We start from the raw sequence: 1153433 nt of genomic DNA on the forward strand, positions 1-1153433 counted from the left end.
TAAACTATTAATCATACTCATTTGTAATTAAAATACCATGTTTAGTATTAACTAGCTGTGCTGACATTGTACTGTGTCGGCTTACCCCAACTGAAACTACATTTCCCAGAATTCCCTTCAGTGCAGGCATTGGCCAGGACACGTTTTGTGCAAGATCTGGAAGGCAGATCTTAAGCTCTGAAGATTGGAGCAGGTCACCAGACACTGTAGAATTCTGTCACTTCATTACTGATCTACTAGCTAGCTTACTTTGACAGAGTGGGGCAACACAGCACCCTCTGTTGTTTCAGCTCCCTTCACATCTCCTGCAGTTCTTCAGGTTTTGGACCAAGTGCAGTGCAGCAACGTGGCAAAGGGTGCCTCGTTCTCCTGCAGCCATTCCTGCATCATGGTTGTAGGTGGTGACAGACAGACACGAATTCTACTTTGTCCTTGTGGGTTCCAGTAGCCCCCCATTCCCCCTTGGGTTCTGATTTGCCCCTGCAGGTCTCAGCATTTCCATTGTATTTCCCAGTTGCTGGTCTGGCTGACCTAGAGCCAGAGCTCATCAGATTATTGGGGGACACTTAGACAAGGTTTCTTGTGAGATTGTCCATCCTGAGTCATCTTCTCCACACCCCTTCCTGGTTCTGTTTTTTTTTTTTTCTCAAGATTCCTAAGCTCCCTGATAATCCATGTTCCATGTTACAGCAGGACAATCAGTAACAAGTTGTCACTTTTTTTGTCAGAACTGGATAAAAATCAGAAGGATTCTATCCTAATTTCTCTGTTTGTAGTTGGTTCATTAAAGGGTTTATTTAAACTCTATTAACTTCTGCCTCCAACTGTCTTCTGATCTCCAACATTAATTTATCTTGGAGTTTTGTAAAGAAAACAAAAGTATGATTTGAGTGTCGATGAAAATAATCCATAACTAATCTATAAATGAAAACTTGGGTGAGTTTATTCTGAGCTGAAATCTGAGGACCATGGCTGGGGGCCTTTCTTCCCGAAGGAAGAAAGGGCACCAAAGAAGTGAGGTATACAGAGTGGTTCTCTACCCCCATACAGGACCGTTTCACATATGATTGAAATGTCCCACCCACAATAGTCACAAGATTGCCTTGTCAGCACAGCTCTTGATGGACACAGCAGGTAGTGGGTCTGCTATCTTGGTGGGCGTAGCAGGAGGCAAGTCTATTGTCTCAAGCTGGGGGTCACAGGTGAGCTCAGCAATCAGTTTCTAGCCTAAGGAAAGATACTTAATCCTTAAGGAGACACCAACGTTGGGAGGGGGAGGGAAGTTGCACCTTTATCTCAAGGGCCTTTGCTCTTGCCATAGGGAATTTCTAAAGCAGATATACAATGCTTGCTAAACGGCCTCGGTCAGGCCCTTTTGGAAAGACAAGGTCAGGCCAAATTAGGTTTACACCAAATGGCTTCCTCATATTCTCCAACATATCCTATTACTTGCCATTTTTATTTGTCAGAACTATTAACATTTTTTCAGAATTTATCACCACACATACACGCTTCTACCCAGGCCAAGCTCTTTTGTGGCCATTGCTCTTGGAAAATTATGTTACAGCAACAGAAAGCAATGAAAAGGGAAATCTTTTATCAGCTTTGAGTCTCAAAAGATGAGACAAGAAACTAGATGTTCTCGTGGACGTCAGCAAGGACAAATGAAACCAAGACTCAGATGTTCCCATGCTCCCATCACACCCTAGAAATATACAAATCTCTTGGATTTGGACCCTACTTAAAGGAGGGAGGAGATAAAAAGTAAATATGGAATGTATGGGACAATTTCTGACATAGTGGTTGGGAAACCCCACCCATTTTTGAGTAACCACACTGCCAATAAGAAGCTGTCATCAGGGAATTGACTTCTGGCACAGAAAATTAGGGAGGATACGAAAGGTATGAAGGAATAGCACAGGGAGCTAAGAACTGACTTTACCTATTATGAAAATTTGCTTGTCATCTATTAATCTTGAATGGTAAAAATATCCTATATTTGTAGAAAGTTAAAAAGTCAAAATAATAAGCAATAAATATAATTGTTCCTATTTAAGGAATGTATACCATGCGCCCGACGTGTGTTGAATGCTTTACACACGTTGCCATTAGTGCTTACACAATACTATGGGTTGTGCATCCCCATTTTTGTAAATGAGAGAAGTCAGTTCACAGAAGTGATGTAACTTGCCTAAGGTCACATAGGTAACAACCAGAAGACCTAAAATCCTACTAAGGTTTATGTTTGTCTAAGTTCAAAACACATTCTCTGTCTAACGTGTTACTGTTTAAAAACCAATTCTCTTGATGTCAACACTTATTTAATCAAAAAGATCTGTGATTAGTGTTCTTGAATTTGTTCAATAAGCATTTTTTGAGCATCATCTTCATGTCAGACATTGGGCCATAATCCGGGCTTATAAAATAGTAAAACAGACATAATAATTGTCCTAAAATTACTCAAAGTTGTCAGAAAGTCAAGATGCTTTTTATTAAAAATATAATCTATAAATTTAAGTATTGCTACACTTTATGGATTATCTTCTCCTGTTCTCAAAAAGAAATTAAATTGTTTACGGAAAAATATATAGTAAAAAGTATCCTGTATGTAACGATATCCTACACGGCATTTAAAAACACGTGTAAATCACAGAAGGAATAAGAGATTTAAGCAGATCAAAATACCGCACTCAGATAATTAAGCTGGCAGTACATATTTTAACAACCAGTAGATAAAGGGAAATAAGCTATCACACTATATATTTTGTGAAATTCCCTCACCATCACCTGAATGTTTTTTAGAAAACATAGGAAATAAATTTCTAATGGGTTATTCGGGTACAATTTGCTCTAAAATATAGATGTTGGCTCAAATTAACAACAAATTCTTGCATCATTTTTTCTAATAGCAAGTCTAGACTCCAGAGGTCATTTGTACACTTATCTTTTTAGATATTTTTGATGCAATCGTATTTTTGCAGCACTAAACTTACATATTTAACCCAATGCCTCTCAGAATTAATCATCTCTATCCCGTTTTCTCAGTCAATTAAAGTAAATAATTTGATCATTTTTTGCTGGAATTTAGTTAAATATCAGTGTTTACAATTTATTTTTCCTCTAAATGATTCTTGGTGAAAATAAATATGAACCAGCAGTACTTCTGATAGAGTTTTCATAATTTGAATTTAAACCTAATATTCAAATTAGTGAAATCCATTTAAAGTAGTTAAGGATTGCAAATGCCATCAAATGAAAGAAATATCAAAATATTAGAAAAGAACTAAAAACAGAAATAACCTAACCTCATAGGGGATAATGTAAGGATAGAATTGTTTAACCTATGTTTTTATTCAATATTGACTAATCCTCTTTCGGAATTTTTTTTTTTTTTTAATGAAAGCACGGAAAGTATTAAGAAAGCACAATGTGGAAAGTATGTTAAGATTCCTCTCTACAATTAGCAGAATTCTTTGTCGTTTCATCAGAGCTGAAATAATCCCTCACATAACAGCTTAAAGCCATGTCAAAATGTCAGCAGAAGCGGAAGGGTTTTTCCAGTAATCAGAATCCTATATAAATGTTAAACAGAGGCATTAAGCTCACTCTGACTATGCCACTGGCTGATTCCTGGGCGTGTTCAGCCTAGAGAAAAACTGTAAATTATACAAGTTATTTCAGCACTTCTTTGATTTTAGCCCAAACTACTCTGTATTAAAAGAAGACATGGTGTCTGCTGGGTGGCTCTGCTTCCGAGGGGGACGAGAGCAAGAAAGAGAAGCGGAACAGTTCTGTTCTGAGTTCTCACCTGGAATGGGAATTACTCCACAGATTTGCCGGGCCACATTAGACAAACCATTTGATCTCTCTTTATCTTGGCTTCTTAGTAGTTAAAATTATGACAACATTGACCTTATCATCCACAACAGTTGGGAGGAATAGCTAATAAATTCACAGTAAAGTTTGCTAAAAACACTGAGTGCTTAAACCATACACAGAGATGGTTTTTTAATCTCTTTAAATACAGTGCTTTACCCACAATGTTTTAAAGTCATAAGAAAAATATTGGGAAAATGACTTCTTTAGGATGCTTTCCCCTTCAAGAAAATGAAAAGCCCAAGTGGCTTAAGGAATGAAGCTTTATTATCCCACATCACTGCTGTCTGAAGAAACAGTGTTTGGAGAGTTGGTTAATTTGGTGACGCTGTGACGTCATCAAAGACGTGGTTCCATCCATCCTTTCTCTGCCATCCTCAGCATATTCTTCCACTTACAAAGCACTGGCTGTGGGTAGGTATCACCTGCAGGTACAGCAAAACAGAGCAGAAAGAAAAGCATCACTTTTCTCTTGTTTATCTCTTCTTAAGAATTAAGAAACTTTCCCAGAGGCTCTGCATCCCTCAGTCCCTTCACATCTCTTTGACCAACTCTAAGGCAATCTCTGACAAAAGGAATGGGGCAATATGATTGGATTAGTCTATTTAGGATTTCTTTGAGTCAAGTAGAGGTGGGATATCGCAATACTGAATTAAATACTTCCTTTTCCCCTCCTACACTGACATACTGCTGAATATAACCACACACATTGTTAGGGTCTCCCAAACTTTGTGGTCTTGAATAATCATTAGGTCTTCAATACTGCTCAGAAATTTTTCTCTTTGCTTATTTGAAATATCAAATTCTTTCAAAAGTACTGATGTCCCTGCTCTTTTGGTGCCCTTAGACTTTCCTAATCTGCCTTTTCTGTAATCCAGCACAGTCTCCACTCTTATGCGAGATCTCATTCTCTTGAGTCTCCTCATGTGTAAGAGTGGTGGTGTCTCACCATTGCCATAGCCCTTTGGAAAATTCCCAACTGCTTTTGGAGAGCTTCCCCTTGGCCAGGGGCATAGTTTTTGCTTAACTGTGTATTCCCCCATAAAATGTCCCCCTTTAGTCAGGGTGTTACAAGGGTCCAGGAATGTTCGGTGGAGGGTGGTACACAGTGGGTAGATTAGCATGTTTCAGGATTGCTCTCAGCTCAGAGACATTGAGCTCTTCATACTCCTTTCCCAGGACTTTGAAAAGAACAAAAAGATTTTTCTCCTTCATTCTCACTTCAATGGCTCCAAGTCTCAATATGACATTCTCTCGAGAGTCCAGGTTACCTTTTCTTTCCTCCAGCCTCAATCCTATCTAACAGCTCTGAGCAAAACAAAAACAAAAACAAAACCAAGCAAAACAAAACAAAAAAACAGAGTACTGTAAGCACACATCCAAAGCTTTCTGGCCTGTGGCTTTTTGAGTGTTTCTTTTTGCTTCAGGCTGGAGGAGGGAAAAGTGGCCACTGAGAGCCTAGTGAGAGAAGAGAGGAAGAGGGAATAACAGATTAGTAATTTGTGTTATAATTCTACCACATGGGTGGAATATAAAATATCCAGTCCTCTCAAAAATATGTTTAGTTCCTCCTCAGAAACCCACTCCATTAATTACACTTCCTCCTCTGAACATGCAATATGTCTATCATCACTGGCTCTTTCACACCAACAGGTACCAGAAGAACTCAAGGCTCCCTTTTTATAGTGGAAAGTAATAACAACAGCAAACTGCCCATGGCTCAGGCTCATACGTCTTCAGCTATTATCTATCTTCTCTGCTTAAATACCCAAATATTTTGGCAGGGTTGTATACGCTTATTGCTTCTACTTTTACTTCTAAAACAAACCCAAAGTCTTATTTATGTCCTCACTATTTCACTGAATATGCTCCAATCAAGATAACCAATCACATTTAATTGCTATATCTAATCATATACTAATGATCAGATTTTTTTTAATTAGGCAAAGCTTATTAAAATTCTTCCTTCTCTGCCTCTCAAAATATCATGTCCTCCTTGTTTTCCTCCAACATATCTGGATATCATGGGTTCATCTCCTCTGCCTGTTTCTTACCAGTATATCTTCTTTAGAGTTTCATCTTGACCCTCTTTCTCTTCTGCTTCTTCCTTTGGTGACTGTCTTAGCTTGTTTGAGCTGCTGTAACAAAAATGTTGGAAACTGGGTAGCTTATAAACAACAAACATTTATTTCTCACAGTTCTGGAAGCTAGGAAGCCCAAGATCGTGGTGCCAGAAGATTTGGTGGCTGGTGAGAACCTGCTTGCTAGACGGCCATCTTTTCACTGTGTTCTCACGTGGCAGAAGTGATGAGGGATCTCTCTGCTCCTCCTATATAAGGATACTAATCCTGTTCATGGAGGCTCTACTCTCAGAACCTAATCACTTCCTCAAATCCCCACCTCCTCATATCATCACCATGGAGGTTAGAATTCCAACATATCAATTTGGGAGGAACACAAACATTCAGTCTGTAGCAGTACCCTCTTACAAAACCAGGATTTCATATTTCATGAAACCACATTTATAGCTAAATATTCAACCTTTCTTTTGAGCAATAGATCCATGTACTCACCTGCCTATGGAACTTTCTTCATGAAAGACCCGGAAATAATTGAGACATAGCATAGTGTAAGTACCAGAAGGCCATATATATTAACTTTTGCTATTTTCCACTATTTCTCACTCTAGTTTCTAAATTATCTAAAGTCTTAGAAATAACAGAATTCACTAGTGTCTCTACTCAGCAGAAAGAGAAGAGACACTGATGCTTGACCCAGCTACTCACAAGAATCACAGTGGCAGCCATCCTGAACATTAGTGTCAAATTAAGTATACTTACAGCTTACAACAAAAATTGTATTAAGGTACCAAATTTGTAGTACAGGTGTGGATGCAACCTAACAAGTAGAATATTGATAACGTTTTTACGAATACTTTCCAAAAAAGAGACAAAACTTGGCCTGATCTGATTATGTTTTGAATTCCAATATGGACCATCCAAAGAGAAACAGAACTACACCTCAAACTAGAAAAAAATCTGCCTTGATTTCCACCAGATATATTGAATTATTATTCATAATTTTCTTGAATCCCATTCATTAATCTGCTATTATTTAATAAAAAAAAAGACTGAGTTGACTGTTTTCCACGCTCTTTAGGAAAGGACTGTCTGGTAAAACTGAGTCAGAGTGTAATTTCTCAGTGGCTGCGAGTGAGGGCAGTAATCTTGTGTTACCTTGGTAATTTCCAGGCCTAGACCAAGTTGACTTTCATTAAGAGGCCTTCTGAGAGGTTGATCACTCTGAATTACCATTTAATAAAAAAAAGGCTGAGAAACCTGGTGAGCTTCCCAGTTTCCAAGACAGATTTACTGAACATAAAAACCTGTAATTAAAAAAAGGGCCCTTTGGGATTTCTGATGATGCTTATCCTTTAACATTTCTTTGGCAACCATTTTATTTAACATATTTTCACAATTCTGTGCCTGGAACATATATTTTCTCTTGAAACCACGCAAACACCATGAAGCTGGATGGCAGGGACCAATATATGCCATTTCATATAGCCCAGTGGTCTCTATCTTAGCACTATCCCATTCATTTCTTTGTGTTTTCTAAGTGAACAATAGTTAGCATTATTCATTTAATTGACTAAGACAGAAAATTGACGTTGTCTATGACACTTCATTTATCTTATATATCAAATGAGCAACCAAATCTTATCCTAACTTTCACGTCACTAACATGTATTTAATTCAATCTCTCTCCTCTACCACTTCTCAGGTTGACTTCACCATTATCTCTCATTCTGAATTACATAAATGTCTTATTAACTCATCCCCATTCTTGTGCATTTGCACATTCCATTTCATTCTCCACATGTGGGGTGATATTGTCAATCCTTTGATTAATGGGCCCGCACATCCCCCTTGTCTCAAGATATAATCCAAAATTTTCAAATGGTCTTTCAAATAAGACCTTTAATAGTTTAGCCATTTCAATAGTAAAATGAAGTTCCTTTGTGAGTACTTCAAAGATTTTCAAGAGGTATGTGGCCATTAATAGTTTTAAAGGAATCAATTTCCTGACCCTCAAATTCCAAATGTATTCTTTCCTAAAGTCCTGTAATTTTCCTTTTTCACCTTACATGTCGTAATTTCTCTTTCCTTAAGAAAAGTGCATATAATTTACTCATCCAGAATTTTATTATGGTACATTTCTTAGTTGTGTAAAATGCTTTAGGGCACCTAAAAATGGAAGATTTATCCCGGTAGAGGTTTTACTGCTGCTTATCTTAAACATATTGCTATTACACGTGAAGCATGAGTTTAGAAATGAGTTGCCTTGACAATTGTTTGGATGCCCCCAATCCACGTGTACTTGGTAGAGTGGGTAGGCAGGGAAAGTAATGGTAATTTTCTTTTAAGGATCATACGTCTTTCATTCACTGACTTTCAAAAAAGGCAGTGATCTTATGGAAGAGTTTGATGAGGCAAATCCAAAGGAATATTTGCTTCAAAAAATTAAGTGAAAAAAATGACCTTTTCTCCCACTTATTATATGTATGCAATTTATTTCGGATATTTTCATGCCAAGATGTGCATTAGGTGGAAAGGAGAGTACCTTCAAATAGATCAAGAAGTACATGCTGTTGACATTGATATATTTCAAAATAACTGGAACGATTTTAGGGACTACCAGAATTTTCAAGTTACCTTGGAGAAGATCCACAGATTAAAATGGTACACAGTTTCTTCTAAACTCAGAGTGTGTTTTAGAATTGGTCAATGTGCTGAACTGTGTGATGCCTACTTGGGTAAGGCCAGGAATTAGATTTCCAAGAAATCCCTTCCTGGTGTGTTTCAAGGTAAGAGAGGCCAAAAGAGGAAGCCATGCAGGATTTTGAAGGCAGGAGTGAAGCAGACATGATTGCTCTTGAAAGGCTGTCAGTCAGACAGGATTTTAGCTATATATGGCTTTATTGCAGATAAGCAATAAGAAATAACATATAGAATAAATATTTATTATGGCTTTTTATGAAAACAAATGAATTAATGATAGTATCGCTATATTTATATTGTTTTAGTCTTGACTTGATTGATTTTTGCAACAGATTCTTAAAAGGGTGTTCCACAATTTATTTCTCACTGGCTTTTATAATACTCCTAAGAACATGTTAACACATATTTGAATTGAGAACTGAAGTTAGGCTTTTTCTGACAGAAATCTGATTTGACTAATTCATACAGAAGGGACTACTTTAAGTTAAGTTATATGTCAGATGTTCTACATACGTTGAAAGAGCTGAATATGCAGCTCCAAAGTTGTTGACAAAGCATGTTTAAAGCACATGGTGACATTAAAGCATTTTATCAACAATTGTTGTGTTGGTTAAGATGCATTAAAGTTTAACAAAATCTTAATTCTGTCATTTTTTTTGAATAAACTGGGATATGCAAAATGCCCCTGTGTGAAATGGTATTAATTGGTTAATAGAATAGATGCTAAGTTATATCTCACTCTAGCATTCAATAAAAGTCATTTGTAGAAAATGAATTAATTGGAAAAATTTTAACTTCATCACATGAAAATAATTTTTAATAAAATTTCACTTGTTTTCAAAAATTCAATAAAATGCTTACTACTGTATAAATTGTGTAACAGTTATAACACATACATCCAAAAGTTATATTTATATGATGGTCTTATAATCACAGAAACAATTTTAAAATAATTTTCCATTGATTTCATATTTTATTTCAGAAAAAAGTGATGATTAATAGAAGTCTTCAAAGTATAAAAGCTGTGACATTAAACAGAAAATCTGTGAACAAAATAAATTTAAAAAGGAACTTTAAGGGGAAAAATAGAATGATGTACAACCTCCCATAAGAAGAACTTGTCCACGTATTTTCTAAATAGATGATAATGGATAATTCACCCTGGTATTTAGATTCCATTAGGTCATAATGTGATGTAACAATTTTGTTTCAAAATATCATTCTTTATATACCCTGGAAAATTTTTCTTTGTATCTTTTTCAGTTTGATTAGAAGTTTTAGATGTCCATCTAAAAATGTATGAGTTGTGCGTAGCTTTTTAAAATTATTTTAGATGTACCTGAACATAAAGGTTTGATAACAACTGATCTATCCTTCATTTAGTTTTTTCAGACATGGATCTCATTACCCCTCCTTAAGGCCCTCTCTACTCTAGCCACGCTGAACTTCTTACGCTCCATAATTGCCATGTATTTTTTTGCCTACAATGTGCCAAGCTTCCCAACTTCTCCCTGACTATCCCATCCCCCGATACAAAGATGCTCCTTACGTATCCCATACAGTTTTCGTTTTCCATATCCCCTGGGCACTGTTCATAGTCCACCGGGTGTCCCTCCTAACTGCTCCCAACAATCCTGTGCTTGTTGTAGCAATTATCCTTACCTGTTTATTTATTTGACACTTCCAATAGGTTATCAATTAAATTCCAAACACAGTTTCTGGAAAATATAGAAGATATTCAATAATTGTTACTTGAGAAAACAATGATTGATTGACAATAAATGAATCAATGAATGAATGAACAAATAAATTCTACAGGAATATTTAATAAAGATATAATGGGGGGCTGACCCGGTGGCAGAACGGTTAAGTGTGTACCTTCTACTTTGGCAGCCTGGTGTTCACCGGTTTGGATCCCGGGTGTGGACATGGCACTGCTTGGCATGCCATGTTGTGGCAGACGTCTCACATATAAAGTAGAGGAAGATGGGCATGGATGTTAGCTCAGGGCCAGTCTTCCTCAGCAAAAAGAGGAGGATTGGCAGCAGATGTTAGCTCAGGGCGAATCTTCCTCAAATAAATAAATAAAGAAATAATAAAGAAATAATGGGCTAGGAATTGAAAACCATAGAATCTAGCCCTATCTCTTAACTAAATCACTTGGTATATATACTTAAATTATGTCTAAAATGTTACCTTCATTCACATCTAGAAAAATATTTTATTCTTGGAAATTTTATCAACTAATTTTCATTTTCTTCTCTTTTGTTGTGAAGTGATTAATATTAAGACCAGAAGGTAATGTGTAAATAAATAAAGACTATTACTGGTTATAGGTAAGGTGATTTTTAAATGGCCTTCTATATATAATGGACATATAGCTATAATGCTGTGTGTTATGAAATATATGGCTCGATTTTATAAACTCAAGTAGTTTTGTAGTTCAGAAAATATTAGAATTGGCTTCTTGTGGGAGTAATTTTATATATCTAATGGTATTTATGATTTGTAATAATAAAGATTGATGATATTTAATAGGCTGCTTTCATTGGTCCTGCTGTGATTAGATGTATTACTAGAAAAGAGTATCAATTTATGTTTTATAACTAACAAAATAGAAAAATAAGAGAGCAATAGAAATGAGCTCTATAGGGCAATTATATATAGATTTTGAAATCAATTAAAATCAACACTCAGCCAACGATATTTGCAAAACTAGCAGGGTAAACTTATAGATTAATAAAATTTTTATAAATATGATGAAATAATCAAAATCTTTTTTCTAAGTAGAAGTAACACAATTTTGTCCTGGAAAAATTATTTCTTAGGACTCCATGGTCATAATTATAAATGATTAAATGGTTTCAGTGCTCATAAGATTACAACTTTGCCATATTAAGTAAATCATTGCCATATTAGGTAAATCAATTTATAGAGTCATATCGTTATCACTAGTCTCCTACAAATACATAATAGTGGATCTACAAGATCATGTTGGGTGTATATGTTAGGTTTGAAAGGGATTCGTTCTCCCTTAGTCCTCAAGTTAAGTGGCTTATGTTGGAAGGCGCTTGCATCCTGAAGGCTCAGACCATTCACAGAGATTCCTCCCCCTACTTCTTCCCCCATTCCCACTGGAGATAACGTCTTTATTCCAAATTGTATGATTTCTAGGTCTTTGCAAGTCACAGGCTTGGTGCCAGTCAACATGAAGTTCCTCCATTTGCTTTGAAATACCTCCTTTAAGGAAATCCTGCTGTGAAGTGCCCACAAAGTTTCCAAGGAAAAAGCAAGAGTCCCTCACATTTATAATCAGTTAAAGCAAGAGTCATAAGCTTCCAAGAGCATCTAGTGTAAATGAAGCCTCAGTTCTTACTGCTCAGGGACCACACCTTCAGAGTCAACACTGCCTTCTATCTTTATGCTAACCATCTTTCAGTGTTCCTATTGAACGTGGATGGAGGAGCACGTGTTCCACTTTGGCCCCAATATACATTTGCTGTTAGTACATTCCTCTTTGGTATAAAGACATTGACAAGCATCTTAGGGAAAAGGCTCCTGATTGGCATTAAGAGGTCTAGCGTAAGAATTCTTGTCCATTACACTCACTTCAGTATTCTTTGTTGGAGTAGTTTTTCAATGATGTGCTACCTAGTGTTGGAATTTGGAAATAATTGTCTTTCTTTAAAAACATGATTTCAGATATATTGCAAAGCCATTGTGAATCATGCCTCTGTTCAAGATTTCCTGTTTAGCTGGCATTTGGAAATCAGAGTCCAATTTGGAGATTCCCCCAATAGCAAGTTCAAAGGAATTTGTAATATACATATTTATATCTGTCCTCTATTTGACTATGGTTGATATTCCTCCCTTTTTTTCTTTCTCATTTACTTCTAATTTATACTATTTTGTTATAGATTATTTTGTGTTTTTAAATTGTCCTAATTTATTTTGAGAACAAGGTGTGATTGAAGATAATGGATTAGCAATTTTATAAAATTATTTTGATGCTTTATATTTCTCACTTACTAATAACCCTGGTGTGGGACTTTGCACCAAGCTAAAATTATTTCTCCTATAAATCCTAAAACTACTACTGTAATACATGCATTGTACATTAGTGCATATAGTATAGAGAACAATTAAGATCAGAGGCACGTATGCTCCAACTACCTACCACAAAACCACAGGGACCTTACCATGGTCTTTCCATTGAAGTTGGAGCAAAATAAATATTTTTGGAGAGGAATGACAGTAGACAGCTAAGGTAAAGTTCTCACAAAGTGTTATGTTTTGTTGTGAACGTTATCGAGGATCTGATTCCTAAATATTTTAGTGCACAAAAGTCGCTCATAGTATCCAGAAGCAACTGAGTCAAGAGGACAGATTCATCTTAAAATCTATAAAAAGAAAAATGCATAAGCCAAAATGTAAATGCATTAAATGCGTATATGTCATACTGATGAAAAATGTACCAACTTTAAAACTTCCACAAAAGAATTTTGGTAATCTTCTCGTACTAAAAACTAATTGAGTGTCTAGGAAAACTTTTCCTTGCATTGGTTTCATCACTCTGCATGTATGAATTTGACCTTCATCTTGAGCCTGCTGATTTTCATTCATCAGGCAATAACACAACCTTCCTGGATGTTTCCTGCCTATCGTCTTTGAGTAGCCTGGTTACTACCATTGGCCTTACTGGGAGTGATTAAGACTGTTTGATTACAAGTGACAGAAAGCCACTGGGGATATCTGAACCAAAAAGGAGGAGAGGGGTAGATATGCTACTAGGTCTCAGAAAGAAAATGGAACCAGGAAACACAATGCTGGCTAGAGCAGCTAGACTAAGATTAGGATCTTATTTCCAAATTTTGATAAAGAAAGAGCTGATTGTCAGAGTTCAGGACACCTTAAGTATGAGTAGGGACGAGTTATGTTGTCCAAACAATAATTATATGGAGGATACAAAAGGACAGCCATTCTTAATTAGACTGTTTCATTAAAATGGTGGGACTAAAGTTAAAAAGAGGTTGTGTCTTATATAAATATTTGGAAATCATACTCATATTGGGGAAAACTCAATTTGTAAGAACACATGAGTTTGTCGTTAAAGATATATAAATATAAATATAGATAAATTAATATGTGATTAACAATGTAAAATACAGATTGATCTATACTGCTGGGGAATTTTAAAATGAATTATAGTGAGGTATCATTTATAAACAATAAACATACCTATATAAAATATAAAAATGACAAGTTTTCATAAGTGTGACACCTGTTTATACTGTGAACACATGTCCGTCACCCCAAAAATTTCTTTCTTACATACAGCAAGCCTCCTTCAGAACCTGGCCCAAGGCAAATTATGACCTGTCTTCTTTCATTAAAAATTAGTTTGTATTTTTCTAGAACTTTATATACATGCATTCATACACATGCATTCTTTTGAGACTGGCATATTTACTCAGTACAAAGTTTTTGAGATTCATCCATGTCGAAGTATAGATCAGTAGTTTGTTCCTTTACTTCTAAGTAGTATCCTTTGTATGGATCATACCAGAATTGCTTATCCATTCTCCTGTAGAAAGATAATTTGGTTGTTTCTCAAACAGTTTTCAGTTACTATGAATAAAGCTTCTCTTCACATTTTTGTAAAGTATTTGCATGGGCATATATTTTTATTTCCCTTATGTAAATACTTAAGGGTCCTATGGTAAGAATATGCTTGTTTAAACATAGAAAAAACTGATACGCTCTTTCACAAAGTGGTGATACTATTTTGCATCCCACCAGGAAAGTATGACTATTCTAGTTACATTCTCACCAACAATTCATATGGTCAGTCTTTTTTTATTTTGGATATTAGGATAAGTGTTTAGTGATATTGAATTATGATTTTAATTCACATTTCTTTAATGGCTAATATTATTGAGCGTATTTTAATATGTTTATTGACATATGTTTTGTTTTTTGAAATATCTGTTCAAATCTTTTGTCCATTGATTTGTAAAAGTTATTTATACATTAAAGATATGTGTCCTTGGACAGATATATTAGAATAAATGTTTCTCTCAATCTTGTTTTGGTCTGTAATTTCATTTTCTTAACAGTGTCTTTAAAGACCAGAAGTTTTTGATTTTGATGAAGTCCAATTCATAATTTTTTATATAATGGTTCATGTTCTGTGTGTCATATCTAAGAAATTATTTCCTACTCCTAAGATGACAATATTTTCTCCTATTATTTTTCTTTCCAGGACAGGGTTTCTCAACCTCAGCGTCATTGACATTTGGGCCAGATATTCTAAGTTGGGATTTTTCTCTGGATATTGTCAAATATTCACTGGGGGGTAAAATTGACCCCTATTTAGAACTACTTTTCTAGAAGTTTTAGAGTTTTAGCTTTTACATTTAGGTCTATGCTCCATTTGGGGATAATATCTGAATATAGTTGGAGATAAAGATTGAGATTTATTTTTTCCATGTGTATATGAAATCATTCCAGTAACATTTAAAACATGGAAAAGACCCTCCTTTACCATGGAATTGCCTTGGCACCTCTGTCAAAAAACAGCTGACTGTATGCATGTGGGTCTACTTCTGGTAGATGCTCTATTTTGTTCCACTGATACATATGTCTGTCTTTATGCCAATTCCACCCTGTGTTCATTATTGTAATTTTCTCTTTCTCTCCAAAGCCTCAGAGCACAGTTGTATATTCTAGTGTAGGTCATTCTAGTTCTTCTGTGTTGGGTGCCATCACAGCATGGCGTGATGTGCAGTGTGTAGGTCTGCACCCAGGATCCAAATGAGTGAACCCCAGGCTGCCGAAGTGGAGTGCAAGAACTTAACCACTCAGCCATGGGGATGGCCTCCTGTACTTCTATAATGAGTTGAAATCAGGTGGTAAAAGTTTTCCAAATGTGTTCTTCTTCTTCTTCTTCTTTTTTTTTTTTTGGTGAGGAAGATTGGCCCTCCTCCTCTTTTTGCTTGAGGAAGATCGGCCCTGAGCTAACATCTGGGCCAATCTTCTTCAATTGTGTATGTGGGACATTGCCACAGCATGGCCTGATGAGTGGTGTGTAGGTTCTTGCCTGGGATCCAAACCCGCAAACCCTGGGCCACCAAAGCAAAGTGCGTGAACTTAACCACTACATCCCTGGGCTGGCTCTTTAATTTGTTATTCTTTTAAGAATTGTTTTGGCTATTCTTGTTCTTTGCATTTGCATATATATTTTAGAATCAGATTGTGGTTTATATTTCCCTCCCCTCAAAATACCCCTGAAGGGATTATGCTTCACGTTGCGTTGACTCTGTGTGTCAACCTTGGAGGCTTGACACCTTAACGATATTTAGTTTTCCAATTCATGAATGTCTCCATTTATCTGGGCTTTAAAATTTCTTTCTCCTAGCACTATTTTGTAGTTTCTCTTTTATAGGTCTAGCACATAGTTGGTTAAATCTATTTGTAATTAGTCCATGTTTTTGACATTTTAAATGTTAATTTTCAATATTTTATGACTAATACATAGAAATATGATTATTTTTGTATACTATATGATTTTGAGCTCTTTAAATTCACATATTAGTTTTAGTCACTTTTTATGCATTCCTTAGGACGCTTATCAGCACAGTTTGGCATATGCAAAATTTTTCAAACATGCCTTTTTCCTTTTCAGTCTGTATATCTTTTGTTTCTTTTTCTTGCCTTGTTGCAATGGCTAGAAACTATGACATTCAGTTGTTTTTAACTTCAGACGGAAAGTTCCTGAATCCCAGTCTAATTGATTGTTTTAGACTAGAGAAAGGGGTCTGGTGTGGATTTCCTAATAATATTCCCTTATGGCCTGTAATAAATAATAGCACTTTGATAAATGAAGAGGAAAGAGCAAGTTTCCTTTGCCATGCCCTTCATGTCTACCCACCTGAATGACCCAACAAAATATCTTAAGAAATATATGGCCAGTCTTTTAGGTAAGAGGACAAACCATTGAAGTTAATTACTTAACTTTGGTAAAATTGCATAGTGGTGTGCTAGAATGTAAGATAATCCGAGGCAAGAAACTTATTTCCCCTGTGTACCATTGTATCTCTGTTGCTTAGAACAGTGCTTGGCACTAACAGAAATTCAAGAAATATTTGTTAACTAAAGTGAAGAATTCTTAGGGATACCTTGGGGTCTAACATCATTCAGAAAGAATGGGGAGGGATGTCTGACTGAAATATACAGTCCTTATTTCAACATAATCGTTGTAAACAAACAAAAGCCACTGTGGTTGGTGAGTTAATTCTTGAAACGTTTCCACAACCACACAGGTAGAAAGAGAATATAGTTTATATATACTTTTTGTGCATTATATTTTCAAGCTGAGAGAATTCTTCAAAAGATGGGTCGGCACGAGTGTGGAAAATTGATAGAGTCTTTACACCAATTACAAAAGGGTTTCAGTGAAGCACAAACTTCGTTGATAAGATAAACTAAAAAAGCTGGGTACAAAAGGTCAAACTATTTAGGCAGAAATAGTCCCAAAGACGCAGACGCTGGGAGGCCTTTGAACAGGATGCCGCAGAGATATGAGAAATTCAAAGGACGAAGATAAAAGTAGCGCCCTGAAGGAAGTAGAATAAATAAGTGTGTAAAATGAAGATCAGCAAGTCAGGAGAAATATTTTGAACTCTACGTTGAATCTGCTATTTTATTTGTCGTTGACATGGGAAGATGTAAAAATACTTTAATATACTCACATATCGGGATTTTGTAATGATTCAAGTTACTTTGTTTACATACATTTGTTATATTAACTCAAATGGGCCTTTTTGCTACATGACATGTATTTTTTTTGTCTGTTCAACAGACCATTTGCTCACCTTCAAATAAGCTGATAAAATGAACTGCCATTAAAATGATAGATGTGCTGTATTTAATGACTCTCTTCAAAATGTCGACAATTCTTCAAGCCTGGTCATGGGGAAATGGGGATTTGGTGTACTTTTAACTTTTGTGTGTTTATAGGAGTTTTCAAAATATTTAGAAATGGTTCCCTGCAAGTCTTTCAATCACTCATTCTAGAACTAGATAGGAAACACCTGCTATATGACAGCACTATTCTACGAAGTGGAGAAACAGCAGGGAATAAACCAAAGTCTCTTCTTCCACGAATCTTAGCTACTTCCTAGCGAAATAGACAATAAGTACACAAATTAATGTGAAATAGAATATTTTCCATAGAAGCATTACAAAGAAACCTGAAGCAGATAGGAAGATGGAATGATAGTGGATGCTGTTTTAAATCAAAGAAATTCTCTCTGAGGAGATTATTTTGGGTATAGGCATGAAACGAAAGTCATGCAAATAAAAAGACAAGAGAATTCCAGATAGAAAGGGTAGCAGAGGCAAAGGGCCTGAAAAGGAATATGCTGGATTTGCTTAGTAAAGGCAAAAAGACCAGAGTCTCTCAAGGGGCACCAAAGCAAGAAGAGATAGAAAATGATATCAGAGACAGCTGGAAGACGGATCATGCAGACCCTTCTGAATTCCGGCATTGACCTTGAGAGTTATTTTAAATTGGAGAACATACTGGATATATTTAATCAGGTGGGCATACGACTTCAATATCTTTTTAAAAAAATAAATAGACTTTATCTTTCAGAGCACTTTAGCTTTACAGAAAAATAGAGTGGAGTGTACACAGTTGCCATATGCCCTCCCACCCTACCCCCTACTTATCTTGCCTTGGTGTGGTACATTTGTTCCAACTGATGAGTCAATATTGATACATTGTTATTATGAAGTCCATAGTTTACTTTGTGCTGTACATTCTGTAGGCTATGACAAATGTGTAAGGACATATATCCACCATTATGGTTTCACGCAGAATGGTTTCAATGCCTTAAAAATCTCCTTCGCTTCACCTATTCATTCCTGCCCCCAGGCTCCTGGCAACCACTGATGATGACCCATCTCCATAGTTTTGCCTTTTCCAGAATGACATATAGTTGGAATTGTACAGTTTATAGTCTTTTCAGATTGGTTTCTGTCACTTAGCAATTTGCATTTAAGGTTCCTCCATGTCTTTTTGTTGTTTGATAGCTCATTTCTTTTCATCACTGAATAATTTTCCATTGTCTGCATGGACTATAGTTTTCTTATCCATTCACCTACTGAAGAGCATCCTGGTTGCTTCCAAGCTTTGGCAACAATAAATAAAAGTGCTATAAATATCTCTGTGAGTTTTTTGTGTGGACATAGTTTTCAACTCATTTTGAGTACACATCAAGGAGTGCAATTGTTAGATCATAGGATAAGAGTTATGTTACTTTTATAACAAACTGCCACACAGCTTTCCAAAGTGGCTGTACCATTTTGCATTCCCACCAGCAACGAATGAGAGTTCCTGTTGCTTCATTTCCTCACCAGCATATAGTGTTGTCAGTGTTTTGGATTTTAGCCTTTCTAATAATTGTATAGTGGTATCTCATTGTTTATATTTGCAATTCCTTAATGATATATGATGTGATCACCTTTTTATATGCTTATTTGCATCTGTATCTCTTCTTTGTTAAGGTGTCTGTTCAGATCTTTTGCCTGTTTTTTAACTGGTTGTTTGTTTACTTATTGTTAGATTTTAAGAGTATTTTTGTGTATCTTGGATACAAGTTTTTTTTTTTATCAGATGTGTATTTTGAAAATCTCCCTGACTCCCACTCTGTAGATTGTCTTTTCAGTTTCTTAAGAGTGTCTTTTGCAGAGCAAAGTTTTTAATTTTAATGAAGTCAAACTATCAATTTTTCTTTCATAAATTGTACTTTTGATACTGTGTCTAAAAGGTCATTGCCAAGATTGAGATCACCTAGATTTTCTCCTTTTGTCTTCTAAGAATTTTGTGGTGTTGCATTTTACATTTAGGTGTATGTTGGATTTTGATTTAATTTTTGTGAAAGATGTAGGGTCTATGTCTAGATTCATTTTTCCAATAACTTTTAGCAGCTCTGTAGTTAATATGTGGAGAAAGTATATAGAATGAGAAGAAGAGAAGCAAGGAAATCATTCTGGAGTGTTCTGAAGGCATCAATGAGCAAGAAGATGAAGACTTGAGTAGAGGGCAATGGTGGACTTTTAAGAGGTTTTCGTATTTCAGATATTTTGAATTTTAGCCAATAAGTTTTTATGGGGGAATATATATGGGATCTGGGCAATGAGAACAGTCGAGAACAGTCAAGAAATTAAAGGTTCTAGGTCTGAGAAACTCTGTGAATAGTGGGGCTATTGGTCAAAATGGAGAACACGAGACAAATAGTATTATTTTTTGTGGAGTGGAGATGTTATATCAAGATCAGTTTTGGCACGTCATATTTGAGGTTTCTATTTGTTTCCAATTAAAAATATCAAGTATCAAATTGGCTATATGAATCTGGAGCTTAGGAAATAGGTCAGGAGAAAATATAAATTTGGGAAATGTCAGCATATGGGTGGAGTTTAAGGCCTCAACACTAGGATTAAAGTACCAAGAGAGGGACTCAAGATATAAAGAAAAAGAGATCCTAGAAGTCTGGCGTATATAAACATTTAGAGTTTAGCTGGAAGTGGTGAATCCAGAATGAGAGACTGAAGGGGAGCTGCTGGAGCACTAAGAAAAAATAGAAAGGAGAGTGGGGAGTATGCTTTCAAGAAGAAGAGAGTGAGCAACTGTGTCAAATTCTGTTGAAGAATTGAGAAAAATGAAAACTGAGTATTGACCATCAGATTTGGCTGCATGGATGTTGCCGATGACTTTCATGGGAGAAGCATTTGAGAGATGGGATGAACATCTGGTTGAAATAGGTTCAAAGGGTAATAGGATGGGTAGCAGTGAAAATGGCTGCTTTCCCACAGCTCTTTCAGGGAGTTCTGGAGAGGAGAGGGGTCAGGTATGGGAGATATTAGAGTCATTCATAGTTTTGGAAACAAGTAGATTAGCTCTTTCTATAGACAATATGCTAAAAGACAAACTAACTCACATGCTAGCATACCATAAAGTTATACACACACACACACATACACAAGCTAATTCTACTGCCTTCCTACTTTGGTTTTTTTCTTGCCCTCACATTACCCCACAAAGTCATATTTCACTTGGAAACACGTGAATTTTGTGGGTTGTTGGCAACATTCAATGCTTCTGATGGATTGTCAGATCATCAACTCTTTTGTGCTCCTTTTTACTTTATAAACTTCCGTTAGCATATTATCCCTTATTCTGAATGGCAGTTGTGATTTATACACACTTGTCTTTTGCTGTAAAGTGTGTGGAAAGATTGAGTGAGATACTCTGGGACGTAAGACCCTAAATATTTGAATCTTCTCCTTAAATGATTGTCTGCCTGTGACCTGGGACATTCTTCAAAGGGATGTACACCCAAAGAACAAGGCTGTACAAAGGGATGTGTTATGACTAGTGACCGATGTGGCTCCACAGAGCCTAAACCAGTTTTCAGTTGAGCTCAGGGTTAGAAGTGAGCTTAAGGCTTAAAACTAAAATAGATCAAAGCAAGACTTTTTATACTTTCTCTCTAAATTCTGACACGTCTTGGCCTCTATATCTTTCAATTCTGACTAGAAGGAAAAGAGACTATGAGAAGATCCTATCAAGGGGTAAACAAACAGAAGAAGGCCAAGAACCAACAGCTCTGTGAAGACTTTTTAAAACTCCAAGGACCTTAAAAATAAGGTCCGGTTGGAGTCCTTAAACTTTACCAGTCCCAAAGCAAACTCCTTTCCTTCTTGGAGATGGTGGGTGGGGACAGTGAAGGAATGGCACGCTTCCTCTAGTCAGAACCACCACAAAACTATGAAGCACTCAAGAACAGAGGCCAAACCCTCACTCTCCCCAGTGCCTGTTATAGAACTTTCTATTCTATTGTCTATAATTTTAGCACCATTACTGATCATATACATACTTTTTCATTGATTAAAATTTCAAATGTATTTATTTACCAGTTAATTATGATTATTTCCTTTATTTGAAGATGTCTTACCATTTTTTTCTTGAAATACAAGGGTTTTATTTCATAAATACATATTATCACCAAGATTTTCAGTAAGTACTTTCAACTGGTTTTACATGTCAACATTTTATTGGTATTGGAAAATTGATATTCCGTTATTCTTATCAAAAGCTGTTCTCAGTAGAAAAATAAGACAAAATCTGGAGATGGGGTAAAATATATCGTGGATATCTTCAATCATTGATAGATTCCATTGTTGTAATATCTACTTTTATAAAGTAGTTAATAGATTATTATTTTGACACTATATTCCAAATTTAGGTCTTAATATATCTATATTAAGCACATTTAGATGTGTTTATAAATAATAAATTCAACCTTACTTATACCATCAATAATAACTGCACAATTTAAATCTCAATATTACTCTATTTCTAGTAGTTTCAACCACTTTGATAAATATCAAGAAACACACGTGTGTGTATGACTTGACCACTAACGTTTAGTCTGCAAATGGCCAAATGTGAATATTTATAAATAGATATTTTCAGTTTGTCTTTTGATGTAAAATTCTGTTTCTCAGTTGGGATGTTGGAAATATATATATAAGCCGAATATTGGAAATACATGTATAAACCAAATATACATACACACTGACACACATTATTTAGTTTACTAGTTTACAAATTATTAAAAGATGTTTGTATCTATATTGATAAATGAAATGGCCTTTAATTTTGATTCTTATTGTGTCTTTGAGGAATTTTGATCCTGAATTAAGCACAGAATGAGTTGGGAAATATTCCATTTTTTTTCCCTATTGATTGGAAGAGTTTATATAATGTTGCAACAAGCTTTTCTGTGAAAGTCTTGCAGACATAGCCTGAAAGCAATCTGTGGCTGATATTTTCTTTGTGGGAACGTTTTCAACCAGTGCTTTATTTGCATACGATCCTAATAATAGATTTTACTTCTTGTGTATCTGTAGTTATGACTCATCTTTCGCTCTTGGTATTAGTTACATTCACCTTCTTTCTTTTCTCTTGGTAAATGGCAACAGAGAAGAGGTATTATTCAGTAAATGACAATGACATTCAGGTTACATCAAAGATATGTTGCCTCAAATGAGGAGCAAACTGGGTTGGGTTGGGTGTGTGCAAAGCGTTGCTTGCCTTGGGCCCAGACTCCCCTTCCAATAATTTAAATCTGATTTTTCACAACATGGCCAGTTATTATTAGTGTGTGTTTCCAAGCACATACCAACATAGTTCTGTCATTTACACATGGAAAGTTTGACATCCAAGTCTGGTGTGTTGATATCATGCAAGCCTTCAATGTTCTTAATGTGTTCTAATTATTATTGTTATTTTTACTCTGACCCCAGGATTATTTGGAATTGTGTGGTTTATTTTCCAAAGTTTGATGACTTCTAGCTATCTTTCTGTTACAGATTTCTGCTGTATTTCCACTTACCTTAGAACATATTCTTTATGATTTCAATTATTTGGAATTTATTGAATCTTGAATGTCACATGTATTGGTAAGATAATGCTTTGTAACAAATTACCCCAAAACTTAGCTAAAATAACATTTATTATCTCACTATTTCTGTGGGGCAGGAAATCTGGATATGGCTTCACTGGGTCCAGTGGCTTGGGGTCTCTTTCCAGTCTGCAGTTATTTTAAAGCTCAACTGTGAAATCTTGGGAAAATATTCTGAAAGTTCTGAATCTTAATTTCATGATTTTTAACTTTATTAATCAAATATTATCTAATATAGAAAGTTGATTAATCAAATTGGACACTTGCTACTTGATTGTCACTGTGTTAAATTGGGACCATGCAGTTCAATGAAACACCCCAGTTAGCCCCCATTGATTGCAAATTACAACATGGCTAATAACATAAGCTTACTGTGAAATGAAAACGAATAACATGATAGAGGTCATTACATATTAGTTTTCATCTTCTGATTTATTTACAGATGTATCTGTAATGCTGAGGAATTTTTAGTTTCCTGCATTCAGAAAATCTGACTGCTTTCATTTTCAATATTGACTTGGTTTTTGTTCTTCTGAATTTCCACCCTCTCTGCCAAGCACAACTGTCTACAAATCTTGACAATGACTACGTGGAAAAACGATTACTCTTTATATAGTCAGTATGTTCATTTATATTTCACCAATGTTTTTAGATTAAATTTTAGTACATTGTTAAGATGCATGCCAATATATAAAGCATAAAATTTGTTATATGAAGACTGGGGCTAGAGTTCTGTCTCTACAATTTATTAAATATGTGAACTTAAAAAACGTGTTCTACTTTTCTGAGAAAGTGTCAATTCAATGGCAAAATAGTGATGATGAGGTTGACGATTAGAGTAAAAAACAACCATAGCAACTTCAGAGGGTTACTGTGAGCATCACTTGAGTTAATATACTTGAAAAGTGCTTTGCAATCTGTTGAGAACAATACCTATGTTATTGGTAGTGAATAAAGGGTAATTTACGGCGCCAGTATATCTATAGCATTATAATGTTCTAGACATACTTATGTAAACAGAAATACCATACTTAGATGTCACTTACATTTTGTTTAGGTCTTCCGTCATAAGAGATTTATGAAATTATGAAGCATCTCTGTATAGACATATTGTCTGGTGACCACCAAACTCACTACTCCGCCCAGGTAATCTAATATTTGGACCAAGACACCTTTATTTCTTTTCTTTACTCTGTAGCCATCCATTTCATTTTCATTACCTACCTTCTTACTAAAATTAATTATGTCATATTTTATTATTTTTACTCCTATTTATTAGAATGATGTTAGCTTTGATATCACTGGATATAAGCAAAACTACATTTAAATAATGAACTTTTTAATCGTCTGCAGAATATGCCCTACTTCTCAGAGCTTAGTACTTGTGATGAGGTTATTCTTTCTTCTAGGAATTCCATTTTTTTTTCTTCTCTAATCCAATGCAGTATAGCTTTTATAGATCAACTTATGTATTACCTTCTCTTAAAAGTTTCATTTTAATTAATTTAATGATTTTAATCATTAGAATGTAATATTTCCTGTATTGCTCTATTGCTATGTAAATTTTGAATCCATTGTTCATATCGCATCTCAGAGTAAATGAAAACTTTGAAAAGTATTCACCGATCTTTCCATATGTGTGTGTATGTATGTGTGTATCCAATTATATGAAAACACACGTGAATTACATTAATTACATGAAATTACACGAAAATACACAGTACTTACTTGAATAGAACTTATTGAAAGATAGACGACTGAAGAATTTTTCTTCTCTCCCTAGTTATTTGTACATCATCGGAGCTTTAGCCATATGAAGATTTTATTCCCTTGTGTGAAAAAATAGCTTCAGAAAAGACAAAGTAGAAAAGATGTGCATTAGTTAGTCACATAACGGTGGCCTTTCAATTGAAATAATCCATTTACGTTCAGACAGTAAAAATAAGCAGAGAATACTGTCATTTGCCAGTAATGCACACTGCTCAGTATTACTTATGACTCTGAAAGGAAGAGAAAGTTGTGAATATTTGTCAGCAAGTATATCACCGTAGGTTTTGAATTGTGTTGAGTAATTTCTCTTCTGTCATTTGATGCTTTACTTCTATGAAGCTTTAAAAAACTGTAAAAGAGGCCAGTTTTGGAATGCATTTCTCACGACAAAATGCTGGATATTTCACTGTTGACTAGGGGAAAATATGAAACAAGCTGTAGATATTTCAGGAACAACAATTCACTAAGAGGAGCCATTCAGTTTGGAACATAGATTTAACATCATATATTAATACTTAATATTGGGACATGAAAAGTTATTTGTTAATTGACATCACAACTCGATAATCATATTTTACTACTTTTCCATCTGTAGCATCATTTCCTCTACTACTGTCTTAGTGCAAGCTCCACGCATCTTTCACATGCTCTCCTGAAATGGTCTCATAACTGGCCTCCCACGTCTAGTCTACCGCTCCTACGATCCACCCCCAACATTGCTCCAGAATAATCTTTTAAAAACTAAAATCTCATCATTTTACTCCCTTGATAACTACTGTCAATAGTGTCCTTAACCCAGAGAATAAATTTGAAACTCATTTTAATGACACTCAAAATATCCTTTACAATATAACTCCTCCCTCTTCTCCAGGCATCTGTCCCCATCCTTCTGCCCCATCCTAAGCCCAAACCACGCTCAACTACAGGCATCTCCTAAATGTGTGAGACTGTTTTATATTTTTGCACCTTTTCAAGGCTTCTTTTTCAGTCTGCAGAGCCTCTCCACCCTGAGGACAGAACGTATTTATAGTTCAATATTTAGTTCAAGAACTTCATCTGTCAAGCCTTTTTAATCCATCAGCATTCCTAGATGAAAGTGACTGCTTACCACTTTGTGGTCCCATTGTACTGAGTACACATTTTTATCCACATAGTGAAATATATTATATTTATCTATGGACTTGTCTGTTAAACTACTCGCATGAGTGGTCCTTTCAGAACAGAAACTATTTATTATCTATATTGAGTGCTTAGCTTTTAACATTCATTGCTCATTTGATATACATCATGTTACACACTAGAAAGGAACACAAATTCAGCCAAAAATAATTCAAATCGTAGATCTGTAGCTCTCAGTGGCAGGAATGAAACTCAGATCTAGATATAATTTGATCCAAAACTCATGGTCTTTGGAAATACTGACATTTAAAAGTTTAGAACCTAAGAATACTAAGAACCTTGTTAAGAGAAAAAAAATTATGTGCTGAGGAAATAAAGCAAGACTTTTTATTTACCTTTCTCCATTTTCCTCCCTCAGTATCAGAATGCTCCCTGTACACAGTCCAGTCACATGAAATTGTGCTGCAAGGACCCAGCCCACTTAAGAATGTTAATGCAAAATTCCAGGGAAAATGAAGCTCCTGCAGTCAGTCCATATCTTATAGTGGAAAGATATGGAAGAGAACATGGCTGAAGAGATAACATATGCACTCTACAAATTGACTTTCACCTCCTTTTTTGCTGTCAAGAACTCACAAAGATTGTAAAGCAACATTCATCTGCCTACTGGTTCTGCACAATTCATGCTGGAGACTCATAGAAAGCCATTTCTATCTCTTACATCCTACTTAGGCTTTATTACTTTGATCAGTTGTTTCCAAGACAGCTTCACCGATTACTCCATTGGTTTTTTGCAACATGACTTCGTCCCTCCTTCCAATAAGAGTTCGAGTCTATTCCTCTCTCCTTAAACCTAGACTGCCCTTGTGACTGAAATTGATCAATACAATGCAGCAGAAGTGACAGTATTCTGATCTGAGGGCTAAGTCTTAAGAGATCTTGTATCTTCCGATTTGAGTCCACTGTGTAAGGAAGCTGATCCAGTCTACTGGAGGAGAAGAGGCCACATGGAAGAGAATTAAGATACCCTGACAGCCCGGACCAACTGCTAGACATGTGACTGAGGCCATTGGGAGAATCTAGCCCGGAAGAACCTTTAGATGAATGCTGTGCATAACTGAGTCCAGATGAAACAAACAGAAAAAAAAAATCCCAGCAAATCTAAAATCATGATCAATAATATATTGGTATTTTAAGCTACAGAGTTTGGGATGCCTTGTTATCCAGCAAAAGATAGCTGAAGCAGTTACTTAGTTTTGCTGCCTAAGGTAAATCAACGATTCTACACATAATAGATCAATGGGAGAAGATTGTGAGAAAGAGTGTTTAATGATGCATTTAAAACCTTAACTCATTCCCTCTCCCTGCTTTCCCATTTTGCCTTCCAGCAACCAAGCCCTTGCACTTTCCTTTCTCTATCAATAGAGCAAGAAAAACCATATTATGTTTCAGTACAAAGACATCTCCTAGCGTTGGGATGAAAAGGGTGTTACAAAGGACTGTGGATGGAGAGTACAGATGGGTATGGCTTCTCTGAGCTTGACTGCCAGGATATAGAACTTTTCTTGCCTGTGCATAGACTTTCCAACTTACTTCTTCCTTAGTTTTTTCCTCAAGACCCTTTGATACTAGAAATTCAAGATCTGACAACCAAATTATTTATAAACGAGATGCCATCTCCCTTCACCCAATCGTTGCTTTCCTCTCTATTCATTCCCTTACCAGAAATATGGAGGTTGTGTTTTGCTGGCGATGTACAGTCTGAGCCTCACAGAGTAAGTCATTAAGTCCTCATACCAACAAATGCTCAGTGGGCAACAGGAATCAGGCCTAGTCAAGGCAGAAAGGTGGAGGAAGAGGGAAGAGAATGATGCTTAACTTTTCACGTATATTGTTACAACCATATTTACTAAAGCTTTACAATTGAAAACACTGAGGCTGAAAAGTAACTTTCTTAGATGTTACCAGCTAGAAATTCTTAAGTCTGAGAATTGAAATAAGTGTGTTGTTCTAAAATGTTGTTGGAATTTGGGGCAGCATAGCAATAACTCAGCCTGAGTTAATGTGTTGCAAAGGAATTCTAGCTCTTGAACAGTTATATCAGGACTTTCATCTACGTCCCATGAGTATTTACGCCAGAGTATAATTACAGTGGATGCTATTGCAGGTCCCCGATTCCCCCTTCAGAACCAAAACTGTCATTTCTACAGCTATCAACAGTGTTAGCTATAAATGGCTTGTAGCTGAATCTCTCTCTGGTGTTGCCTTTGGCCACAAGAAGCTGCCTCACCCAAGATCACTTCCCTTTCCCAAGGGCAGCCCAGAAGTAATGAATGATCAATGCTGAAGGACAAAGGCCAGGAGCTCTTTGTTCTGTTCAGCACAACCCTCAAGGGTCATCCTGACCTTAGAGCCCCACCACAATGTGTTTCAACGTTGCCATCTGCCCAGATTATTGCCTTTCATCTATTTTGGAAAATCTTCAGCCATTTCTCCTTGGAATATTTTTCCCTCCTATTCTGCCAATTTTTTTTTCTCTCTGGAAATGTGTTATATTAACCTGTACTCTAGTCTTCAAGTACACGAATATTTTTTCTTTTATTTTCTTAGAGGGTCCCCTGCTTATGGCCGTTCAACTTATGATTTTTTGACTTTACATTGGTGCAAAAATGATACACATTCAGTAGAAACTATACTTCAAAATTTGAATTTTGATCTTTTCCTGGGCTAGAGGTATGTGGTACAATACTCTCTTGTGATGCTGGGTGGTGGCAGCAGCTACAGCTCCTGGTCAGTCTCCCATTCATTGATATTTTAATTAAGATAATTATATTCTTATTTTAAAATTTCCTATTTTTTAAAAATATTTGGTCAATTCTGATAATAACCTGTCCCATCAGTTTCAATAACATCCTTTATTTTTAAACATATTTAACATGCCTTCATATGTGTTGTATCTGATGATCACATTATTTTCAGAACAGTCTGTAGATATGTCTCAACTTTTTTTTCCCTAATGCTACTTTGTGCTTTGTGGTTCTTTTATTGATTGTAATTTTTAATTGTAAACCTTTGTTCTTCGAAATATTATCACTAAGAAGTCTTTGAGACCTGGCTTCAAAGAATCTTCTTTGATTATGCCAGAAGCCTAACAGAAAATATAACTTGGGATCATTTTAAAATGAGGTTTTGGCTTTGAGCCTTGATACACCACATGCACAGGCTGATTTCTGGCTCCCATTCTAAACTAGGGCAAGTTTGCAGTAAGGAGTTCTCAGAGGAGACATATTTTCTTATTTTTTCCCTCCTAGAGCCAGAGATGGGCAGTGAATTTCTTTCATCGTATTTCTGTGGGGGTAGAGAATGATTCTAATTCCCCCGTTAAAAGATCTGAGGTCCAGATGAATGATTAGGGGTCCTGGCCTTGCGTCCTGGTCACCAACCCCAGCTCAGCCCCAAGTTTTGTCTCTTGTCACTCACAGGAAGCCTCTGATGCAAGTCTTATAAATACAGTTAAACGTCTGTTTATCGTGTCTTTCCTCTCCCCTATTTATAAGATTATGAGCTTCTTGGGAAGAAGGGACAAGTCTTATTCATTTTATGTTTTAAGGGCCCAGTATTGTGGCATGCATTTAATATTATGCTTATTTAGGGGGCTGGCCCAGTGGCATAGTGGTTAAGTTCATGCGCTCCCCTTTGGCAGCCTGGGGTTCACTAATTCAGATCCTGGGCACGGACCTATGCACTGCTTTGATAGCCATGCCGTGGTAGGCATCCCACACATAAAGTAGAGGAAGATGGGCACGTATAGTTCAGGGCCAATCTTCCTCAAAAAAAATGTGTATATACATATATATGTGTGTATATATATATATGTGTGTGTGTATATATATATGTATATATATACACATTTAATTAAAGTCGCTTGCATCCTCAAGGAAGACGATTCTAACTTTGACCAGAGTAGATTTTGTTGTTCCCTTTTTGCTCTTAAAATATTATAGGAATTCTTCTCCTATAGCGTCTTAGATATTTCAATATAATTGTTTTATAAAATGTGTGCTTCCTCCATGGGATTATGATATTTCTGAGGGAAGGAGATGTGCCAATTTTACCATTTTATCTCCCTTAGCACACTGTTTGAAACATCATGAGAAGTTACAGAATTATCTATTGAATGTATGCATTTAAAAAAGAGGGCAGAAAGAAAAGGCAGCTAAGAAACAGTGGTTAAGAGAGAGGTCGCCTAATAGTTTACCATCTGTCTCACGCGTGTTTCATCATGAAATGTCTGTATGTTACTCTGACTTACAGAAAGGCTGACCTGAAGACATTTGGATGTTTGCACGCTCCGATTCCGTGCCTTAGCTTGGCCAATAAAATAAATATTTGACTCATTATCACTCATAATTCTACCAGATAAGAACCAAAGGCCTTATTTGTAAGCCAGCCAAAGGGCAAACACCCCAATTATTTAATAGTTAAAATTTTCTAGATATAATTCCTCCATTTTGAAATGAAAATCGATGAAAGGTACATACTTAAATGACCAGGTCATGAGACTGAAGGGGCTTGGGGTTCCTGCTACATTCGTTGGAGGAAAGAAGTCTATTCACCAGGAACACATGCTCAATGACTAGAAAAGCCTACTTCTATTTTTCGTGAGCAGTTTTATAACTGGGGTTTGTTTGTTACAGTGGCTTGGTTGTTACGGTACCTTATCTAATATAACTAGTGATTATTTTTTAAAAACGATGTTTTTATTTTTATTTTTTAAAGATTGACACCTGAGCTAACATCTGTTGCCAATCTTTATTTTTTTCCCCTGCTTCTTCTCCCCCATTCCCCTCCATACCTAGTTGTATATTGTAGTTGTGAGTGCCTCTGGTTGTACTGTGTGGGATGCCACCTCAGCATGGCCTGATGAGTGATGCCATGTCTGTGCCCAGGATCTGAACGGGTGAAACCCTGGACCGCTGAAGTGGAGTGCGCAAACTTAACCAATCTGCCATGGGGCCGGACCCCAAAAGAACCATGTTTTTATGTTACGTTTCCCCTACAGATTCTCTTATTTAGAGAAATTCTTTGTGCCTACTCAAATGGGAATAATGAAAATAAAATATATTTTAATGGATAAAATAAAAATGATGAAAATAACAATAAATACATATTCAGATAGACTTTATACCCTTTCTAACAATTAAATTTTACTTTTTGAAATGTTAATTTTTATTAAGGTAATTTTGTCTGGGAGAACAATTTGTCTAAAAGCCTATAAAATATGACAACATTAGTATTTAATCAACATAAATCCATGTCCCCTGGCTCTTAAATAGGACTTAAGAAAAACGTTAGTCTTGAAGCTAAGACTCTCCTTTATGATTGATGCTCTTTTTGAGAAAAATAAAATAAAATATCTCTTGCTAGGCTCGTGTACTTTCCTGTTCCTTTAAGATTAATTTATATACAATGCATGTCAGTTTGAAAGACTGATTCTTTGTAAAGGTAATTAGCAGAGGAAATTGTTAAACAAGAGCTATATTTTAATTGCTTTTGTGTTGTTGCTTATTTTTGCTCTGGAGATGAAAAACTCAAACGTTAGATAATGAATGTGTGTTCCTAGCATCTAATTTTCAGGTGAGTTCAGCTAAAGAGATTGATGTTAATAACTTCCTCTGAAGATTAATTGTTTCAGGATAGATGGAGGAGAATTTTCAAAATCTTTCGCTCACTCTCCCATTGCCATTTATGATTGTACTAAGTTCACATTAAGTTTTGTTACACGCTTGAAGATGCCATTTGTTAATCAAAGCCTCAACAAAAATAGGCGGAGATGAGTTTAGTGCTTAAAACCAACGTGGTTATTTTTTTCCCTATTGTAGACAGGTCCACAACTGCATTTAAAGTAGTATCCCACATTTTGGCAAGTGTTTTATTATTGACACCTAAACTGCAAGCCACAATTATGTTACTCTTATTTTTGAAGTCAGCGATCAAGTTCAGTGTCATTGAAGGAGATACCAGAAACACAGAGGTGACTTTAACCAGAGAAATTGCATTTCTCAAATTGTTTCTCGAGCCAGCATTCACTTTTACTTGGCTGTATTAAAATGATTATTTATGTTTTTCTTTTAATATTAAATAATTACAATAGCTATAGATAACGGTACTTTGTGAATATTAACACATTGTGTTCGATAATAAAATTGTTTTCTATTAAGCAGAACTGTGTGACAAATTGGCATCATCACTTGCACCTGACCACATATTAAATCAATGTCGAGATGAAAAATCAGTTACTAACCATTTCTTGTACTAAAGTTATTCCTTTTATTTATTAATACGCAATGATCAATAATGAATATTTACTGATTGGGTTGGTACAAAAGAGAATCATATATATTTAAATTTAGTATATAATTATATTTTAATTATATATACATATAATATATTGGTAAGCAATCAAGATGGCCAAAGTGGTTCAATTGTCCTTAGAACTTTATCCATGACTTGAATTTTAAAATAGATTCTGGAAAAACTTACTATTTAACATGATGTCTAATAGAAAATGATACAATATAAGGCAACCTGTTAACTAAATAGATTATTTTAAACTTTAGTAACATTAAGAATTTCTTCTGGAAGTTAAATTTATAAAGACTTTCTTAAAAAGTCTTAACTGTAAGTGAAACTAAATAATAATGAAGGGAACTGACATTGATATGATACCTATTTAAGATTACATGACATAAAACCATTTCTGAAATTATACCATTATTTTATGGACAGTTCAGGGGTGACTGATAAGGATAAGTGCCATCCCAAAGGATTCTTGGATCCGTATAGGAATTTAGAAAATTGGTTTTGCCATCAGCATTCTTGATATTAGCTCTTCAAAAATATTAGCATATTGATCAACTAATTCATAATTTATTAAAAAACACGTTCTTAGTGACAAGTATATTCCAGGCATCTAGCTAGATATCCCACAACTGTATAATGCTTTAATAAACATTCTATATATTAATTAATTACTTCATATAGTCCAAAAAAGTGACTGAGTACCTATGATGTTAATTAAATATGGAACAAGAGTATTATCCTCCAATGATACTCATTCACCTTTCCTTTGAGCTAATTAAACACCTACAATATAGCAGGACCTTGTTTATTTTTGCTCATATGACCAATATAATGATTATAGTAGTAGTTACAATGATTATGAAAAAATAACAGTTACTAATTGTAGTTTCTTACTGAAAGTAACACTTAACTCATTTTAATAGCGGAACAATCCAAAGGCGTGTTTACTTTCATTATTCTCATTTCACATATGAGAAAACTGAGATTTGGAGAATTTAAGTATTTTCCTGACATCACCTAGATACGAACTGGTTGAATGTGCTTCAACTCACGCCAGCATCTTAAACACTGAAAAAAAGGAATCCAGGATGCCACGGTCTAGCGGTGAGACTAGCCATATACACATAAATTACAGTACTTGTGATCACATTGGAGAAAGAGTGGTGGAGCCAGAGAACTGGGACGGTGGGGAAAGTTTCATAAAGGAGAGAGAATATTTCCAAAAAGCCGAGAATAGCAGAACCTAAAAATCCAATGACCCAGAGTGAAAAGCGCCTTAGAGAAACATTTCTAGTAGGTTAGGATAGACAAGTCTTCTCTCCAAGTGTGGCGATGGGGGCACTGTTAATAATAGTGCAGAAATCAGTTTTTGTAGAGGATGGGGAAAGAAAACAAGTGTGTATGAAATTAATGAATGAGTCGAAGATGAGGGAGCGATGCTGGTAAGCACGTAGTAGAATTATTTCAAAAAGATTATGTCGGAAAGAGAAAAGTATGGCATGCGCTTCAGAAGGATGTGAGTTGATGTTCTAGAAGGAGGTGATTTTAATCTGTTTCTTAAGCCCCAAATCTGGGAATAGCCCTTGTTACTCCTTCTTCTTTACTCCATGGATATTATAGATTCTGTCTCAGCCTCTATTTCAAATCTATCACCTTTCACATAACACAACAATGACCCTCTCATCTCCCACTTCCTCTTTGTCCACGTTTATTTCTATACAGGAGCTAGAGAGACTTGACCAAAAGAAATTTTTAAAATGTGAGTAGATCATGCTTCTCCACTGCTGAAAGTCATTATAAATCGTCTCACCATGCTTCAAATCCATGCCAAGCTCCTGACCAGGTCCACCCTGCATTGCCAGGTCCTGACTGCCTCTCCCATTTAATTTTATACCATACATCACTTGGCTCACTATCAGTCTTTTTAAGATTCCAAAATGTTCCAAGCTATCCATTAACTTCAGGTCTTTGCCCGTGATCTTTCCTATACCTGCCATCTGGTGCCTCATGCCCTTCTCATGGCTGGTTTCTCATCCATCAAGTCAGCATAAATATCGCTTTCTCAGTGACACCTTCCCTGACATCTCAGGTTAGGGCTCTCCCGTCATTCTCTACCTTAGCAGTCCTCTTCGCTTCTTTCATAGCGTCTCACATTTTATGACGTTTACTTGTGCCTTGTCTTTCTGTGTGACTTAATTTCATGCGTTGTGATGGTAGACATCCAGCTTCAATTGACTACACAGTCAGCACCAAGCAGTTTTTCTGGCATATAGTTGGTGCTCAATTTATACTCCTTAAACCACTGAAAAAATGAGCAAAAACATAAACAGGCCTATAACTTGAAACTATTAAATAAAGTAAAAGAAATATTGCTGTAAATTCACTTCAGGAATCTCAGGGTTTGTCTATAGGAAGGGCTCTAAGTTATCTGCCTGGAAGTTACCTTGCTGGCACAATCATAATTATGTTTTCTATTCTGCCTTCTCAGGAGTGGCATCAGGGCTTTCTTTGTCACCAATAATTTACAATTAGGACTGATAGCCCAGCTTCAGAGGATAACAAGATATAGTAATAGAAGAAGCTTTTAAAAACTACTGAAAATCTGTTCATTTTGTCATCAATAAAACCAAAATTGTCCTTTTAAAAATATTTTTCTTTGAACATTTCTAGCCACATAAATAGTTGAATTGGGGATATTAGAAATGTGGGCTCATCTAGCCCAAAGAATACAGCAATTGTGTGCTCTCCTATACAAAAGATTTTTTTTTTTCAAAGTTTCCCTAGATCAAGTTAAGATTTTGATTTCTTAACACATTATTTTTATAAATTAGGAAGCTTTTCTTTTTCTTTCTTTCTTTTTTTGCTGAGGAAGATTAGTCCTGAGCTAACATTTGCTGCGAATCTTCCTCTTTTTGTATGTGAGCTGCTGCCCTAGCATGGCCACTGACAGACAAGTGTTGTTGGTTCACGCCCAGGAACCGAATCTGGGCTGCCAAAGCAGAGTACACCAAACTTAATCACTAGGTCACTGGGGCCAGCCCAGGAAGTTTTTCTTATGAATTTGAATAATTTCTTTTGCTGTAATATAAACTACTTGTTTTTCTGATTACAAAGAAAGCTGAGAAAAAAAATCTCATTTAAAAAAAAGTGTTAAGTTGTGGGGTCTAAAATATTGTCATGTAGTCCCTTTATTTGATATATACATAAAGGATATTTAAAATTTATTTCCTGTTGACGTGAAAATAGAAACAGAACAAATTCTGTTCATGTTGATCGGCACACTCACCAATATTTATTCATCACCAACTCTTAGACAAATAACTTCTCTCATACAGATGTTTCAGAGGATAAGGAGGAAGGAAACAAATAAAAAACGGCAATTTTATTAGTGAGAAGTGCTATAAACCTATTATACTCACACGTGTGTAATTTTTTGGGGACAATAAACAAGAATTCAATGGGAAAAATATAAACACATATTCACACATACGCAAGTTGAGTTTTATAATTAAGTGAATGATTATTTTTAGATGACAAATTAATAAGCATCTACCATTATGTTTTGTGGGATTGTCGCTAGTGTTAAGGGGTGACAGTAAAAGCTGAGATAATGAGAATTGTAAACGTCGGAGCAGCAGACATGCAATTAGTGCCTGCTTGAAAAGTCAGAGGTTGAAATTAAGGAGTTTGGGATAATGTATTTATTTTTCCTCATAAAGCCTACACGCACAGTCAAGTTTAAAGCCTTTAAAAAATGGTTGCATTTCGTCTAGTTAAGGAAGAATCAATTTATTCAGGGGTGTGTTACACTCTTCCTAGTCATCATTATATTTATTTTATTACAATTTTGCAATTGTTTTATCACACAAATATCTTATCAAAGTAGAATCAAAGATGTATATGATGCTGACAAAATTAGTCTAAAAGCCAAATATATACATCGAGTACCTCTCTAGATTAATTTATTTTCTCTTTCTTAAAATACTAATAATAAGGAGTGTGATTAAAAAAAATGCTCGAATATATTCAAGTAAAAAAGGCTTTTTATGAAAGACATAAGCAATTATAAATACTTTATATTTCTGAAAATATCAAAGATTCCTATGTGTGAGCCATTGATATGTTTCTATAGACTACATCAGGATTTTCCAACTTTTTTGGCATTTCAGTATCTCCCATAGCAATATCTAACCCACCAATCCTCTAAAGATATTAATTTAAATATTAAGTGATTTAATCATTCATATATATTATAATATATTATTTTGAATTCAAAATATTTTTCTTTTAGGTTACTATTTCATTATGTTATAAATAATTTATAGAATTGTATGAAAGGCATTAATTATTAGTCACACAAAACCAAACAACTTTTTCTGTTTAATGACAATAATATGTGATAATTAAATGTTTAAACAAGAAAATCATAATTTGCCGACTAACCAATTTTTAATTGACATTTTGTGTCATGCTTGACTTTGGGACTAATGGTATATTGAAAGGTAGAGTGAAATTTTATTACGTTTGTTGGAGGAGGTCATCCAGAGGACATGACCTCTGGTTGACCAGGGAGCTGGACCTGGGCAATAAAAGGCTCCTCACCTGCTCCTGTGCCCTTGGAGTTTATATTCTGTCCCCCATTCACGTGTTAGGAGCTGCTTTAAGAATGTAGCCTTGAGAGAGTAAGGTGTTGTTGAGACCATGTGGATGATGCACATGACTGAGCCCAGTTGAGGCTCTCTGTAAATTTTTAAGATTCTGGTGCGCTGATGATCTACTCGCCTTGTGGCCACCCAAGGCAAGCCTCTAAGTTCCCTGCTTATCAAACCTGCCACCTACCAATCAGGAGTGGGCTGCCTCTTCCTTCGGTCTCTCCTTGCCCTCCGTGTTCGGGGGCCACTTTCTGATCTCACCCAGGGAACCCCCACGATTGTGAACCAACAATGTTTTATAACATCAAAGATTGATTTCATTCTCTCATATTCGTAGTCACATTTTCATTTTCAAAAAGCTCAAATCACTTATGATAATGTTTTGTATTCTAACTGGGAAGATGAGAAGTTCCAGTTTGTCATGATATTTAAAAGGCCAAATTATCACTATATTTACTCTTTTAAACATTTGGTTATTGCAGTACTAGAAAATCTTGACTTGTTTTAAGTTGAATTTCAATGGATGATAGTATCTCAAGGTTATCTGGAGAAAAAGATGCAGAATTATTATCATTGTATTTTCCTTGATGTATTTCAATAATAGAGTCTCTTGTTTCCTCTTTTTTGTCAATCAACTATGACAAGGAACAAGATTTTGAGAATAAATAAAATTTTTAAAGATTCTTCTCAAAACCTTTATTGAAGTTTATCTTACAAACAGAAAAGTAAAACAATCTTAGCAGGCATTTTAATACATTTTGAAAAATCAAGCGTACCCATGTAGCCAACATCTGGAGCAAAACCCAAAATATATTAGCAATACACAAACCCCTCTCATGCTCCCTCATAAGCGTAGTTTTTCTGATGTTAAACCAACTTTGCTCTCCTAGGATAAATGCAACTTAGTTATTTGTTTTGTTTTGTTTTGTTTGTTTTGTGTGTGTGTGTGTATGTGAGGAAGATTGGCCCTGAGCTACCATCTCTGCAAATCTTCCCCTTTTTTTGCTTGAGGAAGATTGTTGCTGAGCTAACATCTGTTCCGATCTTCCTCTATTTTATGTGGGATGCTGCCACAGCATGGCTTGACGAGCAGTGCTAAGTCTGTGCCCAGGATCCGAACCAGTGAACCCTGGGCCACTGAAGAGGAGCACATGAACTTAACCACTACGCAACCAGGCTGGCCCCTGGTTTTTTTTTTTTAATGTATGCTACTGGATTCAATTTCCTTAACCCCTGCTTAAAATTATTGCATCTTGTGTTCATGAATGAGACTGGCTTTGATATTTCCTTTCCTTAAACTTTCTCTTTTTTTTTTTTCCTCCGGGGCAATAAGAGGCTCCTCACCCGCTCCTGTGCCCTTGGAATTTATACTCTGCCCCCCATTCACACATTAGGAGCCATTATAAGGACGTAGCCTTGAGATAGCAAGGTGTTGTTGAGACCATCTGAAGTGGAACATGTGAACTTCACCATGGTGCCACTGGGCTGACCCCAAGAGTTTTATTTCTTCCTTTGCAATCTGTATGCTTTTTATGTCTTTTTATTGCCTTTTGCTATAGCTAGAACTTCCAGGACTGCGGTGAATGAGAGTGAAAGTACATCCTTGCCTTGTCTCCAATTTTAGAGAGAAAACATTCCATCTCTTACTCTTGAGTCCCAGGTTAGTTTTGGGATTTTCCTGTAAATATTCTTTATCACATTGAGGTGATTCCTCTCTATTCCTAACTTTCTGAGAGTTTTTATCATGAATGAGTGTCAGATTTCCTCAAATGCTTTTCTTCTTTAGCATGTTGGAATGTGGACTACTTCGATTGATTTTCAAATGTTATATCAACCTTGCATAGTGCTTTTTCTTTTTTTTGAACTGTCTTTGCTTTTGGTAAATAAATGAAGTGACTTGGGAAAGTCTCTGAAAAGTAACTTTCACATTTTGCAATGGCATGTTCATTAATGACCCGAGTGCAATGTAAACATTATTAGAACAAACGTTTCACTGAGTTTTGGAATTAGTATCAGGTTGAATATTAGCCACGTCGGTATTATGAAAACCAAGTTCATTAAAATGAGCCTGGGCTGGCAATGAGCGAAAGATTTTAGTAATTATAAGCGTGTTTACCTTGAAGGGAAGGAGTTAATGAAGACGGAGACAGGGAAGTGGCAGGAATTAAGACAAGTCTCTGGGAGAGAAGTGGGAAGGAACCGAATCTACACATAGAAAGATGCTTGTGGTCTTCTGTCGGTGTGCTGGAGTTGGGTCACAACTGGCTCAGGAGAGACCATTGTTAAAATTGTGGGAAATTTGTAAGATGGTTGATTTCACCTTGGTAGCTTAAAATTGGTCAGAGTAGGAGTATTTACACCATGGAAATGGGAAAATTGTACAAATCAGGATGAGTGCTCCACCTCACTGCCAGAGGGCCCAGCGCACCACTGAGTAGAAGACTCAGCTCCTGGAAACATTATATAATTAGACAAAGACATTTAACATGAATTTAGTAGTTGTTTCTGGTCTTGAATAAGTACTTTACTTTGCAATGGCAATTGTCTCCATTTTATTATAAACAAACCTCTAAAATTTCACCTTTAAAAGCAACATAGTGATTTGTATGTATCAAATATTTACCAATGTAAGTACTGTGGAGGGAGAGAACCTATCTTAATATTACTCAGATGGTTTGGGATTACACTTTTTATGAAATCATCATAAGGAAACATATACATTCTTTAAATGCAGATGAAAGTAAAGAGAATGTCCTCTGAAACACTATGTTAGGTGATGTAATCATTGGCTCTATGATGATTGATGCCAATACTGTAAGCCAAGAGCCTAAATAATACTGCCAGTACAAGGTAAGAAAGGAAAACAATGGCACATTTCTAAACAAAAATATTTTATGTAATGTTATTTTAGAGAGTAATATATAATTATACTAGCACGTTATTATCAGTAGATATTTTGTTATTTCATCTCTGTTCCTAAGTGTTCATATATTCAAACCGACCAGACTACTTTTTTTAATCATTAGATTTGGAAAATAAGTTATCACATTATTTGCAAGTTTCCTTTATAATTAGGAATGCATGCTGCTTCTGCAAACAGGATTGAGAATAAATTGTATTTTCACACCTGATAATTTTTTTCCAAATGGAAATATAGATCTTTGCCAGTTAAAGCATAAAGTTAGATTCTTGAACTTCTGTAAATATTAACGTGATGGATTGATAGTAAACACAAATGTCGTTGCAAAATGATTCATTTTGTTTGTAACAGTTTGGAACCTTGGTCATTTGCTGGAGTATTTGGGAGAAGTAAAATGCGGAAGATCGAGAACTGCTGGTCTAGTTGACATTTCTGTTTGTTCCTTCTAATCCCAGAAGAAGAGAAATAGATAAATGTATTATTTCTACTAAACATATCACTATACACTATATACAGTTGTAGAGATTGTCTGCATGTAGCATTCACTGGATATTAGCTTAACAAGGCACATATTTTCTGCAAATTGTTTCAATCACAAAGTATTTAAAATAAAATTCCATTTTGGGCTACCTTGACTCACTCTGTATTGATAATATTAAATCTATGGGGCAATATAATGAGTTCATCTACCCAGTAGTTATAGTGTTTTCTAAATGAATGCCATCAATTTCTTTTCGTCAATGCAATGACCTGGGTTGAGTTTGACATCATTCTGTACATTTTCTTCCAAATATTATAAATTGCCATTTAAAACAGACTGAGATGTAATCAATCATTTAAAAGGCTGTTTCTTCAGCCTCCAGCTCTCTTACCCTCCAGGCAATGTGCAACTGTTCAGCTGGCAAAAGGTGGGTGTTTTATCACTAACAATACTTTTTAGTATTTACACCTCTCTAGAGATAATTTAAAAAGCTACAATTCAACTAAAATATATTTTTTCAGCTAAAATTTTAAAAATGGTATGCCACAGGAGGAGCAAATTTATTTTAATGGAAAGTAGAAATAAGAGTAGTTTATTTTCAAATTTTCTTATAGTTACCAATTTATATGGATCAATAGACTTCCTCATCTACCCGCAATGAATTTTGTTAGGCTCAGGCTCCCTAGTAGGATGGCTCAAAGGCTGCTATAGCCCAAAAAAATTTTTTTCCGTACCTGTTAATTAACTACCCTAATGAAACCTGCAAAAACTTTTGCTGTCTCTCTTTAAACCTATAAATAAATCCTAAGTATCATTTGTTCTTTTCGCTCTATACGGTATCATTTATCAAACAAAATTTCTTATTTTTAATATAATCAAGGTTTTAAATCTTCATGTTTAATCCTGGAGTCAACTTTTATATATGGTGTGATGAATGGGCGCAGTTTGATTTTCTTTTTCCATAAGAAAAACCATGAAGCTAATTTTTCTGCATCATTTATTGAGTATTCAACTTTTACCCAGTTATCTCTAAGGACACCTAAGATTCCAAATATATTCTGAACACTTTCTTAGCTGTCTATTCTGCTCCATTGATCTCTATGTTTACCTTTGCGCCGGCTTCTTCACTGTCTTAGATAGTCGGGTTTATGTAGCCTTGGTCTCTGGGAGACAAGTTCCCTACTTTCGGAATTATGTTGGTTCTTATTTTTGGCCTATTCACCCATAAGTAACATTAAAAATAGATGATTAATTTATATTCACACATGCACATTCGCATACTGGAGTTACAGTGATTATATGCAATATTTTGGGAGATCTGGAAATTTTGGCTTTGAGTTCTGTCCACGAGCCTGGCATATCTCTTGATTTTTGTTAACTCTTCTTCAATTAAACAGAAAATTTGTCATGTTATGTTTTTGCCTATGATTAATTTAAGTATGTTATTTATTTTAGCTACAAATGTATCTTTCAAAAAATGTATTTCCTAAATTACTGCCACAGGTGGACAGAAATACAATCGGCTTGTTTATTAATTATATATCTAACAACCTTGATAAGCTTATTACTAATTCTATTAGTTTTCTGCTTATATCCTTTCATCTTTTATTTGTAACACTACATTTAAACTACTTACATGAATACTAACAATTTTGTTTCTACTTTTACATTGGCATATGCTCTACTCCATTTTGGGAGGAGAAGTTCTTATTTCTATGGCAAGTCTTTCCATAATTAATCTCCATAGACATTCTAGGCTTCATCTTGATTGCAAAAGAAATGCTTTCAACATTTCTCCATCTGGAATAATTTTTTGAATAAATTTTTGTAGACATACTTTTCCATGTAAACAATCTTCTCACTTCTCCCAGTTGGTACAGTATTTTTTAATACAAAAATGATGAATTTAATCATTTTTTCCTGCAACTGAGATAATCAGTTTTTTCCTTTAAGCTGTTATGTGGTGAATTTAGATTTTCTAAAGTTGAATTGTTCTTGAATTCTTCAAAGAAACTAAATATTTTTAAATATATATAGAAGGACTCAGTTTATTGATATTTTGTCAAGAAATTTTGTATCTACTTTGAAATGTGAGATCCGCCTCTAAATTTTTTTGTCTTAGATGATTATAATCGGGGTGTAGAGTCAATGATAAATTAGCTTCATAAAATGAGTTGCTATACATATTCCCTTTTCCCTCTTTCTCTATAATAATTTTTGATATATTGGAATTACTTATTCATCAAATATGTTAGATGACTAAAATAAGCTAGGTTTTTTATTTTCTTTGTGAAAAATGTTACAATATTGGAACAAATAATGAGTAATCTTTTTAGGGAGTTAGCTATTTTTTAAAAAGTTTTTTAGTGTGCTGAAATATACATTACATAAAATTTACTATCATAACCATTTTTAAGTGTATAGTTCAGTGGTATTAGCTATATTCATATTGTTGTACAACCATCGCTACCATCCATCAAGGATGTGTAATCTTTAGTTGTAGCGTGCAGTGTTCTCTAAATTCATCAGATCAAGTTTATTTTGTTTTATTTTGGGGGTTTTTTTGTGGGGCGGGGTTTGAAGAAGATTAGCCCTGAGCTAACTACGTCAATCCTCCTCTTTTTGCTGGGGAAGACTGGCCTGAGCTAACATCCATGCCCATCTTCTTTTACTTTATATGTGGGACGCCCACCACAGCATGGCTTTTGCCAAGCGGTGCCATGTCTGCACCCGGGATGCGAACCAGCGAACCCCGGGCCGCCAAGAAGTGGAACGTGTGCACTTAACTGCTGCGCCACCGGGCTGGGCCCTCAAGTTGTTTTGTTTTAAAGTTCTATTATTTTGGGGCTTTTTTTTGGTTTGTTTTGTGCCGTATTTTTTTTTTTGCATACTGCATTTATTATTTAAAAAAGAATATATCAAATTTTTCTACATGGCATGTTTTCTAATGGTTCTATTTATTATTTACTTCATATAAACATATATATATTTATGAAGTATATTATTAGGTGAATGCACATTTAGAATACTTATATTTTCCTGGAAAATTACTTTTTCAAAGTATATTCTCTTAATTTTTAGGGAAGCTTCTTTTTAATAGCCCTAAAGCTTATTTAGGAGTAAATGTTTGCATTCTTATTTTCGTTTTAAATAACAAAAGTCTGAATTCATTTTATCATTCCTTTTTATCCCCTTCCTTCTTTGTTTTTTTCCTTTCCTTTCCTTTCTAGTATTATTTTCTGTTTTTTAAGTGGAGAGTTTTTTCCATTTATATTTATTATGATTGATATTTTAGAAATATTTCTCACAATTTGTGATTTTTATGCATCTTTTTAAAATCTGTTTCATTTATTTCTTCCTTCTGTCTGTCTTTTGTTTTAATCGAATATTTTATTGCTATGTTTCCTTGTGTAAAATTGCACATAGTTTACTTGGGCGAAGGTTTTAACTTTTACGTTTAGGTCTATCTCTACCTTCTTGTTGAACAATGTAAGAAGTTTACAAATCTTTAACACTGATCACCCATCAGAAATTATGTGGCAGTTTTGTCCAGTATTTTAGTCCAAACTTGTTTCTTACTTTGTAAATTATGTTTATTACAATTTACTTTTATAATCAATATTTTAGTCCAACCTACATGTTTAATATTATTTTTTTCTCACCATTCTATCTCCCATTTCAGACATTTCTGTGGACATGTTTTTTTATGAATTTCTTATTTTAGAATTGTCTTTTTTTCTCCCAATTTCATTGAGACATAATTGACATATAACATTTTATTAATGTGTACAACACCATTATTTGATATATGTATATATTGCAAAATGATCACCACGATGTTTAGTTAACATCTATCACCTTATGTAGTTACATTTTTCTCATAATGAGAACATTTAAGATCTATTCTCTTTGCATCTTTCAAATATACAACATAGTGTTATTAACTATAATTATATAATTGTCTTTAATAAGGGTCCATAGCAGTGCTGTCCAATTGCTAGCCCCCACGCACATATGATAGTTGGAGCATTAGTAGGCTAATGTGACTGAGGAAATAAATTATTAATTTCATTTAATTTTAAGTAATTTAAATTTAAATAGCTGTATGTTATTAGTGGCTGCCATATCGGACAGCGCCAGTCTATAGATTCTAGTCACTCCCTATTTAATATTTTAGTCTTTTTATTGCCCTCTTTTTCTTTCCTCAACATTTTAATGAAAATATTGTAATATACAGCAAAATATACAGATCTTTACAGTGAAAAATTATATATCCTCTCCTAGACTCAGTTAACATTTCTCCATACTTGCCTATCCAGCTATCCACGTACTAATCTCCTTAACATTAATGCATTTCAAAAGAAATTGCAGATTTCAGTACATTTAGCCATACTCTATTTAAAATTGGCATTTGCAAGGCTATTCTGTCACATTCTCTAATGCACCAGATATTCTTACATACGACCATTTAGAAATCAATTACACAAAGATTTTCCTGAATCTAATCAAGCATTGATATTATAGGTGTACTTTGCTTGAGTTTGAAGGTTTTCATCATCACTATGTTTATTTCTAAACATTTCCTAACCTGCTTCGAAGAAGCACCATCATCTCAAGAGAGGTGGGATCGTTGTCTCAATAGAGAGGACCTGACGTGCTCCTTGAGGAATGCATAAAAGTCAGATAAATCCCAGCACCACATTTGACTCATTAAATACTTTCGGAAGTCCATACCTTTCAAATGAGGTTGGTTTCTCATATGTCGGAGTTAAGAGTCTTAGGTAATAGCTCTTTTGTAAACTCTTGCCATTTTTATTATTTGATTCAGATGATTCTAAATCTTACTCATGTTGGAACTAACTTCCTTCTGTATTCCCTTTACCATCCGAATGAGACATTATTATTTTTTTTTCTTGCTTGTATTTAAATGAAATCAAATTGTAGGTTGTATTTCTATAGAGTTTTTGTTCTGTACTTACAACATTAAAGTCATGCCTATCAACTATAATCTAATATTAAATTTTAAATTTTACACATTAACTTTTTCAGATTTTATTTTGGTGTATGGAAGTATTTCTAAGTAATTAACTACTCTAATTCAATCCTTTATGCACTAATAAGAATATTTTTAAATGTTTTAACATAGTATTAACATAGTTTTAAGAACTTTCATCTTTTTTATGTTATTTATGTTTAACAAATTGTTTAAAAATGTTTGTCACAAAAAAGTGCAGTTCTATTTTTATGAAATTCTGTTATATCATCTCTTTTGCCTATTTCTGTATGTTTCCTGCAGTACTGTAATTATTGTGAGTTTAAAATACGTTTTAAAATTTTTATTTAGTAATAATTATACACCAAAGAGATTTACAAAAATAATTCATAAATTCCTGTGCACCTTTCATCCTGCTTGCCCCAGTGGTGGCATTTTACATAACTATAGGAGAATATCAAACTTTTCAGCCTTTGTTCTTTCAAATATTTTTTTAATTTTAGCATTCTTTCTCCTCTCCTTCTGACACTCTGATAATACATATGTTGGATTTTTTCTTATTGTCCCACCCATCACTGAATTCATGGATTTTGTTACTCAATTTTCTCTTTTGTTCAGATAGGGTAATTTCTATTAATCTGTCTTTGAGTTCACTAATTCCTCTGTCATCTCCAATCTACTTTTGAGCCTATCCACTGAAGGTTCTTTTTTCTTAATTTCAGTTATTTTATTTTTTAATTTTAAAAGTGTCCTTGGATTCTTTTTCATGTATTCGTTTTGTTTTAAAATCGTTATCAGATCATTCCATCTGGGGTATCTCAGTATTACATTAGCATCTTTTGATTGTGTTTTCTCATTCAAGCTTTTGTCCACATAAGTGATTTTTTTTTACTTTATCTTGGACTTTTGGGATATTAAGTTATGAGATTCAGGATACTATTAATTCTTCTTTTTTAGCTGACTGACACTATGTTTAGGTATTACACAAAGATCTGGCATATTCTGTCACCTTCTGTTTGGGGACTGGCATTAAGCTTGCTTCTGGGCCCCACTCACACCCCCCCAATGGCAATGACGCATTGACTGGCACTTCTTTCTCTCTGAGAAGGAGTGGGAGGTTGGTTCTCCAAATATTTTCCTATATGGCCTAAATATACATCCAATTATTCGTCTCAGTTAAAGCTCCAAGACCTCGGTTTTGCTTTATTTCATCAATGACTTCCGTGAATAAATCTGGTCACAATAATATATCTCAGGGAAATTAAAATAACTATCTTTAAATATTTGAAAAGAGAATTAGTTTGTCAATTTGATGGTCATGTAGAAACTTCATACAGTTCCTTTTCTACCTTAACTCACTCTTTTCTGAAACAAAATGATATTCTCACTTATAATTTGGACAACTATAATCTCTCGTTGTAATAAAAACACAGCTAGTTAAGTTTAAAAAATGAATAGAATCACATACACTCTTCTGAACTTCAATTTGCTTGTAAAATTCATTTAATTTTTCATATAGTATATTACACTTAAGACAAACAAAGATGAAAATGATTATGCGTATCTACTATATCTCATGCATTTGATGTTCATTATATTTAACCCGATAAAAACAAAGTTAACAAGTAGAATGTACACTATTTTAACAATGAAGACATTGATGCTCAGAAAATTTAAGTGATTTGTCTTAAACTGTACAACCAACAATTGTTGGGCTTTGAGTATGTTTTAACTCAAGATGATACAACAATACTTTTATAATTTTTAAGGAAGTGTTTCATACGTTAAAGGAAGTGTTTCTAATTTTTAAGGAAGTGAATATTCATTGGCAAAACCATTTTTGTAATGGAACAAACTTGAATTTTCAAAGAAAAAGCCCTAGATTAAATGTTCCCAATGATCGTAACACTTTGTATTTTATTTATGTTTAAAAATAACAATGAGCAAAATATAATATCTCTATGGAAAAGATAGATACTTACCTAGAAAAATGAATTTCTATTTTAGTTTCTCTTCATATAAACACCTCATACAAAATCAGATTTATCTGCCATTCAGCCTTATATGTATTCAGCATTAAAAAATTAGCATCACTCATGTTCTGGAAGTAGCCTTATTATGTTCTATTACTAAATTATTGTAAACAGATTCCCAGTTTATAATTAGTTAATCACCAATGCAGCTGATATTTGAGGAGCTACATTCCTAAATTTACTCTGTAATTTTAATTAACTTTTTTTGCTTTCCTAATTAAATTTGCTCTTGTTATTTTTGATGGTTTAGCACTGGTAGAGAGCTATCTGTGTTGGCAAGACACAGTAATATTTTCCTCGGAAATGGTCAGGTTCAACATGAGAGAGAGGAAGACTGAGAAAACCTAGAATATTCTAAATATGAACAGACTAACAATATTTCAGACATTTTATAAAGTTATGTTCATGTTATGGTAAATTTTGAAAAGGAGCCATTTGCCGCCTAAGAATGTCTTTTGTTTGTGTGTGTGCTTGAGGAAGATTAGCCCTGGGCTTACATCTGTGCCAGTCTTCCTCTACTTTGTATGTGGGCTGCCTCCACAGCATGGCTGATGAGTAGAGCAGGTCTGCACCAGGGATCTGAACCTGCAAACACCGGGCTGCTGAAGCAGAGCATGCAGAACTTTAACCACTCGGCCATGGAGCCAGCCCTGAGAATGCCATTTTTATAGCATCTTTTTTTATAAGATTATGTGCCGTGAAATTTAAGGAGTTCAATGTGGTATTGGTACGAAGGGGATTATGTAAATTACATATACACAGGCACTTGCTCATTGTCAAAAGGTAAATTAATAATAGAGCTCACAGTTTTAAACAATTAAGAGTTTACTTACTAATTACTGAAGACATAAATTTATGTAATTTCCCATTTCCTTTTCCGTAACCTAGTTTTCTTCTTCAGCCATTTCTTTACTTGTCTCCTTTTTCCATGTGAAAATTTTCAATAGTTCTCAGGATTAAGTTCATTATTTACTTACAACATTTCCTACCTTCCAGCCTGATAACCGCTGTTCGATAGGATGTAGGTCTTTTAATATTTGTTTCCTAGCTCAATTACTCTACATATCTCCTTGATCCAGGGTTATTTGAATTTTTCTATGAGTGTTACTGAAGGCACTTAATCGAGGAATTTTTCTAAAGTCAAATTTACTACCTTTTCAGTCAAGCATGTTTCCATACGCTTCTTAACAATTTGGGCCTTAAACCCAAATTATTTTCTCATCTTGGAGATCATCGTTTATATAAGCCTGGTTTTCATTTAATTCTATCAATGAACCTATAAATCATTTGTTACACCAAATAGTTATGGTGGAAAGATTAGTGTTTGATATAACACACTGTAAATTACAATCTTTCTCCCTTTGTTTCTGATAGAAATGATGTTTTCCCATGTACCACATATTCCCAGTGATTGAAGTGGTGACTAGAGACCATTTTTCAGTACAGCCTGAATTTTATCTGTTTTGTGGATATAAACATAACCCAGATATTATAGAATAAGTTTTTAGAAACATTGCCTTCCAGGTGCCATCATGTAACATTATCCACCCATCCTTCCCCATAAGGATGTCATTGTGTCATTTCTTTCTCTATCCACTTCTAACCTTTTATACTACAGGGAAGATAATTCATTATTTTCAAACCTACGGTACTAGAGGACAGTAATAAAGCCCATACTGTCCAATAACGTCCTGCAGTTATATAAGATTACCATTGTTTTCCTGCAAACTCGTTTCCTAGTGAATGTCCAATAATCCTTCCTGGGCGAGGCTCCTAGCCTGCCTGCACCATTGCTGGTGGATATGGTTCCCTATTTTGGCGTTATTCAGTGCCTCCATTCATTCAGAGTTGCATTGCCTCTCCAGGCTGGGTTCCAGTTGCAGCTTGTCTCCTGGAGGACAGCTCCCTCTAGTGTCCCTTTTTGGGTTAATAAGCATTTTGCCTCATAACCACAAGCCTGTAGCACTATTTTACCCAGATACCTCCAGACAAATTCTTACCATACCTGCAACATATTTACCAAAGTGGAGCCGGTGCTTATCACACCACCACATACATTATTGCCATTGCACATTGATAAGATATGTACAATGTTGGAAAATGATTCAGTGATTCAGACCCTGAAGTATTGAGTGTTTCATGAGACTGCCAATTGGTGCAATAAACCTCCAAATATAGTACCATCTGGGAGTACCAGAATACTTCCCATAGACTAACTTTATGTAGCTCTGGAGAGGAACAATCTGTAACAGCAGGAATCAACCATCAACCAGCTGACTGCTTTGCCTCAGCTGGGAAAGAATCATAATTCTTGGAACACACCATGGTCCATGTAGATAGGACACTACCGTTGTCCCCATGGGGAATAGAGCAACCTGCTTCTGTGTATAGTGGACTTCTTGTGGACTTCGCCCCTTAGTGTATTCTTAATATGCTATTTACCCTTTATTAGTAAACTTTGCTGTACCTTCCCCTCTCCAGTTGAATGTCTTTCTGGCATCACTCGAGGGTTAATGGGTAACTTAGGCATCAGATGGATGATTTCTCACGGTTTTGGGGACAGTTCAACCCAAACCCAGGAACATGCCACTGACTGATTTTCAGTTGGGCTGTAATAAGTATAAGACAGTTTCCTGCTTCAGATACGAACTGAAAATAGCAGCGGTTATATTAAAATTAAGATCTGCATAACTGAATAAATCAATATTTTCCAAATGACCAGTGTGTGATATTACAAAATCATTCATGATTAAGGATCCATTAAAAGTGCCAGATAGGCAAAATGAGTTTTAAAGAGAGTAAGTTCATTGATGTGGTTTCAGAGTCTGCATTTCAGCTAATTTTTAAGAAGCTACTACTTGTTTGTGCAGAAAATCAAAGAATATCCACAATTATCTGAAAACACTGTTAAAATAGCCTTCTCTCTTTCGATAACATATCTGATTGAAACAATTTTATTCTTATATCTCAACTGAAATAATACACCATAATAGACTGAAGGCATTATCAGATGTGAGTATATAACTTGCTTTCCATTAAGCCTCAAATTAAATATATTTACAAATATGTAAAGTAATGCTACCTTTCTCAACCATTTTATTGTTTTTGAAAATAGTTATTTTTCATTAAATATGTTGTTTGCTTATTTTTTCTGTGTTTAGTCTGTTCCTGTATTTTAACTTCAAGCACACAAGTTCAAAGCGTGCCTTCATTGTTCTTGCTGAAGTAAGTTACACACGATGTCACTAATAACGTCAAGGCTTTCTTACTAGTTTGGGACTATCCATTCTTTCGTTCCTTATTTTATTGTAGTAAGAACACTTAATATGAGATGTACTCTCTTAACAAATTTTTAAGTGTACAATGTATTATCGTTGACTATATGGAGAGTGTTGTGCAGCTGATCTCTGGAGTTTATTTTTCTTGCTTATCTGAAACTTTATGCCTGTTGCTTAGTAACTCCTATTTTCTCCTTCTCCCTAGGCCCTGGTAAGCACCATTCCACTCTTTGATTCTATGAATTTCATTATTTTAGATACCTCATATAAACGGAATTATGCAATATTCGTCTTTCTGTAATTGGCTATCTCACTTAGCATAAAGTCTTCAAGTTTCATGCATGTTGTCGCATATTGCAGAAATTCCTTTTTTAAGGCTGAATAGTGGGGCCTGCCCGGTGGCGCAGCAGTTCAGTTCACACATTCTACTTCAGTGGCCCAGGGTTCGCCGGTTTGGATCCCGGCTAGGGGCAAGGCACTGCTCAGCAAGCCATGCTGTGGTAGGCATCCCACATATAAAGTAGAAGAAGATGGGCACGGATGTTAGCTCAGGGCCAGTTTTCCTCAGCAAAAAAAGGAGGATGGGTGGCAGATGTTAGCTCAGGGCTAATCTTCCTCAAAAAAAAATAATCTTTCTGGGCCAGCCCGGTGGTGCAGTGGTTAAGTTCACATGTTCTGTTTCTCGGTGGCCTGCGGTTCACCGGTTTGGATCCCAGGTGCAGACATGGCACCGCTTGGCAGGCCATGCTGTGGTAGGCATCCCATGTATAGGGTAGAGGAAGAGGGGCACGGGTGTTAGCTCAGGGCCAGTCTTCCTCAGCAAAAAGAGGAGTATTGGTAGTAGTTAGCTCAGGGCTAATCTTCCTCAAAAAAAAAAAAAGCTGAATAATATTCCATTGTTTGTATATCACATTTCTTTATTCATTCATCTGTTGATGGTCATTTAGGTTATTGCCACATCTTGGCTATTGCCACTGGTGCTGCAATGAACGTGGGAATATTAATAACTTTTTGACATTTTGATTTCATTTCCTTTGGATATACATCCATGAGTAGCATTGCTGGATTAAATGGTAGTTCTACTTTCAATTCTTTGAGTAACCTCTGTCTTGTTTTCCATAGTCGCTATGCCCGGTTACCATTGCCACCAAGAGTGTACAAGGGTTCCTTTTTTTCCTACACTGTCACTGATGCATCTCTTGTTTTTGATTTTTGTTTTTTGAATATAGCCATCCTGACATACGTGAGCTGTATCTCATTGCGGTTTTGATTTATATTTCCCTAATGATTAGTGGTGATGATCATCTTTTCCTATACCTGTTGGCCATTTGTATGTTGTCTCTGGAGAAATGTCTATTCAAGTCATTAGCCCACTTTTTAATTAGGTTATTAGTATCTTTTACTATTGAGTTGTAGGAGTTCCTTCTAAATTTTGGAGGTTAACCCCTTATTATATATATGGTTTATAAATATTTTCTCCCATTTCCTAAGGTGTCTTTTTACTCAGTTGATGGTATTCTGTGCAAGAGCTTAGTTTGATGTAGTCCCACGTGTTTTATTTTCGTTTTCTGTGCTTTTGGTGTCATATCCATAAAATCATTGCCAAGATCAATGTCAAGAAGTTTTGCCCTACATTTTCTTCTGGGAGTTTTATGGTTTCAGGTCTTACATTTAAGTCTTTAATCCATTTTGAGTTGATTTTTGTCTATGATGTCAGATAAGGATCCAATTTTATTCTTTTGAACGTGGAAATTCAGTTTTTCTAACATCATTTGTTGAAAAGTATTATTTCCTCGCTGTGTATCTCGGCACCCTTGTTGGAGATCAGTTGAACATATAAGCATGGATTTATTTTTACACACTCTATCCTGTTCCATGAGTTGCTCTGCCTTTATGCCAGTACCATGCTGTTTTGATGACTGTGGCTTTGTAATATAGTTTGAAATCAGGAAGTTTAATGAGTCCAGCTTTGTTCTTCTTTATTAAGATTGATTCGGTTATTTGTGGTTCCATATGAATTGTGAAATTTTCTATTTCTGTAAGAAAATATCTTTGGGATTTTGATAGAGATTGCATTGAATCTGTAGATTGCTTTGGGTAATATGCACATTTCCGATGTTGAGTGCATATATATTTATAAACATTTTATTTTCCTGGTAGATTGAGTCTTTTGTCATAATATAATGTACTTATTTATCTCTTTTGACAGTTTTTTACTTAGTCTATTTAGTCTGATATAAGTATAGTCACGCCTGCTCTCTTTTGGTTACCATTTGCGTGGAATGTATTTTTCCATCCCTTCACCTTCAGCCTGAGTGTGTCCTGAAATCTAAAGTGAGTTTCTTGTAGACCACACGTAGTTCAGTCTTGTTTTTAATCCTTTCAGCCACTCTGTCTTTCCATTGGAGAGTTTAATCTATTTACATTTAAATAATTATTCATAGAGAAGCATTTACTATTGCCCTCTTGTTAGTTTCTTTTTGGTTAATCTTAGAGTTCTTATGTCTTTTTTCTTGCTATCTTCCTTGTGTTTTGACTTTTTTTACTGATATACTTTGATTCCTTTGTCTGTGTAACTTCTATAGATTTCTTTTTGATATGGTTACCTGGGGGCTTACATAAATTATGTTATAGCTATAATGCTCTAAGCTGATGGCAACTTAAAGTGTAGAGTTTTTGTATATAATTGAACTTAACTTCTCCTCCCTCCTTATGGTCTTGTTGTTACAATTTACATTGAGTCATATTATATATCTTAACATATTTTTAGTTATTTTTAATACTTTGTCTTATAATGTTTATATTAGAATAAAAAGGAATTTACACACCATGATTACAGATTTGTCCATGATCTGTCGCTGAATCAGTGTGTTTGTGAAGGAAATAAAGGTCCAGGGTTTGTACTCTGCCATCTTGTTGATGCCCCTCCTGAAAAATGCTGTTTATGTAATCACATATTGGAGTAGTTTTATATATATTTTTTTTTTTTAAGATTTTATTTTTTCCTTTTTCTCCCCAAAGCCCCCCGGTACATAGTTGTGTATTCTTCGTTGTGGGTCCTTCTAGTTGTGGCATGTGGGACGCTGCCTCAGCGTGGTCTGATGAGCAGTGCCATGTCTGCGCCCAGGATTCGAACTAACGAAACGCTGGGCCGCCTGCAGCGGAGCGCGCAAACTTAACCACTCGGCCACGGGGCCAGCCCCAGTTTTATATATTTTTTTAAAGATTTTATTTTTTTTTCCTTTTTCTCCCCAAAGCCCCCCTGTACATAGTTGTGTTTTTTTTATATGTGAGTCCTTCTAGTTGTGGCATGTGGGATGCCACCTCAGCATGCATGGCTTAATGAAAGGTGCCATGTGCACCCAGGATTCGAACTGGTGAAACCCTGGGCCACAGTAGTGGAGTGTGTGAATCCAACCACTTGGCCATGGAGCTGGCCCCTGAGGTAGTTATATTTTCAAATGAACTAACAAATATTTTTAAATTTATCAGTTTTAATTTCTAATATGGTACTTGTCGATAAATAAACAAAAGTTCTCTGGGGTCCTCAATAACTTTAAGAGAGCAAAGAAAACTGAAGCCAAAATGTTTGAGAACCTGCTAGCCCCTAGAACATTTTTCTTTATTTAATGAGTACATTAGACTATTGAAAAGGAAGTTAATGGAGATCAAAATTCACACCTCAACCAATTCCTTAGTCAGTGTAGTGATCTCTGGTTACCTTCCAGACTTCAGTTTTCTTAATGCTTAATACAAAGAGGGCTGGAACAATTCTAAAAGTTTCCATTTATTATGGCCAATTAAGACAGGATGAACTCAATATGTACTTGAAAAGTGCAAAGGCTACATAGGCTAGTTGCTCATAATATCTGTGATAATATCCGTGCCAATTATGAAATCAAGTAAAAGCTGCTTGACCACCAAGTAATATCTCCAGTCACACTTCCAATATTTAATATCACCCCTTCCTGTTTCCCCCTCCACCATAGCATCTCTATATCCCAACAAGTTCATCTTAGAGCATTTTCAAAAACCGATCTTTGTCTCTTCTCATAGAAATTACTATACATTAGGCTTCTTCTTTTTTTTTTTTCTTGGCAAGGAAGATTGGCCCTGATCTAACATCTGTTGCTAATCTTCTTCTTTTTGCTTGAGGAAGATTGTCACTGAGTTAACATCTGTGCCAGTCTTCCTTTATTTTGTATGTGGGATGCCACCACAACAGGGTTTGATGAGTGGTGTGTAGGTCCGTGCTGGGATCCGAAGCTGTGAACCCCAGGCCACCAAAGTGGAGCACACAAACTTAACCACTATGCTACTGGGCAGGCCCCCAGGTTTCTGTTTTTAATAGCCACTTAACAGAGACACAGATTAGCTATTGTCTCCTGCCTATTTTCTTGGCTTCCTAAGACTAAGGTTAGTCAAGGCGTTCAAGACTTGGGACCACTCGCATCATGGCACGTACTGTTTCTGTGTCAACGAAGTTTCATTCAGAATTTCTTGCTGATATTCATGAAGCCAGATGAAAGTCATCTGTGCTCACACATTCTCACTACAGAATGCACTATTCCATTTGTCAGTGGGGAAGAGATGGAGCAATTACCCTCTCAGTATAAGTCTTATAAACCCTTGACTTTAGCCACTATGGCAAATTCACTATTGTCCTATCTGAAGCATCTGCTCACAGAAATTTGAAGCCAGATGGGGAATGGTTGCCCACACAAATAATCCCCACATTTTTTGGTATCTAAAATGCTGTTTTAGCCCCCGATCCTCAAGTCTAAGAATCCGTCCCAATAATAATTTACCAGGCCTCTGCTGAAATTTCTCTTTAAAATGTCTAAATTTTTGCCCTCATGTGACTATTGAATATTCAGTAGTCACTTGAGTTGGTCAACAGCTGTCTCTATAGTCTTTCAGTATTCAGGATTCTTAATTATATTACTTTATGGGTGAATATCATATCTTTTCAGGTAGTATGGATAAGAAAGATTTCAAGTGGCTGGAAAAATGTGTCTTTTCCATTTTCCTCCTGCTACCATATTCTCCTCTTTTAAGGTCTCTCTTTCACCAGTACTACTAGCAACAGATAAGGAAGGGATTTTCACCCTCTTCCCCTCTGACTTTGATGACCTATTAATACACTAAGCCAATCCTCTCAGATCCTAAATCTCTTTCCTCCATATTCCATTCGTAAGACTCATCCATCATAATTTGCTTTTGTTAGTGCTGTGGGGTTGATTGCGACTCCTAGTGACTCTGTGGACAGCAGAGTGGAACCCTGCCTGGTCTTTCTGAGCCATCCTCTCCCGTTCCGGTGCTGTATCAGGCAGTGCTCTACTGCTGTTCATAGGGTTTTCATGGCCAGTTTTCGGAAGTGGGCGGCCAGGTCCTTCTTCCTAGTCTGTCTTGGTCTGGAAGCTCTGCTGAAACCTGTCCACCAGGGGTGACCCTGCTGGTATTTGAAATCCCAGTGGCACGGCTTTCAGCATCACAGCAACATGCACCCACCACAGTATGACAACCACAGACGGGTGGTGTGGTTCCTAACGAGGACATGAGCCTGGGCCGTGGCTGTGAGAGTGCTGAATCTTAACCACTAGCCCACCATCCATCATAATTAGCCTCCAAGTTTTGCCACTTCACAGAGAGTATAAACAGGCAGCCATCCTGGCATCAACTCAGTTTGCTTTTCCCTCTCCTACTTTAACTCGATAAAAAGTGCCTTAGTCATTGACATTTGTGCACATGAAAGATAAGACGTATGGCCGCCCCGATCGAAGTTAACGTGAAGCCTGTGTTGTTACGTCACACTCACTTAAAGCAATTGGACCTTCCCAACTGCGCTTGCCAAAAACTTTAATTTCATTCTTAAGTTTGCTCTTTTTCTCACACCCTGCCAGCTGTCTATTCAAAACATGTCTGAAACAGAATCTGAACAGAGTCTCATACCTCTTACCATGTCTACTATTAACACGCCAGTCAAAGCCACTGTAACTTTAACTGCCGTCACAGCCTAGTTTACCTTTCTGCTATTCCTTGCCCACGCCTACTCCACCTATTTTGAGCGCAGCAGCCAAGGCTGTATATTATAAGTCAGCTTATGTTAATTTTCTGCTCAAGCTTTCCAACTCCCTTGGAATAAAAGCCAGAGTTCTTACTATGACCCTCCTTGCCCTCTGTTCTTTGGTCTCCCACTATTTCTTTCCTTCACCCCATCTCCTCTGATAACTTGCTTCCATTCTGCCCCAGCCTCGCTGACCTCCTTGCAATGATTAAGAAGCCCCCATCCAACGTGTGCACACACACGCACACGTGCATGCTGAGCTTAGAGCCTTCGGACTTGTTCTTTCATCTTCTGGAATGATCTTCCCTCAGATACACAGATGGCTCTTTTCCTCTCTGCCTTCGTGTCTCTATTCATTTGTCTCTCTATTAGGAAAATCTTATCTAAAAGAATAGCCCCTCCCTCACCTCCAATCCTTCTGCTTTCTCGTTCTCCATAGCACTCATCACCGTCCGACCGTCGTGTAGTTATGGATTCATGTGTTTATTGCCTATTTCACCTCACCAAAATGCAAATTCTCTGAGGCTGGAGATTTCACTTCACCTCTAATATTCTTTTGCAGATATTAGGCCCTAGAATAAATATTAACAATCAAATATTTGTTGAACAAATGAATGAATGCTTGCATGAATGCATGGATGAATGAATGAATAAGTAAATGGTTTTAGAAGTAGATCCAGATAATAACGTTCTCAAACATTTTCCCATGTAATTAACTGAAAGACAAATAACGTAAGCCTGACTATATTGCTTAAGTGTGTTTTCTCAAACACACCGAAAATGAATAATTTCAAACTTCTCTTTATATAGCGTTTAATGCTAATGCTAGTATTTATTTTAGAAATTTGTTGGGCCTGTCAATCTAGATGTGTGTATACACACATACACACGCATGCACACACACGGATCTTTTAGTAAGTTAACTTAGATTCTTCTCTATTTTTAAATATAAGCTGTTCTCAAAAAATCCATTGTACTTTTTTAATCTATAAAAAATATCTATAATGCATGAACATAAAAATAATTTCTTAAAAAAATAGCAGAACAAACCACTACAAAGCAGGTCTACAGGGGCTGGCCTGGTGGCACAGTGGTTCAGTTCACATGGTCCACTTTGGTGGCCAGGGGTTCGCTGGTTCGGATCCTGGGTGTGGACCTACACACCACTTGTCAAGCCATGCTGTGGCAGGGGTCCCACGTAAAATAGAGGGAGATGGGCACAGATGTTAGCTCAGGGCTAGTCTTCCTCAGCAAAAAGAGAGGATTGCTGGCAGATGTTAGTGTAGGGATACTCTTCCTCAAAAGAAAAAAAGTAGGTCTAGAAATGTGCCAATATTAAAATTGAAGCTTCGTGTATGTCAAACGTCAATTAATAAGGGGAAAAATGCAAGCCACACCCTGGGAAAAGATATTTTTAAACTTTATATAATATTGCAACAATGTTTACAAGAGTGGGAAAAATCAAAGCAACCTGTTTTCTCAGTAGGGGAGCAGATTAACAGGCTTATACAACACTACTGTTAAAGAGGAAATTTAGCAAGATGTAAAAAAGGGTATACATCTCAAAATAACGTCAGCTAAAAAAAAACAAGTTGCAAAATGTATGCATATATGATACCACTTACGTAGTTTAAAATACAGAACAACAGCATATATTATGTAAGCTTGTGTGGGAATGGTACATAAGAGTTCTCTCTAAAGAGTGAAAAACTAAGGAATACAGAATGGAGCTTTAAAAGTATCTAATTTTTTTTTGAAGAAAGAACCAACTAGCAGAAATTTTAACCAGTTTTATCTTTCTTGATGAGTATATGGATGTCTCTTTCTGTATCTCTGTCTCCCCCACCCCCACCAACTTGGAAACAATCTCAAACTTAGACTCAAGTACAGTTCAAATAACTTTTCCTGTCCTAAACTATTTGCATCTACTATAAATACTTTGGCATTTCATCCAAACACACTCTTTACCATAACCATCAGATAAAGAAAATTAACGTCAATACATTGTTAATACTCTCTAATACTTAGACTCCATTGAAGTTTTAAAAACTTCCAATATTTGTCTCCATTGGAAAGAATTCAGTCTAGAATCTCATATTGCACTTATCGGTGTCTTTTTAGTTTTTCTGAATTTAGATAATTTCTTCAGCTTTCCTTTATTTCCATGACCTTGACGCTTTCAATGATTACAGGACCACTATTTTGCAGAGTGAGTTGGGGAAATATAATTTAAAAAAATCACCTCCCAACTCAGAAAACCTCTCTACCAAACTAGAAGAGAAAGAAAAGAGTTTGTGTTTTATTATTGAAATAGCATTGAACTGGAATGTAGGGGCCGGCCCCGTGGCCGAGTGGTTAAGTTTGTGCACTCTGCTGTGGCGGCCCAGGGTTTCGCTGGTTCGGATCCTGGGCGCGGACATGGCACTGCTCATCAGGCCATGCTGAGGTGGCGTCCTACATGCCACAACTAGAAGAACCTGCAGCTAGAATATGCAACTATGTGCCGGGGGGCTTTGGGGAGAAGCAGAAGAAGAAAAAACAAGAAGATTGGAACAGATGTTAGCTCAGGTGCCAATCTTTAAAACAAAACCAAAAAAAACCCGGAATGTAATGCACATCACAGGCAATGCACTAAGAGAGTGCAAAGACAGAAAGAAATCTTACCCTTTGACATAGTCAGGCAGACAGAACCCATTACACACATGTTCTCAGGATAAACAATAAGTGGTCCTCAAGTAAGAGGACTTGACAGCACCATTTGTCACATAGAGTTCATCTCAAGTTCACTTGGGAGTTGGGATGACCATCTGCGTTTGTTAACAGGTTTTAGTCAAAGGGAAATAGACTTCTCATTTTCAGGACAGGTGATGGTTTTGCAACTTGAAGCAAGGCTGGCCCAGAAGTTAAGCTGCAACCCTCCCATAGAGACTGGGACAAAGGGAGCCATCTTCTCAATGATGACCTTTCAAGGAGATTCTCCCCAACTTTTTGAGACAGACATTACCGGGTCTGTAAATCTGACATGAGGTTTATTTAGCTTTTTTTAAAGATTTACATCTCAAAAAGACCAAGAAAGAACTTAGAATTACAAGCTTTCCAGTAAATGCTTTAAGAAAAGGGAGGTGGGGGAAATCTCTTCACTTATTTTCAAGGAGAATTTTTTTCCTTTCAGATTTGTATTTACACTGCCCATCTTCTCTTTTTTTCTATAAAATAGTAGCACCACAAATTCCCAATTAACTCCACTGCTGCTGCTGCCTTTCTCCAGGCAAGCTGCCGCCCTCAAACCATCCAGCAAGTCCACAGTAAAATGCAAAGCAAAGCGGTTGTCAGAATTAGGACAAAATAAGAGAATTGCTAAAATTTTTAGAAGACAGTGTGTAATTTGCTTGGAGGAATAACCTTTGAATAAATCATACCAATGGCAAATAGTTAAATCAGATTCTTGATTAGCAATGCACAAAAATTTTGCTCAGCGATCCAATAATTTGACATATCTGTGTGCTGTCCTTATTGCTTGCATTTTTCAAATGATACACTATCTAAGCATTATTGTTAGTTTCTTACAAAGTTTTATCCAATCCAAGCCTAAAGAACAGCTTAACTCTGGAGTCTGGCACTCTAAATTTTTAATTAAGAGCTTTCCTTGCGAGGCCCAATAAATTTCTCCTGAATTTCAGTCAATGACACAAGTACCATCACATTTGTATGACAATTTAGGCTCTTTAGGAGTTGTTCTATCTTCGCAAGTTTTTTTTCCCCAAGTGTGAAATGCAAAGATACCCATGGCCATCATCTAGTGACCTAGATGTCTTGTGAGACACTAGTTTTCTCATCATCTAGAGACGCTCATTGAAATGTACAGATTGAAATTCCAGTGTTTAATGTGCGTGGATCCAATTGTTTCCTGTCTTGAGGACAAACCCATCCAATGGATTTTACATATTTTTTTTTGCTTCCGGTCTAAAACAATAATTATATTACTATAATAGTCAGACAAATCTCTGTATGTTTATCTATCTATATTGGCGTTGGCCAAGAACTTGCATGCCAAACTTAATCGAGTGCCATTAGATCTGTCTTCTGCAGTCTGTGCCTATAAATATTAGATTTCTGTATCTGTTAAATGTTTTTCTTATCTACCTCACCCTTCTAATCAAGCTAGTTAATGAAACATTTTGTGTTAAATTTAGGACTTGAGTACCTGAATGCATAGTAGTTACTTTTACTTTGTTATTATAAAAAAGTACTAATGACAATGGTTCTATTTTTACTCTGTTCATAATCAGGTTCTTGGAGTTATAAATCCAGAATTTGTTTATGCTGTGAGTACAGTTTCGAGGTGATTGGAAATCAGATTACGGGAACCATTACTTGGAGGACAGAAAGAGTAATACAACTAGTGACATGTTTGTTTTCTGGTAAAATGTGGTTGTTAAAGTAGTTAAAATAACCCTAATGAGAATAGGACAGCAAGACAGTCTATGAGAATTGTAATAAGCTTTCCAGAATACCTTCTTTTAGTTGACTTTAGCGCTAGTGTCACTAATTCTAGAAAACTTAACGTTTCAACCTTTTGTGGGAACCATGGTCCCGCCCTCCCGAGGAACTGGTTTCCCATGGGAAGGATGAATCCACATGTTTGTTGGGCTATTACTTTGATAGCCATATGGGTCACCAGCAGCTCTTGAAAGGGTCTCTCTCAGCCTAGTGACAGCCCGCCTACCCTGCAGAACATTTTTATGTAGACAAAGTCTCCTGGTCAAGAGGGATGGAAGACTTCTTCCAATGGGCCTTTCCAGGTCTTTATGATTTTATGTCTCTGGGTTTCTAGGGAAGATAGAAACCTTTTAAGTGTTAAGCATGATTATGAGAGGACTCAGCTAAATTAGTCACAGGATGTCATCTCAGACCCAAATCCATAGGCCTGCCAAACATAAGTTCAAAGCGAGAGGTTCAATGCTTGCTTGTAGGAGTGGTTCTAACTTTTTTTCTAAACAAAACTAGTGGTAAAGCTCTAAGCCATTTTAGCCTGGTAGATTGCTGAATCATAGTCAATGTTTTCTTTCAAGGCATGATTAATTTGCTCTACCTGTCCAGAGGACTGAGGATGAAACGGTATATGGAAGTTTCTAGGAATCTGCGAACAATTGCATACTCCCTGTACAACAGCAGAATTCAAAGGCCTTCCCAAAGTGGGAATTACGTTTATAAGAGAGTTTGTTTATTTGTGTGTGTGTGAAGCATATTTTTGAAACTGAGGAAAACATTTCTTCTTGTATTAAAAGTGGAGCTTCTAACTTTGGAGTCATGTTTTAACAGATTTTGCTACTCTATCAGCAAAATGAATTACTCTTTTTTAAGCAGGCAGTTGTGAAGCCTCTGATAACTCAGCTATTATTTTCCATGAGATATTTTGGTTACTATTGAAATGAAAAAAATCCCCTATTTAAAAAAAAATTGCTCTGTTGCATGAGAGATACCAAACATAATACGTATATATCCATTTTAAGGCAATAACCAAGAATTTCTGCTCTGGTAACCGGTAACTTGTCTCCTTGTGCAGACTTAATTCCAGTCAAAACACAAGCTTCCTTGCTTTTATGATAAACCAGCAAAGCTTAGGAAGCCCTAAGGTGGCTATTTTTATACCAAGTACATCACCCATTAGAAAACATTATTAAATATGTGATATGAATAGGCATATTAGATAAATCAGTTCAAGCTTTTCAAAATTTAGAACCCCAAAGCTGGGGAAGAGTTTAAAGCCAATTTCAGTTGTTCAGAACCTCTTCACATTCTAGGGACCAAACCAGAGGGTCTGGAGAAGGGGGGGGGGGGGTAGGGAGAGAAGAGGAGAGGGGCATGGAGGGGAAGGGGGGAGGGGGGAAGAGGGGTCAGTTACAGAGAAAAAATTTGGCAGACGAAAGTACTGAAGTCAGGACAGTGGCAGAGTTAGGCTCTACAGGGATTAATGGAATAATAAACACATTTCTCTAAGATATTATACAAATCTATATTTTGGCTTACCATCTTTATCAAATACAGTCTCTTTCTTTACTGGAAGGATTGGAGTATTACAGGGTGAGTGTTCTTTTTAAATTGTCTCATTTCTTTGATTCACTTATAACCAGTTTTATTCCTTTTAATTGAGCTCTCCACAAGGGATATTGTTTACATATGGCCATAGCTTGCCGTTGGTAAGCTATTTTTATACGTTCTACATCTCACGTTAAATTGGTAGCATTTTTCCCTAGGGCCCAGGGCAATGCATTATTCTGTTTTAGCTAGGGCTGCTTTTCTAGGGTGGTATGAGAAAGCCACACTCTGCCACACTCCTTTTCTTATAGAAAGCGAATAGTAACCAAAGTAGGTTCCCTTTTTTTCCCAAGAAGCTCCACAGACATTCCTTCTAGAGTGCCAAATATGGTAGCTTTTAAGTGGCTCAGCAGGTCTTTCCCCAATGGGTTTACAAACGAATCAGGAGAAAACCTGTTCGTCAGTCAGAGGACCTGTGTGTACGGAAGCCTGGAGGAAAAGGAAGAACTAGAAAGATGACCGAAAATATCACCAGTCTGTGTGGATCTGTTACCAAATGGAAAGGGAGAATTTCTGGAGAAAATTGCAGCCTAAGCAGCACCAGCATCAGTTCCAACCTCCCAGATTCCCTAAATCTGCCTATTTTGAGCCATTTGGCAATCACTCCTTAGCCTTCCAGGCTTTCCTGATTCCCTCATTCCTGTGATTCTTGCATCCTCTGCAGTCTCTTTCTCCAGTCCCTTCTGTAATGTCCTGGCTTCCTACAATAATGACATGCACTTTTTCTTTTTCCTTTCCTCCATTCATAGGGTGTCCAGAGTAGGAGTTAGTCTCTTTAGAAAAGAGTTCTGAGTACTTGACACCAAAGTTTGAAGTTTCCTTTTTGTCTTTCTCTAGATTGTCCCCAAACTGAGTAGCTGTCGCTAAGATTTGAGTAATAGTCTGCCCATGGCCCTTTATTACCCTTTCCTCAACTTGGGTTTGGATAATCGGCAAGAGAGCAGGGGTGAAGTTTGATAAGACTAGAGCGTGATTTTGATCTACATGTGGGTCCACACCAGTGATTTTGAGAAAGCCTCAAAGATCTGCTGATGGAAATCAGTGGGGGACTCACCCCTTGGTAAATCCATAGCTGAAACTTTTCCAAGATCATCATTATAGGAAAGGCTTCAAGTATGGCTGATGGCAAATCTCTTGATGGGTATCTTTGCTTTTAGATCTTCCAAAGTTGTGGGTAGGGGGTGAGAGGAGGTGGATAGTCGGCTCCCTTGGCCACTATATTCCTTGCTGTGGTGAAGTTTTGGATCTCCTGATGTGCTTGCTCCATCAGAATAACAAAGTCTGCCGGTTGCAGAATTCCATCCAGCAGCCAGTGCCATGCTGGGGCTGCAAACTGAAAACAAGCTGCAGAGCACTTCAGAAAACTTCTGGGGAACAGAGTAAAGAAGCTTTTAAAAGAGTCATCAGCTGGTGAGAAAGGCATGTGAACTACTGGGAGTCTCAAGGGCATCAGCTTTGCTGGTCATCCAAATAGGAGGGCTGGTTTTCTTTGCATTAAACAAGAACCCTGGAGTCAGCCATTTCTCCAAGAAGGACTGGTTCCTTTCAACAGGGAATTGCTCACAGAAGCCAACATGTAGGTACTAAACATGTTCAATGCCATTGGTCTGTCACTGTTCTCTGGCTATTCAGTAGACACACTTGAAAAGGAGTGTGTGTGTGTGTACAGCCATATTTATTTCCATTTCCGTAATGAATTCACACCACCATCTCCAATTCCAATCCAATAGCAGAGGGTACATTCTGGTTCTCACCCTTTCTGTATCTGTAACTTTCTTTCACACTCCTTCCTTAATTTTTAAGATTGAGATGTAGTAATTGACACATAACGTTGTATTAGTTTTGGTTGTACAGCATAATGATTTGATACATGTATATATTGCAAAATGATTACCTCAATAAATTTAGTTAACACCCATCACCTTTAGTAAATCATAGCCATGAATGCCAAAATACGCTGAAGCCTTCTAGTGAATTACCCAGTGTGAGACTGGTTGGAGACTCCTGGCATGGGGATGACAGGAAACAAGCTTTTGTTGTTTTTTAAAAATATAATTCAATTTTAATAGTTCTCTTTCCTTTCCTATTTGAATTTCACTTCCTTTCCCTTGGAAAGTCAGAACCCGAGTGGGTGAGAGGATGCCCCAGAGGGAGGCCATTCCAGGAAGAGATCCGGCAGCCTGAGTGTTTGCTGGGAGCTGGTCACATCAGCAGCCTCTGTCTGGCATGTAATTCCAAACTCCTCGAGGAAAGCAGGTGTTCAGCATAAACCATATTGCTAGCAAAAACAGTTTTAACACAGGAAGCCGCTTATCGGTTCTGGGAATGAGGAGAGGTCTCCCGAAATCCAAGTCCCAAGATGCCAGCCAAGGGCCAACCTGGCACACGGGCCTTTGAAAGATAGCACTTAGGCTTGCCTGCTATGTAAACTCTTTTTATTTTTATTTTTTGAGGAAGGTTAGCCCTGAGCTAACATCCGCCACCAATCCTCCTGTTTTTGCTGAGGAAGACTGGCCCTGAGCTAACATCCGTGCCCATCTTCCTCTACTTTATATGTGGGACGCCTACCACAGCATGGCATGCCAAGCGGTGCCCTGTCCGCACCCAGGATCCGAACCAGCGAACCCCGGGCTGCTGCACTTAACCGCTGAGCCACCGGGCTGCCCCTGTAAACTCTTTTTCGCACAATCATTGACCTTTATTTTTACATTGGCATAATTTACAGTTAAGTGTGTAAACTTAATTGACCTTCATAAATTTTACATCTTTTCACTCATGTCTCACCACTAAAGACATGGGACATTTCCAGAACTCCCAAGTATACCCACTCTTCAGACTTCTATCTGTGTAGAAGAGTTATGGCTGTTTTTTGCCTCCATGCAAATGGAATTGTATAATATGTCCTCTTTTGCGTCTTATCTTTCTCCCTCTACATTGTGTCTGAGATTCCTCCATACTGTCACATACATCAGTAGGTTGTTCTCTCTTGTTGATACGTATTATTCCCATAGATAGATATGCTGCTATTTATGTACACATACTACTGTATTTGAGTTGTTTAAAAAAATACTTCAGAATTTTTAAGAAAGCTGGGCATTTTTGTACAAGTCTCTGTTTGGACACAAGATTCTTTTGTTATTTCATTTTTTGTTATATACCCAACAGTGAAATTGTAGGGTTATAAGGTTATAAGGAATATGCATCTAAACAGCATAGTGTGCCTCTAAACAGCATTCTTTGTTTCTGTTTTTTAAATTTTATTTATTTATTTTTGATGGGGAAGATTGGCCCTGAGCTAACATCTGTTGCCAATCTTCCTCTTTCTGTTTGAGGAAGATTGTCGCTGAGCTACGTCTGTGCCCGTCTTCCTCTATTTCATGTGGGATGTCACCACAGTGTGGCTTGATGAGTGGTGCTAGGTCTGTGCCTGGGATCCGAACCTGCTAACTGTGGGCCACCAAAGCAGAATGCACCAACTTAACCACTACACCACTGGGCTGACCCCTCTGATGTTTAATTTTTAAAGTATTCTGATAAACTCCCTCTTTTGCTTGCAGCATTTAATTGATTTACACTTACTGCAATAACTGAAAGAATTGGACTACTATCTTGCTATTTGTTATCTATTTGTCCCTTCTGCTTGTTGTTTCTTTATTGCTCCTTTCTTATTTTCTTTTGGGTTAACGAATTACTTCTACTATTCCATTTTTCACTCCTCCTGTATGAGCTTTCTAGTTGTATCTCCACGTAGCGTTCGTTGAGAGTGTTAAGTTTTGTGCTGCCAGGCAGTTCAGTTGATGCTCATCACCTTGTTCTGTCAATATTTGCTCCCCGCTTTGTGGAAGGTGATCTATTTCAGGTTTTTCTTTCCTCTTAGAGCATCACTTTCACTCCTATGACAGCGTTTCTGTCCCTGGGACTTAGCCCTTCTGGCATCTTGAACTGTGTTGTCATCATAGTGGCTTCACTCTGGCTGGGCTTGAACTTCAACTTCTCTCCCCACTGGGTGGCCTCTGAAACCTCTGCTCAGATATTTGGGTCTCCATTCTGTGGCTTCGTTTTCTTGTAACCTGCTGTCAAGTTCCCATCTCTTTTGCTTGTCCCTGCTTCTTTAACCATGTGAGCCTGATGCTCTCTGTTGTTTGCTAAATCCCTGGGAAGCACTTTGAAAGTTGCCTTCGGGAATAAATCTGAGTGAGATGGGGCTCACCTCTTGCTCTTTCCCACTGCAAGGATCAGAGGCCTGTGTTGGTTTCTTTCCAATGCTGTGAACAGATGTCTTATATATTTTTGTCTCACCTTTAGAGTTGTTATTGGTGTGGAAGCAGTTCCTATATGAACTTCGTATCAGAGCCAGGACTGGAAAAATAATTCCTATTATTGTAATAGACTTTTGTAGTTTTTTTTGTTGTCATATTCAAGACCTAGATATATGTCAACAAATTTGTCTTGTTGTTGTTTTTACTTTCTACCCCATCTCACCCTGCACAATTTCCTAACTGTGACACAGGATGAGAAATTAAATGGCAGAAATAGTGTCCAAGAAATAGTAGGTTTGAGTAACTTTTAATAACAGCCAACAGACTAGTGTTCATCAGATATACTCAATTCGGTTATAAAAGTGGCAAAGGGACTAACATTTTTAAGCAACCTTTACAGACCTTGCATTTCCAACACTTTTTAAATAGAAAAAATTGATGGCCAAAATGTTAAATTAAATTTCTGATATCCAAACGTCTCCCCTAAACCTTAAGTGATCACTGGATTATTTCTCTGAAAAGCATTCACTTAAACTTTGAAAGTATTGACACTGGAGATATACTTACGCTTTTAAAAATTCCATTAGTATTCTCTCGTGTTAGAAAAATGAATATAAAGTCATATAAATATTGTAACTTCTAGTGTCATGTAAAGTGAATATGCCCTTGTTGTAGGTGACAGTTCTTAAGTAATTCAGAAAATATCTTTCATCGTCACGAACCTTCCTTCCTGTCTGATAAGCAGGACCTGTGTATTTCAATCAGTCTCCATTTACTGGGTTTATATTTTATTATTGTCCTGGTCTGTCTCCTTTGAACGTGCCCCCAGTTTTTCATATTCTTTTCAAATGTTACACCCAATTATGGTCTGGATGGCACAGAGAACTTCAGGACTTTGATTAGCCATATTTGAAGACACTTCCACTAACGGAATCCATTGCAATGTACTGTAGAGTAGTTATATGGCATCATTTTCTCTTATTGTGCTTTTATTTAACTAGACAATTCAATAATTTTACATTTACCACTGCTACGTTATGAGGACCAAATGCTTTTTGCAAATTTCTGTGTTTCCTCTAGTTATTTTTGGTTCATTATTCCAGCTTCTGACTGCATTTTAAATCCTCATTCTGTTATTAACATATTCGTCATCCCCTCCCAACTTCTGCCAACTTCCTGTTAACTACCAAGATGTCGCTAGCAACGTTCTTCTAAAAGTCTTCAGTAAACTGTTGCATAACGTATGTTAAAAAGAAAAACCAGTGCAAACTCACCAGACTTTTATTAATTAATATTATTGTTATTATTGAAAGAATAGCATGATAAGAACTACTATTTATTCAGCCCCACTCTGCATCAAGCAGTGTGTTTGTCCACATTTCATTCACTCATCTGCAACAGAAAGTGTTGTCAAGTGACTTCTATGTGTATTATCATAGCAACTCTACAAAATGTGTTATTAGTGAATTTTATACGACTTACATAAAAGGTACAGCTTCTCAGCTAATAAACGCAGAAGCCCAAATTTGAACCCAGTCTGCATTCTCTAAAACTCGTGTATATGTGATTATCTTCGACTGCCTTCCACTAATCAAGACTTTAGATTTTGATTCCTATCACCTATTTTAGTAAGTTTCCACTCTTCTCTTGAGAACCAGAATTCCATGAAAGCTTTTGGAAGCTGCTGATCCACTGATTTCGGCAGTATTCCTCCACAGACTACTAAATCATTCTTTCTTAATGTGCTCTCCATGGAACACTAACCTCCAAGATGGTTCATTAAAAATGAATTCTATGTTTTATAAAAAATGAAATGATAACGAGTGGGCCTTCAGCTGATCATATGCCTTCCCGTATAGGTTCTGAAACAATTGAGAATTAGACACAGATGTGAAGTAGAGACCAAGATATCTGCCTTTTTATTGGTAAAACTGGATTGGAGAACACAGCTTGGACAAAAACCCGGAATTGTGCCTCTTACGCTTTTAACTCTTAGCAGCTGCACATTGCAGGCTGCTTCCCTTACTAGAACAGAATACGGATGAAAAGCTTACTGAGCGTATGAGACTGGAGTGGACATAACAATTCATTTGGTCCATCCCTTCAGTGAGAGAGTAAACACAAATAAAGAACTTGGCTATGCTCACTCAGTATGTCTTCTGTCTCACCAATTAAATAAATTACCGTTTTGTCAATGGGCAGGAACAAGGAAGAGAGTAGGAGGGGCCTGCAAGTATCACTCTTCTCTCTTGGAGACTAAGAAGTCTTATTTATCTTCTCTACAAAAAATGTGGGAATTGATGTAAAAACCACACTTTTGGGGCCAGCCCATGGCCGAGTGGTTGAGTTCGCAAGCTCTGCTTCTGCAGCCCAGGGTTTTGCTGGTTTGGATCCTGGGCACCGGCATAGCACCACTCATCAGGTCATGCTGAGGCGGCGTCCCACATAGCAGAACTAGAAGGACCTACAACTACTGGGGCCTTTGGGGAGGAGAAGAAGAAGGAAAAAAAAAAAGATTGGCAACAGATGTTAGCTCAGGGCCAATCTTTAACAAAAAAACAAACCACATTTTCCTAAAAAGTCATCAATGTTTCTTTCCTAAAAGAGTTTGAAAAAGAATTTAGTTTATCTGTCTTTAAATTATAACATATAGCCCCATTTAATGAAAAGATTGAAATAATATGCTGGTAGACTGCTTCTGGAACCCGTAGGTTATTTTATGTAGGCCATCTCCCTATGAAATGCGTAAGAGAAGCTGAAGGATGGAAATTTTTCACTGTGGGTGTTGCAAGTAGCTGGTGCCCACAGCTGTTCCTGCCCACACCTTGCACGTGGCCTAAGTCTGTTTCCCAATTCCTTCTAATAAAATGCTGAACCTGCAGGTGCTGAAACTTGAGGATAATTTCTCCATTTTCCTAGAACCATTTCTGACCAATTATCCCCAAACTTAATTTAATTTCATCTGAACTCTTTGCTAAACCTCCATGAAACTCTTGCCCCTTTCTTACTCAAGTTAGAATGCCAGTGCCACCAGGGTAATCATATTCCAATATAAACGTATCAAATCATCACATTGTACACCTTAAACTTACACAATGTTATATGTCAATTACATCTCAATTAAAAAATGTAAAATAAATAAATACGAAATGCCATTATGTTTTGTTTATTTAAAAAAAATCTAAAAATAAAAAAGTCATTGAGAATGACACTCACCAACCTCAGAGAATGATAGGGCTGAGAAGGGAGAAGGAGAGAAAGAAGAACAGATGAGTTTTTAACTGTACTGGTAATACTTTTTTTAAAAAGCAAACAAACTACATAAATCAGTATGCAAACAATATTGCTTCTTGTAAAACCCACAGGGTGAATAGATAAGAAAACCCTGTATCATTCTCCAAATTCTTGAAATATTTCAATGAAAACAATTTAGGTATTAAAAAATCTAAAATAAAATACAATTTTCAAAAAAAATTGTTATTTCAGGGAATGGATGCGATGGCCGTTCTGTACTGTATTTTGAGAAGCATTTAAAACGTGTAGTCAAATTTGTAAGAGCGCTACGTGCTCGATGTGTTGAGAGTTGTGCTATTTCAGTCCATGCACATAATGGCCACGCTGTGATGCATATAGAGAAGTGTCTGAAAAAACACGTAGAAAGAAGTTTCAAAAGAGGAAACATTCCAAGTGACACCACGGAAAAACATTGGCATAAAAATAGACACATAGACCAATGGAACAGAATGGAGAGCCTGGGAATAAACCCACACATATATGGTCAATTAGTATTTGACAAGGGAGCCAAGAATACTCAATGGGGAAAAGACAATCTCATCAAATGGTGTTGAGAAAACTGGATATTCACGTGTAAAAGAAGGAAGTTGAGCCCCTATCTTACAACACAAAAATTAACTCAAAATGAATTAAAGACTTAAATGTAAGACCTGAAACTGTACAAGTCCTAGAACAAAAGCTCCTTAAATATCTTGGCAACAATTTTTTGGATATGATACCAAAAGCACAATCAACAAAAGCAAAAATCAACAAGTGGGACTATATCAAACTAAAAAGGTTCTGCAAAGCAAAGGAAATAGTCAGCAAAATGAAGAGTCGGTCAACGGAATGGGAAAAAATATTTGCAAACCATATATCTGATAATGGGTTAATACTCAAAATATGTAAGGAGCTTATACAACTCAATAGCAAAAAACAAACAATCTGATAAGAAAAAATGGACAGAGGAACTCAAGAGGCATTTTTGCATAGAAGACATCCAAATGGCCAGTGGGTACATGACAAGGTGCTCAACATCATCAATCATCAGGCAAATGCAAATCAAAACCATAATGAGATATCACCTCACATCTGTTAGAATGGCTGTTATCAAAAAGATGAGACATAAAAGTGTTAGTAAGATGTAGAGAAAAAGGAACCCTTGTGCACTGTTGGTGGGAATGTAAATTGGTGCAGCCACTATGGAAACATTCATGGAGATTCCTCAAAATATTAAAAAGAGTCCTACTATGTGATCCAGCAACCCCACTTGTGGGTAGATATCTGAAAGAAGTGAAAAAACTGTATCAAAGAGATGTCTGCACTTCCATGTTCATTGCAGCACTCTTCACGACAGCCAGGACATGGAAACAATCTCCACGTCCATCAACTAATGGATGGATGAAGAAGATAAAATACAATGGAATATTTTTCAGCAATGAAAATGAAGGAAATTTTTTCATTTGCAACAACATGGGTAGATCTTGAGGACATTATACTAAGTGAAACAAGTCACATAGAGAAAGAGAAATGCTGGAAGATGTCACTTATATGTGGAATCTTAAAAAAGCTGAATTCACAGAAACAGAGAGTAGAATGGTGGTTGCCAGAGACTAGAGGGTGGGGAAATTGGGGACGTGTTGTACAAAGGGTATTAAATTCCACTTATGAGTAATGCAGTAGATGGGCAGCTAATGTACAACGTGGTGATGATGGTTACCGATGATGATGGTTATACTGTATTCCGTACTTGGAAGTTGCTAATAGAGTAGATCTTAACTGTTTTCACTGCACACACAAAAAATCATAATTATGTGAAGTGGTTGAAGTATTAATTAAACTTCTTGTGGTAATCATTTTGGAATAGCACATGTATCAGGTCATCGTGTTGTACCCCTTAAAGTTGCATAATAGTATATGTCAATTATGTCTCAATAAAGCTAGAAAAAAAAACTGAAAAAATAAAAGTTAGGATGCTCCTTCAGTGGCTTTTGATTCTGGTTGACCTTCTTCCACAGATGCAGGAATCCATCCTTCAATAAGGTGGCCGCACCACATTGTGACTGTGACACTCTGTACACATCAATGAAAAGGAACATGCACGTACAGATGCGTGTCAAGTGTTGCCCATGCTGTCCCCTCTGCACCCTATTGCCTGGCCAGCTTACTCTTTATGTCTCAGTGTCAATATCACTTCTTTAGGAAAACTTGCCAATATCCACCTCACACCTTTTGTAGAGGAATGGTACCTAATTCCATCAAAATACGAATTGTGTTTTCCCTCATATGAATTAACCAACAATCAAAATGTAACTTTGCCAGGCACAGTATTAGGCTTTGGGGGCACAATGTTGTTTAGTGCAGGTACCTGCAAGTGTTTTTTAGTATATAGCAAATTCCATATTTCTGGAGGCTGATATTTAGATTCATTTAACAAACACTATATAGCAATGGCCACATGCCAGGCACTATTTTTATTTTAAAATACTAGCTCATAATAACCCTGTGAGGTATGTATTATTGGATAAACCTATGGGTAGGTGTGTGCCTATTTCACAGATGAGGAATCTGAAGTAAAGTACATGGAAAGCAAATATCTTCTCTGATGTAGTAAGTGGTGGAGTCAAGATCTGAGGGGCTGACCTGGTAGCTCAGTGGTTAAGTTCACATGCTCCGCTTTGGTCGCCTGGGGTTAGCTGGTTTGGACCCCGGGCACAGACCTACCCACTGCTTACCAAGCCATGCTGTGGCAGGTGCCTCATATATAAAGTAGAGAAAGATGGGCACAGATGTTAGCTCAGGGTCAATCTTCCTGAGCAAAAAGAGGAGGATTAGTGTGAATGTTACCTCAGGGATAATCTTCCTCAAAAAAAAAAAAAAAAAAGATCTGAGCAGACAGTAGACAGTATCTGGCTCCAGAGTCTGAGCTTTCTACTGCCATACTTGGCTGCTTGGTACCATCTAGAAACAAAAGGTCCTTTATTTTTATTTATATAGGATCTAGCATTATAAGAAAATTGCAAATAATAGGGTTCCTTCTACAAATATTTTAATGAATTTGGGATCTTAATGATCACTAAAGAGAAGTAACCTTGCAAATAAAACAATCTCGTTGTAGTGTATCTTTATATCTTTTTTTGAGGAGGATTAGCCCTGAGCTAACATCTGCCACCCATCCTCCTTTTTTTGCTGAGGAAGACTGGCCCTGAGCTAACATCCGTGCCCATCTTCCTCTACTTTATATGTGAGATGCCTACCATAGCACGGCTTGACAAGTGGTGCCATGTCCACACCCGGGATCCGAACCAGTGAACCCCAGGCCGCCAAAGCGGACTTAACTGCTCCACCCGTGGGCCAGCCCACTGTAGTATATCTTATGCCTGTTAACACTACGCCTGTGCAACGCTGTTATTGAAACTAGGGGAAGTTTATATTTAAAACATGAAAGCGAAAGGTCGTTCCCATTTGTATTTAGTAGTGAGCATTTAAAAATTCCATTTAAGCAGAAAATATTTATAGGATAATAAGACAGCTTTAAATTCTAAAGGAAAAAATAATATCCAAGGACTTACAATGAGCAAACCAAATTAAAATAATAAAACTATATCTGAAGGAAGGGTAAAAGGCAGTCTGCAAATGAAAATGTTCTAATATGCTAATTATGCCTCAAAGTATGCAGAGTATGCTAACCAGGATTCTTGCAAACCAGAATTCTTAAGATGGGTACCAAACAGAACTGTGATTGAGTTTGAGCATGATAGTCACAACATGGTCTAATTTTCCTCTATAAATGCAACTCAAGGCACACGATGTATGTGACATAAATGAATTTTAATAACACCACTTGACAGTGTACAATGCAGTTTCAGAAAAGTGAAATATTTATCACTTAAAATTGTCAGTTATTATATATTTTTAGAGTAAACCTACAGTCCGTAGAATACATCCTGCCTTAATGGAAAAGCTATATTCCTGAACTGCGGAAAAATAATTTTCATAAAATGTTTATTTCTTGTGTTTCACTCTTCTTTCTCTTGGGACATATCTGAATGAGTTTGGTCAGCAGTTTTGGCAAAGAGAGATGTTCTAAATTATTTCTTCCTAATTTGTTTGGAGCTTATTTAGGTAAAAATACAAATTAGATAAAGCTTAAGGTCAACAACCTTTTCTCTCCCCTTTTCTTCTCTTTTTTTTGAGGAAGATTATCCCTGAGCTAACATCAGCTGCCAATCTTCCTCTGTTTGCTGAGGAAGACTGGCCCTGAGCTGACACTTGTACCCTTCTTCCTCTATTTTGTATGTAGGATCCCATCACAGCACAGCTTGATGAACAGTACATAGGTCCACGCCTGGGATCCAAACTGGTGAATCCTGGGCCACCGAAGCACAGCACACAAACCTAACCATTATGCCACTGGGCCCGCCCCAGCTTTTCTCCCCTTTTGTAACTGTGTTCTCAAATAATTAAGACATTCATATCTTCAGGAGACTAGTGAGAAAATTAGCTAAAGTAATTCATGCAGGTTTGAGGTGAAATTATGGCTTAATGCCTATTTCTTCTAAAAGAGTATTGGGTTTTCTCACGGAAATTGAATACTTTAATGCAAAACAAAAGGGTAGGGGTAATCAGACTTGAATGCTCACAAAAATCATCTGAGAAATGTTTGTAGAGTCTGGAATACCTTCACCAGACAGTTTGACTCAAGAGGTCCAAGATGTGGCTTCTGGAAATCCTTGCCTCCTGGGGATGCTAATAAACATGGGCCAATAGCTAAGCTCTGAGGAAGACTGTAGTAAATAAGGTGGACATTTCTGACGCTATGGGGTGGGGTTACAGATATTTTGGGCAGTTTTGGTTCAAGTATCTTCGTTATCAAACTGATATATGAGAATCCCTTTTAATGTTGCCCTGAGAGATGAATGTAACCTTCATATCATATTTTTATATGATACTGGAAGAGCAGCTGCGACACTGGGTTACATCTCTATATGATATGGCATCAGATTTCAACTGTTGCAAAAAAAATGGTTGCTACAAGGAGACACTCTGTTATTTTGCACTCGTTTACTTTAAACTGCAATAATTTATCTCTTCTCTTGCTAAAAGTCAAATTCTATAAATTATTTGTACAATGGAACCGTTGGAGTTTATTTTCCTGTGACAATTTTCTGCAATTAAACATAAAAGCAAATGTTATCAAATACACACATGCAGCTTTTAGGATGTTTAGTAACAAGATTTGTCCATGTTAGTTCATTTTCTCAGTTGATATTTTCTCCACATGAGTTGAGATGCACCTTCTCCAGGTGTTTCCGTGATAGGAACACTGCCCTTTCGATCTCCCAATCTTCTGCATGTTGCATCACTTTTAAGGTGAATTTTCCATGCCTCTACTTCCCATATAAATGAAAATGCAACGTTCAGAGCTCTGCTTGGAGGTGAGTAAAAGTAATAGACTTCATCCACCCTACATTTCAAATGGAGCATTGTCTTTGACATACTGTGAAAAATTAATGTCTCATATTTTACTTTAAAAATAGACTTTGTGTTTGTATTTTTAGAAAACACACACCAAATATTTTACATATATCATTATAACAAACTATAATACACATACACAAATGAATTTATTTATTTATTCATTTATTTTTTGGTGAGGAAGATTGGCCCTGAGCTAACATCTGTGCCCATCTTCCTCTATTTTGTATGTGAGATGCCGCCACAGCATGGCTTGATGAGCAGTGTATAGTCCGAACCTGGGTACCCTGGGCCACTGGAGTGGAGTGTGCAAACTTAACTATTACGCCACTGGGCCAGTCCCACAAATGAATTTTAAAAGTTTTCTACAGAATATAGATTTAGCCTAGCTTTTATCACCCATTTAAGGATTTAGTTCTCTTAACTATAAATATCCCAGAAGGTAAGCTATGGCTCTGCCTATTTGGATGCTTTGCACATCACACGTTCCCCTTAAATGACATTTGTGAGATGATGCTTCGAGAGTATTCCAAAAGAAGTTTTTGCATACATTAATCTGTTATATAATTGGAGCAAGTTCAGTTTCCTTAAGAGTGACATCTTTGAACACAATATCTGAGGGCAAAGTCTCTATTTCTCTAAAACCCAATACATATTTTAGGTGAAATTAATGCTTTTTGAAAAGTTTGCATTGAATTGCCCTTATGAGATAAGCTTATTAAATCTGTCATAAAGTTGAGATCAGAGCTCTTCTCAGGAAGTACTCTGGTACCATGTATTTCAATAAGTTCTGATATTGTAGTATCGTTCCATAAAAATATTTAATTTAAATTATGCTTTTTATTATTTTAATGATTTTGAACTTAGGTGGGTTATTAGCATAGTGGATTTTGGGAAATGGAAATTGAAGCATAATTTTCAACAGTTTATATGAGGTCTTATTCCCATTTTGTGTTTAAATTTACCCCAAAATTCAATATTCATATTTTTTTTTCCTTTTTTTTGTTGTTGTTTCTTCTTCCCAAAGTCCCCCAGTACATAGTTGTATATTCCAGTTGTAGGTCCTTCTGGTCCTGCTATGTGGGACGCCACTTCAGTATGGCTTGATGAGCAGTGCTAGGTCTGGGCCCAGGATCCAAACCAGCAAAACCCTGGGCCACTGAAGTGGAGCACACAAACTTAACCACTCAGCCACTGGGCCAGCCCCAATATTCATACTCTTAAGATATAGTTTAAATGGAATCTACCAATATTTTAAGACTTCCAAATAAGTATGGACTAAAGAAAACTCTTTTGTAATGCTTATCAATTTAAAATTTTAAAAAATATTTTAATATTTAGGAAATATTTAATATTTAGGAAATAAATGAATATTTAAATATAAAGTAAAATAATAGTTTACACAATACAATACAAATACTTTATATTTAAAGTAAAATAGTAAATAGATGTGAGTTGAAAATGGCTGTGATACTTGAAATTCAGCTGAACTCCCTGTCAGTCATCGACTTCCACAAGATTCCCCGTGACCTTCTCTCCACGTTGAGTACAAACAGCAGATTTTCCTTGACAGAGGAGGACAATTCTTTGACAAAGTATATACGACTTAAAATAATTACTATTAAATATGAAAATGCTGATTTTAATTCTTGAATTTTGAGAGTACTACCTAACATGGACTCTTGATGTGCAATATGGAACTCACCAAAGAGAAAAGTTTGCATTCGCTGTTTCTTGAAGTAAACTTTCATACAGATGAAATAGAATAAAAAATTTCAAGTGCTATTTACAACGTAAGTGACACTACATAGTAAATTTAGGGGCTGAATAAAATAGCCTTATGCCCAGAGCAGATGCAATATCTGCCGTGGAGGGAGGTTGGAAGTACTTATAGAAATGTTAAAAACACATACAAGTAAGTTTACTCGATACATATTCATCCTGCCAGGTTGACCTAGAATATTATGTAAAGTTTCTTGTCAAATTATTCACGAAATATGGATATTCCTGCATTTTGGATGGAAATTCAATCTTAGAAGATGCCAACAAATTGGCTGATTTTATTAAAGAGACAGAAAGACTAGGATGAGGAGAAATAAAACATTACAACTACAACTATTTAATATTTCATAATTATAAAACATCTTAGCAGAGTGCTGTGATTTTGACTGATTTCTTTTAGCTATCCTAGATTTTAATTTGAGAAGGAATTAAAAAGAAAAATTCAAATAGTCACCCTGGACCATGCTGCTAATTTAATCACCTGCTGGCCCCAATTCACGTTGAAGTCAAAGAGATGAAAATTAAACTTTTCCTTCCTCCAGGTTAAAGTTTTCAACATGAAAGGAAATACCAAATTGGAAAATATATCTAAAAATTATCACTATAACTTCAAATCCATTTAATAAGGTATGTAGAAACTGGACGTGTTACTAAGAAACACATGAAAACAAATGACTCGAACTGAATTTTTAAGACTAATTAGTCATCTTATGAAAAATAAACATTTAAGAAGTTCAAAGCATCATGATAAAACTACTTTGTAAAGAATTTATAAACAAATTCTGTGATATAGGAAGAAAGCAGACATAGTCCAACTGGAGATGGATCATAATAACTCGTTTATGTGTTATTTAGTGTTCTAAGTGTGTTATATTTAAAAGCTGAAACTTAAATATGAGGAGTCATATTTATTGTCATTCTCATTATATACATAATACAATGGAGGCACAGAGAGGCTAGGTTCTTTGACCAGGTCTCACAGCTGCTAAGTGGCGGAGCCATGACATAAACCCAGGGCATCTGGCTCCAGAGTCCACGCTTTTACCACCATGATAGACTGCCTCTCATGACCAGAAAGAAATTGACCAATGTCGTTAGTGGTAGCAACACTTCTAATTGGGAACTGAAGGATAAGTAAACTAAGGTACATTAGTCTAGTTCTATATGACAAGTAGCTCATAGACTGAGCCTCAGACTGCTGTCCATTGCTTCTCTTGAACTAGGTCAAACAAGAGTCGACTTTCTAGCTTAAGATAAAGTTACATCTGTGCATGTTGCATAACTTTTATTTTTAATTATAATTTCGATTCAGTCTGCTTCAGACGGAAGTCAAACAGAAGCAGAAGCTGTGGGAGGGAGAGGAGAAAGAAGAAGAAAAAATGCCATTCCAAATGTACATGATACCCCAGATCAATTTTTGAAGACATGGACTTTTAGTATGTTTGATGTTAAAATTTGACAAGGATTATGGAGCTTCTGCTAAAAAATTAACTAGGAGAGCAGTCTTCTCAGGGCTGGCCCCATGACTTAGCGGTTAAGTTCAGAATGCTGGCTTTGGTAGATTGGGTTCAGTTCCTAGGCGCAGACCTGCATCACTTGTCAGCCATGCTGTGGCGGCGACCCATGTATAAAGTAGAGGAAGACTGGCACAGACATTACCTCAGGACGCATCTTCCTCAGCAAAAGAAAACCACAAAAAACCAACAACCCAGTCTCCTTTATAGATAAAAAGTAAAACAGTCAATAGAAATGGAAGGTGAAATGGTAGGTGGAGGTGGGGGGGCAAGAAAAAAAGAATTGATGGCCACCATGTTATGAATTCATTCAGTAGACATTTATTGAGGACCCCCACATGCCAGGTATCTGACTTCACGGCACTCATAGTATAATGGTGAAGTTATAAGCAACATTATTGAAAACTTGAATTTAAAAACAGAAAAGACCCATGCAGGGTACAGTTGGTCCTGGTGGTCTAGTGCTTAAGATCCACTGTTCTCACTACCACTGCCCAGGTTCATTTCTAGTTAGGAAGCCACACAAACCATCAGTTGAGTGTCATCCTGTGGCAGCTGCTTGTGGCTGTGATGCTAAAAGCTATGACACTGGTATTTCAAATAACAGCAAAGTCACCCATGGTGGGCAGGTTTCAGCAAAGCTTCCAGACTAAGACAGACTAAAAAGAAGGACCTGTCCACTCACTTGCAAAAGAATTAGCCATGAAAATCCTATGCATAACAGCAGAACACTGTTTGATACAACACTGGAAGAGGAGAGATTGGTGCAAAAAGAGCAGACAGAGTTCAGCATTGCTGGACAAAAAGTCTCTAGGAGTCAGAATCCCCTCAAGGGCACTAAGAGTTGAGCAAGTATACAGCGTGTGAAGGAAGTGTGTCCATGGAGAGGTGAGAGTATGCTGAGTGCCCTGGAGTCAGGTGGAAGTGGTGAAGGCTCGAAGATTGTCCCTCTGAGCAGATGACAGAAAACGAGGCACATCGTAGATGATGTATAAGATGAGCAAGGTAAGGTCCAGACCCTGCAGAGCTTATAGACTTCCTTACAAGTTTTATATGTTTTCTGGAAGCAATAGGAAGACACTGAAATCATTCAAAGAAAGTATGGAGGAGCCTGTTTTGATTTTGGATTTTGAATACACAGCTCTGGCTCTCCTGTGGTAAACAAGGGAATGGATAAAAGAAGGCATGCAGGTAGAAGTTAGAGGGCTAATTCAGCAGTTTATGTGGAGGTAACGTGGGGAGAGGAAGAGGAGCAATTGGTATGACATTGAAATATAAAGTTGGCTATCCCAGAGTCTGGCTTCTGTGACAGGATGGTACTGGGGCCATGCACTGAGATAGGGAACAGTGGAATAAGACAAGATATTTTTTTTCTTTTTCTAATTAACTTTTTACAGAAGAATGTGGGTTTATTTTGAACATGTTGAATCTTGAGTAAATATGCTGAATCTTTTCTGAGGCTCTAAGTCAGCAGTTGCATATACAAATCTGAAAATCTAAATGTGCATGTGGCTAAGAAATTGAAGCCACATGCACAGATGGAATTACTGGGAAGTGGTCATAAGGGCAGAGAAGAGCTATCATCTCTCCCTTGAGGAAACCTGATATTTAATATTTGGTTAAAATAAACCAGCAAATAAGACTGAAAAGTTATGAGCAGGGATGTAGGAAGAAAATCACGTGAAAATTGTTTCACAGATGCTAAGAAGAGAGTGTTTGGAACAGGAGGTGAAACTAAACATTTTATCATCCATATAACAATATACAATCCGGAAGGTTAAGAAACGTGAGGACTGTAGCATGACTACGGAATGCAACATCAAGGAAAATGGAGAAGCATCATCATAATTATTTGGGATGATTGGTGGTGAATGAGATCTAATTTTAGAATCTCAAATGCTTGGCGGTGAAAACATAGAGATTCCTTTTATGAGTTTTCTTATGGTAAAGAGGAAAACAATAGGCAAGGGCTGAAAGGTGATATAAGATTGACAGAGGGTTTCCTTGAAATCTGGGGAAAACTATATCATGCTAAAAATCCATTGGATCTACTTTTGACATTCTGGTGGACCAGATAAACTATAAAACATTCTCACCTAAAAAACAAAAACACCTAAATGCATATTTGCTATATAAAATGCATGATATATGCATATAAATGCACTGTTAGCTTGTAAAGAAAGAAACCCTCTTGAGAGGAAAGAACAGAACTTCCCAGACCAGCATCAGTGGAAACAAAGTTAAGGCATTACAATGAAATACAATGGGAAATATGATACCCTGCTGGCGGCAGTGCAAATTGCTACAATTATTTTGCATAAAAGTTGCTTACTTGGTAAAGTTGATGATGCATAGACCCTACAATCTAGGATTTCCACTCCTAGAATTACACGCTAGGAGACACCTATAAAAATGTTTCTTGCAGCATTGTTTATAACAGCAAATGAAACAAATAGAAAATCCCGAATCAAATTGTTTGGATAAATTATGGTTTATACCTACATATATTTTTATAGATGCATATATAATAACGCATATGCAATGCAATATTAATGGTATACACCAATAAAGACGGATGCACTACAGCTACTTAAATTAACAGTGTTGAATCTAATAAATGTAAAGTTAAGCAAAAAGAAGCAGATTACAGAGGGATATAGTATAGAATGATAGATTAAGTAAATGATACAAAATGTAAAACAATTTATATTTATATAACATATTTACTAAGATATAAACATTTGTATACACAAATATATATAAAACTACAAAGAAATGCAAATAATTCAGAAATAGAGTAGTTGTTATCTTTGGTGGGGGGAGTCAGAGATTAATTTGATCAAGAAGAGGCCCCCAGGGCTTCAAAGACATTAATAATATTCTATTTCTTATAGTATAGTATTTCATCTGTTCTTTTCTGGGGAAAAATGGAGCTTCTCTTTATGAAATTCTTTAAATCCTGCCTATTGATTAAATACCACAGAGATTGTATTGGAGAAATTTCTACACTGAAAGAAAAATGTGTTTTATGAACTTAATGTGACTTTGATTTCTATGGGATTAGCTACATGTAGGATTGATAATTGAGTTTTCCCTACTTTGCAACTTCGATGACTTGAGATTTTATTTTGGGGGAAGCCATTCAAATGACTTCACCTTTTTGTTTTGTATATTTCACCTGCCAAAAATGGAAAACGTATATTTTTGACTAGAGATTATACACAAACACATCAGTCATGTACAAATATACAGCCAAGTACCAGAAGATGTTAGATTTAAATATGTTTTATTTTGAAGAAGCCATCTTCCATTTCTTTCCTATTTGAAACATGGCGACGTCTTCAGCATCAAAGATCCTTGTACTTTTCCTTCGGATGAAAACCAAGCTTATGGTTTTGTTTATAAGCAGAGAACAGTAAATAATTTTTAAAATGAAATACTTTAAAAGAAATGAAGTCATTATCAACCTGCTGAATAAGGAAGCAATTCATATTATCCTGGACCACAAAGGTCTTTAGAAACAATGAATAACCAGCCTAATTGCCAGTGAAGTCATTAGAAAACACATTAAAATGTTTACTCAGGCTTACTTAACAACAAAACACAATAACGGGTAGATTTATGTATAACCAGGGATTCCAGTTTGTACACAATATGACTCTCAGTCCAAAATCCTTATGGCCTCTACATCCTTCACAGGTGAGCCTGATAGTTGCTATTTCTAAATTCTACAACTAAGCCAGTTTTTCACCACCGTTGTATGTTTGCAAAGGAAATACACAGAGAGGACACTGTAGACAAATGCTTGCTTTCTATTAATGGCTGAGAAAACCCACAAATGTTTTCCTGCCCTGATGAGCTGGGTGAAATAATAGGAATATAATCAACATTATTTTATTATTGACAATATTCATTGAATATTTTTCTGATGATTGAAATTATGCTAAATGATTTACATGGATTAATTTACTTAACCTGTTCTCAATAAATGAGCATTTTTATCATCACCCCTCTTTTGCAATGGAGGAAACTGAGGCTAAGAAGGTTGAAATAACTTGGAAAGTCCACATAGTTACCATGTTACAAGGCTAAGACACGAATCCAGGTCTCTAACTTAAGCATCTACATTCTTAATCATCACGTTGTCCCTTCTTATCTTTCAGATCTTTCCTCCAATGCTTCCTTCACAGAGATTGCTCCCATGACCACTCAATCTGAGGGTAGCTTCTCTGAGTCACTCTCAACAACAAAACCTTGTATATTCTTTACAACACTAACCATTGCCTATAATTACCTTGCTCACTTGTTTGTTCTCCATCTCCACTTTTCTGTGGCAGACAAGACCCTATCTACCAGTTCAGCAGTTTCCTAGCACACATCAAGTGCTCTGTAAGTATTTGTTACTTGTTGAACAAACGAATGAACCATTTGGTGCCTATTCACACCAGATAACATTTACTAGCTTCAGATTCCATATGACCAGCTGCCTATATATTTTTACACCTAATTATTTCACAGATATCTTCAATGTAACATGTCTAAGGGTGAACTCGTTTCTATCATCCCAGGAAATAAAATTATTAACCTTTTACTTCTCAAGTTTTAAACCTGAGAATCATTTTTGTCTCTCCCTTTATTTTTCTCTATTGCAACACATTTCCAAAGTAATAATTTGTGTAGATTAGCATTTTAAATATCTCGTGGTTCCTCCCATGTCTCTCCATTCATTGTAATATCTATAGCTAAGGCTGCCATTGTCTTTTGCTTAAACTTCATCAATAGCTTTTTATGTCCTTGCCTTCTGGGTGAACTTCTCGTAATCTCTTCTCCACACTGCAAGTTGAAAGGTATTTATTTAACCTAATAAGCATGGAATTCCTGTGTTTACAACAGTTTTTTGGATCTGCGTTGTTCTCAGAATAAAATCCAAATTATTTAACATAGCTCATGAACTTTTCAATATCTAAATTCTATTTCTTCATTCTCTCCAGCCCTCTCTTAGCATTCCCCATCTTACAGTAAATAAGCCATATAGAGTAGGGGCTGAGAGCACAGATTTCTGATTCCACTTTCCTGGGTTCTGAATGAAGACTCAGCCACTTCTTAGTTGTGTGATCTGAACACGCTACCCACTCTCTTTGTGTCCCAGATCCTTGAGAGTAAAATGCAGGGAGGTGATTGACGGTGATAATGATTACACCTACCTCGTAGGGAGATGTATTAAATGAGTAAATAATGTAAAGCACAGAAACAAGGTAATTAGTTTGTAAATGTCAGCTCTTTCTATATCATTCTAGAGCCCTATTTTTATTTCTATGAACTATCCTGTTCTTTTATATCCATGTAGTTTTACAATGTTAACTTTGCAGGCCTGGGATTCTGCCTACAAGTTCCTCCTGGTCAGATTATCTCCTATTTACCATTCAGATCTTAGTATAGACATTACCACTTCAGCTGAGCCTTTATCTACCTCTCATTAGAGGATTGGATGTTTCTTCCATGGAGTCTCTTACAACACCCCTGTAAACTACTCTGTCTGTAAGCACCTGTCGCAATGTTTTATCATTGCTTGTTTCTTGATTTTATGTCTCCCAGAATGTAGGTTTCTTGAACTTGGAGACTACGCATTGCCAATGAATACATATAGTTCTAACGTAATTCCTTATACTAAGAAAACACTCAGTCAAATGTCTGTTAAAACTAGTCCAAAAGAATCCACGTAACAGGCCAATTGCTAGAAGAGACAATTCCATATAGAAGCAAAATCGTTTTATAAATTCAGTGAAATTCATTCTCACTGAATATTACAAGGATTTACTAGGGGTGGGAGCAGGGCGTCACAGATGATATCAATCGTTATTCCCCCCACCTTCACTCCAGGATTCAATTCCAAGAAAATAATGGATATCAGTTCTCTCCAAGCAGATGAAAACACTGACAATGCATGATTTGGCTTTTTCCCTAGGAGAACATGTGCTGTTCTGACACTAATTTTGGTTCAGGAACTAAGAGGTCCCAATGATTGTAATATTGACTTAAGTGGAAATATCGTTTGTAAACAGGTATTCCTGAATCTCAATAAGACCAAAGGAAACTGTGATTTGATGCTATGTGCATGTACTTCTGCAACCTATGACCAACTTACTTCTGCTCACTTTTTGTAAAAATGAATTGAGTCTTTGATATAATCTTACTCTGTAATATTATGTCTGTTTTTGTGTGAGTGAGAGACAGAAAGAGAATCATCTCTTTGCACAATTTGTAGTGTATTTAGAATAATGCAAGAATTAAATTAACCATCACTGTATGTCATGAAACTCCTCAAAAAGACCATGTGCTGTGCCATGTGAAATGATTTATCAACTAGAATGGCAATTCTTTGCTAAAACAGGTAATATTGTTAGTTTTGTTGAGTTAGTTTGAGTCCAGTGGCCTCACTGCATTATATAATCAATCAATATCTTAGTATTTTCTATGTAAAAACCTTTATTTTTACTTAGTAAGTACTAGGCTCATACTGCATGCCTTTATTAATAGTTGAATTTAGACTTCATAAAATTCTGTTGATATAGATGTTATTAAATCTATTTTATAGATTAACAAATGAATGTGATCCTTTTATAAGTTTGTCCTCCTGTGTCTCCTCCCTCTCTCCCTCTCTTTTTTTAAGGAGAAATAATACGAGTCATTGATAACCAGCTAAGACCTCCATTCTAATATATTTAATATTAATCTTGACCCTTTTTCTTTCTAATTTTTCTTACAATTTTCTATTAATTGAAACATCATATCTACACAGCCAACCAAAAAATTCATTGACTACAGATAAATATAATACTAAAGACAATATTGGAGCTGTGGAAAAACATAATGTATTTTAGAGCCTCATGTAGTATATAGCCTGGATAGGAAGATGAACATTCGATACTTTTTTAAACACAAGAACACACAATGACAAACTGAATATAACATATAAGGAGAATGAAGCTAGTTACTAGAGACAATGGGGCTGGGATTAACATTAATTAAGTTCACAAAGAGCTATTCTAGGTTGCATTTGCAGTAACGACTCCTGCCTGAATCTTCTCCATCTCATACCCCTTAGATTTCAATGTCACGGCATATTCTTATTTTTTCAAGCCCCTTCTAATTATTAAAGATTAAGATGGACAATTTTTGCACTGTTTATATCCAAAGTCGCTTCATTTAACAGCTTTTGTTTTCAACCTCCTTCGATGATTTTGTCTTTCACAGATAAAATACACCATTCATTGCATTATTTTTAAATTCTTCTCTCTAGCCAAAGCGTAAGTGTTATTTATTGCAATTAGGGAACCCTAAGGCAAACTTGGGGACAAGAACAATAAAAGGAACACTCTTGCTGGGTTTTTTTCATTTTATTTCTCCTTTAATTTTTGTGATAATATGACTGCTCATTTCAGGTGTAAGAAAATAACACCAATGATGTTTGGATAGAATGACATTAAAAGGCAGAAGCAAATATCAACTATGACTTTGTCAGCTACCTTCTTCATTCAATGCCTCTGTTAATTCAATAGTTTACTTCCCAGAGTGTTGTGAATATTTTGCAAATCTAGTCTAGCTTTTAACAAGAGAATTAATTTAAATATAGAATGCCTCTTGAACCCGTAAACCATTTTCATTAATGACTTCTAAATAACAGTTAGATTAACAAGCAAACACTTAATTACTGTCTCCTTTTTTAATCAGGCAGGCAATTCTAATACAAACTGACAAGGCATTTATTTAGGAAGCTACTTACTTTAAATAGTCACTGACAGTTTCAAGGATTTTCTTTTAAGCCTATGAAACTTACAGTAGAGATGAAAAGCAAACAATAAATTTAAATGATAATGGAGGAAAAAAAAAACCCTGGTTTCTTTACTCTCCATTTTCAAATTTTAAAAGTTCTACTGTAGATTGTAGAAGTCTGAGGAAATGAGATGCCATGAGTTAATGAAAAATGCCATGAGTTATGGCAGAAAGATCTGCCTAAGGAAAACCAACTTCCCAATAGGTCTCAAAAAGTGAGTTCTTTTAGCAATTGACCACAAACTTGAGATCAAACTGTCACCCTTTTCTTCTATGAAAGCTGGACTGTTGGTATGTCGATTGTGGGCTCAATCTCTAAAGGCAGGATTCACAATATCCATTCCCACAAGATTGTTGCAAAATCTTATGATGCCAATAATGGATTTTAATGTTATTAAGCTTCATTTGAACATGATAGTAGTCTCCTTGGGCCAGTGATTTTTATCCTTATTAGTAGGCCTCATGGGGTGCACAATTATAATTGGAATAAGATACACAGTTGTACAATTTGAATTTTTATTAGCATCAGGCTAAGTATCTGCCTACAATCATTTGATCGACACAGGTAGCAGGACTTGACTGACTATACATAATAAATGTTCAAAGCCTCTATGGATGTTACAGTGTTTCAGAGCAATGGTAATGTCCACATTTTGGACATTGTGGATAATGTCCACATTTCTAGATGTTATCATATTTTATATGATATTTTATAAATCATATTTTATAAATCAGCATTACTAATGAAACCAATGTACATAAAAGGAGGTAACTAAACAAACGTAGTAGACATTGGCCATATTTATGGTTCCTATCATCTCTTGAACGTTCTTCCAGGTTTTGAATAAATCCTCTTTTTATGAGATTTGCCTCCCAAGGTAGAAGTCAGAATTCATTAGTCCATCCTTTCTGTCACCAGGGATGGACTATGCCCTATGCTTCTCTAAGCAGATACATCATCATGAGACTCCATTTAGAGGGGCCTATGTGGGGAAGATGATGAGAATGAAATTTATCTTTGGGAACACGTGTGCTGGAGATTCCCAAAGAGGAGTGGTAGCAGAGCTCCTGGAGGCTGGTCTCATGCCACATTAATGCCGGTCATGTTTTCTGTTGGTGACACAGATCTCAGAGTGTTGTTGCATATTGTTCCTAGGTAAATAGCTTCCAGCTATTCTCATTTCCCTGAAGACTTTGTAAGTTGCCTAATATTCTTTAATAAATTATTTTCTGCTTATACTGCTCAGAGTGGATTCTTTTGTTTGCAACTAAGAATCCTGACTGTCACATCAAAGTTGCACCAATTTTGCAGCTATTATTCATTTTTTCTTCAAAATTTCGATGTAGGATTGCTTGACTGTAAAATCAGCATGTGTCTGTGTGTGTATTGCCTTAACAATTATTCCATAGAAATAAACCAGGTTCAGATCCCAGGCATGGACATACACCACCCATCAAGCCATGCTATGGTGGCATCCTACCCACAAAATTAGGGGAAGTTTGGCATGGATGTTAGCTCAGGGACAATCTTTCTCAAGTAAAAAGAAGGAGTTTAGCTACAGATGTTAGCCCAGGGACAACCCTTCTCACCAAAAAAGAAAAAAATATTCATTTCTTTTACCCTGTTTTCATTCTAGCATTTCCTTTTAATTCCTTCCATCTCTCTGCTTACATTACCCTTCTGTTCTTGCCTATTTTCAACTATTATTAGAGCCTTTAAAAATATTAATCATAGCTATTTAAAATTTCATATCTGAAAATTCCAAAATCTATATCATTTGCGAGTCTGCTTCTGATGCTTGCTTTGTTTATTTAGAACACATTTTTTCTTGCCTTGCAATTTTTTGATGAAAGTCAAGCATGTTGTATTGCATAATAGGGGCTGAGGTAAATATGCTTTTAGTGTGAGGTTTTATGTTAATTTAACTGGGAATTGGGCTGTGGTGAATGTTTGCTATAACTGGGTTTTAGAGGCTTTAAATTCCTCTAGTTTCCTAGTTTTTCTCTCCTCTCTGGCCTTTATGCTTTATTTTTATCTAAGTTCTTATCCTCAGAGGCAGTCTGAATATTGCAACTGTTTCTGCTGTAAACTACTGTCACTATTTTGCAGTCCTGTTCCTAAGATGCTAAGGTGTGGGGGATGGAGGGAAAGCATTCAGCAATCATAGGATTAGATCTCAGCCTTTCAGTGGACCTATGACTCTGGAAATTCACCTTCACAAGAGTTTCTCCAGTAATGGAGTTTTTCCGTCTTAGATGAGACAGGAATGCTAGAGGGGCCTGGAGCAGGAAAAATGCCCTCTTGCTCATTGGGATAATACACTAGTAAAGGCTTTTTCCCAAGAGAGTAAGTCTCTATCATGGAGAATGCTGGATGTATTTCACAATGATTGCGCTTCCCCTTCACCTGCCAGAAACATGCGGGGATCTGTCTCTGATCTGCATGATGAAAAATTTGTGGGGTTCCTGCAAGTAAAACTCATGAGAGAGTGGCGATCTTTCTCTGACTGTGGCCCCAGGGCTCTTGTACCCTCATGTTAGTCACACTCAGCCTTCAGCGATGTGTCAAAACTATCATTTAAGTGTTCCTGCTAGTTTACTGCTCCAGTTGCTATGCCCCAGGTAAGCTTATCTCAGCTGAGATGGTCTGGATTCACCTGTCTGCACATCTCAGGGTGGCAGTTGGTCCTGGACCTCGGTTCTCTGATGGGTCCAAGAGAAGCCATTAATTTTCAGTTTGTTCAGCACTTTCTTATCGTGTGGATGGGAATGATGATATCCAAGCTTGTTGCTTGTTAAAGCTAAACGAGGAAGTCTGCACATACTAAATTTTAAAATACTAAAATGGCAAAAGATGCCATTTCTTTGGCCATCCTGCTTCCGTATAACTGATAGCAGATTAAAAAAAATTACCATGAACTTTTACTATTTATACATTTTGTTGGTCAGAATAAATATTGTTACTAGTTTAAATTTTAAAAGAAACTTTCCCCAGGATGAACAACTAAGGCACTACTCTAATATCTACCTAATACAGATAGTTTTATAATTGCCAATAGAGCCTTATAACTATTCTTATGATATTCACAGCCTATGTTTTTTTTTTAAACAAAACTTTGTTCACTCATTCACTCACTGAGTTATTCACTCAAACTTCCCATGTCTCTTTATTGTATCCATGTGACAAGATGGGTGTTAGCTGACCCTATTGAGGTAATCAATTCACAATCTATGTAAATCAAACTATCATGCTGTATGCCTTAAACTTATACAGTGATGTATGTCAACTACTTCTCAATAAAACTGGAAACAAAATTTATCATGCCCCTCTCTTGCCTGAAACTCTTGTAGGCAATTGTAATACAGAAGTGAACAAACATCTCTATGGCAGAGGATCTGTAGCTTTCTCTATGTATACACAGAGATAAAGACACGTCTTTCAATTCTCGCTTCTCATCTCACACAGACCTTTCTACAACATTTGATGTAGTTTTAGGGCTGGCTACATGGTTTGTAGATGCCTGTGAAAAGCGTGGGGCTCCTTGTTCAAAAAGCAGGAATAAAATGCCTTTAAGAGTACTAAAACAGAAAGTTTTATCCTTCCTTCTATAGTCTCTTGGCTTGCCATAGTGTTTGTTTTCTATTTAATGCCTTTTCCAATAAAGAAAAATTAAAAATTTAAATTACTTGGATGGATTTTACCACTTGTCTTCATATTGTTCAATGACAGTTTTAAATGCAAATGTAAGAGGTTTTAATTCGTATGTAGAATCATCAAATTTATACAATTTATATTTTTTTGCTTATACATGTGTATGTATTTTGTTATTATTAGAACAGTGGAAACATTACAAAATTGAACAAAACTGTTTTTATTTCAATTCTTGTTCCACATTCTACCAAAGCTCCCTACCTTTGATTTAATAAGGAAGGACCAAAAGCAAAAAGAATTATGGGTTGTCCTATCTTTCCATTTCCTCATATGTCATCATTTTCTTTTTTTCATCTTTATTGAAATATTATTGACAAGTAAAAGTTTTGTATATTTAGGTTGTACAACATGACTTTTTAAAAGTGTACAATGTGGTGATTTACTATCCATATACATCGTGAAATGATCACCATAATCAAGTTAATTAACACATCCATTACCTCACATAGTTACTTTTTTATGTGTGTGATGAGAAAAGTTAAGATCTGCTCTCTTAGAAGATTTCAAGTATACAGTACGGTATTATTAACTAATAATAGTTACTATAATGCACATTTGATCTCCAGAACTTAATCGCCTAGTAAATGAAATTTTTTACCATTTACCTAACACCTATGTCATCATTTTCAGCATTAGTAGTTGAGTAATGCAGGGAAATAACACAAAAAAGAAAGGATATTATAGGTTTCCTTGATCTTTCATGCTTTTTCTAAGAATGCTATCCCCTTCACTCTGTTTTGAATCAAGTTCTCATTTGAACAGAAAGCGTGGCCTTCTGGGCTGTCAGCACCTCTGTTTATTCAATCATATGTGTGTCGATGAAAATAATCCATAACCAATCTATAAATGAAAATTTGGGTGAGTTTATTCTGAGCTAAAATGTGAGGACCATGGCCCAGGGCCTTTCTTCCCAAAGGAAGAAAGGGCACCAAAGAAGTGGGGTGGACAGAGTGGTTATATACCCCCAAAGAGGATGTTTTACATATGATTGAAATGTCCCTTTTACAACAGTTTGCGAGACTGTTCTGTCAGCACAGTGATTGATGGACACAGCAGGTAGGTCTGCTGTCTCTGTGGACACAGCAAGGTGGCAGTTCTGTTGTCTGGTGCTGGGTGGTCACAGGTGAGCTGGGTGGTCAAAGGTGAGCACAGCAATCTGTTCCTAGCCTAAGGAAAGATGCTTATCCTTAAGGAAATGCCAATGTGGGGGGAAGTTGTGCCTTTATCTTAAGGGCATCTGTTCTTGCCATAGTAAATGTTTAAAGCAGATATACAATGCATGCCCAAAGGCCATGTCAGGCCCTTTTGGAAACACAAAGTCAGGCCGAATTAGGTTTACACCAAATGGCTTCCTCATATACTCCAATATATCCTATTGTTTGCCATTTGTTTATCAGTCTCCATGTCTCCACTCTGCCCCAATTTCACTGGCCTCTAGTGTTGGATTCACTGCACAGCTAATGAAATCTAAGTTTGAGAGCCTCTCATTTACACAAACCCTTTCTAAGGGCTTAGGCAGGGCCCTGATACTGTACCCACATGATTAAAAGATACTTTAACCAGAGTTGGTTAGGGCTATTGCTTTTTTTCATACAAACTTACCATTCTACATATCTTCTCCTGCCAGGTGACAATGGTGAGGCCCCAGGGACTATTCATACAAAACTCTTTTTCTTCACCACCGCTAAAGATGCCAGCTACATGAATGCAATCTCCAATAGGAAGGTTCCTGGAGACCAATTCCTGCACCAGAACAGCAAACGGTAGCTTGACTATACATGGAAGCAACTGGGAAAAAAATGTATGTACCACTAAACACCTGCTCAGTCTCTCCATAGCCAAAATGTGACAATCATGCCAATCAAGCTTTGCAACATGGGAACAATAATATTTTACAATCTCAAATGCAAATAAAATGAAAAAAGAATTTTAAAGTTTATAATGTAAACGAAAGATGTTTTAGAACATTTCACCAAAACAAGTGAGAAATTGTAGGTTCTCAACTCGACTCGATGTATATATACAGTGCTCTTTTGTATTTTAAAAAAACTGAGAGAAAAGTTAAAATAAAAATGTTAAGTCTCTAAAAGGAACGTAATAGGAATGAGTAATGAAATCAACTGAAATTATTTTGATATCAAGAAGCAAAATGAAAAAAAAATCATATCCCACCAAAGCAGTAATTCATTGCAAGAGATACATTATGAAAAGAAGCAATGAATTGAATCTTAAAAAATTGTTTGATAATCCAATTAACGAAGAGGAGAAAATAGTTTGAATGGAATGTGGAAAAAATTTAATTTCCTGCTGATTTAACATGAAATACTTATATAAACAAAAATGATATAAACCTGATAATGTGGCATGATAGTGAGTGCACATCTGTGACAAACTAATTATCAGTTCAAAGAGTTTTTGCAATTATTCTAGAAAAAAAATAAGATGCCATGAGATTTTATAGCTTATAGATAAAAAGAACTTTTTAGAAGTTCCCAAAAGTTTGATAGTAATCCTAAAAATTCACATGGTATTTACAATACCTGTTTTAAAAGTGAAAGATACTTTTCTAATCCTCCAATAGAAGAAAAACAAATTTTGATCAATTATGTTAGAGAAAAGAAGGAATTATCCTTCTATTCTCTCTTTAGAAAATTATTGCCATGTGGGAGATGTTCAAGAGTATGCAACCAAAAAATTGTAGAAAAATAATACAAAAGGGTGTCAGATAGTTAACTAAGAGAAGCTATTATGATTTTCTTGGATTTTGTAGTGTTTGTGCTATTTACCAGAAATTTTAAAATTTCTGATTTATAGTGATTTATTTTTTCATTTCAAAGAAATTCTCATTTTTGTAAGCTAATTTTATTTTGACATCCTTCGCTTTCTTAGAAAAAATGGGTCAAAATTTCAGGTCTAAGCAAACCTCAATTCATCGCAGGTGGCTCTCTACTTTGCTCTATAAACTGCACTTGCGGGTCCCTCAGATGGAGGCCTCTGTCTTTCGTCAAAGAAGTCCTCCATGATGACAACTCAAAATGGCAGCTCTTACTCTTCCCACCTTCCAGCCACCTCCCATCTTTCTTTTTTTCTGTTTGGTGAAGAAGATTTGCTCTGAGCTAACATCTTTTGCCAATCATCCTCTATTTTGTATGTGGGACACTGCCACAGCATGGCTTGAAGAGTAACGTAGGTCAGCACCTCAGAACCAAACCCACGAGCCCAGGTCCCTGAAGCAGAGCACACTGGACTTAATCACTACGCCCCGGGGCTGGCCCCCTAGTTACCTTCTATCTTTTTGCCTTATTTGTGCTTTATCATTCTCCACAGATGATGGAGATCTCTGGCACTTATCAATCTCCATACAATGTAAGGTCAAGGAGGAAGGCCCATTATCTTATTTAATACAGCTGTAACTCTTCATCCTAGAATAGCACCTGGCTTATGAGCCATTAGAAATAGTGAATCTGGAACATTATATATTATACCCTTTTAAATACATTCTATATGTATGTATGCAAACATTAATATATATCCTTTTTTATTCATACTACCACATGTAAAATGGAGTTCACAGTAGAATTATAGCAAATTAGTGTTTGGCAAAAGGTTTAGAATATCATTAAGCAACTGTAGATTAAACATCTATTATTCAGGAAGCCATGTACTAGGTCTTTATTTAAAAAATGAATAAAATGTAGGATATTAAATCGTCTGTACTCTAAACGTTTATAGTACGTTATGGAAGACAAAGGCTTACACACCCACCATACACACAAATTTATTAACTGTGTCTTGAAGTATAATTAATAAAGTGCAATCAATTCTTTTAATAAACTTTGGGAAAGAAAAGAAGAACTGAGTTTCAGCCTCTGAATCACTTTATTGCACTGATGTGATTTGGAACATGTTTTATTCCACACGGATTTTATTTTTTTAATAAAATTAAATTGTATCGAAATATAGCTCATTTGTCATTGTCCATTCCTGGCTGAAAAAGAGTAGGGAGGAGGGGCGGTTTCATCAGGGCCAGTACTTCCGAAGTCCCAAGTGTTCTGGAAGAACACTATAAGAGGGCCACAATGTTTCAAATATGGAATGGGTAAATGGGTATTTTTTCTCTTCAATATGTTAAGTGATATATCTTGGAGTTATACAGTGTTTATCAAGAAAAAGATTTCTTTAATATTTTGATAATATGTGAGTTCCAAATAAGAACCTTGTTTAGGTCTTTATTGATCTTTCGTTACTGTTTGTGTTGGCATATTAAAGTAGTGTTTTGGAGTAACTGCTCTCCACACACTTTCTCCAAGGGCTTTCTTTTGTGGAATGAAGCAATTTGCAGATACTCAAAATGTTGCTGTTGAAGAATTCCATATCTAATGTTGAGTAGCAATGAAAGCTAGAGTGTAACTTTATTTTTATTTTGCTTATGAAGGAAAAGTAACACAAGTTTGAACACTCGCTCTGTCAGTCAGCCCTATGAACTTGGGCAGTTTACTTGACACGTGCAAGGTTTATTTTCCTTGTCTGCAAATTGAGCTTCATAATTATACTTTCCTCAAAGGATTGTTGCAAGGAATAAAGCAGGTCATCACTTTGAAGCACTGAGCATAGGATCTTGAATATGGTAAACTGTCAAAATATGGAGACATCATATTGCTATTGCAAGGGGAGGGTCTTATTTGTCAGCTGTCCTTGTATATCTATACGTTTATATGACAATAAGGAAGTATAAAACTGTGTCTGCCTGAGGAAGTGATCAAAGTGAGAATGCCAGCAATGCTTTCTCTGGATTTTGGATGTTATATTTTGCATACAAGAGAGGCGCTGGTGCAGTGTGATTCTTGAGAAAAAAACCCAAGATTTGAGCTGTATTTTGTTTCTTGAATAAAATGGGGATAGGTAGATATCACTTGATGGAGAATAGAAAGTACCAGTACATTATGGATCCAATATAAATCACTTACGTACACACAAACATAAACACTCACATCGTATTTGGGGTGGGGATGTTTAAAAATTGCATGTGGGGTAAGATAAAGGTGACAATGTTAAGTCAGAGACTCACCTTCTATTTTATGCTATCCTCTGCCTTTTCTGGAAAACCTAGATAAATCGACACAGGTGAGCACCATCCTTCACATCCGGAAGGCCAGATGCTGGCTCTATTGCGATGCTGCTGCTTTTTCTGCAACCCTCTTCAGGGCAATGACTTTCTCTCCTATATCACTCACTAGTCCACAATCCACCGGCCTTGGAGTGGAACAGGAGTCTATCTTGCTTTTCATGGCCATCCTCAGACATGGCAACTCTTTCTCCTTCAAAGCACACAGCATAGAAGCTCATGCCATGGCATTGTACCACTTACTTATTCTTGTCAGAGTATCCCTGTGGACACTTGAGTAACTCCTCTTCTATCCTGGATTTTAAACTCTTGTTTCACTGTTATTTCTTCCAACAGTAGTCCTCTTTCTGAATGACTTCAATATTCAGGATAATACTTCTAAATTCCTGGTCAGGTTGAATAGAGTATTCTACCTTAGGCACAGGTAATAGATGTGAATTGTCTGTGGAGGAATTTAAAATGACAATAAAACTGATAAATTTGGTCTGCTTGTTATCTTTTCCATGTGGCAGCATTTTTAAACAGGAGCATTTCTGCAAAATGTCAGTGGTAATACACGACTCCCTCAAAAAATCTTTTAATGGGCTACACGCTAATCAATTGTAGTTACTATTAGTTTTAAAATATAATCTATATTTGGCTTCAAAGTAGCATAGCTTTATTAATTTCCTTTAATAAACATTTAATCCATATGAGAGTTAATTAAGAGAACTTCTAGTTCTATATAGTTGACCTCACACATTTAAACTTGGCTATGTGTGCTCATTGTAAGAGAAAGCTCATAATGGTTAGTAATTGTTGGGAATTGTTTGTGCTCTCCGTGGTATTGCATATACCATGCTAAAACAGTGATCGTTAAGCGAAAATTCAATGAAAGAAAATTTAAGCGACTGTGTGGTTTTTGGGTTTCTTTTTGCCTGTTCGTTATTTTTATGGTTTTCATGGTTATTACTTAAAATAATTTTGTTAGGTAGAGAAAGAGGTGTTAGAAATCCTGACTGGGGCTTAAATACACTAGATGAACCACCATTTGACCCTTTCTTCTCAACTTCCTCCTCTCAAAATATTTTTTCATCCTTTCTAACACAACAGTCCATGCAAGCCATAGCCAGGACACTTTTATTTCCAGTAGTAACTGTTCTTCATAAGTGCACTTTCAAGTATACTTCCTAACAACACCTTGTATCTTTCAGGATCGTTCCTGCTGGTACAAGGACTCCACAGTTTTCTATCCACTTCAACATATACAATCCATTAAACACATCACTTTTAAGTGGCTCTTCCTCTGTCTTTTAAAATGTCCTTCTTTATCTATGTTTGACTCAAAGGTTCATCATAGAGTCACTCCCTTTTACTCACATTCAACTCTTTGTCTCTCTCTTTCTCTTTTTTATTTCCTAGTTAAAATTAAATGCTGGCTAAATACAACTATTCACCTACTCTATGCGTTGCCTTGGGCACCCAAACTTGCTAGAGAAATACGCTAAGATGCCCACAATTCTTACTTTAATTAATGACTACTAGTCTCAGCTTTACTACACATCCCTAGGTCATTCAACTTCTCCTCTCCTAGGTGACTCCTACCTGCTCCTCTCTCCATCAATCTTCAAAATCCCCTCTCCAATCCTCTGAGCTAACCACTTTCTTCCTTAATTCACTGAGAAAATTGTTGCAATCATATTCCATAAATTGTCACCTTAACATCTCTCTCCCTACCTTCATCTGCCACCACACACCTTGCATCCCCTTCTTTTACCATAGATGAGCTGTCTACGTTCCTAGCGAGGCCGGTTCCTCTAGGTGTGCACTAGATCCTATATCCTCCCACCTATCTCAGGAAGTTGATCCAACAATTCTCCCTTCTCTCTCCTACGTCATAAGTTGCCCTCTCTGCTGATTCATGCCTTCACCCTTGTTAATATACTGTTTTAGCTTCTATATGGAAAGAACAATTCTGCCTTGAACCTATGTTTTCCTCCAACTAGCATCCCATTTACTCTGTCCATGTAACAACAAATCACCTTAAATTTTTGTCTATATTTGTATTCTCCAATTTACATATTCTCATATTTTCTTGAACTCATTTAATTAGGCTTTACATTTACCACTTACCAATGAAATAACTTCTGTGATGGTCACTAGTGACTTCCATGTTGCTTTATCCAATGGTCACTTCTCAGTCATCACCTTCCCACACATCACGCAGTTGTATTCATTTTCTCCTCTTTGACATACTTTCTTCACTTGCTCCTGAAACACTTTTCTATCTTGTTTCCTCCCTTGCTTCTTCTCAATTCTCTTTGCTGAATCCTGGTATTCTCACAGATAAGCAAAAGTTAGACCTGGACCAAGTGTTCAGATCTAGAAATCTTCTCTAGCTCATCTTTAATATCATCAGCCATTCTCTCTATAACATCATTCAGTCTTGTGATTTTATTTGTATTTATCTCGCTGAAGACTCTCAAATGTATATCCCTAGTCTGGAACTCCGTCTTGACTCTACCCACAGCAGCCTATTTGATATTTTCATTTTTATATCTAGTAGACATAGAACTAAACATAACCCAAACCAAAATCCTGACACTTTTTATATTAAAATCAACTGCTCTGGCAGTATTCCCCATCTCAGTAAATGGCAATCTTATCTTTTGAGTTGTTAAAGCTAAAACTCCTTAATGAAACTCTTATCTTTTTTCTTCACAGTCCATTCAATCTATTAGCAAATCCTATCAATTGTACCTTACATGTTTTCCCAAAAACTCCATGGCCACTAACCTCTTAAGTGCTTGCACTGCTCTCATGCTTATTGCCATCCACATGACAGTCTATTCTCAGTATGGAAGCCAAAGTTATTTTTTAAGATGTAAATCAAAGCATATCACTTCCATGCTCAAAGCTCTGGATGATTCTCCGTCACACTCTGAGTCACAGTTGCAGCTCACTCTGAGACCAGCATGGCAGTACAGTTTCAGCCCACTGCCACCTCCCTGATGACCTCTCCTTCATTTCCTACCTGATTATACTGACAAGGGCACACCTTGCCTTTATGTTTTTTCCTTGAACACCAAAATGTACCCAACACAGTGTCTTTGCTGACACTGAATTTGCTGTTCCCTCTACCCTGATAGCTCTTCCCACAGATATCTACGTGGCTCCTGCAGACAGTTTCATTGCAGAAATAACATGCCTGATCAGAAGGTTCTGGGAGAGACTCACTTAAAATATTCCTTCAAAATGTATATGCACTTATTAGCTTTCCAAAATACTATCCTGAATTCTGAAACAGAGTTTGCTCTAAAAGGGTATAGATGAGTAAGGTATCCCTATATAAGGACTGTATACTCAACACCATATATATTCTCCTTTATGGGAAATTTAAAAGTTCTTATCCCCCAAAGGTGGGTTTTATTAAAGACTTTTTTTCTTCTTCTTAAGGACTGACAATATACTCAGTTCTCCTAGGATTTTACCTAGATCCTTATCACAACTCTTCAGATAGTTATCATTGCCTTCACTTTTACAAGACAAAATTGAGACCCAAAATTGTATGACTAATTCAATATGACAGAGCTTAAGAAAAAAAGCTAGAATTAAAAACAGGGTAAAACTTGCTTGAAAGCTGATGATCTTTTCATTGCTCAAAACTATTTTTGAAGCAATTATGGAAGATCTGCTATATGTATAAATTTCTTCCCTCTCAGTAGGTAGAATTTAGTCTAAAATCTGTTAATAAAGCATTTTCAATGAAATTAAGGCCATCATCATTAACACTAAACATTTAAAAAAACTATTGTGAATGTGAGGACTTTTTTGGGAGGTATTGGTTCCATTTTTGTCTATACACCCAGCACTGAGGAATTCAGTAAAAGGTTTGCCAGGATGAATGAAGGGCATTTGCAATGCAGAAATATATAAGATATTGGCTTTATTCTCAAGGAACATAAAAGTTTATTGTTAAAGATAGAAAAATCAATCTTTTGTCTCAGTTTAAGCAATGAGTTTGCCTACCATGTCATTTCTGGCCTTGTCTTAATTTGCATGACCCATTATTATGATCAGCCAAACAACTGACACTAGTAATGTGTTTCATTTCGCTATTTTCTTGAATAAGTTTCATGATGATTGATTTATGGGCATGTTCCATTTATTAAAGTAAATTCTATTCTGAAAGTGCTAGTGATTAATTAGTCATTTAAAGCAGATATTTTAAAATTTTAGTTTATCTTTATATGGGCATCGTATATTACTTTAATTTCCTAGATGTGCTTATGAAAGATATTTAGCATAATACTATTCATATCAATTTGATGGTGATAAATTGAGCCAAGATTAAGTTCTGAATTATATTCTTTTCCTGCTTTTCAGATGAAAATAAATATGTGAAATTAGTTTTCTCTGCTGGAGTTTTACCTTCGTATCTATCTTATAAATTCATTTTCCCACTTTACCTCACTGTTTCCGTTTCTCCTTATGAAACTCTCCACGGCATTGAGAACACTTTATTATAGATGTATAACGAGGCAATGTACACCAACCACTCTTGAAATTTCTAGTTTTACCTTCAGAGAGTGTAATATTGTAACAAGCAAATTAAAAACCATGAAAAAGTACGGAAAACAAGTTTATGTCAAAGGAATAAATGGTAGCAATTGAAAATGAGCCACCTGTTTCTCATTAAGCAAACAAGTGGTGTGGCATATAATTCAGTGGCTGAAAAATGTATTTTGCATCTCAGGATCTCTTTGAATCCTAGAATTTTAGGCTGTTGAAAATGACAGCAAGGGAACGATGTACCATAACAGGCTCTTACAGGATCCTCAGTGTAGTGCAGAGGGATCCTCGAAACTGGGAGTCGTTTATCAGCTGAATGTAGACAATGCTGCTTCTATTTTAGTCCTAGAGTTACCAGAAAAGTAACTCACTAGGAGGTGCAATTAACAGAGGTCATGACTTTTAGACCCCTGCTCAAACAGTGGTTCTCAAACTTTACCCTGTGTCAGAATCACAAGAAAGCCTAGCTGCTGCAAAGATTATTGGCCCCATCCCCAGATTTCTGGCTCAATAGATTTGGGGTAGGGCCCTGGAATTTGCACTTGTCGCAAATGCAATGTCCTCTGTGGATACTGATGCTGTTGGTCCAGGGATCACAGTCTGGGTACCACTATGCCAGGGAATCATTAAGGAATAGGGAACACACAAAAGCAGTTAAAGAGTTTTTTAAAACTATTATTAAAAAATAGTTGCATGAGGGGCTGGCCCAGTGGAGTAGTGGTTAAGTTCGTGCACTCCACTTTGGCGGTCTGGGGTTCACAGTTTCAGTTCCCGGGCCCAGATGTAGCAGCACTTGTCAAGCTGCACTGTGGCAGCATCCTACATAAAATAGAGGAAGATGGGCACAGATGTTAGTTCAGCAATAATCTTCCACAAGCAAAAAGAGGAAGATTGGCAACAAATGTTAGCTCAGGCCAATCTTCCTCACACACACACACAAGATGCATGAACACATATAACCATGCACCTTAAATAATTTCATGTCATTGGAAAACTTGATTTGCATCAAATTTTAAGTGGGAGGTATAGTACCTATGTAAATGGATACCCAATCTGAACATCAGTTTAATTCATAGCTCCAGTTTATAGTGATTTTCACTGTAAGTACACACACACACACGTGCACACACACACACGGAGCTGTTTCTGGTGCTTATTTAAAACAATGCTTTGCCAACAATTACTCTCCTTTCTGATAAAGTCTATCTGAAATCATAAGGATGTTGTGACAGCAAATAAGATAAAATAAAGCACATGGATATAGAACAGACAGGCCCATGTAAGTCACACAGAAATTGATGACAACAACAACAACAACAAAAGTCTCTAGTGGGAACCAGAGATAGAGCAGGAGGAAAAAGCAGGTGAGTCTCCCTCATTAGACTTTGATCTCCTCAAAATCAAAAGCAGCACTTGCTAATTCATGCAGCACGATGTCTTCTATTCACTATGTAATGAAGGAATAATATTCAGTTTCTTCACAAGCAAAAAGTGCCATGGTATCCATTCTTCTGTGCCATAGTGAAATTTTATATAATATATCCAGTCTAGAATCTACTCTTCAAAAAATAACTAATTCTAGGCTGGCTCAGTGGCGTAGTGGTTATGTTCCCACGCTCTGCTTCAGTTGCCTGGGGTTTGTCAGCTCAGATCCTGGGCTAGGACCTACACTCCTCCTATCAAATCATGTTGTGGTGGCATCCCACATAGAAAGCAGAGGAAGATGGGCACAGCTGTTAGCTCAGGGTCAATCTTCCTTAGCAAAAAGAGGAGGATTGGTGGCAGATGTTAGCTCATGGCTAACCTTGCTCAAAATAAATTGAATAAATAAATAAAATAACTAATTGTAAAATGGTCATCCAGTTGCTGGTGGATTGACGGGAGATAGTGTCAGGACATGCACGTCCAGTACGGATGAGTTGGCACAGCAGTGCCTTGAACAGCAAAGCTACTCTTGTTTCAAAAATTAATTCAAATGAAAAATGATTCTACTGGCAACACACTATTTTATGGATATTAGTGTAAATAGTTATTAAAAGTAGCAAACTGGGGCTGGCCCATTGGCGCAGCTGTTAAGTTCACCTGTTCTGCTTCTTGGCAGCCTGGGGTTCGCTAGTCTGGATCCCAGGTGTGGACATGGCACCTCTTGGCAAAAACCATGCTGTGGCAGGCATCCCCCACGTAAAGTGGAGGAAGATGGGCATGGATGTTAGCTCAGGGCCAGTCTTCTTCAGCAAGGAGAGGAGGATTGGCAGTAGTTAGCTCAGGGCTAATCTTCCTCAAAAAAAAAATAAAGTAGCAAACTGATAAAATGATCTGTGGAGAGATTCTTAAACAAAAAAGAACTATTTTCTGAAATAATAATGCTCTCATTTCAAAGACATGGCCAGATGTCCACACATAGTTTTAGAACAATGACAGTAATGCATTGTCCAGTAAGATGAACAGAACTGAAGAAATAAAACCCAAAACCGATGAGTCAATTTTGCCACATTAGACGATCTTTCTCTAGATATTCATACGATAATTGGATATCTGGAATAAGTATTATGTATAAATCTCTATTCCTTAATGCCAGCAAGCTCCGTTTTCAATAATTGCTATTTCCAAAAACCTTAAAATTTAGCATTTTTGGCCATTCCATTTGTTAATAGCTTGGTTGACTATCGCCAGTTTAGTTTGAACAAAATATAATCAAAATTTAAAGGTCTTTCAAACAGCATAAAACTAAATTGATGAGAGAAACAAAGAAAGATATAGCTCCACTGAATTCTTTTTCTTTCTATTCATTACTAGTTCACCACAAAAAAATTGTATTTTGATCACTCTCTCTATGTGTATATGAATGTTTTTCACTCTCTCTATGTGTATATGAATGTTTTTAATTAAGAATAATATAGCCTTGAAAAAAATTGCTGTTTTTTAGTTGTTGAAATGTTTAAAAAGTCAACACTGAATTGAAAAATAATGCATTCTTTGGAAAAACTGGTTAAATTACACAACTATATATGAAAATATTTATTCCATTTGCATAAGTTTTCAGTATTTAGATAACAGAGACATTACTGTTTTAATGGACAAGGGTGTACATTATTTTACATTTTTATAAAAATTACTTTTTGAAAATATTTTCAAATAGAAATATTTTATGTCTAAAATTTGTTTAGCAAATAAATATTTCAAAGCATTTAAAGATCAAATTGCATAGTTGTTTGTGGGAGAGGAAAATTAAGAAAAAATTGCTTCACTAACAAATGTGCATCAAACACGTGACAGAGACAAACCCTCAGAAGTTACAATTTGACTCTAATTTTGTTAAATGAGTTATCAAGAGAGACATCCATACATGCACATGCACAAACCTAAACCCACACATCAGATTGGTGGGATATTAAAATGAAAATAGAGTTTATGCACGAGTGCTAGAAGTACATTTGCTTTTATTTTCTCCTTCAAACTTTCATATATTTGCAATCATTTTATAGTCAACATCTCTTAGTTTGCCAATCGGACCAAAAAAATTAATAAATAAATGTGTGTTTCTTGATAAGTTGAGTGGCATTGTATCCGTTTGAAGATTCCAGTTGTTTCTCTTACCACCTGAGTGACCTAGGCTAGTTACCTCAACCTCTCTAGATCCCAGTATTCTGATCAGTAAAATGGAGATAATAGTAGTAGTTACTTCAAAGGGTTGTTTTATAAGGATAAAAGTTGGTGTTTATTGTATGTTTAGAATTGTGTCTCACAGAGATTGGGTTGGTGGTTACCAGAGGGGAAGGGGGCAGGGAGGAGGGAGAAAGGGGTGATTAGACACATGAGTGTGTGGTGATGGATTGTAATTAGTCTTTGGGTGGAACATGATGTAATCTACACAGGAATCGAAATATAATGATGCATACGTGAAATTTATATAATGTTATGAACCAATGTTACTGCAATAAAAATTTTTTTTAATAAAAAAATTAAAAATTGAGTCACACACAAAAAAAGAATTATGTCTCATATAAAGGAAGGAAAACGTATTAGGTATATTGTTATTACTATTATCGTCAGCTAGAAATGAATTCATTGTTTCACAACTCTTAATCTTATTAAAATTTAAATTTTTCATGAAAGTTTTTATTTTATTCTATGTCGTTTATAAACTTTATGCCAGTGAATGTTATGTTTATATTATATCAAGCTCATTTTAAAAATAATTCATATTTTCTAACAGAATTTGGGGGATTATGTGCAGCTTTGATTTGTCCTAAACTTGCATCATCAATTCCAGTATTTTCTTTTCATCCACTTCTTTCTGTATTTAAGATTTAGTGCTTAAATTACAGATCTGTAACCGTATTTCTTTCCAGACTTCTTTTCTAACTCATTGTCTTAGACTTCCCTTATGTGTGTCTCATGGTCCCACTATATTTTTTGTGGGAGTAGCAATTAAGATTAAACTAAGTATTTAGATCTGGATGAATGTTTCTCTTCTTTGCTCATTAATAAAAATATTATTAAAATCAGTCTCCATAAATCAACTTCAATATCATCTTGGTTGTTCTGTCACTGTATCATAATAAGCCTAAATTCAGATAGCAATTTATCTTGATATCTACACCTAAGTTTAGATATTGGTGCTTTAGACAGTACAGCGCACGTATGTTATTTACAGTTAACTGATATCTTTTGAATGATCCTGTAACATTTTGATAATTTCTCAAGTTATGCCTCTTGCCTTCCCAAGATAGAATTGAGTTAAAATAGCATTAAGTCAAACCAACCAACAAACAAAATGAATTCTAATTTCTTGGAACCCTTGCTGCCACATGCAAGGACATGGGTTGTCAAACTATGGTCTTCGGTCTGCTTTTGTATGGCCAGTTTGGGTTACTGTAACATGTCACAAACTGAGTGGCTTAAAGTAATAAAAGTCTTCTGTTTCTGGAGGCTAGAAGCCTGAGATCAGCTGTTGGCAACGCCATGCTCCCCTAAAACTCGTGGGGCAACCCTTCCTTGCCTCTTCCTAGCTTCTAGTGGTTGGGCAGCAAGCTTTGGCTTTTCTTGGCTTGCACCTGCGTAACTTCAATTTCTTTGTCTTCACATGGCCTTCTTTCCAGGCGTCTCTGTCTTTACATGGCTGTCTTATCAGGACATCAGTCATACTGGATTGGGTCAACACTACTCCAGGATGTCCTCATTTTAACTTAACTGATTGCATCTACAATGACCCCATTTCCAAATAATGTCACAGTCTGAGGTACTCAGGGTTAGGACTTCAACATAATTTTATTTTTTAGTGGGGAGGGAGTGACATAACTCCAGCCATAACAGCCAGCAAAGTAAGCATAGGTTTTACCTTGTTAAGAGTTGTAAAACATCACTTTCTCTGTTTCATAGCAAATACACTTTGCACTGAGTTCCATTTGCTTACCAAATGTCCTCTATATACAAGAATTAATCATCAATAGTTTGTGTTCTTATTTCTAACGATGTTATTGGTGCTGCTGGCACTATATACAAACAGATCTAGCAATCCCTTCTGATCACTCTCTCTCTAGTGTGCCTTCATTCTTACTGTTCAATTTACCTGGAATGTCATCTTCCGATGACCACTTTTCAGAATCATACTCACTGTTAATACCTAGCTTATTTGGTATGCACTTTCCTAGTTGCGTCTAGCATGAGATAATCATCCCTTAAAAATTACTAGCATGTGTTATATGCATTGCTAATTTTATGTATTTAATATCATATACTATTGCCACTTAAAAGGTGTTATTATACGTACCCTTTCGAATTCTAAGAGTGACTGGCTCAATACCTTTTGTATAAGAATTGTTCGCTACACGTTCTATTGATGAATCATTGAATGAAGGAGGCGAAATACTGCACTGGAATATCCAGGTAATTGTTTCATTTCACTATATCACTTGCACAGGTCCATACTCGATGCATAAATATAAAACTAATAATTAGAGCAAAGACTCAGAAATTAGGATGCACTGGGACCTGTCGGGTGGCATACTGGTTAAGTTCGCACACACCACTTCAGCGGCCTGGGGTTCACTGGTTCGAATCCCAGGTGTGGACCTAGCACCGCTTATCAAGCCATGCTGGGGCAGACGTCCCATATATACAATAGAGGAAGATGGGCACAGATGTTGGCTCAGGGCAAATCTTCCTAAAAAGAAAAAAAGAAAAAGAAATTAGGATGCATTGTGTATTTATAGACCAACAAAAGTCTGTTAGAAAAACATGATATTCTTTTTAATCTTATTGTGTCTTTGTCATGCATATATTTATTTATGCATATTTATATATTTATTTATTTATAGTATTGTGATTTGCCAATGTTAGGACCTCCTCTGTGATGCTGGAATTTTTTTTATTTAAGGGGCTAAATGCACAATGCTTTGAAAAAAATCATTGTACTTGAGAATTATAAAATTCTATGTAAATACAAAACTGTGATGGTAAAAGAGATAGCTGTTTACAAAATTATACCCAAATTCTAATACGTCAAAATCGCAGATTCAAATAATGATTAATTTCACAACTGGAAAAATTTTTGATAATCTCCCTTTGAAAATAAAAACAATTAGTAGCTGATTCTTTATCTATTGCAGTTATGACACTGTGCAGCTAAAGAGAATTTAAAATAAAATTTATTATAGTGCTATTGAAAACTACCAATTTTCCTTGAGCACTGTTTGTGTTCTCTTCCTCACTATGCTTGCAACTGTACCCAATCTCAACCATTTCCTATTAATTCTAAAGTAGCTAACTCCTTAGCATGCCACCAAAGGAAGTCATTTACATTTCACAAGCAAAGAAATCAGTTTTTAGGATGTTTCTATATCATGATAGCAAGATTAGTTCAAAAATGAAAAATTCAGACAATCAACCAGCTGTTTCATATACAAAATGCCAAACATCTGGTTCTCTCGACTTCTTTTTCTCACTGACTTGATTGAAACAGCAGGGTTGATTGTGTTGTGCAAATATATCCTCAGAGTAGGAAAATTAGGGAGTGAAAAATCTTGACTTTATTGTAGGCTTTTTAAAAATCCCAGATTCAGAGATTCTGAGGCTATAGTGTCAGCTATTTGAACAGACTGCCTTCTATTGTTTTCATGGTTGACTCAGTAAGATGTTTACGGAAGAATTTTGGAAACTGTAAGATAATTTCAATTACCCCAATTATTAGCATTTCTGTTCCCCGGTTGCCTTCAAAACAGGCTTTTCCGTAGTCTAGACAAATGAACTAAAAGCTGCTTGGATCTTTATTACAATCCCAGTCTTATATATAAGCCAGTATTATGCCTCAAGAGATGGCCATTTACTAGGTAAATATTTGCACGGTAGAGTGGACGGTATAAGACCCTATCTCATTTCCCCATGTGAATGTGAAATTTAATCTGAGGCCATCAAGTCAACTGAGTTGTGGTTATTCACATTGCGATAATACGCTGTTGCCACCACCTGCTATGCGTTGCTTACACAGCTTACCATACCACTGGAGAGAAGTTGGAAACCATTAAAACGGTAATTGGTATATTCATAACAAAAGTCAACAGACTGTCAGCTATCAACAGGAAGGCTGTAGTGGGATGATAAAGTGAAAAAACAGCAGACAGAAAGGAGAATAGGAAAACATCAGAGAGAAACGAGAAGTAATAGAATGATCTCATACCAAAATCAAAACTGTGCTTCAGTGGAAATTACAGAAAGATGTCCTATGTAAAAATCAGAGTCCACTCAAGTGTTTTGCCTAAATAGCGAAGATTCTAAACAATGTTGCTTTCTTCACAAGTCTTATACGTGTGTGTGTATGTGTATGTATAATATTTATCCACTGAACTTGCATTAAAAGAGAAAAGCAAGATTACAGTCATAGCACTTAAAAACATGACTTCAGCAAGGTAGTATTTGCAATTACCAAATTATAGGTAAACTTTGCTAATCAGGATGGAGAGGAAAAGCAAAAAAAAAAGAAATTAAACTAAAAATACAAAAGAAAGAGAGAGAAAAAAGAAAGAAAAGAAAAGAAAGAAATTTAATTACAGGTGCCTTTTCAATGCTTCCCATACTTTAGAATAAATTTCTTCTAGCTTTCCAGCTGTGAAGGCAGCCATTGTTCTCAGGGGAGCTAATTATACTAAGAAGTTCGCCTTCCTGGTGGGCTCTAATAAGCACAGTTCACTGCAGAACTTTGCTAGTGTGTTTCAAAGACCCACAACTGTGTGGGGCTGATGCTAGGGGCACGCAATACCAGGCTCTGCAATGGAGCCGCGGTAAACAAGCACACCATTACTAGGGAACTGTTGCAATAGCACAGAGGCCTCAGGAACGGGAAGTTATGGTTTCATTAATGCTGAACTGTAGGGGTCAAAGAGCTAATGAAGGGGCTAAAGGGCTAATGATCCCACCTATGACAAACTCCATTTACCATGTAGTCTTGAGCAGACTTCTATGTTAGCAGGAGCACATGGAGGGGACTGTGTTAGCCATCTGCTCACTGAGCTAGCTGCCATTTTTTTCTACTTGCTTAGTTACTATAAACAGTGACCTAAAAGACAATGGGAAGGCAAACAGTGATGTGCTGGGAGGAATTTACAAAAAAAAAGCATCTACTTTATAGGAGATGCAACATATAAACAACTTTGCCTGTAATTTTGCAGTTAGAGCTTTAGAAAAAGAGTGCACATTTAATTATAGCCATTAATTTCTTCAATGTTCATCTGTTGAGTTTTCTCAAAAATATGACCCTTGGACCATGGATTAGGTCTTCACGGTGTCTAACTTTGAATATAGCTGAAACAATTACTAATAAAAGGCATTTAAATGAATGTTATGCTTAGAGACTTGCAAGTGTTGCCAAGTAAGCACAACAGATATGAGTTGACACTCCCATGTTAGCAGCATATGATTTTACTGTAATCCCTAAACTCTTTCTTTATATTGTGAGCTTACATTTTGATTAGTCTTTGAGACAAAATAAATATCAGTGAGTATGGAGAAAATATTTATTTTTCTCGCACCACAATAATGAAAGCTTTCCAAGAAGAATTTCTGAATACCCAATTCTTTTTTTGTAGTGACTTATAGTCCCTTCTTTCTTTCCTTACAACCTCCCAATGATTGTCAAAAAAAAAAAAAAAAAACAAACACTTGCAGACACATTTCTCTCTTTGTAATGTAATGTTTTTAAAAATAAAGTTCTTTCTAGATTACTCTGACAATAAGCAATAGAATTAGAAGAAAACTATCTAGAATTTATACCCAACATAAATTATGTTGAAGTCCTGAAAATTCCTTTTAGATAACAAATTTTGCTGTGCCTGGCTGTGGATGCGCAGAAGATGGCTTCCTTAGTTGCACTGAAACCTCCATGCTCCATGGGAAGAGTCTTTGAAATTTTCCACTGGCAATTCCACGAGCGAGCTTCATAACGACCTTATGGAAACAGCCTGGTTTTCAACACATCCCTGTTGCTTCAATTGAACAAAGTTGGCCATCTGTAACAAATAGCACAGCAGTTTTCTTTTCCGGTGTCCAATTCAAATCCATTTCATCTTGCTTGGGAAGAAAGTGCGATTTAGTCTTAGGATTTATGGCACGAAAGCAGATGCGCTACTCAAAGTCCATGGAATTGACAACAACAAAAACATCCCCACTATGTTTACAGAATAAAACTGACTCTTTTTAAAATGAAAGTAATTCTTTTATGGAATCTGGTAGAAAGAGACAGCCTGGCATAAAGGCAATAACAAAAAGAACAAGAACAAACAAGCACATAAAAGTTACTCTTTTAGGGAAATAAAAACAAACCCTTAATGGAATAAGAACAAAAAAGAAACCGACTTATCTAAAACCAACCAACCAGTAGACAAATTCTGGTCCCCTGATATTGAAATTCTATCAAAATCATGATTCTTTATGCCCACTTACACTGTAGAGAGCAAAATATATAAATATCATGAAGAATTATACTACGACACTTCATGAGTATTTTTAGAAATGTCCAAGTACATATATAGCCTTGAAATTAATTGACATCTGTTAGAAAAGTAATTATAGTCACGTAGTTTGGCCAGAATTGACATTCGTCTTTTAGAAGTTTTGTAAAACGTACAAGCAAAAATCTAACTTTAGATGATAAATAGCTATATAGATTGTCTTACTTTTTAACCAACTCGAAAGATTTAATGACTATATTGGAAAGTGAACTGAACTGGGCATCAGATAAACTTAAGTTCTAAATAGTGACCTCCATTTTCCAACACTATGACTGTGACTTTGATGGTTTCTTTATTTACACAAATTGGATTAACAATCTTTGGTAACATACACAGAATGTGTAAAAATCTAACAAGACAAATTAATATTTTGGTTGATATATATATATCTCCTAAATATATATATATATAATTAGAATTATTTTAAAAACAAAAGTAAACAACATATTTGAAGACCAGAAAGTCAGATGTAAGAGAATGAAGGACACGAGCTCCCTGTTCTTATAACGTTTTTCAGATCTCATTTACCTTTGCTGGAAAATCCCACCTAATCCCAAATTCAAAGCTACTTTACAGAGAAATAACTACACAAATCTTTTCCTAAGGGATTGCTAAGGGCATTTCTGTTATGGCTGATGCCGATGAGTATTCTGTTTTCCTAAAATCTGTGTGCCAAAATGGCTGAAATTTTGTGGTTTCCATTCCTGGATTCTTTGCCTCCTCTCCTCAGAATAGCTCTGTGCCCTAAAACCCTAGAAAGCCATCTCCCTGGTTAATGGTTACTCAGGCTGTCTTCTCTGCTGTGCATCAACTAATAATGAGAAATTCTTTGTTTCCGCCAAAATTCTGATGTAGTTCAACAGAGGAGAATAGGAGGAGGCGGTGGGGCAGGAGAGAAAGAGAAAGAAGTGGTATACAAATAGACTTCTTAAAAATGTAAAATGTCTCACTGAAATTCTTAAATATTGTGTTTTTTGAAGCTTAGGATACTGGTAGATCTAAATACAAATTGGTATATATTTATCACTTTGTGTGTGTGTGTGTGTGTGTGTGTGTGTGTGTGTATGAGGAAGATTGTCCCTGAGCTAATGTCTGTGCCAGTCTTCCTCTATTTTATATGTGGGATGCTGCTGCAGCAGGACTAGATGAATGGTGTGTAGGTCTGCTCCCGGGATCCAAACCTGTGAACCCTGGGCCACCAACGCAGAGCATACAAATTTAACCACTACACTATCAGGCCAGCCCCTATTTATCACATTTATAGGCAGATTTGGAATGACACCAACCTTCAGTTAGTTAATTGGTATCATTTTGCCACCTAAGATACAGTTTAAGTATCTTATACTATGTAAGGTTAAAAATACTGTTTGTAATACGTTATTTGACTTTGATTTTCTAATCTGTAAAATGGAGGCAAATATGAGCTACTCCACAGCATGAGAATTAGAGATGAAAATATAACGTACCTAGCAGTGAGACTGGTCCATGACAAGATATGTTCCTTTCCCCCATTTTTGTCTTATTTTAAGAAATATGTGAATTTTTGAATTTTCTAATTTTCATGGTCAGAGCTGTGAGAGATTATATTATTGTTTACAAAAATGCACTCCTTCTGTGCAAGAGATATGAAGACACCATGGAGCAGAGCTGTACGGGTTGACGTGTAATATGAGTAGGACATCACACTTTGTGATGGTTAGCCACTGAGATTCCAGGCTTATTTGTTATGCAGTTTAATCTCATGCATGCTGACTGATACAATCACTGCCCTATGCTTGGTTTCCCAGGGACTTTTAGATCTTTGAAAAATAAAATTTTCACTCTTAATATGGGACTTAATCTGATCTAATAATGATTGAATATCTATCATATGCCAGACACTGTTCTAACCCTTTCACATATAATCTATTATTTACATCTGCTGAGTAAAGCTGCCACTTTTGCCTGGCATCTAATTGGGAACAATTTTGCTATGAGAGAATTGAATAAGAACTTGCAGGAGCAATAATTTCTTCAGATTTTTAAACATTAATTCCATTAGGGGCTATAACAATGAGAAAGGGCTTGTGTTTAAATTTGGTTCATTCTTTCTGTTTTAGTTTGAAATCATTATACATGTTTTGGTGAGCATTATTAGATAATCTAGCAGAGGATAGAAGATATTTTCTTTTTTGGTTTAGGTTGCAGAATGGCCGTAAAGTTTATTAATATCCTGTTCTATTTCAGAGACTTGTGAAAACTAAAGCAGAATAGCCCTTTTCTTCTGTTCCCAGAAGAAAAAATGAAGGAACAATGGCAGTTATTATAAAGTTCGTCTTATGAGTGGGCAGACCATGACTACTTGGATAACCTACCAGCCTCTTCCTCAGACGGGGATCTATGTACTGGTTGACATTAGGTTTGACTATTAAGACCAATGGTTGGAAGATAATTAAAACCTAGGGAATACTGTATTTATTTGTGTGTGGGTAGTCACTTTCTCTCCTCACACTTCTATCTTGACCTATTTAGTAAAGGGATCATGAAGAGCATCTTTCAGCCACATGTCACCAGAGGATGGTGTTGCTTCATTGAGCGACAATGCCTATCCATGATATACTTCCTGTTTCGCCTGGAGCTGACAGAAAGATAGACTGGCCATCTGCGATGGCCATGCTCAGAAAAATGGACACAAATTTAAAGAGAAAAAGAAAAAGTCAAGAGGCTCATCTTACTTTCCTTCTCTATGCCACACTCCATCTCATTTTCTATCAGGATTTTTAATGGCAGGGTAGCAAACTTGCCCAGTACCTTCTATCAAATATTTATCTATACTTTGTTTTACACTTGACTAGAGATATTTAAGTGTATATTTCACCAGGAAGTAATTCTAGATGGGATGTGGGCTGATCAGAAACAGCTAATGTGGGCATTCTCCATGGTTGCCATCTGGGTGCTTTGGAGAATAACGTTGCCATTTAAGAGAAGTAGGGATGGCAAGAGGAGAGGTTCACTCGGCAATGAGGAGAAAAGCGAATGTAGGTAAGTTTTGAACCTGCATACATTTGAGATCCTCTTGGCACACTGATGGATGCATTCTACAAGTATTGGGTGTTAGATACTGGACAAGCATGCAACATCACGTTTCAAAATTCTGAGGGAAAGTGAAATAGAGAGTCTGGTATAAAAGAGAATTAAGGGGGTCCAGCCCTATGGCCTAGTGGTTAAGTTTGGCATGCTCCACTTCTGCAACCTGGGTTCAGTTCCCTGGCATGGACCTACACCACTCGTTCATGGCCATGCTGTGGCAGTGACCCACATGCAAAATAGAGGAACATTGGCACAGAGGTTAGTTCAAGGCAAATCTTGCTCACCAAAAAAAAAAAAAGAGAGAGAATTAAGCAAGGCCTTTCCTTTTACATTCCTTTTCTTTAATATTTAAGAATATGCTTTCACAAATATGGTTAGCAAAGCTAAGAATATAAGATCTCCCCCAAAATGAATTCTTATTTACATGTAACTTATACTCTAGTGAGGAGAGAGAGACAGTAAGAAAATAAAAAATAATTAATGATGGTGATTATTATGAGGAAAATACAGTCAGTTAAGAAGGATAGAGAGAGGTGATGGATGGTATTTTATGTAGAGATCCAAAGAAGGCCTCTGTGATAATGAGAATTTTGAGCAGAGTTTGGAAGGAAGTGAGGGAGTTTTGTGGGTATCTTGGGAAAAAAAACCTTCTGTACAGTAAGTGATGGTAAGAATGCAGGACTTGAGGGGAAAATTACAGATAAATTATTCCTTTAAGGGAATTGAAAATATGAATTTGGAACTTGAAAGGGTAAACAAAGAGAAGCATGTAATTTAGCATCAGGACACCCCAAAAAAGGATATTGTTAATTCACATTAATTCTTAATTCAACAAAAACTGTTCACTGGCTCTATAAGAGTCATCAATTTGTATATGAGAGTACAAAATAAATAAGACTCATTCCATAGTCTGATAATGGAAGAGACACTCCCAAATGGGTAAAGGTTATTATCTATAATACAGAGTATGAATCACAGTGATAGGTATGTACAGAGAAGTTTTCAGCCAATTGAGCGACAATTGACTGGGACAGGTCATGGTCAGGGCAGGCTTCCTAGTCAAGGTCTTAAATGGATGTGTAGGGATGGAGCTGGTGGAATCTAGGACATAAGAGGGGAATGGCAGGGTATTTCCACAAGCCTAATACCAATTTAGTGTTTCCAGAGGGTTAACTCTAAAACAAACAGTGGCATCAAGTGAAGCTTCATGGAATAGGTACTATCCAGATGATGGGCATCCTTGTAGCATGAGAGCATCTATTTCACCCAGCAGCTAAATAGAGAGCCTCTAAGAAGTTTTAAACAAGTTTAACATCATCGGATCTGCAGTTTTAAAAGAACACTGGCAGCTAAATGGGACATGGTTCTCAAAAAACTAGACTGGAATCAAAGGGATTGCTGACAAAGTTGTTGTGGGAGTGTGGGCTAGAAATTATGAGGAGGTTCATTTGTGCAAAGTAGAACCAGAAAGAGGGAACCCATTTCTGAAATAGAGAATATCAGATTTATTTATTCATTGAAATCATGGAGTATTAATTCCAGTGACTCACTCACAGTGGTCCAGGCAATGTATAAGCTTCTGAGCAAATATTGGGAAATAAAAGACGAGGTTCCTGCTTGTACAGAGATTATAAACAAATGGGAGAGATAAGAACATATGCTGTTCTGTGGGAAATGTGTTCCTTTAATGCTTTTAGATCATGTGTGATTGTTATACAGTTGAATGATATCAAAAAAGGTAAAGTTTTGTTGGTTTATACATGTTTTCCCACACACAATGTGTTGATGTTTGAAGAGATCAAAGGCAAGCTTTCTCACAATTTCAGGAGAAACCTGAAGAAAACAGCATAAAATCTTATAGAAATTCCTTACCTTAATGCAAAGAGTGGCTTGTATAGTTGTTGAGTTAAGAGTCCTGATGAAGAAGCTATAAGACTATTTTCCTCTGTACGAAAAAAAAAAAGTGACGGTGATTTCTGCATCCTGGATTGGACTTTTGATATTGATAAAAGTGATGTGCACTGAAAACAAAAGCCATCAAGTACCTATTTCACAGGAGAAAAATTCAAGCCACAAAGGTCAAGGCTGCAAAGAATCAATTACGATGCTGGGTCCACATGCCAGTAGAAACGTCAATGTGCTATGACTTGTATTATTTTTGTTTGCTTATTTGTTTTGTTTTTAGTGCTCGGTTTCAAATTTGCACATTTTCCTCATAAGATGACTTGCAATGTTTGGTTTTGTTTCAAAGAAAAGGTTTTTCACCCACACAGATATGGTGTTGGCACAGAACTGTATCACAAGAAATTATGATCAAGGTTTTGAAGTAAGTGTGGAAGTCAGTAGCAGAAGGTAAGATGGGGACATAAGGAAAAGTTTCTTTCAGGAGATAAAATTTAAACTGAGGACTGAAATATGAGAAAGATTTGAGATTATGCAATTGAATAAAAAATACATAGATGAGAAGAGAGCTTTGTATTATGTATTAATATGGGAATCGTTTCAATAAATGATTCAACATTAGTGAAATTATGGGAATGAACAAAGCCATCCAAGAATACAAGTATATAATAAGCAAAGTAAGAAGGGCGGAGGGGAAAGGAACATTATTGAGGAACTGCAACACTGAAGAAGGATGTGGAGAAAAAGGGAATTTCGAAGAAATATTCATAGAGTGGGAAAAGAAAAAAGGAACCAGTGAAAGCACTCAAGTCAGAGGAAGCATTCTCAAACAGATGATTTTCAGTCAATTCTAACAAATACTGCTGAGACGTTAAGTGTTTTGAAGACTGAGAAGTGTTCATTATATTTATAAATTCTGTGATCACTGGCGATACTAACAGAAACAACTAGCAGGTTAGTAGGGTAGAACCACATGGTACTACATTGAGGAATGAGGAATATGTGAAATTTGGAAGTAGATTCAGTGATAACAGGCTATTTAGCTTATCATAATAGCTTCACAGTCCATGCATGCTGTCACAAATGGTAAGATTTCGTCTTTTTATGGCTAAGTAGTGTTCCATCGTGTATACATATCACATTTTCTTTATCCATTCATCCACTGATGGGCACTTAGGTTGTTTCCAAGTCTTGGCTATTGTGAATAATGCTGCAAATGAACATAATGTTATAAACCAATGTTACCTCAATTAAAAAAGTAAAACAAATTTCAAAATAAATGTTTAAGGTAAGAAAAAGGCTAGGTAGTAAGCTTTGGTCCACCCCTTCCGATTTTGAAGGAAGTCCTCCATTACTTGCTATATTAGGAGACTCAGTTTGGTGAGCCAGCTCTAACTCCAGTAGCCTAACGGGAGAGAATGTTTTGCTCAGTGCCTCAGGGCAGCCAAGGCACAGGCACACAGTCCAGGTTCAGGTAACAGATGCAAATGACACCAAAGAAAAGCATGTTTAAAAATGCATTTCACCAAGAAGAATGAAGCATCAACCATGGCCAAGAGAGGAGTCTAGTCAGGGAATTCACAAGGAGCAGAGCTGATGTCCAGAACAAATTATTCCTGTTACTTATTTTACAGGATGTCTGCCTTTTTTCAATTCTGAAAGCTCCCTCCTTCTTTCTAGGAGTTCTCAATGTTGCATAAAATAGCCGGAATTTATCTCTGTTGCTTGTAATCAAGAATTCCAACATTTAGAAGGGAATCTTACAGGGAATTTAAGGGAAGGAAAGAGGAATGATGATAATATACTGAGAAAGTAGAGTGGTGGGACATCTTACTGTTGCTGTCTTTAATTATGAAAGGAAATTTTGTTTGTATGGAGCAGAGGATACTGAAGAATTATCTTCCCTATGGCAATACAGCAGAGTTGTGGAAAGCACAGGTAGAAGATTTGAGCCTTAAGTGGAGAAGGGTTTGTAGCATTGACATATTAGACTGGAGAACAAAAGACAACTATAGGCTATGATGGCTAATACTTAGGTTTTTTGGGTTGGGAAGCCTCAGTGCATGTTCTCATTTTCTGTGTGATGATGTGGCTTGAGGAATGGTGGAAAGTTTTGAAGAGACTATGTGGAGAATCAACAAGGAAGATACTAAAGACAAGTACCCAGATTGCCAAAGAACTATGAGATCCTGCAAAAGTTACACATAAAGACTTGGTTTTGGCCCTGGTGCACAAAATTATATGTCTTTCTTTAACTTTATAGGCATTTATCAGAGCATGGGAAATAATAAGTTTTAAGTACTGGCATCTGATTTTCTTTTATGTAATGTTACTGATTTTCAATTCACTTTAAGATATTACTTGCTTAAATAAAAAGTAGATTAAATTTTTTTCACAATGTTTATGATCAAGTTATAGGCATGTTAATTACATCTTTACCTCCAATTCTAAATATTGAATTAATTTTATCTACCACAAAATTCAAATAGTAATTCTTAAAGTAGGTTATATTAACTGCCTATCAAAGATTCTCTTGGGATTTCTGTCTGGACATTGTTGTTTTCTAGTGCTTTCTGTCTTTTAATTTGGAGTAGCCCAGTTTCCTTTCTTTTTCAAACAATAAGGGAGAAACTCTAAAGTTTCTCAAACTCTGTAACAATCTATCTCTTGATAAACTATTTCAATACAGTGATTTATTCCTTCATTTTTAAAATAGAAATTAGTGTTTACTCTGAAAAATGAATATTTCCTTAAACTAATATATACCTAGCAGGACACATTATAGAAATTTATTCCATGCAAAATGTAAGCAAATAGAGGTTTTGTTGCATAATGCAATAAGCAATGCCTGAAGGGTTGAGTTTAGCAACTTATTCTACTACTGAATCAATATCCAACTTAGAGCAAGGCATTTCCTGCTTTGGGTAAATTTCCTAATCCATAAAATGGAGTAATAAGTCTGACTTGCCTCGCGGTTTTTCTGAATAACTGCTAACAGAACTGTTTATACAACAATTTTAAATTATAATGTAGACTATCAAGTGGAAGGTGTTTTGAAGCTAAATTAACTAAAACATCCCATAATGCATAGCATAAACACTTTGATATTTAGGAGAAAAATATAACTGATACTTTTTTCTTTTTAGTGTTTTTATAATGTCACCAATTTATTGAGCTGTTCGGAATTAATCACTTAAGAGACCAAATATTTAATATTTTGAAGTGAGAAATAATAAATTCTCCCTATTCCCATTGCAAGAACCATTTCAGTTTTATGAATATGCTTAAAAATAAGAATATTGGTCTTTTAAGGCTTGACTCAAGCTAAAACTAAAGAATCAGAAAAAAAATCAAACCTTGTGAAGCATTAAGACATACAGCATTCTAATTTAATGATTTTAAGGAGAAAAACATGGTATGACATTACTATTTGATTGTAAATATTTCTAAACACGCTTACAATGGGTTTAAAAACCAATTTTACAAATAAGTTTAAAACATATTTAAGATCTATCTGGTTTTTAAGGGTTAAAATATCCAGGTTTCTGAAAAAAAAATTTAACTCCCTAAGGATTGATTTTGGGGTAGTACAAGCCTTAGCCACGAATAAATTTTAACCAGAAATATGGGTACATTTGGACACCAGTTAAGATCTCCTTATTTTTATCTTGAAATTACTTGTTCTGCTACCTAATATTTAGATATTAGTTATTTCAAAATATTAGGAAACTCACAAGTTTAGTATGAGAGTCAAAAAATCATGTTAAAATTAAGTTAACTGGGATAATATTTACAGAGATGAAATGTTCAACCTTTTTTACTACACATTACGCACATTGTGATAAACGCATGCAGTCGTGTAACCACCACAGCAATCAACCCATAGAAATTTCCTTCTCCCCTAAAAGTTCCCTGGGCACCTTTATAGACAATCCTCTTCTTACCTCCTTGACACTCAGCTACATGAAACACTGATTTCTTCCCCGTGCCTAAAATTTTGTCCTTTCCCAGAATTTCCTACAAATGATCTGAGTTTCTGAACTGTATCATTTTCCTACTCTTTGTAGAACTTCTGTTAACATTTCTTACAAGGTAAGGCCACTGGTGACAAATTTCCAGAGTTTTTGTTTGTCTGGGAAATTCTTTATTTCTCTTTCATTTTTGAAGATTAAGTTTTCTGGATACAGAATTCCATATGGGTGAGATTTTTTTCATTCAATACATTAAATATTTCTCTCCAATCTAGTCCTGCAGGCATGGTTTCTGATGAGAAGTTCAATGTAATTCTTATCTTATAATCAAGGTGTTTCCTCCTGACACACTCCCATCCCCCTGGCTTCCTTTAAGATTTTCTCTTCGTCTTCAGTGTTCTGCAGTTTAAATATAATACGCCTACATGTAGTACTTTGGGCATTTATCCTACTAGGTGTTCCCTGAGCTTTCTAGCTCTGTGCTTTGTTGTCATTATTATTATTTATAATTCTTATCCATTATTACTTCAAATATTTCTTCTGCTCCTTTCTCTCTTTCTTCTCCTTCTGACATTTGCACTGTGCATTTGTTACACCTTTTGTAGTTGTCTCACAGTTCTAGATATTGTTCCATTTTTTTCATTCCTTTTCCCTAAGCATTTCAATTTTGGAAGTTTCTATTGACCTATCTCCAAGCTCTGATTCTTTTCTTGGCCATGTCCAGTCTACTGATGAGTTCAAGTCAGTAACAAGCCTTCTCAGAAAAGATCCATCACTACTTTCATCCTGGCAGAATGAGAGAATAGGAGTGAACACTCTAGATGGAGTTAAGGAGAGAGTAATAATAATTTTAAGAAGTTTTTTATGGATGCATGTGGCATTATATGACTCACTAGAATGCCAAAGACCTCCAACCTCAGAGTCAGGCTGCAGTGCTCATCAACTCTTCCCATAAGCTTTCACTGGGGGAGAAGTAGAGTAAACCCAAAGCTGGAGTTGTTGGATCAGGAGAGATGAAAGAACTCCCTTCATGGTACTCTGGGCCTTCAGCAAGTGTACTGCAATGTCCCTCTATAACCTGGGAGTAAGATTGTCATACAGGGAGATAGAGAGAACAAGCAGAACACCCCAACAACCAAAAAAATGAAAACTGCAGGCAAGCTATGATGAAGAGAAAATACAGGGGCCAGCTAATGGCCGAGCAGTTAAGTGTGCATGCTCCGCATCAGCAGCCCAGGGATTCACCTGTTCGGATCCTGGGCACAGACCTAGCACCACACATCAAGCCATGCTGAGGCAGTGTCCCACATAGCAGAACTAGAAAGAGCTATGACTAGAATATACGTCTATGTACTGGGGGACTTTGGGGAGGAGAAGAAGAAGAAAAGGAGAAGAAGAAGAAAAGAAGAAGGAGAAGGGGAAGTGGAAGGGGTAGAGAAAGAACAAGGAAAAGAAGATTGGTGACAGATGTTAGCTTGGGCGCCAACCTTTATAAAGAAAAAATGAGAAAATATCACATAGATTGGAAAGCTACAGTTAGGTGGAAAAACAAGACATTTCTGACATCTTCCTGATAGTAAAATTCCAGATTCCTTAAGGAAAAATCCTGATCCCATCTTCAAAATATTCGAAACCTTTAGGATAATTATAAACTTACAAAATTTGCAGCAAAGCCACGATCCAGTTCAAATATGTATTGATTTGATTCAGCTCCCACATGAGCAGCCTGAGAGAAGAAAGAGAGTGCCTTCTTGTATGGGGAAATATTAATTCACTAATCTATACCAGGGATCATCAAATTATGGCTTGTGGGCAAAGTTTTGGTATTACATATTGGCTAAGAATTGTATTTACAAAATTACATACTTAAAAATGAAAAGAAGGTTTTGTGAGACAGAAAGTTATGTTAAATTCCAATTTCTGTGTCTATAAATAAAGTTTTATTGGAATGCAGCCTCTCATATTCATTTGCATGTTATCTGTGGCTGCTTTCATGCTAAAATAGCAGAGATGAGTAGTATTGATGGAGACTACAGGGCCTGTAAAACCTAAAATATTTGCTATTTGGTCCTTTACAGAAAAAGTTTCCCCACCGCTGGTCTACAATGTTTTTTAATATATTATGGCTGGTATAAATTTTTTATAAATTACAGGGTATGCTAAGAAGCAAGAAAATGTGATTCTTGGTAAAGGTGGAAAAAGATAGATAAAATTATATAAAGAGGTCAAGGAAATGTCCAGAAAGTCCAGATGCTGTTTCTTTCCTCATCCCCACCAGAGAGGGACCTGAAAATAACTCTGATCTAGTTAAAAAGCTAGAAAGCTATTACTACATAGGAAGTTTCATTAGAGAGAGATGGAAATTATAAAAAAAGAAACAAAGGAACTACTGAAAATGAAAAGTACAAATCAGAAATGAGGAATTTATTAGATACACTCAAAGGAGGCTGAAAAGAACTAATGAATTTGATAAAAGATGAACAGACATGATCCAAACTGAATCACAAATAGGAAAAAACAAAGAAATGAAAGAACATTTGGCATCTGTAGGAAAATATCAACTAGTCTAATAGGCATGTAATTAGTGTCCCAGAAGGAGAGGAGACAGGGAGTGGGGCAGAAATAAATATCTGAAGTGATACTGGCTAAGAATTTTTGAAAATTGATGAAAACTTTAACTGACTTATCCAAGAAACTCAGTGAACCTGAGGCAAGATAAATACAAAGAAAACTACAGCTGGACAGGTCATGTTTAAACTGCTGAGAACAAAGATAAAGAGAAGTATTAACAGTAGCCAAGAAAGTAGGCATATTACTTATGGTAGAACAGTGATAAGAACAATGAATGGTTTCTCAGCAGAAATGAAGAGGCCAGAAGACAAGGGAAAATAACTTTAATATGTTAAATGGGGAGAAAAAAACACTGCCAGTCTTAAAGTCGACATTCAGTTAGATGAGCAGCCAATAGGAACAGCAAGAGCCAGCTCCCTCTGCTCTCACTTCCCACCCCTGCCTCCCGTTCGCAAACAATCAGAAGGCAGCTGGTAAGAGAGCTTTGGAAATATAGTTTTGGGCTACCAGCCTCCCTAAAACAAAACAGATCACAGAGGAGGAGAAATGAATCCTGAGAGAACTTAGGCAAATAGCTGGAGTTGCTAACAGTCTGGGCCAGCTGAATGAGGACTGCTCCATTTACTTGCTCCCTTAATGGGTTTTGCTCAATGGCTAGTGGATGGCAGCCAAATGACACAGTTTTATTGTTCTGTTGCCCTAGCTGTTTCTGTTTAAAATTTTCCATTTTTGGAGGAGGCGCCTTGCTCCAGTTTCTAACAGTTATATGGATATCTGTCTAGTGTGTCTTACCTCGCCTCCAGACCGGGATAGCCAGCTTTGCAGGCAGTAGTAGAGGTCACAGACATCAAACTCCACTTAATTCCAAGTTAGCTGTTTGCCAGCTGAGTGAGATCCTCAAGAAATATGTCATGAATGCAGGAAAAGTTATTCTGTTTTAGCTAATACTGTGCTAAATACAAATTTATAAACATTGTAGGTAATTATCAGATTTTAATCATAGATAGGACATTAGGACATCAATTTTGTTCAAAGCAAATGAAATAAATTGCTCTATTTTTTTTTAAAAACGGAGCAGACCAAAAGCTTTTGATATTAACCCTATTTATCAGAGGCTCTCAATCTATTCATTTCTTTCATTTTCCTAATTAAATAAACTATTTCCTATTGCAGAAGTTGACATCGAAGGTCTGAAAGTGGAAATCACTAGCCTGTGCTAGTAATAGGAATGGCAGAAGGCTAAGAGTGAAAAAGTTGACAAGTGAAATCAAATCAAAGAAAGTTGGATGAAATAGCCCTCGCTTATTTACAGGCTGCCTCACACTGAATGAACCTATGTAATTTTTTTCCTGAAGTAAAGTGGCCATCAAAGTTAGGGATTTAGAGGGTGAAGATTTGACCTGGCAATTTCAAATCCTGAATCTGAAGTGGTATCTATGTAACAGCAATTCGAGCAGGTGTTACGTCTGACAAATGTGACAGGAACATGCCAGATGTAAGAATTTTTTAAGCCTGTAATTGACAGATCCTTGGAGATACATAATTATTGTTTTGAAAACCATTCTTACTGAGACCATCTTTTTTCTGCTGTAGATTAATTTATATTAGGTCCTATTCAAAAAAACTTTGGTAGGTTTAATAAGGTAAACCTAAACAATTTGGTAACCATTTAGAGACATTTCAGATAATAATAATAATCTCTATTTTATAAATCAATAAAGTGAGACTTACAAAAATTATTTAGCTTTACTTGAACCCATGATCTATATGTAGCTGATTTAGATTCAATTATACATTATGTAAAATACCAGGAAAAATGCCATTATTAAATATTAAGAATTGAACTTCATTTAAAAATCAAGCTGATTTTAGTTTTACCATTTAGATAGGGCATTTGAAAATTTTTTATTTATACACAGGGAGAGAAGACAGAATACATTGATTCAGTTCTTTAACTGCCATTTTGCAAGTTTGATCTTAGGAAATGCTTTTGATTTGAAAATTTGTAATAATAAAATTGCTCTACTTGCCTCTGAGGGTTGTTTTGAAGATCAAACTTTATATTAGATGGGAAAGTACAAATAGAACTGTAAACTATTTTAAAGAGAATTTATTGCTTTTTTTGTTATTATTTAAGTGTTAGCACAGATGTCATTTTTTAATTTCTCTAAGTAACTTAGACAAATTCCGACTTTAAGAAATGTGAATCTTTTTGTTGCCCCCCCCCCCCCCCCGCCAATAATTAGGAATAATCTGATTGAAAGGAAACATTTCTCTATCTTAGGTCTTTTGTCAAGGCAAAGACTACGTGTACCTGGTTACAAAATTGACACATTAGATACATTTTATGATCATTAATTTAATGAAGTTATACTCTTCATGATTTAAACATATCACACAAAACAGTAAGTTGAAGTTGTATATTTATTGTTGGTTGACTCACATAATCTTTGAAATAAACTAGATTATTGTGCTTTATATATCTGAATTTATTTTTCTGCTGAGCATTATTTTTTAAATTAAATCATTTGTTCTCTTATCTACTGAAGTTCACTGGTTTGCTCACTAGGGATTATAGTCCATTTTTTTTTTATAAAAGAAGTTATTAACGTTTAGATGTGGAAAAAATAAAAGAATTTTAGTAGCACCCTTCACTTTCATAACTGCTAGCTTAACACTTTCAACGGGTTACTTAAGGAACATTATCCATAGTCCTCCCATTTCTGGGTTTACTGTGCATCTCTACTTTTTTTCTGTCAAAATAAGCCTTAGTTCACTTTAATACGGAATGCAAAAAATAAAAACTTTATTAGACAAAATGTTGAAAAATCTTTTTGATTATATGTAAAATTTAAAATTATGCAACAATATGTGATAAAAAGTTTTGATTAAATACAAATATTAAAATTGTAGGAGCTGGCCCTGTGGCGTAGTGGTTGAGTTCAGTGTGCTCTGCTTTGATGGTCTGGGTTCGGCGGTTGAGATCCCAGGTGCAGACCTATGCCACTCGTCAGCCTTGCTGTGGCTGCAACCCACACACAAAATAGAGGAAGACTGGCACAGAGGTTAGCTAGGGTTAATCTTCCTCAAGCAAAAAAAAAAAGAGGAAGATTGGCAATGGATGTTATCTCCAGGCGAATCTTTCTAATCTTCCTCAGCAAAAAACAAAAAAGAAACGGTAAACATCAAAAAAGTGATAGGGGCTGGCCCTGTGGATGAGTGGTTAAAGGACCACGCACTCCGCTTCAGTGGCCTGGGTTCACAAGTTCGGATCCCAGGTGCAGATCTACATGACTTGTCAAGCCATGATGTGGTGGCAGCCGACGTACAAAATAGAGGAAAATTGGCACACATGTTGGCTTAGGGCTAATCTTCCTCAAAATAAAAAAAAAAAGATAAAAAATTTACAACACACTAAAGACTAGCAAAATATTTGCATCATGTATGACTAAAAGAGCATGCTTCGAACATAAAAGAATGCATAAAAGTAAAGAATATTAAAAATGAAAAATTGCATAAAGATTTTAAGCATTTATATTAAAAAATAAGTATATATATGATAAATTCATGGAAAATTATTCAACTTCACTGGTAATCAAAAGCATGCCCAACAAAATTAATATACAGTTTGTATATTTTAGAACGGTAAGTAATACAAATAGTTAAGAGATTAAAAAAGCAAACTTTTGAAATGAGAGTGCAGAAATATTCTACTCACTGTTGCTGGGAGTGAAAGTTAGTTCAAGTTTTGAAGCGGTCATTGTAAGTGAATGTGGGCCATAACATCGAGTAGTTATTTTTTACCAAGTCAAACAATTGGTAGGGACTTATCATAATGCTATATGCAATATACTATATACATGGAGTTCAATCATCACCATTATAATTTGTTCATATTATAGAAATTTTCGAGAAAATCTAAATATTCGTACGTAAAGGGCTGGCTAAATTAATCATAAATATTAATAGGGAATTATTAAGCAGCTGTTAAAATGATTATGGCACTTTACACTGAGAGATTTGGAAAGATGCCCATAAAAATGTTGAATAGAAATATTTTATGCATAGGATGTTCTCATTTTGTAAATACGTACACACACCCCGTGGGAATCATGTTACTATATTGTAATGTGATTTGGGGTGATGTTGACTTTCTTTGTTACTTTTCTCTGTGTTCCCTGAATTTCTTTTTTATATTATAATAGCTTACCTGTACAATCAAGAAAAAAGATTACTTTCAATAACAAAAAAATATTGAGGAAATAAATTCCTGGATTTACAAGACAGATGATATGATAGTTTCTATCATATTTCAGCAAGTATTTCCAAATAAAGTGTCATGAAAGATTATGAATTATATGGTACTTCCTAGGAAAAAGTAATAAAGATAGAGCTTGTTAGAAAGATTCAATATTTGAAGTGGTAGAACTCAATTAGAAGTGTAAAGAGAAACTATAATCAAAAGAAAATAAGTTGAAAGAATATTGTCACTATCTTGGAATAAGCTGTATATAATCTCAGGAGAGTAATAGAAGTTCATACAGGGATTTGAAAAGCAGGCAAAGAGCTTGGTAAATTGCATAAAGTGAAGGGAATCAGATACTTTATTAGTTTTCTCAACGGAAACAATTATAGGATGGATTTGAATAGAAAGACAAGTCCCATTTGGATAGGAAATTATCTATATGTATGCATATATGCATAAGTATATCTTGATAAATATCTTCCCCTTTGACTTTGTCTCACTCATATAGTAACAACGGCAACTCATGGGCTCATGACCATTGTCATTCTTCTCTGGTTTCATCTTCTGTGGTCAGGCTAGCCTTCTTTCTGGTACTTGAGCATGTAGATTATTCTCCAATCCCAATACTTCAGCTGTGGCTGCCCCCTCCCTAGAAGCACAGCTGATAAAACCCTGTGTCTAGAAACTTCTCATCTTTTGGCTATCAACTAAAATCTAATCTGCTCAGAAAAGTTTTCTCTGCCCCATCTATCTGTTACAATTCCCAACCACTTCTCTCATTCACCTCACCTTGATTTTTTTCTTCATAGTATTTATCACCCTCTTAAAATATCTTACTATTTCATTTATTTAATTTTTATTTTCTTCTGGAAGCAGGATTTAAACTTCAAAAAACATTGAAATGTATTGGTTTTGTTTATTGTTGTATTTCCAGCACCTAAAAGAGGGCCTGGTTACATGAAAGGTGTCAATATATATTATTTTAATGAATGGAAATCTAGACACTTGTGAGATTCACTTGAAATTTGATAGATCAAGACTGAGCTATTTAGACAAAGGTCAAGGTCTGGGTAAGTAAGTGACCTTACATCTCCCCTTATCTTTGGAGCGTTTTGTGGTTGGATGGGGGAGACATTAAATAAATCTCTATAGTTGCTCTGGAGTTGTTTGATACCTGGACATCTGAGATAGACTTAAGAAATTATGTCTTTATAAAGAAAATATTGTATCTGTTAGGTGTGTTGTATGTAAGTTCAAGAAAGTTGGTTAAGGAAGTAAAATGAAGAAAGAGAGAGGCAGGGAGTTAGGATACGCAGAAGAGAACAATTGATCACAGAGAATTAAAAACAAGAGGAAGGGGGCCAGCCCCGTGGCGCAGCAGTTAATTTCACACGTTCCGCTTCGGGGGCTGGTGCTTGCCGGTTCATATCCCGGGTGTGGACATGGCACCGCTTGGCACGCCATGCTGTGGTAGGCGTCCCACATATAAAGTAGAGGAAGATGAGCACGGATGTTAGCTCAGGGCAGTCTTCCTTAGCAAAAAGAGGAGGATTGGCGGCAGATGTTAGCTCAGGGCTAATCTTCCTCAAAAAAAAAAAAAAAAGGAAGATGGGGCATAGTTAAGTTAAATTAGTTGGAGCTTATGTCAAGGTGGAAGGGTTGATGGAGATGGAGCACTAAAGTGAGGGAGCATGAGGGATGGGAGACGGGACTCAGCATGAGATGCTCACAGTTGGGTTAAAGGACGGTTCCCATTTAAGATACTGATAAGACTTAAGGATGGAGGCAAAGAGAAAAACAAGTTTAATGGAGGAATGGACTTCAAAAGCTTGAGTGTCTAGAGTTTTAGAAAGATCATATACAGAATCCTTCAATGACCAAAATTAAGGTATGAGTGATCTTAGAGAGAGTGCCAATGACCCAGGAGACTAAACTTTCAAGCTATAGGACGGGGATGATCCGTGGATCTGTAAGTGACTAATGTAGTGGGACAATAGCTCCTCATCTCCTAATACACTACTATGAGATAGGTGGACAAAACAAACAGAAAAGATTCAAGGGAGATCCTTCAGAGCAAGACCACACCATTAAGGGAAAGTTTAGAGTAGAGTGGAGATTATAAGGACATTTTGCTTATAGATAACCATGAGTGATTTTTCTGAACTTGGAAACTAATGAGATAAAGAGACACAGTTAGGGACATGCAGAACTCCCTGGGCATGAATTGCTGGAGATGAAGGATGGTCATAGAGTTGACAGCCTTTTGCAGTGATCACCATGAACACAGTTATAGGCAACTCTCAGATTTCTTCTGGGAATCTTGAAGCACATAATGGCAAGGTGGTAAGTTTTTAGGGGATAGGAAGCGGTTAGATATCAAGGGCCTCCTTTTCACAATAATCTATAGAGAAGTGGAAACTTTGCTCTGAGCAAAACTGTGATAGTTCTATATATATCCTAGATAGAAATCCCATAGCAAATATGATTTTCAGAAATTTTCTCCCATTCTATGAATTTTTTCACTATCTTCATGGTGTCTTTTGACACACAATAGTTTTAATTTTGATGATGTCCTGTTTATCTATTTTTTTTTCTTTTTTTGCTTATGCTTTTGGTATAAGGTCTAAGGAACTCTTGTCTAATCCAAGGACACGATGATTTACACCTTTATTTTCTTCTTCGCGTTTTCTACTTTTAGCACTTAGCATTAGATGGTTGATCTATTTGGAGTTAATTTTCATATATGGTGTGAAGTACAAGTTCACCTTTATTCTTTTGCATGTGGATGTTCTATCTTCCCAGCCCCATTTACTGAAAAGACTATTCTTCCCACATTTAATTGTTTTGGCATAAAAAAACAGCCAGAAAAATGTTTTAAAATATTTATAACTCAAAACATGTGCAAGATCTTTGTAGAAATATTATTAAACTTTACTTAAAACGTTACAGACTTCATTATATGGCAATATACCATAGAAAAGGAGAAGTCAATGTCATGAAGATATCACCTCTACCTAAATTATTATATACGTTCAATACTATTCTGATCAAAATGTAAAGAAACATTTTTTCAATAAAATTGCCCAGCTGTCTTGAAAATCTTTTAAAATAAATTTGTCTAACTTTAACGTGGAAGAGCAAGGAACAAGAAGACACAAGTCACTTGTAAGAAACTAGAAGTTATACTACCAGATATTAACTTTTATTATAAAATATAGGAATTGGTGATATTGGTATATGACTAGATAGATTGGTAAATGGAACAGAGTAGAAATCCTATATGAAGAACTGCATCTCCAAAGACTCTAAAAATATCAACATAGTGACACTGAAGATCATGGGAGAACGAAATAACTACTTTTTAAAAAGTCTATGTAAATAGATATTCAAAAAGTGACATGTTATACATATAAAAATACAGTAAGGTAACATTCTCATACTGTATACAAAAATCAATTCTCTATTAAATATTCAAATGGAAAAGACAATTATTTAAAATTATTAGGAGAATATCTAAATGAATTAGAGTTGCATTGGATTTACTAAATAAGACGGAAAAAAGTACCAATCATAAAAGAAGAGAAAGTTAAATTCAACAATATTAAAATTTTGAACATCTTTTCATCAAAAGACCCTGAAATAAAAGAAAAATAGGAACCAAACTTTCAGGGAATATTTTTGTCATCTACATAGCTAATAAATGACTAGTACTGAAACTATAAAAAAGATATTATGCATCAATAAGGAAAAGAGAATCAAACATCAAATGGGAGAGGTGACAAAATTTCTAACAATCACAAATACATTAAGTAAGATACATGTGAAAATAAGACCCAAACAAAACACAATGTGAAAACATTTTTGCAATCACAATTCACAAACATTAAGAATTTTTATATTACCAATGGTTGGAAGGATATAGATCGAGGAAACTCTTATTGATTGCCTGTTGGAGTGTACGTTTGTGTAACCAATGACGAAAATAATTTGGGTTAATCTTAGAGAACTGTTGCTATTTCCTATGACCAAGCAATGTAAGCTCATTACAGTAGAGAAAGCTTTGACTACTGTAAATGTCCCAATCATATTACCAACAGCATTTCTTTGAAATAGTGCATAAACTGGAAACAAATAGATATTCATCAACAGGAGACTATGTTTTTGTAGATTCACAGAGGGAATATCATTTAGCAGCAAAAATGGATTAATTAAAGTTGCATGTTGCATGAACGAACTCAGATGCAGAACATTGAATGTAAAAGGCAATTTTCTCAAAATTACATACATTATGAAACAATTTTAATAATATGCCATTTCAAACAAAACAAAAGATACAAATAATAAATTTTCCAAAGGTGAGAGAATGATAATCAAGAAAGTCAGGATAGTGGCAACCTCAGAGGAAGGAAATTAGAAGTACATAGATTGCATGTTGGCAGTTGTAAACATATTATGAGTGTTCTACTTGTTAAATTATGTGTTGGATGAATGCATGTTCGTGATACGATTGTAAGATATTATTTGAAATGTACATATATATTATTTATCAAAATATAATTAGTATTCCCTTTCTTTATCCTTTGAATGAGTGACTTAATAATTAATAGCCCATGTCCCCCGCATGAGTCATATCTGAGAAACCTATGTGGCTAATGAAAACTGAACAGCACAATACGCTTGGTGTTGAAAATTATCTATATCGTCCTGTGTACTGTCCTTATGGTCTCGTATAAAACAATGACAAGGAAAATCACACAGGGCACACATTAAAATCTGATAACCAAATTTAAGATACATACATTTCTAAAATTATTATTTATTTTGTGATAACATTTAATTTACACGAAATAATATTTTAAAAGGTATAAAGTTTTATTTTAACCAAAGCTGGCATAAACATTTAAAACAATTTTCAGATCTCTTAAATTTATTGACACAATCACAAAGTTAGCAAATCTGAACCAACGTGACCAAACGAACTAATTACTTGTTTTATGAATCACGCTACAAGTGACTATTTTACTCTTAAAATGCCAATGAGAAAGGTTATTGGGAAATACAGAAACCCTGATAAGACAGCAATTCAGAGCTTGTTCATCACCAATTTGGGGAACAATTAAGCAACACTCCAGGCTAGTCACTTGGCACTCTCCCAAATGCCCATGGGGCACATTCTACTTCTGGTATTATGGGAATAGCCTTGCAATTGCTCGGCGAAAGTAATTACAGAGGTATGAATTGTACATATTGAATATCAGAGAATAGGAGAAATGTTTTGGGTATAATATTAGAGGATTCACAAACGAATTTTCCTTTATGACATAAGATTTAAGCCATCCTTTTCCTCAAAGTTTGGGTGTTGAACTGAAATTGAACTCAATTGTAATTCAGTTTCAAATAAATGTATTTGATTATAAAATTATTTTTCTGTCAATTTGCAAATATAGGAATTTATTTTTCCCTAGTGATATTTCTATTTTGGAACTGAATCAGGAAGTAGATTTAATCTAAAATCACATTATAGGAAGAAAGAAAGAAAATTACTGACTCCCCCATTTCAGTTCTGATCCCTGATAACTAAACTATATTTTACATTTACAAAATATTTTAAATTTAGTAACACATTTTTAAAAATGATCAGTATTGATCTGTTTAGTTATGGTAAGTGTGGAACACAGCATAATAAATTTTCATGCTATTTTTTTCTTCTCTAAATTAGAAAGATGAAAATAATATTTTATAAATCTATAAGGATAAATATATTTATTAGGATTAGTCATAACATACATTGAAACTGTTTTGAATGGCATGGGCAAAATTATTTGTTCTCACTCCCTTTTAGCTTATTGAATGAACATAAAATACTTTAATTCATCCAACTCTTTCCAACATTTACTTTCTGATGTATTTGGTTCAGTAAAGGTGTTATGCAAAGAGTAATTAGTGTGTATTTTCTGAGTGGGTTTTTTTGTTTTTGGTGAGGAAGATTGGCCCTGAGCTAACATCTGTTGCCAATCTTCTGCTTTTTGCTTGAGAAAGATTGTTGCTGAGCTAACATCTGTGCCAGTCTTCCTCTAGTTTGTATGTGGCACGCCCCATGGCATGGCTTGATGAGCAGTGTGTAGGGCAAAGTCTGAGATCTAAACCCGCAAACCCCAGGCTGCTAGAGAGGAATGTGAGAACCTAACCATTATGCCACTGTGCTGGCCCCTTGAGATTTTTTTTATCATATGAAAATACAAGATGTTAGGATGATAGCTATTTTTACTTATAAGCTTTTGTAAACTTTAATGCACATTGCATTATTATATTTATACATTTATTAACTCTAAACTCAAAGATTCTAAGTGTCAGAAGATTACTTGTAATTATATTACAGGGTTATCAATAAACTTAAAAAATAATCTTACACTTTTGAAAAAATATATTTCTTTTATTATATAAGGGTTTTTTAACCCAAATTAAATATTGTGTGTATATATGTATATACACAAATATATAGTTATTTTCATAACTAAAAATCTAAATTCTTAAGGAACAAAAAGAAAAATAAGTGAATTAAGTTTTAATGAGTAAGCAAGTTTGTAGAAATTGCTCTTGAAAACATAGTGATGTGCATAGCTAGGTAAGAAAAACATGTTATCCGTTTTGATAGGTGGTGGTTGGTTTTGAACTCACTGACTAGTCTTTAACCTTTCTTATAAATCAAGTAATTAAACACACCCAAGTTATATGGCAGTAAGGCAAGGGGGTAAGCAATTATAAGGTGATAAATAATTTCCTTATTGTGGAGTTAAGTACTTCCATACAAAAGCACAGATGTTTTCAAAGAACATCTTTCTCAATTTATGTATGTCTCATGTTTGAAATGGCAGTATCATGTAGCCCGAAAGTTGTCATAGAAGGTCATCTGCACATTTGTTTTATATGTAAACGGTATTGGGCTATGGCTTATTGTGTGTGTGTGTGTGTAGGGGGGTTGTTTGTTTGCTTTTGTTCTTATTCAGAGCCAAAAGTCAAGGACGCTTAGCAACATGTTAGCCTGGAAATAAAAGTGAAATTAAATATTTATTAACTAATAGAAGTGAAATAAGTGAGGCATAAATCAAGCTCACATACAGGAAAGATGAGTGGTAAAGAAGTCAGTAAAATATGAAAGAAGATTTCATATCTAATCCCAGGTTTTCAAAAGTCATTTTTATAAGAAGTTACTAATGTAAATTGAAGATACTATCCACAGCATTTCGCTATCTTCTCCCTATCTATTGTCATAAATTAATGCAATTTTAATTTTGGAAACCAGAAAGACTTCCAGGGGTCTTAGAGCCAAATAAATTGAGCATTGTTTTTGTTAATATTTAAATTTGGAAACCATGAAAAATGCAATAACTGTATAAATCATCTTGTTGATATTAAGAATATGCCATCAATTTTTAATATCACCAGAAATACATGATCAAATAAATTCTTAGTCTAAGGCTCACTACTTGTGATAACAGATTGAAGGTCATTACAACTTTCTTTGTATAGATGTTTTCAAACATTAATAATATGCTGATTATAATAGCAAAGAATACTAGGAAGAGAAAACATATGCTAATTTTAATATGCTCTTTTTTAAAATTTTATCAAAGCATTATTTTTGATATTTTGGTTTCTGATCGATGTCCAACATCTCATTGATTAACCAGTTGGAACAGTAGACAATTATTACTATTATTATTTCTTTCTTTTTGAGGAAGATTAGCCCTGAGCTAACATCCACTGCCAATCCTCCTCATTTTGCTGAGGAAGCCTAGCCCTGCACCACCGGGCCAGCCCTGACAATTATTTAATAGAAATAATAGAAAGTAGAAAATTGTAATAGAAAACAGGTAAAACAGGGGCTGGCCCAGTGGCGCAGCAGTTAAGTGTGCACGTTCTGCTTTGGCGGCCCGGGGTTCTCGGTTCGGATCCCGGGTGTGGAAATGGCACCGCTTGGCATGCACGCCATGCTGTGGCAGGCATCCCACATATAAAGTAGAGGAAGATGGGCATGGATGTTAACTCAGGGCCAGCCTTCCTCAGCAAAAAGAGGAGGATTGGCAGTAGTTAGCTCAGGGCTAATCTTCCTAAAAAAAACAACAACATAAAAACAGGTAAAACAGTTAAAATGTACAATTGTTTAAAATATTAGCTTGATAGAGCTTTTATGACGATAAAGATGAGGATGACATATTTATAAAAAATTTAACTATCCACTTAAGGCGAGATAATACTAGGAAGTGGAGCTAGAATGCCATTATTTAGCGCTTGAGGTGACATAAGCTAAATCATGTAAAATCACTAGCTATCAGGACTGTCAAGTGTTTCACACATTTTCTTTGTCAAAGTTCTTTACGTGACAGGTACATAATTTCATGAATAAATGCTACAAACATTTGTATTTGGCATGTTATGAAAACAAGCATAAATTTACCTCTCACTATTTTTAGTATACGACATCACAAGTAACAGGGACTTAAATATAAGTATTAATTCTACACGTCACTAAAGCAGTGAAGTTTTCAATAAATTTAAGATGCAAAATATAAGCTGAAACCCATTCTCTCTGTTATTGGCATTCTTTCCTTTTCTAGAGCACTTTCAGGTATCATAATAATAAATCTAGAATCGCAGAGTACTGTTAGGCAGAGCAGAGTTTATTTACCAAAGTAATTCGGAGGGAGCATTCTGTTATGAAACTTTATTCAGAAAATCGGTGTTCTTGTAAATTGCTTTGCTGGTAGTCTTTAAGTTCATTTGTCAATTTCCAAAAGATATGTCTATCTGGGAAAGTCGTTTATTTCTTTATAATTAACCTATTATAGTTACTTAGGATTAATTGGATTTCCTCTGTAAATCACCATTCGTTATTCACCATATACTTACTGAGAACAAGGCACTATGTTTGACTCGTGGAAAAATGGTCACAGACTTCAAGTGGCATGTGTTTCCATATAGAAACGAAACACGAAATTCACAGGCATGCACACTAAAAGGAATGGTGTAACTGTCATAAGTAAATGGAATGTGTAATAGTATTTAAGAGGGAAAGGAGGAAGTTAATGCACTCATGATATGATCAAACCAACAGGGAGGCAACAGCCTTGCCTCTCTAGGAATTCTCTAGAAATGAGCATGTAACTAACTGTGATTAGATTCTTAAAGCAGATCAGCATTTTTCAATCTTTTGATGGGAGTGGGCAGAAGGCAAAAGGGAAAGGGGGAATCTACAGAGAAGCTACATTTATTACACATTGTGAAAAGTATTTTTCCTGCCAATGAAGACATGTCATTGTCACATAATACATGTAGACGATATATAGTATTTTAAAAGCTGTTAGAACAATTTTGTGACGTTAACTTTAAAGGGCACAATTTGAAAAGGGCATGGAATTAAATGATGAGTTAATGCAGTTTCATGATGACAGATGGCACGTGCCATTGGGACAGGCTTTAATGGCATCTGCTAGCAGACCACCAGGACTGGAGTTTAAGTGGTCAGAACCTCGCAGGAAAACCAGATTCTTTGTTGGTTTCATAATCCCAACCTATTATACACTTGGAACAGTGATAGCTAATGGCTTTTTATTCACGCTCTTTGACACCCAAATAGGGCCTTTTTTGCTGATACAGCAAAGCACACAGATGGAATGAAGCGAAACCGCATGAGTTGATCAGCTTGATCTTGTAACCGAAAAATATTTTGCTCTTAGATTCATTACAACTGCAAATTCTAAAGTAGTAAATATTGGCAATATGCCCAATTAAGTACAGGTTGTTTACGTAAAGGTGGAAAAAATTTTACATCTTTTATACCATATATAATTTGCTCACATAAATCACTCTTTGAAGGAATTTTTGACAGTTTTTCACATTTTACTATAGAAAAATTTAGTAATTTCTATGTATCTCAACCATACTACATGCTATAGGATGTATAAAACTGTATATGTATTTTTAATATTATAATTTAGGTTGGAGTATCAATGTAATAATGTGAATAGATATTAGAAAATTTCCTAAGTACTGTATAAACATAAGTCTTGACAGTATCTATATGAATCAATAGAGACCAAAGATAATAGAGGGGGCATTAAAATGCCACAATTGTGTGTGCAGGCAGTAATTGTGGAGATCAGAACAGGAGGAAGTCAAAATGAGAGGGACGAGTACATTTCAGAATGAAGATTTCAAGAAAGAGGGAAGATTTAGACAGGTTGAGAGCAAAGGGAAAGGTATTTAATAGAACGGAGAATGTTTTTCATTCAACAGCTATCATTAATTGGAAGCAACATGCATGAAGAATACAAGAACAAGCTCTGGAACCATGTGGCCTTCGTTCAAGTACCTGCTCAACGACATATCTGCGGTATAATATTGAGAAAAATACTTGGTCCCTCTAAGTCGCCAAGTATTCATGTGAAAAATAATTATTGATGTTGTTATTAAGCCACTATGTGAACTAGCTCATAATGTATAAGTATTGAGATAAATCAAACATTGTTCTTGCCTGCAGGGGGCTTATAATCAGAACAGAAGTTGAGTGTGGGGAGGGTGTTGTTGGAGGGCAGAGACAACTTGTAAATGAATGTAACTGGAAATTCAAAACCACTTTCCCTCTTCCCTCCAGGGAGGCGAGGTAATCTTCTAAAAGAACTGCAACACACACAAAACTATTTTAAACTTTCCTCGGAATCCTATCGTTTAGTCTAAGAATGACGGGCTGAGTAGTTCAGTTCACCATTGAGAGGGGGTTGGGGAGACGGAAGAGAGGGCGAGAGCTGTGTGTGTGCGCACACATCCACACACATGTTCTATCTTCTGCTTCTCTGAACCCACATTCTTGAGTATAACTGGCAGTTGCATTTTTGTCTGTGTGAATTTGAACTCACTCTACAGCCCTTTTACCAGCTTCCTCCTGATTCCAATGGCTTCAGGCAATAATGGGTTTAACCTTATGAACTTTGAGAGTCATGAGGAGAAACCGCATTGCCAGGTGAATCACCATCTGCTATTTCTAGGCTTCCACGTTCACCTCCCCTACGTCTGGGTTAGACACATTAATTAATTTAATAAAATTATATTGATACTTTAAAATATTCTTGGATTGCCACAGTGCCACAAAGGAGGAAGTCGTATATTCTAATTGGTTTTTGGAGACCTTAAAGAAAGGCTTCATAATAAAAGCTGAGGGGGAAAACGAGCATCTTCTAGAAAATTTACAAAGACGTGGACACTGTTTTACTCCTTAGGTGGAAAGTAGACATTGCTGTGTAAATGTTTACAGAAAGCACAGTAAAATAAATTCCTCAAATTTAGAATAAAAAAGTAAGGCATGAAAAGGTGCATTTTCTATATCTGTGAGTGTTATCAAAGCATAATTTTCAAAAAGCTAAAAACAAGACTTTCATCTGAATATAGAATTAGCAAAAGTCAGTTTAGTCAATTTATTAAGGAGAGTAAAGCTTATTCAAAGATTTATTGGTTTGTTTAACGCTCTTTAAAGATGTTTTTGTGTAACAGGATATTTATAGTTCGCTAAGAAAGAAATTTTAAATAAATTTGCTGAATAAGAGACAAAAACTGATTAGTATCCAAAGGGACCTTAAATCATAACCTGGGAGATAGATATGATAACGTAACTTTATAGATTCCAGACTCTTGATTAACAATAAATAGCACAAACACAGGTATATTCTGCTATGCAATTTAATAATCCTCGCGTGAGCTTGCTAAACAACGACTCGGTGTGACAAGGAGAGAACATACTACCAAACTTTGCCTTATTTCTAATTAAGTAATTTTTTTTTTCTGCTTTATTTCCCAACACCCGGTACATAATTGTATATCTTAGTTGCAGGTCCTTCTAGTTGATGGACATGGGACGCCGCCTCAACGGGGCCTGACAAGCGGTGCCATGTCCGCACCCAGGATCCGAACCCCTGGCTGCCACAGCAGAGTGCGTGAACTTAACGACTCGGCCACGGAGCCGCCCCCCTAATTAAACAATTTTTAACAGTGTCAATGGCAAATGCGAGACAAGAACCTAACTTACAACTCTTGTATATTATGTTAATTACTCATGGAGTTCTTATTTGCATTTACTAATATTACTCTTTTTTTTGGCCCACTTCTATAATCTCGTAAATACAAAAATATAATTTCAGCATAAAAGAAAAAATAGTAATAAAATTGAAGTCATAACTACTTGGGCCCAAGGCACAGGACTTAATTCAAACTAAAAATTCCCGTGAGTCAAATTTTAAAATTTTGCACGCTCAGTTATTTAGGAATACATAGGGGAAAATATGTTCAGATTTGGGTTTTCAAATAATTCTAATTAGATGAAATAGACAGTATCAGAGTTCTGGCCATAGCAATCATCTAATTATTATTTTTATTTATTATTGAGTGCTTAAATATTTCCAAAAACTGTGATGGATACCAAGATGTAACTCTCAAGATGTCAAGGCAGTTGGACAGCTGTCTAAATCCAAGCCAGAACAGAGTATGTGTGTATGCACCATGTGTGTATATAATATATATGTATACACTTATTTAGCAACACTTTTTCAGAGAAGATACTTTTTTACATTTTCTTAAGAGCCGTGAAATAACTGGAGTAAAATTACATCATTGTGGATGTGGAAAAACATATTCTCTATTCAAGATTGCTGTTACTCACACGTAACATGGCTGAATCAAACGTAATCAATCTAGACAGAAATTACTTTTCAAACTGAGGTAAAATTTCATTCAGTGAAATATTCAGATCTCGAGGCACAATTCAGAGTATTGACAACTGTAAACGTCCATGTAATCAACACCCCAAGCAAGATATAGCATTTTTTTTGCCTCAAATACTGTCCAAAACCACCTTCCAGATTTATCTATCATAGGCAGCCACTTTCTGATTTCTATACTGTAGATTAGTTTTTCCTATTCTTGAACTTCATCAAATGGAATCCTGCAGTATGTACTTTTTACATCTGGCTTCTTTCATTCAAAATAGTGTTTTTGAGATTCATTCGTATTGTTGCATACACCGTAGTTCATTATTTGGTTTTGTTGGCTGAGTTGTATCCACTGTATGAATATACCATGGTTTGGTTACACATTCACAGACGTTTGAGTTGTTTCTGGCTTGATACTATTAGGAATAATGTTGCTATAAATATTCTTGTACAGTTACTTTTGTGAATAAATGTTTCATTTTTCTTGAGTAAATCCCTAGGAGTGGAATTGATGGGTCCTAGGTATTTTGCATATTAACTAGATAAGAAACTACTAAAAGTCTCTAAATAGTTATACTGTTTTACATTCCTAAATGCTTGCCAGTATTTCATGTTGACAGTCGTTTGGTCTTTAACTATTATGGCAGTGTGAATTGTGACATGGCATTGATTTTGATTTGCATTTCCCTGATTCCTTATGATGTTAACACCTTTTCGTGAGCTTACTGGAAATTTGTATATCTTTATTGTTGATGTTAAGAATATTTCAATTGTTTAACTTATTGATATGTAGGAATTACTTATGTTCAGATAGTATATAAAAGATGAGAGAAAAAATGTTTTCTCCAATTCTCTGATTTTTTTTCATTTTCTTTATGCTGTTTTGACATGCTCTGCTTCAGCGGCCCAGCATTTTGCTAGTTCGGATCCTGGGTGTGGACATGGCACCGCTCATCAGGCCATGTTGAAGTGGCATCCCACATGCCACAACTAGAAGGACCCACAACTAAAATATACAACTATGTACTGGGGGGATTTGGGGAGAAAAAGCAGAAAAAAAAAGAAGGTTGGCAACAGTTGTTAGCTCAGGTGCCAGTCTTTAAAAAAAAAAAGCAAGAAAACTGGTTTATTTATTGATTATTCCATTTGTCATTGATGAGTGAGCAGGATTCCTTTTTTTTTTTCTGAAGAAGATTTGCCTGAGCTAACATCTGTTGTCAATCTTCCTCTTTTTCTATGTGAGCCACCACCACAGCACAGCCACTGACAGACGAGTGGTATAGGTTCACAGCCAGGAATCGAACCTGGGCTGCAAAAGCAGAACATGCCGAACTTAACCCCTAGGTCATCGGGGCTGGCCCTCAGAAGGATTCTTTAGCTAGAGAAAGTCTTACATGGAGATTTGAAGCAAGAAACTACTAGTGTGGATAGAAGTGTTGATTTCTGGTTGGATATGACACCAGCTGATAAGTTACACGTTCTGTTTCACTTCCTTTTGAAGTTACTGGAAAACTTACAGGTAGGTAATTAATTTATGGGAGTCCAAAGTTAATTAATGCTTACACCCTCTCAAGATTATGCAGTAACCTTTGAAAACTTTAGCTCCACATACTGTGTTCCAGATTATATTATTGTTGTCATGTATTTTAATGATATCTCATTTTAACACCAATAGACATTATTGCTTTTTATAGTCAACATTAATGTATGTTTGTCTTATATTTACCACCTTATAAATTCTTTCAAATTTCTTTTATCTTAGTTTACCATACAAGATCAATTTCTTCCAACTTAAAGTACACTCTTTAAAATTTTCTTTTAGTATAATCTACTGGTGATGAAATTGTTCACTTTGGGTTTTTTCTTTTGTATAGGGGTCTTAAAAGATATTTTCATTAGTAAAAAAATTCTAGGTTCACAGTTGTTTTCTTTTAGCATATGGAAGGTATTCTTCTACCTTCTTGTGGTTTCAATTGTTGAAATAGAGAATCCATTGTTGGACCATTGACCCTCCTTTGAAAATAATCTATGTTTTTACTCAAGTTGATTTTAAGAATTTCTGTTTTCTTTTGGTGTAGGTAAGTTTCACCATGATTTATCTAGAAATTTTTATCATACTTTTTGTTGTTGTTGTCGTTTTTCTGCCCTGCTAGGGATCATTTGAGCATCATGGGTCCATGAATTGTATTTCAGCAGTTCTCAAAACATTTTTCAGCTGTTGTCTTTTCAAATATTGCCTCTGTCCAATTCCCTTACTCTAACAGGGCATTCAAGCCAGAAGGGCTCTAAATACTTGCAAAGTTATACGTCCTGTTATGTATTGATCTCTGTAGCATGGATAACAGGAGTAATCGTGGTTCGTTCAACCTGCGTTCTTGGGACCTCGCATTATTGACAGTGCTAGCTGTTTTCTTTATGTAGTTTGTTCTCTCTACTTGCAATAACTGAATTATTATCTTTTCTTTATGATAAATAAAAGACCAACATGGGTATAAAGTTTGTTCATTCCTCCCCTCTGTGCACCTATTTCATCCTGTCTTTATGCCTATTATAGCATTTATAATTTCTGTTCTTATGATAAAGAGGATACCTCTGTCAAAATCCTCCTCTAGATGTATGCAAAATGATATTCGAGGAAATGTCTGTTTTTGCCTTTTCCTCAGTTACTTCAAAATACCCTTCTAATAGGAGACACACAGTCAATAACTATTGTGCTAAACTTAATTGATATACTTTTGCAGCAAAAAAGCAGTGAAATTAAATATTCTCAGCTCCAACTTAAATTTGTACAGAGGGGTTGGCCCCGTTGCCCAGTGGTTAAGTTCACAAGCTGCACTTCAGTGGCCCAGGGTTTTGCCTGTTTGGATCCTGGGCACGGACCTAGCGCTGCCCATCAAGCCATGTTGAGGTGACATCCACTATAGCAGAGCCAGAAGGACCTATGACTAGAACATACAACTATGTACTGGGGGGCTTTGGGGAGAAGAAGAAGGCAAAAAAAGAAGACTGGCAACAGATGTTAGCTCAGGGCTAATCTTTGAAAAAAAATTGACAGAAAATGGGCATTTTTGATGCCTTTTTATCTCTCTGTTTTCCTTTACTCCTCCATGTTCAATCCAATTTTCACATTCAAGTACAAAAATGCCAAAACAAGGGATAGGTGGAGTCACATCCTGTGTGAATTTCTCAGCCACCATTTGAGTGGATACTACTGTCCCTTTAAGGGCAGCCTCCCTTCGTCTGCAGCTTCACGTCAAAAACCTGAAGGTATAGACGGACGTTGGCTTTGTATATAGTTATAATCTATGGAGAATGTCAGTTCGTCATGGGCCCAAAATGTGTGCTAGGAAAATATATGGTAATATCCACTTTAAATGTAATAATCCATCTGGTTTCCTGCCTTCCTAGACCTCTTCTTCTGAAAGCTGAGGTCACGTGATTCATCTGCACATTCTGACCAAGCTCAGTCTGATTACGGGATTTGAGAACAGTCTTGCCTTTATTAGGGATGATTTTTTAAGGGAGTTTTCCTAGTCTGCCACCCGTGATTGTTCTGCTGTTAATTTGTTCTGCCCTTCAGTCTTACTTCGGGATATAGGCTTTTGCTTTATTCCAAGGACCGTATTTTCCTTCCAGTCTTATTCCCTGGTGCCTGAGTGCCCTTTTTGATTTTCATCTTAGTTCTTGTAGGTCTGAAGCCTTGTTGCTTTTGTTACTCCCAATGATCCAATTCTTCCTTGAGCACAACTGACTAGTATGAAACAGTCACTTAAGCAGCGTGCGTTTAATTTTTGAGGACTGATACATGTATTGCTTACCTCTTTGTAAATCACCTGAGAGAGTAAATTGCATTTTTCAAATTTTCCTGTGCTCAGTCCTTGACTTTTCAGGATATACATTTCTGATGCCTAGTGTGGGTCTGTTTCCCTATATTTCCTATACCTGGGTTTCTTATTTCTTGGCTCTGATATTTTGCCTACTGTGAATCCTGGTTGATTATTCCTAGACCTTCCTGACAGCAACTCCTTACTATCACTACTCACTGTAACCTCCAGGTTCAGAACCCAGGAACGGTTCCCCCATCTGTTGGACTCTCACTTGCTGTTGGACTTGCTTGCCCCCCTTGAAAACCCTGCCACACAGTGCTCACAACACGAAATAGGCTTGTACGGTCAACTTCTAGCATTTCCTGGTCAGCCTCATCATTTTGCAGGTTATTCTTTAATGAATGTCTGTGTCCCGAGATAGCATATAAGTTTGATAGGAAATATTATTCCAATAAAGAATCCTGCTTTCCTATTTTGTGCCTGAGAATATCTCCCTTTTTTCACCTAATGACAGGTATGAGACTTCCGTAAAATCTAGTCCTAGCTTTAATTAATTATAGGTGAAACACTCAAACTGGGCACTATTTTAAAGCACAGGTTTAATTCCTTTTATCCCACTGGCCCAGCCCAAAAGGTAAACACTCGCCAGTTCTGGAAACTTATATAGACCTTTCAATCCAGAAAAACTGGGCTGGGCAGTTATTCATGTGAAATGTTTATAATTCTTAAAACTATTTCAGTATTATTTTGTAGAACATTATTTTAACATTTTGTTAATCCAAATATAACTTTTTTGTTTTGTGATAAAAGATACATTTTACACCTAATTCTGAATATGTAATTGAATCTGTAATAACCTATATCTAGGTTTGAAAAATATTTTATGTGTTTATACACAGACACACAATTTAAATTGCTACCAATGACTTACTGACTTCACCAAAAAAAAAAAAAAGAAGGAAGAAAAGTTTAACACAAACTGTAAGATCTTTAAAACTGATATTTGGAATTCCTCTTAACTGAGTTATTCCTAACCGTTTACTCCATTCCTCCTCTAAAATTTGCTGGTTGCATTCCGACTCAACATCCATTATATAACCCCACAAGTTCAGATTGGTGAATTGGAAGCAGAGATTTCAAAAACTTTTAATTTGTTGATTGATGGTACCTTTGTATCTTCTTAAACTTTGTAGGATTGGGAATCAGATTTCAATGATCTATTTAGATATGTCACTAACCCTTTAATAAATTATTCTTAATAGCCAATATTTTGGGTAATAAATCTTTTCAAAGGAAAGTTTCATATTGAAGACAATGAGTCACATTTTCTTAGTCCACAGGTCACTCCCAAGGACAAATACGCTGGAAACCGAAATTTACTTCCTCTCCTGTTCCTAAATTCAGATTTATGAGCAAAAGCTTCACAAACTAGCATTGATTTGAAGAGGTTAATTTTTCCCCAAAGCTGCTTATTTACTGCCAAGCATCTCTTATTCCTGGAAAAAAAAAATTGTCTTGCACTTCATAGTTTTCTAAGATGGAAAAACATTCTAAGAAAATTATATTTAGTAACTAATTGTCTTAATAAAATAACTGCAAAGAACCTGTTCTAGTGTGATAAATTACATGCGTAAGTTTAATATTTTTTCAGAAACAGAGGACATCATTTGTCTTCTAAGGTCATAAAGAGTGAACAATGATTAAGATGCTCAGATCAAGTTCTATAAATGGACTTAATTTAGTAGGAAACCAGATCTTTAATATTAATGCATCCTAACTCAAGCATCATGGAGAAATAAGGATATTATAACCCTCAAACCCTCACCATAAATCTTTTTCATCTTATCAACAATATCCAGAAAAAAACCCCTGGTTTATAAGTGTATAATTAAATGCGTTTGAATAAAATGAATGGGGAAAAAAACGTGTAGGAATGATTTAGCTTCCAGGGCTCCTGGGTTTCTTCTTGCATCTCCCCAGGAGTCTCTCTTAAATTTTACTTTCTTGATAAGTTTCAGGAGTGCAGCCCTAAAAAGACTATTGGCTCTAATGTAAATCTAGGAGATTTTCCCCACCCACAGATCCTTGGGCATTCCAGGTGGGTTTGGAGACCTAAGATGCATTGGCATCTTATATAGGGAATACCCCTGGCAATATTTTCCATCAAGCTAGCTTAGAATAATCCCCACATGATCTCAGTCCCTGATCTGGATTATTCAGTGATGAGCTCCTAAAGTCAAGGTGCCTGTTCCTCAGGGACCAGAGAGCCAGGCATGTGTAAGTTTATTTTCTTCTTGCTGCATTTTGTCCTATTATGCTGTCAGTAGCTCACTCCCAAAAGAAATGTAGGGATTGGCTCCAGTTCCCCAAAGAGGAGGAAGCTTATCCATTCATTCACTGAACGTTTCTTTTGATACTGTAGAACTTTCTGAATAAATTTATTATACTAGTAAGTCAGGGCGTTATGTAGAGACAAGTGATCTGCATTTTGGGCAGGTATTTGACAGTCTCTCCTGATCTCTTTGGGATAAAGACAGGATGATAGTGGAGTTAGGTGCTTGTGTAACTGAATTGCTATTCCCAAGGTGTGTGATTTAGTATATGTGTATCATTCTGGTAAGAGATCGCTACCATTTAGTTGCCAACTTGCTTAGTAATTAACTATTCATTTCTTAAAGCAATGGCTTAAGAAATAAAAGAAAAAGATTGAAATGCTGGTCAAATTATTTGGAGGGGTGACAAACACTTCAGAGGGCCAAGCTAAGATCTGAGATGACCTCAGTGGCTGGAAAATACAGTACTGCTCGATCTGTGTCAAAATGCAAATTGATAAATGAAATCACAGCACTTGGGCTTTAGAAAAGAATAAAGATAAAAATCATCAACTGGGAAAAAACGAGTTAGGGAATTAAAACTTTCAGGATTATGTGCAGTGTTTTAAATAGAGCACGAGAAAGAAGTTTTGAAGTTGAAGGATCTGATGTTGATAATGACCCGATTGGTTTGTGTGACCCCCAATTTGGAGAAATTTTCTGTTCCTCGGCTTTCTCTGAGATCTCGTTTCAAGGGTTACTAACCCAGGCCTTCACCCAAGGCCCACTTTGATAAGTTCTTCTTGAATGAGACCCGAGTTTCTAAAAGTTTAATTTTCCATATTTTTAAGCCCTTAAGGCTCCAATGATATTTCTCTGTGGCTGAGACTTTGTGTTTTTATTGAAGATTTTTATTTATTTTGGTGTTTTTATTGAAGATTTTTATTTTATTTGTGTGTTTTTATTGAAGATTTTTATTTTATTTTATTTATATTTTTGTGAGGAAGATTGTCACTGAGCTAGCATCTGTGCCCATCTTCCTCCGTTTTATGTGGGATGCCACTACAGTGTGGCTTGACAAGCAGTGCTGTGTCCCACCTGGGCTCTGAACCAGTGAACCCCAGGCAGCTGAAGCACAGCATGCTAACTTAACTAATACACCACCAGGCCAGCGCCTGAAGATTTTTTTTTTTAAGGAAGAGAAGCCCTGAGCTACCTGCCACCAATTCTCCTCTTTTTGCTGAGAAGACTGGCCCTGAGCTAACATCCATGTCCATCTTCCTCTACTTTATATGTGGGATGACTACCACAGCATGGCGTGCCAAGTGATGCCAGGTGCCATGTCCACACCTGGGATCTGAACCTGCGAACCCCTGGCCACCAAAGCGGAACATGTGCACTTAACCACTGCGCCACCAGGCTGGCCCCTGAAGACTTTTATTGGAAATATTTTATGTACTCCTTTTATCTAGTACACAGAAGATTACTTTTGTTTTATTTATTTCTCTACATTTTAGCTTTCATTTTTTTTTGAGGATGATTCCGCTTTGCTGAGGAAGATTGGCTCTGAGCTAACATCTGTGCCCATCTTCCTCTATTTTACATGTGGAATGCTTGCCACAGCACGACTTGATAAGAGGTGTGTAGGTCTGCACACGGGATCGGAACCAGAGAACTGTGGGCTGCTGAAGTGGAGCACACGAACATAACCGCTATACCACCGCGCTGGCTCCTTAACTTTCATTTTTAAATGAAGTTTTAGGGTATAGTAGATGAAAAAGAGAGGTTATGAGAAAGTTCAAAGTCAAAACAGGCTAGATACCTTCTTTTCATGGGTTACATCTCTAAAGATTCATTTAGTCCTAAGATTTTTGAAAAAAATCATTCTTTGATAAATTTCTTCACTCTAAGCTCATTCATTCCATAAAAGTATGGAGTTTCTGCTATATATGAGGCACTATGTAAAGGGAAATATTCACTCTATGTTAAGTGAAGTCAAATGGAGAGATGCAGGGCGAAGCATTACAAGACATCAGGAAGGTTTTGAGATTTTAGCTGACTAAATGTTCAATGCAATTTAATGGCGGTGTGAAGAGTCTATCAAAATGTCTAGTACGATCGTTTTCTGCATAAGTGTATAGAGTTCATCAAAAAGCAAGTGATATAGCTATGTTTCCATATGTGCTACTCAGACATCACCTGGAGCATTGGGTAGAGAACTGGAACCTGTACTTGGAAACACAGGTCAACATATAGCTATTTATCTCATTGTGCACAGGCACTATTCAAGTTAAATATACAGTGTTCTCCTCTTCTAGGAATTTATAGACTAGTGTCATACACTGAAGAGTGAATTTAGCATTCAGCATCTAGGAAGTAGAGTTTGACTCAATATAAGGAAAACAGAAAACCTTTAAATTGTCTTCAATGAATGAGATGGCTCATGAATCACGTGAGTCATAGCTCCCATCATGGTTATCCGTGCCGAATGTTTAGTATTGATGTTATAGAGGACAACGAGTATATATATATCCTTAACTCTCTTCTTATTCCAGGATACTTTTTTGGAAAAATATCTGAAGAAAATAACGTGCTGTAGGATTGAGGATGGGAAAGTCAATAAGAAATAGGAAAGCATTAGAGAGACAAGTGAACTCCTGCCCTCCCTAAGGATAGAAAGGATTGAAATAGGAAGGGAAGAGAAGAAGGCAATCTTTGAGGGCAAGGGCCCTGTGCCTCAGGGGGTAGGGGTGGAGGGGTTAGAGGAGGAGGTTAGAGAGAGAAGCAATAAACACTAAACGTCATTCTGAAACTTGTTCAATGTTTACTGGAAGCACAAACTGATACTTGCATTTGGATATAACAAAACAAAAATGCAACGATGAAATAATTTCTTGTGCAATCTGATATGTTTTTCGTTTGATTTAGCTTTCTAATATATCCAGCCACGTGATTTTTTGCCCTAATTATATAGTTTTCCTTTTTTTTTTAACATTCCAGGAACATATTATCTTTCTTGTTTCTCATTGTAAGTTAGAATGTGAGTTTGTACAACATAATAAGCAATATCGGATCTGCCTATTTGGTCAAAATCAGGTAAAAGTGGGTAATTTAATACAATGAGGTTGTCTCTGCCACTTAACTAGCCTATTAAAATTTCTTAAAAAGTCAACGTCTAGAGTAATTTTTAAATATTCCAATGCAACAGTATATTTTAAACAACACTATGGCAAAGAAAACACACTCATAACAGTTGTGTGCATATATTCATAACATCATCCTTATTTCTTCAACTTCCTTTGATTTTCGTCCCACCTCTTTGACGTTCTAATCATGGGACGATATGATAATGCTTGTGGCAGTTAGAGGAGCCCTTCTCAAACACATGTGCGCCTCTAAAAGCAGACGGCCCGCTGCAGCAAAAGCTATGACAGAGTAGCTTTATGGGGAAGTTATTCGTTTATTCGACAATTTTGAGTAAGTGCCTCATCTGAAGAGGGGGCAGGAAGTCATTTTATACATTTAGGAATATTTAATGAAGTCCATTAAGATTTAATAATATGTGAAGAAGAAGAAAGATGTGCATATTGGCTTTATTTGAAATCTCTCTAGTGCTCTGAATACTAAGATAGATGAGGTTGGAAGATGTGTGTTATTCTTGTCTCCAGGGAAACTGCTTCACTTTATTTATAAGATGTATTGGTGTTTCCCACTTTTTTTCTTTTACTTTATTCCAACTCTCACAATAAAATATAATTGGATTTTAGACCCTACAGCAGAATAGAAGTTTTCTGTTGTGTGGTTGTCATTTATACTAAGCTTTTATCATATTTAAAAGAGTCAAACCTCTAGTAAAAACACCAAAAAAACCTCTAAGAGAAAAATATAAATATTTGTCCCAAAAGAAAAATCTTAAAAGAAGTATTTGATTTTTAAAGATTTAGAATATGCATTAATTAACGTAGTTTTAGAGCTTGCAAATAGTCTGCTTTCAAAAAAGTGTAGTTTGGGCGTCTATTAGCATAATTTTGCGGTGTGTTTAGAAAAGTACAGTTTGCAGGTATTTCAGAAAAAAATTTGATGAGAACTAATGATTTAATTTTAGTCACTTTATTATCAACAATAAATAAAAAAATTAGAAACATGAGAAATCTATAAATATATTGTGTCAGGAATTATAAACAAAGATAAGATTTTCCACACACAAGTTTGGAGGATTGAGGAGCAGTCTTTGATTCCACACATGTTTATTGATCTTCAGCTGTGTGCAAGGTACTGATCTGGTGAGTGGGGATAAGTAACAATAAGATTGCCAGCAAGTACAGTTCTGCATTCATCTTAGTTCCAGATGCCTATAATTACCCACTTACATTTCTACTAGGATTTTTAATAGATATTTCAAACATAACATATGCTAAACATAGTTCTTGATTTTCCCCAAAGAGGATACTAAAAGTCAGAGTTGCTCCAGCCTAAACATTGAACATTTATTATTTATTTGCCTCCTTTCTTTATTCCCATACAATCCATCAACAAGTACTGTGGACTCTGCTATCAAACTGTATCTCAAATTTATACATTTTTCTTAGTTTCTACTACCACCACCTTAATCCTCAAAACTGGTATCTATAGTCTTGAAGAAGATGGTTGCCTCTTAGTCACCTTCCCTTCTTCCATTTTTGTTCCCCTGTAATTCATTCTCCATGGAACACACCAAATGAATTTTTAAAAAATATTAATCCAATTTTGTCCCTTTCCTGCCTAGACCCATTTATTGCTTTCCTTTGCTCCTCGCGGTCCTTCCACATTGAACTGCTCTGGTTTCTAGACGTACTTTGCGGCCTTGTCCTGCCCTGTTCTTGCTCTGTCCTCTGTACAAAACGACATTCTCACATATCTTTACTTGGTTGTTCTATTTACATCCTTAAAGTCCCAGTTTAAATATCACTTCTTCAAATAGCAACTAGGCTGTCCCTTACCTTGCTGTCTAACACAGCCTCCTGTAGCCCAGTCACACTCTGACACAGAATTCTGTTTAATGGCCACCCCCCATCCCAGCAACTACTACCATTTGTATACATTTGAAAAATTATTTGCTTGTTAATTTTTTGGTCCTTTTGCCTGACTGAATTGTAAGCCCATGGAGAGCATGGACTTTGTCAGCTCCTACACTCTTTCATCTTCTGCCCGACAAACTATATTTAATCACAGTGTAGGTGTTCAATAAATACCTGTTGAATGAATAAATATACAAGAATATCCTAAAGGCTAGGAAAGAGATTTTTTTACTTCTTTGTTTCTGTTGTTATCTTTTGGTTTCTTTCAACAAATACACGTTGATTAAGTATTACACTCTAATTAATATTTGAGTTGCTGTGATTGAACAATAAAAAAGGAGATGAGCATGCTTGTGCCAATGGAGAAAACTTTCTGGTAGGTAGAGACAGAATAAACAAGATAAATAAACAAAACGTAGACTACATTAGATATTGATATGTGTGATGGAGAAACATCAAAGGGAGATAAAAGAGAGTATTAATGTGGATAGAAATTTGTAAAAAGTGGCCTAGGGAGGCTTTATAAGGAAGGGATATTTGAGCACGGACTTGAAAAAAAAGTGGGAGCAAGATGAGAGAAGAGAATTTCGGGCAAAGGGAAAAACAGGTGACAAAGTCCTGAGACAGAAGTGTGCCTGGCATGTTGGAGGAAGAGGAAGGGGGCCAGTGTGGCTCCAACCTAGAGAGAACGGGCTTCAGTCAAAGGCGATGAGGCCAGAGCTGCTACGTCGGGAAAAAGGACATAAAGTACAGGATTGTTAAGATAATAGGACTATTTTTTAGAATTTTTCTTTTACTTATTCATGAAATGAGAAGCCAGTGAAAAGTTTGGAATGCCACATTCCAAATAGAGGAATGCCCCAATCTGCCTTGTGTCTTAACAACTCTAGCAACTGAATAGAAAAGAATAAAGGGTTTTAAGAGCAAATGCAGGAAGACCACAAGGTGGCTCTTGTAATAACCCACGTGACATATGATGGCGACTAGGAGCACATTGGTAGAATGGAGAAATGAGGACTGTTCTGATTTTGGATGTATTTTGAAGATGCAGCCAACAGGATTACCTGACAGATAGGATGTGAGATATGAGAGAAAGATGGAAGGGAAAAATGACCCCAAGTTTCTTCCCCTGAGCAACTGGTAAAATTTCCACTAATGGAGGTAGGGATCATTGTGAGAGGAGCAGGCTTTTTTTCTTTTTTTCTATTTTTGTCTACCCCCTGCTGTTCCCTGGTGACAGTCTTATATTTGAGATGCCAACTATACATCGGAGTGGTAATATAGGCATTGGAATCTAAGAGTCTGGGTTTCAGAGGCGTCCAGATTAGATATACGAATTTGATTCATCAGCATATTTGTGGCATTTAATGTAATGAGACTGAATGAATTGATTTCGAAAGTGAGTATAAATAGAACAGAGGAACGGCACAAGGGCTGAGCCTTGCAGCAGTCGACATTTTATGAAGGGGAACTAGCAAATGAGATGTTAAAGGAGCGGCCAAAGAGGTAGGGGGTACCCAATGAAGTCCTAAGTCCAGACAGAATGAAGCATCCTCAAAGACAAGGGGGGAAAATAATCCCAAGGGAAGAAAGTGATCAACTATGTTAAGGCAGCTCATAAATCAGGTTTAGTGAACACTGATGATTGAGCATTATGTTCAGGAGAAGCTAGCCCACTTGTCCTTTAAAGATCTGCCTATTGACTGCTTCAAAGACCTGCCCGTTTACTTCTTTGTGACTGAGGAGAATGCAAATAGAAACAGGTGGGGATAATGCAGTCCAGTATCCTTGACTGAAGGATATTCCGTTCCTAACTGGAAGGTAGTACTTCTCAAAAAAGCACATTAGTTGGGTGGCTCCTCCGTGGAGTATAGAAGAAAGGAAAACTTGCACAGCTAGTCAAATCAGGCGAATCAGCCTTAGCGATCAATGTGCAGAAATATCCCCAGCCAGCCCTTTCAAGTCATGTCTTGCAGTCTAGACGTCTAGTCACAGTCATGGTATATCCTAGACGATAAGCGGAAAGAACCTTCTAAGATTTAAAGAAAATTTGTGATTAAAACGATATAAAGCATTTAAAAACTTCCCAAAATGTGATTAAATTAGACATAAAAATAAGTTTTGAATGATTAAATTAAATTCTCATAGAAACTGCCTCTACAACAGGTTAATTTGGGATTTTAGATTTTTTTGGCATTCCAACATTATACAATACCAATAACACAAAAAATTTGGTAGAAGTATCACATGGTGGTTTATAGTTCAGGCTTTAGAATGGAAGAGAAATAGATTGAAATCTCACAATTACCACTTATCACCTCTAGGATTGAAGTACTTGGCCTCCTATAGTTATTTCTAAATCTAAAGAATACTGACCTCCTAGGATAGATTTGAGGTAGAAATGAAATATCATATGTAATTCACCACGGTGCCAGTTACTCTTGAAGTGCTATACAAATATTAGCTGAACTATTTTACAAGGAATCCATATCCTCTTTCAATTTATTTCTTTTTCTTTCTTTTTTTTTTAAAGATTGGCACCTAGGCTAACAACTGTTGCCAATCTTCCTTTTTTTTTTTTTAAGGATTGGCACCTGAGCTAACAACTGTTGCCAATCTTTTTTTTGTTTTTTTTTTTTTCTGCTTTCTAACCCCCTCCCCCCAAGTATATAGTTGTATATCTTAGTTGCAGGACCTTCTAGGTCTGGGATGTGGGACACCGCCTCAACATGGCCTGACGAGCGGTGCCATGTCCGCGCCCAGGATCCGAACCATGGGCCGCTGAGCGGAGCCCGCGAACTTAACCACTCGGCCACGGAGCCGGCCCCTCAATTTATTTCTTGTTGCTCTTAGAAACAGGATTCTAGTCTGGATGTCTTGAAGTGTTAGTATTTTCTTATGTTGAAATTTCATGTATCTTATCTTTCATAGCAGGAACTGTCTGTCTATTTATGTGGTGGCTAAAATCTAGATACAAAACATCTTTAAAATCAGTTACTCCTCATAACAGAAACAAAGTTAATATAAACTATTTTGCTATTTTTCATACTTTGATGATTATATATTTTGTCTTTAAAAATGCACATTTGGTGAAATCTATTTAGATTTACAAATAGTAAAAGAATATTTAGTTGATATACAAACTCAAGGACTGCCAAACAACAACAAATTATGTGAGATTTTCACCATGCTATGGTTTTAGCTGGGTCAAAAATACAATGGTATGAATTCTGCAGGGCCTTATGACGTTATGTTTTGTCTGTTTATGCTATTAAAATCGTCTTAGACTGCAATTCTTAAGGGCAATATTAAACTCGATTGTAAATTAATGCTAAGCCTGTGCAAGCCAGTTACCTACTTTAATTTCCATCAATGAAGCGGGTTTCCTCTGCTTATAAAACTACGCATACTTGCTACGCTAACGAAATAGGGAGTGTATATAGGCCTTCATGCCTGGATGTAAAAGCCATACAGCCTTGAAAATCTTCTGAAATGGTTCGAAGAATTTGTTTTTCTGCAGGTCAATATATGAACCGATATTTCAGTACAAACATCTAGCAGAATACCAATACCGAAAAAGAATAATAATTTGTTATATAAACCTTATAAATAAGAGTACGCATTTACAGTGTAATTTATTTTTATAATGGTATATTTATATATAGACATCTATTAAAAGTCAAGAATTTATAATGAATCAATAACTTTTCTGTTGAAATTTATCATATATTATATATTATATGCTATAACTGATTATATAATGTTATTTTATATTAATATATTTATTATTTATTTTTTATTCTTAAACAGTCTAAATTTATACTGATAATGAGCTAAATTAACTTAGAAGTTTTCCTTACATCCCTCTTCAATAGTCTTCATAGTTTGGGAGCCCATCCTGCGTTTACTTTGAAAACCTATCTGTGTGTCTGTGTGTGTATGTGAGAGAGAGAGAAAAGAGAGCAGGCAGCACTTTTTTTTCATACTCATAGTAGTAGTAGAGGTTGATGCAAGAGTTCATACTGATTCTCTTATCCATATGTTCTTGGTTAAATTAAGAACACTGTCTTCAGGCTCATTCTGGATTTTTTCTCAGAATTGAAGTCATATGACAGCACAAAAGGACATTCTCAATAGCCACTAAACTTTTTGTGAAGGGAAAGATTTAGTGTGGTACACAAAATTTTAAAAGTCCCCTGGGATTTCTCCTCCATAGCATACAGGCCCAGTATAATCCCTTTTCCTTCAGTGTAGGTGGGACTTATATGAATATGATGGGCTTCACTCCCATGGGTGGGTCACACTAGATGTCAAAGGGCAAGGAGTTTTCCAGATGTAATTAAGGTCACTAATCCATTGACTTGGAGTTAATCAAAAGAGAGATCACCCTGGGTGTCCCCCAGCTCATCAGGTAGGCTCTTTAAAAGGGATCCTGGAGGTAAGAGGCAATAGGCAGAAGATGATATTCTGCAGACTTTAAAGCCACAAAATGCCATGTTCTGGAGAGGCCCATGTAGAAGGGAAGAGAGGGCAGCAACTAGGAGCTGAGGTCCTCAGACCTACAACTGCAAGAAACTCGGTTCTGCCAGCGACTACTTGGTTTGGAACAGCACCTCAAGCTCCAGGAAGGGATGCAGCATGGCCAACACGTTGATTTTCACCCTTGTGAGATTCTGAGCAGAAGTACCAGTTACTCCTGCTGGACTCCTGCCCTGTGGAAACTAGGAGGATATTTGTGTGGTGCTTTAAGCAGCTAAGTTTTTGATGATTTGTTATTGGGTGGTAGACCAATAAGTTCAGTACTGCAACATTTTAGTCAATTGACAAACCAAGCTAATTTTACCCGCTAAAAATTCCTTCAGATTCATGGAAAGGGGAAAATAAAGATCAAGCTCATAGATTGAAGCCATTTTAAGAACCCATGGTTCTTGTATGTGTGACTCTTATAGTTTCTCTGTGGGTTGGTGACAAACAATTACGTATTCTTACAATATTTAATCTAAAGGTTTTATATATTTTATGATTTTATTATATTTTTTACATAAAATTATTAATGTAAAATAAATTATGACAAGCATAATCCCATGAAATATTTGCCAGCTATGACATTGTTTTGATGTTTCATATTTTAGAAAATTGGAGAGACTAATTTTTTTGAAAATATGATCATATCTTTTTTCCTTCTTGGGAACAAATAACACATGTATTAGCTTAGAGGTCTAAGATTTTTTTGACCACTCAATGAATGTTAACTTCTTTGCTTCATCAGGTGAAAAAAGGTATTTTTTCCAGACTGACTTAATAAAAAGTAGAAAGTTTCTTAAGGAGAGAGTTTAGTTTCCACTATGATAATTTTGGGTCCCACAGTGTTCAGCATACCAAGTGTTGCATTTATCTGTGGTACTGCAAAATAAAAGATCGTGTGCCAAGTCACATGCCAAGCAGGATAAATTAGAAATTTCTTTCCAATGAGCTGTGATAAGAAGGATGCTGAGGCTTTGTGTAAGCCTAGACAGATGAAGGGATGTGATGCTTTAGAGCATCTGCCTGGAAATATGAGTAAAATATTTGCCATCAATAACCTAATTATTCTTCCCATCTATACTCTGCGTCATAGTTTTCTATTGCTGCATAACAAATAACCACACATTATCACACTTAATGACTAAAAAGGAGAGATTATTGCAATAAGAATCTATATGCCCCAGGAATTCAGAGCTACCTAAGCATTATAAAAGATAAAAGGAATTTTGTTTGCTTCTGTTTCTGATTTGTCTCTGTTTTAGTTTTCCTTAGATTTGCATATCTGTTTAAAGTCATGGTTCTTACGTATTAATGTATACTTATAATGTGTAATAATAATGTATATACATAAATGTATGTTTAAGTATATATAACTTCATGTGTATGCTAAAATGCAGCTGCTGGAGCAACAACTCTAGAGGTCGTGAGTTCAGAAGTCGTGTAGTGGAGCCCAGGAAAGTTCAAGTTTAGTGTAATCCAGGAGATTGTGATTCATAACAGACTACCTGTTAACAAGCCAAGGAAAATTTTGGAATACATTTACAGAGTTTACATATTTTTACTTTGGTAATTATTTTTTTGCATTTTATTGCCTTGTTATTTTATTAGTATATTTATTTGTTACACATCTCTTCCTCTAATCTCCTTGCTTTGTGCTTTTAGTCATCTTTAATCTACTTTACTTGGTGTTTACACAATTTTCAGTCATTAATTCTTATTCTCAATCTACAATTCCATTTATTTTTACAGCGGAAATGTTCATGAATTTTAGGACTATTTCCATATATTTAGTTCCATCCAATCCTTTTGTTTTCTTATTTTAACATCTTTTCTCATTGGCTTATACTATTTTATCATCTTATTCTTCAATATAATTTCCCTTATGTCTTTAATAAATTGTTTTTAAATATTAAGCTATATATATATTTGATCTTTTTAATTTTTTTATTTTAATTTTAAAATTGTAATTTATTCCATATTGTTATTTTTTTGTTTTTAATATCTAAGTTTCCATTTCTTTCTTATTTTTTTTTTTTTTAAGATTTTATTTTTTCCTTTTTCTCCCCGAAGCCCCCCGGTACATAGTTGTGTATTCTCCGTTGTGGGTTCCTCTAGTTGTGGCATGTGGGACGCTGCCTCAGCGTGGTCTGACGAGCAGTGCCATGTCCGCGCCCAGGATTCGAACTGACGAAACACTGGGCCGCCTGCAGCGGAGCGCGCGAACTTAACCACTCGGCCACGGGGCCAGCCCCCATTTCTTTCTTATTTTATATCTTCTCTGTATTCCTTTTTTTTCTTTTGTGTCTTTCAATCTTTCCCCCCTTTCATAGTAGCTATCAGTAAGTTTAGCTGTAAAGCTACAGTACATGTGGGAGAAATTTGGAGTCTTGCTACTGCAAATGTTCCTGTTGCTGCTACTCCCTTTTCCCCCAATGGATTAATCATATAGATATGAGATACTAGTTTTATTCTCTTGAAGAGTCCAGGTGACTCAGGGGATCGGATCACCAAGTTAACTTATACTTAGCTAGCTACAACATATACTTTCCCGGTTGATTGCTGGAATGGGGTTGCTCCCTGACATGCTACACCATTATTACTTAGACAAGGACCTTCCTTTCTTGGAATATGGTATTTATCACATGAGCTTTGAAGTTTCAGAAAATTATGCCTAAAGGTCGAGAAAAGTGTTGGTAGACACCTGAAGGGAGGGGCCTATCAGGCCACACCCCTGGGAGGAACTTTGAGAAGCCAAATGGTGTGAAATCCAATAGCCATTTATGGAAGGAGGTACGATAGAATCTACGGTCAGGTTCTTGAACTGCTTGCAAAGCAACCTGCTTCTCCTGTAATGCGTTTATTTCTGATTTACCTTGTTTCCTTTCTTTGCAGAGTCACGGGAGAATCTTGCCATCATATTTCTCATGATGGTAGTGACATAGTGTATTTCTCCACACATTTGGATAGTTCCTCTAGGTAGACAAATAGACAAACTTTTTTTTCTTTTTTAAAGATTGGCACCTGGGCTAACAACTGTTGCCAATCTTTTTTTTTTTTTCTGCTTTATCTCCCCAACCCCCCCCCCCCCACACACACACACACAGTTGTATATCTTAGTTGCAGGTCCTTCTAGTTGTGGGATGTGGGACGCCACCTCAACGTGGCCTGACGAGCAGTGCCATGTCCGCACCCAGGATCCGAACCCTGGGCCGCTGCAGCAGAGCCCGCAAACTTAACCACTAGGCCACGGAGCCGGCCCCGACAAACATATTTTATTTCTCCTGTTGTAAAAGGAAAAAAGTGTCCCCATGTAACCTCACTTATCCCTGGAGCTACTGCTCTGGCCTTCCTCCCTCCCTTTATAACAAAATCCCTTGAAATTTTGTGTAATCTTACTAGCTGCTACATTTCTAATTTCCTCCAGCTCTTGTGTATTGAACCAACTCAAATCCAGTGTTTGATCCCGCCTCTCTGCAGGCACTATTTTATCAATGTCAACAATGACCTCTAGGTTGCAAAACCCAATGGGCATTTCTCAGTTTTCTTACTCGATCTCTCAACAGTATTTGATGCAAGTGATTACCTGTTCCTTTTGGAAACCCCTCCCCTTCCTTTTTAAATTGACTTCCTGGACACTGCAGTCTCTTAGATTTCTTCCCGTCTCTCTTCTTCACTCTTGTTGGCTGGCACTTCCTCATCTCGCTGATTTGCTAGCTTAGGGTAGGATAACATCAGTCCTTGGATCAAGGCTTTTTTTTCTGTCCAAATTTTCCTCTTTGCTGAATTCATTAAATGGCATGCTGATGATGAGTCTATATGCTGAGAATAGCCAGGCTTCTCCCTTGAAATCTATTTGTGTATATACACTGCTCATTCAACATCACCTTTTGGATGTCAGATGGGCATCTGAAACTTAACATACCCAAAGCTGATAGTCTGATTTTTATTTGTCTTGTTCCTTTACAATATTTCCCTGAGTGTTAAATGACTACTCCTTTTCCCGTTGCTTAGTCCAAAATTTGGGGGGCCATTCTTGATTTCTCTTGTTTTCTCACAGCCTACATATCATCCACCAAAAGATGTTTACATTTTTACCTTAAAAATCTGTCGATTTTGATACTTACTCACTTTCTCCACTGCTTCCACTTTGGTCCAAACCAGTGTAATCCTGAATGATTGCAACAGCTTTTATCTACTCTTCCTTCTTCCCTACTTTCCCCATTCAGTATATTTTCAATATAGTCATCAACGTGGTCTTATTAAAATTAGTCACATCTTCTTACTTATTTGCTACATGGCTTCCCATCTCACTCATAATAAAAATGACCATCTTTACAATGGTCTAACAGCTGAATATATTCCGAGCTTCTTGTTACTTCTCCTCTCATTTTCTGCTACTCTTCCCTCATCCTTTATAGCTGCCCAGCATGCTCCTGCCTCAGGATCTTTGCTCTTACACTTCCTTCCTCTTTGACTTATTCTTTCCCACATAATCCCCTGGATCATTCTGCTGCACAATTCAGATATTCCCTTAAATGGTATCTTTTCAGTGAAGATTCCCCAACTCCCTCTATGGGCAGATTGTGTCCCCTCAAAGTTCATTTGTTGAAGCTCCGACACCTCAGGAGGTGATATAGTTAAATGAGATCATAAGGGTAGAGCCTCAATCTGATAGAACTGATGCCCTTGTAAGAAGAGGTAGAGACACCAGAGGTCTCTCTCTCTCTACCACGTGAGGAACAGCACAAAGGCAGCCGTCTGCAAGCCAGGAAGAGAGCCCTCCCCAAATGTGACTATGCTGGTACCCTGATCTCAGACTTCCAGCTCCAAAGCTGTGAGAAAATGAACTTCTGTTGTTTAAGCTGCCCAATCTATGGTACTTTGTTATGGTAGCCTGAGCTAACTAATATACTCTACTACTCTACTTAAAAAGAGAATTTCTTCCATTACCTCCTAACTTCTCTCCTTTATTTTATACTGTAGCATTCTCATAGTCTAATGTACTACATATTTTACTTATTTATTTTATTGTTTGTCTCTAAGTACAATATAATGTAAATGAGAACATAATTTGTTGTGTGTGGGGTTCTATTCTATCTCCAACATATAGATCCGTACCAGAAAAAGTAGGTACTCAGTAAATATTTGTCAAATAATGAAAGAATAAATGAAAGTAAAAAGTTAATTTTGTTGGGCATATGATCCAATAGAATTAATTTCATTAAACATTTCGCATGTATTAACTCATTTAATTTCCCAATACTCCTCTGAGATGAGTACTACTGTTATTCATTACTTTAAGATAGAACGTTGTGCAAAGAGATGTTGAATAACTTGGTCAAAATTACTCACTTGGAGGTACCAGAGCTTATAAAGCCAGCTGCCTTATAAAAATAGTTGTTTACAAGGGTCCATGCTCATACTCACTGTGGGACTAATTCAATTCTCATAAGAATTTTCTCCCAATTTAAAGTATTTCTTGGCTGTTATATTTCTGCTTTTCTGGGCTCAACCAAATGGGCGAGGGCTACCTCTAATTAGACCCATGTAAGATGAACTATATGCCTGAACTCCTATATTCACTCCCAACCAGGCTCACTAGTAATTTATATTTTTGCTTCGCTTGACTGAGTTCTTGGATCCTCAGATGCTGTTCATCACTTGACTGAATCTATTTCCCAGTTATTTTCCATAAGACTATTTATTTAATGAATGATTCACTTGGAAATGACACTTCACTGCTGGTGTCCTGACTCATATAGCAGAGACTGGCCTATTTTAAGGAAGCGAGCAGAACTCTTCTAGTGTTAGTCGACCTTGTCCCTGTTTTCCCAAGACCGAGAATGAAACTCTCCATCAGGGCTGGATCCTCTGATAGACGACCCTATTATGTATTAATTCTATTATTATTTGATTCTGTCTGTTCATTATCATTCTTATGATGAATATTCTTGTTATAAGTTAGTAATGATGCTCTATTTTAACTCAGAGTATAGTTGAGACACTCTCTCTTCATGATTGGACTGGCAAACTATGTTTAGTGAAGAGTAAGGCATTTTAAGACAAATTTTCTTTGGAAGATTCTTTCTTTTTAAATCTATCTATCTTAAGTGTGTCAGGGGAGAGTTTCTCCTCTCTTGGACTGTTTGTGCTTGAAAAGCCTCTTTTATTCATGTTCTGCCTCTGAAAATGTGATGGATGGAAAGGTCTTGTGGTCAGAAAAACAAACAAACAAGTACTGAAAATGTTAATTTAGAAACACGAGACAAAAATCAGAAGAGGCAATTAGTACGCTATTCTTTAATCTTACCCTAAAATGTTTTGTTGTTTCAAATCTTGAATAAAATAAAATGAAACCTCTTTTTTTTTTTGTGAGGACCTGTGTTTGCCTCATAAAGCCATAAGAAAGAAAGATTCTGGGACCAACATTCTAGAGCATGAATTTAGTGGATGCCATCGCAGAAATTCAGATTTTCAATGATGCTTATCTTTCTCAGCTTTACAAGCCAAGGTTAACTGTACTTCAAATGTTTTTAGCAGTTCCAGGAAATTCGCTCTCATGTAATGCAATTGACTTGAAAGATAAAAAATTAAATATTTTTTTGGCCTGCACAGCATCTCAAGGACTTTGAATGGTAGGTTTCAAATATCACAATAGTTTATAAATTTTATAAACTTTCCTGGTATAATTCTGCCTGATTTAACACTAAAATTGTCAGGATGAATAATGTTAAGTGCTATACCAAAGAAAAATTTCCATGACCTAACAAAATAAAAGTTTATTTCTCACCCATATCATGGTCCTGTGAAGATTGCTGGAGAACTCCGCTGCATGAAATCAATCAGGGACATTTACTCTTCAACTTTGTGGCTCTTTCTTCTTCAATAAGTGACTCCCAAGGCCATCTTGGGGATGACATTAAGTTAACAGATAGAGGTCAAGAGAATTCATAGAAGATCGCATTAGTCGTTTTTGAAGTTAGGCCTGGAATTTGCAAATATCACTTCTGCCAACATACCATTGGCCAGAACCCAGTATTATGGCCCCATTTAATAGAAGTAGAGACTGAGAAATATATTTTAGCTCTGTGTCAACGAAAGAAAAGGGAGATAAGCAGAGGGTGGTGAGCACTATTCTTTGCCATAGATAACCCTTCTTTCACCAATTCTTCATTTGTTCTCTTCTCCTCAAATAGAGTACGTTCTCTCCTTCATCAAAGGAGGCAAACTGTAGACCCATCCAGCTCTTGCATTCCACTCAAACGCCAAAAACTCCAGCTGTTGCATTATCATCTACATTAGGGAAAAATCCAGCATTTGTGAACTAATAACAAGTTACCTCTACTGGACCCCAAACCTTTACACACATACACACTGTAGACAAGAGTGTGATATTCCAAAACTGGAAGAATGGAAGACAGAGAAGAGTTATTTATCCAAAACTATTGTGAAATCTCACTGGGCAGACAGTGTGAAGGCTCCTATGGAGGTGGAGCCAAAATTCCTTGATTAGTCCCTGATTCTGGTGTCTAGAATTACTTTGTTTTTCTTCTAGGTCTCTGATTCTGTTCTCTGGGAGGTTCTCTTGTTTCACCATGACCCTTGGACTCATTTGAAGAGGTTTGGAAGTTTTCCTTGCTTCCAGGACACTAAATTTCAGCATGCTTCCAGTTTGAGTAAATCTGAGGGCCTGAAGATAGTTTAATATCCAGAATAAGCAAATGCTTTTCTAAAAATGTAAAGAATAAATATTAAAAGATGCAATAAAATGTACCTATTTTATGGCCGCACCATACTCAAAATATAGAATAGTCTCTTTACTCCCCCAAACTTGCTTGTAATTATTTTACAGCCAAAATGCCCCACTACATTCTTAGTTAATCCCCGACAGACTTTTGTTACTATATATTCATATTACTTCCTCTAGAATTTACTATAAATTGAATGATGCATCATGTACTCTTTTATGTCTGGCATCATTCTGACAGAATAGTATTTTTCACATTCATCCATGCAGTTGCTGGTATCTGTTAGTTTGTTTCTTTTTATTGCTGGGTAATATGGATGTACCAAAATTGGTTTATGGAGAAATGGATTCTTTCCAATTTTGACTATGGTGAATAAAACTCCTATGAGTGTTTGTGTACAAACCTTTGTATGAATACATATTTTCATACTTAATTTTTAATGAATTTTAATAATGAATTTTAATAATTAGTAATGAATACAATTTTTCATACTTAAGGGAGGGATACTTAAGAATTGAAGTAGTTTGTCATATAAGTACACATTCCACTGTATTAAAAAAAACTATCAAATTGTTTTCTAAAATGGTTATACCAGTCTACACTCCCACCAGCACTGTATGATAAGCTCCAAGTCACTCCTCATCTTCAGCAATAATTGATTTTGTCAGTCTTTTTAGTTTGAGACAGTCTAATAAAGTGGCAGCTATTGTGGTTTAACCTTGCATTGGAAACTAATTACATCAAGCATCTCTACTATATTTGTTATCTATTTGACTATCATTTTTTGTGAAGTCTTTGTCTCATGTCCATTAGGGTGCAAGATTGTCTTTTATGAATTGTGACAGATCTTTTTGTATTCTGGCTACCATTCCTTCATCAAATATATGAATCACAAATATTTTCTCCCAGTTGTAGCTCGTCTTTTCATTTCTTAACAGTATATGAAGTTTTTAATTTTGATGAAGTCCAAATTACCAGCACGTTGTTTTATTTATTGATTTCTTCGGAAATGTAATTCTCTTGAAATATTAGTAGGCTTCTTCTCTACTGGATTTTGGTCAGTTGCATGTGCTGTGTTAACACACTTAATGTTTTTTCCTACAAATTTGTTTTATTTATTTACTTTTGTATACCATGCCTCTTTCTCTTTCTGTTTCTTTTTTTCTTTCTCTTCCCTTCCCTTCCCTCCATCCCCTTTCTTCCTCTCTTTTATTGATATTTATCTTAAGACATTTAAAAGTGTTAGCTGAAAATAAAACATAATTTAAACTTTGCCAGAAATTTTTGTTCAGTTAAAACTCTTGCTGGATTTTTGTCACTCGATATCTTTTTCAAGACCCTCAGTTGCTCTTTGGAATCTAAAAGTAGCTGATTTTTCTAACTGCCAGACTCCCAGATTTCTAGAAGCTTTCCGTTCTCTTCCATTTCTGCTTGCTAATGGTGCTTTTGTTTTTATAAGTGTCTTGTCAACACAGGCAGTAACAAAGAACATATACCAGTAATGTTCTGCTTCTCACCTCTTCACTTAGATCTAAATTCCCAGGTGGGATTTGGTTTGCCCTCCAAGTTATCTCAGGCAGCAGTTTTAACAAACAACGTGCCACTTCAGCCATGTCACCTGTCACGTCTCTTTCTTGCTTCCTTCCTGGCAAAATTATAGAACAACTATCTTAGGTGTTAGGTTTAGTCAAAACCCAAATCCAAATGTGAATTTCCCTGATTCCTAGCGTTCTTTTCCACAAACCAAAAGTACTTTTGGCCTTGTTTTTAAAAGCGAGTAACTTTTTTCTCCAATCTTAAACATATTTACACACTAGCTTTTATGTAAAATACTTTATACCTTTAATCACTTGATAGATTACAGATGTTATCAAGCAAAATTCTAAAAGCTGTAAGGCTTAGAAGCAGCAATTCTGTAGAGAACTCTATTATGAGAAACTTCATTGTTTTCAGCTTTCATTAAACTTTGACTTCTTGTCGGAAATCGGTTGTGAACTGAATTGTGTGAGCTCGTTATAGATTGTGCTTCTCCATTAAGATGGTATTTCATTCAGAGTTGGTATCATTAGGATGAATCTCTTAATATATGATACAGCAGCTAAAGGTATGAAATAGGAACAGATTCTTGTCCTATTCTGTTGAATTTATTCCTTAATAATCTGATATCATCTGGGTTAGCTGAAACATACAAATAACATGGTTTAGCTGTCTTCAAGTATGAGTTGCCAATATTCAGGTAAACAATTGCAAACAAATATCCATTTTTGCCTGAGATGCACTAATGAGCATGTACATTTTTTGTTATTGTTGTTCCGCAGACTTCCTTTACACACAGCTAGTTAGTTTGAGGAATTTTTCGTCGTGTGAATATCCATGTATCCCTGAAGTAGAAGCCAGACACTCTCCCAGCCTCAGTGCATCTAAGCCCAGGCAGGTAACCTAGGTTCCACCAACCGGGTAAACTCATCTAAAGCTACAGTGTAGAAGCTGGAGATAAAGGAGAAAGAAGGCACTGCACAGGGGCAGGCCTGGTGGCATAGCGGTTAAGGTCACAGGTTCCACTTCAGTGCCTGGGTTTCGCCAGTTTGGGTCCCAGGTGCGAACCTACACACGCTCATCACGCCATGCTGTGGCAGGTGTCCCACATATAAACTAGAGGAAGATGGGTACCGATGTTAGCTCAGGGCCAATCTTCCTCAGCAATAAAGGAGGCTTGGTGGCAGATGTTAGCTCAGGGCTAATCTTCTTCTTGAAAAAATACACTACACAGAATCCCTCCTTGAAGGATCCAGCTTTCAGGGGCATAGGGTTTTCAGGACTGAAGTGTCACAGTGAGAGACAGCCTTGTGGAGGTGTAAGAACCATTCCTGAAATATACTTGATTCTGATGGAGTTCCCGGGACCTCCATTCCCACTAGTACTTCTGGATGCCTCCTAACAACATGGAATGCATTTTGTCCATTAAAAGAGAGGGTTTCTGTTGTTTGCAATTAAATCCTGGTTCATTGATAACCCTAAGCATTGTCTGCATTTTTGGTGCATACTATTAACATTTTCCAACAATTCAATTCATTCAGTTATATAAAAATGAATTTGGGAAGCAATTTTCCTTTCATGTTATTCTTTGCCTGTTTGGTCTGGCATGATGCATGCAACTTATAGAAATAGACATAAGTGTAATACTAGAAATGTACTGGAACCAGTGTAGCTGTAACCATTTAAAGGTAAAGAAAAGCATGCCTATGAGATAAATATATTAAATACTCATTTAAATATGAATATTTGCTGTTTTCGTTAACCCTCAGGTGCTCAGAATTGTTAATAATTGTTCATGGTTTGCTATCGTTATTGATCATGTTTAACCCCTTTTATTGATTAAATATGAATAATATATGTGTATTTATTAAATGATATATACCCACAAACCTACAGCACAATTCAAGTACCAGAAAACTGAAAATCACTTACATTCAAGTATTTCCCTTCCTCTTACACTGTCAGCTAACATGCTTCCATCTGAGACAAGTGCTATGCAAAATTTTGGGAATATTATTCTCCTAATATAACCCCTCCACCATAGGCACAGTTTCCCTTATTGTTAATGTCTTACATTAGTAGAGTATATTGGTTATTAATGTGACCAATATTGATACATTATTATTAACTAAAGCCCATACTTTATTCAGAATCCCTTGGTTTTACCTGTTGTCCTCTTTCTGTTCCAAGATCCCTCTGAGATGCCAGGTAACATTTAGTTGCCATGTCTTGGGTTCCTCTTTGCTGTCACAGTTCTCAGACTTTCCTCTTGTGTTTGATGACCTTGACAGTTTCGAGCAGTACTCATCAGATATTTTGTAGAATGTCTCTCAATCGGGGTTTGTCTGATTTTATTTTCTTAGTTATACAGGGTTTATGAGTTTTGGGGAGGAAGCCCACAGAGATAAATTGCCATTTTCATCATCTCACGTCAAGGGTAGCTGGTATCAACATGACCCACCACCATTGATGTTAACCTGGATAAACTGAATGAGATTTCTCAGGTTTGTCCGCTGTTTAAAACTCTTTACCTCCTCTTTCCATACTGTCCTTTTTGGAAGGAAGTAACCATGCGCTGCCCACTCTTAAAGAGTGAGAATTTACCCTCTACCTCCTTGAAGTCAGAGTTCTACACATATTATTTGGAAATCTTTGCCCAGGATTTTTGTCTCTTCTCCTACATTATTTATTTATTCAATCATTTATTTACATCTATTTGGACTTATGAATATTTATCTTATACTCTAGTTTTTAATCCAATACTACTTGATTTATTTGTTCCTTCAATTGTTTCAGCTTTGGCCATTCCGAGTACTGTCAGTTGGCTTCTGTGTCCCTTTGAGGTACCCCCATCATCGTGCGTGCGTGTGTGTTTTTTCCTTTAACTTCTTTTTTTTTTTCGAGTCCTTCCATACTTCCTGATACTACTATAATGACCCAGTTTAGTTTACTACTATTACTTTAAACAATCAATTATATTAGATCAATTAAGAAAAACATAAAGAAAATATTTTATTTTACTTCCATTTATTTCTTCTCCAATGCTTTTAGTTTCTTTATGTAGATCTGAATTCTTGATCTATATAATTTTCCTTCTTCCTGAAGAACTTCTTTTAACCTTTCTTTTAGGGAAAATCAGTTGGTGATGAATTTACTCAGTATTTTTGTCCAAGAAAGTTTTGTTTTTCTTTAACTTTTTAATTTTTTTGCTGAGGAAGATTGACCCTGAGCTAAAATCTGTGCCCATCTTTGTCTATTTAATATGTGGGGCACTGCCACAGCATGGCTTGATAAGCAGTGTGTAGGTCTGTGCCCAAGATCTGAACCCACAAACCCCAGGTTGCCAAAGCAGAGCACAGGTACTTAACCACTGTGCCACTGGGCTGGGAAGTTTTTCTTTAACTTTTAAAGATAATTTCACTAGCTGTAGAATTCTGGGTTGGTGTTTATTTTTTCTTTTAACATTTTAATATGAAACTACTGCTTCTTTACATGGTTTCTGACAAGAAGGTCACCATAATTCTAATCCAAGGTCCACTGCAATTATTTTCTCCCTATTCTGTCCAAGTTTCTTTCAAGATTTTCTCCGTCTTTGCTTTTCTGTAGTTTTTTAGGGCCATCTTATAACGAGGGGTTGGATTTGCAAATAAAATTTGGTCCAGCTATCTAGACTGGTAATGCCAGACACAGACCAAGAAAGTATGAAAAGAGGTGTTATTAACATGATGAGGCTTCTAAGGAAAACAGAATGGGTTTCCCAGCTAGTCCAGCAATGACTGGAGATATCCTAGAAAGGAGATTACCTCGGAGTTTTTATAGGAATTTCGGAGTGGGGCTCGGTTGAGCGCTCTGACTCATGGGAAGGGGCTTGCATGGCTCGAATCACCCCTGGCACCAAAGGAGGGAGAACCCAGACTTTCTCAACTTGCCCAGACATGGGGCAAAAGGTAAAGAGGGAGGGCGAAGCTTAAAAATTGTCAGTAGTCAAATGTCAGAAAAACATGGAATCAGAAACTTTGTGACAAGTTTGAATATGCTTACATCATGTTTACCACCCAAAAACTAATTATAGTCTATCCCCTCACATGTGAGCATAATCACCCCTTTTGCCCTGCCCCCACCCTTATGGTAACCACCAATCCACTCTCCAATGCTATGTGATTGTTTGTCATTGCTTTTATCTTCTACTTACGAGTGAGATCATACGGTATTTGACTTTCTCCCTCTGACTTATTTCACTCATCCTAATACCCTCAGGGTCCATCCACCTTGTCACAAATGGCCGGATTTCATCATTATATTTATCATACTTAGTGTTCTCTGAGCTTCATGGAGCTGTGGTTTGGCATCTGTCATTAATTTGGAAAGTTCTCAGCCATTATTATTTTCAGTATTCCTTCTCTCAATTTCTTCTCCTTCTGGAATTCCAGTTGTGTGTATGTTACAGCTTCTGAAATTGCGCACAGTTCTTACATGCTCTTTTCTGTTAATTTTTTTGTTCTTTTCTCTCTTTGCATTTCAGTTTGGGATTTTTCTATTGAGGTGTCTTCAAAAACTGTAAGTTTAGATTTTTTCTATAAAGATAATTTTTTTCTAATTTCATGTTCTGACTAGTCTGACCTGTCTTCATTGATCTTCCAAGACTCGTCTGTCATAAGTCAAATGTGGATATTACTCTGTTTCTGGGCCCCCTATTCTGTACAACTGGCCACGTTGTCTCTATCTGTACCAGTGCTATAACTTCAGAAGTCCCCATAGTTGGTATGGAATTCCCTCCCTATTATTCCACTTCTTCAGAAATCTCTTGTGTGGTCTTGGCTCTTTACTCTTCTAAAAATATCTTAGAATCTGTTGGGCATTAAATGTTGAGATGCCTTTTAGACAATGAAGTGGAGATATTTAGTAGGCAGTGGCTATGTGAATTTTAATTTGGAGGGAGGTTCCAGAGGGATCCAAGAATTGTTAGAGAAAGGACACTATAATTTAGTGGACCACTGAGAACTCACAGCCAGAAAATGAGATTCTAGAACTCAGTGTTTTGCAAAACATTCAGCTAATTAAAATATAAATGAAGCATTATCATGGGAGAAAGTGACGGAGGCTGGAGGAGACATCATCATCAGTGTGAGATAGTCAAGAACACAGAGGTCAGAACTTTTATTTCAGAAAACATCATTTAGGTCTCATCTCAAATATCACATCTTCGAGGAATCTTTCCTTGCCACCTGCCACCATGTCCACTCCTCCACATTTTCCATCAGAGGTTAAGTCTGCCTATTATGATTTTTCACTGCACTTTTTAAAGTGCTTATCAAATTTTTTTTGCAATAATTTAACATTTGTATCACTCACTACACTAAAAATCCCAATAGGGCATGAATATATTTCCCTTCTCCATATATATCTTTATCGCCTGACTTGGGTCTGGTACCAAGTAGAGTTTCAACAAGTATCTTTTAATGAAGTAACTATCATAGCATATAATCTGTTCATGTGAGATGATAGAAAGTGACTTTCCTGGGTTCATTTCATATCTCTGCCATAAACTGCTTCCATGATCTTACATGAGTTATTTGACCACTCAAGGACTCAGTCACATTATCTATATATAAAAGATTGGACTGAATGATTCTTAAGCTCATGGATCTTTAAAACATTTTATGATGCTTACAGTTTGCCTTTCTCGTACCCTCTCTGGTAGGAGACTTTATAAATGCACATGTGCATTATTAAGCACGTTCATCAGGGGAGAGGGGCATGAGGCACTTAAAGTTTACCTGTCATACAAGTGTATCCAGCAAGTGCAAGGGGAAGTTCAAATAAACTGGTGATAAACTACAGCCATGTATGGAAAATTTATCATTTTCTAACAGTCTCCTTGCCTAAGCTGATAAATTGCATTGTTTTTGCATTGCAGGCCCTTTTCAACATGATAAACTTTTTGAAAGGAACCCAATTCCATGATAAAGAGATTTGGGCAGAAATGAGGAGCAGTTGCCTGGTTAGAGTGCCGTGCTGCCGTGTTTGATGAATGAAAGGCAACTCTGTTGTGGCAGGGTGCCAGAAAGTGGAGGCATAAATGCACTTAGCTGAAGGAAAGTGTGGCTGATCTGACATCCTGAGAACACTGGCTGTTCTAATGTGGCAAGCAGACCTTAGGAAACCTTAACAGCGCCATAGATTTGTTTGCTTTATACTTGTAAGGTCCTTTACGGTAAGGTCATTATACCGATGTCATTCAGAAAAGCTTCCTTAGAAAAGCAATCAGCAGAAGCTGAGTAAATAGGAAGAGAGTAAGATTAAGATTAACACCTTCCCTTCTTTCCTTCCTCAAAGCTGCAGGTTTTCCTAAAGGTCTCGGAATTAAGCTGATAAATTGGAAAGTGATCTGGAGGGGATTGCACTGCTGAAGCAAATAATGGTGCCTAGGAAGAGAGTCACAAGAGAGAGGCAAGCAGTCAGAGAAAGAGTCCCGGTTAGTTTTACACATGCACACGCACACCTCTGGAAAATGTTCAAACTGTCTTAGATTTAACTACCAGCATACAAACCTATAATCAACGCCCTGATCTCCATTCCCCATTTCTTGGCACCTGAGCTAACATCCCTTGCCAATCTTCTTTTTTCTTTTTTTCTTCTCCCTGAAGTCCTCCAGTGCATAGCTGTATACTTTAGTTGTAGGTCCTTCTGGTTGTCTACCATCCCCCATTTTTTTAGTGCTTTATCTGTAGTCTCATAATCATGAGTTACTTTTCTCCGCTAAGACAGCTCTGGGAATTTATCTTTATTTGTTTGGGGATGTGAGTAGTGCGCCACTCCAGCCGTCCCTAAGGACGACCATGAGTCCCATAACTCACTGGGCATGACCTTGCTTGAAGTTAGATGTAAAAAGAAAGTGCTGTTTCTGAAGTTGTTGTAGTTTTTTTCTTTCTATTCATTTGCTATCATTTTATTTCTGTCTGGTGGTTCCGCCTAAGCTTACAAGGCATAGATCTGGGAAATGTAGGGTTTTTGCTTTTTTTTTTTTTTCTGAACAGAAAGCTAATGCTCAACTCTGTGCTTTGCCACACATTGTACCCTGAGATTATTGTCACTGCCTTTCAGGCAGGAGCCCATCTAAAAGGTAACGACTTTTGAAAGCAACATATTATGGCTCATTTTTTCAAATAGGAAACTCAGCCAATTTTGTTAACATATAATTTGCCTGGGATATTGAAATTGTGTGCTGCAGAATAAAGTATATGCTAATGAAAGCTATTACTTCTAGGGAAGAAATGATATTTTTAAAATAAACAATTTAGCAACAAAGCAATATTTTACACATAACTACGGTTTTCCCAAATTGAATGAATAGAAATATGTTTCTTATTAAAAAAAGAAAAACAAAAATACTTTCCTATTTCATTTAACAATAAGAGTTAGTAATGACCTGGAATAAATGAGATGATAAATCACTACTGGTAATAGAAAGTAAAAGAAAAATAACAGTAGTAAACAAGTACATGAGGAACAGGTGTGGCATAGAAAGAAAGTAGGTCTCTAATAATTATTTGTATAACGAATGTTCAAAACTCCTGTGCCTTCGGTAATATTGACATCCACACCAAAAGCTTCATTTCTCAAAATCATCTTGTAAACCACATATGTTCTCTAAAGCTACATTTCACGGCTATCAAAACAAATGCAAATTATAGCAACAGTTTGAATGTATCTTCTACATTACTGCTTTATCTAATTTATTGAAGAGACGAGTCAGATCATATGTGGATTATTCTCCCACTTTATATTTATTTACTTATTTATGTGAATTTAATTATGTGGCAGTTTTCATAGTGCCATTAAATTGCCTAAAAACAAGAAAGCCAAGTAATACTCTAGCATTCCTATGGTTTCACCGTATATAAAAGTATTGCTGCCTTTGCCCATGCTGTGCCCCTATCAGGGTCCTTCCTAGTATTTTGAAGGGTAAATGCCTATCAAATTTTGTTCAAAGGTTATCTTAAAATACCCTTCTTTATGAAACTATTTTAAATCCGTTAACTAAATATGATCTCTTTCTTTCTCTTAATATACAACCATTTAGTTTTGTGTGTCATTTGTCTATTGCATTCTTCAACCATCCAGAAAATAGCATATATTATAGATACATAAGTTGATACACATATATATGTATCTATCATATCTATTCATCTGTCATATCTAATTTTTTTTAATTTTCTTTTTCTTTCTTTTTTTGAGGAAGATTAGCCCTGAGCTAACATCTGCTGCCAATCCCTTTCTTTTTACTGAGGAAGATTAGCCCTGAGCTAACATCCATGCCCAGCTGCCTCTATTTTATATGTGGGATGCCTGCCACAGCATGGCTCGACAAGTGGTGTGTAGGTCTGCACCCAGGATCCGAACCAGAGAACCCCAGGCCACCAAAGTGGAACGTGTGAACTTAACCACTGTGCCACCTGGTAGGTCCCTGTTATATCTATCTTTTGATTGATCATGTATGCTTGGCCCTGTTTTAAGTACTTTACATTACTCATTCATCTTTACACAGTCCTATTAATTAGCTATTATTACTCTCATTTTACAGATGAATATGAAAAGATGGATAAAACATAATTAACTTCTTCCCCCCAAAACATATAATACACATATATGTATATATATGATGCATATATAGCTTTAGAAGATATAGCATTTAATCCATACAACTGCCTTTAAAACTCAGTTAAGTTTCTTTGCCTCTTGGATGGAAAACTACTACATTTGTAATTACAATGGAGTAGCCTATGTCCATTTATGGTTTTCATCCTTGCTTAAATAATCCATTTCATTGTTCTGGACCACTCACACATACCCATGTACCTTAGGTGTTTGAATTAATGAAACTCTAGCTTATGATCATCATTTATAGTTACCTGATAAGAGCTTATAATATTTTTGTAATTAAATTGTTGTCATTGAGGACCACTACTTGGAGCTGGCCTGAATAGTTAAAATATTCAGCAGGTGCAGATTACTGCAGAATGGCCTACACGATCCTACTGTGTCCACTCAACTCAAACGGGCCATTCACTTGATGACCTCCAGCTCTCCCTTGGAATTACATTCACTTAGTCTTTTGTGTCTGGGAGGATGTTGTAAGAAATAAGCCCCTACACATATTTAAAGTCATTAGCATTGACATTAACTAATCGGGATTTTCTAATGACCATGGAGTTACTTTGCCAGCAATTTCATAGTCATGAAACAAGATGGCACTTCCCACTCCTCATTCTTCTGTTCCAAAGTATTGGAATACTAATGTACTCTTGAACTCTGTTCTTATCCTCATTTTTACTATATGTATGCGGAATGAATAGATTTTAAATTGCAAGCCCCCCTGAAACAAGTGTATTGACAGGCTAAGGAACTGTTGGGGAGGGTTTTGAGACCTTAGCTAAAACCCACTTGAAGGAGTATAGTGATTAATTATAAATATATGCTATGTATCAGGAACTGAGCTGACCTGGAGAGAGCAGAGCTGCTAAGTGTTGGAGTCGTCAATTAAGACAAGAACCCAAAATAAAAGTGACACGAAAACCTTTGACCATATGAGCAAAAGGAAAAAGCACCAGCTTCCTCAGTGATCCATTTTTTCCCCATGGAATGCACCTAGTGAGGTCCAGATGCATCAGTACAAAGGGGGAGATTGTCTTACTGCTGAGGGAGCACCAGACCAAAGGCTCCTGTTATTTTGTAGACCTGGGGCCTGGAGGAGGGAAAAGGGGTAAGGCTAGGAGAGGGAAAGGAATGAGCAGTGTGTCAGAATGGGGAAGAGCATCCCTGAGGTCCCTCCCTCCTATCTCTGATACAGGGGTCTTAGCAGAGGTATTTAGGGAAGGCCCAAGCCAAGGCCCCTTGATGAGGAGGCTTCAGAATGGAGGTGTGTGGACTTGAATGCGGATACGCATCGGAGCATGACTGGCCCCAGCGAGGCCTGAGTCCTTGACTGCAACCTCCTTCTGAGTTTAGTTGCATCAAGTCTAGCGTGGGGAGGGTAGCTTTCCGCCATAAAGCTTGCTAGATAAAGCCTTTGTAATCATCTATAGTTGAGTCTAAAAGATTATGTATGGGTGTTTCACCAAGAGTTGGATTCCCCATTATGGACAGATAGATTTGGGCAATGGCTGCATATTTCACCTCCACCTAACACAATTTGCCATTCATTTCCATATCTTCAACTGTGGGGTCCATTCTGAACTGTAACTTCAGCTCTAAATTTTCTTGCCAACCCAAGAACTTCCTTTGCAACTACTTACTTTACTGACCATATATAATCGGCCCTGCAGAGTTAACAGCCTTGTATTTTTCCGTTTGTCTCCCATGCTAAAATGTGAAGTCTATAAATTCAGGGATCATTTCCTCCACATTTAGCAACAGTCTTGGCCATTCAGGAATTTAATAGATCTTTAATGAAAGAAAACAGAAGGGGAACCATCAGATTATCGAGGGGAGAATTTCTCAAGTTCAGTTGTGTAACATAATGCTGAACTTAGCAAATTCAGTTTCACATTAAATTCACCTAAAATGTGTGGTCTTTGTAAAAGTTACAAAATGTTATTTTATTAATCTCCACTTAAATAATTTTTTGTTTGTTTGGCTTTTTTGAGGAAGATTAGCCCTGAGCTAACATCTGCCACCCATCCTCCTCTTTTTGCTGAGGAAGACTGGCCCTGAGCTAACATCCATGCCCATCTTCCTCTAATTTGTATATGGGATACCTACCACAGCATGGCTTGACAAGTGGTGCCATGTCCACCTGGGATCCGAACTGGCAAACCCTGGGCCACCGAAGCGGAACACACAACCTTAACCGCTGCGCCACCGGGCCAGCATCCACTTAAAGAATTTTTTAAAGTAGTAAAGTTTGAATAATATCATCAGTGATGACTATTTCATAATTCTTTTTGCCAGATTGAGACAGAATTTGCTTTACCGCTTTCTTTCTCTAGCTACTGCTTGTCTATCCTTTAGATTTTGATTTATGCGCCACTCCCTCAAAGAGATCTTTCCTTTACCCCAATTTAAATCAGAGATTATTATTATATTTTATCATAGCAGCCTGTATTTCTTGTACATAACACTTTTCCACTTACACAAATATAAGTGTATTTGTGTGTGCAATACATTCTTGTCTTGCCAAGTAGATTTCAAAAATCAGAGACTGGGCCATTTTGCTCACACCCTACACTGTGTGCATAGAAAGAAATACTTGTTGAAGGAGTGAGAAAATTTGTGTTTATTTTAAAATTATCATAGTCATTGATATTCCTTGATTTTCCCTGGCATGAATGCATTCTCTTCAATGGCCTCCTCTGTATTTGTATTTACACGTGAATTTGAGTATTTCAAGTTATCTTGTCTCTTTCTCTAACATCTTTTGAAAGTCTCCAGTCCAAGACAAAATTGAGTTGAGGAATACTTGACCCTTAAGCTGTTATGCAGAAAAAGCAGTCATAAATACTGAATTCTGCCTACAGTACACAGAACTCCCTATGATTGGGCTCCTGGCCACAAGTGAATTCTCAGCTCTCCCTTCTGTTTCCGGTAGTTACGCTGTAGTACTGCTGAGGTAGTGAAGGAGCCATGCTTTGAGGACTCCTCTCTACCTTGTACTCTCATCCAAGCTGTTAAGACATTAGGTGGTTATACAAGCAATGAAGCTGTCTGTACTCTCCTCTTCCAGTTAATCAGTTAGTGACAACTGTCTTCATAATACCCTACTATATGTAATATATATATATATATAAAATATATACACACATTATAATATTCATTACATGTTTTTGCACTTATTTATGTTTATATTGGCCATCATGACTAGAGAGCAAAGGATAGGACATCTTATCAACAATGCCTGCTGCAATCCTGGGTATATATGATAGGCTCCCGATAAATGTTTTGTTGAATGAATGAATGCATGAATAGAACATTGCTAAATTTAAATACTACGTCTGATTTTTTGCCCAAACTTTAGTACATATGTGAGTAACTGTGAGCCCAATTCGAGAAATTATAAAACTATTTTCAGTCTAATATTTTTAAAGGACAATATAAACTTTATACGGCAATATATTGTCTGCAGTTCACTTGATTTTGTTTTATTTTGAAAAATAATTTATGAACTGAAGATATTCTATACTAATATTATCAGAAGGTAATAAAAACCATGCCCTGAAAAAGTTTAACGTATTTAAATTTGGCATCTTTACTGTATGTTGTTGCTGGAGCTGCAGATCCGTAGAAGGATGCTATTAAAAGCACAGGCATCTGATTTCACGACATCCAAGCTGTTAAGACATTAGGTGGTTATACAAGCAATGAATCACTTCAGACTCACTTGGAGTGGCTAGGAGCAGAGGGACGCACAAGTCAAATAATAATCAGAATAGTTTTAGCTTGATCTTGATAATGATTTTATTCCATAACCAAGATTACCGTCAGCTGTTTCAGAGTTTCATGCTGATGCACATACCACGTTTGGAATTTTAATGGACTTTTCATTCATCTTCCTGGCATACATATAGCTATATGCCTTCAGCAGGAACCAACATGAGTGAGACATCTCCCTTGATTTAACATCCATGAAGACTACTAGGACCAGTTTGGTGTCCTTTCTTTCAAAGGCTGACCACTGGTCTGGGATACAGATTAATCAAGAGTTGCACCCTGCCACCAATCGATTATACACCCGGCCCCATACGACTGGCAAAGAGAAAATGCTCTAGACAGATAATTAAAATGCTTTGATATGTTTTTTCAAAGGATATATGAAAGTGGAAGGTAAATTCTTGTTCTTGAAGACAACATACATCATTCTTTTTCTTAAAGTTATCATGTGGTTTTACATTATCTACTCCAGAAAGTTGCTTAGCAAGCCTTGTCAGTTAACGGTACTTCTGTTTTGTGTCCTTGCTCTTTACAGCAGTCCTTGGGGAGAAGCACAGCTCTGTATTGACACAGGGCTCTCAGGTGGAAATTGGCAACTCATTGGCAGGGATAGTTTGCTACCCAGTTTGTCAAGAAAGAGCAGTGAAAGTAAAATTACACCAATCACTTCTATTCTTTGGATTGTATTTACCTGATTTACTTTCAAGGAATCCTTTTGAAGAAGCAGTTGATTTCCAAACAAATGTATACTTTTTAATTTTATTAAAATTTAATTGGCTTAAATATTACACATCATAATTACATAACTGATAAAACTACCAAGGTAACATACATACTTTGCTTTTAAAAATTCTCACTCTGTGTATAATTTGTGATCATTTTCAAGCTTCATTTTATAGTCTACTAATATTGTTTATGTTTGAAATGTCTTATCATAGTGAGAGACATCACACACATTCATACTCACTTTAAGATAAGAGCAAGTCACTGATATTTCGGCAAAGAAATTAGAAACTGAGTGGAATCAAGATGGCTACACTTAGCAAGAAGACATGATATGTCATGGGTTCCCCACATTCCCAGAGCGACAAATGGGGCCACTCTGCTGCTGTGACACTGACTGAGGAAGTGCTGGATGTGAGAGGCTCTCTTTTCACTGTGCTGTCATCGTCATTCAGGAATTTACTCAAAATCTACATGCTTCCATTAAAGAAATGCTTATGGTCACCTGGCTCTCCTGTTTCCTAAAACAACCTCAACATTAGCAAAGACATCTTCACTTTAAATTAGAAACTCAAGTCAAATCAGTGGCCAAGAATCCTTCAGAAATATCTTTGACCCTCAGCTTTCTAGTGTTCCAAAAAGCCCATTTTCTTACAAAATTTTTTCATTAACATGTTTTCAAGTTATTTCCTAAACTTCAGAATTTGTCTTTTTTTTTTTTTTTTTTGAGGAAGATTAGCCCTGAGCTAACATCTGCTGCCAATCCTCCTCTTTTTGCTGAGGAAGACAGGCCCTGAGCTCACATCCGTGCCCATCATCCTCTACTTTATATGTGGGACGCCTACCACAGCATGGCTTGTCAAGAGGAGCCATGTCCGCACATGGGATCCGAACCGGCAAACCCCAGGCCGCTGAAGCAGAACATGTGAACTTAACCACTGTGCCACTAGGCCAACCCCCAGAATGTGTCTTTTTAATATTAGTAATGAAGTGAGAGTTGGACTGAATAATTAAGAACTTACTATGTTTTAAGAAAACTGTGAGCTTTATTTCAGCACCATTTTGTCATCTCAACTATCCAAAAGGCAGATTTTAGTCATGCCAAACAAAAAAAGATATGAAAACTTAGAAAAATTAAGAAAGTTTCTGGTTTTAGGCCTCCAAAATTTACTTTCTATCCTTGCAACGTGGCCTCAAAGTGAATTCCATCATCCCTGTAACACTGGACATTCATATTTGGTCTTTTTTTAATATCTCACAATCAAGCTTTAAAATTTTCCAAATACAAGAATTGCATATGTTTTGTAAGATTTATTCCTAGGTATTTGCCTTTTTATGCTATTGCCAATTGTATTTTCTTCTTAATTACGTTTTCTAATGCTTTGTTGTTTTATTAAAACGTAATTGATGTTTGTAGATTAATATTGCAGGTTTTCATTTTCTGCATTCCAACTAGAAATCCTTTAATTCCTTATTCTTGTCGTCTTAGGCTGTCTCCAACAGTTGTAAATGCTTACAGAAGTATCCCTGCCTTGTTTCCAATTTTAAGAAGTGCTTTTTTAACAGCTAGGATGGTGTGGACAGTGTTTTTTAATAGGTATAATTTGCCAAGATAAAATAGCGATCTTTTATTCCAAATTTACTTAATTTTCATCATAAATTCATGAGTTGTATAAATTTTCTCTACATCTATTGAAAGTCTCAAATTAATTTTGCATTGTAACATTTTCTTGTCATAAATAGGCATTAGGTATTTTCTTCTATTGTATTCTAAGTATATAGTCTAATTTATCTTATCTTTCCTTAAGTTGCACTGTAGTTGCCAATATTTTGTCTAGGATTTTTAAATGTTTGCTAGTAAATGAAGTGGACTTATAAAGCTTTTCCATTGTATTGCCCTTATCAAACCTATGCTGACGTCATAGAATGTACTAGAAAGTAGACTATTTTTTCTATTGTCTAGAACAGTTTAATAAGATTGAGATAATTTATTGTTTGAAGTTAGTAGTACTTTCTTTCTGGAAATATTTTTAGTTCTTTGTAGGTATTTTTCTGTTTCTTTTTTAGTAAATTATAGGAATATTTAGGCATTTCTAGTTTCCCCAAGCCAGAAGGGCTGTGGTTTTTCCACTGTTGTCGCTGCCGCCATCTTGCATGTGCCGGCAAACTGCATGTGGCCCCAGGCTGAAAGTTGCAAAGAAAATAAAAACAAAAATACAAAAGGAGAACTAGTTATTTTCTCCTCTGGGCACACATTCTCCACGAGTCTCCCTGCTTCTGCTGGCTCTCCAGTGCATTCATCTGCTTCCTTTTTTTGGTATTATGTCTAGATTTTATACCTGTTTTCCAATGAGGATTAATCCAGAAGGGCTTTATTGTTAGACTGTATCGTTGCTTGAAACGCTAGCTCCTAATGCTGTTTTCTGTTTCATTGATTTGAACCTTAGGTTTATTGTAGCCTTGTTTCTCCCTTCGTTTGCTGTTCCTCTTTATCTAACGCTCAATAATTCATTTTTAACCTTTCATATTTTCCGGTGTGAGTATGTAGCTGTAAAGCTTTATGGGCAGCATCGAAGTACCTTCACTGTATCAGGCTGCCTACATCGTTTTCATTGGTCTTTTTAGAATGTCATTCCACACTAAGTATTTAAAAACCCCCTCTGTAATTTTTCTTTGGCCAATATATTATTTAGAAATGTATTTTTAAATTTATAATATTATGAATATGTTTTATATTTATAATTTTATTAACTTCTATCTCAGTATGCTCTTACGGTATTTAATTTTTAAAATTCTCTTCTTTAAATTTAAATGTTTCATTTCTTCATAACTTCTAACTCTGTATCCTCTTTATGATATCTGTCCCATAAAATTTGGACTGATCTGCTTTATAGCCATGATGGGACAGTTTTTGTAAATCTTCCATTTTTAAGCTCATTTTTAAAGGTTGAACTATACCACGTGTTGTACACATATATATAGCAAAATGGTGACCACTGTAATATTTCATTTTTGATTGAAAAGAATTGATATTCTCCAAGTGTTAGATACACACAGAATGTTTTATATGTCCATTCATTAGGTTAAACTTTTTAATCATTTTTGGTATTCAAATCTTGTGTACTTTTGTTGCATTTTTGTCTGATAATGTTCTTGATGTTTGAAAGATCTGTGTTTAAATATCAAACAGCTAGTGATTTGCCATTTTTCTCACAGTAGGCCACTCAATTTTTCTCCACATACTCTTGATGCAACATGTTCACAATTACTAATTCTTTTTGGTAAAATAAATCTATCACTTTTTAATGATTCTGTTTATTCATAAAGATATTTACTGTAATAAAATCCATTTATCTGCTATTAATTTAGCCATACGAGCTTTCTTTTGCTAAGAATTGGTAAGATACAGATTTTTTTCTATTCTTTTACTTTTTAGACTTCTTATTTTTGTTTTATGTGTACATCTTAAAACAGAATATTACTGGATTATTTTAAGCAAATTTGACAATATCTGTCTTTTAATTGGAATATGCAATTTTTTCATGTGTTAGATTATTAAAATTTTTAGAGCAAAATACTTTGTATTTTAATCTCAACTACTTTTTTTAATATTTCCTTTTCTTTTTTACTTTTCTTTTTTTTTGAGGAAGATTAGCCCTTAGCTAATATCTGCCACCAATCCTCCTTTTTTTGCTGAGGAAGATTGGCCCTCAGCTAACATCTGTGCCCATCTTCCTCTATTTTATATGTGGGACACCTGCCATAGCATAGCTTGATAAGTGGTGCATAGATCTGCACCTGGGATCCAAACTGGCGAACCCCGGGCCACCAAAATGGAGCGTGCAAACTTAACCGCTACACCACTGGGTCTGCCTCTCTTTTTTGCTTTTAATAAGCTTTTTTTTTCAGAATAGTTTTCTATTACAGAAAATTTACAAAAACAGTACAGTTCTTCCATAAATTCCACATCCAGTTTCCCCTGATATTACTATCTTACATGAGTATAGTACATTAATGAACTAATATTAATACATTATTATTGTGTAACATTTTCATATTATTCAGCTCTCTTAATTTTTACCTAATTTACTTTTTTCTGTCCCAGAATTCCACCCAGGGTAGCACATTACATTTAGTCCCCTTAGGCTCCTCTTCACTGTGACAGTGTCTCAGACTTTCTCTGTATCTGGTGAAGTTCACGGTCTTGAGGAATACTTGTCAGACGTTTTCGAGAATGTCCTTCCGCTGAGATTTGTCTGATGATTTTTTTGTTATTAGCATAGGGTTATGAGTTTTGGGGGGGAAGATGCAGAGGTAAAGTGCCATTTCATCATCAGTTAGTATACAGGGTGGATGCCGTCAATCTGACTTATCGCTGTTGATATTGACCGTGATCTCCTGGCTGTCAGATTTGTCCACTGCAAAGTCACACTTTTCTACCTCTTTCCACACAGTACTCTTCGAAGGAAGTCCCCTTGTGTAGCCCACTCTGAAGGAGTAGGGAGTTATATTCCATCTATTTTTCTTTTTAATATGATTTTACCTTAACAACAATAGCAACGAAATAGGATGTCAGTATTTTCCTCCTATTGGGATAAGAAATTTAGGATATTCTGATGTTCCCTGGTCTCACTCCTGTTACTACACATAATGTATATATTTTCTGGGATTTCCTTTGGTCCCAGCTGTTTGTTTGGTTTTCTGTTTAAATATATTCAATACTTTTCCAAGAGAAAATAGTAGGTGGAATATTTATTTAAAATTTTTAAAGTAAATGACATTATCTAACCTTGAAGTACTAGTTAGCATATTATCCTTTTTCATGATAAATTAAACAGGTGAAAACATTGGCCTTGTAGGATGGCCAGAACTAAGAGTTGGTATCTGCCACTTCTAAGCTATATTTTAGAGCCAAGAGGCTGACAATCTCAGTAATTATGCTGCCATAGCCTGTTGGGTTATTTTATGTTTTCTCATTCTGAAGATATAACTGTAGTCTGCTTCCAGAAATAATGGACGTATTATTACTCTTTTAGCACATGTGGGATGCATACTTTATACAGATAAATATATCTAGTTTTTACCTGTTATCATTTGTTTTCTTTTGCTTTTATTGTTGTTAAAATGCAAGCAATGGCTAGAATGGTTTTTGTTTTCTTTGCTTTCTTGTTATAGTTTTTTGTTTGTGTTTCAAATTTAGTATTTCAAACATTAATTGCCGTTGGATAGCTTATCAATTTGCTTAGTTGTCTAAAATATAAATGTCTTAGATATTAAGATTTATGAAAAAGTATAGATTATCTATATTTGAAGAATATAGATTTTTCTGTTCTATTCTAAATCTACACTTCAGCTTGATTTAAATAGTTTCTCTAAGGCCTTGTTTTTAAACAGAAAAAACTGTCGCATTTCCACATTAGGACAATGCTGTAGGTATTAAACTGCCAGTTCAACATGTCTATAGACCTGTGACCTTTCTGCCCTAAAGATATATTATTTTAAAATACATTAAACATAGAAATCTATACTGAAATACTTTAAAATAATTAGTGTTTTTGCCATGGGGAACCCACCATAGAAAATACATAATACACAGGTTTAGATACTACAGTGAGAATAAAACATTTTCAATAATTATATAAAATCAGATCCTCTTTTACTTTCCATACTGAATACTGGGGACTCGAATCATCACTTTGTTTAAGACAGTTTTCTAGAGAGTTGGTAAACAGGATTATCTGACCGCTTAAAACGTTTATTTTGGGGACCGGCCCGGTGGTGTAGCAGTTTAGTTGTTGTTGTAGTTGTTTAGTCTAGTTGTTGGCTGTGAGTTCACCAGTTTGGATCCCCAGCGTGTATCTACACACTGCTTGTCAGGCCATGCTGTGGCAGGCATGCCACATATAAAATAGTGGAAGATGGGCATAGATGTTAGCTCAGGGCCAGTCTTCCTCAGCATAAAGAGGAGGACTGACGGTGGATGTTAGCTCAGGGCTAATCTTCTTCTTCTTCAACAAAGTTCATTCATAATTTCTAGGAAATGATCTTACAAACTAGCATCATTTCCTTCCCCTTTTTTTGAGTCTGTAGCTCACAAGCTGTTTGCCAGTTTGATGAAGAGCAGCATTAGTAGATACAGGTAAGGAACGAAAACAAGTGCACAAGAGAACTCAAGACCCAGCGGGAGAATGCTAACGCCGTATTAAGATGAACTGAACATCTCTGAGAAACTCTCTAGCAGAAACTGGAATCACAAAAACCAAAAATAAGTAAAACAAAATGGTTGCACATGAGTTTCTAAGGTTTATGCTCCAAGGCACATTTTTCCTCTTATTTTTGCTCCAATTCTCTCTCCTGTCTCTCTTTCTGCTAATCATTGAAATCCATATTTCATATGCATTTATTATTTAATACTTACTGCAATTGTCTAACTAAAGCAGGTAGTACTTTTGTCCCCATTATAGAGATTATAATTTGAGGCATCAAAAGGATGAGTAACTTGCCCAAGTTCACACAGCTAGTAACGGATAGAGTTGGAATGAAGCCCAGGTACCCAGGATCTTGGCTCTGTGCTCAGAACCACCAGTACTCATATGGCCTCCACAATGCACACAAACATTTGGGGCAATCCATTCAACAAATGTTGTTTATTGAGTGTCACCTGTGTGACAAGTACTGTGCTTAAATTGAATGGGATTAAATAAAAGAATAAATCAAATTCTGATGCATGATATGAAAATACAGTCTACTTGTAATAATACAAAGTAACGAATGAGGATATATCACTGATTACCTGTAGTGTTGGTAATGCTTTCATTATAGTTTCTGATCAGAACAGGCTTTATATTGCCTGTTTCCATGTGGCCATAGGCAGAATAATTATTATAGTGTAGTGGGGAAATGATAAATTTTGGAGCCAAGCCATCTGGGTTCAAAGCTCAGGCATGCCACTTACTAGCCAGATAATTTTCGCTAAGTTTCTTAACTTCTCTGTGGCTCAGGATCTTCATTAATAAAATGGGAAAAAACAATCTCCCATAGAGTTTGTTATGAGATTGAGTGAGCTAAAGCATAGAAACTGTCTAGAGCAGTGTTTGATGCAAAGCCAGCATTATGTTATCATGTGTTGTGTTGTGACGGCATTTTTTTATTGGGTAAATTTGACATGTAACACTGTGGTGTAAAGCATGGTACTTTGATACATTCATGTATCGTAATCTGATTGCTGTTGTAGCAATATTTATCATATTACAGCACATAATTATCATACAATATCATTGTTCATAATCATTACACTGTGCATTAGATCCCTATGGTGTATTTACTACTTGTTTCAAGTTTGTATCCTGAAATACCATCGATCTTATCCCCTAACCCCAAGCCTCTGGTATTCACCATTTTACTCTCTGTTTAAGCACAGGTTTGACTTTTTTAGATTCCACATAAAAATGATTCATACAGTACTTGTCTTTGTCTGACTTTTTTAAGGGCAATGTAAACATGTAAGATGGTAGAAAAATACATAACTGAGACAAAGTAGCTAAGTAAATGGTATATTAACTAAAATTAAAATGTATTGGGGCTGGCCCGGTGGTGCAGTGGTTAAGTGCGCCCATTCTGCTTTGGCAGCCTGGGGTTCGCTGGTTCGGATCCCGGGTGCGGACATGGCACAGCTTGGCATGCCATGCTGTGGTAGGCGTCCCACATATAAAGTGGAGGAAGATGGACACAGATGTTAGTTAGCTCAGGACCAGCCTTCCTCAGCAAAAAGAAGAGGATTGGCGGCAGATGTTAACTCAGGGCTGGTCTTCCTCAAGAAGAATCAGCAATTCTAAGTATTGACTAGGATGTGGAGCAAATTTGACAGTATTTTCCTTTCGATTTTTGTTAGCTAATTTTAAATAATAGCTATCATTTTTTCCACACCTTAGTAACCATCTTTATAATAGGAAGTAATCTCTATAGATTTTGGATATATTTTTGCAGTTATGTTTTATTGTATTGTGTGTGTGTGTAAAATGCCAATTCAAGTGTAAATTGTACTCATTGTTCAGATAGGTATGGTTTTGCAATGTCATATATTAAGTAAAAATTGCCCCACATTTTCATTGAATATGAAAAAGAAAAGGGAATCAGACAGAATTCCATACAATTCTTGGACTTGGAAGAATATTCTAAGCAAAGGAAAGTAACTATTGTTCATGTTAATAAAGACTGCTGATTACACTGGGTGATGAGGAGAGTTCTTTGACCTTCCACTTTTAGATAGTACTGTTGAAAATATTCAAGGGTTATTCTATGCAGATCATAAGCTTCAGGGATTTCTGAATATTAAATATCTTTATAATGTGAGTTGAATATTACTCAAAGTATTAAAAGTCAGACGTGCTGGTGTGAGCTGTTCTCAGTGGTGATTGCAACATTCTCTTCTCTTAACAAAATCTGTTACTACCTCCTGCACACTTCTTCTTTCCTTTGTTTCTAGATTGCTTAATTTTTACTTGAAAAAATCTATGTGTGTTATTTACATATGAGTACATTATTTCTAAATATAGAATAAATTGCTACAGGGTTATAATTTCACTTTCTTTATATTCAGCTTTTAGAAAATATTTATGTGAAATCATCAATTATTTTACTTCAACTGATTATTTCACTCTAACAAATAGATGAGCTGATTTCTAGAATCTGAAATGTTTTGCAGTCAGTCAGGAGTTTGATTATATGTGCTGTATATGACATAATTCTCTATATATTTTCTGGAAAATTCATGCTGTGTTGGAATTTTTAAGTGTAATCAAGCTATTACAAACCAATTTCAAGTATCATGGAAACTCTTCAGAAGCAGTAAATAGTTTTGTCCTTATTTAATAAGCAATTAAAACATCACTCTCAGAGTTGAATCCTTTTCTGATGCCTATTTACCTGATATTTCAAGAGCTGTGCAATCTCATTAAGTGAAATCCAATTATCTGTGTGGAGCAAAAACAAATATTTCTTATCTCTCTGCCCAAAATGTTATTGATCAGAAGATTATCTGTGGCAAATAACATGCCCAAGGTCAGAGAGATAGTTACTGATACTCAGAAAGATTACCCAAGATTCCCTGTATCATAGACATCTAATTTCATATCTGGCCGATGCTACTTCCTTTGTTTGAACTCTGATATTAAATTTAACTAATTCAATACCTAAATTACTTCCTCCTACTTTGGAAGCTATCTCCTTTCTATAAACAAAAGATAATTAAGTAGAAAGTGTGTCTTTGTTGCTTTACAGATTTTCAGTTCTAATACTAAGTGATTTATTTTTCCCACTGCTAAACATTAAACAAAAAATTTTACCTTTCTCAAAAATGTGCGTTCTTTTCTCTTCCGTGGTAACAATGGTATAAAACATTTTGGTTTAAATACATTGAATGAAAATGTTGCCTGTAATTAATCTATGACATCTTTTTATTATGTGTCTTCTAAAGGTCAAGCCCACTATAGCAAGAGTTAGATACATGAAAGGAAAAAAGAGTACCTTGTTTTAGCCCATCTTATGGAAAAACAACTACTTTGCAATTTAATGAATTAAAAAATTTGGTTATTTAAAAAAGATACTCACTGTGGATGCCGACTGTGTCTGGCACCTGTGCTAGTTGTGGGAACAAAGAATTAGGTAGACAAGGCTTTGGCTGATGAATGTCATGACTGGAATAGACCCTTTGCTGTAGTCAAGGCAGTCAAGCTGGACCATGTAGACAGATACTATGTCATCATCTTGTCATGAAAGATGGTAAATCGGAACCTGAAGCCTCTTAGTAAGAGTTAACAACACTAAAGCACCGAACAAATGATGTGACTGTATGAGTTCATGCTACCACATTTATAAGATTTGTGCAGATGCTTCCCAAATCCAAATATTACATAAATTATTGATTACTGTAAAATAATAGAGTGCAAGACATTAAAGGATTTAAATCATTGACTTATGTCATGAGTGACTTATGCCACTTATGTTAACATCTATTTAACTTTTATATCATTGCTTTAAACTTAAGAAAGGAGAGACAATGAATCTGTATCCTTATGACTGCTTTATTTTAACACAAAAGAAAAAAGTGTAAGGTATATTTCTCATATAGAAAAAAGGTGCAGAAATATATAATATTTAGAATCTCTTGTTAAATTTTAAATAAACACAATTGCAAATTAAGGATTATAAAACACTTTAATGGCTACTTTTTTATAACTATACATATTTTGATAAATATAATTTATAAAGAGGAATATTCATTTCTTCATTTATTCAACAAATATTTATTTAGTGCCAATATGTATCTGGAACATTTTTAGGCCAGTGGTTCTGCGAATGTTATCCAAAGACCTTTTCAGGTCCTCAAACTATTTAGATGGTTTGCAAGGCCGAATTTATGTTCATCATAATACTAAGACATTGTTTGCCTTTTGCAATTTCTTTCTATCCTAAGTATCCAGAGGGCTTTCCCAGAGGCTGCATGGTCTGTGATGGTTACACTGCTGTAATGGATAATGGAAAGTGTATTTGTGTATTCTTGTCTTCTGTTATTTTTGAAGGTAGTGACTTTAGAGTATAAATAGGTGCATGTTCCAGAATTAACTCAGGGGGCCAGCTGGTGGCTTAGCGGTTAAGTTCACGCCCTCCACTTGAGTGGCCTGAGGTTTGCCATCTTGGATCCAGGGCGTGGACCTAGCACCACTTATCAAGTCATGCTGTGGCAGGCGTCCCACACATAAAATAGAAGAAGATGGGTACAGATGTCAGCTCAGGGACAATCTTCCTGAGCAAAACAGGTGTGGCTGATGTTAGCTCAGGGCTAATCTTCCTCAAAGAAAAGAACTAACTCAGTTTTCCTTTGGCACTTTTACTGTGTTTTTTTTTCTAATTATCTTTGATAGTAACTTCTATAATCTTTATAACATCATTATATTCCAATAAAGTATTTTGTAATTTTTAAGTTGTCCTTGTGCCTACATAGAAAAACAAGACATAAGTAAATTTTATTGCTTTATTTTGCAAAATTATTATAAAAAAATGAAAACTTTTCCAAATGTAAAAATTTTATCTCAATATGCTATTATTTTGAAATTTGATGTCTTATTATTTAAAAAGAAATTTTATTTATAATTGTTTTGTGTGTTTAAGAATTGATTTGCACATGCTAATGCAGTTTAGAAGACTTGACTTCCTCAATCCACAGCTGCACTAGGTACCACAAAGATGCTGAGAAAAGACGGAACTGACCTATTAGAGTATTCTCTGACTTATGGAAGGTTATTTATTCTTTGGAATCAATTTTAAGACATTAGGCAAAATTTTAAATGAGAAAATAAACTGTAACGAAAGCTATCTTTTACTCAGCTTTAGAGACTTAATCACCTAGTCTATTGTGTATTATGCAAAAGAACATTTTTGAATAACATAATATTGCCAAGTTATATTCTGGATCATTTTGAGATGAATCTATCCAGTGCTTAAATACAAAAAGAATTGAATATTTTAAATGTTGATGTGACGGGCTATTTAAAAACAAAAGTTGTTTGTCATAGCTTTTCAAACAAAATTGAAAAAGCCACTGGAGCATCTTACAGGATAAGTTATCTTGCGTTGGCTGGAGAAGCACATAGAATAACTGAGAAAAATCCTTGTGCAGATGATGTGGCTGAATGCCTGCTGGAGGAAGTCAGTAAACAAAATCAGGGCGCTCCTCTTTTCTAATGATGCTGTAACTCATAGAAGTAAAGATCCACTGCAAACGTGAAGACTGAGTTCACATCCACACTGCAGGTTTGTAGTTGGTTTTATGGATGAATAAATCTACAGACATAGCAGGACTTGCTGTTTGACCTTCTTTCATCTAGTACGAACACCAATTAATAAATGAAAAAAAAGTATTTTATGTGAATGCTTGAAGATAAACACAAGTGAAAATTTTGAATACATTTTCTGAATCTCACGGGTTATCCTAGAAGAGCTGTGTTGCTCTTTGCCCTGTTGGTGCACCAGTAATGGTGAGTGCAACTACTGGAAGTTTGGCATGAACCCAGGCCATGGCACCAAACTATACAAAAGTCGATGCATTCCTTACCATAGGAACATACAGGGGAAGAAAGGAAAAGTAGAAAAAGCCCTAGTTTTTACAAAGAATCTGTTTGATGGATCATAAATAAATATTACTAAATCTTGACCCATGAATATGTATCTTTCTATGTTCTGGGCGATGAAATGGATGTAAGCATAATGAACTTCTGCATACCAAAGTCGGATGGTCATCTCAAGAAAGAATTTTTCTGTGATCGTTTTTATTAGGAGATGGAACTGGCCACTTGTTCCATGGAACATCAATCTTTTCTCAATGAACAAGTGACAAAAAACTATGGTTTTCAAAACTTGAGTATTTGGCAGACGTCTTCTCAAAAATGAACAATACGATCCTGTTACTTCAAGAAAAAACAATGTACAGTATTTGTTGCCGATAATAAAATTTGCATTATTAAGACAAAATTAAAATTTTGGAAAACTTTTATCTGCCCAAGTGAGCTTGATAGCTTCCGAATACTTAAAAAGACTTTTCTGACAAAATTGAAGTTGGTATTAGCAAATGTGGTTTTGTACATCTTACATTATGATAACCCGTGTCAGCATTTAGACACTCTTCATAATTCAGTGCATAAATAATTTCTAAAAGACCAAGTGCATGGTGTTACAAAATCATGCGTGGATAAAAGTTTGAGATACACCAATAGCGTCAAAGGTAATATAGTAAGATAAGTTACTCAAAATGATTTCAGCTCCCACATTGCAACTAACTTTTAAGAACTACTCCTTGTTGAGTTTTGTTGTGCATTTAAAAAATATTGACAATTATCTGTGAAGGGTATTAACATAGTATTGTTTTGTTATCTTTTTAATGTTTATGGGGCAAGACATAACTGTTCTTTCATTTATGACATCAATAATGCGTATCTTGTCTTGATTCATCTGGCTAGAGTTCTATCATTTTATTAATCCTTTTTAAAGAACTAGCTTTCAGAGTCTTTGATTTTTTCTATTGTTTTACTATTTCCAATTCAATAATTTCTGCTGTAATTTTTAGTATTTTTCTCCATTTGCTTTGGCCTTAAATTGCTCATCTTTTTCTAGTTTCCTGAAGTGTTAGTTTAGATTAGTAATTTTAGACAGCTCTTCTCTATTATCTGCATTCAGTGCTATAACTTTCACTGCATCTCATAAATTTTCGGAAGTTGAAATTTTCATTTTCCTTGGTTCAATATATTTTTAATGCATTTTGAGAATTCTTTTTAACGCATATGTTATTTAGGAATATGGTATTAAACTCCAAATATTTGGAGATTTTTCAACTATCTTTCTGTTACTCACTCCTAGTTTAATTCTACTGTGGATTGAGTACATACTTTTTATAATTTCTATGCTTTTGATTTTGTCAAGGTGTATTTGATGGCCTAGTGTGGTCTATCTTGGTAAATGCTCCATCTGACCTTGAGAAGAACGTGTTGGAATGTGCTGTTGTGGGACGAAGTATTCTGTAAATGTCAATTATATGGGCTGATTAATAGTGCTGTTAGGTCAACTATACCTTTACTGATTTTCTGACTGCTTGATCTATCAACCACTGCAAGACGAGGATTGAAATATCCACCTGTAACAGTGGATTCATCTGTTTCTCCTTGCAGTTCTGTCAGTTTTTGCCTCACGTGTTTTCCTTGATCTGAAGAACCCTCTGTCTGAAATTCGTATAGCTACTGCAGTTTCTTTTGATGAGTCTCAGCGTGGTATATCTTTGTCTATTTCTTTGCCTTTAACCTATCTGAGTCTTTACATTTAAAGTAGATTTCTTGTACACAACATATAACTGGGTCTTGTTTGTTTTTAATCCACCCTGACAATCTGTGTCTTTTAACGGGTATTATTTAGACCATTCTCATTTAACGTGATTATTGGTATAGTTGGATTAACATCTACTATGTTTAAAAAAAATTTTAATTGTGGGAAAAATACATATTTCATAAAATTTAACATCTTCAACATTTTTAATTATTCCTTTCAGTAGTGTTACATATATTCACATTGTTGTGCAAAGAATCTCCAGAACTTTTTCATGTTGCCAAGCTGAAACTCTATATCCATTAAACAACGACTCTCCATTTCCCCTTCTTCCCACATCCTGGTAACTGTCATGCTACTTTTTGTTTCTATGAATTTGACTACTCTAGTATGTAGAATCTACTCATATATGTAGAATCATAAGTGTTTGTCTTTTTGTGACTGATTTATTTCTCTTAGCATAATGTCCTCAAGATTCATCATGTTGCATTGTGTGTCAGAATTTCCTTCCTTTTGAAGTCTAATTAATATTCCATTGTGTGTATACACCACATTTTTTGTTTATCCATTCATCCATGGAAGAATGCTTGGGTTCTTTCCACCTCTTGACTATAGTGAATAATGCTTCTATGAATATGGGTGCACAAATATCTTTTTGAGACCCAGCTTTCAATTATTTTGGATATATTCTTGTAGTTTTGATTATAGTATTGATTTCTATTTCAGCAAATAATTAGTGATGTTGAGCATCTGTTCATACATTTGTTGGCCATTTCTGTATCTTCTTAGAAGAATGTCTATTCAAGTATTTTGCCCATTTTTGGACTGGGTTGTTTGTGTTTTGTTGTTGAGTTTCAGGAGTTGTCTATATAGTCTGGATATTAATTCTTCAGCAGATATGTGATTTGAAAATACTTTCTGCATTCTGTGGGTTCCCCTCTACTTTGTTTATAGTGCCCTTTGATGTACAAAAGTCTCTAATTTTCATGAAGTCCAATTTGTCTATTTTATTATTATTATTATCTATTTATTTTTGGTGAGGAAGACTGGCTCTGAGCTAACATCTGTTGCCAATCATTCTTTTTTTTTTTTTTTTTTTTGCTTGAAGACGATTGTCACTGAGCTAACATCTGTGCCAATCTTCCTCTATTTTGTATGTGGGATGCTGCCACAGCATGGCTTGATGAGCAGTGTGTAGGTCTGCACCTGAGATCCAAACCAGTAAACCCCGGGCTGCCAAAGCAGAATGTGCGAACTTAACCACTACACCACCAGGCAGGCACCCTCAATTTCCCTATTTTTTCTTGTGTTGTCTATGTGTTTGGTGTCATATCCAAGAAATCACTGCCAAATCTAATGTCATGAAGCTTTCCCCCTGTTTTCTTTTAAGAGTTTTACAGTTTCAAGTCTTACTTTCAGGTCTTTGATCTGTTTTGAGTTAATTTTTGTACACAGTGTAAGGTACGGAGGTACGGATCCAACTTGATTTTTTGCATGTGGATATCTAGTTTTCCCAACATCATTTGTTGAAGAATTTCTACTATGTTCTTAATTGTTTTCATTTCATTTGTTGTTTGTTCCTTTCTCCTCCCTCTTTTTTCTCTTCTTTGGTTTAATTGAGTGTTTCATAAAATAGCCATTTTATGTCCTCCCTTCGGATATCATTTATACTTCTCTTTAACAAGTTGTTGGAGGTTGCCCTAGAATTTGAAATGTATATATTTTGACTAATAATAGTTCACCTTCAAACAACCTAATTTCTTCACGGGTCATGAAAGAATCTTCTAACAGTTTCCCCAGTACCTCTCTTCTGTCTTTTTTGACATTGTGGTCATTCATTTTACTTGTCCATATGCTATAATCACCCAATATATTGTCACTACAAACGGTTACCTTTTTGATTAATAACAATTCGGAAAAAGAGTTTTTACATGGCAGATCTGCTGACCATGAATTCCCTCAATGTCTAACTTTTTCATTAAGATTAAAGATAGGAAATTGAAATGAGTGTGTCCCTCTGACAGAGATCTCCTGCCAGTCCCCACTCTTCTTTCATAAAATATCATTTGTATTATTTAGTTAATTGTATAATTGCATAAGGTAGTAACGATGGATTTTGGATTACAAAAAAAAAAATTCATTCATTATAGAAAAAAAAAATCCCAGAATTTCAAGCTGAAAATCCCTGGAGAATACCCATGGAGAAATATTATCCTATTAATTTATTATATTATTTCAAATAGAGATTTTGTTTCTGTGGGCATAGGTCACCAAAAGTCCTATACAAAGTCAAATAAAAGGAGAAAAAAATCTTCCTTTTAGCCTAGGGAATGAGCCATTAGTATACCTATTCTCAGATGCCTATATTTTGTTCCATTTATTTTAGAATAAGCAAAAATTAAAATAAAATTTTAAAAAACTGCCTTTAGGAGTGAATCAATGTTTAGTTAAAACAGTAAGATAAAGAAATGAAGTTGGTTCGGAAAAAAAAGAAGTTGAATAAATTAATATAATTATAGCAATATAAAATAGAATTAAAATAATATAAGCTATGGCCTTAAAAAGGGGAAGGAATGATAAATACACTCAAAGAAGAGCAAAGTAAATTATATTCAAATGATCATATGAAAGATATAAAAATAGTTAAGTAAGACACCAGTTATTTTATTCCTATCTAATCCTAACCAAGACAAACAAAAAAAGAAATACAAAAGTGAGGGTAAAATGGTGGAAAATAATTAAAATTTTAAACAGTTCAGTGATGATAAGACAGAAACAGAAAATTTAAGACACTTTTAAGAAACAAAGCAGATGAAAGTGTGTGTTTTAAGAAAAATAGTACTGTAGAAAAATTAAAATGTTTATTATCAGCTCTGATTTTTATTGGAAAGATGAGGAGTGGAAATGTTAACTGCTCAGACAGCAGTTCGAAATCTAAAAGTTGCTAAACTGAGGTAGAGACAAAAAGCAGAAGTTGATAATCCACAGGTCCTCATGCTCTTTGCATTCGATGGGCTGGAATTCACTCCAACAAGGTCCTTAGGACTGAATTCTTCAGTGGCGAGCCAAGAAAAGCATCAAGGCCTGGCATTGGACTGCCTGCTGTATCTGTTTAGCCAGAAGACCTCCATACGTTAAGGCTTCCAACAAATGTGGGATTGTGTGAGTAGATGGAGTATTTGATTATCACATATTCCGGACAATGGGTCATTAATCAATGCAAAGTCCGTATGTTTGGTGGTTTTTGATTTTCCTTAAAACGTTCAAATTTGGGGCCAGCCTGGTGGTGCAGCAGTTAAGCTCCACTTTGGCAGCCTGGGGTTCACCGGTTTGGATCCGGGGTGCAGACCTACATACCGCTTACCAAGCTAAGCTGTGGCAGATGTCCTACATATAAAATAGAGGAAGATGGGCACAGATGGTATCTCAGGGCCTATCTTCCTCAGCAAAAAAAAAAAAAAGAGAGAGAGAGAGAAGAGAGATTAGCAGCAGATGTTGGCTCAGAGCTAATCTTCCTCAAAAAAAAAAAGTTCAAATTTAATGTAATTTTTATTTCAATGAAGCAAATAGAAAATAAAAATAAAAAATTGTAAAAATGTTGTGCTTAAAATGATTTCTAAGAACCAAGAAAATATGTTCATAAAATGGTAACAATTAATATGCTACTTTTAATTGAAATTTATTTTCTTCAGGGAAACTTTTATTTCAATAATTGACAAATACATTTTTGAAAAGCGAAGGAAGTTATTTATAACTAGCTGTTTTTTTTCCAGTGCATTCTACTTTGGTTCTTTTGGAATACAAGGGTCCTACTGGGTGAACTTTTTAGTGAATGCACTAAATGACCATGATGGGCAAAGAGTTAATGCCCCTCCAGAAGGCTGAGTTATTTCCCAGGATCAGGGGTTGCTCAGAAGGAATTTAGCTGAATGTGGTTGCAATTATAAACTAAATGGTTCTTACAGGAATAACTCTTCCATGACAAATACGTGACAAATAGCTATCCCCACACCTCTCCCCAGCACATTAGGAACCTCCAGACTTCAGCTTGCTTTCTGCACTAGTTCATCCATGGGAGAATAAAGAACCAGACAGCACCATTTAATAGCCTTGCCTTGCTGGCCTTATTGCTAATGAGGGGATGTGGGATGGTACCTTCCAGAAACAATTGAAGGCTTTTGATCCTTTCATTGCTATTTTATGACCTCTTACTTGAACGATTGGTGAGGATTTACCCCCTGCTGAAACATGAAGTCATTGTTCAAGAGATCACAGTTTACATTCTTTCAGAAGCTGGGCGAGTCCAGTAAGGGACAAGGATGAGCCCTTTGGAATCAAAGCATCTCTATCTCCAAGAGCTTTTGCCCCGTCAGTGCACCTGCCATTAGATTATTCTTTCACTGAGCAATTGTCTGTTTCTTCCTTGCTCACTTTAACCATAATTCTATGCCATAGGGAAGCACTCAGTTCCATTGTAAGAGACAGAGATGCTTTTAATTTTCTTGACAAATGTTGTCCTCCAAATGCTGGGATTTATGAGAAGTATCTGTAAGAAATCATAGCAAAGAGTGTATGAAGGTCAGTTTCTGGTTCCCTCTTTTCGTCCTCTTACACCACATGCCTACAGCAACCCGACCAATGGCAGGTGAAGCAGAAGACACTATTTCATCAGCATTAACAAGTGCAATAATGGATAAAAATTCATCTCTCTCAACAAGAAACATTTAATTTTTTAATATTCTCTAGCAAATATTTATCTGCATTATTTAAACCTTTTTATTTCTCTCACACTGAAAATGACATATATGCATAAACTATACCAATTGTTTCTTTTTCTTCTATAAATGTAACTATAATTTAAAACGATAGTTTGATTGGGTGATTTTTTGTTTTGTAAACAATTAAAGAAAAGTAAATAATTTTAAAAATAAGATACCTCTACAATCATAATATCCCCACGTGCTATTATTGTATAGACATAAAGGGTCAAATGTAAGCTTCTTTCTCCTTGTCTTTCCAGTCTAGATCAATATGTCTTCATTCCCAAGAAAGATAATTATGTCATTGCCACCTTTGATCTTACCCCAAATTTTCCTCTTCTGTAGCCACTTCTGATGCTCTTCTTCTTTATTTATTGCATGTAACTCCTCAAGTTTCTTCTCACAGAATATCATTTTCAACAGAGTACTCTTACTATTTCATTACCTTTCTATTGTCTGTCTCTGGCCTGGAAATCTTATTCTCTTTTTTCTGTAACAGTGGAGATAATGAACAATCAGAGTCATGATGAACTTTATTATGTACCTTAAAACATTTTTTTTTGCCCTAGTATATAGCATATGCAAAAAAAGGACGCAAAATAGAAATTTACAGCTCAGTGGATAATCAAATCACGAACACGTCTATGTAACTACCATTCAGGTCAATGCACCAGAAGATACTTTTATACCCTCTCTCAATTACTATCCTTCCTTTTCCCAAGCTAAACTTCTCATATCACAGTGTTTGACTTTAAAAAACTTGTTATGAACAGGATCATATAAAATGTATTATTTTATGTCTTGCTTCTTTGACTCAATATTTTGTCTGAGATTTTATACAAACATAGCTTTGTATCATAGTAGGTCATTCATTTTTATTACTATAAAATATTCCATTGTGTGAATATCCCATAATTTATTTATGCATCCCACTCTTTTTAATTTTTTTGGGGGAGGAAGATTGTCGCTGAGCTTACATCTGTGTCCATCTTCCTCTCTTTTGTACTTGGGATGCTGCCACAGCGTGGCTTGATGAGTGGTGCTAGGCCCGTGCCCAGGATTTGAACTTGTAAACCCCAGGCTGTGAAGTGAAGTGTGTGAACTTAACCGCTACACCACCAGGCTGACCCTTCTGCATCCCACTCTTGATAAATAACTGGTTTGTTCTCGGTTTTGAGCTGTTTGAATAACGCTGCCATAAACCTCCAGTGCCTGTCTTTTGAAGCACAAGTGTGTGCAGTCCTGTAACACTTAGACCTGGGAGCAAAGTCGCTTTGTTAATAGGGTGTACGCTTATTCAACATTAGTAGATAGTGACAAAAAGCTTTCCAAAATGGTGGTGAACATTTATTTTACCCCCAGCAGCGTGTAAGAGTGCCTGTGCTGTCTATTCTCACCCACACTTAGTATTGTCTCTCCTTTTTGGTTTGTTTTTATTGAAATGTACCACACATTAGGAAAACTGTGAAAATCTCTAGCATCAGCATGGATAATGTTAAGAGGTAAGTAACAACAGTGTGAGCAATTTGGATCCTGGTTAAAATCCTATATGTGGTTTTTCAGGCCTGACCATCAGCAATTACAAAGGCTTTACCTCCCAGGAAAGCTGTCCTGGGCACCCTAGACTGGGTGCTCAACCAGGGCATGGTGGTCTCTGAAGGGGGTGGCAGTCCCAGGTCTCAGTGCCACCCCCAAGCCAGTCATGCATTTGCATGCTTGTATTCCCAGCCCAGCCCAGGTGCCTTCGTTTCTAGGTCTTTTTATCTAGGACCTTGGGCGGAGGTCTTCTTCAGAGACCTCCTCATTGGAGAGAAAGAACGTGAAATCTGAAGATGCTTTCCCTACTCATGACTCAGTACCAGTACTTTTCCACCCCAGCCCTTCCGCATCACACTCCCCCTAACCTCAGAGTCCATAAAATTGACAAAGCCTTGTTTGGGGACCCGTCAACAGTGGGACGGATCATCCACCTGACCTTTGATGGGTGTGCCATTCCACAGGGGAAGACGAGAAAGAGGGAAGTGGTGCTTTCTCCAGTTGAAACTCTTGCTTATACCATCTCAGGAGTTAATCGATTAAGGCTTCACTCTTTCATTTTTACCTTGTTGCTTTAATCAGCTACTATAACACCTGACAGCCCAGCTCTCTCTCCCAGCTCAGCTGAGCTCCCGACACAGAATTTTGTCAAGAGAATAAAAAGGTGTCTACATTTAAAAAGTTGCATATGATTTAAATTAATCGAATAAGCCAATTACACATTGAGCTCAATGAAAGAGTCTAAGGATATAAATATGGATGAGAATCTATCTGTGATCTTAAGAAGAAGCATAATAAACCAACCATCCTACAGGAAACTTCGCTCTAGGCTAGCAGAATTAACAGAACACAACACACACAGAAAGGAGTAGTGAAGAATTTTATAACGAAGGTTTAGAACTCGCTACATTGAAGACAGGGCATCTGAGCTAGGCTTTGTAAAGGCTCATTAGGATTTTACAGATTTGCGTAGAAGATAGGCAAGATGTTGTAATCACATAAAAGTGCACATTCAGGGGCAAGCCCTGTTGCCTAGTGGTTAAGTTCAGCCCACTCTGCTTCAGCAGCCTGGGTTTGGTTCGTGGGCATGGACCTATACCACTCATTGGTGGCCATGCTGTGGTGGCATCCTACATAAAGGATAGAGGAAGATTGGCACAGATATTAGCTCATGGACAATCTTCTTCAGTAAAAAAAAAACAAAGGTTGGCGACACATGTTAGCTCAAGGCAAATCTTCCTCAAAAAAAATGCACGCACAAAAAGGCACATAAGTGGATGAATGTGGCATGTTGGAGATCAGCAATTAATCTCAACGATGAGACTTTTATTGCATAGGTAATGGGTGTGGAAAATGAGGCTAAATGTGGAATATTAGGGATGGGGTGAGGGCAGAATCTTAAACATTCTTGTAAAGGAATTAATTTATTTTCCTATCAACAACATCAAGGATAGAAATTGATGACACCATCAATATGTATTTAATTAACTTTGAGATAAGTAAATATCTAATACTTGTGATTAAACTCAGATTTTTAAAATTTAGCATTCATAATAAATGATGAAAAGTGCATTCTTTTGCTATTTGTTCAAATATTATTAAAACAGACTTCCTATTTTTTCTATTATTAATAAAAAGCCATTTCAGCTACTTATTTTGTAATCAATTTTTTAATTTCTATTTTTTGATTACTTAATTTGTAAATCAAGAAATTAAATACTATTAACAGGATTCTTTTATAGGAAAACATTTCTTTTTGTATAAATATGAATTCCAAAGGTATTTCGGGAACACACTATGTTAAAGCTTAAAACAGGAGCCTTATTTGATTTGGAACATGGTCGAGATGGATAATATTTCTACACTTCTTTTGAGCACTGAATTCTTTCTGCAGGTGCAATTTTTGTTCTGCCTTGTGTTTCACTTGTGTACATATTTTATGTCTCACACTACGCTAGATTGTTGAGCCAGTGAACGTAAGACTACAGCGTTTCCTTCTCCCTCTTTCTGTACTGAAGCTTTTGGTTCAAAGTCACAGGCTTCAGAGATGCTCAGGATGCTCAGTGCCGGTTAGATGATGGGATAATGGAGAAATGTACAGAAGGACTGAACTATCCAGTTAAATCACTGTGATATTGTGATTTATAAGAAATATATTTCGTCATTCAGATGACCAAAACGTGTTTCTCCGATATATTTGGTCTTCCTCCGCAGTTCCCGGCTCACAGCTCCCAAAACTTTGGAATATTCTAGCAATAAAAGCAGTGGGACATCTTTTGTTATAAAATTTGGTCTCTTGTCCTCAGTACCTGAAAATGCTTCAGAGCCATAAAGGTGAAATGGGTGTCTCGTTTATGTTAATTAAGGTGACTTTTGGGCCCCACCTGGGGGTGGAGGCTCTTTCCCAGGATAACCAGCCGTGTGATCAGAAGATTGCAACTTGTAGTCCAACCTCCTGACTTCTGAGGACGGGTACAGCCTTGAGGTTGAATCAGTTGCCAATGGCCAATGACTTAGTCAATCGTGACTACATAAATGAAGCCTCCTAATGAATCATGACTATGTAAATAAAACCCCAAAAGAGCAGGTCATCAGCCTTTGATGTTTTGGAGAGCTTCCATCTTGGCGGGCCAGAATGTTTTCCCATGTCACCGTGCTGGACCCCACACTCCAGGAAGACTGAAGCTCCTTTCTTCGGGACCTTGCCCATGTATTTCTTCACCTGCGATTGATTCCTATTCTTTAATATCCTTTGTAATAAATCGGTAATCTAATGAGTAAATGGTTTTCTTGAGTTCTGTGAGCCACTCTAGCACAATAATCGAACCCAAGGAGGGGGTCAGAGGATCCTCTGATTATAGCCAGCCAGTCAGAACTATAGGTAACAAAGGTGATTGGCGTCTGAAGTAGAGGGAGCCCTTACTTGTAGAATCTGAGTCCATCTCCTGGTAGGTAGTGTCAGAATTCAGCTCAATTCTGACAATTTGTTGGCATCTGAGAACTGCTGCTCATCAGTGTGGAGAAGCCTCCACACACACACCGTGGAACTGGGTCCAGAAACCCTTCGTAGTCACTGTCTCTCTCGTACTACCAGCTCGCCACCCCATGAGTTTTATGCAACACTAGATGGTTTCATCTACAAAATAATTCTACCATTCTTAAGTATTCAATGAGATAGTTTTAATCCTTACTTGTGTTCAAGCTGCTTTCTAGAAACATCTACTTAGACATATCTTCTGAACCAAATCATAACCAAAGGCTCGTTTCTGAATATGAAGCAATATCAAATGTCATCCCATCCTCTTATTTCTTGTTGATGCTACTTGACTCTCTGCAGGTTCCAGGAATTGAGATTATGATTTCAATGTTGAAACACCCATTCCTCATCAATCATTCAATAAATATTTATCGAACACCAACTATGTCTGTCAATGCTCTAGGTGCTGAGGAAGAGAAGGAAAAGAGGGAAAAAGAGAAATTTCCTCATGGAGTTTCCAGGCTTGTGGGAGCTTAACATTCTCTTGTCTTGGTTTCTTTCAAAGAAATCTTACCAAGAACAATCACTTAGCTTTGAAATGGATTATTTCACTTCATTAAGAGACACATACTTTGCATCATCAATTATAAAAGAGCTATTATCCTTAATTCATACATATAAACATATGGTACCAAGTTAAGTTTTGTTGCTGGTACTATTAGTCACATAGGGCTAATTTGAATGGAGGAGTAATTCTAAAGTTGCAAATAAACATTAATTAACCTTTACTTAAGCCAATAATTACTTTTTAAAAAGTTATGAATAAGAAGTTTTCTGAATATTTTTCCTACACAATAAAAGCATCTTCAAAATCACTTATATGCATCACTCTTTAGATGTAAATTCCCAATATATTTTATAAGGCACCAAATAAGGGTGCTGACAGGTATGAAACTCAAAAGCTATTCAGAATTTGATGCTCAGGAAGTAATTGCGTGCTGGATGAGTCAAAGTCTAAATTGGGTTGGGCACATCTGTATAGATTCACAGAAAAGAACTGAAGTCTTGAAGGTAAACTCATGGTCTTCTATCAATAACCAGAAGTACGCTTTTTTGGAATCTGATATTCTCTGACATTCACTTGCGTGAATGTGTTGAAGTCAGATAAATCTTCAGGTTAGTTATTTTGAACTATTGGGTTCTAGGGTATTGCTTCAGATTTCTTTTTTTGAACTTTAATTTCTTTTTCATCACAATGTTATTTTCCTAGAAAAATATATGCATGCATTGGCCTATAGAATTTTTCCCAGCAGTTGAATGTTAACTGCACATTTTTGAACTAATAAAGCTGCTACTAAGGAAAGCATGGCACAGGATGTTTTTCCATTAGAAAAGGATGAAATCGACTTGAAGAAAAGTCAAGGTTTGAGGAAACTCTGATAGAATTTGAATGGTTGGTTTTAATTTGAAAAAAGAAAAAACAACAAAAAAGTACTTTATAGCTATAAATGTGGTAGAGTGGGGCATGCCCAAAGACTCGCCAGTTTTAGTACAGCAAGATCGATAAAGATTTTTTATTTGGCAGAGGGAAATTATCAAAGGGTATAATTCCATTTTTTTTTCTATTTCTTTTCTTTTTTGAGGAAGATTAGCCCTGAGCTAACATCTGCTGCCAATCCTCCTCTTTTTGCTGAGGAAGACTGGCCGTGAGCTAACATCCATGCCCATCTTCCTCTAGTTTACATATGGGATGCCTGTCACAGAGTGGCTTGATGAGCTGTGCCGTGTCCACACCTGGGATCCGAACCGGCAGACCCGGGCCGCCCAAGTGGAATGTGCGAACTTAACCGCCATGCCACCGGGCCAGCCCCTGTACGATTCCATTTTTGATGTTTGACTGGTGATGACTTTTAAGCCCCAATATTCCCTTTTTCCCTCCTGCCCAACATCTGGGAGAGCTGAGAAGACTTGGGCACAACCACCTTTGATGCTGGGCAGAAGATCAAACCAATTACTTGACGCTAATGTTTCTTAATGTATTTGTTGTGTTATTTCATCATGGAATGTCTACTTACTTTTTTTTTTTTCTTTTGAGGAAGATTAGCCCTGAGCTAACATCTGCTGACAATCCTCCTCTTTGCTGAGGAAGACTAGCCCTGAGCTAACATCCATGCCCATCTTCCTCTACTTTATATGTGGGACGCCTACCACAGCGTGGCTTGCCAGCAGTGCATAAGTCTGCACCTGGGATCTGAACCAGCAAACCCCAGGCTGCTGAAGCAGAGTGGATGGACTTAACTACTACACCACCGGGTGGTTACTTACTTTTCGATTGCAATACTTTCTGATGAATTTTAGGTAAATGAATTTCTCAGGTGAACTTTAGGATATTGTAGCTCTACAAAAATAGTATGAATTCAAGAAATTTGGAGAGAGACAAAAACATTTTTAAAATGATGTGTTGTGGATGTGATGTGATGTGTTTCCAAAAAGCAACATGCTTTCTAAAATATGCTGTCTCTGGTGGATCATGTATTAGAAAGTGTGACCACTATCAGAGCTACAATATATCACATTTCAATTAAATGTTACTATTCTCAAAAGTGTTTTGTAAGCAGCCTAATCATAGGGAGCATGTAATAGGTAAACAGCAACAACCTAGACACAAATCATTAACAGGACCTTTACTAGTACTGAGGAGGTAACAGAGGTAACATCAACTTGATGTTTGTAACAAGTAGCATAAAAACTTTTAAGGACTTTCTATGTCTTTTTTTTTTTTTTGGTATGCTTTTTGGTGAGGAAGATTGGCCCTGAGCTGACGTCTCTTGCCAGTCTTCTTCTTTTTGTTTCCCTTCCCCTCAGCCCCAGTACATAGTTGTATATCCTAGTTGTAAATCATTCTAATTTCTCTATGTGGAATGCTGCCTCAGCATGGCTTGACGAGCCAGGTATAGGTCTGTGCCCAGGATCCAAACCAGTGGACACCGTGCTGCTGAAGAGCAGTGTGTGAACTTAATCACTACACCACGGGGCTGGCCCTGGTGTTTTCTTTTTTAATTCAGAGAATATCTGGGAGAAAGCATCATCGTGTAACAATTTTTAGTTCTTCAGTTGCTATTTTGGGTATTTATGTTAACCAGTTTTAGAATTTTGTATAATTTGCAAAAGCTTGACAACAGTCCTAAATCGATTTCCTGTGAAGCAGACCCTGAGACGGGGCGTAGCAGGCAGGCATTTTATTGTGGAGGGTTTCAGGATACGTACTTGTATCCTGAGCAGTGGAAGAACCAAGACTAGGCTAGGGGAGATGTTAGGTTGCAGTGCAGTCCCAACAATGGCCAAAATCCGGTGGGAAAATTTGGAACTGGATGGGCCAAGAGTGTTTTCCCAGATTTGACAAAGCAGGCTGGATCTTAACATTCCTTGTCATTAGTCACTGCATATGCGCTGCTCCTGAGAGTGGGGCATGACATTATGTGAAGTCGTTTTCTTCAGTGGAGGGCAATCTCCAGAGGGGTACTCAGCTATGAGATGTCAGTCATCAACATTCTCAACAGCTGGGAGAATGAAAGCTTTAGTCTTGAAGAAGGGGGAAGGGATGGCTTTCACTAAGCACCATAGCATCTACTAGAGTCCACCCTCTTGGGCTACTTGGTTCCATTTGACTCATATAATTTCCTTTACTTTTATTTTTTGCTTTTTGGTGAGGAAGATTGGCACTGAGCTAACATCTGTTGCCAATCTTCCTCTGTTTTTTTCACCCCAAAGCCCCAGTACTTAGGTTTATATCCTAGTTATAAGTCCTTCTAGTTCTTCTATGTGCGATGCTGCCACAGCGTGGCTGGATGAAATGGTGCACCCAAGATCCAAACCAAAAATCCAACAAACTCTGGGCTGCCAAAGTGGAGCACGTGAACTTAACCACTGTGCACTCAGCCTGCCCTTGACTCGTGTAATTTCTGAGAACAGTTCTTTCAGGATTCTGGGGACTTTTTTTCCTGGGGGAAAGGTCTTACAAGAGTATAGCTAATGGGACAAAATATAGTCAACTCCTAACACTGTACTTGGTCTCGTGATCCCAAATTTTATTCACCGTTTTCATCCTCCACAACATATTCTAAATTCCCCTCACTTTTGGCTAGTATGTCTGCTTAATCTGGTGACATACCTTGTGGGATGGCTCAGGCTCTCATCCCTAAAGAGTCTAAAACCCAGTGTGACAATTTTCAATTTATTGCCTCTCAGCTCCAATACACTCTTCAATATATACTTGATGATATGCAAAGGAATTTGTTGATATACAAATCTTCTGCTTCTCCACCTGCATGGTGGACAGTGTCCTCTTGCTTACACGGTAACTCCAGACCAGCTCTAATCTAGCCAAATCAGAGCAGAATTCTACTACCTGATGGACTAAACCATACCTACTCCAATGAGGTGAGAAATACTTTCAAATTTTTTCTTCCTTGAGTACACTCTCTCAGTCTTAGGATACTACATACAGTTTCCTTATATCTTATAGTTACTTTTTCATCATAGTTAATAATTCTATATATTAAACAACCTATTTAGCTTAATCTGTAGTTTCTTTCTCTTGATCGGACCCACACAGCCATACCCTGGTCTCCATACCTTCTTCAGGTCTTCCCTACCCTAGTTGTAAAACAGCATCTCTACGTCCTATTGATGGTAGAGGCAAGCATTTTACCCTCTGCAGGGCAAGAAGTGTGCATTTCCAGAGCTCAAAGTTGCAGGCATGGAAAGCACCAATCCTTTAAGTTATTCACTGGGATTGATAGTAAGTTGGGCCACTATTACTTCTACAGCTGGGTTCTAAGTTCCTGTAGTCTGTCTTTTGCACACATCGCACCATATCACAGTCATTGATATAGAATGTACACTGCATCCTGGATGATGGTGACCATTCATGAAAGGTGTCATCTCTAAGCTGGCAGTTTGGCTGTTTTTCTATAGGCCATCTCACTGTTCTGTGAAGCCGGCAGCTTTTATGTGATATTTTGTGAGATGAGACTAAAGGAGTCCATGGTCATGCATTTACTACTTTGCCGCCTTTGCTGTAATGTGGTTTGCTTAAGCCAGTGCAATATTATGCAGAATTCTATGTCACTGGGTCGTGTACTTTAGCCCTAGGATAGTGGTGCTGATTATGGATCTATGGGCACAAAAAGCCAAAAATACAGGTCAATGAAATAAGTTGAATTGCTGCCACTTTTGTGGTGCAAGGAGTCCAATGACATCAACCTGTCATCAAGTGGCTGGTTGGTGTCCTTCAAGGATAGTACTATATTGGGGACTCAGCATTGGCGTCTGTTGCTAGCAAGTTTGACATTTCTCAGTGGAAGTAGCTGGATTATTCTTGAAGAATGAGGGCCTATGCATAAGTTACAGATTGTGCCAGAATGTGATAGCCACTGGAAGAGGCTGGCTGATGATAGCCAAGTCATTCTCTTCTGTGATGGATGACATGGACATCTGGTCCACCTAATTATGCAGTTTATTTGCACCCTCTGATCCTAGTCATGCCTGATCCTAAATATATCCTATTTATCTTTTGATGGTTTTTATATAGACTTGCATACTTGTAAGACTTGGTGATTCTGGCAGAACCCATCTCAAGATGAACAATTTTGACCACGTGGTCCTTTGAGGTTTCATCTTCAGGTGTTCATCTCTTTCAGATTCCAGTGGCACACCAGGAAATGTTCTTGGAAAAAAACTGAAGATGGCATGGCTAAAGATCCTGAGGATTCACACCGTGACTCTCGCATTTGGTATTGCCATAACTCCACATGGCATCTTCTCTTACACAGATACCCCTAACACTGTAGGACATCTTGTGTCTGATGGCCCAAGTACCATAGCCTCCACCTGCTGAGGAACTCTGCACTACTTTAGGTCCCACTTAGCACTGTCAGCCTTTTGTATCAACCAGGACATGAGCTGTCGCAGTATTTCCAGGTGTGAGACGGTCTGCCTTCAGAAGCTGTTCTTAGCGCTATAGCGCATGCCTCTATGCTTACATTATCTCCTCAATATCAAATTCCTAATACTGTATGCTTTAGTTTTCCAAATATTTTCTTCCATGCTCTGCTCATATATTACATATCTCAGCTAATATCAACTCATTAAAATGTATGCTGTGGGGGCCAGCCCCATGGCGCAGCGGTTAAGTTCGCACGTTCTACTTCTTGGCAGCCCGGGGTTCGCCGGTTCGGATCCCGGGTGTGGACATGGCACCGTTTGGCAAGCCATGCTGTGGTAGGCGTCCCACGTATAAAGTAGAGGAAGATGGGCACAGATGTGAGCTCAGGGCCAGTCTTCCTCAGCGAAAAGAGGAGGATTGGCAGCAGAGGTTAGCTCAGGGCCAATCTTCCTCAAAAAAATAAATAAATAAAAATTTTGGGGCTGGCCCCGTGGCCGAGTGGTTAAGTTCGCGCGCTCCGCTGCAGGCGGCCCAGTGTTTCGTTAGTTCGAATCCTGGGCGCGGACATGGCACTGCTCATCAGACCACGCTGAGGCAGCGTCCCACATGCCACAACTAGAAGAACCCACAACGAAGAATACACAACTATGTACCGGGGGGCTTTGGGGAGAAAAAGGAAAAAATAAAATCTTTAGAAAAAAAAAAAAAAAGTATGCTGTGAACTATATAGCATACCTATAGAAGAGTATGTATAAAGTATATGAAGTTTAAATACAAATGACCAGCCTCAGCGTAACCACTTAATCACATCCCTCGTTCTCTTTAATGTAGGTAACAACCAGCCTAATATTTGTGTTCATCATGCCTTTGACTTCTTCATAAATTATCTCCTATGTATTTATTGCAAAAATGGTATATTGCTTAGATTTGCTCGCTTTTGAGCTTCATATGAAAGAAATTTTGGAGCACATTTTAAGATGATGCTAGCTGCCATAACAATCAAATTTTAAAATATGTAATGGATCAGAACCATAGACATTACTTTCTTAATCATGAATTCCAAGGGTTTCTGGTTGGTGAAGACTCTCCTCCAAGTAATTATACATGGACCCTAGGTTCTTTCCATTTTAGGCTCTACTATTCCAAAAAATTTACTTTCAGTGTTAACATGCTTATTTGCATCAAGGCAAGGAAAGGAAAGATCGTGGAGGATCCAGTGTTTCAAGGGCCAGCAGTGGAAGTGGTGCACGTGAATTCAATCCATTTCCCTTGGCTACATCTCAGTTACACATTCACTTTTTCAAGGAAATCTGAGAAACAAAGAGGAAGAAGAAGAGAGTGAAGCTTAGAAGATGTCAGCAGTCAAATATCAAGAAATGGAGTCAGACTTTTTATTAAAATTCTCTCCTGATGTTTGACTAGTTGCTGAAATTTTCCAGTATTATTTAATTGAATTTGCAAGTTTTTAAATAAGCCAATATGTTGCTCTTTGAGGCCTGCAACCTGAGGCCGGTAAGGAAGATGAAGGCTACATCAAATGCCTTGTTCAAGAGCCCAGCATTGCAGAGTCTGAGAAGTAGATTGAGAGACATGATCACTATCAATAGTGTTGAGTAAAATGAAGTATATAGGGAGTGTTCTAATGAGACCTTGCTTTATGTCCTAAGTAGATGTAGAGACATCTTAGGTTGATTTATCTTTTGTGTACCTGTGAGGCAGGAGATTCCCAGAGTTCTCTACCTCAAAGGGGGAAGTGGCCCAAGAGTCCATAAAAATATGAAATTGGGGCCGATTCTTGCCCACGGCATCCAGTACTAAGATTCTGTCTGAAGTTTGGCCAATTGTGCTTAGCTTTGGGTGCTATCCTTTGTCAAAGAGACCCTTGTTTTAAGGGGTGAAAGTCAGCAGCTATCCAGGGAGCTCCATAATATGTATGGTGGCAATCCCATTCACAAAATGTACGAACTCCCAATGTTGTATACACAGTTGATCCCAAGTGGTTCCCAGTTAGCTAAAAGGTCTAGGAGAGAGATGACCTCCTCCAGAGCCACTGTATTTGACAAGGGACTGAGGGCAGGGGAGGCTACCTCCTCCTGCATATGGGATATTCCACAGGGCCCAGGATTGGCTGTATCCTCTTGCCAGGAGGCATCAGTGGCCATACTAAGCTTGTACTGCTTCCTTGACCCAAAGCATCATGGGCAACTGGGTATGGAGGTCTCAGGGCCTATGAGATCCTCTAATGCCAGGAGGGCTCAGTATGTAGCTGGCAATTGCCTCCCTAATGGTATATAATGAAGAGCCAAAGAGGGCAGTATAAGAAATTCATGGGCAATTTATGGTCGTAATCTCATGTCTAGAATCTCCAAGCAATGTGAGAACAGGTTGCTATGCCTCTAAAATGAAAGAGTCTCTGAAGGGCTCTAGTGGGATAGTCTGTTACATTACAATTTGGATAAATTCTAGATGCTTTTGTTAGAGGGCAGCCCATTCAAGGTGGGCCAGTTTGCAAGTAACAGTGTACATGAGAAATACGTTGCTTCCCGAACCCCAAAAGCCCTAAACCTGGGGGGGCTTGTTTTAACATCTTGGGTGCTGAATGGATCGATAGCTATTTCTTGACAGTGTTAGCATGGAGCAGCCCTCAGTTTACCAAATAAGTTTCAGAAATTTAACCAAGGTGAAAAGCCTTGTACTATGTGTGCAGCATGGCACATCACCCCATTTTTTTTAAATTAAGGGAATGTGGGTTTATAACATTATCTCAATTTCAGGTGTCCATCATTATACTGTGGGTTCCGTATAGACTACATCATATTCTCAACCACAAGTCTAGTTGCTATCCTTCACCATGTGCCCCTTTACCCTTTTTGCCCTCCTTCCACCCGCCTCCCCTCTGGTAACCACTAGTTTATTCTCTGTATCTATGTGTTTGCTTGTTGTTGCGGTTGTTTTGTCTTCCACATACGAGTGAAGTCGTACAGTATATGGCTTCCTCTGTCTGACTTATTTCGCTTAGCATAATACCCTCAAGAGCCATCCATGTTGTTACAAGTGGTAAGATCTCATCTTTTTTTATGGCTGAGTAGAATTCCATTGTATATTTATGCCACATCTTCTTTATTCATCCTCTTTTTAGAGCTCCTTTGTGAGTGTGTGTATGTCCTGAATGGGTGTGCCAAATAAGCATTGTTGGAGGAAGATGCAATCAATGTGATGCCACCAATGTAATGTCATACCTGTGCTCCCAGAGAAAAGTGAATGTAGTTAAGATCTTGCTTGCAAAGGCTGTGTGCAATGACAAGGCTGTTGAGGTGCCCCATGGGTAAAGAGATGTTATGACCCTTTGGAGGTGAATGCAGTCTACGACTCAGAGACTATTGAAACAGACACTTAATAGAACATACTACCCAAACTTATAATAGAAAAATATTTACCAGTTGCTGATTAGATAATTCAGTAATTTCAATAATATTGTATCTGAGGCCTTAATAGATGGAAGCACAGCATTAAGATTTCAGTAATCCACCAGGAGGTGCCACTGATTATTTCCACGTTGAAGAAGAGGCCAAATTGTATTGTTAAATGGAGAAGTAGTAGAGAAATAATCACTCCTTCTCTCTCTGGGTCCTGTACACTGAGAGTCAATGACTGAAAATCCTGTTTGAATTTACATTGGGCCAAATTAACCTTTTCTATATCTTTTAAAGATTGGTACCTGAGCTAACGTCTGTTGCCAATCTTTTTTATTTCTGCTTCTTCTCCCCAAAGCCCTCAAGTACATAGTTACAGTTGTTACTAGTTGTTACTAGTAACTACATAGTTACTAGTATATATTCTAGTTGTAGGTCCTTCTGGCTCTGCTATGTAGGATGCCACCTCAGCATGGCTTGATGAGTGGTGCTAGGTCTGTGCCCAGAATCTGAACTAGCAAAACCCAGGCCACTGAAGCGGAGTGTGTGAATTTAACCACTCAGCCACCGGGCCCCAAATTAACCTTTTTAATTTGAGGAATGGTCCTTGGGTTTCATTTTGTATGCCAATTTGGAGAGACAAAAACAATGTAATTTCCCTTTACTGCTTATTGAGTCAGAGTGTTCATATCCGCTATGGGATATGAAAGAGCAATGGGTGGTAGGACGTTGGGGAATTTAGGCAAGGCACTAATTCAGGTGAGGCATACCTATTTGTCTTCTATTTCACGTGCAGTAAGTCCCCTAAGATGATGGGCACCACTGTGTTAAAATTTAGTGGGGTCCCCACATGTAACTATAATTCCATCCACATTGATGATTAAGTCCATGAAGGTCTGCCAGTTGATGCACTTCAGCGGATGTTGATGTTAAATCAGAACCTATGTTGTAGAGACACGCAGCCAATCAGTCAGCACTTTTTAATATTTTTGTTATGTAAATTCTTATAATAATCTAAATTTCTACTTGGGATCATATTGTGGACCTCTGTTTCAGCTTTCGTGTTTTTTTTCTGTTTCCTCCTTCTGTATCCAAGATTCAGTGATCCTTTTTTCTTTGTTTTTTCCTTCGTTCCTTCTTCCCTTCCTTCCTTCCTTCCTTCCTTCCTTCCTTCCTTCCTTCCTTCCTCTCTTTCTCTTCCCTTCCCTTCCCTTCATTCTTTTTAATTTTAACTAATTTATTTATTTTAGGTCACTGGATATATTTCAGGGTGGAGGAAACTCTAGCATACTCATGTTTAGAAATTTCTTCCTCCAGAAAGCATCAAATTAGTACCATCAAGGTTAGCAAACTCTTCCATGGAAATGGTTACTTTATAGAGTTTAATGTACCCAAGCTGTAGTCGAGTTTAGATCAACCCATTCAACCCCTTTGCTGTGCCAGTGGTGTGCTGTGGATGGTTTTCCCAATAACTGAGAGGATCAGGATCTTTCTTGCAATATAGGCATGGCTGCAGTAGCAGCAACAGAGATATTTATGGATCCTGGTGAACCATCTGCTCTTAGGAGTGTGGACACTGGACAGTACACAATGACTGCCATATTTTCCTCTACTCTCTCTCTCAACTCCCTAATGACTTCTCTTTCATAAGGAATCACTCGATGGATCCCTATCTTTCACAGGGAGTCTTTCCTCTCAATGTGACATAGATCAGGGTCAATGCTTGTTTGAGGCACACAAGCCTTTGATCTAAGGGTATAGTCTTTTCCGGGAGCCCAGTGTCAGTCACAGATTCATTGAAGATACACAGATCGTTCTGGGCTGAGGCAATGACCCAGGGCCACTTTAAGGAGAGCTCTGATTCCATACTCCTGTCCCTAAATGCCAAATGAGAAACTAATAAGGAATGTTCAGGCACGCAAATTTTAGCCTTTTATGTGAAGTCATGGCCACCCCTAAGTATGAAAGAGTCTGGTATTTACTGGAATAAATGAGAAGAGGCTGTCCAACGAGAGCTGTGGCCATTGAGAGACAGCCATTACTGAGGCATAAGGCTGCAGAGGAGAAAGTAATTTGGTCTTTCTCTCCTATTGCCTTTTGCTTGCAGTTGGTTAAAACTAACCAGAATCCAGAGGAAAAGGAAGCCCATGTAATGTCAGCTTCCCCAGGATCAAAAATGGTAGAGAAGGAGAGAGAACTGTTCTGTAGGTATAAATGGAAAAGTAAGCAAAGGGATCAATATTTTTTAAATACGGAAAGCAGATGCCATACACATTTCCACAGTAACCTATAAGAGTTCTCATTTACCTAGTGTTGATGTGTTCATGGCTGCATGGGGGCTCTCCATTCAGTTTCCTTGTTCTATTTATCTTATGGCAATATCATACATGTTGAATTCTCTAATTTTGATCATATCTTTTTATATGATATGGCAATTCTCCCCCCTTGGGTCTTCAAGTGTGTCAGCTCTATTCTTGAACTTTTATACTTTTATGCACAATTTATGCTAAGTGTGTCAAGTTTCTAAGCACAAAAACAAACAAGTAAAAAAAGGGAGAATAGGAGTTGGCACAGTGGCATAGTGGTTAAGTTCACACACTCTGCTTCGGTGGCCTGGGGTTTGCAGGTTTGATTCCTGAGCATGGACCTACACATCACTCATTAAGCTATGCTGTGGTGGCGTCCCACATACAAAATAGAGAAAGACTGGCAAAGATGTTAGCTCAGGGCTAATCTTCCTCACCAAAAAAAAAAAAAAAAAAAGGGAGAATAAATAGCTGATGGGAATGTGATGTAGTCACACAGAATTTTTAATCAGTTTTGAGAATTTATACATTTATAATTTTTAGTCATCCAAACCACGAACATTGCACATCTCTTCTTTAATGTTTTCTTCATTAATATCCTTAAAAAGCATTTAATTTTTTTCCCTTTTCAGGATTTAAGCATTTTTCTTGGATTTATTCATAGGTGCTTTATATCTTTTGATGTACTTTAAATTTTATCTTTCCAAAATGCCAATTTTAAAATCTTGGTGGTTCGCATATAGAAATACAATTGATTTCTATATATTGATTTTACATTCAGCAGCTTTGCCAAGCTTATCTATTTTAATTATTTATTTATATATATATTATTTATTTATAATTTATTTATTTATTTATTTGTGGACTGTAGAAAACTACCATGTATGAGTAACTGTATTTCTTTCTTCTCAATAGTTATTTTTTATACCTTACCTTATTATGCTGGCTAACATCTCCAGTAAAATGTTCAAGAGAAGTAGAAACTTGTCTTTCATTCCTGTTCTTATATAGAATACTTACCAATAAGACTCTTGTTTGTTATACATTATCAGGTGGTAAATATGCTTTATTAATAAAAATAAGTCCTACTGTAGAGTTCATTCTAAAATAAATGTTCTATGTGTGTTTGAAAAATATTTGTATCTTGACACTTTTGATACAGTCTTCTGCATATGACCCATATACAAAGTGTGTTGCTTAAATCTATATGTTTTCTTATTTTGGTTTTATTTTTTTGATCTGTCATTTATTGAAAGAAATGTGTTAAAATTTCTCACCATGATTGTGATTTTGTCTTTTTCACTTTATTTTCTGTCAGTAGTTGTGTTACATATATTTTGAGGTTGTACTTGTAAGTGAGCACACATTTCTAAGGTTTCTATCTTAATGATAATTTGACTATTTTATCATTATGGAGTAACTCTATCTTTTATTAACCATTTTCTTTGTTCTAATCATGAGAGTCTTCATTCTTTGCTTGGAAATTCTATTGCCTGGCTCAATTAATTGTACTTTCATCATTAGTTTACCGTGTAGGCAGATTAACTCTTTGCAGAATATTTATTTATGATAATGTGTTTGTGGCTTTAGAGAATTCATCCACTGTTGGATTTATCATTTAAACTATTACAGAAATTTCTACATGTCATTAAAAATATCATAATTTTGTTGTGTGTGTTTACTCCTTTAGGGCTTTTAAAAGCTATGCATCAATTTGTATTGCTGTTGTAAAAACTTTGTAAGATATAGTTATGAATAGAGAAAAACTCTACCATATTCGTGATTGAAATGGTAAATAGATTTATTTAACGCTAAATAGAAAATCATATTCTGCCAGGACTACAATTGTCATACGTTCAATCTACATTTTTGTCTATTATGGTGACGCAGTCTTGTACAATATCTGTGCACCATCCACACTTAGGTTGATACTTTCAGTCTTAGGCTGTTTTCGAGAACCAAGGCATTAAATAAAAGAGACAGGACCAAGAGATTTTCAAATCAAGTGAAAAGTATAAGGAACATGTCTGTTGGTATAAGCCTTTTACAAGAATAGAACAAACAATATAGAGAAAGTTGTTGACTTTTCAACAATGAACAACTCTAGTAAACATAACAGTGAAATTAACTCCCCACAACCTCTGTTCTTTCTGTTTCACTGTCAGCACAAATGATTTAACAAGTGAAAGATTATGGCACGCTATCGCAGGAAACCATCACTCTGTCGTAAGGTTATTCATGATATGAACAAATGTACCTGCTTTTACAAAATGAAGACACTTTTTTTTCCTAAAATATCTTATAGGCTAAAAATTCTTTTCTCATTATTTTTAACCAGTTTAATATTAGTATATGTAGTTGGAGGCAATGGTTAAGTTCTGTTTACTTTCTCACACATAAAGTTAATTGTAGTATGTCCATAACTCAGAAAAGAAGATATTGCCCTGAATTTGATATTCCCTTATATTCATAAAATCTCCATCCTTAGGAAAAAACTTGGTGTCTCATCTATTGACATCTCAATACATTTTTCTAAATTTCTATCTCTTATAATGATATTTCCGGTTATTGTGAATCCATCTAGTTAGACCAGAATAGCTCAAATTCTAAGGTAGCAAGTTAACTAACTTCATTTCTCATATTTTTAAATGAGCTCTCAATCATCACAAAGTATTCAAAAATAAAAGGAAATTGAATACAATTCTTTGCATATGCACACCTATATTCTTTGACGATTTAAATATTTCAAAATATGTAAATATATTTATAGATAATAGTTATGTCCATTTTGTCTTCTGTATGTGGAAATTGAGGCGATTTCATAACAAATCCATTTATAGGTTTGAGTGTTTTTACACATCATCTTTAGCATAAGATATATACAATTACCTACTTTAGATTATGACATTACCAAGTGGAAACATGAACAAAATAATATTTTACTAATTAGTTCTGTAAGAGGGAATCCAGTGAGGGAGAAACTTTTTAAAAAACATTAAATGAACTGTATATATTCCACTGTATAAGACGGCAAATGTTTCATCTCTGTCTCCTATGCTGCATTCTGGAATATGGCATTTGTTATAACTTTTAGTTTGTATTGTGAACAAGCAAAATCAGGCATGTTAATGGAACAAGTTGTTAAAGGGAACTTTTCTTCCCTAAACCTTTAGCTGAAGTCTCAAAGCTGAGCATAATAGTTGCCAACCACTACATCCTACAAAGCTGAGATTCCAAAGGATCTATTCAGGACTAGGAAACTGGGTTTCCCAAATCTATTTCTGCTAAAACCAGCCTGTCACTCAAACCATCCTGTATGGGAGATAAGCAGGGGAGCAACAGAATAAATCTTTGAATGAGAATTCCTTCGAAGGAGTCATTCTCTGTGTTTCCCCAGGGATGGGGCTCTTCTGCCCAACTGGGCTGAGTGATGATCAGTAGACTTTCAAAGACTCGCTTGGAGAAATTGATATGTGCCCCTAGAGGTGGGGGTGCACATTGTTCTGTGGCACCTCTCACCAAAAAAAAAGAATGGTCAGACCAGTTGCAGCTACTTTTGTTAGCAGAGGAGAGAGAGATTTAACATGTGGACAATTTTATTGCCAAACTCCAGAAGGAAAACCTGATTTTTCCTATATTCCACAGCAAGTATCAGATAGCTGGGCTTGAATCAACTTGAAAGGACATTCCTTATGAGGCAGCGTGCCCTGGGAATGCGGACCCCACAGAGATGATCTGCCTGGGGTATGCCGTCTGAAGACGGCAGCTAGGGACTGAATCTCTGGAACCGAGGAGATTCAAGTCTGGGATTCCTAGTTCCAGAATTTTCTCCAAGATCTTCCCATTCTGTGGAAACCCAGCATCTGCAGCACAGAATATCCAAAACCAAAGTCCAAGAATATGTGACCTGTAAGAATATGTCCTAAAATCTCTATTACCTCTCTCCAACGGCTCTCATCCGGGAGCCATAGCTACTAAATGAGAGAGGAAACAGAGTAGATAGTGACTGTGGCATCCTGCCCACTGCAGGTTTCTGCTCCTGAGTCAGGCCTGAGCTGCAAGACACAAATCTCTACGTTGGACAAAGGCTTGATTTTTTTTTTAAATGTGTATAGCAGCTTTATTCTTTTATTTTTTTTGCAAGGAAGGATTTGCCCTGAGCTAACATCTGTGGCCAATCTTCCTTTTTTTTTTTTGGAGAAAGATTAACCCTGAGCTAACATCTGGTGCCAATCCTCCTCTTTTTGCTTAGGAAGACTGGCCTTGAGCTAACATCCGTGCCCATCTTCCTCTACTTTATATGTGGGATGCCACCATCGCATGGCTTGACAAAAAGTGGTCCGCAGCCTGGATCTGAACTGCTGAAGTAGAACATGTGAACTTAACCACTGCGCCATCTTCATGCTGAAGTAGAACATGTGAACTTAACCATTGCGCCAATCTTCATTTGTTTTCTTTCTTCTCCCCGAAGCCCCAGGCATGGTTGTGTATCCCAGTTTTAAGGTTGTAAGTCCATCTACCTCTTCTATGTGAGCCACTGCCACAGCATGGGAACTGATAGATAGAAGGTGTGGTTCCGCAACCAGGAAGCAAGTCCAGGCCGCCAAAGTGGTGAGAGCACTGAACCTTAACTACTGGACCATCAGGGCTTGCTCCAGCAGCTTTACTCTTAATAGCCCCAAACTAGAGACAACCCAGATGTCCTTCAGCAGGTGAATAACTAATCAAATAATGGTATATTTATACCACAGGATTCTGCTGAGCAATAAGAAGAAACAGATGCTTTCTTCTGTTGATACACACACAACTTGGATAGATCTCAAGGGCTGAGTGAAAAAGCAAATCATCTCAAAAGACTGCATACTTATGATTCCATCTATATGACATTCTTGAAATGAAAAAAATATAGAAATAAAGAACAGATTAGTAGTAGTTGCTAGGGGCTACAGAGGTGATGCAAGTGAGAGTAAACCTAAAGGGGCAGGTGGCATCCAGGGTAGATCTGGGAAGAGCTTCCATCTAGTCTACCCTGAGAGCATAGATCCTAACATTTAACCCTCTGTGAGGGGTCCTCATGGTGATGGAAATGTTCTGTGCATTTATTCTAGCAACATCAGTGTCTTAGTTTTGATCTTGAACTGTAGTTTTGCAAGATGTTACCCTTGGGGGGAACTGAGTAGAGGGTACGTGTAATCTTTCCGTATTATTTCTTACAACTGCATGTGAATTTACAATTATCTCAGAAGCTTAGTCAAAAATGGTTTTCAGGGACTGCCCAGGTGGTGTACTGGTTAAGTTCGTGGGCATCACTTTGGCGGCTTGAGGTTCACAGGTTTGGATCCGAAGTGTGGACCTACACACTGCTCATCAAGCCATGCTGTGGCGGTGTCCCACATACAAAAGAGAGGAAGATTGGCATGGATGTTACCTCAGGGACAATCTTCCTCAGCAAAAAGAAGAAGATTGGCAATAGATGTTAGCTGAGGGACAACCTTCCTCACACACACACAAAAATGTTTTTCATGTAACCAGGATATAGTACCTTTAAATTGCAAGCTTTTCTGGTGTATGTACGTATGTACATATTTCAACAGACTATTTTTAGAGCAGTTTTAGGTTCATAGCAAAATTGAGTGAAAAGCACAAAAAGTTCTTATATAGCCTTGTCCCTACACATATGGCTTCCATCACTATCAACATCTCCCACCAGATTGGTACATTTGTTATAATTAGGGAACCTATATTGACACATCCTAATTGCCTGGAGTCCAAAGTTTACATTAACGTTCACTATTGGTGTTACACATTCTATGGGTTTTGACAAATGTGTAATGGCATGTATTTACCATTCTAGTATCATGCAGAATAGTTTCACTGCTCTAATAATCTTCTGTGCCCTGTCAGTTCATCCCCCTGTCCCCTCCATAAGCATTGATCCTTTTACTGTCTCTGTAGTTTTGTCCTTTACTGAATGTCATGCAATTGGAATCATACAGTATGCAGTCTTTTTAGACTGGCTTTTTTCACTTAGTAATATGCATGTAAGTTTCCTCCATGTTTTTTCATGGCTTGATAGCTCATTTCCTTTTAGTGCTGAATACTATTCCGTTGTCTGGATGAACCACAGTTTATTCATCTATTTACTTACCAAAGGCATCCTGGCTGCCTCCAAGCCTTGGCAACTATCAATAAAGCTGCTATAAACATCCAAGTGCAGGGTTTTGTGTGAACATAAGATTTCAGTTTATATGGGTAAATACTAAGGATCATGATCGCTGTATCATATGGTGAGAGGATGTTTTATTTTGTTAGAAACTGCCAAAACGTCTTTCAAAATGGCTGTATCATTTTGTAGTCTTACCAGTGATTGATGCGAATTTCTGTCTCTCCACATCTTTTCCACCATTTGGTGTTGTCAATAAGGCTTGAATTTTTATTATGCTTGACTTGAATATTTAATACTCGAAAAGTAAGAATGCTTATATTTATTTGAAGTCGATTGAAAAAGTCATGGCATCTTCACAGAATGTCAACAACAATGAAAAAGATAGGAAAACAAGATCCAATGACCAAAAAAAAAGATCGGTTCCATCTATTGTACTGCTTTTTTTTTCTTCCTGCTTGTTCACTTTAAGATTCACTCCTTTGAATGTCGTGAGGCAGTACCTGTTAGCCATCAGGGGGATGATTCATGTTTCTTGTGGAGGAGGATGAGGCAGAAAGAAGTTTAGTTGTGAAAGATAAACACAGTGGAACACAAAAGGGGCTGGTGAGTGAAAGATGGAGCAGGGGTCTGAAGCAGCGTCTGCATTGACGATCAAGCATCCAGGTACATTTTTTTATCACATTTCTGGATTGCAGTAGGAGAAAATTCCAAATTTTTTAAAAAGGAGTATTGGACTATGTAGCAAGCATTCTGATCCTGTTTTAACTGAGAAACTCTGCACACTCAAAGAGAAACGTTTTTATTTATTTATTTATTTAGCTGGGTAAGATTCGCCCTGAGCTAACATCTGTTGCCAAGCTTCCTCTCTCTCTTTTTTCTCCTCCCCAAAGTCCCAGGACATAGTTGTATATTCTAGTTGTAAATCCTTCTGGTTCTTTTATGTGAACCACAGCCACAGCATGGCAACCGACAGACGAGTGGTGTGGTTCCACACCCGGGAACCAAACTCGGGCTGCTGAAGTGGGGCACACCAAACTTAACTACTAGGCCATCGGGGCTGGCTTTCAAAGAGGAACTTTTAATGAAGTAACAAATGTACTCTGGACTCTAGAAACCAGGAAAAATGAGGACAACAAACACACAACCAAAAAGAAAAAAAAAAAGGAAAAGATTGTGACTGCCAGGTCAGTTGTCTTTCCTTAAAAATTCCTGAAGAAATTCTTTTAATGTGATTCATTTTAAAAAAGGCAGCAAAGGGATAAATACTGATGCCCTCTCTGAACACACACTCCAGATTAATTACATATATTTTCTGAGTACCATATAAATAATGCAAACTACCTTGCAAAGAATATAGTTTATTACAAATTCTCCCCAAGGTTTTGATGAAACGGTTAGGCAGGGGTAGCTAGAGTGGCCATCTATCTTGACCATGTTAGATAATCATTTTCTTTCCACATGCTAGTTCTAGGTCATTGTGCTGCTGTGAAATTGTCAGAATTTGCTTCTGAGCCCAAATAGTCTTCGTCCGTGCTATTCCAATTAAAGTTGTTGCTGTTTTTAATCAAAGCTGGCTCCAAGAATTGAATTAATGGGCTATCTAATGGCTAGAGTTATCTTTCCAAAATATTACTTACCTTGGGCAAGCCCCTGTGGCCTTGTGGTTAAGTTTGGCATGCTCTGCTCAGGAATCCTGGGTTCAGTTCCCAGGCGTGGACCTACACCACTTGTCTGTCAGTGGCCACACTGTCATGGTGGCTCACATACTAAAAGAGGAAGATTGGCAATAGATGTAAGCTAAGGGTGAATCTTCCTCAGCAAAAAAAAAAAAAAAAAAAAAGCCTACCTTTACATGGCTCTGAATAATTTCTGAAGGATAAGTTTTGCTTCTGTATTTATTAATTCTCCCACTCTCTTTTATGTCATAACTTGTCCCCTTTGGACTTGGAACACTCTCGTTCATACAGAAACTTACTCTAGTATCTCATTTCTTAAATGATCCCCGATTTTTCTTATATTATCCTTCAGCTGTTGTCCCTTTTTTCTGCTGTCCTTCCAAGCAAATGATTCAAGTGGGTTTTGTATACCCACAGTCTGCATTTTCTCACTCATCATTCTCTCTTCATATCATTCTGGTTTGGCTTCGGTACCTGTAGCTCTGAAGTCTCTTCCTGTCCAGTCACCACCGCTTCGTGTTGCCAAATCCAGTGTTGTATTATTTTGTCCCTACTGTAGAGTCTAAACACCATTTAACCCTTCAGTCTTAAAACCTTTTCATGTTTTGTTTCGTGATGTTACTCTTTGCCGGTTGGTTCTGTTTCCTTTGCTGGCTCTTCCTCCACTTGCTAAGAATTGATGGAATAGCCCTGAGCTAGTCCCTTGGTTGCCATCTTCTCATTCCTGTCCATTCTCTTAATCTACATCCTAGGAGATCTTGTCCAGTCTCAAAGCTCTCAATTCCAGGTACCTATTTACAAGTCCTAAATACGTCTTCAATCCCGGTCACTCCCCAGGGCTCTATACTTTATACATTGGCCTAGAGGACCTCTTCAATTTCATGTTTAACGGGCAATCAGATGTAACATGGCTAAAACAAAACATTCATTCCCCACAAGACTGCTCCTAATTTTGTTTCTCCTTCAGGTATTCTGTTCTCAGCAAACAGTGCTATTTATTTACTTAAGTCAAAACAACAGATACGTTAGTACTTAAAAGATTTTTCCCAGTTAATCCAGAAATATATATCTATCTGTCTAATCTGCAATGTCTGTTTTCCTATAAAAGTCCAATAGTTATAGTACAGAGTAAATATGTTTTCACTTACTACATTGGTGGACTTTGCTCAAGTTATGCTCATTTACACATGGATTACAAAATCATATTTTTAGATAATTTAACCTCTGTGTGGACCAATTTTAGGAATTTTTATAAAAAGAGTCTAGAAATATTAAAATAGAACTGCTTTGCATTACCGTTTTTGAGACTTTTAAAACTTGTTTTTTCAATCTCCTCCATGCATTTAAAACTTGTTTTTATCTTACCCGTGTATATCAGGTATATCACCCTTGTTGAGTTGCTATATTATATATCAATACATTTCTCATTTTTCCTATTGATGCTATTACAAGCCAGGCATTAATTGTTTTTTTTTCTTAGTTTCCTCAAAGCATCTTGATCTTCTTTTTAAAGGCAAACATAATAGCATTTTTCTGAAATTGTCAAATTGCTACTTTATTCATTTGTCTTTTTTCCTGTGTGAAGAAGATTCGCCCTGAGCTAACATCTGTTGCCAATCTTCCTCTTTTTGCTTGAGAAAGGTGGTTGCTGAATTAATATCTGTGCCAATCCTCCTCTATTTTATGTGGGATGCCGCCACAGTGTGGCCTGACGAGCGGTGCTAGGTCCACGCCCAGGATCCGAACCTGTGAACCCTGGGCTGCTGAAGCAGAGCACACAAACTTAACCACTATACCACTGGGCCTGCCCCTATTTTGTCTTTTAATTGCCACATTTTCATGGAATTCTGTTATTAAGGCCTTTCCTGTTATGTCCTTTATTCAATCACATTCTAGTGCATTTTCCTAGTATCTCAGACTCAAGTTCATGACTCACTGTTACCTCATACAATTCTAATTAAGACAAAGGATGGATTTAATGTCATCTTCCTTCTTTGTTGGTTAGACAACTAATTCCTATAGCTGGATTATTTTTTTTCCTTCCTAATCAGACATAATTTTACAAAACTGAGTAACACTCTAATACACATTTTAGTTTATAAAAACAGAAATTTATTAGAACCAAGACATTCTGTTACAAACAAAGTGATGAATTGGAGTTCGTTTCCACCATTGTACTAAATAGATTCTAATTGGTATTCAGGCCGAACAAACCAATTGAAATTCTAAGAGTGCTTTGCTTTTAATAATGAACAGTAAAGCCACGGGCAGTGCTTAAAAACACACATAAATGATAGGAAAATTTAACAGCTTGATGTGATGAACACAGTCGCTTCGACTGATGTTCTGAGGTCGCTGCTGTGAATGGAATCTTTCCTCATTAAAAGCTGCGGGTAGAGCACGTGTGTTTACAAAGTGTTATGAGGATGTTGGCACAAATAAAAACTCAAAGAAAATCAATTGCTTCCAAATGGAAAAAAAAAACCTATTAAAATAAACACATGCATTGTGTTGATACAGGTCCCATTAAAAATATCATTTCAAAATGAATGGTAATTAATCACAATAATTCCTTCAGAATGAATATGTACATACCCAAAGTATGTTCTAGGCCATTTTATTTTAGTTCATTGAAAAAGTTCGCTTACCCCAATGTTCTAACACTTAGGCAATTACACACCCAGTATAGAATGACACATTCTTGCATAAACCGTTGATTGATATCAGAGCTAATTAATTGCATGAAAATCCAACATCAGACAAATCAACCCACACAAAAAAATCAAAACCGAACCCAAAAAAGCATGTTATATGGAGAAGGCTCTACGAAAATGGGAAGAAAGGAGTAAAAAGTCACACTTAAAAATGAGTAACAAATATCGGAGTGTTTCTGCTATGTACAAAACCATATGTGAGAAGCTGAACTTTGTACAATTTATGTGTGATGAATAGAATCTAACCACGTTTCTCAGAATTCTCATCTGTTGTAGTGAAGTTACATAACCATTTTGAAAATTCATGTAACTTTCTAGAAAGTAGTAACCATCTTAGTCGTGTAATTATGTTAGGAAAGGTTTTCTTTGAACAAGAATATTCCAGGGATGCAAATGTGTTTTTCTCTTTTGAAGGTACTTTCTATTTCTCCTCACTTTCAGGCTCCACCCACTCTCCCCCACCTCCCACTCAACATTGTCAAATTTGTCCTCTCTCCCTCTTGACTTCTGGTTTGTGCTTGCTTCCAACCAATATCTAAAACTATCCAGGTTCTTCTAAAATACTGCTTTACATTCCCAGAGGACGTATTTATATAACTATCTCTAAATCTTTTTTTGGTGTATAAATTTTACTGGAAATAATTTTTTCTTAGTTCTAACCTTTATTTATTGAACCATTGTTCAGTTACTCAATTCCAATTGATTCACATTTTGTGTATATTCTGTCTAAAAATATCCTGGATATTATTACTAGCTAATGACTGTCTACTCTTACTGAAAACTTAAAAAGCAAAGTAGAAGTTAATAATAGAGGCTGGACTTAAAACTCATAATGTATATATTTGTTTGTGTCATTTGAGATGACTCTGAACTTTTGAAATTTTGAGATATCTCAGCATAAATTGAAAAAGCGTTCCCCGAAATTATGCTTTTATTCCTTAATAGCACAGAGAAAGATTGATACAATATAATGTTTTTTTCTTCTTTAGCAGGGGAGCCAAGAAGAAAACTCTATTTTATACTATCCATTCGCACATTCATTATTCATTCAACAGTTATCTATTTGAACCTCCCCTGGGAAACTGACGTAGTGTTAGAAGTTATATAGAAAGAAGGCCAGGCAAAAGAAAAAAATCATGTTATTTTTTCTCTTTCTCTTTAAAAAAAATATTTAACCCTACAGCACAGTTGAAAGAATAATATAATGAACATGCATTTAGCCTTTCCTATATGGTTAATTTCATCATGGTGGTGCTGCTTCTTGTTTCTCTGTCTCTCTCTCTCTCTGCCTCTGTCTGTCTGTCTGTCTGTCTGTCTCTCTCATCTTTCCATCAGGATCTAACCATCAAGCTTCATTTATTGCGTTCATTTGTTTAATCTGTTCATCTAGAATGGTGCTCCACCATTTTTTCTTTGTTTCTTTCCATGACTTGGACATCTTGGAAGAGTCCAAATTTGCTTTCTTGTAGAATAAATACTTCAGGTTCTAGATTTTTCTGGTAGATTCCTCAATATTAAATCAGATTGGTAAGGGTACTACATAAGTAATGGTGTTTCTGTGTGTGTGTGTGTGTGTGTTTTACTTCTTTTTCTGTTTGCATTTTAGTTGCGTCACCTTTCTGTAGACTGATCTTCAAGTTCTCTGATTCTTTTCCTTCTGTAAGGCCTTTTATGTGGGGCTTTGTGCTCATCTAGTCAGAAGTTGTTCTGGGTTTGAAGTTTGTTAAAGCTATGGCTATCGTCAGTGCCTTCAAGTCCCTCTGGTTATGCCTGGGGTTTACACTTGGGCTAATTTTTTCAGAGTTTGTCCCAGAGTCTAAACCCTGCTGGCTTTGAGTCTCCCCACTTGGCTGTTGGTCTTCCGGTTACCCTGCTTCCTAGGAGAATGTCTTTCACAGCCCCGCTGCGGTATCTACTGTCATCCTCCTTGATGCTTATATGTGAGGTGGTTGAAGGCCGGGGTGGGGCTTTCTCTGACAATCTGAGGAAGCCTTAGTGTTTGGCTGGCACTATGACCCTGGATCTCAGAGGCATGGCCTGCACGGTGTTCTGCCTTTCCTCCAGACATAATGCTGACCCTGGTTCTTCCCTTCGTGGCAGAGATTCTGCTCCTCTCCCAGAGAACAGCTATTTATTGATTTGTTTATCTATTATTTACTTTTATTCTTTTTTCTTTTGAAGTTCTTTTCTCTACCAGATGCGGTAAGTTTCTACCAGAGTTCTCCAGGTACGGTTTTATTGTCGTTCCCCCTTTAGATTACGGCTTTTGTTCTGTGGGGGAAATCATAGAGATAGGCCGGGGAGGATTTGGGCCGTGGTGCTGTTCCTCTCCTCCAGCCAGCACGCTGAGGATGCATCCTCAGAAATCTTACCCAGTTTTCACATGGAGTTCCTGCAGGAAAATGCTGCCGTCCACTGCGACAACCCCAGCCCAGTCTTCAGGCTCGATGCTTCACTCTCTTACACGAGCCCATAATGGCCCTTTGGCAATCCTCCTGGCTTTTATGGCAAACCTTGATGTGTTTTCCAGGTAAGTAAATGTCCTGAACCTGTTTCTACCTGCAGGTGAACCCTGGCTCCATATTTTGGGTTAGTTGTTTGCTCTGCAACTTCGATTTTCTGATGAGTTTAAGAAAAGTTGTCTTCAGTTTTTCCAGGTTATTCTTGCTATGAATATGGGAGCAGCGCCCTTTCCTGCTTGCTCTATCTCCAAGCCAGAATTATTATTATTATTATTTTGTGTGGGGATAAGTGGCCCTGAGCTAACATCTGTGCCAATCTTCATCTATTTCATGTGGGATGCTGCCACAGCTTGGCTTGATGAGTGATCCTAGGTCTGTGCCTGGGATCCAAACCCATGAACCCCAGGCCACTGAAGGAGAGTGCACGAACTTAACCACTATGCCACCGGGCTGGCCCCCAGAATTAGTTATTTTAAAGCACCGTTCTCTTAGCTCTGAAAGCATAAAACATGCTCACCACAGTGTCTGGAACATAGCAGGGTGCTATAATTATAAACGGCTTTTCCATTTACTGAATTTGGAAGGATTCTGCCCATTTCAAGCTATTATTTATGGGAGTGATAATACTTTAAACTAGATTTTCCCACAATGATATCCTCACAAATATCCTTTAGCAAGATGTTGATTGGCAGTTTGTGGCAGGGAGGAGGGGATGGGAGGTGTAGTGTTTCATGATTAAATAATTTGAGAAAAAAATTAGTTAAATAAATTAAGTGGATTTCTTTAATAAATTTCCTCTCAAAGCTGTTCTGCATTATATATCTCATAGATGAAGGTGTAATATACACACCCATTGGGTTGTTTAGCATAGAACATCCAATAGTACTTCTTAAAAATCCCATTCGGGGGCTCCACGTGGTGGCATAGCAGTTAAGTTCATACTCTGTACTTTGGCGGCCCAGGGTTTGCTAGCTCAAATCCCCACTGTGGACCTACACACTGCTTATCAAGCCATGCTGTGGCAAGCATTCCACAAATAAAGTAGAAGAAGATGGGCATGTATGTTAGCTCAGGGCCTATCTTCCTCAGCAAAAAGAGGAGGATTGGTGGCAGATGTTAGCTCAGGGCTAATCTTCCCCAAAAAAGAAAATAAAGTCCCATTTGCCTGTAATCTATTTTCAGTTATTTGTATGCATCAGTAAGATTGAAGGAATGATTCTCTGAGACAAAATTGTGCTAAACGGCAGCAAGAGAAGTATATGAAAGTACCAGGCATTACAAATATAATAAAACAATTAGGAAATACTGATGATTTTGAGAAGCATCACCCTGTATGGGAATTTCCATATAAAAGTTAGTTCTTCCTAAAATTTCTAAGACTCCAGCTTTTTTTTAAGAAATAAAAAAAAATGTGTACATTGTATAGTAACTATGTAAGTTGTTTATGCGGAAGAATCAAATGATTAGAATTGGAGAAGACTTCATAATATATACACTTGAATTTCTCTTTGCATATTTTTCTTGTTTAATCATTTAATATTTGCGTTTGTTATGTGATATTCTATGCTTTACCTTTGGCCCAAGATATTTCCACTGAAAATCAATTTCATTCTATTTCCACATCAGGACGAGACTCTCAAGTTCTATACCCGTTTTCCCCTACACAGTTGCATTTGAGAATGAATGATACATCGCGTTGCCTAACATACTGCCTCTTTTTGCCTTTAGCAAACCAGAGACTCATTATGAAGATAAACAACCAATGCACTTGCACATTAGAGGTGCGTGGTGGATACCCTTTGTTACTCTATGAATCAGGTTCGTGACATGTCTTATGTCTCTGGAGGATGTGTTGAACAAACTAATTCTAGCAATTCAATCAATCTGAACCCTTTCCTGAATCAGAGTTGTCTTTCTCTCTCCTGAGCTCCTCTGAGTCAAATGCAAATTGAGGGAGAACATCAGTATCCTCTCTTTTCTAATCAGAAGTGTCACCTCACGTCTAATCAGGGTGATGGTCTCATGCAGTGTTGTAGTTCTCTCAGCTGAAGACAATGAGAGCTGAAATATCAAGTGAAGAAAGGGAAAACCACGCATTTCTAATATGAATAATTTTGAAAAATTAATATTAATTAGTAGACTGAGGTTTTGTTAGTTGAAACACTAATCAATCAAAGGAATACAGTTTCAGACTGAGCTGGAATTAGTGTTAATAACCTTTTTGTCATTGAACATGAATATCGTTACTATTAAGAACACACGTAAACCTCAATCTGCTTTGCCTTAGTATTATTCAACTCTGATCCTTGTTCAAAGTATGGGGATGCACTTAAAAAATATTTTGTGCTACTAAAACGTGTTTAGTGAAGGAACATTGGTTAGTGAACTCAATTTTGGAGCTGTTCAGTTTTGGTAAACATTTTATAAGACTAAGCATCCGTATTCTGGCTCTTGGATAGAAATGCATGTAGAGTTCCAAACTTGCCAATGAATTTTGAGTGAAACAACTTTATGAGATATAATCCTAATTTTTGCTTAGCTGTGTAAAGTTTGGAAAGATAAGTGACATAGTTGATTCTCAGTTTCCTCATCTGGTAAAGAGAATTATGAGCATACCTGATTCAGAATATTTTCACAAGTATTTGTTAACTGATATATCCTGGGATTTATTTATTCTGTTCTGGACCATTATTTTGGTTTTCAATTATTGTTCACCATACTAATACTCCTAGTCCTCTACTTCCTTCCTTCCTTCCTTTAAGCTAAATTCTCCCTTTCGAGCCCATTCTCCTTGAATAGCTTCTCTTTTCGTCTTGCATTTGAAGGTTACATTTTCATTGTCCAGCCAAATAAAACCATATTTGTCACCTCCATCCCAGCTTCTGCCACTCATCAATAGGGGCAATTCTAAAGTCACTGCAAATAGCTTGGAGAGCACCCAGTATTGCCAGGAAATCCTACACAAATCTCCCCTGATTGAAGTTTGTTCTCCAAAGAATGTTCCAGGACCCCTGGTTCTTTCCTATATCCATTTCCCCAACCTCCATTTTCTTCCCAAACTGTCACAGTCTGACTTCTCTTTATGTTACCATAATAAAATAATACAAAAATGATAAAAATTACAATTTAAATGGCCAAATTTTCTTTCTCATCTTACTCAAGCTCAATGAAACACATGATGATATTATTTACCAAACCATTGAGCAACAATTATTGATTATTTGTCCCAAATTTCCATGTCAGTTGGGTGGTCCTTCTTGTCTACTGTCAATTCAAACACACATTCACATGCCTGCATGGTCAGCTGCAGTTCCAGCCCAGGATCTCTCAATTTTGGAGGTTTTTATTGGCTTGACTTGTTCACACTGTGAAGGCAGAAGAGAGGTAATGAAGGAGGTAAGGCCTCTTGAGGGCTGGATACAGAATTACATGGGGTTGTTTTCTCTTCATTCTATTAGTCAAAGCAAGTCACAGACCTACCCACCTAGATTCAAGGAGTCGGGAAAAAGAATCCACCCCAGATGGAAGGAGCTGAAAAAATTATATTGGAAAAGCTTGTGGATATAGGAAGAGGAATAATTGCAGACATTTTTACAAGCAATCTATCGCAACAACACAGTTGGCTATACTTCTTTTTGGAACTCTTCTTCCTTCAATTTAAAGGGACCATTAACTAACTTCCTCTTTTAAGCTCTAGAGCTTTTCTCCTTCGTGGGGCTTCCCTTAATTTGATCACTTCTTCAGTTGTAGTGTTTTTTTGGGTAGTTCCACTTTTCTCCTCTGTCCTCACACTACAATCTTCTTATTGGTTTTCTCATCCACATCCATGCTTTTGAAAACCACTCATAAGTAGATATAAGTAGAACCATCCTGCAGGCTGTAGAATTATCACACTTCATACTTGATATTTTCGCTTGCCTATTACTCAGACGTGTAAAAATTGAAATTTGAAAAACTCAACTCTTTGATAGTGTTAGTATATTCTCATTGTATGTTAATGATTAATCAAGCCTTCTGAGATGAAAATCTTAAAATTTTATTCTATTTTCTCTCTCTTTATTCCTAGCATCTAATTTACCCTAAATATTTCTATTTTAAAATCATGAGAATATCTTGCAATTGTAACTACAGAAAAAAAACAAAAACTTTTCTCAATTCTTGGATAATATATTTATGATCAGGCTAATCTCTCATGCATATTGGTTGGCAAGAATCTGTAACACCTTTGTTGTGAATAAAAGTAAGTAGAAAATGAGATTTCATCCCTTCGTGATCTTCCCCCACCTTATTAATTAATTATCCCCAATTACTCTTGTTAGAAACCTATGAGTTATCTTTAAAACCTCCATTGATCTCATCCTTTATATCCAAATAATACCAATCATTGATTCTACCAATTTTACCTGCTGTGGTTTTGACACTCCACTACTGCCACATTCTTTCAAGATATCATCATCAATTCTGTATATTACTAAAAGTGCATCTGGCTGATCTTTCACTGTCCACTTTTATCCCAGTTCTAAACCATGGTGAGAAAGCAATTAAGTGTAAATCTTGGCATCATGTTCTGCTAAAATACTCTTCAGTGACTTGTCATTACCTGTAGAATAAAAAACCAGCCAACCAATCAACTGAAAGACCCCACCAAACTTTAGCAAGTACCTCCTGATCTGACCACTATGTAATTCTGAAACTTTTTATACTACTTTTCTCTCTCTTATATACTTCAGTCGTATTTACTACATTTCAATGCCTGGAAAGAATGTTTTTTTTTCTTAATAGGATCCTTGCATTTATTCCCTTTTCCTTCATGCCTCACTCACAGACTAGTTTAAGTCCTTCCATTATATATATATTCTTCACAAGATTTCCTTTCATTGCATTTATAATTAGTTTAAATCTCTCTTTCCTATTTTTTAAAAATTCTTTGAGTGACTTGTTCATCTCTGTCTCCCCAGTGTTTGGCACAATCCCTGGCATGTATTAGATACTAAATTAACTTCATTGTTATTGAATAGAGGTATTAGGCAATAATCTCTTAAAAATAATTTTACTTATAGTTTGCTAGATGCCCTGGGAGGGAAAGCAATTTCTTTGGTCAATGTCTAGTTTCTCTGTAGTTCTTAGGCATAATTGCTACAGCCTTTTAATGGCGGCAGTCATGCTTAAATTTTAGCCTTGAGGCCCTAGAGGAATAGAATACCCTACTTTCTGGTATGATGTTCAAAGGAATTGTCTTTTTAATGTAGTATTTATGTCCACTTTTATTTCAGAAGGCCTTTGGGCATGACATATTTTGTTTCTTTATAGTTTTAGAGTGATCTTAATACTGTAAAATTTAATTTAATTTTACTTTCCATAAAATTCCAAGTTGATGTTCTCCAGTAGAAATCTCTTTTGAGCCATTAGGAATATTTTTCCTGTTGCTTGTGATATTACTATAGAAAAAGTAAGAAATAGATCTATATCTAAATTTTACCTCCTTCAAGAAAATTTAGGAGGCTTGATATCTTCAACTACTCCAGCAACAAGTGTTTTAAATTGGATTCTGTATAACTTTAACGGAGGATATCTATAATCTGGAAATGTTATAAATATTTCAATCTTTCTTCAGTTATTCTCATCTCTCTCTCTCTCTTTTTTAAAATACTGACCAAAGAACCCTCTTTAAGTCACCACTGCTTTAATTGAAATCATCTGTTTTTTGTGTATACAGTAAAATAACAAACTCGAAATCAGAGCATGTTAGTACAAAGGGACAAAGTCAGCTGTGCCACAGCAGAGTCTTAAAAATACCTTGTTTAATGTCTGATGTTAGGCTAAACGTTCCATAGCGAATTGAGCTCAACTAGCCATGATTCAGATTGAGGAAGAAAGATGGAAAGAAGTTCAGTTTACCTAAGATAATAATTAAAATGAGTTTATACAGTGTAACCAAAGTGGATGTTATTTTTTAAATGCCCAGGGAAATCAAATTAGTATTAGGAATGAGTAAATATATGACGTGTGCTGAAATAAATAGGTTGTTTTTTACTTGGTAGATTAAAGAATCATATATATATAAATATACATGTATGTATATGGATTTGTATCTACCAAATAAAAAACAACCTACTTATTTACATATACATATATATTATCACCATGAAAAGTGATTACTGTGAAAGCACAATCATGTGATGCTACATTTCCTTAAATTTTTTGGTAATGTTTCTTTTGATATTGCTTTTAGTTTAGAGTTTGATATCTGCCCAAATCAGATTTAATTCTTTATAATCATGGTATTTTTTATTGTTGTTCATGGTCTGTAAGTGAGTGTGTGTATTTTTCTGTCCATATATTTGTGTGATTGAGACAGAATTGAGGAAGAGGTTTTAAAATTATATTACTATGTTATTCATCGTCATTTTAAGTTCACATGACTTTTTTAAATTGAATCATTTCCAAAGCTAGATACTTGCCATCGCTTAAAATGTCAAAAATGAAAAAAAGTGTCAAGAGATCTAAAATATTCCCAAAGGTAGTTTCTAAAATCTATCTTATACACACCAATATATGTAAAATATGTGGACTGCATCTCAGGTGACTTTGGGAGAGCTGGCACTCAATTATTTGTCTAGGTTTCAATAGGCTCTTCTAAAATAATTCATATGGGCTTTTAGCCCCTCTTTGAAAAGATTGTTCTATAAAATGAATGAAGTAAGAAAAATAATGTGCAAACAGAAAAGGGAAAACCAACAGAAACAAACAGAAATGAAAATTAGTAGTAAATTAAATAATTAAAATTAAACTGATTAGCAAAATGGAGGGGGGGTGAACAGCAACAAGAATCAATAGATTCCTACAATGTAATCTTCATCAAACAGACCAAAGATGACCACAAATCTGTATGTAGAGCAGTGGTCAGTACACTCAAATCAGAACTAAAATTGTCTCCATCAACTCTTCAAACGCTCAGCGTCAGGTTTTCAACATTAGCTCTACTTTGGTATAATTGTAAATAACTAATTATTTCACAGACTATATATACACACACATATATGTACACACACGTATCTATATATTTTTATTTAAGTAGATTTGTGGTCCTTTTAGCCTATCTTTTAAAAACTGATTCACTTTTTGCCAAACGTTTGACCTTTTGGTGACCCCCTGAGGAAATGGCTCACGCAAATTCTCATTATCTTAAGTGAGTATAGTGGCACTTACTTACTATTCTTTAATAGGTGAATTTTTCTTACCTTATAAAATGTGAGTAATCTAGAGGCTCTTTGTGTGCCAAAGTTAACGAACCTTTTAACAGTATCCAGATTATACTCATTTTTTAAAAAAATTTACTTTTATAAGCCTTATAAGAAATCTTAGCCCTTAAACTGGCTAAAAGCATTAGATAGAAGTCGTTGGTCGCACTCACATTTTGCTTCTGTTATTTCAGTCTCAGACTTTCTAGTCTATTCACTTGGATCATTCATGTGTCTATTCATTCGGCATGAAATTAGGTATTGTTGAGCCACCATGAATGTACCACTCAAGACTCCAGCCTCTCTAGGGCTCAAGGTCTAGTGTCCAGGCCACAGTGGTAGGACACACAACAGAAAGCGGGCTGTTACAACATAAAGCAGTAACTGCTATGCACAGGGAGTGCAAAGCACTCTGTGAACACAGAGGAGATTTGAGGCAATGGAAAAAGGCTTTCTGGAAGCAATGATGACCAACCTGAAACCTTAAGGAGAAATTGGAGTTTTCTAAGTGAAAACTGACATATTTTAGGAGTATTAGAATGGTGAGACATGAGGAAAATGCGCCCAGTAGAGGAAATAGCATGTTTAAAGAGCACGAGGTAAGAAAGCATTTCTTCTTGGAGGAGCTGAGAGAAGTTTGGTAAGCCTGAAGCCCCCAACATGGCCTCATTCCATGATTACTGTCTTGGTAAACTATGTCTCGGTGTGTGTAGGGGGAGGGGGTGCAGCTTCCTTGAATTTTATGCAGATGTGGGTTCCTCTGGAATGAGGATCATGTTTTTATTGCATTATCAATTCTTTTTGGATGTAACTTAACACCTAATAAATCAATTAATTTGGTGCTTCCTGTGGTCATATGGAACTTCCTGAAAATTAAACTGTTCATGTTTGCGTTTCAAAAGAAATATGAACCAATGGTATTTTCCATTTTCCAATGGAGCCAAATTACTGAATTATTTGTGATGCTGAACATTTAGCCATGGATCCCCACTGATCCAATTTACTTTGCAACATGCATGGTTGGAGGATATTTTAAAAGTGGAAGCACATTTGACGCTACAAAACATATCCAGCCCAGCCAGACAAAGAAAAGAGAGAGGAAAGCTATCTTCAGTGCCTGTTTTGCTATCGAATTGAGTTTTGAGAACACCTTGAAAGGAATGAGAATGGATTTCAAAAGTTCCACGGTCAGCAGAAATCAGTAGCTATTTTCAGTATTTATCTTTGAATGTGCCAATACAGTGGGTTTTTTTTCTTTTTTTTAGGAAAATTAGCCCTGAGCTAACATCTGCCACCAATCCTCCTCTTTGTGCTGAGAAAATTGGCCCTGAGCTAACATCTGTATCCATCTTCCTCTATCTTATGTCTCGGATGCCTGCCACAGCATGGCTTGGTAAGTGGTGCACAGGCCCAAGCGCACGATCTGAACCGGTGAACACTGGGCCGTTGAAGCAGAACACACGAACTTAACTGCTACACCACTGGACAGGCCCCATTACTTTTTAAATTCCGAAATTTGGGATTTATTTGAATGATTTGATATTCTTCCTCCAGAATAAGATAGCATCGGATCTAATCAAATCAGCTAGAAGTCAGTCACCTTCAATCTCATTCCTGTGTCCTTTGTACTGCATTGTATTGACGACAACACTCATCAGATTCTAATTTTTTTAACAGTCATTAAGAACTTCAAATGCGTTTAACTAATTCTTAACCATCGCTATCATTGTATATTCAAATATGATTTGGGGAATCCATCGGCGTTTATTTAACATCAGCAAAATCTTATTAAAGCTAAATTAAATGCATCATTGGAAACATTAATTTCAATCTTATTATTATCCTATATTTAAATTCAGAAAGTGCTGCTATACAGTATCACTGCTTCTGTAGCCACCAGAGTGTTTAATATTTTGATCTGAATCACTCAATCAAACATTAATTTCAAGAGAGAGATTCTTGTTGGGGAAAAAATCACTAATGACTTCTAAAGAGTAAAAAAAATGTTTTGGTTAATTGGTCTCTTTCTAGTGAAATTCATTTTGTCGAGTAGAAATATTTCAAAAGATTTTTTCATGAAAATGTGACTCTCTAATTCTGTATGATGGCCTTGAAGCTTACTATCCTGAAAACAAACCAGTTAGGAGTATCCAAGAGTTTGGTCTATGGAATCCTAAAAATTTCCCGACTGGTAGCTTTCATTGAAAAATGTATAACTTATAAAGTATTTCCTTTATTCAAGTAAGTTTATAGGTCAAGATATAGAAGCAATGATTAGATATAATGGAGCAAACAAGATTTTAATATATTTTAGCTATAGGTGGGTTTTCTTCTAAATGTGCATAATAGATATATGGAATCATTGTTTTTTGTTAACTATGTGAGTTTTCACATTATAGAGCAATAATAAATTATGTTGAAAGAATGAATTTTGTAAAGCTAGATAAACAGAGAAAGATTTATCCAGGATTTTATGTGAAGGAGATAAACCCTCCTATTTTGTCTAAACATAATATTTTCATTGACAGGAATTCACACAGAATTTAATGGGCAGATTATGTTGTGTTTATGCAGAAGGCTTATGTTATGTGCTTTTTCCTGATCCTAATTGACCATGGAGCCCTTTATTTGCACACCATTTCATGATGCTAATGTGGAACTCTCTTTAAGAAATATTGACTGGTTATTAAATAAAAGTAAAATTAAAGTGATTCTAAAATTAGTTATGTGATGAATAAAGTGTCAATTTTCTTTCTGGTTCAAGTTCATGACGTACTGCTTTTCTTGCTTAGAAGGAAATATAAATTTTTTTAAAAGGGTAAATTTGTTTAAGGTATATTTTGGGTGGCCTCCATTCAAATCTTCCATCCAGGATTAGTACCCAAATATCTATCTGGACACCTACTGCAACTGTTCTTTTTTTCTCAAAAGGTACATGCTTAGCTCAGTTTTGTTCATTTTAGCTTCAAAACAAGCATTTTGTTTGTTACCTGGAGAATAGAGGAGCTTAAAAAAAAGTAGAAAGAAGAAAAGCCTCAGTTAACTTATTCTTGTATGACCTAAAGCAAAAATGCCATAATGAACTATTCGAACCCCCACTCACCACCAGAGCACTAACCCTATCTGGTCCCCACCTGACCTTGCTTGGCCTGTGAAGGTCAGGAGCGTATCTCAGGAAAATATTCCTTCAAATGGTTCTATTACGTGATTACATGAAAAGAAAGTGTTTTCTTTTTTGCCCCAAGATCCAGTCTTAAGCAAAATCCTCCATCATGCCCCTTTCTTTTTCCCCCTAGCTTTATTACTGTATAATGGACGATCAAAAATTGTGTATATTTAAGGTTTATAACCAGATGACCTGACATCTGTATACCTTGTGAAATATTCACCACAAGCAAGCCAGTCAACATATCCATCACTTCACATCTTTGCCATTTTCCTCTCCTCTACTTCCTCCTCCTTCTTCTTTATGATGAGACCATCCAAGATCTATCCTGTAAGTACATAATACAATATTGTCTATTATAGCCACATTGCCGTGCACCCACTTCTCCTGAGTTTACTTGTCTTGCATAAATGAAACTTTGGACCTCTTGACCAACACCTCCCCCTTTCTGCGTCCCCCCAGCTCCTGATAACCACCTTTTTACTGTTTCTATGAGTTTAATTATTTTAGATTACTCATATAAGAGGTCATACAGAATTGGTCCTTCTGCATCTGGATTATTTCACTTAGCATAATAGCCTCCAGATTCATTCCTGAGGTTACAAATGGCAGGATTTCCTCTGTTTTTAAGTCTGAGTATATGTATATACCATATTTTCTTTACCCAGTCATCCATCGACAGACATTTAGTTTGTTTCCATATCTTAGCACTTGTGAATAAGGCTGAAATGAACATTCGAGTACAGATATCTCTTTAAGATACTGATTTCATTTCCTTTGATATGTACCCAGAAGTAAGATTTTTCAATCATATGGTAATTCTATTTTTAATTTTTGAGGAACAGGCATGCTGTTTTCCATAATGGCTGTAGCAATTTACACTCCCATCAACAGTGTACAATGGTTGCCTTTTCTCCACAGCTTTGCCGATATCTGTTTTCTCTCTATTTTTTTTTTAAGATTTTGTTTTTTCTTTTTGTCCCAAAGCCCCCCAGTGCATAGTTGTGTATTTTTGGTTGTGAGTCCTTCTAGCTGTGGATTGTGAGATGCCGCCTCAGCATGGCTTGACGAGAGGTGCCATATCCATGCCCAGGATTCGAACTGGAGAAAACCTGGGGTGCTGAAGCAGAGTGCGTGAACTTAACCACTTGGCCAGGGGGCCGGTCCCTGTTTGCTCTTTTTGATGACAGCCATACTAACAGGTGTGAGGTGATATCCCATTGCAGTTTTAATTTGCATTTCGCTGATAATTAGTGAAGTTGAGAACTTTTTCATATACCTATTGTCCATTTGTATGTATTCTTTTAAGAAATATCTATTCAGGTCCTTTGCCCATTTAAAAATGAAGTTATTTGATTTTTACTATTGAGTTGTATGACCTCCTTATATATTTTGAGTATTAACTTCTTATCAGATGTATAATTTGCAAGTATTGTCTCCCTTTCCATAGGTTGCCTTTTCATTCTGTTGATGGTTTCCTTTGTTGTGCAGAAGCTTTTTAGTTTGATGCAATTGGATTTGTCTAATTTTGCTTTTGTTGCTTGTGCTTTTGGTGTCATATGTAAAAAGTCGTTGTCTAGACCAGTGTCAAGAAGATTTTCCCCTATGTTTTCTTCTACATGTTTTGTGGTTTCAGGTCTTACGTTTAGGTCTTTACTCCATTTTTGAGTTGATTTTTGTATATGGTGTGAGATAAGGATACATTTTCATTCTTCTGCTTGTGGTTATTCAGTTTCCCCAACACCATTTACTAAAGAGACTGTCCTTTCCCCATGTGTGTTCTTGGCATCCTTGTTGAAGGTCAATTAGCTGTAGATGCATGGATTTATTTCAGTCTCTTTATTTTGTTTCATTGGTCTATATGTTTGTTTTTATGCCAGTATCACACTGTTTAGATTACAGTAGCTGTGTAGTAAGTTTTGAAATCAGGGAATGTGATGTCTCCAGCTTTGTTCTTCTTGTTCAAGATTACTTTGGCTATCTGGAGTCTTTTGTAGTTCCATACGAACCTTAGTTTTTTTTTTTTTTTTCTATTTCTGTAAAGAATGTCATTAAGGTTTCGATAGGGATTGCATTGACTCTGTAGATCACTTTGAGTAGTATGGACATTTTAACAATATGAATTCTTCCAATCCATGAACATGGGATATCTTTCCATTTATCTGTGTCTTCTTCAACTTCTTTTGCCTCCTTTCCCATGGACCTCATAATGTTACTACTCAGACCTAATGCAAAAAAATAAAAAATTCTCATGACGTGAGAAGAGACAAGTGCCAGTTTTTGACAACCCAGTTTTGTCTGTGAGGATATTGTTTCATCATTAGCCTTGTTAGTTCTTCTTCTTCCTGGGGGTAAAATGAAAATATAAGAATTCAAGTCTGCTGTAATTTTGGAGTACAATAAGTTAGAATGTGGACAAAATTTCATCTCCCTACTTTGAGGCAATTCATTGATAGATGCTTGTACAACATTAGGGATCTTGTCTATAATTTTAATTGTCTATCTTAGATAAGTTTACTGATTCCCTTAAACCCATAAAATATGCCTTTGTCTATTAAATGACCCTGGGAAGAATTTTATATTAAAACTTGGCATTTTGGAATTACTGTGACAAATTTCTATTGACTTTACTATGCTATATAATATCCTTCATGTTTAAATATGCTGATAATAGCTCCCAACTGTTCTGTTCCTATGCTATATAGATATTGTCACAATTTAGGTTGATAATGTCACTGCTTTTTTTCTTATCTTTTGCTCTAAAACCAGAATTAGCAACATCTGATATTGTTTAACATATACACTAAATGCAATTTTATTTTGAGGATGATTCATTCATTCATTCAACTAGCAGATAGTGCATTGTATGTTTACTTCTTGCTAAGTATTAAGAATTATACTTTTATTTATTTATTTATTTTTGGCCAGAATTTTTCTTACCATTCATCCACTGGTCACAAAAAAAAAAAAAAAAAGGAAGGAAAGAAGGAAAACAATATGATGTTCCACAGGGCATAAATCTTCCTCAATATCAACCTTTATGTTTGAGTGGAGATGTACATACTCATCTGGTTCTGGTCCTACATCTCTTAACACCCTCTGAACATCTTGATATTTCTCACAATGTTCATTCTGCTTTCCCAATTTAGAAATGAATGGCTATTTTTATCATGACTCCTCTATGCTAATGCAGAGACATGTGACTTAGTTGCTATTAGTCAAATGTACCTGCTTGAGATTGCTACTCAGAAATTGGCTAAGTGAGGAGATGACAGTGTGCACGAGACCCATTCTACCGGTGCGGGTAGCAGCAGAGGATGCACAGTTCTGGGGTGGGGGTGAAGAGGTAGCACTCTAGACTCAGGCAGAGGGAGCTTAGTTTCAGTATTGCTAACAGTATGAGTACTCCTGCTAGGGTAATTTTGAATTGTAGTTCTTAAAGTCATTTATAGAAACTCAGCCTAGAGCTTGCTCAAAATTTTTGAAGCTTCTTACCAATACAAAAAGAAAAGCAAAAAACTCTTCTTGCTTAATCCAACAAGAGCGTGCCATTTTTCCTACAAGTAAGATGTCTAACAGATCTAAAGTGACTCAACAAGATGTTGCAAGAGAGCCACTGGACCCACGCTAAAACTAATCAATGTATTAATGTCCTTGGTGACAGTGACTGTTCATTATAAGCATTTAACCTCATTAGAGACAATGTGTTGCAATTCTCAGAATTTTGTTTGAATAACCGAGACAGAAGGTTTTCATTGCTTCTGGGTTAGCCTGCACAAGTCATAGTTAAACCTGGAGTATTAGCCTGAGGGTCGTGTCTGCTTGAGAATGAAACAAAGTGAGAGAGCAGAAATAAATTAAGATAATACATTAATAAAATCGTTTGACCCACTTGATCCAATTTGCTCTCAAATCAGACTTATCCCTGGAATTTTCACTTATGAAAATCAAGACATTTCCTATTTTGTTTGAATAATTTTGCCCTGATGTTCTGCCATTTTCAAAAAATTTCTCAGTTTCACATATAAGAACCCATGCTATAAAGATAAATATAAAGAGTTCTTGCTTTTTAGCAGTGGGAAAGGCAGATTTTTAAACAAAGAAAAATGTAATGCCCACTAGAATAGAGGTATTTGCAAAAGTCTGTGGGGGAAAATACAGCTTTTGTGGGAAACCTACGGCAACTGGAAAGATTAATTATCAAGGAGGATAATTAATTGCTCTGGCATGAATAGTCAAAAATTAATAGAATAACTAAGTTGACAAGACCAGAAAAAATGTTCTGAAAAGCCTCAAAGTAGACTACGAAATTTGTAGAAATAGAAATGATGCAAGAGAAAAAAAAAGTTCAATAATGTAACCCAAATCTTCCTCTTTAAGAAGCCCCTCTTGCTGCCCGTACTTATTACTTTAATGTAGCAATGTACTTTGCAATGCCCACTCATAATTTCCCTGAACTCCATTCAGCACTTCTTCTGGATGCTCATGTTTTGCAATTAGGCACAAAAGCTCAGAATCATAATGCATAACTGCTTCATCATTTTATCGAGTAAATCTTGTGCGTACATCTTTCCTTGAAATCTAAACAATCATAGCTTCTTTATCAAGATGAAAAAAAATGTCAAATGTACTTTCAAGACCCAGCTTTCTTCTTAAAAGGTGCAATCATATAATTAATCACCTTCATCATCACAAAAGATTTAACTGTAGTGTGACCAAGCACTGAAACATCTTGACACCGCAGATGAAGTTTTTCCTTTATTAAAAGATTGAAGTGGCCTCTTGAAAAATTTTTATCAGAATAGAAAATCCATTAAGAAGTATGTGGCTTCACAAACTCTCTTGGTAATAAGCAATATTCAAGGTATTCTTTTAAGAAAGAATCCTCTTAGAATGAATAGAGAATTATTTTTTAAAGAATGGTGACAATGATAGCTGCTATCAGAGTACATTTCACCTCGGATTGAACGATAATGAAAGGAGACAGTAGTGGGTAGGCTGATATTCATCTGTGCCCTTAAAAGAGGATGTGTGAATTTTGTTTTATTAAAGAACCAAGGATGTAGTTGAAAACTCTCAAATTTCACTTTTATAATATGAAATGAAGTTCAATATAAAAGTTTAAGTGAAAATGCTGAAATATGAATAAGCTATATTCTTGATAACATTGAAGTAACAGAGAACAAAAGCCAGAAAGCTAGAGGGAGAATAGAGAGATGAATTTATTTTCTAAGAACTTTACTCAAGATGTAACTCAACTGAAATACCAAAATGTCTAATGTGGATAAATAGGACACTAACATTAGGGATGATGGGATGATTCAGAGGACTAACATTTAGTAATATTTTTCATTAAAGATATGAATTTTACTGAGGAAACGTAAGTTCAGAGATGAGCAGATTACTTTTCAAAAAGTTTCAAATCAACCCAGAACGATAAAAACTTGGATTTATAGGGGCTCTTTCTTCTGAGGGACTCAAAGTGCTTTATATATTGCTACCCTTCTCTTTTCAAAGAATAGATGATAAAGTGTTTACTTTTATAGGTATATTATTGTTTCCCAGGTATTTGAGATGATGTCACTCATTAGTGCCTCACACACTGAGCAGCCTTGAGATTGTCCAAAGAGAGTAATTTACTCACTATTCATGGAGATAAATTAAGTTGCACATCCAAACATTAGATTTACTGAGAGCATCTCTGTATAATAAAATAGACAATTCTTCTTACTTACTACATTCTAAGATATTTACATATCTTAACTCATTAAATCCTCATGATAATATTATGAGATAGCTATTATTGTCACTATTATTTTACAGAAGAAGAAAATGAGGCACAGATAGGTTAAGTCACTTTCCTGAGTCATAGTACGTGACAAAGCTAGGATCTGAACTAGATTGCCAAATCCTATGTCGTTAACCAGGATGCCATTCTGTCACTTCATAAACTCTAGATTTGGTCAAATATAGGCATTCAAGACAAGAACGGAAAGTGTGGACTCTCCTTGCTGGTATGGATTTTTAAATTGGAGAGGAAAATACTTTCCAGGACACTGTGAACAGAATCCAGCAAAACAGAGTCTTACCCACCCCTAAACCAATTAGTAGCAAATGTAAAGGGAACTATTATGAGTGACTTGTACCAAGCTTGATTTATCCATGAATCATTTACTGGGCTTGGCACGGAGTCGCAGCGTTAGACAAAAACCTTGTGCACCTTCTCGGACTACCTCATCTCTTCTTTCTTTCTTTCTCTTAGTTGGCGTTCTGTTCACTTCTTGTCACTCCTTCACTTTCAGATTATGATGAAATCTGGGGTCTGGCTTCCAGAGCAGCTGCTGAGGGGCCCCATGATAAAAGACAGAAAGGTGGAGGATTTAACTGTCCAATAGGCAATCTTTAATCAGTGGGAAATGAGAGAGGGGAGTTAGAAGAGAATCAGACAGACACATGCTCCTTCTTCTGCCTTCATTGAACTGCTCTAAGACGACTTCCTCCCGCTGAAGTCCTCGAATGGCATCAGTGCACTTGCTGAATAACTTGGTACATCCCTTCACAGCTTCTGTGAAGCCGCCATCACCACGGGCACGATATTGAATAGCTTTTGATCTTTTGATCTTTCGCCTGCCTCACTTCCTTTCTTGTCCTCATACTTATCTGCCTAATTAGCACCTCTCCAATAATCACATTTTAATCTTTGTCTCAGGCTCTGCCTCTAGAGGACTGGGGCTAATCCAGCAACCAATTACATCAACAGAATTCAGGTTCCTCACTAAGGAACAAGAGGGGGTGTTTGTTCCATAAGCGAACAGAAGACGCACTCCATCACTTAAAGTTAGTAAGTGGCATAGCTGCTTCAAACTCTGGTTTATCAAACTCTAAATTCTGTATTCCTAAATACTAAGCTAAATAGTGTTAACATAAGTGCACATGTAATCGCTGAACTTTCTGTTACAGAAATTCCAGATAAAACAGCAGGACCAGATATTAGGTTTCCTCTAGCGCCTCTCTATGTTCAAAGGAAAGAAAAGAAAGGATAGATTCTAGGCACCTTTTCCCAAGAGATCTTACCTGCCAATCCTGGTAATTATTCCCAGTCTGGGAGTTTGATGGGCACGTGTCGTTCCCTCCTCAGCAGCTGTAATTAATGTTCTGCTGCACAACAATCTCCTAAGATGACAATCATCTTGGTGGTGATGCTTCATTGCTCCGGTTCACCAGGTGTGCCCTCACGGAGAGTAGGAAATTGAATTATATGGAAATCATGCACCTTAATTTATAGTCTGAAACAGTATTATCAATCAGCCTACTCGTATGCAATACCAATGCCACAGAGATACTAACAGTGACAGAATATTACCTCGAACTTCTATTTGATTTTGAACCTGTGATTGTATGTCATTATCTATTTCTGCCCAGCCTCAGTTAATATTCTCAGACCTATACAACATCATAAATTTCACTAGTTATTACCATCCTTTAACTACCAAGTTTTCAAGGTGTGGGAGAGTGATGGGAAAATGGGTGGGATTCTCAGTATCAGAGGTGATATTAGTGTAACTCAAACTGCCATTTTATCAGAACTAGTGGCTTTCTGTACCTAAAGTGGAGAAGAATAGATGGGTTGATTTGTTGGCTATGAGAGGCCTAGGTCTGTGGAGAACAGAAGAGGTGAATGAGGATCCATGGAGACCTGTGATGATTGACAAACTGGCCTGATGTGTAACTGATTTGCATTTGTAATGGGAGTGAATTTCACCACTGTCCAATATTACCCAAGTGCCTGGGCTGCTGGGGACCTTTATACTCCATACAACCACAATTTCTTTGAGTATCCTGGAATCTATATACTTTTTCAAGACTGGGAGACCACTGAGAAGGAAATATCCACTTGGTGAAGTTGAGTTTATCTCACCTAAGTCTGTACTCGTGAACAGATTTCACTTCTGCAGGACAATCCACTGGTAATACCAAGGAAGCATCAAATAGTCTCATCAAATAGTAATGAGAATTGTTAATGTCAACACAGGTGCTAGGTGGTGATCACTTGTATGGTGACAGCGAGTCTGCCAGGATTGGCTTGTCTCCCATGTGGGTGCCTGGTCCTGGTATCATATGGTTGCGGGCTGTGTCTAATGTTGCTACGGAGACATGGGTGCTGCATATAATTGTACAGGCTTTGCTGTCTTCGGTGTCCCACATTACTTTCCTCCAGTCTTGTCCACTAGGATCTGTCGCCCCGTTCCAATTTCCCTGTGTTAGGTCCCTCCTACTTTTGGCATGTTCACGTCTTGCTCTGTTCTCTCTTCCTCCTGCTCATACGAAATCTGTTTGGTGTCCAAAGGGGGTGGATCAGCTTACATTTTTTTTCTTGTCTCAGCAATATTTTATTAAACATCTATGTACTACCCTTCTTTAAGGAAACTTAGTCTCTTCACCATAGCTTGCTTTTGCACAGCAAAACAAAACAAAAATGCCTTTAGTACTTTTTCTTTCTGATAGAGGATCCAAGAGCCTGTCTTGTAAGCCCAAAGTAGAGTATTTCCCTTTCTCTTCATAATAAGTGAATACTAGGAAGACAAATGTTAATATTTGAAGATTTTTCTTCAAAATGTGTGGGAGTGGAGACTTTCCAATATACATTTGTGTGGAAAGAAAATTTACAAGTGGTGCTCCCATCAAATTTTGCAAGTGGTAGCAGAGCTACCATAATTAGAGCATGAAGGTTAATTTCTGTGGGCATTTTATTACTCCTTTCCTCCTTTATTTCCTGTAGAATGTACTAGTATATTCTTCTACTTCTTCCAAGAATATCCCCTCACTCTAGCCTGGTCATCCAAATAACACTTGGTAGTTTTTTTCTAACATGCATCATAAAATTGTCCCTTTATTAAGTATACAGATTATTATGGTCAAAGTATCATGCTTATAGACAAAGAAATGAAATGATCATTATGTGGCACCAGAGATGCTAAGGAGATGCTGAGTACCTTATCTGATGTTGAGTAGCACCTGCACTTTATCCACATTTTTCACTTAAATATGTTTAAACAATTTATGTTAAATTACAAATTGAGGAATTTGTGATAAGTGAGGTTTTTCTTATGGCTTTGGTGGTTATTACTAACCATATCTGCAATAATCAGTTACCCAGTGAGCACTGATTCTTCTTTTGAATCCTCCAAATTCATCCTTTGGCAAACACTGAGTGTCTTTTAGAGTCAGGATTTGAAGGGGATTTTTTTCTTTTTTTTTTGAGGAAGATTAGCCCTGAGCTAACATCTGCTGCCAGGCCTCCTCTTTTTGCTGAGGAAGACTGGCCCTGAGCTAACATCCATGCCCATCATCCTCTACTGTATATGTGGGATGCCTACCACAGCATGGCTTGCCAAGCGGTGCCATGTCCGCACCCGGGATCCAAACTGGTGAGCCCTGGCTGCCGAAGCGGAACGTGCCCGCTTAACCGCTGTACCCCCCGGCCGGCCCCTGAAGGGGATTTTTAAAAGGTCGTTACATTGTTATAAATGTTTTTGATCTGAATCTAATCAGGTCTTTAGATCTGTGAGTCATAGCAGTTTTGGGGGAAATTTCCTAGATAGAAGAACTTGTTCAACAAACACTAGGAGGATGCAACCAGCCAAATCCAGAATGTGGGAAATTCTGTACAGCCATTTTTTCAAAAAAGGAACATCTTTAAAAGGGGAAGCTGTTAGAGATTAAGAATTTTGAAGAAATATCAACAAATGCCTTAAGTGGACTTTATTTTTTGGAAAAAAAATCCTGAAATGATATTTAACTAAAAATTAGGAAAAATGTTTTATGATTATATTAAGGAATTATTGTTAATTTTTGCTAGATGTGAAAATGGTACTGTGGTTTTTATTTTTAAATAATATTTGTTAGAAATGCACACTGAAGTGCTTATAGATGAAACGAGATGACAGGTAGGATACGCTTTTAAATACTCCAGAAAAATGATTCTGTAGGTAAAATGATCAGATAAATAGATACATATATATACACATACATAGATTCATAGACAGATACATAAATAAAAAAGAATGAATTAAAGTAAGGTCTTGTTGCTGGGTGTTTCCAAATGTCGTATAAAAGAAAAGTGTGTTTTCTAATAGCAAGTGATCCCAAGATGGCATTCTTGTGGAAATGGAAGGATCGTCACGTTCCTGAAGACTGTTAGTATTTATAACTACTGTTTCTAACTTAGGGCCGTAAGGAAAAGGCATTTGGCACAGAGCATTGTCTTAGAAAGATAAATAGAATATAACTTTCAGCTTGGAATACTACTGAAACAGTGCAACTCAGTCAGTACAATAGATGCAAAATGCTTAAAAAATTGACACTGTGAGAACACCACTCTTAAAAAGCTTTTATTTCTTTGTTACATTTTAGCGTAGATGCAGTCCACGGGATAATCAACGGTGTTATGCCTCCAGCCAGAACATAGCATCTGGAAATACCTGTTATGTTTGTTCTTTTAATCAACTTTTGTTTGGTATATAATTTTAAAATTAAAAATACTTTTGAATAGGATATATTAATATGTATTCAAATTGATATTCTATTGGTACAGGATTTATTCATTCTGCTTTATAAGAAGTTCCTAATTGTTAATTTTAATAATAAATTCAGATAGTCTATAGTCTAGCAAAGGCACTTGGATAAATGTCAGCACGATACTGGCTGAACACAAGGTTGACATAAAGGAAGCCATATTGTAGAAAAGATACTATATTGTAACTTTGAATGACCCCTGACTAACTAACCCAGCTGGATTTGCAGCCTCCAGGAGATCCACCTGCTCTGTAGATTTTATAACCCCTGCTTGTGCATGTATCTCCCAGCTATGATAAGACATAACTTCATTCTTTTGAGTTCCTCAGGAATGTGATGACCTCCCAATAAAGAGTCTATGCTGATAGCCATCATCAATGACAAACTGAAAGATCTGGTGTGACAACTCCCAGGTCAACATTCCCAACCCCCGCCCCTGTAACCAGCTGGTCTATGGAACTGCTTCAAGATTCTGTGCCCCCTTAAGATGGCTCTTTTGCACATTAGTCGACCATCTTCCCACTTGCTAGCAAGCTGTAATAAAATGCCGTTTGTCTGCTACCATCTTGCCTCTTGACAGTTGGCTTTTGTCTCATGGTGAGCAGATCATGCCCTTTGTGCAGTAAAAACCAATCTTATCCTTTAAATTCATCTTTGCCATGGACTTACCATTATTTTTAGAAAATCAATCTAAAATCTATCTGCAGTTTACAAAAGTCGACGTAAAAGAAACTTTGTGTATCTTAACTTGAAGGCATCTTATTTAATGAGAATTTCCCCTTTTATCATTTTTAATTCTCTTTATCGTTTATTAACTTCATTATTTACTTTAATGCTATTATTAGCTTTGATTTTGTTTTGCCTGTCATTAATATCCTAATTTTTTTCATTATGATTGGTTTATTTGGTGTGTTCCGTGCCCATGTTTTTGCTTTCAAGCTGTGTAACTTTGATTTACATCTTTCTGTTATGTAATGTAAAGCCAAATTATTGTTGCTGTTTTTGTTAATATGAGATTTTCGAAAGTATGTATGACTTGATTCTGTCATCTTATTTTATTTTGCCCTTTAGCTGGTATGCTATTTCCTTATTTTTCTTCTTCCTCCATTACTTTGAAAATATATAGTTCGTTTTTAGTTCTTATCGGGGTTATGTTCATTACTTTAAATGATATATTTAACACCTTTTTAAACAACTATTGATGTTAGAACAGGAAGAGTGTCTTATTGTTTCCCTGATGTGAAACATGAGAGAAATTAATGAGCTTAGTGATTGATCCATCACCTTTGTCCTGTTGTGCTCCTCCTGTAACCACTTCACAAGTTTTCTTTTTTTTTAATTAATTAATTTATTTTTGGATGTACACCATATTTTGAATTCTGTGTAGATTACATCATGTTCACCACCCGAAAACTAATTATAGTCCATCCCCTCACATGTGAGCCTAATCACCCCTTTTGCCCTCCCCCCTCCCACCATGGAAACCACCAATCCAATCTCCAATGTTATGTGGTTTTTTTTTTTTTGTCCTTGTTGTTATCTTCTACTTATGATTGAGCTCATATGGTATTTGACTTTCTCCTTCTGTCTTATTTCACTCAGCATAATACCCTCAAGGTCCATCCATGTTGCCACAAATGGCCACATTTCATCATTTCTTATGGCTGAGTAGTAGTCCATCGTGTATAAATACCACATCTTCTTTATCCATTCGTCCCTTGATGGGCACCTAGGTTGCTTCCATGTCTTGGTTATTGTGTATAATGCTGCAATGAACATAGAGGTGCAAGTATGTTTATGTCTTTGTGTTTTCAAGTTCTTTGCATAAACACCCAGTAGTGGGATAGCTGGATCATATGGTAGATCTATCCTTAATTTTCTGAGGATACTCCATACTGCTTTCCATAGTGGTTTTCTTATTAATCCATTCTATTGTCCATTAAAATTATATATAATAGCATTATAATTATATATACTTGTATTGTTTGGATGTCTATCTATATTTTCTCTTTCTGTGATGTATATCCATATGGGATATGGGAGTTATCTATCTATTGTTAAACAGAAAAACCACAGCCCGAAGTGACATGGCTTGTGCTAAAGCCCACGATGCCAAATGTAGATTTAATACCTGATCTGATGCAGTTTCAACCTTCCCCAGGAATGTAATCTTAATTGACTAGTCTGGAATTTTCTGGTCAGTACCAATGAGGTAATCTGTCACATGGGCCCTCTCCATTCCCCAAAGAAGATGCAATTTGCTTGATAAAACCTTTGTCCTTCCCTTCTCAGCATAGACACGATGTCCTGGGCCAAAATAATCCTTTTGTTTTGCTAATAACTTCTTGCTCCACCCTCTTTCCTATAAGGAGGATGAGATGCTGCTGATTCATGAATCTTTTGATGAAGCCAACTAGATCTTCAAATTTACTCAGTTGAATTTTGTTTTTTCACACTATCTATCTACCTAGCTACCATCTATCTATCTATCTAAATGAGAGAAATATAGTCATGCATCGCATAACAACGTTTTGGTCAAGAAGAAACCTCATGTATGATGATGGTCCCATGAGATTGGTACCGTATAGCCTGGGTGTATAGTAGGCTGTACTATCTTGATTTGTGTAAGGACACTCCTTGCTGTTCACACAAGGACAGAGTCACCTATCGACATATTTCTCAGAACATGTCCCTGTCATTAAGTGATGCATGACTGTAGATATTTACTGAAGGGCAAATAAAAGGCTAGAAACCCCAACCTGGGGATAAAGAAGTAGGAAACTTTGGGAAATATTCAAAACAACAAAATGAAAGATGTTTGTGTATTGTTAAGAGCCTAATTTAAATCAATTACACAAAATTTACAAAGCCACATCTTTGGTCTTTATGATACTATTGGAACTTGAATTTGCATAGTTTTTCCTTTGTGGTGTGTCTTAGATCTTTTTCTTTATTTCTGCATGAGTAGGGCACACACATACACACATACACCATACTACAACTTAACAGAACTGAAAATTTCTCTTCTAGAATTTAAGAAAGTAGGAATCAAGCTGTGAGACATTATTCAATACTTCAGTTAATCAACTTGGAAAAAGAAAATAACTGTGTAATAAATAAGGTGACAAGACCAAGAAGGCAGGTCATTCTCTGACATGAATTGTGGGAGGGGGGAATAGTTTGCTAAGGGTTCAAGCCTCAGAGAAGTCATCCTTTTTCAGAATCAGCATTTGAGGGGTTCCTTCTTCATGGATTTCTTTGAGATCCTGATGGTGCCCCTAACTATACCTAGTTCCACCATGTTATCTTTCCAATAGAGCTCTTGGTGACTATACCAATGTTTTGGATGAGATCAAGACCTTTTTCTAATAACATAGCATGTGATTAGTTGTGTGGAGAAAAGAGTTGTAGCCATGGAAGGATACACAATGAGAGGAACTGAGGCCTGCTGCAAATACCCACAGATGAGAGGCGGGAAGCAGATCCTCCAGGCCCAGACAAGCCTCGGATGACCTCAGTCCTGGTCAGCAGATTCATTGCAACTTCATGAGAGACCCTAAGCCTAACCATCCAGCTAAACCACCCTAACTTTCCTGACCCTCAGAAACTATGAGATAATAAATATGTGTTGTCATTAGGTACTAAATTTTAGAGTAGTCAGTTACACAGAAATTGAAGGGAGACCGTGGGAAATCAGTCGGTGATAAGATGAGGAACAGGTTTTGGAAAAAGAAAATCTCTCTTGGTGATCTCAAGGATAAAGGTAGATTTCTTTTAGCCTCCAAGGCTATCTGTCCTGTTCAGATCAACAAACATTTTGTTAGTGACTATCAGTTCTCGGCAAAGTGCTAGTGAGTTAAAGACTAAAATATAAAAACTGTACAACTAATGTCTTTGCAAGTTTAACTCTAGAAACGTGTCCCCATTAATTCCCTTTTGGTCTTCCTTCCCACCCTCCTTCTTTCTTTCCTTCCCCTTGTCTTTTCATACCCTTTTACTCCTATGTCTTTTCTCTATCTCGATCAAGCATTAAATAGAATGCAGTCTCTCAGTAGCATCCCTACTCGTAAATTCTGGAAGTCAGCCCTTTGTTGAACGCTGACTACGAGGCATGCTTACTATCAGACAATGAGGCATTAATTCAGATGGCAAACCAAACCAAACCAAATATCAAAACATCATTAAGAGCAATTGACTTAAGCTAAGAAAAGAATAAATGCTATGACAAGTTTTCACAAATATAATTGACTGTATCTTAATGTTCATTAAAATTGAAGCAATGAAATTAAAATAAATATTTAAAAGAGATGTGAATGTCCTTTTAATTGAGCAGCCATTTAGTCATATTTCCTTTTGGCTTAGTTATTTCAAATACAGTTGGTGATGTGACATGAAGTCTGTGATATGTTTATAAACATAAACTGATTAACTGATGAGGAATTCCAGAATGCTGGTAGGTATTGCAATTGACGAGTAATTCGATATCGGCAATATAAAATACATTTAAGTAAGGGTTATCCTTTTTCTATTGAAATTATGTTTTGAATTGTTTGAGGTGGGAAAAAACGTGGATCTTCTCTTCAATTTAGGTACAAAATCAATTATTTTTTCTTGAAAATTTTCAGTAACATCTGTTCTTAACTTTTTTAGATATTCTGTAGTTCAAAAGTATCATTGTATGCTTTTAGATACATAGCATTTAGATTCAGAAACTATTCCTGTACAAATGAAAGTGGCAGAATTCTACTGCTGCTTGACAAGATAGTCATATATTTTTGAAGTATAAATATAGGAGTGTGATAATGTTATAATAATACCAGTTAACTTAAAAAAAATAAAGTGACATTTTTTATTCAGCTTTTGCCTCGTTTCCAGTCTTTGTAATTCCCTATTTTTTTCTGTTCAGCTTCAGGATATAGTCTTCTAACAAATATGTAGGGATCAGGGAATAGAAAACGTATATGTATAGATAGATACATAGATAGATAGATGTAGACATATAATCTATGACTATGTAAATATAATATATAAAATTATGTGTTATAATTCACATGTAATATTTAATTTTTATTTTATAAAATAAATATAAATTAAGTTATGTGTTGCTTAACAATGGGAACGCATTCTGAGAAATGCATCGATAGGCAATTTTGTCATTGTGTGAGCATCATAGAGTGTGCTTACACAAACCTGGATGGTATAGCCCACTACACACCTAGGCTATATGGTACTATTGTTATGGAACCACCGATGTATATGAGGCCCCTCATTGACCAAAACCTTATGCAGCACATGACTGTATATGTGATATGTAAATGTGGTTATAATTTACATATATGAAATTTGAAAATCTATGTAATTTTCCTTATGTAATTTATGGTCTAATGGTGGGATAGCCATTAATTACGTGATTCTATAAAAATGTGTATGTTCAAACCTTTCTATGTCTATTAGCTAAGTGATCAGTGGTCTGAATTTATGTGCAAGATCAGAGATGGCTTCAGTGAGGCAGTCAAGGTACAGCTGAGACCTGAAGACTGAGTAAGGGTTGATTAGGGAAAGAGAGAATCAAATTTTGTTTCCAATGAAGGGGGCGACATCATTAAGGCCTTAAGGAAACAGAATATTTTGGAAACTAAAGGAATTTCGGAGTGGCTGGAATGCTGAGTTAACAAGAAGAAGAGAGGGATAAGGTGCCATTCATAGGAGGGGATCAAACTACATAGAGTGTGAAAGTCACAGGCCTATGTTTTTGTCTTTATCCTAAACATAGTGAGGAATAATTTGAGACATTTTATGATATGGATAGGCTGAGGCCTGGCTGAAGTTATTAATTTATTTCTGTTTTGTCTGTGATTGAAAAGGGGCTAGAGAAAAATCCAATTAAGTTGCTATTAAAATAATTTAAGCAAGAGTTGATGCTGGGTTAGACTACGACTGTGGTGATAGAAGGCAGATAGAGAGAAGAGGATGAGTTTGAGTTTTATTTGGGATTTAGTGATGCGACTTCCTTGTGTATTAGATGTGAGGTTTGATCAACAAATGGATACAGGCACAATTTATCTGCTAAAATTACTCAAATTATTTTCTCTCTATAATGCTCTCCAGTTCAAAAGCCAACTTTGGTTGAATTCAGTGATCAAACTTATCAGTGCCTGCACAGGGGCAACCAAGTATTAGAGGAGAAAAATCATTTGGCAATGCTGACTCTTTGATCACACACCAAAATGAGAGTTACCGAACCAGGTTCATTTTTGCCAACCATTCAGAAAGACAGTCACCAAAACAATGAGGCTGCAGCAAAGAAAAGATTTAATCACAGGGTGGCCAAGTGAGGAAGTGGGAGAACGAGTCTCAAATTCACCTCCCCGAAAATGGGGACTCAGGGATATTTATGGGGTAGGGAGCAAGGTAGCCTGAAGTGTGGGGATAGATGATTGGAGGTGAGGAGAGGCGAGGTAATTGATGATCAGTGTAGTCAAACTTCATGGCTCTTCATAGGATGCATGTTCACAAAATGGTGGTATTTACATGATCTGAAGGTGGAGTTTTTAGCCTCTTGATGCCAAAAAGGCTACTTATTGGGTATCCGCACAGGCCCGGTTGATGGGTTGGTGGTCTCGGCTGGCCTGAAATGGACAAGGGGGTCCTAATTCCTGAAAAACAGCTCAAACATCTGTTTTCATGGTGACCCAGGAGCCAGGGAGGCGTTAGCTATGGGAACCTAGTGGGAGACTGGTAGTATATCGCCTAAGCAGCCACGAGGAGAATTACTGAAAAGAGAAAATATTGAGATAAAAATTATTGTGGAGCCCACTGGGGAACAGTGGGACCAGCGGATGGAAGCTTGTAGAAGCTCAGTGAACCAAGCCACTCTCTTGTCCTAATATTGCTACTCAAAATTACACGATCCTCTTGTTTGTGTAGCTGGAAATTCAGAGTTCAAAATACGCTTACTCATAACTAGATGATTCATTTGTTTCATAAATGAGAAAACTAGATATGGAGAGGTTAGGAAACATTCCTCAAGTCATGCACCTAACAGTGAAGATGTATAATGTTGTAATTTTATACGTATATGTATAATTTTATGTGTATAATTGTATAGCTTATTAGAGTATAAAAGAATCTTTTATATCATTTTTTGTGAGTGTGAATAAGACTGACCCTGCGCTAACATCTGTGCCAATCCTCCTCTACTTTATGTGGGATGCCACCATAGTGTGGCTTGATGAGGGGTGCTAGGTCTGTGCCCAGGATCCGAACCTGTGAACCCTGGGCTGCTGAAGCGGAGTGCATGAACTTAATCACTATGCCACTGGGCTGGTCCTCTTTTGTATCTTATAAAAGATTTTTCAACATGCTGAGATAACAGCAAAGCAGTTATTATTTCCCCTGTTACCAGAAGAGGTAAGTAAAGTCAAATGTCTTGGCTAACTGACATCAAGCAAATAGCAGAAGCAAAACTAGAATTTAGGTTTTCAGATTATTCTTCTTCCTCATTTTCTCCTATATTGCATGACAGGTTCAAGGGGTGTATTATGTCAGCAGACCCTGAATACTGAATGTGATTTCTTCTCAATCAATCTCCTTATCAGCCTGAGAAAGAGCCCCAAACCTCTCAAGATAGATCCCCTAAGAATAGGAAAGAGAGAGCTAGGCTCATTAACTTGCGTTTTACTGATGTGGAAGCATATTTTGCATTACAATTAAACTCAAATGTCACTACTTCATTTAACATTTTTTCTTCAAGCAGGAAATTTAAATGTCTATTAATGATATAATAAAAAAGAACAATTGCTTTTACGTTTAATAAAGTGCTATCTATAATATTTTATTTATATAGTATTATGCTTTCCATTTTAAGCTGTAAGATATAAAATAATTCTCATTTATATTAGTATTCCTTGGATAGTCTTTCAGAGAGGAATCCTAGGGAGATGGGAATCAGTCCTCAAATCATGAATACCAAGTAGATTCAGTGCAGCAATGCTCACATCAGCTTCTTAAAACTGGGTTGGCAGTAAAATACCTGATTAGCATTGCGGGTTTTTAGGAAAGCTTGTTGCTACCTTCTAAGGAAAAAATGCTCCTTGTTCATTTACTTGTTCATTACGGGAGCCATTAATCACAGTGAGTAGGAGCATAGATCCTCTGGAAACCTACTTCTGCAACTTTCTAGATGTGTAACCTTGGACAAGTTAATTAACCTCTCCATGACTCAGTCTTCTCATCTGTAACCCTCCTCAAGGGGTAGTTGTAGGAAATGAACAGATTTTATGACACACGTAGCATGAAAGTATGGTTTTGTAAAGCACTTAGAAAGTATGTTAACTATATTATCTTTTATAAAAGGATTAACACAGACATGATAGAGGAGCCCTCCCTCTTCTTTTTCCCACAACCCAAGCCCTCTTTTTTTCTTTTTGTCACCTGTCCCTCTCCTGAACCTTGACAAAAAGACAAACTGCGAGGCTTATGAAACAGCTCTCGAAGGATCTGTTTTGGGATTGCACCACTAATCTGAAGCAAGGAGTGCAAAGCTGGAGCAATCTGAACATTTCCAGTGCTTACAGACAAGGGAGCCTGCAACTTGATCCAAATAACATGAAATGCACTCTCTTTCCTGCCCCATAAAACTTGGAACTTGCTTTTGCTCAGGAAATTACTCCATCTTCAGCTGCTCCTTGATGCATATCAGGTCAATTACACCTTCAATCTCGATTTGCGTCACATAAACTATATTTTTTCTTGACATTCTCCACAAGAATGTAAGTTCACTGAATGTAAGTTCACTGGAAGTAGGGATATTGATTATTTTCTTTAGTCTTATATCCCCGGTGCCTACAACACTGGCTAGCACATAGAAGGTACTCAATTTATATTTGCTGAATGAAAGAATGAGTATCTAGATTGTGCCAGGAACTGTGGTAGTCAGTGCTGGTATACTGATGAACAGGGCTCGTAAAACTTTTACCCTCAAGGGTCTTACCATTTAGTGTTGCTTAAGGACACTATCCACTCCCCAAGTCATGTGCCTGCAAGAGTGTGAATACATAAGGGACATCTTTTTTCTATCTCGTGTAAGTATCATATGAGCTTGTAAGGAGCTCTAGAGGACATCAAACCCTAGAAGGGACACAAATAAAAAAATACATGAGGAAGGTGTGCAAGAAGATGTCAGAAATCCTCTGAATATGAAGCATGAGTAGTAATCAAAGGAGGAAGAGATGATGAAGAAAGAGAAAGAAGGTTCCAGGCAGATGCAATAATAGCTTGGCAAATAAAGCTTATCAGCTGTTTCCTACCACAGCAGGATTGTCTGGAAAAAGCAGTGAGGTTGAAAAAGTAGGTTTGGTCAGCTGAAGATAGTTCAATGTGATCAGACCGTATGTAATGAGTAAGAGAGATGGTTGGAGAGGTAAGAAGTTTTTAGAACTGAAAGGTCATTGTATGCCATGTTAAGCAGTCATACTTACTCTTAAAGTCAGTTCGAAAAAAAGAAAAAACACTGAGTAGGCTTAAACAGAGGTGCAACATTGTTGGATGTTTTGCTTTTGAGAACTCATCAGGGCTGCAGGGCAGAAAATGGATTGTGATTGGAAAGACCTGAGGCAGAAAGAACAAGGAGGAAGTCTGAAAAATTCAGGAGATGCTGAAGTACGAGAGTAGAAATTTAAATGAAAGGAACAGAATGGGTGGACTCAAGAGTAATTTAGGAGATATCATTGATGAAAGTCTTTTAAAATATTTTTGACTACAGGCAAAGTAGAAAATACATTTAATGTGTCTTCTCACCATAATACACACACACAGTTATACACTATATTTTATATATATATATAAACACATATATATCTAAAGAAAGTATTAGTTTCCATCAATACTTTGTTTTATTTATTCTGATATTTTCTGTTCTATTTTTTAATAACTTTCTTTTTAGTCACAACATTCGTTTGTTTTAAAATATTAAATAGTATTAAATTAGGGCATGTTTTGTGCTGGCCAGGAGAAAATAGACTTCAAAAGACTGAATCAGTGGCTTAGAGGGTTTTAGCAATACTGAAGTAGGAACTCCAAAGAGGGAATTTTAAATGGTAAAACAAGGGAGTCTCCTCAAATCACTCACTGATTATTCCACATTCACAAGGGCTGGCACCTTCAAACACAGAATTTGCTGACCTAACTGTCCATTGGCGCCTCTCCGACTCAGTGGTTACTGAGTGGTTACTTCTGACTACTACTACTTTAAGTCCTTTAAAGCCAGGACCACTAGATGTTCCACAAAGTTCTATCCAGCTTACTTTCTTCTTAGAAACTAATTCTAAGGGCAAGGCAGTCTAGACACCTAACCCTTCATGTTCATCCTCCAGAGCATGTAGGACAGAGCGGGTCACTCGGCAGAGCCTCAAAATTGTTGATTGACTCATTTCTTTGTCTTATTTGTCAACTGCCTATAGGCCTATACACATATCACATAATATTCACATATAATAATTAATTATGTATGTGTATACACAAAAATGTACACATAGACATGCATTATAAACATATGTGTGTATCTGTAGCACTATTGTATATTCAATAACTGCTTATTTATTGGTCAGCATAAAATTTTTAAAATTAAGACGGTAGCTTTTTAGAGTAGTTCTAGGTGCACAGCAAAACTGAGAGGAAGGTACAGAGGTTTCCCATAGGCCCCATGTCCCTACACAGGCATAGCCTTCCCCGTTATCAACACCCCCCACTAGGGTGGTACATTTTTTACAGTGGATGAAGCCACATTGACACATAACCACCCAAAGTCCATAGTTTATTTTAGGGTGTGTAGTGGCAGCTCATTGTTTTAATTTGTGTTTGCCTGATGACATATGATGTGGAGCATCTTTTCGTATGTTTATTTGCCATCTGGATATCTTCTTTTGAGGTGTGTCTTAAGGTCTTTGGTCCATTTTTTAATCGGGTTGTTTGTCTTCTTATTGTTAACTTTTAAGAGTCTATGTGTGTTTTGGATAACAGTCCTTTTTCAGATGTGTCTTTTGCAAATAGTTCTCCAGGTCTGGGGCTTGTCTTCCCATTTTCTTGATGTTGTCTTTAGCAGAGCAGAAGTTTCTAATTTCAGTCAAGTCCAATTTATCAATTACTTCGTTCATGGATCGTGCCTCTTATGTTGAAATGTCATAGCCATATCCATGATCATCTAGGTTCTCTCCTATGTTTTCTTCTAGGACTTTCATTGTTTTATGTTTTGCATTTAAGTCTATAATTCATTTTGAGTTAATTTTGTGAAGAGTGTAAGTTTTCTGTCTAGATTCACTTGTTTTCAATTATTTTATTGAGGTTATAATGATTTATAACACAAAGAAATGGAAAGAAATTCCATACACATAGATTGGAAGAATAAACATAGTTAAAATGTCTGTGTTACCTAAAGCAATCTACAGATTCAATGCAATCCCAATCGGAATCCCAATGACATTCTTCACAGGAATAGAACAAAGAAGCCTAAAATTTATATGGGGCAAACAAAAACCCTGAATAGCTAAAGTGATCCTGAGAAAAAAGAACAAAGCTGGAGGCATCATAATCCCTGACTTCAAAATACATTACAAGGCTATAGTAACCAAAATAGCACGGTACTGGCACAAAAACAGCCACATAGATCAACAGAATAGAATTGAAAGCCCAGAAATAAAACCACACATCTAAGGACAGCTAATCTTTGGCAAAGGAGCCAAGAATGTAAAATAAATGGTGTTAGGAAAACGGGACAGTCACATGCAACAGAATGAAAGTAGACCGTTATCTTACACCATACACAAAAATTAGCTCAAAATGGATTAACGACTTGAATGCAAGACCTGAAACCATAAAACTCCTAGAAGAAAATATTAGCAGTAGATTCTTTAACATCAGTCTTAGCAGCATCTTTTCAAATACCATGTCTACTCAGGCAAGAGAAACAAAAGAAAAAATAAACAAATGGGACTACATCAGACTAAAGAGCTTCTTCAAGGCAAAGGAAACCATGAACAAAACGAAAAGACAGCTCACCAACTGGGAGAAAACACTTGCAAATCATATATCTGACAAGGGGTTAATTTCCAAATGTGTATAGAGATTCTTTTTTTTTTTTTGCATGTGGATGTCTAGTTGTTCCAGCACCATTTGTCAAAAAGACTATCTTTGTTTGTTCCATTCTCTTGCTTTTGTTCCTTTGTCAAAGATGAGCCAACTATCTCTGTGGAGGTCTATTTCTGGGCTCTCTATTCTGTTCCATTGATCAATTTGTCTCTTCTTTTGCCAGTAGCACTGTCTTGATTACTGTAGTTCTCTCTCTATATAGTACGTCTTCAAGTTGGGTAGTGTTAGTCTTCCAACTGTCTTCTCCTTCAATTTTGTATTGGCTGTTCTGGCTCTTTCAGTTCTCCGTATAAACTTCAGAATCAGTTTGTTGATGTCCACATAACTTGCTGGAATTTTGATTGAGATCGCATTGAGTGTATGGATTAAGTTGGAAAGAACTGACATTTTGAAAATATTGAGTCTTCCTATGCATGAGCATGGAATATCTCTCCATTTGTTTAGTTCTCCGATTTCATTTGTCAGAGTTTTGTAGTTTTCCTCATATAGATCTCTTACACAATTTGTCAGATTTATACTAAGTAATTCATTTTGGGGGGGTGTTCATATAAATGGTATTGTGTTTGTAATTTCAAATTCCACTTGTTCATTGGTGGCATGTAGGTAAGCAGTTGACTTTTGTATATTAACCTTGTGTTCTGCAACCTTGCTATAATTGCTTGTTAGTTACAGGAGGTTTTTTTGTATGTTCTTTCAGATTTTCTGCATAGACAATCATGTCATCTGTGATTCTTATATCTTCCTTCTTCTATCCTTTCTTTGCCTTTTTGCATTAGCTAAAACTCCTAGTACAATGTTGAAAAGGAGTGATGAGAAAGGACATCCTTGCTCTATAGCTGATCTTAGTGGGAAAGCTTCGAGTTTCTCACCTGAAGTATGATGTTACATACAGGTATTTTGGTAGATATCCTTAATCAAGTTGAGGAAATTCCCCCTCTTCCTTGGTTACTGAGAGGTTTTTTTTTTTTTTTTTATCATAAATAGGTATTGGATTCTGTCAAGTGCTTTTTCTATATTTATTGATATGATATGATTTGAATTTTTTAGCCTGTTGCTGTGATGACGTTCTACTTTATTTTTAAAATATTGATTATGACCTACTCAACTAACTTTATGACCCATTGTAGGGTCATATTTTTTGAAAAATCATTAATACAAGTGACTTCATGATTGGTTGGATATGACGAGTCAATAAGCAGGAATACAGGGTGAGAGAAAAATTTCTTGTTTAGACATGTATATATGATAGAACCCTTTTGTGAATAATAGGAGGCTCAGATTTGGGGTTATGTATACATCTTTTGTCATTTATGAGACTTTCAGGGGGCGTGTCTAGTAATGGCTATATATTGTTCTGGTATTTAGAAGTTTGGACTAGATAAGGATACAGAATTTCTTAGTAGCCTGTGAGTCAAGACTATCTGAGTTCAAATTCTGACCATAGCATTCAACAACTGTCAAACAATGTGCAAATTAATTCTATTCTTTCTAAGCCTTTGTTTCTTCATATCTACTATGGAGAAAATAACAAAATGGGTGACTGTCAGGATTAGATTGAAATAAGTCCTGTGGGGTGTCTAGCATATAACTGGTACATATAAGCACTCAGTAAATATTGGCTATTAATATTACTACTTCTACTAATTCTAGACTAGCAGTTCAGAGGCTACTTCATTTCCTACTAAGGTAATCGAGTGCCTTGCATATTTTCAACATGTCCGTCCTACGAGCACACAAGCTACGAGTAACCTGATCACAACTGATTGTAGGGTTCCTGACTGCAGCATTGTTAAGGAATGAATCCCAATGAATAGGGATTCCTCCACTTTACCCCAACCTATCTGACAAGGAATCCTGGGATAGTGACCAAATAATGATACTTCAAGGCTATTAATAATGTAACTCCTAATTAATGGTGGCTTAAAGAAAAGAATTGGTATTTTTTTAACAACCACAAGGTTATAAATAGCTTGTTCATTTGTTTAACAATGCGATCATGGATAGAGCTTCTCCCTTCTTTCTGCTCTGCCATCCTTAACATGTTGGCTTTAGTCCTTCTACTTGTTTCCTGATGCTTTCAAGATGACTGCTCCCTTTTTAAGCATTCTGTCTGCATTCAAAAGAGTCAGAAGGATGAAAGGGAAGGATCATACAATGACTTGCATTCCATTTTTATCAGGAAAGCAACAGTTTTCCTGGTATACCACCCAGCTAGCTTGTGTCTGGACTTTGTCCAAATTGGTCACACTTCGCTATGCAGAAATCTAGGAAACTGGGGAACAGTACTGCAAAGCTTAGCTTTGACAATGGTTCTCAACTTTATCAAGGCACTAGAATCAAGTGGAGAGCTTTAAAAATGCTGATTTCTGGGTTTACTTGTTTAGGTCTTGAGCTAGATTTATTATTGCCTTAAACAAATAAGGCTCTTGTTCCAGGGTTGCCTTTTAGCAGATGATGCTTCTTGGAATTGTGTGGTACAGAAATTGCATAATAACTTGAAAATCCCTGTTGTTAGTAAGGAGAAAAGGGAAAAGAATACTGTATAAGAAATTAAATGTGTCCACCACCAGTGAGTAATACAAAACCTGACACATAAAACCTGACTTCAGATGGCTGGATGAGATCCCAGAAATGGATGGGGACCAGTTCCCATGGTAGTAAGTTAATGGATTTGGCTGGAGAATGTCTGATCTTAAGACAGATTTTTTTTTTTAACATAAAGGCATACCCCTTTACTACATGTTTTTAAACAGATTTTTAATAAATATTACTATTACTTGAGAAATTTTAGATTAATTACATTGCTCTTTAATCAATCCGGAGATTATGTTCACCCACATGTAAGTGGCACAGCGACAACTTACCCATGGCCAGTGAAGAATAGCCAGGCAACTATTCGAGGCAAAAAGTGAGCTTAGGCAAAGCACTGTGCCAAACCAACATTTAAAAAGGATGGACAGAGGAAAAGAAGTCTGAGAAATGTCCAGAAAGATCACAAAAGAAAACATTCTCAAAGGAATGCAGGATCAACAGTTCACCTGGTGTTGACAGATTAAAATGATAAGAATGTTGGGTTTATCTAGCAACCAGCACATCAGTGAGTGATTTATGTTAAAGAAGTTACAGTGAAGTGTTTGAAGAGAGTTAGAGAGTGGTTAGATGAATGAGAATTAAGTGAGAAAACGAGAGATGTAGGGTGGAGAATTTGGTTGTCACACTATGGTGGCTGCATGTTGCTGTTGCATGAGAGCTCTGCCACTGAGATTTCAAGTACCAGGAGGGTCACCCATGGCGGATAGGTTTCAGTGGAGCTTCCAGACTAAGACAGCCTAGGAAGAAGGACCTGGCCACTCACTTCCAAAAGATTGGCCATGAAAACCCTATGAATGGCAGGAGAGCATTGTCTGATATAGCGCTGGAAGGGGAGAGGATGGTGCAAGAAGACCGGGCAGGGCTCGGCTCTGCTGCACACAGGGTCACTCAGAGTCAGAATTGACTAGATGGCGCTAACAATAAAAGAAAGTATGACCAAATTGTAGTGATGTGAAAATCATTAAAAATGAGGAAATCAGAGACATGAGACAGAGAGAGACTCCCAAAATGAAGACAGGATCTAGAGAAGAGAGAAATGCAAGTAGGGATGTTAGGAAATATATCGAAAGCAATATATAACACAATATATGCCATTGATTTATAAATTATAAAATATTATGCAAGTTAAAATATCGGAAACTTTTACAAATGTATTGAGAGTATAATTACTTTAATTAAAAATTGCTATTGTTTTATTTCAAATATCTTCTTTCACTTCATTAACTAATGACAAATGTATAAATGCATTCAGTTTTACTTTTAGACGCCTAAAAATGAACGAAATTGGTATAATTGTTTCTAAAGGAAGAAAACCCGCTTTTACACGTAGTGGTACCATGCTCCCGCCCTCAGTCGTGTATGCTAGAATATTTCAATTCCTATATTGCAGTCCTAGGGGTTGGAGAAAATATTTATAATGTGCCTGGCATCATATCTTACATCCTCATATCAACCCTGTTTGGGCTGATATATCAACTTCTGCTCGTGTCCAAAGACATCGTTGACCTCTAAAGCTTCATAGCTAGTCAGTTCTGGGCAGTGAGAAATTTAAAAAGATTGTACTTCCCAATCACCAGATTTTCTTGAAGCAAGAGACGAGGGTGCAAGTCAGTTACGCTTCTTCCCATAAAAATGACGGTTGTGCCTGGGTTTTGTGGAAAATGTCAAACGAGTAATTTAAATTATGAGGGGCTGCATTTTTAAACCTAATAAATGCTTGGTGAGGTCATTTTGCTTAATTGTTGTGACATCTTTGAAATACCATATCATTTTAGCACTTTCCTAATCTATAAAATGATGTGATACGTTTGAACAATTCTGTTTTATCTTTGGCCTTTCAAAAGCATAATGCTTTATGGTCCGTCAGCTACATAGCGGCAATAACCACAGGTGTTTTGTGCATGGAATAAGCTGTACTCAGAGCCTTTCATTTCACTTGTAGAGGCTCTCTGTAGAAAAAGTAGATATACTAAGTCTGCAAAAATATATTAGTGGTGCAATAGAAATAAATGCAGCAGGATATGTATCCTTTTTAATTGACTGACTTTTTTCTTTTTTTTTTTGAAGATTGGCACCTGAGCTGACATCTGTTGCTGATCTGTTTTTTTTCCTTCTTCTCCTCAAAGCCCCCCAGGACATAGTTGTATATTCTAGTTGTGAGTGCCTCTGGCTGTGCTATGTGGGATGCCACCTCAGCATGGCCTGATGAGTGGTGCCATGTCCGCGCCCAGGATCGGAACCAGCGAAGCCCTGGGCCTCTGAAGCAGAGCGTGCGAACTTCACTACTCAGCCACGGAGGCAGCCTTGACGTTTTTCTTTATTGTAGTCCAGAAACCAATTTACTCTCATAAGTCATTGTAGCCAACTTCCTCTAATTTCCTTGCAAGTATCCAACTATTAAAATATAAATATCTACATTAAAAACTACATAAAATACCCTAAAACAGTGATAGCTTTATATTATTACAATTGATGTCTATCTATGCCTTGAAAGATAGTCACCACGTGTACAAGCATACTGATTTTCAAAAACTAAACTTGAGCTATATTGATCGTAATGCAATCAATTAAAAATTATTTGGAAGACATAGTAGTATCTAGAATGATATCATGGCAATGATAGATAATATCAATAATAATACTCTAAAAGTACAAGTTACAAACCTACATACAGACCTGTATAATAGGTGACTGTTATAGGGAGATGGCTGAATATTACTTTCACTATATTATTATTCATTTATTTTTGCCTTTCTTATTTGAACACATTTCATCTACTATATGGAAGGATAACCTAGTTTTACTGTTGTAATTAGTTATTCATATCACTTAGGTTGTCACAGGTAAATCAACTATATAATAATCTGTTATTTTCTTCCCGCCTGTCTTCCTTCCTTCTGTCCTGATTTTGTGCTAAACACGGTATGTGATATTTCTAAATATCTGATGCTTCTAAACCAATGCTACCATCCACAGCCCCAGCTGATGAAAGCAGAATTAGTATCTTCCATGAGACTGGGTAGCATATTCTGGATGATGTAGCCAATTGGATCAAGCTGAATGGACCAAGGATGCACAACTGACCTCAAATCAACCAATCCATAATTTTTCCAGCAATTTATAAAATAGCCTCTTCTGACATTTTCTGGTAAAATCAAGATAAGTTTAATTCAATAATGATATACTTTGTCTTAGGTGTATCCAAAAAGAAACAATCCTCAGATGTATAAGTAAGGAGAAGACACACAAAGAAAGGAGCGAGTAGCTAAGACACACTGAGTAGACATTTGGATTGTCTGTAGTTTTGTGTCATTTACAGGTTGGAGCTTTTATACATAAAACTGCTTTAAAATTTTGTGTGAAAGACTTTGTGTAGAAATAGATTTTCATTTCTCTTGGGTAAATACCAGGAGTGAAATTGCTGGGTCCTATGGTAAGTGGATATTTAATTTAATGAGAAACTACCAAAATGATTTTCCAAGTGATTGTGCCATTTTACATCCTCACTTGCAGTGCATGAGAGTTTCAGTTGCTCCATTAAGATTTGGAATTGTCAATCTTTTTAACGTTTGCCATTCTAGTGTGTCTGTCAGATATCTAGTTTTATTTGTTTGTTTGTGTGTTTGCATTTTCCTGATGACTAATGATGTTAAGTATTTTTTCAGGTATGTAGTGGCCATTGATTCATCGTTTCCAAATTGTTTGTTCAAATGTCCTGCCCATGTTGTAAATTATTTTTGTCTGCTTATTATTGAGGTGCAATAGTTCTTTATATGTTATATATTATTTATCTATTTAATATATTCTATAGTAAAATCCTTTATCAGGGATGTATATATTAGATAGATAGATAGACAGACAGATGGATAGAATGGAAGAAGAAAGAAAGGAAGAAAAAGAGAAGAAAAATAATTTTCTGTGGCTTTCCTTTTCAATTTTTAACGCTAAATTTTTGAGAAGTTTTAATTTTGATAAAATCCCTTTTATCAATTTTTCGCTTTGAAAGTTTTCTGTTTACTGTGTAATATCTAAGAAATCTTTACCTACCCCAATTTTGCAGAAATTTTCTCCTGCATTTTATTTTTTGACTTCTATATTTTCATACTTTAATGCTTACGGTTAGATCCATGCCCGGTCTCAAATTACTTTTTGTATGTATGGCTTAAGGTAAAGCTTGAAGTTTCTTTCCTTCCATCAGGATACCCAGCTCTTCCAACCACATCTATTGAGTTGCATGTGCTTCACTTTTGATTCTAAGTCTGGTTCATCCACTTTGTTTGTGTGGGTCTAGAGTAGTTTTTACCTTGGCAGCTGTGTAACCTCACCACTAAAGGTCTTTCCTTTTGACTTTTCTACCAAATGCCTTAAATAATCAAGGAAAGAAACATTATGGCTGGTAGGATCTTAAATGCCTCCCCATCCTATGTGAGCTCTGTGAACTATAAAGCTTACAGCTCCCTTTTCCTCTGTGCTTGACTGGAATGTCAACCCACACACTTATGTTTTGGTATTCAGCAAAGATACCAACAGTCCATAAGGCTGATTTCTGGGCCTCTTTTACTGTTCATATCCTGACTTTTTGCCGGCCTGGAAATTTCCGCCACCTCAGACTTCCTGATCTTTGATTCTGTCTCAACTCAGAAAAACTGCAATGAGTTGCTTGGATATCTTTACCCGGGCCTTTTTCTGGAATGTGTCTGGAAGCAGAAAGGATCAGTTATGGTTTCCCTTCCAATCAGGATCACAACACACAATTGCCCACTGGCCAATGTCTGAAAACAGTTATTACACAGGTGTTGTCCATATATCTTCTATATAGTTATATTTTTTTAGGTGGAGGGATAAATCCTCTCGCTTTTGCTTCATTGTGACTTCAACCCTAGGCTAACAATTTGAACTTAGTTTTTCAACCAATATCATGAGTAAGACATTATTTGTTGACATTTTACTAATTAGAAAATTGATATTCAGAAAGATTAACTAATTTCCCAAGCTTAAACTGCCAAAAGTCCTCAACTCAAGATTCCAAACTGCATCTGCTTTGTTTTACATCCATAAGAATTTCCATTATCCTGTCTTGCTTATATGTTGATGAAAAAAATATGGGCAACCCAGCCATTGACAAGTGTAGATATAGATGTGTGACTGACAGCTTCACATTCGGAAAGTCTCTCTTTATGATTGATTTCTAAGTGGGCATGGGAGACAAATGGGACAAGATGCTGCCAAATATGTTGTTTATGGAAAGACAAGTTGCAACTGTCTTAGGATAGCTTTGAAAGTTGTGCTAATAAAATTAAGTGATCAGCTAACTTTAAACAAGAAAGTGGAAGAGAGAGATCTGTATTTAGGGATATCTGTTTTTTCAACTGACTGTAGATACCCATTAAAAAAAAATGCCTTCAGTCCTCTAAATTATAAGTAATGAGAGCAAGGCTGTTGCTTAGAGAAGAGATGTTTTAGATAGTTTAGATATACAAAGGTAAATAGAACCTAACAGCTAACTTCTAGAACTATATAGGATGAACTAAAACAGAGTAAATGATTCTAATCTGCCCATCTAAGAGAGCTAATTTGCCTCGTAAATGTTGGAATCATTTCAGGAGCTGAAGCAGTGAAGTTTGTCTATGCCCATGGTCCTGTAGGGTTCTCTGTAATTCAGTAAGCATCCAACAGCTTTTCTTTCCTTTGTACTGGCCTAATTTGTTAAAAAGAGAAGGCGCTAATGAGATATATTACATATGTATGGAAATCAAACCTAATTATACTCATAGAGGAATATATTTCTTAGGGTACGTCACTTTTGAGTCAGAACAAGTGTATGATGAAGCAAATTTAATGCATTTGCTGTATGTCTCTAATTCACTATATTCGAAAAATTGGATTTAATTCAGAATTCTCAAATTGTGATACAGTTAGACCCTGGTGACTTTTTAGTCTTATTAATTATTAGCATTCTAGTTTAATTCACAGAAAAAAGCATTTATAAGTACAGAGCTTTGTCATCAGTCCATTTAGTATGATTTTTAAAAATTATTTCAAAAAAATATTCACATCACAGCACAAAGGCAAACACATTTATGTTCTCATCTTATTTTTAATGCACTAATCTTTTAAGATGAATTGTCATGTTCACCTTAATCTAGTGATTATTTTCCAATTTCGTACATTTTTTGAAATTAATTTTGTTATTGGATATTAGAAAAGTTTTAACTTGATCATGTATTTTGTGTATATGTAATTTATTTGGATATTGACTAAACTTCTTTTTCTGATTTATTAGCACTCTCAAATAATTTTCTTCAAATTAATTGAATAGTATTCATCATGATAAAGTCATAGTCATATAAATAGTGTCTTTAGTGTCTTATTTGAGTACTGTTACTTCCTGTAGCTTTACAAATATTATATTTAATTCTCACCACAAGCTGCAAATTAGATATTATTGGCTCTATTTTTGAGGTGAGGAAACTAAAACTTACAGAAGCTAAATGATTTAACCACTACATAATTTACACAGCAAATGTCTGGCTCCAAAGGGCGTTGCATCTTCTGTTCAGTTTCTTCAGAAAACATTCACTTTCTTTGTGGATATATTTGAGAATGAAGTTACATTGGAGTTTTATTTGTGCAGCTTCTAGTTTCCATTGTGAAAGTGACACTCTGAGGCAATGTTTTGTGTTCATTTAATTATTAAGCCATTTAGAGTTTTATCTCAAAAATTAAAGATTCTTTTATTGAGGTCATAATGGTTTATAATATTGTGAAATTTCGGACATACATTATTATTTATCAGTTTCTACATAGACTGCATCATGATCACCACCAATAGTTTAATTTTTATCTGTCACCATATATATGTGCCCCTTTACCCCTTTTTCCCACCTCCTGAGCCTCTTGCCCTCTGGTAACCACTAATCTGTTCTTTTGTCCATGTGTTTGTTTATCTTCCACATATGAGTGAAATCATATGGTGTTCGTCTTTCATTGTCTGGCTTATTTCACTTAACATCGTACCCTCAGGGTCCACCTATGTTGCTGCAAATGGGACGATTTTGTCTTTTATTATGTCCGAGTAGTATTCCACTGTGTGTGTGTGTGTGTATATATATGTATATAAACATACCACTTCTTCTTTATCCATTCATCAGTTGATGGGCACTTGGGTTGCTTCTACATCTTGGCTGTTGTGAATAATGCTGCAGTGAACATAAGGGTGCATAACTCTCTTTGGATCTTTGATTTAAAGAATTTGAATAAATACCCAGTGTTGGGACAGCTGGATCATATGGTATTCTATTTTTAATTTTTTTAGGAATCTCCATATTGTTTTCCATAGTGCTTGCAGCTGTTTGCATTCCCACCAGCAGTGTATGAGGGTTCCCTTTTCTCCAAATCCTCTCCAGCATTTGTGATTTTTTTGTCTTGGTAATTAATATTTTATTTCTTGGTAATTTAATATTTTAATATAATAGCCATTCTGACTCATGTAAGGTAATATCTCATTGTAGTTTTGATTTGTATTTCCCTAATAATTAGTGATATTGAACATTGTTTCATATGTCTGTTGTCCATCTGTATATCTTCTTTGGAAAAATATGTGTTCATATCTTCTGCCCATTTTTTGCTCAGGTTGTTTGTTTTGTTGTTGTTGAGTTGTATGAGTTCTTTATATATTTTGGATATTAACCCCTTGTCAGAGATGATTTGAAAATGTTTTCTCCCAGTTGGTGGGCTGTCTCTTTGTTTTGTTGATGGTTCCCTTTGCCTTGCAGAAGCTTTTTAGTTTGATGTAGTACCATTTGTTAATTTTTTCTTTTGTTTCCCTTGCTTTAGTAGACATGGTATTCGAAAAGATGCTGCTAAGACCAATGTCAAAGAGTGTGCTGCCTATATTTTCTTCTGAGAGTTTCATGGTTTCAGGTCTTACATTCAAGTCGTTAATCCATTTTGAGTTGGTTTTTGTGTACGGTGCAAGATAATGTTCTACTTTCATTCTTTTGCATGTGGCTGTCCAGTTTTCCCAAGACCATTTATTGAAGAGACTTTCCTTTCTCCATTCTATGTTCTTGGCTCCTTTGCCAAAGATTATCTATCCACAGATGTATGGCTTTATTTCTGGGCTTTCAATTTTGTTCTATTGATCTGTGTCTCTGTTTTTGTGCCAGTACCATGCTGTTTTGATTTCTATTGCTTTGTAGTATATTTTGAAGTCAGGTATTGTAATGCCTCCAGCTTTGCTCTTTTTTCTTGGGATTGCTTTGGCTATTAAAAGTCTTTTGTTGTTCCATGTAAGTTTTAGGATTCTTTGTTCTGTTTCTGTGAAGAATGTCACTGGGATTCTGATTGGGATTGCGTTGAATCTATAGATTGCTTTAGGTAATATGGACATTTTAACTATGTTCATTCTTCCAATTCATGAACATGGACTATCTTTCCATTTCTTTGTCTTTTTCAATTTCTTTTAATAATATCTTACAGTTTTCTGTGTATAGATCTTCACCTCTTTGCTTAAATTTATTCCTAGATATTTTTATTCTTTCTGTTGCAATTGTAAATGGGATTGTATCCTTGACTTTTCTTTCTTTCATCATTAGTGTATAGAAATGCAACTGATTTTTGCAAGTTGATTTAGTATCCTGCAACTTTGCTGTAGCTGTTGATTATTTCTAATAGTTTTGTGATGGATTATTTAGGGTTTTCTATATATAGAATCATGTGAACATGCAAACAGTGAGAGTTTCATTTCTTCCTTTCCAATTTGGATTCCTTTTATTTCTTTTTCTTGCCTAATTCCTCTGGCCAAAACCTCCAGTACTAGGCTGAGTAGGAGTGGCAAGAGTGGATACTCTTCTCTTGTTCCTGTTCTCAGAGGGATGGCTTTTAATTTTTCACCATTAAGTATGATGTCAGCTGTGGGTTTGTCATATATGATTTTTATTATGTTGAGGTATTTTCCTTCTATATCCATTTTATTGAGAGTTTTTATCATAAATGGATGTTGGATCTTGTCAAACGCTTTCTCTTCATCTATTGAGATGATCATGTGATTTTTATTCTTCATTTTGTTAATGTTGTCTATCACATTGATTGATTTGCGGATGTTGAACCATCCCTGTGTCCCTGGTATAAACCCCACTTGATCATGGTGTATGATCCTTTTAATGTATTGTTGTGTTCAGTGTGCCAGGATTTCATTGGAGGATTTTTGCATTTATGTTCATCAGCGATATTGGCCTGTAATTTTCCTTCTTTGTGCTGTCCTTGTTTGGTTGTTGTATCACGGTAATGTCGACCTCATACAATGAATTAGGAAGGGTTCTGTCTTCCTCAATTTTTTAGAATAGTTTGTGAAGGATAGGGATGAAACCTTCTTTGAATATTTGGTAGAATTCTCCAAAGAAGACATGTGGTCCTGGACTTTTATTTTTTGGGAGATTTTTGATTACTGTTTCAATCTCTTTACTTGTGATTGGTCTATTTAGATTCTCTATTTCTTCTTGATTCGGTTTTGGGAGGCTGTATGAGTCTAAGAATTTAGCCATTTCTTCTGGGTTACCCAACTTGTGGACATATAGTTTTTCATAGTATTCTCTTATAATCCTTTTATTTCTGTGGTATCTATCTTTCATTTCTAATTTTACTTATTTGAGCCTTCTCTCTTTTTTTCTTGGTGAATCCAGCTAAGGGTTTGCCAATTTTGTTTATCTTCTCAGACAAGCAGCTCATAGTTTCCTTGCTCCTTTCTACTGTTTTCTTCATTTCTATTTCATTTATTTCTGCTCTAATTTTTATTATTTCCCTCCTCCTTCTGACTTTAGGCTTTATTTGTTCTTCTTTTTCTAGTTTGTTAGGAGTAGTTTAAGACTAATTCTTTGAGATTTTTCTCTTTTTTTCTTTTGAGCAAGATTAGCCCTGAGCTAACATCTGCCACGAATCCTCCTCTTTTTGCTGAGGAAGATTGGCCCTGAGCTAACATCTGTGCCCATCTTCTTCTATTTTGTATGTGAGATGCCTACCACAGCATGGTTTGACAAGTGGTGCACATGTCTGCTCCGAGGATCTGAACCAGTGAACCCCGGGCCACCAAAGAGGAACATGTGAACTTAACTGCTACACCACAAGGCTGGCCCTGAAATGTTTTTGTTTGTTGAGGTCGGCTTGTATTGCTATGAATTTCCCTTTTTGAACTGTTTTGCTGCATCCCATAAGAGTTGGTATGTTGTATTTTCATTTTCATTTATCTCCAGGTATTTTTGATTTCTCCTTTGATTTCTTCATCGATCCAATGGTTGTTCAATAGCATGATGTTTAGTCTCCACATATTTATGACTTTCCCAGCTTCTTTCTTATAGTTTATTTCTAGTTTCATAGCATTGTGGTCAGAAAAGATGCTTGATATGATTTCAATCTTAAATTTATTGAGGCTTGCTTTGTTTCCCAACATGTGGTCTACCTTTGAGAATGTTCCATGTGCACTTGAGAGGAATGTGTGTTCTGCTGGTTTTGGATGGAATGCTCTCCAAATATCTATCAAGTCCATCTGATCAAGCATATCATTTAAATCCATTCTTTACTTGTTGACTTCCTGTGTGGATGATCTATCCATTGATGTAAGTGGGATGTTGAGTTCCCCTACTATTACTGGGTTGCTGTTAATTTCTCCCTTTTAGTCTGTTAATAGTTGCTTTACGTACTTTGGTGATCCTGTATTAGGTGCATATATATTCATAAGTGTTGTGTCCTCTTGGTGGAAAGTCCCTTTTGTCATTATATATCGCCCTTCTTTGTCTCTCATTGTCTTTTTTATCTTGAAGTCTGCTTTGTCTGATATGAGTATGGCAACATCCGCTTTCTTTTGTTCAACATTTGCTTGCAGTATTTTCTTCCATCCCTTCACTCTGAGCCTATGTTTGTCTTTAGAGCTGAGCTGTGTTTCCTGGAGGAAGCATATTGTTGGGTCTAGTTTTTTTGGTCCATCCAACTATTCTGTGTCTTTTGATTGGAGAATTCAATCCCTTTACATTTAGAGTGATTATTGATATATGAGGGCATAATACTGCCATTTTATCCCTTGTTTTCCCATTGTTCTTTGTTTCTGTTTTTTCTTTTTCTTTCTATTTCTGACTGCCATTTCATCTTGGAGGTTTTCTGTGGGAGTTTTATCTCTATTTATGAATCATGGTTCTGCTCTGATTTTTTGTTGAGTGGTTACTGTGAGGTTTGTATAAAAGATATCAGAGATGAGATAGTCCATTTTCTGATTGCCTCTCATCTCCATTAGCCTGAGTGGGTTTCATCCCTTTCTTCTTCCTCTTCTGAGTTGTTGTTATTACAAATTATTCTGTTTTCTGTTTTGAGTTTGTGACTAAGTTGAAGTGTTTATCATTCCTTTTGATGCTTTCTTTCCCTTTATGCTTTTAGTAATAATTAAATATTGCTTCCTCGTTCTGAAAGAGAGCTGCAGTTTTCTGATTTTGTCTGTCTTTTTATGCTCTGAATTGTTGCTGGAGTTTCTCATGGTGTTTGATGAACTAGTCTTTTGCCAGGGCATTTGTACCAGGTCACACAGTCCACCTCCTACCACTGGGGGGAAGCAGGAGCTGTGTTTCTGATCCCAACCTGTCTGCTGGAAGTTGGGGGGTATTCCAGATGCTTGCACCAGCTTGGAGGGTGTTCACCTGGCTGCATAGATCTGCTGCTGCCCCTTCTTGGTGTCACACCAGCCACTGTGGTTGGTAGGTGGGGCTTCCTCATTGGATCCAAGCCTGCGTCACTCTTTGGGACTACAGCGGCACTGCGGGCTCTTCCTCCAGATGAGAAAGTGATCACATGGGGGCTCAAGGCTGCTGCTGCCTGCTCCCACAGTCATTTTGAGACATGCCCCATTTTGGGGGCTACAATGATACTATGGCCATTCATGTCTGCTGGGAAATCATTCAGCCAGGTGTGCAGTTCCACTGCCACCTCTTCTTACAGTGGCACCAACACTGTGCTTGGGGGGTGGGTCTTCTCCACAGGGTCCAACTCTGGGTCACTCCTTGAGATTTCAGTGGCACTGTGAGTTCTCACACTGGATGAGAAAGCAATCACAGTGGGGCTCAGGGCTGCTGCTGCCTGCTCCCACAGTCACACCAAGGCATGCGCCCTCCTTTGGGTCTGCAGTGGCACTATGGGCATTTGTGCCAGCTAAGAAATCATTCACCTGGGTGCACAGATCTGACACTGTTTCTTCATATGGTCACTTCAGCCTCTGTGCTTGGTAAGCAGGGCCTCCTCATGCAGTCTGAGCCTGGGTCACTACCTGGGACTGCAGTGGCAATGTGAGCTCTCCCACCAGATGGGAACATGATCATTCAGGGGCTCAGCACTGCTGTCACCTTTTCTCACAGTTGTCCTGAGGTGTACTCCCACCCTCAGGGCCACAGCGGTACTATGGTGGAGAGAGTGGTCACATTCATGCACAGGGCTGCCAGGGGCCAGAGAGTGCTGGCTTATCTCCACCAGCTCCCTGAGGTAGTCCATCTACCTTCAGATGTATAGCTGCTGGTGCTCTCAGGAGTCCTGTTGTGCTCTGTGGGTATCCTCCATTAATCAATGAATGTCCATTTAGTTTTAGTTTGAAAGGGGAAAGATAAAGGGAACAGCTCCCTTTGCCATCTTGCTGACATCACACCTAATAATTTTTGCATAATTAAACAATTGTTTTCTGCCCTTATGTTTAGGTTATTAAAAATGAATAAATTTATTAAAGTTAGTTTATCATATGAGATGATGATAACTACATTAATATTGTGTATGTTATGTTCGTATTGTATATGTTTGAGAACACATACAATCATTCCCACTTTTAGGGTGTAATTTTATTGAAGGTGGAGTTAGTAATGAACGTGAAGATTTACATTAGGTGTGGAAGAGATGAGAGTTGAAATCGTTGTGTCTGCTCAAATTTATTTTGCTTAAACCTTGTTAGTTCACACAGGTTGCAGTGAGCTCATTTGGAGCTTCTGCTACCTGATTTGATGATGGAGCCCAAGCTAGCATTTGTGTTCATTTTTCTTTTCTCTAGAGAGCTTCATAAAACAGTTTATGTGTGCTATGCTTTCATGGTATTTAAACCTTCACTACATGATAAAAGTTGGCATCATTAACGCTGTTACACGCTTATGAATTTTTTCTATCACGTGTAAATAGAAGCAGTAATTATAACATTGAAATACAGTTGGTGACCTAGGATATTTTTTCAAATTTATATTCTCTAAACTGCTGCTTGGGAAGGTTTTTGAATTTAAAGGGAACACTGTAAACGATACAACTTTCATTTCTAGGTTTCACAATAGGGAAAGTGTGCCCTGGATGATAAGAAGATATACTGTCTCTTGCAGAAAGGGAAGAAATGACGCTTTCAGACAGAGCTATTTTTAAACGTTTAATGCCGGGAAATGGAGATGATTTTTACACAATCAAAAATGTATCACACTTGGAACAGTTTAATTAGAAATTTATAATAAATAATCCGAATATCCCCAAACCAGGTAAGTTAAGATTACTTTCAAGGCAAAGACATGTGACAAGTTGGCATTTTCATTCTCCTGCTTAAAGCAAGAAAAATTTCAGCCAGGATTTCTGACCTTAACATAAACCTCAATATAGAATACAATTCAAATACTGTCATTTCTTGAAGATTTTCAATTATTTTCAGGTGAGGAGAGGTTAAAGGTTTTCTTCTTCGTGCTCTGTCCCCAGATAGCTCATACTCTTCCTCACCTGAAAATAGAAAAGAAAATATACCATTTTAAAAGTAGTTGAGAGGGGGAAAAAAGGGAATAGTGAAGGAGGAAGAGGATAAGAGTGAGAGAGGAAGGGAAGGAGGTGGAAGTGGAGAAGTGCGCGTCTCCATAGAAAGATGCAGAGAAATTTCAGATTGTAGGAAGAGAGGCAGGAAAAGGAAAGAGAAAAGAAGGAAATAGGGGAAAAAGCTTTAAAGGAGAAGAAAAAGGAACAAGAATGCAGAGGAAAAGTTTTTAAAAACAAGTTTTTGGGATTTGGGATTAGAAATAATTTTATAATATTTAAATGAATTAAAATAAATCAATAACATTTGTATAATTCTGTTGTATAGATAATAGTTGGTACTAAATCAAGTAAAATTATGTATGTTTTTATTGTTAAAAACCTACAGGCCACAAGATATAGTAAAATATAAACTCATGTTAAAGGGCCTTCTCCTTTTTAAAATTATTTTTCAGAGTCCCATTATCACTGCTCTGCCTTCCATCCCTTTGCCCTTCTTATTCCTTCATGCACTTGTTTAATTAACTTGGAGACATTGAAAAGTGTATAGCATCCAGGTTATAGCTGAGAGGAATGGTAGTAAATATGGTAATAATGGTAACCTAATAAGTAGTTAGGACAGCAAAAAGTAAAAAAAAACTAGCTTTGACCTCTTGCCTTGAAATGGATCTAATCTGGTTCAGATAGAAAGTAAGGTTAACGTTGCATTCTTTTAAATTTTTGCTTAATTGTTTCGTCATTTTCCAGGGCTGCTTATACATTTGGTCTACTCCAGTCACGTTTATTATCTTCTTATTTTACATCAATGTTAGTAAATGTATGTAGTATGCTTTCACGTTGAGTTGTAGGTGTAATAATAAACCATACTTGTCATGTGTCACTGAAATATGTATGACTGTGGTAGTTAGGGCTGAGCATCCCTGAATCTATGCAGATTGCCTGTAGTCACTGAAAATTCCCAAAGGAAGGGCCATGTCAAGAAATGCATGTGGTTTATTTTCACCTGGAGTCTTTGAACTCTGCCTGGTCCTCTAATGTGATGGGCTAGTTTGGTTCATAAGTAAGTACAATGTTCCTGTTTGCTTAAACTAGAAACAGACCTAAAATACCCATACCAGTTACCTCTCTTTAACGGTGTGTGACCACCTGATATATAAATGGTCTTCAAAGGCAGTGGGAGAGATGCCTTTTCCCAAAAGGATGGAGTCCAGGGCCCTTTCTTATCTGTTGGGCTATATGAGAGATTCCAGAGAAAGCAAAAAGTAACCAAGAGATGTTCTCACACCCAAAGACCTACAAAGACCAGTTGGGAGAATCTCAGTACAAAAGGCGTTCATTGCTCTTCTTTCCCCTAACGCACACTCTAGGGCTACATTTGATCTGACTGTGGCTGCTCTTCATCCTGATGAAATAGGAGGAGAAGGGAAAGACTTGAGCTTCCTCTGGAGCTGAGGCATTTTGTAATCACTCCTCTTAAATAGCTTTTTACTTCTGTACTCGCTATCGACTTGACTTTAATAGGCAAGTAAGGTCTGTACTCAAATTAATGCAAAGGAGAGCTCTAACTGTGGACTTCGTAGCCACAATAATGATTTTTATTGAGAATAAATGAACTATCACTTTGAGATGAGAACCACATATATCTCACCAGTAATGTAGGTTGAGAAGAAATAAATGTGTTTGTTTTTCCATTTATTAAGTCATTTATTTATTCAACAAATTTTTATTGCATGCTTTCTCTTTAGAAATCATTGTGATATGTTCTGGGGATATTACGGTGAAAAAAAGGACAGTCTTCAGCCTCATAAAACTTATAGTCTGGTGGACTACACAGCTATTGATTAAAATAAAAACACGTAAAATTGCACCAGTGAGAAGTATGAGAAAGGAGAGGTACATCATGCTCGGTCTTTAAATAAGGAGATAAAACTTTGTCAACAAGACAAAGGAAATACAATCCTTGGATCAAGTTTTGAAAAATTAGTTGATATTAACTAGGAGAAGTGAGAAGATAATAGCATTATAAAAAAAGGAGGAATAGCAAGTGCAAAAACTGAAATAAGAACATAATGAAATAGGGAAATGGAGGCTGAGATGGAGGGAGAAACTGTCAGGTGGAATTGGGCTAGAAGAACGTGGCATTTCAGTGAGGACACTGGATTTGAGAAACGGAAACCAGCCTAGCTAAGAAGTGGAAGATGAATCCATAGCAAGGAAATTGGGTAGTTCTTGTCAAAATAAGACAGAAGGAGGAGAGAAGAGCCAAGATGGCGCCGTGAGTAGTCCTCTTTGTCTCTCGCCCTTCGAGTCTACAATTATTTGGACACTTATCGCTTGACAAAGGATATCCAGACAGCATCTCAGGACGTCTGAGACACCCACGCGACTATACATCGGAAGGCGGATGGACTTTCCTCCGGGAGGATGTGGAAATAGGTGAAAACTCTCCGACCCCGACGGGAAGCCTAGTACCCGCAAGCGGCTTTCTTCCAACGGACGCCCCCAGAGGATCCACACACATCTAGGGCAGGAGCGAGAACACAACAGAGGAGCGACGGTGGAAACAGGTGACCAGAACCCTACCTAAACCCCCTGCAATTACTCCTAAACGCAGAGGGAAACTGGAGTTGCACACCTGAGCCCGCGGGGAGAGTCTCTCCCCGCCATTGGCGGGGAGACCCAGCCTGGTGCTCGGGGCGCCCGGAGGGTCCCAGAGAGAGACACAGAGGGCACGGAGATCTCCCAGCTGCCGTTGCCTGCCCCGTGGGACTAGGGATTGCCGGAGATCTCGGAGAGGACCGGGGCCGGGGGAACTTTCAAAGGCCGGTTCTGCGACCCGGAGGGGAAGCGCCGGAGCTCTGCCAGGCAGCAGACAAGGCTCTCTGTCTGCCGTTAGCAGAGGGGCCACGCTGAGCATTCACGGCTCCGGGAGAGGCCCGGAGAGAATCCCAGAGGGCGGGGCGACCCCCAGCTGCCGTTGCCCGCCCCGTGGGGCTAGGGATTGCCAGAGATCTCGGAGAGGACCGGGGCGGGGGGAACTTTCAAAGGTCGGTCCTGCAACCCGGAGGGGAAGCGCCGGAGCTCCGCCAGGCAGCAGACAAAACTCTCTGTCTGCCATTAGCAGAGGGGCCACCCCCAGCATTCAGGGCTCCCGGCAGAGGCCCGGAGAGAAGCCCTGAGGGCGGGGCGACCCCCAGCTGCCGTTGCCCGCCCCGTGGGTCTAGGGATTGCCGGAGATCTCGGAGAGGACCGGGGCCGGGGGAACTTTCAAAGGCTGGTTCTGCGACCCGGAGGGGAAGCGCCGGAGCTCCGCCAGGCAGCAGACAAAACTCTCTGTCTGCCGTTAGCAGAGGGGCCACGCTGAACATTCACGGCTCCGGGAGAGGCCCGGAGAGAATCCCAGAGGGCGGGGCGACCCCCAGCTGCCGTTGCCCACCCCGTGAGGCTAGGGATTGCCGGAGATCTCAGAGAGGACTGGGGCTGGAGAGAGTTCCAGAGACCCAGCTTAGTAGCCTAGGGGGAAACCCTACAGGCTCACAGCAGCCTTAGGGAAAGCCTCTGCACAGCACCAGTAGAAGGCACCCAGCCGCCAGCCACAAGGCTGGAAGACCCCAGGGCAAAAGCAGCATAGCTAGGTGTACTAACCACAGACTGTAGAAGATGCCAATAGCTCTCCTGCGACCCATAGAGGACAAGTGAGATTTGGTGGGTGCCGACAGCAACGGAGCGACAAATATAAGTGATCCCACCCCTGGCCGCTGGAAAAGCCCATAACACCGTTGCAGACCCCAAGGAGAGAGCACATCTAGGTGGGCTGCAACAGTAGGCACCTGCAGCCTGAAGCCCCCCTGTGACGGCCCCCACGGCAGAGGAGGGAATCCAAAGGGCCACTGTGGCTACGAAGAGGGGCCCAGGCCCAGTTAGCAACTACGGACAGGGTTCCTGGTTGGTGAAGTATAAACAGCTGCTCCCCCCACCGCAGCAGCTGAAACAAGTGAAAGGAGCAACTAAACTCTATCTCCATGCGGAGGCACAAATCAACAACATCAAGCAATATGAAAAAATACATTAAATCTCCAGAACAGAAAGAAAGCAACAAATACACAGAAAACAATCCCAAAGAAAATGAGATATATAACCTAAATGACGATGACTTCAAAACAGCCATCATTAAGATTCTCAATGAGTTAAGAGAGAATTCTGACCGACAACTCAACGAGTTCAGGAGCTATGTCACAAAAGAGTTTGATACGATAAAGAAGAACCAAACAGAAATATTGGAAATGAAGAACACAATAGAGGAGATTAAGAAAAATCTAGATGCTCTGAACAGTAGGGCCGATAATATGGAGGAAAGAATTAGCAATTTGGAAGATGGCAATATAGAATTGTTGCAGGCAGAGGAGGAGAGAGAAGCAAGACTTAAAAGATATGAAGAAACTCTCCGAGAATTATCAGACACAATTAGGAGATGCAACGTAAGGATTATAGGTATACCAGAGGGAGAAGAGAAGGAGAAAGGGGCAGAAAACCTATTCAAAGAAATAATGGCTGAGAACTTCCCAAATCTGGTGAGGGAGATGGATCTTCAGGTGACAGAAGCCAATAGATCTCCAAACTTTATCAATGCAAGAAGACCAACTCCACGGCATATAGTAGTGAAGCTAGCAAAAGTCAACGACAAGGAGAAAATATTAAGGACAGCCAGGCAAAAGAAACTAACCTACAAAGGAACCCCCATCAGGCTATCAGCAGATTTCTCAGCAGAAACTTTACAGGCTAGAAGAGAGTGGAATGATATATTCAAAAATCTGAAGGACAAAAATCCACAGCCGAGAATTCTCTACCCAGCGAAAATATCCTTCAAATACGATGGAGAAATAAAAACTTTCCCAGATAAACAAAAATTAAGGGAGTTCATTGCCACAAAACCTCCTCTTCAGGAAATCCTCAGGAAAACCCTCATTCCTGAAAAATCCAAAAAAGGAAAGGGGCTACAAAACCAAGAGCAGAGGAGATAAGTAGAAGGACAACAACAGAGAGTAGCAGCTCTACATCAGAACAGATTAAACCATGGGACGAGAAACAAAGGAAACTGAAGAAAACCGGAAAACAAGACACAAAATGGGAGTGGTAGGCCCCCACGTCTCAATAATCACTCTAAATGTAAATGGACTGAACTCCCCAATCAAAAGACACAGAGTGGCAGGATGGATCAAAGAACAAGATCCAACAATATGCTGCCTCCAGGAAACACACCTCAGCCCCAAAGACAAACACAGACTCAGAGTGAAGGGATGGAGAACAATACTCCAAGCTAATAATGAACAAAAGAAAGCAGGTGTCACTATACTAATATCAGACAAGGTAGATTTCAAAGCAAAACAGATAAAGAAAGATAAAGAGGGACAGTATATAATGATAAAAGGGACTCTCCACCAAGAAGACATAACACTTATAAATATATACGCACCCAACACAGGAGCACCAAAATTTGTAAAGCAACTCTTAATAGAACTAAAAGAAGACATCAACAACAATACAATAATAGTAGGGGACCTCAACACACCATTAACACCAATGGACAGAACATCCAGACAGAAAATCAACAAGGAAATAATAGAATTAAATGAAAAATTAGACCAGATGGACTTAATAGATATATATAGAACACCATCCAAAAACAGCAGGTTACACATTCTTCTCAAGTGCACATGGAACATTCTCAAGGATTGACCATATTTTGGGAACCAAAGCAAACATCAATAAATACAAGAGAGTTGAAATAATATCAAGCATCTTTTCTGATCATAACACTATTAAACTAGAAATCAACTACAAGAAAAAAGCAGAGAAAGGTGCAAAAATGTGGAGACTAAACAACACGCTTCTCAACAAACAATGGATCATTGAAGAAATTAAAGAAGAAATCAAATATTATCTGGAGACAAATGAAAATGAGAACACGACATACCAAATCATTTGGGATGCAGCAAAAGCAGTCCTAAGAGGGAAATTCATCGCAATACAGGCTCACCTCACTAAACAAGAAAAAGCTCACGTAAGCAACCTCAAACGACACCTAACGGAACTAGAAAAAGAAGAACAAACAAAGCCCAGAGTCAGTAGAAGGAGGGAAATAATAAAAATAAGAGCAGAAATAAACGATATTGAAACAAAAAAGACAATAGAAAGGATCAATGAAACAAAGAGTTGGTTCTTCGAAAGAATTAACAAAATTGACAAACCCCTAGCCAGACTCACCAAGAAAAGAAGAGAGAAAGTGCAAATTAATAAAATCAGGAATGACAGAGGAGAAATCACAACAGATACCAATGAAATACAAGAGATCATAAGAGAATACTATGAAAAACTATATGCCAACAAATTGAACAACTTGGAAGAAATGGACAAATTCCTAGACTCCTACAATCTCCCCAAACTGAATCAGGAAGAAATGGAGAATCTGAATAGACCAATCACAAGTAAGGAAATAGAAACGGTAATCAAAAACCTCCCCAAAAACAAGAGTCCAGGACCAGACGGCTTCTCTGGAGAATTCTACCAAACATTCAAAGAAGACTTAATACCTATTCTCCTCAAACTGTTCCAGAAAATTGAGAAAGATGGAGAACTCCCTAACACATTCTATGAAGCCAACATCACTCTGATCCCCAAACCTGACAAGGACAACACAAAGAAGGAGAACTACAGGCCGATATCACTGATGAACATAGATGCAAAAATCCTCAACAAAATTTTGGCAAACCGATTACAGCAATACATCAAAAAGATTATACACCAGGATCAAGTGGGATTTATACCAGGGACACAGGGATGGTTCAACATCCGCAAGTCAATCAACGTGATACACTACATCAACAAAATGAAAAACAAAAACCACATGATCATCTCATTAGACGCAGAGAAAGCATTCGACAAGATCCAACACCCATTTATGATAAAAACCCTCAGTAAAATGGGTATAGAAGGAAAGTACCTCAACATAATAAAGGCCATATATGATAGACCCACAGCCAACATCATACTCAATGGACAAAAGCTGAAAGCCATCCCTCTGAGGACAGGAACAAGACAAGGGTGCCCACTTTCACCACTCCTATTCAACATAGTACTGGAGGTGCTGGCCAGAGCAATTCGGCAGGAAAAAAAAATAAAAGGAATCCAAATAGGTAACGAAGAAGTAAAACTCGCGTTGTTTGCAGACGAAATGATCTTATACATAGAAAACCCCAAAGAATCCACAGAAAAACTATTAGAAATAATCAACAACTACAGCAAAGTAGCAGGGTATAAAATTGACGTGCATAAATCAGTAGCATTTCTATACACTAACAATAAACTAACAGAAAAAGAACTCAAGAACTCTATCCCATTCACAATCGCAACGAAAAGAATAAAATACCTTGGGATAAACTTAACCAAGGAAGTGAAGGATCTATACAATGAAAACTACAAGACTTTCTTGAAAGAAATAGGCGATGACATAAAGAGATGGAAAAACATTCCTTGCACATGGATTGGAAGAATAAACATAGTTAAAATGTCCATACTACCTAAAGCAATATACAGATTCAATGCTATCCCAATCAGAATCCCAAGAACATTCTTCACAGAAATTGAACAAACAATCCTAAAATTCATATGGGGGAACAAAAGACCACGAATTGCTAAAGCAATCCTGAGCAAGAAAAACAAAGCCGGCGGAATCACAATCCCCGATTTCAAAACATACTACAAAGCTACAGTGATCAAAACAGCATGGTACTGGTACAAAAACAGGTCCACAGATCAATGGAACAGAATTGAAAGCCCAGAGATAAAACCACACATCTATGGACAGCTAATCTTCGACAAAGGAGCAGAGGGCCTACAATGGAGAAAAGAAAGTCTCTTCAACAAATGGTGCTGGGAAAACTGGACAGCCACATGCAAAAGATTGAAAATTGACCATTCTTTTTCACCACACACCAAAATAAACTCAAAATGGATCAAAGACCTAAAGATTAGGCCTGAGACAATAAGTCTTTTGGAAGAGAATATAGGCAGTACACTCTTTGACATCAGTTTCAAAAGAATCTTTTCGGACACTGTAACTCCTCAGTTGAGGGAAACAATAGAAAGAATAAACAAATGGGACTTCATCAGACTAAAGAGCTTCTTCAAGGCAAGGGAAAACAGAATTGAAACAAAAAAACAGCTCACTAATTGGGAAAAAATATTTACAAGCCACTTATCCGACAAAGGGTTAATCTCCATAATATACAAAGAACTCACACTGCTTAACAACAAAAAAACAAACAACCCGATCAAAAAATGGGCAGAGGACATGAACAGACATTTCTCAAAAGAAGATATGAATATGGCCAATAGACACATGAAAAGATGTTCATCATCGCTAATCATCAGGGAAATGCAAATCAAAACTACACTAAGATATCACCTTACCCCCGTTAGATTGGCAAAAACATCCAAAACCAAGAACGACAAATGTTGGAGAGGTTGTGGAGAAAGAGGAACCCTCATACACTGTTGGTGGGAATGCAAACTGGTACAGCCACTATGGAAAACAGTATGGAGATTTCTCAAAAAGTTAAAAATAGAAATACCCTATGACCCAGCCATCCCATTACTGGGTATCTATCCTAAGAACCTGATATCAGATATCTCAAGAGTCCGTTGCACCCCTATGTTCATCGCAGCATTATTTACAATAGCCAAGACGTGGAACCAGCCTACATGCCCAGAAACTGATGATTGGATAAAGAAGATGTGGTATATATACACAATGGAATACTACTCAGCCATAAAAAAAGACGAAATTGGCCCATTCACAACAATGTGGATGGACCTCGAGGGCATTATGTTAAGCGAAATAAGTCAGTCAGAGAAAGACGAACTCTATATGACTCCACTCATAGGTGGAAATTAGTATATTGAGAAGGAGATCTGATCGGTGGTTACCAGGGAAAAGGGGGGGTGGGGGGAGGGTACGGAGGGGGAAGTGGTGTACCCACAACATGACTAACAAAAATGTACAACTGAAATTTCACAAGCTTGTAATCCATCATAACATTAATAAAAAAAAATAAAAATAAGACAGAAGGAAAAAGCTTAGAAAACTAGCCTTTGGGTAAAACATAAACAAAGTCATGTGCTCAGGACTAGCTGATTAGGGTGCACTCTTGGTGCCACCCCTCCTGTCACCCTGTCCCCATTGCCACTGAACTTTCAGTACCACTACTACCATGAGACCCTCTGTGCCACCACCACGAGCAATGTCATCTTAGTGCATCTTTGGGACATGGATTAAATATCTAATTTGCTGAGCCCAGGCCATATGCATGTTCTTGAAGCCAAGAGGAAGGAAAAGGCAATACTTGCACTTTTGTGTCCTATGTTTTGAGGCAAGACTCGTTTCTAACAATCTCATACACTGTGGAGACATGATAGCAGTGATTATTAAAATAGCAGTGATTGAAACAAATAAGAAAATAATTACTGTCCTCCACATTCTGTTTTTTTGCTCCCCAGCATAGAAATACAGCACTCTTTTTCTTCATAGATAAATATTTATGTTCTCACCTAATATATCACATCCATACCTCAACACATCCTATCCAACCACAACATCCAACCCTAATTCTTAACAGATATGGATTCAACTCCAAGTCCAGGAGTTTTAGGTGTAGGCCAGTCTTTTGCTGGTTCTGTCACAATTATCTCTTAGTAGTCTATGACTGAAGGATTTTGTTGTAATATTAACCATTGAAAACATACAAAAATCTTTCTAATGATGGAACTGCAAAATCAATAATTAATGTTTGTGCTATGAATATTTTTTTGCTCCTCCAGCTATAGTCTTCATTCATCTATACCATGTTCTGTGCCCAGGAGGCTGACCTGTATAGACCACCTCAGTAAACCCCCTCTTCTTTCTAGCTTCCATTGTATTTCGGCTTATAGACAGCTCAAGCAATAGACAGGAGGAAAGTGAGATTTAGATATTTATTCCTAGCTTGCTTCCTTGTGCATTTAGCTCATCTTGACTATGCCCCACGTTTGAAAGTTTCCGCATCTCTCAAAGTGATACTCTCTAAAAAAGTCTCACTTTCTGGATTCTGGCCATCTTTCTCTCCCTCCTGCCTGGAGATGAGAACAGCTCCACTGTCACTAACTTCATGCAACTTCACCATCCTTTGTATTTTTCCTACTCCTGCCTATCTCATTGCTAATAGTCATTTATTTAACTCTTCTTGAATAGTCCTAGTATGATCAATAGTATCCTAATATGATATACTAATATCCCTTTCTCCCTGGGACCCAGACTTACATAAAACCACAATAAGGAAGAGAGTAAAAGTACATGATAAGGGCTGTAGCTTGTATGACTTTTCTTCCCTACAATCTACTCCAAGATCCCTTCAGCCGGAAAGTAGAAACTCAGGGCATATCATCTGATGGGTAAACCAATCCTTAGTCATTGAGGGATATGAACTGTTATTTATACCTTTTATAGACGGTTGGAGTAGTCTCCTAAGAACGTTTACCAAAGGACATCTTAGTACACTATAGGACATTATCTTGTTCCAATCTCTGCGTTCTCCTTGAAAGTCAGAAAAAGCTACCTCAGCCATTGTAATTGTTCCCTTTCTCCTTGTTTGACTAGTGGCAAGTAAAAATTGCAAAGGCCAAATGACAGTCTAAATTATCAATTAAATGAAACCATGGTTGAGTTTCCTAATAGAAACTTATCTCCCTTGGATAATAAAACTTCTACACCAACAGAGCCCAGAATCCCATCCCCATGCTGAACAGTATTAGATACTGTTGTAAGATGCATGCACACCATCAGTATGTGTGCATCAACACATTCAGTGCTTCTGCCTAGCATCATGTATTCTGGATAGATGAGAAATTTCACAATATTGGTTACTCATTCAAACATATTCCATACTCCTAAAGGATGCCTTGGACACATAAAACATTACTTCTAGCTAGCACTGTAACTAAGTCATCAAAAAGCCAGTCAATATTCTATGAGGTCACCTTCATTTTCAGAAAGACTCATATACATAGAGCAATGTATCTTTTGAGCATCAGCTGTTTTTCCTTTCTTCTCTTTTGATCAGAAACAATGCTAGTATTATTGGTAGGAGTCATGATGCTAGAAGGCACTCAATAAATACAGAATTAAAAGTACTGGCAGAAATATGACAGGCAGGGAAGTAAGATATAAATAAAAAATGATGTTTTTCTATAAGAAAAAATAACTTCCTTCTCTATCCGCGAAGAACAGGATCTAATGTAATCAAACTGCCACTGAGAGGCTGAACACTATTAAAGAGCATGATAAGATGCTGGGGGTCCAAAATTGGTCATTGCTACTGGAAAACTAGACCAAAATGGTAACTGGGTCATTCTTGGTGAAGCAAAGTCCTTTTTTGAGCCCAAACATAACTTGCTTTCTTGTGTCATTGTCCTTTTTTTCATGAGCCCATTTGGCAAGTGGACTAATAGGCGAAGGCAGCTGTATGACATCCAGAAAACAGATAATTTTGTCTAATTTTGCTTCTGCAAAGTGGGCTCAGATTTCACGTTACAGGAATAGTCCCATATCTTGGTTACATGCTGTAGTCTACCCAGTTGTATTACATCTTACCAAACTTTCTTGTTATTAATTTTCCAAATTTATCCCTTCCAAGTCTCTGAATATCTGGCCAAACCACTGATTCAGTGTGAGTTAATTGGTGCTTTTTCTTGCCTACGCTATCTTTACTTCCTTGAAAAGTGGACAATAACTTACATTGCTTAAATTATAACCGAAGACAGGACTTCCCTATGTCTCTTCTGCACAGTCCTTCAGAATCTCCCTCGATCTGATAGTTCAGCAGGCCCTCACCAGCTGGTTCAACATATCATGATGAATCTGGGCCATTATGAAAAACACATTGCAAGTTATGCTCTGCCTAATTAAAAAGGGTGCCATTTCTTAGGACTGCAATAAGAACGGCATATTCTGAATTTATAGGGGCACAGTGTGTGTAACCTTGGTTGGTATACCTGTAAACATCATTTGTAAACCAGGTACAATATCCCCTCTTCAGTCAACTCAACATAGGAGACTTACCTTAAGGCCACAGATATAGATTGAGGGAGGGGTGTCAAGTAAAATACAAGTAGGCATGCAGAGAATGAGAGCCACCTGCTTCTGTGACTTCTTTGTGCCTTCAGAACCTCCTCCAGCCAAAAAACTGATTATAACACTCAACCTAATAGTGGATAGTGGATAGGTGTGCTCAATTTATTTGACTAGATCAATTAGATGATATTTCACTCACGAAGGGGAGCTCAGCTTTCCTGGTTTCCTGATATCTCATTATCAGGTTTATGCCTCTATAGGAGTCAAGGGCTACTTCTCAGCGGGAGAACAGTAACTTGCTCAAGAAGGCATAGCTGTGCTTCAAAACTCTATGAATTATAGTGGCTATCTACAGAATCTGTGTAGAATGTATAACCACCATACACACTTTAAGGCAAACATCACCATGCTCATAGGAGCCAAATGGCTGTTTTGTGAAAACTTCAGCCTGAACCAACAAGGGACTTCTCTTACTTTGGGCTCCACTCAAAGCAGGGAACTTGTGCGATCACCTAGTCAGTGAGTTGAAGCACAAACCCAATTATGAGATATATTTTCGCCAATATATATGTATACAGACATATAGATATAGACCCATCAATTATAATTGATTTTATTGGTAGACATATAAGAGGCAATAATTTGGTCTTTTTCTTAGAGGAAATATCCCAGCATTCTTTAGATCGCTGAAAGTGACAAATTAATGGAATGACCCTTTTATTTTCTGAAAATTTAATTTACATTCTACATACATATGTATGTTATCAAGCAATCTAGAATACCTGTACTTCTTAAACTTTAGGATACACCAGCATGAAATCATCAATTTAACAGATCAAAAATATTTTCATAGACGCTTCAGTCTGAATATACCCCAATGCTGCAGAATTGATATATTTGGGAGTTACATCCTGAAGTTACACTGCTCTTCTTGCCACGCAAAAGTAAACACCTATTTACAGGAATAGGGAAATCATTCTCCAGATCACTATGCTGCATAAGAGATCACAAATCCCTATATTAAATTCCTCCAGTAGGAAGACCATATATGAAACAACACTTGTAATTGGAGACACTAATTCATCAAACTTACAATTCATTCCTCTCCCTTCCCCCTGAGAACTGTCTTCCATGAATCCAATCAAGAAAGTTAAACTCAGTAAAGGTGACTACTCTTGCATCTCTAATTTGCGTGATAGTGGCACCAGTCAATGCAGTCTTCCAGGAACCTGATAATTTGCTATTTGATTTGCTATTTGGGTAGGGAGAAGGTCACAAGTGTCAACTGGTCTTCCCTTCAGTTCCAAGACTGACCTCACAAGTTAGGAAGCCATTGAGAAGACCATAAACGAGGCCAACAAATTTGTTTCTACTACATAATCCGGAACTCAACTCAGGGAGTAACAACTGGGTAAATTTAGACTCCTCCTGAGTTTAACTAGATCTTCATCAAAATGCTGTTGTCATGGGACATCTGTAAGTCCTAACTCTGACCAGTAAACTCCCAGTGATATTGTAGAGATCTAAGAATTAGTAGTAGTCAGAACCAGTGTTCACTAGTCTACAATTATTCGATATTTTGCTTTGATAATTTGTTATCTTAAATGAATTGAGATCTCCTTACAGAAGGCTGGAGGAAGATTCTCAGAGGTTGCTTGTGAAATAACTGTCAATTTCTTCTAAAGGAGTGCTGGCTCTCTATTTCATTAAAGGGACTCAGGGTATGTGAACTGACCTGGGAACTGGATTTGGACGAGGAATTCTGACACTTATATTTGCTCAACTCACGACCCTCATGCCTGGATGTGCTCCCTCTTATACAAATCTAGTGGGCGCTTACTAGCCTGCCTCTTAATTTTTGTCCTAGGAATCCTATGGTCAGTTATGCACAACCAGGAGAGGCAAAGTGCCTGCTTTAATTATTTTTTTTGCTCAAAATGTTTTTATCTTTAATTTCATATTTAAACCTTTCTCCTCTGCTCTGATATGTTTATATTCTGCCAGGATCATATTTCTACTGATCGCCACATCTATGGCATTTATCTTTGACTCCTTCTGGAAGAAAGAGTCACTTTCTCATTAAGAAGCTCCAGATAACCAAGAATTCCTCATGGGGTAGAAACAGTGAACATTCTACTGTGGTCATAGGTGCTCAGGGTGCATTCCCTTTTAACCATTTCAAGTGTGAAATAACAAAAGTTTCACATTATCTTAGTAAAAATCTCACAAAATCCCTATCCTTCAAAAAACTCACAGCTAGTGGAAAGCTGAGATACAGACAAGCTTTACAGAGGTGAAATCACTCTTTTGTTCTCTGCTGAACTAGCATGAGCTCCCTAGGGGCAGAATTTATGATTAAGCAGGTGGGAATTATTGGCTTAATTTCTCTGCAAACCCTAGATCCATCTGCAATAATCTTCATTCTGTTTTCTTCAGGCCTCTGATATTTTGTGTACACTCTTTTCTCTGGTCCTTCCTTGCATCACCATGAAAGAAGCCAGCATCGTATTTGTATTAGGGTTGCCCAAAATTTGTCTAGTCATCTTGTATGTGAGAGAATAATAAATCCTCTTCAAACTTCTAAATTGGAGGCATAAAGGGATGTGATGGCAGAGGAAGGAGCCCTAGATAGAGAATTAACAGTCTAAATTCAAGTTCCAACTCTGCTTTCTATTATGGTTCTCTCACATACGTAATTTAATCTCTCTGATTCTCACTTTTCCCATCCATAAATATGAATAATAATACCTCTTTTACTGAGCTGTTATAGGAAATAAATGAGACACTATTTGTGAATGTGCTTTGTAAATTATAAATCACTGTAAAATATGATAATATTTTGTGTAGCAACGATTGATTTTTTTGGTGCTTTGGAGTTTATTGGAAAAGTTTATTTCTGCAAAATAACTCTTTTATAATAATCTACCTTTGCTACTATCATAACAAACAAGTTTACCTGGCAGAGACAAATTACAAAATATCTCAAATGAAAACACTTCCAATTCAATGCATTTTATTGATCTCATCCTTATCTTATACTGCTTGATTTTTGAATCCTTAATAATATTTCATCTTCAGATTAAATATGCGAAGGAACCTTATCATTGCTTGAGAGAGAAAAAATTCTGAAGCAAAAGAAAAATATTAACATATGCTTTATTTGTCTTCCTTTTTAAGCAATACATAATCAAAATTTTGAAGAATAAGATTCATCCCAAAGCGAGCACTTGTCTGTGCTTTGTAGCTACTTTCTTCTCAAAATTGGTTCATTACTGTGTTAATCATTTATATCAAACTGGAAAATATATATATTTGTTCAAATTCGATGTTTTATATTTTAAAAAGTATGTTTTATATGATACTAAAATGAATTTAAAATAACAATCAGCTATGTGATAAAAAAAAACATGTAAAGTTCAATTGTTTCCATGCTTAATAAACATTTTTTATTTGAGAGTAACCTCAAAAAGAAATAACACGCATCCATTGTGTTTAAAAACAGCATTGTTCTTAACAACCCAGGCACACATTAGTCTTTGATGAATTTTAAGTATGTGGTAAAAAACCCAAATACACATGCACATAGATATTTAAGTGTTCAGTCATATGTGCAGTAGACATTATCTCGTCAGTAAGACCCCAGCCTCTCTTGTTGGCTTAGAATGAGGGCATCGAGTTACAGCCACCAATGACCAGGGCCCAGGTCCAAACTTGGCCCCTCATGATTCTAAACCAATCTCCCCCTTAAGCACATAGCTCAGAAACCATGCCTAAGACAAGGTTGCATTGTATGCCCCTGGCAACAGGAAGTGACATGTGACCCACTTAATATCAACAAGACTCCATAAAATGGGTAATATTTGCCATCTTAAATAACTAGATCCAGCAACAGTGGGGCATGTTCCTTGTCAGAATTCTAATTTTGTTATCAGTGACTCTCCTCATCGTGGAAAGCTGGTTAGTGTGGGTGTTCTCTAACTTCAACCGAAGGTTTCCAAAATGATGTAATTTACAAGAAGTCACTTAAAATGTTACAAGAAAGAAGAAATACTTTTAAGGATGGAAACAAATACAGTCTCAAAAATAAATGAACAAGACAGAACAATGATTTCAACTGAGACACCAGCTTGACACATAAATGTAATGAATGAATGAAAGTTGAATTTTTTTTTTTAAGATTTTATTTTTTCTCCCCAAAGCCCCCGGTACATAGTTGTATATTCTTAGTTGTGGGTCCTTCTATTGTAGTACGTGGGACGCTGCCTCAGCATGGTTTGATGAGCAGTGCCATGTCCACGCCCAGGATTCAAACTCACGAAACACTGGGCCACCTGTAGCAGAGTGCGCGAACTTAACCACTCAGCCACGGGGCCAGCCCCGACAGTTGAATATTTTTAAAAATCAAAATTACAGAAAACAGTTTAAAGAAATAAGAGATTATTCTAGTGACTTTTTGTTACTGGTTTAACATTTATTGAGAGTGTATTCTCAGCTGTGCCCAAAAGAACGTGGCCCACCTGGACGGAGATAATAGTCTCTGTGGGTAATTTAACATTGAAAAGTGTGATAAACATTGCTATATGAAAGGGCCTCAAGGCCTTATAGGAGAATAGAGAAACATTTTCTGCCTGCAAGAAGGAGAAAGCAAAAACAGGAAATATTTTAAAAGGAGGTAATTTGTGTTTAATCATGAATTTTGAAGAGGTGAGATTGATTATCATATGGACTAGTTGAAGAAAAATATTATAAGAAGACCTTACAGCATGTGTAGCAACTAGAGCAGTGACATACATGATTTCTGATATTGGTAAACGGTTTGCTATGACTGGATAGGATGCTATGGTGAAATTAAGGAAACTGAACCTGGCAGGGTAGGGTGGGAGCCACCTCATGAGCAAGTCATTATTTTAACCTGAATTTAATAATCTTCCATTGGATGTTTTAAGCAGAAGTGAAACCTTGCCAGGTTTGGTTTTAGAAAGTGCATAATGAGGGGCATTTGGTAGAGGAAGTAAGAACATGAGAGGTTAGTTAGGAAGTGAACACCATTTTCTACACCATAGATAATAAGTGTATGACCAAGGGTATTAACTCAGAGCTCTGGAAAATATTCACAATTCACCCAAGCTCTTTCTGGGTGTGAAACATAAAAAGAAAAAAGGAATTAGGGGAGATAAGAAAGTGTTCTATAAGTGTACATAAAAGTGGCAAGTTTGTTTCAATAGAATGTGAAAAGGCAACCTCTAGTTGCTAAAAGGTCCCGTTTCTCTCTCCTCCACTTTGTGACCCATTACAACACTAGCTCATGAACTCTCTTCTCCAGTATTCAGTTCCATTTTCTTTTTTCTGGTACTTTTTTTTCTTGTTGAAATAGCAATATATGATTTTTAAAAGTAGCAATTATGTATTATTCCTAGATATTTGTGTTGTAACATATTCAGATTATAGTAGTCTGGATTGACATATTGCTACAACTCACGCCTCAATTATTCTCCAAATCATTGCAATCTCTGGAGATTCCACAATTCCGGTGAAACTGCTTTTGTCAAGGTCATTGATTGTCTTTACTTTAATCAAATCCAATGTATGTTTTTAAAATTTTTGTACTATTTGACTAGTTGGTAGTATTTAACAGAATTGACCCTACCCTCACTGGTGGAAATCTACTCCCGGCCTTTGTGGCAGTTTCCTCTTTAGGGATCCCTCTTGCCTCACTGACCGTCATTCTTAGACTTCCCTGGTGTCTCTTTTCCATGTAGGATGCAGATTCTCAGATCATAGGTATTCTCTTCTCTGTTTTTTCTCTCTGACATCACTTGAGAGTGATCTCATTCACTTAAATACCATCTATACACTTTCACATGTATAGCTACAGCCAAGATATTTTCACTGAGATTTTGATATTTCCACTTGGATAGCTCATAGACTTCTAAACTTAGCCCATCCAAAATCGAAATCTTTATTTTTTTTTTTTGTCTTTTAAAGTCTCATCTTTCTTTAAGTCTGAGGAACTGTAATAACCATTTCCCTTAGTTATTAAAGTCAGAAACTTTAGAGATATCTTAAATGTTGTCTTTTTTCTTATCCTCAATATCCAATCAATGGTTCTTGGCCAAAAAAAAAATCTCAAAACTAGCTATTCTTTCTTTCTTCTTCTTCTTTTTTTTTTTTTTAAGGAAGATTGGCCCTGAGCTAACATCTGTTGCCAAACTGCATCTTTTTGCTGAGGAAGATGGTCTCTGAACTAACATCCATGCCAGTCTTCCTCTACTTTGTAGATGGGATACCACCACAGCATGGCTTGATGAGTGGTATGTAAGTCCGTGCCCAGGATCTGAACCTGTGAACCTCTGGCCGCCAAAGTGGAGCAGGTGAATTTAAACCATTATGCCACCAGGCCAGCCTCCAAATTATTCTTCACTACCACCCTTCTACTTACCTACACAGCCGCATTAACCTAACAGCTCTTGTAACTTATGTATTTTCTCTCCTCCCATCTATTTTATATACAGAGCCTACTGTGATAATTTGAAAATAGTGATTTATTGTCTAATCACTTTTTCTTACAATGATCTCCAAATCCTTTGTAATAAAATACAAACCCTTTCAGTGATAAGAAGATACTGCATAATCTGCTTTGCACTTGACCTGTCCAGCTTTATTCTGTCTCTTTGCTGCCTGTACTCAAGGGACACAGTCATCTGTCATTCTTACTATACCCAATCCTCTTTCTTAACCCTTGTATTTTTCACTTTATGTCTCTATCCACAGAAAAATATTCTTCCATCTCTTCGTATGATTTTTCTCATTCTCAATGTTCCAACTCATGCATCACCTCTTCAGCCAAACCGACACAAGAAAGTATTGCTTTTACTCTCCACCATAGCACCTTGTGATTTTCGTGATTAATATTACCGACCACTTGTAGTCATTGCATTATGTGTCTATTTAGTTAATGTCTGTTTACCTCCCTGGAATGTATCAAAGAGAAACAGAGCCAGACACTATTTAAGATGACAAGCCAGATTTTATTCTGACTAGTGCAGTAGGAGGGAGAGACTCCAGTTAAACTAAGACTGAGCTCAACTCCACTGAAACAAAAGGTGAGAGACTTTTTAAATGCTGGAGTGTGCTAAAGGAAAAGGAGTGAAAGACTTTAGGTGAAGGGAGGAGTTGGGGGGAAGGGAGAGTTTGGTCAATGTGATTAGGCCATCTGTGTTTGCTAATTGACACTTATTGAAGTTAGGCTTCTACTCTTCCGCAGAGACAGCACCATAGGGGCTCTATCTTTCTTGATGATGATGCTTCAGAGGGATGGCTCCCAGGTCCTTGAGAAAGGCATTTCTGGGTTGTAGAAGATTTACATCTCAATGGGGCAGAGAAAGGATTGTAAGTTTTCTAAAGTAAATGCTCTATGAAAAAGGGGGTCAGAGATCTATCCTCAGGTTTTGGCTGGCAAAAACAGTAAATTCTTTCTGAAGGGTTTCACTTTCTCAGACAGGCATTTCAAGGGAGCTGAGGTGCCCCTCAGGACAAGGCCTTGAGCTGATAATAGCCATGCTAAGCTTTGGCCAGGTCTCAGTGTTTGTGTGGCAGGGGGGCGGGTTGCTGGATGGAGTCGTTGGTGTCAAGACTTTGCAGTTCTCAGTCCCTCTTTTTGTTCAAGAGAAAGAGTGGATCTCATGTTAATAGAACAATTATTAATTGTCGTATCGAGGTCCTTTGAGAAGGGTCCAGCCATTGTTTCCCACCACTGTGCAGTTCAGGAGGGGTCAAAATGTCAGATGAAGCAACCGAGGATGTCTAGTAATATCATTGGTGGCACAAGCATTCTATAGGGGGGGTGACGCACTTAAGAGAAAAAACATGATCATTAGGACTTATGTAAAGAAGCCAAGTCCCTTAAGGAGTCCAATAAGTCAAAGAAACCATTTACAAAGGCAGTCAAACTGGTCAGTTTCCTGAGGGGTGTAAGTTATGTTGGTGCTTCTCAGGCGTGCACCTCTGCTGCAACTATTTCTTGACAAATTTCTTTATGACTGTCCTTTACAAATAGGCAGCAATGGGAACCCATGAATGCGTAAACACCTCCTTGAGATGCCAGTAAGTAGACCAAGGCAAGCTCATTTTATAGAGTCATTTTGCGAAGCTCAAGTATTTCATGGGTTAATGAAAAAACACTTTGTCCTAAACTAGAGATAGACTCTTCCAGTCCTGGAGCTCACTTTTCTAACACCATTTGTAATCTTATAGGATATCTCCCAGCACAGGAGAGGGTTGAAACAATGGCAGAGGGTAAGATACGGAGAACAGAGTGCCCTGTAAGTTTGGCTTGAGTCAGTGGCTTTCTCCAGGACCCGTTTAAGGCTGCTCTAATCTAGCAATGGAGGGAGTTTAAGGAGCGGAGGTTCTGCGATCTCACTTTTCTAATTTCCCTTTAGGAAGCTCGTTTTAGAGCTATTGGAGGGACAGCATAAGCCACATAATGGGGGCCAGTCTGGTTGGCTGAAGGTACTCTGTGTGCTTTGTGACTGCATATAAAATAATATCCCTTAAGAGCATAATAGCTCCCACCTCTAGTGAGTGTAACAAAATCTTGAAGGGCTAATTGGGAGTAGGCTCCAAAGGAAGGGTCATATGATCACACCAACATTTCCTGACTGGTTGGGTATTTTGGTCCCATTTAAGTACCAGTTTCTTTTGCCTGTATCTTGTATTGAATAAATGAGATTGACATCACAGGGGTATTAAAGGAGAGTGGTGGCCCTAAAGGGAGTTTGGCCCTTAAAACAAGTTCCACTTTCATGAAAATAGAATGCACCTTGTCATAGGAACATGGAGCATTTATTTTGTCCCACAGGGTGACTATATTCACTAGGCTGATTTCTAGTAAAACATCACATTCTTTGGATTAAAGAGGCCACATTACTGTCCCAGTCTTGAGGGTCTTTAAGGCATAGTTTAGTATCATTCCAAAAGGGAGACTTACCTAGTTGGATGTACATAGTGTTTCCTGCCAGAGTCACATCTAAAAGCATAAATGGGTCAATTATTAAGGGGATATCAGTTCTAGGGCTGAGGGGGAGGTGAGAGCAAACCTAGCAATTACTTTGGTTTGTCTCATTGGCCGCTTGGTGGACTAAGAGAACGAGGACATTATGGTCTCAACAGGAAAACACAGGGCAGAGTGAAACAAGCAGGAAACAGATGGGCATCTTTGTGGAGAACTGGGATATATTTATGGCAAAGAGGAGGAGTCATTAAAAATGGAGACAAGGTGTTGTGATGGATGCAAGAATAGTAGGAAAATGCTTAGTTAGATGGCAAGGATGAAAAGACAAGGGATGAAGAAGGCAACTCCAGGGTATTTTGTTCTGCAATCTTGGGTAGAAGCTGCTTACTTTGTGACGTCATCTACTTATTCTGTAGTTCTTTGGATGGCTTTCTGCCTTGGCTGTAGCTGACTTCTGGAGGCTCATGATAGAGCCTCACTTTGAGGGTTCCAATTGGAGTGCTTTTCTAATCTGAGTAGTTCTTGTATTTCTTTAGCTGTGAAAAGTGGATCCAAAGTTGAACACCCTTTAATTTGATAGCCGTGTTAGCAATGAGTAAAACAGTAGAAGATCCTTTCCATGTGGGCTGAAGGTTATTTTTCCAATGGTAGCAGTTCCAAAATACCAGATTTCCTGCTTGTGACTCGTGTAAGGGCTCATCAGGGAGTTTGAGGGGAAGGGCAGCTTTGACTACTTGTTGATCATGGGATTGTGTGCATTTAATTAATTCCTGATAGTATCAGTAAGAGTTAGTTAAATTGGAATCTTCTGCTAGCCAGAATGAGTAGAACATTCTCATGGGTCTTCCTGCAGTGATTTCAAAGGAGGGATAGCCTACAAGATGGTAGAAGTGAGTATCTGAGACAGGGTGATGAGTAACACTTGTGACTATGGTAAATTCAATTCTTCAAATAGTTCAGCCAGTTTGGTCTTCAGGATGTCATTGGTTCTTTCTATGGTGTCTGATGATGGACAATGGTAAGAGCAGTGAAGTTTTTGACTAATGCATGTTGCCTTTTCAATTTCCTATATAATTTTGCCAGTGAAATGTCACCATCTCTCAGTAGAGATGGTAGAGGGGATACTCAAAGTGGGGAAAATTTGTTGTGGGAAAATTTTGGCAACTGATGTTGCTGAGGAGTTTCAGCAAGAGAAAGCCTCTCACCATTTAGGAAACATGCGGGTTAGAGTGGGTACAGATCAGAGATATGTATGTACATATTGGAGACTTTTTTGGCCACAAAGTACAAAGAATTTTACCTAACTTGATTTAAGTCCTTAGTTAAAGAGTGCTAGGCTGAATGGGGCAGAGGAACTTGGGGTAGTAAGACAAAGCCATTAAGGGACACAGGGATGAAAAGGAGGAGTTGGGGACCTGTATAAGGAGTCCTTTGGGGGAACACAATAAATTTTGATACCCCGATTCATGATAAGATCCCTTTTTAACAGTTTTGCTGTAATAGCATCACTGAGAAGGAAGTTGTGCTGAGCTTTAATAGATCCCATAGGAATGTTAAGAGGCTGAGAAAGAGGCAGATAATGAGGTAAATTATCAAAATCTCTCAGTGATAAAGTTTTTTGACTCCAAGGAATGGAGGCAGAAAATGAGATGGTGGTAAAAGTAGAACATGATGCCCCAGTGTTGATGAGAAAGGTGGCAGAGTGCCCGTTTAGACTTCTTTCCCCTTGTGAGTTTCATGGCAATTGAGAGCATTGGACATTTCTATCCTCAGAGGGGAATCAATAATTTTCTTGTGAAGTGATGGAGAGTTCAGCTTTTTTCCCTCCTTTTGAGGACCCTTTTTCCTTATTATTTTAGCAAGTGTTACAACCAATGGGAGCCCACAGTTCTAGGGCTTGCTGTAGAATAAAGTTTTCAGGTTTTTCTAACCTTTGGTTTTGCTTGGGAGCAGGTGTCAGCTGCACCCTGGGCTTATCTGCAGGAGATGGGGGTCCTGGTGACCCTTATGCTCGCAGGGAGCTGCGGGGCTGGAGATGTAGCTGGTGGAAGACGTTCTGGGAGAGAAGGATGCAGGGGAAAACTAGGAGCACAATATGAGGTGACTGCAGGGGCTATAGGGCACTTACCGGGCCAGACATTTTTTCTGAAGACATTGTTTAAGAACCTTGACAGTTTGAATTATTTAGTTATTTATTGGCTTCTTCATCACAGGCGAAATAAGCAGATCATTGTACATCCAAGGTTTTTGTTCCCTTTTTGGTATAGGGCTTCTCTTAATTGACTAATATGGAGATATCCCAGAAACCCCAGAAAGGCTATTGAAGCTCAAGAAGATCTTTATTAAAGTTTTGCCAGCAAGAAAGAAAGTAGATAGAGTTAGGACCGTGGTGGTGAAGCTCATAGTATGCAGGAACTTAAGAAGGGAGAGTTTTAATTGACTAAGAAGTTATGTTCTTAACTAATAATATTTTGCAGACAGGGAAGCCTGGGTGTCTAACCCAGCTCCTAGAGTGTGCTCAGAAACTTAAGAATCAAAATCTATCCTCATGTTGCTTCAACAGGCTTCCATCTGGGACAGTAGATCAGGAGTTGAACTCACCAGTTGATAAACAAATGAGCAAGCAGACAGAGGTCTTGGCTAGTGCTGAGAACAGTTGTTGTGTCCCAGAGTCTGATGGTGCTTGCTACCAAGATCTGAGTCACAGCACCAAGAAACTGTCGAAGAGAAACAGAGCTGGGCATTTGCCAAAGGTGGCTAGACAGATTTTATTTGCACTACTGCAGTAGGGGAGAGAGACTCCAGGATAAACTGAGTTCAATTCTGCTAAAAAAAAAAAAAAAAAAAAAGGGAAAGTGGGAAGCTTTTAAAGTGCTGGGAAGTGCTAAAGGACAAGTACTGAGGGACATTCTTGGGGACTACATTTCAAAGGGATGGCTCCCAGGTCCTTGTGCAAGACATTTCTATGTTGAAAAAGATTTTGATTTCAAATGGGCAGAAAAAGGATTTGCAATTGCAAGTTTTCTAAAGTAAATGCTCTAAGCAAAGGGAAATCAGAGACCTACAGGTTTGGGCAGGAACAAATAGCAAACACTGTTGGCAGCCTTGAGCTTTCTCATCATTAAGGATGCTGGGGTGATCTGCGAGACACAACCTTGAGCTGTAAAAGCCACGCTAGAGTTTGGTCTCTTAGATTCTGTGTGTGGGGGTGTTGGATGGAGTCATTTGTGCCAAGAGTTTGTAGTTCTCAGATGCAAGCTTCATGATAAGGGACTCATTGAGTCTCTTTTCCTTTATAGTCACTAGAACTAGTTATTCTTTTATTGAGTGAAGGAAAGGTTAAACACATTAAGTCAGAAGGCCTCAAACTGTTAAAATGTGCTAGAGCAAATTGCCAAGAGTAGGTACAAGATATAATTGTTTAACTTGAAATTAGTTCATTCTTATAAAATAATGGTACTGAAATACTTAACAAATTATGTAATACATCCCTATTTTAAATTTTCTTTAAAATTAAGTATATCAATTAAAAATAGTTTTTTCATAAAACTGAATACCCTTTTACTCTACTTGCTCTCTTTGTAGTAAGAGATGAACTTTAACAGAGTACCTGAATTCAAGAATAAAACAGTAGCTGTCTATAATCAGTTGAATCTATCTTAAACAACTAAGGACTAAGCTTACCGCTCAGCAGTTTTACTTTTTGACATTTTTTTCAGATTTTAATAAAATATCTGGAGGTATATTTACCCAATTTATATTGTTTTTGTATTTTTCGCTATGTACATTTTGATTGATTTAATGGATGTTCTTCAAAAAATAGTTAGCTGTATCTCTTAAATGTGTAGTACAATATTCCACACTGTAGAAACTGAAAGAAATATTCAAAAAGCCAAGAAGGGACAATTTTACTTGTTCCTAAATATGTTGCTATTTGAATGACTTCAAAAGTAAAAGTTCTATTCTGTTCTAAATTCTCTTCTCTTGTTCTATTTGACAGATATTTACTGAACAGCTCTTAGGAGATAATGGTTTCTGTGCCAATGTTTTTCTTCCTTTGGGAAGAAGATTGAGATTCAAAGTCAACGTATTTACTGTTATTTTTTACCTTGGGCCCCAAAACCCAAGAGATTTGTTTTGTGCCAGGAGCCTTAAAAGAACATACAAAGGCTCTTTTCTTGTAAAATCCCTGATGAATTACAAATACTGACAGGAATTTCTCAGCAGTGTTAAGTTGCCTGTTGAAGTCTACAAGCTTAAAATCAGTGCTCTTCTTCTCTATCAATCTTCATCTCTGCTTCAGTTCCTAACATATGGTACATCTCCAAAGGTAGGTGGTTGCAGAAGATACCTTGAGAGGTCTTTAGTCCTCATTTCATCCAGAGAAACTTACAAATCTTTCAAGCCATTTAAACTTATCATGGGTTTTAATTACTCAAGAGAAGGAAATTCTAACATCTCAGTTCAGTATTTAATATATTTACTGAGAGTAAAGTTTTCAGGCTGCCACTGAAACCCATTTTTTTTTTTTATTGTTCTAGCATGTGGAAAGTGTGCTCCTTATATTCACATACAAAGATACCCAATAAGCATTAGTTGAGAATGTCAAATTGAAGATGATAATAAACATTTTTTTCCTTATGCTAGTATATTTGACTGGATTCACTTAAAACAAAAAAAACAAATGCAGAATATATTTTCAATTTCTCTTTTGGTCCCAAATATTTAGCTTTTATGAGCTTGTTTGTTCCCTGAAAACATTTTCTGTAATCTCTCATATTCCAGGCTAAGTGTTTCCACTGTATCAATCATTACACTTTATTTTTACTTTTCCAAGTGTCTTTTTTCTTTTTTGGTGCAGTAGGCCAAAGAATGCATTTTCTATTTAAGAATCAAATCTGCTTAGAATGGAACAATAGATCAGCTCTTGAGATGTGACTGTCCATGCCACAAAGACTAATGTACGTGAATTACATACAGAGAGAGAGAGATTGAGAGAGAGAAGGAGGCAAGGAGAAGTTAGAAAAATAAGAGGAGGAAAACATCAGATGGAGAAACAGCTCCTGTCCTTTAGAAGCAACTGATTAAAAATTATGGAGTAATAATATGATTGATGAAAAAACAAAAATGTGATGGTTATACACAGCTTCTTAAATCCAAATTTAATTTTTTCTTCTCAAATAGATATATTTATCTTTAGAAAGCTGGTACCTAAATCACTGAATGGCCATTAAAAGAGTTAATTCTGGGTGTGTTTCTTGCAGATAAAGATATTCAAAAGTGAAGTGTTGGGTTATTTACCATTGGTACAATAGCCTGAGGCTGAAAGCCCTTAGATGGGTGTTTCTTTTTTATGTTTTGGTAAGGAAGATTGTCCCTGAGCTAACATTTGTGTCAGTCTTCCTCTATTTTGTATGTGGGATGCCACCTCAGCATGGCTTGATGATCGGTGCCCAGGATCTGAACCCATGAGTGCTGGGCCACCAAAGTGGAGCAAGCAAACTTAACTGATATGCCACTGGGCTGGCCCCATAGACCAGTGTTTCTTGATGGATGATCACCTGATGACAGATGTCGGAATTGCATGAAGTTCTCTCTCTTTTTTTTTTAAGGGTCTTTTTCTCCATTAAGAAAGAATATATGTTAATTATAAGCATTAAAATATTGCAGAAAGTTAAGCTTTCCCTAATCCACATCCCAGAGAATTTATTTATTTATGTGACAGTTTGTGTAGTAAACAATTCAACCTTGACCAAAGAGAGGTCTAGCCTTTGCCCTGTATTCTGGGCAGTAATCTCCAAACCCTTGGAGTGTCGTGCTTGATGGGAGTAGTTTTGTTTGCCTGTGGGCCTTGGGCAAGCCAGATGGTAACAAATGTGATTTAAGGTGGGATCATTTGTTTATGTGCGTCAGTTAGATCTCCGGAGGAGATGAAACAGATCTGTCAGATGGATAGTCAGTTTTGCCTGGTGTGATGGAACCCTAATAAGGTCTCTGGACACCCAGGCTCAGGTGAGCATCCCTGGTTGGCAAGACTCCAGCATATTGTCATACACTGATGCCCTGAAAGTAACACTGTCTGTGACTTCATGGGTGAGGACAACAGAAGCTCCACATTTAGTACTTTTCCTAGAGTCTGCCTTATGCACTTCTTCTCTTAGCCAATCTGAATATAATAGCTTTCAGTGAGTTACATGAATCCTGCTAGTAAAGTATTGAATGTGAGGGTGGCTTTGGGAACCCCTGAACTTGAAATTAATGTCAGAAGTTAGAGTGGCATTGTGCATTCCTAACTGTACAGCTGGCAAACTTTTGCAGATGCCTGTAAAAAACAACAAAAAACTTACTGTGAAAAATTTTTAAATCTGAAAAAGATGTTATGTACAACATAATAAAAACGGATATACCATCAAATTATGTTGATGCCTCCAACTACTTCTCCCCAAGCTCATCCCACACCTTCTATCCTCATCTGTTTTTATAATTCCAGTTCACTAGAATTGTTTGCATAGTTAAATATATACGGTTTCTTGCATGACTTTAAGCTTCATATAAAAGATATCATCCTGTATTTATTCCTGTGCAACCTGCTTTTTGTCTTCAAAATTCTACTTTGAGAATTATCCAGTTTATTGTAATTAAACAGTAAACTACTGCTTAACTAAAGTACTGAGAATTATCTAGTTTACTCTTTGTTGCCCCAAAACCAAGATGTCATCTTCCTTCCTCTTCCCTTGTTCTTTTTTTCTTTGATGTTTTTCCGTAAGGAAGATTGTCCCTGAGCTAACAGCTGTGCCAATCTTCCTCTATTTTGTATATGGGCTGACACCACAGCATGGCTTGATGATCGGTGCAGAGGTCCACGGCTAGGATTCGAAACTGTGAACCCTGGAATACTGAAGCAGAGTGCACAAACTTAACCACTATGCCACTACGCCAGCCCCTTTCTTCTCTTGTTCTTAACCAGGTCATAACCAGGAAACAAGTACTAAATGTCACATATTCATTCTTTGAATTTAATAATATAAAAACCATTCTGAATTCACCAAAAGTTGCTGCTTTTTCTTGTTAGCATAATTCTAATATTTAAATAGTAAATAAACTCAGATATTACTAGATATATCAAAAATAAAAAACATCTTCATGGTAAAAATATAAAAATCATCATTACTCCTCATGAGGAAATCTCTATGGAAATCCTATTGTCCACAGAGTACGTCTTTGTACTGTTGTGACAGATGGAATTCAGTAGATATGGTTTCCACTATGAAAGAAACTGATTTTATTGTAGAATATTAGGTTTCACTAGACTAAAATGTACATTTAAAGTGACATCCTCATGAGCTGAAAGTGTGCAATAAAGAAAACTTCTTACTTTCAAAATCATGTCAATACATTTTAATTAACAGAAGTAAAGTCCCGTGTCACTAAGAAACGCTAACCATATCTTGTAAAATTCCACAACATTGACTGCTGTGATGGCTCCTTGTGCACTAGTTAGCCTTAATTATGACTGGAGCTTGAGGTGAAAAAACGAAGCAAAAATGAAGTTTGACTATTTTGTCAATTTATAAAAGAGTAGAATAATTCATTCTAATGGTTTAAGGTTTTCTTCTCCAACACCCAAACCACTGGCCCACAGGTCATCCTGAAGCAATTAATTCTCAAATTTTCAAGTAGCAAGTTAGTGGTTTGATCTCTACTTTTAAAACTTTTGCTTTATCCTTTTGCCCTGTCCCCTCCCATATGTTGATTAAATCTCCAGGGAGATGAATTGAAAGCTTCTGTCCACTCTATCAGTGGTCAATTTCAGCACAGTCTAACATGCAGGGTGATTTCATTTTCAATAAAAGTAGGTTTTAATCTCTCTAGGGAAAAATGAAACAGAACCTCTGCTGGTCCTTTCTACTTTAAACTTTGACTATTTCTTGCAATGATAATTTTTTTAAAATTAGGATATGTTTTCTAATGGCAAGTTTAGTCTTGAAAATAAAACACAATAACAGATAATATTGTTTGTTATTAGTGAAGCTACTGCAAGAAAAAGAATCAAATAACAATGTTATTACTAGGAGAGCAGGATATGAGTCAGTTTATTTGCTCAAGCCTCAAGCTAACCATTCTATTAATATACTCAGTTGTAATTATTGCAGTAAAAAAGCATGGATTGGGCTGAATATTCTTAAGAATGTGTCTGCTTAATGCTTTCCAACAATCTGTTGAATAAGATTGAATTGGATTCTATTAGAAATTAGAAGGAAAGGAAGAAGAGATTTTTTTTTAATTGCTTAGTCTTGAGAATAGTTTATTTCCAATATAAAACACTAATAGTGTTCCATATGTGATATATACCTTAGGCATTATGATAATAAAAGAATAATATTGGAGATAAAAAACACACTGAATTGAAAAATAAAGCATAACTGTTGGCTCAATTTATCTGATTTAAATTAAATTTTAATATACCCATTATTACAATTTTATACATCCAATAAAATGCTTAGTTGGTATTCTTAAAGAACTTTGTCAAACATGCATGAATTTGATGGTAATAGAACCATTTTAATAATAACTTTAAAAAATCTGAAATGTAAGGGATTCAAATAATACTCTGAATATATTAGACATTCTTTAGAGTTTTCTCCCTTTCATCTTACTCTGGAAAAAAAAAAAACCAGAAAACAAGAAAAGAAACGTGAAGTAATCGTGGTGACACATGGAAATAATTGAACTTTAACTGTCCTATTTACATTGTATGAGTCAACTGTCACTTTCAATTTTTGGGAAATGGAATTTATTCTTTTCTAAGACTCTAAGTTATGTCTTATTACTACTTTTTGTTTGTTTTTTGTTTTAAGACTTTATTTTTTTAGAGCAGTTTTAGATTTACAACAAAATTGAGAGGAAGGTACAGAGATTTCCCATATATGCCCCTCTCCCACACTTGCATAGCCTCCCTATTTGTCAACATCACTCACCACAGTGGTACGTTTTTTACCAAGGATGAACCTACATCGACACATCATAATCCCCCAAAGTCCATAGTGTATTATAGGGTTCACTCTTTGTGTTTTGCATTCTATACTTTTGGACAAATATATATTGACATACATCTATCATTTTATTACTACTTTTTAACTTTTTTGTTGTGCCTTAAGCTTTTGCTAGTGTGCTGGCCTTGTAATGGGTCAGTTTGACTTGATTGAACTGTATTTCACTGAATTCCCTTCTTTGTATGTTTTTCAGTAGGGTGAGTTACAAAAATGATTTTTGTATGAGATTCTAGGGGGAAAAATGAAGCAACTGCCATTTTGTGACTCTCACAACTTGTTACTTATCTGCTGGGTCTCCTCATTTTGGTGTGGGGCAGAGGCCAAGCCTGCAACTGCTCCATATTCTCCTGAATTTCCTTCAGTTTCTTTGACTCCTGCACCCAGTGTGTCTTTTACATCTTGAAGAAATGTGCCAGTGTTTTTAGTTTGTTTTGTTTGTGTATTACAAACTCAAATATATCAAGGTCAGAGACAGCTAGGACTGACACAGGTTTCAATCTATCCTAATTTTAGGTTCTAACTCATACTTGGAGGTTCCATATTGTCCTGTTCTCACATACATTATTACATCTATTTATACTCTTATGAATGGCCTGCTGTTTGGACTTCAAGCTCCAGCACGAGACTCGAAGACAGCAGCACTACAGAGAATGCTTTCCAGTTCCCTCAGTTGCATGGGGACAAATCTCTGTAAGAAACTGTGTGTGTGTGTGTTTACATCCAGACTAGTGGTTTGGTTATGTGATTAAATGCTGATAAAGCTAGCTTGTATTTTGTCACGTATTTTCTCTGAAGCTTTTAAAAAATCTCACATAAGAGGGGCTGGCCCCGTGGCCGAGTGGTTGTGTTCGCGAACTCTGCTGTAGGCAGCCCAGTGTTTCGTTGGTTCGAATCCTGGGCGTGGACATGGCACTGCTCATCAAGCCATGCTGAGGCAGCGTCCCACATGCCACAGCTGGAAGGATCCACAATGAAGAATATACAACTATGTACTGGGGGGTTTTGGGGAGAAAAAGGAAAAAAAAAATAAAACCTTTAAAAAAAATCTCACATAAGAATAAAAGACACGGACCAAAAATATTTGACAAGACAGGCATAGTTGGAATTTATAAGAACCACCATCACCAATAATAATAATCAAACCAAAACCTATATTAATTATACTCTTGCAATGTGCCACACACTGTACTGGGACCATCTCTTTGAATCAGTGTAACTAAGGATTTGTAGTATTACCATTTTTCCATTTTGCAGATATGATCACACGTCTATTGAGCTTCAGACCGCAGAATAGAATTTCAGAGGCTGAAATTTTATATTCTAGAATATAGTGTCCCTCACTCTAACATTAACCCTAGTGGGTGGTGTCAGGGGAGCATTACAGATATTAACCATTTTTCACCTTGAAATAACGAAAAAATTGTGTAAAATTTAGGAATTAGTTTTACAGTTCAATGACTGAGTAATAATTAAGCATATATTATATATACTATCACACATAATATCAATGAGTTTATTTCAAAATATAGCAATAACATATCACAATTATATACAGTAGTCTCCCTTTATCTGCAGTTTGGTTTTCCAAAGTTTCGGTTACTCATAGTCAACCGAGGTCCAAAAATGTTAAATGGAGAATTCCAAAAGTCAATAATGCATAAGTTTTAAATTACCTGCCATTCTGAGGAGCATGGGTAAATCTCACACCATCCTACTGTCTCGGCCAGGATGACTCACCCCTTTGTCCAGCAGATCCATACTGTATACACCACTCACCGCTTAGTCACTTAGTAGCCGTCTCCGTTATCAGATTGACTGTCATGGTGTTGGAGTTCTTGTGTTCAAGTAACACTTATTTTATTTAATAATGGCTCCACCATGCAAGAGGAATGATACTGGCATTTGGAAGAGAAGCGGTAAAGGGCTTCCCTTAAGCAAAGAGGTGAAAGTTCTCAACTTAATAAGGAAAGAAAAGGACCTGTATGCTAAGGTTGCTGCAATCTACTGCAAGAAGGAATCTTCTATCTGTGAAATTGTGAAGAAGAAGAAAAAAATTCATGCTAGTTTTGCGGTAGTGCCTCAAACTGCAAAAGTTGTAGCCACTGTGCATGATGAATGCTTAGTATAGGAAAAAACATGGTATATATAGGATTCGGTACCTCTGCGGTTTCAGGCCTCCACTGGGGGTCTTGGAGCTTAGACCCTGAGGATAGGGGGGTACTGCTGTATACCACATAAAATATTAGCACATGGCAATTAAATAATAAAATCACATCGATTAGCTCCTTTGTCAATGCACCAGATTGTAGGATATGAGACTTAGCAAATTATTCGTAAGTAGCCAAAAATATTAAAGACACCACCAAAAAGCTGTTTTGCTTTGTTTTTAACAATACTTGTATAGAGGAAGACAATGCTTGATATTTCAATTGTTGGCGGACTGGCAGGTGGAGGAGTGTGTCTAGACCACCTTGCCAAAACTTGGTAGCTTTCAAAGTGTGAGAAACTTCAAAGTAGAGGTTAGATTTTGTGCTGTAATCTCATTTCTCCAATATGCTGGTGTTTGACTCATAAAAATCATTTATATAATTTTTTAGTGTTTTCAGTTTCAGTTTTCTCCCGCAAAAAGGAAATACTGACAACCTATTACATAAGATTATTTCAATAATAAATGAAATATTTGTAAAAATGCTTTGATAATTCTTTTTTGAGGAAGATTAGCCCTGAGCTAACATCTGCCCCGCTGCCAATCCTCCTCTTTTTGCTGAGGAAGATTGACTCTGAGGTAACATCTGTGCCCATCTTCTTCTACTTTATATGTGGGACGCATCCCACAGCATGGCTTGATAAGCAGTGTGTAGGTCCGCGCCCAGGATCCAGACTGGAGAACCCTGGGTGGCCAAAGTGGAGCACATGAACTCAACCCCTGTGCCACTGGCAGCCCCAAGCTTTGCTAATTTAATTAGATCCCTTCTAATTCCAAAATGAATTTGGGCTGAAGTTCTTTAGAACTTGTAAAATGGAATACAAATATAAATAAGTATTCCTGCTATTTTTCTTAGAGTGCTAGTTTTCTGACATTACCCATGACTTGATTGAAAACATTGAGAGGTCAGTCAAGTGTCAGACTAGTGGGAATAAAATAGAAGACGTTATTCTGTGATGATGCTAACCGGATACAACTAATAAAAGCCTGTAAAAGTTATACTTCTGTCAATTATAGTATAGAAAGAAATAATCTTGGAAGAAGGTAGGAAAGAGTAAATTTAATAAATAATGCCTAGGTCTTAAAAGTGTTTTTTAGGCATTATAATATAGCATATTTATATTTAATATAATAGATTTCTAGATATTATATATACCATCATTATTTATTTAATACTAATAAGATTTCCTAGACCTCTGGAGAAGCCTCCTACTTATGTGATTCAAATTTGGAGCTGAATTATTTTCAAAAATTCCATGTTTATATGTGTATATACATGTGTATACACCCCATTTTTTCAATGGCCGTCAGCTGGGAATCATCTGCTAGTGTCTGATCCCTGATCATTGCATGTGGACCCCTTGAAATTCAAGCCAATGAGGGCCTGTAAAATTCTTCCAAAGCTTCACATTTCTTTAGCTTCTCTTTTTGCCCACAGCCAGAGCAAATTTCTGCTTTTTATGTGTTCATGTGAGTAGATCGAACCCACTCAGATTATCTCCTTTTTGCTATATAATGTAACATAATTATGAGAGTAATATTTTTTCATTCACAGATTCCACCCACACTCAAAGGAGAAGGCAAAGGTCATTGGCAGCCATTCTTAGAATTCTGTTTACCCTAGAAATAATTTAGTATTACCAGCTATTCTCATGAAAAGAAGTCTTCATGAGAGCTTTATGAAACCCTGCCTTGAATGGAAGTGAATAGCTTACCAGACTTTAGATTTATTCTGAAGTTCATTAATTTAATTTTGATTTGAAACACAGGCTTTTTATTTTTCTTCAAACAAGATATGATCATATTTCCAGAAACTTCCACAGTATTTTATTTCCACAAATCTTATCACTCTAATAAAAATATGACCTGTAATTCTCATAAATTATCAGTATAAGGGTCTCCGAGCTCTTGAAAATACTTTGTGACAGACTATAGTTATTGTAATAAATGGTAGGACTTAATGGGTTTTAAGTATAAATAATAATAATAATAAATAATCCTAGTACAGCATAACTTGAAAGACTCTTCTCCATTATTAAAATATACTACGTCTATGCTTTGTTTCTTCATCTCGTCCTTCTTGTCTTTTCCTCTTCCATATAAGTGGAGTGTAAAGCTCCCTACTTATCACAAAATACTGCCTCTCAAGGACCGTTTAAACTTACTGCTGGGCCTCTCTGCTTAGCTGTAACATTCCCTCTGCAGACAGGTTAAACATGTAGTAATTCTAAGATCATGTTAATGATATAGATTTCTCTCACATGGAGTGAAGAAAACACCAAAATCTCCTTGAGAACATCAACATATATAGGCACTTGCTACTGGGGTACCAGAAATTTGCATAACCATTTTGCTTAAACCTTTTTCTACTTTCCCCTCAAATTGGCAAACAATCTTCCATCTTATGTTTTTCCTTGTCTTACACTCTAATTTATTCTTTCACTCAATTGTAGGACTTGAAATGCCTACAGTTCACCAAGCACTCTTTGAAGCATTGGGGTAATGATAGGGGACAAGAATTGCACAGTGCTTATTTTCGTGAAACTTAAATGTCTTTGGCCCAGGAAAGTTGTTTTCCTTTTACCAGAATTCCTAAATATATCAAAATATGTCCAGAAACTAGCATTGATTCTCTTTTTCAAGTAGAATCATAATATATTAGCAACCTGTAGTTTTTTAAAAAACAGGGGTTACAGGTGTGGTGGCAGGAGTAGGAAGAGATGGATAGAATGGCTGGATGATTTCCGTTGGTCCACGCTTGGCTTGAGGACACACCACTGGGAGATGGTGTCAGAGATTCTAGGTGTTATATAGTATATGAGAGACTAAAATTGTATATTTAAATTTGAGCTCTGGACCAACACTTTCTTGGATTTCTTCAAAGAAATAAGGAAGTAAGGTTGAACTTTATTCTTTTCACTTATTATGTCCTTCTTTCTTTTTTTGCAGTATTTTGCAAACTTGAAATTGTTTAGCTACCTATAAATATTTCTTTATTGCACTTGTTTCCAACTAGACCCTAAACTCTGTGATATTGGACGCTGACTCTATTTTGTTTATCAATGATCATCCCAGTTCTGGCACATCACCTGATGAAAAATGAGTGTTCCATAAATATATTTTGGCTGATGAACTGACTAAATTGTGAAAAAGCTTACTCCAGAACAGTGTGGTAAAAATCAAGCAATACGATGCTTGTGAGAGTGCATGATAAAACATGCATGATTTAATTTTGTGTCTCATATCAGATAAGACATTACAAGTAATAAGTGTTTAGGGTAGCATTCAATCCCATAAGAAGTAGAATGTGTGAAGACAAGGGCTCTTAACCAATTATTTTTTTGTTTACTCAGACCATATTTTTAATATCTAAGAAGATGCAAAACTCAGTTGATAATTTATCCATGAAGAGCCTATGAATGAAGCAGCTGGAGAGGCTTAAACTTTGAGAAGTTCTGTCATGTTTTCTCTGCACATTCCCCTCTGAGTTAGTCAGTTCCAAACTGGAAGAGGTTTTCACCCTGATATTTACTGCAGAATGTTGATTTCCCAAGGACTTTAGAAAAATATGTATAGAAGGCTGGCATTAGTTCAAATTTTAGCATCTTGACAATTTACTTTGCCTAGACTATTTCAGAATTATTCAGCAGATTTTGATGAGAGGTCAAAGTTGTTAACCTCAACTTACTTCAAACAAGGGCACCTTATCCTTTAACTTGCTTTTTACAGATTTTTCGGCAATCTTAGATTCAAATTTCTATTGTATCATCTGTAGGACCTCTTGATAAAAATTACTACTCAGCTTCAAATTAAAGGCCATTTTTGGTCAAAGTAATTATAATTTGGAGAGGATCCCCATGATAAAACAGTTCAAAAGATAATTTCTTACCAAGTTTGTGGTAGAGGTTTGCAAAGTTGATTAAGAAATTGTCAGAAGCTGTTTTCCAGCCATGAATAAAACTATTGCAATTATAATTGTTGATACTATGTGCCTTAACAAAAATACCTGATATACTTTATAAATTGTGTATCCAAACACTGAAAAATGAGATAAACAAAATAGAATTTTTATGGTAAGAGAATATAACAGTTTTGCAAATCTAGATATTTACAAAAAGCACAGATATATAATGTGTGCCATAATGTTGTTTATATTAGAAGGCTTGCATCTATAAAATAATCCTATGTTTTCTCTGAGATTCTATATCAACTTGGTTTTGTGCTCTTAATATATTTTTATCACATTACAATGCCTCTAAAGTATTCATCAAGGTGAGCTTTTCCATTGTAGAAAGTACTATGATCAAAAATCCATTGTATTCCTGCTATCTAACATCTTTGTTTCTTTTCCTTTCCTTTCTTTTCTTTTCTTTTCTTTTCCTTTCTTTTGTTGAGGAAGATTAGCCCTGAGCTAACATCTGCCGCCAATCCTCCTCCTCTTTGCCAAGGAAGACAGGCCCTGAGCTAACATCCGTGCCCATCTTCCTCCACTTTATATGTGGGACACTTGCCACAGCATGGCTCTACAAGCAGTGCATAGGTCTGCACCAGGGATCCAAACCCACGAACCCCAGGCCACCAAAGCAGAACACATGAACTCAACCACTGTGCCACCAGACTGGCCCCTGTCATCTTTGTTTCTTAATCCAGTGCTCCACTCTTTCACAGACCAAAATAATTTCGTATGATTAGCTTTCTGTTCTGCTGAACCGGGAGATGCTTCTTTGTGTCTCAGGCGGCAGTTCTGTCGGGTTGATACTCAAACGCATGGCAGTGAATGGAGAATTTGTTGGTTTGTGGTCATGCTTTTAATTGTGGCTCACCATTGTGTCATAAATCCCTAATTCTAATTCTGTTCTGCCCAAGGGAGTCAGTTAACAAATAAACTTCAAATGAGTACTGACTAATCAGAAAAAATGGAGTGTTACTTTAATGACATGAAATGATGAAGGATTAGGCGTCTCTACCTAATTAAGTTGATTATTCCTTAGCATATGTTATCATATGTTTATATTTGCTAACACTTTATTCTTTCTTTGAGGTATTCAACTTCATTTCTATGATCCTAATTTACAAGAAAATCCAATTATTTGGGGGGTCAAAGTCTTTAATGCTCTCCCACCACTGTATATTTAAGAAGAAGAACACAGTATTAGCATGGAGTATTAATATAAAGTCAAGCATTCATTTAAAGTATTTCCTAGTGATACTACTGCTAATAGTGATAGTAATTTATTACTTCTTATCATAAACATTATGAATTAGAACTTTGCACATTTTGCTCCTAGGTGATGACCATATCGAATGGAAGGAAATTATGTAATGAATATATACAACGGCTGCTCAACAGGGAAACACATACTGATAAAGAAACCTATTAAATTGCAGGAAATTATCTCTCTAGGGAAGTTGCACCAGCCTTACTGCTTAAGTCATGTAAAACTGGACCAGAAAAAAAGAGCAGTGGAAACTACACCAGGGGGAACAATCCTGCTTTGGCAAGAAAAGTAAGTGGTGATGTAATCATTGCCCTTCTTCCCTTCTACTATAAACATCTTTAAATTCATGTCAGAATCCCTCCGTATACATTGGTAGTTTCAGTACAGCAAACATATGGTCTCTTATCTCTCCTCTGGAAATCTTGACAACTTAGACCTATGGAAATTTATGTAGCTACGATAATTGTAAAATGTATGAATATATGATTTATTCTTTTCCACAGTATATAATCTTTCAACGAAATAAAAAGGAATTTAAATTTATTATTAAAGATAGCACATGTAGGAAAATAGATGGCACGTCATGTTATTCTGTTCATTTAACTGAACACATCAGTGATAAGAAAAGTCATTTAATATATCATTTACTACAAAAAGAAGACTTTTGATTTCCTAATAGGGGAGACATATTTGGACTCTTGTAGCTAGAATTTGGAGAGAGAATTATTAGGGAAAATGAAAACAAAACGAAATAAAGCTGTACGTTTTTGAAATATGCAGAAATTGTGAAAATTAAGGCATAGCTACTAACACTTGCACTCTCACGTCCTTCAGATCTTAATATATTGAGAATTTTGGGGAATAAATTAGTCATCTCTTTGGTGCATTGACCTGTATAGAGAAAGTTAAAAAACCAGCAGTGAGTTGTGGACACAACTTTAAAGTACAAAAAGAGCCAGCTAACTTGTCCTCATTTTGTATACTTGGATTATTTGCTCCTTCAATAAATACTTTGCTTTGTACCTGGCATTAACCGTTTTAAGCACATCAGGCACTAAGGAAACCAAAATTTAACATAGTTCTTTTTTCCACTCTATTGAGAAAGGTCGTGAACTAAAAAACTCACTATAAGTGTATCGGCATAGCCTCATATACATACTCCAAGGGTGACACACTCCCATAACAGCACTAGCCAAGTTGCCTGAGGTAAACTTGGAGGAAGCAAGGTGGATGGTGATCAGGATGTGAACAGATGAACATGAGTTAATGAGGTGAAAAGAACAGAGGAGCCTAGCAGGACATCTTGTTCTAAACAGAGGCAGCAGCATCTGCAAAGATCCTGAGGAAGGTGAGAGAATAGAAACTGTAGAAACTGAAAGAAGGCACAGTGGCTCACGTATAGAGAACAAGAATAACAGGTTGGCAAAGTGGGCTCTCCAGGGTACTGTGTTGGGGATGGGATTTGAGTGCTTAAAAGATCAATTTAGCATTTTGGAACCATCTCTCTGAACGCCATGGGGAGAAAATTTGAGGTAAGGCCAGTTAGTAGGCTAGTAGCTAGTAGACTAGTGCCCTAAATCTGGAAAAAAAGAATTTCGCCTGCTCTAGGACATTGGTAATAGACATTTTGAGGGGTGGAAGTGTTTATGACATGTACGAGAGGTAAAATAGATGCCAGTTTAGCTGAGTTGGACCTGCATGTTGAGACAGAGGTCATGGGAGAATACTTAATTTCTCGTGCACACAACTGGATGGATAATGGTGCTGTTCACTCAGAAGGGAAACACTGAAAGATAAACGGTTTTAAGAAGAAAAATTGTGGATCTGGTCACGAGCATGAGTTTTATATATTTTGAAATATCCAAAGTAACAAACACGCAATGATTAGATTTACCAGATAATATTGCTATCTTGTAGGTCAAAAAAATAGTAAAATATCAGTGATTCTATATGGGTCAGTCTAATAGCCATAAAGGTCCAGAGCTACAAGAAGAGATTTAGGCTGAGGATTAGAGGGTGAAAATTACTAACATGTGGACAGAATCGAAGCTGGAGTATGTTTAACGTTGGCTGTGGAATAAATATAGAGCAAGAAGAGTCCAAGGCAAAGAAATAGAGCATTGGACAGTTGAGGGGAAAATAGAACGATTAATGATTGAAACAAACTAAGAAATAATGACCAGGCATAGATCAGTTGTTAATAGATATCCAAGGTAGCTATTTTTCATGTTTTCCACTGGCAACCATGATCATTAGCTGAACTCATTTCTAATGGCGGTAAATCCTTTGCTAAGGACTCAGAATGAACACGAGGGTCACCCATTTGTTGCCACTGGTAACGCACAGACTGAAAAAACAGTGAGGAGGGGAATGATGAGTTGCTGTCTGTCTTTGTCCCTTCAGGTAGCAATAACAGAAATGCCTTGGGGACGGGAATTCCAACATCAAGGTGCCAGCAGATTTGGTGTCTGGTGAGAGCCCGCCTTCTGGCTCACTGGTGGCTATCTCCTTGCTGAGTCCTCATGTGGCAGAAAGAGTGAAGGAGCTCTCTGAGGTCTCTTTTATGAGGGCGCTAATACTATTCAGGCAAAGCCCTCATGACATACTCACCTCCCAAAGGCCCCATCTCCTAATGTGATCGCAATGAGGTTAGGATTTCACATAGGAGTTTTGGGAGGACACAACACTGTTCAAAGGACATAAAATTTCACTTATGCAAGATAGATAAATTCTAGAGACCCACTGTGCAACATTGTGCCTATAGTTAACCATACTGTATTGTACACTTGAAAATTTCTTGAGAGTAGATCTCATCTTAAATATCCTTACAACACTAAAAGAAAGAAAAGGAAGAAAACAAAAGACAGTGGGTGCACAGGTCCAGATGTCTTGGTACTCTGACAAGAGGCATCCCAGAGCTGAGCTGGGTGCACTGTTCCTGCAGAGGGACATTAACTGCTCTCCCTTCGCCCATCTCCTCCTTTTATTTGGAGCAGGATGAGAAGAGCCATGTACACATAGATTGGTTGGGTGTTGAGTCTGAGCCTAAGTGGCCACTGTTTACAGCCTTTATGGGGAAATTCAGCTGTAAGACCTAGAGACCTTGGGGTCTATTGGAAGTTGCAACTACCTCTGGATGAAAGAAGCTGCCTGCCCCCTGGTGTTTGGGCGTAGCCCTTCCCTTTGGGATGTAGTGAAATTAGCATGGCCTCTGGAGAGAGGTTACCTGGGTTTAAGGCCCAGGGTCACCAGTAATAGCCTGTGTAATTTGGACCATGTTACTTGATCTAACTGTGCCTTTATTTTGCCATCTGTAAAATGGGAACTAAAGACAATATCTATGTACAGTCGGTGAGAATTAAACGAATTAATGAAGGGGAACTTTAAAACAGTGCACAGCATGTAGAATTGTTATTTAAGTGCTAGCTGTTATTGTCATCTTTGTCATATCACCTTTTTACGTAGGCACTTTACAAATGAGAGAGGATAAGCTTGTCAGGCGATGGCAGAGCAGGAAAGAGATTTTTATATCCTTACAAAATTATTCTTTCTCTCACTGGTGGCTGGAGGTTATATGCTAGTGTTCTTGCCTTTGTGCCCAGTTCTTAATAAAATAATTATTTGATCGTTGTAACACCTTTTACTAGTCACAGAATCTAAGATAAGAAAAAATATACCTGTAATTTATTTTTGAAAGTTGTAAATATTTACTTCAGTTGAAAGATGTCAAACATTAGAACAAATCTTAATGTAAAAATAACATGTAACAGTATAAACGAGGCATTTCAAATTTTAGCGTAAAGATTTAGCTATTGTCCTATATTAATTTCAGCTCATGGTTTACTGTTTCCAAGAAAAAGTAATCAATTGTATGATACAATATGACATTTTGAATTGATAATATGCAAAATGTGATTCTATTTTTATAATCAAAGACTGAAATCATTAAGATTAACCACTTTCCATTCCATTTGTTACTATAACATCTATCATTATAAGAATATTTAAGACTGCATATGGCATATAATATTGCTTTGTGACTACCCATAATTTTGAAAAATACATTACAAATGATAATATCCATATAATGTTTAAATAATAAATGAAAGAATGTTCTGTTTCAATAGGCGAGTTCAGAATACACATTAGTTTTACATTACATTTAGAATTTCCAGTAGAGCCCGCTGTTAGCACTGACTCAAAGACCTAGCTAGAATTTAGGTTTAAGGAAGAAACTTTGTTCTATTTTGGGAGCAGTTTAGGGGTTAAAATTATTCCAAGCTCAAAATACGTCAAGAACTTTTCAAATGCTTACTTAAAGCTTTGGTTTAAGCACGGCAAACTCTAAAATTCACTCTGAAGTAAGAAGTTAAGGATAACTAACAGAATACACACTAGGTTTACAGCTAAAAAACGTGTTGCTGACTTTCAAAACATCTAGACGACTCAGAACCCACCAGAGGCTGAGAGATACTATATTATAAGAGAATTTTTACCTACCAATTCCCACCAAATACATAAATTGAACTTCATGGTTTTAGACTCAAATGCCAGAAGGCAAGAGAAAAGCAAGGATCATTATACCCCTGTTGTTAGCCCATGTTGGATGAAGAACATAGGCAGCCACTTCTGTCATTACTAAGTCTTTGGATATTAGCACTTTTTAAAACATTTTTATTTTTATTTATTTTTGCTGAGGAAGATTAACCCTGAGCTAACATCTATGCCGATTCTCCTCTATTTTTTTGTATGTGGGACACCTCCACATTGTGACTGGTGAGTGGAGTAGGTCTGTGCCTGGGATCCGAACCAACAAACCCAGGCCACTGAAGTGTAGCACGTGGAAATTTAACCACTGAGCCAGGGGGCCAGGCCCTATCATTTTATTTTTATTGTATTCTATTGCTTTCCAGTAACCCAATCAGAACCCAAGCTCAGTTCTTGAAATTCCCAGTGTTCCCTAGGTTGCCTGTAGTGCTGGATGGTAACCTGAAGGCAATCTCTAACCTGCAATGATGTTACTTACATTGCATTGGGGCCTGGCTTGCTGGTATCGTGCCTCAGTTAGTGGTAAGTGAGTGACAATTACAGTAGGTAGTAGAATGAACTCTGGAATAGTTGTAAAAGACAGGAAATAATGGTTATTGTTCTATGGAACTATGAATAATGAATGATCTCCTCTATAGTTACAGCACTTGAGTGTAAGAGCTCATGGAAGATATTGGACACATCTTGGATCTAGGCCATTAGAAGTTAATGTAGTAAGATTTACAGAGTGAAAGAAACATTTGTCTATGCTGCATCTATCTTTCAACAATATTTATTAAACATCAACAAGGGAGAAGATATTACATGCTTTGAGTCACACGCAGATAAATCAGATGGAAATTCTCTCCTTTAGGAGCTCACGCAGGATATAGACAAGTGAAGTGTAATACACAATCAAATACTAAATTAAAGTGTAAGATAGAAAAGTGATATAGATCATGTAGGTAGAATACATGAAAAGGCCAAAGCGGTTCAGCAGAAGGAGACACCACTCTCAGAAGCAAAAAGGAAATAGCTTATGGAGCACATGGAATTTGTGGTGGATTCTCAAGAATATGTAGGGTTTGAATAGGAGGAGAAGGAATCATAGGAATTCTAGAACAAAGATGGACAAAGTCCTAAAGATGGAGAAGGGCAGGAAAAGGATGTGAACATGAAATGGTTCAATTTGGCATCATTGGAAGCACTGTGGTGTTGTACTGTGGGAAATAAGTTTGGGAAGATAAAGAGAAGGCAAATATTTCCATATTGAACTTTTAATATGTAACATAATGGTTAAGCACAAGGTCTTGAAAGTAAGCCAGACCTTGTTTAATTCCTGCCTCTTGCATTTACTGCTGCCACAAAGTTTGTAGTCAAGCTGCTTCTAGGACTCAGTTTAAACATCTGGAAAATAAGGGTAATGAAAACATTTACTTCATGATCTTGACATTATGAATAAATTAAAAATATGCATGACAAGTGCCAAGCATATGGTAAAGATTTACTACATATTAGTAGTATTTTACTAGTAATAAGGAGTTGCTGAGCAGGTAATGGTAAGATCAAAGCTGTGCTTCTGAATGAACAAGGCAACTTTGGGATAAATCATTTAGATGATGAAAAATGGAATACTGAGAGAAGAAACTGGAGGTAGAGAGATCAGTAGTAAGGTCTTTGCTTATTTCCAGACAAGGGCCTGAGCTGGAATAGTAGTATGGGAAATTAGTGATAAGGGGCAGGTGCAAAATATTCAATAGCTACATCATGGCTAGGATTGAGCAGTTGATGTTGACCTTATGATCACTGGGAGCCAGGGATGGCTGCATTTTATGTGCAGAAATCCTGAATCATTTTTCATGAAAAAAATTACTAAAAGGGTAGCTTCTCTATTTAGAAATACTATATTTTGTCATGTTACTGTTAATACTGTTTACATATAGCCATTAAATATTTACTTTCCCTTGGAACTACTTAAAAGGCAAGTTGAAAGATCATCAATACATAAAGAAATATGACATTGAGTCATCGAAGTACAATGAGAATAGGGACTTAGAAATTTTCCCCTAATTTAGCCCACAGGAAACTCTGAGTCAGAGCTCCCTCTAGGCCAAGTGACTCATACTCATTAGTTAGTTTATCCAAATCACTGAGTTTTTTTGAAAAACAGTATTTGGAAGGCAACATGGTATAGTCAGAAATGGAATAATCATAGAGAATGAAGCTTATGTTTAAGGGCCTCTCATACTGGCCTCTTCCAAGATCTTGTTACTAATTGGGTGTTTGTAATTTTGAATTATTTTTCTTAAGATTAGCTCCTAATGTCGCATAATGTTCAGGGACCCACAAGACCCGGACTCATCCTCGGGAATAACCCTTGAGTTCTTAACTTTTATTCATTATACAGGTCTCAGATGGCTCGAAAGTCCTTTGAAGATGTAGGCACACCTTTTTGCCCATGAGCACGTGTCTGCTGAGGAGGTTTATAGATTTTATCAGGTTTACTAAGAGGTCTGAAAACAAGTACAAAATTAAGAACTTCAAGAAGAATATCTGGAAGTGGGCATCAGGAGAGAGGTGGGCATCAGGAAGAACAAGACAAGGACATTAGAGCCAGGCATGTTTGAAAGGTCCCCAGGTAATTCTAACATGCATCCAGATTTGAATGTCACTGATCTAGCTACCACTTGTCATTCTTGAACTACGTTGGGATGGTTAAAAGGAAAGAGTCACAATTTTGGAGTTGGAAAATCTCATTTTGAAACCTATGACTACTTGGGCAAGATATTTCATCCCTCTGAGCTTTAATTCCTACATAGGAAAATCAATATATTAACAAATAAGAGCCATGTTATGTAGAGTGGGTAAAAATGGTAAGTGAAGAGGGATAATTGAGAATGAAAAATGGTAGAGTCAATAGGTACGAATTCACGGTGGCATGAATTATTGTTGGAGTCAGTGCATTAGATGAAGGAATGAGGAAGTGAATTTGGGGAAGAGAAAGGAATGATTAGAGATGACAATTAGAGAGAAGGATGTCTGAAGCAAAGGTTATTGATGCCATTGGTGATGCCAAGGTCTAGGGAATGACCATAGGAGTGGATGACTGAGGACACACAAGAGAAGATTTTTGGAGATTGGGGGGAATGGAACTACGTGGTCAAGGAATTGGAAAGATTTTCCAGGTGGTTATTGAAATTGTCAAGAAATTGTCAAAGAATGAAGAGGGGTGATCCCACATTCTGTACAAGGAAAGGTGATCCCATTTATTATTTCCAAGCCCAGAATATTCTTTAGCATTCTCATTTATAAGTTTTTAGCAACCTCTAAATAAAGTGTTACCTTAAAATGTTATAGTAAGAAACATCAAAAATTTAACATGCATCGTCATGAAAATAAAAATAAATCAATGACTTATCATTGGTTCCTTATTTCACTCTCTCCTTCTCCCCAAACATGAGGTAAATGATTCAGATGCCATCTCAACCTTACCAGTAATCAGTCAGGCTAATTTTTTAGTGATATTATTGAGTAAAGGGGAAATGACTTGGGGATTTATTGTCAGTTGGTGCAACTTTCAGATTCCATGTAACACTTTCTGAAATACTGTTGGGACTAAAATTGAACATAATACTGAAATTGCCTCTAACTTCTTAGCTGATAAAAAAAGAAGAAAACACCGTGTTCAGTCAGGATTTTTCAGATTGCAGGAAGAAGATCCTTATTTGTCTCTCCATCTCTTAGGTTTCTTAAAGTTTGCTGCGTGGAATTTCATAAAAGAAACTGAAACAATTCAAGTCGAATTTTCCCAGCTTTCCAAAACTTCTTGCTGACACAGCTGGTTGTTGAGGTCTTTCTGGTAGAGACCATTACAGGAATGTTTGTGCCTCTCCTGACCGCTGACACTTTGTCCCTCATTCAGCCAACTTGCCACTTCAGCAGCTAATACACGGCCCACAGCCTCCAGAGCTGTCCATTTCTGAAGCTATCTTTGACTTCAAGAGAGAATTTGCCAATTAGTTTCCTCTTCGAACAGTATTCTTCACACCCCCACTATCGCTCCCACTCTGCCACATAAATCTTTTTAAAAAGAATAATACCTGTTGGTTTTTATACTGTTTAAATTCTCCAGGAGCCACATCTCAAATTTTTGCTGCTGTGCTATTTAGGACATTTTAATTCTTTCACTGTCCAGCTCTGCCTGACATACTTATTCACCTCAGCCAAGAAACTGCTCCAGTGGGAAAACAATTGCGTATTGAACTCGGTGCCATTTGACAAGTAATAAATGAGATCTTTAAAGAGGAATGACCAATGTTTTCCTGCTGAACATTGTGCGAACAAATAAAGCTTTAAATGCTCTAAGTCAAGTTTCCAATTTTTTAGGTGACTGTGAAAAGCAGGATTTTTCTTTTATAAAAATTGCACACTTTCTGAAAACATGGTTAAGTGCTTAGGTCATTTTTGGTCAACAACGTGTTTCCAATTACGTATTTTCTTTCATTTTTTTGACAAGTGTGACAAAGTCTCATTTTCATAAAAGGATTTCCAGAATTTGGCATAAAATGAATTTTCACTTAAACATAGTGCTTTAGCATTTTTTGAATACACCACATACATTACCTTTGCTTATTTGATCTCAAAAATGCCAAGTAGACCGAGTATTATTGCTCAGACTTTGTACAGATATGTGAAATTCAGAGAGATGAAATGACTTGACTAAGTCACACAGCACCTCTAGGGTTGAAACCAAGTTATTCTCGAAATCCAGTCCTTTGCTGTTTGACTTCTTATTACATCATTCTGAAAGCTCTATAGTCATCCTTAGAGAGATTCTTCATATGTATAATGTTAATATATCCTGAGATTTGTATACGAATCAGTTAAGGAAATTAGACTTTAAATGTGTAGATCTTGCTCTTTATTTAAATAAACTCTCAGATGAAGTTTGGCAAATTTAAAAATCTTTTTTAAGTGTGACTCACTTATTCAGAATAACTATGTTTCAAATTAGAAAAAGCCTCATACATTGCTTATGAAAGTTAATTTTACCCAGTGTCGTGAATATGTTTTTCCTTATCCATCTCATTTTGTAAACAAAACTGAAATCATTGTATACATATTACACTGCAATTTGCATTTTCTGTAGTGTGAAAGAATTACATTCACTTTATCTACTCCTTGTTTCTAAGAGAAGGAATTATTTCTAAGCCACTCTTTTAACATCTCTCCATTCCTTTATTCATTCTGCGTCTAGATACTTAAATAAATTCTCGAACTGTTCCTATGTATTCTGTCTTGTTTCTAACATTTATTAATTCTTTTGAAACTATTTACTTTTGAAATATCAGATTTAGTTCTAGAAATTGAGAATGGAAAGTTAAAAAAACAAAATAGGGAAGAGCTACTTTATATAGTGTCAAGGATGAGCCCTCTGTAGCTAATATTTAATAGATATTTAAATGAAAGAATAGAGCATCGTGTAATAATCCGAGAGAAGAGTGTTTTATGCAGAAGGAAGAGTAAGTAGAAAGACCCTTGGTGGGGCAATGTGTGCTTATTGAAGGTGTATCCAGGAGGTCGTGATGGCTTTAGCAGCTTGATCAAGGGTGAATATCATTGGAAAAGGAAATTTCTGAAGGGTATACAGGAATCAGAAGATATAAGGCACGTTCAAGTTTAATAAAGACTTTGAGTTTTATTCTAAGTATGATTAGAAGCCCTTGGGAGGGACAGGGGAGTAAAATAAACTAAAATACAGTTTTAGAGTGTGTGAGTGCCATTTGGAGAGCACCCTGTATATAGAGGGATCAGGAGTGAAAATGAGTCCACTTCAGTGGATGTAGCAATATTCTAAGAGAGAGAGAAGTGGCCTTGATTAGGATGGTAGCCCTGGGGGTAGTGAGAAGTGATTAGATATATTTTAATTATAAGTGGTAACAACAGAATGGCAAATGGACTGGATATGGGATGTGAAAAATGAGAGAAATCAAAAATGTCCTTTAGGTTTTAGACCTGAGCAATTAATGAATAGTATTACCCTTCATTGAGATGAATAGATTGAGTAAGGGGCTAGTTTGTGTGGGGTATGGTGGTGGAAATCAAGAGTTGGATTTTGAACACGTTACATTTTAATACATATTAGATATCCAAGTTGACATGCTAATGTGACAGTTGGACTTTTGAATATGAGACTTCTGTGGCAGATCTGAGCATTGGCTAATAGGTGGTGTTTAAAGTCTTGAGAAAGGGAGTGGGTTTAGTTAGAGAGGTGAAGACATCCATAGATTGAGCTCTGGAGCCCTACAACATTTAGAGGTCAAAAGAGGGTCAAAAGAGAACATAATGATAGAAAAGGAGCAAACAGAGAAGCAGGCAGAAAAGCATGTGGTTTCCTGGAAGCAAAGTAAAGAAAATTGTTCAAGAAATAAAAGGAAATCAATTATTTTGAATGCAGCTGAGATTTCAGGAAACAATAAGTGAGAATTAATCTTTGGATCTGGCAATATCAGGGGAATGATGATTTAAAGAGTAGTTTGAGGAGCCAGCTCTGTGGACTATTGGTTAAGTTTGGCATGTTCTGCTTTGGTGGACCAGGTTCAGTTCCTGGGCGCAGACCAACACCACTCCTTAGCAGCCATGCTGTGGTGGTAACCCACATACAAAGTAGAGGAAGATTGGCATAGAGGTTAGCTCACAGCAATTCTTCCTCAGGCAAAAAGAGGAAGAATGGCAACAGATGTTGGCTGAGGGCCAATCTTCCTCAGCAAAAAATAAATAAATAAAGAGTAGTGTATTGTGACTAATGGTGAAAAAAAGTTGGAATGAGATGGGTTTAGGAGAGACTGGGGCATCAGGAATTGCAGACAGTAAATACAAGCAACATTTGGAGGAGTTTTGCTACAAAGAAAAGAAGAGAAATGAGGTAGTATTGGAGGAAAATGGAATCACAACTCTTGTTGCTTTGTTGTTATCATTGCTAATGCTGTTATTGTTGGAGATGAGAGACATTTTAATATATTAGTGGCCTGATGGGTATTTTCAACTAGAAAGTAAAACAAAAGAAAAAAGAAAAACATATTGATGCAAGAGATGAAGAGGTTAATTGTAATAGCAAATTCCTTGAAGAGACAGGTAAACATTAAAAAAAAAAAAAAGATTCTCTCCAGTGCCCTAGTTTCCTTAGAGAGTAGAAGAGACTTTTCACTAATTTTAGATGAAGGAAGGTAGAGTACAGATGTAGAGAGGTTTTAGAGTTAGAATGGGATCATTAAGCAATTCTCTTCTGATTGCTTCTTATTTCTCAGTCAAATAAGCAAGTTCATCAGCTGAGAAAGAGGAGAGAGGATGATGTATCAAGAAGAGAGAAGGTATAAAATGGTGTGCACTTAAAATAGAATCTAAATTTCTCCTGAAGAGATTTTAAATTACTCAAATCAAGCTCCTATTTGATCTACTCTCAGCCTCTCTCTCAAACTTCATCTAACCCAGTCTCTACGCCCTTCTCCCCTCTCTGTTACAGAATCAAATCTAGGAGCCCTGAAAAGAAGGGCCTGGCACACACAAACACATTCCGGTCCAGAGAAAGTTGTTTCCAACTTCAGAAATGTATTCATACGGTTCACCATGTTACTAGGTCAAAGATTAAAAACATGATGCTCTCTTTAGATATAAACATAGTCTTTGAGCAAATGTAGCTTTTATTTCAACTTACAACCTTATTAAATGTAAATAGTTGGATAGTCCTGTAACATAATACAGTATAATATACTAAATATAACATAAACATACTATAATTAATGTTATATAATAATTACACCATGATGAAAAAATAAAAATTTATCATTAAAGTTAAGAACAATACACAGATACACTGCTGTGACTATCATTAATCATTAGCATTATAATTGGTCTAGAAGTGATAGTCTATGTAATTCCATTACACTTCGAGCAACAAGCAAGCAGTGATATTAACAGATATATAGCAAGAGAATGAACACGATCATTATGGCGTAGTTGGATAAACTTGTAGAATAACTACTTTCTCACATAAACCTAAGAACTAAGAGATAGGCCGTAGTTTTTTCAGAATCCAGTAGCTGAGATAAATGAAATTTAGGACAGTGAACCTGCTAAACATGACACAAGAATTGATTAGGCAAATATGATTTGATTTGAACATAGATAGTTTGAATCCAATTTGGGGGTACTCCAGATGTGAACATGTGAGGGAGGTGAACCTTAATAGCACTAAAATTGAGCGTCTCTTATCTTGTTTAGAAGTATATGTGAGTGTAAGTCAAGTTTTCCCCAAACCCACCAGCTTTATGGGCACAACTCAAATCAAACTTGAAGTAATGGTGTAAATTATCCTAGCCATTCACCCCGCTGTATTAAATAGTGACTGTTCCTGAAAGGGCAACCCTGTTCCAAGTATTTTTCAGTTTTCTTGGTCTCACCTATAATTCATCCTCCACACTTTTCATTGAAATCATACATACAGTTTTTGTCCCATACAGGAAAAAAAATAGGAGTGAAAAAAGCAAAGTAAATTTTTGAGACAGGTGAAAATTGATTGTCACATTGAAATAAAAGTTTACAAAAAGTGAATGTAAAAGAAGAGTAATATGTATATAGAACGTTGTGATACAAAGGAAAAAACTGCACTCAAACAGCAATGCATTTCACAAAGGCAAATACAAGCTAGAGGGAAAAATTAAGAAACAGATGTCAAAATTCTATTTTTATTGCTGAAATAATAGTTTATGAATATCAGAGAAGTCTCTGAGTTTTAAACAAATCAGGAAATATCTCGACTTTAATTCTCTACTTATTTAATTCAATTTGTTTAATTTATTCTTTCTTTCTTTTCTGTTTTTTTTTTTGAGGAAGATTAGCCCTGAGCTAACATCTGCTGCCAATCCTCCTCTTTTGGCTGAGGAAGACTGGCCCTGAGCTAACATCCATGCCCATCTTCCTCTACTTTATATGTGGGACGCCTGCCACAGCATGGCTTGACAAGCAGTGCCATGTCCGCACCCAAGATCTGAACTGGGGAACCCTGGGCCTCCAAAGCAGAATGTGCAAACTTAACTGTTGTGCCACTGGGTTGGCCCCCCTAATTTATTCTTTTGACCTGACTCTTAGAAATGCTATTTTTAAGATTAAATTTATAATGTTCCCTCTTCTCCCTAACTGGTAAATACCTGCATAAATTTATAAGACATGCTTTGTGAGCCAGCCCAGTGGCCGAGTGGTTAAGTTCACACTCTCCACTTGGCGACCCATGGTTCACTGGTTTGGATCCTGGGCGCAGACTTACACACTGCTCCTCAAGCCATGCTGTGGCAGCACCCCACGTAGAAGAACTATAATCACCGACAACTAGGATATACAGCTATTTACTGGGACTTTGGGGAGAAAAAAAAAAAGAGGAAGCTTGAGAACAGATGTTAGCTCAGGGTCAATCTTCCTCACCAAAAAAAAAAAAAAAAAAGGTATACTTTAATTAAAAAAAAAAGGCATGCTTGGGAAGCATTATAAAATAGTGGTTAAGAGCCCGGATTTGGAGATGGACTATTGGCATTTAAGTTGCTCTGCCATTTAATAGCTGTATGACCAAACTTGTGAAAGCTACTTAACTGCCCTCTGCCTCATTTTCCTCACCTTAAATTGGGATAATAAAATTTTCTACCTCATCAGACGACCTGAAGTTTAAGAATGATAATACGTATAAAGCAATTAAATCAATCCCTATTCTACAGTAAGGTAAAGATGCGATAGTATTTGTATGTGTGTGTCTAATGCCATCCCACATGGCACAGACTTCTTTCATCAATGTTCTTGGATAAAACAGACTCATCAGTTTTATTACTGCGGCAGAAAGAGAGAGTTAATGCCTACTGAAGCATAATTCATTTTTGATTCTTCTTACTTTCTCATATCCTCTATCTAGTCCATTAGCCAGTCCTGTTGGTACCACTTATACTTAAAACATACCTAAAACTAACCATTTCTCCTTACTCTTGCTCCCTCCCCATACAAGGTGCTCTCCACTTGGTGCTCACATAAAATAAATGTATGGAGAACACCCTGGGTATCTTCGTTGTTCTTTTAGAAAGGAAATTTACTGCATAAAAACCAATATTCTTTAAGAAGAAAATAACGTCACCTGCAGTGTCGCTATTCTATTAAAATTAACTGATCAATTCCAAATTCATATTATAGAGACTCAAAAATGAAGGCTATCAGTCACAAACAAAGAAGCATTAAGTGCATCAGGCGTCTGCTGGTCCTCCATCTCATCGCCTTAGCAACAAGCTGTGTGGTGGCAGAACTGATGAAGCTGAGCAGGACGCGTGGTTGATTCAAGGACACCCCTCCTGATTAAAAGTTAGGGCTTTTCTTCAAAGCACTTTTCTATAAGAGATTCTCAAATTGATGCAGAGGAAATGCCTTGTGTTAATTCCAGGGTCAGAAGAAAAATATTGTTCCTGGATCTTGAAAGAAGATTCAATTCTGACTTGCTGTTTAAAGAGACATTTAAATTAAAAATTTTAATCGATTCAAGTGAAAATTTATTCTAAAAACAATTTAGATCCTTTTATAAAAGGAGATCTTACGTAGTCTGTATTTAAATGAAAATGTTTGCATTCTTTTTAGTTGTCTTATTAAATATGAACTTTGGCACCATTTTGATTCAGTTTTTCTAAATACCCATAAAATGGATAATTTACTCTACATTATTTTAGATTATTGCATAAATGTATATACAGGACATTAGTTAAGAAACAAAATAAAACAAATATGGAAAAATAACAGGCTCTAATTTTTCTCACTCTACTCCAGTCTAACCCTGTCTTAAATCATTTCAATGTCCATTTCAAATGCCCTCAAATGCACAAGATGGTTAACAATAACCGTTTCAACCCCTTCTCTAATGTTTTTAACCCATCATATTGTACCTGGTTTAGACAACTTTTTTTTCTAATCAGAAAAGTTGTATTTATGAGATTGCTTCTATCATAGTACTGTGTGTAGAAAAACCCAGTGGCTCTACAAATCTGTGGATATGCAGCCCAGAAAATTACAACTGTATTTCTCCTTCCTTTGGGATTCCGTGGCAGCCACTACAGATGTAGCTGAACCATCACTGCTATATGGCTTTTAAAAAGTTACCCAGTCAATTTCAAGTGAGTTGAGTCATGGTACCTTTAAATAGCAATACCGCTTTCCAATTGCTACTGATAAACCTGAGGATGGCACTAACCTAAAGACCTCAATTACCGTGGCAGGAAATCAACTTCTTCCCATCCTATAGGCGCCTCTTATCGTGTGCAATATGGCAGAAACAAATGTATTCATGTTAAATCCAGAAGGTTGTAATCTCAGCTATGTGACTTTATGTCTCAGGGTGAGTTCCCATCTCTGATTTTCAGTTTCCATTTTTACAGTATTGGAGATGATCAGATGTGACAGGGACATTATTTTGTGGCTTAGGGATAATACCATGAAGGCACTTTACATCTTTCCTGAAAATAGTGTATTCTCAACAACAACAACAACAAAATTGTTTTATTATTGTAGATCTTCTAATATGGCATAATAGATATAACCACTCATACCTTCTTTTTTTTTTACTTAGACACAAAAATGACTCATTTTATTTCTTAAGCAAAATATAATTCTAGTTTCCAATTATATGGATGTAATGTCTAAGATACCATATCCTTAGGGCAGAGATCCCTATTTTATTACCTTTTTATTGCTATCATCGATTACCGTTGAAATAAAATGAAATGAAGCGAGGTCATGTGGAGTAGCAATTGCTCACGCTTACAGGAGCCCACCATAGAGAATGCCTTGAGAGATTAGCTGATGAATTTCTTCAATGGTACCACAGAATAAGTGGAAAAGCTTGGGTTTTGAGAATAAATAATAATTCCTAATAAGTTAGGTATACTTGATTTAAATTCTCATTTCTTTACCTAATATCTCTGTGGCTTAGAAAATTTATTTATCCTAAGTTATCTGTTTTATTAAAAAGGATGCTAGTAGTATTTATCTCATAAGCTGATTAATAGTATGTGGAAATTTGTACAGAATTAAGCCCAATACATGATCAACAATGCATATATATGTGCTTGTTAAATGAACCACCTTACCAAAAATGTGGCTAGCAATTAGTGCTAGTTTTCTCCATTCTTTCCCTGCGGTTGGCATGCTCTGAGAGTAAGACCGTTTATGACAGTAATTCATATTGCTTCAAACATGTTCTTTACCAGTCCTTTTTATTTTTAGTAGTGTTATCAGGTGACAATGAAAGAAAAGTTTCCAGTAAATGTCACACTATGCATTCACATCAGAGTTTTTAGAAATATAACCTTTGTTTTAATTGAAATCTTGAAAACTGAATATTGGTCTCAGAGAATATTGGTCAAGTTAACTGTGAGAAAATATTGAAATTATTGTTTTTCCAGAAAAAAGTCCGCTTCTTTCTTTAACTCATGACCATAGCGAAGATTAAAGAATCTTCACCATCTTAAGCAGATATTTATTAACATTTACTATGTTAGAGGCAGTGGGCACGGCTCAGCAGATATATGTGTTAACATGACCAGCATACTTCCTACCTTCATGGACTATAAAATTTCTGGACTTGAGATCAAGGGGTTGGAAGATGACTTAGTCATGTTGGGTTTTGCTTATGGCTGCGTTACTTATGTGTTAGGTTAGCATGGCTAAACTACTAATCTAATTGGTAAGTTATTTCAATCATGGAACCTCAATATGCTTATTAAGTGATAATAATATCCAGTTACTGTTTAGGTGAATTATTTTCTAGATGAAATCTTGGTTTTTAAATGTCCTGGCCTATAAAGCCAATAAAATTTGTTAATTAAAAGATGTTTTTTTAATCACAAAGCATAAGTTGTGTCTAACCGTATTTATAATAATAAACCAGCAACTCTCCAAATAGTAAATGGATAATTATTCTTCCTTAAAGGTTATATATCTATCATGCAGAATTGATCAGGTTACAGTAATAAGCAACATCAAAATCTCCCTCTTCACACATCCTTGCTCAAGTAGCATGTCCACTGAGTGTTGATGGGGAAAGATTTCTGCCCTGTGATGTCCTTGAAACAAGATCCAAGGTGATGGAGATCTCACTGTTCATTACGAAAGCACTGTTTTTGCACGAGGTAGAAGGAGACGGAAACTAAACCACAAACAGACTGTTAAATTCTTTCTCCAAGAAATGGTGTGCATTGCTCTGGTTCCCATTTTGTTGGCAAATCAAGTCACACGACCTCACCTAATTGCCAGGGGAGCAGAGAATGCAGTCTGACTGTGTATTCTAAAGAAGAACCAGAAATATTTGTTGGTAGTCTTCATGAATATTGCTGATTATTTAATATATACAATCCACAGACTAAAAATCCTCTTCTGGAAAGAGACAAATAGGAAAGGCCAAATAGAAGTTGCTAACTTTACAATTGTAACCTTAATAATAGTCTTCAATATTACTGCTTCACAAGAGATGTGACTTTTGAGTGCATCATTTTCCAATGTTCGAAGTTTTGGAAGCATCTCTAATTTATATTTTTGAAAAAATAATTTTTATATACCCCATAATAATCTGGTCTTTGCTAAGAGTGTAGATCTTCAGTGTGCTCACAACCCCCATAAAATATGGTAACCTTGTGGAGTGATGGCTATGTCAATTATCTTAATTGTGGTAATCATTTCACAACGAATGTATGTATATCAAATCAGCATGTTGAACACCTTCTATATATACAATTTTTATTTGTCAATTATACTTCTGTAAAGCTGGGAGAAATAAAGTACAACCATAAAGAAAAATAACAATAGGCATCAAATTTAGTGTTGCTTGACTCAGGCCTTCTCATTCTGGTTCATTTTTTTTTTTGTAAACAGCATTTGTACGCTCAGGATTTCTTTTTAGGTATGCTTTTCTTTTTCTTTTTTGGTGAGGAAAATTGGCCATGAGCTAACATCTGTTGCCAATCTTCCTATTTTTTCTTCCTTCTCCCCAAAGCCCCAGTACATAGTTGTATATCCTAGTTATAGGTCATTCTAATTCTTCTATGTGAGATACCGCCACAGCACGGCTTCATGAACAGTGTGTAAGTCCGCACTCAGGCTCTGAACTGGAAAACCCCAGGCCACCAAAGCAGATGGCGCAAACTTAACTACTGGCCACAGGGCCCACCCCTCTGGTTCATTTTAAAATGAAATCCCCTTCTATATCTTTCTGGGGGAATTATTTTGAACTCTATTGGCATAATGTAAAATCCATATTTTTATACCAAGATTTAAATCACCCACCCATAAATTATGCTGAACAACATTAGGTGCCCAGCTAGGAGTTATGGAAGTACTGTAACAGTTGAAAAAAAACTGGCCTCAGGCTTAAGCGCTATTAATTTCTCTGTGACTATGAGCTGGACCCTCTGGATTAGAATAACTTTGTTTCTTCTAAATTAAAAAAAAAGTGCCACTCTGTAACCTGCACTCTGATATCTAAAGATTTAGTTGCCTGATTCATCAGCAACTGACTGCCAACAATACAAGTGCTTTAAACAGAGCTCAACCATAAATTTTTGTTCCCTAACCTCTCCTAAACTTACTATTTGGCAGTGATAGGGCCATGATAATTATTTCTTTCTCTAAATATAAAGATGTATGATGCTTAGTAACGACTCTTGGTAATTAACCTAGGAAACAGTGCAAGAAATAGTTGGAATTATATATACAAGAATAAGGAGTGTGGCGCTGTATTTCATGGTGCACCTTGACTATAGTACAAAGGTTTATTAAAGGGGAAATGTACATCCACTCAATGGAGTATTGTGCACTTCTCAAAAAAAGAATGTCATAATCTTTTATATACAGAAATGGGTTACCAAGTTTATGGTAAAGTTAAAAAATATCGTTTGCTGCAGTTGGCCCAGTGGCATAGTGGTGAATTTCGTGCACCCTTGCTTTGGGGGATGGGTGTTTGCTGGTTCAGATCCCGGGTGTGGACCTACACATCACTCATCAAGCCACACTGTGGTGGTATCTCACATAAGATAAAAGGAGATTGGCACAGATGTTCGTTCAGGGTCAATCATCCTCTCTCTTTCACACACACACACAAGATAGGTATATATAATTTGCCAATATAATATGAATTTGGGAAAAATATCCTGTGAACAAGCAAAAATTATTATCACTATTATACTGTAGGTTAGTGTATATATACACAAAGAAGAAAATGGGAAAACTTGAAATCAAAGCTTTTGCCATTGTCTTTGGGGCTAAAAATGCAAACATACTTTCTATTTTGCCTACTTCTAATTTGTTTGACTTATTTTAATAAAAAATATTCTTTATTGTAATCAGAATATAAAATGAATAAAAATGTGAAATAGAAATAAGTATTGTATACAGATTATATATTTTTTACAGAAGTCCTAAGTAACTTATGGTTTAATGACTATTTTATTTAAATTATACAAAAAACTTCCATTTGAAGTGTCTTGGATGAGTTTTGGTAGATTTACAAAATTGTACTTGATGGTACAACTCTTGTTCTTTGGATAAAGTTATAAGTTTTGTTAGGTTTTCCTTGAATTCAAAGTTAGATAGAATTTTTCATTTGCTTTTAATAAACTTGCATTTCTATATTGCTGAACAGCAAGAATAATGTAATTAGCACAAAATATAAAAATAAATGTAATGCTTAGGTGAGTATAGAACTCATTCTTGATGGCAGTAATCATACTTTTCATTTGTATAGATTTTATAATTATCAAGTTGCTTACATAAGCAACCATTTGTCCAAATCTTACAACAGACTTGATTAAAGCAGGGAAAAATTACATAAATGCCCAAGGACTAAGATGCTGGTAAATCATTTGAAAGGACCAGAACACAGGTTTACAGATTTATTCTCTAGTGACTTTTTTTTGTATCAAATAATATACTATATCTGAAACCATTTCTATAATTGATTTCAGGTGTGTGCTTTTATGCTTTTGCATTTTAATTATCCGTATCCATGTGCTTTGAAAGTATAAATTGCTTCAAAAATAACTGCTATTAGAAATTCTCGTGTGGATATTTTCAATCTTCCTGTTAGGTGTCCTACATGTTTCAAATAACATCAGATGAACATGAGAAGTATTGTTAGGTATTAAACAGCATTCATTCTTTCATCAAATACTCTGTTGGAAACATTTCTGAAACACCAGACTTTGACCTAATTGCAAGTTATATGAAATTATAGAAAGGATATACTCCATAACCAGAAAGTGTTGCATTTTTTGTAAATTCGATCCTGCCTCTTGAGGAGTCTGTACTCATCCTCCATAACTTTAGAAGCATAGTATGATCTGAGAAGTTGTAAATAAACTGACTGGTTGATTATCCAGAATAAGGAATTCCTTATTCTGCTGAAATGCAAGCATTCTTACTGAATATCATGGACAATATTCTATTTGAAGTTACCTTTCATTTCTGAAATGTTTTGATTCAGTCTTGCATGTGAGGTCCTTTCTCCCTTTACAATAATCATCACAAAGAGTGCCATCAAGATTTAGACTACACTCTGAATAAAGCAAATCTGTAAAGCGATGTGTGATAAAACTCTCAAATTTAAGTCAGATAGAAAATCTGAACCGATATTGGTTTCTTTTGTGCAATACTGATATTATAGTTGTGACATGTGCCTTCAGTAATTTACAATGTCCATCAAATGCCATAGTACAGAGTAAAGCAGTACTGCTGATGTTATGATGTAAATATTTGGGTATTACGTACTGTCAAAAGATTATCTCTCAGTGTATGAAATCCCCAAAGCATTGATCTATTCAACGTACTGGAAAGACTTCATGTTAGATATGAAGTAGATTCAGATATGAGTGTAGGTTATGTTAGTTCACTGCTAATCTGTAGTATGTGAAAAATGGATTTGTATTGTGTTCTGTGTTCTGTCCTTTCTTCCTTCCTTCTTTCCTTCCTTCCTTCTCCTTTCTCTCTCTTTCTGTCTGTTGAAATAAAAATTATCACTTCTTAACAAAGCTTTATGGTAGGAAAAATTTTCTATGTGAAATTATGATAATACTTAAATACAGTAAGGTACAATTTTCAGGACACAACACTAAACAACATTGATTGATGGAATTCATATCAAAGTAAAAAACTCTCTTGAAAAAAGAGAATTATGAACTTTCATAAGCTACAAAGAAAACTCTTCTTGTGTTTTTTTTTTCCTTGTTATTTTTTGAGAACTGCTCTGAATGCGTAAGTTCAAGGGTGTATGAGAATGAAAGGAAAGGTAATGAAAGGAAAATTAATTGAACATTTATAGACCTATTGAGGGATTTATTTTCAGAAAGGTCAATTGGCTAAGTTAATTTACTCAGCCCTCGTAATAATGTGTTAGTGATTTAAGATTCAGTGTCTTTTACTTACTGGAAAATATGTGTCAAGCCTAAATAAAGTGCATTCTATTTAAATATTCTACTTTCTTTCAATTCCTACCAAATAACGCTTCTTATGATCCATGAAGGTACATTTTGAAAGCTTAAAAAAGCATTGTTGTAGAAAGTATAATGCTTAAATATGTATCTTAAGATTTTATAAAATACAAAATTAATGTAAATCATATTAGAATCTTAAGAGAAAATGGTTCTCTTTAGCATTTAAATATTCTGCTAGCACTTCAGGCACATTTGCTGAGAACTAAAAAGTGAAATTGACTAGAAGAAATCCACATGAAGCTGCCTACTCTGTATTCATTGTCTACACTCTACTGTACATATTTTGTAGCTTTCCAATCAGTTCTCTTCTGAAGACAGAGTAGTTTTGGTTTCAGAACAATTGGGAGTTCTTTCTAGAAAGCAAACTTCTTAGAAACTGATTAAATTAGTATGTCATTAAGAATCACTGTAATAAAATTTCTTTTAATATCTTCTTAGACTTCAGGTGCCGATTTCGTGATATGAAAGTTCTTTTGCAAAGTCAAGCGAAAGGCAGCGTCAAGTAATAATCACTGATTTGTTAATCATTAATGTTGGAAATAAAATTTGAAAATGAATTTAGTGTTGGTGAATGATACCTTTTGAAATACACATTAGCTTACTCAGAGTAAATGTACTAAGTTAATATCACATGGAGTATCCATAAGATACACTCTGTGTATCTTATAGCGTATTTTGGTACTTGGGGAATTTTTTTCTTTTAAATCATATATGAATGTATTTATAAATATATTATCATTATTTGTCATACTGGGGCATACAGGAACAGCGAAATTATGTTTTGCCCTAGACTATTAAGCAACTTTTTGGTGATCAAGGCATTTGAATCATAACATTGATATCCAATATTTTTTCTATTTGATGAATTGCTGCTGATACAATTTTGCTCTTCACTGTCTTTTGTGGCAAACCATTTATCATTTGAGTATCAAAAAAATTCTTATTTGATTGCTTTTTAAACAGATAAAGAAAGTTTCGGGGGAGGTGTATCAGTAAGGCCATTTTTGGCTTCAAGTTAAAAAGGACACAAGTTAAAGTAACTTCAATAGTATGGAACTTTTATATCCACCCAAAAAGTCATCCGCAGGTAGAGTGGCCCCGGGTAGGTTTATTTGTTGAATCAGTGGCATCAGACAGGACGAGGCTTTTCCATCTTTCTCCTTTTTCTTTCTTGATATTAGGTTGTCTTCAGGCTTGAATTACAATGATCACAAAAACATGTCCCCGTTCAAATAAACATGACAATAATTTTTTTTTTAAAAAGATGAAACCGTGTATTCATTAAGAACAAAAGAATGTTTTCCCAGGAAACTGTCAACTGGCTTAGCATCTCATCTTATCTGCCAGAATCACATAACCCACCTTCGCAAAAAGTAATCACTGGAAAAGAAGAAAGAACGTTGTGATTGGCTTAAAACCAAGTCCCCTGTTCATTCAGATGGCACTGCAGTGCCCCGCCCAAAGGAAAAGGCCTGCAAAGAAGGTAAACTGAAGGTTGCTTTAGAAGATGGGAAGAAAAAGTATTGGAGAAAGAACTAAAAGGAAAGAACTAAAAGAAAGAACTACTAGTTCTAATGCCAAGAAAATTCAGACAATACCCATTTTTTTTTAATGAAGCAAAATTTATTTATAAAGAAAGTCATGGATCCTAATTATACAATTTTATTAATTTGGACAGAAATTTCCTTCATGTATCAGACACCTTAACCAAGGCATGCAACATATCCATAATCCAGAAATTTCCTTCATATCTTTTTCCAGTTCATTCCCACACCACATAGGAAACAACTGTTCTGATTTCTATCATAGATTATTCTGCATATTCTTGAGCTTTCTATTTATTTTTTATTTTTTTATCTTTTGCTGAGGAAGGTTAGCACTGAACTAACATCTGTGTCAACCTTCCTTTATTTTGCGTGTAGGTCACTGCCACAGCATGGCTGATGAGTGGTGTAGGTCTGAACCTGGGATCAGCACCTGTGAAGCCAGGACACCAAAACGGAGCATGCCAAACTCAACTACTATGCTGTGGGATGGGTCCCATGAACTTCTTAAACTTGGATCATACATTTTGTTTTCTTTTGTGCCTGCCCTTTACTCCATATCATATTTTTGTTGATTGCATAAATATTTCAAAAGTTCTTTTCACTTACTCATTTTCTGTTTTTATGAGTATCTATTATTCATATATTGTCTTGTTGGTGAACTTTTGGGTTGTTTCAAGTTTTGGGTATTATGACTAAAACAGCTAGGAACATGCTTGTACAGGTATTGTTGTGGACATATATTATTGCTCTTGGGTGAATATCTACAAGTAGGATTGTTGGGTCAGAGAATAGATTTACATCTACCTTTACAAGAAACTGTTAGTCTTCCAAATTGATTTCATCACTTTACGCATTAACCAGAAATGTATGAGAGTTTCAGTGGTTCCACATCTTCAACATTTGCTGATTTGCTGTGGTCAGTCTTTTCTAATTTCTTTAATAAAGTTGTATTTTTTTGAGTTTTTTTATTGAGGTATAATTGACATATAACATTATATTAGTCGCAGGTATACAACATAGTGATGTGATATTTGTATATGTTGCAAATAACCACAATAAATCTAGTTAACATCCATTGTTATATATAGTTACAAATTTCTTTTTTTCTTGTGATGAGAACTTTTAAGATCTACTCTCTTACTTCTCTCTTGTCTTTTTGATAATAGCCATTGTAACAGGTATGATATCTTATTGTGGTTTTGATTTGCATTTCCCTGATGCTTAGTGTTGTTGAGCACCTTTTCATACACCTGTTGGCCATCTGTATGTTTTCTTTGGAAAAATGTATATTCAGGTTCTCTGCTCATTTCTTAATTGGATTTTTTTTTTGGCTAATGAGTTATATAAGTTATTTTTATGTTTTTGATATTAACTCCTTCTCAGATATATGGCTTGCAAATATTTTCTGCCATTTGGTAAGCTGCCTTTTCTTTTTGTTGATGATTTCCTTTGCTGTGCAGAACATTTAGGTTTGATATAGTCTCCCTTGGGTTTTTTTTGCTTTTGTTGCCTTTGCTTTTAGTGTCATAGTTTTTAATTTTTATCAACATATTTAGTAGTTAAAATAATCTTAGAATATATTAAGATATTTCAACTTTTGTTATTGTATCAGGGGTCCCTAAGATCACCCTCAGACTATGTAATTTACTAGAAAGAATCTCGGAACTCAGAAAACCTGTTATACTCATGGTTACAGTTTATTTTAGTGAAAGGATACAGATTAAAACCAGCAAAGGGAAAAGATGAATTAGACAAGGTCCTGGAGAAAACATGAATAAGCTTCCAGGTGTCCCCTCCCTGGAATCACACAGAGGTGAGCTTAATTCTCTCAGAAATGCTCAGTGTCAACAGGTACAGACTGGCAGCTAGGAAAGCTCACCTGATTGGCAGCCCGGAAAGCTCACGCTAGCCTTGGTGTCAAGAGTTTTTTATTGGGCGTCCGTCTTGTTAGTCTTTAGCTCATGACTACCTTACCTCTTTAATTTCTAGCTCCCTAGAGATCAAACTAATACAGCCTGGCCCAGGACCTCAAGCACACAAAAATGGTTTCTTACCATAGTCCACTCTTAGCATAGACTACCTGATCAAACTGCTAGAATGAGGCCCAAGGTCTCAGGAATATAAAAATATGCTTCTCAGGTATTACATTTTAATGGCTCTGAGGTTTTTCTCCCATGAGGTAGTCAAGAGCCACTCCTTTCTTTGGAATGTGCAGAATTGGAGCAGCCCAATCCTAGCTGAGTTAACCCTTTACTGCACAGCCACAAAGTGTCCATACGAAAATATTAATTATTATTGATAATACTTCACAATTAACTACTATTATGAATTGCTAAGCTTTCTGTTTATTAATGTTGACCAATATGTTGGCCTATTTTTAATGGTAATAATGAAAAAAAAATAACTGATCTGCCAATAATCTTAGGCAGGGAATGCTAATTAAGAACTGAATACTATGGAGTATAACAAAATAATTGTAACGGTAATTCAGGTGAATTAAATAAAAATCTGTCTTCATATTAGTACAAATAAAGTTTAGTTCATTTATCGTTTGCTCAGCTGCTTTGCTGTCTGGATAAATTTGGTTTACTGTTGAAAATGGATGATGTTTTGTGTGATTGAGTGTACATGATAGCAAATATATTACATTTCAATTCAGTAAAAACATTTTCAAGATATTTTTTCCTTTTGATATACTCAGCTTGAGTATGCCATGCTGCAGTGACAAACAACCCTGAAAGTATAGTAGTATAAAATATAAATGTTTAAGTTTTCACTTATGCTAGATGCCCATTGCAGATTTTCAAGGGATAGATATTCATCAGAGTCACTTAAGAATCCTGGCTGATGGAGGATTGACAGCTTGACATAATTGTCATGATAGAGGAATCCGATAAGAAAGAATATGAAATGAACCATATGCCATTTCTTAAAGATTCTTCCCGGAATCAACAATCACTTTCCTCGAATGTCCTCGTCTAAATCAAGTCACATAAACTTACCTACATGATAAGAATGTAAAATCTTCCCAAGTTTAAAAAGTTTCTTCAGCTTTATTGAGATATGATTGGCATATAACATTGTAGAAGTCTAATGTGTACATTGTGATGATTTGATGCATGTACATATTCAAAAGGAGCATATCACGGTAGGGGGAGTTAGCAGGCCCAGTACTTCACCTCACATAATCACCATTTCTTGTTTATGGTGAGAACATTTGAGATCCACTCTCTTAGAAACTTTCAAGTGCACAATACAGTATTGTTAACTGTAGTCACCATGTTGTATAATAGCTCTCCAGAATTTATTCATTTTATAACTGGAAGTTTGTACCCTTTGACCAACATCTCCCCATTTCCTCCACTCTCTAGCCTCTGGCAATCACCATTCTACTTTCTGTTTCTATGAGTTCATCTTTTTTCAACTCCACATATAAGTGACACCATGCGGTATTTGTCTTTCTCTGCCTGACTTATTTCACTCAACATACTCCCCTCAAGGTTCATCCATGTTTTTGCAAGGACACAGGTTGTTACTATATCTTGTTATTGTGAATAGCACTGAAATAAACATGGGAGGACAGATATTTCTCTGAGATCCTGATTTCATTCTCTTTGGAGATATACCCAAACGTGTAATTACTGGATCATATGATAGTTCTATTTTTAATTTTTTGAGGAACCTCCATATTGTTTTCCATAGTGGCTGCATCAATTTACATTCCTACCAACAGGGCACCAGAGTTCTCTTTTTTTCCACGTTCTTGCCGACTCTTGTAACCTCTTGTCTTTTTGACAATAGCTGTTCTAACCAGATGTCAGGTGACATCTCATTGTGATTTGGATTTGCATTTCCCTGACGATTAGTGATGCTGAACACCTTTTCATGTACCTGCCAGCCATTTATATGTCTTCTTTAGAAAAACGTCTATCCAGTTCTTCTGTCCATTTTTAAATCAGATTGTTTTCTTTTTAATTGATGCAAATCAAAATCACAATGATGCTTTGCCCATTTTTTAATCAGGTTGTGTTTTCTTTTGTTATTGAGTTGTATGAATTCTTTATATAGTTTAGATATTAATCATTTATCAGATAGATGGTTTGCCAATATTTTCTCGTATTCTATAGGTTGCTTTTCATTTTGCTGATCGTTTGCTGTGCAGAAGCTTTTTAGTTTGATGTAGTCCTGCTTATTAATTTTTGCTTTTGTTTCTTGTGCTTTTGGTGTCATATCCAAAATATCATTTCCAAGACCAATGTCTAGGAGCTTTTTTCTCACGTTTTCTTCTAGGTGTTTTGCAGTTTCAGGTTGTATGTTTAAGTCTTTAATCCATTTTAAATTGACTTTGTGAGTGGTATAAGATTGGGGTCCAAATTCTTTCTTAAGCATGAGATTATGCATTTTTCCTAACACCATTTATGGAAGAAACTGTGCTTTCCCCACTGAGTATTCCTGGATCCCTGTCCAATATTATTTGACTGTATATGCAAGGGTTTATTTCTAGGGTCTTGATTCTGTTCCATATGTCTATGTGTCTATTTTTATGCCAGTACCATACTATTGTGATGATCATACCTTTGTTACATAGTTTGAAATAGGGAAACGTGCAGCTTTCAGCTTTGTTCTTCTTTCCAAGCATTGCTTTGACTACTCGGAGTTTTTTTATGCTTCCGTATGAATTTCAGGATTGTTTTTTCTATTTCTGTGAAAAATACTCTTGGAATTTTGATTGGGATTGCGTTGAATCTATAGATGGTTGAGGGTAGCATGCACATTTTTTGATTATGGTACAAGAGATATGGATGTCCATACCACGTGAATCTGTACCGATTAGAAGGTAATGAAAAACTTTAAAATTCATCTTGAATTAGGGTATTAGGTTTTAATTAGACTAATGAAACAAGGAGCAACTCAGTGTTCATCAGCTCAAATAATAGTCTTACATTACAGATTGATGATTAATACCTATGATAAATTATAACTGTGTTACTTGACTTTTCAATGTGTTGCTTATTTTGGTCAATGTAATTTATTTAGATAGTTATTGACTTCCAAATGTATCTTAAAACTGTAATTCTGAGCTATGGTACACAAATACATCTAGTTTCTTGAAGAGTCTCAATTTAATAAGATAAACATAAAACAGATCTTTTTTCCTACAATGTATTTCCCCAAACTTCCTATGATGAATCACCATTTCCTAAAAAAAGTAGCAAGTTCCTTAACAATATCTAGGGTGGAATACTTAAATTTTACGTCACTATCAGTTGCTAAAAATCTGTCTAATTCGTACCACCAAGCTCACATTCGGTTCCGTGTTTTTCTCTCCCTCTTCACCAGGTAGGCTAGCGGCACAAGGGAACTTTACTTTTTCTCCCCGTGGAATGAAGAGAGAAAACGCACGTCTTCTTTTGTGTTACTACCTCTTTCCCTCTCTTTTCTAATTATAACTTTTTTGTGGTATTATGGTGGAGAGGAAGAACCAAGAAAGAGAATGTGTCTTTTCATTACCTTGCCATTGTTCTAGTTCGCTCTTTGTGGGTTGTCACTGCCTCTGTGGCTATTGGTCCAAAATGGCTATGCTGCATTGCTGTCTCAGGAAGGAGGGGGTGAAATCAAATTATCTCTTTACCTTTCAGGGAGATGTCTTAAAGTTCCCTCATGGAATTTCTCTTAATATTTTATTTTCATTTACTCAGCCATAGACACCTAGCTACAGGGCATATTGAACAATATAAAGTTTTAGTTTCATGACAATGTGCCCAGTTTGAAATTAGGTTCAACAACTCAAGAGAATGAGGAGATTCAACGTTGGGAAGTGACTAGGAATCTCTCACAAACAATAGGACAAATAGTGGCAAAACATATATAAAATTTATGGGGAAGTGAGTACTAAAAAACAGTAAATAAAAAAAGACGAGGTTTTCTTGTTTTTTTTTTTAATTTTGTACAAAAGGCTACCACATTGTTTTCATAATCTGAATAGAAATGAAGTGTATCTAGTATAGGGAGTTGATGGTCCCAATCTACTCTACATTTATGAGGCTAGGCCTTGAAAACTGTACTCAACCTTTGACAACACATTCAAAAGGAAAAATTAAAAGCTAGACTTCATTTATAGAAGAAATGGAAGTTTAAACCATGTCTAAGAAATGCATAACTGGGATGGGGTAGTTTTAGACCAGAAAAGAAATGTACGTGGGACATGATTGATACTATAAAATGATTGAAAAACTATTTTATAGATTTAAGTTGATTTCTGAGACTCTGGAATAAAAAAAAAGGAAAGGAATATCCATAATAAGACTTTTGATGGAGGCGTATTTTGGTCATGAATAAGAATATTTATAGCATATCATATTATCTGTACACAAGGAAGATGCCATGAGGGTAATGAGTTGTTCAGTCAATGGAATTTTCAAGCAGAGGATGGATGGTGATCATGTGTCTAGAATGTGGGTACACAGCAGTAGGTTAGAGAATGGTACAGAATATTTGGTGCTAAAATTACATGATTCATAGTTTAAAAAGACACTTAAGCACTGGGTCAGAGTTTCTGAAATAGTAATATCTAGTGATTACTACCTTGGATTGCATTTGAAGGAGCTAGCTGCTGTTCCTCTGATAAAGGGTTATATAGTCAAATTACTTTAGAAGACCCTGGGAGTTAACTGGGAGAATTCTTAAACCTTGAAGATACTAATGAGCATTGTGACCCTCAAAAGCGGTTGGAATATGTAGACTTTCCTAACCATATTTGACTATAGAAGAAAATTCACATGCATCTTTTAACATCTCCCGGAACTGGTGCTTCACAGAAGGCAGTGTTAAAAACAGTCCTCGAAAAAAGGCATTTTAATCTCTAATTCCAGTAGACATCACTATCTCATTTCCAACCAACTCTTGTGTATTCTCTATTGTGCTTTTGAAGGATGGTGAAGATTGCAAACACAGAAATGAATACATTTTAATACTCTTCTTTATATAAATATTCTCCAAATTGTCTTTTTTGGATTCACATGAAATTTATTTAAAAAATATTCCTTTTTAGAGGGGGAACTAAAACATACATAAAAAAATTCACTTTAATTGAGATTATATATATGTGTGCGATCAACGTATATAATATATACGTATATAGTATATTATTATATTGTATAACATTAGAGCTAATTTCCTAACGCTCTCCCGTTTTGATAGATTCTGATTTTATCATTGGTCAGATACCAAGTATTGACTCACCAAGGAACTACCAATATGACCTATTGAACAAGAAAAGTCAAATTTACAGCCACTGCAGTAAGGAAGGCCTCTGTACTTAGTGCCTATGAAGGGAGGGGTCACAAGCATAGTATTTATATATTTTTTGGGACCCAAGGGTGGTCCTTTCAACAGGACGTGCTGATTAGGCTTGTGCAAAGTTGATTCGGATTGGCAGACACAGCCAGGCAGGGTGTGTTAAGCAGTTGATTGAAAAGTAGACAGCTGTGTGACAGGTCTAGTTGAGCGATATTGCTCTGCAAGGAACTTCCCTCTGATGAGAGCAAGCCAAAGAGTCTATTTCTGAGTAAATAGATTTTCAGAAAATTCCTAAAATAAATAAAGTGACCTGCAGCCTTACTTCCTAAGCAACGGTTCCTGTAATTTAGTGAAGTCATGTTAATTTAGAGAGTAAATCTCTGATGCTAGACGGTTTCCGTTCTCATAGGTCAAATTTAGAATTCTACCAATCCCCAGCCTTAGAAAAATCACATGTTGAGAGTAAGGCATAAACTAGTTTAGCATCCCTCTCACTTTTTAAAATTATATCACAAACTTTTTATTTAACATTGCAAATTATTTAACATTACGAGGACTACTACATTATTTTTGATACTTTATTGAAGCTGAATGATAGGAAACACATGATGTTCCATAAATAGTGCTTGAGCAGAAGAATTTAAGAAAGGGCTAGAATTTAGCTTGCTTATCTAAATTTTGCAAATAATGAGTTGAATAAGAAGCTCCAAAAAAAGCATTTTAAGAACCTGATTTTTAATAATAGTGTTAAATGATAAAAGCATTGTGCTTTTTCTCCTTGTCATTTATCATGTTCTATAAGGCAGAATAGTTCTGGCTGTTAAACATTAATTAAAATCACAAATTTAGTTCGTGCTAGTATCGATGATGCTTTGGTTGGTGAATTATTCATGATAACTAATAATAGTTTAGTTGCTTGCTTTCTCTCTATTTATTATGCATGTAATACATCGTTTAGAATTTGATCTTTCCCACATTAAAATCCACATTTACCTTTAAGCTCTTTCTAATACTGTATCATCCTTCTTGTTTAAGCGGCCTCCTGGATGACTTTATATATAATCACAGCAATTCATTCAACACCTTGTACTATACAATTCTGAGTTTAAGGTAATCTGTGTTAACGCAAATATGTCCCCTCTTGTTATGAATGGTGACATAACAAACGATTGCCGGGAACCAGAGCTAGCAATGTAGCCAAGAAGAAACAGTTGAAAGGCATCAAGTTCAAGAAAGGTGTTGAATTTACCAAACCATCACGAGACAACTTATTTAGAAAATTCAAAGATAGGGACAGGTCTGGTGGTGTTGTGCTCTCTGCTTCAGAGGCCTGGGTTCCCAGGTTCGGATCCTGATTGGAGACCTAGCACCTCTCATCAAGCCATGTGGTGGCAGCATCCCACATAAAATAAAGGAAGATTGGCCCAGATGTTAGTGCAGGGCCAATCTTCCTCACACACACACACACACAAATGCAAAGATAAACTAATTCCAACTCTCTGCAGGATGAGTGAGTCTTAGGATTGATTCAAAAGTGGGGGTAAGTTCAGAGTAGGCTGTTAGAGTCTAGGCTAACCTCACGTCTTTTAAGGTGGATCTTCCAAGGTGGACCAATGGTGGGATTGAGCAAAATTCCTGATATAGTAGTTTAGCATTGATCAACACAGTGAGGGGATGGTGTTAAAGTCAGTAAACTATTATTCTGAGGAGTGATGGTTGCTCAGCTGAGAAGATTCTTGTCTTCAATAAATTGATCTTAAGGAATTTCCAAAAGCCAACAGTGAAGTAATTTGTTGTTTTACAGTCTTACCCTTCCCAGGCAAATCTTTAAGTCACATTGACACAGATGGTCTCGGTTACCAAAGACAACCAAAGCAAGAAATAACATGTATTTACTATCAGTTTGGGTCTTACAGTTTGCTGAGTCTGTGAAAAATTTAATGCCATCTTCTTTGCTTAGTTCAAGAACTAGAGCAGAATCAACCCCATCACCTGGTGGAATTTGGAATAATGTCAACCATCCTAGCCTCAAAGATCAGGACCATTGTTTATTCATTGTTTCATTCTTTGATTTAGACATTGAAAAAATTCTCTGAATGGCTTATGTTACACGCATTCTGCTTATTTCTGGAAACACAAAGTGTACTAATATAGATATAGTTCTCCTGTTTTCATGATTCAGCTTGGATATTATTTCTATGCTCTTAGATTGCAGAGGTCACCCCTTGCCACGCAGCTGTGAGACCCTTTAATTTCATACAGGTCTCGTATTTGTGCATCGAGAACAAATTTAGCAAATCTTTAAGGCCCTTCATTTGCAACCCTCTCTAATTCCATCCCATGTTTCTCTTCTCTTGGTTTTTATCTCAGAGTCCCCAGTCTCAGTCTTTTACACTGGAGCTCTGATACCTTGACCTGCCCTTGCTCGTTCCAGTACTCAGTTCTACTCACCAGGTATTCAGTCAATGGCTGGAGTTCTGCCATGAATCAGAGCTCTACCAGAACCACAGCGTGGAGTCACCTGGTGCCCAAATTCTTCTTTTTGGTACCAGGTCTAAGTTCTCCATTTTCTGTGCATCTTGGACCATTGTTAACAAAGCCAGCCCCTGCAGCTGAATAAATTGCCCCCAGCCTATACCCTTTACTTAGTGACAAGCCTATACACTTGACTTAGTTGATCTCTCTTAGTTTCTACTGTTTCCCTCTTACATGCTTTGTAGTAGCCCAGAAGCATCATAATTTCTACCTAAGCCTATTCTGACTATGGCCAACTATATTCAGGGTTGAAAACAGGGCAAAAAAGTGGCCAGAGGGCTTAGAAAGTTAAAAAAAAAATTAAATAGTAGGAACAATACATTTTTTCCTAATCAGACCAACTGAAACAATTTACTCGTCTAGAAAAATATTAATTAAGCAGTACCTATATTTTGATTAGCAAAGTGCTTTCAACAATTTCATCATATCTTTTCTCAAATTATTTGTCTCTAAATCTCCATAGCTATTTGTGGACATGACAATTAAGGAAAACTAAATGAACATTTGAAGGGAATAATATATTAGAAGCTCTCAATATAAAATCTTCATCCTCTAAAATCATTCTGGTTTGATATGTTATTAAATGATGTGTGCAAGTGGAACCTTATTCTTCTGAATTGATTTACCACAGACCTTCCATTTTGTTCTAACCAAGATCATTACCATATTTGGCCTGAATAGGCTGAGCTCATTTACATTTTTGTTCCTTCTAGGGTTCTTCTGCCTGCGGAGATCACTAAGTCACTTCTCTTTTCTCCGGCTACCTGAGGCACTCAGTCATGCAATTATTTTCCAGCAGAACTTAAATACTATTAGGTCAAGTTGGGGACTGCAGAAATTAAGATATTTACCATCTGTCTTCTAAAATGGATTTTCCATATCCAAGAAGAAAATCTGAAAACTCAACTGCATTCTTTCCGTAATATCTTCCTTAAGTATCCTAAATCACAGCGATCTTTCCCTTTGCTGGAATCCTATAGCTTGTAAGCATATGACAGAGAATTTAGAACTTAAATATACAGTGCTTTGTTCTCTATTTTTGCAGGCCTTAGTCATGTTTCTCTGTTAAGTGCAGAGAATGGGTAATAAAAAATTTTCTTTCATATCCCCTACAACATGTAACTCAATGTAAACAGCATATAATTCATAAGAAAGTTCTTCACTGAATCAGTGATTGATCAAGGGCTTATTATTATTATTATTAAGGCAGCAGTTTAAGCTGCTTTCTTTATTTTACAGGAGCACTGGGCGTGGTGATGAGTGTTATACTGGAAACAAAGGATCCAGATCGCTCTTGTGATTGCCTCTTGGTTGATAAAGCAGTTAGCTCTGAGTTAGCAATGCTCAGCTCTACTTGGGTATTCCTTTTACACATCCTATCCACAGGGCATTCAATAGTGTATCTTGAGTAGAAAAGTCAATATTTCAGGAATAAAAATTCACCATGTAATTCAAAAATATGTTCTCACCATCTTCAGGGACATGTCCTGCATTTTTTTACATGCATAAGACACGTTGAAATCATTTGGAAGTTACACATAAAAGTGACAAATTGCATCATTGGGCCAAGTAACTTTAGGCTTAAAGCCAAATGCAATTATAAAGCACTGGAAACATTGAGATGTCATAAAGAGAACAGAAAAATGTGACACATTTTTCTTTTAGCAAGGAATACTGGTGTGCAATTAATAAAATAATAAAACTGATTTATTTAATAAAAAATAATACATTCTTATGGAATTAAAGTCCCATTCACACATACCTACACTACAATGCAAACTGCAGCTGTGGATTATAATGAACTACTGATGCAAAGTCAGAACGATGATTATTGCTGTTTCCTTTCACCATAAAGACTGTGGGGCTAGGAAAGGGGAAACTGTGATGTGAAAAGAATCAAAACACTCAGGAATTGCTAAAATTGGTCATATTTTGCTATTTGGGTCCAAAGGGATTAGTATACGTTAAGTAGGAAATATTGGTCAAAAGGTCAGTGATGGGCATTCATCTTCCTCGACAGGCTGGATCTTATCCCCCAGAGACACTTTCTTCACCTGGCGTGCAGGACATACATTCTGGATTTCCTTCTACTTCACTGACTGTTCCATCTTCTTTTCTTCATGTGGCGTCTCTTTATGTACTAATATCTTAATGTGAAAATGCTAAGACTCAGTCTTTGAATCTATTCTGTATCATATTCTCTCTTTGTGATCTTATTCAGTTACACAGCTTTAAATATCATGGTATATATTGATGACCCCAACTTTTATCTGTAGTCCAATTGTCTCCCTTGTATTCCACTTAAATGTTCTAGTTAGCATTTTAAACTTAATATGTCCCAAATTTAACTAATACGTTCAAAACTCCAAACCACTTTGGTTTAACTCCAAACCACTTCTCATCTTATTTAATAGCAAATATAGTGTTCTAGTTGGTCAGGCCAAAAGTCTTGATATTCTCTTTGACTCTTCCCTCTCTGATGCTTCTCATCCAATTGACTAAATGTATCTTATAATACACCCAATATATCCAAAATCTGCACATTTCTCAACACACCACTGCAGCTATCCTCATCCAAGCCACCATTTTTTTCTTGGCTGAGTTATCACAAGAACTTTATATTTTTCTCTCTTTTCATTCTTATAACATCCTTAGGAAGTTAATAACATGACCCCCCCACCCCCATTTTTAAAGAAGAAAAAATTAAAGAAGGCTAAGTTACTTGTCTAGTATCTCATAATCAGTAAGAAGCAGAGCTGAGATTTGACCTTGGACAGTGTTAAAGAAAGGTTTAAAGAAAGTTAAAGAAAAGTGTTAATTTTGATGTTAAAGATCAATTATTGAATAGATAAAACACACCATATTTATAGTATAATTATTAATAGGTGTTTCCACAAAAATGAGGTAACGTAACAGCAGAGTTTAATATATGTTAATTTTCCTAATTGTGGTATTTAACATAGGTGTGTTTTATTTCATAAGTTTTAAAAATAATCAAATTGCATTTTATAATGTTTGTAATTTGATAATGAATTTTAACAATTAAATCAGAATAAAATATTTGTGAAATACTGGTAACATGCTTGAATTATTCTGATCAAAATTCTCGTTACTGAGGCCGGCCCTGTGGTCGAGTGGTTAAGTTTGCGCGCTCCGCTGCAGGCGGCCCAGTGTTTCATTGGTTTGAATCCTGAGTGTGGACATGGCACTGCTCATCAAAGCACGCTGAGGCAGCGTCCCACATGCCACAACTAGAAGAACCCACAACGAAGAATAAACAACTATGTACCAGGGGCTTTGGGAAGAAAAAGGAAAAAAATTTAAAAAATCTAAAAAAAAAAAAAATTCTTGTTACAACTTCTAATCTGTGTAGAATATGTCACAAAGATTAAATATGTTATTCCAGTTGATGTATTTTGGTGTGTTGTCAGAGAAAAACAAATTCAAATCTAGCCTGCATGAACCATGGATTTGGCTCTGGATAGAGCATGATTCCTACCTGAACTTTTATTTAATATTAATTGAAACAAATATAAGTGATAAATGTGAAAGCTTAATCAGAAAAAAAGTGAGGCTATTAAAATGCTTGAATGAATATAAACTAAGGAGTTCTGTCTTTTTCCTCACTCTTTGCCTAGTTGGAGATCCCTACTGAATATCCCAGAAAAGATGTCAAGCAAACATTGGCTTCATAAGTTTGAACTTGACTGAAAAGGTCAGAGCTGGAACTGGAACTCACTTGAATATAGATGTTATTGAAAGCCAATAGGCTGGGGGATGCTGATATACAGGATGACAGAGACCCTTGAACTATGCCTTGAAACTCTCAGCTTCCCAAAACGAGACAACCAGAAAAAAAGAAAATGTGGAGGAGGATGTGGGTTTATTTGAGAAAGTTTTTTCCTTATTTAACAGATGTGAAATTTTGAAGTATTTTGAGTGACAAAGTACAATATAGAAGAGTTGGTACAAAATCATGTATGATACATCTCTATTCTGGAGGAGGTTACAATCTAATACGGGAGAGAGAACACATACACATAATCGTAAGTAATAATTAGCAGAGAGGAATAAAGACTTTGAAGAAACAAGGTGAAAAACACTGTTTTCTTACAATCATACTTAATAATGCATTTTGTTATGTTCTCACAATAAGCCTTGAGTTCATATTGTATTCATTTCTGACAGCCAGCGTGTTTTGAAAACAACCAATGTTAATACTCAGATTGCTTTTTCAGAAACCGTTGCTGTTTGTAGTGTTACAACAAGACTTTTTTTAACTTTCATCTTCTAATATCGACAATATGACAAGATTTTGATAAAAGTTTCACCATACCAAAAGAGGAGAAGAGTTCACTGCCCTCGAGTACTTCAACAGCACATATATAGTTATTATTCCTTTAGGCATAATGCATTTATTTGGGTCTTGAGATGCTAGATACACTCGTATTGCACACAAAAAACACACTAGTGGGTGGGTAAAGAAGCATAAACTTCTTTGAAAGCAGCCAAACACAACAAGCAGCAAATATTTCTCACTCTGGATATTCAAACCACATACAATAGTGTGATTTTTAAAAAGAAAGTGCAACATTGTTGTTAGATGGATGTGCTATTTTATATTTATATATATATATATATATATATATATCCATCCATATATATCCCTCATATATTGAAGCAGGTTAAGATTTCTTTGCAGCAAATTTGTAATTTTAATTTTAACTTTGAAAATGTACCAGTATCATTTGCAAGGCCATGTCTATATTAGTAAGCGCGTATATTAGTAAGGATAGTAGTGTACAGAAAATATGTCAACATATTGAAGCTGTCCCAGCACTAAAAGCACTAAATATACTTTCAAGAATGGTAATTCTGTAGTTAATAATATGCATCAACTGTCAGTCTTGAAGTTAAAGAGACCAGACCATGGCATTTTTTATTGAATAAGCTCAGGTTATTCACAAGGTTGTAGGATTTTGCAATGTTTCTTTTCACTAGAATTGATTGTAAACTGATCCAATTGATAATGACTTGAATATTTTTCTCCTCCACTACTTATAGTGTAATCTTTCTCCAACAAAATGACTTATAGGGTACACACTTGACTTATTCTTATACAAATCACATATCCAAAGCACCTTTTGCTCTCACTCATCTTCAGATGTCATTGAGTGATGTCATGGATGAGGAGAAGTGGTAGCAGTGTTGACCTGCATTCCTTTTGCATCATTTCCTCTCTAATCCTATGTAAGGCAATAACATTCTTTTTGCTTCTCATAAGAGTAAATCATTTTGCACTACTTCAAGTTTCAAATTTTTTGACCTGGCCAGGAATCTTACATCTGAACCTCACCCTCTGCAGCCTTTTCTTAGTTAGTAAGCTTTGGTGAGCATCTCTATCTGTGTAGAGCTAGAAAAGAGACCTGGGAGCTGATGGTATGTCTGGCTATGATGTTGTTGTGTTGCCTTTAGAGAAGGAACATAACCAGAAGCTCATCATTGAGGCAGACATTGTTTTGACACTAACTGGTGTATGCAATACAATTTTAACAGTAACCACCAGGAATGAGTGCAGACCCCACAAGTTAAAAGGCATAGTCTCCAACAAGACTGACCTTACTTCAGATGTCACAGCTGCAATTTGTGGGTCCCTATGCCATCTGTGCTTCTCAACAACTGGCTACAAATTCTAGCATTTCCATAGCTTCCTCTGGTTTGATAATTAACTAGAAAGACTCACAGAACTCAAGGGAGCACTACACTTATGATTGCAGTTCTATTATAAAAGATACAAAGTAAAACCAATAAAATAAAGGGATATGCAAAGTGAGGTCGGAGAGGGTTTCAAATGCAGAGCTTCCATACTTTTTCTTTCACACCTCAGGGCACATCACTCTCATGGTTCATCGACATGTTCATCAGCCAGAAGACTCCAGCAAGCTTTAGTGTCCAGAGTTTTTATTGGAGTTTTGTTAACATTGGCATGCATCATTGAACCATTGGCCACATAGTCAAACTCAATCTCCAGCCCCATCTTGTCCCTCCTGGGTTTAAAACCCCAACCCTCTAATCACATGGTTGGTCTTTCTGAGGACCAGCCTCCGTCCTGAGGTATCTGACTAGTATGAACTCACTGTGATCCAAGGATCTAATGAATAACAAAGACATTCCTATTACTTGGAAAATTCCAAGGATTTAGAATTTCCCTCTCAAGAAGCAGAGACAAAACCCAGTTAAATTCTTTATTATACAACACAAATTAAACCTAACTGGGTAGGATAAGAAAGTTTCTGGGGCCACCCTGGTGGCATAGTGTTTAAGTGCACACGTTCCGCTTCAACAGCAGACAAAACCAACATGTTATATCTGGCTTATGTTGTTGAGCATGTATTATTTTTTTATTGCCAATTATTTAACAAAGCAGTCTGTAGTGTGCATCTTTAATGTTGGATAAAATGTGAAAGGAAGGTTTCAGATACATTATTGAGAAATGAAACAAAATACAACGGCCTTATTTGTTGTTACATTTGTTTTGGGATTTCTTTTTTTGCATTAACATAAAGTTATACTCAATTATTTTCCATAAAATATAAATAATTGATAGGTATTAATAAATGAAGACTAATAAACAGGAAATGGTTTCCTGTTTTCTATATTAAAAAAATACCAGCTTTCTTAAGGAGATTTTAATCCCTCTTCAGCAGAAAGAGATATTTTAGAAATTATTTTTAAAGTTAGGCTGGCACAGTAATTTCCAAGGGAGAAGCCAGAGTGACAGATGACCATTGTAGGTGCTTAAAGTTACACTCGTCTCCACAGTGGAAGATACACATTTTTGGGGAGACATATATTTTTCAAAAAGTAAAAGGTGATGAGATGAAAAATTGCCTAGAATATTAGTCATAGAGTGTGTCTATGCAACACTGGAATGAGTTTTTTAAAATGTCAAACCTATGGGCTTAGAATTTTGGAATATAAAAAGGTTACTTGAACTTCTCGTTCAAACCACAGGTAGTGGTGCCCCAATCCAAAACACATGGATTAAACAGATGTGGAGTGAGCCCTAAATCTGCATTTTTTGCCACTGGCCAGAATGACTTTGATACAGTTAGTCTAAGACATGCTTTAATAAATTGTAAGAGGTTTCTAAATTTCCTAAAGAAGAAATGTGGTATAGATCTTTTATTGATGTGAAAAGTAAGGACTCTATGGGAATAGATTTTAAAAAGTTAAAAAGAGATATAAAAAAGAAAATAAAAAAGGGAGAGATCTTTACGTTTATGAGTATACTACCTGTAGCTGTAGCTTACTGTTGCCAGGAAACAAATACCTAAGCTTGGTTATTTATGGGAAGAATATATGGCTTTCAAGGAATGAAAGGTAGAATAAAAATATTGGTAAATGACCTAATATGCATGTTTGACTGTCTAATTGTGCTAAGCATTAAATATAGTTCATTACCAGTAATACGGATGTGCATTGATGGGTCAGTACAATCTATCATTTCCAACATTTTCAACAATTTGGCGTGATAATAATTTACCTGGTTTGTTGGAATTGGTGTTGTTTTGTTTGGTTATAGCATCAATACCTACAGAGAGAGCATCCCAGCATGTATACTCTCGGTAGGACACACTTGAAAGCTAGTCTCTTATTTAAAAAAAAAGAATCAGAAGCTATCTTCCTGAAAGATAAATAATGACAGCGCTTCTCAGAATCACCCTGCGGTAGACGGAAATAAGAAAGTCTGTAAAGCGAATATATTTAGGAGTCAAACCTAGGAGAAACATACATTGTGAAATACTCCCTTTGGGGAACAGTGAGATAAAATGACAGATGAGTGTATAGCAATAGATAAAATCATATCGACAGTGAAATTCTCTAGCGAGATTAAGAAATAAAATAGTTCCGGTTTATCAAATGATATTAGATTCATAGAGACATGTTGTTTAAGTGACAAGAGATTTACATACCAGTCTTTGAACCAGAAATTATGCTAAATGAAAGCAAAATGATTCAGAATAACTTTTGTGATATTTTGTGATAATTTATATTCTTTATATCCTTTTTGTCTTCTGGGTTATATCATGCACCCATCTATCAGTATTTCATAATGAAACTAGAGGTAAATCGTGTTGTATACACAGATTCAGTGGTAAATGAAATGACTCAAAACCAATATCCTCAGGAAAATAAGTAACTACTGCTATTTTTAATGCCAAAAGAAGCAGCAGGAAAGAAAAATTTGCTGCTATTTCTTGCTTAGAATTCTGCGAATCAAGTAATCAATAATAAACCTCTCCTTTTCTACTTTGAATGTGGACGTGTCTTCACGTTTAAGTTTGATGAATGTTATCGGCTCTTGTGGAAAAAAATGGAAATGAACTTACGTTTTAGTATGAGTAATTTTTTTAAAATTTAGGTCTTCATTTGAAGGTTTGTTTTTTTTTTCAGAGAAAAATAAATGAGTGTTCTTCCCAATACAGAGAATTTGTCCACAATATTTCTGATGGTCAGCAATATCTTTCTGAATCTTTCCAAGGATAAGGAGTCCACTGCTTTGCAAGGAAACCCATTTCATTGTTGGATAGATCTACAATCTCTCCACTACCAGGGAAAAATATATATTTCATGTCTTTTGCAAATTTACTCTCCTTGTTATTTTGTTTTCATTTTTGTTGTGATTTATGAAGTAAGAAAGATGATCTTTTCTCCAGCTCTTCTAATTAGCCTTTCAAGGATATATAAGTGGCTTTTCTCAGTTTGGTCTTTCTGTCACCAGAACAGCCTTCCAGTTAGCAGCACAGATTCCGGCATCAGACCTCTTGGGTTTTAAACCAGCTCGTTTGTTTGATAGCTAATTGACCCTTAGTAGGTTATTTTACAGCTCTAATCCTCAGTTTTCTACCTTTAAAATGAGAATAAATGACAACACTTACATCCTAGGGATGTTGTTTGGATGAAATAATATTAAAAGAGTAAAAGAATCTTTGGCACATAATATAAGGTTGATAAATGTTAGCTTCTATGATTATAGTTGTAATTGAGTTCACATTTCTCTCAATAATATTTATAGGAAATATTTTTAATAACTTGCTAAATAAATATACAATATTTCTAACATCTAATTCTTTATTCTACCATCTCTCTTTATTCAACTATCAAGTTCATCTGATTACTCTAATCCAAAAATAAAATGTTATGTGTTCATCATTTGTCTTTAGTCAATAGTTCTTAACACCACCTTTTGACTGTGGCTTTTTTCCCCAAGTGCCTTCAAATAAACAGTCTAAGAATGAATTCTCAAACGATGCTGGAATTTAGCATCAAGTATATAGTATTCAGAACTTGTCTCATTTATTGCTTTATAAAATTGGAACAAACATACATAATCTCAAGCTGCCAGTCTTACAGCTCAGAAGCACATAATAATTAATGTTACTCCTAAATTCAGATGAATCACAGAATATTTTACAATATCAAAGAACAAATAAATTGACATACTATCACATTGGCCTATTATTATAATATTATGTAAGAAGTATTTTATAACTAAGTAAAATTTCATCAGGCAAATTCAGTGAAATTCTACTTTTAAAAAGTGGAAATTTCAAAATCAAATGTTGGTTAAGACCTATAATTTTTGAATAATCTCAAAATTTATCAACATGCATTTATTCTTCTGACTAATTACCTCAAAATTTGGTTTCTCTATTTTTTTCTTGATTGTGTTATTTTCTTTAGAATTGTCCAGAGATGAAGATTACCCCCTCCAGTGCATTAGCATTTGCTACTCAACGGCTGATTGCAATATTATGCAAAATAGAACTCACCAAAAATAGTTGAAAGACAGTGAGGGCATTAAATAATTTATCCCAAATCACCCCAGATGTGGGAAGCTTTTGAAATACCAAATGCATAGTCTTGAATGCCCTATTAATATATATTTAGTGGGTTGATGAGCTATATTATAATATAAATTGTGAATTGTTTGATGGGTTCTTCAACTTCAGTTCTAATTACAATGTAGTCAACTCTTGATTATCCATTGTAATGGGGACATGAATAGTAGAGATAAACAAAATCCACAGATTTTTTCCACATTTTTAAAAACAGTCGTTTTGATTTTTTTCCCCAAGCAAACTTTATCTACCCTCCACAGTCTCTTACCTTCTATCTATCCTTAACAAATAAATAATGTGATAAACTAAACTCTATGACAGGCATAAGTTAGCCTACAGCTTATGTTTCATAAACAGTACCTGAATTTTTAAGGTCTTATCTGAAATTTCTATGTCCTTGCAAAGACATGGAGATTTAAAGTATTAAATGTATACATTCCAATTATGATTCTGTGATATGTAGTAATACGGACTTGTTAAGTATTCAGAGGAATTATCATGGTTATTCAGGATATTTGCATCGGGTCTGTGTCGATTTGCCCTTTTTAAATGCAGTAATAGATTTGGATATGTCTGGGTCTGTGCCCTTAAATATTTCTTCTTTTCTGTTGTTTGGGTCAGCTGTCCACCTGCAGAGCAAACTCCAACTCCAGCTCTAGGATAAAACCTGAAGTGAGGCTGGCAGGTTAAAAGGAAATAAGATAAATGTAAAGATGTCCACATCCTTCTTCCCTCTCTAACTAGACAGCTACTGAGAGTAAGAAATATCCACAAACTAAGATTTTACGATTTTGAGGGTTAATTGCTCTCTTTTTATAGCTAAGAGATTGGGCAGGCATTAAGAGGCCAGTATTCAGTAATATGCTGGAACCTGCTTGTATAGTTTTCTGAGAACTGACTCCTATTATTTCAGGACTCTTGCCGGAAGCACTGGGAGCTTAAAATAAATCAGAGGATTTACAACAAAATTTGCAAAGCCTGCAAATCTGTTTTTTTTCGGTTTATTTGTTTTTTTTTTTTTGAAAGTCTGTTATTAATACACCTGTCAGATTTAGACCAGTTTCTTATTCCTATATCAGGGTGAGAAGAAGGAAAATAATTAATATTATTCTCCATAATGATAGGAAGATTCAAGTCCTTTGTAAAAGAAGTAGCCTTGTAAATTCCAAATGATGCGTAAGTGATTTTGCCTAAGTTATACTTCCTGACACTGTGTCACAGTTTAAATAATTAAATCTGTTCTTTGTTTCTTAGGATCTTTGTCTTATTCTCCTTTCCTCAAGATGCTATCTTATAAGTTCTATTCTGTCAAGATCTGTGTCTGTTATATACAAAAACTCACGATGATGTCCTCAGCAACTAGCCCAGCTCCTGGTCTGTAATAGCCATTCAAAAATATTTGGTGAATAAGTGAATGAATGAATGAATGAATGAATAATTTGCTCAGCACTAGATGCTCTGGGTTCTAGTCTAAGTCTTACAATTCCTGGCAACTATCTCCTAATAAATGCATTCCTAACTCAAACACTAAGAGCTCTAAGATTTGTTAAGGAATTTAATCTGATTAAAATCATCTGTATAGGGGCTGGGCCCATGTCATAGTGGTTAAGTCTGGTGTGCTCTGCTTTGGTGGCCCAGGTTTGCAGGTTTGGATACTGGGCGCAGACCTACACCACTAGTCAAGCCATGCTGTGGCAGTGACCCACATACAAAATAGAGGAAGACCGGCACAGATGTTAGCTCAGGGCTGATCTTCCTCAAACAAACAAAGAGGAAGATTGGCGACAGATGTTAGCTCAGAGCGAATCTTCCTCGCCAAAAAACAAACAAACAAAAATCATGTATATAATACTTGAAATTGTTCCTCTGTGACACTGTGTGAATGGGATTCCGGCATTCTCCATGTTCAGGATATCATTACATACTTACCTACTGGTCCCCTCTACCTCCTCATAGTCTTCTCTATTTTCCTAGGAGTCTGTTCTGTTGCTATTGTCAGACACATCTTAGATTGCTTGATTGTTGGCCAGTCATCCCCAAAGAAGAAAAACTCAAAAGAAAACTCAAAAAAATTATTTCAAGTTTGTTTCATTATTAACACAGTGCTAATAATATTAACATAATAACAATAACATCACAATGTTACAATGAACCTATTAAAAGGAGATTGCAGGCTTTCTTCCAATGATTTGATATATCTTTATTTTTCACTGAAAAAGTACTAGTTTCCAAACACACTTTCACCACCCCGCTGAGACTTCACCAGTTTCTTGGCTTTTCTGCAGAACAGTGGAGCAGGCTCTACAAGAAGGAGGCCAAGCTAGTACCTTCATTCTTACTCCAGGGCTACTCCGCTTGTTCTCACCCTCAGCCATTTCCAGTTAAATGATCAAGCAATTCCTGACACTGCTCATCTGACTCATGCTGGAGCAGTAACGAGTTTCTCATGGGTTAGGTCAAATTGAAGTCAGCGTGTGGGAGGCGGTGTGAGAGGACTTCAGTTTTTCTATAAGGGATACAGCGAAGAAGTAATTGGTAGCTTTTTAGTTTGATGTAGGCCCATTTGTGTATTTTTCCCTTTGTTGCTTGTGCTTTTGGTGTGATATGCAAGAAATCATTGCCAAGACCAATGTCAAGAAACTTTTCCTCTATCTTTTCTTCTGGGAGTTTTATAGTTTCAAAGTCTTACATTTAAGAGTTTAATCTATTTTGAGTTTATTTTTGTGTATGGTGTACAATAGGGTCCAATTTCATTCTTTTGCATGCAGATATCCAGTTTTCCCAATACCACTTGTTGAAGAGACTATCCTTTTCCCATTGTGTATTCTTGGCTCACTCATTGAAGATCAGTTGACTGCATACGTTTGGGTTTAGTTCTGGCCTCTCTATTCTGTTCCATTGGTCTGTTTGTCTGTCTTTATGTCAGTATCATACTCTTAATTACAGTAGTTTTGTGATATATTCCTAATGAAAAGGTAGCCTATGGAATGGGAGAAAATATTTGCAAACCATATACCTGATTAGGGGCTAATCCAAAGTATATAAGGAACTCTTATAACTCAATGGCAAACAAATAAACAAGCAAAAAAAAAAAAACCAACTAAAAAGTGGGCAAAAAAGTCGAGTAGACAGTTCTCCAAAAGAAGACATACAAAGGCCAACAGGCACATGAAAAGATGCCCAACATCACTTATCATCAGGGAAATGCAAATCAAAACCACAAGATATCATTTCCCACCAGTTAAGATGGCTATTATCAAAAGACAAAACAGACAAAAACAAATGTTGGTGAAGATGTGGATAAATTGGATCACTTACACACTGTTAGTGGGAATGTAAAATGGTGCAACTACTGTGGAAAACAGTATGAGGGTTCCTCAAAAGGTTAAAAAGAGAGCTACTATATAATCCGTCAATTCTGCTTCTGCATATATTCCCAAGGAATTGAAACTCAGATCTCAAAGACAAATCTACTCTCTCACCTTCATTGCAGCATTATTTACTAAAGCCAAGTAATGGAAACAACCCGTGTTCGTCAACAGATAAATAGATAAGGAAAATGTGGTATGTACATAAAATGGAATATTATCAGGCCTTAAAAAAGGAAGGAAATCCTGACATTTGCAACAACTTAGATGAACCTGCAAAACATTATGCCAGGTGAAATAAGCCAGTCACAGAAGGACAAACACTGCATGATTCTACTTGCAATTCCTGACACTGTAGGTAAGCTTGCAGAAGCAGAGAATAGAATGATGGTTGCTAGGGGCCATGGGAAGGGAAAATGAGAACTTGTTTAGTTGGTGTAAAGTTTCAGTTATGCAAGATTACAATTCTAGAGATCTGCTATATGGCATACTGCCTGTAGTTAACAGCATTATAATATGAACTTAAAAATTTGATAAAAATGTAGAAGTCATATTAAGTGTTCTTGCCACACACACAAAAAGGGACAGAAGGAAATTTTTGGAGGTAATATATATATCTATTACCTTGATTGTGGTGATGGTTTCATAGCTATTTACATTTGTTCAAACACATCAAATTGTATACATTAAATATATATGTTTTTGTGCATCAAATCTAAATAAATAAAAGTCTCAGTTGAAATAAAATAAAAAAGCCATGGTAAGTAGTTAAGAAGTCAGCAAGAAAGAAGAACGTGTCTACAAGAGAGATAACATGATGCTATTAAATTTGATCCCAAAATATAAAAAAAAGAATTAAAAAGAGTATTTACCATGCCTGTTTTTAAAAGGCCATTGAAACCTGCCACAGCCTTGAAAAAAGAACAATTATTTGAAAGAACCTCATAAATAAATAAATAAATAGGTGCTGCCAGTCTTGCCAAGAAGGATTTGAGAGCATATGCTGACTCGATACCATGTCCGAACGTGAAGCACAGAGGATCTCTGCTGCCACATTGAAAAATATCTCTGAGCAGAGAACGAAAAGTCTGCAGAGATTTGTACAAACCCGTCACAGCTGTGGCAACATATGGCAAACTGATTAATGTGTGCGTCACTAGTAAAATGAACCATGCAGAAATGTTTTCCATATAAACTGTTTATCTTAAAAAATACATGTGTTTCTTTCCAATTTTATTTTTCAATTGCTTGATCAAAAAATAAGTAAATAAGTTGAAAAACTTGAAGTTTTAAAGATTTCCAAAGCTTGTTACTTAAAAGATTAGCATGCTAAACGAAGCGTGTTCTGAACCACGACATCAGTAGGTCCTCTTCCTTTTATGAGTCTTTGCATCCTTTAGGAATGACTTTTGATGGAGGCCTTAGGTCTTTGGCATACGGAAAATTTGTTCCAGATGTTTAAAGTATAATGTTGCTGTTTTTTATGACAATAGGGTGAGATATGAGATGATTCCCTTTTTGCTGCAGTAGAAATCTGAACTATTTGAAACTGAGGCAGATCCACTTAATAGTACAGCGTAGGACTGTCTTTAGGGATTAATACACCCCTTCTCATTGGGGGAAGCTTTGCCTCAGAGGAGCCATAACTGGTTTTTGGGGGACAAAAATATCTTAGATATTACAATTGTTTGTAGTCTTCTAAAGGGCCATAGTAGATAAACAGAACAACTGCAATGTTAAAAGTGCAAATTGGGATAATGGTTAGTAAGAAACAAAATCCTTAAACAGTCTCCATAATAGGTCATAATACAAAAAGAAATAAGGTTGATTAACTCTGGATCAATGAATTCCTAGTTCCGAGTGAGGGTTGTCAATCCGTGGATATAGAAGCAGCTATCAGAACTAGAATGGAGAACGAGAATGCATTTGTGCAGCAAACAGAACAGGTAAACATGAGCAGATATTTGCTTGGAGTTAACGGTGTGGTAGACAAGCATTTAGAATGTGAAATTCACAGATCAAGAATTACGTGAAACAAGAGCCTACAGTTGCCAGCTAAAATATAGGGCACTCAAATTTGAATTTCAGATCAACAATGAACAATTTGGAGCATACACAATAATTCGAGGCATACATATACTAAACATTATTTGTGATCTTAAATTCAAATTCAACTTTCTACCCTGTATTTTTATTTGATAATTCTGGCAATCCTTTTCTGCCAAAGTGCTACTTATCTATTGGAAAAAGATGAAAATAAATCAATGATTCGAAATCCTTCAGTTATCTGTTTAAAAATTGACGGTCCCTAAAAAGGCTTTCTTTGTTTCCAAAGGTTAATTTTTAAGTTGAAGAACTTGTCTAAACTCAAAAAGGCTAAGATATTAATCTATTTCATTTTTTTCCACGGTCAATCTTTGTACCATCACTGTCGCCCTAGATGAATCTATCACTGCCACTGTGGAAAGCACTGAAATATAAAATTGCACATGCACACATATGAATATATACATACACACATACTTAAATATTTATAATCACATCACAGGGAACTCACTGATTCTCTGTACTAAGCAGTAGAATGGAGAGACATCCCATTTACTTCTCAAATACTTGAGCACGGCTATTATTTGCATTTGGCAGATAGGTAGATAGAAAGATAAGAGAAAGAAAAATTAGCTGAGTCTTGTCTCTTATCTATGGATAAATACATAATATGCTGTCAATCAGCTGACAGTTCTTGGTTTCAATACCTCCATGAGTTATAAATTTTTTATCAAGGGACGATCATTCAATTTCATAGGCTTGGGCTGATCTCAGATTTCGAGAATTTATATTTGTCCATTTCCCCTTCTTTCTTGATGTATTCCTACACATCATTAATTACTCCTAATATTCAGTTAAAATTAGCTCTTACCCCCTGTAATCTAGGGACCTAGATTGCTGTTAGATATGATATCTCACTTCTTTTGCAAAAACACTAAGAGTATATCTGAAAATAGATAATCTATTGGACAGTTGACCCTGTCACAACTGCTATTTTCACCCTACAAATAGTCTTAGGTTGAATTAACAGAAAGCTGATAAATTAACATTAATGTGTAGATTAAGTATTCATATCCACGGTCTGAAAATAACAGTGTCTTGAGGGTCCTTAACGTGTCTCCTTGTTTCATTCATAGTGACTTGGTGAACATATTATTTTCCATGATTAACTGCAGCCATGGTGTCTATTATAGACATACAACCACAGTTTGGTAAGGATGTAATTTATGTCTTTTTTCCTTATGCAAGCAGCCAATGTGTGGCATTCTGTTGTTATAGGTAACTCTCATCAGTAAGCTGGTATTTGATGCTTCTTTTAAACTTTACTCATGACCTGGCCTAAAATTCTTTAACCAGTTCCATGACTTTATCAATACTATCATCACTGAATAAAGAAAACTCATTTTAACACAAATAGACTCTTTCTGAGTGAGTACAGACTGAGTTGTAAACTACCTGAAAAGCCAGGGAGACATCAATTAATACCTCACTGTTTACTGAGAAATTTTTTTTCTGTGACACATTATGATAGTGACACATTTTTAAAATCCAGAATTAAAGATTTTTTAAAAATTCGATTGTATTTCCATTAGTCTTCTATGACTCTTTTACTCATTACAAATAATACATAATTTGACAGGTTTCACTAAAATGCTTTCCCAAAACATGCAACTTAACATGAAAATGAGATCTCTGAGTGGGAGTCCAGTCTGAATCAGACCTATATTTCTAAATAGATATACTCATGAATCAGGAGAAAATTAGTGCTGTCAATACTGCGAGCAATGTGGAGAGAGTAGTCAGAAAATTTAATTAAACAAATTTCTACATTTATAAATTATATACACAAGTTGACTGTCAGTAGGTCCCATTGAGCCTCCACGTATATATTAAATAAATGGAAGAGAACTCTCCTATGTTATGATGTCTTTTAAAAATCTTGTATAAAGTATAAGGGGGCTAGGATCAGCAAATAAGGACAAATAATGTATCAATTTACGTCTGAAGCTCCTCTTGTAACTCTAGGTTATTACACCATATTAATATTCAGTTGCCAATGAGAGTGCATTTCAGAGCTGTAGTAAAGTTCTAAGGACACAACTGTATTTCACACATCTCGGAGATTTGAAAATAAATCAATTAGAAAATTGCAAAAAAATTAATAATACTAATTACATGGACTATCAAGAGCGTGTGTTTAGAGTTGTGGTTACATTTATAACACACTTTAAATATTCTGATAAATAGATAATAGTATTTATACATTTGCTAAGTTTTCAATGAAAATTAAGATACACAGCCTTAAAAAATATCTTTGCAATTTTAAAGATAATTAAATATAGACCAGTTCTTATCTGAAAGAGTCTCTAAATCAGCCTACATAGATTCTAGGAAAGCACTAATACAAAATTTTGGATCCAATCTTGGGAAACTGCATAATATATTGAAAAAGCTAATTTTTCTTTTCTTTTTCTTTTTCTAATGTGAGTGGGCTATATAAGAGGCATTTATATTTCAATAGTGATAACTGACCTGAAGCAAATGCTGGTAATGTTTCACAAGGCCTATTAAAAAGTCAGACATCACTTCTCTCATCTAGTGATCAGTTTGATTTCCTAATGCTTTGCATTGCCTCTCCTTATCCTTAATTGAGCACATATAATTAGTACTAACAATATATATTAAATCTTCTTGGAATATATATTAAATGTTTTCTTCTCGAAAACTCATGAGATCATTCACTTTAATAACACAAGTATTTCCTTTAGGAAGATGGCTCCGATATATTTATCTCCTGCATCAGAATTTTCTAAACTTCTGGTAATGCATATTAAACAGCAAAGGGACATTACCATTTTAATACCTGCTTAGCACATGGAAAATGGCATTTCCAAATGTAGGAATTCAGCCAAACCGCAAGAGGATTTCCGGTATCCATAGTCACACATCTTAGTCAATTCAAGACTTTAGGCACGAGGCATCATAAAGCTAAGAGAGAGACTAAAAAATGAAGGATTAGAAGCCCAACAAAAGATGTTTGTATTTCAATGTCAGCATCAAGGTAAGAAATACAAGAAGCAAGAGTATGGGGACATAATCAAGCTTGATAATGAAGCCAACCACCTTTTTCCCCATTGCTTAAAATAACCTGAAAATGTGAACTGCTCTGAATCTATAGATGAAATTGTCAGAAAGCTATTTGAAGGGAGAAAGTTATAAAGTGAAAAGAAAGGCTGACATGGTCTATGGAGCATAAAACATATCCTAGTTTCACCCACTCCCCCAAACCATGAGATTTCATATTTCAGTATCATATTTACGCTCTTCTTTCTGGTTGGGTATTTTTAAGACTCCACTTTCCTCACTAACTCTATTTCTTCATAACTGAGTTCAATTGTTATCCATTCCAGGAAGCCTTCAAGAACCACTGCAGACCATGTCACATTCTTCCATGTTCTACTTTCTTCTACCTCCAGTGTTTTGTTTTGACTACCCTTTCTTCATGATGGTTGGCCTAAACAAGTAAACCCCAAGTCCATGAAGGGCAGTGGACGAGCTGCTTCTCTTTTGCAAGAACAACAATCCTGATTCATAGCTAGGAGGTAATGAATGTCGCTTTAACTTCTTCAAAGCATTTATTCACCCATTCATGCTATTTCAAATATTTATACAATGAGCTAGATGCTATGTATAAGAACAGAAAAGGTTCTTCTAGACTAAGACCCAAAGCACTCCAACTTCTAGTGGTAAGAGTAGTTTATTGAATGACCTTCATTGTTCTAAGGGACAAGAAGATACAGGAGTAAACAAACCAAATCTCCTCCCATTGAGGGATGGGGGGAACAATAATAATGTTGGATGATATATATAGGATAAGAGCATAGGTGGTCGCCATTTTATGTAAGGTTGTCATGAAAGTCTTCTTTGCTATAATGCCATTGAGCGGGACTTGAGATATCTTAGGAAATGGTGCCATAGGAAGAGAGATCAGCAAGTGCGAGTAAAAAATCCCTGACTTGAGAGCACTCTTGGATTATTTTGGGCCAAAAAAAAAAAAAAAAGCCAGTGTAACTGAAGTGGAGTCATGGATGGTTGAAGGGGGACACAAGGTCAAATGGTGGCTGTGATTGGAAATGGAACATTTGATTTGGGACCTTCTGAGCTCTTGTAGTTGCTGTGATTTTCATGCTGAATCAGATGAAAAAATGGACTTTGAGCAGAGTAGTGTCACTGTTGACTTTTGTTTTGAAAGATAATCTAGATGCCATGTAGGTGTGAAAGTACAGGGTTCTCTGAGGATCAGTTGCAATGCTGTGTTAATCTCCATGAACACCTAGAGTTAAAACTGAATGAAATGTACTAACTTCTGATAACTATAGTCCTGTGCTGGAGCCCAAGACAGACCAAAGACAACTTGTATTAGCCTCTCCTCATTCTTTATAGAATGATGTTTGTACCTGGTTTCTGTTGTGTTTTTAATATTAACCTTTTCCTGTTCAAGTTACTGTGTGATTTCTCTCTCCTGACTGCACGCAGAATAACACAATGGTTCTCGGCATTTTAGGCTATATGTGAGGGCTGCCTTGAGATCTCAGTGTCTGAAAGAGATTTTGGTAAAACTGCTTTATTTTTTGCTATTTTCTTTTCCCCCTCTTCCCAGGAGGCAATAAGGAAGCTTAGAGAACAATCAGAGGAGTCATATCATGCATTCCTTCCCTGATTATGAATAGTTTTCACTCATCAATAGTTTTCAGCTTTGTCTACAATAAATTCTTTCCCCAAAGGCTCATTTATTCTTTCTGAATGATTCTTGGTGGTCCAAACGTGACTTATTCCCAGGGTGTACTCAACTGAGTTTCTGTAACTTACATGCTGAATCTACGCCATTTGGAAAATTGTCAAGAAATTTGCACACACAAAAAAGTGCTTTGAATTGGCTCAGTATTAAATGTCCATCCCAGATATGCATTGTTTGGTTTCTTTTATTTGTCAACATAGAGTCAGAAAGCATCTCAGAAACCACGTTAAAGGTAAATCTTGTTGCCCTGGGGAACTAAATATAATTAGCCTAGCTACTTGAAGAAAATTTCGCAAACCATACAAAAGGTTAAGAACAGCCTTGCGGCATTCTCTTAATAGCCCCTGGGTGCTTTTTTCAAAATGCTTCCACTTCATCCTGATTTGTAAAAAACTGGGGGGAATTTGAACTCTACAATCTTTTCAATGTATTTGATTTGTTTGCGTAGAAGGCCAGCTCAGTCTCAGTCACCAGTTAGAATTTCTTTTCTCACGGAAATTACTTGATAGATGAAGAAACATTAACATCAAGGACATTTACCATAGAATACAATGCAATTAGTATAATTTTTCAGATTTCATCAAGTATTAATAGATTATATAAATAAACAGGGAGAGCGTTTCCTTTCATTTTGATTAACCTTGGCCTTTATAATGGAAGAAGCACAGGCAAGATCATTACCGAATAATTTTAGCAAATAAAATTTTAAAGGAATAAAAACAATTAAACATACATACGCATATATGTATGTATTTGTATGTGTGTGCGCGCATGTGTTTGCGTGTAGCTAAAGGAAAGGTAAGGTTAATTTGAAAGTTCTTTTTGAAATTTGTCACTTTTGAGTTAAATTCACATGAAATATTTGTAGTATAGTAAACTCTTCAATTTGTTAATCTCTTGAGCCCACATTTGGGCTCTTTTAAATGGATGCATATAAATTTGGAAATTAAAATCTCAGGGAAATTCTACATTTACTTTTGTTTTCATTAATCTTATAGGAAGCTAGTTGACAGTGACTTCCTAAAATCACAGAGAAATTTGCCAAATATTACTAGATAGTAATTGATACTGCTATAACTGATGTAGTTTTTCAAAGTCTTTCTCCATAGACAAGACCTGAACGCTTAAATCTGTAGAGAAGAGAATGAATGGCAAGTTACCATTGTAAGTTTAGTACTCTGTTCTTAAATGCTTCTTATTCACTAATACAGCTTTGGAGTGAGGAGCAAATAAGTTCAGAGGCACGTCATGGTTTCCATTCCAGAAGTCTCTATTCCCTTAAAACTTTCAGATTCTCTGAAGCTGTGTCTTTGACTAGCTCATCTAACGTCCTTGAGAAGACATGTAGGTTATATATTCATTGTAGAATCCTCATTCCACTCAAAATAACTTAGACAAAAAATGAGGAAGAATATAAACTTCATCTGGTAGGAAATCCTTTCAAAGACACACAGTCAAAAGGAAGAAACTTGTCAAATAAGTGCTTGCTGTAACTCCATAACGCATTGTTCATTTACTCCATTCTGGCAGATTCAAAAGCATTCTCGAAAACCTGTCAAAGACATAAAAACGATTTCTGAGACAGGGGAGTCAAGGCTCCTGTGCTTTCTTCTAAATAAGAAAAAAGAAAGAGAGAGAAGAAAATACAGGGAAAAGGAAAGAAGATGAAAGAAAAAGTTGTTTCTATTTGTAGTAGTTTCTTTGGTTATTCTTTTAATCACCTCTGCAGCATTCCTATTATTTTCTATTCTTTTCATGAGTGAGTATGAGTTTATAAGTCTATATGACATGTTAAAGGACGGACACCTTCATATTACTAGGATATTAGTGGTACTTGTTGTGTTGACTCAAGGAAGAGAGTAACTGTGGTACCACTGGCTGCATATTCTTGGATCCTCAGCTGTCAACATCCGTTTAGGGATGGCTAGATTGTAAGTGGGTTGGGACATTTGGATGAATGGCCTTCAAGAAAATATATGAAAGTAGTAAATCCGAGTCCTGGAAGGAATAGATGGCATATTGAAATTTGGGCAAGATAGAGGCATTTACTAAGAAAAGCATTTACTAAATGTGAGCAAACACTTGTGAAACCCAAGGGATTGTGCTACATGCTGGGGCTGTGAATAATAAGGTGCCATTAGTACCTTTGGTTTAAAGGAGCAAAGCGTTGGAACATTTACCAATACGTGGAGAGGGCCACCTGAGAACTGTGACTTGTTCAAGGGAAGTTTATAGAAATCTCAAAGGAGGAAATTGGGCACGTGGGGATAAACGGCTAGCCTCATTGCAGCCCTTAACTCCGAGTTCCTGTTGTATTCTCCTTCCTGAAAGAGAGAAGAGAGGATTATTGACCCAGTCTGTGTTGACTGGCTTCCCAGGGCACAGAATAGGGTAAATAACGTGGAAATTTGGGTCTAGACCGAGGGGCAAGCGAAGATATCCAGCACAGTTAGAAATAGTGACAAGGAATAGAGAAGAAGAGATGCAGTCAAGAAACAGAGAGCAGACAGAATGTGAGAAACAATTATGTTTTGCTGGAGAAAATACAAGAACATATAGTGATATCCCAAAATATATGGCTTCCTTGGTTTTATTGTTGCTGTTGTTGCTGATGACATTTATTTGATTTACATCTTTCTTTTAAGTGAAAGACACTTTCTAGAAGATCTTTGGGTTGGTCTATCTGGAATCATCTCAAAATGCATGTTCTATTCAGTGTGATGGGAAAGTCCCCAAGTTGTGGAAATACTCATTCTAACTAAATTTCAAAAGAAAAGACAGAGCCAAAAAATGTATAAGAAATTATACATTCATAACACAGGATTTTCGAGGATTTTTTCAGTGTTACTTGCTGTGTAGCAAATTAGCAGAAAGAGAGTGGCTTAAAATAACAATAACTTATGATTTGTCATGATTCTGTGAGTTGACTGGTCAGCTGGGCAGTTCTTCTGCTCTGTGTGGTGTAGCTGAGTTTGCTCCTGCAGTTTTATCACCTGTGAGCTCAGCTGGAGATGGAAGGTACGCGATGGCCTTTCATCCTTTATGGTCTCCCACCACATGCTCTCTCATCCTTCAGTACTCTGCTTGAGTTTTATTACATAATGTGGACTGGATTCTAAAAAGGGAACATTCCAAGAAGACAAGCCCCAATGTGCAAATGTCTATCAAGCCTCTGCTAACATCATTTCTGATAATGTCCTTGGTCAAAGGAAGTTTTCTTTTTTTTTCTGAGGGAGATTAGCCCTGAGCTAACATCTGCTGCCAATCCTCCTCTTTTTTTTTTTTGCTGAGGAAGACTGGCTGTGAGCTAACATCCGTGCCCATCTTCCTCCACTTTATATGTGGGATGCGTCCACAGCATGGTTTGACAGGCAGTGCATAGGTCCCCTTCTGGGATCCAAACCAGTGAACCAGGCCACCGAAGCAGAACATGGGAAGTTAACTGCTGCCCCACCAGGCTGGCCCCACAAAGAAAGTTTTACGACCAATCCTAGAATTGATGCAGGAAGGATTCTGCAAGGGAGGCATTGTTTAATGTGGGCCATCCACGTAAGAGTCTACTAAAAGCATGTATTTAAATGACATTCATTATTTCTACTGCAACTTTTTATGAATGCCAATCACACTGATTTACACTGGATATGCAAACGTAAAAAAAAAAGATTAAATTCATGTGTTCTAGTATTTCCAATGCCATGAACGAGACAGGGACATTCAGTGAAGTGCTGTAACAGAATTATGAAATATTTGGAGAAATCTGAAGACGGGCTACAGACTCAGGCTGGGGATTGGGATGAGTGAAACAGTTTTCTTTTTTTCCTGGCTTGAGGAAAAAGTAGGCCTTTGTGAGTATGGAAGGAATAAAATTAGGATGTTCCAGGAAAGGAATGAGAGAGAGCATGGCGACATAAGTGTTTATGATGTGTTTGAGGAATTGTGAGAAGCTCTGTCTGACTAGAAACGAGATCATGTGGAGAAGTGGAGCTGAGGAGGAGGATTCAGTCTAGTTTTGAAAATATTGACAATGCCCCACTTCTGTGTCATGTAAGAGAAGACACGCCGAATGTGTGATGACTGACAGTGTGGGAGGCATGGTATTTCCACAGCTTGAGAGAGAATATCCAGATTCATCATCCAAGATGGGCTATTCTAGTGGGAGCCAGGCCTGTACGTGTTGTGTTCATGAAGAAGAGAGGTCAAACCACAGTGAAGAGGAACCAGTGTCGTGACAGGAGACATATACCTGTCCCAGACCAAAGGCATGGGGCAAAGGAGCAATGCTAATCATGAAAACAGATAATGGATCACTGTTATTACAAACTCACATAAATCATGCATATAGAATTTACGAGGGACTTGTCAACTTCTTCTAAATGTCTCTTAAACTTAGACTCCTCATCATTATTTTGGGGGTCAATGATACCTATTTCAGACTATTGCTTAGATAATTAAATAATGTATAATATATATAAAGTGCTAACCAGAGTGCTTGCAAATAGTAGATGATTAGTAATGGTTTGTTGTTATTGTTAGTGCCATGGAGTTGATACCTACTCTTAGGGATCCTGTGTCCAGCAGAGGGGGAGCCTGCAGGTGACCCTGCTGGTATTTCAAATCTTCGTGACAGAACTTTTGGCATCACAGCAACATGCACCCAGCACGGGATGACAACCCGCAGAAGTGTGGAGTGGTTCCTTGACAGAGAAACAAACCCAGGCCACAGTTCTTAACTGCTAGAGCATGAGAGCTGGCTTGTAAATGGTAGTGGTTGCTATTTTTACCTGGTTGATTTAATAAGTAATAGGAATCTCATTAGACTTTTCCCAATTGTTAATTCTAATCCCCAGTGATGCTTTGCAAAGTAAATGTTTTTATTCCTATCATATATATGAACAAAATGAGTCTCAGAGACATTAATTCCTTGGCCAAATTCATAAGGCGAGTCAGTGAAAAACCCACGTTGAAACTCAGGTCCTCCTAATATAAAAGACTAGTAACTATTAGATTATGCCACAATATTGATAGTATTGAGAAAATGACACTTTATTAGCTATGAATTATTGCATAAACGTGAAGGATTTTGTCTTTAGCCCACCAGTTCTCAGTAAGTGCTGGGGCTGTGTCTACCAAAGGACATGTCTTAACAAAGCTGGTACACAAAGTGCCAGGGAAAAGAGAAGAGACAGAGCTTTGTGGGATAAAGAAACGATTGCTTTTGAATATATTAAGTTTAGAGTATCCAATAATTCATTTGGAGATTAATAATGTGCCTTCATAAAAATAAATCTGAGTCATCAGGAATCACTGTAAAGGAGACCATGCAGAGTTCAGGAGAGGAAGACATTTCCTCTACCCGCTGTGGGTTCTTCTGGCCGGAGAACGAATTAAATTCACGTGAGACAGAATAGCAGGAGAAAATTAAACAAAGCTTTATAACATGTATACATGGGAGAGGCTCAGACAAGCTGAGCTACTCACCAAAATGGCCAAAGCCACCACCTTAAATATCATCTTCAGCTAAAGACAAAGGAGGATGTTGAGGGTGGAGGGGGAGTCGATCATGGGAGATTTCCACACAAGTACAGTAAACGAGATGCAGTTTTAAGTCCTTGCCTTTGGCATTGATTAAGAGTTTCTAGAGATAAGATCATCCCCTCTTCTTCCTGGTACAGAGATGGAGACACCTTTACAGATGGAGAGTTCCTTTGCAATGTAAATGTCTCTTAACAAAAGGTAAGTAAATTCTACTTTTCAGAGTTGCTTTCCTGTCTGCAGTTTTTTAAAAGTAACCAGCCCCAAATAATCCTCATGCCAAGGAGACATAACTTGGGTGGCCAATTCCAGTCCCCCACAAGAGCAAGTGCAAAAGATCTTCATCACACTGGCGGAAACACTTTAAAGAATAAAGGCCTTCATACCGAACACTGGGTTCTGCGGTGTGGAGGCTGAAGGTCAATACTGGCCTCTAGATTCTCTGTGAGAAGAGTAGAGATTGTGGGAGGGCGTAGAGAAAGAAAGAACATTAAATGTGATCTCCTTTGGAGGGTCCATTTGTGCCTCTGCTGAACCTCACTTCATCTCTACCCCAAGACAGCATCCCTTGCCTCAGTTTAAAGAGCCAAAGAAAGAGATGTATAATTGTATTATCATTTCCCAAAGCTTAGAAAGGGAGATATCAGGACATTGAATGTTTTTCCCTTGATGTCATACTGTTGCTTCATATTGTATGTTAGAATTTATTTTCATTTAACACTTGAATAACCTAGTGAGGAAATGCCTGTTATATTTTGCCTATTCTCTTCAAATACCACCTCCATCTTCTCCTTTTTTATACTTCAGCAATGCTACTTTTCTCTGAAAAAAAAAAACCCAAGCTTGTTGCTACATGTGGGCCTTTGGTTTTTGTTGTTGTTGTTGTTATTTATTTATTTATTTATTTATTTATTTATTTTTGAGGAAGATTAGCCCTGAGCTAACATCTGGCACCAATCCTCCTTTTTTGCTGAGGAAGACTGGCCCTGAGCTAACCTCCACACCCATCTTCCTCTAGTTTATATGTGGGACGACTAACACAGCATGGCTTGACAAGTGGTGCCATGTCCACACCCAGGATCTGAACTGGCGAACCCTGGGCTGCTGAAGCAGAATGTGCACACTTAACTGCTGTGCCACCGGGCCAGCCCTACATCTGGGCCTTTGATGGTGCTACTTTCTCTACCTGGAAGCCCTTTCCCCAATGTTTGCATGGGTGACACTCTCCATTCAGGTCACAGCTCAGATAGCATCTCTTCCCCAAAGTTTCCCTTGATGATTCAATCTAATGGCACCCCACTATTCTTACCCACAGACATTCTGTCATTGGGTCCTTTTGAAAAACTCTTCGTTCTGCAAATCACTGCCTGAAATTAATCTTGTTTACATTATGTCTTCTTGTTTATTATTGTTTTCTTCCTCAGATTAGAAGATAGGGTCCATGGGATCAGAACCATGCTTGTCTTCCTCTTCTCTGCATCCCAGGTGCTCAGAAGAGTGAGCACTTGGCATAATGGCAGTAACAAATATACCTGTTGCACAAATGGATGACTTCAAAATTTAGCTTCTAAAAACAGAAACGGGGCCATAGTAAAGTGAGACGTGTTGTACAATAAGAAAAGAGCTGGTATGCTGCAGAGCAGAGTTTGGGATCCTGTGCAGAACCAGGTAATAAATAATTAGGGTCTTGAGGCTTTCATCGTTTCTGTTACAACTGCTCACTTCTACTGTTGTAGAATGACAGTATTCCAATAAAACTTTACTTAAAAACAGACAGACAGTGGGGGTCCAGCCTGGTGGTGTAGTGGTTAAGTTCGTGTACTCTGTTTCGGTGGCCTCTGGTTCACTGGTTCAGATCCTTGGAGCAGACCTACATACCGCTCATCAAGCCATGATGTGATAGCATCCCACGCACAAGATAGAAGAAGATTTGTGTGGAGGTTAGCTCAGGGCCAATCTTCCTCAAGCCATGATGTGATAGCATCCCACGCACAAGATAGAAGAAGATTTGTGTGGAGGTTAGCTCAGGGCCAATCTTCCTCAAGCAAAAAGAGGAAGATTGGCAACAGATGTTAGCTCAGGGCCAATCTTCCTCACCAAAACAACCAACCAAACAAAAACAGACAGTGGGCCGTGGTTTGTCAAATTCTGTTGTAGAGTGTGGAAATAATGCCCTGACATTTGGGTATAAGCAATAAGTATTGAATCATCTTGAGATATGTCAGTAACTGATAAATCTGTATGAGATGAATCACTTTTTTTTTTCCGAGGAAGATTAGCCCTAAGCTAACATAGGCTGCCAATCCTCCTCTTTTTGCTGAGGAAGATTGGCCCTGAGCTAACATCCGTGCCCATCTTCCTCTACTTTATATGTGGGACACCTGCCACAACATGGCTTGTCAAGCAGTACCGTGTTCACAACCTGGATCCCAACTGCAGATCCCAGGCCATCAAAGCAGACTGCATGAACTTAACTGCTGTTCCACCAGGCCAGTCCCAGTACATGATGAATCAATTTTTGACCTCATTCTCTTTTGCCCTAATCTAAGTAACTATGTATATATATATATATATATAAAGTTTAGATGACTGTTTCTGCGAACTAGATTTTGTATCTCATAAAGGAATACGGTACTTGTTTTCATAAGTATAACTCTGCTTTTATTTTCCTTTCTACTTTTTCTCCCCAAATCCCCCCCAGTACATAGTTGTATATTTTATTTGTGGGTCCTTCTAGTTGTGGCACATGAGACGCCACCCCAGCATGGTCTGATGAGCACTGCCATGTCCGTGACCAGGATCTGAACCAGCTAAACCCTGGGCCGCTGCACTAGAGTGCACAAACTTAACCACTCGGTCACGGGGCCGGCCCCAAGTATAATACTCTTAATAAGCGAGTTAATCAACTACAAATGACATTTAAGCAACCTACCTTTGTCTCCCCTTTCCTTCTGTTGCATCTGATCCTACTTTAGCTACTAGGACAGCTTTTCCATATATTTTTGTCCCAGATATTACATTTAGAAGAATTGTTTAAAGTAATATATAGATTATGGCTTTAAAATCCCAGCTGCAATAGAAGCATTCATGGGACATCAATAGCCTACACAATTGTTCCTTCACATAAATAATTATTGTGTATCCATTTCTTTGCCTCTTTCTATTTACCTTCATGTTAAAAAAACATCCAACTGGGGGCCAGCCCAGTGGTACAGCAGTTAAGTTCACACAGTTGGCTTTGGCGGCCCAGGGTTCGCCAGTTTGGATCCCAGGTGCAGACCTATGCGCAACTTGTCGAGCCATGCTGTGGCAGCCTCCCACATATAGAAGAAGATGGGCATGGATGTTAGCTCAGGGCCAGTCTTCCTCAGCAAAAAAGGAGGATTGGCAGCAGATGTTAGCTCAGGGCTAATCTTCCCTAAAAAAAAAAAAAAATCAAACTTAATAGTGTTTCAGAACACTATGAAATAACTGAAAAATCATTTCACCTCATTAAAGACCAATGCCACACCACTGACCCAAGAAATGCAAAACTTCCGTCACATAATTGCCATCATCTGCTTGACTATGTGAAAATAATTCAGCAAACGTAATAATTGAAAATCCCAGAAAAAAACAGTTTTGAGTCTGTTTCTGATCAACTATGAATTATAATATATTCCAACATTAACATCTGACTGAAATATTTGTCAAATATTATGTTACTGTTAAGTCAGATTATTGATCTATTAAAACATAGCAGGTTAATCTACATACGTGGAAAATTGATGCTTCAAAATGTTACTGCTACTTTCAAAATCTGATGCAGGTGTAATTTCACTTTTCTTCATAGAGACTTTATTAGTCTTGGTGATTGATAACTATGGATTCAGATGTCACTCTGTCAACTGCTAAATGTTATCTGACACTGGCATGTATATCTTTTATTTACACCTTATAAATATGGCTTTTATTTTCTGAAATGCAAAGAATATGTCATTTGGTCCTGTATATTATTCACATTTGGATAAGGAAATATTCTCTAGGTTTGGTCCTCAGGAAGATTGATTCCTTTTACTGAAAATCTGTTGTTTTGCCAAATAATATTTTCACAGGTCCGTTAAATAGTCCATTAAATGGCAATAATTCATATGCATTTCAGTTAGGACTTAAATATGCCAGCTAGTTTACAGCACAGTTGACTTCAGCCATTTAGAATGTTATGCGTAAACATTTGTTATCTTAAATCTTGCCATGAATGTCTTTCACACGAGTATGTTTCTTTGCAGGGAATCTGTTAGTTGCATGGTCCTAATTCTTTATGAGCTACTGTTTCCTTCTACAAGCTCATTAGCTTTCCCTAAATAGATTTGCACAGTAAAGCTAAGGTTCATGTAAAAACATTGCCATGTAACCGTTAAGCTAGGTTTATCCCACTTGTAACACGGTAATTAACTATTACCTATATTAACAAGAAGGCAGAAAAAAAAGAGATAGAAATTAGATTTTTGAAAAAGAGTAAAATCCCATTTTTAATAAAACGACTCTGTATAACTAATGTTAAATCTTTTGTAAAATGTGTCATTTAGTGAATGATACATCTTCCCATTGGAGCAGCCAATGATAATATACCTGACATCAGTCAATTATACTATTAGAATATAAAGTTACTCTTAGGTAAGGTAAATGCTCAGAATTTTCTTACCTGGAAATTCAGTTTCTGTGTTAGCACATGTGTTTAGTATGTAAGTCAGAACCATCAGTGAAATGAAATGAATTTTACAGAAAAATGTAGATTTGCTGATTATAAATAAATAGTAGGTACGTTTATTATGTTGAAGTATGACTTTATTAGAGTTCCGAGAAACTGAGTCCCAAACGTTAACGTACATAATTCCATATCATGTTAAATATGACAGTGTATATGAATATGTAATTTGTCCATTCATAGTCTAAATAGTATTTCCCAAATCAGTATGCTTCAAGACAGATCATCTACACGTCTATTTAGGACAATTTGATGAATGAGTAGAATGTATAAAAAGTTTAGAGACATATGCTGGAAGAGATAAGGAATAGAAACCTTCGCCTGTCCTCTGAGTACCAGGCAGCTTTTGTGGAGGAAAATTGCACCACTAATCCTGCAGATTCCCTAGGCATGCTCTAGAATACGCATACCAACTGATAAAACAATCATACATTTTAATATTTTGGATGCACACAAAAAAATAAATATGGAATATTTTCATTACTTTCTGCAAACATTTTTATCTTCAACATTTAGGAGATTTTCTAATTACAAGTTTAAAAATACTCAGTATAGATTTTTTAAACTTCCAGAACTATAAAAGTTTTTCTCCAAACTGTGGCCTCTTGAACTTGTTTATTTGTTTACTATTATGTGTTCTCCAAGTTTGATTTCATCTGGTTGGAGCCATTATTTTAAGCATAACTTTACAGATTAGAGTTCTCCTAACAAGCATTCCAATATTCTCCTTCCTAGCTGAGCAGCCTGGACATTTTCATCACTATTGAAAGAGCAAGAAAGGCTTTAGTCATAGCTCTTTCGATATCTTCCAAAGTTGTACTCTCCTTTCTCTCTCTATCTATATACACACACTCTCTCTCTCTCTCAATATATAGATAGATAGATAGATAGAGATAGATATAGATCGATAGATAGATTGATCTATATCTATATCTATCTATCTATATATACAAAGAGAGAGAAGAGAGACTTATACTCTTGTTTTATATATATAAAAGAGAATCCTCAGGAGATAACCATGAATGGTTGCTAATACCATAACATGAAAGTGTAGCAGGTCCTGTGTATCGTGGATCCTATGCTGAAGGCTGAATTTTCCCTTCATTCAGGGGATCAGAGGAGCATGTGGATCTGTGTAAGATTGGCCAGACAAAGGCTAGGATGTTTAATGGCTGAAACCCCAGTGAAACAGCAATCAGAAGTCCAGCCCCCTGACCAAAGGAAATGTCAAAAACGTTAATTTTTTGATGGCTTTTGCAGGAAGAAGTATATATTTGAGATGTGAAAGCAGTAGGCTTTTGAAGTCCAAATTTGCACTACTCTTATGGTGTGAAAAACCAAAAAATGAGATTTCTATGGTTTCCATCTTAATTATTTATTTATTTAATGTATTTATTTTTGTGAGGAAGATTGTCACTGAGTTAACATCTGTGCCTATCTTCCTCTATTTTAGGGATGCTGTTTTAGGGCTTGACGAGGAGATGCTATATCCACCTGGGGATGCCAGTCTGTGAATCCCGGGCCGCTGAAGCAGAGTCGGTGAACTTAACCACTATGCCACTGGGCCAGCCCTCCATCTTGATTTTCATCAAAATTTTTATCAAAATGAAAATTCAAATCTTCTCTTACTGCTGCTTCACTGGATCACTATAAATAAGTAGAGGCTAATGTATTATATAAAATTTTCAGATTTTTTGAAAAAAACTTTATTCTTTCTTATAAATGTTTTTGGCTGAAGATTCGTTTGTTTCTTGATTTTTTTCTTTATGGCAATTTCCTAATAAGTGATAGGAAAGAAAAGTTTCCTAGGGAATGACATGGACTTTTTATCAGATAAATAGTATTGTTCAGCTTGGATTCTAAGTAAGTATTTATTTTAAAGTTGGAGTAATCAGCTATATTAAAATGTGTAAAAAGTATTATATTTAGTGGTAAGCTAAGACAAATTGTAATTATTTTCTTAAAATAGCTTTTGAAGTTCAGTATCATTGTTATAAATTGTTAAGTTTTTTTTGTGCATAAATGTGGCCCAGCACAAAATTTAATTTTCTTAATTTTTAATTCGTTTCTAGCTTTATTGAGATATTATTGACATAACACATATGTAAGCTTAAGGGATCCAGTGTGATGATTTAATATATGTATAAATGGAAAATGATTATCACAATAAGGTAAGTTAACACTTCCATCTCAGGATCACCTTTTTCTTTTAGTGAGGAAGATTGGCCCTGAGCTAACATCTGTTGCCAATATTTCTCTTTTTACTTGAGGAAGGTTGTCCCTGAGCTAACATCTATGCCAATATTCCTCTATGTTGTATGTAACACGTCACCACAGCAGGGCTTAATGAGCGATGTTTAGGTCTGCACCTGGAATCCAAACCCACGATCCCTGGGCTGCCAAAGCGGAGTGCACAAACTTAGCCACTATGCCACCAGGCCAGCCTTGAAGATTACTTTTAAAGTAAGTTAATTCAAGTGTAGTTCAATAGATTCCATTTAGTTCAACGTTGAACTCTGATGACTAAATGAATCATCGAACCCCAGATAGCAATGGTTCACTAAGTGATAAAGCAAATAAAAAATAATTGACGTTTTCTACATGATAGATATCACAGTGTATTCATTATGTCTAAAACATGTGTGTGTGTACAAATCAAAAAATAAACTGATCATATGATGTATTGTTCACTCTTATGTCTAGACCCCTTATCATGTTTCATGTTCAAAATACATTCCTCTGGATAGATTCTAGAACCATGTCAACAGTTTCAAGGCTTGTATGATGTTTTCTGTAATATTGGGTTTAGGAAGTCGTATAAGGTTTAAAAATCGAGGTGTATTATATTCAGCTCAGATTCTTTTGTGTGAAACAAATTTTCAGAACTCATAATACAGATAATAAAGTAAAGGGATGTCATACTCTGCAACTTATTCTCTAATCTTAAATCAGATACAGGAACTGTTGTAAAAAGTCTATACCATGATTAAATATTTATGTGAAATCTATATCTCACTGCAAGTAGCGTTATTAAATTCTTTGAATAATTCACATCTTCAGATATAAGAATGTGAAAATAACGTTGGGATATAAACAAATAGACACGTTTTATGCAACTTGCAAATCACGGATGTCTTTTTATTTACTCTTTATCCCATCATCACGGAAGAATAAGATACTTGTTGTTCTTTCCATTTATCTAATGAGTTTAATTTCAGTGCTTTCCTCTTCTTATTGTGGTGTGTCACTTGAGAGTTACTTTATTTTGTACAAAGACAGAGTTCATTTGAATTTACAATCTTCTATCCCCAAGAATTACTGTTTGCATACTAGGAATATACGACATGGAGAAACCCTCTCACTATTCTTTATTTTACAGAAAGAGAGAGGCACAGATGCTTGGATCTGCAGCCTCTGCCTAGATGTACAGCGCTCCATCATACTCCCACCAATTGTATAATACACAATTAATTGAAAGGAGAATATGATTAGTGAAGTCATTCTCATTCTCTTAATTCCCAATTTCCTTAGTGGGCAAATTGTATTATGCTTTATCCCTTTAGAGACTCATTATTATGTTCAGGAGAAAAAAGTGGATTGAAACACTTTCAGAAGGCTTTCCGAAAAAGAGAAAGAAAGAGAAATGCATTATTCACTGGATAAAGCTGTAGAAAATATTTTTTTTATGAAGCTTCTCTTTTAATGGAAGAAAAAGATTTTCTAAAAGCAACTCTCCCCCCAACACACCAAGGCCAACTTCATCTAATAGCCCTTTGGAATGGAATCTCGTGGGCACCAGCTGGGCCTTGAAATAGCTTACGTGTTCATCGAGGCGCTCACTGGATAACAGACGGAGAGAGGGTGCTTAGTTGGCACAGCAACACAATACTTCATATCGATTGACCTACCAGTCCATCGATCAAGACAGTGTCTAAACACTTTCCTTCTGGGCGTTTCTCCTGACCCTGAGGTCCGGTTAGATCCTTTATTCTACTCTTCCATATTATGTTGAACTTATCCTATCATAACATTTCTAACGGTAGATTATAACCCATTTGTCAACATTTCATTAGACGTTAAACATTATGAAAACGTTGTTATTAAATTCTAAAGAACTAGAGTTAAGCACAAATTGGACATAAAATAATCATTGGGTACATGTTTCCCAGAAAAGAATGAGGGAATGAAAAATAAATGAACAGCTATTTAAAATACTTGCAACACTTTAGGTACTTACTAATTTAAGTTTCTTTCCTTTTTGATTTCTTTTCCAAATTGATGAAACTTTGCAAAATAATAAAAGAAGATATTTGAAGAACCTAACATTTTTTCAGTGATGTCCGAAGAAGCACACTTTGAAATAATTTGGGTTCCTAATTCAGACATTCTGGGTTTGAATTCTGGTTTCAAATTTTACTTAAGGAAATAGTAGAGGTACCTGGCTCGTAGGGTTATTATAGAGAATAAAGGAGATCATCCAGGTTAAATATTGATCACTATCCTTAATAGTAGATAAGCAATGAATAAATATGAGGTCTTTTTTATTTTGTAACTTTTAAGACAGATCTCTATCAAAGTAAACTCAACAGTGTAAATGGAAAGCTTACCATTTAGTCATAATTACATTAACATTATTTATCTAAGAAAACTAACTTTTCTCTTTTCAACCTCTGAAGGTGAACAAATGAACTGAAGGTGAGCTCAGGAAAGTTATCAATAATTTATCCTTAGAGGGTCAAGTTGCAGAAGAAAAATTCCAGAGGATTAATCTATTTTTGGAGTTCTGTACTTATTAATAACTTGAACAAGGCAATTGAAAATTTGCTCATCCATTTCACAGATGATACTAAATTAGACAAGCTTGTTAATGACTCTGAAAGTGAGAAGTGCAATTTTAAATGAATTTGAAAAATTGTAAATGAGTATTTTTTTTCTAAAGTTTAAACAAATAATCCCTTTATGATGGAACTTTTTAGGAATAGAAAGCAGAACAAACATATAATATGGAAATATTAGCCAGACAAAAGAACAGAAGAAAGAAATTAAGGACAAAGTTGGGTAGAAGCAGGAAAAAGATGAGTTAGCAATTTATTCTTTTATGGGAAAACAAAACATTTTTAAAATGGAGTTTAAATTTGTGTTGAATACACATTTTTCCAGGAATGTTTACATCATTATTTTAAATTTTCTTCATTCCATTAGCATGGGCTCATAGAATAGATCTGAAAATGTTAAATACTTTCTCCTTCCTTAGCATCTAAGCTATACGCATGAGTTGTGTACAAACTTACTGGCTTAAATTACTCAGCCTTTTAAAAAATGACTTCACCTGCTCAAATCTTACTTTTTCTCCCTACATTCTATTAAATATATTATTGCTAATATCATTGAAGTTCTCAATAAAGAAACCCTTTCCTCTTTTACTGTATTTGTTTATCTCTTGAATGAATATGATGCTCATTGGGCTGTATCACGGCATAGCTGCTCTATAGAGGCTATGAATTAAGACCAGTTTCTGGTCATGATAGACTTACTGTGTTTTCTGACAAATTGAAGCTCTAAGACATAGGTTTTCCATGGCATCCCACAATTCTCTAAAGAGCATTTGGGGAATGTAGAAGATATTATTGTCTTTACAATAATTGAAGAGTACTCTCTGCAGTTGGTGGAAGGGTACCCGGGGTATTGTGGGGCACAGGATCACCCTTCCCATGAGTCACTTGTTACAAATTCATTTTAAATACCCTGCTCAGCATTCACGAATGTGAAATTATGAACCTAGGACTTAACTACTCTGAGTGTCCAAAGAATATAATAATTACGTACATTAAGGTAGATGACATTTGATTTTCTTCAGAACTCCCAAGAGCTGTTCAACATTTCATAAAATTATGTCACCAACTTATGCAACACTACTTATGATACTTATGTAAGTTATACCTATAACACATTTGAACCAGTCTGTACTTGTAGTTGTCACATTCATGGTGACTTTCTGTTGACGTGCAAGCAACTGGCTATTCATTATGTTTTCTAATTAATCTATTCTGGATATCTTTTTAGTGAAATACATATTATTTCATTATAAAATGTTTTATTTTATAAAAAATAGTTATTTAATTATGCTAATTTTTAAAGATATTTGTGTCATTGTCATGCCAACTTGATTTTATAAATGCACGGAGAGTCTTATAGAAAATTTGTTATTATGATAGATTCTGTTGAGACCGCACGCTGCGACCATAGGTTAAGACAATGCTGTTTTTAGTAGAGTTATTCTTGGAGTTACCCTGAGGTAACAATTGCCCCTGTCAATCATTAGCGGATCCTCATATAGCAAATCTGGTCCCGGAAGATGGGCCTTAGGCAGGAGTAGAAGACCTCAGAGGCTTTGAGGATATGGATATATTTGAGATTGTTTCTACTATTGGGGATAAAACTGTTTTCTGCTACACAGAAGAAGAGTTTTGGGTGGGGAAGTCGTTTGTTGTGGACCACAAACTAGAATTCAAATTAAGTAATTGCTTATTGTTGGGTGTACCATTTTACCTTTTCCTAATTCACAAACTTTAGCAAAACTTTAGTACAATCTCAGTTGTGCCTGAATACATTAAGAAAAGCATCTTCTTTGCAGGCTTGGGCAGATTGGTTAGGGAAGGAAGTGCTCTCTTAAATCCAGTTTGACTCCTAAATGCAAGTACTTAAATAGTGACAGAAAAGGTGAATCTTAGAAACAAGGAAGGAACACTAAGGTTCATTTCTTACACTACTTGCTGATATTTACCCTCTCCATTTACAACTTTAAGGAGCCTAGTTTGAAAATTGTAAGGGAGCTAGCTAAAATACCTTACACTTTCCAAATTAATAAATTCAATATAAATAGCCAGTTGCCCCTTCTTCTAAATCTCTCCTGCTCTGAATGTTATGACACCTCTCTTCTATTTTTTTTTTTAAAGATTTGATTTTTCCTTCTTCTCCGCAACACCCCCTGGTACATAGTTGTATATTTTAGTTGTGGGTCCTTCTAGTTGTGGCATGTGGGACGCCGCCTCAGCATGGCTTGACGAGCGGTGCCATGTCTGCACCCAGGATTCGAACCTGCAAAACCCTGGGCCGCCGAAGCAGAGCGCACAGACTTAACCACTCGGCCATGGGGCCGGCCCCCAGCTCTCTCCTGTTTTGCTTCATCTCTTCTCAGTCTCCATCCGTGGGTTCTTTTCTTCTTGTCATACTTTTAAATAGTAGTTCTTCTCAGTTTCCTAATGTCACTCTTATTTTCTCCCCATGTTATATCCTCCTCAAGAGAAATCTTTTTCACTTACGTGAGTTTATCCATCGTCTAAACACTGATGACTCCTAAATGCAAGTACTTAATTAGATTTATCAAAGCTGCTCCAAACTAAAAATATTCATTACTGACTCCTTATCCAGCCTTCTCATTCCTCTAAATGCTGTCCCATCCTGCATAGTATATCTGGATTAATAAAAGACGCTTCATTCATCCCAGTTTACCCTGATTTTGATCTGTCAAATATTCCCCCTCTATTTTATAACAAATCACCAAATTCTGTGAATTCATCACCTAACTATCCATGGAATTGCTACTTACTCGCCACCCCATTGTCACTACATGACACTATCAGTGCATGAGCTATAACAATTAATTCGTAACTGGTTTCCTGCTTTCTAAGTGAATCTCCTTCTATCTATTCTCTTTTGATAATTTCTGAAACAGGATATGGAAGATGATCCAATAAAAAAAAATATTACGTGTTAACCCTGATGGCCTAGAGTTTGGTGTTCAGTGCACTCTCCTTCAGCTGCCCAGGTTTGGTTCCCGGGCACAGAACCACACCACCCATCTGTCAGTTGCCATTCTGTGGCAGTGACTCACATAGAAGAACTGGAAGGACTTACAACTAAAATATACAACTATGTACTGGGCTTTGGGGAGGAAAGAAAAAAGAGAGAGAGAGAGGAAGATGGGCAACAGATGTTAGCTCAGGGCCAATCTTTCTCAGCAAAAAGACCGTATGGAAATATTATTATTTCTGTGGTAGTATTAATATGCCCACATATTCTCTGTTACCCTTGTCATTGAGAGGCGTGATCTATGTCTGTCCCCCTAAGCATGGATCTGTAACTGCTTGACCTCTAGAAAATGTGGAAATAATACTCTGCCAGTTTCCAGGTCCAAGTGGGCAGAATGATTTGCATTTAAAGCCACTGTCCCTTTGGAAAAACTCATGGCTTGACAATTTCTAAAACCCTAGTCACTCACTTTTTTTAAAAGAAGATTTCATTTTTTAGAGCAGTTTTATGTTCACAGAAATATTTAGAGAAAGGTACAGAGATTTCCCACATACCCACTACCCCATGGTGTGCAGCATCTCCTCTATTATCAACATCCCCCACCAGAGTGGTACATTTGTTACAATTGATGGACCTACACTGACACATCATAATCACCCAAAGTCCGTGGTTTACATTAGGGTTCAGTCTTGGCGTTGTACATTTCATGGGTTTGGACAAAAGCATAATGACATGTATCCACCACTGCAGCATCCTGCAGAGTATTTTCACTGCCCTAAAAGTCCTCTGTCATCCACTTTTGAGATATTTCCCAGTCTTCATCCAGCATCATCTGCTTGTCTTAGGTTTCCCAAGGCCTCAAACCATTGAATGACCTCATACTTTTTTAACTTTGCATCTTGAGCATTCCCACATTTTTTCCTGGGTCACTCTAATCTTTGTCCATTTCCCAAATCTTGGGGTACACAGCTAGTGTCTTTTTCTTCTGTTTACGGATTCAAACACTCATTTGTATTTCTAACATATTACTCTAAATTTAGCCCAGTAGGGTGACCCTCAATGAGATATTGTAGGTGCCAGGAACATATATCACTCAAACAGATCCTCTGCTGAGTAGGCTGCTTCTACTTGGGAATTCAAACCACATCAAAACCAGGCCTGGAATCTACCTATCACAGTTCTACCTGTTTCCCTTCTGGTTTACATCATCCCAGCTGATCCATCCTTAGTGTTGTAATTCCTTAAATGTACCCTGAAAATAACTTGCCTCTCCTCCAAGGGATGGGCCGCAATCAAGGCCCATAGAAGTCCTTATCTGAAGTTACAGCATCAGTTCGCGTGAATTAACATATTCTTCCTGAGATGAAACTTCAGAATTATAATGATTCAGAAGCCACAGGAGATACACAAAAATATGCAATTTATACAGATTAACGTAAATGTAATTGCTGAAGTAGACGCTAGTGGGGTTTACCGAGGCATTTTTAATCTCATTTCTCTTGTCTTTTCTTCTCTGTTCTTTCTCATTTCCTCTGTCTATGTGTGTTTCCCCATTCATCCCCTTTAAACGATTGGATGGTACCCATACAATTCTAGCTTGTGATCCTCACTGAGAGACCCCCTCATCTCAGAATCAAGTGTGCAAGTTGCTGTTATTGAGAGGCTAGACTCCTGGCTTTTTGTCTCCTATGACTCATGGATAACCAGCCCTGGGGGTCTAGTAGTCAAGACCCAGTGCTTTTATCACCAAGGCTGGGGTTTGTGTTCTGCTAGGTAACCACACCACCCATCTCTCAGTTGTCAGACTGTGGTGGCTGTGATGCTGAATGCTATGCCACCAGGATTTCAAATGCCAGCATTGTCACCCATGCTGGACAGGTTTCAGTGGAGCTTCCAGACTAAGAAGCAGGAGCTGGCAACCCACTTCTAAAAAAACTGACCATGAAAACCCTATGAATAGCAGCAAGCATTGTCTGATACTTCCACAGGAAGCTGTGAGGACGGCCCAAAAAGACAGGGCAGGATTCTGCACTGCTGTACTCCTTGCTAGGAGTCAAGTCCATGGCACTAACAACAGCAAATTACTCATAGATAGAGTGACAATGATATGTTGAGAAAAATCTCTTACAAAAATAGAGAGCGGTTAGCTGAATGATTGAAGAGATAATTTAATGGAGGATTTTTAGGATAAAACTCTCACATAAACTGATAGGAAGTTTCCTGTGGAGTTTCTGTATATTTTGCTGTGGTGGAATGACAGTGAGAGACTGGATGGCAAAACTGGCAAATTTTGCCTCTTTTAGCAGAACAGGTAATCTGGTAAGAGTCTTGATTTGTAGAAACAATGGTGGTTGCTCATCAAAGATACAGTATAAGGACACGTCTAACAGAATATGGATTTTCTTGCTCGTGATGTTGTAGTAGGGGCCACATCCCACTGCTATGGAAAAGCTAAATGAACCCTCCCAGTAGGACATTCTAAATAATTGTTATAAACACCACCCAAAAGTTCTGTAGTAGTATTGCTTATTTCTAGCCCTGTAAAAATAATCTGGAAAAGGCTGACACCAGAACTGCCGTTATGCTGGAAGGTACTTATGGACTGTTAGAAACTTTGGCGTAGATCTGTCAGAAGTTCCTAAATGAAGGGATCTTAACAGTACATTCTTGTTAGAAGAGCCTGACTGAGGTCATTGTAAACCTGATTACTCAGATGAATAGTTCCTTTCAATTTAAACGCATGTCTTTTGCCATATGATACCCTGTTGGGAGATAGTTCTCCATGGGTCTCTTGAATTTCTATGTGACTCCTCAACAGATGCCCCAGTGGCCTTTGTCCTATGATATATTTTCAAAGAATTTTTATAGCAAAGTGAAAGTTTGTGTACAATAAAGATAATATCTCCACCTAAGGCAAAGTTAGACAGATTAGCTTACAGTCCAATATAAAAGATGGAGGTTTCCTAAGCTTGCGTATGCTCAGCTGTGACACAGATGTATAGACCAATGTGAGGCATCCATGCTGGCTCCACAGTGTTACTGCCTCGTAAGACTCAGGGCACAAGGAGAACCAGTGTGAACGTGAAGCTCATGCTGCCTTTTATACTGTGAGTAATAAATCCCTTTGTCTCTGACCCAGGAGTCTTGTGTCTTCTGCCTCCAACAATTAAACTTTTGCTGTGACATCCCCGTTCTATATAGGACATGACTTATAATGTAAAATAAGCTAAAGTGCAGAAGCTCCAGGCAGAGACACTTTTGAGTATGACATAAAATATAAAAAATATTAGGGCCACACTCACTTTATTTCCTCGCAGTGGCACATTTAGGACTAAGAAGTGGCAACAGAGATTCTTGAAAAATAAAGATGGAGATTTCACTATTGATCACTTCAGGATTGCCCCTCAAATGATGTGAACAGGGTCACAGATCAAAACAATAATTCATAGGCACATAGATTTTAGTAGTGCCCTGGGGCTTTGGGAACCAGTGTAAGGACAATAAAGGATGATTCTAAGTGATGTGACGTGAGAATATGATCTCAAGATATGTGGACACTCATTGTAAGTAGGGTCTTCCTGGGTAGTCATCTTGTATTGAAAGTTAGATTCTGTAATATACAAAATAAGGTCGAGGGATTTAAAACAGTGTTGATACCCACCAGTTATCTGAGTTAGCTGTGTTTGGTGATTCTGTGAAAAGCATGTGATATAATTATTTTTCAAGGAAGCTGTAGCTAAATCTTCAAAATAATGATAGATCTCTGATATGAAATTTATACAAGTGGCACAATGAAAGGGTGAAGTGTATGTGGACATACTTTGTGGCTTCATGAGGAAATGATCACAACCTCTGTCCTGAGAAAGATACAATCATCCACATGGTAAAATCACTCCCAATGTTAAACTAAAGTAATAAAGTTGTGCTTTAGTACACTTTATATGTGTTAATTGTACTCTTTCCTCTGTGTGTGTGTGTGTATAACTTTCTTTTTTTGAAGATTGTCACCTGAGCTAACAACTGTTGCCAATCTTTTTTTGTTCTATTTTTTTCTCCCCAAAGCTCCCCAGTACATAGTTGTATATTCTAGTTGTGAGTGCCTCTGGTTGTGCTCTGTGGGATGCTGCCTCATCATGACTTGATGAGCGGTGCCATGGCCATGCCCAGGATCCAAACCAATGAAATCCTGGGCTGCCGAAGGGGAGCGCTCGAACTTAACAACTCGGCCATATCACTTTATAATAATACTACTACATTAGTTCAAACCAACAGTTATATTTTATGTCATTAATAACAGTGAAAATAAAATATTTTATTTCACATTTATTTATTTATTATCCAACACTTACTCTTTCTTTTTGTGAATTCAAGTTTTTAACCTATGTTATTTTCATTCTGTGCAAAAACTTGTTTTGCAGGCAAGGTCTGCTAGCAATGAAAATTAATTTCATCACTTTTTATTTGTCAAAAAAAGTCTTTATTTCTTCTTCACTTTTGAATGATAATTTTGCTGCATGTAGAATTGTAATTTGTTTTCCCCCACCCCAACAGCTCAAATGTTTCACTCCATTCTCTTTTTTCTTGCATGGTTTCTGATGAGAAATCTGCTGTAATTCTTATCTTTGTACACCTACGGGTAGGGCATATTTTTTTTCTTTTCAAGATTTTCTCTTTGTCTTTGATTTTCTGGAGTTTTAATATAATATGCCCAGGCGAGTTAATTACTTTTAGTTAATTTGTCTGTTTTTCAGTGCTGCTTATTGCTGTCTGAGTTTCCTGGCTGTGCAGTTTACCGTCATTAATTTTAGAATGTTCTTTGTCATTACTACTGCAAATTTTTATTTGGTTTTATTCTCACTTTCTTTTCCTTTTATAGTCCAATTATGCTTATGTAACACCTTTTGAAAATTTCCCACAATTATTTGATGTTCTACTCTGTGTGCATGTGTTTTCATTAATTTTCCTTTTATAACATCAACTGTGGAAGTTCCCCTGACCTATATTCAAGCTCATCATTCTTGGGCCATGTCAAGTCTACTGATGATCTCACTGAAGATATAAGAGGATTTTCTCATCTTGTCTTTTAGCATGCCTTGCAACCTTTTGTTGGAAGCTGGACATGTTGTATTGGGTACTGGGAAATGAGTAAAATAAGCCTTTAGAGTGAGAGTGTAAGTTAATCTGGCTAGGAGCTAGGCTGTGTTTAACGTTTTCTGTAACCGTAGGTACCAGAGGCTTCAAATCCCTCTAGTTCTCTTGTCTGTCACTTTGTTTGTGCTTTCCTAAGTCCTCCTCCTTTGAAAGAGTCTGGTCTTACATCTTTTCGGCTGTAATCCATTGTCATAGCACTAGAACCCTGTTAGTGTGTTGATAGGGTATGGAAGACAAAGGGAAGCATTCTGCCATCTTACAATTACATGGTCATGTTTTAGTCAACCAATGTCTCTGGGTTGGATCCTTCACAAGTGTTCCCCCAGTGACATGCCCACCCTCTTCCCTCACTTCTACTCCCTTCCGTGGCTGCATCATTCCCAGTCTATTGCCTTGATGCCTATTGATTTTTGTGTGTTTGTTTTAATTGAGACAGGAGGGCAATAGGGAGCTGGAATGGGAGGAGTGCTCTTCCCTCAGTTGAGCTAAGGCTCTGCTTCAGAAAAGGAAGTCTTTTCACCTGGAGAGTAGCCCTCGGTTTTGGAAGTGACTCTGGGAAAATTTCAAAAAGCCTATTCTTACCCTCCGCTTGCCATAGACAAGAGGATTCTTTTCTCAGATTACACTGGAAACCTGATTGGGTTCCTGAAAGTAAAGTACACAAAGGTGGGGGTCCCCGAATACTACAGCTTTTAGGAATTTCTCTCCTTGACACTAGTCCACACTCAACCTCCAGCAATTCGTCAAAATCACCATTTACATGTTTCTATTAGTTTACAGATCCAGCAGAGTTTGTTCTGCATAAGCAGACCTTGGCTGGGGCTCTCTGGATGCACTTCACTCCCAGGTTGGGGTGCAGTTTTGAGTAACAGTTTGCTCTGTTACCTTAGTTCTTTGATGATTCAAGAAAATTTTGATATTCACTGTGTTCAGCTTTTCCCTGTTTTAAGGTTGGGAGTGATGGCTTCCAACCATCTTCCATGTTGAAAGTGAAACCAGAAATTCAAAAATCATGTTTCACTTTTAAGAATAATTTTTCTGTATTGCCAAGAAATTCAATAATTAATACATACTCTTCAGGTAAACAAGAGTTAAGGAGAAAATTACAGCTCCTCACCTCGCAAAAAAGATGAATTTTCCTTTGTTAAAAAAAGCTATCCTTTCTACCAACCCTTCTCATACATTTTAGGATAATTTGTCTTTCCTTTCACTCCTCTGAATCAGCCATTCCCCATCCCATTGTTTTCCACTTCTAGAAACCACAATAAAGCACAAAATCTTTTTACCATTAAAAACAACATGAACAATCTTCTTCAGACATGGATATGGGAGAGTACAGGCTCTAGAACTTTCCCACAGGCACTTCAGGTTGAAACTCAGCACACTGGGTCCTTCTTTGCCACCGTGTGCCAAAAACAAAGTGGAAAAAATTCTAGATTTTGAAGAGAATTGACTCAAATGATTAGATAGAAGGGCAGTATAGCCTGTGGGGAAAGATCAAAAGACTTCAACTCTTCCATCTGCAGATGAACATTTATAACTTGGACCTGAGGTTACAAAGCCATGAAAAGGATACAAACGAAAGAGTGATATTTTGATTCCTATAAATCTTCAAGGAGTCTAGAGATTATAAACTTTTAGAGTATTTATATACATCATATAAATCTCCAAAGTGGAAAATTGGACCTAATCTATTAATACCCTTTGAAGAATTATGGTTTTGTGAAATTTGCTCAAGTCTCTTCCATCATGTTCTTTTCTGGCACCCTGTTCTTCAAAACAATTTCATGGCTTTAACTTGGCTTCCTAATAGGTTTCTTCTAAGAGGAAAGGAATACGTTGATGAGAAACGAGGAAGGTTATCTAGTTAGTTACAATTCCCATGGTAAATGAATATATTGACCTTTTTTAGACAAATTAGTGTTCTATGAATTTGGTTAGCCTATGTCAGTCTTTAGAGCCTAATAAACCTTCAATCATGGGGAAAAAAGGACTTGAAATTGTGATAATTAACTCTAAGACACTTAGAGACAATAATATATGCCACCAAAGGAAATCCAAGTGTGTAGATGACCTGGGATTTGCAAATCGAAGCTACATTATTCACTATCACCTTCCATTGGTTATAGGATACTGATGAGGTGACGTACTGACCTTGGCATATTAGCAGTGCCTCAAACGCAACACAACTATCTTAGCAAAATGCAATTAGTTAAATGGATTATTAATATAATCATTGCTGTGGGCACTAATTAAGATGAAAATTAATTTCATGACCTGGCATAAGAAAACATCTAATCACCTAAACTACTACCGTTATAGAAAACTCTTTGCCTTAGAATGTCACATCTTTAAAAGGATGGGGATAAACCACCTTATAAAAATTGTTTTACATAGCCATCTAGTAATTGTCCATAAATGCAAATCAAATGCTTTATAGGACTTCATATGACAAATGTCAGGGTTAACAATGATATAAAGTTAATATTTAGAATATTTTTCAAACTCTTTATTTAAAACAAGTGGGAAGCTTGCTAAATTATATGCTACATTAAAACATTAAACTTTTATCATTTACAGCTATCTTTAAAAAATATTTGTGTGTAAGAATTCTACACTAATTCTTCAAAGTTGTCAGTTTCTAAGTGTATTTAAAGCAAACCAACATAGAAGAAAAGCTTTAAATGATCTGACTCAGAAAAAAAGCTTTGGAGCCCTCCCCGTGTCCTAGTGGTTAAGTTTGCACGCTCGTCTTTCATGGCCCGGGGTTCACTTGTTCGGATCCTGGATGCAGACCTATGTACCGCTCATCAAGCCACGTTGTGGCAGCATGCCACACAGAAGAACCAGAACGACTTACAACTAGGAGATACAACTATGTACTGGGGCTTCCGGTAGAAAAAAAAAAGAAGATTGGTGAATATGTTAGCTCAGGGCCAATTTTCCTCACCAAAAAAAAAAAAAAAAAGGATAAAAAGCTTCATTTATAGAAGAGTCAGTCACTGGTTAAATGTTTGTTGAATGTTCCTTCTGAGCTGTATAACAGAGTAAAAGCAGCGCACATCATAACATGTGCCTCTTCTGTGCTGATAGTACAGAGATGGATGCAACCAGGCTCCTGTCCTCCAGACTATAATCCAGTGACATGGACCAATTCTTTCAATATAAATTGATACACAGAGTCATAAACATGATAATAGATCATACAAAGTAAAGACTACATAAGAGTTGTATTGGTTATTTGTCAGATGTTAGGCAAGTTACGTGAATTATCAAATGTAATCTCCAAACGTCATAGAGCAGATACTGCTGGTCTCCCTATTTTAAAGATATGAAAACTCGTGCTTAGAGAAGTTAAGTAACTTGCCCTATTTCTTGATATTAATCGCTAGAGTCAAGATTTGAACCCAGACAATCTGATGCCAAGAGTATCAGTGCCTTACATATATCCGTGACAATAAAAGGTTACAGAGGGGCATATGTATTGTCACTTTTAGTTGTTTCACAGTAGCACCTAAACGTAGGGGAAATGCGAGAGACTATCAAGATAGTTAAAAATTACTTTAGATACTAAATATTAAAAATATAGACATTTAATTGCCTTCCTTCCCTACAAAATACAATAATATTGCTAAGTCTCTATTATAGATGGCATTAATTAGAAATTTTAGATAAGAGGGGGAACAAGGCTGGTTTAACTTCTGCTGTAGCTCTGTAGAAGAAGTCGCTCAGTTATTTTAGAAACTATAAAACCAAAGTTATTTTAGAGAATATGTGCTTAGGATGATATTAAGCGTGGTACTAAAATGTTACTGGCGGATGAGTAAAATTAAATAGGATTAATACTATTTTAGAAATTTTTAGAAATAAGCAAAGAGTAGTTGAAAAAAATATGCTCTGTCAAAACTAAGAACTAAAAGTCAAAGGACTGGGAATAAAAAAATGAGAGAGAGATCAACTTAACAGCAATAGGCATTAAGCTGTAAAAAATGAGAACATGTAGCTCTTTTGATTATATAAAACCAGCATGACATTCATCCCGTTAGAAGAAAGAAAGACTCCACAGTATTCAGATGAAGTTGTCTTGGACTCTGTCGTATTATAGAAACATGACAATAGAAAGAACAGTAAATAAACACAGCTCTTGGCTGGTCCAGGGCAGCAACATCACTCTAAGAGCCTCATCAGGAAGCTGATGAGAGGGGCTCCTGGATGGATTAAATAGAACAGAGGCAGGATTTCTGATTTTGTATACATATGTCACACACAGCTTGAAAGCGTGAAGAATTCTTGATCCTGCATATACTTGTCTCTACTAATGCCATAGTCACAAGTCAATGTGAATCATTCAGACAATGAGAAACACCATTTCATTTCAGCATCTCTGTATGGATAACTTCCTGGATGGAGACAGCAGAGCTCATCCTTTTGCTGGTAGTTTAGAGAGAGAACTGGGATTGTAGCAGAGTTTGCTGACTTGACTGTTCTTCCATTTAATTACTGCCAAGGAGGATGGTTTCCTCCGCCCCAAATAGGGAGACGAGAGGAATTTTTCAGCATTTACACTCGTCTTCTCCTTGAGGAAGATATAGATGATGGTAGTTACTTCCAGGAGCAGCAGGCTCCAGTTCAGTTATATCTTGAATTACACTTGAAAAGATGAGGGAGTCGGGGAGAAACAGCTTCCGAACAAGTTGAATTTACTTCTCCAAGTGGGTTACAAAAGAAAATGCCAAATGAGAGAGAGAAGCTTCAATCCTCTATTCATTTTAGTTACTCTCTTTGAAGAAGTTGGTGTTATTTCTCTAATTCTGTCTTGGTACTCACTCACTATCTTCTCATTCTCAAACTCCTCTTTTCACATCCTTTCTTCCACTAACTCTTTGTTTGTTAGTCTTCTCAAGGTTCTAATTTCAGTTTTCTCTGATAACAAGCTCTTAGTGGAGGCAAGCATCCATGACTTTATCTATTGCCAAAATTCTCCTAGCTTGTCAAATCCATAATTTTAGACCTAATTCCTCTCTGAGTTTCAAACCCAAATTTCACACTGCATGTTAAATTGACCAGAGATGACTCAAATACACATAATCTAAGCCAAAATGGTTATCTCCCTACATGCCTTCAATCTGTTGCTAAGCCCAACCATGCCATGGAAAATGGTCTTCCCAGTAAGAAATTTTGGTTACATTCAGCTACGTCTCCTTGAGCAGCCATGCTTCATCTGTCATTAATTTGTCACTTATCAATCAAAATTCCTCCTACATCTCTCATCTTGTCTTGATTCAAGCCTTTGTTTTCTCCTGCCTAGATGATCCCAATATTCTCTTTACTGATTTCCCTTCTCCTACTTTCTCTCCACTTTAAGGTGTGTGAAAACTGGTCTTTTTGTCATTCTCCATTATGAAAAAGTGTCTTCCACTAACTCTCCTCCATTGCATTCTTGCATCCAAAGGGAATATGTGTATTCTGATATTATATCTGGGAGAAGATTATATATATATAATATAGAAAAATTTACATACATATATAAAATCATATTTGTGTTTTGGGATGTGAATGGGGAAGGAATGAGCAAGTCCTACACAAGAATGGACTCAGAAAGACCAAGTAGAAAGTTCTTGCATTGGTTCAGACGAAAGGTGATGATGGCTGGGGCAGGGTAGTGGCAGTAGTAAATGGAGAGGAGGAAACGGAATTGTGAAATATTCAGTTGGTGAAATCAACAAAACTTAGGTTCTTGTTGGTTGCAGAAGGTAAAGGAGTTAATTTCCAGACAATAAATTTGACATACCTATAAGACATGAAGGCAAAAGCATACGTGGGCCACCAACTTTTGAGGGAGGAGTGGGAAATGATTTTAGAGTGAGCAAGACCCAAAGGGAAATCGGGAGTCATCATAGTGGATTAAATCAACAGAGGGAATCCAGAGAGTGATACAGAAAGATCTGGAATACAGCCATCCGTATTGCCAGCATTTAAAGGGAGAATTTGGATGAGCAAAAAAGACCGAGAATGAATTGTCACAGAAATCAGAGAAAATCAGAGGAGTGTTATGTTTTGGTTGGCAAAAGTCTGAGAATGGGAATCCTCTCATCATTCCTAGACAGGAATTTCATTTTTTTTCTCATGATAACATGCTTATTTTCTCCTTTTTTTCTACAAAGATATTATTTGGCCAGAAAATGACTTCTTACTCGAGTTGGGTGTATTTTTCCTTTAGCTAATATTTGAAAGGCCTTTTAGTCAAGTCAGTCTTCCAGGCCTCTGTCCTCGCTATCATATATCCCCGGTGCATTCTAGTCTTGTTACAAGTAAAAGTAACTACACGATGTAAGAAATCATAATAGTTTCTCAAGTAACCAGGAAATTAGAAATGTTTGCACCAAAGCAACCATCAGCGGAAATACACTCAATTCAATCACAACCATCATTGGTTTAATGGAAATCCAAACAAAGAAGAAAATCAGAGAGAGGTCAATATACAGCCCTATAGAAGAGATCTTTCACTATTCATGAAATATTTTTCCTTGGTGAAAGAACCAGGACACTGAAGGATACCAATAACACAAAGAAACCATAAACCTTTTGTAATTCTTGGAGTTGAATTCTCCCAGCAGAGGAAGCATATTTTATTATGCATCAGTAATAGCCATGCAGAGAAATCACTCACAAACAACAGCAGTGCATGAGGAAGAATGATCAGGTCTTGCAATGCTAAGTGGATCAGAAGTGCTTCTATCTGTTTCTTCCCACATCTGCTGTAACATTTCTGTATGAAATTCTCATTCAGACTCCTTATACAGCAAGTAATTAAATTTCAAATGATGTTGTATTTTAATATGCAAATTGAGTTCAACATATTACTATTATTTAAACTGTATTTTATTTATTTTCCATCTAATTAATATATGCACATGATTAAAAATCTCAGAGTGCAGACGTATAATAAAAGGCCCACTTTGCAACCCCAGTTCCCATTTGCAAAAGGTAAACGTTTAAATCCTAGCTAATTTTTAAATCTAAATCAGCAATACTTATATTACTAGGATTGTTTAACTGTTTTAGACAATATCTGTTAATTTACTTAAATGACGCATTTCTTAGTCTTTCCATGCCCTTCCAATACAGCTATTACTAATTTTAGCTTTTATCTGTTAATTTTGCAACTTTAAGTAATTTTTTCTACCTGTTTTCTATCAAACTTAAAAAGAACACATTATTCCTTATTTTGTTGGGGGAAGATATTAATACCCAAAGGTTAGTATTAAAAATATTTAACAACTTGCATAGCCCAGGCAGTATTTAGAGTGAACGCTGGCCTCAAGACTAGTCAGGAGAGACCCAGGGAGTGAACGGCCTAATGTTGGGTATGCCCTTCTTCCACACTTTTCTTTGGATCTGCTCACTTTTGAACTCCCAGCCTCTGTCATCTCCATTTTTTTCTTTATACTTTTAAAAATTAATTTTACATTCTCTTCTGAAATCCTAAAATTGATATCATATTTTGTCTATATTTTGTGTTGTGCTTTGAGTGTTTCTCAAACTTAACTACATAATAGAAAAATCTGGAGCACCTTTACCACAGGCTCATGCCTGGGTCCTGATACCAGGCATTCTAAAGAAATTGCTTTGAAGACAAGGTTAAGAACTACTGGTTGGTCTGTAGCTCAGATATAAATTGTGGAATTGAATAAAGTGTTTCCAATCCTTTTATGTAAATGGTGCTCACAGGCAAAGATTACGTTTCCTCACGTGGAGAATAATGTGTGTATGTGTGTGTGTGTGTGTGTGTGTGTTTATTTTGTACATAGTTAACACGTCTCAAATTTTCCATATAATCAGCTACTCTGTTGAACTGTTACATTTTGCTTGTTTTCTCCTGGAGTTTCCTATAAGCTATTTGCTCCCGTCTTCTACTTCCTCCCGTATTAAAACGTCTTTAATATATTAATTGATTTGGTACAGAATATTAGATAGAAGTCACTTTCCTTTAGAAATGCAAGGACGTCATTCAACTGTCCAGCTTGGCAGATGAGAAGTCTAATGTAGTCTTCTTCCTGTGTGGGTAACATATTTTATTCTCTGAAATTTTTAGAGGCATCGGAAGTTTTTAAGGCATTGAACATCATTGGTGTTATTGAATTTCATAATATTATTCAGTATGCAATTTTTTTCCTTAAGTTTTTGTCCTGTGTACTTGCTGGGTCACTTTGTAATCCAATCACTATTGCAGCGTGAAAAATACCATAAATTATCCTTTTCTTAGTCCTCACTTCAATTTTCTCTCTTCTCTCTTTTTAATTCTTTTGTTGGTAAACTGTGGCAGATGTGGATGGTTCTAAGGGATTGATCCAGAGATCCATTTCTGTACTTTCAGTGAAACTTCCTTTTGCAGACCCATGTCTCCCTCCACCACCCTCTCCTGGTGCTTGTGAGCCCCAAGTTTCCAGAACTTCCCTCTGTCCCTCTCTCTCTCTCTCTCCCTCTCTGTTGCTCTTTCTTTTCTTCTCTCTCTTTCCCTCCCTTCCTTCCTCTCTTTCATTCTTTTTCTTTCTTCTCTCTTTCTTCTCTCCTCCTCTGCCCTTTTACCCCATCCCTTCCTCTTCCTCCTCCTCCTCCTTCTTTTGTTTGTTCTCCAAAATGACCCATTGGCAGGTTATTGGCAGTGAAAAGAAATAAATCCAGAGGACTAGCATTTTATCTTTCAACATAAGCCACTTTATTCTAAAAAGCTTCACCATAGAATTTACTATTTCCGTCCTTTTGATAGTGTCATACAAAGATAGTAATTATGAGGGCCAGCCTTGGTGGCCTACTGGTTAACTTCAGGGCGCTCCACTTTGGCATCCCGGGTTTGGTTCCCAGGCATGGACCTGCACCCCTCGTCAGTGGTAGTGGCTCACATACAAAATAGAGAAAGACTGGCAACAGATGTTAGCTCAGGTTGAATCTTCCTCACGGAAAAAAAAAGTAATTATGGACTTGCATGATTAGAGAGATTGTATAGAGTAGAAAGTGTTAGATGTCTTAGATATTGGGCAAAGTAATAAACTACTATAATAAGTGACTATAAACTACTAGATTCCCATAGATTTCTTTCTTGTGTTCTGCTTTTCTTTTTCTTCATTTCCTGAAGTTTCCACGTTACTATTTCTTCCTTGATATTGTTTTTACTCAGCCACACTTACTAGACATCGCTCTCCTAGTTACTTTGCAAATACTACACATATGATTTTGAATTCCTTTTTGGGGGAAGCATAAGTATATCATTTTCGTGTTCAAGTGCATTTTCCGTGTTCAAATGACCAGCATATATTCTATTTTATGTGGCAGAGGTATAGTGTGACAGAAGTAGTTAATGTGGTATGACAAAAAGATCATTGAATATGGAAGGAGAAACCCTGAGCATCGGTGTTTAATCTAGCATGTATACGGTCCTATGAATTTGGACAAGTTACTAAAACGCTCAGAAACTCATATTAATGATTTGTAAAATGGGGCTTAGAATACATCCTCATTGGCTGTTATATGAAAGAGGTCTAGAAACCATAAAAGGACATCAACTATACAACATTAATTAAAACTTGAAATAATTGCGTGTGAACATTGCTTTTACTAAAAAACTGAACTTTCTGCCTTGGGCTATAGTTCATAAGAAGTAGTTATTAGATGTTTAAAAATGCATTTGACAAACCTTCCTTTTGATAGGAATCTATTATTTTAATGTGAAAGTGCATCTATAAGAGTACTTGACTAGTTTCAATGAACTTCCTTTCATAGCCTGTGACAGGTCTGTAAATTGTTGTATTGATCTACAGGAGTTCTCTGTGCTCTCTAAGCTATTAGGTCAGACAATGCATAAATATAAATCTTGAGAGTATTTTAAAGAGAAACACCAAAAACCCTCTTTCATATGTTTATTACTATAGCTACGATTGTTTCATTGATTAATTAGGTCTTCAGTATATGGACTTGCTTCATTTATATGCTCCGCATTTGAAATAATATCCACGGTGCGTTTTCTTCTCTCTTATGCAGATCAAATCATGTGTCTGAAACAGTGGTGCAGAGAGGAAGAGCGACAATATCTCAGCTCAACGGTTTGCAATTAATCAGCCCAGGAGGTGGTGATATGAATTGGAAATTCATAAGTTCAAAGAAGATCTGATGAGTTTTGACAGAAGGGCTATTATCTATTAAATATTTTTAGCACACAACTCAGATACCATGAAAGCAATTACTTATCATCTAAATCAAATATCATGGACTTTATGAACAATAAGTAGAGTCAATTTTTATAATACTTTCACATTTCATAATATTTTTGCTATATATTTTATTATACAGGTGACAGCGCAACTTCAAGCCAGTGAGATATTATCGATATTAAACTCGGACGTCCAGCAGCATCACTGGTCCTCCAATGATTTTACTCGACCCAAGTTTCACTAAATCTGATTTCGTCTCGTTTACATTTTAATTGCAGTCTTATCAGCTGGGCAAGAGAGCTCAAACATCTCCTAGAACCCACCACGCCAAACCAAACTAGAGAATAACTCTTTAAAGGCCACTCGTTGTAAAATGTCTCCCAAACACTTTATACTAAAATTTTCAAAAGTATGGAGGCCTTAAAGTGGAAATAGGAGCTTTAAATGTTTTTTACTCTCCCAATGAATAACAAATCTTAATGAATACCTAAAAGTGGCAAGAACTTGGTGGCAATGCATTTGTGTTCCTTAAGAACTATTTCTCTGGTAATGGACCGTTAAGCGATCTATTTATGATTAATTGTTTCCTTCCTTTTAAAGAAACACATATATGCATACACTTGCAGGTAATTTTGTTGCTCCTAAAAGGATTGGTATACAGTGTCAGTCCAAGATAATGTGGGGTGGAGTGAAATCTTCCTAGCTGGGGAAGGCCTGAGCCCCACTGTCTCATGGAGAGGAGAGTAGAAGCTCGGCTCAGCATCTGTGTGTTCCAGAAAATACTGGTCACCAACTTCATTCTGAGGGTCTCAGATCTACAGAAAAAACAGCAACCCTATTTTGACTTTTTATGAGAAAACTATACATAGCTACGATTCTATCACTCATCACCAGTTTTTTCACTTTTAATTCCACCAACTGATCAAATTTATTCTAAGTCCAACCCAACACATGTCGTAATAACCAAATGCTATGAACTTAGGCTTTAGCTAGTTTGATCAATAGTCTGGTAGCTATCTTAAGGAGTCTCATTCTGCTGCATATTGAGCAAGGGAAAAAAAATGGTCTTACATTATCTGGGTATTTTGATTGCTAAGGTAAGAATTTCAGTATATCACATGGAAAAAATGCTGTAAAATTATAAGTGGAAATGTCCATAAACTCAGAATTTATACTGATTCCTTAAGAAAGGATGACGGAAAGAGCCTTCGGAGTCAAGATTCTGAAGTTGATTCCAGCTTGGTTGTTTCTTAATAACATGTCCCTAGATACGAGACAATTTTAAGCTTCATTTTCCTCATCTAAAAAGAGGGGAGTGGGGCCATCCCCACTGCCTAGTGGTTAGGTTTGCATGCTCTGCTTCAGTGGCCTTAGGTTCACCAGTTCGGATCCTGGTGCAGACCTACACAGGGGTCATCAGGCCATGCTGTGGTGGCATCCCAGAGAAGAACTAGAATGACTTACAACGAGGATAACAACTATGTGCTGGGGCTTTGGAAGATTGGAAAAGGATGTTAGCTCAGGGCCAATCTTCCTCACCAAAAAAAAAAAAAAAATGAGTGGAGCATAATAATATAATTACAAAGGATTGTTATGATAATCAATGTAACACATTTTGCATAGTGTCCAGCACACAGCAAATGTCCAATAAACATTTCTTTCCACTTCATAATTTTCTGTCTTAAACTCCTGCAAAAACCTCTACTTTATCTGATAGAAAATGTTATATACGAAAACGATCACACAATATTGTGATATAGTCCTAAAACCTCAGTAACTAGGGAAAAGGTTGTTTATAGGAAATAATTGCATCATATATGCAAGGTTTCGATATAAAGATGAAATATTCATCAGAGTTGTGAAACAAGGACCGCATTCCGCAGAAAAAATGAACACTAACCATAGACTTAGTGGTCCACATTTCTAGCACGCTAATGACTTATTCAAATGACTTCAATCTACCTAACCTCCTTTGAGATTTGAATGTTTGGGAGATTGTTAAAGAAATGGAAAAAAGAGAATACAAAATATCTTCTTGGACATTGAGATAAGACATACATACTTAGTTATTTACTTTCTGGTAGAAACACTGGGCGTTGGAGACATTCTCGGTTAAGCAAAACAGCTTCTAAACTGGTAAAAAAAACTTTTAGCACAGAAAAGTACTTCTTACTTCTTTATACATACCTTCCATGACCACATGCTCACATTAATTTGGAATATCATGAAGTCAGGATTACAGCCTTGAGAACTGGCATTAGTGTGTCCTTTAAAATTGTGTAATTAGAACTTAATCTCTATCAGATACGAGATATGCAATGCCATATATAACTCCACTAACCACAATGCACTGGAAATACCTATGACAAGGCAACTTTGGCTTTGTTTAGAGTATTGAGAAGTGAATCTTCTGGAGACATCCCAGCCCGTAGGACTATTAGGGTGACAACACATGGTGGCAGACAGTTTGCTGTGTCCACGGATCTCACAAGTTTGATTGCGAGCAATGTCGCTTTTCTCTCTTTGCTACCCCAAATGGTTTATTTTTCTGTTATACTCTGGGGTTTAAAGCTTATCTTGCTATTCTGGGTTATTTTTGATGGCATCTCTGAACCTAACATAGCTGGCAGCAGAAACGTTCCACTTTATGACAATTAGAGGTGTTTAAAGAAGATTCTCTGGCTTTCCAAGGAGAAAGGAAACATTCGGCTTATTTTTAGACCCATTTTGACTTCACTTTAAAGAATTGGGAAATATTTGATAATTCCTCATTGTTCACAAATAGATGAACTAGGGTCCAGTTTAGATAATTAGGCTAATTTGTCCTTTAAAGAATTTCTCTGGAGGGGCTGGCCCAGTGGCGTGGGGGTTAATTTTGCACCCTCTGCTTCTGCGGGCTGGGGTTTGTGGGTTTGTATCCCAGGCGTGGACTTAAACACTGCTCATCATACTCTGCTGTGGTGGCATCCCATGTAAAAAGTAGAGGAAGATTGTCACAGATGCTTGCTCAGAGAATCTTCCTCAAGCAAAAAGGAAGATTGTCAACAAATGTTAGCTCAGGGCCAATCTTCCTCAACAAAAAAAAAAAAGAAAAGAAAAGAAAAGAAAATTTCACTGGAGATATAAATATCTTATATTGTTCCAAAATCTGGGAATTATGCATTTGTCTAGGTGATACAGGTGCAGATTTAACTACAGTATGAATGAGTTTCTGATTATATGACAAGAGAATTTTTTTTTTTTTAAAGATTGGCACCTGAGCTAACAACCGTTGCTGATCTTCTTCCTTTTTTTTTTCCCTGCTTTTTTCTCCTCAAATCCCCCCTGTGTATAGTTGTATATTTTAGTTGTAGGTCCTTCTAGTTGTGGCATGTGGGATGCCGCCTCAACATGTCCTAATGAGCAGTGCCATGTCTGTGCCCAGGATCCAAACCCTGAGCCACTGACGTGGAGCGCATGAACTTAACCACTCAGCCACGGGGCCAGCCCCATCAAGAGAATATTTTTAAGGAGTACAAGAAGAACATCACAGATGGCTTTGTTAGTTTGGCATGTTAAAAATAACAGAAACCTTGCAGAAGTGCAAAAAGGATCTTTGAAAGAAAGTAAATAAAGCGAGATAAAATTAAAGTTTTATTAACGTCCCAAGTCGTGAGAATCCCCCAGCTCTCAGATCTATGCTCATTTTTCCAGATTTCTATTGCCCCCTCCAGATAGAAATCTGCTATTAGTGTTATCTTTTATTTTAATTTTTCTTTATTTTTATATTTAATTTTATCTCATATTTTAATTTTTATATATATATAAAATCTTCATAGAAATACAAATGTATGAGGCTGTCACATAGAAGGCAACAGTACTAATTTTAGTATAAGATATGGGAATTAGCCTTGTGTTTTTATTGGATGAGGATGGTGTTCCTTTTACCATTTTATTTTCTAAAACGCGCGCGAGAGAGAAGATGCTAAAGTCTTGAAGTCTGAAACGGTACAGGTTATGAGATATTACCCTGCTTGCAATCTGGCAAGTTAGCCTGATACTCACACTCACTCACACACACACACACACACACAAAACTCTAGATCAGGAAAAAGACCTTTTACTCACAGAAGCTTGAGTCAGTTCCCCAAACCCCAAATCCCAATTCCCACAGCATGGCACGATGACAGCAGGTGACCCTGCACACACAGAGGGGTTTACACCAGAGGAGGGGGCATCTGGAATTAGGAAACTCAGAGGTCATATAGAAGCTGCTGGCACACGTCCATCCTCCCCTCTGAAGATAAAGAGAGAGAGAGAAATCTTATTTTTTACTCCGGAAAGTAAATAAACCCTCTCTTGTGGAAGAGGGGCATTTCTCTACCTTGGAGGGTAAGCAGCTGGCAGTGGGAGAGATAAGAGAGGTGTCTCTAAACTTTATTACATTTGAATCGGAGCAAATGGCTCTGGAGAAATTCACTGTCTCTAACTTCCAAGGCGTGCTACAATTTAATCATTGTTTATGTGCCAATGCTCTTTGCTCAGAAAGCCCTTAATGTGCAGAAACAGAATTACTCGTGGAACATCATCTCCTGAGAAAAGTTTTTATCAGGAGCACATATTAGTGCAATGAATTAATAATTTGATTGGCACTGCATTTTCAATGATTATTTTCAAGTTGATAAATTTAAATTATTAATACTTCAGAAATAAGGAATCAATAATTAAAATGAAGCAAATGACAACAATACGCTTATTTGTACCCCTTATGACTGGAAATGGATAAATATTCCCAATTTACAACTTTTGCATGCATAAAATTGAGAAAAAATACAAACAAAAAATTTGGAAGATTAAGCGGGCTGGCCCCATTACGTAGTCGTTGAATTCGGCATGCTCTGCTTCAGTGGCCTAGGTTCAGGGCCAGGTACAGAACTATGCCACTTGTTGGTGGTCATGCTGTGGCAGGGAGCCACATACAAAAAAATAGAGGAAGATTGGCACAGATGATAGCTCAGGGCGAATCTTCCTCAGCAAAAAAAAAAAAAAAAAGAAAGAAAGGAAAATTAAGCAAAACGTATGAAGATGAATTTCAGAATAAGAATTGCAAATGTCCTTCCAAAATGAGAGATTCACAACTTACTAGTAGACTCAAAATGCAAATTAATACAAGCGTATAACACCTTTTACCCATATAATATTCTTGACAAAAATTTAAATTATTGACAAGCTCCAGAGCTAATTGAAAAGACAGGAAAAAGGCATTTTATACATTGCTGGAGGGAATGCAACATATTTCAAACTTCTTTTTGGAATATATCAACTACTCTCCATTAAATTTTGAATAAAATGGCCCACAAAAATTTGACTTTTGTTTTGTAGTTGAGAGTTGTTCAGAGTTGCTGGCAAAGACTCATGTCTCTGTCCCCTTGCTACAGGTGTTTATATGACCGAGGTCTAGTGTGGCAGGGAATGTCCCACTTCAGGCCTAAATTTCGAATATCCCCAACAGGTGATCATTCATGCCCTTTGCCTTCTGGCTAGTTTGTAATGCAGGCTATTCTCAGGGAAATTTGGAAGACACATGTAGAAGATGGCAGAAATTTAGTTAAATTGGCTCCCTGAGTGACTGTCTGGACGAGGCTGTCCTCTGTTTTGTTCACCCTCCCAGGATCATTAGATGAGTGAGAAATTAACCAAAACTGGGTGAAGCCACTAATGGGCTGTAGCTTACTCATTACAGCAGCTAGCTTTACGCTAACTAATACAGTCTTAAAAAAACAAAGAAACAAACAAACGAAACAAAGTATATGAGCGTGTGTCAAAAAGGATAGGATAATTAGCATTGTGGGCAGTGACAAGACCCTGCACACAAGACCATATCCTCCAATAAATTATATAATATTAAATTCATGTCCTAGGTTATTTAAATGTCATGAGATAAATGATCTGGAAAATAGACATGCTGTATTTTTAATGAAAAAGAGAACATGTGTGTATAGATGTTGGTATATATTTATTTGAGAAGAGTGAATTATTAACAATGACTACCTCAGGGTATAGGAGGGGATAATTGACTTCAGTTGATACACTGAACATTTTTTTAAAAATCTATCACGGAAAAAGCAAGTTTCCAATGGTTCATCAATATTTGCATTCTTTCATTCTCCTGTTAATTTGCCTGGGACTTTAATTTTCTGCAACAGATTCTCTTACATATATAGTGTTGGAAGAGACAGATTGAACAAAACAATTAATGGGCAAATGTTTTGTTTTGCATCTTTTCATGTGTATACCAGCTTTAGGTAATTTTGCTGGAATTTCTTTTTGGCAGATTCACAAATTTTCTGATTAAATACTGTTTAAACTCTAACAAAATTTTAATAGGGCATCATTGCAAGAGCAGAGGCCAGACAGAGTATATAGTTTCAGTTTCTGTAAGTAAAGAAAAGAATTCATCTAGACACAGGTGGCTATCTTTGATTAAAGAAAGATAATTAAATGGTAATAATAATGCCTTTTATTCATTGCATGAATTGCTTGTGCCAGTAAAGTTGCAATTTTATAGTTAACTAAACATAATATAATAGATAACAAGCCTTGTTACAAATTAATGCTTTTATTTATGCCTTATAGCACTGAAAGGTGCATTTATTTCCATTAAAAAAGTCAGCCATTAAAAAATAAGGCTGTATTTAACTAGTTTTACAATACCTATTTGTACATTTTAACAGACAGCACCAAAATTATATTTTGAATTAAAATATGCAAACGGTATCTTCCCTCTTCAAATGCAAATCTTGCCTTTTCCTCTTATTTACCTCCATGTAGTTTCATTTCCCAGTTAGCATATCTACACAAAATAGCTATTTGGGATGGGGTCACTTTGTTGTTGTTGCTGGTAGACTCTTTTGAAGGTCTTTAGGTTGAATCTGGAATTGTATAACAAAATTTCCCAAGAAAGCACTTCAGGAATGAAATTGCAATTATAATTTGAATAGTTTGTATTCATAGTCTCCTTTCTGATTTTTCTTTTGTTTCCTCTTACCAGTCCTTAGAAATACTTGTTTTCTACAGAGACTGGATTTGCCTTTTATGATGGATTAGGTTATACCCCTTATAATTTGAGATGTGCAAAAGGCTAATTTGCTTGAAAATACCTATCACATTAGTTTGCCTAAATTCCTGATATCTCTTATGATAAAACCACCCTTTATGCACGTCACCACTTATAGCAAATAAGCATTAAAGGCATGTTTTGCTTGGAAGGTGTGAAAATGAACAAAGAAAACCTAAATAAAGAGAGAGCCAGATTGGGCTGGCCTGGAGGGGTAGTAGTTAAATTCACACGCTCCACTTTGGCAGCCTGGGGTTTGCAGGTTCAGATCCCTCACAAGGACCTAGCACGGCTTGTCAGGCCATGCTGTGGCAGCATCCCACATGAAATAGAGGAAGATTGCCACAGGTGTTAGCTCAGTGACAATCTTCCTCAAGTAAAAAGAGGAAGATTGGGAACAGATGTTAGCTCAGGTCCAGCCGTCCTCACGTACACACAAAAAAATAGAGCCAGGAAACCATGAGGGAGGGCTGTCCCCCAAGTATCACTGAGTATCACTCGCCGCAGCCTGCAGACCCAGCAGGAAGATGGAAGGTTTCCTTCTGACCCAACAACAAGCAAGCTGCCCACCGCTTGCAGCCATGAAAGTCGCCACAGTGTTCCCCAGTTTCCTCCTAAACCCACTTAGTCCCCTCGGATTTGCCTGTGCTTCACCACAGTTTGCTTGTCCCAAGTTGCAATTCCTCTGCCATTCTCGAATAAGCTCATTTTGGCTAGCTAAAGACCTTGTTATTTTAGTTTTAAGGTCGACAAATGTTAATTCTCAAACAGGAATAAACTTTACAAACATTCTGGTCATAAAATGAGACAGTAAGCTATACACCTGGAAAAGTGTAAGAAAGTTGTGCTTCCCTCCCCAGGAGAGGGGCCAACACAGTGTGAAAAAATCAATAACCAAGGTACTGAAATTAAACACATGGGAATTTGAAGAAAGGCAAACTTTGCCCTTGACACAATTTTTTTTCCTAACAGACAATTTAGATATTTTAAAAACGTATATTTAAAAGTTTAATATTCAATTTTATTAGCTGGCATTTTGAATATTTATCATGTGCTGGGTTCTTAACATAGATTTTCTCAGTGTAATATTCACTAATGTAATCAGTAAATTCTCTTTTTGTTTTGAAGGAAAGAAAATCAAGATTAAATAACTTGCTAGAATATACATAATAGAAAGCCTTACGTCTGGGCTTTAACCAAGATTTGCTTGATTTCAGAGCTTGAGTCTTCAGACTTTACACTGTCTGCAAGCAATGTGATGGATAAACTTTAGTAGGAGTGAGTAACATTTTTAGGCTTATGTTTCTTTGAAAAATAACTTCTGAAACATAAAGATTATTAATGTAGTATCCCAACTTATTATCAGTAAGATGATATTTGGTTAGTGTTTCTAAATATTTTTCTTTGGGGAATCAATATAGATAGATATACCCCAAATCATTTGAAAAAAATCATAGGATTTCAAAGTATGTCCTTTCATTCTTGTGCTTTCAGATAAATAAAATAAAAAATTATACTTTTAGTTACAGGAAAGTCTTTACTTAATAAAGTTAGCATTGGTTTCATTGTATATATTTTCAGTAAATTACCTGTCAAGTTAGAGTGTAATTAGAATTCTGTTACCTTACTGTAATGTAACTATAATAAAAACTCCTATAAATTGTATTTTAATTGATTAAAGTTTTGGTTTTCATCAAATATGTGTTATCTGAGACAAAGTTTAAAGAAATCAAGACTGACAATGTGTTTAAGAATAAATAGAACCAATAATTTTTAAGGAAAACCACTTAGTATTGGATGGTTTTTTATTTGAAATTCATTAATAAAGTCTAAAGATTTCAAAGGAGGACAAAGTTATGAATACTAATCCTGGACTGTGGATCTCTATTTTTTACAGCTTTATTGAGGTAAAATTGACATTAAATAAACTGCACATCATTAAAGTGTACTATTTGATAAGTTCTGACATATATGTACACTGCTCAAACTATAACGTTAATCAAGAAAATAAGCATAGTCATCGCCTCTAAAGATTTGCTCCTGACCATTTGTAATTTCTCCCTCCTGACTCTCCCTGTCTTAGGACAGACACAAGTCCTTAGTGGGAGACAATATATATAAACATAAATATAAATAAAGGTATTTAATATATTTAAATGTTTATAAAATTTTATATATTTTATACATGTAAGTATTCATAAGCGATATATATTTTTATGCAATCTGTGGCTCACCTTTTCATGTGTTTAATGGTGCTTTTTGAAGACCAGAGATCTTTAATTTTGAAGAAGTCCAATTTATTGATTTCTTCCACTTTTTAAAATTTTGTTTTACATTAAGAAATCTTTGCCAAACCAAAGGCCACTAAGATTTTCTCCTATATTTCCTCCAGATAGTTTATAATTTTAGCTATTTAGATCTATGACCATTTTGTGTGAATTTTTCTAAGTTGTGTGTACTAAGTGATGAGGTTTATGTATCTTGTTATCCACTTTTCCCAGCACTGTTTGTTGAAAAGATTGCCATGTATGAGAATCAATTGACCGTATTTGCGTGAATCTGCTAATGCACTCTCTATTCTCTTCCACTGATCTATTTATTTGCCTTGATGATAATACCAACCTGCCTTGATTACCCTGAAATCATTTACTGTAAGTTCTCCAACACTGTAATTTTTTCAAGATTGATATTGTGATAAATCTATATTGTGATTGATTTGTGGAGAATGGACAGCTTAAAGATATTTCGTCTTCCAATCCACAAGCAAAATATACCTGCCTGTTTGTTTAGGTATTCTTTTGTTTCTGTCAGCCATGTTTTTTAGTTTAGTGTGTACATTTTGTGCAATTGTCAAATTTTCCCTAATCTTTCATATTTTTAATACCATTGTAAATGGTATTTTTTCAATAGCCATGAAGCTCTATGCACTTATATATTCTAGAAATGCAAAGAAATATTTATAAATAAGCAGTGATAGCATAAGTCTACTGCATTTCATTAGCAGAGGACAGATATATAAATATATCTTTATATATTTTATATTTTTATATATATAAAATTTATATATATATAAAAATAAAGGATATATAAGGACAAAAAGAAGTCAAATATTAAGCAACACATTTGATTTAATATCTATATGAACTACATTACATATGAGAAAAATATGCATTTAAATATCTCCTCATAAATATACAAAATTTGTCAAAATTTTGTCCAGAAAGAAAAATTTTTAATATGTCAAAATTGGAAGTTTACAAGTCACTGTTATCATCCAGCATCACATACAATTTCATTGTACTAAATGTTAAAATATAGTTTAACAAAAATGAGGAAATTGGGTTCTATTTCCAGCAGTAGGCTTTCCTACATGTGCCCACTTTACATTATACGTTTTTGCTAACCTCTTGGATTAACCCCATGGGGATGGTACTTTGTGACGCTTGGTCTTCACCTTGACCACTTAGAGAAAGGAAGCTCCTATTCAGACATTTTCAGTGAGTTCGAAAGCTGTGTGTCCATAGCAAGAGAGTCAATGAAAAAACCACCATAGCAAGAGTAGTAGGAAAGGAAAGAGCAGTAGTTGCTCGCAGACAGACATTCAACTTGCTGGATGCCCAAACTGGAGGATAAGAAAGAGAAAGAACAACATTTGTCTATGAGAGACTTTTGGAATTGTACAGAGAAGTCTCCTGAAAGTCAGGTCTCAGCTCCATGATATCTTTTCAAGCAAACTCCATTTTAGTTCTCAAGGGAACAGAAAAGTAAACTGGAGACAAGTTTACAAATTTAAACTCGATGGGCAAGTCACTACTGCCCAGAAATTTTAGTTCTGAATATAGTGTTCTAAAATTAGAGTTTGTTGATAGGTTTCAGGTCATTGAAGAAGTGTATACATATATAGACATATAGTTGTTATTTACCAAGATAACATCAACAAATAGAATAAAAGCTTTGTGGAGAAAACAAAAAATAAATAAAATAATAAGAAAACCATGTTTCAGATTGTCTGCCTCATTAAGTTCAGGCAATTGGAAATATCTGCATAAATTATTATATTAACAACCAGAAATGATCAGTAGTTTAAATATATTTAAAAATGGCTTACAGAGTATCAAATGAAAAAAAGTTATTTCTTGGTTGTTTAAAATGACAGTTCAGGAACTCAATGGGGTTCCAGCCATGGACTTGAGTATGAAAATACACAATAATAAATATTAAATAAAGTTAAATAAATATAAAATAAAACAAATATTTCCTACTCTTAATAGAAAACTGAAAACAATTTATAAAAGTAGGATGGATTAGAGAAATAAAATAAATAGTGTTGCATGAGACAATGGCAAATTTATGTAAAGCATCCCGCCTAAAAATACGAGACAAGTAGTCTAAGACTTTAATTTAATCCTCAGCCTTTTTCCCTATCAAATTATTTTCCCCTCAAAGTAGCAAAATATTTCTACCTGCATAACAAGGAGAAATTAGGATTCAAATTTCAATTTGTACTTCTGAAGTTTATTAAGATTATCGCAGTAGGGGCCGGCCCGGTGGCGCAGCAGTTAAGTTCGCAAGTTCCGCATCTCTGCGGCCTGGGGTTTGCCGGTTTGGATCCCGGGTGTGGACATGGCTCCGCTTGGTAAGCCATGCTGTGGCAGGCATCCCACATAGAAAGTAGAGGAAGATGGGCACGGATGTTACCTCAAGGCCAGTCTTCCTCAGCAAAAAGAGGAGGATTGGCAGTAGTTGGCTCAGGGCTAATCTTCCTCAAAAAAAAAAAAAAAAGAAAAGATTATCACAGTATATACAATTAGATTGGCCACCTGAAAACAAATTATTTAGGGATGTGTGTGTGTGTGTGCGTGCGCACGTGTGTGTGAAACCTTGAAAAAGACATGTTTCAAATGGAAAAATCTCCATATTGGAACAATAATGAAGCTTTTCGTGTAACTGTGTAGCGGAAAAGAACACCTACTTGGTCAACAATCCATTAAATAGATCCTGTTGGTCAATGTTGTAACAAGTTTATAGCCAGACCACATTTAATATCTAATTTTGTGGATGCTTAATGCATTAACCCAAAATAAAGTCCAAATTCAATCTCCCTAATTGCATTACTTCATCTCTCGTTAACCCATATGATTATTATAATGTAGACGAAGCAGGCACAAACCAGGCCACCTACAGCTCCACCTGCCTTTGCGTTTGCTAGGTAAAGGTTCCAGAACTGGTGTAGTGATATCGCCCAGAGGATCACAAGAAGAAATTTTGTCTCATATCACCAGCACAACATTCAGACTTAAGAAGTGCAGTATCTATTAGGTAGAAAGCATCATGGCGGTGCATGTGTCTGAGTGTGTGTGTTTGGACGTATGTGTGTGTAAATAATCATAGGGGCATTCAGCAGATGCAAGGCAGGTATTTCTATCCATGTTCTTTTTTTTCTTACAAACTAATCTGAAAAACCAGAATAGAAATATAGAGCAAATGCAAACAAATAAAGCAGTGTTTCAATGTTATTTCAAACATACGTACACCTTATCTACTGAAAAATCACTGAGGCCAATAATCTCATGAGAGAGAGAGAGAAAGAAACACAAACTTTCCAAACATGTTTTGTCTGCAACTTAAAATGATTTCAGAGAAATCTAAAATTCAGGAGAACCTGAAAGGCTCTGTTGGAAAGGAAAAAAATTGCTATAGAGAATGTAGTTCCCACATACAAGGAAGACTCGCCAACTGGGTTTATGCACAGGAAGGAAGCAATGACTTGCAAAATAACATTAACCCGTACTTGAACTCAGCCTTCTGTAAGCATCCATATAAGTGAAGAAGGTTTCTCTCATAAAATCCAGAGAGCGACCAGGTAGCAATTAGTTTTGGAACTGCACTGGGACCCACTGCAAAAAAACAAAAATACAGGAGAAATGTTTTCTTAAGACCAAGAAGGAGCTAAGCCCTGAGGATCTGAAGGCGCGTAAGTTAGGTCCACACAATTCATGAGTAGGGCAGTGATCCAAGAACATGTGGGCGAAGTATAAACCTCCTATGAGAATTAAGACCCCAGTGGTGTGTGATCTTGTGTAGACAACCGAGGCAGAGTGTTCACTAGGTGCAGTGGAGATCATGTGCAACTGGACAGCCAAGGGCAACGCTGAGAATGGCAACCGGAAGAAAGAGAAGCAAGCTTAAGGCAAGGGCAAGATAATTTTCTGTGACTGTTCTTACCAATTCTCATTGATCCTCCAGGACTTTCAGAAAAAGAAGGTCGAGAGAGGGCAGACATCATGCATAGACTTAGGCTGACCAAATAATTTACTCTCTGGTCTGGCACACGTTCCATGGTAAAAGAGGATGCTGGTATAATCCATGTGGAAACTGCATCTCTCCTGATCAAACTGTGGGGTGTGCGTTAGAGTGATGGAGAGGAGGAATCTACACCATAGACTCAGTCTCAAGTCGTTTGAGTGATGGGCTGGTAAATGTAGTATTCCCAACATAACGAAGCTATGGGATATTTGAACACAAACATAGTGAGGGAATTGAAGTCATTGCTTATACTAATGACAGCAAGGAACATAATAAATGACTATAATAAATATTTTAAAATCTGTGAACACGCAAAGTAAAACTTTCCAGAAATTATTTGTTCTGTGAAGATTTGTACAATTTTCTAATTCTTTTTTTTGAGGAAGATTAGCCCTGAGCTAACATCGGTGCCAATCTTCCTCTATTTTATATATGGGACACCACCAGAGCGTAGCTTGATTTTGGTGAGTAAGTCCACGCCCTGGATCCAAACCCATGAACCCCGGGTCGCCAAAGCAGAGCATGCAAACTTAACTGCTATGCCACTGAGCCAGCCCCCAGTTTTCTAATTTTTATTTTACAGTTCTTTAAAGTGCTGAGTCTTACCCGGCAGAAGTTAGGGGGGTCAGTGTCATGCCCAGGTTGTGAGAAGTGGGTATTCAGTAGGCATGCGATACACATGGCCTCAAATATTTTGATTTGTTTCTTTCAAGTGGGCTCTTATAGCCAAACTAGTTTTTCTTTTTTTTGAGGAAGATTAGCCCTGAGCTAACTACTGCCAGTTCTCCTCTTTTTTGCTGAGGAAGACTGGCCCTGAGCTAACATCCGTGCCCATCTTCCTCTACCTTATATGTGAGACACCTACCACAGCATGGCTTTTTGCCAAGCAGTGCGATGTCTGCACCGGGGATCCGAACAAGTGAACTCCAGGCCAACGAGAAGCAGAACGTGTGCACTTCACTGCTGTGCCACCGGGCCGGCCCCCCCAAACTACTTTTTCATCCCCTGAGTGTGTAGGGTGATAGACTCACTCAGCTGTGTTATGCGGGGAAAAAAATGGAAACTGCTGCTTCAAGATGAAATAAATTGAGATTCTAGTGTGTTGAAAAACTGCAATCATGCCAAGGAGTTTAATTATTAAATGTTTTTATTAATTAAAATTAATTATGTTTTATTAAGTTTAGGTGGAAATATAAAAAAAGCATGTTAAATAATAGCAAGCAAAATTTATGTCAATATTAAGGGTCTTATCGTGATCATAATATGCAAAACAGACATGGCTGTATGACAAAACACTAGGTTTTCTCAGCCAAAAAACTAACACATTGCCAATGAAACCACAAAATTATCTGTAGTGAAAAGTAAAAATCTGTGAAATCATCAGTTCAGATTATCTGGAGAATGCATCAGCTAATAAGTGGCGTTTTGAGAGAGGATAAATTATGCTTTCTAGTGCACCCGATTAGCTTCCAAAAGTAAGCAATGTATTTCATTTTTAAGAGAAACGTCTCTAAATGTCAAACCAAGTATTACGAATGTATTTTCTTTTCTAAACTTCTGAATGCCTTTTGTTTCAAAACCAGATTTTCTCTTAAGTTGAACAGTAATTTATGGCTTACGTCTACTTAATTAGCTTAGAACTTGATTGTCTCTATTGAAATGAAAGGAAACAAGCTATTAATTACAGGCTTAGACCCAAAGTGATGGGAACATCAATACTTTCACTGCAGTTTTCTCAATAAATCCCAGATCATAAAGCCTTACGCATGGATTCTAGAGGTGGGACAAGTTTTTTATCCATGAACATGGAGACAGCACATTGATCGCCTGCTGTGACATTATTAAAATGAACTGATGAGATAGTTCCAGAGAAAAAAACGCTCAAGTAAAGTTGGCATTCCACTGCATCAATTCATCTTTTCCTCAATTAGGATATATAATTTTTGAGCCATTGTTATTCATATTAAAGTAATATATTTTGACTTTAAAACCTCCATATTACAGGTTTCTATAAAGGCAGTGAATTATTGCAATAACACGCATTGAAACTTAGCAATAAATGTTAATATCTCTCTGATCCATTCTATTAAGAGCGGATTACTGCCAATAAAGTTGCATCCCTTTCTTTTGAAATACATTTATTGTGAAACTAATCAGTACCCGTAACTATTCTTTGATGGAAGAAAGAAAGGGAAAATTGTGGAGCCTATAAGTGATTGAGTGAGAGAAGATACAATCTGTGCGCCAGTGGCAGCTTTGGAATATCAGATAAGAAATGCACTATTTTAACCTAGTATTGGGAGAGAAGGCAAAGTCCACAGGTACGTAAAAAGATAGGCAGGTAAATTTAGTGGTGATAGCTTTGGAATGTTCTCATCTGAGGGCTTCTATTTTCTTGATTAATTATGAAAAACAAATGTCATTTGATAGTGTACTGGTAAAGTCATGCTTGAAGTTAGTGGTTTCGAATTTAACACGGATCCAGTCAATACAGTTATTTGTTTTTGCCCCACCAAAGACATCTGTCTGGATGCAGGCACAGAGTAGGGAGGTTTTTTTTTAAAGATTGGCTCTGAGCTAACATCTGTAGCCGATCTTTTTTTTTTTCCTTCTTCTCCCCAAAGCCCTCCAGTACATAGTTATCTATTCTAGTTGTAGGTCCTTCTGGCTCTGCTATGTGGGAGGCTGCCTCAGCATGGCTTGATGAGCATGGTCCACGCCCAGGATCTGAACCTTGGGTCACCAAAGCAGAGCGCACAAATTTAACCACTGGGCCACGGGGCCGGTCCTGAGTAGGAAGTTTTATCTAGCAAGATTTGGGCTTCTTCCAGGCAAATGTGAAAAAGAGAGAGGGGCAAGGGGGTTGATTGTACATGCAAGGTATGATTAGAATGATAGACCATGGGATCCAATTTGGGCATGGAGGGATATGAAGACGTGAAAGTGGTAAGCAATAGTGTATAGGTGATAGAATCCATGGGACAATGTTGGGAAATTGGAGAAAGAATTGTTGGAGTGGTGGATGTAAAGGGAGTGAACTGGAGAGAGGAGTGAGTTGTTGTAAATGGAACACTTGCAACTCAGATTATAGAAGAATTGCAAATAAGGGTCACAACATGTTAATGTGTTTTAAGATCAGTTTCAGGGGTCATGGCTAGCATTTTAGGATGAGATGGAATAGGATAGGACAGAAAATTTAGTATACTGGAAGTAGTAAGAGTGTTTCTAATGAAACTTTTTTCACATACATGTGTTTGTGTGTGTATGTGCATCTTGGCCATGATGTCGTCTTTCATGCGATGTACGAACAAAATTGGAAGCCACTTCTGGGTATAACAATGAAGTAGCAGAGACAGGTTGGAGGAGAGAAAATAAAGGAAGAGAGAAACCAGATTACTAGAAAAAGGATCACCTTATTATTATTTGAGACTTCTTTCTTTTATTCATGGTCAATAAGACTAAACAATATTTGTTTTATTATTCATTTTGAAGAACAAGCATTTGACCTCATGCTTTTTTCCTATTGCGTCAGCACTATGTTTTGACATCTGTCCTTATTATCTCTACTTTCCTATTTTTTTGAGGGGGCGTATATGATTTATTTGTTTTCTAATATCATAATTTAGATGCTTACCTATTAATTACCTGCTTGTCTTCTCTTACGGTATAAACATTTAAGACAATAATATTCTGAAATACTACCTTTATCAAATACAAATCAATCACACCATGTTATGAATTATTTTTTAACTCCTACAATGATTCCTTCTTTAATACATAAATTATTTAGAACTCTATGGTGATGTTTCACTAATTAATTGCTTTTTATTATTTGTCATTGCAGAGTGGTTTAAGAATATATTCTTTGGGGTACAAGTGTCCACTATTTGGAGAGAAGCTTTATGAGTCTGTACATTCTTTATGTGCATAAAGATATGGATTCTCCAAGTTTTGAATTCAAGAATCAATATATGTCTATCAATATGTTTCCAAATGACTCATTGATAAATTATGTTGAAACCTCCTGCTCTCTAATTATGTTACTCATTTTTCCTTTAGTTCTATCAGTTTTGCTTAATGTATTTGGAAGCTACCTTATTAGATACCAGGTAATAATTATAAATTTTTCCTGATGAATTGGGTCATAATTTAGTAATATTTATTCATTTATTTATTTATTTTTGGTGAGGGAGATTGGCCCTGAGCTAACATATGTTGCCAATCTTTCCTCTACTTTGTCTGTGGGTTGCTGCCACAGCACGGCTGGCGAGTGGCTGCTGAAGCAGAGCTGGCCAAACTTACCCACTACGTCACCAGGCCAGCCCCCATACTTTTGTCATCTTATTCCTACCACTAGTCGTCTACCTTATAGCTTATACATTCTGATTACTGCAGCTCCACTAGCTTTATTTGGATACACTTTGCCTAATACATCTTTTTCACACCTTTAAATTTTTCTTTTCTTCTATGATTTATGAACTCACTTATAAGTATTATATTTCTGAAAGTATAAGTAAAAAAAACGTTCTTATGATCTTTGACTGGTATTGGCCTTTGTATTCAAGGAGATGCTGCTTTTAGTGTTTCTCTCTTTCACTTTGCTACTGGCTCCAGTTTCTCCTAAATTTGTTAGATTGTTACGGGTAAAGGTGGTCTTTGTTGGGGTTTTAAATGGTTACTTAAATTATTTTTAATTAATTCTTTTTTATTGTACTGTGATCTAAAATATATTAGCATAATATCTATATAAGTGCATAAATCTTTAAAACATACTTTATCCAGTATCTACTTATTTTTGAGTATGAGGGCAATCTGAATACTTCCCTCATCATATTGCTGAATATAGAGATATCTTCTTTTCTACTTCTCATTATGTGGCCCAAGAAAAGCTACTTATGCCACAATTTTCTCATCTCTAAATTGGATACAATTATAAAAATAATACCTACCTCTTAGATATATTGTAATTATTAAATGAGTTGCTGCATGCAAATTTCTTACTTTGAGAGTAATAACTGTGCCCCACCCTGTGCCCACTGAATCTGGACTCCAAGAAAAAGAGGAGGTGGTCTTGTCTACGGTATTCGCAAAAGTTCTCTATTGCTGTGGTTCTTTCTGCGTCTACCACCACTGCACAAATTCACATAAACGTTGACATTTAAGAAGCTATCGCTCTTCTCCAAGCCATGCCTTGTAAAATATCTATTGCTGCTCTATAAGGATCCACAGCCTTTCCTCTGCCTCCTCTCCTATTCCTTAAGAGATTGAACTGGTGGTGGGAATCGTTTTGTAGACTACTTCGGCTTTGGCTGGTCAAGGGTGACTTACAGTTGAGTGACTGACATGGGTTACCCTGCTGTTCTAAAGAACTTTTCTATGTTGCTAATGGTTTTTTTACTGTGAAATGCTTCCTAACATCCCAAGTACCTGAGGGGTTTTCATTTCAGTTCTTCATGTTTATTTATGCACTGCCTCTAGTAAGCATAAGCTCCTTGTCTTTATCTTTTTAATGATTTACTTGATATTTAACCTCAGGGATGGAAGCCCTGTGATTTTATGGGACTGATAGAATTAAACTGCCTCCCACAATGTCCCCACAGGTATAAGAGATAAAAGATACACTTGGAGAATATATCTCAGGAGGATACATTGTTATATCCTAAGGAAAATAACAGACAGAACCAGACTAATTGGGATTAAAATGCCCACTGCTATTGTGATAGATAAGTACCAAAAGCACATTTCCAGAAAAAATACAGAGAAGATGGAAGAAGTATATTGAAATAATAAAAAGAAAGTTGATGAAATTCTAAGCACATTGGCAAAATTAAATAAAATATCACTTTTTACCACAAACTTCAATCTTCTACAATTAAAATTTAAAAACCCTGCTAACGTTAAAGATTGAAGTGTTTTTCATAAATTATTTCTCTTTCACTTTCATTATCTGTTTTCAATAGGAATTTAGATATTGTGATTAATCAAATATTTGTTTATACTAAATATAAACACTTAAAAAGTATGTGTTAAATAATGAGAATACTTTAATGAGAATACTCCAACCCTGACAATATATTGTATATTAATGGACCATTTATAATGATTTAGAAGACATTTCTGGATTTTTAAGGTTATTAAATAAACATTAAATATTATTTTATTATAGTTGCAAATATACCTTATGTAGCTTGCTTGAAACTATGGGAGTAAAATATTCAAATAAAACGTTAAACGAAAAGATAAAAATTTAAAACATTATTCTATTGAGTATTAAGAATCTTAAATTCTTAAGCTTAACAAAATGCATTTTGTCAAAAGTCCTCTCTAATTTTAAAGAAACCTAGAACACGTTTTGTGCCTCCATTGACTTGCGTTGTTGTAAAGTCCTAATTCTAAACAGATTAGCAATCAAGAGTGTGACCCAGTGCATGGGAACTCTCTTTCCAGCTGCTTTTTTTAATGTGGAAAATGTTCACACACACTGCACATACTGACACACTTCAGCAATAATTAAAGTGAATTTCACTACATTCATATTAGTCCTTAAGTTCTAGAAAAGTAGAACATCTTTCCGGAATATAATAATCTTGATTAATATAAGTTTTAAATGTCAACTCAATGCATACTTTTGGTATTTGGTAATCATGGAAATGTATAATATTATATTTACGTTATTTATGTGGATTTTTCTTGTAAATATCTTAGACTATTTGAAATTTTGTATTCTTATGTATCTTTGGACCTCAGTTTCTCGTATGAACAATGGGCCTAAATCAAGTGGTCTTATTTTTCTTTCTAGATCATAAAGTGTCTGAACTTGCTGTGAATTACTCCATACTGTCCAAGAGATCTAGCTTCATAAATGTAATTGAGCATTTCAAATATTTTATAGCATACTTTTTGAGTGGAGACAATACTCTGAATATTTCACATTTCTGCACAATTAGGGTTTACTGCACAAAGTAAATGATGAGATGATTAAAGAGCAAACATGTCTTGGAATTAAGAGATAGTGAATTGCTCCAGAGAGATTTAAAGTGTTATCTCCCCTATCTTACCTACCTTAAGGATGACGAACCTAGCAACCTTCCTTCTCCAGAGGATTTGTTTATATTTCAGAGGTAAAGTCCCGCTGTCTCTGGAAAGAAGGAGGAACAGATGAAGCACCTTCTCTAAATAAGCTTTGACTACCATAATTTTGGAATTCCTCTCTTGTGGTGCAAACTCAATGCACATGGGGGGAACATCAGGCTTTTATCACATCGCCTCATGGCGACTGGAGCTCAGGGAACTGGCGATAAGATGCTCCACGAGTGATGAACAATCTATTCTCTGATCCAGAGACCTCGTGTACTCTGTCAGGGCAAAGAAGTAAATACAAATACAAAAACTTAGCAATACTAAATAGAAATTACTTTATAATTTCTTCAGTGTCCTTTCTTGGCTTAAGAATCATGAATTTGGTGTCCAGTTTCTCCAGAAGATTCTTGAGCACTGTATGTGCCAGGCACTGTCCTAAGTTCCTTCACATACATTATCTTAATTAACTTGATGTGATAATTTTACCGAACCTGCTCTAAGATACATGTTCATAATTTAAATAATGTGGTAAAATTTACATTGATTTATACCATTTAAGAATAAATTTTGGAAATCATAAGCATGCTTATCACAAAACAACTTATGTTTAAAATGTATTATTTATATCTGTCTGTACCACTTTTAATTCCTCTGCCTTCAACTAAGTAACACACCAAAGATTTCTTTCTCTGCTTTTATCCTTACCAAAACCAAAACTCTATAAGCATGCCAGAACCATTTTAGCTAAGAAATGCCATGGGCTCATAGACTGAACAACCAAAATAGGGACGAGTCAGCAAGTACGTGAAACAAATTTGTTAATTTTCAAACCAGCGGGCTTCACTGAAAATGAATTTAAATGCATTATTAGGAGCCCTAACAACAGTCCCACAATGAAACATATTTTTTGATAAACTCAACCTTACTTGTGTTATTTGAAAAATCAATGGTGCTTGTTTTCCATAAGTTAAGAACGCTTTCATTGCTAGAAATAAATCAAACACTTTAGGAAAGAATAATTTAAGACATACTCTCCCCAGTTCTCTGTATTCAGATAGGTTGGCTGAGCTAACATAGCAGTGTCTTGATGTTTACAGTGCATGCATTTTATTATTTTGGCCCTCCCCATTTTAAGAAGAAACATGTGAGTTAGAAGCAGTGAAAACATCTTTCAGTGGTTCCATGGCAGTCAGTAGAATGAACACAGTTTAGATATAAAATTCGTAGGTATTATTTTTTTCTTGAGAATTTATCATATTGAAAATAGAAACTGAAGAATTTAAGGACATGCACAAATAAACAAGCACACATACCATTAGCCATCAAGGCAATGATATAATCAAGTCATGTAGCTTTTAAAAAATTCTACTGTATACTCTTTAGAAGATGAGAGTAGAAAAAGCTAATAATGTTCCTGGTATTATTAAGAAATTAGTACTCTTGGGCCCGGCCTGGTAGCATAGTAGTTAAGTTCACATGCTTTGCTTAGGTGGCTGGGGTTCGCCAGTTCAGATCCCTAGTGCAGACCTACACACTGCTCATCAAGCTATGCTGTAGCAAGCATCCCACGTATAAAGTAGAGGCAGATGGACATGATGGATGTTAGCTCAGGGTCAATCTTCCTTAGCAAAAAGAAGAGGATTGGTGGCAGATGTTAGCTCAGGGCTAATCTTCCTCAAACCAAAAAAAAAAAAGAAAAGAAAATAGTACTTTTATTTCTTGTGGACACATTGAAATGGTCTTAAGTGTTTCTAGAGGTCCCCAGTCCACAAATTGAGAAGTGTCATTTTAGTGTTGCCTATTTTATTTCTCTATAGTATAGTATCAGATGTGTAAATCACAAATTATTTGTTAATTACACCATGGATACACATTTGGGTTGTTTTCAATATTTGTCTTAATATGAATATCTTCTTTGATGGCATTGTAATTCCAGATGCATATTTCAAGAGGTTTTCTCCAGTATGTAGCTAGGCATGAAATTGCTGGGTCGTACAATTATAGTAATGAAATTAGCCTTCAACTTTTCAAGGTAAAGAAATTTTGTTCTCTGATATGGTCATGTCAGTTTACATTCCCACCAGCAGGATAAGAGTTTTCCCGTTTCTTCACATCCTCACGGACATTTTAAGAATTTTGCTGCTAGATTGGTGTGAAATTGTTTCTAACAGTGGTTGCAATTTACCTATTCCTGATTACCAATGAGCTGGAATGTGTGTGTGTGTGTGTGTGTGTGTTTCATATTATCCATTTGGAATGCCTATTTTGTGAAGTAAAGCTTTTCATATCTAGCATTTTTGGTTTTGTTTTATTTTGGACAAAAGTTGATTTTGTTTGCTCTTAGAGATACACCAGTTTTCTTTCAGTTAGTATTGTCATATTAAACCATATTTCACTTTTACCCTCAATTTTTAGGGATGCTTTGTAAAGTATAGAGAACTCAGATGGATTAATTTTTGTGAACTTCACTATCTTTGTTTTTTAACTGGAGTTTTAATCCACCAATATTTAGTGTAAGTTGATATTTAGAGGTCATATCTACCAACCTATTTATTTTTTTTCTTATTGTTTTCTTCTTCTCCCCAAAGCCCCCCAGTACATAGTTGTATATTCTAGTTGTAGGTCCTTCTGGTTGTGCTACGTGGGATGCCACCTCAGCATGACCTGATGAATGGTGCTATGTTGCCATGTCGGCGTCCAGAATCTGAACCAGGGAAACCCTGGGCTGCAGAAGCAGAATGGGTGAACTTAACCACTTGGCCACAGGGCCAGCCCCTCTACCAACCTATTTTTGGATTTTTATTTGTCTCATATGTTCTATTTTTCTATACCTGCTTTCCTGCCTCTTTGTGAGATCAAATGAGCTTTCTCTATTTCTACTTTCCCCAATTACCAGTTTAGAATTTTTTATCCTTGGTTTCTCTCCTAGAGGTTGCAAGAGAAATTATAACATGCTTACTTAACGTATCATGGTCTAAATTAATCAATATATTTTCATGTCCTCTCTCAAATACTAGTCTCTTAGAACACTTTAATTTTATGTTTTTAATCTTATGTAATTTTATTGAGTAATATAAGTTTATCTTTTTAAAGCTAAAAATACATTATTATTACTTGTTATAAGATTAGTAGCTGTAGGATTTACTCACATGTTTATCACAAACTTTATTTCTCATTTCATCTTTTATCTCATTTATGAGTAATGCATTGTTAGGAAATTTCATCATTTTATGAACATCATAGAATATATTTACATAAACCTAGATGGTATAGCCTACTACACTCCTAGGCTGTATGGTATTAATCTTATGAGACCACTATTGTATACGTGGTTTATCATTGACCAGAACACCATTATACAGTACATGACTGTAACTATCTTTACTATGTTAAAAACTTTAATTTTAAAGGTAGGCAACATGCAAGATCAAATTGATAATTTTAGCAAAGAGATGAAAACTATAAGAAAGAATAAATGGAAGTGCTAGATATAAAAACACAGTACAAAAAATGAGCAATATTTTCAACAGGCTCATCAGTAAATTTGACAAAGCTCAAGAATCAAAAAATCTGAAGACAGGCCAATAGAAATTACCCAAACTGAAATGCAAACAGATACAAAGAATAAAATTAATAAAAGAGCAAATAATCCAAGAGCCATGGGACAATATAAATGGTGTAACATATGTACAATTGGAATCCCAGAAAGAAAATAAAAATAAAATGAAGCACAAGAAATACTCAGAAAATAATAATGAGTGAATATTGACCAAAATTAGTCACAGACACCAAAACATAGATCCAGGAATATCAGAGAACACCAAGCAGAATATATAGCACAAAACAACACCAACAACAAAAATCACACTTAGTCATATTACATTAAAACTGCAGAAAATAAAGACAAAGAGAAATTTTTCAAAATAGCTGGGATGGAGGTAACGACACCTTATCTACAAATGAACACCAATAAAAATTAAGGCAGATTTATTGTCAGAAACCATGCAAGCAAGGAAAGAATGGCTTTCTGAAGGAAAAGAACCCTCAACTTAGAAATTTATATCCAGAGAAAATATCCTTCAAAAATGGAGAACTAGGGGCTGGCTTGGTGGCCTGTTTGTGCACTCCACTTTGCCGACCTGGGGTTTGCAGGTTTGGATCCTGGGCACTGACCCAGCACCGCTCATCAAGCCACACTGTGGTTGCATCCTACATGTAGTAGAGGAAGATTGGCACAGATGTTAGTTCAGTGACAATCTTCCTCAAGCAAAAAGAGGAAGATTGGCAAAAGATGTTAGCTCAGGGCCAATCTTCCTCACACACGCACCCACAAACTGAAGAAGTAAAGACTTTCTCAAACAAAACTTGAGGGACTCCATTGCCAGCAGAGCCTACCCTACAAGATACGTTAAAGGTCTTCAGGCAAAAGGATTTTTGTAATGTCAGAAATTTGGATCTATGCAGAGAAATGAAGAATGTTTGGAACAGAAGAAACGAAGTTTTGAAGGTTGTATATGTGTAAGTGTGTGTGTGTGTATACACATAAATGTATATATACACACACACCTCTCTACATATTTATATATCTAGAATACAAATATATATGTATATATTTAAAGTACTCAAAGATAATTGACTATAACTAAGGCAATAACAGTAATCATGCATTGGCTGTTCACATATACATAAATATCACACATATGATGGAAAATAAAAATTTTTTGGTCAATAAACCTATTTGTTAAATAGAGAAGAGCAATTTCCCTTTCCATGTACCATTTCTTCATAACCTCCAAATGAGCAGTAGGATTGGTTTGGAAGAATTAAGCAGAGGAGTCCACTAACATTCAAGTACTTGCCCACACAGTGTTTCCTTTTATTTAATGTGGCTTGTAAAAATCTGTCATGTTCTATAAACCTGGAAACTATTCCAGCATCAAAACATTTTAACATCCTTCTGGGATCCTCTCTCTTTTTTTTTTTTTTTAGGAAGATTAGCCCTGAGCTAACCACTGCCAGTCCTCCTCTTTTTTGCTGAGGAAGCCTGGCCCTGAGCTAACATCCGAGCCCATCTTCCTCTACTTTACATGTGGGACGCCTACCACAGCATGGCGTGCCAAGCGGTGCCATGTCTGCACCCAGGATCCGAACCAGCGAACCCTGGGATGCAGAGAAGCTGAACGTGCAAACTTAACTGCTGCGCCACCGCGTCGGCCCCTAGGACTCTCTCTTGATTCTCTGCTTGATCATATAATTATTCACAAAAGTAGATGCTCAGATGTAATATTAAGGAAAATTTGATTTTCCATGCCTTGGGATCAATGTCAGAAAGAAGAGAATTATACAAAAACACTATAAAAAGTAATGTTAAATAAAGGAAAAAAAACAATCTTTTAGGTAAGACCATTCTATAAATCTGCCTTTAATCAAAGTTATTATAAAGGCTTTTTTATAAGATCATGAAAGATATCTTGAATGCAATGTGTACTGTGTACACACAAGTCTATCACTGAAATGTAGCCTGCTATCCACTTGTAAAAGCAGCCATAAATCATAAACTATATTTTCATATAAAATTAGAAAGAAAATTTACAGTCAATAATGAAACAAAACTCCATTTCTCTGGGTAATTATATTCAGGACCTTTATAAAATAAAACTTCAGAAAAATTATCCTTGTCAAAGTTTCTTTTTTTTCCTCCACTCTGGTGACTTGCTAACAACTAACATTGTTATTTTCCTTCATCTAATTTAATAAGGAACATTAATCATCCATTAGTTGGTTCTTTAGCTTAATGTTATTTGCTCTAGTCCACAAATAAGACAGCTATGGCTTGAAGCTGTTAGCATTGGAATTCTATTAGGATACAGCATTTATCTTGTCCCTTCATATTAGTTCAGTTAATTGCATTTGATTTTTTATTATTCTATTTAATGAAAAATATACACTCTTACATGTAGGGCCAGCCCTAGGCAAAATAGTTAAGCAAATTAATGCAAGTCTTCAGTTTTTTCCTGTTCATTGCTCTTCCTTCACATTTAGGAAGAATACTACATAAAAGCTATTAAATGAAATGATTGAGTAGAATGCTGACTTTTCAAGCATCATTGCAAGTCAACGCCCAAGAGTTTGGGACAGCTGTTCCTTCCATGAGACTGGTATTTGATGTGTTTGCACATTGATTGACCACAAATATGTAATAACCTAAGTGAACTAAAGGTGCTAATAATCTGATTCAAGACAAAACCTGATGCACATATCAATCTGAGAGAAGGCAAAGGTAGGCAAAGAAATCGATGATTTCTATCACATATTAGATATCCACAGGATTATGTTTAAAGAAATAGAGGAAAAGCATGTTATATGGCCAATGAGGAAGACACTAGTGGTGAGACTTGGCTGCCAAATAAGCTATTCTAAAATGCAGTGGATTACATGAGAAATCACTTATTTAACTTATAGGTCAGCAAGTTTGTTTGGCCTCAGTTGGTCAGTCTTCTGGACTTGGATGGGTTTCCTCATGTAGCTGCAGTCAGATTCCACTTCATCTGGAGACTGCTTTAATCTGCAGGGGTCCAAGCCTGGAGGGAGATCTCTGAGCAGTGTGTTCTCTTACTTCCAGAAGAGTAACTTGGAGCTCTTCACAAGATGGCGGAAATTTAACTAGACCTGAAAGAGGGACTTTTGACGTCTCTTCTTATATCATATTTGCCTCTGTGTCATTTGCCAAAGCAAATCAGAAGGTCAGCCCCATTTTGAAACTGGAAAAATAGATTATAACATTTAGTAAAAGGTTCTTCAAAGTCCTATAGAAAAGGGCACGAATACCTGGATGGGCGAGCTAACTCTTTCTAGGTGACACTTTCAATTAGAAGGCCAGTAAAACACAGGAAAATTTTATTTTAATATTTTTTTAAGAATTCTGTCTCTAACAAATATATTTTATTTTTTTTCTTTTCCAGAATCCCTACTATTCAGAAGTACGCCTTATTTTTACTATTGTAGTGTCATTTGCTTTGTGTTTTTGCCCTGTGTTTGGAGCAATCCACTTCCTCTTTCAGAACACTGATCTTACTCTCAGCAGAGACTACTAAATTTTGTGTTCCTTCATTGAACTTATTCTTATTTATTTTCATTCAAGAAAAATGGTATGCTTCATTTTCTTGAGAATCCTTATTTTAATTTCTTTTCTCTCTTCCATTTGCTTTATTTCAATAGGAACAACCTGCCCTACTATTTCAGCTGTGTATCCTACTTACTTGATTCTATCCATGTGATGTGTTTAATTCCTCTTAGAGCACTGATGTAATATACCCCCTTATTTGCTGCTTTCCTCTGTCCCCATATAGGTCATTCTTTTAGGATGGCTCTAGAATTGTTAACTGGAGAGAAGTAGACAATATAGTAAAATCCTGTGTTTCTATGGCCAGATAGTGAACGAAGTACAAATTCGGACCTATTTGATGCGTCTTGCCAAGTACTGTTGTTGTCCTTAAATTTTAAGAATTGGCAAACAGAGATGGAGCAAGGCATCTCCTACCAGCCAGAATGGCCTCAACCTATTCTGTAGGGGAGTTTGCTATGTTTGCCACATTATAAGGAGGTATTTGTGGCCACAGAAAGGTGCCATGCAATTAGTGGGCAGGGAAACCTTTCTCCTTAGGCTGAGGGGTACACTAAAGAGAGCAACTTAGAGTCAGCCCTGATGGTGTAGTGGTTAAAGTTTGGCACCCTCCACTTTGGCATCCTGCGCCTGGTTCTGGGGCACAAAATCACACCACTCCTCTGTCAGTAGCCATGCTGTGGCAGCAGCTCACATGAAAAAGAACTAGAAGGACTTAGAGCTGAATATACAACTATGTACTAGGGCTTTGGGGAGGAAAATCAAAAAGAGAGAGAGAGGAAGATTGGCAACAGATGTTGTCTCAGGGTGAATCTTCCCCAGCAAAAAGAAAAAAAGAGAGAGAGAGAGAGAACAACTTACTCATTTCAGACAGCAGCGGAATGAGTGGTCTTTTTCTAGCTTCCTCCAATCCTTTTCTCTCCAACTGGATTCTCCCTTACATCATTAAAACAAATAAATTTCTCTCTGAGGTCTCTTCTCTATAAAACTCCCGCCTTCAAATGCCTTTGGATTCTTCCACATTTCCACTGTAGCCCATCTTATTTTAATTGGCGGTACAGTCATGCAGGTGTTGAGTTAAGAAAAACATAAAAGAAAATCTAAGGAAATTATGCCCAGGCCACCTTCATAACCAAAGTGTTCTATTTGAAAATAAATAAGTCCACTGGAGTGTCAATCACATATGTGAAATTATATTTTGTGAATACTGCCTACACTGTAGTACTTAATATTTATTGACGACCACATTGGTTTAAGGAGTATTAACAATTATTGCAAAGACATGACCACAGACTGTATGCTTAATCTGATTGTTAAAGTTCTTCCAAAGAATACCAAAGGACGAGGAAAGTATTATGTTTGTGATAGTACAGCAGGGAAAAATATAGAACATGTTCACGTTATTCACTTATTAATATTTACCACTTGAGCATCACTTGCTTTTTTTCTAATTCACGTTACTTTTTGTAAGGTGTTGGATTTATGACCTGTCACAAATTTCCTATGCTCAGGTATAGGTGCTGTGACGTTATCAACAATTTTGAGTTGCTTGCCTTGTTTTGTTTTTTAAAATTTTGCTTTATTATAACTTGCTTCCATTAAATGATACCATAGATGGTATTTTCCTGTTTTAAAGAAAAGACACCTAACTGGTATGTCTGCAGGACTCAAGATAATAGTCACTGGCTTTTAGTTACTAGATGTATGCAGTCTTATTCATGGCTGTGATCTTCTTTTAGAGAATGTTTTCGATATACCAGATGCTAAGTCCATCTAAAAGAATTTCCTAGTCTCACAGGGAAATCACAAAATTGTCAAGCCTATGTTGGTTTCCTTTTTGACAGTGCTACCTTCAAACACTCAAGTAAATAGACCACTTCACTTTTCCCTCTGGAAACATAGTTGTGGGTGATGTGCTCAGGCAATAGGTCCCTTTGCTCAGATTAAAAAGCCAGTGGGAATTCTGTTCTCTCACTCTGTGTTTGTTTCTTTATACTGACTATTGTTTTATTTGTTGTTTTTCACTGAGGAAAGTTTATGATTTCCAAAATGCTGGGGATGGAAATAAATCCACTGCCATCTTGATTCATCATAAGAGCAATTTTCACTCTTCAGACTACAATAAGATTTAGTCGCTTAGTGTTATGTAATTTTATGCAGTAGTTTTGCAGATTCATCTAATTGACCATTAGTAATCTAATTTTACATGCATACATACACCTATACGAGTGTGTAAACTATTAAATATTACTATTATATATATTACACCATTCATCGCAAACTTCTAATGACTTTTTTGATTTTTTAAATTTAGGATAAGATTTTAGTACTCTTAAAATTTATTTAATTTTAGTGGTGTAAATTGTGGTGCTCAAAGTAGAATAAGTAAATATTTTTAAGGTAGGGAGAGGGTAAATTTTAATTTGAGTTTTATTTAACATTTTTCAGAGATGCCTACCATTTTCCAGTGCAATTTTTCTCAACCTTTTTTTTTTTTCATTGTTTCTCCAAGAAGCAGCCTTTTGAGACAGTTTCTCTTATTTGGACCCCAAACCCTGCCCATAAATGCTAATTATGCATTTTGTGTACTATGGCCCTCTTGCAGATCACAAACCACTGTAATATCTAAGATTTTCCCACCATCCCCAAACCAATTTTTACTTGCTTGTGATTGATATCACTCCCTTTGCAAAAACATGAGTAAGCCAAAGGAGCCTGATATTTATCCTAGAATGTCCCTACAAGGGCTCTTTTAGGATTTTCACAGAAGATGACCTCCATGCTCCAGATATTTCCAATAACCTTCTTCCTCACAATAATTGTCTTGTCCTAACAACTCTCAGAAGGTTTTTCACCACAGTTAGCCAAACATTTATAGTAACAACGAATTACTCTATTTTACTATACTCCAAGACATCAAATCTTGTAAAATAGTCAACTGAAGATACAATATAACTGAAAGCCTAAATTAACCAATATGCTTAATTCAGGCATCTGGGAGAAAAGTACAGACAGAAACTTGCACACAGTTATATTGCTTTTTTAGTTTTAGAAAATTTTGACTATATTATTTATACAGTTTTTGATCCTATTCATGTATGTCCCTTACCAATCTTTCTGTTAATGGCAAGCTTTTCATGTATTAATTTGTAATCGTAATTCATAAGGATAGTAATTCTTACTCTGTAATACATGTTTCGAGTCATATTTTCCGAATTCATCTATAAAGTTTGACAGTGTGGAGAGGCATGGGTTTCCTTTCACTTAAATATAATTAAGGTAATCAATCTATTTCTGGGGAACTAGTTGTTATTCATTATTATAGTTTTTGCTCTTCCAGTTCTAAATCAGATAATTATTTATGTATCTTGTATTCTGCATGGTCTAATTTTGCACCTTTTAATATTTAATCTAGCTGAAAATTCTTTTGGTTTCTAATGTCACAGTGGGAGTGTCCAATTCTGTGGTCTGTGGTTTTAGGATGATGATGGCAGGAGAAGCAGGACAAAATTGCTTGTAATAGCACGCAAGATTGCACTTTTTTCAAAGTTGTGTAGGACCAGTTAACTTGACAGAAGTGTTGTTATCAAGAATCATTCTACTGTACCTGTATTTGTGCTTTTTCATTCATAAAGCCATACATTTCTTTGGTGTTTATTCACCAGTTATCTATTGTGGGTATAACGTGTTGCAGGTCATAGATATAGACGGAATTAAATGCAACACTGACTGTCACCATGTCCACGACTTAGTCAGGGGTTAGGTATGTGTACAGATAATAACAATACAACCTGAAACTGATCTCTTAATTATTCTACACAGTACACAGGCCAAGGAGGATCAAACTACAAAATTTATAGCATACATTTCACATGAAAATTTTGTTGTGCCTTTTTGAGATAATAAAATATTGCCTAAATATTAATGTGAGTAATATTACCATATATTCAGAAATCTTAAAGAACCTCTTAACTGTGATTATCAAAATATCATGGTAAGCTCTATGATGGATGTTCCCTCCCAGACCTCCCTTATTTTAAATTATGTTATTTAACCTTAAAAAAACACACATTAAGCATATTCGAGATTATTTTAGATTTTTTTCCTAAATTCAGAAATGCCCTTCAAGTATAATCTGATCTCAACACTATATGCCCACATCCTTAAATCTGCCTGTGTAAGGACTGGCATGAATTCAATTAAGTTTTCATAAATGCAATCTATTTTAATTTTAGTCGTATTTCTTCCTATCTTCAGGTACTCTTAATTTTATTTTATTTTGCTAAGAATTGATAATAATAAATATGTTTGGTTGTAAGAATTATTTAATCTTGAAAAGCAAAACTTTTTTTTGAAAGGAATCGACTTTGGTGTATAAATTTTTTGAAACAAAATAAAAGAAAAATAAGGAAAACCTCATGACAATAGGTTTATAATGTCAATATATCAAACCGAGGGAAATATCGGGGATAATTTTGATTGGCTAGATTCAAAGATGCATCTTCTAATAGCTTTTATATAATAGATGGTTTTGATCTTCTTCCAAACACAGGAGATGGGTTATTCCAATTTTGAATTTCTATATTTAGAAAAGATATGCTTCTCAAATCTAAGTTGATTTTAGATTGAAAAGAAAGTGGTGGTGAGGATCACTAATGCCTATGATGGATGGATACGCTTTCATAATTTGGCAGATTTTACAAATTCATATACTAGTATTCAGAAACACCAGACTATTTTTTTATTATTCATGCTACCAGCTCATGTTTTGGGGATGTGATCTCCTTGAATCTTAGTTGCCTCGTTATTAAGTAGCACTTTCTATTTACCCCTGTCGTGAGAATTAATGGGACTAAATCACCTCCTAAAATTTTATAAAGAAGAGACATTTCATAACCCACTGCTACGCTACTTAGAAAAATAAAAGTATCGACAGATAGACCATGAAAGAAAACAGACTATTAGCTTTAGACAAGGTCATAGTCAAAGCCAAATAATGTACCCCCGTCAGGAACCCAGCATCCAAACCAAAAAACCAAACAAAATCAATATTCCAACATTCACCAGTCTCTCTCTTCTTCAGCATTCGTGGCACTCAAGATTATACTGTCCTGTCATTTAACGACATAGATTAGTATGACCTGCTTTAGTACTTATATAAATGGAATCTTCCATTATGTTCTGCTTTAGTCATACACGTTGATCATTCATTCTCATCACTGTGTAATATTCCCTGATGTGAATAACTGCAATTCCTTTATCTGCTATACTACTGGTGGGCATTTGTTTATTTGCCTTTGACAAAATGTATGTATTATATGCAGTGCTACTACACACATTTTACTATGTAACTTTTGGAAATATGTGGATATATTTCTATTTGGAATACATCCAAGAAGGGAATTATTGGGTCATAGAATCTGCACATGCTCAACTTTATTGAAGAATGCCAAACAGTGTTCCAACTGGCTTTACCAATTATTGCCCCACAAGCAGTGAATGAAGATCCTGGTTACTTCTCACCCTCGGCAACAGTTGATGTTTTCCCACCATGAATTTTTGTTATCTTACTGCTTCACCTTCCTTCTCAGAAGTTGTGTTCACCTGAAATTTAATATATTTGATTGTTTAGTTCCTCTATCTAAAATGTAAGCTCCATGAGGACAAATGCTTTTTCTGTTGAGTTAAATCCTATATATGGTCCTTGAACAGTGACTCACACATGGTACATGCTCAAAGAATAGCTGTTAAATGACTGAATAAATGTACATCACTTTACTTGTCTTTATATATGCTGGGAGATTGAGGGGGTCAAAAAGAATGTCTACCTGAATCGATCTTCTCAATTGACCTTCCTTTGAATACTCCCTAAAATATGAAAAAAAAAAAAATGAACATATGTGCCATTGTGTGGACCATTAGCACCTTTCTTAGTGTGTCACACTCATTAAATTGTCTCATAATAATTTCTTAAGAAAACTGGAAAGAAGACTAATCTATTTAGATGATTGATAGAAGAATGTGCAGATTAAGAATTTTAACTATACTTTAAAACTAAGAAAAATTTCAGAATATGGTGAAAGAATTGTCTTGTTTAAAAAGTACATTCATATTCTTAGAAAGATATTCCTACGTAAAATTTATTATTTGCCCATCTTTTTGAGAAAAGGACTAGTCTTTTTTAGCCTCTTCTGTCTCCTTTAGAGTTACAGCATAACATTATAGAGTCATAGATATAGAATTGTATCAGTCCGGTCCTTGAGTTTAACCGTGATTATCCTGTTTCTTACCTCTAGAAGGTATAATTTTACAATGTGACAGCTGGAGTGAGCCACAATCTTGCTCACCTTTTTCAGTCTAGCTCTTGTTGTCAGTTCTTAGAATTATGCACACTGGCAGATAAAGCAGTTAGTTCTATGTATGACTCAAATGTTGGCGTCAGAAGGACTAAGGCACCATATTTTCATTATAGGACATATTATTGGCATAATTTATCAACTGAAGTTCAAGAATTCAGAGATCTAAGAACTTTCATTGGAGTTTATTTCCCTGTGCACATGTGAAATTAACTTGTTGGATCTCAGGTAAAAAACAAAAATGCTAACGTTGCAAAATAGCCCACGGTGAGATTTGCTACTTACAAAAACTTATCTTTTGGTAATTTACTATAAGTAAATAGTAAAATCAAACCTTAGGTTAACTCAAGGATAAATACAACTCATTTACTTTCCATTTCCAGGGCTTCTTTTCTCTGCCCCGTTGTAGAGCTGAAATGCAATATTAAGACCAAAGCTGGAACCATGTTCAACACGTGGATTCTAGGGGAAGCTTTATTAACTATAAGAGTGGAAAGTCCTTCAGGTTTAATAAAGCATTATGTATGACAAAATAGGAATTAGCTTTATTTTTCTTATTACTTCAACTCTCATTTACAGGAAGGAAAAAAGAAAAATATATGCAGATACTCAGATGCAGGAGGACTCCTCAACATACCTAAAGAGACTGATTATTTGTTCTTGTTTTTTCTTTGTAGGAGTCACCCTAATTTCCTGACTCATGGCCTCTCTGTGCCTTTACACTTCTGATTATGAAAGTCCTCCAAGAATTTATGCAGAGGGTTAGTTGGTAGGAGGAAAAATAAAGAAATACTTTCCTTTATTCCATGGAAATAAAATCTCTCTCAGACAATCATACTGGGCATGGTAGGGAATACTCATTGTTGCATATACTCAGGCAATCTGTGGAAAGGTACAGAAGCCACTAACAGGAGGGAAATGGGGAGACTGAGAGTTTAAGGGAGAGAGGCTCTTACATTTTATTTTACTTAACAACGGGGGCTGAAAGGAGTATGGGCATAAAGGGAGAAAAACAGAGTAGGAGAGAGAAAAGAAGAAAGAGAACAAAAGGAAAACAAGAAAGAGGAGTAAAGAGAAGAAAAAGGAAGGGGATAGAGAGAGGGGAGAGAATAAATAGGAATTTAGAATGCTTCGGGAAGTACTTCCAAGCCTGTGACTGATAGCTGTTCTCTTACCCAGCCAAAGCTTCCATATACACTGCCACCCCCTAATAAGAACAGGGAAGAATCTTAAGCAAACAAACAGATGAAGACTTTTAGGACCAGTTCTTGGTTGCATTTCTGTAGATATTTTAATAACATTAATAACTTTTATGAGATACAGTAAAAGACACTGCAGCTAGAATTGCTCCGTTAAATGCTTAGCAGGTTTGAAACCCAGCCCTGTTAATGCTATCCATTAACACAACAGCAACAACTGATGCTATCCACTGAACTGAAACATTTATTTTAGTTAATATCATGAAAATAAAAATTAAATAATATGTCAAGAGCATCAGTGATTTTTATGTTGTCAAATCAAATGGTTACTTTTGTATTTTATCTTCTTTGGCCTGTCAGCCACATTTGATGAAACTGACCATCTTTATCTTGAAAGACTCTTCTTTTGGCTTTTATAACAACTCACTCTCCTACCTTCCCTCCCACTTCATTGATGCCCTTTCTAGTTTCCTTTCCTGCACCTTCTTCCTCTTTACACCACTGGATGTTAGAGTCCCCAGAACACTTTCTTAGTCCTAGGCTCTTTCTCTATCTGAACAGGACTATGAAGTGATTTCACCTAATCCCTTGGATTTAAATATTGCATATGCTGACAACACTCAAACTTTTATCTCTAAAAATAAAGAAAGTCAATGCTTTGGCCAAAACTTGAGACTTGCATAGCTAACTACCAATTCTCTAGTGTTATGTTATACACTTTGGATGAGGTGTTGGTTAGTTGACTAGTTTTGATAACTCAAAGTAATTACCATGGAGAAAATCTGGCTCTAGAAATGGATAGTGATTTTCGTGTGTTATCTGCATTCTTAAGGCTTTAGCCGAAAAAGCTAAGAAAACAGAGACTTACTCTGCATATTTTATAGATTTTTTTCCCTAATACGATGACATGAGTAAATGACTGGGAGAGCTTAGCACAAGAGAAATACAGTCTTTTTTGGAATAATTAGGCTCTGTCTTTTCTATGTTGATAGATTGTCTAACCATGGGATTTACTCTATCACCAATTAGCCACTTTCCATATTCCTTTAACATAAAAGGGAAATTAGTAGATTGTAGAATTAATTTTGTAAAGTAATAAAAAAATCCACAACAAACTAGGAAAATGGGCAAAAAGAAGAGTAAAGTAAATTAATACAAAATAATTCCAAGCAGTCAATAGTAATCACCTTTGAAGAATATTTTATGGCATTAAAAATTTCTTGACATAATGTTACATTATAAAGAATACAAAAACTCCTCAAATATTTTTCTTCAGTAGCACATATCCTAAAAATTGTTATAGTAGAGACGGACTTATCATGGCCCTTATGTTTATATGATAAAATATTTGTGAATCATTCCATATAATTTATTTGATGTGTGTGAAATATATGTTTGAAGTTTTACCCATACAAAGGTAAAGAAATAGATAATGTATGTAGAACCCTGACTACAGAGGATGTGCCAAAATAATAAATGCATTACATGCATCTTTCCATCCTCTATAGGGAAATTCATTGCATCTTTACTCTTCTCTCTTTCCATGACTGTACACTAGCTGTCATAAATACAGTATCTGATGGAGAAGATCATCCTTATTCATGTCTTACTCAAGAAGAAAATTGACTTGTAAAGGATAGATTGAGCAAATTGTTCAAAAGAAAAAACCATGTCATCTAAAGCAGTCATGTGTGGTTTCACTGTTTACTGTCATTTGTCACTTTAAATATAATTTTAATTCTCTCTGTAACTTTATTACAAACTGGACCCAAAAAAATTAAGACAGTCAGTATATTCTTTTACATACCTTACACCCTATAACTAGTCTTTTCGTTTAAATACTAATATTAAAAATTTTAAATTTAGATTAACCACTTCAATGTACTCTCTTATGAATGCAAAAAACAAAGCCTAGCTTTCTCATAGCCGTTAAAATCTCTGGCATGTAGCACATTTCGTTTTGATAGCTTTTACATCCTAATAACCTGAGTAAGGAAAGCCAGGTGAACCGACAGCGCAGTTCAGTAAGCTTCAAAACAGGTATGCAAATGTCAGCAATGGGATGCAGAGTTTTCTGCAAGTGCATCCCATGGTGTTTGATTTATACTCAACTGTCAAAATTTTCAGATTTGTTCATGGCTATGATTTATGGAGTGTATATTGAGATGGGCACTATTCTAAGAGATTTCACATTCATCTTGTTATTTCCCACAACAAACCATGAGGCAGACCTAATTATCTTATTTGTTTTGTAAATAAATACTGAAGCACAAAGAAGTTAATCAAGTTACTCGTGGTCATATAGATAGTAAGGCGTGGAACTCAGATTCAAACACAGACAATCTTACTCCAAACCCAATACAAGATGAATAATGACCATAGAAACCAAAGGCATGATTAAAATGTGTGGTACTATAGCCTCCTCTCTCTATATAATATGTGTGAATATCTGTATTACATATTGCTGAGATATATATTTTCAGAAATATATTATTAAAAAAATAGCACTCAGCTCTTTTGTAGCTTATCAAATAGTTCACAAAACAAAGACTGCATACATATATACACACATATGCATTTGTGGCTTATAAAAGCTTATACATATATGTACATACACATATGTACCTATACAGGCACACACATATATGTATATATAACCTTTCATTTTAAAACATTGTTAACGTCTATTTAATACTCAATTATGGCACTTCTATTCTTTCCATGGACAGTGGCGTAAGCAATGTATCTTTTAAACACTCCTACCCCCCCCCAAACAGAATTATAGACAAAACAGCTAGCTATTTGGAGTCACAGAAATAAGTAACGTATTTCTCAGGTAATCTCTTCTTTTTCACACTTTCCACTATTATTACAAATTTCTTGTTCAAACATTTTGCAAAACTGCTCCTGATCTGGTATTTTGTTGCACGGAAGACTAATTTCAAAGTCATACCAATGGAGCTCTGAAATTATGTTCCCTATTATTAACGCTTATTTTTTTTTTTTTTTTGATGAGGAAGATTGTCCCTGAGCTAACATCTGTTGCCAATCTTCCTCTTTTGGTTGAGAAAGATTGTCCCAGAGCTAAGATCTATGCCAATCTACCTCTATTTTGCATATGGGATGCCGCCACTACGTGGCTTGATGAGCAGTGTATGTATGGGTCTGCACCAGAGATTCGACCCCAGGAACCCCGGGCTGCCATAGCAGAATGTGTGAGCAAACTGAACCACTATGCCACTGGGCCAACCCCAATATTTTCATTTTTTACATCATATATTCTTTCTTTAGTCTTTTATAAAGTATTATAGCAGAATATTATAATACAGAGAATTAGTGCTACAGATTACATTTAGTACAAATTTTTGGACAAAAACGTGACATAGAATGTATCCATTTTAAATACTAAAGTTTGTTATTTTAAAGTGCATTTGTTGTAATGGTAAAAAAAATAGTTACAAATAAAATAAGAGCTATGTAATCACTGAAAAATATGCTCTGTAATAGTTTTCATCCCAGACTCCTATGACTAAATATTTCAGTAAAATTATAAAGAAAATAAAATATTACCAATACTTTAATGTCATACCTGTTTTTACTTTAAACATTCTAAATTATCCAGAACATAAACCATTTTGCTAATGTTTTCAAAATACTTTGCAATCTAATACTAGCACTTCTTCCAGCCTCATAGGCCCAAACACACACACTTACACACACACACACACACACACACACACACATTTGTTCCAGAGGCAGAAACATCTCCCAAAGTGTAATTTACCACTTTTTTTAATATTAAGGCAGATAATGATATGTTTGATGATGAGATTGTAAGGAAGGTGGACTTCTATGTGTAAAAACTGATTTTTATCCACTTCATGTCTACAGTTTTTTCTCTTATAATAATACATGCTTCACAAACTGCAATCAAAATTATTGCAGACAAAATTATTTTTGTTCAGAATAGAAACATGAATAATCATTGCACAATCTGATTAAAAATAATTTAGTCACTCATCCAAAATAAAGTTTGAAATATTAAGTACGGCATATAAACCAACACTCGTGATTATAGAAGAAAGTAGGTAAATAAATGATGATTTGCAGAGCAGCTGGAGGAAACTGAAGCTCGAACTCAGAAAGAGAGTCACCAATAAGAAGCGTGCTGGCTGAAATGTACCAGAAAGGCTTAAGAATTTAAGGTACAATCTATCTCTGAATTCAATTATGTGATAGGAAGATCTTTTTTTAAAAAAAAATGTTTTATCTTTTTCAAGTAATTTGATTGAGATCATAATGGTTTATAATATTGTGTCACTTAGGGTACACATTATTATTTATCAATTCCTGAGTGCACTTCATTGTGCTCAGCCCCAGTAGTCTAATTTTTATCCACCACCACTAATGGTAACCACTAATCTGTTCTCTTTATCCATGTGTTTGTTTATCTTCCATGTATCAGTGAAATCGTGCAATATTTGTCTCCTCTGTCTGACTTACCTCACGTAACATCATATCCTCAAGTTCCATCCATGTTGTTGCAAATGGGAGAATTTTGTCTTTTTTTATGGCTGAATAGTATTCCAGTGTGTGTGTGTATATATATATATATATATATATATACACACCACATCTTCTTTATCCATTCATCTGCAGAAGGGCACTGGGTTGCTTCTATATCTTGGCTATTGTGAATAATGCTGCAATGAACATAGGGGTGCAAAAAGCTCTTAGGATCATTGATTTCAAGTTCTTTGGATAAACACCCAGTAGTGGGATAACTGGATCATATGGTATTTCTATTTTTAATTCTTTGAGAAATCTCCATACTGTTTTCAGGAAGATCTTGAAAACAAAGTAATTTATTGAATAAGAAATCATGATACTCCAGCAGATCCATTCCTTCACACCACACTCTCGTATAAGATGGTCAGAGGTTTATTAATTGGAAGGGTAGACAATGTGCTATTGGACTTAGGGCTACTGAGCACAACTAAAGGAAAGAATGAGGGATTTTGGTGAAAATAGGAATATTAAGCAATAAACAACATTACAAATAGTGAAAGCTAGCTGACGTTCATGTTGCTGGTTCAGCTGCCAGAATACTAGCAAATAGCTTTAATCCTCTAAGTGGGGGGGAAAATGGATTCTCTGGATGATTTTGATCAGACAAAGGGAAAAGACAGAAAGCCAGGTCACCAGCTCAATCTCCTTACAGGAGAGCCTTCTCGTCATGAGTTTTAGCAATTTACACAGAGATTCCAGTCAATATAAGTATGCATTTACAGACAAGGTAAAGGTTTCCAACTTTAGGAAGGTCTTAAGGTAAGGTCTCCAACTTCTAATGTGAGATTCCAAAACAAATAAAATTTAAAAAATTAACTCAGAGGAAACAGAGACAATATAACATCCATTACAAGAACAGACCACCATTGAAAGAACAGATAGAGAAGATTCAGAATTCCAAAAAACAGTAAATAAACATAGGTAAAATTTCAAGCATAAATAGAAAACTTGGAGTAAAAACTGAGAAGTTCTTTGGAGTGAAGACAAAGGTATGGAAAGGTATGAAAAATTAAAGAAAATTATTTTTTAAAAACTAGATAAATCTAAAGGTTGCTACATCTAAATGCCAAAATACATCTGATCTAAGACTCCATTGGTTTGAAAATGCACTGCTATATTAAGAATCCGTTAAAAAGGAGTGTTGCCAAGTGAATTATCAGAGAACATTGATAAGACGCACCTTCATATCACATGTTAAAATGTGTAAAAAAGTATAGGTCCAGTAAAATCCTTTAAAATCAATTACATAAATAAAAAGGAAAGGAAAATTGGAGGAAAGTATTCAACAAAGAAATATGGAAGAAAGCACTTTGAATGAAAAGAAATGACATTTCCAATTCAAAGGGGCCAGCAAGTTCCTAGCACTACAAATTTTAAAAGATCTACAATAATTCAAATGCGTGATATTCTAAAATACTGGGTCTATTGGTATCCCAGGGCTGCTGTAGCATATGACCACAAACTGGGTTGTTTAAAGCAAAAGGAATTCTCACAGTTCCAGAGGCAGGAAGTCTGAAATAGAGGTGTTGGCAGGGCCACCTTCCCTCTGAAGTCCCCAGGGGAGAATCCTTTCTTGCCTCTTCCAGCTTCTGGTGGCTCCTGGCATTTCTTGGCTTGTGTCGACATAGCTGCAATCTCTGCCTCCATCTTCACATTGCCTTCTTCCCTGTGAGGGTCTGTGTCTTTGTCTTCTTTTGCCTCCTAGAAGGACATCGGTCATTTGATTTGGGGCTTGCCTTACTCCAGCATGATTTAACTTTGAGATCCTTATTTTAATTACATGTGCAAAGATCTCTACTTCAAATGAGGTCACATTCTGAGATCCAAGGAATTGGACCTGGACATATCTTTTGCAAGACATGATTCAATCCACCAAAGTATTAATGCCAATTATTAAAGATTGGCAATAAAATGAGTTAATTTTCCTTGTATGCTTATATTTTGAAATTCTCTATAATGAAAATATATTGCTTATGTCAAAAGAAAAAGAGGATTAGAGATATTTTAAATATATGATTGATAGTGATAACGAACATAAATATACAATTAAGATTAAACATCTAAATAACTTCATAAACATTAAATATATACCATAAACATAATAAGAATAACTAAAATTTAGTACCAACTACTTTTATGACACCATGTCAAAAATATTATGACCTCTTTGTACATTTACCCTGTAAATTTTCTTGGTTGTTTAAGCATTTCTGATGGAAATTTCTAAAAATGATTATAAAAATGATTGGAAAAATATTCATATGATAAAAGATACAGCCACTATTTTTGAAAAATGGCCTTAAATTATAGTGCTTTAACATAATTATAACACAGTGCTGTAAGAAAATCAGTGATTTGAAAACATCCTGGAAAGATAGTGGCATATTGTTATTATTATTAACATAAAGATTTTTGACTTTTACATTAGTTGCTACTATAATTATAGATCTATAACAATATATTTGAAATATACACCACACTTTTAATAGACCATTTAACAAGCGCTCTCACTTGCTAAATTCTTCACGAGAATCAAGTAAATATTAATAAAACGTATAAACAGTAATATCTGCCAACGTTATTATCACTCAGCTTAAAAAATTGTTGTTTTCATTATATCACATTCCTTAAGCTCCCAGTTTAAAAATTACAGAACTTGATAGTGTTAAAATATATTTGACCTGATAATCAGTGAATTTGTAAATGTATGTTTGTCCTTATAATCAATAAATATGTAAATCCATACCTTCCAAATTAAATAAATATGAAAATATCTTAAATTCTCATCTGTTTGAGCAGCAGAATGTCAGAAATATATTCTTGTATTTTGGTAATAGTAATGACAATGCAAAATTAGAAAAATCAGAATCATATAAGAATAATTGAAAATTATATTATTTTTAAAATGGTCTTAGAGTTTTTCAGTGATGAAGTACCTTATTTCTCCAGCTGTTTGATGTCAGTGAAATAAATAAATAAGCCTGTGTCTGTTCAGTGATACCTCGGAAGTCATTCATGGAGAATCAAATAAAGGCATTTATGGCATTTTTTTTAATGTGCCATAAACCAAAAAATAATAAAATAAAATAAAATATGATAAGATAAATAAAATAAAATAAAAAATAAATAAGTATACACATAATGGCATTTTAGTTTTGTAGCACTGGATGCGTCTTTTCCTTTTGTAGGACTTTTAAACTAAGTTGATATTAACAATCAGCAGACTCATTATATACACTGCCTTCGTGTTTCACATACTTAGTTGAATACATTTTGTTTCCTTCCCTCATTTGTTCATGACTTAAAGGAAAGCAATCATCAAAAAACATAACAGCAAAGGAAACCATCAACAAAACGAAAAGACAACCTAACAATTGGGAGGAGATATTTGCAAACCACGTATCAGATAAGGGGTTAATATCCAAAATATACAAAGAACTCATACAGCTCAACAACAAAAAAACTAACAATCCAATTAGAAAATGGGCAAAAGATCTGAACAGAGATTTCTCCAAAGAAGATATACAGATGGCCAACAGGCATATGAAAAGATGCTCAACATCATTAGCTATCAGGGAAATGCAAATCAAAACTACAATGAGGTATCACCTCACTCAGGTCAGAATGGCTATAATTAACAAGACAGGAAACAACAAATGTTGGAGAGGGTGTGGAGAGAAGGGAACCCTTGTTCACTGCTGGTGGCCGTGCAAACTGGTGCAGCCACTATGGAAAGCAGTATGGAGTATCCTCAGAAAATTAAGGATAGATCTACCATATGATCCAGCTATTCCACTGCTGGGTATTTATCCAAAGAACTTGAAGAAACAAAGACATAAAGACACTTGCACCCCTATGTTCATTGCAGCATTATACACAGTAGCCAAGACATGGAAGCAACCTAGGTGCCCATCAAGGGTCGAATGGATAAAGAAGACGTGGTATTTATACACGATGGACTACTACTCAGCCATAAGAAATGACGAAATCCGGCCATTTGTGACAACATGGATGGAACTTGAGGGTATTATCCTGAGTGAAATAAGACAGAGGGAGAAAGTCAAATACCATATGATCTCACTCATAAGTAGAAGATAAAAACGACAAAAAAAAAACCCAACGCATAGCATTGGAGATTGGACTGGTGGTTACCATTGGGGAAGGGGGGAGGGCAAAAGGGGTGATTAGGGTCACATATGAGGGGATGCACTATAATTAGTGTTCGGGTGGTGAACATGACGTAATGTATACAGAATTTGAAATATGATGTACATCCGAAAAAAATTTAAAAAAAACATAACATTTATGTGTTAAATATCACAGAGGATAATCCAGGTTTTATATGGATGATGTAGGTCAAAGAATGATCATTGCCCTGGAGAAAGGCTCACCTACCAAGTTACTTCCAATGGAGGCCGGGAGGGAGAAGTGCCTTCTCTGGGTGGAAGGACCACATAGCTCATTTCAGGAAGTGTTGGAAGGAAGTCATCACAGTGTAACTTACACGCAGTGGATAGGGAGTGTAGGTTAAAAGAAAGCTCCGACTTCTCTTCTAATTTTATCTTAATACATCCAGAGAACGTTTCCAGTGATATTTAAGTATACTAGGGACAATATTATTTTTAATTTAGGAAGTCAGAAATTACCATTGATTAAAGGATTTGTTTTTACATTTGGTTCCACATTCCATTTGTTTGTTGGGAAAATCGTCTGTCTCCTGAAAGCCGTGGATTCTGAGGCCCACTTTCCAAGTATTAGGAGAAGGAGTCCAGGACGAACCAAACACCAGGGTGCACCTTCCAGTGCAGATCCTAAAAATAGCATGAAGGGAACTAGTGCAGCTCTAGAAAGTAAGGGCACAGCAGGCGTCCACTGAAGGAGCAGAAGTAGTCCTTGGGGGTTAGACAGCAGCACAGGAAGAAAACACAGTATAGAGGGAATTCAGTGAGAGGCCTTGGAGGAGATAACAAGACAGCAGGAGAAACCAAACTGCGGAGCAGAAAAGAGACTGTGCCCCAACCCATCAAACAGAATGGTGCACATGAGATAGAAGGCAGGGAAACGACAGAAAGAGTCTAAGACTTTTTAGAAGGGGTTATTAAAGGTCAAAAGATATTGTGATTGCTGAACACTGAGAAACCGCAGATGATAATAGACGAGATAGAAGGACACAGAACAAAATAGACACGAGATCAAGAAAACTGACCTGAGTTGAATTTCGTGCTATCTCTTAAATATGGAATATGCTCTAGGAAGACAATGCACCAGAATTTCAAAGAAGTCAAATATATCCAATGTCTGCCCATATTAAATTATTTCCATCTAATTTACATGCTTACAAAATGATGTAGGCATACTTAAGTAAACCTTTTCTTGAAAAAAAAATTTAGTTAATTACCAAATGTTGACAAATGTCTAGATCAGTGTTATTTAGCGATTTTGGCTTCTTGAACACTTTTGAGAATATATTGAAAGGCCCAAACCCTCTCTCCAAAAGAAAGAATATTTTTAACATGTACAAATATTTTGATTTATTTTATTGTCTTGGAATATATCTATTTCACAGAAAACTACTATAAAAATAAGAAATAGAAATTGTGCCTCTTTCATTATATTTTTATGCAAAAATCAATGGATACGTTTCTGAAAATGATGATGAAATAAATCTAAATGTTGCAAACAGAGTTTTTCAAAAAAGTGCTTTCATTTTACTAGACAGTAAATTTCAACATCAAAATTGTGATTGATTTTAATAATAATTTGAAATTTGAAGTTATTTCTAGCTTAATGAATTGCATGTAATGTGGGCCTGAAGTCAATTTCTACAATTTATTTTGATAACACAACATACTCAAGTCTCAAAGTGGATATACAGTAGTACCCAGAATTAGATATTGCATGGTACATTTTACCAAGCAAACAGAGATTTGTGTCTAGCACGACTGGAATTCATCAAGATGTTTTATAATTTCCTCAACCCAATGAAGCCACTTGTATCAAGTGGAGCATCACTGAGCCTATATTTGTTAGCATTAGAATGACTGCGAGTGAACATTCAAATTGGAAGATTATCTGAGCATATCATTTACCTACATTTCATCTTTTTTCTATTATTTAATATTAATCTGTCCTTGTTCTCAAAATACTTTAAAAGTGCGCTGCACTATTTCCAGGGGTCTACAGATGTTTGCTTCGTATGAAAATGGCCAAGCTTTCTAATACTTTTCTCAAATATGTGCAAGATCTATCTCTGACAAGAAAAACTTCCTTTGATTTCTTCAGTATTAGAAATTGCTCACTGTAATCTAATTTCTCTTGTTCGTCTTGGATAGAACTAGCAATTTCCAGTTTTGGGTGTAATTTAATATAGCCATGAGTGTTTATACTCCAACCAATGGGGTACCAACTGAGAAATAATGTGAGTTCTTTCCAGTCCTAGCTTCTAACTACTCCTACTCATGCTCCATTATGTTATTTCTCCCTCTGGGTGGCTGGAATTCGCATTATTCTAGAGACAACTTGGAAGCCCTGTGTTGCAGGTAGTGGCAGAGCCTTGGTCAGCCTGTGTCCCTGAATGGTTAAGCATGGGAAGGTGGCCCCACCAGCCTCTTTACCTGTCCAGTATCGTTGCAAGAGAAAGAAATATGTTCTCACCAGGTTCAAGCCTGTAAACATCTTGATACCTTTTTGTTTAGCAATTAGACAATCTCAATGTGTAAAAATGTATACCTTGAAATGGACTGTTGACTTAAGAGAATTTAAAATACTGTAGTCCCCCCTTATTCACAGTTTTGCTTTCTACAGTTTCCTTTACCCATGGTCAGCTGTGGTCTGAAAATATTATATGGAAAACGCCAGAAATAAACAATTCACAAGTTTTCGCTTGCACACCATTCTGAGTAGCGTGATGATCCTGCCCAATTCCATACTTGTGTATCTTAACGTGTGTGTGTGAGCATGTGTGAGAGGCAGGAAGGCAGATAATTTTTCTATTTAGTTCTTAAGTTTTTAACCACAAAGAATCATATCCACACTGATGGAGAGGGATGTATACCCTTTGGCTTTTATGGCTTCAAAGTCCTATTTCAACATAAGGAAATATGATCCATTACATTAAAAAAACCCAAAAAATAGAATACAGATAAGTTTCCACAAAGTAGAATAATTAATAACAATTTTATCTGGTCTGGCATATCTAACATTAAGTCCATAATAATAATTCATATCAAATTTTATTTAATTGCAATCAATATTAACGACCTTGATAATAAAACAGAAGAATTTTGACAAATGTCCAGTTACCATTGTGTGATAATATTACCTAATAATTTTCAAACAAACAAAGTTATGTGAAAAAACTGAAAGACATCTATTACGTATTACTAAAGAAATAGGAGTACATGTATGGTGTACCAATATATAACGATGTAAAATTTGCTGTGTCTCAAAATAAGTAGAAGGAAATAAAAACATATTTGTGCATGTGCACATACTATATATATTCAAATACTATATATAGTTCCTTTAACATATATCAGAATATAATTAGAAAATTAAATGCATCATATATTCTACAAATACGTATCATTCATTATACACATCTGTGTGTCTACATAACAATATATGCATGCCCTTAGATTTGTGTCTTCTTCCCAAATATTTTAAAATTTTTATAAATCATGCTAATGCATTGTTTTATGTTACATGAATTTTTCTTCTGATTTACAAAATTTTTAATGTTATCTATGGACTTCTTCATTCAGCCATATACAACTGAAAATTTACTTTAATTATAAATAACCTAGAAAACATGGTCATTCATTGTAAAGTGAAGAATAAAACAAGAATGCCCCCTCTTTTCATTTCCCACAACAATGGAATAGAATTCTATTTGCGCTACACAATCAATAATCGAAAGTGTTCAGGTTGTCAGTTGTGTTGTAGTTGCTTCCATTCTAACAGTAATAGAGGTACAGTGGTATCTCATTGTGGTTTAACTAGGCTTTCCTCAGTGACCAATAATCTTGAACATCGTTTGATAGGTTTGTTTGCCATCCATACATATATTTATGGAGATACATTTCATGTATATATACACATATATAATGTGAATATGTATGTGTAATATATATATATTTGGTTAACTATATTTTTGAAAAATAAAAAAGTGAGCTTTCTGAGCATTATATTAAAGTACAAAAAGTAAGAACAACTTAGAGCTATTTCACTGTTTGAAAAGTGATATAGGCATACTCATAAAATGAGACAAGTATGTTTGTGAAGAAATTGCTTCATATTACTTCCAGTGTTCATATATCTGAAAATTACATGTGTTTTTCTTTAATCACTACATAAAAGATAGGGGGAAACATGAGCGAGTTTATTGTCTATTAAATATATCTTTTTTGCAAGGGATTAAAAACAAAACAACTTTTCAGTCAAAGAAAAACGTCAGTTTATGTTGCTTAAAGTGACTTTATTAACAAGTCTATACAATATTTTTTTAAATCTATATTTAATTCAAACATAGGCTAATTCATTGCCAAATTATGAATTACAAACTAAGCTTGTAATGCACTGATTAATGTCATTTAGTTCTTGAAGTACATATTTGCATCTAGTAATTAAGAAGGTACTAACAAAGATACTTATAAATATATTCACTTTATGCAATACTTATGTATAGCATTAATTTTCTATTGCTGTGTAACAACTTACTGCAAATTTGATAGCTTAAAACAACACAAATTTGTTATGTCATAGTTTGCACAGGTCAGAAGTCTGGGTACTGTCAGCTGGATCCCTGCTCAAGGTCTCCTCAGGCTGAGCTCAAGGTGTTCACTGGGGCTCAGTGAACAATATCGTCTGAGGTTCAGAGTCCTCATCCAAGTTCAGTGTTTGTTGGAAGGATTCACTTTCTCACAGTTGCAGATTGAGGTCCCCACTTTCTTGCTTGCTGTTAGCCAGGCACTATCCTTAGCTCCTAGAGGCCACCTGCCATCACCTGCTGTGTGGCCATCTCTACAACATGGCTGTGTGCTTCTTTAAGGCTAGCAGGAGATCCCTTCTTCAGGTTCCAAACTCTCTAACTTCCTCTTTCTGTGGCCTCTAGACACGCTTTTAAATGGCATTACCTGACTAGACTAGACTCACCCAGGAAATCTCTCTAATTGAAAGTCAACTTATTCAGGACTTTTATACCTTCAAAATCCATTCACCGCAACACCTTGATTAGTATTCGATTGACTACCTGGGAGAACGTGCGTACAGCAGGGGCAAGAATCTTAGGGGCCATCTTAGAATTCTGCCTGCCGTGCATAGATTGAGAAACAGAATATGATGGTTTTATGGAGTCTTCTGAATTAATTAGATTTGGATGCAGGGTCACATCCTGGCTCTCAATAAGTACCACAATATCTTATAAATAACTAGACTCTAAGTTTGTAAAAAACATATATATCTTGAAAATAAGTTGGGGTATGCAGTAAAATACAAATATACATCCTACACTCTAAAATTATGTTCACATAATTCTACATTTTGAGAAGAAATGAAGATTGATTTTGACATCATTAATATTTATAATATTAAAAGATATTTAACCATATATTTAACTGTATAAAATAGTTTTACCCCTTAGGCTGCACATCTCAAGGATTCAGTCATATATTTTGATAACACAATTGTCCAAAATGTTCATTTTTTCCCCAATAATTAGTGAATTTTACTAAGTGTACTTTGGGATCAATGTATATTCCTGAATTATCTTTTCAGAGTTAATAAATCACTTATGCCATAGATCCGGCTAGATATATTAAGATCCTAGGGGATAATTGAGGCTTATTTCAGACATCTGTAAATCCGGACGTGTTCTTTACAGAGGAGGCCCTGGTATGCACGAATTGAGCTGCAGACACAGCGGCTCAAGAGTTCTATGTTGTATTAATCAGTATACACTTGGGGCACTTTCAGAAATCTATTTTCAAGCTTCCTCATTACCCCTCTAATTTCAAATCAAATCCAAAACGAATTTCAGTATTCATAAGATTATAGCATTGAAAATTTTTATTCATATGTAATTGTATTTTTACCACAAACTACATAAAGTTACCCATTTATTTTTACTCACTTTTACTAATGCAGAGAAAATAATCGTCATGTTTCTGGAAAAAGATAAGGTCAAAGATAGAATCCAGATGGTCATGTTATACACTTGGAAGTATAGGAATATCCTAGCGCACATGCCACTTACCAAACAAAATGTCCACCCATTAGCTGCATGATGCTGGGCAAAAAGCTTCATTTCTTCTGCTTTTCAGTTTTATCATTTGCAAAATAAGGTGTCTCGTTACAGTCTGCATATGCTATAAAATCTATGAAATGAAGGAGTGACTGGAAATTTTCTCCAAAATCACTGCTCTGAACCGTTGCTCTCTATAAGTGTTCACTATGGAGAACAGCAGAAGATTATCTGCTTGTCTGTCTGTCTATGTCTATTATCTATCTATCCATTCTATCGTCTGTCTCTCTATGTATCTATCAATCATTTATCTAATAATCTACTTGCATATTTATTTATCTGAATTATTATATATGCATCACTATTGCTAATATTCCCAGATAATGAATTATTAAACTGGTTATAGAAGATATATTTTGTGTGTATATCCAAGAAAATTAAAAGAAGAAAATAATTTTTAAAAAAAGCAACATCAACAACAAAAATAGCTTTTTTTAGTCTCTTAGATCCAAACAGAATAGTTTCTTACAAATAACATGAAACAAAATAAAAACAAAACAGAAAACACTACTACTGAGGTAGTCTTTTTTGGTATATCATTGAATAAATTTTATTTATAGATAAGGCTGGTATAAAGAGTCTAAGAAAGTCATGAAACAAAGGAATCTTCAGATTAAATACTCAGAACTTGAAATTTTTAATATGTTTATTGTTTAGATTCAGTATTTTGCCAGAAAAGTACTCACTTAAATTTCTTCAAATCCAGGATATTTATTTACTTATTTTTATTATCAATATATTTTACTTTTTAGACCAGTTTTAGATTTACAGAAAAATGGAGTAGATAGTATAGAGTTCCCATATACTCCATCTCAGTTTCTCCTGTTATTAACATCTTTTATTAGTATCCACTAGATGTTAAAATTAATGAATTGATACACTATTATTAACTACAATCCATACTTTATTCAGATTTGCTCAGTTTTCACCTAATGTCCTTTTCCTGTTTCAGGACTCCATCCGGGACCCCACATTGCATTTAGTTCTCGTGTCTCTTTGGGTTTCTCTTGATTGTGACAATTTCTTTGATGCTCCTTGCTTTGATGACCTTAACAATTGGAGGAGTGCTGGTAGGGTATTTTGTAAAATACCCCTCCACTGGAATTCATTTGACCTTTTTTTTTTTTTTCATGAATGTACTGGGGTTTTATGTTTGAGGCAGAAGGATCACAGAGCTATGTCAAGGGCTCAGCTGAACTGGATCTACCTGGGTTGCTAGGCGTCAGAGCAGCTCATGAAAACACCTAGCCAAAGTGGAAGGAACAGTCAAGCCTTTAACCACTTACTCTGATAGTATAGACAAGAGGCTATTTTGGAGAAAGTGCCAACTCTCCTGTTCCATTTTCCCCCAGGGGGCTGGGCATAATGGACAGTCGAGTGGATTCATACAGATGTGGGGGTCATCTCACCCCAAACAAATCACTCTGTAATTTTATGTTTAGGGGCTAAAAGAGGAAGAAGGGCTAGGAGTAGAAAAATACTGAGTACCGAGTCAGAGGGTGGCTGGGGAGGTCCTGGGCACATAAAGAAGCCTCTGGGGCTGGCCCAGTGGCGCAGTGGTTAAATTCTCACATTCCACTTCTCAGCGGCCTGGGGTTCGCTGGTTCAGATCCCGGGTGCAGACATGGCACTGCTTGGCAAGCCAAGCTGTGGTAGGCATCCCACATATAAAGTGGAGGAAGATGGGCACGGATGTTAGCTCAGGGCCAGTCTTCCTCAGCAAAAAAAAAGAGGAGAATTGGCAGCAGTTAGCTCAGGGCTAATCTTCCTCAAAAAGAAAGTTAATTAAAAAAAAAAAGAAGAAGCCTCAGACTGAGGGCTCTTGGGCCAGGAATGCAGAGATGCATGAGAGCATGCCCGATCAGGGCACTGAAACTTCGACTGCAGTCCCCTTTAGAGGCAGTGATGCACTGGCTGTGCACAGAGTCTGAGGTGGAGAGGGCAATGTCCCCGTGAGATCTGCCGGGTAAAGCCTGGTAATTAATTGCCTATGGTCAGGCCTGAAAAAGCACACGTAGGGTTTTGGCCAGGACCCAGACTCTTCAAGGTGATGTGTCATTTCCATTGCATCACATCAAGTGTACACACTGTCAACATGACTTATGACTTCTGGCTGTTGACATGGATTGTGGCCAGCTGCCTGAAGTAGTGTTTGTCAAGTTTCTGCATTACTAACGTACTCTTCTTCCCCCTTTCCATGCTGTCCTCTTTGGAAGGAAGTCCCTATGCCCTGCGCATGCTTAAGGAGTTGGGAGTTATTCTCTCCTTCCTGGAGGGCAGAGCATCTACTTCATTTATCTGGGATCCTTCCGCACAGGAGATTTGCCCCTTCTCCCTCACTTACTAATTTATTCAAATCATCTATTTATATCAGTATAGACTCATGTTTATTTATTTCATATTCTGTGTTGTGTCCTAATACTACTTTGTTTAATTTGTTGTCCAAATTGTTCCAGCTATAGCCGTTGATCTGGGGACTTATTTTAAGTGCAGTTTTAGAAATGAGAAGTGTACCATCGAGCCAATTCTGGGAACTGCTTGATAGCCAGTCACCAGAGATTGGAGTAGTGGTACAGTGCACAATCTGGTCAAAACTGTAGACCTTGTAATGTGTCTGAATGCGACCCTAGGGAGTTCGTAGGACAAAGCTTGTGGAGCCAAACGCAGCATCTCAGTACACAGTTATGCATCATGGAGACCGGGCAATAATCCAGATGTCTCAGAACTCAAGGCGCCTTTTTAACTTGGATATCTCATCATCCCTGCCAGTATATGTCCTCCTTCAAACTGATTGTAGTGTGCCGTGTTAGGATTATTTTGTTTCTTTTTATGTCTTCTCTTACTGCTCCTGCCCTTTTGAACTAACTGCGCTCAAGGCCACGCGTAATATCATGGCAAGTCAGAGTCGGGTACAAAAAGCAAAATATAATGTATTAAATAAACTTCTGAGGATATAAAAACAATTTTATTTTTTAAGTTTTGAATTATTTTTATTACTTTTCTTTTGGTCAGGAAGATTGGCTCTGAGCTAACATCTCTTGCCAATCTTCCTTTATTTGCTTGAGGAAGATTGTCACTGAGCTCACATCTGTGCCCATGTTCCTCTGTTTTGTATGTGGGATACCTCCATAGCATGGCTTGATGAGTGGTTTGTAGGTCTGCACACAAGATCCAAACCTGTGAACCCCAGGCCGCTGAAGCAAAGTGTGCACACTTAACCACTACACCACTGGGCCATCCCCCTTTAGTAAATTTTTCTTGTTACACAAGCTTAATTCTCAGATTTCAAGAATTTCTATTGTAATTCAAGAGCAATAATTTTTAGCTTTATTGTTCAATGGCTCCTATAATTCCTACACATTACGATGAAAAACTAAGTAGACGCATACTTTCAACTGATGTAACTAAAGGAAAGAAAGTTTTAGCTAGCTCTTCCAATACAGGATCATGCTCAGGAAAATGTTGATAGCAAGTTATTAATCTTTCCTTTCTCCATAATAATAGCAAGAGTCATCTCATCTCCTGAACCTAAATTTTGGTCAACAGAGGTGATGGAGTATATACAAGCTCTTAAAAAAAGATTACGTGCCCTGTTTCGTAAAGTAAACTTAGTATTTTTATCCGTATCGTATTGCTGTTTCTACCTTTAAAAAACGTTTTACTTGTTTCTTAAAAAAAAATCACTCGGCAAATGTTTCTTCTTAAAACTCAGATCTAGAAATCTGGCCGTCGGCAATGTAATTGGCTTTCACGCGAGGAAAATCTTTCCTGAATTTCCATTTGCTTCATGACTTTCACTGCATGTTAACCCATTGTAGCATCTTCTCTGCAGTAGAATGATGGTCAAGCTTTTCACTTGGTATTATGGAAGAAATCCTTGCACTCTCCAGGTGCATCAGTTGGGTTACTTCTTCATCAGTTTCCAGCAAAGGAACTATTTTCTCTGGAAGCAACCATTAGTAAGTGCTCCTATGTTAATATTTTTTATCTGAAAAATACAGTGAAAAGGAGTGCTTTTGCAGCCTTTAAAGTATCTCACTGTTGCCTATTCCATCATGTAACTGTAAGTGACATCTTGAAAGCTTACCAGTATTTCAAAGTGAATATTTAGATATTTAAAATAAATCCAAATAAAATATCTTGTTTGTATTACTGTTATATCGTGATTATATATGACAATAAATGACTTGACTATACAAATATTTGAGTTACCAAAAATGACATCTAAGTAGATATTTTTTAGCTATTTATTCTTCCAACATCCAAGGCTGAAGTTGAAGAAGAAACTGAAGACTCAGCTTTGGTTGAATACTGAGGCCAGAGTTGATTAGAATTCCTGCTTTTTTATGTAGTATCTCAATTTCTTTTTATTTTCAATCTCACAATACTTCTTCTTTCCCTTAAAACATTTTTCTCTTTTAAGATTGTCACCTGAGTTAACATCTGTTGCCAATCATTTTGTTTTGCCTTCGTCTTTCTCCAAAGCCCCCAGTACATAGTTGCATATTCCAGTTGTAGGTCCTTCCAGCTCTGCCATGTGGGAGACCGGCTCAGCGTGGCCTGATGAGTGATGCTAGGTCCATGCCCAGGATCTGAACTGGAGAAACCCTGGGCTGCCAAAGCAGAGCTCAGGAACTTCATCATGCGGCCACTGGGACGGCCCCTTCCTTAAAACCTCTTTTTTTTTTTGAGGAAGATTAGCCCTGAGCTAACTACTGCCAATCCTCCTCTTTTTTTGCTGAGGAAGACTGGCCCTGAGCTAACATCCATGCCCATCTTCCTCTATTTTATATGTGAGACGCCCACCACAGCATGGCTTGCCAAGCGGTGCCATGTCCACACCAGGGATCTGGACCAGTGAACCCCAGGCCACCGAAGCAGGACGTGTGCACTTAACCTCTGCGCCACTCGGCCTGCCCCTTCCATTACAACATTTTTAACTAGCTTTTCCTTCCTCTTTTTTCCTTACTACTTTTTTGAGAAATGTCTTTTGGGTTTTGCATATTTCAGCATGTAATAGGTCAGTTGTAAATCACATTTTTTGCGTAGGCCCCTCCATATACCACCAGTCGGCATGATATAATATGGCATGTGTGCATGGATTTTCGTTGTAAAGCTGGCTGGCAGGGCAAGTATTTTTGTACTTTCCAATGAAAAACCATTGTAAACAAAACCATAACTGTAAATCAATTCACAATAAAGATATTTATTAGAAAGTTTAAAATTTCTTGTAAGCTTTGTGTTGTTTTGTATTCTAGTTTGTTTACGCTCTTAATTATCTTGTTTGCAGTTGCACGGTATGGATAAAGTGGTGAATTTGTTGAGTGAGGTCACCATTTGTCCCTGTTGTGAGTGCAGTTTAGAGTATTAATAATTATTAATTTTAAGTGGCATGCTGATAGAAATTCACCTCAGTGAAAAGAAGTGTGAATAAATTCTACTAAATAGAGACTGTGTAATCATAAAGGAAATTAAGAATAGCGTAATGTATGAAGTTAGAAACGGCAACAGACTACTTATCAGGTGGGATCTAAATGGTCAAATCTGTGGTGTGGAACAGGGGAGTTGGGAGGGGCCTAGAGGAGGAAGGCAGTTACCCTTTACTGTGAACTCACTCTCTGTCTGGCATTAGGCTTTTTGTGTGTGTGTGTGAGGAAGATTGTCACTGAGCTAACATCTATGCCAATCTTCCTCTATTTTATGTGGGATGCCACCACAGCATGGCTTGATGAGCATTGCTAGGTCTGTGCCAGGATCCAAACCCACAAACCCAGGCTGCTGAAGTGGAGCATGTGAACTTAATCACTATGCCACCAGCCAGTCCCCGACGTGAAGGTTTTCACATATATTATTTCACCAGCTGCTAAGTTTTTAACTAACCTGCATAGTTCTTTGCACACATTTGCCCATTAATAGCTCATTAAAGGTGGCTGTTCACATTGAAAGAGATATTAAAGGAATAGCGATTTTCTTCATGAGACTTTCAGAATTGAATATAAATTAAATAAAAATTAAGGAAATATTATATTGTAAAAAAATGTACATTCATTTACCCAAGCAAAAAAGTAAAGGTTCCTTTCTCTTGTGTATCAACGTTATGAGTTAACTTCCCTTCCCTGTGTGCCCTTCCCAAATTTCCTGCTTCTCTGTTCTATTTTATTCATCTATTTTATAACTTTGAATTCAGCAGGTCATTTATTTTCTTATCGGCCTATTTCTTGAGTAATATTTCTTAGGATATTAAGTTATTTTTGTTTGAATATTTTGGCATTGCTCATTATTTGTTATCCATGCCTCATACAGAACTAAACGTGACAGAATTTCAATGAAAATATATTGAATAAATCAGTGTAATGCCATCATGTATTTACAACTAAACACGATACAGCAGTATTACTAAAAGGGTACCCCAAAGCAGAGCTGTCTATAAATCAGGAGACCTATTTTCTCTATTGTTTTTAAATATTTCAAAAATAGTTCATGAGTTAGCTAAAATAATTTTATTATTCGAATGGAAATTTGTTGTGTAACACTGAAGAATTCATACCAAGGTGGTAATTTACTCTATAGATACTAAGTTTCTGCCATATAATATTTTTTAAAGAAATTAAAACTAGAATCATATTTAATGACAGTAGAAAGTTAGCCATGCAGAAGCAGTGCCTGAAATGAATCAATAGCCTAGAGGGGGAAGAAAAAGAGGAAACATTATTTTTTATCCTAAAGTGTGTACACTCCTTTTTCTGATTAAAAGTAATCCCTCAGGAATAGGAATACTTTGAAAGGAAATATTAAACAGAAAGAAAATATCTATATAGTTCCTTAATGATTCAAGCCAGAAGACTCTACCGGAATTAAAGGAAGATGGTCAAGCAATGAGGATATTGAAATCTACGCAGCTGGGAAGACCCAGGAGAAAGTTCTAATCTTTATATCCACTCTTCCGCTAAATTGCAGTGTGAAACAGATTTATTTGGAATGTCTTAAACTATAAAGTTGGGCAACCTTTGTTAAACTCTGGAGAGGACAATATTTTATTCCGAGCCTAACAAATTAAAGATCAACCTGGGCCATCTGGGTCTGTAATAAGAACAAATAGCAAAAGCATGGTTTGCAAATATCATAGCATGGTTAAAGGGACGTTGCAAACATAGCTGTCTATAGATGCTGTAATTTACAGACATTTTCTATTTCCTCTGATAATACTTTTAATTTATTCCTTTGGCCCTCTGTTTTGGATAAATTTTCTTTCACTTTATCAATACATTCCCAAGGAGTACAGAATAGTTAAAATATAAAATTCAGGGAACTGATGCATTGTAACAGTCAAATCCTCATAAATTTGCTACATATAAATTTCTCTCCTAGATTTATTATTTAACAAATAAAAGTTATCCAAGTGAATTATAAATTTGATATTTCCAGTTTGTTCATTAGCCTGTTAGATTAGCTTAGAAGAATTTTTTAAAAAAATGATTACAGGTATTTTCCACAAATAGCACTAAACTTACGAAATATTTCCAGGATGGCTACAATTTTAAATTGCATGGTAGACTCATATTTTTTGTAGTCTCTTTTCACACTAGCGATACTTTATTTTTCTCTCTTAGTTTAAATATTTCATTCTTATTGGCAATTCCAAGTAACGTGTGAGTGTAAAGATGACAATGAGATGCAAAGAAAATGCATTTTGACAACAGCAAATTGATCAGGAGTAGCTTATGCTTCATGGGAAACAATCTCTGCCTTCTTGGTTTTGCATTTGGTTCCCACTCACTTCCATCATTCCATCTTGCTTTAGAAAATAAAATTATTTTATATTTTTTATTTTTCTCTAAGAATAGCTGCTACTAATTTACCGTGTTGAGACAAAAATATTTTAAAGTGATAATAAACTGATTTTAAAATTGTTACCCTAATGGTTAGTTGCAACAGATGAACTCTGAAACGAAACGTTTATGATTTAATCACAAGGGGAGGGTTTTTTAAAAGTTGGACAAACACGTCTTTATGAAAGAATTTATGAACATTATTTAAAGAAATAGAGTAAGTTCGTATTCATTTAAATTGCTCCATATTTAAGATCTATCATTTTAGAAATAGCTCATTGGCCACGCACTTCTCTCCATCTGCGTTTTTTATATATTTCCTCCAATTAAACTTATCCTTCTTCTTGATCAGTAGCTGACAGATATTTTCTTTTCACCTAAAAATATTCCTATATTAAACTTCCTCTTTTTCCTTTACAGCCCCAATTCTTTCCCTGTTCTTAAAATTCAGTTCAGCCCCTCCTTTATAAAGATATTACCATCAGCTCTAATGAATTATTTCCTGTGTTCTTCTTATTCACCCTACCAATGATTATTTTTATCTCTGCTTCTCTATTCTCAAGTGGAAATGATTTGTTCTCTGTCGTCTACTAGCTTAACCATCTATATCATTGATCACAAGTTCTCCTACCCATTTGTGACGTAATTTCACATAAATGTTAATAAAAAATATTCTCTCTCTATATATATGTTACCTAACAGTATATTTGATGGGATCACACTGTTGTGATTGAAAGAAAACTCTACTAAAATGACTTTAAACTGAATGATGCTTATACAGCAAACACGGGAGGAGTAATCAATGAGAGTTGTTTCCGATGTTCGATGTAACATCAGGGGACTGGATTTCTTCTGTCTTTATATCCCTTCGTGTTCAGCAGTTTACGTCCATGATTATGATCCCGTGGCCACTTCACCTTGGCCTTTGTGTCATCATGCCAGGAAGCTGAAAGCATCCTTCCCCTTGTGAGGTTTCATCTTTTATTTTCTTGAAGGGAAGAAAGCCCCAGGGATATCTACATATATTTTATTGGCAGAATTGGGTCACATAGTCACCCTTAACTGAAAGCAAAGTTCAATGTGTTTGGCTCTCCATTCTTTATAATCAAGAAGATAAAGGATACAGAAGACTAGTAATAGGCACTGGATATACAATCCACAATATCAGCCAGAACATTTAGCTACGTACAACCTCATCATCCATCTTCCAACCTATGCTGTCATCCTCTGTCTTGGTGATTTTCAGCTAGGCTGGTTCTACCTCCCTTAATTGTATTTGGAAATTGGTGGGGGCATTTCTGAGTCTTGTGGACTGAGTGTTGCTACCGGCATGTAGAGTATGAATTTGAAGGGTGTTAAAATCCTACATGTGTGGGGAAGTGCCAAATGTCAAAGAATGGTTTCCATCAAAATTGTTGGTGGTATCCACTTTGTTAAAAACAAATTTGTTTAATCCTTCCAGACAAATCAACATAGTATTCCTTTTGTTGTCAAATTCTAATGATCATATATCATATTTGTGTCAGATTTCCCAAACGTTCAATTTATTTGAATGAAACAACTTGTTTTTGAGTGTCAGCTATTTGCCAGCACCTGGAAAGGGCACAGGATGTAGATACACTTCTGGGCCATAGAGATAGATCACTTACCTTCATGGGACCCTCCATCTGAGAGAAGACACTTAGAACACAACCGTATTCAAAGATGTGGGCATTAGGGAAAGAGTAATTGATATCATGGGACTAATAACAAAGGCATTGCATATGACAAGCTGCACCATTGTTTTTACTTCTTTTTTTTTTCTTTTGAGGAAGATTTGCCCTGTAGCTAACTACTGCCAATCCTCCTCTTTTTGCTGAGGAAGACTGGCCCTGAGCTAAGATCCATGCCCATCTTACTCTACGGTATATGTGGGACGCCTACCACAACATGGCTTTTGTCAAGCGGTGCCATGTCTGCACCCGGGATCCCAACTGGCGAACCCCAGGCCACCGAGAAGCAGAACATGTGAACTTAACCACTGCACCACCGGGCCGGGCCCCTGTTTTTACTTCTTATTGTCTCATTTTCTCCTTAAATCTCTATTTTGCTTAATCACCTACTAATCACATTTTCTTGAGGAAATTAACATCCAATCAACTTTATTTTCTAATCTGTGAAATTGAAATGATATTAGTTTTCTAAACTTTTTAAAGTTTTTTGGGGACAAGAGTGTAAATTGGGATAATACATTTGAGAAGCATACCTTCAGTGCCTGGCATATAATAAATCATTATTAAATGTTGTATCTTCCTAGGATTATACCTCCAAAGGTTTCCTTGATGTTATATAATCCTTTGGTTGAAAGAGTGAGACAGAATCAAGGAATCACATACCTGTTGCTTCCATGATGTGGGAACTTGAATATTATTCTCTTTGCACCAAAATTTCCTGATTTTTAACATAGTGACATCCTTATATGTCCGTTATAAGGAAAAATAATGTAATATATGTAAAGTACTTAGCACAGCACTCCGCTTAGGGTAGCATTCAATAAATGTTAACTGTATTTTCAATGTGTTACATACCACACATGTTATTGGTTTAGGTTTAAGAATATGAAAGAACTTAGATATCCCTTAGGAGTATTATTATAGGTTAATAATTAATTTAAAAATATTGTTTTACTAAGGACCTAAAACCCTCCATGTGCTTTCCGTATTCAAAAAACTTTGGTGACCAATGCTTCTGGATGCTATATTAGTTTCCAAGGCTTTCCATAACAAAGTAACACAAACATGATGGCTTAAAAAGACAGAAATGTATTGTCTCACAGTTTTGGAGGCCAGGCGTCTGCAATAAAGGGGCTGATAGTTCCATGCTCTCTCTGAAGGTTTAAGGTGGAGGGGGGTACCTCCTTGGCTCTTCCTAGCTCTTAGTGGTTGCCAACAGTCCTTGAAAATCCTTGGATTATGGATGTCTCATTTTGCCTCCATGGTCACGAGGCCCTCTCCTTTGTGTCCTCAAATAGCATTCTTTTCTCTGTGTATCTCTGCTTCCTTGTGTCTCAATTTCTTCTTCTAATAAGGACTTCAGGCCTTGGATTAGGACCCAACCTAACCCAGTATGACAGCATCTTAACTTGATTACAACAGCAAAGACCCTATTTCCAAATAAGGTCGCAGTCCCAGCTATCAGAGATTAGGACTTCAACACATCTTTTGAAGGACACAATTCAGCCCACACAGTTGCTTACTATATGAAGGTAATGTTTTGAGCCCTTCACATGCGCTTTCTTAGTTAATTTTATGAGTTCTGTCACTATGTATTAGGAACTTTTTTATAATTATACTTCTACATATAGGTAAAATGAGGCACAGGCTAATCAAGTGAATGACCAAAATTCCCACAAATGGTAGGCAGTGGATCCATTCTACACACATAGGTAGTCTGACTCAAGGTGTATGTAGGAGTAGATGTTAAAGGTCTAATTCTGGAAGCATATGAAGTATGAGGCTGGAGAAAATAGTTGATTAACATGGGTGAACTCACTCATAACTGGGGGTTCCCAGGTCTGGCAAGGGTATCAGGAACAGTCCTAAAAGTTGGCTAAAGTGTGGACAGAGTCATAGCCTTCAGGACATGAGGTGGTAATGATGGGGCATTTTGTTATAATATTGAGGAAAGGTTAAAAATCTTGAAGAAGTAAGGATGTTAGAATGAATTTAATTGGCGAGATGTAAATATCCACCACTTGACTATGCTCCCCAGCAAGTCCTGGGCACATTTCTTTTACTTAGTCAATTACTGATGCCCTGATGGCCACTCTGACATCCTACTGGCTCCGTGGTGACTGTCTTCTATAAATTACATTTAATGGTGGAAAATGCTTCCATGGAACCAGGCCCTTTAATACGAATGAGGATAATGGAATTCTGGGATAGCAGAAGGCAGGTGACAGCACTTAAATGTCAGAGACACAATGCACAAAACCACCATAATGTGCAGCAATGGGAGACCGAAATTCTGGAGGTCCAGATCTATAGGAATTTATGGCAATGTCTCATGTATCTTGTTTTAGGAGTCACATGGTGGGACAGACACTAGAATCTTGCTGAATTTGATATAATCACAAAAACAACAGTAAGAGGCGGTGAGCAGAAAGATGGTGGCAGTTACCACCACCTTTCTGAATGTAAGGCACTTCAGAATCCCATAGGCTTACTGACTGAAGCGGAGGCTGCTTTCCGTAGAGGAAGGACCTTGAAATGCCGCTGTAAAAATATACAGTAAGTATCATTTTAATTCTTTTCCAAAGGGCCCTGTGACCATTTTTTAGGGTTACAGTACACTGGAGAAAGAGGAACATGCTAACATTCTGAAAAGTTTTAGACATAGTGCTACGTTGACTCTAGCACCAAGAAACTCATGATGTCCTCCAATTGTAGTGGTGCTTAGAGACGCCAGGTTGTAATTGGAGCACTGGTCAAAGTACAATTCACAGTGGGTCCTATGGTTACTTTTCTAGTCGTCATACATATGATTAGGGAAACACAAATAGCAGCTGGCACAACTCTTTGTTCTCTGATCTGCGAAATAGGACCCCTAAAACTACCTCCCTTTATTCTTTATCCTTAAAGAGTAACTTAAAGCAACAGCTATTTCATTATATCCCATACTTTTACGGTTGAGGAATTTAGGCAAGGCTTGGCTGGGAGATTCCTCTGCCTACTGTGTCATCACAGTGGTCACTTGGTGACATTCACCAGACAGCTGGGCTAGGGTAGTCTCATTTGAAAAAGAAAAGAACGTTTCATTGCCCTGCATGATGCTGAGGTGGAGGTGGCTGGGAAGTTGCGCTCACCTACGCCTCTTTCCCTCTCCCTGTAATCTCAGAGTCTTTTCATATAGTCCCTCAAGTAAGATAGTCGGATCTGAATCTTTTGCGATGTGGCCCAGCCCTCCAAGAGACTAAGATGGAATCTGCTAGTCTTTTTAAAGACTAGGTCTCGAACACACATAGTGACACTTCTGCTGCACTTTATTAGTCAAAACAGTCACAGACTGGCCAGGATTCAAGGAGAGTGAACATAGACCCCATCTATTGATTGAAAGATGCCAAAAATTTGCAGCCCAAAACTGTGATCTCTTGATTTATCATGAGAAAAATCTGCTACAGCTACTCCGCTGATCAGAGGAGGATGAAAGGCACATAGACCCAATCTGCAATTTGAACTCAGAACTAAACCTCACGGAGATCATCTGACCTTTAACTACTCACAGATGCATGAGTAAAAATAAATGATTACTCTTTTAGATCACTAAATTTAGGCATAGTTTGTTATTAAGTAATAACTGATTAATACAATTATAAAAGAGGTAGATCCAGGATGGTTTAAGCACGTCCAGAAGATCCAAGTAAATTACATGACCTGATGACCCAGGCTCCCATTTCATCTACTTTCTTTATAGAGCACTGCTTCTCCTCCCAATCATTCTGATGGCCTCATAGAGGCTTTCCCATGAACAACTAAAAGAAAAGGATAGATTTGGATTAATTTCCCAGATAGCTGGAAATAGACTGCTGATACATTATATCTGATATATCCCTACTTTCAGATGGCCCTGAAGGACAATTGTGAAAAAAAGTCTTTCTAGTAACAAAGTTGAAAGCAATATACTTAAATAGCCAACTTGTATATATGGGAAAGTAGTAGGTGGTATAGATATATGGTGACTCTTGAGTGATGGAAAATGTCTTGGGTAATTGTCAGGAAATTGGAATGAACAAGTCTGAAAGAAATGGAACACAGAATTTTGAGGGAGATGTGTATGGATGGACCTATGGGACTGGGGGCATATGGATATCTGTGTCTCACAGTAACGCCTGGAAATTAGTATCTGTCACAAGTCACTCTAAATAATCAGGCAGGCAGAATGACTGAGTTTATGGTTGTGAGCCAGACTCTGTCCTTAGCTAGACAACACTTTTTGCACAAGTGCCCACGAAAACAATGGTCATCATGACAGGAAAAGACCATATTGATGGGAATACTAACATATTGTAATTTGTATAAATTGGTACCTTCATCAATGTGGAAAACATGTTCTCCCTTGATGAAATTAAGTTTCAAGATTCAAATATGACAAACAAACCCAGAATTCATCACAGTGACACTATCCTCTAAAGCTTCTTGATAATAGCTGGTTTCTCATATAAGAAGCATAATTATATAATTCTAAAATTTCATAAATAACCGTTAGATATATTTTCCTGATTAACTAATGTTTATCCTTCCCTATATGTAAAACAGAGAAAGAAAGTATATAATCTACGGTTTTTAAAACATTAAGTAATTTGTGAAGATGACCTTGTTATCTTTGTTATTTCTATCCTTTAATATTTTTCTTGAGCAAAATGTTTAGCTGAAGAAGTATAATATTAATGATGAAACTAGAATGTGAAGAATGTTCGTTCGCTGCCAAAGTAAAAATTTTGCCTGCATCTCCTCATTCTACTGGATCAGCAAATAATTTACTTTTCATTTTATTATAAAAATAATTTTTCTCATGAGTACCTGCCTTGAATGCATGTGCAGAAACGTGGGAATAGAATAGACTATCACACGAGAGTGACCTAGAGATGCAGAAAGATCATTTTGTTTGTACTTTTTATATCTAGTTCTATCAAATACCAGATGGTCTGGAAAGGTAAGATAATGCTAATGAGTCTCAAGATATTGCCTGGCAATTAGTGTAAAAACCAAGGTCAAACTGTCATTGTTAGACTCAACAGAACAGTTTAATTTATAAATAAGTTTATTTCTCAGAAAAGGAGAAGGAAAGGAAACATCACTAAGAAAATATTTCAGTTCTTTTTTTGCTATTAGACGCTATGAAACTCCCTGAATACTAGTTCACACTATTTAGGGTTCTCCGGTGTGCAGCAAAGAATTAACTCAGTAGGTTTGGGTTGTTCCAACCCTTCACATTCCAAAGAAAGGTTAAGTCTTTTCCTAGCTCCTTGGACAGAGCCTATAAGCCCTTGACTCCTGCCAGTTACCAGTATCTTTGTTTAGCTGAGGCCATGGACCGCACCAGAAGCTTTATGCTAACAGTGTGATTTATGGAGCGATTCATGAGCCATCCCAGACGGTTTATTCTAGTAGTGTGATCTGTGGTTGGGGCCTTGGGTCATGTGGTATCAGTTTAACCTTGAGAGAGTCTATAGACTGAAAGTCAACCACGTGGGTGGACAGTCATGCCTATTTGACCAACCCCTGGTGTATCCCTGGACATCAAGGCTCCGGGTGAGCCTCCCTTGGTTGACAGTGCTCCATCACTGCAAGGAGAATCAAGCACCATCTGTATAACCCTGCTGGGGTTCCACTGGGAGAGGACGACTGGACGCTCTGCCTGGTCTCTCTTGGATTCTAACCTATGTACCTTTTTCCATTCTTGACTTTGGTTCTTTCACTGTAGTAGACCATAACCATGAGTATAACAGCTTTTCTGAGTTCTATCAGTCCTCCTAGGAAATTACTGAATCTGAGAGTGGCCTTGGGGACTCTCAACCACAGTTGTCTTTTCATTTTTGTTCTCCTCCTTGCTAATGGCAAAGATAGGGTTGTTGTGTTTTTTTTTTTATCATAAGAACGTGTTAAAATTACATTTTTAGGGGCCAGCCCCGTGGCCAAGTGGTTAAGCTCATGCGCTCCGCTGTGGCAGCCCAGGGTTTCACCGGTTCAGATCCTGGGCGCGGACATGGCACCGCTCATCAGGCCACGTAGAGGTGGCGTCCCACATACTACAACTAGAAGGACCTGCAACTAGGATATACAACTATGTACTGAGGGGGTTTTGGGGAGATAAAGCAGGAAAAAAAAAAAACAAAAGATTGGCAACAGTTGTTAGCTCAGGTGCCAATCTTTAGGAAAAAAAATATATTTTTAAGATGTAACCAATATTTTCAAGAATAATATTTTTTATGTAAATGCCATACAGTGAAGAATATGAGAATTAGTGACAAAAAAGAAGTACTAAAGAAATTCCAGTGGCATTCTATCTTTCACCATTGAAAGCAAGATTCTAGCTTTAGGGTTTTTTGTGTCTGTGTGTGAGGAAGATTTGCCCTGAGCTAACATCTGTTGCCAATCCTCTTCTGTTTTTTTGCTTGAGGAAGATCAGCCCTGAGCTAACATCTGTGCCAATCTTCCTCTACTTCATATATGGGATTTCTCTACAGCATGGCTGATGAGTGGAGTAGGTCCGAACACATGAACCCAGGCCACTGAAGCCGAGCATGTAGAATTTTAACCACTTGGCCAGGGGGCCAGCCTCATAGCTTTAGGTTTTTTCTGTACATGCTCTTCATCTTCTTGAGGAAGATCCCTTGTACTCCTAGAATGAAGATTATGTAAGCATTTTATTATAAGTATTTTATAGGCAATGACTTTGAACCATTAATCTTTCCTGTTTAAACTGCCCTAGATGAACTTTTTGAAGCTTAATTGTTCAATGAGCCTTGAGTGTATGAAATTGTCCAACGAATCTTGCAATGCTTTCCTACTCCATTTCAGCCTGGTATGTCTGTTACAACCTAAAGACTCTTAAAAAATTCTCACAGCTGTTATCATCCTCTTCCCAGAATGTAGCCCTGAATTTCAGGTAATTCTATATGAATTATCAAGGGTCACACACCTGATAAGTGATGAAGTTGAGGCTCAGAAAGAAGATTTCTTATTTGAATGCACATATGCTATTTGAGCTTCTAGGCCAAGTTCGACAGGGAATGTCAAGACGCATATCTTACGATTTGTGCTGTAAGGGAGTCACACCCAACAAGGTAAGGTTAAAGATGTGGAAAAATAATTATATGTGGGACATGTCAAGTTTCACCCATGGGGTGTGAAGAAAATATAAGTGGCTGAGTTTTCGGCTGGGCCGTGGTTCTCAGATATTGGGTCAGACATTATTCTGGATGTTTCAGTGATGATGTTTGTGGACGAGATTTGTATGTAAATAAGTAGACTTTTCAGTAAAGCACTTTGCTCTCCATAATGTGGCTGGGCCTCATCTAATAAGTTGAAGGCCTGAATAGAACAAAAGACTCATCTACCCAGAGCAAAAAGGACTTCTGTAGCAGAAGCCCTTTGCACATGAACCGCAATGTGAGCTCTTTTCTGGGTGTCCCGAATGCTAGCCCACCTTGCAGATTTGGGACTTGCCAGCCTCCATAATTGTGTGAGCCAATTCCTTAAAATAAGCCACTTTCTATCTATACACACATCCTATTGGTCCCGTTTCTCTGAAGACCTTTGACTAATAACACGTTTTAAATCTTTGTTTATCTATTTCAGTCTTCCTGGGGTTAGATTCCATTTGTCTGAATCTGATTATCTTGCCTATCTTCTAGAGCCTAACTCAAAACTTAATTTCCCCTGAATCAAGACGTCACCTGTATTAGTTTACTATTGCTGCTATAAAAAATTACTAGGAAGATTGTGGCTTAGAACAACAGAATTTTTTTTCTCTTGTAGCTCTAGAGGCCAGAAGTCTGAAATAATTCTTATAGGACTACCGTTAGGGGCCAGAGGGCTGTCCCCTTGGAGGCTCCCAGGGAAGAATTCGTTTCATGCCTCTCCCAGCTTCTGGGGAGCCCATCATTCCTATCTCTGCCATGGGCCTCACAATTCTTTCTCTTCTTCTCTCTGTCGCCCTTTTATAAAGACACTTGTGATTACTTTTAGGATCCATCCAGATATCTAGGCAATTTCCCCATTTTAAGCTTCTTAACTTAATTACATCCATAAAGTCCCTTTTGCGGGGCTGGCCCAGTGGCACAGTGGTTAAGTTCACAAGTTCTGCTTCCATTGCCCGGGGTTCACCGGTTCGGATCCCAAGTGTGGACCTACACACTGCTTGGCAAGCTATGCTGTGGCAGGCGTCCCACATATAAAGTAGAGGAAGATGGGCACAGATGTTAGCTCAGGGCCAGGCTTCCTCAGCAAGAAGATGATGATTGGTGCAGATGTTAGCTCAGGTCTAATCTTCCTCAAAAAAAAAAAAAAAAAAAATTAAAATAAAAAGTCTCCTTTGCCATGTAAGGTAACATTCACAGGTTCCAGGAATGAGAACCTGGATATCTGTGGAGGCCATTACTCAACCTATCACCTCTCTTCACCCCCAAAACTATGATCTCTGTTGATATAGCCAGAAATTTAAAGGAAATTATATCCATAATAATAGAGCCAAATACTCACAAAGATAAAAACAAAAATCAGTACTAAATCTATAGTTTTGTACTATGGACAAATATTTTGAACATTACTTGTTTTCAAAGTACAAACTGATTACCATTATTATGATTACTGCTACTCTCGTAATCCTTACTGTAACTAATATTTTATTATGCACAATCTTAATGAGTCATTTTAACAACAAACTATGAAAAGATAGTGAAAATATCAACTTTATTTCTTTTTCTTTCTTTATTTTTTTTTGAGGAAGATTAGCCCTGAGCTAACTACTGCCAGTCCTCCTCTTTTTGCTGAGGAAGCCTGGCACTGAGCTAACATCGTGCCCATCTTCCTCTTCTTTATATGTGGGACGCCTGCCACAGCATGGTGTGCCAAGTGGTGCCATGTCCGCACCCGGGATCCGAACCGGCAAACCCGGGCCGCCGAGAAGCGGAACGTGCGAATTTAACCACTGCGCCACCAGGCCGGCCCCAACTTTATTTCTTTTTAAACTGCAAAATGGTTAAGATGATTTTCATAAATTGCACAGTCACTATTGAATGAGGCTGACACTGAAACGAAACAGTTTAAAATGCATCTTGCCAGAATACTGTGCTGCTTATCTCAAATGAGAAGTAATTTTTTTATGTTATGAAGTAGTAAGAACTTGAAGTAATAGGAAGACTCTGCGTATGATTATATATCACTTATATCCTAAGGTGATCCTAGATTCCCTAAAAATGTCTTATCGATTTACAGGAATTATTTGACCAGGATCCATTTTACTGCAGTAACAAACGTGAAACGCTGGATCCTAAGCAAAGGTTTTTTCAAAATACGTAATTCTCGTCTACTTCGAGAGAGATATGATTACAATTTACCTATTTAGTGTGTCATCCTTAGAAAAGTAGTCAAGCATAGGCAAAGGATAAGAACAATTTTGCTGTATCAAGAATCCCATAGAGTTTCTTTTCAGTTTTCCCTTGTTTACTTCAAATCTCAAGACTTGTGTCAAATTTCTACGCATTTTCCCCTCTGCAGTAATATTTCCTGTGAATTCAGAGCAGCTATACTTTCACAATGATAGGTTAGTGCTTTTCAATAATTCTCTTCTAGAGGATGACTAAAAAATCTAAGTATTAAAATAATGTATTTCTGAATGAAGGTGACAATTGCCAAGTCAGTGAGAAAATGTGCAAATAGAATCAGGAAGAGAGAGAAACTGAAAGAAGTGAACCTAGTTTTTCAGGCTTTTTTTCCTCCTGAGGAATATGATGATTCTAGGGGACACAGCTGAGAGACAGAGCAAACCTTTCAACTGATTCATGGGATAGGGGAATTAAAATTAAGACTCAAGGCCATTCAGGAAGATAGCTACATGACAGGCAGCCCTTCAAGGCTTTGAGTTGGGACACCGAAGTGAAAGGCCCTTGGTGAGCAGAAGGAAGCTCAGCTTTCATGAAGGCTGAAGCCCAGATCAAATCACCTTAAGCCTTGATTAGGTGATTCCAACCTGGGAATGTTTGTGCATTCAGTCCAGCTGCCTTCAGAAGCAAATTAAAATCTTTCTGGAGAAATGAAAAATACACAGCCTCAGAATCATTAGATTTTTCTATACAATGCTCATCATTATATATAAAATAACTAAGTATATAAATGGCTATTTTTTTTAAGGATTGACACCTGAACTAACATCTGTTGCCAATCTTTTTTTTTTCTTATTTTCTTCTTCTCCCCAAAGCCCCCCCAGTACATAGTGGTATATTCTTGTTGTAGGTCCTTCTGGTTGTAGAAATGGCTAATTTTAACACATTGATACAACAAATTATTTTGACAATAATGAAATTTAGATTATAGACTCACCTGTTTTAAAACTACATTTTACTACATTACTTTATTCAAATACAAAAGCAAATAACCTTAACAATAACTCTAGCTGTTTGTTTTTAATCACTGCAACAATAAGAATTGATTTGACTGGATATAATAGAATACCTGTCTAATAGGTAATTAAACAATAATTTTCCTATGTAAACAGGTATTTGGGTGTGTGGTTCTAGGGTTTGTCCAAGCCGTCACTACATGAAGGCATTAGTTGACCTCAAAGAAGTTTTCTTGGCTTTCTTCTCATGGTTTAAATTTAGCTTTTGAAGCTCCAATATATTTCAAATAAGAGCACCAAGAGCAGGAAAGTATAATGGAGCTTCTCTATCAGCAAGGAAAGATTTTGCAGGAGCACTCTAGCTGACTCCCCTTCAAGTCCCATTGGGCACAGTTGTTCATTGCAGAGGAGGCTGGGAATTGAGTATGAAGAGGATGGATCTTTAGGTCAAGCGTGAGTCATTCCCCAGGGAAGGGCTCATTGAGTCCTGAACAGAATTGTGAATCTTTGGTAAGAAAGTGGGACAATAGGGGATTTCTTTGGCTAAGACCACCTCTAGAATGTACTGTAGGATAATTTTTGTTATGTTTCTAATCTTATTCATTACTCTTTATCTGGCACCTAAAAATGTACCTGGTACATATTTAGCATTAATAAAAATTGTTTGAGTGAATGAATAAATAACAGGATCTGCAACAATCTTTTTAGTAAGTTTTGATTCCTATTTCTTTTATTCTATCTCTGTTAGGAAAACATTAACAAAAGATAGCTATTTAATAATAAAATAATAAATGTATAGATGAATACTTAGTCATTATAAGAGCAATCCAAAGAATACAATTTTCTTAAACCATAGCAACAGATGAATAGACATATATTTAGATAAAATTTTAAAAAGCACGTTGTAAATTTTACCTTTTTCAAATTTAATGACACTGTCTCAGTATATTAGCTTGCATTTATTTAAAATTTTTTAAAAATTGAAAATATCTCAAGCATAATTTCTCAAAGTTTGTTTTGACAAATACTTTCGTGTTGAAAATAATTTGAGGCAACTTCTATTTCATTTTTGCCTTTCAAGAAAATTCTCCTTTTCCTATGAACTCATTTACTATAACATTCATGTTAAAATAAAGGTAGGTAGTACTTTGCCTCAATAGAATCAGGAGCCGCTTAACGACAGGGATCCGTTCTGAAAAACACGTGCTTAAGTGGTTTTGTCGTTGTGTGAACATCATAGCATGTACTTACACACACCTAGATGGTAGAGCCTACTGCACACCTAGGCTACGTGGTACTGATCTTATGGGATCATCGTTGTGTATGCAAACGATCATATTATGCAGTCCATCATTCACCACAAGGTCATTATGCAGCGAATGATTGTATTTCTTTTCATAGTTGAGGTTTTATGAAATAGTGCATGGATGTACATGATAAAATTTGACATTAATTACAATTAAAATATCTTCTGAAAATGGAAATGCCTAGTTATTTTCAGCCATATTGTTTTATCTATATTTATTTCTACCTAAAAAAAAAAATCCAGCATCATGCTTAAGTCAAAAATCTAGGAGAAATTTCATTAAAGATAGAAACAAGAAAATGGTATTTTCTAACCTTACTGTTGTGTAAATTATGATTTTAGGAAAGAAAAATAAATGACAATTATACAAAAATGTGTAGAAGTAGAAACATTATTTTCTGGTAAAGATGACTGTATGTATAATTTTATATGCTATAAACACATTAAAATTTTATGTAATATGTTATTGTATAATATATATTCTTAAGTAATTTGAATTTTTTTTTCTTTTTCTCCCCAAAGCCCCCGGTACATATTTGTATAGTCTTCGTGTTGTGGGTCCTTCTAGTTGTGGCATGTGGGACGCTGCCTCAGCGTGGTTTGATGAGCGGTGCCATGTCCGTGCCCAGGATTCGAACCAACGAAACACTGGGCCGCCTGCAGTGGAGCGCGCGAACTCGACCTTTCGGCCTCAGGGCCAGCCCCAGTAATTTGAATTTTTGATAATTGTATACCTAAGTAAACATAACCAACTACAAAACAAGATCTTAAGATAAGTTAAGGTACCCATTTCTTGAAAGATGCAATCTATCAAAACTCAGGCAAGAAAAATTAGATAATCTGAATAGGCTTATGAGTATTAAAGAAATTGAATAAGAGTTACTAACCTTCCCAAAAAGAAAGCAAGGAGTTTGACAATGCAAGATGTTAAGGATATGTGTTAACTAGTATGTGATACATAAACATATGTAATAACTTGTATGCACAACTAGTGTGTACTAACAATGAGATACAAATTATTTTACAGTACATTATACCAAATCCAAAGTGCGCATATCCTTCTATCTAAAACTTCAACATTTATGAATTTTTCTATAACTACATCTCAATGTGTAAATAAAGTTTTAAGCAGTGATAAAATCATTTTTTGTTTTGTTTCCAATTTTATGACACTGTGTGTTTACAAACTTATATACAAACTGTTAAATATTTCTATCTATCTATCTATCTATCTATCTATGATCATCTATTTATAGACCTAGCACAGAATAATATGCAGTCATTAAAATTTATGTGACAGACCTCTGTATGAAAATATGGGGTTATCTCCAAGACTTATTTTGGGGATGAAAATAGCAAAAACCTAAAGTTATGAAGAAATATTATTGTTGTTTGTGCTGTGTTTAGATGTATTGCATCTAAACTTCTCACCTTTGGTAATTCCCCACAGATATAAGAAGGTTCTAGTGAAAAAGGCTATTTCTGTTGTCCTTGTATTGCCTTGTCAAATGCCCTGCATATAACTTTTAGTAATTATTTGTTGGTTTTGTTGCTTATTTTGTTTACTTATTTTTGTTATTTAAAATATAAAAATGAGGACGTATAATGCAGCTTCCAAAATTATGGACAATTGTAAAATTAATGTACATAAATCAATCTCAATTTGATTTTATAAGTGGCACAACATTGTTGCTCTAAGCATTCATTTATTAAAATACATGTTTTAATATTAACATCACAAGCCACTAATGTATGACAATTTTGAAATCATTCAGATATTAACTAATAAGTGATAAAAAGGCAAATAGAATATAGTGTCACTTTAGCAATCTCTATACCAGTTTCAAACAATGAAATTTTAAGAAAAAGGTAACCAAAACTTTTTTTTCAGTTTCTTTTGATGACATTAAATGTTCCATTTTTATCTTTATGCCATTTCTTTGATTTGCTAGCAAAATGCCGCTATGCAATGTTTTTCAAATCCCAGTCTATGGAGATGCAAAATAAAATCATTTGGTAATTCATTCGATAGTAATAATAATCCTAATGGGTTTGATCGAACACTGTTTTAATTTTACATAACAAATATATCGTGGCCTCCAATGGCTTAGCTGAAATTTACAGTTTTCATCAGAATATGAGTTTATAACTTATTTGTGGTCACATGAGATTTCAATTCATGTAGTTTCTTTTATTTTTGATCTGGTAATAATGTTTCCATGTTGCTCAATTGCATTCTTGACTCATAATATCCTTCTGACACTCAATAAATGGGACTGTTACATGAAATAGTTGATAATGTCCAGAGTACCATTTCATTAAACATTTGTTTTGTAATGTCAACATTTTCACTTTTGTTAAAAACAATTTACAATGAATATAAAGAGATTTCTAACAATATTTTCAGTTAGCCTTTTATTATCAATTAAATTCACTAAGTGCTTTCATAAATATTTTTAGAAATGAAGTTGTTTGTCTACATTTAAGGCAAAAGTCAGGAAATATAGATTAAATTGAATATGCAAATATTACCTGCAATTTGTGTCTTAATAGTAAGTAAGATTACCATCTTTCATCTCCTTGTTTGTGTGTATATAGCTTTGTTTCTTCTCCTTTTTTACTTTAATATTACCCCGAAGGAAGCGGATGAGGAAAAGGAGAGCCAACATTTATGGAACTAGGTACAGGGCTTCTGCCAGTCACGAGGCAGGTGAATGCGCCCCAGTTCACAGAGCTGGTAATTAGTAAAATTAACCAGATTCACAAGGGTATGAACGAAGCTCTGTTTCACTGTAATAATTCTGTTCCTTTTTATGACGGCAGGTCATGAACAACTTTATTAAATCCAAACTCTGGTATTTGAAGGCCCTTGTAAAAAATAATCACAGCCTAATCCAAATTCAGTTTTTATAACTTATGTACAGCTCAGTAATTTTGCCAGACTGTTCTAGTCAATGTCTCATAAAGATTCAAAAATGCTAATTTGTCACTTACTCTTTCACCTTTGTTTTTCACTTTTTCACAGCTTAAGCTATTTCTTATTACTCCCCAGCCAAATATCACCCCTTTTTCGAGTTCCAGCTCAGCATCAACTATTTATATTAATTTTTCCTTCACTATTCTATTCATTGTTGATTTCATATTTATGAACTTTAGTATTTTAAATGGCATTTTGTTTTAATATTTACTATTTAATATGGGTAATATTAAGTTGATAGGTTTTATGTATTTTCTGTGATGGTTCATGTTCTAGTATTTATTAGTTACCAATAATATTACATAAAAAAGAACAAATATATGCTGACGTGCATAAATCATGATAAAGTAGCTTGTGTTTAGCTGAAGCATTCATAGATTAGTTTCTATCTTAGCGCATTTTAAATGATTGTTAAAAATTAAAAATTACACCTAGTTGAAGCACAATACAGTCTTATTCCAGACTTACTAGTGTATAACTGAGATACTACAAAGAAAAATAAAAATAGTAAGTCCTCTATTCTGGTTAGAAGTATTGTATATGAAAATATATCATGAGGGGCCAGCCCGGTGGTGCAGCGGTTAAGTATGCACATTCCACCTCTTGGCGGCCCAGGGTTTGCTGGTTCGGATCCCGGGTGCAGACATGGAACCACTTGACACACCATGCTGTGGTAGGCATCCCATGTGTAAAGTAGAACAAGATGGGCATGGATGTTAGCTCAGGGCCAGTCTTCCTCAACAAAAAGAGGAGGACTGGCAGTAGTTAGCTCAGGGCTAATCTTCCTCAAAAAAAAAAAAAAAGAAAAGAAAATATATCATGAATAATATATTATATTCATCTATTAAATATTAAACTGTTGGCATATAAGGATTAAATATCACTTACACAAATTACTTATGCATTTTACTAAAGAGAAATGACTCTCTTATACAAAACGAGATAGTAGTGCAATAATAATTTTAAAAGTCATGACTGGTAAACTGTACAGAGAAATTAGAGTAAGAAAAGTGCATGAGAGAAATGAGTATACATTTTCAATATACCCTAATCAACATGTCAAACAGCAAATAGTGCCTCATTTTCCAGGACACAGACAGGGCGTGGAACTTTTGCCAATAATGCAAGATAGATCAAGTCAGTCTTCTTCATGATTCGTTTTTATTTTTGAAGATTTAATTTTTTTTTCCTTTTTCTCCCCAAAGCCCCCAGGTACATAGTTGTGTATTTTTAGTTGTGGGTCCTTCTAGTTGTGGCACGTGGGACGCCGCCTCAGCCTGGTTTGATGAGCAGTGCCATGTCCGTGCCCAGGATTCGAACCGCTGAAACCCTGGGCTGCCTGCAGCGGAGCGCGCGAACTTAACCACTCAGCCACGGGGCCGGCCCCCATGATTCGTTTTTTGATGAACCCTTCATAAATAGGTTATGTCTTGCACGTGCAGGTAAAATTTTAGTGAGTTCATAATTTGAGCTATGAATAGAAGACTTTTCTCTGAGAACATCATTTTTTTCTGCAGGTTTCACTGAAATAAAGCAAATTGGTAATTAAAGATAGATTTAGGTGTCTCATTTTATTATGTATGCATGTATACACATATGTATATCCATAGGTAAACATCAATTAATTGTACAAAATCGTTGTCATGTCCTTCAGATGCTCAAGTTTAGCAGACCAGTCTTGTTTTATATTTTAGGAATTCCTGTGGTTTTTCTAACATGTAAAATCATCTACATTCGTGTCCTTCCTTTCCATGTTCTTTCTAAACAGAACAGTCAATATTAAACTACTCTGTCTACTGGGGTTTTTTTTGGGAATATATTTGCTGTAGTAAATGAAGCCTAGAGCAATAATCGTCTTCAGTAAATTTAGGAAATGTGGGCAATGCTAGAATAATTTCACTGGGGTTAGAATTAGTCAAGCTGGGCCACCTAATTTATATTTACTAAGAAAATTATTGCAATCTTTTAATTTATTCGATTCTACTTTTAAATAAATTCTTCCTGACTGAGAGCCTGAAATGGTCTTAAATTACCCAGAATCTCACACAGAGAAAATGCTTAATAATTTTTTGATTGATTGAATAAATTAATGATAGACTTTTTCCAATGTCAAATTATGACAGAGGACTCACCTGGACTTCTAGGCATAAGGCTGGCTGTCAATTGCTTTAGGTCCTGGTATCCCAGAGAGCATGTGATCAAGATGTGGCCTATTACACTACTTTCAACCCAGGTGACGTCGATCAGCTCAGATCGGGGCAGTACAGAGACACAGGGAATAACCTTGCAGAAAATATATATACCCTGAAATCGTGACAACAATAATTCAGTCTTTTGTATTATCCAATTATCTTTTAAAAGGAAACTCATCCTGTAATTGACAGTAAGTCATTTATAACAATTATCATCATTCTGAATGCAGGTTTATCTTCAAAATGAGTAAGTAATATGAGGTTACGTGTTAGTAGTGGAATAAGACCAGAAGAGTTATGTATAAAAGTTGCAAAAGTAATGGCATTTAACTGTGATAGTCTGATATATCTACATAAATTGTAGAAATGAAGCAATCCAAAAAATAAAATAAACCTCAACCCTATTCAATAAGGCGGAAGTATTCACAATTATGTTTGGGATATCATCTTATTTTGTAAACGTATTGCATACACATGATCTACTGCACCAGTGAGTGCTCAACCAGAGAAACTGAACCAGTGAGAGAATACATCAAAGGATGTATCATAGAGAGTTGGCTTACACAGTGGTGGAGAATAGCTAAGCAAATCCAAATCCTGAAAAGTAGACCACAAGGAAGAAAAGAGCGCAATAAAACTGGAACCTCACAGGAGGACCGAAGGTATTGTCCACAGCGGTCAAGAAAGGGAGATCTGGGGCAGGCTGCAATCCAGCAAAGGGGCCAAAGCTACAGCCCACAGGTGCGGATCTTTGGCTTTAGTTTTTTTTTTTTTTTTAAGTGTGACAACTAAACACAACGTATTCAATTTTTTTTTTTTTTAAGATTTTATTTTTTTTCCTTTTTCTCCCCAAAGCCCCCCGGTACATAGTTGTATATTCTCTGCTGTGGGTCCTTCTAGTTGTGGCATGTGGGACGCCGCCCCAGTGTGGCTCGATGAGCAGTGCCATGTCCGCGCCCAGGATTCGAACTGATGAAACACTGGGCCGCCTGCAGCGGAGCGCGCGAACCCAACCACTCGGCCACGGGGCCAGCCCCCGTATTCAATTTTTTTTTAAGATTTTATTTTTTTTCCTTTTTCTCCCTCAAGCCCCCTAGTACATAGTTGTATATTCTTCGTTGTGGGTCCTTCTAGTTGTGGCATGTGGGACGCTGCCTCAGCATGCTTTGATGAGCAGTGCCATGTCCGTGCCCAGGATTCGAACCAATGAAACACTGGGCCGCCTGCAGCGGAGCGCGCAAACTTAACTACTTGGCCACAGGGACAGCCCCACGCAATGTATTCAATTTATTGAATTGAATCCAGTATTGAATCACAGAAAGTAAACAGGGCATATTGTGGAAAATGGTGAAGATTGAATAAGGTGTATAAATTACTTAACAGTTTTTTATCAGTGTTAATGTCCTAGCTTTTTTAAAAATTGGGATTATAATGGTTTATAACATTGTGTAATTTTGGGTGTACATTAGTGTTTATCAATTCCTGAATACGCTTCATCGTGCTCACCCTCAGTAGTCTAATTTTTCTCCATCACCATGTATATGTGCCCCTTTGTCCCTTTTGCCCACCTGCCAACCCACTTCCCCTCTAGTAACCACTAATCTGTTCTCTTTATCCATGTACTTATCATCTTCCACATATGAGTCAAATCATGCAGTATTTGTCTTTCTCTGTCTGGCTTATTTCACTTAACATCACACCCTCCCAGTCCATCCATGTTGTTGCAAATGGGACCATTTTGTCATTTTTATAGCTGAGTAGTATTCCATTATATATATATATATATATATATATACCATGTCTTATTTATGCATTCATCTGTAGAAGGGCACTTGGGTTGCTTCCATGTCTTCGCTATTGTGAATTGTGCTGCAGTGAACATAGGGGTGCATAGATCTCTTTGGATCATTGACTTCAAGTTCTTTGGATAAATACCCAGTAGTGCGATAGCTGGATTGTATGGTAATTCTATTTGTAATTTTTTGAGAAATATCCATACTTTTCTCCATAGTGGCTGCACCAGTTTGCATTCCCACCAGCAGTGAATCAGGTTTCCCTTTTCTCCACATCCTCTCCAACATTTGTTGTTTTTTGTCTTGGTAATTATAGCCACTCAGATCAGTTTAAGGTGATATCTCATTGCAGTTTTGATTAAAACCTTCCAACTGATTAAGTTACTCATATCCTTAATAATATCGGTTAAAGCCCACTAATATGGGAATCTAGTTACATCTATAAAATTCCTCCACAGGAGTACCTAAGTTAGTGTAAACAACTGAGGACAGTAATCTAACCAAAGTGACATATCAAAAGGCCATCACATCTATCCATTACTTTCTTTATATTATTGCAATCCTAAAATATAAAATCCTGTTTTTATTTGGCTTATTAATGCAAGTATTTTTCAATGTAAAATCATTTATCATAGAACAATAATACGTATGGCTATACCATCCTTTTACTAACCACTTTCTTGATATTGGACAGAAGCAGTTTCAATTTCTTACTACTATAAATAATACCATTCTGAATATATTTGCATGTAAAACATTATCAACATTCTTGTTCTTCCATATTTAGGGATGTTTACTTAAGTGACTAAACTCTAAAGTAAAAATGCAAAACAATCAATATAAATTAAAATAGTGGTTAACTTTAGTAAGGAGGGAATTTTGCTGAGAATAAGCATTCGGAGGGTCCTTGAGTACTGCCAATGTTTTATTTCTTTCTTAGGGAGAAGGTTTTATGGGTGTTCACGTTACAAAAATTAAAAGTGTACAATTATTTTCATACACTTTCCTATATGTGTGTTTTATTTCACAACAAAACTACTTGTATAAGGGTAAAAATTCCATACGTATTTTTAAATTAATCCGTATTAAGTATATTTTCCAATTCATTTAATTCCCATTTACTTTCCACATAATTATTTGCTGTGGAGTGTTGCCATAGGATATAAAACTCATTCAACATCCCTTCTTTTAATGAATACTTTTGAGGCTTTACTGTATCTATATCTACCAGGTACTGTTGTCGGTAATCAAGATTCACAGATGAAAGACATAGACTCTCTGTCCTCGGAGCGTTTATAAACATTCTTTGTAAATGTTGTGGTCTTTAAACTGTGTACTGATGAAATAACATTTTTCTCAGGAGGCCACTGCTAATTTGACTGTATTGAAATTATGCTGATAAACGTAATACAATGATTCTTCATCAATGGATTGTGATTTAGCTAGATTTCACACCACGTGACCCAAAAAGGTATGACTATTGTCTATGCATTAATTTATCAATCTCATATCAGGTGATTTTAAGACGTTCCATCCTCCACCCAAGGATGTGAAGAATTCTATACCTATTTTCTATATGAAATGTTTATTTTCTCTGTAATCAAATAGATCTGTATATAGGAAAATTATCATCTTTTGTATATGTTACATTTTTCTGAAGTGTGATCATTTTCAGAGTCTCTGAATGTTATGTAAATTAGGACAATGTGAAGGACACTAGGAAGTAAATTTGTCTATAAAATATATTTCCAGTGACTTAATGTTAGTATCGTTTTGACCTTCTTTCCTTCATCCTTGCAAAGTAATGTGAATCTGTGAGAACAAGCATTTGCTTTTAGTCGTGAATGGTGTATATTTTCTGACAACATAGAGAGTTTGCTATTTTCTTTAAAAGAAATATTCCAAAACTTTGAATCTTCTTTGAGCTCCAATGCAGAGAATGAAATCTGGGTGACTAAGCCATAGTAATATTATGATTTTGAAATAAAAATATTTTGTTCATATAAATCCATTGAAAAGGATCATTTGTTTGGACAAGTTTAATAAACTGCTGACAATCTTACACTTTTCTGTTTAAAAGTAGAGATCAGAGGAATATCAGCTTGATTCCTAACTGAATTTACAATACGTTTATTAAAATTTTCTTGCTGCTCATTTTTGATTAGCAATAAAACTTGTAAAAACAAATCAAACATCGAATGTTTTCTAAGTCAGAGGGCTTGAAAATTAATTTTTCAATATTTTCTTCCAGTATTTCTTGTGTGAAATATGCCCTGGGATGTTGGGAGGGATTCTATTGTTACCAAAAATTGTAGATGTCCACACACCTAAAACCTCAAGATATTTCCATTTAATGTATGACGTTTTCAGGATTAAATGTGCAGCCAACCTCATTCTCATCTCCCATAAACTCCCCCTGAATTGAAGGTCGCGCCATGGAGTCAAGTGCTAACATTCAGCTTCTCAGCGGACCGAGGTCTGGAGTAGCGAAAGCAGCAGCCCATCCTCCACCTTGGCCTGGGGCCTGTGCTACCTTCTCTATGAGCACGTGGTCCAATCACACCCAGACAGACTTGGGAGAGGTCTCCTGTGAACATCTTATCCCTAAGAAAGAAACATAAGCCGTCCATGGGTCCTTTCTCTGCCTCTGGATTTCGTTGTGTATGGATATGTTCGTGCAACTATCCTGAAACCTAAGAGGGAATGGTCTTTGAATGAAAACCTGTCAGTGACAAGGGAGCATCATAGAGCGTGGTTTCATATTCACCAAGTTTGTTCAGTTATCTCACCCTTTAAACCTATATATTCCATATTATAATCACTACTTCTATCCTCCTTATTCTGTCTTTTACTTTGCCAACTTGCTAATCTGAAATACTAAGTGATTTTTAAGTTCTATTGCAAGAGAAACAGAGGCACATCCATTTATTTTTTAATTTACTCTTTTTTTAAACATGTCTTTGAGTGCCAACTATGCACCAGGAACTCTTCTAAAAAGAAAGAAAACAGAACAAAATATACATGAATGCCAGTTAGTGATTCATTCAAGACAAAAAATATAATACATTTGTGTTCAAATTATGAAATATCAATTTATTAAATGACATAATCCTGTCATTTAAAATATTATATTTCATATTAGAGCACCGTGGCAATAAGGGGCTATTTGTACTTTCAATATATATTAATTTCTCTCTTTTGGATCAAGTCAAAATTATTGAACGCAACATATTATATGAGGAATCCAGCTGGAATTCAGTCTAGGAAGTAGCATAAGATTTGGAAATTTAAGTTCAAATATTTAATAATCTGAAATATTTTAATGAGAAACCAAGTGCAGCATTTTAAAGTTCACTGAAGCAAAAATGAGAACATCTGAATTTTGTTCCTGACTTACTAGATATGAGATTTTATATCAGCAAGATGCTTACTATCACGATTCAATTTCACAATATCGAAGATTTATTCCAGTGTGTTAGGAAAAGCAGAATTAGGATTTTTTTTGATAAATGTATAGAATTGTGTAAATATAAGGTATCATCAAGAAAAGTATCAGAAAGACAAGAGGAGCGGTCTGATTTAGAGTTAGCTATACGTGAATAAATAAGAAAAATTGTAAATACGATCATCTATAAAGGTGACAATCTTCAAGCCTCATTAAAATCACTTGTATCCTGTGAGGGAAACAGTCCCATCTGTGCTGTTGTTTTCCGTTGTGTAAGATTTGTGTCCTCCAGCAATGGCATCAAAGAGAAGCTTCTGTGTGGCTGCAGAGAGCTGGCTGTGTCATTCCATCTATTGAGGTGTACGTGTGAAAATATAGTCAGAATTATGTAATTTCTCTTCATTTACACATTTCCACATTTCCCACCTACTTCTCCTTTCATTTGTTTCTGATATCATTTTTCTCACAGATAGTGGTGCAAAGTGTAATAAAATAATCAAACAAAAAACTTCTAAATGAGATCGGTAATGGAATTAGAGGGAGGAACATGACGTATAGTAGCTGTGACACAGGGCAGGATAGAGGGAACAAACCAAGGTCAGTGATCAGGAATCCTGGTGAAATTAGCAAGAGATGAGGAAGAAACACAGCTCAAAGCACAGGCAGAGGGAGCAACAGGAGAGAGGTGGGGGGGGAGGGGGGAGAAAACGTTGACCTAGCCTTATTAATTTCAGGAAAGCAAATTTGTTAAAGAGTGAGACCAACTTTAACAGTTCTGGAGTGTGTTTGCATTCTTGACGGTTCCTATTGTTTATGCTTTTCTAAATGTATATATCCCATGAAGACACACATCTGTGTATATAGAAACTCCTGACACTAGAGTTCTCCTAGTACACTGATATAGTTGTAAAATTGCATTTTCCATATTAATTCATTCAATGTTGAGTATTTATAAAACAAAAACAATGCTAAGCATTGTGGACACATTAGAAGCATATATTAGAATAAGCATAAGAATAAGCTAAGGATGGGGCCTGCCCAGTGGCGCAGCCGTTAAGTGCACGTTCCTCTTTGGAGGCCCCGGGTTCGGTGGTTCAGATTCCAGGTGCGGACACAGCACCACTTGGCATGCCATGCTGTGGTAGGCGTCCCACATATAAAGTAGAGGAAGATGGGCATGGATGTTAGCTCAGGGCCGGTCTTCCTCAGCAAAAAGAGGAGGATTGGCAGCAGTTAGCTCAGGGCTAATCTTCCTCAAAAGAAAAAAAGAATAAGCTAAGCATTTACTAGAATAAGATTTTGAATCATATAAAATCTATTAGTATCTCATTCAGAATCCAGTTTGCGTATCCTTAAATCGAACATATTTTGAGCACCCTTAATACTTCAAAATGTACTTGGAGCTTATTCAAAATAAAACCCAAACATAATATCTAGAGCTAAGGTAAAGGAAAAAAGTAGACAGGAGGATGATAGGTAGATTATATATTTTGAAAAAAATGTATAAATAATTGATTATAAGAAAGGAAGAAAATGAGATACCAGTCATTTATTTAAAATTAAGGCTATTTCACTGAAGATTTTTGTCATTAGCACAATCAAAAAATGTATGATGATATATGGTGACATGGAGATAATGAGTCTGGATTTAGGGATAGTGACTATCTGATGAATGCATAAAATGCCCAGAAGTACTGACAAAAATATAAGGTTTCCAGCCAAATATTTTTTTGGAGATTGTTTTGTCCATAAATGTTGATTTCATGGATCTTTCTTTCTCACTTTGCTTTTGTATATAGTGTTAGATGATAGAAGAGAGAGAACAAGGGGAACAGGGGTAAGAAAATTGAAGATGGTAAAATCTAAAATGGTATGTCAGGACTTTCTGTGAATTTATTTTAGTGTATTCTCTCCAGCTTTAATTTCCACAGATTAAAAACGTTGACTGGACTATCCATATACAGGTTTTCATTTCCTCTTGTTTTCTCTAACGAGTCACAAGGGCATTCTGGGTTATTAGTTTTCCAAGCTATTAGAGACTTGATTACTTCCTTTCCCATTTATTTTATTTCCCTCCTTAGTCCTACTGGAACACGGCTTTCTAAATAATCTTCCATTTACACGATGCCTCTTCCCTCTGGATTTGATTACTTTTAGACTGGTCAGAACCATGTTTGGCAAACAATGTGTTACCTGAATTTTTTTAAATTTATGTTTTGATTTTAATTTTTACTTTTGGCCATAAGTGTGTGTCAACTACAGAATCTCAGAGGTTTGGCCTCATGGTAATTTATTGAATTACCTTTGGGTGTATAGTTAATACTTCTCTTCAGAATGTTACAATACTATCTTTAATGTCTCCATCACTTACACTATTTGAATTTGCCTATTTCTATCTCCAAAATCTACAAGCTGACTTTAAGGAGTTTCGCTAGTTTTCAACTATTCTTTAGTTGATAAAGATATCTGTGTATGCATGCATATGTCATATCCATACCAATTTCAAATATTCACAACAAAGACATGGATTTTAATAATGAACATAAAAAGTCCATAAAGACAGAAGCCTAGAACGAGAAACAGAAGACCTAGGAGCTCTTTCTGATTATTCTGAGCTGACTTCTTTGGGTTGTTTGGAGGATAATTGAATTACAGTATTTTAAAATCCTTTCCAGTCACGTGCTGTGTGTATGCTATGTACAATTTAAAAGAAAATTTAGCGCATCACTCCCAATAAAATCTGTGCTTTCTTGCACTAAAATTAACACAGTCTTTATTTCAGGTTCTGACTCAATCTTGGATACATATGAGCTCTTTAGGCAAGCACTTATGAATTATATCCATAAGCATGCTGGGAGACACAAACAAACAAACAAACAAATGAGAAACGGAACAAAACTATTGGAAAAATCACATCTTTTTTTCCTCTTAAATGAAAATGTCCACATAGAACTTAAACACTTTTTAAAAAATTTAGTTAATAATCTACAGTTTTCTCTGGGTATTTTGTGATTTTGGTTTGGTTTGTTTATTTCTTAGAAGCCAGGGTACTTCTTTCATTCTAAAGCTATATATAAATCAAAAATTCTTGGCTTTTTAGAATTATTTTTACACCTAAATGGTGTAATAATAATTACAAGACATCATAATCTCAAGTACTCTTTACAAAATAACAACACAAACATATACAGGAACTCATCAACAAAATACTCAGGCATTATTTGCTATTTATTTTACACTCATAGATTGCTTAGAGAAATAGTTTGTTCTTTGGTATAATTTCAGATGTTCAATAAAATAACGTATGTATACTCTCAAATAAATAATGGTCATACCATAACTCTAGATGGTGATGCTTGACTGAACCGTCTGTAAATGATTCTGTGAACAAGGATAAGTATGGTATAGTATTTGTAAAGAGATGGGGACCAAGATTATTCTGCTGAACTCTAGAACACTGCTCATATTTCCTGAAGTATAACCAAGACTTTATGGAAGACAGGATGTGTTGTAATTATTGTTATCTATGGTCTATATAGACCCCATCTATATACCTATTACAGGATTCTTCAGACTCGGTGCACCTCAAGGACAGGCCCATGGTCTATTATCTTTGTGCTAGCAGCAAGCAGAGTGCCTTGCACACCACAAACATTTATTTTATAAATGTCCACTGAATGGAAACTTCCAGTTATTTATTTTTAAAAAATGATAAGACAGAAGAGAGCTATTTCATTTGTTTTTACAGAATCTAGAGGAAACTTCAGGATAAGGAAGTCAACCATCAGCTGTGTTAGTAACTTAGGAACTTAGCAATCAATCATCTTGTCTCTGTTTCGTTTTCACAGTTTAATCAGAGCGGTGCTGGGAAATGCTTCAGACATGACTTCATATGTAATCTGTGAACTTCCAAAAGGAGGTGAAAAGGAAAGAAACGAAGTAACCAATGGGAACATGTGTGGGAAAACAGATAGGAATAAGACATACCAGCAGTAATGAAATTAACAACCAATGATATCAGCTGAGGGCTCCTCCTCATGCCTTTAATCCTATGTCACTGGGCACAGGAAAACTGTCAAGGCAGAATGAATTGTGTTAACTGTTTCTTTGGAGGAACTGTAAACATTCAACTCACCTGCTTTTAAAAACTAGGATTAGGAATCTAAAATATAGTTTATTTACACATTCAAAAAATTTAAAAGTGATTTGTTTATAAAAAGAGGAGGAAAGAAGAGATACGGTCAGCTGCAGAAAAAAGGAAGAAACCCAAATAGGTGTGAGAAAAAAGAGTGGAGAAAGAAGACGTACATAACAGATGGGAAAAGAGTGAGAGAGCTGGACATGAGAACTGAAGCAACATCAACAGCCAGAAGCAGAAATTGCTGGCTTAACATGAATTTCAAAAAAGAAAAGAGAGAAAGAGTCAAAGAGAGAGAAAAGGAGATACAGAAAGAATGAGAAGAAAAGGAGGGAACGACAAAAGCGAAATGAGGGGAGGCAGAGTTTGCCTGTGCCTATCGATGGGGGCACGATAGCGGAGAGATTCAGAGGGAGGGGAAGGGAAAGAGAAACAGTGAGAGAGAAAAAGAGACTTACCCTTTCCAATCCCTTCACAGAAACAACTGGAATGTCGTGGGTACTGCCAAGCAGAGCAGACAGCAGAGAACAGTAGGTGAGGCTGCACTAATGCATGCCAGCTCCCTACCAGTCTGCGTGAGTCACAGACTTGTATCTTAACACACATCTCACCTCTGAGTTCCAAGCCTATATATTTAACTGCCTAGTTGGCATTGCCCCTTGGATTCTTTCTGGCTATCTTAAAAGCACAATGTTCAAACCTATCTTTGCCACCTGGTGTCATCATCTGAGGAGTTGACATCTCCATTATCCATGCTGGCTAAACATCTAACTTTCCTGTATTTATACATTTTAATAATTCCTATGATATGTAGATAAAATAAGTAGGGGTAAATATTAAATATATATATATGTATTTAAATAGAAATATAAAAGAGAAATAAAAATTATTTACTTGTTTATTTTAACACAAATAATATATATAGTTATATATATTAAATATATACATATACACACTCACATAAATGTATATATATCCAAGAGGATCTGGTGTTAATGCAAGCAGAGGCCAGAGAGGATTTGCGCTCGTATGTTAGAGCTAGATAAGGCTAGATATGTTTTGTTACTTTTTTTGTTATTGTTGTTGTCATTTTTGTTATTTGCAACTGAGTGCATTCCTTAGCCATGAGCAGTTCAAGTGGCAGAAGTTAAAGCTTTCCAGGCTCGGTGGATCATAGGAAAGAATATTTGAGGCCAATAAAGAGGCTATAAATTGGAGTGGAATCCGTAGATTCAAGAAAATCACAGAGAGAGGGAGCCACATATATGAAAAAATCCTTCCCTGAAAGTGAAATTTTGCATAGACAGTGGCAAGCCCTAGGGAGCCTGGTTAAAAGAGAGTAGTAGGAAGCCACAGTAGTAGAAAAGGCACACCAGAAGGAAGACAACATTTGCAATTTTTGTCCAGGGAAGTTGACTTGCCTACTAAAACAACATCAGCAACAAAATATTCCAAAAAGAATACAACAGGAATATGCAACAGCTGCAATCTAATCTCAGCACTGCCCAAATTTCAACCAAAAGTAATGAGACATGCAAAAAACAAAGAAAAAGGCACACAAACATAATACGCTGTGACCTGGTCAATAAAAAATAAATCCACGTGGGCAGAGAGGATGAATTAAGCAAAAGTTTTAAAGCAGCAATTATATATATATTCATATAAAACTTTAAACAAAAATATGGTATTAATGAATGAACAACCAGACTCCTGCCTTACAAAATACACAAAAATCAACTCAAAATGGATAAAAGGCTTGAACATAAGACCTGAAACCATGAAACTCCTAGAAGAAAATATAGTGGGTAAGCTCCTTGCCATCAGCCTTGGCAAAGATGTTTTGGATTTGATACTAAAAGCAAAGCCAAGAAAAACAAAAATAAACAAGTGGGATTGTATTAAACTAAAAACCGTCTGCTCAGCAAAGGAAACCATCAACGAAGTGAAAAGGTAACCTATCTGATGGGAGAAAATGTTTGCAAATCATATATCTGATAAGGGATTGAGGACTAAAATATATAAAGAACTTATACAACTCAATTAAAAAAATCTGATTTAAAAATGGACAGAATAACTGGATAGACATTTTACCAAGGAAGACATACCAATGACCAACAGGTCCATGAAAAGGTGCTCAACATTGCTAGTCATCAGGTAAGCACAAATCAAAAACTACAATGAGATACTGCCTCACACCTGTTAGAATGGCTCTCCTTCAAAAGAAAAGAGATAAGTGTTGGAGAGGATGTGGAGAAAAGGGAACCCTTGTTTACTGTTGGTGGGAATGTAAATTGTTGCAGCCATTATGGAAAACAGTATGGATGTTCCTCAAAAAATTAAAAATAGAACCACCATGTGATTCAACAATCCCACTTCTGGGTACATAGCCAACGAAAGTGAAAACAGGATATTGAAGAGATATCTGCACTCCCCTGTTCATTTTGGCATTATTCACAATAGCCAAGATACAGAAACCATGTAAGTGTCATTCACCAGATGAATGGATAAAGATGTGAGATAGGTAGATAGATAGATATACACACGCAATGGAATATTGCTCAGCCATGTGAAAGAAGGAAATCCTGCCATTTGTGACAACATGTGTGGACCTTGAGGGCATTATAGGAAATGAAATAAGCCCGACAGAGAAAGACAAATACCACATGGTATCACTTAAATATGAAATCTAAAAAAAAAAAGAAGCCAAACTTATAAAAACAGAGACTAGAAAAGTGGTGGCCAAGGGCTGGGAAGTGGGGAAATAGGGAGAGGTTGGTAAAAGGGTACAAACTTTCAGCTATAAGATGAAATAGGTCTGAGGATCTGATTTAAATCATGGTGACTATAGTTGATAACACTTTATTATATAATTGAAATTTGATAAGACAGTAGAACACAAAGCTCTCACCAAAAAATAAATAAATCAATATGTGAGGTGACAGATGTCTTAGTTAACTACATGGTGAGGATCCTTTCACAATGTATACATGTATCTAATCATTACAATGTATACTTTAAATATTTTACAATTTTATCAATTATAACTCAAGCTGGAAAAAAATTAATAAAATTCAGTTCCCTCAAAACATCTACAACTTGCTATACAAACTCAAATTTTGTTCTATTTTTTGTCATGCTTTTTCATATTCTGGAACAAGCTGAGACTATCCTTCAGGACAAAGCTGCTCTCATTTTCCTGGAAAGACAAAATCACAACCCATTACCTTGCCTACACAGTTGTATATCTCTGATGCTTATGTCCCTGGTATTATCTCAATTGCTCATACCGAACATAACTTTTACCAAATAAACAAACCTCTACTTTCCTGAGAGGTAAGTAATTAATAATTACGTGTCATACAAGCACTTTAGCAACAAACCTGGTGGGTTTAGTCCCTACAGCCCCATGAATTACTTTTGTACATTCACGTTGAGGCTGCATCCCACATGCCACAACTAGAAGGACCTGCAACTAAGATAGACAACTATGTACCGGGGGGATTTGGGGGAGATAAAGCAGAAAAAAAAAAAAAAAAGATTGGCAACAGTTGTTAGCTCAGGTGCCAATCTTAGGGGGGAAAAAAAATCCAGTGCTAACATATACGCAATGGTGAAAAATTAAATGTTTCCCTGCTAACATCAAGAACAAGAAACTGATATGTATTATTCTTTCTTCTATTTAACATTATGTTGATGATTCTATCCAGTTAAAAAAGCGAAAATTAGAAGATAAACAAATTGTAAAAGAAAAAAATAACACTGCCTCTATCTTCAGAAGATGTAAATTTGAATGTAGAAAAACCTAAGCAGTGAACTTGGGAAGGTGGCAGGATAGAAAGTCACTATGAAGTCTGTATTTCTATATACTACAAAAGAAGAATTGGGAGGTGAAATAAAAATATGTTCACTTTATGACAGCATCCAAAATCAAAAATACTTAGGAATAAATTTAATAAAATATGTATAAGACTTGTTTATTGAAAATTACAAATCATTGATAAGAGAGATTAAATGAAACCAAATCAAATCAATAGTTATACCTTGTCTACCCAATGGAGAGGTCAGTGTTGTTAAGACGTGTATTATCTCCAAATTGATCTGAGAACTGAATGCCATCCAAATGGAAATCCCAGCAAGCTTTGTTATTGGAATTAACAAGCTGATTCTATAAGTCATACAGAGAAATAAATGACCTAGAATAGCCAAAGAGATTTAAAAAGAGAGAGAGAAAAAATGGAGGATTACACTGTAGATGCTAAGACCTAATTTAACCCAGCATTCATCAAGAGAGTCTGGTTTTTGTGAAAGGACAGATGTAAGGATCAATACAACAAAATTGGAAGTATACAAATAGGCCCAAATATGTATAGTCAATTGATCTTTGAAAAAGTTGTGATGGCAATTCAATGAGGGAAATGAAGGTGTTTTCAACAATTGGCAACAGAACAACAGTATATGGATAAGGAAAAAAGTAAACTTGGCCTTTCCTCATTATATACAAAAGTTAACTCGAAATGAATCACAGATCCAAATATAAACACTGAAACTATAAAATACCCAGAAATTACAGAAGAAATATTTTACAACCTTAAGGCAGGCAAACGTTTCTTAGATAAGATACCAAGAGCACGAATTTTATTTAAAAATTATAAATTGTATTTTCAATGGAAAATTTTTTATTCGAAAAACACCATTAATATTAGGAAAAGGCAATGTATAGAAGGAGGGAAAATGTTTTCAATATATGCACCTAACAAAGTACTTTTATTAAAATATAGTCACCCATCACTTAATGATGGTGATATATTCTGAGAAATGTGTTGTTAGGCAATTTCATCATGTATGAACATCACAGACTTTACTTACACAAACCTAGATGGTATAGCCTACAACACGCCTACGCTATGTGGTACTATTCTTATGGGACCACCATTGTATATGTGAGGTCTGTCATGGACCAAAACACCATTATGCAGTACAAGACTGTATGTAAAGAATTCTTAAAATTCAGTAAGAAGAAAATCAACCCAAAAAAGCTAGTAAAAGATTTGAACAGACACTTTGAAAGAAAGAGAATTAAAATGGCTAATAACCATCTGAGAAATTGCTCAACATCTTTAATCACCAGGGAGATGCAAATAAACTCCATGCTGTGATAAAACTCCATCTTCACTATGTCTAGAATCAAAGATGGATAATACTGAGTCTGGGTGAAGGTACTGAGCAGCCAGGACTCTCAAACGTTGCTGGTGAGAATGCGAAACGTTATAACCGCTTCAGCAGGTTTTTAGAAAGTTCGACATGGGTTTGAGAGATTTAACGATTCTTTTGATGGTGGGACGCAACAGACTGGCCCTCGGGTAAAGGAAAGGCAGAATCTTTGTTACTTACAGTTCCAAAGAAGAGAAGACCGTGAGCAGGGCCACACATGGGGTGTGCTTTGGGAAAGGGTAACAACAAGTTGGAGCTGTAAGGGGCTAGCTTATGTATGGAAAGAGGGAGTGGGGTTAGCTAGGATTTGCTGCCCCCGGATTGGTTAATTTGAATAATTCCACTGCTCAGGGACACAAGGGCTGTCCCTAGGTATCTTGTTCCTGCCTCTAGGGCAGTTAGGGTGGGTGCCTAGTGGCCCAGAGTGTGACAGCCCAGCATTGGTTGGTACGTGGTTGGTACGTGGACTTACTCACTTGCTCAAAAAGGGGAACTGACTGACAGGCCTCTAGCCAGGGCCTAAAGAACAGAGCCAAGACACCATTTTGTAAAAATTATATTCCAAATAATCATACATCAGGGAACAAAATCTAAATTTTAGGGTTATATATAAGAAGCAGAAAGTTTTAAGTAATGATCTGAATCAATATAAACAAAAATAAGTTAAAGTTATATTTATTAAAGAAGCAGCTTGTTTTCCTATAAAGAAGCTACTATTCAATGTGAGATTCATAGAGCTGGAACATCATTTAATATTCACCATTTTATATGCACCTCTAAAAGAATTATTTATAGCATTGTTTTCAGAGAGTACAGCAAATAGTACATAAAACCTTTTGCAGGTCATTTCCTTGATCACTTAGTATATTTGGAAAGAAAAAGCCAGCAGTTTGCCTACATCACCTCTAGCTAAGCTGCTCAGTTCACATTGGCCCAACACAGATCACATCAGAGTCCACAGCATTATCTCCGCTCTAAAGAGATGCTTGTTGTTTAGAAAGGAGGATTGACTATTTCATTAGATCTTTTATCTTGGGATTCGTATTTTGAAAAAAGATGTCAATCACCATATCAATCAAGTCTACAAAAGAGAAAATCAGCATGTTCCACTTTGCAAAAAACCCAAAAAGCATATAACTCCAAAATGTGTTTCCAAGTTTTCAATGCAATCTAATGTGCGTAACTCTAATTTCTTGGCATTATTATGCCTCAACAGATAAAATATATTCTCTGGTCCCAACCAACACAAAATCTCTGTCTACATTAATACATTATCCTTTACCCTTCATTTCAATAGTTCCTAACACACGAGCACCTTTTTTAAAATTTCGGATTCCTGAAATATTCTTGTAATGTACTATTAGGAAGATAGAAAAAATTACACCAACTCACCATAAATTAAAGCTTTTGGATAAGTCACATAGTTCAATTTTTATTAATTAAAGCGTCTTCCCAACAGTGATCTTCAAAAATGTTTACTTATTTTCCCTAAAGCAATTTTGAAAAAAATACATACCACACTATAAAATTTAGGATGGCATATATAGTTTTTATAGTAAATTTAAATGGTACAAGGGATGTGATTTCACATATATTGTATTTGATGACATTTTAAAATGAATCTGATGTTATCAATCTTTAAAATAAAACCAATGGAATAAAAATAACATGAATTTCAAACCCAACAATATTTATTTAAAAGTCATCTATAAAACGTTTTTTAACACTTAGAAATTTACATGGTTATGTTTTCTTCTTGATCTCAAATTTCCATTCCACTTCTTGCAAAAAATTCTGTGCAAATACCAAACATATAAAAAGTATGTTTAACCTGAGATTTTGATCTTTATAACATATATTTCTATAACAAAAACATATTATAAATTTTAACATAGTTCTTTTAATTTCCTGAGATCATTAGGTTCTGAGAGTTTATCTATAAACTATTGACATATTGTATACTGTATTAGTATACTGGTATTAGTTGTACCAGTATACAGTTGTACATAAATAGTTGTATTAGTATACAGTTGTCAAAAATATGCATACAAATAATTTTGATGCATAGTTATACATAAAATTAAAAATTATTGAAAAGATATGTCTTGATTATTCTGAATTAGTTCTTATATCTATGGATGACCATTGCTTACTGGCAAAATGAGAGATTATTATCAATTCTGTTCCTATTTTTTAAATTAATTTAATTGCTGTAATTTTTTCATTTAAATAAATAGATATAAGTAGTTTTTATCTTATAGAAATGCCAACCAATTCTTTACAGCCTTTCTGAGTTATATGCCAATGTTCACATAATTTTTCTTTATCATATTTAGCTATGAGCTGACAGCTTAAGTTGGTCTCCCACTGTAGTTTTGTTGATATTATAAAATTCAGTGACTTAGTTTTTTCTTTTACCAAATTTTTATGGAAATTCATATTCTAAATCACTGCACCAAAAAGCTTTTATCAGGACTTGACACTTAATGATCTTTTATCTGAGATTCTTTTTTTGTCCTTTTTTTTGGAGGAAGATTAGCCCTGAGCTAACACCTGCTGCCAATCCTCCTCTTTTCCTGAGGAAGACTGGCCCTGAGTTAACATCTGTACCCATCCTCCTCTATTTTATGTGGGATTCCTGCCACAGCATGGCTTAACAAGTGGTACGGAAGTCCACACTTGGGATCCAAACTGGTGAACCCCGGGCCACCGAAGTGGAACATGCGAATTTAATAGCTGCACCACTGGGCTGGCCCTTAGAGATATTTTAACTGAGTTAAAATTAGCTGAAACAAGTGTAAAATTGTCTCCTAGAAATTGGAAGATGTACAATTGACATTTTTTTCTCAACTGTGACCAAAGACCTACACATTCATGCCAAATTTCAACTTTATTTATGATGCTTCCCTTGACCACCCCATCATCTAGAATCTTCTTTAAATCCTCCATGTTGCTCATTCCCTGTATCTGCGGCAGCAGCAAATGCTGAGTATTCTGTCTTCAAATTATATGCAGAAACCAACAGCTTCTCTTCTGCTTTCCTGGTAGAACTCAGATCCTGTCACCATTGCTTTGTCTAACCAGTCCTTCTGCTTCTGTCTTTATACCTCCTTGTTTTATGAAGATCAGAGCAGTCAGAATTACACTAACTCAGACTAAGTCACTCTGCTCAAAATCCTCCAATGTCTGCCCATCTCACTTATAGTAAATCCCAATCCTGCTGTCTCCTGTCTTCTCTTCCCTCTTCTCACTCTTCAGTGATACCGACCTCCTCGATCTGCTTCAAACACTACAGATACATCCATTATCATTAAGGGAGATATTGTCGAATTTTCCTTTGGTAAAGTATTTATTTCAGATATTGGTATCAGATGTCATCAATCTTATTATTACTCCTGTAATGATATTGTTCTTTCTCTCTCTCTGTCAGCTGTTCCTTTCTCCTTTTTTTGAGGAAGATCAGCCCTGAGCTAACATCTGCTGCCAATCCTCCTCTTTTTGCTGAGGAAGATGGGCTCTGAGCCAACAGCCATCCCCATATTCCTCTATTCTACATGTGGGATGCCTGCCACAGCATAGCCTGATGAATGGTGTGTAGGTCCACACCCAGGATCCCAACTGACGAACCCTGGGCCACTGAAGTGGAGTGCATGAACTTAACCACTATGCCACCAGGCTGGCCCCCAGTGTTTCCTTTCTAATGTTCTCTCTCTTCATTTTCAGCAGTTTAGTGATGATATAACTAGATCAGATTGTCTTTGTATTTATCCTTTTTAAAGTTTGTTGAAATTCTTAAATATCTATTTGGATGTCTTTTATCAGTTTGAGGAAACTCTTACTTATTATTTCTTAAAACATTTCTACTTCCCTGTCTCCATTCTGTTATCCCTTTGGGACTCCAATTACATGTATGTTGCAGCTTTTCACAATGTCTCGTATGTCTCTCATAATCTTTTCTATATTTTCCATTCCTTTCTCTCTTTGGGTTTCAATCTGAATATTTTTAGCTACCTCACTCCCAATTTGCTGTTCTCTGTTCTTCTATACTTAACCTTTTATTTAACTTTTGTATATTGAATTCTTAAATATAGTTTAAAAAATATTTGATCTCTAAAATTTGCTTGATTTTGTGGATCTGCTTGTATCTTGGAAATTCTCCACCTATTTTTTTTTTTTTAACATTTTCTTCCTATTAACACTAGTTATTTTATAATCCATGCCTATGGATCTCTTTCCATTGTCCATTTTATTCTTTCTTTGGAAATTTGCTTCCTATTTTTAGCATTTTAAAATTTTTGATAGGATGTCACATATTTTTCTTTGAAATTTGTAGATTTTTTTACAGCCCTGAGGGAGAATTGTTCACAGAATATGGGCTCGCTCATTGAGGTTTCCTCATCTCTGGGATTTTGGTCAAGTCCCACCTCCTTTGGCATACTTAAGAAAAACACTGCCTCTTTGGCCAAGGGGACGTGATTTCTGTTTGGACTCTCTTCAAAGAGTTGGTCAATATCCTCTAGGAAAAATCCATGGTGAATTAAATGTCTCAGTCTCTCACAGACAGTAGCTGCTCAAGTCTTGCCTGTCGTAGTTGTGTTTCAAGGCTGTCAGAGGTTTTTTGTTTTTGTTTGTGTTTTTAACTATGTCTAGCTTTTACAGATTTTTTATTGTTTTTGTTTGTTTTGTTTTGGTGGGTCTTTTTGGTGACAGGGTAGTTCTGCTTGAATATCTTGGTCAGAACTTGAAGTCTCTCTATTTTTATTTGTAAGAAAATGACGAAAGAATTTTGAGGAATGTATAAGAACAGAACCTTTTAACTTTGGAATTTCCTTGGAATGAATCTTCATGAAAAGGGACAGTTGAGAACCAATGAGTCCTCTCAGAATGGTTAAAAAAAAGTGTGCATGTGCATTTAAAGATTTTTATTTTTAGAAGCTCCATAGCTTTCACTGTTCAGTATGGTACACTCTGGTCTTGATTTCTGTATTTCAATAAAATTCGATTTTGGATCCTGAATATTTATTTAATACTTTTCATGTGTAGCATACAGTAATACTTTTAGGAGTTGAAGATAAAAGGATTAGACAAGATACTTCAATATAAATAGAACAAGTATATTGTAGGTAGGGGAAAATAATGCTCACATATTAGATAGACAAAAACAGACATTAAAAAAGTATTTAACACTCTATTTTAAGCTTGAAGAAGAGTGGTAAATACATTTTTGCATCAGAATCATTCTTGAAAGTATATATGGGGTTGGCCTGGTGGTGCAGCGGCTAAGTTTGCTCATTCCACTTCTTGGGGGCCAGTGGTTCGCCGGCCCAGATCCCGGGTGCAGACATGCCACCGCTTGGCATGCCATGCTGTGGTAGGTGTCCCACATATAAAGTAGAGGAAGATGGGCCCGGATGTTAGCTCAGGGTCAGGCTTCCTCAGCAAAAAGAGGAGGATTGCCAGCAGGTGTTAGCTCAGGGCTAATCTTCCTCAAAAAGAAAAGAAAAGAAAGTATATATAATTATGTGAACAAATCACTTAAAAAATCAATATGTAATAGATCAGTTGTAGGGAGTATTATTTAAAGCATGGAACTTGTGATTATTTTATGATCTAGAGCATATACACTATAATTTAACATTATATAGCATCTATATAACACATAAGGACTATACTGATGGAAGATTAATGACAGTGTTCTTTATTTCTCGGTCAATTCAGTTACACTTAACAATTCTTTTTGCTTTCATTAAAGTGAAGAGAGCAAAAAAAACCCAAATTCTACGATAACTTAAAAAAAGACTTTCAAATGACAAGAAAATTATATTCATCGCACTTACTAATTTTTTTCAAAGAAGTCTGACAAGTTACCTAAGTGTAATTTTCTTTTACAAAGGCATGGACCTCATCCCAACTAGCTTGTGTTTGCCCAGAAGCTGTAACAATAAAGCCTCAATTAACTTTCATTCCTCGATTTCTCTGATTACATATCTTGGTCCTCTAATGTTTTATATTTTCTGGAGGTATTCTATCTATAAATTTGTTTGGTTTAGAATATATTGTGTTAAGTGACATTTTGACTTTTTACACAGTCAGATAAGCTAAAAATTGCAGTGAATGATTAAAGTGAAGTTTTACTGTATTGATTAATAATACAGTTATAATGAAAACAAGCATTCACTAAACAAAATAGATCCAGAATTTGTTGGTAAAATAAAATTTTGAAGCAGGGCAGGTTAAAACATATGACACATATCACTTCTACCATATGGAAGTTTAAAAAGTATTTTTGTGATTATAGCTGTAGAATGTACATAAGAAAAATAACATTTAATTCTTTATGGAATGTGTAAATAAGCAAATAAGTAGTATTTTCTCTGGAATTAACACCAACAATATCAACAACAAGTAATCTATCTGGAAGAACCAGAAGTGGCAAAGCTCTTTATTTATAAATATTAAAAGGATGAGAAAACCCAAATATTATACATTGATACATGTGAAAACATCTCATAACCTAGCTTCAGATACTGGATCAAGATTCAGAGGCTGCCCATAGCCTTGGGTCTCTCTTCTACCCCAAATCTAAGAATATAGAACAAATTCATAAGAGTTCTGAGATATCAGAAGAGTGTGTAGAAATTAAGAGAAATCACAGAAAGACTAAGGACCGAGTGAATTGGATTTAATGAGGAATTCACAGCCTGAGGTAAGGTAAGAAAGGATTTCTATAAATGATCACGAAGCAGAGAGACTCCTGGGGCCGCCTTCAGGTGAATATTTGGGATTGCCCAAGAAGAAAAAGACAGATGGATTTGTTATTTTCTGTTCTACTTATGAAAAAACCTAGGAAGTAGAGATGTTTGTTCCCAAGTGAGACATGAGAACGGGTCTGCTTGGGTTAGGGAGACAGAAGGTGAGGTGGATGGCTGACTAGCCCAGAGGAATGGAGATTATTCACAAATTTAGCTACTGGCAAAATCTTCTCAGTGACACATTCCCAAGATGGCCCCACAATCACTAGGAGCAAGAATAAGTAGATGGTATAAGATAGGAGAGAACAGAACTTTTTTCAGTTCACATTGCTTCTGCTTGCACATCCCACAACTAGAAGGACCTGCAACTAAGATATACAACTGTGTACAGGCAGCGGTTGGGGAGATAAAGCAGGAAAAAAAAAAAAAAAGATTGGCAACAGTTGTTAGCCCAGGTGCCAAGCTTCAAAAAAAGAATAAAAATAAAAATAAATAGTGACTATAATTTGAGCACCTTTGAAGTAGCATCTGTATACAATTTAAAATATCAGAATGACTACTTTAAAATATGTAATTTTATATTTTCATATCGTAATTCAAAAATTTGTGTGAGTTAGAAAATAGACCTAGATATCATGCCCCTTTCTTATTGGTTCAAGAAATACGGCGTTAAACACAATTTCAGAGCAAATTGAACTCAGCGAATGCTTTTAGCAAAAATTATTTTTTGGGTTTCTCTTAATCTAGTTTTCTTAACATTCTATGTTATGACTTGTTTTTGTGAATGTTGCAATAATGGCCTAAGTTATAACAGCATAATTTCAGTTTTGTTAGATAAAAGCGAACGTTAATGTAATGACACCAATCCATGAGCATATTTCCATTTTTTAACTAACTGGTATTTCTGCTTTTGGTCACGGAACTGTGACCAGTTAAGCTGACTGTGGAGAAGTGTCAGGAGTCTTCAGTCACAAGGGCTGCTGAAATCTGGAGTGCTTATCATAACATGAGGTTTTAACCTCAGGCTATTCAAGACAACATGAGGAAACAAATAAAAGAGAGGGACCTGATATTATGCACTAAGCAGTATTAGCTTTGATATTGATGAGATGTCAGAGAGAGTGGACATCCTCCCAGAGACTCACATAATTCCACTTTATTGTTTGATTCTATACTGGAGGTATTCTGAAACTCACAGGGATTGTTCTGTCAATCTCCTAGCAATTTCCATTATTGCAATGATAGAAGAGCCTCACTCCAGTGGCAGAGGAGATAAAACCGTGAGCTAGTGCGTCTCAGTGTGATCTAATAGTCGTACACAGTCCTGTGTACATCGCACTCAACATCAGTGACTAGTTCTGCTGACGCTGCCTCCATAGGGGCTGAACAAAATGTTTCTTCAGACTCCAAAGAGAAAATAAGTTTTCTACCCCATTGCATCTCATGTTCTTTTCTCATATTACACGTGTATGAATTAAAGAAAAAGGGAAAGAAAAGGCAAAGAAAAATGCGTGTGTGTTTAAATAAATATAGGCATAACGTATATATCTGTGTGTGAGTGTATATATATATATATTTCTCACAAAGTTTGTAATAAGTTGATCAGTAAATATTTAATGAATGCCTTCTCTCAGCTAGAAAACCACATGAACTCTAGCAAAGTCCATGGTCTCAAGGAGCTTATGTTTTCATGAAGGGAATTATCAATAAACAAACCAAGTCCAGACATCATTAAGTGTCCTGAAGAAAATATCATAAAAGATAGCAGGACTGTGTGAGGAGGTGGGGTTCGGGTGCTTACCTGGAAGCTGCAACTCTGTCCCTGGGTCAATACTTTCCACCATCAACAAGAAGCTGATTTTCTTTGTGGCTATTCTCTAGAAAAGATAGAATGACTTAGAAATTAATACAGTTACATCAAGGTTACTAAAGGTGCCTGCAGGAGATGTAGAAAATAAGAACGTGCTCATATAACAATCTAAATAGGAGAATATAACTTTGATTAATAAATATAACCTTGATCAGTATAAAAATATTGAGTGCTCTCAAAAGAGTTGTTAGGACCTCTTTCTGATTCTTAGAGGTGGACAACTGGCATTACCACTTCCATCCTTCTGCTCCATCAGAGTGGCTCACTCTTTGTCAGCTTCCTTCCACGGCACAATTTCCCTCCATGTCTTACCCCTGATATGCCCTCCGTGGTTATCCTTCACCGTCACTTCTTTATCTCTTCCTGGGCCCTCCTGGTTCTTTCCACATGCATTTCCACTCTCAGCATCCTCTCTCTTCTCCACCGAATGCTAAACTTTCATGGACAAATTAGTTCTCTGAGAAAAACTGCAGGAGGTGACATTAGGTTTCTCCTTTTCTGTGTGAGGAAGATTGGCTCTGAGCTAACATCCATTGCCAATCTTCCTCTTTTTGCTTGAAGAAGATTACCACGGAGCTAACATCTGTGCCAATCTTCCTCCATTTTGTATGTGGGATGCCGACACAGCATGGCCTGATGAGCAGTGCATAGGTCTGTTTCCAGGATCTGAACCGAGAACTGCTGGTTGCCGAAGCAGAGTATGGGAACTTCACTAAGCCACCGGGCCGACCCCTCGTTTTACTTTTCAAAATATAGAAATCTACCCAGGCTACACCCTTGCCCCTCCACCTCCTGGCCCTCAAGCAAGTTGGGTTTTTGCAAAAAATAAAATACAAAAGAGAGAAAGAAGATTTTGGTGTGTGGAATGATGGGGATGGGTAAGCCAGGCACGAAAAGATGCAAAAGAGTTTGGAAGCCTTACCTGTGATCCCAGCACAGAAATCCACGGGGCTAAGGGATTCAGACAGTTTGTATCTGGCAGGCTGTGTAGACTTGATCCCTGCCAGATGCAAACTGTCTGATAATGACCTCCCCCCTACACGTCACTGATGAGAATTCTAGGTGTGGGTGACAGTGAATATCTGCCACCTTTCCCACTTCCACAAAACTTGAAACCCATCCAGAAATCACATATCGTGTCCCTAATCAGAGCCTTGTGACACTTTGCCTCCCAAGAGAGGATGCCTTGGGCAGACATGAAGATAGAATTTGTAGATCAGATGTTCCAAAGCCAGCTCAGCTAGTGGGAAATACTGACTCTAACTAATGAGGTAGTTATGATAATGTCCTTGTTACAGATGAAGAAAACGAGGATCTAGGGGTTAAAATATCTTCAGCTACTTAAGTCCAAGATCCAAAATTCTAAACTCAGATTCTGTGAATAAAATTCCCGTGTGCTCTCTACAGCAATATAATCTAATCTTTGAGTCCAGCTGTCCTAGATTTAAATCTTGGCTTTATCACTTGCCAGTTATTGACTGTGGGCAAGAAATTTAACCCTCCAATGTCTCAATTTCCTCACTTGCATATCAGGGAGAAAAATCTTTCCTTAAAACTTTGTTGTAGGGGAACCCACCCGGTGGCATAGCGGTTAAATTTCTGCACTCTGCTTGCGTGGCCTGGGGTTTGCCGGTTTGGATCCTGGGCACAGACCTATGCACAGCTTATCAAGCCATGCAGTGGCAGGCCTCCCACAGATAAAATAGAGGAAGATGGGCACATGTGTTAGCCCAGGGCCAATCTTCCTCAGCACAAAGAGGAGGGTTGGCAACGGACGTTTGCTCAGGGCTGATCTCCCTTGGAAAAAAACCAAAAACCAAAAACAAACTTTGTTCTGGGAATTTGAGAGGTAGGTGATGGATAACACGTCTTTTGCTGTATAACTGAGTAGATTAAGTCAACAATCATTTATTACAGCTCATGCATCTGTGGTCAGCTGGGTGAGCTGGGGCTTCTCCAGGGTCGGCCTGGCTGTGTTCAGCTGGGCTCACACACGCAGGGCTGGGGGCTCTGCATGGCTGGGGCACCTTCGCCGGGGAGGCTGTGCTTTACATGTGTCTCATCTCCTCTTGGGACAAGCTGGTCAGCGTGAGCATGTCCTTTTCATGGCAGTGGCAGGAGGCAAAAGAGTACATGGAATAGTGCAGGTGCCTTTCTGAATCTCTTCTTGCATCACACCTGCTGCCATCTTATTGGCCAGAGTATGTCGCACAGGCAAACAGACTTCACAGTATAAAAGATGATGGACACAAGAAAAGTTGAACAATCTACCACAAGAAGTAAATATTCTCTTGGAAAAAAAGGTGTAAGAAAACCCCATTTTTGTGTCTTAAGGATGGATTTTCTTCCCTCTGGTAGAAGAGAAGTTCAACATATTGTTGAATATGTGCTGTGTGACCTTGGGAAATTTATTTAACTTCTCTGTGGCTGAGTAAAATGGAATAATAATAAGACCCATCACATCGAGGTTTTGTTTTTTGTTTTTTTTTCTTGAGGAAGATTTGCCCTGAGCTAACATCTGTGTGAAACTTCCTCTATTTTGTATGTGGGTCATGCCACAGTATGGCCACCAATGAATGACGTAGTTCCACTCCTGGGATCCAAACCCAGGCCACCAAAGTGGAGCACAGTCAACTTAACCACTAGGCCATGAGGCTGGCCCCCACATAGAGGTTTTTGAGGATTAAACAAGATAATCCATAAAACAGGCTTAAAACAAAGTCTGGCATATACTAAGTGATCAATAAATGTTTGCTGTTATTTGTACCTGGTCATTGAGAAAAAGAATTAATGATTTCACATAAAGGTCTAAGAGCCTCCTGAGAACAAGAGGGATCTAAGACCTATCCTCTTTATCATAAGTCTTGAAAGAGGATAGTGTACATCTTACAACTTTTTTTCTGATTATTTTGGCCATTCTGATCCTGTGCACTTCCATATAAATTTTGGAGTCAGTTTATCAAAACCTGACAGAATTTTGAGTGATACTGTGTTGAATTTGCCAATCAATTCAAAGAAAATTAACATGTTATGACTGCATCCTTCAATACACGAACATGGCATGTCTTGGTAATTATTTATTTATTTATTTTTTTGGTGAGGAAGATTAGCCCTGAGCTGACATCTGTTACCAATCTTCCTCTTTTTGCTTGAGGAAGATTGTCCCTGAGCTGACTAGCATCTGTGCCAGTCTTCCTCTATTTTGTATGTATGCCAGGAAAGCATGGCTTGATGAGTCATGTGTAGGTCTGCACCAGGGATCCAAACCTGCACACACTAGGCTGCCGAACTGGAGCATGTGAACTTAACCACTACACCACTGGCCAGCCTCTCTCTGTAATTACTTAGGTGTTTAATTTCTCTCTGTGGTACTCTAAAGTTTTCAGTGTAAAAACCTTCCCCATATTTTATTACATCCTGGAATATTTTACATATTGTTAACTTTAACTATATAGAAATAAAATGACTGTGTATTTTAAAACCTGCTATACTCATTTTCAATAGAGTTCCTGTAGATTCCTTAAAATTGTCTACGGACAGAATCAGACTGTGCAAATAATGACAGTTTATCTTTGTCCTAAATTGCTGCAAATTTTATTTTTTTGAATTATTGAAATGACTAGGATATCCATCATAATGAAGTATAGAGAGGTGGAATTGACCATTCTTGCCCTGAGCCAAATCTTTGGGGAGGAAATTCCATCTTTCACTATTAGTGCTGATACCTATAGTTTTTCAAAGATGCTTTTATCAATTGGAAAGTTCCCTTTTACCAGTAGTATGCTGAGAGTTTTTATCATAGATAGGTGATGACTTTTCAAATGCCTCTTATGCATCTATTAAAGTTATCACTTGATATTTCTCCTTTCCCCATTAATATGGTAATTAACAGATTTATTTTGAATAAAAAGAAAATTTTGCATTCTATAGATTAAATCGTTTTCTCATGATGCTTTGTTCTCTTTATAGTTAATGGACTCTATGATGATATTGTTAAGGCTTGTGGACATGTGTGTTCATGAGTGATGTTGGTTTATAGATTTATTTTTCTTTTTAAGGCACTGTTTGGTATTAGTATCAGGACTTATTGACCTCATAAAGTGAATTGAGAAAGTTCCCTCTTTCTGTATTTCCTGATTAATTTTGTACAGAATTTGTGTTGTTTCTTCCATAAATGTGATAGAACAAATAAGTGACTTCACATGATGGTGGAGTTCTGTTTGTGGGAAAGTTTTAAATTACAACAGGAATTCATTCAGTAGACATAGGATTGATCAGATTTTGTTTCTTTCTTTTTATATCAGATTTGGTAATTTTTGTCTTTTCAGGTATTTGTCAGTTTCAGTCAAGTTTGCAAATAGATTGGCATAGAGTTGTTCACAATATTGCTTTATTATCCCTTGATGTTTTTGGAATCTTTAACAATGACCTTCATTCATTCCTGATATTGAAAATTCCGTTACATTTTCTCCAGTTTTCCAGTTTTTTCCTTTGAGAAGTCAGTTATCAATTGAATGTTTCTACTTTGAACATCATCTACCTTCATCACTGTCTAATTTTAAGATTTATCTTGTCTTTTATTTTTTTAAAGATTGGCACCTGGGCTAAAATCTGTTGCTAATCTTCTCTTTATTTTTTTTTTCTCTCCAAAGCCCCCCAGTACGTAGTTGTATCTTGCAGTTTTACGTCCTTCTCGTTGTGCTATGTGGACATATCCCACCTCAGAATAGCTGTGCTAGGTGCATGTCCAGGACCCAGGGCCACGGAAACTGAGAGTGTGAACTCAACCACGGGGCTGGCCCCATCATGTCGATTTTTTTAATGGTTGTTACTGTGAACTTACTAGGCATAGTTTTATCTTTATTTGTCTGCTTGGGGGTCATAGTGCTTTTTTAATCTGTGATTAAGGAACTTTCATAATTTTTGAATATGTCTTAGCTATTATATATTAAAACGTTGCTTCTGTCACATTGTCTAAGTCCTATTTCTTCGATTCCAAGTAATGTCCTCCATGAATCTTACCTCTTTCTGCTTTGTCTACCTCCTTATTCTCCTTTGTTCATTCTAGATTTTTTCATAACCTATGTTTCATTTCCCCAATTGTGTCTCAATTTGTGTCTCATATGGTGTTAAAACAACCATTAAATTTTTAATATAGTCTTATTAATAGAATTTCTTTTTTATTAAATTGCACACTTTTTTCATTGCCATGTTCTTATCAGAAATTTTGGTCCAAATTGCTTAGATCACCATTGCCAGATTTGGAAAGTCAAAATGATTTCATGTTGACAACAATTTATATTTTCATAACTATATTTTCTAGCTACTTAAATCATTCAGCTAACTGTTCAAATCTCATCAACATTTCAATGACGATAATTTAAATTTACAAATAGACCCAATGGAAGAAGAAATCTTGAGCAAAAACCTTTTTAAACTAGTTTATATCTTATTTACTAAGTTAGTGCAATCTAGCTATATGTCAATTTCGCACATGCTGGCTGACTGTGGGAGAGTTTTTTGGTTTCAGTCGAGATCTGTAAAAATAGATGTTTCCTTCTTTGCTGCTCTAATAAACAGACTTCATTCTATAGTGAATATTTTAAGAAAATATCTATCCTATGAAGGCTTTTTCAAGGTCAGACAGCTAGCCTTCCTAAGAAATTCTTCATCCCTGTATAACCTGTCAGCCATCAATAGTTGCATAAGAAGTTAATTTCACATTCATTTGAGAAGTTACTTTGTAAGTTCATTCTTAAATATAGTTACAATGCTCTGATCTATTTGTCTTTCACATATCGCATGATCAAAATTACTGTCAATAAAATCTCCATTGAATGGTATAGATGGCCCACTCTACAGAGTCAGGAATGGGGTTAACTAGTTATTTGAATGGGGAGTTTACCAACCACTACAATCAGGATAAATGGAATTACTGTCACAAGAGAAAGAAGGTGTTAATTCAAGATCTAGCTTAATTGACAAATTAATAACATTATAAATATAACCATATTTTAAGAGAGAAGGCACATTTCTACATTTTCTCAAATTAAACGGAGAGAGCAAGGAACTTATGTTTTACATTACAAAATTGGTGGGATAAAAAGTGACAATAGAGATTGAAGGTCATTAGAATCTAACAAAACAAGAAAGGAGAGAGAAATGTGTTGCCTTTAAGCACAGCAAACAATAAGAGAAAAATAATTTAAAAGCCACCATGTAAAATAATAAACACCAGTGGTGTTTGGATTAAAAGAGTAACTTGACTGTCAACAATCTAATTTCATGTAAACTGAAATAATATTAAATAGTAGATAGTGAAGCCAATCTAATTCTATTGTATTGATTAGAAGCACCAAAAGAATTGTGCTTAATTTTGGAATCCTTATTTTTAAAAAATCCATAGATGAGTCATATTATTTTCATAGGAGTTTCATTTGGATGAAGAGAGAGCCAGAAAATGAATCATATCATATATGGAATTTTAGAAGGAAGTGTGAATTTTCGCCTGAATAAGAGATAAGAATTTGAAGGTCTGCCATGAAGAACAGGGGTTTGGGCTTATTATAATGAAGAAGATACTGACAAGGTTGTCTAAAAATGGAATTATTTTTCTGCCACTGAAGTTGTTCAAGAAGAAGCTGAAGTAGCTTTAGAAAGAATTTTCAAGAGGAGATTCCAGTATCTGATGAGATATTCAAATAGAAAACTAGATAACCTTGAAGGTTTCTTCCAACCAGGAGATTCTCTGACTTTGTGAAAACAAACTAGCAAATTAACTGTTGTCTTTCTAAACTCTACATCTGTTCTCTTTTCTCCTGTGCTCAGTGGCATTTCTATTTATCATACTCCTTATATTTTGCATATTTTTCCTTATATAATTTTTAATGTCTATAAATGTCCAATTTATGACTCAGATTAGTCTAAATTGTCCTTACTTCATGGATTTACATTAGAATCAAACTTTTTCAAAACGGAAACTTCTTCAACCTAAAAACACTGATCGTTAGCTTAGAGAGAGTGGAGGTGCGGTTTTATGTTACTACTGGTATTAGTTTCCTAGGAACGCCACAGCAAATTATCACAAATCTGGGGGCTTAAAACAACAGGAATTTATTCTCTCACTGTTCTGGATTCTAAAAGACCTAAATCAAGATGTCAGCAGGGCCGTGCTTCCTCCGAAAAGTCAGAGAATCATGACTTGCTTCTTCCAGCTTCTGGTGGCCCCAGGCAACAGAACTCCAGTCTTCGCCTCTGTCTTCTCATTGCTTTCTTCTCCCTGTGTCTGTCTGTGTGTCCTTTTCTTATAAGGACAACCCTACTGCATTTAGGACCCATCTTAATCCACAATGATTTTATCTCAATTCTTACCTTAATTACATCTGCAAAAGTTCTATTTCCAAATAAGGTCACATTCTGAAGTTCTGAATTTTGGGGGACGCTATTCAACCCATTGATGCCATTCAACTACTATTAGTCTCCTGACACAAGAAACATCTGTGCTTTACATTTCAGTGGAAGCTTCAGTTTTTTTTGGTGCTCTCATATGATGGATATTAAGCATCTCTGCTGAAGAAACAACATATGTCTTGTGACTCATTTTCATGAAACAGGAGCAGAGTCTTTGTGCTATTTCAACATGGCTGAGTTTCTTTCAGTGACTTGCTTGCAACATGATGAATTAATTTCAGAAAATATTTTATAAAAATTTAGCAAAATAAGTCTCATGTATGTGCATTTAAAGGTAAACCATTTAAAGCATTAAAAAGCAAAGAATCTTTAGAACTCACTTAATAGTGCCTTTGTAAGCAATGTTTCCACAGTCTGTTACCAGAATACTGATTTTCTTTCCAACCTAGATGATCTAATTTTAGCTCATTGATCCCAGAAGCTAAAAAATAATACCGTTGAATTTCACAGAGAGCAGATAGATGTATGATATCAGAAGAGTTACAGAAAGAAGGTGCTTTAAACAAATGACAAACAAATGAAATTATTTTAAGATTTGCCCTTAACACTGCTAATGGAATGTATCATAACCACCTTAAATTATTTTTGTTTTAACTTACGAAGAGAAATATTGATCTAATCATAGTTCTCAGAAGCCACACATGACATGCTTAAATAGTTACTGGGGACTAATATGTTATTTTTAATCCATAATCATTTGATTAACACTTTGAAGAACACTAAGCAATTGCATTTTAGAACTCGATTCCTTTGGATATTCTCTAACTGTAGAATCTTTTTGTATTACTTATGCATCCAAAATGTCCTTGGGGATTTTAAACTGTAGTCTTCTGTTCTGCTTTTTGATAGAAAATGTTTTAGTAATTGTAATAACAATAATATCTTAAAAAGTTAATTCAGGAAATGTAATTACAGAGCCCGTATCTAAACTGTGAATCAAATAGAAAACGGGAAACTGAAATAAAGCAATGCTAATTGTGCACTCAGAATAAATGGGACACCAGGGGACCAATTTGGTGCTGATTGTGCTTTTGAAGAAACCTTGGGCTCCGGGGTGGTGGGTTGGTCTGCGGCGAGGGGCGGGGTGGGGGGGGGGGTGCGCTGTGGACATTACCTGGAGATTAACTAGCAATCCCTTCTCAATATGGGACGGCTCATCTGTTCTTCAGAATGAGAACAGTCCTCCCAAACTCGAGTCTTTTAGCCCGTGTTGGGATATATTTCTTTCCATATGCGACCTTCTTTTCCTTTTGTTTCAACAGGTAGAAGCCAAAGACTGAGGGATTATCCCGTCTACCCATGGCTTTCCACTACATGTTAAGATAATGATTGACATAATAATTCTTTTGCTGCATTTTTACAAGCAAGTTTTGGTCAAAAATCAGGACCAAATAAGTTTCAACCCTTTAGGAAATCAATGATATGTAGCTCTTTTAGGGACAGAATATCAAGTGCTAGTGAGGAAGCTTAGGAATTGCAAATTTAGTCTTTGATTTATACAGTTTAAACTTAAATAAGACTAAAAATTCTTTTATCTGTTTTTTAATGTCTCTCTGTATCTCTTGAGAAGGGAAAAATGGCAGCACGTTAATTGCCTTTTAATTACTTTGTGAAACCCTGATGAAGCATGGTAATCTTAGAACTCTTGCTTAACATTAGCTTGTAGACTAAGATCATTAAATATTGTGTCACAGGATATGAGTACTAGTATTTTCTGCCCTTGGTCCATCACACCAAAGCTTTATTTAATGAGCACCTAATAACCTTCAGGCTGCCCTGCCCTTCTTCTGGAACTAATGAGAAGAGAGCAAGTTAGAATATTAATAGGCATGGCCCCAAAATATAACAGGTTTTGAAATGTTTATTTGTTCTCGATGTCTGAGATTGGGTGTAACAGGTGACAGTCACTTCTCAGAATAGATCTACAGAGTAGCCAGACCACCTGCAAGGCTCACCTTTATCCAGGGATTTTGCTCCCTGAAGTGTCTCTCCCTCTCCCATTAATGTGTGGAGCATGGGCAACTGATCTGTACCCCAGCCTTTTGACAGCGTCTTGCCTGTCTGTCTTACTTAAATAATCAAAACAAAATAAACATTTTGCTTCAGTAAAGAAGATTCTATAGATGGAAACTACTGACGGGTAAAAGAACTTGTGGTTGCTATTTGTTGGAAAGAATGAAAATTTCACGCAGATGGATTGGGAAAGAAGCTAAACATTACAGATTCTTAACTAACTTTGAGGTTTATTATATCCATGAAATTAGTTTGAAGTATAACAAAAATACATTATTTTGTTAATGACAGGCATTTAGAAAAGCAGACAGCATTAACTGATGTCAAAGCAAAATAAAAGAAGCCACGAAAGGAATCTGAAGGTTGCATTTTGCAAATTGCCTAGTACATTAATCAAGTACAGTGGGATTTTTATATTTCATAGAAATATAATGGATGAGAAATTAACAGGGGCTGGCCCTTTGGCCTAGTGGTTAAGTTTGCATGCTCCACTTCAGTGGCCCAGGGTTTTGCTTGTTGGGATCCTGGGTGTGGACATGGCACCGCTCATCAAGCCACGCTGAGGTCGCGTCCCACATAGCACAACCAGAAGGACCTGCAACTAGAATACACAACTATGTGCTGGGGGGCTTTGGGGAGAAGAAAAGAAAAACATGAAATTAACAGATTACCTTGAAAGAGGATGCTTTGCTCAAATAATGCTTACGTTATTACTATAGTGTGGAATTAGGCTTTCTTTATGAATTTTTTCCAAAGAGATTTCAAGTTTATTTCATTAAACAAAAATCTGAGAAACTGAGTTTAGCTGATATCACATTCTTTTCTTCTCACAAATCTATATGGAAAATTCTGTGGCACTTAGTTATATTACTTGTTAAGTTATATTGATTAAAGTTAGAAATGATTATACAAATGAGACAGATTTCCAAACTTGCCCTTTATAAAGAGCAAATAATGGGGCAAGTCCCATGGCCTACTGGTCAAGGTTGGTGTGCTCCACTTTGCTGGCATGGGTTCGGTTGCCAGGCATGGACCTACACCTCTCATCAGAGGCCATGCTGTGGTGGCGAGACATATACAAAATAGAGGAAGATTGGCACAGACATTAGCTCAGGGCCAATCTTCCTCAAACAAAAAAGGAACATTGGCAACAGATGTTAGCTCAGGGCCAATCTTCCTCAACAACAACAATAAAAGCAAACAATTAGCATGTATTATTATGTAAAATAATAAATTGTAGAAACATTTGGAGGAAAAAATTGTGCCATGTTGTGTTAAATAAAGTTCTCCAATACTATGCAAAGACTATAGAATGTGTCAATGCGGCAAAGAGTCTGTCACGAAAACAGACTTACCTGAGTAAGGATAGCAGTGTATTGTGTATCTTCTGTTCCTCTCTCCCTCTTTCCCTACAATAGTTATCCTTGTCCTGCCCCAGTCCCAAATCTCAATATCTAAATGTACATCTTTATTATGTTATCATGCAGTTGTTTTGTTTTTTGGTATTTTCTGAAGAAGATTAGCTGAGCTAACATCTGCCACCAATCTTCCTCTTTTTGCTCAGGAAGATTGGCCCTGAGGTAATATCTATGCCTATCTTCCAATATTTTATATGTGGGATGCCTGCCACAGCATGGCTTGATGAGCAGTGTGTAGGTCTGCACCCAGGATCCAAACCGATGAACCCTGGGCCTCCGAAGTGGAGCACACAAACTTAACCACTAACCCACTGAACCAGCTCCACACTGTGCATTTGTTTTAAAGATCAAACCTCCTCTTAGAGCTAAATTCCAATGCAAGGCTGTTTATTATACACAGCACAGTAGAATTTTACTGAGTACACGTGAAAAAAAATCTATATATATATATATATATAAGGAAAAAGAGATATGAAATTAAATAGCTGTAAACGAATTAAGGGTTGTCTGCTTTTCTAATATTTCTGCTCCTTCCTTTTGATGAATCACTTTTATTTTCTAATTCAAAGCTTCAAATGACTCTTTTAAATGCAGATGATAATCAAAGTTATTGGATGTATTATTCTACATGCATTAGAACAATTAAAGCATTATATAAAATTAAAGTAGGTAAGAAGTAAAAGCAAGTGTAACAGAAAAACAGAAAGAGACATCGGGGTCCATAGATAATTATCTGACAGAGTCACAATATAGTGCGGTTGTTTTGTAACTGGAATGAGACGGAGACTAGGTTTTAGGAAATACGCTGAAAAAGAAATAATTGATAATCTTCCCAATAGCCAAAAGGCAGAGTTGTGTGGAGGTTTAATTTCTTAAGAACATCTGTGCAGTTTCAATTCTATGAGTCATTAACGTTGCTGTTTATGACAGGGGAAGTATATGAATAGGTCAAGTGCATTAAGGGAACTTATATTGTGGTGTCATTATATATTGCTTAAAATAAAATAATAAAGATTTACAGTGTCCTAAGCCCTTTTTCCGTCTTTGACGATGTTCATTATTGTTGTTGTTTACCTTTGATCCTTATAATAAAACTTTGGAGATTATTTTCCCCCAACTGGTTAAGTCATATTTGAGTCTATTTTATTTTATTTTTTTTCACAAATTATACCTGACACCTGACATAATTAGATGTTTAGAGTTGTTAAATTTGTTGCATTAGGTCGTATTCTTTTTCTTCCAAGCTATAACACACATTGCAATTTTTTTCTCACGTGGATATTATTTTTCAATTTATCCTCAACTTACGAAGTTTATTCAAACTCTTGATTTATTCTATGCTGGCTCATATTAAAGGCTCTCATGCAGCATAATTAACCGTGACACTTAAAAAGAAAAAAATGAAAGGCCATATCACCTTTTGAAACATGCCAGCCAGCCAGCACAAGCCAGCACCAGCCAAGAAGGGCTTAACAGTTTCCTGACCCTGGGTAACGTGACCACAAATTTCTTTGCTTTCAGCCTCACAACAATGCTGCTCATTATGCTTATTTATTGATCACCATCTCATGAATCCACAAATGCAGCCATTTTTCCAAATTTTCCATAGCTTTATCAAACTCCATAGGTGTTACGTTAGCATCTGCCAGAGTGGCCTCATGTAAGGATCAGCAAATTTCCTCCTCCTTTTTCTGGATGGTCAGTACTGTTGATTCATTAACATTGAACTCACAGCCAACGGCAATATACCTCACTCTTCAAGGAAACATCTAACCCATATTATTTTCTCCTTATGGCAGATCACCGCCTTCTGGCTCTTTAGAACACTGGACAGCACTTCAACACTCCATTTGAGGGCCGTTTTAAACAGAGAAAGCATCAAAAAACCCCACAAAAGTGTGAAAAATGTGACGCTAAGTAGACTGCAAATAGGACAGTTCTTTCCAATATGAAGCTGAAACGATATGAGAGTTGTATCGTTTGACTTCAGCTGGGAAGATGTGAATCTCGTGACAAATATTTTGCCGCTCTGCTCATGTCCACAAATGACCACAAAAGCCCACAAATATTTGTGTTGAGGTAACAAATTTTAGTGAGCAGGCAAATCTGCGAATAACGAGGATCTGCTGTATTTTGATTAGCCTCAATGCCCAGGCCAAAAGATAATGTTAAAAAATGAGTCAAGTTGGTTTGTTCTCCATAATTAGTGGCATGAATTCATGCCTCATTTTCTATTGCTTCATATAAGACAGCTTTCGTTTTCACAGCCATTTTAAATTAATGCAAATATTATGTAAATGAAAATAGTCCAGGATTTAAGATATATTTTAGACAGAATTATAAGCATATATGAACGCTCAAGTTAACAACAGCAAGAAAAATATACTGGTATCTTCTTTTCGTTTTTATAAGTTACAGTAATTTACATTTAGTAAAATTTGCCTTTTCCAATTTACATTCCAGAGGGTTTTCCCAAAGTTATATAATCGTATGAACACTTTCACAATCAAGATATAGGAGAGCTCCATCACCAGAAATACTTTCCTCATGGTGATTGTTAGTCATCTCTCTCCTCCACAGCCCATCTTAGGTCTACTTCCTGTGTCTTTAGATTTGCCTTTTCTAGAATGTCAAATAAATGACATCATAAGGCACACAGTCTTTTCAGTCTAACTTCACTTAGCATTGTTTATTTGAGATCCATGTATGTTCTAGCATTTATCAATAATTTATTCTTTAAAATTACTGGGAAGTATTCACTCAGGCAAAGGACATTTCAATTGTTTCCAGTTTGGGGCAATGACAAATAAACTTTCCTTAAACATTTCTCTACGTGTTTTTGCATAAACATAAGTTTTCATTTCACTTGGGTAAATACCTAGAAGTGAGATTGCTGGATGTTTTATTAAATGTATATTTGACTTATCTGGGATAAATCCCACTTGGTCATGGTGTAGAATTCTTTTCATACATTATTGGGTTCAATTGCTAATATTTTGTTGAAGATTTTTGCATCTATGTTCATGACAGATATCAGTCTCTGGTTTTCTTTTCCTATAACGTCTTTATCTGGTTTTGGTATTAGGATAGTGTTAGCCTCATAGAATGAGTTGGGAAGTGTGCCCTCTGTTTCTATCCTCTGAAAGAGAAAGTGGAGAATTGGTATAACTTTATCCTTAAATATGAGTGAACCAGTGGATTCATCTGGGCCTGATACTTTCTGTTTTGGAAAGTTATTATTGACCCAATTTCTTTAGCAGACATAGGTTTATTCAGGTGGCCTACTTCTTCTTGTGTGAGTTTTGGCAGATTGTGTCTTACAAGTAATTGGTCCATTTCATTAGGTTTTCAAATTTACAGGCATAGAATTTTTCATAGTATTCCCTAATTGTCTTTTTAATGTCCATAGGATTCTTTATTTTCCTTCTGTCTAAAGAACTTCTTTTAATTATTCTTGCAAGTAGGTCTATGGGCAATAAATTTGCTCAGTATTTGTCTGAGCAAATCTTTATTTCTCCTTCACATATGAAGGATAAATTTCACAGGGTATAGAATTCTAGGTTAGTGCGGTCTTTTCAGCTCACCCTCTTTTTGCTTGCATGATTTCTAAGGAGCAGCTCATGTAATTATTTCCCCTGTTCCTCCATAAGTAACATGGTTCATGACCCTGGCTTCTTCCAAGACTTTTTCTTTATGTTTGATTTTCTGTAATTTGAAAATGTTAGGCCCAGGTGTAGGCTTTTTGGCATTCATCCTGTCTGGCTTTCTGTGAGCTCACTGGAACTGGGATTTGTGGTCGGACATTAATTTGGGGAAATTCTCAGTTATTCTCGTTTCAAATATTTCTTCTGCACCTTTCTCTCTTTTGTCTCCTTCTGCTCTTCCCATTATGTGTATGCACCAACTTTTGAGTTGTCCCACACTCCCAGGTTATTCTGTTCTATTTTTTTCCACCTTTTTTTCTCTTTGCTTTTTCAGTTTTGGAGTTTTCTTTTGATATATCCTAAAATTCATGGATTCTTTCCTCAGCTATGGCCAGTCTACTTATAAGCCCATCAAAGGTATTTATTTCTGTTACAGTGTTTTTGATCTCTCCCATTTCTTTTTGGTTCTTTCTTACGATTTCCATCTTTCTGCTTACATTATCCATTAGAGCTCTTAGAATATTAATAATTGTTGTTTTAAATTTCCAGTCTGATAATTCCAACACCCTTCCCATGTCCGGTTGTGTTGCTTGCTCTGTGTTTTTAAATTGTGCTTTTTGCTTTCTGGTATACCTTGTAATTTTTTCTTCATAGCCAGACATGATGTGCGGGGTAAAAGGAACTGCTGTGAATAGGCCTTTAGTAATGGGATGGTGAGGTGTGGCTGGACCTGAAGCATTCTGTAGTCTTGTGATTAGGTCTTAGTTTTCTTGTAAGCCTATACCTCTCAACTGTGAGCTTCACAAATGCTTCTCAGTTTCCTTCCATCCGACCCCCTCCCTTAGGTGAGACAGAATGGCTAAAAGGATTTGAAATTAGGTGTTTCCCTTCCACCATGTGGAAGGCTAGAGCTGGAGTTCGGAATCTTCTTCTCCCTAAGTCAGACTGATAAAACCATCACAGGTTAGGCTCTGGTTAAGTTTTTCTTGAAGGCAGGCCTTGTTAAGAAGAACAGCGTGCTCTGCTCTATTTCAAAATGGTTCCTTTCCCTTCCTCCCGTGGGAAGCACGAGGAAATTTTTCTCCAATATTTATTCTAAGAACTTAGTTGAGCTCCTGGAGGCAAAGCTCACAGAAGTGTGGGGACCACTGATGACTGTTTCCTTCTGTAATTTTTAACACTCAGGCTTATCCACACTGAACCTCCAGCAATTCGTCAGTTACATTCCAGTTTTTCCTACCCTGGCACCAGTTCCCAGGCCAGTTTCCAAACATAGGTGTCTGCTCAGGTACATGTCACATGTATCTTTCTCTCCAGTCTGGGGTCTGCAGTTTACCATGGGTCCTCACCTCTTTTAAGATTCAAGAAGAGTTTTTGATTTATTAGATTGTGCAGCTTTTTACTTACTGTTAGGAAAAAGTGCTGACTTCCAACCCCTTATTTGCAAAACCTGAAAGGCCCTGCAAATATTTTTAAACTTTATTTTAAGTTGTATGTGTGTGAATGTGTGTGTGTCTGTTTAAGTGTACTAGGCATAAATTGTGTTTTCTTTCTATGTCTGATTATTCCAGTTTATGAATATTCATAGGTCTGTTTATACACCCTGTGGATGATTGCCCGTATTATGTTGTTGCCTTGTAATTTTTTTTTTTTTTTAATTTTGAGCTGTGCACTCTCTTGGGAAATTATTTTGGAGACTCTTTAAGTTCTAGTTTTAAGATAATTTCCACCATAAAGGATTACCCTTTGCCATGCTAGGCACTGGGGAGTGTTACCTGTCAGATGTTCTATACTTAATTCAAAATTTGTATTTTTAACACCTAGATTATTTAAATTGGGTCTACAAATGCAGGTGAAAATGAGCCTTTTGCTCTAACTCTCAGATATTCATTTTACCCTCCCGCTTTGCTCAACGGCCATGGTAATTTCTGTGTCAGTTCTCTTGGGGCAGGGACTAGAGAAAATATGTTTCAGTTGTTTCATGCTGAGGGCATTTCCTTTTGATGTTTCTGCTTCCTTGGGAAGGGTCATCCACCTTCTGGCGGGAGTGACCTTGTCTATGTCTCCCATTTTAGACAAAGCCAAAAAAATATAATTCAATTTTGATAAGACTTGGCAAATGCCATCAAAACAAAACCTGCTTCTCTGAGTTTCTGTTTCACTGAAATTTTTTTTTTTTAAAGATTTTATTTTTCCTTTTTCTCCCCAAAGAAGCCCCTGGTACATAATTGTATATCCTTAGCTGTGGGTCCTTCTAGCTGTGGCATGTGGGATGCCACCTCAGCGTGGCCCGATGAGCGGTGCCATGTCGGCGCCCAGGATCTGAACCTGCAAAACCCCAGGCTGCCAAAGCAGAGCGCCGGAACTCAACTACTCGGCCCCCAGCTGGCCCCTGAATTTTTTTTTTTTTTTTTTTTTTTAAGATTGGCACCTGAGCCATCAACTGTGGCCAGTCTTTTTTTTTTTTTTTTTTTTTTTTATCTGCTTCATCTCCCCAAATCCCACCTGGTACATAGCTGTATATCCTAGTTGCAGGTCCTTCCAGTTGTGGCATATGGGATGCTGCCTCAGGTGGCCTGACGAGCCGTGCGGTGTCCGCGCCCAGGATCTGAACCCTGGGCGGCCGCAGCGGAGTGCACGAACTTAACCACTCGGCCACGGGGACGGCCCCTGAAATTTTAACTTGATATTTTCCCACTGTCATTCAAGAACTTTGATATTTTTGAGGATATTTTTGGCAGTTTATTCTTTCAGTTAGAGGGTCAGGGTGGATCCCTGAAAGAGTGTGCTGCTCGAAATGGATTCCTTTCTGAAGATTTTAATCGCCATCCTTTTTCAGCTTGTACACGGAAAAGCCTGTGCTTTGACTATATCACTAATGTTTCCCAGATTCTTAAATACTATTTATTAAAGTGTTTTGCTTGAAGATGTTTTTCTCTGATTTCTCAGAATTCCTATGCTATAGTATCCTCATATTTCTTATTATGATATTGTAGATTCCCCAGTTTCTTAGATCTCATTTTCTATCTTTCTTGCAGTCTTTTATGTGAAGTCAAATTATATCCTCTTAACCAATGCTTTTAGTATTATTTTCCTTAGAAAGGGCATGGTGACATAGTAAATTAAGAATATTACTGCATATACATTCTAGATTCAGAATATTTTCTCTTTTTTTATTCTTCTTTTTTGATGAGGAAGATTGGCGCTGAGCTAACATCTGTTGCCAATCTTCCTTTTTTTCTTTTTTTTCTCCCCAAAGCCCCAGTACACAATTGTATATCTTAGCTGTACGTCCTTCTGGTTCTTCTATGTGGCGTGCCACCATAGCATGGCTTGATGAGCTGTGTGTGTGTCCTTGCCCAGGATCCCAACCAGTGAACCCCGGGCTGCCAAAGTGGAGCATGTGAATTTAATCACCCAGTCACAGAGCTGGCCTCCTATTTTCTCATTTTGGTGGGATTACTACATCATAATTTTGTGAATGAGTTTTCCCATGATGCTTATGTGGATCTGATGTGAACCTGTTGCTTATATATTTGTCAGTAGATTTTGTTTTTTTGGGGGAGGGGAGTTCTGTTCTTTTCAGAATTAGCATTCTTTTGTTATGCATCATGCAGCTAAATGTGGAAATTTTTCATTTATTCTGCATATTACTAGGTAAAATTAGTTTTAAAACTTTTGTATGAATCAGATGACACGCGTACTATATTAAATGTCCCTACCTTTCTTCTATCCCATATTTTTCATGTTTGTCTTTTTTTCCTACTCTCTAGGAATTTACTTCACAATTGAGAGAGGTTTGATTTGTTATTACTTTTCTAGCTTCTGGAATTAGAAGGCTGGATTAGTGATTTTTAACCTATCCTCTTTTCTATTATATACATTAAAAGCTATGATTTCATTTCAAGCTCTAATTTTCATGTATTGCAAAATTTTATACAATTGCATTTCATTTTATTCAAAATATTTTCTAATTTCTTTTCCCCACCTATTGGATTATCTAGAAGCATTTTATTAATTTCCTTTTTCTGGGGTATTTTCTGGTAATTTTTCTATTTACCATATTCGTCATCATTCCAATATTTTGAAATATCTTGGGATTTGCTTTATGCCTCAGCTTATGACCTATTTTGGAAAAAATTCCATGTGCACTTACTTGACAATAATACATTCGGTATTTCATGGAAAAATGTTATATAGATAAGTCATATTGTTCAGATCATGTTTACCTCTGGAAGATGCGCAGAATAATCGAATCAACTTAATTTTCTGAAAGCTTGTGTTTTGACTTCGGTACGTCTTATTTATCTCAGTTTTGTCCTTCCTCCCGGGGCATGGTTCTTACTCCTAGTGTCTGCCCTGATGCCTTGAGTATGTCCCTGAATCGCATCCTTCCTGGACTCTGAACTGAAAGCAATTGATCAAATTTCTTCCACTTTATCTGGATTTTGCACTCAAAGCTTATTCTCTCCAGCCCCAAATTGCTTAAAATATCTGCTGTAATCACACAGCTGCTGTCTTCTTTCGGGCTTCTCGAAGTTTACCCCATGTGCATGTACAATTTCGGATTAGACCAAAGATCTGCAGAGGATTTGTATGATGATTTTTGTATGTATTTCTTTGTGGTTCCCTCATCTCCAGCCCTGAACCCTGACCTTTATCATCAGAGTCCTGTAAGCCTATAGCTTTCTGCTAATACTCTGTTTTCTGATTATGGGTATTAAAAATTATGCTTTGGGGAAAAGCAAAAACAAGTTGAATGTAATAATCACCTCATGTTTGCCCCTAGTCTACTGGATCATGGAGCCTCAAGTGCTGGCTGAATTGATAGCATTCCAAGCCTTTCTAATAAGACACTTATCTACCAGAAGCTATCTCTATCATGGGCAGCACCAGAGGTCCCTGTAAGCCTTTTAATATTTTTTCTTTTATAATAGTATTTTGAGTATCTTTCACATACTATATAATAATGGCAGATACTTATGGAATTCTTACCATATGTCAAGCCCTCTTATAAGCCTTTTAAGGATGAACTCATTTTTACCTGTATAAAGACCTTATAAATTTAATACTATTATTATACTTATTGTAAGAATAAGGAAACTGAGGCACAAACAAAGTAAGTAATCTGTCCAACATTCAAGAACTAGAACTCAGGGGAGCCTGGACCAGAACCTATGAGTCTGCCTCCAGAACGCTCATTCTTAACCACTACATTTGTATGTGTCCTATGTGCCCCTAAGAAATATGAATAAATAAATGAGTGACATCCATGTTCATGGATAGATGAAGTGACAAAAAGAAACTCTCCTGGATTTAAAACAAACAAAGAAGAGACTCTGATAGGCTTGCTGGTTTGATATGGTCACTACTTGCTGTGAGTTGAATTTTGTTTCATAAAAAAGATATGTTGAAGTCCTAAATCCCAATACCTCAGAATGGGAACTGATTTGGAAATAGCGTCATTGCAGATATAATTAGTCAAGATGAGGCCATGCTGGAGTAGGGTGGACCTCTACTCAAACATGACTGATGTCCTTATAGGAAGATGGTCATGTGAAGACAAATACACAAAGAGAACATCATGGATGATGAAGGCAGAGATTGAAGTTACGCAGTTGCAAGCCAAGGAATGCTAAAGATTGCCATCAAAACCCCAGAATCTAGTAAGAGGCAACAAGGATTCTTCTGCAGGTTTCAGTGGAAGCATGGTCTTACCAACAGCTTGATTTTGGAATTCTGACCTCCAAGACTCTGAGAAAATAAATTTCTGCTGTTTTAACCCCAGTTTATGGCACTTTGTTAGGGCAGTCCCAAGAAACTAATACACTGATAATGAACTTATTAAAGCTTATCATAAATAATAGATAACTGAAGACCCCCAACTATTGCTTTGAACTCACTACTTCACGAATCATTGTAATACTCAGAATGAATCTTGTAAAATTTAGCCAAAAAGCTTACTGAAAGCAAATTTCTCAAAAGACAAAACACCTGATAATTGAAATATTTCACTAGGAAGAAAATAGCTACCATGAAATTAAGTATAATTAATTTCTCTATAAGTGTTGAATGCTGAAAAAATAAGGAATTTTACAGCTTGGATTCTAATAATGTATTTATTAAAAGTAACTCTTGAAATAATACATTGGAAATAAGAAGAAATCCTAAATATTTAATTAAAGGATTTTGTACAATTGAAACTACTCACTTATGATTAAACCATAGCTACAACACAGAGATGCTTCTATGTTTTAATGGACATTTTTATTTTTTAAAATATTTATGTAGGAAACATATTAATGTTTTATATAGAAAAAAACTGAATTTTCCTATTTGTAATTAATTTTATTTTCCCTCAAATTTCATGATGTAGATAAATCATGATTACAAAATGAGTTATTAATTTTTTCTTACAGAATAACGTTTTCATCATAGAGTTTAACATCTCCTAAGAATTTGTAAGACAAATAAATGCAAAATGAGATTTATAGCTAGCGTATGGAGGTCAGATGTAGTACTTGAATTTTATCTGGTTTGTGCAATTACTTCTTTTACTAGCAATTCTCTAAACTTCACACATATACACACACACTAGTAATGTCACCATTGTCCTCCGTAGGAAAAACAATACATTCTTTATTTTGGTAGTATTGAATTTATTTGAACTTGTTGAAACTTCAAGACTGCTAATGATGCTCTTCTTGTTAAAAAGAAACATCTTGTTTTGACCTCCACGCTACTCTTAAGTTGTCATCTTGCCTACTTAGTCATTTCTCCCTTTCCTCCTTGCGGATTTCTTCTCCTTTGCACAGGCATTTCCTACTGGAGTTACTCATGATTAGATGACAAGCTATCTCTTCTTACCCTATAGCCTATCCCTAAATAATTGTATCCATTCACAAAAATGCAATTATTACCCGTAGTCAAATATGTCATTACTTTATATCTTTAAGTCCCATTTTTTGAGATTGCTACGTATTTGCCTAATGTCTTAATTGGAATTTTACATTTGACAACGGAGCCTCAATCCCTCCCCTTCCTTAGCACTTTAAGTGGTATTTTTCCCGTTTTATTTATTTCACTAAGTGGCCAGATTCAGTCCATTTTTCCACAAGCTGTAGAACTAGCAATAAACCATGGCAGTCCAGCTCCCTCACTCACAGAGTTAATCTATCACTAAGTCCTCTGTACTTTTTCTTCCTCAACATTTCTAGATCTAATCTACTTCTCTCCCTCTCTGTCACCAGTTCAAACTAACACCTCCCATTGGGACTTTCACAATATCCTTCCCAGTGTTTCACCTGCATTCACTCTGCCATCTGCTCTTGCCACTGAGACACAGTGATCCTTTTTTATTCCCTCCAAAATCTATACCTGATTATAAAAGCTCTCCAAAAACTTTATGTCAAAGGATTCTCATTGTTCTTAGGATAAATACAAGTTTCTATGTCTAACAAATTCCTCATCCAAACGTTGGCTTCATAGTGCAATATCCTTCTAATCTTTCCATTGTAGCCATTCTAAACTTTTCCATCCTCTACGATTGACGGATTGTATGTGATTTTCCCTCATCTTGAAATACAATTACCTCTTTTCTTTATTTGGCTTGCTCAGACATACTTTAGCTCAAACCTCTTTTCCTCAGAAAAGCCTTTTTTAACTTCTCTGATGAGATCGAATCACCTGTTTTATCCTCTCTTATAAAACATTTAAGCCTCCTGTGTGGCATTTGTCGGAATTGCAATTTTGTTGTACTTATTTTGAAATTATCTCATTATAGTGTATCTCCACCCCCAACCCCCGCCCCCAGACTATAAGCTCCTATAAGTCGTGACTATGTTTGTTTCTTGACCATACACACTGGGCATCTGCTTCATGCCTGGTATTGAATGAATAGTCCCAACCATTCACACACTTATTATAAAATAATTTACTAAAACTTTTGAGGTTACAGATGCATATAGGCTAAGGACACACTGTTGAAGGAAACCATGATCATTTTTCTTGGCGCTGGCGATAAAACTGAATGAACACAAATCCTTGTCCTCTAAAAATTTCATTCTAATGGCGAGATAAACAACAAGTGAACACGCAAATATTAAACATCAGTTCTAGAAGAAAAAAATAAAGCCTCGTGTCCCCTTGTGTGACTGGGATTCTATTTTAAGTATGGTGATCAAAAACGGCCACTTGGAGGTGACAACTGAGAAGATACGTGAAAGAAACAAGGCAGCAAGTCATGGCGGGATCTGAGAAAGGCAGCTTAGGGTTGGAGAGAAGAACAAGTGAGGCAGTCCTAACTCTAGAGTCGCCAAATCAAATAAAGGACACCCAGTCATTTGGATGTCGCAAATACTGCGTGAGGAATAATTATACTAGAGAGGTAGTTTTTGTTTATCTGAAATCCAAATGTAGTGGGGTATTCCCTACTTTTACTTGCTCAATCTGGCAACCCTATGCTGAAGTGGTGAAACCTGTGCATTTGAGGTCAGCATAGTGAGGCTGAGACTGAGAGACAAAGATGCGAAAGCAAAGAAACAAAACTGGAGAAAGTTACGGCGATGAAAACAGTTAGGGTCCTGGGGCCAATGTGAAGGTGTTTCATTTCAGTCTAAATGTGAAGGAATCCATTGAAATGTTTTTCAGCTTGAGAGGGATGATTCCATTAATGTTTTTAAAAGAATTATTATTATAGCTGCTGAATGAATTAGTAATTATGATTAGTTACTTGGAATGGTAAAGTTAGAGAAATTTGTTAAGAACAGAAATATCCCGAAGGAAGAGATAATTGAAAAGGATTTTTGAGAAAGAGGTTACGTGCTAGTAAATAATGTACCGAGTTTTTAGTTTATCCTAATAATCAAGTTCTAAGAAAAATAGCTTTGTAGTAGAGGTCATAGAGGGTTATTTACACTTTATTTATAGAGATAAGGTAAAAATGTTAATAAAATAATCACAATGTAAAAGTAAATTAAGTTAGTAGAGGGTGGATTAGAGAAACTTTAGCAATGTGTGGAGACTTCGAAAAAGGCTAATCCAACTCTGCAGAAGACCGTGTACTGACAGTAGACCCTGTTTTAGTTTGCCGGGCTGACATAATGAAGTACCACAAACTGGGTACTGAAAGTTACTGTCTCTCGGTTCTAGAGGCTAGAACACCAAGATCAAGGTATCAGCAAGGTTCGTTCATCTTGAGGACGGTGAGAGAGAATCTCTTGGATGCCTCTCTCTTTGGTGCCGGTAGTTCACTGCCAATCGTTGGCATCACTTGGCTTGTAGAAGCATCACCCAGATCTCTGCCTTCACCTTCACATAAGGTTCTCCCCGTGTGTGTTTGTCTGTGTCCAAATTGCCCTTTTTCATAAGGACACCAGCCACACTGTATTAGGGACCTACCCTAATCTGTATATGATGAAATCTTAACTAAATACAGCTACAACATTGTTTCTACATAAGGTCGTGTTTAGGGGTACTGGGGGCTAAGACTTAATCTGTGAATCATGGGGAAGACACAGTTTAACCCATAAGAGGCACTCACACAAAATAACACATAAGACATTTTACAGTTGGCTAAAATGTTTTTATTTTATAAGAAAACTGTGTACTACTAATATTTCACATTTTTTAACTCCATCCACAGTTTTAATATTTCAAGCATTTTCATATAAAATAAGATGCGATCTGCCCATCACTTCTATGTGGTAGGCTTTGTTTTCAAGTTTTACACATAAAACTGAGACTTAAAATGTTGTTTTCAGCTGGTGCGTTACAGAGTCTTTTTTCAAACCTAAATTACCACTGTCCAAAATCCATTTGGATCCCTACGCAAACATTTTATGGAGAAAGAAGAGTAATTTAGGAAGCATAAAGCATATGATGTTTTTCATTGTGAGAATATAAAAAATGCAACAATTTGTCACATCATAAGATAGTCTTTTAAAAATACTATTTTTATAACCTCAGTAACTTACTTTAACAATATTTTATTTACTTCAAATTTTACAATGCCTGGTTCTTTTCCTTGTCTAGTTATCACATTTTTTTATTCAGAATATTTAAGTAGTATTTTCCCTTTAATTTGGTTTTTACTTGCAACAGATAATGTCAATGATAACAAATATCAATATTTATTGTCAATTGATAACAAAGTAAGTTATCAGTGAAGTCATTTCCACTTTTCCCATTTTAAGAAAAATCACCTCTATCTTTTCCTGCTGTCTTGAAATTTTATGCTTTGTTTTCTATTCCAGCAGCTCTAGAACTTAAGGGAGCTGAAGGAATCTGTCAAATATTCACACCTAGTGACAGGCAATGAACCAGCTATCAGCAATTCTTCCTGGTTTCTCAAGAAGACATAAAAAGGGGAGAAAAAAGATTTATTTTCTATTATCCTTTTCTGAGGAGAGTGATCCTCTCAGTGTTAATTCTGTAGTTGGAACCTAAGTTCAATTGGACGTCACTGAAAAACACCATCAGCTTAATTGACTATAGAACATTTCCATAAATCTGGCAAGTAAGAGGGACTCAGATGTGGCAGGTAGGCAACTTCCTTTCAGAACTTCTCCTAATGCAGCAAGTAAACCTAAATAAGACAGTTGGGTATTTTTACTTTTTTTTGTAGCAATGCAGCTCAGGAAAATAAGACAAATTATGTTATTTACTGAGAGAAGAGTGGTGAATATTTTGGACAGTTAAAGAGACAAAATGGATTTTTAGCAAAAATGAATAATCTAGACGAGACTGTTGTGTATCCTTCCAGGTAATGACATAATGTAATTTTTCTATGTGGATTTAAAAATTATCTCAACACTATCTGTTTAATCTCTTTTATATTTAGATATAGGTATGCTTCATAAAATCCTGTTTGATAATTATTGTTGTAAAACTTTAAAAGTTACCATTCTAGAATGTTCTCAAATGAAGAGGATTTATGCCTATGGGAAGAAACTTCAGTACACGAATTTCTGGAAATAAATCTAAGAAAAATTTGTTTAGTATTTAAAACTTCATACTTACAATAAAAACGTACTTCCAAGTAAAACGCATTCTACTAATACAGCATAAATGAAATATAATAACATTACATTAAAATATAATAAAATTCCAGAAAAAAGAATCCAGGAATAAAAGTAGAAATAATAACAAAAGAGGGCATAAAATAGGATGGCAATATATTTTGTTTTTCCCAGAATTTTAATGATTTATCCCTATTCTCCTGGCATGCCTTCTGTTTTAGTGTCTGTCTTGGATAGTTTCTTCTAAGTAGAGTATCATCTATATTATAATTAATTGTCATGATAAAGTAACTTATGATCGTTTGGGAAGACTGCCATGTTGTACCTTTTCCTTTTGTTGTCTCTTGTAATTACATGTGAAATGCATTTGCAGTGAACAATATGTATTCAGAATATTTGACTAAATCTGATAGAAAACTGTGTTTGTCTTCTTTTGATCCTTCCCAGACTCCATGTAGTTACACTTCCCTTTCAAGGACAATATGCAAGGCATTTGCTAAAACGTTGAAGCGTTCTTGGGATGTGAATGGGCAGAAAGAGACAATTAATTCTGGTTCCAGAGCTTGGTGGGAGATGTATTTGATACCGCTGTATCTGCCAGCCTTTTGGTGAGAGAGCCAGTTGGACCAAGTTGGCTAGATCTCTGAGAAATGACAGTTTACACTGCAAATAAAACATATGCTTGAAGTGGAGGATGAGCAACCCCGCCGCTGAGCGTATTGAGCACGATATGAATTTTCTAATGGCAATAGTTACACCGTTTATTATACACTGCACATTCAAAGCTATTTACTTATGTTATTATTTGGTAATTTGTTTTTGCATTTTGCAATAAATCACTTAGGCAGCCCAATTAGAAAAACAACAACAAAACAGAACTATATATTTAATGAACAAATCAAGTACTGAATTTTCAATTTGAAAGAATGTTGATGATGGATGGAGAATAGTAGAAATTGTAGATTTTTTTGCACCATTTAGGTGGAGGGGGGGACAGTTGTAGGGACCTCATTGATTATGCTAAAGTTACATTACTCAAATCTACTAACAAAGCACCTAAATCTAATGTTAATAATTTTAAGATGCCTTTGCAGAAGAGGGTAATTTAACACGCATGGCTTTGAGGGAAGAACATCTGCATGAATTATCTGGAATTCTGCACAGGAGAGCTGTCTCTTCTCTTTTATTTATTTAATAATTTATTTGATCAGTGTGGACATATGGATGTACATTTATATTTTCAGTTATAATCCAATACTACTTTGTTTATTTTCTTGCTCAAATTGTTGCAGCTTTGGCCATTGGGAACTCTTTCAGTTGGCTTCTGTGTCCCTTTCGCATACCCCATCGTTACAGTTTCTTTTGTTATTTTCTTTTTCTTTTGTTTGTTTATATCTTGGGACTTAATTTCTGTCACTGGAAGATGCTCCAAGCTCTTCTTCCATGATCCTTGCCCAGTCCCAGAATCAGCCGCTTCTCCAAGGTACTCTTTCTATTCTGTTTTATTAGAGAATGCTTTAAAAAAACAAAGATCTGGGTGCAACGTATACACTTTTGTTACTGGCGTGTTGTTTCTTCTGGGGTTCTACACTGACAGGGCAAGGAAACATGTGAACATGTACTAACCTGTGTATATATACACGTATAAATATTTCTATATGTAATCATCCGTGTCTATATTGAACTAAAAATAAGTTCATACTGACCTCTCCAACTCTGATCTAATCACCATACCATCATTCTAGCCTCATCCATTTGCTTATCTCTAATGTTTCACCCTGAAAATAAGAAACTTGGCTCCCAACAGTAAGAAACCTCATATAAATTTCCTTAATTTTTCAGTTTCACCAAATATGTATAGCAGTGTCAGAATCGTTAACTCATACCCTCATGGGAAACAACTTTAGTAAAGTTGCTTATGTGCACTTGATTTTGCCTTTATCTTACAGACTCTTCTCATTTATAAAGTTACCCAGGTCACCACCCCCTTCAGTGAAGTAGTTGCATTTGTAATACAGTCAGATTCCTTTCTCATAGTCTGTGTTCTTTCCTGCAATCCCTTGACCTCCTAAATGAGGTTTTTTAAAATTGTTTAGATTAAGTTTTTCTCATTGTGCTGTAAAGTTCCATGGGCTTTAACATAGGCCTGGTACTATGTATCCACCATTACAATATCATACAAAGTAGTTTCACCACCATAAAAATTCACTGGGCTTCACCTATTCAGTCCTTGCACCTGCCCCTGGATCCATGAAAATCACAGTCTTTTACCAGCCCCACTGCCTTCTGGTCTCCAAAGTATCTGATGAGAAATCTGCTGATAATCTTATGGAGAATCCCTTGTACGTGATAAATTGCTTCTCTTTCACTGCTTTCAAGATTCTCTCTGTCTTTGCTTTCTGAGTTTTATTATAACGTATCTCAATGTGAGTCTCTTTGAGTACATCCTACTTGGAGGTTTTTGGGTTCCTTGGATGTTTATATCCATGTCTTTCATCCAATTTGAGAAGTTTTCAACCATTATTTCATCAGATAATCTCCTTGCCCTTTCTCTCTCTCTTCTCTTCCCTATTCTCCTTCTCCTGGGACTCCTACAATTCATATCTTGATCCATTTGATGGTGTCCCACGGTCCTTAGGCTCCGTTCATTTTTCTTTGATCTTTTTTCTTTCTATTTCTCAGACTCTATAATTTCTATTGTCCTATATTCAGTAATTCTTTTCTCTGCCAGCTCAAATCCACCTTTGAATCCCTCTCATGAATTTTTCCTTTCAGTTATTGTACTTTTCAGCTCCAGAAATTTTTTCTTTCTTTGTTTTTAGGTTTTCCTTCTCTTTGTTGATATTTCCACTTTATTCAGACATCATTTTTTGACTTTTCCTACATCCTCCTTTAGTTCTCTGGAGCATCTTTAAGACAATTGCTTTAAAGTCTTTGTCTAGTAGGTTCTGTATCTGGTCTTTTTCTGAGACTTTTGTTGGTTTGTTTTTTGTTCCTCTGAATTGGCCATAATTTCAAGTTTCTTTGTATGCCTTGTGATTATTTTTTACTGAAAAAATGAGATTTGAATCTAATGATGATGATGTGGTAATTCTGGAAGTCTGATTCCCCAGGACTGGTGTTTTTTGCTTTTTTTGTTTTTACCTCTTTTATTCTTTTCCCAGTGTATTTTTCCCTTTATGTAGTTCTGCATTTCTGAACATGTATAATTTTTCTTCACCCGGAAGAATTTCTTTTAACATTTCTTGCAAGGTAGGCTTCAAGGCCATGAATTCCCTCAGTTTGTGTTTGTCTGATACATGTTTTATGTCTGCTTCACTTTTAAAGGATCATTTCACTAGAGGTATATAATCCTATGATGGGAGTTTTGTTGTTGCAACACTTTAAATAGTTCACTTTCTTCTATCTTGTATGGTTTCTCATGAGAAGTTGGCTGTAATTGATGACTTCATGCTCCTTACATATTGGAGCTAAAACTGAAAGCCTCTTTAGAATTTTAGTTTTACTTAAAATATAAATTTAGGCAACCTCACTCTAAATAAAAGATATAAAATATTGAGTTAAGGAGCAGAGCATTCCTACACTAAAATCTAGAGAAGTGAAAGGGGTAGATAATAGTAGGTTATTAGCAAAGGACCGGATAGGAGGAGAAATAAAGAATATGATTCAAATCAAATTAAGGCAGGGAATAACATTTTTTTACTGAATTTCAGCTAATACCCTACAGTGAGAAAATTGCTTATTAATGACCAAGTCAAATTGGAACCGAAAATGTGATGTACAAAGGACTCATTAACATTTTTCATGTGATTGTTCTACTTTTATGAAATCAACAATGTTTTAGTATATATGTCAGTGTTTAACTCTGACAGAGAACTTGGGGCATTCAAATAATGAGGGATAAAGCCTTCAAATAATCACTTTGTTCTGGAAGAGCAGCTTTTTGAGAATATCTATGCTCAGGTATGTGTCCCTCCAGGAGGATATGGCCCTCTGAAGTTTAGAGAAGTGTGGTGCATACAAATTCACACAGAAACTAGTTGCTCAACTTTTTCTAAATCAAAAATATACAGTGTAACACAATGTTTTAATAAAATTTTAGCAGCTTAGTAATATGTATTCATGATCTCTATTCAAAAAATATTATGTTTGCATCTATAAATCATAAATTAACTTCATCTATAGGAAAATGAATTGTCTATCCAGAAGAAAAATCTCATTTTATATTTAATTAACATACTTATATTATATCTATATAGAAGGATTTTGGGTAATTGTGTTTAATAGAAACTTAATATTATTCACATTTAATGTTTCTGCAAGTATAGGAGCAATCTGGAGTACAGATCTGTTACTCTCCTTCTATGTAAATTATAATTCACTTTGTAAAACTCATTGATTTTGAGATTTCATAGCAGAAAATTAATATTAAGATAAGTGAATTTAAAATATATGTGTAGCATATATATGCATATATATTACACAATAATTTCTATTTTTTTTCATCATTCTCTGTTTTTCTCAAACCAATCGGGTCATTTCTTTATCCTACCTTAATTCAGCTAAGATATAAACTTTTCAGGAAACTCTCTGGCCCCTCAGGACTGATTAACTCATTCTTCTAAGTCTTTTCTTAGTTCTTCAAATACACTCACAATTGTTCTGGCACTAGTTACTTTATATCATAATTTCTTTGTTATTGTAACTTCTCTCCACTGGATTGCAAGTTTCGTAAGAACAATGACTCTTTATTATTTGTCATTATATGCTTGCATTCTGGCATACGTTAAGCTCAAATAAAAACTATTGGTTGTATGATGACTGAATGAATGAATGGAAATAAAACAATACATCTATTTCTTTTCTAGTACTTTTTCTTATGTAGGACAATTTTTACTTGTATAACTTTAACATTGATACTTCTTGCTAAAGAATCACATAAGATAAAAACCAAAGGTTACATTAAATAGAATTATTCTCTCTCTCTCTCTACATATATATATTCAGAAAATATATATGTTAAGAGGTTTATATATATATACACATATTCAAATAATTCAGAACATGTTTATATAAGATATGCATATTCAGAATAATTCAGAATACACACATTATATATATAAACATTTATATGTCATATGTGTATATATATGTGTTAAAATATAAGTACAGATAACTTGACAGTGAGGTGAGTGTGGTTCTAAATTTGTAAGCACTATTCAATTTCGGAAACTTTTCTCCCTCAATTATTGGAAAATAACTAAAATTGTCCTTATTTAAATTTTAGCCTGTCTTTATTAGGTACAAGGTCTTTTATGATTCCAGTCTTCACTGGCAAAATACCCTTATTGCAATATTACCAGTGCTTTTAGGGTTAGAATTATAGGGGCAAGGCTATTTATATTCGTTTGGACTGCAGAGGGGGACTACAGAACAAGGATCAGGTTGATGGCTATCTCACCTTCAGCCATGGTCTTGACTGAAAGCAAGAGCTCGGAAAGACATTGATCTAGCTTCTCTCCATCTCCCATAAAACATTAGAAACCTTGAGTACCTCTATAAATATTGGAAGACATCTTCTTCAGAGACAGCGTGTTGTTGAGTAGCCTACTGCCTCTGCTGCTGGGAGCCGTGGCTACATCATTTGATCGGCTGTTTGACAGGGTCCAGCCGATTAATGCCGAGGGGTGCAGGGTCGCCCCTTGGTGAAGAATAACCGGCCAGCCCCTCACATAGTTCTGAAACCTGTGCTGCTTCTAATTGCCCTTCATTCCTTTTCCTTTCTTAACCTCCAGTTTTCACTCCTTTGGGTGGCTGCTTGGGAGGCACTACCTCCTGGGAAAATTAGATATGGTAAGAGAATGTGACCACCTGCAGGTAACTTTCAAGATATTTCTCAGTTAATTATTGGAGGAGCACACAGTCCCTTTTGAGACAAGCAGAAAGGAATCCTGCCCAGATAAGATGTCGAATTAGGTTTATGGCCTCCATCTGGTTAATGCTTCCTCCTCCCTCCAGTTCTTTGTCTAAATATATATATGCATCGTCCTTCTAAGTTTGCTGGTTAATTGGATGACCAAGAAGTATCTATATATTATTCTTGACCTTCTGCTTTCTGTTAAAATGTTATAGAGGTTTTCTCCTAAAAGCAATAAATAATAAATAATTGATGAGTAGAAGGGCCGAGGGGTGCAAGAATGCCCCTCGGTGAAGAATGGCCGGCTGACACCCCTGATATTTTCTGAATTATATGCATGCTTTCTATCAAGGTTATGTCTATACTTATTTCTGTTTTTTATTCTTGAAGATATATAGTTTAGCTTAGCTTTTCAGCCCTTTACTTTACTAACAAAGTGATACTTTCTCCGCAGTGTACTTAAGGGACTGTTAGCTCCACAATCTAAAAGACAAAGGAATGCTTCCACCCCCTAAAGGGCGCGAAAATGTAAAGATGTTTAACTGCCCGCTGAGAATGCAGATAGCCCCGGGGATAAGACACCCTGGAACCGCCTTTTGTTCCCATTAACCATCTACACTAATGACGTAAATGATTGAGGGAGGCAGGGATGGCTCCACCAGGATGTAACCAGACAGACTGCTGTCCTATCCAGAGGCCTGGACCTTCTCTCTTTGATTTAACTTTACCATGAATTACAACAGATGCCTAGGTACCTATCTCCTTTAGCTTAGAGACAATAAACACTAGTTAATTGCGGAGAAGACTACCATTAACCTTATGCTCTATAGAATAGAATGCTAATAAATATTCTTGTGCTCGTTTTTTACTTCCTTATCTCTCTGAGAATATTTGTAGAACTATTTCTGTACTAATCCTGAAAAATATATAAACGACACTTGTGCACAGTAAAGTTGGACTTGCTAACACCAACCCAAGTCTCACGTCCTCTTTATTTCCCCCTCCCTCAGTTTTTCGCCAACGCCGTCTCTCCCGCGGGAACCTGGACTCTGCTGAGGCTGGACCCCGGCACTCTGCTGAATTGGAACAAGAATAAGTTTTAACATGAGTCAAATGTGGGACTAGCTTCCATCATCCATTCCACTATCTCTAACCTGATGGTGAGTGTGGTTCTAAATTTGAAAGTACTGTTCAATTTGGGAAAGTTTTCTATTCCAAATATTGGAAAATGGATAAAAATTGTCCTTACTTAGATTTTAGCTTGTCTTTATTAGACATACAGTATTTTACGATTCCATTCTTCACTGTTAAAATACCTTGTTGCAATATTCTGTATTCTGAATGTATTCTGAATTATTCTGAATATGTATATCTTATATATATATTCTAAATTAGTTATGTGTGTACATATCATATATATGCTCTGAATTATTCTACATATATATACATAGAGAGAGAGAGAGAATAATTCCATTACTGTGTTTATTACAATGCCTAACTCAGAGGCTTAGTATGAGGATTAAATGAGATGACATATGAAAGGACCCAGCACACTGCCTAAAATCTAGTAGCTGCTCATTCTGCTCATCAGTTGACAAGTATTAAATGATCATCATGCATAAAGCGACTTAAAGCTGGATTGGCTGTGTTGAATATGCAAACAGTGTTTGATCTTTCTTTTTTCCCCCTCAAAAATCACTTGAATCAAAATACTTTATAGAGCGCTTATACAAATTCCTGAGAACACCACTGCAAAATCACTGGGGACCTGGGAATCTCCATTTGGACAAAGACCTTGGGTAAATCCTATGAACTTTAAATAAACAACATTGAATTTTTAGTTTTAAGTTTAATTTTGCCTGCCTTATAAGGGAAATATATTCATGGCTTACTATATAATAAACATTCAAATAATAACTAATATTTATTGATTGCTTCCTATATACGAGGCATGATTTTAATTTCTTCTACATTTTTTCTCATTTAATTCTTACAGTTGCATTCAATGCCTACCATTATATTATATTAAAACTCTACATTGATTTTCCAATATAATGTATAGAGTTTAGACTCACCTCCTGCCAGGAGGGCAAAAGAATCTGATTGAGTCTCATTTTCTCCAAAGATGTGTCAAAGTCGTGGTAAAACTGAACAATTATGCACGTGAAATTGCTTTAAAATGATCAAAACCCTCTATAATTGTTGACATTCTGTTATTATTATTAAGCAAAATAAGAGAAGCGTGCCTTTTCAAGAATTACTCCTCCAAGTCGCCCACATGAATGCTAACTTTAATTAGTTTACAGATTTACTTTTTTAATTTTTAGGATAATGTAATGTTACTTGATATTTTCTCTTCTTTGGGAAACAATTCCTTTAGTCTCAAAAACAGGCTTTATAACAGTAACTATATTTTGCAGAATGCAGTATCTCAGAGAGAATCATTTTCTCCTACTACAAAGAATAAGCTTGAAACAAGTTTCTCTCATTCTACCACTTTCCAAAAACATCTTTTTATAGCATAAGTAATGTGGTTTCTTAACCTCTATAATGAAAACTACCTAGATTAAAACAGTTTATTCAAGCAAAATATGCCATCTGCACTTCTGTTTGCCCATTGCTTGGAGCCTATCTAAGCAACTCTCCAGTCTCAGTTGCCTCTCCCTAGCCTCTGCATTTCACATTCCTGCTTCAGAAGACTCAAGGCTGAGAAGCCTGAGTGATGTGTAAAAACATGTATGTCAGAATATTGCACTCTTCTGCTTAACAGAATTCAAATTTCACTAGAATGAAATCCAATTTTTTGATCTAGATACAGTCCCTGTATGATTTGATCTTTGGTTACTATTTTAATCTCTCTTATGTAGCAACCACACCGTTCTTTAATTCTTTTTGTACAGTTCTCTCTATTTTCAATATCTCCCTCCAAATTGCTGGATCCTTCTCATCCTTTCAGTCTCAATGGTAGTATCACCTGTTCACAAAGATTTTCCTTCATTAAACAAACCCTGAAGAAGATTTCCCCCAGTTGCTCTACCTCAATTCTTTCTCATTATAGCACTTGTCATGATTTATTATGTATTTGTGTCTTGTATACTTTGTTCCATAAAGGCATAAATCATATATGGTTTGCTCCGTGGTGAACATAGACAGTGAGGTGACTGACAAATAATAGCTTCTTGATAAATATTTGTCCCTCAAATGAATAAATAAATTAATGGGAAAAAATCAGCATGTTAAATAGGAAAATACAATGCACTTTTATAACGATGTTTATATGTATTAGTTGATTCATGAGGAATTATATATTTTATTTCTCTGTATTCTTTCTAAACAATTTGAAAAATTCACTCATCTATTCCAAAGAAAAATGTAAAATTAGATCATTTTGGATTGTTAAATTGCCTTATATTTACAACAAGGCGAGTTTCCTACAGTGTTTGATTAGAAATACTGCATAGCGGATAATCCTCCTCTCCAAGATTCTATTTAAATCCAATTGTTTATAAAATGAATGAAGTGAATTGCAATAGTATTTTAATGGGGAAGCTATGGGGGGTGTCTATTAATTGGAACTCCAATAATGTGTAAACTTTTTCATTGCCTACTTAGAGCATTAGCTATGAACAATATTACTTTCCTTTTAATCTATAAAATATATGGGATGGTAAAATATACATTACCAGAATAGTCTAAAATGTAACTTTTCTCATCCCTTTTGGTGCCACAGTGTGATAGGATGAAAAAGAGCAACGATCCCTTTAGACCTATTATATATTTAATTGGCATTTTTTAAAAAATAAATTTCAGCAAGTGTGGCTGCAAGAAGTCATCGTGTTTTATGTACTGTTCTTCTTATTTATAGTCAAATTTCCAGGAAAAGCTAGGCTGAAAAAAATGCAAAATGTTTCATCAGGATAACTCTTTAAAGAAAATACCCTAACAGATTAAGTTAATCGGCACTGCCGTTTCCCTGTTTTTTTGAGTCGTTTCCAGACTTAACCAGAAAATCTCGTAACCACGTGCCAGCTGTGTGTTAGCTAGCTCTTTTTTTCTTTTGTTATTCAGAACACTTATTTAGACTCTTCATATTTAACTGCAAATTCCATGTTTCCAAACAGCCTTCTAAGTGCCAGTTAGGACTAGCTTATCTCTGGAGAATCTAGTTGAGCTCCTTTCTGCTCTTAAAGCAGAATAGGTTTAAACTTTTTAGGAGAGGTAGAATGATAGAGATAGAAAGGTAGAGAGGTAGAAAAGAAATGGAGAAGATATTTGAACTGGCAATCGCGAAGAAAAGACTGACAGATTTTACGTCTTTTGGCCACCAGGGATTCCCTGAAGAATTATAGAATCACAAAGAAAGCTCATTTCTTCTAGTCCTCCCTTTATTTTAGCGATATCTCAAAACTGGCACCAACACTATGTGGAGATGACCCTCTAGAATATATATAGGAGAATTTTATTTATATCAGGAAGGTAAACAGCTCCAAAATGAGCATAGCATTTCAACTCCAACTTTGACTTAATTTGACCCATGGAAGCTAATCAATGTTATCATCGTCTGTTTCTTTGTCAGACATACATGAATTGAAGTGTAACTCCTATGCATCTGGGATGGTGCCATCCTGGTACCTTCCGTGGGAGGACTGAGAAGGGAGCCACACTTATTTTCTTCTTTAGGGTTTAATTCTCTTGCACAAATCTGGGTGAGAAATTTGTCACTCTGCTGCACAATGTGTATCAGGGTTGTACCAGCAGCATTTCCATCGCTAAAAGATAAGAAATCAGAATGTTCAGCTCCAGCCCGGAACTATTAAATTAGAATCTGGACTTTAAAGAGATCTCCAGGGAATTTATATGTGCATACAACTTTGAGAAGTGCTGATGTTTTCATTAAAACACATTTTTTTCATTAAAAGTTTTTCATGAAGGACCGGCCTGGTGGTGTAGCAGTTAAGTTCTGGTGCTCCACTTCGGTGGCCCAGGGTTTGCAGGTTCAGATCCCAGGTACAGACCTACCACTGCTCTTTAAGCCGCATTGCAGCAGCATCCCACGTAGAAGTAGAGAAAGATTGGCACAGATGTTAGCTCAGGGCCAATCTTCCTCACACACACATATAAAAAAATTTTTCATTAAAATTTCACCCCATAATTTAGATTCTATGGGACAGAAATTACAAAAAGGTACAGCAAGAATGCCTTTTCTGAGTTCCACACCATCTGAGAACAGCACAGCCTCAATAAGTGGAGCAAAATCTTCTGAAGGTGTCTTTAATTACATGTCAGGCAGTTGATGATGGCTATCAGTTGAGAAACAGTTTTATTTTAAACTTGCCATGCCCCAGTTCCTTTGTATTTAACAGTTCATTCTTTGGCTGATCTTTCTCCTCTCAGATTTTATCTCTTCTCAGATTCTTCTCATTGAGAAGAGGCCAGACAGTCTTTTTCATTTTCTCTATGGAAGTATTTTTGGCCAGATCATTGAGTTCCTCAGATATAGTTCCTATTTTCCCCATTATTACAGGGAACAGCTTTGCTAGGCTCTCTTCTGTTCCATAACAAGAAAGATTCCAAGAGACACATTGGTCTTTGAATGTATGAAGATCTATTACACAGGAGATAGTAAGCAGGTGCTCCTCACCTACAGTAAGATTTAACAAGAGGAAAAATAGGCTTAAGTTGTAGTATCAACAATTTATGTTGGATCTAAAGTACAGTGTCTTGGGCATGAGAAAAGCTAAACATCAGGAAGAATGGCTTGGGGAGATGCTCTTACAGTCGTAATGTTTGATTTTGTGTGTCAACTTGACTGATCCATGGGATGGGCAGATTTATCTGGTTAAACATGATTTCTGGGTGTGTCTCTGAGGGTGTTTATGGAAGAAATTAGCATTTGAATTGGTGGAACGGACTGAGTGAAGGAGCTGGTCCTCCTCAGTGTGGATAGGCACCATCCAATCCATGGAGAGCCTGGATAGGACCAAAGGCAGAGGAAGGGAGAATTTGCCCTCTCTGCCTGACTACCCATGTGAGACATCAGCTTTCTCCTCCCCTCAGACCGGGATTTATATATCAGCTCAGCTGATTCTCAAGCCCTTGGAATCGACCTGGAATACACTACTGGTTTTCTAGAGTGTAGGAGTCCAACATGCTCCTCATGTTGCATTACTTAAGTAGTACTAGTGCCCTGAAGCTTGAATATTTTGTTTTGATGAACAATTTGGATCCTATGACACAAAATTTGAGGATTAGAGGATATCAGGAACTCATTTATCTTTCTACTTTGCACTAGATCAGAACTTAAAATCACAGAATATTCTTAAGACTTTTAACTTCCCTTGTAACATTTAAAATATACTGTCTAACGTAATTGTCTGAGTATAATTGAAATTTATACCCCTGCCTTACCTTTACTAGAAATTAAGCAGCTGTTCTATATGTACTATGCTTTTGTAACCACCAGTTAGATAAAAAGAGTTCTTTTTTAAGAGAGAAATTTGCTCACAGTGCAACTTTCATGTTTTGCTTTCTTGCAATTCTGTGTAAAGGAATTTAGATTGTAATAGCTTTGTAGATGACTAATATATATTTATAACCATCCTTTGACAGGCTATTTAAATACCATCAAATTATAAAAGATAGAATAATTGGGATATTTCTTAATCCTCCCTCAATAATAATATATTTCTACATGTTGTACAGTCTTTTAAACATAAATAAACACAACCCACCTCGACATTTATTGGGAGGCGATGATTCTGATATATAATTTCATTTAAATTAAGCTCTAAGCAAACACTGAGGAAATATAGATCCGTTCATTCCTGATATGTGAAAATTATATGTATCTATGAAAAAATTCATTTTAAGGATAGATATATATATATATATTTGAATAATACATATATATGTTTTCCACACAGAGATATGGAAAGATCCACTTTCCAGTAAAACTGAATGTGGGACTTATTGAAAACATAAGAAGTTGATCAGTTCTGATAGAAATTTCAAAGAGGACAAGAACTCTCCTTATACTCCTCTCTCAGCTTCCTGTTTTCACTCACTAAAGCCGTGAGCATCCACTGAATTCCTGTGATTATAAGGCAGTCCCTTTTCTAGCCTTCCTCAGAATACTGTATGTGCTGCGATAATTGTGCCTTTCTGTCATAATTCCATCAAAAACCCTAACTCCATCACTGCCTCTGATTTCATGTAGGCATTATGAGGCAGAAAGTACAACTCTGCTAATGAACTTCAAAGTGAATGTCCTCAAGTAGCTCATGCTTGGGAGAAATACTTCATCTGGCTCTGCTACCTCGGAAAGAATTTTAAATAACCCATTTCCTTTCTAATTGCTCATTATCAGCACATAAATTTTGTGGAAAGTGTTTCATGTGTGTGCCTACTCTCTTGCCTGCCAATGAAATGGATAATTTCTCCCCTGTCCTTTCCAGGGCATTTTTTATTATTATTATTTTCCTTTTTCTCCCCAAAGCCCCAAGTACATAGTTGTATATATTCTTCATTGTGGGTCCGTCTAGTTGTGACATGTGGGACGCTGCCTCAGTGTAGTTTGACGAGCAGTGCCATGTCTGCGCCCAGGATTCGAACCAACGAAACACTGGGCCGCCTGCAGCTGAGCGCACGAACTTAACCACTCAGCCACGGGGCCAGCCCCCTTTTCCAGGGCTTTTTGACAGTATCTCTGCCGCTCCTTGCTCACAACCCTGGGATGCTTTGAGATGCTCTCCTACCCCATTGCTCCATTCTATCCTCCAATATGCTAATAAAGCCTCTAACTTTTCACATCGATTTGTAATATTTTCCATTGCATAGGTAAACAAAAGAGCCTGTTTGGTGTTCCTAACATTTTATGGCAAATTTAGTCCTTAATTTTTAATACTCTTGTCCTATGGACAGGTGAAAGAAAAAGAAATTTAGCAGGCTTTATCCTCTTATATTTAAAATAATCCTTCTTGCTCTGAGGTGGACCAATTACTGCTGGCTCTCAACTGTTTATTTGTACTCTCTCTTCCTTTAGCGTACCTTCTTTCCTGTTAGAGATCTTCAGACCTGGTGAAAACAGAGACCTGGGAGATGGTCCCCAAGCACTGCAGGCATGAGTGGAATTGCACAAAGCTTATGTCAGCCTTCTGGAAACCTACCGTAACACTATTAAATGTAAATAACTAACACCTTTTCTTTTCAAGGAAAAATTGTGTTCTAATATAAAATCTGCTTTCCTATAAGAAATTTATATTGAGAAATTGTTATTAAAGTGTCTCTATATGGTTAGATTCCAAACTTGGCTGAATACCAGAAGGCTCTGGGAAGATTGCGTTGTGTACTTATTAAATTTTACCCCTAAATAATTCTCTTATTACTATTATCATTATTATTATTATTATTGGGAATAACAAGAAATTACAGGGGGTGCATGGGTAGCAAATGCAACCAGGACTTGGCAGTGACTGAAATAGTTACTGGAAAGCTGTTAGAACAAAGGCAGAAGCCATCACCATTCGTTTCTCTAACGCTGCATGATCTCTCGTCTCTTCTGTACATTTGTATCATGTTTCTCCTTTTCTGGCTGTTGTTTCTACTCCACTGTCTATTTCCACATTTTGCCATCATGAATGCTTCAAAAGAGAGGCTGCATCCTGCAAATTTTGATGAGTGGTGTTGGTCTGCAGCCAGGATCGGAGCCTGTGAACCCGGGCCGCCCAAGAGGAGCGTGTGGAACTGTAACCACTCAGCCTGGGGCCAGCCTCTTTTTGTTTATTTTAAACTTCACCCTTTAATAGAACAGATAATATGACTCCACTGTCGAATTTGATAAATAAGCACATTTAATTTATTTTTGATGTAATATTCACTCATTGGCAACACTTCAAAATAATTTCTGCTAATGATTTACATTAGATTAAAAAGATGCATTGCTGAGCAAGTGACATCCATTACCACCTCCAGGGGAAGAGTCCCACTGCATGCAGGATGGCAAAGAGCATAACAATGCCTACTAGCAGGACCAACAGTCCCAGGAGGTCATGCCACCACATGGTTTGCAGGTCCCGGGGTTGCCAAGAAAGAGACGACTCACATAGGCACTGAATAGAGCAATGCTTTGCTCACATAGAGAAGACAGAGCAAGATCAGCTTCAATAGCGAGCACGGGTCTCTCATGGCCAGAGGTTTTTGCCTGCACCCAACCCAGGGAGGTGCCTGCACTCAGGCTCTTGTGCTACAGGCGAAGGACCCAGTTCCCTCCCCACCGGGAACAGATATAGTTGCTGCGGGGTTGTGCCATAGAATGTGCCATTAAGGGGAACCAGAAGCATACACCAAGTTCAGACAGGGAAAGATGTTCCCAGAGAAGCTGATACGCCCAGCATACGCTAGGAGGGCCCTTGATCTCCATATACAAAATGTCCCAGGCCCAAAGCACACTCTTACGCGGCCATGTAAGGGTGACTGTCTTTCCCAACATGCATCTCATATATATGAATTGAATTTTATTGAATTTTGCTGTATGTTTAAAACTAGTGCGTTTCAAATATGCCAAAAACTTCTTTCCCTAACTTTCCAATGAATTCTGAATATAAAATAAATATCAGATTACCCATACTGGTGGTTTAGCCTCAGTTTACCATCTTTTTATACTAAGAAGTCTAGTTTATACTGTCTTGGGAAAAACAGGTTTAAACTAAATTAATAATCTCAGCTTTAGGGGTCTACCTGGTGGCAGAGCAGTTATGTTTGTATGCTCTGCTTCGGCAGCCCAGGGTTCACCGGTTCGGTTCCTGGGAGGGGACCTATGCACTGCTTGGCATGCCATGCTGTGGTAGGCATCCCACATATAAAGCAGAGGAAGATGGGCACGGATGTTAGCTCAGGGCCAGTCTTCCTCAGCAAAAAGAGGGTTGGCAACAGATGTTAGCTCAGGGCTAATCTTCCTCAAAAAAACCCCACAAAACCTGAATTTTAGAATGTCTAAACATACCATGTCTGCTCTGCTCACAAATTTATATAATCTGTTCTGTTTATTTGACTTTATCCCTTCGTGATCTGAGATCAGAGGGAATGTTCTAGAGCTCAATACCATTCAGCTCACTTGTGTTAAAACCCACGTAATCAATTCTTGATTTGCCATACACACCACAGTGGACGAAGATTGAGAGAAAAAAGTAATGAGCAACCAAAATTTAGTTAAAATAAAAATACTCAATATATAATATGGAAAAAAATGTAATATTTACCTTAATATTTGATCTTACCCACATCTAACACATAAAAGCATATTTGTCATCTTACAGACATCATGCAAAAATATAAAGGCAATAGAAGTATGACAGGATGATTTACTTGAGATAAAATATAATATAACAAGTAAATCTCCAAGTAATTAGTGTCCATTTACTACTTCCTAACTATAGAAACGAAGGAATGACTTATTTTCTCCCCTTTCAAGAAGATATCCAGGCCATTGTGTCTAAGTTCCAGATTTCCTTTATAGCCATAAAAAGCAAAAGTCTATCCTCTCTTTGACCAGAGGACTGGCTTGCTGAGTTATAAAGTGCTTCCCGAAAGTTCTTCTTCAAGTGAATGAGTTTGAAAGTAAGTAAGAAAACTAAATGTGGGTAGGTTCATAAGAACTCAGGAAACTTAGGGTGAAAACATGAACCCACAAAAACGAAACTTTCAGTCACTGTGGAATCACAGGGGAAGATGGCTGTGGAAATGTTGTTTTTAGCCGGCAATAGAAGAAGGAAAACTTCATTACTCCCCACAAACATTTCAATGCCAAGACGACTTTTGCGTGTTTTAAATACAACTGAAAATTGCATAGCGGTATCTGTTATACCAACGCACATGTCATTTTCATCCTCCAGTTGTGACTTTTTGTTCAGATGGCAAGAATTTTTAAAAATTTTACAAAAGAATTGGGACAAATTTGAACGAGAGTTTGCTAAGCTCATTTTATTAGCTAAGCGAAACTTTGGTATCTGGTGCTATGATTCCCCATAAAATCTTTAAATTATAACCAGACACTGTTATGTCCAGAAGCAGAAATGCGAAATTCCTATATTTGTTTTTAAGAGCAAAGAGGATACAATTCACCAAAGGCTTTCAGCTTCATATTTTATTGAGATGTAAATGTGTCCCATTTGCTGTAGTGCCCAGGCTCTCAATATCATGTTTTTGGCATCCAGATGCCTCGTTTTGCTTCACTTTGCCTTGCCTCAAGGATTTTTGTAGGGAAGAAATGGAAGATGTCTTAAAAGATGGCTTTCTACATCATTGTTAAAAGCATGCACACATCGGTATGATTTTGTTAGCTGTTGGAGAGGAAGAGGGGAAAGATTAGAGGAGAAAAGGAGAGATTCTAGGTAGAGTGGGAAAGGGACAAAGTTCGTCTGAACTGATGATTAATAACAACTTGTTCTGTTCCACCATTAAGAAGAAAAAATACCAGAGGGCATAGCTGTACAATATAAATACGAAGCTGGGCCATAGGCACAAGGGTTGTCAGCTTTTGCAAAGCTAATCATGGCACATATATGACATAAAAGCAGAGAACTACCCAATTTCAGAGAATAAATCTTGGCTTTGGCAATGACTATTTCAATTTTCACCTTGAACTGAGTCACAGATCAACTCCATCATTATAAGGCATATGACATTATCAAAATTTCTCAATCTCATGCAGCAATAGATCACTTGTAAGGGAAATAATATATTTGGTGCTGTGTAGGCATAAATTCAAATTTTGATGCATTCCTAGCCTTCTCTAATTTTTTTTCATAAAGAAATGCTCACTGCCTTTTGTATATTCAAAACGGTAGTCAGTAATAAAGCATTCATTCATATATTCACCAAATCATTATTGAAATATATCCTATATGAGAAATATTTTAGTCCTGGCAAAACAAAACATGCCTTCATTCTTGGGACTTTCTTTCTGGTGTATGTTGGGGGTGAGATTTGAGGAGACAGAAATAAACAAAAAATTAAATATACAGCAGATAGTACCTAGGAGCCATGAAGAAAAATAAAGGATGTAAGAAGATAGGGAGTGATAGTAGTGAATGTTATTTAATGAAGTGTAATCTGGGAGATCACGCTAATAAGGAGACATTTCATTAGAAGTCTGATAGAAGTAGAAGACAGATATTGAGGGCAAAGTGTTTCGAATGGAAAAAGCAGCAAGTTCAAAGGTCCTGAGGAGGAGAATTAACAGAATATAGATTTTACTACTCCAATGGCAGATACCTCTCAATACAGAAAGCAATAAAGCTTTTAGATCACTTCATCTTGGAGGATAAAGGCAACGTTTTAAAAAATATATAGGCATTTGGTACCATTTTTTAGTGACATTTTTTAACTTGTTAAATACAACATAAATAAGCGTGTGAGTGTGTGTATCATTAAGATAATTTGATGTGTGCAAATTGTATGTTTTATGCCTATTATCCGGCTGAAAACTTAGAGACTTTGGAATATTGTAAAAATCGCATTACATACAGGAATATTTTATGTACCTGTATCACTAATGGTTTTTGTAAGCAGCCAACAGAAATCTACACTAGCTGATTTAAGCAAATATGCGTCTATTGGAACAACTCTAAGAGGCCCAAAGAAACAGCTGCCAACCCAATGGGTCTGACTGATTTAGCATAGACCATACCCAAGTCCACTTGCTTGGGAGACAGAAAACTCAGGAAGGCCACAGCGAGAAACAGGAAGCTTTGCTAAAGACATGGAGGAAAATCCTTTCCAGAAGATGGGAAAAGTAAACGTAAGATATTCCAACATGGAAATGTTCAGGGGGCCAGTGGTGGCATAGCGGTTAAGTTGGTGCACTCTGTTACCACAGCACGGGGTTTGCAGGTTCAGATCCCAGGAGCAGATCTAGTAACACACATCAAGACACACTGTGGCAGCATCCCACATAAAATAGAGGAAGACTGGCACAGATGTCAGCTCAGCAACAATCTTCCTCAAGTGAAAAGAGGAAGATGGGCAACAGATGTCAGCTCAAGGCCAATCTTCCTCACAAAAGAAAACAAACCAAAAAACCCCAAACAAACAAAAAAAGAGAAAATGTTCAATATTAGCCTCTTCATTTATTAAAAGAGATGAGTGCCACTTAACGACAAGGATACTTTCTGAGAAATACGTCATTAGGCAATTTCTTAGTTGTGTGAACGTCATAGTGTGTACTTACACAAACCTAGATGGCATAGCCTACTACATACCTAGGCTATGTGGTACTAATCTTATAGGACCACCGTCCTATTTATGGTCCATTGTTGACAGAAAGGTCGTTAGGCACCACATGACTGTAACACTATGACATTATAATAATCTTGTATCATAGTATAACTTCGTATCATATTTATATTTTACATATAGGCAACCTTTTGATAAAGATGAAATATGTTCATATAAAAATGCTCTTTCACACTCATTTCGGGAACCCTTGAAGCTCTCCAAAGCCCTCCATATGGGATAAATGGATATAAGTAAAGGGATTGGTGACTAGGACAGCACCGGATACAGCGGGCATTGTCGTTGGGATAATACAGAACTATGATTGAATTACAGAGCAGCCAATTCCTAGGTTCATGACTGGACAACTTAATGAATCCCTTTTTGCCTCATTCTTCTCATCTAGAAAATTAGGAGTGATATTGGCAGTGCTATAAGGATATAATGAGGTAAATTAAATTTTGATATGCATTACATGCTCAAATATTTAATTTTATTTACATAATACAGTGATATTTAAATATTTTAACATGAAAGATAGATAAATAGATAGAGAACAAGTATTAAATAATACAATTGCTCTTTTTAAATTAGGAACAGGCTGCTTATGAACTCACCATCTGACGTTCCTCACATCTTTTTCAAAAGCACTGTGGTACCTTCGTGAAACATTCAGTTTCAAAGAAACAGTTTAAAAACAAGACTTCATCCTTTGTTAATTCACAAATGAGGTAACTGGGATAGAGAAAATCTATATGCCTTGGTCCTATTCAAATAGCTAGTCATAAAGCTTAAACTAAAACCTGCCTCTCATTGCACAAATTCTTTCTTTTTCCTCATATATTCCATATTTTACCTTTGTCTTTATAAGATAGAAATCTGAAAATAACATTACTTAGCATCATATTGCAAAAGCCATTGCAAAAGCTTTCATAAATCCTGTCCATTAGAGACTGATTTGAACTACACAAAACCTAGTGTCTTTTATAATTGCTTTCACTGTTGAAATTACCATCTGATGATTGAAACCAAGCATTTGTGGGTTTCCTAAGCATTGAAGGAAATTTCTTACATAAGTTATGTTTCAATGATCATTCCATTCTTCGGATTTTGATCAAAAGCAAAATTTTACCTTTGAGTCTTTGAAAAGGAGCTTATGGAAATTTAAAATCTTTTCTAAGGGCAGAGAGAGAAAGTTTAAGGTCCAAAGGAACTTTCATAATCCAACAATATTTTAGGTATTTAAAACAACAATCATGGAAATAAATTTGTGTTATAAACATCCATAGTTAATTCTATAAATTATTGATGAATAAAGTACAATACTTTCAAATTGTTTATATTTGCATCTTAAATTTGGGACACTGAAAGACATTCTTTCAACGTGCAAAGTCCTTCTCCACTCTGTGTGTGTGTGTATGTGTGTGTATATTGCATCGTAAGATAGCTTGTTTCCTCTTCACTTCAAATTGTAGCATAATCCCTCTTGACACCACCTATTCTGGTGTACCAAGAGAGTGACAGCTTACACCAGATGTAAAACGCAGACATAACTTAAAATAATGGCAACTCTTTCATTAAATAGATGTCTTTTTGATCCACTCACTCAGGGGCAGGGTGATACAGTAGCTAGACTTGTTGCCATTGTGAATAACATCTGCTAGCTTCAGTTTTGTTAACAATAGAGTAGAAAGATAATATCTATGTTTTCTATTTTGAGGAATTCCTGTGAGGATCAATGTAATTAAGCAAAGAATTAAAATAACCTTGGAACTATTTACCCTACATAGTTGGGTTGTTGCCTATCAAATCAGATTCAGGTCCCTATTTCTTTATTTGTAGCCATTTTACTTTTTTCTTACATTCAGAGTGTTTCTCTTTCACCAACACTTGTGTTAACTTCTCTTGTTTTTTTAATAATCCATGTTTATAATTAAGTGATATACATTCAATTCTCTATCGCATCTCCTATAATATTTCCTATTTCTACCCTATTAAATGGCATCTTAGTTTGTCTATCATGAGTCAGCATATTTACTTATGATTTTCATTCATCAATATCTCTTAAACAAATTGTCTTATAAGCCATTTAAAATCTCACATCCTGTATGCTACCTACTAATCTATCCAGAAATATAAAATAATATATCAGGAATGTAAATAAATTGAGATTATATCTAAAGCATATAGTTTCAGAAAAATAACGCTAGCACCCCTAACAGAAGATAATTTGCAGTCTGATATACGATGACTCTTGAAATTGTCATTTAGTTTCTAACAAATATAATTTTCTTGTCATTTTTGTATTAAAAAATGTTTAAAAAATTCTTGATATTGTATATGTTTTGATAGATGTCTTTAAATCATTGGGACAAAAAATACATACATGCGTATACATAAAATCTAGTAATATGATTTTTTTTTCTGGCTTCTAACTTCATATTATTAGCCACAAAAACATTGTGTCAAAATAAGGACAGAATTTTCCATGTAGTCAGAGAAAAGAAAATTAAATACAACAGTTGAGGTTGCTGACATGGCAATAAATACTCAGAATCTATTTCATGGTATGTCACCAAGGATAACGAAATTTTAAATGTCTATATACTGTAAGGTATTTTCTGTGATATAATCTCAGTGATAATTTGAAACTGGGTCGCATTACGACTTTTCGCATATAGTTATTCTATGTTCTTGACACTTTTTTGAGGTTAATTAATCAGTGTTCGTTTGTGATGCATGATGTCATAATTATGACATATTTGGAAGAATTAATTTTACCAAGAAAAGTAGTATATGGCTGTTCGCTTATAAAATGTGAAGTAACGCATGAGGTATCTACACTCTATAGGAATCAGTCCTCTGATTGTCAAAATTTGAAGCATTATATGTAACAAACATTATTGGACTATTTTCCAAAGAGAATGGTATACTTTCTATAATGTTGTGTAAAATATATTGTAGAAAATAAAAGTTTCTACTCAAGAATGTTTTGTCTTGGGGCTAGCCTGGTGGTGTAGTGGTTGAGTTCGCACATTCCGCTTCGGTGGCCCGGGGTTCGCTGGTTTGGATCCTGGGCACAGACCTACGCACTGCTCATCAAGCCATGTGGTGGCAGGTGTCCCATATATAAAATAAAGGAAGATGGGCACAGATGTTAGCTCCAGGCCAGTCTTCTGCAACAAAAAGAGAAATGGGTGTCAGATGTTAGCTCAGGGCTAATCTTCCACAAAAAAGAGAAAGTTTTGTCTTTTAGAGGAGAAATTCATTTTATAATTTTATAGCTTGAGAAAATATTTTCATTAAAACCACTAAGGCATAAATTTGTTTTATAAAATGCTACGAATGTAAGGTGTACACTTGGCAATGGTTAAAAGTATATTAACTAATATATATGTGTAACTATAGAAATAGACTCCATTTTGGTTGAGTTGGATTCACCCACTGATGGTCAGCTATTTCCTGCTTGCAATTTTAAATGTAAAATGCTAGGGCATATGAAGAAGATGTTCATAATAGTGACTGATGGTCTTTAAATGTCTTTTAATTGTAGGGCTGGAAAACATTTCTGATTGCTTATGTGCTTTACTTATTTCAGTTTTACTTGGAAATAGAGACCAGAATGCTGTTGTTTGAGCTTGACATTGAAGTGTTCTTGCAGCAGCTGCAAGTATAATTTCTTCACGTGATATCGCCAACTAGTTACATCTGAACAGAGAGTTTAGGGCTTTTAAAGAGCAATTAAGATGATGTGGCAGGTGATTATGCCTCAGTGCTCCAGTTGCTTATAGAAATGCGTCAGTACAGTACTTCACAAACAGAAAACGACCGCAACAAACTTCTGCATATGCCCAATTACGCTTGTAAAGTATGCACAGAAAGTCAATGCCATTTCATTTAGTTTTACCCAAGCAATTTGTAACTAACTTTGGAGTCTGAAAAATAATTTATTACTATATACATCTGTCTCGAAATTGTAGCCATTAGGTTCATTGTTTTTCTTCAGAATTTCTGGCCTGCTGATCTTTGTAAATAGAGGGAAATTATGTTGACCAACAAAATATGGTACTTCTAGAAATTCTGAGAAAGAATAATAGACCAAAGAATAATGCACGAGCCTTAGGTATAATTTCATAACCTGAATGTATGTACTTAGCATAATTGTTTCATTTTACGTATAAAAGACACTCAAAGTCAACAAGATAATATGCTCTCCAGTCTTCAGTTTAGTAGACTGAAGGACTTGTATTTTTTTCCCTGATGAAGCTATTTGATTTTCTGGTTTCTTTCTATAAATTGTTCAACTGCATTCTTTTTGGTTGGCTCCTCTAAGAAAAGAGTATTTCTTTCCACTTAATTGCAGAGTAAATGATTTGATTTTAAAGTTTCAGTGCTTGGGAAAAATAAATTTAAAATGTTTTACTATAATCAATATTAGAAAAAATGTACATTCTTCAGCATTGCTAGCCAAATAAATACCAACCAGTTGAGTGGGTTTATTTTACTTATAGGTATTGGTGATTCTGTGAGTTTTTGTTCTTGTCCTTCCATTCTTGCAACAGAGTTTTTGAATTATCTGCTGGATGGAAAACAACGCCTTGGCGAGTCTGAGGCTGCCAGCTGTAATTGCATCTTTGTACTGTTTTCTTTCAGAAGATAATCTTGTCCTTATGTGTTATAGTGCATGTTGCATTATTCTCATCTTTTTTTAAGGAGGTAAAGCATTTCTTTTTCTTATCACATCCACAGAAACCATTGCATTATCAATGCAGACTGACAGGGAACAGATTTAATTTCCTGATCCTCATTCTATTGAGAAACAAAGAGAATTCATTGACTTCTTTTATTAGAGGAAGTTTCAAATGTGAATTTACCAGTAGATTATGGAGCGATATGAGACTTGTTTTTGTCTTTTTTTCTGAGTACTTTTTTTGTGAAAACAACATTCCCAGCCTCCCATGTGTGCAAGATTACATCTCTGTTCATGTTGCATTTGTAGCAGAAGCATCTCAAACAAATAATCAAAATCACAGCTCATTGAGGTGGAATTTGCATAAGTGGAAGTGTAAGTAAACAAAACTAAGAGTTTGTTTTCTATTCTTATCTATTTCACTCTTTCATCAAGTAGCTCTGTGACCTGGGCATACCTTTTCTAAACTTCAGATGCAAATGGGAATGGCAATTGACTCATTCTATTCTAGGGTTCTTTGGGACATGGGACACGGGGGTCGGGGGGGGGGGGGGGGGATCCCTTACATAAAAAGGTATTGCTATCATTACTGTTAATAGTGAACATTGCTTTGTTAGTACGTGTAACTTAACGTAGAGTGAAAAAGTAAAATGATCCTATAAATGAGGAGACACAATTATTTGGAAGTAATTTCGTTTTTAAGGATTTCTAACTTGGTAAGCGTCACTCTAATTCTCCCATTGGCTTCGATTGGATATCTCAAATAAAAGAGAAACAAACGGCTCAGTTACAGATTCACATACATAAAAGCACCTAGATAAAAAAATCCCATGGGAACCAAAATAGTCTATATTGAAATGTTACTTTCAGAAGTCCTAAATATCTGTTTCACTATCTCATCTATTTATGCATTCAAAAGTATTTCTATATCAACCCTCTATTTGCCTTTTTGTGACTTGAAACACTTTATATTTACCTTCCTGTAGACTCTTTGAGGACATAAAATGTTTCCTAGAACCTACCTTAATGATTATAGGGTTATAATAGGCAATGAATATATATTTGGATTGGAGAGTATAACATATATATAAAATGATAAATGGAAATAAATATATAAAAGTTCTGCATTTATCCTGTAATCAATTCATATACAGAATTTATGTCTTAAATCCCCATCAGTATGCGGTGTAATTATATAGATAAAGTAGCACTGTCAATTTCATCAAATTATTGAAATTTACAATAAGTCAATTTGCTTTACAATACATCAATTTTCACCATGTGAGTTTTTTCTTCAAGTTTTGTCAAATTCCGATTAATCATCTTTGCGGCAGAGTATTCAGTTCCTAAAGATGCTTCATAAATCCCCATTTAATGTGTCGGAAAAATGGAGGACATCTTGGATTACGAGCAATGCCGTTTCTGTCCCCTTTCTTCATCCTTGTTTTGTCTCTCCCTGATTCCTCCCAAACCTTCTCTGTGAAGCCTTCTCTGATTGTCTAAATAAGAAATAATCAATCATTTCCTGGAAATTGTACAGCAATTACTGCTTGCTCCACTCATCTCACAAGTGTCCTGAGGTCCTTATTTTACTCATATCATCATAAATATGCAGACATAAAAACATTAGATTTTGAAGTGTAATTTATATCATAAGAAGAAAAAGATCAGGTCATTTTGTATATCCCTCTGAATAAATCATGCAAACGAGAAATTATTGCTGAAAATAATTTGAAAATAATCTAGGAAAAGGTCTCAACCTTATACGTGAAATTGAAGTCTCAGGGAGTTGAGGTCACTTGTCCAACTTCACATAGCTAATTAGTCTTGAGTAAGTTCTTCAATGCTCCAGACACCAAGTAGTGATATTCTCTTTATATCGCCAATCATATGAATATTGGCAAAAATTTGCTAATTGTAAATTGCAGCAGTCTTTCCCAGGCCTGCTTTGGACAAACTTTTTTTTGTGTCTGTAATTTGAATACTGATGTCATTGGCATACACAGTAGATTAAATTATAGCCACCCAATTTTATGTCTGCATCTTAATCCCAGAACCTGTGAATATTACCTCATATAGTGAAAAAGTGAATATTATATAGCAAAAGATGTATTGGGTTAAAGATTTTGAAATGAGGCACTTATTCTGTATTATCTGTTTGGGCCCTAAATCCAATAACAAGTGTCCTTGTAAGAGTGAGGCAGAAGGAGTTTGACAAAATAGGAGAAAGCAATGTAGCCATAGATATGGAGACAGGAGTGATGAGGTTACAAGCAAAGAATGCCTACAGCCACCCAAAGCTGGAAGAAGCAAAAAACAGATTCTTCCCCAGTGCCTCCAGAGGGAGTGCAGCCCTGCCAACATTTTAAGCCACCTCATTTGTGGAAATTTGTTAGAGCAGCCAGGGGAAACTAAGAGAGGGTGAAAACTCGAACTGTACATGTCACAGTGATGACACGGACAAGGAGAGCACTCCATGGCAAAATTTTGACTGATAGAAAAATTGAATAGATTTTTTTGAAAAATGGTTTTTGTACAATAACAAATATATATTGAACAATTAACCTGTGCCCAGTAATACTGTAAGCACTGAAAATATGGTATTTCATTTATCCATGGCAAAAGGTCTTCAAGTACATAATCCTCAATGCAAATATACCAATCAAGGCAGAGGAATTTCCCAACATCCTATAACTACTAAAAGAATGAAGGCCCACAGTGATTAATAAATTTCTCCAAGGTCAGTCAACAAGTAAAAACTAAAACTTGAACTTATTATGTTTAGCCATAACAGAAATAAATGTGAAACCACAATTTGCATTAGAATGCAAACAAGGAAGAAGGATGAAGTTAGGACATAAACTCAGGAATTCATAATTATTTCGTGTGGACTTGTGGGCTGTCACTCAATGTGATACCAAATAACAATTTGAGGGGAGGGAAGATTTTAAAAAACATTAAAGTTGCTATACTAAGTTGTGTATCAGTGCAATAGTGATATTCAAAATACAATCAGTGGTAATTTTTTTCATTCATAATTAGACATCATTCCCATTTCTGGGAATGAAAAATCTATAATGAAAATTTTGACAATGTGAATAATATACAAAGTAATAATCAGGAGCCAGCCCTGTGGCTCAGTGGTTAAGTTCATGCGCTCCACTTTGGCAGCCCAGGGTTCACGGGTTCAGATCCTGGGCGTGGACCTACACACGGCTCATTAAGTCATGCTGTGTCAGTGTCCTAGATAGAAGAACTAGAATGACCTACAACTGGGATATACAACTATATACTGGGGCTTTAGGGAGAAAAAATAAAAACAGGAAGCTTGACAACAGATGTTAACTCAGGGCCGATCCTCCTCACGAAAGAAGCCTGTGTTCAGGTGAAAAGAAAAGAAGTAATAAGCAATATGCAACAATATTCTCAGAAGAAAGTTAGGGCATTTCTCTTTGAAATGAAAAAAACTGTATCTTTAAATTTATGCTCAAGTATATGGTAGTACCTCAAAGGAAAGAAGAAATATATTGTCTTCAGCACAGAATCTAGACTGTGGGTAGAAATTCTAAGAAGATGGGTATTAATAATTAGAAATTTGCTAAGCCATGCACAGAAACCTTTGAGAAACTGTATAAGACAGAATAACATATTAGAGGAAATCAACTGAGGGCAAAATGAAGCTATATGCTGATGAACTTGGACAGACGGTATTGAGTGAAGAGAACGATGATTGGAGAGAAGAGCAAAATGCTATATGATTCATCAACTGTAAGTTCCAGATGTAAATAATAAAAAAATACACATGAAAGAGCATATTTTAGGAGATCTTTTATGACTTTGACCTCTATAGTGCCTCTGTACAGAGCCGGATATTTTTCCTGCTTATTGCAGTTCATACAAATTTCAATTCATAATCCTAAGAAGACCGTATCTTACACAAAAAAGACATGTCAAGGGCACATTTACTGGCATGAATGCAATTCTAATGTCTTGACAGAGAGTGAGAAAGCAAAACAATTAAAAAGGGCAAATTTGCTCACCATCTAAGGAGAGAGTGGCGATGAGATGGGGGTTGAGTTTCTATTGTTCTATCAAGAAATCGCTTTTCATGTGCTCCTCGTCATGTGCACATCTCTTTTACTGAGCATGACTACCATATTTAAAAATAGGGCTTTTTCATATAATATATGCTTTAAACATAAACTTCATCTGAAGCTGAGTCAAACAACAGTGAGGGACAATATCTGGGGTTAGGTTTATGGAAATGTTATGTTAATTTCCAATAGTAATATTAATAATCATTTAAGTGTGATAGTCAGTTTTGCCCTGTGAGATACTCTTTAAATAATCATTGAGAAATCACAGGCCAGGCTGTGGAAATAACATGCTTATGTCTTCTGAAACCTACATTTAGCTGTGAAGCATTGGTGGTTGTCATTTGAATCAGCTTAGGTAACTGGGTAGTACATATATTTAATTGGAAGGCTGGCTGTCAGCCTTCGAAAGGAAAGGCTTCTGCAGAACTCCAGAGCTTTCATCAGCAGGAACTGGAGTCAAGGATCTACCTCAGCAAGAATGGGCTAGCCAAGACCCTTCCATTTCTACACTATCATCCTTACTGCTGTGATGTCTAGGCCTCCAAGTGTCTCTCCAAGTGTATCACATGCTCAGGCAAAAATGTCCCAGCTGGAGCATCAGATTGAACAATGGTAGATAGCTTGCCCGAATTGTGGCTGTAAGGATGTTTGGATGAAGAGGAATTTTCCTTTCCCGTAGCAGGAGGAGTGAAAGGTAGCCCACAGATAATATACACAATGGGAGGTTCTACCCAAATAGGAAAGAATAATGCTGCAGAGTCACAAATAAAACCAATCAGTGAATTGATCAATCAAGTATTAAGTGATGCATTAATCTTTTATTGTCAAATAATAAATTTGGCAAAAGCACCTATGATGCGGAGTCCAGATGATGAGAACTCTTGACAAACAATCTCTCTGGTCAAGTAATGGGGTACACTGGATGAATGAATGAGCCACACTAGTGGGGATTTTAAATTAGTCAATTACTAGGTTTCCTCCAGCATTTTCTAAATTTTAAGATTTTTCTCCAATAACTCCAAAGATGTATCGGTATTTAAGTATGTTTTCCTTGGTCTTAGTACCACGTTATAAAATTATCGGCAATTTCCTGCTTACTCCATACTCAATGTAGTTCTTCACCTTACTGGGAAATGGTATAATACTAGAATGAGGAGTTGATTCAGCAGCCCACCAAAATTCATACAATATAAGCTGAGCTTACAAAAATGAGGAGGATAAATCCATGGTCTCTAGTCCTTAGACCAGTCCTTGCAGGGAAGTGTTCAGAGAAGGCCGAGTAATACAGTGTTCCTAATTGTATTTACTTAAAATGGCAGCCCTAGTTGAGTTGAGTGAATGAAAGTTAAGTATGGGTGAACTCTCAGTCAACAGGCTAGAATGATAAATCTGTTCACAATTTAAGCCTCTACCTCCTTTGCTCCCTTTATTCTTTTTGGACTTCTGCCTGGGACACCTACTGATGAAACCTCGAAAGTGTATACCTCCCTTTCCTTCTCTTATCACGGCAAGGGAAATGATAAAAGGAATGACTTGGTTTTTTACTTCAGAGGTCTTTAAAAATTTTCAGTCATGTATTCTTAAAGTAATTTTGTAATCTATGTGTCTTTATCACATTTTTACCTTGACACCTGCAATTTTTTAAATAAGTTTAAGTATTTGCAAAGGACAGGATTCCCAAAACACTGTAAATATTTAACATTTGAAAATAAAGCTGCTGTGATATGCTTTTCAGTGGATCTAGTGTATACCACTCATTTGGTCCCTATAAGCATCAATTAAAAAATAAACATTATTTTATACATTATTAGGAAACTTGAAAAATTTTTTCTTGAATTTATATTTTCATGTCTTTCCCCAGGCCCTAGTATTTTATACATTTTTATACATATATATATATATATTTTATTATATATATATAATATATTTATATGTTTGAAACTGTATTTTACAGATTATCCTCTCTTGCTTCTTAGAGTAAGAAACATATATCTACATTTATTATTTTTTAAATTTTTTTGTGCACTCCAAGTGCTATTTCTTTTTCTGAATTGAAGTATCATTACCAGTTTTGTTAGTACACAATTGACCAATTCACTTTATTGGAAATTTGTTTCTTAATAACAGCTGATGTTTGTATTTCCAATTACTTCACAAATTCATAGATGACTAATACATATTGCCAGAAAGAAAGTTTTAAGAATTTATTCTAGTGTCCCTTTATATTGAGAAATCTTTGTGATAGAGAGTAAGTAGAAATGAAACATTTTATTCTAGCAATGTCACTCAGTGTTTTGATCATCTCTCATTAAATGTCGAAATCAAACACCTTGTTATAAAATAAAAGTTAAATTTAGTAATCTACCTGTGAACTTGTACGTTTTTTTAAACTTTTTTGAAAACAATGAATTGCAAACCACCTATTTATCAAGACATCAAATGATTTAGTTATGCCTTCAATATTTTCATGTCACCTTGTTTAACGAGCTAAAATTAAATGAAACTAGAACAAAACTCTGACCATATAATTGGGAATAGTTCCATTTAAGATCCTACCAGCCATGCTCATTATATATGAAAAACATTATGTATCCAGGCATCGTTTCATTTCCTAGATCCTTTTAACACGCCTTGAGCGGTATGACTCAAACTTCTAGCTTCTGCTTAGGATTCTGAAAGCCGGAAAGAGCATCTCTTCCATCCTTACCATAACAACAAAGAAACAGATAAATTGCAAAATAGCAACTTTTCTTAGGCCCATGAAAGAGCTGACATTGCAGGGGAACCACATTACCCTCAATCTAAAGGATGACCGCTGCCAAGAGCGATGGGAGGCAAGCACTTGCTTATCAGGGTAGAAGCCAGATGTCATAGAGTTAGTAGAAAAGATGTAGCTAAAATTGTTGACTAATTGCTGAAGGCCAAGTGTGAGCTAGTGTGACAATATAGACCACCTGGCATTCAAGCACAGGGAAAATCACATCCACTTACTGTATCTTCTCCATTGACCTCATGGGGAGTCCTCAGGAGAAAGATTGACATTGGGTAATAGCTCTGAGAAAGTGTCCCTCCTCGGGCCAGCCTGGGGCAGGGTACAGCAGCTGCTGAGGGAGTGGTACAAAGTCCCACCCACATCCGTCTCCCCTGATTCCCCTAGAAACGAAAGCCTTAAGGCATTCAATGAAGGGCAGCCAACTTGTGGCCTTGGGCATAGGTAAATATACACTCCAGTTGGAGGGTAAGGGAGGAGGTGCAGAGAAATCCTTATACTTGCAGGAGAGGGGCAAAAACACAATCTTGGCTCGCTAGAGGAGGGCAGAATCATTAAATCCTCATTGGCCACATATTTGGGGACACAGTGCTTGACTGTGAGGGTAAATGGAACAACAGAGAACAATCCAATCCTCTCTCTAACTTAACCCAAAAGACTAACAAGTGTCAAGTAACAAGTAACAAGAGCAGCCCTCTAGAGCTGGAGGAGGGTGGAGCCTGTAGTGAATGGCCAGAGGGGAAAATTCCAAGCTGAGGGGAGAAGAGTCGCAGAGGAAAAGCCTAAGAAGGAGGGAGTGCTAGAGGAAGTCCAAGTCTGGGATACCCGCGGGGAAAGTGTCCACCAGTGGCAGAGGGAAATGCTGTGCACACTGGAGGTCTGTGTCACAGCTCAGGAGCCCAGAGCCTGGGAAACTTTCATTCTTATAAGGGGACTGATGGTAAATCCGCCCACATTTTGCCCAGGTGGAGATATTTATTATTTTGGGTCAGAAAACAAATCTACCTTCTGTCCTGAAGGGAGACACTATCGCTATCTTTCAAGACTATTTACTCTACAGACGTCCTTGAAAAATAGTTCAGAACAGAAAGTGTGCCTCTTCACAAGAAGTGCAGGAACACAAGAAATCAGTGAAGAACTGTTTCTGGACACATGGTCGGTCGTGTTAGGTTATTTCTGCCAACAACTTGCCTGTTAGATTGATCCAAGTGGATGGATGAATCAGTAATTGTTATTTTCATTGTTGAGTCAGATTCCATTGTACCAATAAGCCACAATTTGTTTATTCATTTACCTGCTAATCAATGCTTGTGGTGTTGTTGCTTTTGGATATGATTATTTAAGTAACAGCTTCTATGAACATTCATGTACTAATCTTCAAATAAACTATATATGTTTTCATTATACCTTGGTAAATATATAGGAGTGGAATTGCTGGGTCATGTGATAAGTGTATGTTTAACGTTTTGAGAAACTTCCATGTGTTTCCAAAGAAATGGTGCCATTCTAATCAGCGGTGTATGAAATTTCTAGTTGATCCGTGTCTTCATTAACACTTACTAATGCCGATGATTTGAATTTGAGTTATTGTAGTGCTTGTGAAATGGTACCCCATTGTGGTTTAAATTGACTAGTCATATGAGTAATTTTTCAAGTGTTTATTTGCCATTCATAAGTCTTCTTTTCTGATGTCTTTTGAAATCTCTTGCCCATTTAATATTGGCCTGTTTGTCTTATTATTCCTTTATGAGAGCTCTTTTTAAAATTATGAATACAAGTCATTAGTATTCTGTAAATATTTTCTCACAGGCTGGATTTTGCCTTTTCATTTTCTCAAGAGCTTCTTTTGAATAGCGATATCAGTTTTGAAGAAGTCCAGTTTATCATTATTTTACTTCATACTTAGTGCTTTCTGAGTCCCGTCTACAAAATCTTTCCCTCTCTGTGTGTTTACTTCTAGAATTTTTTAGTTTTAGCTTCTACACTTAGATCTATCATATATTTTAAACTAAATATCATTCTAATGTAAGAATGGATTCCATAGTATTTTTTCTTTTTTCCATTCACATAGCTAGTTGTTTTGGAATCGTTGAAAGACTATCATTTCCATCTTGAATTATTTTGGCAGATCTTTTGAAAATCAGTTGACCAGATATGTACAGGTGAACTTTTGGACTCTATTCTGTTCAATTGATTTATATGTCTAACTTCATGCTCAAACCATATTGTGTTCTTTACTGTGGTTTTATATTGTTATAAAGTTAAGTGGCTTGTATTATTAAACTTTTTATTTATTTTTAAATAAATTGTTTGGGCTTATTCTAGGTCGTTAGCATTTTCATATAAATTATAGAATTAGTTTCTAAATTTTTACAAAACAAAGTTAAACAATGAAAACTCACCTACCGATATTTTTATTAGAATCTCATTAATTCTATAGATTAGTTTAAGGGACAATGGAAATCTCAATAATATTGATTCTTCCAACAAATGACATATTATATCTTTCCTTTTATAAAATCTTTCCTCATTTGTCTCAGCAGTTTTTGGAAACTTTAAAGTAGAGATCTTGAAAATATTTTATTTTATTAGAAAGAAATATTTCTTTCTAAATTGTTTTAAATTTTTACTTATTTTATTTTAGTAAAATATATATAACATAAAATCTACCATTTTAATCATCTTCAAGTGATGATTCCATTGTACCAATAAGCTACAATCCGGTGGCACTAAATACATTCATGTTGTTGTGCAACCATGCTCAATATCAATTTCCAGAACGTTTTCTTCATTGCAAACTGAAACTCTTTAGTCATTCACAAGAACTCTCCATTTTCTCCGCTCCTAGCCCCTAGTAACCACTATTCTCCTTTCTGTCTCTGTATCTTGTCTCTTCTGGGTAACTCATATAAGTAGAATCATACAATATTTCCATATTTTTCCCTCTGTGTCTGGATTATTTCACTTAACATAATGCTCTCAAGGTTAATTCAAGTTGCAACATGCATCAGAATTTTATTTTATTTAGGTTGAATAATATTCTATTGTATGCATAATACCACCTTTTCTTTACCCAGTTATCTTTGATCGGCGTTTGAGTTGCTTCCACCTTTTGGCTATTGTGAATCATGCTATGAACAATGGTATAAAAATATGTAAGCTAGTCCTTGCTTTCAATTCTTTTGTGTATATACCTAGAAGTGGAATGTTGTATCATATGGTAATTCTGTGTGTAGCATTTTGTGGAACTGCCATATTGTTTTTCACAATAGTGAACCATTTTATGCTCTCACCAAAAATGCACAAGGGTTCCATTTTCTTCACATCCTTGCCAGTATTATTTATTTATTTATTATAGCCATTCTAATGGGTGTGAAGTGGTATCTCATTGTGGTTTTGACTTGCATTTCACTACCTACTCATGAAGTTGTGCATCTTTTATTTGCTTGTTGGCTGTTTGTACATCTTCTTTGGAGAAATATCTATGCATATACTTTGCTCGTTTTTTAATTGAGTTGCTTGTCTTTTTTTGTTGTTGAGTTGTATGTGTTCTTTTTAAATATATTGTGGAAATAATCTCTTATCAGATACATAATTTGTAAATATTCTCTCTCATTCTGTGGATTGCCCCTTCACTCTTTTGATATTGTGCTCAGTGTCTTTAAAATTCTATTGCAAATGGGGGCTGGCCCCGTGGCTGAGTGGTTAGGTTTGCGCACTCTGCTGCAGGCGGCCCAGTGTTTCGTTGGTTCGAATCCTGGGCGCGGACACGGCACTGCTCATCGGACCACGCTGAGGCAGCGTCCCGCATGCCACAGCTAGAAGGCTCCACAACGAAGAATATACAACTATGTACGGGGGGCTTTGGGGAGAAAAAGGAAAAAATAAAATCTTTAAAAAAAAATAATTCTATTGTAAATGGCAGTTTTAAAATTTTATTTTCAAAATGTTCATGATCACAGTCTTGTGCTGTCTTTTGTACACTGCCTAAAAATAGTGGGCTCATATGTGTTGTTCAGATGTATAGTTTTTTTAGAGTGGGAGGACTTATCCTATATCTTTACTTCTTATGAACATTGGTTAAAGTTCAGAGGTATAACCTGGTCTTTTTAAATTAAAATTCTTATCATTATTTCTGTCCTACTCTAAAATATGTCTGAATTTAGAACATGGGCCAAAATATCTATTTCTATCTATACACTTTACTCTCAACACAATCGTGTTTAAGGCAAGGAAAGAACCATGGCTGTCCCATGGGTTTACGGCGAATTAATTGGTTAAGGGGATCTTCCCTGCCTTTCACATTTCAAATTCTGTCTTTATTTGGAGGTCTGGAAGCAGAAGCAGGTAGTTTTGAAGATAACGAACATCAAGTTTGGGAGTCCCTCCCGTAAACAGACTCCAGTGATGGCTTGGAGTCACTGCTAGCTGTAGACTGTTCTAGAAGAGGAAATAAAGACACACCGCAAGTAAGAAGCATTTCTGTGTAAGCAGTTCTGGTAAATTGCCTAAAGCAATTTCACCAGAAATTGACCTTGAACTCCCATGCTCCAGTAATTATTTATGATCTCTTTTCTTATTCTAAATAAATATTTACTTTGGTACCTAATTTTGTATTTGCAATTTTGTATTCTTTCTCTTAAAGCAGTCTGCTTATCTTTTTAAGCTTCAATCTCCTCAAAATCATAATTTACCTCTGCATAGAGCATTTTAAAACCCAGAGCAATACCCAATGGTGAAATCTGGCATGACGTGAAGGATCCCTTTCTTTTTTGGATGTGAGAGAAAGATAATTCAGATACGGGAGGTAAATAGAAGACTTGATGTGATGCTCAACAAAAGGCATTCTCCCAGGCAGAATGCACTTAGCATTTCCAAAATTTGAATATATGAAACACAGTTCCCTTTGAACAGCTGTCCTTATTTACCGTTGCAAAATCTTCCGGGATCTCCAATGTCTGTGTACCACAGTTTGAGGACTGCTATCCTGGGCAACCTTGTTTGGAGCTTAACAATTCTTTTAATATGGTCATTTGAATGGTTTAATCATTTAATACTACGGTGATACACCTGTGTACAACCTAGATTGCTTTTCGTTTTGTCATGTAGAGTCCAATTGGTGTTCATCAATTCTGAATAATTTTTCACTGACAAACATTTTGTTCACTATTGTTTCGGCAGACACCTATTGTTCTGTCTTTATAGATATTTATATCTCCTTTATTTCTCAGTGAAAAATACCTAGCGTGGTGTAGATGGCAATCGCTCAGTGTAGAGTGAAGGTAACCAGGGTTTGTTACTCGCATCTATCCATTACTATGTGACATTACAATAAATAAATTTCCTAAATCTCTACTTCTTCACTAGAAAGTTATCACTATTACTTTGAGAGAGCCACCATTCTCTTGTTTGTATATGCATTATTGTGTGTTTACTGTGTGCTCAACGATCTATGAAGTGCCGGAGATACTCTTTTGAACAAAGCAGAAAGATCTCTTTTCTGATGTTTGTCTTTTATATTTTTGTAATTTTTATATGTAGTACCTGAATATGATTTGAAAATATAAATAACACCTCAAAGTTTATGCAGTTGCCTGCCTGACCGCATTCCAGCATCAATTCTTATTCTAGAAAAACAGCCACTTTCAATGCTCTGGTGTTTGTGTAGGCTACTAGCTCTTTAATACCAAACTTTAGATATTTTCTAGCCAATTACTCTATGGCACCAATTAGCTTGTTTCTTATACTTTCCCTCATTGCACACACATTGGTTTAAGCCACTTTGCTAAATCAGTTACAACTAATTTATTTGCTTTTCTTCTTCCAAAAAGTTTTTGCTAACACTCATTTGTAGTTGTCCACTCTCCTTTAATTTTGATTCTGTAGTTTTGTACCTTTCTCCATTATTTTTACTACCATTTTATTGGAGTTTCAGTAGAGAATTGATATGATATTTATATTTAAGGCATGATTTTTATTTGGAATTTCTCAGTTACACAGGGTCACTAAGTCCATTCTATTGTACTCCTATAGAAAAGCATTAAGAGCAGAAGCTGACATTAAAACACATTTGATAAATGCAAGTCTCCTTTTTTCCTTCCTTCCTGGTCTTACAGAGATGTAAGTACTCTGTTAGGTTTGATGAAGCATCTAGCAATGGATGCTACTTTTGTACACAGACTCCTTTCCTGACACGAGCAACTTAATGAGTTAACATAAAGCACAAACCATTTTCTCTGGATTTTAGATGATTAGAGGAAAAACATATAGTTGATTTGTATTTTGTTTGTTTTAGATCATCTGTCATAAAGCCCTTATGGCAGCTCAGATAAATGCTTTCAAACACAGTACCTCATTTTTAGACTCAAATCATAATATCCTACAAATTTTCTAACCAAATTGTTTCTGTGCATGACATAAATGTATAACATTTCTATAATAGGATGATAACATCAATGACAGCCTAACATATTGACGTTTGAAATTTTCTGGAAAGCTTCATAAATATTATGGCTCAAAGGTACACTTAAAAGCTCACAAAGCTTTCATAATTCTAAATTCCAGTACTGTATGTTTATTTTTGCCTGAATAACGAGGAATGTGTTTTTATAACTGTATAATACATAAAGAAAGATTAAGATTGCATGCCCAAATTTCCACAGAGACATGAATTGCTACACATTTTGTTTCTTCATTTGTTCAAAAGAGTGACCCAATTAAAATTATTTATTACAACATTTCAGAAATAATAAAACTAATGTGATCCAACAAGTAGCAGCCTTTGAAGAGTTATTTAAATTCTTCGTGATACTCATAGCTGAAACTATGAGCTTGAAACTTGCTTTATAATCCAATTTCTATGAATGGAATATGGAAGCTAGACAAAAATGGCTAAGATGTGAAAATCTTATGAGACAAGAGGAATGATCTTTATACGATGATGACCTCTAAGGAAGGATACAGTATAAGATTACTATCAATTTTTAGTGGTTCGAGGTTATTTATTGTTTTATGCATTTTAATTTTGATTCAGGCATGGTTCAAGGCCATAGGTGTCCATGATTCAAAAGATTTCCAGAGGTGAGTAAATCTATTGACCTTGCAGGTGAAAAATATTATGCCTGGTAGAGTCTATGTTTTTAAAGATTCTCAAAAAACTCTATAAAGTAAAATCTTTCAGAATTACTGCAAGTAGTACACTTAAAGTGATCACTTAATATGTGTGTATATCATTGAAAGGACGTCTTCAAAAATTGAAAGTTAAGTATTTTTGCCTATTGCAAAACGCTTACCTGTTTAACCATTGTATACAGGTTTATGCCTATAACATTTAGATTTTAAAACTTAAAGACAAATATGTAAACTAAAACAACAAGTAAAGCAGCAAAGTTCAAGAGGGACCTTTTAAATTGTCACAAAGTACAACTAAAATCCTCAGAGGTGGGAAAGAGATGACAAGTATCACATTCTGAAAAGAAACATCAATGAGTCGTTATGATTTTCCCACTTACTTGGGAGTAACAGCAGTTATCCAATTATTATCCATCCTTCATCACCACCCTCTATCTCTGGTTTATCAAAGAAAAAGACTTAGGTGGAAACAGAAGGGATATTTATTTGACTTCTAGACTTTACAGTGCTCACAGTGAAAAGCTAATCTCTCGCCTCGTGTGAGAGAACAAGTGCTCAAATAAGTAGGAAGGGCTCTAAATGAGTAGAGATTGAGAACATCTGCAGAAAGGAGAGACCGACGTCTCCTTCTCTGAACAGTTCCTGAGCTGTGGAACCTGCAAGCTCACCTCTGCGTAGCCAGCAGAACGGAGCGGAACATGCTGGAGAATTCCTGGAAGAACTTGACATGGGTCCCTTAGAACTTGAGGGTGAGTTATATGCCCAGATTGGCTTAGTTTTGATTATGAAGACTTCTAAGTAGTCATTGAAGTGGTCTGAGCCAGAAGGGCTTAAAGGGACCATGGTAGGGGGTAACTGTGAAGAATAATCGGTACCATGTCAATCATACCAGTTTTCTAAAAATCACAGAACTCGAGGCAGAGGGACTCATCAGATTCTGTGTCCCCAAAAGGAAACAATTTGGAATTTAGAAAATGGATAGGAGCCGTGGAGCTGCCTTGCACTCCACACGACCAAGTGGTGGGTCATTTAGTACAGGGAACGTTTCGGTGCATAGACATCTGCTGGGATCAATTTCTGCTGGGCAGTTATGCTATGCCTCTCTAAGAGGACATTCTATGACAGACGATGAGGAGAAGTTGAGCACCACTCTATGGAAAAAATAAACATCATTTTCTCAAAGCTGTCATATCAGCAGAGGTTACCGTCAACAGGCAGAATTAGGCCAAAACTGAACAAGGTCAAGGACATTTTTGTTCCCTTGAGTCATAACTAATTATTTATTTCTGTTCCCTGACTTAACACCAGAGAATCTTGAAAGCCTTGAAAGAGTAGAGTAGGAAGGTAATGTTTCAGATCCAAGTCTATGCACACATCCTTTATACGTCCAAGAGCCTACTTTAATCATTTCTAGTGATGTGAAAGGTAAGAGATTTGTGATTAAGCTATTAAACTTTACTCCTTAAAGTTGTTTGGAAATAATTGTTTTGTAATATAATTTACATACGTTAAAATGCACCCAGTTTGAGTTTACGAGTAGGTGAATCATGATGAATGTAGTCATCCCCATCCCTGCTACAGCAATCAGGACATAGGGCATGTCAAAATGCAAAATGTGCCTATATGTCAGGTTGCAGTAATATCCCTCACACACAGCTCCACACCCAGTTTCGGGCAAGTAATATGCATTCAGTGACCATAGATGTGTTGTACTTTTTCTAGAACTACACAAGAATGGAATCATATAATAGGTATTCTTTTATATCAAGAACATTTTCACTTAGCATAATTTGAGTTTCCTCCATCCTGTTTCATCTATCAGTGGTTGTCTCCCTCATTGCTGTTTAGTATTCCACTGAACAGATTTACCGTAAGTTGTTTATGCATTCACTTCTTGGGCCAAATTTGGTTTGTTTCGAGATTTGGGGTGTTGTTAAAGCTATTATAAACACTTATGTATAAGCTGTTATGTGGACATAAATTTTCATCTCACTTGCTAAATCCCTAGGAATAAAATTGGTAGGTCATAAGATAAAACCTTTTTTCAAAATTATTTTATTATTTCACCCTCTGACAAGCAATGCATATGGATTCCAGCAGCTCCATGTCCTCACTAAGCCTCATACTGTTAGTCTTTTTAATGCCACCATTTTATTGTGTGTGTCTTGATATTGCAATATTGATTTCTGGTTCCCTGATGAGTTGCAATCAAGAGGAACATTTCATATATTTATTGAGTATTCATATATTTTCTTTTGTACAATATATGCTCAAATCTTTTGTCTGGGTTGCTTGTTGTCTTACTATTGATTTGTAAGAGTTCGTTATAGACTCTGTCTACAAGCCTTTCATGTGATACAGGTCTTGTGAAGAATGTCTCCCAGTCTTTGGAATGCCTTTTCATTTTCTAAGTGGTGGCTTCTAAAGAACAGAAAATTGTAAGTTTGATGGAGTCAGTGTCATTATTTATTTTCCTTTATGAGTTGTACTTTTGGGGCACTATCTATTTTTTGTGTGTGTCTATTATGAAGTCACAAAGATTTCTCGTTTTCTTCTAGAAATATTATACTTTTATTTTTTTTCTTTCCTTTTTCTCCCCAAAGCCTCCCAGTACATAGTTGTATATTCTTCGTTGTGGGTCCTTCTAGCTGTGGCATGTGGGATGCCGCCTCAGCGTGGTTTGATGAGCAGTGCCATGTCCGTGCCCAGGATTCGAACCAACGAAACACTGGGCCGCCTGCAGCGGAGAGCGCGAACTTAACCACTCGGCCACGGGGCCAGCCCCAAGAAATGTTATACTTTTAGGACTGTGACATAACTCGTTATTTTTTGGTGAGTGGTAATGATTAAAGATCATTATCTTTCTATTTGTATATATAGTTGTTTCAACACCATTTGTCGAAAAGATTATTCTTTGACCATTGAATTAAATTGACGAAGCTGTTGGAAAGCAGTTGAACATATATACATGGATCTATTCAATTCTCTGTTCTTTTCTCTTGATCTGTCTGTCTACATTTATCATTATGCAAATAGGACAAGGCCTATTTACTGTAGCTTTATAGTAAGTCTGGAAATTAGGCCATGTAAGTTTTCCAACTTTGTTTTTCTTCTTCTGGATTGTTTTGCATGTATTAGGTCATTTTATATTTATATAAATTTTAGAATAACTTTGTATTTAAAAATATCTGATGCAAATGCAATTGGAATTACATTAAATCTATAGATCAATTTGCAGAAAACTGATATCTTAACAATATTGAGTGTTCCAATTCATGAAGTATACCTAGTAATTTTCATGTCTTATTTAATCTTTTCCATGATATTTTGTAGTTTTCAACAGATCGTTTGTTAAATTTATTCCTAAACATTTTGTATTTAATGGTGCCAAATAAATTTATTTATTTGTTTAGTTTTCCTATTATTTGTTCCTAACATATAAAGATACACTTGACAGCATGTATAGTGTGTGCTAATCTTCTCTTTAACATCCTTAATAAATTCGCTCATTGGTTCTTGTAGTTAATTTGTAGATGTCTCAGAATTTTCTAAGTAAATAATTATCTTATCTGCATTAAAGTAAATTTTTCTTACTGTCACCGTAACTTTCTTTTTTCTTTTGGTTGCATGATTGAAATTCATGAGAATCTTATGAGTTTACAATCCTGCGTAGAAATGAGGAGTGTGGACTTCATTACTTTGTTCCCCAATTTAGTAATTCCCCTGCTAACTAAAATCTGAAACCAATATTAGGGAAAACCAGTTTCAAAAGAAAATCACGTCTTTGTAGAAATTTTCTTTGAGACATCAACTAACATTTTCTTTCTCTTACTGTTCTATTTAGATTTAGGTTTGAAATCAACTACGGGGTTAGTGATTCTACTTGCTTTGTGTCTACTTTTGTGCCAAATATAGCTAAACAAGTTGACTAATTTAGTGCTTATAATTATTTGAAATAGCTTTCATTTTTCCTTGTTTTCAAATGGGGAAACTAAGGATAAGGGAAATTATATTTTTGCTCATTATTACAGTTAAGTGACACAGATATGAGTTAAAGCTAGACTTTATTTCCATGTTTAATGATTTTTCCATTACACTTTTTTGCCATCCCCACATATTTCTCTATACCCCTATAGAGCGCTCAGTACAATAAACTGTAATATTTATCTTGCCTATTTACCTCTCTACCCAGCAACAGCTATCTAAGAACCATGCGTTATTTTTATTTGACTATGCAATTTCTGGGTGGAAGTCCTTCACTTATTGTTGTAAATTAAACATTTATAGCATGAAAGCCTTGGTATAAAATAGATTTGTGATAAAGAAATCTCAGCCTCTCATCACTTTATTCAAGTGTGCAAATATTTGCAGGGAAAGTATCAAATTATACATACTTTTCACATGTGTATGTAAGTCGCACGTAATATTTTGTACTATTTGCATCAGGACCAAGAGTGAAGTCCGACAACAAACAAAACAAAAACCACAAAACTTCATGTTTGAATCCTTGTTGTCATATTATCTGTTTTAGTGACAATTCGTGTCATCCTTTCTGATGGAATGGTGGCTGGGTGAATGGATTTCTTTTATTCACCGCTAACTGATTTGTCCTTAAGGATGCAGTATATTGATCTCTTGTCTAGTCTTCCATAGACTGAATTCTAAGAGCTAGAAATAAATTGAGTCTCTGATATGCACTGTTAATTAAGACTTTATTTAGAAGACATCTTTAAAAAAAACTTGCATTAGCCGCAACTCCACATCTTGAAAATGCACTCTTGCCGAATACTAATTTGGACAAAAGAATATTTTGTACATATAAAGATATATTTAGTAGTCCTAAAGATATTTAATAGCTTCTTCACTTACAGGCCCTTAGAATAATATAAACTAAGCCCTATCCTTTTCTTGAAGATTATTTTTTCTTATTGTTTCCTTTTCTCTAATTTTAACATCTATAATGACATAAACTGCATAAATCATAATCTGCACATAGTTAAATGGTACATCTTGACAAACTTCACACACACACACATGCTCACCCTGAAACAATCATCACAAACAAGATAATACATTCTTCAGCCCCAGAAGTTTCCTTTTGCCCTTTTGAAATTCCTACCACCACTCCCCACCAAAAGACCACTTGATTTCTTTGTCTTTACAGATTGACCTGCATTTTCTACAATTGTATATAAATGGAATCGTGTAGTATGTACAGGTTTTGTCTGTCTTCTTTCACACAGAATAATCATTGACATTCATTCATTCTTTGTATATTCCAATAGTTCATTCATTATTATGTGAATTATTATAAGAACTATTGTTCTGTATCATAGTTTGTGTTACCATTCACCTGTTGAAAGACAATACGGTTGTTTCTTGTTTTGGGCTACTACAAATGAAACTCCTGTGGACATTAATGTACATGCTTTCACTTGCTTTCATTTAATTTGAAAAGTACATAGAGTGGAATTACTGGATCACATGGTAGGTGCATACTTACATATGTACAGAACTGACAAACTGTTTTCCACCATGACTCTCTGGGAATCTTGGTTCCTTGAAAACAAGGCCAATATATGGTAATATCAGACTTTTAAGTTTCCGCCATTCTAATAGACATGCAATTATATGTCATTGTCTATTAATTTACTCTCCCTTAAAGAGCATATTTGAATTTCATATTTATTTTCTGGTGAAGTGTTTGTACAAATATTTTGGCCATTTTTCTTGTTTTGTTGTCCTATTGCTGAGTTTTAAGAGTTCTGTACATATTCTGAATAAAATTTTTTATCAGATGTCTGATTTGCAAATATTTTAACGTAGTTTGTGGGGTTTTTTTTTAAAGACTTTATATTTTAAAGCAGTTTTAACTTCACAGCAAAATTGAAGGGAAGGTACAGAGATTTCCCATATCCGCTGTGCTCCGACATACGCCTACCCCATTATCAACATCCCCCACCAGAGTGGTACTTATGTTACAATGGGTGAGCCTATGTTGAAACATCATGATCACTCAAATTCTGTAGTTCATATTAGGGTTCACTCTTGGTGTTGTACATTCTATGGGTTTGTACAAATGTATAATGAAACATACTCACCACTATGATGTCATACAGAGCAGTTTCATCACGCTAATAATCTTCTATACTGTACCTATTCATCCATCTTTCCCTCCTAACCCTGGCAATCACTGATCTTTTACTGTCCCCGTAGTTTTGTCTTTTCCAGAATATATATATTAAAAAAATATGTATGTGTGTCATATAGTCGGAATCATACACTGTGTAGCCTTTTCAGATTGGCTTATTTCATTTAGTAATATGCATATAAGGTTCCTCCATGTCTTTTCATGGCTTGATAGCTCATTTCTTTTTATGCTGAATAATATTCCATTGTCTGTATGTACCATAGTTGATCCATCCATTCACCTGCTGAAGGATATCTTGGTTGCTTCCAAGTTTTGACAATTATGAATACAGCTGCTACAAACACCCATATGCAGGTTTTTGTGTGGACACAACTTTTCAGTTCCTTTGAGGAAATATTGAGGAGCGCAATTACTGGATCATATGGTAAGAGTATGTTTAGTTTTGTAAGAAAGTGCTAACATGTCTTCCAAAGTGACTGAACCATTTTTCATTCCCACCAGCAATAAATAAGAGTTCCTCTTGCTCTACATCCTTGCCAGAATTTGGTGTTTGTCAGTGTTCTGGATTTTGGCCATTCTAATAGGTGTGCATTAGATATCTGCGGATATCTGATGACGTGTGATGTGTAGCATCTTTTCATCTGCTTATTTGCCATCTATATATTTTCTTGAGTGAAGTGTCAGTTAAAGGTTTGGCCCAAGTTTTAACTGAGTTGTTTGTTTTCTTTTTGAGATTTAAGAGCTCTTTTTTTTAAAAAAAGATTTTATTTTTTTCCTTTTTCTCCCTGAAGCCCCCTGGTACATAGTTGTATATTCTTAGTTTTGGGTCCTTCTAGTTGTGGCATGTGGGACGCTGCCTCAGTATGACCTGACGAGTGGTGCCATGTCCGTGCTCAAGATTCGAACCAGGGAAACCCTGGGCCACCAAAGAGGAGCACGCGAACTTAACCACTCGGCCACGGGGCTGGCCCCAAGAGTTCTTTATATGTATAATATGGATAGCAGTCCTTTATCTGCTATGTCTTTTGCAAATATTTTCTTGCAATTTGGCTTGTCTTTTCCTTCTGTTGACAGTGTCTTTCACATAGCAGAAATTTTTAATTTTAATTGATAAGTTAAGCTTATCAATTTTTTCTTTTATGGATCACGTCTTTGGTGTTGTATCTAAACTGACATCACCAAAGCCAAGGTCATCTAGAGTTTCTTTTATGGTATCTACCAGGAATTGTATAGTTTTGAGTTGTACATTTAGGTCTGTAATCCATTTTGAATGAATTTTTTGAAGGGCATAATTTCTATGTTGGTTTGTCTTTTTTTTCTCTTAACAAGGTCTTTCAAAGAGTGGACATTCTGATTTTGATGAATTCAAATCTGTTGATTTTATTTCTTTTATGGATTGTGCTACTGCTGTTATATATAAGAAATAATTGGGGGATCATGATCAAAAATGTTTTCTACTAGGTTTTCTCTGGGAAATTCTATAGTTTTGGGTGTACATTTAGGGCTATCAATTTGAGTCATTTTTAGTACATTGTGCCAGGTATGGATCAAAGTTCTTTTTTTCTTTTTGTGTATGGAATTCCAATATTTCCTATACTGTGTATTGAAAAGGCATACGTTTTCAGATTTTAACTTGAAAATTAAATGTAACTTTTTGACTTGAACAATAAGTCTGTTTGAAGCTAAAGTCCTAATATGGAATTTAATTTAATGATATCAGTTCAGAAAAAGTTTTGTAGAGAAGATATAAAACAGCCATTGCCCCACAATATTATAAATGCTATGCTAATAGCTTGTCCTAAACACCGGAGGGAGAGGAGCAGAAGAGAGAAAGTTTATATCACCTAAGGGATTGAGAAGGCTCCAAAGAAAAAGGAACATATGTATTCAGCTTTGAAAAATGAGTAGGAATTTATCAATTGAAATATGTGTGAGATGGTCGACATTTCAAGAAGTGAAAAAGAAAACACTTGACAAGCAGCATTTATGTAACCATATGTAAAACTGCCAAAAATATTATTCGTAGGACTAGCAAGAAACACTTTGTAAATGAAATCTAGAGTTTGTAGGGGTCCTGGTGTGAAACAGAGTGGAAAGCCAAGAGTTTGTTATATGTTAGGGAATTTGGATTGTATTTAATGGCTCCATGAGGATTACAAAAATGACAATAAATGATATCATCTTAGAAGACTTTCTCTTTTGGAGCATGAAATATTCTACGTTCTTTCAAATTTTAAAATAATTTAAATTATCTTTAAAACTCAATTCCTATACAGTATAAATGTCAAGAAATAAAACAATTATTCTATCTTAAGATAAATATTTCTGTCATGAATTTTCTATATTTAAAGAGTTTTGTAGAATCTGTGAATAACGATGAACTTGCTATATTCTTGTATGCTGTGTAACAGTAATAGTATTTGTTTCAATCATCATTTTTCCAGTAAGAAATTGACAACTGGATGTAAACTCCTGCAAATCAACCACAGCAATTTCCTTACCAAGACTGACGCTTAACCTGCCCCCTGACCTTGAAATCAGACCAATTTTTATTAACTGTGATTTACATTTTCTCTTAACCCTTGACTCTTCCTACCTTGGGATTTGGGGAAATATTGTTGCACTGTAGAGAAAGCACTTGGGATCTGGAGTCAGAAAATCTAATCCTGATACCACCCACCATTAACTTCTTTTATACCCTCAAACATATCATTTAACCTCTTCTGGCATAAATGTGCTCATATCTAAAATTATGCACCTAGATAAACTCTAAGATTATTCCAGAACCAAAATTCTGAGATCTATGTAAATGGAGGTATTTTTTCCTCAGCAATGAGAATTTCCCTTAGAATTTACAAGCATGCTAAAATTTGACAGTAATGTCAAAACAAATATTATATGAAAATATTTACAAGTTGTTGTAAGAGACCCAGGGGGGGGATGTCAGAAAATTTACCCCCTGTTTGACTAGAAGGTTACAACCATTTTGCTACGTTGATAATCATATCTTCAGCAACGGCATGAACCATTTTGTATTTTATTAAAGGTGACACTTTTATTATGATTCTTCCTCTTTTAAACTGATTCTTTATTCACTGCCCAAAAGCCAACTATCCTAGATATTATATATACATTGTGAAAGTCATTAATATCACCATTCATTCTGCTGCACTATTCATCAAGCATGAGCTATTCTCTGTTTAGACTCTGATAGTACAGATCTGACAGGACATAACGTCAGTCTACAACGGTCATGGCCTTGCAGTTGTCAGTCCACAAGTGGATTGGGATAACTGCTTTGTTGTGAACCCAGCTCCTACTTTGCAAACACTGTGTCACTTTACTGATAATTGCAGTTGAAAAACAAGTTGCAGGGAGAGATAAACCTGTATTACAGAACATTTTGTGAATTTTTCAATTCAGTTTTCTGAGAATGTTCAGATTTTTTGAAAATTATCTTTTCCCAACCAATACATCCATAAGATTAGTTTTTTTAGAAGAAATCTTCTGTAATGGAAATTTTATGAACTGTATTAAAGTAGAAATGGAAAATCTTGGGGCAGATCGAGCTCTGTGACCCTGCTGAGAATATCCACTGTGTATACACATCTCTTTTACAAAGTTATCCCAGTCTAACATTGAACATCAACCTGGGCCGAGACTTAAGTCACAGGGAAATTTAAGATATTAAAAGAACGGATTCAAGGAGAGCTAGCAAACTAATGTTTCAAAGTTTACCAAGAAAGAGAAACTCACCTTACCTATGTCACAAAAGACTTGAAAAGTCTTAGGCTGCCATTTAAGAAATTGTATCATTTGACAATTTCAAAAGGTATAAAATTTCCTCTTCAAATTACATTTTATAAAAATTTTTAGGGGGCCAGCTCCGTGGCCGAGTGGTTAAGTTCGCATGCTCCGCTGCGGCAGCCCAGGATTCGGATCCTGGCGCGGACATGGCACTGCTCTTCAGGCCACGCTGAGGTGGCATCCCATGAGCCACAACTAGAAGGACCTGCAACTAACATATACAACTATGTACGGGGCGGGGGGGGGGGGGGGGGGGGGGCTGGGAGGGAGCAGGGGGGAGGGGAGTTGGAGAGATAAAGCAGAAAAAAAAAAAGATTGGCAACAGTTGTTAGCTCAGGTGCCAATCTTTTAAAAAAAAAATTTTATAACAAAAACATAAAATGATAAGAATGTAAATATGCAGAAGGACTAAAACTAAACATACAGATTTCAACAAATAAAAAATAGTAAAATTTACCCAGAGATAAATTAGCTCTCTCTGTAAGAACTGTTACCTTTTAATAGAGAAGAGTGAATGCTTGCATGACGTTATAAAAATAAAATAAAAATCTATAATTCAGGCTGTCCAAGATATTTACTTCATTGTATAAATAACAAAAAAAACCCCGTTCCCAGTAAGTACCTACAATGAAACTTCGAGAAGTACTAGTATTTTGTGAAAACACTAAAGTTTTCAAATACAGGTCTCAGTATCATTTATTTATGTAATAAGTATAAAAGAATTCAAATTCTTTTCCCATTCAAACTCAAGTAAGAAATGGAATTATTTGAATTGCATAACACATGAAATATCAGAAATGAATTTAGCAACAGTGTATTGTAATATTTATCTAGTGTAAATGTTTTCTAAACCATCCAAAATACTTAAAAATGCAAAATCACATACACCTGAAGAATTGTCAAATATAAACCTAAAAAACACTTTTGAGCCATTGAAAGATCATTCTTGTAAGGTAATTTTCTTAAATCTCAAAAAAAAAAAAAAAAGAACTTTTTATTTCCCCTAAATCTTGGTCAAATAGCACAAGTACTGAGAAGAGATATTAGCTTCCTGGGGCTCTTTTTTTCATAAATTAAGCTTTTCTTATCTCTACTAAATAGAGAATCTTCCTTTATTTACCTATTTTTTAACTTAAAAAGTGCTTACAAATAACTTGGAGTAAAACTAGTGCTTATATAGAAAATGGGTACTTAAAATCCCTGGCTGTTTTTAAAGATTTTGGTACTTATTCCTACTTCCATCCAATGGAAGAAACGGATTTTTATGATTATTGAGACTAAGAAATGGTCGATATAAAATATAATCTTGCTCCCCATATGTTTTTGGTTAAGCCTATAATTATTCTTAAAAGCTTAACTTAGTAGTTTGAAAGTGAAAATATTTTATATATTTGAGAGTGTTTTCATTTTAAATTTATGTTGATTTTTTCATAAAAAGGGCAAAGATTTCAAGATTGCTTGTTGTCAGTGCAGATTCATAAGTCAGCTATCTTCTACATACCATTAAAATAACCAGTTTCTAGAAAATATACTTTACATATTTTTCTCACTCGAAATTTTAGAGTCACTATACTTAATAAGCATTTATCATCTGTCATTTTATTATTAAAAATCCTGTAACAAAGTTTACTTAAAAATGCACATCATGTTCTATGGTAATTAGGTCATATATAATTAGAGGGCTTTTCTTGAGAATGAGTCTGAAACTCTATAACTAGATTTTGAGGTAATGAATGAGTTAATTAATTAATGAAGAGAGATAGGATGTTGGCTAATTTTGCTTTTCCATTTAATTATATTCTTGTTTTGAAAATCACATTTATTTAAAAATTACCGAAAGAGTACGTTGCGGTTGTTTTCTAGAGTAATCCTTGAACAGTTTTAATTGTCCTTAAAATCCATATAAGAGTGAGATTCGAAAGCCAGAAAGTCCAGGAACGGGAGCTGAGTTCCGGTTTTATTCATGGATTTGATGCTCACTTTTCATTTCAGCATGGGCAAGTCTCTGCGCTTTAATGGAGTTTCAAAGTACTTTAATGATTGAGAATATGTGTTCAAGTGGCAAAGTTATTGTGTGGTAGACTAAAAGCAGTAGCCAAATCTTTTTCTAATATAACTTAGTCTTCTGAACTTAAACACACTAAAACATCACCACTACGGGCAATTTAGGCGCCCACTTGAGACGTGTTTAACCCACCCTGGCAGATTTCACACAGTGCAAGGAAAAAATAAAATTAAGAATGGAATGATTAACAAAATTCCAGTGTGAAAATATACTGTGATGATATATGTGATATTTGGGACTTATTTGTCTCAGTATTATATTGATAAAATCCATAAATATGATCACGTGTTGTTGTACCTCATTCATTGACAATCTGGCATAGCATTCCATTGTTTGATATTTTTTTCATCCACCTTCCTGTTAAGAGACATGTGGGTTCATTCAGGTTTTTGCAACTATAAAGAGTGATGTTATATGTATTTTTGTACATATCTCCTGGTGTTTATGGTAAAGAATTTCTCTTTAGTTTATACCTAGAACAGAGATTTCTATATCATATGGGAGAAGTATATTAATATTATAAGAAAGTGCCAAAATGTTTCCCAAGGTATAGTTAACAGTTGTTCCTCCTATTAGTAATTTTTAATAGATACTACGGATCTGCTTTCTCAGCAAAAGTTGCTGTTGTCCAACTTTAAAATTTACCCATTGAATAGACATAAAATGGTATCTGTTCTTACTCTCGGTTGCATTTGCCTGGTCACTAATAGGATTGAATAAGACGTCATGCAATTTTTGGCCATATTAATGTTATACAATTAAACATTTCTGGTTAATACCTTATCATACTATTTTCTAGGACGATGTAAAACAAAGGAAGAATAAAGTACTTTATTTGTCGCTATAGGGTTGATTATGAATGTTAAATTTGATTGAAATTTTTTTCCAAGTGCAAACCATTTCAGTACTTCACCTGATAACAGAAAGAGTGAATAACTCATAGATGAAGCTATATTATTTGAGTGACCACAATGCTTTGGCTTTATTTTCTCAATTATTTCTCTTATCTTTATAGAATTTCCTTTTAATATTTGTCATGTATACAATGCACCTATCTTTAACTTTTTATTATGCAGAAAAACATGAGCTGTCTCTTCAAAATTTGTAATGCAATTCATCAGTGTTGTTTTTCTTGTTTTTTAATATTATTTCTATTTTAATTTGTTTTATTATTGAAATTGACTGTTTCCTGGCCTACTGTGCCTACATTGTTTTAGACTCCTGAGCATTTGTCAAATTCACAAAAAAGATTATTGCATGAGCTCAGTATTTTTGTGTTATCATTCTTCTCCACAAACTTAATAATGTCTTTTTATTCTATACTGGAACAATTTAAATGTCCTGAATTTGTATTTTATATGATACTTTCATAGAAACAGTAACTTAACTTTTTTATATTTTTAACCCGTCAAATTCTTTATATCTTGTGGAATTTGAACACCAGCGTGGTATTGAGAGTGGATGTTTTTGATGAGGGAGATTTTTTGTCAAATTCTTGATGAAAACCTTGCTCTTCTCAGGGCACTTACCAGGGTAATGACAGTCACACAAATGTTATCTGTGAGAGTCTCATGGTCCAGCTGAGAATTCCAAGAGACAGGTGCAACTGAAGGAGGAGACTCTGTCCTGACACATGGATGCAAGCTCAAAAGCTTGGTTAAGTAAGAATGCTTTGTAGACTTCAGTGATGAGGGATCAAGATTACCTTCTGCCACCGAGATGCAACTATTGCAGGTGTCAGTGTGTTTGGGCCTGAGAACTAGAAAGTAAGGTTGGGGCACCTACCCAGCTAAGGGATTAGTCAGAGTTATAGTCCTTTGCCGAAAAGCACTATCCTTGGTGAAGGACCTTGTAAGTATAAATCATAAAGAATTTTCCTCTTTAAAAAAATAATCTACTGTAACCTGAGTTATATCACATAATTCAACTCAATATGTTTAGCTAACTTTACTGATCCTTTTTTTATATGGTAACTTCCACCCATCCAGCTTCCATCACTGCTAATACTCCTGCAAACACACCAAAATATGTGAAGGCATCCTGTTGCGGAAGGGAATGTCTTTCCAGAATTTCCACTTCCGAACTAGAATCACAGCAGTCTGAATCCCACAGTTAGGAGGCATGGGAATGGGGAACGAGATCACATTTCAGAAGTTTCAAGGAGAGTTGGGTGTTCGAAGGACTGGGGACCTGGGAGGACAAAGGCGAAGGGAAAGATGGCAGACTTAGACTCTGGTTCCTGTTGTGCTGTGGCTCGCTCTGTGCCCACAGGAGTTACTAACGCTCTCTGAGCTTCCAGTTCCTTGTCCGTGGCAGGGGGCACAGTCTGGGAGGCTGTGTCTGGTGATTCTGAATGGAGAGGAGGCAACGCTCAAGACATAGCACAACGTTTTTAGGCTTAAGAAAAGATGATTTTTAAGGGTTGATCTGTTGCCCATTAAATTCTTGTGAGGACAGACTATAAAACACACGTACAAAAGCATATCTTAGTCAGACGACTGAAGACCTAGGAAAATTTTGTTTAAATGCTATTTCAGACAAAAAGAAAATGTAATTTACAAAGAAAGAAGAGGCTGATATAGGACTGCTTATGTGATAGAAACTGGTGGTTATTGAGGGCAAGGTTATTAAAAGAAAAGACTAGGAACATCATAATCCCATATGCCCAGGTAGAGTGAAAGGAAGAGATTTGTGAAGGGGCAAAAATTCACGGAATATTTCACCCATACACCCATCTGAGGAATGTGCTTGAGAAAAGTGTCGCATTACAGAGGATGAATGAGAGAGAAGGCAGTAGTGAGAGATGTATAACCTTGCTAAATGTCTGTCCATCTATCTCTCTATCTATATTTTATCGGAAAGAAAACTGTTAGAGGAGGAATTTGTAATGCAACACAAATAAGCATTCATGAATTATAAGACGCTTTTTGTAATATCCAGAAAGTAAGATACTCTTCTTGGGTACCTCTTTCTCCAGGTATCCTCTTTTTAAACACAAAAAAACAGAGATGCTTCAGGATCGCCTATTGTAAAATTCCTATCACTCAGACAGCCGACGTGTTTCCACTTTCAACATCTACAAAATGCTTCACCGTATTTTTCTACTTCCTGGAAAATTGTATCTTGGCATCACGAAGGCTTCTAACCCCAGCCATACACAACACAAATGCTAGTTATCTGTTATAAGGTTTAAAGTTTACAAAGTGGCTTGGTAAATATTTTATACCCTCTGTGGATCCGTAAGGAATCTGTGTCTATCTCCAGAGAATCAGATGTTCTGTGTGAGTGAGAGAGACGTTTTAAAATTGAAAGTAACGACAATTTGGAACGCACCAAAGTGGAAATTTTTCATGGGCAGTCAGCTGTACTTAAAAGAACTTGATAAGCTTTTTCTTGGTAGGATATTTTTCTGCTTATATTTTGTATGATAATTGTTTCAATTCCTCATCCTTTGTACTCTACTGATGCTGAAAATGCTTCTCAGTAGAAAACATGATCAAAACACATCAGCCTATTATATAATGAGTCAAAGCTTGTGGTAAAGTTTCAGGATATAAATTAGAAGCAAAAGTTGCACTAAATTGCTTTCAGCAGGAACACTCCAAAATGATGTAAATTTCTTCTAATATATAGCATTGCATAAAGGCAAAATTACTTATGTGGACAATTCCCTCCCAGTGGGGATTTTGGCGAATGAAAATGTATGATTCCAGTAGTTGTTTTATGTATAGCAAAAACGTTTTTCCTGAGATAACTTAAGCAAAACAAAGATCACATAACTTTATGCCATTAAAAAAAAAGGATAAGAGCTCATATAGTATCAATTAAGGAGGTTCACAAGTATGTAATAAATCAAAATCCTTTATCTAGTGGATTTTTACTGAGAATTTAAAGTTGTTAATGATTAGAAAACGTTTTTCAATCGGCACTTTTTAAACTCTAGTAAAATAATTTAGGTTCCACAGCTTTACAACTTGGCTTAACAAAATTTCAAGTATAAACTCTTATTTTTCTGGTTCAGCCTAACGAGCTCTGGATTCTTTTCATATATCTGATAGGTATAGAAGGCATCTGTGGGGCAGAAGGGGAAATCATAACAAGTATGTCCAGGTTGGAGATGGACACTTGAACTGACAGTGAAGTAATTTTCATTATTTTATACATATCTTCATTGTTACTTATATTTATAAAAATGACAAGGTCTTTGGAAGCTTTTTTTTTTTTTAGCTATAACTAAGTATAAAAACAGTTTATGAAGTCTGGGTTATTAAATGGCATATTGTTTTGACAGAGTCTACCTTATATTAAAATTAAACAGTTATCTCCTTAAGTCAGAGCAATTTTAAGATTCACAGAAATAATGTTTGAGTGATTGGTGCTTTCTAGAATTTTCATAGGTTTGCTAAAAAATAGTAGCCTCATTAACTTCCAATATTACAAAAAAAGTATGGAGTCATGCATTTTTTATGCAGGTACACAGAAATATTATACAATTTATCTCAGAAAGCATTCAAATTATCAAAGAATTCAGCCAGAATTAAGGTGAAGTTATGTAAGACCAACTCAAGAGGTGAACTGAGCAGTGGCATAGTTCCTGACAAGAAGAGAGTTAAGAGTAAAAATCCCAAGTATAATGAATCCTGGTGAGAAATAACTTAATTGGTTCCAGGCTTTTAGACCTGGGCTTGTGGGCCAAACGAGACACACGGATATGTTTTATATAATCTGAACAATGTGGAATCCCACTGTTAGATATTGAATATAAGATGGGAGATTTCACATCAAAATACGGTTTTGTAGCTTCTTTTGAAATACAGACATTGGTAACACTAGCCTTCCATTTAACAGGGCATCAATCAGATGAAAAATGGCACTGATTTTTTTTTTTCCCTTAACATGAATCTAAGCACTTATCCAGGTCACTGCTTTTTAGGGAGCCAGTGTCACTCACCAAGTGGATAATTTCACCTTCTAAACTTGCAATTATTTATTCAATTTATTTTCTTATTGTCTGTCTTTCCCTGCGGAATGTAAGAACTATAGGGTAAAGAGCTTTGTTTTGTGTATTGATATATCTCAAGAACCAGAAGAGGGTCTAACATGGAGGAAGCACTTAATAAATGCTTGATAAATGGAAAATTAATTGGCAAGTGAATGAATGAAAAAGAAAACAAACTTGGTCTGCTTCACTCATTTATTGTTACTCCCTTGACATTTGAGTTTCAATCTCCTGTTTAAATCTTATTGCCCCTTTTGTGACACAGAAGTTGGGGCATGTAATGGGAGAGAAAGTGACATGCAATAAACAGTTAAAATGTAAAATAAGGAGACAAAAAAAATTTAGATGGTTAATAAAGGTATGGAAGTATTGCATAACTAAAGTACTCAACTCTATAAGCAATAAGGAAAGCAGATATAAGAATCATACTTACTTCTGTGTTTTTAACATGGCAGCATTAAAAAATATGATTTGTCAACTGATATGAAACATTTATTCATGAATAGTGAGAACAAACAACTGCAAAATACAGAGTACTCAATTTTACGTACATTAGAATTGGGATATAGAAATGAAGCGTCATCATTTTCATTTGTTTATATATGATCAAAATTATTTGAAAAAATTACACTTTTGGATTCGAGGTTCAAAACAGTGAAAATTTCATACTGGGTTCATTTCCTGTTCTTTGAAAGATGAGCAACGAGTGAAGGCATATATATATACAGTAGACTGAATGTTTGTGTCCCCCCAAACTCATATGTTGAAATCCTACCCCCCAAGGTGATACTATTAGGAGGTGCTGCCTTTGGGAGGTGATTAGGAGACAAGAACTCCATCCTCATCACTGAGGTTAGTGCCTTTATGGCAGAGACCCCAGAGAGCTCTCTAGCCCCTCCTGCCGCGTGAAGATACAAGCACGCTGCATCCCAGAAGGGACCCCTCACTTGGCCATGCAGACACCCTGATTTCAGACTTCCAGCCTACAGAACTAAGGGAAATACATTTCTGTGGTTTATAGGATTCTCAGTCGGTGGTATTTTGTTATAGCAGCCGGAAAGGACTATGACAAGATACATTGAAAATGATTGCACAGTCATCATTTTGGATTTTCATAACTTTTGGCAGGGACACTAAACCTGGTTTGTGTAGTTGTTTTGAGGGCAAAATTGCCCAGTTTGTGAAAACTTGGCAAAAGGAGCTGGTGAATTTGTGTTTGATCTCCCATCTTATGTGGGATGGGGAGACCATCCCCATCGATTACATCTGTTAGACGTAATAGACCCTTTGGTTTTTAACTCTTGAATCAGTGTTGAATCTCCACAAACGAGGCAGCTCAATGTAGCAGGAGCTGAATTCATAGAAAAGCCTCAATGGACATTTTTTGACTTGCTGATTAATATTAAGAACTGCTAGAAGATCAGAGAAGCTAGGGAGCACAAAAGAGTAAGTGTTGCTCTTTCAGTAAGAATATTCAGAACAAATTGTTTCTTGTATAAAACAACTGTATAAAAATGTTTGTACACCTTTGAGAAAGTGGAAGGCTTGGAGTTTTGTCAAATATTTTAAAACTCCATAAACTCTAAATAAGGTGATTATTTGAAAAATAAGAACTCAACGTTCAAAGTAAGAACTTGAAAAGTAAAACTTACTTTAAGTTCATTAATTTTCTCCATCAGTTTATTTAACTCTGTACTATTTATTTTTAATGAGCTATGCAATGGTTCACTTCATATATGAATTTATCATTAGCCTGTGCTAATGGCATTTTCATCAAAAGATTAGTTTTTAGAAAATCGAATTATGACTTAATTAATGCAAATTAACAACATCAAGAACAACCTCAAAGCAAATGTGATTAGATATGATTTTTGAGCCATTATTTACAAAGCAATACTGGTGATACTTTATGTTAAGAAGACCGTTTTTTCCAGAATATTTTACCTTATCTTTAAAAAATAAATTGTGTAAATTAGGAACTAGTTTTTTCTTAGAACTTTAGAGGAGTATACTTATTGAAAGACAGTGTGAAAGAGAAGTTGAGATATTCAGTCAGGCTGGCTCCTAATGAGTATCTGACCTTGTCTCTGCCAAATTCAGCCAATCTTTATGTAACAGACAATCTCCTCGTGAATAATCATATATATATGTCTGTTCACCCTTGTATTTGTCGAGTTCCAAAAGAGTTCCCTTTCCAATATCTTCTTTGAATATTCCTAGAAATGCACCCTTCACTATGGCCAAGACATACAATATAACATAGTGTGGTCCCTGGAGTGTATCCTGGTATCTGATGTTTATGCTTTTGTCCATAGTATCTGGTCCTGGATCACTACTTCCCAACTTCTCAACGAAGATAAGTCATACTTGTCTCTAAGGGATGCTCAAACATCTTTTTCTTGGAAGTACACAGTAAATAGTCCTTCAGAATTTTCTAACCCAGGTCTGTTTTCTGTAAAAATCTATGGGTTCAGTAATTTTTGTAATATTGTGTGGTTGTCGAGTTACTTTCCTTAATTCATTACTTTCTCCCATCTCATTCTGACATGGGCATATGTGCCTAAGACCAGATCATAATTGGCTTAATTATGCAAGCATAAATATGCACCTCAAATAAGATAGGCAAAGGATACAATCTTGCTAAGTGAATGAAAAAATTATCTTCTATTTAGTACACTTGGGATTTTAAAATCTTTACAAAGCAATGCACCACTGATTCCATTTCTACTCCATTTAACGTTTTAAAATTACAAAGTGATACATGCTCCTCATTACAAGTAAAAACAAGATATAAGGATGCATGAAGAACAACTGATTATTAGCCTCCAAGTCCCACAAAATAATTTTGTCAGTTTTCTGATTTATAAACCTAAAATTTATCTATTGACACTAGAAAGAATATTTTCCTGGAAAAAAGCTATAAATTTTACATAGGCAAGTAGCTCTATGCTTTACTTTTTACCTTTTTGTATCCAGTCTTTGTCAAGCAGGCATCACTATGATAATATTGTACATCTCACTTTCAAAGAATGCTTTTAAGGCATTTTGCTTTATTTTGGTAGTTTAAATGCATATTGATTTTATGTTTGTACATTTTGTGAAATAGGGATATACTTTTATTATCTTCCAGATAGATGCTTTTATTTAATACATCACACCATGCATTGAAAGACTACTTATGTTGTACAGTAATTTTACTTATGTTTTCTTTAACTAAGAAGTTTTTTAAATGTTTTTTTTTAAATATTCTACTGACGTTTTTGTTCATTGCTTTGCCAATTCAATGAGAATAAAAGAAGTTCTCATATACTTGGAAGAAATCTGATGATTCTAGAGCCATTGTAACAAATAGCCACCAGAACCAGCTTCAATCTATCAGCAACAACTTGCCTCCATGAACAAAGATTTTCAATCCAACATTCACTGTCATTGTCACGTCTCCTCCCCCGGCCCCCTTCACTTATAAAAGTCAGCATATCAGGGGTGCACATACTCCAATAAGCACACTTTTGGGTGAAAATCTTTCAACAACACTGACATTCAAGTAATCTTACTTCTACAGATGATATCAATCCATTTATATCTCAGATAGCCTTCCAAAAATCCTATATAACAAGTCTATCGAGTAGAACTTTCTGCAATGGTGGAAGTGTTTACGTCTGAATGTTCAACGTGATAGTTACTAGCCATATGTGACTATCGAGCATTCAAAATGTGATTAGTGTGCTGGAGAACTGAATTTTAAATTGTATTTGTTTTTCATTTTAATTTAAATGATCACAGCCACATTGGTTAGTGGACATCACATATTGGACACTGAAAATTAAAAGGTCAACAATCTGTTCTTCTTCAGGAGACTATGCCTGACCAGCATAACTCTCTTACTATAACAAGCAATAAACTCAACTTTCTCTTTTGCATTTAGATTATTCAATGAGAATTCTGGAAATATAACACTCTCTTCGTGGAATTTCAGAAGATATTTGGACCAAGAAGTGTCCTCAATTGGCGTCTTGTACCCAAACTTCTTTTATCCTTCAGATTGACTGCCAAGTGAATCAGTATAAACCACAATCTGAGCTTTGATTAGTTTAATTGACTCTAATTGCTGAATTTACTTTGCTATCCTCGAATTTGTAACCAAATAGTTCTTTTTTTTTCCTTTAAGGACTTTGGACATAGGGCTTTATATAAGATAATCAGACCTAGAGTATTTTTATTTGAATAATTAGTCTTGATAAAGTGTTTAGACTTTTTTTCTCTTTAAATTGTTTATTTTCTTGCTGTTTGCTTTGGTTTTGCTCTTGTTTGTCTATGTGAACAAAGTTTTGTTCTTGTTTTGTTCTGCTTGTCTAGAAAACTCTTATACCAAATTTTGAATTAACATTATTTGTTGGTGAGCTTCATATTAGAAATACTAATAATTTTAAAATACCAGGGTTTTTTTACTCAATACTCAATATTTTTTACATTATTTAGAAAATATTTTTTTATGAATAATCAATAAGTAGCATGCTTTCTCTTAAAAAATCCAATTCCTTACCAAAATCCAAATCATTAAAATGACTGGACTATGACCATCTCTAGGGAATATAAAATTGCTAAAATAAATATGTAAAAGAAAAAGTATACATTATAAATATCTATAGTATATATATATAAAATATAAATTCATATGTAAAAATACGTACGTATACATATACTCTAGCATTACAAATAATTCATTAATTCCAAATGCTCTAACAGCAAAGTTTGCCTCATTTTAAATCTAAACAGCAAATGTGAATTACCTACTGTGTTCATACTGCCTAAAATACTATAGTTCGTTTTTCATGACTTTGATTTATGCACAGCTTTGATCTTTACTCAGGAAACTTTGTCTTATCACTTACAATCTGGAAAATGTAAGAGATCTTAATTAACTTAATTCTTAATAGAATTGGAACATAACTCTCATTAAAGAATCTAAATGAAGATTTTTCTAGAGAACCTACAGAAGTGAATGGTCCATAGCAGTGGAGTGCTAGCCTAAGATCCTCAGAACAAGCAGATGACTACACAAAAGTAAAAATCTTCCCAAAACCGTTAGATCAGATTGTCTTACATACTTAACTCTTCTTTATAAACTTTTGATTATCCCTGCTTTTTTTCTCCACTAATTTAAGGTTATATACTCTGACTTAGTCTATCACGTTCTCCTTAATTTTATCATTTGCCTAAGTCTAGGCTTTAATTCTCTAGGTAATCACCAACCAAACTCAATAACCCAGGACTCCCAAGCTTATTAATATAGCCAATTTGAAAATTTTTATCAAGATATGTTGCACTAACTTAGAAAAATGAATATTTTTATGTATAATACATAAATTTTAAAAATATCCTTAAAATTAAACAAAGTACAGCATTCACTATGAAAGTATACCCACAGCTTCACGAAGATTCATTCATCTTTGTGCATGTCTTACCTAGTTTCCCTCTGTGGGCATCAGGCTGTGAATTAGCCCTACTTAATTGTTCTGTGAGGCTATTCCAAAGGGACAAGTTAGCAAAACGCTTTCTTTAGAGTCCAAAAGGGTAAGAGCTTTTCTGCAGAAAACTCCAGAGGAAAATGAGCCCATCCAAATTAACCAATTTGAGGTGGTTATCAAATGGTGCGTCATGTTCCTTTATATCAGCTGGCAACAGTAAGCAGCAGAGACGAAGCACTGGAAGAAGAAGGAAAAAAAACCCTGTGGAATATTCTTAACCCCCAAAGTTATAGAAAAGAAAATAGCCTTAGATTTGATTTTGGATAACCCAGGAGGAATCTCTGCTACTCTTAATAATTCATGTCGTACCTGGATTAATTCTACAGGTGAAACATTTGTCCACAGCAAGTAGACTCAGAAGTCTTAGGCTTGTTTCCTTGTTCATGACTGAGAAAACTTGGATCCTTGTTCTAAAGTGTTTTTATCCATTTTATAATTGTATTATAAATCCATTTGATAATTCTCATTGGTTTTGCTATTGTTCAATGTCTGTTGTCTAGAGTCATAAATACTGCAACACTGTCATTGTCCCAACTGGTGATTCAAAAAACTAGTCAAAGATTAAAATATGGTAATATCATGCTGATCAATATCCAAAAATGAAAGCCAGATTTCCACAAAAGAAACCTCATTTTCAATGAAAGCAAACTATGGTAGTGAAGATCAAGATGAACTCTGAAGTTCTCTCCTATAGTGTTGACTGATGAGTACAAAAAGTGTTCGAAGACACTGAAAAGACTCATTGGTCTGTAGCCATAGAAACAAGTAGTCGCCAGAACCAGATTTAAACCTGTTCAGTTGGTAAACTCACCTCAGTGAACTCAGTTTTGCAAGCAATTAAAATCAGCCCCTCACTTTGGAAAGCCAACCAATCAAAGACAGACTCACACCAAGAAATACACCTCTGAGTGACACTTAATCAATGACAATCTCATTGGAGGAACTGCTTTTCTACAGATGGTGTCAATCCTCTTACACCTCTGAAAGTCCACCAGTCTCTGAATTCAATGCTTCCCAAATACCTTAGATAGGATGAGCCGACTTACCTTCTCAGAAAGACTGTGTCTGACCACATCTCTCTCCCCTCCTATGATCAATAATGGATTCAGTTTTTTTTCCATTTCATTGCAGGCATCGACAGATGTTTTAATCATCCTTTGATGATGTTTATTTCCAGACACTGGTGCCAGAATGTATTCTTATACAGGTGAAGGAAATCTTCTCCCTAGATATTCTTATTTTTGATTTTCAAATTTTCTATACTTTGACATTGTACATCAGAAAATCACCAGTTGCCAATCTAATTGAATATTAAAAATATGTATTATTATTTCAGGAGCATCAACTTTCCCATGCTATTTGCTCTTCTAGACAAATCATAGTATTTCTATTTAGGATATAGTTTTATATCCTCTAATATGATTTTATATAACTTTTCATGAAGTTTTATGTCTGTCGTTAAATATATATTTAATTATTTTATCTGTTCAGTGGTTATTGGACTGTTTACATTTTATGCCTATCCATTTGCACTTTTGTTAATTTGTATTTTGGTAGAAATGATCAGTTTTTCCTAGATTTTCAAACCTGCTCCCAAAGAATTGTAGGTAAATTGTCTTTTAAACCTTTTAATTTATGTAAATTGTGGTTATGACACATTCCTTATTCCCCTTTGTCATTTTTTTCTGTTACCTTTGTCCATAATAACACTTGTGAATACTTATTTTATAATTCTATCGAATTAACCAATCTCGGAAATGTTTACACTTTAGCCTCTTATTATTTTCTACTTTGTTAATTTTGGATTTTAGCTTTATTAATCCCTTTTTCCTCTCTTTCCTTTTTGGTTTGTTCATTGCTCTTTTTTTCGTATTCATATGCTCCTTTATTTTTGGTTTTCCTTCTTTAATTTTATCAACATTTAAGGCTATAAAATTTCCTCTTAATATCATTTTTCTACTTTCTCCAGTTTTTATGTAGAAATTTCCTGTTCTTTTGTTTTATTTCTAGATAATTGTACTTTCTCTTTTGAGTTTCTCTTTTATCCAAGAGTTGTCTAGGAACACAGATTTCAAATTTCCATAATTAAAATATGTTAGCAAACTTCTTTCTATTACTTTGTGTAACCTATGTGGAACTATAATGAGAGTGTGTCCTACAAAATCTCTACTTTTAACACATTTATTTAGGTTTTCCTTTTACCCAGAACGTGATTATATGATAACATGGGGAAAATTCCATTCCCTATTTTAGGAATATATGTCTATATATCACTTAAATGGGATTGGTCAATAAGATTTGAAAATATTTACGTTTATATACTCCTTTTCTTCTCCTACACATATCTGATTCTTTTAAAAGAAGTGCATCAAACTTTTTCACTATCAGATTATTTTTATCATGTGACTGGCATTGCTCTTAATGAGAGACTCAATTCACGTTGCATTTAGTATAAAGGGAGATAGCAATTCTTTTATCTTACCTGTATTTACTATTCATTTCACTTTCTGATTTATCTTTCTAAGCTTTATCTAAAATTTTGCTGGTTCTAATAAGTTGTTATTTATTCCTATCTTTCTCTCATTAATCCAGAAATTCAACTTTATTTTCCACTGTGTTTCATATTAATTTCTCTTGTGCTGTGTCATAATCAGACATACCTTTCTCTATCAGTGTGTGAAAGCCAGATGTTTCATTCCCACCAAATGCTGCATTTTACCTTCTTCTACTTCCATCTCAAATAAAATATCTGGAAATTTTTATTTCTTTCTTCAGGATGATGCTTTCCTCTCTAAATGTATTATTTTCTTCATTCAGAACAATAGTTTCAGACAATTGAATTCTTTTCCTTCGCATATATCCTCTCTGCATAAAGAATCATGTTTAGTGCTTAAATGATGTATGTAAGCACAATGTCATGCTCAATTCAGAGTGTTCTCCCCGCCTCATCTTTCTTTACTGAAATCTACCTTCGAGTTCATTTACTGTTGAGGTAGATTTTTTGTTTTATCTTTAAAATGCTTATGTGCATTTATATTTTCTCAATATATTTCTTTCATTTTGACAAATAACTGATATTTTGCTTGGAATGTAGCATTTCTCTCATTGTCTAGTATTGAAAATTAATATTTTCATTTGTAAAAAACTTAGAAGGGGGCCTAGAACAAAAATCTGTTTATTTTGTTATGTTTTTGTTGTTTTATTACTTTTTAAAATAATTTTTATTACTTTTATTATTTTTTAGGCTTTTCTCCTTTATACAAATATATATCAATGTAAAAACCTTTGTTACATACTATGATGCAAATCTAGTTTTGTTTTTTGTTTTTTTGTGAGGAAGATTGGCCCTGAGCTAACATCTGTGCCAATCTTTCTCTATTTTATGTGGGATGCTGCCACAGTGTGGCTTGACGAGCAGTGCTATGTATGCACCCAGGACCAGCACTCACAAACCCTGGCTGCTGATGTGGACCATGCAACCATAACCACTTTACAACCGGGCCAGTCCCTGTAAATCTAATTTTCAAGTGAGTGTATTTGTGTGTTTACTTATCCCCACATATTATAAATATAAATACATATACACACACCCACACATATATTGATACATATGTATATGTATATAACATGTATACATGTTTATATGTTATACACACATATGTCCAATGCTAGGTGATGGGATTAAAGAGTACTTTAATATTTTAGTACTTTTTTATTACCGTATAATTTCTCACTGGTTAGTAATGAGCATATGTTGAATTTATAAGGAGAGTGAATATTTCCAAAGTATAGGGCTATATACAATGTAGAAAAATAATACAATAAACCCAAGTTTATTTTTAAATTATATAGTTTTGGATTATAGGTCTCAAGAGGATTAATAATAAATTCTGATAAAGCAAGAAACAGAAAAGTACGATAAACCTTTACTTTTATAAAGAAGGTTATAAATACCAACTTAACTTTACTATACTCAGACATATTTGCTTACTTGAAGACAAAGAAAAATTTTAGTATCTTTTGAGTGCACATTAACGAGTAAAAAATTTTAAAAGGGAGTCTAAATAAAACCGTATTTCCTGCCCTCAACAGTAAATAGAAATTATCATAAAAATGTAATGCTGACAGCAATTTTTTCTTGAAGGACAAATTACATTTGTTTATGCATTACTGCTGATAGCAGGTATCTAGTATATTCAAGGGGAATTTCTCAATTTTATTTTTAGAACTTCACACATAGAAGCTGGTGGAAATGAGAACAGTAATAGTTAAGACCCTAGATTCTGGACTTCCCATGTGGACTGCATTCAATTTCTAGTTCTATCACTTAGAACCTCTGTTGTCTTGTACAATTTACTTAACCAATCTATGCTTTAGTGATCATTGTTCTCTTGGCTGAGATACTGTACAGCACTAGTGCCAAAAGTTCCCTTATTTCAAGAGAAAAGTTTTGCTTGCAGAAGATTTCTAAATAATACATGTAAATACTCCCTTATTCAATAGGTGGAGCTTAATCCTTGCCACTCCTCCTCTTGAGGGCCCACTAGCCTTAATGGCTTCATTCCAAAGAATATTTTGGGAAAGGGGAAGACTAGCTTTACACTAAAGAAAGCTGATAAATGCTACCTTAACTAAGTGATGAAGGTAAGCATCATTAATGTTGTCATTTGGGTATCATGCACCTCCTAGGACTAGAAAGACCATTCACCTCTGTAGAATCCTATCAAAAAACTGATAACTCAACTTTAATCCTGAGAAAAATGTTAGACAAACCTTGTTGGAGGACATCCCACAGGTTGTCTGCAAATCTTCCTTAGGACTGTCAATGTCATGGAACATAAGAAAAGACTGAGCAACTATAACAGACAGAAGTAAAACTCAAGGAATCTCTCTTCTAAGTCCATGTTCTTTTCAAAATACTGTGTTTCAATAATAGAGGTCTATTTGGACTCTGTACTCCAGAACACTTTTGAGTATTAAAGGTACTTAAGTACTCTAAAATTAGGTGCAGATGGGACTAAGAAAAAATAAATTACTTAAATGTATGTACAGGAAAACTTGACACCCTAAGACACTTTTTCTGACTGCACATAGGCCATGTGACTGTCCCGTTTATACCCTAAGACATTAAAGATTACACCCTGATTTATGGACAGTAGTGGGTAGATCTGAAGGATATGATGCTATAGTGATTATGGAGATAGGAAGTAAATATATGCATATGAAACAGTGAAATTCCAGCCTCCTACTCCTGCTTGGCTCCCTCCCAAAAACAAACTCCACACTGCTGACAGAATTTCAAACAGAAATTTGGAAAATGTCTCCTTGGACTAACATTCCGAAGAGAAAGGATATCACACTCAGTTACTGACCGCCTGCTCCAGTCCTCCACCAGCTCAGGTACCAGTACTAAAGATCCTCTGTAGATTAGCCCACCATTCCATAAGGCCCACCCATGCAAATAAATTTTACTTGACTTTCACATTTCCTCCACCTAAATGTCATGGACATCCAAGCAAAGACAACATTTTTTTTCTGAAAAGTCAGAAAACAGGAGTAGGCAAAAAGTCCTCAGGAGAAAAAAGAACTGCAGTAAAATGAAATAAAGAGAGCAAAACCGAACAGAAAAAATATGTTATACGGATTTGTGTAATGACTCCGAATAGTAAACGAATACTGCATCCATTAAACAAGCAGAGCATATTGTATAAAAAGGATAAAAAATCCGGGAAAACCAATAATAATAAAGAATGCTTAGGGAAAAATATATAGGAATGAAATTAAAATAACAATGGAATTTTTGGAAGATGAAATTGAGAAAATCTCCTGGAGAGGAAAATATAAAAAAAAAGAAAATTAGGAGAAAAAAGGTAAGACAATTAAGTACAAGATATAGCAGAAACCACTATCCATATCTCTGAGGAACAGAAACAAACTTTTAGCTGAGAACAAGTTGACTCAGAATCCTCTAATTTTGAGATGTCCTTTTAGCTAGCTAATTAAGTTCTAGATGACGTGAGGGGAAATATGATGTGTGACTTCTGTGACATCTCAAACAGAATTAATCCACCATTCCTCAAGAAGTCATTCTTTTTTCAAGGCTGTAGTCTGGGTATAAGAACTGGAGTTCAAGCAGCAATATTGGGCCATGAAGTACAAGAAAAATTTAGAATACTGCACAACAGAAAATGCCGAGTCCCTGAAAATAAGGAGCGTTACAGTGGTAATGAACCAACTCTCCACAGACTTACGTGAGGGCAAGAAATTCGATGTTTTTTAAATCATTGTTATTTTCAGGAAAAAGAATCAAAGATGATACAAACAATGAACCTGGAAATTCTGATATCTGAATAATATAGGAAGACAAAAATGGAGAAATTAGAGGGGTAAAAAAATGCTATGTGTAAAGAAACCAGAGTTAATGGGAGTAAGTTTTTAAATTGAAAATTCCAAACAAAACATACGTGTGTGTACAATAATGCAATTTATCAAAAATAACGGAAAACCAGAATAAACAGATTCTCTTTTAAGTTCTAGAAAAAAATTGAGACAAAACAAAGATACCCTTATACAGGCTTTACATTGAACTTCTAACTACAACTCTGAATCCAAGAAGAAAATTCCCTCTAAGATTGAAGATCACTAATTTTCAAACTAGGATTTGAAACCCATTCATACTATCAATCAAGGGGAAGAGGAAAATACAAACTAATATATTTTTAGACATATGAGAACTGAGAATTATTACTCCCAATGCACCAATTATCAGGAAATTAGTGGAGAGAGAAGTAAAACATGAAATCCAAGGCATGGGATTCAGAAAACCAGGAATGCACTAAAGGGAGGAATCACAAAAATTTCCAAATGAAAGAGTAAACTGAATTGCAGGGTATTGGCCCAGGTGTAAGCCCATGAAAAATATAGGCCAGAAAGATCTAAGACTCTTGGAAATATGTCTCAAAAATTTAAGAAGAAAGAAGGAGAGAAGGGAAAAAGGGAGGGAGAAAAGCATGAAATAGAATAAAAGAACTGATATATGTGTATATTTTTCACTGCTGTCAGAATTTGGGGAGATAAACTAGTTGAAGGTTTAGAAAATTGAAGCCATCAAAAGGTGTACAAGAAAAGAAACATAGTCATAGTGCTTGCACAGTGGCGGGTGAAGGCTTGCACCACAGTGCCACATGTCACAGGCATCAAGCAGGATTTACTGGGGAAACTTTCAAAAGCAAAGCATCAGTGTGGTGAGTCACTTGGTTTCCAGAGCTCTCCTCATTCAACCAGGAAACATGAACTGATGAGGGCTTATCTCAACACGCCATGGATTCTGCTCCAGGAGGGGGAACCTGCAACTTGCCACTTTATCTTTCTAAATGACAACATGATAGTAGCCTTGTACATAGGGAACCCTGGTAGGACTTGGTCAGGGCATTTCTTTCCTGGTGCTAGAAAATGCCATCTTCTTAGGAGCAGTGAAGCCCTTCGCAGCCCTTCCTTCCTGGGGAATCGCAGCCACCAAGGTGATCCATGAGATAAACAAGGGTTTTCTCAACTCAATCCACTCTCCAACCCCATCCTGGGTGCCCCAAAGTGGCAGAAATCAATGGAGTTGCCAGTATTGGCTGATCATCCTGGCAGAAACACTGTATAAAAGGGAGAGCAGAATAATTGCATAATGCCCATCACAAAGATTTTGAGGCCTTCTAGAGCAATCTAGTGGTGGTGTCCGGGCTAATTAAGGAGAAAAGATCCTGAGGCTCTATTTAAGAGATGGACCAGAACTATATGGCTTGCTTCTGCAGTGTCTGCTTTGACTGCTCAGCTTGGCCTGAATTGTTGACCCAAAAGAAATAGGAGGTGTTGGCCAAAAGGCATTGACCTAGAAGAATGTTTTCGAGATTTTGTTCAAAATTCAATATTTCAAGATTTTACTCAATGTTTTCGCCCCACAATGATTTCCTACTGACTTGCATTTTTACTTGATTTCTAATTGTTTATTCTAATTGCTTGTAAATACAATAATTAAGAGACACTTTTTCAAGGTCATATAAAAATATAAACTCCAAAATAGTGAGTCTAATTCCAATTCTGGAGAACAAGTTTTAGCACTGTGTGTGAAAGTTCCTTAGATAATTTCTGCCTTATTGGTACTCAATAGCTCAATCAACATGGTGAAAATCAAGCGGAGACACTTAGAGACAAAAGAAAAGAGGTTAACAGAAATTTGAACTGAATAAATATTTCACAGAACTTTCCAGATACATTAGAAGAAAGCTCTTTTCATAGTTATATATTTTAGCAGTTCTAAATCTGTTCTATTTCAGCAGAGTTCATGCTACTTAATTTCATGCAACCATTTAATATGATAAATGGGTGATAAGTTTTAAAAATAATTTAATGAGTGCTTCCTACGGAAAGATGCTATTTTTATTTTTCTCTCTAGGAAAAAAAAATACCCATTCACTTTCACAACTCCCATCCCCATAATCTTCATTTATTATCAATTTGTTAATCAGTTAATCAGTTAGTGAATTTAATGAATTTGACGAAAATATTCTCTAAAAAAATGAGTACTTCTGTTTCTAGAAACAAAGTTGATTGCATGTATACTTCCTGTATCGGTCACTCTATTACACACAAAATATGTCAAGAGTATGAGACTATCGTCTTTGCCCTTTAAAGGCCTCACAGGTTAGTTGATGTAACTCATATTTATATAATTTATGAAATCAACATGATAAGAACTCTATCAGAGAGCAATGCACTGCAGAATCACAGAGAATTAATTGTTTCTTGCCAGATGTTCCAAGGATGACATTTGAACTGATTCTAGATAGTAGAAAACCAATGTGTAAAGTACATGATGTATGAAAGAAAAATACATTTTGACTTTCTGAAAGCTTTTCACATATTGTGTATCAATCTGATTACATCCCATAATTTTCCCAGTGTTAACAGTCTTATTATCATTTTCCAGGTAGGGTATAAATCAACAGAGAAAGTGAAGACAACTTCATGTTATTCAATGTGCAAATTTTGATTTGGGTTGGACACAAAATTCGGGAATATCTTATCTTAATAGTAAGTAGTCTTTTCAAATAACAGGAAGGGGGAAATAATACCTTTCTTTTTATAATGTATGTGTAAAACCTATTTAAATAATAGCAATAAAACTGAGCCACAATCTCAAATTTGTTTTCATGGGGGTCAATCAATAGGACCCACTAGGTCTGTGAGTCTATCTGTGACTATTTCCCAGTGTTGGAATCTAGAGTTGGAATAGATTCCGTGAGTCCTTTTCAGAGGACTGGTGCTAGCATTCCGACTTATAGAGATTATTGTACTACGGCAGGAAAAGCCAACTGGAAACTAGTAGTTCTTTATTCTCTACCATATTCAGAAAAAACCCACTATTTTCCTGGGTGAATTAGAATTATTACAATGCCCATGGATGACATAGTTACCTTCCCATTTATCAGTCCTGTGCAGAACACAGGCAGATCTTGGAGAATGCTAGTGGATTATTGTGGCTTCTCCATGAGATGACTCCATGTGCAGGAGTTCTATGTATGGTTCCTTTATACTGGAGTGAATAACACAGGCCCTGCATCAGTTAGGGAATTCTTGATCCGGGCTTTGCTTTGCTTTGTTTTGTTTTTCTCTATCTTAATAAGTGATAACACAAGACATTTTACACTGCAGGACAGCAACACATCTAAGCAATCTTGTGAGAGTATTCTAGCTAGTGGCTAACCCAGGTCTGTGTCACCAGAAGTTCCTTGATCATGCCGCCATTACCCAGATTCACTCTATTGATGAAATATCCTGCTAGGACCTAGGGAGCAGGAAGTAGCAGTCACTCTAGTTTCCCAAATAAGACAAAATAATGCAATTATAGAATCCTGATATCTTAGTGTATGTTCTGAAGTCCCAGCAGTTTGGGACATTTGTCTCTCCAAAGTGTAAAGCAAATTTCCTCCACCTTGCACTCTTACTGCTGAAACACATTAAGTATAACAGACAACAAGAGAAGCCCCCAGCTGGCATAGGATGATGTTCAAGCAGATCTGATGACTTGTATCTAGGGTCCAAAAAGTATCTCCATCAACACATTCAATGCAATATATAGAATTTGTGGAAGAGAATTGGAGGAGGCTCAGATCTGAAGGTCCTTAGATTTTGGACCACTGTTTTTTTTGGAAATTAACTTTTTCATTGGAAGAATAGATCTTGGCTTGCCTCTGTGCCCTTGAAGAGAATATAAACTTGAATGTATAAAACTAGCTGGCTAAGTGAGCGGAGGTCTGTATCATGAATTGGGGATAATTCATCCATTGTCATCATTTTATCTTTTTAATGTTACACATATTTTTTTTTTTTTTTTTTTGAGGAAGATTAACCCTGAGCTAACATCTGTGCCCATCTTCCTCTACTTTATATGAGGGACACCCGCCACACAATGGCCTGACTAATGGTGTGTAGGTCTGCACCCGGGGTCTGAACCAGCGAACCCTGGGCCGCCGAAGCGGAGTGTGCCATCTTAACAAGCTTAACCACTAGCTATGGGGCAGGCCCCTTATTTTATTTTTTTTAATTTTAATTTTAATTTTTATAGCAGTAACATTGGATTATAACATTGTGTAAAACTTCCAGGTGTACATTGTAATACATTTTGGCTTCTGTGTAGATTACATCACGTTCACCACCCAAAGACTAATTACAGCCCATCACCACACACATGCGCCTAATCACCCCTTTCAGCCTCCCCCTCCTCCCTTCCCCTCCGGCAACCACCAATCCAATCTCTGTTTCTCTGTGTTCGTTTGTCATTGTTTTTATCTTCTACTCAGGAGTGAGATCATATGGTATTTGACTTTCTCCCTCTGCATCAAGTCATCATTTTAGAGCAGCCAGAAGTCCTCAAAACTTGTCAGCAGCCTGCACTCTCAGTGTGCCAACTCCTGCCACACCGCCACTCCTCCTTCAGTGCATGCATGTGCACACACTAGTTGTTTCAGGTATTTCTCCTAGGACTGGATCACTCTGGAGGAAAAATATTAAGCTAAAAGTACAGATCGATTGAGGAGCTGGCCTGGAGGTATAGCAGTTAAGTTGGCGAGCTCAGCTTCAGCCTCCTAGGGTTTGCTGGTTTGGATCCCAGGCTTGGACCTACACATTGCTTGTCAAGCCATGCTGTGGCAGGCATCCCACATATAAAATAGAGGAAGATGGGCACAGATGTTAGCTCAGGGCCAATGGCTCTCAGCAAAAAGAGGAGGATTGCAACCGATGTTAGCTCAGGGTTAATCTTCCTCAAAAAAAAAAAAAATGCAGATAGATTGAACACAATTCTGATGTCAGCCACAGGAGAACTATTGCAGTAGGTTGGCAGGTGGCTCAGAAGGACAGAGGGGAGGGAAAATCTTCCCAGCAGAATCTAAGTGTCACATCAATTTTCCATATAAAAATAGATATCCTTAGTTATTGCTCTAACAAATTCTGTTCAGTACCAAATGTTTGGACTAGGCGAGAACAAAGAAAAACAAACAAAAAGAATTGGAAAGTGTTTTGGGTTGGCCGGGTGGTGTAGTGGTTAGGTTTGCACACTCCACTTCAGCGGCCCAGGATTCACAGGCTTAAGATCCTGGGCACAAATCTACACATGGCTCTTCAAGCCATGCTGTGGTGGCATCCCGGATACAAAGTAGGGGAAGATTGGCACAGATGTTAGCTCAGGGCCAGTCTTCCTCACCACGAAAACCAAGAAAACCCACGAAAACCATGGACTTTACTTGACAAAAGCTGATCTAGCTGTGCTCAGTGGTCTGCAGACTGATCTGAAGTCTTCATTCCCCAAGGCATTCAGCAAGTCTTGCAGTTACAAGTTCATTTCAATAGACGATTTCCCTGCAGTAGAGGACAATAATTTTCTTATTAATAGAAATCACTTATTCTTAATTTGCTTTCTGTTTCTGGTATGCTTCTGCCAGTAATACTCTCTGAGTAATTAATTCATATATTTTCAACATCATGGTATCCCACAACATTTTGCTTCTAATTATTGCATTTGTTTTATATGAACAGAAAAAAGGCAACTTTAAGGAGCTCATAAAATAAATTGATCTTACTATATTCCCCTTTATTGAGACTCAGCTGCTCTCAGAGAATCATCAAATAGTTTAATAAAAGCCTGGTATTATACTCGTTGAGTGAGAAACCTTGTGTAATTGGGGTGTATTATCACCCACAAATAAAATGGCTTTTTCTCCTGTGATCGGAATATTTGTGTCTGTGGACCATGCAGTTGCTGTAGTTTTCACTTAACATTAATACAGGGAATGAGACCAAGAGTGACTCTTTCCCACTATATAACAAATCCGTTGTTTTTTAAATAATGCAATTTAACCATTCTACTGTTTATGAGAATTTGGGTTGTTCCATCTTTTTCCTATTGTGGACCTTTCTATGAGAAACATTCGTATACATATATTCTAGTGCACATGTGCATACATTTTCTTGGAGTAATGCAATTGGGGGAAAAAGGCTGTGCGCCTTTTATTAGACAAGGCTAATTGTGCAAAGTGTGTATAATCTCCTATGGATGAAATTGTTCGACAATTTCACCAACATTTCGCATTTTACTATTTTATTTTTTGTTAATCTGATAAATGTGAAATGATATGTCAATTTTGGTTTAATTAGCATTTCCATAATCCCTACTGAGTCTGAGCGTCATCCCTTAATCTGTGTATGGTCATTCATAATTGCATCTATGTGACATGCTGTTCACGTCTATTGAACCTATTTCTATTGAATTGTTAGTTGTTTTCTTAAGGACTCTTGTTTATTATTTATTCTGAATACTAAACAACATTTTGTTTTATGTACTATTAAAATGTGCATATGTACTATAAATATACTATTAAGGTATTTTCACTCACTTTATGGTGTCTTTTGGTGAACAAAAGTTTAGGGTAATGTAGCTTAATTCTCTTGTCTTTTACTATACGATTTGCGCTTTTTGTACCTTATTTGAGAAATCTTTTCCTACACTAGTGATATAAAGATACTCTTGCATATTATTTTCCAAAGGTTGCATACTTTTGTTTTTTATATTTAGGTCTTTAATATCTCTGTAACTGTGGGCGGCCCCGTGGCTGAGTGGTTAAGTTCTCCTGCTCCACTTCAGTGGCCCCAGGTTCAAGGGTTCGGATCCTGGGTGTGGACCTACGCACCGCTCATCAAGCCGTGCTATGGTGGCATCCCAAATAAAAGAACTAGAACGAATTAAAACTAGGATATACAAGTATATACTAGGGCTTTCGGGAGGAAAAAATAGTGGAAGATGGGCAACAGATGTTAGCTGAAGGCCAATCCCTTCCCCCAGCAAAAAAAAAAAAATCTCTGTAGCTCATTATATAGACTGTGAAATAGGAATCCAGTTTTACTATAACCCAATATGGATAACTCATTTTTCCAATAACTTTCATGGATCATTACATTATTTCCCAGCTGGTTAGCAATGATCCTCCATGACATATCAGATTACTACATATGCCTTTATTGTTGCTGCTGTTGCTTCTTGTTTTCCTATTCTGTTTCTTAGTTTATCTTTCTCGTCCAGCACTGCCACACTCTTACAATAACTTCAGCTTGGCAGGGGATCCTGTTTTGTCCCTTATAATAGAAGTGTGGGGTTTCTAGTATCCAGTTTCTCAGCTGTGGATGAGATAAATCTCCCAGTCGTTTATAGATTGTGCATATTTGTTCTCAAGACCCCCTCAGCCATTCAAGAACGTTCTAATTTAACTCTTAGGTTCGGTAGGCAGGTGAATTTAAGAGTTTTTCTGAGTTTCGGATCCACAACTGCTTTTATTTTTTCCTGTTAGAGATATCTCCCATCTGGACCCTGGCAATTTCTCTTCCTTATTTTCATGTGTGGGCTACCATTTTGGTATATCTGAAGTAAACGGAAGGAGAGGGTTTCAACATGTACTCGATCCATCATCTTAAAATTAAAATCATTGTAAATCTTTCATCTCAGTATATATAAATCTGATTGAAATTTGATTATATTTGTAGAATAACTTCAAATATAATTTAAACATGTTTTTGATAGTAATCACATCAACTTGATACATAGTCATATTACATCTGCAGTAATAAATCAATATTTTCTCTTAATATATTTTCTACAAATATGATGGAACTCCACAGAAATATTATTTCGCTTTACTGACACATATTATTTTTATTAAAAATAGTACTATCCAGCTTCCTAATTCACTTTATTTGACTTCAATTTCTTCCATCAATATTATTGAACATGAGCTTTAAATGTCTTTAGATTGTGTCAAAATATTACAATTCCCACAAAAGACAGATTTCCAGCTCCTGAACATATAATCACATACTATAATAAGGACAGTCCAAACATGTTCAAAATTTATTTTGAGCAAAGTGACATCATGGAAAAAAATAATATAACATCTTACTTGGACTATTTTAAGAGGAATAATATGTATTTAGATAAATAGATTCAAATGTGGGGTTTTAAAAGTCTTCTTACTTTATAATCAACATTCTCAAAATAATTGGAAAGAACATTTTTGTTTTGTTCAATCTTTCGCCACGGTTTTAAGAAGAGACGTTACTTGCTTAAGATTGTTATTTTCTCAGAAGGAGCAAAATGGTTTCAATCATTTACATTCAATTATGTGTATTTTACATCGAATTCATCTTCAAAATAAAAATCAGTAAATTAGACGTATTATTGTAACTTAGATGGAGATTTCTCAGCTGGCAAGGGGAGCCAATTCCATTGCTGGGCAAAAAATAGTAAGCCCCACTTTCAGGTAATGAGTTTGGTATCCTCACATTGATTTGGCACCAACTTGACCTTACATTTGTACCCAAGTCATTTAAAATGAAAATCTCATTTCTTCTGGAGTGCGTGCATAATGTTAAAATTGAATGTCATAAAGAGTAAAAACCACTGTTTTTGAGAAATAGTATGTCAGTGTATAATATATATCTTTCCTAATTTCTCACTGAAGTAGGTGGGACATTTTTACTGACAGCTCATTTTTATGTATTATTTAAATTTAAAATGGTTAACTTATTAAAATGTAATAGTAGAAATCATTGTTATTATGGTCACAAAAGGTTAAAAATTCTGTTCCTCAGAATAACTCATCATGCCACCATTATTTATGTATTCATTCATTTTTGGTGACATATCTGAAGCTGTCATGATACTCCAATAAATAAAATCTGAACATTGTTTTTATTTTCACTCATGTAGTAACACATCATAGTAATATAAGTTATGCAGAAATCTGTATTATTAAGGACAAAGCTAAGAAACTACAAAGAAAATAGAAAAAAAAAAAGGCCTTTAGTTATTTATATCATAGTCATGAAGCAGTTAAAGTAGGCACCCCTCACTGTCTTAGACACAGCTAAATGAGAGAGCATTTTTTCATTAGCGGCAATTTTTATCCCAGGAAGAAATCGAGATAGTTTAGAGTGAAGAAACAGCCACCAAAGAGATAATATTCCAGGCAATAATCCATCTGAAAGATTTATGTTTTGTGTACTCAACCAATAAAACCACTCAAGTCCTTCTTTGTAATTCAAGGAGAGTGACAGAGGGCGTAAGCTGTTTGTGAAAGCTAGATCCCCTAACTTTGTGACTATATAAAAGAAGTCCATATGTCACATTGATTCTATGGCAATAAGGAATTATCCTTATTATTCTTTTCATTAAAAGTCACAAATCTCTGCATGCTTGATTAGGATGCCAGAACTGGGGTAAATGTATCACCTCACACAACACTGTCACATTAACCTCACAGCACTGCGGAATAGATAACATTATTGCCTTCATTTTATGGGGGAGCAAAATGAGCCTCTGAAACCTTCCATCATTTGTTCAAGTCACATGGCTAATAAGTGTTGCACGAAGACATCACATCCAGTCTAACTCTAGAGCCTGGCCTCTTTCCGGTCCAGGAATCAGAATTACAAGAGCAATGGAAACAGAGTGGCTGCACTTCTTAGATACAAAGCATCAACTTCGTTATTGATGTTAGTTATGGAAAGGCAGTCATAGAAGAGGTCCATACCAGCCTGATGTAGGCCTACATCCAACACAGGACTGAACGCAAGAGCCTGCAGTTGCTCTGGAAAGCTTACAGTCAGAATGAAATAGCGTCAGATGATAATGAAATTCTCATATTGCTTTTTCTCTTTCAACCACAAGGAGCTCCCTATTCTTCTGAGCTGTAATATCATCTCCTACCACAGGACAATTTCACATGTAATCCACCCTGTTTAGAGGGCCATTTCCCTTTCTTTGTCTGGTACTTCCAACTACTCCTTTATGTCCTAGCTCAAGAGTGACCATATCAGAAGTACCTTCCAGAGCAACCATAATTTGGTCAAACCTCCAACTGGCACCTTTCGCATTTTATCCCCCTTCCCTCCTTTATTTCTCTTCTTATCACTTATCACCACATATTCTATGTATTTTGGTTAATTTTGGACATCACAACTAGAATGTAAGTTTCGTGATGACAGATAAATTATCATCTGTGTTTGTTCTCTGCTGCAGCTACAGCCTCCTGAATGTGCTTGATAAACAGTAAACATTCAGAAAGTGTCTGTTGAAGGAATCAATTAACGGAATAGTTGTGTGATATTCAACACACATATCTATCTCTTCTACTAGATTGCAACCTCCGTGAAAAGGAAAAGACCACATTAGTTTCTGCTCACTAACAACAGTACCAGGCACATACTAGACTCTCATGAAATATTTAGTGAAAGAATTAATTTTTTTTTTAATCTCAGAACCCTCCAGTTTTGAGTGAGAACACCAAAAATCGAAGCATAGCCCTTTTTGATCTTTGCCCCCGAGCACTGATTCATTTGAAAATTGTTTAGCTGCCCCAGTGATCACAAGAAAACCAGGAACAGAAATGTCCTCTGTCCAGCCATATTTTACATACATAACTTATTTATGTTTTGTAAGAATTATATACTTGAGCAATATTATTGCCACCCCCATCCCATTTTAGGCGTGACAAATCTAAGACCAGAGAGTTGAAGCAGATTGCCCCAAGTCCAACTCTAATAAGTGTCTGTCCTATAATTCAAGCCCATGTGCCTTGGGAACCGAGCTGGAATTCTCAACTGCCACATGCGCTAGTTTGAGCGTTACTGTATGCTCTTTGTTCCAGGTGCTAACATATTGTGTCTCGATTAACTCAGATTGAGAGTCTTTTGGGAGTCTGTTTCTTTTGTTTGTTCTGACATGGTCTTTTAGATGTTATGCTATTTTAGCTCAGAGTTTCTCCATAATCAACATAAAATTTCTATTTTTAAAAACAATTTTTAGAGCCAGACCTGATGGCCCAGTGGTCAAAGTATTGTGTGCTCCACTTCGGCAGCCCAGGTTCAGTTCCCAGGCATGGAACCACACCACTCATCTGTCAGTAGCCTTGCTGTGGTGGTGACTCACATGGAAGAACCAGAAGAACTTACAACTATACACACGAGGTACTGAGGCTTTGGGAGAGGAAAAAGGAGAAAAAAAAGGAGGAAGATTTGCAATGGATGTTAGCTTAGGGTGACTCTTCCCCTGCAAAAAAAGAAAAAGGAAAAGAAAGAAAATAACTGGACTTCCAGTAAGCATAATTGGTGTTAACAGTGATTTGTTTAAAAAAAAAGTTTTTAAAATAATTTAATAGTTTTAAACAATATAATAAAATGTAATTATTTTAATGATTAAAGAAAATTCTGGGTATTTAAAACAATCTTAGCAATGAGGTAGGTGAGCTTTAAGTGGCTATGAGTTACACTCGCAAAAGTGAAAAGAAAATAAATCATTTATTTATCACACACAGATATTGAGAGGAAAATAAAAATCAGACAGACTGAAAGCTAGCGTATGAAAGGAAAGATTGGAGCTATGTTTTGGTGGGAGAAATAAACATAGTTTTTTGGTGGGGGTTGTAAATTCAAGACAAACTGAAACAACATGCAGAATGTTTGAAGCAAAAAAACACACTTTGCGGCAAGAGAGAGAGAGGTGGAAATTTAGAATGGATTATGTTCTTTTAAACCCAACCGTGAGAGGATCCAGAAAATGGAACAAATAAACGTCAAATTCTTAGACAAGGTGTCACTGTATTCCCTCCATTCTGGGCAATTTAGCAATGGAAATGTCTTATGTCGTTCGTGTTATAATTAACCCACATGAAAATGAGCAGGGGGAATTAAAGAAGGATTATATCTGTTTTGTTAGCACCATGAGGCAGGAATTCTGGGATGTGGTTTGAGTGGGGGATTTGGGGTTTTTTTTTTTTGAGGAAGATTAGCCCTGAGCTAACATCTGCCCCCAATCCCCTCTTTCTGCTGAGGAAGACTGGCCCTGAGCTCACATCCGTGCCCATCTTCCTCTACTTTATATGTGGGATGCCTACCACAGCATGGCTTGTCAAGCGGTGCCATGTCCGCACCAGGGATCCGAACCAGCGAACCCCAGCTAGCCGAGAAGCGGAACGTGAGCACTTAACCACTGCACCGCCAGGCCGGCCCTGGATGTGGCTTGAGTGGGATTTGTGAGTAGGCATAATGAGTTCATGCTATGGGTAAATTTTAAGTATGTATAAAATAGTTCCTTGGAGCATCAAGGAAGGACAGATATGCGTGTGGATATATGTCTGTGCGTAAGAGCTAAGTAAAGGGAGCATTTCTATTCCTAGGATGACACCCACCCCCAGTTCAGTGGGTGCTGTTTTTATATAAGGATTTTAAGTATTAATAACATTTTGTGGTAATACTGATAAATTATTAGTGACACATAAGTTCTTGTATAAATGTTTAGCAAAATATTGATAGTTTCTTGTATAGTGTCTCCTTATCCTTCGCAACTAATCCTGTTTGTAAAATCTTAAATTATAAAACCACTTTTTACATTACATCTCTGACCTAAAATAACAATTGGACAGAATAAATTTCTTTAAAAAAGATATTTTATAAGGAGCACATAGTCTGATCAACTGAACAAGAGTTATTATTTTTATAATAATGATAACGAAAAACCGAGTCATTTTTGAATACCTATATGGCAGGCATTGTGTTTAGCATCTACACACATAGCTTTTTCTCTGAGCTTTGCAACTTGGGAAATTATGTATTATCACCTCTGTTTTTCACATACTGAAACTGAGTAACCTACCATGGGCACATATTTACCAGTGGGTAATTCAGCCTAGGAATGCCTCATTCCAAATGTTGAGCTAAGCTCACAGAAACAGCTGTGTGGAGGGCGGCATGGGGGACACGCTCGCTGCTGACTAGCAAATCTGAAAATGTGTGAGCGAGAGTGAAGAAAGGGGTTCCCTAATTCAACCCTGACTCTGCTCTTGGGCAGATGCTCCTTTGACCATTGACCTCTGTGGCCTCTGGCTCTACTCTCTAGATTGTCTTTCCTGTGATTGCCATACGATCTCATAGCTTGTATGTGGAAGAGCAAGTATCATTGGACACATGACCCAGCCAAGTCACCAGAGGACATGACTCTAGGGATTTGCAGTTAAGACATTTCTGACAATAGAAGTGCTGTGTGCCTGATGTGTCCTCGGTGCTTAGCAAGATCTGCTATAGTCCTGAGAAGCTGAAGATGCATTTGGATTAAGAATCCTGACTACATTCGTCATCCTGAATACCACTCTATGACAAAGCGAAGCACACAACTCTTTTTAATTGCAAATATTCTATTTCTTAGCACTTTGTGAGTGCACCTGACTTTTAGAAAAGGAAAGAAGTTCATAAATTTCAAGGTCATTAATCCAAAATAAAACTAATGATCTCATCGTAAGTAAACTCCTGACAACATAAAACAGGGGACAACTAAAATATTTAAACATGTGATCCTCAGGTAATGAATTAACGAATCTCGATTTGCTTTACGGATTGTTGTAGTAAATTTTAGTGTTTTGGATTTATAAATAAAATAGAAAATCTATACGGAATCCCTGGTTGGCACGTAATGTCTTGAGGATTCACCATAGTTAGCATGTTTAATGTTGGAAGTATTTCATTTCAAACATACATCCAGTGGGAAAAACTGAATGTGAGTGTAGTGTAAGGCCTGAGAGTTGTTGTTGTTGTTTTCTTTTTTGTAATGCAAGTGCCTGACTTAAGGTTCCATTGTGGAGGCATCCATTTCAGAGATGGCTATCTCAAACAAACGCATTGCCACCCACAGGACTAAATAAAGAGCCCGTCCACCGCCCCTCACTGAAGCTCCTTTCTTTTAGATCTGGTTTGATTTCAATAACTGAACATTTTCGCTGCTTGTTTTTTTCTTCCCATGCTTTAAATTCCCATTCTTATGTTTTAAATTCACCAATAAAGAGTGAGGCCTGCGAAACCCTAGGACCCCACCCTCAGCCCCAGTAAAAGTAGAACTCTGGCCCATGGGATCTCTCTTTCTCCCTACAACCCTGCTGTGTGGCCCTAGGTGTGCTATGTAATTTCTGGGTCCTGTAAATAATAACCTTTATTTTTTTCAAAGTTTCCTAATAGTTATTGCTGGAGGGCATCTTGCAATCATAATAAGAATCGCAAGGGCTAGTCCACCCAAATCATTGATTATTGATGGGCTGAGATGGGCACAAAACAATGAATTAAAGGAATAAGTCATTTTTTAAAAATGTTCAGCTATAAGATACAATGAAATCCTGCCATTTGTGACAACATGGATGGACCTTGAGGGTATTATGCTGAGTGAAATAAGTCAGAGGGAGAAAGTCAAATACCATATGATCTCACTTATAAGTGGAAGATAAAAACGATGACAAACAAACACATAGCAACAGAGATTGGATTGGTGGTTACCAGAGGGGAAGGCAGAGGGGGGAGGGGAAAAGGGGTGATTAAGCCCATGTGTGCAATGATGGATTGTAATTGGTCTTTGGCTGGTGAACATGATGTAAGCTACACAGAATTTGCAATATATTATAATGTACACCTGAAATTCATAATGTTATAAACCAAGGTTACTGCAATAAAAAAAGTAAAAATAAAAATTTTAAAAACGTTCAAAGATTATTCATTTCAAACACATATTTGTGTTTTCCTAATCAGATACATTTTTTATAATATGAAGTTTAAAAAGTGTATAGAAAGGCAGAGATAAGAGCAAAAAAGCATATTGCGCAAATACAACATTTTATGTACATGTGGGGCCAAATGGTATAATGTATCAATCTCGGGATAGGAAACAGAAAGAATGAATATAAATTAATTTCTATTTGCTAAATGTGCAGAATAATCGCTATATAATCCTCACTTAAATTATATTGGAGATGTTTAAATATTGTTTTAATATTTGATATGAATTTGAAGATATCTTTGATTTTCTGATAGGAAGTAATTAATGTACCTGGAAGTGAATAAAATTGCTGACCTTCATAACAGATGGTTAAATATTCATCCTAGAAGACCAAAAGATGATCATTTTAAATAGCATGTCTCGAGTCCACAGAAGTAGCGTTTCTTTAGTCTTATTAAGTTCAAATTAATTTTTTATCACTAGCCTTGATCTTTTGTGGAAACCAGTAAATTCCCATGTTATTCACACAAGACACTGATTTTGTGAATAAGACATTGAAATTTTACTGATATAATGTTGTTCTCATGGGAGAGAGAAAGATGTAGCTGTTCTCCTTGCTTTTCACATTTGATATATAATAATTTAGTGAATGCACAAGGAAAGCTACACAGGAAGGTAAAAGACATTGCTTAGCTTCAAAAGACGTCAACTGTACTACCTTATCAAAAAATGATCTTGTAGGGGAGGAAGACTTTTCCTCTGCCTAAATGTGGGTTCCTCTGGCCGGAGAACGAATTGAATTCACATGAGACAGAATAGCAAGAGAAAATTAAACAAAGCTTTATGAGGACTATGGCCCGGGGCCTTTTTTCCCCGAAGGAAGAAAGGGCTCCGAAGAAGTGGGTGCACAGAGTGGTTATATACCCCCAAACAGGATATTTCACATATGATTGAAATGTCCCTCCCACAATAGTCACAAGATTGCCCTGTTGGCACAGCACTTGATGGACACAGCAGATAGTGGGTCTGCTATCTCGGTGGGCTTAGCAGGAGGCAAGTCTATTGTCTGGAGCTGGGTGGTCACAGGTGAGCACAGCAATCAGTTCCTAGCCTAAGGAAAGATGCTTATTCCTGAAGGAAATGCCAATGGTTGGGAGGCGAGGGAAGTCAGTTACAGGAGGTTACCAGACAAGCACAATAAACAAATGCAGATTTAAGTCCTTGCCTTCCCCATTGATTAAGAGTTTCTAGAGACAAGGTCATCCCCTTTCTTCTTCCTGGTACAGAGAGGGATATCTTTACAGATGGAGAGTTCCTTTACAATGTAAATGTCTCCTATATGTAAATGTAAATGTTCCATTCCTCAGAGCCTCCTTCCCTGTCCCAGTTTATCAAAAGCCATCAGCCTCAAATAATCCGCATGCCAAAGAGACATATCTTGGGGTGGCCAATTCCAGTCCCCCACAATCTTATACAGGCAAATAAGAGAAAAGTTTAAGAACCATATAAAATTTTAATTTAGTGAGATGTAGGAAATATACTTCTTTCCTATCTTATACCTGCTAACATATCTTCCACTATGTTAGATGAAGGTGAAACTGAGCAGATGAGGGGATGATTTTGACAACTTATTTTGCAGAAATTTTCATGCTATTGTGTAGTTTACTGTTGAAACAAATTTATTAATTCCTTTTAGAATAAGCTATATTTTTAATATGCCAGCTCCATAGAAAATAGTGATATTAAGCATTTAGACAAATATTCATTTAATTAATTAGCAACTTTCTTTATTACATTTTGTTCTTCTTGTGCCAAACAACAACCTAGTGTCCAGAAATATAGTGATAAATAAGACACAACTCTTGTTTTTAAGGAATGCTTGTTTTCGTATTTTTTCTGTCATCATTCATAAGCTTTATTTTATTCTGCATTTTAAAATTAATAAAATTCTTCTTAAGTGTACTTTTTTTACCTATAATTTAAAAATAATTTTTGATTTACAGAAGAGTTAAAATGATATTAGAGTTCCTGTATGAGAGTTCCTGCATCCAGCTTTTCCTAGTGGTACTAGCTTACATAATCAGAGTGCATTTATGAAAACTAAGAAATTAACACTGGTACAATACTCTTAACTAAACTACAGACTTTATTAGAATTTCATCGGCTTTTCCAATAATGTTGTTTTTCTGTTCCAGGATGCAGTTGAGATTCCACATTGCATTTAGTTGTCTTGTCTGCTTAGTCTCCTCTAGTTTGTGATAGTTTTTTGGTCTTTTCTTGTTTTTCATGATTTTGACCTCTCTGAAGGATTGTTGTTACATGCCGCCATGTTGGCTCCAACTCCTGGCGACGCTATGAATGTGTGATTTCCACAATGCCATCCTCAACAGCCCTACTCAGCTTCTGTAGATGGATGCTATGGCTTCCTTTATGGAGTCAATCCATCTCATATTTGCTCTTCCTCTTTTCCTGCTGCCTTATGCTTTCTCCAGCGTTATTGCCTTTTCCAGAGAATCCTGCCTTCTCCTGAAGTGCCCAAAGTAGGACAGCCTCAGTTTTATCATTTTTGCCTCCAGCAATAGTTCAGGCTTAATTTACTCCAGGACCCACTTGTTCTTCTTTCTGGCAGTCTTGGGTACGTAGAGCTCTCCTCCAACATTATATTTCAAATCAATCCATTTTTTCCTGTCAGCCTTCTTCACTGTCCAGCTTTCTCACCCATAATAGGAATTGGGAATATGAGGATGTGGATAATCGTGGCCATAGTCTCTAACGACACTGTCTTACACTTGATGATCTTTCCTAAATTCTTTCATTGCTGCCCTCCCAAGTCTCAGTCATCTCTTGATTTGTTGGCTGCAGTCTCCAGTTCAATTGATGAAGAATACTGGTCAGTTATTTTGTAGAATGTCTCTACATTTTAGTTTGTCTCATGTTTTCTCATGATTAGATTAGGGTAATAAATTTGGGGAAGAAAACCATGAGGTTTAATACCTTTCTCACCGCATCATATCGGGAGGTATATGATGTTAACTGTAACGATTATTAGAGATGGCTACCTTCACCACTTAGTTAAGATGGTGTCTGCAAATCTCTCCATGATAGCTACCACTTTTCCCCTGCCATACTCTATTCAGTAGGAGTGAGTCACTAAGTCTGGTCCATAATTAAATGGAGAAGAATTAATCTCCATCTGCTTGAAGGTGGAGGGTCAAAGTATTTGTGGAAATAAATTAAAACCTCCACAGAAATTAATAAATATTTTGTGCTGTCCTGGGGAACTTGTGGATGCTGAGCCTTGTCAACTTCCAGAGCTAGACGATTTGAAGGCTCATCCCTCCAGTGTCAGCCACAAAAGTTGGGATGCTAGATGTGTGGACAAGCTCCTTCCAGGGAGAGGCAAAAACAGTTGGTTTTATTTATTTAGCCAAAGGGAAAAGGCTTGGGGAATGACTACAGTCCCTTTCAGGCTCCTGGGAAGATTCAGTCAGCTTTAAAATGCAGCCTGATTAGAAGGTGGACCCTCAGGTAGTAACTAGGGGAGTATGCAGTCAAATCCCTTCCAGGAAAAAAAAATTGGGAGTTAAGTGTTTTTGCCTGCTCCCACTGTGAATAGCAGGGGTGGGGGATGGGTGGTGGAGGGGATAGCTGTGGGGAATACTTGTGCACTCATTTAACTGCTTCTTTGTTTTCCACAGTCCTGTAGGACTTAGGAATGCAAGCCCCATTGGCTACCAGAGATAAGGGATTTGAGGGCCATTCCTCAAGTGGCAACCTCTACATTTGGGGTCACTCTGTGTATGGTCCTCTCTCCTCAGGGAGAAGCTGAGTGTTGGAAGCTCCCTCCCCACTGCACAGTGCTGGGTCAGGGTTGGGATTTATGGCAAGAGTGTGTGTTAGCTGCCTGAAGGAGTCCTCAACTAGTTTCTGGATTTCTCTGAGAAGGAATTCATTCATGTGTAGCTGTATATTCCTGTGTCTGTGGGAAGAAGGAAAGTCAGGAACCTTCTCTGTGGGCATCGTGTGATGTCTGAACCTTCGAATTTATATACGCTATTTATTCTCCAGCTCTCACCTTCCTCTGCTTAGAGAGGGAGAAAAATCTGATTTCCCTAATGTAAACAGTCCTTTGGAATGCAAACAAACGTCTCAGAGGTTCATTGCCCTTTGAAATGTAAATCACCTAGAGATTAATTTATATGTTGCTTTTGAGGTCTCTCAGTCTTTCTACTGTCATCACTTAACGTCCAAGACTTGCCTTGTAACCCAGGTAACAGTTTCTTATCTCAGAGATCTCTAAACAGGCAGAAACATGAAAATATTTTTCTATGGTTCTATGAGTATGCAGTCAAAATGCTATTTTGTAGGAGAATTTAGGTCAGCTACTTTTTCCTCCACTCTCTAATTAATATGGACCCCGAAAGATAATGTAACGGTATTTTTAAAAATAGTAGAAAAGAACTGCCAAACTAGCATTCTATATCTAGTGAACATATCTTTCAACAATGAACAAAAAAATAAAAACAATTTCAATAGAACAAAAGCTGAGAGAATTTGTCAGTAGCATACTTGTACTGTTAAAAACTATCCACATAAAATTCTTAGCAGACTTTGTTCTGAGAAAGAGAGGTGATTCAAAATTCATATTAAAATGTAAAGGGTCTTTGAGGAAAATTAAACTTTGAAGACTTGGAGTATCTGATTCAAGACTTACTCTAAATCTCTAATAATCAAGACAGTGCAGTGTTGACATAAGGATGGCAGATAGGTGAGTGCAACCAGAGAAAGCCCAGTAACAGGCCCATGCATCTATGTTCAACCATTTGTAACAAAAGTGCCAAGGTAATTCAATAAGAGAAAAGGTGGTTTTTTCAACAATTGAGAATGGAACAACCAGCTACTCATTTGGGGAAAAAAAAAAAATGAAGCGTTATTCTTTTCTCAATCCATACTCAAAATTTAACTCAGAATGAATGACATACTTCAACGTGAAAGCTAAATGTATAAAAAGTCTGACAAAATAAAAAAAAAAATCTTTACAAACTTTGGATAGGCCAATATTTCTTATATAATGAAGAAAAAACAGGAACCACAAGAGAATATGAACTGGACTCTAACAAAATTTAAATGTCTGCTATTCCAACGACACTGTTGAGAAAAATGGAAAAAAAGATTTCCACAAATTTTGAGAAAACATTTATAATTAATATATTTTACAAAGAATTTTTTTCCAGGGGCCGGCTCCGTGGCCGAGTGGTTAAGTTTGCGTGCTCCGCTGCGGCGGCCCAGGGTTCGGATCCTGGGCATGGACATGGCACCACTCGTCAGGCCACATTGAGGCGCCGTCCCACGTGCCACAACTGGAAGGACCTGCAACTAGGATATACAGCTGTGTGTGGGGTTGGGGTGTGTTTGGGAAATAAAGCAGAAAAAAGAAAAAGAGATTGGCAAGAGTTGTTAGCCCAGGTACCAAACCTTAAAAAATAAATAAATAAATAAAAAAGAAAAAAAAGAATTTTTTTCCAAAATATATAAAGAACTAACATAATTCAATGTTGAGGAACTCTAACCTAATTAAACGGGCTTAATTCATGTAAGGCAATGCTGATTATCCATAATAAGATAGTGATGTTTGTTCTGAAAAAAATTTTAAATGTAGTGAAAACTGCACATATTGAACAAACATGTCAACAAAAAAGACAGGTGCATGGCCAATAAAAAACATTAAAAAATAGTCAACTTTAATTGTCATTAGGGCAATGCAAATTAAAATCAAAATGAGATACCACTCTGCAACCACTAGAATGTCTAAAATTAAAAAGTAGAACAATATGCATGTTGATGAGGCTATGAAGCAACTGAGATTTTCATACTTTTATTGAGGGAAAGTAAAATTATAAACAATATAGGAAAAATGATTTCTTATATATGTAAACATTGTTGCATTTACTATATGACCCATTAATTCCATTGCTATGTATTTTGATCAAAAGATAAGAAAACTATGAACTTGTAGCTAAATGTTCATACTTGCTTTATTCACAGTAATCAAACACTGAAAAGAACCAATATCTATGGATAAAAAATATGTATTACATCCACGAAATGGAATATTCAGCAATAAAAAAGGAAGAAACTACCAAGATACGCAAATCACCTGGATGAATAAAAAGTGCTGTGTTAAGCAAAAGAATCAACATGTTTGAGTAAAGCTTTATGATTCCATTTATTTGAAATTATAGAGCACGAAAAAGTAATTTATAAAAAGCAAAGTGTTACTTGCCTCAGGGAAAGCATCAAAATAATTAACTACAAAGGGTCTTGAGAGAATTTTCTTTAGGCTAATAGAATTTTTCAATACTTTGGTTGTTGTAGTGTTTACAGGTGTCAAACTCATTGAACTACGCACTTAAATTGTGTGTAGTTTATTGCATATAAATTTTACCACAAAAAAATTATTTTCAAAACGGTGCAAAAGACAAGTCTCTTACAGATCACTAGTAAACACATCCACATTTTAGTTTTTTTTTTAATTATCATTAATAAGTCACCAAGGATAATTTTAAGAACTCAAATTTGCCTCAGTCTAGAATTTTGCTTATTTCAGTTCACAAAACAAAGGAGAGGTCCTCGAGAGATTTCTGCTGCCTACTAAAATTTGATATTTATGTTTTTAACTAATAACAGTGTTAGATTGTTAGAATTTACAGTTCCAAAAATTATTATTCCACTTCCATGCAACTATGAGACAAAAATTTGCCATGGAAACGGCACCTAGTTAACATGTGCCAATCAAAAATAATATTGCAAGGATATTTTAAAAACACAACCCCACTAAATGCTATTCAAAAATTTTAAAACAAAAGAAAATTCCTATGGATGTGGATGTATACATGTAATAATAGCTATATATAAAATATATGATTTAGTTATATATTTATGATATTTATTTATATAAATGCTATATATATACAACTTATGTTATAGACATATATGATTTAGACATTCCATTACTTGTGTTTGGAATTTAGATGCAAAGGTTTGAGTTAATTTTTCTCATTAGTTACTGGTCAGTTATCATCATTAATAATCATTGTAAGTCACCTCTTTTATTATTTATTATTCACTTTTTTCCTCTACCACATTCCCCTTAGACTCATCATTGAGAAAACCATTGTAGTGTGTTTAACGTGTGTAATAGTTTTTGAATGTTGTCTTACATATGTGTGAGGAATCTTGAAATATAAGTGATCTTGTTTTGTATGCGTACATTATTTTATTTACAGAAATGTTTTGCTTTATGCATATCATTCTATTCCTTTTCTCTAAGCAACGCATTTTCCAGATCCCGTCATTTTGCTGTATGTTCATTAAATGTGTTTACTCTAGATTTATTACAATACTGTATGTTGATAGTACCGATATTTTACCTACTCGTTCTCCAACATACCTCTAGCTTCCTGCCACCAAAAAACTACGTAGATTTTTGCAGAATTATACACACAGGCACAATCAATTATGGAGCTGTGCAAAGATATTTATTTTCTATATCTCAAGAGAAGAAAAATTATTGACTCTTTTAGTGTGTGTGAATACTTATTTTGACTAAGTGGTGCCAGATTGCTTTCTATAACAGTCAGAAATAGTAAATGAGGGTTTCTGTGTATTCCCATCAATGCTGAACATTACCCAGCATTAGAATTTTTCTATTCATACAAAATTGAAATGTAACGTCAGTTGTTATTTTAACTTGGAATTCGGTCATAAAGATACGTTTCTATATTTTCCTCTAGTCACTTTGTAGTTACCCAAAGCTATCCATCCAGACTCCACCTGTATATGGAGTGCTCCATAGGTTAGTCTTATATCTCTTCAATGCATTGATTTTTGGTGGCACATTTATTGCATATTACAGTCACATATATAGATCGGTCCTGTGTCATCTATTCTACTTCATTGTTCACTTACCTAGTTTTTGCTCCAATTACACAATGTTTTCATGCTTAGTTGTGATGTCTGTTAACACAAGGCCTTTCGGTTCACATTAAAATAATTTTTAGATTTTTTACTGAATATAAATTTAGAATAACTTGATTTCCATAAAAAAATCTATATGGAATTGCAATTGTTTTTGTACTGAATCAATGTATTAATTTGGGAACATTTTAAATCCTTATAATATTATGTTATCTCATCCAGTAGCTGGAATAGCTTTCAATTTATTCAGGTCAATATGTATATCATTTTCTAGAATTCCAAGATTTTGTCAGTAGAGGTATTTTATATTCTTTGTTGAGTAGATTCATATATATTTTGTCATTTCTGTTGCTATTGTAATTATGTCCCATGTCTAAATTGTAGTTTCAAGTTATTAAATTTTGTAGGTTGAATTTTTCATCCAGAAAAATTTTGAAACACTTTCATTAGTTCTCATAATATATTTGTGGATTCCTTTTTTAAGTGAAGGGGTATATCTTCTTTATTGCATTTAGATCTTTACAGATCGTGATCTGATGATTTTTACAAAGAGATGCTAGTGATAGAGAGTGTCTTTGCCTTTTCTGATTATTAAAGGAAATTGGTATTGAGTTTCTCCATTAACTATAGTATTTACTATACATCAAGTTAAGAAAGTTCTCTTCAATTCTTACTCTGATAATAATTTCTAAATAGGAATAGGTCTTTATCGTTATCAATGCTTTATCTTTTAATGTGGTGAATTACATACATAAGATTTTATGATTGCGAATATTTCTTGCATTCTCTACAGAAATAATAATTGGTTGTTGGAAAAAGAAAAATATTTTAAAGGATGAAAATTACAAAAATTGAGTGAAATAATGAAATAGGGAACATTTCTATATTTGGAACAGCAGCAAACCAAACTAGCTCATGTTAAAAGACAAAGTGAAAAAGAAAAGAACACAGATGACAAAAAGAATAAATAACTTGCAAATTTGAAACAGATTTACAATTTAAAGTGTAAACTATATGCTAATTCATTTTAATATCAAAATGAGATTGGTCAATTTCTACAAAAAATTTTGAAAAGTCAAAATTGAATTAAGAAGAAATAATGAATCTGAATGAACCAAAAATGTTAGTAATGGAAAATATAGTGAAAGACTTCCTCTCCTCCACTGGAAAACCTAGGTTCAAATAAATTTCGCAGGTGAGTTCACCATATTTAAAGGAATGCCCATATTATTCAAGATGCTCTAGAAAATAGAAAAAGAAAAGATGTATGTATATCAAGAGAAGTAGAAAATCATCATTAGGCAACACTTAGAAATATCTATTAGGAAGCTTCCCTTAGTAAAATCTATGCAGAACACTCACCCTACAGAAGAGCATACCACATCTCTATGTTGAGTTTGAATTTTACTAAGTAAATGTAAACACATAACTACTTTTTCTTTTCTTTCCTTCTTTTCTCTTCTTTTAGGACAGGAATTCTCAAAATGTGATCCCAGGACCCTTGAAGATTGTAAGACCTTTTAGGAGGTCTGCAAAGTCCCCCTTTTCCAACTATATATGTACATGCATTTAAATGTAAGACAAGATTTTCTTCCAAATATATTTCAACCAAAATATTTATTGCAACAAATTAAAGGTAGAAGCAGATATTAGAACCCAGTTGTCTTTGCTAAGCCTCACCTTAAAGGGATTTGCAAAAGCATAAAACAATGCCACTTCTACATAATTTTGTGTTGTTTTGAAAAAATACTGTTCTGTTTTAACAAATGCTATTTACGTTAAGTAATAATTGGGTTCTCGTGTTCTTTTTAGATAAACTGATAAATATTTTTAAATTTCTCAGTTTTAATTCCTAATATGGTAAATATTGACAGATATAATCTACATAAAGTATCTTTATGCTTAGTATCATCAATAATTTTTAAGAATATTAAGGGGTCATGAGACCAAAACTTTTGAGAACAACTGCTTTAAGATATGAAACAAGCACCACAATGGAATTCTCATTTATTATACTCTATATTTAGGTAATAACAATTGTACATGTAATGATGAAAATATGCATTATTAGATCATACGCCTACAAATAAGTGAGACCTTGGGGTGTATTTTATTTCCCAGCACTTAATCATAATTTAGGTCATTAAATCATAATATGTATTTGAGAAGAAAAATATAACCACTGAAGATATAGCTATATAGACAAATATAGTTGCTAAAACGATGAGGTTTTATTTAGTGATGTACCTTGAACTGACAATCTATTTTAACTTTTCATTTGTTATTATCACATTTAAAATAGATGTACAAGAATAATGTCTTTCATTTTTGGCTAATTTGATACTTATCAAGGTCTACATTGCTTTAACTCAAGAAGCTCAAGGATCTAAAAGGAGTTCTACTAGGTAAAACTCGTATATTTCTTTAAACACTAGCTTTAATTGGCTTGTTCAAATTCACGGTACACATAAGTGTTTAAGAATACCACGTTGAGAAGGTCACGTCTACCTTATAGGAGTCTATGATTCAATGAGATTTGGGGATTATCTAATACTTTAATTATAGGAGATCAAGTTTTAGTGTCCCTAAGTAAATAGCTAGCATTTAGAATGTGTTCCCTATTGATCAGTATGGTAGGCAGAATTCTAAATACTACCCCTCAAGATTCCTGTCCTTTGGTTATTCAATCAAATACTAATCTAGGACCCTCTCTGAAGGAACTTTGAAGGTGTAACTCTGGTTGTGTCATTTTCATTCATCTTCTGTCATCTAAATGTTCCTAATTCTTTTTAACTAAAAAGTACCACTTTTTTAACTTGTAAGATGCCTTGTATAGTTTATAGTGTTTAATGTATCTCTTTCTGGGATGCAAAATGAATGATAAATATCTTGATCAAAGTTGCTTTTTTATCATTTATAGTGACCACCATCTGGTGTGTACATGAAAGATGCTCAGTAAATTATTAGTGAGTAATTTATTTACTAACCAATGAGCTGTCATTTCTTCCCTTAGCTAATTTCTTGGAGAATATGTAAATTGTGTGCTACATTAGCATATTTGGCTATATATTTAACTGTAAATAAAAAAAGCATTTATTTGGATTGCCATAAAACAATTTAAACTTGAGGCGAATGGCTAATAAATTCTTAAAATCAACTGATCTACAGTTACATGTATTTAATATTCTGGTAAAATGCAAGTTTATTCAAAACTGAGCTACTCTCCTTTTTCAATAACTTATTTAAATCGTATATTAAGGATCCAAACATTCAAAGGAAATGCCTGAGTCTAATTTGAAGTACTGTGAATTATTTGATAGGAAAACTCTTAATAAACTCTGTTCTGACCCAATGGTCAGGAGTTAACTGGTATTCAAATCTTCCTTACTTGCTCATCTACCAAGAAAAATAATCATCATTTTGCTCCTCCTCTTGAGTAGGGAACACGATGTTTAATGCTTATTCCAATTAATTATTCTCCACATCTTTAGTCTTTGTTCATATCCACAGTAGAAGTAATTGTTCTTTGTCTGCACGTGCAATAGGACTAGAACTTGTCACTGTGATTTTAAGGGAATGAAGTAAAAATCTGCTTAATCTTCAACTTTAACCTTTTTATTTCCCTTCACGCTTAGTTGATATCCATTACTTTGCTTTGGCAATATAGATAAAACTAAACGTATGCCAACAGTACACATTATAAATCATTTATTAAATTGAAAAATGAATGACATGAAGGTGACTCAGTAGGGCTCATAGTAATTCTGTTTCTGTCCCCTGGATTGACAAATATTTCCAGGGAAAGAAATGTGAAGCCCATTTTCCTTTCCAAAGTTCTTTCTCTGAGGTCTTAGGCCTTCTAATATTTTCTTTTTGCTTCAGAATCTCTCAACTTCCCTTAAACAGTCACATATTTTATGTGACATTTATAGTTGTTTTTGTCAAGAGTGCTGCTCTGCCATCCCACTAGAAGCAAAAAGTTGATTGGAAGAAGTTTGACTTTTACCGTTCTTCCAATGGAACAATGCTAGATTTCATAAGCAGAGAAAAAGTACAATGTTTTTAAAGATTGATCTTCCTACTGTGTTGATACTGGAATATCCCAGGCAAGAAATAATGGTTGTTTGAACAATGGTGGTAAAAGTGGAAAAGAGGAAGAAATGGACACTCGCAGGCTTTATATTAGAGGTACACCAAGTTATCATTAGGAATTAAGCATTGCTATGTATAAAGATTTATTCACAAATTTGTTTACTGCGAACTGAACCAAATAACACAAAATGGAAAATAAATCAATTAGATTATTATATTTTCATATCATAAATTACTATATACTCAATAAAAGTTATGTTTTAGAAAATTATTTCATAGTATGAATTAATTGTGACAAATTTAAGAAACAGTAGCAAAATGTGTGTGTATAATATATAAGCTAGGGCAGTCTTTTGTGTTTGACATCATCATGACTAACCTATGAAGCGGATTTTATATTCGTTTCCATTTTACAGAAGAAGAAAATTTTTGTAACTTCTCCAAGGTTAGTAGCTGGTCCATGGTGTAGCTGACATCTGAAACCAGAACCAGAGTCTGAGTGACACAGGTACTGACATACAACATTACATATATACATCTATATATGCCATATTTATTTATAATAGTCAAGAACTATAAATAACCTAAATGCCCATCAACAGGTGGGTGCATAAACAATTTGTGATGTATTCATACAATGGAATGTTATTCATCAATATGAAGAAAGATTTTCTTAAAACATACGACCATGTGGATTAATCTCAAAATAATTAAGCTGAGTGAAAGATGCTAGACAAAGGAGAGGTTATACTATAGGATTACGTTTATATAAAATTCTATAAAATGAAAATAAATCTATATTGACAGAAGGTAGGTAAGTAGTTGCCTGGTGATTGAGAGGGAATGGAAATGTAGGAGAGCGTTTTCAAAGGGGGGGTCTTGTATATGTACATTCTCTCAGTTGTGTTAGTGAAAAAGGTGTATACATAGATCAAACATAAAATTTTACACTTAGGTACGGGCAGCTTTCTGTATGGCAACAATCTTGAAAAAAAGCTTTAAAAACACACATAAAATACAAATAAGGGTATATAATTATCTAACTGCTCAAATATATTCAGAACCGAGAATGTCAGAAATTAATTTTTCCTGCCTTAATCTTTCCATGCCTTTCTGTGTGGATATAAAAGCTGGGTTTTCTGTAATTTCTATACTGAGCTCCCTCTTTTTACCTCAAGTCACGAATCCCCAAGTTGTGTGTGTCTCTGCCTAACTTTGTACCTTTTCCTCCACCTCTGGGATTCCTGCACTTACTTATTTTTCTTTCATTTCTCTCTTTCTTTCCTTGACTCTCTCATTTCTTTATTTCATTCATTTATTTTAATTGCTTTGGTTGCTTTTAAGATTTTGTCTTTGTCACTGGTGTTAACTTTAGTCTTATCTGCCTTGTTACGGTTTTCTATTTGACTCTTGTGCTTTGTGCTCCTTGAGCTTCTTGGATCTGTGAACTTGTAATTTTTATCATATTTGGAATATTTCAGCCATTCCTTCAAATACTTTTACCATGACTCAGCTCATTTAGAATTTCCAATTACATGTTCATTAGTTCATTTGAAGCATTTTCACATCTCATCGATCCTACGTTGTTGTTGCTTTTGTGTCCTTTGTTTCTCTTTGATCTGTTTTTATTGATATGTCTTCAAATTTATTATTTCTTTTCCAGCGGGGTCTAATCGGCTATTAATTTAGTCCAGTGTAATTTTCATCTCAGACACTGCATCTTTCTTCTTTACAAGTTGGATTTCTTTGTTTTCCGTATCTTCCACGTCTCCAATTAGCATATTTAGTTTCTCTTCTATTCTTAAGCATATGGATTATTGTTATAATAACTTTTAATACCCTTATATACTAATTTTAGCATCCATATCATTTTCAGATAGGCATCTTTTGATTAATTATTCTCCTCATTATTGGTTGTATTATTATTTTTTTTTTTGCTTCTTTGTATGCCAGGATATTTTGGGAGGTGGATCAAAGCAGTGTGTATTCTAGGATTAATTTTCCTCCACTACCAAGATTATACGCTTTCATGTACTCTTCCCCTGTAACTTGAACTGCAAGGTTTTCCAGGGTTGCTAGTGGGAACACAACCAATTTTCAGGACTGAGAATCATTGTTCACTTTGCTCTTTTTTGCGTGATTCTTTGCCCTGTCTCAGGTAGTTTCCTCAAACAAGTACCCTGAAGAACTGAGTATGTACCTGAAGAACTGAGTAGAGAACTCTGTAAATCTCTGGAACTCTCTGTATAGCTCTCTCTTCTGTGGTCCTCTGTCTTTGGAACTCAAGTCATCTCAGCCTCCCCACACCCCAACTGTGTCTCCTCAGCTCAAGAAGACTGCTGGGTTCCACTTGTGTCTCTCCTCCCTGCATTGTGGCCTGGAAACTTTCTCCAGACAGAAAATGGGGGCCATTGTTGGGCTCTCCCAGTTGACCTCACCCTCAGCGATCACTGTTCTGAGTAGTGTGATTTTCAATGTCTGAAAACTGCTCTTTCAATTTTTTGCCTGGATATTTAATTCTTCCTAGCCAGATTGCTAATCTGGCCCCGTTTACTTCATCTTGTCTAGAGATAAAATTCAATATATTTAATTTTTAAATCATAATTTTCTTTTCCTGCAAACCCTAAATTTTCTATAATGTAGAGATTTGTGTTTGCAAACTGAAGAAAGGAAAACCATACTTTTAAAAATGATTATAAATATATATAATGGGAATATATATGTTACATATAAAATATATTATATATCATATTATGTATGTATAAAATGTGTATAATAATAATTTAGGAAGTAATGTTACTTTTCAACAATAAACTAAAAGGCATACTATTTGCAAAGAAATCATTAATTTTCAAAATGAATGTGTTTTATTTTGCATGTGTTGGTTATGCATATTCTTCTAGCTTCTACATATGCAAATGAAAATGTTACAGAACAATGTTTCTTAAATGACATATGATGAAATTAATCTTTAACCTTAATGAATAAGACTATTTGTGTCACCAAATGATTTTTTTCTTGCAATTCAGATGCTTTATATCAATATTGACTCATTTAGAGTCTTACTTTCTAAATTTTCCTTTTTGGGTTTTCTTAATTTTAAGTTTGCTGCCTGCCAAAATTTCGGAAAACTCAGTCCAAGAAAATGCATCATATTTAATTTTGCCTTGATTTTCAAGTAGTATGAGTTCTGGAGAATTCATAAAACATATTTCACTGTACATTCTTCATATTATGTTCCCCTTCTGGTATATTTATATTCATAAAACTTTTTTTTATTGCTTTTGCATTTTGGATTTTCAGATTTGTCACATATTCAGATCAATTATCCCTTTGAACATACTCCAAGACAATTACTTTGGTAATAAGATTGTTGCATACTCTCTATTTTCTCAGAATCTTCTGCAGGAAAAGGAAATTGCATGTATTAAAATATTAAGTATACAAAAGTCATCACTGACTGGAAGTCTTAGATTCTCTGTATTTTCGTGGAAAAGCCTCAGGTTTCCATGCATTCTCATTGGCGATTAGCAGTCTTTTAACTTAATTTGCCACTTATCCTGGTGGTTAAGCTGCAGCCTCCGGAATCATACTGTTTGTGTTCAAAATATTATTTTGAAAGTTGTATACCTGTAACCTTGGGCAAGTAGCTTAGCTTTTGTCTTCCTCTCTTACCTCTTCCATGTAATAGGAGGAAATGATGGAATCTACTACATGGGCTGTTAGAATGATGGCAGGTTGAAACTTTGTTAGACGGCTTGATGCTTTACTGCATTATTACATAGTGAACACATGAGTGCTTCTAGAAGCTGCCTGCGTTCCTTGGCTTGTGACCTTCTTTCTCCATCTTCAAAGCCAACGACTTAGCATCTCTTTGACTCTGCTTTTATTGTCACATCCATTGACCACAGCCGGGAAACAACTGCATTTAATGACCCATGTGATTAGACTAAGCCCACCTGGATAATCTAGGATAATCTTTCCAGTTCAAGGTATTTCATTAGATATGCAAAGTCCCTTTTGCCACATCAGGTAACATATTCCCAGGTTCCAGGAATTGGGATGTGGACATTTTGAGGGGGAGCCATTATTCTGTCTACCACACTTAGTCCTTTGGTTCTTTTATTCTCTCGTATGAATTTAAGGAGCAAGTTTTAAAGGTCTACACACATAAAAGAGGTCTATATTAGAATTATATTCAGAGTATTTTGGGAGGGTTCCAATATAGGGGAAAGACAATCCTGAGGAAGAAAATAGTTGATCGGGCTTCTTTCTAAACACTGAGTGATGCGTCGGGGAGTATTGTGGATGGCTGCTTCAATTATCTGTCAGTATAGAGTCAGGTGGCTGGGCAACAGCCTGTGGATGCTACTATGGGCTGAATTGTGTATATCTCCTCCCTCCCCAAATTCATACATTGGAGCCCTAACCTCTAGGACCTGAGAATGTGACTGTATGTGAAGATAAGGTCTTTAAAGAAGTAACTAGGTTAAAATAAGGTCTTTGGTTGGGTCCACATTCAGTCTGACTGGTATCCTTATTAGAAGAGAAAATATGGACACCGAGGAGAGACCATGTGAGGACACAGCAAGAAGGCAGCCACCTGCAAAGCAAGGAGAGAGGCCTCAGAAGAAACCAAACCTGCCAACATCTTGATCTTAGACTTTTAGCCTCTAGAACTGTGAGAAAATCAATTTCTGTTGTTAAGCCACCCAATCTTTGTTCTGTTGTTGTGGCAGGCCGAGCAAACTGACGCAGATGTGGAGTAAAATAAACAGCTGTCTGGAATGAGATTTCTTACCATCAGTTTAGAAAAGCAACTTGGAATTAAAGGCTAAAGTTTAAAATATTACAATCTATGACTTGGACATCCCATTCCCTATTATATGGCTCAAAAATGCTTGCAAATGTGAAAATAGGACACATTTACAATGATGTGCTTATGATACATTTCTCTCGTCATTCGAAGAAGTCACAGTCCCTCTGTGGCCTTCCAGAACAGATCAATGTAAAATTGTCCCCACTCAACTCTGGCACAGCAATGACTAACTTCTAATACGCTGTGTCATTTATTTATTTTATTGATTATACATTCCCACCTTAAATTAGAATGTGATCTCCTTTGCGAGCCGTGATTATTTTGTTTCATTGTTACATCTTCAAATCCAAGATGTTTGCAGGTATGAGTTACTTTAACAATTAATGGGATAGATATCTAAAAAAATGAAAGATTATCACATGTGCTAATAACCTGGTAAGTAAAAGTTAAAAAAACATTTCATTGAATCAGACTGTCCAATATTGACAAGTAGTAAAGATGTATGATAAAACAAAGTTTTGATTGGAATAGAAACTTTCTTAGATTAGTAATAGGAATGAAAATTGTAGCAACTACTTTGTAGAACAAAGTGACAGTATCAGTGTAATTGAAAATACAAATACCCTCGGATTGAGCAAATCCAGGACAGATATTTCCTTTAAAGAAACCGTCACCGCGGTAAGTGGGAAAGGAAAAGGAGTTTACCAGTGAGAACTGCCTACGAATCAATCAGTTAGAAAATTGGCAAATAAAATGTAATATTTTTCACAATGAAATAATAATGTTCAGTAATTAATGAGTATGCTAGATCTATTTGAAACAACATAAACAGTTTCCACGAATACACTTGTGAGTAGAGAAAAAATAAGTTGTAGAAGGATATGTAAGTATATCATTTATATGAACAAATAGAAACTTATAAAACAATAATGCTCGTGGATATGTACAAATAGAAATTATAAAAGCAAAAACACACGATGACACACTAAATTCATCATAGGGAATCGAAAGCATTTCAAATGCATCAGTAACGCCTCACTTTTTTTGGTTAAAAGCTCTGAAACCATTAAAGTGTGCTGGATATTCTTCATTGGACCTTCCAAATTACTCTCTAACCTTATCCACACTATTCTGTGACCTAGGAGTCTGGCATTAACTTATCATATCAATGGACTTATTTGCCATCCCTTGCCTTCTCTTTGGGTTTGACCAACACAAGGTATTGACAACAGATTTGCTTGCCTGAACTGCCCTTAATGCTTCTGCCGGGAGCACTATTTCAGAACTTACTGAAGGATGGATCCCTGGCCATGATATTCCATACTACCATCTATCTGTCTAGAGAACTCATTTTTCAACAACCGAAATTAGACCGTGGGCTGATAATAATTAGATTCAATTGTGTCACTCTGTACTTTGTCATACTGGAGGAGTTAGACTTTTGTAACAGTGGAATTTTCTATTGAACATGCAATTATGATATTGCTGGAGGCAACACATTGTAGTGTTAAAATGTCACATTATAGGATAATTTATATAATTTAAATCAATGACTAATAAATGATGCTTTCTCCCATAACCAAAATGACTAGATTTGGAATCAAGTTGTGGAAATGGACGCTGTTCCTCTCTATTTTCTTAACTTAATAATTAATTTGCAATTTTTTTCTATATCTTCCAAATAATCCACTTGCAAAATTGTATTTCATCTTCCTATGACTGACTTTTGTCTCTGTTAATTTAGATGTTATCTTATCAAGGTATTGAGCAATGGTTTAATTAAATTGGAATTTGAAATAGCCCCTATTCCACGCAATAAAAAAGACAAAGGGGAGATTAGCTGAATGTACTACGTCATTGTTTGCAAATTTCAAGAGGAAACAGAAATCAGAATGTCTGCTACGTGATCTGAGCATGGAAAAGTGCTCTTCCTTACACAGTCAGAGCACCAGCTTCATTTCCCTCACAAGTTTGAGCACAGGTAGTGTGGTGACCTCCAGGCTGCAATTTTATAAGCCTCTCTAGTCTAAGTGTCTGAGACTCCTGTGAATTCCTCTCCTACATTCTTTTTCCCTTGACTGAGTCATGGTAACTGCTCCTAAGGTTATTCCTAACTAGGTCATCTCTGCCTCTCTTTTTTTCGCTCTTTCAGCCATCCAATGATTGTGTAATCAGTTATCTGTAGCATAATTACCTCTCTTTGAAATACCTGGCACAGTTCTTCCTTTCTGATTGCACCTTGATAAATATACTTGTGAATCCATTTACAGACTATTATTTCCATGATATGAGTCATGAAATTATCAACAAATATTTTTTGAAATTGTGCAGTGATTATGATTCTTTTTAATGAGCAATCTGCAGCTTAACTCATGTTGTGCAAGTGTCCTTGTAATGGCATAATCGCCTAAGAGTCTGCAGGAAATATTAAAAGTAGATGCCTTGAGTCAGCTTGAGTCGCAGATCCCAGATTTTATGATGCAGTCTCCACTGGAATTAAAAGTATGTTAAAAGATTCCTTTAATGTGTTTTTTCCTGAATATAAACAGTTTTATTAAATTTCTATGTCAGAATTTAAAACAGCCTTGAAATGTCATGATTTTCATATGTCAGCACCTTGATTTATAAGTCCATAAAATATATATTTCATGGGAAATTTGCATTGTTTCTCCAGAAGTTACTCATTATATTAATGTACCCAAACCATATGTAGTACAATCAGAAACCACTTTGTGTGAAATCATTGACTTGAAAATCACATCTGCTGGCTTAAAATTGAATATAATGTAAAATATACATCTGCTTATGCTTGGGATGTGACCAGAAGTTCCTAATTAAGATTCTATATTGAATATATAAAGCTCATGCCACAAAAACTATCTAGAATATAGTAAGTTACTCAAATTGGTAGGAAGTATGCTTATTTTTATCACAGAAGTCAACTACGTTAGATGTGAACTGCAACCATATACTAAAATATCTGAATAAGTTACCTAATATCGATATTCTTTAATTTCTTTGTGTGTAAAATGGGGCTAATAAAAGTATTGAGATCATTGGCTCAATGTTAACGTTAAGTTAAGGTATATAAGGTACTGAGACTGGTGTCTAGTATTTAGCAAATTTTAACTTTTGAACATTATTATTGCTAATGTTAATATCATTCTCACTACCACTACTATTGCTAAACACAATAATATTCACTTACTTGGGAATTGTATAAAGGAGAATATTTTCTAAATTTTCATCTTATTTCCCTAAAAAAAATGTTCAAGACTAATAATGATAAGAAATATTGCAGGTGCCTTGAAAGGAGCAATAGGAACAGATTGGTCATTTACAAAAAAATGTTTGCTGTTACTTGGTGTGTGTCTCCAAGTTCAACAACAATTCTAAGTACTACTGAATTATTAAGGAGGTACTATGCTATTTTGAGACTTAGCAAAGTTATATTCCTTCAAACATACAAGTAAAGACTTGGAAGTATGGAGAATATGTATTATGAGAATTAATAATTGGAAAATTAATTGGAAACGCTAAGGTATGTAGGTGTACCTAGTTGCCCATACAATATACACAAGCCTTTTCTACCTTAATAACAGAATCACACTTGGGACAGTGGAAGGATTGGACAACAATTTGCTCAATTAAAAACACTCAATCTTGGGCCCAGCCCATGGCCAGGTGGTTAAATTTCCATGCACTCAGCTTCAGTGGCCTGGGGTCACGGGTTCAGATCCTGGGCACAGACCTATTCTACTCGCCAGCCATTCTGCAGTGGTGTCCCACATGCAAAACATTAGAGGAGGATTAGAATATAGATGTTAGCTCAGGGCTAATTTTCCTGAGGTCAAAAAAGAGGAGGATTGGCAATGGATGTTAGGTCAGGGTGAATCTTTCTCAGCCAAAAAGAAAATGAGCTCAGTCTTAAAAACTCTTTTATATCCATGCTTGACCATATGAAATACATCCAATGAGTTGTAAGCAAAGTAATCCAGTGGAGTTTGTTAAAAGGGACCAACTTAGCTAGCATGCACATTTTCAACATTCATTTTTCTCATTGTTCTCAGCTAGGATGTGGAAAAGATATCTGGAGTTACAGTAAATGGAGAAGAAATAATAAAAAAAAAAAGAATGATTACCAGTATATTTCTACAAGTATATTGGTGAATATGGTGGGCAGAATTTCAAAACGTTTACCCCAAGGATATCCTATCATAATTCCTGGAACTGTAAATATGATGAGATATCATATGCATGAGTATGGTATATTACATGATAAGAGAAAATTGTAGATGTAATTAAGGTTACTAATTAACTGACTTCGATGTTATCAAAAGGAAGATTCTGGGCCAGCTCTGATGGCCTGGTGGTTAAAGTTCAACATGCTCCACTTCGGCAGCCCAGGTTGGGTTCCCAGGTGCAGAACCACACCACTGGTCTGTCAGTTGCCATGCCGTGGTGGTGGCTCACATAGAAGAACTAGAAGGACTTACAACCAGAATATACAACTACATACTGGGGCTTTGGGGAGGAAAAAACCGAGAAAGGGAGATTGGCAACAGATGTTAGCTCAGGGTGAATCTTTCCAGAAAAACATAAAAAGCCAGAAATAAAAAGGTTTAAGTCAAAAAAAAAAGAGGAAGATTCTTCAGATGGGCACCATCTAATCACATCAGCCCACTATCTTCAGCCCATTAAAAGCTAAACATTCTGTCTGCTTCATTTGTAGTAGAGATTTCTGTTTTCTTCTTAAATGCTTGGCATTATTAATCTGTGAAACCATTGGACCCAGTACTTTTCTTTCAGAAGGTTTTTAAGTTTTGATTAAATTTTTAATAGATATAGGGCTATTTGGGTTAACGATACTCCATTTACAAGCTTTGGAGATCTGTGTCTTTCAAGTTATAATAATTATATTTTATTATGTTACTCTGTACCCTGTCATACCAAAGCATATAGACTTTTATAACACTAGATTGAAGACTCAATTATGACATCTCTGGAGACAACATATTGTGGTACTAAAATATCATATTAAAGGATAGTTGCATAATTTGAATCAGTGACTAATATATGATGCTTTTCTCCTATAACCAAAATGAATGTATTGGAAACAAGTTGTGGAAATGAAAGTTGTTCCATTTGTGAGCTTTGCAGGTTTGTGCCTTTAAGTTATTTGTCAATTCACCTAAGTTATCAAATTTGGGGCATAACTCTGTTCATAGTGTTCACTTGTCATCCTTTTAATGTCTGTGAGATTAGAGGTGGTGGCCCCTTTCAGTTTGTGTTGGTATTCTGTGTTCTCTCTCTCCACCTCTGTCTTTATTAGCCTATCTAGAGATTTAATGATTTTATGAATCTTTTCAAAGAACTGGCTTTTGATATTGTTAATTTCTTTAATTCTATCATTAATTTTGAGTTAATTTTTGTTTGTAGTGTTTAAAGCATCCCAACTTCATCTTTTTTGCATGTGGATATCAATTTTTTCCAGCACCATCGGTTGAAAAGACTATTCTTTCAATAGTCTTTTTTGCTTGAAATACAATAGTTGCAAACCAATTGACCATAAATATAACAACTCATTTACACACTCTGAATTCAATTCCTTTCATCTCTATATATCCACAGTTACACCAATACCACACTGTTTCAATAAATGAAGCTTTATAGTTCAGTTTTCACAGTGAGATGTTTAAGTCCAACTTTTTTCTTGTGTTTCACGATTTTTTGGGCTCTTCTCAGTAACTTGTATTTCCATATCAATTCTAGGGTCTGCTTGTCAATTTATATGAAGAAGAGAGCTCAGATTTTGATAGGGATTGCATTGAAGTGTTAAGTCAATTTGGGGAGTATTTCCATCTTAGCAATGGTAAGTATTCTGATTCATGAACATAGTATGTCTTTCCATTTATCTGGGTCTCCTTTAATCTTTTTAAACAATGTTTTATAGATTTTAGCATGTAAGTCCAACATTTCTTTTGTTAAATTTAAGTATTTTATTCTTTCTAATGTTATTGTAAATTCAATTGTTTTCTTCATTTCATTTTCAAATGTTCATTGACTGTGTGTAGAAACACAATTAATGTTTTATGTTTACTTTGTTTCCTGCAACTCTGCTGAATTTGTTTATTAGTTTTAGTAGTCCTTTGTATTTGAGCATGTATGTGTGCGCGTGTATGTATGTTCTATATACAAGATGATATCCTCTGTATCTTTCTTTCCATCTTTCTTTTCAATCTAGATGCATTTTACTTCTTTTACTTGACTAATTTACCTGATTAGAACCTCCAGTAGAATGTTGAACAAAACGTTTAAAAAAGATATCCTTCTCCTGTTCTTTATTTTAGGGCAAACACCTCTAGTCTTTCAACATTAAGTATGACATTATCTTATTTTTGTTTGTTTGCTTTTATCAGGCTAGGTCTTTATCAGGTTAAGACTTTCTATTCCTAGTGTGTTGAGTATTTTTATCAAAAAGGAGCATTAAATTTTGTTAATTTTTTTCTGTTTCTTTTTGATGTAATTGTTTGTTTTCTGTCTTATGCTATTGATATGGTGTATTGTGTTGATTGATGTTCATATGTTAAACCAATCTTACATTCCTGGGATAAATTTTATTTGGTCATGGTATATAATCCTTTTAATACGTTCCTTGGTTCTTCTGTTAGTACTTTTTTGAGGATATTTGTGTTTATGCTTCTAAGGGGTATTCCTCTACAGTTTTGTTTTCCCTAGACTGAGAGATAGATAGAAAGAAAGGGAGTCCCATTTTCTTGGCTGCGCATGCCTAGAATAAAACATGTGCATGTGATGTGTGCATGATGTAGCTCAAATGCCACTCTCTCTCACTCTTCTTATTGAGATTTAGCAGATATTCTTAAATAGATGTTTCTCCATTTTCTGTATGCTCCTAGAAGAATTTTCAGAGAATTTTCTTCTAGAACTGTCAGCAGTTAAATGGTTGTTTCACTGGGTAGAGATTCTACCATGTTCCTCACACAGTTATTCTGGAAGTCAATCTACGATCTTCATTCTTAAAAGATGTTTTCAATTGATATAGAAAGATATAATCCTGTTGTAATCTAGCTTCTATCACTTTCTATTGTAAAATCAGGTGTACATCTTTCATTTGCTCCTTTGAATATAGTCCTTTCGTTCTCTAGCTACTTTTAATGTTTTCTCTCTCTACTTTTTGGTTTAGGTTTCAGGATTTGTACTATGATGTGCCCAGATATGTGCATGAGCATGTGTGTGTGTTAGTGTATCTGTTAAAACCTAGAATATTACTTCTGCCCCATTCCATTTGTCTGCTCATTTGAGACTCGAGTAACATGTATCTTAGTTATAGTACCTCAGTCCCCTATGCCTCTGATACACTTTTCTCTAGTCTCCTTTTATCTTTCTGTTTTTGCTTATATATATTTTATACACTTGTCTTTTAACTCACAAATAATATCTTTTGCAGTGTCCAATATACTTTGAAACATTTATTTTTTCATAATGTCAAATATTTTATCAACTCTACTTTTTTATTTGATTTTTTTATTGATTCAGATTTTCTACTAAGATTCTTTTTTATTTAATATATTTGTTTCCTTCTTCCTCCATTTATTTGAAATTTTTAATCATAGTAAATTAAAAATCTTTGTAGTTAACTCAAGGAACTAGATGAGTTTTTGGTGTTTTACTTTTGAATGTTTTATCTCCCTTGTTTTTAGTCATGAAGTTCTGTTTCCTGCCCCTTTGTTTTCAGTCCTGAGGTCCTGTTGTCTGCAATGTTTTCTTGTTTTATCCATGTCAAAGACTTTGCTTGAATAATTGTAGAGGCTCCACATTATGTATTCTTCCTTCTTAGAGGACTCGACATTCTCTATGCTAAACAAATAGAAGGATCATCTTAATCTCATGATGGACTATGTTGATTCAAATCTGGACTGCAGACCTCAAAAGCCTCAGTCTACCTCTGGTTTGCTCATGACCTTCCAGGGTTTTCAACCGAGAACCTGGTGTTTTCTGCAGAGTCCCTCACTTGAGCAGGTCCACAAACCTACTATTTGTCTCAAAAACGTCTCCAAAATCTCCACTCTGACTTTCAGCAGCTTTCTGTTATGTTCCACCTCTCTGATCTATAGCAGCAGGACTGGGCAAACAAACCTATGGAGAAAAGTAATTGTGTGCTCGAGGTTCCCCAAGTCTTTGCCAAAGACTCTGCTGATTTGTTTCAATATCCCCTGCAAGAACGATTTGAGAGTACAAAGCCCAGATTGTCAGCTACTTGATTGGGCCCAGGATAAAAGCAGCTATGGAAGCTCAGGTCTCCACTTAAAGCTTTATCCCTTTCTGGAGTCTTAGTCCCTATAGTGGTTTTTCCTTCAGCTTCTCTGCTGCCTTCAAATAATGGTTTCCAGTTATTGTCTGCCAGAGCACTTGGCTGCTGGCAGTGACTTCATCAGGAGAAAGGGATTTAATACAATGAATTGGGTACTTGTAAATATATTGGAAATGCTGAAAGAGTGGTGTTTATGCTTGCATCCAGGAAAAATGCCAAAGTCAACAATACTAAGCTGGATCTCCCCAGGGCAGCTGTTAGCTGTTCCACAAGCAGGTGGATGGGAAATCAAGAGTAGGCCACTGAAAATAATTGACTTAAAGAATATCACACCATAGACACGATAAAGATGCCAGGAACCTGAGGACAACACCTACGCTCTGGACCCACCTGAAGCTACTGCCAAAACACAAGCTTGCTGATGCAGGCAAAGAGAGAAACTGGATCACTTCCTGACATTTTCCAGAGCATTAGTCATAGTCTCAGGAAGTTGGCCTGGGTCTCCCTTTTACTTTCTTAATCTTAAGGGAGTGTTTTGGAAATCTACATATTGAGGAGTAATATAATGTAGCCTATTGTTCCTCCATTTAATATTAATAATACCACTTCATTATTAAAAACCCTACTCACTTCTTCTATTTCTCCAATTTATAAAGATTGAGCTGATATGCTATCAAAATTTTCCTACTATTTTAAATATATAATCCTTCAATATTCTATAACCAATTTTATGATAATCACTTTTATCATTTAAATTTATTAAGTAACCTATCTTATGGGTCCCCTGAGCTTTCCAGAAGGAACAGGAGTAGAGATATCTTTGATAATTTTACTTTTTGCTGCTTTCATGTTATAATTTTCCTATTTTCACATGTGTGGATATATATTAAAAACAGTCCATTTAAGAGTAAATAGTATTAAGTAGTTTATTTAGATTAGTGATAAAACAGCAACCAATTGTTTTTGAGTAAACTGATTAAATTCTATGATGTGAAAAATAAGTAGCTAATTTTAATTCCTACCATTCTAAGTCTTTTGTTCATTTTTTCAGTAAAATAACTTATAAATGACTTCTTATTGATACTTTTCCTTATCATAAAACTGATATATTTTAATTGTTGAAAGAAATTTAAAATATATCACCCATATTTTATTCTGGTAGTTAAAGTACTTTAAAAAATATTTTACTTCTCTGATTATTACTGGGCTAGAGAAGAGGTTGACAAATGCATTACCTTGGCCAAATGGGGCAGTTTTATTGGACTATAATCGTGTCCTTTGTGTACTTAGTATCTATGACTGCTTCCGAGCGGAAATAGCAGATTTAAGTAGCTGCAACAGAATAGTCTGACTGGCAATGAGTAAAATTTCTACTATGTGGATCTTTACAGAAAAAAATTTCTGGTGACTCCTGGGCTACAGTTCTCTTCTTTTGTTATTTAAGAATTTGTATTTACTTCTGTGAAATGTCTATTCATATTTTTTGCCCATTTTTAAATTGGGATCTTTATCTTTTTCTCATTGATTTGTAGAAGACAATTATTTATTGCATATGTTATAAATATTTTCCCTCATATATTCTTTTTCTTTTCAAACATTTGTTTTTGGCAATTTTTCTGTAGCACAAACTTTTGACATAGTGAAATAAAATAATGTTTTATTTTTCTATTGCTTTTAGTGTATGTCTATTTCTTTGAAAAACTTTTCCCACTCATAAGTAATCTTATTTGACCACACTAATTTTTTTGTATTCTGTAGTTTGCAATTATATTCTATTTTATCTATTCTGCTTTGTGTTTGATGTGGGGTAGAAATACAAGTTTACTTATTTCAAAAGTGAAAGTCAATTAACCCAGCATTATATACTAAATGCTTATTTTTCCCAAAAATTTAATGGCAAATGTTACATACTAACTGCTTGTGTTATTAATACATTGATAATGCATTTTTATCTACGCTTCTAGAGAAAAAGTAACTTTGCCAAGTCAAGCAAAATATCCTGCTCCTGATTTGTTGTGAAGTGCATTGAATTTACAACTCAGAATTTTGCCATATCAAATCCTTCCACTAGGAATACAATATTATTATTTCAATGCTATTTAAGACTTTCAAGAAAGTTTTGTGGTTTTCCAAATTTTAGATTTGGACAATTATTTCTAAGTTTATTTTCCAAGTCTATGCCTATTTTAGGCTGTTTATTGTTGGTATACATGGAAATAATTAATGTGTCTTATATAGAGATACTTTTAGATCTTTATAATTCCACAGTTATTGGTTGTATTAAATTTTATAAGCTATTTCCTTGATTATATAAGTTACTGTGTTTTTTTTTTAATTTACCTTTTCCTCCTTCATTGCATCCTATTACATCAGTGTGGCATCCTAACCTAAGCATCACTCTGACATTTCATTCTTGCTGATAAAAATACAACTTACTTCTAGACAGCATTGTTTCTTCAAGCTCTACCGATGTATTTGGATTACTCTAAGTAAACCACAGTGTTTCCGCTCCCCTTACAGTAAATGATTTAGATGTAGGCAATTAATGACAGCTAATGTGTGGTTCACTGGGAGGTTTGGAACAAAAGCTGTTGAAGATGGCTGGAACTGCTGCATGCATCTTGTAACCATGAAGTGCACCAGCTTGAGAGCAAAGACTTCCCTCTGAAGAAGGCAAAATGAACAAATGGAAAAAGCTTAGTCTTTAAGCAACTGAATCAATTATCCAAAGAACCCTGTTTCTGACATAATGACAATCAATAGAGTTTAAGGCATTTCCCTAGCAATTTTCTATTACTTGAAGCCAACGCTATCTCACTAATAATTTATGAGTCGAATCCTTTAGAAGAATATTAATTATTGGTAGTAACAGCAGCCATGCTTGTTTCATTTCACCCAATCTTGCTAAATTATTAATCAGAAGTGGATGTGAAAATTTATCAGTTGTGCTTTTGTTTCTATTACAGTGATTGAGTAGTTTTTAATTATTAATCCATTGTATTATTTTTAAGTGATACCACGATGTTGATTATATTCCTGGGATAAACCTACTTGTTCGTGATATACTAAGATTAATATACTTCCTGGATCAATTTATTGACATATTATGTAATAGTTCTCAGATTCATGAGTAAGATTGAATTATAGTTACTTTTTGATGCTATCTATACCTCATTATATAAAATGCATCAGGAAGTTTTGTATTATTTTTAAAATATCTTGGTCTTAAATATCCAAATACCAAATAAGTATATGTATATTTGAATATGATGAGTTTTAGGTAAAATCAATATAGAAAAAATATATTTACATAAATGCCAAAATTCAATATAATATTCTCGTACTGTGATGTAGGGAAAAAACCTCAAGTTCATTAAAATTAAGAAAATATTATAACTAACTTCAGACATTTGTTAATGAAGCACAGTTTACATACAATACAAGTCATGTTTTTAAATGTACAGTTTGATCATTTTGACTAATTTATCCCATCACATAACCACCAGCCAAATCAATATACGGAATATTTTTATCATCCCATAAGGCTGATTTCCGTTTGCCATTATTTCACTCACACTTGCCTTAGGCAAACATTGACTTTTCTGTCTATATAGATTATTTTTGCCTCTTCAAGTTCTTCACATAAATTAAAAAATGCAACATGTACTCTTTTCTGTGTGACTTCATTTTTTCAGCATAATGTTTTTAAATTTTATACATATAGTTTCATGTGTCAATGGTTTATTCCATTTTATGGTCAAGAAGCATTGCTGTGAATGGAGGTATCTCAATTTGTTTATCCATTCATCTGTTGATAGGTATTTAGATTGTTTCCAGTACTTTTCTTTGTTTTGAAGAAGAAGATTAGCCCTGAGTTAACCTCCGCTGCCAATCCTCCTCTTTTTGCTGAGGAAGACTGGCCTTGAGCTAACATCCATGCCCATCTTCCTCTATTTTATGTGGGACACCTGCCACAGCATGGCTTGACAAGCAGTGCCATGTCGGCACCAGGCCATGGAAGCAGAATGTGCGAACTTAGCCACTGTGCCACCAGGCTGGCCCCTCCAGTTTTTTTCTTATATGAGTGAAGTTGCTGTGAACATTCATGTAGAAGTTTTTCATGCTTTATATTTTCACTCTCTTGAGTAAATACCTAGGAGTGGAATTGTTGTGTCACATGGTATGCCAGTTATCAATTTATTGTCTCCCAGCTCTAAATTCACCTTTACCAGTAAAAATGAAGGTGGGCCATTTAAAAATTTTCTTTGGCCTGCTGGCATGAGGTCAAGCTTTGTAAATAGAGAATGCTAGAAAAAACACTGCAGGGGGAAGGAGTTTTCTTTCCTGGTTCAGGTGTGCTCTCTTGACAGGTTCCTACAGCAGAGAGCTTCTCCAGTACCAGGCTGTGACAGCACAGATGGTGTTTATTTCTCCAGTGCCCGAATACTCCAGTGCAGTTGGCTTCTCCATCATGCAGCTCATGTGGAGTGGGCAGCTCTCCCATACCCAGAGTCCACAGTGCACCAGGGTCAGCCTTGCCTAGGGACCAGCAGCTTCCCAGTAGAGGCCTTCAAGTGCTTTCTTAGTGAGCAAAACGCACGTCTTCTCCTGCACCCTGGAAGGTGTATTTCCAGTAAGGAACCACAGCAACTCCTCTGCTTTCTGGTGAGTCCTAGCCATACCCGCTCCAGCATTCTCCTGCAGGGTCTATATTGCAGCCTACGCTTGGGAGAGTGTCGCTCTCCCTTGTGTGTTCAGTCTCAGGCCGCTTGGTCATTCCTGCTCTTTACATGAAGGACTTATGTATTCTTTGGAGTTCCCTTTACTTCCTAGTAATCAGCCTCTCTTTCCTCCAATTTCCTTTTACAGCAAATATTTTGATGTCCAGTTTTCCCAGTTTACATCACTGTATGGTTTATTTCTCCTGGTTGTCCTACGGAAAACATGACCCTTTTGTTTTGGTGTTTGCTCCCCTTTTGCACTTTTCCCATTATGAGGTTGGAAGTTTTACCTCGTAATTTTCATTTTGATCACCCTGCTCCTGAGCTGTATTCTACTATTATCTAATCTTCAGTTTTGTTCTCTTATCTAGACTATTTACTTTTAAATAGAAGTGATGATGATTTTGTAAACATCCTTTCTTTCAGAGATAAGTCTTCTATACTGCAAGTAAACTATTTATTTCATCTAGTTTTATAGTTGTTCACAGTAGAAGGGTTTATTCTATGCATGGCCAGAAGCAGAAGTCTTGACACTCTAATTTTGAGTCCCCCAAAACAGATGTAAACATTTAAAAGATTGTTCTAAACCCCATGGGAAAGTATGTGTGCTTTGGAAATTGCGGGAGACAAGAAAAGATTAACAGCATTCAAAGAAGTGATAATAACCATACTCATGTTAAGTGTTCAGAGATTGATGTTTTAATCATTTATTCCTAGTACAATGGCTGTTTTTTCTATAATTATTATTTTTTTAATTTTGGGAAATATTGGGAAGGAATTGTTAGTCTAACCATATAATCCTTTCTAATTTTCCCATTTAAAACATACAAAAAATTTTCTCAGCATTTCACACTTAACATCATTTTAAGCCAGAAATCTACATACTTCCCTTCTTACTGAGTTTTAGACTTCTATTTCAAGTTACTTACTTAATGTATTTACCCATTAGTCCTACAGATATATTCAAAATGCAAGTATAAATTCATTGTCTTTCTTTTCAAAATCTATCCCTCACTGTCTAGAATGGTACCCCCTCACACAATTGCCCAAGCCAGAAAACTGCCGTTGCTGTTATCCCCATATCAATCACAGGGTCGCGTATATTATGTGACCTTTGTCTTTTTCATATCCTCCGTGACATTTCTGCTACCACTGATTTAATTCAGATGCTTATTATAACTCTCATTGTATTGCTGTTCTCTCAGCATTTTTCCAGTGTTGTCGGAGTAATGTTTCCAGATGCAAATGTGATAATGTGACTTTCTTTCCCAAAGAGTTATTGGGATAAAATTCACACTTCTTAACTTGACAAATCAATTCAAAGTTTGATACCCAATTTCTTCTGTTCTTAGTTCCTCTCACTCTATGACATAATAGGCATGCTTTCTTCCAGTCATACTAAGTTTTTTAAAAAAATTCTCTAAATGTATTATAATTTCCCAAGTCTCTGGGTTAACACATGCGACTCCTCTGGTGCGACAGCCCTTGGAACCTCCTGTTAAACTCTGTTCTTATAGCTTTCACAATGTTGCATCAATCCCTACAAGCTTTTCTTCTCCACCTCCTTTTTGAGATTTTATCTCTGCTTTAAAGAGCTAATATCACCTACCGATAGATCTATTGAAGTGCTTATCAAAGTGCGTTTATTACAATTTTCCGTTTAAATGTTTTCCCCCTGTTTGATCATCTTTAAGAACGAATTTTAATAGACTTTCAAATGCTCGCATTTAACACAATATATTCCACATAGAGTTCTACGTTTTAAAAATACTCTTTTGATGAATAGTCCAAAAGGCTTCCAGACATAATAGCATAATACAACATATCAAATGTATGGTAAGATTTTCATCCTATACACCAAGATAACTAGAAGTTTGTTTAATGTGTCCTAATTCATGCCCCCTGCTATATTTAGTCTCTTTTAAACAGTTAGACTTTAAAATAATCCTCCATAGAGAAGATAAATAGCACAGTGGACAACTCCTGCAGGGCCCTAAGTTGCCATAAAACAGATTAAACGAGAGACAAACTTTCAAAGAACGTAGGAGTTGAAGGACAGTACCAAGTTTTGCAAAGGAAAAACCGTTTCAGTTTATTCCTCGCAATGTGTTCCCTGGAGACAACAAAACTCTGAAGTTTGATCTGTGTATTAGGGAGAAAGAAATAGAAACTGCATGCTCAGGGGAAAATAGCTATAAACAAATATATTGGTGATGTTTATTTTAAAACACATTTTCCATCCTTTTGGTGGGTCTTTGATTCCCACGATGATATTGAAAGTGATAATTCACAACTTTTCAGCAACTGACCCCAAATTACACAGCTCATGAGGATAAGAACAGAAAGAAAAGAAAAAAGTCTTGCGTGCTCTGGCTCAAAACTAAGGATAAGTAAATAAATACTAAAATCAAAAAAACAAAAAATTCTTCTATATTTTGTCTCAACTCACTGACCTGTCTTATACGCCCCATACACTGGGTAATAGGAAAAGAGACTAATTTTAGGCCAACCATTTTAAACTCAATGGAGACAGATATAATAATTTTAAAGTATTCTCATACTCATAAGGTTATATTTAGTGGTGAGGAAGAAAAGCAAAATGAACTGAGACTTAAGCAAGGTTGGAGTTTCTTTCCTTCTCAGTCACACAAGGTCAGAGGTTAAGCAGTCCCTGCTGTGCGGTGGCGCCGTGACACCCAAGGACCCAGACTCCTCCCTTCCTGCTGTCCTTCCATTTTGCCAGACTTGGGCATGGTGACCTCACCAGGTAGAAAAGATGGCTGGAAGTGGTAGCGTTCCGTTGTTGTTGTTGTTGTTGTCGTCGTTGTGATTTTATTCTTTCTTTTTGAAAATTTTGTTTGGCCACATGCAATATGAAAACCAGAGACTATATTTCAAACAAGAAGAGAAGATTGGGTATTAAAAGACATTGTATATAAGCTTTCTTTGGGCAAACAACCTCTTTCCCCTTTCTAGAAAATGGTTGTTCATTTGGGGGAGAAATATGACTTAGGTAGCCTTATAGAGGTGAGGAAATTTCTTCGACTATTATGCATCTTTAAGGATTTTGCTGTGAAGTGCTTGTTCTGTCTCCTGGACTGGTGATTACTGAAAGGCATGGGGCACATTTCTGGTCCCTCTGCTAATCTGTCCTCTTGAATTTGAGTCTGGCCGGGTACTAGTTCTGGTTTCTCCAGATTCGGTTGGAGCTTGCACTATAGCTTCAATCCAGCTTGAGTTTATGTCAGTCAACTTCACACAATCCTTACAGGCTAAATGGAGACGAACTTCCCCTCTTCTCTTCTTTCTTGGACTGAACCATATTGTGAAAAATAAATAAACAAATCAATAATCTCTATCAGGTTCCAAGGCCCTAACTCTTGATGAATTAACAAGGAGGAAGGCTTCAACTCTAATAATGCATTTCATCTCTATGTGGAGTATCAGATGCTTTGTTATAATCAATATGTACCCTCTCTTACTTCTGTAAACCCCAAGGGCAAAGAAAAACATGTTTTAAAGAGGAGACTGATGGGGCCTGCCAGGGGCGTAGTGGTTAAGTTCACATGCCCCACTTCAGTGGCTTGGGGTTTGCCAGTTCAGATCCTAGGCACAGACCTATGCACCACTTATCAAGCCATGCTGTGGCAGGCGTCCTACATATAAAATAGAGGAAGATGGGCACGGATGTTAGCTCAAGGCCAATCTTCCTCAAAAAAAATTTTTTTAAATAAAAAAAAAGGGGGACTGACTGCAATATACTAGTTTAATCTTTATAAAATTTATACCTGATGTATATGTAATGGAATAACTTTATAAATACAAGTACTAACCAATTTAGAGTTCCACATTCCATTTGTATATTATTTTTTCATATTTTACTTATCAATTTTCTTAAAATTATATTCTAGTTTCAAGCTACTTTTTTCCACTTTTGTTGAAAAATAATTGACTCATATCACTATATAAGTTTAAGACGTACACTATAATGGTTTAATTTACATATTTTGTGAAATGATTACCACAATAGGTTCAGTTAACATCCATCACCTCATACAGATAAAATAAGAAGAAAAGAACAAGGAAAAAAGTTTTTCCCTTTGTAATGAGAACTCTCAGAATTTAGTCTCTTCATCTACTTTTAGTTATTCCGTGGGAATTATAAAAAACCACCTAGTAAAAAGCAAATTCTCAGAAAGGAAAGCTAGCCATGTGCTCCAGGAGAAAGCAAAATTTCTTCGATTCAAAATTCTATTTTCAAATCATTGAATTGGTTTTACATATGATATATGATATAATATTGGTTTTATGTATATAAATTTTTTATTTTTTTTGCCTTTTTCTCTAAAATTTAGTCTTTCTAAAATGTGCCACATTCTGAAACTGTATTTTTTAATAACCATGCTTGTTTTGTATTACAAAAGAAATATAAGGCATAAAATATTAAAATATAAGAAGGTTAGTAGGAGTCCAGTTCTGGAGTTTCCCAGAGGCCAATATTAAAATTACCATAAAAAATTAGAAAAGCATGTTCAGGCTTTGGAATAAATAATTTTCTTGAATGTATCTGTTACATTTATCTATTTTTCATGAATATTTGACTACAATTATGTTTTAGTAAACATTCTGCTTTTATTGTCGTTAATTATTTTATTCTCTGTTCCCAAGGACTATTTTGTCATGACTTTTTAATCTTCTTAAATTAAACGCTTAGCATTTTATTTTCAATCTTTCCTGATTATTCAACACAGAAAGTGTTATGACCACATTCCACTGTATTATGAATCTAATTCCCCTTGTTCAGTTAATAACATCCTTTAATTTCAACTTGCATTTCTTCTAGGAAATAACAGTTTAGGAGAGACCATGCGTGACTTACATCTATGGTATGTGAATTTTGTTGTTGTTGTTCTTAACTTCTATTTGTATTGGATTTAGGTCACTGAAAGCGACTGATACAACACCAAACCTTTGAACTTGTAGTGACTGTTCGATCTTTCTCTCATGGTGATTATGTGTCACTGTTCTGTATGCGTTTGAAAAGAAAATACCCTCTTTGGCCACGAGATTATATAAAGAGTGCATGTTAATTGTGATTTTTAAAGTGCTGTGTGTCATGATTTTTGTTTATCTACTTCATCTATGACTTTCTGAGACAGTTATTTTAAATGTGCCACTCTATCAATTTCAGAATATCTTCCTAAACTTCTGTGTGTTTTGGCCTAAGCTCTAAGGTGTGTAGAGAGGTGGGGTAACACAGTGATCCATACATAGACACTGGGTCAAAACTGCAAGCATTTAGAGTCCCCATTTACTGCTCCACTTTGCAAGATAATTGAATTCACAGTTCCTCAATTTTCTTATCTGTAAAATGGGAATAATAATAAGACCTAGACCATAGTGTTTTTATGAAGGTTAAGTGAATTATTATCACTTAAGAACTTAGAAGAGGGCCTGAAATATACAAATATTTATTAAATAAATGCTTTAAGTTGTATTTTAATATTAAAATCACTGATTAAAATAAATAATATATGTTGTCTTGGGTTGTGCCATTTAATAATGTTTATATGTTGTTAATATGTTTCACTTTACCCTTTGAAATGATTTTCAAGATGAATTAAGTTGCTGATGTATTTTTCTGCCAGCTTTCTTTTTGTTATTATTTTCTTGATATATATGTATATGTATCTTGAAATATATATGTTTGTCATCCTTTTACTTTTAACCTCCTTGTATTATTTTATCTTATGTATGTTTTACAAACTGTTTACAACTGGATGTTTTTCCAGATCTGTAAATTCTGTCTTTGTAGAGTAGAATTTTATTCAGGGACATTTATTATGACTGTATAGGAGGTGTTGATTAGTAATTAACCTTTTCTGCTTCATTTGCTATCTGTCTTGGTTGAAATCTTTACAAATATAGAAACACTGAACGGATAGACACATATGTACTTCAGAAAAATAGTCACCTTTGGGGGAGTGATCAGAAAAGAGCTCAGAGAAAACAAAAATTTGACTTTTATTATATCATTCCATTGCTCTCACCACAAAATAATGAAAGAATGATCTGAAGCAAATATAGTTAAATTTTTTACACTTATAAAATCTGGTGATTAATTAATGTCTGAATATTTTAAATGTTTCATTTTAAAAAGTGTCGTGTCTTACAATTTGTGAGACCTTATTTTTGTTCCTTATTTTGTAAAAATAGGGCAATAATCATACCAACTCACAGACTTCACTGTGAAAAGTAAATGTCAAATAAATATAAATATTAATTAATGGATTTCGAAGCAGCCCTAGTACACAACACGAGTGTTTTCTGTGATGAGGTCGTGGGCTATGATCCTTTTAATGTATCGTTGAATTTGATTTGCTAATATTTTGTTGAGAATTTTTGCCTCTGTATTGAGTCGATATTGGTCTATAGTTTTCTTTTCTTACAGTCTTTTTATCTGGCTTTAGTATCAAGGTAATGCTGGCCTTATAGGATAACTTGGGGAGTGTTCCCTTCTTCCCGTTTTTGGGAACGTCTGAGAAAAACTGGTATTGATTCTTCTTTAAATGTTTGGTAGAATTCACCAGTGAAGCCACCTGGTCATAACTTTTCTGTGTTGGGAGGTTTATGATTACTGCTTCAATCTCCTTACTCATTATTGAGCTGTTCAGATTTCTTTTTCTTCCTTATTCACTCTTGGTAGGTTGTATGTTTCCAGGAATTTATGCATTTTTTTTTTGGTTATCCAATTTGTTGCATATAGTATAGTTTATTGTAGTCTCCTATGATCCTATGTATTTCTGTGATATCAGGTATAACGTTTCCGCTTTCATTTCTGATTTAATTTACTTAAATCTTTTCTCTTTTTTGCTTGGTAGTCTAACTAAAGATTTGTCAATTTTGGTTTTTTTTTGAAAAATTATCTCTTAGTTTGGTTGATCTTTTGTATTTTTTTTCCTGGTCTCTATGTCCACTCTAATCTTTATTTTCTTTCCTCTGCTAACTTTGGGCTTAGTGTGTTCTTCTTTTTCTAGTTCCTTGAGGTGTAAAAGTTAAGTTGTTTATTTAAAATCTTTATTTTCTTAATATCTGCATTTATCACTATAAACTTCCATCTAAGAGCTGCTTTTACAGAATCCCATAGTTTTCAGTGTGTTATGTTTCAATTTTCATTTGTTTCGAGATATTTGTTGATTTCCCCTTGGTATCTTCTTTGACCCATTTGTTGTTCAGAAGTGTGTTGTTTGATTTCCACGTGCTTGTAAAGCTCCCAGCTTTCCTCTTGAGGTTGATTTCTAGTTTCACATCATTGTGGTTGAAATAGATACTTGACATGATTTCAATCTTCATAAATTTTCTAAGACTTGTTCTGTGGCCTATCATATGTTCTATCCGTGAGAACATTCCATTTGCACTTGAGAAGAATGTATATGTAATATTCTGCTGCTGTTGAATGGAATGTTCCATAAATGACTGTTCAGTCCACTGTGTCTAACGTATGGTTCAAGTCCAACGTTTCCTGTTTTTCTGTCTGATGATCTATCCATTGCTGAAAGGGAGGTATTGAAATCCCCTACTATTATTTTTCTTGTCTGCTTCTCCCTACCGATCTCTTGGTATTTGCTCAATATATTTAGGTCTTCCAATGTTGTGTGTGTATAAATTTACGATTGTTATATCTTCTTGATGAATTGACCTCTTCATTGTTGTATATTGACCTTCTTTGTCTCTTGTTGCTGGTTTTGGCTTAAAGTCTATTTTGTCTGATGTAAGTATAGCTACCCCTGCTTCCTTCTGGTTTCCACTTGCATGGAATATCTTCTTCTATCCCTTCACTTTCAGTCTCTTATTCTGTAATAGGATTGTGTGTCCTTAATTCTGTCATTAACTCCTAATTCTGTAATAGGATTGTGTGTCCTTAAAGCTAAAGTGAGGCTCTTGTAGGCAGCATATAGTTGAGTGTTGTTTTTCTTTCTAGGCATCCAGCTACTCTGTGCATTTTGATTGAATTCAATCCATTTGCGTTCAAAGTGTGGAAACAAAAGAATTCCCAGCCAAGAATATTCTACCAGCAAAGTTAGTCTTCACATATGAAGGAAAAATAAAGACTTTTCCAGACAAACAAAAAGTAAAGGAGTTCATCACCACTAGGCCTGCCTTGTCTAAAATGCTGAAAGGCATTCTTCAAGCTGAAATAAAAAGACGCTATTTAGTAACATGAAAACATATGAAAGTGTATAGCACACTAGTAAAGGTAAACACAAAATTGGACTTAGAGAACCCTAATTCTGTAATAGGATACTGTGTTAACCACTTAACATAGTAATAAGGTTAAAGGAAATGGATATTTAAAATAACTGTAACCTCTATAATTAGTTACTATACAATGCAAAAAGTGGTAAATTGCATCATCAAAAATATAAAAGGGGAGAGTAAAGGGTGGAGCTTTAGTATGCAATCAAGGTTAAGCTGTTATCAGCTTAAAATGGCCTATAAGGTGTTCTACGTAAGGCTCATAGTAACCACAGAGCAAAAACCTAGAGTAGATTTGCAAAAGGCAAAGAAAGGCGAATCAGAGCATACCACCACAAAAAATCACTGACTTACAAAAGTGGGCAGAAACAGAGCAAAAAGGAAACAATGAAACTACAAAAGAGCCAGAAAGCAATGAATACGATGGCGTTAGTAAGTCCTTACATATCAATAATCACTATAAATATAAATTGAAATCTGTTTCAACATTCTCAGTCATATAGGAATGGACAACATGTAGGGATAGTAAAGATTGTGTGGAGGGCACTTGAGGAAAAAGAAAATGGTGTGAAAATATCATTTAGGATGATGGAAAAGTAAATTGACTACTAAAGTATAGAATGACTATAATGTAGAAGATTAATGTAATATTTTGAAGTTCTGTTCTGATCCAGCTAATAACTCTGTTTCTCAGGTATAAATTATTCATTTGGTTAAGATTATTTCTCTCTTACGGTGTCAGTTATTCTCAAATATATGATGATTTTTTGAATAGGCACTCATTAATGCATCTGAAATTAATAGTAGATTGTCTGATTTTTATGACAAATGTTTTTTATGTGCCATAACAGCATTAGCAGATATTCTCTGGAGATAAGCCTACTGTAAAGATTTTAAGTTTTGCTTAGGGCAAAACTGTCTTTGAAACACAGTGCCACTCTGTCACAATTTTGAAATGGTGCATGCTTATGAGGGTGAAGAGACATTTTATGTTATCAGAAAACTGGTAATGCACATTCTCCTAATGTCATCCTGGTAAATAAAATAAATATCATTTTAATTTTGGGGGTAAAGAATTACCTCTCTGCTTACAAGTGTCGTCCCAGCCATATTTTGACATCTTAGCCTTAGTTTTACATGTAAGTAACATATAAGTGAACTCTCCAAAATGAGAGACATTTTGAAGAAAAATCTAGCCAAACACTCGTTGTTTTTTTTTTTTTTTTTTTTGAGGAAGATTATCCCTGAGTTAACATCTGTTGCCAATCCTCCTCTTTTTGCTAAGGAGTAGTGGCCCTGAGCTAACATCTCTGCCCATCTTCCTCTACTTTATACGTGGGACGCCTGCCACATCATGGCTTGACAAGCACTGTGTAGGTCTGCACCCGGGATATGAACTGTGAACCCCAGGCCACCCAATCAGAACATGCAAACTTAATCGCTGCGCTACAGGGCCAGCCCCAAACACTCATTTTTAACTCATATGCATTAATCTAACTTCTATGTCACTGCTGCACATGGTAAGGGCATAGTTCTATGCAAATTTTCCCAAAGATTAAAGAATATTCAATTTACATTGTATTTTATATCTTTGAATTCTTAGCAAGTATTGAAAGGTAATTTTTAGCATCATCTTAAATGACAGCAAAATAAGTTGAAGTACTTGTTGATGATGACAGAATTTCAACTTTTATATCTGGAAGAGTTTTAGAAATGATTCAATTCCACCTCATAGATTTAAGGAGAAAGGAAAAAGAAGGCTCAGTTTTTCGCAGTTATTTGGCCAGATAGCAACAAGAAAAAGGAGGAAGCCCAAGAAATTCCAAACACTTATCTCTTCTGTCACCAGTTCTTTTGATCTCACCTCTTGTGGCCGAAGTGGCACTGTGTTGATTTTGACCACAAGCCTCAAGATGTTTTGCAGATTTTGTTCTTACTGCTATTGGAAAGCTGCTATCGTATAAACAAGATCTGGCTCATATGAGGGTGGTTAAGAATCCTTATGAAGAACTAAGACTCCGCAACAGGTGGATAGCCAACTTCTATGTATGTGATTGAAGTAATTTTGGGCCAGAAAATCCCCAGCTAACCTAAATGACCATAGTGACATGAGATTTGCTTAAATCAAATGAGGCCTGCCTAGATCAAATTTACTCAACACAATCTTGAGTTAAGTAAATAGTTGTTTTAAGAGAGTAAGTTTGGGGGAGAGCTGCTTATTATAAAGCAATAGAAAATTGATAATCAATTTCTTACCTATGAGTAAAAATGATTATCAATATTTGTTGATAGCAGCCTAAAACATAGTGGAGCTTTTGAAGACAAAATGAAAACATTATCACTCATCTTGATAGTCATATAATAGAAGATTGATATGACATGCTTGCCTGAGATAGTGTGAAGTAGTAAAATGTGCCATTCCAAAATTCTAAAATCATCAAATATATATAAATCTATGTTAAAAATCTAGGAGAAGTAAAATAGTTTTCAGGTAAATTGAAATTAAGGGAATTTATTTCCAGTAAAAATACTCTATGAGATATATTAACGATAGTTATTCAGGCAGATAATTACGATATCAAAGAGCAACTTGGCTTTACACAAAGGAGAAAAAATGCTGGAAACTGAATAAATAAAAATAAGTCAGTGTTTCCTTGTTTTAATTGCTCTAAAATACAACTATCTAAAGCAAAATCATAGCAATGAATTACGTGTTTAAAGAATATGTAGAAATTAAATTCATGATGACAGTAGAAAAATGAATGGCAGAGAGGAATTGGCAATATAGTGTTATAAGCTCCCTACACTAGCAAAGTGGTACAACATCATTTAAAGATGGGCCTTAATTAATTAAGTTATTGTTGTACATCATAAACCCTACAGCAACCACTAAAAGCATTTGTGAAAGAGATATAACATATTAGGCAATAGGGTGATAAAATAGAATGCTAAAAAAAAATTTCAAATTACACAAAGCAAATCAGGAAATAAGAAGTGGAAAATCAAATGAAACAAAGAGAAAACAGATAGCAAGATGATCTATTTTAGTTCAACCATATAAAATTAACATTAAATGTAAAATGGCATAGATTATATGATAGGATGAAAAAATCAAGGTCTCTACCAGAGACTCATTTTATATTGTGTTGAAATATATATATATATAAGATATAATTTACCATTTTAACCATTTATCAGTGTACAGTTCGGTGACATTGTGTACATTCACATTGTTGCGTGATCATTACCTCCATCTATCTCCAGAACATTTTTTCCATCTCCCCAAACTAAACTCCAGAGCCATTAAATAATGACTGCCCTTTCTCCCCTGCCCCCAACACCCCGAAACTGCCATTCTACTTTCTTTTCTCTGTGAACTTGACTACTTTAGTGTGTCAAATAAGTGGAACCATATAGTATTTGTCTTCTGTGACTGGCTGATTACACTTAGCATAAAGTCCTCAAGGTTCATCCATGTTGTAACATAGATTGTTTAAAAGGAAAGAAAAGGAGAAATGGAGAAAAGGAAATTTTCCTTTGAAGTGCACATGAAACATTCACCAAGAGAGACTATATTCTGGGTCATAAGTAAAACCTTAACAATTCTAAGAAATTGAAGTCATGTACAGTATATTATCAGGCCAACAAGGAATTGAAATCACTGAGTAAAAGATGTTTGCAAAAAACACAAATACTTGGAAATTAAACAAACCTCTAAATATTCCACAGCTCCAGGAACAAGTATCAAAAGACATTATAAAATATTTTATTTTATTAAAAATGTATGGGCCGGCCCCATGGCCCAGTGGTTAAAGTTCCATGTGCTCCATTTCAGTGGCCTGAGTTCACAGCTTGGATCCCCAGTGCAGACCTACTCTACTCATCACATACAAAGCAGAGGAAGGTTGGCACAGATGTCAGCTCAGGGATAATCTTCCTCAAGCCAAAAAAAACAATAAAAAGAGGAGGATTGGCAATGGATGTTAGCTCAGGGTGAATCTTCCTCACAACAACAACAAAAAGGCAATATGGCATGCCACAACTTATGGGATGCAGTTACAGCAGTGCTTAGAGGGAAATTTATAACAGTAAATGCTTATATTTGAAAAAAAGTCATTATCTTAAATCACGATCAAATTTTCTCCTTTAAAAGTAGAAAAAGGAGAGAAAATTTATTCCAAAGCAGGTAGAAGAAATGAGATAATAAAAATAGAATAGAAATAAATGAAGTAGTGAACAAAACACAAATTACAAGTATAATAATTCAATATATAGTATTACCACAGAGCTTACAGACATGACAAAGATAAGAGGACATGACAAACAAATCTATGCCCACAAATTGATGACTTGGGTGAAATGGACACATCCCTTGAAAGATCCAAACTTGCAAAGATTACTCAAGAAGAGATAGACAATCTGAGTGGCCCCATATTTAATAAGGCATGTGAATCTATAGTTCAAAGTCTTCCAACAGAGAAAACTAGGGGCTCATAAGGCTATACTTGTAAATTCTACCAATAATTTAAGAGAGAAATTTTATCAATTCTGAAAAATTCTTCCAGAATAAAGCAGGATATTCTAATTCATCTATAAGGTTAGCATTACCCTTATGTCAAATATGGAAAAATATATTTTAAGAAAAATAATGAGAGAGCAATAGTCCAGGACAGAAGTGCTAAAATCATCAACAAAATATTAGGAACTCCAAGCTGACAGTATATATAAAGAATAATATGTCATGATTACATGAGATTGATGCTGGGAATGCAAAGCTGTTTTCACATTCAAATGTCAATCAGTATAATTCACATATTAGCAAAATAAAGAATAAGAACATTATGATCATCTCAATAAAAGCAGAAATAGCATTTGACAAAATTCAGAATCTATTCATGATTTAAAAAAGAAACATAAAGCTAGAATCAAAGAGAATATACTCATCTTAATGAAGATGTCTACAACTATCTTCACAATTATTAGAGAGAACTGAATGCTTTTCTGCTAAGATTGGGAATAAAACAAAGATGTCTGCTATACTCCATCCTATTTAACATAATAGTATTTCTATTTTAAACACATGTATTATTTCCAGAAAAGCAGTCCAAATCAATAAGAAATTTTAATATAACTAAATATGTGAATTTAGCCATTTATCAAACATGAGGTCAATATACAATTGATTATATTTCTGTATAATAGCAATGAACAATAGTAACTAAAAATTTTAAAATTTCCATTTACAATGCCACCTAAAATATGAAATACTTAGGTTCAAACACAGCAAAATATGTGAAGTATTCCTATATTTAAAACACTGATGAAAGAAATCAAAGAATTAAGTAAAGAGATATGCTGTGTTTGTGGATTGGCAGACTCAATTCCTGTAAGTTGTCAGTTCTCCTTAAAGTGATCTATCATTTCATAACTGTTCCAAACGAAATCCCAGAAGGATTTTTTCTTTTCTAGAATTGACAAATTCAAATTTACAGAAAGGTAAAAAGAACTGGAAGAGCCAAAACAATCTTGAAATATAAGAAAAAATTAGGAGAATTCACAATGCCTAATATCGAGCCTTACTTTAAGCTATAGTAATCAAGAAAGTGTTTTTGGAAAGAGAAAAAACATATGAAATGATAGAACAGGATGGAATCTAAATATAAACTCATATATATATGGCTTAATGATTTCTAAATGAGGTATGAAGACACTTCAACAATAAAATAATAGTTTTCAACAAAAGATACTAGAACAATTGGATAGCCATATGCAAAATATACTCCTCCATCCCTCCCACCCACTACATTCAATAATTAACTCAATATGGATTATAGATCTTAACGTGAAACCCAAAACTATAAAACTCAAAATGAAAATCATGGAAGAAAAATCTTTACAGCTTTGACCTAGGTGAAATTTTATTGTGTGCGACCTCAAAACCATAATCCATAAAAGAAGAAAATTATGAATTAATGTCTAATTTACCAAAACTAGAAATGTTTTCTCTTTGGAAGTCACTGCTAGTAGAATGAAAACATATGCCACATTCTTGGAAAAGCTATTTTCAAATTATATATTTCATAAAGAACTTGGAACCAGAATATAGCAAAAACTCTAAAAACTCAATATTAAAAAAAGAATCAATAAAAATGCCAAATTAGTTGAGAAGACATTTTGTCATTACAGATATATGGATGACAAAAAGTCACATAAAAATATGTTTAACATTATTAGTCATTAAGGAAATTAATATTAAAAGCACAATGGGATACCACTCTATATACTTTTAGAATGACTATTATCAAGAAAACTGATTATAGCATGTGCCACCAAAAGTCAGAGCAACAGAAAGTTTTGCATCTTGCTGGTAGGAATGCAAAATGGTTCTAGTCATTTTGGAAAACATTTGGCAATTTCTTATAGAGTCAAACATACCATGTGATACCATAAGTTACCATATGATCCAGTGATCCTAATCCTCAGTATTTATCCAAGGGAAAAGAAAACTTACGTTCACATAAAATTTAAATATGAATATTATGGTAGCTTTATTCATAATAGACAAAATTTCGGAAACAATCCAAATGTTCCTCAATTAGGAAAGGATAAATAAACTATGATATAGCCACACTTGAAATAATACTCAGCAATAAAAGTAACTAATACACACAACAATGTTGATGACTCTCAAATTCACTTAATGAAAAGAACTTACTCGGAGGTGACATTTTATATGATTTTATTTAGATGACTTTCTTGAAAAGCAAAGCTAGAGGGACAGAAAACAAATAAGACTCTCCAGGAGCCAATAGCCCCATGCATCTAAGGCATTTTATGATCCAGTGATGTCTCCAAGTTCAAGATCTTCTAACCTCTAGAAATGGAAATACTTAGGAATAAATGATCCAGGTTCCCTAACACCTTGAGCCTTAACCCAGGGACCTAGTCTGGCAGTAAACTTTGGGCGTTTTATGGAGGTAATTAAAGCTTTGTTGTGCTTTCAGATAAGATAAATTAAATAAGAAAACGGCAATGGGTGTAATTCTCAGGGTATATGAAGTGTCCCAAGAGGTCAGGGCTTTTTACAGGAACATTGAAGAATCTGGGGATGTTTCCTTTCTCCAAAGCCTTAATAAATAAGCAAAAGAAAAAGAGAATGAATTTAGAAATCAACAAGATATCTAGAAAAGCTCCGCTATTCAGAAGTAGCTCACTTCTTAACCCACGAAACAAACAAGAATTCGCAAGAGGAAGAAGATAATGCTTGATTTGAATGCAAATAAAAATGCAGCATGTAATAACTTTTGGAGTTCAGCTCTAAATGTTTATTTTAGAAGAGAAAATATATTTAAAATCTAAGCTTCTACTTAAGAAACTAGAAAATATAGGCAAATCAAACATTAAATAAATAGAAGGAAAGAAATAATAAAGAGCAGAAATTAATAAAGTAGATAACAGATGAGTAATAACATCATTGATAAAACCTTAGCAAGACTAATCAAAAAAAGAGAGAAGCCAGCTCCTGATGTAAGAAATGAAAGGATTCACTACATATTTTACAAAAATTAAAAAAAATAGCTGGTAAAATAAAAGGAAAGAGAATTATTGTCAAATATCCTTCATTAGCAAAGATACCAAAATCCTTAGCATATTAGCAAATTGAGTATTGCAACATATAAAATGGATAATACATAGATTATAAAGTGAAGTTGATTTCATAAAGGCAAGATTTGCTTAAAATTCAAAAATCAAAGTATTTCACAATATTAACTGATTTAAGGTGAAACTTTCATGACCATTCTTAAAAGATACATAAAAGCATTTGACACTAGTTCACAATAAATATGCTCAACAACCAACCAATATAAGCAAACTTCCTCAATATAATACATAGCATCATCTTAGCAGTTGACTGACAGATACTAAAAAGAAGAAAATATAGCCTGAAAAAAATGGACACACATATTATGTTACGGAAAACATTTGATAAAACAGTTTCTACAATAACAGGAAAGCACCCCAAGTGTTGACTGAGTCTCCAATTTGTAGGGAAGATATTTTCAAAAGGGCAAAAATATTATTGTATGTTGGCTTTCCGTGCTGTTTTAAGGAGGATACTGGAGGAAAGAGGTACTTTCACGTAAGATTAGTGATACGAAAACAGAGCGATGGTCTTGAATGGTTGTAGAAGGTAATTGTATCTGAATTTCAAACAGCAGGAGATTAAACTGAAACAGACTTCACTTGGCAAAAGCTTTTTATCATTTGTTGGTCTGGAGGCCGATGTCCTGCAGCAAAGATCAAATTAAGGATGTTGTATTCTCAGTAAATTATTTGTTTCAGATGTCTAAAAGAAAGTTGGCATTTAGTTTATACAGCAAGGCAGAAAAACAAAAAAATGAAACAAAGCATATATAATGATTATGTTCCAAAGAATATTTAGTGTTGTTTTTAAAATATGGGACTAACTGGAAGCAATCTCAAATCCTTCTTTAAGGAAATAATATTGACGAAGTAACCATAAGCAAGCCTTGGAAAGGTTTTATTTTTTAATGTAAAATATTCATTAATTTTAAAATATCAATAATGAAATAACTTGCTGAAAATAAATATTTTATTTAAAAATTTATATTTTCCAAAACAAAAAGCTTAGAAGAAAGCCATATTAAAAAAATTGTTTTATTTTTGTTCGTTTGTTTTTCTGCTGAGGAAGATTTGCCCTGAGCTAACAACAGCTGTTGCCAATTTTCCTCTACTGTGTATGTGAGCCACCGTCATAGTATGGCCACTGACAGACAAGTGGTGTAGATCCTTTCCCGGGAACCGAACCTGGGCTGCAGAAGTGGAGCATGCCAAACTTCACCACTAGGCCACTGAGGCTGGCCCTATAATTTTACATTTTTAACAGCACTTTTCAGATATAATTCACATAACATAAAATTTACCATTTTAAACTGTATAGTTCAGTGGTTATAATGTATTGAGAGTTACCCAGCCATCACCACATTTTAATTTTAAAACATTTCATCACTCAATAAAGGAACTCTGTACCCATTAGCAACAGCTCCCTATTATGCTTCCCTGAGACATTTCATGTAAATGAAATCATGCAATATGTCAGTCTTTTGTGATTGGCCTATTTGATTGGTGATAATGTTTTCAAGGTTTATCCGTGTAGTAGTAAGTCTCTGTCTTTCACTATTATTGCTGAAAAATATTACATTGTATGGATATACCACGTTTTACTTATTCATTCATGAGTTGAGCATTTGGGTTTCTTACACTGCCTATTATGAATAATTGTGCTAAGGACATGCATATACAAGTCTTTGTGAGGCTAAACATTTTCATTTCACTTGGGCATATAACTAGGAGTGGAATTGCTGAGTCATATGGAACCTTTATGCTTTACTGTTTGAAGAAATGCTAAACGGTTTTGTAAAGCAGCTGCATCATTTTACCTTCCCACCAGCAATGCAGGAGAGTTCCCATTTCACCACATTTTTACCAACATCTATTGTTATCTTTTAAAATCTTTGTCCACTAAATCTAACATCTGGTCCTGCTTAGGGATATAATTTTGTTGGCTAATTTTTTCCCAAGTTGTTGTATACTTTTCTTTCTTGGCATGTCTCATAATTTTTTGTTGAAAACCAGGCTTTTTAGATAAGACACTGTAACAAAGATTGGGTTTAACAAGGTCCTCATTCTGCCTTTCCAGAATTTAGTTATTAGAAAGATTTTGACTCTCAGAATTCTTAGACGTCTTTGGCTCCTCATAATTGTCCCATTTGGGAAATAACTGAAAAATTTGTGGCTCCCCAAAGGGACATCTTCCCTAGAAGTTGGCAGCGGAGTTCATCCCAGGGAACAGATCCAGGATCTAATCAAAAGCTTCCTCCTTTGCCAGGGTAGAGTCTCCCTTTCTGCTCTGTGGTAGGGTTGCATCTTTGTTATCAACCAGTGACTACTGCGTGTCTTCATTCTTCTCTGATCTAACCTGAGTGTTAATTGTGATTTTTCAGCCACTGCTCCATGATGGTTTGGACAGAGGTAGGGTAATTTGCTCTCTTTTAGTTGATGGGCTATCAAAACATGAAGAAACAAATCTGTACCTGATAGAGAGAAGTATGTAACATCCAGAGACCCTGAACTTTGAGGTCAAAAAGGAATGTAAGTTTAGCTCTCCTCTCTTGAGTATGCGCCAAGTGTATCATACCCCTGGAAAAAAGGATAAACATAGTTTTTGCTGGCCGGAGGTTGGACTGTGGCAAAGATTGCTAACTCTTAGCCAAAATCATTCCCCTTTCTAACTAGTATGGAGTTGTCTGGGAAGTAATTGCTCAGCTTTTTTCAAAAAGCTGCATTTCAAATTCCTCCCCTCCCAACATATCCGCACCCCACCGACGTCTGTATCCTCTTACAGTAGGTGTGATTATGTTACTTGTTATTAACCATAGAATGGAAGCACATTATGTGTGTTATTTCCAGGACAAAGCTATTAAAAAACATAATTCTGGGGCCTGCCCCATGGCCCCGTGGTTAAGTTTGCACGCTCCGCTGCGGTGGCCCAGGGTTTGGGTCCTGGGCGTGGACATGGCACCGCTAGTCAGTCCACGTTGAGGCACGTCCCATATGCCACAACTAGAAAGACCTGCAACTAAGATATACAACTATGTACCAGGGGGGATCTGGGGAGATAAAGCACACACACAAAAACAGATTGGCCACAGTTGTTAGCTCAGGTGCCAATCTTTAGGAAAAAAAAAACATAATTCTTTCTATCTCAATTTTGTTCCCATTCCACTATATGGTTTAAGAGGTTTTTGAGACCCTACGTTTGGTGATGATAAAAAATGGAAGGAACCTGGTTCTCCAATGAACATGTAGAATAGAGATGCCCCCTACCATAAATACCCATCTCAAATTGTCCAAGGTAAGACAAACTCGTATGTGCTTGAGCTATTATTTTTTTGGTGCATTTTTAATAAAAACAGAGCTTTCTATGATCTTTCTTTACTATACTGCTAGAACACGAGTAAGTAAAAGACAACTTTTTGAATGGAGGATAATCAATGTTTTATAATATCCCCTCATTTCTGCATATTCAGAGACCTATACAACCTATGTATGTATATATATTGGACATTTCATTTTTGTAAGTGGATAAGATTTCTACATTAAAATATATAAGGGTGATATCTGGGGGGAGCAAGAAACAGTTACATGACTGTTTTAAGGACACATTTTTTCCCTTTCCTAATCATTTTAAGACATATATTCACTAAATAAGATCGTCATTATCCAAATTATTTGTGATAAACTTGTTACCTAGATTGTGTAACATAAAAATGTGTATGACCACACATACGCACATAGACACACACACTCAAGAAAATAAGTAAATTGTTTTTAATATATGTCCATATTCAATGTTACCATAATATGTCAAGACAAATTTAAAATGATGTCATCAGCAACTGAAGTCATGTCTGTAAGACAGTAGACGAACAAATAGATGAATTCTGGGTTGGTTTTATCTAATTGATAGTCATAGCATATACTATTTCCCTTTCAAATGTAAATGTGGAATTATACAAATTGAAATCTGCATTTTCCTTTTTCCAGTGTTGTGTCGATAGTGAAGAGGACATGGGGAAGAGTCTAAAAATGCAAATGTATTGAAAATTGTGTGGATAAAATGAATAAGCTTATAATTTTAGCTGTCTATTGTTCAGCTAAAGGATGTTCTTCCACTTGCAAGAATCAGGAAAATTCATTGCAGCCTCAGAGTCCACTGAATAACATTTCTCTGATTTTGTGGGTGCATATCCAGTTTTCCATTCATGCGTTGTCAATATTTTGAAAAAGTGATTAGAGGAAAAAAGTTACAGTGACATTGTTATGTTTTAGCAAATATTTAAATGGAAAATGGTGTGTTTTCATAATTTATTGTATCCCGTCCAAATTCCTTATTGTGATCATATACCTTTTATCAATATTACATCTTAAAGTTTCTTCCTGATTGCTTACCTATGACATTTCATTTCTCGTATTTTATAAATGTATATATGTATATATTTTTTCTCTAAGGATATTTCTTTTATTGATTGTATAAATGGCAAATACAAAGGTTGTCTGTCATCAAAAGGTTTACTATTGTAAGACTAGCTGCTTCCAGTTACCACTGAAATCAATTTTTATTTGCCATTCTCTGTTCCCTTGTATCATTCTACTATATACATGATTGAACCTAAACCTTATAAAATGTCAGAATCTCTTGGGGGTGTTGCATACATTTATTATAAAGAAGGCAAATATTTATCAATTCGTCTCCTATCTCCATCATATCCAGAAATTACTGTACATTAGTCAAGGTCACCTGTGATGTCCATTTTTCAGATTAAGTGGATATATTAGGTCATCTAACTCAAACCACCTTTAGAAACAGTTCACATCTTCCTGTTTATTGAAACACTCTCCACACTCAGTACCTAGACCTGTAAATTCTCCTCTAGACATCAGAAGCTTCTGCTCTTCCAGTGTCCAAGTGTTTTTCTTTTTTCTGGACTTTGAGTTCTCTCTTTATTCTTCCTCAGAGAGGAAAAAGCTCTTTCAGCTGTGATCCACTATTATTACATTGGAGCCCTGTTCGCGTGGTGGTAAGCTGTGATGGAAGAAAAGTGTTCTATAATCTCCTGATTAAGTCTTTTAGCGAGCTTGTGTCTGGGAAGTGCGATCTTTATAAGAGTTTCTCAAATGGTGGTATAGCTTGTCTTCCCTCTGCTCCCTATTTGATACCCTGGCTGCAGCATTTCCAATCGATTTCATTGACTGCCTGAGCCCTGTGAATTATGTTGGCCCCACCACCCGGCACATTCCATTAGACGAGACAGAAAGTATGGAGGTAGCCATAGTGGGGAGAAATTCCCTTTCCCCAGCTGGGATAAGGTTTTGGAATTGTACTCTGGCAAAGTCCGTAACCCTGAAATAACTGAGAAGGCTCTGAGTGTATTTTACAATGATCTCTTCTTTCCCTCTCTCCCCCATAGCCACAAAGTGATCTTTAGAATCCTCACCAAAAAAAACTAGTGTGAAAGTATGAAGTGTCCCTAAGTCTGGGATCAGCTGTTTCTAGCTCTCACACCAGTTGGCATTCAGTTGACACTAGAATATTACTCAGCCCAAAAAAGAGAGGAATCGTGCCATTTGCAACAACATGGACGGACCTTGAGGGTATTGTGCTAAGTGAAATAAGTCAGATAGAGAAAGACAAATACTGTATGATTTCACAACATACAAACAACATAGACAACAGACAAACAAACACATAGTAAGGAGAACATTTCAGTGGTTACCTGAGGGGAAAAGGGTGGCGAGAGGGTGAGAGAGGTAAAGGGGCATATATGTATGGTGACGGATGGAACTAGACTTCTGGTGATGAACATGATGCAGTCTATACAGAAGCCAAAATATAATGATGTACACCTGAGACTTACACAGTGTTACAAGCCAATGTGACTCAATAAAATTTTAAAAAATTGCCATTGAAGTGTTCTTACCATTTTATGACTCCAATGCCTACTTCTCCACATAATCAGATCTCATTGCTGTATCTCTCAGGATGTGCTCTTCTCTCTAGATGTTAACATGGCAGTTTGCCATACGACCTCCATTCTCAGATGAGCCCAAGAAAAGTCATTGATTTTCATTTTGTCCAGCTTCCTCTTGTGGCGAGGATAGGAGTGAAGACTTGTAAGTTCTTCAGCTGTTGGATGTAAAACCAATAGTCTGGCTTTTTGATAGTTTGTAGAATGCATCAATCCTTCCAGCTTAGTTTTTCCTCACTACACTTTCCTCTTGTATCTTGAAATCAATGAGTTCATCTTATCTTTTAGGTGTCAACCTTAAATGTCACTACAGTATGGAAACCTCCCTGTTATTCCATCCAAAATAACTACTTCACTCTCATCTGTATCTGTTACAATATCCCTTATAGCACTTGTCAAAATCCTGAATGATTTTTTAAAGATTCTGTCTTCTCTTGTAGAATAAAAATTGTTGCGGGGAACAAATATGCCTAGATCTTGTTCACCCTTATATTTTCAATATTTAGTAAAATTTGTGATTCAATATGTTATGAATAAATAATTTTTTATTAATGCAAATGTATTTTTTCACAGAGTAGATAATTCACATTACTCCTTAAAATCTATGAGACCAGTCTATGTGTTTAAATATCTTTTAGGTGTTTTTCACTGAAATAGTGCCTATTTTCATGAAAATATTTGAGAAACTGATGAAATGTTTCAAATTAATTATGATCAACTTTATTTTTGTCAGGAAGTCAAAGTTTTTCAAATGTTTGCTGTGATCCCTCTGCACCCAGCACTTATCGTTAAAATAAAAGACCCTACCTCATCAAAGACAATATAATTGTCGCATTATTTCTAACATTCTTCTTAAGTTCCCAATCTTAAGATATACTATATGTAGTATAAGTGTTTGCTATACATAGTCTTTATTTACTACATTTATTTCCTGGCTCTCATGTTGATTTTCACCATGTTAGAGCAGTAAGTTATTATTATTATTTTCAATTCTATAGAATATAACTTGAATAAGCATCTGTCTAAGATTTTGATTTTGCCTACAAATGAGCTCAAAGTGTTAATAAACAGCTTTATATCATAACAAGCAAAAGGAACATTTTCATTTAATTATTCCTCTATGATGAAGCACCAGAGATCAGTATGGAGAGAAGACTTGAGCCAACTCACGATGTCACGTGAATTGAGTAATGAATAAACTTAGAATGTTTTAAGCTGCTGAGAATTTACGGTTGTTTGGTTTTGCAGCATAATCTAGCTTTATCAGACTGATACGGCAGGATTCCAAATGAAAAATAGTAATTAACCTCAGATTTCACATTTGTGATATACCAGTGAACAATCTTTTCATTTTTATAATTGTGGTTTAATTGGTTGTTTTATTGGAACCCATTCACAATCTTCAAATTATTTTATACGTTTGAATAACACTGCCATAAACAGTGGATAGTCTCCATCATGACATGACAGGCCTCATGATTAAGGACTGGGATTAAAATATGGTGAAGAATTTACAGCAATCTCACAGGGGACTCATGGAATGTTGAGGATATTAACTACACTGCTTCCGCGTTTTTCTTTTAGACAACTTTAACTTTTTTTCGCATGAGAGCTGTGTTCCCTTTTTTGTGAGGCAAGATTAAGCCTATTATTGTTATTCCAGGGATAACAATCATTAGAATTTTTTTGAGTCATATTATGATAAGAACTTCCATTTCCAATGCATGGTGATGGTCCTTCTTCTTAACAAAAATCATATGAAGTAACATCCTCCAAATTTATACAGACACGCACATTTCCTAAGGGAAAAAATAAAACAGTGTAAAATTATTTTATTTAAAAGCTTCTTTGGTTTATTTCTGTTATGCCTGAATGTTCAGACAGAAATGCAAAAATTAAATGACAGTATTTGCGGTTTGCTTAGTATTAACTGTGAATGAATATTGCCAAATAGCCCTGAGTAAATTATATTTTCCATGTAATAGCTAATGATAAATGAAAAGCTTTTTACACCAGTGCTTAAAATTCACTAAACAGTCTTGCTAAATATGTGTGTTATTTTCCATATCTTGGCACTATCACTGAATTGCTGTGGTTCTTTTGTATTTTTTCCTGCTTTTCCTTCCTTCCTTTCTTTCTTCTCTTTCTTTATTTTTCTCTTTCTTTCTTTTGTTCTTCCTTCCTTCCTTTCTGTCATTATTTTATTTCTATTTTGCTACCTTCTTTTGTTTCCATTTGGATATCTTCTTGCATACCCTGTGCAGTTAAAATAAAAGTGATGACAATATGCTACTATTGTATTAAGGCCAAAGAGCATTAGATTTATACTATTCCTTGAGAACAATCTATTTGCAATAAGCCAGAAATAGAATAGAGATTTTACATAGATCAGAAACGGTGCTGAAAATTAATAACTGTCAGACTTAAGCATGTGACTTCATCTTCGAAAGAACTAATGAGTTTTATCAGACATATTAGAGTAGTGTGTTGTTCAATGAGGCTGAAGAACAGATGTGTGTAATGTCTGTCTAGGGTAAGCTTCAGTTATGCAGCTATGTATTTGTCTATTAGGATGAGCCTAATATTCATAGTCACTTTTGAATGGTCTTTCGTAGGATCCCTAACTGCTTTTAGGCAATAGCAAAATAACTTTTATTGTTTTGAGTAGATTTATAACATTACTTACTTGGCTGTATTTTTAATTTTCTAAATTGTATGCCATCAAATTCTTAATATTTTCCTGGAATCACCTTATCTCTAGAATAAACGTCTACAAATCTATATCTATATAGCTATCTACGTGCACACATATACATAGAAATGTATTGTAATCTACCTTATGGTGAAAGTCCAAATCAAATGATACAGCAATGAAATGTGGATCCTATGGTACTTAGAACACAGTCTCTCAGTAATGGCCTGTAGGTCTTAGGCAATCAAACACTGTAATCATGATTAATTACTAGCCAACTAGCAAAGGGAGCCCCAGAGGCATTTAAATACAGATTTCAGCTCAGCATGATATACAAATTGAAAACTCTCTTCTTTTTTATTAGTACATCTATTAAAATAACTTACTATGCCTGTGTGAAAGCATTAAGTACCTTCAAGGGTACAAAAACAAGTTATAATCCCATTTATAGAATATTTGTGTATTTTGAGATCTTTGGCTTGCTAAATGAACTCTGCTTTTTGCCCATTCTGTTAAGGAAAGTAGTATTATAAGGAGAAGTAGATTAAAAAAGAAGAAAAATTCCTAATTACTCACTTCTCTGGGGTCTAAACCTAAAGAGAAAAATTTCCCTTCTCAATAGAAGGATCATTGAATGCACTCATTTCTAACATAATAATAACGGAATTTCTCTTCCATCATTCATACACCACCATAATGGACTCTCTAAGAATGTGTGTATAGGGCTTCCTAGCTAATATAATAGGGACCTCAAATTCTTGGATTGGAACTTGGGAAAGAAAGAAACTCTCACACCACCAGAATTGCTATCCGCGTAAAGAGGATAAAAAGTTTAACACAGTCAGTCTTCTGCAAAGATGGTGGAAACAAACTAAAATGCTGGGGGGAAGTTGTAGGTCAGTGTGCCCTGGATGTGGTCAAATTAATACTCCTACCATGTTGCTCTTTGGCTCGTGGACTATCTGACCAGGGCTATTAGGTCACTCACTGACATGCTGCTGTGTTTCTCTGCCTAAGATACTAAAGTGTACACCAGAGGTCATCCCCACCCGTATTCCTGTGTCTCCGATATTAGTTATTTGATTATAAGCCTTGACTGAACCTTCATCCTGATACCTGTTTTTTGTATCCTAACCTGAATTTAATACTACCTCAAGATTTCTATTCTGAGACTTTAAACCCATTTTATGTAAAATTTAAATGAAAATGTTAACAGAAGAAAAAAATGGTTTAAGAATATTCCCTTAGTAAATAATGAGAAGTGTGCAGAATTATTGATTTAAGATATTTTAAAGAGTAAAAATGGAAAAAAAAATTAATTTCTTTTGCCTAATCGAATGCATACCAATAGGAAATTGGTGGGACCAGCCCAATGGTTTAGCGATTAAGCTCAGGTGCTCTGCTTTGGTGGCCTAGGGTTCGCCGGTTCAGATCCCAGGTGCAGACCTATGCAACACTTATCAGGGCATGCTGTGGCAGGTGTCCCACAGAATAGAGGAAGATGGGCACAGATGTTAGCTCAGGGCTAATCTTCCTCAAAACAAAAAATTAAAAATAAAAATTAAAAGAAAGGAAATTGGGTAAAAAGCATTTAAACATATATATGGTTTTAATAAAATATGCATATAGGAATGAATGTACCAAAGGACCTTTTCAACACTTTGAAATACCTTGTAGGAGTAAGTGCTTCTTAGCCATTTGTCATGAGATAATCCAAATTTTATCTGAAAAAGTAGGTCTTGTAATTTAATGCTATTGCTTCTATAACACAGTACTGAAAGGCCTGACCTTTGCCCTCCTATAATATAGTTTTATAAGTTACCGTAATGGAAGAAAACAAAATTTATTGTTGATTTTTATTGGCAACCAGATGAACACCAGGAGCATTGGTTGAAAAAGAAAGAACAGTGACTAGAATTCATCATTCTTGGTTATCTTATATAACTCACTTCTGCCTTACTGAGGTGGTGTCCCATGGAAAGAACGCCTCGCCCCAGGCTTCCTTGAAAATTGCTAATGGTATTTATCAGTAGATTTATTGAAGGCCCTATCTAAGAAACGTCTGTTAAGTGTCAAGGTCAGGAAAGCCAAGGAAAGCTTGAGGAACTGATTTAGACTGAAAGAAACTTAAGACAAATGTGAAAAATAAATCTGAAATGCATCCTTCTACTGTTACATTATTGGGGCAATTGTCAACATTTGAATAGAGTCTGAGAACTAGATAATAACGTTTTGTCATTTTGAAGTGTAAAGGAATATTTTAAATTATTTTCAGCAATGTAAAACTGATCGTACTTGATGGCTTATTGTAAATAAAATTGGAATTATTGGTTTATGGAGAATGAAATGGCTGGTATGAAAATGGAAGTTAGTCACACAGACAGTTTTTTCCTATGTATCTAAAGAATGTGAAACTGCAGGGCACCCAACCTGAAACACAGTCTCTTAAGAATAATGACTCTGCAGGCATTATTCAGAAATCCTCTCTTAATCCAAAATGTGATTAGTGCTGGAGAAAGGGGGTATTTAGAAGCTGCACCTGCAGATTCAAGCTCCTTCAGAAAGTCATGCCGTGCCTGGCTTTTGTTTATATGCTTTCAATCATGAGTAAAATTAATGTTGGGTAAGACCTATAATTCACACGAGCTCACTTTGACTCTTTAGCCATTTGTTTTTGTGTGTTAATACAGATAAAGGTTGGTTTTCTTTTTCTGTCCCTCCTACAAGAGAAGTGGAATATTTTATGCAAAAAGAGAAAACTGTGAGGTTCTGGAAAGCTACAGGCAGAAACTTGATCTGGGACCCAGGATGAGAACCAGAAAGCTCCAGGCGCCTACAGATACTTTTTATTTGAGGTGTCAATTGTTTTTGTAAATAAATTCATCTGGAATATTGATGTAAGATAGGAGCATGAAAGGACTTCACACAGGGAGAAACGAGCTTCTCAGACTCAGCAAGACCTTCCTTGTGCTAACATATCAGTCCTTGCTATGGCTATGTACTTTCTTTAGGGAATTTACACACCAAAGGGAACCATATTGGAATATGCTGTATCGAGGACCACTGTGTGGCCACCTCACTTCCCTTTGAGTTTGGTATCCCTCCAGAGAAATTAGAAATATTATCTAAGTTATATGTGTGTGTGTTTTCTTTCCACCAATACATAACTCATTGAAGTCATGAACATCTTCTCCAGTAGAAGGCTTAATCATCAACATTGGCAATATCTAAATATTGCTTTATCTCACCTTGACCATAAACTAAAGGATTCGTTGAAAAAGTCTTTTAACAGATATCTGTCTCTTGAAATTCAAATCTTTCATTTACAGTCTTATAAAAGAAAGCAAGTAATCTATAGCTTAGAAAGTAGAAAGAAGCCCATAATCTATTCTTAATTTTCAGATATAAAATTATATGATAGGTCAAACTTGTGACCCAGTGATTGAGTCTGGCCACTCCACTTTGGTGGCCCAGGTTTAGTTCCCAGGCATGGACCTACACAATTAGTCAGTGGTCATGCTTTGGCAATGATCCACATACAAAATAGAGGAAGATTGGCACAGATGTTATCTCAGGGCAAATCTTCCTCAGCTAAAAAAGACAAAATTATGTGAAATGTCACACACAAAGACACCGACAGACACAGTATAAAATTGTCAATGGGTATGGATTCCTCCTAATAGATTTGGTCCAGATTTAGGGTTTTAGAAAAAAAATTTTAAATAAATTTAGTAATACTGTATTTTAAAGATTCTACCTGAAAGTGTATGTATCATATAACTTGGAAAATTACGATATTCCGTTTGTACCCAAACCCCTTATAAGATTCCTTTGCTAAACATATATGTATGCTTATTTAAATATATTTTTCTTGGATTTTGTAAACTATAGGTTATATTGAAAAAAACGTTTCTAGTATGTGTGCTTACTACTAAATCAGCCCCTTCAAGGTTTTGTGTAAATAAAGTGACCTCATATGCTAATTTCAAATACTGTTTATATTTCTTTTGCAGCTTCCAAAAAGCTTTAGAGTTTCTTGAAAAAATCAAATCCCCAAACAAGAATTAGAAAAAATACACTATAGGCAAAGGTTATGACCCCGGAAATGATTCATTTTCCCTGTCTCGATAAAGGGGAACATCTCCATAAGTCAACTTTCATTCCCACAGTCTGAATACAGTTCACTTTGCGTGATGCTTTTGAAAAAGTTGCCAAAACAAATTGTTTAATCCTCGTGTCACAATTTATCCTAAACTCTAAAACAGCGAACAGGTACATTTTCTCAAACAGGAAGCATAATGATGAAAATGTTGACTGCAGCGTTTGGAAATATTTGATGCCGTATCCTACAAAGATCATAGTTATGGTTAGTGAGGCTACTGAGAATTCACATCCAATAAAACATAATCTAGCAAAGTGGGCTTCGGGGCAGTAAATGCATTCTAATACAATTCATGCAAGTTCGGGCAGATTACAAAATTTTTAGAAGTACGGCTTTCATTCTCTAATCACATTTTTCTTTCTTGCCTTCCTCACACTGATTTCTGCCAAAACAATTCAAAGACTTTATTGATTCATGCTCTTCCTTCATCCCTTAATCTATTCGTCACATTTGGCACTGCTCTACACTTAAAAAAAAAATCTCTTGTCTTAATGCCCATTATATTTTATCTTGTTTGTATTTCTTCTTTCTGACTCTATGATGTGAAAAAATAATTACGGAAAAAAGTGGATGTTCTAATTATACTTTATTTCAAATAAAGGAAGAGTCCTTGAGCTGATAAGGTGTGGCTTCATTTTCTTTTGTATCCTCCAAGGTGGCTGATCATACTTTATTCATCTCTCTCTAAACAGTGGCATCTATTTGAATGCTCAGTCCCAGAGCCATCTCTAGAATCACTCTAGATGGGTTTGATTTTAGAAGTCTTCAGCGAGCCTTTCCTCCTCAGAGAGCTCTCTTTTGTGCTCTGGGAGTCATAAAATAGCTTTTATCTGGAGACATAATCACCATCAGAAATGCCTGTTTGAGTAATCGCAACCTTTTCCTTTTTCTTCCATTTCTGTCTTAATACTGGTAATGAACACTTTGCTAATCTATGCAATTTTGTCCTTAAAATACCTTTGAGGCCCAATTTAGCTTACTTTTAAACTAAAGTTCATTATTTTGACTATTATCTGTCACCTGCTTAAAAGTCTTTCTTGATGCCGACTACCTGGTGAACTTCAGAGAACATGGCCACTGCTTGGATTTGCTTCGTGTAACTTCTCATTTCCTGACAGGATAGTCTAGGATCCCTGTCCATGCCCCTCTCTGGATGCTGGCTGATAATTTGGCAAGGATATATCTAAAGCCCGCTATTCTATTTATCCCTCTTGTGTAACGGCTGGATTGGGTTGACTCAGTCTGCATCTGGAAAATGTACATATTATCTGTTGCCTCCAGCAATTTAAATTGTATTAATCAATTTTGAATGTCTCAGCATTTCAAAGATACTGATTTAAGTAAAAAAAATCAATTGGCTTTTCTTTTAGTTCTGAGGAATAATAGCATTTTACTAACAAACCAAACAGCTGTTCACTTTTGAATTGTGATATTCTTCAAAATGCAGGCACTAAACTACATAATTGTGATTGAAAATATATATTATAAATTTAGGCCCTAAGGCTGAATTCTTTGGAGTGCTCTTGAATGAAGAAGTAAACCACTGTTAATTATATTATTATCTTATTTGCCTCTGTTGTACTGGGATAAAATATTTGCTGAAGTAAAGTAAAACCTATCACATGTGACATCTGTTTGTAGTTTTTCTTCATTATCACTAATTGTTAGGGACTTTGGATTAAAAAACTTTTACTATATTTTATTTGGATATGAATTTTCATTTATATCTAGAACACAGATACATTTTTGCACTTGAATGTTAATTATACATATCCAAATTTTTTTAAAATAAAAAGATCTTCGTCCAAGATGCAGGCTACAGCTTAGTCATGTCTCAATATTAACCCATAATAATATTGGCAGCAGAACCAACACCATGACCGACATTGTCCTTCAGGGAGCACTCTGCTTTAGATGACGATATTTTTGTCTCATAATTTCATCTTTGTAAGCACTTGTACACTTTTTAATTGATGCCACATGACCTAACATTTTGGTGGGATATAATTACAGCCACAGAAACAATACTTCATGTAGGTAAACTTTCCAGTTCTCTTTAAACAGGAGAACATTTCACTTTGGAATTAATCTATGGCTTTCAGAAGATTATTCAATTAAGTATGGGAAAGATAAACATGTAGATAAGAGAAAGTCAAATATATATTGATATCTATCTTTATTTTATGATTTGACAAAAAAAAAGGGCTAAGTGTCGGTGTCGCAATCCAATGTACACATCAGGATAGATGCGCAGAGGGCTGATGGCCACTCTGAGTTTATTATAACCAGCGTTTCAATATATACATAGCTTACATCTGTTAAACATACACAGGTGTTCTGGACAACGTAATTAGCAAATGCCAAGAATTCTTAGTGATTTCTCAAGGAGCCCTCCCTTGGCCTCTGTTTTGATATTATCATGTTATTGCTGTGCTGGTATATTTTATCTCAGAGCATGCAAGCCCTCCTAGGCAATGGCCCCTCCTGCTCCCGATATCGTGTCTCCATCTGTGCCCCCGGGTGACCGGTGCCTGGCTTAGGTTGCCTCCCCCTGGAGGTCTTACCAGTCATTGGCTAACCGGCCTTCTCACCTCTGGGTCACAGTTTGTTGGCAAGCTTTTTCCAGTGATTATTAACCCTTCCTGTGTCAGGGGCAGCTACACTAAGCCTTTGTGAGACAGCTTTTAGGCTGTATGAGTATTACCAATCCACATATCCAGGGTTTTATTTTGTAACAGTTTGCATAATTATATCGTGATATCATAATATTACACAATTATGTTCTCCTTGAAATGTTTTTTAAAATGTATTTGCTTATTAAACAAATATTTTTTAGAAGATTTGCCAGGATCTCCATTCTACTTTGGAGCACATATGAAAACTACCAAAAGAATCTCCAAGCTATATAGATACAGATAAATATAGATATACAATTTATTTAGAGAAATAGCTATGAGAAACAGACAAAAATGATAAATTTAGGTAAATTTTATCTAAATTACATTTAGATACAATTTAAATTACAAAGGAAATAAATAATAAGTTGACAGAGACTCATGGGAGAAAAAAATACTTCCAATATGATGCTTACAAAGGTCATTGAGTGAGTTTACTAATTATGCTGATACTGATCGAGAGGAGGAGATGGTCAGACATGAAGCAGGGGAAAGAAAATATTAGAGAGTAGGAATTGCCTTTATTGAATCTGTGAATTTGGAGTAAAATTACTCCACTATTGAGAGAACAGATGGAGAATGGCATGAGATGAGTTTGTATATACAGATATAAAATTGTACCATGGCTTGTAGGTCATGATAAGAATTTTGGATTGTATCCTTCTAGGTTGGAACTATATGAAACTGCTAACATTTGATCATTTTCATACAGAAGCAGGAATTTCATGTGGTTCAGCTTCTTATTGGAATAAGAAGGCATTGGAAATTCTGAGTACAGTAGTGTTACAAATATTAAGAAGTTGACTTACATTGGGTGGAAATGTTACTAGAAAGGAAATAAATGGAAAAAAACATTTAGGAAGCTGTTGCAGTAGTCATTGTTTATGAAAATCAATGGTGGACTATATTAAAGTGACTTGGAAAGAAATGTGGTGAATATATATTAAGCATCCATGGTGTTTCAAAAACTGTGATGGACACAGGAAAACAAACATGCATAAGTAATTTTACTGGCATCTGTAACGCACTGTAGGACAGTTGTTTTAAAGTAAGATCTATATCAGACTATCCTGTGGTAATTTACAAAATATTGATATGCTGGCCAATTTGCAAATCCACTCACTCAGTTTCTGTGGGTGGGCACAGCAGGATGTGGTGTGTGTATGTGTGTGTGTTTCAAATAACCTGGTTCATTCCAATGTGCTGCTCCAGTTAAAAGCTCTGGAAAACTTAGAAAAATATACAGTTCAATGGATAATTACAATACAATGTGACAAATGTAAAAACATAAGGAAACTCTATAAACAAATTAACTTTAATTGTATAAATCATAATTTACTGAGTGATTTTTCCAATTATTTAGCTGTATACAACTTTCCCAAAGTGCATTTATCTTCAAAGTCATAAGCAACCTTTTTGAAAATAAACACCAGCAGATCAACTGTATTTGTTTAACCTTTTTGCCTTTTAACTCATTTATGTTAGAATTTGGGCAATGCCAAAATATTTTATTTCAATGGGATCATAATATGAAAATTGTATGATAGGCTTTAACATTTATATGTGACACAATTTTCAAAGAATTTGAACACTTGTCCTTCTCAATGCTGATTCAGACAGGATTTAGAAATTAATATTGTACTAATTTAGCAAATTATTCTTCTATTTGTATTTTCCAGAGAGGGTAAAGATAATAATTTGCTTTTCCTTTAGAGTTAGCATAAACTTTTCAATAAAAAATAAGTATGATTCTAGTGTATGTCTCATAATGTTACACTGTTGGTCTTATTCACCTAACTGTAAAAAATAGCATTTTAATGTTTCACTGTATCATTACTTGGTTGCAATGATGTCCTGGAGTGGCTTATCCTGACTCACAACAGGCAACTGTGCATATCTCTTCCCAATTCCATGTTTAATGAAATCACGTTAGTATTGGGAGATAATTCTTCATTGGTTTCCCATGTTTCTGCACATCTTGTGAGAGAGACACTGGCTACCTTTGTTATGACCTATTTTTTCAAGAAGGTTTGTGTAGTAAACATATTTGAAAGATGATATATTCTCTCTGATCAAAAGACAGATTTCTTTATTGCCCAGTATAATCAGATAATATCTTCTTCTGGGAAAATTTTATTTGACAATTGCCTATTATGGACGATTCAGGTACACTAAATTCAGAGTTTCTCTTCTGTAACACACATTCAACTGTTACTTAGACCTCTTTGTCTCACCCTGTAGGATTTAGACTATCTGCCATATTTTCTGACTGGCACACTGCTACCTTCCAAACCATCACATCAGAAATACGGTAAAAGACTGACACATCCCAACATCATTTAATGTGTTGTATCATAAAGAACACAGGCTTGAGATTTAGGTGGATCTGATTGTCAATCTGGTTTGTGCCCTTTAGCAGCTACCTGGGCGCAGCATTTTATTAAACCATTGTCATCACAGTTTGCAATATCCAGAGGATTATCCCAGGTTCATAAATTTGTTTTGGAGATTTATTTTGACAAAATTTAGTGTACTGTAGGAAAGTGCCTCATGCCTTAAAGTGTGCTCTTTAAATTTTCATTTCTACTTCCATTTTCTATGACTGTTACTAGGGTTACAGAGACTAGCAGTGATGGAAGGATGGAGCATGCTCAGGCCTTAGAGGTGCGATGTCAGGGTGCACATTTCACAGCACATTTGGTTGCACATTGTCCTTTTCCCCAATACAGGAGATTTTCTAATTGAGAATTATGAATGAAAAGGTAAACATAGTCTCAGAAATGATCAAGACTTTGAGGGTGAAAATTAAGAACATTTAGCAGAAGAAGCAACAAGGTCTCATAATTCGGCAAAAATATACTTTTGGCTTTGTCCTAAGATTTTGGAAAACAGAAGAGCCAAATGTCTACTTAATATCCTGAAACTCGTGTTTAATCTATAGTAAGGTGATAAAAGAAGTTATCATGATATTTAAAGTGAAACAGTGTTTGTACTAAAAACAAGGGTTCCATTCAGATTTATTCTTAATATCTGAATTTTTACCCTCAAATATGTAGTTTGGAGTTAAAATATCTGAAAAAGTTTAATGTTCAGTAATGTTCAGCTCCTATGCTGCCATCTTTCCAACTCTGAAGAAATTTGATGTTAAAATTATACTTTTAGTATGCATATAAACTTACCATTTGAGGAATACATGTAAACTTATTATTGTAAAATATAGCAATGATTAAAAATCCTCATGAAACTTGGGTTATTTCAGGAAATTTTTTAAGAAGTTAAATTAATTGAGAACATCTACTCTGCAAGGTCACTGTTCAGTGAATGAAAAGACAAACCACAGACTAGGAGAAAATCTTTGCAAAATACTTATCTGATAAAGGACTGGTATCCAAAATATACAAAGATTTCTTAGAAATCAACAATAAGAAAGCAAACAATTCAATTAAAAAATGGGCAAAAGGTCTGAGCAGTCACCTCACCAATCAAGATAAACAGATTGTAAACAAGCATATGAAAACATGCTCAACATCATGGTCATCAGTGAACTGCAAATTAAAACAATGAGATATCACTGCAAACCTATTAGAATGGTTAAAACCTAAAACACTAACAGTACCAGATTCTGGTGAGGATGTAAAGTAAAACAGAACACGGAGCATTTTTAAGGCAGTGAAACCATTCTGTAAAATTTTGTAATGGTGGACACATTATACATTTGTCAAAATCCACAGAATGTACAGCACAAAAATGGAACTTTAATATAAACTATGCATTTTCGTTAATAATGTGTTGATATTGGGTCATCAATTATAATAAATGAACCACACTAATACCACATTTTAATATTGGGGAGACTGTAAGAGATTGACAAGTGTAACGACCATCCGTACTTTCTGCTGACTTTACTATAAACCCCAAATTGCTCTTAAGTATAGTCTATTCATTTAAAAACATCATAAGGCAGAAGTTTAGTGCGAAATAATACAATATTTCATTGTTTTCTAGTGCCGGCAGATATGTTTCCTCTTTAAAAATTTTCATTGTCATATTATTCAGAAATGAACTAAATACAATTTTATAGTTTGAAATTGAGCCAATTTTTATATAGTTAATCCTCAAAGAAAAGAACCGTTATCCACAAAAAAACCTTCATTTAATACGTTTCGATTGTTTAGTTCAATATAGTCAGTTAATGTGCTCTCATCTACAAAGGCTTGAATCTCTGCTTTGGTATAGAGCATCAGAGATTCCTTAAACGTCTGGGCTAATTAGTTATGGAGCAAATGAAATCTATGAGTCCAGGAAAATCATGTTACTTATTCTAGATAGTAAGGATGGAATATTTGAGCAGTAAATTTACTTACTTGAAAACAAAATGTGTTTGTGATATGTTATCATCAAGTATTTTCATATTTGATCCAGTCATTGGATATTTGAAATTACAGGTTTAAATAGTATGCGAAGAATTCTGTATTTTTTTAATCTTGTTAGTAGTAATTTGAGGCACAATTAATTAGATTAACCTTTATGAAATTCACTAGGTATTTAAATGACTAAAATATCAGACATCTTCTGTTTATTATTTTGGCCTCTTTTTTTGTCGTATATATAAATGACTGAACTATGTTAATTGAAATGATTGGTATTTCTCATATTATCTTGAAACAGGAAACTAGGTACAGTGCTTTATCTATTATTGTAGAAAGCAGAAAATTGAATAATAAAGTTGTTAGGAAACCTGAGAGAAAAATGTGTTTTTCTAGTTCCCATATTTTCATGAAAGAATGACATTCAATGGAAGTGACTACTTATGCTGTATTTTTTAAAAAAGGGTTTGACTGCATATTTTTGAGAAATATGTAATGTTTCGTACACACAAACAGGGATAGACATCCATTTTGTATTTTAAAGATTGATACCCCCAACTTAAGAACTAGATGACCAGTGTCCCTCACACTTCCTGTGTATTCCTCACTGAATCCTCAGATATAAGCACTTTTCTGAGTTTTGAGTGTATCACATTTTACTGTTTTTCATTTTATGACGTGTTTCACTCTATCAAGCATTTTCTAATGTTTCTGTAATATATATGCATATCATTATACCCTATCTTGTACCTCTGTGACTTGCTTTCATTCAACATGATGTCTGTGTGTTTCATTCATGTTACAGCACTTAGCTATTTTAACTACTGTGCAGAATTTCTATAAATAAATTATTATGCTATATATGCATTCCACTGAGAATTATCATTTGGGTTCCTTTCGGTTGTTCCTTTTGCTTTATTAGCACTATTTGTATGAATATTCTTGAACACATTTCTTAGAATATAGGTGCTGGCGTTTTTCTGGAATATGCCGTTAGCATTGTGATTTCCAACGTTCCTGTTTTCTGTTTCACGTTTCCACACTGAGCAGAATAAAACAATTCTTCTGGATCCATATTTTCATACACTCTGAATAGAGTCCCACTGTTTCTCCATTTGTTTCTCTGACAATGCACCCCATTGTGGGTTGTATTTGTGTTTCACCAATTACAAATGAAGTTCAACTCTTTTCATATGTTAATTGAGCACTTTTATTATTCTTTGACATGCCTGCTGGGGACTTTGATTCATTATTTCACATTGAGTTGGTTATCTATTTCTTAGCAAAATCTCTGTCTTTGAATGCTAATTCTTTGTTGGTTACTCTATTGATTTTCTATTGCTGGGTAACAAATTACCACAAATGTTGCAGCTTAAAACAACAAAAGTTGATCTCACAGTTTCCGCACGATTTAGCAGGACCACTGCACAGGGTCTCCTAAGGCTGAAATCAAGGAGTCAGCGTGGTAGGTCTTCACTTGCAGGCTGCTTCCAAGCTCTTCACGTTGTTGGCAGAATTAATTTCTCTGCAGTTGTATGACTGAGGTCCCTGCTTTCTCAGTATGTTTGGTGGGGGCAGTTCTCATCTGCTATCGGCTACTCTCAAGTCATTGTGATGGGATCCACTTCACAGGCCTTCTCCAGAACACGCTGGCTAGCCGCTTCAAGTCCAACATGATAGCATCTCCTCCAACTTTGAATCTCTTTGACCTCTTCTTGTGCTAACTTCTAGACCCTTTTTTATAATCACTCACCTGATTATGTCAGGCCCACCATCCTCTTGGGGAAAGGATTTTACAAAATATGCACACTAGAGGTCTTAGAGGGCATCTTAAAATCCTGGTTATTCAGTGATACAAATCGTAAGTACTTTCTCCCAGTTTTTGGCTTCTATGTTACCTTAATAAACTCTGCTTTTTGATAAAAAAGACGCTCTTCATTTAAATATTGCCAACTTTAATCTCTTCTCCAATTATGGTTTGTAGTTTGTATCTTCTTAAAGAAATCCTTCTCCATATAGAGATTTAAACATATCTTATTATCTTTCTTGTGACGTATTTGATTTGTTTTTTCATATGTGACTCAGCATTAAGTTTATACTAAAAGTTTTGTGTGTATGGTGTGAGACAGGTTTGTAAGTTAACACTTTTTTTCCATCTGATTGACAATTCTCCCACTACTATTTCTAAATTATCTGCTGTGTCAGCTCTGTAATATACCATGGTTCCATAATAAAAGAGTTCTTTTTCTAGAATAACTGTTATGTTCATTTGATCTTGTTCTCTCTTTGATCCTCTGTTGTCCCTCCATTGATACCACTTCTGATGCCTGTAATAAATTTTATCTTTAGTATTTCTTATTAATAATTTGTATATGTTTTGTATTTTCAAATATTTTTTGAATCACGAATCTTTAGAAGTATGCTTTTACATTTTGAAAAATAACACTTTTTTTACTACTATTGATTTTTCACTTATTTGATTATATTAAAAGCAATGATTCTTGTAAGCTTGATCTATCATTTACTATGCTAAAATCTTCCATTTATTGGTGAATTTTCAATTATCCTTGAATCCTCTAATTTTTAAAAAATATATTTTATATCTATGCAATCAGGTTAACAAAAGTTTAAAATTAATATATTTTCCTGATAAATGACACCATTACACTACTTTTTCAAGTTTAATATAATCTTTCTTTTGATCAATATTTGTATATTTTATGTTTGCATCTTTTCATACCACCTTATGTATATCCTCAGGTTTAGATATACCTGTTTAATTGAGCAATAGCTGCTTTTTTGTTTGTCATTTTTAATATAGTGAGACATTTTTAATGTGTTAAATTAGTATATTTTCATGTCTATGCATTATGAAATAAATTGTATTTTTTTTACCTGTTGTCCCACTTTCTCTGTTTCATTTCATTCTCCATTCTTCTATTTAGAAAAAGTAGGTTGAGTTGTTCTCATTTGATACTTTTCTTCTACTAGTTTGGAGACATATATTCGATTTCAACTTTTAGATGTTATCATTAACATTTCCTTGTGAATGTTCAATTTGACAAGGTTAAAAGTTCATCAACAGCTATAGTCTTCTACAAGAAATACAGGACATGAGAATTCTTTTATCCTAGTTACAACCTTCCCCAAATTATCTGTTACTTTTATCCACTGTCATTTTATTCTGTTTATTTACTGCCTCAAATTAAAAGACTTATTACTCTTATTCTGTAGAATCAATGTGCGCTCAGATGTATCTTCATGTTTGTAGTTGCGTTAGTTTAAGATTTCTGGTTAGAGTGTGGTCTTTTTTTTTCTTAAACTTTGCATTCTCTCGACTTACCCTTTCCAGTTCCTTTAGTGAAAGTCTGTTTAACATTAAACTATGTCAGTTGGAATTGTATGAAAATTTTCTTGTCTCACTGTTGTTACTAAAATATATTTTTATTGGCTATATGATCCTAAATGAGTTATTTTCTATAAATACCTTGAATATTTGGCCATTCTTGTTGCCATGTAATCTGCTCTCAGTCTTCCATTCCCTTGCAGGTAGTGTATTTTATTTTTGACCCCTTTTAAGATATTGTCCTTATCTTTGCATTTTGTAGTGTCAGCATGTATTTATAAAACAATCCTATTTGAGATTGGTGGGCTTCCTAAATCAGAGTATTCCTTTTTCATTTATTTTTTGAATTCTGTATCATTATCTTCATACATACTTCTCCCTCATTCTACCGATTGTTTTCCCCTGGAACTCCATTGGGATATAGCTTATTTCTCAAGCTATTTTCATGTCTCTTAAACATTTGTTCATGTTTTCTATTTCTTTACTCTCCTGTGGTCCCTTCTGAATAATTTTATATGATATCACCCCACCTCCATAGTTTTCAGCAGCATCTGAACTGTTCTTTATCCTACCCATCAAATTTCTAATTAGAATGATCATATTTAGAAATTTCACATGCTTCTTTTTTCAAGTTGTCCAAGTCACTGTGATATTTTTTGTACTTTTTTCTTTTGGTATCTTATCTTCCATTAAGTATATGTAATTATGTTATATTCTGCATTTGATAATACCAGTCTCTACAGTTGATGGGGGTTTTATCCTGTAGTTTCAGTTGACTCCCACAATTGATAGCATATTTCCTCAGGTCTTGTATGATTTTTGCGTCTGAATTCATTTTCCTTGGAAGTTCCTCTGTGGGAATTTCTTGAAGCCTGATTATAAAATGTGTCTGCTACAGATAATTGTGGTTGATGCTTCTACAAGAGAAAGTTGAAGAAACTACAAACCTGAGACTTTCTTGGGTTATGTATTTAGCTTCAGGTTCTTTCCTCATAGAAATCACATGAGGGTCAGCACATGAAAAAGAATGGTTTTCTTATTTTCCCTTCAACCTGTAGTCAAGTTTGAAACATCAAGTACCAAATCTACAAAGTGCATATGCTTTTTTTTCTGTCTTACAAATATAAGTTTTCTTTGGGGGTTGTCATGGATAATGATGAATTTCTATGCTACTCACCCGTGAAGTTCCCAGGGTGGGTCTCCCCACACTGGCTTTAGAGATTAATCACATTGACACAGCATCTTTTACCTCAATCTATCCACAAGGACTTCCTTTTCTTATTCATGTGCTTAGTACTGTATTTACTATAACATTTTTAAAATAAATTTTTAGGTGTTCTCTAGTGGGAGCATTGTTCAGACATCCCTTCTACCTTACTACTGGACAAGTGTCCATATTCTTTAGTGCTCAAGGCATTTTTGTGCAGAAGAAAAATACAACCAAAACATTATTTTAATACATAATTTCCTAGAATGTAATATTTGGAAGAATAATTTTTCTGGCCATTTCAAATACATCTCAGGACAAAATATACAGAATTCTGAAGCTTATGCAATTTATTACTATATATAACTTAGCCAGTCCTACATAACAATATCATTAATTTATCTCTTTGTTATTGTTATGCTTGTTTTCGTAGCTTCTTAGAGTTATAGCTATATTTATTTTGACATCTTTCAGGATTTCTCTAATCCTCCCAGAACCAAGAGACAAACAGTTCCATCTTAGACAGCTGACATAGAATCAAGGATTTTAATAAATTGATTTGTGTTTGCAGCATAGTCCTCTTGCCTTTTTAAAAGAGGAATTGAAAACCAGTCCTCTGGGCAGCTGGCTGAATTTTCCTTACAGAGTTAATCTTCCTTATGACAGTAAAAGCATTTCTAAATTCTTATTTTAACTTAAATTTTAGCTCTTTGGTACCTGGCATCTTTCTCTACAGTGATTTACTTTTAAGCATTTTATGGCCAGCATCACATAACTGATTGTTCCATCACCAGGATATATTTATGTGGTCTATTAGCCTTGTGAAAAATGTGTATTACTTATTAGTATTTTATTATAATTTGCAGGATCATCTAAATGTTTCATCTCCCAAGAGATGATGGATTGAGTTTACATAGTTACATGGTTAGCTCTCCTCTTTGGGATAGATGGATAATTATTATTAATGTACCATTTTAGAACCCACTGTGGAAAATGATGGTACTTGGTCATTATTGTGAACATCCGAGCGGATCAGTCCTTACTATACTGGGAACATTCTAGCACTGCCTTCTGAGCTTACTCCTAGTTCCCTATATTTAATTCAAGAAGGAGTGAATAATTTATAAGCAAACATAACAGATTAAAGAAACAAAATACCATTTTTAAATATTGTCTCTTACTTATTAAAATCTATTAGAAGTCAAATTTTATTTACCACATTACATTTCTGCATTATAGCTGTATTTAATGTACTTTATATTACTGTTTTTATTTAAGGGGACATTATTCACAAATTTAATTCCTCGTAATGAACCAAAATTCTTCTGCTGCTGCTTTTGCTTCTGATGATAAAATTGTCACCATGTGGCCCTGGAAGCACCTTTAGGTTCTCCCTCAGATAATCTCTGACTCTTTTCCAGAAGGGCAATTTATATGCTCCATTACGGTCAGGAGCTCACTGGAACTGTGGGCCTGGATTACAATTGAGCCCAACCTCATTTGACAATTCTCTGACAGAAGGTTCTCATGCCATTTACTTTTAAAATATTTCATTATGTATGAACCTTGAAAATGAGCTTCTCTTCATGGATCCCAAAGAAATTCTAAATGTAATAAATTAATGATACGATATTTCAAAATCAAACTATACATTCATGAAAGTCCCAATAGAACTCTCTTGAATATTTTTATAGAGCACGACAAATTACATGTATAGATTATTGCTCATTTTGTACTATGAAAAATAAAAGTAAGAGTAATAATACGTCCCAAAACATAGGAAAATATACCAGTGACTATAATAATTAAGTTGTTGTTTGTAAGAAGACAGGTTAATATAACAGACTCGGGAAAATGAAAGCACAATATTTTATCCATGAAAGATTCGTACATGTGGTAAAGGCATATTTTATATCACTCTGGGAAGAATAGGAAAATTTGAAATCTATTTGAAAAAATGAAAACTTAGTTCATAATAAATACATTTAGATATTAAAGACATAATATACACAACGATTTATATAACTACTAGAACAAAATGTAAGAATATGTATATGCATATATACACATATAAATAACCTCAGCCTAATGTCACCTTTGGGTTACACAGAATAATGCCCCTCTAAGATGTCTATATTCTTTCCCCAGAACTCGTGAATATGTTACCTTACATCTTACATGGCAAAAGGAGTTTTGAGGATGTGATAAGTTAGGAATCTTGAGTTGGAAAAATGATCCAGTGTTATCTGGTGAAAAAAAAAGCAATAGGGTCACAGTCAAAGAAGGTAATGTGAGAATGGAAGCAGAGGGAGAGAAGAGATATGAGGACAGAAACACAGAAACTGAAGAGAGACAGACAGACAGAGGAAGATGGCTACGTTGCTGGGTTTAAAAATGGAGGATTGGTACCCATGCCAAGGAATGCAGACAGCCTCTAAAAGCTAGAAGGCAAGGCAAGAAATTCTCCCTGAGAGCTTACAGAAGGAATACAGCCCTGTTGTATCAAATTCAGCCTTTATCTCTGGAACTATACAAAAATAGGTTTTTGCTGATGTACACCATTAGGTTCATGGAAATTTGTTACAGCAATCAGAAACTAACACAACCTCACTAAACTGGAAACAGAAACAAGAACTTATGTGGGAAAAATTTACTAATTTTTATGTCATAATTTTTTAAAATCCCTTGTTTAGAAGATATTTTATACAAATATAACAAGTCACAGAATAAAGTATAGTATTTGTAACATGTATAAAATACACAAGTTAATATACATTTTATCAATAGAGCTACTTTAAAATGGAGAAAAAACAGATTGCCTTATAATATTTATGCAATGGATATAGTAGACTAATTATCAAATAGAAAATACAAATTGGAAGAGATACATATCTTCAAGAGCAATCAAAGAAATTATTATTAAAACATGCATTTTTTTAATCTCAGAATCAAGCTGTAGAAGTTTGAGCACTGCATTCAGTAAGCATTTACGGTTGATTTGTTTTCAGCATTTTAAAAATAGAATCCCAGAAGTTTTAATTATTGCACTATTAAAATTATTTCTTTATTTAGCTTACACAATGAGATCTCATTATTTGATTACCTTTCATTTTGCATATTTCAGTGGCCATCTTTGAGGTAAAAAAATATTTGAAATTATGAATAAGACAATGTAATCATTTCAGTTTTACAAGTTGAATCACGCATGTTTAAGACTAAAAATTACTGGGAGGAACAGTATGGGATAGTGTAATCATTTTATTTTAAAGTGATTTTTACAAAAATAAAGATGCTAGTTTGCCCTTAAAAAATGATTCAAACTGATGTGTGAGGAGCAAAATTTCTACTTCCATTTTTAAATTACTGTTTGACCTTAAGAAGTCATAAAATTCTAGGTTTGTGGTCCTTATCCATAAGGTAATAAAATTTATTATAAATCAAGTAGAGGAAAGACATCTTATCTTGTGGTGGGTGGAATTTATAATATGTATAATAGCAAAGAGAGAATTTATAAAATGAAATTATACAAATGTAAGAGATAAAAATGAAGATATTTCACACTTTGACATTTTTATTCTGATTTTTTGCTAACTACCTCTTAAAGCTTATTCTGTATTATAATTCCATTGAGAATTATTAAATTTATCTCCTCCACCCACAATTTTATTGTATTTCAATATGTCCTTATATTTCACTGCTTCCAAAAGCCCTTGTGCATCTGTGTAGTCACTTTTAATTACTAAACACATGAATTGAAAAAGCTTGTTTTGGGAAAACATATTAGTTATCTTATGAAACAATTTTCTCTGTATCATCTATCTACTATCTATATAATTTGAAAACAAATCCAAATAATTCTATTCATGGATATCTACACTCCCATGTTCATTGCAGGATTATTCACAATAGCCAAGATATAGAAATAACCCAAACATCCATAGACAGGTCAATGGGCAAAGAAAATGTGATATATACATACAATGGGATATTATTCAGCCTTAAAGAATAGGAAATTCTGCCATTTGCAAAACTGCATAGATGAACTTGGATGACATTATACTAAGAGGAATAAGCCAGACACAGAAGGACAAATATTGCATAATTCCACTTATATGAATATCTAAAATAGTCAAGCTCACTGAAGCAGAGGATAGAATGGTGGTTGTCAGGACCTAGCGGGGAGGCACAAATAGGGAGTCATTATTCAAGGGGTGTGAAGTTTCAGTCATGCAAGATGAATGAGTTCTAGAGATCTGTTTATAACAGTGTGTCTATAGTTAAGAGTACCATATTGTGCACTTAAATATTTGTTAAGAAGGTAGATCTCATATTAAGTGTTCTTACCACAAAATCAAAACCAAACAAAAAAACAAAGGACACAAGAAACTTTGGAGAGTGATGAATATGTCTATTACACTGATTATGGTGGTGGTTTCATGGGTGTATGCATATGTCCAAACTCATTACATTGTGTACATTAAATATGTGGAGTTTTTTATATATCGATTGTACCTCAAAAAAGCTGTTAAAAAAATGAGGAGACAGCAATGCCAGTGACAGTACCATAGAAGACACCCACTAGGTTGTTTTTCTCCACGTGGTACTGAATTTTAATTGGTTTTTCTGTTTCCTACAGTTCCAGTTTTGATTTTATTGAAAGCATCTAAGTCCTCTGGCTACTCTATAATTGGCATAAATATGCAATGTCAGTAAATATAAAATCTATAATTAATATTGATGCTAGAAATAGCACACTAATATGAAAAGATTTTTCAGCCATATGTAAATGAATAAAACAAAAGAAAGAAAAAAAGGGCCCCCCCCCCCCATCACCCAGTGCTTAAGTTTGCATGCTCCACTTCTGCTGCCCGGGGTTCACTGTTTCGGATCCTGGGTGTGGACCTATGCAGCACTCATCAAGCCATGCTGTGGCAGCATCCCACATAGGAGAACTAGAAGGACCTGTAACTAGGATATACAACTACGTACTGGGGCTTTGGGGAGGAAAAAACAACAAAAAGAAGAGGAAGATTGACAACCGATGTTAGCTCAGGGCCAATCTTCCTCAAAAAAAAAAAGAAGACACTGTCCTTTTAGAAAAGAAAGCACTATCTAACAATGATTTAAACTTACCTACTATCGCATTGGGAAATATATAACACAATGACATGAAAAAAAAATTTGTACCACAAACTGAGCTGATATAATGAGAGAAAGAATAGGAAAGTAGCTAATAATATTGGAGTATACAATAAATAATAAGATTTTGCATTTTCAAAGGGCCATGATTCTATAAAAGACATTTTAACTTCAATGTCTCGTCTCTGATTAACTGTCAGAATGGATGAGAACAAAATCATGGTTGTCAAAATCAGATATTTGAGCAAAATTCTCTTTTCATTTTTTTGTGAATAGTTTATGCAACAAACATGAAATTGTTGGCAAAATTTAGACTATATGCATGAAATTTATGTAAGTTCTAGAATATTTTAATAAGGAAAAGATGTCCAATTATTCACAGGACTATATTCCATTTACATAGCTTTTCTCTTTTACACTATTGATGTGATAAATTGCGTTAGGAGAATCTTTTCGATTTCAAAATATCCTGAAATCCTGAAGTAATTCTTATTGAAAGAAAGAGAGAGGAGGAAGTTGGAGAAACAGGAGGGGCTTCTACTGATTTTGTATAGAACAGTGCTTTGTAAAGAGTACACAAATGGGGGCCAGCCCAGTGGCGTAGGGATTGTTTGTGTGCACCACTTCGGCAGCCTGGGATTGCAGGTTCTGATCCCGGGCACAGACCTATGCACCGCTCATCAAGCCATGCTGTGGCAGCACCCCACATATAAAATAGAGGAAGATGGGCACAGATGTTAGCTCAGAGCCCATCTTCCTCAGCAAAACAAGAGAAGGATTGGCAGCCAATGTTAGCTGAGGGCTAATCTTCCTCAAAAAACAAAAAATGCAAAGCCTGATTTACACCTCTGATTTAATATGCAAGATATATTTTTCTCTGACGTTTGTATCTTCCACATCTCTCTAAATACTTGTTTAATCTCTGAATTAATGTCTCTAATTTATAACACATAGTTTTCAGTTATTGTAACTAATGATGATCACCAGACTGTTTTTGAAAAATTACAGCCAAATTCTTAATTTCTGGAGCCTTCTAGTTGTAGACTTCATGGAAGTCTTGAGATAAGGGAAAGCAAATCTTCCAGGCAGGGGAAAAAAATTGCCAAGAGTTGGTATGTCATTCATCAGAGAGAGTGAAATTAGGATTTAGGCTGATAGGAAGAGCGACAACCAAAACCACAGTCAGAAACATTTTCCCTTGGAAATAACTTGAAATTTTCAAAAGCACTTAACCTCAGAGCCACAACAAGTAATTGTCTCATTAAATTGCTAGCGTCTCCCTTAGGGAACTTTTCACTTGAGCCCTGACCTGCTGTGCAGAGTAGATGGTCAAAGATTCCTTGAGAAAACGTTAATCTAGGAGGGGAAGATGCCACTCTTCCTGGGAGAGAAAAGAGTTGTCTCCTGGAAAGGTCTCAGAATGCCCATGAACACTCCTGGGAGAAGGTCAAAGTGTTCAGAGGCTGACCTGGGGCTTTCTGTAATTTCTCAGAGGTGGACTGGAATAAGCATTGTGCTTTTGCTTGTGAAAACTTCATTCAGGAAAATAGACCTGAGGAGAAGTTTATCTGATTTTGCGTTATAAAAATAAAGCTGAATGCCAACCGCTTTGATAATGGTGGAATTATAGACTGATCTGAGTTATCCCTTGGAATTATGCAGCTTCCTATGGAGGGTAGAGTCCTGGGGCTTCTAGTTTTTAACCCTTAGTTTCACCAGACCATCTTTCCTTTAAAAATTTTAAGTATTGGAATGGAAAATATATGATTTGGTTCAAACTGAAAAATGTTTTGGCTAGGAAAAAAAAAGTGTGAAAAGGAGGGATCTAGCATATCATCTTCCTCTGAAAAATAAGGAAAAGGAGACACAGAAATGTGAAGCGACTTTCTCGAAGACCATGCAATCAGCTATCAGTAGAATCAGAATATTCTATTCCATGGAAAGCTTCTTCGTTCACAGCACTCTGGAGGGGTGTCACTCCCATTTCAGAAGTGCTTCATAAATCTGTACTTCCCAAACTGAAAGGGCGCTTAAGAGACTGTGATCTTCTTCCATGAAGATAACTTATTTCTAGCCTGACTATAAAGATTAGGAAATCAACCCTTGAAATCAGGCGTGTTGCCATGACTACACAACTAGTTAATGGTAGAGAGGGTGACACAGACCCTCTCCCATCCTTGTCCAGCCCCTTCTTGTCTTCCTGTTTTCAGTTGTCAGTAACTCCTGATTCTTCAGTCTTCAGTTTCTCTGACCTCTGAATTAGAGGTGAAGCTCTGGAAATACAACTTTTCTTGAAAATAGAATCTTTCTTGAAAGCAAGGTGTGCCCCTTTGAGAAGAGAACACTGAGAAGTGTCTTTTCTCTTCCCCACTCACACAAAAGAAGATTCAGATGCAAAATTTTCTTTGGCTGCTGGACATGTGTCATAGAAATATATTTGATCTCTTGAAAATCTTCTACTGTTAAGTAAGGCAAAACAGTGCTAGCTGTTTGGAAAACACAACTTGTAGAATAATAAGGATGATTATTCATTGCATCATTCTTGACTTGTTTTATGATTTCACTTGTTTTTTACAAACACATATCCATCATCATAAACTGATTGCTCACTGCCCACCCAGGCCGTGGAAGCGGAGAGTGTGAACTTAACTGATGAGCCAATGGGCTGGCCCCTAAGGCTCTGCATTTTTAAGAGCATTTTAGTGAATATAATATTTAGATCTCACTGTAAAAAAATAGAAGGATTGATTTATACCTATGTGCGTACTTGTTCAATAAAGTACAAGTTGGTTATATATTTATCGATCTTATTTATTTATTTATTAGTTGAGTATTTGATGAGTTGGCCATTAAGAGGAAAGAAAAGATGTGATCACTGCTAAAACACACTTTGACATGGCTGAATTTTCTTAGAGAAAGTTCAGGTTAAGGAGAAGACAAAATGTTAGCAGCAAGTTAATACAGTTATACTCAGAGGTTGACCTTTTTGATAATGTCTGCTTAAGCAATATAATGTCATTTTATTCCCAAAAAGAACTCATTTTTTATACCTTCTGAAGCTTCAATCTATAAACATTTTAAAACTTTATATGTCAGGGAAAGAGGTAAAATCTTCATGGATGATCTTAGTTTAACAACAAAGTAACTCTCTAGCATCAAACAACTACATATAATAATAATTTTTAACTTAAACATACTCTTTGAAGAAAAAGTATCAGGAAATTTTTAAAGTGAAAGTAAATGAGTTTTAAAAACAAACTCTTAGTAAATAACGATGAATGCACAGATTCACTCTAAGAAGAAAAATATTTTAATTGTCAGTGTTAGAATCATTTACTTTGTAGGATTCTTCACTTGTCCTTTTAGAGATTTCAGAGTTTTCCATTCAATTTCACCTTTCCCTTTATATTTCTGAATTACCCTATATATAAGTTCTAAACTTGATTGGATTGAGAGCTGCAAATAAAATTGTCTAAGTAACATGCCATGTTTGCCTTTGGTTGTTGATGGAATAAATTAAGAAATCTCTACTCAATGTTATGTAGAATTTATGTAATCCAACATAAATTTTAGGGTTTGACATTAAATGAGTTGAAATATTTGTCTTTGTTTTGAATGATGCTTTGCTTTCGGGGTTAACAGATTTCTGCCTACGATTATCCATCCTTGTTTGAAATCAAATGTTAAGCAGGTGTGTACTTAATTTTCTGAGGATTTATCACTAAAGTATTTTTTCCCTATCCGTCCTTGAACTCAGAAAGCACTATGTCATAGGTCACAGAACCACTAAGATTTGAGGTGTCCATACCAAATATGTTTGCATTTGTAGAGTATGCTGAAATGAGAATATGTCTTACTAGTCAGCATAACCACATCAGATAATTCTTTTTGATAATTATCAAACAGATAGAAATGATAGTTAAACAAACCTGAGCCTTTCTCCTCCAATTTAGGAAAAATTAAGATGAAGGAGATAAAAAAACAGGGAAGAATTTTGGATATGCTTGCAGAAGGTATATTTCCCGTGATGGTCAGATGGGAGAGTAGTTAGTATATGAAAGGAGCTACTCAAAATGTGGTCCATGGACTAATGCTTTTCCCCAACTCTTTGTTGTTGGTCATTTGTTGTCAGATGAGGTAAGTAGATATTTGAGAATAATGTATTCTTGTGCTAGATAATCATCTAACCAGATAAAATTTAAGAGTTTTGTTGCTACAAGGAATATGAGAGAATGGATTTGTGGATAGAAATAACAGACTTTACTATACTTGGCAAGTATGAGAGATCTGGATATTTTCCTTAGCTGAGTGGATATCCAACAGTAAAAGTTTGCATTTACAAGACAGAATCCTGCACAGCACAGTGAAATAACTGTGCAAAGAAATCAGCCAATGACTTTATATTTATGAGAATTCTTCCAGTGTGCTTCTTAAGAAGTTTCTTGTAAAGATTTAAGTATTTGAAGAAATATTTTTAAAAGAACTGAGTTAATCCAGTATTTTAATTTTTTAAAAATGTTACTTATATTGAAATTTATTTAATGATGTTAATGTCTTTCTCTAAATTATTAAATTACCTACATCATTTCTTTTTGTCTGTTATATGTTGGAATGGCATGTGTATCGTGCAGGTGATAGAATTGTGATCACTGATAAGCTTCTGAGGACTATGAGTATCTTAAGCAGTACTGAGAATCACAAAAAATATTCACTCCAAGATACATTTATTTCATTGCTGATAAGCTAACTATATGATCAACATTTAAGTCAGAATTCACACAAAGTTTAGTCAACTTATTTCTTCCTCTTGAGGAACATATAATTTGTTTACCTGACACTTCCCCTTGGAGAAGAAATGTATTTCAATGGGTAAGAAAAGTCCTTGAATAGTTTCATTAATAGAATTTGGGAGGAATATTTTAAAATAATGTCATACACTATAATAATTAGTAAAAGTAATTTTCAGCCAATCACATAGAAATGTGTGCCCTAAACATTGGGCTTTGGTTACTTGATGGCAATTAATGCAGTCCTCACAATGATATACACGTTACAGTATATAGAATTACTTATTCAAGAAATTGACAATAATCAACTAGGAAGTCACAAATATTGAATTATTCAAAGAATAGATTTCCAAATGCAAAAGACAAAACTTTATTTTTTTCTGATTTGAATAAAAATGTAATTGATTGCTTCTTGTCTTTATCTCTCATGGCATATCTAAAAGTTTAGCTTCTATCCATGAAAATAAAATATGAAATCTTGCAATATAAGGCACATTATCTTTATATTTTCGTCTTACAATCCAAGAGGAATTAAGGATGCAATACTGGTGTGAATGAAATTAATTTACATCAATACGCACACACCCACGCACATAGACATATATTTCCCTTCGTGAATAACATCCTAGATCTAATTGTCTTAGTTCTCCTAATGACAAAGCAATTCTAGTTTTCTTATAAAATTATAAACCTAAATGGAATCTATTATTGCATAACATGCTTTTATTCTCCAGCTTTTTGATTTCTTTCTCCATTCAACACGTTCATCAATAACCTACAGACCTTTAAAACTAAAGGCATATTAGGGAACATTCAGTGACAGAATGTCAAAGGAAATGTTTAAATAACCCTTTTCTTTTTTGTTGTTGTTTTGTTTTGTTTTGTTTTGTTTTTGAGGAAGGTTAGCCTTGAGCTAACTACTGCCAGTCCTCCTCTTTTTTGCTGAGGAAGCCTGGGCCTGAGCTAACATCCGCGCCCATCTTCCTCTACTTTATATGTGGGACACCTACCACAGCATGGCTTACCAAGCAGTGCCATGTCCGCACCCCGGATCCGAACCAGCAAACCCCGGGCCGCCGAGAAGCGGAACATGTGAACTTAACCACTGCGCCGGCCCTTATTAGAAAGCGGAACACATATATGTAACTGTATAGAGGTTTATGCTTTTTTCATACCAAATAAGAAAGTATGTAGTAGGGAAATAGATGTTTAGAAGAAAACTTGATGAAATGTAAAATGAAAAAAAGGCAAAGAAAAATTAAAAGCATCTCACTGAATTAATATTTTCTTCATTCTCAATATTTCTTATTCTTAAATATTAGAGATAGAGTAAAAGAAAGAAAGCAAGAAAGAGGGAAGAAAGGAAAATAGAATAGAATTGAATAGAAATGACCATCTGTGAAAATTGCTTTATTTGGTACAGGGGTGTCAAAATGTGAGCACTTCAGATAATTTTGGAAGGTGGGCAAAATCCTACCTTTGCTGTGTTTGGATTAAACACTATTTCTGAAAGAAGATCAATATTTATACTGAAGTTTACAAAATAAATGTATCCATGATATTTTTATAATGTTCTTTTAACTGTCCTTTGACATTTGAGTTATTTTATCAGTTATTTTGGGTTGCCATTATTTGTCCACTTATAAGCTTTTTCAATTTGGAAAACAGAATCTCAGATATAGTGGTCCATCATAACTCACTTGGGAATGGTAAAACAACTTATTAATCAAATCAAATCTATTAAAAATAGATTTTAAAGTAACATAGCAGATCAATTCCTCCTTTAATTGGGGATTACGGGCGAGATATTAGCTTTATTTGCTTAACATTGTATATAAATACCCCCTCAAAAATTCCAAAGCTACTTCATTTTCTAAAAAATGTTATTGTTTCTTTGGGTAACCTAAGACTGTGACTTAAAGTGGTACAGACCTGTGCTTCTAAAACACAAGTCCTGATGGAGTACAAGGATGACAACACATTGCTATCAAAATATGGACCCTCCCATGCCATCGTGGACACCCTGGAAACCTTCCCTAGTGAGTTTTCACACGACCACATTCCCTGAACCCCTTTGTGAAGAATCATCAACATCAGCACAAGTTCTGTTTAGGCTTGGTGGGCTTTCCTTCACCCTGGCTCCACTTGTGTAGGACAGGTTCAATATAGAAAACTTGGAAAATGCAAAAAAAAAAAGATCTTAAGCAAAAAATCACTCAGAGGTGACCATTATCAACATTTTTGCATATCTCCTGTCAACCCACATGTGTGTATACATATAAACTGGAATACTAAGATATCTGTGATGCTCTATGTTGTAATTTATGAACTATTAGGGCGCTTAATTTATATAATACATTGAGCTCTACAGATCAGTTAGATCTTAGTATAAGTTGCTTTATCAGATTCACCCTGAGTAATTTTTAGAGGGGTGTTGCGGAAGAGCATAGAAGAGCTTAACAGCCTGAGGCGAGTAGAAGTACCACCCCCTGAACAACTGGAGTCTTAAAGAGGGAAAAAGCTCCCTATTTCATAAACTTTTATATACCTGACATTTGCTTAGTAAGAGAAATATAGATCAATGTTATTAGAAGACTTTTGTGCATGTGGGAAACTCAGTTAAGACAATAAACTTCCATCTTTGCAAACATCTCATAATACCTTTCATGTGCTGATGGAGCTCAATATATAAATTGAACACGAAAATGAATAGGTATATTCCCGTCTTGACAAAAGAGGCTAATGGAACTTACCCAGCTAAAACTTTTCACATTAAATTGAAATTATACCTCTAAATCTTGGAGCTAGGGAAAGCCAGGCATACCTCTTCTATGTTAAGACACTGCAAAAATATTGGCCAAAGCAAAGATTTATAAGTTGTCATTGAAAGCATTCACTCTAACAATAAAGAAGACAACAGGATGGTGAAGTGATGGTTGAGGTTCGGAATAAATCACATGACACCATAATAATTTCATAGCAGTTAGATCTTCCTTATCGCACTGCATTCGGCACCCTCTCATGCTGTATTTTAAGGGAATAATTGTTCTTCATGGGTATAACTTTTCCATGTTCAGAGATTGAAGTTATAAAGAAATACTAAGAAAAATTTCACTAGATAAAAAGGAAAGATTCAGGAAGGTAAATGCACTTTTAAGTTTTAGAGAAAATTGTGATTTTTGTCAGCATACACTTCAAAAGGAAAAATAATATTAAACAGATTATAAGGAAAACGGTTTTTTGCTATGAAAAACTGAGAATTGTATAAAATGAGAATTCCCAAGAGTCAATGGGCGGCTATTGCTGATCAAAGCTTGTTTGGTTTAAATTATCATGGAATTTTCTTTCAATTATGATTATAATTTTTCATTCTCAGAAGAGAAAATAAAGCTAACCACAATGCTGAAAATTCCTTTCTCTGCACATGGAAATGTTTCTAGTTATCAATCTCCTAGCTGGACATTTACTTAACACCTTCCATCTGTATGCTTTTTAATTAGCAAATGATGTAGATTAAGAGATAAATAGTTAATAATGGTACAGGTTTTAAAGAAATAGTTTGATGACTGAAAAATTATTTAGATAAGTTATATGATCTACAAGATAATCTGTAGATAAATAGTTAGAGCAGTCCCTGATTACGCTGTAGTCCCCCTGCCATGATTATTTTGTCCTGTAGGCAGCAAAATAAACTAAAAGACACCATAATTTTTGGATCATGGAAACAATGTGCAGTATTATTCTTATTATTGCCTAATTGTTCTGAAAAATAATTCTGAATTAGAGATAAAGTAATCAGCCAATTCAACAAAAATAACCCATATCTGCAATTTCAATGACGATTAATAAAAATATGCATTGAAGGTTTTTCACCTTTGGCGGTAATTTTAACTCAGGAGCAATTCTTATCAAAGGAACAATTCAAAGACATCCACTGTCAGAACTTTGATTCAGTATTATACTGGAGCTTCTAGCCAGTGCAATAAAAAAAGAAAAAGAAATTAAAATTCAAGTATTGAAAAGAACATATATCTGTGATTATTCAGAAAATATATGCATGCCTACCTAGTATATACAAAGCTATCTACAGATAAACAATTCAAATAAACGTGCATTTAGTAAGATCACTGTATTTGAGATCAAAATAAAAAACTCAACTGTATTTCTAAATACCAGCAATTCTTCTACTTCTCTTTAGTTATAATACAGGAAGTTTTCCTTCCCTTGCCTAAATTCAACCTCTCCACCTCTCCAGGATGGAAAGTGCCTTGTGACCTGTTTCCCCTCACCAATGCCTTGCATTTTGGAAGCAGGATTTCCAGGCATTTCAAAATACTGCCCAAACGACATGATCCCAAAAGAGGAGAATGGGGGAGCATGGTTATCTCAGGAAGCTGGTCCTAGATGCTCACTTTGGGTGACTTGGGTGACCAACTTTAAGCACAACTAGTCACTCCTTTTCTGGTTTCCCAGAGCAGAGGCTGAGATGTTCTCTCTCCTCTGTCACTCAGACCTGCATCCTCTGGCCTTGGGCTCAAATAGTCCTCATCCGTAATTCAAACACTTTCAAAAAACCCACCAGGAGATGGAAAAAGAAAAACAAAAAAGAAGACTTTGTCTTTCAGTATATATGTGTCTGCCCTCTAGTTTGCTGAGCTTCTTGTACCTGGGGTAGAACCACAGATGGTAAGTTTTAGAGTTTGTAATCTGCTGCCTAAGTCAACGTATCAAAATCTCCTCCCAGCACACCGTTTACCTGGGACTCTGCATCCCTAGATCTACTCCCCTTTCTTGAGTGTAATGAGAGCATTGAAGATAGTCTTCCAACAATAAACACAGTTTGGAATTGATAAACACATACTTAAAAGAGAGAATACTTGGTCATCTATAAATGCCCTTGAAATTCAGTGAACTATTTATGCCCTTATCTCTCCAATGACCTAATAAATTAATAATAATCAACATTTTCTGAATGAAAGAATCATTAATACTCATTGCTGATTGTAATGTGCTAAACACTCTGAAATATCTCTTTGGGTACCATTTGTAACAATCTTATGAAACGTGTAGTATTATTACCACCATCATAAGGGTGGAAAATGAAGCATAGAAAGAATAAATAAATGACCCACAGTTCATTCAGCCGTTCTATGAACATTTATTGAGCACCTCCTGTTTTGCTAGATATGGTTTTTGGTTTCAGGAATACAGAGTTGAGCAATGTAGCTTTCAGATCTAGCAAGTGGCAGTGTAGGATCTGAACCTGGACAGTCACTTTCCTCAGTACCAGCTTGTAGCTACTGGGCTGTATTGTCTGTACTGCTGCATCCCTGATCTTGTGTTATAAGAAACAAAGAATATGTAGTCAGCACAGAGCTCTGGTGATGACATAATTGCTTTGATCAACAAAGAAAAATTCTTCCACAGAGGAAATCCAGAGCCTCTTTGAAAGCTGTGGGTAGATTTACACTTAGATTATCTGAGTTCTTTGTCTAGTTCTGCTAATAATGAGACGTAATTAGACAAGTTATTCAACCTTTTACATTCTATGTTAGGTTTTTCGAGAAATGGGCAGTAACAGAACTTGCCCTGCCTAGTGTTAAATTTTTTCCTTTCATAAGCAGAGTTTATTGATATCGTTACAGAAATGCATACATAGGTCAAACCTCACAAACAAGCAAAAAAATTATCTTATGCTAATTTAAAATAAATAAAAGTTTTAAAAACCTACCAGAAAGAATTTTTAGCAGAATTAATACTTTTTGTAGGATTCTTCTTGATTTTATCATAATAATGATTTATTAAATTTATAGTGTTTCATGACTTATAAAGCATTTTTATGTATCATTAATATTTTAAATTTTTTTAATAAAATGAGCTGTGTGATGAAGTCATTGACTCGTGGTTCTTGTTCATCTTTTTAAAAATATTTATTTATTTATTTATTTTCAATTGTACATCATGATTTCTGTGTAGATTACATCATGTTTACCACCAAACTACTAATTCCAGACACATGTACCTAGTCACCCCTTTCAACTCCCTCCCCTTCTTCTCTGGTAACCACCACTACAATCTCTGTCTCTATGTGATTGTTTGTCATTGTTTTTATCTACTACTTATGAGTGAGATCGTACTGTATTTGACTTTCTCCCTCTGACTTATTTCACTCAGCATAAGACCTTCAAGTTCCACCCATGTTATCACAAATGCTGGACTTCATCATTTCTTATATGTGAGTAGTATTCCATTGTGCATATATACCACATCTTCCTTATCTGTTTGTCCCATGATGGGCACCTCGGTTGCTTCCAAGTCTTGGCTATTGGGAATAATGCTGCAATGAACATAGGGGTGCATGTATCTTTATGCATTTATGTTTTATTGTTCTTTGGAAAAATACCCAGCAATGGAATAGCTGGATCATAAGATAGTTCTCTTAACTTTTTGGGAATTCTCCACGTTGTTTTCCACAGTGGCTGCACCACTTTGCACTCCGACCAACAGTGTATGAGAGTTCCTTCCTCTCCACACCCTCTCCAACATTTGTTTCCTGTCTTGTTAATTATAGTCATTCTTATGGGAGTGAGGCGATATCTCATTGTAGTTTTGATTTACATTTCCCAGAGAGCTAATGATGTTGAACATCCTTTCACGTGCCTGTTGGTCATCTGCATATCTTCCTTGGAGAAAGAAGATCTTTTGCCCAGTTTTTAATTGGGTTGTTAGTTTTTTTGCTGTTGAGATGTATGAGTTCTTTATATATTTTGGATATTAACCCCTTATCTGATATGTGGTTTGCAAATATCTTCTCCAATTTTTAGGTTGTCTTTTCGTTTTGTTGATGGTTTCCTTTGTTGTGCAGAAGCTTTTCAGTTTGATGTAGTCCCATTTGTTCATTTTTTGTTTCCCTTGACTGGTCAGACGTGGTACTTGAAAATATGCGGCTAAGACTGATGTCGAAGAGTGTACTCTCTCTGTTTTCTTCTAGAATTGTCATGGTTTCAGGTCTTACATTCAAGTCTTTAATCCATTTTGAGTTAATTTTTCTGTATGTTGTAAGATAATGGTCAACTTTCTTTTTTTTTTCATGTGGCTGTCCAGTTTTCCCAACACCATTTATTAAAGAGACTTTCCCTTCTTCATTATATGTTCTTGGCTCCCTTGTCAAAAATTAGCTGTCCATAGATGTGTGGGTTGTGTGATTTTAAAAGTTTGTACAAATTTTTAATCGTTTTGCAGAATAATGCTGATGTGAAATTCCTAAATTTTTAAAGCATATTTTATGTAGAAGAATACATTTTGTGTCAATAAAAAGAGGAGTAGGGCCCATCAGTTCATTTTTTGGACATAAAAATTCAGTTACAGGTAATTCATTAGGAACCAAGCTTTGGTTAAATGGAGCCATCCGTCGTTAATAGCCTGTGGTGCAATAAGGCTCACTCTGAACAGGTGATCATTACAGTACTTAGCATTTCTGGAGAATGAAAGTATAGTGACTGTAATCACTCTAAAAATTATTTCATAAGTGTCACACTGTTAATTACAGTTCAAAGAGTTAGCATCTGGTTGAAGTTATAGGTGTAGCTTTGAGGAACTGGTATTACAGGAAATGCATTTAAAGAACCTTTAATCACAACATAAAATGTTCTCTGTCTGGCTTTGGATTACTGGTACAGGAAGGCACACCTGGTGTTTACTAAAAGTGCCGAAGTATGTAAAGCTATTGGTACTGTATTTTCTTCAGTGGAACGAGGAAAACAGTATAATTTTACATTTTAGACCTTATAGTTCCTAAAAGAAAGCAAAATTGTGAGAACTTTAATGAATTTTTAAGTTTCGGTAACATTGATGTTGTTACTCAATTATAATGGTTTGGTCTGATCTATAATCAATATGTAAATAAGATATGAAATTACCAAAGAAAATTAAATGACATTAAACTAGTTTTTAATAAAGACTGCATGAGGAAAAAGTGTTGATGAAGAGACTTTGTTAAAACTATATCACTCATATTAATCCATTGACAAGGAGGCATTTTAAGGATTATTCTGAAGGCACTGGGATTATCTTGGGATTTTTGATTTGGAAGTTAGTGTTTGAAAAAAAGCAATGGAGAGAAAGTCCATAAACAGACTCACATGTGTCGTCTAACCTATAAACATGCAGCATCTAAGATCCGTGAGAAAGATAACCATATTTTTTTTCCTGAAATTATGTTGAAACAATAGAGTAACATTTGGGAAAAAAAGAAGTATATTAAAATGTAAAAGCAAACATTTAATCGTAAAAATAAGGAACAAAATATGAGTGATCTTTTTAAAAGATCATTTGTGTTTTTAATTAAAAATGACACTAAATTTGTAGTCAATAAAAAAGTGGACACATCTGACTCCATAACCTAGAAGTTCTGCATAACAAAATTAAACTGACAAAAAAATGTAAACAGGGTGTATACAAACTTAAAAACATTATAACATATATATAATAAAAGGTATTAATCTATATGAAGAGCTCTTTGTTGCTTTCAAATAATATGGAAAAAATAAATATTATCACCAAAGACCGAACATAAACAGTGAATAAACAATTAGTGAGACTGAAACCAATATTACATTACAGACATATTAAACTACAATAAAACTTGCATTTAATACGTAATATTGAAAATTGAAAAATAGGTATTCAGGAAGGTGAAATGAAGTAGGACTGCTGGTGGGAAAACAATTCACACAATGATGACAAACATTAACAAGGGGTGTTTCTCTGGTGTTTAAAATATCACTCTGGGAAATATACACTAAAGAAAAAAACAGTCATCTGAACAAAGCTTTATGTAAAATAGGTAAAAATTTATTTTTCAATAAGTAGTATTTTGACAAGCATGAAAATATCCAAGATAGCATTTAGATTAAACTTATGATTGTATATTTATAATATTTAATAATATGAAGTCTTTAAAAAGTCTCCTTCTCTATGGTAATGACTATGAATATATGTTAATATACATAGGGAGGGGAAAAACCTGCTTATATTGAAAGGATGGATGGAAAAGAAATTAACAGTGATCTGTCGGTAACGTGATTACAGGTGAATTTTATTTCAACTTTCACCTTTTATTTCATTCTACAAGTTTACTTAAGTGGGCATGCACAATCTACATGTTTTTCATATTTAATTTTACTTTTCATAGAGTCATACATTTTCAGCTAAACAAAAAGTTTTACTAATTGGCAGAACTTATCGTCTACCCCAACATAGGTGCCTCTCCCGAGGTAACTATGCTCTAAATTTTGTATTATTTTTCCCAGTGTTTCTGTTTATTTCCCTATATGCAATTTTGTCCAATAATTACGTATATAATATTTATTTATATTTTTAATTTACAATTGACTGATGTGTCTGGCATGTCATTTACAAGATATTTTAATAATTTATTTGTTAAGCATCTCTTAGATATTAGGCCTTGTACATCATGAAGGAAAACTTGAAGTGAAAAAAATCCTCCTATACCTCAGTTCTTAGTGAACTGGAAATGCAATAAAAAGGTAAAAATACATATATAGTAGGTCGGGTAGTGCTAAATGCCATAGAGAAAGGAATGTCAAATTGATTCTTTCTCATGGTGGCTAAATAGACAGAAAAGGAAGTTCCACCATTTCTCTTGAACCCTCTTTAATTAGACGGTTGATTGTAAAGCTTTACTGACTTCACTCTTGTTAAAGTCATCGTTTACATCTTTGTTAAATCCAAAGCCAATATTTAGTTAGCTTACTTGATCCAACACTAACATTTGACATAGTTTTTCATTCCCTTTTTCTTGAAAGATGCGTTTGTGTGTGTGTGTCTATGTCCATATATAAATGCAGAGAGAGAGAGAGAGAGGGAGAGAGAGCTAAGAGACACAAAATACGCTTCTTAACTCATTTCTTCTTAACTCTGGACTTTCCCTTATCTTTTTTGTATTTTATCCCTATATTTTTGGACTTCACATGTTGGAATGGTGCAGGACTCAGTTCTTAGAACTCTTCTTATTTAAATACACTTCCTTCCTATATGATGCATTTTTTCAGATGCATTGAGTTAAACTTCATCAGCATACTGAAAGTTTCCAAATTGTATTTTCAGTCTGAGGTCTAAAATCCCCTGAAGTCCAGCCTGGATCTGCAATTACCTGTTTGACATCATCATTTGGATGTATAATAGACATCTCAAAATTAACTTGTCCACGTATGTATGCTTACCAAGCCCAGGACCCACAATCTATTCATCCAACACCCTATGCTAACTGATTAAATATGCAGTCATATTTGTATTGTCCATTCTTTTATTTTTTGAGGAAGATTAGCCCTGAGCTAACTACTGCCAGTCCTCCTCTTTTTGCTGAGGAAGCCTGGCCCTGAGCTAACATCTTGCCCATCTTCCTCTACTTTATATGTGGGACGCCTACCACTGCATGGCCTGCCAAGCGGTGCCATGTCCGCACCCGGGATCCGAACTGGCGAACTCTGGGCCACTGAGAAGTGGGACGTGTGAACTTAACCACTGCACCACTGGGCCGGCCCCTGTATTGTCCATTCTTAAAGCAGCCATAGGGAACTTTGAAACTCTTCTCTGATCACATTACTCCTTTACTCAATACACTCCTTTCAGTTGCTATAAAGATTTACTTGATACGTCACCCAACTCCTTTTGACCTCATTATTTATGATTTGCCACTGGTTTATTCCACATCAGCCATGCTGAGCTTCTTGACGTTCTGGAAACCCATCAAGTACGCTTCAACGCCCATCATTTTCACTAACCACTCTACAATCTGGAGTTAGTCTTCCTCCAGATGGACACACAAGTTACTTTCCCCTCTCCTTTAGGTTTCTGCTCAAAAATCACTTGATAGTGAAGCCTTGTCTTACCCTTGTATCTAAAAGACAATGCTCATACAAGTGCACACACATGCATATATGTGCACATACACACACAAACACACACACACAGACCCACAAAACCCAATATTATATACTCTAACCCTTCAGTTTGCTATTCCTTTTTCTATAAGACTTAACACTATCAAAAGACCGGGGATATTCAAATTTTCAAATGTAGATCACAGAGCACTAGTCAAAGTATTTAGATAAAAAGTTGTGAACCAAACAAATAAATCTCTGGAATAAATAAAAATATACAAAATGGAAACAAATGGAGCCTTTATAAATGAGAAAAATACAAAATTACTGATATATCACATTCAGTAAACAAATTAACCAAAAGGTTGCACACAGCTAAAAAGAGAGTGAGTGCAATGGAAGACGCAGCTGAGGAAATTACACTGAATTCATTACAGAATGACATGGAAAGGTCAGGGAAAATATTAATGAGAAGACACTGACCAAAATGGCCTTAGCATTCCCCTCAAATGTACTAAAATTTAGACAGGTTTCTTCCTGTCTGTAGGCCCTTGACATGTCTTTTCTTAAAGAATTTACCTTAGAAGACTTGTAGTTGCAAATTCTTTCTCTGCTCTTCTGAGGCATAAGTCTTCTCCCAGCCTCTTGTGGGTGTTTCAACCCAAGACTGCCTTTCTCAAAGACCTGGGAGCCATCCCTTTGAAACATAATCATAAAGAAAGATAGGGCCCCTGTCTCCCAGTCTCTGTAGGAGGTAAGGAGCCTAGTGTCAATAAACATCAATTAGAAAATGCTGGAGGCCTCATCACAATGACCAACCTCCCCCCAAACTTCTTCCATCAGCTCATCTCAGTATTTAAATATTCTCCTGCTTTTTGATTCAGTGGAGTTGACTTTAATCTCTCTCCTCTATTGCAACAGTCTGGAATAGAGTCTGCCTTGCTTGTTTAACTTCTTCCAATGCAACTTTTCTTCTAATGAAGTGTGTAAGCTATAACGAGAACCTCTAAAATATGTGTAATTAGAGTCCCATTCTAAAAAAGAAAAATAACAAAGAGAATGAAGACAAGGCAAGATTTGAGGAGATAATGGTTAAAAAATTTCCAGATAGAAATAATAAAAATCAGAGCAGAAATAAATGAAATAGAGACTAAAAAACAATTTAAAAATCAATGAAACTTAGAGCTGGTTCTTTGAAAACATAAACGAAATTCACAACCTTTAACTAGACTCACCAAGAGAAAGAGAGAGAAGGCTCAAATAAATAAAATCAGATATTAAAGAGATGCAATTACAATGGACACCTCAGAAATGCAAATGATTATAAGATAATACCACGAAAAACTACATGAAAATAAGTTGGATAATCTAGAAGAAATGGATAAATTCTGAGAATCATGCAATTTTCCAAAACTAAATGAAGAAGAAATAAAGAATTCGAATAGACCAATCACCAGTAAGGAGATCAAAACAGCAATCAAAAACCTCTCAAAAAATAAAACTCCAGAACCAGATGGCTTCCCTGATAAATTCTGCCAAACATTCAAAGAAGACTTAATACCTATCCTGTTCAAACTGGTCCAAAACATTGAAGACGAGAGTGAGCTTCCTAACTCATTCTACAAGGCCAACATTACCCTGATACCAAAGCCAGACAAGGACAACACAAAAAAAGAAAATTACAGGCCAATGTCACTGATGAACATTGATACAAAAATCCTCAAAAAAAACACTAGCAAATCGAATACAACAATATATTAAAAAGATCATACATCATGATCAAGTGGGCTTCATTCCAGGGATGCAAGGATGATTCAACACCCACAAATCTATCAGTGTGAAATGCCACATTAACAAAATGAAGAATAAAAATCACATAATCATCCTGATAGATGCATAAAATCATTTGACAAGATACAGCATCCATTTATGATAAAAACTCGAAATAAAATGCATACGGAAGGAAAATACCTCAGCATACTAAAGGCCATATATGACAAACCCACAGCAAATATCATTCTCAATGGAGAAAAACTGAAAGCTATCTCTCTAAGAACAGGAATGAGATAAGGATGCCCACTGTCACCACTCTTATTTAACATGGTATTGGAAGTCCCAGCCAGAGTAATCAGGCAAGAAAAAGAAATAAAAGGGATCCACATTGGAAAGGAAGAAGTGAAACTGTCACTATTTGCAGATGACATGATTCTATATATAGAAATTCTGAAGAATCCACCAAAAAACTTTTGGAAATAATAAATGAATACAGTCAAGTTTCAGGATACAAAATCAACATACAAAAATCTGCTTTGTTTCTATACACTAACAACGAAGTTGCAGAAAGAGAAATTAAGAATACAACCCAATTTACAATTGCAACAAAAAGAATAAAACACCTAGGAATAAATGTAACCAAAGAGAGAGAAGACCTTTACACTGAAAACTATAAAACATTGTTGGAAGAAATTAAAGAAGACGCAAAGAAATAGAAAGAGATTCTGTGCTCTTGGATTGGAAGAATTAATATAGTTAAAATGTCCGTACTTCCTAAAGCAGTCTATAGATTCAATGCAATCCCTATCAAAGTTCCAACATTTTTCACAGAAATAGAACAAAGAATCCTAAAATTTATATGCAACAACAAAATACCCAGAATAGCCAAAGGAATCCTGAGATAAAAGAACAAAGCTGGAGGTCTCAGACTCCCTGACTTCAAAAATTACTACAAAGCCATAGTAACCAAAACAGCATGATCCTGGCACAAAAACAGACATACAGACCAATGGAACAGTATTGAGAGCCCAGAAATAAACCCACACATTTATGGGAAGCTAATCTTCAACAAGGGAGCCAAGAGCATACAACAAAGAAAGGAAAGTCTCTTCAATAAATGGTGTTGGGAAAATTGGACAGCCACATGCAAAACAATGAAAGTAGACCATTATTTTACACCATGCACAAAAATTAATTCAAAACGGACCAAGGACTTGAATGTAAGACCTGAAACCATAAAACTCTTAGAAGAAAATATAGGCAGTACACCCTTCAACATTGGTCTTAGCAGTGTATTTCCAAGTACCATGTCTGACTGGGCAAAGGAAACAATAGAAAAAAATGAACAAATGGGACTACATCAAACTCAAAAGCCTCTGAACAGCAAAGGAAACCATCAACAAAATGAAAAGACAACCTAACAAATGGGAGAAGGTATTTGCAAACTATATATTTTACAAGGTATAATATCCAAAATATATAAAGAACTCATACATCTCAACAACAAACAAAACTAACAACCCAATTAAAAAATTGGCAAAAGATCTGGACAGATATTTTTCTGAAAAAGATATACAGATGGACAATAGGCACATGAAAAGATGTTCAACATCACTAATTATTAGGAAAACGCAAATCAAAACTATCATAAGATACTGCCTCATGCCCGTCAGAATGGCTATAATTAAGAAGACAAGAAATAACGAGTGTTGGAGAGGATGTGGACAAAAGGAAACTCATACACTGCTGGTGGGAATGCAAACAGGTGCAGCCACTATGGAAAACAGTATGGAGATTCCTCAAAACATTAAGAATAGAACTACCACGTGATCTAGCTGTTCCACTGCTGGACATTTATCCAAAGAACTTGAGATCACAAATGCTTGAAGATGCATGCACCCCTATGGTCATTGAAGCATTATTCACAATAGCCAAGACGTGGAAACAGCCTAAGTGCCCATCAAGGGACGAATGGATAAAGAAGAAGTGGTATATATGCACAAGGGAATGCTACTCACCCCTTAACAACAACAACATCAAACAAACACACAGATACAGAGATTAGATTGGTAGTTGCCAGAGGCAAAAGGGGGAGGGAGGAGGGCGAAAGGGGTGACAAGGCGCATGTGTGTGGTGATGGATAGTAATTAGTCTTTGGGTGATGAACATGATGTAATCTACACAGAAATCGAAATATATAACAATGTACATCTGAAATATATATAATGATATAAAAAAAGAAAGAAAGAAAGAAAAAGAAAATAGTTTCTTATATATTATTCAGATTATGTGTTTTAAAAATATTTATCGCTGGAGATATTTGGTTTAGGCAAAAATTAATATGTCTTATCGATTACCTGTATAACAGTCATCATTTTTTTCTAAAACGTCTCTCATAAAATACATATAGTTTTAAAGAAATCTGTTTTTATGATAAAATATTGGCTTATGAAGTACATTTCAACAAACAATGGATATTTCATATTTTTTGTTTTATTCTTAGAGTTTATTTAATGAGATCTCCAAATGATTTTAATTTTCTCCTTGGAAAATATGATTGTTTAATATTTTATTGCCAAATCATTACACTAACATTTTTTTCATCCTTATGTTTTGGTGATTTCTTTAACAGTCACTTGTGTTGAAAACTACCATTAGAAACAAATGGCAACTGATCCTAGTGCTTCATAATCAACTTGAATAACTCTGCTTAGTTATTTGCAGTTTTATTTGTTGGAAATGGTCACTTTCCGTGTTATATTATTTACATCTTATTCCATGTAAAATACTAAGCAGCGTCATTAAGCTCTAAGGTATCTTTTCAGATGAAATTTCCATTTTACCTTCACTTTTCTGGCTTATTTGTACACATGGCTCTAAAATATATTTTTGAAATCTGACAATATTCAGATTCAAAATCATTTATATTGTGTAGTAGTGGAGATACATAGTTGCCACCTTTTAAGAGACAGCAACATTTTAAAGTTATAGCATTTCTGTAATTGATTGATGTTTATTATGCTTTTAATATTTAATTAATATATTTATTAATTATACCAGCTACTTTAAACATTTATTTTAATGAATAGGGCAGAAAGTATTTTTGAGAATATATGCGTATAGTCTTGTATTTCAACACATTGAGAGTTAACACGGAATAAAATGGTCTCACATCTTTAAAAAATATATATTCCTTAGAACACATTAATTATATCCATTCTTCGGCCCATGTAATTTTATCTAATTACATTCCTGGAAGTACTTTCACAATTGACTCTGGTGAAAAAGCCAACAGCTACGAGGACACAATGATCAAATTGGAGATAATGGTAGTAATGATAAATCCCACTGACGTATTTAAGAATTATCTTGTGTTCTTCATTCTAAAGCATCACACTCTGTTTCCACACAGTCATACATTTTTGAAACTCTCTTATATAATAGCTTTGTTTCATCTCTTTGGTGAAAGTGCATTAGAGATTGGCATACAGACATACAAACGACTTTGGTGTAAGCTTCAATAACTTTTCCATGATGTAAGTGAGAAAAAAAATAGAGGTCATAACTTAGAAACATTATCATGAGGAAAACAGAAAGCAGAAACTGATCCAAAGTAGCTGCAAGAAATATATTAATATTTTATTCTTTTAAAAAATATCTATCTTGGGGGCTGGCCCAGTGGCATAGCAGTTAAGTTTGGGCACTCTCATTCTGCAGCCCAGGGTTCGCTGGTTCGAATCCCGGGAGTGGACCTACGTCTCTCTCATCAAGCCATGGTGTGGCAGGCGTCCCACATATAAAATAGAGGAAGCTGGGCACAGATGTTAGCTCAGGGCTAATGTTCTTCCAAAAAACAAAATCTATTTTGGCAATACACTATGATGTAAATAATGTAAATAAAACTTTTCTGCCAGAACTGTTCAGTAGATAAGAAAGGAACATGTACAGAATGTATAAATATGGTATTTCCACTACATGAATGTTGGGACACAGTTAGGAAAAACACAGGACAAAGGAAAGAATACTTGACCAGGAAGCCATGCACATCTATTGAATTTGAGATAAATAAAGTACACTAATTTATTCATTTGGTGGAAATGCGTTTGGGGGATAGATACTATGGTTTTATTTCTAGATAGGTGGAAATGATATTTAGAAAGAGACTTAACTGATTAATACTTGTGGGGAAGACAAGGACTAAAGGACACAGCACCAGTGATATGCTGAGAAATGTTCAAAAATCAGCCGTCTGGTGGGAAGAATAACCTTAATTTGTGGCAGCTGCCATTTTGCACAGCGTAAATATTGCTGCCAAGATCAGTTCCAAGATACCAATGTGACATTCCAGAACAGAGCCAGTTCAGGCCAGACACAGCACATCACCCCATAGGGCAACGGACATTCATATATATGTGGAATGTGAGCATTTAGAAAAATTGAATTTGGAGCAAACCTAGAGACCAAAGAGAAAAGACTAAACAATACTTAGCATGTAGGCTAAGGGGATGAGCCAGAATGTCTGGAACTCTTGAAGGATGTTCTTATTGCATAGCATAGAACTAACCAGAATTATGTATTTTAAGTGAATTTCTCATGTAAATTATTCACCTGTATGGATTCTGTACATTAATATTACATTGAGTATTAATTGTGTGTATTGAGGACACTATAAGAAAAAAGTATGAGAAAACTCTCACTAAAAAGTAGTCAAAAACATTTATTCTGCACATTGCATCTAGATCGGACAAGGTATAAGATGTTTTGCTAGAAGAAACCTTTAATAGAATTTATGTAGCTAATAATTTGTGACAACTTCTTTCTAATAACATCTAATAGCTTCTAAAAGATATGATCAGGGGCTACTGAAAAAATATTTAATAAAACATTCATACATTTAGCTGTTGCTTCTTTAGTTGCTCATGCCATTTAAATATTTGTTCTGCAGGAAAAGTGTCCTCACTAGACACTTGAATCTACTGGCAATTTGATCTTGGACTTCCCGGCCTCCAAGAACTATGAGAAATAACTATCTGTGGTTTAGCCATCCGTCTGTGAGATTTTGTAACGGCAGGTTGAGATGACTAAGATATAAACTAAATTGCCATTATTTCATATGATACAATTGTCAACTTGGAAGTCCCAAGATAAACCATGGGAAAATGATTAGAAACTATATTAACATTCATTTTTTAAAAATACGTAACATATAAAATACATTTAATAACTTTCAGATGCATGGAACATCATTTTGAAGATCATACTCAATAAAAAAGCAAGTAGGAGTGTTTGAATTCAAATGAACGTAAACAGGAGAAGTTTCCTTGTTACAATGAAAGTGTGTGTGTCATACTGACTCAGAATCAGTAACATTCTTTCATACATTTACCTGTTGCTTCTTCAACAGTTCACACCATTTAAATATTTGTTCCACAACTAATTTCATTTAGTCATAATCACTCATATATAAATTAAAATGTAGCATTCTATCTAATAAATATTAATTGTAAATTCTCGTCTTGATTATGTAAGGAATGTTTCCTATTATCTGTGGATGTAATTTTATTCTTTTTTGAAGAGAATGTTTTCCAAATTTAAAAACTTTCAATATTAATTTTTGGGCTAATTAATGCAGTAGTTAAAATGGATTTGAAATACTCACCATTTCACTCAGCTGATATTCAATGGGTCCTTTCCTTATAATTTTGACAACAGAGAAAAATTATATGGTTCACATTAGAAAAATATGCTAACATTTAGTAAAAAATAAGTTAATCATAAATGAAATATATGGTAAAATTTTAAAATCAATCTCAGCAAAATATTCTATTCATTTGCCTCTTGCATTTTTGACAAAAAACATTTGAAGCAACTTCCAATGTCTCAATAATAATGGGAGCTCTTTGCTCATACTAGCACAACATGAAGACAAAGGTCCAACAATTTCTCAAAGATCTGATACATACTAGCTTAGATGTTAGCTTCATTCTTACACTACTTTTAATTTACAAATCTTTTCACAAAGGAATTGATAAACTTGAGTGCATCTTAGGGCAGTTTTGATTTTTCACAATGTCTCTCTGCTGGCAGTTTAGACTATGCATAGCACATATGAAGCAACAAACAATTTTTTTTGATGATCTAGTCTCTAGACTTTATATATCCCCTAGCTCCTGGGCCATTTATCTGTTCCCCGTTATAGAAAACACTCAAAAGTGTTTCTGTACTAAGTGTCTGCATTTCTCCTTTCCCATTCTCTCAGGGTTATTTCTGCTGTGCCATATAGTTTCTACTTGTTAAAAATCAACTTCTGTCTGCATTTTGTCTATACATCAGTCCACTTAAAATCTTGCAGTTAATGGACCACTTTTTTAAAGTTTAAATTACTAAATCATTTTAGCAGTTTTGAAACAGTTATTTCACTTGTCTCGGTACACCATTCTTCTGGTCTTCCTCCTACCTAACTGGTCAGTTAATTCTCTTTCTGGCTCCTCTTCCTTAGCTCAAAATTTGGGAGTATCCAGAGTTCAGTTTGTAGCATCTTTCTCTCTTTACGCAGTATTCTGAGGTTACCTGTGGCTTAAAGATCCATCATGTAGAGATAATTCTCAAACTTATATACCCAGCCAAAAGGTCTCTTCCAAGCTCCAGATTAAAGTAATCAGAGTATTCTATTCCATATAAATAGTAAATTTTAATTAACATTAACTAAGGTTAGTATTGAGTAATACTAAAAGATATCTCAAACTTAATTCATCTAAAACAGAAAACGTAGTTTTCACCACAATAATTTTACCCTTGCCTCATCTAACACAATTCTAAAATAGAGCTAGCAATCATGAGGTAACTGAAGTTTTAAAAAAAAAAGGAAAGAAAAAACACCTGTAGAAATCAACTCCTCTTTTTTACATTTCTCTTCCCTACCATAAACGAGTCCTGGCAGCTAAAATTTCAACTTATTCTCTAAATTTGACCAGTTCTTACCACCTCTGCTGTTACCACTGTGGACCATCAAAAAGCCTCTTTAGTTCCATTTTTACCCCCAAACCAAAACTCATTTCTCCGTTGCAGAGACAAATCAGGTAAGGTCATTCACCACTACTCTGTTTATAATCCACTGACTCTATAAAACACAGATGTTTTTCCAAGACTCCTTCTATTTTGGCCCTCCCCCATTATTTTAACCTCTTCTTTTTTTTTCAATCTCTGTATTGCATAGTCCACTAGGTACATCAGCTTCTTTGTTATTCCTCAAATATGACAGGTTAATTCCTGCCTCACTGTCTGCATTTGTAGCAACTTCTGCTTGAAATATTTCAACCCAGATTTTTTTTTTAATTTTTATTTTTTTCGGATGTACATCATATTTCGAATTCTGTGTACATTACATCATGTTCACCACCCGAACACTAATTATAGTGCATCCCCTCACATGTGAGCCTAATCACCCCTTTTGCCCTCCCCCCTCCCCCGCTTCCCCAATGGTAACCACCAGTCCAATCTCCAAAGCTATGTGTTTTGTTTTGGGTTTTTTTGTCGTTTTTATCTTCTACTTATGAGTGAGATCATATGGTATTTGACTTTCTCCCTCTGACTTATGTCACTCAGCATAATACCCTCAAGGTCCATCCATGTTGTCACAAATGGCCAGATTTCTTCATTTCTTATGGCTGAGTAGTAGTCCATCGTGTATAAATACCACGTCTTCTTTATCCATTCGTCCCTTGATGGGCACCTAGGTTGCTTCCATGTCTTGGCTACTGTGTATAATGCCGCAATGAACATAGGGGTGCAAGTATCTTTATGCCTTTGTATTTTCAAGTTCTTTGGATAAATACCCAGCAGTGGAATAGCTGGATCATATGGTAGATCTATCCTTAACTTTCTGAAGATACTCCATACTGCTTTCCACAGTGGCTGCACCAGTTTGCACTGCCACCAGCAGTGAACAAGGGTTCCCTTCTCTCCACACCCTCTCCAACATTTGTTGTTCCCTGTCTTGTTAATTATAGCCATTCTGACTGGAGTGAGGTGATACCTCATTGTAGTTTTGATTTGCATTTCCCTGATAGCTAGTGATGTTGAGCATCTTTTCATATGCCTGTTGGCCATCTGTATATCTTCTTTGGAGAAATCTCTGTTCAGATCTTTTGCCCATTTTCTAATTGGATTGTTGGTTTTTTTGTTGTTGAGCTGTGTGAGTTCTTTGTATATTTTGGATATTAACCCCTTATCTGATACGTGGTTTGCAAATATCTTCTCCCAATTGTTAGGTTGTCTTTTTGTTTTGTTGATGGTTTCCTTTGCTCTGCAGAAGCTTTTTAGTTTGATGTAGTCCCATTTGTTCATTTTTTCTTTTGTTTCCCTTGCCCGGTCAGACATGGTACTTGAAAATATGCTGCTCAGACCAATGTCATAGAGCGTACTGCCTATGTTTTCTTCTAGAAGTCTCATGGTTTCGGGTCTTACATTCAAGTCTTTAATCCATTTTGAATTTATTTTTGTGCATGGTGTAAGGGAATAGTCTACTTTCATTCTTTTGCATGTGGCTGTCCAGTTTACCCAACACCATTTATTGAAGAGACTCTCCTTTCTTGGCTCCCTTGTTGAATATTAGCTGTCCATAAATGTGTGGGTTTACTTCTGGGCTCTCAATTTTGTTCCATTGATCTGTGTGTCTGTTTTTGTGCCAGTACCATGCTGTTTTGGTTACTATGGCTTTGTAGTATAATTTGAAATTGGGGAGTGTAATACCTCCAGCTTTTCAACACAGATTTTTGAATAACCACTTCCTTACGTCATTTAGGATTCTCCTCAAATTTTACCTTCTCAAGGATCTCATTCCTATTTTCTTCTCTCTACGCTTTTTCCTTCAGACCATATATAAATACATGAAATAATATTTATTTTCAGTATCTGCCTCTCCTATTAATATGTAAGTTTAATGAAGAACTGATGTTAATTTGTCTTATTCATCTTCTTATCCTCAGTGTCTTGAGCACAACTTGAAATATAACAGGCTGTGAGTAAAGATTGGTTGAATGGATGACTTGACAAGTGAATTAACACAAGCAATTCGGTATTTTTAACTAAACATAAACAACCTCATTCACTTTTTTTGCATCAGCATTGGTTAGGTCATCATAACCTCAAACATACACTCCATTCAAATATATTTGATTTGCAGTCACTCAGCATATTGCTGGTATGGTGATCTGTCAGATGTATTGATATGCTATTGTCATTCTCTAAAGTTTAAAATTGATGAGTGACATCGTATGTCTTCAGGATACAGTTCAAGCTCTTTTTCATAATGTTCAAGGATGTTGAACATTTGCTAATTTCATATTCAACCTGCCCCCTCTCCAAGATTTTATGCTGACTGATGTTCTTGATGTGGATACACCCTAGGGTCTTCCCGTCATGCCCTCATCCCACTGCTCTCACAGCTTCATTGAGGTATAAGAGCAATACTGCTGTAGATATTTACAATAAACTATAAAATGCATTTAGGAGTTACAAACTGGGATTCAAAGATTTTTGTTGCTTTTTAAAACAATTGCACAGTCAACACAAATCCTTTGGTATGGAGCAAACATTCTTTCTTGTCACTGCAATCCTTACCTCTCTCTTTCCTTATTCCTGACTTATTTTACTAATTTTCACTTGCTGTTGGTTTTCTGAAGGCAGTTACATCTAGGACTGTTTAAGATACCTAAAACAACTCTTCAGACACAGTGAGTGAAAACTAAAAATTAGAAAATGTATATGTTATTATCATTCTAATTTGTATTTCATAATTGACATACGTGCTGTGATTGTTGACATGAAAGTTTCAATGTTCGGGGCCAGCCCAGCAGTGTAGGAGTTAAATTTGTGCACTCTGCTTCAATGGCCTGGGGTTCACAGGTTCAGATCCCAGGCGCAGACCTAGCCCAGCTCATCAAGCCATCCTGTGGCAGCATCCCACATAAAATAGAGGAAGATTGGCACAGATGTTAGCTCAGGGCCAATATTCCTCACCAAATAAACAAAATTTTTGATGTTCACAGGTAAAGAGCACAATTTCCTTTAACACCGGTGAAGGATACAATGATTTAACTGCAAACAGAGGTCTGTAATAATCAGCAGCAGTGGATTTTTCCTCTCTTGGGAGGTCAAAATTTCATACTGGTGTGGCATATTGCTCATAATCTCTCCTATTTGGGTGAGGATCTGGTCATATCTTTCCACATCTTTCAAGAAAACTCCCTTTTTCATTCTTTTTTTTTCTTTTTCTTTTGTAATACCCACCTGATCATTTTTGTCTTTGCAGGAGAATAACCGCAACCACAGGCGTGTCTGCATACCAGAAGCCACAACCTGTAATATACAACAATTTTTAGGAGTGCTTTACTGAATCTGAGAACTGTGACGATTATTTCCCCAGAGTCACGTTGCCAGGCATGGCAGCTTACTTTGGTTTCAGGCCTCCACAGTTCTATTTTTTTACCATCATCATTGTCAATGACTTCCCTTATACTGACAGCCTAACTTGCACTGTATTCTAACTCTCCTAATCCTACCTATTTTTTAAAGGGCTATTTCAAGCAATGTTTCATGTATTTGGCCTTTATGGAGGCTCTCGATAAGTATTACATACTAACCATTTATATCTCCACATCTTTTGAAACCATCCCATTTACAGAATCTCCAGCACTCTGCCTAAATGTCAGGCTCCTTGACAGCATCTTAGCCTCTTCTGCCTTCTTCTCCGTCACTCTCCTCACAATACTGCAAAACTAGCAGATGCTCAACAAATATTTATTGAATTGAATTTCAGCAACGCTAAAACTGTTTATTTATTGGTTAGTGCTTTTGCTTTTTCTTCCCCAGTAGAATATAGGCAGCATTGAGAGTAAATTTTTTCTCTCTTGTTCACCCATGTTACACAAACCTGGAGACTTGACGCATGTCATGTGCTTAAGAAATACTAAACAAATGCAAAAATAAAAACTTAAAATTTGGTACAGCTATCCCCTTGAGATTTTCATTTATTGGTTCTTAAATAAGGAATATGCTGGATCACAAAATTTGCAGAGAAGGAAGAGGTAGCAGGCAGGGGTCTTATAAGTTGTCCCCAAGCACAAATAAATTTCGTTGCATTGGTGCCTAGATGATCTCTAAGAAATTTTCCTCTTACGAGATGATTTGATCCTTGTTAAATAAAATGAGAGTTTTTGAAGATCAGCTAATGACAAATCCAAAGCAGGATCTTGGTCTCCTGATTGCTCTTTATTTCTCTCCTCATGAAGCTTAATTCTGTCACATGTGTGTGTGTAAGCGTGTCTAATTCTGTATTTTTACTATGCATCAATGAATTTGAGATAATCATTTTTCCTATACTTTGTATGCAGATATCTAGATAATTTATAATTTGCTGTCTTTTTCACCTTTAGGGCTAATGATTGTGCCTTTAAAATTTATCAATGGTTTGGTAATTTTTGTTTATTTTTCCAGGGGTACAAGTGACCTGAAATTTCTCAGATTTAGGGTACAGTAAATACCCATTTAAATCTCAATGATTTAACTTTTATTTATACAGAAACATGAAATTAATAGTTGAAATTGTATACGAACACTTTTAATAAGTATATTATAAATTAACAGTTTAGATAGAAAATAAAGAGACAATCATCCCAAGATTATTTAATAAAGCTTTTGTTAAGAACAATAATATTCCTCTCACCATTAGTCCCTCAATGAATACCTAAAAATATCTATCACAACATAATGTACCTGCAGTAGCCCCCAAATATGGCTTATACATATTCAAATTTTGCAGTCTTCAAAATAGATATTGTCTTGAGTATTTTGGGAGGGTTTAATTATATGTTCAAGGTTCACATTATTGATGCTGTGTCCAGAACGTACATTACAATATTGACTACTTCCTTATGTATAGAACTATTTTATGTTAGTAAAATGTTTTAAATGTAAAGATACATGAAACAGTTCAAAATTGTGATCATGACCAAATATGCACATAAGAAAAAGCATAATCCTACACATAATGAAATACAAAAGTTGTATCTACAGTTCTTTTTATTCACATAAACTTATTGGCACCTGGTACATCTCATGTAAATCTCCACATTGCATTTCAAGTAAACTTCAAAAAGACACTGAGGACCTCCCAGGAGCCCACGGGGTTGTGTCCAGGAATGCTTCTGATGACCACGTAATCTGAAAAGCCACTCCAAGGATTTGGTTTTCTTCTGGAGTTTATCAAGCAAATTAAACCAAGCTCCTTTTTATAAATATGTGAAACAGGAGATACTGAAAAGAAAAAATCCTGGGAGACCATTTATTGTTTTGTTCTTTGCTGTTTGTTTTGTTTTCCTAGAAGCATACAAGATAAATTGTCTTTTATTCTGTATATAAGCATTATTTTTGTAGTATTCACCAGTTATTACATTGGGAATAATTAGCAGAAACTATTATCTTCCTAATTAATTAATGCAAAAAGTGCTACAATATGCTATAAAGGCACTTATAAATCCTTGCATAAATTTAAATTTTGCAAATGCTCTCTAAAGTAGAAATTTTGATATGATTTATATTCCACTAAAGTATGCAAAGTATTTTACAATAGTTTAATGACATTAAAATGGTAATTAATGATACTTAACAGAAATCAAGGGCTTTCACATGATGGGCTCAAAGTGGCAGGAAAATAGCTCATTTATTCAAGCATTATAACTCTAATTTATAATTGTGCCCCATATTTTTTAGCAAATTATTTTTAAACATAGCTTGGGAAGAGTTAAAGAATGATAAAGATAGTAAAGTTTTCCAGACTTTACATTTCACTAAGAATTAAAGGTTTAGGAAAATATAGAATAGAAAAATATTATCATGTTACTCAAACAAGCAAAACACACTTCTTTCTGGTGATTCTAGTTCTAGTTTCTATTTTGTTTTGGTAAATTTGCTGTGTTTGAAAGAGAATTTTTTACAACATGACAGCAAAATATTTAAAAATAGAATTCAAAATATCTGCCACCTGTCATTTTTCTATTGGCCTTCTATGTTTAAACTTATTTAAATGACTATATGGTCAGCAATATTTCCTCTTAAAATAGTGATGTTCATTCATTTTCCTAAAAACTAAAATTCTCAATAAACTATGAAAAATGAAGTTGAATATGAGATTAAACATCCATAATAATGGACATTTTTCAATAGCAATGACTATCATTAATCAGACATATATGTATCAGACATATAGGTATCGAGGAGGCAAGTATGTCATAATATAGTTAATTTACTTAGAGAAGAAGAAACGATTTAAATTGATTACCAATTACCTGACTTCAAATAAGAAACTCATGTCCCCGATCTTTGGGTTCATCACATATGCAATAAGACAAAGATGAGCCAGTATTGAATGTAGTTATGTTGGCTAAAGATATACTATGGGTAAAATCAATTTGTACACCCTAAGTAGCTACGCAAAGCAAAACATTTTACATATAATTTTCAGAACATAATATGAATTTATAAAGTAAATATTATTAGATTATTATAATTAAAGTCTTGACTGATTACTTTTTAAAAAATAAACACATTTTTTGAAAGGAGTTTTAGGTTCACAGCACAATTGAGAAGACGGTACAGAGATTTTCCCATATAACTCTGTCCCAGCATATGCATGCTTCCCCCATTATCTACATCCGCCACCAGAGTGGTACCTTTGTTATGACTGATGGACCTACATTGACACATCATGCTCTCCCAAAGTCCATAGTTTACTTTATGGTTTATGCTTGGTGTTATACCTTCCATACGTTTTGACATGTATCTATTGTGGTGTCATACAGAGTATTTTCACTGCTAAAAATGCTCTGTCCTCACCCTCTTCATTCCTCCCCTGTATCCCAACCCAAGTCAACCACTAGTCTTTTTACTGCCTTCATAGTTTTGCCTTTTCCAGAATGTCATAGTTGGAATCACACAGGATAATATGGTAGCCTTTTCAGATTGTCTTCTTTCACTCACTAATGTCCATTTAAGATTGCTCCATATCTTTTTATGGCTTAATAGCTAATTTCTTTTTTGGTGCTGAATAGACAATATGCCACTGTACAGATATACCATAGTTTATTTATCCATTCACCTATTGAAGGGCATCTTGGTTGCTTCCAAGTTTTGGCTGTATGAATAAAGCTGCTATAAACATCTGTGTGCACATAAGTTTTCAAGTCCTTTGGGTAAATACCAGGGAATGTTATTTCTGGATCATATGTTAAGAGTATGTTTAGTTTTGTAAGAAACCTCGAACTGCCTTCCAAAGTGGCTGCACCATTTTGCATTCCCACTAGCAATGAATAAGTGTTCCTGTCAAAACATTCAATGCATTTTGTTTATCATATTGCGCTAAGTGCATTTATTAGTAATAAACATCTATTATCAAAATACACCCCCTCAGATGTCTTTATCAGAAATAAAACTTCACTTTAGATAAAAGATCAAAATTAAATTTAATGTTTAAATTCAATTACTCTTTCATCCATATTTTGATTTGATTATTCTATTTCCAGATGTCTTTTTCTTCATGCTTTTATTGTATGCCTCCTTGATTGGCCTAAGGAAATAAACTGAATAAAAATTCTAAATGAAGCAAACTAATAAGGAATCAAAGGTTCTGGTATACAAAGAATATAAGTGATTTGTGCTAAATTATATTATTTAGTAAAATTATTTTTAACATCTGGAAAGTAAATATTTTAAAGATTAATAATGTTTAACTTAAACTAAGATAATAACTGAAATATCCACATAGTAGAAAAAATGGAAAAAATTGCTTAAATCTTTAAACTTGTCCCTATAATACAAATGTGTGACTTTAGGGGGAAAGTTTCAATGTATAAATCTTTTTACACTCATTGATTGGTTATACAAATTTTTACCAATCCAAAAATAATTACAATCTTATAATCATATTGCCAAAACAATGAATCACAGATGTGTCTGAGTTTTAGTGGTTTTCAGATTCAAATTAGACTCAGTATAATTAATGACTGGTTTTTCTATAGGTCTCCAGGATTGTAGTCAGTAAAATAACTAGAAAGAATTTATATGCTAATATAGCAACAGATTTTAACAAAGAAATATAGGCTAAAATCAAATACAACAAAAAAGAGGGGGGAAAGCAACAGTAATTTGAAGAGCAAAAATATTGACACAAAAAACAGAATCACAGTAAAACGATTGCACTTTCCCTAAGTGATATTTTTAGCATTATAATTTACCAACTTTTCCAAACAGTTTCTCTTTCTGCATTCCACTGAATTCTCTGCAAATTTTTCACATCTTACTAATAATGATTATCCAATCTGTTAACTATTGAGTGTCTCCAAGGTATGTATAAATAAATCAGTGCTGATATACTATCTGTATCTCAACTATGGAACTTTCAAAGCACTGCTATATTTAAGATACTGAGATAAGCATAGAATATGAGCCTACAGTCCTTTGAGATCATTGATTGCAACACCTCACTTCACAAATACTGTTGCCCAGAGTGGTTAAGTGTCTTGTACAATGCCAAACAGCTGGTGAATGTTCTGTTTCTAATTCTGAAGGGTTTTGTATTGAATAAATAATTAACACATTATAGAAGAAAAATTAAGTGAATAATTGCAATGGAAATTACCACAGAATAAGTACCAAGGGCCTTGTTTTTATCTATGCAAACTGAAAAGCACTCGATTTAGTAACTTTTCTCTACTCAGTCTTCTTCTTGCCTAGACTTCCGATGTTTTCACAGCAGATCTGATAATTGACCGTTTAATGCTACACGTTTGCATCCTGTGTGATTATTATAAATCCAATCTAAATGTGTATTTTATTTTGCAAGGCAATGAGTCTCAAAATGGACAGAGATTGGAAAATTTGGGATACCTTTTAGGATCAACATGATCAATCTGTTATTAGCATTTCAATAAAAAATTACTGTTTACATTTTATACATATATTCAAATTTAAGTAGAGACCAAATACTCTCACAGAATTAGACATGTTTCACATTCTGAAAATATTTGCTGTTTGGATGAAAATAAATTAAAAGTTTCATAAATTAAATATAGAAGAGATTAAGTTAGGATGGTATATTTTTATTTACTCTGTTTTTTCTTTGGGTATTTGTACCTTATATAAAACCCAATATGTGTAAAGTTGTTGTTCAAATAAAATAAGCAAATGCCTTTACCTGAGTAACAGAGAGTTTTTGGCAATACATTTTAGTAAGGATATAAGGATGCTGATATATTGGGTAGCATAAGAAATGCTGTCTTCCACTGTAATTTCCCTATATTCATGGGAAAGCATATGTGCATTCTTGAATACAAGCGGAATTTTTCACTCAAGCAAATAAATTTGAGGGATTTTTTTTGGAATTCAAAATATTTACTACTATATTAAAATTTCTTCAAATTTTTGAAGTAAATATACCCATTTAATATAAAATATTTAGGCACATTTTTAAAGCTTGTTAGAAAATGGGATAATCTTCTTTTGTGTGTGCGTGTAAAGACATTTTTCTAAAGAATCATGAAATCCAGTATATAAAAAGATAGAGTAGTGCTGTATAATAAAACTTTCTCTGATGATGGAAATTTCTGTACTAAATGGTAGCTACTCATCATATCTGGTTATTGAACACTTGGAATATGACTAATGCAACCGAAGAACTGAATTTTTAATTTGTTTAGTTAACTCAATTTTAATTTTCATAGCCACAGTTGAATAGCATAGGCTTAGAATATGCATTTCCTAAGACACATTTATATGTTACTCAAATTTAATTTTCTTTCACAGGCATTCTAAAGAAGGAAAGACATAATGTAACATATTAATTTAATGTCAGAAGTCCTGCAAGATGTTATGTACCGTGAGAGTAAACTAATCAGTGAGAAGAAGAGTTTAAGGATACAGATTAATAGTTCATCTTTCCTTGGACATATCCAATAACAGATTTTCAATAAAACTTACTATTATCTACTGCTTCATAGTCTATTAATATGTGAATTGTTCAATATTCTTTATGTTTAACTAAGAAAACATTCACACACATACACCTTGGAAATATACAGTATTGTGTTGGTAGAGACAAGAACACAAGACATTTGAATTAAGGTATTAGCAAAGGAGTGATGGACAGACACAATCAACAATAACAAAAGCGTCAATTCATAATCTCTCTGTCTTTCTCTGTCTCTCCCTACAAAAAAGTTCCCCAAAAAGCTAAGCATGTTAGAGCCATCAGACATATTTTCTCTTTTTCATTGCCTTGTATTATCCTCCACTCACTCCTAGCTCTTATATAACTGGAACAATAAGGAATTAGACATAAAGGCAATTTGCAAGAATCTCTTATATCAGATCATTAACTATAACAATATAACACAATTCTGCTAAGATACAGACATCTCAACAGCAATCATACTTTCCTCTCAAATTCTAATTGTCTTTTGCAATTGCATGTTGGTTCTAATCTATTTCTGTCAAGGTGATATAGCATCATTGTACAGCTTTTTAAAATGACCACTGCACACCGTTATCAGAGTAGCTAATTACATTCTCCTACACTTTTTTAATATTGTGGGAAACATTCTACTAATTTTCTACACTTTACTTTAGTATCTGTACGAATTATGATCCAACACTTTACCAAAAGGAGTTTTCTCAACCAACATGTCAGTTAACATCTTTCTGATTTTCTTGAGCTGTATTTCCTTCTTTATTCCTCATTCTTTCTTTAAAGTTAATAACTAAGAAAATAAATTTTTTGTTAAGTGAGTCAGTGTAGTAAAATCACTGCTTTCTATACAAAATTTGTTTTCCCTCCTTATTACTATATAAAAAAATTTCTTTAAGTTCTGAAATTAAAATTACCTTGAAAATTCAACATCCTTGTAAACAAATGATCTTAAATCTTGCATTTCCTTCTATCAATGTCTGCTTTCCAGAAGTCTCTAGGAAGTAACTAGCATTTATTGGGTGTTACAGAAAATATTTTGCTTGAATATTGAAACAACACATATTGTCTTTATTTTTGCAGATATCAAAATTATATTAGAGAGTTAGAACAATTAGCATAGAATTACAAAATTAGTCACTATGAATGTCCCCTGCATCTAAATTCAGTGCATTTTCCTCTATATTTCATTGCTATCAGATGGTATAGATATGTTGGTTTCAGTCAAGATATAGCAGATTTACAGTTATGCTGGTTTAAGATATGGTTCACTCACAAGCACCTTATATTAAGGGGTAGCCTATGGGTTTCCTATCCCATTCCATTCTTGACGGAAAGTATTTAATTAAGGAAACAACCAAAAATGAATAATAATCATATCTTACACATGTTCAAAGTGGAATTAGGTAACATAAGTGAAAATTAGCAGAGAAAATGTTTAAAGTTAAATGATAGTACAAGATAAGATGATTAGTGTTGTGAGTTGATAAGAATTTTATTTGACTGAAGCGCTCCAAATAGAGAACAATTCCCAGTAAGGTGAGACCTCAAGTGATATCGGAAGCAGACTGGGAAATTACAGGGTGAAAGAGTTAAAAGATAGATGTCCAAGTGAGTAGAGTTTGACCCACCTTAGAAATGACTCTCAAGAGATCTGGCTTAAATAGATGGATGTGCCGAAGTGATCTCTCCTTAGGGATGGGAAAGTAGATTCCCAGAAATTTCTGGAGGTGTTATCGTTTTAGTGTGAGTCATCAGAATCGCAAGTGTAATTCATCTCTCACTTTGAATTAGTTTTGTATTTCAGTGATGGACAAGCCTCTTTCTAAAGTCAGTTCATTACATTTTGGAGGCAGTTCTAGAAACGTGTGATCCAACGGTAATCAGTCAAATCCTTTTTCCTTGTAGCTTCGGCATTACAATCTTAATTCTACCCACTAAGTGAATGAGGACTGATTTCAAACCTAATCCACATTATCAAAACTCATCGAAATTTAGGAATTCCAGAGATCCTGTAAAAGTCTTGATAATTATAAACCATCTTATTATATTTCTTCCAAATTCTTTCTTCTTTACGTTAAAGATCCACAAATCCTTTAACTATTCAGTGTCTTTGAATATCTTTCCCAAACTGGACATAATATCCTGAATATGTTTTAGTTTTTCTCAACTACTCTGCTTCATCCAGAATTTAAAACGATACCCATGGATTTTCATATGGTCAGAGATGAGTAAGACTATTTTCTTTCTATTCTATTATCTATATCTATATAGAAGGCATGACCCTTCCCTGTTGATTCATGCAGAGCTCACTCTCAAGTTTCCATCAGAGGCAGTCATAGAAGTTACACTGAAATAACTAGAGTTACATAGGTTATCCAATAATGTTAGGAGATCCAAATTTTATAGTAGTTGTAATTAGCGACAGGGAGAGAATAAGTGTAACAATAAGAACTCTGAATTCTAATTCGGGATACTTGTGTTCCATTCTAAACAGTCAAAATTATTACATGACCTTGGGCAAGTCGTTTAACCTCTGAGCATCTGTAAAGTGAGGTTTAGAAGATGAGTGATTCTCATTCAGGTCCACGCTGGAGAATCACTGTGGGTAATGAAGCATATTACTAAAGGGAATGAGTTGTAGGTATGAAGAGTGCAGCGGGGGCAGGGAGCCGATGGGGAGGTAATGTTGAGAAACACTGGACTAGATCATCTCTAAGCTCTTAACAATCCCTGGCTTTCATTCACGATTTTATTTCCCAGATTCCTCAGATATACCATTTCCAATTTATGTTCCATCAAACACCAGTATCTGCCCATATGTTAGCATGTGCCTTTTCAAAGTTTTCAGTCTAAAAATAATTTTAAGTTCTACATAGTCTACTCACCTCAGGGAATTTAAATAACTGGCATAAAGTAACCTAATAAATCTGTCTGTTGCTATTATTTCTCAGTGGTGTTTTTCTCAAAGAATCATTTACATCATGTCATACCATAGGACACTGTGACTTTTGATGTCATCTCTACATTACCAAAACAGGATAAAACGACGATAGTATGTTTATGTTAATCTAAATAAACAACATTAATGCCTTCAGTGTTGAAAGATAAACGAACAAACAAAAACAACGTATATTCTCTATGTTTACACTAACACAGTGGAATATTGTTTTTGGGGAATTATAGACACAGATGAAATATAAATGAGAACACCAGGTAATGTGTGCTAAGCGTCTGATAGATAGGTAGGTAGATAGATGATAAATAGAGAGATGATGGATAGATATAGTGAATTTTGAACAGAAAAGTAAGCAGCTTAGAAAGACTTCGGGTGTATAATAATACTTAAACCTCACTCAATACTTAATACTTAAACCCGAAGAATGGTAAGACAGTTATTATGACAATATCAGAGGTAGAACAAATTATATAAGAAAAAAAAAACTCAGGGATTGTTGTGTTATTAGATTTTATTTATTTATTTATTACCATTTTTTTCTCCCTGGAAAGCCTTCCTTTGGAAATAAACACTATCATTTTCCTGAAGTCTTCCTTCAGTCATATGTTTTCAACTCACACTACATTTAGGAGTTGTTGTTATGAGTTCAAGGTAGAAAGATACAATAGTCCATGTTTGTGAGATGTGTTGTCACAAGCAAATAATTTGTGAAAGGGCCTGGATAGAGCCCAAAGAGTTATATGGGAAAGTCTAGCTTCTCCCTAAAGATCTATTTTCTTTGAAGTTTCCAAATAGGGTTACTAATTCTTACAAATTCTCCTAACTTCAACCTCAGGATGTGTGTTCATTGTCTTCTTTCCCGTGTTCCTATTACTTTTTTTTCTCTCCCGCATAAACATTTGAAACCAACTTACGAATCAGGAAACCTTTGCTTCTGTTGTAAAGTAATCCAATTTTCTTGACCACTCCCTCTTCCTGAAAGTACCTGTTTTCTACAAAACTCCTGATCATTCCTCTTAATTAATTGCAGGCTAGGGTTACTGACTTACAGCTTTCCTCTCTACGATCATGGAACTCTTATTCTTGGTTAGGGATTTCAAAGTCTACATAAATGGCCTGTTTAGTAAACCATCCTCTCAATTCCCTAACCTGTTTGCCTTGCCTTTAATAACTTCTCCCCCATTACTTTTATGATACCCATTCCCATGGTCACACATTGAGGCTGTTATTATGTGAAATATCCCTTCTTCTAAAATCAGATATTGTTCTTATTGCACTCCTTTAATTGTTCCTAAAACTGGTCTTCGAAATAACTGAGATCTCTGGTTCCTCTATATTTTCTCATAATGCAGTAGCCACCAGCTTGTCTTCATGGCTCCTTCTGTGACGCTAATATTCCATGTTTTACCCTTTATCCAGTATCTGAGTTAATCTCATCAAACTGCCCCAAATACCCAGCCTGGCTACTCAGAATCTCTGAAGACTATTGCAAAGCTAGGAATATTTGGCCCATTATAAATAGTTAGCATCATCAATAGAACCCTTCAAATTGCTAAACCGTTGTAATTCATAAACGTAGTCAAAACAGTTTTCCAGGCTCTCCTTTAGATATTTTAAATATTTCTTTTTTTTCTCAGTTCTTTTACATGTGACTTCCTGAAGATTTATTTACTCTTTCAACTTTAACAAAATCTAACAATGTACTTTCATCCATAACTTTCCTATAGATAGATAGATATACATATATACATATTTGCTTTTCAGATAATGTGTTTTTACTATCCAAATCTGTTCTAGATTTTATTCTCATGCACATTCTCAGGGAACTTTTGTTGTAAATTATAATTACTCCCACATTCATCATATAATATTCACTCTCTACTGACTCCATCTTACTGGCATTTGAAATGTTCAAGTATTGACCACTTTAAAATACTCTCCTTTGTGTTCATGACACTTTTTAATTTTCTCCTCCCTTTCAAAGTCAAATTTTCAAAATACGTTGTCCACAATTGTTGTCTACAATTTTTCACTTCCTAGTCCTTCCTTGGCTATTTTCACTCTAGTCTATTCTCCCCAGCACTCTCACTCAATTCCTCGTGCCAAGCTCAACACTTTTAAGCCTCAAATAAATACTCAGGTAACTTGGAAATGACTGCCCTTTAAGAATGACTCTCTCCTCAAGTCTTTCAGGAAAACACTCTTTTTAGCTCCACCCTTTTTATTTCTGGCTGCTCCCTTTCTGTCTTGTGTGCTGGCTGCTTCTCCAGAATGTGGACAATCTTTAGAATTTTATTCAAGGTCCTCTTCTGAGTCCACACAAAGTGATCTCATACATTTGACTTGTTTTAATTACTCTATATACAGGCAACATTTCATCTATGCTGTCCCAATCTGCTTTCTTGAGTTATAGAAATGTTTAACCACACCATAATTTTCACTTGAATATTTGCAAACACCTGAAATTCAGAATATCTAAAATATACACATCCTGATACCTTCCAAACTGCTTCTCCTTTAGTTCTGTTTATCTCATAAAACAGCAACAAAAACACCCATTTTCCCAACTCAGAAATCTGAGAGTCACTCTTGTTGCCTAATCAATCAAAAGTCATATTCATTTTACCTTTTTGTGTAAACCTCTCTCCATTCCCATTGCCACTATCCTAGCTCATAACATAATCATTTATTTTCTGGAGTATTGCAACACATTCCTAACTGGATAATCCCCAATCCACTCTTCTTTACTTCTAATCTATTCTTCACACTGAATTTTGAGTTATAGTTTTAAATTGAGTATCTGATTATGTCATTTCCCCTTATCAAGCTCTTCAGAAGCTTCCCATTCTCTTTTGGCTAAAGTGAAAAAAGTCCTGACTCTTGCTTGCAACACCCTGTGTGATCTGTTCTCTGCTCACCTTCCGTTTTTATCTCCTGTCGGGTAGAAAACTGCTTCACACATTTATGATTGATTTTGAAATAAACGCATGTTCCCAGCTAGTGATAGTTCAGTAATTTTATTTGAAGGAATTTTGTTCATACCTGGAATGAATACTCTTTATGTTTTACTACTGAAAATAAGTTCAGCACAGATAGCTAAGGAATGACTTCATTTTTAAACCATCACCTCAGCATGACATTTCTCTAAGATGGAACATAATAAGTTAGCCTACTTATGACAAATGTTTTTTTAAAGATATTCATCACTATAAAGGACATACTAAATGTGTCCCTGTTTTGAAGAATGTCTCTCCTTAGCTTCAGACTCCTTATCTCAACCACATTTAGAAGGAGTTCAAAACCTGATCAAAATACAATTCAATCATGGAGAGAAGGGAATTGGTCAAAATTGGTTAATTGGTTAATGCACACGTGGAAATTTGTTTAGGTAGGACACTGTCCCACATATTCAGTATCAATTTAGATATAAATGTGCATCCCTGATGTGTGAGAGTTCCCAATTTTTCTTGAAAAAAACTCAGGTTTTTAATGTAAAACATTAGCATTAATTGGTTAATTTAATTCCAATAAATTTGTACTGAATATCTAACTGCCTTAATATTTAGTTATTTTCTTCTGTGCGAAAATGTTCTTTTATTCTTTTGCCTAAAATATTTAAACTCTCACAGAAGACATTTTGTTAATCATACACAATAATATGTAAACTAAGACACATACACCAATGACAAAAAAAATGGAAAGGAAGATGTCAAAGAGAGATGAGTCATAATATCTTATGGGAAATTAAAATCATATTCCCCATGGGTGGTGCATGTTTCAGAAAAATATTCCACAGGAGCCTTGGTGTCACTGACTAATTGCCCCAAGGAACTCAAGGGTGGGTCAGCAAGCATTTAACTGTTTAAGAGATGCAGTCATCAACCACCCTGAACCAGACCAAGCCTCACCACAGGAGAAGTGCCCGTGAACTTCGCCTCATTTTTAATGCTAAGATCTCCTCTCCAGGAGGAGGTTAGGCCTTATTACCATCACCTGCAGTGTACCTGGAAGCATGTTTTCCAACTGAGCCTATGCAAGCGAATACCCACCTCTCCTTTTTGAATATTCATTCTCCATCGGAAATAAAAGGTCCCTGCTTCTCTTTGTTTGGGGACACCATGACTTTGGAAATGATTCTACATGGCCTCCTATTTGCTGCAAATATACCTTACTTTGTGTGACAATGACTTCTGGAGAAGAGGCTGATTTAACTCCCCAAGAGGCAAATCCACTTTGGTTTCGGTAACAATGGGAGGTATTTCTTTCAAGACAGTATTAGTTATGTGGAAAACAAGACGTATAACTGATTTGTATTATGGAAATGGACCCATCTAAATGATAACCTTTCCAGCCTCACTTATAGCTAGAAGAGGTCAATGAAAGGCATGTGAAGTTTTGGTTTGGAAGTTATAAGAAAGCTCCCTATTAGGAGCCAGACATCATAAGAGTCCTTTTGCCCTGTCTTCACTTCTATCAGCTGTACGCCTGTGATATGGACGTGTTGGACAGAACTCCAGCAAGTCTCTGGCCAAAAGAAATGATATTTAGAAGGAAGCCACTTGCTAAGGTAAGGAAGGAGAAGCAGAGAGAAAGAAGTCTAGCAACTGGTCTTAGGCTGTCCTCCGCTAAACTTTGTGTGAAAGAAAAAAAGAATCTCCCTGTTTTGACTCATTGTTATTTCTCACGTCTGTAATTGGCAGTCAAAACAAACAATACTTGTAGTTGTTTCAGAAATGTTTCATTTCTTTAGTGTCTGTGTGTGAAAACAGGTTTTCTTTGGAAGATTTTACTAAATAAAGTGCATGTAATCTCAAAGATTAAGAAAGCAATGAAGTGTGTTTGAATTGGTAAGACACAATAATTCTTCCATTTTTTTTCTGATCCAGAGAATGTATTCAAATTAGTTTTGAAAAATAAACCATTTATTTTCTTAACATACTTACTCCATGTTTGTTTTGTTTTCTTGTTTTTTTTTTTAGTAACGTTTTAAAATTTTATTTAGGCCATAGTAGTTAATAACACTGTGACGTTTCAGTTGTACATCATTTGTCAGTCACCATATATATGTGCCCTTTTACCCCTTTTGCCCACCCCCCAACTCACTTCCCCTCTGGAACCACTAATGTGCTCTTTTTGTCCATGTGTTTGTTTATCTTCCACATATGAGTGAAAGCATACGGTGTATGTCTTTCTCTCTCTGGCTTGTTTTGCTTAACATAATATCGCCAGGGTCCATCCATGTTGTTACGAATGGGGTGATTTTGTCTTCTTTTATGGCTGAGTCATATTCCATTGTATATATACCACATCTTTTTTATCCATTCATCAGTTGTCGGGCCCTTGGCTTGCTTCCACATCTTGGCTATTGTGAATAATGCTGCAAAGAACATGGGGGTGCATAAGTCTCTTTGAATTAGTGATTTCAAATTCTTTGGATAAATACCCAGCAGTGGGATGGCTGGATCATATGGCATTTCTATTTTTAATATTTTAAGTAATCTCCATTGTGTTTTCCATAGTGGCTGCATCAGTTTGCATTCCCACCAGCAGTGTATGAGGGTTCCCTTTTCTCCACATCCTCTCCAAAATTTGTGGGTTTTTATCTTGGTAATTATACCCATTCTGACAGGTGTAAGGTGATATCTCATTGTATTTTTGATTTGCATTTCCATAAATATTAGTGACGTTAAACATGTTTTCATGTGCTTTTGGCCATCTGTATATCTTCTTTGGAAAAATGCCTGTTCATATCCTCTGCCCATTTTTTGACCTAGTTATTTCTTGTTCTTGTTGAGTTGTATGTGTTCTTTATACATTTTAGAGATTAACCCCCTGTTGGATATATGATTTGCAAATATTTTCTCCCAGTTGGTGGGCTGCCGTTTTGTTTTGCTCCTGATTTCCTTTACCTTGCAGAAGACCTTTAGTCTGATGTAGTCCCATATGTTTATTTTTTTCTTCTGTTTTCCTTGCCCAAGTAGACACAGTATTTGAAAAGATCCTTCTAAGACCAATGTCAAAGAGTGTACTACCTATATATTCTTCTGGGAGTTCTAATCTTTCACGTCTGACGTTCAAGTCTTTAATCCATTTTGGGTTAACTTTTGTATATGGCAAAAGATAATGGTTTACTTTCATTCTTGTGCTTGTGGCTATCCAGTTTTCCCAACACCATTTATTGAAGAGACTTTCCTTTCTCTACTGTATGTTCTTGGCTCCTTTGTTGAAGATTAGCTGTCCATAGATGTGTGGTTAATTTCTGGGCTTTCAATTCTATTCTATTGATCTGTGTGTCTTTTTTGGGGGATCTGTACCATGCTGTTTCAATTATTATAGCTTTGTAGTATATTTTGAAGTCAGGGATTGTGATGCCTCCAGCTTTCTTCTTTTTTCTTAGGATTCCTTTAGCTATTTTGGGTCTTTTGTTGTGCCATATGAATTTTAGTATTCTTTGTTCTATTTCCATGAAGAATGTCATTGGGATTCTGATTGGGATTGCATTGAATCTGTGGTTTACCTTAGGTAGTATGGACATTTTAACTATGTTTACTCTTCCAATCCATGTGCATGTAATATTGTTCCATTTATTTATCTTTTTTGTGAGGAAACTGGGCCCTGAGCTAACATCTGTGCCAATCTTCCTCTATTTTAAGTGGGATGCCACCACAGTGTGGCTTGACAAGTGGGGCTAGGTATGTGCCCAGGACCCAAACCTGAGAATTCCAAGCCACCAAAGCAGAACATGTGAACTCCACCACTATGTCACTGGGCTGGCCCCTCATTCCATTTCTTCATGTCATGATCAATTTCTTTTAATAATATCTTATGGTTTTCATTGTATAGGTCTTTCACCTGCTTGGTTAAATTTATTCATAGACATTATATTCTTTTTATTGCGACTCTAAATGCGATTGTATTCTTGAGTTCTCTTTCTGTTAGTTCATTGTTAGAGTATAGAAATGCAACTGATTTTTATAGGTTGATTTTGTACCCTGCAACTTTGCTGTAGTTGTTGATTATTTCTCATAGTTTTCCGATGGGTTTTTTAGAGGTTTCTACATATAAAATCATGTCTTCAAACAGCAAGAGTTTCACTTCTTTGTTGCCTATTTGGATTCCTTTTATGTCTTTTTCTTGCCTAATTGCTTTAGCCAAAACTTCTAGTACTATTTTAATAAGAGTGGTGAGAGTGGGCACACTTGTCTTATTCCTGTTCTCAGAGGGATGGCTTTCAGTTTTTCACCATTGAGTATGATGTTGGCTGTGGGCTTGTCATATATGGTCTTTATTATGTTGAGGTACTTTCCTTCTATACCCATTTTATTGAGAGTTTTTACCATAAATGGATGTTGGATCTTGTCAAATGCTTTCTCTGCATCTATTGAGATGATCATGTGATTTTTATTCCTCATTTTCGTTAATGTGGTGTATCACATTGATTGATTTGGAGATGTTGAACCATCCCTGCATCCCTGGTGTCAATTCCACTTGATGATGGTGTATGAGCTTTTTAATGTATTGCTGCACTCGGTTTGCCAATATTTTGTTGAGGATTTTTGCATCTATGTTCATCAGTGATATTGGTTTGTAATTATCCTTTGTGTTGTCCTTGTCTGGCTTTGGGATAAGGGTGATGAATAGTTGAATTCAAATTTTAAATTCATTTTAAGAGTTTTATCCATTTCCTTCTCAGTTATAATATATATAAATATTTATATTACTTATTAATGCTTCATAGTGGATGATATTTGTTCATCCTCATTCCAAAGCAAGACTGGTTTGATTCTTTTCACATATTATGTTGAATAAATAGGATACAAGATAAATAACAAGAACAAAAATATTTAATACAATATGCCAAGCACTGTGCTAAGTACCTCATATATATTAACTCCTGCAACTCTAATGATGATCCTTTGAGGTAGAAACTATTTGCACACATCCCCTTCAGTCAGATGAATAAACTGAGGAACAGAGATTAAGTGACCTGCCCAAGGTCGCACAACTAGTTATTAGCAGAACTGGAATTTGAAATTGTGCACTAAGGCCTCAGAGTCTATATTTCTAATAACCACTCTCTTTTCACATTTTTTCACCCCTCACTTTCCTTTTTAGTTTACTCTGTAGAGATGCTTTTTCAATAGGTCCTAAAGTATAACCTAGGTAGGTCCCCAACCCATGGATTAGGGTCTAAGTAGTACAAGCATTACTGAATAGCTCCAGAAGGAAGCAAAGGGTTAATTCATTACGACAGGAGTAGCTTCTCTTTAAAAACCAAGCAGCATCTGCCAGTTTACAAGTTAATTGAAGTGAATACATCACTAAAATAGTTCCTCACACATTATAAAATAATGAATTAAGACAGCATGCTGTAATTTTTCTAATACAGTAGAAAAAAAGAAAAGTTTTCTTTTTCCTCAAGTCACACTCATTAGTTTTTTATATTCAATGATCAGATGGTGAAAGAGATTACTTTAAGGCAGTAGTAATAATTAAGAGTATCGTAGAGGACTTATAGACCAAAGAAACAGACTGTACATCATTGGTTCTAATTATATTCACTGCAATTTCAGTGTCGTATATGTGTGGATGATTCAGAAAATCTCTATCTCTCTTTTTTTAGTGCTCAGAAGAAATGCTTGCCTTAAATTCTCTCCAAAACTTACTTCTTAAATGTATTTGCAGACCACCCCACATGTCAAAATTATAAACTTTGGTCACAAATCTTAGCATTGTATATAAACATAACATTCCTTTTTCAAATAATTGTACTTTGATCTTAATTGCCATTTTACTGGCAATTTGACTACTTAATATTGACAAGTATTCTGAATTAAAGTCGAGTGCCCAAATCTACTCCTTCTCCCTCCTTATGCTATCCAGTCATCTTTCAGGACACCATTCAATTCCATGTCAAACGTAAATTGGCAAAAGATTTAGGCGCAAATTTAGTAAATAATTTTTATACAATAAAATATTTTAAACTCTTGTTCTTATAGTCTCATGGAAAGAACTTAAATATTTCTCAAAACTAGAGCCAGTTTAGCTTGATTATGATCTCTAAAGAAATTCTATACTGGGTTAAAAACATATGAGGTGGACACAAAAAGGTAAAGAGTATGAGACATTCATAACTAAAATGGAATAAGAAAAATCCCAGTGGACTTTCTCCTTTCTGATAGCAAAAAATATTAATAAATTGAAAGAAAGAAAGAAAAACAGACATGAATCTCTCATTTGAACAAAATTAGGAGACACCTATAACCTAAAATACAGCACGTGAGAAAGAGTGCTGTATGCAGTGACCGCCAAGACAGAAGGTGGAAAGAGGCTAATGGAGCAAACTCATAATCCTGGGTATGGTTAAAAAGTCTATGAATCTCACCTGAACATCAAACACTTAGCAAAAACCCAACAGTCCTCTATAGGACAAAGTAGGAAGAGGTGTGACACTTAGTAGCAGGAAGCAGAGAATGTGGAACAAAAGAAAACTATCACAGATATAAGGTCTACTTTTGAAGAGAGGAGACAAAAAATATAGCAATCATAATGAAGAGCAGGATTAAGGAAACCAAACAAAAATAAATAGGTAAATAAAATCGAAATAGAGGAAAAGTGATAAAAATGGAAATTTATAAAATGGAAGTCAATATGTACATAACTTGGTATTTTATTGAGACAATGGCTCCCTATCCAGAAACTGTATTTCCCAGCTCCTCTTGTGAGTTAGTGTGAGCAAATGACTAAATCTTTGTTATGGAAATGTGTCATTTTCCAAAAAGGAGTTTGCTTACCTCCCCTTCCTTTTGGCTTGAATGCAGATGTATGAGTCAGCTAGCTTCCATATCCTAAGAGATCTCAGAACAAAAGTATTGAATGAATCTGGTGCTTGAATGATCTCCTGAAAGGCAATCCACATACTTTCCATGGACTGATATTTGAAAGAGAAATGAACCTCTATCTTCCTTCAGCCACAGTACTTTGAATTGCTCTGTTAAGGCTGTTCAACCTGAATCCTAACTAAAACAACTGTGTGCCAGAAAAAACTGACCCAGAAAGAGCAACGTCAAGACAGAACGTAATAAAGTATGGAAGTTTAAGGATAAGGAAAGAATCCTTTAGACATAAAATCAAAAGAGAAAGTCACCCACAAAGGAAAGATCAAGCTGGATTCAAATGCCTCTATAACTTTCAATGCTCGACTATCTACAAACTCGCAAAGAAGGAATGTGTAACTCTATAGTACTATGCTTCTACAAACTTCTCTTTAAATCTTTTCCTCTAAAAATACAAGAAAAATCATTACTGTAATTGTATAGACTTTAATTTTGAAAAGATTATGTTCCTATTATAAAAATTCAGGGGCTGGCCCCGTAGCCGAATGATTAAGTTCGCATGTTCCGCTGCAGGCAGCCCAGTGTTTCGTTGGTTCGAATCCTGGGCGCGGACATGGCACTGCTCATCAAACCACGCTGAGGCGTCATCCCACATGCCACAACTAGAAGGACCCACAACGAAGAATATACAACTATGTACCGGGGGGCTTTGGGGAGAAAAAGGAAAAAAATAAAATCTTAAAATAACAACAAAAAAATTCAAAGTGTTGAAGAATACAAAAGTGAAAATTCTTTCATATCCAGCCCCCCCATTCTCCTTGTTGGCAATTAATATAACCTATTACTTGTGTGTTTTTAAGAGGCATTATATATTATGTACAAATGCCTATTTGTTTCATGTTTCTACTTTTTGTCCAAATGCAAGATTATCTATGGAGAGAGAAACAGTAGATAAAAAAACAAAAGTTTTTATTTTTTTCATAACATAAAAATCTTGAAAGAGAAAGACATTTCACAATTGTAGAGAAATCAGAAGATGTATAATACAGCTCTCCAGACTCTAACGATGATGGAGAAATTGACTGTATATTTGAAAACTCAGATTGTTGATCTACAGATGTCTATGTCCTAGATTAATTTTCTCTAATCCAAGAATTGATGAATAAACAATATGTTTCTAATATATTAGAAAAATATAAAATACCTAATATATATTTATATAAATAAATATAAACTATATATTTATATATAAAATAAAATATAGAGAATAAAATGTTATATAATATATATATTTTATGTTATTAAAATATGTTATTCTTAGTTATTCAATGGAAAGGACTTTATCATGCAGAATTTCACAATAAGGACTTATTAATGAAACTCATCTTCACAGTACTATGGTGGTAGAAACATGATTTTATGCTTTTGTCAAAACCCGTAGAACTATACACCACAAGGAATAAACTTTGTTATATAAAAATAATTTTTAAAATTGAGGATATTTGGAATCAGCTGTGACAGCCTAGAGGTTAAAGCTTAGTGCTCACTGCTTTGGTGGCCCAGGTTCACTTCCCAGTCATGAAACCACATCACCTGTCTGTCAGTTGCCATGTTATGGGGGCGGCTCACAGAGAAGACTAGAACGACTGACAAGTAGGATGTACAACCACGTGCTGGGGCTTTGGGGGAGGAAAAAAGAGGAAGATTGGCAACAGATGGTAGCTTAGGATGAATCTTTCCTTGCACACAAAAATAATTAGAATATTGGAGGAAACCAGGAATGAATGAAGCTATCAAAAATGAGTCTAACTTTATTACAAATATATGACAACCTCATGAAATGTTGTAGGGAAAAAATGAGCTGGTTTCAACTTTGCAGAACAATGTTTTAACTAGATATTATAAGTCAAAAGACAGAAATAATTGTCCACAAACATAGTACTCTAGTTGTTAAATTCGCTTCTTACAGGCATACATGTTTGCAATTCTGAAACTACTTTGCATGTATATAATGATTGGTCAGACAAGTGAATATATTGATCGTAATGAGAGTCAGGTTTCTCATTGTCAGAAAGAAATTACAAATAAGCAAGGGGTGGATAATGTAGATCCATGTGCATACATAGACTTTTTTACATACATGTAATTTCTAGTTGGTTCCCTGAGAGGATCTGGCAGTAAGATTTTGGTTTCTCCATATTATTCTCAAATAAAGGGAACCAGATTCTTGGACAAATGGCTGATTCCAGGACTGAGGCAGGGAAAATACAAGATGAGCCTGGACCACCTGCTAGTGGCAGGAAGTTAAGATGACGTGCACACACACATAAATGGAGGTATGTCAAAAGGACACAAGAGTCAATGTGAAAGAACTCTACATGACTGATGCTGCAATAATTTGACAACCAAATAAACAATATTGGACAATAACATTAAGAATTAAAAATAGCCATGAGTCCACACCAAAATAAGTAAATGATTGACTGAATACATGTGGCAGAAGGAAAAGATCTTCTTAACAGAGAATTTACATTTGATGAAATGAGGGAAATGGAAAATCACCATTAGAATATCATAGTAATAATGGCTACAAGGAAGATCAGTGATAGGATACTAAAATTGGTTAGTGAAACTTTAAGGAGAAATAGGATATTTTCATAGCATCAAAGTACATCCCCATGTAATTTATTAAAAACTGGTAGTTTTAACACATGACCACAAATTCTTTAACATCCTTTCTCCAGGAGGTGGAGTTTCATTCTCCTCCCCTCGGACTGGTTGAGACTTAGGATTTGATTCTAAAAAATAAGATATAGAAAGGGGGAAATAGCAGATGCCACACTAACCAAGTGAGCAAGATTAACACCACCTGTAATGAGTCATATTGATCTTATATTTCCTCTGATACAGTGAGAAGTGAGGAGTACTTCACCTCTGTGGTAGTCTCACAAAATCTGTAGTCCCAGTCTAATCATGAGAAAATACCAGACAAACCTAAATTGAGGAACATCCTACAAAATAATTGACCAGTAATTTTCAAATGCATCAAACTCATGAAAGATTGATTGTTACAGGTTGGAGGAGATTACAGAGACATGATGACAATGTGACATTCAGGATTGGAATCTTTTTTTTCAATTTTTTTAGGAAGATTGGCCCTGAGCTAACATCTGCCACCAACCTCCTTTTTTTTTTTTTGCTGAGGAAGATTGGCCCTGAGCTAACATCTGTGCCTGTCTTCCTCTACTTTATATGTGGGGCACCTGCCACAGCATGGCTTGATAAGCGGTGCATAGGTCCACACCCAGGATCCAAGCTGGCGAACCTTGGGCCACCAAAGCAGAGTGCACGAACTTCACCACTGAGCCTCTGGACTGGATTCTTAAACAGAAGAGACATTAGTGGATAACCCAGTGAAATGAGAGTAAAGTCTGTAGTTTGGCTATTACATCAATATCAGTTTCTTGGTTTTGATAGATGTAGCACAGCTATGGAAGATGTTAACAATCGTGGAAGTTGGGCGAAAGGTAGACAAGAACTCTCTGTACTACATTCTAGTTCTGTAAATCAAAAATTATTTCAAAATATAATATTTTAAATAAAATGTAAGTGAAGAAAGAAAAGAAGCGTAACTAAAGAAATACTCTGCAGTAAAATTATAGAAAACATGGTTGCAGAATGTTAATTACTTACAACTTTTAAACGGTGGCACTTTCAAGGATTATTAGGTAAAATATATGACTACTGGAGCTTCACTACGTTTAGTGAAAGAACATACATTTGTAATTTTTCTTTCACATTTACTTTAAAAACTATAAAGTTTCCTGTACAGTTGAGGATAAAACCTCTATTCAGAAATGAGTTCTATTTCAAAACATTGTACACAAAATACTTAGGAACACATTATTCTATTATTTCTATAAGTACTGATTTAAGCCCATTGGTTGGAATCGACTGTTCATAAAAGATAACACACAAATGGAAAACTAGTGAAGTATTCTACTCAAGATGCGATGAGTAAAAAAGTGTATTTTCCCTTTATACTTTAACAGTATTTCTTTAATGAAAGATAATTTGTTCTATAATTTCTGATAGTACAAAAGAATAGTTTTCTCCTAAAATAACAGGCTTCAGATTATTTTCCTCAAATGAAATTATAATGAGTAAATATTCTCAAGAAGGAGTGTGACAACCTTTACAAAGGACATTATCAGATATACTATATTTTTACAACATAACTCCATAGATAATGACACCAAAAGATTATTGTTAAGCATACATTATTTCTCTCTCATGTTGGGGTGCAAGGAATCAAGGAAATCCAGAGAAGTATAAATAAATTTCCTATCCTAAATAGTCTGGCATGTTCTTGGATAGAAAAGACATACACATACAATTATATATACAAAAGTATATACCGTTATATATATAAAGATGAAATACATTAGAATACATGTTCTAAACGATGAATTACAGGATCATCTCTCTTATATGCAAGATATTAGTTGCATATAAGGTAACCCAAAATTTAAAATAACACAATGTTTTTTCTTAACCAAAGGCTTAAGGAAATTTTTTTGTGTGTGGAAGATTAGCCCTGTGCTAACATCCACTGTCAATCCTCTTCTTTTTGCTCAGGAAAATTGGTCCTGAGCTAACATCTCTTCCCCTATTCCTCGACTTTATTTGTGGGACTCCTGCCACAGCACGGCTTGATGAGCAGTCCATAGGTCTGTGCCTGGGATCCGAACTGGTGAACCCCAGGCCACCAAAGTGGAATGAGCAAGTTAACCTCTATGCCACCAGGCCAACCCCAGGAAGTTTTAACAGTTATTCAAGCCTGCCAGTTTTAAGGGAAATTAAACAGATAATGTCTGAATAGCAAGCAATTTATCCTCAAACTCCATTATCTGCAGTCTAGCCAGAAATCAAATCTTGTCCTCCTGGGCAGAACATTTTTTACCCCAGATCCAGAGACTAGGGTAACTTTCCAAATTACCAATTTCCAGCTTTCAGATATTGTCTTGCAAGAAACCACTTTCCTCTATCGTATTTTGAAATTGGCAAACGATCTCAAAAAGTCTATGACCCACATTGTGTTAGATTAGGACAATGGTGTTGTCATAAACTGAAGTTTTTAGAATAAGCTTTTTAAGTATACGTAATATTCCACAACTATTTACCAACATGGAGTTTATTTAAGCATAAAGTGGCCTTTCAAGATAATTAAGAGTATATGTAAAGACTAAATTCTAGAAAACATGCAAAATAGCATATTGAGGTCAAATATTATTTTTTTACTAAATATCCGTGACTATGATGATTGTAAACCATCACATTTACATATAAGCAGAGTTTAACCTTAGATAAGTACTTGTGTGATGTTTATGACTACACAACGTAATTTCAATTACATATCTTTTAAAATACATTTCATATTAAAATCAGTATTATAATACATTTTTTAAACGCAATGTTCTATATCTCTCTCCAGATATAATTTTTTATCACAGATCAATTTTCACAAAATGTATGATAGCGTTGTTCATTTCTGTTAGAGTGGAATTTAGAATTTCAGTACGAATTATACCAGTGAAGAATTTTTCCATTTTGAATGTCACTAACAACTTTATTTTAGGATTTTATAAAATAGTAAGTGAAAATGAGGTTGCAAAATGGCCTTAAAATCACAGCAGAATCTGAGCAATAAGAAAAAGAAATTTATGAATTCCGTGTATTAGCACAGGATCAAATAATAGTTGTAAAGAAAGTGGGTGGCCATCCTTTATCTCTTGACTAGTCTGTTTCCTAGGAAACAAGGACTGAATGATTGCACAAATGACCCTCTGCCTGTGGATTTAAATTGATGAAATTATATAGAACTGTAATCTATGCAGAACAAGAAAGGTAATTGCTAGAATGACTGTTTATTAGGCAAAATGGAAAAGTTTAAAATACTTATTTTACTTTCTAAGACTTTTTAAAAAGTAAATTATTAAAATCTTTTGTCTATATTATGAAAGTCCCTATCCTGCCAATCACAAGATTGTAACACGACTGGTCAACTAGCGTGCTGATTAAACACCTTTGTCAATCACATCTGTACAGGAAGCTGTTCACTGACTCAACTCTCTCTCCTACCAGTAAAACTCAAGTTGATTCCAGCAGACATCCAGATGGTATCCATAGGGTATCGTTTTGACTAACAGCAAAGAGTTTATTCAATGGCCTCTGTCTGCTGAACTTCCAGCAAAACTAATGCCGCATAAGCAACCACAGTGTGCCTTCACAGCGTTTGACAAGTACATCTCTCTCGTAAATTTTACAGCATCTGACAGCCTGGTGGTGAATTACCTATGATCATTATAATAACCGTCTGTGAAAATATCAAGCAGTCACTAAAAGGATAAAATCATTTGCCTCTTCTCAAGAAAATAACCTTGGACTCATCATAGAAATTTCTGTAGCAATTTGAAGAGTATGTCTTTTCATAGAGATGGTTTCGTTGACGTTTGTTGCTACAAAAATAGTTGATATTTCTAGTCTACTTTTTCCTCTTTGAGCTCCATGTGTTTTATTAAGAAACAATTGAATAAAGCTTTGTGAGTTAATTGTGATGATGAAGAAAATAAAATTCGAAGATGATAAAAGACCTTATATCTATACATAGAATCTCTAGAAATGGTTATATAGACAGATATGTTTTTCAGTATATTTTACATATATCTATCTCTCTATATGTATCTTAAAATTAATGAGAGTAGTAATACTATTGATCATGCCTCATAAAAACTACTATGGAATACAGGATGCATTTACTCATTCACAAATATTTATATAGAAGATACCCTTCTAGTTTCTGAGAAGGATATATCTATATCTATATTTATCTATACATATATATGATTATTGTCCATAACATTTAGAAAGAAGTATTACACAATCAAAAATAATTAGCTGTAGCTATTGTAATATAGCAGTTAAATGTATGACATAATTCCTAGATGAATGTATTTTACCATACTTCATGGAACTCAAAGTTGCCAATATGCCTGGTGACTAGCCGTCTTTTCCCTTTCCACATTGTATTTAATAAATGACATAAAATGTTTCAAGAAGAGAATGGCTGAAAAGGGGAAGAGAAAGATATGGATCTGTAAAGGTGAAAAATTACAATGTAAAAAATAAATTTTGGCTTTTAGAAATTTTATAGTTAGAGAAAAATTACAAAGATAACACAGAGAGTTTCCATATACCTTATACCCAGTTTTCCTTATCATTAATCTCTTATAGTAGCATAGTATGTTTCTGACAATCAATCAGCTTGTATTCATACATTATTATCAACTGGCATCTATAATTTACTTATAATTCCTTACTTCCTACCTAATTTACTTTTTTTGCTCTAGGATCCTATCTAGTATACCACCTTACGTTTATTTGTCATATCTCTTTAGACACAGCCTTTTGGTTTTGACCACTTCTCAGAATTCTTTTAAAGAACTTTAACAGTTTTGAGGATTACTGATCAGGGATTTTACACCATATCACTCATTTGGGATTTGTCTGATTTTCCTCCCTAGTTAGCATGGAGTTTTGAGTTTTTGGTGTGAAGATCAGAGAGGTAAAGTTCCATTTTCCTTGCACTATGTCAAGGGTACTATCAAATGCTGTTTCTACTCATATGCACAGTTCTGATGTTAAATGTGCGGGGATTTCCCACTCTGAGCAATTCTCTAATTCTCTAAGGACACCAACTGGGTGTCCCACAATTCAATTCAATTTGACACTAACTAGTTGGAGTTGGTGCAGATTCCACAGGTTAAAGACTCAGTCCCACAAGACTGCCCCCTACCTCCTGACACTTCAGACACTAATCACAAGTAATGAGTCTGCAGGTTACCCATGCTTCTGCCCCACTTGGTTACAAATTGAAGGTGCTCAGGACTCCCTCTTCAGGTTTGATAATTTGCGAGAACATCTCTTAGAACCCGGGGAAAAAATTTACTTACATTTACAGTTTATGATGAAGGATATTACAAAGGACATAAATGAACAGGCAGATGAAGAGGTACATAGGATAAGGTCCAGAAGGATCCTTAGCTTAAGAGCTTCTATCCCTTTGGAATTGGAGTATGTTACCCTTTTGTCACAAGGATGCGTTCACCAGCTTGGAAGCTCATCCAATCTGCTTGTTCAAGAGTTTTTATGCAACTTAATCTCCAACACCACCTTCCCCTTTCTCAGAGGTCAGTGAGTGGGGCTGAAAGTTCCAGCTCCTTAATCACTTGATCTTTCTGGTCATCAGCCCCACCCTGAGAGTAACTAGGGGCCCTACCCTAACTCATCTCATTAGCATAGACTCAGATGTGATCAAAAGGGGCTCCTTATGAATAACAAAAACACTCCTATCACTTAGGAAATTCTAAAGGTTTTAAGACCTCTGTGTCAGGAACCAGGAGGAAGACCAACTATATTTCTTATTATACTACAGGTACTTAATATCAACATGATTTATCACTATTGGTATTATCCCTGATCACTTGGCTAAGGTAGTTTGTTGTGTTTCTCTATTGTAAACTTACTCTTTTTATCTTCCTTTGCCTACTGTCTACTTTGGAAAGAATTAGCTTTGTGCAGCTCACATCCAAGGAGTAGGGAGTTTTGCTTCCCTTCCTTAAGAGTGGAGTATCTACCTTTTCCCCACTTTATTTATTCAGCATTTATTTGTATCAGTATGGGCACTCTTTCAGTTGGCTTCTGTGTCTCATTGACAAACTCACATCATTTTTTGTTTACCATTCCCTTACTTTCTGGGACTGCCAGATGCCCCAGACCCATCTTGTATAATTTTTTTTTTTTTGAGGAAGATTAGCCCTGAGCTAACATCTGCTGCCAATTCTCCTCTTTTTGCTGAGGAAGACTGGCCCTGAGCTAACATCCATGCCCATCTTCCTCTACTTTATATGTGGCACGCCTGCCAAAGCATGGCTTGACACGCAGTGCGTAGCTCCAGACCCGGGATCTGAACCAGCAAACCTCGGCCGCCAAAGCAGAACATTCGAACTTAACCCCTGCACCACCACGCTGGCCCCCATCTTATACAAATTTTGATGCTATTATAAAGAGCATTTTTTATTTCAAATTCAAATTGTTCATTGCTGGTATGTAAAAAAGCAATTACCTTTTGTTTATTAACCTTGGATCTTGTGACTTTGCTATCCTCTCTCATTGTTTCAAGGAGTTTGAGTGTTGATTTTGAGGATTTTTATATAGACAATCAGGTCATCTGAGAATAAGTGTTTTATTTGTTCCTTTCCAGTCCATGTACCACTTATTTCCTCTTCCTGTTCCATTGTACTAGCAGGAAATTCCAGTAAGATGTTAATTAGGAGCCGTGAAAGGACATCCTTTCTCTGTTCCCAGTCTTAGGCTAAATGCATCCAGTTCCTCAAGATCAAGTATGATTTTAGCAATAGTTTTTGTTGTAGATGCTCTTTATTAACTTGAAGAATTTCTCCAATCTTAGTTAGCTGAAAACTTTTATTTTTTTAATGATGAATAGTTGCTGGATTTTGTCCAATGCTTTTTGGCATCAATTGACATGATTATATAATTTTTCTTGTTTATCCTGTTGATGTGGTGGATCATATTATTTGATTTTTCAAATTTCCCACCAGTTTGGCATACGAAGAGTAAATCCCACTTTGTCATGGTATAGAACTTTTCATACACATTGTTGGGTTCCATGTGCTAATATTTTGTTGACTTTTGTATCTACATTCATGAGAGATATTGGTCTATAGCTTTCCTTTATTGTGATGTCTTTATGATTTTAGTTTTAGGATAATGGTAGTTTCATAGAATGAGTTAGTAAGTTTTTCCTTTGCTTTATATAGTGGAAGAGACTGTGGGAACTGATATCATTTCTTTAAATGTTTGGTAGAATTCAGTGACTCATGCTTTCTTTTTTGAAAGATTATTTTTTGTTGACTCAATTTCTTGCATAGATACAGGCATATTTTGGTTATCTATTTCTCTTTGTGTGAGCTTTTTTATCCCACATAATTGATCTATTCCATCTGTGTTTGTAGTATTCTGTTATTATGCTTTTAATGTCCATGGGCTCAATAGCATTGACCCTTCTTTAACATAATAATATTGATAATTTGTGTCCTCTCTCTTTCCTCTTGGTTAGTCTGGTGAGAGCTTTATCAATTTTTTTGATCTTTTAGTTTCATTGATTTTTCCCTATTGTTTTCCTGTTTTCATTTCCATCGATTTATCCTCTAAATTTTATTATTTCTTTTAGTCTGGTTGCTCTAGGCTTAAAACGCTTTTTCTAATCCTCTAGTTTTCTAAAGTAAAGCTGAGCTTATTGATTTAAGATTTTTCCTATTATATATATTTATTATCATAGATTTTCCTCTAAGCATTGCTTTGTTTGTACCCCACAAGTTTTGGTATGTTGTAATTTTATTTATATGTTTTTTAAATGTCACTTAAGACTTCCTCATTGACATGTGTTATTTACAATTGTGATGTTTAATATCCAGCTATCTTTTAGTTAATGATTTATAGTTTAATTTCATCATACTTTGACAGCATATTTTATATTATTTGTCAAAAAAGAAAAAAAATCTGCCCTTAGGTAAGGAGACTTTTATTTAAAAGCTTTACTGTAAGAAAGGAGAAAAGGAGTAATGCAATAGGGATAATGGGATTATTGCAACAGGGGGACCGTTCAGACTGAGATGTGCAAGATTTTCAAAAGCTAAGCAGAAAAGTCTCTTGAAAAGAGAGCCTAGAAACAAGGCTAGAAAGAACTTGGTGTGAGGAAGTGGTATGAGCTAAGAAATGGAGTTCAGACAGTAGAAAAGAGATATTTTATCCTAAGGTCAGCCTATACTTGGGAACGATTAATGATGAATTGCATGCTGGCTCAGGCTGAGAGCAGGTCAACGTTCAGGAGCCTGGTGGATGGAGAAAAACATAACCAAATTTTGGTTAACAAGAATTTTGTTCTAACTGATCAGTGGGCACCAAGGGCCTAGCTAATTATTTATGAGGCAAAGGTGGAAATTTGGAGGGTCTTTTTCTGGCCTTGACATAGGTAAATAAGGAGTCATCTGTGAGTCTTATCTGGGTTTTATGGGGAAGAGTGTTTCTTTGTAGCATTCCATTTCTTATAACAAAAAAGGGTAGAGGTAAAGGGGGAAATTTATTAACTATCGCTGTTTTCTAGTAGCACAGGGCTCAGGGAAAGTCAACACTGTCAACTTCCACCTCTTTAAATTATTCAAGCGTGTTTTGTGGCCTACAATGTGGTTGGTCTTGGAGAATACTCCATGCAAGCTTCAGGAGAATGTGCTTTCTGTTGTTGTTGGATGAAACAGTCTATAAATTTCTATTAGATCAACTTGATTGATAGTGTTGTTCAAGTCAATTAAACCCTTACTGATTCACTGCCTGCTTGATCTATCAATTATATAAAGAGGAGTTTCCAGCTAGAATAGTGGATTTATCTATTTCTCTTTTCAGTCTTATCAATTTTTCCCTCATGTATTTGACACTTTCATGTGCACATAATTCAAGAATTGTTATGTCTTTTTAGAGAATTGACTTCTTTAATATCATGGAAAGCCCTCTTTATCCTAGATAATTTTCCTTGTTCTGAAGTTGGCTTTGTGTGAATTTAATGTATATTCCAGATCTCCTTTGATTAGTGTTAGCATGGGATATCTTCCTCCATCTCTTTACTTATAGCTTGTCCGTGTCTTTATATTTAAAATGAGTTTGTTATGGACAATATACAGTTGTCTCTTTTTTTGTCCTTTCTAACAATTGCTGTCTTTTAATTGATGTGTATAGACCATTAACATTTGAAGAGATTATGAATATATTTGGATTAATATCTATCATGTTTGTAACTGTTTTCTATTCATTGCAATTGTTCTTTATTTTCCCTTGTTTTCTCTCTTCTTTGGATTTAAAGGAGCATTTTATTTGATTACATTTTATCTCTTCTTTTAGGATATCAATTACACATCTTTAAAAAAAATGAGTTGTTACTTTTGAGTTTGAAATCTACGTTTATAACTAATGTAAGTCTACCTTCCAATAATACTGTACCTCTTTACGTGCAGTGAAGGCTTTTTTGTAGCAGAGTATTTCCAACGTCTTCCTCCTGTACCTTGTGACATTGCTATCATTTATTTCACTTATTTATATACTACAATTAACCATAGATTGCTACTGTTGTCACTTTAAACAGTTATATTCCAGATAAAGTAAGAATAAGGAAAATAAAAGATTCTATATTACCTTCATTTATTCCTTCTGTGATGCACTTTCTCTCTTTACTTAGATCTAAGTTTCTGGCCCATATTATTTTCCTTCTCTTTGAAGAACTTTTAACATTTCTCACAGGGCGGGTCTGGTGGTGATTTCTCTCAGTTTTTGTAGGTCTTAGAGATTCTTATTTTTCCTCCATTTTTGAAGGATAATTTCTCTGCATGTAGAATTCAAGATCTGCAAATTGGCAATATTATGCTGCTACATTATTCTGACTCATTATCCGGCATTAGCCAAACTGCTAAGTCTGTTCAAGACTTTTCAAAGCAAAAGCAAATTCAAGGGTTTCCCAGAACCACACTCAGATTTGACAACTTTCTATAAAGATTTCACGGAATTTACTGAAACCTATTATTATCATGGATATATTTATTACAGAAGAAGGATACAAATTAGAACAGGCCAAGGGAAGAGATGCATAGGGAAGAGTTTAGGAAGAAACCAAACCTGGAGCTTCTGGTCTTCTCCCATGGAGTCATGACAGCATTACCTCTCTCTAGACATACTATGTGATGAAATGCAGAGTACTCCAACAAAGGAAGCTTACCCAAGCTTCGAGATCAGAGTTTTTATTGAACTTTCACTATATTATCATGACTGATTGATTCATTTGCCACATAGTTGAACTCAATCTCCTGCTCTTTCCATTCCTGGAGGTTGAAATGCCATTGCATGGCTGCAGGGCCCACCATGAGTCACCTCCTTGGCATAATTTATCAGGTGTGATCCAAGGGGCCGATCACGAATAACAAGGCACTCCTATCAGTGGGGAAATTCTGAGGGTTTAGAGGTTAACTCCCAAGACCTAGGACAAAGGCTAGACGTCTACTTTCTTTGGTTGAGGCCAAATTCTTTAGTACACAACAGATGGTTTAACCTTCATATTTGATAATTGACAATTATGTAGGGTATAAAAATGATTTATATATCCATGTTGCAGTCTAGCTAACTACTAATCAATTTCGACTTGGAAATCCTATTTTTTTCAGGTGTATTTCCAAACAGTAGACCAGGGAAATAGTGGAAAAGCAGAGGGTAGCTCTCTCACTGAGTGGAGGAGAATGCAGTCACAGTTTGAATTACATAGATGACCTGAGGGACAAGTTTTTAAAGAGAAGGTAGTACCAAAAAGAAATTCACAAAATCTGCATAATTATTTCTCTCAGATCCTCTGTTAACTAGCAAACCACACATGTTCAACACTCCAAGATACTGATTTCAGCATACTTCTTCGTGAAGCTAGAGAGCCAATAAGAGATTTCAGAGTCCTCACAGTGATGGAGAGACAAAGATGGCCATTGAGCTCAGCCAACATGAAGTATTATAAATAAGAATCATGTGTTTTCAATTTAGACACTAAAATGGCCATGTGTGGGATATAAATATTCTATTAGTCTGGGTTCTCCAAAGAAACAGAACCAGTAAGATATATAATAACTATAAAGAGATTGTACTGTAAGGAACTGGCTCATGTGATAATGGAGGGAAAAATATCCCAACATCCACAGTCCATAAGTTTGGAACCACAGAGTTCTAGTTTGAATCAAAAGATCAAAGAATCAGGAGAATCAATGGTATAAGTTTTAGTCCGAGTCTGAAGGCAGGAGAAGATTGACAACCCAGCTCAAAGACAGTCAGTCAGAGAGAAAGAATTCTGGCTTACTTAGCCTTTGTTTTCTATTCAGGCCTTCAGTGGATTGAATGAGGCCCCCTCACATTGAGGGGGATAATCTGCTTTACTCAGTCTACCAATTCAAATGTTAATCTCATCCCAAAATACCCTCACAGATGCATCCAGGAACAATGTTTAACCTTATATCTGGGTACTCCATGGGCCAGTCAAGTTGCCACACAGAATTAATCATCACAAGATCCGTATCTTAGAAACAAGAGCTATGTCCCATAAGTGAGGGCAAAACTAAAACAAACCTAACAAACTAACAAAGGTTAACACCACCAAGCTTTGACCATGTCAAGGTGATCTACAAGTAGTTTAACTACTTGTTAAAAAAAAACCCCTAAGTTTCAGAGCAATGGGACATAATAAAAAAAATTTACAATGATCTTCTACAAAGCCAATATACAATAAAAATATGATGTGAAAATAAGTAAATGCGGCCTTAAAGGGAAAATAGTTGACACTAAAATCATGACCAAACATCATCAAGGTATTGGAGTTAGTAGACAAGACAAAGTAATTATGCACTAAAATAAAGAAAAAGGATATAAGATAGAAGCAAAACATGTAGAATTTTAACACTAATTTGAGTCTATGAGGAGATGAAATGAACACTCTATTTATGAAGGACAATATCAGGAGTAAATTAGATGGACATTATAACATGTGAAACACAAAAGAATATGGAATTTGAGACATTGAAGACAAAGGACAAAGTGCAAGAGCAAAAGAATAGGGAAAAAAAGAATACACTCTTAGAGATGTGTGGTACTTGGTCAAAATATCTATCATATGAGAAATTTTAATCCCACAAGAGGATAGAGAGAAATGATCAGAAGCCATATTTGATGTAATGGCGACTGAGAATTTCCAAATAGAAGAGACTCAGCGAGCTAGAGAAATGCCTTCAGGGGACAACAAAAAGAAACACTGGAAGAACTGCCTAGCCAGTGCACAAATGTGCAAGAAAGAATAAAACTGCTGTTTCGAGCTGGCAGGTATGGGGTGATTTATTATACAGTATGCTGCCATAACAAAAACTTAAACTATGTGGTTTGGGCACCAGGTAGCCACAGGATGCTGAGAGAATGGTGAGGATGCTCTTAATAGAGGATGTAAAAGGAATAAGGAAATTGCAATTAGAGTCTGGAAGAGCTAATGAATATTGTGTAGTAGCAGAACAAAATTGCCTAGTAACTTGAAAGATGGAGGACAACTTGAAGTTCTGAATCTGATTAGGATGATTTCCATGCAGAATGTTGAAAATGTCAACTGGCCTTTTCATTTACTTGTATGTGATAAGATATGGAAATAAAGATATGAACAAAGGAAGAAACGGTTTAGTTTACAAGACTATATTGAGAGACCAGGGCCTGCTCTGTTGTAAAATAAAACTATTCTAATGCCCAGGCTGTCAAGCTGGCCAAAGATTCAAGTCTAAAACAGCCTTAAAGTTAAGATCAAATTAAGGGTATGATTGTAAGATTTTTGTTAATATCTCGGAGAGACTTACATGATGCCTGGGACCCACTCAGCTGGACATAAGTGATTCTAAGACTCTTAAGGACCCCTACCCAAAGCATCCAGAAGTCTTTGCTGAAATTATGGATGCGGTTTTAAGGGTCATGAAGTGAACCACAATCAAATTTCTAGGAGAGACAAACTTTTTAAGAGAGTTGAATCAGACCTAATTTCGAGAGCCCCTGTTTCATACAGACAGGAGTCAGTCTTGGTGAGATTTTCAAATGGAAACATGTACTATTTATCCTTGTACAGGAAAGACACTTCCAAAGGTGGAGTCAAGCACAGAGAAAAATAAAGTATTGTGAAGCCACACTTAGCAGAATTGTACCAGATCCAGAGATTGTGGCTGCGCCCAGAATTAGAGAACTGGTGTATGGACCCAGTGGATTTCAAGATAGCTATCATTCAGTGGTGGTGATCTGCTTCCTGTTCTTCCCATAATGCAAAGGACTATGGTGAAATAAGGGACATATAAATTGTCTTCTTATTTCACAAGACTAGGAGCCAAGAGGAGCTATAATGGGGGTATTAGTATTCAGGCTGAATGCAAATCACAAGATCCTAGACTTGAGCCAGATACCATAATTGGTTGAATCCTTTGTGGGTCTTGGTAGGATTTGAATTCATTTTACATATACATTAAAAATTGTGATCAGAGAGCAGACAGTGGTAAAAACAATCATGGCCACATTCTTCACAGTAGCCCCACTAAGAAGTGGAGTTGCTTTTTCCTCACCTTAAATGTGGTTAGATCTTGTGATATGCTTCTCCCTAACTGAATGCACAAATATGAGATTCTGTGGCTTTTGCCTCTAAACATCAAGAAAACTTTAAAGCGTTTGCTATCATTCTGTTGAAACTCTGAGGCCATCATGCTGTGAAGAAACCCAAGATGACAGATTCCATGAAGAAAGAGCTCAGCCATTTCAAACATCCCAGCTATTGCCACCAAATTATGCGTGAGATTATAATAGATGAATTAACCTCAAACAGGTCACCCGCTGAATGCAGTTGTTAGGAAATGTGACTAGTCCTGTATATACTAAAGATATAGAATTTTAAATTTAAAAACATTCCCCAAAGAAAACTATAGGGGGCCGGCCCCCATAGGGTGGCGCAGCAGTTAAGTTCGCACGTTCTGCTTCAGTGGCCCGGGGTTCACAGGTTCAGATCCCAGGTGCGGACATGGCACTGCTTGTCAAGGCATGCTGTGGCAGGTGTCCCACATATAAAGCAGAGGAAGATGGGCATGGATGTCAGCTGAGGGTCAGTCTTCCTCAGCAAAAAGAGGAGGATTGGCAGCAGTTAGCTCAGGGCTAACCTTCCTCAAAAAACAAAAAAATTAAAATTAAAGAAAATATATTTTCAATGTTCCATAAATTCTTTCAGACATACGGGAGAAAGCAGGACTTCCATACCCATTTTATGAGGCCAGCATTCCCCCAATTCCAAAACCAAACAAAGATATTACAAGAAAAGTAAAATGTGTCCCAGTATGCTTCGTTAACAGACAGAAAAATCATTTATAAAATGTTGTCATGTTGATTTCAGCAATAAAACTAGATAATACCTTATGACAAAGTGAGTTTATGAAAAAAATACAACCTTGTTTTCAGGTTTTAAAGGTAGCCAAAATAATTTGATGTATAACAGATTAAAGTAGCCATATGAATATGTTAACAGAGGCAGAAAGAGCATTTAAAATTTCAACAGGTTTTCATCTTAAAAACTACTAGCAAGACAGGAATAGAATGCAACTTCTTCAATCTGCAAAGAGTTTACTTGTGAAAGTCCTACAATCAACTTCGTTCTTGATGCAAAAGTGAAATGCTCTCCCTTAGTGCAGAAAAAAGGTAAAGATGTCTGCTCCCGCCATTTCTATTCAACATTTCTCAGGAGAATCCGGGCCGCACAGTAGGTTAAAAAAATAAAGTCATACATGTTGGTGAGGAAGAAGTAAAACCCTGTATTCACAAATGACACAAACACATTTGTAGACATCTTAGGAAGTCTACAAAATATTTATTAAATTATTTATTATTAAATTTATCTATTATTAAATTAATTTATTTATTAAATTAGCAAGCTTATATAATTCATAATCACTTTTTAAAATCAATTGTATTTCTATATGCTGGCATCAAAAATGACAAAACAAAATTAAATATACCAGAAAAAAATGAAAATAATGATTTAGTGTAGTTGTAAAAATAGGTTTCATCCATATGGCAAAAATAGCTACTACATCTTTAGATTCTAAATATAAGACGTATCCATTTTTCCCTGAAAAGGAAGAATACTCACTCAGTTATCAGGTATTTGATAAAATAGATATTATTTGCAAATTACCACATTAGTTCTCAAGAGGCATAAAAAATTATTTCATAATTTCATGCCTTAGGAAACTTACATCAGGGAAGTGAACCAATACATATATAATGGCCTAAGATACATAGGCAGTAGCATTATTGCACGGTTAATTACCTCAAGCAGCTGAAGGTGAGAGACCCAGTGCGAGATTGTTGGTGGCCATTGCCAGTGAGACCAAATCTAGGGGTCATGACTGTGTGAACCCAGAGAAGGGGAGCCGGCAGTAGGAAGGGTAAGGGTATGTTTGGAGCATCAGTTGAGGCGCATAGTGTCAAACAGGGGTAAGTTAGTGTCCCGCTAAGCTGGAAAAAGCCACTTGGTTTCACAGACAAGTTTGAATGAGTAATGGCCACCCATAATCTCACACGATTTGGCTTTCTCAGCAAAATGTTCTTTCTTTCTTCCCAAGGCTTTGTTCTGCCTTGTAAAGCAAAATGATCCTCCCCTGGCTTAGAGTTGTGAGCGAGACAGCTCTGCTGCTTGAGCCAATTGATAATCCTTGTGGCCCACACCTGTTTCTGCGTGATAATTTAATGCACATCTGGAATTCCCATAAAACAAAGATAGTGTAAAGATATAAAACTGGACAGACAGGTGATGTGCCCAATTGAGAATAATAATCAAAGGTAGGCATCCTTTCTAACTTATCCACACCACCTGTAGCTAACATTAAAATCATTTGTGAGATTTCTTATAATGTCAAGCTATCTTTACACCTGATTTTTTCTCTTAAAGAACAAGATTTATTTGCCTCTCACAGAAGAAATTATGTCCCATAATCCTCCCTATTCTTTCTTGCACTCCTACAGAAATGAGAACTATATTTAGAAGGCAATTTAAGACACACACACACACACACAATACGTTATCCTGAAAGTTTCAAAGTCCGTTTTCGCCTTTCATTAATTAGATGAAAGAAAAAGAGAGGCCAATGACTGTTTCTTCCATGTCTAAAATAATTGACCTAGCAAGAGAAAAAGTTATTCAGTTAACTCACTTTTCTTTCACAGTTAGTAGCGTGTAAACAATATCCATTTATTTCAGCTTTTAGTGCAGCTCATCTTTAATTCTATGCATATTAGTTAATTTTAAGAAACTTAAATCCAAAGGTTAAAATAACATATTGCTGATGTTGAATGCAAGAAAGTATTATGGTGCCAGAAATGAAGAGAATAGTAAAAGTGTGAGGCCTAGGGAAACCTACATGATATATGACTTGGCGTTTTATTGCCTGCAGGGCTAATGAATCAATGCAACAGGTAAGGCAGCCTCCTGTATCTCTACAACTGCACGATGTTAAAAGCCAGAAAGGGATGCCCCTTTAATGATGGACTACTGGAAAATATTTCCTCAATCGCTGGGGATCCTAACCTGAAAGAGAACCGCGCATCTCTTTCTACAACCAGTACATTTTATTCCAGATGCTGGGTGAAGTGCCCAAATTTATAAAACCAAAAAGCTAAAGATTAGAACTACTGATTTCATAAGACCTTGGCAGAAGCAACTGCCAAATAAGACGTCTTTCACAAACCAAACCTTTTGAAGGATGAAATTATTAGGCATTTGTTGAAGTACAATTCAAGAAAGAAGTGAAGCATACTCAACAAAGAGAAAATATTCAAATGAAGAAATAGAAGTCGGGGCCTGCCCCGTGGCCGAGTGATTAAGTTCGTGCGCTCCACTGCAGGCGGTTCAGTGTTTCGTCAGTTCGAATCCTGGGTGTGGACATGGCACTGCTCATCGAGCCACGCTGAGGCGGCGTCCCACATGCCACAACTAGAAGGACCCACAACTAAGAATATACAACTATGTACTGGGGGGCTTTGGGGAGAAAAAGGGAAAAAAATAAAATCTTTAAATAACCCATGGCTCAAAGAGGAAATCTCATGAAAACTTATATTTCAAAAAAGAAAAAAAAGAAATAGAAGTCATAGGGCAAAGGTGGACTTTAAAAGAAGTAGATTTGAAAAAACACTAGAAATAAATCATAATGGAAATAACATATTTATAATAATAGCAAATTTTAGCATGAAAGTTAAACATTATGTTAGACATTTCAAAACTTACTAAAAAGCTTTAGTCATCAGTATAGTGTGGCATGGGCCCAACAACAGACATAGAGTAATGGAACTGAACTGGGAATTTAGAAACAAAGTCTCACTTTTTTTTTTTGGTGAGGAAAATTCACTCTGAGCTAACATCTCTTTCCAATCTTCCTCTTTTTTGCTGAGGAAGATTAGCCCTGAGGTAACATCCTCTATTTTGTACATGGATCACTGCCACAGCATAGCTTGATGAGTGGTGTAGGTCTGGGTCCAAGACTCAAACCTGTGAACCTGGGCTACCAAAGTGGAGTGTGCAGGACTTAGTCACTATGCCATGAGGCCAGCCCCAACTCTCACATTTTTAGTCATTGATTTTTGACATGGTTGCCAAGACAATTCAGCGAGAAGAGAAAAGTTCTTTTAAAACATGATTCTGTGACAACTGGATAGACACACGTTTTACACACACAAATACACAACCACTAATGGATCATAGGCCTAAATTTGAGATATAAAACTATAAAACTCTTGGACAAAACATAGTAAGAAATCTTTATGACCTGGAGTTAGGCAATGGTTTCTTAGCTATGACTCCAAAAGCATAAATGAAAATAGGAAAAATAGGTAAGTCAGGCTTCATCAAAGTAAAAACTTTTGTGCTGCAAACAATGCCAACCCAGAGAAGGGGAGAAAATATTCGAAAATCTATATCAAAGAAAGGACACTTATCTGTAATATATAAAGAACTCTTGCAAATCAATAATAAAATGGTAAATAACTCAATTAAAAATGAACGAAGGATTTGAATAGACATTTATTCAAGGGTATACATAAATGTCCAATAAAAACATGAAAAGATGTTCAACACTGTTAGTCATGAGAGGGATGCAAACCAAAACCACCATGAAATACCACTTCACACTCAATCACTTTTTGATTTTTCTATAATCAAAAAAGCAGAAATAAAGGAGCTGACCCAGTGGTGCAGCGGTTAAGTTCTCACGTTCTGCTTCGGGAGCCCAGGGTTCGCTGGTTCAGATCCCGGGTGCAGACATGGCACCACTTGGCAAGCCATGCTGTGGCAGGCGTCCCAGATATGAAAGTAGAGGAAGATGAGCACAGATGTTAGCCTAGGGCCAGTCTTCCTCAGCAAAAAGAGGAGGATTGGCAGCAGATGTTAGCCCAGGGTTAATCTTCCTCAAAAAAAAAAAAAAGGCAGAAATAACAAGCGTTGTTGTGGATATAGAGAAATTGGAACGGCCACTTAGAAAAATGTTTCCTCAAAAATGTTCAACACACAGTAACCAGTTGACCCAGCAATTCCACTCCTAGGTATGTACTCAAGAGAAATGCAAACATGTCCACGTGAAGATATGTACATAAATGTTAGTTTCTGTGCTGCATTCAAGGGGGCAGACACTTTTGTTTTAATTCATTAACAGCTCTATTAACAGTTGAATTATCGCATTTCACAGTATGATACCAATTTACGTCTTTTCACCTTGAGGAGAGGTACAGATGTGAACATGCTTACTTAAAGGTAGTTTAAATGAGTGTGGACCAGTAAGTTCTGCCATTTGGACATTTCCCTAAATGAAGGGAAACTGATTTAAAAAAATAACAACCACCAGGTTCCACATGTGAGGAACCTGGATGTCACCACCCTGTCCTAACAAAACATAAAAAGTTGAAAAGATTGGGGCCGGCTCCGTGGTCAAGTCGTTAAGTTCGCGCGCTCCCCTGTGGCGGCCCAGGGTTTGGATCCTGGGCGTGGACATGGCACTGCTCGTCAGGCCATGTTGAGGCAGCGTCCCACATCCCACAACTAGAAGGACCTGCGGGGGGGGGGGGGGGTGGAATTTGGGAAATAAAGCAGAAAAAAAAAAAAGATTGGCAACAGTTGTTAGCCCAGGTGCCAATCCTTAAAAAAAAATAAGAAAAAGGAACATTGGCAACAGTTGTTAGCCTAGGTGCCAATCTGAAAAAAAAAAGAAATGTTGAAAAGATTGAAAACTCAACAACTCTTCTTGGATCCTTAAGACAGAAAAGGATACAGGACAAACCACTGCCCCCAAGATCTGAGAGACTGACAGATGAATCCTGGGAGTCCTAGCTCACCTAAGCAAAGACTCATGAGCAGAAACCACCAGGAAAACCAGTGCCAGGATAACGAACCTTGAACTGCCATTATGAATTGCTGGAGGCTCTGTGTGGACAACTCTGAGAGTAAAGACAGCAGAGAGACCCAGTCATGGGGGCCCCCACAATACTGAAAGATTTGCCTCCAGACCCTCAACCACATTCCCACATTTTGAAACAGTTAGGAAAAAAAATCAAACGAAGAGTAATATTTCATGGCACATGAAAATTTTAGAAGAAATTCAGAATTCCAGCACCCATAAATAAAGTTTAATTGGACCTTTACCAAAACCATTCATTTTGGTGTTTGTGTATATGGCATATTGTCTATGTCTGCTTTGGGGTACAATAGCAGAGCTGAATTGTTGCAACAGAGACAATATAACACACAAAGTTTAAGATATTTTCTATCTATCTCTCTACAAAAAAAGTGTACTGACACCTGTACTAGGCAGAACAGGAGTGAAGAATATATTGGTGAGTCATGAAAGACAGGATCCTTTGCCTCATGGAATTTACCAAAGTATTATCTCATTTAAATCTTGCAACAAGTCTAGAGAAGGAGTTACAATATTATTATCATCTCCATGAACTAACCGTGGCATACTGTTACAAGGCAACTGAAGTACAGAAAATCTCGTCAAAGGCCACACAGATCGCTGAGAAGGGGTGGGATCTGCAGCTTACTCCAGACCCCACATACACGCCTGCCCATCAGACTTGCCTGTCTAGGAATCTGAGCTCTTTAAACTGAAACAAACAAAAAAAACCCAGAACAACAAAAAACTGTGAGGAAACTGAAATAGAAATGAAGATATTTTTATCAATAAACTTTACTTTTTGGACACTTTTAGATTTACAGAAATATTGAATATATGGTACATAGAATACCAGCATATTGACCCAGCCTCTGCACACAGTTATCCTACTAGTAACATTTTCCATGCATACGGTACACTTGACGTGATTAATGAGCCAAAATCGATGTGTTATTATTGACTAAAGTCTATACTCTATTCAGGTTTCCTTAGTTTTCCCCAATGTCCATTTTCTCTTCCAGGATCCCATCCAGGACATCGCATTATGTTTAGTTGTCATGTGCCCTTAGGATCCCCTTGGCTGTGACAATCTTTTAGAATTTCCTTGTATTTGATGACCTCTACAGTTTTGAGGAGTACTGGTAATGTGTTTTGTAGAATATCTCTCAATTTGAATTTACATGATGTTTTTATCATGATAATTACGGTTATGGGTGTTGGGGAGGACGACCACAGAGGTCATGTCATTTTCATCACATCACGTCAACGGTATAGACTATCAATGTGCTTTGTAACTGTTGATGTCGACCTTCATCACCTGGCTGAAGCAGAGTTTGTCAGGCTTCTCCCGTGTAAAGCTGTTCTCTTTTGCCCCTTTTCCGTAGTGTTCTATTTGAAAGTCACTATGCACAGTCCCCACTTAAGGGATGAGGAGTTATCCTCTCCTCCTTTTGGTTGGACTGTCTGCATAAATCATTTGAAATTCTTCACAAAGATCTGTCCCTTCTCCTTCATTTATTAATTTACTCCATCATTTCTTTATTTCAGTATAGAATCACAGATATTTATTTTATACTTTGGGTCATAGTCCAATACTACTTTATTTATTCAGTTGGTTAAATTTCTCCAGCTTTGGCCATCCACAGCTCTTTCAGTTGGCTCCTGTGTCCTTTTGAAGTACTCCCATGAAGTGTTTTTGTTGTTTTTGTCGAGAACTTCCTTACTTTCTGGCACTAAAAGATGCTCCAGGATCATCTTGTATATATCCCGCTACAGTCCTAGAATTAGTCATTTTTCCAAGGAGCCCTGATTCCTTCTACCGGATAATGGTGTTAGAGACCAAGCTCTGAGCAGTGGATATATGTTTTGTTACCAAGGTGTTGTTTCTCATAGGGCCTCCAGGCTGACAGAGCAAAGAAATATGTGTGTGTTCTCTAATCTGTGCATGGTAGGCCAAAAATGCTGCCCCCCCCCAAAGATATCTACCTTAAATCCTAGAACTTATGAACATACATTATTCAGGAAAACGGTCTTTGCAGTTGTGATTAAGTTAAGGATCTTGAGATGAGGAGACAACCTTATCTGGGTGGGCCCTAAATGCCTTCATATGTATCCTTATAAACCCAGAGGAGAGATATATAAAGAGAAGGAGGCCATGTGACCAGGGAGGCAGAGATTGGAGTGATGCAACCGCAAGCCAAGGAATGCCTGAAGCCACCGGAAGCTGAAAGAGGCAAAGGACGGACTCTCCCGTGGAGCCTCCAGAAAGAGGGCAGCCCTGTGACATGCTGACTTTAGTTTTCTGGCCTCCAGAACTAGGAGAGAACAAATTTAGCTTGTTGTAAGCTAAAAAGACCAAAAAACAAAAAACTTTGGTTATTTTTTCTCCCGTATCCCTTTGATGTGCCTCTATTATGCACCAACAATACAGCTTGGCTCATTTATTATTATTGTAATCCATAGACAGCCCCACCACATTGTCATTGATTTTACTGATCTTTTTCAATATGTAAAATACTAAGGTTACTCTGGCAGCCTAAACTATATACAAAAATGTATACAGAGAGCAGGTCACTCCTCCCTTATCCCTTCTATTTCAGTCCCATTTTTCCATTTTTTCCACCACAATCATTCGTACACATCTGTGTAGGCTCATTTAGTTTCTGGTTTCTTCTTCATGTGTGTTTTTGCACACACGAGTATATACACACACATTTGCTTATTGACCTTTCTTTCCTACATGAAAGGTTACATATCATAGATACTTTTTGTACTTTGGTCTTTTCACTAAATATATGTTCTGGAAAATGCTCCATATTGGCTTTTAGAGTCCTTCCCAATTCTTTTACAACTGAATAGTGAAAGGAGATTAAGAAGACCCAGCATCTAGATGTAAAGAGTTATATGGGTCCAGAAATGAAACATGAGTGGAACGGTTGGTGAAATTGGACTATGGTCTCTATATTGATTAATAGTATTGTATTAATGTCAGTTTCCTACCTTTGATAATGGTATTGTGGTTGTAAGATGAGAAAAGTTTTAGAGACGGGGTGAAGGATTTATGAAACTCATTATACTTTACTTGCAACTTTTTGTAAGTTTGAAATTATTTTGAAATGAAAATTTTAATATCTCAAGTTTTTAATCCTTGTTTCCCTCCTGTTCTCCATCTAAGCCTTCTCCCAGGGTAATCTCAACCACTTTTATGGTAGAAAGAGTATCTATCATTTTGGAAAGTTTGCGTCTTCAGCACTGCCCTCATCCTGCCTGGTGTATTTAAATACAAAATAAATAGCTCTATAAATAGCTCTACTTGTATGCTAAGTAGTCGTAATAAAACACTACTTATTTGCAATCCCTAAAAGTCAAAAATTACTCTTTCCACAGTGACCTCCTTCTCAATGAATGGCAATACTACACTCTCAAGAACTCAAACCGAAACCTTGTTTCCTCCAATTTATCCTCTTGGTACCACCTCGAACACATATCTCAACTTTTCTCGACTTTGATGACTATTTCCTTACTCTCGTCCCTATTGTCTCTTGTCTGTATGACTGTAATAACCTCTTGTCCCCGAATTTCAGTCTTCTGCACCTAAAATTATTTACCCACAGAGTAATCACAAATGATAAGTCAGATCATAGCCTTTCCCTGCTTACAGGCTTTTACAGTTTGGTGCAGTTTGGTCTAGCCCCTGCCTACCTCTTCATCACCACGTGATCTAATTCTTTCTCTCCCACAGTCTGTACCAGCTATGCTAGTTTCCCTTCTCTTCTTCTGTCATGCCAAACTTTTACCACCTTTCAACCTTTACTTTAGGCAGCAACTCCCCATTCCTTAGTTGAACGTGATCACATCACAATTTTTATTTCTTTTATAGATTGTGACCCAATTAGAAATTATCTTGCTTACCTTTTGATGACTTGTTTATTGTTCATCTCTTCTTACTCAAATTAAACTCCATGATGGCAACAAAGTTGACTATTCTGTTTACCAGCTCTTCATTAAAACTAATTAACTAAATCCCAAAATTAACTTAGGAAACTACAAAGTTAGACGGATACATTAACCTATGTCATCCTGAAATTTATTCCATATTTCCCTTGTACTATTTTTGTAGATCCTTGGGGCAATTCATTTAAAATGACAGGCTCGTTCTTACATTTCCTTGTGAAGAATGTGAGTGTATTAAGTTGAGAGGAGCCAGAAAAGGGAAATTAGCTTGTTGTCTATTTGACTGACTCCAATTACTTGGCATTAGTCAGAACACACCATAGGGATACTGCCAAGGAAAGAGAAAACGTGCAGTCTTATCATTTCTTTGCAGGTGGTCATCATTTATAGCTCACTGTGGCTTTCTTACACTTTCTATGTGGAGTTTCAGAGTAGGAGATATTGACGCATTGTAGAAATGTTCAACTTTGCTTGAGTTAAAAAAAGGAAAAATTAACATCAACTTTGTTTAAGCATTCAGTTACAATCACAAATAAATGTTGTTGAACTTGTGGGGGCCTGGAATTGGCCACCCCAAGATATGTCTCTTTGGCGTGAGGATTATTTGAGGCTCGTTACTTTGCAGACAGGAAAGCAACTGAAAAGCAGAATTTACTTACCCTTTGTAAGAGACATTTATGTTGTAAAGGAACTCTCCGTCTGTAGAAATATCTCCCTCTGTACCAGGAAGAAGGGGAGATGACCTTATCTCTAGAAACTCATAATCAATGGGGAAGGCAAGGACTTAAATCTGCATTTGTTTATTGTGCTTGTCTGGTAACCTTCTGTAATTGACTTCCCTCCCTCTCCCAACCTTGGCATTTCCTTAAGGATTACGCATCTTTCTTTAGGCTAGGAACTGATTGCTGCGCTCACCTGTGACCACCCAGCTGGAGACAATAGACTTGCCTCCTGCTACTCCCTCCAAGATAGCAGATCCACTACTTGCTGTGTCCATCAAGCATTGTGCCAACAGGGCAATCGTGTGACTATTATGGGAGGGACATTTCAATCATATGTGAAACACCCTGTTTGGGGGTATATAACCACTCTGTGTACCCCACTTCTTCAGTGCCCTTTCTTCCTTTGGGAAGAAAGGCCCTGGGCCATGGTCCTCATAAAGCTTTGTTTAATTTTCTCCTGCTATTCTGTCTCATGTGAATTTAATTCGTTCTCTGGCCAGAGGAACCTAGAAAAGGTAGAGAAAATGTCTTCCTCCCCTACAAGATCTAACGTAAAGAAGAAAAAAGACTCATCTGCCAAGAAAAAGAGAATTATCATTACTAGGACTGATAATGATAGTGGCAGACACTTCTACAGATATTTAACTTACACCTACTGTAAGATGATCCTCTCCCTTCTGGAAGCACTCTTTCTTCAGGAGGCCAAGGACAGATTGCTTCAAATGGCAGAGACTGAAGTAAATATTTCAACACCTCTTGTCAGGGCAAATGTTGCCACACAAAACTACTTTTGAGCTGTTAATTAGTGAATAGTCTCTTTCTTCAGCAAATCATGTTGATTTGTAACACATGTTTTATGACACAAATACAGGACTGAATACCCCCATAATGTTGTTTGTAGGCTAGAAAACATTTGTTCTTCTTTCTAGTCCAAAAGAAGAGTATTTACTGTTTTCTTCCTATTGAAAACAGTAAAGAGCTCTTCTCCCTCCTTTACCTCTTAGGACTGTGTTTTTATCTACGGTCCCAGATGCATAAATGTGCTGGCACATTTATGTGTCATAATGTGCTGGCAGCCCAAGGAGATCACATTTTTTTTTTTCTATCTGTTGGAAAGTTCTCTTAGCATTTTGTGGTAAATTAACTTCCTTTATTCATTCTTTGAGTCTTTCATTGAGTCGGCTTTCCAATGTTTATTGATGTCCTCATACAGCCAAGTTTTCCAGAGGTGCTGAGAATAAAATTGTGAGAAAAATTGTGCTACCCTCATGAAGCATAGGGCTCAGGGTGGAGACAGGTATTGACCAGGTAATCACCGAAATCAAAGTGCTATAAAACGATACAGCACCTATTTGGCAGAGGTGACCCAGAAGTGATATCAGGGAATACTTCATTAGAAAATTTACGCTGCCATAAGATTGTTACAGGCTTTTAATTAACACTGGCCCTGATATCAGTTACCCTACATCGAGCCCAGCATATTATATGGGGTTAAGACCAAAAGCCTCCATCCCCTTTCCTGGCTTCTTTAGTTACACTCATATGTGAATATCTGTCTCTTTAACCTTTGACTCCCTGAGCTTTACAACCAAATAGAAGGTACAAATTGTTAAAGCCCAGATGGTTTCATGCTGGGCTCACACTAATGTTTTGGCTAATCATGGGGGTCCTTGAAATTTATTACAGGGAAACTGATGCCCAGAGAATATCAAGAAACTGAAGCTTCCCAGGCCCCAACTCCCCAGCTTCCTGGTGCCCGAATTCACCATCCACCACCAAGGTAGACAACCAAGGACACCAACCTGCAGATTCACTGATCTCACCATCCCCCCTCTCTCCAAGCAACCTCACAACGCCAGACAGGCGAGTGGGAAAGCACTGAACCAGCAAGGTCACAGGATTTCCCCTCCCTAGGAGCAGCCACATTCCTTGCAAATCTTTAAAATCCCTTACTCACTTCTTAACTTGGAACCAGTAGTTCCTAAGGCACTAGCTGGCTGTGAGCTCCCTTTACCTGGTAAAGAAAATAAAAGCTATCTTTTTCCTTTTCACCCAAAACTCTGCTCTCATTATTTGGATTGGCACTGAGTTCAGAGACTGAACTTTCAGTAACAAGATATATGAGTAGGAAATCTGAAGAATGAGGTCTATGGTTATATCGTTTTTCAAATGCACTGGAACAAGACTTTGCTATTTTAACACAATAAGTGGCAAGCATTGTGCTAAAGAAGAGGTCAAATTCACGGCTCCTGCCAGGTCATCAAGGAATGTTTGTCTTAATAATGCAAGATCATAAGAAAATAAAACTACGTTAATTTGCTTACTTTGTTTCTCATGTTTGTTTAATTATATTTACGTTCTTTCATTAATTCTACTGCAAGCCAGGAAATTCTCATCGTTGGGGAGATAAGATGTCAAAAGAAGTAAAAGTTTATGGGCTCTGCCCTCAGGTACCTTGTAGGCTATGCAAGAACATATCAGCATATATTAAAGAAGCAAGTATTTTATTTGCACCAATATTTTACTCATTCTTTTTCTGTAAAGAATGAACATAAGAAATATCCATGCAACAATTTAAAGCAGAAACTTATTTCTATAATATTTTCTCATAAATAAATTTTCTTATAGATAAAATAAAGCATAGCATCCTTTCTTTGCTCTCACATTCAGTAAGTTTACATGTCAAAAAGAAAGAAAATCTTGTAAAAATACACGTACACTTTATTTATTAAATTAAATTAAATTAAAATTATATTTCAGAGGCACTTCAAGCTGTAAACTGTTTTCTTTGTTATTGGAGTTAACAATGAGGATACCACTGCTGATAATAGAAATTTTTCTTCGATGTAGCTATCTGGAAGTTTATAATAGGTATTGGCAAGGAATATTGACCTATTCTTGAGTGAAGAGTAGTTTTTCTCTATATATAGTTTTTGTGTGTGTTAAGAAGATTGGCCCTGAGCTAACATCTATTGCCAATCTTCCTCTTTTTGCCTCAGGAAGATTGTCACTGAGCTAACATCTGTGCCAATCTTCTACTTAACGTGTGACACTGCCACAGCATGGCTTGATGAGCAGTGCTAGTCCACACCCGGGGTCTGAAACCATGAACTCTGGGCCGCCAAAGCGGATTGTGTGAACTTAAACACAATGCCACCAGGCTGGCCCCCTAGTTTTTTTTATATTTTAAGGTTGGTTGTGTTGACTGGGAAGAATTGGGAGGGATGGCTATAAAAACAATGAAAGACATCTCTAGGTAGAGAAGACACTATTTCTGTCAACCTGGAAATAAATTGTGTAACAGATATTATAGCCTCATACCCTTCTTTTCTATAAATTCTTATATTCTGCATTTGACTATTTACAAAAACATTTTCTTTGACATTTTTCATCCGGTACACAAAGCTTTCACAGTGGATATACATGCCTACATTTTATAGATAAAAAAGCAAGACTGAGAGTTCACTTGACTTGCCCAAGTTCACCTTGCTTGCCAATAGCTGAGGTAATAAAAAACCCAGATTTTATGAGTTGAGGTCTGAGGCTGTATGGATTAAGTCACTTGGCAAGAAATGAAATCCGCTGTGATCACCACTAATTTAAATCTTTCAAAACTGTGACAATTATAGTAGAGAAAGAAAAAGCTCTTAAGCCAATAAACCCTTTTGAAATGTAAGCAGTACAAAGTGCTTATATTTATTACTTTGGAGAAGATATAATTATGTCAGATAAGGGTAAGGAAAACATAAAGCAAAGCAAAATGTCCCTTCATAATAGTTATGATACATGTGCATTTATATGATTTCAGATTTTCCACTTTCCCGTGGAGTTACTTATAAAAGCATTATGATGCACTGTAAAAGATTACTTTTCAATTTCTCTTTTTGATACCTGTGGTCAAATTGTGCTGACTTCCCTGCTGCTACTCTGAAAACTCACATTTTCTCAGATAGTTAGTATATCATCCACTACATAGAAATTATTTTATTTGTGCCAACAGATAGACTGACACATACCTAATCTACTCTCAGCTACACGAAACCTCTCATTTTCTTCAACACACGCTTTATATGAAGTCAGCTCCGGCCATCCCTTCTAGACATCACTATTGAGTAAGCGCAGTAGTGGGACTTGCTATAAAAATGACAGCGGTACTCTGACCTATGCTCAAATTGTCCTTAGTCCATGGATTCAGTCAGTGAACTGGAACAGTTTAAGAGTTTGAAGTCTTGTTTCTGTTGACAAGCTTTTCAGCGTGATGCCTCAGATACACAGTATTTACCAGTTTACCATTTTAGAGATGACTGCCTCGAAGGAGCAAAAATAATGATTCAACTCTTGAGATAGAAGTCTGAAGCCCTCTTTAAAAAAAATAAATGATGCATCTCTTGGTTGTATAAGTCACCTAAAGTGAACCAAGAAAATATGCTCAATCAAAAACAGCTATTTCACTTTATAATAGGATTCTTATAGAAATTCTTTGGGCCTGAAGCAAGAAGCAATAAAGACAGCATTATAGGTGAAAAATGTTGAAGGTATGAGGTAAGCCCTTAGCAGAGAAATCGTCGAACAAGTTTAAAATCTGAAGATTCAAACTTATTTTTTGGTTTTTATTCCTTGATGTATTTAAACGTACCAGCTTTCTGTGTGTGTGCACATTTATAAATCAATATGCATTATTAAATAATAATTTATGTGCCACATGATTTAGAACTTTACGGAATTCTTACTGTTATTATTGTTGTGGTTTGGTGTCTTACCTCAAACAGATAAAACAGTTCATGAGTGACGGGGCTTTCCCCTATTCCTTTTTCCTTAATAGTAAAAACTTTTCTTTAAATCTTTATTTTCTTACTGATTGAATGAATGCACTAGTTTTCAAAATTCAACATGTTATTAAATTTGGAGAGGTAAGAAATTCTCAAATTGCCTAGGAGGGGGGCTGTTTGGTAAATATGAAATGATATTTACAAAAACTATCGTAGGAATTGATATATCCTGCTGAGTTTCATTCAACACGTCAATTAGTAGTAACTGCATATGGGAAAGAATCATTTCCTCTCAGGCCTCTCTCTAAAATAATGTTAGGGCATACATTCTATATCTCAGCACTGAGAGAAGACGATTTAAAATAGTTCTACACTCTTTATTCTACAAGAAAGGAAATTAAGGGCTAGAATAATTAAACAATTTGCTTAAACTCACAGGTCACTAACAAAAAATGGAGTAAAACTAAGTATTGACTCCCTGTGTATGCATTTTCAACTATTCCAAGCTGTTCCATTTAGGGAAATTTGAGAAAATTATGTAACATAGTCCTGTTGAGATCATGGTGAATAGCAGAGGGCGCGGAATTACTCTGTTATACTTAGACTGGGAATTCCTCAGCTGGGTCTCTAAATTTTATGTGTTGCTATTTAATTCATTCTACCTATGCTTAATGAAGGTTAGTGAAAATGGACTTTGGCCAGAGCGTAAATTTCCGTAAGAAAAAATATATAGTGAAAAAAACCCATATGCGTGTATTACTAAAGTCTATTGATAAGGCTAATATGAAAACTAAAACATAAAAGCAAAAAATTTATAACAGCATGTTATTCCAAATTTAAACGTCAATTAACTTTACCATACTTATTAAAAGTCACCACTAAACAAAATGAAAGATGATCTTACTAGATTTCTTTCCATATTCCTATGGTATTTTGCACGCTCTTCAAGCCCATGTTGCACAACATTCTCATTTTTATTATCTCATTCAACTATATCCTTTAAAACTCAGTTTTCGTCAAACACAAATAATCTAAAATAAAAAAAACTTTTTAGAGCTTGCTCCCTTTACATAACGTGGGTCTCTACTTTTCTTTGTTATAAGGAAATAATAAAATTTACCTTTCAGCATTGCCTTGAGAATCAAATGGCTTGTGGCAGGCACTCGGTATATTCTCTCTTTTTCCCTCTGTCTCATTCTTTATCTCTCTCTCCCATTCTCTCTCTCATACTCCTTCCACATTCAAGAAAGATATTTTCCTATTTGACTTCTGTAGATATTTCACTTAACTCTCACAACAAACTTGGAGTGAGGTATTTTCTTTCCTTCCCATTCTAGACATGAAATTGTACATATACTACTGTGTATATACCCTGAGTAAGCTAATAGGAATTTTAAGACCGAAGAAAAGTCTAAGAAATCTTTTATTTGTACATATAAACTCTCCTCAGGTTTCAGCTTTTGCTTTGACCGTACAAAGCTGGAAAGAGCAGTGCCCATCTTTAAACAAGAACAGGCAATCTAAAAAAGTCACAACCTCCCTTGATCCCATCAGAGAGGGTGAGAGAGATGATAAAGCATCCATAGTGTGCATGCATGGAGGAGGGTAACAGAAAACACGGCAGAACAGGCGCAAATCCAGACCATTCTTCTCACTTTCCTTATGAGACAAAAGCCTTCAGCCATTGGATGAAGGGCAGAGTTCACTGTCACCCTCTGGGATAGAAGACCCATTGAAACAGAATGAAGGAACAGCAACCACAGAAAACAAGCAAACAGGTACAGATCTCTTCTTCAATCATTCTTACGTTTTCCTCCGGAAATAGATATATGTACACAGATTCCTTCTCAAAACCTAAACAAAACAAAAATATAGACACTTTTGTTAAAAAAAGAACATCCTTTTCTGTTTCAGCTCTCTATCCACTTTCTTATTCCTCTCCATCCACTCCTCAATTCAATGCAATCTGAGACCGTGCCCTCAGCACTCTCCTGGGAATGGCAGTCTTAAATGCAGCAGCATCCTCTGGGCTGTGACAGTCAATAGATGAATTTCAATCCTTAGCTTTTATGCCTCATCTTTTGTGTGGAACTTTGCTTTATGGAAATCTATAGATAACTTTATTTTTAGATTTTCACTCCTTTAATTTCATTGGGTATATTTTTTCTTCAGTTTCCACCTGTCCTATTAGTTACTCACTTTCATTCGTTTGAGTGGGCTTCTCTTCTTTTCGCTGGTCTTCCTCAGAATTAAAATCTTAACCGTCTACTCTCTCGGACCACCTCCTTTGTGATTTTTTTCTGGCCTTCATATAACTTCATCTGCCACAGTGTGCAAATTATTCCAAGACCTATCTCTTGTGCATTCTTGATTAGTGTATTAATTTCTTCAACCATCGTATATTCAATGCCTGTCATGTATGAAGCAGCGTCTTAGGCAGAGGGGATATAAAGATTAATTAGGATATAGTTTTGGCTCCTAGGAAGCTTATGGTTTATAGAGAGAAATGTTATTTCAATATAATAAAATAATGTAATTGGGTTGATAAATATCCATATAAAGTATAATAAAGTCACAAAGGTAGATTTGATGACTTCTTCCAAGAGCAAGAGCACTCAAGAATGGTTTTAAAAAGGTAGTGATGATGGACTTGAGCTCTAAAAGATGACTCTGTTTCCAGGTGGTCTCATGGGGTAGGGACACTTTCTAACCCATCTTCTTGCATCCATTACGAACATTCCCTAAATCATTATTCACACAGAATCAGACTACTCTTTTAAGAATGAAATTCTGACCATATCACTTCCCAATTTATAATCCTTCGATGATGCCAATTGCTTTCTAAAAATCTAACGAGAAGTACAATGACCACATGGTTTGTCCCAGCCATTTTCTCTTATTCACATGGTTCCTCTCCATCCTTCCTCATTTCAGAAATACTTTCATTACCTGTAATTTGACCAGTTCTTCCTTGTGAGCAGAATGCTCTCTTCTGCCTTTGTCGCCTAACTAACTGCCACACATCCTTCAGGCCACAGCTTTAATATTGGTTCCTCGGTGAAGCCTTCTGTGACTCCATAGGTAATATCACTCCTATTAATGCTCTCATAGCATATGCATTTCCCTTGAAAGAAACTATTTCTATTGTAATTCAATACTTTTAGTGATGATTTGGTTTAAGTTTGTCTTTTATTCCCTATTCTGTGTTCCACGGAGCTACAGGTGATATAGACATTGTATTTAGCTCAACACACAGCTCTATATATGGTGTGTTCTAGACACTCCATAAATATTGATTGAACCAAAAAGGACACAAATCATCAACACTTTAGATCCACCATTCCACAAGCCTTTATATATTTTAGCTTCAATATTAATGAAACATTTTAATAATAGTTTTCAGAGTAAATAAAATGATCCAATATATAATTCTATGTAACATATGTACACACGAGTGTAAGCACATGCACATTCTCCAGCATTCTGTTGAGTGATATAACATACAGGGGAAACTTCAAAAATTGAGAAGTTGATCATATGTAATTGCATCTTGTGATCACTTTGCTAAAGAGAGAATACATCAAGGCAACAAGAAGTAAAACAACCAAAGGTTCTGTCAAGTCCTTGGATATTAAGCATTAGAGAAGTTGAAGTAATTCACTTTTTTTGTGCTGGAATGCATACAGACTTAAGTGGCAAATCATTCCATTGATAAGAAAAACCTTAAAAGAATTGTTGTGATTTTTGCATTAGTTATATTATTATAGCTTACCAATGGATCATAAAACATCAGAATGGTAAAATGAGGTATCATATATGTGATAAAACCAATGCAAATTAATTAATTATGTCTTTACAGCTCACGGAGAATATTACTATAGAGGTGGAAATATGAATGTGAATTCACTTACAAATGTGTTTTTACTTGAAGTAATAATGGGCTTCTCCCAAATACATGTGTACAGAATAGCACATACTCTACAGGAAGAATAATATTTTTACAACAGATCCAAAGTTTGGAATCACATTGCCTGTATTAAACCTAGTGGTTTAACTCCATCACTTAATAACTGTGTGACCTTGGTTAAATTTGCCTGTCTTATTCCCAATCCTTACCTATAAAATATAGATGAAAAGATAGAACCTACTTCATATGGTTCATTAGCTCACCTAATGAGCTAACCAATGATAAAAACTCTTAACACATAGTAAGTACTTAAATGTTAGCTAATATTATTATCACCATCTATCCAATAGTGTATGCAATAAAATAGATATGATCTTAAGCTAACCAGATTTTGCGTAATTCAATTGGTTTGATATTTCACTCAATTATTATAAACAGGCAATGAAAGAAAATAAGGGGTATTTTTAGGAATAAGACCCGGCTAAGTTTGAATCCCTGAATGAGAACATATAGATCTTAGAAGATAACAAAGGAGAAAACCTAGATGACTTCAATATGACGATGACATTTTGGATACAACACCAAAGACACAATCCATGAAAGAAAGAATTGATACCTGGCCTTCATTAAAGTCAAAAATTTCTTCTCTATCAAAGACCTGTCACAGAGACAATGTCAATGTCAAGACAATGAGAAGACAAGCCAAAGACTGGAGAAATATTTGCAAGAGATAAATCTGATAAAGTACTGTTACTCAAAATATATAAAGAACTCTTAAAACTCAACAGTAAGAATTTAAGCGATCTGATTAAAAAATGAACAAAAGACCTTAACAGACCCCTCACCAAAGAAGATATATAGATGGCAAATTAGCCTATGAAAAGATGCTCCACATCATATGTCATCAGGAAAATGCAAATTAAAACAGTGAGATATCACTACATATCTATTAGAATGGACAAAATCTGGAACTCTGACAAAAATTCTAGCAAGGACGTGGAGCTACAGGAATTCTCATTCATTGTTGATAGGAATGCAGAATGGTACAGGCACATTGGAAGACAGTTTGGCAGATTCTTACAAAACTAAACATGCGCTTACCACATGGTCCAGCAGTCACTCTCCTTGTGATTTACCCAAAGGAGTTAAAAACTTACGTGGATGCTTATAGCATCTCTATTAATAACTGCCAGCACTTGGAAGCAACCAGGATGCCCTTCAGTAGGTGAATGAATAAATCAACTCTGGTACATTCTGGCTTTATTATTATTTAGCGTTATAAAGAAATGAGCTATCAAGAATAAAATACATGGAGGAACCTTAAATGTATATTTCTAGGTGAAAGAAGCCAACCTGAAAAGGCTACATACTGTATGATTCCAACTATATGACATTCTGGAAAAGGCTAAATGGAAAAACAGTAAAAAGATCAGTGGTTGTGGGGGGGTTGGGAAGTGGGAATGAATAGGCAGAGTATGGAGCATTTTTAGGGTAGTGAAAATACTCTATTTAATACCATAATGATGGATACATGTCATGATACATTTGTCCAAACCCATAGAATATTTAATAGCGACAGGGAACCCTAATGTAAACTATAGACTTTGGGTGATTATGATGTGCCGATGTAGGTTATCAACTATAACAAATGTACCATTCTGGTAGGGGATGTTGATAATGGGGGAAGCTATGGATGTGTGAGGCAGGGTGTATATGGGAAATCTCTGTACTTTCCCATCAATTTTGCCGTGAACCTAAAACTGCTCTAACATAATAAAGTCTTAATTAAAAAAAACCCATAAATCTCGGTTTCCTAATTCATAGTAAGCCAGATAAATTGTGTACTTGAAATCCTTGCCTTAGAAAAGATGTCAACTACAAACTCACAGTTATTGAAATCAGGAAATATGTTGCAGATCTATCTTTTCCTCCCTTTATGGCAAGGTTCTAGAAGTAGAGGATTTCTTTCATGGAGCTTTATTAGTGTAGGGAGAATTCTCATGCCAAAAGAGTCGAATATTTTGAAAGTCAGAAATTAAGCTCCTCAGGATTATTTTACCAAGACCCTTATGAAGGAAACAATTGGAAAAACAAGTCAACCAATACAAACAAAAATAAAAATAACTTTAGAATTGAAGTTATAAAACAACAAGCCATGTAAGGAGAGTAATTCAGGTGTCTACTAAAGTAGAAAATATGATTTTACATTGATTGTGTCACTATTCCAGTTTCTTCAGTAAAGCACCAGATACTCAGTTCCTTTAATAAATCTCGAATTGGTCAAGTTTTTAGTAAATGACTGACTTACAAAACAAAATTCTCAACACAGTGATGCCTAGCAGAAACTTAATTTATTATTTTGTCATGAGAAATTTTCTCTGGGAGGAAGCAGGCAGCTTATAATAAAATGGTAAGAAGCATGAAATTAAAGTAAGAAGCATGTACTGGTAAAATGAATGAATGATATCAAACTTGAAGGACACACTGAGCATCAACACTAAAAGAATATAAAAGATTGTATCCAAAGTGTGATCTCTCCTAATGAAGGATCGCTAAACAAAGGATCACATCTCTAATGAAGATCACTAAATATGCCTTGTAAGTTCTTCTCTGTTAGAAACTGTGCAAAAATAACCACTTTTAAGAAAAGAGTTTGTGAAACTGTAGTTGACTTAGTTTACACTTTGTTAAATAAAATGTCTATTACATGGATTGTGGTAGGCACAATCATGACTCCTTCCCTCCAAGAAAAAAAAAACGATTTCCACATCCTAATCCCCAAATGTAAGAACATGTTTTGTTACATGTCAAGGGGGAATTAAGGTTGCAGATGGAATTAAAATTGCTAATCATCTGACCTTAAAATAAGATTATTATTCAGGATTATCCAGGTGGACTCAATGCAATAACAAGGATTCTTAAAAGTATAAGTGGTAGGCAGAAATCAAATAAGCTCCATGCAATGTAAGAAAGACTCCACTGGCCACCCGGGCCTTGAAGATGGAAGGGGACCACTAGCTGGAAAAGGCAAAGAAATGAATTTCACCAGAGAGCCTCCAGAAAGAAACTCAGCCTGAAGACGACTTGCTTTTAGCCCAGTGAGAATTACATCAGATGTCTGACTTGCAGAACTTTAAGATGATAAATATACATGTTGAAAATCCCCGTGTGTGGTGACTTGTTATAGCAGCAATAAGAATCTAATACTCAGGTTTTTTTCCAAAGTCAGTCAAAGGCGCATATTGCTTAGAGTGAGATATTTATCATCATCATCATCATCATCATCCTAATTCTTGTATTAAGAAAATATTAAGGGCCGTCTCCATGGCTGAGTTGAGTTCGTGCGCTCCACTGCGGCGGCCCAGGGTTCGGATCCTGGGTGTGGACATGGCACCGCTCGTCAGGCCACGTTGAGGCGGCGTCCCACATCCCACAACTAGAAGGACCTGCAACTAAAGATATTCAACTGTGTACAGGGGGGGTTGGGGGAGATAAAGCAGGAATAAAAAAAAAAAAGATTGGCAACAGTTGTTAGCCCAGGTGCCAATCCTTAAAAAAAAAATAAAAACCTGCACTGCATTATTTTAGAAAAGAAAATAAAAAAATATATATAATATGTTAATCATTGTCCAAGTGCTTTGTGTGCTTTATCCCATTGATCCTCATGACAAATGTATAAGTTAAATATTTTTGATGTCCATCTTACAATTGAAGAAACTCTTATTCTGAGAGGTTAAATAAATTTCTGAGTTACCAGCAGTAAGTGACAGAGACAGGGTTTGAAATTAGGCAGTTGACTCCAGAGCTCACAAATACATCTTTCTTGATTGAATCTTACTCTTAGTAAAAAATATCATTTAACATATTAGAGGAAACTTCCATTCATCCTCTACAGAAACTAAATGTCCAAGGGGGAGAACAGGAATAAATCCTTTGATCTTTGTTGACATTCTGAAACAGAGTGACCTCAAAATACTCTTCAGAAATCTAATAACATTTTTATAATTAAGGTGTTCCTTTAAAAGGTAGAAAATTATTTTATAGAGCATAATAATTACAATAATGTGCAAACTTAAAATAAATCTCTAAATTGAGAATAGTAATAACTGAAACCCAGTCTTCTGATTTTTCCTTTTCAATATTGTGTTAATTAATCATAACAGTCCATTCTTAAAGCATCACATTCATTCATTCAAGTATGTTCTGATTGTTAATTATGCAGTTGTACAGATTTAAAGAATTTCATGTATTTTTATTTAGCAGAATAAAAAGGAGAATCTCATACATTTTAAGTGACAAGAATATGTCTAGAGTATAGTTATAATACTGCACAGTATTGCAACTTTTGTCACTAAATGTCACAATAGACTAATAGAGTCCTAATATATATTCAAGGACATTTTGTAGTTGTTATGAAAATGACTATTTTAAGTAATTAGAAATAACTATAGAAAAAATCATCAATAGCATTTTAGATTTCAATTGTATCTAATTTTTCTCTGAGTGGAAATAACCTTAGTGGCTGAATTTTAGTCAAAAAGTGTCTCAACTTCCAAGAAATCAGAAAGCAATGAAAATATTCAATTTTGCAGTTAAGAAGAAATTAACTCTATATGTTAACATTGGAGTCAAATATCTAGACTTTAATTTCACTTCATGCAGAAAGCAATATATTTTTTAAAATTATAAACACTTATTAATGAAGTTAATCTTTATAACATAAACAGCAATATCAAATTAAGCAAGACATGAAAATCGCTGTTTTTAAATTTCCTAGAAATAATATGATCATTTTATTAAATGTTAGCTCGCAAGCATAAACAGATAAAATGTCAAGAGAACACAGATATCTAACCTTATCAACAAGAAGGGATGCAGGGGAATCTGTGTTAAAATGTATAAAGCTGGTGGCCAACACATTTAAAGAAAATGAACTCTCCCTAAATAGCCTAGGGGGATTCTTATTTATAGAATTTGATATTGAAATCACATTTGAGAGGAAGAAATCTTTTCCTTCTGACATAAATCAAAAGTCTTAAAGACTCCTAAGTATTTCTGGATCTTATGTCTACTCTGTGACCAAGTATCACTATAACAATACAAATTCAGTGTTCCCTAACGCTTGCGATTGGTCATGAATGTCATAGGAAGAGAGTTCTACAACTCAGTTCAAAGTTTTCAACAACCACAACTAAACAAATAATCAAATGCTGCTCTTTATTTCAAGAACATCATATTTGCATTTATCTTCACATCATGAAGCCAGAAGCCTGCCACTCGTCAGCGTGAAAGTGTTTCATTAATAAACCAGGAATTGTTTGTGATGCTACTTGTAGATGGCATGGTAAATGGGAGGATCAAATGGGCAACCAAAAATTATTCTGGGAATTGGTTATTTGATTTCCCAGAGTTTATGTCTAGAATATCTTTAAAAATATAAAAATCAAGGAAAACAGAAAAAGGGTAAAAACCCACATTTCTTTCAAAACGTGAAAGAGAAAAATGCTGCTTTAATTTGTTTCTGTGATATTCCACTAAATGTTTTTACAAATTCACGAGGGATCAATGTTTTTAAAAGCTCTGTTATATGGAAAATATCAAGTTATTTTAAGGACTTTTTTTAAATGAGCATTCATGATAATAAATAATACAAACCTGTATTTAATTAAAAGGTTACTTATTCTCTTATGATAACAGATGGCACTTATGTCTATTGCTCCCTCTTTCTGATAGCTTGACTGGGACCCATTTCTCGACTTTTAGAGAGCAAAGTCCCAAATATATTCCCATTTTATCTTATGCTATCTGGTTAATCAAAGATTTATTTTAAGCATTCTTCTTCTTTTTTTTTAGTGAGGAAGATTGGCCCTGAGCTACATCTGTTGCCAATCTTCCTCTTTTTGATTGAGGAAATTGTTGCTGAGCTAACATCTGTGTCAATGTTTCTCTATTTTATGAGGGATGCTGCCACAGTGTGGCTTGACAAGGGGTGCTAGGTCCACACCCGGGATCCAAATCTGTGGACCCTGGGCTGCCAAAGTGGAGTGCATGAACTCCACCACTACACCACCAGGCCAGCCCTTATTTTAAACATTCTTAAACATTATGCAATATTCTTTAAAAGCTTTATGGAGAAATTTAAAGTAAGTGTCAACTTAAAAAGCAAGTTTGCCTGTCGTTTCATCCTCAAAATGAATTATCTGGGAATAGACAAAAGAAATGCAATTAGAGATGTGCCTGCTATGGTAACCCACAGGCAAATCTGGAAAAGAAAGGAGGGGAGCTGCTTTTCTAAGGAAAAAGGAGGAGTAGGGAGGGGCCATTCTAAAGGAAAGTCCATTGGGAGAAAGTAACAGTCCAGGGCAGGAACAGGCTTCTCATTGGCTGAGCTGTGACATTTCTCATTGGCTGAATTGCAATCTTTCTCATTGGCTGAGCTTCAGCCTTTCTCACTGGCTGGGCTTTGAGCAAATGAAGAGAGAAACCTTCCTTCAGTAGTGAAGTAGTTTTACTTCCTGTCCAAGATGCAAGTGTCCATCTCTTTTTGTTTGGTGTAATAGATGATGTGTGATAGCGAGTGAGAGCTCCCCCTACAGGCCTTCCCAACTCCAACTTAGTTAAAGTTTCTTTTATTAATTTCCGTGTAAGTATTACAGAATCTAAATGAACACATTCTCATTTACATAGAGAGTTATAGAAAAGATTACAATGAAGAAGGATATGTGAAAAGAAAATCTCAATATTGGCAAGCATTTACAGAGTTATTTTTATGTGCCCCAGAGAAAGACACAACCAAAATCAATATACACTAGTAGTCTTGACAAATGTCATTGAATTTAGTAAGTATTCAACTAATAATACTGTGTTGTTCTCTGTGATTTATTTATTACAATACACTCTCTAATTGACTACCATTGATCACAAAAAGGCCAGATGTGAGGTAAATATTCCAAAATCTTTTTGGATCACTTTGTATGTTGTAATGCTTATGTTTTTACAACAAAGTATAAGTTCATTTTTAACTTTTTCAAAAATTACTGGACCATGGAGTTGATATATTTTTTATTTTTATCAAATTTCATTACATTTTCTTTTTTGACTAGACAATGTCTAATCCAGTGTCTGCAGAAAATGCTAACAACATTATTGCATAATAGGTTTTACTGAATATCATATTATATTTGTTGAGATGAAATATAGCACCTGTATTTGTTCAGTAAATCTTAATTGGAAATCTTATAAAGCTTTTCACAGCATGTTTTCAACCCTGGACGCATGAGGAATCCCCAAGTCATTCAGCCTGTGTGTAAACTAAGCTTAAGAACCAGACAACCTCTGACAGAACAGGAACGCATGCCCTGCGACTCTTGAAAAGAAGACTGATGTTAAATGAAATGATGCTCGTACAGTTGGAAAGTGTAGTTGATCTTGAAATTCTTAAAAGTCCTTTGAAAATGTAAATAAATCAAATGAAGCAAAATTAGGCCAGTTTTGATGTTAGTACACTGTTAAATTAAGAAAAAACTATAGGGGCCGGCCCGAGGCCTAGTGGTTAAGTTTGGTATGCTCTGCTTCGGCGGCCCGGGTTTGGTTCCTGGGAACACACCTACATCACTTGTCAGTGGCCATGCTGTGGCAGCAACCCGCATATGAAAAAAAAAAATAAAATAAAGGAAAAAATATGTAACATAGACATAAACTTCCTCAGAAGTGTTTGAAAAATATCTTAGTTTTCATCCAAATTATTACAGAGGATCTAAGAATTTTCCACATTTGCAACAGTTAAAGTCACAAAAGATCTGAAGATCTTATGAAGTCAGAATACAAAGACTGATTTATTTGATACTTGATTCAGCAAAGGGTACGTCTAAATATAAAGAGATTCTTTTGCTCAAGTGATGACAGTAATGCTACCACCTCATGGGTTTTTTATGAGAACTGAACAACAGCGTTGTTTCTGTTCCCAGTAAGTGCTCATTAAAGCTTTATTAGATAGCAGTAATAGTAGGGGATCTTCTGGAGATAAAAACAGTACACATTCTGTGATTGTTTTAGTTTTCCACTCCCTCTTTTTTCCAAGAGGATAACAATTCTATGTTTTGTATTTCTGACCTATCTTTTTTTTTTTTTTTTTTTAACATAGAACAAATCATTTCTTAGGCAGCTACTTTAGATCTCAGGCAGCTTTCCTAATTTGATGATTGTAGGCAGAATTTAGTTGGTTTGGGATTGTCAAGAACAGGAGCTTGACAAAATCGTGAAGACAGAGACCCCTCTCCCCAAACACCCTGCTTAACGGGTGCTTGTCCGCCTGTGACCCTCCGTCACCTCACTCTGCCCTGCACCCTCCCCTCCACCTGACCCTCTGGGCTACATCTGTGATTTCTGCTATCATTTACCTGCTGATGACACCAGATCTGTACATTTATCCTTCCCAGATCATCTATTCACTGCATATAGGAATCTCCAGTGGGAGAGTCACAGGCACTTTAAAGACGCCCTGTCTGGAATAGCACTGACCTCCTTCTTTCCAGGCCTCCTCTTTCTTCCTCTTTGTCTAGTGCATGATGCCATCATTCACCTGGAGGCACATCCAGGAACCTGAGTGTCTGTGTCAACTTTTGAGACCTGGTTTAGCCTCTTGCACACAAAACCAGAGCTGCCTCCCGTTATCTGTGCCTGTAATGCTGTTCCCCACCCCAGACCTTGTCTCCCTGGCTAACTCGTACTTGACTTTCAAAATTCAACTCAATAGTCACCTCCCAGGGAGCCTTCCATGATCCCCAAGGTGGGAGGCAGGTGATGCTCTGACATGCTCCCTGAGCACGTGTGTTGATTTCTATCAAAGCACTTAAGACACTCTCCAGCCATGACTGATTTTTTCTTTTCCCAGACTACCCAGACTCTGACTCTTAGAAAGCAGGAATGTGTCTTGGCATCTTGGGATTTCCAGTTCTAGAATACAGCCTGGCACATCATAAACAGGCAGCTTTGATTGGTCAGTTAGTCAGACTGTATGGTACAGAGCCAGCACTTGGCCCAGAGTGAGGTGAAGAGAGGTGTTCACTTACTTACCTCATCCCTAAGATGGCACAATGTGGCAGTGCTAGTGTGGGTTTTCAGATCAGCCAGACCTGGGTCCAGATCTTGATTCCAACACTCAGTAGCTGTGTAACTTATTCGCATAGTTTATACTAGAAAATTGCTTTAATTATGCATGAAAGACTTAATTCTCCATAATGTTATCAGCAATATTATGACCCAAAAAGTGGAATATAACGTTATTTAAAATATCCAATAAAGAGAAACATTAAGATTAAAACATAAATTTGAAATTTGGTGGAACTTTTCAACTCTGCTTCCAACTGACTTACAGGTAGAAGTTGAACAGCATGGCATTTCATACTCCCATGAAAATATAATAACCACTAATAAAATTTATTCTACTAAGTTTATTGATAATACAAAACTAATGAACATCATGTTTACTTTCTCATGAATATTAAATTGATCATCAACGTTGATGATATGCCCATATGTTACGTAAATTGTAATGATTATTTCAGCTCTGGTCCAAATATGTTCTCCTGTTTCTTAGCCAGTGATCCTTAAGAATATTCTCCACAAGATTACAAATTTTGTTCCTCTCCTAAGAACTGTCATCAAAATTCGTGCATGTTGTTTCAATACTTATTTACACCTTGGGCTTTTTTACTATTAGTAAAATGAATATTCCTAATGTCTATTACAAAATTCAACTAAAAAGATGTTCAATTTTATTTTATAACATTTAACCGACAAGAAGTAATTGCCTTTTCTGACAATCTGTTTACTTTGTGAGGTCATTGTTTAGAGAATTACATTTTCTGCAGCCAGTACTGTAATATGCAAAAATCAGTAAGTAATAACATGCAGCAAAAACAAAAAAAAAATACAATAAACATGGCAATTCTTACAATCTGCTTTGTAATTTACTATGTTAACCTAAAATGATTTGATGAAACACTGATCTCTACCTGTAGCTCTTGTGTTTGGCTCTTAATATTAGAGGTCATTTTAACAACTCTCAATTCTCCTCTCCCATTTTCTATAATAACCACCTTATCTTGTTCTCTCTCTTCTTTTTAATTATTTGAAACAAAGAATTTATGCCCGCTGGAGTCCCAGGAGTTTCAGATCATCTGTGCTCAATAAAGTTTATTCTTGTAAAGAAATAACAGGAGAAAAGTACCCCAGCCTATTCTTTCAAAACTACGATACTATTTCAAAGAGAGAAATTAAGAATTTCAAAGCTCACAGTGTGTCATTCCTACCTGAGTGGTATAATTGAGTACATTCTTGGAAACACTTTCTATTACTTTTAAGGAGAAAATTATAAAGAACTAAGTGCATTTTTTAAAGATAACATCAGCTGATGATCTTTGAATTGTATTTATCTAAAATATAATTTTCACATTATATACACCTCTAGAATCCAGTGTGGAAACTGTGTGTCGTATAGATGTTAATATTATTTGCTTCTAGTATCTGGTAATTTTATTTTGACCATTAGGCAGTGCACATTTAAAAATAAAATTTGAACTTTTAAAGTTACACAGACTCAAGTACACCTATAAAATTCTCTAAAATGTCTTTTTTATTCAAAATGATATCTCAAACCTGTTAGCTTCTTTTAAATTACACTGCCACTACTTTATTCTCTATTATCATTTCTTCCCGGATGAGAGAATATCCCCCTTGCTCCTTTCTAATACATTCTGCGTCCAGAATCATTTTGTTTAAATCTTGCATTGATTATCTTCTTTAAGCATTGTGATGCCTTCCAATTGCACTTAAAAATCACATCTATAATCCCGGAAGTCATGGGTCACGCTCCTGCCTTCCTCCCTCACGTTACCATGTGCCATGCTGCCCCTGGATTAGGATGCTCCCAGAGGTACTGCCCTTCCTACAATTCCTTAAACACTGAAGATCTGCTCAACTCCAGCTTGTGGTCTTGGAGTTCATCACCTGGATCTTGCTTCATCACCCTGACCCATGTTCTCCTTCAGTGATGAATGCCGTCCACTTTTTCCTGCCCCATCATTCTCCCATAGGACTGTCCACTTTTATAGCACCTATTAAAATACATAATCTTATATCTATTATCTTTTTATGGTTTAACATCATTTTCTACCAAGGTTTCATGAAAGTAACCGATGGCTATTGGGCTCATTATTGTGCCCCAGTAACTAATAAAGTATTTGGCAGATACGCTTGCTGAATAACTGAAAGTATGAATATAGAAATGAATGAAAAATTATGTGATCCCTTCTTCTGTTATACCTTTTTACAGGTCTATCATTACTTTTTTCTTCTTAAGTGAGTCAATCATTTTCTCTCTCTTTTTTTGTGTGGTTTCAGTATCTCTCTCTCTAATGAACTTTTCATTAACTTTCACTCTATTTTTTAATCAAAAATCAAAACAAATTGAGCAAAAAGCTTACCTTTTCACTAAACCATTAACAAATATTATATCTCTTATTATATCTAAACATATGAAAACTTCAAGCTCAACTGAAGCTTTGAGTTCCATTCTCCAAACTAAGTTTCTAGGCTTTATACATTTCTTCTGAGTATTTTCTGTGTAGGATGTTGTTTTCTTCCATCACTGTCTGCCCAAATCTGACTTATTCTCTCATGCTCATTCCAAATACAATCTAGTTTATAAAATTATTTCATATTATTACAGATAAAAGTTATGTCTCAATCATTTGCTCTTTAATAATATATTTTATCTATGTAAAGACATTTTACATCTATTACCCAATAAAATGCGTCTTTTTATTTTTGTAACAAAAGATCTTCTGAATCCAAAAAATCTTATAGTAATTGAAGGCCTTGACACAATAGAGCTACAACAAAATTTCCTAATTATCTCCTACAAATATTTCTCCCAAAAGTCCTATATTCAAAGAATTTAGTGAAAATATTTCTCACTCTGGTCAACTTGCTTATTTAGTCTCTCCTTTTTTTATTGAACATAATTAACATATAAACTTATGTCAGTTTCAGGTGTACAACATAAAGATTCAATACTTGTATATATTGTCAAATGCTGACCACACTAAGTCTAGTTAACACCCAACACCACACATAGTTAAAAATATTTTTCTTGTGATAAGAGCTTTTACAATCTACTCTCTTAGAACTTTCAAATATGCAATACAGTATTATTAACTACAGTCACCGTGTTGTACATTACACCCCCAGGATTTATTTATGTAATTATTTTTTTTTTCTTATTTGAGGCCTTATTTCAAAATCCAACTGTCTCGGGATGGTTTTATCATCTGTTGAAGATCATAGGAAGTATAGACAATCTTTTCCTCTAACAATTATTATAATTGCTATATAGATTTGTAGACGAATGTCCTTTCTCTATGATATACTCTTAGCTTGCTCAGAACGAAAATTTGTTCTCATCATTGTTCCTGAAGCCTTCTGCTCAACCTCATTCCGAAGCTGCAGGAATAATAACAGGTTCATAATACGTTAACAAATGGTTAAAATTTAGTTTCCCCAAGAGTTTATACTTATAAACTTATATACTTAAAAGCTTATAAACTTTTCTGATAGGAAATATTTTTTTCAATAAAGGGAATCTTGATCCAATATCATGAAAATTACAGAGAAAATATGAAAGTATTTACTTCAGAAGCCATACATTACAAAGTTTAAATTTCGCCAAGGGAATACTTGATTCGAAAATCTTATTAATTCCTTTCACCTAATATTCTGTGTGTATACAAGAATAGATATACTCAGGGTCAGCCCACAGGCATAGTGGTTATGTTCATGCACTCTGCTTCACTGGCCTGGGGTTTGCCGGTTTGGATCTTGGTCGAGGCCTTACACATAGCTCATCAAACCATACTTCAGGCAGGTGTCCCATATATAAAATAGAGGAAGATGGATACGGATGTTAGCCCAGGGCCAGTCTTCCTCAGCAAAAAGAGGAGGATTGGCAGTGGATGTTAGCTCAGGGCTAATCTTTCTAAAAAAAAATAAGAATAGATATACTCAAACCTTCACAAAAAGATGACAGTTTTAGAAAGTACTCATGGTAGTATAAGTGTTTGAACTGTTTTGAAAATTAATGTTATGGAGCCAGCCTGGTGGTACAGTGGTTAAGTTCGCACCTTCCACTTCTCTGTGGCCTGGGGTTCGCCGGTTCAGATCCTGGGTGTGGACATGGCACCACTTGGCAAAAGCTATGCTGTGGTAGGTGTTCCACATATAAAGTAGATGAAGACGGGCATGGATATTAGCTCAGAGCCAGTCTTACTCAGCAAAAAGAGGAGGATTGGTAGCAGATGTTAGCTCAGGACTAATGTTCCTCAGAAAAAAAAAAGGGAAAATTAATGTTCTTATTGCTATTCATGTGGTCTATGATGAAGTTTGTTAACTTGACCTTAAAAATGCAGTGATGGATAAGTAATAGACTCAAGAACAGGGTTTCCGACTGATAAGGTTAAAGACAGGAGAATATTACCTGTTTTCCATGAAATTATAATTTTCTAACAAAAAGAATGCTGCTAAAACACTAGAACACTCATACTACTATAATTTAGCATTCACTGTGTTTATTCTAAAAGTTCTCTAGTATTAATTCTTTATGACTCCAGTTTTTTTCTTCGCCCGTAATCCTACCTTTTAGGACCATATGTGTCTCCATACAGGTAAGCTTTGGTCACAGTTATGACATCACTCAAACACTCAAACACTTCTTTGAATTTCAAATCCCTGTAGGAAAAAGGTAGCATTGGATATAAAACTTTCCTGATCCTGCTACTCCCCCCCACACACCAAATCAATCTAATATTCCACTACTACTCTTTGTTTGTTCTATGTTCCAGCTCTTAAACACATTTTTCTGCCTTAGCATATTTTTGTTAATTATTCTCCTTTCAAATGAATATCCTCTTGCCTCATGTCTTCTAATAAAAATTTCACCCAGTTTTCAGAGAAAAATATCCCAAATCTCCATAATGTTCTCTCCACAATGTTCTCATTGATGCTGTAAGAAAATAAGACTTGCTCCTCTTCTGAACTCTGAAAATTTATTCAGTTTCTCTCTTACGACAGTTGCCACATTCTAACTAGTTATTCAGCATTTGTCCCCCAAATAATCTTTCCCCTTAGACAAATACCGTGTATTCTGTGAACATTTTATTTCATGTTTATTTTAGTTCTAGTTCCCAGCATATTGTACATAAAATTTCCTTATGTTTGCTGAATGAAGCTATAGAAATATAAACACTTTCATGTAATTAGTCCTATGACATATAAGCCTTAATTTCTTCTCAATTACCTTTTAATTATACTGGTATATCACTGTTGAATTCAATAAGCTTGAACATTTCTAAATAAGCCAAATATTTCTTAGCTTTTACAAGGCTCATCAAGTTCTCTTAGGCATGTTTTAGTTTCAAATAACGTAGTAACACATTGAAAGTGATTTTAAAAGTTCAAATAGGTGATACTTGATTTAACAAGAAATCTGGCGTTTGGCCTTCTACAGTTGGGTGAAACAGCTTAATGATATCCTGTGCTACTATCTGATATTTTTAGCATTCTCCTTATCTTCATGGTCACAGGACAACTGTAAAGGGACAATATGCTCCACACCCTCACAATCTAGGGGCCAAAGAAATGGTTCAGAGAGAGGAATGAAAGAAAGAGATTTCCATTTTTTCTTCCAAAAAGAATGTAAAGTCTCTCCTTAAAACTCTTTAGCAAAATTTCCCATACATGTTATTGGCCAGAGCTGGTTCAAATACCCAGTTCTAGTATCCTCACTGACAAAGGAAAGCAGAAATCTTTTAAAACTGGTTTCAGGTTTAAAAGAATCCTTTTCCTTTAAAAGAAAAATACAGAATCTTTTAAAACTGATTTCAAACAACCATTACTCATCTCCTAGTGCACACTGCTGTCAAAAGAAAATTGGGATTTTCTAAAGTAAAGAATAAGGAACATCTGGTACATAGAGAACTAACCCTGCTGTCACCGTAAGACCATTCATCAAGATTAAAACTCCTGGGCCCAGCCCTGTGGCCAAGGGTTAAAGTTCCTTGTGCTCTGCTTTGGTGGCCCAGGTTCATGGGTTCGGATCTGCTCCATGCACCTGCCGTGCTGGGGTGGTGTGCCACATACAGAAAAATAGAGGAGGGTTGGCACAGATGTTAGCTCAGGGCTAATCTTCCTCAAGCAAAAAGAGGAGGATTAGCAATGGATGTTAACTCATGGTAAATCTTCCTCAGCAAAAAAAAAAAAAAAAAAAAAAAAATTGAAACACCTGCCTTATTACTTCAGCTATAAGTTTACATTTGCTTGCATATTCAAGCTAGCAAACAAACAAACTAAAAACAAAGCAAACAAAATGCAGGCAAACAAATGTAATAGTGCATGAGTTCCTTTGCAGTACTTGCTTCCTCTTTCTCATTTGAGTTGGAAAATACACACAATATCGCATAATGCTGTTTATCTGTACTCGATGCATGACATTTGTTCCTGCTCACATAATGATACTATACTTGGTGTACATTTCTATTACAGTCTTTTTCACATTTCTTTGTGATATATTAAAAAATCTTTCTTATTCATGAAAATATCAGTTTTTAAATGACAGGCATATCTGTGTATAAATCTCTGCATTCTTGGAACTTTGGATAATACCTAATTTGGGGAAATAAATATTTATCAAATGGGATAGATGTGTAGAGGCATGAAGTAGAGGATGGATGAATTAATAAGTGGTCTTGTCACGTTCTATTTTTGAGGCTCAATCATTGTTTCCTATTGGTGAAGTCTTTCAAAATCACTTTCCATTTTTTTTTTAAGGTATGCTTTTTTGGTGAGGAAGATTGGCCCTGAGCTAGCATCTGTTGCCAATCTTCCTCTTTTTTTTTCTTCCCAAAGCCCCAGTAAATAGTTGTATATCCTAGTTATAGGTCATTCCAGTTCTGCTATGTGGGATGCTGCCACAGCATAGCTTGATGAGAGGTGTGTATATCCATGCTTAGGATCCGAACCAGTAAACCCTGGGCTACCAAAGTGGAGCACTTGAACTTAACTACTCGGCCACAGACTGCCTGCCATTCTTTTCATTTTATGCTTAGTTACTAACTAGCTACACACTTGATTGGTTCCCAATCATGGCTACAAGATTCCTACAATCATTTTAATTGGATCACTAAACAGAAATTTCTTGGTTTTGAGCCTTAGAATGAGATAAAATAGATCATCTACCCTATTTAAAAATGAGCTTTACATTCAAGTCTTAAAGACTTGAATGTAAGACCCGAAACCATGAAACTTCTAGAAGAAAACATAGGCAGTACGCTCTATGACATTGACGTGAGCAGCATATTTTCAAGTCCCGTGTCTGACCGGGCAAGGGAAACAAAAGAAAAAATGAACAAATGGGACTACATCAAACTAAAAAGTTTCTGCACAACAAAGGAAACCATCAACAAAACGAAAAGACAACCTAACAATTGGGAGAAGATATTTGCAAACCACGTATCAGGTAAGGGGTTAATATCCAAAATATACAAAGAACTCACACAGCTCAACAACAAAAAAACCAACAATCCAATTAGAAAATGGGCAAAAGATCTGAACAGAGATTTCTCCAAAGAAGATATACAGATGGCCAACAGGCATATGAAAAGATGCTGAACATCACTAGCTATCAGGGAAATGCAAATCAAAACTACAATGAGGTATCACCTCACTCCGGTCAGAATGGCTGTAATTAACAAGACAGGAAACAACAAATGTTGGAGAGGGTGTGGAAAGAAGGGAACCCTTGTTCACTGCTGGTGGCAGTGCAAACTGGTGCAGCCACTATGGAAAGCAGTATGGAGTATCCTCAGAAAGTTAAGGATAGATCTGCCATATGATCCAGCTATTCCACTGCTGGGTATTTATTCAAAGAACTTGAAAACACAAAAGCATAAAGATACTTGCACCTCTATGTTCATTGCGGCATTATACACAATAGACAAGACTTGGAAGCAACCTAGGTGCCCATCAAGGGACGAATGGATAAAGAAGATGTGGTATATATACACAATGGACTACTACTCAGTCATAAGAAATGAAGAAATCTGGCCATTTGTGACAACATGGATGGACCTTGAGGGTATTATGCTGAGTGAAATAAGTCAGAGGGAGAAAGTCAAATACCATATGATCTCACTCATAAGTAGAAGATAAAAAAGACAAAAAAAAAAACACATAGCATTGGAGATTGGATTGGTGGTTACCATTGGGGAAGGGAGGAGGGGGGAGGGCAAAAGGGGTGATTAGGGTCACATGTGAGGGGGTGCACTATAATTAGTGTTCGGGTGGTGAACATGATGTAATGTACACAGAATTCGACATATGATGTACATCCGAAAAAAATAAACATTAAAAAAATAATAAAAAAATAATAAAATAAAAAATAAAAATGAGCTTTAGATTTTAAAATATAAATCCTTGGACTGCTATGGTTTTGTATGTTTAAAAATGATATTGTGATTTTTTTTAATACATCACCTTGGCTAAACTGGAACTATATTTCCGATAATTTCTTTTTCTTTATGGTTCCAAGTTAGTATTGGTCACAAGAAAAATTTGTATGACATTTGTTAAACAGAAGTGATTTAGCAGTCACTTTTACATTGTCAAGGTGTTTGTAGGCAATGCACACCCTTGAATCTTGTGTATGTTGTCACTGAACAATTGACGTCATGCAGCAACCCATCCCTTCCTTCCTTCCACTCTCATCTGCTCTCACCTTTCAGCTTTTCCACATGTTGGACCAGATGCAAATATGGCTCTATACTGAAAGGCTCTGCTTCATCCCGCGGGTTACCTACATCATCACAGTTGTTGCTCATGAGAGATGGATGTCGGGTTTGGTTTTCTTTATGGGTTTCATTTTATTCTTGTGGGTTCCAATTTGTCCTTGCTCTCCTCCATTTCGTGCCCACCTTCACTTCTCAAGCACTGGTGCTAATGACTTCACGCACAATACTAGATGCAGAAGCAACACACATCACTTAGCTAGATGACACAATTGTGCAAGTTTTAATTCCTACAATACATCCCTTAATACGTATCACATACAGTAATTCTACTTTTCTGATCAAACCCCAACTGAGGCAGTTAAACAAGAGGTATTATAGATTCATGAATTTGAGTGATTAAACTGTGTTCTGGGTATGTTAATCCTGAGAGTCACTTTTTTTGTCTTAAAATGAAAAAAATCAAGAACTAATCCTTCCATAAAACTCAGCTGAGCTGCTTAGAGAGACTCAGAGCTGTCATGTCAGGATCCAACACTGAGCAGGGTGACAGACAGCTTACTAAGCAAAACGCGGCAGCACAGAAGTGTAGCAACTCTTCTTGGATAATAAGCAAATGCAGCTTTCATTTTCTTCCTGTACTTCCTTCATATGCTTAATATTTCAAATCATAATTGAAAGCATCACTTCTCTGTCTTTACCACCCCGTTGTAAGTTTCTTAAACTCAGAGTCTATGCATATGTACCTGTACCATCAACCCTGAACACATAGTGCGTTCTCAAAAATGTAAGTTGAATAAATGATTACTTTCACAACATGCATTGAAGGAAAATGCAGTTTCACAAATGCCACCATTACGTGGGTCTGACTAACAGCTGGAGTTTAGAAGCAGAGTGATTCAAAGCAAAAAATGGTTCAAGGGAAGTGCCAATCCTGTAAACAGGGAAGAGACATGAATAAATCAGAACACACAAGAGAATTGCCATATGAGGATGCGAAAAGAGAGAGAGAGAAAGATAGACAGAGAGAGGGAGAGGGGCCCCAACAAATTCAAAACAAATATATTTTTTTCTTAATTTGGCATGATTAAAGGCTTTACTAATTCCTAATGAGGAGGAGTTAGTTATCATTTGAAGGAATTGCATAGTATATACAGATTTTTTTTTTAAAGTAGATAGATTGATAGACCATTGGATTAACAATAAATTAAACAACGTTTATTTTGATTTAAAGATTCTTTTGGGAATTGTTGTAAGTAGATTTCCAAAGAAGGTAGACTGTAAATGATATTTGATGGCAAAATTTTGCTACCTTATGTAATGCCCATCTTACACAAGGCCCATTCTTTCTGTATGTGTCATAAATTATTTTTTTCCCGATTAGAAGATCTTTATTGTTGGAGATTTGATCTGAATCTCCATAAATCTGCAATGTTTAGAACTTCCACTTCAGAAGTGTTTAAATGGGGGCTGGCCCCGTGGCCGAGTGGTTAAGTTCGTGCACTCCGCTGCAGGCGGCCCAGTGTTTCGTTGGTTTGAATCCTGGGCGCGGACATGGCACTACTCATCAGACCACGCTGAGGCAGCGTCCCACATGCCACAACTAGAAGGACCCACAACTAAGAATATACAACTATGTACTGGGGGGCTTTGGGGAGAAAAAGGAAAAAAATAAAATCTTTTTTTTTTAAAAAAAGAAGTGTTTAAATGACCCATATATTTCAAATCTCCTGTTTGGCTTTTACCAAAAATTAATTAGTTTAAAAAATAAATAAATCCAAGGAAACTTTAAGTATGACATTATGAAAACTAGTATGTACAATTAATTCATTGTATATTTGGCTCATGAAATTCTCTAAAAATAAGTGTCTTGTTTTCCAGTCTTTATTAGTCTTGGAGGTAGGCTCTATTTCACAGCCATCCTTCTATATCATTAGAATTTTAGAATTCAAATGTATTTGTGTTGATTCTATATAGGAATAGGTGAGATATTTGTAAGCACGCTAATATTTGAACTCGAATATAAATGTTTTAAGATACAAAATAAATAACTAAATAAGATGGGAATAAAAGTGGTTTCTGACAACTAGAGGAAATAACCAATTTAGTTAATTAGAAAAGTGAGAGACGAATGGTTAACAACACACAACACCCCGATTGACACATATAAGCTTATGGATATTGCTTAGCATATCACCTAGAGATTCTGTTGTCTGCAAAGATCAGTAACTTGTTTCACTCTCTCATAGTCACTTAAATAAACAGTATGTTTGTTTGCTTTTGAGTAAAAGAAAGCTGGACATATACTGCCCTTACCAGTGGCTTAAAATTGTGAAGACAGACTTTTCTGTGATTCTCTCATCTTCTCTTCGTGATGGCAAATGGTTGCTAAAGTTCTAAATTTTATAAGCATGTTCAACGCAGGAGAAAGTTTTAAGCTATGAAGCCAGCTTAAGGTAACGCCTCCTACGAGGAAAACATTTAAAAAGTGCTTTCCAGATAATCAGAGTTAAATTTCTTTGTAACATAGGTCTGGGGAAAAGCTTTCTAACTGTGACTCAAAATTCCTACATAATAGAAGAAAATATTGAGAAATTTGAGAATATGAAAAAAACAAACATAAACTTTTTCATGGGGCCAGCCTGGTGGCATAGTGGTTAAGTTCATGTGCTCTGCTGTGGTGGCCCGGGGCTCACCAGTTCGGATCCTGGGTGCAGACCTACGCACCATTCATCAAGCCATGCTGTGGCAGCATCCCACGTAAGAGGAGCAGAAGGACTTACAAGTAGGATAGACAACAACGTACTGGGGCTCTGGGTAGAGAAAAAAGAGGAAGATTGGCAACACATGTTACTCAGGGACAATCTTCCTGACCAAAAAGCATACTTTAAAAAAAAAAATAAATAAATAATAAACTTTTTCACAAGGAATAAAAAATAATTGAAATCAAAAGACAACCTGGGAGAAAATATTTGCAATATATACCATGGAAAACTTCTAAAGCCCCTAATAGAACTTTAAAAACATCAAGCAAAAAGACCAAAATGTAATCAAAATGAGACAGAAGACATGAACAGACACATCACCAAAGGCTCTGAAAGGCGCACAAAGATGCTAATCCCCCTCATAATAAGAAAAATGCATTCCTTCAAATTACACCAAAATGCCATTTCTCATCTGTCAGTTTGGTTAATATTCAGATAACTCACTCTGCTGGTCAGTCTGTGGGGAAACAGGCAATCTTCCAGTTTGCAGGTAAAAATTTGCAATGGCATAGCGACAATGGAAGGGAATTTGGCAATAACTAAAAATACTATCTATGCATTTACTCTTTGATTGGACAATCACACTTGGATAAAGCAGCTCTGAATATACATCTCCTAAAATATCCCCTACATACAAATATACATCAGGCCATTTTTCTTGGCATTATTTGTAATATCAAGACATAGGACACACCTAAATGGGCATACATAGACTATTGCCTGAATAAACAATATTTTATTTGCACATTGAACTGCAATGCAGTAATAAAAAAATAAGGAGATTGAATGCTGGTATGACAGTTTGAGGAGCTCCATGGACCCACTCCACAGTGAAAGTAGTGAAAGCCATTTAACAAACAACCATTTCAATCTTTGGGAATGGACCTAAAGACAGAGCAAATGAAAAAACATTTAGTCAAGAATACCCACGAAGACTCCAGAAGAACAGAGAGAGTCTGTGGTGTCTGCATCATGACCCCCTGCCATCTTCCTCCCAGCTCAGTTTAATGGAAACTCAGAGGCAGACGCAGCTGAGGACACAGGCTTCCTTCTCTCCCCAGGTTCCAGTTTGAGGACCATAACATCTGGACAGGAGGGGCAGGACATCAGCATTTCTCACCCTTCCGTCCCCAGCTACCTTTTACAGATGCTGAGGTCCATGCAATTGGGAACAAGAAGTGGAGGATCCCTTCTTCCTCTCAGCCGCCACTTGAGGGATGGAGGCTCCGTGTGAGAGCACAGGACAAAATTCGTATTTGCAAATGCTAATCACAAAAGAAGAGAGAGCTCAGATCAGTTACCTAAAATTCCTCCTTTGGAAACTCATTAAAGATCAAACTAAAGCAAGCAGAAAGAAGGAAATAAAGATTAGAGTGACTATAAATGATACAGAAAATAGAAAATCAAAACCACAAGATACCACTTTACATGTACTAGGATAGGTTATAATTTAAAAAGTCAGATAATAACATGTTGTGGTATAGAGAAATTGGAGCCCTCAGGCATTGCTGATAGGAGCATAAAATTTTACAGACACTTTGTAAATCATTCTGGCAGATTTTCCAAATGTTAAACATAGAGTTGCCATTTAACCCAGGAATTTCACTCATATGTGTCATTGGGTTGCAACTTCCTTGGAAGTTCCCGGGTGTAATATGAAACTGGACCCAACACATGGAGGGCAGGGAGAGACCGAAGAAAGAGGCAGACCACTCCAGATTGGCAGGTGGAAGGCTTGGTCAGCAAGGGAATTTACTTACAAGCCTTGTCTTGAGTGGCTGCAAGATGAGTAGATTTCCACAGCCACCTGCCAAATCTTAAAATTTATATAAGTGTCTTACCTGGGTTTAGCTATGCACACAGGGGAGCTTAACTGGGTTTAGTCATGTGCCCAGTCCAGATAGTCTCATCACCATCTTACTGTCTCAAGGCTGTATCCTTGGGGCACCTATGGGGAGTGGGGAAGGCAAGTAGAGTCTCCATCCAAAGACAGGGGAGGAGGTGGGGAGCGTCCAATTGCCTAGGTCCAGATTGCAGATCAACTGGCCATCATGTCTTCTTGATGACCTCCTCCAACACATGTAAACTCAAGTGAAATGAAAACACATGTCCGCACAAAAACTTGTACACAAAAAAAATAGCATCATTATTAATACTGGCCAAAAGGTAGACAACCAAATGTCCATCAACTGGTGAACAATATAAATAAAATGTGCTGCACATAACACAAGCAAAATAAGTATGCATACAAACAGTGGAATATTATTTGGCCATAAAAAAGAATGAAGTACTGATACATGCTACAATATGATGAAATTTGAAAACATTATGCTAAATAAAAAGAGTCAATTATGAAAACACATACATTATTCTGTTCATATGAAATTTCCAGAATAGGCAAATACATAAAGACAGAAAGTAGATTAGTCATTCTCTAAGGCTGAGGGGCATTGTGGATTGATGGTTATACCTAAACGGTATGGGATTTCTTCCTGACGTGATGGAAATATTCTATGATTGTGTTGATGATGGCAAAACTCTGTGACTAAACAAAAAAATTATTGAATTGCATACTTTATATGGGTGAATTAAGTGAACTATATCTCAATAAGGCTGTTACAAAAATTAATGAGGAAGAGGGGCTGGCCTGGTGGTGCAGTGGTTAAGTTCACATGTTTCACTTTGGCAGCCTGGGGTTCACCGGTTAGGATCCCGGGTGTGGACCTATGCGCCGCTTGTCAAGCCATGCTGTGGTAGGCATCCCACATATAAAGTAGAGGAAGATGGGCACGGATGTTAGCTCAGGGCCAGTCTTCCTCAGCAAAAAGAGGATTGGCAACAGATGTTAGCTCAGGGCAAGTCTTCCTCAGCAAAAAGAGGAGGATTGGCAGCAGATGTTAGCTCAGGGCTAACCTTCCTCAAAATAAATAAATAAATAAAATAATGAGGAAGAACTCTATAAACTCGTATGCAGATATTTTCAAGTTATCTCATTAAGTGAACAAAAAGCAGTATGTACTTTTTGCTATATATATTACAGTATGCTATATTTCATTAAAAATTAAAGTAAATAAGAATGCATATAATTTTAAAAATCCAAAAGTATATAACAGAAATTAAGGAGAGCAAGTTCCTAAAGGAGTTGAGTGGGAATTTGTTTAAGAATCAGGAAAGAAATGGGAATACTCTGAGTAACCATATTTATAGACTTTAAATAAAATTAATATGACAGATAGAAAATAAAATTTAAAAAATAGAAATAGAAATGAATGAACCTTACTTATTATCTCATTGATATCATATCCCACATAAGAATGAAAAATGAGAGAATTATTGGAAGTAACTTTTGAGCACAGTACCCTTACTATATAACTTGTTTGATTTATGATAATTAAAAATTAACTGGAAAGAGTTATTGAATTTTTTAGTCATTTTATTCGTGGAAGTGTTGTTATATCAATTAAAAAACTACTTTATCTGCAAGATAAGATTCAGTATATGAGTAAATATCAATATATTATTGCTGTTGAGTCCAATCTTTTAACCATGAGTTAATAGAAATGGTAATACAGAATGGAAAGATACTCAGTGATGCTTGACTGGATTTATAAGCTCATTATTTAAAGTATTTTCTAAGATATAACCCCTGAGAAATTCTAACACATCAGTTTCTTCAATAGCAATATGGACACTTAGTGCCTAAGCATTGGTTCTATGTACCCTTTTCCATAAAAAAAAAAAATCAGTTCTCCTTGGAAAAGAGATGATTCCTGGACTGGGACTAAGAAAGCTCAAAGTAATCACAGAGTCAGAAAGCAATAAAGTAGTAAAAATATTTAGAAACAAAATAGAAAGCTGGAAGGAGTGCTTACTAGCCAAATTTGGGACAATTTGAAGATCATCATGAATAGAATGGATGATAATACACTGATTAATAAATAATTCCTGAATTTGTAAAATATTTTTTATATAGACTATTTTTTAGAGCAGTTTCAGGTTCACAGCAAAATTGAGTCAAAAGTACAGAGTGTTCTCATTTGCCCCCTACCACCTCCACGACCCTCCCCCACAGCCTCCGTCATCTCATCCCACCCTAGAGTGAAATATTGGTTATATCAATAAACAAATATTGACACATTATTATCACCCAATAGGTAAGATGTTTCTCCAATCTTCCTTCAAGATTTTGTTCTTTATCTTTGATTTTCTGCAGTTTTAAAATATGTTTTGCCCAAATGTTGATTCTTTGGCATCTATCTTGTTTGGTGTTTTCTAAGCTTTCTGGATCATGGTTGGGCATCTGACATTAATTTGGGGCAGTTCTCAGTCATGATCGCTTCAAATATTTTTTCTATTCCTTTCTTTCTTTTCCTTCTGCTCTTCCCATTATACATATGTTGCACCTATTATAGCTGTCCCACAAATCTTGTATATTCTATTCCAATATTTTAGTCTTTTTTCTCTTTGATTTTCAGTTTTAGAAGTCTCTATTGACATATCTTTGAATTCACTGATTGTTTCCTCAGCCGTGCTCAGTTCAGTAAGAGAAGCATCAAGCATTCTTCATTCCTGCAGCAGTGTTTCTGATCTCTAGCATTTCTTTTTTGATTTTTAGAATTTCCACATCTGCTTACACTATCCATCTATTCTTACATGTTGTATATTTTTTTCCATTAGAGCCCTTAGCATATTAATCATAGTTGTCTTAAATTTCTAGTCTGATAATTCAAACATTCTTGCTCTGACTCTGGTTTTGATGTTTGTTATATCTCTTCAAACTGTGTTTTTTGCCATTTATTTTGCCTTGTTGTCAGGGGTTTTATTGTGGTAGTGGTATTTTGTGTGTGTGTGTGATTTAAACCTGAGTCATTTAATTTTATGACTGAGGTGACAATTGAAGGTAGAGGGGAAAGAAAAACACAGAGATACCATTTGCAACATCGTACAATAAAATCTACTCCAAGTAACCTTGATTTTAGCGCTTTTTATCCTTCCTTCCTGCCTCACGTTCTATAAACTCCAGTGTCAAGCCACTCTAAAGTTCTGCCAGGCAAATAGGCTTTCTCTGTAGCTGTTTTTCTGGCAGTTCTCTTCTTTGTATTCTCTTCTATAATTTATACTGTTTGTAAGCAGATTTGTAAATATTTATCCTTTTTCTCTCTTCCAAAAATGTATTAAACGTTGTCTCTTATCTTTATATTTATAGATTAATTCTTTTCCTAACATTGTAATGGGATTTCAGGACAAGAAAAAATGGGGCCGTGAAACGTTGCAGTCTACCATCTTAAATTAGACTCTCAAATATTATAATAGATAATGGTAACCAACTGATTGCTGTAATGAACCCTTTTAAATTTTTTCTTGCCCTCTTCCATTTCTTACTCTGGATAGCACGTTTTCTTCAGGGGAAATGGCCATTCCCCCATTTATAAGTTTTAATGGGACTGTCAGAGGGTAGAGGAACGATCCAAGCCAGAGTAATCTAAATATCTTCCATGTGAATACAACTTCATAAGAATAAGTAAAGGAAACCCAATCAAAAGATGCTGAAAAGCTTGCATTCTAGTGATGATGTATAAGAAACAATGCTTAGTTTCTGCTGCCCACTCAACTCAGATACTGTTCTTACTCTGTTTCCAGGCCTACTTTTCCTGCCTCCTGACCATTTGAATAATTGTTCGTTTTACTTAGTCATGTAGAGTGAATTTACTGTTAGTTTCCTTCAGACATTCCTGATAGAATAGATGTAAATATATCTTGTGAATTTGATACGTACTTATAAGTTAAGTAACAAAATTGAGCATTTTTAAAATTTGTAGTTGCCTTTATTTTAACTCACAAATCATGCCCTTTGCCCATAGACATGTTGGATTTCTCACATTTTTCTCACACATTTCTTATAATATAAGCTCATTGAAAATAATTTTTTCTGCTAATGTAGTTTTCTCTAACAGTGTTATGTGGCTTGCCGCAAAGTGGCTGAGATATATAATATAAAAATTAAAGGTACACTAGGAATACAAACCCTGGTTTTTCTGATTTACACTTAACAGGAGTAAATTTGCTATTGTTAAGGTTATAAAATATGGCTAAATATAGTAAATGTTCCATATGAACTGAACCCTTGGAATTTGTCATAGTTGAATAACCACAGCCTAGATGATAAATGGCTGAAGAAGCTTTTAAAAGGACAAAGATGAAAGGAGAACTTATAAGTGTTAACAAAATAATGAACCATTTTTAACACTTACCTGGCCTACATTGGTAAATGAAGTAAAGAAAAGACCTAAATACATCAAGTGAATGCTGTAATTATCCATTATTTGTATTATTAGCATCTTGGAACATTAATTTCTAGGTAATGTAAACTATTATCAAGATCTAAATTTGATACTATGTATTTTTTCATCATAAAGTTGAATGTAAAACAAAATTAGCTGGTACAGAAGGAAAAAAACTGCAGTAGACATAGAATCCTGTATGTCCTAAACACAATATACTCATCTAAATGAATTTAATGAACTGAATTTTTTTCTGCTGCTTGAAATTCTTCAGTGGTTGCCTCCGGTTCTTTAGGAGAAAGACCAATATTTATTATATGTTCTACAATCTTCTGCCGCACCTTCACTTGAACACACTCTCACCTGGAACGTACCTGAATCTGGCCGAGCATCTCCAAGAGCTACAAGAGTCCTCTTCCAAACTACAAGCTACAAGCACACTACGCAACTTTAGCATCTTCTAGATTTAATTATGCTGACCTCTGTGCTTGTAATGTTTTTTTAAATCTATTTCCTACTTTACTTCTACTCACTTTGTAGCATACATATCAACTGCTTCCTTAACAAAATCTACCTGAGCTCAACAGGCTTAGTTGTGTATCTCCATGCCAAATCCTCTCAGTAGTCATCTTTACTTGATCATCAAAGCATCTATCAAAAATAAGTCCTTTGAAGTTAGACTGTAATGTCCAGTGAACAGCGCTGTGATGTGTGTGTTCTATGCCACGCATAATAGAAACTCAATGATACTTAATGAATTAAATAAACCAGTTAGAACAATTAATTAATTGTAAGTAATTGTTAGAGCAATTTATGCAAATTATATTAAAGTTTAAATATCCATAATATCTATTTACGAGGTGTATTTAGCAAAAGGTGGTAGTAAAAAGACTAAACTGAGAAGTCTATTAATTCATTTATTATAGTTTCAAAGGACTAGATTATCTTTGTGGAGCAATGCTTATACTAAAATATTAAAATTGCAATTTTAGAAAAATTCATCACATAACACATCATTTGCATATTTTAATGTTAAAAAATTATCTTCCAATGTCTTTCACTTTTGCTTGATACTATTTTCTTTTGCTTCATTCATTGTTCTTTTGTTGCCTCTCTTAAGCACACATGGCCAGGATATGAAAAAATTCCAGAAACTGACTTTTATAATATTTAAGATAGGAAATGATCAAAATCAAGAAAGTATTTTCTTGAGATTTTCACTTTCAAATAATTAACATCATCTGATAATTTTACAATTAAAATAAACATTTATAATTTCTCTCTTGTATTTATAAATGTAAGGTATATTGAAAAGGGAAAATAAGGTAAATATTACAGTAAAATTATTTTATGGGTGTTATTTTAATTTTTTTTAAATAGAAGAAATAGATAAGATATTGTTTATCTTGTTTTCTTAATCTCAATTTATGGTAAAACACATTACAAAGATTAACCGAAGAAGCACGGGTCTAAAATTTATTAGCATTTTGGTCTTAAGAAACACTTTGTAATCATAGAGAAAAAAACAACATATAAACATAAAAATATTGTTTGTCTCTATCACAAAATGAAAAGTATGACATTCACCCAAAAGCAAAAAAAGGTGTGTTTTTTCATCTAAAGATAGTAATATTAGGTAAAATTAGAGTTGCCAAAAAAAATTCTAATATATTTTAAAGTACATTCATATATATGGAAGTCAGGATTCTAAGATGACCCCATGAGCGCCACCCCCTAGAGTTCTCACCTCGTGTGACTCCCTCCGCTTGAGTGCTAGTATGACAGGATACCATTTCTGTGATTAGGAAATACTTTATAATAAAGGTGAAGGAATTTTTCAGATGTAAGTAAAGCCCCTCATCAGTTGACTTTGAATTAATTAAAAGAGCGGTTACTCTAGGTGGGTCTGAACCAATGAGATGAGCCTTTATTAGGAACTTGACACTTCAGCAAGAGAGAAATTCACAGCAGGAGAGACTCTCCTGTTAGCCTAGGAGAAGTAAACAGCCAAATTGTAAAATGTCTATGGTGGAGAACACATGCATTGACTTGAGAGCAGCTTCTAAGAACTGAAAATGGCTTCCAGCCTCCAGTCACCAAAAACAAAAAAAAAACCAAAAAACAAAAAGGGAACCTCAGCCATAAAGCTTTAGTGAAATTAATTCTGTCAACAACCTCTAGGAGCTTGGAAGCAGATCTTTCCTTATATCAATGTGAACCTCTAGCTAAAGACACAAATATGGTGCTAGATCTGGTGTGAACTGAGAGCCAAGCCCTGCCGTGCAAGCCTTCTGACCCAAAGAAACTCTGAGATAATAAATTTGTGTTCTTCCAAGTGATTAAATTGTGGTGATTTCTTTGTTTTGCAGAAAATACAATATACCATTGTGTTTATGAAAGGACAAAAGATAAAGAATTACCTATTATTCAGTGTTCAATATTCCTCTCCACTTCCCTTCAATAGACAAAAAGTAATCACATACATTTTGCTATAGTTAAGTGCCTTGTGTGATAATTGAATATTTTTCTAAACTCATAATTCTAACTTCCTCTTTGAGACAGTTTTCTATTTTAAATGATGCCATGAATTATAAATAATGATACAAAGGATAGATTCACTCTAATTTAATGATATACTTTAAAATATTCAGAAATTTTAAGATATGGTAGGCTCGTTAAGTTCAACAAGTAGTATGTTATTTTCTGCACATAGAAATACGATAAACTTTTTAGGAAAACGAAATTTGTGGTATTTCTTTTATTGATTTATAATGAACTAGAAAATCTCATGCAGAAAGTAAGATAATCATAATGCAATTTCTAAAATTGCGTTGATAAACATACAAAACACAAGTGAGAGATTTTTTGACATATATATAATATAAAAATAAAATTATTCCAATTAATAAGAAAATTGTATACCACACCAAACAATAAAGAACAAATGGCGTGTATAGATTCTTCACAGAAGAAGAAATGTATATGGGTTATACTAACAAAAGAAAAAGAAACCCTCTAGTAACAGAGAAATAAAAATTACAGCAGAGCAACGTGTTTTTGAACATGAGACTGGCAAATCTGAAAAAAAACGATATCAAAGTTTATTGAAATTTTAAAGAAAGAGGCGTTTCATATAAACTATTAGGGATATAAACTAATGTAGCAGAGTTTTCAATGTTAAAATAAAGAATATATGCATTCATTAACTCAGAAAACCCGTCTCTATGTCTACCACTGACAATCACCAGCCCGTATCTGCAATCACCACTCCAATGCTACTAGTAAAAGAAAACTGTTAGAAACAACAAAACATGTCCATCAATACAGATATATTTAAATATAATATGGCATAGTCATATTATACAATGATATTTAATGATTAAAAAATGAGGGGCCAGCCCGGTGGCACAGCGCTTAAGTTAGCACATTCCTGGGGTTTGCCAGTTCCGATCCCTGGTACAGACATGGCTCCACTCATCAAGCCATGCTGTGGTAGGTGTCCCACATATAAAGTAAAGGAAGATGGGCACAGATGTTAGCTCAGGGCCAGTCTTCCTCAGCAAAAAGAGGAGGATTGGCAGCAGATGTTAACTCAGGCTGATCTTCCTCAAAAAAAAAAAAAAAGGAAGAAAAAGAAAACTGACAAGGCAAGATCTCCAAAATATATTATGAAATGAAAAATGCTTCTGGCAGGAGGACAATAGATACAGTATCTTATATGTCATAAAAAAATAACCGTAAATATATGTACATATTTTATATATACAGTTAATATAAATCTTAGACTTACTTGCCCAGGAATACTGAAAATATCTCTATATTTTGAAGTTAGCAATTTCAAGAGATTGTCACTCACACATCACCTTGATGAGATACAAACTCGGTATCAGTATGTAAGTGATTCAGAGCACAGGCTCAGGAGACCAATCAGTTACTATTTAACTATGTGACCTGCCCACATTAGTCTTTCAATACTACAGTTTGTCATTTACAACATACATAAAATTGCAGTTGTTGTGAGGTTTCTATAATATTATACATGGTAAGCTTTAAAAAAAGGGATAGGCGTATATTAATTGTTCAAATATATTAACTGCTTTTGTCGTTATCATTGTCATTGACATTTTAAATACTAATATTTTTAGGACATCCTCCTCTACATTATTATACAAACATTGGCTTTCATTCTATTCAAACAATGGAATGGCCACTCAGGTTTTCCTTCAGTGTGGAAAAGAATGTAGCGAATCTGGTTACTACTGAGATGCCGACTGTCTAAGACCATACTCCTCTGGAAGTCCAGTCATTCTTGTATTTCCCTCGCATGCTTCGTGAGCTCCAGAATCTTTGGAAAGTTTGAAAATAAAGCTATAATAAATTCTTATACTTAGTCTAAGTTGAGGTTTATCAATAATCAAATTATATATCTATGCAAATAATCTTTTTAAAATGCTAAGGAATTATATCACTATATAGTATATGCCAGATTACGAAATTTGGAAAAGAAAAAACTTAGAAGAATTAACAGAAACGTTGCGGCAAGGCGTGATTAGACTAAAGGCCTCGGATGACTGACAAGATTTGGAATGGTCATCAATTTTACTGTGTTCTTGCTGTATGAGCCAGAATCAGTTTCTCAACATTCAAAGGAAACTAATAATGAGAGTCACGTCATTGAGTTGAGATTTGCTAACAGAACAAATCTAAAACACTTTGCGCAATAACACAATCACATAGTAAGGGCAAAATAAATTATTAGTATTGCTATTGATACCAAGAAATATTAAAGAGCTATCAATATTTCATTACATACACTGTGAAAAATTGCCTATAACTTAAATTGAAAATGATGAAATAAAAAATAATATGTTCCTGAAGAAATGAATATTCATTGGATGAAATAGTGTTTTTTAATAACTTTTCTAAATGTATGCAAATTTTTCACATTGGCTTGAATTAAGAATGATTATGGTTGGGCAAAGGACACAAAAGTAAGAGATGTGATGATTCCAGTGACCACCTTAATATACTTCACAGTCTGCCATGTCAGGCAGGGTTTGTCTTCATACAGTATTCTATTATTAAAAAATTCGGTGAAGTTAATGGGGGTCTCCCTTTGTGTCAAGTGAAATCAGTGTCAGCATTATCCCTCGGACAGAGATCATTGCCATCTTGTTTGTAATGTTGTATTGCTAAAATGAAACAGATTCTTCTCTTTTTCTTTATTTGCATGTCAGAAGGTTGGACACAACTTCAATATGGTAGAAAATATCCTGAATAGGAGTAGTTTTCCAAGCTGAAAATATACAATCAATATTTAAGGAACATTTTTATAAATCTTTTCGGTGTCTGGTAAATTTAAGCAGAAAAGAAGTTAGAAAGGGATTTTAATATTGAGCAATCCTCTTTTAAGTACTTGAGGACAAGTCATAAAGAGCAACTAATTAAAGATTGAACTTATGTTAAACACTACTTGCAAGGTGGGCAAGCAATGATACTAAACTGATTGGCGTTGAGGTAAATGGGTGAGAGAAGACAACTGGGGTTTAGTAATCGGTTAATGGCCATAGTACTAAGGCATAGGGCCTGATTCATTAAGTCTTATGGAGGAAAAATGTTTTGATGGACATTATAACAACCAACCAATCTCAAGATAGGAGCATTTAATTCCGTATATCGTCCAGTTTAGATCCTAAAAGAATGCATTAAATTGTGCTGAGAGCTCTTCAATGAAGTGATAGAATGTGTAATGGACATCAAAAGCATATGTCCATTATCACCAAATGATATTACTCTCTTTAAATTCTGATATACTGTTTGCAAGTGGTTGCTAACATTTTAAACTACAGTTTAAGAACCAGAGATATGAAGTTAAAAGAAATCCTATTTCTTCAATAAGCGAACTGTGGAAACTATTTACTCATAATTTAATAAGGAATATTTTCTACACTGTTCTGTCACACTCAGTACCAGAAATGGGACTTGTCCTTCCACAATGCCATTGTTTATTTTGGGAAAACAGACATCAATATTAGAAAGAATTTACTTATTAGAGTCTTGAGCAATTAACAAGGAGAGGACAGGTTGAAGAGAGGACAGCAAGCCTTGTGACACAGGTGATAATAAGATCATGGCGGAGGGGAGGTGACATGGTGCCTCCCTCAGTTGGAGTTGGCCTCCATTTGGTTTTTTGCCTCTATTTCTAGAAAATACCTTATACTCTTTCAACTCTGTTATGGGCTACACTGTGTCCTCCCAATATTTATGTGTTGAAATCCTAACCCTCAGCACCTCAGAATGTGACTGTTGTTGGAGGTAGAGTTTGTAAGAGCTAATTAAGGTAAAGTGAGATCACATAGCTGGGCCTTAATCCAGTATGACTTGTGTCTTTATATGAAGAGATTATGGAACAGTCACACACAGAGGGAAGACCGCGTGAAGACATGGGAGAAAGAGAGCCATCTGTAAGTCTATGAGGAAGATATTAGAAGGAACCAACCTTGCTGACACCTTGTTCTCAGACTTCCAGCCTCTGGAACTGTGAGAAAATGAATATCTGTTTTTTAAGCCACTCAGTCTGAGATATTTTGTTATGACGGCCAGCGCTAGCAAACTAATCCAAACTCTGATTCCTTTCTCTCATGGTAATCTCCCCAAATCAGGAATCTTACTCTAGCCTCTGACATTCTTTAAACTCAGAGCCTCAAACTCTTTTTTTCTCTTACTTCTAATCTAGTGACTTCTACCCAGTCTTTTTAGGAGCAGGTCATCTTCTCATCCCATTATCCTTCTGTGTTTTGTATGCCATCCTCTCCTATTCTGTTCTTTAACACCTTCTGTTTTGATTCTTAGCATAATTTGCAAGCAAACAAAAAGCCAGAATTTCAACAAATCTAATTGATATTTAGATTTTATGGATGCCTCAAAGTAACTAGAAAAAGAAGAGAAAATATTGAGGGAGGGGAGACAAAATTAGCATTTAAGGTGTCGGTGTTGCAATCCAACGTACACATCAGGATAGACACGGAGAGGGCTGATGGCCACTCTGAGTTTATTATAACCAGCGTTTCAATATATACATAGCTTACATCTGTTAAACATACGCAGGTGTTCTGGATGAAGTAATTAGCGAATGCCAAGAATTCTTAGTGATTTCTCAAGGAGCTCTCCCTTGGCCTCTGTTTTGCTATTATCATGTTATTGCTGTGCTCGTATATTTTATCTCGGAGGATGCAAGCCCTCCTAGGCAACGGCCCCTCCTGCTCCTGATATCGTTTCTCCATCTGTGCCCCCGGGTGGCCAATGCCTGTCTTAGGTTGCCTCCCCCTGGAGGTCTTACCCTTCATTGGCTAACCGGCCTTCTCACCTCCCGGTCACAGTTTGTTGGCAAGCTTTTTTCCAGTGATTATTAACCCTTCCTCCGTCAGGGGCGGCTACATAAGGATCTTATAATTCATCACAAAATATCTCTTTAGAATTATTTTTATAGTTAATTTATTAAAACTATTTTGTGCTTTCACACATTGTGGCACAGTTTTTATATGGAAATAGACAAACTATGATTTGGGTAGCTATTAAGTTTTAAGAAATGACTGGAAGATGTTTAGGACAGGTACAATTTCATGAGGAGAAAGAGAACTCCTTCCATTGCTCTCTGTTAATAATGTCACTGCTTTAGAAATAATATGTACAAAGCACCGAGATGATAGACAGTTGTTCTGATTCTATGAACTGCACGTGTTGCATCTCATTGTAGTATGTTTCTAGTAGTCATTATTTTCGCTTGGCTATAGGAACTGTTAGGAATGGTAGTATTTCCCATATAATTCAATTTATGACTTTTTGGGCTAGTATATATGACATTTCTTTTTCCCCAGAAACACATTTTGGTGGCATTGCACTTTTTTGTATTTTCTTGAAGAAAAATTATAAAATTTAAATGTCTCATTAAGGTAGATGTTGTTAGTTTTCACTTCATTAGACAATGTCCTAAATAGGAAAATGAGAACTAAGGCTGCATTTAGAATAATGATCCCAAAAACTACATTTGAAACACTAGAGCAAGTAGGAATCAGATGTTCACTCTAAACATAAAATCCTTTAATACTTACTCCAGTGTCAGCCATGATGCAGAGGACACTGGCCTACCTCTCAGGCAACAGCGAATTCCCATGGCTGAAGCCACAGTGCAAAAGCTTGAAGAAAAGGAATAATTGTCCTCATATACAAACATTTTCTTCACAACACAAACATACATTCCCTTAAGATAAAGCAGAAGCAAGAGCAAGAACAAAGCGAATAGTGAACTGAATGCTTGGTAATATTTAAAATGTTAAATAGTTCGGGATCCCTTCACTTGTTTGTAGCCAATGGGGTGGTTTTGTTTTTTCTAAAGATCTAATATACACTGTTCCTCTGTATCTTGGAAAATTTGCTTCATTTAAGAAATTTGAAATACAATCTGAATTTTATCCGAAATATAGTTATTTTAACTTTTCTCTCTATTTATATTTACTTTACGGATTTCCCCCAGTCTTTGTTGATTTAATTTTATTGTTTTAAATATGTAGCACACTAATAGAATTCCAAAAGTCAAAACTGTCACAAAAAGTGGATAGATAAACAGATCAGTGAAACAAATTAGGGAACCAAGCAATAGCACCACACAGACATTTTCAACTTAAATTTGTCAACGGTGCCAGGGCATTTTACAGAATACAGGAGGAGCTTCTCAATAAATGATATTGGGCAGACTGCAGAGATGTACGATAAAACATTAATTATAATGCTAACCCCACACTAGCTATGAAGATGCATTTGAGATGGATCATAAATCTACATATATAAGCTAAGAAATAAAGCTGCTAGAAATAGACACAGGAGAATACCTTTGTGAACCAAACCTTCTTAGGACACAAGAAGCACTAACCATAAAATTTTAAATAGCTAAGCTGGATTTTATGAAAAATATAAGCATATATATAAATATTTGTATATTTATATATTATTATATATAATATGTTATATATCATATTATATTATATATTTAAATATATGGAGCAAAACACCAGCATCCAGAGTGTATAAAGGACTTCTAGCAATCTATTAAAAATAAATGAAAACAATAAAATGGGCAAGAGACTTGAATAGATATTTCTCAACAAAAGATTAAGAATGGTCAATAATCACATAGAAAGATGCTCCGTATCACTAGTCAGCAGGGAAATGCAAACTAAAACCACAGTGAGATATACTTCACACACACTGAAATAGATAAAATTTAAAAAGAGTGACATCACTGTGTTTATGAGGATGTGGAACAGCTGGAACCATCGCTAATTTGGGTGGGTAAACATAATTATTCAACCACTTCTGCTGACATTTTGGCAGTTTCCTGTACGTTTAAACATACAGCTACCCATAGAGAAAGGAAATAAGGCAGCTGATGTGAAGATGGCCCTAGGGTAAGAAGAAAAGAAATGTGACCCAGTCTAAGTCCCCTTTAACGTGCTAACTGGACCATAGGACCCTAAGTCAAGTATTTCTAGGTGGATGATCTTTACCTATTTTTTTTTTCCTTGGTGAGGAAGATTTGCCCCGAGCTAACATCTGTGCCAGCCTTCCTTCATTTCATATGTGGGGTACCTCCACAGCATTACTTGGTGAATGGAGTAGGTCTGAGTATGGATCCAAACCCGGAACCCAGGCTGCTGAAGCAGAACACACAGAACTTTAACCACTCCACCATGGGGCTGGCCCTGCCGTGGATAGTTTTTAATAGGATATTCCTATTAAAGATGTTTAAAGCTGACTTATGCAAACATCAGAATCTGTGAATTTTTGAAACATGGCTCCCTGAAAATGTCATGTAAGCTAAGGTATAAAATGACTTGTCTCAAGAGTTAAAATCTCTCCTGTAAAACCTGCAAATATTCAGTTGGATCCACTTTTCTTTTTCTGGGGGAAAGAGAGAGATGGCCATGCAGACAGGAAGGGCTTGGGACGGTGGCCACTGACGTTCCAGAACCCTTGCTACAGATTCGTCAGTATCCTTGAAATTATTAGGAATGCTTAATATTAGTTATGATTTCTGGTTTATTTGAGTCTGATCTGACTATCTAATCATTTGATCCTTTGCATTGGATCAGTAACCTAGAGCAGCTACTCCATTTCAAGATATTTAAACAAAAGAAATTAAAACACACGTCAATGACAACAAAAACTTTTCCAAGGATGTTTGTAATCACTCCAACGATAATAGTACCAAACTGAAAGTGATTATCAAGATTATCATGAATAAAGACGTTTTGATATTTTCATGCAATTCAATACCACCCCCCCCCCAAAAAAAGGGATAGACTACATAGAGACAGAGAAACATGGAAGATTTTCAAATCATATTATGTTGAACAGGAGAAGCCAGAAACAAGAGAAAATGTGTTGCGTGGTTCCATCTTTGTGACATTTTAGACTAGACAAAAGTAAAGTCTGGTGATAGAACTCAGATCAGCGGTTGCTTGGAGTAGAGGGAGAAGGCATGCTGGCATCATGGGAATGCTCTATACCTTTTTTTTAATGGACAGATTGTTCCATGATTGCACACATTTGTCAAAAATCATTGACCTGTCACTCACTTGCTGTGAATTTTATTGCATATAAATTAAACTTCAATAATGGTAAGTAAATTTAAAAAGCACAGAGATGTGTAGTCAGGGAAGTATAATTTCCTTCCCTGTCATTTTCACACCTTCCAACCCCCTCTCTGTAGTAGGAAACTTTAAAAAATTCCCTGGGTTATCTTTCCTGTTTTTCTTATTCAACCACAACAATAACATCAATGCAAAAGCAGATTATTGAGTATACATGGTGCGTGTCAGGGATACTAATGCTTCGCAAGACAAGGAAAACTTAATTAAGTGTGCTTGAAGGAAAAATATCAGGCCGGCCACGTTCCACTTCTCAGTGGTCCAGAGTTCGCTAGTTCGGATCCTGGTGTGGACATGACACTGCTTGGCACTCCATGCTGTGGTAGGCATCCCACATATAAAGTAGAGGAAGATGGGCACAGATATTAGCTCAGGGCCACTCTTCCTCAGCAAAAAGAGGAGGATTGGCAGTAGTTAGCTCAGGGCTAATCTTCCTCAAAAAGAAAAGAAAAGAAAAATATCAAATATCACTGTACCAAAGACACCATTTGTAGTGTATCCTGGCTAGAGACTCAAGAGCTCACATTTTCTAACTGACTCATTTCCATCTGCCTTACTTTAAGTTTCTGTTGGTACACTTGAACAAAAATAAACGAAACAAAGAAACACTTTTTAAAAGATGATATTTATCTAGTTGTGCATAATGTTGGCCCAGAATTTCTAACATAATAAAGTAATGTATATCAACCTATTCATATTCAGCAGAAGCTGGAAGTTTCTTTGACTTATGACTTCTCGAATATACCAAATATTTGTTTAGATGGAAAGACATAATTTTGGAATACTGTGTATACATAACAATTTATCCATTCTTAGATATACTGTTTGAAAACAATCTTTAGTTGTATTGTGACCGTTAAGCTGAGGCTGGTAATGCCCTCTGCCTGAGTTGCTGAAGGACTGGCTTCTGATCTGGCTCACACAGCCTCCACCCTTTCTTGTGTGTTTGTGTTCCATTGATCCTTCTGGTTACCCTTCTGTGTTCTTTCCCCCATCTGCCATATTTTGGGGCATATGTGTTTAAGTACCTTATCTTAGTTTGTATTTTGCATTTGAAATTGCTCAAACTTCACTTTCAGCGTGACCTTATTGGAAAATTTCATCTTATCCTACAAATTTTGTCAAACATTTTCCCTGTTTAGCATGATAACAATAAAATAACTTTCATCTTCATGTTTAACTGTATAGTTGTCTTTCTTTCCTACTTGAGTTCTTTAGAGCATAATCATTGTTTATTGTGCATATGGGAACAAGTTATATTCCTCTCTTGGAGGATAATTAATCACCTTAAAAGGGATTCCTTTATAATGTCATGCTATTTCATTTATATTTTAATGCTCTATCATCAAAAGTCCTTAACTCTGTTATTTTTAGCGAATCTATGAATAATATCATGTAAGAAATATCATGTAGGAAAATTACTTATTATATTTTAGTTGTGCATTTACATTGCTGTCTTTCCAATAAGAAAACTGTGAAGGACAACCATTAAGCTTCATCAATCCTTTTTTTTCCCCCAGAGTCCCTAAATAATAGTGAATACAGAGGACATCTATTCTTTTAACTTCTATATAGTTTTCCAAGAATGATTGGCAATTTTTCTTTTGGAAATAACTCCTATCCAATTCTCAGCCTATGCTACCCCTAGTCACTTGTTCCTAACTTAGTCCTGGCCAATCAGGACATTCTTTGTCCCTAGACACAATGACTGACTCAGTATTGGTTACTTGATCCAACCCAGACCAATGAGATTTATTGCCATGCATGTAGTCTTTTGTGAAAGAAGTATAAGCCATAATTTTTGCAGTTTTATGAACCAATCAATTCTTTATTTTCTTTTGTGTAATTTAATTTTAGTTGTTTTTCTGCAATTTGAAAGTATAAGAACTCTCTTGAATACAGATTTATACATTAAAATAATTAATATATCTTATCCACTTTTCATTCTAGTGTTTTCATATAAAAGACAGTATTTATAATGCAACAACACAAGCTTTTCTCTCAACACAACTGCCTTTGAAAAGTCTTCACTGTTTTTCCAACATTCTGATAGAAACTTTCTGCTGAACCCTGATTGTGCACTAAAATAATTTTATAATTGACTTTGTGACAAAAAGGCTCAGACAAAGTTGATTTCATATTCTTACAAATTTAGAAATTTGTCTAGGGCTGGCCCTGTTGCCTAGTGGTTAAGTTCACATGCTCCACTGCAGCGGCCCAAGTTTTCGCTGGTTCGGATCCTGGGCTCGGACATGGCATGGCTCATCAGGCCACGTTGAGGGGGCATCCCACATGCCACAACTAGAAGGACATGCAACTAAGATATACAACTATGTAGGGGCAGGGGATTTGGGGAGACAAAGCAGAAAAAAAAAAAAGAGAAAATTGGCAACAGTTATTAGCTCAGGTGCCAAACTTTAAAAAAAAACAAAAATAAAAATTTATCTAAATAACAGCATCTACAGGGGCCAGTCCCATGGCTGAGTGGTTAAGTTGATGCACTCTGCTTGGGTGGCCCAAGGTTTGGCTGGTTCAGATCCTGGGCATGGACCTAGCACTTCTCATCAGGCCATGCTGAGGTGGCGTCCCACGTAGCACAACCAGAAGGACCTACAACTAGACTATAGGACTATGCACTGGGGGGCTTTGGGGAGAAGGAAAAAAAAGGAAAAAAGATTGGCAACAGATGTTAGCTCAGGTGCAAATCTTTAAAAAAAAAATCTACATGTGGAAGTCTATATTTAGTTTAGAATCTGAATGTAACCAGAATGAAAATGTTGTGCTAATTTTTAATTACATTTCAGTAGAAACTCTTTTATAGAAACAGCCAAAGCATTTTAGAACAAACTTGTGTATCTTACGTGTCACCAATTGACCTACTATATGGTAAAAAATTCTTGTTTACTGATGTTCAGAAGAAAAATATTTAGGTTGCATTATATCTGATTTTCTCCCTTCTGCAGAGGCAACTGTGCAGAGAACCCTTGGTGTATGTCGTATAGATAACGAAGCAGAGAGTAGCAAATTTGTTGCATTAACATGTTATTTATTTAAATAGAAACCTTTCCATAGCAATGAATGCATATTTTCCACGCACAGTCTATAGTTTTGTTTCTAACTGAACTGAGAAACATCACTCAGATATTTTTAAGAGGTTCTGTTTACTAAAAGAACTCGGTGAGACTGAGTCAATCTAATTTGTGTTTGCACACTTAAATCATGCTTGAATCTTTGTTTCTTAGTTTAATAAATGAGGAATTAAAAAAAAAAGTGAGCTGTTTGAGAGATTGACAACCAAATATATTTGTCCTCCATTTTACAAGAAAATATAAAGTCCTCAAACATACCAAAATATTATATATATACATCTAAACTCTGGGTCACAAGACAGATTCAAAAACACTAACAGTACCTTTGGACACATACATATTCTTGTTTTTCCAATAACAGCAAAGCACGTTAATTCCTTTGGGAGATTTGTACCATATCCAATTGAATAAAAAGTGTAACATACAGAGTATACTCTATTAGAAAGATAAGTCAAGTGAGAGAAAAGTCAGAGATTTATGATTTTTAACACAGCACATATAAGGCAAAGAAGCTTACAGATGAATCCCTTCAAAGATGTGATTATTACCTTTGCAAGGTCTGAATCAAAGATATTAACCAAGCCAATAATAGATGACAGATACGAGAGATACGGCCTTTTCAGACTGAGGAACTGAGAGATTTTCTGACTTATTTTTCAATTTTATGGCTTTTATCTTGTAAGGACTACAGTACCTGTTGTCAGTAAGTAATTAACCTTAAAGTATAGGTGCTCTCATTCGAGAGATAGAAGCTGACCTTTGCTATGGTAAAGCCCCCCCTCCAAATACAGGAAGAGTTCATTTTTTGACATGATTTCGCTTCAAGTGAACAGCCTTAAAATCTTCTTTTTCTAAAACACTTATTCAAATTCTCTTTGGAAAAAAAACTAAAAAAGTAGATTCAAGGAAACATGCTCTACATAAGTGTGATCAAATTGAAAAAAATGATTGTTATGACAAAATACAAGATATTTTTAAATTAATATTATACAAAAAAGAATTGGTAGAAAAGGAATATTTGGACTCTGATGGAAGTTTTGGTAAAAACTTAGTAGAAATTAATTCAGGAATTACTATGAGACTGTTGGCAAGCTTTTCTTTTTTTTAGAGTTTTAGAGTATCAGCAAAAAAGTATAAAATAAGGCAAGATGTCTAAAATAGTAGAGGAAAATTTTATCATTTTGGGAATTAACCTCCTTTAAAACTCTGATTAACACTACAGACCTTGTCCTCAGAAAAAATAAAGTGTGTATCCCTAAATTTCCCAGGGGAGAACCCCACTTATTTTTTTTTCAGTGATTTTGATCTAAGAAATATGTAATTTTACTAGTAAAGAAAAAAAATGTGTTTTGGGCTCTATTTTTTCACAGAGGTAAGCCAGCAACTACTTTACAGTATCTGCTACCATCTCTCAGTTTATTTCAAATATGTTTTTTAATCAGATTGCATTTTACATATCTATCGCTTCTTTGCCACTATGGAGGTTTGGGAGACCAATCATTTTATATTTTGCTTATTCAGATTCATTCAACTGTATTTTACAAATCAACCTATGTCAAAAGACTTTTTTTTTTCAGGCTGGTTACTAGATTTTTTAATTGTAGAGGAAATATCAGAACTACCGAATTTTTAAAAGATCAGGTTAATAAAATATGGAACAATATTTGCTCAGTGAAATAACTCCAACTGACTTGATTTTCTCTATCAGTTCCATCTTTGGGCCTGACCTGGGGACTGTCTGGAAACCTGAAGGCACAGAAGGACACAAATTAAATCATCCATATTTTTTAAGGTTCCAAGACCAGTAACTGGTGAGTGAGTTTGATGACTGTTTATATGAATGTGCATGTAGTTGATTGGTAAAAAGTGGGCACATTAACAAGTTGGGTCAAAACTTTAGAGTAGGAGTTATATGTAAGGACCTACATCTTGCTATCTCCATCCATTTTTTTCTGCTTTATCTCAGAATTTTTCTCAACAGGGTTTTCCAGACAGCCGTAAGTGATTGATCAAAAACTGTCTATTGGAAATTTTTTCCATTCAGATTCCATGTTGGTATTTTTAATGCATAAACTGGGTCAGTCAAGGGAGAAAATGCTGAGACAAGTGAGAGAGCAGATTTCAAGCACAGGGCACAGCTCACTTGGCGTATGTTGTGGAAATATGAGAGATGGCATGGTAGCAGCCAGACAAGAGTATTGTGCTCAATTAGTAAAAAGGAAACCTCTCTGAAAACAGCATTTTGCTGTCATTGGTGTTTTACTTTTTTACTGAATTTCCTACTCGATTTCCTTAAAAAAAAGATATGACATCGAATAGTCCCCTTATTCCAAATTCTTGTAGTATTTAAATTATATCAGATAAATTATTGCATTACTACTATGGTCATGCATCACTTAAAGATGGGGATATATTCTGAGAAATGCATCATTAGGTGATTTCACCATTGTGTGAACATCCTAGACTACGTTTACACAAACCTAGATGGTACAGCCTACATCTGCATGTAGGCTACATGGTGCTAATCTTAAGGGACCAACATCATATATGCAGTCCATCATTGTCCAAAATGTTATGTAGCAGATGACTGTATCTAATATATGTTCAATTTTTTGACAATTTTACTCATTTTCGCATAATCATCTGTTGCATGGTATCTATGTACAAGGCCTCAACATTAGTCCATTCTCAATTCATATAACTCAGTAGCATTCATTTGGTTAATTTCTTCTGGATTGGAAATTCACTATATATAACTTGATACTTCGCTGATTTTTGAGCTTTGCTGCAACTCCTTGCGGAGTTGAACCTTGTGGTCACTTTATAAGACTAGTTTACTTTCAGATTCTTTGGTACTAACCTCCTCCTCTGGTAAAGTACAGATTGTGCCATAGACTGCCAAAGGGTATGAATTCGTCACAATCTGGTCTTCTTTTTCAGCCACTGAGAAATCTGTCCCAGGAAGCGGAGCCTTATGTTCATTGTTGAATTTTTTTCCCCCATTCTGAGTCTTTGATCCAGCTAGCAAGACAAGTAAGTATTCCTGGCTGTCTCTGCCCTTTCTGTGCATTGTGACACCTAGCACATTTTCATGAATCTTTCCTTTTGTTGAGGTTGCCAATGCCCTGACTCCAGAACAGGTTGATACATTCAAGGGGCACAATGAGCGCATCTACACAACCACGTTATATAATATCAAAACCGAAAAAAGTTACAAAATCATAGCATTGGGAACTGTACTGCTTTTATTTATTTATTTATGTTTGGTGAGAAGATTCGCCCTGAGCTAACATCTGTGCCAATCTTCATCTATTTTGTATGTGGGACGTCACCACAGCATTGCTTGCTGAGCTGTATGCAGGTCTGCACCCAGGATCCAAACCCATGAACCCTGGGCCTCCAAAGCAGAGCACAGAAACTTAAGAACACCACTGGCCTGGCCCCTGTACTGCTTTTGTCAAAAACTACAAACACAGTGGTGTTTGTTTTGCCTCTATGAATTATTAATGAAAAATATATATTTTTCAAAACTTTGAGTATATATGTAGAGATATTCATAAATTCTTAATTTTTAAAATTCTTGAGGGAATGCTTTTGTAGTGTATTAGAGATAACTACCAAAAATGCTTTCTACATTTACTATGGCTATTTTTTTCAACAGTGAAGGACAAAATCAAGTTATGTGTGTGAATATTCTTTATCAGCATGCCCATATCTTTGCATATGCACTTTCTTTATCATAATACAAGTAACACTTTACAATCAAATTAAGATTTATTTTCCATTGCATACTTTTGATCAAATTGAGATTTTATAGCTACAACTTTCAAAGCAAATATAGATGTGGGTGAATTGATATAAATATTCTTAAACTTAACAATTAAATGGTGGCATGGATGTCCCCTCTACTGTTCTGTCTTAGATGTGTACTCTTTTTTCCTTCCTTGGATCTTTTAACTCATAGATTATAAATGCCTTGAGAAGAAGGAGTGTGCCTTATCTAGTCATACTTTTTTTTCAGTGATTTACATGTCCAAATGAATACAGCTTTTGCAGTACTTCTTAATGGATCTTTCTCACATCTGGTTTATTGATCCATTATCCGTGAAATTTATATGCTATTTGATGTTTTTTCACAATTACTTCTTGCACTCTCAAAACTCATTTCATTTTATCTTATTTTATGTCAGGGATATCAATTCCTTGAAATACATTTTTTTTACTCCTCAGCAATCTCACTTGTCTAGATGACCACTTCTATTCTGGGGAGGTCAGCATCTGAATAGATAACTAATAAAATCCCTAACAATCCCTTGCATCTTTCAGTGTAAATGACGCTTCGGACTTTTCCATCTTAACCACCTATTCTCAAGGTCTTTCTCTACATCTTGCCATTACTGATAGATGCACCATTTTGAGCATCTACATTTTGTGGATCTGGAACTCAGATCACTACCTTGTAACTTTTCAGCTTATTCTCTTTAGAACACCACAACAGTAATGCTTTGTCTATGTAGGAAGCTACCTGTATTTTTCATCATCCCATGTGCCGTTCATATCCTTTCTTCCACCCTCATGTAGATAGCATAGATCATGGCCATACTTATTTTTTTCAAAATAACTTGTTCACCTTTTCCTTATGAAAGCATTACTCTGATTCATGTTGTCAACAAAATGGAGGAATTTATGACAAATGAGCAAATGACCATTATTCATTTGAGACAAGTGGCAGTGGATTCTATTCTAGATTTAAATATCGTTATTTACTAAAATTTTCTACAAAATTATTCAACTTTTTTACAAAGCCATATAAATTTCACTTGTCCTATTTAAGATTATATGCATTGTAAAGAGTAGGCAGGATAATTAAACATAATAAGATTCACTCTGGTGTTTAAATGGAAACAAACAAGATATTCTTTAATGATTATTGCAGTAAATAATTTTGAGTGTCTTCCAAGCCTAAACTCCTTTCTCCCAATATCAGACCTCTTACCACAGGATATATGATATATTCATGTGCATACTATTTGTGTTCATCCTTCTAACCTTAATAGCTACCTAGATCAAAGTAAGTAAAGTTATCGAGTTTTCTATTCTTTTAAAGTAAATAAATTCCCAAGAAGTTAATGAAGAATTCATGTAAAAGAACCTAGAAATTTAACAACAAACTCAGTGTGGGCCAATACTTTATCACGGTAACTGAATCTAGTATTTTCTTAGATTAACCAAAAAAAAAGAAATATTCAAATTAAGACTGTGAAATGCCACCACTATCACATCTCATTGAGGACATTTTTCTCTATAAAGAGACATTGTATCTTAAGAGTGAAATAAAGAAATATAATAACACCTGGGGTACATTAACTATTTTGAAAAAACGTGCATGGAGAACAAGCAGAAGGTGTAGAAATCTAAAATTATGGGCTCAGCTCTACTAGGAATTGAACCCAGGGAGATCCACCTACTTATAGTCCTCATTTAGATGATACAACCCTGGACTTCAAATCATCGTTGTACTTGGATAAGACTTGGATATGGGGAGAAGCTTGGTTTATGTTGCACAAAGGAGGGGTGAGAATTTGCTGAAGATTGAAGACTGCAGTAAATTTTATGTGAAAATGGCCACCAAATTGTCATCACACTCATATATCTGTATATGACTTCTTTTGAGTTTCAAGTCTTTTGAGTAAATACTGAGGAACTCGATTGTGAGCATTAGCAATTATGATGACAGATAGACTAAACTTAATGTCACTTAGGCAAAATATTATTGCCCAATAAAGAACTGACAGTTTGATCAGTCCAGAACTATGTGATTATTAGTTTGGAATGTAGATTAAAAGGTAAAGTGGTTACATTGGGGTATGGACTCATGGGTAATTAACTTTTTTTTACATCATGTTAATTGAATTACATTTGAGAGTTGCATGTAAGTTTGCTGTGTAAAAATTGTCATTGATAAAGAGCTTAAGATTTTTTTCCAGAAACAAACGATACACATTAGATAAGCAAGAAGAATGAAGTGGAGTTATTTTCATATCTGGACCCAATTGTGACATCCTTTGACTGGCAAAATGTGGAATAAATGACATGCTAGTTTGTTTCTCCAGAAAGGAGAGAAAAGAGAATGAAGAGAAATGAGAACAGTAAAGAGGACAACCAAGTCCAGGGCCCTAGGGAACGCCAAATCTAAAAAGTGGCTTGAAGAAGATCCAGAAAATAAAGACAAAGAGTTAAGGTCAGAAATCAGAAAAGCAAAGTATTCAAGAAATGAGCAGTGGTATGAAAAAAAAAATACTAACAGAAAGATAAAGATTATAAAAGTGACAATTAAATGTGAAAATTAAGTTATTTATTCAATATACGCTTATTGGCCACTCTGTAGAAGTCACTGTTCTAGATGTTTGGAGTAAGAAGGTACTAACATAAACCTCGTGGTCTCAAGGAATTTCTGAACTAATAAAAAAGGATATTTTTAATGTTAACAAAAAATATGTCACTTGAGTGAAGGAGAGAAAGTGACATATAAACAGGTGAAAAATAAAATGATGTAATAAAGACAGTAAATGCAGATTTCTCATTCATGGTGATTGATCGTTCAATCAGGAGGTTGAATAAAATAAAATGAGAGTAGAAGGTGATTAAATTTTTAAGTGGAATTTCTTTTCTGTTACTTCTAATATTGGAGAATCTTGAGTATAAATATATAAACAGAGCAGAGAAAGAGGTTAAAGATGAAAGTGATAGGCGGTTCACTGAAGGAACAAAGTTCTAAGATCCAGTATGGGATATTATGCGGAACGTGGTGGTGGGATCAGCCTTCTTTGGAAAAGAAGCTATTTTGGAAAAGAGCTATTTCTCTGAGACAGCTGAAAGATGTCTCAATGGACATAAAAAGGTGGGTTGTCATAGGGCCAGGAGATTTTTCTGAAGAAGTGATGGTCTTTATTTTGTGTGAAAGTCTAAGAGCTAGATTATGGGAGCGTTTATAAAAGGCGAAGGTTTGGAAAACGTTGTTCTGAGGATTAGCGAAAGGAAACTGTCCCAAGTTTTATAAGGGCACTGGCAAGTAGTACCAGGGCGCCAATTAAATAAGGTATCAGTCTTCTATTTGCAAAATTATACAAGCATACACGCATAAACATGCCAGGTGAATAAAGCTTTCCATTCAAAATGCAATAATAAGTACTTTAATGAGAATAAGCGTGAAGATTTGGGAATTGAAGAGATCATAAGAGAAACAAGATAAAAAGAATTCATATAGAGAAAATTAAAATGAAAATTGGGTGTTAAAATCATTGAAAACAAATAATGTGTGTTTGTAGGTACACACACACACACATATTTAACAAGGGAGATTGGGGAAACATTTGCAAGACTTATGACAGAAAATCCAATAACAATTGCAAGTAACAGGTATCAATAATACTGTGTGTCCAGGACAGTTCTAAGCAGTTTTAAATTTATCCTCTATTCAATACTCATTAGAAACACCTGGAGTAGCACTATTTTTACCATAATTTTATTTTATTTTTTGAGGAAGATTAGCCCTGAGCTAACTGCTGCCAATCCTCCTCTTTTTGCTGAGGAAGACTGGCCCTGAGCTAACATCGTGCTCATCGTCCTCTACTTTATATGTGGGACGCCTACCACAGCATGGCTTGCCAAGCAGTGCCATGTCTGCATCCTGGATTAGAACCGGTGAAACCTGGAATGTATATAACCACTGAGCCACCTGGCCCACCGATTTTTACCATAATTTTATAGTTGAAAAACCATGCCCAATATCACAGTTTGTAAGGGATGGAGCTAAGAGTTGAACTCTGGAATATGCTTGAGCATACTATAGTGTATTGGAAGTCCATTTTAGTATTCATTATCTCTAATCTCTCCTGAAATTGAGAAGACAATGATTAAAAAAAAAAAACATTCAAAGGAGATATAAATGAAACTCAGAAAAAAATTCAAATAGTAATCTATGAACAAATTCTGAATCCCATTAGTAGTTAAGAAATGCAATCAAAAGAATAAAATGACATTTTGGACCATCAGACATGGAAAAACAAAGAATATGATAACATTTGGTGTTAATAAGGATATGAAGAAATGGGCATACATGGGTAATGGGGAAGTAAAGTGTTATGACTTGATTTAAAAAGCAATTAGGCAATAGCTTTTAAAATAATAAGATCATATATATATGAGGTACTAATAAGTATTGAGGTAAAAAGTAGTAGTGGAGATGAAATATATACAAGAATGATAAATGTAATATTGTTTGCATAGCTAAGCCTGAAATGACCTGTGTATATGTCTTTAGGGAAGTGGTTGAATTGACCATGAAAATTCAAGAACATGAAATATTAAGAAGGTATTAAATATGAATTGTTTACTATTAATCTTAACAAATTCCTCTAATTTTTATAAACCATGAAAAATAAATTATGAAAAAATAAGTGTAATATCTAATTTGTGTAGCAAAATAAAACCGAGTAACTGATACCCTGTGGTGGTTGGGGGAATCCATTATTTGTGTGAATACACTTAACTTGCGAGGAATATTAGAGGATCAATGTAGTGAAGGAGTCAGACCAGACTTTGAACTTGATTACAATGAGTTAAGAACAGAAGGTAGGATTACCAATCTTTATAAAATATATATTTGCATTATTTTCCTAGTTTGAACGGATATAAGTTACTCTTGTAGTTTGATTAATAGAATTTGTAAAGGAAGACAAATGGCAGTCCCAGTGAATGGAACTGTAGGAGGAAATATGAGGAACTGAAGGCGTGAGAAGAGAGTTTAGGGAACAGGGCACACGTCAGCTTCCCTAGAGAAAAGGCCAATTTAGACACAAAGTGCATGGTAAGGCCAGAAGGTTAACATCACACTGAAGAAAGCATTTAATGTCATGCAAACGAATTTGTGCTTTTTCTTATAGATTCTTGGGAACCCACTGACGTGTTTGACCAGAGAAATGAAACAATCAAGCAGTTATGTCAGAAGATCACTCTGCATTTATTTGAAGGGATCACTTTGACCAGAGATATGAAATAAAAAGGCAGTTGTTTAAGATCACTCTGAATACGCATGAATATCCTGGAGTGGGAAAATACAAACAAGGGAGACCAGGGAGGAAGCAAGAAGAGTTGACCCTACCCATGAGGTGACAGAAACCATTATTTTCGACAATATTCAGTGTCTTAAATCAGCTGAAGTTATTCAGTCTGCCAAAATGTGAATAGCCGTGTAATTTCTTCACCATCTCCTTTCAGTAACAGAACAATGAATGGCATGTTGGTATCTGTTTTATTCAAGTCTTCTTGTTCAACTAGTTCCTAAATTTTCCTACTGTGTTTGACAGGGACAATCATCATCATAATTTTGTAAAATAATGCTCAAAGAAAAAATTCAAAACCCAGTTACATTTGTCTTTGAAGTCTGACCATTCTGTTCTGTGGTAATTCTGTGAAGGAAGATAAACTCAGCTTATGAAAAAGAAAGAAAAGAACTGAGCCATTTAATCTTCTTATATTGATAATTGCAAGCTATGATAATTCTTTATACTGTCTGCACCTAGTCCTTTCACATGGCTAGGCTTAGACATCCTTGAGCATTTCGGTAAAAGTGAAGTTTTTACTGTAATAGGTGTCTGTCTTGCGACCAGGATTGCACTTTTATTTAACCTTTCAATGTGTATTATGTATCTTCCCTATTTAGATTATCAGATGGTTCTTTTAGCACAGTACACACTTAGAATGTTCATAAATTCATTTTTTCATACCTCTGTCTAGATTATGTTCAGAGTCAAATGCTTTAATAGTGGAAGCTGGAAAAGATTTTCCACTCCTGGATTTTAATGAGTAAGGATGAAAAATCAAAGTTCTTTGAAGGATTAAGCAAAGGATTCAGTATGTATTGTATTAGGAAATCTTCTTGATTTGCATATAAAATATAAGGCTTAGTCTGGTATTAAAAATGTATATTTTGTAAAGAATAATAGAAATGTTGCCATGCTTATAAACGAAAAATGGAGCGAGAACTTCTGGTAGAAGGAGTAATTATATCTGTATTCATTCACATTTTAATATCTATTTTAAAGTAAAGTGTGTATTCTAAAAATGTATTTCTTTCTCAAAAACAATGTTTGTTACTGACAGGAATAATGCAGCAAGCAAATGACTACCTTGTAGAAAGTGAATTTTATCTCTATACTTTAAGGATTCAAAGAACACGTTTTGTGATTTACCATAAACCTTACAGAGAAACAGGAATCTTAAGTTTGTGCCTCTCTAAGTCTGCTTTTCATCTAGGACAGGATAACCATCTGCCTAATAACCCAGTCTCAAATTCAAGGGCACATACATTATAAGAAGTGTTAAAATGACCTTTTTAATTGGGGAAAATACTACAAGATGGGATCTTGGATCTATGCCAGGGAATGAAAAGGCCCGGAAATGGTAAGTTTCCGGGGAACTAAAAATACTTTTCCTCTTGTTTGTAGTTTAAAAATAGTAACTGGCCCTTTGAAGTAAAAATATTAACGTTTTTTGTGTTTTATCAAAGATGTACAATAAAATGCTTAAGAACAATAAACAACAGGTGGAATCAATATATACTTTAGTAAGGTTTCTATGTTATATGTGAAGTGGTCTAACAGTACTTCAAGATGAACAGCAATAAGTTAAAGATACATATTATAAATTCAAGAGCAACCATTTAAAAAAAAAAGAAGATAAGCCAAAAATGGAGTTAACGTAGAATCACTAAAAAATACTCAAACCAAAAGAATATGAAGCTAGTTAGCAAATCGATAATGAAGATAATTTTAAATTACTTAAAATAACTCAAAAAGACATTAGAAAAAAAGAAAAAGGGAACAAAGAACAAATATCAAAAGACAGGATTTAAATCCAATCATACCAATAACTACTTTAAATGTAAGTGTTCAGAACACTCCAATTAAAATGGAAAGATGGATAGATTATGTAAGAGGAAGAAGTGACATCCAACTCTACACTATCTACAAGAAACTGACTTTAATATAAAGACAGACATAGGGTATAAGCGAATAAATGGAAGATAATATGTCATGTAAACATCAGTCAAAAGAAAGCTGGGGTGGTGATACTAATATAAGGTAGAATTCAAAACAAGAAATATTACCATGGATAAAGAAAGGCGTTTCATAACGATGGAGTGATGAATTGATTGAGGGGGTTTCACAATCCTAAATGTCTATGCCCCCAGTAAATGAGATTCAAAATACATGAAGCAAAATTGATAGAACAAGTAGGCTGAAGATGAGTAAGAGCATTGAAAAGCTGGATAACACTATTAACCAGCTTGTCCTAATTGATATTAATAGAACAATCTATCAGTCACATTCCTTTCATATGCATATGAAGCATTTACCAAGATAGACCATTTTACAAGTCTTTCAAGAAAAAGCAATACATTTAAAATGATTGAAATTATACAAAGTATATATCATCATAACCGAATTAAACTAGAAACTGTTCATAGAAAAATGTGTAGATAAACCCAGATATTTGGAAATTGCATTACTAAATAACTCATATGTCAAAGAAGAAATTACATCAGAAATTGTAAAACATTTTGAAGGAAACACAAATAAAAAGACAATGTATCAACAAATTGTTCTTTCTAAGCAATGTTTGGAGAGAAATCTATAGATAAAATGCTTTTTTAGAAATGAAGCAAGTTCTAAGGTTCCTGTTTAACAAGTTAGAAAAAAAAGAAACAGATCAAACCCAAAGCAAGTGGAAATAAAGGAGATAACAAACAGATTAGAAATAAATGGAATATAAATTGGACAAAGAATAGAAAAACTCATTAAAACAAAAAATATATTTTTCATAAAGATCAATAAAAGTGATCAACTTCTAGGTAGATTATTCAACAAAAATATAGGTAGCAAAAATTATTAATATCAGGGAAGAAAGAAGGGGGAACATCACTGATCCAAATACATAAAAAGAACACGAAACATTATAAACAATTTTATGCTAATGCATTTGTCAATTGAGCTGAAATAGAAACATTTCTTGTACCACAACTGACTCCAGAAGAAAAGTAAAATCTTAATAGTCATAAATATAGTGCAAAGTTTAATTCATAATAAAACAAAACTTTCCCACCAAAAAACCGTCAGAAAATAGAGGAGGAGGGAACATTTTCCAACTCATTCTATGAGCCAAGCATAATCTTAATACTGAAACCTAAAAAAATACTTTAAAAAAAAAACCTAAAAAAAGACATTACAAAAAAAGAAAGATCAATATCTGCCTTTGTGCAACTATATCTTAATAGGCAGGCTGAAAAATATATCTAATTTCAGAATGATTTTCTCTAAATAGTAAATCTCAGCAAAGTAGTCTGTACCTCAATGATACATGATAAAGCTGTTTTTTATTTTTAAGATTGGCACCTGCGCTAACATCTGTTGCCAATCTTCTTTTCTTCTTCCTCTTCTTCCAAAAGCCCTCCAGCACGTAGCTGTATATTCTAGTTGTAGGAGGACCAGATTCTATTTATGAATCCCCTTAAGTCTCTTTAGTGGGCAGAATGATGGCTCCCCAAAGATGTTCATCTTCTAAATCCTGAAACTGGGATGAATATAGCCTTACATGAAAATGTGTGATTAAATTAAGGATTTTGAAATGGGAAGATTATACTGGACTATCTAGGTGGTCTCAGTGTAATCACAAGGGAACTAATAAATGAAAGGTGGAGAGAAGAGAGTCAGAATCATAAAAGAGATGTGATGATGGAAGCAGCAGTCACATTGAACAAAGGAATATGGGCAGCTTCCAGAAATTGGAAAAGGCAAGGAAATGAATTCTCCCTTAGAACCTCTAGAATTAATATAACTTGGTTTTAGTCCAGTGAGACACATTTTGGGCTTCTCACCTCCATAACTATAATAAATTTGTGATACTTTAAACCACTAAGTTGTAGTCAGTTGTTGGAGCAGCAATGTGAAACTAACACAGTTCCGACCAGAACCAAGCATTTCTTCTTTTATAACATAATAGGTTAAGGCTTCCAAGGGACACATCAATATCCTCAGTAAACAACAAAACAAAGACAAAAACAAAAAAACAGAAAAGTGTATCTCAGCATTGCGCCTCACTAAGTAACAGTAAATACTCAACCTAATGACAAATGGCTTACTTCATTGTCTTGCTAGCCGTTGTTTTGTTCTGAAATGTTCTCCAAGAAAGCTTAAATATAGAGTCTTATATAGAGATAAAAATATATTTAATTCATCTAAATGTGCTAAATCTAGTCTCATAGAGGGACAAGAATAACCGAAAATAAAATGATCCATGATTTTTAGGAAAAATATAATTTCATGTACCATTTTAGTTATAGTGCATATTAACCTGAGACTTAGCCACTGAAGTATACTTTATTATCTCTTCTAAAAAATAATTCACTGAAGGAGCTGCAACCAAATAATTTGTGATAATTGTAAGCCTCCCCAAATGCTTATTCCACAGCAACTCTAACATATCTCCTGTGGAATTAGGTTTTGTATATATTCCTTCTTCTATCACGTTTGAAGGAGCAGTTGAAGATCAGGGCTCACAGATAGCAGGTGGCTGACATTGTTTCCCTCGATTCTAATAGAGTAAACTGCGATTTAAACAATATATGATGGTGATAGATGGATAGATAGATAGATAGACAGATAGATGATAGGTAGATATATAGAGAGAGCGAGAGCCAGAGAGACAGAGATAGATAGACAGATAGATAAATAGATAGATAGATAGATACATAGATACATAGATACATAGATACATAGATAGAGACAGATGTAAATAAAGCGGTAAGTGGGAAAGTAAATTTTATTCATAAAACACTTAGGTTATCTTCATTACACATTCTGGTATAATGACACTTTCACAGAGGAGCAATTCTCAGACTTTACCATAACTCTTTGAACTGGATTTTCAAATACATTTGCAACTCAAGTAAATATTGCTTGATACAGCTGTATTCATTCAACAGATATTAACTGGATAGTATTGTTTGTCAAGCATTCTGGTAGGTTTTGAGTATACAACGACCATGGTATCTTCCATCAGAAATCTGACATTCTAACTCTTGTGTGTGGCACTTGGATTGGAAATTCTATACCCAGGAAATAGTAGTCAGTTGTAGAGCACGACCCAATAAAGATCCTGCTTAAGTTTCAAAATAAAAACCTTAATTAGTGGTGAGAGTCACAGAACACCTAAAAGGAACCCATATTACTAAATCCCATTGTTAAGGACACAGAAAAAAAATCTCATCAAGCGAGTGACTATCTAGGAAAACATAAAATTCATAAAAAGCCCTATTGCAATTGTCTGTGAATCAAATAACGAATGGGATCTCATTATTCTAAAGCCTTTCTGTTAAGTATGCTTCTCTGTTCTTCTCCTCAGTGTATTTTCTGTTAATTCCCTGTTGCAAAAATCTCACACTGATTATTTGCCTTCAGAGTAAAATATTGAAGAGGAAACGTTCTCACAATCTACTCTTGTTCTAAATAGCTGTTGACATTTATCTAGTTGGCATACATAATTGCCCTAATCTCTTTCTAGACCTCCTAAATGTCCTGCTGGACTAAACTGAATTTAAAATACATTGACTTCAAATGCTGCTGGGTTTCCTAACAGGCTTACTGTGACACCGTTAGTGCCTGCCATTATGTTTCTGATAAGCTACTTATTTCATCAAATATATTTGATAATTTTATTTTTGTGACACCATAGAACTACGTTGAAAAGAATTTTTATCTCCATCTAATTAGAAATAATAATATGTTGATATATGCGTGTTATAATTTTAATTTCTTTCTTATACTAGTACTCCAATAATATTTATATTCTCATTCTATGATGATTTTTGATTGGGTTGATAATGGAAGAAATCCACATCAAATTGCTATTTTCCATCTTTGTATATTTAATAGCTATTTATTAATGAGCAGTTTTGCTTGTTTTAGGAATTACCGTTTTTTTTAAAAAATGCTGTTAATATGATTCATTATTTGTTTTATGTTTTTATTATGGTCATCATTTGCAATAACTTTCTTAAAATACAAATAATCTATTAGAAGGAAATAAAATGTATGGTTTCATTTATAAACTAAACTTTAGTTAATAAGAGATTTTCTTTAAATCAAAATACAAAAATTATTTTGCCATAATCAGAAATATTTAATTATAGTAGAGAAGGAATGGAGACCTTTAGTAGTCTGGTATGTGAAGAGATAAAAGGTTAAGAAATCATTTTGCAGAAGGTAGTTATTGAGGAAATCTTAAATTTTACTTGGTATAAAATTCAGGGTGTTTCTCTCATTTACCATGATTTTAGGTTGACTTTTTTATTTCCTCAGTCTGATTTAATTCAAAATGAATGGGCAACATTGCAAATTTCTGGATAATATTAAAATCGATACCGAATATTAATAGTAACAGCCAAAACTTTTCTTAAAATTCTCCTTGTTTTGAAGTTCAGCAAACATAACATTATGTATTAACAAAAAGTTTAAAATTTGAAATTAGGCATCCAGTTTGCAAACCATGTATCTTTAACCTTGATTTTTTTATGATTGCAAACAGGTGAGTTTTTTTCCCACTTTTGAATCATTTGCTTGAATGATTTCTTTCGATTCAGGAATTTCAAACAGTTCTCTCAATTTCATCCCAGTGGGTTTAACACTTCCCTTAGCAAACTTTATCTCAGCAATGGTTTGGAATTTGGCTTATTTTGACAGAAAGATGTATGGGTTTTGTAAAAGAATTAGCTGCTTTTCTGGATAGCATAATTAACTATTAAGAAGATGCATATCAAAAGATATACACATATGTATAGTTGTAATTTAACCAGAATGATGCTTACTCTCAATAAATTACATGTGTATATGTACTTTAAAGTCTCATGTAATGTGATTCAATATTGTTATTTCAAATATCTGATGAATTTCTTATGCAGCAAGCAAGAGGAAAAATATTTCCCTAGGCTGGGTTATGTATTCAAATTCAGACAGCGAAATTTATTTTCGTGGAACATTATATGAATGAAACTTCATCTATAATACCTCATGCTATTCATACAAGTATTTTTTAGACTACAGTGAAACTATGAGGGTCACCATTTTTAAGAAGTATCTTTATTTCGGGGCTGGCCCCGTGGCTGAGTGGTTAAGTTCGCGCGCTCCGCTGCAGGCAGCCCAGTGTTTCGTTGGTTCGAATCCTGGGCGCGGACATGGCACTGCTCATCAAACCACGCTGAGGCAGCGTCCCACATGCCACAACTAGAAGGACCCACAACGAAGAATATACAGCTATGCACCGGGGGGCTTTGGGGAGAAAAAGGAAAAAAATAAAATCTTAAAATAACAACAACAAAAAACAGAGATTGTTAGATTGGATAAAATAGCAAGATCCAATTACATGCTGTCTGTGACAAGTGCATTTAAAAAAAAAATCTTTACTTCTCCTACTATATTAAACAAAAAGAGTTTTCAGAAAATGCAAAGTTGATGAATAAATTGGGGCTGTATACAGTGTTTTAACATGTCTTGTCTGATGCAGAATGCCCTTTGTGATTTATTTTAGCCATCGTGGGCAAAAACTGGAGCATATGATATAGAAGTGACTTTCAAATATTTTTGTTTATATCTTATAGTGAGAAATATATTTTACGTTAAGATCCAGAGTACATGCCCTTGCATATATGTTTGCATATATCAACTAAGCAAAAGGTTTTGAGACATTGTCACATGTAATGCGTTCTCATTGCAATTATAGACTATTACATATTTTCTATTCTATTCTTTTTCACTTCGGGATGCTGGTTGAGGTCCACGAAATAGATTTCACATGACCCAGTTTGAAAAACACTGCTCCAGGACCACTGATCTAGAAGGGTTAGATACTGCAACATCACTGCCTCCAGTGTGAGTTTTTAATTTTTTTTTAGTTTATCTTCTAGTCTGTGTAGTTCACATTTTAAGCAGAGAAAGAATTACAGAAAGCTGACTACTTGTAGCAAAGACTGTCATCCACACAATGGTCCAGACCGTGGTGACGGTGGCATTTGAAAGGCAATTTACTTAACCAAGAGAGACTTGACCCGGCCTCCCTGAAATGTTGAAAAACTCCATGCTACTCCAAGAGAAAGGCATTTTTCAGCTGTAGAGTTTTGGCACAGCTCATCTACAAAGCAGATAAAACAGAGAAAATCTGCTACTCCCATTTAACTTTGAAGAATACAAATTTTAATAGGAAGTGAAATTTCACAGCTGAAAATGAGGGGGAGTGTAGAGCGAAGGATATTGCTAATTTATTAGACCTGTCACTTACATTTCCACTCCCACCATGACACCATTTTAAGTGTCAGTGAAGTATGAGGATGAAAGACTTTTGAAGCAGCGTCAAAGAAAAGTAAGTTCTTTGACATAGAATACGAGCACCTGAATTTAGTATTTTCTCAGCTTTCCCTTTTGATGCTCATTCATAATATACCACAGTTTCTTAATTAATCTAGCACTTTTGGGAAAATAACTTTAATTACTACGACGCTTCTGATTCAGCCGTTGAATAACACATAGAGGCAAAAGTGATCTAACAAATGAAACAGATAATTTTCACAAGTTAAATGTAGTCAAAATCATGGAAATGTGCATATTAAGTTAAAACTACAATTTCCAATATCACTGCTCAGTTAAGGTATATACATTTGCAAAGTCTGGACATTTTAAATTTCAATAAATTTGTATGTTATTTAGAACTAAATCATAGTTTGACATACATAGTTTTGTGCCTTATTTTTTTTTACTGTATACTTCTCTGAATCTTATTTTCTCAAAACAGAATGATGATATATCTCAAAGCTCGTAGTCTTGCACTGACTGTATAAGATGGTACACAAGAGCCACAATTTATTCAATCATTCATCTGTGGATGGACACTTATGTTTGTATCTACTCTTTTGCCACTATGCATGGTTTCTATACTTATCTTTATACGATTACATTGAAGTAGTTTCTTTTGCTTTGTAGGATAGATTTTGAGAGATGAGATCGTCAGAATCATAACTGTGAGTGTGTTTGATTAAATATTACCAAATTGCTGTTTAAAGAGGCCCTGAAAATTCATATTTCCGCCAACATTTTATGAGACTCTCCTTTTCTCCACAACATTTCAATCAATAGGTAATACCTGTCAGGGGGCTGGCCCCGTGGCCGAGTGGTTAAGTTCCTGCGCTCTGCTGCAGGCAGCCCAGTGCTTCGTTGGTTCGAATCCTGGGCGCGGACGTGGCACTGCTCATCAAACCCCGCTGAGGCGGCGTCCCACATGCCACACTAGAAGGACCCACGACGAAGAATATACAGCTATGTACTGGGTGGCTTTGGGGAGAAAAGGGAAAAAAAATAAAATCTTTAAAAAAAATAGGTAATATCTGTCTCTTTATGATTCTGTTAATTTTATAAGTACGCATTGATTTGTCATTGATACCTTTTAATTTGTATTTCTCTGAATTTTGAGACTGTTATCTTTTCATATTAAACCCGATTTCCAAAAATATTTTTATTCTCTAAGCAGTCTATATTTTTTGGCTATTTTCTTTTCTATAATCTATCTGATTCAAGTTTCAGAAAGCTTGAATTCTATGTGTATTAGCTCTATGATTTTCATAAATGAGACAAATATTTTCCTATCCCAGAATTGTTCTTTCACTTAGATTATACATATAGTGCAGTTTTTCAAAAGATTTAAATTTCTATGTATGAAATATACGCATTTTTTCCGTCTAGCTTTGGGAATTTTTGGAATAATGTCACATGAAAACATCCAGTCCAAACCTATACGTTCCTATTTTAATTTGAAAATATTTTTAACTATTTGCATATGGTGTGAAGTAGGAATCCAATTTTACACTCTTGCAGATTAATATTAGCTTTTGCAAGCATCATTTATATAAAATGCACTAAACAAATAATTATTTTGCTATATGTAAAATTTTGATGCATACTGATATGAATTTTTGTGCTCTTTTATGCTATCCTACTGATTAATGTATATATTTCAATGACAGATAAAATAATTTTATAGAATATTTTACTATACAGAGAAACACACTTCTTTATCTATTCTCTTTGGTTCTTCTTTTGTGGCTTAATATGTTTTTTCTAAATCAAGAAAATAATCTTCTAATTATAATTAAAGATTAATTTTGGAAACATAGTAATTTTATGGTAGTAAGTTTTCCTTTTGAAAAATGCAACATACTATAGCTTCCCATTCATGAATGTGTTGTCTAAAAAATTTATTTCTTTAATATGATCACTGGAAATTCCTTGTTAAATTTATTTTTGGATATGTGATATTCTCATTTTCAATGTCAATGTGCTATGTTTTTCCATTTCTATTTGGAGATGCTTGTATTATAGAGAAAAGAAATTATTGTTTTCTCTGTTTCCAACTATCAAATTTCCTTTAAACTTCTAATAATTTTTTCCTCAATAAACTCTCTTGGTCTTATAGGTGTAAATTCACATCATGAAAGTAGTTTTCTCCAATATTATACGGATTATTTCATTTTTCCTTATTTTTTAATTTGTTAGAACTTCCCAATAATATTGAATGATGGCATTCTTATTTTGTTCTTACTCTCTAATACTTATAGCACACTTGATATATAAGGTAAGTGTTAAAAGAGTGATTTAAAATAGGTAAACAAAAGATGCACAGCCCAGGCCTACAATAAATAGATATTGCTGTATAATTATGCTATCTTTGTTTTGATATTAGTGAGAAAAAATCCTAGTTTAAGATGCTTGAACATTACTTGTTTCGAGGATATTTTATTTCCCAAACTTGTGTTATGCGAAACATCTCTATTGGGTTTCTGCTGGTTTGATCGATCAGTTACTGACAGAGAAGCATTGATGTCTCTTTCTGTAATAGGGAATATGTTGCATCTCTTTTCAATTCTAGTAGTTTTTGCTTCATGTATTTTGATGTTCTGTTGTTAGACACATGTATTTTTACAATTGTCATGTCTTAATTTATTGCCTTTATTGAATAGTTGTCATTAAATAAGTTAACAACTTGAAAAATATTTTACCTTCATTTATTCCTTGTCTGATTCTCTGCCTTTCTACATGCAGATTCTAGTTTCTGACCTATCTTATTTTCTTTCGGCTAAAGAAACTTTTTAAACATTTCTTGTGTGGCAGGTCTGCTGATTATGAAATCCCTTGGTTTTTGTTTGTCTGAGAAAGTTCATATGTTCACTTCACTTTTGAAGGATAATTTTGCTGGATATAGGATTCTAAGTTGGTATTTTTTCCAAGATATTAAATGTTATTCCATTGTCTTCATATTTGCATGGTTTCTGACAAGAAGTTCCCTGTAATTCTTATCCTTTTTCTTCTATAAGAAGGTATTCCCCACTTTCTACCAGGCTGTTTCAAGATTCCCTCTTTGCCTCTGGTTTTCTGCAGTTTGAATATGGAATGTCGTAATGGGTTAAATCATAATGGCGTCTTCCAATTCATGTGGTGAAGTCCTATCCCCCAGTGCCTCTGGTTGTCATCTTTTTGGAGACAGAGCCTTTATATAGCTATTTAAGTTCAAGTAAGGTTATTAGGATGACCCCCTAATCCAATAAGAAAAGTGTCATAATAAGAACAGGGAATTTGGTCACAGACATCAATAAAGGGAAGACAATGTGAAGACACAAAGAGAAGACAATCATCTTTAAGCCAAAGAGAGCTCAGGAGTACATTCTTCCATCATGGCCCTTAAAAGAAACCAACCCTGCCAACACCTTGATCTGGGCCTTCTAGCCCCAAAACCCTGAGAAAATAAATTTCTGTTGTTTAAACCACCCTGTTTTTGGTACATTGTTATGGCAGCCTTAACAAATACATATGCCTAGCCTAAATATTGGGATTTTGTTTAATTGTTTGTGTATTTGTTTTGCTATTTATTCTGCTTGTTGTTCTCTGAGCTTCTTGTGTCTGTAGTTAATTTTGAAGACTTTTTAGCTACTGTCACTTCAACTATTAGTTCCGATTTTTCTTCTGTTCTCTTTTTGCTATTTCAATTACACACATATTTCTACAATTTTTGGAATTGCCCCACAGTTCTTGGATGTTCTGGGTTTTTGTTTGTTCATTTGTTTTTTGGGCTCTGCATTTTATTTTGAAAGTTTTCTATCTTCAACTTCCCTCATTCTCTTCTCAGATGTGCCTTGTCTACTGATGGACCTTTAAATGTATTCTTCATTTCTGTTACAGTTTTTTCATTTCTAGCATTTTCTTTCGATTTCTTCTTAAAGTTTTCATCTCTCTGCTTACATTACCTGTCTGTTCTTGCATGTTGTCTACTTTTTCATTTAGAGCTTTTATATTAATCATAGTTATTTTAAATTTCCCGTCTGATGATTCCAAAATGTATCTTATCTCTGAGTCTGGTTCTGATACTTGATTTGTCTTTACACACTGTTTTTTCTTGCCTTTTGGCATGCCTTATAAGCTCTTGTTGAAAAGTGGACATGTGCCTGTTAATAAGAATTAAGATGAATAGGCCTCTTATGTGAAGATTCATGCTATGAATCTGAAGATTCGGTATGACTTAGTCTGTGTTTAAAGTTGCCTAAAACTATAGGTATCAGAGTCTTCAAATTCCTCTACTATCATTGCTTTTGTCTTCCCCCTTGACTTTGAGTTTCTCTAGGTACTCCTCCTCAGAGGGTGTATGTATTGCTGGTATTTCAGCTATAATCCACTGTTATTGTATTGGAGGCCAGTTCACATGATAGTAAGAGGTGGAGGAACGAGTGCATTTTGTAATCTTGCAATTAAAACTCCCTCTTTTAGTGGATCTGTGTCTTACCACTGTGATCTTCAAAAGTGTTTCTCCAGTCGTATGAATTTTTTTCTCTCCCACCCCCTCCCCCGGGCCTCCTTGCCACATTCTTAATGTTTTTCCTTGAATCCCTAAGCCTTGTTGATTGTTCTCGCCTCCTTAGATGATATAGGAAGCCTGAAGGAGTTTGAGTGGGAGAGATGCCATTCTGACAACCAGGATAAAGTTTGGTGAACTCTCTTCTTCTGGAGAGCAGGCATTTGCTATGGAAAAGTCTCTCAATGTATTTACAAATCATTACCACTTTCCTTCTCCTGCCAGAGCTAGGAGGGGATAATCTTCAGATCTTCACCATGGGAACAGGGTGGGAATCCTGGAGGTGAAGTCCACAAAAGTGTTGCCTTTCCCTTAGACTGTGTCACTCAGGAGTTTCTTATTCTCATGCTAGTATGTGCTCAGCCTCTAGAAATGTGTCTAAATTACTGTTTAAGTCTTACTACCAGTTTTTAGCTCCAGCAGTTTCTGTTCTAGGTAAGAATATCTCAGTTGTGACTCTGTATGCACCTGCCCCTTCAGATTTTAGATGGGCAATTTTCCCCACAACTTCAGTTCTCTGCTGGGTCCAAGAAAAATCATTGATTTTTAGTTTGTTCATATTTTTGCAGTAAGAGTGTGAATGATTGCTTTCAAACTCTTTACATGCTGCAGCTGAAATTGTAAGACTCTTTGTCTCCTTCAACCCTCTACTCTCAACCCCACTCTGAAATGGCATATGATGAGTAGAAAAAATGTTACTTGATAATTTGATTGAGTGAATGAATAAATGATTAAGTGACCAATTTCAAAATAAAAATTATTCTACAGTAAGAAAAAAATGGCTTAAAAATACTAATCCATAGAGTGTTGAATGTCACTTGCTGAAAATCCAAACTCAAATAAGGCCTCTATCTCTCAGCCTATATCATGAATTTAGTATGCTGTATTTTACCAATCCAATTTGTAGTAGGAACTACACCTATTTATCCACCAGGAAATGGATAAATTAAAGAAAGACTTTTCATTAAAGGCCTTAATTCAAAATTTATTTAAGCTGCCCGCACTGTGGCTATTAATTCTGTTCTAAGTTGGTTCCAGAGCTTTTAGGATTTCTCAAATCCGGCAAGTCCTCCCAAGCAGGTGGCAGCCCATCATCTGAAGCACATCAACCACAAGGAGGAAAAGAGAAGTGACCCAAAGTGAGGCTGCATGTAGAAGAGTTTTATTTTTGTAGAAATTCAGTACTTCCTGAACCATGGTTTACTTATGTGTCCTTTGTTATCCCTTTAGATGTTTGACCATATAGAGAAATTCTTCCTCTGTATTAGAATCTAGAGAAAAGGCCAAGCTTTAGCTTAGTGTGTCCAGCTAATATCCTGTGTCTTCCAAACAAGACCTCATGCAGTTAGGAACGTAGATGAGTTCTTGAGTCATAATTAGATTCTTGAATTTCTTTGCTATGCTTCTTCACTGTTTTTCTAACATGACACAAATTTTCCCATGTCAAGTCTCTTGAATTTGCTGTTTCTCTACCTAATATGATATTCCCTAGATATAAACATGGTTTGCTCTTTCACTTTCTATTTAAAACCAACTAATTAGAAAGAAAATTGTCAATCACTGAAATAGTATCATGCAAAATCATTAATATATCTTAAAACTTCTTTCCCCATTATCATATTTTTTTCACTATAATGCTTGTCATCATCTGACAAACTACATGTTTATTGATTCTGGGGTACACAGAGAGAAAAAGTGTTTCCATTTTGGATGAAAAATAATTTACCTCTATGGCAACATTGCTTCGGACATTTTCACAAATCAAGAGCATTCTCCACTTCCTCCTCTTCGTAATCCTTCTATTTTTTTGTTTTTCTGTGTTTTAGGGGTTTTTTAGTTTACTGAGACTGTTGTTTCTGGCCAGGTTTTCTGCATCAACTATAGAAGGAAACATAAGGAGTTTTGTTCTACTTGTCTCTCATTTTTAAATAAATAATGTAGTGAATCCACAACCCAGAAATGTGTTTACAGATTCTTATTTAACGAGGTTCACAAAAGTACATGCATGTTGATTTTGCTTGTCTTTTGCAAATATGGATGCTTTTGAAAATGTTTTTTGATGGATATTCATTTAATATAGTTAACTTATGGATTCCAAATGAGAAGCAGATAATACATGATCTTACTTTGTCCTTCCTTATTTTTTTATTTTCATTTTTTTCATTGGTATGGCTATATATTATTTCAAAAATTGTTTTTAAGTTCTGGACATATTGTTATAACTTCCATTTTAGTTTTCCAGACTCCTGGTGGTCTCGTTTTATGTGTGTTTTATGCTTGAATACAATGTACTGTTCCCTGAAGTCTGATATAAACCCCAGGTCTTCTGATTGTTGCACTTGAATTTAAATGAGTTGAAGATGAGAAGAAACATAGCTGTGATATATATGACTTTTCAGTATAAATTTCCCTCTCTCACCAACAAGGGCCTATTTTAATATCTTGTATTTCTACCCTGTGCGGCTGTTTGGATTATATTTTTCTGATCCCCACAAGTCAGTTGCTTTCATTGTCATGGTAACTCTTATCCCCTGCACGTTGTCCTTATGAGGAAGAAGAGTAAATGACACAGACGGGCTTTGTTTTTTATTATACATTTTTGCTTTTAGGCTCTGCCACTGAAGGACATCCTGATCTATCAACTGTAGTTAAAAAACAAAAGAAAAATCCAGAGGCAAAGGGGCTAGCATGGTTTTTGGAACTTGATTCCAGTTTTACTGTATGTCATTACAATTGCAAGGCAGGTATTCAAAGGAACACTTACTTCAGTGACACAGAGAAGAAAAGAGAGCAGAAGAACCTTATAGCCAAAAAGTTAATAATTCACTAAATACACCCTACCAAGGACAGTAATTTTCAACACTCTTGTCCTTGACCTAGAGAGCATGTAGCTAAAAACGTATAGAAAGCTTTGCTCTAATGCCGACCAGAGCAGGATAATGTTTGTAAAGTAATTTCAAAGTGACAAGAAGAAAGCAATAAGCACAGTGGTGGGTAGATTAGAGACTGTGGGAATATACGCTCAAAGGAAAGCCTTCTTATCCAAATGAAGAGAAATGAGGGAGCAGTGCGGCAGACAGACGCGCCCCGGTATAACCAGATATGTTTTGACTCAGCTTATTTTCCCCATCACTGAGAAGGGGCAGCTGTGCCATCAATCATAGTCAGATCATTTTTTCTCTGTTAAATAGACAACTTGTCAGGTAGGTAACTAAATGTATGTTATGCTCCAACAATGTCACTTAGGAACAGAATCAACACGCTGAGCGTGACTTTCATAATACAACATTTCATTAGGAAGAAGGTAGCACTTCGAATAGAGCCCCGAGGGCAATTTCCCAACAGCCATTCAATGAAGTCAATGTCAGTTGAACTTTAGCAGAATGGAAAATGTTACTTCAACAAAAAGTCAACCTGATTGAAATATTTTCCCTAGCAGTTTATTTATTCACGCAGAATACTTATGAAAGGGTACTCTGCATTGTTTAGAGGACCAGAATTAAACCCATACTTTAAACCTAAAACTAAGCTATTAAACAAGCAAATTATATCTTAAAAGCAAATGGATTTTCAAATTAGTTTTGAGTGCAAAGTGTGTCATACCGGCAACGCGTTTCCAGGAAGAGGTTTACATTAAAGTAGATTTTGCTGCCTAGAAATGGCTTGAGAAATGGCAATTTGATTTTATCACCAATTTTGGGAGTAGAGCATCTTCTGCATTACAGTTCTCACTGAGGCAGTTCCAAATTTTCTCAAATCGCCTTTCTTGAATTAATGGATGGTATCCTATAGCTTTTGGGTGTACTTTGTAGTCTTTGGAAATTATAAATATTTCAAGGACTTCTAGAGTTCTATGGGAAAAGTGACCTTTTGGTATTGCATATATTATTAAAATATATTTGTCCTTTGGGAAGATTTTTTGCAAGGAAGTTAAAATCGCCAAAGGAAACAATGTAATATATTCAAGGCATTCATCAAAGTTTCAACAATAATGGATTGAAAGCCCTACCATATCAGTTAATTAGATAATAATAATGACCTAAGCCACTCACTAACTAGGCACTCCATCAACTGGCACAACAAATTGAATCTGACATTCAAATTTGTTATCTAAGCATCTAAGCAGCAAACATGATTCTGACTAATAGGATTGAACTTAATGTAAGGGACATATTTAGATCTCTTGATCTCTCTGTCTCTATCGTTTCCTCACTCTCCAGAGAAAATGAGAGAAAAGACAAGAACTTGCAGAAAAGGTCATAATTAACACACATCCCCGACAAGTGTTCTAATATTCTGTCTATATATCCATCCTTCTATTTATTTATTTATCAAATATTTATCTGTCTAAAACCACCTGTTCTCTTTCTTCCATAGTTTAATTTATAAGTGATTTTATCAATAAATATTTCCATTAAAAATATTTATAGTACTATTTTGGTTTATATCTACTGTGCTCCTAATCCTTTTTCTCAGTAATAGTTATAAATATTCAAGGATGAAACAGACATATTTTACTTTAGACAGAATTGTATTCTTTAATGTGTTTGTGAACATTGAATTTTTTAATTTTGTTGATCAGATCATATGTTGAGTGCAATAATACAGTCAGTTCTTTAAAAATCTCTGTGTAATTTTTTAGTAGGGAGAAATGTTTAAATTTTTGTGACCAGTTCATGCTTCCATAAAATTGGAATATTTAAATCTTTGTTTTGAATATAGTGGATTACTTAATGAACAGTTATCAAGGAAAAAGTATATATTGAGTTTCTGCTGCTAAAAAAATATGCTGGACACTTCAGGGAAACAAAATAAATATAAGGATACAAGATATGGATGCCGTCCTAAAGTTTATAATCTAGCTGAGAAGAAAAAAAACAAACATTAACAAATATTAGTAAGAATTAATATTAAACCCATTTTTTATTCATACCTTTTTAATGATCATCTAGACTCCAGTTCGTTCTCTACAATTCTGCTCTTGTATTTCTTATTTCTAAAGACAAAACTAGCCATTGTCTAAAGTAATCTCTAAGCTACTTGGTCTGGTATACCAAGCCTTTCACACATTTTGCTTTCCTTAACTGTCCCCTTGAGTTTATTTTCAATTCCTATTTTCACTTTTAAAAGGACTAACTAAAGCACTTTTAATTCCTGAAAAATACTATGGCTTTAAAGTGTCCTTGAATTTATATATCCATTTACGTGCCTTTCCTGCTTATCTTTATGGTAATCTCTTTGTAAGGAAACAGTTCCCTGACTCCCCCAGGCAAATGGAGGGACTCTTTCTCTGTGATCTGTCTGCCTCTCTCACGTACCTCCTTCATTATGACATTACAGTACCATTTGCATCTCTAGCCAGTAGACTGGAATTTTCTTGCAGGCAAAGACCATGTCTAACTTGTTCACTCCTCGTTTACTAAGTACACATCTCAAACATAGTAGACACTTAATAAATATTTATTGTTGAATGAATCACTGAAGAAAACATTCTGGTTTAGTATAATGCCAATTAAAGGAGGAAATTTTATATTCCAGTAATATACTGGAGTTCTAAGTTGAACGCAAGGTTAGCAATGCAGAGAGCCGATGCTGTGAAAAGTTCAGCTGATCATTTCTAAAGAGATTTTGCAGGGCATTTCCTCAGGGATTCTATCATTATACCATCCTTAGCGCTCAATACAATTTAGGACAAGAGAGGACCTGTTTCTCACAAGGGTCTCACTTGATGCAAGCTCAGAATACTGATATATAGAACTCTCTTATCAATTTATTTCTTTGTCTTGAGAAATGTAACTGTTCGACAGACCAGAAAACTAAGCAGCACGATTAGCATATTGTTTTAAAGCCAGAAACTGTAGGAAGTCAAATAATAAGCAGAACGTGGCTTGATGAGCACAGGGCCATTACAACATTAGAAAGTTGAATTGCATCGAGCTAAACTATGCTCTGTTCATCTTTATAATAGAGTTAGGAATGCCCATGGGACTACACTACCCAAGCTTGGGCTGAGACCCCCTCTGTAAAGTATGCATGTGTTTAATATTATATGTTGCTGTGGGTTATTAGTACACAAGTACCATTATAGAAATCTTCTCCTACTTCATGTTTTATTAAATGACGTAGTTAATATCCAGCTACTACTTCCTAAATGACTTCACACTCCAATATGTAAGCGATTTGACAAACCAAGATAGAGAATAACTCCACGTGCTAAGTGAATTGTAAGCAGACAGAAAGGAGAAACAGACATTTAATAAGGGAGTGGAACATATAGGAAGGAAGATTTTCTATTCTTCAAAAGAACTGTACGTGGCCAGGCCCGTGGTGTAGTGGTTAAGTTTGCACTCTCTGCTTTGGCAGTCAGGGGTTTGCAGGTTTGGATCCTGAGCGCAGACCCAGCACTGCTCCTCAAGCCACGCTGTGGCGGCATCCTACATAAAATAGAAGAAGACTGGCACAGATGTTACCTCAGCAACAATCTTCCTCAAGCAAAAAGAGGAAGATTGGCAACAGATGTTAGTTAGCTCAGGGCCAATCTTCCTCACCAAAAGCAACAACAACAAAAAAACTGTAACACCTCAAAACCACAGTATTGGAAAAATGCTTTTTAATTCAATACTTTAATTTTAAATTACAAGACGAAAACCCATCCCTTACAATAACATATACAATACGAAAGTATATAAAGTAAATATCAATGTTCTTCTCTTTCTCCATGCTTAATCCCACCCCATTAAGCAATATCAATAGCTTGGTTTGTATAGTTTTATTATAATATTATCAGATAAATATGAATACATATGTACACACATATATCCATGAGATATAAATATACATATGAGATAAGAATGTATAATATATGATATATTCCATAAGAAATATGATATATAGCAGAAATGTATGATATGCAATATAATATATATTACACTCTACTTACATATTATATGATACAAATAATATTAACTTTATATTCTTTTCTTACTTGTACATATGTGTATATGTATACATACAAATTATATACAGATGTGGTAGGTATATATATATATATATTCCTCACTTAAATATGTAAAAATAATTTGAAATATTTCCTTACATAACAAACAATACACTTGTAAAATTATCAGGCAGAATATAATTTTTTCTTCACTTGAGGGCGACCCCACTTATGCTGACATCAGCAACAGCAATGTACTGTACATTCTAGTCACATTTTCAGCATATTATCCTATGTAAAAAGAGTTTTCCAACTGTAGGTTTGAACCCTTTTTTTTGAACAGCTAACATGTAGGATGTATTTGCCAATTGCACGATTTTCTCCAAATTTTTAAGTTGTAGGATAATTTACAATAGCACCGTTGACAGCTCTTGTGACATAAAACTGTGCATCAGTTACCAAAAAAAAAAAGTTATATCTATATGGTAATATAAGTCACGTAGTCCTGATTACCAAATCAATTTTCACTGTCAAATAAACATGACCCTTAGTAAATCACACATTGAGTTATTTAATTTTTTAATCAATTTGGCTATTACTCTGTGGTTATTATGAAGTTTCAGACTAAAAAGCTTTTTTCTCTAGTAGCTCTGTGTCATCTTCAACCACGTAAAAACTAAACTATTTAAAGCTAATCTCACACACTGAATAACAATCATTCAGAATAAGGAAAATCATTTTTTCAGAATGATGACTACTTACTGATTGCTTATTATTAATAATTAATTGCTGTGACCTGTGATGTAATCATATACCTTAATATGTACCTTTAAAACACAATTTAATTCTCATAAGATTTAAAGTAGAAATATATATATATATATAGCAAAAATACAAAATGTTAAATATGGGACAGAGTTTTAAAGAAGAGTTTTTAACCTTAGATTCAATGAGATTATTTTCTGACACTTATAAAAATGAGGAAGAGAGGGATTTTTAATGTTGTACGTGTGTATTTTACCATTCATACAATGCTCTTGAGGACAACAGGATGATATCTTTACTTAGGAAGTTGCTAAAATATTTAGTTCTCAAGCTTACCATAGAGGAACAAACAGATACCATCTTCTGAAAGACAGAGCGCATCAAATTGTGTGTGTGTGCGTGTGTGTAGTTCTTTGAAGGGCGGAAGAGGAACTTGAATTTCCCTACTTAGTGCCTATGCAATGAAGAGTGACAGAGACATCCTCCTCATGATGCCCCTCAGTGCCCTCCAGCTGAAAGGCAACACAAAAAAATGATGATATTATTTGATGTGAAGGGATGATGTTTCCTCTGTCTTACGTAAAGTGTGAATAAGAGTATTTTAAATTCAGTTTGATGATATTGATCTCTGGCGCACATGGAAGTACGTCATGCACGTCATACAGCTTCAGGACTGTCCATCCCATGATCTTCTCATGTGTCCGGAACGACATTACATCTCATTCTGAAGAGAAGTCCATAGGCACCTTTGATGAGAAGACGTCTGTTGGAATACCACCACGTGTTGCAGAAGGACAGTATTCGTGTGAAAAAAGTCGTATCCATATTGATTTCATGTGGCATATCTTTATGTCTATCGTTAATTTTAGAGAATAAAAATAAAATGAGTGCACAGAGAGTCTTCCACTACAAAAAATATTTTACTTCCTCATGGATGTGTTAAAATTAGGTATATGAAATACAAAGTCGAAATAACCTTGGTATATGGAAGATGGCAAAGCTTGATAAGTGAGAAAAAATACTAGTAGTGATAAAAAGGATCTTTGCTTTATGATGAGCGTGAAGTTATATTTGACTTCATTGAAGTCTGCTGTCCGTGACACCTGACATTGACATACCAGGTAGTAAGCCAGTGATCTGTTGCCTTTTTCCATCATCACGTTTCTAGTAGGCAACACAAATTGATATTCTAAAATAGTACTTTGTAGTCAATGTTGTATATGTTACCTTTTGCAACAGAAACTCTTTAAATTATTGTTAATTTCATTAATTAATAGAACAACAGATTCTAGTAGCACTGTACACTTGTAAGTTAAAACAGGGTTTTAATTCTTTTCCTTTTTTTCTTAATTTTACTCCTTACTATAGACATTTAACTTCATATTCTCGCTCAAACACTGTGGGTATTTTTGTTTAGTTTATACGTCTTTAATTACTTATGTATTTTCAAATATTTTAAGTGCTTTTATTTTTATTTCATTTGACATCTATAGGTTATACCTTCTAGTTTTCTGTATGTGATTTCAAATGAATTTTGCTGACATGTGTATAAGATTTCACAATTTTAATTTTCTGTGTGAGCTTCTCTTGGTCAATAGCAGTAATTCAACAGTGTTACCAGAGGAACCCGGAACAAGTTATCCGGTGAAATATGATCACAGGCAGTAAGTTCAGCCAACTGACTTATCTTTATATTAGAGGAATATGATATATTTTATAATAGCCAAAGAAATTGCAAAAAATTTCCCTCAGATCCCACAAAATTTACTCGCAATATCCTATTCCAGTGCCACCATCATAAACAACTTTGAGATAAAAATTTATGCTTATGTTTGATACAGTTATCCTTGAAGATAGTAACAATGTAGGTAGCCAATAATGGTTTAGTTAGTTGTCATAGAATTTGGCTAGTATTACTGTAATTATTTATTGAAATGTATCCTATTTTTTTATGTTTTAGACCCACTTGATCTAATTTGGTTATTGTTATATTTTCTCGATTTATTTAATAACACAAATCTTTAAGTGATTTTTTAATAAGTGCACAAGAAGTATAAGTACACAAAAGCCTAGAAAAGTAACACTTTCCAAAACAAAATTAATAACTGCAACTTTCTTGCAAAAGGATAAAATTTTTAGAAAACACAATTTGTTCAAACACAAATTAGATATATAATTTTTTATTAATTTCTCTGAAAACTTTAAAAATAAGATTCATCTATTGGCATTAAATTTCATATATTAAAAATCTCTGTGATGTTTGCAATATATTTAGTCTATTATGTCATATAACAAAATATATTGTCTACACAAATTGTTTATGCACTCAAATAGCAAGCACATTTATGCCATTTTTTTCTATTAGCGGTTACCTTTTCTGCAATTCAATTCACAAGTTCTTCAGAGCATATTCTCATGGACCCACCTTTTTACTACAGCTCCTCGATTTCGTGCTTAAAAGTTACAACTTCGACTGTGAAAAATCAGGTGATATAGAAGTGCTTCAATGAAACAAATTGGTATCAAGGGTAAATCTAAAATAGAAGCCTATGTACAAGATCCACTTTTGCCTTCAGAAAATTCCTGACCTGACCCAAGAGGCACAATATTAATGTCTTCCTTAGACATACCCACACCATTAAGTTCTTCTATCGACCTTCTTATGATGTGAAAAATACGATAATATTTGGAAGAACAATCTCTGTAATGTTTCAATCATCACAGAAATTGCAGGCTCATAATGTGGTATAATTTAGTTTTTGAAAAAGGCAAGTTAAAATAAACTGTTACAAATAGGATTAGCACCCAGTGCATACTGGGGCCACTGTTTCATATTACACATCCTTTTATTCATTATATCTGAGTTTTTAAAAGGTCTTCAATAGATTTGTTCACTGTGCATCATTTTTTTTTCTTCTGGCTCTGTTTTAAGAAAAATATTACAAAATTCATGTGTGGTCTTAACTTTCACAGTCACACGCTGAAAATATTTTGGAAATATTTTCAGTTTATAACTGAATGATCAGTCCTACCAATTCTAATTGATCCTCTTGAACCAATAAAAATATATTCACCATATTAATGGCTTAAAATCGCTTTTTAATACACATAGGCTTTCAAAAAAAAAAAAAGCATAAATCTTTAAACAGCAAGACACCGCACTGAAGTTGAAATGAATATTGCATGCTAACATGACTACCAGCCCCAGAAAATGAGAGACACATACAGACATGCACCTCCAGCTTTCAAAAGGAATCTCGCTAAGAACCACTTGGAAAGAAAAGAATCCCAATAACATATGTGCATGAAAGCATCTTGACTCCTGCAGTCACAATGGTAAGGCTGCCTTGCCAAACGCAAACCCTGCCCCAGGAAGGAGAGGAGACCCCCTGACTATCATATTTTTCAGTTTGTTTTCATAAATTTTAAATTACTCTTTCTTGAAAAAAATCATTATTTTGTTTATCAATTCTTCAAACCGATTTTGGAAAAAGCTGCTATGCTCCCAAATCTCTCTCTCCAAATGTAGAATGTTTTATTTAACAGACAGGAGGAAGCACTTTACAAATAATTCCAAATTACATTATGTTTGCAGGCAACTTAAATGAGACATTTCACAAAAATAAAACGCTGCATTTGAGTAGAAGCTAAACTATTCAAGCCATTTTAAGAAGAGCTGCATTGAAAGCACCAAGTATTCATTTTGGAGGAAGATGAGTTAGTATTAGACGAATTTTTCTTTTAATGTTAATGGAAAACTCATACTTGGGGTGAGAAATCGGTGACCATGATGCATTTAATTATGTTAGGTGTCGTTGTGCTGGAAAGGTTATCTTTCATCAAGCTTGGTTGGTTTGGTTGTTTATGTGGATAAAGGAGGTAGTCTGCAGAGATTCAAGTGTGATGTGACGTCACCAGTTTCCAATCACAGGTGTCTCCTCAAGGACCTATGACCTTTGAGAAGTTGTTAAGCGCGTGTCCCTCATTATATTTTATTGAAGATCGTTGCTGATTCTTTAATACTGTATTCAGCATTTGGGTGATTATCTATATTTTATACGTAGATATCAACCAAAGTATTGCAATATCATTTTTATTGATTAATATAAGCAAAATGTACTCTACTCTTAGACTTTAGAGCAGGACTCTATTAGCAGCTACTATTTTAATAACTAGTTTATAGGTAAAAATAGATCGATGTAGAAGGAATAGACAAGAGTTTGTTGAGATGAGGAAACATGATATAAGCAGAGAGAGTTGACTTCCAAAGCAAGAGTTCTGAGTATTTAACGTACACAACACCCAGTAAGTAACTAGAAAGCTGCCAGGAATCTAAACTCCCTTTCCTCTCTATTCTTCATACATTTCTTTGAGGCTCTATTTCATCCTTCTCTTCCTTTGTTTCTTTTTCTTTTTTTTTTTTTTTTGCTTTGGATAAAATAACATCCCCTTCTCTCCAATTCCCAAGAGAATACAATTACTTTTAAAAGATGTTTCCATGTTACAGTGCATTATACAGATATACTCAATCATTCACTCAGCTTAACTCCATATACCCAAAAGGGAGGTCTAATTGGACCATTATTAGAATTTTGCTCCTGTCTTAGTCCATCAGTCTGCTGTAACAAAATACCATGAATGTGGTGTCTTATAAACAATAAATTTATTTCCCACTGTTCTGCAGGCTAGGAAGTCCAAAATCAAGGCATAAACATATTTGGTGTGTGGTGAGGATCTGCCTACTGCACAGGAGTCTTTTGGCTGTGACCTCACATGGCAGAAGGAGCAAGAGAACTCTCTTGGGTCTCTTTGATAAAGCTAATCCAACTCATGAGGACGCATACCATCACTTTGAGATTTCAACATATGAATTTTGGAAGAAAATAAACATTCAGACCATTGCATTCTGTCCCTAGCTTCCCAAAATTCACGTCGTTCTTGCATCCAACATATATGAATTCCATCCCAATAGCCCCAAGAGTCTTAACTCATTCCAGTATCAAGTCAAAAGTCTAAAGTACAAAGTCTCATCTTTAACAAAATCTCTTCTAAAAATCACCTGAAACAGATATGGCTGAGACTCAGGGCGCCATTCTTTCTGAGGCAAAATACGGTCCAGCCGTGAACCTGTGAAATCAAACAAGCTATATGCTTCCAAAATGCAGTAGTGGGACGGGCACAGGATAAACATTTCCATTCCAAAAGGGAGAAATAGGAAAGAAGAAAGGAGTGACAGGTTGTAAGGAAATCCCAAAGTTTAAGGCTTGAGAATAACCTTCTTTGGCTTGGTGCTCTTCCTTCCAGTCCATGCCCACTGGCAAAGGGGACCCACTGGGGCAGAGGTTAGTCCTCCAAGGCTCCATGCAGCCCAGCCCCCAAGACTTTGAGTGTTAGTGATGCCATGTCCTAAAGTGGCTCTCAGTTTGGGCCTCAGCTCTGTGGTGGTTCTCCGCAGTGACCCCACCTCTGCCGCAGTTCTGTGCCTTGATCTCAAGCTCCCTGGCTCTGGAATAGCCTGCCAGAGGCTCTACTGGTCTGGGGCATGAAGGCAGCCCACCTCCAGGGCTCTACTGAGCATTGCCATGACCAGGGCCCTCTGCGGTGGCCCTGGGCTTGTCAGAGCTCTTGCACTCTGGGCCTGTGTTGTAAGGGGCAGCCCCGATGATCTCCAAAATGCCTTTGGGGTCATTCTTCCATCGTCTACATGAATAGCTCTAAGCTCCTGTTGAGACGCCTGGTCTGTACCAATCTCCTTATCAGATTTGCCATGTTCTTTGTGTTTTCTCCCAAATAGGCTTTCTCATATTTTTCCAATATGGATAGGCTGAGAATTTTCCAAATGTTTAAGTTCTGCTTCCCTTTTGATTAACAATTACATCTTTCAATCATTTCTCTCTTCTAGCATTTTACTATGAGTCAGGTGAAGCCAAGATGCACCTTCAACACTTTGCTTAGAAATTTCCTCAGCCAAATGTCCAATGTCATTCCTCACAAGTTCTACCTTCTACAAAATACTAGAGCATGAATGCAATTTAGACAAATTCTCTGCCACTTTATAACAAGGATCACCTTTTCTCCAGGTTCCAATAAGATATTCCTCATTTCCATCTGAAATTTCATCAGAATGGCCTTTACTGTCCAAATTTTGCCAGCATTCGGTTCACAACCACTTAGGCATTCTCCAAGAAGGTTGGGGCTCTTTCTATAGCTCTCTTCTTTTCTGTCTGAGCTCTCACCTGAATCTTCTTAACAATCCATTCATGGCAATGTAGGCTTTTCTAGCATGTACATCTCAACTCTTCCAGCCTCTATCCATTACCCAGTTCCAAACCTCCTTCTATATTTCCAGGTATTTCTTACAGCAGTGCCTCTACTTCTTGGTACCAATTTTCTGTGTTAGTCCATTCAGGCTACTGTAACAAAATATCAGAGATTAGGTAGCTTATAAACAAGAGAAATTTATTTCTCAATTCTGCAGCCTGGGAAGTCTAATATCAAGGCCCTAACACTTCAGCATCTGGTGAGGTTCTGCTTTCTCATAGACCACACCTTCTTGTTATGTCCTCACATGGCAGAGAGGCAAAGGAGCTCTTTTGGCCTCTTTAATAAGGTCACTAATCCAATTCTTGCGGGCTCCACCCTCGTGACATAATCAAAGGCCCTACCTCTTAAGACCATCACCTTGGGGATTACACTTCAACATATAAATTTTGGGGCAATCCAATCACTCAGACCATAGCAGCTGCTCAGACAGTTGACTCTAATGAGTGTATTTGTATGTCTGTGTTTTGGGGTCAGGAGGAGGGGTCATCATACTGACTAACAAAGCTGATGAGAACCCACCCTGTTTACTATAGTGGTATTGTGGTGTTAAGTCTAAATGTCAAAAATGTTTGTTATATTTACAAAAAGAGAAAAGAATAAAAATAAATATAATTACAATATCACAGCTTCTAAGACTTTTATTTCATTTTTTTATTAATGTATAATGAAATGTAGTGATATGAAGTGTTTGGTTTGATGAGTTTTGACAAGAGGATACACCAATGCAACCAAAACCCAATTAAAAATACACAACATTTCCACCCCCAGAAAGTGTTTATTTGTGCTCTTTCTAGTCATTTTCTCACTAGTCCCTAAGGCAACCATTTTCTTACTTCTATCACTGTAGAGTACCTGTTTTTTTTTTTTACTTCTTATACATGGAATCATCCATTATGTATTTAAGTATCTGGTTACTCTTGTTTGACATAATATTTTTGAGCTTCATTCATATTGTCCCACTTATGAATAGTTCATTTATTTTTATTGATGTCTGGTAGCCCGTTATATAAATATTACATAAATTGTTTATCCATTTATCGTTTGTGGACATTTGAGTTGTTTCCAGGATTTATCTATCATGAATAAAGCTGTCATGAACATTTTTGTACAGTTCTTTCTGTGGGCACAGATTTTTTTTACACTTGGAGCAATTACATGATTCGATAGAGGTCCAAGAGCAGTGAGTGGAAGGGAGAGAAAATTTTCAGCTAAATATAAGAACAATTTTTGGAAATAGCCACAGTTATTCAAAAATGTAATAAAAGTTCTGGTAATCCAGTTATTTATTCATCACTTAAAAGATTCAATTAGAATCTGAATGAATATCTGAAGAACTGGAAGGTATTTTTGCATTTGTCAGTGCTAGGCTAGTTTCATTATTTGTGCTCTTCCAATTCTAATATTCTAAAATGGTAGAATTATGCTATCGTACATTTAGTAGATTTAGTTCATTTACTTGTTGTTTTAAAACAGGTAATATCTCTAATGCAAATCATATGTTTTATTTAGGCAAGAAAATTGAGATATAAAAATAGTTAAAGAATACAACTTGAATATTGACCATACTGAGACAAAATTTACAATTACATCAGTGAGTTTGGAGGGAAATAGTGATTGCTACATTTAAATTAACACATATAAGATTTTGCACCGAGAATAAATTTTCGCAATCTTCAAATATCTTTTTCCATAAGGAAATGGCATGGTTTTTGAATGGTAAGTGATACCCCACTTCAGTAAATAATGCAGTCTAGGTTTTAGAGATTGCCAAGAATTTAACCTTGAAGACTACATTTTACAATGTTCAGAATATATGCAGTTCCTTGGGGCTTTTTAGCATAAAACTGATAATGTGCATATACAGCGATTATTTATCAATGTTTCATATCAAAGAAAGAAAAAGAAGTTGTTCCCAAATGATCCTATAAACTGCAACAATAAAAACTGAAATCTATGAAGATATTGAACTGCGATTTACTAAATTCAAAGTTTTTATTTTTTCTCACAGCAGCAAATTATAGAATGTTATTTAACACAGTGACTTTGGTCCCTGTGAATGTCCTTTTAAAATGTTCTGGTAATGTGGCTTAGCAGCAGGACTTCTGCCACTGACTCCAACTAAAGTGAAGAACTCTAAAAAGTGCAATTGTTCTGTGAGAGTTCTCTGTAGGAAGTAGAAAGGAACGATGTGTTGAAATGTAAATTTCCTTCAGATTCTTACAAATCCTGCTCTACAGGGATTTGACTTTTCAAAAGAGTCTTTTATATTTACTACTCCACTTGTTAAATTGTAACTCCCCGGACCAAGATTTGTAAATGATCAGAGAACTGTCACCACAGGGCTAATTCAGGCACGTTCCCACCCTTGTTACATTTTACCTCTTTCAACCTAATATAAAAGACTGGAACGTGGTGTGAAAGAGCACATAAAAGTGCAGCTTTTAAAATATTTCTTTCTTTTTTTTTTTTGGTAAGGAAGATGAGCCTTGAGCTAACATCTGTTGCCAATCTTACTCTTTTTGCTTAAGGAAGATTGTCCCTGAGCTAACATCTGTGCCTATCTTTCTCTATTTTGTATGTGGGATGCCGGCATAGCATGGCTTGATGAGTGGTGCATAGGTCTGCACCCAGGATCTGAACTCGCAAACTCCAAACCATGGAAGTGGAGTACACAAACTTAACTGAACCACCAAGCCAGCTATTATAAAAAATTAACAACCAGAGCCATTCTCAAGACAGAAGCCATGGATACATCCTGGTGTATGTCATCTCTTCAGCCTCCACAGTCCAATCCAACTTATTATTTATAAAGGTAAGCTAACATAAACATGGGAAGCAATTTTGAATTTGAAAATAAAAGACAAATTCTTAGAATTCTAACTTGTTCTCAGCTGCAGTGATGATGGGAGGTAACGCACAGGTTGGTACTATGATTTTTATAGGTTAATTCTTTTGAGCATCAGATGTTAGAGATAATTTTATCCTCCATTTTATCCTCCATAATTTTGTCCTTTGTTCACCACATATCATGATTATTAACCACACTTTAGATTAGTAGATTTCTAAAAGTGTTTCTCAGAACCCTAAAGGGCTCCATAGAATTATATCGGAAGCTTCTGGTGGATGAGAGAAAGGAGGATTTTCTTCCCTTCCAACACAATTCCCACTTATCAACCAGAACAAGTCTGCTTTGATTGGCTTCACTTATGGTATGTCCACAGAAAAGGAGAATTAGATAGTGAATATATACATATATACGATACACACAAACACAACCCCCCCCCCCAATTGGGTATGAATTTGCTAGTCGTATCCTAACTACAATATATATGTGCCAGCCAATCATTCTGAAATTTTGTTATAAACCTAGGGAGGTCTCTAATTATAGGGAAAAACTCTAAATCTTTATTAATATCCATATCTGTGTGTCTAGCTATAAATGTAGCTAAGGTTTAGCTTATTAATTAAAGAGCTATAGGTCTTTTTTTTGTTGTGATGAATATGCTTCTATTGTTATCTATAACTGGCCTCTTCTGCTGCACATGATGTGGGGCTCCATGAAGCATTGTGAGAAGCAGACATAACCTGATTTACAGCATAAAGGTATCATTTTTGCCATTGCTCTGTGAATAGAATATAGGGAGTCAATTGTGGAAGCACGGAAAACCACTGCCAGACTACAAGTGTTGCTAGTGCATTGGGTTCTTGCTGTCCCCCAGGATGGAAATCAAGAGGGACAACAAACAGGGGTAGAAAAGTAAAAGTTTGTTAGTTTGTGCACAGGAGAGGCACAAGGGAGCTGGTGCGGAAAGGAAAGGGGCAGGTGACTGGCTCATTAGGGAGTGGGATTGTGGGGCTTTTATTAGGCAAAGGCTGGGGAGGAGAGCCTTGTCATGGCGTGTAGAGGGGGTGGTTGTGCTTGTGCCTGCACTGTCACACAGATGCTACTACATGTGATGCATGCATCACTAACATGCTAGCTCTCTGCCCCTGGGTGTGATTCTTAGTATGATAATGGGGCTAGGGTCACCTTCAGACAACTCCTGGATGCTAGGGGTCATGCATAAGTCCAGGAAAGTCCTGAAGCTGTGGAATGTGGGCCTTGGTGGATCTCTATCTCATTCTCCTAGCTTGACAATTGGTTAGAGGCTTTATCTTGTGAGGCCAGGGGCTTGCACATGACCCTGTCTCGTTAGACTGGTTCCTGTCTCAAAACTGTGCAGGCAGGAGATGAAGGTTGCTTGAACAGTGCAGCAGTATTGAAAGTGATGAAATGAAGTTAGATTATGCACATATTTTGAAGGAAAAATTGACTGGATTTCCAAGAGATTAAATATGGCGTGTGGCAACACAAGAGACCCTGAGAGGTAAAATTGTATGGCACATATACCAAACATAGAACACATAGGACCTGTAGATATGATAGACAAGGGATGGGAAGGTGAGTAACAGTAAAGTCAAGAATGTCTCAGTGGGTAATGGCAACATTAACTGAGACTGAAAACTGGAAAATTGGTTTAGAAGGGGGTAGTCAGTTTGTTTATAATTAAATCTTTACCAAAATGCTTAGCTGATAAGCCTAACAAGTTTGCATCAGTTAGCTATTTTTGCTTTTTATAAAAAATCCCAAACTTAATGGCTTAAAATAACATTAAAAAAATGCCATTCTAGGGGGCCAGCACAGTGGTGTAGTGGTTAAGTTTGCACACTCTGCTTCCGTGGCCCAGTGTTCACAGGTTCAGATCCCCGGTGCGGACCTAGCACTGCTTGTCAAGCCAAGCTGTGGCTGCAACCCACAGAAAATAGAGGAAGATTGGCACAGATGTTAGTTCAGGGACAATCTTCCTCACACACACACACACACACACACACACACACACACACACAAAAGACTATTCTAGGCTCGTAAGTCCTGAGGTAGAGGTCAGGAAATTCTGGCGAGGCTCAGCTAATCTCAGCTGAGCTCCAACATGCATCTGTGAGTTGGTTGGTGGTACATTTTGAAGCCAGTAGCTTTCCTTGAAGAAGTGGAATTGGTCTAAGGTAAAAAAGTGTCAAATTTGACCAAGAAAATATCAATAAGTAAAGAAAGAATGAAAGCTAGAGTCAGCACGCCAGGCAATATATGTTCTTTTTGCATACTTGCATTTGCCAGACCTACATAAATGAAATACCAGAGACTCTATTTTTAATAAAAGTAATATTACTTAAAGCTTACATATTTAATATTCAAGAGTAATTCCTTGTTTAAAATATAGCTTTGGGGAAATAAACTAAATAAAAATTACATTATTTGAAATCCCCAGAAGACTGAGAAGATTTTGTGTTTTATTCTTAATTCTATCCCATGGCCATATTTAATTAAAAAAAATCTTGTATCTTTCTTTCTTTAATAAGTTGTGCATTCTCAAAACACACATACACACGGAAACACACACACACGCTCTGAGGCAATCCCAAGATTTTTATGTCCTCTACTAAAGCTTATCTGAATTTAAAAAGTATAACATATTTTCAGAATAAAAAATTTGCAAACACTGTATTTATGACTATTTCTTGAAAGAACAGAGTAATTTTCAGCATTTGTTAGTAGAAGAGTAAGTCGACAGTGTTTTGGCTGCAATGCATCCTTTCCTCTAATATCATCCCCAAAGCACAGTGACTTCAAACAACTGTTTAGCAAGCTCTTGATTTGCAGGGTTTTTTTCCAAGTCTTATTGAGATATAAATGACATATGACATTGTATTAGTTTAAACTGTACAACATAATATGATGTATGTGTATATTGCAAAATGTTTAGTTAACACCCACGACCTGAAACATAGTTACAATTATGTTTTCTTGTGATGAGAACTCCTAAGATCTCTCTTAGCAACTTTTATATATACAATACAGTATTGTTAACTATACTTGCCATGCTGTACATTACATCTTCAGAATTTATTTGTCATATAACTGAAAATTTATTCACTTCACTCATTTTCCCCACCCCCCATCTCCCACCTCTGGCAACCACTAATCTGTTCTCTGTTTTATGAGTTTGGCTTTTTCAGATACCATGTATGAACGAGATCATACAGTATTAGTCTTTCTTTTTCTGATATATTTCACTTAGCATAATGCTCTCTGTTTTTGACTTTTGACAATTTAATTATAATGTGTCTCAGCATTGCAGTTTTTTGGTTCAACCTGTTTAGAGTCTTTTGAGCTTCATGAATCTGAATATCATTTTCTCCCCAAATTTGAGAAGTTTTCAGCCATTATTGCCTTCAATATACTTTATTTCCCTTTCTCTTTCTCATCTCCTTCTGGGATTCCCATAATGCATATATTGTTTCTTTTATTTGTGTCCCATATATCCCATAGGCTTCCTTCACTTTTTTCCATTCTTTTCTCTTTTTGCTCCTCTGACTAAATAATTTCAAACGACCTGTGTTGAGTTCACTCGTTCCTTATTCTGCCTGGAGTATGTTGTTGAAGCTCTCTACTGAAGTCTTCAGTTCAACAATTGAATTCTTTGACTCTAGATTTTCTGGGTCTTTTTTTAAAATTTCTTTGTTGAACTTCTCATTTTGTTCATGCATTGTTTTCCTAATTTTGCTTAGTTGTCTGTCTGTATCTTCTTGTAGTTCATAACTTCTTTGAGAGAATTATTATGAATTATTTGTCAAACAGTTCTTAGATCTCCATTTTTTTAAGGTAGTTTCCTTTGATTGTGTCATGTTTACTTAGTTCTTCATAATTCTTGATTCCCTGCATTGATATCTATGCATTTGAGTAAGCAGTCTCCTCTTCTACACTTCATAGGTTCACTTCGCCAGAGACAGTCCTTCACCAATCAGCTCAGCTTGAGGCTCTGGATGGGTCAGCTGGTAGCATCTTTAGGCAAGTGCAGCTTGCTTTTGGGGTCTCTATTTGGGTGAGGTCACTGCCTAAGCTCTGAGTTTGGAAGGTATCACTTGCTAGGAACAGTTGGATAAGACTGCTGGCTTGGTCTCCTGCCCAAGCATGGTTGTATGATGGTCTCTGCATTTGCCCAGATTCTCTGGTCAGGCTTCTTAGTTGAAAAGAACTGGATGCTATACACAGCAGTTGAATGGGGCTGCAAATTTTGTTCCCTATCCAGGCAGGGCTGTAGAAAAAGCTCCATTACCATTACAACCTAGTGTCTGGGGAATCAAATCAATCAGAATTTCCACCAAGTACCCTGGCCTACCAGAGCCACTGGCTGAGCTCTGTCAATGGGCAGAGTTGCTGGTGGGGCTCTCTGCTTGCGTGCCACTATGCCTAGAGATGTAGGATGGGATACACAGCTTTCCAGGTGCTCTGGTTAGGCTTTCTGGTCAGGTGGGGCTGTAAGCTATATTTACCAATAGGTAGGACTTTGACTTTGATTCCCAGCCCAGGTGGTGCCATAGAACAGGCTTCACAGCTGGTAGGGGACCCGAATCAGACAGATTTGTCCACTGAGCTCCTTGGCCAGATAGAGCCATCAGCTGGGCTCACAGATGGACAGAACCGCTGGCTGGCCCTCTCTGTTTGGGCCCACTGTAGGGCTTTACAGTGGCCAGGCAGCCTCCCAAGTGCTCTGGTTAGGCTTCTTGGTTGGGTGGGACTGAGGGATATACTCAGCTGTAGGCAAGACCATGAACTCACTTTCCTGCCTGGGTAGGGTAGGAGAACAGGTTCCAATGTGGCATGGCTCGCTAGCTGGGGATGCACATCAGGCATAACTACCCACCGAGTTCTCTGGCCAGATAAGGTCACTGGCTCAGCTCTGCGGGTGGACAGAGCCACTGGCTGGTCTCTCTGCTCAAGTGCTGCTGTAAAAGGGGCTATATGATGGCCCAAAGCCAGCCCCAGTTATCTAGTGGTCAAGATTCAGCACTCGCGTCTCCACAGCTTGGGTTCACTCCCTGATCAGGGAAACACACCACCCACCTGTTGATTGTCCTACCTTGCTGGCTGCATGTTGCTGTTATACTGAAAGCTGTCCATGGTATTTCAAATGCCAGCAGGGTCACCCCTGGTGGACAGATTTCATCAGAGCTTCCAGACTAAGACAGACTAGGTAGAAGGACCTGGCCACCCACTTTCAAAGAAATTGGCCGTGAAAACCCTACAAATAGCAGTGGAGCATTGTCTGATACAACCCTAGAAGGTGAGAGGATGGCACAAAAAGACCGGGTAGTATTCAGCTCTGCTGTACACAGGACTGCTAAGAGTCAGAATCAACCCACAGCAATAACAACAACAAGGATAGACCATGCAGCCTCCTGAGTGCTCTACCAAATCCACTTGGGTAGACTGGCCTGGGGGCTGCATTAAACAATAGGTAGCAGTTTGAATTTGCTTCCCTACCCCGCCGGGGTACAGAACTGGCTCCATGGCCAGTTCAGCTCATTGGTTTAGGACCTGGATCAGGCAGAACTTCCACTAAGCTCCCAGGCAAAACATGGCCATCTTCTCTTCTCTGCGGATGGACAGATCCACTGGTTCCACTTTCAGCTCTGCTGCTGCTATAATCAGGATTGTAAGATGGGCTATGCAGCTTCCCAGATGCCCTGGTTAGGCTACCTTGTTGGACTAAGCTGGGGACCATATTCAGCAATAGACACGGCTACAAATTTTCTTCTCTGCCCAGGTGGGGTGGTAGAACAGGCTCCAAGGCATGCGTGACTCTTTAGTTGTCAATCTGTATCAAACAGACCTGTGTACCGAGCTCCCTGGCCATATGGGGCCACCAGCATGGCTCTGCAGACAGGCGGAGTGCTGGCTGGGATCTCTACTCTGTTGCTGCTGTATGGAGAAAGGTGATCTGCCAAGGTCTGAGTGCTGGTTGCTGCAAGCCGTGTCCCCCTTCTCCATCTCAATCCAATCACCAGTGATCAAGCCCCTCAGTTCTCCCCATTTTCCTATGAGGCAAGACCTAAGTGGGCCTCCTGGAAGCGTCCCACAATGCTGAGGAAGCTGAATGTCCAACTTGGGGTCTCTTTATCCCATTGGAGAAACCACAGGCTCAGGAGGCACCCTCTCAGTCTGGCACTGTGCCAGCCTGAGAGTGAGGCAATGTGGTCTCAGTGTAGCCATTCCTCTTGTCGTTCTCAGCCTCTGTGGTTCAAGAAGTGCTTCAGTCTCATCCCTGTGATCTGGGATTTCCCAAATGCTGTCTCATCTATGGATAATTGCTAGGTAATTCTTGCCTGATGGGGACTGAAGTCAAGAATAGCCTATATCATCATCTTGATAACATCATTCCATGATGAGCAGGTTTGCATTTAGGCTGGGCTCAGCAGGACAATCCTTCTGGTTTTGACACTGGGCTCCCTCACAGCTACGGTCATTTGTGGGAGGTGGGATAGACAGCTCTGCTAATCAGGATTGGCTGGCTATTGGCTGAGAGGCTTTGGTTGTTCTTTCTGTTCATCCTCCAGCAGGCTAGCCCAGGGTTGTTCTCATGACACAAGCAAGTCTATCATGAGAGTGAGCGATAGCACCAGCAGAAGACTTGTACTTGTACCACAAAGCATCTTGAGGTCTAGGCTCACAACTAGCACAGCATTACTTCTGTAGCATTCTACTGGCCAAATTAAGTTCCAAGTTCATCTCAGTGTCAGAGTGGGCAGGGACTATGAAGTTACCAGCCGAGGGATACAGTACATGGAGGCTATTAATTGGAGCCATCAATGCAATCACTCTGACAGAATACTCACAATGCCTGTCAAATTCTTCATATTAGTTTTTGCTTTAGAGAAGTCAAAACAAATATGACCACCATTCTGCTTTTTGTCTTGTACAATTAAGGAATATTTAGAAGCTGCACATTTTATTACTACAAGCATACACTCTAGTACCAGATATTGCTGATTTTGAATCTCTACTTAGATTTACTTGGACCTACTTACTTATCTTTAAGACCATTTTCTTATCTGTAAATTATGGAGAATGTTGCAAATTTGCCAAGGTGTTATGTATATTAAGGATGATGTTTATAAGTATCTGGACTCTATTAGGTACTCAATAGGTTGGAGGTATGCTTTATTACTATACATCTAACTTTAATTTCTTGTGGTGGGATGATATTATTAGCCCATGTAGGTATATACCTTACTATACAAAAACCAGGGAAACCTATGCTGTGACGTGTCATAGATGTCTGAAAGCCTTTTAATTTGTAAGAATCCAATTAATATCTACTTGATTTAGTTCTGATGGACTTTTTTATTCAAGATAAATATAATACTTTCTATAGGAACCATACATCTTTTAGGAACAAAGCATATGATTTTCGGACAGTATTTCCTCAAGTTACTAGAAGATCTCAAATACAATATTATTATTTATTTGGTTATTTCAAAACTATTTATTGAACATTAATGTGACAAATTATTCATATAATTATTGTCATTATCAAAATTATTATCTATTGAGTTTTTCCTCTGCCAAGCATTGACATTTTTAATATACTTCCGATATCTTCCTCATCCTTCTCAGGTAGATTTTTAGGAAAGGATAAATAGAGATACTGAATTCATTCTTTAAAGATAAGAGAAGCAATGCTTGTTTTAGGATAATATAGAAAGCACAATATTCAAAACAAATCTGAAGCATATATTATCCCATCTATCCAAAGACAACCCTTATGGTACAAAAGATCATTTAATAAATGAGACCACCAAATATATGTTTTCAAAACTAATTTTCAGTCAAGATTTGCTTTCAATCAATATAGACCTACAACATACATTTTAATAGATCCCTTGCATATTCATAAGATGTTTCTCTCATAACATTGCCTAACAAAATCTCCAACATTCAGTAGCTTATAGGCATAAATATTTATTATTTGCTCCCACGTTTGTGGATCATGAACTTGAGCTAGGCTCAGCTCTAGACTGTGGGTAGGTCTGGTTTTATCTGTTTCTCATGTCTCCTCATTCTAGAACCCCGTCTGAGGAGCAGCTACTCTCTGGGTTTTTGGCGTCGTACTTTGAAGTCAAGAGGGGGAAGAGAATCATGAATTGCTTTTAAATCTCTGCTCTGAATGGACACAGTGTCTCTCCCACATCCATTCCATTGGTCAAAGTGATTCTACCCAAGTCCAATGTCAATTGGGTATGAAACTGTACTCTGCCCAAAGAGTAGGGATGGGAAGAATATTCACTTAAAAATCTTAAACACATAAAATCCCGCTATATAGTTTTACACACTCATTTTTGTTCATAGATGTTTAGGATCATTCTGCTTTCCCATTGCTATAAGCAAACAGATCAATATTTCTACATATCTTTATTTCTTAAGGATAAGTTGCTTAGATATGAGCACTCATGCTTTGGTGGATAGGAGCAGGGTAGGTACCCACAGCCCACAGGCATGCCACCTGTTTTTGTGAAGAAACTTTTACTGGAACACAGCCACATCCCTTCGTCATGTATTATCTATGGCTGCTTTTGTGTCAGAACAGCAGAATTAACTAGTTGTGAGCGACAGAAACCAGATGACTGCAAACCTAAAATGTTCACCATCTGGTCCTTTAAGAAGAAAATTGTTGACTCCAATCTATAGAAAGGCTTGCTGACTGCACTTCTTATTTCTGTAGGTACATGCTGCTGCCTCTTTCAAGATAAATCTGTTTCATCTTTCCTCAAATCTAGGCTGGTCTTGTGAGTGCCTTTAACAAGTAGAATATGGTGGAAGTGATGATTTGATAGCGAGCATTAAAAAAGACTGACAGTTTCTATTTTACTCTCTTGGATTTCTGACCCATAAAGAATTCTAGGTTATTCTGTTACAAAGACCATTTGGAGTAGAACAGAGGTGTTTCAGTTAACAACCAACCCCAGGTGATGTCTCAGATGAATACGAACATATGAGTGACCTAATTCAGCAACACATAGAGCTGCCCATCTGAGACCAGCCAATCCAAAGAAATGTGGAAGGTAGTAAATCATTATTATATTAAGCCACTAATTGTTGTGGTGGTTAGTTATGCATCAATATGTAACTCATATGTAAATTACTACATAGAATTGAGATGTTACCATAACAAAATTCTAAAGCATTGACTTTGGCTTTGGGAATTGGCAACAAGCAAAGGCTGGGAAGCAGTGAGTACACTTAGAGAAAGCTGGAAAACTAGTGAGGTAAATGTTTCTGGAGGTTTGGGAAAAGCGAACATTTTTAGGTAGTATTTCTGTAGTTTTGTACCTACTAAAACCCTTGAAATTTCCTTTCCTTGAAATTTCCTTGAAATGTTCCTTGAAATTTCCCAGTTATAAACTAGCTTTTTAAATCTTCTTCCATCCTTTGTTCTCCTGCATTTATGGAATGTTCTATTTTAAAATTGGTCAAAATGAAGAGAAATTCATTTGCCTCAAAATTGATGGTAATTTTTATGTCCCTAAATGTTCTTGGTTAGGTTAGTCTAATCCTTTCATATTTGAAACGGAAGTCTGATCAATCAACTTTTAAATTGCCAGTCTGTGATCTTACATCTCAGTGTTGTAGAACTTTTTCTTCATAATATTTTCTGTTCAGTAAAGCAGCTCAATGCAGGGTCACTTTTCTTAATGAAATTTTCTTTTTGACTAACCTGCAAATTCAGATAAGACCGCATAACTTTTTCTGATCTTATTCCAAGACCCTGGCACACAATGGAAGAACCCTACTGGATTGGGTGGGAAGGTTGTCACACTGTTAGCCGATTTACTGTTTTCTTCCCAAGGGTGGTGGGTTGCTCTTGCCTGAAACCTTCCAGGGTAGTGACTTTCAAATTGAAATATTCTGCTTTGGTGAAGGGATTCCAACGGAAACGCTTCAAATATGTCCAATAGGTTTATGCTTATTTCTTCAACGTAAGTGCTATCATTGGATTTGCTCCAGAATCTGTCTTATGGGTACTGTGGTGATTTTGTGCTGCTACAGTTTTGCTAAAATGGAATTACATTTCTCAAAAGTTCCCTTTTTGCATAGTTCTAGGTTAGCATAGGATACGAAAATATTTGCACGAAATCTAAGAGATAAAGGTGAAGTGGCAGCTATTACATTTTCAAGGTTGATGATGGATGCCAGGCATTGTTGTAACTTGCACGCATTGTCACGGAACCACTGGCTTATCTTGTAGGCATGGGCAGCAGCGGGCCCTCAGCTTTCCTCTCCTGGATCTCACAGTTCTCCTGCTTCAGCTTCTCTGAGTTCTAAGTCAGAAGCATGAGAATCTCTATGGTAGAATTTTCCAGCTCCTTCTGCTTGTCCCCACATAGCCAAGGTTGGAGGCAGGGAGAGACTGATATGAATTTCATTGTGTTTTCATGGGTTCCACTTTGTCCTCATACTCATCTCCCTCACATCCAAATTTTCATCCCATGCCTGACTTCTACTACCAGAGAGAGACATCAGACCCAATATCAGACCCAGATGTAGCAGTCTTCAACAGTATTATTTCACAGCTTCCACAAAGGCCTAAAGTCTAATCACTCCCTATAATAAGTCTCTTCTTCCATATCACTCATGATCATTCTGCTTGCTTGATCAACCTCTACTTTATAGAGGTTGTAAACTGCAGTAATTAAGAGTGAGGACTTTAGGATTCAACTTTTTGAGTTTGTATTTGAAGCTCAGCTTACTGGTCCTGTGACCATGGGCAAGTAAGTTCCTTAGGCTCTCTGTGCCTCAGTTTTTCCCCTGGGAAAATAGAGATGACAATATTACAACCTCATGGGCTTATTGCATCAGTTAGTATGTTTAAGTACTTAAAATGCAGACAGTAAATGTTACTTATTATTGTTGTTTAATAATTCTCATGAAACTATATTGTTTCAGGAAGGAGAGATATGAGTTCACCCCTGTTGCCTTCATTCAATTTGTTTAAATCTTCCTAATGTTTGTGTGATATACATGTGTCAAAATCCTCATTTCCAATCCCAATGAATATTGTCTCCTATATTTCCAGATTCAATTGTTTATTTTAATTAGCATTTGGGATAGAGAAATCTAACCATTTGAGCTGCAGTTGCTCTTTATCCAAAAATCAGAAAACCTGTTGTTTCTGTAGCATGTAGCACATTTCCCAGCACACAGTAGGTATGCAACATGTTTTTGAATGAATTAATAGATTATTCCATTTAAAATTTTGTGATAATTAATTTATATTAATATGTCCATTTATAGAAATATGTATATAAATAATTTATGTAAGTATGTTCATTTATATTAATATGTCCATTTTATATTTAAGAAAAATTGTGGAGCCATTAAAAAATACTTGTTCATAAATGAAGTTTAATAATCATTTCTCTCTGACTTAAGTGATAAAAAAACTTCCTGTGATTGTTTTCATCTTTATATCATTCTCTATGCCTTTGAAAATGACTGGAGGCACCCTGCACATTCTGTAGCATGAATATAAACGCACAGGGCTTGTTGAACACTGCTTCTGAAATCAAGAGGAAAGATAATTATACCCTTATTTCTAGCCCAAAGATATCTCTTGGAGCTCAGCTGACTAAATTAAACATAAATTTCCAAACTTACTTGTACAGGTAGCTACAAGCTATTCCAAGTCAACTGTTCAGCTGGATGAGATTCTAGTTCTTTCTTTAGTCAGGAAAATCTATTTAGCTGCAGGTATTTATTAATATTGAATAGGAGCACCTAATATACAATATTTGCCTGTCTTAACTGCATATAAAATGAGTTTCTTATTAGTTTTTTTTTTAAAGATTTTATTTTTTCCTTTTTCTCCCCAAAGCCCCCCGGTACATAGTTGTGTATTCTTCGTTGTGGGTTCTTCTAGTTGTGGCATGTGGGACGCTGCCTCAGCGTGGTCTGATGAGCAGTGCCGTGTCCGCGCCCAGGATTCGAACTAACGAAACACTGGGCCGCCTGCAGCGGAGCGCGCGAACTTAACCACTCGGCCACGGGGCCAGCCCCTCTTATTAGCTTATTGAGCAGCCTTCATCAATTATTTTGAGGGACAGCTGTCCTTCAGTAAGACAGTAATAATGCCATAGCTGACAGATTAATTGCCAATGAAGATGGGTCAATGACTTACTACACCATACTATAGCAGAGAACTAAAGCTAGTGGTTTGGTGATTAGATTATTTGGTTAGTCTAAGGGTTGTTACCCAAGCATCAGTCTTTCCCATCTCCCCCTGATAACACACAGGTTTTACTTTGAGCCAAACTAATCTCTCCTATTTTTGGCTGTGATTTAGGTATGATTAACCACCTCTGATCACAGGGGAAGCCCTAGTGACTTAAGCCAAGTTCCCATTGATCAGAGTATTTTATTCTGGTTTGGATTTATTTCTCAATTTAACCCAAAGAGATTGAGGTGTATGGCATGGTTATGCTAAACGTGGTTGAGAACTGTTACAGCATATTTGCTTTTTCTTTTGTTTTCTCTCATTGAGGAAGGAAGCCTGAGGATAAAGTTGTCTCACCTGGAAAGCAAAGCAGAGAGAATGGCCTTACAGATTTGCCACTCTGATGACACCATCGGCCTCCAAGTCTGGAGCCACCACCTTCTGTACTCTTTATAAGATTCAAAATTTCCCTTCTCAACTCTGGTTTGAAATATTTTGTACCAGTTTTTGTCCTGTTTTACCAGTTTGAGTGAGGTTTCTTCTTGCTTGCTGTGGTAAGCAGAATAATGGCCCCACTAACATACCATGTTCTAATCTCTGGTAACTGTAAATATTACCTTGTAAGGAAAAATAGGCCTTGAAAATAAGGTAACATTAATGATCTTGAGATGGAGAGATTCTCCTAGATTATCCAGGTAGGCCCAAATGCAATCACAATCTCCTGTGACAGGGAGAGGGAGATAAGACAAAGAAGAGGGGAAGGTCATATGAAGACAGTGACAGAAACAGACTGCAATGATGCAACCAGCAGCCAAGATTGCAGGCAGCCAACAGAACCTGGAAGAGACAAGGAAAGTATTCCTCTCTAGAACCTTCAAGGGTGTGCAGCCCTATGTACACCTAGATTTTGGCCTAGTGATGCTGGTTTCGGATGTCTGGCCTCCAGAACTGTGAAGCACTAAGTTTCTGTTTGTGATAATTTTTTGAAAAATTTGTACTAATTGGTTATGATGACCATAAGAATACAACACATTTGCAATTAAATTATATCTAATTAATATGGAACCAAGAATCAAACACAGGTCTGTATAACACCAAGGACTCTGTTCCATGAGGCATCAGTCAAAGGATACAGACAACAAGGACAAATTCTGTTTAAAGTAGTTCACTATATAAATTAGATATACAATGTGTTATATGCAATATATTATATATACAATGTATTATATGCACAATATATTATATATAAAATATATACACACATTTTTGAGACATTCCCTTGTTCCTGATAAAGAGCTCCATCTAGTTCTCATTTTTTTCTTCCATAGAGAAGGAATGTTTAAGAGAAAGAAAGTTGTCTGCATCGACCTCATATTAATTTGCTTTTGTCTGTAAGATATTTTGATATAGTGCTTGATAAATAAATGAAAAGCAATAGGATATATTGGAGTATATGAGGAAGCCATTTGGTTTAAAAGTAATTTGGCCTGACCTTGTTTTTCCAAAAGAGCTTGATGTGGTCTGTTGAACATGCATTGTACATTGGCTTTAAGTATTTGCCACGTCCCAAAGACAAGAATGATGCTCCTAAAGATAGGGGTGTAACCCCCTCTATATTGGCATTTCCTTTAGGATAAGCATCTCTCCCTAAACTAAGGGTTAATTACTAACCTGCTGTGCTCACCTTGTGACCACCAACTTGCTGTGTTCACCAATCTGCTATGGCAGCAAAGTAATCTTGAGACTATTGTAAAAGGGACGTTCCTGTCATGTGCGATGTATGCTCTTTGTTCCAAGATGGTATATACCCACTTCTTTGGTGCCCTTCTTTCCTTGGGGAAGGAAGGCCCCAGGCTAGTCTTCAGATTTGGCTCATAATAAACTCACTCCAATTTTGATTCGTAGAATGATTACGGACTATATGCGTTGACATACTGTTGCTAGTGTTGTATCTATCCCTTTAGGATTTCAATGTTTTGTGTTATTCTGTCCCATCTTTGATTCTCAATGCTCCAAATTAGGGTTTTGACTTGCCTCAAAACTTCAGCTCTCCAAATCCGTAGGAGATCAAAAGAAAACCACGTCTGTTTATATCTCAATGACAGTCTTTCTCATACACCATTCTTCATACTTCTGAACATGCTTGAAGCACACTTCAAATTCTGCAGCACAAATATAAATTGGAATACGCTTACACAGAAACAAGAAGCACAATTCAGAACCACTTCATTTCGTTAAAACACATGCAAGCAAACTGATTTTTGATGAATTTTAGTTAGCATTTTCAGCACCTATTAGTTATATTTTTATAGAAAAATTTGGATGGACAGCTAACATAACATACTAAATTTAAACAGTAATTTTATTGTAAAGTTTTTTCTAACTTATATAGCACATAAAAATACAGTGAAAACACATTAAAGCACTTCTTATTTAGTTTGAGGGAAAATAACATACCAAACTGTTTCACAAAATGGAAGTTCTAGTGGTTATAATAAGCTGTGTATTTTACGTTCCTATTAATTTTTTTATTTGTTTTTATTTTATTTTATTTCATGAAGAAGATTGTTACTGAACTAACATCTGTGCCAATCTTTCTGTATTTTATGTGGGATGTTGCCACAGCGTAGCCTGATGAGTGGTGCTTGGTCCACACCTGGGATCCGAACCTGCGAACCCAGGCCACCCAAGCAGTGGGTGTAAACTTCACCATTACGTCACTGGGCCAGCCTCGATTATTTATTTTGTATAGAAATTAAAATGTGCTTTTGTTTGTTCATTAATAATGACGTTTGTTACATTTTGGATATACATGGAATCATTCCAGCCACACTGGACTCTTTCGAGTTCCTATGTCTTGAACATGCCAAACATGTCTTCCTTGGGACGATTGCAACTGCTCTTCATTCTATCTAAACCCTCTTCCCAAAGGCTGCCCCTTGTTCCCTTCCTCACTTAGGAAAATGTTGTTTTTACCTTAAAGACCTCCTCTGAACATCCTGTCTACAGTAGTCTTCATTATGCTCTGTCTCCTTATCTCTGTTCTATATTTTCTTTTCATTTACCACCTAACATCGTACATATTTGTTATTTTTTTACAGCCTGTCTGTTCATCTTTGTCCACCCACCATTCCCTACTCTCCTGAACCACACATTCTGCCCTTCAGGGAAAACAGTTGGCTGTTTTGTATACGCCTATATCCTCGGAACCTAAAACATCACTGGGACAAATTAGAGGCTCAGAAATTTGTGTTGAATCAGTAAAATAATGGCTGCTTTAAAAAATGTATTTATATTTATATATTTTAACATGAATATGTGTATAAAGATCAAGATAAAAAATTTTCTCACCCCCATCAACTCTCTTAGATCTGCACATCATGTATTATAGATGGTTTTGGAGCCTGCTGGGTGTCCCCGCCCAACAGGATCTACATCCATCCCTTCTCAGTGAAAACTGCCAACGTTAATTTTATGTTTATTCTTCTCTGTATGTTTTCACAAGTTTAATACATACTTCTGCATCCATACAATGGATAGTACTCTCTTTCAGGTTTTGCAATATTGTAGAAGTGACATCATGGTGCATGTGTCATTTTTTTCCTTCTCTCTATTTGCTTTGTCCCTCCAACATTTTTAGACTTTATCAGATTGTTTTTGACATTGGTTGTACCAGTTTATAGCACTATAAGCTCCTTTTGTGTCTCATCTCCTTGTTATCAGATTTTAATTTTGCCTATATAATAGATGTTAAATGTCAATTTTCTGCTTTTTAAATTTACATTTCTCTGGTTACTGTGAGGCAGACTTTTATGTTTATGTTTTATTTACATTATATTTCTTCTTCAGAGATATAGCTATAACTTTTCTATGCTTTGATCATTTTATTATGTTTCTTCTCTTTTTTTAAGAGACTTTTAATATTCTAGGTAACTCTTTGTTGATGGCAAGCATTGAAAACAGCAGCTTTGAAATTGTCTTACCTTTTAATTGTGTTTATGGTACTTTTGTTATGCGGAATAATTTAATTCTTCTTGTAACTATATTCTTTTGTTGTCGTGGTGGTTATTTGGATTCCTTATAATGTGCCTAAGAAATCCTTTCCTACTTCAGAGTAAAAAGATATTCTCATATATTTTTTTCTAATTTTAGTTTTCCTTTTTGGTTTCCTCAATACATGTGCAATTTGTAGTCAAATTTGATGTGAAGTAGAAAGCTAATGTCATTTTTTATATGGACAACCAGTTGTCTCAGCAAAACTTAATGATTTAATGAATAGTCCAAACTCTCCTATTGATTTGTAATTCTGCTTTGGAAAGGAAGCAAGTGTCAGGGCCCAATCAGAATGTTAAGGATTGATTATCATTTCTCTTGTGAATAATCCTTGACCATTAAGGATGCATAATAACACTGTATAATATTTTTGCAGATCTTTAACCAAGGCCTAATGAAATTTTATCTTACTATTGAACTCTGTAGATTCACTTAGATTTTCATGAGGATATTTTATATCTTAAAATAAGGACAGTTTTGACTCTTCTTTGTTGATTCATGTATCACTTAATCATACATTCACTTTTGTCTGTATTAGCTATGATCTCTAGTATAATATTTAATCAGAACAATGCCAGGGAACACTTTTGGTTTTTTCCTGACTTTAGTAGGGATGTTAATTAATATGCTTTAGGTAGGTTTTGACAGATTTACTTATATTTTTAAATGGAATTTATTTTCATGATTGAAAATTCAGTTTAATCAAATGTTTTATTGGCATCTATTGAATCAATTGTATTATTTTCTTTCATTTTCTATTAATACGTTATATCAAGCCATCCTTGCCTAATTTGATTCTCTTTCTATATTTACACATACACACACTGCTGAATTAAACTTTCACATAGATTACTTAAGGTTTTTATATCTATATTCATAATTATTATTTTAATGTCCTTAGTAATCTCTTTTTTGGGCAGAGATAAGCCATTAATGTTTATTTTACCATTATATTCCATTTATTATCTATTTACCTAATATCATTTGGTATGTACATCCCCATTATAACTATGTCGATGTTTATCTATTTATATACATATATTTATATAAAGTGATATGTTCCCAGTATATCTCTTTACATATCATTAATGTTTATTTTCATAGAAAATATACTCTACTCATGTTAGAAAGGAGTTCTTATATTTTTAAAAGTTTCTCTGTTTTAAATTTCGTTCTCCCTCTGCCACAAAAAAGCAGTATAAAAATTATACATTTATGTATTTCAAAGTTTTTTAATAAATAAATATTTTGAATACAGTTAAAATGTTTTTCTTAAGATGATTTTTAGAACTGGTCATCTATCCGTCAAAACTACAAGGCATGGGCGGCCGGTGGCACAGTGGTTAAGTTCGCACGTTCCGCTTCGGCAGCCCAGGGTTCACCGCCTGGATCCCAGGTGCGGATATGGTACTGCTTGGCACGCCATGCCGTGGTAGGCATCCCACATATAAACTAGAGGAAGATGGGCACGGATGTTAGCTCTGGGACAGTCTTCTCAGCAGAAAGAGGAGGATTGGCAGCAGTTAGCTCAGGGCTAGTCTTCCTCAAAAAAAAAAAAAAAACTATGAGGCTGCTGCTGAGCTTTCTGACATTTATTGACATTGGCTTATATGAATTGTTCCTGTTTCCAGCTATAGAACTTAGAAAACGTCTGAATAGCATTCAGTAGCTGTAATTAAAAAAAAACAAAAACTAATAGAAACATCTCTATTTCATAGTACATACATTTTGTATTGAAGATGTCATAGCTCCTTTTCAAAGTTACCATGTGGAATTTTAGGATCTCATGATTCCCTTAAACATAGAAAAGTGTTTATTTCATTTTATGAGCATACATACATACATTTAATATACTTAATTATTGCAAAATCATTTATCCTATATTCTGTTGTTATTTTTATATTTAGAAATGATAATTTGGTAGTTTTAAGCAAAATTTTAAAAATTTTTGTTTATGTGTGCATACCACACATATACACATAGAATCTTAGGTTTGTATAATTCAATTTCTTTCACGCTTGCCCTGAAAGTTTTATAAGGTATTAGGGTGTTTGTCAGTAAAAAGATCAAAATTATTGGTTTTGAGTTTTTCCCACCCTATATGTCTTTACCACAGGATATTTATTTATACAGATGAGTCAAGGACTTGCAAATTTCTATCTTAGTCATTAATTTTTTTCATAAAACCTTCCTGATAGCTAAAAATTCTACACATCTAACTTTCTGAATATCATTTGTTCATCCTATATTCTTCACCTAGATATTTTAAGAAAATATTCATTAAGTCAACAGATATTTATTGAGCATTTACTTTGTGCTGGGCTCTTATGTGCTTGGGATATGTTAATAAGCATAACAAAGATCTCTGCCTCATGGAGTTTTTATATGAACTTGGGTAGGGTGAATTAGAAATAAAAACAAATTCAATAAGTTAATCACATAGACTGTTAAGAAGTTTAAATGAAGGCTATAGGAAAAAGAAAAAAAAATAGAGGATGTGATTTACCTGGGATGTTCAAGGAAAAATAATACATTTGGATCATTTGGGGCAGTACTACTCAAAGTGTGACCCATGATCCAGTGCCAGTCCTTGGATCATTTGATTCTAATTTGTATTGGTTATCTGTGGCAACAGTGATTCTGGGTGACAGATTATTCCAAAAACAAATGGCTTAAGACAACAACCAGTTATTTATGTAGTGCTGATGATCAGAACCAGATGTGGTTAATCTTATTTGGGCTTGTTTATGTATCTGTGATCGGCTGGAAAATTGGCTGGGATTTGGCTGGCATGCGATGGCTTCAACCGGGGAAATTTGGCTCAGCTGTTTGTCATATATCCCCAGCAGGCTCACCTGGGAGTATTCTCATAGCAAAGGCAGAGGAGCCAGAGAAGACATAAAATTGTGCAAGTGCTTTGTTTAAGACTCTGTTTGAGCTAAATTTGCATTTCTCCTGTTGGTCAACACAAGTCACATGGCCAAGCCCAGAGTGAATGTGTGAAGGCATTATCAAACAGCATAGATGAAATAAAGTCATGATAATTTGGCGAGAAGATCCACTCGTAAATTAAAAATATAAGACATAAAGTACTTGAACCTAGGATCATGTTCAGCTATAGCAGGAAGCTATATCTCTGATGCATGTTAATGAAGAATAAATGATTTCCTTGAGCCAGAGGATCAAAATAATTATAGCGTAGAGCTACTAATGTTGACAGAGAATAAACTAATTCAGTTCTATATCTATTCATAAATATTTATTAAATGATAAATGTTATTGTAGATCTTGCGTGAATTAGGTTAATACAATAAGATGCCTTTCCTTTAAAGAGTACTAACAAAACACTTCTGCAACAATGAGATTTTGGCGTTATAATAGTGTCATAGGAGTGGGGGAATGGTGGAAAATTAATTCCAGTGGAATGGTCTTGGGAAGGAAGTAAGAATTGAGTGTCACAGTAAGAAATGGGATGCCACATCTTGAAACTCATCTATCTAGTACACATTAATCTCATATTCTTTAGGATAAGAATTGCAATTTGATTCAGAGTGAACATATTTTGGGAAAAAAAAGAGCACATTGGGGGCTGGCCCCGTGGCATAGTGCTTAGGTTTGTGTGCTCCAGTTGGGAGGCCTGGAGTCGCGGGTTCAGATCCCAGGCACAGACCTACACCCTCACCACACATACAAAGTGGCGGAAGATATTGGCATGGATGTTAGCTTAGAGAAAATCTTCCTTACCAAAAAAAAAAAAAAAAAATTTAAAATAGCACATTGTCGTTTTCCTGTCCCTATGGGTGGCTATGCATAACATAGTCTTACCAATGAGGTAGAAGAGGACAGGACGTCTACAGCTCTGGGATTTCAAGTAAGCTATTGATTTTCAGTTAAAAAGACACGAACAATTCCTTTTATAAAAGCACCAAAAATGCTTGGTGTTAAACTTAACCAAAAGCATTCAAAAGCTCTTCACAGAAAACTTGAAAACTTGACTGAGAGAAATTAAAATAAGATCTAATTAAAGGGAGGAGATATGTCAAATTCATGAATTGGAAGAATAAAATTATTAAGATGTCAATACTCCAAAAATGGATCCATTGACTAAATACAAATCTAGTAAATCTCAAAAGACTTTTCTTTTGGTAGATATAACAAGTCCATTCGAATATCTGTATGATACAATAATGAAACCAGAATAGCCAAATAATCTTGAGAAAAAAAGAGCTCCCTGTTTTCAAGTTCTACAGAAAACTTCAATAATCAAAACAATACATTATTGGTGAAAAAATAGAAAAATATATCAGTGACAGAGAATAGATTGTCCAGAAGAGGCTCACATATTTAGAGTCAAATCATTTTGACAAAGATGCAAATGCTATTCTATGGGGAATGAAAAGTTTTTGCCACAAATGGAGCTGAAAAAATCAGATAAGTTTACGAAAAAATGATCTGCAATCTCCACCTTATACATCCACAAAAATTAATTCAAGATACACCTAAAAATGAGGTTAGAAGTATAATATTTCTAGAAGAGAATATAGAATATTCTTGCTAGCTGAAAGTAGGCAGAGATTTTATGAGGAAAATACCGAAGCATTAAATATAAAAAAATTAAATATAATAAATGGAAGTTTAGCTATATTCCCATATCTCTGCATGTGTAACTGATAGATAGATAGATAGAGAACTAGATAGAGGATAGATCGAGACATGACAGATATGTATCTAGAATGTAAAATTAACCTTTATAGTCAAGAACCACATAATAATAACATGAAGAATGGCAAAGAAATCTTGAACAGACATTTCACAGTGAAGATACACAAACAGCCAATATGTCCGTGAAAACTTGCTCAGCCGCATTAGTTATCAGAGAAATATGACTGAAACCCATAACGATATACCATTACCCTCAGAAAAAAATGACTAAACTTACAAAGATTGAAATAGTAAATATTGGAGAGGATATGGAATAACTGAAACTCTCATATATTCCTGATTGCACTTAAGGAACAGTGACAAATTAGTAAATATGGCAGTAAGATAAAGGGCCTCCTAGTGGCCATTATAAGAAAAAGTTAGAGAATTAGAAATCTATTTCTTAATGATTTGCACTTTCAGAACTTAAGTCATAAAATCAATCAACCACTTGCCCAACTGTTAAAATAAAATATAAATTCTAACAAAGACTTAGCTCCCAATATCTTAGGCATATTAATCCCCATTTGGTTCCCCTCATGTCCTATGACTCTTCCTTCATTCATTATATTCCAGCCACACTGATCCCCGTTTCCTTACACACATTCTGTTTTTTCCTGACTCACAACCCTTAGCGATCCCACACTCTGTCTCTTTAATGCTTTTTCCCAGATCTCCATATGGCTCAATTTCTGATTCCCTTCATCTCTCTAAATTTCACCTTTATGGAAATAACTTTCCTGACATCTGCTCTTTATCTTAATAGACTAAGTATTCTGCATATACATTATAACCACTCTTAAATATTATCTGATGTGTTTTATATTATCTACCTCACCTCACTAGAATATGAGCTCCAAGAAAGATTTTAACTCTTATGCTCACTGTTATATTTTCAATGATTAAAGTGGTACTTGGAACATAGTAGTCACTCATTAAGTGATTTTTAAACAAAGGGATGGTGGAAATTTAGAGTTTGACATCTGGGAAAGCTTCTCTTCTAAAACATATGGTTCAGGCTTTGTAACCATCAATACCTGTAATTTTTTTTTTATTATTTTGCACATTTGATTTAAACAGAAGATTTGTCTTTCTACATAATCTACAATACACCCAAAGTAAATTATTATGAGGTAGCATCTGGGCCATTTGTACTGATATTAAAAAAATCATGAATATTCACATATTTTACCAAGGTTCTTCATTATCCTCAGCAGGTGTTTTCAACACACAAACTCCTTTCCAACACATATTTGGAATTTTACGGCTACCTACACACTATTGAACAATTGGAGAAAATTGAATACCACAGGGCATGCATGACTGTAGCTCTTAGAGCTTTATTTGAAATCTAATTGTGTTCAGAATTGTCAAAAAATAAATTGCTACTGATTAAATTTAGGCCAATATTCTAGAGACGTACTGCTTCGTAATTAGGAAAATAAAAGCAATTCACCCATAAGAAATTATGTTCTGTTTATACAACGGAATTTGTAACATTTCCACCTATAGAACATTTTAGAATATTATGAACATGGCATTTGATATATCTATATCATTAGATATAGATATATAGATACAGACATAGATATAGGTAAAGATATATCTTAGTTGTAAGGAATATAAGGTGACTTGTGCTGATTAATATGAAAAAATTAATTAAAGGGATAGCAAGTAGCTGCAGAAATTTGGGGAGAAATGAAGAGTCTGGCCTGAGAATGGGGTGCTGGAGGATGGCCCAGTGGTGTTGTTGTTAAGTTCACATGCTCCACTTTGGCGGCCTGGGATTCACTCATTAAGCCATGCTGTGGCAGTGTCCCACATACAAAATAGAGGAAGATTCACACAGATGTTGACCCAGGGCCAATCTTCCTTACACACACACACAAAAAGAATGGGGTCTTGTATATTGGCATAGTAACACATGGGAAGACTCTGATGAAACTGAGCCACTGAAACTCTAGATTCTGATGAGTCTTCTTTGTCACGGGAAGAGGTCTCCCCAAACCCAGTGGGAGCAACCTCCCCATCTAGAGTAGAATTTGCCTCCCTATCTATAGCAGTAGCCTCCTCACCCCAACAGGTATCAGCCTCTCACACAGAGTAGTAGCTTCCTTTCCGATTCTGTCTGAAGGGATTAATGTTGCATTGCCTGAAGAGATTGTAATGGCCTCCCCTGAGGCAGTTGCCATGGGAGACAATGCTGATTCTCCTCAGGACCCTGATCTGCCACTCCTCTTTGCTTCTGGACATATAACTAGACCCAAGTCCCTGCAGACCCTTAAAGTTGAGGTGCAACATATGACCCATGAGTAGATGTGTTGCATTGAGTTTTCTAATTTATACACACAAAAATCAGAGGATCATGTGTGGAGATGGATAAGAAAGGTGCGGAATAATGGTGTAAGGAATATATAGTGGGACAGGCTAAATTGAATACCACAGGCTCACGAAGCAGAGATTCTGCATTTAACATTGCATCTCAGGAAGTAAAAAATGGCTGTGACAGCTTGATTGGTTGACTGAAACATGGATTAAAAGGTGGCCCATGGTGAATGAGTTAGAAATGCCATACCTGCCTTGGCTTAATGCAGAGGAAGAGATCTAAAGGCTTAGGGAGCCTGGAATGTCAGAGTGTTTTTGTCGTTTCAGACCTACTCACTCATACCGAGAGGGTCCAGAAGACATCCTTCTCACTCATACTATCAGAAATAAATTTGTGAGGGGGCCCTGGCATCCTTGAAGAGCACTGTGATTATTCTTTGGCCAGACCACACAATGGGAAGTGCAGTCACTGAACTGGGAAACTTAAACGCAGTGGAAATAATTGGATGCCTGGCTGGCAGGGCCATGTGGTGGCACTCAACTGCCAAGGGGAAGGTGGGTGTAGTTCTGGTAAGAGACAGCAGAGTCAAAGCAATAATCAGAATCGTCTGACTCTTGCAGAGTTATGGCATTACCTATTTGATCTTGTATTCCTAGAAGTTATTGCATCTGGCCCAATGTGTGCCACATAGGGCACAATGCCTAGTGGGCCTCTTTGGTCATTGGAGGCAACATATTTCTGATTTGGGTGTGTGAATCTAGCCCATTTACCAAGTGACCAGAAAAGCTACTAGTTTTTAGTGGGGCCCAGAACAAGAGAAGTCTTTGCACCAGGTCCAGGCTGCTGCACAAGCTACTCTATCACTTGGACCATATGATCCAGCAGACTCAATGGTACTAGAAGTGTCAGTGGCAGAGAATGATGCTGTTTGGAAACTTTGGTAAGCCCCTATATGTAAATTGCAGTGAAGGCCCTTAGGATTTGAGGGCAAAGACTGCTATCCTCCACAGATAACTACTGTCCTTTTCAGAAACAGCTCTTGGCCTGCTACTGGGCCTTAGCAGAGACAGGACACTTAGCAGTGGACCACTAAGTTACCATGCAACCCATGGTTGCCCACCATGAACTGGGTGTTATCTGACCTACCAAGCCTTGTACTTGAGTGTACACAGCAATGTTCCATCATCAAATGGAGGTGGTCTATATGTGATAGGACCTGAGCAGGGCACAAGTACATTACATGAAGAAGAGGCCCAAATGCCCATGGTCCCAACTCCTGACACATTGTCTTCTCTCTCCCAGCCTGCACCCATGACTTAATGGGGAGTTTCCTAAAATCAGTTGACAGGGGAAGAGAAGACTCAGGCCTGGTTTGCAGATGGATCTACATGATATGCAGGCACCACCCCAAAGTGGACAGCTGCAGCCCTACAGCCCCTTTCTGGGACATCCCCAAAGGACAATGGTGAGAGGAATCCTCCCAGTGGGCAGAACTTCAAGCTGTGTACTTGGCTGTTCACTTTGTTCAGAAGGAGAAATGGTCCTACATACGATTATATGCTGATTATGGTCTGTGGCCAATGGAATGACTGAATGGTCAGGGATTTGAAAGGAACGTGATCTGAAAATTGGTGACAAAGAAATCTGAGGAAAAAGTATGCAAATAAGCCTCTCTGAATGGGCAGAAACATGAAGATATATGTGTCTCATATGAATGTTCACCAAAGGATGACCTCAGCAGAAGATGCTTTCAATAATCAAGTGTAGAGGTTGACCCGTTCTGTGATGCCAGTCAGTCTCTTCCCCTAGCCTCTTCTGTCATCAGCCAATGGGCTCATGAAAAAAGTGGTCCAGGTAGCAGGGAGGGAGATTACTCATGGGTTTAGCAACATGGATTTCTACTCTCCAAGGCTGACCTGGCCACAGCCAGCACTGAGAGCCCAATCTACCAGCAGCAGAGATTAGCATGGGCCCTTAATATGGAACCAGTCTCTGACGTGATCAGCCAGCTACATAACGGCAGGTTGGTTACTCCTGTCATGGAATGGGCAGCATTTTGTTCTTACTGGAGTAAAACTTTACTCTGGATATGAATTTGCCTTCTGTACGTGCAAGGCTTCTGCCAAAACTCTCATCTGTGAACTTACAGAATGCCTTATCCACCATCATGATATTCCACAAGCATTGCTCCTGATTAAACAACTCACTTTGCCTCAAAAGAAGTCCAGCAATGGGACCATGATTGCAGAATTCACTGGTCTTATCATGTTTCCCATCATTCTGGGTCAGCTGACTTGATGAACGGTGGAATAACCTTTTTTTTTTTTTAATGATTGACTCCTAAGCTAGCATCAGTTGCCAATCTTTTCTTGTCTTTTTTCTTCTTCTTCTCTCCAAAGCCCCCCAGTACATAGTTCTATATTGTAGTGGTAGGTCCTTCTGGTTGTACTATGTGGGACACCGCCTCAGCATGGCCTGACGAGCAGTGCCAGTTCCGTGCCCAGGCTCTGAACTGGCGAAACCCTGGGCCACCAAAGCAGAGCATGCGAACTTAACCACTGGGCCACGGGGTCAGCCCCCTGGAATGACCTTTTGAAGACTTAGTTATACTGTCAGCTATGTGGCAATACCTTGTAGGGCTATAGCAAGATCTACAGAAGGTTGTAGAAGCTCTAAGTCAGCATCCAATCAGTGCTGTTTCTCCCACAGCCAGGATTCAAAGATGCAGGAGTCAAGGGGTGGAAATGAGAGCGGCATCCCTCACTATTATATATACAAAAGGAGGTTTATTATGAGAAATTGGCTCACACAATAATGGAGGCTAAGTCTTGTGATCTGCCATCTGCAACCTGGAGACCCAGGAAAGCCAGTGGAGTAATTTCAGTCTGAGTCTGAAGCCCTGAGATCCAAGAAAGCCAATGATGTCAATCCCAGTCCAAGAGCAAGAGAAGACCAATGTCCTAGCTCCAGCAGGCAGACAGGAAGGGGACCGATCCTCCCTTACTCCTCTTTTTGTTCTATTCAGACCTTCAATGGACTGGACTGGATTGGATACCCACACTGGGGAGGGCAGTAACCTTTACTGATTCCACAGATTGAAATGTTAATCTCATCCAGAAATACCTTCACAGACACACGCAGAAATAATGTTTAATATAGGATGCTGTGGCCCCGTTAAGTTGACACAAAAGTTTAGCCATTGCACACACACACACACACACAAACACATATGGTCAGTTCTTAGTTTTAGGGAATAGAAAGTGACTTGTGCTGATTAAATAAGTAAAAGAGGATTAATTCAAAGTATTTTAAGTCGCTGCAGAAATTTTGGAAGAAATGAAGAAGCAGGCCCAAGACTAAGCTGCAATTACAATGCCCCAAATCATGCTGCAGATTTGGTCTGATAGGAGAAACACTGTGCTGCTGAGGAAAGACTTCCACCAGCCCCACTGTTGGTCTTGCAGGAATTCTGCCTGGTAACTTCTACCATCTCTAAAGGCTGGAAGCCTCCACGCAAACTCTGTCAATAAAATAGATTCCAATGGAAGCTTCTTTCTTTCTCTTCTTTTATCTAAAGTCATCAGAAGAAGCTTAAGAAGCTTCCTTCGTTCTTTTTTACCATTTCAGAGGTAAATCCAATTGGTGGATCCAGGTCCTCAGCAGTGACTTGGCTGTCTAAAAGACTAAGGAGCCATGTTTATGGATTCTGTTTTAGAAAGTGCTAGAACTGACTATAAATAAAGCAAGAGTAATGGGAATGTAGAAAACCATACCCCCTGTGATGTATCTTTTTTTCATTATGGCATCTGTAGAAAATACCTATAATATTTGTGTTGGAGTAAGGTGCACATGCTAATTGCTGAAGGCAGTCCCCTGTGAGTGACATGCTTGGGAGCCTTCAGCCAAGAGTGATCTGGACCAAGCATCCCAGCATCCACTGCCTTTATCATTAAGGACAAATATTGTTCATAGAAGTAGATGATTAAAAAAATTAAAAATTGAATATGTAGGGCCAGCCTGGTGGTGCAGTGGTTAAAATCGCATGTACTGCTTTGGTGGACCGGGTTCACTGGTTCAAATCCTGGGCTCAGACCTACACACCACTTACCAAGCCATGCTGTGGCAGGCATCCCACATATAAAACAGAGGAAGATGGGCATGAATGTTAGCCCAGGGCCAATCTTACTCAGCAAAAAAGAGCAAAATGGCAGCAGATGTTAGTTCAGAGATAATCTTCCTCAAAAAAAAATTGAATATGCAAAAAGATTGAACTTATGGTTAAAGAGTAACCACTCTACTTTTTCTTGTTTGAAAATGTTCAATGCTAGGCTTTTGTGATCATGAAAATAGATTTAGAGTCCAAGTAAATGTTGTCATGTTTTAAAATATTGATGGAGAATTAACATGCAGAAAAGACATGGAGAGTCTGCAGAGTATGTCTGTGGAATAATGGACAAGTGTTTGGAGAAAGCTACGTTAGGAGAAAGGAAGTTGGGGATTACCAAGATGTGAAAAATGCAGCTGAAGGGATTTTTTGCCCCAAAACTCAATAAAGCAATTTTGAGAGTGATAAGGGAAGCAGTGATTCAGTCACATATTCGCCTCATCTAATTTTACCACTGTCCAAAATCTTACCGGAAAAAGCATGCTTGAAGCTAGTATTTATCTGAGTAAAATGTAGCTTTATTTCCTGTTGTTCAGGGGACTTTCTTAATACTCTTGGAGAAAAAGATTAGATGACAGGATCCATGACCGAAAGAGACTTCAGATAAAGCATGTGCTTCTGAAAGCTGAAGCAGTCAAGTAAAACATTTATATAAAGAGAATAGTATTGAATGCTTTATAAAAACAAAGAAGTCCTTTGAGCACACCTATATATTCCTTTAATAGAAAGTCATAGGAGTAATGCTGTCAGGTAAGACTTTGAAAATTAAATCCACACCATGAACACGTCAGAAATACATCTGGGAAAGTAAAATCTAGTGAAGAATGCAGACATTATTTTCCATAACATTTATTGCATTTAATGCAATTATTTATTGAATTTTAAATTTTTTACTAAAATGGCCATTTAAAATCATTTAACGTTTTTTTGAGCTACCATCTGTACCAATCTTCCTTTATTTTTTAATATGTGGGCCACCAGTGTAGCATGGCCACTAACAGAGCAGTGTAGGTCTGCACCCAGAAACCAAACCCAGGACACTGAAGCTCAGGGCACTGAACTTAACCATTAGGCCACGAGCACTGGCTCCATTTAACTTTTTAAACATAATGTCCAGGAAGTCAATAGCTACCTAAGTGTAACAGGCATATCCTTTTAAAAACACTTTTAGGAGAATTTGTAAGGCATGATTTAAAAAATATGCTATTAGTCTAGCATAGTTTTTGTATATCCAGAAATACTTGATGCAGTAAGTGCCTACAATCTTTATTTTTAATGTCCAGTCAGAAATAGCTTCTTGAATATAGGGAGTGGCACACAAAAATGCAGGCAACTTTTAAATAGTTTTACAATAGTAATGACCCTAAGGCATTATTTTGTTAAGAGTTCAGAAACACCAGAAAGCAATGCCAACCTTGAGTAACTTGGTCCACCATCTCCCTTAATTCAGTCCCTCTTATCTCCTAAATTCAAAACTTCACCATCATCTACCCAATCATTCAAGTCATAAACTCAAGTCAAAAGAGACCTAAAATTTTCTCCTTTCCCTCAGCATCAAGTCTGGCTAAATCTTTATTTATTTATTTTTGATGAGGAAGATTGGTCCTGAGCTAACATCTGTTGCCAATCTTCCTCTATTTTGTATGTGGAATGCCACCACAGCATGGCTTGATGAGCAGTGTCGGTCTGTGCCCAGGATCCGAACTGGTGAACCCCAGGCCACCAAACAGAAGTGTGAGAACTTAGCCACTACACCACCAGGCCAGACTCTGTATCTATCTTTTAAATATTTCTTCAACCCATTATTTTTTTTGTAACTCAAATGTCACTCTATCATAGCTTATATCCTTAGCTTATATTATTTTTCTTGGTTTCCAATTTTTTTTTTATGATCAACACATAATGACACACCTGATCTTTAGTTTTCCTTACCTCACATCTGATCTCCACACTTTGACCCAACTAACGTGTACAAAGCAAATCTGCAGTTGTCATCATTCAATTAGCAGACATTTGGTCCTGTCTAAAACATCCATGAGCATCATTGGTCCATGACAAATAGTTTTGGATAGGACCAAGTATCAAGGAACTTTTGGTATGGACCAAATGTTTGCATAGATGTTTTGAACAGAACCAAATATGACTAGATATCAAGAACATTTTGCAGGGCCAGCTCCAGTGGCCGAGTGGTTAAGTTCGTGAGCTCAGCTGCCGCCGCCCAGGGTTTGGATCCTGGGTGCGAACATCATGGCACCGCTTGTTAGGCCACGTTGAGGCAGTGTCCCACATCCCACAACTAGAAGGACCTGCAACTAAGATATACAACTATGTACCTGGGTAGCGGGGGGAGGTTTGGGAAATAAAGCAGGGGGAAAAAAAAAAAAAAGAACAGTTTGCCATGGACCGAATGTCTGATGCATGATTTTTAGACAGGACCAAATGGTCCTGTAAACATCAAGGACTTTTTGGTGTGGACCCAATGTCTCCATGGATGTTTCAGACAGGACCAAATATGATATCAAGGACCTTTTGGCAAGGACCAAATGTCTAATGAACCAAATGTCTTATGGACCTCTTGGACAGGACCAGAAATCAAGGACTGCTTGGTGTGAATCAAATGTCTGATGGACATTTTGAATGGGACCAAATTTCCTGCAAGAAAAAGGCCTACCTAGTAGTATTTTAAAATAATTTTTTCTCTTTATAACATTTTCAGTTACACTCCTGGACATTTATCCCAGAGAACTGACACATTATGTTCACACGAAACCTGTACCCAGATATTTAAAGCAGCTTTGTTTGTAATAGCTAAAACCTGGAAACACTGAGATGACCTTCAGTGGGTGAGCAATTAGACAGACAGTGGTGGTCCATGCCTGCAATGGAATACTACTCAGCAAGAAAAAGGAACAGGTTATTGGCACATACAGCAACTAGATGACTCTCCAGAGAATTATGCCCAGTGAAAAAAGTCAGTCCCCAAAGGTTATGCATTGGATAATTCCATTATATAACCTTCTTGAAATGACAAAATTACAGAAGTGGAGAACAGATTAGTGGTTTCTAGAGGATAATGAGATATAATGAGATGTGAGGGAAGTGGGTGTGGCTATAAAGGAGCAACGTGAAAGATCCCTGTGATGATGGAAACGTTCTATACCTTCAATGTCAATATCCTCATTGTGATATTAATATTGTGCTATTGTTCTTCAAGATATTAAAGGATACATGGGATCTCTCTGTATTATTTCTTAAAATTGCAAGTGAATCTACAATTATATCGTGAAAAAACATTTAATTTAATAAATATAATTCTGCTGGTGATGAAAGAGTAGTAAGGAGAACTTTCATTCCTCTCTAACGATATGTTCCCTAACGTGTGTAGTAAAGGATTTCAATATAATATGTACTTTTAACCCAAAAGCACAGACACATATGAATTAGGAAGACTAGCTTTAATCTTACACTATTTAATTTTTAAAATATGTTGAGAATATAGGTAGCAAATTCTCCTAAGTACCAGTTATGCAATTTTAAAAAATGAGACGATGAAAACTTAACAATATATTAAACTTATTCCATTAAGTGCTATTGCAATAATTGAACAGTTATGTGATTTCAAAGTGCTTATAACTCTACTTTTTTCTTTTTGCCAACAACAACAACAGGATTTGTTATACTATCTTGGAAACAAAACCACAGAAGGACATGATACTAAATAAGTTAGTCTTGTTAACTCTAAAATTCTAACCACATGGGGTATCATCTCCCTAGCAATGTTTCACAAAATGCAAAAAAGATTCACTAAAAATTGACCATGTGTGAGACACTTTGCTGGTCGGCAATAATATAACAATAAATAATATGTCTTCTGCCATTGAGGGTTAATATCTGACAAATAAGTGCCTAAATAGCCATGATACTAGAGAAAGTGTAAAGTTACCTGGTATGAACTATACGCTATTGGAAATGGGGATAATATTGACCCTGATATCAGTTTCCCCACATTAAACCCAGCATATATGGGGTTAAAACCAAAACACTCATTTCCTGCTGACTCTCTGGCTTCCTGGCTCCAGAATCCACCACCCTCCCTGGAGATAGACACCATCAAGGACAAGCACCTGGACTGTCTCCTCCCACAAAGAGATATGGGCTGGTGGGAAAGCTGCTGACCAGCAAGGTCATGAGGTCCCTCCTCTCTGCAAGGGTCTCAAGGCCAAAGACAGGATGGTGGGAAAGCTCCGACCAGCAAGGCCATATGCTCCCCCTCCCCTACCTAAAACCCCAAATAAAAACCCTTCCTTTTAGCTTTTTGGGGAGTTTGGGATTTCAGCGTTAGCTGCCCTCTCTCCTTGCTCAGTGCTGTGCAAAAATAAAATTCCTACTTTCTTCCACCACCCCCAGTGTCAGAGATTGGCTTGCTGCACAATGGGTGAGCGAATTCACTTCAGGTTCGGTAACAGGGAGGGGAGGGTGTGTGTGCAAATAATTATTGTTAATCCCCAACCAAATACCTAAGGTGAGATTGTTTATTTTAAATCCTTGATGCAGTATATCAGTTAAATGAGTGAAGATACTACTCCAATTCAATTACATTAGATATTCTATCATATTGATTGTTCTTTAAAACTCATATTTGAAGTTAGATTTAAAATTAGATATTACAATGGCTTTTCAATCTGTTAACTAAAATGTCACACTGAAATATTTGAGAAGGAATTTTTCATGTAAAAACAGTATGATTGAGTCAAAACTTCAGATTTCTTATGTGCTTCATGTGTTATTTTTATTTAAAATACCTATTACTTGAGATGTTCATACTTTCATTCATTCATTCTCATACGTATTCATCCAATAATACCATAGATGCAATAACAACCACTGATAGAATCGACTTACCAAATATTTATTAAATGTTCAACACTGATGTAGGCAGCTAAATCATATATGTCTATATTTCACCTTACTGAGTGGGGCCTGTTCTCATTTTGCAAATGAGAAACTGGTGATTTTCGTGTCAAGGTATTGCCTCTGGTGAGACACAAAGCTAGACTAACATAACCCTAGATTATTTTCCCTTTCCACCCTAACATGACGTACAATTGAGAATGTGAGCTATGGGATTTATGTACATTAGATAAGCTTTCTCTGGGATTTTTTGGTCAGTATAGTTTGTAACATTTCATGAGGGGCATAAACAAAATCAGAGGGTATTAGGAAAATACGTTACCTACAGACTTAATGTTATATTTCCTAAAATATTTTTTTTGTTACAATATATTATTTTATTTTTTCATTACTTCATTTGTAGTGGTCAATGAAATCTGCAGTGACTAAATGAAGTGCGGTTATGAGGATATCCACTAATCTATTTGTGAGATTTTTTACATGAAGACTATTTTTTAGGGCCCTTTATTAACATTCCAATAGGATGTGTACTATTCTTGTATAATATGGTATAGGATTTTAAGTAAAATGGAAGCTTTATAGTTGTAGCTATTGATGTCTCTATTTCCACGTTTATATATGAAAACAAGGCTGTGTATTTACATAGTATCTTAAAATGTAACATGAATTTCTTCATTTTAACGTTAGGACTATCCTTGCAATTGTATAATCTGGTGACTAAGAATATAGAAATAGCCACATTATGTGGATTTACATCCTTCCTTCATCGCACTATATATTAGAATCAGGTTGAGCTGCATGGGCCAGAAAGTCAAAACAATTATGATTAAACAAGAAAATATTTAAGATTTGTTTCCATATTAAAAGAAGTAATAGAATCTAGAGCAATATGTCTCGTCAGAGATCCATTGTCCTAAATTTTGACCCTGCCATCTACAGTTTGACCTCATCATGTGCTCTCAAAATGGCTGCCACTGCTCCATTGAGCACAGCCATATTCCAGGCAGTTGGAAAGGGGAAGAAAGGACAAAAACAGGGTGACTTCTCAGTCTATCTCCCAGGAGTCTCATTCAATGATTCCCATGTCATATTGCATTGGTCACATCTATGTCATATGGTCACCCATGTCTGTGGGACAGGTAAAACAATTGTAAAATTTGATCAGCCCACATTGTTGCCCCAACAAAATAAAAGTTCTGTGAAGAAGCAAAAAGGGGAAGTGGAGACTCAGAAGGCGATTCACAGTGTCTGCCACAGTCTCTCTAGTTTTGTGCCTTTGAATCATGAAAACAAACAGAAACTGATCAGATGTTACACATGTCAAGCCAGATGTTCATCATCAGAAAACTCATGGTGAGAAGTTTAGTAACAGATGAGTGAGAACACAGTTACTCATTCCCTCTAAGGAAACACTAGGAAATTTAGCAAGGCAAGATATCCAACACGGGCGTTTTAAGCTGAGTGATAAAGGAATCTGCGGTTAAGATGTAATTATGATACAGGGAGCAAAAATATGTTTCCAATATTATCAATATTTATTGTTTGGATCACCCTTAGTCCCTCCTCTGGCATGATCCCGGGGCTGGCGACCATAGCATCAGACATAGCAAGCTAATTGGAGGAATCTTCGCCACAGTTGGAGAAGCGCCAGACACAGCCCTGCATTTTAGAGGCCCTGGGATAGAGGCCTTGAAGATGAACAAGATTTATTATCTTAAGTATTGCTTTATAGCAAGTTATCACTGAGAATTTCAGAAAGCCAGCCCTTTTTCTAGAAAACCAGATGCCAAGGAACCGGTCTTGGGCAAGTTCATTGTTCATTCTCAGTTCACACACCTGATTCCCAAGTGTGGCCAAGAAGCATCATCACAATATCTTCAGTAAACTGTACCTTTTTAACCCTTACAGGCAGGGAGGCCAGTCACTGACATTGTCATGGAAATACTGCAGGATTGCTGAAATAGACAGGACATTGGATTCCCATCACATCACATGCAGAACAGCCTGATGTTGATTCCTGGACTCTGAAGAGTATTCCAACGTCAGATTCAGTGATTTCTGAATATCCTATCTGAACCAACAGATTACTCTGTGATTTTGGGGGAGTGTTCAACTAGCAAGCTCTGATTACACTGCCGTTATTCTAATCACAGAAGGAAGGAGTAAAATTTGGGGTTTCTTCTTATTCTCCTCTTACAGTTGATCTGTGCTGTCTTCCACTGTTCTATTTTTAGTGTTAAGACATCAGAATGATGGAACAAATCATCCAGTTGTGACAAGGGAGGGAACTCCATGTTTCCATTCTTTTGGTACAAAATTTTATCAGGAAATAGATTCATAGCTCCCTCAGAAGTGTCTGTTCCTTCCATGGTTACTCTTGGTTACTTTTTCTAAAATTGTTAATAAAAACTAAGTAATCTTGTTCTCTGTGGTCTCCTGTTCTGGAATTAGAGCATTGACTCTCGGATTGACAGAAATGTAACTCACATGATTAGGGAAGCACTACCTCTTACCCCTGGGTACCAGCCGATCCTACCATGGTAGTTGATTGAACAGACCCTCTGCAGACACAACTGTCGGATAGGGATACAAGACTTGCAATTGCAGCTTTATGGCAAGGCTCACTACAGGCAAAACTATCCACTCCGAAATTCCTCGGCACACCAGCTTGACCCCTTGGTGTGATCGAATGTTGGAGGAGTAATGGGAGCCAAGCCTTGAAGTTGTCCAATCCTTGCCATTGGCTGGGAATAACCACTTTAATCTTTAAACTACAGCTGATTTCCCTTGAGCTTTAGAGAACGCCAGATCCTTTTCTAGCATGATAGGCATTTCCAAGTCTTAGGCAATTCAAGATTAGGAAGGTTATTTATGATCTTAGAAAACTGATTCTCTCAGCTGTTTATGGTGATTAAATAAAGTAATACACACAAAAGGTTCAGATGATATGCTCTAAAATATGTTAATTATTAGTGTATATATCAGTATATTATTCTAATTATTAGAACACATAAAATAATGTGTACTCATAGATTATCTTAAACAAATGAAGAAACTGAGGCTGAAAAATGTAAGCGAATTGCCCAAGGTCACCCAAAAGTTAATGTTGACATGAATACTAAATCTCAAGTTTTCTAAGTCTAAAATGGTCTTTTTTAACCTACACGCAAAATATATTTTTGACTCTATGTATGAAAAGTAACAATTTTCAATATAATGTGAACATATAGAATTTTCCCGTAATTGATGCCCAAATTTCTTCAACATAAGATGTGCTTTTATAATATATTTTTAAAATATATTATAAAATATCTAAAAGCTGTTCTCACAATTGGCATATACTAAAATTTAGAAATAGAGTCTTCAAAAATACAAGCTCAAGAAGAACCTCAGGTGAGTAATGATGCTGGAAATATCATGTTTAATGCTATTATCAACATAAAGAAAAAGAACATTCTTTGCCTAAAGCAATGCTTATTATTGTTCTGTTTTATTGGATAATGAGCTAAATGTCATGGGAAGCATAAATCATTACTTCTTATCATGTAGAGAAGGATATTGTAGTAGGTGACATATCTTACACGGGAACTTTTTTTCAAATAGCAGTTATTATTTTTCCTCTCATTTAGTTATAAGAAGTTTGGAATGCAACAAATTTCAGGGAAAAAAACCAGCAGCATCCTATAGAAAGTAAATGCACAGGTTCTGAAATTGAACTGCTCAGGTAGACATCCAGGGGCCAAAATTACTCAGAGTAGGATCTGGTGGGATGTCTTTGTCATTATTCTACAAGCCTCATGTTTTTCATCTGTAAAACTGGAATAATAAGAATGTATACTTCTAAGATTGATTTATTTGAATAAAGCAATCAACATAAAAGTTCTTAAAGAAACAGTTACCTTCTTCCACTTACTAAAATGCATCTAGGTTTCCTCAATGTTTTTTCATGGCATGATAGCTCATATTTTAGCGCTGAATAATATTTCATAGTCTGGATATACCACAGTTTATTTATCCATTTAACTACTGAAGGACATATTACTTGCTTCCAAGTGTGGACAATTACAAATAAAGCTGCTATAAACACTATACATAGGTTTTTGTGTGGACCTAAATTTTCAAGTCCTTTCAGTAAATGCCAAAGTGTGTGATGGCTGGCTTTTATGGTAAGAGTGTGTTTCATTTTGTAAGAAAACTCCAAACTGTCTCCCAAAGTGATTTTCCCATTTAGCATTCCCACCAGTAATGAGTGAGAGTTCCTGCTGCCCCACATCCTTGCCAGCATTGGGTGTTGCCAGCGTTCTGGATTTTGGTCATTCTATTAGATGTGTACTGGTATCTCATTGTTGTTTTAATTTGTATTTCCCTGATAACTTACGATTGCAGCATCTTTTCACATGCTTATTTGCAGTCTGTTTATCTTCTTTAGTGAGCTCTCTATTCAGATCTTGTGCCCACATTTTAATTGGATTGCTTGTTTTCTTATTGTCGAATTTTGAGAGGTCTTTGTATATTTTGGGTAACACTTCTTAATCAGGTACGTCTTTTGTAAGTATTTTCTCCCAGTCTTTGGCTTATTTTCTGTCTTGTCAATCTATTTGGCAGAGCAGAAGCTTTTGAATTTTTTATTTTGAGAGATTTTTTGTTGTTGTTGAGGAAAATTGACCCTGAGCTGACATCTCTTGGCAATCTTCCTCTTTTTGCTTGAGAAATATTGTCCCTGAGCTAAAATCTATGCCAATCTTCCTCTATTTTTTGTATATAGGACGAAGCCACGGCAAGACTTGGCAAGCAGTGTGTAGGCCAATGCCCAGGATCTGAATCCACAGACCCCAGGCAGCCGAAGCAGAGCATGCAAGCTTAACCACTATACCACCTGGCTGGCCCTAGATATTTTTTAATTTTAGTGAAGTCCAGCTTACTGGTTCTTTCTTTCATGGATTATGACTTTGATGTTATATCTGAAAAGTCATTGTCAAAAAACAAGATCACAGGGGTTGGTCCAGTGGTGTAGTAGCTAAATTTTCACACTCCGCTTTGGCAGCCTGGGGTTTGAGGGTTCCGATCCCGAGCACAGACCTACACATGCCCAACCAGCCATGCCGTGGTAGTGTCCCACATACAAAATAGAGGAAGATTGGCATAGATGTTAGCTCAGGGAGAATCTTCCTCACCAAAAAAAAACCAACAAAAAACAAGATCATCTAGGTTTTTCTCCTGTGTTATCTCTATCAGTTTTATAGCTTTGCATTTTACATTTAGATCTGTGATTAACTTTGAGTTAACTTTTGTGAAGGGTGCATGGTCTGTGTCTAGATTCTATTTTTTTTTTCTTTTGCAGTTGGATGTCCATTTGATCTAGCACCATTGGTTGAAAGGACTGTATTTGCTACCCTGTATTACCTTTGCTCCTTTGTCAAAGGTCTGTGGACTATATTTGTGTGGATCTATTTCTGGTCTCCCTATACTGTCCATTGACTGTTTGTCTGTTCTTTCACCGATACCACACTGTGTTGATTACTGTCGCTCTATAGTAGGTCTCGAAGTCGGGTAGTGTCAGTCCTCCAAATTTTTTCTTTTTCTTTCAATAGTGTGTTGGTTATTCTGCATATTTTTTGTGTCTCCATATAAACTATAGAATCAGTTTGCTGATATTCACAAAATAGCTTGCTTGAATTCTGATTGGATTGCATTGAATGTATGAAAATCAAGTTGGGAAGGACTAATATCTTGACAATGTGAAATCTTATCAATGAACTTGAAATATCTCTCCATTTATTTAGTTCTCCTTTGCTTTCATTCATCAGGGTTTTATAGTTTTTCTAATAAATCTTGTACATATTTTGTTAAGATTTCTACCTATGTATTTCATTTTGGGGATGCTCATAGAAATGTTATTTTTGTTTGTTTGTTTCAAGTTACACTTGCTCTTTGTGGGTATATAAGAAAACAATTGACTTATATTGTAATGCACTACATTAGTAAAACAAAGGTGAGGAATAATCATCTCACCTGAGGCAGAAAAGATATGTGAAAAAATTCAACAATTTTTTATGATAAAAACATTCAGAAAACTAGGAAAACAAGGAGAATTACTCAACCTAATAAAGGACTAATTGGAAGGATTCATACTTACTGACTTCTGAACTGACTCGAAGCCACAGTAATCAAAGCACTATAATAATGGCATAAGAATGGCATATAGAGAAAATCAGTTAAACCAAAAGTTGTTTATTTGCACAGATCAACAATGTTGCAAAACTCTAGTTAGAATGATCAAAAAAAACCCCAGGATATTCAAAAAATATTTCATACATAAAAGAGCATCACTACCGACCTTACAAAAGTAAAAGAAAAAAGAATTATAATGGATGCTATTACCAACCCTATGCCACAGATTCAATAACTAGCGAAATGGACAAACTCCATAAAGATAGAAACTTCTAAAACTGACTCAAAAACAATAGAAAATGTGAATAGACCTAGAACAAAAGAAATTAGATTCAAAATAAAAATTTTTCCATGAAGAATAACCCAGTCCCTAATGACTTCATTTGTGAATTCTGCCAAACGTTTCAAGACAAACTAATTCTAACTCTTGACAAATTCTAACAACTAGAAGGAGGACACTCCCAACATGATAGATGAGGCCAGTATTACCACAATATCCAACCAAAAGCAGCAAAAGTCTCAAGAAAAATACAAACTGTTGTATCTTATGTATATACATGTAAAAATCCTGAAGAAAATTCTAGAAAACCAGATCCAAGAAAATAGAAATAAAAATGGATTATACACAAGGACCAAGTGGGATTTCGCTCAGGTATGCAAGGTTGATTAATATCCAATAGTAATTAAAGTAACATACCATATCAATAGTAAAATGGGTTAAAAAACCCACATTATTGGGGCTGCAGCAGTTAAGTTTGCACATTCTGCTTCGGCGGCCCGGGGTTCGCCGGTTTGGATCCTGGGTTCGGACATGGCACCACTTGGCAAACCATGCTCTGGTAAGTGTCCCACATGCAAAGTAGAGGAAGATGGACGTGGATGTTAGCTCAGGGCCAGTCTTCCTCAGCAAAAGAGGAGGATTGGCGGTAGATGTTAGCTCAGGGCTAATCTTCCTCGAAAAAAAAGCAAACAAACGAAAAACAAAAAAAATCCCACTCCTCCAAAAACCCACATTACTGTCCTAATAAAAACACAGAAAAAGCATTTGACAAAATATACCACTCCATCTTGATAAAATCATTCAACACAATAGAAATAGAAGTGAACTTCCTCAATAAAAGGCATCTACAAAAAAACCACGATTAACATCATACTTAATGGTAAAATACTGAATCCTTTCCACCTAAAATCAGAAACAAGACAAAGATATAGTTTTCACCCCTTCTATTCAACATGTACTGCATGTCTAGCCAGGGCAATTAGAAAACTAAAAGGAAAGTGAAATTTCTGAGGGGTAAGAAGTAAAACTGTATCTGTTTGCAGATGATGTAACATTATATATAGAAAAGTCTAAAGAGGCATTGCCCCAAATCTATGAGTACTAAAATATCAAATGGAACAAAGTTGCAAGACACAAGATCAATACAAAAAACAAATTATATATCTATATGGCAGGAATAAACAATATAAAGGAATGGAATTAAGAAAATAATTCCATTTATAAAAGCAATACAAATAAGATAATTAGAAATAATTTAAAGAATTGTAAGGCTTGTACATTGAACACTATAAAACATTGCTGAAAAAAACTTTAAAGGATGTATTAAATGAATTGAAAGACATCCCATGTTCATGGGTTGGAAGACCTAATATTGTTAAAATAGCGATATTACCAAAATTGATCTACAAATTCAATCCCTATAAAAATCCCAGTTACCAATTGTTCTCACCCCCTGCACCTCCAGGACCACCCCACATAGGCTCCTAGGTGAACAACCAGAAGATAGACCAACCAGCTCAGCTATTTCACCATGGTGGTGGCCCACACAGGTGACTTCCAACCTATCACAGAACGTAAGTTGCAAGATACCACTACAAAGTTATCCCTGATCCTGGCCACCAAGCAGATGCACATCTAACAAGAGTTGATGGAGGAGACCATAGTCTACCTCAAGAAGCTGTGCGGGTCACAAGACAAATAGATTTAAAAAGCTATTAATATGCTTTTTGTGTTGTTTGTAGCAAAAATACTGAGGAAGATTCTAGATTGCAAGACTCTCCTTTGATAAGGATGCAGTGGTGGTGGCCAGAGACAGGAACCTTAAGGAGCTTTATAAAGAAGCTTGAATCAGCAGACTCGATTCTTGTAAAGCTGTTGTCAATGTGGCAAGGAATTGAGGCTGGAAAGGAGCTTGAAGAGCAGCACAGTGTCCTCTGCATCCTGATGCTGCACTTCTCCTTGTCCTAGGCCATGTTCTGTGCCCAGGCCACAGTGATGCTCATCTCCCCCTTTGTGCAGCACATCCTTGGTTGGCATATGACAAACACAGACAAGAAGTTGTATGAGTCCCTGGAGGACCACAGAGTGAAGAGTGTCACCAAAATCTACAATTACTACAAGAAATTTGGCTACAAGACCATGGCCGTGGATGCCTCCTCCCACACACCTGCAAGATCAAAGTGCTGGTGAGCTTCAACTTGCTCAGTATCTCCCCCAAGCTCATATGAGAGCTATTCAGGCAGAGATGCTCAAGGACAGGACCAAACCGACACTTGTGCTCTAGCCAAGATAGCCCAGGCCACTGAGGTGGAGAAGATCTTCCTGGACAAAAGGCATTCCTCTGGCAGCACATGTTGGAGGAGCACATCAAGATGACCTGAATATCAGTTGACCTGGGAGCTGGACCCAAACAATTGGAGGCTCCCCAGCGTCCTCTCTTGGTCATAGTTGCAGAATTCTGCACCAAAATCCACTAAATTCTACATTTTAAAAGAATGCATTTTATGGTATGTGGAGTATATCAATAAATTTGTTATAGAATAAAATTTATTTAAAAATCTGAAAACTAAATAAGATTTCAGCTTATATGTATTCATAAAATCAATTCATGGATAGATGTAAATTTTCATTGTGTCTTGATATGCATAACTGTAGTACTACTAAATTCTATGTTGTTAGATAAAATATAACGTGACATAAGAAAATGATGTCCTCTAATACTTTAGAATAAACATCAGTAACACTGCTACTGAATTTCCTTGAGCATTCCTTATTCCTTCCATTCTTGAGTCTCAGTAACTCAACAATTTCTTATAATTTGTGAGAAGTCTAGTATTTTTCAAATATATTATTTTTTTTCCTCCCCAAAGCCCTAGTACATAGCTGTGTATCCTACTTGTAGGTCATTCTAGTTCTTCTATGTGGGATGCCACCACAGCATGGTTGATGAGCTGTGCGTAGGTCCACGCCCAGGATCTGAACCAGCAAACCCCAGACCGCCAAAGTGGAGCGTGTGAACTTAACCACTGAGCCACAGGGCTGGCCCCCTCAAATATGTTTTTTTGTTCTTTGATAGGTGAAATCAGTTTCTGTTATTTGCAATCAAAATATTCTGAGGTCTCTGCACTATATTTGTGACCTTCTTACCACAGGATGTCTTCACTGTCGGGATGTCACTATCTACTGCCTAACAGTCAATGCCAGTTTACTCTGCACTGGTACCTCACAATTTCATGTCCCCTGCACAGATGGCTATAGTCATTTGAGGGAGAACAATCCCAATCCTCAGCACCAAGGTCAGACCAGAATATTCCATGCTTTGGTGCTCTTCCATGTTGAACCATTGTTATTCTCAGTACGAGGATTCTGCTACGTGACACGGTTGAAATACGTTTTCTGTAGCAACTATTTTCTCTGCTCAAACTTGTAATTCTTCTCGGAGCCTTGACTCCTTTCCTTAATGTAGAATCACCAGTTTACATTATGCCTTTTCTTTTGGTAATTTTGTTTAAGACATTGGTTGTGCACCATTGACACTGTGCCTGAGTGGAGACCACCCAGTTCTAAGCCAACATTTAATCCCAGGACACAGGATTTGGTATAGTAATTTTATTTCTGCTCAAAATACACTGGACTTTCCATGCAAGTTCATTAGAATCCCACCCCTTTAAATCTTTGCAAGCCACAGATTTCAGGGACTGGCAATTTTAAAAGAGTCACGTAAGAATTTACCTTGCCATAGTCTCTTCTCAGTATTTGCCGAAAGAACTTATACAGGTCAGCTTCTCTGATTAAAACAAAAGAGAAACAAAAGCTTAGATGGAAATCAGATCAGTTTCCTCTCCCATTATTCTTGGAATCTACACTCCTGGATGTATATTGATCACTGGGCTTTCCAAAGTCATGTCCTGCCATGTTTAATATCTGAGTCTTAAATGAGAATAGATGGGAAGAAAATAAACTCCTCAGCTATTTTCTATGCTGCATCATCATCTTTCTTTCCTGCCCTAAACTTCAGCCCAGTGACTTCTGAACCAGGGTTTTACTGCATCTCTGTCATGAGGCTGGGCTCCCTCTGGAACCAATTGATGAATATTCCTCACCAATAAAGCAAAATGCAACTCCTGAAATGATGACTTGAATTCATAGTGCAATCGTTAGTTCTGAGTCAGTTTTACCTTGACTGGGAGCTGACAGGTGAAAAGATACAATTCTTTTTTTTTTAAATTTTAATATGCAATCACATCATAGATAAAGCTAAACATTTTCCCATATGCCTTTACTGTTTTCCATTAGAGCAACAACTATTTATTTAACATCTACTATTTTTAGGAATTATCCTGAGTGCCAGAAATACAAACTCGTACAAACTGCTTCTGACAACTCATAGTTTATGAAAATAAATTTGTGTTCAAATGGAGGATAAGTACACAATCATATGAAAAACATACTCCAGGTCTTTGTGCATTTATATTTACCAGATTTTTAAATTTTACAAAAGATCACTAAAATTAAATTATAACCCTTAAAATTTAAGAATCCTCTTGAAAATCAGGTATAATTTGAAACTTGTAAGAAGTCTTGCAAAGAAAACTACTCATTCTTTATGCTTAAAAGGCTGAACCATCTAATGACAGCAAAATTATTATTACTGGCAGAAAAAAATGAGTTAACATTAGTGTTTTAAAACCACTGACCTTGTTAATTCTACATAATCGAGTCAGTTAATTCATTGATTTATTGTTGCGTAAGTAGGGTATGAATTATTAAAAGTGTTTGTAGACCTTTACTCATGTATTATCTGATAAACTCACAGAGAATATAAAAATAGTTATGCTAATCAATTAATCAGTCATGTTAATAAGATTCAAATATATGTCCATAACCTTTAAAGGTAAAGTTTACTTCTTTCTGTATGTTGCATATATGACTTCTAAAATATTAGCCTGTGGATTTATTATTTTAAACAAATTGAACATGAAAATGCTAATATCTTTTTATTGAGAGAAAAATAACAAAGGAAGATATTGCTTAAAAGTTTTCAAAACTTGTTTTATAAATGTACTTTTAAAGTTCTTTTCTTTCTTTTAAAAGAAACATCAATAATATAGTCATTTTTACATTTAAGATCCATGTGGACTTTCTGCCTCTTACGTGCCTGTAGGATGTCAAAGGTGCTCGAAGGGCGACCCACACTTCCTGCTGGTGCTCTTGAGCCAATGGCAATTATTTTCATTCTGGGTAATAGGGCACCAACATCTCAGCGTATATTTTGACAGCTGAAATGTTGCCATTTAAAGGTTAGAATCTCTTTTTGAGAGGAAAACAGAGAAGCACTTCCATCTTACAAGACATTTTCTAACTTTCCATAATATGTGAGAATATCATTAAATCATAATATCCTTCAATTTAGCGTTTCACAATTTATTTGTTTTATTTCACGATGAACCTCATCATTAATCTATTTCCATTGTCAAAAAAATGAATGTAAGAAAAATGGTCAAAAAATAAGAAAAGAAAACGTAGAGAAGAAACTCAAAACACTAAACACCATATGATGAGATACTCAAAATCATCAATATTCAGGGAAAAAATAGAAAGAAATTCAATACTGAGATATTATTTCACTCTTGTTGAACTGGCAAAAGTTCAAAAGCTGAGTGGCACTAAGTATTTCTAAGGATGTGGATATATAGACTGGTTCATACACATCAAGTAAGAAGGAGTATTTTAGAATTCAGTAAGAATGGGCATGTTAATTAGCTTGATTGTGGTATTCATTATACAAGGTATACTTATATCAAAACATCACATTGGACACCTTAAATATATACAATTTTTAATTTGCCAATCATATCTCATTAAAGCTGGACAAAAAAGAATAATGTGTTTTGAACTTAACTCTTGCTAACTGATATCTAGAAAAAAATGTAAAAGAGAAAAACATAGTTCATTAAGAAATACAAATTTATAAATAAGACATTAGAGACCATACAAGATTCCACTAGTAAGAGAAAATTAAAAGAAATAAATATTATTTGTTAATAACAATTTTGTTCCAACATGACGTATTTTCAGGCATCTCCATACATATCTATCTCTGTTACTATCCAGCAATATCACTTATATTTATTATAACTTTATGCAGATTACCCATATATATACGACTGTCAAGATGATGTTCTCCGGTGTTGCAGTAGACTTAAGAAAATTATCTTTCTTTTGGGTCAACAGGTTGTTCTGGAGTTACTTCAGAAAGTAGGCAGTCAACAATCTTGGCGGTTCCAGTGAAATGCAACAGACAGGCTTGCCTCCATTCAGAAATGGTATATCCCCCAAGGACCCTTGACCTACACATGAGCATCTCCCTGATTGCAGTGTTGAGGCAAGTTTCACAATAGATATGGGCTCTGATTTCTTTTCACCATTCTTCCAAATGCTGAGTTTATTTAATCCCCTACAAATTATAAACCCTTTTTCGGAATTCTTCAATTGTCTGATTAGATTTGAAAAGATACCCCTAATGAAAACCTACTTTACTACCAACATTATTTCTGTGACCATCCCACAGGATAAGATGGACCCTCACTCAAAATTTCATTCAGATAGTGAAACTGAATATGCCACACACACACCAAGATAGCATGAAGAGTTTATTACTTATATAATAATGAGGATTTCTAGGGAGAACAAGTCAGGCCTCCAAGCTGGTCCAAAGACAGCTTGAGAGAGCAGGGTAAGAAGACTGACTTAGGTTTTTTATTGTCATCAGGGGATGGAGCTGGGTTCTACCTGTGGGCAGGTGCTTGCATGGTTTAAATCTCCAGTGGTGTCAAAGAAGGGAGCACACAAGCAGAACAGAAGAGAGAGGGATGAGGCTTAGAAGCTGTGTGCAGTCAAACATCAAAAACTGAAGCCAGACTCTGTATTACAAATACTGTTTCTTTCTCTATCTGTACCTTTTGGTCTTTTGGTTTTTCTTTTGAGGAAGATTAGCCCCGAGCTAACATCTGCCCCCAATCCTCTTCTTTTTTACTGAAGAAGACTGGCCCTGAGCTAACATCCATGCCCATCTTCCTCTACTTTATATGTGGGATGCCTGCCACAGCATGGCTTGACAAGCAGTGCATAGTTCTGCACCAGGGATCCAAAACAGTGAACCCTGGGCTGCCAAAGTGGAACATGGGAACTTAACCACTGTGCCTGGCCAGCCTCTGTATCTTTTGGTTTTTAATGTAAGTCTCTGAGATAAAGTTCCTCAAGAAATGGATAGGTGGAGTGTCTGATAAGTCATCTCTTGAGCCAGCCAGTTCTTCCTATACCAACGTCTTCATAGGATAAACCTTACCTTGAGATACCTACTGAAACCTCATGAGAGGAGTCAGGGAATCTTCCAATTCCACGGCCCGCAGACTGATACAGAGCCTAGGGCCTCATTCCTAAAAGCTCTTGATCCAAGGAATATAAGGATATCTGCAAAAAGTCACTTTGAAACTAACTTTCAATTTATACCAAATGACTTTACTTTTCTACCTCAGGCAACCAACTCAGGTATATGGGTTCATCTACGTCTACACTACTATCCAAGTTTCTCTTCTCGAGCACCAGGACAGAATAACAAATCACGGGGCTGGCTTATATTTAACATCTTCGAGGTCAAAGTGAAGCCCATCTTATTTACAAGAACCCCAAGCTTCCAGGACTTAACGAACTTCCCGTGCTGGTGCTATATGTTGATGATGATTTTCCTAGCAGAGAACACCCAGTAAGAAAAAGTTCTTGAGAATAATAAACACCTTTGTAAAGAATATATAACCAGTATTATGATGGTCTGGTGTTGGTCTGGGGTCTATGACTTTTGGAAGCTTAGGAGGGTTATTACTCTGCTTTTACCTAAGGCCTTGTGGAACTCAAGCATATAGCATGTTATCTTTATGTTTTGCCGCTGTCTTTCTTATTTATTTAGGACTATTTTATAAAGTGTATTTGCATTTACTTAATTTTCCACTTTGGTCTTTCCATTTATTTAAGTAAGTATTATTGGTGCCTGCTCTGAACTTCTCACTGACCTGATACTTTTGACATGAGAAAGGGCACGACTTTTCTTAACTCCTTCAGCGGTAAGACCCTCCTTTGTGTTGACCTATGCCCTCTGTCTTGCCTGGGCATGAATTGCCCCCAGGACCCTCAACCAAATTCTGCCACTCAAGCATGAAAAAAAGATGATAATGTGGCTGAGGAAAATGAACATAATTCAAGTGTGAGAATTTTGAGCTGACAAATGTAGTACAATATCCAGTTGCTTTTTCTTTATCTCTTTCTATCAGTAAACTTGGGGCAAAGAGAATTTATTATTTTGTGCTAGAACTAAAAAAACCAGTTAAAAAAAAATCTGATGCCCCAAAGTTCAACCATCTAACATTTAGGTTTTGTTCATTCTGGCACTTATTCATGTGCTACTCTGGCCTGATCTAAATCTCTTACCCAGTGATTTTCAGATGACCTTTAAGGAGTGGGTCTGTGTATGCTGGAAAATAATAGCAGAAAATATTTTTTTTGCCCCTATTCAAGCTTCAAAGAAAATTAATTATAACAAAGAAAGAAAAATGCCTAGCGTTGTAGAAATGGAGTGTTCCAGAGGAAGAAGCCTGCAGGGATGTGATTTACCCTGGTAGGAATTCTTGACTGAGTCTGTGAATTGTGTAGGCACGCAGAAAAATGAGCTCAGGACTTATAATGTCTCAAAAGACAGAAATCTATGTTTCCCTTTATTTCTTTGGAAGGTGGATATGAGATGTGTAACAGACAAAGGATATTTGTTTTTTACAAATTTATTTGCAAAATAGTGTAGGATTACATGCAATATTTTGAAATAAAAACGTGAATTTATATATCCCACCCTTATAAAAATTAAATAAATATCAAAACCAAAACACATGAGAACTTTCCTCAGTTATATTTGTTTGCTTCAGATAATCTTCTTCTGAAAGAGATTACTTATTGTATCTTTCTTTTCACTAAGAATGGAAAATGTCTTGGGTCTAGCAATTAGAGAAAGTGAACCATTAAATTGTGGCTGGAGACATGAGTTATATAAGTGACACATTTCCTCAACATTGTGACTTGCTTGTGGGTTCTTTTTGGTCTAAGTCATCTGGGTCAGACTCCTATTTCTTTCATGTACTGATAGTATAACTTGAATCCTTGTGTTTACCTGTCTAAATGACACACTTTTACCAAAGATAATTTGAAATTACAGTTGCAACTTTGGGTAACTTTTTATATGAACAATATTGTTCATTTGAGTGGGAAAGAGGAAAAAACATCGCAAATATCCAATGATGTCAATATACTTCATTTTTTTTATTGGCTTGAGAAAGTTTCTAAAAGAAGTCCCTTTCTTAAGATACTCCTTAGCCAAGTCTAATAAAAATGTAAGAACTTTACATCTATCTCTTTATTAAATTACTCCAAATCACAACTTGAAAGAAATGGCCCTTATCCTTCGGTTACTTTTCATCTGCCCTATACTGTTCCACTGACTTCTGCTCCATTTTATCCAAGACGATACACAGAAGCTCTTAAATAAAAGACACAAATATAAATATATTTAACTTTTAAAGGCGTTTTTGACAACAGATAACAAAGTCAAAATAGCAAAAGACATTGGAAAAATATCTGCACATCATAAATGATAAGGTTTGGTCCTATGGGTATCATTTAAGGTGAGCTCTTAATTCAATAAGGAAAAGGAAAATATTTATTGCTGGGTAGCGAATTATCCTAAAACTTAGTAGCTTAAAAAAACATTTAGTTTCTCAGGGTTTCTGTGGCTCAGAAATCCAGGAGCGCCTTAGAAGTGTGTTTTGGCTCAGGGTGTCTCATTTGGTGTGTGCAGGATGTTGGTAGAAGCTGAAGAGTCTGCATCCAAGATGGCGCACTCACATGGCTGTTGGAGGAGCCTCAGATCCTCACTGGCTATTAGCAGGTGCTTCAGTTACTTGCTAATTGAGCCTATCCATAGGCTGCTTGATTGTCTTCATGACACAATGATTAACATGTCCAGAGTGAGCAATCCCAGATAGAGGAAGCCCCAGTACTTTCTGTGACCTAGATTCTGCAGTCACATAGCATCATTTCCAGGCTACTGTATTTGTCTGAAGTCAGTCACTTAGCTCAACCGTACTTAAGAAGAGGAGAATTAAGCTCTGCTTTTTGATGCAATTGTGGGAATGTTTTAAAACTGCCACAATGATTCATTCACTGTCCTGATAGGGTAGGTGTTGATATACCAGTGTATATGTAGATGCTCCTACAAGTTAATGTAGGAGAGAAAGAACATAACCCAGAAGTTCTCTTCCAACCCATTCCAGTTGAGTTTGGTCTTCCTCCTCCTTCATTTTTCACTCCCTTGGCTCTTCTCTAAGTTTTCTCCATCCATAGAGGTTTCCAACAATGTTCACTGTAGTTTTCTATACATGTAATTCCTTCTCTCTTTAGGGGCATCTCTAAGTCTGGGTTTAGCAATGGCTGCCAGAAATCCATGTTTATTAACTATCTTGTGTGGAATCATGCTTATTTCTCTATTACAAATATACAAAGATAGTGACACAACACAAAATCTTCTTCTTTGGATCATAAATATTTAGTTATAAAATTTATCTTCCCTTTTAACTTCAAACTTTGGTTCCATGAGATATTCTTTAATAGAGTAGTTGTTCAATCAATATTTCTTTGACTAATAATATTTCCTTAAAACAAACATAGTAGATGTTCCATCAGTATTTCTTGAGTAATAGTAATATTAGTCCAATGGCCAACTTATTGTTTTCTAACCAAGGCTTCACAAATTATTTCCAATACATTGAATAATTTAGATCACCAGAGTCCCCTCAACCCGAAGCCTGGAACATCTGCTAAAATCTTAAAGCTGTAAAGGATATTAATGACAAGTAGAGGAGTCTAGAAATATCAGGTGGTTGTGATGTGTTTGAAGAATGTATTAATGACTGTTTAACTTTGTGAGAAATTTTGTTTTTTGCACTGTGAATATCTCAGCTACAAAGAGTCAATGTTAGTGATAATACTTGAAATGTCACATGTATCATACTTTTCATTGTTTAAAGATGTCTCTCAATAATGGGTGCTTCCAGATGACTTGCGTTACATCTTAGTCTCTGCCGTAACTAATTTAAGCATATTCACTCTACAGCACAACATTTCTCCAGCTTATACAGTTGGAAGGAAATTAAAATGGAATTTTATGGGTTCATTTTGTGTTTAAAACAGATTTGAATAATCAGGAGGAAACATATTTAGTATTTTATTTCTCATATCTCACATCCTCCAGGTTTTTGATATTGCATCCAAATTGTGACACCACCCTGTAACCCAGTTGTCATTTTTTTTTGCAGTAAAGTTCATGAACTGAGTATTAGTAAAGCATTTCCTTTCTAGTACACAATCAAGAAATCTTCAAGAGGTATTCCAAAAGTCTGCTTGGTAATAATATTTTATTGTCATTTTTAATGCCAAGTTCATGAGCATTTTTTACTACACTGCTAAATTATATATTCCAGTTCAGTCAGAGGTTTAAACATTATATATTCCAGATTGTGATTCACGCCGTGTTGCAAACAGCATTATGCCTAGTGCAGCTGTCATAATGGAAGTATTATAAAGTGTTGTACAGATATAAAATGTAAACTAAAACTCTGCAAAATTCACAGAAATTAAGGACAAGCAAGGAGAAAGTTAATATTAAAAGTTCTGCTGTAAGATAGTCTTTCTACATATAGATTAGATATACTAACATATATTTATAGAGATTCCATATATATTCATCTGTCTATTGCATGCTTCAGTCATTCATTTATTGAACGTCAACCATAGACTAGATGCTCTTAAATTCTGGACATACAGCAGTGAATAAAACAGTGAGATTCCTCCCCGCATGCTGCTTGTATGCCAGTGGTTGTAGACAGACTTTAAATAAATAAACATGTAAATATATAACACGCCAAATACTAATGAATTCAATGCAGAATAGTAAAACTGAGCAAGAATTATAGGGATTTCTGCAAATGGGATGGAGACAGCATCTTATTTTGTATATGAAAGTCATGGAAATTCTCTATTATGAGGACTTTTTTTTAGCAGAGACCTGAAGAACACTGTAGAAAGAGTGTGCCAGGTAGATGTCACAGCAGGTCCTTCTTCATGTGGGAGCAGGTATAGTGTCCTCAAGGACCAGGGTGAAGTTACTGTGGCTGGGGCAGACTGAGAGAAACGCAGGTGGTAAAAGATGCCCATAGAGAGACAGCACTGTGTCAGTATTATGGAGGACTTTGGGGGCCATTTTAAGGTCATTGAATTTTTTTACAGATTTATATTGTAGAAAAGTTTCAGATTTAGAGAACAATTGAGTAGGCCATTCCTCAGTTTCCACTCATTAATTTATTAATCAATATAGTGTGTTTATTATCATTATTGAACAGATGTTGTTACAATATTCTTAACTAAAGTCCGTAGTTTATTCAGATTTCCTTAGTTTTTACCTAATGTCTTTTATGTTTGCTTGTTTTGAGATTCCATCCAGGACACCACATTACATTTAGTTCTTGTATCCCCTTAGGGTGATCTTGACTGTGTCAATTTCTCAGAATTTTTCTCCCTTTTTTCAGCTTTATTAAGATATAATTAACATATAAACATTGTGCAAGTTTAAGGCATACAATGTGGTGATTTGATGCATTCATATATTGCAAAATTATTACTACAATAAGGTTAGTTAACACATCCTTTACCTCACATAATTACCAATTTTTTATTGTTGTGCTGATGGTGATCAAGAATATTTAAGATTTCCTCTCTTAGCAACTTCCAAGTATACAATACAGTATTCTTAACTATAGTCACCATGCTGTACGTTAGACACCCTGAACTTATCCATCTTGTAACTGGAAGTTTGTAGCCTTTGACCAACATCTCCTCAGACATCACTCAGATATTTTTGATGGCATTGAGAGTTTTAAGGACTAACAGTCAGGTATTTTGTGACATGATCCTCTATTTGAATTTGTCTGATGTTTTTCTCATGATTAGACTTCTGTTATGTGTTTTGGAGTGGAAGATCTACAGAGGTAAAGTGTCATTTTCATTACATTGTTAAAGGGAACATACTATCAACATGATTAATGACTGTTGATGTTGACCTTGATCACCTGGCTGAGGTAGCATTTGTTAGGTCTCCTTACTCTAAGTTACTCTTATCTCCTTCTTTCCACGCTGCACTGTGGAAGGAAGTCACTATGTGCATCCCTCCCTTAGGAAGTGGAGATTTATGCTCCCCCTCCTTGATAACAGAGAATCTACATAATATCTTGGAATTCTACTGCATGGGAGATTTGTCTGTTCTCTTTATTTTTTTTTTTTAAAGATTTTATTTTTTCCTTTTTCTCCCCAAAGCCCCCCGTACATAGTTGTATACTCTTCGCTGTGGGTCCTTCTAGTTGTGGCATGTGGGATGCTGCCTCAGCGTGGTCCGATGAGCAGTGCCATGTCCGTGCCCAGGATTCGAACCAACAAAACACTGGGCCGCCTGCAGCGGAGCGCGCGAACCCAACCACTCGGCCACGGGACCAGCCCCATTGTCTGTTCTCTTTTTAAAAATTTATTTTTAGAATAATTTATTTATATCAGGATGAACTGATATGTACTGTACTTTGGATTACAATCAGATCCTGGGCGCGGACATGGCAATGTTCATTGGGCCACGTTGAGATGGTGTCCCACATGCCACAACTAGAAGGACCTGCAACTAAGATATACAACTATGTGTGGTGGGGTTTTGGGGAGAAAAAGCAGAAAGAAAGAAAAAAAAAAGATTGGCAACAGTTGTTAGCTCAGGTGTCAATATTTGAGAAAAAAAATAGCTAAAATAGAAGGTCATGTGGCAGGATTTAGCAGGCAAGGTATCAAGAATTATTATAAACTTCTTGTAATTAAGACAGATCTGTAAAATAAATAAACAGAGGTTCATGAAATCAAGAATCTTAATTTAGGAAGAGGATATTATATGTACAGTGAAAAGGATGTTGCCAGGGACAATTGTTTATCTACATGGAAACAAAAATTAAATGAAATTTCTAACTCCATACTGCACATTAAAAATACATTGTCCAAATGGATTAATGGCAACTGTGAAAAGCAAAATTTTAAAGTTTGCATATAACGTTTTATAATGGCGAAGCAGGAAATGATTTCTTAAATAAAACATTAAAAATATAACTATGAAGGATAATTTTGACAGATTCAGTTACACTGAAACAAATAATTTCTTTTTCTAAAAAATGTCTGTATATAAAAAGTATATCTCCTTCAAATGAGGAGACAATATTAGAACATATATGAGACAGAGATTAAGATTATCTATCTATATTTCTATCTCTATCTGAAGAATTCCTAGAAATTATTAAGGAAAAAAGCATGAATCTCTGAGAAAAATGAATAAAATTTGTGGATAGTTATTTATAGAAGAGGAAACATAAGTGGGTCATACTGTTCATCTTCTATGATAGAAACTGGCAATTGTGGCCCCATTTTGACAAAGAGATTTGAGTAGAAGTAACATGTTCAAGTTGTAGGTCATCTACTTGAAATAGAGGCTCCTTATCTTTTTTTTCTTTCCTTCAAGCTGCAATTTATATTTCATGCAGAAGATCAGCCTTCAAACTAGGCTGGGAGAAAGCCCTACGAGATGATGAAGGCACAGGGTAGAGAGCCAGGATCCATGGATGACATCATGGAACAGAAGAGCCTTCCTTCCCTGGGCTAGCCATCTATAACATGAAAGTTTTGCAGAAAGAATCAATGCCTAGCTTGTTTGAACCACTGAGTTTACAGCACTGCACTTTAATTAATTATCGGAATTGGAATTGGAAGCAAACTAAAAGATTTTGGCACATAGTAGCCTGCCATGAAAAATCACTTTGACTCAAATAATGAGGGAGATAGATGAGATATCTACAAAGCCTGCCAAAAAAAGGCCAAATATTGGGATTTCTTTTCAAATCCTTCCTGTTTCAGCAATGTAGTACAAGCCAGATTACTAAACCAGGGCACAGAGGGAGGGCATACCACTCTGCTAAAGAGGCTTTCTCTGATGGCAGCTGCAATCTAAATTGACTGAGGATACACAAATGTGGAGTTTTGCAGGGTTATAAAAGCCAAGCGCTTCTGTCCAGGGAGCAGCAGTTGATAAGATTATGGAGCCTACACATCAATGTGCTTGGACATAAAATGGCAGCCAAGCCAACTGCAAAGATCAGATTACGTATATTGTCTGTTCACTCAGCCTATTATTTCAGATCGCCTTGAGGTAGCTGCCATTAAAATGAGTATAGATGTCAGTAAATAAAAGAGAGTCATCCAGGCTTAAGAACTAGTCCAGGTAGATGTTTGATTGCATTGTAATTTCTTTCACATTGAACTGAATGGAAGCAAATAAATCAGAAGCCTCCAGAGTTTTTAAGGAAAGTATTTTGCCCAAAACATTTAGCTTCAAAGCCTGTGATAGTCCAATTCTTCAGGCAAATCTAAGTCTGAAAAGCTGGACACAGAGGGGATTTGCTGTTAAAACTCTGCCACTCCAAGGAAGGCTTACTCTCCGCTGTTTATTTTAGATGTAGACGTAACGGACTAGAGAGATCTTGTCACAGAGAAGAGCCAAGTTCCTTTAAAGAAGTTACTCCAACTTTGAGAAGGGGAGGCATCATAATATCTATACAGTAGATTTTATAAGCAGCTGTGACTTCACTATGTACCTCTTCCTCCTTTTTCACAGTTGAGTTGGTATGGCAGTTACCCTGTACTTGAAAGGGAGAAGGTGGTAGTTAGAGATGAGTATTTTGTCTGTTGATTTATTGGTCACCAAATCATGAGGATTTATAGCAAAACCTTTGGGTAAAACTGTGCATGACAAAGACTTCAACATGCTAAAAGTGAAGCAAATTAGGTAAGGAGCAATAGTAAACAAGATTACAAAGAAGTTAAGTGTTTGCGATGCCAGTCACATAAGGCCCCTTACTCAGCTGATATTGAATGCATGCATGCTTGGCCTATCAGTTCTCAAAGGCTGGGAGAAGGTAATCAATACTTAAAGAATTGAAAGCTCCAAAACTCTTCTACAAATATTCAGGTGTTTAGAATCAATATCAATCTTGCCATGCCAGTTATGGCTACTTTAAGGCCGAATATAGGCAATTTCCACTTTCATAGCTGTCTCAATATAGCAGATACTTTGACTTCTAAGTCCCTATTCACCACTGTTGTGTGGTGAGATGAATATCAGATGAAGAGTTGGAGGACGAGGGCACAAATCTCCATTCTGTTATTTACTAATGCATGAATGAACTTGCCCAAATTAATCTTCTAAAGGAAATTACTTCATCAAAATGATTAGATAATAACACAGTCGACCAGCGGTATCTGCCCAGGATTCGTTCCAGGATGCCCTTCGTATACCAAAATCCACGGATGGTGGGGTCCCTTAGTTGGCCCTTGTCTCTTCGGGTTCGGCATCTGCGGTTACAAAGGGTCAACTGGACTACCTATGTGTTTGGATTTGTTTTAAAGACTAATTCATTTAAAATCCTTCCCAGATCTTTGTTATCAAAAACATTAGTTGCTAAAGATTCCCTTTGGAAAAGGGTGAAGCATTGCACATACTTGAGCTCTCTTGGCAATTTATCATGGATATTTGTCCAAATATAGGCTTTGAAAATTCCTACCAAATATAAGCATGTTTGACATTACTAGTTTTTTGAGAAATTGAAAACACATGAGCCCTTAATGGATATTTGTTGAATTCATGAATGAATAAATGCTTCATTTTCGTGGCACTCACCAAGACCTCTGTTGAGTGCTGATTCACAAATACCATCCAAAACTCTATTCATAAAGATGAGTTTATTACTTGCAACAAAGGGATATCACCACTCTGACACATACACACAAGTAAGTGTCACTTAATCTTAGTATGGTGATCAAGCTGTAATGTCTCCTCTTTCCTGTATGTAAATATGTTTCCTATTATGACACACTTGAACAAATCAATGGCTTAGTTCTTGACTTTTTATGATGCTTTCTCAACTCTCCATTCTAGGAAATACATGTGTGGAAATAAAATCTTGATCCTAATTGTGCAACAATAACACAGTCAATCCATTATTCTTTTTCTTATTCTTCAATCTATTATAATTTTGACCCTTCTCTGAAATAACAAAATAAAGCATTCATATAAAATTTGAAGATTATATTTTGTAGCAAATTTACTGTAGAACTCAAAGAAATTTTGGTACTTTACCTACCAATTTCCCCAAAGCCTGATTATTTTATATTCTTGAAAAAAGTATGTGCCATATTCCTTCTACTGATGAAGAAACTAATAATAATTTTGAATTTTGCAGCACCATAATGTCTGCTACACATTCAATCATATTTCTTGAGGCAGAGGCTTTATTTGCGTTGGAAGACTTCAGGCTCTGATAACTTGTCCACTCTACACCTAGTTTCTCAAGAATAAGATTCTGAGTGACCTCATCCTTTACCCCCCAAACTGCTTTCTTCACTCTCACGTGTCCAATTTTCTTTATGAGTTTGTTGTTCAAAGGCCTTTTATCTCACCTGTTTCAGAAAAAGCTTCTAAAACAGCTATCAAAAATTTTAATGCATTTGTTGTTTTCCAGTATGTCACACTATATCCACATGAACGATGCTGAAATGGCTGACTGCTTCCCTTGCTGTTGAAAACTGAAATTCCAAGGTCAACATAAGCTCCACTTAGTCCGAGGTGTATTGGCACTTGTTTTCACTCTCCAGCATGCTTCTCTCCAGGAGGTTGGCAGGATATTACTGGAGAATTCTCTTCATATAGCTTCACAGAAACTGAGCTTTATCGTTAGCCAGGATAACCTGCCTTTGTGAAACAAAATCAATACCTAGGCTTAACGTATCTCAATGATGGTAACCGCTACATGCCTCTGATTTTGTGCACTTATGTCAAGACTAGAGTGTTTACTTTCCCTTTTTAGAAGAAAATTCTTATTTTATATTTCTCTCAAGCAAACTAGTGGTAAAATATTGAACCTCCTTTCCATTGCAGGTAAATGAATAATCTAGGATTAGAAGAATATCGTGTTTCACTATTTAAAGATAAATTATCTAAACCACCTGTAATACTTAAAGCAGAATTTTGGTCCCATCTCTTGAAAAAATCCTGTATGCTTTAGTATTTACAACTGATATTATAAAAAATCACAACATAGCATGAAAGTGCCATGGTTACTATATGAAGAGCTAACAATTTATTGATCACTGGCTAGCGAATGGTAATATTTATTAGATAGAAAAATAACAAAAAATACAAACCACTAAACATTATTTGACATTTTAATATTCTTAAATTATTTGAAAAATATCTTAAATTTATTTTCTTACACTGGACGTTCAAGAGACACAAATTTAAGACAGTAAGCATCTGAGATTTAAGAAATCCTGTGATACAGCAAAATAGAATGACATATAAATTGATGGTTATAACATTTAGACATAGTATATCAAGAAGTTAGAGCACAGAACAAATTGAATAGCAATTAAGTCTAAAATATAATAGAAATAAGATTATTATTTTAAGATTCCTTAAATGAAATATAAAGCATTGAAATATACCTTAAATGAAATATGAAGTATCAAGGTAAGGTAATGAGATTACTCAAATGAAAAATAATTTGAATCTGTAATTAAGGTGGCATGCCTTGTTCTAGGATACAGAATCATGAGTGAAGGAGAGAGTTTGAAATCGTTATTGATCAGATGGGCCAATCCAAGGGAAGATGAAGCATTTCACAGGCATTCAAGAAGAAAAGCCATAGAAATGAGAGAAAAAAACAATCTCCACACACACAAATGAGCAAATAGGCCGGCCATTAAATTTACAATGCCAGATTTAGAGGAAAATTGAAGTTTTGAGGCAAAACAGTGTGACCGTGGAATCCTCTTTGAAGGTAAACTGCCTTTGAGTAGAAAGTCAAAGAAAGGATTTTATGAAAACCTTCAGGGATCTGAATGTATTTTATTTGTAAACTCCTTTCCACTCCCCTTCCATGTTATATACACACACTCACAGACACACAGACACACACACAGACACAAAGACACTCATTAAAAAAAAAAACAAAAACCCGGCACAGAAGGAATGGTTCAAAATAAAGGAGTAAGAAATTGCGAAGTTCCTGCAGGATAAGATCTGTGCTTTCTTATTCTGCACTGTAAAATAGAAATAGGATTTAGGTCTTGTATGTGGTTTAAAAAGGGTGATGTTTTTAACCACTTTACCACAATATCTTCTTCTAGATTATCTTTATTTCCTGGAGAATTAATTTGTTTTGCTTTAGTGCCCCAAATAAATGTCCCAGCTCCCATCCCACAAACTGGCATATCTACACCATTGTATCTACACCATTACTGTCCTCAAGAGTCCCAACATTAGGTCCTGGAGGGAAAGATAATACAACGAATTATTACACAAAGGAATTCTCAGAGTAGTGACTTTTCCAAATACGAGGAGGAGAGGTTGTTGTCACAGAAAAAACTTAATGTAGTCAACATTTTTTCCTGGCATATTGTAAAGGGGCAAATTTTCAGGTTTAGCTAGGGAAAATAGATAGTCTTTCAAACTTGGGTTAAAATAGGAAGACCGAAAGAAACGTTTAAGGATTTTTTTTTTTCTTTGAGGAAGACTGACCCTAAGCTAACATCCATACCCATCCTCCTCTACATTATATGTGGGACACCTACCACAGCATGGCTTGACAAGTGGTGTCATGTCCGCACCCGGGATCCGAACAGCAAACCCCAGGCCACCGAAGTGGAAAATGTGAACTTAACCACTGCGCCAACAGGCCAGCCCAGAAAACTTTAAGGATCTTACGTGTCCTAATTTTATTTGCTGGAAATGGAATCCAGGTAGGGATTGGAAAGCAATTCAAATTATATGATTTTTCCATTGATGCCCTCCTTATTATCTTCTCCTGTGAGTTAGTAGGGGAATCTGTGTCTGTAGGTGTAAATTCAAATTCTGACCAAATACTCAGGAGAACCTAAAATAAGTCCTCGGTAAATTACTTGGAATTAATTAATATTATAATTGAATATCCCATGGTATGCCATATTTACATAAGAAAAGACATTTTAGAAACTGTTAATCTGAATCATGCTATTCAATGCACGCTTCAGATACTGAAGAACATTATCCATCTACTATAAATGCAATTAAACTTTTTAGTCCTATTGAAATAAGATAGAAACCTAGGAAAAAGGTAAATGAGACGCGATCCTTAAAACACATCAAGCTTAACTCAAGGGGATTGTATTAGCTGGACCATATACAAAGGGGATTGTATATAGTCTCCATATATGTGGAGAAATGTGTTATAGGAATTGGCTCACGCAGTTATGGAGGTCAGGAAGTCACATAGTCTGCTGTCTGCAAGCTGGAGGACCAGGAAAGCCGGTGTTATAGTTCAGTCAGAATCCAAAGGCTCAAGAACCAGGAGAACTGATGGTGTACTCCTCAGCCCAAGTCCAAGGGTCTGAGGCGGGGCGGGGGATGGGGGCGGGGGTGAAGGCTGCCGGTGTAAGTCCCAGAGTCCAAAGGGCCAAGAAGCAGGAGCTCTGACATCCAAGGGCAGGAGGAGATGGATGTTCCAGCTCAAGAAGAGAGACAGAGAATTGGCCCTTCTGCCAATTTTGGTTCCATTCAGGCCATTGATGGATTGAATGATACCCACCCACTTTGTTGAGGGCAGATCTGCTCTAGTCAGTCTGCTGAACCAAATGCTAATCTTTTCCAGAAACATCCTCACAGACGCACCCAGAAATAATGTTTTATCAGCTATCTGGGCATTCCTCAGCCTAGTCAAGTTGACACATAAAACTAACCGTCACAAGGATGTTTTTGTTGTGGAAATAATTAAGAAATTCTAGGGAAAAATAAGAGGTTGTACTGTAGTATCATATTACTCAAATAGCAAATGACTATACATATTAAAAAATAACCATTGATCATGGCATTGGGATATTTTTTAAAAACTTTTTTTTCTTCAGGTTAAAGAAAGGCAGATCTTTTCATCCTCAAGGTAATTATGTCTAGGTAAGTTTAAACTGGAAACAATGTTTTGTTTTTTACTGAGGTCATAATAGAAAGCAAAGGTTTAATGGTGTATCTTCAATAAGCTGGAAATCTTGTTATAGTTTATAGTTAAATTGTAACTCAGGTCACTAGCACTTTTTGATTCATATCAGCTTTTTTGTTTATTTTGTTAGGAATGTTCTTAAAACTTTCCTACCCACTTCAACTCATATTTTCCTTTGATCATGTTTGAAGAAGGGCAGTCGGCCTACTGAAAGTACAATGCATTTTTCTTCACAAACATATCCAGTTTAAATACATTACCTATATTTCAAATTCAACGTTTCCAGAAGACATTTGTGTTAAACCCTATGATAAACTGTTAAAGGGTTTTTCTAGATTTTTTTTTTTTTTTTTTTTTTTGGTGAGGAAGATTGGCCCTGAGCTAACGTCTGTTGTCAATCTTCTTCTTTTTGTTTGAGGAAGATTGTCCCTGAGCTCACATCTGCGTCAATTTTCCTCTATTTTGTATGTGGGATGCCACCACAGTGTGACTTAAGCAGTGTATAGGTCAGCACCTGGGATCCGAAACTGTGAACCCCATGCAGCTGAAACAGAGAGCACGAACTTAACCACTACACCACTGTGCCGGCCCCAGTTATTTATTTATTTTTTTTAACAGACAATGGCAGGTCTATTTGATTTGTTTTAAATGTATTCACTCTTTTGGGTTCATTTGACCACAGATTTAGGAATTAGATTCTTCCGACGGAAGTATGTGTGTTTAATTTCTCCATGGAATATGTGGGGAAACCAAGTAAAATGACTGGTCCAAATCCAAATCTTGGCCAATGCCACGTGCCAGCTTTCCTGCCTATTCTAAATCAGGCTTTGTCAAATCACTCTGAGTTCCTTGCTTTGGCTTCCCAAATGAAGGAAATATAATCCTCTGAGAGTTGTAAGAGAACGGCAACTCCTCACAAACACATACCACAACAGGAAAAGAGGCACATGGATAAAAGTGCTTCTCCTCTCGTGGTTCCTTTCTTGAAGGAAAAGCATTTATTAAGCACAGAAGCATCCCTGACCTTAATTTCCATTGGCTAGAACGTGCTTACCTGGATATCTGGAGTTGCAAGGGAGGCTTGGAAATTTACCAATCTGACAAAGGGGATGAGTGTCACAATTAGCTTAAAAAGTCATCATTCATGCCTGAGGCTGTGCACTGAGCAAAGTCAGAGTTCTGACAGCAAAGAAGGAAGGAGAAATGACTTGTAGAAACAGCAAAGAACATCTCCTATATACACTTATTTTTCTTCAAATCCCAGGGTTAAGTACTAAATCCATCTGTACAAGAGTGAATGACTGAAGAATAATTTGTTGATATATCTGGGGACCTTTTTCTGTAAATCACAAGTTCAAATTACATCCAAAAATGTTTTCAATATGGCCTGAATAATGTTTTAGATGTTGCTAGTATTATGTTGCTAAATATAATTCTCACTAAGTTAGGGAGACTATGGAACTTGGAAAAATTTTCCCTATAGAAAATCTGTTGAATGAAAGCAATTTCCACTGTGAGGACAGACCCGTGATTTCTGAGCCTGGTATTTTCAAGCCCTCACCATTTGCAGAATGATGTATATATTGCAGAGAAAATTTGATGAACAAATCCTTTAGTTATATCCAATTAAATTACAAACACATACATGGCTAATGCTGATATGACAGTTTAATTCAACGCTAATTAGATTTATCTGTCTGCTGTAAGACACACAAACATATGCCTTTCTGCCTCCCTCTAGGAAAAAATAAGTTTCATGTCAAAATGCCAACATTTATTAAACTGAACGAAAAACCTGAAAATAGTTGCATGCTTTTAAAGAAATTAGTCTTCCTTTAAGTTCTTCAGGTGCTCCTGATGCATATTAAAAAGAGATAATTATTAGCATCATAAATTTATATGATGTATTTCTAAGTAAGCATTTAATTACATCAGCTCAAGGACAATTTTAGGTTCCATATAATCTGTGGGTTATAGAGGCCATAAATAGACTGCTTCTGTAGACGAGGTGACATTTTAGCCAATGAACAATTGGATGCTGAACAGCGTGACATTTCTGCCTTCTGTTAAGATCACAGTGACAACTATGTCCTTTCATCTGGATTTACAGACCATAGGTAGGTGATGATCCTTAACATCTATGCATTATTTACACCGAGAAGTGCCCATAAATACATGATGAGACGGCTCTTGGTAAATGTTGCTGTACCTGAATTTGCTTTGAATTTCCTTAAAGAAATTTTACATTTGTTTCAAATTAATAATCAGAGAAAACACAATGCCATTCCAAGTAACAAAGCACCTTTCACGGTTTCATAACATATTCATTCTTCACCCGGGGGCCTATATAGTTATTAAACAGATTTGATAAGAGCCCAGTAGTTACAATCAGAGAAACTGGATAAGCATCCACATTCTAGCATTTCATAACTCTGTAAGCTTGGGAAGTTCATTTAACTTCTCATAAACTTACTTAAAAAAATTGTGGTTCATGCACATAATATAAAATTTACCATCATAAGCATTTTTAAATGTACAGTTCAGTGCCATTAACTGCACTCACGTTGAACAACTATCAGGACCATTCATCTCGAGACCTTTTTTTTTGCATAACTGAACTTTTTTTTTTTTTTTTAAGATTTTATTTTTTCCTTTTTCTCTCCAACGCCCCCCGGTACATAGTTGTGTATTCTTCGTTGTGGGTTCTTCTAGTTGTGGCATGTGGGACGCTGCCTCAGCGTGGTCTGATGAGCAGTGCCATGTCCACGCCCAGGATTCGAACTAACGAAACACTGGGCCGCCAGCAGCGGAGCGCGCGAACTTAACCACTCGGCCACGGGGCCAGCCCCATAACTGAACTTTTAAGCCTGTCGAATAATACCTTCCCACTCCTTTATCCCGCAGGCCCTGGCAACCACCATTCTACTCTGTTTCTATGAGTTTGACTATGTCAGACACCTCATATAAATGGAATCACCCAGTATTTGCCCTTTTGTGACTGGTCTATTTCCCTGAGCATTATGTCCTCCTGTTTCATCCATGTTGTCATCTATGGCAGGATATATTCTTTTTGCATGCTGAATCACGTTCTATCTTATATGTATGTCACATTCTTTTAAATCTACTCATCCATCTATGAACATTTAGGTTGTTTCCACATCTTGACTATTGTGAGTAACAGTGCAATGTACATGGGAGCACAGATACCTCTTCAAAATGCTGATTTCAATTCTTTTGTAATAATACCCCGAAGTGGGATTGCCGGATCATATGATAACTATCTTTAATTTTTTTAAGAACCTCTATATTGTTTTCTACAGCTTCTGCACAATTTTACATTCCCACCAACAGTGTACAGAGTTCCAATTTCTTCACATCCTTGCTAACACTTGTTATTTTTTGTCTATTTGATGATAATCATTCTAACAGGTGTGAGGTTGTATATCATTGTGGTTTCGATTTTCATTTCTTTGATGATTAGTGATGTTGGGCATATTTTCATATACCTGTTGGCCATTAGTGTGTCTTCTTTGGAGAAATGTCTATTCAAATTACTGGACCATTTTAAAATTGGGTTATTTGTGTTTTTGCTATTGAATTGTAGGACTTCCTTATATACTTTGGTGCTAACCCCTTATCAGATATATAGTTTGCAAATATTTTCTCTCATCTCTAGATTGCCTTTTCATTGTGTTGATTGTTTGCTGTGCGAAAGCTTTTTCAATGGATGTAGTGTCACTTGTCTATTTTTGCTTTTGTTGCTTGTGTTTTGGTGTCCTATCCAAGATATTGTTTTGAAAACCAATGTCAAAGAGCTTTTTCCCTATGTTTTCTTCTAAGAGTTTTACAGTTTCAGATCTTACATTTAAATGTTTATTGTATTTTGAATTGATTTTTGCGTATGTTGTAAAATGAGAGTTCAGTTTTATTCTCTTGCATATGATTATCTAGTTTTCTCAACACCATTTGTTGAAGAGATTATCCTTTCCCCGTTGTGTACTCTTGGTACCCTTGTCGAAGGTCAGTTTACTGTACATGCACGGGTTTATTTCTGGGCTTTCTATTCTGTTCTCTTGGTCCATATGTCTGATTTATGTCAGTACTATATTATTTTAATTACTGCAGCTTTGTAATATATTTTGAAATCAGGATGTATGATGCTTCCAGTTAAAGATTGCTTTAGCTATTCAGGGTCTTTTGTGGTTCCAGGTGAACTTTAGTATGTTTCTTTTCTATTTCTGTATAAAATGCTATTGGGATTTTAATGGGGATTTAACTGAATCCATAGATCACTCTGGGTAATATGGACATTATATGAGAAGTCCACAGCTAAGATCACACAATGATGAAAAGCAGCTTTATCTCTAAGACCAAGAATAAGGCAAATGCCTGATGTTCACTCTCACCACTTCTGTTAAACATAGTCCTGGAAGTCTTACCTAGAGCAATTAGGCAATCCAGAAAAATAAAAGCTATCAAATTGAAAAGGAAGAAGTAAAATTATCTCTGGTGCTAGATCACGTAATCTTCTATGTAGAAAACCCTGAAGACTCCACAAAAGAAACTATTAGAACATTTATTCAGTAAAGTTGTAGAATATGAAATCAACATACAAAAATTAGTTACATTTCTTTACCCTGACAATAAACTATGCAAAAGAATTTAAAAAGCAATCACATTTACAATTATATCAAAGAGAATAAAATATTTAGGCATAAACTTAACCAAGGAGGTGAAAGACTTATACACTGAAAACTATAAAGCATCAATAAAAGAAATTAAACAAACAAATAAATGGAAAGACACCTCGTGCTTGTGGATTAGAAGACTTAATATTGTTAAATGTCCCTATTAATCCAAAGGGAAACTCACTTTTAAAATGCAAGTAATAATACGTATATCACAGAGTGATGTTGATATAATGGCTTGTTAATACCTACTATATTGCATTTTCTAAATTAATTTCCATGTTTTTGTGATACTCCCCAAAATGAGGATAGAGACCTCATGCCTTTGAATTAAGGCAGATCCTTTGACATGATTCTATGAACTCTTTGTGTTATAGCCATGCAGGCTCCTTCTAGCAATGGGGTTTTATTAAAAGCAATAAAGATGTTCAAAATTCCATGCATAGCCTGGCATTATCAATCAGTTGCCTCATTACCAGCTGCAACAGTTCAGTTACTGAAGAAATTCACCACAGCTAAGGAGACTAAGCCTCAGTCACTGGAGTATATTGTTGTGAGTTTAGCAAGAGGATTTTATCGCTCAACTTTAATTATAAAGTCTTAGATCCCCCCTTCCCTGCCCTCTCTACCTTTTTCTGTTTTCACTTCTGTACTCATCAACCACCTCCATTTCATGTAGTCTTTTTTGCTTCATGGCTTCAGTTAACTTATAATGTTCAATTGTTCATAGCTGCCTTTTGGTTACAGCCCCTCCTGCTACTGTCATCTTATGACCTATTGCAGAGCATCTTTTCAGCTCAAAATGTCCCTATAAACTGGCAGGTAATTACTCTCATTTCTAAGTTCAAATTATCCAAAGAAGAGGTCAGTCCCATGGCTGAGTGGTTAAGTTCACTCTGCTTCCGTGGCCCAGGGTTTCGCCAGTTCAGATCCTAGGTGCAGGCTTAGTGCTGTTCATCAAGCCAAGCTGAGGTGGCATCCCACATAGCAGAGCCAGAAGGACCTCCAACTGGAATATACAACTATATACTGCGGGGCTTTGGGGAGAAGAAGAAAAGAAAAGAAGAAGAAGATTGGCAACAGATGTTAGTTCAGGTGCCAATCTTTAAAAAAAAAAAACCTACCCAGAGAAAAACTGAGATGTTTGTATCATCTCCATTTGTGTGGACATCTCACTGCCTAATTAATTCACAGGATCCTGCCTAGGAATTAGGATGTCTTTGTGCAGAGCATGGCAATTCAAGACAATTTCTCTTAACTAGGGATGATATATGTGGTATTAACCTTGATGTATCTACAACATAGATTTGTGCTTCTGGCCTGTCTTTGGGTTAGTCTAGAATGGAGTAATGGATGGTTACTGGAGACAGTGTTTGTCTTTCCTATTGTTCCGTGATCGGTATTATTATCTATGTCATTCTGTTAGGGCTGCCATAATAAAGCACCATAGACTAGGTGGCATAAACCACAGAAATTTATTTTCTCACAGTTAAGAAGGCTAGAAGTCCAAGATCAAGGTTTCAGTAGGGTCTTATTCTGAAGTCTCTTTCCTTGTCTTGTAGATGGCTGTCTTCTCTCTGTGTCCTCATATGGTCTTTCCTCTGTGCACACACTCATCTGTGTCCACATTTCCTCTTCTTATGAGGATGCCATCATATTGGATCAGGCCCCACCCTATTGACCTCATTTAACCTTAAGTACCTCTTTAAAAGTCCTATCTCTAATTTAAATCACATTCTGAAGCTCTAGGGGTCATGACTCCAACATATGAATTTGGGAGGGACACAATTTAGTCCCTAACACTATCCGTACCAAGTTTTAAAGTAAATAGAAAATAATTTTATGTAACACAGTTGGAAGTAAACCTTAAGGATGGCTTACAAAAGGCAAGGTGAGATTAGGGCAATTTAGAACGTTGCCTGTTACTTGCCTTAAGAAAAGAAAAAAAATTGTCTTGACAAGGAAAAATCATTTTAAAAACTTACTCCACCTTGTTTCTAAATTTGTTTTAGACTATGACAAATACTAATAGCTTTGTGTACACTAATAAAGTGTAATTAACACTGAATTTGGAGACAATGGTAATGAGATTTCAGCACTAGAAAAGACAGAAGAGACTTGGAGAAACAGTGTTTTCTGACTAACAACTGAATTAAATCCTTCCCTCAGGATCAAGCTTCCCCACTGTGCACCTTATGCATAAAAATAAAATCCTGGAATGCAGCCTGCAGCACATTGGGATTTAGGTGATTTTAGTAGATCTTACATAATTAATGAAAAATAAACAAAGGCATAAGGAAGCATCATAAATATAGTCTTACGCTAATATTCTATGCCACCTAATTCAGAAAGATTAGGGATATGCATGATTCCAAGAAGCCTCAATTGTAGCTACTTTTCCTCAATATAAAATAAAAATGCCTGTTGCATTTTTAATTTTGTACAACCATTTAAAACAGAAGTGATCTAAAACAATCTTTCAATAAAATGGCACCGAATTATTCCTTATTTGTATTAATGATAACACTGAACTGGAATCTATAGACGGTTCCAAATCAAGTGGTGTTCCATCCTCTCCAAATCCACGTCTTTAATTGTACTAATCCTTCTCTGACATTATGAATGTGCAACTTGCATTTCGGCTATGTGAATATTTTCATAGCAAGCCCCCTGGAGTCAGCTTAATGCCACTCCACCTCATTTCCAGTGTGATGCACGGATTTTGTCTTTCTTTCCACATTCCGTGTTGCCTTTGCATTTGATGATGGAATTTAGCTTTTTTGATTTTGACCACGCATTCTTCACCAAAAAACGAAGTCTTTTGTGGTAGATTGCATTAGTGATCTTAATTCTTCACCTGCTGTGAACTGACACCCATCCTATGTCGTCATCATAGATGGAGCATACTTCTCTTTTCTGTGTCTTGGGGCTAGGTATAAGACTTGCTGTGGCCAATGATAAATATGCAGAAGTGACAGTGGGCCATTCTGATCCTAGGCTTTAGGAGGCTGCCATGTATTTTTATTTGTCTTTCTATGTTATTCTATAACCAGAAGAACATTTCTCATGTAAAGTCATTGCCCCAGAAGGAGGAAGAGAGAAATGTGGAACCAAATTGATCCCACTTTCTGCAGCCTAAAACAGAGTGGTCTGCAGACTGGCAATAAGAAGCAGAACCGTCAGGTTGAGCTCATCCTAGATCAATCAATGATCAGATACTTGCCCGATAATAAGTGATTGCTGCTTTGTGGTGGCTTGTTATGCATCAATAGCTAACTGATACTGGTTGGGTTATGGGATGAATGACTCAAAATTCATATGGTAAAGTCCTACACTCTACCTCAGAATGTGACTGTATTTGGAGATAGGGCCTTTAAAGAGGTAGTTAAAGTAAGAAGTCCTTGAGTGGGCCCTAATCTGATATGACTGGTATCTTTATAAGATGAGGTGATTAGGACACAGACACATACAGAGGGAAGACCGTGTGAAGACAAAAGAAGACAGCCATCTACTCGCCAAGGAGAGAGGTGTCAGAATGAAACCAACCCTACCAACACCTTGATTTGGACTTCTAGCCTCCAGAACTGTGAGAAAATAAATTTCTGCTGTTTAAGCACCCAGTCTGTAGTACTTTGTTATGGTAGCCCTAGAAAATGAATACAGGTTACATTCACCGTCTTTACCTCTTTAGATATTTTGTAGAATCAACACCTAGTTTCCGTATGTGAACCTACCTGAAGAAGTTAGGCCACATGGCTACTGTCCAGCTCCTGGAGTCTATTGATGAAACATATTTAAGGAAGCTAGACGATGCCCTTATTGGATAACTTAGGGAGCCATGAACAACATTTGGTTATTTAATTATAAGTTTAGATTAAATAACATTAAATGAAATTAAAACTTCTCTTGTAAGACATTTGGTCCTGTCCAAAACGTCTATCAGACATTTGGTCCACGCCAAAAGTTCCTTGACATTTGGTCCAGTCCAAAATGTCCATGAGGATATTTGTTCCATGCCACGGTTTTGTACAGGAGCAAATATTAAGGACCTTTTTGTGTGGACCTAATGTCTCCATGGACATTTTGGACCGGAACAAATATGGCCAAATATCAAGGACTTTTGGCATGGACCAAATGTCTTATGGACATTTTGGGCAAGACCAAATGTTTGCTAATCAATATTTCACTTCATTCTGTATCAGAATAATTATTTATTTTTTAAAGTGTGCATAAATTATATTATAATGAGGTCCAAATAACCTTTTTATGGTGCTGTAGCTTATCTGGAAAACTGCAGTTTAGAAGAGGCCAAAATAGGGATTTATCATTTATTCTCCATTGCTACAATTTTAACTTGTCCATTAGTCGTTTTTCTTAGCAAGCACTAAATGAGATCCTAATGGGGAAAAATGTCTTTGGTTTGGTGTAATAATGCTTAAACAGAACTATAAAATATGGCATATGCTATCAGCAGATTTTTTTTCATTGGTTTCTTGAGGATAATCAATTCTTTTTTAAATTAGACAATTTTTAAAGATTTTAGAAAAGTTATAGATTTAGAGCAAAATTGTGAAGATAGTAGAAAACGTCAGACGCGCTGCTCTCTTCTATTATTAACGTCTTACATTGGTATGGTACATTGGTATGGTACATTTGATGCAATTTGTGAAACATTATTGATACATCATTTTGAACTAAAGCCCATACATTATTCACATTCCTTTACTTTTTTTCCCCTTAGTTTTGACCTAATGTACCAGGATCCAGGATCCCAGCCAAGATGCCACGTTAAATTTAGTCATTATGTCTCCTTAAGCTCTGGGCTGTGACAGTTTCTCAAATTTTCCTTGTTTTTGATGACTTTGACAGTTTTGAGGAGTACAGGACTGGTATTTTGTAGACATATCAGTGATTTATTATTGTTCATATTGACTGTGATCACCTTGTGGAGCGACAGTTGGTCAGGCTTGTCTACCAAAGAATTACCTTTTCCCCCCTCTTTCCGTCCTGTACTTTTGGAAGGAAAACACTATGCACAGCCCACATGGAAGGATTGGGGAATTATATTCCTGGCTCTTGAGGGGGCAATTTCTACATGATATTTAGAATTCCTCTGCAAGGGAGATTTGTATCTTTCCCCCCATTTATTTATTTAATCATTTGTATCAGTATGTATCATAGATTTTTATTTTATACTTTGAGTTACAATCTAATACTCTTTTAATTTTTGTTGTTGCTCTAATTTTTCCAGCATTAGCCATTGAGTGCACTTGCAGTTGGTTCCTGTCTCCTCTTGACATCCTCGGATCAATATGGGTATTTTTTTTAAATCACTTTCTTACATTCTGGCATTACACAGTGCTCCAGTCTCATCTTGTTTATTTCTAGCATCAGTCCTAGAATCAATTATTTCTCTAAGGAGCCCTGGTTCCTTTCACTGGACAATGATATTAGAAAGCAGCAACTGGGTGCTGGTATGTTCATTGCGACCGGAGTATCTTTATAAGTCTTCTCGGCTGACCAAGCAGGAATCACATATGTGTAAACACACATGTATATACACATATCTATAATTATTTCTATAGGGAACCATCTGTCTCTATATTAAGCTAAACATGAGTGCATTCCTTTGCCTCCAACTCTAGTCTATTATTATTAATAGACTGTTAATAACAGAAATTACTTTACTTCCCTCCTTTGCTGATCGTAAACTCCCATTCAAACCTGGTTTCCAGCATTTGCCATTCACTTACTTCATTGTTCACTTCCAATGTAAATGTTAGCAGAATCAGAATTGCTAGCCCATACTCCCACAGAAAACAACTTTATCGACTAGAGTGTAATGTTTCTGTGCAGTTGTTTTTGCCTTAAGTTCTGCAGATTACACTCATTTCCAAAATTACGTAGGTCACCTTCAGGTATCTGTGATACAAGTAGGTTATCTTATCTTGTCACAGTCTACAATCCTTCCTGAGATCTCCAACTTCCTAAATGACTCTTTAAAATTTGCATTCATTAAGGTTCAGTCTTTGTGCTGTAATGTTCTATGGGTGTTGACAAATGAATAGTGTCTTGTATCCACCATTACAGTATCATATATAATAGTTTCACAACAGTAAAAATTCCCTATTTTTACCTATTAAACTCTCTCTTTTCCTCTAATCCCCTGGCAACCACTGATATTTTTACCATTGCTATAGTTTTGCCTATTCCTGAATGTCATATAATTGAAATTATACAATCTGTAGCCTTTTTAGACTGGTTTCTTTCACTTAGCAATATACGTTTAAGATTCATCCATGTCGTTTTTTGTCGTGGGTATCATTAATTTTTATTGCAGAATAACATTTTTGGATGTACCAGTTTATTTATCCATTAATCTATTAAAGGTTATCTTGATTACTTCCAGTTTTTGGTGATTATCATTAAAGCAGCTATAAATATTTGCATGCAGGTTTTGCATGGACATAATTTTTCAAATCAGTTGGGTAAATACCTAGGAGCATGAATACTGGATCCTATTGCAAAAAATATGTTTAGCTTTGTAAGAAATTGCCAAACCATTGTCCAAAGTGGCTGCAACAATTTTCATCCCCACCAGCAATGAATGAGACTTCCTGTAGCTCTGCATTCTTGCCAACAATTGATATTGTCAGTGTGTTTTTTATTTTCACTTTAGCTATTCTGGTTGATGCGTACTGGAATCTCACTATTGTTTCCACTTGCAATTTCCTGAGAATAAATGATATTGAGCATCACTTTATATGCTTATTTTCTATCTGTTTGTCTTCTCTGGTGAGGTGTTTATTTAGATCTTCTGCCTATTTTTTTAACTGTTTTTTTTTTTTGTAATTCTTGAGTTCTAAGAATTCTATGCATATGTTGGATACAAATCCTCTATCAGATATGTTTCAAAAATATTTTCTCTCTCTGTAATTTTCTTTTTATTCTTTTAACGGTGTCTTTTGCAGAGCAGACTTTTAATCTAGTAAAATACAATTCGTCAATTTTTTTCATGGATTTTTCTTTTAGAGATGTATTTTAAATCATCTCCAAATCCAAAGACATCTAGATTTTCTATGTTTTTTCCTATATTTTAAAATTCTGTGTTTAAATTTAGACCAAAAACCCATGTTGACTTAATTTTAATGAAAGGTGAAAGGTATGTGTCTAAATTCTTTTATTTATCTTTTGCACATGAAGTCCAATTGTTCCAACACCATTTGTTGAAATGACCATCTTTTCTCCACTGAAATCTCTTTGTTTCTTTGTCAAACATCAGTTGGCTATATTTTTATGGATCTAAATCGGGGCACTCCCTTCTGCTTCATTGTTCTTTGTATCTGTCTTTTCACTGGTGCCATGCTGTCTTGATTGCTGCAGCTTTGTAGTTGGTCTTCAAATCAGGTAAGGCGCACTCTCCAACTTTAGTCTTCTTCAATACTGTGTTGACTTTGCTAGGTTTTTTTGACTTTCCATATAAACTTTAGAATCAGTTTATCAATATGTTTATCTATATATATCTACCTATATACGTCTCTATATCTATATCTGTATATATGTATCTCTCTCTCTCTCTATTTTGATGGGATTTTCAATGGGATTGTGTTGAATCTATACATAAAATTGGGAAGAATTGATAGCATAACAATTTTGAGTATCATGATCCATTAATGAAATATCCCTCCTTTTATTTAGATCTTCTTTCATTTCTTTCAGCACAATTTTGTAGTTTTCTGCATATATATATATCCTGTGCATATATTGTTAGAATTATTCCTATTTCCTTTTGTGTGTATGCCATTGTCAATTTTTTATCAAATTCCAATTGTTCATTACTGATGTATAGGAAAGCAACTGACTTTTTATATAAATCTTGTACCCTGTGATCTTGCTATATTTACTTGTTAATTCCGGATTTTTTTTTGTCATTTTTTTGGGTTTTCTACGTTACTTGTGTCATCTACAAAGAAAGAATTATTTTCCTTGCTTCCCAATATATACACCTTTATTTTCCTTTTCGTATCATCTTGTATAAGCTAGTACTTCCAGTACATTATTGAATAGGTATGGTGAGAGAGAATGTCTTTGAGTTCTTCCTAATCTTAGGAGGAAAGTATATCAAAGTAGTTTGGTCAGGATTTCTTTCTTCAACTTTTAAAATATTTCACTCCAATCACTTCTTATTTGCACAATTTTATTAAAAATCTACTGTAATTCTTATCCTTTTTCCTCTATAGGGATGTGTTTCTCTCCCAATCACTACAACGCCAACTTCTGTCAAGATTTTCTCCTTGTCTTAGATTTTCTACAGTTTGAGTATACATCCCTAGATGCAGGGGGTTTTTTTTTGGTATTTCTTATGTTTGGTGTTGTCTAATCTTCCTGTATCTGTAGTTTGGTGTCCATGATTAATTCTGGAAAGTTCTCAGCCATTATTCTCATATTTATTCTGATCCACTCTCCTTTTTCTCCTGCTGATATTCCAATTATGCATTTATTAACAGATCTTGGATATTCTATTATAATTTTTAAGTTATTTTTTCTCTTTGCTTTTCATTTGGGAAATTTCTAATGACCTATCTTCAATTTCAATGACTCTGTCTTCAGTCATGTGCAATTTACTGATGAGGTCTCAAAGGCATTCTTCATATCCATTATAATGTTTTTGATGTTAGCATTTCCTTTAATTCTTTCTTAGACTTTCCATCTCTCTGCTTACATTACCCCTCTATCTTGCATATTATCTATTTTTTCCATCAGAACTCTTAATATATTAATTACAATTGTTTAAAATTCTATGTCTGATAAATCTGAAATCTCTGTCATATCTGAGTCTGGTTCTAATGATTGTTTTATTTCTCTCTTTTTTTACAGGGAAGGAGTCACCCTGAGCTAACATCTGTTGCCAATCTTCCTTCTTCTTTTTTTTTTTCTCCCCAAAGCCCCCCAGTGCATGATCGTATATCATAGTTGTAAGTCCTTCTAGTTCTTCTATGTGAGCAGCTGCCACAGCACGGCAACTGACAGATGGAAGGTGTGGTTCCATGAACAGGAAGTGAACCCAGGCTGCCAAAGCAGTGAGAGCCCTGAACTTTGACCACTAGACCATCAGGACTGGCCTTGTTTTATTTCTTTTGATTGTGTTTTTTCTTCCCTTTTATTTTGACTTGCAATATTTTATTGAAAACTGGATGTGACATATTGGGTTATAATAACTGAGGAAATTAGACATTTTGTATGAGGTTTTTATGGTAATCTGGCTAGAAGTTGGACTATGATTAATATTTATTCTAGTTATGGGTGCCAGAGGCTTAAAATACTCCTAGTGCCCTTATTTTTGTCACTCTTGTAATGCTAGACTTTCCTAAGTAATCCTCCTCAGAGGGGACAAGAGTCTTCCTCTTCAGCTCTTGCAGCTGCAATCTTCCATTATAATACTAAACCTCTATTGACATAGTGGTAAACTATGGATGAGTAAGCATTCTATAAGCTTGTGATTAAACATCAGTTTTTAGTGAAACTATTCCATTGGGCTGTGCTCTTTCAAAAGGTTTCTTAGATTTTTTTGCCTCTCTTAGGTAAGATAAGAAGCCTTGAGAGGACTGGAGTAGGAGAAATGCCCTTCCTACAAGTGGAATTATCTCTGGCAAGTCTTTTATCTTGGAGGGTAAGCCTTTGATATAGAGAATGCTTTAGGTGTATTTCACAATGATCACATTTCCCCTTTCCCTGCCAATGACATAGAGGGATCTTCTTCACCCTGAGAACCAGGTGAAGTTAATGGAAGTAAAACTTATGAGAGTATTGGGTATCCCTAAGAACCCCTGTCCAGAAGTTTCACTCTTATGCTAATCCACATTAAGCCTCCAGCAGTTCAATATTACCATGTAACTTTTCCTATCATTTTAGGGCTCCAGTGGCTTCTGCTCCAGGTAAGCAGATCTCAGCTCTGATTCTCTATATTTGCCTGTCTACCCAGATTTTGTGTTAGCTGTTGGCTTCACAACATCAGTTCTTTGATGGGCTTATGATAAATTATCAATTTTCAGTTTGCTCAACTTTTTCTGGTTGGAGGATAGGAGTGATGACATCTAAGCCCTTTACATGTGGAAAGTGGAAGTATCAGTAGGTTTTAAAAACTTGTGTGTCTGTATCCATGTGTAAAGTTATCTACTTTTACACATGAAAATAACTAACTAAATAAACAAGTGAATAAAATAAACTGCTGGTAGAATTGAAAAGGCAAGTACCAGAACAAACGTCTATTTATTGTATTGTGAGTTTGTTAAATGGGCAAATTGCAGTAAACATAGTTGTTTCAATTTTTGTTATTTAAATATTTCAATGAAAATTAATTAAATATGTATATACTGAGACTATATTAAGCTTATAACTTGATAGTGGGAAACAGCAGTAGGAACGTGGCAAAATCTTATTCTTCAGATATTTTATAGCTTGTAAGACACAGTAATTTTGTAAAGAACTAAATTAGATAGAAGAATATAACAAGGCCCATGAAAAGTTCATATATTCTAAGAAAAGAAAAGAACAAGAATTTGCCTGTAGCTAGTCAATCATAGACAACTTACAGAAAAAGGTGGAATTATTTAAAACAAACCCACAGAACCCAGGAACGGTATTAAAAATGTGTGTACTTATCTGGAGCAACAAGTCATTTCTTTCGTCTTTCATCATGTTCTCAAAATGATTAACACTCAGGGGGCCAGCCCTGTGGCTGAGTGGTTAAGTTCGCGTGCTCCTCTTCAGCGTCCCAGGGTTTTGCCAGTTCGGATCCTGGGCATGGACATGGCACTGCTCATCAAGCCATGCTGAGGTGGCGTCCCGCATGCCACAACTAGAGGGACCCACAATTAAAAGTACACAACTATGTACCGGGGGGCTTTGGGGAGAAAAAGGAAAAATAAAAAAGTGTTTAAAACAAAAAAAAATAATGATCAACATTCAGAGAAAGAAATAAGTAACAATAAGTTTCTAGAGTTGAATAGGTAATATATTAGGTAATTTTTGATTATTCATAAATGTGACTAGCTCCAGAGCTCCTTCTCTTTCATCTATGTTGTTGATTGCAATGTAAAGAAGTGTTCGTTTTGAAATGTGACTTGATATTTCTCTCCTCTATCATTATCTCTCCCCTACTCACTTGCCATGCCTCCAGTGTGGCCGAAGGGTCAGGGAATCTGTAGGACTCCAGAGAAGGAATACCTTCTTGGCAAGTCTATGCTTTCAGGGCTGAAGGCATATTCCCTGAAATTCCAATATCCAGACATTGGACAGAATTAGAAAAGTGAGCCCATTGGAAGAGCAGAAGGAGACACCTGGCCGGAAAGCGCTTCCAGGAGATCAATGGATGTCTCAGCAGTGACCTGCCTGGGCTGAGTAACTTGGACTCAAACTTGCTGTCATTGATGAAAACTATGAATTGAGTGAGATCAAGTTCATCCATGCCACCAGAATGTAAATTCTAAATAAAACTTAAATCCACTTTAAAAGATAAAACATGTCATACATCTCCCATAGCTCATTTGCAGACTGAGACTTGTCTGACCCTAAGCTCATGGTGTGAATAATAAATTAAAATTTATTAAATTTTTTTCCTTTTTTCCTTAACATTTTCAAAGCACTTTCATGTGCATTCACCTCTACGATTTTTTAACAACCATATAAAGTACGAATTAGAGACTCATTATTATTATCTCCACTTTTAAAGAAGGACATGCAGATCACAAATTTGTGGTAGATAATGGAGTAAGTATTAATATATAAAACCCCTTGGTAATAGTAAATGATGGAAAGACTAATTGATCTTTATTTTACAACTCATGCTCACCTGGTCACCTTAATTATCAGGAAGTCACAGAAATTTGCTATGTCTTGCTTATTCAAACACTCCCCAAATTTTCAGATTTTACAAGAAGATTTGACACCCAATTATAAGAAATTAAGAATAAATATGCTAAGGAAAATAAAGCTAAACAACATAAAATTGCACTATTATCAAGAAATATGTTGTTATTTTCAGGAAAAATGAGTAAATTAATAAATACCACACAGGGTAGTCCAAATGATTCTAAAATGTGAACTCTGGATCATATTTATCCAAAAGAGAACAAATTGACTCTGTCTAATATTGGTTTATGGTCTCTCCTATTCGTGATTGTGGTACCTAAGGACATATTGATAAAGAATTAGAAAAGTATGAAATAATGATAACGTTTATGATGTATTGAGCATCTTTATTGTAGTAAGCAATATTGTTAAATCTCAAATGCATGTTAGTGTGAGGTGTTAGTATACTCCTGTTTTACAATAGATGAAATTGAATCTTGTATAAATAAAATAACTTAATCAAAGCCTCCAATAAGTTTGGAATTAGTTGGAATTGCAATCCTTGACTCTGATTCCATTGCTTAGGGATTTTAAACTATGCTTAAGATTTTGAATTTATGTTCTGGAGATGGGTCACTTAATGTGAAACGCAAAAAAATTACAACAGATATTTAAGTTAAATGACTGTGTTAGTTTACTCCATTTTCATTGAATCTTATCAACAGAGTTTGTGCTTTAAAAACTGCTAGTCAGCGTTATTCACAGTAGCCAAGATGTGGAAGCAACCCAGGTGTCCATGATCTGATGAGGGGATAAAGATGTGGTATGTATATACAATGGAATACTACTCAGCCACAAAAAAAGACAAAATTGTCCCATTTGCAAGAATATGGATGGACCTTGAGGGTATTAAGCAAAATAAGCCAGAAAGAGAAAGACAAACACTGTATGATTTCACTCACATGTGGAAGAGAAACAAACACATGGATAAAGAGAACAGATTAGCAGTTACCAGAGAGGAAAGGGGTTGGTTAGTGAGTGAAAGGGGCAAAGGGACACATGCATATGATGATGGATAAAAAGTAGACCATTGGTGGCGAGCACGATGCAGTCTATTCAAAAACTGATGAATAATAATGTACACCTGAAATTACACAATGTTATAAACCTTTATGACCTCAACAAAAATTGAATAAAACAAAAAATAAAAAAAAATAGTAGTCAAGTGTATGATATGGTCAAAGAATTGAACAAAATTGTTGACTTTGTTCATAACTGCATAAACGCTTTGTGGGATATTTTATAGAATATGAAGCCAAATATAAAGTATTGGTACACTTTAAGACTTGAAGGTAGCAAACAAATCGAAAATGATTAAAGAAATAATATGAACCTCTGACTAGGTTCAAGGTTGCTTTTGCGTCAGTTTCCTATTAAACAAGCAAGAAACTAGTGCCAAGCTTTTAATGTCATCAAGAACACATGCGAGCGCATATAGTTCCCTAATATCTCCCTTGTTATTCAGAGACACACCTGGATTGTTACGATGAATGAAACCTGCACAGACTTGAAATCTGTTAGGTCAAAAAGGAGTGGCACAGGAGAATAACTGCCTTTCAAACCACTGAGCTGAGAAAAGTGAGAGCGGGCATATCAATAAATGAGATTCTCCATTATTCTCTCATAGGGAGTGTCCTGCTGCATTGCAGTTACACATTTTGTGTTCTATTTCTTATTGATGATCTTGCCTTCTTTGAGATTTTACTGCAGCTGAACTGGCCATGTCCTATGACACACCAATAATCTCATTGGGTTAATTAGCATTAGAACCATAAGTATGTATTTCTGTGAATATCATTGATTAGTCTATATTTACTTCTTTTGAATAACTGATAAATTCTGTAATTTTATGGATTAAAAGTTCATACCTAACCATACATTTTTCTTAAATTTAAACAAATACAACATGCTCTGCAACTATAAGGATCTCTAATCATAGAAATTTTTTTTTTTAAATTCCAGGCAGGTCACTATTTTACAGATGAGGACATGCCACCACTCTCCTATATTTGAGGAATGCAATCAACTTAATATCGTTCAGATTGTTTTAGACCGTCTCTTGTACATACAACAATTCTCCTAAGTTTCATATTATTTAGTGAATATTATATACCTTTAAGTAAAGCAAACTTGTCAAATACACACACACACAAAATTTGTCCTGAAGGACTAAGGAAATACACATTGAGGAGAAAATGTGGGGGAAAGAAAAAGTAATCAATGACTGTATTCCAGATGCTATATTAAAATGTATATCATTAGTGAGTAAAGCGAAGTTGAAGAAGATACGGAATCCAGGAGATAGACGAAGGAACTAACACGGAAAAGAGGTAAAGAAAATCTCAAGGATGACATCTGTGCAGAAAGTCTAGAACCAACCCAGCCAGAGTGAGGCAAGTTCATGGAAAGCTCCTGAACACCTGATGTACATATATGATACGAACATTTCTAACAAGGAGTTTGCGGATGTATTAGTGATAGATAAAGAAAGTGTTAGTGATAGTGAAAGAAAGTGTTAGTTGCCACCAGAAGTATATTTTTATTCTTCATAAAAATAGAAATTTTAGACAGATAAATGCTCACTTAGCTATGGCCTGGCTACATTTCCTAGACTCCAGAATCCAGGTGTGGGTATGAGATTAATTTCTAGTCAATGAAATTGAGCAGAAGCGGTGCGTGCAACTTCTAAGTTGTACTCTAAAAGGAGGAGAAAACTCTGCCTTCTTATTTTCCATTCCTGCTGGATAGAATATAGACCAGATTCTGGGAACTGGAGCAGCTTCTGGCACCATTAGACAGAAGTTACATATTGAGACAGGCAGAGCAACAAGAGATACAAAATCAGCATACGAATACCTACTCAGACTGCTACTCAAAAAGAAGGAAATCCCTGAGGTCAGCCTGGTGGCGCAGTGCTTAGGTTCACACATTCTGATTCGGCAGCCCAGGGTTGGCTTATTCTGATCCTGGGTGCAGACCTATGCACCACTTATCAAGCCATGCTGTGGCAGGCATCCCACATATAAAATAGAAGAAGGGCACGGATATTAGCTCAGGGCTAATCCATCTCAAAAAAAAAAAAAAAAAAAAAAAAAGAAAGAAAGAAAAGAAAAAAAAAAGAAAGAACCTCTTTCTCGTTTGACCCATGATTATTTTATGTCTTTCTGTTAGAGAAGCTGAGCTGATTTCTTAACTGACATGGCAGTGTGGTGGTGCTCAAACTTTTGCTTGCATTCAGCATCGTGTAGAAAGCTTGTCAAACAGAGAACTCTGGCCCCACCACCAGTAGGTCTGAGGTGAAGATGAGAACTTGCTTTTCCGATAAGTTTCCAGATGAGGCTGTCGCTGCTGGTTTGGGAACTACAATCTCTACCCACTGTGGTAGTGTACTGTATCGAGAATAATTTCAGCAGCACATAATGGAAAGATGACCAATTTTGCTTCATCTGTGATAGTATCTATTATTTATAGAGAGAAGCTTATAGTTAGGGAGTGTGAATTTGATGTGGAGGTTCAATTGGGTCTTTAACAACCCAGAATCATTCAAATAATTAATTTACAATCTTGACTTGACAGCATTTTCCTTCAAAACTGAAAAACAAAATCAATGCACACAAGTAGAGTCACAATATTTAGAAACACAAACGTACTTAGAAAACAAGCTGATGGAGTTGAAATTAGTTCACAGTGGTTATTGGGAATTATGGGTAGGGAGACCAGGTTCAGCAAAATGTTCTTTTCAAATATAAATAGTTTTAACGATCTTGTTTTTCTTTTTGCCCATTATAATTTTAATAGAATGAAATAACTGACAATAAATAAAAGATCTACATTTTTAGTGAGAGAAACATGCCCTTCGAGTTCACTCTGGCTGCCCCAACAATGACTCAGAGATCTAACATTCTGTTCCCAGCTGTGACCAGCTCTCTCTTCCCAGTGGAAGCTCCCCAACTTCCATTCTTCTAGGACCAGAGTTCTAAGATTGCTAACTTTTTTCTCTGATTTTAAAAGCAAATGCTTAATAATAATAAAAAAAAAAGACAGAGAGAGAGAAACAAAGAAATATAGTGAGAATAATTCTACCACTCAGCAATAAGAGTAATTCACATATTATTTAATTATTTCCTTTCAGTGTCCCTCTCTTTCTAATAAATATGTATGTGTACAGATAGGTAGAGTATACTGAATAATATTTTTTAAAGTAATTTTCACAATTTTTTAAAATTTATCATGTATCACTAACTATTTTGAATAGACTTTATTTTTGTAGAGCAGTTTTAGGTTTTGGAAGATACAGAGATTTCCCCAATACCCCCTGTCCCCATGCAGGCATAACTTCCTCCATGATCAAAATCTCCCCACCAGAGTGGTATATTTGTCACTGTAGATGAATCTACACTGATACATCATTATCCTAGGATGATAGTTTAAATTGGGGTCCACTCTTGGTATTGTATATTTTATGCTTTTAGACAAGTGTATAATGACATGTATCATATAATAATATGCTAATATAGTAATCACTTTCGTATATACCAGCACTGGAAGAGTGAAAGTTTAAATTAAAAATACAATACCATTTACATTATGTAAGCAGGAGAGAAACAACTGAGGGCAGGACCACAGGGCTCTGGGGACTGGAAGAAGGCAGGGCAACTGATGGCAAAGCAATCATACTTTTACTCGCTCTGGACAACAGACGGTGGGATGCCCACAACAGCTCCCCTTGTGGCCACATTTATACAACTACTAGACAAAAATGGGAGACAGCCAACAAACTATGTTTACGCTGTGCAGGTTACATAAGATGTTTACATACGTGGCTGGCGCATGCGCTGTCCTGCAGCGGACATGCTGAGTCGTATCTGCCTGGAAGCTGTTCCTATCTGATTGTCCACAGTACCTCCATCTCTCCCCACATTAGCACCTCAATACTGGGGAAATAGGTATAAATCTAACAAAAGGCATACAAGATTTATATGAGGAAAACTGCAAAACTTTTATGAAAGAAATCAAAGAACTACATAAATGCAGTGATAATCTATATTTACACTTAGGAAGGCTCAGTAGAGTCAAGATGTTAGTTCTTCGCAACTTGCTCTATAGATTCAATGCAATCCCAATCAAAATCCCAGAAAATTATTTTGTGGGTATCAACAAACTGATTGTACAATTCATATGGAGAGGCAAAAAATCCAAAATAGCCAACACAATATTGAAGAACAAGACCAAAGTCGGACGACTGGCACTCTTCCCCTTTAAGATTTAGTATAAAGCTACAGCAACCAGGACAGTGGTATTGAAAAGAGAAGAGACAGATATATCAATGAGGCAGAATAGCGAGCCCAGAAGTAGACCGCTATAACTATAGTCAACTCATCTTTGAGAAAAGAGCAAAGGAAATATAACGGAGCAAAGATAGTCTTTTCAACAAATGGTGCTGGAACAAGTGAATATCCACATGTTAAAAAAGAAAAAAAAAGTGAACACAGACGCAGACCTCATATCCTTCACAAAAATTGACTCAAAATTGATCACAGATCTAAACGTACAACACAAAACTATAAACCTCCTAGAAGATAATATAGGAGAAAAGCATTAAATATTTTTAAGGACATAATTTTAAAAGTTTTCTAATGTTGTTTTAGAAAGATGTTTCATATTTTTAAATACTCCCATTTCAAAAATGCATGTTGTTTTGAATTTTTACAGTTATTATAAAATCTGGGATTAAGACATTGGTATACAAGTTTTGTGCTTCTCTCTTTTTCCTAAGGATAGATCTTTAGAAATTTTATTAGTAATTTGAAAGACATTAGCATTTTAAGCTCTTAATGTACATTAATAGAGAACATTCTGGAAAGGCTGACCCTCTTTATGGTCTCACCAGTGGTGTCTGAGTATTCCAGCTACCACACTAATATTCTTAGCATTGGGTATTTGCTCTCTTTCATTCCTTTTTCCCTCCTTTCCTGACTTCCTTCCTTCTTTCTCTCCATTTGCCCATTGGTATGAGATCAAATAATATGGCTATTTTCATTTTAACTATACTTCTTTAATCATTGTTTTTATGATATATTGTTATTCATGAATTTTGTGATTACATATTTATGTACTTTTGAATACTTTAACAAGAAACTTAATTTGGATATAGCCTGCACTCCTTCCACGTTTCTAGGCTAAATTTTGAACATGTGACATCTGCCTTGTGTCATTCTTTTTGATAGCTGTCGCCACCAACCTCCTGTGTTTTGCACAGTCTCATTTTGCCACCTGGATACTGATAAACCTACAGCTGCGTGTATTCGAGACCCCACAAGGTAAGTAATTTGCTTTGCTAACAGGAGGTAATCAAAAAGTTTGTCCATCAGGACGATGAGATCGGAATGATTCTTGAATTTGTAACCTGGGCTGTGATCAAGCTTCAGTGTTTAAAGCCGCTGAAGGAAGTCAGCGCAGGCCTGATGGAGCAGCTGGCAAGCGTTAATTGGAGCTAATTGCTGATTGGAGACTGGCTATTACTAATTATTCTCACCTGTACAAATTGGTCCATAAAAAGCTGTTAGGAAAGTTAAGTAGAAGGGTACAGTTTAATAGTCTCTTACAGTGAATCCTAGAAGAGACAAAGCAACTGATTTGAAGATGTGGATGAGAGAATAGAGAAGACAATAAACTCTAGCATCTCACTTAATGGTATATTAGCTGGCTCTAAAGCTATGGTTGCCTGTGGGGTATGCCTTTGTTTTCATGCACAAACCAGTTCTAGTTATGTGCTTATGAAGAGAAAATTACTCTCCCAATTTAAGAAAGAACATTTCAGAAAAGATGAAAGCTTTTTAATTGTATTGGGGAAAACATAGTTGTAAAAGGAAAATTAACAACAAGCTGATCCGAGAAAGACATTTTCTTGTGATGTCATTTACAACTTTCTTTTGGGGAGAAACTGATTCCTTCTAGCATTATCAAGCAATTTTTCTTGTTCTTTTAGAAAACTACTATATACCAACCAGGCTGACTGTCATTCAGGAATCTAATGATCCTTATCTCTACATGTTTTATCTTATGTACAATATAAGCAGAGATATTTAAACATTTTCTTTGTCTAAATAATATCGTCATAATATTGGATTTTTGAACTAGCTTAGTCAGAAGGTTCTTCCCTTGTATAAGTCTGAAGAGCAACTTTGGCTTATTTTCATTACTAAATTTTCCTAAAAAGATTTTTTTTTTCTTTTTTTGGTGAGGAAGATTAGCCCTGAGCTAACATCCGTGCCAGTCTTCCTCTATTTTGTATGTGGGATGCTGTCACAGCATGGCTGGTGAGTGGAGTAGGTCTGCTGCCAGATCCCAACCTGTAAACCAGGGACACGAAAGCAGAGCATGTGGAATGCTAACCACTCAGCCACAGAGCCAGCCCTCTAAAAGATTGTTTTTTTTTTTTTTTTTGATACTCAAAGAAACAAAAATGTAGGACAACCAGTTCTATAGAGACAGACACATCATAATTGGTGATACAAAAATAACTAGTGAGAATAATACCAAGAGGAAAGAAACTATAAACAGTAAAGTGATGTTATTCTTTTATGTGGACACCTTCTTGTAAAGAGGTATATTGCTATTCTCTGGAGACAAACAAGAATTTCCAATCAGTAGTATATTTGTGGAAACGTTATAGATATCCGGGGGAAAGTCAGAGTCAGAGGACAAATTAGATTTGTTGTGGGGACCATGACTTTGGAAAACAGTAAAATAATATTTTGTGTAAGAAAGAAGTCAATTTCATCTTGACTGATTAATATAACTCTAGTTGGAGATGTGTACTTATCCAGTGAAAAAAAGTATTCAGTCGTATGGAGAGGAAAGAAAGGAATGATCAGATAAGACTTTCAAATGCTTATTCTGAAAGAAGATTTCACAGAAAAATGTGCATGAAAAATAAATATATGTGCAAAATAAATGTGCATGAAGTGTTCTTGGTAACATAGAGGAGAAGAAAATCTTGGAAAGAACAAAAAGGCAATCAGTGTGTCTCCACCAATTTTATACCAATAGTTAGACTATCAGTCTTAACATAATCTTTAAAAATTAAGGCTGAATGTTGAATATTTCTCCCAAATAGGTTTGATGCGTTGGGCAGATGACTGCCTTAGAGTTATGAAGGGGATTTCTTTATAGGATACGGTTCCATCTGAAACAGATGCGTGCAAAACTGGACGTAATTGCTTGAGGGTAAATGCGTGTGAATGTGCAGTTAGTTAAGGGTAAATTGAAACACAAAAATTAAAATCTTTCTGGGTACATATTGAAGATTATTTGCAAAACTCAGGAAATGAATGCTATATTCTTTACACTGATCCCAAGAAACTACAGAAGCAAAATTATAGTAATGATGGTGCTTTTAGCTATTAATTTTCATTCAACTAATAATACTACTTCCATCTAATTGTAATCCAGGGTTCATCATGTGTTTCAATATTCTCTTAAAATTAACTCAAGTTTTCTTCCTGAACATACAAAGAAATCCAGTGCTTCTTCCATTATCACCAGTGTTTCTTGGGAAGTGGCAAATATTTACCCATATTTGACTTCAATTTCCTGGGTCGCCTAAAATCTCACTATCTTTCATACCATGATGTTTGCAACTTTACTTTTATCCAAACTATCCTGACACAACTGTGCAATAGATCGCATCTTCTCAATTTTTCCTGAAAGAAAAAACTCACTGGAGGTTTTATCATGATTGGGGATTACAATTCAGCAAAGCACAGAACTGGAAGTCCGGCCTTTCAGTGAAAGCTTTTTATTGATTATATTTTAGTCATTTGACTCCATCCTTCCAAACTTTTGTTCTTCTTCCCTTTTCTTTAGTAACTTTTGTTCTCTTTCTATCTATTTTCACTTTTCCCCCAAGTTATCCCCCCCCAAATTTAATACAATCTTCTGCCATACAATTTAGCTCCATCTAGGTCTCTTTCCTAGCCCATTTTGACCATGACCTGAGATCAAACCTTACAAAACAAACAAATAAACTAAAGGGTCAATGTGTTTCCTAAAACGTAAGTCATTCTTTAAGATATACGTTTACCCCCAGCTAATGGATTTCTTTTTTGTCTGTTTTTATTATGTTTTATGTCCTAGCCGTAGATAATGAACCTTTGAATGCCCTGTGAATACTTTAACCAATCAAAAGATTATACAAACACCTAATAAGCTAATAGATTGTTTTTTGGATGTAATTTTGGTTAATTTTCTTAATGATTTATTACCCCACTTGGTCACAAAGTATTTGAATTAACTAATATAATGTAAGTTGGGATGGGGTCCGTTTTTAGTCAGAATTGTTGAGGATCTCTGGAGAAGGCAATGCATGATTGCAGAATTTGATAGCAAGATTAGTAAACAATTGAACTTTTAAGACATTTATTTGGTTGTAAGAAAAATGGATTCTGACCAAATCAAATGGTATAGGTCTATGACAAAATTATTTGAAAGAGAAGCCAGTTAAAGTATAGTTATCAGACTGCAAATTCATAGGTCAAGATTGGACCACAGTAAATTTTGTCGTCATAAACAATCTCTGAAGGTGTTCTTTCCTGAAAATCTATTTTCAAAAATAACTTTAGGTTTCTGCCCAGTGGCGCAGCAGTAAAGTTTGCATGTTCCACTTTGGCGGCCTGGGGTTCGCTGGTTCAGATGCAGACCTACTCACCGCTCATCAAGCCATGCTGTCGCCGGCACCCCACATATAAAGTAGAGGAAGATGGCACGAATGTTAGCTCAGGGCCAGTCTTCCTCAGCAAAAAGAGGAGGATTGACAGCAGATGTTAGCTCAGGGATAATCTTCCTCAAAAAAAAAATAATAACTTTGGTGGAACCAAATGTATTATTTGTTAATATGATCATGGTAACACTCACCATATGTTAATAAAGTTTGAGCGATTAAAAGAAATTCCATTATAATCAATTAAATAGTGGAAGGTTATTGGAGATGTTTACTTTCAATGTTCCCTCAAGTATTTTAAATTATTAAACTATTGTGTTTTTATTTATAGTACCCTTTTGATAGCCTTAGACATTTAGGAAACACAGAGGTAATTTAAAGATGAGCATAGACACACAAATGCAAAAATGCACACCTCAGATTAATTTGAAAAAATAATAAAGGATAAAAGTCTTCAGTTATTTTTTTAGCTCATATTACTAAAAATCAATAAGATTTTATTTACTGGGAATAGATCTTATAAAAAGCTAATAATTTTACAACTGGTTTGTTAATTTACAATATTACATAAAAGATTTGGAAGATGAACTAATTAAAATTTAATTTTTGTAATCATAAAATGAAATGGCAAATTATTTTTAAAATTTTATTACACTACTGCAGTACGTTGGTAGAATATATAGAATCTTCTCTGTTCCTTTCTTTCCTAAGCCATCCAAAAAACAAGGTGATTGACAAAATCTTTATCTTACTTGTAATCAAGAACCATCTATACTCTTTGAATACAGTGGGTTGATAATTTAGGTAAAATTGGAACAGTGTAAGGTAGATAGTAACAGAGGTCATTAGACTTTGGATAGAACCAAAAGCATAGAGTTATCAAAGCAGATGGCAGACTCTTAAAAGTCAAGCTCTTAAGAGTCAATAAAGTCTTGTTTTGGAATGGATCAATCTTTGATACATCAAGTGGCAGAGGAAATGGGCTTGGATCACTATTATGAAGTGACAAATTATCTTTGGGAAAAAAGAAAGATTTGGCCAGGCCAAATATGTGGCAAGAAGCCTAGTAATTGCTTTCTGTCAGAAAAAGCAAAGGTGAAATTACAAACATAATCCTATAGCATCCAGGGTTTCATTGTGCTAGAAAAATTCCTTGCAATACTGCGTGTGAGTTATATCTGCAGGTGCAACAGTTAATGAGAAAGTTCTTTATGGAATACAACTCGAGCCTAATATATGCCCAATATAAACAGATGGCTAGTCCAGAATATTCCACAAGTAGCTTACAGAAAGCACTCCAACTATGACTACACTTAGTGTAGTCATAGTTGGACCAATCCTAAAATGCACTGCAAATAAAAATAAAGGAAAAATGTTTATGAACAGGAAAAGACAAATGAGCAACATAAAAAGAAAGATATGTCACAGAGCAACAAAAATAGTTTTCCATAAATCAATGATTAAAGAAAAACACCTTAAATGAAATCTGGCTTCATGTTAAATTGCTAAATCAAAAGATACAAGTGCTTGGAGACAAAATGCTAGGAAAGGAGGAGAAAAACACTAAATTGGAAAATATCAGGAAAAAATAGAAAAGAAAAATAAAACCCACATGCAAATGAAGTTTGCATTTGAAGTTTTTTAAAAAAAGGATAGATTCTGCTCAAAATACAGACAGGGTCATGGAGAACAGTCTCATCAAAGCTGAGCACGATCATACTAAAAAGGACAACAGTTAAAGGAGCATTTTTTTAATACACATATAAAAATCACAAAGGAGATCCAACATACTTACAATTGCTCTTAGAAAAGGAAACTGCAAACTCAAAAATGTGTTTTATAAAACCTTCAAGAAAATGCTTTCAATTTGGTTAGTTCAAATTGCAAAGTATTGTAAGAGTAAAATACACACACAATGAATGTAAAATATCTCAATTTTTATATTGATTATATGTTGAAACAATAATATTTTAGAAATATTGGGTTAAGTTAAAATGTCAATAAATGAATTTTACGTGTTGTGACTTTGTTTAATGTGGCTACTAGAAAACATATAGAAATAGGTGGCCTATGTTATTTCTATTGGTAACCTCTGTGTGGAGTTTGTCCTTTCTCCTGTTTATTAAACTGTTCCCTCCCAAATGAATCAGTCACACAGAGAAGCAGATAGAGAGTATCTCCCATCTTTAAAGATGATTTTAAAATTCTATTTAAATAAATAATCTCCCTTGGTCCCTGGATCAACCTTAGTTACCACACTCTCCCCTCCAGTTCTCAGCTAAACTTTCTGAATGATTCCCTTCGTACTCATTTCCACACTACCAGTCTCTTCTCAGGAAAGTATGGCTTCTGACTCCATCAGTACACAAAAACTTATTGCCATGTGAATTATTGATCTTATTATAGCTAAGAATTCTGGGTGTTTTAAAGACTTTATCTTATTCTCCCCCTCTAAAGTGTTAACCTTCCGAATATTTTTTCTTTTGCATAATATGCCTATTTGCCTCATATTTTCTGCGCCTCAGACCTCTGTTTTAGTCTTCTTTGCAGACAAATATTTCTCTGTGCATATATGTATGTTGTTATTTGTAAAGCTCTATTTTTGCTAAAGTGTGAGAAAAACCCAGTTCAAATATGCCTAATTGGTTTATATAATAGTAACTGACAACCACTGTGCCCGTATGTGTACTAAGCAGAATTCTAAGTGCTTTACATACACCAACCTGTTTAATCTACACAACAATCCTATTAACTTTATTATTGTTACTTGATAGATTGAGGAACACAAGGCTCAAAAACCTTAAATTAATTTGTCAACAATCACACAGTTGTCTTTTTTTTTTTTTGCAAGGAAGATTGGCCCTGAGCTAACGTGTGTTGGCAATCTTCTGCTTTTTGCATGAGAAAGATTGTTGCTGAGCTAACATCCATTTTGTACCTGGGACACTGCCACAGTGTGACTCTTGATGATAGGTGTGTAGGTCCGAACCTGGGATCTGATATCATGATCCCCTGGCCACTGAAGCAGAGCATGCAGATTTAACCACTATGCCATGAGGCTGGCCCCAATCATACAGATTTTGATTAACAAATTATAATTGAATTCTAAGTGATTATTCCAGAGTCTGTGTCCTGAACCACTCTGCTATATTTTCAATGCACAGGCTGGGAATTCCAGTGAGTTGAATGCAGGCATAGCTCTCGCAGACATTTAAGAAATGGAATTTGGACCCTATCTATCTCACATCTTTACTTTCTTATATATTGGCTCTATTTACAGAGAAATCCTGGAACTTGGAAGTTTATACGATCTTTGGTTCTTGTGATAACAGAAGGAAGACAGTATTCTCTTTCAGAATCATATCAATTGTCCCCAAAAGGATTAACTGAACTCTTTGTTTATCTGCTCACACTGTTCAATTCTGTGTGCAGGGAGATGAGACCGTTTGGCCAGGCCTGGTTAGTCCAAAGGCCAAGGTTGTGAGATAAGCAGCATCTGAACACTGTCACCTGACCAAGGTCAGTACAGGCAACATGAACCAAGTGTTCTCAGAACCATGTCATTAAGAATGTCTGGAGTCATAGGTGCCTTCTAAGTATTTAAGAGAAAGATAAAAGAGCATTATCTCAATAGTAGTACCATAAAGTGATAGATTGGTCTTGCAATTCTGACTGGATTGTTATGCTAAAATAGATAAGGTTTGAACTAAAATCTAAAAGATGACGAGTTAGCATGAACATGAAAGGGAAAAGACGAAGAAGGATATAGTACAGAAAGAACAACATAGAAAGTAAGAAAATGGATAAATTTGAGGAAAAACTAAAAATTTAAAATGTAGTTCTATTTTTAGTTTGAAGGTATGTACCCAGAAGTAGAATCTAAAAATAGATCATATGGTACATCTATTTTTAGCTTTTTGAGAAACCTCCATATTGTTTCCATGGTGACTGAATCAATTTACATTCCCACCAACAGTACAGGGGCTCCATTTTCTCCACATCCTCACCCACACGTCTCTTGTCTTCTTGAGATATGATCCAGCAATTCCACTTCTTGACATATGATGCAGGAAACAACGTAAGTGTTCATCAACAGATGAATGGATAAAGAAGTTATGGTATATATATGCAATGAAATATTATTCAGCCATGAGAAAGAAGGAAATTCTGCCATTTGTGACAACATGGATGGATTTTGAAGACATTATGCTAAGTGAGATACGTCAAAGAAATACAAATAGTGTATGATATCACTTATATGCATAATCTAAAAAAGCCAAGCTCAAAAAACAGAGAGTAAAATGGTGAGTACACGGGCTGGGTGGTGAGGGAATAGCAGAGATGCTGTTTAAGGGTCTAAAATTGCAGTGAGTGGTAAATAATTCCTAGAGACCTAAAATAGTGAATATAGACGATAATACTGTATCATAATCATCAAACTTTATAAGAGACTAGATCATAATTATCCCAACCACAAAAAGGAAATGATAATTATGTGACATGATAAAGGTGTTAACTATTGCTACAATGGCAATCAGATTACAATATATAAATGTATCAAGTCAACATGTTGTAACCCTAATTTACGAAATGTTGTGTGTCAAATATATTCCAATAAAAAAATAAAATGTAAGTCTACATTTTAAAGGTTTACAATATTTATATATATTTGTAATATATATTTATAAATATTTATAAATCTCTGGCAAATTAAGCTAACTAGACTATAAGCTTCCCTTCTCTATAATATGTATGGAATTATAGTCACAGTTAAAAATATAGCATTATTGAAACATATGTAATTATTATTATTTTTGGGGGGGGAATATTAGCCCTGAGCTAACATCTGCCACCCAACTCCTCTTTTTGCAGAGGAAGACTGGCCCTGAGCTAATATTCATGCCCATCTTCCTCTGCTTTATATGTGGGGTGCCTACCACAGCATGGCTTGCCAAGTGATTTGGAGGTCTGTGCCCAGGATACGAACTGGTGAACCCCAGGCTGCCAGAATGGAGCCTGCGAACTTAACCACTGCACCACGAGGCTGGCCCCTGAAACATTTAAATGACTGGGATTTTAAAAGAAGGTAGAATACCTTTCAACAAAATGCATGGAAAATGTCATCATCCTAAAATTCTTGGTCGCGTGAGTCTGTTTTTGCATATTCTCTAGGAAAAGATCCCTTACATATTGCTAACTAGGTACAGATACTGTACAGCAGAAGAGTAAGCACCACGTAAGCATGCATGTGATAAATTTCCCTGTTTATGTGTTAATTACATTATTTTAATACATCAGTTTATAGTGATTTTAAAATGAATACTAAGTGTAATTTCTGAATTGGTTTGACTGCATGATTCTTTAAAATAGCTACTGCAGCTACAAAGAGAAAATCTAATATGAAGTCATTTGCTTGTGTGCCAGCCAGCTTCCTATAGTAAAACTTCGAAATAAAATGAATGCTTTATGGTCTCTAGGAAAATGCCATTTTCAGATGTGAAATGTCGCATTTGCTTCTCTGTCCATTTCGTTTCCCTCTTTTGTACTTAAATACACTATTCTTCTTACCCCAACCTCCCATAAATATCATGGTTTTATATCACCATTCCAAGCACTTTCACAACACTATAGAAAATTTTACAAAAAATTGTCCTAAGGAAACTACTGAATTTACCTAAAATTTTTATTGAGGGGAAGAAGGTAGCGATAGATCTATTGACCTTTTTCTCTGCATAGAGAGGTTAACTAGGAAAAGATATTTTGTGATCAATCTAGGTTTATATGTATTTTACAAATACATATAAACCAATGATATTGTTGTATTTGTTCTTATTTTTGTGTTGTTTTGATTTAATTTTTTAAATAAATGGATTCTGCAATTCTTATCATTATATTAATTTTTGAAATTGTAAATTTGTGTGTGCATGCACATGTGTATACTTTCCCAATGGAGAAAAAATTAATGGTAATGATAACCCCTGAACTTTGCCTTTCAATGTGATTTTGGCCTCCATAATCATTTGTAACATAACACTACAAGATCTGAAGAGAGTATTTTAGAATGTCATACATGGAAAAAATTCTATTACATAGGTATTTAAAAGATTTCACTTGAAATTTAAAAATTTTTCCCATTGAGCTGATAATATTCCAAAACAAAATTCTATCCGTTGTTAGTGATTCTGGAACAAGGGACAAATTTATTAAAGACCTTCAAGTAGATTTATGACATTTGTGAATATAGTCAGAAATGAATAAATCATTTAGCCAAGAGTTCCAAAACAATTTTTTGGTTAAGGTAACTCTTCACAAAAGAGAAAATATTGTATGGTATCATGATTCCAGAAAAAATATTCTTGAGAATTCAAGAAATGGAAGACTTCTCTGATTATTGGATTCCTCAAGGGCAAAAGCTTCTCTCAGAAGAAGGCCAATGCTTGACAGCACAGCATTCAAGTGTGCATGTGGGGTGCACCAGGCCCTGGCAGCCCTATTTCTTGTGAGGAACCACTTCGCATTTGCATCGTTAGTTACCAATGGAATTTGAGCCTTCAATGAACTTTCCAAAATGAACAAGTGTTCAGACTTGACTGCTTGAGATTCATAACTGACAACTTCTACTCAAAGTTGCTAATATGTCTGCTTCTCCTTGTTACCAAGACCGAGAATCTGAAGCAGCCTCCATGGTGAGGAAGTGGAAGCTCAACGTAGGTTTATTTTTTACTGACTTGATCTGAACCATATTTTACAAAATGCTTTGCCTCATGCGTTCTTGTTTCTGGAAACAAATATATTCACTTGTCTGAGTTTGAATATGAATAATATTGGTTAATTAAGGTTTATTTTGAAAAGTTGAGTTCCATTCAAATGTACACCAGTACCTTGTAGCGTAATGTAACAGAGGGAATTGTTTTTGATCACAGAACATGTCTGTTAGTCACTTTCTAAGATTCCTTATTAATAAGTGTCTTTTACTTAAACATAACGAGAAACTACAGTATTACTCTTTGCATTTTCATTATATGGTGTTAATGAACTTAGTTGCAAGTAAAATACCCAAACTGAAAACATCTCAATGAGAGATGATGTAACCTGCCAAAACTCATAACATATTAATGAGTTTTCATAGGCCAAACAGGATGCTAGAGGATAATGAATCAAGCTTCTTTAAGGAAAGCAATTTTGAGTCTTTAATACCCAGGCAAACAATTATACATATTAGACAAACCTGTGTGAGAGCATAGTAGAAACATTTTCACATGTGCAAGAATTTCAAAAGTTTTGTCCTTGTATACCTTAGCTGGACAAGTGAACTGAAAGTGAATTATGAAATAAGGGACAATACTGCAAACAGGAAAATCCAAGAGTTCCAGGAAGGGAAATCACAGGAGGAGGAATATTCAGCAGCCATGTAGGAAGCATGCATCAAGAACGGAGCAGTGAAGAGGCTTTGACAAGAGGAAGCTTCTATGAACGAGATGATCAGGATATGGGAAAGGTACATTACCCTTGGGTTAATGAGGAAAAAACTATTAGAACTGGAGGAGGGGCAAAACATGATAGAAAAATGTGCCCCAAATACAAAGCAATATATAATGTGTCATTAGATTGGACAATTAATTACATATAGGACAAATTATTTCAGTCAATCTTGATACTAACATTGTCCTCTTCTGAGATGCATGGAGGTCCTTCATTGTGTACACAAAGAAAGAATTAAAATGAAAACACAATTTGGATATTTGTGTAATCGTATTAATGTTGCTTGTTTGTAACATTTATTTTGTTGAGAATATTATTGGTTGATTTTTCATTCCTTATCAAGGCTCTAATTTCCTCTTTGATATGGCTTTTTTGTTTCGCTAAACCTTCACTGCCTGCCATAATCATCTCAGCTTCCTCTTCTCTAGAAATGTTGGCTTTCTGTCTGACCAACCTTGTTCCCACCTTAGAGTGTTTGTCTTAGCTACTCTCTTTATGTCCAATGCTTTTTCCCAACTTTTGCTTGAGTTGCTTCATCCTCCAAATCAAGCTTCAGGTTAAAAGCATTTTTACAAAGACTTTCTCTGACAACCAGATAAAAAGCAGAGATTGTTTCATTGTATGAGACGCAAACTTTGTGTGGATATAAGCTTTGAGTGGACATAAGTTTTTATATCTCTTGGGTAAATATCCAGGAGTTGATTTACTGGTTGTTTATAAGTGTATTTTAACTTTATAAGAAACCGTCAAACTGTTTTCCCCAATTGATTGTACCATTTCTTTTTTAATGTATGCTTTTTGGTGAGGAAGATTGGCCCCAAGTTAACATCTGTTGCCAATTTTACTCTTTTTTTTTTTCTCCCCAAAGCCCCAGCACATAGTAGTGCATCCAAGCTGTAAGTCATTCTATTTCTTCTATGTGGGATGCTGCCATAGCATGGCCTGATGAGTAGTGTATAGGTCTGTGCCCTAGATCCAAATTGGTGAACCTGGGCCACTGCAGCAGAGCACATGAACTTAAACACTCAGCCACAGGGCCAGCCCCTGATTATACCCTTCTGTATCCCCACCAACAATTAATAAGAGGTCTAGTTCCGTATTCTCAATAACACTTGGTATAAACAAATTTCTTAGTTTTAGCCATTTTAATGGGCATTTGATGGTGTATCTTTGTGCTTTCTAGTTTGCATTTCTCAAATGATTAATGATGTTGAGTATCTTTCCATGTGCCTATCCGTTATCTATATATTTTGGTGAAGTGCTGCTCAAATCTTTGCACATTTGTTTAAATCAGGTTGCTCATCATATAGTTAATTTCAAAGAATTATTTATATATTTAAAATACAAGACTTTTGTCAGATACATGTTTGGACAAATATTTTCTTGTGGTTTCTTGCCTTTCCATTTTCGTGTCACCGATGTTGAAGAGTAAATGTTTGTTTGTTTGTTTTGACACAGTCAAGTGTGCCAATCTTTTTCTTTCATTGCTCTTGCTTTTGTGTTCCATCTGACATTTGCCCTACATAAAGGTTGCAAAGATTTTCTCTTGTATTTTCTTGAAGAAGTTTTAGAGTTTTATTTAGATTTTTGATCTATTTTGAATTGTTTTTTTATAAATGGTAAGAGAGAAAGATTGTGGTTTACTTTTTCTATATTTTTATTTATTCTAGCACCACTTGTGCTTATTTTGGGGCTTTTAAAAAATAACTTCCTTTTCTGTTTAAAGAAATTTGAATAGATTCTACGGTCTTCAGCTAAGACGGCAACCCAATACATATGGTTTGTTGAAAAGAGTAATGAGGAAGGACAGAAAGATAAAGCAGCCAGGTCAGAGCCTTTACTTAGATGCTTTAACTTCATCCTGAAAGATAGGAAGCCAATGAATTTTAAGACAAGAAGTGACACGGTCATATTTATGTTTTAAAACACTCTGACTTCAGTGAGCAGAAACCATATATATGTGGCTTGCTGCTATCTCATTTATAGTACTGAATATTTATTTGCTTCACAATCTCAACAAGAAATATAAAACCATTTAAAGAGCAATAGAAGAACTGATGGTTATAAATGTATCATCTTATTCTGAACATTAATCATTGATCAACAAATTCATTCATTGAATAATAATCAAGTGGCAAGTGAGTGTCCTGGCTTTCAAACAATCACAATATCTCCAAAAGTGTTTGCCCTGTTGTCTGTCTCTAGGACTAGGCAGTGGGAAGTGTTTTATAAGATTTAAAGTTTCTTTTGATGGTGGGACACAAACATTGACATTCAACTGATGAAAGGGAGAATAAAAACCAAATGAATAGTAGAAAACTTAAACTAAATCACACTGCTCTGAAGAAATAATTAAATAATGATATAACTATTAATAATAGAATAATTAAATGATTAGTTAATTAAATAGGATAACAAAGTATAAAATTTTATTTGCCTATTTTATTATATAAATGAAATGGTTGACAATGTAACTGAAAATTTCTCTCCTGATTTTCAATTCATTCTAAGAAGCAATTTAGCCTATTTTCTTAAACTTATTTCCCATTATTTCCTAAATTCTGCTACACTGTCAGTACTGTTTCCTGTTCAGATGTATTTGCTCATACTGGCCCTCTACTTGAACTAGCTGCTCATGCTGGCCCTCTACTTGAGTTAGCTTCACAGCCTAATCTTCAATTATTAAAGTCTTACCTTTTTCTTTCTTTTTGATGAGATAGATTGGCCCTGAGCCAACACCTGTTGCCAATCTTCCTCTTTTTGCTTGAGGAAGATTGTCACTGAGCTAACATCTGTGCCTATCTTCCTTTATTTCGTATGTGGGATGCTGCCACAGCATGGCTTGGTGAACAGTGTGTAAGTCTGTGCGCAGGATCTGAACCTGCAAATTCTGGGCCCCAATGCAAAGCATGCGAACTTAACCACTATGCATCTGGCCAGCCCGTCAAAGTCCTACCTTTGATTGTTGTTTCTTGGCGGGATTCCCTAACATAGGTAATTTTTCCTCGTTCTTGGCTGGCTTGAAGACGGTGAGAATCTTATGCAGTTGTTGATTCTGGGGGATCTTAAAGCCGTTGAGAGGTTTGCAGTGCAAATTCAAATCTGGCCTTTCCAAGCCTTTCTTTCTATGGCTTTATCCTTGTTGCACAACTTGGAACCAGTATTTATTGAGTGCTTACTACATCTCAGACACTCTTACGGGAATTAGGAAGACTTTCTGCCTGAAGGTGACGTCTGGAAGACAGTAATTGAGTGGTTAATCTTAAATGATTTTGAGGAATGCCCTAGACTGGAAGATTGCATATGATTACAACAGAGACTGGTGGTAAGTTCACTATTTTATGATTCTCTGTTACATAGGTGTGAAGTCCTAAAGGCCATTGCTCATAAGTGGATTTCATTTCTGGGCTTCCTCTGAATTGGATGGGATGGGAGACAGTTCACTCAGAATATCTCAGCTTGACCGTCCAGAAGATCTTGAGGTCTGGACGTGGAGTGGGGTTACGGAATGGTGGAAGAAGCAGCAAGCTCATTTTGATTTCATTCTCTGATTCAGCTTGATCAGGAAAAAAGAAACTTGATTTTTATTTCTCAACCAGCTCCAGAGTAAATTTCTCAGTTGGTTAAATACTTGGAATTGAAAATGATCTTATTAATCAGCTCTCACAAATCAGTCACAATTATAATTATGGGAATTATGTATTTCCTCCTATAGTTAAAATATTTTATACTGTCTTATTTATATTTATCTTCAATAACTCCTAACATACTGTCTTATAAATTCATGCATCTAGTATACATTAATATAATATAAATACAATAGATTACATATAATTTAGTATATATGCTTTATACTATAATAATATAATGTATTATATCTATGGAAGTATAAAACATATATAAATATTTACATTCTGTATTCTATTAATATTAAACCCTGTATTTATATATATAAATTTAAATGTGCTATATACAGCTTATATAATTGGATAAACAACCATATTGTGTTTGCTCCTGTAAAGATGAGCTTCTTCCAAGAGGCCCATTTAGTTGGTTGAATACGTTGATACATCACTTGAGAAGCATAGTTAATTAGCAATAAATGGTTGCTGAGCTGCTTTTAGAGGAATTTAAGTTCAACAAACAGTGAGTTTTAATTTTGCTGAATAGATATGCACAGTTAATAGAATGTGCACGGTTTATTTGCTTAGGACAATAGAGTCATATGGAGAAGTTTTGCTTCAAAAAAGAAAAAAAAGGGAAAAAGGAGATGATGTGACTAGAAGCCAGGCACACATCTATTTCATTTAATTTGTCTGAATGCTGTAGCATATAATTCTATAAAATGCATAATATAAATTTTATTAATTTTTAATGAATTGTGGAGATTTTCTTTTGTTTCTTTTTTAAGAGGTCACTGAAGCAAGATTATGACCAATGCTCAGTGTTGCTTCAAGGCGAGTGAGCTGCTAATAGAAAATGCCCGTTCAGACCAGTGATTCCTACTCTAGTCTATGTGACAGATTGATTCAGCACCCTGAACCTGTTGGTATATGTATGCAAAATAATTTTATTTCTTTCCAATAACTTCCACTAAATGTCTGCTTAATTTCCCTTTTAGTCCATTAATGCTATTTGAAGCTTATCTCATTTAAGTGGACACTTTGCAATGAAAATTGACATAGGGATATAAAATACAGAATGTAAAATATCTAGTTCAATGTATTTCGATTTAAAATTTCAATTTCACATACAATCCAACACTAGCCTTCTTTCTGCTCCAGGACCTGCCAGCTTATAAGCTGTCAAGCCTATTTTGACTTCTCCTCTTCTGCCTCTACCTACTCCAGAGTTGGGAGTGGGGAAGGAAGAATTTGGAGGACAGATGCGTTTCCTGGGGCTGCTGTAACAAAGTCCCACAAACCGGGTGTTAGAGCAGCAGCAATTTATTCTTGCAAATCATGCAGGAGGTTAGAAGAACCCCACTCTGATTAAGGCAAAGGGTGAAAGAATAATCTTTCACCAAAATCATCACACCACTATTGATACCATGTGTTCTTTAACTCCTAAGTTTTCCACTTGATTGGGGTATCTGAGCATAACGACATCCCTGATATCCTTCCATCCCAGTGGGTGCTCATCTGCTGCCTCTTGGCTGTCTTTCTTTACAGCTTGGTGGTACTCTGATCCTACTCCTTTCAGCTTTGGAGCTTTAGTAATGAGCTTCTTATTTTTTTGTGACAGGAAAGAAAGTATCCCACTTAACATCCTTTTTCTGTCGGCACTTAGTATGCTCTATTTTTTAATAATATACATTTCGATTAGTAAAACCAATATTCTCTGCCAAGAAAGAAAATACTAACTTCCTGGACACAAAGATAAATTTACCTTCTCTGATTTATCTCCTTCAACCATAAGTATTCTTCAAAATCTTTTATGTTTCCAGCAGATGGAAAAACATCGCTGGCCAAACCATTGCTGAATAAATAGTGTGTTCAGTTCTCCTCAGATGTTCAAGATTTAAGGCTCCTCTCAAGAGAAGCTTTCTTTAATAATTTTAAAAGTGAGGCAGGGGCATCTCTGAGAACTAGTGAGCATTCTCCAGGTGAAGTAATAAAACACTCAGAAGGGGACTTCCTTTCAATCCTTTTCTCCTATTACCACTCTCTGTATCTAGCATCTTGAGAGTTTATCTGGCTTGAAGGGACAAGGGAATGCAGGAATGGTGATATTTCTTCTGGAACGCTCTAGAATAACAGTGACTAAAGAGTCTTTCTTAGAACTCTGGTAAATCAGTTGCTCTAAAAAAAAAATAAAAAGGATATGGAGGAGAAAACCAGAAGTCCTAATCAGACAAATTTGTGAAATGCAACAAAATAAATTTGTCTCTTGCAGCTTTACAACATAAGTTAATATGTGAAAGGACAGGAGGAATTTTGCAGTGAATGAGCCAGATAACAGAGTTTAATACAGATTTATCAAAATTGTTTGACCACAGAAGTTATTTCCAACATACAACATTTCAGTGATTCTAGAACACAATTTTTCAAGGGTTAACATCTTTGCAATTGGGAGACATGGTAAATTATTAAAATCTTATTTTCACTGTTGTATAGTGGCAGTAGTGACATTTTTGTCTTTGTTTCCATATGCTTAAACTTCTTCATGGTTTTTCATGTTGCTGTCACTTCAGTGTGATTTGGTGAATTATTGTTACTACGTCTGTTGAATTTAATTGCCACTTAAAATTTTTCCCGTTTGTTTTCTGAAATATCCCATGGAAACCATCTAGTTAGATCAAGAGAGAGCCCTCATAAGAACCTGCAAGATTGATGTCATTAGTTAGGGAGAAGAATCAGGAGACAGTGGAAATCTTCAAGACATGCTGAATCACTGGCATTATAACTATGTGAAATGTAAGACATTTTAATAAATGGCCATGGTTGTTACTAAAGTTGAATTTTCTTTCTCTTCTTAAACACGTGGAAGAAACACTGAAAAGTTATATTAAATTGATACATGTGAAATATAAACATTTCTTAGATTAAAGCATGATTGATGCAGAGGTCAGTTTTATAGTCTATAGAATATCTAAAGTAGTTTTAATTAAACCCATATGTATATAGAAATAGATATAAATGGAAGAAAAATATGCAAAATAATATTTTACTTTGCACGTTACATAGCAAAGATGGTTACAACTTTTACTTCCAAACAACTGTGGATTATGCTTTTTGCTTATGCTCAAGGCCTGAGACAATGAAGTGGATTCAGAGTGATGGGGAGGAGTGGAACAGTATTTAACTGGATTGTCAGAGAAGGCACCATCAAGAAATAGACATTTGAGCACACTTGAAGGAAATGAAGGAGTTAGCCATTTAAAATGGCACTCCGGCAGCAGAGTAGCTAGTACCAAGACCTTAAGGTGGAAAAGCTTTTGACAAGCTTGAGAGAAAGCAAGGAGCCCAGTGATTCTGGAGCAGGGTGTGCAAAGGAGAGATTACTAGTAAATGACCTCAAAGACATAATAGGGAGCAGATCATCTGGAGTGAACAACTGTCTCACTTTGCCTGCTGTTGTTCTTATTTTAAGTCTGAAAATCCTTTCTCTCAGTAAACCCCTCAATCCCAGGCAATCTAAGGCATTTGGTCACCCTATAAAGATTTGTAGGCTAATTAAGGATTGTAGACAGAGAATTCAGTGATGATCCCTGTGTGTTTGTCCTAAACACCTGACAAGGTGGGCTCACTATCAACTGAGATGGACCATGGGTGGGATAAGTTTGAAGGAAAAAATTATACTTTGGGCATGTTAAATTTGGGATATCTGTAGGCAGTTGGCTATATGAGTTTAGGATTCACAAGAGTAATGTTGGGACTTGTTAGCCTACAGATGGTATCAAAGTTATGAAACTAGATAAGATAACTAAAGAGCAAGTGTAGATGCAAAAGAAGAGAGAGACAAATACTGAGTCATAGAGCACACATTGATGATCGTTGGCAAACTTAGAAGTTGTTGGAGTGGGAGGCAAAGTTTGTTTATACTGAGTTTAAGAGATAATGGAAGATGAGGAGAAGAGTTGGAGACAATAGGATAAGCTATTTCAAGGGACATTGCCTCAAATGGAACACAGACTTGGGGCAGTAGCCAGTGTGGGAAATAGGATGAAGATTACACATACTTTTCTTTAATTAATAAGGAAAGAAAACAAACCATAAATGAAATATTTGTATATTTAAGGGGGGACTATCAATGATGTATATTAAAGTCGGGAAAATGCCTGTACTTATATCCTTAATTTGCCAAGAGGAGATGTGCTGAGATACATTGTAAGCAGAAGAATGTTAGTTTGTTCTTGGTAAAGGGATATAGAAAGATGATATAGGTGCAGATTCTAGAAGTTCTGGGTAGATGTGGTGATGGACATCAGTGGTAATTCTATTACAACTGCTTCAAGTTTTTCAGTAAAATGGGAAGCAAGTTCATCATCTGAGTTTGAGGGTGAGAAATAAAGTATTGAAGGGTTGAGAAGAGAAGAGAAAAGAATGATTCATTTTCTTGGAAAAAAGAGCAAGCTTTCTTGTTTCTGGGGAAACAAATCATGGCCCCTGAGCAGTGCTGCAGGCACATTGAGGTTGTAGTCATCAGGTTGATGTGAGGCCAGTCATTGTGATTTGATCTTTTTCTCCAGTCACTTTCAGCTACATTGGCGAAAGCAAAGAGTAGGCAAATGGTTAATTTTGGGAGTGTTGTGATTTGGCAAGAAAGCAGAGCTATGTGAGAGAATGGCGAGGATGTTTGAGAGTATATGAATGTGGTTATAATGCTTGACCATGAAATATAACGTGGATAAGAAAGGAAGAGAAGGCATGGGGGTTAGTGAAAACTTTGAGGAATACGTAGATTACGGGTCCTGATAATTTTGAAGGATTGTTGGAATGCCAGAAGGTGTCACTTGGGAAGTAGTTAATGGTAATTGGAAAAATTAATGCAGGAAAATGAGGTATATTGATAATACATATATCTAGGAAATCATCCTGAGAATAGGTGAATAGTTGAGGCAGAGGAGATAACAAGATCATGGGTGAGGAGAAATTTGTGGGACTTTGAGGTTGTGGTTTGGGAGGATTTCTACAAGTATATCGAAATTGTCGAGAATTAAGAAGAAAGTAAGAATGATGAGAGTAATGTGAAGACAAAGTTAAAATGAAAGTCTTTTGCTCTCAGTAGATAGAACCAATGACGTGTAATGAGTGATACAGTCTGACGACATAGGATTCAAGGCTGGAGAGTTTTGAAGAGGAGAAAGAAAAAATTATCTGAAAGCACAATGAGGAGCAAAGAGGACGCCTACCCTCTCTCAGTCACATTCATGTATTCATCTGGAGAGTGTAGGAGGATAAAACTCCTATTTAGAAGGGGTTGAAATGTCAGTCGTTTGATGAAAGCCAAGCAATAATGTGAGAAAAGCTTTCAGAGACAAGATTGAGGATATAGAGTGTTTTGCTTTTGATGGACAGTGGGAGGGTTTCTGGAATAGTGGCAAAGACAAAGAGATAAAAGGAGATGTGCAGACCTCTGGGGTGCAGCTCATAGAGAAGATCAGGGATGAACAGGATGGCTGAAGCTTCTTGTGGCAAAGCAATAAGCAGAGCAAATAGCGTAATAGAATGGACTCTGGAGGACCCAAAACCATTGGTGTTGGGAGAGTGGGATTATTTTAGGGTAAGGAAATGTGGTGCAGCTTTAGCTTAGAGACGGGTGCCCCCATCTTCCTTCTTTCCTGCACATTAAAAAAGTATATACAGAAAATTGAAACTAGGCCAAGATCTTACACCCTACACAAGAATGAACTTGAAAGGAATCAGAGACCCAGATAGAAATGCCAAACTGTAAAACCCAGAAGACAACATAGGAGAAAACCTAGATGACCTTGGGTTCAGGGATGACTTGTTGGGTATGACACCAAAGCCACGATCCATGAAAAAAGTAAGTGATATCTGGACTTCATTAAGACTAAAAATTTCTTCTCTGGAAAAGACACTATCAAGAAAATAAAAAGACAAGCCACAGACTGGGTCAAAATAATTGCAGAAGACTTACCTGGTAAAGGACTGTTATACAAAATCTGCAAAGAATTCTCAAAACTTAAGAATAGGGTAACAAACAACCCAGTTAAAAAATGGGCCCAAAACTTTAACAGACATCTCACCACAGAAGATATACAGATGGCTAATAAGCATATGAAAATATGTTCCATGGGGCCGGCCCCTTGGCCGAGCAGTTAAATTCTCGCCCTCCACCACAGCAGCCCAGGGTTTCGCCGGTTCGGATCCTGGGCACAGACATGGCACCGCTCATCAGGCCACGTTGAGGCGGTGTCTCACATGCCACAACTAGAAGGACCTGCAACTAAGATATACAACTATGTAGTGGAGGGATTTGGGGGAGAAAAAGCAGGAAAAATAAAAAAAGATTGGCAACAGTTGTTAGGTCAGGTGCCAATCTTTAAAAAAATAAAAATATATGTTCCATAGCATATGTCGTCAGGGGAATGCAAATTAAAACAATAAGATATCACTACATGCCAATTAGAATGGCCAAAATCCAAACACTGACAACACCAAATGCTGAGAAGGATGTGGAATAACAGGGGCTCTCATTCATTACTGGTGAGAATGCAAAATAGTCCAGCCACATTGGAAGACAGTTTGGTGGTTTCTTACAAAATGAAACATGGTCTTACTATATAGCCAGCAGTCTTACTCTTTGGTATCTGCCCAAAGTGTTGAAAACCTATGTCTACACAAAAACCTCCACACAATGTTTATAGCAGCTTTATTCATAATTGCCAAAACTTGGAAGCAACCAAGATGTCCTTCAGTGAGTGAATGGATAAATAATCTGTGGTACACCCACATAATGGAATATTATTCAGTGCTCAAAAGAAATGACCCATTAAGTCATGAAAATATCTGGGGGAAACTGAAATCCTTACTACTAAGTGGAAGAAGTCAATCTGAAAAGGCTACATATTATATGATTCCAACAATAGGACATTCTGGAAAACACAAAACTATGGAGATAGTAAAAAGATCTGTGGTTTCCAGGGGTTGGTGGGGAGGAAGGAATGAATAAGCAGAGAACAGAAGATTTTTAGGGCAATGAAGCTACATTGTTTGATACTATAACAGTGGATACGTGTCATTATAAATTTATCCCAACACATAGAATGTACTCTTGTTCACCAAGAGTGAACCCTAATGTGAACTATGGACTTTGCATAATAATGATGTGTCAATGTAGGTTCATCACTTATAGCAAATGTTCCACTCTGATGGGAGATATTGATAAAGGGGAGTCTATGCCTATGTGGGCAATCTCTGTACTTTCCCCTCAATTTTGCTATGAATCTAAAACTGCTTTTAAAAAAACCTGAAGTCTTTTAAAAAAGTGTATATTTCTAGAACACTTAATTCTTAAATTAATAAACATATTTTATGGTTTTCTGCTATTATCTAAGCCTGAGAATATGTCTATCTTTAGTACTGAAGCTTCTTTGAAAATAATATTCTAATCTCTTAGCACATTGTTGAGTATTTCCATTTTTTCAAACCAGTCTACTAAGCTATTAGCTTGATATATTAGGCAGAAGAAGCGATCTTAAGTTTTGTTTATATAATACATGGGGTGATAAAATACATAACAAAATAAAATTGAATTTCAAATTCTATTTTCCTATAGAGTCTGTTCCTTCTCGTCACATTGCAGGTCTATCCTGATTCTTTGAAGCAGTTGCTTCAATTTCCGATTGTGAAAGTACAATAAACTTTTCACAGTTTTTGTATTATATAGTCTTCTTAAAAGGGCAAAGCTCTCTTCACTTTAAGATCATAAAAAACAAACAAACAAAAAATTAAAAAGTCTTTTGAACTTTGAGTACCATAAGTTTTTCTCACTGTTATTTCCTTTCTAGAATCTTTTTTGGTAGGGGAAAAAATAAAATAAAAGACCTTGCTATGAAACATGTTTATTCAGATGTTTCCATTTACAGAATTACTGCAATACAATGATGTAATTTACTCATTCTAAAATACTTCAACTATATCTATGCCCAAATTCATACAAATAACTTAATATACAATTCAATTAAAGCGAGAAGTATAGGAATTTGACCTTTGATGGACAGATTGAAGAGCATAAGTTTTATCTCAAATATATGAAAATAGATAACCAACATGACTGATGCACAAAAATCAAAGAATATAACTGGAAAAAATTATCCCTAGATGTGATGAGGCTCAGGAGAAAGTGAGAAGAATTGCACTAACACACCAATGCTCTTTGGCTGTGGTTGATGCACCAACCACAATACATATCAGAGCAAGGTAGAAAATGGAGGGCATGATCATCAATAATGATTTCACTGAAAAGTTATAATCCCTTTTCTTCCAAAACAGAAACAAAATACATACTATTGTAATTTCAGATTAAGATGGAGTATGTTAGAAAGCAGTAACTGCTGTGGCAATAAATTAAGCAAGAAAATTGGAGTGATATGAGCGCTATGGAGGAAAACAGAAAAAGCTTCATTGAGAAGATATATTTGGTCAAGACTTGCAGTGTTCCAGATAGAGGGAACAGAAGAGCAAGAGTAAAGACCTTAGGGGGATATCTGACTATTTAGAAAAATGAAAGTCGGGACACCTAAATCAGAGGGAATAAGTAGAAAATAGTCAAAGGTGAAGTCGCAGAGATAAAGGAAAGACAGATCATATTGGTTCCATTGGAAGAACTTTGGCTATCATTATGAGGAAACTAGATGCCGCTAGAAGATTTTGAGAAGAGGAGGAAAAAAAAAATGTGTCTTTCATGTAAATAAGTGAAAGTAACTTGTGGAAGGTTAACCTAAGTCAAAGATGGGGTTGCAAGCTGGGGCTTCCGTCAGAAATCATTAGAGATCATTAGACTGGGTTATATTCAGGGAGTTTTGAAGAAATAGCTAGCCAAGTTTGCTGACGGATAGCATGTAGGGTGTAACAATAAGAGGAATGCATAATGACTTAGAGCGTCTGTCTTGGACCACTGGTAGAATTCTACTTTTGATTAACTGAGGAAGAGTAGACTGTAGGAGTTGTGATTTGGTGGGGCAGGAAAGAAGTCAATCTCAGAAATGTGGTTTTGAATATATTATATATCCTGAAGAGTATTTTAAGTGGGCTTAGTGATAATGAATAAAATTAAACCCAAGATTCTCTTTAAAGAGCCATGTATTTTCAGGGGTTTAATTTTAGAATTAGGGCTGCTTTAAATACACATGCTTCAGTTTATTATATCAAATATTACGTCTTCTAATTTGTGGGTTTCCTCTATTATCTGACAATATAAATATATTTTCCTGGATATTTTAGCCAGTGAAATACCAATATTATCTATATTAGTTTTCTATAGCTGCATAACAAATTACATAAACATAGAGGCTTAAAACAATGCCCATTAATTATCTCACATTTTCATAGATCATGAGTCCAGACATGGGTTAACTAGATCCTCTGCTCAGGGTCTCACAGGCGGCAATGAATGTGTTGGCCGTACTGTACTTCTCACTTGGAGAATCGACTTAGGAAAGATGTACTTCCCAGCTCCGTCAGGGTCGTGATCAGATTCAGTTCCTTGTGGTTGTATGACTGTTTTCTTTCTAGCAGTCAGTGAGAAATCACACTCAGCTCCTAGAGGCCACCCACAGTTACTCATCATGTGCTCTCCCCATAGTCAGTTGCCAACACAAATGTTACATTCTTCCATGCCAGCAGGAGCACATTTGATGCTTCACCTTCTTTTAAAATTGCTTTTAATTAAAACAGGTCCAAGATAATCTCTATTTTGTTTAACTCAAAGTCTATTGATTAGTAAGCTAATCACAGGAATGATTGTCCATCATATTCACAGTTAATGACCACGTTCAAGGGGATGTGATAACACAGGGCATTTACACAAGGGAGCTGTAATCTTAGGGCCTATCTTAGAATCCTTCTTGTTACATCTACCCTAAAAGTTCTCATCTTGTTAATAATAATTTAGAATAATGCTACTGGTAACATCAATATAACACAAGAGTCTATGGCGCATGACGTATTTCTTCATTTGATTCAATCCATCTGCAGTATTTCTGGTGGTATTAACCAATGCTTTCACAAATATATTTAGTTACAGAATCGAGTAAAATAGGCACTTATTGGAATTTGGAGAAAAACTTGACCTTTGTATAATTTCCAATGCCTAATAACATTAAGCAACATTGAGAACCTACTGCATCATTGGCTCAAAGTTGTGTTTGATAGAAGGTTAAAAAGAGGAAATAAAATTTCTTCACTGAAATTCAAAATGCAGTTATATTTTTCCTATAACCTAAGATTAATGAGCATATGAGATTTTGATAAAAGGTCTATTAAAACAGAAAGATTACATAGAAAGAATGAAAGACAGCCATTACTGTGAACAAGCAGATGTTTTCTTTTCATATTGTACTGCAGACTTTCATCAGACACTCCTAATTACAGCCTGCACCCTGGTATTCTTGCAATTCAAACCATTAACCTTCATCTGAAGCACTAGTTTCTGCATAAGGTACATTGTCATTGCAATGCTCTTTCTCCGTGAAAGTGTGTGCTTGCTTGCAGAATGAAAAAGACTATTGAAATGGACCTAGGGTTCATTTCTGTTCCAAGGCAAAAAAAAAAAAAATCCTAGTTGCCCCTCCTCAACAGCTCTTAATGAGGTATAAGCTATGGTATTTATAAGCTATTTAGCCATGTTCAAGGAGAAACAAAAATATTTTAATTATGGAATCAGTAATAATACTCTGCTGGAAAATAGTAGGGCTAAAAAACGAAGAGAAATGCAGAGCGAATTAGAGGAATAATTTAGCAGTTCCAAAAGGAATGGTGTGCAATTATAATGTACAATTAAATTCAAGGCTATTCTTCACAAAACAAAAGGGAAAATGGCAAGCCCAAATAACAGACGTTTTGTTTAAAATGTAGTTTTGCTTTTCTTAATTGCTACTTAAGATTCAGGTTTTCCTTTTAGGGTTACAAGAGCAAATAATCACTAGTTCCTCTCATTTCTATAAAGTAAGCTTAATAAGATGGTAGAATATTGCGTGTGATAGTTTATGTCTACTAGATGAGTCTACAGAAAAGTTTGAGCAGAGAAATTACTTGAGTCATCTTTCTCTCAATTAACCCTTTAATTTAATTGCTATAAGGAAGAAATAATGGCAATGAGATGAAACCATATTTAGATTATTTCCTTGCTAAAAAAAATGTGTATATATCTATTCCGATAGTATCTCTCAAGAAAAATAATTTTAATATATGTAAGCAACAAATATATTCTATATGATGTATTTGATACAATCTGATTAATATATTTTCCCCAAAATGGAAGTTGTTTCATTTTTTAATATGTTTCTTTAAATGTATTCAAGGTGAAATGCTTTCAGACACATTTACTCCGAACATCATTAGCCAATTCCTCAGATAACAAAGTACATTTGGAAACTGCAAAGTTGGTAGAATTTTAGAGCTGAAAGGAACCTGAAAAGTCATCTAGGACCATTCTTTCATTTAAATTATGAGATTAGTTAGCACCTAAATATATGAAGTGATTTGATATAACAGTTGTCAAATAAACAAATTAAATGAACTGATTTAAAGTCCCTATTTGGCTAGTGAACACATAGAGAGTTCAAAACAACATGGTTTCTGGACACTAAGTCCAGTATTTTCGATGTTAAATAGTTAAATTGTATGAAGAACTGGGTCTATGGCTACTTTCTATAAAGCTTGACACGTATTACATAGAAAATGAATTTTTAATGTGAAAATTTTAGTGGTATTTCTTTTTTGGTCTAAAGTTTAAATTTGATAGATTATTTCTCAGTGGAATTTAGAAATTAGGAGCTGCACCACAACTAGAAGGACCCACAACTAAAATGTACAACTATGTACTTGTGGGATTTGGGGAGAAAAAGCAGAAAAGAAAAAAAGAAAAGAAATTAGGAGCCTTTATTTCCTTGGAGTTGTTGAGAGGCCACTGTTATATTGAAATAAATAATCTCAATATTTTTGCCATAAGTTTGTTTATATGTTACCTCTAATTCTCTTCTCCACATCCCAAACCATGAATCTGTTTCATGAGATTACATTTAAAAGAAATTTTCAGTAGCTCTCACATGCTTAGAGTAATAAATACTTTCAAAGAAGCTTGGAGTATTAGGAATATTTGGTTTCATCTATTAGTGAAGTAAATAATGTTGTCCTTTTTTTTTTTTTTTAAAGATTTTATTTTTTCCTTTTTCTCCCCAAAGCCCCCCGGTACATAGTTGTGTATTCTTCGTTGTGGGTTCCTCTAGTTGTGGCATGTGGGACGCTGCCTCAGCGTGGTCTGACGAGCAGTGCCATGTCCGCGCCCAGGATTCGAACCGACGAAACACTGGGCCGCCTGCAGTGGAGCGCGTGAACTTAACCACTCGGCCACGGGGCCAGCCCCAATAATGTTGTCCTTTTTGACTTTACAGCATTTAGTATTTTACTCCAAACTTCACATTATAAACTATTCCTTTAAATAATTAATAATTTTATTTAGATCTCATTCTTGGATTTATCATTTCCATTTAGTAACAAATAATTGCTGACTGTTTACTGGTTGTTGGCTCTATGAGGAGTAAATGGAAATGATAGAACAGTTTTAAATTAAGATCGTAATTCTTGGCTACTTTACATTGTAGCCAGGTATACATGGAAAAAGAATCATATACAATAAAGTAATGAAATTTTGGATTTTTAAATTGGGTCAATAATAGAGTCTTTCTCAAAAGTTGTTGAGAGTATTAAGCGAATTAATACATGTAAGTAGCTTAGTTCAATGCCTTGCATATAGCAATCAATTATGTCATCCATTAAGTCTGATAATATGGAAAGTGATAATGATTATTCTGAATATTTGGTTGTTCGGGTATTTTACTATGTGCGGCCATTTATTAGTCCATCAATCTTGAAAACTAACAAATCATATGCTAAAAGCCAAATAACGTTTATCAATCTTATATAAGTAAATTTAGTTTGGCTTTCTTTTAAATCAAAGACTAGAAGTAGTCAAAAAATTTTGCCATCTTTAAAGCTATGTATCAATAAACACAAAATGACATTGCTTTAAAATAAATGAAGCAAAAATTCAATTTCTTCGGAGCAATGGAATTGTCTCACTTCTGTGAGTCATGGACATGTCACAGATCTCATATTTGCTGTATGGAGCAACTTTTGCATCACAAAGCATGAGTCATAGTACACTCTTTAAGGACTCTCTCATACAACTTAGCTCATTGTATGTAGCAGGACTACCGCTAGCATAGTACTTAGATTTAATTATTCAATAAATGTGTGTAGATGAATGATAATTGAGTGTAAGTATGTAAATAAAAATAAAGCATTGTGTTACAACACAATGAAACACGACAGAATGAATGAAAAGAATAAAGCGTCTTAAGATAATACAAGGGACACCTTGCTAATTTCAGCAATTTGATAAAAGACATTTTGTAGATAGATAAGATAGCTACAGATAAGTGTATGAAGGAATGTCAAGGAATGAATAAAAAAAAAATCATGTAACAGCACTGATTTGGGTCTTGCATTTATAGGCTGGAGGTGAGAACACCTAACACACACGATCTTGCAAAATGGTTGGATTTAGGTAAAGAACGGAGAGATATTAGAGTGGAAGAAGACTATAGTTATTGTGAGCTCAAACTGTGAAACCAGCTGCTCAAGTTTAATTCTAGTTCTGCTAACTCTAGGCTCTATGGTGTTTGCTAAGTATTTAACTTCTCATCTGTCAAATGGGGCACTATTATTAGTACCTGCCGCATAGGTTGTTACCGCATGAACTAAGTTGATATATACAAAGCACTTAGAGCAATGCCTATATAAGTGTTCACTCTTGTTCTAGGTTTGGGAGATGGGACCGCATGGAACTAAGTTATGGCACAGTGGTGTCCTGCTCTATAAACTGTCAGTTCACTGTCTATCTGAATTGGACCATTTGCAAGATATTTCACATTAGGTCTTCTCAACTCCAGCTTATGAATGCCACACCTGATTCGGCACTGAGGTACATGATTCTTTTGTTTGTTTTTATTCACTCTTTGACATGTTTTCATATACTTATCGCTGTGTATGTACGTACGTATGTATATGTATATGTATCTATCATCTATCATTTCCATCATCATCATCATCGTCATCTTTCTAACCATAGTCACTTCTTTAACTAGCCTGGAAGATAATCAAGAGAAAAGACTGCTTAAAATTTTATTCGATATCTTTTTTTTGACACTTATTTTTGTCATACATTATGCTAAGTATTTTAGATACATTGTTTTAGCTCACAGCAACCAAACAAAAACTAGGCCACTTAAAAACCACTATCTTAGTGGGAGATAATAACCCCACTTAGCTTACATAGGAAAATTTGGATAGACTGCTCTAGATCACGCTATGGAAACATTTACAGTGAAGTTTCAGAGACAGCTCAGTTGCATGACTTACTTGTTCTCTAAGTGATATAGTTTGTCAAAATAAATTTATTTTTGCTCCATCTAGCTTTCAACTTTCAATTCAATATTGCTCAACTTGATGAAAATATTAACTACTAAATTTAAATTGGAAATGCAGCAAATAAGGTAATTTAATATCAGAATCAGATTAGTATTCACTGATTAACCTTTTGTGAAGACTTCTCATACAGCAAGAGCACAAAATTAGGAATGAATAGAGAGTAATTGAACTGAATCCACTATGACAATTTATTTCCAATATGTGTCAAGTGTTTTCATCAAAGTAGAGAATAATTATTATATCCTGTTTAATTCACTTATAATGGTTACTTTTACATTATTTTACTATTAAGTAAACCTTGAATTACTTATCATATATTTTCTATATATATTCAACAACTATGAAATGTACTATAAAACTCTAATTCATTTCTGAGAAAATAAGTGTCAAATTGTTGGTATTTTAATTTTCTCCCTGAATTATGAAAAATGTATTTTTCACAAATGTTTTTATCTCTTACTACTTACATATGCAAAAAAATCAAAAGAATATTCATAAATTTGACATACATCAAGAGAAAACAATTATGTCCCATTTCTATCTATTATATCAATTCAAAACTAGGGTATTTGATGACCAAAATAGTGGACTAATTGCAATTATATAGATGTCCTCCCACTTTTTGCAGTCTTTTCCCCTCATTCTTAGTGCTCCACTGTCCCATTCCAGAAATGAGAGTTGCCTTTCATGCCTCTTAGGATGTTACTTGCAGTTAGTTGTTAGTCAATTCTCTTAAAAGTCCAGATGAAATTGACTCAAAGTCTATTCCCTTCTATTAGTATTTTCAACTGAATAATATTCCTGAAACCTATATGACATAGATCCAATAGAAGGGTTTTTCACTGTCAAATATTTAAAACTTCTGATATGTAGATGTGAAATATACATATGATATGCAGATGCTTTAGACAGAGATTTTGCCATTCTGAAATCATACATCGTAAGTGGTGACCAACTCCACCTACTCCTAATACTGATGTTGTAGGCAAAAATAAAACAATACCAACAGCAAAACACATTTGAAATAACCAGGTTTTAAATAAGCAACTTGAAAAGATAAGAACATATAACAGGTATTACATTGCACTAATTTAAAGAAAATTAGAGAGATTAGTAAAAAAATAATCTAGGTGAGAGGAATGTGTTCTAATTTTTTTATTGCAGTTCCAATTATCTTTTACTTTTCCAATGGTAAGTTTTTCTTTTCTCGATGGGTCTTTGTTTCAAAAAAGTAAAACAAAACAATCAAAACAAAAAAATACCCCTAGAACAATATATTTTAAGTGCTGGATATGCCTTCTTAGAAGGAATAATGAAGAATGAATATTTTTCCCCTGGTGAATCTCTTGCCTGGGTTTCTTCTCCAACAGCAAAATGCTATTTTTAAATCTTCAAGTGCTTTACGGAAGAGAGACACTACAGCTGTGCCTGGTTAGAGCTAATGAGCAGAATGTTACTAGTTATGCTCTCGAATTTATGTCTTAGCCTGGACATGTATGAAAGGAGGAAATATGGAGAGCGGGCCATCTGGGAAATAGAGTTTCAAAGGGATAAAATATGCAGCTATTCTCAACAACAAATAGTGCCCTTTCTTAATCCACAAGTAGAAATTCATGGAGTTTAGAGTCGGATATTATCAACAATATAAACAGAACTTTTGGAAAGAGAAAAGATTTATTGCATTTAATTTACCTTAAAATCGTCAATCTACATTTTAAAATGAAAAGCTTAAAGTAACTCTCATGATGGGTAAACGTTGAAAACATGAAAAATACCAGACAATGGTATTTACTGGTTTAAAAAGGTTGTATAAACAAACTTCAAATTTTAATATGTTGCTTATAAAGACTGAGCGCCTTATTTTCGTGTGTGAAGACACACAGACCAACAAAAAAAAATATGCTGTTTTGGTTTTCTTCTAAGGAAAACATGCTGAACTCAGAAAACATAATGAGCAAAATTTATATACCTGGAATTCAATGTTTAACATATTTAAAGAAATTTCTAGTGTCACTTAGCATGATTTCTATTTATACAACATAATCTGCATGGCCAGGTATTACATTTTTTATTGATGTTTTTGCATTTAGAATAGAGTTACTTCCTAAATATTTTTCTCAAATTAATGCAATTCACAAAAAAATCAAAATACGTCACATTTCTTCAATTCTGTAGAAAAACTAACCTTATTGGGAAAATATAATGTGTATCTCTATGTGTTATCTAACCTTGTTTTAATCAGTATATAAAAATTAGACAACGCTATGTTTTTAAGAGAAATTGATGTCCCAATGATAAGTATTTAAAATTATCCCTATTACCAATAAATAGAAATTGGAAATTTTCATCCCAGAACATTATAAAACCTTGAGAACCAAATACAATAAAATAAACTGCATGCTCTCTAGAAATTAAAAAAAAAAAACTATTCATGTTTATTACAGAAATAATGCTTCCTAAAAAAGGATTTATCACAAAATTGTAAAATCACCCACATTATGTATTCCTTCTTAAGAATACTTTCCATTGAGTTCATATTTCCTTCCAGCTACTACTTTATTTCTCTGCTCCTCTGCGTGGCAAAACTTCTTCAAAGAAGTATGCTGTCTCCAACTGCTCTTAAATTATTCTCTCTTCAATCTACTCTCTTCATTCCCAAAATTCCAATGAATTCGTTCTCCTCAAAGTCATTAATAAAATGGGTATTGCTAAAACCAGTGGACAACTCGTAGTCCTTATCTAAGGAACCTCTTGGCAGCATGAACGATAGTGGTTTACTCCATCCTTCCTGATGTGCTGTCTTTATTTCGTTTAGCGATGGCAGCCCCAAATAGATTACACATTGGCTTTTCTAGACACATGTAAAATTCTGACTACGATGTTCCTTCTGTATTGAATAATGGTTATCACAGTCTTTTGTTCCTGATCAACACCTTAGGTGCTCAGTTTAACATTCTTTTCACTTCTCTTCACATTCTCAGCTCTGAATGATCTCACTCAGACCCATGCTTAAAATACCCTCTGTATACTGTGTTTTCCATATATATGTCACATGCCTTTATATTTTCTCTGAAGTCTAAACCAATTTGCCCATCTCTCTACTCTACCTCTCCATTTGGATGATATATATTATATCTATTTATGTTTATATATTTTAAATATAAATAATATATTTATATATATTTACACACATAAAATATATATAAAATACTTATTTGTATATGAAATATATATGTAAATAAAATATATATAAACATACGTATATGTCAAACCTATATTATAGACATATATTATATTATTTACAGATCTAGATATAGATATCCAGCTTCAAGGAAAGAGGAATATTTTTACCACTTAGATTTCTTTCACCAGGAGTTGGAAGTGCCTACAGTTTCTAGGATAACTAATGGAATTCCATTAGTTCTCAATAGGGAAAAACATCTAGAACTGAAGAACAGATTAAAACAATTTTTAAAATAGAGTATAGACCACATGACATTTTGTATCTATTATAAGTAATGTAACACTTTAATAATTTTTGGAATTTTTCTCCCCTATTTTTTAAAGTTGATTAACCAAAAAAAAATTTCAACTCAGTAATTTTTAGTGTCTTGACACCAACAAATTTTTCTAAATTATTCAAATTAATGTTCATAGACACTGCTCTCTTTACTTATTTATATTTCATTGACGTATCTTTCACTGAATTAAGTTATAATAATAAAATTAATACAGAGAGGCAGAGGGTCAATTATGCTTCAGACTTCTGAGTGTATGTCTCAATGGTGGAAAGAAGATTACCCAGGAATTCTGGAGTGTAGACTAGGAGACACAAACATTTATTTTTCTGTAAATGTCAATCAGTATAGTTTACATAAGGAGTGATGCCTTCTTTGGCAAGCCACGTAAGTGTAGTTTGGATAAGAACTTCCTCAATGCTGTGGTTTCCAAGATTGGGGCAATTATCAAATTCCATATAAATGATATTTCATACCTTTGTGTTATTGTGGAAACAATACAAAAGAAGGAGGACATGGAGAAAGAAGAGGAGGAGGAGGAGGAAGAAAGAAAAAGAAGAAAAGAAAACAGCAAAACGCAGATCTGCAACCTGTCCTCTTTAGTATAATGCAAATAATAATTGTATGCACAGTTGCTTAAATTTCCAATTAAAATACTGTTCAATTTAGTCTTCTGAAATAAAAACTTCTGAAATAAAAAGTAAGATTTGGAAAAGGGTCCTAAAACATTTGAAAGTACCCTTTGCTTCTTATTTGTAGAAAATATAGGTAAGGTTTATGCAAAACCTTGCAAAAGACTTAAGTAGTTCCTATATAACTCAGTTCTTTTGCAGACTTCTGGTTTATTTAAACAGAAGAAAAATGTTTGAGTAGAATCTATCAAAGATAAATATTCAATTGGCCAAGGTAAACCAAGATTCATCAATGGGCAATATTACTGGTGTAATGATACAAAGTCCTAATTCTTCCACCTACACAGTGTACTCAGGGATCCTGTCACTATTACAAAATTCTGATTTCCTCCATCTAATTTTTCATATCAGTACGTCTTGAATTCCATCTCCATTGAAATTACTCTTGCTATGTTTATCTTCCAAGTATCAGTTGACAAATTTTAAAACAAAGACCTTTGTTTTTTCTTAGAAATAGATCACATGCCTTGTTTTCATATTTCTGATACACGATGTGTGTATTAGTATTGGCAGATATCAGTTTTTAATATTTCACATTTTATATGAACAAGAATCAGAGTTCCTACTCCTAAATCTATCTTTATACACAACTCCAAAAATAAAACATACCCCATACAAAAATGTCAGCGCTATTTGTTGAGGTTAATAAATAAGAATAAAATATGAAGTTATTCTAATCTACCCTTTTATTCTTCCTTCTTTCCAAAACTATAAAACAATAACCAAAAATGATCAAAAATGATGAAAACAAATTCTCCTTGTAGAAAACTGTGGGTGGCAAGTTGTCAAGTCAACTTTTAACCATTATGTCTTCCGAACTTCACTGTGTGATCTAACAAGAGCTTTCTTACATTAATTCTGGTTTTTCTTGCAACAGCATGTTGTTCTCCTAAGGCATTAAAATGTTGTATATGATGATTTCTCTTTCAGAAGCCCCAGAAGTGGAGACAGAACTGAAATGTTCTTTAGAGCCTCGGAACTTTCTCCAGGCAGAGTAAGATGATCTTTGTGTGCATTCAATTTATTCTGCACTATGCAGGCCTACTTTACTTTAGAGTATAAATGGGACATTGCAAAATCGCAACAGAAAAAGGCAAATTTTTCTTTTCTTTTCTTTTTGTGAGGAAGATTGGCCCTGAGTCAACATCTGTAGCCAATCTCCCTCTTTTCGCTTGAGGAAGATTGTTGCTGAGCTAACATCTGTGGCACTCTTCCTCTATTTTGTGTGAGGTGCCGCCAAAGCATGGCTTGACTAAAAGTACTATGTCCGTGCCCAGGATCTGAACCTGTGAACCCCGGGCTGCAGAAGTAGAGTGCATGAACTTCACCACCATGCCACTAGTTCAGCTCCAAGTTTTTCTGTCTATAATGATTATTGACTACACATGACAACAAAAAATATAAATAATAATTTATTTAAACCAGTAAAAGTAATCCTGATTTTTCCCTAAAATTTATATAAAATAAGGCCTAAAACTCTTTCCCACCAAATTAAATGAAAATGAACATAAACTTTAGCAATTTGATAAAAAATCAGTAATATTTGAGCCAGAAGAAATATATCCAGAACTGATGTCTTGGTTAACAAATTACTTATAAATAAGGGTTTCTGTAAATATCAAGGTTGCAATAATGTACTATTATATTAAAACTAAGTTTTTCATTCAACCAGTTCAAGCAAAGTTCCATTACATTTGACCCTGTAACTTATGACTCTGTGTTGTTTATCCTCCTTCCCTTTCCCAAATACGAATGCTTGCTTTTTTCTCTAGTGCACTTACTTGATTTTTTGTACATCATTTTTATTTAACGTGTTTTATGTAAACTCATTATTTAGACTTGCGAACCTCATCCGGACCCAAGAGAAAGACATGCAAAATACTCTGGGGTCCAGAACTTGGATCTGGACTCAGTAAGTGGATGAGATTTTTCTTGCACCCTTTGGCGAAAACGACAAGTGAGTTTAGACATGGATGTCATATCACTGAATTATGAAAATGGGGTATTCTAACTTGTTTGCATAAGAAGGAACGTCATTGGACTTGGGGATGAGCTGCCACCGGTCTTCTAATAATACCAGTCTGGGCACATACACTTCCTTTTCTTGGTTCAGTGGTCTGAGTGAGGAACTAGCTCAGTGACTCTGGGTGTTACAGGTGATATTGACCAAAATCAAGTGCATTACATTTTCCTGAGCTAGAGTGACTTCTTTAGGGATGGACACATGACCCAAGCAGAGGAAAAGAGATTCCTTGAGGCTTTTCTTGAGAATACTAGTTCAGAGAGCCGCGCGTCTCCCCACAGACCTCAATGCTGAGCATGTGAAGGAGCAGAGGCTGCTGCTCCCACTTTATCACAATGTGAGGCCTCAAAGTGAAGCAAACTGCAGTGAGGTAACCCAAGTGATGAAGAGAGATAGGGCAATGGAGCATTATTGGAACTCTGAATCACGCCGTGCTGAAGCCCGTACCATACGCCCGTGGACTCTCCGTTTTACAAGTCAATATATCTGTTTCCCTCTCCTGTACACTCCCCCTACTACTGTTTTTTTAAAGCAAGTTTTTGTTGAGTCTTCTGTCATTTGGGAGTCTCAACTGATCAATAAAGTGCCCAGCGTTCTTCTCTTGTTAGAAGACTACACCTTTCCTTCTTTCTGACCCTGTGGTTCACATTTGGCCACTATGTGCGTCTGAACAGTGTTGACTTGTCTAGGGATGGGGGTTTCCCGGCTCAGCTGAGACCAGGAACAGCCTCTCCTCGGCTCTTTTTAATTATAACCAAGGAATTCAAATCTCCCTGGTGGGAACAGTCATAAATTTTAAATTATGAAAGCTCGAAACAGTTGTGTTTACCAAGTTGTTTTGGAAGCCTGTTCCCAATGAGATTAGGATGCTTGCTACTAGAAAAAGGAACGATAAGCGCTAAATAGCTTAATAAAGGCGCATGGATATAACGTTAGGCTATTCAGAAATGAAAGCAAATAAGACTTTTTTTAAGTGTTTAAAGATCAGATAAATTAATAGGAGTTTAAAATAGAGACATATCAGAAAATATAAAGATGCAATGCTCAACATATATTGGATTTTAGAATGAGCCAATTCACATCAGGACTTGGAACGCAATTTTAGATCCTGGAACTGAAGTATTTAGTTAAGAGAAAAATAAATGTATAATTTCACATGACGCATGGATAGAATTTCATACGAGGCGTGGACCCATAATTGATGACCTCTAGAGATGAAAATAATGAGAGGCATAACAATAAACAGAGGTGTCTCTGATTTTTCTCAGTATTTTTTCATTAGAACAGAAATTGCAAACAGATTAGTGATTCTGGTAAAAAAAAGGTAAATTCCACTTTTCAGCCCCAGTTTGCTTTATTTTTTTTGCAGGATAATAGGGACAGATCTGTTGGCTATTTTGTCTGAAAGAAGAAGTTATGGCAGGATAAAAGAAGAAATCAAGTTTGCAGGAAAAAAATGTAATGCATCTTGTATTACCTTATGATATTTACTCAAGCATTTACCTCACATTTCAAAGTTGTAAAACATAATAGGCATTGCTGACAGTCATTCAAGGAATCAAGACATTCCTCTTAGGGCAATGATTGAACAAAAAAGAGTATTTTGTAGAGCGCTTAATGGATAACCTATCAGAAATAATATTTGAAAGATTTGAGACTCTTCAGTCAGGTTTTGTCCTTCATGCACAATTTCCCAAAAGTGTAAAGGCATTATCAGAAACTTGTAATTAAAAAAATATATTACAAGGATATTTGTAATCATTAATAGAAGTCTTATGATAGGTGGTTAATTCTGTAGCATTGATCTATGGGAAATAACATCAATCACCTTGCTGATCTGTCCTCATTATTACAGGATATCATCAACTGGAAAAATATATTGCTATCACCATGTTTCTCTCCATTTTTTTTACTTCTTCCTTGGAAAATGAATTTTACAAAGAAAAATAACCCTTTTAACTTTTAATGTTTCTGCCTGATGCTCAGAGCAGAGCATTTGGAGAGACACTGTGCTGCTTTTTTTTTTTTTAACTGACTGACCTTGGGCAATTTATTTAACCTCTGTAAGCCTAACTTTCTCTATTTATAAATATTAATGATAAAACTGATTTCATAAACTCATTGAGAAGATTAAAGAAATAACAAAATAATGTTCTTGTTCTAATACCTGACACGGCAATTGCTTCATCTCTGCAGACAGAACAGAAGCCAATGCCTCATAGAAGCTGCATCTAAAGAGATAAGCTTTGGGTTAGTATTTTTAAATAGGAGACTACATTTAATTAAAGCTCTATATTGCCTTATTACAGACTAGTAGGATATGATATTAACTTGGGTTAATTCTGAAGATTCTTTTTTAAATCTTGATTAAAATTATATATTGTTTTCAATATTTTAAAAAAATCCTAATTAGAAGAGGTGTTTTTCCTCTCTCTTTCTCCATGGGTAGTATATGCATAGCTAGTTCAAGGAAATGAAGATAAAAGACTAAAGTAATTTTTTCACTAGGAGACCAAGAGTACCTTCACTTAAAAAACAATTTCTGTATTATTATTATCTCAAATTTATTCTTTTTTTATAAGAGTAGTCTGGAGAAGACTTTTGAAAATTCTTGATTTTTGTTTTCTATAATAAATATCATAAATTTAGAGGGAAGATTTAAAAAGTCTCTTGAAGCACTAGTCAATGAAAAACACCAAAGCTTTTACTCCACATATTGATTAGAATAGTAGGCTTAATGGCTTGTTTTAAGAAAATAATTTGTATGTTTGTGCAATAAATTATTCTATATTGTTCAAGTGTTTTTTATTTTCTTGCTTAGTGCTGGATAAATTTATTTTTGATTCCGTAATTAAAATAAAATTCATGGTAATCCCACTTTAAGAACAAAATGAGCTACACAGATAAACACACCGTAAGAAATTTTTACTTCTTCCCAGACGAATTGAGATACACGAGGAACCGGAATTCTGAGAAATCATTTCTGTTTCTCAGCATGTCTTTTTTATTTCTATTTAGAAAATTCAGCAAAAATTTTAGTTTCAGATTTGAGAACTCAGATTCAATCCAAACTAAAGTAGGAGAGAAGCATATCCTGGCCTCAATATTTTCAAACCATGGAATTATTGCCTCTAGTCGTGACGTTATAGTCAGTTTTACCACACTGCCCCAGCAACAAGAATAAAGCAATTTAGACATTCTTTTTTTCCAAAGAGATCCCAAAGCTGGCCTGAGCAGCTCTTTCCTGTGTCACTCTGAACTCCCTCTCCTATTGGAGAATGTGACAATTGAAGATGTGTCAATCACAAGGTCACCTTTGTTGGGGAAAAAGGAATAGCAATGAGTAAAACATAAATTTAATTAGAGCTTTATTCTAGAGATGTTGCAAACAGAATTTAAAATAGTGTTGCACTGGCCTACGAGATAGACCTTCAGTTGAAATTGCCTAAGGATTTAGATTGAATTCCCCTTTAATAGAATAAAATATTCATACTTATTTTTTTATGTGTATTAGAGTAAAAACAAGAAAATATATTTCTCTCTCTCTCTTTTCCCTCCTTCTCTTCCTTCCTTTCTTCTCTTCTCATGTGGATTTTGGCATAGAATTAGCATATCGTTTGTATAGTCGATAGACTTAAGCACATGCTGTTGGGTTTACACATTTCAGAGATAGTCTTCCTACTTTTGGATTTATTTAGCAGAAGTGTCTAATTGCCTAATTTTCCCTTACTTGTAATATTTTCACATTTATATGACATCTCCAATTCTCTGCCTTGGCTCTTCTTGTGAAAACACGGACAACTTTGATAATATAATCCAACTGTGAGGTGTTTACACCTGTGAAACAGAGTGATCTGATTTATACCGCAGTCTTGCTAGAAAGGTCTGAAAAGATTGCACCGGAACAGACCATTAGAAAAACAGAACTCAATCTTAATATTTGCTGGAAGAATGGGGAGACTCTGCCAAACTTCTGTAAAGTCAAACTTATAATTATCACTCACAAAAGGTAAATTGATCGCACTTAAAGCCAGCAAGGCATTTTTAAACTTAAATAGATCACTGTACTACCTTGACATTGAGTACTGTAGTCGACTGCTTAAAAATACCCTGCACAATTTAAAACAGGATGTGTCACCTCAGCACTTTATATTGATGGAAGAAAATGTCACTAACTGGAGGTGGAAGCATTTCATCAGGTACAGATTGTCCCTACCACGCAGGTTCATGGACTCACCTGGGCCTTTGATGATAATAAAGTGCCATTCCACTACCTGCATTGTGATGAGAATAATAAATGGAGAGCACTACCCAGCTTTTAAAGCCTCTTTCTTAGAAGAAAAAGGATTGTATTAAGGAATAAAATTGATCACGAACATCATAACCCCTCCAGTAAATAAGGATCACAGAAAGAGTTGAGCACAACATAGTAAAGATAACATTTTTAAGACGATAAAAGGGTAATGCTCCAAAATTCTAGAATTTTAACCAAGAGTATAAAATGTTTCAATTACATAGAATGATTTAATCTCCAGATGAGGCCATTATTTCACCTATAAGGAAAAGTTTACAAGCTAAGTAAGTTTAAAAAAAATCTGTGTTTTAAAATGTGATTTCCAAGAAGCATTCTTTCCACATTTCTGATGCACTGGCCCTGGGATTACTTGCAATACTAAAGGGTGGTAAACGACTGTGAAAAATAATAAAACATGCACAAAGAAGATTCCGCTTCATTTATTGCACTCTCCTGTGTACTGGCAAAAAATATAAGAGGGAAAAACTCACCCAGAAATATCTATAAATTGATTTTTGAATCTGAATTAACACCAACTTTAAATTTGGAATGATTCATGAAGTGCTTATTTTATTCTGTGAATAGAAGATTTGATTAAAGATAATAGCCTATTCAGGGAGTCTTTTGGCAATGACCGTGCCTGCTTTTCTCCATCAGTCTCTGCTCTACAAATTAGGCCACTGTCCTCCCATCCTAACCTGCTAACCAAACTCCCACATCTACTCCTCCCACCTCAGGCTGTTCCCTGTATCCTGAGGTGTTTTTTTTTTTTCCTAATGTGAATTGGACCACTTCCCACCCACAACATTTTAGAGACTTCCATTATACTTATGATAAAATCTGAATTCCTATCTTTGACCTACATTATCCCTGAACATTTCTCTAACCTGGCTCAGCTTTCCTTTCTGTGGCTCAAAATTGCTCCATTCGCCTTGTCAGTTTCAGGGTTCCAAACACACGAAGCTCCTGCTTGCCTCAGGACCTTTCTACATTCCCTGAAGCCTGATGCAGCTCACTCCTTCTCAGCCTTCTGTGTCTAGACCTCAGGTCAATCACCTAACCACGGAAAGCTCCCAAGACGTTGAATCTAAAATGCTCTTCTGCATGAGTCTTCATGTTATTGCTTGCTCTTCCTTGAATTTACACACCTAGCTGTTATTTTATTTAGTAGTGCACTTACACGGTTCTTGGACCTCTATCTGACTATACACTCACTGAGGTCAGGAAATACGCCTATCCCATCCACTGCTGTCTCCATGTTAACCAGCCCCCTGGTTTATACATAGTAGATGCTCAATGCCTGCTTATTGCATCAACGAGTACAATCGTCCATTAATCCAGTGCAATAAGAATACGAGGTAGGACAAAGTTTATGAATTTTCACACACTCTCCAACTCCCCTGGTCTTATGTAACTATAATTTTGACTGTTCATATTCAAAGATGATGCATTTTATAATCTCTGTTAGTTTGATTCAAAGCCTCCTGTCTTGTCAATAGTTCTTCCCATGCTGTGGAAATAGGAAACTCATTTTTATTGTTTTTTGGACATTCTTCTTATATTTCTTATTGGGTTACTAACCAACCCCTGACTCTTGCACCTCTATCTAATCCACTCTAAATTACAAGTTTTATTTTCGTAATTTTTCACGTCTAACCAAGTCGTCATGCTAGTTTTCTTAGAGTTTTACAGTTTTTCTACATTATATGAACTTATCATTCCTTTTTTTTTTTTTTCTTGAGGAAGATTAGCCCTGGGCTAACTACTGCCAATCCCCCTCTTTTTGCTGAGGAAGACTGGCCCTGAGCTAACATCCATGCCCATCTTCCTCTACTTTATACTTGGGACGCCTACCACATCATGGCTTTTGCCAAGCGCTGCCATGTCCACACCTGGGATCCGAACCGGCGAACCCCCGGGCCGCCGAGAAGCGGAACGTGGGCACTTAACCACTGTGCCACCGGGCCGGCCCCTGAATTTATCATTCTTAGTGTTGATCAAACACAGTTTTGGGTCTGCATGAAGACCAGAGTTCAAAGTCAGGTCCTATAATTTACTTGCTAAAAGAATTTAGGCAAGTCTCTTGTCCTGCCGGAGTCCTTATTCGTAAAGGCAGGATTAAAGCTACTTCTTAGGATTGTAGCAAGGGATAAAACAGATATTTTATTAAACTGCTTAAAAGAGGGCCTGACAAATAGCAATCCCCAATAAATAATAGCTTTATCCTAACAGCTAGGTCTTCTTCCATTTACTCTCAGGGATTCTCCCTCTCTATGTGACCTATCCGACTTGTCTTTCCATGTGGTCTTTCCCACGGAGTAGCCGGCTTTCTTATGTGAAATCTCGTCTCCAAAAAGCACTAAAGTGGAAGCTGCTAGACCTTCCTCTGGCGGAGACTCAGATCTGGCTCAGCATCACTACCATCACATTCCACTGGACAGAGTGAATAATATCGCCAGGCCAGATTCAAAGAGAAGGCCTCACAAAGAGTGAATCCTGGAACCCACGGTCCATTTTATACTAGCTACCACAAATTATAAATAGCAGATGAAAAGCACCAACTTTGGTCCATGTAGCCTTGGGTTGTAACCCTGGCTCTGCCGTGTGTCCTTAGGCAAGTTACTCTACCTTTTTGCCCCTTGGTTTCTTTATCTCTAAAATGATAGTGATAATCAAATGAAATCTTAAAGTTTTGTTAGAAGAAGAATAGATGTAGAACTTAGGAGCATGCCTGGCACGGTAGTTGTGTTCAGCAAATGTAAGTCTGCTTATTGTTGTGATTCACCAGTTGCAGGCTTATGGTTGACTAAGTTACTTAATCCCTTTTAGCATTAGTTTCCTTTATATTTTTTTAATGAGGGTAATAATTTCCACCTACTAGTGTTGTTGTGAAAATTCAATGAAACATCGTCTGGTTTCCTGGTACAGAATAGTTATATAGTCTATGAGTGTAGCACTTCCCTCCCCAGGAGTGAAAGTCATGATGAGTCTGTGAAAGGTAGAAGCAATTTTAAACCAGTAATTACTAATTGATTAATCACCAATTAATTATAATGAAGCAGTCATATATTAATTATTATAAACTAATGTAGTATATTAATTGTATATTATATATAATTTATATGTTATATATTTTGTATATAATTGTATATTATACATAATATAATTATGTATTATATATAATTTATAATTATATTATGTTAAATAGATTATAATTACATATCAAATATATTATAGTATATTATTGATATAGTATGTAATTTATATATTACTTATTATCATTATTAATTGCTAATAATTAATTAATAGATACTCTCACCAAAGTACAGTATAAAAGATAGGGAAGGTTTGGGGGCCAGCCCAGTGGCGCAGCGGTTAAGTTCGCACATTCTGCTTCTGTGCCTGGGGTTCGCTGGTTCAGATCCCTGGTGCGGACATATGCACCACGTGGCAAGCCATGCTGTGGTAGGCATCCCGCATATAAAGCAGAGGAAGATGGGCACGGATGATAGCTCAGGGCCAATCTTCCTCAGCAAAAGGAGGATTGGCAGCAGACGTTAAATCAGGGCTAATCTTCCTCAAAAATAAAAAAAAGATAGGGAAGGTTTATATTGCAGTTTTATTAGCTTTGTCAAATGGATTGAATGCTGAAATTATGTACTAGGTAACACTAGGTAAACTCTTAGTGGAACTTAAAATGTCATTTACAGTATAGAACCAAGGGAAATAAGTAAAATTAATTTGAAATCCCCTGCCTTAAAAAATAAGAATTAAACAATGAATCAATAAAAAAGAACTTTAAAATATAGCAATAGGTTATCCTATTTCACATAACTATTTTCCAAATGAGGTAATCATTCAATAATGCTATATGCATCTTTTATGTCTACAAAGTAGAGATTGGCAAGGTCCTTTGTGCCTTAAAAAAGATGGAAAGAAACTATAGCCTAATGCTTCTTTGAAAATAGCATCAGCCATGAAGCCTGAGGTATATCCGGGATGAAACCAGCATTTTGGTACTGGCACTGTGCCCATTCTCAGGCAGTCTCTCTAATAATCTCTCTCCACGTTTTCTCAACCTGTCCTTAATCGTATTCCTGATGATAGACAGCGTTTCTAATACAGAAATTAAATCTGTAAAGATATGTGAAAAATTGAAAAAAAATCTCATACACATACAAGGTAAAGGTATGTCATAAGATTTTTAGAACTATTTCCCCTAAATTGCTCAAACTGCCTCTGTTATAGATTAATTCCATTCAATGAGCACCTTTATTCCCTACCATGGGCATTTATTTTACCTCTTTATTCTCAACCAAAAAACTATTGGAACTAATTGACGAATTCAGTAAAGTTCCAGGATATAAAATCAACATACAGAAATCAGCTGTGTTTCTATATACTAACAATAAAATATTTGAAAAAGAAATAAAGAAAACAATCCCAGTCTCAATAGCATCAAAACAATAAAATATTTAAGAAGAAATTTAACCAAGGAAGCGAAAGATCTGTACAATGAAAACTATAAGCCTTTGATGAAAGAAACTGAAGAAGACACAAATGGAAAGATACCTCATGTTCATGGATTAGAAGAATTCATATTGCCAAAATGTCCATAGTTCGTAAACCCGTCTATAGATTCGGTGCTATCCCTATCAAAATTCCAAGGGCATTTTTCAGAGAAATAGGAAAAAGCAATCCTAAAATTTTTATGGAACCACAAAAGACCCCAAATAGCCAGAGCAATACTGAGAAAGAACAAAGTTGGAGGCAGCACACTTCCTGATTTCAATCTATCATACAAGGCTACAATCATTAAAACAGTATAGTACTGGCATAGAAAATAGATGCACAGATCAATGGAATGGAACAGAAACACACCCCCACAAATACACTCAACTAATATTTGACAAGGGAGTCAAGAATACTCAATAGGGAAAGGATACTCTCCTCAACAAATGATGCTGGGAAAACTGGATAACCACACGCAGAAAAATAAAGTTGTACTCCTATCTTACACCACTCACACACACACACACGAAAAAAACCCTTAAAACGGATTAAAGCTTTAAACAGAAGACCTGAAGTCATAAAACTCCTAAAAGAAAACATTAGGGAAAAGCTCCTTGACACTGATCTTGGCAACAATTTTTTTGGATATGACACCAAAAGCACAAGCAACAAAAGTAATAATAAGTGGGAGTACAACACATTAAAAAGCTTCTGCACAGCCAAATAAACCATCAACGAAATGAAAAGGCAACCTATGAAATGGGAGAAAACATTTACAAGCCATATGTTGGCTAAAGGGTTATTATCCAAAATTTATAAAGAACTCGTACAATGCAATAACAACAACAACAAAAATCTGATTAAAAAATGAGCAGAGGAACTGAAAAGACATTTTTTCCAAAGAAGATATCCAAATGGCCAACAGGTACATGAAAAGGTACTCAAGATCACTAATCATCAGGGAAATGCAAATCAAAACCACAGTGAGCTATCACTTCACATGTGCTAGGATGGCTAGCATCAAGAAGACAAGAGATACAAGTGTTGGGAAGGATGTAGAGAAAAAGGAACGCTTGTGCACTGTTGGTGGGAATGTAAGTTGGAAAATAGTCTGGAGGTTCTTCAAAAACAAAAATACAATTACCATATGATACAGCAATCCCACTTCTGGGTATATATCCAAAGGAAGGGAAAACAAGATATGAAAAAGATATTTGCACTCTCATGTTTACTGAAGAAGTATTCATAATAGCCAAAATATAGAAACAACCTAAGTGTCCATCAATGGATGAATAAATAAAGAAAATGTGTTATTAGATATATTTATATAATATTTCATATATATTTCATATATTATATGAAAAAGAAGGAAATCTTACCATTGACAACAATATGGCTGTACCTTTGTCCCTTGAGTGCATTATGTAGGTAAGATAAGTCAGACAGCGAAAGACAAATATTGTGTGATATCACTTATGTGTTAAATCTAAAAAAGCCATACTCACAGAAACAGAGAGTAGAGTGGTGGTTACCAGAAGCTAGAAGGTGGGGGAATTGGGGAGATGTTGGTCAAAAGGTACAGACTTGTAATTAGAAGATGATTAAGTTCTGGACATCTAATGCACAGCATTGCAATTACAGTCAACAATACTGTATCATATACTTCAAAGTTGCTAAGAGACTAGATCTTAAATGTTCTCACCACAAAAAAGAAATGATGTGACATGACAGAGGTGCTAGCTAATGCCATGGTGGTAAATCACATTGCAATATATGAGTGTATCGAATCAACACATTGTACACAATGTTATCTGTCAATTACATCTCAATAAAAAACAGAACTGAAATTAGATGTGTACTAGTCATTCTCTGGAGTCAAAATTTTATTTCATATGAAACTGTGTAATGTAAAATTACTAACACAGCAAGGAGTTATGAGCATTGATTTCTTCTGAAGTTAGACTTACCAGAGTGCAAATTTGGTTTGACCACTTACTAACAATATATGTTTATACCATTTTTCCCAATGATATATCTCCTTTGAAAACAACCAGACTATTTTTTAACAATTTCCTTGGGAAAAAATAGCTTCTTCATTAACTCCACAATTACTTTTCAACCCTCTTCTACAGCCCTATCCAAAAGAAATGTAATTCAAGCCACAGATGTGAGTCACATATGTAATTTTAAATTTTCCCGTAGCCACTTTAAAAATAAGTTTAAAAAAAGGCAAAATTGAGGGCCAGCCCGGTGGAGTATTAGTTGAGTTTGCACGCTCTGCTTCAGCTGCCTGGGGTTCATGGGTTTGGATCCTGGGCATGGACCTATACACCGCTTGTCAAAGAATGCTGTGGTGGCGTCCCACATATAAAATACAGGAAGATTGGCACAGATGTTAGTTCAGGGCCAATCTTCTTCACACACACACACAAAAAGGTGAAATTAATCTTAATTATATATTTTTATTTTACAAAAATATTATCATTTCAACATGTATTCAATACAAAAATTATTAATGAGATATTTTACATTATTGATTTTGTCTTTAAGTCTTTGAAATCTGATGTGTCTTAATCTGGGCTAAGCACATTTCAAGTGGTTGATATATGCTGTGTTGGTCAGGGCAGACTTACTGTGCTTTGGATTCACTTTCAGATGGTCAGGATCAGCTTTGAACTAGACAACAAAATTTGCCGGGCGGCTTATATTCTAGAAACAGAGCTTTGCTTCCATTAACAGTGTAGCACTTACACTGAGGAGGTACCCTATAGCAGTTAACAGCAGGTACTCTGTGATCAGACTGTGGAGTTTAAGCCAGCGCTACCACTTCTGAATTACGAGACATTCAGCAATTTTCTTAACCTCTGTATGCTTCAGTTATCACAGAAATTTTTAAAAAGGCATAATAATACTTATCTCCAAGTGGTAGTTATGTGGATGAAGTGAATTAATATATCCAAAGCAGTAAGAATGCTGTCTGTTACATAGTAAGCACTGTGTGAATGTCATCTCTAGTATTATTAATATGATTGGTTGGGGAGACCAAAAATTTAAATGTGGAGTGGAAGTAAAGGATGAGTATGTTGTTGCAATTTTAATTAAGGTACACAGGGCAGGCATGACTAGGCAGGGTACATTTGAGTAAAGACCTGAATGGGTTAAAGGAGTCGAGCATGTAGTCGCTTGGAGTAAGAGCAATGCAGGCAGTGGAAACATCAATTACAGAGGCTTTAAGGCAGAAGCATGTCGGTCATGTTTATGGATTAGCAAGGAGGACTCTAAGGGAGCAGAGAGGAGTAAGCGAGGGCTAGAATCATAATAGATGAGTTCAGGTCATTCATTGAGGGCAGAGCAAAGAAACGCATATTCCACATACCAGCCTCATAGCCTCAATCAGTAGACTCCTGATCAGGAAATATTCCTCACTTCTCCCCTTACAACATTTCTCAGTTTTCGTGGAAGTGGTGTAGCCCTGTTGTGATATTCTAGCCGATACAGCACAAGTCGCAATGGCACATTCCATTTCTGGGCTGTGTCTTAGGGCAAGTTGGCAGGCATGGTGGGGGGAGACTGTAGCAGTATGGCATTATTCTCCTCTTTTCAGTTGTCTTGCTGGTTGAAATGTGGATTTCATTGCTGGAGCCTGAGAACCGGTTTTCAACAGTAAGATGGAAGTTTCGTTTTGAGGGTGAATGAGGAGTCCCAGCCCTGACCATCCCACTCTCTTCATATCTGCCCATAAGAGACAAGTCAATTTGTGCCTATTGTAATTTGGAGGGGGCGGTATTTTTTTAATCACAGTTTTTCTTAACCTTATCTGTGCACTCTTCTAAGGGCACTTACATTTAAAGATTAGCTAATGTTTACTGGCTACTTATTATGTTTCAGCTACAAGGCTATGTACCTTGCATAAATTGTCTATCCAATCCCCACAAGACAACTACGAGCTAATATTGTTACTATTTGCATTCGCTGAAAACTGAGACTTAGATGTCAAGTAACATGTCAAAGGCTATAGAGTCAGAAACTGAGGTGGATTTAATTCAAGGCTATCTAGAGATCTGGAATAATTTGTAATTATTACACTACAACGTATATAGAGGAATTCCAGAAGAAGCAATGCCTTAATGCAAGAGTTTTCTGGTGGTTCTAGTTAAGGCACTAAGGAGGTCTGGAAAGGCTGAAATTATGGGGCGGGATGAATTTAACGGTTCAGAGTGTTCAACTTCATATATTTTTGCATAAAAGCTAATAAAAATTCCAAGTATTATGAGAATGATTGAGGGTCACTTCACTGATTAAAACTCTGAACAGATAAAGAAATGAATAGCAAGCATATCTCTCGATTTTTCCGGTTTGTGTGGATGATATTATACATGAGTATATGTGTATATATGAACACCTGGTAGGCCAAAGTGATAATTACGATGAGAAACTGGATTAACTTACCAAGGAATTACATATTGATATCTATCTGAAAAGATCTTACAATTGCTTTAGTTGCAGACATAGAACAGTATCAGTGACTATAGATATGTGACCACATATCTACAGCGATACATTTATGATGAGGTGGTCACATATGTCTCTATATAAATATGTCATTAGGTAGTTCATTCAGATATGGATATTTTCCATTCCCCCCCCCCTTTATTGAGGGATCTATTGATCACTTTAAATATTCTTGACCAAAAATTATGACTAAGATGCCTTTTCAAGAATTCTTTTTATTCTAAATATAATCATTTACAGAAAAATTTAGATCTAATGCTCTAATCTATTAATTTATGTATATGTCCAACTAGTCATCCTACCATGGCAAATTTTTTTAAAACATTTAGAACAAATTTCCACACATAATTTTAATTGCCATTTATTTAGATTGTGTCAATCATTGATAAGAACTATTTCTTCCAGATCAAAAGATTATACCTATAAATTGTCTTTTAATTTAATATTGTATATCTTGTGACATACTTTCTTTTGTCCCTTTCATGCTTTATTGATCCAACTAGCTTTAGAAACTCATGTGAAGAGGCTCTGTGTGTTCTTCTCATGTAGTAGCATCCAAATAAATAATTGCACTGCTTTTTTTTTTTAAGATTGGCACCTGAGCTAACAATTGTGGCCAATCTTTTTTTTTTCTTTTTCTGCTTTATTTCCCCAAATCCCCCCGGTACATAGTTGTATATCTTAGTTGTAGGTCCTTCTAGTTGTGGCATATGGGATGCCGCCTCAACGTGGCCTGATGAGTGGTGCCATGTCTGGGCCCAGGATCTGAACCAGCGAAACTCTGGGCCGCCGCAGAGGAGTGGGTGAACTTAACCACTGCGCCACGGGGCCGGCCCCCATGCACTGTTTCTTAAAAGAATTTACCTTTATCTCATTTCTCATTTTTACAAGAGTTTCCTGCACAGGGCTCAGTATAATAAGTTTAGAAGTTGCTTGTTGGTGAATTTAAAAAGAATATAGTAAAAAGAATAACAAATAAGACAATTCTGTTATAATAGTCAAAAGATTTTTAACGCATATTATAATACAATTATTTTGCATCTTGGAAATGGGATGCTATTTTAATTAACTAAAGAAAAAGATTAATCTAATATGTACGGGGAATAATTCAAGCTGCTGGGGTACAATGGTGACTAAGGCAAAGTCTGTGTCCACATGAAGCTTACATTCTAGTAGGAGATAGCCTAGTAGGAGAGAACCATAAACAGACAAAGACAAACATTCGGCAGCACTCTACTTCAAGAAAAATAATTTTAAGGAAAGAAAAGAGAGGCCTTTAGTGGTGGTGGGAGAATGGTATTACTATAGGGCAGTCACAGAATGCTTTTCGAGTAGGTAACATATTAGCTAAGCTGTGAATGACGTATAGGCATCAGAGTGAAGATGTGAATGAATGAAGTGGGGGAGGAAATGAGCAATGAGATGACTTGAAAGAAGTTTATCTCAGGCAAAGGGAAGAGCAAGTGCAAAGTCCATATAGCATAACCGATCTTAGCTTGTTCACAGAATAGCAGAGACTGGTGTGGTTGGAGCAGAGTAAACAGAAAGAAGGGCAGAGGAGGAGATGAGGATGGCAGCCAGGGGCTGGATCATGCAGTGTCCCACAGATCATCCTAAGGTGTCTGGGTTTTATTCTGAAATATTGGCAGGTATAGGGCAGACAACTGCCGTAATGACGTAATCGCTCTGTGTGTGTATGGATAACTGGAGGAAGAGGAGTGTAAATATGAAGGCAAGGAAACCAGTCAGAAAGTTACTGACATAATAAAGTTGACAGATCACTGTCCTCAGAATGATACGACGTCTTAAGATTCCAGCTACATTTTGTAAATTGGAATTCTCAGTTTTAGTATTGACAGGTAAAAATATAGTCTCATCTACTGTCGTGTACACCATGGACCATCTATTTCAAAAACTAAATAACACTTCTTTTTATAAGAATTGAGGGGTTTTTTTTTCAATTATTCTTTATTCTCATTGTGCAGCAGCTTGGAAAAATCCATATAGAGGATCAAATGATAGTATTTTATGCGCAAGATCTATGAAAATGGACCTATACATAGTTATACATAGACAGACTGTACTAATAAAATTTAGTGGCCATATTTATCATATGGAAATGTGGCAAAACGTGTTTCAAAAGGTGAATAAAATATATCCATTAATATTCTACAATATTTTCCCAAACCTATGCACATATTGCACATACCAATGTCAGCCTCTGATATTGCGACTTACAACATCAGTATACATTTAATTCAGCTCCTATTCTCCAACTAACCATACAAGCTGGAGTGAGCTTAACCTAAATCACCTTCTTCTCCTACACAAACATTATTCAAGTGCTTGTCTCTTTCTTTCATTGATTCCAAACTCATAGGCCCACAAAACATGAATTTGAATCCCAGTTACAATGCATAATAACAATAAATGTTACCACAGTAAACATCTAATAGAAGTACATGGTATATGAGAGACAGCACATAACAGAAAAGTGCTTGGAACATGATGTTTTTAGCATAATGACATAAACCATCAAACTAAATAACACATAATCGATAGTGTAAGATGAATAGAATACCAAGGAGAAAACAAAAAATAAATAATTTACTAGTGAGTAATATGTAGAATAACAAATAATTGACTGGTCAGTAATATGGAGAAAAATGTCTTAGCGTTAGCAATTGACTGTAAACATGTTGGTATACAGGAACGGAAGACGTTATGCTATGATGGTTAGTTAGATGCGTTAACTTGATTGAGTCATGGAGTGCCCAGATTGGTTCAACATTCTTTCCGGGTGTGTCTGGTAGGGTGTTTCTTGGTAAGATTAGCATTTGAATGGCAGACTGAGCAAGGCAGACTGCGCTCCATTATATGAATGAGCCTCACCCAAGCTAATAAGGGCCTGAATAAAAAGGTAGAGCAAAGGAAAATTCACTCTCTTTCTGACTGCTGAGCTGGGACCCTGGTCTCCTACTCTGGGACTGTGACTTATGCCATTAGGGCTCCCGGTTCTCACTCTTTCAGATTCAGACTGGAATGATGCCACTGGATGTTCTGGGTCTCCAGGTTGCAGATGGCAGATCATAGGACTTCTCAGCTTCATAATTGCATGAGCCAATTTCTTACACTACATCTGTTAATAGATAGATAGAGGATATATTATACATGTGTATGTATATATATATATATTTGATCTAAAATTTTTCTGTAGAAGAAAGAATCTTTTGAAGAACAATAGAATTATAAAATTATAATCATATCTGTAGATAATCCATACAAATATAATCACATGTATATGTAATTATTATTATTTGAATATGTGTGCCTGTATTTTCTCAAAATATACAAATATGCACAAATATATATCTCCGGAAGTTGTTCTCCAGAAGAGTTATAAAACATCCCAATAGAAAAACTTTCTTTGATTCAATAAATAATAAGCAATAGACTTTCCTGGGCATCATTCCAAAAAAGTATGATAATACTGATTTGAAACATGAAGCCCTCTTGTGGAAAGTCAGCTATATGCTCATATATTTCCCAAAGTCTCATAAAGAGCACAAAGTTCCCTACACATCTCTCTTACTGTACTCATCAAATACTATGAAACCATTAGGGTGAATTCTCACTCATATTGCCCCTCACTTTGTTTGGTTTTGCTTACGGAATCTATTTAGAAGCACTTGGAGACAACATTTGCCAAATTTTTAATCACTTATCAAATTCCTAGTAAGTAGAGTGCTTTCAAACGCTACCAATCTATAAACACAGTTATAAAATCAAACAAAATGATATAGAATCACACTGACAACTGGAGAAGCACGTCAGCTGCATTTGCTGGAATTATTCCCACCCTCAAATGCTTTCAGCTAAAAAAAAAAGAAAAGAAAGTGATTTTTTTTTTTTTAGCTACCGAGAAAGAAAGGGCAGTCGAATTAAACAAGAGCTTAAACACTGAAGAACAATGATAAATAAAATTTTACAGAAAATGATATTTCTAACAATGTGTTTTTTTTTTTCTTTTGAAGAAGGCTAGCCCTGAGCTAATACCTGCCAATCCTCCTCTTTTTGCTAAGGAAGACTGGCCCTGAGCTAAGATCCGTGCCCATCTTCCTCTACTTTATATGTGGGACGCCTACCACAGCATGGCTTGCCAAGAGGTGCCATGTCTGCACCCGGGATTCAAACCAGTGAACCCCGGGCCGCCTAAGCGGAACATGCGCAGTTAACCACTGTGTCACTGGGTAGGCCCTCTAACAATGTGTTTTATTAACCATTTGCCAGATAAACAATAGCTTTAGGATGAACCTGTGAAAATCTGAACTTTGATAACTGGAAAAATCACATACAAGTAAGCATTCACTGCAAAGTAAATGCTTACTTATAATATCCTCCATTTTAATTTGTGTACCTGTTTCATAATTCTCACTATGTGAGTGTTGCATAAGTACATTGCAATAAAAACAAAACAGGCAAAGAACAATCCTTGATGCTTATGTGTGAACTTGGAGACAACAGAGAATCATGCGCATTGGGATTTTAAATTCTTTTCTATTTTGCATGATTGTGTTTGTAACCATGGGCCCTCCAGGACCACTTCAACTGAAACTGTCTTATTACCAGAGTCATTAAAAGAGGTTCTTCAGAAACGGAGACCTCTTGTCCAGTTCAGGCTGGTTGAGACCACCAACCCATCAACTGGGCCTGTGCAAATGCTCGACAGTTGACCTTTTTGAGTTCAAGGAGTTAAAAACTCCACCCTCGGATCATGAGGCCGGCAACCTTTTGGTGAAAATGCATCCTATGAGAAGGCATGAAGCTGGACTACATTTGAGTAGACTGTCAATTACCTCACCTCTCCTCACCTCCAGGCATCTAGTCCACACTTCAGACTGCTTTGTCCCCTACCCCAAAAATATGTTTGCGTCCCCATTTTTCCAGAGACAGATCTGAGGTTGATTCTCTTGCCTCCCTGCTTGGTTGCCTTGTGATTAAATCCTTTCTCTTTGCAAACTTATTGTGTTGGCAATTGGCATAATCATGCAGAAGGCAAAACAAACCTGGTTTGGTAACATGTTCAGCCCCTATTTCTCTCATTTTCCTGAAGATCTTGAAGAAGAATTTTATCCTATCCTTGAGTTTATTGTATTCAGAATCATTTAATCTGAATAATTTTGAATATACATAGACATAAATGTTGTAATAGTGTTTTGTAGAGAAGAGATAACTATCATTAAAGGAAATTTCGTGGCTTCTTTTTTATTCTCTTTGTAAAGTGAGAAAGTTCTAAATGTGAATGATGTTCATAAAAATTCGCAGTCTCTTATCAAAATGGAAACGTTTCAGAGAGCAGCGGTTACAATTTTGATTGATATTGCTTAATAGGAACTTAATAAAAATTAAAAATGTAATCAAATGCAGTAAGAGTAATATAAAAAAATAAACATTTTAATCATATGTAATATAGTTTCCAAAATCCTCAAGAACATATGGACAGAACATTGTAGAGAACTTTACATACATTTAATAAAATCCTCAGAAACTATGACATACATGTATTATATGAACAACTTCATGCATCAAACAAATTTTGATTGAACATCTACTGTGGCCAAGATCTAGGTATAATATAGGGAGACATTACTGAATCCGGGATTTGAAACACCATGAGCTGATATTTTTAACACCGATGTTTTAACCTCTGTTCCAATTATCCCCTTTAATAGCTGAAAAACATTCCAGGTTTAGGCTAGGACCCAAGGAGTCAGTTTTCAGCCACAGCTGTATCAGAATGCACCTGAGGTTCAAGAGATAGCAAAGAAATGTTTTTACTCTTTCGTCCAGATCAGATTTAGTGTCGGTCAAGTCCAAGACCCTTTTGAGTAGCCATCCAAAAGCCCTTCTCTCTTTTGTTACCTAGTTTCTTTTTCACTACAAATTCCTGGATTTCACCCATTCCCCACATTTTGGTGTCTAATCAAGTAAATTCAGTTCCATACTGTTGTCTCTTAAACATGTACTTGAGTAACAAAACAAACCATTAGCTCAAGCAAATGCTGCTAAAAGTTATATCTAAGATAATCACATACATCTTATTGTAAAATACATATGCAATAGATAACACGCTATCTATTGATGAACACATGTGAAGATTAAGCACAATATTCATATTATCTACAACAAATAGAAGAGCCTAAATATGTACATAAAGAATTCAATCTATTCCTAGAGACCTAACCAATAGTCCTTGAATCGACTTTCCTGATAAATATTAAACATACATGTATATTCCTTTTTTTGCAGATATAGTTTACAAAATTTTCAAGATAAAGCTTTAGTATTTTATACTTTTAATTTTTACTGGAAGATTTTAAAGACATTGGATCTATAAATATATTGATACAACATGGAATAGTGTTTCTTGATACCACACTGTACAAATACACAGTATCCAAATAGACACATTTCCAAGGTTCTTAAATTTCCTGCCAGGTGCTTCAGTCCTCCCAGTCTTGGCAACCCTAGGAAATGGAAATGGATCAAAGGGAGGAGAACGTTATTTCCTGAAATGTGGTGAAAATAAGGATTGGCACTGGGCAGTCGAGGAGTGTTGCTGTCACCATAGGGAGTGTTTCACCTGCAATCACAGAATGTGACCTGTGGCATGTTAGATATGCCTGAGATATTTTAGTTTTCCAGAATGAACAGAAGGGAGAATTAAAAAAAAAAAAAAGTGGCAGAAGGGTAAAACACCTGCTCCAGATTTGGGGCAAATACTGAAATTGTGGTTACAAAAAGATACTTTTTTTGCTCTTTATGTTAGTATCTTGATTAGGATTTCACAGTAAAAACACATGAATTGACACAAAGAATCTGCAAAACATTCTCTCAAATCTAGATTTTACTATCGATTTGAATAATTCCCCTTATTAAACCCACAGATTGTTCTTCTGTCTAGTGAATATCCTGCTAGAGCACAATATGGACCTTTCTGCCTCTGCGTGACTATTGTTGATGACAGTTGCTCCACTGAACTGCCAAGTCTTAGAAGATTGGTAAAGAAACAGGCCTTCGGAGATACACTCACGTGCAAACCAAGATACGATTATCTGTGACACAGTTTAGAAACAAGTACAATGAAAAAAGTATTGCCATGTTGCAAACTTAGCCCGAGTTGTTAGGTGGCATTAAAAATGAGATTGAGATGAAGTTAAACTAAGAGTTACCAGGCTTTCTACAGGCTCCGGGGATTCTAAAGTAGTCATTCTTTTCAAAATGGTATAATGACCTTCTGTTGGATGACACACAATTACATTCTGTAGCCAACGCTGTTGAGCCTCCCTGTTGAAGGACACTTATTATCCCATGCTCCGAAATGACACACCATTAGCAGCTCTGGGAATTGCTAAAACCATCTGATCTATGGATTTATGGAAGTAGTTTTGGCAAATTAGCTTTGCATGAAAATTCAGCCAAAATGAAATTTGTGTTTTGGATGTGATGTACGTGCTCAATAGCATATCCTTTAGACTAAAAGAATTCATCTTGGTTTTTTTTTTCTTTTTTGAGGAGGATTAGCCCTGAGCTAAGATCTGTGTCCACATTCTTCTACTTTATACGTGGCACGCCTCCACAGCACAGCTTGATAAGCGGTGCGTAAGTCCACACCCTGCATCTGAGTTGGCGAACCCCAGCCGGCCCAAGTGGAGAGCGCAAACTTAACCACTACGCCACTGGGCTTGACCCTGGCTGTTTTTTTTTTTTATGACAGGTTAATGATTTGGAGGGACATAGAGAATTTTCTCTAAATTTATTAGTGAGAGTTATTTTTGGTTCATACAACATAAACACCAGAAATAGCTTTTGTCAGTGGTAGCAAAATTCACAGTTACTCCATAGTGAGTCCTGATGAATTCTAATCTAAGGTTTGAACATTATAAGATTTAGAATACAGGGTGTGAATTCTCTCATGAAAGAATCTATTAGGAATAAGAAATATGTATGACTAACAGATACTAAGTTATTTGGTAAACTCATAAAATAATGTGGTTTTATTTTATCGCTCTTTCCTCAATTTGTTCTAAAACTAATAAAATGTATAGATCTCAGACTTTCTTATTAAAATGCATAATTATTACCAGTTTTGAAAATCCTTGCATTTTCCAGAATTTTCACTGGGATATCCAATACACTTGCTACTATATTTGATATGATTTTATTATGTGACTTAAAAATATATAGTTTTAAAAAATCCCTGTAATGGATATCGGTAAAAATATGTATGTGACGTCAATATTTTAGGCATTTTTTTTGGTGGGGAAATAAGCTTTGTGGATTCCTTTATATTTGTTCATACCTTATACATTAAATTATCTCTTGGAAAGATCCTCAAAATCTAACGTTAGTAAATAAGGTATAGAAATGTAAAAGAAAGTTCGAGTGGTGAATGATGCAATGTGATTTTTGGTTTTTTACTGAAATAAAATTTTCAGTATTTCTTGAGGGTTAAAAAAAGTAGAGATCAGGGTAAACAAATGTGATCACCAAAAATTATTAAACACAATTTAATGTTTAATGTCTTTCTCAATGAATGAGGTATTAGTAAAAATTACATAACTTGGTCAAAGCTAAATTATAGATTGAATTCCTAGCTATATATTGCACATACACGCCAAGTATGCTGAAATACATGCTAGGACATTCTTTTAAATATAGTGTAATACTGTATTTAAATGATTATTACTATTTTCGGGATAAGACATATTTTCTTTCTCAGAGCAATTTCTGATGTTCTCTTTTGAAATAGCTATTTGTAAAATCTAGAACTAAGTTTCAGCTATTGTTAGAAAACCTTGAAAGTCTTTTATAGCTGTAAACTTAATGACCAGAATAGTTGCTAAAACCATCTTTTACTTATTTTTATCATCTTTATAATTAAAGTGCGATATTACTTCAATTTTATTTTTTAGGAAATATAGCAAAGGTTTTAAGTTCTTTTAAATTTTCCTTTCTTTTATCATTTGCGGGAGAGAATGCTAGATTTTCTATGGGTTTATTAGCTACATTTCTTCAACTGGAGTGGCGTTACATTGACGGTGTCCCTGTAGTTTGCTGTAACAGTCCAAGAAGAAGACAAATAACATTTGTAGCTGTGGCAGATTGAAGTCAACAACAATTGAGAAAAATAACCCAAAGGCAATTTGACAATAAGCAGCTGTGTGACTGAAAAGCAAAAAAGGGAGAAAAGCATTTCTAATGGCAAATTAATAGGGATGTTTAAATCATACATGAATCCTAGGAAGGATTTAAAATCATGAGAGATGTCAAAACTGTAAGGATCAAAACCATGAGTTAGAAACCTTAGAGTAAAATGAAACTGAGATAAAATACACTGACAGAGAATGGTTAAATATTAATAGAAAATTATCTAATTTTACTTACTACATATTTTTATCTTGTTGTATTAGGAAAGAGGGAAAGAGAGATAGATCTTCAAAGTTCACTAGGGAAAATTGGTAGGTATTTCTTAAAACTTATAAATAAAAGACTAAGTTATTTATAAACATGGAAATAAATGCAAGAATAAGCAGCAGGATTGTTGAAAGTGGTTATGTCTGGGGCTGAGAATGTGTGATGGGACCTGGGAAACCCAGAAAGCCTTGTTTAAAAATAACACTTAGGGGGCCAGCTCCGTGGCTGAGTGGTTAAGTTCACTCGTTCTGCTGCAGTGGCCCAGGATTTGGATCCTAGGCTCGGACAAGGCACCACTCGTCAGGCCACGTTGAGGCGGCGTCCCACATCCCACAACTAGAAGGACCTCCAAGTAGGAGGATATGCAACTGTGTACGGGGGGGCGGGGTTGGGGGAGATAAAGCAGAAAAGAAAAAAAAAAAGATTGGCAACAGTTGTTAGCCCAGGTGCCAATCCTCAAAAAACAAACAAAAAAATAACACTTAGTTACTAATTGATGCTTAAATGTGAAGTGTGAATTACATTGAGAAAATTAATAATTTCCAATATAAGGAAGTCTTTTTTTTTTCCTGTAGCTTGCTTTCCCACGTAAAGGGTAAGCTGTATCATTCTAAAGTGCATTTCAAATTGAATTTTAAAATCGTATTTCAGGCTTCTGCCATCTTGAGGCAGTCTATGTTTGCAAAATCGAACCATCATTTGGTCAAAAAGATCTTAAGGATTTACTCTGTAAATATAAACAAGAAATATTGCAAAAATAATGAAGATGGGCCCTTAGATACCTAATATAAGTGGCATTAAAATTGCAATTATTTAAATTCCTTTCAGTATATTTGTGTCTATTACTTCTTATTATCCATGATAAATATAATAATTAGAAATGGATATGGAAGAGTGTTCATAAATAGAAAGAAATTTATTCACCATTTAATCATTAATTAATTTTTTAATCATTCAGTGTTTGGCTACAGTATCTAGATATTTGAAAATAAAAATAAACATTGTCTTTCCTGTTCCTAAGAAGCTTACCACCTTGCTCAGAAGACAGAGAAATAAGACAAAAACTGCAGTGTAGAGTGAAAAATATTAACATAGTGAAATACACTAGGTCTCGGAGACATCAGCATAGAGGTGTCTAAGTCAGTCACAAAAACTCTTCCTGTGTGACAAACTAAATAGCATTAACACACATATATTGATTACAGATAGTTTTTATTTCCAAAGTTGTTTACAATCCCAATCATTAATTTTTCACGTGTTACATGCAAAAATGAAATTCAAATAACACTGTGACCTGCAACAATTAAAACATTGAAAAAATGTGAAAATGCAAAACACATAGAGGCATATGCCTAATAAATAACAATGAGATCGAGAACAAGATTACAAAATGTCTAAGGAAGAATTAGAATAGTATTTAAACAAGTGGCCATTCCTATCATTATGTTTGAAATATTTTAGAAAATACAGTTGTTACATGAAAGTCAGATGTTCATACTGCAAGTAAACATATGGCTCCTGAATAATATTGATTAAATTCGATAACGAAACTATGTCTTTACAAAGACTGGCAGGGTCTTTATAAAGAGTTAGAATCCTTATAAAGGAGAATTAGGATACTTATAAAGGAAGAGTAGAAGTAAAAGATGGTGTGGGCTAAAATTTAAGTAGCCTGCATTGCAAGCTACAGCTTACACACTTCATCTGGAATGCTGTTTGAATCAATTGGAAGTGTTTCAGTAGCTTAAAGTCAGAATGTGAACCATGCTGAGGATAGAAGAAAGATATGATGACAATATTCTAAGCAGAGGTTTCAAAATAAGCCAGATTTGGTCCACATCTTTATTCCTTTAGCGAACACACTGTTTGGATGTGATTTGTAATTTAGTCAATACTTACAATATGGGAGATTTTACACAAAAAGTCCAGCTTTCAAGTTTCTCAGGGAAATCTACAGCTCAGGCCGTACTAGGCTCACATTCTAGCGTGTTCACAGTCTTCATCACTTTTTATTAGCTCTCTGATCCTGAGTCAAATTGTCAGTTTCCGTGCTGGGTATCAATTTATTGCCTCTGGGCTCCAAATTCACCTTTTCTGATTGCTCTGTAAAAATGGACCTGGGGTCTTTGAAATAGTTTTTCCTTTGCCAGCTGGCACTAAAACTTTGTCAGTAGGGGGCACTGGAGAGACACTGAAAGAGGAAAGGTTTGTTTTCTGGTTCCAACGTGTTCCCTGCACCGGCTCCAGCTCCTGCAGGTGGAACCTTCTCCAGTGCCTGGCTGCTGCAGTGTAGTACAGGCTGGCAAGCACCATCCAGAGGCCAAGAAGTTCTCCAGTACCACTTCCTCCTCAACATCAGTCTGGGCCGGGGCTGTTCTGTCGTTGAGTGCCTCTGGTGAGATACCACCCAGCACCTTAAATTCCAGAAGATTTCCAGCAAGCTCACTGTCATCCACTGAACCACAGTCTTGCCCTCTCCAACAAAGCCAATATGGCAGCCCTGAGGTGACATCCGCCTTGGTCTGTCTAGCTCTGCCCCGGGCAGTGGGTGCTGTTACATACAATACTCCTATACTCTTTAGAGTTCTCTTCTTACCAGCCAGTTCTCCTACTCTAATCCCATGCTATCATTAATAATCCCTTTTATTAAACTTTCCCTCTTCCGATTACTATATGGCTTCTCTCCAGTGATTAGATTTAGATCGAAACAGTTTCCATTTATCACTGGGGCTTGCTCTTGCTCTCCTTTATGCTAGACAAATATTTCACCATACCTGTGTCCTTATCAGAAATGGAGACATGAAATCTAGACAAGGACTTGAATTTTTCAACAAAAATGAAAGGGCATATTTTCCCGTGGAAAGGCAGTATATTCCCACGTGTTTAATAAAAAAAATATGCAACCGTGGCAAAAAAAAAAAAAAAAGCCTGTGCCTAAGATTTCAATATGAGTCGAGCTTATAGGAAAATGTGATTTTTCAGACACTGCAAAGCTGGAGGCAAGGGCGCTGCTCAGGGATGTCTGCACTCTGCTTCTGCTTCCTGCCCCCGCCATCCCATGTTGATATCATGGTGGCTTCACTGCTACTGATTATGGTTCAATAAATAGAGAATCCATATTTCTGTAAATACATTTTTTATATGGAGGAACTAAAAACAAATTAGTTTAAACTCCTCTTGATGTGTGTGTAAGCCCCAAGGGTTTCACCCCAGTCTAACATACAATTTCTTGCAGCTGAAACAATCCACCAAGAATAAGATTTGTCACCACCCGTCTGTGAAGGCATCCTCGTTGAGTGTTTGTGAGGCTCAGGAAGTCTTAAGTGAGCTGTAGAGCAGGTTATTTAGCTGTAACTCTATTTAGAATATTTAGGATATTATCAATTGTTCATTTCTAAAGATAAAGCTGAAATTAGCATCTGCTTACACAAGATTTCTTTGTACAATTAATGTCTTAGGAAACCTTCGCTTCTGGCTATAGGTATGGCAGAATAGTTTGTATCATATCTCCTGAGAAAAGCTGGAAAGACTGGGGAAAATACAAAAATCTATTTGAAGTCCTGCAAGAGCTATTAAGTTGTCTGAAAGGAAGTGTTGAAAGGAATCTGGTCATTCAGCTGAGAACATTGGCGACCAAATGCCGTGATGAAGGAAAACTGTCAAGAGATCAGTTCATAGAGAGATTGAAATTGAGCTTAATATAACCCAAATCATAATTCCATTGAAGAAACATATCTCCAAGACTAATGAGACCAGAAGCTAAAAATCCAGAACCTCAAATTTTCTATGCAATTTTCATACAAAGCATACAGATTTAAACTTTTCCATGTCAAGAGACAAACTCAAACATCAGTGAACCAAAAACATGGTATGAATAACTCAAAGAATCCATATCTTGTTAATATGACAAAGAAAATAGAGAACAGAATGGAAAATTACAACAGAAAATTGGATTCTATAAAAAGAGAACTAAGGTTGTGGAGGTCACTTCCACTTCCAATTAAGAGTTTGCAAAAGTCCCTGATTTCCATAGCAACAGCTACAATGAACCAAACAAACAAAATCTCAGGAAAAGTAAAAAGACGTTTTTATGGATATAACTTTTGTGGACTGAACTGTGTTCCCTCCAAATTGATATGCTGAAATCCTAAGTTCTAGTTCCTCTGAGTGTGACTGGAGAAAGGATCTTTAAAGAGGTAATTAAGTTGAAATGAAGTCATTGGAGCAGGGTCTCATCCATTATTCAGTGTCCTTATTAGAAAAGGAGGATTAGGACACAGATGCACACACAGAAGGACGACCTTGTGAAGACACAGGGAGAAGACGGCCATCTACAATTAGAAGAAATTAACCCTGCCAACATCTTGAATTGGGTGTCTAGTTCCCAGAATCGTGAGAAAACAAATTTCTCTTGTCCAGTTCCCCAGTCTTTGGTGCTTTACTAAGGCAATCTTAGCAAACTGATACAGTAATCCAGAGCATCATATGCGAGAAAGACCTGAGGTACTGAATGCCAGTGAGAACTGGGCCATCCGTAGGTGAGTGGGGAGCTGTAGCACCTTCCTTTCCTGACGGCAGATGAATAGTCTGTGTAGAAGCAGATCTGGTATAAACAGAGGGACTCCGAGAAGAGGAGGAGAAATTGTCCAGGCCTTGAATGACAGTAGGAACTGTCTGGGCATATTGAGGTCTGAGAGAACCAGAAAGAGAAGCATGATCACTAGAATCAGCAATTCTTTCCCTACCTCTTGAATTTTGCCAAGAAAGTAGCAGTAGTGGAGGGAGTGATAAGCAGAGATAAGGTGTGTGGTCTTGCTCACCTTCTCAGGGATTGTCTTCAGTGGCACTGCCGGAGATAAAGAATGTGAATGAGCATGAATGAGATTTTAGGGTACTGGGTGTATTCAATAGTTTCTGTGTGATGAATATTTAAGTGTATGGTTCCTTTAGTGCCTTTATGAATCTGTACACTCATAACTTGTACACTTCCCTATATGTAAACCATGTATCTAAAACAATTTACTTAAGAACATGAATTTTTAACAACCACTATATTTCTCAAAGTAAATTTACAAAACAATATACATATGTTCTTAATTTTCTAAGTATATTTATAAACATGTCAACCTCTCCATTGATCTAATCAGTAGACCTATATATATAAGCCTTAAAACACACTGTTTATGGGGCTGGCGCGGTGGTGCAGTGGTTAAGTTTGTGCACTCTGCTTCAGCAGCTGAGGGTTTGCAGGTTCAGATCCTGGGCGTGGACCTATGCACTGCTTATCAAGCCACACTGTGGCAGGCATCCCACATATAAAATGCAGGAAGATAGGCACACACGTAAATGCTCTGAAATATTACCACTGGTTCTTTCTGGATTGTAGAATTGTAAGAAAGCTTTCCTCAATGTATTTTTAGTAATTTTGGCAGTTTCCGTAAATTTATATTGAGAATAGAAAAATAATTTTAAAAACTTTTGTTGATGTTCCATAACATACAGAGAAAAGTCAGAAGTCTTCAAGATGGGATTAAATTGTGGGATATTTTATTGAGCTCTTTGTTTCATTTACGTTCAATTGCTTGCTGCTTCTCTACTCTACTTCAGAACTACAGAAGTGTAAGTGTATCCCCCTGCTCTTAACTGCTACTCTTTTTTTTATCCTTATTATTCATCTAATTATTTTCAACTCTCAGTGTGTGCTACTTCCTCAGTTATATTTTTCCCTAATTGTCCACCTTTCTCACCCCCTTCCAAATATTCAAATTGGAACATCCCGAGTATTATAAGATTCTTATCATGACATCATTTACTAGTATCTTACTTACTAAGAGGCCATAAACCTCTTTGGGCAGAAATAGTATCTACATATACTAAGAGTATCTATATACTCTAGCATAAAGAAAGATATCTTGCAGAAATAGAAAATTCTTAAATTATTTCCAGGAGAAAGACTACACGTAAGTAAATAAAGGAAGGAAGGAAATAAATATATCAGTTTTAGTCCAATCAAGAGAGAGAAACCACATAGTAATTTTAACAGGAATAATTTAGTATAAAGAATTACTAACTATAATAGGGGATTTGAGTAAAAAAAGACTGGCTAGTAAGAAATAAAGGGAACTCTACAGAATGTAGAACTGGAAACTAGGTCTGAGACACAACACTGAAGGACCAGGCTCTGCCTGTCAAGACTGAGATGCAGCCATTGTTGGAGAAGCCGGTCTTGGCTCACAGAATAGCAGAGAAGCCACTATGGCAGAAATTGCAGAAAAGGTGCCCTCCAGAACTTCCAGAAATTTGCCCACTAGGGTGCAATAGAGGTGTCTCACCAATGGCATCCTGATACAAAAACACATGAGCAGGTACCAGGGGAAACTGAGGCCACTGGATACTTCTGCCCACTGTGTGGCTTGAGAGTCTAAACTCTGGAGAAACTGTGAGCATGGCAGGAGCTTGGTGCTAAAGAAAACAGAAAGAGCCAAGCATTGGGACGGCCACATGTCGGTAGGAGAAAGATGCTGGACAGCAGGTGCTTAGAGCAAGAGCAAATACCCAAAGGACCCAGATCCATTTTCATAGAGCAGGAACAAAAGTGAATTTAAAACTGGAAGTTAATAAATAGATAATCTACTGGGAGTAGGGGAGAAAGAAAGGAAGGCAGGAAGGAAGGGAGGAAGGAAGGCAAAGGGAGGACAAAGGCACATAAAAGAGCCCTACTTTTTTTTTTTAAGGTTGGCACGTGAGCTAACATCTGTTGCCAGTCTTCTTTTTTTTCTCCTCCTCCTCCCTCTCCTTCTCTTTCTCCTTCTTCTCCCCAAAGCCCCCTCGTACATAGTTGTATCTTCTAGTTGTAGGTCCTTCTGGTTGTGCTATGTGGGATGCCGCCTCAGCATGGCTCTCAGGGTCTGAATTGGCAAAACCCTAGGCTGCCAAAGTGGAGCATGCAAACTTCACCGTTGGGCCACAGGGCCGGCCCGCTCACTTTTTTAGATCACTATTCCAATTCCTTTCTTTAACTTACTTTCATAGCCAAATTATGAGCCTTAAAAACAAACCATGCCCATTGTTTATAAAATGATCTTACCTTAGATTGGATTAGTATTGGCTGATAATTTTTTTGTTCAGTTGTGTGAATGCATGTATGTGTGAACATGTCATATATTTTTCTTATTTTGAGTCAAAATCTAAAAGTAAGTTTGAAAGCCACAGTTCACTGTAATTCTTTTCAAGAGATCAAACAATAGACAAATCTATTGGATGAGTACGTAGGTTTAGACTTGTGACATGGGCTGGGTCACTGGGGTGGCCTCCATTTTGTGGATCCTGATATATAAATTAACTTTATTAATTCCCTCCTTTTGATCAATACTCTCAGTAAGACTGAGACTGAGACTCAGTAAGACGCTCAGTAAGTCTGAGTGGTTAAGTTCAGCATGCTCCCTTTCTGCAGACCAGGTTCATGTGTTTGAATCCTGATGAGTGGACCTATACTACCCATCAGCCATGCTGTGGTGGTGACCCACATATAAAATAGAGAAAGATTGGCTCAGGGCTAATATTCCTCAGCAAAAAGAAAAAAAAATCAAAAAAGTTACTGAGGTCTCAGTACTTTAGTTGGTTATTTTCTTCATTCTATTTCTGGCATTTTAGGTGAAGGAAGATCATTTGTCTGATCGGCAGTGGCTGCAGGCAGCATTTAAAGCTTTTGAGAGAACACAGCACACCTGGAAGGCTATTAGAGTGACTATAAGCAGGACAATACCAAACATTTGGAGTATGCTCTAGAATCAAAGTCCCCAGGACCCAAACCAACTTAGATCAAATAGACCAAAGAAAGACCCCATTGAAAGAGTCACTTTCTTAAGCCAAGTGGCGTGTTCAGTGATTTTGTGTACCTGAGTCTCAACTTCCCCAGAAGTGTGAATTCAAGAGTAGCAAGTGGAGTTGGCTACAACACAGACACTTCCTTGGTCAGCTAAAAGACAATCAAGGCCTTTCCTAATATCAAGAACACCTTTGGCCAGAGAGTCTAAGGACTTTTGTTGGGCCGCTGTTGCTTCAGCAATAGATTCTGCAATATCTTCGAGAGTTAAGGAGAGGTTCCTGATCATAGCAACATTTACACTTACTCCTAGCCGGGGGAGTAGGGATCTGCCACAGGAAGCAAATTTTGCATCATGAAGGCTTCCTGGTAATTCCTGTTTGAATCTGTAATGTAGTTTGAGAGGTGTAGCCCAATGTGAAGCCTTGGTTTGATTGTGGACACTCAGGGACATGGCTAGGTAGCCCAGACCATAGCTTGCCACCATTTTTCCTCTATTCACACATTGAGCTGCCCATACATAAGGGGGCGCTAGACCTCCACAGATAAAGCTGAACCCAGGAGGAGCACAGGTGATGCTGCCAAAGAGATATTCCCATGGTGGAGGCTAGTGGAATAGTGGAGTGCACAGTGACCAGCCAAGACTCCGAATTGGAAAAATTACAGCCCTTGAGGCCAGTAAGATTTAAGGATCTGTAGACTACACAGTATTGTTCTGATTTCTCTTTAATTGATAAATTGAATCCATATCTTGGGACCCACAAAATGGAGGCCACCATAGAGGCCCACATCACAAATCCAAACCTAAGTCAGCCTGCACTTATGGAAGCACCTCCTGTCAGGGAAACCTATCACCAATCACAATCCTCCAATTCAGCTTTAGCTGGCTTACTTTATCCTAGAAAATATGATCTACTAAGCCTTATGAGGAAATCCCCAACCTCAGGGTCAATCATGCCCTATTTCCATGTTGTCTCTTCTCACTTTCTATAAAACTCACTCTAGCCCCAAATTCCTTGGTGAGAGCAATCCATTGCTTGTGAGGCACTGTACTCCCCCTTCTGTGGATTGTTTTCCCTTAAATAAAAGACATCAAACTCACTACTAAATTGTTCTGGTTTTGTGATTTGACATGTCTATGTTACAAGTGACGGAAGTATGTACAGAAAGCATGACTATATTTTGTGAGATTGTGTAGCTAGTGAGATGCACAGATGGGATTATAATCATGTCTGCCCTTTCTCATCTGTAGCATATATGTTGACCTCAGCATTTCAGTAGGGGAGGGAACATTTGGGTGTAAACCATAAAGCAAGCATTAATTGCACATCTGTGTTCCTAGTAGTGGTAGGTCCTAAAAATCACTGAATTTTAACAGTTGCAATTAAATTAACAATGAAAACATATATGTGCAATACGCTATCTGTACAGTTGCTCTTTTATCAGGTAAAATTATTAGAATATATACTGCCTCAGAAAAGATTTCAATGAAATCATGCAATCATATTAATTAGCAAATAGGTCAAACTGTAATCTCTCTGAAAACTGTTAGAGATAGTAAGGAAAACAATATTATGGTTGTTTTTCTCATATATCTCAAGAAAACTGTAGACTTCAAAGGAGAATGCATTGAATCTTTTTAATATTACCTGACTGTATCTCTTGCATACATCGTTATTTTAGTTATCCATTTCTATTTAAACTAATCTTTATTTTAAAAACTGTATGTGAGGGGCCGGCCCAGTGGCACAGTGGTTAGGTTTGTGTGCTCTGCTTCAGTGGCCCAGAGTTCATGGTTCAATCCTGGGGCGCAGACCTACAGTCATGCTGTGGCAGCATCCCACATGCTAAGTAGAGGAAGATTGGCAATCTTCCTCACCAAAAACAAACAAACAAAACCATATGTTAAAAAGTAAAATGTTCATGACAACAATTGAGCATTTCTCTTGTTTTTGTGATCTTCAGTCTTTAGATAATGCCAAATAAGACAATGGCTGTAGTAAAACAATTACTTTCGTTTCTAGCCTCTTACAGATCAAGGAAACACAAATATTCATTTAAATGGAAAATTTTCAATTTCTAAACAAAACACATAGCCTTCATTTTTTTCTTATTTCATCTTAAATTTTGTTTTTTATGTTTAATACCTTAAAAAAAAATACCGTGAAGCATAACACAAGTGAAGGGAAGTAAACATTTGTGCAAAAAAACCTTCATAGCAGCAAGATAGCTCACGGATTCACGTCATTATATTCAAAACCTGACTCTCTTATCTAATCACATTTAAGATGTCAGAGAAATATCGGCAAACAACTCTTGAAACATTCCCTTAATCGTTTTCTTGCAGTGGTGTGCAAAACACTGGAAATAATTGGAAACAAATTGTATCTGTCTGAGCAAAAGAAACAATCTACATGCACTTAAACACAGCAATTGAAGACTATTTCCAACAGAAATGAAAAAATGGACATGGATATCTTAGATAATGAATTCGGCCAGTTCATCTGAAACAAATAACTAATATTTTATTGCCACCACAAGAAAAGAAAGAATTTATATATACAACTTGTGCTTCCATTGATCAGAGAATAAAATGTTGCATATAATCCTTAATGGAAAACAACATGCAGAATCATCTTCAACCTCTTTAGTAGTCACATGCAAATTAAAGTGTAACTTCTTCATTTTATAATTGGTAACTTTTAAAGATGATAATACCCTATGCACTGACATAACATCATCATATATTGCTGGTTGGAACTCATGTATCTTTCTTTCTTTTTAGAAAGCAGTTTTACAATAGGTACCACGGAATTTGTTTTTTGTAACCTTGACTCTGACATAAATTTTTATTAAAGTAGCACGTACAGAGGGGCTGGCCCCGTGGCCGAGTGGTTAAGTTCGTGCGCTCCGCTGCAGGCGGCCCAGTGTTTCGTTGGTTCGAATCCTGGGCACGGACATGGCACTGCTCATCAAACCACGCTGAGGCAGCGTCCCACATACCACAACTAGAAGAATCCACAACGAAGAATATACAACTATGTACCGGGGGGCTTTGGGGAGAAAAAGGAAATAATAAAATCTTTAAAAAAAAAAAAAAAAAAAGTAGCACGTACAGAGAATCACAGAATCACTATCCAGCTTGATGTCTACACAAAGTGAACACACCTGTGTAACCAAAGAAAAGTAGTAAGTAAATTAATACAACTGCCCAGTTGTTATCCCCGCAAAGAAAGCAATATCCTTGCTTTAACACCATGGAAACTGCCAAATAGTTTTCCAAAATAGATGAAGTAATTAATTACATTCTCACCAACAACGTACGAGAAGTCCCATCCGACTATCCTTCTCAACACGATATTATCCAGGTTATTTTTTTCGTAAATTTAGCCATTCCATTAGATAGATCTAATTGAAGTTTTAGTTATATTATTTCATTGAGAACTAATAATGCTGAATACTTAGTCAGACGTGTGAATTAGTGAGAGTTCTTTCTATGTTCTAGATATATGAGTCACATATATGTATGACCAAGTTTATACAATTTCTTTACAAATATATAAAATCAAGCACTTTATATAATAAAATTTTCCTTTTCCTGCTGTTTTGCAGGGTACTTTTCTCATAAATCACTTGTACTACACAAATCTGGGTCTTTTTCTGTGGCTTTATCATGATTCTTGAGTATTTTTTAATAATCCACTTTATGGGTGTAGAATGTCAATGCAGTAAAATGCTTCCTCTTCAGGTGTATGTTTTGATGACTTGTCACAAATATATAAACATGAAATCACTACTACAACCAAGTTATAAAACATTCCCATCACACCCAAAAGATTATCTTGTGCCTCTTTCCAGCCAATTCCCACTAATCTGCTCTCATCAAGATTTCTTTTCTTTCTTTATTTCTTTTCTTTTTTTTTTTTTTTTTGGTGAGGAAGATTGGCCCTGAGCTAACATCTGTTGCCAATCCTCCTCTTTTTGCTTGAGGAAGATTGTTCCTGAGCTAATATCTGTGTCAGTCTTCCTCTATTTTGTATACGGGACACCACCACAGCGTGACTTGATGAGCAGTGTGTAGGTCTGTGCCCGGGATGCAAACCCGAGAACTCCTGGCTGCCAAAGCAGAACATGCAAACTTAACCATTACACCACCAGACAGGCCTCAAGGTTCCATTTTAAAGATATACCACAGCAAAGACGCTGGGAAGGAGATGCCAGTGAGGGAGGAGGAAACAAGCGAGTGAGAAAAGGGATTGAAAGAGGAAAAAGTAAGCAACTGTCAAATGGGGCTCATAATTCATGTTAGATGAGAACTGAGAACTAATATTTGGCTTTATCCATGTAGAGATCATTGCTAAACTTGACAAGAGCAGTTTCTGTGGAGTATTGAGGAGAAGGCCTGGAATAGTTATAGGTGGAATTGAGAGGAAAAAGAAGGAGACGGAGAAAGCATAATGACGCAAGTCTTTCAACATTATATGACCAAGGCAAACAAGAGAAAGGAAGCAAGGGCTTACCTCTCAGAACTTCCGTCCTGCTGCTCTTCCCTCCTTCGTTCTGTGTCTGTCCCACCGGCCTTTGGCTGTTTCTCAGTCACACCAGTCACTCTCCCCAACGTTGGTTCTTCTCTCTGCATAGAATGTTTACCCCTTAAATCTTCTCACTTAACTTCCCTCAACATTGCTGAAATATCACCTTCAAAATTTGCCTTTCTCTAGCCATTCTTTGAAACTTCTGTCTCCCTCCACTCTTGTTCTTATAACCTCACTCAACCTGCTTTAAATTTTATTTTTTCCCAGTACCCAATCCCTTCTAATTTACCACGTAATTAATTTATTTATGATGTTTATTGTTTATTGTCTGTCTTCTCCACTGGAAGTAGCAGGAATCTTTCTTTCTTTCTTTCTTTCTTTTTTTTTTTGTTGAGGAAGATTAACCCTGAGCTAACTGCTGCCAATCTTCCTCTTTTTGCTGAGGAAGACTGGCCCGGAGCTAACATCCTCTACTTTATATGTGGGATGCCTACCACAGCATGGCTTTTGCCTAGCCGTGCCATGTCCACACCTGGGATCTGAACCGGTGAACCCCGGGCAGCCAAGAAGCAGAACATGCTAACTTAACCACTGCACCACAGGGCCGGCCCCAGTAGGGATATTTCTTATGTTCACAGATGTATTGCAAAAACCTAGAAGGGTGCTTGTCACAGAGTAGGTGCTCAAAAAATATTTGTTGTGGGGCCAGTTTGGTGGTGTAGTGGTTAGGTTCACATGCTCCACTTTGGTGGCTGGGGTTTCATGGGTTCAGATCCCAGGCACAGACCTACATATCACTCATCAAGTCTTGCTGTGGTGGCATCCCACACACAAAACAGAGGAAGATTGGCCCTGATGTTAGCTCAGGGCCAATCTTCCTCAAGCAAAAAGAGGAGGATTGGCAACGAATGTTAGCTCAGGGCCAATCTTCCTCACCAAAAAATAAATACATAAAGAAATAAAAAGAAAAGAAAAAAATGTGTTGAATAAATAAATGAAATCAAGGTGGAAAATAGTGGCTTTGAATAGACCAATAGAAACCTAGTATTTATCAGAGAATGATGAAAAATGTCTTATTTTGGGTTCAAAGAAGGGTGGATACATGGAGCTGGTAAGAGGCTATGTTACATTTTCTCTTCTGAAGAATTAATTAGCAGAAGGAAGGGTGTTCCAAAAGACTAACACAGAGGTGAGAAGTTAAAGTCATTAAATTGTGTTCCTCTACTTGAGTATTTTTTCCACTTAGTAGGCAAAATTTAATTCAAGAGGGAAAAAGAACATGAATTTTAAGAAGGAAAAAGATCAGGTACAGGTTCATTAAGAGGATTTGGGCAATGACTCACTTAGATGTGTTGATTCTGCACTAATACGTATAGCACATGGTTCATTGATGGGATTAAAAGTTCAGTTGATATACTAGAAAATAGTCTGAGTCAGCAAAAACCCTAGAGAATAATTCATCTTCCAAAAGTAAAGAAGTCTGTTAACGTAGAAAAGAAAACCTGAGGCGTACACATCAACAAAGCAACAATTAAATGCACATTAGCATCAGGATTTCCAAAAACAGATATTTAAGCTGCATATGCAAATGACATATTTTCACATGCCAAAAGATATTTAGATTTGCAATTATCTCTTTTCATGTGTAAGTGTCTTTTTAAGTACGCAAATAAATTATTTGCATGCATAATATGGACACTCCTTCTGAATATTGGACTTGTTAGAAGATTGCTAATGGTAGCAGAAGCCATTTACCTTCTGAGAACTACAAACATCAAAAATTCGCTTAGCATATTTTCATGAGAGACAGAAATTCTCAGTTTCTAAAATCAATATGTCCCTTTGATGTAAATTTTTTTCTTTTTATTGTGTTAAAATACACATGACATAAAATTTATCATCTTAACCATTTTTAAGTGTGCAGTTCTGTTGTGTTAAGCACATTCACACTGTTGTGCAGCCATCACCACCATCCATCCCCATAACTCTTCTCATCCTGTACACCTGGAACTCTATACCTAATAAATAATAACCCACCAGTCTCCCCTCTTCCCAGCCCCCCAGCCCTTGGCATTATACTTTGTCTATATGATTTTGACTACTCTAAATATACCAAATAAATAGAATCATACAGTATTTGTCTTTTTGTGACTGGTTTATTTCACTTAGCCTAATGTCCTCCAGGTTCACCTGTGTTGCAGTATATTGCAGAATTTCCTTCTTTTTCAAAGTTGAATAATATTCCATTGTGTGTATATACCATACTTGCTTATACACTCATTGGTCAATGGACACTTGAGTTGTTCCATGTTTTAGCAATTGTGAATAATGCTGCTTTGAACAAGGGTGTAGAAATATCTCTTTGAGACCCTGCTTTTAATTAGTTTGAGTATATACCCAGAACTGGAATTGCTGAGTCATATGGTAATTCTTTTTTAATTTTTTGAGGAACTCTCATACTATTTTCCACAGCTGCTGTCCCATGTGACATTCCCACAATGCAACAGTGCACAAGGGTTCCATTTTCCTCACATCCTCACGAACACGTCTTATTTTCTGTTCTTTTAAAGTAGCCATGCTGATGAGTGTGACATGGTATCTCGTAGTTTTGATTTTCATTTCCCTAAGTATCAGTATATATGGTTAAATGATTTTTGAAAGGGTACCAAAACCATTCAATGGGGAAAGGACAATCTTTCTAACAAATGGTGCTGGGAAATCCAGATATCGACATGCAAAAGAATGAAGCTGGACCCTTACCTAACATCATATACAAAAATTAATTCAAAACGTATCAAGGACCTAAATTTAAGACCTAAAATAATAGTTTTTAACTCTTAGAAGTAAATAGTATAAAAGCTTCAAGACTTTGGATTTGGCAGTGATTTCCTGGTTATGACAGCAATGGCTTAGGCAACAAAAGAAAAAGTAGACAAACTGGACTTCGTGAAAATTAAAAAAAAACTATGTGCATCAAAAAACACTATCCACAGAGCAAAATTTATCATGAAGGCAGGAACTGATTGATCTATGATTAAGATAGATCATCAATGTTGTGACAAATGTAAATCAAAACAGATCAAATAAGGAAAGAAAACCATAAAAGTGACCAAAGGAAAGCAATATTTTCCAAAAATTAGTAAGAAATTATGCATGTTATTTTCACTCCACCTGATGCAGCCAACATGATTTTTGCTTAGTTTTGTTACCTGAGAAATTACTTAACAATAAAATCTTTAAAAGAAAGTTCTCATCATTTTGTGTATACACATTATCTATAGAGTATCTTGTAAGCATGATTATACAACAAATACTTTTGAGTACCTAATATGTACAAGAAATTCTGAAAAACATTGAGTTTGAGCCTAAAACTAAGTGATTTCTGTGACCAATTTACCATCAAATGAAAGACCAAGGAATTAAATTATGCTGTAAAGCACTTATGTACCTGACAACCACTGAAATAGAGACATAATGAGGTAGCCCAGATAAGGAAGAGATTTAGATGATTAGAGAGATCAGTTAGAATTAGTATTTAAACTGAGTCTTGAAAATGCGATATTCTCTAGAGGATTCCTCCTTTAATAGTATAAAAAAATTATTTTCTGAAATAGATGTTTGCACATCATGAAAGGAAACAATTTATGACAAAACCTATTCATAAGTGATTAAGAAAATGGGTATCAAGCCCATAGAAATCAAATAAGTAGGTAAATGAACATCACATTAAGAGTATATAAAAGTCACAAATTGAAAAAACAAAAGAAAGAATTATTTAATTTTAAATTTGTGATTTTTAAAATTTCTGAGTCCTTCAGTATTTTTTCCATGATATAAAAATCATTATTGATTTAGAGATACTGTCTATCATTAAGTTCTCATCATTAAATCTTCTTTACTTTGTACTGCTTCTTAAGCTATAAAAAGTCTAAAATAAAATTTTTCTTTAATTCCATAACAAAGAACATTAATTTATATAAAGTACATTAAGAAATATTCGTTTTTGGCCCATTCACTTTCCTTTGGAAATTCTCGTAATCATTTGGAATACACTTTATGGACTATATTTAAAAATAAAATACATTTTGAATATTTCAAAATAGATATTTAATAAATTCATCAAATTTAATTCAACAAGCATTATATGGTCTAAAATCAAAACTAAATTAAAATAATGGTTAAATTTTCACTTGAATGAAATAGTGAAATGAGGTATTTATTTAATTTGAAAATGAGAATTAGTATTTTAGAATAGATCTGAAAAATATTTTAATATTAAAAATGTAGATAAAATTATACCCAAATTAATAATGCTTGTACTAAGGTTTACTTTAATTTTAATTTAATTTAAAATAACAACACGATACCTGTACACACCTATTAGAATGACAGCAGCCTAAAATACAGATAACACAGCCACTTTGAAAAACAGTTTGACAGTTTCTTACAAAACTAAACATGTTCTTAACCAAAGTTCAAAGTTTACATAGAGTTTACTCTGGGTGTTGTATTTTCTATGGGTTTTGACAAATGTATAAGGACGTGTATTCATCATTAAAGTATGATGCAGAATAGCTTCATTACTCTAAAAATCCTCTGTGCTCCCTCCCTCACACCTAACTCGTGACCTTTTACTGTCTCCATAGTTTTTGCTTTTCTAGAATGTCATTTAGCCGGTATCCTCCAGCAAGTAGACTTTTCAAATTGGTTTCTTTCACTTAGTTACATGCATGTAAGTTTCCTCCATGTCTTTGCAAGGCTTGATAGCTCATTTCTTTTTAGCATTGAATCATATTTCATCATCTGGAAATATTACAATTTATTTGTCCATTCACCAGCTGAAGAATATCTTGGTTGCTTACAAATTTGGGCAATTAGGAATCAAGCTGCTGTAAACATCCATTTGCAGGTTTTTGTGTGGGCATAAATTTCTGACTCATTTGACTAAATACCAAGCAGCCTGACCGTGAATCAATAAAAACAGAAATTGGTTTTCTGGAAAGTCTAAGAAAATTGATAAATCTCTGACAAGACAATCAAGAAGAAAGAAAGAAAAATTATGTTTATAAGAAAAATAACAAGAAAAAAGCATCACTTCAGATCGCTAAACTTTTAAACATAATATTAAGACAATATTATGAATATTAGGTCAATATATGTGAAAACTCAGAGGAAACAAATCCATGTCCAAATGTAACTTTAAAACTTGATACAAGTAAACACAGAAAATTGAATACTCCTGTGTCTAAATTATTAATAATTAAATATTAATATCTCACAAATAAAATTAATGACTCAGCTTCAACAAGAAATTTTTTCCGAATTTGTTTGTGCAATTTATGCCATATTTATGTAAACTATTCTGGAATTTAGAAATAGCACCATAATCTCATTAAATCTTGCAGACAATTTTATCACTTATTGCTATATAAGTCCTATAGAGTCTTGATAATCAGATCTGGCTAGGACATTGCCAGAAAATAGTACTGCAGGAAAATTTCTCTCTTGTCATAGATGAAAAAAATACTAAATGAAATACTATCAAATTATATCCAACGAAAAATAAAAAGAATAACATGATACAACCATGTTATACTTATTTTGACAATTCAAGATTGGTGTAAATTTTAAAAATCAATTTATATAATTTTAATACATGAACTGAAATAGGAAAAACTCTTTTAATTATCCCAATAGATGTAGAAAAATAATTGATAAAATTGAACATCTATTTATGAGAAAATATCTTAGAATATAGAAATAAAATGGAACCATCTTTGATCCAGTAAGAAACATTTCAAGAGACCTACATGTAACATCCATGCTTAAAAATGAAATAGTATAGACTTTCCTCCCCAACTCAACACTGAGGTGAGAATATTCATTTTTCTCACTTTTATTTAATGTGTTACTAGTGGTCATAGCAAAATAAACCAAGAATAGACAGAAAATTTTAAAATCTACTGTTAAGTAACTCAAATTAGTAGGCAAATATAGCAAAGGCATTGGATAAACATTTGGTACATAAAAATTAATTAATTATCTATGTCCACACAAAAAACAATTAGAAAAATGAATATCAAAAAATATCACATACGTGAGAATAAATCAAATGAAATATATGACAGATCTCTACTCAGAAAAGTGAAAATAAATATTGAACAGAAATTACAGAAAACAAAAATAATGGAGTGGTATATCATGTTAACGAGTTAGAAAACTCAATATTGTAAAGATATTAGTTATGACTAATATCTAGATTCAAGAAAATATGAATAAGTATTTGAGTAAGGTTTTTTTTTTGGTGGAAACTATACAAACTGATTCTAAAATTTAATGAAATGGAAAAAGACCAAAAATAGCAAAATTTTTGAATAAAAAAAAATATGGAAGACTGCTCCACCTGGTAATCAGCACTCATTATAAATATAAGTAGAGAGATTAATGCAATGTGATACAGAAAGAAAGAGAGACAGAGAAACCAATGGAACAAATAGAGAGAGTAGAATAAGACTCATGCTGGTATGAACAAATGATTTATGAGAAAGATAGCCCCATGCAACAGCAAAGAAAGAATGTTTTTATAATAAATGTTGCTGTGTCATTTGCTTATATGCACTTTTAAAAAAATAGCTATTGACCATATCAGAAACAAGCATTAATATAAGATTTAACATAGCTCCAAATGAGAATTAGATCTTATTACAAATAACGGGAAAATATCCTTGTGCTCTTGTCATAAATAAACTTTGAATGCCCTAATGAGAATACCTTTTAATTTGGTCATTTATTTCTCTTAGTAACATTTTGTACAAGTGTTTTACATCTTTTCTTAAAATATACATTTCTAAGTATTTTAAAATTTTGGTATGTATTTTCAACTTTATTTGCCGATTGTTTGTTAAAATATAGAAGCCTAATTGATTTCTGTGTATTGATTCCTTATCCTTGTTAAATGCACTTAATTCTAGGATTTTCTTCCTTTTTTTAATTTTTGGATTTCTCATTATTTCCTGTGTATATAACCACACCATCTGCAAATAGTTTTACTGGTGCAGTCTTTCTTTCTTTCTTTCTCTTGTTACATTGTCTTTTGTCTGCAGCTCAATATTAAAGAGAAATCGTGAGACATACATTTTTATTTTATTTCCCATTGTCAGGGGGGATGCATTCAGTATTTCTCCATTAAATATCAATCAGGAATGAAGAATAAAATACTGGAAATGAGAAATTAACTACAGGGACTGAATATCAGAGTAGATGACACAGAAGAGTGGATGAGCAAGATGAATGAAAGACTAGAGGAAATCACCAAAGCTGAACAGAAAAAGAAAAAGAATTTAAAAGAATGAGGACCGTCTAAGGGACCTCTGGGACAACATCAAACATGCTAACGTCTCTATTATATGTGTCCCAGAAGGAGAAGAGAGAGACAAAGGGGCTGAGAAAGTATTTGAAGAAATAATCACTGAAAACTTTCCTAAAAGGAAGGAAACAGACATCCAAGTACAGGAAGCACAGAAAGCACCAAACAAGATAAACTCAAAGAGGCCCACATCAAGACACATTATAATTAAAATGTCAGCAATTAAAGATAAGGGAGAGTCCTAAAAGCCGCAAGGAAAAGGCAAGAAGTTATATACAAAGGAAACTCCAGAAGACTATCAGCTGACTTGTTGGCAGAAACCTTGCAGGAAAGAAGGGAGTGGCACACTCTATTTAAAATGCTGAAAGGAAAAAACCTACAGTCAATAATACTCTACTGGCAACTTTATCATTCAAAATGGAAGGAGAGATAAAGAGTTTCCCAAACAAGCAAAAACTGAAGGAGTTTACCACCAAAAAACAAGCCTTACAGGAATTACTAAGGGGACTTATTTAAGTGGGAATGAGAAGAACACAAATAGGAGTAATAAAATTATCAAAAAGCGAAAAAGCAATAAAATCACTAGTAAAGACAAATATGCAGTGAAGGTAGCAGATCAACCACCTATGAAGATAAATATGAAACTCAAAAGTCAAAATTACTAAAATTATCTATTTCCATCATAACAGGGTAATGCATACACATGCAGAAAAAAGAGAGGTGAGATATGATACCAAAAACATAAATGTAGGACAAGCGGAATAAAAGAGTAGAGCTTTTAGCAAGAGGTTAAACTAAAGAGACCATCAACTTCATACAGATTACTATATACATAGGTTATTATATGTGAACCTCATGGTAATCACAAACAAGAAACCTATAATAAAAACACAAAAATTAAGAGAAAGGAATCCAGTGCCAGCCCTGTGGCCGAGTGGTTAAGTTCATGTGCTCTGCTGCAGTGACTGGTTCAGATCCTGGGCGCAGACATGGCACCACTCATCAGACCATGCTGAGGCGGTGTCCCACGTGTCACAACTAGAAGGACCCACAACTAAAATATGCAACTATGTACTGGGGGTATCTGGGGAGAAAAAGCAGAAAGAAAAAAGAAAGAAGAGAAAAAAGAAGAAGATTGGCAGCAGTTGTTAGCTCAGGTGCCAATCTTTAAAAAAAAAAGGGCTGGTCCAGTGGCACACTGGTTAATTGTGAACATTCTGCTTCTGTAGCCTTGGGTTCGCCAGTTCTGATCCCAGGTGCGGATATGGCACTGCGTGGCAAGCCATGCTGTGGTAGGTGTCTCACATATAAAGTAGAGGAAGATGGGCACGGATGTTAGCTCAGGGCCAGTCTTCCTCAGAAAAAAGAGGAGAACTGGCAGATGTTGGCTCAGGGTTAATCTTCCTTGGAAAAAAAAAAATAAGAGAGAAAGGAACCCAAACATAATACTTAAGAAAACCATCAAACCACTAGGAAAGAGAGCAAGAGAAGAAGAAAGGAAAAGAGAAGAACTACTAAAATACCCAGAAAAAAGTAACAAAATGACAATAAATACATTCTTATCAATAGCTACTTTTCATGTCAATGGACTAAATGCTCCAATCAAAAAGTACAGGGTACTGATTGGATTGAAAAAACAAGACCCATACATATACTGCCTACAAGAGGCACACTTCAGACCTAAAGACACCCACAAGCTGAAAGGGAAGGGATGGAAAAAGATACTCCAGACAAACAGCAATGAAAAGAAAGCTGGGGTAGCAAATATTTGTATCAGACTAAATAGACTTAAAACAAAAACTGTAACAAGAGACAAAGAAGGGCACTATATAACGACAAAGAGAACAATCTAACAAGAGGATATAACACTTGTAAATGTCTATGCACTTATCGTAGGAGCACCTAAATATATAAAGCAATTATTAACAGACATAACAGGAGAAATGGATAGTAAGACAATAATAGTAGGAGACTTTAACACTTCACTTGCATCAACGGATAGATCATCCAAACAGAAGATCAATAAGGAAACACTGGCCTTAAATGATGCATTAGACTAGATAGATTTAGTAGATATATACAGAACATTCCATCCAAAAGCCACAGAATACACATTCTTTTCAAATGCATGTGGAATTCTCCAGGATTCATAACATATTAGGCCACAAATCAAGTATCAATGAATTTAAGAAGATCGAAATAATACCAAGCATCTTTTCAGACTACAAAAGTATGAAATCAGAAATGAACTGTAGGAAGAAAATCAGAAAAGCCAGAAATATGTGGAGACGAAACAAAATGCTACTGAACAACAATTGTGTCAATGAAGAAATCAAAGGAGAAACCAAAAAATACCTGGATACAAAAGAAGATGAAAATACGACATGCCAAAATTTATGGGATACAACAAAAGCGGTTCTAACAGGGAAGTTTATAGCAATACAGGCCTACCTCAACAAACAGGAAAAATGTCCAATAAACAGTATAACAGTACATCTAAAGGGACTGGAAAAAGAAGAACAAACAAACCCCAAAATCAGTAGAAGGAAGGAAATAGTATAAATCACAGAAGAAATAAATGATATAGAGACTAAAAGAAGAGTAGAAAAAAATCAATGAAACCATTAATCAAATGGTAATCTGAGAGTAACCGTTCTTTACCCGTTTGAGGGTTAGTTTTAGCTCATAAAATTTAAGTATTTATAAAATCACTTAAAATAGCAGTGGTGAACCCAACAGAAGATAATATGAATAATAAATTTTTATCAAACATAATTGTATTCTCCAAAACAAAGTGAAATAGTGAGAAGAGCAGCATTTTACATTTTTTGGAAATCTCTTTAATTTCTGCCTGACAGAGGATAGCAGGGTTTGCATATATATCTCCTTCCACATTCGATCTGTTACAATATCACATGTCATGTAGCCTCTGAAAAATGCTACTGCACACTTGTGAGAGAATAGAGTGAACAAGATGATGTTTTGAAGTGATGTCACTTCTCCTCATCCTGAAGAATTTTCTTCAGCGTTTCTTGCAGTACAGGTCTGGTTGATATAAATACTCTCAAATTTCATTTTACCAAAGATGTCTTTATTTTATTCTTATTTTTAAAGGCTGGTTTCAGAGGATACAGAATTTAGAGTTTACGTTTTTCCTCAACATTTTAAATATGTTATTATATTTTCTACTTATTTCCATCATTTCTGATGAGAAATTATGCTTGTGTTTTACTGAACTTGATAGTTTTCAACAAATTTGGGAAATTACCAACTATTACCTCTTTGAATAATTTTATGACCCATTCTTTCTCTCTGTCCTGCTGGGATGTCAATTTCATTTATGTTAGACCACTTAACATTGGCTCACAGTCACTTAGTTTTTGATCCTTTTTTTAAATGTGTTTTCTGGCTGCTTTTTAGAATGACTACTTTAGTCAATGAAAATTATTGACCCTTATTTCCATATTATTCATTTGGCTACAAAGTATATCTGATAATTTTCTTTGAGAAATTTTATCTAATAGATATAGCATTTGATTTTATTTTAGAATTGTTTTGTTTTTATTTTTACTACAGATTTTTGGATGTCTTCTTTTTTTCAGTAATGCATTTTTCTTCTTGCTTGAGGAAGATTATCCCTGAGCCAACCTCTGTGCCAATCTCCCTCTATTCCATATGTGGGTCACCACCACAGCATGGCTCATGAATGGTATATGTCCATGCCTGGGATCTGAACCCATGAACCCAGGCCGCCAAAGCAGAGTGCGCTGAACTTAACCACTAGGCGGCAGGGCCAACCTCTAGCAATGCATTATTTATCAGGCTAGTAATTTTTTCTTCTCTCATATAATTGGCAAATATTTTTTCTCAAGTTTTTAATTTTCCTTGTGAGTTTAAATATGGCACTGCAGCCAAGAATATTTTATTATGTAGTCAAATGTACCAATATTTTATTTCACAGTTTCTGCATTTTAAGTCATAGTTAGAAAAGCTTTCTCCAAACCAAGATTATAAACTTATTGTCTTCTTCCAGTTGGCTGGGGAGCAGTACCAGATGAGTAAGTCAGTCAAGGGTTCTATGATTCTGAGGTCTGGAGAAGAAGGTGTTGGAATAGAGTTACTGATCTGTGAAATAGCAGCATCAAAAAAGAAAAAATGCCAACAGAGAGGTGTAGTAATAAATACAAGCCAACTTAATGGAAATTTTACAGACTTCACTTCAATTAATGAAAAAATGAGAAGGGATCATAAAGAAAGGCAGAATATTGTCCTGTGGAGAATGCCACTAATTACCTTGCCTCATTTTTCTCTGGAAATCCTATTAACCATGAAAGAATAGACTTCAAAATTATGGCCTCATCAGAGTATTATTGTGTCTTTTCTACTGGACCTGTTATGTTTATACCTGCAAATTATATTGAAAGAGCACATAAAACAAATGTAAAACATCCAGAGAAGCAGGGATTTGGGGAATACCTATTAGAGAGACTTAGGAATTTTGTTTTCTGTTAGGTTTGAAACACTTTACAATTTATCTATTTTGTTAGACTGACCCAATTTGAATCAACTCTTCTACTGAAAATATCTAGAAAAACTGGACAAAGTTTAAAATCATCAGCTTGAAAGCATCATGGAGTTAAAAAGGAGGGAAGACATTTTAGGCCAAGATATAGGGAAAAGAGGAAACCAAAAGAAGGGCTGAAAAAGCTGGGTCCTGCTAAAACCCAGGTTTTGGTCTGGATTCTAAGGGGCTCCATCCTGAGATTTGGGTAAATCAGGTAGATATTAGACCACACAGGGACTGAAGAGTAACCTGAAATCTTCTCAACCCTTTCTTGGATTATGGTGATTTGGAATTGTCATTGTCTCTAGTGGGAAAAGTATAGGTAGAATAAAGATATTTTCCAGAAAACAGAAACTGGGAGAGTCTTTCACCGTCCATCATGCACTGGATGAAATACCAAAGGATGTTCTCCATATAGAGGGAAAGTGAGTTAGTTATTCTACGTATTCTTAAGGGTTCTACATTCTACTGTGCTTAAGACATATTTATAATTGGCTCTTTAAAGGTTTCTCTCTATCAAAATAGTGTAAACTTCACAAAAAAAAGATAGCTTGCTGTTTGATCATCATAATTCACCCAAATTTGGGCTGCAGGCTTGACATATAGCAATTGCTTAACATTTTCCTCAGGAGAGTAAAATATGAATTAATTGTTTGTTGGATGAGCATTTAAGATTCTTACCTTCCATGAGATTTTAACCCTATAAAACTGAGTTCTCCAATTTCACATTTAATTTTTAAGCAATGAAAGAATCAACAACCCTACACCTGTTCAACAGCTCCTAGGATCAATTATACTGTCCTCTTTAGCTCACTTTTTGCTCTTTTCTCTCTCTGCCTCACAAGCAGACTACTCCTTTAATCCAACGAAGAAGAATAAAAAATAGCAAGATCGAGAAAAGCAAAATATGGAAGTATGTTCTGGAAACAGAATAGTCAGACTGATGAGAGATTCAATGTTTTAATTTTCATATCATCCATGTCATAAGTATACATGGGCAACTTGTTTTATGTTTTCTGTAATGAAGGTCAATCTTTAAAAGACTGCATTAAAGAGTGGCTTCTTTGATGCAACTGGAAAGCATGGCTGAGAAAATCCTGACAGTAAAAATGTCCCCTTATCTATAGTCCTGGTGACTGAAATTCTCTTCAGAGTCATTTGTTATATTTCTTAGGTATTATACTTTTTTTGAAAATACAAAAATTTTCAAGAAAATAGCTAATTGAGCTGTTAATATCTTATTTCTTATCATCACACTAAAAAAGCAAAGTGTAGGGAAACTAGAAACCAAAAAAAATCTAAATAATTCTGCTGAGCTACTGTAGTTTTTCTTTTATGACTAAAGCAGCCTCACACAAATAGTGTAAGTTTTGTAATCATGGATAATACAGTAATCCCTTCTAATTGCTTTTTAAGAATATTTTTAGTAAAGTCAAAATATATATTATATATGTTCTGCCTTATCCATTTACCATGTTATATAAAATTATTTATAAGTTAACTTTAATAATTTTATAATGTAGCAGGATATAAAGGTATCATAACACATTTAAGCATCGGCTCTTTTGAATTTTGGCTATTTTCATCTTTATTCATATCATTATGCTGTAATAACATTTTTGCGTATATATCTGTGTATGAAACCTGTTTTTTTCTTAGGAAAATGCCTAATAAGTAGAATTATTTAGTACAAGTGTATGAATACTCTAAATAGCTCTCCAGAAGGGCCAGGTCCACATATTCTTTAGCCGTCTACATTACTGAGTATTTTATTTTTTATTTTGTTAGATTGAGAAAATTGCATATTTCTAAGGAGCCCTTACTCTATGCCATATATTGTATCAGGTATTTTACGTTTTTTATCCCATTTAATGTTGAATAACACTCATAAGTTCAAATACAAGTTTCTCTGATTAGAAATCTGTGCTCTTTCCATAAACTATGCTTCCATAATATCTATATATTGCTGTTTTAGTATCAATACTATCAATTTTGGTATCAGACATATGTATGCGTGACTGCATGTGTAAACACACACAGATACAAGCACATATGTGTGTATGAGTATGTGTGTGTGTATAAACTTTTCTACTCCAAAACATTTGTTTTGTTTTTATTGTTTTATGATTACGTGTTTCATTTTGTCCATGAAGTTAGCCAGACACATTATGTTATCACATTTTAAAGTAATATAAGTATATCAACGTGTTTAGTAAATCTTTAGAAAGGACTTACTGCCAGAGTTTCAAGTTTCAATCAAGTATAAAAAATATGATATATCTTAACCATACTTCCTCAGATTTTTCAATGCAAATTATATTTTAACAAAATTTTTGCATGAATCTGAGATTGACAGTACTATATACTGTAGTAAAAACACATAGCTTTATAAAGACCCCATGTATTTTCAAACAGATAATATCTACTCTAGCATTCAACTTGACAAACAAATAAGTAACCTAAATGAGTACTGTAATATCAATAAAAGGATATCTTAAAATATAAATTTTTGGCACATATTCAGACATACAATTCAGCATCTAATGTTGTACTCTATATATGCACTAAAGTCAAGAATTAAAAAAAGTCTACAAAGGAATTTGGAACCGGTCTTCTGGTTCTATCACAAAGGAATGTTTAATTTATGTTTATGCCATGTAATTACAGACTTTGGTTCCTGTTCCGTAATTCAAATCATATTTATGATAGCTGTATTTATCCCATTTGTCAAGCCATGTAAAACATGAAGCATTCCATCAAATGATGCCTTGCCAAAACTATTTTCAAAGTTAATGAGTTTATTTGTCTCGTACCTTCCAGTTCCTTCAAGACTGTGTTAGGTTAGGAATTTTCTTCATTCTTGAAGTAGAGTAGTCATTTCATATAGCCTGTTCTTGCTTCATATCACCTTCTTCCAGCAAAAGCTCTTAATTTTTAAATTATTACTACATCTCTACAGTCATTTTCATGGCTCATGTGGTTCACAACACCCAAAGCCCTGTGTCCTGTTTTCAAACCATAATTCTAAGAGTAACGATCATTAATGATACTTAAATTGTGAACAACAAAACCCTACTAAAATGATCTCTTAAATGATATAAAATTTGGGAATACTGAGAATCACCTTGGACCCTCTCCAGAAGGCATTAAATCTGGAAGTACAAAAGATATCTCATTATAAGGTAATTTCCACTTTTAATGTGGTTTTCTATTATAGAATTGGGAATGGGATATTTCTAAGGTTAGATGCATTTTTTAAATTCAAAGTGTTTTAGAATAAAGTGCCAATAAATAAAGTTCATGAGGCAAACTCAGAAACAAACAAAGAAACAAAATAGATATTGAACTTTCAGTACAGGGAAGAATGTATAGACTTCTTATTCACTGTTCCTTCTCCCTAATTACAACCATAAAGCCAAGAAATAATGCAACCAGAAGAGAACTCTGAAAGGTAGAAATAGGAAAGTAAACTGGTTTGGGACCCCAGAACTGGAAGAATGGCACAGTGACAGAGCATCTTCCATCCCTCAACCCAACAAAAGAAGACAACTCAGGCCTGATGTCTCCTGATCCCTGACCTAGCAACAGAAGGTGACCCAGGTAGGCTTACTCCTCCCCAGGGTCAAGTGGAAGTTCCATTGATAACACAAGGCAAAGGGAATTGATTAGGAACTCCAGAGACAGTCAGAAGACAGGAGAAGTGCTCTCTGTTCCTATGGGGCCTGAGGTTCTATACCCCACACGCACCAAGGGACAGTCTGGTGGTACTGGACAAACTGGCAGTACTGGCCAGGGGGATCCTGCCCTAACAATCAGGAAATGTCCTCATCCTCAGGAACTTGAGACCCCTGCTTCATCTGGTGTCAGCAGATGGCCAGGCAGCACTGACAAGAGGAACACATTCACAGTAAGTGTCTCAGATCAGATGGAGAAGCCTTGTCATCCTGTGGGTCTGAGAATCCCTTCCCCCACCTTGAGGCATTAGGATGCTCCTTCAGAGGAAATTCTTTTTGCCCCTCCAGGCAGGAGATACAGGGAGCACTGGCAGCTCCAGCTGCTCCAGCTAAACCAAGCAGACAAAAACAGCAATGGAATGCCTCAGAGAATTAAATCATATTTGGAACCACAGCTCTACTTACAAAAGTACACCAGGATTTGAGTACTATACCAAACATGGTAATTGCCTGCAAAAATAAAAGATGTAAACAGGACGCAAAGTCTCCTTAGATAGTACAGAAGATCTGACAAGCATAATAAAATAGGATCTAATTGACATAAAAACACCACTCTACCCAACAACACCAGAATATCCTTTTTCTCAAACATCCATAAAACATTTACCAAGATAGACTTTATCCTGAGCCATCAAACTAACCTCAACAAATTTAAAAGAATTGAAATTATACAGAGTATATTCTCAGCAAAAAGTTCTTAGACTTGACACTAAAATACAATCCATAAAAGTAAAATTTGATAAAATGGACTTTACCAAAATTAAAATCATTTTCTCTTCAAACAGTCCTGAAAAGAAAAGCTACAAACTGTGAAAAACAAATTTGTAAATCATGTAATTGACAATGGACCAATATCTAGAATGTGTAAAGAATTGTCAAAACTCCACATTAAAAATAAGCCACTTAGGATCCTACTGAATGTATAGATAACTTTGAGTAGTAGTGGCATTTTCACAATGTTAATTCTTCCAATCCAGGAATACGGGATATCTTTCCACTTATTTCTGTCTTTTTCAATCTCTTTCATTAATACATTAATAGCTTTCAGTGTATAGGTCTTTCACCTCCTTGGTTAAATTTATTCCTAAGTATTCTATTGTTTTCAATGCTATTGTAAATGGGACTGCCTTCTTAATTTCTTTTTCAGATCATTTGTTTTAAGACACAGAAATGCAATTGATTTCTCTATGTTGATTTTGTATCCTGCAGCTTTACTAAATGCATTTATTAGTCCAAAATTCCAATGACATTTTTCTCAGAAATAGGAAAAACTATCCTAAAAGTTGTTTGGAATCACAAAAGACCTCAAAGAGCCAAAGCAATCTAGAAAAGGAACAAAGCTGGAGACATAAGAGTACTTGATTTCAAGCAATCTTACAAAGCTATAGTAAGCAAGACAGTACAGCACTGGCTTAAAAACAGGCACATAGATCAGAGGTACAGAATAGAGGGACAAGACATAAACTCCCACATATGTAGTCAATTAATTTTTGACAAGGGTGCCAAGAACACATAATGAGAAAAGGACAGTCTCTTCAATAAATCGTGTTGGGAAAACTGGATATCCACACGCAAAAGAATGAAACTGGACACCTACCTTACACCACTCACAAAAATTACTCAAAATAGATTAAAGATTTAAATGTAAGACCTGAAACTGTAAAACTCCTATAAAAAACATAGGGAAAAAGATCCTTGACATGGGTCTAAGCAATGATTTCTTGGATAAATTACCAAAAGCACAGGCAACAAAAACTAAAGTAAACAAGTGTGATTACAATAAAAAAAGAGCTTCTGCACAGCAAATCAATAAATTAAAACAATCAATAAATTGAAAAGACAACCTGCAGAATGGGAGAAAATATTCACAAACCATATATCTGACAAGGGGATATTATAAAAAATAAAAAGAACTCCTACAACTCCATAGAAAAAAAAATTTCAATTAAAAATGGGTGGATCCAGCCCCATGACCTAGTGTTTAAGTTCAGTGTGCTCTGCTTCAGCAGCTCAGGTTTGGTTCCCAGGTGTGGACCTACACCTTTCCTCAGCGGTTATGCTATGGTGGTGACCCACACACAAAATAGAGGAAGATTGACACAGATGTCAGCTCAGAGAAAATTTTCCTCAGCAAAAAAAAAGTAAAGAACTTGAATAAAACTTTTCCAAGGAATACATCCAAATGGCTAATAGGTATATGAAAAGGTGCTCAACATCACTAATCATCAGGAAAACGCAAATCAAAGCCAAAATGAGATATCACCTCACACCTGTTAGAATGGCTTTCATCAAAAAGACAACATATAACATGAGAAGAAGTTATGAGGCCTTACACCAAAAAAGATATACAGATGGCAAATGAGCATCTGAAAACATATTCAATATTATTAGCCATCAGGGAAATGCAAATTAAAGTCACAAGGTGACATAATTGCATACACCAATCAGAATGGCTAAAAGAAAATTAGTGACAACTTCAAATGGTGGCAAAGATGTGGAGAACTTGATTATTCTTGCATTTCTGGTGGGTATGTAAAATGGTATAAACACTACGTAAAAGGATATGGCAATTTCTTATAAAAAATAAACATCTGACTCCCATTTTGGGCAGCAATTGTACACTTGGGTATTTATCTCAGAGAAAGGAAAACTTATATTCACACAAAAACCTGTACATCACTGCCCTTATCAGCCTTATTCATAACAGTACAAGAAATAAATGCCCAGATGTCTTTCGCACATAAATGGATGAACAAACTGTGGTAAATCCATACCATGGAATACTACTCAGCAATAAAAAAGAATGGATTATTAATCTATTGGAATATTAGTCCTTAGACTATCAAGGTAATTGTACTGAGGGAGAAAAAAAGCCAATCTCTAAAGATTACATAGTATGATTTCATTTATATAACATTCTTGAATTTGCAAAATTATAGAGATGGAGAAAAGATTAGTGATTGCCAGGGGATGAGAAAGTGTGTGGGAAGGAGGTGGGTGTGATTATAAGATGGAAATAAAAGGAATTTTTACGGTGATGAAGCCATTCTATGTCTGGAGTGTAGTGGTGGATAAATGAATGGATATATGATAAAACTGCATAAAATACACACACACACAGTGCAAGTAAAACTAGAGAAATCCAGGGGCCGGCCTGGTGCACAGTGGTTGAGTGCACAAGGTACACTTTGGTGGCCTGGGGTTCGCTGGTTCGGATCCTGAGTGCGGACATGGCACCACTTGGCACGCCATGCTGTGGTAGGCGTCCCACGTATAAAGTAGGGGAAGATGGACACGGATGTTAGCTCAGGGCCAGTCTTCCTCAGCGAGAAGAGGAGGATTGGCAGGAGTTAGCTCAGGGCTGATCTTCCTCAAAAGAAAAAAACTAGAGAACTCTGAATAAGATTGGTGGTTTGCAGAAAGAGTGAAAGAAAGTGAGAGAAAGGAAGGAAGGAAAGAAGGAAGGGAGTAGGGAAAGAAGAGAGTAAAAGAAAGGAAAGAAGAAGGAAAGATTTTTAAAACATATTATTTGCACAGGACAACACATAGTTTCTCTGACAATAAGTAAATGATAAAGTGACATATATTTTCCATAAAAACTTTGTAAGTCAGTTTCTGCACAGAAAACTGTTCATACCTATTTTATCAAGTATGTGTTGAGTATTTGTTTAAGGCAGTTTCTTCAAGAAGTGGTTAGGAATACATCAAAACTAGTTCAGTTGTCATTTATTAGCAATGAGTAATTCCAATCAATTTATTTCCATCACCAAAGCTATAAGGCAAGTTTTGGTCTTAAAATCCATTCTGAATTGTGGTGACAGAGCAGGAGAGTTTATGACAGGGTGATGGGAGGAGGGAGGGAGGGCTGCCTTTGGGGGCAAGTATCAGTTTCTTTGTCTGTCCTGAGAAGTCACGTAGAAGAAATGGCCAGGCCATTTGGCATCTTCAAAAACATCCACTTACACACATAAAACACACACATACACTTACACGTCTGTGCACACTGAATCACTAAAGGAAAGAAAATGAAAGGAAAGGGAGGGGAGATGGGCAAGAGGGAGAGAAGAGAAAAAGAGAAGCAGAAAAAGAAAGAGTGAAAAGAAACGAAAGAAAAGTGTAACACCCAATCTTTCTACTCCATGTGTGTTGCAATCTTGTCTTTCCAGGTCATAATTTTAGTCTGGGTATGTTTCTCTAAGAAAGAACTTAAAACAAGGTTACTGCAGCAGGTATGTTGAGCTCCACAACCTCAAACAGCACCTCCGACCAATAGCATCCCCCCCATGAGAGAAATCTAGCCTGGACTGCTGACAATATCCTGACTGGTTCCCAAGACTCAAGAATACCTAGGTGTATTTTACTGGAATCATCACTTCCTATTCTTCTTTCTTTATGCCAACAAATTTATAACTCTCTTTTCTATATCTAAGTGCTCATTTAATTTGATTAGTTCAAAATTTTCAATTTGATAAAATCATGATTGTGAGCATGGGAGGACTTAGGGAAATGAGGGATAAATTCTTCAAAGTAAGAAAAGCCTGAATTGAAGGAAGGAAGGAAGGGAGGGAGAGAGGGAGAGAGGAAGGAAGGAAGGAGGAGGAAAGAAGGAAGGAAGAAAAGAAGGAAGGAGGGAAGGAAGAAAGAAGAGATTTTACGAAAAAGAGTGGTATGAAGTCCCTGCCAGCCTGCTCCATCAAGCTTAGTATCTGTAATACCGTCAAAGTTAATTATTTCCTTCTCTGATCCATTGCAGAGGCTTAAGTGGACACTATGTGAAATTCCTTTTCTGAAATGTTTCCTTCTAGAAAGATGAACAGATAGTAATGAATTTCAGATGAGCAATGAAATTTTAACCCTTTAAGCTCCCTCCCAAGACTTCCATCAGACTACCTCTTAAAAAGCTCTCCTTAATTACTGTGATTGCTCATAGTGGTACAAGTCTAAAAGCAAATACATTTTTTATCCTTAATATCAACTCCCCTTTAGGCTTCCTAGTCAGAGCTAATGATCTTCTAATTTTTTAGTCACAAAAGAATGAAAAGTGATCGAAATCTTTGTTTATTATCTGCTCTTCCTTTCCCCTTGGTTATGGTCAATTAGAAAGGATTTGTCAATTATTTTTGAATATTTTATTCATGAATTTATTTCTTTCTATTTAACATGTCACTGAATTATTACAGCATATATCACGTCTTGCTTAAATTATATTAGGCTTCTGATTGCTATCCTATTTCTCGTCTCTTTCCCGTGAAATGCGTCTGACACACTGATGTTGCATTAGGTTTACTAATAAGCTGTTTTGTGTATGTCATACTCTTATATGAAATCACTAGGTACTATCAATTAAAGTAAAATGTACGTGCTCTAGACTGACTTTATAAGTCACTCTGTAATCTTCTCTCAAGCTTGTATTTTCTGTCTCCTTAGTACTATAGCCTGATTACATCTTTAACTCTTCTCTCTCACGTCCTCGGCTAGTGCTATTCATTCCTCTTAGAATATCTTAGTTTCTCCTCCACCATCCTTTATTCCAAATTCAGTTCCACCCAAACCTCTCAATGAAACTTTCCTTGATATTCAGCCTATAAATCTTTTATATATCTGAAATTCTTTATAGAAATATAGGAGAATGTCCTTCCATATTTGATAGTGACTGTAGAGTGTTGTATTTTTATATTTGAGCACAAGCATTTACTATTTAATCACATTTTTAAAAATTATTTTTAATCGTTACATAGTTGCTTAGTCATCTCAGCTACACTTTGACAGAAATCTATTACTGCTCTCAACCTAGCACTTTTTACAGTAAAATTTTATATTTTTCTAGATTATTTGGTATATCTAGAAATAGTGATTTAATTATAATGATTTTGATTATCATTATAAAGTTTTATTAGCATCTGTTTATGTCACTTATAACTTTCCTTTGTGAATAGCCTGGTAATTTTCATATATTTGTTGAGGTTTTAGAATTTTACGTGATTCCCCCCTTTGTTTTTATATGAGCTCATATTATTTAAAAGACATAGACCCTTTTCCTCTTTGAGTTGCAAAAAGTTGCTTGTGTATAAATTTCATTTACCTACTTTTTTATGTTGAAAAGAGTTTAATATTTGAAAATAAATATGTCCATTTTACTTTGTGAGTACATCTATTTCTTTTAGAGTTGAAAATTCTACCCATTCTCCAGGTTTGATAAATATCCACTTTTTTAAACTTTTATTGTTTTTAAAAAATATTTTTACTCTTTTTTCCATCTGAAATTTATTTTAGTAAGTGCTGTGAGAATATAAATTGACACTTTTTTTATTAAGAAAATCTTTCTGAATCATACTGACAGCTTTTATTGAATAATGAACATCTTTTTCCTTTGATTTGAGCTGCCTCTTATAACATACCTCAAGGTGTTTATTATGTGTGTCTATATGTTAGCAATTTTTTTTTTTTTTTTTTTTTGGTGAAGAAGGTTGTCCCTGAGCTACCATCTGTGCCAATCTTCCTCTATTTTGTGTGTGGGATACTGCCACAGCATGGCTTGATGAGCAGTGTGTGGGTCTCTGCCTGGGATCCAAACCTGCGAACCCTGGGCCGATGAAGCGGAGCACGCAAATTTAACCACTACGCCACCAGGTTGGACCCCAAGCAGTCAATTTTTCAAGGTGATCTATTTATTTTTGAATAAATATTCCAGTATTAAATTCATGATAGTTACATATGTTTTAAAGATTTCCAGGTCTAATTTTTACTTTTTCTTTATTTTTTTCATCTTCCTATTCTGAACTGTTCGAACTTCACAGAGTATATTTTTTCAAATGTCTTCTTTAGATAGCAGATCCTTTTTATCAAACTGAGTCTGTGCAGCACTCAAAAGCGTAAAGCGGATGAACGTTGAGCTGCTCCGGTTGAACAAACCTGAGGCACGATCACCACGATTGCACCACAGCCAACCTGCAGAGTTTTCTGGCTTCGTGGACTCACATTTAACTCCACCACTCCAGAGTACCTTTAATATGTTTTTGACAAATTCTCCCCAAACTGAATTATGATTTTAGTTGAAATCGCATTAAATCTATAAATTAATTTGAGCATAATTGATAATCGAAATTACACCTTTTATCAATATATTGCCTTTTAGATCCAAACTGACTGCTCACCACCCTGCCTGTGGTACTGCAGCCTTTGTGCCTTGCCAGTGGTCTTGATGTCTAACTTTGTCGACAGAGGATGATAGAGGGGTCAAGGAGAAGATAGGGGTCAAGCAGGAGATAGGGGGTTTTGTTTTGTTTTTCTGTTGCTTGTGTGCTTTTCTTGACCTCTTCCCGGGGTTTACAGGGACCAGCTGCTAGTGGTGCTTGACCACCAGCTTGCTATTCACATCCTTGGTTCCTTGCCCAATTAGCCTTGTCCAGCAGCTTCCTGGGGGTGCTCCTGGCTGCAGATTCCCATTTGCCAGCTGTGGGCCACTGTTACCCAACAGAGGGCTACCTCCTTGAAAGTTCTGCCCTGAGTTTCCCTGCTTACCAATCCCAGCTGACTTATGGTGGTGACCTGATTGCGACTGAGGTTTTCTCTCTGCCTGCCTTGGTCTACCAGCATCCTCTTGAGGGTTTAGTGAGAGTTTTATGCTTCTCCTTAATATCCATCCAATTCAAGATTTAAAAACTTACATTTCAAGCACCCTGAATGTTGAGTTGAGAGTGGATTCTTTCCAGGGAGGATTAGAAAGAGCCTTATGCATTTTGATGACCTTTGATGTATCTTATTCATATAATAAGCATGGAAAACACAGTGGCCAAGAATCTGATCAATCACTTTGCTGTTACTTCTTCTTTGGAGGAAACAGAGCAAAAGAGAACAAAAGAGACTCTTGGTTTTCAACATCAGGCTGGGAGCTCCCTCCGTTTATCACTAGGCAATGTCCTTCTGTATCACTGGAAATGCTCTTTGTTTATAGTTTGTTTTTTTTTTTTTTTTTAATCTTCAAGTTTCTCTGTTTCTTTTTTTTTTTTTTTTTGCTGGGAAAGATTTGCCCTGAGAAAACATATGTTGCCAATCTTCTTTTTTATTCATTTATTTTTTTCCTTCCCAATGCCCCAGTACATAGTTGTATATTCTAGTCATAGGTTCTTCTATGTGAGCCACCACAGCATGGCTACTGACAGATGAGTGATGTGGTTCCACGACTGGGGACCAAACCTGGGCTAGCGAAGTAGAGTGTGCTGAACTTTAACCACTAGGCCATCAGGGCTGGCTCAATACTCTTTGTTTTAAAGTTTTTACTGCTTGATATTAATATAGCCAGTATAGCTTTCTTTTGATTAATGTTTATAAGCTATATCTTTTCATTTCCATTTGTTTTTGCTTGTGACTATCTATGTCTTCATATTTAAAGTGGGTTTCCTGTGGACAGTTTACAGTTGAGTATTGCTATTTTTTAATGAAATCTGAAAATCTCTGACTTTGTATTGTGGTGTTGAGACCGTTTACATTTAATGTAATTTTAATACAGTTGGAATGAAATCTACCATCCTGCTGACTGATTTCTATTAGACCCACCTTTGCTTTATTATTTTTTGTTTCTCTTTTCTGGCCTTTAGATTAATATTTTTAATGATTTAAATGTATTTCAAATATTGATTTATTGATAATAGCCATTTTCACATTCTGAGTGGTTACTTATGATTTGCAATGTACGTCTTTAACAATCACAATCTACCTTCAAATATTACACTTCTTCATATGTGGTTTAAGAATCTCATAATTTCTATTTCCCACCTCTATTCTTTGTACTCTTCTTGCCATACAGTTTAGTTCTAGATGTATTATTAAAGACTAACAATACATTACTACAATTAGTGCTTTGTTAAATAAATTAATGAGAAAAAATCCCTTATATCTATTCTCATTTTTTTTCCAAATTTCTGATATTTTTCATTTCTTTGAATAAACACAAATGTCCATCTGATATCATGTTTCTTTTGCCAATAAACTCCTTTAACATTCCTTGTATTGCACATCTGCTGACAGTAAATTTGCCTGGAAAAGTCATCATTTTCCTTTTATTTTGAAAGGGATTTTCGCTTGGCAGAAAACTCTGAGTTGGTAAATTTTTCAGCACATTAGATGTGTTGCCCCACTGTCTTCAGGTTTACTGTTGCTTACCAAATTAGCACATTCTTAGTGACTTAAAATCATACACAACTTCTGTGATGAGGAGTCTCGACAAAGCTTAACTGGGTCCCCTGCTTAGGGTCTCACAAAGCTGAAATTAAGGTAAAAGCCAGGGCTGGGTGCTCATCTAGAGTCTCAGCTGGGAAAGGATCTGGTTCCAAGCTCTTTCATGTCGCTGGGACAATTCATTTCCATGCAGCTCTAAGATTTGTAGCAGATTATGATTGAAAGCCAGCAGAGGAGACATTCTCAAGCGAGTTTGTTAGCAAGAGAGAGTCTTATATAATGTAAATAATCACAGAATGACAACCTATTACCCTTACCATATTCTATTGGCTAAAAGTAAGTCAAGGGTCCTGAGGAAGGATGCCAGAAGGCAGGGATTGTTGGAAGTCACACATAATTTCTGATGAGAAGTCTGATGTAATTCACATCTTCATTTCTCTGCAAATTATATTTGTTTTTTCTCTACTTAACGATGTAAGATAGAAATATTTGAGCAAAGACCCTCTAGTCTTCGAATTTGAACTGAAGATATCAGTATGAAGTCATGATGTGTTTTATCTTAAAACTAAAAAACAACAACAACAACAACAAAACCCACATATTTTCTAGTCCATTAGTTTCATTAGAATGAAAAGGCCTAGAACAAATGACAACCCCAAAGCCATGAGCATTTCCAGAGCCAAAATATTGGCCTCTAAATACCATTTCCTATTAAAATACTCACTGGAGAAATGACTGATTTCAAGTCTGGGTAGAAGTGCTGAAAGTTGAGCCTGAACCTGGAACATCCTATCACATCAGTCAAAAAGGCTCACAGCCTATTTGGGATGACCCCCACTGGGCAAAGATGGGATAATCTGAACTCCCTTAAGGAAGGATGAAAGGATAATAATAGCCATAGATTGAAACAAAACCCAATATATATACATTCATACTCATATATATATGATTAAATGTGGTATATGTGTGTGTATATATTTATACATATATATGTAAATATATATATATATATATATATACACACACATATACTGTTGTGGACTGAATGTTTGTATTACCCCAAAGTTCTTGTGTCAAAATCCTAGCTCCCCAATGTAATAGTATCAGGAAGTGAAGACTTTGGGGGATAATTAGATCAGGAGGGAGAGCACACATGAATGGGATTAGTGCCCTTTTAAAAGGGACCCCAGAGAGCTCTCTTGCCCCTTCTGCCTTGTGGGGACACAGTGAGAGAATGGCCATTGGCAAACCAGGAAGAATGTCCTCACCAGACCCCGATCTGCCCCTGCTTTCATCTTGGACTTTCCAGCCTCTAGAACTGTAAGAAATAAATGTCTGCTGTTTCAGTCACCCAATCTATGATAATTTTGTAGCCCGAACAGACTAAGACACACACACATGTTTTTGTTCTTTTTCTTTTAAAGAATCTAGTGAATCAGCTCATTGTTTTAAAAATTGTAAAGTTAAAGAATCAAGCATTTATTCTGGTTTTCCAACATAAAATAAGTACCAGTGCAACTAAAAATTTGTTGAGGGGTAATAACTCTATTAAAGAACTTCTGCTAGTAAATTGAAAGGAATAATGAAATTAAATATCACAGTTTTGCAATTCCTAAGGAATTGGTAAATCTACGTATTGAACAATCAGAAAAAGAGAGGCATGCAGATGTTACATATCCCCTGAAGAAAGAACATTCTGTCACCTCTGAACCTGAATTCAATCAATCCTTTAAATACGACTGATCACTTGCAGAATTTTACAGGAATACAGCTGTGATACTGCACCCTATAGATACAAACAGCAAAATTCAGACTGGGGAATTCTATAGTAAAATCAACCCAGTTTCTTAAAAAATAAAACACTGAAACACAACTAAAACAAAGGATGGAGAGGGAATCTATAGATTAGAAGAGTGATGAGAAATGTCAGCCAATCACATGTGGAAATCTGATTTGAGTCTGCATCCAAAATAAAACTCTAAAATATTATATATATACATATTTAAAAAATTGGAATTTTCTACACTGACTGGATATTTGAAGTTAAAAGTTATTAAGAAATAAATGTTCTCATGTTGTGATGTGTCACTGTGTTAATATTATAAATAATAAATAATATAATAAACAGTAAAATAAATAAAAGATAGGAGAGATATGACAGATGGAATGTATAGGATGAAATAACATGATTTCTGAAATTAGTTTTCAAATTATATGAAGTTGGATAGATGAGGCAAGATTTGTCATGAGATGAGTATTGCTGAATCTGGATGCTAACTTCGTGGATGTTTATTACACTATTTTGTCTATATTTGAAGGTTTTCATTAAAAATGTTAAATGAAAATGATAAGTTCTGGCTCCTCCTTTTATAAGAGATTTAACACAGAATTCTCTCCAAGAAATGGTGAGAATATAAAACAACGGCAAGCGTTTGGACTTATAAAATATTCAATGAAGAGGTATCATGTTTCCCAATTTTTAAAGAGACTGTATGTATGTTTAAAAGGATGTGCTGGAGAGGCTGACTTGCATGGAAAAGTTGCTTAACATCTGCAAGCTGGAGCTTTCTCACTTACAAAATGAGTGCAATAATGGTACCTGAATGACATAACACCTTATAAGGGCTGAGAAAAATCTTTCAATGATAATTCACAACGTTAAAACAACTGTTACAGACAGTGACACCATCTCCTCTCCAAAATCAGCATTATTATTAACAATAGATGCACCAACGGTAAGATTATAATGTTAGTATTATGTTGCAGTTGTATCGAACCCTCAAAATAATTATTTCTTAGAAGAGAATAGCAACTAACTTCAATGTTAGTGAGGGCCATTCAAATAAATATCATTATGAGACCTAAAAGAAATAACATCCATATAAAACAACTTGGCCTGTATAATCAAAGGACACTAGAATACACATCAGGACATGGATCAATAAACCATGTGCATCAGATCAATATCAAAGGAGTTACCTCTATGATGAATTAGTTATGCGATCTGTGGTTAGTGAAAAAAGATAGAGTTATCATTTCACACAAAATCTTATCGAGTTTACATCTTTTAAAAACATTACATTGAAAGAATGACTTGCTATGAAAATATTTCATATACAATGAAGTAGTAATAAATTCCATAAAATAATTTAGAACAGAAAGAATAAAGCTCATAAGTGTTATTATACAGGTAGTTCTAAATAGTAATCCAAAATTACTAGTGAATATTTTTCATCTATAAATCAGATACTGGACTGTAGTTTGCAAAAGTGTTTCCTTGAATTTTAATCGCCATCAAGATTTTTACTGCGTTCTTACTGTTTATGAAGTCAGCATAAACTACAGACTGAATTATAACTTTCCATTTTCTCTGGCAATGTTAAGTACTCCACACATGAATAGATAAACCTATGGACATAAATTACACAGTTTTTAAGCTTATTCAGATGCAACTGGATGTAAATTTCAGGAGAAAAAACTAAAATTACAAAAATTAAAATCTTTCATTTGAAAACATTGTGACAAGGTTCTAACACTCAATGTGGCTTGAATCAAGAACAATAAAATATTATTATGGCCTGCTCACGTTTGAAAAGCAGTTATGTTGAAGCAGTCTTCAGTCAATTAGGTCTCATTCAGCTTTCAAGCCATTATACAAAAGGCAACTTGTAACTAAGGCATAGAAAAGAAATTTGCAATTTATCAATGGGTGATTAAATTTTATGTCAGTCTAGCTTCATTTATCACTATCCTTGGAATATCACCATTTTCTTAAATGTAGACAATTGAAGGTAATTTTTAAAATTAGTACTTTGCTCTGATGAAATTGATCTAATTTTGACCTTTATTGCCTTAAAGAATGAACTATAATGGAGGAAGTCCATTAAACTACCCAATCTTTTCCAATTTTCCTTAGTTAAATTGAGCATAAGAAAAAGACCTCTTTTGTCAATTTTTAAAAACATTTTATCTTTATGATTCTAGTTTAATCATATATAAATACATCATCATCCATGTCTTTATTCAAAATACTTTTAAATAATTGTTCACTCAGTCTCAAACAATGCATTTTAGGAAACTATATTATTAGTGCTTTTAAAGCTTAAGATAGATTAATAAAACTGTTATCTGAATTATTTTACTCTCAATGAATCATATAAATAGATGAAGGTGTAATACAAGTGTTTAAACTGTTGAATTATACCATTTTTTACAAGTTTTAGAAAATCTCATATTTGATTATCTATTATTTTTTAAATAAAAAATTAGATACATATCTGCATATTTGCAAAATTTCATTCAAAAGATAATATTTTATATGGTCCATATTTACAAAATTTATATTATAGTAAGAGCTAAAATTAAATTAAATTATGAGTATGTTTTTATTTCCATTTCGTAGTTTCAATATGTTAAATTGATTCACTGTATATTCTAAAAGGAAGTTGTTTTATATAAATGAATAATTACTCTTTCAAAAATATTATTAAAAAATAAATAAAAATTTCAAAAATATATTATTTTTATTTCTGAGTACATTTCTAGGTTTATTTTTCTCTGTGTATTAAGTCAGAGATTTCATTTTGATAATAAAGGAAAGAAAACAGCTTTGTCTAAATTTGTCAAATGCTACAAAACATATCTGTTACTTGCAATCTCAGTGTGGTGATTAACCCACACCAAGACAATAGCTGCATTGACAAATTGCTAAATTTTCTTCAGTGATTTCCAACTTGAAAATCAGAAATGTTACATTCTAAATATAAAGTTAATACAATGAAAAACAATAAAAGTGGTAGAAAGTAAGCCACAAGTACTTTAACTTTGCCCTCTATAAAGTTGTAGTTAAATCATAGTCCACAAGTTTCAACAGGGCTTAATGGAGACCTTCTTGTGAAAAAGTTGTTGACACATTTTCAAAATTTCTAATTAGTAAACTTCAATTTTTGAGCTATTTTAGGATTACAAAATAATCGAGTGGCATGTACAGAGTTTCCACATATCTTCTCATCTCTCCCCAAAATTTCCCCTACTTTTAATTAATATCTTGCATTAGTGTGGTACATTTGTTATCACCGATGAGCCAATATTGCTCTACTGTAATTAACTAAATTTGATAGTTGACATTAACGTTTGCTTTTAGTGTTGTACATTCTATGGGTTTTAACAAATATTAAATGACATAATATCTCCTGTGCTCCACCCATTCATCCTTCTTTTCTACACGTACATTTTTTAATATGAAAAATACTCACCAACATTTTTTTTTTTAAGAAATAGGATGACTTCAGGAGGGTTATCTCCTCCAGTCAATATGGCAGACCAGGCAGTAATGACAGTCTTTCAGCTAAAAATAGCTTTGATTTCTGGAAAATAAGAGTTCTTAAAGGAACTAAAGAGCTAGCAAGAAAGTATGTTATACATAAGACAGAAACTAAATGCAAGGAGGATCCCGGAAAATTCAGTGGAGCATGAACAAAAGGACTCGGCAATGTGAGCATTTGCCAACGGAGAGGAAGTGAGTTTTAGTTTTCACAGATTCCAGGGACAGAGGAGGTAGGATACAAATAAGAAATTTCACTAGAGTTGAAGAATATAAAAGAGAATATTTATTAAACTGAGATTCAAATTTCTAAATATTCCGTGTAAAGTTGAATTAAAAATAAGTCCATGCTCCTGATCTCTAAGAAAATTGCCTGTCTTAACTTGGTACCCAGTGGAGTAGGAAAAAAATTGCCTCTGAAAATTAACAACCAGAAGCTAGCCCTCACGTGAATTTGCAGAATGAAATCACACTACCTGAAGCAAAGAATTTAGTTAAAAATAGTCCAGTATTGGTAATTGTTAAGTTTTTATAGCTCTATTTATTTATTTTATCCTGATAAAAATGCAAGGTTTCTGAATCAGAGACAGACTTCATTCACAGAACCTCTTGAATTGGATGGGCATGCCTTGATTGCTTACTAGATGCCACAATGAAAGCCAGATGCAGCCTGTGCATACAAGGCGTTCTGTACCAGAGGAGGACAGTGTTGCAATTATGACTATTGGGCATATATAGCTGCCCATCTTCTCCTCCAGATAAGGGAGAGATGCATAGAAAGATAAGAGAGAGTCTTCATCTTTCTAATGGAAACAAATCCTCTTTGGGGAGAGAATGGGAGGTCTCAAGGTCAGTTACCCTTTGGGATATAAACAAATGGCTCCAGAGGAGATCTTTCTAAATCTCCTCTCAAGTCACTATCTTTTACTTCCAAGGCTTGTTTGCCATCATAATATACTTTAAACCAAATGGCAAGTAATTTTTGCATGGAAAGTCTTGACTATGAAGAGACGTGAAAATATTCATGGAACATTGTTTCTCACCAGTAATTCCCTAAGGTATTTTATAGAAATGAAAGAAAATTCTTTCAAAATGAGCATACCTTCATCTCAGGACTCAATCCCTTTCTGATAATTTCCAAGAAAGTTGAGGTCATATTACAAAATAATAAAATATAGAAGGAAACGCTGCACATTGAGTCAGAGCTAGCAAACATAGCAGACAGCAGAATCATACCCCAAATTCCCAAATATAATTCAAAGATACAAAGTATAAAATAATATGTAACTTCTTTAAACACATAAGCAAAGCATAAACTTTCAGATGAAATATATTTCTAGAAATTAAGCAGGGATGTGAAAATTAATATGACGTAGTTTTGACAAATCCATTTATATCAGAGGTTTAGCCCAGTGAAAGTTTATTTCTCATTTACACAATATTTCAGGGGAGAATTTTCTAGTTAGGGGCAATTTAAAAAGTTGCACTATTTAGCTCTACACAGGTATTCCGGAACCCTGGTTTACGTAGTATTTTGTATCTCAAGAATTTGGCTTTCAATGTCATCCTGAGACTTGATGTCTAGCTGTGATATGGGGAAGGCAAGAAATGATGACAAGTTGGTAGGTTTATGAGTCAGGGCAGATGTGACACACATCCCTCCTACTTACACTTAATTGCGTGGAACTCTGTCACATGGCAACGTCTAACTTCAAGAGAGGCTGATAAATGTAATTTAGCTTTGTGCTCTGGAAGAAGAGGATGTGAGTTTGGTGATCAGCTAGCGATATGTGACACCTTCAAAAACGAAAACATTCTACCTCTGAGAAAGATATACAATTTAAAATTTTTTTTTACACTTAACACTATAACCTAATATGTGATGCAAAAATTGGCAAACACAAAAGCAAAAGTTTGCAAGTCTATAATTACAGAGTGAACACAACACTATGGGAAAAAAATTACTATTGATGGAACACATTTTAACAACCCCCCCAAAAAACTCTTAATCTACTGATTGTGGGTAGAAGACTAGTTAACAATTGTGGAACACACTTTCTTTAAATGTTCAGAAATAACAGTCATAAAAACTGAACACATTTAAAAATATAGCTGAATGTTTTTTTCAGTTATTAAAGAAATTGAATGTGTAGACAAATCTTCCAAAAAGCAAACTGCACATTCTTTTCACAGATTCCCTGAAACACTCAAGTGACATACACACCCACACACGTGTACACGCATACACACACTATATGTATTAGTTTCCTATTGCTGCTGTAATAAATTACAACAAATAAAAGAGATTAAAATAGAAATTATTCTCTTAATGTTCTGTAGCCCAGAACAGTGTTGAAGTCAAGGTCTCAACAGGGCTGGTTCCTTCTTGAGGATCCAGGGGAGAATCCATTGCGTGTCTCCTCCAGTTTCTAATGGCCGCCAGCAGTCCTTGACTTATGACCACATTATTCCAGCCTCTGCTCCATCATCACTGTTCCTTGTCTTCTGTAGTCAAATGTCCTCTGCCTCCCTTTAATAAGGAAACTTGTTATTACCATCGATGCAAATAATCCATAATCAATCTATAAATGAAAATTTGGGAGAGTTTATTCTGAGTCAAAATATGAGGATCATGGCCCTGTGGCCTTCTTTCCCCAAGGAAGGCAGGGCAAAAATCAAGTGGGGTGCACAGAGTGGTCATACACCCTCAAAGAGCATGTATCATCTATGATTGAAATGTCCCTTTTACAATAGTCACGAGACTGCTCTGTCGGCACAGCGATTGATGGATACAGCAGGTAGTAGGTCTGCTGTCTTGGTGGACACAGCAGGGTGGCAGGTCTGTTGTCGTGAACTGGGTGGTCACAGGTGAGCACAGCAATCAGTTCCTAGCCGAGGGAGAGATGCTTATCCTTAAGGAAATGCCAATGTGGGGGAAGTTGTGCCTTTATCTTAAGGCCATTTGTTCTTGCCATAGGAAATGCTTAAAGCAGAGGTACAATACATGCTCAATGGCCATGTCAGGCCCTTTTGGAAAAAACAAAGTCATACCAAATTGGGTTTATACCAAATGGCTTCCTCATATACTCCAATATATCCTATTGCTTGCCATTTCTATTTGTTATTATTTTAAGACTCACCTGTATAATCCAGGTAATCTCTCTATCTTGATATCCTTATTTTTATCATATCTACAAAATCTCTTTTGCATATAAGGTAACATTCACAGTTTCGAGGACCTGAATATCTGTAAGGGCTATTATTCAGCCTAACAGTTTCAGAGTTGAGAAAATAAGAGAAAACCTGCCTCCCAAACTTGTTGTACAAAGTGAGTACAATCTATCAAGATCAGTATAGGAAACAATATTTATAAGCAGTTTTTTTCATATTTAGAATTGCAAATTCCTTAAGCAAATTGGTAGCAAACCAAATCTAACAATGGTATTTAAAAAAGAATAACATCCTCAAACAATTTTATTTTAATAAAGGATGCAAAGTTGGTTAACATTTAAAAATCGATTGATGAAACCATCACTTTAACAGGTTAAAGAAGAAAATATTTATCATAAATTTGATAAAAATAAAAGAAAAACTTGAATATATTAGTAATTCTTTGTTACAAAACTGCTTAACAAAGTGGATATGAAAAGAAATGTCCTTAAATTGATTACATATATCTTTAAAATTATATAGCAAATACTATACTTGGTTGTTAAAAAATAAGTAAATTTTTAATGTCCAAGACTACATAAGTGGGACCTAAAACCACCATTTCTATTTAACATTGTAGTGAGGATTATAGCCAATACAATAAGTAATATTTAAAGGTAGATAAACAGAAAAGAAAGAAACAAAACTCTTATTATTTACAAACTATAGGAATCTCTATCTAGAAAATCCAAAATAGTCTATACATAAATTATTGGGATTAATAAGTAAGCTTTGCAAATTTTCTGTATTTAAAGTCAGTTTTCAAAATGAATCACTATTATATGCACCAGCAACAAACATATAAGAAAATAAAATATAAAGACAGGGATGAAATTCATAACAGCATAGTACCTAGAGAGATATCAAAACTCAGTACTTAGAGATAATGGGATACTATTTCACAATCTCTCCAAATTGTTAAAGACATTTAAAATACCAACAAGATATAGAAAAAGCATAATACCTCTACATTACCGGAAAAAGTTTGGCATTACCTAGTGCAGACAAAGATGAGCATACATAAAGAAGAAATTCCACGCCTGGGTATAAAACCTAGAAAAACTCCCTTACGTGTGCACTGGGAAATATATGGAAGAATTCCTAGCAGCTTTTCTAGCACTAGTAACACAAATAAATATTGAAAAGTAGGGTAGAAGAATATTTTATATTATATCTTTATTGTATTTTATATACTATATACTGTATGTCACTTCCTGTACACCAGTGAAGATAAATGATAACAGGGTTATAACATTTAAGTGTCTCAAAAAAGTTCTATTGAAATAATAAAGTCACAGAATACAGAAGATGTAATTCTCTTTAGATGTTAAAAATAGAAAACATGAAAAAACTGAACAATACACAATGTATAATGATACAAAGACATGTGGTAAACGTTTTAAATAAGCAAGAGAATCTAAAATACGAAATTCAGCATAGTGATTTTATACGAGAAGAGAAAGATGCAGTAAAAATAACAAAGAAATACACCGGATACTTTAAAAGTAATGAGGCAAATAATAGAAGTGATTGATCATATTTCTATCATAGATATTTTTCTTCTTCTTCTTTTTTTTTGGTGAGGAAGGCTGGCCCTGAGCTGATACCTGTTGACAATCTTCCTCTTTTTGCTTGAAGAAGATTGGTCCTGTGTCCATCTTCCTCTATTTTATACGTGGGATGGCAGCACATCACGGCTTGATGAGTGGTGTGTAGGTCCACACCCAGGATCCAAACCCACCAACCCTGGGTGGTTGAAGCAGAGTGCATGAACTTAACCACTACTCCACTAGCCTGGCCCCTTTTATGGGTATTCTTTTGTATCTCTGCAACATCTAATAATATTTAAAACATTAGGTGACAGTACCATAGAAAGCAAGAAAAAATTCTCTACGTTTTATAACTGGGAATATAGGCAACTTTTTAGTATCAAAATTTATCTAGCCTAGAAGCAATGCTATTAAAATCACATACAGGTGTTTCTGAAACATATGAAAAAAATCACCACGGATGAAAATGATAGCAGGAAAAGGAATATTTTTGACAAGAAATTTGACTATGTTTCAAATAGTTATAAGTGAAGCAGGACGATTATGATAATGTGCTGAATCTTAAATACGGATTTTAAATTAAATAACATAAAATTATTCTAGGCAGAACTAATAAGCACTCGAAACAATGTCTTAAGCTTTTCATGAAGGCAAAGCATTATTTTATTCTTTACTTTTCCAAAAGGAATCACGTGGAATTTGCAGCTAAAATCATAGGGCTTTGAAATATATCACGTTGAAGCATTTAGTGTTTTTCAGGTGAATTTTTATATGGACTGTCATAGTATAGAAAGCGCTTTGAAGATGGAAGTTCTGACAGTCAAGTCCCTAGTTTTTCCCGCTTCAATGAGCTGGAATTGGGCCAAGGCATGAGTATTTTTAGTGGATATGAAAGATAATTCTGATAGGAATGAGCTGTAAAGCACATTTTGAGAAATGCTTGTTTTAAGGCAATGGAGCCTTCTCAATAAAAGAGAATTCATCTTTGAAATTTGTTAAGAGAGTAGATCTTCAATGTTCTCACCACACACAGAAGAAATGGTAACTATGTGAGGCGATGGCTGCGTTAATTCACCTTATTGTCACAATCATTTCACAATATATACATATACCGAGCATCACATTGCACACCTTTAAGTTATTGGATTATTTGTCAATTATATCTCAGTAAAGCTGAGGAGAAAAGGAGAGAATTCATTCAAAAGAGTTAAAGAGTTAATGAGAAAGGAGACTATTTACATACCACTTTTTAAAAATGTAAATTAGAGGGCAGCCAGTGACACAGAGGTTAAGTTCGAATGTTCTGCTTTGGCGGCCCAGGGCTCACCTCTTCAGATGCTGTGGCAGGCGTCCCGCATATAAAGTAGAGGAAGATGGGCACGGATCTTAGCTCAGGGCCAGTCTTCCTCAGCAAAAAGAGGAGGATTGGCTGCAGATGTTAGCTCAGGGCTAATCTTGCTCAAAAATCAACCAAAAAACCCCCAAAAAGTATAAATTAAATTTTCAATTTTTGTCTTGTTCCTCATAAAGACTATTTACTAAAAATAGGCAAGGAATTTTATTTTAAGGTTGCAAACCTTAGAATGAAAATTAATTTTGTAGTTATAATCTCCTTGGCAAAGCTCTTAGGTACATTTTTAGACTTTTCAGTAGAAAAATAACCTAATAACTCTTCAGATCCTGTCTAACAGCAGCAATGATATGATCTTTATGGTCTTTTAAATGAGACCTACATTGAGAAATCTGTAAATGTAAACTCTGTAGTTAGTACAGATTATTAACAAAATTAAAGATACTAGTGTTCAGGGCACTAAACCTTAAAATAATCTTCATGGAAACGATAACTTCTATGAACAAAATTAAAACATTTTTATTATGCTTTAAAACTTCTAATGAGAAAAAATAAATGCCTGTAATTCTATTTGCATGAAAAACTGAATTTTTATATTTAAACGATGTTTTCCATTAAAATTACATTTCCAGCATAAGACTTTTTCTCCTCTTTATTAGTTTCTGATTGGGAAAAGTGGGAGCTATCCAATTTTGATTGAAGGAGCCTTGATGTTCTTGCTGAGTTACGTGAATAGTAAAGAAATGAAAATAAGACCCTCAAGTTGATATCATGCCGACAATGAATAGTCTTTAAAATGCTAGATTGTAAAGGCATAAATCAAACAAATGAAAAGATTACCATTTTTTCTTTAAGGTGTCTCTGGCAGAAAAAAAGTGCTAAAAATCCTCTTATCCTTAAAACTAAAAGATTACTTTAAATACTTGTAAATACTAATTACAAATATATTACACAATCTGTCTTATTAATAGAAGAAAGAGGAGAAGAAGGTAAGTGAAATTAGAGGGAAAAGAAAGAATGATTAATATGTTGCAAATAGTATGCTAAAATCAACTCAACAAAGTGCATTTTAATCCAAATTTACTTAAAGTTCTAAAATAAAATAAAACTGACTAGTTGAATTGTTATGAGATTTTATTAAGGAAGGCCATCTAATTTTGCGTTCACTGGATGTAACAGCTACTGCAAGGAAAGACTGGGGTAAAGGTATGATAATGGAAATTATGACAAAACAAAATCAGATTTTTAGCAAAAAGACCATCTAAATTGAGTGAAATTGTATACATTTTTACATCTTTGAAAATTAGATGTTACTATTTAATGAAAAAATATTTAAGGATATTTAAATGTAAACAGAGGCTTGAAAATAATTTGTTCTTTAATTTAATCAAGTAAAGACTTCCATAAGTAGGTTACTATGAAACTCAGAATATGTTTCATGTAATGTGAACTTATCAAATTATTTCACTTACCTTTTTGCAGTTTTATTTTTAAAGATTCAATACTTTCTTAAATTATTAATATTAACATTTATTTTATAGAACTTTCATGTGAATTTGTACACATTTCATATTTTCTGATATCTCTGCATGAATTTTGGATTTCAACTAATAAAATGTTGAGATAAAAATATTCTGAAATAGCCTGGAAATATAAAATTTTTATAGCATAAATTCTAGAAATAACTAATAATTTTAAAACTTTAATCAGTTGTATATATCTGAAATCTTGTTTCCTAGATGATAAAAAGTAAAATTTTATTCAAACACGTTTTTAAATGCTTCCATTATTTCACTAAATATTAGATCTTTCTCTGGTTCAAGAAGTAAATTACCCCTTTTTAGATAATGGTTGTTGGGTGAAACATTTCCTAGACTTAATGTTCTGAGTCAAATTAAAAAATCTAGAGCCTAGAAAAGAAAATTTGAAACTACATTGTTGCAGCATGAGTGTTCAACGCCTTCTATTTATAATCTTCTTAACTCTGCATAGCAGCAAGTTAGTAAAGTACGTAATTAATTCCCATTGGTTCTTTTTTTTTCTTTCTCCCCAAAGCCCCAAGGGTGGTTGTATATTCTAGTTCTAAGTCCTTCTCATTCTTCTGCGTTAGCTACCGCCACAGCATGGCAACTGACAGATGGGTGATGTCGTTCCGTGACTGGGAAACAAACCTGGGCCTCCGGGTGGAGAGCATGGAACTTTAACAACTAGACCATCAAGACTGGCTCACTCACTGGTCCTTATCATATACATAGTTGATTTTACAAGTTTAAAACTGTAGGGTGAAAAGCTTTAAAATTTTGTAATTTAAGCATATTATTTTTTATGAATTAATATATCTAGTTATATTAAGTTGATAAGGTGGGCATGAAAGAGATGTGAAATCTGGCTGCTCAGGAAAGATAAAAAACTGGTAAACACTTCGTTTCAGGGTTTAGTAAAGTTATATTTAAGAGCTCTGCAAACACAGTGGTATTTAATATAAAATCAATAATTGTGCTCCACTATAACCAAGAGTTATGTACACTATTATCTCTTATCTACCAAGTAGATCTATTAACTTGTATTTGTTAGATTTATAGACTATTGTTAATAGTCTTTTTTAAGACTAAAATTTTTCAGTTAGGTTAGAAATTACATAATAGATTAGAAATTAAATAGGTATTAAAATCCAATATTGGAGAAAAACAAGAAAACATCATTATTTATTATATCCTTCTAGCTTTATTCATTATAGTGACTTGAAAGTATTGCCACCTCAGTTATACTGATATTTATTCCTAACACTTCGATTTTTATTTCTAACATTAGTTTCCTCTGAAAGAAACCTGGGCCCCTCAAGAAATTGCTGATTCCTGCCTGACTTTAAGGAGGGTACAATGTAGAAAGGAAATAACTTATTATTGCCAGAAAGCAAGAACATTTAAAAATTTATCAAATCTTTTGATGTCTAAAGGACTTAGCTGCTTAACCTCCTGCTGGTCAGGTCCTGATAAATTTCACTTTAAATATATTATATGGATTAAACTGAAAATTAGTGGGGCCAGCCCAGTGGCATAGTGGTTAAGTTTGCACACTTCACTTCAGTGGCCTGGGGCTTGTGGGTTTGGATCCTGGGCGCAGGCTTACACAAGCCATGCTGTGGCAGCATGCCACGCACAAAAAATAGAGGAAGATTGGCACAGATGTTAGCTCAGAAACAGTCTTCCTCAAGCAAAAATGAGGAAGATTGGCAAGAGATGTTAGCTCAGGGCCAGTCTTCCTCACCAAAAAAAAAAAAAAAGAAGAAGAAGAAGAAAAAAAGAAAATTAGCTAAACTTGGCAAAAATAGAACAAAGCAAAATAAAAGCTATGTGTCCATAATAATACTCAAAAGAAAAGAAGCACTCTGCTATCATCGTACTGTATTCATATTGATTTTATAAAGAACATATAAGTTTGTTAATATTTATTCATACTTATTTTTCGAGCTTGTAAAAAGACGCACACATGTTTAGCCTGAGAAATAGAATTAGTGTTTCAGACCCCAAATGTTCTTGTTCACCAATTAAAACAAAGGCTTGTGCTATACTCTCCATCTTGTATAAATGATAGTATTAGAATGCCATTAATGAGCTGTGTTAAGACATTCCATTCAGTGTTGCTGTGATTAGGGCAGTTCAAAGTTATTCAATTTATTGGGCATAAGGGGGTTATCCCTATCCACTTGCTTCCACATGACTTTCTTTAGTCAGTGATAATATGTGTCACTTCTAGCAGAACCCTTCAACAGCTGGTATGTAATTTGATGCCTTCCTTTTTTTTGCTGACTCAGTAATTGTGGAAACACGGAAATGGAGCCTCCCAGAGTGGAACAATGTCGAACAGATCCCCGGAGCATTCAAAGACGGAATTAACCAAATTGCGTGTTAACCAGAAAAACCCCCCACAAAGGTAAACATGTTTGCGGCTGCAATATAGCTCGGCCTATTTTGTCTGTGCAGTCACATAAAGTAGAGGTTCCGTTGTTAGCGAACGAACTGACAATGTTCAGACTACAAATTAAATTAAAATTAGGAGTAAAATCTGTTGAATCTAAAGAAAAGAGGACAGACCCAGTCTTACTCACCATTAAGGCTACGGAAAGTCACGTAGATCTCCACTCCAGGGGGAGCGATTCCCAAAGTAAGAAAATGGCCTGTTCCGATATTGCCAACTCTTCAAGGTCACTTCATTGGTGACCTTTGCGTAGGATTACATCTCGCTCCCTGATATGCAGATTTACATCTGTTTTTCAGTTGAGAATGAACTCTAGTCACCTCATCAGTAATGTTAAAAACTTTGAAGAACAATGAAGACATTAAGCTCTTTCTCTATGAAAATGTCCATATTCACAAAAGATTACTGATAACAAAGTCAGTCATTTTGACCAAATTGCAACAGAAAGGATGCGACAGAGTGATGTCATTTATTTAATTCTAGTCAGCAAAACAAGCCAACAAACAAATTGAAAAAGATAACTTTCACTAAAAAAATGTAATATACAAAATATTCTATTTTTGACTAATCCTCCATAGGCAAATTTTTTCTTTTTTGTACACAGACTAGACAAAATATAAAACACAACTGTTTGAAGGTAGCATAAAGTGACCAAAAGAGAAGAATTGAATGGGTTTCAAGCGTTGCAAGAAGGCAGTCCCACAAGGTTTGTATGGCTTTTCCCTGCCAAGGGCATTCCCCAGTCCAACGCTGCAAGACAGTAGAGTTGAGACTACAAAAGAAATAACTATAATTCCTAGAAGTCAAAAAAAGAAAAGAAAGCTTAGAACAAAGAGATGTGTTGTCAACAAGCCATAACTACCCTTGAAATATTTGTCAGTCTTTTTAACTATCCAAGGGTGTTTTAACAGCTAGATGAGTAATGGGAAAAAAGAACTGTACCCAGGCAGGGCACAGAGTTGCAAGGAAGTAATAAGTCTCCTTTAAGGATTCATGGTTGTAGGCCTGTCTTGCTGAGGATTTCAGAGTCCAGTTTACATTACAAGTGTAGGCTGAAAAATCTGAAGCCACGAAATGAACTTTAGTACATAAGTGATTGATCTCTATTCGGTTTGTGTAGGATTCCCATACATAGATCTTCAACTACATAAGCTCAGAATTTCATTAAAATAAAAATTGAGGAGACACAAAAAAATCAATAAGCAATAATGGAAAAAAATATAAAAGTCAACATTGTATTGGCAATCTTTACTATAGCTATCCAATAAAAGAGAATACGTGCTATGATTGAAAATGAATGAATAATAATTATATTTTCAGAAAATATGATGGTTGTCCACTCAAAAGAAGCCATAGACAGATGGCTAGAATTTATAACTGCATTTAGCTACGTTGTTGGATTTAAGGCCAATAGTTAAAAATCAATTGCTTTTGGGGGCTGGCCCCGTGGCGGAGTGGTTAAGTTCGCACGCTCTGCTGCAGGCGGCCCAGTGTTTCGTTGGTTCGAATCCTGGGCGCGGACATGGCACTGCTCATTAAACCACACTGAGGCAGCGTCCCACATGCCACAACTAGAAGGACCCACAATGAAGAAGATACAACTATGTATCTTTGGGTTTGGCTTTGGGGAGAAAAAGGAAAAAATAAAATCTTAAAAAAAAAACAAAATCAATTGCTTTTGTGTGTCACAGTAACAAAAACTTTAAAAGTGTAATTTAAACAATTTTGTTTATAGAAAAAATATACAGGATGCCTAAGAGAACAATCAGAAAAAAAATAAGCAACAACATTATGGAGAAATTATAAAACCTTTTGAAAGACATTAAAGATGTTTTAAAAGAAGGAAGAATGATAGCATTTTCAAAGAGGTCAAAAAGTATGACAAACATGTCACTTTTCACCAAATTAGTCTTTTTGACTTAGTCTTCCAGTCATGGAATTCGTTATCACTAACTTACTCTGGGGCTGTAACTAGACCAGTGGATATGGTCTCTGTGGACTGGTAGATAACTCTATGCCAAAAAAGGAGAGAAATGGGATGGAGACTGGCTAAGGGTGTGAAATGAGCTTCCTTCAAATTATTATTCCATTGGTATGAACATTTTGAGGAGACATTTTTTCAATTAGTAATAGCGTGGATGGCATGCATTCTGACTCCTAGGACTATAAATCAGAGAAAACTTTGCACATATCCATGAAGAAATTGTAAAGGAATGTTTAGAGTAACATTGTTTTTAATATAAAAAATTAAACTGAAATATATATCCATTAGTTTGAGAATAGTAAGTATTCCTGACATATCTACACATGAGAAGACTACTCATCTGCGAAAATTTGTGAATCTGTGAAAACCCATTCAATTGGATGGATCTCATAAATGTCATAGAGCGATATAAATAAGATACATAATAATATAATCAGCATCATTTCACTGGCATCCTATATAAAACATGAAAAACAATAGTATATATTGTTCAAGAACGCATACATAAGTAATATGAGAAATCTGTGGGAAGTACAAAAACCAAATTCGGAAGAGTGGATACTTTTAATGCAAATGAAGGGATGAACTCAAAGGTGTCCATACAGCAGTCTTTAACTATATCAGGAGATGAGTACTTCTGTGCTTACTGTATGTAGGATACATTTTAAATTTTCTTTAAAAATTAAAAAACTTAATTTTTCAAAAGATAAGGAAGGAAGTTAGAGAATATTTACATAAGTTACCATAAAATGCAAGTTAAAATCTGTATTTATTATTCCATAGGATGGTGGTGACATTTATTTATTTACTTATTTACGGCAAAGCATTTCTTTGGGGTATTTCCTAAGTCACATTTTGGGAAATGCCAGGCAAGTAGTTTATTCCAGCAACGTTTTATGAAGTTCTGAAAAAACAGACAGGGGGTTAGCCACATGTTCTGCAGAGGATAGAAGCCACCTAATATAGGGGTAAATGGTCCTAGAAGGCCGAATAGCTCCTGAGGGTGTCACTGTACTAAAACATGGCACAAAATGTGCCACAAACCTGACCAGCAAAATATCACGCCGTAAGCTACTCTTGTATATGTTTCTGAGAGGACATTATAAAAGAGGTATTGGGAGACAAGTAATTACTGCAAGTAACGGTTAAAATGTGGGCTCTTGAATCATAGTTCTTGAGTGTGACTCATGGCTCAATTACTTGTTTGCTTTCTGATTTTGAGCAAGTTAATCATATCATTGACACTCAGATTCCTTATCCATGAAATGGAGTCAATGAAAGTTATAAAGTCACAGGGTTATTAATGGGTTTCAGTGAGATAAGGCACAGAAAGTCTTAGAGCATCTGAAGGTATCTAGTGAATTGCTTAATAGGTACATGTTTATTTTATTACCAAATATCTGTAGACTTGATTTTAATGTAGTTATCTGATGGTATTGCTCATATTTTCTATTTTAAAATAAATATAAACTAATTTAATTAACTATTTGTTTCACTAAAAATATAGTGATCACTAAGTTTAAGATTGCCCAAAATAATGTCATATCCTACCAATGTGCCATCCAATAACCTGCACAGATTCATTCACATTCTGGAATATAGTAGTATTTCACTATTCAAAAGTCAAATTTCTGACCCACTAACTAGAGGAGAGAGTAATCAAGAGCATAGGACTAAGAAACGCAGCCTCTGAATAAATAAAAACAGATATCCAAGAACAGTTACCCTAACAGTCCTGTCCTAAAGCTCCACAGTATTCAGTCAGGAACAAAGAGCTCAGGTCCATACACAGATGATAGATAGATGATGACAAATGATAGACAGATGATAGCTAGCTAGCTAGCTAGCTAGATTGATTGATTGATGATAGATACATAGATAGATAGGGATAAAAGAAGAGGCCACACCCAATTTACATTTGCTTTTCCAGCATCCACTATAAATCACTTGAAATACATTAAGTATAAGCTATTATCTAATAAACATTGCTTGAAAAATACTAGTGAAGTTAAAAATAAAATCAGACACAACAGCAAAAAAGAACAATCTGAAATTAGTATTTGGACAAATAGTAACAGGTTAGTATACCCTAAAGGCAGCAAGGTATTATACACAAGTTAATATTGACAGTGATGACAGTTATCAAGAAATGGTTGAGAGTCATTGAACTCTATTTAGGAAGCAATTGTTACAGCTGTGGTTTATTTGAGAAAAATTTATTTAAGGAAATTGAAATTAAGGAAATCTAGAATAAAATTCTATGAAGGCTCTAGGTGGTAGAGTTTTAATTGCCGTCTTATTATTTGATTTGTGATAATAATAAAATCTCTTTAATATTGTCATAGTATTAAAGTAATATGACAACTAGCATGGAGGATAGATTACCATAATTTCAATGGTCTTTCAAGAGACAATTATCTTATAGGTAGACATATCCATTTTTTTCAAGGTAGAAGGGTGCAGATCCCAACAGATAATAAATAACTATCTTTGAAACAAATATTAAGGAGGAGCTTTACACTCAAATATTCTTCATTCTTCTCTTCCTGTATTTATCTTCCAATAATATAAACATTCCTCTCTAATTTTCTGAAGAAGTTAGGTTTTTATTTCCAAATATTGAATATAATACTGCCTTCAAAATCAACTTCCAATACACTTTGTAACACTGCACCTGGGTAGACATTTCCAAGATGTTAGAAATCAGCTATAACATAAGCTTGACTTACATCAAAAGAAAAATGAAGGGACTTCTGCTTTCAATTCTGGCATATAAAGAGCTTCCATATCATCACTTCCATCTTTACAACGAGAAAATTCTTGGCAAACTGAAAATCAGTGACTCTTCTTGGATCCTTTAGAGAACTGAGGGTGCATGCAACTGTACTGCAAACCGTGGAGAGACAGATGAACCTGGAAAATCAGAGTCGAATCCGCTTACCTGGAGGAAAGTTTTCTGAAGTCATAAAATGGGAGGAATTCTTAAATGGTAATTTTGATGGATTGCTGGAGGTTGAATGTAGATTAGCATGAGAATGCAAAACCTTGAAGGTTCCAGTCTTAGGAGCTGCACACCTACCTAGGATTTCACTCCTATAACTCCAGGAGGAGTTCCAAAAAATGTTAGGTTCCTAAAAATGCCCTCTTCTGGCTCTGACCATTGTGAAACATACTTATCTCTCTTTCACAAAGACCTATTCTTTGAAGAAAATAACTGCCTGAAGGCAATTCTGAAACCTTATTCCAGCTGGAGAAAGAAAACTACTCTCCACTTCATTCTTTAACTTACGGAGTAAAACATTGTCAAGTTGGAAGAGGGCTTCAAGGAAATGGATGTGAAACATTATAGCCAAAGGGCAGAGAAAAAAGAAGAAAGTTATGCACTTGGAAGAGGGATGGATACAGAGACCCAGAAACAGGTCCACAAAAATTGCGATTTAATCCCAAGGTTGTGGAATTCTTTCCCTCCCCAATATTTTACCATCACACTAAAAGGGCTCTAGAATAATAACAAAGGGTTAAGCTGAAAGATCTCTAAGAAACAAACTCTATTTGACAAGGAAAACAAGAGAAGATCCAAAGTTAAGAAGTGAGACCAAAAAATAAAAGATATGTTAAATAATTCTGAGGACTTTGGTATCCATATTACAACAATATTTGAACACAGTCTAACTAGCCAGTTAACATAAGTATCACATTAAAGACCAATTTACCTCAGTTCTTGTATCTCAAAACACATCTAGCTTTTAACAAAAAAATTACAAGGTATGCCAAAAGCAAGAAAAAATGAACTCTAAAGATACAAAGTGATCATTAGAATGAGATTCAGATATGACAAATGTTGGAATTATCAGGTAAGAAATTTAAAATAATTAATATAGTAAGGGTATTGATGGAAAAAAATAGATAACATGTAAGAATGAAGGGGATAATGCAAGAAGAGAAATCAAAACTGTAAGAAATGGCTGAAGGTAGTCAGAAGATAAAAACTACAAGTTATAAAATAAATAAGTCCTGCGGGGGCCAGCCTGGTTGCATAGTGGTTAGGTTCACGCACTCCACTTCAGTGGCCAGGTGCACATGGGTTGAGATCCCAGGCATGGACCTACACATCACTCATCAAGCTATGCTGTGGCAGCATCCCATATACAAAACATAGAGGAAGATTGGTATAGATGTTAGCTCAGCAATAATCTTCCTGAAGCAAAAAGAGGAAGATTGACAACAGATCATATCTCAGGGCCAGCCTTCCTCATCAATCAACCAATCACTCAATCAATCAATCAACAAGTCCTGGGGGTGTAATGTGCAGCATGAGGACTTTAGTTAATAATACTGCATAGTATATTTGAAAGTTGCTAGGAGAGTAGATCTTAAAAGTTCTCATCACAAGAAAAAAAAATTGTAACTATGTGAAGTGATGGGTGCTATCTAGATTTACTGTGGTCAGCATTTTGCAATATACACAAATATTGAATCATGTTGTACACTTGAAACTAATATAATGTTACATGTCAACTATATCTCAATAAACAAAACTCTAAGAAAGAATCAAATGGAAATGTTAAAATAAAAAACATAGTAGCAAAAAGGAAGAATGTCTTTGGCAATCTCGTTTGTAAACTCAACATGGCCAAGGAAATAATCAGTGAACTTGCAGATAGGTCAATACAAACCTCTCAAAATAAAATGCAAAGAGAAAAAAAATCAAAAACCAAAATAGAATACCCAAGAACGGCCAAGACGCAATACCAAAAAGTATCATATGTATAATTGGAAGACTAAAGGGAGATGAAAGAGAAAATGGAACAGAAAAAATATTTGCAATAATCACAGCTGAGAATTTTCCAAAATTAATGACAGAAACACACCACACATCCAAGAGATCAGAGAACACCCCCAAAATATAAATACCAAATAAACCCACACCTAGGCATATTATACGCAAACTGAAGAAAACCAACAGCACAGAGAGAATCTTGAAAGAAGTCAGAGGGAGAGGATGCAACGTACCTGCAGATGAACAAGGACAAGAATTACAGCAGGTAAACAAAATACTTTAGGTAAAACAAAAATACTGGATTTTTTTATTCTTAATTGATCTAAAAATAACTATTCAAAGCAATAACAGTAAGAATGTATAAGGTGATTATAGCATATGGGTTAGAGATCTGAATGTCAGCAATGTAACAAAAGATCAAAGGGAATAATGGAGAATACACTATCATAAGTCACCTGCACTACGTACAGAAAGATAGTGCTATTTGAAGGTACACGTAGTTAGTTAAAAACCTATATGCAAATTCTAGAGCAAGCACTAAAAAAGTTTCTTAAATAAATATAATCAATACACGAAGAGAGGAGTAAAAGGGAGTCATATAAAATGCTTGACTAAGCCAGAAAAGGCAAAAACATAGTTTTTCCTCTGAAAGAGGAAAAGAATAAATGCAATGCGTAGAAAACAGCTACATAGATGGTGGATATTAATTCAAATATATAAATCATTACTTTGAAAGAGAATGGTCTAAATACCCCAAATGAAAGACACTGCTAACGTGGATAAAAATAAAATAAGACCCAAGTATTTTTTGTTTTCAGGAAATCTACTTTAAATGTGAAGATTAAGGTAGGTTAACAGTAAAAGAATGGAGAAAGATACACCATGCTAACACTGATGAAAAGAAAACTGGAGAGCTATGTTAAGTCCAGAGTAATCAGAATCCAGAAAAAGGAAGATTATCAGGATAAAAAGGGAAATTACATGTGATAAGGGGGTAAATTCTCCAAGAAAGTGCAACAATCCTAAATGTGTATGCACTTCCCAACAGGGCGTCAAAATATGAGAGGCAAAACCTGGTAATCTCGAAAGTAAAGGTAGAGAAATCCACTATTACACTTGAGGACTTCAGTACCCATCTGTTAGTAATCGTAGATTAAGCAAGATTAAGCAAATTTAAGATCAATCGGCAGATTACAGACTATCTGTAAAGATACAGATGACATGAAGAGGATTAACAATAAACATGATCTAATTGTAAGTTACAGAATATTTCATCCAACAGCAGCAGAATGCACATTCTTCTCAAGCTCACATGGAACATTAATCAAGATAGATCATATTCTGGGCTCTAAGACACATCTTATCAAATTTTAAAAAATGGAACACTTTCACAGAAAATATATTAACAGACAATAGTGGAATTAAATTGAAATTGATAACAAAGCTATCTGGGAAATCTTTTGATTATTTGGAATTTAAAAAACCACTTCTAAATAACTAATGAGTCAAAAAAGTCTCAAGATAAACTTAAAAAATATTTTGAACTACATGAAAACAAAAATACAACTTATCAAAATTTGTGATATACAGCTAATGTGGTACTTAGGAGAAAATTTATAACAATAAATGATAAATGAGGAAAAGCAAGCTTTAAAATCAATAACCTGAGCCTCCACCTGCAAACACCAGAAACAGAGGAAAAAGAGTAAGAAATTTATCCCAATGCATGCAGCAGAACAGAAATTTTTTAAAAGAGCAGAAATCAAGATTGAAACAGGAAAACAATAGAGAAAATCGACAAAACAAAAACAAATTCATTGATAAGATCAATAAAATTAATAAACTTCTAAGCAAGCTAACAATAACAACAAACAAAAATAAACATAAAAGAAAATAATTTCAACAATGAAGGCAGAGTCTTCTGATCTCATGGGCATTAAAAAGATATTAAGGGAATAATATGAAGACTCTATGCCTGAAAGTTTGAAAACAAAGATTAAGTTGATTGATTCACTGTAATAGAAAAACTACTAAAACTTACTCAAGGGTAAATAGATCATCTGACTAGCCCTATATGCAATTAAAGAAATTAAATTAAGGACCAACAATGTTCCCAAAAGAAAACACCAGGCCCACATGGTTTCACAGGTGAATTTTCTCAAACATTTAAGGAAGAATAATATCAACTCTCTACAGTCTCTTTCAGAAAACACAAGCACGGGGCCAGCCCCGAGGCCGAGTGGTCAAGTTCGTGCGCTCCTCTACCGTGGCCCAGTGTTTCGCTGGTTCGGATCCTGGGCGCGGACATGGCATTGCTCATCAGGCCACTTTGAGGCGGAGTCCCATGTACAACAATTAGAGGAACCCACAACTAAAGTACACAACTATATACTGGGGGAATTTGGGGAGAAAAAGCAGAAAGAAAAAAAAAAGAAGATTGGTAACAGTTGTTAGCTCAGGTGCCAATCTTTAAAAAAAAAAAAAGAAAATACAAGCAGATGGAACAATTCCTAACTCTTTTTATGAGGCTAGTGTATCAAAACCAAATACAAAAAAACAACAACAAACTACAGCACAATACCTCTCATGATCATAGTTGTGAAGATCCCTACACAATAATAGCAAATAGAATCCTGCAAAAAATAGAAAGGATATCACATCCCAAACAAGACCTTTCAGGGATGCAACACTGCTTAAACATTAAAAACTGATTGATCTAATTCATCACACTAACAGAACAAATAAAAACATATGATCGTATCAATAACTGGAGAAGAAGCATTTGACAAAATTTAACACACATTCATGATAAAAACTATCCGAAAACTAGGAATAAATGGAAAGTCCCTTAATCTCATAAAGAAAAATATCAAACTCTAAATTAACATCATACTTAATCGTGAGATGATAAATACTTTCCTTCCTAAGGTTGGGAATAAGGCAAGGATGTCCTTTCTCCCATCCTTCCTTATTCAACATTGTACTCAAAGTCCTGGCTAGTGTAATCAGAAGAGAAAAACATGTATAAAGTATGCAGATTGAAAAGGAAGAAATAAAACTATTTTTATATGCAGATAAAATGATTGTTTATTTTAAAAATCCCAAAGAATATTTTAAAAAACCGATGCTAATAAGTGACTATAGCAAGTTCACAGAATAAAAGGCCAATATACAAAATCATGTGCTTTCCTATATACCATCAATGAACAAATGAAATTTGAAATTAACAAAAACAATGCCATTTACAATAACATCAAAAAAAGCAGCACATAGCATAAATTTTTTTAAAAAACATATATGAGATATGTATGTGGAAACTAAAATACTGATGAAAGAAATTAAAGAGAATCTAAATAAATGGAGTGATATTCCATGTAATTAATTGACAGTCTCAATACTTTTAACCTAGAAATTCTTTCCAACTTATAGAGAACACAATCCCAATCAAGATTCCAGCAGACTATTTTGTCAGTATCGGCAAATCGATTCCAAGATTCATAAAGAAAGGCAAAGCCTATTCTGATAGCCAATGGAATCCTGAATAAGAGCAAAGATGGAACACTCATACTTACCAATTTCAACAATTACTATAAAACTACAATAATCAAGACAGTGTATTACGGCAAAAGAATACACACAAAGATCAATGGAACAGAACAAAGCATCCAAAAATAGATCAACTCAAATATAGTCAATTGATGTTTGACAAAGTTGCATAGGAAATTCGATGGAGAAAAGATAGCCTTTGAGCAAATAGTGCTGAGACAATGCAATTTGACATCCACATGCAAAAAAAAAAAAAAAAATCTCAATACACCTTTCATCTTACTTGAAAACGAACTAAATGAACCATAGACAAACATAAAGATGAAAGACTATAAAACTTCTAGAAGAAACAATAGGAGAAAAGCTAGGGTCTTTTGAGTTTGGTGATAATTTCTAAATGTGTCAAACGCATGATCCATGAAAGAAAACATTTGCACACTGGTGAAAGTGGCGATATTAGAAAAGTCATGGGAGTCTTCTTATAGACACATGTAATAAAGAAAAAGAAAACAAGACTTCTTTAACCTGAATTCTTCAAGCTGGTGTCATCACTTTATTCTACAGATGTTACATTCATCTATCCATATTTTATTAACATGTATGTTTTTGTATGTATTTAATTATGTTCGTGCTTCTTGTAATTTACTCATGTAACTCACTTAGAACATATTGACAACTTTTGATTTTGGTGCATATAAATCAGTTATATTAAATTTCTTGTTTTGTAATGGTAGTAATCATTGATGCTGTTTAACTATTTTCCCGTTTGCAAATGGTAAGATTCTTCCTACCCTTGGGATTAGTTATGGATATATGAGTTGATTTGGAGAATAAATATAAATGAAAATGGTGAATATCATTTCTGAGTGAAAACTTGGAACACATTGCATGATTAAGGTCTTTCTCCTCTCACTCTGCCATGACAACTGGCTATGTTCCAGATCATGATTAGTCCATCATACACAGTGCCAGAGCGATCGCTTGGAACAGAACCTGGAAATACTCATGTCAGACACAATGTATAAGACAGAGATACATATTTGTGGTTTTAAGCCACTAATTCTTTTGATTAGTTATTACTACAACATAACATAGCCTGAATTGACTGGAAAAAGGTATTTACTTTGTATTTTGATAAATATGAAATATCCATTTTCGATAGGTTGATTTTGATCCTTCCAGACATCATTTTCTTACTTAGCGAATTTCTGAAATAATGAGAAATGAGTATTGAGGAAAGACACACATACACACACATATGTACACCAGACACACACACACACACATTTAAATTACACAACAAAAATTGAGTGGATTTACCTTTTTCACCAGCAGCATATGAGATTTCTAATTTATCCATAGATCTGAATTTTATTTTTTGTTAGATTTTGATTCATCATAATGTAGATGCTGTTGCACCTCTATTCAAACGTTGCAATATTTGTTATTCTTTCTCAAATTAAAATCCAACATCCTTACAATGTGTGCTGAAATCTGTATAATCGGGGCTGCCTTATCTCTCCAGTCTCATCTGCCAACTAGTATCTCCCTTGAACACTCTGCTCCAGCCATGCGTGTGGTCTCCTCACTCTGTTTTGCACATGTGAAGTCCTCCCACTCAGGACATCCTTTATTCTATCCTCTCTTCTGTCACTTCCTTTAAATGTCATCTTATCAACTTTATTTTCCAGTGTTCAACTTTAACACCATTCTACGTGTATGAATTAGTGACCATTTTCTATTTATTTTATTTTTTTCTCTCTCTGCGTTGCCTTCGGAAAGAATTTATCAGTATCACCTTCTTAATCACTACTTTCATTGACCCTGCTGGTCTTTGAATTGATTCCATCTTTTTATTCCTTTTATTTTTAACTTAGATTCTGTAATTTTCATTTCCAAAATTTCTTGGATCTTTTTCCTATCAATTTGCTTTTGTTTCATTTTTATTTTATTTTTTGTTAATATACTGTCTATTTTTAGTGAATAGATATTGTGTCCCCATGTATCTATTTGAACATCCTCAATATACTTTATTTTAAATCTTTATCTAACTTCTGTATAAAATTAATGTGACTTCATATATTAATCATTCTTTTGCTGATTTTCTTAGAGACAAATTTCTTTTTTGTGTTTAGAAGAGTTGTTGATGTTTATAAGCTTTTGTATTCAGAAGGGTTACTCATATCGTATTTGTTTGTTATAATTTCATTCATATCCAAATAAATTTTTAATCCTCCATCCTTCACTGTGTTTCATTTTGTGATTCCCTATCTTGGACCTGCTCTCAGTCCAAGTTCAGAAGGAATTTTAGTGGTCCTTCTCAGCAGTGTCACCAAGACTGTTACAGATCTAGTCACTAAACCAATAGGTGTTATGGTGGGCAGACTAATGGCCCCCCAATGATCTCCATACCCTAATCCCTGAAATTTGGGGTAAATATGGGTAAATATGTCATGTTACAAGGCACAGGAAAACCAAGTTTACAGTTGGAATTAAGATTGCTAATAAACTGATCTAAAAATAGGAAGATTACGCTGCATTGTCTGTTGGGCTCAATGTAATCACAAGTCTTTACAAGTGGAAGAGAGGCAGAAGAGGGAGAGTCGGAGAGACAGAAGTGTGTGAAGGACTCGGCCCAATTTTGCTAGCTTTGAAGAAAGAGGAATGGGGCCAAGAGCCAAGGAACGTGGACAGTCTCTAGAAACTGGGAAAGGAAAGGAGAAGGGTTCTTCCCTAAGCCTCCAGAAAGGAACACATCTTGATTTTAGTCCAGTGACAACCATTTTCAGACTTTTGACTTCCCAAACTATATAATAATAGACTGGTATTATTTTAACCACTAAGTTTTGGGTAAATTATTAAACAGCAACAGAAAACTAACATGCATGGTATGGCCAAAGTCTTTTTGGAAAGGTTATGTTTCCCCTATCAATACCCATGCTATCTCCCTTGATCCAGAGATTCCATCAGCTATTGTAGACATCAAGACTGTGGTTAAGTACTCACCATCACCAATAATCTCACTAAGTTCTTACAACACTCCCAATGAGTTATGTATCATTATTCGTATGTTATGGATGAAGGAATTGAGGCTCAAAACTTCCCCCAAATTCCAACGTTTAGCAAAGGCCGGTCCCAGGATTTTAACTCAGATCCTCTGATTCCAAATCCATCTTTCTCCACTGCATCCAGTTCCCTTATTGTGCAAAGTAAAATTTCAGCTTGTGCAAAAAAACCTAAAAGGCAACATTCCCACTACTCTTCCCATATTCATTTTTCTCCTAATAGCCACACAGTTGTGTGTATTGCTAATGTGAAACATTATAAGGCTGTTATTATGTGACAATATTCAATTTGGTTAAAATTATTATACTTTTCTTTTTAATTTCTTAGAGATAATCAAATTTCTCACAGATCTGCAACATCTTTGCTCCTATTTCAGTCAGTGTCAGGATTCCCTGCAGACTTCTGATCTCCTTTGTTTCAGGAAACTTCTGTGATGCTGAGAAGTTCACATTGCAGGTGGGAAAACATGTGCACAGACGAAAATACTTTTGCCTTGGGATAAGAGTTTGCAATTGTTTCTAATTAGTGCTACTTTGCTAAACTGCTTGTTTCCAAAATTCTGGAAATTTCTTGTTCACCTGGATCTGGAGGACTTGCAAGTACTTGGTATATTTATACGTCTTGAGGCAGAGATAGCATGTTAATTGATTTATATGCATTCAATCAAAGTCAGAGCTTGGCTTGAGTAAGATGTCCGATAAATGCTGAAAGAAGAATGCACGTTGAAGTCTTGTTCCTGCTCGTCACTGATGTCCTGTCCTGTGAACTCTCCTGCCTAAATAGTCACGTTATAGATGACACCCTAGATACTCAGCAGGACACTTGACACCTGTTCCTCTTGATATCTGTGCTTCAGCCTGTGGTTCTGAGTGTGGCAGTATTGCCTGAATTTAACTTGCATCGTTGAAAAACAAAAGGAGCATGGCAAACAATGATGCTGACACATCGTAACACAAAGTTAACGTTTGTCAAACTACATGGTAAAAGGAAAAAGCAGTCTCTTTTTCTAATTTGTTCTAGTGGACAGAATCCCCAACTTTCCCTTTTGTGCTTTCTCAATATTGCATGTGAACAGGGATTTCCCGGAGAGCAGTGGGAAATATGTAGAATTAGGAAGTTTCGCATTCAATTTAAATTTTGGCCAGCTCTTATAGTATTTGTTTTATTTTTCTCTGAATTACCCTGTAGCTATGAAAACCAGTTTCTCATATGAAGGCAGCCAGTAGTCAGGAAGGAACCATTTTATGGTTGAATGCATTAGGAAACTCAGCTCCATTAGTATAATTATGGAAATGTGCTTCATAGCCTTGGGGCATTTTCTTTTTTTCAAAGAAGATAATATCTCTAGGTGTCTAACATATAAGCACATAATTCAGTTTAAGTAATAAATATTTGTGAAATATTGAAAGCTGAAAACTTTTGGCTATTAGTGTATGAATTGTTCATTGAGAATACTTTTACCTATTTTATCATTATTATGTTTTCTCTAAAATTAAAAACATGAAATATGGTACAAATAACTTTTTTTAAAAAAACAAACAGTAGCAAGGAAATGCAATGATTAAAATAAAGTGAAGAGCTAAACGTAATAAAATCCCATATAATATTTTTTTATTGTTTCCTTCCTCTTGAAGTATATCATTTGTTAAATTTCCTATTATACATTACTTGGTGCCTTTGTCTAATTGCTAACGTATATGTATTCTAAAAAGCCATAACACTGATTTATACAATGTGCATCTAAATTCCTTCGGCTTTTTGTTTTATGAGTCTCCAAAAACATGTAAGTAATAGTTACTGATAAGAAAAAGTCTTCTTCTTTTCTCTTCTTTTGGTATTAGTCAAAAATTTCTTTTTAAGAACTGAATGGAAAACATCAAATGTATGCTTATCAGTGATTCTTATTGATTATAATAACAAAAGCCAAACAAAAAGATCAAACAGTTACAATTTGGATTAGGAATGGAGAAATAGTATTAGACTGCACGGGCAGAGGAAAGGAGAACCAGAGGATTAAATTTATAGCATGCATTTCATTATTGGATTCCCATATGCAGAAAGGCAAGTAAAACAAAATATAGGTATAAATAATCTTCCCAAAGTCAATGCTGGCCACCTACTTTGGATATCTGAAATGAAGAGAAATGTCAAATGGAAATCAATAGCATTTGTATGCTACTATGTAAAATATAGGGAAACAAATGGCTACCGCTTTTCTCTCAATTAGGATAACATGGAAACACATAACCATTTCCATTTGTCAAATATCTTATAATCTTAATCATAAGATTACGACATCTTCTCCATAAGATATCATAAAATATCTTACTCTTAGCATGCCTTATCTATAATCAGTTTCTATGGATGTTGCTTCATAAATGGATTTCAAACTATTTCAATCCTCCATATTGCCACCATTGTCGTATTCTAAACTACCTTCATTTCTAATCTTGAATGGTAACATAGTTCCCTAACCAGAATCTTTTCACAAAGAAAGAGAAAGGAGTTTATAAAACAGGTAAGTAAAATTTTATGAAAGGAAGAATATAAAAAATAAAAATGTCAATGTATTCACACAAGTTTTCTTGGTAGAAAACATAAGGACTTTTACACTTAATTTACACAAAGTGCATAAAGATAATACCGTATTTAATCAATTCTACATGTAGATTTTTTCACTTTTTTAATATCTCTGAAATTGACATGTCATGAGCAATACTTTTATATTTGATAAAATATGATAACTCAAATGTTTGCATAGAACATTCTCTCACCTGTTCTACCTGCTAACATTGCTACCCGGAAGCAAATTTTATTTTTGGTTGGCAGAGAACATTTCCCAGTAGCCATGTAACAAAGTTTTGATTCAGAAAAATCATAAATTTCTTCTGTGCCTGCCTTAAAGTAGCAAAACATGTTTCCACCTGCCCAGAAAGTTTAGTAGAAATTGAAGGAGTCACCATAAAGTGGTAAAAGCATGGACTTTATATCAGATTGGCTAGAATATATACTGCGGGTGTCGTGTGACAAGACACAACTCTCCATGTCAACAAAACGCAGATAATAATAATTTCAAGTTATTTTTGAATGTTAAGAAAAATCATATATGACAGTACCTAGCATATGTACTCCACATGCTATATGTTGTTATATTTTAATGCTTATGGAACATGTTCATTTGAGGATTTAAGACCTCATCAAAACTTTAGATAATTATTTAATGTCACTCACCTATGTACCTATTCAATTAACAACTAGTTAGTGTTATCATCAAAGCACAGGTGCTAAAGTACAGTATATGCCCAACTTTTAAGGCACATACAATATGAAAGAGTCAGACTTTAAAATAAGTAAATATTTATGATGTTATAATAATGCTATTGTAAGAATTACACCCATATTAAGGTAAAATGGTAAAATATAAAGATATTTAGTAACTTTTTATGCCAATTCATTTACATTCCAGTTGCCTACTGAGCTAAAACTTGTAAAGATTTTTATTTAAGCATACACCTCCTACTATTCTTTTAAAGAAAACTCATACAATTTCTTTGCTTATTCCAAGTTTTTAAAATGTTTATTTTGATTTCCAAGACCTTAAGCTTCCTTTTTTTTTTTTTTTTTGGAGGAAGATTAGCTCTGAGCTAAGTGCTGCCAATGCTGCTCTTTTTGCTGAGGAAGACTGGCCCTGAGCTCACGTCCATGCCCATCTTCCTCTACTTTATATGTGGGACGCCTGCCACAGCATGGCTTGCCTAGCAGTGCCATGTCCGCATCTGGGGTCCAAGCCGGTGAACCCCAGGCCGCCAAAGTGGAACGTGTGCACTTAACCACTGTGTCACCAGGCTGGCCCCAACCTTAAGCTTTGTGTAGTTTGTGTAGCATATAACGTGATTATTTTTAGTTAATATTTACATCACATAATAACAGTTGCTGGCCTTTTGCAAATGTTAAAGCATAACATTTCTACCAACTTTGTGGATGCATTTTACTTCACTGAGAGTTTCAAATGCTGTTAGTCTTTCTTTAATGGATGAGTCTAAACATTCCACATAGAATGATCACATCTCTCTCAAGGAAGGAGGCTTACCTAATTGTGTTTATAATCTCAAAACTCTGCAAAAGTAAAGATTGTGAGTAATTAGGGAAAAAAGAAAACAAGAAACAAATAAAAAATGGCCCTATTTATCAATGTCTAAAAATGCCTATTTTGCTATGCTCACACCTGATGATTTTGCAAGGCAAAGCTAGGTTTTTATTGAATTTTGGTTTCTATTTTTGTTCCTTTTCTTATTTGGAGTCCTTTTTATGTACATTTGTAAACAGCTCCTTTAAATAAAATCATTAATCATTACATTGCCAAAAAACGTGAAAAAGAGTTTTGTGTTCAACTATAGGTCTGCACCAAACACTGCACAGGGCAGTCAGGTTCCCAAATGTTGTTTAGGTTCACGTCATTCTACTGCCTTAGAGATCATGAATTCAATTGTAGAATTATTGCTGAAATTTAAAAATTCGTTTTTTTTGTAATCAATCATTAAACTAGCTCTGAATTCTGTTAAAGAAAAGTCCAAGAATACCTTTTTGTTTTCAAAACAAAAGAGCTAATTTGGTATATTTAAATAATAGTCTCGTTATAAAGCCAAAGATGGTTCATTTATGTCTCAAATGAGAGCAATCAAATTGAGAAAGGTAATTTCTTTCTGGGAAAAGCTTTTGTTCCCACTCCCAAGAGTCTCATTCTTTTTATTTTAATGGAAATATCAATTACACAAATAACAGAAAGATGCTTGTTTGCAGTGAGAAATGGAAATAAAAGAAAAATCTACAGTAATATAAAAAGCAAAAAATGAGTGATGTCAGCAACATGGTGGAGTGAGCTTTTCCCCTTTTTCTCTCCCTCTTTGAGCTACAACTAAATGGACATGCATTGACCAACAGGGGAAACCCATACACCACAACAGGATGCCTGAGAGATCCATGCAGTTATATATCTGAAGATGTATTAACTGGCCTTCTAGGGAAGAGATTGAGAAAGGTGAGCACTGCCTGCCCTACTCAGCAGCCTGTGCATGCACATGAACATTTTCCAGCCTGGCACAAGTTCTCATAATATCGCTGCACCCCAAGAATAGGAACGTGCCCGAGAGTGACTGTTAAAAGAGATGGTGGCATCCCTTAGCTGGCTTACAATTGCTTTCTGGACAGTGGGGGAACCGACTGTGTCACTGTGGTCCCAAGGAGTGGCCCAGGCTTGAAGCCCATGAGAAAGCTCTGCCCACCAAGCACAGTCTACACATATGCCCCAAATGCTCGTCAGGCTGTTGCAGGCACCCATAGTACCCCCACAGCTTCCAGCAGGTGGGGTGGGAAGAGAAACTCAGTTTCTGCTTCTCCCTAGTGGTAGCAGGTGTAATCTGCAACCTAATACTACCACAAATGCACTGACGAAAGATTAGCATGTCAAACACCATGAGAAACTACAGCAACAATTCAGAGCAGAAGAAAAATGACAATTGTCCAAAACCAACCTTGAAGGCACAGAAATTTGCAATCTAAGTGACAGAGAATTTAAAATAGCTGTCATAAATAAACTCAATTAGGTACAAGAAAACTCAGAAAGACAGATCCATGAGCTCAGGAATAAAATTAATGAGAAGAAGGAATACTTCACCAAAGAGATTGAAACTATAAAAATACACAAGCAGAAATTCTGGATATGAAGCCCACAACTAATGAAATAAAAAATAATCTAGAACCCTTAAAAAACAGAGCTGATGTTACAGAGGAAAGAATTAGTGAGCTACAGGATAGAAATATAGAAATGCTACAGGCAGAGGAGGAGAGGGAAACTAAGATTTTTAAAAAATTAAGAAATTCTCTTAGAATATCTGACTCAATTAGGAAAAGCAACATAAGGATTATAGGTATTCTACAAGGATAAGAGAAGGACAAAGGAGCAGAGAGCTTGTTGAAAGAAATAATAGCTGAGAATTTCCCAAAGCTGGGGAAGAAATCAGATTTATAAGTACTTGAATCTAATAGAACTGCTAATTACATCAATGCTAAAAGATCTTCTCCAAGGCCTATAATAGTAAAACTGGCAAAAGTCTATGGCAAAGAAAAAATATTAAGGCAGAAAGGCAGAAGAAAATAAGCTACAAAGGAACCTCTATCAGGCTTTCAGGCTAGGAGAGAATGGGATGATATACTCAAAATACTGAAAGACAAAAACTTTCAGCCAAGAACACTCTATCCAGCAAAACTTTCCTTCAGGTACAATGGAGAAATAAAAGCTTTCCCAGATAAACAAAAGCCAAGAGAGTTCATGACCACTAGACCTCCCCTGCAAGAAATGATTAAAGATGCCCTCACACTGGAAACAAAAAGGTAAAGGTCTACAAAGCTTTGAGCCAGGAGATAAATAGACAAAATCAGAAAACTGAAGCTCTCTGTTAGAACAGGTAAGCAGATACTCAATTATAACTTGAAAGATAAAGGGAAGGAAAGCATCTAAGGTAAGTATAAACACTTCAGCTTAGTCACAACACAAAACAGAATAATTGTGACAGCAATAACTCAGAAGGAGAAGAAGAAAGGGGCAGAACCTGCTTAGGCTAATGGTGATAAAAGGCTATGAGCATGTGGACTATTTCATCTACGAGATGTTTTATACAAACCTCATGGTAACCACTAAACAAAAAAAATCAGAGCAGAGCCACAGTTCATGAAAAGGGAGAAACTGAGACCACCTCCACAGAAAACCACCAAAATGAAACAGCAGTCAGAAAATCAATGGAAGAGAAACAATGGAAACAGAACAACCAGAAAACAAGAGATAAAATGGCAGCATTAAGCCCTCATATATCAATAATCACTCTAAATGTAAATGGATTGGATTCTCCAATCAAAAGAAGCAAAGTAGCTGGATGGATTAAAAAACAAGATCCAACAATATGCTGCCACTAGGAAACGCATCTCAGCCTCTAAAGACAAACATAGACTCAGAGTGAAGGGATGGAAAGCGAGCCTCCAAGCTAATGGCAAACAAAAGAAAGTAGATGTTGCCATACTCATATCAGACAAAGCAGACTTCAAGATAAAAATCAATGAGAGACAAAGAAAGGCAATATATAATGATAAAAAGGACATTCCACCAAGAGGACATAACACATGTGTATATATATGCACCTGACACAGGAGCACCAAAGTACATAAAGTAATTATTAACAGACCTGAAAGAAGATATTAAAAACAACACAATAATACTAAGGGACCTAAACACCCCACTTACATTGATGGACAGATCATCCAGACAGAAAGTCAACAAGGAATAGTGGATTTAAATGAAACAATTGATCAGATGGACTTAATAGATATTTAGAGAGCATTCCACCAAAAAATGGCAGAATATACATTAGTCTCAAGTGCACACAGATCATTCTGAAAGATAGACCATATGTTGGGCAACAAGGCAAGCGTCTATAAATTTAAGAAGATTGAAATCACCTCAAGCATATTTTCCAACCACAATATTACAAAACTAGAAATCAACTACAAGAAAAAATCTGGGAAAGTCAGAAATACGTGGAGACTAAACCACATGCTACTGAATAACCACTGGATCAATGAAGAAATCAAAGGATAACTTACAAAATACCTGGAGACAAATGAAAATGAAAGTACAATATTCCATCTCTTATGGGAGGGAGCAAAAACGGTTATAAGAGGGAAATTCATGGGAATACAGGCCCACTCAACAAACAAAAAAATCTCAAATAAGTAATCTTAAACTAAACCTAACAGAACAAGAAGAATAGACAAAGCCCCAAATCAGCAGACAGAGGGAAATAAAAATTAGAGCAGAAATAAATGAAATAGAGACCAGAAAAACAGAAGAAACTATTAATGAAAGTAAGAGCTGATTCTTTGAGAAGATAAAATTTCAAACCCTTAGCCTGATTCAACAAGAAAAAAAAGAGAGAAACCTCAAATAAATAAAATTAGCAATGAAAGAGGAGAAGTTACAACAGATACCACAGAAATACAGAGGATTACAAGAGAATACTATTAAAAACTATATGCTCACAAATTAGATAACTGAGAAGAAATGGATAAATTCTTAAACTCACACAACCTCCCAAAACTGAATCAAGAAGAAAAAGAGAATCTGAATAGACCAGTCACAAGTAAAGAGATTGAAACAGTAATCAAAAACTCCCCAAAAGCAAAAGTACAGGACCAGACGGCTTCTCTGGAGAACTCTACCAAACATTCAGAGAAGATTTAATACCTATCCTTCTCAAGCTATTCCAAAAAATTGAAGAAGACGGAATGCTTCCTAACTCATCCTATGAGGCTAACATCACCCTGATATCAAAACCAGACAAGGACAACAAAAGGAAGGAAAATTACAGGTCAATATCACTGAAGAACATAGACGCAAAAATCCTCAACAAAATACTGGCAAACCAAATACAACAACACATTAAAAGGATCATACACCATGATCAAGTGAGACTTATTCCAAGGACACAGGGATAGTTCAACATCTGCAAATCAATTTAAAAAAAAATGGTTAGCAAAAAACATAAAGACATGCTCATGGGTTGGAAGAATAAACATAGTTAAAATATCCATATTACCTAAAGCAATCTACATGTTCAATGCAATCCCAATGAGAATCCCAATGACACTCTTCATGGAAATAGAACAGAGAATCCTTAAATTTATGTGGAACAAGAAAAGACCTCAAATAGCCGGAGGAATCCTGAGAAAAAAAGAATAAAAATGGAGGCATCACAATACCCAACTTCAAAATATACTGCAAAGCTAAAGTAATCAAAACAGCATGGTACTGGCACAAAAACATACGCACAGATCAATGGAACAGAATTAAAAGCCCATTAATAAAACCGCACATCTATGGACAGTTATTCTTTGACAAAGGAGCCAAGAACATACAATGGAGAAAGGAAAGTCTCTTCAATAAATGGTGTTGGGAAAACTGGACAGCCACATGCAAAAGAATGAAAGTAGACCATTATCTTTTGTCATATACAAAAATTAACTCAAATGGATAAAAGACTTAAATGTAAGACCTAAAACCATAAAACTCATAGAAGAAACTTTAGCTTGTATACTATTTGGCATTGGTCTTAGTAGCATCTTTTTGAATACTGCATCTACTTGGGCAAAGGAAATAAAAGAAAAAATTAACAAATGGGACTACATCAGACTAAAAAGCTTCAAAGGCAAAAGAAACCATGAACAAAATGAAAAGGCAACCCACCAACTGGGAGAAAATATTTGCAAATCATATATCTGACAAGGTGTTAATTTTCAAAATATATAAAGAACTCATTCTACTCAACAACAAAAAAACAACCTGCTCAAAAAATGAACAGAGGGTATGAACAAATAGTTTTCCAAAGAAGGTATACAGATGGCCAGAGATACATGAAATGATGTTCAACGTCAGTAATTATTAAGAAAATACAAATCAAAACTGCAATGAGATATCCCCTTATACCAGTCAGAATAGCTATAATTACCAAGACAAAAAACAACAAATGTTGGAGAGGGTGTGGAGAAAAGGGAACCCTCATACACTGCTGGTGGGAATGTAAACTGGTGCAGCCACTATGGAAAACGTATAGAGATTCTTCAAAATATTAAAAATAGAAATACCACACTATCCAGCTGTCCCACTACTGGGCATTTATCCAAAGACCTTGAAATCAATGATCCAAAGAGATTTACGCCCCCCTGTGTTCACTGCAGCATTATTCACAATAGCCAAGGTGTGGAAGTGATCCAAGTGCCCATCAACTGATGACTGGATAAAGAAGATGTGCCATATATATACAACGTGACACCACTCAGCCATAAAAAAGACAAAATCATCCCATTTGCAACAACATAGATGGCCTTTGAGAGTATGATATTAAGCAAAATGGGCCAAAGACAAACACTGTATGATTTCACTCATATGTTGCAGATAAATGCATGGATAAAGAGAACAGATTAGTGGTTACCAGAGGAGAAGGGGGCTGGGGGTGGGAGAAAGGGGTAAAGGGGCACATAGGTACAGTGATGGACAAAATTTAGACTACTGCTGGTGAACATGATCAAGTCTATTCAAAGACTGATAAATAATGATGCATGCTCCAAATTACACAATGTTATAAACCATTATGATCTCAATAAAATTATTGAAAAGAAGCACAACAAATAGTCTGATAGACTGTTAGCAGAATGTGCATCCTCCTATGCTTCAGACATTTGTTTTTGGAGTTTCGTACGTGGCTATTTAAAGAAATACATTTTCCACACGTATTAGAAAAATATATTAAACTTGATCTTTGTTAATATTATATCTCCATATGACTATTATTCTAAGTGTATTGTGTTATCCTAGTTCTCTGTAGTTTTACATTTTAATTATTTTCTGTAGATTTATAAGAGGTTTGTAAAGTAAATTTACCCATTACTTCATGTATTTCTGGAAGCTTTGGCTTAAATATTTTAATAGTCGTTTTTAAAGCACCAGTATGCACAATTCTTCTATTCTTGGTGGCTTTTAACTGTAAATATAATATATATTCTGGGCTCGTTTAATAGTTTGTCATGTTAAATTTTTATTGTTAGTATCATCATTGCCACTCTTTTTTTTTTGCTATCAATTTTATGTTGCGTAGTTTTCAATCTCTTTGTCTTTCTATTTTAGATGTGTCTCTTCATTCCCTAAAAAATTTGGTTTTGAATTTAATTTTTTTTTGAAATAGACAATATCTGAACCTTGATTCTTTTCTTTTAATAAAGTCACTCTTTTTACAAAAGATTTTTGATTCTTTATTAATTGTTTCAGTAGGGGTAAATTATTCTAGTTTTGAAATTTCTTTTATGGTACTGGTCTTCCTTAAATATGGGCATTTTGGTAAATATTTTTGAGTCCCTCTTCTTGTCAGACCTTGTGCTAGTCCCTAAAGGTAAAATGAGCCACCCACGTGGTGATAATCTCCATTTCTTTGACAGAGAAGGAAGCCGAATGCAGGAGACTGCCCTCAGGATTTAGGTTAGGTTCGTTTCTAGAGGTGCAATCAGGTTAGTCACACAGTTGATGGAAGCTGCCAGTTCTTTCCAGCAGCCGCTAGTTACCAAGAACTCTCTCCTACTTCCTTACCCCTGGGAAGATGCCTAGCATTTCCTGTGTCTTAAAGCACACTTGTTCTCAGTATGCAAATGCTAAAGTTTTTCCTTTTTCTCTTGCTTAGGTATTTGTGTGTTTTCTCTGTTGTCCTCGTTCCCTGTTGAGGTCCAGTGTTTCTTCAGGCTCTGCTCTTCCCTCTCTAACACTGGCATTGGATTTCCTGTTATATCTTCCAGTTTTATTTATAAAGCAAAACTGAGGGAGTTGGGCTGTGGATTACGAACGGAAGTGGGCTTGGTAGGGGAACTGCCGTGGAGACTCAGGACATGTAGGGAGGGTTTCCAGCGGGCCTGGGCTTCTCCATTATTCTTTGTATCAGTTGATACTACACATATTGCTTGTACGTTTGGGGCTTCTTTGGGTAGACGATTTTCTCATCCCAGGTGAGGATGACAATAGTAAAGATAAGGAACTTCCCGTGTGTGTTCAGCACTGTGATTTTATTTCTTCTGGTTCTGTCACGTGAAATCAGTCAGCTCTGCTTTCTTCAGGGAATTCCCTTATCAGTAGTCAAAATCATTATAAGTTTTTTCTGCAAACTTGTTCTTGCCATGTCATGTGATTTGGTATGGGAAAGGAGGCAGACTCGTACTAAATGCTTTGCTTTCATTATCAACCCATAAAATTCCTGTTTCTAATATTAAAAACATAATACGCTCTATTGTTATAAATAGAATGTGGACGTTTTAAGAAATGAGCTGATACAAAATCAAAGTTTTCAAAATGTATCTAAGGATAACATAGTAAACATACTTCAACACGGAGATTAATTTAATTGCTTTAAGAATTAAATATCTAAATAAGCATAAATGATGAATTCAGATTCTGTAGATTTTCAATCACGCTTTACTGATAATGACTGAAATTCAACATCTTTTTTGATTTTTTAAAATACTATATATGGTGTGGCACACACACCGTAAAATAATCTGTGATGTGTCATGTTTTTATGTAATCCTCTGCCCTTGAGGGTGAGAGGAATGAGTAACTTGCTTCTGTTCAATAGAATAAAAATGATGGAATGGCATTCCATTAATGAAATTATGTTATATGGCAGAGGTGATGGGTTGTCACTCCTATGATTATAATATGTTATATAAGACTCCACCCTAGCAGAGTAGAGCAAAACAGGCTTTGAAGAAGCAAATTATTATTTTAAGAACTGCCTCAGATGATTTTCTCATGTAATTCTTATTCTTTGTTGTAAATGGCTATCGGTTAGCTGTGTGCTGTAATCAACATAATCTAAAATGTAAATGAGCTTTGAAGAGAAAGGGAGGTTTGGGCTGGGGAGACCCCGATACTATAGGTTGAAAAGGTGGAACTCCTTTTCATGCAGTGGCAAAAGATTTGGTTACAATGTTGCTTACTGTTTTGTGGCTCCCGGAATCAGAGAAAATGGGAGAACAAATTTGGAAAGTTAAATGCCAATTACTTCCTGTGAGTTTTCTTTTTCTCAGATTCCCCTAAAAGATAGACTAACTGACAATAGAACTGACCAGTGTGTAAGAAAAAGATGGAAAAGAACATAGTTATACTAAGAGAGGTATTTAACCCATGGCCTACAGTCTAAATCGGATGGGACTTATATTTTTCCTCTTTCCTCCTAGGCATCCCACTGATTACACTTTTCATGCATAATGAGAAATCTAGAGGCACAGTTGGTCGGGGCTGCTCTGCAAAACCCATCAGGGATTCAGACGCTTTCCATCTTCATGCTCTGACCCCTTTGGTGTATGGATACAGTCCTCTTAGTTGCAAAATATCATATTTATTCTGAATTCTAGCTAGGAAAATAGGAAGTAATATAAAAGTCCTAAGGACATATGGTGGGTTTATGTCCTTTAACAGACTTCCTATTCATCTATTTCTGCTTGTAGGATATACATCCCTCACGTTGCTACCCAATCTGTAAGGTAGTTGGAAACTGAGTATTTTAACCAGTGGATATTGTTACCCCAGACAAATGTATGGTTCTGTTAAAGGAAAAGATGAGAGAGATTGTTGGACACCGCTCTCTGCCATAACTACGACATTTTAGATGCATTCTGTGTACAATAAGAGAGTTAAACTAGAAAAATATCTAAGACTCACTGTTACTGTCCAGTAGGGATTGTCTGCCCGTGGCAAGACATACCAATAGTTGAGAGGTAAGGTGGTGGGAGACAAAGGACTTTTTATTACAGCTTGGTGGCAAGAGGGAAGATGGCCAACTCATGTCTGAAAGAAGCATCTTACAGAACAAAGACTCCAGGCCAGTTATATACAGAGCTGGTCTGGGTGGGGGAGGTGGCTAGTCTCTGGCTGGGGCCTCCAATTTGATCTCCAGGTAGGGCAGACATCTGGTTTTAGTTCCTGATGGTCTTTTGTTTTACTGGATAAGCATCAGAGACTGGAGAAGCACCCTATATCCTGATCTGTCAGTTGTCATTGATGAGGGCAGTCAGCATAGACTCTCTCTCTGGGGGTCGTCATGTTCCTAAGGAACCAAAGTTATTGACTTATAGCAGCTGGGCGGGGTCATAAAATCCACAGAGCCTGAAAATCCCCCAAAAGGCAGACCCATTCCCATCTAGACAAACTAAAGCAAAGATTCAAAAGGGCTGCTGGGTCAGAGTTAATTTATCATAAGTCATTCAAAGTTACAATGGCTTCTTTTCTATAATATGACTTCCCTTATGTCAACCTTGTGTTGAGCCAGTATCATTATCTTTAAAAGTCTATCTTATAAATGTAGTCTTTAGGCATATGGTATATCTATGAGAGAATGAAATGAAGAGATGTAATTTTAAATGACTACAATTAAAGCCACTTACTTTAGTCATAGTTTCTGCACTTAGGCAGATAATACTCCACCATGGGTGTCCAATAACCTTTTCATTCACTAAATCTAGTTATTTCCAATAATTGTGCCATATTAAAAAAAAAATCCAAATTTTAGGACCTCATTCATTGGCCACCACTTCCAAACTTTTCAACAGACATAATCTAGTAATGTTTCTCCAACAATTCTTTCACCACATCAGCACTTTTAATCCATCAAATTATTGTTTCTTTCTCTTGAGGTCTCTCTTCTCCTTAGCAAAGCCTAACATTATAATCTCTTGATTTTGTTCAACCTTAACTTGCTTGCCCCTTCCTCCCTCACTCATAACCATCTGGAAACACACTACATCTGGTTTAACCTTACCCTCTGCCTCCTCTAATCTGTTCTTAAACCAGACTTATGAGAAAACTTCATAATCATGCCGACCAGGCCCTTAGATTTAGTATATTTCCCTGGTCAGTTGTCTTTAAGATACTTATCTCAAAATTTTTATTCTCCACTTAAATGTTCAAATATTCCTTTTCACTTTTAACTGATAATCTAGCATCTTGTTTCCCTGAGAAAGTAAAATTAACCAACTCCACGAGTCTACTTCTTTCTATAATGTTACACTTAAAGTCTGTTATACTCAGATCACCAGAGATACTTGGAAAATCTAAAAAGATTCGGTAATTCTATACTCAAAACTCTCTGGTCATTCTCAAGACAGTGGAAATAATGCATATTTATTACACATTCAGTGTCCTATGTGAGCATAAAGCTGCTCTATGACGTCATCTCTGATGATCATGTATTGTTCATTATGTTCTAGGCAATTGTACCTTCCTTCTTTCCAGGCCATGCCAAGATCATTTTAGCTTCAAATGTTCACCCCCTAGTCCCTTCTGTCTGAATTTTTTTTTCACACTGTTCTTTATAGTGAACTTCCTTTTCTTTATCACTCAACTCTCTACCCAAATGACATCTTTGAGGTGACTTCCCTGACTATGAAAATGACCCTGGCTCCACTTCATCTTCTTTCAAAGGAATATCACTGCCTGGAATGATGTTTTTTGTTTGTTTATTTTCTTTCTCTTCTACCACACTAGAAGCTCCTTTGGGGCAGGGGCTCTATCTTTTCCCACTTGTTCTCCAGTTTCCTTAATAGGAATAGCATCTTAATAGTACCTGACATGCAGCTGGCACTCAATAAATATTAGTCAGCTGAGTGATGACAGAGTGAGCACCCATAACAAAACAGTGGTTAAGGTAAAGGACCCATGAAGCAACATAGAATATTCTAAGTGTTTTACATGCATCAGTTCACTTACTTCTCAACACTGCTCTTTGAGATTAGTAATTATTTCCATTTTGTGTCTGAGAAATTGTGGTTTTGAGAATTTAAATAACTTGCCTTTCATCACATATAACACTGAGTTTGATCTTCTGCCACTTAGGAAAACATCTTCCTAAGCTTTTGATTATGAAAATTAAATCCCTTTAAACTGGCTCGGTGAGTTTAAGAAGTCAAACAAGGGGACATTGTTGGTTTCTTTGGCATAACCCTTTAAGAGGACTTTTCCTTCTATAAATCTAAGGAAAGGAAGTATGGCTGATCTTCAAAGCTGGAGAACGACCTTGATAGAGAAAAGCAACTCCAGAAACATGTAATGAGAATGGATCTCTTGGCATGGATGGCCAAGAAAACTATCAGTAAAAACATTCAAATTTAAGTGTTTCTGTCCTATAATAAAATATATTGTAACCCTCCTCCCTTTCAGAGATTTATAACAAAATTTCACATATAATAGCTTTATGTTAGTGGTGAGTTGAAAGTAATAAGAAATAGGCACTGAAAAGTTTTGGATGTGGTGGTGAAGAGAGAAATGTTTATTTCTCACACCCTGTACACTATGAGGCCTGAGGCCAAAGAGGAAATCTTTGCAACATATCCCAGAAGGCCAGCTATCTTGGACTTTCAAGATGCCAGAGTTGTATCCATGAGTAATGCTATGAAGACAAGGACAACAAGGAAACTAACTTTGGAGCAGGCACCGAAATGCTTGTATTCCAAACAATTATAGATGAAGGTATTCTCTGAAGGGGCATGATCGCTAAATCTTGTTACATAATGAAATGGCCAAAGCATAGCAACCTACACTTGGGTTAAATCTGTTTAACCCATGTGTAGGGAGCTGATTATCTTTAAGTTTCATAACTTCTTATTAAAGAAGCCATTGTACTTTATGGTTTTCCTTATGTTTGCGCAGAGTGAAAGATGACTTTAACTATTAAAATTTTGGCAGTGCAATCACTCATACATAAGAGAGAACAATTTGTGCTAAGAATAACAGATGTGGGATGATGACGACCCAAGTAGATGTAACTTCTTGGAAGGAAAGCATATAAAGTTGCAATGTGAATTTTAGGGATAAATTTAACAACACTTCTGTTTTAAATACTCTATTCAAATTATTGTACATGGCATTATTTTTTAACCTTCTATTAAAAAAGAATATTTTTGAAATGAGTAATGAGCACATTTTTATCATTTTCCGGACTAGTTCAAAGCAGCAATTTTTTTTTTATCAAGTGCACCAAATACCTTTCTTTTTCTTGATTTGTTCTTCAATTCCTTATGTTTTTGTTTTGAGAATCAAGAGGATGGAATAGAAGAAGTCATGTTATACAAAGGCAAAAAATAAAAGTGGGTGAATGGAACTAACTTTCGCTTAACACCTCTTGTGTACTCTATACTCTAAAATATTATTTACTTTAACTTTTTAGAGAGTTTTCTTAAATTCGTTTTTAGATAAAACAATTAGGCTTTAAAATGATAAGGGATTTGTCAAATGTCACTGAGCTGAAATTAGCAAGCTTTTAACCCAGATTGGGTTCCTGTTCATTCCTCTGTACCAGCATTTCCTAAAATTATATGGACATTCTGCTCTGGTTGTTAATAGAAACGGTGAGTCAATTTTGACATTGCCAAATGCTAAAATGTAATAGCACTTTTTTTATTTTTTTGCTGAGTAATGCATCCTACAAATATCCCCGACTTTGCATTCCTAATGCCTTGCTTCATTATATAAAACTCCTAGTTTTTATTTCACTAATTTCTATTCCATTCAGTTTTTTCTAGGAACATGTAACTTTTATAATTCAATGAAAAATTAAGTGATTTAAATAATGGTTGAGTTGAGTTAGCCACAAGAGGTAGACTTCTGTCACTCAATTACCAATAGTCTTTATTCTGAAATGAATTTTATTGTATAGAATAAAGTGTATGCATATCCTAAATGTTGAGAAAAATTGGGAATTTAAAGAAAATTTATTATACAATCTGGAACTGAATAAAGGGGTTATGTGGTGGGGCTCAGAGTAAATCTTCCTTAATGATCCAATAGTGTCTAAAATATATCCAATCCTATGAGTATGGCAGAATAAAAAAGTCCACAAAGTGTAGTGTGGTCCATCCTCCCCAATCTTGAATTAGAAACAGAATAAATTATATTATTAATCAGCCACATCTACATAATAGCTTTTATGAATCAGTATAAAATTTTCAGTTTCAAACAGAAATTTGGAATTTAGATTCTTCACTTTTTGAAATAGAAGTTCATTCACAGAGAAAGAGAAGATGGTTTAGTGTGTTTGATTGTTGTTCTTTCTGAGATTAACAAAAACGTGGGCGCTTCGCTCCCTCCCTCACTCTGCTTCGTCCCTGTTCCTCTCTCTAGTGACAAATGGAGAACCAGGAATTAAATGAGCATGCATGTGCTTTTTGGTAATTTAATGGTTTAATTTTAGGCTCTTTCAAAAATCTCCCTGATATATTTCCGGATAGATCTATGTAGCTGTGATATGCCAGCTTTGTCACAACACAGTAGTGCCGTCATCACCCTACTGGGTCCAAATTAAAAGTGAAGCCCCATCTTGACTAGTTTACAGGTATAAAATGTAGTACTTTTCCCAAGATTCTCTGAAAGAAATAGAGACAAATTTTACCAATAAAAATATAGAAAATTTTTCTCACATTATCTTGCAGTTTTATAGTTTTTCAATATGATTTATTTCTCTTATAGGTAGAATATTCATTCCACAAAATTGCTGGCTGAGTCTACAGATGTAATTAAATTATATGTAGTGACTAGTACGATAAGTAAAACATCATTATCTACGCAGATCTGTTACCTATCTGCCTAGACCTGTGTGTGATGCATATGGTTGTGCATTTACACGTATGTACAAAACCTGCATCAATGCCATGAGTTTAAAACATGGTAAAGACATAATGCTTGTGTTAATGACGTTTTTACCATCTATATAGAAAAAAGCGTAGTAACTGCAATACAAGACAGGGCAAGATTGTGTAGTATACACAAAAGAGTGAGCAATCCAGAGATGAGCAATAAACCTCATTATAAATTAGAATTATTACAGAGTTATCTGTATTCAACATTACCTTGAAAAATGACAAAATCTTGATTTTTTTGCAGTAGATATTGGATGACATTCCAGAAAAATAAAAAATATAGACTTGAACATATTTAGGTAGAATGAGAAGGATAACAAGAATTTTATCTTTCCTGGAGAAGGGAGTCTTTATGGGGAATCAAAGGATTAAGCGGGACCAGTTTATTGAGAAACCTTGACTATGAGGATTGAACAAAAAATAAATAAGTAAGAATAGCTTAGAGTAAAGCACAACTTTTGGTTAGAAAATTTTATCTTAGGCTGTGCTGGTTGCATTCCAAATTTATCTGTAGATATCCTTCATATACATAAAAGATGAAAACTTACGTCAGTTTTAAAATTCATTCTAAGAAATAAATCTATTGCCTGAATCTGGTATTTGCACATAATTAAGAACAGAAAGAGTTAAATTGTTTTAAAACAGCAAGCAAAGAATGCTTTAGATTATGAAAACAATCACCTCTGCTGCTAAGGACAAACTTTGGAAAACTCCAGTCACTCTGCCACTTTTTGCCCAAGACCAGAGACCAAGGTTTGCATGGATCACTGTATTTCCACATCCATATAGAGATCTCCTTTAGTCAGAAGCAGAAATCCGACTTGACTGTGGGACTATATTAGCTCCTGGTAGGTTTAGGGACTTCAAATAAGATGCAGTTATAAATAGAAATTTAAGAATAGTCCTAGTAGTCATACACACTAGGAATTTCAGTTTTTATATAAATATTTTGTTCTACTTACCAAAATAATTGAGAATGGGGTGGGGAAAAAAAGATGTGAAAAGAACAGCTTATGAGAAAAAGAAATCTAGATGAGACTGAGGATTAAAATTAAACCAAAGACACAAAAGTATAAATAAAAATGGGAGTCAGTAAAGAGTAAAATAAGCCTGTGGAAATTTTAGTGGCTGATGATATCAGCATACTTGAGAGATTCTTCAAGAGTGTGTAGGAACAAGCCAAAGAGCTGAAAATTATGAGAGAAGACACGCAGGAACAACAAGCCATCTGGAAATTACAGGTGTTTCAAAGGAGTAATTGGGATATAAACTAAAATCAAACTCAAAATTGAAGGAAGTTTTACTAAGCTGAAAATAGCACCAAATATGAAAATTTACGTGAAATTGAAATTTAAAAAAAGAAAACAGAACTAGACACTTTCTGGGCACTTCTCTTTCTGGAAACACAGCCAACTCAGTAAACTGAAAACCCAAGTGCTGCGAAAGTCCTAGAAATGCTTAAAAAAATATCGAAACATCTTTGAGATGTATAGTTGAACTTGAAAGTTTTAGGAGAAATTCTCACAAACACTAAACAAGAATAATAAAAAGGGAAAATGGGCCGGTGTTTCATCTGTCCTGACAGTTCTGTGGCGGGCTCAGGCAATGATTCTTGGCCAACAAACCAAATGGAGTTAAAAATAAACATTTCTGTTGAAGCATAACATACACGAAGAAAGGTGCATTAATTGACGAATTTTCACAAAGCGGAATAAACCCAAATGACTACTAGCCTGATCAAAAACTAGAATATTACTAGCACCACAGAAACACCTCAGACCAATTTTAACCCAGGCATTGTAAACAATAAAGGAAACCTGAATTGATTATGAAAGATCACTTTGTCTACTTTTGAATGTTAAATAAACGTAGCCAAAGGGTATACATTTGTTTGTGTTGGCTTCTTACAATTGGAGGATTCCTCCATGTTACTGTGTGCGTTTTTATTGTCTAAATATATCATAAATGAATTATTTTTTGATTAATAATAATATTTGAGTTTAAGTCTAGTTTTTGACTATTAAATATAATACTGCTATAAACATTCTTGTACACATTTCTTTGTAAACATATACATGCATTTCCACTGGGTATATCCATAAGAATCAAAATGTATTGGATCATGGAATATGGATATGGTCAACTCTTATAACTAGTGACAAAAAGTTTTCCAATGTAATTGTATGCATTCACACTTCCATGAGCAGTGAATGAAAGCTTCAGTTGCTTCATATCCCCACCAACACTTGCTACTGTCAATTTTCCACCCCTAGTCAGATTTTTTTCCCCCAATGGGTATGCAAGTCATATCTTTTTGGTTTTAATTTGCATTCTCTTGATAACTAATGAGATAATTTGTAATTGAAATTAAGCATACTCCTATACTTTATAGGCCATTTGGATATTTTAAAAAGGACATATACAGAAGAATAAAGTGACTTTGAAGTCTTTTGCTCATTTATGTTCCATATCAATGGCAATTGATCAGCACTGCTTTTTTTAAAATATGATTCTTTTCTCACTGTATTATGTTGTCAACTTGGTATAAAAAAAGTGACTATGTGTGAATATATCTCTTGAACTCTTTATTTTGTTCCACTGGTTGATTCGACTGTTGCCCCACTAATATTACTTTAGCTTTATGATAATTATTTTAATTATTTGGTATAAGAGTTCTCCAAATTTCTTTTTCTTCCTTACATTTCTCTTGGTTTTTCCTGGCCATTTACATTTCCATGTATATTTTAGAAATTAGTCAATGATTGTCATATACACAACATATAAATGCACACGCACATGCCTCATGCGTTACTGGGAATTTTATTGAGATTATATTGAAGCTATAGATAATTTGGGGAATAACGACATCTTACAATACAGTGTATTTTAGTCTGTAAACATGATATAATTCCACTTAATATTAGTAACACTTTAAGTTTTCTATGTAGTGATTTTATACATTTTTGTTAGATTTATTCCCAAGTATCTGATGATATTTATGCTACTGTAAATAGTATAAATTTTAACAATCAAAAAACTGGTTATTTCCATTCTATATAGAAACAATTATTTTTACACTGGCTTCATATGTTCAGCAACTTAGCTAAGTTTACTTTTTATATTCTAATAGTATCTGCAAAGACATTTAGATTTCAACGTAAACAACCATATGGTGACCTATTTCTCATCCTTAATATTTTTTCACAAAATTCTCCAAAGTTTAAAGAAACAGTCTGAACAATCTCCTAAAGCTCATATAAAAAATGATATGCAATGTAGAAACATTGTTCATTTCCACATTATACATATACCAGCAGAAAGAATAAATTAATTTTTATAATTTATCTAGAAAATTATTTTTAACTTAATTGAAATTAAAACTCTCATTATATTCTCAAACAAAGACCAAGATTAATTACTTACATTCTTGGTTCCACAAACTGCTTGTGCTATGAATGATTTGTTTTTTTCTTTTGTCATTTGGTTTTCTTTTTTCAACATGAATACATACATGTGTGTATTTGAATATATAAACCAGCAATAATAAAAATAAAAATTTTGAGTTGTGTGCCAGACACTGCCCTACATATTTCATGTAAAATAATTAATTTAACACTCGCTGTAAACAATTTTACATATAAGCATATTGAAGAACATAAATAACATACCCAGGATCTCACGGTTGGCAAGTGTCAGATCTGGGATTTGAACTCTGTTACTCTAAGTTCAAAATCTTTGCTCTTAACCACAAAGTGAAACTGCCAGAAATACAGTAGACAAAATATTTATTCAAACAATTCTCAAATAATTCGAATGTGAATATATTTTTTATCCAATACTAAGTTTTTATATGGGGATTCATTGGAAACATAAGAACCTACAGAAATTGATGTAGCACAAATTTTATGATACCTATTCAAAAATGTGAGTAAATGTGTGTGATAGAGAGAGGTAAAACAAAGTCTGCTACTCACTTTGACTTTAAGGCACAATTGGACGTCTATCCACTCATTTTATTTCCATTATATTCTCTCAGATCCCTAAAGTCTATCTAAGGAGCGAAACCGGAAAGTAACTTAAGAAATGTTAAGACACTTGGAAAGTGTCTTAAAAATGTAACCTGTCTTTTCTAATACAAAGTTTTGTGGAACATGCATATTAAGAATAGTATTTTATTTAGAATAGAGGAACCAGCATAGGATGTGGAACCAAATTGATTCTGTCGCCATGTAGAATGATGGTGAACATAGAGCAGGTGAGGCAGAGTTATCTTTCACATTCTAATGTCAATTTTATCAAGGAGAAAATTGTGGTTTTCCTCTTTTAGAATTATTAAAAATATTCACATTGAAGAAGAAAGCGTTTAACATTTTTAAAAATTCCATTTTATTTTCATAATCTTTTAATTTTCCTGGAATTTTGGACTTAATGCACAAAATACAAAAGTTAAAATCATATCAAAGGTGATTTGCAGACATTTCTCTCATTTTTACCTAGGATGTGGAACCTGCTGTTTTAATGTAGTATCATTTAGAAAAACAATCCTTTACAAAGATTTGTTTCCTTACAGCATGATTAATATTATAATTATTTTTAGCTAATCTATCTAATAAGCTCAACAGAAAACAATAAAATAATAGCCAGACAGCAGAGATCAAGAAAACGAATGATGACGTAGTTTCTTCAAATAGAATGATCAAGGGAGGGTGTGTATTTTCAGTGGCATTTACTCCAGATTATCCATGGGAACCATGGCTTGTTTTGGATGGTGACCTTTCAATAAATATTTGACCACTATAGTGAGAATCAAAATGTTCATTTTGCAAAGTGATGAAATAGACTATTAGGTTTAATTTCTATATAAAATTTTGTTCAAAATATTCAACACCATTATTAAGAATATGAACCTTTAGGGGCCGGCCCAGTCGTGTAGCAGTTGGGTTGGCCCACTCTGCTTTAGCGTCCCAGGGTTTGCAGGTTCTGATCCTGGGCATGGACCTAGACACCTTTCATCAGGCCATTCGTTGGCAGCATCCCACATATAAAATAGAGGAAGCCTGACACAGATGTTAGCTCAGGGACAATCTTCCTCAACCAAAAAAAAAAAAAGAACCTTTAGTCTGAGGAACTTGTAATTGAAACCTTCACTAGGGAGTTAAGAAAGTACTTACAAGAAACTTTACTACAGTTGACAAATGATCCTGGTTAAACAAAATATGAAACAAACAAATGACAAAGAGGAAAATCTCTCATTTTGATTAGCCACAATGAGTGATGGAGAAGTATTTCTCTTTTTCTGTTCTTATATTTTTTGAGGGTACAGAAGAGGGATCCGTGAGATCAGAGAGCCCATCTAAGAGGGCAAAATTGCTGAGGATCTTTAAGAAAATTCGGGACAATGGGAGATTTGACATAGACAAAAACATACTTTTAGAAAGATCTGTCTTTGAAGTCTTAATACAGGTCAAAAGCATATTGACTCTCTAAACCAAAGTATGTAAGTAAGATGAGATGGTAATATATGGAATATAATGGAGAAGGAGTGGTAGCAGGAAGCTGAGAGCCTTGTGAAAGCAGAGGACTCCATCAAATGGGGGAAAGGGGAGGAAATGAGAATAACATAATTTAAACTTACATTTGTAATTGTAAAATATAACACTGACTATGCAGAAATTGTAATTAGGATTGTGTAGGATAAGGTGAGAATGTTTATGTAACCACAAGTCACTAAGCACAACCTTATCCTGGTGAAATAATAAGCAAACCAAACAAAACATGCTCGCTATACAAATAAAAGAAAGAAAACAAATACAAGTTAGACATAATAACCCCTGAAACTCATAAGAAACAAGTGGACTGTGGGGTCAGCCTGGTGGAGTAGCAGTGAAGTTCGCACACTCCACTTTGGTGGCTTGGGATTCCTGGATTCAGATCCTAAGTGTAGACCTACACACCGCTCATCAGGCCATGCTGTGGTGGCATCCCACGTACAAAATAGAGGAAGACTGGCACAGATGTTAGCTCAGGGACAATCTAACATGTGGACTGAAAATAGTTTTGAGAGAGAAATCTTGTGACTGGGAAATTTTATATCACTGATTTCTTGTTCATATATCATAGCAACAGAAAGAAAATCTTACATAGAGAAACTTATATATAAAAGGACTTAGTAAGTAGGAGAACCTGAATCCTTCCTGAAAATAAGTTGTTCCATGTTAGAGTCTTGGGAAATATTACGAACCAATGAGAACAACTCAAAAATTAGGAAACAACAGGAAAAAAAAAGATTGATGACCAATACTGAAAAACAAATCAAAGTATATGTAGAAATAAAGCCAATTAATACTTTCATTGATGAAAGAGTACTGAAATGTTTTAAAAGTAATTTAAAGATAAATTATCTAGTTTTACACAAGAATAATTTGATTTAAAATCCAGGGGGGCTGGCCGATGGTGGAGTGGTTAAAGTCATGTGCTCTACTTCAGTGGCCCAGGGTTTGCCGGTTCCCAGGCACAAACCTATGCACTGATGTCAAGCCACGCTGTGGCAGGCATCCCACATATAAAGTAGAGGAAGATGGGCACCAATGTTAGCTCAAGACCAATCTACCTTAGCCAAAAGAGGAGGATTGGTGGCAGATGTTAGCTCAGGGCTAATCTTGCTAAATAAATAAATAATAAATAAATAAATGAATGAATGAAATCCGATAAGAGGCAGGTATAATTTGGAAACGGGTGTGGCAACAGTATAAAGAAATGTTAGTGTACTTGTATCATTTCAGAAAGAGAAACAATAAATAATTTAAATATTGATGTCAATAAAATAATGTTTCAATTATTTTAACAATATCAGTAAAAATTAGAGCTAGTTATCTACCAGATTATATAGCAAAATATAGAAAACAAAAGAAAGTAATATAAAGACAACCATACAATTTATGACTATGATTTTCGGGAGACGCAGAGAGAATATTTTATGATTCAGTAAGTCCTCAAAATGATATAAATTAGGTATTCAACACCCTGCCCATACACAGGACCAGACTTGTCAAATCCCAAGGCCGGTCATTGCAGAGGAGTCAGGATTTTGTTCTGTTGTTTTCTATTTTCAATGGATAGAAGGCAGTAGGTTTATCACTAATGGAATCCAGGAGTCCAGGTTACTTGTTTTTTGATTATTAAACTGATTATTCAGTATTTTATATAAAGTGCATATCTGTTGGTAGAATTTTTTAAATGATAATCATATTTCACTGTGTTCTTATAATGATTGTACTTTTTCAGAAATACACATGCATCAGAGCATCACACAAAAAAGGTGAGCAAATAGTCCTTCCTTTATAATGTGTAATGATGTATTTTCATTGCCTCTGTCATTTTTAGTATTTCTAAAGTTGCATTCTGTAAGATTTTCAGTAACTTTTTCCTACTTCTCAAGAATACATTTAATTTTATTTAACTAGTTAATGCACATTGCTGTAACTAACTGTTTCAGTAATAAACAGTTACCAACACCTTGCTCAAGTCACAGTTTGGACCAGTTAGTTTGAAATCTACTTGTAACAGATTTCTATCTAATGTCCTTATGCAGTCATTAATTTAGTGACTACTACATTAAATTGTTAGATTGTAGCTTTCATTTTTCATGTTTAATTCATGTCATATATATATAGAGAGAGAGAGCCTGTAGGTTTTAGTAAAATTTATTCTACACTCTTCCAGATTCCAGGTGTTCATCACTGATGTGTGCCTTGGAGGCCAAAATATGTAAGATTATTTTAATCGCCATGAGCAATCATCGAATAATTTGCAATATGCTCATAGAATGCAATCATGGCACATTTGTAAAATCATACTCCTCACCTGAATCTTTGTATCCTTGCTTTGCCAAGTTTTCTAACCCCTCCTAGGTTGTTTTCTGTACTAAACCTTCTTGAAACTGAAGCGGAGGAATAACGGTAGGTATCTGAGATGTGTTCAAGACAATGACTTAAATCACCCTCATCCTTCGTCTCCTTTTCACCAGTGTATTATTTTTGGCTTACCGTGCAGTAATGCAAAGGACACCAAGAACCGATCCTGAAATAGTCTCTCTTTTCACATCAAGTTTGCCGGCTGTGACAGCGGAGACATTTTTCTCCAGGGACCCTCTTCTTATCTTGCTGATGATGAGGTCTTTAGGGCCTTTCTATTTAGACTACTGCAAACCTAGCCTTTTCTGGACACCTCGCATGTATGAATAAAGCACCAGCTGGTGTAAAATTCTATAACTAGAAATGCTGTCTCAAACCACATAGAGTTCACAACTATGGAAGTGAATTATGTTGTTTTCCATTCTGTTGTTTTTTGATTGAAGATATTCACATTGACCAACAGTATTCTTCAAAATCATGTTGTGACCCATTGCCTACGTCTGGGTCTAATCTTCCAACATTAACTTTTATACATTGGAATCACTTTTGCATTTTAATAATGTAAAAGGAAAGTTGTATAATTTAGTAGCTTCTCTCTATATATACACATGTATATATGAACATACACACAAATATATGTGTGTGTATACCTCCACCAATGTATGCATGATGTACATACTTTTGAAATCCGTACCTAGTTAAAATTGTATTTTGTGTTTGAATGATATCATTTTTAACTCTAAGTGGAGGTTTTGTTCTTCTTAGCATGAAGTCCCCTGAAAACATTCTCAAACTTTCTCTGAACTCCTTAAAATGTGACATCAAGAAAATAACATAATACACAGAGTTTACTCTGAGCTGTACAAAACAGAGAAATGGCACTACCATCTTCATTCTGAAGAATATGAACCTTTCCATTCAGCCAAATGGCACATTCTTTTTCTGGCAGCCTTTATCACATGATTTAATTATCTTGCTATTATAGTCAATTCAAAACATTAAGTAAATAATTTAAGTCATGTGTTAATTGTTCAGTTTTCTAAGTTTTTGGAGCATCTTTCCTAGTTTCTAAAAATCAAGATTTATGGAGTCTCACTATAGTGCTGACAATATTCTTAACCCTATATTAAAGGGTGAGATGGTCAAAAACTCTGAACATTGTTCTTCGTTTGAGTTTGAACACAAACAAAGCCCTAGTATATGGAATGAACCAAGCAGATGTTAGCATATTGTAAACGCTGAAGAAATGATAGTTGGGTCTAGTATGACATTAAATAGCCTCATCAAAAGAAAGTGATGAGGGGGTATGAGGAAGGAAGAGAAAAACCAATGTAGAAACTGAAGGCATTGGCCTGAAAACAAAATTATGGAAACGCGATAAACTCTTTCAGATGCATTCAATAAAGTCACATCAAGAGATGATTAGACTCCAATGACACAGGGCTTGGAACGAGGGACAATCCATGAAATCTGCATGATCATTTCAGGGAACGATACACAAAAATCCTTGTCTACAGAGCTTCTCAAAAAGGAGAATAGTCTTTAAAATATTTTTTTTCTCTGAAGTTCAAGTACCAAATCTTTGGAATGCTGTAGAAGGATTCAAGGGATGGGTCGTGGTTTAGATTTTCTCGGGGTCGCTAAACCTAGGCAAGCGTCTGATTTACCAAGACAGCCACACAGACAGGAGAGATATTTTAGGGGAAATCAGAAATTTCTCTTTTAAAAATGTTCTGCAGATTTCATAAGCATGGAGAGTCCGGGGACTGAGTCCTAACTACTGTACTTCGTTATTCAAAATAAACTATACACAAAATCTACTGCTGAAAAGTTCCAATTGCTTACAAGAAAACACAATATATTGAGTTTCCCAATTTGTTTTTCGCTATTTCAGTTATTAACATTTCAACAAAACTCCAATCTGAACTACCCTAATTTATTTTATTTGAATTGCCTTTTATAATCTTTTTGTCACTAGTCTCCATAATATCAAAAACTCGCCTTTTGTTTTGATTTTCTTACATTAGTTACAATTGTATTAAAATAAAACTTTAAGGGGCTGGCCCCGTGGCCGAGTGGTTAAGTTCGCGCGCTCCGCTGCAGGCGGCCCAGTGTTTCGTTGGTTCGAATCCTGGGCGCGGACATGGCACTGCTCATCAGACCACGCTGAGGCAGCGTCCCACATGCCACAACTAGAAGAACCCACAACGAAGAATACACAACTATGTACTGGGGGGCTTTGGGGAGAAAAAGGAAAAAATAAAATCTTAAAAAAAATAAAATAAAATAAAACTTTAAGCCACACACTCCCATAGACTCCAAAATTGATTTAGTATATAAATTCTGTTTCCACTATTTACTAGCTTTGTGTCCATAGGGAAAATGTTAGTCTATCGCAAATTTAGTTTTTTCAACGTTAAAACAGAGATATTAACAAACACATCAGAGAGTGTCATGTGGATTAAATGAGATTATATATTAATGGTAATTATTGTAATTTAGAGTAAGCCCCTTCTTGCACTATTAAGTGGGAAAGTGGACTATGCGGCCAGATTTAATGCTGTAAGGGAGCTAACCACTGGGAACAGTCATGATTAAATTCAATCAAAATGTTATTTTCCAAATTCAGCATTGTTTTTTTGCTACTCTTCCACAATTTAACTCATACAAATGATTGATAAGTATCTCACTTCTCTTTTCAGTTGTTTTTTAATCGCCTTTAGTGGTGTAGATTACTTATCTAGCAAGTAGAAATTCTTTATATTCAAAATAATAGAAGACCAAGTTTCAATCAGTTATTCTAGAAGTAATTAACAACATTTTTACTGCATATGCTTTATTTGGTCAACATATCACTAAAAAGATTATCTGGCAAGTATACTGCCCCAGTTTTGAAGGAAAATATCACACTGAGTTTCTTTTATTTAAATATGCACTGTCAAACCAGGCAATCTCAGTATTATATTATATGACAAAGGGTTTCAAATGAAATTTCATTGATATTGTAAGGGAAAAGACAAGAAATTTTCTTTTTGAGACTAGAACTTCCTTTTTCTAGAAATCATCTGTGGCGTGTGTGATTTTAAAGTGTTATTATAATAGTGTTTTATGTGGGTTGATTAACTCTGAAATTATTCATTCATTCATCTACATGAATATAGTTTAATCAAAATAATTATTAATATCTCAGACATTTCTAGACTTTATATTAGTAAGTATGTCTTCAATGATAGCTTCTAATTCAAGTCGAAAATTCTTTCATCTGTTCAGGGAAAATCACATGGAATGCAAAATAAAGATAGTTAAATTACTTTTAAATATGTAGTTCATGTAGCAGGATTTTTAGTGCAGAACTGGATATTTATCATTAAAAATACCAATGTGGGAAACAAATCAAGGACAGAAAGAATGCAATTTGTCAGAGATAAAGATGTGCAATTTTCAGATTCAGAAAAAAAAACATGTAAAAGAAGTAAAAGGACACTATAAACTCTTGGTTCATCCCATAAATATTATGGATGTTATTTTTCCAGACTGCATTTTGTGCAAAGGATAAGCAAATCTGGTAAACATACCCAATTTACAGTTTTGTCCATCATGGAGATAGACTCGAAGGCAATTGTTTAAACATTAATTTACTCACAAAATAGTTGCCCATCATTTCACTTTTCTACTTATCCTATCTTGGATGCCTTTTCCATTCCACATTTTTCTTACATACATACATTCAGCCACTAGATTGAAAATACTTACAAAAGCAGTTAGTTTAATACTTCAATCTTTAAATACTTTTATTCTCTTTGCAAATGCTTATTAATAATGTCAATAAAATATAAAATTAATTAATAATGTATGTTCTAATACAAACACATTAGTTCAAGTCATAAGATGCTAGGGCAACCTTTAATAAATAGCTTTCTAATACACTGTAAGTTAGATTTAGTTGATAATAAAGATAGTGATGGATAAATACCTCAGAGAAGTTTAAGGATTAGAAAATACTTTAATATACTTGATTTTAGTTCATCAAAGAGTGGCATTGGATTCACCATCATAAAGAAAGAATAATTGATGTACGCAAAAATACCTATTTATTGAGGCTACAAATTGCCTAATGGTTTTCTTTTGATTTAACCTTGGAGGTAGGTAATAGATATGAGGGTAATGCTGGCACAGTTAAGGTAGATCTTGGGGGTCACTGAGGAGACCAGAGCTGTGTCAGGGCAGGAGTGGGTATCCGTAACATACGCCCGCTGCTCTAGAGTGGCCCAGTTCTGGCCAGCATGGGGAGCAAATGGTTGTGAAGGCGACTTCGTGGCGTTCTTGATGGAAACTGTCATGGCGTGTGGGAAGTACAGGCACTCAGGTGTGTACCTGGCTATAAAGTGTAAGCACCATGTTTAATTGTCCCTCTGTTGCAAAAAAGCACCAAGGATTGAATAGATGTCACAAGAAATGAGTCTGTTTCCTTGTGTCAAGTCATAGCTAGGAGAGGGCATAGCATCCAATGATAGCAGCATCAGAGGGGTCACTCAAATGTTTTCTAAAACTCAATGAATGATTTAGGAATTCTTAGAATGGTATGATAAAATGATTTATACCTTGTAAGTTATTATACCTTATGACTATAATTTATATTACAAGATTAACATTTTGTGATAGCTTATTTTACTTCCAGAAGGAAATAAATGTTTGACTTTTTGATTTTACATCATTTTGTTTTGTTTGAAAAGTTTTCTTGTTTACCCATAAATATCTCCAAGGTTTGTTTAAAGAAGAGCTACCTTCAGTCTGTAACAAGCGGATAATTTTATTTTGTTTTTAATTCAATCAGTGGAACTGGGGCAGGAAAAAAGAGGTTAAAAGAGGTGATACGGGATTTTTTTTGTTGTTCTTACTATAAAGTCACAGGGTCAAGGCCTTAGATATTTTCATATATGTCAAATACCAGCAAGTTTCATTTTTCTTTCTTTACGTATAAGCTTAAAAAAAACAGAAGCAATTACAATTCAAAAAAGAAAAAAGCAGCTCCTACTGTTAGCTGTCAAAAAAAAAATGACAAATTAGGTAAAAGGAGAGTAGATAAATTGGTGTATTCCTTAGATACACTGAAGTTTACTAAGGTCTATCTAAGATGAAATAAAGTCTTTCCCTAATTGGCTGCATTTGCTCCTGGGATCTCAAATTATTTTTCTATTTATTAAAGAAAACTGAAAGAAATGTCGGTAAAAGTTACATTTCAATGACAATTAGTAGAAAATTGTGGCTGATTTTTTTCAATTAAATAGCTTCTTTGCTTTGAGATGCTTTCTGTCATTATGTGGGATGCGCCGTTTCACCATTCTTTGGTATTCATAATGATTAGTATAGTGCTGGACAGATTCTAGTGGCAAAATAATTATTTAGTAGCTGAAAAGAAAAGTGAGCTGTAATGAGGAACATAAGGTCCAAGGAAAAACAATATGCAACTTGATGGGAAAAGTCAATTGCGAAATCTTTCTTTGAGTTTGCAAGTTTCCTTTGTATTATTATGAAGTTATACACTAAAAATGTAACTAGGGCAAATGAAATGCATTTTTCCCTTGGTATAATTGTTATAAGATAAGGCGAGCCAATAAACATGAAAAATAATGCTAAACAAATATAAAACTAAGTGTAAATCAGCCCATATATACTTTCTTGCTCCTTCTCTGTATGGCGATTTCCAACGAAGGCCTGTGTGATAAAGTCCCACTTCATAATATAAATGAAACTTTCAAACATGAGTTTTATGGGAAAAGGAAGGTTAAAATAACATTGAGTCCTAACTCCATCTTAGACACAATCCGTCTACTATTTCATTCAATCTTCACAGTAACTCAAAAGATTAAAATTGTTCCTATTTTACTAGTAACGAGTGAGACATGCATGATTAACTTACACATAAGAGTTTTAACTCAGTTAGGAAGGCCTAGGCTTTGAAATCACTTCTATTTGCAAGCAGAGTTGAAAATAGCGTGTGCACCATAGCGGTGCTCTGGAGAGAAAAGGCAGTGAGATGCTGAGTGTCAGAAAGGAGACGTGTCATTCACTGGAATTGAATTTCAAGCATATAGTGTTTGCTTCCAGTAACAATTTTAACTTTTTTCATAATTTAGTATTTTCTTTTTCCTACCTACTATATATGCTGCTTTCGGAATAGTAGAAATAAAACTCAGTGTTGACCATTCCCTGCCCTTGAACTAAACTATTTAGTTCTTCCTTTATTTATTCCCAACATTTCCAAGTCAGCCTGGCATTTAATTAATCCACAATCTGACATGCACCTTTGCAAAATGTCTAGCCTCTCAACTCTGCTACACACACACCTTGCAGTCCGGGTACGCTAATCCACTCACTTGTCCTCAACTCCTTCTTTTCCTCTCCATCTGCCCCTTTATTCAATCTGTCCCCTCCTTTTCCTGGGAGTGCCCTTCCCATCATGCACATTTAAAAAAATTCTTCCAGAGCTCCAAAATCAGTTAAATCCCACAGCCTCAAGGAAGACTTTCTGGATCCCGATAAGGAATGACTTCCGCTTTTGAATAACCCTAAAGTGTAAGAATGAACCTCATTCATCTTGTGCCCATGACAGTGGCAATCAAACTGAATAGTTCTCTATGATAGCTAATGCTCAACCTTTTGACATATTGAATCTAGTAAATATATCTTATTTTTAAGCAGATTTCACATATATTCATACAATTTATTATTGAAAAAACTATATGCACTGCATTTGCTATGTGGAATCATCTTATATCATTTCAGTTACTAGCAGTGAAAATGACAATGTAACCTGTTTCCAAACTATGTAAAAAGTTGACACAACCAAATAATTTATCAAAAGCTTAGCTTTGTGGGGGCTGGCTCAGTGGTGTAGTGATTAAGTTTGTGCACTCCACTTCAGTGGACCAGGGTTCGCAGGTTTGGGTCCCAGGTGTGGACCTACACACTACTCATCAAGCCATGCTGTGGCGGCATCCCACATACAAAATAGAGGAAGATTAGCACAGATGTTAGCCCAGTGACAATCTTCCTCAAGCAAAAAGAGGAAGATTGGCAATAGATGTTAGCTCTGGACCAATCTTCCTCACCAAAAAAAATAATAAAAAATAAGTACATAAAAATTTTTAAAAAGCCTTATCTTTGAAATTTATTTCGGTGAGATGAAGACTATTTTACAGGTGAAATAGTATTGTCTCCACTAGTGGCTTCCAAATTCTGACCCTGATCATCCCAGGAATCTATGAAGCTTTTTTAGGGGCAACTGCAGCCTTTATTTCCTTTCAACTGAGTCAAGCTGCTCTTATCTAAGTTTTTTAAAGATATAAGTTTTCCATTGGATTTACTATTCTTTGGAAAGCCTAAATAGGTTAGATATTTATCGGTTAAAGTTAATCATGACAGCATAAATAGTCCATCAATTTGTATCTTCACAGTCTTTATAACAATATATTAAAAATCCTTTTTAAAAAGGGAAAAAAAGGATGACTCAAATTATTTCTGGAAACAGTCTTTGGACAAATATGAACAATGTGAGAGCCTAGAAGTTCAGACCAAAGCTTTTCTAGCATCTTTTGGATACACAGGTACAAGTCACCATGGAGAAGTTTTAAGGCAGCATTTCTATGCTATAACTCTTCATTTAGGGCTCTTAGAAGGTATAAATATTTGCTTTTTATATAAAAAATGAGATTAATATCTCAAATTCTTGTATATACGTAATAGCTCTTCTTTCAATGATACCCTTTAAAGTATTAATGAAGTAACATGATGAGAATCTATAATGGGATTACCTTACCATGAAGCACTGAGTATTAACAAACAAAATATCCAATTAAACACACTGCTAAGAAAATTTCAGTCTACATCAAGTTATTAAGTTTAATCAAGAGCAAAAATTTATATTAAGCAACTTTTTCTAATGGAAAGCTAACTTCCAACACATCTTATCAACTAACAAATATGAATGATGATAAACAAGCTGATGTGTTCAGAAATGAACTATAGTTTACATTTTAGTCATATGAATTCATGTGTTATGTGAAACTGCTTCGTAGTGAATCTATTTTAAAGCAGGCTGCTAATCAAATTTTTAAAAAGATGCTATTGACCTGAAAAAGAAGAGAGGAAGAGAGAACGAATTGATGCTGGTTTAGCAGAAATCAAAGTAACAAAGCCCCCCATAAGACGGAAATATTTTTAGCAAATATTCGAAAAATGTATACCTGGTAGGAGACAGTATACAGACCAAATTGAATTTTAGTAGAGCTACTCTTCATTTTGAGGAGAAAATGACATCAGAAAGAAACCATTAAATCTGGACGTAATATTGTATAGGCATTCAATTATTTAATCAGAAGAGAAACTCACAGATAGACCAGGTTTCTATAAACCTTACAGAGCACAGCTATTATCTTCAGGATGGTGGCATGCTCTCTTTATGAAATAGGGAAATCACACATCCTCAGGAAACAGAGTGAAGAATTTGGGGAGAAATGAGATATTTAGTGGAGAAGATTTAAGTTGTTAAGCTTGTAAGATCTCTGCTATACCTACAGCTGACTAGACAAAAGAAAAAGCAGAATGCAGGAGTGATTTTTCCCTTTGTAATCATCTAATGTATAATTTATATTAAGTCCTTAAAAGTAAAGAACAAATACTACTCTCTGAAATAAATTAAGAAGTGGAGACAGACAAAGTTGACATAATGAATTGATAAAACATCAGATGAAGCTCTTTCCTTTTTTATGAACTCTGGGCATATATTTTCTATATAGGAATGTTATAGGTGAGCACGAGTCAAAATTCAGATTTAAGTATAGAAGAAAAGTGAAATACTAGGCAGAAGACTAATTTATATTTAAAATCAGCCAAGTGCCTATCAATGTTGCCTTCTGATTTTGATGAAGATTATAGTGTATGTAAACAAAATCAGTGTTACTCGTATAGCTATATAGAAGATTTATACTAGTAATTTTTAAGCAAAATTATTTGACTGAATGTTAATTGATTACAAATAAAAAGACAAATCAATTTTGTCTCAATAAAAATAAGACACTTGAGCTGTAAAATATTTAAAAATAAAATTGAGCTGTAAAAATATGGAATTTGTGGTATTATGGCTCACAAAAAAGTTAACATATTCTATTCCTTTTCTCTGGAGCAAATGTCAGATATATTAATATTTTTTAAAATTGTACACAATTTATCATTTACTCATGTTACAAATCTTTTAAAAATTTAAGTAATAACTTCATGTGTGCAAGAAAAATACTTCCTATTCCATCATTTTCATGAGGAAGGCAAAAATAAATTACATCATTAAGTTTTTGTGCTATAAGATTACTATCTATTGGCATAAAATAATTAAGACTATTAATGATGTTTTAGCATTTCATAGTTATTTCCGAATAATCATTATGAGAGTTGATTTTATAACTGACAATAATGTGGCAATACAATATTAAAATGACTCTTGCCTATGGTAATTAATGTATATGGTGATTAAGTTGAGCTTGAAATGGTTATTGCCTGCAAATACACAGTTTATGGTATAAGAAATAGAAAGAAACATTAAGCAAAATTGTTGAAAGCGGATTCATATTTTTTAACAAATTTCAAACAAATGTATTGAGAAAAAAGTGACTTTTTTTGTCTGATTATTTTTACATTCAGTAAAAGGGATCTGCAGAAATGAATAATGGATTTCTTTCAAACATGAAGAAAAGAACTTCTGAATATTTGCTTTAAGTTCCATAAAATTAAAGTATTTTTAGATGTTTTGATATATTCTTTGCCATCTTTTGTGTATAAGAAAATCTTCTGCTCCTGTTAAACACATGTAAAAAGAACATTTTAAAAGTAAAATAAACGGAAATCACTTTAATTTCTAATTTTGATCATGCATTCAAATAAAATGATCCTTCATTCTGTCTCATAAATAACTTTATAAATGATAAACTAAAAGACAAAACAGATCATTTTACATGACACAAAAACAGAATGTGTTTGCTAAATGTATCCTAAAAAATATTTTCGTTTACTATATAACTGAGGGAATTGAATGCACTTCAAACTGATATCTAATTAGCAGCTCTCAGCAAAAGCTCCCCCAAATCCCGTTAAACATTAAAGGGCACACACAAAAACTGTGGTGGTGCAAATTCAAATCAATTATTTTCTACATTCCCTTGCTATTTTCTCTCTTCAAGCACAGATACAAAGATGGAAAACTTTTAATTCACTTTCGCAAATCTAACGTTACCTTGCTACGGAAATAAAAGTAACATCAAAAAATAAAATTTAAAAGATAAAATAAAAGCAAAATGTGTAAGGCTTTTTTTTTCCAGCCTGAGAAGGAGATAATGTCAATTTTTAGAATAGGAAAGTTTGATATTTGCTTTCTGCAATTCCAGTAGTTTCATAAAAAAATTATGTGAGCCAAGAAATATCAACCTCTACCCTTTTTCTTACTTTTGTTGTTTCATGTCATTTTAAAAGCATTTTATGCTAATCACTTGTAAAATTCAATTCCTTCACTGTTTTTTAAATCAATCTGTCAGTTATTCCAAATTACCAAACCAATTTGCCTGTTATTGGTCAAATCTTATTCCATTCCTGTTACTCCATGTTAATTTTAAAGTTAGGTGTGCTGGGTACAAGAAATATAGATTCAGATTTTATGTGTATCACAAACACCATAAAGACTCAACTTAACATACCATATGAACGCTATGAATTTTTCTCTAAGAAATTATTAGAGAGCAAATCCAAATGTCTTGGGAAACATCAGGGTTGAGGAAGAAAATAAGAATTTAGATAAAATTTAAGTCCCCAAATTACTAAAAACAAAAACATATTATTCTTAATATTTTAATATCAATATTGAGTTAATTTCCTTATTTCTTCTATGAAATGCTTCCTTCTCCCCCCAGCTTTATTTCTTTTTTGGTCCTTAGGCCAATTTATAGTTTACTTCCTCAAATCAGGAGGAAAAAATAACAGCTAAGCATAACCTCACTTGTCTAAATTTCTAAAATATGAACACAAGACAGTCTACTCAAAGAGTGGAAGAGTAAGGAGAAAAATAAGACAATTCTGAAGAGAAAAGGAATATATGAATTCAACTCAAAGGGTAACTATGGCAATTGTGATGACGCTATGGAGTATAGACAGAAAGTTACTACGGCAGGAGGGTGTCCTGAGTTTGCATTCATCTCTAATATTTACGCATTTTTAGACCTTGGACAAGTTTTAGAATCTAGCTTTGCCTTGTCAACAATACATAACACACACCCTACATCACAGATACTTAGTAAATGTGTATATTTGTGTGTAGGTTACTTTTTTTTTTCAGGGATTTATTGCCAGAATTATTTTACCTACTATATTAGAATAAAAATCTATCTTTTTCTTACTAGGATCAGGAACAAGATAAAGATGCCCATTATCAGTGCTAGAATTTGGTAAATAAGTGTTAGCCAATAGAATTTATACACGAGGAAGCAATTAGAAGCATAAAATAGGAACAAAAGAATAAAAACTATCTCTATTTGCAGATGACTTGATAGTATACATGGAAATCCCTAGAGAGACAAAATTAACTAATATGATAAAAGAATTCACTAAGGTAGTAGAATGTAAAATTCTCATGCAAAATATAGGCACATTCATATACCATTTAGAAGACGTAATCGAAGAAAAAATTCCATTTACAAGAACAATAGCAAAAGAGGAAATAGAATGGAATAAGCCTAGAAGGAAATGTTAAAACTTATATGAAGAAAATTATAAAACACTCTTGGAAGTCACAACAAGCCTTGAACAAATGTAAAGCCAGGCTTTGATTTTACATAGGAAATCTTTTTTTTTTTTTTTTTTTTAAAGATTGGCACCTGAACTAACAACTGTTGTCAATCTTCTTTTTTTTCCTGCTTTTTTTTCCCTCCCCAAATCCCCCCAGTACATAGTTGTATATTTTAGCTGTGGGTCCTTCTAGTTGTGGCTCAACATGGTCTAATGAGCAGTGCCATGTCCGTGCCCAGGATCCGAACCCTGGGCCGCCGAAGCGGAGCACATGAACTTAACCAGTCGGCCACCAGGGCTGGCCATATTTAGGAAATCTTAACCATATCATAATGTCAGTTCCCCCCAAGTTATTGATGTATAAGTTATTGATGATCTCTATGAGCTATTTTATAGAGCTAGACAAGTGAATACTGAAGTTCAAAAGGAAAATAAACACACAAGAGTATCTAGGAAAATACTAGAAAGAAAGAGTTCAGTAGGGGAGCAAGCCCTCCCAGCATCCTAGGAAGCCTCTATTATTAAAACAGTGTAGTACTAATGGATCCCAAAAGGGCACAATAGAAATTTCAGGACTACATGAGAAATCTACGTACGTTATAAAGGTCATATCAAATTACTGAAGCATAGATAGTCTTGTTAATAAATGGTGTTGATTTATAGATAGATAAACATCTATCTATAGATAAACATAAAATAAATAGATAAACATCTAAAAAAGAAGAAATCAAATTCATTCCATACATCACAGATACATAACAATAAACTCAATATGTTTGTCAGAGGACTTACCAGGAAAGTTATAAAGTATGAAGTAAAAATAAAGCATCTATGAAAATAGTAAAATAAAACATTAGCTATCATTCTATAATCTGGGTGTAGGGGAAAGGCCTTCTAATTATGATGATAAATTCAGATGCAATAAAATAAATAGTAATAAATTTAATTATGCAAATTATATTTGGTTATATAAAGAACTTCTGCAAAGCAAAAACAGCATAAGCAAATTCAAGGACAAATGACAGACCAGAAAAAAAATATTTGTGACTTTTAGCACAGATGAGGGCAATATCCTTAATATAGGAAGAACTTTTGAAAGTTAAGAGGAAAAAAGGGCAAATATCATGTAGAAATATTGACAAAAGATAAAAAAGATTCAAATAAAGAAATATAAAAGTCTCTCTAACACATGAAAAAATGTTCAACTTCACTCATAATAAGAATCATGCAAATTAAAACTACCTGGGATACCATATATTTCTTACCCATTAGACTGGTAAAATTGAAAAATTTGACAATCCACTGTTCGGTGAGTTTGGAGGAAAAGAGGTAATCTCATTCATTGTGGGAATTTAAAATCATACAACTTCTATGGAAGGTAATTTTTAAATATCTAACAAAATTACGTAAGCAAATTTATTAATTTGTTAGAGCTAACATAACAAAAGACCTCAAACCAGGTGACTTAGACAACAGAAATTTGTTTTCTGACAGTTCTAGAGACTAGAAGTCCAAGATCAAGGTGTTGGCAGGTCTGGTTTCTCCTGAGGCCTCTCTCCTTGGTTTCCAGATGGCCGCCTTCTCACTGCATCCTCACGTGGTCTTTGCGTGCCTACATCCTTCTGTCTCTCTGTATGTTCACATTTCCTCTTCTTATAAGGACCAGTCACACTGGATTATGGCCTACCCTACCAGCCTCATTTACCTTAATCAGTGCTTTAAAAGCTCTAACTGCAAATACAGTCACATTCTGAGGTACTGGGGGTTGGGCTTCAGCACACGAATTTAAAGGGGACACAATTCAGCCCAAATAGGCAGAAACTCTTCAACCCAACTATCCCACTTCCAAAAATTTACCCTGAGAAATACCTCCAGCAATTTAAAAAATTACATATGCACAATGTTAGTCGCTATATCATTGTCTATCAGTAATTGTAAAATATTTGAAACTATCTAAATGCACAGGCATAGGAGATTGCTGGAATAAGTTATGATACCTAAGCAGTGGAGTTTAGGGTGGCCCAGAAAAAGACTGAGAAGGATCTCTGTGAATGACACAGAGTCTTAGGGGATATTGTTGAGCACAGTCGCAAAATGCAAAAGAACATATATTGTAGACTAACTTTTGTGTAGGAAATATATAGGTTATTTACATATGGATACACACACACTTACATACATATGCTGTATATGTAAGCATACATATGCTGACCATATCAAAAGAATCAAAGGAAGGAGAAGCCAGAAAACGTAGGTTGAATACCTACAAAGAGTGGAAGGAAGAAGGTGGAAGGTATATGAGAAAGAATAATACTTCCTTGGGTGTAACTTTTTGTATAATTTTGACTTTTGGAAGCATAAGCATGTCCTACAGATTCAAAAATAAAAGTACATCAACAAGAATGAGAAGGGGACAAAAAATAGTAAACTGAAACAAAGGATCCTAATTAGATTTCAAATAAACAGCATAACCACATTGAAGAAAGTAAGACAGAGAAAGAGAAACAAAAAAGGAGGAGGGGGAGGGAGAGGAAGAAAAAAGAAAGAAGGGAGAAAAGAAAGAAAGAGGTCTTCTGACCAACCTATGAACAAAATAAGATGGGAGACCATAAACAAACCCTCAGCTTGTTCTAGAAAATGTGGCTTTGTAGTCACGTGGGTGAAGCAACTCTGAAAACACTTTAGATCTGTTATAGGATTGATCCCACGAGCAAATGTGTTGATACGGTCAGGAGTCATGTTTTTGCTGAAGAAGAAGAGACATATGCATATGGACTAGGGCAAAGCCGAAAAGAACTCTGTGGGAACAGAGTGGAATTGGTGGTATAGGTATGAACCTATGATTTCTAAAATATAAGTGTGCATATGTGTGTGTATTTGCATATGTACATGTATGCATATATGTGTGTTTACATGCATATGTGTAAATGTATATACATGTACTCCCTTTCTCTGTTACAAAGCCAGAAGCCCCGTCACAATGAGTATATTTGTGCCCAGTTCTTAGCCTCAAATACCATTCTTTAAAAAGAAACCAAGGCTCCACAGAGAAGTGGCAGATTCTAGAGTCAGAGCAGGATTGAGTGAACATAAACCTGAAATATCTTGTTTTGCAAAACAGTTAGAAAGTGCTAAAGAAAAATGACCTGTCCTGAGAAAAATACAGCTAATCCAAAAGTGCCAGACATAGGACACTTTGAGCATAGAAATAATCAATTAGAAACACTCAAATAATAAAGAATCATACCAATGGTGAGTACATAAATGCATAAATGGGGGAGAAGGGAGGAGTCTGTCTTACAGTGGAATGCTGAGTGCTTCTTGGTAAATGTGGACGACCTGCTAGAGTTGAAATATCATCCTATTTGCAGCCAACCTAGTAAAGACCGATTCAGGAAAGAATCTTAGTCATCAATGGTTGAAAACTGGAGGAGGGGGGATTTGATAAGAAATGAGATGTTTGCATGATCTGAAAGTGTGTTTCCACAGATTGTAAGAAAAGATAGTAAATATATAGTGGGATGTCTGACCGGTGATTAAATTTCACATCACTGATGAGCAGTAGCTGGACATCATGTGCTTTGTGAAGTGACGTCCTGAGAGGGGCACAATATCCCTTATGCAGTACTCTAGTTGAAAACATACAACCTTGTGTTGATCATGAAGAAACATCAAACAAAATCAAAATCAAAATGAAGAATATCCCTTTTTAAAAAAGACGGAGGGATGGGGATAACTAAACTTTGAAAATGTCAATGTTAAAAGAAAAACAATAAGCTACGTGGAGTTGGCCTGGTGGCATAGTAGTATAGTAGTTAAGTTCCCACACTCTGCCTTGGAGGCGTGGGGTTCACAGGTTCGGATCCTAGGCCTGGACCTAGCACCGCTTGTCAAGCCATGCTGAGGCAGCATCCAACACAAAATAGAGGAAGCTTGGCACAGATATTAGCTCAGTGACAATCTTCCTCAAGCAAAAAGATGAAGATTGGCCACAGATATTGGCTCAGGGCTGATGTTCCTCACACACACACACACACACACACACACACACAGAGAGAAAGCTGTGGAAATACTCCAGGTTAAAGGGTCTAGAGATAGATGATAACTTCATGTTATCTGTAACCTAGACCGGATACTGCACTGGAGGGGAGAAAATAGTATTAATGTGTCAATTAACAAAATTAGAATATGATGGTAGGTGAACAGAATATATCAAAGTTAAATATACTGGGGTTGATAAGTACACTGTAATTATGTAAGAAAATGTTCTTATTTTTAGGAATCGCACGCTAAGCTATGTAGTGCTACAGGGCCATGATATATGCAACATAGTGTCAAAGGTTCACTTTGGATAAAGAGAAAAAAGATATGTACTTGGACAGAAAGACAGGGTAAGTGAGGACAAATAAAAAATTAGCAAATGGAGCTAAATGTTAACCATAGATAAATTTGAGTAAAGGGTGTACAAGGGTCCTTTCTATTATTTTCTTCCTGCCATTTTCTCTACCTTTAAAATTATATCCAAATAAAGCTTTCTAAAAATGTGCCTTGAATAAAAGTATGAGACATAGAGTGATGAGAAAATAAGCCCTTCTTAGTGATCGTAAAGAAGATAAAATTAATCCAGAGTAAGTATTTCAACGTTATTTACCTCATTCAAGAATTTTAAGAAAAGTTGGAAACATAAGGGGACCACATCTCTCCTCGACCAAGAGCCAGTCTCTTTTCTAGAATTCTCTATGGCCTCAATTTGGATGCTTTATCTGAATTTTGTTTATCTTATTTTGAACTGTAAAATATTAAAGCTGAAGGGGATCCAGAACAACTCTCTCCTTTTAAAGAACAGGAAATTACGTCCAGAGAAGCAAAATTACTTTTTCTTGGCTCACTGAAGATTTTTCATGAGAAATTTAATGCAAAACACTGGCATTAACTATTGGTTATAGTAGGATTATGAGGCATTCATGATACCTTGAATCCTCCTTTCTAAATGAAGATGTTTGACTTGATTATGCCTCAAGCATCTTTAAGAGAAAAAAAATTCAAAATTCACTTTCTTTTCTCTCATTCATACAACAATTCTGTATATGCAACGACTTTGTGCTTGTAATGATTTTAGATTAAAAAAGTGCATAGTTTTGCTTTCTGTTTAATTATATTTTAAATAAAAACTAAAATTTACTCTTTTGAAGATTATTTCTTGGAAATGATCTCATCTGTTTGATATAGTTAGGGCATGTCACGGATTCCATTCGTTTAAGTACATTTCCCATTGTACAATTTTATTGTTAGAATGTTATGATCTTTAAGACTGAAACTTAGTTTAAGAATTTTCTAAGATATAGGATGATAGGAAGAAACGGAATTTCAGGCTAACAGACTATTGTGAAAGCCAATATATTAATACTTCATTCCAATAAGTAGGCTTTTTACTGATAACATATAGAACTTCACTTTATGAATTCAGTCTAACAATGTTTATTTATTCTGAAAGATGGTGATCTCTAAATCAACTTAATAGAAATTTAAATTATATTTGTCTGAATTTTTCATATGTTCCTGAGATAATTCTTTTGTAGAAGTGATCACTAAATTGGCCTTGAAAGAATTAATGGAGTTTAATTTTCCTTAGCAGTTTATTCTGGTTATGAAAGTCTGATTAAGTGTTGAAGAATAAAATAAATCAAGTAGATAGTCTAGTCTTGTATAATTCCTGTGAATTACCCACCTGTGGACTGTCAGCTCTATAATAAATATTTCCTCCCAAATTTTAAAACATAAAATTATTACCGTCCAGGAAATGCCAATGCAATAAAAATAAAATTTTAATTATTTTAATCTTTTAAATGTGCCTTCAATTAAAACCTGAGAATTAATAGTTGGCAAAATCATGGGCATTGAAAAAGATGTAATATATAATGGTAGAGATTAAAGCAATCATTTGCAATATATGCTGCTTGCTGAGGTTTTACACAAAAAGCTTATGAAGGTATTTTGACTCTACACAAAAAGCTTGTGAAAACACTTTGATCTTTGTTACTAAATGAATGTCTGTCCCCCACCACTTCAAATCGTATGTTGAACCCTATGGCCCGATGTGATGGTATTTGGAGATTTGATCTTTGGGAGGTAATTAGGGTTAGATGAGGTCATGAGAATGACGCCCTCATGATGAGATCAGTGTACTTAAAAAGAAAAAGAGAGAGGGGCCAGCCCAGTGGCAGAGTGGTTAAGTTCACACGCTCCACTTTGGCAGCTGGAGATTTGTCTGTCGGATCCCAGTTGCGGACCTACTCACTGCTCATCAGGCCATGCTGTGGCAAGCATGCCACATATGAGGTAGAGGAAGATGGGCATGGATGTTAGCTCAGGGCCAACCTTCCTCAGCCAGAAGAAGAGGATTGGCAGCAGCTGTTAGCTCAGGACTAATCTTCCTCAAAAAAAAGAAAAAAGAAAAAGAGAGAGATTTCTCTCTCTCCATGCACATGCAGTGAGAAAAAGCCACATGAAGATGTGAGGACACAGGGAGAAGTTGCTGCCTGCAAGCCAGGAAGAGAGCTCTCACCAGGATCCAAATCAGCTGGCACCTTGACTTTGGACTTCCCAGCCTCCAGGACTGTGAGAAAAATATCTTGTTGTTAAAGCTACTCAGTTTGTGTTATTTTGGTAATGCAGGCTGAGCCAACTAAGACAATCTTACACAAAAAGCTTGTGAAAATATTTTACCTTAAGTTAAAACAACAATTTCAGGTAATACCTTGATCTTCTTTATCCAATTTGATGCAGAAAAAACTCTTAAGAAGCTATTTTAGTGAAAGACTGGTTACATCTATATATCTATATATATATTTCTGATAATCTTATCAATGATCATTAATTGTTCATTTGTCTATTCACAAATATTTATGGAGGCCCTATGTGTTTGTCTGTATTATAGCACTGAAGATTAAGCAAATAAATAAGAATAGCTCCTTGCCGCTAAAGGAGACAGATAATGAACACTACTAAGTAAACTGATTCATGTGGTGATAAATTCTAGGAAGAAACCAGAAGAAGGTGGTGAACCAGAGAACGGCTTTGAGGAGGGGAGCCTACCTTGAAGGTTGGTCAGGAAAAGGCTCTATAAAACAGTAACATTTAAACAGAAATTTGACTTATAGAAAGTAGAAGCCATATGGGGCCGGCCTCGTGGCATAGCAGTTGGTGCGCTCTGCTTTGGCAGTCTGGAGTTCACTGATTCAGATCCCAGGTGCAGATCTACATGCCGCTCATCAACCCATGCTGAGGCAGGTGTCCCGTCCCACATATAAAATAGAGGAGGATGGGCATGGATGTTAGCTCAGGGCTAATCTTCCTCAAAATAAAAACAAGTAGGAAGCCTATGATCATCTGGGAAAATAGTTTTATAGGATGGAGGCACAGCCAGTGCTAAGGTCTTAAAGTGTTTCTACCACCTGTATTTTCAGAGACTTTCAAATATTTTGGATCTTGTATTGGTGTTTATTGTTTTGAGGAATATAAATAACATTTCCTTTTTCTCCCCAAAGCCCCCCAGTATATAGTTGTATATTCTTCGTTGTGGGTCCTTCTAGTTGTGGCATGTGGGACGCTGCCTCAGCGTGGTTTGATGAGCAGTGCCATGTCCACGCCCAGGGTTCGAACCAACGAAACACTGGGCTATCTGCAGCAGAGCGTGCGAAATTAACCACTTGGCCACGGGGCCAGCCCCATAAATAACATTTCTTAAGCAATATTAAGCTTTAATTCAATTACCTCGCCTTGTCCTCCTATCTATGTAAGGTAATTCAATTCTTATTCCCTTTAAAGAGGAAGACACCTCAGTTCCTGTGCCAGGATCACAGAGATACTGAGCAGGAATGAGACCCCAGCCCTGCCCTCGCCACACAGTCTCCTTCCTGGGCTGCAGATTACCCTCTGCACATTACATACTGAGCAATTGTATATAGAACTTTCACTTTTTAAGAAAATAAACTTGTTAATCCCATTGTGAGACTTTTAGTGAAAACCTTGACAAAAGTTGAGAAATCCTAGGGCCTTGGAAAAGTATAAATGAGCCAAAAATATCTTCCTAACAAGCATAGTTCTTATCAAGTATATGCATTATGTGGTGTGCATTAAGGTAAAATAGTTTAACAAATTGTTTTGATTAAGGTGGATACAAACATGATAGTCTTCTTTTATACCTGAAATTTTTTTCAAGATCAAAAAACTTTTGATGTTTTGATGAAAAACACCATAATTGTCCAATTGGAGAAATCTTCTTCCTTCATTTAAAGTGCCCTTATGTAAGAATGAGGCAGAAGCATTTCTGTGACACATTTTGAGTGAGCTTCTCTGATAAATGCTTGAAGTGCTTTGAAAAAAATTGCTATAAAATGTAAATTATTTATTATTATTATGTTATTATCACTTTTAGTGCCATTAATAATACCACTTATTGTAAAACAAGTAGTAATGTTGCCAATCCTTTTTTTTCCCCTGCTTTTTCTCCCCAAATCCCCCCAATATGTAGTTGTATATTTCAGTTGTGGGTCCTTCTATTTGTGGCATGTGGGTCACCACCTCAACATGGCCTGATGAGTGGTACCATGTCCATGCCCAGGATCTGAACCAGCGAAACCTTGGGCCACCAAAGAAGAGCATGCAAACTTAACCACTCGGCCATGGGGTCAGCCGCTACCGTATTTTAAAGCAGCTCATTCCAATGAATGTGTCATTAATTCCATTTAGATATTTAATATGTGAAAATGATCTGAAACTTCTTATCTGCTGAATATTGGTTAAGGGAAAACATCATTCATTCATGACAAATAAATCTATTTTAAAATGCAAGTCACTTCCTTTCATTGTCTATATCTGCATCGATTATTATGACATATCTTTTTTTGTAATTTATTTTGCCTTTCTCAGTTTGCCAGAAATTTGAAAATATGAAAACAAAAGGTATTCTTATGCGATGAACATAAGCTTTAGAAATAATTGGAACCAATGTCAAGTAAGAAACCACCTCAAAGCTTAGTGGATTAAAAAAAAATCTTTCTTCTAATGTATCTGTGGGTGAGCTGGGGCTCAGCCAGTCCAAGCTGGACTCTGCTTCAGGCCGCGAAGGCAGGTGCAGCTGTACTATTCATTCTAGGTTAGAGGGGCAGCTGACACTGCTCTGCTTCACATGTCTGTTTTCCTCCTTGGATGAGCAGGTGACTCAGGTTATGGCTTTTTTTAAGATGAGCTCAAACACCTAAGACTTAAGGCCTGTTCTCATTTCACCCACATGCCACCTCCAAAGCAAGCCACATGACCAAGCCCTATGTCAAGGGTGCGGTGGAGACACATTCATTATGAGGTCATAGCAAAGATGTAGGCAACAGTCAATATATGGAAACAATCTAAGCGTACATCAATGAACAAAAAGAGGATGTGATATATGTATACATATATATATATACACAATAGAATATTATTCAGCCATGAGAAAGAAGGGTATCCTGCATTTGTAACAACATGAATGGACCTCGAGGGCATTATGCTAAGTGAGCAAGTCAGATAGACAAAGACAGATACTGTATGATATCACTTATATGTGAAATCTAAAAAACACCAAACTCCTAGCAACAGAGAGTAGAATGGTGGTTACCAGGACCTGGGAGGTGGAGGAAATGAGGAGTTGTCGGTCCAAGGGTACACACTTCCAGTTATAAGATGAATTGAATTCTCAGGACAAAATGCACAGCATGGTGATTACAGTTAATAATACTATCCTATATACTTGAAACTTGCTAAGAGAGTTGATCTCAAATGTTCTCACCACAAAAAAGAAATGGTAAGCATGTGATGTGATGATGGTGTCAACTGATGCTATGGTGGAAATCATTTTACAACACAGAAATATCTTAAATCAGTACATTGTACACCTTAAACTTACACAGTGTTATTTGTCAATTATATCTCAATGAAGCCAGAAAAAAGTTAAAATAAAGGCAGTAAAATTTTCACACACACATGCAAAGATGTGGACACAGTGACTAGTGAACAACCAGCGCCAGCCATTTAATGTATAACAAAAATGCTTGATCATGCTTGTGTGGATATACCTAATAAGAAATTAAAAGATGAGTAATAAAGTTGAATTTATCATAATATGCAGTGTTCAACAGACATTATTAGACTTTATGCACCTATTATTCTATAAAATATCTACAATGTAAAATAGCTTAAAATTCAACATAATTATATTTTGTTTATTCTTCTTCAACAAATAAATATTAAATAAGAACTACATGCCACAAGCTCTCAATGATTTTTAGAGAAGTAACATTTCTTTAAAGCTTACTATATGCCAAGAACTATGCTAAAAACTTTCTGAGGAATTAATTTAATTTTTGCAAAAATACCATGATGTATGTATCATTATCCAAAATTTATGGAAGAGAAAATTGAGATAGAAAGTTTAAGTAATGTGTGTGGAATCAAAGATATGATTTAAAGGCATGTAGTCTATGTTCACGGAGCACAAATTCTTGTAAATACCAATTTGTCTACAAGTAAGTATTGTCTGATTGTGCAAGTACTTATAAACAAATGCCAAATATAAAAATTGATCTAAAATAGCAAAGTGTTCAGAAAACTCAGGAAAAATGTTTTGAGAAAAGAGAGAAAAATATTTTCCAATGTTCAGTCTAAGAAAAATGCCATTACAAATTCTAGAACACTTTCATTCCTTGACCAAAAATCAATTTGATCTTCCTTTTAAAATTCACCTAATATCTTTTTCTTGTGTTTAGGCATCTATTAAAAGGAAATAGAAATAGCATAAAACTGTTACAATACTTAGTTAATATGTGTAAAGTGCCTTGCCTTGTTCCCATTTCATAAGTTCACAGCAATATTAATGCATATCATTGCCAAAAAATTATATTGATTTCATGTAGATTTTCAACACAAAGAGGCATTTTGTATTCTATAGCCACATAAATTTGTTAGTGAATTCAATAATGCAATTCTATAATTTATCATAGGAAAAAAACATACCCATAAGACATAAAGCATGTTATTGCATTTTGACACCCTCAGGGGACACAGCAACCTCCCATAATAACATTCAGCATTGTTACAGAACAGGCAGAAGAGGAAAACATTACTTTCAAATATTCTGTGTATTCATTCACACAAGAGCACTTTAATTCAAACCCTAACTGAACCACTGGTGATGAGATCGACCCTGACATCAGTTGCCCCACAGTAAACCCAGCAATCTATGGGGTTAAAACCAAAACACTCATTCCCTGCTTACTCTCTGGCTTCTTGGCTCCAGAATCCACTATCCTCCATGGAGACAGACACCGTCAAGGACAAGCATCTGGATTATCTCCTCCTGACAGACTGGTGGGAAAACTGCTGACCAGCAAGGTCACAGGCTTCCTCATCTCTGCAAGTGTCTCAAGGCCAAAGACAGGCTGGTGGGAAAGCTCTGACCAGCAAGGCCATATGCTCCCCCTCCCCTACCTAAAACCCCAAATAAAAACCCTTCTTTTTAGCTTTTTGGGGAGTTTGGGATTTCAGCGTTAGCTGCCCCCTCTCCTTGCTCAGCACTGTGCAAAAATAAAACTCCTACTTTCTTCCACCACACCCGGTGTCAGAGATTGGCTTGCTACGCAACGGGTGAGCGAACTCACTTCAGGTTCGGTAACAGTGTGACTGGCCTAATGGACATGTTTAACTGTGATCAAATCAGCTTGAACAATTTCCCGCACCAAGCATTTGTAACGCTTAATAGAGTGTGGAGTTAATTTGGATCCGACATTCTATTTTGAATACAGGAGTTCCCATGTCCTCAAATCTGTCACAAAAATCTTGAGTCTCCTAGAATATGCTCCAAAGTTGCATGAAGAAAATTCTGCTTCAAATTTGTCCCTGTCATGACAAGTCCTTCTCTGAGGGTGTGCCTACTCTGAGACAGAGTGCTCTGGAGACTTCATTGAGTGGACCTGTGCCTTCTTTTCACATATAGCTTGTCAATTCCCAGATTTTCTACAGTGATTCTGAGTTTGGGTATCAGTGGAACATGCTGATTTTTCCGGAACCCTGAAATCTTTGGGATCTCCAGAGAACAGAGGTGAGAATTACAACAGGAGAGTCTCCAGACCAGAAGCTCATGCATTACATCCCTAAGAATCCATCCTGAGGCCTCCATTGACTGAATCTTGAAAACTTCTCAATAGAAATGAGCAAATCCAAGCCATTGCCCCATCTTTACACTATTACTTCTCAAGATATACACCCAAAAAGAACATTCTCCATCATGTTTCCTGAGCTACTCAATCGATCAGTGAGAAACAGAAATAATTATTTCTGATAATTATCATAATTATCAAAAGGCAGTCTAAAATGCTCATCTCCTTGACTTCCCTTACCATATCATGGGACTTTTCCATTTGGAATGGACTCTCAGTTAAAAATATTTTTATTTACAATATTGTTTTTTCATTATTGGGACAATAAATACTTGTTTTCCAAATGTAATGTATTCAAATGAATTATTAAAAAATCAATGGTACGCAAACATACTAAAGAATTGACCTCTTGACTCTTCTAGAACATTGTTCAGCCCAAAAGGTCTGTGGTTTGTCTTGAATATGTACAACAATTTTTAATTTTTCAAAGTCTGTTTCTATTATATCACTCTTATATTACTTCTGACTGCAGCATTTTAAGTAAGTTATGCTTTGGTAGGAAGAAAACAAACACGACTATAACCAATTTATTTAGCCAAGGATTAAAATATAAATAAAGCTGGTTTGGTGATGACACAGAGGGAAGATACACTAATAACTGGAGCTGCTTCTGCCTGCACCAGGTTCCCTAACTGTGCATAGCTGCTGCTGATCTCCATGGAGAGAACTTGCCAGAGTTGATAAAACAGCATAACTTCTGTTACACACTATCGTCAGGGCTTAGAATATTATATCAGAAGAAATGACATTCACAATGTATGTGACTTTCATTTAAGGATTTATAAGCATCGGGCTTTCCTGTATCTGAAACCAATGTAATATCAACAAGGCCACATTCTCATCCAGACAGAGAAGGCAAAGTCAGTCCCCAGGTGTCACAAGACAATATCTCTGTCTCCCCATCTTTCCGGTAACTCAGAAAGACATTTTCTTTCAGCCTATGACCTGATGCTGGTTTAATTTTCTCTTACATGGGTGGAACTGACAGTGATTTTTGTCTAGGGACCTGAATCACAAATTCATTTTACTGTCCATACCAATAACTCACCTTTAAGGAAGATCAAGTAGACGTTATTATCACTTAAAGAGTGGGAAACTGAATTCCAGAGAAATTAAGTGTTATGCTTGAGGGCGTGGAGCTAGTTACAGACATGGCTGAAAAGTCCCTGATGCTAGCCCAGCTGGCTTTTCACAACTCCAAACTATTATGTTTATTAAGAAATTATAGCTATATAAAAATTTCTGAGAATCATAACATTGAAAAAAGAAAAGGCCTGCTGAGGAATAAAAGTATAACGTTCATAAAAATATATTTTAGAAAATAAATGATTTGCTGGTAACTACTATTGTTTACCTAGTGTTACTCTATAAGGTGAAGAGAAAGACTGACTTTAGACACTCTCTTAGATATAATTATAAAATCAAACTTTTTTTTTTGCTAACATCTGTGCCAATCTTCCTCTATTTCCTATGTGGGATGCCACCACAGCATGGCTTGATGAGCTGTGTGTAGGTCCCCGCCCAGGATCCCAACACTCAAACCCCAGGCCGCTGAAGAGGAGTTCGCAAGCTTAACCACTACGCCACAGGGCCAGCCTCAAAATCAAGCTTCTAAATTCTCTGAGTCATCAGTTTTTAGTAGGTACAGGGTATCTACAAGAAAAACCTATATTAAAGGGATTAGAATCTAGGTATTGATTGAAATAAATTATTATACTTATGAAACATTATAGTATTCTTAGCAGCAGTTGCCTAGAATCAGAATATTTTCTAACCTGAAAAGTATTAGACACAAAAATAGGAAAATAAAAATGAAATTTAAAAATGACCATCATCAGTATTGGAGAGAGCCATGTGCTAGACGGAATGGAGGCAAGTGGGATGATTAATAATTAAACACAGGTCTCTCATATAATACACCAAATTCTACACAATTATGAAGCTTCTTTTTTAGAGGAAACTCAACTTGAAAATAGTTCTATTCTGCTGAAAGGCACAGTGAGCCAGGATCCTCCTACTGACAGAATTCAAGACAGAGTAAGCAAGACTTGGAGCGGGACAAGATGGCAGAGATTAGCAGCACTTCTGACTAACTCCACCATGAAATTATTACCTTCTAAATTCCTCGGGAACATTGCTCTACCAGTTATCCTTTCCCTCCAGTGTATCTTGAACTTTTCTCTTTTCCCAGTAGCTCACTAGCTCTTTTATCACATAATATATATTTTCTAATGTCCTTCCTATCTTATAGGAAAGAAAGAGAGAGAGGGGTGGGAATGGAGGTGGAAAGGCCGGGGGGCAGGGAGAAAGAGCGAAAAAATGGGGACCAATAAAAACTTTACTCAATTTCCTGTTCCATTTGATCTTTTAAATATCTTCTCCCTTTCCCATCAGGACAAAGTCTCTTGAAATGATCATCTTTTCTCACTGGATCATCTATCACCTCAACTCATTATTGAACCTTGGTTTCCCACTCATCCATCCACTGAAATTGTTCTGGCTCATGTCACCAACACCCGAGGTACCAAATCCATAGCCTACAAGCAAATCTTCACACTCTTTGACTTCGCTAAAGTATGGTGACATTTTACTGGACAGCGTTGACTTGTAAACTGGATTTATTCCGTTCCATGTTACCTCTTGGGTTTTGGATGTTATTCGCAGCCTGCCAGTGAGATGTACTTACACGAGTTTAGAAAGCAAAAGTAAGAAGAGTTTCTGCCTCTGGCAGTGGCAGCAGCAAAGGCATGGGCTTTTGGCAAACATGGGTATTGGCAGGGAAGGCCAGACTGCACGTCCTTATGCCAGACAGCAGTTTCAGGATCGTGCAGCAGCTGTGACTACAGGAGATGTTTTCCGTAGATTTCTAAATTCTGAGTCTCAGCAGCAACTTTCTGGTATCTTACACGCGGATTGCAGTCGCGTGACTTATTGGAAGCCCTATGTGATTTCTGTTCCTCCAGTCCTTGCAGCAATTTAGTATCACTGCATTCCCTCTGTTACATTCCTTGTTGATGGAAATACACAGAGCAGTTTCTCTACTCCAACTCTAAACTCTCATTATCCAATAATTTTTTTTAACAAAAGTGGTTTTAGGAAATATACTTTTAATGATGGGAATTTGAGATTATTTTTATCTTTTATTACCTTTATAAACTTCATATAATAAAATATGAGATGTAAATTTTGATCCTGCAGGCTATGATATTATATGTATGTAGATTATATCCGGATTATAATATAAACTGAATTCTCATCGTCATCAGATCCCTTATATAAAAATTAAGGCACCCATTGGGAAATGGATCTGATAATAGCAATGTGATCTTTCATGGATTCTAGGCATTTTGAGGTCACAAATCCCATTAAGCCTTTTTGGCAAGCAGAAGCAGCCCTTTTCCTCAGTTTGAGGAAGTTAACTCTCCCTTTCTGAAGATGTTTTAATGATCTCCTACTGATTGTGATTGACGTTAGTCATAAATAGATCGACAGCTTACTAAAGATCTAATATATGTATCTATGTCTATATCTATATCTAAGTGTTATAAACGGAGACTTGTACTATATCATCACATGAAGACACCAAGCCTCTCATCCAGGCCCCCATCTGAGCTACTTTCCATTCCCAGCTACCCTGAAAATAGAGGTGGCTCAGCTCCCTAAGTAAGGATTCTACGGCACTACTGAAATTTTACCCTGTGAATCATCTTTCCAGCTTACCGCCAAAGAGATTCAGTCATTTGCCCAGGACATTGTGCAATGAGAAAGCAGAATATTTAGACTTTTCTGAAAACTTCATTCTCGAGCTTTGAGCAGTTGCTAATCACAGGGGACAAAAACATAAAATAAAATGAATTGTAGCATAAACAGTTAACCCTCACCAAATGTTCATGTTCTTCTCTCTATTTCAGAGCTGCAGGCTGAGGTTGGTGCAATGTAACTAGTTTTGTCTGATAGAACTAATATACCTCCTCTATCTCTTGCCTTTCCTCTGCCACAACATTCCTGGAGATCCTGTGTACGGGGTTTCACAGCTTTAAGATGGTGGGTCACCACTTGAATAAAATCTGCCAATCATATTAACAAGGCAGAAAGTTTTATTATATTAAGCCACTGATATCTTCGGATTTAATGCTAACACGGCTCAGCCTATTCTATCATAACAAGTACAGAAATTGTCATCTGCCATGGGTTATTGCTATAACAATAACAGAAAAAACACTCCTAATATCTGTGATATTGGCTTAGTGACTCGTAGTAGGTGATGAGGAAACTGCTATCTGAAGCTGGAGACATGGCAATCTGGTGCATGCAATAGCAAGCCATTTGGGAAAGCACTACCTGTTATAAATTTGAAAGCAAACTTCTACCTACTAAGCTTGTAGCTCCAGAAACGGAAATGGTAAAACTACATTCATTGGGGGTAGTGGTTGGGAGCACCTGTGTTTACCAAATGATTACAAGAAAGAGTTGACAGAGGAAAAGTTGGCTGGGTTTCAAGGCAGAAATAAAAGTGACCTTACAAAGTTGTAATCGCAGGCCACTGCTATATTCCAACAGCAAGAGATGGGATTTAGAAAGACTTTGATCAATAAAAGCACAGTGAAATTTCTCTTGTCAATGTTAAGATCAAGGGTGTAGCTGTACCTCCCTATTGTTCTAGACAGTCACAAGGTAATTGCATTTAAGTTGAAAAAAAAGAGGTATAGGGTTAAGAAAGTAGAAAAATAAAGTGATGGAGCACTATGTCATCAAAGTGGTTAGTGGCACGTGGAACTGACCCAAAATAAATATATCAATAGCTTCCAAAATTTTTGCAAGGAATGTATTTCCAAACAAACCAGAGCCTTTACTAAAGAGTTTTGACTCTGAGATTTAAAACACCTCTTTAAGGACCCCAAGTTTCAAGAGCAGTAAATGACTGTCTTCCTAAAGCTGGAGGACAGAGAGAGCTGAAAAAGGAGAACAGATTTAACTGTAAGCGTGGGTGAACTTTAGAGAAGGCTGCCATCCAGAATGTCTCCTGCATCAAAATCAGGACCATGATAAGGGATGAGTGGACGCTGAGACTTAGGCTGAGAATATCTACTTGAGAATTTGGAAGGTCCAGATTCCCTTGAACTCTGTGCCTGAGGAAGTGATCCAGTCCCCAGCCCCCTCCTTGCTCTTTGAATAAGCAGCCTTCTCGCTTGCTCGAAGCCTGAAAAATGCTCAAAGAAAACAGGTGCCTTCGAAGACATTGCCTGTCCCCCTCAATAGATGCCTCCACTTCCTCTCCAGGCCACCAGACCTATAACTAAGGCCAAATTGCAACAATACTCAACTTGGGAAAAGCTCGCCCAGCTAAGCTCGCCCAGGCTGAGCCCTGACTAATACGATGTCTGGAATTTTTCTCCTGAGCATCAAACCAATATGTATCGCTGTGCACTAGTGTTCTTCACTTCATGTCCCAGAGCTGCTCAAATTCAGCACATCTGAAATGGAATCCATTTTCCCCTTAATGCTTTCCTTAGGACTACTGGTCAGAACATGATAGAGTTTTTTCCGCTTAATTACAGATTAATTAGGGTTTCACCAGTCACTGACACTAAGCATATCACTTTTATAAAAAGGACTCATCTCAGACAACCTGAGTTCAAATCCCAGCTCCCATGTCTTTTAGTCCCAGTTTTATCTACTTAAAAACTTTATTGTGAAAATTAAATATAAATGTATATAAGTGCTCATAACTGTGCCTAGAACATATGTCTTCAACAAATGTTAACTATGTTTGTTATTATTTAAAGTACGTAACTGAACAATTATATCAGAACTCTACTTACAGTATTTGTGTTTTACTCATTATCTAACATGCTTTGGTTAATTGTATAATAAAGTAATCTGAAATTAACATAAGGCACATTAATTAATGGTGAAATGATTGAGGCATCTCTCAAATCAGGAAGACAACTAAAATGCTTCTTAACATTATTACTATTTAGCCTTTTTTTAAGAAATGCTTGACTCTGAAATAAATAATGAAGGGGGAGGGACATATTGGAAATAAAAAAGGACAAAACTAACACTATTTGTAGATCATGTGATTACTTATCTAAAATAAGCAACACAAAAATAGCTGGAAAAAGTGAGAAAAGAGAATATAATAAGAGAATAAAATAAAATAATCAATTATAAGTTTTAAAAATAAAGTTTCATATATACAAAGACAAATAGAATGTGGAAGTCTTCCATTCAGAAAAGCATCACTAAATGTAAGATCTTTAGCATAAACCTAAAAGGGATATTTATAGAGCAAGTGAGTAAAACTCTGGAACTCTAATGATGCTTATTTATGTCATGTCCCTGAATGGGAAAACAATATTTTAAAAGACTCAATTTTTTTATTCTATAAATGTAACGTAATCCCAATGAAAACCCCCCAGAGAATTTCTGGGTACTTGATGAAATGATTCTAAAAGAGTTAATGTATAAAAATATATGTATACAAATAGATTTATCAGATTTCAAAGTTGGATAAAGGGGTAAAAACTGATCTACTACATGTAAAACAAATAATAAAGCTACACTCTTCAAATCAGTATGATGCTGGTACAAGAATTTACTTCATTTGAGTAGAAAGAGTGGATATTTTTGTAAAACATGTTGATACAAATGATTAATTTATTGTAAAGCAAAATGTCAAAAACTATAAAATATGTATTCATACATTTTACTGGATATATAGGTCATGTTGATACAATCTTAAACTAGAAAATGACCTTTGAAGAATAACACTGAAGGCGTAAACTAAGATACTATAAAATTGATAACTTCATTTATATATTAAAATTCTTTGTCATACGCATTACAAATGTTGTTAACTAACACATTATTTATAGCACATATTTCAGTGTCACCACTCTTAATAATTAAGATCTCTTAAAGATCAGTAAGAAACAGGAAGATACCTCAGCAAAAGTTATCAGTAACTCAAAAATATATACACATACACATAAAACTAAGATGCAAACATTAACAAAACAGAACTGGAAGAGTGTGAGGAAATAGCTATTAGTCAATAGTAACGAGAGGAGCATCAGTTAGAAGGAACTTTCTAAGGAGAATTTCTGTAACGTCATATAGCCTAAGTATACAAAAATTCTTGAAACTCAAAAGTACTAATTGTTTTTAAAGATTTACCATATTTCCTGAAACAGAATAGTAAGCTGCCTTTGAAATGGTTATGTAGAACTACATTTAAAGATAAAAATTCTCTTCACATCATATTGCTAATTATAGACTACATTCTAGTAAACCATGGGCATAGTATAATCCTATTTTTGTGGAAAAAATATATAGCATATAGAGAGAAGTCTAAAAAAAGCTACACCAGAAATCTAAATTTATCTACCTCTAGTGATGAAATTGTCATTATTTATTTTACCTTTTTTATTTATATTTATCTCTTTCTTTTCTAATTTGTTTCACATAGTAAACCCATTTTACATGGACTAAAATAAACTAAATTCCATAGTAAATAACTTTTTTTTCATTTTATAGTGTCTCTTGAATCATTCTTACTTCTTACATGGTACAATCTTACATCTTTTCACTGTATTATAAACTCTTTGCTTAAATGTAGAGTGTACCTTCTTACCTTCTTACATCTCTTCGTTGTATTATAAATTCTTTAGTTAAACAATTCCTTCCTCAATATTATAGATAAATATTTCACTGATTGGCCATGTTGAAAATTGTGATAAAAATTGTGGTTGCCAGTGTTAAGAAGCACCTCTTCTATAATGTTTTCATGAAAATGATTTATTCCTAACTGAATGTGACATAATTTGCCTTAATGGAAACCCAGCACTAAAAAGCAACTTGGATATATTTTGTAGAAAACTTCAAGGGAAAGTTTTGTAAGTAACTGACCATGTGGCTATCTATTAAACCAGTGCCTTGCCGGCAGTTGATTACATACTTCAATGTGCTCAATTACAGAACGGGATAATGATCATCACAAGAACTGTGAACTCCATGAGGGCAAAATATATTTCTTATTAATCTCTGTGTGTCCATGACCTAGTACATTGCCTAACACACAGTTAGCACTTATTAATTAATTATCTGTTGAGTAAATATATGACCTAATGGTTTTGTAAGAATAATACAGTCATGGTTCGTCTACTAGTAATGAAGAGCATGGATGAGCATTTCAAATTGTTTTAATGTTGCATTTTCAGAGAAGCCAGAATTAGGATATTTAGTATGAAGATACGGAAAATGTGCATTCTTTTCCTTAAAAGACTGCTATTTTTACTGAAATGCAGGCAAGCCCCACAGTTCTGATGACTAGAAGAATTTCTAAAAACAATAGCAAAAAGTATCCCAGTCAACTGAAATGGAGTGCCTTAGGGAATATGCTAACTGTTCTTGTTAGAAGTAAACAAAGATGCCCTCCACATTAACAGTGTCTTCAATGGTTTTCCAGTATTTGTTTAAATCAATCCATATTACACAGTATCCAGGCACATCACTGATGGAATTTGGACTTTAGATATGTAAACGATATATATCTCCATCCCGGATCATGGAGGGCATCTTGGCCTTCCTAAATATAGATTAAGTATTTTTTTCTACTAATGCAATAATTTGAAATGCTCTTCCAGTTCACTTCTCCATCACTTCTATCATATATTAAACTACATCCTATAATGAGAAGTGGAACTGTTATCGAAAACAATAAAAATTTATGATTTTAATAGCGCATTTGTACAGTGGACATTGTTGGTGCTCTCTTGCCCACCCGCATCCCCTTGGACCACTCTCTCAGGTCAGAGCTCCTCCATCCGTGTCTGTGTGCTTTGCAACTAAGAGTTTGCATTTGTAAATTTCTTCACCTGAATGCCCTTAAACGCTGGAGCTGCCTGTGTATGAAAAGGCAGAAAAGCTTGGGAATTTTTTTTTTACCCATCTTCTTCCCCCCCAGGGTGGCTGTCGCCAAATACTCATAGATTTGGGATTATAAAATACAGCTCATTTCACTCTGGGCGGATAAACTGTGGGGTGTAATTTACCCTCCAGAGCTTCCTGAGGGATGAGGTTGTTTCTGGAACTTTATCTGAAATTCCTACTTTGTTTAGCATATTATTTCCCTGGTTACAGTAATGTAATGTTTAAATATAAAAATAAATTAGAGCTTTATGTATGCACAGTGAATCTATACTACACATTTAACCTATATGTTTTTCCAGAAGTACGTTTTAATTTAATCTTTTGGGAACTATTTTGTTATAGTTTTCTCATGATCTAACAATAAAGAATATATTTGTAAGTATCCCCGCATCCTACTGAGTCCTGGCAAAATCTTCAACACATGCAGAGCCTCGGATTATTAATAAGACTTCAGACTTTTATTCTTATCTTTCATTCACATTACAGCTCTTATGAACAAATAAAATGCTTGCTCTAAAGTCAGAAGCCAATATGGTTATGCTGCAAAGATAAGGTTTAATTTAAATACATATATATATATATATATTTATATATATATATTCTTGTTTGGAAGTAAGTGTTCATTTTCACCCTCATTATTTTGGAGAAATATAAAAATCTCTTCTTGCTCTTTGCTTCCTCTCTCCTTCAACGAGATTGTGCTCTTCAACTAGATTTGTTTCTTGTTCTTTTCACATGACATAGCCACGCTAGTCAACATGTTCAGATATTTTTAAAGTCTCGTCAATTTAAGTTCTATTACTTTAAACATCTGACAACTGTACACACAGTTGTATGGAAACTAAAAGAAACTGTAACAGAAACTGTAACAGAAATCAGTAATAAGTAGTTAAATAAAGGTTTTACTCTGTAAACAAGGAAATGCTATCATTTTGATGGTTGTTTTGAAAATGTGGTAAATCCTCACAAGCAACTAGTAGAAGCAAAAAAGCCTACGGCTTCTAAAAATGTTCCCTATCTCTCATTTTAAAGACAACTAAAATATTTTCACAGTAAGTTGTTTTTCATGGGGGATCTTGATCCCATATAGTAATGGTGAACTGCCATTACCTAAAATTCCACTGAAATTAACTAAGGAGATTACAGAAGGTTGTTCAAGGAGAGTGTTCAAAGGTTGCACGGTACTGTGGTTCAGAATGCATGATGTAGACATTAGTGCTTACTCTAACCCAAAGGACTATGGGTGAATTACACAATCTTTCTGTCATAAATTTCCACAAATTTCTACAAAAATAGTATCTACTTCTTAGGGTTTCTGTGATCAAGTCATCATATTCTACACTGCTTTCTTTTCCATTACAATGTAAGAGGACCTTTTTAGGCATACACTGGGAAGAATTGGGGAAATGTTAACCAAGGATGTGCATTCATGTTTATACTTATTTGCTTGTTTATCCAAAAATTGTTATTGAATGCATTCTACATTTATGTACTCTCCAGTCACTGTGGACTCCATATTTATATCTTCATGTAGCCTACATCTTAAAGAGTGAGCAGGAAAAAATTATAAAATAATAAATTAAAAATTTGAGTAATGACCTGAATATTGTTGAGTTAACAGAGAAGAAGGGCAAGTTGCTTTAACTAGGATGATCAATAATGTTTCTTTGAGTTAGCATCATTGAAATGGAGATCTGAAAGATGACTGAGAACTAGCTTCAGTGAAAGTATACAGAAGGAAGAGTGTGTGCAAAGGCCCTGAGGCCCTGAACTTTTACAAGGAAAAGTTCAAGGGTGACTAGAAGTGGTGGAAGGATCATCAGTTGAGATTGGAGAGTCAAGGAACTGTAAGATCATTGAGGACCTTGTAAACTACGATAAGACATTTTGTTTTTATCCTTAGTTAAATGGAGATTCTCTGAATATGTTTAAGCAGTAGAGAGATACTTAAAGGGTACTTATTTAAGAATGTCATTCCGGCTGCTATGGAAAGGGGTAAAGATTGGAATTATGGGGTTTGGTAGAAGTCTCTTGCTATGGCAAATGTCAGTATTGACTGTCAAGGCAGAGAGAATACATAATTTAGAATCAACACTATTTAGTTTTGAATGAGGCAAGATGAGGTAAAGGAAAAATATAAAAGCTTTTCATTTCTGGCAAATGGTAAGGAGTGATGCCATTCAGGAGATGTGGAGTACTATAGAGATAGGCTTCAGAGAGGAAATCAAAAGTTTGCCTCTTGGGAATGCCATTTTTTTTAGATATCTAAGAGATATCTGAGTAGAATATTCTAGAATGTACTTTAAAAGAGAAGTCATAGCAAAAGATATGAAACTGTCCATTATCTGCTTGTAGATGGTATGTAAAGAGGTAAAATGATAATCACTTCAGAAGAAAAGTTTTTACAATAGGGCCATGTTTGTATTCTTATTCAGGCCATTGTACAGAGGAGGAGTCAGCAAAGAATTTTGGAAGCATTGGTCAGAGAGATGAAAAGAAATACAGGAGAATGTAAAGTCAGAGAAGGTAAGACAAGGAAATTTTTTTTTTTTTGAGGAAGATTAGCTCTGAGCTAACATTCACTGCAAATCCTTCTCTTTTTGCTGAGGACGATTGTCGCTGAGGTAACATCTGTACCCGTCTTCCTCTATTTTGTGTATGGGATGCCGCCTCAGTGTGGCTTGACAAGTGGTGTAGGTCCCTGCCCAGGATCTGAATCTGGAGAACCCAGAATGTGGAAGCAGAGCACACAAACTTAACCACTATGCCACCAGACTGCCTGAAAAGGAAATCTTTAAGATAGCAAAAGTAGTTCATTGCGTAGGGTGAGGATGGAAATGCCCTGGGTTTACTAACGCAGAAATTATTAATTGCCAGAAGATGATGAGTTTATAGCAAAAAACAAACTGCAGTGGTTGAGTGAAGATGGGAAGGCATAGAAGGAAGCAGAATCATAAAGTGGTAGCCGAAAGGGGATGTGGTCTTAAGGGAGGCTTTTCGATGTTTTGGTTTTGCTTTTTATTTTGTTTTGTTTAGTGAAGGTAACCAAGCATTATCCAATGCTCTTGTGACTCTTCCAGTAAACCGTCTTTCCACAGCTCTTAAAACCGATACCTTATTCCTCAGTCATATTTGAAATGCCTTATTCTTCCCCATAAGACTCTTAAATTCCTTATTTAAAAATATAGCCAAATTATAACAAGAAATCATATGCCATAAACAATTTTCATAGAATTAATTCATTCTTGTAAAAAATGTTTTTTTGACCTATGATACTACTGTCCAGCAACTGGTATAGGGAGGGACAGGCATAGCAAATTGCTCTTACTCTCAGAACCTCAGAGATGCCTTGGAGAAAAAAACATGTAAATCAAGAATTGCAATATAATCCAAGCACCAATAGCAGCATAGTAAATTTTTTAAGTACATGTAATTTTCCTTGGAGTTTCAGCAAAGGTTCGACAACGGAGGCGGTGCAACCATGGAGGCATATCCTTGACAGAATAGAAGGACTGAGCTATAGAGAGAGAATAGACAGAGATTCCCACCAGAAGTAATGGCAGATGTAGTGCTATGTTTATATGAAAGAGCAGAGTGTACTCATAAAATATGGATTGAGTGGAATGCCTGGAAACTAAGGTAGCAATATGGAAATTGGAAAGATAATCTGAAGCAAATACGAAAAAGATGATGAACTGGACTTACAGAGGAGTTATGTGGAAGTTTGTTTGAAGAGGGCATAAAGGTATGAGGAGGAAAGATTAGCATTTTATTTTTTCCCAATATCTAAAATTTTTAAGCAGAGGAGTGGAATGATCAGTTTAGAAAGGTTATTTTGACAGCAGAGTTGAGAATATATTACAAGATGGAAAGACCGAAAGCAAAATGTTAGGAGTTCATTTTATCAGTTCATAAAATAGATAATGAAGGCTCAAATTAAACTATTGGCAGTGGGAATGTAGAGGAAGGTAAAATTTAAGAGATATTTATGAACTAGATTTAACAGACGTCTATGACAAATGGAAAAGACAGGGAGGGTGAGAGAGAAGTAGAGAATTCAATAAAATTTAAGAAACATCCCTGTATAAGGCTTACACTAGATGTTTTCACATGCGTTATCTCACCTGAGTTCCGCTGTGCCTCTGTAATGTAGATCTTATTATCCTCACTTTACAGATGAGCAGGTTGAGGTCTGGAAAGGGAAAGTAATTTGCTCAAGATTATATGGTTAATAATCACCAGAATCAGTACTTGAATTCCCATTGTTTTATTTATTTCTACCAATTTGGTTCCTCATTTCTAATGTGAACTTCCTGGCTTCCTTATGGGCTACAATCCTAGATGGCTAAATAACACTGAAAAAGTAGTTTCAATGCAATTTTAAGGAATAAAAATGTCTTTTTAGACTCCAAAGATGATGAATTGCTCTGCTCAGAACTTGCATTTGTATAGTGGGTTACAGTATTCCAAACACTAAGATATAGTTTATTTTAGTTAAGCCCCAGCAGAGCCCTGTGAATGTCAGGCAGATTCCACGTGAGGACACTGCTTGGGTTACTTCCCAGCTCTCTAATTGCCACCACAGCTTGCCTATCTCAGTCCAGCCCCGCTGGATACTTGAATGACCAAGAGCCTTGCAATTTTCATGAAATTTTCAACCCAAGAGCTGGAAAGAGTCTTAGAAGGTATCAAGGTCAATTTTCTCATTTACAGATGACGAAAATTTGACCTGCAGAGGTAAGCAATTCACCTGGATTCAAAACTGAACTCAGATTCTCAAATCTTCTGTATCCTTTTTTTGTAGCATGCTCTCTCTTTTGTTAAAATCATTCCTTGCTTTGCTTTTAATAGCATTGGTATTAAATTTTAGAGTTTTTCTCTTATTGGAAGTTTGCCTCTTCAAAGGGGGCAAACCTATTTTAGTAAAAGAAATTAAATGCTTTCATTTTGAGAATAACACTCTTTTTCCTAAAAGATATAGCATTATTGTTTTGTCTGATAAAAAAATATGAGTCTATTATATATAGAAGACTATATATAATAGTCTTCTAAGGAACTGAAATACACTAATAACTAATAAGTGACTGTCATGCTAACCCAAGATAATTTCAATTAGTCTGTCTGTCCACCTTGGTTGCTGGGATAATTGTACTTATTTTGATCTTTCTCTGTTTACACATTTGATTTAGCTTTTGAAATTAGTTCAGTTTAAGTTTATCGTTTGAGATAGTGAGACACACATTTAACTAAATTGAAACTTTGGAAGCTTTCTCATTTTAAACAGGTATACCATTAACAAGGTAGATAAACTAACAAGGATCAACACATATGGCATCTAACATAACTATTTCATTTCTCCTGAACAAAATTTTACTAGAGAATTTATATCTCTTTAAACTGATTGTTTATTTAAATGTATGAGTTTGATTTTCAGCTCCAGTTTTATTTACAGTAAAGTAATTTGCTAGGCTACAGTTCCAACGGGTATATTTCCATTTACAACTAGATGTTAATAAAGTTTGCATTGGTTTTTATTCAGCACTGTTGATATCTTCAAGAAGCCATCAAGCCCTTTTTATATTGGTGGATTACAGGAAATATGGTATTTTAGAAGTAATCTTTTGCTTACTCACCATTCATTTAGCAACAGTCTCATTAAAGCAGCTTCGCTGGTTGGTGAGAGAACACCAATGTCATCAGACTAATAAGGATCTAAAATATTAATTTGAATTTTGCAGAAAAGGACTTCCTTAGTGAAATACTGAATGAAACTGACTCATTAAAAACTGCATACTTCTATGCAAGGATCAAAGTGGCAGGAACCAGCAGTTAGCAGAGTAAGGAAGTAGTATTCAGCAAACCCAGAACAACAATGACATGAAAAACCAAAGGACCATAGCGTGAAAAGGTCTAAAGCAGCCCAAAGTTTGTTTTCCATCTCATTTTAGATTTCCACAGGACCCAGTGTGTATATGAATTTCTTTCACAAATAGCCTCCTTTGAGTGAAACTGATTTTTTTGAGTAGTTGTCAAATGTGACATTTTCTGCCATTTTGCAAAAGTAGAAATTGCTCACTAGGGATGGAAGAGTCTTTGGTAAGTTAAAGCTCAGAAATTGGTGGTTTGAGAGTTAGGCCTTCGATGTCTTGTGAGAATAAAAGTCTGAGGATGTCTGAGAAATTTTCTTCTCGTGAAACACGAAGATAAAAAAGTTTCTAAACATCATTTTCCCTATCTTAGTTGCCACACGTATTTAAGCAGCTTTTCTCATTTATTTCTAGGAAATGGGTCATCTAAATTACGCAGATACTCTATCTTCCCACAGCAGTAAACATGCTATTCTAATCATCTCTGATTGCCTATGTTTGCTGGAGAGAGATTATTTCTTTTCATTTACAACACATCATTTTTGGTCTCTGTGTTTTTCTTACACAACACACTCTTGAAAATATTGATCTTTATTTATAAACTAGCATTTCAGTTTAACAATACTATAAAACATATAATCAAACTGTCAATTACTGAGTAGGTGAAAATTGTGACTAAATTTAGACAACAAAGTCAAGATAATAATATACAATAATGATTAATACTTAAGGATGATCATTGCTACAATACTCATAACATAGAGGCAAGACAAACATAAATGAAAAATACTGGCTAAAGGAGTAAGTATTATACACTATACAATATTATGCAGTCGTTAGAGACAATGATTAAACATAATTTGAAGCAAAATAATTCATTGCAAAATTCATATACTCTATGATTTTAGATAAAAAAACAAAATGTAGAGGAAAAATTGCAAGAAAGCGGGCCCCAAATTTAATATCATTCACCACTGAGTGGTGGAAATATGAGTGATTTTGTGTTTCCTTATACATTATGGAACATTTCAAATTATTGTTAGTCTGTAATTCCTTGAGAAGCAATCAAAAGCAAAAAGAAGTTTAAAAATAATAAAAAAGAACAGTTAAAATATCCAGCAAACCTACATCAATGCCTTAATTTCTTTACCATTTTCTGATTCAGACTCAGCTTTCAGTTCCATCTATGGGGTGATGAATCTCAGCTTGGATCCACTCTGACTTCCAGACAAACAATCTGGCATGTCTATTTGAATGTCTAATAGGAACCTGATATGCAACGACCACAAAACTGAGCTCCTGAGATTCCCTCCATAAAGCTCTTGAACTGTTCCCTTTCTCAGTGAAAGGCAGCTCTACTCTTCCAGTTGTTCTAGCCAAGATCCTGGAATCACTTGTTTCTACACTTTTCTCGTATTCTGTATCCAGCCCATCAGCAAATGTTCATAATTCTGTTTTCACCATATAACAAGAATGTGAAAACTCCACACCATTCTCAAACCACCACCGATTATTGTCTAGCCTCCATTGCTTTTGTCCTTGCTCCCTTTAGTCTCATCTGAACTGAGCAGCCAGAGCGATGACATAAAGTGTAACTCAGTTCATATCAATTACACTCAGCACCCCGCCATGTCTAACCATCCTCCTGAGAGTGTAGCCCAACTTCTTACTATAACCCTTAAGATCTTACATAAATCAGGGCTGCTAGTTATCCTTGACTTCTTCTCCCACAATTCTCTGTCTCACTCACTCTACATAAGACTCATTGGCCCTCTTGCTATTCTAGTACAGGCTAGGCATGCTCCTTCAGGACCTTCACTGACTCGCCCCTCTACCTGGGATTTTCTACCCCCAATGTGATGGTCAGAATTATACATTAACTTGGTGAGGCTACAGTCCCAGTTAACCAATCAAACATGAATCTAGGAGGTGCTGTGAATGTTTTTTGTAGAGGTGATCCAAGTCCGGAATCAGCTGACTTTAAGTAAGGGAGATTATTCTAGATAATCTGAGGGACCTCATTCAACCACTGAAAAGGTCTTAAGAGCACAGTTGAGACAAACTAGAGGAAGCAGAAAGTTTGTCTGTGGATAGCAGCTTCAGCTCATGTGCAAAAGGTCCAGACTGTCCTTCCTGATGGCCTGCCCTATTGATTTCAGATTTTCCTAGGCAGGCTCCACAATCACATAAATCAATTCCTTGCAATACGTATCTTAACACATATCTGCTGCTGGGTCTTTTTCTCTGGTTGAACACTCACTGATTCACCAGTTATCCACATAGGTATTGCTCCCTTTAAGTTCTTACTCAAAATACACATTTTAGTAAGGTCTTGGCCACTCTTTCTTATCTTTAAGCTTCTCCTGCCCTGTTTTATTATGATGAATATTTATCACGTCACTATCCACCATAATAGATATTTTACTTATTTTTCTTGTGTCTTGATTTCTCCACTAGAATATACACTCTATGAGGCAGAGATTTGTGTCTCTGAATTGTTTGTATAGCATTTCTAATACCTACAATGGTACCTAACACATAATAGTTGCTTAATAAATATTTTCTGAATGAATAAATAATGACCATAAATTTATACTTGAAATTATTCCTGTTTTCCCATGTAGATTTATTGAATTTGCTTTTAGTCAACAGACACTGTCATATTTTAATGCTTTGTATGATGTATGCTTAATAATACTAAGAATTTACGTTTAGTCATCCTGAGGTAACATTAAGGGTCTTTCAAGTAGGTGAAAGAAGCCAGGATTATGGCTTTGTCTTCCTGCAGCTATGAGATCCTTAACAACTCAATGAACCTCCTAAAAATTGCATCTATTGTAAATAGCTAAGGAATTTGCTCTGATGAGTACCTAACAGTATATGGGACACTTTAGGTAGAATAAAACATTATTTAAAAAAACCAATAATTTGGAGATGTTTATAAATATTTCATTAATTAATTTCACAGGATATATCATAGCATGTCAGTTTATAATTCGATACATATACTGCCTTTAAAATTTATAATAGTAATATATGTCTTCTCTGAATAAAAATACACTCAAAACGTACTTAAAATAATCAGGGCTTGTGTTTAAAAATATTTTTAATACAACCTCTGAGATTATTACTTAAAATGCTTTCTATTTTATGAATCTTAAAAACAATACATTAAATGTGGTTTGTGTTTGGACAAAATGTTTTTTATGAATCACAGGGGCTATATTGAAATAATGGAGACAATGACAAGTCATAGTGTCTTCATCTGCCATGAACACTCTCTTTTTCTTTATTGTTATCTGATGAGATTTCTGAAACCATTGGTAAATCAACTCTGGTCCACCATCTTGTGGTATTTACACCGTTTCCCTAGAAATCAATTTCTCTCTTTCTCTCTTTCTCTCTCTTTTCTCTCTCTCTCTCAACTCTCTCTCTCTCTCTCTCTCACATACACACACACACAATCCCAAGTCACAAATTTGTACATATGATCATAACTCTTGTTCTAGGTCAGAAAAAAAAATCCCAAATTTAAATTCAGTTTAATGGTAGAATTTATAAATATATCTCACATCTCAACAATTGTTGTGTTATTTTTCAAGTACAAGTAGTTTCTGTGATTTCTATAACTCTAGCCTGGAAACATAAAAATTAGAAGTGCTTTAGATTTTCTAATTCCAGACATACTGGGAAATATCTTTATAAAATATTCTAAATTATACATAAATTTTGTGTGTAACTTAAATTCAGTTGGGTTGTGAAGTAAACATAAACTGCATTTCTTAAATACACATAAAAACAATGTGAAATCATTCAGACTAGGTTCTAATTCAAACTCCTCCCCAAATTTATTGTCAGTAAAATAAATCCTATACAGCAGCAACAAAAATACACAATGACAAAAATATACCCTTCTTGGCCCAGTCCTAATTTAACTGAACTGCTTTTTTCAGTAGAGAAATGCTTGCTGGAACAGTTTTATTGAAATTCTGTAAAACAACTGAAGGTCTGCTATGTAACATTCAGTTTATTATGTTCCAAATTAGTTTAAAGGAAAGTATTAAGAGGAGAATTTTTTATCCCTCTCTTAAGACCTGGAATCATCTCCTTGTTAGCACATACACCCCACTCGATAGTTTCACACCAATGATGGAGAGGTTAGAATCTGAACGGTCAGAGCTTAAGACACCAATCGGATTGCATTTATAACTGAGTGACATTACCGGTTTTAAAAGGAAAATAAAATGATGGTTATATGTTGAGGGGTCCTCTCTTGGTTCTGCCATCCTTCTCAGCATGGACCTCCCACAAAGTGCGGGGCAACACATAGATGCCCGGAGCAGCAGTGAGGATGGAGTAAAAAGGCCATCCTTAGTCCTGAAACCTAAGTCTGACGAGAATATTTGAACAGATGTTAATAAATTTGTAATTGATCTCCTTTCTGCTGTGATCTAATATTTTCTATACCTGTAGTAGGTGTGAGGGTTAAGACGTGATTCACATATTCCTAGTCTCATGGAACTAACAGTATTTAGTAACACCCAAACTTCAAACTTACCCATTTACAATCGTTTCAAATACTAAGTGTATTTTTTTAACCTTACTATATTGGTTTGCTATTTTGACAATTTCAAGAAAGCTCTTATTTTTTTTCTTTTGAGGAAGATCAGCCCTGAGCTAACATCTGCTGTCAATCCTCCTCTTTTTTGCTGAGGAAGCCTGGCCCTGAGCTAACATCCATGCTCATCTTCCTCTACTTTATATGTGGGATGCCTGCCACAGCATGGCTTGCCAAATGGGCCATGTCTGTACCCGGGATCCGAACTGGCAAACCCTGGGCCACCAAAGCAGAACATGTGCACCTAACCGCTGTGCCACCAGACCGGCCCCAAGAGAGCTCTGATGTTTTTTAATATGGATTTAAAATCTTCAAATTATGGTACAGTTCGTATCATAAATATCTTTTTACATTGTAATATAGTTTATATTTTTTATTTTTAAGCACAATTTATCTCTTTAAACATATGTTATGGCAAAAGAGGACAAAGTCCCTCAGCGTTATCAGTTCTTTGAAAAGCCAGGCTATAAAGATAACGGTGACATAAAAATCAGAGGTGTCAAAGAAAGTTTAGTGTGCTCAAATTTACTACTGGGAATTCTAAAGTAGAAATTTAACTCCTCTGTCTGAGTTATGAGCAGAGAGCTAAAAATACACCTGCTAGATAAAGAACAAATGTTGTTTAAAGCTGACTGTAAAGGTTTTTCACGATACTGTGGCAAACTGGTTAAGAACTCTGAGCTGCCGCTTTCAGAGAATATGACATAGTGTTACCTGGTGTAAAATAGAAAATCCATTCGCATTTATACTCCAAGAAGGAAATTTATTCTTACTTTCAAAGGAATTTTAAAACGCCACCCCATCTCCAGTGAGCCGGCTTTGGTGATGACACAGATCCAGAGTTCTGAGGTGAGATAAAGAAATACAGAGCCACAGCATCAAGTAGCACTTACATTAAAAAATACAGCAAGCAGCAGTACTCTCGGAGAAACCTAGTGATAAATGCATTAAAGGGAGGAAAACATCCAGACAAATATAAATTAGACACTGAGTCAAAAGAGCCTCAAGTTAAGGCAAATGGTATTTCCTCCTCTTTCAGAGTCTACTGTTGAGAGAACAAACTCAAATCACACAGCTTGGGTTCAAACTCAGGCTGTGACATTTCATGACTAGTCCCAGCAGGACTCAGAAGGCATGCTCAAATGGGCTTCGCTGAAGGGAATTTAAAAAAAAGGTTATTTTCAGATGTGTAGGTGAGGTTAACCAACAAAGATGGCAAGGTACCCCCGGGCCAGCAATAACCGGAAGCAATTGTTGCCTTAAGCCAGAAGGAAAAAGTGGAGGATCCAATGTTAGATATTACCAGAACCCAGCTGGAGATGTCACTAGGAAGCCCCACAGAGAAGATGTTTGCTTAGGGGCTTTGGGTCACTAGACTGCTCAGGGAGGAAGCCAGCCAAACCAGAATGAATAGCATTGTAATTTAGGATGGGGACTTTGGGTCATACGGTATCAGTGTCCTGGAGACTGATAAGTCATGCTGGCAATCAGTCAATCAATAATGCTCATGTAATGGAGCCCCCCCCAAAATTCTCTTTTTTTTGGCCTGGGCAGGGAAGTGACCCTGAGATGCGAGCCTGGGCTGACCAGGTGAGTGGCGGCTCCAGGTGGCATTCACTGACTCTTGCGCCTGGGTGGCCGTGCTGCCCTCTCACTGAGTCTTCTTACTCAGGCCTCAGGCTCTGCTCTTGGCTTCTTGGCGGCAGTGACTGCTGGTGCTGACAACTGCTGAGCCGCCACTGCAGACAGAGGGCACCTGAGACCTGAGTCGGGCTGACTGACCTTCAGTTCCAGTTCCTGCAGGGGACACTCGTGTCTGCTTGGGCATGTGCAGTGGGCCGTCCAGAGAATACACTCCCATAAAAGTTCTGAATACAAGTACTCATAGGGAGCTTGCCTCGTTGGCAATATTCTGTGTGTCTTTGTCATACGTTGATGCCAGGAAAGGAAATTTCCCCAAGTCATGGAGAGAGGGCAACAGGAGCTCCATATTTGGTACCTCCAAAACTCTCCATTATTCCCTTCTTGCTTTGGCTGATTTTATCTGTGTTCTTTCCCTGGAACACACTATACCTATGACTATAATAGCTTTTAATGAGTTCTGCGATTCCTTTCAGAAAACTACTGACCCTGAAGGTGGTTTTTGGAACCTCCTAAACTTACAACTGACATCAGAAATGAGGGTTGTCTCTATTCCTTTTCACTTAGTAGTAGTCGGCCCACACTCCTCACAGGGACAGAACATCCGAGAGCAGTGGAGCAATACCATACATTCTAGCAAATGCGTGATTGCGATTGCTGAATGAGGAAAGAGAGAGAATGGGCAGAAGCAATAAGGGGCTAGAATTTTCCAAAATTGATGGTAGATATCAAAGCACAGATCTGAGCAGCTCAGAAAAGCTCCATGCAAGATAAATACAAACAGACACACATACGCACCTGGGCAAATTGCATTCAAACCACTGAAAATAAGAGACAGAAAAATTTGTGAAGGTAGCCAAGAAAGAAGAAACATCATATAAACAGAAACAAAGAAAAAAATTAAGCAAATTTCTCCTTGGAAACATGCAAGGAAAAAGATCATAGACTATGTCTTTAAGATGCTAAAAGAAATTTTTAAAAACAGCAGCAAAAAAACAAGCAAACAAGGGCCAGCCTGGTGGCATGGTGGTAAGTTCACATGCTCTGCTTTGACAGCCAGGGAGGGATTGAGATCCTGGGTGCAGACCTATACATCACTTGTCAAGCCATGCTGTAGTGGCATCCCACATACAAAATAGAGGAAGAGTGGCACAGATGTTAGCTCAGGGCCAATCTTCCTCACCAAAAACAAAATATATATAATAAGAGACTATTTAAAACAAAGCTATGACCATACATTGACAACTTAGATGAAATAAATCAATTCCTTAAAACACACAAACTACCAAAATTAACTGATGAAGAAATAGATAGCATTAATAGTTCTATATCTACTAACAAAACTGAAGTGTTAGTTAAAACCTATTTAAAAAGATTTCCAATCCCAGATGGTTTTATTGAAGAATTCTACCAAACATTTAAGGAAGAAGTCCTACCAATTTTGTGCAATTATTTCTAAAAAATTAGATGAGGATTGACTGTGTCCCAATTCATTTATGAATCTAACGTTTACTCTAATACCAAAACGAGACAAATACATTAGCAGAAAAGAAAACTACTGACCAATATACCTTATGAATAAAGAGGCAAAAGTCTTCAAGAAAATATTAGCACGTCAAATCCTGTAAGATATAGAAATGATAATACATCACCTCCTGGTAGGATTCAGTCCCCAAAATGCAAGGCTGATTCAACATTTGAAAATTAATCAATATAATTCACCATTTTAACACACTAAAGAAGAAAAACAATATAACCATCTCCATAGATATACAATAACCATTTGACAAAATTCAATATCTATTCATGATAAAAGTCCTCAGCAAATCAGGAATAAAAGAGAACTTAACCTGATAAACAACAACTTAAAAATTACACCTAACATTGTATTGACGTGTGAAAACTGTACCTTCCCCATGTGACTGAAAACAAGGCAAAGATGTCCACTCTGATTACTCCTACTTAGCAAAGGACTGGAAATCTGACTCAGTGCCACGAGACCAACAAAGAAGAGATAAATATAGTGCAAAAGAAGAAATAAGTGTCTCTATTCATAGATGGCATAATTGTTTGTGTAGGAAACTCTAAACAATCTACAAAAGGTTTCTTAAAATTAATAAGTGAGTTGAGCAGGACTGCTGGATACAGTCAACATATAACGTCAATTGTATTTCCACATATCAGCAATAAAAAATTGGCATTCAAAATTTAAAAAGCAATATCTTTTGCAATAGCACCAAAAAAATGAATTATTATTATTATTTTTTTTGGTGAGGAAGATTGGCACTGAGCTAACATCTGTGCCAATCTTCCTCCACTTTATATATAGGACACCACCATAGCATGGCTTGATGAGTGGTGAGTAGATCCCCACCCAGGACCCGAACCCACGAATCCAGGGCCGCCAAAGTGGGGCATTGCAAACTTAATCACTATGCCACTGGGCCAGCCTCCAAAAAATGAAATAGTTTTATAAATCTAAAAGTTTACTTTCTCTTTTTTTTCATTTCTCTCTGGAGAACATAGAGTTCCATTTTTGACTGACAGTATTGCTATAGTTTGCTTGGTGTCGCACCTTGTTTAATATTATATATAAAGGACCCTATAAATACATTTATTTGTTAGTATTAAAAATACACACTTATATGTCGGTATGTTTTGAGCTTTGTTTCTTTGTTTGCTTTGGGTCTTTTGGTGAGGAAGAGTGGCCCTGAGCTAACATCTGTGTCCATCTTCCTCTATTTTGTATATAGGACACCGCCACAGCATGGATGCACTAGTGGTGCCTGGATCCACATGGGGATTCAACCCTGCCAACCCTGGGGGGCCAATGCAGGGTGTGTGAATTTAACCACTACACCACCGGGTGACCCCTGTCAGCATATTTTAAGGGCGCTGTAGTTGATTTTATGATGTAGTTTTGTATGGTGACAACACCAAACACTGAGTAAATAGAGAATGCAATTTCAAAAGGACTCAATAGGCTGCAAGTCAGTTTTTCCTGCTCTCTTTGCAAAACAGAAATTCATAGTGATTTTGTCAGATTTGGTGTTTTCCCATGCACAAAGTAAAAGCAGCATGGAAATTTTTAGATGATGTTTGCAAAGTACTACTATTTAAGATCTGCTGGAAAAAAGGGGGGAAAAGTATCTAAGGAGGCAAGTTCAAATCTTATGAGCAGCTGTTCAATTTGACCAGTATCAGCTGTCAGCCTTTTATTGTCTTTCTCTTTTCACATGTTTCCTCTCAACATCGTCAAGTTGATAACACCGCTTTTCTCTAGCATTCAGGTTAGACTTCCATGGAGAACAATGAAAAGGCTGATATCTTTGGTTAGAGGAAAGGAGTAAATAAAGGAAAAATGTTAGCAACAGGCCAAAACTGTGAATTGCATTTTCCATATCTGGTAAAAATAAAAGGAGACAGATAAAGATAGATATAAATATCAGAGAATAATTATCCAGCAAGCTCCCGTGTGCAAGAATAGGCATATTGTGAGACATTCAGCAAGAAGGAATTCAAGGGGAGAGAATGAAATGTATAAAATTTCCAAATGGAAATAGGATAATAAAAGAAGTGCACTTAGCATAAAATGCTACTTTAAAACCTTGAGCTAAACCCTAAGAACTCTTGAGTTCACAGGAAAATAGATCCAGATGATGGGTAAGGAAATCAGTAATGAAACAAAAGGGACAGTTAAGACAGAAGGAGCAACAGCGGCAGAATTGTATAGAAATAAATAGAATAATGAAAAAGAAAATGGGGACTTACACGGACAAAATTTGAATAAAAGAAAAGGAGAAATTCAAGATAAAGGGACAGGAAGCATTTCAAAATGCAGACGAAAGTAGCCAATCTGTATAAATAATAATTTCATCAAATAATGTGTTATCAAAACCATCGCTTATCTGTGGAAAATGTTACTTTTTAATGTCACATCGCATTTTATTCAGGAAAGGATTATTGTAATTTATAATTATCTTAAACCTATAAATAAAAATATACAGATGCTGAAAAGGAGGATCATATATGAACAAAAAAACTCAACAGTAATACTTCATTGTTAGTACCAAAGTAAAAAATTTTTCCATAACAAGTAAATGGAGATGAACTTCAAAAAAGATCTCTTGATGCTGACCACTAAAAAAATACTAGAAACAAGAGCAGAAAGCATATTTTCCCTTCCCTTCAATTCTTCCTCAAAATGGGGCAGAGACCCCTCTGCTTAATTTGGGTCTTGGGGGTGCCAACAGTTAGATACAGCGGCTCTTCATCTGCGTAGCTCCTTGCTCTCCCCCCTCGGTTCAGAAGTGGGTGAGGGGAGGTGGACCTATTCAAGTGTTGTGGCATCTGAAGATTATATAATTCTGGGGACCCTTTTCAAGAATCACAACACAAATTTAGGAATAATATATGAGGTATAATAGTACTTTTTAGAATCAGAAAAAGAACAATTATTGCAAATTATAAAAGGTGATAAATACCACAATCCAAAAATCCAGTAAAGCAGCATAATAATTTTATTAATCAAAAGTCTGCCATGGCTTTATCACATCCCCCCCATACATGCACACAATTTAGACATAAATCCCTTAAATATATCACATGATAATGATTCCATAAAGAGAGCATAGAAACTCAATAAAGCCTCTCCTCTGGCATTGCGGATCATAGTTTGTTTTTATTTTTAATAGTTCAGAAAAATTTCAGTATAACCACACTGTATTGATAACATAAATTTTAAAGTTATCATGGGGTCTGGCCCGGTGGCAAAGCAGTCAAGTTCACATGTTCCGCCTCAGCAGCCTGGGGTTTGCCAGTTAGGATCCTGGGTGCAGACATGATACCACTCAGCAAGCTATGCTGTGGTAGGCATCCCACATATAAAAAGTGGAGAAAGATGACCACAGATGTTAGCTCACAGCCAGTCTTCCTCAGCAAAACAAAAAAAAAAAAAAAAAGGAGGATTGGCAGCAGATGTTAGTTCAGGGCTAATCTTCCTCAAAAAAAAAAGTTGTGAAATTTGGAAAAAATTCCATAAAACTCTACAAAATTTCTTTTTTTATGGGCGCTTTTAAGCTTCCTAATGTTTTTGTAGTACACCTCTGGTTTTGTGCCTTCAAACTCAAAAAATTCTGATAAATTATATTTCATGTGATTTCTGTATTGGCCCAGGTGCTCTGAGAATCAGATGCAAGACAGGATATAAACACAAGAAACTTATTAGGGAAATGCCTGTGAGAAAAGATACGGAGGCAGTATCAGACTATAATGCAAGTCTGATCCCAAATGCAAAGAAAGGAAGGTGGGATAGAAGCCTCTTAGACAGCATCGTAGTTCCAAAGAAAGTTCCACAAGGCTGTTAAGGAGTCATCAAGCCAAAGCTGCCTGTCAGAGGCGTCCTGCATCTTCCAGGAATGTACTTGCCTTAACAGCCCTGCCGTACTCTGTCATTGGCTGGGAGCAGTCTGGGGAAAGGGAGGCCTCAGCTCAAATGCTGGGATGGATTTCAAAGTGCAACAGCTGAGGCTTCTGTCAATTATGCCTGCTGCAACTGGAGAGCTGAGAGGCACACTCGCATGGCCAACCACATTTCCCATCAAAAAAAAGGAAAACAGATGCATGGCTCATTTTTAATTGTTCTTTGTATTCTCTGTCTCTCTCTTAATTCCTGGAATGAAAGCCCTTCTGTTTTTATTATGCTTCAGTAGGGACCAAATCATGGGCAATCAAAAAATTCCCAGAAACAGATCCCACACTAGGACAAATAATAACTTAACTAGATGTGTGAAAGAGACGGCAGAACACGTACATAAATATATGTCCCTCATCCAAATGAAACGTAAACTCAACTTTCTGTTGGTTGCTTCCTCCAAATTCTCAAGGCCAATTCAGTGTTACTCAATTGGAAGGAAATTATGATAGAAGGCAAATGAGAGTGGCAAAGGATAATGGATTGAGATGAAAAACGTCTTGCTCTTGTAAATTTTACAAAAATATACAACTATGTCATCACTTTGTTAGGGCGATTTATGGGGTCTTGGAAGGGAGCCTTGAAAATTAGGAGACTTGAAGATTAACCTTCATTAGATTCATAATTAATCTATTCCTTGAGCATGTTGAATGTCTATCTAAATTCTCTTTTAAATTTAATTTTCAGAGGGTGTAAAATATAAAAACCTAAGGTACCCGGAAAAGTGCAAAAAAATCACAAGTTCATTTCCATTGGGAAAATGATTTGAGATTCTCATATCTAGTTCCTGATTAAAGGAAAGGAAGCGAATATGATGTCATACTGAGAGAAGTGTTGGAAGAACAAAAGGACAAGTAAATCAGCTGATATAATTAGTAGGGGATAAGTAAATGTACAATGAGTTGTAATTGTGCGTGTGTTTATGTATTCTACAGTTGTTTCAAAGCTCCTGCAACATGCTATAGAAACACCATGTTTTTAATTGTATACATGTAAATTTCTACTTTCAAACTCCAATATTTGAATCCCTTAGTACTTTCACAAAAGTTTTCTTAGTATCTTTATGACCTAGGATATTTTGACCTCGTCTGCTACTACATTCGACATATATGAAAAAAATTGAAGAACTAGGAATGCTATGATAAGAAGGCAAAGCTGAAAGAGTAGAAAGCAAATATTAAAATCAAAGAAATATATTTTTAGTGAATAAAGTTATTTTATAATTATACAAATCTTTAAAAATAACCATGAAAAAAGCAAAAGTGAAGAAACAATGGGAAATAAATTTATGAAATAGATTGAATAAAAGTTGATAAATTAGTAGGATTGTGTTGGAATGGAATTTAGTGATAATCTAAATCAAACTCTTACTTCATACGGCAATGTCCACTCTTCTCTTTTGAATTGACAGAAACCCTTCTTGAGCTCAGAACAACTTCCTGAATATAAGGGCTATCAGTTACTAAAGTAGTTTGCTCTAGGAGAATGTGAAATAAATTCTTTTTTTTTTTTTAAAGATTGGCACCTGAGCTTACAACTGTTGCCAATCTTTTTTTTTGTCTGCTTTTTTCTCCCCAACCTCCCCAAGTATACAGTTGTATACTATTAGTTGCAGGTCCTTCTAGTTGTGGCATGTGGGACACGGCCTCAACGTGACCTGATGAGCAGTGCCATGTCAGTGCCCAGGATCCGAACCAGCGAAACCCTGGGCTGCTGAAGTAGAGCACGTGAACTTAACCACTCGGCCATGGGGTCAGCCCCATAAATTCTTGATATTAACCTTTAAAGTAATATAAAACCATCTTCCTGTGAAAGTTTAAATAAAGTCTCTCTCAGACACAGAGAAATAAGGTGGTTGACCCTTCAAGGTCTCTCCTAACCTAATGTAGGAATTTGTGCGATAAAGGAAGAAAAGAGCAGAGAACTGTGACTGCAAAATCAGGAGTTTTGACTCTATCTGATAAGTAATATGATATATTACTTTGTCAAGTTGAGCAAATGCCATTTTGATGGGTTAACAGACTCATTGAACACATTAAATAATCAAAACAATAAAGTATTAAAAGACAGGGTTGCCAATATATGTAGATATTAGATAATTAAAGAGCACTAACCAAGTATTTTGAGTTCCACTTTTGTTAAGTTTCATTTATTTAGACATGCAGTTATTTCAGGCTCTTCCAGAGCAGCTAAATGCTTTGGTCTAATTACAATGAAAGGTTAAGAGAGTTTACAGTGGATTTCCTAATATAAAAGTTATGATGATAGATAGATAAGTTGATAGATTGAGTGATAGAAATATCGAGGTCGGTGTATGTTTAGGCGCACATGCAGATACAGGTGTACATACGTACGTACATACTTAGAAGTTGTAAGTTGTTTCTGGATTACCCTAAATAGTTAGTGTCAGCCAATTTCAACTTTACCTCTTCCATTTATATACTTCAATTTCGTAAAGCATTTTTTCATGCCAGATACTTACAAGTGGAAACAAACCCGTTCCCTTATTCCAGGATAGCGTGGCCTCAGACTCCACGCAGTCTTCATCAGCGTGAATACAGCTGGTGAGAAGTGAATAATGACTCCTCCTGGACTCAGAGTTTCTTCTTTCTAGGCATGTTTTTTTTCTTGATTATTACATGAGATGTGGAATAGGACTTAAAGTTGGGTCAGCTAAACAAGCAGGGAGCTCCCCACACATTGCATTGTAATCAGAATTCTTAAGAGTGTCTCCCAACTCCTATTCTTAATACAAACACACACACACACACACAGCTTCCGTCCACTTCAGCATTATTCCCCTAAGTTATTTCACTAGATGCAGAGGATTGCTTATTTTTCGTTAGCTAAACTATTTTATCTTACCTGAGAAGGAAAATTGGCAATACTAGAAAATACAATATTTCTCTGAAAGATCATTCTGTCCAGTACAAACTCATGATCTTTCCCTTGTAATTTTACACCACTACATACTTACTTTCTGAACAGTGAACATGCATGTGACATGTGCTTTCTCTTCCAATGTGGGTGGAGAAGAGGTGAAACAATATTCTAGAAAGAAAATTCCCAAAACACAGACTAAAACTAGCTTTACCTTTCCTGAGCTGAGCCAAGGTTATATAATCACAAGACACCTTTAACACACATCTTCTACAATAGAGAATTAATCAATTCTATCGCTTTGGCAAAGAAGGGCTTGGAAGAGTAATGCATTGAGCAAAGACAAGAATGTTCTGCTCAGACTGAAAGAAATGTCACAAAATAAAATCAATTGCTCTGAATGATTTCAGGTCAAACATTCAACTGTTCCAATAGATGAAGATTACTTAGAAGGCCTTTTGAGTAGAAAAACTCTGAAATGTGGATCTTACTTTCACTTAAGTATTGACTTTACAAAAAAAACAAAGAGCAAAGAGAAAGAAATATACAAAAAGAACTTACTGGCATCTTAATATCTAAAGCAAAACATTTTCTATGCCTCAATTTTTCAGCTTAAAGTAAATGTTTATTAGGTAATCATACCCATAGATGGTAGCTGTTTTAATATCATCACAATATCCCCTAAAATAATTAAGGAAAAAAGATGCATAGTAGATGGCTATGGTGACATATCATTGGTAGAGTAAATTTTCCTAGAAGTGGAAGAGATGTACATCAACCTAGATGTGTGTATGAAGAATCTACAAAGTTTAATAATAGCATAGCTCTAAATTAAGTTAGCATTTTATGTACAGATTCATAGCCAGAATTAAATCTGATCATGCGTGGCCTTTGAAAGAGTAACTGGGGCATGGCTATCATTCCGTAAATGTTACCTATTATTGATGTTATTATTTCAGGTTTGAAATCTTGATTTTTCTCATATTCAATCTATTTTGAAAGAAAACTAATTTGTGGAATAAATCATCCCATGCATCTAAACCCATTACGATACATTCATTTAAGCCAAAATACACCATCCATATGCCATTCATTTATTTCTTTCTTTGTTCTTCCCTTTGCTGTTTTCTTCTTTCATGCAAATTGTTATTGATTGCGTACTTCTATTTTAATTTACCTTTTTTTTTTTTGAGGAAGATTAACCCTGAGCGTTCATCTGCTGCCAATCCTCCTCTTTTTGCTGAGGAAGACTGGCCCTGAGCTAACATCCATGCCCATCTTCCTCTACTTTATATGTGGGACGCCTGCCACAGCATGGCTTGGCAAGCGGTGCATAGGTCCACACCCGGGATCTGAACCAGCGAACCCCAGGCCTCAGGAGTTGAATGTGCAAACTTAACCACTGAGCCGCTGGGCTAGCCCCATTGCTTGGTTCTTGAAAGGTATTTTTTCTTAGGTTATGAGGATATGAAAATAAGTATGACTTTTCAACTTTACATCAAATAATTTACAGTTAGAAGGTGGAAATATAGAAAGAGCAGCACAAAGATCTTGTTGTAGAATATTAGATACTTTATGAGCAATGCCTTATTTGATCAAATTCTCCTCAAAATAATAGACAACATATTCCTTTTTATAATGGGAAATGCTTTATCTTCAAGTTCCTCATCCATCTCTGTTTTGCAAGCACACATCCATCGCACTGAAACAGACATGAAACAAAAAAAGGTTTCTCATTAGGGAGCATTATATGTTAGATGTTCTACGTGACCATGTTAAGTGCTTCCATTTGGATAATCACCAGGGCTCTATTTCTTTCTTCCAATGCCTAATGAAACTAATTCCAAATAATGCATCCTTTCAAATTAATTAGCACAAACTTAGATCAGCTTGGCAAGAGGCAGAAGCAAAATAGAAATAAGACTATAGTTGGGAACCATAGTTCATTGAATTATTAACTTTCTATTACTGGACAGTTTCTAATAACAGCTAGCTCTCCATTATCTGATTATTCTCATCACTTAAACCCACATTATGTACTAGATTAGTCTCTTAATCATGAAATACATGTATGGCAGTGGTCTTTGTTTAATAACTGATAATTGAACTTCATGTATTAATCATTCCATATACAATTATACCATAGGATCAATAGAATTTAATGAACTCTATGCAGGCAGCGAAAGCGCTATAAATTATTCATGTCTAAAAATGAACTGTATTCAGTTAATCAAGCCATTAGGATCATTTTCTAAAATAAATTATGAGACAAAGACAATATATCTTTTAAAAAATAAGCAATCTCTACAATAAGATCTGGCACTAATATGTACCATGGGCATTAGATCAAATAGGAAATTTTCCATAATTTTTAATGCTTTAGTTCAAATCTATCACACAAATGCATATTATTAGTTTTATTAAACATTTTATAAAATATATTAAGTAATTCTATTCCAGTGTCACAATATTTTTAGAGTGAGCTTGTAGAAAACAAGACATTTTTCAAATTTATATACTAAAAGCATCCAGAAAATATTGTTTTGCTGAATGACTTTTACTTAAAAATTAAATAAATTCAAATAATAATGTTATATTTATCACCAATATCATATTTTCTATTTTCCTTCCCTCTCTGCTGTAAATCCCCTAGATGTGCCTTCAGATCTAGCATTAATTAAGTATGTTTTAACTAATTATATCAATTAAATCTGTACTATGTAATTCTTCTATTTAACCTGTCCATTAAATTTTATTTTTTTGGAAGATGTTTTCCGATATATCTTTTTACAGTAGATTTCAATTTACAGAAATTTTGCAAAAATACTAGAGTTTCCAAGTGTTCCCCTATTATTAACATATTACCTTAGTATCGTGCATTTGTCACAAATTAGTCAATATTACTAACAAAAGCCCATGTTTTACTAAGAGTTCCTTAGTTTTTACCCAATGTTCTTTTTCTGTTCTAGGATCCCTTCCAGGATAACATATTACATTTAGTTGTCATGGAACTCCTGAAGCTCGTCTTAGCTGTAACAATTTGTTCACTGAATTTTAAATTGCAGTAAATATATCCATCATTTTTTGAAATTTTGGGATTTTTTTCAAATGTCTGTTGTGTGTGTTTTTTTATTAACCCATAATACTGCAATATAAATGGAGTGTTATATACTATATGACCTATAATCTCCAATCCAGATTCAAGATTCAAAGACTTCAAAAATTTAAGAAGATGCTAAGTATGGAGATTGGATACTGACAAGAAGATAGTTTTACCAGTATGAAAAATGCTAATTTCACATCATATTATCACTTCATCAATCGCAATTTAGATTCTAAAAATTAATTATACCACATTCTCTTCTTATACATGTGGGAATTTCATGAATGATTCTATGAAATATTCAGAGCATTAAAATCTGAATATCACCATGACATTCATTAATATTTTATGAATTTGATTACCTATATTTGGGAGAATACGGACTTTACAAACAATTAAACAATCATATTTTATGTTGAAACTTCTTGGAATAGTAGTGATTTTAGGTACAGTCATTTTTTAAGATTTGATGCCATTATTTGTAGGAAAATAGAGGTTTTGAAAAACAATTTTGCATAAAAAGTGCTTTTTATTTCTTTCTACAGAAAATCCAAAAAAATATTGCTAAATCAGCCTTTATTCTTTACTACCACAATAAAGATATTTTCCAAGCCCTGAAACATTGGATAATATTGCTTTTTATTATAATGAATTTCACTACATAGCTAATTTATATCTCCTCATTACAAAATAAGTTTGAAGTCATTTTTAGATCCAGTTTCTCTCCCCTGAAAAAATAGCCACTACCATCATTATTAGAAAAACTGAAATTTGCGACTGCAGATGACTGTTCATAATTTGATAAAGATTTAATCAAAACGATGATTACAATTTAAGAAGAAGTGTGTGAAAATGTATGAAAAATAGTACTATTCTTCCTCAATCCTGATCTTACATTTCTACATAAAATTATATCCATTGTTATTTCCTGAAAAAAATCACTGAAATTGTCCATGTGAATAGATCAAGCTAGCTATTTAGACTGACTGAAAGAGTCGATATGTTTCTGTGAAAGAAAAGAAAAGCAATGTATAATCTTGAATTAATTAAAATTATTGAAAGAACAATTAAAGTATTTTGAGGACAAAAATAATAGTTAAGTTTTTTTTCCCTTCTTTTTATGTGAGCTTCTTTTGAAATCCCTTCTCCACTGGAAATTACTTCTCTTTATCAAAATGTCTGTTAGTTTTACAGTTTAGTTTTTGCTCTTAACTTTTACATTTTACAAAGTTAACAATTTTCTCCATGTTTCATTTATTTTAGTCTTATTTTTCAACTTATATTTTTTATTTCCATCATTTTTCCATATGATTTTAATATTAGTGTTTTATTTTGATTACTCTGACTCTCATTAAGTAATCTTTGTATACTCTCAAATATGTTTGTAGAATTGTAAATTCTGGTTGTATAACGTACATAAATGGAAAAATCTATGTCCTTATGAATTTAAAATCAGGTCGATTACCATTTAAATTGAAGCTCATATTTTATTACTAATTTATTGGCTGGCACAATGCATAAATGAATTAAATATTAGAAATTATGCATTTCTTCCTTATCTGATCATTTATTTTATCATTCAGCGCCTTCTTCGCGTTATCAAAGAATCTCAGAACATAACATTTTGGTACATGCTGATACATCACATAGCTGTTTTGGCAAATAATACAGGATGTGTTCCATCACCCACAGATAATACAGCCGCATACTAACTCCGAAGCCAAGATCAGCTAGGATAATTACTTTCAAACCGTGTGCTCTGGTTGTGTTTTATCATGTTCTGTACAACTTGAGAGGGAAGCAGAGCTGGTGTGGATCCTGCCTTGCCACTAACTATTCCAAATCTGCTTTTATAATAGGTAGTGGTTTCCACACCAGAATCAGCGATAACATGCATGAACGATGGGCTCCCCGACACCCCAAGAGTAAAATATATGGGTCTGTATATGGGGCCAATTTTCTCACCCTCTCATTGGAAGTAATAGCTTGCATTTCCGTGTCTTTTACTCCACCTCTAAAATGTTCGCTGTGGGCAACATTGTGTTCTTCAGGGGTCCCCTTGAGTTAGGGAAAGTCTTCAGAAATTCTTAAGCGACTGAAAAAAGAGCCGCTCATTAAGTCAATAAAAGAGGTGCTTTTTTCTCTGTCTGGTAGTAACTGTCTCAGAAATTAAAATTTCAGCTAAGGAAAAGTGACCGATAGCTTACACTTGCCACAAATCCTTTTCTTTTCAGTGTCTAAGTCCAAATTCAAACCCCAGACTGGGTCAAATGTGTATGGCTCCTCTGTTCTTTGCAGAACTTTCCCTTCCCTTTGCTTAATCATGGTTATTCCTGTGGCATTCAGGGTAGGGCTATTGGAATTCCACCAATTCCTCACCAAATGCAAGTTGAGTTTGAGAGCTTGGCCAAAATTCCTCATATATTGATCTTCTAGAACTCTCTACCCTCTCATTTTGAGGTGAGAGAGTACTCATGCAAAATTATCCTACTCATGAAAACATCAGTCCATTATCCAGTCGCCATCTTTTTTCTCAATCCCACGCAGGGAGTCCTTGAACTAATTAAATTGGGCTTCCCATCATACCAAGAAAATTGGATATTTATCATCATTTTTGTTTCATTAAATGTCAGGGTTTTGCTCACAAACACCTTCTATTTGCAACTCAACAGTATCCCTTCTTCGATTGGTAGGTCTCTCAAAGTTTGGAAAATTTGGAACATTGCTACAAGTCACTGTTCAAAGCAAGATGCATCCGTATGTACTTATATACTACATTCGCACAGATCCATTCAAATTTCCTTTATTTTATTTTTTGTTTTTAATTGCAACTTCTGGTATTAGCTTTTGCAATGCTATTTCTCTTTTGAATACAAGATCAAAAATTTTAGCCAGAAGTTTCTGCCTTTTACCAAACTTCCACTTAAATTCCATTGTGAAATCAATCACAGATACTAACCCATTTGGCAATTTGAGGCAATGGATAACCTTACATTATGCCATGGTCTTGGATGTTGAATAAGAGCCAAAATTTCAGATATGTTCTATTCGTCTCCTTTACTTATTGGCCTCAAAGATGTGTTAGTCTTACAGCATCTCAGTGGAGCATCCAGAACATCATCTGAAAGTCCTTGACGTTGCAATTCTTCAGATCTTGCATAGTTTTGATAGAACATGACCTTCTTAATGGGCTCCATCACTTACTCCTTTGCCTATTAGAGAATGTGGATGCAATTTGTGGGAATTTTCCACTCATAGAATAGGAATGCGATTTTAATAATTCAATGTTTCCTAATTTCAGGACAGATTCTAGTTCTTTTAGAATTTCAATTTCTGTAAATGTTTTGCATAAACATTAGTCTTTACATTCCTTCTTCACTTATTACTTCCCACAGAATGTAGGAGTTTCACCTTTCTGACAGTTTCAGAACACACATTTCAAGCTTTATTTCTGTTTTATTTGACCTTGAATAGCTTGTTGCTCCCTAACAGCTTCAGTGTTGACGTAATACTTTGGCATCTTAGTTTGAAGTAACAGAAACCAATTCTAGGTTGATCAAAAAACAAAGGAATTTAAGTACACGGGTGGTTAAACATAATACAAGGACAAGGATGTAGTGAGGCCACAAGGATACTGTGATAGTGATAAAAAAATGTAAACAAACAAGAATTACTTGTTTTCTATTTCTTACCTATTACACTTTTGGTGTCTGCTTCTTCTTCTCCCTTGCTGTAAATTGATCTTTCCAGTTCCAAGCACACAAGTTGAAAAGTGGTCATGAACATCTTACAAATTTACATCTCTTCCATTCAAGAAACCAGCTAGTCTGAGGCTAATACTTACATTCTGGAATACAAATTCCGAGAGAACACTAATTGGCACAGCTAACACCAGGAGCTGGTTCCTGGACCTGGTAGGCTTCCCCTGAGACTAACATTACATTGTGCTATGCAGTCTTCCCAGAGCTAGAGCTGTAGTGTGCACTTCCCCAAACATGGAGACAGCCACAGAAAAGGTGGGCATCAAGAAGTGGGCAGTCCACTGGGCATCCACTGTTATATGCTACTGCTAAGTAGCTTTAATATCTAAGTAGCTTCAATAACTTTCTCTCTTACTTTTAGGTATTTTTCAAAGAACCAGCTCAGATTGAGCTCGGTAGGTCTTTATTCTATCCTACCACTCATCTGTAGCTTGACTGGCATGATGATCACGAATTGTTGGTGCAATGAGAAGCCCAGCAATTAGATGGATGTTTCACCAGAAATAAGAAATTACAATGCTTACATTCCCAAATACTTTGCAATTCAGATATTTTTCTGCCTTTTAATTTTATTGGATAAAAAGAGTTTATGTGTAGGTTTAGGTAAAATCATAGGCTCTAGAACTGGACTTTCTACGTTCCAACACATGTTATATTTCCCAGCCCAACACATATTAGCTGTGTGAATTTGAGGAACTGGCACAATTTTTGTCTCCATCATTTACAACTGGAAAATTCAGATAATGATGTCCATCCCATAAGATTTTGGTGAACATTAAAATAGTTAACAGAGGTAAAGGGATGTGAATGCTGTCTGGGATATGGAAAATAATAAATGTTAGTAATTCCATTATGTTACTGCGATGAGTCACAAATACATATAACTACCACTGATTATTTACTTAAGTCCATTTCCATATATGTCTCCTTCCAAGATTTGAAAATAAATCTCAGAACTGGTCACAGTTTCTTTGTCTCCCTCCCCTAAGCAAGCTGTTTTCCTCTACGGCAACATTGTGTCTGTCCCTACATTTCAAACATCAGAATCACGTTTGCCTCTTCCATTTTCCTCTACCACCAAGTCATGTGAATTCTCTGATGCAACTCATGAAGCGTTTCAAGTGATCAGGAAATGTTTGCTGAATGCATTGAGAACAAATAAAAATATCTTTTCCTCATTGCATCTTAATGCCAGGTTCCTTATATAAATCATAACATTGGCCTCAAATAAATTAGTGACCTAAAGAGTAAGTTGACCCCATTTTTGGACAGTATGTAAAATACAATGGCTTTTTCCAGAAATTCTATTTGGGTCAGAGTTATTCAAAGCACTAAGAGAGGGGAAACAAGAGAGTGGTGACTTCTCTGTCGGTCATTCACTCTGGGAACTGCCTGGATTTCCACAGGGATGACAAAGGAGTGGTCCTTGTACAGTGTGTTGTGGCGATTACTTCCTGGACACTAATTGGCACAGCTAACACCAGGAGCTGGTTCCTGGACCTGGTAGGCTTCCCCTGAGACTAACATTACATTGTGCTATGCAGTCTTCCCAGAGCTAGAGCTGTAGTGTGCACTTCCCCAAACATGGAGACAGCCACAGAGTAACAGATGGACGGAGCAGTGAGCGCTCTGTAATGAGGGCACTCAGGTGACTGGCAGTCAAGCAGATCCATGAGAACTCACAGGAAATGAGTGCCACCAGGGAAGATTTGTCAGAATGGACAGGAAATTTCTTTTCCTTACCACTTAATTAGGTGATTATAAACCACTGCTGTTTCTAATAACATTTTTGTAGAGCATAAAAAAAGTGAGTTCATTCCTTTCTATCCAAAAGATATATCAAGGATAATCATGTAGTTAGTAAATATGAATGTAAACTTAAGGAAAGTATAATTAATTAGACTGGAAATAGATATCTGTTATTCTGTAGAGACATTACCTGATACATACTTAATTATAATATACTTAAATACCACAAAAATTAAATCATTGATCTATATAAGATCATAAGTGGTTCTAGGGAGCTCAAAAAACATTGTAGGGGTAAAAAGAGACATTCTAAATCTTTCAGAATGTCTTTCTGAGAGTAGTGACTGGCTGGGGGAGGAGATTACAATTGGAGGACTTTGTCTTTATTATAAGTAACAAAGACTAAACATTGTGTGTTCAGTACATATACATGGTAAGCGTTTTTTTAAAGGCATGGTCCAGTTGTTTAATAAGTTTTAATAACTCATTAATCAAGTTAGCAGGTCTATAAATGGCCCTAGACTGGATGTATTTGTAAGTCCTAGGCTACAGAGAAAGTTAAGGAAGAATTGGAAAGAAATTTCTTTCTAAATTTTAAATAATTTATAATGAAAATGTTAAGGAGAAGTATTTTCATGTGACATACATCCTAGATGTGACCTTAGGGTCACATATGGGTGTACAAACCTAAGCTGATAGAAATTTGCAATACCAACAAGAACGCGTAAGCAATATGAAACTTTTAGCTGATTCTAAAATACGTGATATTTAATACAGGAAAATTATCCGAAATACAGCTATTCCACCCTAAGGAAGAAAAATTATGTCAAACGGGTCTAAAGAGACACAAGTTTAAAATATAGTTTGGTGGCAAAAATGAAACATTATTTCAAAATGCTCATCAAGTATCATAGTATCTTTTTAAAGGATTTGTCACTTTAAATGAAATAGCCACGCAGCAAACAGACTCAGCACACTCTTGACTTTGTTTTTATTTCAAAAAGAGATTACTTTCTTTAAAGGAAACAAAGAACTAAACAAATAGTATTCTTCTTCAGATGCTTTGAATTTGAATCTCTTCACAACTTCAATAAATACAAGTTTTAAAATGAGTCCACACATTTAAATTCCTTCGGAAACGCACTGTGCAGGAGTTAATGTGCCCTAGTAAGGAAATCATCAATTTTACTCCTCCTGTTGTTTATGTACTATAGTCAATGTAGAGAAAATGTAAAAATTGAGATGCATATGTCATTCTTTAAAACTGAAAACACTATGTGAGATTCTTACTCCAACAAAAGGGTTGCCAACATTTTTACGAAGTTGAAAAGTTCAAAACATTCATATAAATCCTGGAAATAATTTAATTAAGCTCATCCCATAGTGAACAGACACAGTAATAAATGCAATAAATAATTTCATTTGGCTTAGACACAGATTGCTGCACCATCCAGCTAAATAAAAGTATATTCTCAAAGCATTTATATTTTTGTATATATGCAATTGTGACAAAGGTAAATTGTGAAACAGAGGTCAGGAAAACAATAGACTAATCAGAAAGTTGAACACGAGAGTTGTAATTGATAGAAAATGCATTTTGCTACTTTATGTCAATTTTATAATTCTCTTTCCTGAAACTAATATTAGAAAATACAAACCAATTTTAATTTAATATCAATATAAACCTGTTGCTTCTAACATATTTTTTAATGAGAAATGCTTGAGAAAAACAATTAATAAGCCTTACTTTCTATGAAAAGAACAGTTTAATAACGAGGAATTTGTTGACCACATGAGGATCCAATTTCCTAGTAGGAAGAAAGAGAAAGAGAATTTGCTGATAATAATGTATCATGAAATGGATACACCATCTTATGGAATTTATTTTTTGTTTTCTTTGTAACTTAGCATTTATTTTTATGTCAGAATATATACAACATGACGTAGTGTTATACAGACAACCCATTAAATATTTTCCATACAGCTTTGACTAAAATCAAATTAGGAAGAGAAGCTATAAGGTTCAGTAGCAAGAAACTTTAGAGTATAAAAGTGTACTTGAGAATGTAAAACTCTAAAATCAAACTTGTTTAGATAGAAAAGAAAAAAGATTAGTAAATATTTATAGACTAGTCACCATTATATGTGAATCTAAACTTTCTGTTTCTTATCACCATAAAACATGGTTTCTCTTTTTCTGCTTGCTAAGTCTATTCCTATGATATTGAAGGATAAATTTTAATAATTCCAAAGTCTATTGTCTCACCACTTTGAGACAATAGATGTTATTTTAATGAGAAGGTTTTATGAAACTTGTGCAATATGAACATGCTATAATTTAACTCTGTTTGCAATGGATGGTTGAGTTCCTCATGGCCTCACTATAATCAGCTGGTGCATGTTCAACAATATGCATGGATTAGAACACCTACTGAGTGCCAGGTACTCTTTTAAGCTCTGGTGAAACAGTAGTTACAAAATGCATAAGCAAAATGTGTAAGAGCTGACTTTCTAGTAAGACAAGCAAAAGCTAAATAAATGTATAATATACCAATGGTGAAAATGCTATAAAGGAATATAATCAGGGCAAGAGAGGGAAAATGGGAGGGAAAAGGTGTTATTTTATGTAGCCTATAGACTAGCCAAAGAAGACATCTCAGAAGAGGCAGTTTATGTGTGTGTGTCTGAGGAAGGTTGGCCCTGAGCTAACATCTGTGCCAATCTTCCTCTATGTTATGTGGGATGCTGCCACAGCATGGCTTGGTGAGTGGTGCTAGGTCTGTGCCCAGGATCTGAACCTGCAATTCCCAGACTGCTGAAGCAGAGTGCGTGAACTTAACCACTATGGAAGAGACACTATTTTAACAGAGACCTGTGAAAGGCAAGGGAGGGCATTGGAAGTAGAGACACCAGGACGTGCAAAGGTCCTGCGAAGAAATGTGCTTGATATGTTCCGAGAACAGCAAAGAGGACAGAGAGAGCGGACCAGGGAGAGCTGTTAACAATTTGGACTTCAGTGGTAGCTGTGGGAGGGTAGTGATGGCTGGATTATAGAAGAGTATAGCCTCACTGATACAATTCAGCATTGAAACCCACGCAGAATAAGTCGATGCCAAATCTCCCACAAGAGTTTACAGTTGTCTTCATATGCAAACTGATTTGGGCCAAATTATAAGAACCACTTTCAAGATTATATCATTTTAAGTATCTAAAAGTTCTTCAATGAAAATGATCGTAAAGCCAACCTCCACTTTTCCACTTTTTAAAAGCTCACCCACATGGCTCAGTCAGATAATTTATCCAACTCAGTCTTCCATCCTTGAATCTGGAAGTGAATATTTAAATGGGTATTTGGCTTCATTATTTACATGTCCTCTACACATCTTATGCATTTGTCACGGATTTACTCCACAAGTCTACTTCTTCCTTACGATTTAAATCTCTGCAACTTGGTAGTATCATTCACCTAGTTGATCAGGCCCAAAACTTGGAAGCATTGTTAACTCATCTTTCTCATAAATTCAACATCTAACCCATCAGCATATAATCATAACTTTCTGTTTCAGTTCCAACTATTTCTCACCATATCCGCTGCCATCCTTGTGTGAATCCTGGCCTAAATCAGGTTTTACCTGGGCTGCATCAGCTTCCTTTTCCCTGATTCTGTCTCTTCCCACCCCCTCCCCCATGCACACCCACCAATCTATTCTCCAAGTTATGTTATTTTATCCCCTGCTTAAAATCTTTTAATGGCTTCTCTTCTCACTGGAAATATAATGGAAATTACCAGTCATGGCCTCCAAGGCCCCACAGAACCCTGCATTGCCCTGCTCTCCTCTCTAACCTCAAACCTGTCTCCTCTCATCCTTTGTCTCAGCAACGCCAGCCTCCTTTCTGTTGCTTTAACATGGCCAGCGTGCTCCTGTCTTGGTGAGGAACACCCTCCAGCAGATGTCCCAGCACTTGCAGACTCACCTCATTCAGCCTTCTCCTGAAAGGCTGTCCCTAAAAGATGCTTTCCTGATTGTCCTTTCCATAAGAGCACTCTTGTTATCACCTTTTTCCTCATCTAGATGAATTTTCCCCAGGGGATTGCCATTGTCTGCTGTCACATTGCTTTATATATCTATTTGTTTGTTGCATTACCCCTCTCTGCTCCCCTCTAATTAAAATATAAACTCCAGGAGGACAGGGATGTTGTCTTGTCTCCTGATAATTGCTGAGATATGATGGCCTTGTTGATGTTAAGAGTTGAATTATATTCACTAAAAATTCATATGTTGAAATCCTAACCCCTGGTACCTCACAATGGAATCTTGTTTGGAAATGGGTCTATTGTAGATGTATTTAGTTAAGATGAGGTCGTACAGGAGTACAGTGGGCCCCGATCCAATGTGACTAGTGTCCTTATGAAAATGGGAAATTTGGACACAGACACACACACAGGGTCAACGCCATGTGAAGATGAAGACAGCGAATGGAGTGATGCTTCAACAAGCCAGGGAGCACCAAAGATTGCCAGCAACCACCAGAGGCTCCGGGAGCGGCATGGAAAACATTCTTCCTCACAGCCTGCAGAAGGAAACATCCTGGGGACACCTTGGTCGGGGGCGTCTAGTCCCCAGATCTGTAAGACAATCAACTTCTCCTGTGTAAGCCACTCTGTGATACGTCGCTACAGCAGTCCTAGCAAACTAATACTAAACCTAATATATCATATTGATCTCAGTCCTTGGTATAAATTCATCATGACCCCTTTTTCCATTGGCACTCCATGGACACATTATAAAGGGAGCCAAATGAAAAGTGGAAGAAAATGGTAAACGCATCTAATAAAATATAAGACATTCCAATTTGGAGTGAAATAATACCTAAAATTTTCCAGAGGAAACTCATAAATCATTTTGTTTGTGTCCCTTAAAGGAGGTTAGGAGATGTTATACAGAAAGAACATTGCTCTTTCTCCTCACTGAATAGTATATTTTTAACAGGCAGAATGGGAAATGTTCTTGCCTTCAGGAGAGAAAAAGGTTAGATTCTGGTGTTATTTCAGAGCAGTAGAAGGTTCTAAAATACGTCATATCTTAAATTCTTTAGAGTCAAATTTGTTGTGAGAAATAAATAAGGCCACTACATTGCTTAAAGGTTGTGAGTAATGTAAAACAATTACGTTTTGGTTACTAATTTTGTGAACATAAAAAAGAAAATCAACTATATTTGCAAGCATAAAAGTCACGTTGGAAAATATAGACAAGAATAATATGCAAAATATTGTAATGTATAATAAATATAATTTCACTGTTCATAAATAATCATTGAAAATAATTGAGTAAACATAAATTTTAATGACTGTTGTATAAATGTATACAATTTCTTTAAATACATGTCTATGAGTTTACATTACAATTTTTTCATATTTTCCATACTGTGAATAAAGTCTATTTTAATGTCAGTGCATTAAAAATAGTTGGAATGTTATTTTCAATGATAGTCCATCTGACCTGGAGTCATATAATTATTAGATAAACAAAATAAATTACAAGAAAAAAGAAAACTCAGTAAAAATATCCAATCCTGAAGGTTAATATTTTTGTCATTATTTTGACTTAAAATAGAAATATTTCACCACTAAAGCCTTGATTAAATGCTTTCTTCCTTAGCAATAAGACAAAAAGGGAGAATCATCTTTTAAAACACAGTACCACACCACTGTAAACAAGTATTCCAGTGCATCTCTACAATATAAGTAAACAAAACATCAGCAGAATTTAGGTAGAACAAAAAGTATTAATTTAGGAGCATAGTACTTTCTGGTATACCATACAATTATGAGAGCTTCCTTATTTTGAAATATATGAGATTATGCATTTTGAATTGAGAATAATTTATGTATTACTAGGCAAGAGAGGTCATAGTTTAGGATCTTCCATTAATTCTCTGAAATATTGCCTTTTGTCAGTTTTCTCATCTTTATTAGCTTGAGTTAAATGCTGAATGATGACTTTTTCAAAATTAAGTTAACAATGATTCTATCGTATGTCCTTCTACTGTGCATAAGCATACACAAATATATTACATATTACTCAAAGCAACCCAAGTGCCCATCAACTGATGAATGGATAAAGAAGTTATGGTATATCTATATGATGGAATACTACTCAGCCATAAAAAAGACAATATAGTCCCATTTGCAGCAACATGGATGGACCTTGAGGGTATGATGTTAAGTGAAATTAGCCAGACAGAGAAAGACAAACACATACGATCTCACTCATATGTGGAAGATAAACAAACACATGGACAACGAGAACAGATTAGTGGTTACCAGAGGGGAAGGGGTTGGGGTTGTGTGAAAGGGGTAATGGGGTACATATATATATGGTGACTGAGGGGAAGGGGTTGGGGTTGTGTGAAAGGGGTAATGGGGTACATATATATATGGTGACTGACAAAAATTAGACTATTGGTGGCGAGCACAATGCAGTCTATACAGAAACTGATAAATAATAATGTATACTTGAAATTATGCAAGGTTATAAACCATTATGACATCAATAAATAATTGAAAAATATATATGGATAATACTCCTCAACATTTAATCTAGTTCAAATTTTTATTAAAGTCAAACATCCCAATGAAACACTGAAGAAGCAAATTCACAAAGAGATGATTTCCTTATAGGTATATATTCAATACATATTTAAAGAGCAGCAAGTTTTCTTACAGATAAAGCTCTTTCAGTAAATGCTTGAATTTTAATGTTCTATTTTATGTCTTGTTTATTTATTATAGACTTACAAGCTCTCAAGATAAAACATATACAAACACACATGTACTTACACACCTGTATCTGGAACAGAACACTTTGTATAATTCATTTTCATTTAATATTTCAAGAATGAAAAAAAAGTGCTTGAAGTACTACCTTTGAAAATTTAATGGCTGGTAAAATCACAGGGTTTTTTCCTCATTTTATTTCAGTGCATCTAGTTTTTATCTGGCATCTTGATCTGTGATATTTATTGAATGACCAATTGATTGATGAGATATAGATACTGATAGAGTCAAAATAGAAGATGCAATTATTTTATGTGTATATTTCAAACAATGAATCCCAACTAAAATTGCCACTACATTATTTGTATTATTTAAATAATATATTTTGAAATCTTTTCCTATGTATTTAAAATAAAGGTGTATTATGTGGTGAAAAATATGGATTTTTGGAATAACAAAATTATGTTTTTATCTCTGCTTATCAACTTGACAATATTGGCTAAATCAATGAACATATTTTAGCAATATCTTTTTATCTCTAAAATTAAGATAAATTGGGGATTATAAACAAGAATAACATAATTATTATTAGTAGTAGTTTTGTTAATATTAGCTTATATACTTCATAAGATTTTTGTGTAGTAGAAATAAAATAATATTTAAGAATGCATTTGGTAAACTGCAAAGCATTCTGGAAATATGAAGCAGAGGATTCAGCGTGGACTGATTTGTGGAATCAAAATGATCCATATGAGTTTTGTCATTAATCATCACACCTCAGCAGAAACTGGACTTACTCATTTTCTTCCTGAGAATGACAGCATACTTAGGACACGGCCCTCCCAATATTTAAGTGCTTCCATAATAGATATGCCAGACTATGTTTTGTCGAGAAAATGCCTACTTTTTGCAATCTTTGGTATATGCCTTCTATTTACAGGGGATATTTAGAGAATTAAAACTTTTCACAAGCAATATTTAATTTCACGCTCATAGAATATTTGCAAGATCGGTAAGGAAAAGGATGATGTGACAGTAAAAGGAGGGTTATAGCAAATTGCTCCCATATATTTCCAAAGGCTGAGCAATCGGCAGAACTTATCCATGGGAAAGACTTAAAGAGGCCCAAGAACTTGGAAATTCTCCAGGGTGGCAAGAGTTCTTCCTTTCATATTGAATATGAAGGAAAACATTTTGCTATAGTCAATTCAATGAATTCTTATCTGTAGAACAAAAATGTTAACAGAAGCCAGGAGTATGCTAGAAAAAGGGAAACCATATCCCAAGGATTTGAGAATATTTTTCCATGATTGAAGTAAGAAAAAAAGATACTGAAGAGGTTAATCTTGATATGCCAGTCACTATCTATTGACTCCTTATGACAGAGTCATTCAAAAGTGTTTTCAGAGCATTGATAAACTACCTTTAATTCTGTCTATCTATCTGCCTATCTATTTATCTAACTATCTATCTATCTATCCATTTGCTTTAAATATCTGTTTATTGAACAAGTTGCTGACTAATTATTTCACTTCAGAAGTACCTTTAAATTACACAGTCCATCATTGTAAATGATGATTTCTTGAAATGTAAGTTCCCCGGGATATCTCTAAGTTTAGAATGTACTAACAGAATCACATCTGGGGACCTGACATCTCAGGGACATTCTCTATTTAATTTTTATGCATCTAGATTTTGCCAGGCTGCATACCCCATCTGAACTGCCCCCCGCCCCCCGCAGATCCATCTTATTCAAAATTGTAGAGCAGGCGTCCAAACCACAGGTCCTATGCCTTTGCCTTTTCTTCTGCCTCATACTGGCTTCCGTAAATTTTACTGTATTTATCTGCTGTTTCATTCAATTTGGAGTTTCTTTTAACCTGTGCTCGTGGCACCTAGCAACTATATGTTGGAACGTTGCTTGTTGCACCAGAAATACATGATAGAGTGCTTCCAGAAATGCAAAGTCTTTTAAATAAATACACTCTTTCTGCACATGCTTGGTCCCCAAGAAAGAATTTCCATTTTATAAATGGTGTTTCATGTTTACCATAAATCTTCAGTGTGTTCCCTACCTAAATCTTTTCTTAATTGCAGCTTAGTCTATCAGTATTTTGCCACGTCTCCTGGTGTCCTCCAGACTGAGGTCTGAATGAGGCCACCCACTTTCCTTTTTTCAAGCGTTAAACCAAAGATTTAATAGCATTACTTCAATGTCTACAATTCATGGTATTCCCAAAGACTTAATTTGTCAATGTTACTCTGATTTGTTTTGACATCTTAACAGTAAAATAATTCTTTTACTTCCTAGAAGGTATTTTGCATATAATTAGGATGAGCTTTAAATTTTTAAAGTGATGGCTCCTTTGTTATGGTATTTTAATCCAAAAATCCAGATTATATCCATAGTTTTCAGAGAAACAGCAGTCTTTACAGGAATAGACTGACTGAATATCATTAAATAATATTCCATGTGAAGATAATTTACAATTGAACACAATTTAAAGAAGTTTCCCCCCAAACAGTTTTTTCCCCACTAAGAGAGAATGACCAATTAATCTGGAGTGGTCATACATGTTTTTAAAACTCATCACAAATTGACATTTAGACACCAAATTCCTCCTGATAATGTCTGCACAATTTTTAGTGTCATTTGAGTTTGTGGATATGAACCCAGCTAGATTATTCTGCTATATTGTTATCAATAGAACAAGAGAGTGGCCACTGTACTATAATTTTATCTGCAAAAGTGTCTTTGCAGTCAATTTTACTCAGACTTTTTTTTCTTTTAGGGAACATTTTATATATGTTTCTATATAAAAGGTTTCTTTGTAGACGCTTCACTGAGTATACTTATAGTAGTTAGATCTCTTAAAAATTGGTTTAAAATAGACTTCTTTGGGGTCTGGCCCAGTGGTGCAGTGGTTAAGTTTGTACATTCTGCTTCAGCAGCCCAGGGTTCCCCAGTTAGGATACTGGGTGAGGACCTACGGACCACTTGTCAAGCCACGCCGTGGTGAGCACCCCACATATAAAGTAGACGAAGATAGACACAGATGTTAGCTCAGGGCCAGCCTTCCTCAGCAAAAAGAGGAGGATTGGTGATGGATGTTAGCTCAGAGCTAATCTTCCTCAAAAGAAAATGAAAAAAAAATAGACTTCTTTGCATAGAGTCTTTCAATCACATTTTATTAATATTTTTCAAAATTAAATGTAAATACTTTGTATTTTAAATAATACACTAAGAAGAAGATTGACAAGGGAGGAAATAGAATATTGCTATTCAAATGAAAATAAATCAAAAATATTTAGGCAATCACAACTTCAAGAAGATTGAGCATAGAGTACTCTTTTCATCATAACAGGACCCAATGGGCTGTCATGTGACATTCTTAGCTATTTTCACTGCAATAAAAGACAGCCCTCAACTGGGCATTTCTTTCTCTTTTTTTTCTCTTGGTGGTACAACTATCTCAGTGTTATAATTTCATTGAAAAATGATCCAAGCAGTGTTTCAACATATGGAATACAACCTGAAGTCCATACTCACCTCTAATTATAGGCCTACTTGCTTCTCGAAGTGTAACCATATTTAATAATTTTGAATATGTCATTCTATTTATTTTAGACACATACATATATGGACAATATAAATATATTTATACATATGTAACCATTGTTTATATTTGTCATGTACATTAATTTTGTTCCATAAAGGAAGACATGTTGTTTTCATTTGTTTGTCTATTTATTTGTTTCCTTTTTATAACTCACAGTGCTTAGAACCAAATTAATGGCACCAGTCCTGTAGTGTGTGTTCAATAAAATTTATTGATTGAACTAATATTATCTATTGAATTGGAATTGTTTTTACTTGATCATATATCTTGTAGATCTTCAAATACAAGTATCTGTAAGTGTACATAATGTATGGATTGCTTTGGAATTTCCTGATTATCAGCCATACTTTATATTATTCTTTCCACAATTATTTATTGAGTTCTACGCCATAACCCCGACTTCAGATAGGCGTTGGAGACGCAGGTGCAAATACAGGCATGTTCTGTTTGATCACAGCACATATTTTGAGGGTGAAATAGATATTAAGCAAGCAAACGAAGAAAAAAATAAATTCACAGTGGATAAGTGCTAAGAAATAAGTAGATTTATCTGATACATAGTAACAGGGGGTGAAATGATTACTTCCTAATGGGTGAATAGGGAAGGCCTCTTCCAGGACATTAATATTTGAGGTCAGGCATGTAAAATGAGAAAAGCCGGTCAGCAAAGGAATTAGAGAAAGGAAAAAACAGAAATTTCAAAGAGCCTGAGTCAGGAAACCTTTTTTTCCAGAGTCGAAAAGAAGTGATTGAAATGATGGGTGGTAAGAGAATGTACTAGAAAGTTAGCTAAGAGCCTTACACCTACAGAACTTTGTAAACAATGTTATGAGATTAAATTTTATGCTAAATTCAATGGAAAATTCAAAATTACTGGTGTGGAGACTATCTGATTTATATATTTTAAAAATCAATCTGTTCCTGTGTGTAGTATGAATTGTAGGAGGACCAGAATGGAGAGAAGAAAGCTAGTTATAATACTGGCCACTTACAAACCACTAGATAGGGGCCAGCCCCATTGGCGAGTGGTTAAGTTCACGCACTCCGCTTTGGTGGCTCAGGGTTTGGCCAACCTGCATCCTGGGCGCAGACCTAGCGCTGCTCATCAAGCCGCGCTGAGGCAGTGCCCCACATGCCACAACTAGAAGGACCCACAACTAAAATATGAAACTATGTACTGGGGGGCTTTGGGGAGAAGAAGGAAAAAGAAAACTACCAGATGGTTAGTTAGATTTTAAATTTAACTAGTTAAATGATGGTGCACTGGACATTCATGCACATATATTTTTGTGCAAATAATTAGACATTTCTTCAGGACAGATTCATAAATTCTTGGGTTAATGAGCCTGTGCTTTTTGAACTTAAAATGTTTGCCATTTCCTCTCTTTTTATTATTGTTGTATAATCCTATAAATGCCATAATAAAAAAAATAATTAAAATCTTTCTATTTTTTAAATTTACTTTTTCACATTTAGCTGAATGCTTGGTTTGACAAAGTGCTTATAATCTCCTGCAGGACAAACCCTGCTTTAAAAAGAAAACAAAATCATTTTCAGAAGATAAGTTTTAAAATTCAAACATATTGCACTCATTAGAACTTGTTTTTCATAATTTTAAATATAATATCAGTCTTCACTTATCTATTTTGTCATTAAGAAAATAAAGCTAATGGGCTCAATTAAATAGTAAGCCATGAACATATTCATAAGGCTGGACTTTCAGGCAACACGGTCTTTCTGATGGAAGTAATTGGATGACTCTTCTGATTTATGTGAAACATAATCAAAAGAACAAAACTTGCCTTTAATCTCGCCTACTGCATAAACAGCAGAATGAAATTAGCACACTGAGCACTCAGACATCACTCACGTAACCCTCAACCAACCATAAACACTTGACAGAGTTAGAATTTTATTCTAATTACTTTTTCAATGAGCAACATTATTAGAAAAACATGTCCATTAATATTTCACCTTGAAGATCACAGCAGAAATTGTATTCACATAACCCTTTCCCATAAGTGTCTGTATTTACACAACAGCCATTATTTTCTTCCTGAATAAGCAGATTTACTGCCATCAACGTGCTACAGCTGTAAATAAATTTCAGTACGGTATATAGAAACAGGAAATAAGATTCCTGGAACTCGGCCATTGTTTGATTTGGTCTCTTGTTAGAAGTAACATTAATTTGAAAGAGTAGATTGATTACTGACTTATGGGAAATAATTGTAGAGTGAAAAGTGGGCAGGAGTGCAGCGTCAAACTCTGTTGAATATTCACTGAAAACTAAAATGTGTATGCAAATATGTAAAATTAATTATAGCAATTTTTCTCAATTCCTATACTGTTTTCAAATTATCTAAAGTTGATTATATATGCTGTAAAATAAACATTAGTTATTCTCTATGGGTTTTTTTTTTTTTTTTGGTAAGGAAGATTTGCCCTGAGCTAACATCCATTGCCAATCTCCCTCTTTTTCGTTCTGTTTTGTTTGAGGAAGATTAGCCCTAACTAACATACATGCCAATCCTCCTCTATTTTTTGTATATGGGATGCCTCCACAGCATGGCTGATGAGTGGAATAGGTCTGTGTGGGAATCTGAACGTGGGAGCCTGGGATGCTGAAGTGGAGCACTTGGAATTTTAATCCCTTGGCCACTGGGTTGGCCCCGATATTCTCTATGTTTTAACAAGTAAATGAACATACATCTAAGTTAAATTCTAGCTCAAGTTCTCTCACTAAAATACAGTATTTTGTAGGTAATGGAGTAGTTACTACATTGCCTATATACCAGTAAATAAAATATACTTAGAAAGGAATCTGAGACCTTGGGAGGTTTTATAAAAATATGAATTGAATTGTATTCTAATTTTTTAAATTGGAACATTTGTAAAATAACTTTGCAACTCATTTCCTATAAATATAATCTTCAGTCTACTACTCTGATCAAAATACACTGTGGTAGGCAAAATAATGGCCTCCCAAGTGTACTCACGTCCTGATCTCTAGAACCTGTGAAACTTTTACATTATATGGCAAGAAAAATTAAGATAGCAGACTGGAATTAGGTTGCTAATCAGCTGACATTAAAATAGGGCGATTATCCTGGATTATCCATATGAGTCCAATGGAATCATGAGTCCTTGTATGTGGAAGACACAGTAGAAGAGTGAATGTCAGACTAACACAATGTGATGTGAGAGAGGTTCCACCAGCCTTTGGAAGGCTGCACTCACCATTGCTCTTTTTGAAAATGAATGGTAGTGGCTAGGACCTAAAGAATGCCAGCAGCTGGAAAAGGCAAGAAAATGCATTCCAGAAAGGAATGTAGTCCGGTCAATACCTTGATTTTAGCACAGTGAGACTCATTTCAGATTTCTGACCTCCAAAGCTGTAAGATAATACATTTATATTATTTTAAGCCACTAAATTTGTGATAATTTATTACAAAACCAATGGGAAATACATGGAAATATTTAGTACATGACTTTAAGGGGATGGATTTCATATTTCTTTCATAGTGGTAAGATAAGAAAACATAATTAATATAGCATCTTCTTATCACAGATATCCTAAAGGGAAAGTACAAATTCCTGGGGAGGAAAATGAATAATCTTAAAAAGTCATGAATTCAACCTTCGTTTAGCATTCATTTTCATGTACCATACGACCTAAACTAGTAAGACCTTTTAATTCCATGGCATCTTACTTGTAAATGCTTCTCAAAGTGTGCATATATATTAAAGAAAAAAACCATAATTTTGGAATAAAAACACATCAGGCATTTCATGATTAATATCTAAAAATACTAAATTTATCCAAGATCTCTTATAAGGAAAAGTGCAGCCAATATTTAGCATGTTCGTGAAATAGTATTTCCAATAAATAAATATTGTTCCTTGTCCATGAAGCTTTTTTTTGTGTCTAAAACTTAATCTTAGTTCTTGAGTTATGTATTCAACCCTTTGTTCTATATG

At 35.7% G+C, this 1153433-nt stretch overlaps 1 pseudogene; it reads left to right on the forward strand.

Annotated features, from left to right (window-relative positions):
• The first annotated feature begins 882700 nt into the window (after positions 1–882700).
• LOC106836739 (transaldolase pseudogene) lies at positions 882701–884820 on the forward strand (annotated as a pseudogene).
• Positions 884821–1153433: the final 268613 nt, after the last annotated feature.

The sequence above is a fragment of the Equus asinus genome, chromosome 30 (assembly GCF_041296235.1).
Source record: "Equus asinus isolate D_3611 breed Donkey chromosome 30, EquAss-T2T_v2, whole genome shotgun sequence".
Taxonomy (NCBI): Eukaryota; Metazoa; Chordata; class Mammalia; order Perissodactyla; family Equidae; genus Equus; species Equus asinus.